This window comes from Eublepharis macularius, chromosome 1 (genome assembly GCF_028583425.1).
Source record: "Eublepharis macularius isolate TG4126 chromosome 1, MPM_Emac_v1.0, whole genome shotgun sequence".
NCBI classification, from domain to species: domain Eukaryota; kingdom Metazoa; phylum Chordata; class Lepidosauria; order Squamata; family Eublepharidae; genus Eublepharis; species Eublepharis macularius.
The window spans coordinates 151,083,030-152,236,462 of NC_072790.1; the positions used below are offsets into that span (position 1 = coordinate 151,083,030).

At 42.6% G+C, this 1,153,433-nt stretch overlaps 3 protein-coding genes across 3 annotated transcripts; all 3 read left to right on the forward strand.

Annotated features, from left to right (window-relative positions):
- Positions 1-7,576: 7,576 nt before the first annotated feature.
- On the forward strand, positions 7,577-113,883 carry MTR (5-methyltetrahydrofolate-homocysteine methyltransferase). Its single transcript, XM_054981178.1, has 33 exons — positions 7,577-7,706; positions 11,005-11,216; positions 13,647-13,736; positions 16,072-16,141; positions 17,415-17,507; positions 19,346-19,452; positions 37,255-37,314; positions 38,746-38,840; positions 45,238-45,338; positions 51,970-52,031; positions 52,920-52,987; positions 56,707-56,786; positions 59,062-59,174; positions 60,144-60,284; positions 64,237-64,422; positions 66,378-66,557; positions 68,376-68,492; positions 68,733-68,873; positions 73,667-73,756; positions 77,993-78,145; positions 79,507-79,614; positions 82,385-82,485; positions 84,359-84,426; positions 84,966-85,086; positions 87,258-87,339; positions 101,516-101,614; positions 101,761-101,836; positions 104,085-104,240; positions 104,963-105,156; positions 111,257-111,457; positions 112,022-112,214; positions 113,104-113,216; positions 113,354-113,883. Exons 1-33 carry the CDS (start codon positions 7,652-7,654, stop codon positions 113,438-113,440), a joined length of 3,813 nt encoding a protein of 1,270 aa, XP_054837153.1. The 5' UTR covers positions 7,577-7,651; the 3' UTR covers positions 113,441-113,883.
- Positions 113,884-157,270: 43,387 nt separating this feature from the next.
- RYR2 (ryanodine receptor 2) lies at positions 157,271-877,985 on the forward strand. Its single transcript, XM_054975163.1, has 105 exons — positions 157,271-157,328; positions 277,473-277,592; positions 314,589-314,693; positions 354,882-354,902; positions 373,063-373,077; positions 379,900-379,974; positions 380,940-381,018; positions 382,750-382,862; positions 394,991-395,090; positions 397,781-397,877; positions 409,144-409,218; positions 415,370-415,526; positions 424,891-425,055; positions 437,282-437,403; positions 448,450-448,633; positions 449,494-449,629; positions 464,754-464,849; positions 469,271-469,389; positions 469,573-469,706; positions 473,065-473,306; positions 473,495-473,687; positions 482,609-482,825; positions 484,722-484,826; positions 485,518-485,621; positions 486,460-486,543; positions 496,020-496,179; positions 519,126-519,273; positions 549,360-549,568; positions 553,172-553,346; positions 561,883-562,091; positions 562,672-563,018; positions 566,054-566,168; positions 579,906-580,066; positions 581,789-581,948; positions 582,296-582,382; positions 583,023-583,249; positions 584,340-585,138; positions 598,911-599,111; positions 600,585-600,690; positions 601,096-601,239; positions 604,977-605,250; positions 607,616-607,730; positions 611,085-611,217; positions 611,802-611,905; positions 613,646-613,781; positions 614,498-614,684; positions 621,164-621,269; positions 622,750-622,870; positions 626,891-627,060; positions 640,653-640,873; positions 647,476-647,566; positions 650,188-650,328; positions 652,524-652,687; positions 653,401-653,479; positions 655,408-655,497; positions 656,471-656,608; positions 657,994-658,071; positions 658,941-659,016; positions 668,931-669,057; positions 690,121-690,236; positions 691,825-691,889; positions 692,652-692,773; positions 697,382-697,431; positions 708,798-708,858; positions 710,016-710,254; positions 711,137-711,218; positions 720,037-720,167; positions 721,591-721,911; positions 722,394-722,634; positions 724,644-724,731; positions 726,306-726,398; positions 729,101-729,271; positions 730,133-730,192; positions 740,351-740,485; positions 740,803-740,813; positions 745,019-745,159; positions 745,945-746,041; positions 746,511-746,614; positions 746,847-746,898; positions 747,100-747,153; positions 772,438-772,537; positions 774,126-774,205; positions 776,055-776,131; positions 783,230-783,303; positions 804,126-804,206; positions 805,206-805,294; positions 807,755-807,883; positions 809,288-809,392; positions 815,995-816,076; positions 816,319-817,622; positions 817,946-818,013; positions 821,841-821,988; positions 823,814-823,900; positions 828,836-829,054; positions 833,577-833,707; positions 849,126-849,168; positions 852,703-852,836; positions 853,828-853,888; positions 854,939-855,085; positions 856,650-856,784; positions 863,736-863,892; positions 867,544-867,608; positions 870,649-870,749; positions 875,889-875,940; positions 876,745-877,985. The coding sequence occupies exons 1-105, from the start codon at positions 157,281-157,283 to the stop codon at positions 876,838-876,840; spliced, it is 14,904 nt and encodes a 4,967-aa protein (XP_054831138.1). The 5' UTR covers positions 157,271-157,280; the 3' UTR covers positions 876,841-877,985.
- Positions 426,839-427,598, forward strand: LOC129326871 (protein Dr1-like). Its single transcript, XM_054975175.1, has one exon. It carries the CDS (start codon positions 426,839-426,841, stop codon positions 427,367-427,369), a length of 531 nt encoding a protein of 176 aa, XP_054831150.1. The 3' UTR covers positions 427,370-427,598.
- Positions 877,986-1,153,433: the final 275,448 nt, after the last annotated feature.

The window sequence follows — 1,153,433 nt, forward strand, 5'->3', positions numbered from 1 at the left end:
TGAATGCGTGTACAATCCACAGGATACACTATTGTTCTTTATGTGTGTGTTAATGTAAAGTGAATGTGAGTTTGACTCATTCAAACAGTTCTATGCATGAACATGTAGGTTTTATGAGTGTTCACTGTAACATGTGAACAGTGTTACTTTGGGCTATAAACATTGTCAGAATGCCAGAAGCACAATATTATTTATTATTATTATTATTATTATTATTGATGATGATGATTAATTAATTAATTAATTGATTGATTAATTGATTGAATTGATAGCCTGCCCTCCCCGTGGATGGGCTCAGGGTAGATTACAACCTACAGAGAAACACACATTGATAAAACGGTACATTAAATAATGGTAAAAGCCAGATTTAACAGCATAAAAACAAACTGTGCACTATGTTCTGACTCTGCAGTATATCCCAGGTTCACTTCACCCTTCCCTGCCAACCACAAGGGAAGAGAGGGGTGGGGACGTGAGTTGGTGCGAGATTAGCCACCGTTCCTACATGGGGCAGATGACTCAATATAGCCCCCCCACTAATAGGAGACAGGCAGGAGGCCAATCAGTGGATCTGAGTACTGGCCTCAGCCAAATGCCTGGTGGAACATCTCTGTCTTACAGACCTGCCGGAAGGACACAAGGTCTTGTTGGGCCCGAGTATCCTCCGACAGAGAGTTCCACCAGGTTCGGGCCAGGACTGAAAATGCCCTGGCCCTGGTTGAGGCCAGTTGAGCCTCCCTAGGGCCAGGGACCACAAGTAGATGTTTTCCTGACGATCTAAGCGCTCTCCGGGGTACATATGGGGAGAGGTGGTCCCTCAGGTATGCCGGTCCCAGTCCGTTTAGGGTTTTATAAGTTAAGACCAAAACCTTGAACCTGATCTGGAACTCCACAGGAAGCCAGTGCAGCTGCTGCCGGCACGGGCACAGGTGGCGCCCCATCGAACGGAACTGGAAACTCAAACTACCACAACAGTGTTTTTTGTAGGGTGACTGGTGTTGAACAGTAGCAAGCAGCCAAGCCTGGGTAAGTCATGCAAATTGCGTAGTAGCAAGTTGTCTGATGGTTGCCGCTAGGCCTTGCACTGATGAATCATCCCTCAAAGGCCAAAACAGCCCTTGAAAGAGCCCTTCCCCAACCCTCTGCTTTTTCAAGACAGAAAACAAGGCTTGAATGTTGTAGTTGCCTAACAACAGCCACGGAGAGCATTTGTTTCTTAAATCTTTTTTAAAAAAAACACCACCACCAAAACTGTATTTTGTTTTATTTCAGATTTTTCAGCAAACCTGGGGCTTCTCTCAGGATTGTAGAAAGAGCTATCTTGTATGTTTGTGGCTGCAATCTGTATTTAATTATCCACAGATTTGGCCATGTTAAGAATTAGATACATTGATGAGTATTTTGCATATGCTAACCTAGTTCTGTTACAAAGACCAGCTGGGATGTACCCTATTTTGTGTGTGAAATCATTACATTAAGCCCTATAGACCTGAACTGCCTGATTGCACATAAACCTGAACACTTGGGCATGCTACTGACAAAATAATCCTGTCTACTTATTACTGAAACTTCCAGAGTGAGCTAAATGAAGCTGAAATTTACTCCAAAAAACATGCACTATCCAGTGTTTATTGTTAAAATAAAACTCCTGTAGAACATATTGCCAACTTGAACTTTTACTTACCATCCAATATCCTCAGTTACCTGTATAAAACTGAGAAAGTACCAATGGAAGATGACCTTTGACAAATAATTTCTGTGTCATGAAGACTGCAAGCCAAAGGAGACTTGCAGTGCAATCTTAAAAAGCGTTTGGACAGAAGAGTGTAAATCTGCTTCGGATGCTAGTTATAGATTTAGTGCTGTGTTATTTCTCACCATATGGTGCTTACCACCTTGCCTTGTATCACATGATTTCTTCGGACAAAACTAATTATGCTGGCAGAGCTGTGTTTTCCAATAGGAACGTTAGCAACCTGGAGAAAAAGGTCCTGTCCCTTTAATAGAGGCTTAATACATTGAAATAGGCAGGTGAAGTTTTTAATGGCATGAACGTGAATGACATCACCTGGTATATAACATTCGGCTAAGCCTCTGTTAAGGGGGCAGCACATTTTTTTCTCCAGGTTCTTCCAAATTCTTTTGCCAATTAATGTTAATGTGGGAGGAAAGGGAGGACATTTGAAGGGGAGAATCTGCAAAAAGGAGGGATCTATTTGGCCCTTCTACCAACTGCTGATTCTCCCCTGCAACCTCTCCTCCCCAGGGCTTTTTCTCATAGCTGGGCATACTTGCAGTTTCTGAAACTGGCTGGTGGGAAAGGCCAGTGGGGAGGGGAGAACGTGAGTAGGAAAGGGCCTGCCCTTCTTCGAAACTACTAACTTTGTAGTAATCAATCAAACCCCCCCCCCACCCAGTAATTTCAAAGATAAAACAATTATTCACGTTTTGGGGAGAAAAACAATTGTATTTTTTTAAGGAAATTTATCTCTAAAAAGACCCAATTATGCCACAAACTCTCCATATTTATAAAATACTGACTAGTAACATCTACATTAACAGGTAGTTAAATGAACCAGAGATTTTGCATATTTTATGCCAGGCTTACATCACCTCGTTATATTTCTAATAACTAATGTCTACTGGTAAGGAAATATTATTTTTCTTCATCTCTGCTATTTATTATGTGCAGTTAGCTACCATATGGATTACTTGATAAGCTTTAGATTGCTATTCTCTACAAGGTGTAATAGCTTTCTAGTGTCCGGTCTATGCAATTATGGCTGTGACCAGTACATTCAGAACAATCTCTTGGTAATTAAGTAGGGCTGCAGTCCTGTGCAAACTTATGTTTGACTAAGTGCTGCTGACTACAGTGGGAGTTATAAATAAACTTGGGTGTGAGATATATTGTTCAGCAGACACATCAGCAGATCATACTTATCATTCTTCCAACTATTTTCCAAAACTCACCAGCTTTGGGAGACTTCCATCACACACGGAAAAACTTTACTTTTCAACATAGCTGGGCCAGCAGATACCACTGGCAGTTTAATATATCTAGTAAACTTTCAATAAGGTTACATACCACTGAATGGACATTCTGATAGTTTCTTCTGAAATCGAAACAAACAAAACTTAACCTTTTATTGAACAAGAATCTCCAAGTATCTTCTCAGATATCCTCTTTCCATTTAGATGTATATAGTTTGAGATCTCAATGCAGTTTAAAGAATTCCTTTGCATTTAATTCTATTTCTTCCAATTTAGGTAAATATCCCTGTCATAATCCTAGGCCTGTAGGTCTCCAGGAAACCTGAGGCCTTATTTCAGTAGGCCTGGTGCCAATTCCCTTACATTTCCTAAGATCATTCCCAATTTTAGAATAGATAAGGGAAATTGGAGGGAACATGAAGGCCAATTGGCACCAAAGAGGATGGGCCAAGCAAAAAAAAGAATGTAAGGCTCCCTGGAGGGGAAAAGCTTTCATCTCTCAGGAGTGAGACAAACAGCTACTAGCAGGAGAAGTTCCATCACCCAGGGAAGGTGGGTTGAACCCAGGAAGGGGCAGATTAGTAGGGACGAGTCGGGTATCCATGTTAGGACTTTTTGTTTTCTTGCCCTTTGTTAATCTTGCCCTGCTTCTTGAAATGTATTCTGTTAAATCTCTTGCTCACAAGTGTTCTTCTCCCCGACTCCCACTTGTTTGGTGAGGGCCCATCTTGTTAAATAAAAGTTTGTATTACTCTGCCTGGGTTCTCACATCTTCACTTCAACTGGTCATCTGGCAACACCTTCCTCAATAGAGGGGCACTGCTTGGAGGAGTGAAGGAAGAGGAGGGGTACTCTGAGCCCTCCATAGTTGAATTCCCAGACCAGAATAGTGGCAGCCAGTAAGGCACTTTTTAAAAAAAAAACCTTTATTGTTGCTCTTTAAAAGTCCTTATTACAGATTACAATTTACAATAACAATATAGGAATCAAATATAACAGTATGCAAGAAGAGATTAAAACTGAATATAGAATGTATTACAATAACATCAAAAGAGTTTAGCTTACCATTCATATGTAAAATTCCAACATATTTCAGGAGGTGAGCGCCTGGGGGGGACATAGGAGGGTGGTAGAACACCATGTTTACTGAGGTAAGTCAGCAGCGGAAACCAGATTTGTGTGAATTTGCCAGTAAGGCACTTGTCTGCTTCAGGGCTGAAGGGGACAGGAGGAAACGGGCTGTATTTGTGGGGCTACAGGGCTCTTTTATTGGACAGCCCCCGCTGCCCCCATGACAATCCCAAAATACTTCTGTGACAACAAAGCTGCTCACTTGCAAATGCCTGGTAGAAACATGATAACATGGCATTATTATAATAAACATCATTACGTTTAATTTACATTACACCTGCTGGATGAAATCTACAATCTTCTGACCAAGATTGAATGGGGGTGGGAATGCTTCATGGTATCAGTATTCATGTGCTAATAATTTTCAAAGAAATGTCTGCAATTTACCATGAACAAATGATCTCATGATCTCATTGATCTCAAGCCCATTATTTATGACTACCATTTTTCCTAGATCAGTTTTGTAAAGGCAATTGTCACCAGCAATACAAGTAGACATTCTGAAATGCCTCAGTGCATATTTTAACGGTTCTCTGGGTTACATGAAGCTAAGATTAATTTCTGATATATTTCTAAATATTTGCCAACTTTCAGCTTTTCACCAGGAAATATTTATTTAGGAGATGTACAGGCTTCCTTTCCAGAGACCTGTTTGAGACAGCTCACAATGTGAAAAACAAAAGCATAAAACATGGAAAAAACAGCAACATATCATCCTAGTAGTTTGAAAAGTAGTCATATACACTAGAAATAATATTAGTAGTTATTTACTTCATTTATAACTTACTTTTCTCCACAATCCTCACAACAACCCTGTGAGGTAGGTTAGACTGTATGTGTGTAGCTGGCTAAAGTCATCCTCTGAGCTCCCATGGCGGAGTGTGGATTCAAACCACATCTGACTAGTATGTACAGTATAAAACTACTACCTAAAAAAGGATGGGATATGACTTCAATTAAAAGTCTGGGACTGCAATCATAAGGACACTTTCCTAGGAGTAAGCCTCCTTGAACAACATAGGACTTACTTCCAAGAAGACCTACGTAGCATTGCTCTCAGTGTAAATGGAAATGTTTTTACCTAGGATCTAAATGATAATAGGATAATTGCCAGACAAGCCTCCAAAGGACTCAGCAAAGAAAGAAATCAGAAGTATAACAAATAAGCTAACCAGCACCATCTTGCAAGTTCACAGAAAGAACAGAAGCCAGGAAGTTTACTTGATAAAACTACCATGGTCATAGATCCAGAGGAGTTAGCCGTGTTAGTCTGTAGTAGCGAAATCAAAAAGAGTCCAGTAGCACCTTTAAGACTAACCAATTTTATTGTAGCATAAGCTTTCCAGAATCACAGCTCTCTTCATCAGATGCATGGAGGGCCAACAGAAACTGGTCAAATATAGAGGAGGAGAGGGGAGGGGGGGAGGAGAGCGGAGATGCAAACAACTCCTTTGATATGGAGATGCAAACAGCTCCTTTTGATGTGAGGATCAGTTTGCTTCTGTAAAGGTTCAAAGGAGTTTGCCGTGTTAGTCTGTAGTAGCAAAATCAAAAAGAGTCCAGCAGCACCTCCAAGACCAACCAATACCACTGGAGCACAAGCCCTCGAGAACCACAGCCCTCCCCGCCAGATGCATCTGACAAAGAGAACTGTGGTCCCTGAAAGCCCATGCCGGGTGCCACTGGACTCCCCCCGACCCCGCCTCTGTAAAGGAAATCAGTTACCTGTGATAATGAGATAACCATTCATAGTCCCTATTCAGTCCCAGCTGGACAGAGTAAAATTTACATATGAATTCCAATTCAGCAGCTTCCCGTTGGATTTTGTTTTTGAAAGGTTTCTGTTGAACTACAGTGACCTTTAAGTCTTTGCTACTACAGACTAACACGGCAAACTCCTTTGAACCTTTACAGAAGCAAACTGATCCCCACATCAAAAGGAGCTGTTTGCATCTCCATATCAAAGGAGTTGTTTGCATCTCCCCTCTCCTCCCCCCCTCCCCTCCTCTATATTTGACCAGTTTCTGTTGGCCCTCCATGCATCTGATGAAGAGAACTGTGATTCTCGAAAGCTTATGTTACAATAAAATTGGTTAATCTTAAAGGTGCTACTGGACTCTTTTTGATTTTGATAGAACTACAACTCATTTATTGGTTTGCTACTTATTTGGTTACAGCACTCTAGAAAAGCTATTTCATTTATTGTAGAGACATCCTGTAGTGGCCTAATTTAAAATGGCAAGTTTGGGATATACCAGGCACTTTATGACAGATATTCCTACAAAGACAAAAAACAGGATTAATTAAATATATTTCTGGTAAATTGTAACAAGAGTAACGTATCAGTCATCAGGCTTGGGCCTCACCAATACTTACTTATTTAGCTAATTTCCATGCCACATCTCGAGATAATCATAGCTCATTTAACTGAACAGTCAGTCTTCTAATAGAATTAACTTTCAAGAGGCTTCCTGCAAAGGGAATGTATTGATTCCTGTTTTAACCTCAAATATCTGGTAGTAACAGTACTGCATTTTTGTACTGCATCATTGCTCACAGTGCTGAATGTCTAAGGACAAAGGTACACAGGAGCTGAAGCTCTCTCCCTGTCCCAGGAGCATGGGGTTTCTTGGCAAACCAAGGAGTGCAATTGCATCATTTCTTTCTGCACTGCTAGATAGCAGGAGACACCCAGGACTGCACAATGAGAGCCCTCACTACTATAGTGTCTTCCTGTGCTGGTATGGCATGCCAGGGTAGTAGGTGTTTATGAGCAGCAGGCTGAGTCCCCTCTACAGAGCTGTATTATTACCTAAGTATAGTAATGAGAGGTACTACGCTGGCTCTCACACAACGTACGAATCCAGTTTTCATGGAAGCAATGTAAGAACTGGCAGTGATTCAACCCTGTTGGTCCAGCATTAGGAAGTCAACAAATAAGAACTAATTTGTCTCGTTAGCCTGGTCTGCAATTCAGCTCTTGAACAGCTTCGCAGTATTTAGCGCGTGCAACCAGAGAAGGGGATAGTGGTTAGGGTAGAGCGGATATCCTTATCGGACTAGCTCCGTCGCCAACGTTGTTCATCATCCAAGCGGCTACTTGGGGCGCCTGACAGCGGGACTCCAGCATAGTGGGGGTGTAGAAGATCAAACCCACGCCGCTGCCACCAGAGCCGGCAAGGAAAGAGGCACCGTCTCTCCCCCGTGCCTCCGCTGTAGGGCTCCACGCCCCCCCACAAGCGGCGCAGCACCCCAGTCTAGCCACAGCCGGCTTCTACCTTTGCGACTCGCTCCTGTTCCGCTCTCCCTGTTGCAGCCGCGGGGCTCGAATAAACTCGGCAAGGCAGGGAGGAGGTCGCTGGGGCGGCAACGTAGGTGGAACAATCTGAATAAGGGAAATAAAGCCAACTGCATATGAGTCTGCGCGCATAAGGATGACGCACGGTCGCCCTCCCAGCTGTGCGTACGGCCATTCTAACCAGTGAATTGGATTTCTTCCCTGAAGTGTTCGAGAAACTGGAACGGGATGTCGCCGACGCTCCACAAATTGGCTGAACAGCGTGCTAGCCAACAGTCGAATGGTGCGTTGCCACGTGAGGCCGCTTGTGAGGTCACAATGGCTCGGAATGTTGGGCAGTGGGAAGGTTCTCGCTGTATTCTACGGGGTGTGCGCCACGCTTTGAGAGTTTAGCTGCAGTTTGTATCCCCCTTAGGCTTGAAACGCTCTTTTGCGGCTTCTCGCGGGGAGAGCCAGTGGGTTTCATTATTTCGGGAGGATTTTTGCTGCAGAAAATGGGCAAGGAGTTGGAGAACGTGTTGAAATCAGACGCAATGATTCAAATTTGTTGTGTCGTGTTTTTTTAAATGTAATTCGCTTTTTAAAAAATCATGTATGACTTTCTAAAGACAACCAAAACTAACGACGATTCCGCAGATTTCTTTAAGGACTGTACTTAGTCAGAAGGTTTCATTAGTTCCCTGATTTCACACTTACCAGTTTCTTCTATCCCCACACTCCACAGAACTACTCGGACATTTAAAATGATGCAATACAGGCAACTGATTAAATAAAACAAATTGGGAAGCAGCAAGGACAGGGAGAAGATGACCCCTCCGCCCTGCTGTTTTACCTTCAGCCCCCACCTCCTCTAACGCCCCTTGGCTCGTCTCTTGTCTCCCGCACTAGCGTTTTTTCGTTCTTTCGTTCCTCCCACCTTCTCGGAATTTCTCCTCGTGGTTTGTGTTTTGAGATGTCTTGATGTCATATGAGAATACCTTGCGGGATCACTTTTTAAGAATCGCGTTTTTCTGGATATTTAAACGTATAATCCGGGAAACAACAGATTGCAACCATTGATTTTTTTCATCCAAAGATTCACAAAGGAGTGCTGGGAGGATTACATAACAGATGAACATAATCAATAAGAATTTATTTTATATGAGAGAAATTCTTTGTGATTATTTCACATGTTTTGTGCAATTTGCCATTCCCTAGTTATGTTTCATGTTGCTTCTACACACATTAGATTGAGTTTATCTTTTGTCATCTCTGTCTTCTGCTCCTCCTCTCATACTCTGTTCATTTCTCCAGTTTCATACATGTTGGGTTACATTCATGTAATTGATGATGCAGTTTTTTTTTAGTTACTCTTTTAGATCCACACCTCCTCCCCAGAGAGTTGCCAGCATAACTGTACCATACTAGTAAAGCAATCCATAAACAGCCTTTAACACGTCTAGTTAATTCAGTAGGTCTGTACAAAGTTAGAGTGATTTTTAAAAGACATATGGAAGCTAAGCAGAAAATGTGCAAATAAAAATAATGTATTTGTAGAACTGACAGGTAATAAGGCAGCAGTTTTGGGACACAAAAAGATGTGGCCAGCTGCTCAGGTTGGGGAGGAGAGGGCTTGGATTCAATTTTTAACCCTCTTTGATTTTTGCAGCACTGTGCTCCATTAAAGTTGGAGGAATGCAGTCTGCAACTGAGAACAGTGCTGTGAAAACGGAAGAGAAAGTTAAGATGCAAGCCCATGAGGTACAGAGGTGCTTATGGGAGCCATGGCGCCTGCCAACTCTCTTCCTGATGCCTGCGAAGTGTTTTTGGGACATGGGAAGAGCCAGGTGCGGCTTTTTGCTTCTGAGTGGCCATTTGAGATCCAACTAGCTGTGCAGATTAAAAAAAACCCTTTGCTTTGGCAGCAGCTGTCACCACATCACAAGGATATTCACTGCATGATTGAAGATAAGCTGTGTGTAAGCAAGAAAATATTTTAAACAATATGCTCACTCAAAAAGATGTCCTGTTAAGCAAAGCTTCTGCCTGAAAGGTAGGAGTTACTATTAGAGTTATGCATAACTGCACTCCATGACATTTTGTGGTGGGCTCCACCTCCTGTGGCAGCCATTTTGTGGTTGCCCCCGCTCTCCTGTGTCAGGATGTGTGCAGGCTCAAAAAGGTTGCAGAATCCTGCTCTAGCTTGGGTTTTTTTTCAGTGCTCCAATTGAGTGGCTGTTTTGATCCTTAGTTTTGTATCTGCAGATGACGTAATTCAAAGTCATGTTCAACTGATTGCTGTGAGCACCCCTGTACTAGGGTTGCAGGTGACTGGTTTTCCCCTGGACAGTATTTTTTTCTTTGATTGTCTGAGGGAAATTAAGTCAAAATACTGGATATATAAATGTCTGGTATTTTGGTGCTCAAGCAAGCCCTTGCTGAGGACAGCAGGCCTCCCTCCTCCCATTTCCCCCTTCCAGCAGCATAGCCAGCCAATCAGCTGCTGCTAGAGAAAGCACAGGCCCTCAGGCTCAGGCTCTACCTCTCTGTGGTGAGCAGCCAATCCCCTCCCCAAACCCTGCCTTCCCCAAGCTCCCCAGAATCTTCCTCCAAATCTGCAGGAATTTCCTAACCTGGAGTTGGCAACCATACCACCAGTCTCTCAGGAGCTGAGTGAGTGCTCATCTGAGCAAGGGGGAGGAAAGCAGCAGTGGCCTTGCTATCCCTCTGCCACAGCAGCTGCTCCAGGTAGTGGTGCCATAGCTGGAAGTCGCTCCTGCCCACATCTTCCCTCAGGATCTCATTCTGGTTGCCTTGACGGGTGCCCAAGCCATGCCACTGCTCTGCTTCTTGTTGCCCTTGCTAGTCCTGCTGGGCACCCATCAAGGCAGCCAGGGAGAGGGCTTGAAGGAAAATGTGGGCTGGGGAGACTTCCAGCTGTGGTGCTGTTGCCTGAGGCAAGCAAGAGCATAGCATAGGCAAGGAGCCTGCCCGACGGAAGAGGAGTGGGCAGTCAAGAATCCAGCCAGCCCCTGTTGGCAGGAGCAGTCTGGTGCTACCGAGTCTCCAGGCAGCAGGGACAAAATGCCTTTCTGAAGATGCGTGATGGAGTCCCACCACTGCCTGGCCACCCTGCCCCTGATGCTGCACTGGCAGCTGGCCGACCTGTGTGGCCAATCAGCAGCACTGCTTGGGGGCCTGGAGTACCGTCTGTTGGAGCTCATCTGCTGCTTTTGAGGCTGCCTCCATTGTGGAACTGCCTGCTGTACTCGAGAGATAGGTGAGCTTCACAGTACCCCCCTAAACCTCCAGGAATTTACCAACCTGGAGTTGGCAGCTGTACAGGTAGCTGGGGCCTAGGTGCATGCAGTCATGAAGAGATGTAATCCAGAAAGTCAGATATTGTTTCACATACCATCTGGCAACCCTATGTGCAAGCAAGTTCTTCATGATGGTATGGGGAACTTCATATTACAGGATCTGGATCTGTTCATATATCCTTGCTTTCTGATCTCCAGCAGACAGCATTGTGAAGTAGAGTAGTTTAGTTGATATTTAAGAGACGTTGTTGATGGTTTTGAATATAGTTTTTCCTAACACAGATAACAAGATAAGTCTGAAAGATGAAATTGAATCAGTATTGCAAGAGCGCATTATGGTTTTGGATGGAGGCATGGGAACCATGATCCAGCAATATACCTTGTCAGAAGAGGCATTTCGAGGTCAAGAATTTAAGGATCATCTCAAGCCTCTAAAAGGAAACAATGACCTGCTGAGTATAACTCAATCTGATATCATCTATAAAATACACAAGGTAGAGTATGGACTGTATGCTAAGGATTTTGAAGGAAGAAATATCCTCATCCTTTTGAAGTATGTCTCAGTTTTTAAAAAGCATATTTGCTCAAAACTGCAACAATCATGTTAGTAATCCTAATAATGAAGCTTAACTCAGTGCTTAGTTTTGGTTTTCTAAAAATGAAGAGAGGAGGACAGCACCTCTATCACGTTGAACTTTGCATGAGAAAAAAGCTCCTGCCAAACATGGACATTTTCTCTCCTCTGCAGCTCTCCCACTGCTGAGGATTGGATTATCCTGGATTACATTGCAGAGCATAGATGAACACAATAAATACAGTATGCACCCTCCTTCACTGCATGCAGAGCCCTGAGTGTGTGAACCAAAGGCCATGTTTGTGGATTCCTATGTAACAAGGGCTTACGCACATAAGAGCTGATTAGACCAAGCCTTTGAGGCCCAATTGCTTATTTTATTTGCTGATTGATTAAAATATTTATACCCTGCCTTTCTCTTGTGGCTCAAAGTGGTTTATAATACCCAAAGTTAGAAACATACAAAACACAAAGCCTTATTAACATTATGGTCAAATGCTGCAGTTTACACTAAATGTTTTATCTGTGTTTGGGAAGAGTACCTGTTTAAATAGTCATAGGGATTCATTAACAAGATATATATAATTTACTACTGGAGAATGAGCATTTTAAAAAGTCAACTTTTGGTAATGTTCTTTGTCCTAAATGATAATGCAAGCTATTACTTAATTATTAGGAAAAAAACATGCCCAGAGGAATATCATCAATTATCTAACTAGGGGATTTTTCTTTGCTAGCAGTTTGATTAAAATATAACTGACTGTAATTGCTTTATTTGTTTTTCTTTGAAGAAGATTTTTACTGACCTAAACAGTCAGCGAGGTCATTTATTTTAAGATTCCACGTTTAAGAAGAATCATGCACAATTCTCTTAGGAGCTGAAGTGTGTTTGTTCCAGGGAACAGCATGAGTACCAAAGAGGAATGACTACTTTTGCCACTTTCAGTTATAATTTAATTACTTACTACATGGTAAATTTCCATCTCCTTTTGTTCAAATAATCCAAAACTTCTAAAGACCTAGAGAAAAATGCCGCTTTAATAGGGCTTAAGTTTTCCATGGCATGGAGAAAATTTACGTCCCTTTAAGCCTCTTTAAAGGAGTAGGATAGTTTTTCTCCAGGCAGTTGGCAACTCTAGTAAGGCGTAGACTAGTTGGGGACCAATACCACTTTTGGATTCTATTAAAGTTACCCCAAATGTATACTGATCTTTAGTAACACTCTCCAGACATTGAGTAGCTATGTTTTACTACAGACGAGCCTTATAACATATTTAATTTCACTGGATTTCTTTTGGTTTCTCTCCTGGGTTACCAGCATCCCACAAATGGATGTTAGGAACTTAGCAGTGTATGGACTTTGAGGAGGTAGTTTCTTCATCAGATACTGCAATTTGCATGTGGGTCTTGATTAGACTTAAAACTATAGTGAGAAGTCTGTGGTGAAAGTGGATAGGTACAGAGGACAGGTGTACTTTACAGAATACCTGACAAAAATTTCACCTGTTATCAGTAAGTTTAGAGTACCAGGAAAAACCTTCAAGGGGGTGCTTGATTGTCATCATTTGTTGTGTCCATGGACTGCAGCATTTCTTTAGTAAAAAGTTTGAGAATTATCAGCTTATTCAGGCAGATACTGTTGTATTGTCTAGAGTGGGTCCCTCAGAAGTTTTGTATCAGTTTTTAATGCATAAGGATAGTGGAACATTCTAACCTTCCCAAGAGTACTTAAGTTAAAACCAAATTAAGGTCCTTTGGGTAGGACTTTTCTTTAGAGAAGAAAAAGGATATAATTGGGATCCCAGGAGTTCTCAGAAAATTTGAAAAGCAGGCCCCAAAAGTATTTGTTTCAATTAGGGCCACCAGCCTCCAGGTAGTGGCTGGAGATCTCCTAGAATTACAACTGGTCTCCAGGCCACAGAGATCAGTTCCCCTGGAGAAAATGGCTACTTTAGGGGGTGGACTTTATGGAACTATGCCATGCCAAGGCCCTTTCCCTCCCCAAACCCCACTTCTCCAGGTTTCTCCAGGTTTCATCCCCCACATCTCCAGGAATTTCCCAACTTGGAGATGGCAACCCCAGTTCCATTAATCCATATTCCCTTTCATTGACAAAAAATTTAAGTAATGGAACTGCTGACTAATGGATGAGTTCATATTGTTCAGTTTGGCCCAGTTAAGGCAAGGATGAGTTGTGAAAGAGATGACACCACCTCTAGACACAATTAGTAACTCCATAGAAGAGGCCTGCTTGCATGAGAGGACCAATTATTTTTGGAGCACTGTACTACTTTGCCCAGTTCCCAACTTTCTGAACTCTGAGACCTCAAGTGCTTCCTCTCTTTTGTAGGAATACTTGTTATCTGGTGCTGATATTATCGAGACAAACACTTTCAGCAGCACCAGAATCGCACAAGCTGACTATGGCCTTGAGCACCTGGTAAGAGTTTTAAATTTCTTTTAATGAGTTTTTTTTTGTCCAACAGCTAAGATCTAGCGTGGTGTGGGAGTCCATTCATGATCACATTGATGTTCGTTCTCTTGCAGTCCTTTTTTATACTTGCTCCTCTCGTTTGTTTCTCCCAATCTTTGAAATTTGGATTAATCAAATACCTAGTATTTTGCCTATGTTTTTTTCTAGAGTACTATTAATGTATATGTATATGTTTAAAATTCTCAGCATATCCAGATATTTTGTGGTTTGTTTGCAGCTGACCAAGAGTTATCCTTGCCTTGCAAATAAAGAATGGTGCTGTACTGTTTGTCCTTAATTAAGGACACAGAAAAGCAAAGTAGCTGTAATCCCTCTACCCCTGCTGAGAGAAAAGGTTTGTGGACAGTGGTGATGAACTGGAATGCACTGGGAGTCATTTTTCTTGTTATAGGCAACCAAGCAATTGTATAATTACAAAACCACATTATCCCATGTTACACATTCTCATTGCAGCATGTTCTGTGGTTGAAAATTAAACACGCTTAGGTCTGTGAATAAGAACACATTGCTTTTGTGCTTTTTGGTTTTTTGTTACAGTAGATTTGTTTACTCTCCTCAATGCTACTGTGCAATATAGCATGGAGCACTTCAGATCTCACCATTTAAAATATTTTCATGTACTTTTCAGTTTTCGGCCTTGTACCTACAATTTTCAAATTGAAAGTTTATTTTTAATTGAAAACAGTTTTTTTCTTCCTTCAAGGGGACAAACCAATAGAAAACATTCACCTTATGGTAGGGTTACCAGTACCCTGCTGGGGGTGGGGGATACCCGCTCCCACCCTCTGCCCCTTGCCACTGTTTATCTGGCTGGGGGTGGGGGAGGTGAGAGAACGTGCCTCCCAGGGCATACTGTTGAGTGGTGCAGTGCCCTCCTGCGCTTCACAGCAGGCTGATTTGAGCCCAAATGGGCCAATTTGGGGCCTAAATGGACTTGCTGTGAAACACAGGAGCTCTCCAGTGCCCTCCCAGCAGCGCTTCCATGCTCCGTAGCAGGCCAAATGAGCCCATTTGGAGCCAAAATTGGCCCGCTGTGAAGTGCAGGAGCACTCCATGTCCCTGTACAATAGTGACGCAACACCCTGACAGCACTCCCATGCTCTGCAGTGGGCTGATTGCTGGGAGGGCTGTGGAGAGCAACTGTGCTTCACAGAGGGCCAATTTAGGCCCCAAATGGACCTGATTCAGTCCCAAATGGGCCAAAATCAGCCCGCTGTGAAGTGCAGGAGCTCTCCGAGGGGCAGCACAATGTCCTACATGATGATGTCACTTTCTGGAAGTGACATCATTGCACAATCTGGGAGTGGGTGCAAAGTGTACACACAAGCTTCACAAGAAACGTATTAGGTCTCCCACCTTCCACTGGAAGGGTAAGGGGATCTGGTAACCCTACCTCCTGGAAAGACTATGTCCTTTATGCTATCCTGTGATCTGGTTTTAACTGAACCAGGTGAAGATTTGTGACAAATTAGTGTGGAAATCATGGCTATTTTATCTCTTTATGATATTTGATATAATTGCCAGATTTCTTCTGTTAAGTAAGTTGATGAGAGTCTTGGTCTTTTACAGCAAGATTTACCTTAGAATGTATTCCAAACTTTCCATAAGAGAGCAGGAATAAAGTATATGCATAGTCATTCATTTCTCAACACTGAAATGATCAATACTGTTATGGTGTCTGGGCTTCAAATTGGAATGGATTACTTAGAAGATCCCTGGCTGTGATTAAAATGTACAATTGTTTGATAGCATTGGTCTTTATTGGAGAATTGGTTTCCATATTCAATATTTGCATGTTGATTTAGTAAAGCATATATCTGCACATCTTATTTTTAAGTATGAAGCGTGCACATGATGTGTTTCCAATTGCCATATTCTGTGACACCCTTTCTATTATGATGTGGTGACTATCTTTGTGAAAATGGCGGAGGATTGCATGGCCAATGTGGTGGTGCGCAGGGGCAGAACTATTCAGCACAATCTTTGTTTACAGAAGGACACATTTTCAGTCTTCCTTATAGTTTAGAAATCCATAAAAGTAAAATGGAGATTCTCCCTACAAATGCACTCTAGAACACCGCTTTACAAGGGTCCCTGCATTTTGACCATGCATTTTAAACAGCGTTTCTTTGGAATATTTGAAGGGTATTCTTGTATCTCTTTTGTTGTACCCAAGTGTTAAGGATTAATCTTTAGAACACAGTTCAAATGCCTAATAAAACTTTGAAATTATTGGGTGTTGAATTAATTTTACTTATTTGTCTCCCTGTGCCTTCCCCAGGCTTATCGATTAAATAAAATATCAGCTCAGATAGCCCGAAACGCAGCCAATGATGTTACTGCCCAGACAGGTGAGTAACCTTTTCCCTTTTTAATCAAATTGTTCTACACCTACATTTCAAGTATTTCGGGATCTTTGTTGCTTGTTATGCTGTTGCTTAAATGGTGTTGTTGTTGAAGTTGTCCTTCAATAAAATTCTGATAAAATAGGTCTATTCACTGGGGGCTGTTTTGCATTTTTTTTTTTTTTGCTGGTGCTGTTCAGTGCACTTCTCAAAGCTCTGCGGCTTCTATTTATTCAGAATTTGCCAAAGTGCAGTTAAACTGATTAGAACTGAATTTAGAATTTCTGTTCTTCCTAGAAACTTGAAAAGAGAAATTGGCTGGTTAGTTGAAAATGTGGGAAATTCAGTCCCTCCCTCCCTCCCAGTTCTTAAAAATTATTTTCCAGTTAAGGCTGTCAGGTTGCATTGTGGCAGTGACAGAAGAAGCCATAACTCTAGACTTGACAACTCTATGGCCAATTGACTCATTCCTTTCCTATCCACTTCCATTGTACCTATAGTACACACATCCTTCATGTCTTTAGGCCATGTGGTTTGAGCTGCTTTCTCCTTGGTGCCTCCTTTCAGCTCCTTGTTTCAACCACCCATTGCCTCCTCAGATCCTGCTTTTCAGGCTATTGCTTACTTTGTTCCATTTCCTTTTACTGTTCTGTCTCTTGACCAGCCTCCCTAGCATATAGCCTGAACTCTTCATCTTGAGCACTGTGAAGTTTTTTTCAGAGCCCCTTCTCATATTAGCCTGTTCCTCAGTTTCCTGTTTCACCTGCCATTTTCACCAGTCCTCTACTGACCTTTCCTTAATATCTCCTTTTCAGGCTGTTGCCTGCTTTATTCCTTTACTTCATCCTGTATGCATGTGTTCTTTCTGTCCCATAAGTACCCTATCCCATTGGAACCCTTCCTTAGCTATAGCTATCCCCAATGTGAAGTTTTAATCCCAGCCAAATTGACAGCTTTCCTTTCCCTTACAGAAAATGAATTTCAAACAAATTTATTTTCTGAACAGTTGAACATTTCAGGCCATAACGCCTGCACAGCCAATTGGTTTCAGACAGTTCATTAACATCTGTGAAATACAACACATATTTTGTATTTCCTCTCCAAAATTGTCCTACCTGAAAAGTGATTCTATATCAAAAGAGAATCTGAACAATGTCCTGTTTTTTCTCTTCATGGCTTCCCATTGCAATGAATGCTAAATGGTTTTCCTCTTTTCCCATATGATCTAAAGCCTGTCACAGAAATGTTATATCTGTATATTTCTGCTTTTCTTTTAAAGGAAATAAAAGGTATGTTGCTGGAGCAATGGGTCCTACAAACAAAACCCTTTCTGTGTCCCCTTCAGTGGAGAAACCAGATTACAGGAATGTTAGTAAGTACTCAGACTTCTATTCCAAGGATAAAGGACTGAATTATACATGGCTCTAGAATTCCAGATTAGGATTTCCCAATTTGCTTTGAGAAAAATATCCCTTTAATAGAGGCTTAACTGGATATTAATTGCTTCTTGATGTAATTTACTTCCATGCCATGAAAAGCTTTAGCTGCACACTTCCACCCTTTAAAACCTCTTTTAAAGGCACAGGACATTTTCTTCAGGGCTGGTGGCAACCTTATTTAGATATGTGATTTGTTTCTAAAAAGCAGTTACAAGGACCCCCCAATCTGGAGTGGAGCTGTGGTGCTAGAAAGTGTAGTTTAACACCCCCGCCTCCAGTCGCTTTTTGCCCTTTTAAGAGAAAAAACAGTAGACACAATATAGGAGCCCTTTTCCTTGTTGCAGCTTCAGGTAGTCTGGGCGATCATTTCCAGTGAGGGAAACAGCACTGGGAAGAGAGTGGTGATGAAAGAGTTACCTCCTAGCACTGTGGCCGCACACATAATTGTGCACATCTTCCTTTCCTGTTGCATTTTAATGCCAAATTACATGTCTGAAGTAGGAATGTGTGAATCAATTTCCAATTTGGGTAAAACACCTGAATCGGACCCAATTCGCAAAGATTCGGGATTTCCAAATCTGATCCAGGACCCTGAGCCTGATTCGGAAACCCTGAATCTAAACTTCCTGAAGCAATTCGTATTGCTTCGGGAAGCTTTGGGACATGGGGTTTTAAATGCCCCTTTCCATGCCACTGCACAGCTGCAGGGAAGGGGGCATTTAAACTGCTGATCAGCTGCTTGGTGGGGAAATCCCCTCCAAGCAGCTGATCCACGCCAACAACCGCAGAGAAAAGGCCCTTTAAACTCCATCTGGGTTGCAGGGGGATTCCCCCCCATGACCCAGATGAAGTTTAAAGGGCCATTTTTGCCGCCGCTTGCATTGCAACCGGTGGCTAAAGGGCCCTTCTGTGCTCCATCTGGGTCACAGTGGGGGGGGGGTTCCCCCATGACCCAGATGAAGTTTAAAGGGCCCACCACAAACCTCGCCAAGCAGCTGATCTGCTCCGGTGGGGTTTGAACCCTGCCCCCACTTTTTTCACCTGATGGGAAGGGAAAGAGGGGGTTCCGTCCTCTCCCTCCCATTGGGTGAAATAAGTTGCGGGGGGGGGGGTAGTTTGTCGGTATGCTCTGAATCTTTACGGAGCACACCAAAGCAGGTCATACAAGTGATTCCCAAAGCGGCTTGCCGCTTCAGAAATCCCTTATTTCCTACTCTTTTTTTCTTCTTCGGGTTTTGCAAAGCAGGAAACCCCAATATTTTTTTTTTTTGCACACCCCTAGTCTGGAGTTCCAATTACTATATTCCATCATCATGTGTAGTTTGGCCCTTAGTGCAAAAATGGTTTCTTTTGCTTTTTCTAATTCTGTCAGCTCTGTGCTAAGATTGTTTCTGCAACAAGACAGACTCCCTGACAATCCAGCAGTGTGGTGTTGGTCTGTCCAAAAACTTTTCTTTTGATGCCAGGTTCAGTTCTTGCTGCTGTCAATAAATTCATTATTTTTCTAGATTAGAAGAATTTACAACATCTGTTTTTATAATCAATCAAAATGTACATGAATGTCTAACAATCACTAATATCGCACCACATGTTGCAGTTAACTTAGTAGGACATTCTGCCACAAAGTTGCCTTCCTATGTACCCATCTGCTATGCACTGTATCAGTTGTGAGAACCAGCTTTCCAGGTGGGATTGGAATGTGTATGATGGATTTCTGTTGTCATTCATAGTGTAAAGAAAGAAACTTGTGGAATTTGTTGTTGTTTAACAGGTTTTGATGAATTGGTAGAAGCATACATGGAACAAGCTAAAGGACTTCTAGATGGTGGAGTAGATATCATGCTAGTTGAAACCATATTTGATACAGCCAATGCCAAGGTAAGTCTTCTAAGTTAAGACTTAAAAGTGTGTTGAACAAGTTGGTAATAATTTATTGCAGAAGCTCCTATGTGGACTTAATTTTTACTGATAACATTTAGGATGGAAAGATGCAAACTGGATTCATTACCTTTTGGCTGCAGTTTTTATATATGCCATTAGTTGTCCTCATGGTAAAAATGAAAAGCTTGCAGCAGCTTTCCTAAGTATACTTAATTTATTGTTGATGAAAATTTAATGTCAGGGTTTTTTTCTTGGATATGCCTCCATTAAAGGCTGCATAAGGATAGTGGCTTGGATTCACCAGAAGATGTACATGCTCAAGTCTTTGTGCAAGGGGAAGTGTTTAACAGAAACCCTGAAAACTTCACACTGGCTCTTGTGCTAAATTAAACACAGCGTATCTTGAGCCATTTTCATATTTATGTGTGGAATCGTAGATGATCTTGCTCAAGCAGAGCTATTCTAAGTCTGTTGAAGTTTCTACTCACATATCGCTGGATCCAATCCACTGTGTGGATATCTGTGGAAGGCAGTGCCAGATGGTGGTGACCACGAGAAGCAGGCAAGCCTCCACTTTGTTTTGGGCAGGAAGTTTATTTATGTAAACAAGGATCATGAAAAGCTCAGTATATTTTGCTAAAAAAAAATGTAAGAGTAAGTGGAGCATTGTTCTCAAAGTGAACTCTTTAGATCTTTTTCCAGAACAAGCTGTCTCTGAATTACTGCTTGTCCAGGAAACCCTTAGATAATATAATGTGGTCCTATTTTCTCTTGGAACAGTTTTTTTTGGTATCCTCACTACAGCCTTTTTTATTCCAGAGAGGTTTACTTTACAAAATTCTGCACATCTCTAGCTTTGCCTTCTTTTTCATGGTATGCATATCTGCTATATAGTCATGAAAATAAGCCTGCAAAAAGATAAAAATTGCATTATGAGAATATGGCTTAATATAATTCAGTATTTTAAATGTGTAAAATTCACAAAGTAATAGTCATTGAATAGCTAGCTGTTGGATAGCCCCTGCTTACAAATGTTTTAAATGGTTTTTCCAACATAACGTATACTTTTTGAGTTGCTTTTCTAGGAAACTGTTAATAAAGTATGGCAAGTAACCAAGCTGTCTAAGTTAAGTGAAATACTTTAATGATAGAACACAACAGACTGAAAAGTTTGGTTAATAGCTGAGGTCTGAATATTGAATACTGAATATTTGCAACAGAAATATATTGACATTAATGTTTGCTCATTGTCCGGCTTCTTGTGCAGCCCTACATCGGACTGCGCATGTGCAGGTCTGCTGATTGGCAAGATTCTTTAAAGCTAAAGTCCGCTAGGGGGCGCGTGTCTCCACAGTACACATATGCAGCATTTCCCACCATGCATGTCACCAGGAGGTGGTGCCCCCTTACCCTCAGTTCCTTCTTCGCTGCTGGCCAGGAAGGTTCTTGCGATGCTCTGCTTCTATCTGGAACGAGAGAAACAGAAAGAGAAAGTTAAATGAAATTATGGCTGAGAAAGCACTCTTTAAATCTTGCACTACATATGCAACAGAAATGACCCAAACAGATGGACACTCCGTTTGTTTGGAATGTCTAGGGGAGGGGCACAATGTTCAGACTTGTGAACATTGCCGTAAATGTACCCCAAAAGCTCGAGCTGAGAGAGCTACTAGGCTGAAAGTGTTCCTCTGGGAGAGGGCCATGAAAGCCTTGGACATAGCCAAGTTAGTGTTCCCCTCGGCAGGAAGCAGGGACCAACCGACCCAACCCTCAACTTCGAGAACCATATCCCCCACTCGGATCTGATGTCCATCAATTCAGCTAAATTGGCTCTGACAGCTTCAGTTCGGTCTCAGAGCTGACAAAGACATCGACTACTCAAGACCCAAAGCCTCACAGAGATTCCTCAAACCTAACTACTGCCTTTGACTTTGCTGTCAAGATCAGAACTGACTTCAGCTCCGACAGTGAAATTGAAGAAAAGATGTGCTGAGATGATCTCCACCTGACCATTGGACCTGAAGAGCCTGGATCCGACTATGGTCTCAGGTCCGACTGTCTTAGATCTGAAGGGCATGGATCTGAGATCCATGAGCCACTCAAAGGCCGCACTGGAGGGTGTAAGCCAGGAGACCTCAGACTTAGAACCCCCGAAGAAGAAGGCTAAAGACAAGACAGAGCACAAAGAGAAACAACAAGAACAGGTAGAGAGCATCCCAATGGATAGACCCCGTACTCCATCTTTCCACTCCAGGTCTCCCTCCTATCACTCCTCAGCTGAGGAAGGAGAAATTGAAGAAGGAATTTCCACAGAGTTGCTCTGGTCCAGAAGCTATAGCGACAAGCAGCCATGCTGCTCACATGCATGCCATGATTGGCAACACACTCACCAGTCAAAATATGGGCTTGAACTGGGAGAACCCTATAGGAGCCACTCTATAATATCCACTCTTAGGAGTTTTAACTAACCAAGAGGATCTGAGATACAATATGAGATCTCGCGTTCATCAGTCTTACCAACCTTCTGAACCTGCCAGGGAAAGGAGCCTTAGCCCTGCATCTGACCCCTCGCCAGATGAAGTGGTAATGGGAACGGTTCAAGTCTCCCCAACAGATGACTACTGCCTATATACAGAGCAAATGGTCAGGATGGTTTGGTCCCTTGACATTGAAATTTCTGCGGTGGACCCAAAACCAAAAGACAAGGTCCTACAATACTTGTACTCAGGGAGCACGGCTGATGTCACCTTCCTGGTTATTGAGGGCTTCATGGAACTCATCAATTCGGTTTGTGAGAAACCAGCATCAACCCATGCCACAGCCAAGAAGTCTGAAGGTATATACAAAACAAGGGAGGACGTCTGTTCATTTCTATTCTATCGCCCACCCCAGTCATCTTTGGTGACTGAAAAAATGCAGAAACAACAACGACAGCCATTCAGCATCATATGATAAAACAGCAGAAAATTGGACACCCTTGACCGAAAGATCCTACTCTTCATCAGACCTAACCATTAAGATCACAAACTGTGCTGTGATCGTGGGGGCCTACCACGTCTTCTTATGGAACTGTATGTCCACATTTGTTGAGAAGCTGCCTGAAGACCAAAAGATGCTAGCTAAGGTGATACTAGCAGAATCCCTAAAGCTGCCCAATCAGCAAATTAATGCAGAGTAGAATGCAGTAGACATGTCTGACAGGTCTCTGGTATCCTCCATAGTACTAAGAAGACACGCTTGGTTATGAACCACTGTGTTACCTCTTGAAACAAGGACCAAGCTGCAAGAGCTACCATTTGAGGGGCAACTCTATTCTCTTCCAAAATGGATGACTACTTCTCATAGAAGAAAAAAGATAGATAGTCCACTCATACGGGGTGCTTCCCCCAAAACAACAACCTACTCAACTTTACCCATACTGTTCTCAACAACTTTACAAGGGCAAGCAGTACCGTTACCAACTGTTTCCTCACTACTCTCAATACAGACAACCCCAACCTCAACAGGGGCGATAATACACAGCAGGTGTATTATCACTGATTGGAAGGAGAAAGCCTTGCTGTGAGCACATTAAGTTGGAGACTGTGACTTCGGACGTTATGTATATAAAGGAGGCTGAGAAGAAGGGAATCCGAAACGAGCAGTTTTAGCTGGCGGGCTCGTTGCCAACAACCAGGAGAACCGGGGAGGGACCCGGATGGTGTACTCCGGAATTTGCCATCTAGATTTTCTACTATGAAATTTGCAGCTATTTGGAATTCACACCTCTTTTGACTATAGTGATTTGTTTCCTTTCAAGCCATTGGCATAGGAAAGGATTTAACTGTGCAACAGAATTGGCTTCTGTCTATTACAGCACCTTGTAAATGTATAATATGTGACTGTATTTATGGAATGAGTCTTTGTAATATTGTAACATTGTATGAAATTGTGTATATCTTTGTATTTGGATCATGATAGTGTAATTAAATTTTTGATATATATAGTATATAGTTGAGGGGTTCCTGGGAGTTTTCCCTTTGTATCTTGGTGTTTTGGAATCCATCCCATTTAGTATTGTAGTTCATGTTTGGAAACAGGCTAGCCAAGTATTATACAGCCTGGGTGGAAATCACTTCTGACATATGGTATTAAAAATTGTCCAAGTTGGATATAAAGTTGAGTTTTCCAGTTACCCAGTTAAGAGTCTTCCTGATTTTTCTCAAAACATTTCCTCTAACAAATTACAAATAGAGCTGATAGAATTGCAAAGCAAAGGGGCCACACAGGCAGTTCTCATATGTGAGTTCCGGTGGGGTTTCTTCTCCAGAATGTTCCTTGTGGACAAAAAGGAACGGGGTGTCAGACCCATACATGACCTCAGGGGTCTAAAGAGGTTCATATGCACTCAAAAGTTCAAAGTGGTAACACTCAATATAGCGTTACAATTACTTCCCTCTAGTACCTGATTCACAGTCCTGGACATAAAGGACACGTATTTTCATATTGCTATCCATCCAACGCATAGAAAATGTTTGAGGTTCATTTATAATGATCAAATTTTCCAATACTAGATGTTACCTTTTTGGCTTTCCATGGTCCCTAGGATCTTTACAAAATGTATGGCTGTAGTAGTAGCTGACTTGAGAAAACAAGGGTGTTCAATTTACTCTTGTTTAGATGATTGTCTGATCTCATCCCCATCAAGTGACACTCTAAGAACAACACGTAAAGCTAGTGATTAACACCTGCAAGTGTTAGGCTTGACTGTTAACTTTAAAAAAATCTGCACTTATACCTTCTCAAAGGGCACAGTTCATAGAAGTCGTCTTAGACAGCATTGCTAATGAAGGCTTCCTACCCCGAGAAAGGGCGAACTGAATTAAAAATCTGGTAAGATAGATCAACCATTGCAGGTTCCAGTCGGCATTCACCATTCAGACCTACTGGGACTTATGGCTGCCACCACAGTAGTAACGCCTATGGCTAGATTACATATGCACAAATTGTAATTATGGTTCTTGTCCATGACTTTGAATCCCAATGGTGGGATAAGAGAGATACTATCCCTTGCTCAGTGCTGAAGTCATTGGAATTGTGGAGTAAGGACGACCATCTACTGGCAGGAATAAAATTTGGGTCACCACAGGTGGAGGTGACTATATCCACGGATGCTGGCTGTCCATTATTCCCAACAGAAAGGTCTCTGGTTTCAGCTTAAAGTTTAATCTTCAAAATCTTCTGAATCGATTATTGTATCTGCAACCAAAATCTCTTTGCTTTCTTACATGTCCACCACATATGAAAAAATAACCCTTCTTGTTAGCACATTTCCAACATACATTTGACGCCCCATTATACATTCTAGCCAATTTTTCAGGACTCATATACCAACGATACATTTTGTAAAAAAATTCTTTAATACTGGAGCTTAATGTAAATTTCAGTCCTCTTGTCCACATATTTTCCCATTGCTCCATTAATAATCATGTCCACAGTTTTTCGCCCATTTAATCATACATTCTTTTACTTGCTCTTCCTCCATCTCAAACCTCAACAAAAGTTTATACATTTTAGAAATAACATGTTCATCATTTGTACAAAGGGCTATTTCAAATCGTTTTAGATTTCTCAAAGTCTTGTCTAGTTTGAATCTCTCCAAAATTTGCATTTTTGGAAACCACTGACAGGCGTGCCCTTCTGCTGCTAAGCCCTCTCTTGATTTAATTTTAACTTGGTCCGGAGAAATTTCCAGTAAATCCTGATAAGTTAACCATTTAGGTGGACTCACCATTTCCCTTCTAAAATGAGCTTCTTGTGATGACAGCCAGAGAGGTATTTTAGAACAAAACCTAAGTTTGTATTTATTCCATACTCTCAGGATTGCACGCCTTACATAATGATGATTAAACTCTGCATTGACTTTAACTCTGTCATACCATAGATAGCCATGCCACCCAAAATTTAGATCATGCCCTTTCAGGTCCAGTAATCTTCTATTTTTTAACAGTATCCATTCCTTCATCCAAACCAAAGTTAGCCGCAAAATATAATTTCAAATCTGGGAGGTCCAAACCTCTTTCTTTTGCATCCTGTAGAACCTTAAATTTAACCCTTGGCTTTTTGCCTTGCCATATAAATCTCGATATATCCTTCTGCCATTGCTTAAATGGTGTCTCTGTTGTCAATACAGGAATTGTCTGAAATAGGAATAACATTCTAGGTAAGACATTCATTTTAATTGTAGCTATTCTTCCCAACAGCGATAATTGAATTTTATCCCATCTTAGCATATCCCTTTTAATTTCTTTCCAAGTCTTAATATAATTATTTTGGAATAACATACAGTTCATATTTGACAAAGTAATACCCAAGTATTTTACTTTTTTCTGAACTTTAATCTCTGTTTTGCTCTCAAGTTTCAGTTGATCTTGTATTTTCATATTTTTAGTTAAGACTTTGGTTTTCTGCTTATTAACCTTAAAACCAGCCACTATACCAAATTCTTTCAATTTTGTCATTAGAGTTTCAATTCCTTTCAAAGGGTCCTCCAAAATCAACACCAAATCATCTGCAAAGGCTCTCAGTTTGTAGTTCTCCTGTTTCACCTTAACACCTCAAATTTTCTCATCTTGTCTTATGTCCCTATTCAAAACTTCAAGCATCAGTATAAATAACAAAGGTGACAATGGGCAGCCTTGTCTTGTGCCTCTTTGAATTCCACATGGTTTAGTTAACTTTCCATTCACAACTATCAGTGCAGTCTGGGTTGTATAAATTGACTTAGGCCATTTAATAAAATTGTCCCCAAAGTCCATATCTTCCAATAACTTAAACAAAAATTTCCAGTTTAAGTTGTCAAAAGCCTTCTCAGCATCTAGGAAAATCAAGGCAACTTGTCTTTCATTATGTTTTTCTAAATATTCCAGAATATCCAATACTGTTCTTATGTGGTCCTTTAGATTCCTCTTAGGTAGGAATCCGCTTTGGTCTTCATGAATAATGTCCTGTAGGATACTTTTAAGCCTGCCAAGATAGATGCAAATAGCTTTATAGTCATTGTTTAATAGTGATGTTGGCCTGTAGTTTCTTGTCAATGTGTGATCTTGTCCCTCTTTTGGAATAAGTGTTATGTTGGCCTCCTTCCATGAGTCCAGCATTTCCCCTCCCTCTAAAATAGAGTTCATCGTCTTTTATAAAGGCTGAAGAAGTTCATCCTCAAAACACTTATAGTAGCTACTTGGGAGTCCATCTGGTCCAGGGGCTTTCCCCAACTTACTCTTTTTTTATGGCTTCTCCCACTTCTCTTACTGTTATAAGTCCATTCATAATTTGTCTTTGTTGTTCCGTGATCTTAGGTAACTTCTGTTTATTAATATATTCATCTATTTTTCCACTGACACATCACAACTCTTATACAGATTTGTATAGTACTGATAAAATGCCTTTTGTATATCTGCAGTGTCTGTTAATGCCTTATCTGCCTCTTGTATTTTCAATATCATTCTCTTTTCTCTCTCCTTTTTCAATTTATATATAAGCCAACCATTTGCCTGGCTTATTTGCATATTCAAATGTTCTTTGTTTAACATAATTCAATTTGATTTCCATCTCTCTTGACATTAACATCGATAGTTGTTGTTGTAAGATCTTAATATGTTGCAATATGTTAGTATTTCCAGGAGCTCTCGTTGAGTTCGTCTTTCTTGCTCTTTATCTCCTACAAAATATGTTGCTTTTTCTCTTGGTTCTTGGTTCTCAATTGGGCGTTATGTTGAATTAGGTAACCTCTAATATATGCTTTACTTGCATCCCAGACCATTCTCATATCTGTACCTTTGTTTGTTTAATTCAAAATATTCTTTTAGTTTATTTTTAAAGTCTTTGATAGTCCCTTCATTTTGTAATAGAGCTTCATTTAATCTCCACCTAAAGGTACCCCTTTTCCCCCTTTAAGTCATGGATACTGGGTTATAGTCTGAGAATGTCTTAGTTAGGACCTCTGTTTTAACCACCTTGGTGGAAATGTACCTTGATGTAAAAATTATATCTATTCTTGAGAATGATCTATGTCTTTCTGAAAAAAAGTATACTCTCTTGAATTACCATTTTTCTGTCTCCACAAGTCAATCAGATCCAAATTACCCATTAGATCAAAAAAGGCTTTAGGTAGTTTACCCTGGTTCATCTTAATATGTTTCTCAGAGCATCTGTCTTTGGATCGATCACTCCATTCCAATCCCCCATCAAACAATAGTTTTCATATGCTAGATCTGTTAAACAATCCCCAATTTTTTAAATTAAATCCCGTTTTATTCTGATTTGGAGCGTAAAGACCCACCACCAATGTTTTTGTCCCCTGTACATCAATTTCTACTGCCACATACCTTCCATGCTCATCACTCATTATCAATTTAGGCTTTAAGTGTGGCTTAATGTATAAAGCAATTCCATTCTTCTTTTTGGTATCTGCTGCTATAAATTCTTCACCCAAAATTTTATATGTCAAAAATTTCATATCTTTTCTGTGAATATGTGTGTCTTGCAAACAAATAATACCATATTTTAGTTTCTTTAAGTAATGCAAAATTTTCTTCCTTTTTTGGGCCGAATTTGACAAATTGAGCAGACAACATGGAGAACCACGAGTGGTCCCGAAGAGACACTTACTTAGAACAGATATAGACCTGTTTGGGAAAGAAGAGAACCAGAAAGCACCGAGGTTTTGCTCGAGGTGGTGGTGGCATAGATTGGAATTCCCTAGGGAACGCATTCCAACTATGTTGGAAGGAACACCTCTTCCATGCGTTTCCTCCTATTCCCCTGATTGCCAGGCCAATCAGCAAGATACAGAAAGACAAGTCAAACAATCTTAGTAACAGCCTACTGGCCCAGATAACATTCATTCTAACATGTGATGCACTTCTCTCAGAGCTCACTGTTTCACTGGATCAGAACTAGACCTTCTCATAGAGAAGGTATTCTATCACGACCTACCCAGACTGAAGCTGCCAGCTTGGTAGATAACAGGACAGGGAGACTCACATATAGAGTTACCAAGATCATCCTCAATTCTAGAAGGGAGAATACTAGGAAATCCTATGGTTTTAAGTGGGACAGATTTAGCACATGGGCTAAACAAAATGCATTAGACCCCATTGATTGTGCATTATCACAGATATTAGAATTTTTGCTAACCCTAAAGGACAAACGGCTTTCAAACTCTTCCATTAATGTCTACTTAGCTGCCATATCAGCCTTTCACCCTAGAATTGATTGGAAAACAGTCTTTTCCAATCACATCTCTAAGTATTTCTTCAGAGGTTTGCAAAATCTGTTCCCACACCTGTCAAGGAAATTATACCACAATGGTCTCTACAACTGGTACTAGCCAGACTTAAGTTACTTCCATTCGAACCTATGGCTAATTGTACCTTGAAATACTTGTCATTAAAAGTATCTTTTCGGGGGGGCGGAGCAACGCTTGGAAATGGTGGCTGCTCCTTTCTAGAGCTCTGGGCCCGGCCTGCTTCCAGCCTCAAAACAAAGCCATAAAAGCATCCTGATACGATGGGAAAGACAGGGGCAGGTAAGCCAAAGCCTCCCCACGCGCAGTCAGCCACAGTTAAAGCTTTTTTTGCCCCTGAAGAAGCCAAAAACTGCAATAAATCTTCAGCAGAAAACGGAGCTAAAATGGCTGACGGGGAAAGCAGTGTGGTGGGGTTAACAAAACAAGAGTTCTCAAAAGCTATCCAAATATTGGAAAGCAATATTATTGCCACCATTTCTGAAAAAATAGATGAAAAGATAAACAGCAGCCTAGAGCCCATTACAAAGCAACTCAAGGACATTAGTGAAACTATAGCTGCTGTTACTCAAACAGCTGAAAAAGCCCTTGAACTAGGGATTAATCTGCAAAAAGATTTAAATCAAACCCAGCAAATAGAAGAAGCACTATCAGTGAAAATAATCGACTTGGAGATGAAAATTAAAGCTAGAAATCTGAAGATGAGGGGTCTCCCTGAAAATGAGGAAGAACATACAGAGCTTCCTATTTTTATAATGTCCTGGCTTGCAGAAGTACTCCAACTGGAAGAAGGGGTTGCTCCCAACATTGAAGCTGCTTTTAGATTGGGATCTAGGGCAGCAAATAAATCACGCCTGCCAAGAGATATTTTGGTAATCTTTAGAGACCTACGATCAAAAGAAAAGATTCTAAGAGAGGCGCGCAGACGTGGACATTTGCTCTACAAGACCAAAGAAATTCAAGTGTTCCCTGATCTGCCATCAGAAATATTAAAAATGCGCAGAGATCTAAAGCCAATTACCAATGCACTTGCAAAAGCTAACTTGAAATACAGGTGGATTGGATCGACTTCCAAGCTCTCAGTGCTTCATGATGGAAATCTGATTGTTGCTAAGGATTTGGAAGAAGGACATGCTCTATTAAATACTTTGAACCTCACTGCTGAGCATAACCCACCTTTGAAAGATCTACAGGAAGAATCCAAGATACCAAGAAAGACTGAGAGTTGGAAGAGAGTCAGCTCTGCTTTGCAAGACAAACGTTGAAAACTAATCGCATGCAGTCAGCAGACCCAGGGTGCCTTTGTTACAAGACAAACTTTATGATCACAAAGAGGTTGGAGTGGAGGCTGGGATTCAGACTCTAGGCAATCTCCCCCCTATTTTCCTTTTTTGTCTCCTGGTTTAGGGCTGTAAAGCTCTTTTGTTTTCACCTTGTTGTAAGGTGGAAATCAGGGTGGCATATGTTATTTCAGTCAGCCGTTGCTGACTTTTCTTTTTTCTTTTGTCTTATCTTTTTCATTTTCAATCTAGTAAAAATTGTTGCTGTAAAGGATAGAAAAGGGGAGAGAGGGGGGGAATTAACAGAGGGAGGGAATGGAATTAGGGAGGGGGTGGAAGGAATTGGAAAATTGTCCTGGGGATTTGAGGTTTTGACTTGGTTGGGATGTATTGGTGTGTTAATGGATTTGATTTATGAAATCATAGTTCAAAACTGGCCATTGAACATACAAGTGGTGTTCTCTTTGTTTAGACTAACAAAAGCACAGGGAGATCTGATGGCAGATTTAGCTACATTTTTTGCTATGCACTATAAGATGATGGGGCCAAAATTAAGAGGGTCTAAAAGAACTTTGTTATATTTTCACCCTAGCCAAAATAATATTCATCTATCGCTAGACTTCTTACATAGATAATGGGTGACCAGAAATATAAAATTATTTCGGTGAATTGTAGGGGTCTAAACAATAAAATCAAACTTAAAAGAATATCAACTGCCCTTACAAGACAGAAACCTTCAATATTATTTCTTCAAGAAACACATCTGAAAACCTCTAACCTGCCAGTTTTTAAGACTTGCTGGTTTAACCAGCAGTTTCAATCCCCTGGGTCATCAAAATCCAGAGGGGTGGCTATACTATTCTCAAAAGAAACTAATTTTTCTTTAAAGGAATCAAAAATAGATCCACAAGGCAGATTTTTATTTTTAAAGGGCAGTTTAGATCATATGCTGCTAACATTGGCTGTAATTTATGCACCAAATCAAGACCAAATAAGCTTTATAGACAACACCCTAACACTTTTAAACTCTTTTGCAGAAGGAGAAATAGTTCTTGCTGGGGACTTCAACTTTATTATGAATTATGATTTGGACAAAACCCGAAAACACCACTGCCATCGAGTTAGGAGGACAGGTATCTCTGAACTATCAGGTATAATAAATAAGGCAGGCTTACAAGACATTTGGCGTATCCAACACCCAAGCACAAGGGATTATACTTACTACTCATCTGTTCATAACGTATATACACGAATAGATTATATTTTTTTGACACCTAAACTCTGTGATCTAGTTTGTTCAACTGATATAGGTGAGAAACTATGGTCTGATCATGCTTGGACGGAATGTGTTTTCAGTTTAGGGTGTAAAATGCAAAGGAAAACAAATTGGAAATTAAATACTTCACTTTTATTCAACAAACAAATCTATTCAAAAATATCCTCAGATATAAAGCAATATTTTGAACTAAATGCAGCTTGCGGTGTCTCCCAAGAACTGGTGTGGGACGCTATGAAAGCTGTTCTTCGGGGGCAAATTATATCAGCAGCCTCCTATCACAAAAAACAAAGAGAGAAAACTAGAAACGAGATAGTTGCCAAAATTAAAAGCTTGGAGCAGGAACATAAGAAATCTTGTAGCAAACTGATTTATAAACAGTTAACGTTAGAAAGGAAAGCCCTAGAAAGCTTAGAAACTGCTCAGATTCAGAAAAAATTACTTTATGTTAAGCAAAAATATTGGGTCAGGTCACCTAAATCCACTAAACTCCTTATTAAAAAAGTTAAAGAGAAAACCATGACATACGCCATAAAGGCTATCAAAGATAAAGCAGGACAAATGCATTCAAAATCTGAAGAAATAGTAAATATTTTTGCAGATTTTTATCAGACTTTATATACCTCAGACTCGCCAGAGCCTGCTAGGTTAATAGATTATATATCTAATAGAAACCTAGTTAGTAGCATTTCAGATGAACACAAATCAATCATGGAACAACCAATATCAGAATCAGAAGTTAAATTGGCAATTAAATCGCTCAAAAATAACAAAGCCCCTGGAAGGGACGGTTACCCTCCAGAATTCTACAAAAAATATATAGATCTGATTCTAACCCCATTGACAGATACTTGCAACTTTGTACTGAAGTCAGGCAAGATCCCCCCATCCTGGAAGGAGGCAGAAATTACTGTGATACCTAAAAAAGGCAAGGACACTACTGACCCCAAATCATATAGGCCAATTTCCCTTTTAAACCAAGACCAAAAAATTTTCACTTCTATACTAGCAAAAAGACTAACCTCCTTTATCACTAATTATATACATCTGGATCAGGCCGGCTTTATGCCCACAAGAAATCTCTTTGACAATATAAGAAAAACCATAGATTTAATTAACCATTGCACCCTAAAAAAGCTACCAGCTTTTCTACTATCGTTGGACGTGGAGAAAGCGTTTGATAGGGTGGAGGTCCCTTACTTATTAGGCTTACTTGAGCACATGGGATTTGGCAGATATTTTTTACAAGCTATCAGAGCACTTTACGACTCTCCTAAAGCCATAGTAAGAGCCAATGGTACTTATTCATCAGAATTTCAAATTAGAAGAGGTACCAGACAAGGTTGCCCCCTTTCCCCTATTTTATTTGCCTTAGCCATAGAACCCTTAGCAACATCAATAAGATTACACCCCAACATAAAAGGAATCACGATTGGAAAACAAACCTATAAGACTAGCCTCTTTGCAGACGATCTAGTGTTGTATTTAACAGACCCTAGTAGCTCATTACCAGCTGTGGAAAAATGCTTAACAGACTTCAAATTGGTCTCCGGTTTGGCCATTAATCACCTAAAGTCTGAACTATACCCCATGAATTTACAGCAAGACACTACCCAGTTCATTAAAACAAACTACAAATATAAGTGGATTAAATCCAATTGGTCCTATCTTGGTGTAAAAATACCATTAAATTTGAATGAAATATGGGACTTGAATTTCAATGAGCTCTATATTTCTTTATCTAGAACATTAAGTAGCTGGAAAAGGCTACAACTAACTTGGCTAGAAAAAATCAACTTAATAAAAACTTTAATACTCCCACAGATACTATTTTATTTTCGAGCACTACCCATCTTTATTAAACCACACACCTTAGAAAGATGGCAGAAACTGCTGAATAAATTTATTTGGGCAGGGAAAAAGCCTAGGATTAGTTTTGTTACCCTGAGAAGTCACACCAAACAGGGTGGGTTAGGAATGCCTGATATTAGACTGTATTATGAGGCTACCCAACTTACTTACCTGGTCGTTATGTTGCAGTCTGACTTTAAGGCTGACTGGAAAGCTATTGAACAGCACTACACACTACCCAAAACAATGCAGGAAACTATTTGGAACTCAGCACCTGAACGTCCCAAGGCAATTAAAAGCCACTTACTTTTAGCTCCGGCACTAGGGATTTGGGACAAAAATAGGGCTTCAGTAGCACCGTCCTTTTCTCCTTTTTCATGTTTTACAGGACAAAAGTGGTTTATACCTGCCCTCAGTAAAGACTCCTTTGCAGAATGGAAATCTAAACAGCTTACGACGTTTGTCGATATAACCTCAAGAGGGCAGCTCTTATCTAAACAACTGATTGAAGCACGGTTGCAAGCCAAGATTTCTTGGCTCCAATACCTGCAGGTTCAACACCTTGTAGCTGCTCCTGAGATACAAAGCTCCCTAAAGCGTGAGATAACTGAATTTGAAGAAATACTGAAATCAGGTGGCAGTGGAAGTAAGGGTCTTCTATCAAAGATTTACAAAATAATGTTGAAAGCCCAAAAAAGCAAGCCTTATTCATACCAACTGGCTTGGGAAACATACTGCGGTATTAAATTTTCTGAGGCACAGTGGTCAAGCATTTGGAACTCCCCGATATTCAAGACTAATTTAATTTCTGTAAAGTCACAATCTCAAAAACTTTTGACACGTTGGTATATCACTCCTCAGAAGCTTAACTATGCCAATAAAATAATATCGCCCAAATGTTGGAAAGGATGTGGTGAGGTGGGGTCCTTTATTCACTGTTGGTGGACATGTCCTTTGATAAGCAAATTTTGGTCCGATGTAACAACTGTTATCAAACAAATGTTGGGTATTATAGTTCCTTTTAAACCTGAAACAATTTTACTTAACTTATGGTCAAGCTATGATATACCCACTATTATAAGGAAAAGGGTGGCTATGCTTTTAGCTGCAGCTAAAACAGCCATCGCTTTGAGGTGGAAGGACCCTAGACCCCCTACACTACCCCTGTGGTTTAACAAAGTTTGGGACCAGTATTACATGGAGAAGGTAACATATCAAATCTGTTGTTCTGAATCGCCAATGATACAATCAGACTTTTGGGAAGACTGGCTTCCAGTACTAGATCATTTGATTACAGAAGACATTGGTCCCAGCAAAAAATATCCAATAGACCCTTTCTTATTGTAACCTTAATAGTGTGAAACTTTTGGTTCTCCAAATATGTACGTTTTATTGTAGGCTACATGTAGGCACTTCAAATCTCTCTCTCTCTCTCTCTCTCTCTCTCTCTCTCTCTCTCTCTGTTTTTGTTTTACCAATTTACCTGTACTGTTAAAACTTGTTTACTTTTGTTTACTGTTGATAAATCTGTTAAATCAAAAAATTGTTGAAAAATAAAAAATGTTGTAAATATTTTCTCCTTTCCATAGTCCTGAATTTTCACTTCCCTCTCTTCCCTGTTGCACCTTCCATGTGGAGACCCCACCTTCCCTTAGCTTTTTTGTTGTTGCTCATCTCTATCTGTCTGACTGTCTAAAATATTTGTATGTCACCATCTACCCAAAATAGGGTCCCCAAAGCGTTGAAAGCTTTAAAAAAAATTAAATTTTGCACTACATTCTGTGAAAAAAAAAAAAAAAAAAAAAAAGTATCTTTTCTGGTGGCCATTACGTCCACGAGATGAGTAAATGAGTTAGCGGCCCTCAGGTCAGACTCTCCTTTTCTTAAGATCCATCAGGGTAAAGTAGTACTAAGACCTTGTACTAAATTTAGACTGAAGATCACGAGTCAGTTTAATTTATCTCAAGATACAGAACTTCCAGTGTTTTTCCCCACACCCACTACAAACTCAGAGAGAGCCTTACACACACTCAATGTACATAGTGCAATTTTCTTTTACTTAGATCACACAACATTCTTCAAAAAGACAAGCAACTCTTTGTTTGCTATGCAGGCCCTAGAAAAGTAAAAATGGCCACAGCACAATCCATAACGAGATGGATTACACTAGCCATCAAAACATGCTGCACAACAGCACACTTATCCTATCCCTTAGAGGTGAAGGCACATTTGACAAGATCCCACGCGTTGTCTACAGCTTGGTTGAAAGGAGTGCCCATCTGTGACATCTGTAATGCAGTGGCTTGGTCCTCTTCGGATATGTTCGTGAAGCGCTACACCCTGGATGTGATGGAGAGAAAAGAATCAGCAGTAGGACAAGCTGTACTCCATTCACTCTTCCAAGAAAGAGCACACCCACCTCCAGGGTAAGAAGCTTGGATGTCTTCCGTATGGGACTGCACAAGAAGATGAATAGCAAAGAGTCCAGTAGCACCTTTAAGACTAACCAACTTTATTGTAGCATAAGCTTTCGAGAGCCACAGCTCTCTTCGTCAGATGCAAGAAGATGGACAATGAAAACAAAGTTGCACTTACCGTAACTGTTGTTCATTGATGTCTTCTGTGCAGGCACGCATACCCTCCTCCTGTCTGTTGATTACCTTGGGTCAACAACTCAGGAGAACTGAGGGTAAGGGGGTGCTGCCTCTCAGTGGCATGTGCAGCAGGAAATGCCACGTATGTGTGCTATAGAGACGTGTGTCCCCTCGTGGACTTTAGCTTTAAAGAACCTTGCCGATCAGCAAGCCTGCACGTGTGCGGTCCCATGTGTGCCTGCACAGAAGATGTCAGTGAACAACAGTTAATGATAAGTGCAACTCTGTTTTATTTGTTTTAATGGTTTTGATAGATACTGGTCTATTATGACAGTATGTAATGTATACTTTCAGTAATATATATGAATATCATGCATTATTACTCTGTAAATTTTGAATATTCTGTAAATTTTCAAGGATAGCCACATTCTCTCTGTTAAGGAGTTCTTTGCTATGTATTTACATTGAAACAGTAGAGACCCACTTATTTGTTTTAATAATCTATTTCCAATATTTATATACCACCTTTGACCAAAAATATTTTACAGCGTAGTTTGCAACAATCAAACAGCTTTAAAATTTGGTAAAATAAAATAATTTAAAACAATTCAGATCCCAGCAAGAAGCAAAGAATATTTCCTGATAATTTCTAAAGGCCCAATAGATTGTTTTTTATCTGTCTCCAAAAAGAGGTCAAGGAGGTCATTATGCAGTCCTGGAACCACAACTAAAAAGCTCAGTTCCTGGTAAAAGCCATTGTCAGTTCATGAAAAGAAGGGACCTGGGGCAGAGCTTTGTCAATGGATCTTAAAAACCTTAGGAAGCTCAAATGGCAGAAGGCACTTTCTGAGTTAGTCAGAGTTCCAGCTATGAAGGGGTTTAAAGATCAGAACCAGCACTTTGAACTGGGCATAGAAACAAACTGCTAACCAATACAGATGTTGTAGAATAGGTATAATATTTTCATCAGGAAGTGCTTAATGGCCTGTTGTATTGCTTGAAGTTTGCAAACTGCTTTCAGTAATCTAATCTGGAAGTCACCACGGCATGAATAAGAGTGGTCACTGGTCAGTGCCTTAACAGTGGATTCAGCTGGTGATCAGTCAAAGTTGAGAAACCTATTCCAGGTCAGAGAATCCAGCAGCAATGCTGAGTCTGAAAGTATTTCCAAACTACAGAGTGTGCAGTTCTTATAAGCCCTTGGAGCATTGTTAAATCAGCTGTCTCTTCTGCTGTCCGACAGGCTCATGCACGCTGACCTTTTTTTCTTTCAGTTGCAACTTGTGTTGAAGGGCAGTTTCTTTCCTGCAGCCATGGGGCGATTGAAAACACTTTATAGGACTGTGTAGGATTTCTGCACATTTATTTTTTATTGCATACCTAGAGAAACAGGAGTCTTCTCTGGGTGAAAAGTTGTGGTGCCATTATAACTTCCTCTGTAAAATTCAGTCAGATTTGTAAATAGTTAGAAAACTTCGTAACACTAAGACTTTGTGATATTAATTCTTACAGGCAGCTCTGTTTGCTCTCCAGAAATTGTTTGAGGAAGAGTATGATCCCAGGCCAGTATTTGTGAGTATAAGAATTTGAACCTTTTAGATATTAGTGTTGTTTTCTGTAGTTGGTCAGATGCATTTAGTTATACTGGACATGTCAGTACATACAGCCAAAATACATTAAACTTGCAGTTTATAACTTCTTTTCTTAGTTATAGACACAGATCTAGACCATGTCTATAAGATGCTTTTTTGAACACTTGACATTATATTATAGAATGGAAGGTATAGATATTGCCTTCTATTCCCTTGAACTGCCTATTTTGCCTGACAAATCAACTTGTATTTTGTATTGCAGAACAGCTCTGACATTCTACCTGTTTTGGCAAGGGCTTCTCTGAGTTATCTTAAGTAGTAGAAAAGAACAAGAGTCCAGTAGTACCTATAAGACTAACAAAATTTGTGGTAGGGTATGAGCTTTCATGAGCCACAGAAGTGAGCTGTGACTCACAGAAGCTCATACCCTACCACAAATTTTGTTAGTCTTATAGGTTCTACTGGACTCTTGCTCTTTTCTGCTGCTACAGATAGACTAACACAGCTACCCATCTTGATTTCTGTTAAGTACAGAGTGTAATGTAGTTTGAAGTACAATAATAGTAATAATAATAAATGATTTGGGCTCTAAACCTGCCTAATACTTCCTTTCAATCTTACAGATTGACGAAGGGTACTCTATGAATAAAGCCTCATGAAGGTTTAGTAATTCCATTCAAGCAACATAAACAAACTGGGATTAATTAATTTGATGAGAACGAACCTGTTTTATTCTCATTTTTTTTCCGCTCCCAGTCCCCCCCGCCCTTTCCTCTCCTTGCACGTAGAGCTGCATCTGAAGACTTCCTGGTTTCAGAAATCTATTATGTTGTGTTTCAGAAATCCATTGTATTGTGAGATGTATCAAATTGAGGGTTTTCCTCTTTCCATCCTGGATTACCATCCCATTGACTGCATGAGGGTATTATGAAAAGTACCAGTCTAGTTCAGTAGAAGGAGATAATCTTAATCTTGTCTGTGTGTCACATATCAGATTGTATCATGAAAGATTTTAGTCATGAAAGGGTATTATTTCACAGTTATATTACTGTTTGTTCCAGTAGCAAAATAGGTGATGGTTTCCATGGAGATCCTATATGGTTTTGCAGATTGAGAAGAGCAGCAGTCAGGCTCCAGTTGTGTGCATTATGTTCAACAGAAGGAGTGCTTGAGGGGCTGTAGAATGTCAAAATGAAAGTCTCCAGTGCTGCCAAATTATACACTTCAGTAGATGAGCTGCTTCACTTCTTGGCCAGTCTTTGTGACAGCTAAAACTTTGTTGGCTGAGGCGAAGAAACTTCAGTATTCAGATTGTCTTACTAATTTTTTATCAGTCTGCTTTAGCTTTTGGTATTGCTACCTTCTTTATATCAGTTGTTTTCCTCTTTCTCATTACCTCTATGGTCTTTAGGTATCAGGAACCATTGTCGACAAAAGTGGCCGTACCCTCTCTGGACAGACTGGGGAAGCATTTGTCATCAGTGTATCTCACACTGAGCCACTTTGGTAAGATGATATGCATTCTGGAATCCTTTTATTATAAAGCTGTCCAGTGGCGATAGGCTTTTCCTTATAACATAGATCCAGGGGCATGAAGCTTGTGGAAGTGTTTTCAGCATGCATGCTGCTTGCAGACTGACATGCACAGCCCAATAGTTTCTAGAGGGCAAAGATTACTTTCTTAGGGTGGTGCAGGCAGTCACCAGGAATGTACTTCCTGACCCTTCCGTGTGTGCATTTTGACTTACAGAATGTAGTGTATCCAGTCATTTACAACCCTTCCCAGTCAGTGCCCTGCTTTTTTGTCTGTTGTTAGTGCTGCTGAGGAATCTCCTATATATTTCTGCTGCAAGCTGACCTGGTGACAGCAGTTGAGAGATAGGAGAGTTAATCCTAGCTGGTAGTAACCTTACTACTGAATAGAGGATCCGTAGAGAGTAAAAACAGAGTATGCCTCTTGTAGCTGTCATGCAGAAACCAGAAAGCAAATGATGCTGTTACCTCTTGCTCTTCATGAGAGGTTGAATCCCCAGTGAGAGTTATACAAAAAGGCCCACGATTCACAGAGAGAATATAGCCCTCCGTAGTCATTTATTGAACTGCCTGCTTCCTTGCTGTCCTTCCACCTGGGAGCTCCAGGGAGATCAACAGATGAGGCTTGTGCCGAGAGACAGATGGTACTGAAATGAAGCAGAGAGAAAAACAGCAACTGAAAGTGGAAAGGAAACTTGGACCCACCAAAGGTGGGAGTTTATCATTCAGCCTTGGCTAGGAGCAGGCTGGGAGGTGAAAGTGGCCCTGCAGCCGGCCAAGCTGAGTGGCCCCTGTGGTGCCGGAGTCCTGCATTGCGAACAGTGGATACTGGCTCACCCATTGCTCCCTCTTGGGATCCGGCAGCACTGTGGGAAAATACAGTTGGTGAACTGACACCCCCATTGCTGAGAAAGGGAGCCAAGTGGCACTGAAGCCCTTTAGAAGCCCTGAGGCTTGACTCTCTTTGCTTCTGACCACCAGGGGCCCTGTAGGGCAGTAGCTTACTGGGAAATTTCCCTGTACGTTAAATGGTAGATGTGGGCCCTGTGAGTTGGGACATCATGGTCACTGGATTGAATGCTGCTGTGGAGCTTACTGGCAGGGTAATGTTGCTTTTCTTTCCAAGGCTGGGCAAGGGATGCCCATCTATTCCTAAGTCCGACCTTACAAATAGGCACAAAGCAGTGGCTGCTTCCAATAACTTTATTATGACTTAGGGAAGGCTAGTTACAAAGTCATTGCCATTCTTCCACTACTCAATCCTTTCCTCCCTCTTCTGTACCCAGCCACCCCAGATGTGTCTCAGAATAGCCTTTAAGGCATGTCCTAGCCAGTCTCTGCCCTGGGAACCACACTTTGTGCTGCCTTTCCAACCAAGTGGCAAATGCGAGCCAGCCTTGCCAGGATGTCAGGGTCCCTGAGAATAGCCAGTCCACAGGGTGCTCAGAGGTGATGCCCACCTCCCAGCAGCCCTCAAAGTGTGTTAAAGCAGGATGTCTTCAGGCTCTGACCCATACTCAGGTGGCCATGGCCAGGTGCTGTGACAGACCTCAGTCATAGCCTGTCTGCCCTTGGTCTTAAGCTTAGTGGTGTAGAGTGAAATTGTATTTATTAGCTTTTTAATCAGGACAGAAACATTAAGTACCTTTACAGAGTCAGTGTGATATAGTGGTTAGAGTGTCAGACTACGGTCTGTAAGATGCAGGTTCAAGTCCCTGCTCTGCCACGGAAGTTCACTTAGTGACCTTCAGCCAATCACACACTCTCAGCCCAGCCTAACCTACCTCACAGAGTTGTTGTAAAGATAAAATGGATGAGAGGAGAAACAAGTCTCCATTGGGGAAAAAGGTGGGATATAAATGTAGTAAATAAAATAAAATCTTTGCTCTGGCATCGTTTGACTAATGGGCCTCTGAACTATATTTAGATTGTTGTTCTCCTTTTTGAAATTACAGGTTTCCTGTTTATTACAGGATGTATGTGTGGTCCTGTTTTACAGCTTATTTGTGTGAAACTTATCTAAGTTTCAAATTGTTGCAGTGCTTTGATTATTATCAAGCCAAATATTGAGTTTACTACTCACCGTTCTTCCATGAACTGGAATACTGTTATCTCAACAGTATTTTATCCAAGTACAAATCAGGCCCGGGCCTGGACTGCCATAGTTATAGTGCCGTCCTAAGCAGATTTATATCCTTGGTTGGGCTTAGAAGAGTGGTAACCCTGACTAGAGTAGAAAGGTGGGGTAACTTCAGTAAATAATAAAAACTCTGCTTAATTAGCATAGCAGTGCTGCTTTCCTGCCCTGGCGATTAGGGATACTTACTAGTGAATACCCTCAAGGACTTGTTGTTAGGAACATCTTATTTTCCCCTCCTTCACCATGTCCTCGTTCCCTTCCCTGCGCCTTATAATCTCTCCCCCGCCCCGTTTCCCTGCTTCCTTCTCTCCTTTCCACTCACTTTTGTTTACCCCCTGCCTTTACCTTTCCCCCTCCCCCAGCAGCCTCTCCCCTGTGACCCAGTTGTGTGGTGCCAGCTGGGCTGACCCAGTAGCGTGATGAGGAATCTGCAAGGATTTGCAGTGGACACTTCACTTTTTCCTGTATCCCTTTCCCCATGCTGTTTCCTCTTTCCCTCCTCTTGGCAGCTTTCATATGCTCTGCTTTCCCCTCATCCAAACTCTCAAAACTATTATCTTTTATCTACCACCCATCTTCAGCTATATTTATTATTTACTTCATTTATATACTGCCTTTCTTCACAATGGGGATCGAAAGCAATTTACAGCATTCTCCTTGCTTCTATATTATCCTCAGAACAACCCTGAAAGGTAGGTTAGGCTGAAAATATGTGACTGGATCAAAGTGAGCTTCCACAGCAGAGTGATAATTCGAACCTGGGTCTCCCAGATCCTACTCTGAAATTCTAACCACTATGTCACACTGACTCTGTAAAGGTAATCAATGCTTCTGTCCTTATTGAAAAGCAGAGACCTGCTGTTTTTTAATTTTATTAATTTTATTTATTTATGTCATTTATAGGCCGCCTTTCTCACTGAGACTCAAGGCGGATTATACAGTGTGAAATTATTACAGCCAATATCAGGAACAGTTCCATAAACATTACCATTGTGAGGCTCCTCCCTCACCAGCATGCCTGCTTGACTGTCTGCCATCCTGCCAGGTCTCCAGGCAGGTGTCTTCCAGCCTCAGATAAGCAGAGAAGGGCGTAGCATCACCTTGTTCCTTCTCCTGCCCTGGGAGTGACAGGATGCTCCAGCTGCCTCTTCCTGCCATTTCTCCTTGGCCTTCACAGGAACCTGAATTTAAAGGTCTCCCCTTGCCCCACCTACCTGGCTCTGCTCCCAATCTCCACCCAGTTTTCTTGACTGGCCCTGCTTCCAGCCTATCTGATGGGGGGGGGGTAGAGTCAGCAGTCTCCTGGTCCCACCCACTCCATCCCAGCCTAGGGCAGGGCATTTGGTCTGCTCTCTGCCTGGCTCACCCCTGCTGCTTCTGGGGCCTCTCCAGTGGCTCCCTTGGCAGCTTGGGGCCTGTGCCTGCCTGGCTTGTGCTGCTGGCAATCTTCTGTGGGCCTGGATGATGTAGAGCTGTCTGGGCAACTGCAGGAGAAGGGTGAGTCTGCTGAGTGGCTGTAGCCTGAGCGTTAACTGTTGCTGGCCTAAGGGTGAGGGAGGCATGGGGGCCTGTAGAGGCTCCTGCAGCTGACGTACTGCCAGAGGCTGCACTGCAGGGCCTGAAAATGGTGTCTGCTGCTGCAGGATTGGGGGGGGGGGGGTTGGACAGGAGGGCAGCGTCACCGGGCAGCCATAGAATAAATAGATGCAAGTTCACAAAGACATAGCATTAGTAGAAATCCAGTACAACATAGTGGTGAGGTCTGTGGTTCCTAACTCATTAGCGGATCATCTAGGATCCCTTCCCTACAATTCAGCCCTCCTATCTGTGTAAAAAGCCTTTTTGAATAATTTGATTTTGCATCATTTGCGGAAATCGAAAAGGGTGGAGGCCACTACAGAGGAAGCGCATGCATGGGCTGCTGTCAATTTTGCTGATGTGCAGGGTGGTACCTGCAGGAGACCTTGTTTAAAATTGCAAAGCTGCCTTGAAGGAGCATAGGGAAGGAGGCAGTCCCATAAGTATGCTGGACCAAAGCCTTGAAGAGCTTTTTAAGTAATAACCAGTAGCTTGAACTGAGCATGGTAGCTAATGGGAAGCCAATGGAGTGACTGCAGGGTGGGAGTGATGTTCATGCTACTGCTCACTCCTGATAATAGTCGAGCCGCAGCGTTTTGCACCAACTCAAGTCTCCTAGTTAGTTTACATGGGAGACCTATGTATAGTGCATTACAATAATCAAGTCTTGATGTTACCATCACATGGATCCAGGTGGCCAAGTCACCCATGTCAAGGAAAGAAGCCATTTTCCAGGCTAGGGAGAGGTTGTGGAAAGCATTTTTTGCAGTTGCCTTAACTTGTTTTTCTAGTAATGGCGCTGGATCTAGTAAAATCTCCAGGCTCTTAACTGAGTCTGTTGAACAGCAGCAAGCAGCCTGGCCTGGATGAGTCATGCAAGTGATATCACGTTGCCCAGAGGTTGCTTCTAGGCTTGGCCCAGATGAGTCCTCCCTCAAAGGCCAAAACAGCCCTGAGGCTCTGCCCCCTCCCCCTTCGTTTACTGATAGAAACCAAGCCTGGAATACTGGCTAATCTGTTATGGTTGTCTAGCAACAACCATTGAGGGCATCTGGTTAAAGCTTTACGCACTCCTTTTATCATTTGGGTTTTAAAAATAACTGTAATTTTTTCTTTTTAAGATTTCAGATTCTTCTGCAAACCTGGGGTACTTCTCACGTGTGTAGGAAGATTTGTCCTGCCTGTTTATGGCTCCAATTTCTGGATTTAAGTATCCTTAGATCAGGGCGACTTGACTATTAGTATATAAGATTGCCTTTCCAATGGCAGACACATTCTGCTGGTGGATGTATATTACAGACAGGAGGCTGCACTGCCACTGAAAGGTAGACCAGCCAGTCAGCTATTTCATCCCTGAGAAAGTTTTTCTTAACTTTCCCAGTTTTATACAATGTTTTAATGAAATATACTAAGTGATGTTGACCTCCTATGCAGTGCAGAACTAAAATAGTATGACAAAAAGTTGTCTTTTACTCCAAGCATAGCATCTTCTACTATAGGACTGGTAAAACATGGTATGATTTTATTAGAACAGATGGAGTTTGCTACCAGTATAATATCCCCTAAGGTATCTTGTTTTCATCATTTTTACTTATGGGCATTATTTTATATTTGTTCACATAATGTTACTTCTAGGCGCTACATAAATTGTTAACTTGAAATAATTTACCTGGTCTGGTGACTGGCGTGTAATGAATGTTTTGTAAATTGACTAAATAGCTCATCAGTTCAAAACAAATGAGGAGCACACTTCTTACTTCATCCAGCTGTGAATGTAGGGAAGCCGGTTTGAATACTGAAGCCTTAAAATATACAGTACTTGGGAGTGTTTGGGTAACGATATGAAGATTGGATTGGTAGCACAGCAAAATCTTTATTAGATCCACATTTTTTCAGAACTTTTTCATAACCAGAATTTGTGTGTCCCCTTCACAGCACAATCTAGCATTAGTCAAACCTCCCATTATCCAGATGTTCTGGATGTCTCTTTAGTCATAACAGTAAATTAAGTTACATTGTATTACAGTTGCCCATCTTATAAACTGATCCTTTCTGTCTCAAAATAAGGCTTTTCTGAGGCCCTGGTGATTTTTTTTTTAATATTTGGGAAAAAATGGAAAATCAAAACAAGCCTCATACAAATAAAAATATGGCAACAGTAGTGAGAAATCTATATGTAAGCTTCCATAAAAGGTTTCCAAATATGTCAATCCACAGTTATTGTCTATATGCCCTATGATTCTATGAAGTATAGTGTCTAATTGTTGGTGCTGTAGTTTACAGGATGTGTCTCCTAAGCATATGCTTTGAGCATCTCCAGTTATTTGATTGTTTGGGGAGGAAGTTATTACTCATATCAACTGTGTATTAGAATATCATTGATCTTTTGAGGATATTTACGTACTTTTAAACTATCCGCCCATATCCTGGAACGTAAGTGATGGTCAGCAAAAACAGACTCTCCATACCTTTACTGTAATTAAAAGACTTACATTACAACATTGGAGAGACGAATGCCTACCTCCCGCAATTCAATGGACTGATGATTGTACACCTTGAAACAAAATTGTGTATGTGGTGTGGCTCAATAAGGTTTTTTTTTTTTGCGTATATTGTCATTACAGGAAGGATTATGTTTTCTTGTCTTTCTAGCATTGGATTAAATTGTGCTTTGGGAGCAGTGGAAATGAGGCCTTTCATTGAAACTATTGGGAAGTGCACAATGGCCTACATCATTTGCTATCCCAATGCAGGTATGTGCAGATATAAGTGAGTCTTTGAATATTGGTAGAAATAATACATGTTGCAAAACATACTGTGGAGCATTTTAAAAAGAATGTCAATATATATAATAGACAACAAGGCCCCTCTGCAGATACTCAAATCCATAGATCAGGGCCATGCTGAGAAGGGAGATTTTTCTTCAGACTTGGGAGGGGGGGGGGAACCCTTCCAGTTTTGTGGAAAAATCACAAACCTTAATAAGAGGGTTTTTAAAAAAAATAAAGCAGATGTCTGTGCAAACAACTGCCTCCAAGCCAATGCTGCGGGTTGGTTTGGTGTAGTGGTTAACAGCACAGGACTCTAATCTGGAGAACTGGGTTTGATTCCTCACTCCTCCACTTGAAGCCAGCTGGTTGACCTTGGGCTAGTCACAGTTCTCTGGAGCTCTCTCAGCCCTACCCACCTCATAGGGTGTTTTGTTGTGAAGATAATAATAACATACTTTGTAAACCGCTCTGAGTGGGTGTTAAGTCATCCCGGAGGGTGGTATATAAATTGAATGTTATTATTATTATTGAAGGTGAAAGCCATGAGCCTCTGCCAACCCCTCCTATATCCCATACACTTCACTGACCCATCTGTCTCCACCACTGACTTTTGGGGGGCGGGTGAGCAAGGAGGGGTAGAAGGGAGAGAAAGCAAAGGAAGGAGGAAGGTGCATGGGGTGCCTCTCCCTACAAGTTCCTTGCTGGTCCTGCTTGCATTTTATAATGTATGCATTTATTTTAATTATTAATGCTTTGCATTCTCAGCCATTATAGTTCTTGAGGCAGCCATTATCTGTGTTCAGCTTAATTTTTCTTCATTATAGCAAAAAGCCCTGCCAAATTTGAGCCATGTGTCAGGGGTTTCTTGGAAAGGTACGGGACTGCTGTATTGGCTGCTGTTGCTAGGGGTGTGTGAAGTCAGTATGTCTGCTCTGAAAATATACCTGAAAAATGCCTTATGATTATTTTTTCAGGTATATTCGTGAATCCCGATCATATCCAGGATTCTTAGATATACTGATATTCCTATCCCAATTAATGCCAGAAATATTTTGGAATAACTGAGGCTGCTGTTTTAAAGGTTGCAGCAGCTTATTTTTCTCCTTTTGCAGGTTTCCTGAGCAAAATGAGGGAGGGGGAGGGGAGGAGGCTCTCACAGGTGTGTGGTATCACACATTAGCGGGAGCTCAACTGTCTGTCCAGTCACAACAGTTCTTTCATAGCCCACAAGCTGGCCTCCTGGCTGCAGTTTCGGGGTGATATGTTTTGGACTGTGCAGTTTTGGCTGTTCTGCTGTAGCCTGTCTGTACCTTCTGTTCTGCTGCATGCTGCCATGTTCAATCTGCTGGGATTCTCTGGTTTGACGTTGATTCACTTGGGCTTTGTTGATTCTTTTTACATCGGGAGGCTTTTGGTTAGTGGTTGCTCTTGGGTGTTTGGCTAAGGCTTCTGTTCCCTGGAGGAAAGTTTTGGATTCACTCCCCTCCCTGCACACAGGAAGCAGTGGAGAGTAACTGGGGACACCTTGTTTGGGGCCCCATAGAATTGGACCCCTTGACCCAATCTATTTGAAACTTGGGGGGAGTGTCTTTAGAGGACAGCTCTTGCTTCGCTGCTGCTTTGGTGTAATTTGCATGAAAAACAGCTTCCCCAGCTCCCTGGATAGACCCCCCCCATATGGAATAAAGGGCCCAGTTAATTTTGGAAGTCTGAAAAAAGTCCAGATCTAAATACAGAACTCGTATGGGAGGACCCAAATATCAGGAATACTAATATCGATGGCCTTTCTGGTAACTGAATCAGAAAAATACCAATTTTTACAGAATACTATCTTTTATTGGGTACTTGATGGTTATCTCACCATGTGATCAAATGGACCATAGGACCATAGGAAAACTAAGTACCATTCCACTGTCCATTATGGCAGTCTGGTCACGTTCTTCATATGACAGATTTTTGCTGCATGTGATTTGAGGGTAAAGCATTATGGGCAACAGGAACTCTTGCAGGGAAGGGGACATCCTATCCCCCTCTGATTTGCTTCTCTGCTATCATTGGCATGGGTTCCAGTGCCTGCTATCTCCTCCTCCAACCTTTCCTCCAACCAGCTCCACCTGTTCTTGCTGCTTGCATCTTCTTGTCCTGAGTTTTTCTTTTTTTGGTTGCTGTAGCAAGCCAAAATGCTGCCTAAACTTTTTTTTGGGGGGGGGTAGGTGGGATACATTTTTTAAAACTAAAAGTTTGTTTGTTTCTGTTTTTGCAAATCTGATGTTTCTTTGGGTTTGCAGAACCCAGAATGTTAACTGTGGTTTGCCCTATTGCAAACCTATCTGCTTCCAAGTATTAGATCTAAATATTTAAGGGCTTGTTTTGTTTTTGTTTTATCATTTTAGTTGTTAGATGCTTTGAACAGGTCTCCACAGAGACAGCATATACATTTAATATATGAATGAATAAATTGCAAGCTGGTTACTTTGAACTTTTTATCAAGAATAACGATGAATTGTTCAGAGCTACACTCAATTTTACATCATGTTACCTTATTATCCTGGGACTTTTCTGCTAAAATGGAATCCAGGATTTACTTTGCAATTTTCTTTAGTCCTCAGATCTTTACCGCTGGATTCCACTTCACCACTACAACAAACTTGTGAGATAATTGAGGCTGAGTGTCTGGCTTTAGGTTGTCCAGTGAGATTCATGGCTGAGTGTAGACATGAACCTAGGTTTTCATGCTTTAACTAGGCACTCTGCCTATTATACCTCTTGGTCTCTAATTTGCAAGTGGTGTGAAAAGCTCTCTGTGCATTTCCTGAAATCTCTTATATGCAGGGCTCATTTTGAGGGGGGACGGGTGGTGGATCACTCTCCCACTCAGCAGTGGCCCAATCCTGACCATTTTTGGCCCCTTCTCAGCCATTTTCAGCCACTTTTTGCCATTTGGGCCCAATTTCGGCTCTGAAAGGCCAGGATTGGGTCCAAAACAGCCAGGATAGGTAATGTGGCATATACAAATCAGTTATGCTAATGACACACTTCTGGCGATGGCAAGGGGCGTGGAATATGCTAATGAGTTATGCTAATAAGTTCCTCCAGCTCTTTTTCTACGAAATGACCCCTGCTTATATGTATATGCTACCAGAGGCCACTTAAAATTTAACCATTTAAATTGTAAAGTAGAATAGTTTTTTTAAAAAAAATATATTATAAGAGAAAAATATGTACAAAATATAAAAATCTAGTATTTTGAGTCAATGAACATGATACAGTTTCTCATAAACCTGTTAGACTGATCCATTCTCCTTGTATAAGAAGTCCATTTACTAAAGAGTGCCGCCATGCATATCTTATACTAATCCATAATCATTTATGATCAGGCTTATGAAGCCCCCACTTCCTGCTGCCACTTAGCTGGTGGGGGGGAATGGGGGGAAGCATCAGCAGCATCCCAGTGCACTGACATCACTACCTATTGCCTGGAAGTGACATCAGCACATTGCCAGGGAAGCTGTGGTATTTGGGCAAAGCTGTGATTAAACTATAGAGTTTTGTCCAAATGCCAGAACGTCCTTGCCATTCCACCAAGATGCGCTGATGTCACTTCAAGGTACACAGATAGTGACATCATTGCATTCCTAATTCAATGCAATGATGTTGCTAGCAAGCCCCCTCTCAGCTTGATAAGTTCCCCCTGCCTGTTGTCTGGGGGAGGAGACCTGGCAACCCTATTATTTATGCTTTTGTTTCCCACATATTTTCTGTGCCCATTCTAGTTTGTTTGTTCGTTTATTAAATTTATAATCCCTCTCCCTGCAGGCGGGCTCAGAATGGATAACATCATGTAATAAAAACATATTAAAAATAAAATTCAGAACAAGAAAACAGCAACTCTACATGGCAGCCCATATTTCTGAACCCAACCCAGTACATCCCATATTGTGGGAGATGATAAACAGCATTAGGCAAGTTGGCGGAGAACCAGGGGAAGGGAGTTACGATCACCCCCTCAACAGGAGACCAGCAGAGGAGCTTGCCCGTGCCTCAACCTCAACCATATTCCTGGTGGAACATCTCTGTCTTACAGGCTCGGTGGAAGGATAACAAATCCCGCTGGGCCCTAGTTTCCACAGACAGAGTGTTCCACCAGGTTGGTGCTGGGACCGAAAAGGCCCTGGCCCTGGTTGAGGCCAGGCGAGCATCTTTGGGGCCATAGACCACCAGCAGTTGCAAGATTGTAACTAATTCCACATCATCATTGTCAGTACAACTTTTCAAAAACTCCTATAGAAAAACTGTAGGTTCAGATGTTCCTCAGAACTAGCAATTTCCTTAATTAATCCTGAAATTTGTTTCCAAAATGACATAATTAATGAATATTCTCAAAATAGAATAGGTGGTTATTGAGTATTCCCCAACCCCCATTTTCTCTTAGCCCAGTCCTGCCATTTTCTTAAGGAAGTGGCCAGAACCATAATAAACAAGTGGGGGACCTGCAATGACTTGTGGGGGGAGGGAAATCTCATTTCCCCCTTCCCGCTATTTCTTCTTTTCCTTTCCTGGAACCCCCATAGTTTCTTCTTTTTCCTGCTTCCTTCTCTCCTTCCCACCTGCTAGCCAATCTGCCTTCATCTTTCCATCTTCAGCATTCCTTATTTATTCCCCTGGCAGTCTCTCCCTGAGAAAGCTTAATGGTTCCAGGTGCTGGGCCAGCCCCCAGCCCACTTCTGTGGTGTCAAAACCAAAGATTCTCCTTCCCCTCACTGTTCCTTTTCCTGCTCCCAGAAACCCCCATTTCCTCACATTTTCATCCTTCCTTTTCTCTTTCCTTCCTTCCAACCCACCCATCTTATTTATTTACGTCATTTAACATCTTTCTCCACAATGGGAACCCAGAGGACCTTACAGTATTCTCCTCTCCTCCACTATCCTCACAATAACCCTGTGAAGTAGGTTGGGCTGAAAATGTACAACTGGAACATAGTCACCTAGTGAGCTTCCATGGCAGCATGGGGAATCAAACCTGGGTTTATCAGATCCTATTCTGAAACTCAAAACATCTAATCATGCTGGTTTTTGTAAGGTAGCTACTGTTGAAAAGTGTTGAGCAATCAGGCCTAGATGAGTCATGCAAGTCAGGTGGTAACAAGTGTTCTGGTAGTTGCTGGCCCCAGTGAGTCCTCCCTCAAAGGTCAATACAGCCCTGGAAAGAGACTGGTTCCCTCCTCATCTTTATTGATAGAAACAAGGCTGGAATGGCAATACTACTGTGGTTGCCTAGCAATGGCCACTTGGGCATTTGTTTCTTAAAGCTACAGGCATAACATATTATTTTGAGAGTTTTTAACCCCCAACATTTTTTTTAAGATTTCAGATTTTTCTGCAAACCTGTTTTCCCCCCTCAGGTTTCTAGAAAGATCTGTCTTGTCTGTCCATGGCCCCAGTCTCTGGACTTAAGTATGCCTAGATAGGGCCATGTTCAAAATTAGATACATTGATGATGTCTCACCTGTAAGCAAGTACTGTTTGATCAAACAAATGTTAGTAATCTTTTCTGAGATCAGCTGTAAAGGCTGTGTTGACACGATAGAGTATTTTTGACCTATTCTTGCATGGCTTTTCAGTGGAGTTAGTATGGTCAGTTGGGGTTGAATTGCTAATTCAGATGTTTGAATGTTTTAAAATTAATTGCTTCAAATCTATGCTCAGAACATATTTTCTGTCAAGATAATGATGGGTATGGGAATGAATCAGTTGACAACTCTTAAATTGGTGTCTGACATTTATATATTGTACCAACTGTCTCCTCTCACAAATGCTTTTGTTCATATTTTAGTGAGAGAACATTTATTTTCATAGGGAAGGAAAAACCCCTCTGGAATCATAAGTAATATTGAAAGCAAATATTTTAATACTAACATTGCAGTCCTATGCAGAGTTATCTTAGTCTAAGGTAATTGATTTTAGTGGGCTGAGACTGGAGCTACTTTGTATAGGATTGCACTGTAAGTGAGGCTATTGCTTCAGAAAATCTAATTAAAAAAGACTAATGAGTTTGTTATTTATTAACAAAAGTAGCACATACTCATTAATTCAGATGAAATAACCTTCAGTGCTGCTTAGTTTTCAAGCAAATCACTGTTTTAGAAACTTGCTCTAGACCTTTGGGTGCTCTTTGTTTCTAAAAAGAAAAAAACTCCCTTAAGCTTACATATGAGTGTAAGGATGCTTCAAGAAGGGGTTTTGAGTAAATTATTGTGTTGATCAGTTGAAATCATAAATCTGAACAAAGTGCTTTCATCATTTTTTTCATATGGAATCTAAATTAGGGCTTTATCTGCTACTTAGTTAGATTAATTAAAACACCTTTTTAGTTGACAAAAATGGTTTTTGTCCCTAAATGTAAGACCTTGTAAAAATTACAGGTGACAAAATGAAGTTATCTGCAACTCATGCATGCATCAACTAACAAAAAAAATCCTGCTTCTTAGAACAATTATTTTGCTCCTATGCAAGTCTATGCAGATTTCACAAAACAAAATTTTCATGATGATTGACAAGAATTTCTTTACTAAGATGACAATTCTAGTTTAAACACACTATAACATTTTGTTAGGTCTTCCTAACACCTTTGGTGGTTATGATGAAACTCCTGAAGTGACTGCCAAACACCTGAAGGTATGAGAGATTTCCTCAATATTAATTTGTTTTCCTACTGTAAGAGAAGAAACAATTTTTGTATGTAAATCAGTGAGAGTTTTTTCTCATCTGGTTTAGGAATTTAGCTTCGTATTTCATAATCTGGTTGCTACAGAATCCCAAGACTTAATTCTGGTTGCAAATGAATTTTGTATTAGATAATAAGTTGCAAAAATGTATCTGAATTTATTTTTATACTTTTTAACACCCAAGTATTCCATAGTAACATAAAACAGCATGGCATACTACAGTCATAGAGGAACCTTGGAGGTCATCCATTCCAACCTCCTGCTCAGTGTAGGAACACACAACTACAGCATCCATGACAGATGGCCATCTAGTCTCTGCTTAAAAATCTCCAGTGAAGGGAAAATCCTCAAGGCAGTCTCTGTTCCACTGTTGAATAGGTCTTACCATTAGGAAATTTCTTCTAATATTTAGCCAAAATCTACTTCCTTCTAATTTCCACCTGTTAGTCTTCTGGAACAAGTGAGTACAGTTCAGGTATTTGAAAATGGCCGTAATATCTCTGTAGTCCTCTCTTCTTCCAACTAAACGTGCCTAGCTGTTTCAGACTTTCTTCATGGGACTTAGTTTCAAGATCCCCTTACCATTGTGGTCTCCCTTCTCTGGGTATACTCTTAATTTGTCAACATCCTTCTTAAAATATAGAGCCCAGAACTGGACATGGTACTGAACATGAGGCCCAACTAGTGCAGAACAGAGTTACTTGCTGTGATCTGGACAGTGTGCTTCTGTTAATACGTGCCAAAATTTCATTAAAGTACTTTTGTTTGCATTTTATTGCCGACAAATTCATTCCCCTCCCTTGATTATATCTTAAAAGTGTTTCATCCTCTTCTACAGGAATTTGCCTTAGATGGTTTGGTGAACATAGTTGGTGGCTGCTGTGGAACGACTCCAGCACACATCCGGTAACTTCATCTCTGCGTTAGCAACAGGGCAATCTATAAAGTCCTTTCCACAGTACTGACATTTGAGATTCATTGAAAAGAGGACTAGTGCAGTATGGTTGTTATAGTGCCAGACTAGGACTGGGTCCTAGATTCAAATTCCCACTCTGCACACTGAGTGGACTTTGACAAGTCACACTTAGCCTAACCTATTTCATGGGGTAGTTGTGAGAAGGAAGTAGGGAATAGAGAACTATGAACTATGAACATCCCTTTTCAGCTTGCTGAAGGAGGGGAGGGATAAATACATACTTGATGGATAGATAGAGAAGTAGAGGGAAAGCTTCATGTTCTATCCTCACACATAATTAGCACATTGCTGTTGTGATAGCTATGTGAAATTCAACCCTGGGATATCTTTGGACAGACATTCTAGCAGCGGTGGCCACTGTGTCCCTCTGTGAATTCAAGATGCTTTGGAGGGGGACTTCCAGTTCTGCCCTCCAGGCATCCCCACCAATCCCTGATCCCAGGGTATGTATGCAACTTCCTAGAGACTCCAGTCAGTGAAAGACTGTGGATCCTCTGTGAGAGAGGGAAGGAATTAATGGGGGGAGAAAAGTGGTCAGCTCCTCAGGGCTTAGCTAGGGCTAGAGGTAGGGATAGGAACGGGTATTCCGTCCTAGGCAGGGAGTTGATTGCTTGGGAATTTGTGAGAAGATCAAGGCAGGATCTGGAGATCAGCTCATCTTATCATCTGAGTCCAAGGGTAACTGGAGTGGTAAGAGTGGGTACTTAATAGGTGAAATCTACACTTACAGTAGTTCTCTCAATGTGGTAAAAGTAGTAGTGAATGGACTAGATATGCCAAGGTCTAGTGAGCCTTTCTGAGATAAACAGCCTGTCAGTACTGTAGTCTAGTGAATGTGGGTGACACAGTACCTTTTTTTAAAGGAACTGCGAATGAACGAACTCTTATGTGCAAAGAGAGACAGCAGTATACTATCTTACTTGCAAACCAAAATAAGCCTTTTAATCCTTGTGGAAGTAGGGTGACCAGATGTCCAGTTTTCACTCAGACTGTCTGGTATTTTCTTGGACTGTCCAGGGGAAACAGAAGTTATCGGACACCTGGCAATTTAAGAACTGTTCAAAACAAGGAAGATGGGTGAAGGAGTGGGGAAATGGAGCCCCTTCTGCTGTGTGGCTTGTCTTTCCCAGTTCTTCCATTCCAGCAGTTCCTGGCCCCCTATTTCTCATGAGCTGGCCATCTTGGCGGGGCTGTGACAGTCCCTTTGCAGTGGGGTGCTATGGGGCTCTTGCTGTGCCCTAGTTCGCTCTGGTGAGCTGCTTGTTAGAGGCAGTCCAGGCCAACTCCCTGCTGCCAGGCCCCGCTCCTGTGTATGCTCAGTGGTTGAGTGGTTCAGAGTAGTGGCGCTTGACCCGAGGCCCCAGGTGGGGCACTGTCCTTTGGGTTGTGTACACTGCCTCTTTGCAGCCAGAGTCCCAAGGAAGCACCGTGCACCTCACCAAGTTTTTCATGGGGCTAGAGGCTGCTTGTTTTGCTCTGCCTGGCAGGCTGCAGTGAATTGAGGCTGGGCCTGACCCCGCCAGGCTGGGGAGGGGGACAGAAACTGGTGCAGGAAAGATGCAGGCCTCACTACCCGGGCTGCACAATGGAGGGAGCCCGGTACACCTTCACACCAGCTGTCCCTTTCCTGGGGTGGCTCCTCTGTTGGCTGGCACTTTCTCTTGCCTATGACTGCAAGAGCGAGACTGGGAAGAGGAGGCAAGAGAGCGCTCTGCTGCCATAGTGACACAGGGCAACATGAGGATGTTACTTCCAGAAGTGACATCATTGTGCTGTGTCCAGGTGAGTGCATGAGCAAGTGTTTGTGAAGACCATCTGGCAACCCTGTGTGGAAGAGACAATAAACGTATTGCCGTTTTGTTAAAAGAAAGTGTATGAGTCCACAGGGGAAAATGCAAATCACCTAAAAAACAGTTGTTGCTCTCCTCGTATCCACAGGTACATTCAAAGTAGGTACCTAACTATCTCAATAATTACATTTCGCTTTACTGGCCATTTGCAACTAAGCATTTATTAAATACTACTCTTTTCTAGTTAGTCATTGGGCACTTGGGGTTCTATTGCTGGACTGAGGGGCAAGTTTTGGAGGGGCTGTGTGGGATCTACTGTTGGTTTCCCTGAGTTCAGTTCCCTTAATTTGGCCAGCAGCAGATACTAGATACCACTGAGCTCCCGTTTCCTTAGGTTGCTTACAGAGTGATTTGCTGTGGTGGTGGTCTGTGAAGAATAAAGGGCAGGGCCAAGAAAGGATAGTAACAAGGAACTGGAACTGACTTGTGTCTTTGTCTTCATTCAACATACTGCTATGAGTTCTATCAAAAAGGAATTGTTATAAGATCTGTATCTTGTGGAATAGCTGGGATGGAGGTTCAGGGTATGGAGATCACTTTGTGCTGCTGACTAGTTTAGGAAGGGACCAACATCAGGAGAATGCAGGATCTAGGATGGGAGATGGCCACCAGGAATCCTCTGTAGCTAGTATTTCTCTCTAGGAAGAAGAGGAGGGCACTTCAGGCGAAAGACTTCTAAAAAGATTTATTTTGGTGCACCTTAAGTATTCTTTTCAGGATTCAGTGGACTTGAGCTCCAGCTGTAGAAGATGTTGATGTAGAAGATATTAATGAATGTACAAAAGAAGTCTACTAAATAAGTTAATTAAATTAATACCTTATTCAGCTGTCTCTTGCAGCGTGAAATGTTTTTCACCATGCTCCATGTAAAGTTAATTGAAAACCTCTCTTTATTTGTTCTTTAATAGCAAGAACATCACCATTTTCCTCTTGCAAGAAAGGATACAGATCATTTTAAGCCATTCTTGAGGGACAGGACCATGTGCATGAGCACTGCAACCCCCTGGGAGTAAGGAGAAAAGAGAAAATGTCCCAGGAGTTATGCAGTTAAGAAAAGAATAGCAGCTATTCTTTCGTTAATTATTATTATATACGCTGAAAGTTGTATGTATTTTTAATTTTTATTTTATAAAGGATTTTATTCTGCCCGCCCCCCTCAAGAGCCAAAGAACATGTCACATTTCTCCCAGACAGTAAGAAATAGAGCACAGGCAGGTTTTTTGTTACCATGAAGGAATATATATATTTCCAGGTTACACTGTCTAATGTGCACTAAATGTTATGATCAGATGCGGAGTAACTGCATTTTTGTGTAGTGTGTCTGCAAAATCACAAAATGTCAAATTAAAATAGAAATGTGGTTGAATCAAATGAGTGGTTTTAATAGAATATATAGCTTTGCACTGTTTCTAGCTTTCTTTCTGCCTGATTAAAGGCCAATTCATAAAATCATTCTTACGTATAAATGGAACTGTGTGCCTCACATAACTACAACAGATCACCTATTGCAGAAAGTGCATTCTTGTTTTATGAATTCATTACACCTCTGTGAATGCAAAGATTATTAAGCAAACAGGAAAAAAACCTCTTTTTGCTCTTGCTCTGAATTGCGCTCAAAAGTGAGTCTATTAAGGATTGTTTTCACAAAGGTTTGAGTGATGCCTGCGGCTACAGCACCCGAGTTCCTTGGAGGAAAGCTAGAAGAAGGCAATAAACAGATGGAAATGAACCAGGCTCCAGTATGTTGCAGTTGAGCTGAATTGTAAAGCTTTGCAACTGTTTTGATTTTTGTAATGCAGGAAGATAGCGGAAGCAGTAAAAGCATGCAAACCTCGCATTCCTGCCGCCTCTGTGGCTGAAGGCTCTATGTTGCTGTCAGGTGAGAGAGAGAGTGATGTTTCCAACTTTCTAATCTGCATTCCTTTAAACATACTTTAAAAGCATCTTTAAACATATGTTGTGCCTCCCCCCACCTTATGGAATGTCCTGCGTGATGAGGTTTGGAGGGCTCTCACTCTCCTGGCTTTCTGAAAACTGAAAAACTGAAGTATTCAGGAGGGGTTTATTACGTAGGTAAGAGGGCTGCACTGTAAAGAAAGGGTTCAAAGAGATGCATTGGTAAAGGCATAGGGAGTGTAGATTATCCTACTGTATACTATCTGTTGTCGTAAGTATGTTCCTATTGGGTAGCTTCTGTGTTATTTAATTATGTTATGTTTAATTATTAGTTGTTGTAGATTTTCCGGGGTGTATGTTTAATTGCTTAGAATTTGTTTCAACATTGTTTCAGCTCTGTATTGTATTTTTGCTTGTTTTAAAATCTCGTATAAATCAACAACAGGACCCACAGTGTTTTAAAGCTAGTGCAGTTCCCAAATACCACTCTGCTAGGTTGAATTTCAAAATATTTATAATATCTCTATCATATAATTACAATTATGTTTACAATTGCATCAGTACACAATTTCTCAGTAAAATAATACAACTTTCCGCAGACAAATACAGAGGTAGTTGGAGTCTCTAATTGGTGTCTGTTTTTCTTCTAATTCCTTGATGAGAGCTTCTACCTCTCCAGTGACAAACAGGCCACCGGTATGTGCTTGTTTTCATATGCTTCTTGAAGTTGCTTATCTTACGCAGATATCTCATGGAGCCAAATCCTTTGAATACTGTTTCTTGACAGCAATTTGCTCTCCATAGGAATAATTTTTCAAAGAATAAAGGCAACTGTCTGTTTCCTTCTGCACTGGCCCAAGGTTCTTAGGTTGAAAACATACATAATTATATGATATATTATAAATAAATTCAGCCTAGCACTGTGATATTTGGGAATTACACTGTTTTAAAATTTCGGCTAATTGCATTGCATTGTTTATGAATAGTCCACCTGTTGATCGCATTGACTTACACTTTGTAATCCACCTTGAGTCTCAGTGAGAAAGGCAGACTATAATTAACGTGAATAAATAAAAGTATTTTGAAACACTTCTTTTCAGTTCCTCCTTGAGAAACCTGTAATCTGTTAGGAGTTTGTATGAATTTTTTTTACAGCTAAAACCTATTTGTTAAGAAGGTTTACCAGAGCCTTAACTTTACATGCTTGAAGTTGTCTTATTGTTATGATGGCTCTGTCAGAGCCTCTTAATTCACGAGAAACAATTGAGGCACATTTGGGCAATACTGCAGAATAACGACTGCTGCTCCACTCAGCATTGCTATTGTTGCAGACATCCATTGCCCTGTGCTTTGGTGGGGAACGATCTTTGCCTTTTTGTGAGTGTTGCTTGACTTACTGTGGAGGGGGGACCTCTTTATAATAAAGTGTTTTGTAGTTGGCATGGCTGTCACCTGGAACTGGATGTTTGCTGGTGTGGGTGAGGAAGTCAGTGTATGACTGTCTCCGCCTGCATATCTACTTTTCCATTTTGCCCGTTGCAGTACAATCCCATATATACTCAACAATTTCCTTCCCTACTACATGATAGGCACTTCACTAGTTTGGGAGTGTGTGTCCATGTGACTGCTTAGTGTACACCTGTCATGAGTTTTCCAGTCATTCTTGTACTACAGTTGTGCAATAGTGCTACAACATTCTAGATTACATAAGTTGTTTCCTACTTACTGTGTTTTCACAAAATGTCTTCTGGTACACTACCGTGTTGTAACTGAAGTTTCCATTGTTTTTTTTATGTATGTATTAAATATTGAGAAATTACAGTTTAAAGTGGCTCAACAGTCAAATCATACAGTTTAAAAAAGAAATCAAATTTGAGCAGAGGCTAAGAATCCAAACAAACCAAAACCAAGCAATGTTTTAAAAGATTAAAAACTACCAATGAAGGCACCAAGTGAGAGAGTGAGAGGCTGAGTTTTTTAGATGCAATGCCACTACTGAAGAAGTTCTGAGCCTAGTCCCCTAAGAGCAATCCAGTTTTGTCCATGTGCTGTTACTCTAGTATATGCTTATGCTATTAATTACATGGATTTAAATACATTTTATTTGTTCATAAATCTATAGGCTTGTATCATATACGCAAAGTCTCCTAGGGCTCATTGTTTGATGCTGGAGCAAGCTGTGTGTGTGCATGTTAAGTTTTAAAGCAAATTTCATTATTTTTCTTTGTCTGTTGATGATAATCAATTGTACTTTCAAGGTCTGGAACCATTCAGAATTGGACAATACACCAACTTCGTTAACATTGGTGAACGCTGCAACGTTGCAGGATCAAGAAAATTTGCCAAACTCATCATGGCAGGCCATTACGAAGTAAGCCTTTAACTTACCAAAAGCTTTTAGCTGGGCTTTGTTACTCTATTTTACGTTTCATAATCCGTCTATTTAAGAATAATGTAGTTAGCGTGTGTGGTTCCTAGGAAACAAGTTGCAGACAGGAAGCATTGCTTGCAATTTTCCAAAGTTTTATGCTTAGCATTTTGGCACAGCAAATGAAATAACTTGTTTAATATATTTCTTCTCTTGCAGATATGAAAGCCATAGTATACAAACAATTTTTCATGTGTTACTAACAACAAACCTAAAATTAGACATAATTTAGAGTTTTCCATGGTGTGGGCTTCAGTATGCTGGAAGTACTGAGAGAGGAATGAAGTCAGGTGTGGGTTCAGCTGTCTTGAAGTGAGATAGGTGTGTAGAAGTCAAGGGGGAATGTGTGACATGGGTGTGGCTTGGCTACCATATTGATAAAGGAACCACACGGATGAAGGCAATATTATGGTTCTTTCCTAAACAAATTGCATCCAGCCAGTCAGGGTGGGAGGGGAGAGGGCAGTGCTGGTGTGGGAAAGATACATATCATTTACTCCCACCTATGTGGTTCTTTCATGTGCATGTCACTGGACATAGTAAAAAGTGAGAGAGAAAAGTGGCTTAGATACTGCTGTGGTAATGTATGAATTGGAGCCTAGAGGAGGAAGAGGAAGTTGCTTGCTGCTTAGAGAAAATGGGCTATTTCAGGATAGCTCATTGTATAGGCAAATAAACTACTTTTGATGTGTATCAATCTTAGTATCAAAAAAGAAGAGAAACATGCCCTAAGATCAAGTAAGAGAATGAACTAGATGCTTAAATGCTTGGGATTTCTTTTTCCTTTCTCTCTGATAATTTGTACTATGTTTCTGATAATTTGTACTATGCAAGGTAAATAACAGCATAAGAGAGGAGTAAAGAAGTCTCAACAAGGGCTAACTTTTAAAACATCATTTGATTTCTTTTTAGGAAGCACTGAGCATTGCTAAGGCCCAAGTTGAGATGGGGGCTCAAATTTTGGATATAAATATGGACGATGGAATGCTGGATGGACCAAGTGCTATGGCTAGATTCTGCAATTTCATTGCTTCGGAGCCTGACATTGCCAAGGTTGTATACACAATTTTTGATTATGTATTATACTGACATTCGAGAGTGTTTTGATATTGTGAAGGCCAATGGCCATATACAATAAAACGAATCTGATCTGTATACACAATTGTTGCGGTCACAACAAAATGAGTGTGATTGCTGTTAAAGTTTAGGGAATAGCTTCTGTAGTTTGCTTTTACATAAGATTCAAGTTCAAGTTTATTGTTACAATCTGCGACCAGTACATATAAAACCATTTGCAAATCAGTTTAAAAACAGTTGAGACTGGATACAGGGGGAGAACATAAGATTAAGAAGAAGCTTTTAAATCTGCACATGATACTCAGGCTGCACATTCTCACATATTTTAATAAAATAAAAAAACCCTGCCTTTCTTACTTTGTTAGTGCTTTGGAGAATGAAAAATAACAGACACAATATTTTCATGTTTCAACAGTAGAATCAAGGATAGGTCTTAATAGGTGCCTCTCAATAGCCTCTTTTCAACATAAGGGCAATGCCAGAGCGTGATCGGTTTCAGGATTTCTTTGTGTTACAGCTGCAGCATGGAAACTACTTTTCTGTGGGTTCATTTCCCAGGCCAGAGGTATGTGTGTGTGCCACTCACGTGGGTCCTTAATTGTCTGTTGCCGTCCTAGCCAGATGACTGTTGCGTGGTAAGTTCTTGTGAAGTTGGCCATGCTGTTGTTATGGTGGATATTTAGACTTTACGTCAGATGAACCTACAAAAAGGGGATCCCATGCTGTAATATATAAAGGCCATTACATTTTACAAAGGAGACTAAAATTATATGAAAACATTTTGAACTGCTGTAAGAAAGGGGTAGCCTTGCTCAAGATTGAAAGATGTTTTAAGGTCCAAAGGATATACAAGCACTTATGCAGTCAAACGGCAAATACTCCTGAAAAAAGTAAAAGAAAGCAAAAAATTATTTGTTCAAAAATAATGATGCTGTGGCCAGTACTGAGGAGATAGATTTTTAGATAGTTAGAAGTAGTTTTGTAGCACTATCATCCCATCATGCTGGACTTGTTCACTTTTGTATCCTACTATAGAGTCTGGTAAAACCAGGTTCATGTGGGTTTTTTTAGTGCTTCATGCTGTACCTTGTAGTCTCAAGAGTGTTACTGACCGTGTCTTAATAAACACACGCATGTTCTGTTGTGACGCTTATGGGCATCTGTTGGATAGGTGATTAGAAATCTTAAGACTGTCATACAGTCACCTTATCAACTGCAAGTTTAAATCTTTGGAAATGCTTTCTGAAGGGAGGATCACATTCAGTCAGGAACAGTGAAATGCTGTTTGAATGCTTTGTAAAAAAAAATCTAATATAATAAATAATAAATAAACACAAGTGCAGTGATTTGTGTGGGGAGACATTTGTGTCATCTGCAACTAAAGAGTTACAGGCCTCAGGAGGGAGGTGTCTCTACAAAATGGATACAGCCTTAATGAACGTCAGGGCTCGCGGCCGCTGCCACTGGGCGGGGCGCCGGATGGACCGGTCCTGACGTCAAAGGGGTGCCAGGGATGCTGCAGGGCCCTGCTCTGTGGAAGGAGGGGTGGTATACCTCACCCAGACTCCCTCTCAGTCCACTCGCTGGCCTGCTCAACCTGTGCCACTCATCCCCTTTGATCTCCGCCATCTCCTCCTCCTTGCCTCTGCTCCGCTCCAACTCCACTCCATCGCTCCTACTCAACCCACCACCCCAGTGCTCTTCCAAGCCATCCTTTATTGGGCTTTTTCTCCCCGCCCCACCCTCCTTCCAGCAGGGTCCTGGGCTGCCTCAAGCCATTGCAGCTGGGGTAGCTGATCTGGCTGCATTGGCCAACAACAGCTGTGCCTTGTTGTCTGGCTGCCAAACCTCTCTGGCTAAGCTGATTGCTGAAGGCAGGCCCAGCTGTGGCCCCTTGGCTGGCTGCCCAGCTCCTCCTACAGAATGCCTGTGGCAGCTCCACCTGGGGTTGCTTTGCTCCTGGCATTCCCTGAGCCAGGTTATTGCCTTCTAGCTGGTGCATATTCTTGGGCGTGGCTCTGAGCTGTTGGGGCTGCTTCTCCTCCTCGTCAGGTAAGAGCTCTGTTTGGGCAGCTGCTGGGTCCCTATTCCTACTGCCTTTGCCCCCTCCCTCTGCTCTGCCTAGCCCCCTGTCCTCCCCCTGGAGGGTGGGGCTAGCTGGCCTCCCCTTGCCCCTTCTAGCCCTCTGAGGCTTTGGAACTTTGTCCCTTCCCCCTGGTACAGGCAGGTTCTGGCCTTGTTTGCTGCCCAGGGCGACTGAACAGCTGTCTCCCGGCTGCCTTCCATTGCTTCCTCTCAGCGAATCCGGGGGCTGTGCCTCAGACCCAGGACAGAACACAACACTTCTGTCTCTTTGTTTCTCTCTACACAAACACATACCAAACATTCAGAATTCACTTAAACATACTAATATTAGAAATAGTTTCTTCAGGGCACTGTGTGGTAGCTTTCCAGCAGCCTTTAAGCCCTCTTGTACTGTCTGTGCACTGGCAACACATGCAGAATATGTGAGAAGAGAGAAATGAAATTGTCTTCCAGGGAGAAAAATGTTTTCTTATTACACTCAGTCTGAAGCATCTTTTTTCCTATACCGAGCTGGCATGGGCCACTGTAATTTGGCAGGAATCTGCTTTGCTGAACGTTGTTTCTGCAGCTGTACTTTCTGTGTCCTTCAGAAGTGTCTGTTCATGATGAATATTGTTATGGGATATAGGAAGTCTTTTTGGATGATGTCATAGTCTGCAAAGAGCATTCTAAAATAAGCTATTGAAAAAGAAATAGATCTTTACTTCTATTGACCATGTATTATTGCGTGCTGCTGATTCGATGGTGACCTGTCAGTTTAAAATGCGTAGGACTATGTGCTTGTCTAATGGCATGTCTAGGGTTGTCCCCTCTGCTCTCAAAGATTCATGCAGCCAGTGGTTTAACTAGGGGAAGGAGAGTGTGAGAGCTGCCCCAAATTCAGCCCAGAAGGGTTGCAAGCACTGCTGCCTGGGAAGAGCCCCAATGTTGCTGCAGCACAGCCTGTTTACCTGAATGCAAACAGAGATGAGCTGGAAGGGGATATAGGAGGAGGCAGCATTGTGGCACAGACATCTTGCCCAAATGTAAGTGTCGGCAGGCTGGAAGAGGGTACTGTTTTCTTAGAAGAGGACAGAACTTTTTCTAAGACCGCTCACCTGTACAGGCAAGCTGGAAATGGTATTGAGCTGCTGATACAAGAGTGGCAATGACCTATCATCAAGGGTGCACTCCATTAAACTTGGCTTGGATGTAGTTATGCTACTACATGTAGCTCCCCTTTCACTTGAGCATTGCATTAGGACAAATGCACACAGCTATTCAGAATGCAGAATCCTTCAAATTTACATCTTGGTCACCCTGGGGAGCTGGTCTCTCCTGCCAGTTGTGGTTGTTGGGTTAGAGTCTTGGTAGCTAGAGCACAGAATAGCTTAAGTGTACAGATGCAGGGGAAACTTGTCATGCTGTATTTAGCCAGTTGGGGTAAACACACCCTGCTCTGGATTGCCAGCTTCTCACCTAAAGAGAGTCCAGATGCTTATAGCTGACCAGAAAGTAGCAGTAAGTTTGACAGGTGCTTATTGTTGCAGGAGAAGATATACCCTAGTGAACATCAGTTGATTCACCTATCATATGTCAAATACGCTCTTTGAAGCATTTAGCTTGCAAATATAACTGGAATTGCATGAAGTCTCTGTAGGTTTCACAATTATTTCCTTAAAATACAAGATGTGATCATTATTTTTATGTACCATTTTATGTGCCAGCTTTTTCTCAGATAGCTTTGCAAATGACAACACTGTTTTGACATCCCTCTGTTTATGCTACAGTGAATGCTGAGGAAATAAAAATGTTGATTTGCTTTAATAACGTCTAGGCTTTCCCCCCCCCCCACTGATATCAGGTGCCGCTCTGTATCGACTCATCAAATTTCTCCGTAATAGAGGCTGGGCTGAAGTGTTGTCAAGGCAAATGCATAGTGAATAGCATCAGTCTGAAAGAAGGTGAACATGACTTTCTGGCAAAAGCAAGACAGATAAAAAAATATGGAGCAGCTGTGGTAGTTATGGCCTTTGATGAAGTGGGTCAGGTCAGTACCAGTCTCTTAATGTGCTAGGTCATTAATACATTTTTTTATTTGCTACATTTGAACTTCACTGTACCTGTGGAAGCTAATATCAGTAACCAAGTCCTGATCTCAAGTAGAAGGGTCTTCAAAGCCAAGAGAGAGGCTTTTGCCCTCTCTTGAAACTTCTGCAAAGTTAGAGCCAGTCAGAAAGGGCATTCTCGAGAGTCCTGGGATAACTACTGAGAAGGCCTTACCACATGAGAAGGCCAGTCTGTCCTCCCTATAGGTAGCATTTGAAGTATGGCCTCTGGGGATGTTTGTGTAGGTTCATATGTGTGAGTGATACCCTGGACCTAGAAGGTTTAGGCCTTTTTAAGTTGAAGCCAGCCCAGCACCTTGAATTTAGACTTTATGCTAACTAGCATTTAGATTGATTATTCCCAGTCTGACTTTGATTTCATGAAAGTGTTGAGCTATTCTGTGGCCATTATTCCTCTGGCCAGTGACAGAGGCCAGAGTATCCTGTCCCCTCTCTTCTCCAGTCTCACAGCAACTTGCAGTTTTAACAGGCTTTTTTCTGGAGGAGAGGGAGAAGCAACCTTTAATGGAAGTGATCTACTTTGTCTTTGGTCAGAGCCTGGGAACCAGCTGGACTTCCCATGCTATGATGTTATTTATTTGAAATATCTATTCTGCCTTTCTGCCCATTTAGGATCCCCAATGCAGCAAAGAGTGAGAAAACATAAAACCAATTTTGTTAAAAGTAATACATACACTTATATAACAATAAAAAATATCAACAGGAAGCAGGGTCAGTAAGGAAACACCAAATGAATCAAAAAAGCATTCACCAGCTGGTGAAAGAAGGGTAAGACAAATCACCCAGGGTAAGGAATTCACAGTTTTGATGATGAAACCAAGAAAGTCCTTTCTCAGCTTGCCGCCTGTCTCACTTCAAATAATGGGAACACTCTAAGCAAGGTCTCCAAGACTGGGTAGGTTCATACTGGAGTAGGTGGTTCTAAAGGTTTGCTGATCCAAGCATACCAGCATGTTGAATTAGGCTTGCAAGACAATTGGAAGCCAGTGTAGATGAAGTTAAGATAAGAGTGATTCGGTCCCTACAACCCATTACAGTCAACATTCTTGCAGCAAGATTCTGATCCCGTTGTAGTTTCCAGACACTTCAAAGGCAGCCCTACCTAAATGTATTGTGCTAATCTAATATAGATATTATTTCGGAGTGCACCACAATATTATGATCTTTTTAATGCAGGAAAGGCTGCAGCTAGCTCACTGGCCAAGCTGGTGAAAGCCATTCCTCATTTAGGGGGAATTACAACCCTATCTAAAATAATCAGCTTAGTATCACATGTCAGTCCCTCTGCCCACTTGTAGTGCCTCTGTCTTGTTGGGAACAAACATCAGTTTTTTAACTCTCATCCATCTCAAAACTGCCTCCAGGAACCAATTCAAGATTTCCATAGCCTCCCTGGGAACTGCTGGAAATGCAAGAGAGTGCTGAGTATCACCCACATATTGCTGACAACTCGGGCCAAACCTTTGGGGACCTTATCCCACTGATTTCAAGTATATGTTAAAAAGCTTGGGGGTTATGATGGAGCCTTGTGGGACCTCTAAGGCCAAGCAGCACCTTCTATATCCTGCCTTTCAGGTGGGCCAAAACCACTATGAAACAATACCTCCCTGTACCAACCTCAAAATGCAGTCCAGAAGGATCCCATGACTGATGATATCAAAAATCTCTATGAGGTCTGGAAGAATAATGAGGGTCATTCTTCCTCTGCCATCCACGGGTGACCAAGGGCATTTCAGTCCCATAACGAGGGCTGAAATCAGATTGGAAAGAGTTTATTTTATTTAATCTAGATTTCCAATGCTGTTAAAGAATGCCTGACTTGGCCTGTCACATGTTAAAACTATGTTTTCCTTCCCTTGCTCATTTTATGTTTTAGGCCACACGGACAGAAGAAAAAATTTTGATCTGCCACAGAGCCTACCACCTTCTGGTGAGCAAAGTGGGCTTTAATCCAAACGATATCATTTTTGATCCCAACATTCTGACCATCGGTACAGGAATGGAAGAACATAATCTGTATGCTGTTAACTTTATCAATGCAACTAAAGCCATAAAAGTGAGTCCAGGTTGTTTTTTAGCATGGGGCATTTTTGTTCTTCTGCATTTGGAAAAGAAAGAAGCAGAATGTAATGCATCAGAATATCAGCAGCGATTGAATGGAACAATATTGCTCTCTGTACTTTAGTAGGTCATTATCATTCCTTCCAATAACAAAAGTAAGATAAATGTAAATCGTATTCTAAAAATAACACAGACCATTAACAGTATGATAAGTATACTTATAGTAATTAAATGGAGCAGTAGTCACAAGTTACTGGTACTTTAGCCAAAGGCCTTTGAAAAGCCATGTGAAAACTGCCTCATTTAATTAGCATATTCCATTATTGTCAGTGTATCCTGTCTCTGACTACTATAAACAGGATTTTCTTGAGTCTCTATTGAATCTGTGTTGGGATACCCATAATTTGAGGGGGGAATGCAGTTCTTTCTGTCTTTTTGTTTGGGTGTATGATCTTGCATCTTTCTAAAGCCAAGTAGGAGGAAAAGACAGGTTAACAGTATTTCCTTATTTCATTTAACTGCACATCATCCCTATCAGACAAATTAGTATTAGGATTGGACAGATCATAAACATTCACATTGTGATTCATGTGGGTATAATATATTTATTTGTGCATACACATGCAACCTGCTGATTAATCTTCTTTGCAGGAATGTTGTAATATATGAAGTAATCTTGAGTTGCATTTTGAAGGCTTGAGCTGGATTTCCATTGTTCCAGGATAATTTTTTTCTGAAGTGACATGGAATTCACTGCCACAGGAGGTGGTGACAGCTTTAAGCATAGACAGTTTCAAGAGGGGATTGGATAAACATATGGAGCAGAGGTCCATCAGTGGCTATTAGCCACAAGGTATAGATGGAACTCTCCGTCTAGGGCAGTGATGCTCTGTATTCTTGGTGTTTGGGGGGGCAGTCAGTGGGAGGGCTTCTAGTGTCCCTTCCCCACTGGCAGACCTGATGACACCTCTTTTTTTGGCCACTGTGTGACACAGAGTGTTGGACTGGATGGGCCATTGGCCTGATCCAACATGGCTTCTCTTATGTTCTTACGTACTTGTCTTTATGCTTGTGTAGATACATCTGATGCTAGTGCAATATAAATTACATGTTCTTTGTTTAGTGAATGGAATGTACTTACATCATGTAAGAAAGAAATGGAGTAAATGTTCCAATTAATAGATAGACTTAACCAGTTCCCATTTTGAAGGATTTTCAGATACACGTGTGTGTGTGTATGAAAGAGAACATTACACAATCTGAGATTTAAAAATTCCAACAGAGATTAAATTCTCTGTGTGACAAAATGCAAAAAAACCCTGAATGATGGCCTGCGTTCCAAGGCATTTGCCACAATATAGTTCATCCTTCTATCAGTATCCTCTTCAAATTGGCAATGACATATACTATAGTTATATGTTTCTAGGGTGTCCAGACATTGCCAGAGCTTGGTTCCTGTTTGCCATTCAAGACATGCTTAATAATACTAAATAATATTAAATTATAATAATAACAACAACAGCATGCTTATATACCACCCTTCTGGTCAGATTAGTGCCATGCTCAGAGCAGTGAACAAAGTCAATATTATTATCCCCACAATACATCTTGGGCTGAGAGGAGTGTTTTAGCCAAGGCCACCTACAGAGTTTATGGTAGTAATGGGAATCAAACTAGCAGATTCACAACCCAACCACTTAACCATTATGATATAGCAGCTTGCGTAAGTCCATTAATGGCTCTTACACTTTTTATAGGGAAGAAGGCTTTATGACACTTATGAGTTTGCTAATACTTCACATGTTGTTGTTAGGAAACACTACCTGGAGCCAGAATAAGTGGAGGTCTTTCCAATCTGTCCTTTTCCTTCCGAGGAATGGATGCTATTCGAGAAGCAATGCATGGTGTTTTTCTTTACCATGCAATTAAGGTAAATGTATGCATTGCAACCAAAATATCATGTGATCAGAATATATATGTTCAGAATATATAAACATCTACCATTCTGCTCAACTAAGGGCAGTGTGTTCTGTCAGTGTAAGGTGCCTTCTGCTGAGTCAAGAAGCTTCTCCACTGGTGGGACTTGCCTTGCATCCTTGGAACGTGCCATCCTTAGGTGAGCAGAGTTGTAAGATATAACCCTGTATCTTCTTTCACCTTGTTTACTCAGTCTGGAATGGACATGGGAATAGTGAACGCAGGAAACCTGCCAGTATATGATGATATCCATAAGGAGCTTTTGCAGTTATGTGAAGATTTGATTTGGAATAGAGATCCAGATGCGACAGAGAAGCTTTTGCGTTATGCTCAGGTAACTTCTGTGTCTTGTGTTCATTATTTTCAAATTGGACATGAGCCATAACATTCAAGCGCAGATGCTGGAAAAATTAAAACATGTTTTCATGAATTGGTTTTCCACAGTAAGTTGTATAATCTGTTTTGCTAGATTCAGAACACTCACATACACATTAAATGTGTACATGTTCATGTATTGTCATGTACATATTATGCTCATGTATTGTCCAAGGTAAGCTATTTCTCCCTGGTTAGGGACAGCTTAGAGAGGTACATCCCCTGGGAAATATGGCTGTGTCTCAGCAAAGCTGGAACATAGCATAGTTGGACATCAGAACTGAAGCCTTCACTTCAGTATGCCCTGCCTTTCTAGAAAAACATTCATTTTTCTGTCACAGGATGACAATGACAATAAATGGTGATGCTTAGGCCTCTTTTATGGCCTCTGTGTCCTGAGAATAGATTAGCTTTCCCTGGACCTGGGTCTGAAAGTGAATTAAAAGGCCAACTTGATATCTCTTGGATATCCCTTTAGCATAATCAGCCTAACAGACGAGGGAGTTCCCTGGAGGGAGGGAGCGTGCTCTGGACTGTTCCCAATCAAGCCCTTGAACTTGAGTGGTGGCAGGCAGTTAAGGCCCTTGCCTGCCCCAGGATTGAAGGGATCAGGATGGAAGGAGGATGTGTGTATGGGGTTGGAGGGCTCCTTGGATAGGACCTCTGTCCACAGCAGAAGGTCTGTATAACCCCACCTCTTCCTGTGACACAGATAGAAACAGAATTCCAAAAGGTGATAAAAACTCCCTGCACTTTCAAAACTGGAGAGAAAGAGAACACTGGGCTATCTCCCTGATTGTCCAGCTCTTCACAGAAAGAGACTTTTGACATAGGGAAGCATTCAGTGCTGCAGTTTCCTGTCAGCATTCTTAAATACCAGTCTCTGGTACATACCAGATAGTGATTGTAATGTCCTTGTTGAATGAGCATTTGTCCCAAAGGCAGGAAGAATCTTTTGTTAACTTAGATAATTTTTGCTATAGATTAAGGACTCTTGAATAAGAGATTTATTTATTTATTTTATTTTATTTATACCCCGACCTCCCCACAGATGGGCTCAGGGCGGCTAACAACATTCAAAAAATACATTAAAAGTTACAAATCCATAAAATCAATAATAATTTTTTTAAAAGTCATTAAAATAGTCCAGGAGCAGGCTATTTAAACAAATATTAGGAGTCCATATATGGGCATAGCAGATAAAGTCACCACCCCTTTGACAAAACTCAGCCTGTAGGGAGAAGAACTTCTAGGCTTCTTCCAAGCTGCTTCTCTCCTTGTCGAGGCTGTGCTTGGAACACTGACAGCTGAAGGGGCAGGTGTCCTCCTCACTAGAGCCTGTGCCCCAAATCTGTTGGAAGGACAGCAGGTTCAGCGTTCGTGGGTTGCTAGAAGTTTGTGTGCGTGGTTTCTCTTTTTCTAAGGTGCCTTGGATCTATATAGGGAAAGGTGGAGTATACGTTTAAATAATGAATGCCCCCCCTTTACCCAGGAGTTGTGCATGGGCCCAGGCCCTCAAATTGTCCTCTTTTTTACTGGGCAGTAGCTACCTCTTGCTTGTACATACTTCCAGTGTTCTAGATGTTTGGAAAAGAACTATAACAATACGATTGCAAGTGCTCTGTGAATACATTGAGGCTTTTTAAAACTTGCTTTTATATCTAGGTAAGGCAACATACAGATCAATGGGAAAGGATATCTATATAATTTAAGTGGAGGGTAGGAGTTGACTGTAGTGAAAAGCACAGAGTATCCAAAGTCCTCATTAAGAGCTTTGTTAAAAAAATTTGTCTTGAAGTTAAAGAAAAAAGGCAAAACATGATGTGAGGTATAAAAGCATGAGGGGATAAGGAAAAGCAAAGCATAAATGTAGAACAAAGGGAAATTTTTTTTCCTGTGGACTGTGGAATTTATTTATATACACCTATTCTTCATTATGTATATAAATAAATTCCACAGTCCACAGGAAAAAATTCATTTCTTTGTTCTACATTTACGCTTTGCTTTTCCTATCTTCATTGTCCGGCAGAAGCGGGTTCAGGTAGCCAGCTCAAGGTTGATTCAGCCTTCCATCCTTCTGAGGTCGGTTAAATGAGTACCCAGTTTCCTGAGGGTAAAGTGGAGATGACTGGGGAAGGCAATGGCAAACCACCCCGTAACAAAAAGTCTGCCAAGAAAATGTTGTGATGTGACATCCCCCCATGGGTCAGTAATGACTCGGTGCTTGCACAGGGGCCTACCTTTATCTTTATTCTTCATTGTGTGGAAGACTTTCAGGCTGGCTGTCCTTAGAGGCAGGTCACTGTTCTCCATGTACAAACAGGTAATTGAGCCAGAGATGGATGCGCTTGAGACCCATAGTCTAGTTGAAGTAAGCATTGATTTGATTACAGGAGTCGTAGTTGCATGTTTGCCCCAATGACTAGATTGACTTTCACATAGTTTTATGACATCAGATAAATGTGAAAGAAGGCAAGCAGGGACAACAGTCAAAGCCCTTTCCCAAACTGAGCAAAACAGGATGAGCTGCTCTGTTAAGCAGATTAAAAGTTCTAGATCTGTAAGGCTTTTGATTAATTTGCAATTCATTATGTGACATAACATAAAACTATAGCCATCAGGAGCTGTAATGAAGCCAAATTAATTTGTTATATTTGTGAAATGAATTGCCACTACGCTGGTCAGGGATAAATTTAAATTAAATTCCCAGAGGGAAAAAAATCATAACACTTCAGTTCTTTCAGCATTTCTTTTTCTGGTGTTGGAGCATTTGTGTTTTGATGCCTCCCCTCATTTGGAAGCAAAAATCTTTAACTTCTTGGTTGTTGTGGGTTTTCCGGGCTGTATTGCCGTGGTCTTGGCATTGTAGTTCCTGACGTTTCGCCAGCAGCTGTGGCTGGCATCTTCAGAGGTGTAGCACCAAAAGACAGAGATCTCGTGTCACTGAGAGATCTCTGTCTTTTGGTGCTACACCTCTGAAGATGCCAGCCACAGCTGCTGACGAAACGTCAGGAACTACAATGCCAAGACCACGGCAATACAGCCCGGAAAACCCACAACAACCATCGTTCTCCGGCCGTGAAAGCCTTCGACAGTACATCTTTAACTTCTTGTTGCAGAACAGTAAGCAGTCTGTTCTGATCAGATCGGGATGAGTGCCTCCATATGTTGTGAAGGTGGTTTGGGAATGGATCAATGGAGACTATATCTGAATTGGTAGTCACTGATCAACATGGTAATGGAATGGTTGGTTTTGATCTAGACCACTCTAAAATATACCTCAGTACCAGTGTGCCACTTTACTATGCCTGCACATATGCATATTAAAAAGTCGTGGCCACCTGTAGCCAAGATTTCCAGAGTTAGAACTGGGTGTCTCTCACTGGATGTCACAACCAGGAAGATTTTTTTTAAAATTATTTCTTAATTGGCTCAGGAGTCTGAGTATAATATCCTGTATCATATCTAGTGCAGTGGAAAATAAACTGTTGGTACTTTCACTTGCAGTAGTTGATAGTACCAGTGGCTAGTTTTGCTTCACTAGTTTGAAAATTTCTGCTGCGTCCCATTTAGGGATGAGACCAGATTTTGAAAGCTATCTGTTTGAGTCCCAACATCCCTGTTTTGATTTTGCTTCTTCCTTGTGTGAAATGAAGCTAAAAGTCTTGATTTTTGTATTAGTTTCTCTCCTTGTACCAATTTCAACATTATTTTACACCAGTTACATATAATGTCAAAATGGCATGTAAGAGAAACACATGAATCACCAATGATAGCACCAAGGTTGGGGTCAATTTAAATTCATAACTGACAACATATGAATTGGGGGAAAATAGAACAAAAATATGCCATATTGGTATATCTCTAGTCAAAACTCAGATGTGGTGGGGATGTACATGCTGTTGTGGCAAGGGACCCACATAATTGGCTGCTTGTCACAACAGGGATGTCAGCTGTGAGTGGCTATTGACAGAAAGTGAGTAAGGCATCAGTTTTATAGCATGCCCTTAGCTTCAGAGCACATAAAGGGTCAATCTACGCTCAAACATAAGAGAATAGGGTGATCTCTTAGAAGTATCAAGTTAAAGAAAGTTAGCCACTCTAATGTGACCTACAAATCCAGTAGAATGTAGTGGTTCGAGTGTCAGATGAGAAACTGGGAGACTCACGTTCAAATCTCCACTCTGCTATTGGAAGCTTGCTGAGTGATTTTTGGCCAGTCACCATGTCTGAGGGCCAAGCTACAAGTGACAAATGACACTTGAACAGCAAGTGGATTGAGTGGAGTGCAAGTGAACAGGGAGAAATACACTTGCCTTTCAAGTGTCATTCGTCACTTGTAGCTTCGCCCTGAGTCTTACCCACCTCATAGGGTTGTTGTGTGTATAAAATGGAGAATGAAATTGTAAGCCGCTTTGGATTGTGAAAGAAGGTGGCTATAAAAAAATTAATTCCATCTGTGGTCATACTGTTAAAGAATACCAAGCAACCTTCTATCCCCTTACCCTTCATGTAAGTTCTCTGAACACTTAGTACAGAAAAGCATTCTGCTCTGTATCTTATCCTGCTTAAGCCACAGAACTCTCTCTTGCTATTCTTGAATATTTGAATTGGCTCTTAATAGCATTCAAAGGTTCACCGTGGCAAAGTTTGAAAGCAGCCAACTAATACACACTTTTTTTCCTGGTTAAAAATACATAGTTTGGGCAACAACAACAAAACCCTTTTTAATTTGCTGTATCTCAATTCCAGACTCATGCTCAAGGAGGAAAGAAAGTGGTTCAGACTGATGAATGGCGAAATGGCTCAGTAGAGGAAAGACTAGAATATGCACTGATCAAGGTGAATTTCTATGCATGTTTCCATATCAAAGCCAGCTGGAATCAAAATATGATACCCATTAAGTTTAATTCTGTATGCTTTCTTACCCATATTATTAGCAAACTCTTGAAATCACTAAAAATACAGCAAACTTTGGAAGTAGCTTGTTTTTAAAATTACCTCTATTCCTTGGATGAAGAATTGCTTAAAGAGAAGGTTGTTAGATTGCAGTACATTCTCACAGTTTGGGGTTCTCAAGCTATTAGTTTGTTACCTCCTTGGATTTCTTGTTGCAATACACACAGACACTTCCTACAGGTATTCAGATGATACATATGGAACCTAATTTGTGACGTGTCTCATCTCAAAGAACAAATATAGATGAATATTAAAGATCACAAACTGGTATATCCCACGATATTACACAGATCAGCTTTCAAAGTCTCAGCAACCTTTTGAACCATAGATAATAAAATGTGGAGTATCAGTTCACCCAAGGCAGACTTGCAATAACTGCTTGCAGATTCCTAGATTCCTGTCAAACTGTATATCAATGCTAAATGTGGCATCCACACGAGGTCAGGCTTTTCTTTACTGCTGGTGCAGTTGCAGATAAAGCCTAGTGGCAACAGGAGTATCACATAGCAGATATCCTTACCTCTGAGTATGGTGGGTGGCCACTGCTGGGAATTGCCTTTCCCCTTATCTCTGCCAGGGAAGGGACTAGGGATTAGAGACTGTAAAAAAAAATGAAAGCTGGGAATTCCAAGAACCTGATAAATATATTGTTACAATGATATATTGCTGTATTCTCGTGGCAGTTTTTTAAAAAATAAAAAGACCCATGTGAATAGGAGGAGATGGCTGCTGGAGGGACAGGGTCAGGGAAAAGGGCTGCTATGTAGGTGAAAAAATATGAGTTTTCCTACCCCCACAAGCAGCCATCCAGACTTTACTGCTATCTTTCCTAAAACTTTGGAGCAAAGCAGATTTGTGAAAGATTAGAGTACAGCTGTAGAAACTCCAGGAAATGCGCAAATGCACCGCAATGTTTTAGGGAAGTAGGAGGGGAAAACCCTGCTTCACAACAGCATTGAACCTGGGACAAATCACCCATGTGGAAATGGTCACAAACAACTGCTGGCTTGGGATCTGCTTGCCACCTCTTCACCCAGGCATCACAGTTGACATTGGAGTGGCTTGCTACCTCCATGGCAGGGGCCTGAGGCATCTCACCACCACCACGCTCAGCCTCGGAGTGGTTTGCTACATCTAGCGGCTTGCCTCATCCTCACCTGAGGTATAGGTTAGCTCACAGCCTCCTCGTTGCCTGGGACTCAGATGTTTTGCTGATGCTGCACCTTGGGTTCATGCGCAGACCTACAGCAACTGTTTATGGGGCAATTTAATCTATCCAATTAAATTTTTCTTGGCTTTCAGATTTTCTGCAACCCTAGAGAATCACATAAGGTTGCTGAAACATCTGTTTTGTTCCCAAGTGGCCCTGATCCACAGGTTTAAGTATCTGCAGATTGGGAGTTTGGGCTATTAGTATATAAGATATGACATTGGTCACCATAGGCTTAACAGATTGAAACTAATAGGCCAGTTTGGTGTGGTTATTAACTGGTTTCACTTTTCATTAACAGTACTGAGCGTATCTTAAATTACCAGCGTGTGAAGAGAGGTATAAATGGGTGGCCTGTTCCATTGGTCTCCCTCATGAGAGCTCCTTAACAGGCCAATAACTTTTGCAGAGTGCTAACATCTTAGCATGGGAATAAGGGACTGCAAGAGAGTTTTGCTCACTTCTCCTCTAGCACAAATGAATCAACCAGTCAGCTTTGCTGATTGTGATGCATGTGAGGGTATTTGCTCAGTGGAAGAGCCTCTGCTTTGCATGCAGAAGGTTCCAAGTTCAATCCCTGGCATCTCCAGTTAAAAGGATCAGGTAATTGATGTAAAAGACCTCTGCCTGAGACCAAGGAGAGCCACTGCCTGAGTAGATAATAGTGACCTTGGTGGACTAATGGTCCAATTCAGTATAAGGCAGCTTCATGTGTTCTTGTGTCTGATTGGAATGGCAGAAGGAGGCGGCACTGGGTGGGATGCATCTTGATAAAGGCACCTTGCACAAGTAGTTGCTGGTGGATGTCCTGGACAAATTTCCAGGGTAGTTGGGATTTGGCAGCAGTAACAGGGGAGCCAGTGTGGTGTATTCACTAGAATGTCACATTAGAATCTGAGATACCCAGGTTCAAATCCCCACTCTGTCACGGAAACTGTGTGACCTTGGGCCAGTCACACACATGCTCTCAGCCTAACCTACTTCACAGGATTGTTGTGAGGATAAAATGGAGAAGAGGAGAATGATATAAGCCATTTTGGGTCCCCATCAATGTTCCCTCTAAGCTTTGCAGTGTTGTGAGCTAAAAATCTACTTTGTGAGCCGAAACAACAACTTTTATTAGAGTGCACCTCCTTTAAAAAAAATTACAATCAAATTGTTTTGATTACAATCAAAACAATTTAACGATAAAAGCCATTAGGTGAAAAGGCCACAAAAATGGATATGTCCATGCTGATTACAAAGGGGTAGTTGTATTCATCTGTTGCTACAAAATAAAGCAGACACACAATGGCACCTTAAAGACTAGCACATTTATTTCAAGATGAGCTTTTGTGAGTCAATGCTTACTTCTTCAGCCTCCTTCTGCACCAAGGCCAAGTTAAATGATGCCTTCACCGTGGTGGTGGCTGAGACGCTACCTCCTCTCCTCCGCTCCCTGGGGCTGAGGGGATCTTAGCGATTTCAGGCTTCATGGGTCAGGCCAGACCCGATCACTCAGCTCTGCTCTGTTCCCCAGCTAGAGAGCCAGTAGTGGCTGGAGGTGTTCTCTGGCACCACCCTGGGGGCCAAACCAGCCACATCCAGGAAGGGAGGAGAGAAGTGGGATGAGGCTCCATCCCTGCTCCATCCCTATAGGACCCACCTGCAGATGATGGCTGACTGGGAGGGCGGGGCTGTCTGAGGGTTAGTATCTGTGAGCTACATCTGAGAAGCTGTGAGCGGAGGAGTCAGAATCTGTGAGCGATTGCTCACGTGCTCACATTAGCGGGAACACTGGTCCCCATTGGTGGGAAAGGTGGGGTATAAATGATGTAAATATATGAAATAAACTGTAGGGTCCTTGTGCAGGTGATCTGCAAGGATGTAGGATCTGGAGGAGACTTGAGGGAGTGTTGAAGGAAAAAAGAAAAGGGGGGAAGAAGATATATTTAGATTTATATCCCGCCTTCCCCGCGAACAGGCTCAGGGTAGCTCACATCAATAAAAGTCCGTAAATGGCTTTAAACACCAGAACCAACACTTTGAACTGAATCTGGAACTTGACTGGGAGCCAGTGCAGCTAGCACAGCACAGGATTGATATGTACTTTAAACAGAGTCCCAATAAGGAAATGCACTGCTGCATTCTGGACCAGCTGTAACTTCTGGGACAAACTCAAGGGCAACTCAGCCCTTTTGCCCCCTGCCACCACTTGCCTGGATGGTGGGGGAAAGGCAGGAAACAGGCCTCCCGGGTGCACTCCCGGGGGCTGGCAAGATAACATCACTGACATCATTGTACCGCCCCGCGAGTGCTCCTGTGCTTCGCAGTGGGCTGATTTTGGCCCCAATCAGGCCCATTTGGGGTCCAAATTGGGCCACAGCAAAGTGTGCGCATGCTCCCCAGCCTTGCGTGATGACGTCACTTCCAAGAAGTGACACACCATCACACTGGTGCGGGGTGTCCCAGAGCACCAGGAAGGCAAGCGCTGGGTCTCCCCTCCCACTGGGAGGGTAAGGGGACCTGGCAACCTTAGTGAAGAGCAAGTTACAGTAGTCTAACCTGGAGGTGACCATTGCATGGATTACGAAGCCAGGTCCTGGGATGAGAGAGAGGGCATTAATTGCCTAACCTGCTGAAGATGAAAAAATGGAAATCTGGCAACAGCTGTGACCTGGGCCTCTATTACTTTGTCCTGCTTACTCCACTCTTTGTAACTTTTTTGCATCTTGACTTTTGTTACTGTAATATAAATGTGTTTAATTGTGTATTGGTTTTGACGTGTTGGATGTTTACAATATCTATATCCTGCAGCTATTTCTGTTTTGTTAGCCACCTTGAGTTTGTGGAGATAAGGCAGGGACATAAATAAAATTGTATCTGAATTACACGCTATAGTGCATTAATATTATATTTGTGTTTTCTAGGGCATTGAGAAATATGTGATTGAGGACACAGAAGAAGCCAGAGTGAACAAAGACAAATATCCCAGACCTCTGAATATAATTGAGGGGCCTTTGATGAATGGCATGAAAATAGTTGGTGATCTTTTTGGGGCTGGCAAGATGTTTCTGCCTCAAGTAAGGAGAGCAGGGAAAGGCTTCTATTGTCCTGCCACAGGGTATCTTGGAAAAGGGACAAATAGATATAAAATACATCCAAACTAGGCTACACCAATAATGTCTTCAGTCCAGAGGCCAGATCAATTTCTATTCTCAACAGTTCAAGAAATTAGGGATATCCTAAATTATGGAATGGATGTTGCTTTCATCATTCTTCATAATGATTGGTTGTTTAGCCTTACATGTAGTGATTTATCTACCTTCCCTAAGTGAATAACAATTCTTTTTGTTTAAATTTTTGAACTAATTTTTATTTGAAAATAATAATAAATAAAATAAGCCTCATACACAATAGAAGTAAAAATATGACAACAATTGTGAGAAATCTACACATAAGCATCTATAAAAGGTTTCTAAATATCTAAAAATATCCATTTTTGGATATAAAGTTGCATCCATTGAATTATGAGAGGTGGACAGTTGTCTCTCCAATGTTGTAATGTAAGTCTTTTAGCTACAGTAGGGGCGTGTATCCATCAGTTAGGTTCCAGCCAAGTAGTTTAAAAGTACATAAACAAGACAAAAAAGGTGTAATAGATTTTACATTTTCCTGTAATAAATATATGTATTTTTGTATATTGATTTATACAAAATTTTGTTTGATATATATCAATTTTGTTTGGGTTAAGCCCCCACCCCCCACCTCCGCCTGCCACGTTGTAGTTGTGAATATGGCCATTCCACAGAACTTGGCAAGTCAGATCTAGGCCTCAGCTGAGAAAATGACAAAAACTCGTCATTGTCACCTATCAGTTGATACAAAGTAAAAATGTTATTCATTCAGTGAATTCTGACTGGGCAAGTAACTTGATGAATCCATTGCACAAAATGTCCTCTGATACTCAGGCAGATACCAACAGGCTGAGCTGCTACCTGCTGCATTAGTGTGTATTTTTTAAAAAGAAATTCTATTCGTTCATACTTTGGAAATGTGTTCATAGTTCGGCTGCTTCCTTTTGTGTGTTTAATTCTAGGTCAAACCAGTAGTATTTTGTAGGCTCTGCAACAATTTAGCAAACGTTACTGCTTCCTGACCGCTGCACTGCTCAGCTTATGTAGGCTGGCAACTATCTCGGGAACAGTTTGATCAAAAACATTGGCCATGTTCTTTAGCAAAAGCCCTCCATAATGATTGAAATAACCCAGAAAGATGAAAAAGGATGGGATGGAACAGCAGGGAGGCCACGTTAATAAGGAAGGTAGTTTAGAGCTTACTGGTAGTTCAGCACTGAGTTTTGAGTGACTCTATTGCTGAGTTGCGTTTATTACCTTTAATTAAGCAGTTCAAAAGCTGTAGTAATTTTGATCTGTCTGTTCAGGTGATTAAGTCAGCTCGAGTTATGAAGAAGGCGGTTGGTCATCTCATTCCCTACATGGAGAAGGAAAGAGAGGAAATGCGTGCGTTGACAGGTAGCACAGAAGATGATGTAAGTTGCGTACTACGGTGCTAGGTTATGACTAATTGTACAGTATGGTGCAGAATTGTTCGGACTGTCTACTGGTTATTCTGTGGACTTCTCACCAAACAACTTGAGATATGCTTAGATGGGTGGATAAAAACAGAACTTCAGTTGGGGATGTGTGTGCCTGTGATGGCTTCCTTCCACTTTTTAAAAACTTAGCTGCTTCTTTTAAGCTGAAAAACTGCCCTGTGGTGGAGGGAAGGGTATCTAACAGTCATACAGACACCATGCCAATCTGTGCTCTTTCTGCTTCATACTGGCAAGATTTGTTCCCTCCTAAGTTTGTTCCACAAGAGAAGATGGTATGTGTGGCAACAATATGTTGAGTGTTCTTTGAAGAGTAGAATTGCTCCTGCTTTTATAGGTGTCCATGAGCATTCCTTGAGTAGTACATGTCAACTTGATATATAGCTGCTGTGTATTTGAAAGAACCTGAGGATCGGTCCTGCTACAAAAGGTTTCATCCCTAACAAGTATGGAAAATGAAATAACAGCCGTTTTTGTAGTGGAAGTGGTTGTGGAGGTTGCATTGGATTTAGTAACACACTGAGAGTTTTTGTTGCTTTTGGAGTCTGGCGAGAGACCAGAGTACAGTAAGGATGGGGCAGAGGAAGCTGTTGAAAACATTTAAAAATAATCTACAGCTACTTCAGGAACATGTTTATCCAGAGAAGGGGAGGGAGAGAAAGTGAGTGTGGAATTAGGCCAATCCTGTATTACTGCTTGCTGCTACTTGGTGCATGCTACAAACTCGTATGGCAATTCTAGATGCTGCTATTGCTAGTTAAAACACACACACACACACACACACACACACACACACACACAGAGGGTGGTTCTGTTAGTCATTAAATGCTTATTAATAATGAGAGAACATTCTGCCACCCAGTCCTAAAATAAGATGCCTATCTGCTGGCATTCTCTCATGTACAGTTACCCCCAGAGCAGTAAACACAATGCCAGAACAACAGCAGATATAGAAGACTGGTTATTATGTTTTAGAATGAGTGGCTGTGTTTGCAGGCTTGTGCCAGAATCGAAACAAAAAGCTATTTGGTTCTGTTCCCAGTATTAAGAGTACTCCAATTCATTAAATGCCTGGAATCTTCTTGTTCTGATGTAGAAGTCATCTTAAAATCAAATGCATGCCCTGGTCCACAGTGCAGCTCTGTTTGGAGTTCGGCACTTTTTCTATTGCTTTAGTCCTTCCTATTTCCTAGTTTTAGGACTTCCATCAGCAGTTATATCTAGAGTCATGTCTACACCATTCCATTATACTTGTTCATTCTTTTCAGCCTGTTTATGTGAATTTGCCTCTCTGCTCCAGCCATATAAGCTTCTGTATGTTTATGAATATAATACAGTATAATGTGAGATAATGCAGTCACTTGACATGGTTTTCAATATTTATTTTCCCTAAACATCAACATTTTAGGAAGAGAGAAGAGATTAATCATTATGGTAAACACATTGGCACTAGGAATTATTTTAAAAAGACAAAGAAAGATTATCAGAAACCTAAAGGGTCTCTTAGGATTTAACTTCACACGATAACAGTACATCCGTGCGCTTAACCTGGGAAAGCTTGAAGTACTGATTTTAAGAGCTAAAGGGGAGCACAGGTGGTGAAGAGTGACGAACTCTTTCTGCCCTTCCCATGGTTTACTTCCCTACAGTCTGATACCTCCCATTCAGGCTTCAATATCAGACATGAACCAAGGCTTGGACAAAAATGTCTTAGGAGAGAGAATCTGGGGGAAGGGGTTTATTTCTTTAGTTAACTTATATACTGCCTCCTCATCATATTTAGTGCATGAAGCAGTTTACAACATACAGCTTTCTTCATCTGTATGTCCCTTTCTTCCTCAAAACTAGGCCCCATCTACCATTTTGTATGTAATTGGGACAGCCCTAAATTGAAATAAACAGATCTGCGCCTTTGCAGGTAGTTTAACCCTTACTGAGGGCATTTGCTGGAAGTAATTAACTAAGTCACATACAAGTTAGTCTCTCCCAGACTGCTGTACCTGTTGAACAAGACAGTGGAGCAAGATGGAACCCTGTACTAGTGACCTCAACAAGTTGGCATCTACTTCTGTTCTGTTAAGTAGGTCATTGGAATGGTTCCATGTAACTGAAGGAACCAGATTGCTGCTGAATAAAATAGCTCTGTGAATAATGGATTGTCTACTAATGTCACAAGTTTAGTATCTGTCTTGCTGTGCCATTCTTTAAGAAGTCAGAATTCTGCATCTAGAAAAAGTAAAGCATTGAGTTTGATCCAATGAGACTTTAAGTTAAATCCAGTGGCTTTGTTTGAGGAAGTCACTGAATCCATCTTAGTGGAAGGAAGTCACTGGAACCAACCCTTAATATTGGATCAGCTGGCATCCCTTTGGCAGAATATATAGAACACGACATGGCTTACTTGGTGAAGTCTGAATGTGTTTAAAGTGGTCTCCCTTCCTCGTACATTCTGCTATCTTGTGGCATACTGTAATTTGGTTTCATCATAAGCTGTATCAGTGGGTGGCCCTGGGGACACCTTCCACCCTTTCCTGAATTTGGTAATAATAGATGCACACGTTCAAAGAATTCTGCTATATGATTCTTGAGGATTTATTTCTGCTTTAAACAGCTGAAAATAACCGTTGTTGAAGTATACTAGCCATTAATACAATCTAAACTATTCAGATGTGAAATCATCAATCCTGAAAATGTTTAATTCTCACAGAATCCTTATAATGGCACTATTGTGTTGGCTACAGTGAAAGGTGATGTGCATGACATCGGCAAGAACATTGTGGGAGTCGTTCTGGGCTGCAATAATTTCAGGTAATGAGCCAGAACTCGTACCCTTGCTTGTTGTCTTATTTATTTTATTTAAAACATAGGTATGCTGCCTTTCTACCCAAATAGAGTCCCCAAGGCAGCAAACATTAAAAGATCTTTAAAAAATTAAAACAACATTTTAAAACAATTTAAATATAAAAGAACATTTTAAATGTAAGAACAATTCAATAAGCACACACAAGACACAACACAAAGAACAGAGAGGAAGGCCAATAACAGTTATTGGGGGTATGACAAAACAAACAGAATTAGAATTATTTCATTTCATATTAAAATAAATATTGAAATACTTGAATAAAAAAGTACTGAATGAAGCGGAAGAGAATGTCGGTAAGCCAGAACTTTGTACATTTGACTTAAGCACATTCTTTTTCTAGTTTGGAAACAGTGGGTTGGATCCTCTGATCGGTCAATGAAAGGCACTGATGGTCTCTGATCTTCTCAGCTTTCCCCTTCCTCCAGCAGCCATTTCTGATCCTGGGAAAGTTTATTCCAGGGCCACAGGATCATTTTGGAGTTATAGCCATGCAGGTCATGTGGCTGCAGTGAGGTAAGAAAAAAGGGCAAAATTGCTCCCTCCTGCTATTCCATGATCAGAGCTCCACTGATGGAAAAGGAAGAAAGGTGTGATCTTCCCCTTTTTCCCCTTCCCACTTCAGCCTCTCAGCCTTGGCCACGGGAAAAAGGTGAACGCCGTGAAGATCAGGGATCCTAACAGAGCCATGCACAGACCTTCCTCTGGATCCAGCCTCTAATAATATTTTCACTGGAACTTTTGTTGTAGTCATAAAGTATAGAAAATTTTATTTTTAACTGAAAGTGGAATTTAAAACAGCTGTTAATTTAAAACAGCTGTACAGTTTTTTTAAAATTGCATTTTGATTAATTTAGCCATTTTGACATTGGTTACTCTTTGATTCCATTCTAGTGTCCTTTTTGGTTGATCTGTTTTAACATCTTCATTCTTTATTTAAATCAAAAAGTCCAGTAGCACCTTTAAGGCTAACCAACTTTATTGTAGCATAAGCTTTCGAGAATCACAGTTCTCTTCATCAGATGCATGGAGGGCAAGAAGAAACTGGTCAGATATATAGGTGGAGAGGGGAGGGAGGAGGAGATGCAAACAGTAGCTTCTGATATGGAGATCAGTTTGCTTCTGTTAAGGAAGTCGGTTACTTCTGATAATGAGATAGAAGCAAACTGATCTCCATATCAGAAGCTACTGTTTGCATCTACTCCTCCCTACCCTCTCCTCCTCTATATCTGACCAGTTTCTTCTTGCCCTCCATGCATCTGATGAAGAGAACTGTGATTCTTGAAAGCTTATGCTACAATAAAGTTGGTTAGTCTTAAAGGTGCTACTGGACTCTTTTTGATTTCGCTACTACAGACTAACACGGCTAACTCCTCTATTCTTTATTTAGGCGCTTTTAATTCATCTAGCAAGCACCGAGATAGTCAGACCCCTGAGTTGGGATGTTGCTAAATAACTGCAACAGGTTGAGAAGGCTAATATGAAGCATCTTAAAACACCATCATCACTTTTTATGTCTCTTTCTATTTTGTAAAACATGATAAGACACAGGGGAGATCTGGTGGTAAGATGGGGCATGTCCAGAATGTAGGAAAACTATGGAGGAATGTGTCCAAAATTAAAGAAAGCATGGTTGCTTTCCCAACGAGAGAAAGGAAACATGAGGTTTATTTTTATTTTATTATTTTTGTCATGTAATTTTTTTCCTGGATGTTCCTTTGAAATTGCAAAGAGCTGGCTATGGAGCCTTTTATTAAATGTAACACGTTACTATCTTCCACCCAGCAGTTATTGATTTAAGTTACTATCTTTCCCCACCAGAGTTATTGATCTAGGAGTCATGACTCCATGTGATAAGATACTCAGAGCAGCTCTTGAAAATAAAGCAGGTATGAGGATATTTTAAAATTTTGATCCTGAATTCTCCCTTTGTAAAAGACTTGTTCTCACTCAAGAAAATGTATAATTTTATGCAGATAAAGCAGTACATCCTCTTTTATTTTTATAATTTCCAGTTGCAGTCTCTTTACAAAGAATGATTAGAGTGCCCAAGGATTTGGGGGTGGGGGGAGAGATGCAAGAAAATTGAATAACAGATGCTTCATAAACTGATCTGCATTATGGGAACTCATCTTGTATATGTTGGCCTGTTTGTTCTTTCTCATTCGTAATGCAACTTTATGCAGCAATACTGAATTGTTTACATTCTTTACCACTTTGTATAATTAAGTATTCCATTGGCACCCATTTCACGGATGAATGGAATGAAGTACAGATCAACATTCAAGTCTTTCTGGTATCAGTGGAAAATCTAGGAAGAAAGCCTTTTGTTCATTCCACAATTGGCGAACTGGCGAATTTTAGCTGTCTGAATTAGTTATTGAAATTGTGTATAAAATGGAATTTTAAAACTACTTTTATTTAATAGATTTTATAGGCCTGTCTGGTCTCATCACACCTTCTTTGGATGAAATGATATTTGTCGCTAAGGAAATGGAGAGATTAGAAATAAAGATTCCTTTGCTGATTGGAGGAGCCACCACTTCTAAGTGAGTGAGGTATTTGGTACATCCAGGGGAGTAGTAAATGTCAACCTTTTGTTTTCCGGAATGTTAGATATGCAATATGATTTTGAATGTAATGTTGTACTTAAAAGAATAATTTATTATCAAGAATGACAATGAATGGAAAATTACAAAAATCTGGTATAGGAGCTCAGACCTGAGTTTCAATGGACGTCTGTTTGTAAATGAGTTGTTGTGAGTGGGCTCTCCATAGGTTACATTTTGCTGGCTCCTCTCCTCCCTAATCAGAGTAGGTTTGTGTTGTCTGCACAACATCCCTCTGTTTTGGGAGGATTTAACACCCCCTCCCTTTCCGGGGGGGGGTCACACTTTTCAGCAAACCTGGGGGGTGGGGGTCCACAGGTCTTGAAAAGAATACTCCTTATCTGAATCTTGCTTCATTTTCTGGGTCTGTTGATCCCCATGGAGGCAAGATTCAGCATTAGAGAAAGGATATAATGAGAGCAAAACATTTTGTGCACTCCAGATTACCAGAAAGGACCTTTACAGAGCAATACACAGGCCAATTTTATTTATTTATTTATTTATTTATATTTTTGACCTGCCCTCCCCGCAGGCAGGCTCAGGGTGATGGTTTTTTCAAAAGAGGCCTCACTATGGCTTCCTTTAGCACCCCGGGAAAAAACCCGGAACTCAATGATGTATCAATAATGACCTCCAATTGAGCCCCCAACCCATTGGCACTGGCTGTCACCAGCCATGACTGGCAGGGGTCCAGGGAGCACGTAGTGGGCCTCACCAGCCACAGGATCATGTCCACCTCCTTCCAGGAGACCAGACTGAAGTGATCCAAAAATGGGCCGGAAGACGGCCAAGGGGCCTCCAGTTCCCTTACTGTATCAATCGTGGCTGGCAGATCGCAATGGAGGGACAATATTTTGTCTGCAAAAAAGCTCCCCAAAACCTCACAGCTAATAGCCGAATTTCCAATTTGACGGTCTCCCTGCGATAGGGAGACCAAGGACCAAACTACTGAAACAATTTTGCCAGGCGTGAGCTTGCAGATGGTATGGAGGTGGCAAAGTATTCCTTCTTTGTCACCTTCACCGCCACCTCATAGCTTTCATAAACACTCTATAAGATGTTCTCGCCTCTTCGCCCTGATTGTGCCGCCGCATTTGCTCTAGCCATCTCAGTTCCCGCTTCATCAGATGTAGCTCCTCTGTATACCAGGGAGCCAGTCTGACACAGGGACGGAGAGGGTGATGGGGAGCGATTTCATCTATGGCTTTCGAGAGACAATAATGCCAGTTCCCCACCAGCTCATTCAACGAACCACCAGAGGGCATGGGATCCTGCAGAGCATTCTGGAAGCTTTGGATCCATAAATCTCCACGGGCGAGCATAAATCCACTCACCGCCCATGCAGGAGGGGGCTGGCACACCCAGACGAGCTCTCAGGACATGGTGGTCCGACCATTGTACTGCTTTAATAGTGTCCAGGTCCACATGAATCCCTGCCCCAGAGATCAAATCCAGCGAGTGACCTGCTTGATGCATAGGAGCTGAAACAAATTGGGAGACTCCCACTGCTGCCAACCCCAATAAATACTAAAACCTAAGGGAAGGCATTTTCAATTTCCATCCATTATGCAACATCTGAATAGGGAGGTGTCTATGAACTCAACAAAAGATGCTCTTTCCCCCACCTTCCACCAATAGAAATGAAATGGTATGTGATTGCTGTCTTCTGCAGCCAACGTTTTCTCTCCAGAGAATAGTTTCAAGAGATCTGATGACTTTAGTTTCCTATTCAATAGTGAAATTCTGATTCTGTCTTCAGTAACCAAAGCCAGATAGCATTGTTAGCAAGTGGGATAGGAGATCTTGAGAAGATCTCTTTTTTGAAGGCTGACACATAATAATGGCAGCTAGCCTATATCAGGAATTGGTGAAGTCCTCCAGCTCTTTGAAACTCACAGGACAGTTGCAATGACATCCAAAATGTTGAATGGTCTCTTTTATCCTTCATCCATTCAGATAATAGATTGTAAATTGTAATTTCCATGGAAAGGAGAATGACTTCTTTGCCGTTTATTTTATGGCTTTCCCCATTGGGGCATACAAATGTTTATACATTAGTTAGATGCTGAGGCAAATTGTTCCATATTTTTTTATATATTTTATCTTTTCAGAACCCATACAGCAGTAAAAATTGCTCCACGATACAGCGCTCCCGTCATTCACGTCCTGGATGCGTCTAAGAGTGTGGTAGTTGTAAGTTGTGGAATATATTTTTGGGTGAATCGTGCAGATAAAAAAATTCAAGTGGGTCAGACTGTAGGGTCAGACTGTGGATCAGTATCCTGCTCCATGACTGACCAAATTCACATACTTTGCAAATTTTAGCATCATAGGATAGAGAAATGCAATCTTTGTTAGAGTACTAATGACACAACAGTTTGAAAATCCTGAGCTGTCTTATTTGGTACTTTGGCTGCTCATGAAATTGAACCCTGTTACTGGCCATTGGTCATACATATTTTAGGAGCCATCAGAATTCCACTAGGTGGATACTTCCTTTGTTTTTGGTTGTTGTGTATACTGTGGATGCTGGAGTGTCCGTTTCAGTGCCAGAAATACTGAAGAAGAGTTGTTGTTGGTTTTTACTGTTGTTAGTGATGTGTGTGTGTGTGGGTCTTCTCAGGGAAGCAGTGTCAGGAGTTCCAAAAGGGGATCTACTGGCCAGGGGAGTTCAGCTGAACTGGATGTTAAAATCCCAATCCTAGCAGAGCATCCCTGAACACTGGGGTAGAGCTGCCACCATTTCCCTCAACTAGTCTTAGCACAGAGACCGGCCTTACTTGATGTTACCTGGGAGTCAGTTGGGCTGGATCTCCCACAAAAGAGATACAAAGGTCAATCCAGCCTGAGGACTGGTTTAGATTGAAGCCAGGAATCAGATAAACACTACACAAATATAAAGAATATTTTAATTTATTAAAATTATGCATAGAATGTTATATTTAAGAAAGTATGCCAAAGGATAGGTAAAGCAATAAAGCTAACTAAAACATTGTCCTATATATACTTTTGCCAAACTAATCCATGATAGTAACTTGCAGGTATCACACAGCATTCTTAGTCAGCAATCAGGTTCAAAGTCCAAAGCGTAATCTATAAGGGCCTTGAAGAAGACCCAAAGAACAAAGAGCTAAAATCAGGTGGTAAGAGCAAAATCCATACTGACTTTTCCGTTTTTATTGCAAAATGCCTAGCAACCTGGGGGGATTGCTTTAGCCAGTCAGGGCTCAGTAGTATCATGTGAAGTTGGCATTCTGTTGTTATGTCCAGTCCCTGTTACACTGCTGGAAGCACTTGCCATATTAACATGAGAACCACAACCAGGCAAGATAAGTTTAACTGGCTAGGGTGTTTCTGCTTTGCCACCCCCTAACCTTGAAGGCTTAGTAACAGTAATTGTGTTGAAAAACTATGGAGTCATTTTCATGCTAGCAACTCTTACCCATAATGCATTTAGACTCTTGCCAGCAGGCCTTAAACTTGTTTGGCCAAGCAAGCCAATTTCTTTACAAGCATTAGCAAAAAAGATGGGGTTCCTGCCTGAGGGAACTTAAAACTAGTGTTAGCTGGATAACGTGGTAACAATAGTGTGAGAAAGGGAAGAAAGGCAGAGTCAAAGGTAACAGAAAGAATATGCACAGATGCAGTTATGCTTTCTTAAACTTCGCTTTGCCAGGGGATTGAGAATTGTCATTGTTTTGTTTCATTCAATTCATTAACTAACCATGTTTACACTGAACACAAAGGGCAGCTTTGTATATACGTTTTGTAAAAAGTAATGTTTGCATGAAATAAAATCACAATGTTCTGTCAGTTGCCTGCTGCGAGCTGCATGCTCTGCAAAATTTCTGGTTTTGTTCAGAAGTCTTTTCTGAATTAAGGGTTGACATACATCTTTCTCTTTGGCCTTAACCATCCTAGCTAGGTGATGCCTCCAAAAGAGAACACTGGAATATGCAGTAAGCTCCCTGTGTCTTCTAGTCCATTCCTGTGCGCGTATAGACTTACAGTGTATCCTGAGTCTGTACTCCTTTTTCCCAATATAGTATCATGTTATTGTTACATCAGTCCTAAAAGACAGCAATTAAACATCACTGCTCCTTGCAGCAAATTTCCAGTCAGGTGGATCTGCTCCTCCACTGAGTGCTGGGCTTGAAGGCGCTTCACATGCTTAGCTTGTGAAATACTGCCAATTGGAAATAATTTGTGGCAACCTGCATATGGCACCTTAAAGACTAGCAATATTTATTTTGATATGACCTTTTGTGAGTCAGCAGTCACAACTTCAGATGTGTATGAAAATCAAACTGAAAATCCTTTATGGGACAAGTTACAAGCCTGTCCTTTCTTACAGGCAGCCCACCAACTTAAAACAGCTTCTCACCAACAACCATGGCCAGTCCAACAGTGACACAAACCCAGGAACCAAACCCTGCAATGAACCTAGATGCCAACTTTTTCCCCTTATACCCTCAGCTGATACTATTACAGGACCTAATAACACCAGCTACACCATCCTGGGCCTTTCAGTTGCACATCATCCAATTTAATATATGCTATCATGTGCTAACAATGTCCTTGTACTTTCTGCATTGGACAAATGTGTCAGTCTCTGCATGAGAGAATCAATGAGCACAAATCAGGTGTAAGAAACCACGACATTCATAAACCAGTGGACAAACATTTTAATCTTGCTAAACAAACTGTTACAGTCCTGAAAGTCAAATGTTCTATACAAAAGCCTTCAATGTGCAAGTGTTGAGTTAGTACTCAAGAAATTAAAATACTATATCTCATCCTGAGATTTAGGTTTCCTTACTTACTTTATAGAAATTTTGATTGGCTGTTCTTAGCATGTTTTACTAGACTATAACCTGTTTTTACTTTTCACCTTGCATAGCTGTTCATACCTCTGATCTTTCTAATCTCCCATTATTTGTAGTTGCCAATTCAGACATATAGAGATGTCACACTGGTTTCTGGATGTTGTGGTTTCTTATGTCTGATTTGTGTTCATTTATTCTCTCATTACCTTTCCCCCCCCCCACACACACATGGTGAATCTGTACTTGAAAGACTCATGAGGAATTAACCCTCTGCCTTAACTCTTCCCCTCTCTGTAATGTGCTTCATAAAGAAGGATTCTCAGTTTAATTTCTATAAATGTTGTCTTTACCCCCTTGCAATTTCCACACGGGAACCATAATATTTGAACCTGAGGTTTAAGGGCAGGTGTGGTGCAGCCAGATGTAGACCAGCTAGTTGTTCTTCAGCAGATGCCTCCATTTGCTAGATAACAAGATGAGAAATAATAATCTGATCAAGTGAGAGTAAATGAAAAAAAAATTGAAAAGCACTTTCAATACTTTAAAAGTCTTATGCACTAGTAATGTTTGGTAGATTATAAAATCTCTTGGTGGCCCTTTTTATATAAACTTTGAAAGAAATATTTCCCCTGTGATGGTTCTGAGAATAAATAAAATAAAAAACAACTTTATTCAAATATAAGTTGGTGGGAACTTGCTGCGAGACTTTTTAGCTGCCAGTCCCAAATTTTATCTGAAGAAGGGAGCTTTGATTCTTAAAATGTATACCCTGAAAATCTTGTTGATCTCTGTGGTTCCACTGGACTCAAATCCCGCTGCTCTGAAATTGTGGAATTTCCTTCTCCAAGAGGTGATATTGGTGCCTTGCGTGGCAGGGGGGGGAGGGATTTTATACAGGAATGGCTTTGAATCAGCCAATGGATGTGACAGCTTTTTTATTTTATTTTTTTATTTTATTGTTATATTTATATTCCACTTTCCCTGCAGAGCAGGCTCAGAGTGGATTACAATATAAAATAGATAGCATAATAAAACCAAATTCAATTTATAAAATCCTGTGGTACTCACATTGTCCTTCCCTCACTAAAACCTCACTTAATCTCGTGGGGTGGGTGGCGAATTAACAGATGTTATACAGACGGGGGGGCAGTATCCCTCCCCATCAGGAGGATGGTCGAAGAAGGGTTTCCTCCCACCTCAACCACCATACACCTGGTGGAACATATCCATCTTACAGGCCTGGTGAAAAGATGTTAAATCTTGCTGGGCCAGTGTTTCCACAGACAGGAAGTTCCACCAGGTCAGGCCCTGACCCTGGTTGAGGCAAGACAGACCTCCCTGGGGCCAGGATCCACCAGGAGATGTTGATTTGCTGAACAAAGGGCCCTCAGGGGAACATATGGTCCCATAGGTATGCCAGTCCCAGTCCGCTGAGAGCTTTAAAGGTCAAAACCAAAACCTTGAACCTGGTCCGGAACTCCACTGAGAGCCAGCACAGCTGGCACAGTATTGGTGTTATATGTGACCGGATTGGAGTTCCAGTCATGACATGTGCCACTGCATTCTGGACCAGTTTCTAGAGCAGGCCCCAGGGCAGTCCAGCGTAGAGTGAATTGCAGTAATCTAGTCTGTTGTTTTCTCCTCTGATTTGTTGTGTTATAATTTTGGTTTACAGTATGTATTTTATGACATTGAACTGTAGGTGTTTTGGAAGCAGAGATGAAGTGGCATATGAATTAATTAAATACATTAAATAAATAGTGACATTGTACAATAGCAATTTTTAAACTAGTACAAAACCCTAATTCTTACTAAAGAGCTTAGGACTAAAAGGTACATGAAAGAAGCAGAAAAGACTATCCCCACCCTTCTTTTTGTCAGGGTCTGTTTGTATGTTGTCTGAAAGGAAGCAACCTGAGTAACGCCATGTTTAATTCTTTAGTTGTTTAGTCTTCTTTTCCCTCTAGGCCCCACCTGCGAGGAGCCGCTTCCATGGGAGAAGACTCTGTCTTATCTTTTCTTTGAGCTGAATCGACCTTGGCTAGTGTTCCCCCAGAGAACTCTCCTGCTATGTGAACTCTGGGGGGAGGATGGGCTGAGAGTGTGAAATGTAACAACTTCTGTTCTGTATCTCATTCCTAACAATGCCTTGTTCAGCTAGGATCTCAAATCCTGAAATATGGACGTCTGGGCCTGAATGCTGTCTTTCAAAATAAAACCTTTTGAAATCAAAAGACCTTGTCTTCTTGCAGAAGGGAGTAAGACAGACTATCGTGTCTGGAATGCCATAGTCTGACATTTTGTTAGGAATCCCCTTTGAAGTCTTCAACACCTCACCCAGAGAGGATGGATACCAAGGACGCCTTGATTGATCTAACCGCTCCTGGCATGGAGGATGGGGGACTTCCTGATTCGACACCGTTGGTACCGGACAATGGATTGGAGGTGGTTCCTGATCCAGGAGTTGTACCTACTGACATAACCTTTACTGTTCCTATCGGAGGAGCAGCGCCTGTTCCCGACGGGTGGACAGAACCCGTGCCTGGCAGAGGGGTGGAACAGGCTAACCCGGCCATAGCCGGCGCACAACCAAAGGTGCGCGAAGCTACCGGGGAGAACCATTTAATTTTGCTGCCGACACCACGGCAGTGGGGCTCCCGGCCTCGAGAGGTGAGGGAGAAGTGAGCAGGCACCATGTTTTCCCGGTCGATGATCGATGTGAGACACACCGTTGGGTCGACAGAGCAGGAGGGCCCCAGCGTCATATGGGATCTAAGGAGAGCAGCCTGCACTCCAGAGGAAACGTGGGCCAGCACCCAACCCTGGTATAAGTGGGACGTAGATGCGGGCCACCTGGAGGAGTGGGATCCCCAAGGTGGGGCCGAGGATATCCAAGATTGAGAGACTACCTGACATGAGCTCATGAGCTGGGATTATACGGACGTGAACTCAACCAGAGCGTGGGAGTGGGGGCACACACATCAATTGGAATATCGAGCCCAGGTAGTGGATACTGGAATTTCGGCCGTTACTGGTTTAACAAAAGGGATTCTGGCCAGCATGACTATGGAGGATGAGCAACTGTTGCAAGGCGGCGGAGTTGAAGGTCTGATACGGCCCTATGACCAGGGGGCTACAGACCATGAGTGGAGGCCGATCGGAGGTGCAGAAGGACCGATAAGGGCTTGGCCCACAGACTATGTTCCTCCGAGGTCACGGGAAACCTCGGAACCCAATGAACGAGGGGAAGATGGAATGAACCGCGAAATTCAAGAACATTACCGCCGGATGGAAGACAGAGTGAGAGCGATGGGAGAGGACCAAGCCCAAGCCATCTACTTTATTGGCGTGTTGGTGAGAGAGCAGAGGGAGGTGAGAGCGGCGGCCGGACAAACAATAGCCCCGCTAGTGCCACCCGCAGCGCAGGGTCAAGTACCGAGTAGGGGCCCAATATCGGTGGGTACCCAATCAACTCTGGGGTTGGGCATGTTACCGTCACTGATTCAACCGCCGCCACAACTGACTCAAACTATGCCGGCGGCACCTGCTCCACCACCATTGGTACCGCAAATAATACCAACCCCTCCGCAAACGCTACAGCCCCCAGCTCAACCAACACCAGTTCAAACGGCCCCGCAGCAGGTCCCACCACCACCACCTCCTCTTCAGACCATACCGCAGCCATTACCTCTTCCACAAACGTGGCCGCTGGCGCCTCCTCCCAGACAGGTGCCTCCGCCACCTCTGTCTCAGGTACCTCCTAGACAGGTGGTACCCCAACAACCAGCGCTGCCGAGGCCACTGCCTCCTATACAAGTCCCTCCGGCACCCCAACCATGTCCAGGAAGTCTCCCACCGGGGCCCCCGGGGCAAGTTCTGCGAGCCCCACCGCCTGGAAGCGCACCCAGACCCCGGCCACCAGGAATTCCCAGAGGCCCGCAAGACTAGCCCAGAGGACTGATGCAGGGGCTGGTGCTGCCCGGTCCTCTGCCGGCCCCATGGCTGATACAGCCGGACAGACGAAGGGAGCCTGAGCTACCGTGGGGATGGATTAAACTGAAAGCCACTTTTGATGGTGATACGCAAAAGTTGGGATTCTTCGTAGTACAAGCACTCCAGTTTTTCAACCGTTGGGGACACCTATTTCCAGACGAGGAAAGTAGGATTGATCACCTGGCGTTGAGACTGGAAGGCAAAGCAGCCGAATGGTATGTAACATTATATGACTCTGGCACCCCTGAATTAGACACTCTACAATGTTTTGTGTCAGCGCTACGAGCCCAATATGAGGATCCCCTTGAGGAAGATCGGTCCCGCACAGAATTACAAACTTTACGGCAAGGTATGCAACCAATCAGAGATTATGCGGCCAAATTTCGGCAACTAGCTGACAAATGTCCCCATTGCGAAGAAGGGACCAAAATTGTCATGTTTAAAGGAGGCATGAATCCCAGGCTGCTAGACCGAGCCCTAATGCAAGATGACCCACCAACGCTGTTAGGATGGATACAACTGGCCTGCAAAGTCGAAAATCGCATACAACAAGTAAGATTAGTGGAGCAACAACAAGCCTTAGGGGTGAGGAGAACACCGGTAATACCCAAAGGGGGGCGAACAGGTCCCCCAAGTCATGGAGCAAGGGATACTCGTTGGCGACAAGGACTATGCCTCCAATGCGGTAGGAGCGGACACTTTGCAGCTCAATTCTCATCACGCATATCGGCGACCACCGCCCCTACTCCTGCTCGCCCCATCCCGGCCCCAAGGGCCAGCCGGGGACGTGGAATTCCAAAACGCAGTCAGCCGGAAAAAGGCTTAGAAGCGGAAGAAGTTCTAATGGAGTTGGATGTACAACCCACAGAGAGTGAAGAAGAAGCTCCCAGCCTCCAATTGGGAAACGAGATGGATCTGTCGTAACGAGGCCCGAACAGCAGATCGAAAAAGAAATCACCCAGAAAGAGTTGAGAGAAAAGGGGTCTGTATTGTTTCTTTCTGTAAGACTACTAAATCCGAAAAGAGGAACTCATATTTGTGTAGAAGCTTTGATTGATTCTGGATGCTCCAGAGACATTATAGCCCCAGCCTTAGTAAACAGCTTGGGGTTGGAAACCAAAGAATTAGAAAATCCTATCATCTTTGAGCAAATGGATGGATCCAACATGTACCCAGTGACTTTAGAAACCGAACCAATACCCACAGGTATGGGGAAGCACTGGGAAAGCAGATGTTTCGTAGTCAGCCAAGCAGCAAAATACCCCCTTATCCTAGGTAGCCGTTGGTTATGGGATCATAACCCTTATATAGACTGGGCTAAGGGAATAGTTAATGTTCAACAAAGACTACTGTGAGCATCATTGCTGGCTGGCGGACTGGGGGAGAGACAAACCACCCCAGTTGGATGTAGCCCTTCTAACTCAAGAAGAAATTAATCACATTCCTAAAGAATATAGAAGCCTGAAACAAGCTTTCAGTGAAGAGGAAGCGGACAGTCTTCCCCCCCATCGTGCTACAGACTGTGCCATCGAAATAATACCGGGGGAAAGTCTACCCAAGAGCAAATTATATTCAATGAGCCCCTTGGAAAGGGAAGAGCTCCGAAAATTCATTGATAAGAATTTGGAAAGAGGATTCATACACCCTGCTAATAGTCCTCATGCAGCTCCTGTACTTTTCGTCAAAAAAAAGGATGGCGGCTTGAGATTGTGCACAGATTTCAGAGGGATCAATGCAGTATCAACAACCAGTGCCTACCCTATCCCATTCATCCGAGATCTACTCAATGTTGTGGCTCAAGGTAAGATCTTTTCCAAATTGGATGTAAAAGATGTCTACTTCCATGTCAGAATCAAAGAAGGAGATGAATGGAAAACCGCGTTCAATACGCCATTAGGTCAATATGAATACCTTGTTATGCCGTTTGGCTTATCTGGAGCTCCTTCCGTATATATGTCTATGATCAATGAAGTACTGCATAAATACTTATATAAGGGAGTGGTTGTTTACCTAGATGATGTGCTAATTTATTCAAAAACAAAAGAGGAACATGTAAAAGTAGTACGGGAAGTACTAACCACTTTAATGTGCCACAAACTCCCTATCAAACTCTCCAAATGTGAGTTTCATAAAACCGAATTGGATTACTTAGGCTACCGCATATCTGGACAAGGGCTAAAAATGGATCCCGCCAAAGTCAAAGCGGTACAGGACTGGCAAACCCCCTCCACTTGTAAACAATTGCAATCCTTCCTGGGGTTTGCCAACTTCTACAGAGATTTCATAGAGGGATTTGCCCAAATCGCCGTACCTCTAACCGAGCTTCTGAAAACGAAAGGAAGAGGGGAGCAGGCAAAGAAACCCACCTCCAAATTGGAGTGGAACCGAAACTGCCAACTGGCTTTCGATGAACTCAAAATCAAATTTACGTCTGAACCTGTTTTGCAACACCCCGATCGCCCTTTCATAGTACAGGTCGATGCCAGCGATACGGCCATAGGGGGAGTACTCCTGCAGAAGGGGGGAGATGGGAAAGCCAAACAGTGTGCATATCTATCTAGAAAATTTTCTGAAGCAGAACGACATTGGAACGTCTGGGAGAAGGAAGCCTTTGCCGTCAAAGTAGCTCTCACAGTATGGCGTCATTGGCTTGAAGGGGCACGGCACCCGTTTGAAGTTTGGACAGATCACAAAAACTTAGAAGCACTAAAAAGCCCTAGATGTCTTAACGCTAAACAACTCAGGTGGGCAGAATTCTTCTCTAAATTTAATTTCACTCTTAACTTTTTACCAGGAAAAACTAACTTCCTGGCCGACGCTCTTTCGCACATGACCCAACATCAGAGCAAAAGGGAGGAGACTATTGACACTGTATTCACCCCCCGGCAGCTCGGAGGTGTGGTTACCACTCTCAGCCAAGCCCAAGTAGAAGAAAAGGGGTGGAGAGCAAAAGTGAAAAGCGAGGTGGAAAAGGAAGGGGAGGGAGTGCCCAAAGCCAAAATGTCTCAAACGGTGGAGGGAGACTGGGTTAAAGACGATCGTTTGTATATACCAGCCAGCCTCAGAAAAGAAATTCTACACCACTGTCATGATGCCTGTACCGCTGGTCATTTTGGCTATCTAAAAACCCTCCACCTAATACAAAGGCAATTTTGGTGGCCTGGGATCCCAAAAGATGTATCCCAATATGTATCCTCCTGCCCAACCTGTATAAGTGCAAAACAAGAAGAGAAAAACCTCCGGGACTTTTACAGCCATTGGAAACTCCCAGTTGACCCTGGGAGGTAATATCCATGGATTTTATTACTGATTTACCTCCCTCCAGAGGCTGCTCCTGTATTCTGGTAGTTGTGGATTTATTTTCTAAGCAAGCACACTTTATTCTGTGTACGACTATACCCACGGCCAAAAAACTAGCTGAGTTATTTATGAAACATATTGTGAAGCTACACTCTTTTTCCTCTAAGGTGATATCGGATCGCGGAGGACAATTCGTTGCCAACTTTTGGCGGGAGCTTCTCCAATTAACAGGAATAGAGCAAGGAATCAGCTCTGCTTTCCATCTACAATCTGACGGACAGTCGGAAAAAACAAATCACGTCTTAGAACAGTTCCTATGTTGCTACGTTAATTTCCAGCAAGACAACTGGGCGGAGCTTCTTCATTTCGCCGAATACGCTTATAACAACGCAGTCCACAGTTCAACAGATGAAACCCCCTTTAAAATTGTGCATGGCTACAATGGGCAAGCATTCCCCTTTGAAATGCCAAGGAAAAAACAACCCGCTGGAGATCTGCACCAATGGTGGACTAACGTCACAGAACAATGGGCGGCTATCCAAACAGCTTTAACCAAAGCAGACTACAAAAAATATGCCGATCGCCACCGTGCGGCACAATGGGAATTGCAACCAGGGGACAAAGTGTATATCTCTACCAAAAACCTCAAAATGGAACAAACCAGCAAGAAGCTGGCCTTAAAATATTTAGGTCCTTTTCCTGTCAAGAAAATAATAAATCGTGTGACTGCAGAAATTATTCTTCCAAAGAATCTACATCATTTCCCCCGTACATTTCATATCAGTATGTTAAAAAAGGCTCCTGCGCCAGACAAATGTCATCCATCACCAGCAACCGCTATTCCCACCATGGTTGATGACCAAGTACATTATGAAGTTGAAGAAATACTGGACTCTAAAATAAGATGCCATAAACTTTACTATTTGATCCGTTGGAAAGACTTTGAGGAGGGGTATAGGAATGGGTGGAGTCAATTCACGTCAAAGCTCCCCGTCTGATTAAACGTTTCCATCAACTGTATCCCAACAAGCCAGGGGGAGAGGGGTCTTAAGGGGGGGCAGAATGTCAGGGTCTGTTTGTATGTTGTCTGAAAGGAAGCAACCTGAGTAACGCCATGTTTAATTCTTTAGTTGTTTAGTCTTCTTTTCCCTCTAGGCCCCACCTGCGAGGAGCCGCTTCCATGGGAGAAGACTCTGTCTTATCTTTTCTTTGAGCCGAATCGACCTTGGCTAGTGTTCCCACAGAGAACTCTCCTGCTATGTGAACTCTGGGGGGAGGATGGGCTGAGAGTGTGAAATGTAACAACTTCTGTTCTGTATCTCATTCCTAACAATGCCTTGTTCAGCTAGGATCTCAAATCCTGGAATATGGACGTCTGGGCCTGAATGCTGTCTTTCAAAATAAAACCTTTTGAAATCAAAAGACCTTGTCTTCTTGCAGAAGGGAGTAAGACAGACTATCGTGTCTGGAATGCCATAGTCTGACACTTTTATTCTTATTTCATAGAGTTACACTCACCCTGATAACTAGTTCCCCACAACTCAATCTGTGAAGTGTTTTTTTTCCAGATACCCGTGAGCTATATTAAACTGTTTATCCCCTTTTCCAGTAGTATAAAACACCACCCAAATGATTTTGGTAATGTCTAAATGTATAGCAAAATGTTTTTAATCTAAGAAAATGTAAAATATTATGGAAAATACATGATTTTTTTTTTGCAAAGGCTTCTGTATATCATCGCCCTGCATTTCAGTTTAGGAATGATGCTTTTGAACGCCTAAGGCAGTCATGGGCTTAATTAAATCTGACTAGAACAGCTTGCTTAATGAATAATAGAAATCTCAGAAGTGGCTTGCCTATGATTGTAAATATATTCAGTATGCTTTGCTAAGCTCACACTTCAAGTCTTCCATTTTCAGACTGTTCCCGCATTTTGACTGTGTTCGTCTGAGGGAATATTTTGGGTTCCAAATGAGAGGCTCAAATCTTAAACTGTGTGGTTGAGGTTTAAAATGGTTCCTGTGTTTCTGTATGCTTAAACGAATTATGTAGAATGAAATACTGGCTGTCCTTCTTACTAAATAATAGAGCTCCAGCAGCTGATATATTTGGAGCTTTCTAGCCTTTAAAATGGGAGTAAGAATCCATTTAGCCGTATTTATTTTTAATGTATTAACAATCAAGCTTCCAGAATCTGTAATTTTGAAACAAACAAATCTGTAATTTTGAAACAAACAAACAACTTATTTCACAGAGGAAAGCTTAAATAAAAATCTCCACAGTTCATCATCCCTTTAGTTCTTTATTTCATGCTTACCTTCACAACTCATTCTCATGTTTATTTTTGAAGTGGCAAGTAAGTCTGCATTGACTAAAAAGGCAAATGCAATTTTGGGCTGTATCAACAGAAGCATAGTGTCCAGATCACGCAAAGTGATGGTATCACTGTACTCGCTCTACTCTGCTCTGGTTAGACCTCACCTAGAGTATTGTATTCAGTTTTGGACACCACAGTTTCAGAAGGATATAGACAAACTGGAATGTGTCCAGAGGAGGGCAATGAAAATGATGAGGAGTCTGGAGACCAAGTCCTATGAGGAAAGGTTGAAGGAGCTCAGTATGTTTAGCCTGGAGAGGGTATGACTGAGAGGTGATATGATAACCATCTTCAAGTACTTTGAGGGCTGTCATATAGAGGATGGTGTGGAGTTGTTTTCTGCTGCCCCCGAAGGTCAGACCAGAACCAACGGGTTAAAATTAAATCAAAAGATTTTTTGGAAGAACTTCTTGACAGTTAGAGTGGTCTCTCAGTGGAACAGGCTTCCTTGGGAGGCGGTGGGCTCTCCTTCTTTGGAGGTTTTTAAGCAGAGGCTAGATGGCCATCTGACAGCAATGCTGATTCTGTGAACCTAGGCAGATCATGAGAGGGAGGGCAGGAAGGGTTCCATCTGTGCTTAGTTCTCATGGCCCCTTCTCACATGTCCAGGGTAAAGCCAATAACCACCTTGGAGTCAGGTAGCAATTTTCCCCAGGCCCGTTTGTCTAGGGATCCTGACAGTGTTTTGCCATTTTCTGGGCATGACAAAAGCCAAAGTGATAGAACCACACCCAGGGGAATATCAATAATCATGGTATCAGATCCAGTTCTGATGTTAACTTTATGATATAATCAGTCTAATAAAGTGACTTCTAATAAAGTGACTATGTGCATTCATAAATATCATAAAGTGCTAGACATTCTATAGCTGCTAGAGCACAGCTGTTGAGTGTGGCATGCTGCTTCACAGGATGTAGGAGAGATTTTTGATTCATGGTGAAATCATTAAGGTGAATGGTCTTTTGACCCCTGAGGAAGACATTTGACAAAACTTGCGTTGTAAGAGCCAGCCCCTGGTAGGGCCAGGCGGGCATAGACTTACACCGCCTCTGACATCTACCACTCCACCTGCAAGAGAAAAACAGAAACAGTTATACAACCTTGCTCTTTATATACTTGCGTTCCATTTTAACATCTCCTCCAGAGCTTCTTTCCCAGCATGCCTAAAAGGAAAAGACTGAGTTATTTTCAATCACATAGTAATGCTGGGCGTCTGTTTAAACTATTGTGGTCATTACTATACAGAATTGTTTATGAATAAGTCTTATTATATGTATTGTATTTATTGAATTTACTATTTAATTTACTATTGTATTTCTGTGTTAGGAATTTTCTTTGGAATGTCTAGCACTTTATGATATTTATGAATGCACGTAGTCACTTTATTAGACTGATTATATCATAGAGTTAACATCAGAACTGGATCTGATACTATGATTATTGATATTCCCTTGGGTGTGGTTCTCTCCTTGGCTTTTGCATTGCTATACTAGGGGTGCCTCTCTTGGTTGCAGTCATTTTCTGGGCATGAAGCAAGGGTCACTGGGGGGTATGTGGGGGGGAAGGTAGTTGTGAACTTCCTGCATTGTGTATGAGATTGGACTAGATGACCCTGGAAATCCCTTTCAACCTTATGATTCTATAATATTTTAAACAGCTTCACAGTTCTGAATGAAATAGTCCTCATATGAAAAAATGAAAAAAAAATCAGAAAAGCATCCCTTTTTTGTTAGAATAACTTTATTTTTTAATTTTGTAAGGGTTATTATACATGTAGCAGGATTTTAAGTGCTTGACAAAGAGAAATGGCAAGAAATTGGTTTGCATACATTAGCCTCAAGTTTAATAAGCAAGCATTCTGTGTTCATTTCAGTGCTCTCAGCTTTTAGATGAGAATCTAAAGGATGACTTCTTTGAAGAAATACTAGAGGAATATGAAGATATTAGACAGGACCACTATGACTCTCTCAAGGTAGATAGAGATTTTTAATGTTGAGTGTACTGATCATTTATCGGCATTTTCTTGTTTATGCTTTTTGAAAAGTCCTTGATAAATCAGCTGATCATGACTTGTTCAGACGTCATGCAAATACCAACTATAGCCTTATTTCCACACAGGAAAGGAGATACGTGTCACTACAGCAAGCAAGAAGCAAGCGCTTCTGTTATGATTGGAAAGCACAGTCTAAATTAGGTTAGTTTGTCTTTTTTAAAAAAATGACTTTTGTGCTTCATAAAATTACAGATTTGCTGTTGTTGGAAGAAACATCAATTTGAAAATGTTATGTACATTTTAATTTTACCTTTAATGTACTGTTTTAAAAGTAATGATAGAATTGTCAAACATAGTTGGTTCCAGGTTTTGGGGCTTGTGTGTGTTTTGCAAGATCTCACAAGATTTTCTACCACCTGTGGTCAGTTGCCTACACTGTCTGCACACTTTTTCCCCAATGGTATTGGGTGGTGGGTGCATCTAGGAGTGTCACTGCCATGGCCACCAAGAATGCTGATGCTTTGGGCACCACCCACATGTCCTTCTCCAGTAGCACTAGTAAGCATATGCAGCTGAGAGCACAGGTGACAAAGCACTCACAGCTAGGTAGCAGAAGGGTGTGACTGCAGGCATCAGAGGAGATACATGAGTAGGGAGTCAGCAGCAGAGGGCCCCACCAGAAGCCATAGGCCCTGGCAGCTGTCCCATCACACCATGTACTAATGCCACCCTGTTATCAAATAATCACTTCCCACATTACAAAAGAAACAAAATATCTGTTATATTTTGTTTCTTTAGCCACCCAGCTCTGGCTAAATTCTAAAAATGTGTCATTTGAGTGTTAACTTCAGTTGTGATGGGATGTTAAGAACAATGCCTTGATATACCTGTAGTTCAACTCGAGAAGACACTGAGGACACAATAGAAAAGTGGTATAGTTCAGATGTAACAACCAAGTTTGCAAGCCATGGTTTGGCAAACCATGTTTAGTCATTACTAGAGATGGGCACGAACTGAAATATGAACCAAAATTTGTGATGAACCGGGCCGGTTCGTGGTTCGTAAACCAGCGGTTCATCAGAGTCCATTTCTGATGAACTGTCATGAACTTTAGGCTGGTTCGTTTGGTTCGTTTTTCAGTTCCTCACTGCAGACAGCCTGGCGCCAATCAATCAGTTTCCTAGGCAACAGGGGATGGACTTTCTGCAGACCTTCTGCTGACCCGGAAGTGGTGATTTGCTGGCCCATGAATCAAAATGAACCAATTTGTGAACTGGGGCAGGTTTGTGAAACTTCGTGGTTCGTGAAACATGATGAACCATGAACTGCACGGTTCGGTTTTTTTCTAGTTCGTGCCCATCTCTAATTACTAAACCATGTGAGACTCATGGGGGGGTGGGTTCCCCATCCTTCTCCACTCCCATGCTCACTCACCTAGCAGCTTACAGTGCCTGTCAGCCTCTGCTCCTCCTCCTTGCCTACTCACCTGCGGCAGCTCTTTATCCTCCTTCCCCGCCCACTCACTTGCGGTGCATGTTGTCCAGCAGACCAGCAGTAATGGCAGTAGTTCTCTCTCCTCCCCCCTGCCCTCTCTCCTATAGCACCTGTTCTCCAGCAGTGGATGGTGGCGGCAGCTCTCACTTATCCTAAAGATGCTGGCTGAGATATTAAAATGTAGGGTAGCAAGATCTTAGTTTTCCACACATTTTTAATTTTGCGTTGTTTGGAGATTTTTCTGCAATCTTGACCCCATTCTCTGTATTTTTGATCCACACAGGATAGGGGAGAGTAGAAACCAAACTGGAGTGTCAAGCTGTGGTTTTCTCTGTATCTGAAGAATTTAGTTGTGACTCATGAAGGCTCATACCATATCACTAATTTTGTTAGTCTTATAGGTACTACTGGAATCTTGCTCTTTTCTACTGTTATAGACAGACTAACATGGCTACCCATCTTAAGCTGTGGCTTGACTTCCCAGTTTGAGACATTTCACAATCCTTGAAGGCTGTCTGACCACAGAGAAGGGAGCCTAAAGCACATGGACTATGAAGATAGTCTAGCAACTCTTGCAATTTTCCAAAGTACGCCTTCCTCCCATCTATATCCCATCCATAGTCTTGTCTCTGCCTCCACTGCTGTTTTTTAGTTAAGGCCGACACCCATTTGAATATACAATCTACTGTAGTGCGAATGTTCCATCCATCATGTTAAACAAATTTGAGATATTTATATGGGAGGACACTGCTAATGCAAAAATTGGAATTGCAAGGTTGAGCAATTTGGGATAGCATCTGAGGATTTGGGTGGGAGAGAAGGCTAGTTAGTAACCATGGTTTGGAACCCAAACTTCTTGTGTCTGAACGATGACAGTATGTGCAGAGTTGTGGAGATAGATGTAGCCTACGTAGTGTGTTCTGAATTGCAAAATCTACAAATTATATCTTTACAGTTAAACCACAATTCATTGGCACTAAAATTTTTGAAGATTATAACTTGCAAAAACTGGTAGAATACATTGACTGGAAGCCATTTTTTGATGTCTGGCAACTTAGAGGCAAATACCCAAACCGGGGATTTCCTAAAATCTTCAATGATAAAGCAGTGGGTGAGTAATAAAATAATGTACTCTGGAAGAGAATCTAAACAGTATATTAAATGCTCCTTAAAATGCCTTTAAATTGTGTGCATATATGCACAAATTGATACCAACAATACACATGGGAACAATGTTAATTAAAGAGTTTTATCAACTGGATTAAAGCTCAGTTAAATCATTGATGCAGTCAGAAAAAAGAGCACTATTGAAATATCAGCTGTAAATGGATAACATATCAGCAAATCAAAACAAGGAATTGATAATGGTTAATCTTCTCTGTGTCATGTGCGTACACACTCTGTTTATCTTGGGCTGAATTCATTCTTCTGAGGCATTTGGATACATTTGTGAGTGTCAGTTTTGGAAAATGTAGATGCTTTCACACACTGTTCTCCCTCAATCTTCTGTTGTAACCCAGATGCCTGAACTAAGTCTTGCTTACTGCAAAAGCTTGCAAAGTTATCACAGTCTCAGTCAAGAATGTATTGATGCTTGCCTGTGTCATCATTAATAGACGGTCAGTGGAATCCTAAGAACACTTCCTGTGAATAAGCACTGGTGAATTGATCTGAGTAGGATTGTGAGTAAACTTGCTTAGCATTGCTTTTTGTCTTAGTGAAAAGGATGTGTGAACTTAAGGGTATAGCAGCAAAACAATGTTAATTATTTTTTTAAAAAGAACGTTTGGGAAAGTTGCTTTGAATATTTTTCTGTTTCTCTTCATTTACCAGGGGAAGAGGCAAAAAAAGTATATAATGATGCTCAGATCTTGCTGAAAACATTGATTACACAAAAGAAATTTAAAGCTAAGGGTCTGGTTGGATTTTGGCCAGCTCGGAGTGTACAAGATGACATTTATTTATATACAGATGAGGAATTGCAGTCTTCAGAACCAATCGCTAAATTCTGTGGCTTAAGGCAGCAGGTAGAGTATTAACTGATTTTTCTTAAATATGTTTTATGATGACCTGTGACCTTGGAAGTTTCAGAGCTTACATACTATGGTGTGTACACTCATAATTCCTCCTACCCATCCCCCCACCTCTACTTTATGGCTTCCTTACCATTGCTGGCCTTTGCTCACATACAGTACCTCATTTTCTCATTAGTGTTTTATCTATTCTTTTAGCCAGAAATCATCATTTTGAAATGTAACATTGCACATCTTCATAAGTGAGTAAGAAAAGCCATACATCAGCTTCACTAATTTAGATTTCTGTACTCCAGAGATGGAACAATTCTGTTAGTTCCAATATATTCCTCTTCTTTTTAAAAAGATAATTTTGTCCTTGGAATGGCCCTGTGGTCTTTGAGAGTCTGATACTTCTCCCTGAAGTTCTTATTTGTTCCTTAATGGAAAGCAAGTAAAATTTATTAAGCAGTTTGAGAACGCCTACATTTGAAAAATGACTGCTTTGTAAACCAGGTGTTCATTGTCGGTCTTCTGTGCATTCCCACATGGGACTGCACTTGCACAGGCCTACCAACCAGAGGATTTGTAGCTAATTTTTACCATTAGAGGGCGCTCGACGCCTCCCAGGGCGCAGGCGCGGCTGTTTTCCCACCAAAACAGCCTCTACCTGGGAGGCACGGTGCCCTCTGCCCCAAGTTCCTCTTTTGCCACCGCTGTGAGAGTTTTGGTAGCTGGAGCTGTTTCGTGAGTTTTCCTTCGGCCTTTACCTAGGAAAAGGAAAAAAATAGAATTTCTACTGTAAAATATGGCTGATAAAGCTGTATTCAAATGTTGCTCTAAATGCAACACAAAGATGGTGAAGACGGACAGGTGTTCACTTTGTCTTCTTTGCTTGGGCGAGGGGCACAACAATCAGGCTTGCAAGAACTGTAGGGCTTTCAACCTGAAAGCGAGATCCTCCGATTTAAACGCAGCACTTTGGAAGAAAGCCATGGCCATAGAAAGTCCGAAGCCTAAAGCTGCAGGAGCTGCCCTGGACGAAAGCTCCATGGGACAGTCAGATCTGACCCCAACCCTGCTGCCCCAGTCAGAACCATCACCTGCTCAGATTCAAAGACCTTTGCGAGAACTGTCAGGTCAGTCCGACTCTGGTCGGAACCAAGATTGCCCATGCGCTTGGACCCGCAGACATCTTGGAGTCATTGCTTGAAGTCGACAGACTCAACCCATTTAGCACCTTCGACGCGCACTCCAGCACAGGCTCAAGCCTCAAAACTCGGCATCAGATCCGACCACCTCAGAACCACTGAAAAAAAGAAGGCTAAGATCTAGCACTGCTCTAGCAAAGAGTCAAGCAGAGTAGACCTGATACGGAACTGACAGTTGTCGGATCCGGAGGTAGTGCAGCCTCCGAGAACTCCCTCACCAAGGTCCAGGTCGTCCTCTATGACATCCTTAATGGAGGAAAGGGAGATCCTAAGGGACAAGTCATGCAGATGACAAAGTCACCACTCTTGCTCAGAACGGGGCTACTCAAGTGGACGCTCCTTGAGATTATACCCAGACATAGACATTGGGGAACCATTTCACGCAGAGTCATGTTCTCCTACAGATCTTTCTATGAGCCACTCTATTCCGGAGTCTGCTATGGCTTACCAGCTTTGGGATTTAGAACCTGAACATTCTGGGAATGAAACAAGCCCAGGAGGTCCGTCGGATTCATCCCCCGATGAGAATTTGGGGGATTCTGGTGAACACTCTCCTACTGAAGAATTCAGGTCCTATACTGAATTGCTTCAGAGAATGGCCAAGGCACTGGAGATTGACGTAACATCTCTAGATCCCAAACCTAAGGACAAGATCCTGTGTTACCGGTACTCGGGATCTGCAGCCAACATGACCTTCCCTGTAATTGAGGGATTCGTGGACCTCATGAACTCCTTGTGCGAGAAGCCTGCCTCAAACCCACCTTCGGCTAAGAAGGTTGAGGCACTCTACAAAACTAAGGATGATTTGTGTCCTTTCCTCTCAGTACACCCCCCTCCATTGTCATTGGTGATTGAATAGATGCAGTCTCGCCAAAGGCAAGGATCGAACTCTGTGCCTTCGGACAAGGAGGGAAGGAAGCTGGACGCTATTAGGAGGAAGATCTACAGATCTGCTGCTGTAGCCATCAAAATCTCTAACTACGCCGCAATGATGGCGGCCTACCAGATCTTCCTATGGGGGAAAGCAGCGGCCTTCCATGACAAACTCCCCAAAGACCAAAAACCACTGGCCAAGGTTATATGGTTGGAGTCCTAATGGTTAGCAAGGCACCAGATGAATGCCAGCCAGAACATGGCTGATTTGGCAACCAGGGCATTGACCTCGACGATTGTCCTTCGAAGGCACGCCTGGCTTCGGTCTATGGCTCTACTGATCAACACCAGGAATAAGATAGAGGACCTTCCCTTCGAGGGCAAATTCCTTTTTTCCAAGAAGACCAACGACTACCTTTCACAGAAAGGAAAGGATAGACTGACAACCAGGTCATACGGTGTCCTCCCACTGATGCAACAGAGCTTGGGGATACCACAGACTTACTACAAGGGCAGGCCATATCGGTATCAACCCTATTAGGCTTACACTTATCTGCAGAACTGCTCTTATCAAGCAAGCCAAGGGGTCCGTCCAAGAGGAAGCATGGATACAGGGCTTGGTTGTGCTCTCAGCCCCAACTCACCAAAGATCAACAGCAGAATGTACCAAAACAGTTCTGAGTATACCAGGACTCTGAGCCAGTCTTCGGGAACAGCTTGAGTGTTTATTATGCAGCCTGGTCCTTTATAATCACTGATGTCTGGGTTCTTATCATTATTCAGAATGGTTATAAAATTGAGTTCTCTTACTTACCGGAACTCTTGGCTGAGTTAGAGGCACTCATTAAAAAGGGGGTTGTGCAGCCGGTCTCCAATGAACAGGATCGCTTAGACTTCTATTCGAACTTCTTCCTGGTGGAGGAAAAAGATGGGGGTTTCAGACCCATTCTAGATCTAAGACAGTTAAATAAGTTCATAGAGTTACAGAAGTTTAGGATGACCACGTTAAGTATGGTAATGACCTTACTGCCCCCCCAATGTGTGGTTCACAGTAATTGACCTGAAGGATGCTTATTTCCACCCCTCCCACAGGCGGTATCTGAGGTTTATGTGCGCAGGTAACATATTTCAATACCGTATGCTCCCCTTCAGGCTTTCTACGGCCCTTAGGGTTTTCACCAAGTGTGTAGTGGTGGTGGTTGCCTACCTTAGAACACTGGCCTGTTCCATCTATCTATACCTGGATGACTGGTTGATCTCTGCCACGTCGAAGGAGGAGCTAAAGAGACAGGTGTCACTAACGCTGACTACATGTTCAGACTTGGGGTTGATGTTAACCATAAGAAATCTAGATTGGTACCAGCTAGACAAGGCCAATTTATAGGTGCAGTCGATGCCTCCCTGAATAAGGCTTTCTTGCCTGTTGATCAGGCTTTGAAAATTAAGGGTATAGTTAAAATGTTCATGAGGCAGAGGTTCCAGTCTGCTAGACAAATTTAAATGCTGTTAGGACTAGTGGCCTCTACCACAGCAGTCACACCCCTGGCTAGGCTGCGTATGAGGGAGCTCCGACTTTGGTTTATGTCTGTTTTCCACATATCAGTTTATAACCAGGAAAGGAAGTTTAGTATTCCTAGACTGGTTCTTAGGAGCCTGAGCTGGTGGCCAGTTGATGAAAATCTGATACAAGGGTTATGTTATGGTTCACCACATATAGATGTCACTGTTGCCGCAGACACATCTACTGCGGGGTGGGGCGCACACTGTGGAACACTAACAGCCCATGGTACGTGGCCTGGGGATGAACTCTCCCTACACATTAACATGCTAGAGTTGCGAGCAATACGTTTTACCTTAATGTCATTTGCAGATATGGTCAAGGGCAAAAGGGTACAGGTTCTGATGAACAACAGCACAGCTATGTTCTACGTGAACAAGCAAGGGGGAACAACATCCCGCTGCCTGTGCCTGGAGGCAGTTGCCCTATGGCAGTGGGCCATAAAACATGGTATACATGTTCAAGCAGTGCACATACTGGGTACGGAAAATGTGCTTGCAGACAGACTGAGCAGGGTCGGGTCAAACTCCTATGACTCCTAAGAAACCGCTATATCAGGCCTATATTCGCAGAATGGGGCTCACTGGACATAGACTTGTTCACTACCAGGGTGAACAGGAAAGCCCCTCTGTTCTGTTCCAGAGGGGGTTCAGATCCAGATTCCCTGGGAGACGTTTTCCAGATTACATGGTCCGGGAACCTGTTTTACGTGTTTCCACCGATCCCACTGGTTTCCAGGATGGTGAGCAAAATGCAAGCAGACGGGACGACAGCCATAATTGTGACACCCTTTTGGCCCAGGCACCCCTGGTTCCATCACTTGTATCAGATGATGAACCAAACTTTCCAGCACCTACCCAAAGAGCCAAACTTGATCCTGTGTCAGGGAGTGCACCACCATGCTCTAAACAAACTCAAACTGACAGTCTGGTTGCTGAGACAGTAGGGCAGTTATCATCCAGAGTGACAGAGGTTATCTTAAATGCCAAGAGACTTTCCATGAGGAAGTCTTATGATTACAAATGGGAGAGGTTTATGGCCTGGGTGATGCAGAGAGGGGCTGTCCCCTTTCACCTGTCCCTGGCTCTAATTTTAGAATTCCTGTTAGAATTGAAGAATGCAGGGCTTTCTGTGTAATCTATTAAGGTCTATTTGGTTGCGATCTCAGCCTTTCACACTCCAGTCGATAGGAAGACTGTTTTCACATCACACTTTAAAGCTATTCATTAAAGGCTTATTGAACCTTTTTCCTCCTACAGGGAAGATAGTTCTACAATGGTCTTTACAGCTAATGTTATCTAAACTGCTTTCATGCCCATTTGAGCCATTGGCAACTTGCCACCTCAGGGAATTCTCCATGAAGGTGGAAATGTTGGTCGCAGTAACGTCGGCTAGGAGAGTTAGTTAGACCAGCTTTTTCTTAAGATACATAATGAGAAGGTGGTCCTGAGGCCTAGGCTGGATTTTTTGCTGAAAGTGGTGTCACGTTTTCATGTGACGCAAGAGATGTCACTCCCAGTGTTTTTTCCTAACCTCGGAGATGAGGCAAAGAGAACGCTTCACAGCCTGGATGTTAGGAGGACCATACTTTTTTACCTAGACCATACTAAGGCCTTCCAAGTGGATAGGCAACTGTTTGTTTGTTATGCGGGCCCGAAGAAAGGGAAGAGAGCGTGCACTCAAACTATTGCACGGTGGGTTGTGCAGGCTATTAGGTTGTGTTACAGGTATGCCAACTTAGCTTGTCCTCTGGGGGTCCATGTACATTCCACGAGGTCGCAGGCAATGTCGACAGCATTCCTGAGAGGAGTCCCTCTGCTGGACATCTGCAGGGCAATGACTTGGTCATCGGCAAACACTTTCATGAGACACTACGCCCTGGACATCCTTGACAGATGAGAGACAACAGTGGGCACAGCCATACTGCAATCCATCTTTCGCTGAAGAGCGGACTCCACCGCCCAGGTGAGAAGCTTGGTAATCTCCCATGTGGGAATGCACAGAAGACCGACAATGAAAACAGGGTTGCACTTACCTGTAACTGTTGTTCATTGAAGTCTTCTGTGCAGGCACACATGCCCTCCCTCCTTCCCCGCTGGCCCTCTTCATGCTGAGGAGTGCGGCGGCAAGAGGAGCTGAGGACAGAGGGCACCACTTCTCCCGGGTAGAGACTGTTTTGGCAGGAAAACAGCTGCGCCTGGGAGGCGTCGAGTGCCCTCTAGTAGTAAAAATTAGCTACAAATCTTCCGGGTGGTGGGCCTGCGCAAGCGCAGTCCCTTATGTGCCTGCACAGAAGATCTCAATGAACAAGAGTTAAAGGTAAGTGCAACCCTGCTTTTTGAATTTTGAAAGTGTAGTCAAGTACGGTGGAGGAAAAGAGATTGCCATATGATTGTATCTAGGCCTGCCAAGCTCAGCTTCACCTAGCTGCAAGTTCATTTTATTTAATGCAATGCTTCATTTGCTGTTGTAGGCTGATAAAGACCCTGCCAGTACAGATCCCTATTACTGCCTATCTGACTTTATAGCTCCTCTGGAGTCTGGAGTTTGTGATTATTTGGGTCTGTTTGCTGTGGCATGCTTTGGAGTTGATGAGTTGTGCAAGGAGTATGAGAAACAGTGTGATGACTACAATATCATAATGGTGAAAGCACTGGGAGACCGCTTGGCAGAGGTAACCATGATTATTGTTATCAATTTTGGCTGGAAAAAATGGAATAAAAATATAACCATTAAATATTCCACATTTACAAATACCAAGAAATGATTGTTGCAGGGTTTGTGCACTTCCACTTTGTCAGCCTGGGGTGTTTGTGAAAAGTACAGGAAAAATTGCTCTGCTTATTTTTTAAAATACTTGTTATAACAACAATGGTGCGACCCCCTCTCACACACAAGCCTTTCTCTCTCCTTGCCACCCAAGGCAGGTAAAGGCTAGGAGTCCACCACCACACCTTCTTTCCCCCATCAGCTCCCAAGAGCCTCTTTCCCCTTCCAATGGACACTCACTCTCATTGGCCCAGCATTTCACCTGGTCTCATTGGCTGCCTCAGGAGAGGGAGAGCTGGAGCCAGTCCTGCCCACCACACTTGTTTTTCAGCAAAAATAAACAAATAGAAATGATAGAGAACCTTTGTTTCTTCAAGGCTTTTATCCATAATGCATTGAAGTAATGGGGACACTTATGTTATGTCTTAGGCAAACTCAAAACTACTGCTTGTTTCTGCTTTCTACCCAGGCATTTGCAGAGGAACTTCATGAAAGGGTTCGTAAAGAATTCTGGGCTTACAGTGAAAATGAACAGCTGGAATTTTCAGACTTGCGTAGAATCAGATATGAGGGAATCCGTCCAGCTCCTGGGTATCCTTGTCAACCTGACCACACAGAAAAACTCACTATGTGGAAACTGGCAAATATTGAGGAGGCAACAGGTATCCTAGTAGAACATGCGGTTAGGAAACTGTATTTTAAAACATTATGTTGATCAAAATGAACTCTCTAAAGTTTTCCGTTTGGCAAGTTCAGTATTTTAAAATGGGAGGAAAAAAGCAAAAGAAACTTATTTTCTTTTAGCATTTTTACTTCCTTGGTCTCAGGAACTCATGGTCCATGATGAGTTCATCATCACATTTAGTTTGGCTCTGTGAACCGTCAGTACAGAACTACCATTCATACCCAATATACACAGGAGCTTTGTAATAAAATGGAAAAATGTACTCCATAATTTATGTACCATTATTTTGCCCTTTACAAACACACAACATTTCATGAGTTAGTTATGTTCATGACTAATGACATCACATTGTCTTTACATTGCCTAGCCAAGACTTTTTAAAAAAGAAACATTCTTTTGTCCTTTTCAAAAAGTTTATATATTGATTTTTTTTATTTATTGAGACTTACACTATTTGATTAAAAATATCTGCAGTGTTTATGCATGGCTAATGCTATTTTACGTACAGCCATGTTACCATTTTTTAAATGTGAGATTTTTTTTTAATCCTGAGATCTCATCCTATCCACTGGTACTACCAAGCACTACAATATAAATGTTTTAATCAATAAATAATAAATGCAAGAGCAAGTCTTGACTAGGCAAATGTAAAGGCAATGTGACGTCATTAGTCATGAATGTAACTAACTCATGGAATGTTGAGTATATAGGGTATGAATGGTAGTTCTGTACTGAGGGTCCCACCAAGTCAGTTCATTGCTGAGGTAAGACTTGAACTAAGGACATCATAGTTCATTCTCTTAACTGTTACACTATGCCAGATCCTAAGTAATCACAGATGTTTTGTTTTCTTTTGACACCCTCAGGTATTCAGCTGACCGAATCCCTAGCAATGATGCCTGCTTCAGCAGTATCTGGTCTCTTCTTTTCTAATCCTGAATCCAAATACTTTGCTGTTGGGAAAATATTGAAAGATCAGGTAAAGAGAACATAAACCGAAGATGGCTGTTCTCACTGGAAACACTTGGTGAAACTTACTTTCCTTGATGTTTTCAGTATACTGAAAAATGGAAGCTTCGGCATTCTAAATTAGTTACCTTCTTGTTCCTTCTGCAGGTGGAAGATTATGCCTTAAGGAAAAACATTGTGGTGGCAGAGGTTGAAAAATGGCTGGGACCCATTCTTGGATATGATCCAGAATAACTGTGGTGTACGTAAGGGCAATGGGGCAAATTTAGCTCTGGAGTTCAGGAAACAGCTGCCACATGGAAACCACTATAAATGACTGCCCATCTTGGCCATATCCCACATGGCAAGCCATTAATATGCAGCATCCAGCCATGCGGGTTTAGGAGTTTCCTGCATGCCCAGCAAACTTGAAATCAAAATGTTGGCGATAGAGGAAACCTTCAAGGTTTAACTACCATGGGAAATCATTTAACATGTGCACATACATGTTACTGTGTTTCAATGAAAATAAATGTGTCACTTCTACTGCTAATTGGAGGATCCTCCTAGCTGGTTTTAGAGCTTATTTACTGAGATGATTATGCATAAAATATTACTTGTTCCTGACTTGTTAAACATTTTTAATGGAACAGTTTTGTATTTAATTATGCCCTTAGTGGAATGCTAATAAAATGCTACATGGAACCATACCCATATCTCCTTGTGGGAATATTGTAACTGGGTTGAGGGCAACAGTTCTATCTGTAACTATTAAGAATTAAGTGGAAATACGCACATCTATCCCAAGGAACTGATGTTTAATTGGATTGTGTATATGTAAAGACTTTAAAATCACTAACAATTTAAGGTGGGGCATAAATAAGTGTCTTGGTTCTAATTTTTCTCCGTTTTGAGGCACCATCTTCCTAATCAGACTTCCTGATCTCTCATCCTTGCTCAGTTCTTTGCAGCTGTTATGGGCTCAGAAAAACCATCTTCGTGGCTACTTTACTACTTGTAAAGTACTACTTGTAAAGTATTTACTACTTGTAAGATAATCTGTATGTCCTACTCACAGATTAAGGTGGGAATCAGACTGGCTGTTTTTATTGTGATACTGAGAAATGTCTTTTGAAATCTCTGCTGAGGTTTTCCCACCCAGTTGCTTTTTGAAGACCAGTGTAATGATCATCTGGATTCTCTCACTGGAGACCATGTCTGTTCTGGTATAATTAGTTTGAAGGTTTGGGTAGGTTCTCCTTAGAGCCTGCTTGCAATGAGTAAGTTTACATTTCAGCTATAATGAAAAATTTAATCTTGTGGAATATTGACTTTCTCCAGGACTTGTAGATTAATGCTACCCCCGCCCCCCAGGTTAAAATTTGGACAAAATTAAAGGTATGGTTAGTCGTTTTATAAATCGACAAATGGATAGATCTGGTGGAAAAGCTATGTCAGAGCAGATCTTTCCTTGCCTCCTCCAGCAGCCCATTATTTGCTCTGAAGATCTTTTTCTGAGGATCACAAAATACACCACAGTACTAGCTGCTGCAGCAATAAAAGGGAAAATAGTCTCCTCCCCCTCCTTCGCTGGCAGCTGACATCAACAGGGGAGGAGGAGATTGTTCTGCATTCTTCCTCTTTGCTGCAACACCCTGCACTGTGGTGCAGTTTGTCCACAAGGCTCTCTTGAATCTCAAAGAGGACATTCTGGACAAACACCAGGCTTCATCAGCAAAAGGAAGGTCGAGGAAAAAGCAGCTCCACCAATTATTTCTGCAAGCTTTTTTGTTGGATCCAACCAAAAAGTTCAGTGACAGTTCTTATAACCATTTCTTGATTTATGTATTAAATGGATATACATCTCTTTTGCTATGGGCCATATTGCCTATTAGCATGTGAATCGCTTCTGCTAGAAATTTCCATGCAACATTATCTTCTGAACAGTCATCTGAGGACCCTTTTTACTGTTACACAAGCCTTGTGAGAGCTGCCGCAGCATGCCTCCTTCTTCGCCATGCAGGTAACTTTAAAAGCCATGAACCGTGTGGGGGGAATCCATCTCTTTCTATGCCAGTGTTGCCCTAGTTTTTAGGAGAGGTGACATTGGCTATATTTTGGACTCTTCCTGGTGGCTATATTTTGGACTTTTCCTGGGCTGCTGATGCTATCTGAATAGTTTCCATGCTGCAAGATAATATCAGCACCCGACTTCCGGGAATGAAACAGCGAAGCCACAGCAGCTGAATTCTATGAGCTCCCTGCTGCGACCTTCTTGGTTCCTTGGGACTTGAGAATTCAGGCCCCCAAGTCCCCCCCCCCGGAGAGGGGAGGCAGGCTGGAACAAGGTGAAGAGCTCAAGCGGTCTGGCAAACTCCGAGAAGTCTCAGCACCGGTTCCGATAGCAAGGACCAACTGAAGGGCCTAAGGCCATAAAGCTGTGGAAAACAGAAAGTCCAGCAAGATTTAAGCATTTTTACAGCGAATATAAGCAGATTCCGAACAGGACAGATAAACCTCAAGACAGCACAAAAGATTTATGACCCCTTCTACCAAGTAAGCAGATAGTTTTTATGGCTTTATGAGGGCTTCCCAGCTTATGTGTGAAACGGCTGTTGGATTGAAGCTGGGAGGAGGAGGGGGAGACGGAGAGAGTGTAAAGAGATCCTCTCAGCAGACAGCTGGAAAGCAATAAATTTTCAAACATAATTAACAAAACAAAGCTTTTTACCACTGTGATGAGAGACTAGCCATAATTGAAATGGCTTCTTGGGAAGAAGATGTACTTACCAAATTACAAGAAGCCTTCAAGCTAATGACTGAAATATTTATTAAAGCAGATGGGATATTTGGAGCGGAAGTGGACAAAAACAAGATAAAAAATGACAACAGAGCAAATCTCTAAGGAGACAGATCCATTTGAAAGAAAAATAGAACGAAGTGAGACAAATGTACAAAATAGGGAAAATCTATTGAGTCTACAAAATGGATGGTTGTACCAGTACATCATCTTCAAGATACAAGGCAGTACGAAGAAAAGAGCAAAACCACAAAGGGGACCTGCAAAGAGAGAATCCAGCATTTTACTACTGAATGGAGGGTCTCCCAAACAGAGAATTAAACAGAGAAGTGACAACATTCTTGCTGACCCTCCTCTGAACTGGATGGAAGATAAGAAAATTCACCTTCGGCGGCGCAGTTGGAATAAAGACTGGATATACCATTTTACAGGAAGAAAGAAGAAAAAATAAGGACAAATTCCAGAATGAGTAACTAATAATCCAGACCTAACACCTTGTCCCTATGACTTTTCTTTCTTTCTTTCTTTCTTTCTTTCTTTCTTTCTTTCTTTCTTTCTTTCTTTCTTTCTTTCTTTCTTTCTTTCTTTCTTTCTTTCTTTCTTTCTTTCTTTCTTTCTTTCTTTCTTTCTTTCTTTCTTTCTTTCTTTCTTTCTTTCTTTCTTTCTTTCTTTCTTTCTTTCTTTCTTTCTTTCCCCCTGTGTGTTTGTATAACACCATATATTTTGTATGTGCTTCGAAGGAATAAGAGGGGGGGGGGGCTGAGGGAGTTAAAGAGTTTTATTTTTTGCTATTATTACTGCCCTCTTTTTCTTTCTTCATTTTACTTTGAAGGAAAGAATAGAAGGAGAAATATGGATTATGATTTAGATTCTTTCTATATGTCAAATGATATGCAATATAGATCTAATGAAAGCTCTAGAGGCTCTGTATTATGATAGGTTTTGAATGTTTACTGCCAAAAGGATGAGGGTGATGTGATGGCTGTGCCCTTAAAGCCTTCTACCTGTTCTTGATTTTAGTCTTTCCTTTTAGAATATAAATGAGTGGCTAAGTTAAGTAACTGACTGCTCTTTATAATTTTAAGACTACGAAAACCCAAGTAATAATGCAGATGGTCAAGATAAAGCAGATGAAGGACCCAGTTTTCTCTTCTTCTTTTTTTAAAAACGGGAAACCGTCTTTTAGCCTTGTAGTTTATATAGACATTCCAGCCTTATCAGTATGAAAACACAAGCAAATAGCTCTGGTTGGACTTTTCTTTTCTTGAATTAAATACTGATCTGGTCTCTCCACCTTTACCATTATGAAAATCTAAGTACACAAGTTTGGAGGGTTTGGCCAGAACAGAGGCAAGAAAGAGGAAAGCTAGCATAAAAAGGCTTCCTTCTTATATAGATGTTATACCATTCCTTGATTGTTATTTTATGTCCTATTATTCTCACTCTCTGCTCTTAGAATGATTCATCTATTATATACACAACCTATCTTTTCTTTTTTAAAATGTGAAATTGTGTTTCAGCCTTGTAGCTTATGTAGACACTCCAGCCTTATTAATATGAAAATCCAAGTAAATAGCTCTGGCTGGACTTCTCCTTTTTTGAATCAAATACTGATCTGGCCCCCCTACCTCTACCCTAATGAAAACTTAAGTACACAAGTTTGGAGAGTGTGGCCAGAACAGAGGCAAGAAGGAGGAAAACTAGCACAAAAATACTTCCTTCTTATATAGATGTATACCATTGTTTGATTGATTGATATATACTGTTCTGCTATTTTCACTTTCTGCTCTTAGAATGACTCATCTATAATATATATAAAGGAAAAGAATGTTAGAAATGATATAAGGAACAGGATAAGTGGATTAAAAAGCATAATAAATACTGTTTATAGAAACAAAAGGGAAACTTGAAGGTATATGGGGCGTTAACTATATATTTAGTGGCTTTTTATATTTGGACTGATGTATATCTGTCTTGTGGTGAACCTGCTAAAGACTGATTTCTTGTTGTAACCCCTTCCCGTTACTATAAAAACCCAATAAAAATTTATATATATATATATATATATATATATATATATATATATATATATATATATATATATATATATATATATATATATATAAACCCTTTACAGCTGGTCTGTAACATGACTGGGGAGCAGTGTTTAGAGGAAGAGCATGGGGCAGTGATTGGCAAGACAGACATAGTAGGAGAAATCCTGGAAAACTCAAGAGGGCAACCAGCACTCGACTTGAGCAGGGAAGAACAATAGAATGCTGCTTAAAGAAATGTTCTATTTGACTAACTAAGAAACCCCACAGTGCAATATGCATATATAATCAGTGAATAGAAATCTGCTTCATGTCTTCTAGAATGATCTGCTCCCAGGTGGCAAGTCAGTCTGCACTCTGGACCAGCAAGCTACCTTAGACTGCAGTTACTTCTGTAGCGCAATTTGCTTGCAGATTATTAAGCAGATACTTCTTCAGAGTATTGCAGACGCAGTTCCTCTGATATGGAAATAGTTATGTAAATAGATACCTCTTGCAAATTCCTTTATAATCAGTTGTATTTTATGTAACAGTCATTACATTCTTCAAATGTATTTTAAATGGAGATGCATTTTAAATGGGACCCAAAATTTGTCATTAATATTTGGCTCAATCATTAATATTTGGTTCAGTAAAATAAAATACACCTTTATTGTTTCTTTTATTTTAATCAATAGAAGTTTGAGCTTCAGTTTTAGAATGGGGAATATCAAAATGAAAAGCAATTAAGACTATGCATACTTTGGTTTGAAAGTGGAGAGAGGTTTACTTCTAAGCTCAGTGTTTTGTTCATCTGTTGTCCTGTAATTAACATGGAGACTCTTAATATCAGGAAGGGTCTTTGCCACTGAAGTGGTGTCTTAAGATGGTAAAATGTCATACACAAGACTTTTTAACAAAAACTTTACATTGTTATTGTTAATTCTAGGGACAAGAATGTTAAACAGAAAGGGTCCAGAAAGGATTCGTTCATAAGCATTAGGTAATCTAGATCAATGGATTTTAACTGGTATAGAGGTGACTTCCCCAAATTCCCTAACAGTTCCTCAGATTCTTGCTCCCTTATGGCCTCAAAATACAGGGAGGGGTTCTTCATGATTTCTGTAGAGTCTCGTATATGAGTTGTGCAGAGGGCATTCTCCCTATTGTTAGGAAGGCTGTGGAAATTAGACCTCCTTTATCTTCATCTGCAATTTAGAAAACTCCATTTCTAATGCTGAATTTTGTGTTAGCTGTGGAGAATGTAAATCCTAATGATATTTTGCTTTTAAGCATAGACTTGAGATAGTGACAGTTCCTTGTGTGTCAATTGTGAGTTTGTGAGAACAAATGTGTAAAAATCCTTCAGCAATTTAAAAGAAGACTGGCTGGCAGGAAGCACTGGGATAAATATTGCAGTGCTCAAGGGGATTGTTTAACAAACTGCTCTTTAGATATATGTTCGTACTAATCATACTGTAGTTATTGTTATAAATCATGCTGTCTTTTAGAAGCACTGTTTCAATATTGCTTCTGCTATGCTGTTTGGAATTCAGAAGGTCTCATTCTCAGTGTCATGGCAAACCTGTGTCTACCATGGTAGAAACCTTTTCCCTGGCATGGTAGCTTTCTGTGTGCAGTGAATATTCTATATGGGTGTTATTGAGTCATCAAAGCCTCCAGCTGCAGACTCAAGTGGTTGTACAGCCCAGCACAAATTTATCTAATGAGAACTGAGTCGAAGATGCCAAGCTTTAGAACTGTACATGAGCATACTGCAACCATTAGTCTGTTCTAAGATGTTTCATTCTTCAGTTTCATCATGAATCAGATGGGCAGCCCAGTCCTGCCATACCAGTGTGTCACTGGTGTCAGCATGACACTAATTTAACTAGTATGTATCTATGCTCTCTCAGCAGATAAATGACAAAGAAAAAAAAAGACTTCAAGGAACTGAGAGCATAACAATACTGCTGGAGTCCACAGAGCAACATGCCAATGGCATGTATAAAACAGACATAAGAGAAGGAGCCAGTTTATGCCAGGCAATACCAGACTAGCTTATACCATTCACAGAATGGAGCAAGGGAAGAAACAAAGGCAACACAGGCACTTCCAACCACATAAAAGTGGTTGAGGTGACATTGAGGTGACGAGAGAGGAGGTTATGCGACTGCTAGATAATTTAAAAACTGATAAATCACCGGGCCCAGATGGCATACATCCAAGAGTTCTGAAAGAACTCAAGTGTGAACTTGTAGATCTCCTCACAAAAATATGTAATCTGTCATTAAACTCTGCATCTGTTCCTGAGGACTGGAAGGTAGCTAATGTTGTCCCCATCTTTAAAAAAGGTTCCAGGGGAGATCCGGGAAATTACAGGCCAGTCAGCCTGACGTCAATACCGGGTAAGTTGGTGGAAACTATTATCAAAAATAAAATTAGTGGGCACATTGATGACCAAAAGCTGATGAGGAAAACTCAGCATGGGTTCTGTAAGGGAAGATCTTGTCTCACCAATCTGTTAGAGTTCTTTGAGGGAGTGAACAAACAAGTGGACAAGGGAGACCCGATAGATATTGTTTATCTTGACTTCCAGAAAGCTTTTGACAAAGTTCCTCATCAAAGGCTCCTAAGTAAGCTCAGTAGCTATGGGATAAAGGGCCAAGTCCTCTTGTGGATCGAAAACTGGCTAATTAATAGGAAACAGAGAGTGAGTATAAATGGGCACTTCTCACAGTGGAGGGTGGTGAGCAGTGGGGTGCCACAGGGGTCGGTATTGGGTCCAATGCTTTTTAACTTGTTTATTAATGATTTGGAATTGGGATTAAGCAGTGAAGTGGCTAAATTTGCAGATGACACGAAATTGTTCAGGGTGGTGAAAGCCAGAGAGGATTGTGAGGCACTCCAAAGGGATCTGTCGAGGCTAGAAGATACCGGCTGATTTGTTTTCAATCCCTTTCCTAATAACCCCTCAGCCGGTATCATAATGCCTCTGTATAAATCGATGGTGAGGCCTCATTTGGAGTACTGTGTACAGTTCTGGTCGCCACACCTTAAAAAAGATATCATAGCACTGGAAAAAGTACAGAGAAGGGCAACTAAAATGATTAAAGGGTTGGAACACTTTCCCTATGAGGAAAGATTGAGGCGCTTGGGGCTCTTTAGCCTGGAGAAAAGACAACTGAGGGGAGACATGATAGAGGTTTACAAGATAATGCACGGGTTAGAGAAGGTAGAGAAAGATGTGTTTTTCTCCCTTTCTCACAATACAAGAACTCGTGGGCACTCTATGAAATTATTGAGCAGTCGGGTTAGAACAGATAGAAGAAAATACTACTTTACACAAAGGGTGATAAACACATGGAATTCGTTGCCACAGGAGGTGGTGGCAGCTACAAGCATTGCCAGCTTCAAGAGGGGACTGGACAAATATATGGAGCAGAGGTCCATCAGTGGCTATTAGCCACAGGAGATAGATGGTATTCTCTTTGTGGGGAGGTGGTGCTCTGTTGTCTTGGTGCTGGAAGGAAGGCAGTGGGAGGGCTTCTGGTGTCCTGGCCTCACTGACAGTCCTTTAGATGGCACTGGATTTCTAGCCACTGTGTGTGACAGAATGTTGGACTGGATGGGCCACTGGCCTGATCCAACATGGCTTTGCTTATGTTCTTATGTTCTTAAAAGTCTATATCAATAGGCAAAATCAAAGATGAAATTGGTTGAATAGAGCCTGCCAATCTTCTTAATCACTGGGGCAAATAAAAACTCTGCAGGGTAAGCACATGAGGAGGACCTTGTCAACTATCAGGAAAGCCTGCTTTCACACAATTTTGAAACAAATAAGATTGATGGGTTCCAATTTCCTGTGTGCCTGACAAAGAAACGCAAAGGAAAATAGCCATTTATCCAGAACTTAAATAAAAGAGTTATCTAAAAAATGTTTGTACTTTCCTTAAAACTAGTGAAAACAATTTATGCTTTCATCTTTAATAATATTTCAAAAAAGGGGGGAAGTTGTGGTTGACAGAGGGTTGCTACAATTGTATATTCAATGACAGTATTGGGGGCTATTTCTAAATATGCAACAATAACATGGGAACTAAACAAAAGTAATAGATAATTCTTATGAAGTAGCAAATTGTGTCATATCATGCAGCAATATTTCAGATTCTCCTGTTGCTTTTCACTCTACCCTACGCTTCCTTGTTTTTATAAACATCTTTAGGCTTGTCTTCATGAATACATCTCTGGATTTTTCTTTTAGTCCACTGCAGCAGGGCTTATTATTTTAACATCAGCTTTAAATAGTGATTTTGTGCAAGGGAATTGATGTATAAGTGCCTCTTCAACAAACATCCTAATTTTTACTTCTGCAATAAAAATTATTTTTAAAAAGCAAAAGAAATGCACTCAGCAGTGTAGTGCCTCTCGACATCTCATCGACAGTTCTGTGTAGTAACAGAAAAAATAAGCACCTGTAAGCCATTCTCTCCCCCTCCCCCAAACTTAATCCCTTTATTGCAGAAAATGGCACCCTATTATGTCTACTACTGATGTTATTTTTCAGCTAATGGGTTAGTGCTATCTTTAAACCACCAAAGGAAAGATTAAGAATAATCATCTCACAAAACCAGCAGGACAGCTATTGATTTGGGTTGCATCCTGATGGATGAAGGTCTAACAGCTTCCTGATTCAACACATGGCAAGTCTTTGAACATATTGGAAACTAGGTCCTTGCTGAGCACAAAGCTATCAGCCAAAGCTTTCAAGTTTGCATTTCGTTGTGACCTTCCCCCATCGCTGTTAACTATTTACTGAATTCTGAGAAAAATCCGTTTGAACTGCAGGATGTAGAGCAAGAATCCTTGTGCAGCTTGCAGCCACTTTTTAAGGAAGGGTAGTGGATACCACCACAAATAGCTATGGGCGGGGGGAGATTAAGAATGTTGGCAGGTCCCAGACCAATTTCCTGTGATGGAGGCAGCTATTTCTGAGTGGGTGCTTACTTGCAGTCAAAAAGGGTATGCCTTCTGGAGTCTTCTGAAGCACCTTTTGCTCCAGCAAGATGGATAGCCAGAGAATTGGCTTTTTGCGTTGCTTTATTGCTTAAAGCTTTGGGGATTAGAATCACAGCAAGATACTATTTCTTATATTCTCTGTTTTGCTGCCATGATACACAATTATGATCCATCTGCAGTCATCTTTACATCATAGGCTGGAAGTACAAGTTCATTTATGGTCTTCAGTGCAGGCACACATAGGGGATTGCGCTTGTGGGCCAGCCGTTCGGAACAGGTTTGTTCAAGCTTTTAGGCTATTCGAGGGGACAACCTCCCCTGGGAACTGCTCCAAGCCGGTTTTTCCCGATGTGAAATGGTCACGTGGTGAGAGGTCGCCCCCGGCTTTCCCTCCGTTTGTTTTTTGCTGCCGTGGAGAATAGATGCTCATTCAGGCTTCTGCTTCAGTGAAGTTTTTTTCTCTTGTTATTTTTAAAAAATACAAAAAAAGAGAGTAGTAGCATAGTTAGTCTTAGTGTATATTTTATAAGTAGTTTGCTAAGGTTAGACTTAGTGTATATAGTTATAGTTAGGTTTTTGATATTGTTAGAAGCCCATGAACTACGGCAGCAATGACACGCTATGACAGATAAATCACTTTTCAAAAAGTGCGAAAAGTGCGGGACAAAAATTGCAAAGACTGACAGCCATTTCCTATGCCTGGCATGCTTGGGGGAAGGACATGTGGTGGAGCACTGTAAATGTTGCCAACTATTTACCCCTAAGCACAAGGAGATCATGCAGCAAGGCTCAAGGCTTTACTCTGGGAAAGAGCTATGTCTAGCTCCACAAGTCCAGCAGCTAAGAAATTTGCCCTGGCAGAGCAGTCTGTACACTCAGCTACTGCACCTGTAGTGAAACCGGCACCAACTTCGGATCCAACATCTGCCAAGTTGCCATCAGATCTGTTGGTTCCGAGTGATCAAAACCGACCATGCTCCCAGTCCTAAGAGACCACGGCTTCGGCTCACTCCTGGGCTAGTGTCTTGCTCGTTGAAGGAGAGCCCCCAAACCCCTCAAAGTGGAGGATCGAAGTCTCCGACCCAGGTCGGAACTGAGGGAAGTGTCACCAAGCCTTGCAAGCACAAGGATAAGAGCAAGCACAAGGCTCAACAGTAAAAAGTGTCACTCATTCTGATCCCTTCATCTGAACCAAGCAGACAAGCACCTCCGCATCCATCCTCAGTAAGGAGGTTGAGCTCTGCTTCACCTGACGGAACCAATGTAGCAGAGTGTCAGAGGCAGCAGTCGAGTTCCGAAGGAAGGGCTCAATATCGCCACCCAAGGGCTCCTTGGTACCCACCGTACTCTCCTCTGGACTATCCGCATGCTTGAGATTACTACCCAAGATACCCCTTTTCAGCTCCCAGGTCCTCCAGGTTGTTTCTGATCAAGTCACACGAGTCAGATTTAATATGGTACCCTCGAACCCGTCCATCGGCATTGAGACATGGGTCAGACTTGGAAGGAGAACTCCTCAGTTCCACACAGAGCCCTAGCTTCACATCGGATCCATCGCTGGAGGAGACGATGGGAGAAGCAGAATGGAAGTCTCCAACCATTGACTATAAGCTGTATGCTGAGCAAATGATGCAGATGGCAAAAATAATTGAATATTGACGTCTCAGCTCCCAACCCAAGACAAGGGACAACATTTTGAAGCACGTCTATGCTGACACATTAGAAGCAGTTGCTTTCCCAATGATAGAGGGCTTTGTTGAAATAATAGATGATCTACACAAGAAGCCTGCTTCTATCCCAGCTATTATGAAGAAGGTTGAAGTTCTTTACAAAGTTAAGAAAGACAAATGTCCTTACCTCTTTATTCACCCATCGGCTTCGTCCATGATAGCAGAAGAGCTGCAGGCACTACAGAGACAGGACAGCTTTTCTATGACAGCAGACAAAGAAGGAAGGAAGGAAGCTAGACACAGTAGGAAGAAAGTTCTCAGGCTCTGCTCTCAATATTAAGATGGCCAACTTCTTAGCCTTCATGAGTGGCTATCAAATATTCTTATGGCAAAAAATGGCATCACAGATAGAGGATTTGCCTGAGGAGAAAAAGCCGCTTGCAGAGCTGATTCAAGATGAGGCCACTATCCTCTCGAAGTAGCAAATCAGCACAAGCAGACATGTTTTGGATACAGCTGCCAGAAGTTTGAACACAGCAGTTGCTCTACAAAGACACACTTGGCTGCGGGCCACTGCATTACCTGTGGAGACCAAAAATAAAATATAGGACATGCCCTTTGAAAGGAATACCTTGTTTTCTGAGACAGCAGATGAATATTTGTCGAAGAAGAAGAAGGATCGACAGACAGCTAAGTCTTATGGCATTCTGCCCCAGTCCTCAGCTTCGACATCGTTCTATCAGAGTCCGGGGAGAAAGAGCTATCAGCCCAGGAGAGATTACTGCTCATATAGGTTCCACCCTATAAGAACCAATATCCCTACCAGGCTCCATATCAATGCTAGACTCAGTCTAGGAGATGCCCTATGAGAAAGTCAAACTCAAATCACCAAGCGCAATCCCAAAAGGAACCACCTCAAGGTCATAGAGAGCAATTATGACTAGACAGTCATCCAGATGCGACCACAGGATTGTTTTTCAATAGTTTTTTGATGTTTGGCAAATTATCACTGACGACGTTTCAGTTCTGTCCATCATTAAAGAAGGTTATAGGATGGAGTTCAACACATTGCCTCCTTCTTATTTATCAAGTCAGGCCCCAATGAATACACTCCCTGAGCTACAACAGGAGATTGAATCGTTATTGAATAAAGCGGGCATACAAAAAGTACCTACTACAAATAATCCCTTTGATTTTTATTCTCGCTTCTTTCTAGTAGATAAAAGACAGGGGTAAGAGGCCTGTCCTAGATCTACGGGGTCTGAATGATTATCTACAGGTATCGAAGTTCAGGATGGTGACCTTACTTTGGGTAGTTAACATGATTTCATTGAGTGCATGGTTCGCTGTGTTAGACTTTCAAGATGCATACTTCCATATTGCCATCTGCCCTGAACACTGAAAGTATCTTCGCTTTAATTTTCAGGGCAAAAATTTCCAATACACAGCATTGCCCTTCGGATTAGCAACAGCTCCAAGGGTATTTACCAAGTGTGTAGCAGTGGTGGTAGCCCATCTCAGGAAGTTAGGATGTGCCATTTATCCGTATTTAGATGACTGGCTCATCACAGCGCAATCATCAGCGGAACTGCAGTCCCATATAGCCCATATAGTCCCATATTCTTATCACATGTAAAGATTTGGGACTTGTAGTGAATGAAAAGAAATCAAACTTGACACCTAGCAGGGTAGTGAAGTTCATAGGAGCAATGTTGGATGCCATGATCAACAAGCCATTCCTCCCTGCAGACTGCAGAAATAAGCTAATGGCCTTAGTGCACTGTTTTCTAAAAAATAGATTTCAGTCAGCCCACTCCATTCAAGTACTTTTAGGTTAGATGCAAGCATCTGATGAAGAGAACTGTGGTTCTCAAAAGCTTATGCTACAATAAAGTTGGTTAGTCTTAAAGGTGTTACCAGACTCTTACTATTTTGCGACTACAGACTAACACGGCTATCTCCTGTGGATCTATAACCATGGAAAGCACCACATTCAGCTGAATGGAGAGGAAATCCATCAACCTCACAAAGAAAGTAGCTCAGATATGAACAGACATCACCTTCCTTTCTAAATACAAAAGACTGGAAATTCTCAAGTGACTGTGTGAAGAACCCACTTAAATCCACTTACTGCACAGATTACATTGAGAAACTGTGCAACATCTTATCCAGGAAACTCTTAATTCACTTCATAAGCTTTTGTGGTTTTCAAAAGCTTATGCTACAATAAAGTTGGTTCATCTTAAAGATGCTACTGGACTCTTTACTATTTTGTGACTACAGACTAACTCCTCTGGATCTATAACCATAGCAAAGAATCAGAATTCTATGGGTTAATATCAGCACACATAAATAAAGTATAATTAGCTCCATTTAACACTCCTACAGCCTGTTAAGTGCATCATGTTCAAAATTAGCATTCATGAAGCTAAAAGATGTGTTTCTGCTTCCAATACATGAATGGGAAAAGTTTTTATCTCATCTCAGTTTGGACAAGTCTGTGTCCAAATTATCAGTGTATGAAAGAGACAAGCGTGAAGGGGACTGAATTGTTGCTGTAAGGAAATCGGATAAATAAAGCCAGTGAACTACATTCTGGTTTTACATTTCCTGTTACAGTGCACTAAAAGTTCTAAAAAGTTAAATTGTATATTTTTCTAGACAAATTGTTTAGCATTACTTCCTACTGCATGCCATATTTATAAGCCAAATATAGTGCTCCAGTTACTGATTTCAAATAAGCTTTTCTCTTTGTTAGTCCAACTGAAGACATCTGTGGCAAGTTATCTGCTTGCATACACTTATCAGATTATTTTCATGACACATGAATACTGTCAAATAGAGATGGGCACGAAATGAACCACGGAACAAAATTCCGTATGGAACGGGTGGTTCATTTGCAGAGAAACACGTGATCTGCTCTGGCAGCAGGAGAAAGAGGCTGTCAGTTTCACAAACCCCACGCTGGAACCGGCGCAGGGTCTGTGAAACTGATAGCCCCTTTCTCCTGCTGCACAGGAGAAAGGGGCTGTCAGTTTCTGTTAGGAAATTTCTATGACCCCTATTCTAAAAGATCTATATATGAGCATTTATTGGAGCTGACCTTTCACACAGAAGGCAAAAGTTGTTCCTTGTAAGTGGATTCCTTCTGACACTGGTTAAGTAAGGTCAGAAAGCCCTATTGCAAGAACAGTATCTCCCTTGTTTTGACTTTGTACTCAAGCATTTAGCTTGGATAAGCAGCACCTCTCAGGAAGACACCCCAAATTCCTGTGTGGCACCAGACATGGAGCATGTTTATATTACAGAGAGAGTTTACTATCTTGTCGATCAGGCCTGTTTTGTGCCATGTCTCCTTAAGAATTTGATTCTGAAGAATTGTTTGTATCTAGTTTTGTATAACAATTTTATCTCTTCTGTAAACAATTAACTTTGGAAAGTATATAAGATTCTCTGCTATGGCTGATTTTTATGCATATGTCGGAACATGGCATAGCATCTAGGTTTGATTGTAAATAAAGCTCATTAATTCCTTATGGATCACTGTTTGGTGTCTTAGTTAATTGTGGGTGATGGCTGTTGGGAAATATAATCTGAACGCAGAGTACCTTTAAGAAATTTTTCCTTAACAGTTTCACAGACCCCGTGCTGGGTTCAGCTGGGTTCAGCCAGATGGGCTGAAAATGGCAGGGGGTCTGTGAAACTGACAGCCCCTTTCTCCTGCTGCCGGGGCTGTCAGTTTCACAGACCCCACTCTGGGTTCAGCTGATGGGCTGAAACCGGTGCAGGGTCTGTGAAACTGATAGCCCCGTTCTCCTACTTCCCAGGCAGCAGAAGAAAGGGGTTGTCTGTTTCCAATGCCCCACACTGGCTTCAGCAGTCAGTGCGGGACAGTTGAAATGCCCCGAACCACGAACCAATTCCTGAACTGGGAAAAGGTCGGAAGTTTGTGGTTCATGGAATGCTCTGAACAACTAATCACGTGGTTGTTGTGGATTTTCCGGGCTGTATAGCCGTGGTCTTGGCATTGTAGTTCCTGACGTTTCGCCAGCAGCTGTGACTGGCAACTTCAGAGATGTAGCACACTGTGACACTGAGAGATCTCTGTCTTTTGGTGCTACACCTCTGAAGATGCCAGTCACAGCTGCTGGTAAAACGTCAGGAACTACAATGCCAAGACCATGGCTATGCAGCCTGGAGAATCCACAACAACCATAGTTCTACGGCCGTGAAAGCCTTCGACAATACATCGAACTAATCACGTGGTTTGTGGGGGGTTTTGGTTCATGCCCATGTCTACTGTCAAATAAAAGATAATGCAGGATGTGTACTTCAATAGTCTGGAGCAATGACTTTAACATTTAGTGTAGGAACTCTCTCTTAGGGCTGGTTTGACACTGCCACATGGTGATTCTGTTGCCTGTGATGGGGAATTTCCAAACCAGTGCTATCTGGTTCCCAAACACAGCCCTCTACTTCCCTCCTACTCTCCTTCCTGAACTAGCAAAGCTATTCAGGAGGAGATGGCAGATAGATGCAAATGTATGCAGTTGATGCCTCCCCAAAGGAGGGTGCTATAAGTCTTCCCACCCTGCCAAACCACTCCTGCCAGTGCTATGCTATGGATCAATGACCAACAAACAGGATATATCAAGTTTCCGGCAGCCCTAATACAATTTAATAAAGAGGTGAGTACAGATCCATTTCTAAAGAATAGGATTTTTTTTTCAAAAGCTGGAAATTAAATCTTATACACATTACTATGAAGCAGTCCCTTTGTAATGCCCTGGCCAATAGCTAGTCAGAGAAACATTGGGCTGTTTTGTACATTTCATATGTTCACTGTAATCTATGTTAGACATGCAACAGAAAGACAAATGATGGTTATGAATCTATTTAGTGATCCATGGACTATATTCCTTATAATATCAACAGCATGATACATAGTACAAATGCTGCCATAATTTAATTTGGAAGTATTTTACATTTTTGAATCATCTCAACAACATCCACCGGAACATACAATTCACAATGGAGAAAGAAATCGAGGGAAAACTCCCATTTCTGGATACCTTGGTCATCCGCAAAGCAAACTTTCAGTTAGGTCACAAGGTCTACAGGAAACCAACTCACACTGATTGGTACTTACAAAAAAACTCCAATCACCACCCCCGACAGAAAAGAGGCATAATGAAAACATTAGTGGATCGTGCAAGACGGATATGTGAGCCGCACTTTCTCAAGGAGGAAATTAATCATCTAAACCACGCATTTCAGGCAAATGGCTACTCCAGAAATGAAATCAGAAGAGCAATCAAACCCAAGATGAATCAAACAACCAAGGAAAAATAGTCTCCTACAGGAAAAGTGTTTTTGCCATATATCAAAGGAATTACTGATCAGATGGGAAAGCTTATGAAAAAGCATAACCTTCAAGCAGTATTCAGACCCACCCGAAAAATACAACGGATGCTACGATCAGCAAAAGACAGTAGAGAGCCCCTCACCTCTGCAGGAGTATACCGTATACCCTGCAGCTGTGGACAAGTTTACATCAGGACCACAAAGCGTAGCATCCAGACAAGAATAAAAGAACATGAAAGACACTGCAGACTTGGACAACCTGAAAAATCAGCAGTGGCTGAACATAGCCTAACTCAAACAGGGCACAGTATCTTATTCCAGGACACCAAAATACTGAACAACACTTCCAACTACTTTATCAGACTGCACAGGGAAGCCATTGAAATTCACAAGCATAAGCAAAACTTCAACAGGAAAGAAGAAACCTTAAGAATGAACAGAGCATGGTTTCCAGTTCTGAAAAACACCAGGCTAACAAAACACTCTATACCCGACAATAGCCCTGCAGAGAAGATTAGCACATCAAGCACCAATCCATATGCAAAAGAACCTCCTCAGGATACCGTGAAGCCTCCCTCCATTAGCATTCCACACCCTGGGAAACTCTTACAGGATGAATCAGCTCAACCCCACCCCTCCTGAGTAGATATAAATGACCTGCCAACATCTTTTCCACACTGTGACACTGAGAGATCTCTGTTTTGGTGCTACACCTCTGAAGATGCCAGCCACAGCTGCTGGCGAAACGTCAGGAACTACAATGCCAAGATCACGGCAATACAGCCCGGAAAACCCACAACAACCATATTTTACATTTTAATAGAATATGTTGGCAAGTTAATACCCCTATTGCAGCATTATAGACTACTAGCAATATAGCCCATTGTGGTGAAAAAATACAACAGGCTCTAGAAAGGGGAGGACAGGCAGGCAGGCATTCACTCCTCCGTCACTGATTACAGCTGGTGAAGCACGGTGGGTGGGCATTGTCATCTGCTCCACACCTGATCTGCCTGATCGGGCATGTGAAGGGGTAGTGGGCTACCTGCTCCATGCCAGATACATGCCGAGTAAAGGGGGGGCATTGCCTCCTGTACTGCACCTATGGCTGGGTGAAGGGGGAAAGGCATTGTCGCCTGCTCCGAGCATGATCCCAACTGGGAGAAGGGGGTGAGCATTGTAACCTGCTCCGCTCCTAATACCTGCTGGGTTAAAGCAGTGGGTGGGCAAAGCCACCTGTTCTACTTTTGATCCCAGTTGGGTGAAAGGGGTGTGTGTGCATTACCAAGTGCTCCACTACTAATACCAGCTGGGTTAAGTTTGAGGGTGGCATTGTCACCTGCTCTGTTCCTAATAACAGCTAGGTTAAGGCAGGCAGTGGGCATTGCCACCTGCTCCACTCTTAATACCATCTGGGTTAAGGTGTGGGGGTGGGCTTCTCCTAATACCAGCTGGGTGAAGGTGGGCGGTGGGCATTGCCACCTGCTTCACCACTAACACCAGCTGAGTTAAGGCAGGGGAGGGCATTGCCACCTACTCCACTCCTAATACCAGCTGGGTTAAGGTGGGGGGGGAGGCATTGCCATCTGCTCCACTCCTAATACCAGCTGGGTTAAGGCAGGGTGCACACATTGCCACTTGCTCTTCTCCTAATACCAGCTGGGTTAAGATGGGGAGAGGGCATTGCCACCTGATCCACTCCTAATATCAGCTATGTTAAGTTAGGGGTGGCATTGCCACATGATCTGCTACTAATACCAGCTGGGTGAAGGCAGGGGGTGGGTATTGCCACCTGCTCCCATCCTGCTCCTGGCCTGGGCTTCCCAGCATGGCATGTTTTCTGGAGGAATATGGTGCCTTGCCTAGGCTTCCCTCCATGGCAGAGCCCTCTGATGGTGCACCAGAGTATAAAGTGATTTGTCTGAAATACGCTTACTCAATTATATAGTAAGATTCCTGTGTAGTTTGACTCAGAAGCAAGTGTGCATTGGATTGCAACCCAATCACTTGAGTTAATTTCTTACATAACCATTCTGCATAGCCTTGTGCACTGCAAAGCTTGGTTCAGACTTAACACCTTGTGCACTGCCTTGTGCACTGTAAAGCTTGGTTCAGATTTAGGAAGCTAAGTAATGGAGCTTAGAGAAGTTTCTAGTATAGTCACAAGATCGTTCTTCCTCTTCTCATGTAGTGAGTTAATTCTGTTTTTGTGGTACATTTCAGCTGCATTACAGATGAACTGGCCAATTACGGCTTGTACCTGTCTTTCAAACCAAGATTCCAAACATTTTGTTCCCAGTTTAGAATCCTTGTTTGTAAAGCAAAAAGTATATTTTTCTGATTTGGAAAAAATAACAAAATATAGTTTGTTGCAATGGTGGAAGGAAACAATTATCAGAAGAGGAAGGAGGATCACATGAGCTGTTATGAATATGTTTCTATTTTAGCTCATTTCTGCTTCTTGGAAGTTGGAACCATCTTTCTCTCCCTCCCACCCTTCTAGGGTTACTAACTCTGACTTGGAAAATCCTAGATACTTTGGGGTGGTACCTGGGAAGAGAGTGGAGCTCACCAGGTATGGGATACCATAAAGTCTACTCTCTGAAAGCTGCCATTTCCTCCAGGGGAACTGATTTCTGCAGTTTGGAGATCAGTTGTTATCCAGGGAGAACTCCAGGCCCCACTCAATTCTCTCCCCCCTCCTCCTCTTTCACTGTATGTCACATCAGGGCCAGTAAACAGGTTTCTCACCATCAGAGCAGCAGAAAAGGACTGAAATGAACCCAGTAACTGGAGTAGAATAGCTGGCCAGTATTGCCTTATCCAGTGCCTGGATCTCCAGTATTTAATCAGAATCCTACTAGCCAAAAATAAGAATGTGTCTCATTAGCATTTCCCAAACTAAAGGTGTTCTGCCATGGACAGAGTTAGGTTAACCTCATGTAAATTATTTTACATGAGGTGGGAGGAGCTTGTACACCATCCTCAGGGATCTCTTCACTCTCCAGAGCTGCCTCCCTGTTTGACTGGGGAGGGAAAGTCTCCTCTTCTTAGAAGATCTATCCCCTTTCTTTGCTCTGTTTGGGTGTTTGCACCTTCTTCCCAAACCTCCTTGCCAACTTTCCCCAGTTCTCCTGCTGGTGTTAAAACTGCTCTCTGTTAGATCTCCCTCTCCCAACTCTTCCCACTGGATCTCTCTCCTCTAGGACTGAAAACTGACCCTCCTCTTTCCAGTTCATGCTACCTAATCAGATCCCTTGGAGTAGCTTGTCACTCAAAGCTCTCTGATTCTATGAAGGATTAACCCTTACCAGTTCTGCAGCTGTTTGTTTACAACACTTCCAGGCTTTTTTAAAAACCAGTCTGTTACAGAAGCATAGATATTTTTTAAAAATATAGTGAAAATCAATTGCTCTAAAGTGCATTGCTTTTGCATGCTAGCCCTTCAGATAGCATAGCTAATAAAATTTATAGGCAATTACACAACCCCCTAAGAGAACATATCCTTTCCCTGTATTTACTGAAAGCTAGAGAGATACTGACTTTGGTCAGAAAAGACTTGTTAATTAGGGTGATTTGTTTTCCACTGAGGTGTGAACCCAATTCTACTGAGACTGATTGTCTGAAAGATCCTAATTCCATTTAAATTATACATAATCAATAGAAGGTCTCGTTTAGAAGAAAAAAACCCAATTTATTTTTGGTTGACATGGTAATAATTGAGGTTATATAATCTCTATCATCCATTAAATTGTGTTTCTTTTTTCCTGTTGAGCATATTTCTTACTGATTTTTTCTGCATCAGTGCATAAAACCAGAATTTGTTGTAACTGTTCATTGCTGATAGTATATAGGAATGTAAACAGACATCATCTTGGTTCATCCACTTGCTCGTCTTTCAGTGTGATACAGCAATCATGTTAGGGAAGGAGCTGTGGCTCAGTGCTAAAGCATCTACTTTGCATGCAGATCATCTCAGGTTCAATCCCCAGCCTCTCCAGCTAAAAGGATCAGGTGGTAGGTGATGTGAAAGACCTCTACTTGAGACCCTGGAGAGCCACTGCTAATCTGAGTAGGTAATATTAACTTCGATGGACCAATGGTTTGATTCAGTGCATGGCAGCTTCACGTGTTTATCATAATATCCTCTTCTACTGAACACACATTGGAAAATAGGTCAATGCTTATGCAAAAGCATAAATAGACACAAACCTGGCATTATTCAGGTATCAGTGGGTAAAAAGTTCCAATCTCCTATGAAACTGTTGTAGAACCTGAGAAATTCTCCATTCTTCAATAATAAAACTTCAAGTGGAGACTCCAGTGTGACGCTGCTGAACTGGCACTCATTGTTTCTCACTATTTTGCTCCCAAGGTTGAATAGGGACATGAGATTTCCAAATCTCACTGTAGGTGGGAACTGTTTTGCAAAACTCATGACTCCCCACCAATGACTTGTGGTTACTAGTATAGTATAACTAATGATTCATATTTTTCTGATTATACTTGAAACTATCCCCGTGCTTCCTGCTTTTTATATCTGCTTGACTTTTTATATTACCTGCATTTTTATCCCTTTGTGTTCTTACATTCACACTTTAATGCATGTCACTTGTAGAACACGTCAAGCATTCAAATTTCTTCATATATATTAGTTCAGCATTCTTTACAGAAGACTTGTATTCTACAGTATTACCGTCATATATTGCTGTACAATCCTGAAGCATTTATGATCAGTATGTTGGTGGGGGCTATTTTTGGAGGGTTTTTTTTACTATTGCTCAGAAACTGCTTTTAAAACGACCCTAAGTTCTACTTTTCTAATTCACTGGCTTTTGTAACTTGAATGACTTCAGTAAATCATACCCATATGTACACTTTTATAAGAATGCAATGTATGAATAAGCAACACTCATGACAGGTTCTTTGAGAAAACTTCCAAGGATCAGCCATAAGTCATTTTGAATGGGTTTATTAAATAGCCTGTTACTTGGGTTATTTCATTGTAAACATTTCCTCATATATGCATATGGATAAATCTCATACAAGTCACTCCATTTCTGCAAAAGATAATATTGTAGATCAATCTTTCACTGTCCTAGTAAATCAAAGCAAAAAGTAGCTATGCTCTTTGTATTATAAAGACTCTTTGGGTGATTAAATGAGAATCCTTTAAACACTAATCGATTTGTCCTAAAGTTGATTTGGATTAGTGCTTCATTGGCATTCATCCATTATGATGGTTATGTAACTATCAGAAATGAATGGGGAATAAAATACTGACACATACAAATGAGCCTGTCAAATTAAAAAAAAACTAAGTTGGGTCCCATGAAACTTCTCTGCTAATGGTTATATTTTCCTTTGGTGTAAGGAGTCATAAATCAGTAGAATAGCCTCTTGTGCCAGTGGGAGGTTGCTTGCACCAGAGGAAATACCACCAGTAGCAGAAAAGTTCCATAGGCTCTAATCCATTTTCTTTATTTTGCACAAAGAGCTCCCACATGCATGGCTAATACAAGTAACTGTTTGAAAGTGGTCATCAATTGGCTGAAAGCAGACAAATTGAAACTGAACCCAGACAAGATGGAAGTGATGCGTCAGACTAGCTTCAGCCCCCACCCTGGAGATGCGCAGAACTGAATAACAAAAGGGTCTCCAGAAGCTCTTGAGTTAATCTCGTCATCCACTGTGCCAATCTTTGGATCTCAGTGAGAAAGGTGGACTATAAATGAATAAACAACAACAACTTGATTATATGAGTGCTTTGTATGATCTATATATTTTAAAAAGTATGTGCATTGAAAAATTATGTGTGCATTTGTGTATATGGAAGAACTCCAGTAATTTCATTATTTTCTTTTTAAATACTTAATTATTTTGATTACATCTGCAAAAGAAAACATCTTGTTTCCTCACTTACAATCTTTATTCATCAGCATGTATTTGACAATTTGCTAGACTACAGCAGGCTATTTGAGAGAAAAATGGCAATTTAGATCCAAGTGACAATTCATTAAATTATAGAGAAGAACTAAGCTTTACAACACACCTATTCAAACAGCAATGAAAGTCAGATAGATTTCTTCTCGCTTGTGGCTCTATCAGCCAACTAGTATAATCATATATGCTTTTGTTCTTCTGAACACTTACAGACAAAGCTGTTTTTCATGGATGGTCTTGGCACACAGACAATGATTCTCTTTTGGAAATACAGGCAATTGTGGGCAATACAGAGCTGTCTGATTTTGCCAGTCCCAGCAGGGAGCAGAAATGAAACCTGGTGATTAATCACTCCCCATAAATAATAAACATTAAACAGTCTACAGTAAGGTTCCAAATGAATACTCATTAAGCTATAACCTACAGGTTTTTTCCTGTAACAACATTGAATTGTTATGAATGTCAGATAAATAGGAAAGATCAAAATTTGTAACAGATAATTTCAACCTGTATCATTATTGTGCTGTAGCTTGCTGATACAATGGTACCTAAACTTACATTATATTAAAAGGAGGTCCACATTCTGAAATCTAGTTATGACTTTCATTCTTTTCCCAGATTCTGAAATTCTTACAAGCCGTAAAATGAATCCTGAATTAATAAAATGTAGAAATTTCCCTGTTCTTCTCTGTGATACACTGGTGGAGCACAACGAGAGGTGCTGCCAAGACAAGAATGCTAAATATGTATATCCCACACATCTCAGAAGGTTTATAAGGGTAATCTCTGTTTTACAAAAAATAGTGTTAAGTTAGCAACATTTAAAAGAATACATTGAGAATGCATGGGATTAAGTTTAAAACACTATTCAAGACAACACAGAGAAAAGGTACTTTAACAATATGTGCAGTTTGTAACTGTTGTAAAGTGACTGTAATTTATGTCTCTCGTAGCAAAGCATAAGGGCCTTTTCATGGGACTCCAGCACACACTTTTTATTCCTTGAGCTATACTATTAATAGACCCAGTGGTACAATATATCATCTTCACATAATGCATGGTGGAGTTAGCTTTTAAGAATAGAGGACATATTGGTTCTGTGTCAAAAAGGGTTGTGTGCAGCTTCTACAGAACTAAGTTAAAATGGAAATGGGACACTCATGAACTGAGAGAATGGTGCATGGGAAAAAGGGTAACCTTGCTGAATTTTGGCACTTTTTTGTTTTAAGGATCTGCATGAGATTTCTCACACTTCTATGATTTAGCAGGAAAAGAACCAGACTCTGTAAAACGTAGAAAACCACTCACTGTATCTGGAATTTATATACTTCAATTTAATCTCACACCTTCTATGAAGACACTAAGTTCTCCAAAGGTATTAGGCAGTAACTCTTACAAGATACCCAAAGACTGCAAAAGCTAGAAATAGAAAGCATATTGTCACTGCAGCCATTGAGACATCTGTTCAACAGAACAGAAGCTGGCTGGCAGGAATTTCAGATGCTTCTGATGCATTGTTTTAAAATATTTCTGTTAATTTTAATGTAAAATGTCTAACACATCGTGATTAGTTTTATTAATAAGCTGGGTCGTTCTGCAGCTTATGGGCGTTTTTTCCTTCCAAGGTGGTGCATGTCACTGGATAGAGCAATTGGATTTGACTGACCATGCAAGATTGTTGTTTACAGGATCATCTGGGGAGGCATGTGAAGTTTTAGGAACTGATAGGAATCTGTAGGGACCCAAAGTGTTTTTAATGAGGGCAGGAGGCTCAAGATAGACATTCAGCAGATGACAAAATTTTCCAGTTGTGCAGAGGTATGTTTACATCTCTTTCATCGACTAAATAAATAGGATTTTTATCACAATCATATATATGGTTGAATAAAAAAAGTAATCAAAGAACCAGTAGGTGATAAAAGTAAAGGTTACATAACAGTTATGGATAATCGAGCCCTCTTTGCATGCTACGTGTAAGTTGAAAGTTAGGCTTTGTCCCCAAGAGATACACGAAAGACAACATCAGATATCTCCTTAATGCAATTGAATATTCAAGAAGAAAGGGCGAAAAAAACTGCATTTATGTTTCTAGATGCTGAAAAGCATTAGATAATGTGTCTTGGAAATTTCTTATGAAAGCATTGCAAAGAATGAACTGTGGGACTGAGTTCTTGAATTAGATACAAAGTATCTACACTAATCAGCAAGCCACAGTCCTAGTTAAAGGTTCATTTACAGAGAAAATTGAAATAACAAAAGGAAAATGACAGGGTGCCCAATATCCCCACTACTGTTCATTATTGGCTTGGAAATCCCGGCGGTGAGAATTAGGCAAGACAGCAGAATTTAAAGAGTAAAGGAGGGCAAAGAGATATATAAAATGAAAAACTATGCAGATGATGTGGTTATATCAGTGACAAATAAGGGTGTGCGATTCAGGTTTCTGATTCGGGTTAAAAACCTGAATTGGACCCGTTTTGGGTTGATTCTGGTTTTCCGAATTCAGGCCAGCATACTGGCTCTGATTCAAAAATACCAAATCAGGCATTTCCGAATTGATTTGGGTTGATTCGGGTCAATTCGGAAATAAGAGAATCGCCATTTTGCTAGCCATTTGCATTTGGAAGCCATTTGCATTTGCTCCCAGCTTTCCGGGAGCCTGGGGGGGGCATTTTCTTTCCGAATCAAACCAAACTTGGTGGGAACCTTCTCCTAACACTCCCCTAACTACCTCCCAAGGTTCAGAAAGATTGGACTTTGGGAGGCCATGTTATGCCCCCCCAAACAAGGTGCCCCATCCTCCTACACTCTCCATTATTCTCTATGGGGAAAAACAAGTCATCTTTCTAGGTGGCTTGGGGTGGCATTTTCCAAGCAAAATGCACCCAACTTTCAGGGGACCTGCTCCCACCTGTCCTCCCACCCTCCCCCAAGTTTCATGGAGATAGCACTTTGGGGGGGGCATTTTATGGCCTGCTGGCGCAGTTCATGAGTGGCTGTCACGCTGCGCGAGAAGTGACTCGTGAGCCTCTGATATTTCTGAAGCAGCGACTGGAATTCACGTCTCATGGGATCACGGGGTTTCGCAGTGGAGCCCGCCCCAAGCGTATCTCTCACCACTAGGTGAAGCTTGTAGGCCGCATAGTAAATGCGCTCTTGGCTCACTAGTTGCACCGCTGCCCTCATGTTGCTGCTACCACCCGTCACCATGCATCCCACAGATTGTTCTGCAGTTTGAACTGATTGTTCTGCAGTTTTAGTAGCATGTAGGTGGGACAAATTGAGAAACAAAAATCACCATGGAAAAGTTTCAGAGTGGCTTTCTGGTATACTTTTGGTCTAGTTAAAGGGTGGGGCCTGATAGGGCACAGGACTCAAAAGTGCCCAGAGGAGGCAGAAAACAGGAGGGGGAGGGTTGGATCTTCCCCTGTGCAGAATGAAAAGTTATGTTTTTATCTCACACTGTCTCCAAGGAGCTCAGGGCACATACCTCCACCCTAAGGATTGCGCTGCCTATTTTGCCTCCCTCATTTTATTGTCACAACCATCTTGTGAACTAGATTAGACTGACAGAGAAAGAAAGAGAGAACGACTGGCTAAAGGTTATGAAGTAAACTTCATGGCATCTCCCAGCTCTTAGACCAAAGTCCTAACTGCTACATCACAGCAGCTGTCAAATATTTAGGATGCGGACTAAGAGAGACTGGTTTGCCTAAGGCCACCTAGTGTGAATGGGGTAAAATGAGAACCGGCAACCTTGCAAAGACCATGAGATGCAAGAAGAGGCTGTGACATTTCTATATAAAACTCAAACATAACTAAGATAAGTGGTCCGCTGGTGACCACATTTAAGTCATACATAGAAATAATCACAGACTTGATTATGCATTTCATAGTGTTTTAATTCTACTCTTTACATTTTTTTATAATAATGTCTTTAATAGGGGATCTACTTTGGCCACAATCCATATGGTCCTCCCCTTTCTTATGCGTTTTAAGACCAAATAACACATTCACAGAACTCCAGCATCATGTGTAGTTTAATCCTTATCAAAGTCCAAGACTGCAGCTATTTTCATATCTTTTGAAAATAATAATCATGTTGTCCTGTGTAAGCAGACACAGATATTTTCTAATAAGTTACAGTGGATTTGTTTATATGGCAATAATATAGCACCGGTGTTTCTACACTGAAATGAATATACTGGATCCAGCGCTACTACTAGAAAAACAAGTTAAGGCAGTTGCAAAAAATGCTTTCTATAACTTCACTCTAGCCTGGAAGATGGCTTCTTACCTCAATCCTGCCACCTGGATCCATGCTATGGTAGCATCAAGACTTGACTATTTTAATGCACTATACATAGGTCTCCCATCCAAATCAACTAGGAGACTCCAATTGGTGCAGAATGCTGCAGCTTGACTGTTATCAGGAGCAAGCAAGAGCATGAGCATCACTTCCATTCTGCAGTCACTCTATTGGCTACCTATCAATTACCATGCTCTGTTCAAGGTATTGGTTATCACATACAAAACTCTTCACGGCCTTGGTCCAGCACACCTACAGGACTGACTCCCTCCCTATGTTCCTCCACAGCAGCTTCCCTTATTTGAACAGGGCCTCTAGCAGGTGCCAGCCTGCACATGGGCGAAATCAACAGCAGCCTGTACTTGGTCATTCTCTGTGGTGGCCCCTACCCTGTGGAATGTCCTGCCTGAGGAGGAGAGCCTCCACCCTCCTGGCTTTCCGTAAATGATGCCAAATCAAATTATTCAAAAAGCTTTTTTACTCAAATAGGAGGGCTGTATTGTAGGGAGGGGGGGGTCTCAGATGCTTCGCTAATGAGTTAGGGACCATATACTTCACCACTATGTTGCCTTACATACTATCTGTTGCTTTAAGTAAGTCCTCCTATGTGCTACCTGTGCTTCAAGTATGATCCTACTAGGTAGTTACGTTGTCTAACATCAGCCCTAGAATTGCTTATGCTCTGTTCCAACATTTCTTCAACTCTGTATTGGATTCCTACTAATGCTACGTCATTGTAAACTTGTATTTATTTACACTATGGCATTGTCAATGGAAATGTCCTTGATATTGACTGTACCAATCTTGCACAGTGTAATCCACCTTGAGTCTTAGTGAGAAAGGTAGACTATAAATGACATGCCTAAATAAATAAATAAATAAATACACACACAGAGTGATTAACAATGAGATGCATAAATACTGTCCTGAGCTTCTGCAGGGACTGCATCAATGCAGCTCTAATATTGAAATGTAAAAGCATTTTTTTACTGGGGAAAGATTCTGCTGCAATGAGTTCTAACCCTAACAAGTTACATGAAAACATGTACGAATTTTAAAAACAGCTTCACAATAGAGAAATAGATTCTTGATATAGTGGGTGACTCTTTGCAATACCTGTGGCCCAATAATCAGAATAATGATTATAGGGCCACAGGAAAGCTCATTCTAGCATGAGCTTTCATGAGTCAGAGCTCACATCCTCAGATGCAACAAAAGGAAAAAATACCATTTCCCCTCATTTTTATAAAGAGAATCACAAAAGAGGTGAAGGGAGGAACTGAGCTAAAAAGTGCTTTGTATCATAAATCATACATAGTTCTCTCTGCTAGAACTTGAATAGTTCATACTTGAGGGATGATGACAGAGGTCAGAGGTTCAAGCCTCTCTCTCATCCTGTGGTGAAGATAAACAAAAGTGCAATAAAGTAAGGTAAGCAACAAACTAATTAAGGAAGATGTGTTCTGAAAGTTAAAGGATTATGGTATGATACAACATGTTACCAACAGTTTCTACAAAGTAGGTGCTATTTAGTTGTTAAAGGGAGGGAGGATATCAGCTTATTTTTACTTTTTTTAATTAAAATAACTTTTATTAACAGATAATCATTCGACAACAATATGTTTGTACAAACATATTTGGAACTTTCAGTTATAATTGCTAGAACATAACAATACTCCAAAACTCCTTGGTAGGGCTTATTTTTACTTTTGAATTCAGCCTCAGCACCAGGAACATTTCTCCCCCCCCCCTCCACGACAAGGCAGTTCTGGCAATTTATGGGCTCTTAGTGCAATGGGAGCTACTTCCAGGTAAACATTTATCAGATGCCTGCTTAAAACCTAAGCACAGCATACTCCCAACAAAAGGAAAAACAGTGGAGGAATCTATTGGGGGGGGTAGGCTTGCCAGCCTCCAGGTGATAGCTGGAGATCTCCCAGAATTACAACTGATCTCCAGGCAACAGAGATCAGTTCCCCTGGAGGAAATGGCTGGTTTGAAGAGTGAACTCTATGGAATTGTGCCCCACTGAGGCCCCTCCCCTCCCCAAACCCCTCTCTCTTCAGGCTCTGCCTGAAGAGAATTTCCCAACCTGGACTTGGCAACCCTAAGGGGGGACCTGGTAGACTTGCCACCTCACGCCCTCACCTGCTGACCCTAGTCCTGCTCACCTGGCCAGTGGGGGGGGGGCACATTGGAGGGGAATACACATGTTCTGGTGCTTCCCTTCATGCTGGTTAATGATGTCATTTCCCAGCATGATGGGGAGCTGTGGGTCATGCTAAAGCACAGTTCAGCGTGGAGGTGATTTTTAATGAACTGGGTTTCAGCATGACAGCTCCTCTGTCACTCTAGAAAATGACATTATTATCCAGTACAAAGGGGGGAAACAGGCGTGTGCATGCAAGAGGTAAGTAACCCCCCCTCCCCCCTCATGCCAGTCCCCTGCTCTCCTGCTTTGGCCCCTTGGCAGCCCTGTCTGTCTAGGGCAGGGCTACCTCTCCCAGCCTATTCCCTTGGCTGGCCTCCCTTTTCTGCCCTTCCACTCTGTTTCTTTATAGATCCCTCCTTGATATAGTGGGTGACTCTGAAATATCTGTGGCCCAATAATCATAATAATAATATCAAATATCCACTCCTTTAGCCTTGCAACCAGCAGAGGCCCACTAAGAATTGTCCCATGAGATTAATGGCCAGTTTGCCCCTGGATCTAGGTGCCATTTAAAATGCTACTTTTCTCCCATTCTGTATTTGCTGTAAGAATGGGATTTTATTATTTTCAGATGGAAAGGGGAGGGGGTTTGATTTTCCAGAGTTACCCCTACCATGATTAATTTAAATTTATTTAAACAATAAACAATAAACATAAAAAAAACACAGTACTTTAAAAACCAAACTAACAATACATATAAAATCAGAATAAAAAACTATTACTTCTCTTTAAAAACAACAACAATACATATAAACATGAAACAGAAAACAGGAAAGACAACTAATAATAATAATATGTAATGAAGAAAAATAAACGAAAAACTACAAGCCAAGTGCCAACTTTCTCCTCGACAAATATACATCATTTTCAAATTCTACGTTAAGGATAAAAGCCCTCTTTTTTCTATAGTTCATATTCCTTAATCCATAAATCCACATACCACCAAATCATTAACTATTTCATACATTTTTTTATTTGTTCTTCTTCTGTCTCAAACATCAACAAAAGTTTCTACATTTTCTGTATTTGCCAAGAATATTTACACAGCTCTTCCAAGCCTCAGCAGGGCAGATGATGATGAGTGGCACAGGCGCATCACACACAGAAAGAAATGCATACACAGATGGGCTTGCATCATTTGAAATAATTGGAAGCCATTATAGATTGGAAAACTCCATTCACATACTGGCATGCTCTCATTAAGAACACATTGTGGCTATATCAGAGTGTGTTTGTGTACATTCTCTTTGCATTTTTCATATTTTATCTTCATGTAGTATTCTTTCAGAGCAATCTTAATGGCAGTCTACAACCTACTTAGAATAATAATGAAGCCCTGTGTTGATATAGTATGAACATATAGTGGTACATCTTGATATACAATGATGTAGCATTGTGTTCTGGCTGACTACAAACCAGTCCATTTCAAACATTGCTATTGATGGCCAAATACTCATGGACCCCTTTTATCATGCAGGATCAGAGTTCTATGGAGCAGCCCCAGTAGAAACTGCAGAAAGAGTTTCAAGACAATTCCTTACAAAGGACAGGTAAGTATCAGCTCGACCACTATCCATCTGGTGCCTGGCCTGGACTCAGGGTGAACACCCTCCCTTTTGATGGGGCCCTGGAGCTGGCAAGTATGGACATGCCAACAGCCCCCACCCATCCAGTGTAGAGCAGAAAGCCACCTTTGGTGAGGAGCCCCAGAGCAAGGAGCCTGGGGCAGAGGCATCAAGCCTGCATATGTCAGTCCCTGCGCAAAGGAGAGGTTGTCCCAGCAGCAATGCTGGGGCATGCAGTGTCAAGTGGTCACCTGATGCTTGGCATGTTCTGGCCTGCAGAGACAGCACAGTGGCACAGGGGAAAAGAAACAGCACAGTGGATGCAACCTAATACACTAAAGAGAATATGAGGACTTCCTATCACTGCTGGAATTACAATTTGTACATGTGCTATTGTAACTTCTCTTTACATGGGTTCTATGGGGCTCAGAAAGCAACTTTCACAACATTTTAAGAAATAACTTTTTTTCTTTTAAACTTTTTAACAATTAATAAAATACAACTTTAACAAAAAATTAACTTTTAAGTACAACCATACCAAAAAAACCCCTCCAAATCAACAATGTCCTTGAAAAGGCATCTAAGAGGTGATGATGTGTCCTCTCTCACCCATCTGAAGCAGCTGTACCCCAGGCTTCAGGCTTCTGGTTGGGAATTATAGCCCTGCAAAAATAATACAACCCCAGTAACACCAGCTACACACAATACACAAACACCACTTAAATCATATTTTACATACAATATTTGATTACCTTATTCAAGGTCATAAGAGCTTATAATTTATTAAGCTCCCCTGCAAACAGCCTCCTCCTCAGCAGCCTGCCTCTAGCTTCTGACTCCACCCCACTGGGCTAAACCAATTAACCTCACAGGGGTTACACTATAACATAAGTAACCTTCTATCCAAGTATACATAAAATGCTATTGCTAAGGTGCTGTAGTAAACTTACATATTATTGCACATTCTTAAAAAGTGAACGTGCATAATATAATAGCAATCAAGCAAATATATATCAGTATACATGAACCATTATATACAAAGGTCATAAAGTTCATAAGCACTATGTATCCAGGTGGCAAGGAAAAGTCCAAAAAGCTCTCTCAAATTGAGGCAAACACAAGTGGCTATGAAAAGTCTTATATGAAGAGCTGTATTCTTTCAGGTCTTCTGACGGGTTGTCACGATCATTAGATTAATCCCATTTCAAAATTCCATCTTTTTCAAAGAGTACACAGACACTAGAAATGAATACATTCAATAATAAATAACCCATTGCAAAAACAACCATTGTGAAAGACTTACATGAGTAAAAAACACTTACAAAATCCATTTATAACATATTTTTTCAGCAAGCTTGACAGTTTCTTCACAAAAATAACAATTATTGTGCTGTAAAGCCTCTACTAACTTGCTATAAAACCCTCAGTCACACACCTCCATTTCATGGGAACTAATACTTAAAGGGACATGCACCCATAGATTATTAACAGAGCAGCTAACCTAAAAAGCACGTAAAATCATTTGCCATGGTCCAGCCTTCTGGTGCCAAACTTTTCAACTTAAATATCCAGTAGGCTTCTTTTCTTCTAAGATCTTTTGTCACAATCTCAGGATTTCTGTATTTGGTCTTATATAGTATAGTGAACTACATATCTGTCTCTGTGTGAGCAGCATCCATATACAGCCAAGCTACAAGTGACTTTTTTCACGCGTAGAACACTTGATCATTTTCGCAAGTTTTTCTGGGAACTGAAGTTCCAGTGTCCTTCCCCTCTCTGTTAGAATCGCTGCCTGAAGAGCCAGAGAAAGCTGGCTGCAGCAGCAGCTTTTGCAAATCCAGAGCAGTTCCCCAGGAGCAAGACGCCCAGGGAGAAAGCTGCAGCTGCCCGCCCCCAAAGATCGTTGAGAGCAGGCTTGTGACTGGAGGAACGATTTGCAAAAGCTGCTGCTGCAGCCGGCTCTCTTTGGCTCTTCAGGCAGCAATTCTAACAGAGAGGGGAAGGACACTGGGACTTCAGTTCCCAGGAAAACTTGCAAAAACGATCAAGTGTTCTACGCGTGAAAAAAGTCACTTGTACCTTTACTCACAGTGTGTTACCAATTGGGCCTCTACTGTTTTATTCTTAATGTGAGATTGATGTTCCCTAAGTTGAACCTTAATAGCCCTGGTTGTACTCTAAACGTATAACAAAGCACATGTACATCTTATAAGATACACTACACCCTCAGAGTTGCAGTGTCATTTTTAGTCCGTCTTTCTCACTGAGACTCAAGATGGATTACACAGTATGAGATTAGTACTGTCAATTTCAAGGACATTTCCATAAACAATGCCATAGGGTAAATAAACACAATTTACAAAGACTCAGCATTAGTAAGCATCTATACAGAGTTGAAGAAATGTTGAAACACAACATAAGCAATTCTAGGGCTGAAATTAGACCACATGAAGCACAAGTAGCTCATAAGAGCACATATTTAAGACAACAGGTAGTATGTAAGGCAACATAGTAGTGAAGTCTATGGTCCTTAACTCATTAGTGGAGCATCTGAGAGCCTCTCCCAACAGTACAAAAGCCTTTTTGAATAATTCGGTTTTGCATTGTTTGCAGAAAGCTAGGAGGGTGGGGGCTCTCCTGACCTCAGACAGGCCATTCCACACAGAAAGCCCATGTATGGGCTGCTGTTGATTTTGCCCATGTGCAGGGTGGCACCTGTAAGAGACCCTGTTCAGATGAGCGAAGCTGCCATGGGGAACATAGAGAGGGAGGTGGTCCCATAGGTATGCTGGGCCAAGGCCGTGAAGAGCTTTGTATGTGATAACCAATACCTTGAACTGAGCAAGGTAGCTGGTAGGTAGCCAATGGAGTGATTGCAGAATTGGAGTGATGTTCATGCTCCTGCTTGCTACTGATAGCAATTGAGCTGCAACGTTTTGCACCAATTGGAGTCTCTTAGTTAATTTGGATGGGAGACCTATGTATAGTGCATTACAATGGTCAAGTCTTAATGTTACCATAGCATGGATCCAGGTGGCCATGTTGGCCATGTCGAGGTAAGAAGCCATCTTCCAGGCTAGAGTGAGGTTGTAAAAGGCATTTTTTTGCAGCTGCCTTAACTTGCTGTTCTAGTAATAGCACTGGATCCAATATAACCCCTAGGCTCTTAACCGAGTCTGCAAGGGTCAGATGAATTCCATTGAAAGTGAGGAGTACAATGTCCTTCAAGATCTCTGTCTTCCCAACAAGCGTCACTTCCATCTTGTTTGGGTTCAGTTTAAATTTGTTCGTTTTTAGCCATTTCACTACAGCTGTCAGGCAGCGATCCAAGATTTCTACTGCATCCTGAGGGGACCTGGATAGATATAGAGCTGTGAATGAGTTCTCCTAAAAGGCTTTATTTAAATAGAGGTTGAATAACAGGAGGCAAGATTGCGCCCTGTGGAACCCCGTAAGGTAGCTCCCATTCTGGAGACAGCTGATCTCCAACAGCTTCTGTCGCATGAGAAACGATTTAAACCAGTCCAAGGCACACCTTTGATGCCCACTTCTGTCTCTAGATGCCTCAACAGGATGGCATGGTCTACTATTCTACAGTACCTCCCTGAACAGGTGAACCCCAAAATATGGAAAACAGCAAGAGGGAAGAGGCATAGGAACTTGAAGAGCACCTGCCTGGTACACAGCAGACTGAGATCTGGACCTATGAAAAGGCCAACTGCTACAGTAACTGCTGCTTTGCTTGGGGGCTACCAACACTCTTGTTCTTTTAGCCTGCTTTCTGTACCACTAAAAACTGCTTAACAGATAGGCTTTGACCAGCAAGGCTATATTTACAATGGGCACACAAGAGAGTTGGCTAGATCGAGACTGTTTATTTGCTTTCAAAGCTCCATTCCTGATACTGTTAAAAATGTTTTAATTGTTTCACAGCTGTGTCTTTAATAGGGTTTGGTTGACAGGGATCTAGTCCCACATTCTTCTTACTAGCCTCCATTGCTTTCAGCATGGGACTTCTACTGGATGAGCAAGTCCTCCAATGTTTGTACTTCACCTTTTTCCTGTGATTCCTTCCATGGCTCTACACTCTTTCTTTCCATGGTATGTATGAGTTGGGTTGATATCAGGACCAAATGCCCCACTATTAGCAGGATTGTTATATACTCCATTACAATTGTTATGCTTGCAGTTTCTTGGTGTTGGGTCTTTTAAAAAGCATTTCCCCCCTTAGCTAAAAGAACCTAGGGAACTAACTATCTGTATCACTATCAACAATATGCCAGCATTCAGAGTTTAAGGAGTAAATGATAACTCTAGCAGATAGCATTACATCTTTCCACTAAAACAAAACTAAGCAAACCCAGCCTTGTGTTACCTTAAAGATTACTGGAGTTACTCTTTAATATCCTCATAATGTTTCTTTGGAGAGCAACCAGAACCAGAGAAGATTGCTTCAGATAAGAAGCGTAAAAAGAAACCATTTCTATAAACAAAAGCAACACATTCTTGATTGTGCGTCACCTCTGAATATTTCTATAGAGGTCCCCAAATTTTTCACTCCTTGGAAATGAAATGGTGTAAAATATAGAGTATGTGTATATCCTTAATGGCATTTAATAACTAAGAGTAAATATGGAGAAGACCAAAGGATAGATTGTGATGCCAATAAGATTTTACACCACAGTTATTCCTTTGATTTAACAAAGTACTTACATCTCAATGTGTTACTGAAGTCAGAATTAGCGTCCAATGGCAGTTTGTAATTAATTTCCCATGAGGAATATAATGCCTTTCTCATCCCACCCTCCCAACAAAGCGGGATCTGCTTTGAAATTTAAAGCTGTTAAATGTGTGGAACAAACATTTACATGGAACAATAAAAGTATGCAAGAGAATTAGACATACATTGTTATAGCACATTATAAGGTTGATAAACACAGAAACAAGAACAAAGCTAGATATTGTGCTTAAAGTAGCCAGTATTATTAGCTTCACTATTCACTAAACCCCTATAATCATCCCTTCTTCATCCATGGAGATCTGCTGAAAGGTGCTCCAGTTGAAGTACATACGGAGATAGAGTAAGGCCTTCAAAGTGGTAACCTCAGAATTGTGTAACGCCTTGATCTTTGAGTCCATCTGCACATCTCTTAACTCTGCAGAGTTTTGCAAAGTCTGTTAAAATCTTTTCTTTTTAAGCATAACTTTGAGAATGTTGCATAATTATGAATAATGAAAAGTTTTATGATTTAACCTTGCTCTAGCAATAATTTTGACTGTGCAATAGGGTCTTAGGGCGGGATAAAAATTTACTACTAATAATACTAATGTGACTTTGAGCACTGTATATAGTACTGGTAATTTAATTTAAATTCCTTATGTTCTAAGAGCTTCCATATCAGAAAAAAATGGATATACTGTGAGGATAGGAAAATATCCTCACAGAATATTCACTCAATATATACATATTCACTCAATATATACATACATATACAATATATACATACATATTCACTCAATATATACATATTGGAAAGCTGATGCATAAATAGTCATTTCAGAAAAAAAGAAATATACACAAATTATGTTAGTGACATAATTTTAAAACTAGAACACTTACAATGCAATTCTACACAGGTCTCCTTGGAATCCTACTGAAGTCTACTCAGTGAGGCTTACTCCCAGGAAAGTGTTCTTAGGATTGCACTGTTACTGGTACAACCAGCTGCTTCATTAATACTTGGCCAAGGCATCTGTTGTATGTAAACTGGTGTTGTTCTATTGATTAGAGATTAGGGATCTATAACTCTTGCCCCATAAAGACCTAGGTTGTATACCTTGAAATACAGAAAATCTTTATAAAACAGTATCTCATAACACCTGAATATAACTTTTCAAAGCTATTCTACAAACATTAATTATAGAAAAATTAAATAATTTTTAAAACTCTAACTTGGTAATTGCTATTACTTTTCTTCTATATTTGCAAACCGGAATTTTGCTCATATTGACCTGAGGTTAAAAATCCTTCTTTACAAGTGGGGCCATATGACCATTTGTGGAAACTGACAGATGGAAGAGGGATTGATCTGAATCCACTCCCTGTACCCATCATGAATAAATTGCTTACGCACAGCCCCTTTTACACATGTTCTTGTGCTCTCCCATTAGTACACACACATACATTGAATGTATTACACAGAAAGAAACATAGTGACTGGTAGAGGGAATGACTTTGCCCTGTCTCTCCACTCTCATACTTGCATGGATGGTGGATGAAGCATTTCCCCTTCAGTCACTTACCCATCCACTGGAATCCCCCTCCCCTTTACTCTTTCACCCATCTCTCCTCCAGTCCCTGCTATCCTACACTCTGCTTCTGTGCTCTCTTTTTAGTAATTGGGCACTGGGAGAGAACTATGAAGCTGTCGAGAATCCCAAACTGAATAGAAGTACTGGCGCTGATTGTCTTTGGAGAAGAATCATCTGACAATACACAATCCAATCCAACCTTCCATGGTACAGCAATTGCAAGTAATACCTAGATAGCATGGCAGGTTGCAAATCAGCACTCTGCTTGGTTGGAATCCCACTACTGCTATGAGCTCAGCAGGTGGCCTTGGGTAAGTCCACTTCTCTCATCTCCAGCTCTCCAGTTGTATTGTGGGGATAACAACACTGACTTTGTTCACCACTCTGAGTGGAGCACTAGTTTGTCTAAAAGAATGGTACATACGCATACTGTTATTATTATTATATCCATTGTGTGTGAACTGACAGGGGTGTGCATGCGATTTGAGTGCTTCTACTTTTCCATCAAGGACAGGTGCTTTTCATCATGGGTGGAGGCCTCCGACTCTGCCTTGCCCAACTTTCCAGTTCTCAGTCATCACCACATGCATGCATGCATTTAATGTTTTTAACAATTAGCTAGGTGATTTCCTCTGAAATCTATAAGCAGAGAAAAGAAAGGAATGCATGATTAGTCTATGATCATTACTGCTAATGTAGCCCTAGTAAATGTGAAGAGTCAAGACAAGTAATAAGAGAAGAATCACAGAGCAATGTTATGGATACCATCAGGGAATGATACAAGAATATGTAGAAGAGCCTCTAAATTAGTGCCAGCTACCCCCTGGGATGTACGGTGCTGGTGTAGAGAGGCACATCGTCTGTGGAAGCCAAGTGGTATGTCATGATTTATATGCAGAGTTGCTGTACTGTAACCACAGCTTAGAAAGCCTCAGTATCTGTGTAGTCAGAACTATGTGCTGTCCCTTTAACAATTGGTACTCATGGGAATTGTAGTCCCCCCTCCAATATAGAAGTTTATTGTAGGCTTCCTGTGAAGGTGTTAAAAGTTTATGGTCCTCTTCCTCCCTTTGTTCGGCATCTTACCCCCTCAAGCAAGGATGCAACAGCTATTATGAATTCAACGCTAGTCTACAAATAAATCTGGACCAATAAAGATGTATCTTGCTTCTGACTGAACCATGTCTCGTTCACTGTCTCTAACTGTAAGTAAGGATTCCTTTAAATCTGGGTTGAAAGAGGCTGCGCGTTAGAGCTATCTGGAAGCCAGCATCTTTCCCAGCTGTTTCCAGAATAGTAAATTCATGAAATGGCTCATCTTGCTCCTTCGAAGATCACAATAGTGAATTCATAGCTTCAAATGTTTTGCTCCTGCAAAGATTAAAAATTACATGTGTGCATGTCTGCATGAAGACGGGAAAGACAGCAAAATCTTAGCTCTCTCTCCTCCTGGCTGCATAAGGCTTCAAGGCTTCTCCTTTGTCCTGTAAATACTTCTACTGGAGCCTTTCAGTTGCTAATTCGACTGATCAGCCTGCGAGCTCACCTCCGCTAGCTGGAGAAGGAGATTCTATACAAGTTAAATAAGAAAGTTTGCATGCCTTATTGCAAAGAAAATGTTTCATGCCTTACAAGCCTGTTTTTTCTGAGTTAAATGTTTCTTAACTTAAAGTGGAGGAGAGCTCCGTAATGGATCAGCTCACTTACTCTGCTTCAAAAGTACCTCATGCCTTTGAATTGCAAAACAGCTTTAACTGCTAACGTATTGCTCTAAGCTGTGCTTCATGCCAGCCTACTCTTGTAACTCACGCTTTCTCCACAACCCCATCTGCTGAGCACACAAAGGGATTCAAACTCTGAAGAGCACACACGTTTGAAAAGCATCTCCAGAACCCAGCACTAAGCTGGGAAAAGTTGATGAGCGTAAACAGCTCCTCAACACAGAACCCTGACTTGCAAAGCTGCCAAGGGGAACCTGCAAAGGCGTGCATCATAAGAAGAGTAGGCATGGCTAAGGAGCACACCCACACCCCTAGTGGTCACTTAGAGCAACTACAACTGAATTCTTATAAAATTCACTCACTGCGCCCCCAGTGGCCAACCTCGGAAGTGCAGCCAACAATTCTGTTCTAAGCTATACAGAAGTCACGTGCTTGCACTACTGCAACAGTGCCACTGCAACAGTGCCACCCTAGTGGTCTGAAGTAGTACTGCAGCTTCAAAAATATATATATTTTTTGCCGCAATGGAAACTCCTGTGGGAAATCCGGCAGGTGAAGAGGACATCACTGATCCTACCAGCACACCCACTACTCCCTCCAATGGCAATGATGAAGCTGAGTCCAAACGTCCACCACGGAAAAGAACACTGACTCGCAAGATGCGAGATTTTTTATCCGCCAAGAAAGCAGAAAGGCTCAAGGAGTCTGAAAAACATTGGATACAGATACAAGAGTGTCTGGACAAACTGGATGTGGCTGATGTGGACGATCTGCACGATTTGGGAAGACTTCTGGCTAGCGAGTTTGTGCACTGGAAGGCTCATATGGAACACGTGCGTAGCATTTTGGATCAGCTGGACACGGATGAAGCACTGGCTGAACAGCGACACCTTCAAGAGGTGAATGATGCACAGGAAAAGCTCATTGATGACACCGTGTGCAATTTGGATAGCGCATCAAGGACGAGACTGCGAAACTTCTTGATTCTACCAGTGGTGAACCACATTCTAAAGCCGGTTCTTCAGGCAAGTCCAGCCATCCGTCCTCCACAACTTCATCGTCCAAGCACAGTAAATCAGCCTCAAAACGCAGTAGCTGTTCTCGTCATTCTAATACCTCCTTGCTTGCCTTGGAGGTGGCCAAAGCAAAGGCAGAAGCTGCTGCAGCAACCAAGAGGGCTGAATTTGCCAAGAAGGAAGAAGAACTGATGAAAGAAGCTGCCAACAGGGAAGCTCAGCTACGGAAGGAAGTTGCTGACAGGGAAGCTCAGCTACGGACACTCCAAAAGGAAGCAGAAGCAGCAGAGTTACGCGCCAAGGCGAAGGCCCTAGAGGATGGCTTCTGAGATTCGGATTCAGATCACAGCCAACCACAGCTGGAGGAGCTGGATCCAACTCTATGGGTACTGACCTATGTAGAAGAACAAAGAGCCTTCACAAAAGGCCTCGCCACACTAGTGCTTGACCCCACAGCTCCGGAGTTCAAACCAGCTGAGCCTACCCAGTCTATGCCTTCCATGCCAGCCCAGACCTTGCCTGTGCTTGTGGAGCCTCCACACACCCTGGATTCAGGCGTTCCACTCCGGCCTCCAGCCGCCATTGCTGCGCCCCCGTTGCCTCAGCCATCTGCTCCTGGCAGCCCAGCCTCACAGCCCACCGCTCCTCTTCTTATGCCTGTGTATGCACCTCAGTGGACAAAGCAGGACCTCGCTGAAAGAGGCATGCAGAAGTTTTCAGACCGCCCAGAGGACTACTTACTTTGGAAATCGAAGTTGCGTAATGCTACTAAAGACATGGGACTACATGCAAATGAAGAACTCACACTTCTAGCTGCATGGCTGGAACCTGAGTCTGCAGCCCAGGTGGACCGCATTCATGCAGCTAATGTCGCGGATCCCAAAACAGCCTTGCTGCTAGCGTGGGACCAGCTCGACGAACGTTATGGTGACTCATCAGAGCTTGAGGCCTCACTCATGAGGCGCCTGAACAAGTTTCCCAGGATACCCTACAACGAACCACGTAAACTTTGGGACTTGGCTGATCTTCTTACTGATTTGCAGGCTGCTAAGAAGAACCCAGCACTACCAGGGCTGGCTAGCCTTGATCAGTACTACACACAGAGGAGCATCACAGAGAAACTGCCACGCCCACTTCAAGATAAGTGGGGTGACACAGTGAGTTCCTACAAAAGTGCACATCATGGAGCATACCCTCCTTTCTCAAACCTCGTGAGTTTCATCGCCTCGCTGGCGGAGACACGTAATGATTCCCAATGCGGATATTACGCGCATCCCAATGAGCCTCGTGATGAGAGGACTCATTCTCGGGACATCAGGACTGCGTCTTCATGGGATACCAGGCACAAGCCTCCACAGGACTCCAGAGCCAAGACAACTGCTTCGGTGTGAAAAACAGGGGTCTCCACAACGCCTGCTGAAGCCACTGTAAGTAAACCTTCAACATCGAAGTTGCCAGCGCAGGCATCAGCACAGAAGTCGACAGCATGACCTACGTATTTCTGTCCACTCCACATGGATGGACACTCTGCAAATAGGTGCCCACTTTTCAGAAAGCTGCCACTGACAGTGAGGAAGTTCATGATTTCAGAGCTCAAGATGTGTTCCCATTGTTGCCAATCTCGAGAACATGCATCAACTGATTGCAAGACCCATATAAAATGCCACGAATGCAGCAGTGACACACATTCAACTGCCATGCACACGGATGCCACGCCAACACAGCCAGTTGTGCCTGACGACCCTGCCTCCCAAGGGGAGAAGCCTGTTTCGGCCCACTGCACTCAAGTGTGCGGAGCTGGGAGCAACAACCAGTCCTGCCATCAGATATGTCTCGCCAAAGTCTTTCCTGCTGGCCAACCCGAACAAGCCATCAAGATGCACGTCATCCTAGATAGCCACAGTACCCGGTCCCTGGTTGACCCAACATTCTTTGAGCTCTTCAACATATCAGGGAATGAACTGCCATACACCCTCAGAACGTGTGCTGGGGTCCAGCGCACGGCGGGGAGGAGAGCTGCCGGGTTCCAAATTGAAACATTTTCAAGCAGCTTTCAAGTAGGCTATGTGTTTGCCCTGTGCTAGAACTAGAGATGGCAGGGACTGAACCTGGAAACCTTTTGTGGGCTAAGTGTGTGCTCCACCACTGAATCACAACCTTTCCCCTGATAAATAAAGACAGTGGTTTGGGGGAGTATCATGGACCAAGTCAATATTGGTCATGATTTCTAAGGGATAGCCAACATCCATTTTGTTTTTAGAAGACCCAGAATAGGATCCAACAAAACAAATAATTAATCTGAGGAATCTCAGCCTATCAAACAAATATATCCCATCCACCACCTCTTTCCATCCAGCCTTACGTATTCTCTAAATGCTCTAGAGGCATTTCCTAACTGCTCTCAGAATATCCAAAGACGGTGTGTGTCATGGGATCAACTGCTCCACCCCCCCAAGCTATTTTCCTTAGAAGTGGTCTTTTTTTAAATATACAGTTGTAATGTGTACATTCACCTTAAGGCAGAGTGGCTGTCGTTCCAACTTCTGCCTTAGGTAAGCTAGTATAAAAGGTTCTACTCTTGTTTATCAGTTCCTGGGTTCTAGCTCCATGGGAGCTGACATTCATAGAAGTTAGCTCTTAGGACACAACGGTGAATCAAAGGAAACTGAAACAGAGCAAGCATGTCATATAGCAAAAGAAGCAAAGTTCTGGATTAGTTCAGTAAGGGGAAAAAATTAAATTTTCTTTGAGAAGACTGCTTTATATAAGTAGCTATCCAAAGGCAGGGTGCCTTGGAGTATTGATAATTCATTTGTTCTTAATCTAAACCAATTGCCTTAGCTAGGTTTGTAGTCTGGAAGGTCGGAAAAGGAACTCTCCAGAGTAAATCAGTGATTCACTCAACCACTTTTCCGTAAGGCATCTCTTTACACTGTTGCTGCTGCTAAATTATTCTAACAGCCAGTAACGCATAATTACTGAGATAGCTGTTAAGAAAACTGGAATATATTTTACCATTGCCACCTACATTCATTCTCTGGTGTTCTCTCCCTCTCCCTCTCACACACACTTGTGCACCAAATGAGAAACCATGAAGTAATCCCAATTTGTTTAAGATCTTGGGCGTGGGGGATGTATGGACAAAGGTATAAGACAAACTGTTTCGCTAGTGCAAATATATATAGACAATCTCGTCCTCCAACCTTTCGGGATACTCACGGATAGCATTCGTCTTGGGGGGCTACTGTTCTCTTGAGACACATTCATTCCCCTTCCCTTGCTCCAGTGGGGTTATATGAGACATCAGATCTGCATCGTAATAGCCCAAGGGACAAAAGGTCTAGAATCTCAGAAGATTCCGCCGCTCATTTGGAAGATTCTCTTCCGCTTTCCCCAGTACGAAGAAGCTGTGAGGGTGGAAAACCCCACCTGTTGATTTTCTCCTTGTTACATAAAGGTAAGGTAGAAAAACCCCGTCGAGGGAGAGGGTGGCACTCCCACCAGCCAGTTCCGGCTCCCCCTCTCCTCTCGCTGCTGCTTGGACTTCCATGCCACTAATCGTTGGCTACATCACTGTCTGCCCCTCTCTGTCTCTCTTTCGCGTCGTCTGCCTCCGCACGTCAACATGCAGTTCTTCTCTGCGCCTGGCGCGCCTGTCCTACACGCTCCCCCCGGGCAGGGTGTGGAGACACCACAGCAGCGCCTGTACACGCCGGTGGCCGGAGAGTGGCGCTGCGCCTCAGGTTTGCTTTGCAGAGGGAACCGGCTGCAGATCACCTGCAGTAGTGGGGGAGCCGCCGAGGAGCTCCTCCCCCGCTGCCCTTGTTAATCACAGCGCTCTTTTTGCGCCCCCCCCCCCTCCGCCCGCACTTGCACGGGGCTGCCAATCTGCTGCAGAGAGGGAGCGACACGGGCACCCAGAGCGGAGCTGGGGCTGCTGGCTCCGGGTCGCTCGCACTTTCTTCCTTTCCTTAGCGCTCCAGCTCAGCGTGGGTGCATCTCGCTGAGCTGCAACCGCCTCCTCCTCCTCCTCCTCCGTCCCCGCGGGGGTGCTTCCGCCTTCTGCTGCAGCAGCATCGCCGGCCAACCCGGGCATCCGAGGCAGCAGAGCCCGGGAGGCAAGAGAGAGCCATGGCTGAAGTGGGCGAAGGCGAGGACGAGATACAGTTCCTGCGAACTGTAAGCAGCTTCCTTTGCTTGCCCTCCAGCTTCTCTTACTCTCCCCCCTTCCCCCACAAAAAACTGCGGAGCGGTGTTATTGTTAGCAGCGGGGTTGAGGAGAGGACTGAGGGGCAGACGTTCTCGCGCCTTGCCTTCCGAGTGGGGCTGCGAGAGAGACTTTGCGCCTGGCGGGAGCCTGGGGGATGTCACAGATTTATGTTATCTCTGGGGGGCCAGAGGCAGCCTACAGGCGGTTGGTGAGGCAGGCGTTGCGTGACCGGCATCCCGAGTAACTGGCAAGCCCCCCCCCCGTCTCCTTCCCCGCCAAAAGGAGGGGAGGGGGCTGTGGTGGGAACCTGCTGAGGAGTTTCTCCGGCTCCCTCAGCTCACCTGGGGGGGGGGGTCAGGCGGCAGTTCCCGAGCAGGCTCTTCCCTTGGGGCTTCTCCATTACCCGAGCTTGAGTCGATGTTTTCGGGTACAGAGACGAAATTGAGTACTGTTGGACTTGTAGAAGAAGGGGTATCTTTCTGGTTAAGCGGCGCTTGGCACTTTTAGCCGCTGCCCATTTGAAACGCGCTCGCTGGGGAGCCTAGAAAAACAGTGGGTGCCCGTGGGTTGAAGTGACGGCTGTCGTAGCTGGGGAAAGATGCCCATGCCCAATGACATGTGTGGGCATAGGCGATGGCGGCGGGTAGGGAGCCTCATGTGGTGGAGGTTTATTCCCCCCCCCCCGCAGTTAACTGCAGAGACGATAAAATGAACTGCCTCCCCCCCCCCCCCCTGGTATAACGAGTCCTGTACAGTAACTATTACTAGCAGGTGACTAGGGGCAGTCTGGGCTGATATTACGTGGACTCTGAGTGAACACGATTCCCCCTGAGGGCTCACTTCTCTCCCTCCCTCTGATTTGTTCTGTGTACTGCAGATATTCCACTAAGCAACACTGCTCAGCCTAAAAGCTGCAATTGTGTCTCCTCTTCTGGCAAAAGCAACTATGAGGAGGAAAAAGTGGAGACATTCCCTGCTTGAAGCACTCTTAGTAATTTGTTGGTGTCCGCAACCCTTGTTCTTAAATTTGACATTTTAAACTGCTGAACCAGTGTTTTTTCTTAAATTTGGTCCTGTGCTAAATGTGCTTATCCTGGAATAGGTTTTTAGATAATATCTGCTTCTGTTGAGGTGTCCTGAGTGGTTTTTATGCACATAATTCTAGCAGGTTTTACAAATGATTGTAGTTGGGCAGATGAAAATGCATTTATATTGTTTTGGGAGTAATCCACTTCTGTATTGGATATTTACACACACTGGCAATTATAAGATGTAGCTTCCATTATTTCATGTATTTTTAAAGATAATGTAATCTGTAGGGAAGTGCTGGTTCTTAGCTAGTGATGGTGGAAGGGGTGACTAGCATGAAATAGGAGAACCATGCTATGCAAGTCATATTTGTTTTGTTTTCACCATTATACAGTAGCTGAAGATGCTGGTTTGGAAACTTCTGGTTTCTTTGTAAGGATTATCTTGTACAGAAAAGACCTGCATTCTAAATATATATTTACACTTCAAAAGCATCTAGTCTTTACTGGAGTTCAGTTATCATGCAGTGTTGACAATATAAACCTAGAAACTTCTAAATGTAAAAATTTTTGAGGTATTTGCTGGGACTATAGTAATCTAAAAAAACCCACAAAGGTTTATATAGGTAAGGCATTCTCCTTTTCTTCTGTTCTGATTGGCCCAAATATTCTGGAAAGCTTATGCAATTACATGCTTACTGCAGGTTTAAACATTAAATGAAGATCTTGCAGTGTTACCTGAATATTTAGCAGGGAAAAAGTAGTAACATGCATGCTAATGTTTCTGGACATATAAAGTAATGTTTCAGCTACAGCCCTGGAAGGCAGAAGTGCATTACGTAAAACCACTGTTTGTGTTATGTGTGTTGTACTAGTAGTAAAGATTTGGAAATTCTAGCCTGGGATTATTGTTCTAAAACCTTCAGAATGTTTCATTGGTAACATTAATGACCTTGAAGGGAGTAAATGTAAGCAGGGGGAAGATTGTCATGTTGGAGTCATGCAAGCCTGGGCAAAAGGCAAATCCCTAAAGGAAAGCAAAGGGATCCCAGGGATACAGCATTCTTTCCCTTCTCTAATTTTACATTTATTTGTTTATAACATCTATTGAATTTAACTATACCACAAAAAGAACATTGTGGTGGACTGTGATGCCTTAATATTATTTTTAAAAGTTATGTTGCAGCACTGTGATGGCATAAACTCATTCATTATAACATAGATCCTGTTGTGTAACAGTAATAATTTCAAGATATATTCCTTCTACTTTAAATGCATTCCTAACAATTATGGTTAAGCATCCTAGTTTTACCTGTGGATTCATTGTATGGCTTTGGACATGGCTTTTTACAATTCACTTCGTTTAATTTTTTTTTAAAAATTCCCAGGTTGCAAAGATAATCAGATCTATGTTGCAAACTTATTCTGATATGGTTAACAAATATTTCCACAGTGTTTCAATATAGCATGTGTGTTCTGAGAGACACAAGGCAAACATGGTTAATTATATAAAGATTGTTCAGAAGTACTTTGTGGTGTTACCATTATAGCAGCAGCACAGACTGTTAAATGAACAAGCAGAATTTAATTTGAAATTAAATACCTTTAACCTAGATTTTTTTTGTTTTACTAATTACACATGAGTTAAGTTGTTCATTTATGTAGGCCATTCATGTGACAGAACTGAATTGTAGATGTATCACTGGACCCATGATAACCCCAAAACCTACTGTATCCTAATAATTTGCTTTTTTGCTGAATTCCCTAAATAGAATTTTTGTAAGTACAGGTAGCATCTATTCATTCTGTGTCAAAACAAAACAAACAAAACTGATACATTCTTTAGTTACAGTAGTGTAAAAATTTGGGTCTGTGGAATGTACTTTTTAATATCCAGGCTGTATTTTCACTCATATCTACAAGATATCCCATTTAATAACACAACATCTTTATACACCATTATTATGCTACGTACATGACAATATATGGTACCTTGACTATCAACTTGGCAGGGCTTTATATACATCCTAATCCTGTACTGTGCTCTTTGGGATTCCCTCGCCCGCCCCCCCCCCACCTCTGAGCAGCCAATTCTTTTTGACTCTGTTGGTGCATCACGTTCATTTTCTCCAAAGACACGCAGGTACTGTAGCTCCAGCTGGACTCCTTGCCTGGACTCTGTTAGTGCAGTTTCATGGCTGGCTTGGTTTCATTCCCCCCCCCCCTCTGTAGCATGTTTTGTATTTCTGTTAGACATTTTTTCTTTGATTATTAAGAAAATAAATTTTACTGGTTAGATACAATGATGGGAAATTATTAACCCATGTATTCATTGGATATTGCCATCTTTGAAGCATTTGCTATGTCATGAGGAGATAAATAATATATAGGGGCACCTGGTCCATACGCATGAGGTTTATATTCTTATTATATTATTGAGCATATCTATGTATTTTGTTTATTATCCTAAACATACCCCTTTGAGTAAATTTTATTAATGTGCCTTCAAAATTCAGAGGCTTTAATTACAAATATTTTTTTTTTATTTTGACCATAACTAGTAAAGGAAATCTCATTTTAATAAAACATGATGAAATAATTGTGGCTGCTGGTTCAAGTTTGATTATTTGGAAATAAATCACTCTGGTAAAAACTCAGATATTTCTGAATGCACTAATCACTCGTTCTAAACTAATTTTTCTTAGAGTCTTATTTATTTTGACAAACATACCATATTTTGTTTTTACAATCATTATCTTTGAGGCTATATTTATAGTGCAGTCTTAAGCAGAGTTATACTCCTCTAAGCCCGTTGACTTCAGTGGGTTAGAAGGATATAACTGTTTATGATTGCACTGATAGTTTTGTGTTTTTCTTGTGTCCAAGGTGCACTTCGAATAAAATTAATTAAAGCATGGCTTTCTACAAACTAGCTACAAGTGTAATTTCCTTTTTTAAAAAAAGATTACTTATCCCATATGTTCATTTTTTCTTAAGGAGAAAATTTTGATGGTGTATTCTTTTATATGTTATGGATATCAACTTAGTTTGGAAATCTTAAAACGATCTTAGAACATTTGGAAACATTAGAACGTTATCTAAAATGTAGAGGAATTTCCACAGTGGTTATAATAGTAAATTTCCCTCCAATATGTAGTAATATGTTTTTGTTATATCTTTTTCTTCGGATAACAGGAGAAAAATGATAACGGAATAGAACTATCAATAGATATATTTTCAGACACTAAACTGCTGGATTTGTTTCTAGCGTATTTAGATAAGTAATATAACCCAATCTCTACTAATAAAATGAGCAGCCAGTTTCCTCTAACAGAATTTTCATATAATGATTATTTTGTTTACTGAATGAGTGAAGTTCGGTTAATAATACAAAGCTGCCCATGGTTACTTTGCAAGCAAAGCTGTACTCTCAGTACACATTATTCTTCAAATGGAGCCTTCTGGAAAAATTACACATATCTTTGGAAACATGTTTAAGCTGCCAGTATAGGACACCCTTTATTGAGACATTGCTGAAGAGTTTATCTGTGTGGTTTATCTCTTAACCTCTTACTGCTAAAGAATGTGAACTGTACATACTTCCTGAGATGCTTTTTTATTTTCACACTGGTTTTTACTCTGGCACTGTGAGAGCTAAATCAAATTTTTTTTGTATTTTAATCAAGTTTAAATGCTTGATTCAGCATTATCCAAAGAGCTGGGTTGTCATTCTGTTATTGATTTAGAAGCTAAACTGTGTTTGCCCATTGGTACAATGCATCCTGTTTTGCCAGCTCAGTTGGAAACAAAATGTATGTGTCATTGGTTCAGATTCTGCCATGGTCTCACAAAGTCCTAGGACTATCTATTGCAGCTAGTGGGTTTGTGCTAGAATCACAAAAGAACCTGTTTTTATTTTTTTTAAAATGGAACAAAGCAACACTCGGTAAAATTATGCAGTAGTGTACAAGGTCCTAGGCCTTACCTTTGGTGTAACTTGACAGCAGATCATTTTGGAAAGTGTGGCAAAAACATGAAACATACACAAGTTTTTGATTGTAAAAACTGAATGGAATGGAGATTGGAGATAAACATTGGTTTGTTTCCTTTCTTCAGATTTTATGTCATTTTTGCTGTGGCAGAGAGATTGTGATGTTCCTTTTTGCTTGTATAACCTTTGCCTGTGTGAGTTCTTTGGGGTGAAATTAGGAACAGAACTTGCAAGACAATGTAGGTTAATAAATTTCTTTAATTTGAAACCTTTCAACATACAGAACAATAGAACAAAATTTGTGATAGAGGTCTAACAGTGAAGAGAAACGTGCAGCAGATGATGTCTTCAAATTCAGTTACGTAACTGGCTTTGCTTCATACAACATTGTTGTGAGCAAAGTCTCAACTTTTCTTTCTTTTTCTTCTGGATGGGGAAGGAAGCCATCAAAATCTCTTTATTCACAAAGAAAACAAGATTTGTACACAGTGGGCAGAAGACAAAATGTTGGCCTGCCAGGGCAAAGTTAGCAGACATGCACATTACAAAATTTATAAAAGAGAGTAACTGAGAGCACAGAAATGGGCCTGGGAGCAATGGGAAGCTCGTGCAGGAGGAAGGCAACCATATAGGTGCTCATAGACTATCCTTGGGGGGGGGGAGAATTTTTTTTTTTTTATAAAGTCCTGGCAGCTAAAATAATACAACAAACTTGCAAAAGAAAAAGCCCAATTTCATTTAACCATCTGGAAAACAGGAAGAAGAAACTCTGGGGAGGTGTAGGGTGTCTTTTCTACTACAAATGCCTCTTTCAAGCCAACCATATAAAAACCTACTAGGAGTAGTTTTTCTACCATCTTATTGCTCTCCTTTCACACCTTCCCAGCTTTCTGCGTCAGCTATGATGTAATGGCTGCCCTGACTGGCTGCTGGGATGAGGTATGTGCTAACCTTGCTGCATTGATCTATGGGACTGATCAATGCTGCCAGGGCGAGGGATGGGGTCTAACTATGCAGGTTAAGAAACTTGTGAAGACATCCAATATTTTATAGTTTATTCTCTTTCACTTGGAAATATGATTCAAACTTCTTCCTCCCATTGAATGAATGACTACTAATATGGTCACAAAAGGTTTGCCCTTTGAAGACAAATCCTATAAGAAAGAAGAAGGGGTGGGGGGAGAGAGAGAAAAAGACAAGTCTCCTAGTCTCTCTGTTAAAGGAACAGGGCTACCCTGCCCAAAGGAATTTTTTTTTTAAATCTACAATTTAGAAAAAACACATTTGCTGTAGCCTGGGGATCCACAGGACTCTTCCACCACACAGAAATGACCATCTAAGGAATAGACACCTCCCTTGATATGCTTTGTTTTGATCTTAATTGTGTCATCTTTATTTTTTTTGTGCTTTTTGGTATATGGTTTTGTGCTTTTAGGTATATGCTTTGTGGTTTGAGTTTGTTTGGCCAGGCTTGATGGATTGCCAGATAAATTCTGTCTTTATTCCATCTGACCCAAATGTATGGACTGGAGGAGGGAGAGAAGAAACACAATAGGACAGACACCACAGGGGGAAAACAACTCATGGAAGAACCCAGTTGGAAGGACCTTCTGAAACTGGTTGCTTAGAATAGTTTAGTTGCCTTTTCTTCCTTTGGAGAGACTCGTTTCTACCAAGAGACTTCACACTACGGATCTCCCAAAGCTCAATCTCTATCTCTCTGCAAACCAAACAAGTGAAAATATATTGTCGAAGGCTTTCACGGCTGGAGAACGATGGTTGTTGTGGATTTTCCGGGCTGTATAGCCATGGTCTTGGCATTGTAGTTCCTGACGTTTTACCAGCAGCTGTGGCTGGCATCTTCAGAGGTGTAGCACCAAAAGACAGAGATCTCTCAGTGTCACAGTGTGGAAAAGATGTTGGCAGGTCATTTATATCTACTCAGGAGGGGTGGGGTTGAGCTGAGTCATCCTGTAAGAGTTCCCCAGGGTGTGGAATGCTAATGGAGGGAGGCTTCACAGTATCCTGAGGAGGTTCTTTTGCATATGGATTGGTGCTTGATGTGCTAATCTTCTCTGCAGGGCTATTGTTGGGTATAGAGTGTTTTGTTAGCCTGGTGTTTTTCAGGACTGGAAACCATGCTCTGTTCATTCTTAAAGTCTCTTCTTTCCTGTTGAAATTGTGCTTATGCTTATGAATTTCAATGGCTTCCCTGTGCAGTCTGATAAAGTAGTTGGAAGTGTTGTCAAGTATTTTAGTGTCCTGGAATAGGATACTATGTCCTGTTTGAGTTAGGCTATGTTCAGCCACTGCTGATTTTTCAGGTTGTCCAAGTCTGCAGTGTCTTTCATGTTCTTTTATTCTTGTCTGGATGCTACGCTTTGTGGTCCTGATGTAAACTTGTCCACAGCTTCAGGGTATACGGTATACTCCTGCAGAGGTGAGGGGCTCTCTACTGTCTTTTGCTGAACGTAGCATCTGTTGTATTTTGCTGGTGGGTCTGAATACTGTTTGTAAGCTGTACTTTTTCATAAGCTTTCTCATCTGATCAGTGATTCCTTTGATATATGGCAAAAACACTTTTCCTGTGGGAGACTGTTTTTCCTTAGTTGTTTGATTTATCCTTGGTTTACTCGCTCTTCTGATTTCATTTCTGGAGTAGCCATTTGCTTGAAGTGCGTGGTTTAGATGATGAATATCCTCATTGAGAAAGTGCGGTTCACATATCCGTCTGGCACGGTCTACTAATGTTTTTATTATGCCTCTTTTCTGTCGAGGGTGGTGATTGGAGTTTTTTTGTAAGTACCAATCCGTGTGAGTTGGTTTCCTGTAGACCTTGTGGCCTAACTGAAAGTTTGCTTTGCGGATGACCAAGGTATCTAGAAATGGCAGTTTACCCTCGGTTTCTTTCTCCATTGTGAATTGTATGTTCAGGTGGATATTGTTGAGATGGTTTAAAAACTTTGTTCATAGAATTCGTTATCCCATTGGAAGTAACTGGTTGTCAGACAATGGTGGAATAAAGCTGTTACATCCTCTGGAAAAATCTGATTAATAAGTGCGATTGTGTCTTTTACCGGAACCTTGGTAACAAGGGATACAACATCAAAACTGACGAGTATGTCCTGTGGATTGAGTTTCAGAGAACTGATTTTGTTGATGAAATGTTCTGAATCTTTGATGTAAGACGTGGTTTTTCCGATGTGGTCCTGTAGAAGATTGGCCAGATGTTTAGCTAGTTCATATGTTGGTGAACCAATGGCACTCACGATGGGTCGGAGTGGGACTGAATCCTTATGAATTTTAGGGAGTCCATATAGTCGTGGTGGCTGTGCTTCTGTCTTGCATAGTTTTCTGTGCGTGTCGGGATGGTATACGAACAGATGGATGGGGTGGCCATGGGAAGCCCTCTCAGCCCAGTTATAGCAAACTTCTACATGGAACACTTTGAAAAAACAGCTCTAGAATCAGCACCCCACAAACCTACAGTCTGGTTCTGGTTCGTGGATGATACCTTTATCATTTGGAGCTATGTTGAGGAAGAATTGATGGAGTGATGGAAGACACTGCAGACTTGGCCATCCTGAAAAATCAGCAGTGGCTGAACATAGCCTAACTCAAACAGGACATAGTATCCTATTCCAGGACACTAAAATACTTGACAACACTTCCAACTACTTTGTCAGACTGCACAGGGAAGCCATTGAAATTCATAAGCATAAGCACAATTTCAACAGGAAAGAAGAGACTTTAAGAATGAATAGAGCATGGTTTCCAGTCCTGAAAAACACCAGGCTAACAAAACACTCTATACCCGACAATAGCCCTGCAGAGAAGATTAGCACATCAAGCACCAATCCATATGCAAAAGAACCTCCTCAGGATACTGTGAAGCCTCCCTCCATTAGCATTCCACACCCTGGGAAACTCTTACAGGATGATTCAGCTCAACCCCACCCCTCCTGAGTAGATATAAATGACCTGCCAACATCTTTTCCACACTGTGACACTGAGAGATCTCTGTCTTTTGGTGCTACACCTGTGAAGATGCCATCCACAGCTGCTGGCGAAATGTCAGGAACTACAATGCCAAGACCACGGCTATACAGCCCGGAAAATCCACAACAACCATCAAACAAGTGAAGTTTCCTATAGCTGCATAAACAGTCCGTGATATGGAGTGGCAGGCTTGGAGGTTGCCCCTTTCTTATCCTCTTTTTTTCTACCCTACAATTCATGAAACTTGACAGAAGCAAGTTCTGGGACGAAGAATGTGTGCATCATTTCCTCAAGTTGTCCTTGTGGGGAAAAAGAGTGGTGCGGGGTTCCTCACTGTGAAGCTACAGACGCATCAAACAAGTAAAAGGTGTCAGGGATGGAACACAGAAGGCTTCAGTTGTTCTCAGAGGGAGAGAGAAGGTCATCGTTGCTATTACTTGGAAGTCAGGAGGGCCCAGGTATGAAAGTAGCTCATCTAGATTTGTAAGTTCTGGAAGCAGATCCAGTGAAAGCTCCGACATATCAGATGCACCCTGCCCACCAGCATGACCCTCCAAGGTGGCTGCTGGCTCTGTTGGGTAGGTGGACCACTATGATGTAATGGCTGCCCTGACTGGCTGCTGGGATGAGGTATGTGCAAACCTTGCTGCATTGATCTATGGGACTGATCAATGTTGCCAGGGCGAGGGATGGGGTCTTGCATGGAGTGACTTGTTGAGAGCTGCCATGTTACTGGGCATATCTGGAGGGTGTGATAGTTGGGGCCCATGCATAAAGTTGTTCATAGAAGTTCCACCTGGATTCCCATGAGGAAAATCAAAACTGCTGTGACCTTGGAAACTGTTGCCTGTCACAGGGGACTGATTAACACTCCATTTGATAATAAGTGGCTGAACAATCATATCACAAAACACCCAAACAGGAGTGATTTGGTGGGACAGTAGAAAGTTTTTCATTTTTAGCAACATTGAGGGGAAAGTAGATTGTTTGAAAGTCAAAAGCACCCTCTTAACTGCTGACATCGTTGGAAGCCAATTAATAGTAGTTAGATCTACAAACTGTGGATCTATTTGAAGGAGTTTACATGGGGAACTGATGATATTTCTATGTGAGTTCCAGTGTTCAGCATTTCATCCAATGCAAATTGTAACCTGGTTTAGCTGCAATATCTGTTTGCAACCCTGAAGTGCACACTCAGCCTGAGCAACAGCTTGACAATGACTTAAGGGTGCAACTGGATATGTTTGCAAGTTAACTAATCTAGTATCTTCTTTGAAGTGCGGCACTTTGGCATTAGAGGCTGAACAATACATCTCTACAAATATTTCCCTGTGAAAGCTTCTTTTGAGGTTCACAGACTTTCAACTTTGCCAGATACGGAGGCAAGCTGTTTATAAATGTCTACTGTTTTGGCTGTCAGTAAACTTGCTTAGCCACAAATTCCATGACATCAGAATGCTGTGTTTCATTGCTAACATGCTTTTGCATTTTCTCCAGACTGTCCTGAATGGGCTTCTGTTCAAAGAGAGAGATTTCACCAAGTGATAGGAGGCTATCTGAAGACTGGAAAGATTTTTCTGTCTCAAGCACAGCATATGTATTCCTTAAAGTGGCTGCAACAAGTTTTTTTACATCCTCCCTCAGAAATTCAAATTCATTCGTCTTTAGTTGTTTTGTTGGGCAAGGCGATCCAGAATTGGTACAGCTTTGCTTTTTGCATGCCATAATGAGGAAAGAAAATAAATAAAAGAGGAAATTCTCACTGTTAAACAGCCAGCTTTTCACACCTGGCCTAATACAGCAAAACGCTGAAACACCAAGGTTCTTCCAGCCCAGCAAGTTGTGCCTGTGTTTTCAAAATATTGTTTCACTTCAAGGCTGAATAAATGTCTCACAGCTTACTGGAAGCTGTAGGCAGCAGTCTGCGGAGGTTTAGCAAATACTGGGTGTTCTAAATATCAGGAAAAAAGAAAATTAAAATCCATGGGAGAGGCTCAGCCCAGTGCTGCTACTCCATCACCATCTTCCTTCCTGTCAGTCTCAACTTTTCTTTACATTTTTTAAAATAAATTTTATTTCACTTTATAAACTAAAAAGTATATTCATATAACCATCTACTATAATCTACTTCTACATCTAACTCTACATTTATAAAACATAAACTAGACATAAAAATTTTAACATAAAATTAAACTAAAATCATTCAAATGGTATAGTTCATGTATCTGTATAGACTTGTATGTTGGAAGCCCCATTCACTCCCCCACTGTGAGGCAGATTTTCGCTCCAAAACTGTAAAGATTGCTTGCTGTGGCTGGGCAGCCTCTGGTAGCGTGTCTCTGGGTCTTTTTGTCCCACATGTTAAGCTTGTGTATTTATGGCTTATGTTCCATCCCAAATATTTGGTAGGGGAGAAGCACGAGTTCACTTCTTTAAATGAAATGGCACTAGAAGCTGAGTAAAGTTCAAAAGGGAAACAGCAGGTTTATTAAACAGGCAGGGTTGGCATATAGGTAGGCAGGGAAAGTAAAGCTGAGGTAAACTTTGATTGTAGAACAGAATACTTCACAAGCATCTTCTTAAAGCTTAGTTTCAGTAGTTACAGGTCTTAAAAGTGAGAGATTGGTAGTTTCAGACTTAGGTTACTTTAACAAGGTTTCTTCATTGATTTCACTTTACAGCTTAGGTGTTCTGAGTTCAATACCACGCTCTTTGGTGCAGGCTTTCACACTTAAGTACTTTAACTAAAAGTTTTCCATAAACCATAAACTTTCCCTTTTTCCTCACACAGAGGTTTACTAGACTGACCCTCTTTGTTAGACTTCAAACTTCAACTCCTTCCAGCTATTCTGTCAGCACCAATTGTTACCTTCTAGCTGGCCAATCACAGAGAGATGGGAGCAGCCTCTCAATCATTCTCCCTTCAGGCAGTTTTTTAACCTTTTTCCTTCCACTATCTGGGTGCTGCACTTAGCAAAGCTTTCATTTAAAAGCCCATTCCGTCATAACTTGCATTATATATTCCTGATTTTTAACTTCTCCTTCAATATTTCTATTCTGTCTTCATCTCCAGTAATGATTTTGTTATGAAATGTATTACAAACGTATTTCTTTACCTTTTCTAATTTAAACTTAAAATTTTTACTTATTCTTGATTTTTAGCTAAGTAGTCAAAAATACTTACAATTTTCTTGAAATTCTGAGGTCGGTCTGTTATGTATATAAGATGTTAATTTTGCCATTGTTGCATATTAATATAATTTATTCTCCGATTCCTTCAAATCTGGACCTTTTTCTGCCTTCCATTTTGCTGCAAAAATCGCTCTTTTTGCCATCACCACGTACTTGAATAATTTACTATGCATTTTTGTAATATTGCTTGGTATAACATTTAACAACATATTTTTGGGATTCATCATAGATTTAAGTTTTAATCTCTTGCATTTCTTCAGGTATTTTAATCCAATACTTCTTACATGATATATAGTTGCATCTGTATTCTGACATTTCCAACATTTTACGTTATACTCTTTATTAATATTTGCAATATCATTGGGAGTAATATACCATCTAAAACATTTTATACCAATTCTCCCTTAATACTTGACATTCAGTAAATTTGATTTCTTTAGTCCATGCAATCTGATGAAGTAGTTGGAAGTGTTGTCCAGTATTTTAGTGTCCTGGAATAGGATACTGTGTCCTGTTTGAGTTACTGGACAACACTCCCAACTACTTAGTCAGATTGCACAGGGAGGCCATTGAAATCCATAAGCATAAGCACAATTTCAACAGGAAAAAAGAGACCTTAAGAATGAATAGAGCATGGTTTCCAGCCCTGAAAAACCAGGCTAACAAAATACTCTATACCCTAGTGAATATATACATACATACGTAAATTCAAAGATAGGTCTAATTGTTAGACTTATGGTATATGTATAGATAAAGAACAACATATAGAACAGAAGCCTAAGCAAATGACAATAAGTGTGTATAATAAGTATGTGTATAGAAGTATTGGAATTGATGTATAAAGGGGGGCAAATTGTCCCATATTGAAGAGAATAGAAGGAGTAAGATAAAACACAGGTTATCAAAATGAATATTATTAGTAGTTTTAATGAAGAAGATAGATTAAGAGGATTTTATTTATATGACAATTTATATGTGAAAGGAAGTGGAAATAGTGCTTAGAAGAATCTGAAAGTATATTATAATAAACAAATAAAATAAATATGAAGGAGTAGAGCGAAAGTGGATAGGGGGTTGGAAAACTGTTGGAAGTCAATAAAAAGGGGGGGGAAAGGGAGGGGGTTAGAATTAGAAAAAATTAAAGAATGTGATTATAATTGTTATTATATGTTTCTAATCCAATAAAAATTCTTAAAAAAAAATACTCTATACCCGACAATAGCCCTGCAGAGAAGATTAGCACATCAAGCACCAATCCATATGCAAAAGAACCTCCTCAGGATACCGTGAAGCCTCCCTCCATTAGCATTCCACATCTTGGGAAACTCTTACTGGATGACTCAGCCCAACCCTACCTTCCTGAGTAGATATAAATTACCTGCCAACTTCTTTTCCACACTGTGACACTGAGAGATCTGTCTTTGGTGCTATACCTCTGAAGATGCCAGTCACAGCTGCTGGTAAAACGTCAGGAACTACAATGCCAAGACCACGGCTATACAGCCCGGAAAATCCACAACAACCATCGTTCTCCGACCGTGAAAGCCTTCGACAATAAATCCTGTTTCTAACTGCTGCATCATAGTTGGCGTTAATTGGCAACATCAGTGGGGAAATTGGTGGACTCTATTTCTGCATTGGAACCATGTTTTAAGCAGTCCATCCCTTACAATATGGGTCCCATCTTGTTTATCAATAGACCTCCATGAGTTTTTTATCCATAAATAATTATGGATACCTTCTTTAGCATGTCAGCTTCTTGGATTCATAATCCAATCTGTTATCCAAACTAACATCGCTGCTTGATGATACAATTTGATGTTCGGTACAGCCAATCCTCCTCGGTTTTTATCGTTTTGCAATATTTTGAGTCTTATTCTTGGTTTCTTTCCTTTCCATATAAAGTCATTTATTACTTTCTGCCATCTATTGAAAGTCTTTTGTCCAATGTAAATTGGGATTATTTGAAATAGGAAATTCAGTTGGGGTAATATATTCATTTTAACAGCTGTGATTCTTCCTAACTAGGAAATACTTAATTTTAACCATCTCTGCAAATCTTCCATAATTCCTGTCCAAACTCTTTGATAATTATCTTTATTTAGGGATGAATGTATCATCACAAAATGAGAACCTTTATATTTTATTGGCTTTGTAGTAATGGAACAGTCGGTTAAGTTTCCTATCTTTTCACATACCTTTTTTGTTGTCAAGAGTAACATTATCTTTGTTTTCTTCTGATTTAGTTTATATCCAGGATGCTGCCCAAATCTTAATATTTGTTCCATTACATAAATCAAGGAAGTATGTGGATTTGTCACTGATATAACCACATTATCTGCATAGCTTTTCATCTTATATATCTCTTATATAAATTCCATACCTTGTACAAGGTAATAAAAGCCCAGAACTGGATGCAGTTCCCCAGTGAATACCTTTCCCCTGTGCTGCTAGATGAGTGTGTTGGAAACATTCATTTATTAACAAGAAGATACAGGGTTCAGAGCAAATAGTTTCAGGACAAGGAAACTCATTCAGTCTGTAATTCTAGCTAACAAGCAGGGATTCCACCCCATCAGACTAAACATACACAAAGAGGAGGGGTGGACAGACTTACATTATTGTATGCATAAAGTAAATACACCACATCCTCCTTTTTTATTTACAGGTACACACACAGCAGAATGCAAACATAAAGAAATAGAGCCAGAGGTTACTATAACTTTACTCACTATTGAGGTTTGCCTTTACCACTAACCCATCACATAATCTTTGAACGCCCCTCAAGGCCAACGGGGCAGTACGCATCTGTGCAGATTACAAGTGCACCAGCAGCACGCATATCCGGTGCTGGTGGTCAGCCACCTCCTGTCCATGTTCAGCTGGAGTATTAATGAGTTTTGAGGGGATACCTGGATTGTAACTACTTTCATGTTCTTGCTGGTCTGGATCTTCATCAGAGATCTGTCTTGGGATTGCCTCATCAGGTGCTGTAACAAGTTTTGCAGGTACTAGGGAATAGTCTTTTTTCAGGAGTCTCCTATTCCTGCGGTATATACTTCTGGTTGGTATTTCCACTGTATAAAAACATGGTTCAGCCATAGGAGTGGAAGAGGCACATCCTGCTTATCATAGTAGTTCTTTTTTAGGGGTGTGCACTGAGAAGATTTTCGTTATAATTTATGATCCGGACTGGGAGGATCATAACATTATAATTTATTTCTGGTTTTGGGAGTAAAATCTGTGTTTCCCCCCCTTCAGGACCATTATTTTCAATGGGAAGTATATTCAAGGGTCTTGGCACTTGTTTATAAAGATAATGGCACCGAATTTGTACAGAACACAGTTCTCCTTAGGGTTGCCAGGCCTCCTCAACCTCCTGGTGGGAGGATAGGAGCCTGGCACTTACCTTGGGGGAGAGGGGGGGGGTGCGTGCGTGCGCTCCTACAAGTGCAATGACATCACTTCGGGAGTGACGTCATCACGCGGCACCTGGGAGTGCACTCATGCTCTGCAGGGCCTTAAAACGGGCCCAATCCGCACCGAAATGGGCCGTTTTTGAAGTGCTGTGGAGCGCAGGAGCACTCCTGCAGTCCACAGCACCCGAAAACTGGCTCATTTTGCCATGGATCTGGCCTGTTACGATGTGCTGCGGAGCGCAGGAGCGCTCCTGTGCTCTGCAGAGTCCAAAAACGGGCCCATTTTGCCATGGATCAAGCCCATTTTGAGGCGCTGCGGAGCGCAGGAGTGCTCCACAGCACTTCAAAATGGGCCCAATCCGTGGCAAAACAGGCCCAAAACGAGCCCAATTTTGGCCCAAACGGGTCTGTTTTGAAGCGCTGTGGAGTCAGGAGCGCTCCTGCGCTCTGCAGCAGGCCCGATCCAGGCCAAAACAGGCCCGATACCAGCAGCTGCTGCGTATGGGAGCGCACAGTGCTGCGGGGGAGCGCGCATGAAGGTGCGCACCCCCGCTTGTTAGGTAAAGGGGTGCAGTGTGGGGAGTGGGGGTGGGGGATCCCCCGCCCCCACCAGGGGTCTGGCATCCCTAATTCTCCTTCTGATCTAAATACCTCCTAAATTTCAAGCAGATTGAACGAGGTCAATTTTACAGATCCCCCCAAACGAGATCTTTCTGCACAGCTGCATTTATTACTGCTACATAAAAAAAAAATCCAGCCCACATGAATGGGGGAAGGGTAGAACGGAAGTGGCAGCTTGGGATTGGCTGAGAGTGCTGTTTGCCTCTCTGTTGGAATAATTTGATTGGAAGGGAGATCAACTGGAAAGAGAGGGGGACACAGAGAAGGAGTATGATCAGTTGCAGACTTAACCAAGTGCAGAAAAGTAATTTACAGGCTCGAGAGCGGTTACTAACGGACCTGCAGTTTGCAGTGTATCAGCCTTCTGCAAAGAATAGCTCAGCTTCTACGAAGCTTAGCTTAGCCAGTACAAAGTATAGCTCAGCTCAATTACAACCTGTGCAAGTGAGGCTCTCAGGGTTACAAGAGAGGCCTATGCAGAAGGGGAATTTGAATTCTACTGGTGCCTTGTACTGCCAATGGTTTGGATAGATTCCAAGAAGCAATAATTTTTAACAAAAGGAAGCAGCTTTATTAACAGCAGTCTTCCACCCACCCAACAACCTTAAGTCTTCTAGGCAACGAAGTTAGTCCTTCGGCTGGTTACTTAGCAGCTGGAGTCTCTCTTCTGAAGATGCCAGCTCTCTCTCCCCCGCGCCTCTGAAGGTTTTTCCCCTTTTATGTAGCCACCCTTACCACCACCACGTGCTTGCTATTTACAGTGCTGTATGCTGTGTGGAGATTAACTCCTTGCTGCCCTGAGGCTGCTATTTACATGGAGAAGGGCTGTGTGGCTCACCACCTATCTCCTTGAGTTTACAGTGATCTTCCGGTATTTCTACTACATGCCTGAATAGGCTTTTCTACTTTACGAGGAACATATCCAACTCACAAGGAGGGGAGGAGGAGAATGGCAGCTCTGTACAGTTTAGATTGGCTGGGAGTGCACTTTGTGCCTCTCTTACAAGGGTTTGATTGGAAGGGAAGCCATTTCTAGGAAATCAGTACAGAGAAAAAAAGTGCTTATGTTTCCTGGCTGGTAAGCATTGGAGCTTGAAGAAAAAACAATGGATGTTTTTTGTGGAGGGGGTTTCTTTATTTCCTCTTGAATTTGTGTTGTTGTTCCAAATAATCAAGGTAAAGAATTGAAATAGCTATTTCCATGTAGAGCTTTGGCTCAGGTGTTTCATTTTGCACACCCCTATTCATTTGTTAACTCTAGGTATTCTTTCTGAAAAACATCAGTCTATAACCTGGTGTTGATGTTGCTGATGTGGCTGGCAGAGTACAAATAATAACAACAACAAATGTGCTTATATACCACTTTTCTAGACAGATTAGTGCCCCACTCAGAGCTGTGAATCATTCTTATTATTATCCCTACAATAGAGCCAGTTTGGTGTAGTGGTTAAGAGTGTGGGACTCTTAACTAGAGAAGCAGGTTTGATTCCCCACTCCTCCATTTGAAGCCAGCTGGGTGACCTTGGGTCAGTCACAGCTTCTAGGAGCTTCTAGGAGCAATCTCAGCCCCATCCACCTTTGTTGTGGGGATAATAATAACACTTTGTAAACCACTCTGAGTGGGTGTTAAGTTGTCCCGAAGGGCAGTATATAAATCAAATGTTGTTGTTATTGTTATTATACAGCTGAGGAGCTGGGGCTGAGATAAGGGCCGATTCCACACTACCTTAGCTCCCGCTTTTCTTGTGCAATGATTGCTCCATCTGTTATTGCGCATTCTTTGCTTGTTTGTCCACATCACCCTTTGAATAGCGCTTCTCCTGCGCAATCCGTTGATCACATCCCCTTTCAAAAAGACGGGTAAAGGGGCGGGAAAAACCCGAACGGCTCCGCGGGTTTTTTTTTTTTTAAAAAAGGACAAATTGATGCTATATCGACGAGTAAGCATCCTGGTTCAATGGTACAACGACACCATTAAGATAATATATTTTTAAAAATCACCCGAGACACTTACGATGAGCGCTCGGAACATCACAGCCTGCATGCTGGTTGAAATCATCCGGGAATGGGTGAGCAGTCACGATCACCTACAGCAGCATCCCACAGCAGAGCTTCATTTTGTGTTTGGAAAATTGAAATCTGTGCCTAACTTGTTGGCACAGTCCGTGTCGGGGCGTAACATGAGCCATGATTTCAGTATCATGTGGATGCCCCCCCCAATATATAAATTGAATTAACATATGAAATTGTTCCTCTGATATTTGAGGTCTGCCCGCTTTTTTAAAATGAGATTAATATGATGAGATGTCGCCATATCGACATGGTACTCTTATTTTTTTAAAAAAGGGGTGGGGACAAAGGTGGAGAATTACTCCTTAATTGGGAGGCGGGTCAAGAGAGGCTCGGAATTCAACGGAGGGCAGTTATTCATCAAAAGATAACCCGCGGCGAAAGTGCAATGGGCTGTGGCGATGCCATGGCGAATTAATGACGGCTTTGGAGACGATGCATGTGAACAAATGAAGGAATGGCGCTGCAGAAGTGAAAAACTGCCGCAAGAACAACAGTAGTGTGGATTCGGCCAAGGTTCTCAGCTGCTGGTGGTGGGCACCTGCTGGTGGTGGGCAAACTCCCAGCAATTTGCCAGCCATGTCAGCGATACGCCCAAAGTGGTATTACAAGAATAACAGAACTGAAAATCTCTCCCCCCTCCTAAAAGCGTGAATAAGAAAACATAAGTACAGAACAATATTTATCAGCTTTCCAGACTGGGATAACAGGGCAGTGAAGATACAGTCACCACTTTCAATCCATTGTTGAGCAATGATCATTTTCTATCAATGGACATTCAGTCTTCCAAGGTCTTCTCTGCAAAGGGAAAGGGGAACATGGGATTTCTTATCCCACATTCCTAAAAGGGTTACCCCACAGTTTGAATACCACTGTGTTAAGTAGTATAGTGTATCTACTAGTGAGACCAACAATTCAATATTTAAAGCTTGTTCTAGGCACTAGCTTAAAATGTTGATGGTACCAAATAGGTAGTGATTAAAAGGGTTGTAAGAAGATGCAAGAACCAGTTTAGGTATAGCATTCATTTGCGCATTTCTATAAAAAGCTGTTGTTTCACTGTCACTTCAGCTTCCATTTTCACCAAGGTGGTTGTTAATGTTTTAGTCAAAACTTCACAGCAACCATTGCTGAAATAACATGTGTAACATTTAAGACGCTATAAAAAGACTGCTGCTTTAAAAATGGTTTTATAATTTGTAGTGGCTCATATTTAAAGAAAAATAAAAAATGTCTTGCCAAGCCTGTAGCAACAATCCTTACTTCTGCAGATTAACATCCTGTGTTTCATAATCAATCCTGTGTGTATTTATTCTGAGGCAAGTGCTGAAGAATCCAGTATGACACCTTGACAGGTAGGTAAGTGTATGGATTGCAAGTTTGACCACATAAATAAGCTATTTAGTGGTATCATACTCTCTTTTGCAAAGTGTTGGTACTAGTATGTACTGTTGGAAAAAAGTGACAGAACAGCACAATGAGGGCCATCAACACACATCTATTTTATTTTATTTATTTCATTAAATTTCTATTCCGCCCTCCCCACAAGCAGGCTCAGGGTGGATTACATCACACAGTCACAACAATAAATACATTAATCCATAAAATTCATAACCTCTGTTTAGCTTTCTTCATTTAGGAGGAAAAGGTTTCTGACCGTTATCTGACATCTTTGTCCTCTGCTGCTGTTTTGTTGATTTTTTCCTCTTAAAGAGGTTGTTCAGTATTCCGTATTTTACAGCTATTATTTTCATATATATGCAAAATCTTGTTGAAGATTGCTGCTACTGTGAACTGGATTGTGAACATTGTTTTTCAAGGGCAGTTTCCTTGGAGAGTTTCTCTCTTCATCCCTCCATAACCTGTAAAAGTTATTGGTTAAACTCATAATTTTTCTGTTGGTCTCTCATAAATTGTTCTTGCTTACCACTCCCAGTCATATATTTATCCTTAATCAAAAACAGCTTTTATAATTTTTTGTAAGGTGTTTTCTCCTAAATTGTATTCATAGAAGTGTGTTTAGCATACCCTGTTAAGATGATATAAAAGTAATAGAGGTTTTTAGCACATTGTTTTCCGCTTCGTATAACATTATAACCCTTCTTATAACCCTAGTTGGTGATCTTTTGCCAGACATTCTGTTTCAGTTTAACCTCCTCATGGTTTCTTTAGGATAAAATGGAGGAAGGCAGAACCATGTATATCACCATGGGCTCCTTGAGGAAGAGGTGGGATAAAAAATTTGCAACGTAAATAAATATTTTCCATGTATATTTTTTACTCTGACATCTCCAAAACTATCTTCATCAAGATACAATATTTTAAAAATGCTTTTATAGCACTGAGCACCTGTTTAAACTTTCTGAGTATTTCTGGAAATACTCGAAAAAGGGGGAAAAACCCTCTTATAGCAGTATGGCTGTGTGAAGTATATAGATGTTTGGTGTTGAAAAAAAAATCCTATTTCTGAAGAAAATAGACACAATTTACGGCACGATGACTTTGGAGCAGGCTTCTAGATCCTGACTGTAGCATGCTATTGTGTGTGGCCTTACCAAGTACTTGACATTATGCTGTTTTTGTTATTCCAGGCAGGTACCATAAACAGGATTGTCTGTGAAAATTGCACATGGCTGGTAGGACAGTGTTTGACATGCTGGGAGACAAATTGTGTAAACTTGTTTCATTAGTTTATCATTTCACACCAGGTTTTTTTTTAAAATGAAGCTCATTTGGCTGAAATAATGAATGGAGACTGCTTTTACAGGGAATTTGCTCTCTTGTATTTTTCTGATTTGGTGTATTTAGTTTTTTGAGAATGTGGGTGGCTCTAAACTTGGAAGCTTTTTATCTTTCCAGTGTTTTGCTATACAACATATTTAGCTGCTGTCAGAAGGTGCTGAATAAATAATAAACACCCTCTTCTTTTAAATCTTAAGGAACATCAGTGCCAAAGTGTGATATTTCAGATAGCATTATATTTTTTATTTGCTATTGATCATTTTTACAAAATATTTGTACTGCAAAACAAATGGGGGTGGGTGAAAGAGATTATTTGCAAACAATACTATCACCCAACACTTTAGTGAATATAGAATATATCTTCTGAAGCACAATCTATAAAATCAGAAATGAAATTTATTAAGGGAAATAATACAGAATGTAGACTGGGGAGCTGGCAATTTCAAGCACTCAAAACTGTATCAAACGCTCAAATGTCAGTAACATACATGGGAGAGGACCATTCCTTCCCCCAAACCAGGCCGCCGGGGATGACTCTTCCTTCCCCACTAATGTATATAGGGGAGGACCCTTCCTTCCCCTAAAACAGGTGGGGGAGGACCATTCCTTCCCCTCAAACAGCAGCAGCAAAGACCGTAGCCCATTCACCCAGCCCGAGCTGGGACATGCTGTCATGCTGGCAAGGAGGGCTGATGAACGCCCTGCTGTGTTGCCAGTGGATCCGTCACTACCTTGGAGACCCGCCTTGGCGTGCCATTGAACCTAGGAAAACTCAATTAGTATGACATTCAAAGGGAAACAGGAGGACGTACTTTCTTCTTCTTCTTTTAATTGTTATTGTTAAATTTGAAAACAACACTCAACAAGAACAAGGAAAACTTAATCTTTAAAGATAAATGAGCAAGAGTTAACACTTGAACAGGAACTGGAGCCTGCTACTCCAGTTAAATTTTAAACAAGCGCTCAACTATCCACCACTTCACTGGGCTGGGTCTCTTTCCCAGCTGTCTGCTAGCCTCCTCCGCCCCCTGACTGTCTGCTGCCCCCTCCCTGCTTGGATCCAGGGCAGGCTGCATAAGGGTGATGGTAAGAACAAGATGGGCACTCATGCCATACTTACAAGTTTTTCTGTTACAGGCCCCCTTTGTTGTAAAGTCCCAGTAGAGAAGGCGGGGTTGCAAATGCTACGCATCAGATGTATGGGTGGCTGAACTTGTTAAAGGGCAGTAAATCAGGTGGCCACTATCTGACCTATCAACCGTGTTCGGTTTTGCGGGGGACATCATATGCAGCCACAGCTGCTGGTGAATCTGGTCCCAGGGAAGCTGCTGGTTGAGCTGTGGGGGACATCATATGCAGCCATGCAGCACTGGTGAAGTCAATGTACCTCCTATATATGATATTCAGATATTGAAATAGAGACACCGCCTGTAAAGGCTGGGCTCTACCCAAAACCCTGGCATATATCAGAAATCCAGGGAGCCGATTATGCCAATTGTGGTCTACCTTTCTTCTCCTAATTTTTTCCTTGTCCTGTTCATCTAGATCGTCCTTATCCTTCTTCTCCAGCTCCCAGAAGAGAAGGGTGAAGACATCTACATACTCCCCTTTTAATATCTTATCCCTGGTAGCCTGGGTAAGATGGTCCCCAAGAGGCAGAGTTGTGGCACCGAAAGGAAGCTCCCTATAAGGGACATGACTGTAATCTCTATAAGGCGGAAAGCCGCATATCGAATAGGCTCCATATTGCCACCCAAGTGAAGGTATGCCAGGAGCCTATCGCCAGACCCCCACATTGGTTGAGGGTTTCCCACAGCTGCCTGTGTGCACGACACATTTGATGCCTAACCTCTCCAACATGAGGTGTTAACAGAATAGGAAGGTATCGTGGAACCCAGGGACCTGGAGGCAGTGGCCTGGCCCCAGGGTCCTCATGACCAGGTGCATGCCTGCTGTGGTAAGGTGGACTTTCCTTCCAGCACACTGGGTTCAACAGCCACAGCAACTTGACTCCCTTCAGTCTGTCCATCCAATTCAGCTTCAAACACTGCATCTTCTTCAGCATAGTGCGCCTCACAACTCATGCTAGCCACTGCCTCCGATGAACCTACTGCAGACTCAAGGGCAGAAAGATGTTTCAGAATTTCTGTCCAAAAAGCTGATTTAGATGCCGCCCTAACAGGCCTTGCTTGCTTGCCCACACCAACCGCCGGAGCAGGGGCACCCCTGGCCTAATCCATATCCTCCAGTTGCTCCAATATCTCCGTGCTAAAACCAGCATCACCACCATCCTCAGAAGAGGAAAGCGCAGGAGGGGCCCGCTTAGGAGGCTGTCTTTTGGCCAGCTGTTTTCCTTTGGACGTGCCCCTGCCTTTTTTTGAAGCCATAAAACCCTGCTTCAATCTCACTACACTTTATAATTATCACAGAGATCCTAGTATTGATAAAGTCTACCAGTGACAGGCCAGAACTGCCTCTGATTGTATAAGGCTTAATGAAATGGGAAAGTACTGATTAATATCCAACCAATGCTGGGTAAGCCAGCCACAAAGGGCAGAAACTTACTAGGCCCAAGTACAGGCTCAGGTAAGTGGCCTGTTGAACACCCAAAGGGGGCCAGGCCTTCTGCCAAGCCTGCACAAAGCACAGTCTGTGGCAGCCCCACAGCATGCCAAATTTCCGAAACAAAGTATAATTTTATGAATATATCTACAAGGTATATAAAAAGGAATTGCACACATAACATACATAATTTAAGGTATCATATTTGAGTGTATTTACTTCACCACCTAACCATTTTAGGGTTGCCCATCTATCCAAATTCAAGAATATAGCCAGAATCAATTTATTAAAATTGAATGAAATCATGTCCTTTATATTCCTTGGAATCAATATTCCAAGATAATAGCATCTGGGCACCATCAAAAAGTCCCTTAGTGATTATACTCAGTGATGTATTGTCTCCCACTGGCATGAATACTGATTTTGTCCAGTTAATTGAATAACCAGATCACCAAAATTATTAATCAAATTCATTCATTTAGGAATGGAAAATCGAGGTACTGAAATAAATAATAAATTATCATCTGCATATAAAATAATTTTAAATTTTAAAGAATTATTTATAAAGCCATATATATTATTACTTTGTCTATAGCACATGCCAGAGGTTCCAAATATAAATCAGAAATGAGAGGAGAAAGAGGACAACTTTGTCTAATACTCCTTTCAAGAGGAAATGGTACAAAAAAATATTATTAGTCAGTACCATAGATTTAGGGGATGAGTACAGAATTCTGGAGATTTATCAGTGCTCATGCTCATTATCATCGCCTTTATTTCATCCATATGCAAAAGCTTAGCAAGTAGCTGTTGCTGAGCCGTATCTAAATATGGAAGATCAAAGTGAGAGAAAAATATTTCCAAGTCTTCTTTTAATGATGCCCATTACTATACAATTTAGAATAGAACTTTTGAAACTACAAATTTATTTCAGCGGAGGTAGTATGCATTACCTTCTTCTCATCCTCAATCCCAATAATATAATTCTTGTTCTTTTGCTGCCTTAAATGATGGGCCGATACTGTGCCAGCTCACTCTCATCAGTATGTCCGACGCAAGCACATCAAAGCATATTCTACTTTCATTGACAATGTATCATTCAACTCTTATTTAATCTTTTGCAACTCTTGATAGAGATCTGGATTGGAAGATGTAGGAAACTGAGTTATCAGATATTTTAACTTATTTTTCATGTTTATTTCTTCCCTTTTTCTAAACTTCTTCTTGTGAGAGGCATATGCAGTAAACCTTCCTCTGATAAAAGCTTTCCTAGTTTCTCATTCAATAGCATGAGTATTTGCAGTTCCTTGCTTAATATTAAAATACTCTGCAAGCTCAGCTATCCTCTATGTTTTAAAAATTTTGTCATTGAACAAAGGGACGTTAAGGCACCATAAGTGTGGTGGTCTAACCCAATCAGGAAACTAATGAAATAAAGACATAATCAGAACTAACAATTACATCTATATCACATGCTTTAATCTGGGGCATCAACACAACTGAAACAAGGAAATAATCTAATCGAAAACAGTTACGATGCACAGAAGAAATAAAGGTGTAGTTGCTGTCCTTTGGGTATAACAAATGCCAAGGATCACTCAAACCTAATTCAACCATATAGGCTTAAAGTGTAGATCTCACCAATGAACATTCCTTATGTGGAGATGTACTTTAAAGTTGTATTTAGTATTTCATTAAAATCTCCTATTAGTAAATCATATCTAAGATCTACCAAGTTACTGAAACGTTGATGAAACATATCTGAAGAATCTACATTTGGACCGTATACGTTAATCATAACCATAATAGAATTAAAGCTTTTCACCACGAAATAATAAAGCAACTGTTTGAGCCTGTTATTACTTCTTGAACCTGAAAAGAGACATGTTAATATGGCCACACTCTTAGATTGAATAGATGTCTCTGTAACATGAAACTCTCCCACCCAATCTCTACCCTACATATTTTTTCATTTATCGTTTTATCATATATGAGTTTCTTGTAAAATAAGCAACATCAGCATTAGGATTTTTCAATTTGGATGTAACATTTTTGCACTTAAGGGCATCTCCCATGCCCTTAACGTTCAATGATATCACGTTGAACATAAACCCATAAAATAGTATATCCAACTAATAAAGCTCTTTTTCCTTATCACTGAACAAATGCAAGACATCACATATTGAACCTTATCATAAGTAAAATACTTATCAAAAAACAGCAGAAAAGTGCACATGACAAAAATTACTAATTTAAAGAAAATAAGTATAACCGTAATTCTATAAATCAGCCAGCAACTCCCCACTACAAAAATTGCCACTCCATACCAAAAGGGAAAGGGAAAAAAAGAAAAAACCAAAATAAAATCTCTGCTGCTGGATAAGAGGCCAGAGATCTCCATGCCCTCTTTATTGTTATATATAGAGATATATTTATGGCTCATATATTTGTCAAAAGCTTAGAGATACTTATGGAAAGGGGGGGGGGGGAGACACACACACACACAGATAGCAAAAAGCCAAGTCATTATCTCTAGGTTGGCATTATGCCTGGATCTCATAGTCATAACAAGAAAAAAGAAAACATTTTAAGAACAGGAGGAGAGGTTGCTTGTTTCCAGATTCATTTTTACATGTATAACTGATTTTATATTTCTTCAGACGGTTAGCACAAGCACTTTATTTTTTTAGACCAATGAGATAAGCTTCTGTCACCTTAGGGTTGTAAAACTTAAATTGATCTTGATACTGGACACAAAAGATGGCAGGATATTTGATGTAGTGTTGCTGCTTCAGCTCTCATGCAAGAGCTTTTGCTATGTGAATTGATGACATAATATTGACATTTGAGTATAATCTGGGTAAAGCATGATCCATTCTTTAGTAGGACCCCAATACAAGTCTTGTTTCTGTCTTGCAAAATGTATAAGTTGATCTCTCAACCCTACTCACAGAAACTGAACTATTATAGGAGCTGGTTTGTTTACACTGCCTGGTGCCTGAGGAATCCTGTAGGCTTGTTCAGTCTGCAACAGATAATCAGCAGGAAGCTGCAGAACCTCACAAAGTAATGTTTCCATAAATTCAATCAGCCTCTTCTGTTCTGTCTTTTCAGCCTTTCTGATAATCCAGGAACATGAATATTTAGACGCCGGATGTAAGTCTCTAGATGAGAGATTTGGTTAGGGAGAACATTATGTGAAGCTGAGACATCCGCCTCATGAGTAGACATGGGCACAAACAGCAATGCGAATGGAAAAAAAAACCACGAACAGCCCGTTTGTCTGTTTGCGAACAAGCCGTTCGTGAGGCACCATTGTAAATGAACAAGTGGTTGTCACAAGCCTTTTTCGTTGCGTTTGTCCGCTGTTCATGAAGCCAGACAGTCAGGCACCTTCAATCAATTCTCTTGACAATGCAGGCAGGGACTGCCTGAACTCTGTCTGCACTCCTTCTGTTGTCCTGGAAACCCCAATCAAAGCGCAACTTAGCTTGATGGGCAGGTCTTCCTTCCAAGTGTGGAGCTTCAAATTGGTTACAATTGGTTACAATTGGTTACAGGGGACCAGGGGGGAGGGAGGGTGAAGAGGTGGTGTTCTGTAGCCATGAGCACTCCAATCTCATCCCTGCAAACCCTGTTAGGCAGTTCTGACTGCCAACCACAGACCTCCTGCTTTTCTCTATGAGACCTCTGGTTATCAAAAGAAGCATGCTCCAAGCTCTGGCTTTTCAGTTTCAGCAGGCAGTGGAGTGGGACAGAGCTGTTGCTAGCCTTTTGGGAGAGAGACAGGGAGAGTGTATTGGAGCTGAGATTTTTTCTGTGTGTGGTGGGTGGGATAGGGAGCTATCCCCTCTGGTTCCAGGCTCTGGGGGCAAGCTCAGTGGGCACCTCGGCTGAGGGCTCACATTATTATGGTTGAAGCAGAGTCACTTGAAATTAAATCCCACAAAGACGGAGGTCCTGCATGTGGGTCTGGGGGCCATGGGCACGGGACTCCAGCTCGCCGCTCTTGATGGAGTGCTACTTGCGTCGGTTTTGAGAGGGAGGAGCCTGCGGGTGATCCTGGTTGCCTCCCTGACTATGGAGGCATGGGTTGCAGCGGTTGCCCGGTCTTCATTTTTCTATCTAAGACTGGCCCGGCAGCTTGTCCCCTACCTATCGACACATGACTTAACTGCAAGTGATCCAAGCAACAGTCACCTCTAGATTAGTCTACTGCAACTTGCTCTATGCTGGGCTTCTCTTGGGCCTGATCTGGAGGCTACAGCTGGTCCAAAATGCAGCTGCATGAGTAATTGCAAGGGTCCCGATTAGGGAACATATAACACCTATACTACGCCTGCTGCACTGGTTACCAGTTGAGTACCAGGTCCGGTTCAAGGTTTTGGTGTTGACCTATAAAGCCCTATGCGGCCTGGGCCCAGCATATCTGTAGGACCGCCTCTCCCCATATGTTCTCCAGAGGATGCTTCATTCAACAAATAAACAACTGTTGGTGGTCCCTGGCCCAAGGGAGGCTTGCCTGGCCTCAACCAGAGCCAGGGCCCTTTTGGTCCTGGCACCAACCTGGTGGAACTCTCTGTCTGAGGAAACCAGGGCCCGGCGGGATTTATTATCTTTCTGCCAGGCCTGGAAGATGGAGATGTTCTGCCAGGCATATGGTGGAGGCTAGGTTGGGCCCCCACTGGCCACAACCAGCAGTATTTTATCATCACCATCTGAAGAGAAGCTGTATTGTATAAAGTTATTTGTATACTGTTTTATCTGTTTTTAACTGTTATTTATGTAAATTGAAATGTTGTACTCCGCCCTGAGCCCACCTGGCGGGGAGGGCGGACTAAAAGTCTAATATAATAAATAAATAAGTAAATTATTAGTGCCTGATCTGGTCAGGTATCTGGGAGTGCTGGGCTTGGGCTCTACCCCCTTGCTCTGGTTCCAGGGTTGCTGCCAGGCCCTGGGGCCAAGCTCAGTGGGCACCTCGGCTGAGGGCTCACATTATTATTAGAGCCTGATCTGGTCAGGTTTCTGGGAGTGCTGGATTAGGGCTCTAGCCCCTTCTCTGGTTCCATGGCTGCTGCCAGGCCCTGGGGCCAAGCTCAGTGAGCAGCTCAGCTGAGGGCTTACACTGATTATTAGTGCCTGATCTGGTCAGGTATCTGGGATTGGTGGGCTAGGGCTCTAGCCCCTTCCCTCTGGTTCCAGGGCTGCTGCCAGGCCCTGGGGCCAAGCTCAGTGGGCACCTCGGCTGAGGGCTCACATTATTAGTACCTGATCTGGTCAGGTTTCTGGGAGGATCTGTAAGGCAGCTATGTGGAAGTCGGTGCATACTTTCACAAAGCATTACAAGGTGGACAAGATAGCTTTGGCAGAGGCAGCGTTTGGAAGGAGGGTGCTCCAGCACGCTCTATGAATGGATCTGCCCACCCTAGGGTGTACTGCTAGATGTATATCCCGTCAGTCAAGACTGACCCACTCCCACACCACTGGAGAATGGAAGATTTGTATTCACTTACCGTGACGCTTCCTTTCTCGGTGGTGTGGGAGTGGGTCAGTCTAAGCCCACCCAGGTTGTTAATGTTTTGAGTTATTGGGTTGGCAGTTAAGTGTTGTGTTAGTGTTAAAGTTTCGTTAACAGAGTGAAGAACGGTAGGCAAGGACAGAGCAAAAGCAGCAGAGTCCAGAGGGCTTGGAAAAGAACTGGTGCGCCAGGGAAGAGCCCTCCCTCAGGAGATCGTATGATTTGACCGACCCTGCAGTAGAGGAGGAGCTACTTTCCGTCTGTCAAGACTGACCCACTCCCACACCACCGAGAAAGGAAGCTTCATGGTAAGTGAATACAAATCTTCCATTCTCCCTGACAAGTCCTGGTCCCTCTTTCAACCTCTCTCTCTCTGTCTGGATGGCACCGATATAACCCTTCCCCACAACTTGTCCTGCCCATCGCATCCTCTCCCTGACAAGTTCCCGGTCCCTCTTTCAACCTTGCCCCCTCTGGATGGAACCAATATGACCCTTCCCAACGACCTCTCCTGTCCAGCCCATCCCATCCTGTCCGCGAAGGCAGGAAGGTGGGTCAATTTAGTTGCTGCCTCCTTTGGACATGAGGGACTACCACGGCACTGCCGCCGCCTTTGGGCCTACCCAGTCCCGCTCTGCAATGCGGCTGTAACAACCCTTTCTCCTCTTCTCCCTGACAAGGTCCTGGACATTCCCTCTTTCAACCTCTCCCCCTCTGGATGGAACCAATACGACCCTTCCCAATGACCTCTCCCGTCCTTTTTGCTAAGACAGGAAAGTGAGTGATGCTGGCGACAGCTGCCACTTTGACACTGGAGGGGTGGACAAGCCTCTCCTGGAGCAGTCTGCGTCATCCAACATGGTGGATGTTGGGGTCTTCCTTCCCGGTCCTTCTGCACAATGCGTCTATGAAGCCTTGGATGCAGAGGAGTTAGCTGTGTTAGTCTGTAGTAGCAAAATCAAAAAGAGTCCAGTAGCACCTTTAAGACTAACCAACTTTATTGTAGCATAAGCTTTTGAGAATCACAGTTCTCTTCGTCAGATGCAGATGAAGCCTTGGTCCTCCTTTTTTCCTTGACAAGTTCCCGGTCCCTCTTTCAACTTCCCCGTCTCTGGAACTGCATGAACCCCTCCCAACGACCTCTCTTGTCCTGTCCGTCCCGTCCTTTCCGCAAAGGCAAGAAGGTGGGTGATGTTAGCTGTCGTCACTGAAAAAATCAGTGGGTTCATGGCTCACGAATGTGGGGGTCTTCCTTCCCAGTCCTTCTGCACAATGCGTCCATGAAGCCTTGGTCCTCCTTTTTTCCTTGACAAGTTCCTGGCCCCTCTTTCAACTTCTCCGTCTCTGGAACCGCACGGACCCCTCCCAATGACCTCTTCCGTCCTGTCTGTCCTGTCGTTTCTGCAAAGGCAGGAAGGTGGGTGATGTTTGCTGCCACCACTGAGAAAATCAGTGGGTTCATGGCTCGCGAATGTGGGGGTCTTCTTTCCCGGTCCTGCTGTGCAATGTGGCCATGAAGCCTTGGTCCTCCACTTTTTGACACGAGAGGCAGCTCAAAAGCTGTTGCAGATACGGTTGAACTGCACAGTGCCCCCTATCCATAGATACTTTCTGTCCCCTCTGAGCAGGGGGGAATCGGTCCCTGCCGTGACTCCTGTCCTTTCCGTGAAGGCAGGATGGGGGGGTGATGCTGGTGGCAGCCTACACTACTTGGTAGTGCCTGTACTGCCTGCACAGGCAAGGTATCTCTGAATGGTGTGCGTTCTGTGGAACTCCCGTCTTCTGTAGGGTGCTGATTGCAACGTCCGTGAAGGCAGGCCGGTGGGCGATGTGGGGGGCAGCTCATAGCTCCCAACGTGGGCATCTACCTGTCTGCCCACAATCCCCTTTCCTAGGGGAACCAATGCCTCCCCCACGACGGGGGGGGAAGGCATCCTCCACTGCCTTGATGGCCAGCGCATGAGCCTCCACTTCTACATGTTAGGGGCGGGCCCCACCTCCCACCCTTGGTTCTTTCCTTCCAACTTTCCAATGATGCGATAACCCAAATATTTATGCAATCAACTTGTCTCCCCAAAATCCCTGTACACGGTATCTGTCTCTCCTGTCAATCCAATACAGGTATTCAATGTATCCATGCATCTCTCTATCCTATACACCTATCACATGCAGCTATGCAGCTATCTATCCAGAAACCTATCTATCCCATGTACTAACTGTCCAGTGCTCCATGTCCAGCCAGTGTGTTTGGTTGGCAACAGCTTCTGCACCACGTGAAGTGTGAACAACAGCACTGGCCCCAGTGCCATGATGTCCCCATCTGGTGGACATATGTTGGTGTCTCTGACCCACCAGGGTGTGTGTTTGTGTGTGCATACGCATCATGTCTTGCTGGAGGGTTTTCTTTGCAGACTGTTGCTGGCTCACTTGGTTATGTGGCGGATGCCGACATTACCCACCTTTTGGCCTTGCAGCGGAAAGTAGGGAGGCCTGGCAGGTGGGCATATGGGAGGTGCCACCAGTGAGCAGCCAGACCCCCCACCCCCTAGAGGGGAGGTGGCCCACCAACGCCTCCCACAGCCTGCCAGGCCCAGCAGCTGCCGACATCACCCACCGTCATATCTTTGTGGAAAGTAGCCTCTGGGAGGCCTGGCGAGCGGGCACATGGGGGGTGCCACCGGTGAGCGGCCAGATCCCCTGCCCCCTAGAGGGGAGGCAGGTCACCAATGCCTCCCCAGCCTGCCAGGCCCGGTGGCCGCCGACATCACCCACCTTACTTCCATCTGGAAAGTAGCCTCTGGGAGGCCTGGCAGGCGGGCACATGAGGGGTGCCTCCGGCAAGTGGCCAAAGTCCCCCCTTAGAGTCCACTGCTTGTACATGGGGCAAAAGTCAATTGGTGGCTTCCATTGTGTCAAATTGAAGTTTACTGGGGGTGTTGGATTTGGGAATGTATATCTCCAAGATCCGTATTGCAATCTTGACTAAATTTGGGTGATGGCTGGAGGAGAGCCTGCTGAACACTCCCTGTGAATATGGGCTCTCTAAGTCCAACGGGGGTCGTTCTGGCCCCCACGAACAATGAACACGAAACATGTTCGTTAATGGGACATTTCATTATTGTTCGTCTGTTCATGTTCGTCGTTGGCAACAAACAATGAACAGCGTGTTCGTCCCCCCCCCCATTCGTGCCCATATCTACTCATGAGCAATGGTTCGGTCTTCCAAGGCAGCTATTTTAGTCTCCATCTGTTGAACTCGTATACCGATAGCCTCTGTTGACTCCTGAAGTTGTTGAATCGACTTATCAATTGCCTTATCATTAGCAGAAAGTTGTTTTAGTTGCTTAGATTGTTTTCCAGCTGAGCTCCCATGTTTTTCAGTGGAGAAATTATTTCTCCCTGAGCTTCCGCACCAGCTCCAGGGAAGGAAGGAGGAGCTGTTTTTTAATCTTTCACTCTATGGCTCATAGTTGAAAGTTATAAGCCCGCTTATTACAAGCTGAAAGCAAGTGAAAATATAAGAGAGTAAATAAGGAAAATTATTGCCACAGCAAAGAAGACAGGTCCAAATCAATGCATAAGACACAAAAAAGATAGGTGTGGCACAGAGTTGCTTCAGATTACTCCACCATCTTCACTGGAAACCAAATTCTGAAGCATTTTGATTTGGCAGAGGATTTTCAAGGGCTTTGATTTGACAATGGGCTGGATCCATCAAATTGATCTACTTACCACGCATCAGTTTGGTGTAGTGGTTAAGAGCACGGGACTCTAATCTGGAGAATAGGTGTGATTCCCCACTCCTCCACGAAGCCAGCTGGGTGACCTTGGGCGAGTCACAGTTCTCTGGAGCTCTCTCAGCCCCACCCACCTCATAGGGTGATTGTTGTGGGGTAATAATAACACTTTGTAAACTGCTCTGAGTGGGCATTAAGTTGTCCTGAAGGGCGGTATATAAATCGAATGTTGTTGTTATTATTATTATCTACAAATGACAACACAATTGAAGGGATGCCAATCAATGGGCCCTCTTATAATGCAGAATGTGATTAAAAATGGGTGAGCAGCACTTCTCAACTCACCTTCATCTTTATTCTTACACTTCCTTCTCCACAGTACTTTCTGGGAATTGTAGCTTTCAGCTTGATAATGTTGGGGCGGGGGGAGGGTGCTTTGATCTTTAGAGTCTAAAATCACTGTACTGAATAACTACTGGTTCTCTGCACAAACTGGTAGTGTACCTCAGAATCCTCTGTAACATTGAATGAGTAAACTGTAGTGTACTTTTAGCTTAGTAAGATTCTCTTGCCCCATCCTTCCCCAAATGACCAAAACCTCTTAACCAAATCTGTGAACAGTTTTGGACTATTGTTTGTACATTCACATACTGTTAAAACAACACTTTTGGAACCACTGGTCTTCATTTGCTTTGGTAGACCCCAGGATCATGTTTAATAGGCTGTTTTTGTGGCAATCATCTTTTAACAATTTGCCTGCAAATGGACTTTTCCTTTCTGTCTCTTTGCTATAGCTTTGTCCTCTGTATGTGGGTGGGTGTGAATATCGCATCTGATACAGGAACAGTATGGCATATGGCAGCCTTGTGAAGGAATTGTTCCTTCAATCATGTACACATAATATGTATGATGGAACTCACAGGGAGCTTTTATCTGAATTATAGATAGGGCTGGGTCTAGATCTTGCTGCAGATACAAGGTGTGTTTCTAGGAGCATTTAATGGGGCCACTTGAATTTTTATTGATGAATATTTATTTAATGCACAAGGCTCCAGTCTTCATCTGAATTCTTCAATCTGCATCTGCCAGAAAGTTCTCAGACCTGCATGATAAACCTCTTTTGTTGAGGTTTTCCTCTGTTTGTGCTACAAAACTCCCAAAGTGTACTCAGAAAAAAGCATATTAAAATGAGGGTTTCTGCCAACAGCAGAATCAGCATGTGATAATGCTGCAAACCACTGGTATGTTTACTGGAATCTCCAAATTTTAGTTCTCAGGCATTGTAGACAGGTATAGTTATAGTGTGATGAGTACTGCATGAACAGCCCACTGCTATTGTACAGTGCTCAGGAGCAAGGCAGTCTGAGAGCCTCGCTACAAGTGACATTTTACACGCGAACGTCACTTGATCATTTTCGCAAGTCTTTCTGGGAACTGAAGTCCCTCTCCCCCACCCCTTTTCCTTCTGTTCCTTCCCCCCTCTGTTAGAATGGCTGCCTGAAGAGATGGAGAAAGCCTACGGCAACAGCAGCTTTTGCAAATCGTCTTGCTGGGGGGTGGGGGATGCTCTGGAGAAAGCTGACATTTCAGTGAAGTCCTTCCCCTCTCTGTTAGAACTGTTAGAATCACTGCCTGAAAAGTCAGAGAAAGCCTGCTTTTGCAAATCATTTCTCCAGTCACAAGCCTGCCCTCAATGATCTTTGGGGGTGGGCAGCTGCAATGTTCTCAGCTTTCTAGAGCATCCCCCCCCTCCCCGAGCAAGACGATTTGCAAAGTTGCAGCTGCCCGCCCCCAAAGATCATTGAGAGCAGGCTTGTGACTGGAGGAATGATTTGCAAAAGCAGGCTTTCTCTGATTTTTCAGGCAGTGATTCTAACAGTTCTAACAGAGAGGGGAAGGACACTAGGACTTCACCGACATGTCAGCTTTCTCCAGAGCATCCCCCACCCCCCAGCAAGACGATTTGCAAAAGCTGCTGTTGCCGTAGGCTTTCTCCGTCTCTTCAGGCAGCCATTCTAACAGATAGGGGAAGGAACAGAAGGAAAAGGGGTGGGGGAGAGGGACTTCAGTTCCCAGAAAGACTTGCGAAAATGATCAAGTGCCGTTTGTGTGTAAAATGTCACTTATAGCGAGGCTCTGACTGTGCTGTTCATGTACTAAGCACCAGAGGTGGGAACGGATGGGGAAAAGACCACAAGCCGACAGTCCGTGGTCTGTGGAGAACTTCTGTGGAGAAATTCAGGGAGAAAAACTGTGTTCAGGGAGAAAAACTGCAGAAAACCCAGTGTAAAGATTGATTCTGCAGCAGATGCAGCCTTTCACTGTACAGAACTTGAAAGCATATGGGAAGCAATTTGAAGACTGAACCGTGGTATTTTGATCACTTGTGTAGAACCCAGGGGAAACATCGAAACTGTATGGGGCTAGAACCGATGAAAAAAATCCATGCAAAAAAGCCCTCAGTCCAAGCAAGTGCTGGAATTGGACATGATGAAGTTAAATTCCCATCATGCCTTATAACTGTCAGCCCAATTGTGGTGACATTCCTAGCTGACTGGATGTGTGTGTGTGTGTGTGTGTGTATGGGGAGTTGTCATTATACCAAAATCAGTGCAGCGGACTCCAATATTAATTTACAGGGCATTTTTACACCTGATAACTAGTATTGTCAGCATTCCTCCCCTTTCCATCTTCCCTCCCCTGGCAATCAGTGGCAGCAGCTTTTCCCTTAAAGCCTCCACAACCCTGACTCTATAGGCAAAGATAATAATAATAACATTCAATTTATATACTGCCCTTCAGGACAACTTAATGCCCACTCAGAGCAGTTTACAAAGTATATTATTATCCTCATGACAATCACCCTGTGAGGTGGTTTGGGCTGAGAGAGCTCCTAGAAGCTGTGACTGACACATGGTCACCCAGCTAGCTTCAAGTGGAGGAGTGGGGAATAAAACCTGGTTCTCCAGATTAGAGTCCTGTGCTCTAAACCACTATACCAAACTGAGAGTGGGATGGAGGAGGTTTGCTTTGGGTTATGTTTCTGAATGATGTAAATATTTATTTACCACATTGATACCCAGTTTTCTGTCTAATTTTATCCTCACAATAATCTTATGAAGTAGGTTAAAATCAGTGAGTCATGTGGAAATAAAGGAGGTGTGGGTTAAAAGAGGTGTGGTTAAAATCAGTGTGGAAATAAAGGAGGTGTGTGTGTGGGGGGGGGCATTCTTGATTTTTGCCTAGGGCTTCAGAATAACTAAATCACCCTGTCTGGTGGGGGATCTGTCTTCCAGGACTGATGTTGCATGAAATGTACACAACAGCGGTGGCACATCAGGGCCTGCCTCTTTCTTTGCCTCCTGCTCAGTGGACTGCCTTGCCAAACCAGCCACTTGGCCCCCTCATGGTCAACAATTTTTTATTAAGTGTCTCCAGTATTTTTGTTGAAACCATCTAGCAACTCTAACCCATCTAACCCTAGTTAAAATTATTTCTCACAGGCCACTAAGAGTTGCATTTGTACTGTATGGATTGTGCCTTCCATTCTTGTAGCCCCCATCCTTAAACAGCAGCTGATCTTGCAGCTTTGTTTGTGTCAAATTGTTATTTGTCATGAGCCTCATGACAAATAATATTTGCTTTTGCTTTTTTGTACAGCCTAATGTATCAATAATAAGAGATACTGGATATTTTTCTGTTTTCTCTTAGAGTTATTGTTCTAGGTAGCATCTCTCTAATAAATCTTCAGTAGCTGAATTCAGCTGCAATGCAGAAGTAAGCATTAGCTTGAACAAATTATACTGCTTTTCTGTTTTGCAGCAAAGGAGAATTAGTTTGTTACGGACTCTTAACATTTAGTCTTCATTACCTGTATATAGTAGGATTTAAGCCAAATTAGCCAACAGTGGGCTATGATTTTGTTGTTAAGAGTTCTCAGGTATGTGTTCTTTCTCTCCCCCCTCCCATTCCTCCCCAAAAAAGGCTTCAAAGAAAACTGGTATATGGATATTACGGTTGATATTAGAGTCATAAAAACAAGAGGCAGTGATAAAAAAATCTTCAAATAAGATCTCTGTTTCACTTTGAGAGCTAGTTATTATTGAATATTTGATTAAATAGGTGCAGATCTCTGCAGTAGAGTTCCAGCTGAATCACTGTTGGTAGTCCTGAGTAGGCTGTCTTTTTTCCCAAGGATTGCAGCAGTTGAAATTATGGTAAGATCTAGAGTGGGAGAAAGAATAAAGCATTAAATAGTGAAAAGAAGAAAAACACCATTCAGAATAGAGACTCCTCCAAAACAGCACATATGAAACCCCTGCTATTGCATTAGATGTCTTAAGTGGCCTGGCATTTGAGACCTGATGACGAGCTGGGTGTATAATAATGGCTCCAGTTGGCATATAACAAAACCTTATTTCAATCTACTCATATATGTGGCAGCAATCTCTGAGGGGCCATGCTGCTTGGAATAATGCTTATAGCCTTATTCTTCACACTCTGTTCAAGGCAGGTATGCAGGCAATTTAACTTCTGCTTTTTTGAAAAAAAAAGTATAGCGATGTATAGAGTAGATGGAACAAACAATAGGCAGAAATTGAAAGTACAGGATTTATTTATAATCTTTATCTTCTAACAACTGTATCTGACATAATTGGGGAGGAAAGCTCTAATCTGAGGACTCCAGTTATTAGAGGTTTTATTTTTTTGTTTGTTTTTAATTTGTTCAGTAGATGAAAGCTATTTTCTAAAATGTTGACCATGAGGGCTGATTAATAAATTCATTTTTCTGTTCATGAATACTTCTTATGATTACTTTACCACCATGTAGATAGTTTCAGATGGTCTTTAAGGTGCTGTTGGACTCTTTACCACCATGTGTTCATGTAGGGTTTGTCAGTTGGAGCTTGGCAACCAGTGAGGGGGGGGCAGCAGATGAAAAATAAATACAAATAAGCCTTCAGCCTAGTAACTGACATATTGCTTCTGGGATACAACCCAGAAGTGACACTGGGTAGCTCTAAGAATAGATTTTACCGTAGAGTTTCTGGCAATTCCTAGAACTACCATTCACATTTCAATTGGACCCCAGAAGTGATGTGCTGGTGACTAGGCTGAAGTTTTATTATTATTTTTTTCTAACTGCTGGTCTGAGCAGAAGTAGGCAACAGAGAAAATTACCTGGAGATTGTCCACCATAAGCAGGCAAATGCCTAAGTGTATTAAGAGTGGAGACAACAGGAGGTGCCTTTGGGTGATGGCACATCTCTCTAGGTATAAAACCACAGAGTTTTACAGTGATTCCTAGAGATGCGTAACAACACTTCTGCCCCCCACCCCCCCAAGTGAGGTAATGCCATCACTTGATGGCATTTCCCTCCTTCTTCTGGCAGCTGTTGTAGTTCTGGTGGACAAAAAGGGCAGGACATCTCCTCCCCTCAGCAGTCAAATGGCAAGCCTATTATGTGGGGAAGAAGAGTTTGTTTGAAATAAAGAATTCAATATTCAGAGAGAGAGAGGGAGCTTTTTTTTAATTTAAGAATTTTATTTAAAGAAAAGAAAATAGAATAAAGTAAGTGCATAGTATAAAAGTTATACATATTCTAAATTAAACAATAATTTGAGAGTTATACATCTTATACAAATAATAAGTATACAAATGATACATTTGTAAAAGTCTTGGGAATAAAACGAGCAGTACCTTTAAATTTCTTTAAGCTAATAAAGTAATTATTACATATTTGGCTTCCCTGAGCCTAGATACATAACATTTCTCCTTCACTCTTCTTCGCTTCCCTCCCTCTAAGCTACTGTATCAACTGTAAATTTTATGTCTTTAGTCCATAAGTTTTCCCACAAGTCCATTGGAATGGTTCCCCCAAAATTTTGCATCCATTTTATAATACAATTTTTGACGTTCCATTTCTGTATGATGTTGCAGTAATATTTTGTAAATCTTCCCCAATAGATGCGACAAGTCTCCAGATATTAATAGTTCATGTTGTGTTTTTTCTCTCAGCCTGCCACCTTTCTTTGAGAATTTGATCCTTTAATCTTGATACTATTTGGTGATAAGTCAACCGAGGAATGTTTTTGCCATAAGCCTGGATTTCTTGCCAGGTTTTTATGTTTCCTTCTTTATCTATCATTGATTCGTAGGTAGGTTGATGAATTTTGTTCCTAACTGCTGCATCATAGTAGTCGTTAATTGGTGACATCAGTGGGGAAATTGGTGGGCTCAATCTATTTCTGCATTGAAACCATATTTTAAGCAGACCGTCCCTTACAATATGAGTCCCATCTTGTTTAAGAATAGGTTTCCATGATTTTCTTTATCTATAAATAATTATGGATACCTTCCTTAGCATCCGCTGTTTCCAATTTGATGTCTGTTGCTTGGGTTCATAATCCAATCTGTTATCCAAACCAACAAAGCTGATTGATGATACAATTTAATATTCGGTACAGCCAGTCCTCCCCTATTTTTATCATTTTGTAATACTTTAAATCTTATCCTTGGTTTCTTCCCTTTCCATATAAAGTCATTTATAACTTTCTGCCATCTATTGAGAATCTTTTGTTCAATGTAAATTGGAATCATTTGAAAAAGGAAATTTAATTTAGGTAAAATATTCATTTTGATAGCCGCAATTCTTCCTAACCATGAAATGTTTAAATTTTGCCACCTCCGCAAATCTTCTGTAATTCCTGTCCAATCTTTTTGATAATTATCTTTGTAGAGATTCTTGTTTTGTGATGATACATTTATCCCTAAATATCTTGGCTTTGTAGTTATGGTACAGTCGGTTATACTTCCGATCTTTTCAGATTCCTCTTTCATTGTTGAGAGTAGCATTACCTTTGTTTTCTTCTTATTCAGTTTATATCCAGAATGCTGCCCGAATCTTGATATTTGTTCCATTATATAAATCGGGGAGGTATGTGGATTTGTCACTGATATAACCACATCATCTCCATAGCTTTTCATCTTGTACGTCTCTTTCCCCTCCTTTATTCCAGAAATTCTGCTATCTTGTCTGATTCTCACCACCAAAACTTCAAGAGCAATGGTAAACAATAGTGGTGAAATTGAACATCCTTGCCGTGTTCCTTTTGTTAATCTTCTTCATAAACGAACCATTAACTAAAATTGCAGCTTGCTGTTTGGTGTAAACACTTTGAATCCAATTCAAAAACTCAGTCCCGCAGTTCATTCTATGCAAAGTTTTCATGAGAAACTTCCAAGAGATGTTGTCAAAGGCTTTCTTAGCATCAACAAACATAGAAATTAAGGGCAGATATTATATGCATCCAAGAAACCCACATTAAAAAGTCCAAGAATATTTACTAAATTGTAAAAAATTAGGTAATGTTTACGTATATTCATTGCAATTGAAGAAAAATGGTGTGGCCATATAATTCAAATTTTGAAATCCTACAAGAATTAAAAGACAACGATGGGAGATATGTGGCCTTAAAAATAAGACTTTCTCATGGACAAATATGGACTTTGGTCTCTCTATACGCACCAAATGATGGCCAGAAGAAATTTTATGAGAGATTCTTCTAGAAATGTTTAGATTTTCAAGAAGGAGAGACTCTAATTTGTGGAGACATGAATGGTGTCTTGAACTGTAAAACTGATAGATTGACAAGGACTGGCCGAAATTTGCCTAAATGTGTATTCAATTACATGTCAATTTTGGAAGTAGAGGACACCTGGAGATCGCTACATAAAAAGGATAGAGACTAATATGTTCTTCTCAGACAGACATCAAACATACTCCAGAATAGATATGTGTTGGATATCTAAGAGTCTTTTGATGCAGGTAGAAAATGTAGAAATCCACCCAAGGATCATAGCGGATCACAATCTGATAGAGATAGTATGTCAAACAGGCAATAAGAGAGAAAGAAGATGGAGATTGGATGATACTTTACTTTTAAATGAGGATGTATTGCACAAATGCAGGCAACAATTGACTATTTTGGAACAAATACTACAAATGATGCCAACCCTACAACAATTTGGGAAGCAAGTAAAGCCTATCTAAGAGGAATATTGATGGCAATAGCATCCAAAAAGAAGAAAATTAAGTTTGAAGCAACAAATAATTAAACCCCAAAATTGAAAAAACTGGAACATGACCATAAAAAAACAACGGATAGAGGAATATGGGAAGAAATTAAGCAGCTGAAGAATAAATTGGATCTACTGGAGACAGAAGAAATTCAGAAAAAGTTGAAGTATTTAAAGCATAAACACTTTGAAGCTGCAAACAAGCCTGGAAGGTACTTAGCATACTGACTGAAGAAGGAGTCAGAAAAGAAGAATACTGGAAATCAGGGAAGGCAACCAGGTAATTGACAGAGATCAGAAAATGTGTCCGAGGGGCGACGAAGGCACGCCCTCGGACTGGTGCACCCCCCACCCCCCGGCTTCCAGACGCCCCAGCGCAGCCGGCACTCACCGGGAGCAGGAGCGGGCCGGGAGCCGGGCTGCCAAAGACCAAGGCTGGCCGGAGCTGATGGCCACCGCCGCGCTGCCACACGACGCACGGAGCCGAGAGGCCAGCGCCGCACTGCGAGGGAAGACGGCCTCGGCGCGAAGCCCCTGGGCACGGCGGTCCAGGGAGAAACGCCGCGACCGCGAAGAGCGCCCAGCCGGCGGCGCGCACAGCGGCCAGATGCCGGCGCAGGCACAGTGGCCCGGCGAGGCCCGGGAGCGCCGGAAGGCCCAGGAAAGGGGTGGGAGCAATGGGTCCCAGGGGAGCCCGCCCTGCTGCCTCTCTGAGAGGGCCCCGAGGCTGCCTGTCACACAGGAGGCAGGAGGAAGGGGGAGAGAGGGGCGGGGGCGGGAGACGGCAGGCCAATGGGGCGGGAACAGGTGGCCCCAGAGGGTGTGGCTGCACCTGGCTCAGGTGCTGGGGATAGCGCTGGGGGCAGGGACTTGGGATGCAGGATGTGGGTGGAATTAGCTGCAGGGGTATATAAGGGAACTGAGGGCCCTGGCCGAGGAGGAGAGAATTAGCCCGCCCGCCCTGATGCTGAAGGGCGGCTGGCCGGGTGGAGCCAAGTGCTGCCTGGCTTGCCGGAGCAGACAGGGGCCGCCCTTTCTGAGGGCAGCGGGAGAAGGCACCACGTGCGAGACCCGGGTGCGCCCAGGAGGCGACCGGCCCCACCCACAGGGAAGACAGGACAGACCCGTCGCGGGCACCCCATCTTGACCCGCCGCCAACTCTGCCGCAAGGGGGCGCCCTCCCACATGACAAAATGAAAGAGCAAATCAGAGCTTTTTTCTCAAATCTCTATAAAGAAGACTCAATAAATGAAGAAGAAATGGAGAAATATTTACTAATGAGCATAGAATTATCTTAAATCAAGCAATAACTATACAAGAGATAAATTCTGCAATCAAAACTGTGAAGACTGCAAAAGCTCCCGGTCTGGACGGATTCACGGCTGCTTATTACAAATCTTTTGAGGATATATTGCCTATACTGTTGCAAAAGGCCATGAACGAGATACAAACTAAGATCTTACCTTCAATGTGGCAGGAATCTAATATAACTTTGATATATAAAGAGGAGAATGATCCATTAACACCGCAGCCATACAGGCCTATATCTTTGTTGAATGTGGATTATAAGATATCTACAATAATAATGGCTCAAAGTTTGAAAAGATGCATCTCAGAGGTCATACATGAAGACCAAACAGGCTTTGTCCCAAAGAGGTATATGAAAGATAATATCAGATACCTACTTAGTGCAATTGAACATTCAAGACGAAAAGGTGAAAAAACTGCATTTAGGGAGCTTTCTTTTTTGTAGCATTCTAATATATGGCAACTTTTCCCCATTGAGTAGGAAAGTATGTCGCCTGAAGACTATTTGTATAAAAAAGTGCTAGCTAGCTGAGGGTACATAGAAGAAAATGGAACAAGGAAATAAGCAGGGTGGAGAGAAGTGTGGAGAGCATGAAGATTTAACATCTTTGTTAAGAAGTGATGAAAGAGAGAACAGAGGGGGGGAGGTAATAAACATGAGATTACAGAAAGACATGGACTAGAGGTTAGGATAAATAGAAGAAATTATGGAAACTGGAACAGGAGAAAAGAAGGAGAGAAAGAAGCTGATGGTAAGTACAACTATCAGAAGTTTTATAAAAAAGAGAAAGGATCAAATGTGAGTGTACTGAAAGAAATAACCATGTCCTTCAGGGTCTTTAATGCCAGGTTTTGTGTGTGTGTCCTGATAAGCATAAATAGCAGGGCAAAGTAGACATAGCAGCAGTATGTTACCAGAAAGATAATGAGGGGTTCTATGGATAAATAAATGGTTCATTCTGCTTAGTTTTCTGATTTGCTAATGAGGAGATGCAGTGGGTGCTCTCAGGAACTGAAATGTGTATCATTGCTGTATGATTTATAAGTGAAGAAAACAACAAAACTATGTGATTACTTTCCCCCAGACTATAGTGAGATCAGCAAAATAAAGGCAGCTGTTACAAACGAGTGCAGAATATTTGATTGTGGTTTCATAGTTGCCAAGTGCACTTAGTGCATCAGTTCATGACCTTGGGGTATTGTGCTCTAATACACTTTATATTTTGTGGGTTTTGTGGTTACAGAGTATGCTATCAATCACCTTTAGAATGTCTACACAGAAAAAGTGTACAAAATTAAACTAGTCTACAGATTTTTTTTGTAGCTTTTAGAAAAGTTCTATAGAAGTTTGATTGTAATGCAATTAAAGTTTAGTACATTAGAAACAAACAGGAAAGCTGATAGTCTGTATTTATCTACAATATCTTCAATAATTCTTCACTTAATGTCTGCCTAATTGGGCTATCTGCAAGTTGTTTTAGGAGATGTGGTATAGCAGAATAAGGTAGTATCTGGGAAGAAGTCTTGTGTAATCATGCTGCAAATCCCCTAACTCATATGGATAGAGAATTTTCAGGGTGTTATACACATCAGTCCCTGTGTTGAATCAGACATGTCAGAGCATCCCTTATGCATGTACTGTGCACACACAAGATACGGAGCTAAATTGGAACGGACTGTCTGTTGCATACATGATTCCTGTTTTTGGACATAGCAGTACCTAGAACAGTAAGATAAGGGCAGAAAAACAAAGCGCTTAACAAGTAAGTTTATTGTCCTAACAAGGTACATATTAGAAACAGGGAATCAGCAAGGAAAACACAAATAGTAAGTAAGTGTACTACAGAAACAAAAAAAAATTAATTTACTGCATCCTAGTGTGTAGTTCTGTTCTTTTAAGTTAAATTCTCTATTAGTGCTATGTTTAGGATCCAAATTATGTTCTCCATGTGTCAGGCTCCACTACTGGGTTGTCGGAGCCTGGGGAAGGCGCGCCCTCCAGACTGGCCCCTTCCTCTGCCACTGACCTAAGATGGGCCTCCAACTGGAGAAGAAGGGGGGTTTACAGCACCCTTGTACACTCTCTCCTCAGTTGTGGTGCTGGTTACTCTCACTCTTGCGCTCTCTTGCTTTGTCTCCACCAACCTTCACCACTCACTCCTTGTTGGCTTCTCCTGTGGGTTGGCTTTTATAGGGGCCGCCCTATCGGGTTTCCCACCCCTCTCCCAAGCTCTGACCCGTGTACTTCTCCCATCCCCCATGTAGGGCTGAGCTGCCCAACCATGTGCCTTGGAGCCCTCCTGTTCCCAGCTACCTTCCTCCTTCTGCCCAGTTGGACTGTTGCCAAAGGGTGGGTCTGGCCAGCGCACACCGGGCTCACCACGATTGGGCTTGTGCGTTGGGCGTAGCCTTGCTCTTCCACCCCTGTGCTGCTGAGGGTGGCGTTATGGAGCTCCTTGAGTGGGACCCATGCTTGCCCAATTGTAGTATGGATGTCCCCGCAGGCGGGATGGCCAGTGTGGTGAGGGGCCTTAGCTTGACCTGGTCCACAGGGTCATGCTGGGGCAAAGGGGCCAGGGTTGTTGCTGGAGTGGCTCTCCACAGCCTGGTGTGTCAGGCAGGCTTGCGGGTGGGGCACCGGTCATCTGGCTCCCCTGCTGTGCTGCAGGGGTGTCGTGCCCTGGTCTACCATCCCTTGTTCCTCCATTGAGCCCCACAAGTGTTCCCAGGGGCTGAGAGATTCCTGCGGGGTCGTCATATCAGGCTGCTTCCTCCTTGAGCTCCACGGGCCAGGGTTAGTCCAGAGGGAGAGGGAGATGCTTATGGGAGAGGGAGAGGGAGATGCTGTCGCAGATGCTTATGTTGCACTGGCCTCAGTGGCAGGTTCAAGAGAAGACACGACACACCAAGCTTTAGTACAAATGGTGTATTAAACAATATTTACAGGTGGATACATATACAGACTTATTATGCTGGCTGACAAAGTGCTTCGCCAGACACATCACCTGGCTGAAATCATGTGATAGCTACCTGTCATCATTCTGCAAGTCTTGATGACTTTGATCTGTCACTGCTAGCTGCCTCACTCTATGCATGTTTGTCTCAACACTCCTCTTGGCAGCTTGAGTGACATTAAGCTTATTTCTTAACTGTACAAATTGCTCAGTGTACAAACATTTAGTAAACATATCTGCAATGTTACATTCAGTAGAACATCTTTGCAGCTTAACAAATCCTCTGCTCACACTGTCCTTCACATTCTGATAACGAATCAGGATGTGTTTACTCCGTGACTTCGCTCCAAAGTCCTCGGCTAAATGTTGAGCAGCTGTGTTGTTGTCGCACAAAATGGAAATGGGGACATCACATCCAATCTTCATGTCCTGTAAAAGTTGAAAAACCCACTCCAAATGTATAACACATTCGCTTATTGCAGCATATTCGGACTCACAGGTACTGGTAGCAACAAGAGATTGCTTAACAGACTTTGGTACATCTTCCCATTTTTCATCATTTGGCTCTTTTATGTACCCTGTAACCATGGGTGTAGCCACACTTTTGGCTTCTGACAACCCATATTCATGCAACAGTTTAGCAATTTTATTTTGTTGGCTTAATTCAAAACACCCTTCAGAATTTTGTGTAATCTCTACCCCTAGGTAATTACTTACAGGCCCTAGGTGTTTAATCCTGAACAACCTCTCAGCCATTTGTTGAAACCATCGTAGTTGTGAGCCATGATCATACAAATCATACCAAACTCTTGTTTAAGTGTTCAATACTTGGAACTTGGTGCATATAAAGCTCCTCCTCAAGAGGTGCATGTAAATATGCAGTTGTGAAATCAAAATGGTCAACTTTTACCTTGAACCCCTGCCTTGCACAAAGCAACCTTTAGAGATTCAGACTTTACCGTGGGTGAAAACACTTGATCATAGTCACTGCCATAGACTTGTGAGAAACCTCTCGCAACCAGTCTAGCCTTTCTGTGCACCTCACCAGTTGGCAGAGTTTTTAGCTTGAAAAGCCATCTTCATCCGATTATGTTGGTGTTTGCAGGCACCTTTGACAGTGTAAAGACCTCGTTATGCACCAATGAATCATATTCAGTTTGCATGGCTTGCAGCCACAATTGCTTCTGTTCACCTTCGAGAGCAAGCACTTCCTGAAAATTACATGGCTCTTTAGCGAAAACATGATTAACGGTTTGCTCAAAACCATATCTTACTGGTAGAATTCCTTTTGTACTCCTACTGGATACACGTATCTCTTGACCAGAATCTTGTGCATCCCCTGACGCTTGCCTACTTGGCGTAGAAGCCTCCTGCTTCAGACCCTTGGTCTGCACTCAACACCATCTGATAAAGGCAACAGAACCTGTTGCTTGTTTTCATACCCATGCAACCTTTGCCAGTTAGCATTCTCACAGATACTGGCTGACCGACTGAAACTTAGCTTCTTGTTTTCATTTGAGAAGCGATAAGATTTCATATTGTTTGGTAACCCAAGAACATTAGTTTAGTAGTTTTGGCACCTCCCTTCCTCCTGTGTTTCAGAGGAATGTGGACCCAAGCCTGCATGCCAAAAACTCTTAGGAAGCTTAAACTTGGATCCCGTTTGTAGAGCATTCTGTACAGGATATCATCTATAGCTCTAGACCACAACCGGTTAGTAACAAAAGCATGCTGCTGACAGGGCTTCAGCCCAATAAGACATTGGCAAACCTGCATCTGCCAGCATAGCATACAACCTTGTTTGCAGAACTCCCCCTTTTCTCTCTGCTAGACCATGCTCCTGGGGAACACAGGTATTTGTCAACCTCTGGATAACACCATTACTATGCAGCCACTGGCTGAACCTGGTTGACACAAATTCCCCACCTTGGTCAGTTTGGATAGCCTTCAGGTCTACCCCCAGTTGTTTCTGTACACGTTTTACCCAATATCTGAAAGTGTCAAACACCTCAGACTTATGTTTAAGTGGATAAACCCAGGAGAAACATGAAAAATCATCAGTTATGATCAAGGCAAAATGGTTATTAGAATGACTCTTAGGGTAAGGACCTATGACATATAAATGTACCAGTGCCAAGGGCTTCTGAGACACCCGGCTACTCTCTTTGGCAACTAGAAAGGCATTAGTTTTCACTTGTTTACATACAGTTCAATCTAGAAATTTATCACAGTGGGAAACTTTCTCATTTGTCAACAGTGCTAACATTTTGCTAATTGTTTTAAAGCTAGCATGCCACAAATGATGATGCAACAAGTGTGTACAGTTCATATGACAGTTCTTATTTGTGACTGCTACAGGCTTGGCTGCAGCATTGTTCACCATATACACATTATTTTGGAGCGACCCTTGTATCAGCACTTTGCCACCTTTTGATATGAAAACACTTCCCCGACAAAAGTGACTGTAAACCCAGCCTTTGTTAAGGCACTCACGCTTAGTAAGTTGTTTTCCAACGCAGGAACACAAAGAACACCTGTGAAAACAAACTCTAGGGATGGGAAATGTAGCTTCCCTTCACGTAATACATTTGCAGCACTCCCATCTGCCAAGGATACATACTGCAAGCTGGACTGCTTCGCCTCGACCAGCAAAGCTTCCAATTTGCAAAAATGTTGAGTGGCTCCCAAGTCGGGTAGCCAATTCTGGCCCTCTCCAGCAACCTCTGTGGTGACGAGCTTCGCCTGCTTGCCTTTCCTTGGACTCTGTGGAGCTTGTCGCCTTCTCCTCAGCTCCAGACATCTGCGTCGCAGGTATGCCTCAGACCCACAGTGGTAGCACCTGGAGATAGTTGGCTGGCTTGCTTCAGGCAGTCGGCTGTTGTCCCTCGCAGAACCCCTCAGACTGGCCCCACCTCTCGGCTCAGTCTTGGCTCGGCTCCCGACAGCTGTTCTACTGGACGCTGTAACCCGACACTGCTCCTCCAATAAACGGCCACACACATAAAATAAAGTGAGCTGGGCTGTGTCCAAAGACTCAAGAGTAATAATTAAGGCATTGTAATCCTCCGATAAGGAACTGAGCAAAACATAAACTTTGTCTAGCTCTTCCAAGACTTTTCCTCTTGCTTCTAGCTGCTGAAAGCATTCAGTTAAAGCATTAATGTGTCCCTGCATAGAGTCTCCTGGCTTCATAACCAGGCGGTACAGATGCCTCGTCAGGGCTACGAGTGAGCCAGCAGAAACTCTAGCATACACAGCTTTCAGGGCATCCCACGCTTGCTTGGCTGTAGCTTTTCCCCGCACATAAAGCAATTGGTCATCTGCCAGGCTTAATACAATGTGCGCCAGGGCTTTCTCATCGGCAGCTGCCTTGGCAGCCATGGTAGTGTCCGGAGGGTCATGCACATACCTCCAAAGAGACTCCTTTTTAAGATAATGTTCCATTTTCAGGGACCATGTCGAGTAATTGCTTGCTGTGAGCTTATCAACCTTAACTGTCGTGGACTGCGCCATCTCACCCACTTCAGCAGACACTGGAAACTCAGCTACGTCATCCTTCTCGTCCTCTGTGAAGCTCTCACTGTCAGACGTGGACATCCACCTCTGGCTCCAGACTCTCTCGGTCCTTCTCTCGCTTTAGAACCTCCACAGCCTAGTGCAGCCATGCGGAACTGGGCCCATAACCCTGTCGCGGATGCTTATGTTGCACTGGCCTCAATGGCAGGTTCAAGAGAAGACACGACACACCAAGCTTTAGTATAAATGGTGTATTAAACAATATTTACAGGTGGATACATATACAGACTTATTATGCTGGCTGACAAAGTGCTTTGCCAGACAACCCGCAGAGCTGGAACCCCAAAAGTAAAGGACCCTGTTCTCTTATCTATTGATTACTAGCCTATCACAGCACAGTGCTGACTCACTGTGCCAGCCCAATGTCCTTGACATATAGAAAGAAACACATCACCTGGCTGAAATCATGTGATAGCTACCTGTCATCATTCTGCAAGTCTTGATGACTTTGATCAGTCACTGCTAGCTGCCTCACTCTATGCATGTTTTCTCAACAGGATCTGTATCACTGGACATCCTACTTGGTTAGACTGGAGCAAACCAACCCAGGGAAAAGAGATAGTTGATGGGCTAGTTGATATGGGACCAGAAGATCTGATGAGATAAATGGAAACAGAGCCTACGATAGGTAATGGGAAGGAAGTCCCTGAGCAGGGTGCAAGGGGAAGAAACTAGCTGTAGTAAGATGAACAAGTTTGCAACAGGAAATGGGAAAGCTAAGAGGAGGAACTGAAAAGAGCATGAAAATGTTCATATTGGGGAACGAAAACAGAATAGAGGAAGAGAAATCATACTCTATTTGGCTTGAAGAGGAAGGGTCTGATGTTTCAGTGTTCATGGAGACTGGATGGAATTCATCGACTAAGGATAGAGGTTTCAGGACACCTTTCTTGCACACCTGAATTTGACTGGTTGGCAGTGGGGAAGGACTGCTGTTGGTCCAATATGGGGATCTCTCCTGGCATTGAAGCAGGACTTTGGAGGCTAACCATCACTGGTGGGCTTTGAACTGGATCCTGATTGTTGCAGTTCTGGATCTGAGATCCTGTTGGTGTGTACTGAAAAGTTTGGCCTATGATAGGATAATGTATTTGTCCTGTCAAAAGAGGGGCACAAAAGAATGTATGAAAAGGGCTTCCATGGGAGGTGTTAAGATTGTCATCAGATATGCTGACATGTAGTATCAGAGAGAATCATTACATTGGAAGAGGTCTTACAGACCATGTAGTCCAACCCACTGCCCAATGCAGGAACAGCCTAAAGCATCCCCAATATCTGTTTGTTTTGTGAAGACTGCCAGTGAGGGGAACCCACCACAACCCTAGGCAGCTGATTCCTCTGCTGGATTACTCTTAAGAGGAAGAAGATTTTCCTCATATCCAGACAGTACCTTCCCTCTTGTAGTTTAAACCTATAGTCTTGAGTCCTATCCTCTGCTGCCAATAGGAACAGCTCCCTTCCGTCCTCTAAGGGACTTAAATACTTAAAAAAAGAAATCATGCATCCCCTCAACCTTCTCTTCTCCAAACTGAACATTCCCAGTCTTTCCTCTTAGGGCTTAGTCTTCAGGCCCCTGATCATCCTGGTTGCTCTCCTCTGTACCCGTTCCAGTTTGTCCACATCCTTTTTGAAGTGAGGTCTCCAGAACTGCACACAATACTCCAGGAGGGGCCTGACCAATGTGGTATATAGTGGGATAATGACATCCTATGATTTGGATGTTATGCTTTTGTTAAAACATCTCAAGATTGGGTTTGCCTTTTTCGCTGCTGCATCACACTGACAGCTCATGTTTAGTTTCTTATCCACCTGTATCCCAAAATCATGTTCATACACACTGCTACCCAGAAATGTAGCATACATGCTTTGCATTTTTGTTAACCAGATGGAGAACCTGGCACTTATCCATGTTAAATCACATCTTATTCAAATCTGCCCACTTTTCCAGTGTGTTTAGATCTTGTTGAATTCTATCCCTGTCTTCAAGATCTTGTTGCATGTTTAGATCTTGTTGAATTCTATCCCTGTTTGCTGCTCCTCCAAGTTTGGTGCCATCTGTAAATTTAATGAGGAATCCCTTTACACACAGATCCATAGCATTTATACAAATATTGAAAAGTACTGGGCTCAGAAATGAGCCCTGTGGCACTCCACTGGACAGCTCCCTCCAATCAGAATTGATACCATTGACAACTACTCTTAGGGTGTGGTAATCCAGCCAGTTCCCTATCCATTTAACCATCCTAGTCCACAGTCCACCAGTTTACCCATCAGAATATCATGAGGAACCTTGTCAAAAGCTTTACCAAAATCCAGATAAACTACATTGACAGCATTCCCGCGATCCAGTAAGCTTGTCACTCAATCACAGAAGGAGATGAGGTCTGGCAGAACCTGTTGCTGAGGACAATTGCATGTTGATAAATATCACCATGTTATCCATCAGATGCTTGCAGACTGACACCTTTAAGACATGTTATATTTTCCCCAGAACCAAGGCCAGGCTGAATGGCCTATAGTTTCCAGGATTGTCCTTTTTCCCTTTCTTTAAGGTTGGGATGGCATTTGCCCTCCTCCAGTCTTCCAGCAGTTCACATTAACCTATGTAAGATACACAGGAGAAGGCGGGGAATCAGCATGACCCAGATCTGCCAACAATGGTCTGATGGTCCTTCTTGGAAATACTGAGGATGTTTTTACTGTGAGGGAGATTCTAAGAGCTTTGGTCATTGTCCTGCAGACTTGTTGCTTATGGCCTTGTGTGTGATGAGGTCTAGAGGGTCAACTAAGAGACTTGGTTGTTTGGGCTACTTCTTTTTGAAAGTGTCTAGAGGAATTGCTGCCTCAATTGAGAGACTTTGGCTTAATATCAAAAGAGTTGGATTTCATTCACTCCTCTGACTTCTGAATGCCAGAGGAACACAAGATGCAAAAAGATGGGTCTCAGTGGTGCACCACACAACAGGAATACTTTTGGAATTACACTGAACTACAGAGATCAGCTCTCCTGGAGGAAATAGCAGCTTTGGAGGGCAGACTCCATGGCATCATAATCCCACCAAACTTTCTATCCCTGGCATCACCTCCAGTTCTCCAAGAATTCCCAAGCCAGACCTGGCAACCCTAAAAAGAAGGAGAAAGTGGTAGCAATGACTTGAGGGTTGGGAGAGAGGAAAAGATGGCAATGGGATCAAAATACAGAATTTTAATCTACTTTAATAAAATCAACAGTGCCATCCTAAAAAGAATTACAAGTCCATTTACTTCAATCATCTTTGAAGGGTGTAATTCTGTCTAAGATGGCACTGCAAGAACCTTCTTGACTTCCTCAGCCTGGGACCAATCTAATGTGTACAGTTATAAGTAATTATCAATAGCAATTCATAATAAAAGAAGACAGAAGTGTTCAGTTTTAGAGTAGCAGATGTGATATCTTGTTAGAGGTAGATGTGTTAAGAAATAGTAAAGTAATTGAAAGCCTTCCTACAAAATAATATCCTTCATGAGTAACCTGCATTAAACTCCTACCAAGTTATAAATCAAGGTGTGACCTCTAAAAGGGCTATCGTGCCTTTCTTCCAGTTATAATTACACAGGTTTTCTACATGGCTCTATATATGATCAGTATAGACTTCATCAGTTGTTTCCCATTAACTATCAGTTTCCTTCATCTACATAAATTTCTCTCTTTTTCATTGTAGAGTGTAAGAGATGAAATTTAAGAGATAATGAGGTATTCTTTTCATATGTTGCTATTATTAGCTGGCTTGCTCTTATTAGCTTTTATGATTTGCTACAGCTGTAAGTTCTTACCATTTTGTTTTTACAGAGGCACCAGTAACGATTTTAAGACTTCAGATCTATTTTTTTCTAATGAGCATTTTTGTATAGTGACTATGCTATTTATCAGAAATAGTATGGTTATTTTTCACATATCTGATTTCACATAGATGCTCAGGAAACAATGTAGTTGCAGGCATTCATATTCATATTACTTCATCAGATCCTGGAATGATAGTAATGACATAAAACCATACATCAGTCATTACTTCCTTTCAGTAAACTTCATTTAAAACCTTGTTGTCAAGGTATTTTGGGGAAGGCAATGGCAAACCACCCTGTAAAAAGTCTGCCAAGAAAACGTCATGATGTGACGTCCCCCCATGGGTCAGTAATGACTCAGTGCCTGCACTGACCTTTACCTAGTCAATGTATTTAACAGCTCAGTCTTGGGTGTGTGTGTGTGGAAAGTGCACAGGGTGTGGACTAAGGGTTATGCTGTCATATCCTGGATGTACACGGGCAAAACACCCCCTCCACCAGCATGCAGCCATGGTGTGACTCTGCCATGTCCCCCCACCCATGCTTGGGTGCGGCAGCCAGGCATGGGCATAAGTGCAGTGTAAGTCCCTGCAATGGTGCCCAGGGGGATGGACCAGGAGGCGGGATGTGAGTTAGTCAGCTCCCTGACCCGTTTCGGGCCTGGGCACACCCCTAACAGCGTCGGAAAGTTAGGCCATGAAAAACCCATGTAGCCCATAGGTGCCCATTGTACAGGAAAATTCACTCCCTTCCCTGCACCCTGCCCCATCCAGGTGGCCCAGAAGAGCACAGGATGCTGACTGCCACAGGGATCAATCTGCTTGTGCCCCCACAGCAGTCAATCCCCCCTCCATGCACCCAATCAGCTCCCCGGCCCAGGGAGGGCTGAGAGTGAACTGACAGATAAGGAGGAGCTGGTGAGCCTCCCCTTTCTCCTCACAAGCATCCTGTCTCCGCAGACGAGGCTCACCAGGGAGGGGGCATGGCCCCTCCCTGTGTGCCTGCATGGTCCATGCCTGCCAAAGATGCCCAAGGAACCCACTCTTGACTTGGCTGTTTGGGGAAGTAATTCCAGCAGCCCATGCTGGCTCTCTGTTAAAACTCCCTTGGCTGGACTCTCTCTTCAGGCAGGGGAGAGAGTGTGACTGCCAGTCGAGGTGACTTGATGCATGCTCTTGCAACTCCCTGTTGATAGTGGGCACACAGCCCCTCAACGGCCTCCCTCACTGCCTCCCTCACAGGACCAAAGCTGCAAGCTGCAAGCAGTCATGGGAGCAGATCATCCAGATGCAAATGAGTACATTCTCACTGGAGTGACATGCATTACCTGATTGTTGGCAGCACCTGTAGCAATGAAGCCACCACTGCTGCCCCCAGTCATGGACACCCATGAGTGGGAAGACTGGGAGGCTGCCTGCACATTGCCCCAGCTGCCTCCTGCGCCGATGGCCATGCTTGGGCCACAGCTGCTGTGCCCAGCCGGGAGTACATGCTGGCAGTGGCAGCATGGGGCAACTGAGTGGGCGGCCTCCCAGCCCTCCCACTCAGTTGCCCCACACTGCCACCACTGCCAGCACGTCTCCCAGCCGGGCGCAGCAATTGCGGGCCAGGTGCAGCAGGTGGCCGGAGTGGCACGTGGGGCAATTGAGTAGAAGGGCTGGGAGGCCAATGGTGTGCCGCCCTGGCTGCCTGTTGCGCCAATGGGGCGGCTGGCTTGCAGTGGCATGCCCTGCGTGATGATATCATGTGTAGTGATGTCATTGCGCAGTCTGGGTGTACACGCACGTGCATGCTTTGTACGCACACACAAGTGCTCAGGGGGAGCGGCAACAGCTCTGAAACTGCCCCTGGGTGCCAGCGATCCTCACTACGGCCTTGCCCCATAGGACTACCCTTTCACACATCCTAGGGACTAGTTTCTGGCTCTGGGCTGGGAAGGATGGGATGGCCCCAAAGATGCTCCAGGTGCCTTCGTTGCTCTGCTGCTAGAAGGAGCAGGTGTCCAGTGGCACCATGGAGGCTCCAGCCCCATCCAGCATCCCTTCCCCCTTTCCCCCCTCAATTTCATTGCAGGAAGTGGGGTGAGGCTTGTAGTGTTGCCCCTGTGAGTCTGCCAGGGGGGGCTCCACGAAGGACTTTTCTTCTCTGACAGACAGTGCTGCTGGCATCTGATAAGGTGAGGAACAAAGTTGATGCCAGGATGGGGAGAAGTGGAACGATGTCCTGGGATCTCTGGGGCTTCTCTCCTGAGAGGCCAGACCACTCTCCACTTTGCTGTTTGCAGGGCGGGGATGGACTTCAGGGGTCTGCCACAGGGGATGGGATGATGCCCCCAGGAGCAGTTTCTCTGGTTCCACAGGCTCTCATTCCACTCTGGGGGCTGTCATCCTGGGACAAATGCACAGTTCGTGTGGTCCACCTTGTATTCCCCTTCTTCTCAATGCAGTGTTGTATTTCAATGGAACCACCGCTAGTTGAAGGGCGTTTGCTGCTCCCCTCGCATCCATTGTGCCTGTGAGTCCCTCCCACAGCTTCCAATGGCTATTCATCTCCGAACCTGCCCCCCTTGCCTCTGTGGAGCTTCATCTCTGAGACTTGGGGGGCTATCCCTGGTGCCGGGGCCTGTGAGTGTGGCCCTTGCTGGGACCTGCTGACTTTCAGGTCTACTTTTTCAAGGGGGTGCATGTGTCTCAGGGCGGCAGCGGCAGGGATATTTGCAACCGAGGGTGCTTCACCTGCTGGCCTGGCCCTTGTTTGGGATGGGAGTTTGGAGGGTGGGTGGGTGCCATGTCTGCACCTTTGATGCCCCCCCCAGAGCAAGGCACCTCTTGGGGCAGGTGCCTCTGTTGGGGTGCAGCAAGCCCAATTGCGGGAATCTCCCTGCCCTGCTGTCTGCAGGGCAGGAGAGTGGTGGCAGCAGCTGCCATCAGGAACCATGGCCCAGCCCACAGACTGGCCACACCTTTCCCTGCCACTCACGATGTTGTCAACTGTAGTTGTCCTTTGATAGGCAGATCCTGCCAGTGTTGCCCAGGCAACTATGGGCCAATCTTTCCTGGTTGCACCTTGTTGGCCCTGCCCCCTGGTGAGAATCTGCTCCCTCCCACTCCCCCAGGAGCCGTTTGCTCCCCCTGCCGTTTACCAGGCAACCTCACCTGGCTGGGATCCCTGGTGTGGGTTTCATGCCCATGGGGCTGCGTGGTCCCCAGCTGGGCAGTCGGGATCACAGCCTTCCCATTGGCTGCACCATTGCTTGCCACTCGTGCATCTGTCATGGGGGTGGTGCAGCCATTGGCAGGTGCTAATGGGGTCATCAAAGGAACAGTGAGGTGGGTGCTCTTGGTAGCAGCTGTACCATACCTTTCTGATCTTGGTCGCCAGTGTAGCTTGTCTGCCAAAGTCCATATGGATCGAATGAGCAGTGCTGCTATTACACCAGTGTGCTGATGCTGGTGCAGAGCTGGCCCCTTGGATTGAGCTGTAAGAATATTAGGATTTGCCTCAAGTTTAATAATGCTAAGCGTCAGTAAAAATAACGATAGAGTAAAGGAAAATGGTCTGTGGGTCTGTCTGGCCATGTAATCCAGTATAGGAAGAAGTATGTTTAAGTTGTATATTATGAAATGGAGGCAATAACACTGTCCAATTTGATGGTTGTTGTGAGTTTTCCGGGCTGTATTGCCGTGGTCTTGGCATTGTAGTTCCTGACGTTTCGCCAGCAGCTGTGGCTGGCATCTTTAGAGGTGTAGCACCAAAAGACAGAGATCTCTCAGGTCCAATTTCTTTATAATTAAGTTGGGGGTGGGGGAAAGAAAAAGGCTAACAGAATGATATGGCACCAGTGTTGTGGTAAGAGGCATTTGCTGCACTTGCTATAACGCAATAACTGAGCTGATAGTTTGCAAGAGGATGTATGAAATACAGTGTTCTTTTGTCATGGATCCAGAGGAGTTAGCCATGTTAGTCTATAGTTTCAAAATATTTAAGAGTCCAGTAGCACGTTTAACCAACTTTATTGTAACATAAGCTTTCAAGAACCACAGCTCTCTTCATCAGATGCATGTTCTTGTGGTGAGTTGTTAGACTGTTGATTATAGAATAAAATTATCCACAATGGCAAGAATTTATTAGGATGAAGCTGATGGAATGTGAAAAAGTAAAAAGACTATGAGGGGTCTATAGAAAGGGGAAAGTAATTTTTTAAAAATGGAATGCTGAATACATTTATGGTGGGTGAAGAAAGAAGAGGATGAAGTGAAATAAACCTTTATTTCTCAAATACTATCTATGTCAAAGGACCAAAGTACATATGTGTGATATGAGTTGGGTCATGGGTGTCCAACCCAACTTGTATTCATATGTATGATTAGGGGAACTTGGCTTCAAAGTGTTCTGTTGCTCTATTTGGCTCAGGTGTGCTGGAAGGGAGAGGCTTCAGATTTCCCTCCCACACCATTTTTACGAATGGAAACAGCTGTGGGGAGGTACAGTTTGGAATCTGAGGAAAGGAGAAACAGGCTCCTTCTGTGGTCATTTCCGCCGGTGAAAATGGTGTAGGAAGGAAATACTGAAGTCCCTCAGCCTGCCTGTGGTCCCTCAGCCTGTGGTCCCAAGATAAACAGATCAACAGAACATTTTGAAGTTGAGTTCTTTCATCATATGTGTAACTACAAGTCAGATCAGGCACCTGTTATCCAATTCATGTCACTTCTATTATGTATATTGGTCCTTAATTGGTTGTAAAATTGTCTTGTATACTGTGTTCTGAGGTTAGCTTAAATTTACCTTCCTAGATAAGGCCAGATGATGTAAGGAAAGCAGGCTGATACCTGCTGATGTGCTGAACATTTTGCTCCATTTGCTCTTTAACAGTGAAAGACTCCATGTCTTCTTTCCCTTCCCTGCCCTCTCAACCTCTCCCCCTTTTCCTGCTTATTTCTCTCCTTCCCACCCATCTTTGTGCCTTCCTTCCCAGCAGCCTCTCCACCATGGCTTATTTGTGTGATGCTGGCGGAGTCAGGCACAGTTGGTGGAGAACCTGCAAGGACTTTTAGAAGGTACTTTTCCTGTATCCCCTTCCCCACACTATTTCCTCTTTCACTGTTCCTGGCAGCCTCCATTTGCTCACCTTTACCTCCATCATTCTCTTCTTCAAACCCACTAAACAAGTTACCTTTTATCTGTCCCCCATCTTCAACTATATTTCTTAAATGGAACTTCCGGTTTGGGATCATGGTGGTCTGACGCAGCTCAGGGAGCGGAGCTATCCGAGCCGCTGTTTGTGAGGGCTAGTGGGGTGCTAGATCGCCCGTGGCCCCCTGTTCTCAGGCGGAGAACAGGTGTGAACGCTCCGGATCCAGAGGGTGCGTTGATCTCGGCTGTGGGGGGAGATCTGCGCAACGATTGCCCACCCAGCCTTGAGGTCCCGCTCTATGAAGGATGGCAAAGATCTCTGCAGCGGCTTTGGAGTCATTGAATTGACATAAGATCATCGTACCCAAGCTTCAGCAATTAATTTGGACTAATTCAGAGTAATTTGAGTATTGAAACACCTATTACAACCTGCAAATAGAATTAAGGTAAGGATTGCTATCTCTCTTTTTGAGAAGAAATTTGATAAGAGGAACTGAATTAATTTGGAAGATAAAGATTGCTAAGTTTTAAAGACTTATTGGCTATGCTCCGGCAAAGTGACTGAGTTAAAAAGAATTTATTTAGAAGAATTAGAGCGGAAAAGTAATTATTGTTTACATACCTGTGGTCTAAGAGAGATAACGAACTGTGGGAAACTTGAAGAAACGCGAGAACTGCTGTGTGGCTGTGACGGAACAGGAAGTGCGTCAAAGCAATAGAGTAACGGGCTGGAAGCGGCAGTTAAAGGGAACCTGGAAAAGGAAGTGTGCCATTTTGGAAAAGGGAAAGGGCAAGACCTCAACTTAAGTGGAAGTGGGCCATCTTGGAGAAGGATAAGGGCAGAAGTTTCGAGTCAAAACCATAGAGAAAAGACGCCCGCCATTTTGGACACGGGAATTTAGTAATTGGAGAAGAATTTGTTCAAAATGAAAGACTTAATTTTGAAAATAATAAATTATTTTTGCCACGGAGTTGCGGAAGAGAGCAGACTCGTGGGAGCGAGGTAAAGCTAGCCCCACGATGTCAAAGAAGGAGTGGCAGTTGGCGTTGGAGAGCCTTGATAAGAAAGTGGCAGATGGAAATAAAGAGATTAAGGATATGATAAGGGACATGGCGAAAGACTTTAAAGAGACACTTAAATCGGAGGTGGCAGAAGTAACCAAGAGTATTGATGAGGTCAAGAAGGAATTACAAATGACGCAGTTGAAAGTTAAAGTAATGGAAGACGAAGTTGATAAATTGTCTGCTTTTAAGATAGAAACCAAGGGTTTGCAAGGAAGAATGGCCGTGATGGAATGTAAACACATGGGAAGACAACTTAGATTTTGCGGAGTCCCAGAAGTAGAGGGGAAATCAGTCCAAGAGCAGATATCAGAAATACTTGCAGAATTTTTGGACAAGGAAGTGGAAGAAGTTGCGGCTCTTCTGGATGTGGCGTACAGAATTAATTCAAAATATGCAGCTCAAAAAAATCTACCAAGAGATATGATAGTGCAATTTACAACAAAAAGAAAAAGAGAAGATATTGTGAGTAAGCAGTTTCAAAACCCTTTGGAAATTGCTGGAAAAAGAGTGCGAATAATGAAAGAGCTACCTAGGGGAGTCTTGTTGGAAAGGAAGAAATATAGAGAATTGGTTCAAATGTTGAAGGATTTGAATATTAGATATAGATGGGAGATACCAGAGGGTTTGAGTTTCGAATTTCAAACAGTCAATAAAACAATCGGGTCCAGTCATGAGATGGAGAGGTTTTTTATGGACAATGAAAAATACTTACCTAAAAGATCTAGAATTTGATTATGGAATGCAAAATCGTATCTTGGAATGTAAATGGACTGAACTCACCTTCTAAACGTAAAACTATCTTCCATTGGCTATCTAAACAGAATTGCAATATAATTTGCTTACAGGAGACCCATATTAAGAAACAAGATGTGAAATATTTAAAAAATGTCAAATTGGGAAGAGAATTTGCAGCTACATCGAAGCAAAAAAAAAGAGGAGTCGTTTTATATATTAAAGATGAATTGCAACCTAAAATGATATCTAATGATGTGGAAGGCAGATATATAGCCGTGGAAATTATTTGGAATACGGAAAAGATTTTGCTGATTGGGATTTAATGGTGCTAAGGACAATTTTTTAAGGATCTACAGAAACAACTGGATGGACTAACTTACTCACAAATAATTTTGGCAGGTGACTTCTTCTTTTTTTTTTTAACACTACACAAGACTATCACAAGAGACGGGAAAAGATGGAGAAAAGGGAAAGGGGCGGGGAGAATAGGAAAAAAAAGGGAGGATAACCTACAATCAACACTACACTTCAATGTTTTCCCTTCATACTGCCATAATAAAAAAAAAGCTCAATAAGATAATGATGGAGTGGTTAATCATACAGAATACACATTCCAAATTCTAATTAAACTTTCCTCCCCCTTCTGGGTCCCGGACGCAATTCTCTCTGAGCAGCCGCAACTGCGGTGCTCGTCTCCCCCCCCCCCCTCAGACTTCTCCCTTTCTTCCTGCTTGGTGCACTGGAATTCCGGGTTTTTCTCCTCAAAATCCCTTAGTTGATCTTCTGATAATATCTTATAGGCTTGATCTTTATGTCCAAACCATATTCCTTCCGGAAGTAACCATTTAACTTTATTCCGCCGTCCCTCAGAAGAGCTACGAACTTTTTGTACTTAAAACGTCTTTTCCGGACTAGAAATGGAACGTCCTTCAAAATCTTGACTTTATTACCCATAAAGTCCAAATCCGCATTGTATGAGTTATATAGGATAGTGTCCCGAATCTTTTAAAATGAAAAGTCGGGGGCGTGGCGTCGCAGCGGAGAGGAATGGACGCATGTTAAGAGCGCTCCGACCCTCCCGATCCCAAACCCTGTTAATAAACACTACAAGAAGAAAAAAGTAAAGGAAAATAATGCTTACAAACCCCATCAAGAAAAAGAAAAACAACACGAAAGCGGTGAAAAACTTACAAGCATTCTTCGCGACCCCGGGAGAGCCGAAGGGGAAGGAACGCGGCAAGACGGAGGAAACTAAAATGGCGGAACTCATTGTAAAAAACGGCGCGACTGAGGTAAATCAACCAGGAAAATATTTGGACCCCCAGCTGGCACAATTAAAGCAGGACATTATAGACCAAATGGCCAAACTCATTAATCCGATCACAACACAACTCACGGACATAAAACACGATTTACAAACAGTTAACCATAAAGCTGATAAAGCTATGGAAGTGAGTGTGAAAGCTCAACAGGACGTCACAGACATGCAAAGAATAATTACAGAACAACAAGACAGACTAATGAAACTCGAACTAAATGCCAGACAAAATCAGGTTAAGATAAGGGGGATAGATGAACTGCATACGTATAACACAGATCTCACAAGCTTTATTGCCAACTGGCTAGCTAAGCAATTAAAGCTTGAGGAAGGAGTCTATCCCTACATCACAAAAGCCTATCATGTGGGACCCTATCACCAAAATAAAAATAAGGACCGCCCGAGAGATATAATTATCGAGATACCAGATCAAAGAACAAGAAGAAAGATAATGGAAGAAGCCAGAACACGAGGATCATTCAAATGTGAAGGCAAATTGGTATATATTTTTGCTGATCTACCAAAGGAAGTACTTGCCAAAAGAAGAGAACTCAAGCCAATTTCTGAGACTCTGCAAAGAGCGAACAGAAGATATAAATGGCTGGATCAATGCAAACTTATGGTCTTTCATCAAGGCAAAAGGTATACAGCAACAGATATAGACACGGGACTGGAGTTACTAAACGCAGTCGGGCTGGAAACGCCGATGGAGACGAACAAGCAAAATCAAAAAAGGAAATCTTCTGAACTACTATCCCCTCAGAAAGGGAGCAAGATCCCCATCAGAGACACTTGAATTATCCTATCATTGTCTCTCAACGTATTGGTAAAATGATTGTTAGTATGATAGCCTGATTAAATAAGAAGTGGTGTAACTGTAGATAGAAGTACAAACTCAGAGGTTTTTGGGGGAGGGGGGGGCTCTTAACATAGCTCATATAGATCTGTTTAGCTCTCATAAGTGGATAAGGAGGGAGGTTGATCTCCACAACCGGTGAGTGAAGTTAACTCATCAGTTTGAGAGGGCTAATCTTGAATAAATTTTAATAGGAATATAGTACATTGATAATATAATAAACGAAGTGATACGTTTAGTTCATTACTGTACAAGGTGGTTATAGGGAGGGAGTGAGGGTGGGAGTGAGGGTGGGAGGGAAGAAAAGGGGGGGAAAGGGAAGGTGTTGGAATAGTTAATTAGTTGCATATATCAGTCATATAGATTTATATAGTTAGCAATCTTTATAACAAAAAACAATATTTGTTAAAAAAATAAATAAAAATAATAATAATTAAAAAAAAGAATATTTATATATAAATATTACAAAAATTAATAAACAAAAATAACAATAAATAAAAAAAATAATAGCAATAATTTAAAAAAAAGTAAAAAAAATTATATTCTATAGTTCATTGATACAGTTCATTAGTATAGAAGGGGAGAGAGGGGGTATAGGAAAGGGAGGAGGGTCAGGGTGGTTATAGGGAGGGGGAGGGGAAAAAAAAGACGAATACAAGCAGTTCAAAGTTTGCAACGAAGATAGGAAACCAAGAGAAGGAAAGGTCATAAAAGGGAGAAAGAACAACACTACGAGGTACTTACACAGAGAGGAATTGAAACAGTACTAAGAGCTGAAGAGATATAAGTGGTTTCATTGGACTGTACTCTAAATAATTTGAAAGGTTTATGATACAAAGAGAATAAAGAAGAATTGTATTAATAATATATATACACTGATTTGAAGAGAGTGGTTTAAACAGAATATCTTTGAAACAGCATACTAGGGAAAATATTGTGATAATAGCAACACCTTTTTAAAAAAATTTCCCCTTTTTTCCATTTTGAGACGGATTAATAAAAAAAACCGGTATTATAATATATGCCTGCTTACAATTGGGAAAATTCAACTTGCAGTAGTAGTTTATACTTCAGACTATAAAATATAAGCCAAGTCGGAAAACATAGAGTGAGTCAACAACAATATAGTAAAACAAGAGTAGAACTTGAGTAATTATTACAATCTAGGATAGAAATGTGTTCTAAAATCAAAACTTTGTCTTTCAATGTTAGAGGTTTGGGAAATCCTGTTAAAAGAAGGAGAGTGATTTCGAATTTAGCTCATACTAAAGCACAAATAATTTTCCTACAAGAGACCCACTTGCGGTATAATAATACTGATTCATTGAAAGCTAGGTGGCTACAAGCACAATACCATGCACCTGGTAATTCCAAATCAAGAGGAGTAGCCATCCTAATCGCAAAACATATACAATTTCAACAAACAAAAACTCTTAAAGACAAAAAAGGTAGATACATCTTTGTTAAAGGGAAAATAGGGGAACATAAACTTACACTAGCCTCGTTATATGCTCCCAATATACACCAATTAGACTTTATAGAGGAAGCATTGCAGAAATTAACTACATTTCAGGAAGGAGACTTAATAATCGGGTGTGACTTAAACTACATAATAAATCGTCAATTAGACAAATCGAACTTCAATAACCAAAACACAAAAAATATACACAAAACAACAAAATTAGCAGCTATTTTAAAGAAATATCATTTAATAGACACTTGGAGACACTATCATGAAGGAGAAAAAGATTTTACATACTTTTCACAAAGACATAACACATATACAAGAATAGATTACATATTAAGCTCCAATACTATTATAGACAAGGTAGAGGAAATAGAAATTGGAAATAATACAATCTCAGACCATGCATGGGTAACAATGACACTCAACCTAGATGACAAGACACAGAAAAGCAATCAATGGTGCCTACCAAAGCACTTATTATTTAATCAATACGCAACTAAGGAAATTGGGAAAATAATAGAAACAGCTATTGCAGAGAACCTATCTAATGAAATTGGGGCGCACATACTTTGGGACACAATAAAAACAGTGACCAGAGGTCACATAATAGCTCTTACAGCAAAAATTAATCGAGAAAAACTGAAACAAAAGCAAGAGTTAATAAATAATATTAAGGCTCTAGAAATCAAACACAAGTCAACAGGTAGTAAAAAAACATATAGTGAGCTCCTAACGCAAAGGAAAATCTTAGAAACCTTGGAAAGTCATACAATATATAAACAGCTGCTGGCTGCTAAGCAGACACACTGGTCCAACTCTCCCAAAACTCTTCGCATTTTAGCATACAAAGTAAAACAAAGAAGGTCACAAAATAATATTAACAGAATTTATAACAGCAAAAATGTAATACAATATAAACCAGAATCAATCCTCAAGGTCTTCAAAGACTACTACACACAACTATATTCTTCAAATAATCCTGACCCAAAGAAAATAGCCTATTTTCTAAAATCACTAAAAAGTCTCAAGAAATTAGAGGAAGTACACAGAACGCTTCTTGACAAACCCATCACCATACAAGAAACAATAAATGCAATAAAAAATGCTAAAAATAATAAAGCAACAGGACCGGATGGCTATCCGGCAGAATTTTATAAAAAATATACGAATCTATTAGCAATACACCTGACTAATTTGGCCAACTCAATTCTAGATATAGGTAAAATGCCTCCTACCTGGGAGAGAGCTGACATTATTGTGATTCACAAACAGGGAAAAGACCCTTTGAAATCAGCATCCTACCGCCCTATATCGTTGCTCAACCACGATTATAAAATTTTCACTTCCATCATAGTGAATCGTTTAAACACATTCATATCTAACTACATACATACAGATCAATCAGGATTCATACCAAAAAGAGACATTACAGATAACATTTATAAATCACTAAACCTTATAGATCATTGTACACACAACAGCATGGAAACTATTTTGTTATCATTAGATGTCGAAAAAGCTTTCGATTCGGTAGAACTATCATACCTCTTAAAAACACTGTCATACATGGAATTTGGAGAGAAATTTTTAAATATAATTAGAGCAATTTATCATCAACCAATAGCAAATATTAAAGTAAATGCTATGCACTCAGAAAACATATATATAAAAAGAGGCACAAGACAAGGATGTCCCCTATCTCCCCTATTATTTGCTCTTGCCCTTGAACCCTTCGCGGCTGCCCTCAGAGAAAATGATCAAGTAAAGGGAATAAAGGTTAATTCCGCAGAATTCAAAATTAGCTTGTTCGCAGACGACATGTTGTTATACATAACTGACCCATTAAATTCGCTGCCCTATCTCTCAACCCTACTTACAAATTTTGGAGCAATATCAGGATTAACAATTAACCAAACAAAATCTTATTACCTTGCCATTAATATCCATAGCAAAATGATCCAACAAATAAATAAATTATATAACTATCAGTGGTCTCCATCACACATAACTTATTTAGGTGTTAATATCTCCCCTAACCTAAATGAACTGGTAAAATTGAATCATCTTAAATTAACAAATCAAATTAAAACAGACATTACTAATTGGAATAAATTAAAACTCATGTGGTATGACAGATTTCATTTAATAAAGGCTTTTATACTACCAAAATTTCTCTATATGTTTAGAGCGATCCCTCTTACCATAAATAGATCGCTAATAGTACAATGGCAAATACTGATCAATAAATTCCTATGGCAAAACAAACATCCGAGAATTGCGTTTAATACTATGAGGAGGAAATCACTAAATGGAGGTTTCAACTATCCAGATTTATCACTATACCAATCAGCAGCAAGACTGGCCAACCTCTTGCAAATAACATCTAATTCAACTCTGCCGGATTGGATTAAAATTACGCAATCCTCTTTAAGGCATTATGACATCACAGACATAATTTGGAATAAACCAATTAATAGACCAAAAAATATTAAAACCGGTCTTGTGATATCGTCTATTTTAAAGTCGTGGGACCAAATTAAGAGCAAATTAGTCCCAAAACTATCCAGATTCTCATCATTTATAAATCAAGAATGGTTCTCACCGGGGTGGGACCGGTCCCTCATTCTAACACTGCGACAGGCAAAAGTAACCAGACTAATTGACATCACCACACAGTCAGGACTATTAGAGAAGGTAGATATAGAGAGAAAACTAAAAAGTAAACTACAATGGTTTAGCTATCTACAACTTTTGCACATGACAGAGAAAATAAAACTAAGAAACATCATGAAAGAACCTCTGACAGAATTTGAACAAATTTTAAATTCCTCCTCACAACAAAAAAAAGGGATGATAGCTCGTCTATACAAAGTACTATTAAACGCAACGGAGAACAAGCAATTAAGTTGCCAAAATAGCTGGAGTAAGGACTGCTCGATTGAGAAATCCTCAGAGGCTTGGAATGAGGTATGGTCATCTGGTATATTTACCTCAAAAGTCATTGTAACAAAACTTCAAACATTCAAAGTGATACATAGATGGTACCTAACCCCCCAAAAGTTAGCATTAATATCTAATAAATCGTCCCCTAAATGTTGGAAAAATTGCGGTGAAAAGGGAACCTTTGCCCACTGTTGGTGGGAATGTAAAAAAATTAGACAATTTTGGGAGGAGATATTAATGAAAATTAAAGACATTACTAATTATGAACTTCCTTTTGACCCGAAAATGATTTTTCTAGACCTATGGGGAAATTTGCACATCCCTAAAATCAGAAAGGAACTCATTGCATCACTCTTTATTGCAGCTAAGAGTACTATTGCAACAGTCTGGAAATCAAAGAGACTACCAACAATTGAGACTTGGTTCTCCAAAGTTTGGAATCACTTTATTTTAGAAAAAATAAGCAACGATATATAAAATGCAGAGCGTTTCACAGAAAATACCGGTTTTATTGATAAATGGCTCCCTTTCTTGGAATATATAGAAGAACACAATTTGCAGCCCAACTCAAAAATTTTCCAAGTTATAACAAACAATGGTTACCTCTCGTTCTACTAAACTAACTGTATATTTGAGTCATCATAAAGAGATATTATTGTTAATTCTCAAGAACACAAGGTTAATAACGTATTGTAAACTAAACTTTTGATCTGACTTGAAATGATGTTTATGATTGTAAGTTATATGTTGCAACAAAATTCAATAAAAATTTAATTAAAAAAAAATGAAAAGTCAATGATGATCTCGCGAGGCAGCTGTCGCTTTATTGCATATTTTGAAGAAGCCCGACGGACCTCCAAAATGGCTCTTTTGACCTCTTCTTTAGTTGTCCTCGCGGGTGTTGCCAGTAGTTCCGAGACCAAACCCCACAGATTTTCTCATTTTCTTCCTCTTTCACGTTTTGGAGGCGCAAAATTGTCTGCGTTTGTTCCACCTGTAGCCCGATCAGCTGGTTCTCCACCAACTTCAGCTCTTTTTTCGTAGCCTTCACAAGTGACGCACTTTCCAGAGCAGACTTCTCTGCCCCCCCGCTACTTCCTTAATGGTTTTCACTTCGCTTTCAATTAAGCCCACCCTTTGATCAGTTTCGTTCAGCTTGTCCACAAAGGGTTTTATGGCTTCCACCACTGCCCTGCGCACCAATTCTTCGAGCGACTCTCCCTTCTGCAAGGTAGCCGAGATTGACTTACCCAGAGCGGGACTTTGCTTCTTTGCAGCTATTTTGGGGGGGGGGCGCCAGCCAAATTCTGGAACTCACCGAAGGGAAAGAGCGCGTCTTCTTCAGATCCACCACTCCTTCACAAACGCTTGTAGAACAGAAGGGATTCGCTTGTTTGCAGGCTTCCGCCTGTTTCTTTTATTTGCCGTTTCTCGTTGCCCGGCGGCACTCAAGGCGCCACGCACTTCTGCCGGCCTCCATAGGGACAAATGGGCAATTCCCCCCCTCATAGATTTCGGGGGGTTCTTCCCGCAGCGTCCCGGACCCTGCCTCCCTAACTGGGAGTCCTGGGGGCTAATCCTTGCAGATCAGCCGCCTGGTCAGGGGGCTCGGGCGCTTCCTCCCGGACCCGCGGAGAGGAGCGTCCGACATGGCTGAGAAAACGAAACCGAATCTCAATTTTGGCAGGTGACTTCAATGGAGTTACAGTTTTAGATGTTGATAAAAAAACAAAGGGTGCACAAAAGAAAAGAGGACTTTTGCCAAAATCCTTCTTTGAAATTAAGGATCAGGAGAATTTGGAGGATGTTTGGAGAAGGAATAATCCTAAGGTAAAGCAGTATACGTATTTTTCACCAAGACATTTGACATTATCAAGAATCGACATGATCTGGGCCTTTAAGGACTTGGTTGTATGGACAAAAGATGTGGAGATAATGCCAAAAGTAGGCTCAGACCATAATCCAATTATATGGAAGTTTGGAAAATGCACCAAAAGATGAGGATGGAGAATAAATGAGGATTTGTTGCAGCAAAAGGGCAATTTAGAATTGTTACAAAAGGAGACCAAATTCTTTATACAGTTATTAGAGGAGTATTAATGGACTTAAATGCAATGGATAAAAAGAGAAAGGAGAGAAAAAAGAAAGAAATTGTGGAGAATATAAGAACTAAGGAGGTACAACTGAAGAAAAGACCAGGGAAAAAGAAACTATATCAAGAAATTAAAATCTTGCAAGAACAATTGAAAGCAATGGAGAATAAAGAGTTGGAATGGGAACTGAAGAAATTAAATCAAAAGTCATTCGAAGGGGCAAATAAACCTGGGAAATATTTAGCATGGCAGCTGAAGAATAAAAAAGAAAAAAAGGTGATAACTAAGATTCAAGAAAACGGAATGACATTGATGGATCAACCAGCGATTAGTAGAGCGTTTTTTAAGTTTTATGCAAAACTATATCAAAGGAAAGAAGTAAATTTGGAAGCTATTGAACAATATTTAGATAAAATTAAATTGCCATTGATATCAGAAAAATGGAAGGAGAAGCTGAATGCAGAAATTACAGAGACAGAGATAAAAGAAGCTATTCAGTCGACTAAATTAGGCAAGGCACCAGGTCCAGATGGAATTACGGCCAAATTTTATAAATTATTGGTAAATGAATTGGTACCTTTTTTGAAGGTGGTAATGAACGAAATTTTAAGAGGACAAAAGGTTTCAGAATCTTGGAATGAGGCCATTATATCATTGATACCAAAGGAAGACCAGGACTTACGTAATGTTAAAAATTATCGACCTATTTTGTTGCTGAATAATGATTATAACATTTTTGCAAAAATTTTGGCGGAGAGATTAAAGGAGGGGCTCGTGGAATTTATTGCAGAAGAGCAAGCAGGTTTCCTTCCAAATAGACAAATTAAAGACAATTTGAGAACTGTTTTAAATGCGATAGAATATTATGACGAACACTGAGAAAGAAGTTGGTTTCTTTTTTGTGGACGCAGAGAAAGCTTTTGATAACCTAAATTGGAGTTTTATGTTCGCCACAATGGAAAAACTGCAAATGGGAAAAGATTTTATTCAAGCGGTAAGAGCGATTTATAAAGACCAATGTGCAGCAATTGTAGTTAACAATGATTTAACAAAAAAATTGGAAATCAGAAAGGGTACAAGGCAAGGTTGCCCATTATCTCCATTGTTGTTTATCTTGATTTTGGAAATGCTACTGATTCAGATTCGAGAGGATGATGCTATAAGAGGCATAAAAATTAAAAGACTTTACCTACAAAGTTAAAGCTTTTGCGGATGATGTGATGGTTATTGTTGAGGATCCAATACAAAATATGCCAAAGTTGCTAGATAAAATAAAGGAATTTGGAGATTTGGCTGGATTTTATGTTAACAAGAGAAAGTCGAAGATATTATGTAAGAATATGACCAAACAAAAGCAACAAGAATTGATGGAAACTACAAATTTTGAAGTAACGCATAAAGTAAAATATTTAGGAATTGAGCTTAAAGCGAAGAATATTGACTTGTTCAAGAACAATTATGAAAAGCTATGGCAGCAGATTGATAGAGATTTGATTAAATGGAATAAATTAAATCTGTCATGGCTGGGAAGAATAGCGGCAGTCAAGATGAATGTGTTACCACGGATCATGTTTTTATTACAGACAATTCCAATTATCAGAGATAGTAAGCAATTTGAAAAGTGGCAGAGGAAGTTTTCTGACTTTGTATGGGCAGGCAAGAAACCCCGAGTAAAAATGAAAGTTTTGTGCGATGCCAAAGAGAGAGGTGGATTGCAATTGCCAAATATCAGACTATATTATGAAGCAGTTTGTTTGGTCTGGCTTAAAGATTGGATGTCACTGGAGAATTGTAAGCTACTAACTTTGGAAGGCTATAAAAATTGTTTGGATGGCATGCCTACTTGTGGCACGATAAATTGAAAGCTGATTCTATGTTTCTGCATCATTATGTTAGAAGAAGTCTCTTCACAATCTGGAAAAAATATAAATGACATTTGGGTGAAGGTATCCCTTCGTGGGTGGTACCATTTGAAACTATCGACCTGAGAACTGGATGTAGTTCGGTTCACGAAAGGAAAGCTCTAACAAGTGCTTAAAGGATTTTGCCAAATTCAAATTCTGCATCAAGGCAATTCACCAATAAAAGATAGGAAAGAAAAGGCGGGATAACAGGCAACACCTATTTTGAACTCGGGGGCTGGCCTATTTTTTGAACTAGGGACAGATAAGTATATCGTTAAACTTGTATTTGGGGGAAAAAAAAGGTCCGGAACATGTGACGGTTGAAGCAGACACGTGACCCGTTCGGAGAGATATGGCGCAATTAAGAATGGCGTGGGGACGGAAAGAAGCGCGAACAGAGCAGGATTAAAATGGGGGTCGGCTGCCATGTGTACAAACCCGTGAAAATACGAGAGGGGAAAAAGCGGGAGAGAAGCGGAAAAATAAGGTAATGTGGAAAAGGCCCTATTTACAATAGAGACCAATGCCTGCCCTATAAAAAGATTCTTATCCAGGAACAAAACATGATAAGAATTAAAACAAAAAAGGAGCTAGCTTTTTGTTATGGATGGTTTCAATATAGGCAGATAAAGGACTTATATAACTCGGATCGTTCAAAAGATGGAATTAAATGGAAAGATTCAGAACTGGAAGAAGTTATACTACAAGAAAGTAAGAAGAAAATCTCAAAAATTTATAAAATTCTTTTGAAGTGGTATACAGAGGATGAAATTGTTAAAGTCCAGATGGTGAAGTGTCAAAGAGACATAAATTGTCAAAGAGACATAACAATGGAGGCATGGGAGCATTTGTGGAAAAATACATTGAAGATTTCAACCTGTACCAGTATTAAGGAAAATGTTTTCAAGATGATATATAGGTGGTATTTGACGCCGAAAGGAATAGCTTATGGAAATGCTAAGATGTCTGACAAGGAAATATAAAAGTCATGAAGGATCATTGTATCACATGTGGTGGACTTGTGAGGTAGCTAGGCAGTACTGCGGAGATATTATAGAAACGATAAATGAGATTTTGCAGATTTCAATAATAAAGAACCCAGAACTCCTGTTACTGAACTTAAATATGGAAGATGTTCCTATGCAACACAGAACATTATTATTTTATATGACAACAGCGGCAAGAATATTATATGCGCAGAAATGGAAAGTGCAAGAAACACCATCTATTGGAGAGTGGATACAAAAGTTGCTGTACATGGCAGAAATGGACAAAATGACAAGAAGGCTGAGAGACCAGAATTCTGAAGAATTTTTCAATGACTGGGGGAGTTTGAAGGAATATTTGGAGAAAAAGTGGGACGTGAAGAGGAAATTATGGCAATTTGAAAGTTATTAACTGGGAGAATTATTAGAGATAGGGATCTTTACCGTTTAAAGTGAAGTTTTAATTATTGTTAAGTTTAAGTCTTGAATAGATCTGATTTTAATGGATATTATTAGTTTATTAAGGAAATACAGGATAATATATAGAGGGAATAGATAAGTAAGTAATAAAATTAGATATGGGTTGGAAAGCTGTTGGAAGTCTGAGGAAAGGGGGGAAGGGAAAGGGTGGGGGGAAATTGATATCTAGGTTTTTAAACAAAAATTTTTATTTGTAATTTGTACTCACCTAATAAAATTTTTTCAAAAACAACAACTATATTTCTTAATTTACTTCATTTATATACTGCCTTTCTACACAATGGGGACCCAAACCAACTCACATCATTCTCCTTGCTTCCATGTTATCCTCACAACAACCATGAGAGGTAAGTTGGGCTGAGAGTGTTTGAAAGTCACCCTTTGAGTTTCTGCAGTAGAGTGGTGATTCAAACTTTGGTCTTTCAGATGCTACTCTGAAACTATAATCACTACACAACATTGTATTGTCGAAGGCTTTCACGGCCGGAGAACGATGGTTGTTGGGGGTTTTCCGGGCTGTCTTGCTGTGGTCTTGGCATTGTAGTTCCTGACGTTTCGCCAGCAGCTGTGGCTGGCATCTTCAGAGGTGTAGCACCAAAAGACAGAGATCTCTCAGTGTCACAGTGTGGAAAAGATGTAGGTCATTTGTATCTACTCAGGAGGGGTGGGGTTGAGCTGAGTCATTCTGTAAGAGTTTCCCAGGGTGTGGAATGCTAATGGCGGGAGGCTTCACTGTATCCTGAGGCGGTTCTTTTGCATATGGATTGGTGCTTGATGTGCTAATCTTCTCTGCAGGGCTATTGTCGGGTGTGGAGTGTTTTGTTGGCCTGGTGTTTTTCAGAACTGGAGCCCATGCTCTGTTCATTCTTAAGGTTTCTTCTTTCCTGTTGAAGTTTTGCTTATGCTTGTGAATTTCAATGGCTTCCCTGTGCAGTCTGACAAAGTAGTTGGAAGTGTTGTCCAGTATTTTGGTGTCCTGGAATAAGATACTGTGCCCTGTTTGAGTTAGGCTATGTTCAGCTACTGCTGATTTTTCAGGCTGTCCAAGTCTGCAGTGTCTTTCATGTTCTTTTATTCTTGTCTGGATGCTACGCTTTGTGGTCCCGATGTAAACTTGTCCACAGCTGCAGGGTATACGGTATACTCCTGCAGAGGTGAGGGGATCTCTGCTGTCTTTTGCTGATCGTAGCATCTGTTGTATTTTTCGGGTGGGTCTGAATACTGCTTGAAGGTTATGCTTTTTCATAAGCTTTCCCATCTGATCAGTAATTCCTTTGATATATGGCAAAAACACTTTTCCTGTGGGAGACTGTTTTTCTTTGGTTGTTTGATTCATCCTGGGTTTGATTGCTCTTCGGATTTCATTTCTGGAGTAGCCATTTGCCTGAAGTGCGTGGTTTAGATGATTAATTTCCTCATTGAGAAAGCGCGGCTCACATATCCGTCTTGCACGATCCACTAATGTTTTCATTATGCCTCTTTTCTGTCGGGGGTGGTGATTGGAGTTTTTGTGTAAGTACCGATCAGTGTGAGTTGGTTTCCTGTAGACCTTGTGACCTAACTGAAAGTTTGCTTTGCGGATGACCAAGGTATCCAGGAATGAGAGTTTTCCCTCTCATTTTCCCTCCCTCATGAGGGAAAACTCTCATTCCCAATTAATCCTCCCTCAAAGGCCAAAACAGCTCTAGAAAGGGCCCTGCCTCCCCCCCCATCTTTTCCTGACAGCAACCAAGCCTGGAATATTGGCTGAACTGTTATGGTTGCCTAGCAACAGCAACTGAGGGCATCTGATTAAAACTACCCATGGTCTTTTTATCATTTTAAAACCTTCCAATATATATTTTTTTAAGATTTCATATTTTTCTGCACACTTGGGGCATTTTTCAAGTTTGTAGGAAGATCTCTCTTGTCTGTTCATGGCTCCAGTCTCTGGATTTAAATATCCTCAGATCATGGCCATTTGGCTATTAGTGTATAAGACAAGTGGGAACCCTCAGGGATTTGTGAGGTATCTCATTTTGCCCTCTCCCACCATGTTTTCTTTCCCTTCTCTGCTCCCATAGTCTTACCTCCTTCTCCTGTTTCCTTCTGTCCTTCCCACTCACCTTTGTCTGCCCCTTTGTCTTCAATTCCTCCCCAACAGTCTGTCCCCTATAGCTCAGTTGCATGGTAAGGAACCTGCAATGACTTGCAGGAAGTACTTGGTTTCCCCCTGTATCTTCTTCCTCGCACTATTTTCTCTTTCCCTCCTGGCAGTTTCCATATTCTCACCTTTCCCTACATCCTTCTCTCCTTCAGACCCACTAAACAACTTAACTTTTATCTCCCCCGCCATCTTCACCTATGTTTCTTAATTTACTTCATATATATGCTGTCTTTCACCACAATGTGGGCCCAAAATAGCTTATATCACTTCCCTTGCCTCCATAGTATCATCACAATAACCCTGAGAGGTAGGTTAGGCTGAGTGTATGTGACTGGATCAAAGTCACCCAGTGAACAGAGTGGTGATTTGACCCTGGGTCTCCCAGATTCTGCTTTGAAACTCTAACCACTGTACTACACTGGCTTGGAGGTGAGTGGGGGGAGGGTTGCTGTTGAATGGTAGCAAGCAACCAGGGCTGGGTCAGTAAGGCAAGTCATGTGGCATCAAGTCACCTAGTTGTTGTTTCTAGGCTTGTCCCCAAAGAGCCCTCCCTCAAAGGCCAAAATAGCCCTAGAGGCTCTGCCCCTCTCTGCTTTTTACTGAGAGAAACTAAGCCAGGAATAGTGGCAAAACCATTATGGTTGCCTAGCAACAGCCATTGAGGGCGTCTGGTTAAAGCTACAGGGATTCCTTTTTATTATTTTGGGGTTTTTTTAAAAAAAACCACAATATTTTTTTTTCAAGATTTCAGATTTTTCTGCAAACCTGAGACATTTTCCAGGTGTATAGGAAGTTCTGTCTTGTCCATTCATGGCTCTGATCTCCAGATTTAAGTATCCTCAGATCAGGACCACTTGTCTATTAGTATATAAGGTACTTTGAACAGTCTAACTCAAAGAAGACCTCTTTTTATTCATCTTTAGGATCATACAGCAGGCTACATTCTAAATGAACAAAGACCTTGTAACTGAAATTTTATATCTGTTTTAATATTTGAAGTATTTGAATTTTACCTACTTGAATCTACCTTGAATTGGGAACGTCTTTCCTTACAATAAATGATGGTGATTTCACAAGGAGTATTCAATGTGTCAGTGATAAATAATGTAAATAAAAAAATAAATATTCTTGAAACACCTTATTATATATGTGCTATCTTGGGTGGCAGGGAAAGTATATTGTTTCCCTCAATAAAATATTACATACTTTGGTGTATTATAAGTAAAACCTATTAAACAAAATATTGCATGTTGAGTGCAGTGTAGTTTTCCATCAATAACTATATTAGCTGAGGGAAAGATGTTTAACTTCTTGTCAGCTACTGAATAGTAACTGTACATTTATTGCACAATAAGGCAGTAGTCTGGAAAGGCCCCTGGAGGTAGCATAATATTACTACTATCTACCTCTGAAGAGCTGTTCTGGACATTTTCCAGACTGTCAAATAGCAGAGACATTATAGTTTATCTGTGTTTTCTGTGAAATGTTATCACAGTTGTTAACTGAACTTTCCATGATAGTGGAATGTTAGAAGTCAAAATGACTAATGATAAACAAACCTGAAGCAACAGAAAAAGTAACAAATAAATAGCCTGTGTTGAATACTTTAAATACATCTTTAAAATAGAGGAAAGGGGTAGCATGATTTGTAAAAGGCAAATTAAAACCTTTCAGTTTCATATTTTAAATACAAATATGTCATACTGATACATAGGTTATCCAAAATAATAAGTGATTCATAGTAAATTATTGAAGTTTGGGTTTCAGTTTTCATGAATAAGGAAAAACATCTAGGATAAGAGAAGTATGTTTTAATTTTTTTAAATTTGTCATTTCATTTTCTGGAAGGTAACTTTGAATCTACTATATAAATTCAGTGATGTTCATTATTTCTTCTATGCGCAAAAGTGAATGTAGAACTGCCCCATATGGATGCGCCTGAAGTTCTTGTGCTTGTTTGAGACTGTTAAGTGCTGGAAACATGAACAAACCACCATTTCTAGGGATGATTGTGTTAGAAGTTTCCTGTTGGTGATACTTTGAGAAATTTCCTTTGCTGAAGACATGAGAAACTCAGCAAACTCACCAGTGAAGTTTTAGTCCAATGGGAAAAAGTTGGAAGTGCAGGACTGTCCAAAGTTTCTTTGCACCAAGTACTTCAAAGGGGCAGTAGAACTAGTAAGGTAGATAGATCCAATTCCTCAGTGTCTTTTCTTTTGTTTGTTCTGCTGCTGTCTCTTTTTTAACCCAGATTTCTACTTTCAAGAACTTCCTTCCTTCTTGCTGCCTCCTTTTCCTCCTGTTTTTTCTGACCTCCATGGACAAACGGGCTGCGTGGTGACGTCACTAAGTGCTGTCATCGCGCTTGCAGGAGCGCGGGTGCACCCCCCCCCTCAGGTAAGAGCCAGGCCCCAATCTCCTGCTGGGAGATCGAGGGGGCCTGGCAACCCTAGGTATAAGAAAATATTGGAATGTTAGGAGGAAAACAGTTTAACAGCTCACCAACTATAGTGGGGGAGGAGATAGAACAGGAGAGTGTTGGTGGGAGTGGGAGTTAGAAAGTATCCTGGTTAGGCAGGGAGTCTAGTATGTTTTATAGATAGGCAGGATTCCGATACTGTTCCTTTCAAAAACAAAAGACAAAAATCTATCTATTCACTATTTAAAAATCTTGACATCTACAGATTTTGTACTATAAATATATACTTTTCCAAGACCCAACATTTTGTTATTTTGTTTCATTAACAATTGAAGAGGGTGGAGAAGAAAAAACACTCTTACCAACCAGTTAAATAAACTCATTTTGTGTCTCCCCCCCGCCCATATTTCAGTATGTGAATTATAGCCTGCCTAAATGTCATATAAAAAAAGGAAAAGCTTTTTCTGATGAATATAATATCTGACCCAGTGAGGATTAGTTTGTCCAAAGCATATATCTGCCACATATTGGGAGTCCTGGAAATTATAAAGGTAGCGTGTGGTTGGTGAAGAGGGGCACTTCTGTTCAGCCTGAGGGACTTGTAGGAGAACTTTTCCCTTAAAAGTGAACGGCTTGGGTTGGTGTAAGTCATGATAGTACTTTCCACATCTCTCTCCCTCTTCTAGTTAGAAAGATAGATAGCTCACTTAGACTTTCCCATCATGGTATGGGATTTCTTTAACAATGAAGAACTTCAATTTCTAAATTGAACTTTTCTAAAGCAACATATCTCATGTGGGTTTTATTCTGAAAGCTGTCTCCCCCTTTCCGTGTGCAAAACTAGCTCTACCCAGTCAGCAAAACAAAACATATAAGTGGCTTTTAAACTCCGGAACTCCCCAGGTAGGTTTGCCTGTCTCCTATCTTTGTCTTCTGCCAGTGGGTGAAGACTTTTTTGTTTGGTTTGGTGTTCTCTCTCTGACTCTCATTGGCCTTCCTCTCTGTTTATGTATCTCTGTATTTGTTTTTAATTGGTATAAATATATAAATCTGTATGATAAATGCTGTTTAAAAGTTTTGATGGTTTGCTACCTTGGGGACTGTAAATTGTGTGGAAAGGTGCCATACATATGTTTTAAATAAATAAATGTAAGAGCTCCTGGCTTGATTCCTGTTATGGCCTCTCCATAGAAGAAAAGGCTATGCAGAACTTTCTGCATGCCTGAGACATTGCAGTGCTGTAGCCAATCTATGTTCTACTGCATGTGTCAGTGATTTAAAATAATAGTCTGGTTTAATCCCATATTCCAGGATGACCATCCCATCCAACTGTATCTCCTCCCCTCATCTCCATTCCTTGCATTTGCTACAGCAAGATTCAAGTCCAGTAGCAGCTTAAAGGCCAACGATTTCCAGGGTATAAGCCTTCGAGAGTCAAGTTCCCTTCATCACATACTCTTTCCCTAGACTTCTTTAATGGCAACTTAAGAGACAGACAAATAAACTGAAAGTTAGTATTAGGCATTTGCTAGTTATTTACCCAATATCTTGGTGGTAGAAGCCGTTATCAAGTCATAGCTGACTTATGGTGACCCTGCTGGGGTTTTCAAGGCAAAAGACTAACAGAGGTGGTTTGCCGTTGCCTGCCTCTGCAACTCTGGTCTTCATTAGTGGTCTTCCATTCAATTACTAACCAAGGCCAACCCTACTTAGTTTCTGAGATGTGAAGAGATCAGGCTTGTCTGGGCTATCCATGTTAGGGCTATCCAATATCTTATTTTAACAATATAATTTTTCTCTCTACTTAATCAATGCTGTGTTCACTGCAAAGTAGTGAGGGGAAGAAATCAGGAAGACATTGTTTTCTTCTCTACCCCCTTCCTTTTCTTATTTGTGCTTCAGTGGTAAGGTTGTGGGTAAGATGCTGACTGTTGTATTGAGATGTGGCTATGGCCCCTCTTCACAACGAGTTTCTAACTGTTGTGAAATGGCGTGTCTCTAAGGTTCTTCTCTAAGGAGAAGAAAATGTCCCTTTAGTAGCCATTTAATAAGATATTATTTACTAGGTGATGTTATTTATTTCCGGGCCATAAAAAAAGCTTCAGCTGCCCCTTTCCATTCATTAATCTTCTATTAAATGGACAGCTCATTTTTCTCCAGGCTTGCTGGCAACCTTAGTTTATCTCACAAGTAACTTGTATAAATTGCACACTTTTTGAAAATAAGTTTAATATATACAACGCCAGTGTTCAAAGGCTTTCCTAAATCCAGGGCACGATAAATGCCGTAAAACATATTTCTTTAGTTATCTTTCAGTTTGAAATTTGCTTGCCTGGGATAACTGTAATTGGTAGGTAAGTAACAAGTGGTTCCAAGAAAAAGGTGTGTTCTTAAACACAGACAAAGGTCATAGAAAAAGGTGTGTTCTTAAACACAGACAAAGGTCATAGTCTCTGTGATATCTTTTGGAATCAGGAGAATAGGATTTTTCCAGTAGATTATCTTTCTAGGAGAATAGGTCTTTCTAGCAGGTGAAAGGAATGGGGTCTGATGGAGATAAAATAAAGATGAATTCTTTCATTTGGGGAGAGCATAATCTGAGGTACTGAGATGGAGAGAGAGGACTATAAAGTTTCCAACTTTAAAAGTTGGAAAAAAGAGGGCACTGGGTAGGCTGGCTGGAGAAAATACGGCTTCAGGTGGTGTATAAACAGGTCCCCCAATCTCCTATTTCTGAGCGCTGATAACTGCCACTCCAGACGTCTTAGGCAGAAAGAAGGCACCTGTTCTTTCAGTTTATGAAGCATTTCAGTTTCCAGGTTCTCTGAGATTGTACCCACATGCAATTTATGACTCTAGATACAGGCTTAAATAAAATATCGTTAGTTTATTGATTGCAGAGAGTGTTGCTAAGCATAAAGCACTCAAATTCAGGAAACAGATATGAAAATAAATACACCTTTCTATTTCTAGGCTAAAATATGGCTGGCTAAAAGACGTAAAGCTTGCTACCTATGCTGCTGTGATTTAGCTTCTTAGCTGCTACATTCTCACCCATTGATTTAGTAAAGGAGTCTCTTTTCATGCCATGTGACACAAGGCATGGAATCAATCTTCTCTCTCACATGATGGTAGAAAATGATAGTTAGGGATGGTTCTTTAGAGTGAGCTAGGAAGCCATCTTTTCAGGACTCAGACATCACTCCACCCAGCCCTGGTGCCAGGGTTTCTGGCGCTGGAGGCCAGCCTCACGTGCACACCCCGGACTGCGTGATGACGTCATCATGTGATGACGTCATCACGCAGTGCCACCGGCGGGCAGCTGGGGCGGACCGAAGAGGCTGCCTGTGTGCTGCACGCCACCCAGGCCGCCTGTCATTCCTGGCCCGTGTTTGCTGCACCCGCTTGGGGGTGGGCAGGCAGTGGCGGCACAAGGCTGGCCGGCGGTGGTGGGGGGCTGGGCAGCGGTGGTGCGGGACACGTGCCTCCGCCCCCGGGGCCCCCTCCAGCACCCCATCTGGCCCTGCAGCACCCAGGGCCCCCGCCTCACGGCCTCAACGGTGGCGCCAGCCCTGACTCCACCAACTATCAGACAATAAGGGCTCATTTGCTTGGCGTTGTTAGCCATGTGAAACTGGGGAGTAAAGTTAGGAACTGTGTGAGCCAGTTTTTCAAGGTCAGATCTCTTGGGAACCAGGACTGGCCTGCAGGTGTTAGAATGAACAATCAGCACATTTTTTCTAGCTAGGCCGAAACCAGGTCTGCAGATGCTTACTGCTGAACCAAAGTTCAGTCTTGATTAGAGATGGGCATAAACAGCAATACAAACAAACAAAAAGCCACAAATAGCCCAATCTGCTGTTCGCGAACAAGCTGTTTGTGAGGCCCCATTGTAAATGAACAGGTGGTTGTTGCAAGCCTCGTTTGTTGCTGTTCGTCAAGCCAGACAGTCTGGCACCTGCAATCAATTCCCTTGGCAACTTAGGCAAGGATTGTCTGAACTCTGTCCTGGAAAGCCCAATCTAAGCCCAATTTAGCTTGATAGGCAGGTCTTCCTTGCAAGTGTGGAGCTCCAAATTTGTTACAAGGGAGCAAAGATCAGGGGGGAGGGGGGATCTCAGCTCTGGCTTAGTTTGCAGGCAATGGAGAGGGAGAGACAGTTGCTGTTGGCATTTTGATAGAGAGAGTGCATTGGAGCTTGAATCTTCTTTGTGTTTGGTGGGATAGAGATCTACCCCTTCAAGTTCCAGGGCTGCTGCCAGGCTCTGGGCCAAGCTATTATTTATTATTGGTACCTTTCCTGCTGCCTGCTCAGGTAAGGTTTCTGGGAGTGGTGTAGTAGGGATCTTGACGAAACTTGGATGAAGGCTGGAGGAGAGCCTGCTGGCCCCCATGAACAGCCAACTATGAACATGTTTGTGAACAGGGCCATGTTCGTGGTTGTTCGTGAGTCCCTGTTCGTGGATGGCACCGAACAACAAACATCATGTTTGTGTTTTTTTTTCTGTTCATGCCCATCTCTATTCTTGACAAGATCTTAGGGATTTTAAGTGACATAGCTAATCAGGCATGACTAACCTAATCAGGAAAAAGAAATGAATTCATAAATCTGGTAACTTTCATTTTATTTTGCTTGTCTTTTAAGTTGCTGTTTTAGACTAGTGAAAGAGTATTTTTATTTATTATTAATTTTATTAGCTTTCCCCTCAGTAGTTAGACATTCCTTTGCTGAACTATATGTGGTTTTACAAAATTACTGTCTTTTAACAGTTACTTTATTCCGCATAATATCTAAACTGCATGCACACAGTACAGTGAGAAGGTTGGGAGATTCTTGCCTAGATTTGAATTACTGACACTGACAAGCTTCTGGCTGTTTGTCTTGAGAAGAGTTTTTAAAGGGTCGGAAGGAGATGGTTTAGTTTCCATAAGGAGTAAACTGACATATTTAGGCAAGGTTCTGGCAGTAGTAAGCAGAGAAAAGGCTCTTATTTCTCTTGGAAGAAACCAAATAAAGCTTGAGAATTAAGGTTTAGTAACTTGGGACCTGGGCCAGCTTGATAAATTTCCCATCCCCCTGTAGAAAGGAGGTGCCTGTGAAAGCTGTTTTACCACACTGACATTGTGAGGACAGCTGGGGTGAGTAACGAGTGGGTGGGAAAGACCATCTGCTGTCCATGAAGAGATCAGTGAGGAAGCTGAGAGACACAATTTTTCATTAGAACATCAGCAGTGGGTTGAATTCTGACTGCATCAGGGAGGTAACTAATCTTTTTGCTCCTGCAGGGCTGCTGTACCTGAGAGAACTACATACATCAGGGTCACAGGTCCAGCTTTCCTTGTTGCTGTGCTGAGTAAGGCTATATCAGTTATCTAACCATCTGTCCTACTTGTTGTAAAGACTTTGATCCTAACCTTCCTTTCTGCTCATGCTCAGTACTTCTCATAGAACAGAAGGATGGCGCTGTTTGTTGATGTACCCTTCCTCTTCAGTTTCCATAGTGTTCCTAGAATGATCCACTGACCTATGAGGCACAATTTTGAGGTTAATAAAAAAAATGCTGTATGAGGGGGGATAAGATAGCTCCCATGTTTGTGCCTCCTGTTGAGTTGCATAGGATCCAAATCATAGGAGTTCTTTTAGGGAAAAGGATGCAATCCTACAGAGGAGGAGCTTGATTCCCACTACATGGTAGGTATATAGGCCTCTTTTTGCCTACATGCAGTGGATGGTGGTGGTGGACTATTATTTGACTCTATGTATGTTGAATGGCTGCCTAGTTGCAAGGTTGTGATTACTTCCTTTAAATGGATTCTCATCATTTCATTAAAGGTTGGTGAATACTAGAGAGAGAGGATGCCTCTACCCAAGCACCATGAAATTCACATCCCTCAACTTAGTCTTCCATTGTCAGTTCCTGTGATATCTGAGTTAGGTGATTTCCTTATTGAGATGCTGACATCAGATCTAACTATCAGAAGTACGGAATTCTATTCAGGTTTTGTCTGCAATTCATTTCTTCTCCATGGTGTCAGAGCTTTGATTCTACATGGAATCACAACTGTTTTGTAAGCAGTGGCAATTAGTAGAACAGATGGTGGAGATTCACCAATGAAAGTATCTGTGCTTCCCATGATGGGGATATTTTCACTGTTCTCTCCACGAAGTTCTACCTGAGCATGGCATACACAAATACATGGATGGTACCATACTTAGGAACTGTAAGAGATCCATTCCCAAATAAGATCAATCATACTAGATATATAAAAGTAGAGAAAAAGCAGGGCAAATGAAGGCATGGCCAAAATGCAATTTCAAGCACAAACACAGTAGTAGTCAGTCCTAATGATTAAGTTAAGAGATCCTGATGTGTTCAAACTATGGCTAGTTGCAGCAGATCCCACATTTGTGTGTGTCAGTGAGGTCCCCAACAGAAAGAAGAGGATGATAGGGAAGAAGAGAAAAGCAAACATGGCAGGTGTAGAAAAAGGACGGGTATGGCAAGACAAAGTAGGACTTAATCCAGTTCTCTGTGAGGGAAAAACTTTTGGGGAGGAAGGAAGATAAGCTGCGTTGGAGGGAAGGAACACAAGGACTTGGAAGGTTGGAGCAGGCTGGGGATGAGAGAATGACTGTAAGGGATTACTGAAATAGTTGGGCTGGAGGAGGATGATGAAGGCTGAGCAGGAGGTGAGTCAGTGGAGGGGGGGGACATGAGAGAAATTCAAGGCATATGTTGCATGTTTCTAGTAGGTAGGTAAAGGTAGTCCCCTGTGTAAGCATCTGAGTCATTACTGACCCGTAGGGGGATGTCGCATCATGATGTTTTCTTGGCAGACTTTTTATGGGGTGGTTTGCTATTGCCTTCCCCATTCATCTACACTTTACTGGGTACTCATTTTACTGACCTCAGAAGGATGGAAGGCTGAGTAAACCTTGAGCCAGCTACCTGAACCCAGCTTCTGCCAGGATTGAATTTAGGTTGTGAGTGGAGCTTGGGCTGCAGTACTGCAGTTTACCACTCTGCGCCAGTGAGGAGTTATTCCCCCCCCACACACACACAATAAGAGAAACAGCACATGTGACTTTAAGAAAAGAATGCCCGTAGTGGCTATTGCTAGGTAACCATAATAGCCTTCAGGCCTTTAAGACAGGACTAATTGGGGCCAGGCCCAACTGCAACCATTAGGCAACTTGTTTCTATGTAACTTGCTTGACTTACCCAGGACTGTCTGCTTGCTTCTGTTCACCTGCAGCTGCCCCTTAATAGCCACCTCTTCCTCTGTCTGATGGTTAGTATTAACTGAGTATACTAACCATCTGTCTGATGGTTAGTATTAACTGAATTTTTCTTAAGTATATTGGAATGTTTGCTAATTGTCTCATAAGCACAGATCATTTGGATTTGAGTGCTCTTATTAAGCCACAAAGCAAGCCCTTGGGCAAGGGGCTATATAACCACAACCACATCATTTGTTTTATATACTGCCCTTCAGGACAATTTAACGTCCACTCAGAGTGGTTTACAGTGTGTCATTATTCTCACAGCAATCACCCTGAGAGAGCTCTGAAAGAACTGTGACTGACCCAAGATCACTCAGCTGGCTTCAAGTGGAGAGTGGGGAATCAAACCCAGCTTTCCAGATTAGAGTTCTGCTCTTAACCACTACACCAGACTGGCTCCCCATTAGAACTTAGTCTCTTCATTGTGATATAGTATTGCGTTAAAATAATTTTTTTTGAATGGGTTAACATACATTCCATAATACATAATACAACTACATTTACCCTTTAAATCAATATATATGCCCCCCTCCCTTCCCCCTCCCCCTTTCCCCTTTTTGACTCCCAACAGCACTATAACCCCTTTATTTCTTATTATTATCTCTATTCAAATATTTGTCCCTATTCTAAAAGGTAAAGCTTTTCCTTATTCTCTATACATCTTAATAATTGTCCAGAGACCACAACTGTCCTTTCACGTCCCACTTACTTTCAAGATACTCCTTAAATTTCCCCCAGTCATTTAAAAATTCACTTGGATTTTGTTCTTTCAGTTTTCTTGTCATTTTGTCCATCTCCGCCATGTTCAACAGTTTTTGGATCCAATCTTCAACTTCTGGTATTTCTTCTTGCTTCCAGTACTGTGCATATAGTAATCTTGCTGCCACCGTCATATAAAATAACACATTGACTTTTTGCATCTTCAATCCTAACAACAACATTTCAGGGCTCTTCAACAAATTACATTTCATAATTAATAACATTTCCGTATATATCTTTGACCAAAAAAGCTTGGCCTTGTCGCACGTCCACCACATATGATAAAAAGAACCCTGATGTTTTTTACATTTCCAGCATTTGTTTGACATATTACTATTTGCATTTGCTAATTTTTTCGGTGTTAAATACCACCTATACATCATCATGTATCCATTCTCTTTCAGATTATTACATGTAGATATCTTCAGTGTGTTCTTCCATAAAAATTCCCATGTCTCCATTGTGATTTCTTTATTAAAATTTATTGCCCACTTCACCATTTGAGTTTTAACCATTTCATCTTCCGTATACCATTTCAATAAAAGTTTATACACCTTAGAAATCATTCCCCCCCCCTCCATTCATTGTGATATAGTATTGTGTTGTACTTGCATCTTACTTTTGGGAATGATGATTCCTTGGCATAAATTAAGATGGATTCTCCTTATGCTCTTGGCATTATATGGCTTTAGTCTTGTAGTTGTTTAGAGGTAACAAAGGATAACAAACACAGAATCAGTTGTATTGTCGAAGGCTTTCACGGCCGGAGAATGATGGTTGTTGTGGGTTTTCCGGGCTGTATTGCCGTGGTCTTGGCCAAGACCACGGCAATACAGCCCGGAAAACCCACAACAACCAACAGAATCAGTTGTTTTTTGTCCTTTTTTTGAGCCATGACAGCCAGATCTATTTTTTAATTGATCATCATTCAGGGGTGGTCTGGAAGGAAAAAATGGCCCTGGAAAAGGGTCCTGCCTCCTAAGGATGGAGTGATGAAGAAAGCCAGTCCCGCACCACACGACTTGGACAGCTTACATGCCCCCACAGGTGGTCCCAGTGGGGATGGGGTGGCCCTCCAGACCATCAGTCTACCTGAACTTTTCCTGATACACTCCATAGCCAGTCTGCCCCTGCCTTTATTTAATACATTGCATTGACTGCTTTTTTTCACCTGTGAACTCAGTGGCATCTGTTCATGATCACAAGAACTGAATGCAAGACTAGCTGGACTACAGAGAGACGCTGAAGGCATCATGTAAAGAATCTCAACTCAAAAACCTCCAGCTGATTTTTTTTCATTTTACTGTGCACCTTTTAAAACTTAAGAGACAGTGGCAGCAGTAAATGGAGAGGGCAGGGAGTGGAGACAAGACATCTGATTGCGTCAGATAACAGTTGCAATTATGCAAACAGATACATCCAGATTTATTCCGATGCATCTACACAGCTCGCTGGTTGGCTCTTTGGTTGCAACTGGCAAGTACATGAGCCAAACTGTCAAGTGTTTGACGATAATTAATTTGGATTACAAAAAAACATATGCAAGTATGTGAGTTTGACTTGTAATACACTAGGAGTGCCTGGAGTGTCAACATAGTGTAGTGTGCTCCATTACATTGGATTGCAGGATCATGAAGTACTGAAGAAATGTTTTCCAGTGTGCATCAAAGGAGCACTCTCATTCTTGCAGTGCTGAGGTTGTTAAATGATACCTGTCTCATATATATCATTTCATTGCTGAGTGTAGTGTCTGCTTTCCATTCTTTCAGACTATAGTACTGATTTGTGTTCTTTTATTTTCTGTGAAAGAGGGTAAAGATAACTAGGTGGTAGGGAGTGGGAAATTGAAGTAGAAAGGGAGAGTTATTAGTCAAATACTGAATTGGAACTGATCCACTTTTAAAATTCTCACTAAAAATTGCATTTTTGTGCTCCTCCTCTGTTCTTTGGCATATCTGTAAACTGTGATAATGCTCTCTCATTATGTGATGGACATAAAATGGACAGAGGGAGTATGACTCTGTTGATTCTCCTGGATCTCTCAGTGGCTTTTGATCATGGTATCCTTCTGGACCTCCTTTCCAGGCTGGGATTGAGAGGAACTGTTTTGTGATGGTTCTAGTCCTGTGTGAGGTTAGGTTTCAGAAAGTGGTGCTGGAGAGCTCCTGCTCAGCCCCTTGGCCTTTAGCCTGTGAAGTCCTGCAATGTTCCAGTTTATCCTCAATTCTCTTTAACATCTATGTGAAACCACTGGTTGAGGTCATATAGAGATTTGGGCTGGGTTGTCACCAATATATGGATGACACTCAGCTCTATGTTGTGCTTTTGGCTGATCCCATGGAGGTTGTAGAAACCCTGAACTGGTGCCTGGAGGCAGTTTTGGGTTGGATACAAGCTAATAATCTTAAGATTAATTCCAACAGGACCGAAGTGCTAGTGATAAGCAGAAGATCTAACCCAGGATTTAAGTTGTCTCCTATTCTGGATGGGGTTGTACTTCACTTGAAGGAAGAGGTCTGCAGTCTGGGGGTGTTCTTGGGTCCAGGCCTACTGCAGGATAAGAAGGTGGCAGCTGTGGCCAAGATCGTCTTTTACTAATTTTTTTTAGTTACCCACCTTCAGCCTTTTCTGGCTACTGCAGTGCATGCCCTGGTTACATCTAGGTTAGATTACTTTAATGTGCTCTATGTGGGGCGGCTGTTGAGAAGTATTTGGAAACTTCAGTTGGTACAGAGTGCTGCAGTCAGCGTAGGGACCATGTAATTCAAGTCTTGGCCCATCTACACTGGCTCCCAATTTGTTTTTAAGTACCTAAAAGCCATATATGACTTGGGACTGAAAGATCACCTATTTCTAACCCTAACCCTTACCTAACTACTGCTGTCATCTTCATGGGACCTGCTTTGGGTGCCTCCATCTTCTGAGATTAGGTGGGCAACCCAGAAGAGGGCCTTCTTGGTCCTGTCACCAAAACTCTTCCCAGGGAGATTCATCTGTCCCCTTCTGTTACCTTTTTTTGCCATCAGGTGAAGACTTTTGTTTTATTTGACATTTTCTCAGTGATTCCTCCTTCATGCCCAATGTTTTAATTGTTTTAAATATTTTAATTGTTGTTTTTATATTTTTGTTTTTAAGCTCTAAATTGTTATTTTGTTGGTTTTAATGGTTTTAAAATATTATTTTATTATGTATGTTTTAATTTGTTAGCTGCCTTAGCAGCCCTTGTAAGGGCAAAAAGATGGGATATACATTTTGTAAAATAAAACAAATAAAATAAATGTGCTTGTCTATATGTTTGATCTAAAGTGTTTACATATTAACCACATTTATATTCATAAAAATAACAGCCAAATGGAAAAGGTCAATTTTTATGTATTTATCTATTGTGCTGCAACAACTGAGAGCTATGAAAAGCAAGTCAGAATAAAATGTGTGTATTGTTAGAAGCCATAAATACTATCAGAAAAATAATTAATAAAAATCATGAATATGCTACAGATAGTATCTGTACATTACAAATAATACCTTGCTAAATCACATTAGATCCATTTTAAGGCTAAACTGTCTTTCAAATGAAGTGCAAATCCACTTTAAAACCTAATTCAGACTATAGTTATGAGGGCTGCCCTTGTCAATGTTAATTGGCCAGTGATATGTTCACATACCTAGGTGTTCAAGGGAGGGGAGAGAAATGCTCAGCTGATAGCTGGGTTGTTGTTATTTTGAAACAGGACCCACAAGGATGCAGTAGTGATTATCTGTGCATCAGGGAGAGTAACATATATTGGAACTGTATGCATGTATAAAAATATTTCCAGCAGTCCAATTTGGAATGTCGGTTGATATCTTTGCCTACTTTTAAAATGCAGTGGCTAAATAAATAGCATCTATCTCATTAAATGTGGGTCTTGCCTGTTTCATCATGTTAGCTTATGTTTGGTCTACAGATACCAAGAGCTTTTCATTTATTGTTTATAATTGCATCATTTTGCGTTTTTGTTTTGGTAATTGTCAGTTGATCATGAGTCCTATTTCTCTATAAAATAAACCATTAGTTAGTAGACACAAACAAGCCAGTATTGCTCACAAAGAAAGAGAGGACACTAAAGTGTGCCTAATTCATGTTTCTTGATGGCTTGCATCAGGTAATATTATATGACTGCTTGTCTATGCATTTCAAAGTGCTTCTGTTCTCATAAAACTCTTTATTCACTGTTTCCAGGAGATAGGATCTATTGGGATGCAAACATTGCAAATGTAAGCTAATATTGTTCAGTCATTTTCAGAGGCTCAGTTCTATTTTAAAGGTACATTCTACCAAGCATTGGTATATATGGTTGTTGTGGGTTTTCCGGGCTGTATTGCCGTGGTCTTGGCATTGTAGTTCCTGATGTTTCGCCAGCAGCTGTGGCTGGCATCTTCAGAGGTGTAGCACCAAAAGACAGAGATCTCTCAGTGTCACAGTCGTTCTCCGGCCTTCGACAATACATTGGTATATAACTTCCATTGTTTTCATTCAGGATTGCACAGTGCTTCTACTTAGCTTCAATGAAATATGATGCTACATTGCAGAACTGTTTGGGTTGCTCTCACAGTTAATATAGGCAGCTGCTTACATTTTGCATCATAACCATATGACCAAAGATTACCTGCTTTAATAAAACCAGTGCATCTCCTTTTTGTGCTCAGTTAAAGGACCTTGTAGCCAAATATTTCTTAAATTAAGTTGGTCAGTAATCTTATCTTGTGGGTTTTCTTGTGTGTGCTTACAAACAATCTGGTTGTAAAAAAGACAAAACTAAATGACAAAACTGAAGCTATTGTACTTTGGTCATATCATGAGAAGACAAGACTAACTGGAAAAGTCAATAATGCTAGGAAAAGTGGAAGGCAATAGGAAAAGAGGAAGAGGAAGACCCAAAATAAGATGGCTGGGCTCAATAAAGAAAGCCACGTCCTCCAGTTTGCAAGCAATACGGTTAATTGTAGGACATTTTGAAGGCCTTTCATTCCATAGGGTTGCCATAAGATGGAAGCGACTTGACAGCACATAAAGTACACACAAAATTATATTGAATACTGTGATAGGAGATGCAGTTCATTTCAGACAGAAGGCATTGGTTATTAGATGTTAGTTATTATTATGAGAGGTGTGCACTGAGAAAATTTTCATTTCCATTTTGAATCGGGGGTTTCCAAATGAACTATTTACTGCTATTGGTGTTTACCAGGTAGGATGTTGCATGTTTGGCTCAAATTTGTTTGTTTTAAAGGTTATCTGTTTGATTTTTTGGTTTATGAGTTTTGAACTGTTCTTTGAAATGAGGCCTTTAAGGCTTTGGGAGGCAGCTTGGGGAAGGCAAGTGTGAGCTTTGCCCATGCTCATTGTTGTTTTCAGGGATGGAGGTTGGAGTAACAAGGCTCTGGGAAAGTCGTTTTAATACCTAATGGCATCAAAATTGCACAAATCACAGCCTTCTCCCTAAGCCAATGTTCCACTGAGTTTTTCTTCAAGTACACTATACGCACAGAGCAGCAGTCCATGAAGAAGGGTAGTGTTGGCTGGCACACTCTACGTTGGGAAAGTGGTAGCAAGGTGGCGGCAGTGCTCAAACAGCAGATCACTCCAAATAGCGCAACATAGCAATGTTAAAAAAATCCTTTTTGTTCACCTTTTTTCTTTTTAAAGTAATGATATTACCTTATTACCTTTGTGTTCAGTTGTTGTCTGTTGCAACACCAACAGGGAGACAATGCCATTGCCCAAGTAGCATCATGGTGGTAAAAAGATGCACATTCCCTTTTTCCTCCAGTGGAGTTAAAATGAATGTTTTCCAAGGCAATAGGGGGGAGGGGTTTGTGCTCCTCCCTTTGCAAGGACCTGATTGGTAGGGAGCCAATGCCATTGCCCAGATAGTGCTGGAAAAAAATGCACTGCACACATTCCCCCTTCCTGACAACAGTTAATTAGGTGGTATAACATAATGTAAGAGCTCTCTCCCCTTGGGATCCAATGCTAATAAAGAAAACTAGATGCCTAGTGCCTGTCTGCCTGCTGCTTCCGCTGCACGGTAAGAACAACAAAAAACCCCCACAAATTTTTCGATGTGAGGGTGTCATTATAACTTGGCTTACTGGATTTGGTTCATTGATCCAGAACCCACTTTAATGAAATGAAACCACAGTTTCTGTGTGTATTTGTGGTTTGTTAATTTTGTTTTGCATCCCCCTAGTTATTATACTTTCTTTGATTAATTAAGAGCTTTCTTTGCCTTCTTACATCTTTATCCCACCTGGTTGGTTTATTGTTATTGTGTAATTAAAAGAAACAAATAGCCATAGAATATTATGTTGGGTGGCTAAATATACTTTTGTAATGGGTTATCAATTTACTTATAATCGCTAAACAAATTATATTTTACAGCCGAGAACATCTATAACAACCATTTAATTCTACTTAGCAATTATTCTTTCCGCAAGGCCTGTAAAATGGAAATGTTTCGCCAGGCTTATGGCTGAGCCGAGGGAGGATCCCCCCCCTGCCCCACTTTGTTTTACTGCATTAGTTTCTTGGCTCAGCCTCACCCACATGTCTGCACTATCATCTTCAGCCACTACACTCAGATGTGTTTTAGTAGGAACCATAGAATGTTCAGTGTTACTCAACTGGTATTTTAGAGTTTTTATTGCATTTTATTGTATTATTTAATACTGTTTTAACCCACCCAGAGCCTGCTTGCAGGGAAGACAGGCTAAATATTGAATAAAATAAATAAATAAATAAATCTTGGAATTGAGATCATCTGTTTAGCTTGGAAGGTTAGTGAAGACCTTCCTGACATTATTGACCAAATATTTTGAAGTATTGTTGTCTTTTTACTTTTCTCATTCTTTTTATACTGGTATCTGCTATGCAATGTATTTACGAGGTAGTGGGATTAAAGTACTGCAATGGCAAGAGTACCTTCTAGAGGCAGAAAGTGTGTGGTAGGTACTGGGCTATGTATGTTGGGCCATTGACATTATGGGTAGAGTAATCAATGTGGTTGATTGAAGGAGATTGTGAATTATATTAAATGGTAAAATGCTTGATTACTCTACTCTGGTATAATGAAATTTATACATTCATTTTTGTACATGGGCTGTCTTACCAAATTACAAAATCACTTAAGTTTGGTCATAAAAATATAATTTATTAGGTCCAAAGCCCAGTTATAAAATACATACAATTAATACACTAGAAGTTGCATAAATCATATTTAAAAGAACATAAATCATATTTAGAAGAACAGGTAACACCGACTAACTTAGATCCAGAGGATTTCTATTTTTTATCCACTAACTTAATATATAGAGAATAGTAAAGGGCTCTAGCAGTTGCACAGAATCTGGCCACTTTATCCATGACCCCAGGGTTGCAGTCCAAGAAAAGAAAGGCCATATACAAATCCTCAGATCAGCCTGGCATTTTTTTTGAAGAATGGGAGTAGTGAGATTTTTTCCAAAATCACAATAGTACATGCCCAACAGTTTCAACCTCATCTTCCCAGGGGCAAGCATGTTCCCCAAACAGAACTCTAGAAAATTTCCCTTGCAAAAATGCTGAAGGTAAAACTTTGAAGCAGGCCAGTTTTTCTGCATTTTGGAGATTAATAGATTGGCCAAATTATTAGGGGGCATAAAAACTTCTTGTCCCTAGAGAAATGGCATTGTACTACTGCGTGGACTGCATCAATCACAAGTGAGGTTTTATTGGATGTTGATGGAAAAGATGGATGATCTTTAAGAGACAGATCAAGATGAGTAGCCATGTTAGTCTGTAGCAGTAGAAAAATCTTTCAGAGATAGGGATTCCATTCCCCTGGTAGGGGCGGGGGATCCCCCACTTTCACCCTATGCTCCCTGCCTCCGATTAGTTGGCTAGCGGGGGAGGAAGAGACAGGAACAGGCCTCCCAATCTTGCTCCCAGGGTGGTGCAATGCATTACTGATGTCATCGCGCTGCCCTAGGAGCACTCCTGTGCTTCGCCGCGGTCCAATTTGGGCTCTTTGAGGCCCAAATCAGCCTGCTGTGAAGCAGGTGCACCCCTTGCACCTTTGCAGTGCCGTCACCAGAAGTGATGTTGTCATGCAGGTGCAAGACCACTTGTGAACAGTGTGCACAAGTTAAAAAAAAAAGATAAGAAGGAGGTAAGAGCCAGGTCTCTCCCCCTTCCACGGGGAGAGTAAGGGGACCTGGCAATCCTATTCAGAAAGTCAGGTTATTTTAGGAGGTAGTTTTAAAGGAGTCATGAAATCTAAATTTGATAAAACAATTAAAGATTGTAAAACTAAACCTCCTCCTAAAAACTTTTTGAAATCACTGTGATCAGTTATTAGTCACATGGAGATTATTACATGCGTTTAATAGACACTACATATTCTACTCTCCTCCACACACCATTTTTGCTGCTCCATATGGAGTGTGCTGTGCATGTGGAGTAGTAGCAAACATGAGGAAATACCCCCCCACACACACACGCACTGTTTCCGCACCAAAAAATGGCTTGGGGTGGAAGGCAGGAGCCCTTCCTCCCCCTTTAGCACTGTTCTGAACCCAAATGGGGTCTCCTTTATTTTTTAAAAGCCATTCCCTGCAACTATTGTGTGGCTGTGGGGAACCTAAGATGGGTCTGGGGATCCCTTACCTATCTTGTTAAAAACCTAAATGTGTAGTTAACTTTATGCAATGAAACTATCCAACAGAAAAAAATATAGTGTTAAGCACTGACGTTTCGGGGAGAACAGTGCACTAGGGGATGGGGAATCAGTAAATGTATTTTAAGGACTTTGTGTCAGTTTCTTTGCCTGACTTAATGAGAACTTTACATGTTCCAATGTAGGTGTTTGGGGGCACTGCTATAATGTATATGATATCCAAAATCCAGTGCTTTATCTACAGCTTTGGGATGGAGTACTGTTTCTGTTTGATCCTGTTTAAACTATAGTTACATAAAGTGAAAAAAGGAGGGGGAGCTGTTTAATGTAAGAAAAATTGGAAGGCAGAATTTTCCTTAAGATAAGACTATGAGAAATAGATTTATCCATGCTGAAACAGGATTGTTGGAGGATATGTGTATTTCTAGTTCAAGATTTTAAGATACTACACAAAGTGGATTGAAATATGGATATGCAACTACTCTGCAGGCCTTGGTTTATGTGTTGTTTTTAATTAATTTTTTTACCCTTGTGGTGATTATGGAATAACAGAATCAGCAGTAATTAAACCTGACACAAATATCTGATTTTAAAAAGGAAGGGAGAAAAGAGAAACTACTTTAGCTGATTAATAAAATAAAGAGAAAGAACACTTTTTCTACACATCTGTGCTATTTTAATTGTTGGTGTGAGCCACATTGAGCATTTGCAAGAGACAGGTTGTAAATATGCTAAATAAATGTAAATAAATATCAGAGGATTCCCACACAACTGCTGCTCCCGCTGCAATTCCCCTCACAAATAGACACATCATTGGATGGGCTCATCATAGATCATTACAAACTGAACCAACAAGGCTTATTAAGCTTGTTTGCCTTGTGGTGGCCCTTCAAATAGCCCATCCCTGCGTCTAAATCTTGCCTTGGATGAAAAATGGTTGTTAATAATTCACCCTAACCACCTTTACTTGGAACAATGTACTTGATTTGTGGAGCTCGCTCCCTAGTTAGCATTCTTGGGATCTCAGCTACTATATATTTGCATTCTTCCTGTGTGTTAAAATGAGGTTTGCATAGGCAAATTCATTGTACCCTTAAATTTTAAAACTTCAGGTGCAAGTGTATAATTGTGTGATTTATCTAGTACGATTTGGCTCAGATCATCACTCCTCTATGACACTTACTGGGCTAGTAATTCTTTATCAGTCTAACCCCTATTGTACAGGCTTGTTGTGAGAGCAAAATGAAGATGGAAAGAACCATTTTTGTTGCTCTGGGGCTGGGCTAGTTTTTTGACAGAAAGGTGAGATAAAAATTCAATTTATTATATAATGACTGCCTATTTCAAAATACATGCATATTCCTATTTTTAATGTGCTTTTTAGTTACAAACCACATTGCTTGAGAAAATTCAGTTGCTTTTTTTGTTTATCAGATTCACCATCTCTGTTCAAGTATGTTATTGTAGCAGTTGCCACTGTTCTACGGTAGCCTTCCCTGGTTTTCCTGTCATTTTCGTTGTTCTTTATACAAATCTACCATCATTCTCTATTCTGTATTATTATGGAGTGTCTGGTGATTGTATCCAAAGTCTGCAGTGAGTGTTTGGCATCTAAATGTATTTGTGTTAAATGGTTGCAGTGATAATAGCTGGCTGATGATAACAGCCTGCATCTTTAAATCTCCAGGGTGCTCTGTTCAAATAAGATTCATTTCACTGCAGCAGTCCAAGGAGCAAAGATGGCAGAAAAAAGCATCTTCATGGAATCTGGGGAGTCATGCTGTGCCTATATATAATTTTGGACTCAATACCTATGCTTGTGTATTTTGTAAAGAGAGTTTTAATACATGCTGTATGTAAAGACCATTGTTAATGCCTTCCTGAGAGGGGGGTGGTCGCTCCTGCCTTGAAACAGGCAGTAGTGCAAGCACTCCTAAAGAAACCTACTCTGGACCCAAGAGAGTTAAATAGCTACTTTCCAGTCTCAAATATACCATTCTTGAGCAAGATGATTGAATGAGTGGTGGCTGGCTAGCACCAGAGATTCATGAAATGAATTGTTTGGATCCATCCAATATGGTTTCATGATTATAGAACTGAAACAGCTTTGTTTGCTTTGGAGTATGACATGTGCAAGGAGATAGAAAGTGTTTGACCCAGTTAATTTTCCTGGACTTCTTTGCAGTTTTGGTGTTATCAGTCATGGTATTCTTATGGCCTACGTTTTTGGATTGGGACTGGCAAGCACTGTTTTGCAGTGGTTCCAGTCCTACCTGGAGGGTAGATTTCAAAGTGTGGTGCTGGAGGACTGCTGCTCTGCCTTTTGGCCTGTGGGATGCCCCAGGGAGATTCATCTGACTCCCTCTATTCGGCCAGCAGGTAAAGACTTTTTTTGTTTCATTTACATACTCCCAGTAACTGTTACTGACTATCCTTCTTGGTGTTGTATGTTTGTGTGTGTGCTTAATTGAATTATTTTTGTACTTTTTAAAGTATTTTAAATTTAAATTATTTAAAAAGTTCTTTTAAAATGTTCACTAACTTGGGGGACCCTATTTGGTTAGAAAAGTGGTATACAAATGTTTTAAATAATGATTTTTTTCATTCTTTTATTTTATTTTATTTTATTGTGCAGCCCAAAGAAGGGTTTTAAAATATTTTGCAATAAAAAATACCTGACAAAATCTTTTAACTTTTTGCCGACTTTGATGTATTTTGTTTTCCATAATTTTTTCTGATTCATTTACCATGACTTGTGATGTGGCAAAATGAAGAGAACAGATAGCCAATGAAATTGCATGGAAGAATGATCAAAGAGACGGGAAGTGGTAAGGGAGAGAAGTAGCCAGGGGCAACCATTAAACCTAAATGTTAGTATCAGGAAGTTGTTGATTTTTTGCAAATTGTGTATCCCCTCTAGGCATTTAATTCCCCAGTGTGTGCAAGCCTGTTTTGGAGCATCATGTGCGGGGAGAAAGAGGCTTCTGCTTTCCTCTACATCCCATTTTCCTAACCTGAAATGGCCTGGAATAGCTGTGACTTACAGCATTGGTCACATTTTCCCAATAAGGCAAATCAGGGCCGGTTCCAAGTTTTCATTGGTCCTGAGTGAAGAGTATAACTAGGGTCCCACTTTTCATTTTTGTACAGCCCCTTTCTCCTCTAATCACACCCCCTTTCATTTGGCTCCTCCTCTTTGGCTGTATCCTCCTGCATATTCTGGTAAAAATGCTTATTCGCTGGAAAAACGAATGAGGCCTATAGCACCTATAAGACTAATAAAATTTGTGGTAGTGTGTGAGCTTTCATAAGCAGAGATGGGCACGAACAGGAAAAAACAAACAAACATGATGTTCGTTGTTTGTTGCCATCCACAAATGGATTCATGAACATAGATGACTATGACCTGTTCACGATGTTTGTAGTTGGAGGTTCGTGGGAGCCAGAACGGCTCCCTTGGGACTTAGCTGAACTTGAGCTGGGAATGGCATGATCCATGGGTCTCCCCCTTTCCTGTCATTTTCTCTTCACAGTGGCAAAAACTGGACTGTCTGCTGGAAGCTACTTTGAGGGGTTACAGAAGAAGCCAGAAGGAGTTCAGACAGAGTTCAGACAGTCCATGCCTACGTTGCCAAGAGAATTGATGGAAAGGCGCCAGACTGTCTGGCTTTACAAACGACTGACGAACACCATGAACAGGGCTTGGAATGAACATATGTTTGCCGGGAATGGGACCTCATGAACAGCTTGCTTGCTAACAGCGAATTGGGCTGTTCGTGGCTTTTTTTTGTTCGTATTGCTGTTCGTGCCCATCTCTGTTCATGAGTCACAGCTCACTTCTTCAGATACAGCTAGAATGTGAGTTGATCTGTCCTTATATCTTGGAGAGTTGAAAGATTTTAGATGCTTAATGACAATAGCGGTGAATGACAATAGCAGGCGTGATTGGATAGGATGGGGTATGCAGAGGTGTAGTGAGTGTGGAGAAATCAGCATTAGTAATGAGACAGGTAGCCTAGGTCTCGATTCAGTCTAGGTGGATGCATTGTCTTGAGTCTCATTATTAGTTCCAATTCGGCAATCTCTTTTTTAAATCTCCCTTTGACATTACTCTGCAGGATAACTGCTACTTTTAAGTCAGCAACTGAATGTTCTGGAAGGTTAAAATATTCCCCCATTGGTTTTTGAATGTTGTGGTTTCTGATAGCTGACCTATGGTGGTGCCTGCCAGCTGATAGTTTAAAAGGGCCTGCCGCTTGCAAGTCGCAGGGCCCTTTAAACTGCCCAACTTAGCTTTTGCTAAGTCCTGAATGCAAGGGTATGTTACACATTAACTTTATATCTACATTGAAAGATTGTATCTTTCAACAGAAAGGCCATTTTTAGCCTCCTCCGCCGCCCGCGTAGGACCACAGGGTGGTGGTGGAGGAGGCCGAAAACGGCCTCCCTGGCCCTCAATTGGCCGTGGTGGGGCCATTTTTGGTGTTTTCGGTGGCAGAGGAGGCTGAAGACGACCTTCCCACCCCTCAAATGGCCACCCCTCAAATGGATCCCCCCTGCCGCCTGCCAGCTGATAGTTTAAAGGGACCTGCCGCTTGCAAGGCAGGAAAGGGCCCTTTAAGCTGTCAAATGCCCTTTTCCCTGCTGCTGCTAAGCGGCCAGAAAGGGGCATTTAAACCTCATGAACCACAAACCACGAACTGGTTTGTAAACTTGTCCCAGTTCGTGCCAGTTCGTGGTTCCTGGTTTGTGAAAACCCACAAACCATGAACCTTATGGTTCTTTTTTTTTGTGGTTCGTGCCCATCTCTAGTAGCCAATAGTAAAGGCATCTAATTTGCATGTTACATTGAAGCTTCTGATGAAAGATTTCGTTGTGGGAGATTAGCGATTTTTTAAAAATGGTTTATTTTATGCTAATTTCTTTGCATGCCACCATAACTTCACTATAACTAGCAAGGCTTCAGATTAGAAAATTATATATACCACTTGGGAAACATAAACTTTTTGTGAAGCTTTTGGCTTTAGCTTTAGTTATCTGAGATACCTATGTGGTACAAATGAAAGAGGTGTGTATGTGAGGTAGGGTCTTCAGGTCCCCATACCTTCCTGGCTCGGGGGGGGGAGGTACCTAGTACTCACTGGTGCCCCCCAGTGCAATGATGTCACTTCTGTTTCGTGCCAAAATTGACTATGTGACGCATGATGACGTTACTTCAGGAAGAGATATCGTTACACCCCACCGGGAGTGTGCCTACCGTGCTCTTGCCCGATTTGTTTGCTGCTGGTGGGTGATCAACAGGCTGCTTGCAATCTCTTGCTGATCAGCAGCGATTGGTGGGCAATGCAGCAAACCACCAGGAGATTGCCTGCCACTGGCAGGCACATGGGAACCTTAGAGTGAATGATACTTGACATGGTTTCCCCAGGACAGTAGAAAGATAAGCAAACCTTTTTCAGGGGTACATACCAGTACAGAATACTGGCACCTCTTCAGGATTTGGGCTGAGAGGGGAGAACATGATGAGTAATTGCACATGCACACACACCCTTTAAAAAAAACATTTAGAGGAGTTTTTCAGAGCTGAACCAGGCAAGTAGTTTCCAATGGAAGAGAAAGGATACAGGATAATGATAGAAAGGACAGCTCAACTCATTCTGAGCTCTTTTTGTTTTGCTGAATCAGATGGCTACTTATATGACTTGTACAGAAACCTGGCCCTGATAATGGCAAAGAGACCTACCCTTCCCTCAAAGTGTGCTACCAACAAGTCTGTAACCATAGCCTTGCATACATGGTCCACACATGCCTTTAGGTGTGCAGTTAATGGTCAGATAGTAGTCCACAAGGAAAGGCAATAGGGGAGGTAGGATTTGGCCCTGGACCCTCAGATGCAGATTCCCATTCTAGGAGTTTCACCTGGGAATTGAGGGAGCAGAGTTTTGTTCACCAGGAAGAAATACTTCCAAGGGTCAGTTTATATTAATGTTTTAAAAGTGTAATTGTTGGTAAGCTGCCTTGAGAATAGTGTAAAAAATTGAAATAGTTATCAGCAGAAATAGGAGAAAGAAAATCAGGAGTAAGGAAATACTGGAAGAGATAATATAATAATATGCCTTCAACTTTATCCTACTGATTCTCCTACTTTAAGAAAGAAATAATATGGTTGGAAATGAATAATCCATTTATTGTTGATAATAATTATTCTTTTACATGCAGTTGTTTTAATAATTAAATATTGTGAAGATGTCATAATGTATTATTACATTTCTATAGCTGATAGAAGAAAAAAAGGGCACAAATGTAGCCATTGATATAGGAGGTGTTTTCTTTCCTCCCTGTGCCATATCACAGTAATTCAGTTCTGTAGGAACTGCTGTATCATCTTGAAGCTTTTACAGCTGTAACTCTGAAATACAGCTGAAATACTGAAATAAGAACTTGCCGAAAGGAATTCCAGGGCTTTTGATATTGCATGAAATGACATTTTTAAAAACAGATTTTTAACAATTTTAAAAAACAAGAGTAGGTGTCTGCTGCAGTGCAAAGCATAACACTCTGGTTTATCACATGACTTCAGAAGATTCTGTTCTTCATTGTGTTAGTATGTCTTCAGCTGTACTAAATTCTGCATTCAGAATCTGTCTCAAAAGTCAAATCTTGGTATCTTATTAAAAATTGCAATAAATAAAATGAATTTGTTGTTTATGTGGTATTCTTGTTTATATCCAGAAATTTAATTTATATTTTGTGCAAAACTGAGGCCAGAGGTCGTCCTTTAAGGTTTAAACTGTGATTTGAAAGCATTGCTTTTTTTTCAATTGGCAGTGGGGCAAAACATAAATGAGGGGTTATTTAATCCTCCTCTAGCTTTGCTTGGATGACCTTCCATGTTCACTATATAGCTTTGCCATCTTTGTTCCACATGTCGAAAAGAAATTCTTTATGCTTTTTCAGAAGAGAACAAAGGAGCAATAGTGTATTTCTGTTCTGGACTTACCAAATGTAATTAATTTAGATGAAAGGAAAGTATAAGATAAAGGATTAGATTCAGAGCAGCATTTCTACAGCACAAGGACTTCTGCCTGGAGAGTGCAGGTTTCTCTTTCCTTCTTCAGCTTCCTTAAATGCACCCCCCCCATTTTTTTCCTGGGAATTCCTCTCCCCCAGGAGCCAGCACTGGATCCACCCAAAAATGTAACCAAAGCAGTATGGTTGAAAAATAAATTATGCGTTCTAATTAAGATACAAAATATAAAATAGAAATATGATATAATGCCAATCTTTCCTCCACATAAGTAAATTAGTGGTCTCCACATTGGTTGCTGCAAGGTAATAGCATTAACTTTCATATAGAGACAACATAACTCACCGAAATGGAGGAATGGTAAGTGGGAAAGTGATAGTCTTTCAACTCTTGGTGTTATCAAGATGTCTTGCTGTTCACATGTATGCTTCTTCAGCATGGGAGCGCGTCAAACTAGAGCATTTCCCATGTATGTATGACTGGGGACGGATATGGGCCTAGAAAGAAGCCCTAATTCCACTTTGAAAACCTGGGAATGAGATCTCATTCTGTGCTATTAAAGAGAGAGTGTGTGTACAAACAAATCAAGTAGCATACTGATTGTGAAACCTTCACTCAACATTCTCATACTGAATTTTCAAAGAGATTTTCAATATTTTATTTATTTTATTTTACTTCGTTTATACCCCACCTTTCTTCCCAGAGGGGACAAAAAATTGCTTTTTTTCTCCATGCCCCCTTTCTCCATTTTATCCTCCATTTTACCCTCTACTGTGAGGTAGATTAGGCTGAGTATGTGTGACTGTCCCAGGGTCACCCATCAAGCTTCCATAGCAGAGTGGGGATTTGAACCTGGATTTCTCAGATCCTGTTCCTACCACTACACCACAGTGGCTCTCATGAAAGATATTTGCTGACTAGCCAATGGGTAGTTTAAGTTATGGGCTGAGGGTCTGCATTATAAAGCAGTTTAGCTATGAGAGAATAATTGTGTTTTCAGAAAGACTTAACATCATTCTAATAGATTGCTGAGAAATGGCACAATGATTTGTAGAAGTCATTGTAGAATCTTCTTTTCCATCTCCTAGGTTTTAAAACTATTTTAGTTCTTTTAAGATTCATTTGTATTGACTTCAATTTTTTTTAAGCTTCTCTTTTTCTTAAGCTGTACTGAATGCCAGAGGTGTTTTCCCAGCTCCTACAGATGAAAGAAAGCAGCTGCCCATTCCATTCTACAGATGCCTGAGCCACCCATGCTCCACCTGGACTTCAGAGTTCATTTTGACACTTAGAGGTTACAGCCTTCTGCTGTTGGCAGCTAGTAGAATGTGTACTGGAGGATGTGTAGGAAGAGGTTGCACTGCAGTGTCATCGAGACAGAATTAGCTGAAACGTAGTTAAACTGTAGTACTTACATTCAGATGCTAAGTGGATTCTGGTACCTTTTTCTGTTACCCCTCCCTGTTTTCAGGCCCTACTGCATCTTCATTTGGAAGAACTAATAGTGCCTGTTCAATACTTTGGGTTGTCCTGCGTAGCCATATATGACAGGCAAAGCAGTGAAAATTGTCTCAGTAACAGAGGGGCCAGTGACATTGGTGTTCTGAAACAAACAGGAGCATGTGAGTGTTTGGAAGCTTCTGGTTAAGAACTGACTATTGGATTTTGACCATGGAGTTTTTAACAAATGAAGGGTGGGAGTTGTAGGAGAGAGGACAGTTTGGTGAGAGGAGAGTGGGCTAAGGACCGGGGTTATAGAACCAGAACTGGGAGATTTTCTCAATCACGGCTGGGTGCTGTTGATAAGTGTAACATTTTACATTTTAAAAAGTGTTAAAGTTTGCCTGGAAAGCTCCTCCCCCATATGTACTGTGCCAGAATTTCTATCCCACTTCTGTATATTTACTGTTTATATTTATGTCAGGATTTTTTAAGATGAACTTCATTATTGCTCATGTTTTAAAAAAGTAAGCCATCTTGTCCCTGGAGGTTTACCTCACCTCTTAATTATTGAACTAGGCTTGGGTGAGTTTTATACCCATGCCAAAATTCTTTAACCTGTTATTTCTGCTGGAATTCTCCAGGGCAGTGGGGAAGGCAGTACAGTGATGGAATCCTGGTGCAGTGTTTGGCCTTAGGAAATCATCACACTGGGTATTTGGAGTCAAGGTCAAGGGGTCATGGTAGTAGTCTGATGATGAAAACTCATCCATTATTACATATTTATACAACTTATATTCCACCCTTCTGCTTAAAAAGCACTCATGGAGGCTAATATAAAGGATAAAATGATATAAAATAAATAAAAGCAGCAGTTTAAATAAAATTAGAAAACAGGATAACAATGTGAGTAAAGAAACAACAATAAAATAACAGCAGTTAAAAATCTTCTGATGACCAATAAAAAATAAAAATGTAACTCGTGATGAACAATCAGATTATGGGAGATTTTTCTTTTAGCTCCAGTCAAAGGCCCCCTGGGGGTAAAAAAACCCTCAACCACTCTCTGGCAATCGGGAAAGCCATTTGAGTTTCCAAGGGGAAGGTGTTTCTGATTAATAAATGGGGGAGTGACACAAGCAGTAAACTGGAATGGGATAGGAACGGTAGAGCTTTATCCTCCCCTGTGGAAATCTGTGGAATTTTTGCCACTTGAGATAATCAGGCTCTCAGACAATCCATTCATGCCAGCTGCTTGCTGCACCTGATCTATAAATAAAACTGTATTCAGATGACAGCAGTGAGTGTTCCTAAGAAAGCACATTTCCTTATTTAAACGTGCAATCAGCTCACTTAAGACTGAAATCACACTGTTACAAAATACTGATAATGAAACATTTGAAAAATCATTTATATTTAAAAATAGTTTAATATGGGTTTTTTTCCTTACAGAATAAATGTGAGTTGGTTAACACCCCTCCCCCCCCCACACCAAATTAAAATTTAAATGTAATATAAAAATCTGCTGGATCAGACTGTTAGAAGAAATTGAACTTTGGATCAATTGTACTTAATAAATGCACTGTAGTTTGTGCTAGGATGTAATTCCACAAAATGCTGATCAGTCCTAATTCTTGTATGTCCAATAACTTTAGCACAAATTTATGGTTTTAGAAGATATTCAGCAGTCTTGCAGAATTGTTCTCCATAAGAAGTCTCATTTAGGTTATAAAAATTGATTTTATACATAATAAAATCTGACCAAATACTATTCTGAATAGAATAAAATACTACAAAAGAAATATGGCACTTTTATCATATAATGTCCTAATGCTGCTGAAAATCCTTGTGATTCTGAAAAATTTAAAAATAAATGTTTTCTGAATTCTATTCTAGTGGATGAGACTACCCTCAGCATAGGTAATCAAACCTTTTGTGGAACACTGCAGAGCTGATTTGACTGCATTGTTATATAATCCTTATTTATAACTTTTTTTGCTAAACCAAATATACATTATTTATGACTGACAATGATACTGAGTTCACAGAAAAATTGTATCATCAATTTTTTAGAAGCTGCAGCTTGGAGTTCTATTCTGCCAATTCTATTTTTTGATGTGTATATTTGGTTAAGTTTTATTCTGATTGAAATGTATCTTAATCTTATGAAAGCAAAAAATTGACAGCTGGTGTGGCGTAGTGATGTTGGACTAGGACTGAGGAGACCCTGGTTCAGATCCCCCACTTGGTCTAAAACTTACTGGGTGACCTTGGTACAGGTTTTCTCTGCCTATCTTACCTCACAGAACTGTTGTAAGGATAAAATTGGAGCAAAACCTATGTACCTTTTGAACTATATTGTTTCTGTGGCTGTAGACAGGTTGGAAAAAAGCCAAGGATAGCCAACTATTGTGATAATCTTCTGAGGCCCTGTTTTGGGTTAGGTTAGATTGATGGCAACCTGGGAGAGGGCCTTCCTTGTTGTGGCACCAAAACTCTCTCGAACTCTCTCACCAGAGAGACTTGCCTGTCTCTGTGTGAAGACTTGTTTTTTCTGGTATTTCCTCTGTAATGCCTCCTTCCTACCCTATGTTTTGTTGTTTTTATGTATATGTGTTTTATTGTACAATATTTTTATTTTATTTTTATTTGTTATTTATAGTCCATGTTTCTCATTGAGTCTCAAGGTGGTTATGCAGCATGAGTCAATGTAGTCAATTTCAAAGATATTTCAATAAACAATGTAATAGGGGATATACATGCAAATTTGGAAAGATTTAAAACTAGCAAAAATCAATACAGAGTTGAAGAAATGCTAAAACAGAGCATAAGCAATTCTGAGACTGACATAGTAAACAAATAGAAACTATACAGTAGGATCAGACTTACAGCAACAGACAGTACATGTAATAAAGTCTATAGTCTCTATCCTTTTACTTTTACTCTTTGAGACCACTTCCTTACAGCACAGCTTTCCTCTCTGAGTAAAAAGCCCTCTTGAATCATTCAGTTTTGCATAATCTGCAAAAAGTCAAGAGAGTAGGAGCTTTCCTGACCTCTTCAGGCTGTTTGATGTGGGGGGCACCACAGAGAATTCATGTGTATGGGCAGCTGTTGATTTTGCCCATGTGCAACATTGCATCTGATGAATGCAGCTACCGTAGTGGAACAAATGGAGTGAAACAGTCCTGTAGATAAGATGGATCAAGGCCATGAAGAGCTTTGTATGTGATAGCCAGTACTAGGGATATGCAATTTGAGATTTTGATTCAAGATAAAGACTCAATTTGGATCCAATTTGGAATCAGGATTTCTGAATCGGCCCCAGCATTGTGGGTCCAATTCGGAAATACTGAATCAAAGCTTTCTGAAGCAATTCGGATCACTTTGGAAAGCTTTGGATCAAGTGGGAGCAGCCCGCAGCACTTTTCTGGCTGTTTGCATTTGCAAACAGAAAGAAAAGTGCTGCTTGCTTTCAAGCTTCCAGCTCTTTTTTACCAGAGTGGAGGGGGAGGAGGGGTGAGTGACTCACTACAACCTCCTCCTTCCCCCTCCCATCTGGTAAAAAGGTGCTTTTTTGTAAGGACAAGGCAGCTTTCAAACTTCTCGCCCTGCCGCTTATTTCCCCTGATGGGAGGGGGAGGAGGGTTCCTATACAAGAGAAATCTTATTAACCCACAACTTCTCAAAATAACAGAAATATGTTGCTACAGTGAGCAATGGTGTTCTATGAGGTTGACAGCTAGGTTTCCCAGGTTCTTGCTGTGAATAGGGGATGCCCCTTCTCTAATGGGCTCTTCTGCCCCCTACTCAGCTAGGTGGTGAGAAAAAAAATAAAGATGAAAATGTGTGTGTGTGTGTGTGACCAAAGTGCCCTAGTGTGCTGATGTCACTTCCCATGTGACTGGAATCGATGTCAGCACATCATTTAGGATGCTCTAGAGTTTAGGCAAAATTCTATGGTAAAACCATAGTATTTTGCCCAAATCCTAAAGCATTACTCATGACATGCTGACATCACTTACAATTGCATGAGAGGTGATAACATTACATTGCCAGTGAGGACCCCAATGTCTCCATGAGTTTCCTGCCACTTCCCATCCTTGTGCTGCCATCCCTAGTGATAACATATGTAGAATTCTATGAGCTGATCTTTAGAATTTTTCTGCAAAACACTTAGTTACTTAGTTTTTAATGATTGCTATGGCATCATTAAAAAAAAACAGGTTTTAAAAATGTTGTCCATGAAAGTTTATGATGTGTGCATGCTGTTTCACTAAAGTGTTGTGCATCATTGATCTTCACGTGCCAATCTCTGCTTAGTGTACTGATGACTTCTTGTCAGTAGAGGTAGGAATACCATAAGAGTATGTTGAAAATGGTCTCTGAAAATGGATACAATTTCAAATGAAAATTGCACCAAAGCACATCACTACTTTCTAGGAATACCGTTAACCTGTTAAATTAAATTGGGGGAGGTATATCTTTCTAAATACAACTGGTACTATCCAGCCATGTTGCGAATTGAATCCTGGCAATTCTGCAACAATTTGCACTAACAATATGGGAATATGATTTGCACAAGTGGTTTATATTTAAACCTGTAGCAGAATGAGTTCCCGAAAAACATTTTACTAACTGTTTATTAGTGCTTTTTCATAAGGACCAGTTTCATGGTCGTTTCTGTTGGATAGTAAAACTTCATCAGTCCTCCCTAAGTTGGCAGTTACTGCATACCCCTTCAGTACTTCAAGATGATTCCTGCGGTATGTAAGAAAATCTTCTTCAAAAGCATCTCCCCATAATCTACTTATGTTTACTGTGTGCAGAAAACAGGCACCAGTTCAGGAGCTGGCGCTTACAGCGTAATGGAAAAAGTGGCCTTCGGTTTGGTTCTCTTAAGCTTGAGGTGCAATAGGGGAAGGGGTTGATTTAGCTACAGAGAACATGAACATACTGATGGAGGCAATGCAATGGAGACCTTAATCTTACCTGGTGGCTGCATGGAACTGCAAGACAAGAAAAGTTTCTGATAGGTGGGAGCTACATGTCAAGCCATTGAGCTGCCATTTGGCCATCTTCCTCACTGGCTTTACCAAAATTTTCAGCAAGAAGACAGCCTACCAGGTGGCAACTAGCCCTCCAAGCTGTGAAGGAATCTGTAGATGGGCTTGTCCCTGGGAATGTACTTTTTCTCTAGAATCTAACCAAGGACATCCTGATGCCCTCACTTGTAACACCCCGCTCACCTTTGGCAGGGATATAAAGACTCAGGAATCTCCATTTCTACTCATGTCTGAAGAACGGAACCCTGACTCTCAAAAGCTTACACTCTGATAATTTGGTTTCTGAGGTGTCACTGGACTCACACCCAGGGCAAATGGCCATCCTAGTACAGATTTATCTACACTGCATTACTTTCCGTGGAATTTGTAATTGAATGTGCATCCAAGAGTACATTCCAGAGAAAAATATGTAGTGTGGGTAGGCTGATCATATTATACAACTTTTGGTGTGCATCTTATATAAATGACAGGTCTACAGTTGTAGCCCTTAGTCATACCATTATATTGAAATGTGGTATACGTTATATGTTTCACAAAATGTTTTTCATTCAAAATATTGGATATTGTGACTGCATATTTTGGATTTAGTGTCATCTGCAGGATCTAAAGTAAGCTATTGCTAACAAAATACAATTACAGTAAAGAGCTGAACAAATACAAGATACTGATTGCTAGCCAAGGACAAATTGTTCAGCTCTGTTTCAGCAGCTGTCATCAAGGTATATTTCTGCCAATAGAGACAAAGCTTGTATGTAACAGATCATTCAGTAAGAAGATAGAGTTTATTTTCTGCAGCTACAAGGATAATGGAAGAGTTAAAATAAAGGACTACGTCAGACATATTAGTAAAAAATTAATTATATAAGACAACCTAGAATTCTTGACTTCTGTACAAGTTAATATATAGAGGCCTGTGCATTGTTTTATTTTTTTTTGGTAGCCTCTGTTCTTATTTAAAGAAGAAGAGATAACTTTCTGTTCTGAAGTCTTTATGAATAAGACACTCAAGTTTTGTTTATACTGAATTTTAGGGTATTTTTAAATTAGCTGTAGAAGTACCCTAACAAATTCTATTCCTCCAAATTACCAGTCAGTGAGTGTTGTTACATTTTTTACATTGCATAATCTGCTAGGAGGAATAAAATAAATGTATATACCATGAAGCCTTATATGGAGAGGAAATTTACTAAATCAGTAGTTTAGTAGTCCTGTGACAACTGTCTAGAATGGGCTTGATGGGCACTGATATACAGTTGCTCTAATCCTGTCTGGCCCAGAAATGTCAGAAGGTTGAGCTAGGAGGAGGATGCTCTGTCCCAGCCTTTGAGTTGCAGTGTAATGCAGAATTCCATTTCCCCTCATGTTCTTTAGCATCTACAGGAAACCACTGGGAAAGTCATCTGGAAGTCTGGAGTATATTGTCCACCAAATGACAAAGATTCTATCTTTCCTTTCCATTTAAATCCAGGAAGGCAGTGAAAACCTTGTCTGGAGGTGCTAAAGAATTGGATGTGGGTGAACAAACTAAGACTCAGTCCATAAGATGCAAATGATATTGTATGTGAGGGATAAAGCCTAACTATACGTATATTTGCAAGCAGGTTTCCATGTATTGCAACAGCTACATTGTTTTGAGCCACAATAATATGTGATGACCTTTAAAGCTGTGGGTGGTGGTGCATGGCCGTTCTTAGTTGGTGGAGCGATTTGTCTGGTTAATTCTGATAACAAATGAGACTCTGGCATGCTAACTAGTTATGCGACCCCTGAGCGGTCGGCGTCCAACTTCTTAGAGGGACAAGTGGCGTTCAGCCACCCGAGATGAATGAATTGCCCCCGGAGATACGTATGGTCCCTGACCTACACACCTTTCGCCGGGCCCTTAAGACGTTATTATTCCAACCAGTGGGGCTGGCCTAAATGTGTTTTAATTGAGTTGTCCTGCTCTGAGTTAAATTATTCAATATGTTTATATTTTATATTCTTATTGTTTTATATTTGTATGTTTTATTTTTGCTGTACACCTCCCTGAGTCCTTCGGGAGATGGGTGGTATAAAAATTCAATTAAAGTTAAAGTTACTTGAAAGAGGGTACTTGAGGGATCACCTATACTTGTGTGGAGAAAAACCCTCGACCATGAATCCACCATGAATTGTAACTGCTGTCTGTCTATGGACAGAAGCTCTGCTGCGGAATGATAACTGAGAGAAAGGAGGTGGACTGCAGATAGGAACGTCAAACTCCCAGCACAGAGCACTTAGTTATGCTAATAACTAAAGATCCATCAAGTTTTACAGTGTAATCCTAAACATAGTTTCTCCAGTCTAAGCCCGTTGATTTCAATTGGCTTTGACTGGAGTAACTCTTTTTAGGATTGCACTGATAGTTATACTGATTGATTACTGCCTTATCCCCTACTAGTAAGTCTCACCTAGAGCCATAAAGCTGGTAGAAATGATAGAAGGAAAACTTTTCCTTCTGTCTTCCAGATTAATTGGTGGTAGTCATTGGTTACTCAGCACTGTAACTGGCACACTTGTGGTGGTATATATTGTGGTATATTGCCCAAAGTTCATCTTACAAAGATATATCTCAGAGAGATCATGTGTATATCTGTTTAATTGTTTTTCATTATATGATTGTCTTTTAGCCTTTTTGTAAAAAATGTTTATGCAAAGTAACAATATGTATGAAAAATAATGTGAGATTTATTTAATCAGCACACGTATTTCTCAAAACAAAACGCTGAATTATTGTTTGCCAGCTAGCAGCAGCCTAATTTCAGCTCCCTTTCTTTGCAGCATGACATAACAAAAATGCATAGGAAAATATTTCAAGTCCACTGTTGAAGAGAAATCCATAATGTGAGAGAACTGTGAACTGCACGTTATATAACAGATTTTTAAAATTCTATCAGTATATTGTTAAGATATTGTTAAGATATTGTTGCCATGGAGGATGCTGAATATATTGTTTGCGTCCTTATTTCAGTATTAAGATGTCTGCTTTTTTTTTTTTTAAACCAAATACTTCTTATCCTGAAAGGCTTTTTAAAGAAAAGTTTAACATTTAAAAAACTGCTGGGAACATGCAACCTTAGGCTGGACCCATAAGCATAATTTTGTTTTGTTGAAATAAATTGGAGAACTTCAATTAAAATCTGTTTTAGGAACAGGATAGAATAAGTATAATTTTGCCACCTATTATACTAATTATTGTGATAACAATAAGAATTCACCCTACAGAAAGAGAGAGAGATGTACAATTTACTACAAAATATGAGTGGAAGCAACAATAAATAAATTATTTAGTAAAAGCTCAGTCTGGCTTTTGAACTTCAAAGTTTTGGGTCATTGTGCGTTTGTAAATAGGCCTCTTTCTTATGTTGCACATTCCCTTCTTCCCAAGCCGTGCCCCCAACCTTTCTTCTGATTTGAACATACAGGCCAGAACATACACACACTTCCTCTCTCTCTTTAGTGCTTTATAGAAAATATTATGTAGAAAGAAAATAAGAGCACTTGCTGTCATTTGTAAAGACTGTTGGAAAACAGATTACAGAACTGTAATCCCACAGTTTCATTTGCCACTGCCTATAGATGGCTTGGCTGTGTGCAGCAGGAGACAAAAGAAATTCTGGTGAGTGGTGAGGGTAACCTACATCAGCTCTCTGGGGCTTTTAAGAGCTTGCTGGAGCTCTGCATCATTTATGGTCTGCATTGCTCTTGTTGTAATGTATCCCTAATGGAGAATGATGGAATAATATCTGACTTTAGCGTAGAATAATAGACCTTTGGTGTAAGAACTGTAGTTGGCTTCATGTCTCATACATGAATCCAGTTATAGAAGAAACAAGCAGTTATAATGGAAAGTTCCAGGTTAAGCAGAGTTTATGAACTTAATTTTTTAAAGTGTTGCTTTTTCTGAAACAATAGTGAAGAAACCGCTCCTACTTCTCTTCTCTCCTTGTTTTTTAGCCTTGTTCGTCTTTTCCTCCCAAAGAAATTACCTACATTGAACTTCTTTTTAAAGGGTTGGTAGGGAAAAGAGGTAGATATTTTAACACTGAGCCATGGGTCCACCACCACATGGGAGAGTTCTAGCTGTTTTGATTTGATGTTATCTGTCTTTCTTCAACTTTTATGTAGCTGCTTTGGGTTCCCTTTTAGACAATTGTCAGTGTGCCCAACTGTCAGCCTAGGATCTGGAAGACCTGGGCTCAAATCAAAAGTTTCTTAGCACATGTGGGTGTATAGTTTGTGGGTGAACCCTCTAAATAAATGTTTTGGTCTTTTATTTTAATGCTGTGACACCGGAGAAAGCGAGAGAGTAAGTGTCAATTTTAAGAACAGCCATTATTTCACAATGACACATGAAAGATTTATTTATTTATTTATTTATTTATTTATTTATTTATTTATTTATTAATTATATTTTTAGTCGGCCCTCCCCACTAGGTGGGCTCAGGGCGGAGTACATTTCAATTTACATAAATAACAGTTAAAGACAGATAAAACAGTATACAAATAACATTAAAACAACTTTATACAATACAGCTTCTCTTCAGATGGTGACGATAAAATACTGCTTTTCAAATCCTGGCTCATATGTAGGGTGGTGGACAGATCTTTACTGTGGTCAGTGGGGGCCCAACCTAGCCTCCACCATATGCCTGGAGGAACATCTCTGTCTTACAGGTCCGGCGGAAAGATGATAAATCCTGCCGGGCCCTGGTTTCCTCAGACAGAGAGTTCCACCAGGTCGGTGCCAGGACTGAAAAGGCTCTGGTCGAGGCCAGGCGGGCCTCACTTGGGCCAGGGACCACCAACAGTTGTTTATTTGTTGAACAAAGCATCTTCTGGGGTACATATGGAGAGAGGCAGTCCTGCAGATATGCTGGGCCCAGTCCGCATAGGGCTTTATAGGTCAACACCAAAACCTTGAATCGGACCCGGTATTCAACTGGTAACCAGTGCAGCTGGCGTAGTATAGGTGTTATATGTTCCCTAATCGGGACCCTTGCAATTACTTGCACTGCTGCATTTTGGACCAGCTGTAGCCTCCGGATCAGGCCCAGGGGAAGTCCTGCGTAGAGCGAGTTGCAGTAGTCTAATCTAGAGGTGACCATTGCTTGGATCACTGCAGTTAAGTCATGGGTTGATAGGTAGGGGACAAGCTGCCAGGCCTGTCTTAGATAGAAAAATGAAGACCGGGCAACCGTTGCTACCTGTGCCTCCATAATCAGGGAGCCTTCCAGGATCACCCCCAGGCTCCTAACTCGAAACCAGTGCAAGTAGCGCTCCATCAAGAGTGGGGAGCCGGAGTCCCATGCCCATGGCCCCCAGACCCATATGCAGGACCTCCGTCTTTGTGGAATTTGATTTCAACAGAATCTGCTTCAACCATCTAGTCACAGCTTCGAAGGCACACTCCAAGGCATCTGGGGCAGAGTTGGGCTGGCCGTCCATCATCAGATATAGTTGGGTGTCATCAGCATATTGATGACACCCAAGTCCAAAACTCTGCACCAGCTGGGCGAGGGGGTGCATATAAATATTAAACAGTAATGGGGAGAGTATTGCTCCCTGAGGGACACCACACACCAATGGGTGGCAGGATGACAATTTCTCCCCAAGTGCCACCCTCTGTCCCCGACCATGGAGAAAAGAGACAGGCCACTGTAAGGAAGTCCCTTGTATTCCCACATCGGCAAGGCGGTGGGTCAGTAGATCATAACTGACCGTATCGAATGCTGCTGACAGATCCAGTAGTATCAGCAGCGCCGATCCACCACAATCCAGCTGCCTGCGGAGATCATCCATGAGGGCAACCAGCAACGTCTCCACCTCATGTCCCGGGCGGAAGCCAGACTGGAAGAGATCTAGGGATGAGGAATCATTCAGGAAACCCTGTAGCTGCTCCACCACCGCCCGCTCAACCACCTTACCCAGAAACGGGAGGTTTGAAACTGAGCGGTAACTGACCGGGTCGGTGGGGGTCCAAAGATGGCTTCTTCAAGAGAAGCCTAACCATGGCTTCCTTCAAGGCTTCAGGAAAAGTCCTGGAGCTCAAGGACATGTTGACAATGGCCTCCAGAGTAGTTCGTGGCCCTTCTACACTGGCCTTCACCAGCCATGATGGGCACAGGTCCAAGGAGCACGTGGTAGGTCTCACTGCTTGCAGGGTCCTTTCAATCTCATCCCTGGAGAGTGGGTTGAAATGATCTAATATCATCCCAGTAGACAGCCAAGGGGCCTCTAGTTCATGTACTGTGTCAATTGTGGCCGGCAAGTCACGGTGGAGAGACAAGATTTTATCAGCAAAAAAGCTCCCAAAAGCCTCACAGCTAATAACTGAATTCAAAATTTGACGGTCTCCCCCTGATAGGGAGACCAGTGACCGAACCACATTAAACAGTTTTGCTGGGCGTGAGCTAGCTGATGCAATGGAAGCTGCGTAGAAATGTATTGTCGAAGGCTTTCACGGCCGGAGAACGATGGTTGTTGTGGGTTTTCCGGGCTGTATTGCCGTGGTCTTGGCATTGTAGTTCCTGACGTTTCGCCAGCAGCTGTGGCTGGCATCTTCAGAGGTGTAGCACCAAAAGACAGAGATCTCTCAGTGTCACAGTGTGGAAAAGGTGTTGGCAGGTCATTTATATCTACTCAGGAGGGGTGGGGTTGAGCTGAGTCATCCTGTAAGAGTTTCCCAGGGTGTGGAATGCTAATGGCGGGAGGCTTCACTGTATCCTGAGGAAGTTCTTTTGCATATGGATTGGTGCTTGATGTGCTAATCTTCTCCGCAAGGCTATTGTCGGGTGTAGAGTGTTTTGTTAGCCTGGTGTTTTTTTGAAAATATGACTATTTTTCTATTTATGTCAGCAAATACAAGTGGGTAGAACATATTTTGCACGTGCATTTCATTATTTCCCTTTGATGTTTTATGACAGTAATATCAGAAAAAAGATAGATTCCAGATTTTATAGTAGTACTTGATTAGAGTCTGAATTTGAACTTCTTGATAGTTGTGTTTTATAAAGAGGGCCAGTTAATTTTACAGTAATATGTGTTGAAAGGAACCCTGCTGTTTCAGTATCTATTGGACAGAATTTTCCATTTCTGTCTTATTTAAGATAGCTATATTTTTGTTCCAGGAAAGAAGAAAAAATCGACTGTAGCTGTAAGCTATGTCGCCTTATATTCATATAACAGAAAGTTATTTTTGCTCTATTTTAATAGCATTCCAAAGAGTACTTTGTAGCCTGTTCGTCCAGGACACTGTAACATAGTGGCTTGCGCAGTTACTTGCAGCAGTGATCTCTCCAGTTTTCAAAAGCAGCCTATATATTCATGACCAAGTAACCATGTAAATTTACCACAGTATGCTATGTCACAAGACACAAATACATAATCTGTGCAAAATTAACTACATAGAAATATCCTACCATATAAATAAATTCTGTACAACATTCTTATATAACAAAAGGTTTTTTATGCATGTTTCCCAAGTGCAAAATTATACAATTTTTGTAAAGTGCTAAAGCATTCAAAAGCGCAAAGTCAATATATCAGGCTCAAACCACATTAACAAACTGTGGTCCTGTTGCAGGCGTAAGTCATTGCATAAACAATTCTTTTTCAGTTAACAATAGATAAGCTTGTCCCTTCTAAAGGACTAGTGCAACCAGACTTAACATAAACAGAGAGATACAAAGTCAAGAATGAGCTTCCAAATGAAACATGAGCTGAAAAGCAGAGCAGCTTTGTTGTCCCAACAGGAAGCCTGCCTGCGAGCTTGTTTCAGAAGCGCTTTCTTCAAAATTAACTCCACTTAAATAAATATACAAGAAAAAAATCAATATGCTATTCAATATTACAATTTGACAAATACCATAAATACTGACAACCATTAATAATTCAGGCTATCTATAACCTATGTCAATTTCATTCTCTTCCTGCTATTCACTTCCTGCTATCCCCAATAGGGGCTTACAATTTAAAGAGACACTAACAACGACCTATAACTGCTGCAATTCTCAGAAAACCCGAGAAATCAGTATGGATGTTGAGACCATACGGGACAACAGTATTTAATTTAAAGGTCCAGTATGCCTCTTGTCTGCAAAGCTCTTTTTGGCTGTCACAGCTTTGCAACCTCTTGACTACACACAAAACTGAGACCTTAAAATTGTTCTCCTCGATGAAGTGCAAGACCGTTGGTGCTTCTGTGACCCTATTCTTTATTCTGGACTGATGTTTTATTATCCTAACCCTCACTGGTCTGCTAGTACTGCCTAGTTTTTGTCAGCTGCAGACCACTACCTACACAACATTGGGTGTGCTGCATGAAGAAAATGTTTTTAAAGAAATACTCTGCTGTGCACCCAGTGCTAGAAATCCCCATCTCTCTAATACACGGGGGCAGACCTTACATCTACCACAACGGAAATGGCCATCCGGTAAGGTTTGTTGTGTCGATGCTAATTGTATGCTAATATCCAAGCACACTAACTGGTCCCTCATTTTCTGTAAGCCTGATTCTACTCAGTAGACTGGTCCAAAATGGAGTGTAAACGATGGGAAGATGCTGATCTGAGTTATTACTTTGAGTTAACTAATAACAAAAAGGTGCTGAAATATGAAGAAGTAACTCAGCTCAGTAATAGTAGCATCCTACCATTCCAATATCTCCAAATTAGAGATTTTCTCACTTTCAGGCTTCACAGAGGTAAATTAATGGATAAAATTAGAAGATTTTATTGTTGTACTTGTTGGAAAAGAAACATAGCACATTGTCTAATTTTTATACAATTCTATTGGAATTATCTCATAGCTCAGTTCCAAACTGTATTATATAATGGAGCAAGACAGTAGGTTATTGATTGAATAATGGTTCCTCATTTTCTGTAAACCTTCTTTTCAGAGAAAACATTTGAAAAATGTTGCATCAAATGCAATCGCATTATTATTAGGGGAAAAATCATATTCTCCTGTTAGTTAAGATCTGCCTCAAAAGTAGAGTTGCTGACTTTGAGTGTGGAATTTCTTAGAAATTTGGGGATGGAATCTGAGGAGGGTGGGGTTGGGGAGAGGAGTGAACTTAGTGGGGCATAATACTAGAGAGACAGCCATTCAAAGCAGCCCTTCAAAGCAGCCAAAGTGAAGAACACTCTTGGATCATGTGGGTTCTTCTCTGATACTTAGTCAAATATTTTTGTTTGAAATCAATGCAAATCACTAGCTGGCAGAAATGATTAGTTGTGTTGCCCTGCTGTTACTGAAGATCTAATAATTGTTCAGGTTAGCTACTGTCAAGCAGGTGGGCAATGGAAGCAAGAAGTCTCTCATTCCCATTTGTATATGGAGATTACATGAGATTCTTGTTCTTGAAGAGAGCTCCTTTGCAGTATAACTTATGGCAGTGATTTTTTTAAAAAAGTAAGGGTTTTGTAGACCATAAAGAATTCTTCAACTGCAATTGAGAGGAGGAGCATATATGCACATCAGAGCCAGAAAAGAGGGAGGGATAGGAGGTGGGGCTGTATATGCAAGACAGAGGAAGTAAGTGAACAGGGGAAGAAAACAGTGGAATAGTGGAACTGGTTCTCCTGTTTCTCTCTCTCTCTGATGTGCTGTCAGGTTGCTTCTGTTATGATAATGATAATGATAATGATAAATAAATTATTCATAACAAATGTTATGAAAGCCAAAATTCAGAAAATCAGTGAAAATCCAAAATGTTGACTTTGCCAGGAAAAAGATGAAACGGTGTCCCACCTTATCTCTGAATGCAGCAAAATTGCACAGACGGACTACAAAGCTAGACATGGCAGGGTTGCAAAGCTAATTAGTTGGTAATCGTGTAAAAGGTATAACTTGCCAGTATCAAAGCATTCATGGGAACTTCAGGTGGAAAAGGTGCTAGAAAATGAACAAGTCAAGATCTTGTGGGATTTCAGGATTCAAACTGATCGGCACCTTGAACATAATACACCAAACATAACAGTTGCGGAAAATCAGAAAGTCTGGATAATTGACATTGCAATTCCTGGGAATGTCAGATTCAAAGAAAAAGAACAAGAAAAAATGATTAAATATAGAGATCTGGCAATAGAAACCACCCGACTATGGAAGAAGAATGCAACAGTAGTCCCCATTGTCATCGGGGCACTTGGAACCATCTTGAAAAACTTAGAAATTCATATGGAAAAACTGCAGCTTTCTAACACCTACAGAACTGCAAAAGACGGCGCTACTTGGAACAGCGTACATATTACGCTAATATCTGGTTGATACTTAGTATCTGGTGGAAACTTGTATCTGCTTAGCAAGGCCAATCAATAATAACATGTGACCTCTGCTTATTGTTGATTGTGTTTTGGATAATTCTAATTCTAATAACAACAACAACAACCGATTTATATACCGCCCTTCAGGACAACTTAATGCCCACTTAGAGTGGTTTACTAAGTATGTCATTATTATCCCCACAACAACAACCCCCTGTGAGGTGGGTGGGGCTGAGAGAGCTCCTAGAAGCTGTGACTGACCCAAGGTCACCCAGCTGGCTACAAGTGGAGGAGTGGGGAATCACACCTATTCTCCAGATTAGAGTCCCTTGCTCTTAACCACTACACCAGGATAGCTCTCCAGGTTTATTGCAAGCCTATGAATTAATGACCACCAAACCCATCCTGTCATGAACAGCTTTGCTGAGATTGTGCACACTGAAGGCTGTGGCTTTCTTTATTGAGTCAATCCATCTCATGTTGGGTCTTCCTCTTTTCCTACTTCCTTCAACTATGCTATGTTTTCCAGACCTCAGAATTGGTGAGGGAGGGAGCTTCTCCACCTTATTCTTTCTCTTACCCCGGTTTATAGCTGTCACCTCTCTCCCAGTCACACCCAGTTTCTTCGTCTCCTGCCTGTTGGAACTTTCTCCCTTTGATGGCCCTATCTTCCACTCACCTCCATTATGCAGCCAACCCCTACCCCCTTGTCTGCCCCTCTTCCTCTGGATGGGATGGTGGGGATCAGTTGACTGGCTGACAGCCTGCCCGTCTGGCCTACTTCAACCCTCCTCCTGCCTGCATTAATTGCTGGGCATTAGGCTCAGCATCCTGGCCCCACCTGGCACTCCCAGAACCTGTCACTGCTCCCTCATCTCCCAGTTGGTCCTCCAGCTGGAGAGTGCTTGGCCTGGCGAGGGAGGCAGCGATCATGTTGCTCATGTGTTTCATAGGGCACCAGCTTGGAGCTGCCAGCCCCCACCCACATTGGAAAGCACAGGAAGGCTGCCTCCACTGTCCCCAAACACACTGCAGACGAGCTGGTTGATTCCATTGTTGCCTTGGTCACCTTCTCCTCCCTGGGTGTGCTCCCTGTGGGGAAAAGGGGTTTACTCTGCCTCAGTCCCAAGACTTGGAGCCAGTGTGGTGTTGGGAGTATTGGCCAAGGCAGCTGTGTCTCCTAGTTTGCTCCTCCTTGAGTGGGAGGGCTCCTTCCAAGCACACCTCCCCCTTCTCACTGCTGTCGGGGCTTGAAGCCGCTGCCCTGGAGTCCAGGCATCCCAGACAAGTTCTTGTGTCTTTCTGAATGTTACATTGGACATAAATATTACCTTAGCTAGTCTTCCCTGAACACTGTCTCAGGTACCAAATTGTACCTGTAGCCCATTGACCTCATACCCCAGGGCTAAAAAGACTCTAAAGCGGAGCTCTGGTCCTGTGTGCCAAGAATCCTGTACAAATAGAGACTCTCAAGCAAAGATCCTTTAAAATGAAATGAAGATTCACTGAAATCACTTATACATCTTGAGCAAATGTCATTCACACTTCATACTCACCCAAGGTTAGGTTGGCCAGACTAATTTGTGTGTACAAGATGCTCAAGCAGGAAGTTCCATTGATGATGGTAAGTAAAACTGTGTTCTGGCCCATCTTGGCCCACTCCTCTCTGCTCTTTCTGCACCTCTTTTTTGCCTGGGATTTCCAGGTCCTGCCTACCTATTAGTGTGTGTGTGTGGGGGGGGGGGAGTCAGGGGTGAAGCAGCAGACCTCTCCTTTTTAGTGTGTATGTGTTCTCATGGCTGCTTTGGATGAAGCACTTTTGGTATAACTGGAAGTGATGGTATCACACTGGAGCAGATTCTTTAGAAATAGACCTCAAACAGGTTTTTTTGCTATGAAAATGCATCGTGTTTTTAGAAGCGACATCATTAGCTAGGGATGTTGGCACATTTGCACCCTTTTCCCTGGCCTACATGGTGGGCAGTCTCTGTGTGGCCTCCTCCCACTGATCACCATTGATTGGTGGGCAGACGTAAGAATCTCCAGAAGATTTTGCCCAACTCTGGAGGGCACCCTGGCAACTCTATTTCTGTCCCTTTCCAATCAGAATCCAAAATGCAGTCGTGTCCAGTTCTTTCTCAATACCAGATTTCCCTGTTGACATCTTTATTGCCCTTTGCCAGGCTCATTGGTTTCAACCATTGCTGCTGCTTCAGGGTTGCTTCCCCATATCTTGGTGTGCTGACTGTTGTGGATAGGGGTGAAAGAGAAGAGAAGAGAAAGCAACTTCATACCAGAGAAGTTTACTTTGGGAAATACACCTTGAACTTACCTGCTTCTTGCTCCCTACATACGTGGGAGGAAGGGTATTTGGTGTTCCTGGACAGTTTCTTTCCATTTTTTCACTGGAGGATTCATTTTCTTTCATAACATAATGATTACTTGAGATATTGATTGTTAGAAGTATTGACTATATTCCCTATTGTGACACTTGTTGCATTGTTATCCTGACTGTAAATATGAAGATTATTGAATAGCTAAAATTGCTAATATATTTTGGTTTCATACCTAGTAGTGGTGATTTAAAGTGACCTGAACTTCATTCCTGGGACTCTTTTTTCATTACAACTGTTTCTTTCCCAAGGAATACCTCTCGTTTGACCGTCTTAACAGTGGGAAGCCTGGCAACCCAAGTCCTCTGCCAGCCTGTATCATCACATAGTGCATTTTAGCACCAGGACAAAACTTTAAAATTTTTAAAAAGCTGACTTCTAATTGAATGGTGTTTGGGTTTGAGGAACAGTCAGGGTTGCCAGGTACCCTTACCCTCCTGGCGGGAGGGGGGGCAGCACTCACCGCTTCTGTTTTCTTCATGCCAGTGCATTCCTGGGCTTGCACAATGATGTCAGTTCCAGGAATCAGCCCTGTGCAAAGCATGGGAGTGCTCCCAGGGTGGTGCGATGATGTCCCTCTGCCCTGGGAGTGTGCTTGGGAGGCCTGTTCCACCATCTTTCCCCCTTCACTAGGCGAGTGAGTGGTGGTGGGTGGTGGAGGGTATGAGTGAGGGATCCCCCTACCCCATTAGGAGACCAGCAACCCTAGGAACAGTACAGAGCTGCGTCAGTATTTTAAACTCTTCTGAACTATTTAAAACATTTAAATATATATCAATACTAACGGCTTGTGGAAGTTTTTTTTTGTTTTCTAAGTAGACAAAATATCTTACTGCATTGCTGTCATTATTCCCTGTGACTTATTTAATACATCAGTGAAGGACTGCCCCCAAACTTATCCTAAAATTAATATTTGTTATTCATGTTTGATTTTATTTGTGTATTTGTAAATGCAATTCAAGCTTTTGTCTTTTTGTCTTTGTCGTTTGATAGGATGATGAAGTGGTTCTGCAGTGCACTGCTACCGTTAACAAAGAACAACAGAAACTGTGCCTTGCTGCAGAGGGGTTTGGCAACAGGCTCTGCTTCTTGGAATCCACTTCAAATTCTAAGGTACCCCAAGCTGTGTTGTTCTAATGCTGATTTAAACATTACTGACCCACCAAAGTTTCTTCTTGGTATCTCGTTACATGATTGCTTTTGAAGTATTGATCTTTGCCATGTTTTGCCCTGTGCAAAGCATGGGAGTGCTCCCAGGGTGGTGCGATGATGTCCCTCTCCCCTGGGAGTGTGCTTGGGAGGCTCGTTCCACCATCTTTCCCCATTCACTAACTTGATATATTCCACTATGTAGTTTTTTGAATAGGCGAAAAATTTGAAGGTAAAATATCAAAAAGCCAAATTTTGAATACTTCCGAATACAAAAAAGAAGAAAAATGTTTTGAGAATCTATACCATCAAAGAAGATTTATATCATATGATATGTTTTAAATTCAATAAGGCTACTTTATTTTTAAAGCAATTAAAAATTTCTTCAACTATATTTGTGGGATTAGCAAATTTTAGTAGAGACTTTGGATCAATCATGTAATCATGAATTTACACTAGTAAGAGATGCAAAATGTATTTTCTATGCATGTCTTAAATAACTAGTCCCTGCAGGGCCTCTCTGCCTACATACCAAAGAAGAGGGGAGAAGTTTAGCCTTCAGGAGATAGATAACTGGACATTCCTGTGATGCAGAGGCAGGGGTAGAGACAAAGGAAGAATTATGAGTTCTCCCCCCCCTGTCCCGTTGGAGAGGTGTGTGTGTGTGTGCGCGATGCTGTCGCGAGAGTGAGAAATGGAGAATAGCCAGTCTAAAGGTATAAAAAGATCAGATGCTTATTTTGAATGTGACTTTCGTTTCTCCAAAATGATGTCATGAGCCCTTAAAAGTAGCATGTGCTCCTTTGTTCTCTGGTACACTCTGAGCTCACTTGTAGCCTGTACCCTATTTGCAAATATATGTTGTTCTTTACATCAGCCCTTGTCTGTCTCATCTCTCTTATGCTCGGCAAATTGGAAGGAGCAAGGGGGAAGGCACTTTTGTGCAACAGATTCATGAGGATCATATGTTATATCTAGAGGCTTGTTAATCTCGTTGATGAATGTGGGTAGAAAAAGTATGAGTGGGATTAATTTGTCTTATTTCCTTTTGGGACTGCTAAATTAATCTTGCCAAGGTACTCAGAACTGACAGATTAAATGAATAAAATATTATCCAATTGATATTTTGTCCACATAATATTTCAAAGCATTTTAGTGATTAATATGGTAGCCATTGAAGCATAGTCAAGCCAGTGTTCTAAGAAGAATGGTATCTTTTTCATTTAGGCTGTAATCCTGTGTGCATTTTGACTTTGGAACTCTCACTGCATTTAGTGGGGTAAAAGCACCTTTACATTGTGCTGGACTTGAGCTCAAATATATCCCTTACTGAAGATAATAGGTAGTGTTATAATTTCATGTGGTGTAATCTCAAAAGCAGTCTTGGGTCAGGATGGTTTTTGGCCGCCTCTATGACCTTTCAGGTCACAGGCTGTCTGAAATTATGGGAGGATTCCATGTTTGATATTAAAGCTGAGATGTTAAGATCAGACTGCAAGCAATTAAAGATACTGACTCAAAATGAAGTACCTGGGCTCCCTTTGGTGCTTGGACACTCCACTATGAATAGCTCCATTATTTGGCTTCCTAAAGGCTCATCAAAGTTCAGGACATGGTTAACTTCTGAGGCTTGCTGGACAATAATTTACCTCCTAGGACAATCCAGGAATATGCCTCACAATGCAGCCTTCCATGGGAATCTAATCATGAGTGATGCCAGAGCCATCAGCCATCTCTTGGTCTTTGTTAACCAGCCTGCCACTCAGGTAACCCACTCATCCACTTCCTGAGTTCAGCACCCATGCATCTTCCTACTGAGTTCAGCAGCCAAAATTCAAATGCACCAATGGGAAACCATACTCTGCACACATGATCCAATCTTGTTGTGGATCCTAAAATCTACATGGAGCTGAGCCAATAAGAGAACTCTCCACTGAAACCTATAAAACCAATAAAAATAGCATCCCAGCAAGGGAGAAATTAGGTTCAAACTGATTCCTGAGTGCCTATATTTTATTTTGCTTTTTTGGGGTCAATTTTAAAATGTTGGTGGTAGAAGGAAATGTATGCAAAGACTCTAACATATAAGGTCTTCAGAACTTATTAGATCTGAGGTAATTCAAATTTTCTGCTTACAAATTTCTCCTGCATAGGTTTACAAAAATATATTATCTCCTGTGTGGTGCAGACTGATGTTTTATTTTCAGTGGGCCATCATTTTAAATGTATTATTCATCAATATTAATGATTCATTGTAATAATAGTGATCTTGCGGAATAAATTTATTCTGTTCAGTTGTAGCAATCTTCCTTGAAGATAAAAATGTGCCAGAATGCATAGAAATAACTTTGGCATTTTAAAAATGACTTGTTTAACAAATACATTATAACTGACCACCAAAACAAACACAGCATTCCAGCTAGTAGCCTAGATCTATCCATGCATTAAGTGCCTTTATGTTTTCTTAAGAGGGGGCTATGAATTTAAGCAGTTCCTCCTTTCTGTTGCAGCCCACTTAGCCTCCCAAAATGTTGTTCCAAGAGGTCAGTTCCAGGAACAACTTAGTAGGGGTCTGCAGTGGGAGGATAGCAAAAATCGCTTCTCCTTTGTATGAAAACTCAACTCATTTTCTTAATAGAGTTGGATCCAGATCACTTTTAAAGAAGAAGCCTAAGCTTGAACAGTCAGGAGATGAATTTCCAAAGCTAATTGGCAAATTAAAAGCCAACAAGTTGCCAAGTCTAAATGTCATGAAAAATCCTGCCCTCAAGTCATAGTTGACTTATGGCGACCCTGGTGACGTTTTCATGGCAAGAGACTAACAGAGGTGGTTTGCCATTGTCTGCCTCAGCAACCTTGGTTTTCGTTGGCGTCCCCATCCAATTACTAACCAAGGTCGACCCTGCTTAGCTTCTGAGATCTGATGAGATCAGGCGCTCCTGGGCTATTCAGGGCTGGGGGACCTGGACAGCATACATCTGAGTATTCTTAAATAACTCAAATGTGGCATAGTAGTTTTCTGAATGAAAATATACAACTTGTCACTAAAGTCAGGTTCCGTACCAGAAGATTGGAGAGTAGCATGTTGGGGAGGGTGGTGGGTGGTAAAATTGTGGCTTAATCAAGCTACAAAAATCAGTAAGGAGCAAGAATAAAAGGATGATAGACACATAGAAAGATGAGTGAAGACAAGGAAGAGATCTCAATTCTAGATTCAATGATTTCATGTTCTCATAATACTAGGAGTCTACAAATTATCCTTACTATGTACCTGTTTATCGTGGGCAATTTCCTGAAGATCTGATCTATTGCCCACTGCCACTCGGAGTGGTGGGGGAAGAAAAATAAAGAAAAAAAGTCACTGTCCTGTGAACTAGTATGTCACTTCTGGGTACAACCCAAAAGTGACAACGGGTAGCTTTAGGAATTGCTAGAAACCATAGCACTTTACCATAGAGTTCAGACAATTCCTAGAGCTACCCATTGTCATTTCTGGGTTATATCCAGAAATGATGTAGGGACGTTGGTGCCGTTGCTGTTGTCAACCCCCCTCTCCATGTCCTTGCCTCCAACCCTCTTGCTTGTTGCCAACCTTTGCAACCCCAATACTAATTCTGATGTACTGTCAGCATAGCTGTCATGAGTCAGCCCCAGCCCCAACTGGCCACCTTACCTAGTGCCTCAGAGTCCTCCTCAGAGTCCTCCTCAGAAGATGAGCAGGAAGGGCCAGCAGGATCTCCTCTGGAGTTGGAAGCCCCTGCAGAAGCTATGGGAGAGGAGGAGCAGCCAGAAACTACTGCTGCTGCTCCAGAGGGAATTCAGCAGGAACAGCCTGGAGCTTCTGCAGAGACTGTCAGGGACGAGGAACAGCCAGAAACCTCCACAGAGGCTGTAAGAGACAAAGACTCCCCCAGGGCAAGAGCGAAATCCGAGCCTCTGGGGCCAGCTGAAAGGAGGAAACTTAGAGATAAGGCAGCGTTCCTGGAAAGGCGGAGGAGTGGCCGGCTACTAGCACAACGCCGGGCTGGGCTGTTCGAGGGAGAGGCAACAGCTGCCCCTCATTAGGACAGCAATAAAGGAAGACGCTGGGAAGACCGAAGCGTGGAAGCAACTCAGCTCGCCACTCCCTGCTACCTGGACGTTCGTGTACCCTGCTCTGCTGCTTGCTTGGACTTTGACCTTGGCCTGCCTATTGACTACTCTTCTGCCTGCCCCTCTCTCTCTCTGACTGATAGCCTGATCCTGACACCTGGCCTGGACCCCGGTTTGCTGTCTGGTAATCCTGAACTCCTGCCTGCTGTGTCCAGTCCTGCAGTACCAGTGAGCCTCCTGCCTGCTGTGCCCAGCCCTGTGTGCGACAATAGCTTTCTTAATATCCTGTACACTTCAAACAGAGAAACTGAGGGAAAACAGAGAGAGAGACAGAGATTGAGATAAAGCACAGAAACAGCACCAAAATCTACAGTAACTTTGGAATGAGCTATAGAAGCTAAAATGACAAGATTAAAGCTATCATACTTTGGTCACATCATAAGACAAGATTCTCTGGAAAAGTCAATAATTCTAGGAAAAGTGGAAGGCAGCAGGAAAAGAGAAAGACCTAAAACGAGATGGCTTGACTCAATAAAATAAGCCATGTCCTCCAGTTTGCAGGATCTGAGCAAGTCTGTTAAAGATAGAACGTTTTGGAGATCTTTCATTCATAGGGTCACCATAGGTCAGAAACGACTTGACGGCACATAATACACCCCCACATGGTGATGGTTAGTCCCTCACAGGCATTAGAAAATATGATTTATAGTATCATGCTTAATATATTTTACTGCTGGTATAAATTGTGTTATCAGTTAGGTATGTCCTCGTATCTTTATTAAACCATAGATTCAGTAACAGTTTATTTAAATCTAGATGATGTGTATATGTCTAGCGGAGCCATATTAAGCCCATTGCCTACATTGGGTCAGGCTTCTAAGTTCTTACAGGCCCAGTTCTGGCCTGACATCCTGGGAGTGAAATGTGAAGCTCAGTTAATTAATTGCACCTGTGAGCTGTTGCCTAGGGAAGGCATCCTTGAGAGACAAGGGAGTCTTGGCTCCACACATACTCCTTCTCAGTTCTCAGGCTAGTAACGCTGATTGCAAGTGTGCCTCTGATTGGCTGACAATCATAGAAAAGATGGCTCCTCTCTGCTCTCATTACCACGCTACGCACTCTCACTGAGACTTCGTTGCTACCTTATTCCATCGGTATGTGAGAGACTTTGCTCCATGCCAGGCCTGAGAGGACCAGACCTGCCTGGCATGGTTTATGGACTATGTTTGTGAGTATGAGCCTCAAGCCTCTTCAGAGAAATGCAAGTTAGCCAGCTTATGTTTTTAGTCAGTTAGCTATGGTAAAGAATAGGCAGGTTATTCGTTATTTTAATGCCATTTGCTTGTGCCTTAATAGAGTGGTTCCTGCATCTGCATACACTCTTCTAAGTTAATAAACAACTATTATATATAAGTCTTGTGTCCAGGGCTGGCGCCACCATTGAGGTGGTGAGGCAGGGGCTGCGGGCACTGCAGGGCTGGAGTGGGCGCCGGAGGGGACGCCGGGGGCATAGGTGTGCGCCGCCACCAGCCAGCCCCGTGCCGTCGCCGCCACCACACGCCCCCGGGCGGGCGCAGCAGCCTCAGGCCAGGGACAGCAGGCAGCCGGGGCGGCGTGCGGCATGCGGGCAGCCTCCTCGCACTGCCCCAGCCACCCGCCAGCCAATGGCCCCAGCATCACTGCGTGATGATGTCATCACGCAGTCCATTGGCACGCGTGTGCACTGTGCACGCGTGCGAGGACAGCCTCAGGCGCCAATAACCCTGGCGCCGGGGCTGCTTGTGTCTTTGAGTATCTGACCAACTGTGTGCAGAATCCCCCAGAGAAAAGAACCCAGAGATTGGTGAATCTCATACAAACGTGGTGTTTCATCCTCCCAGGAGGCCTGCTAGGGGTCTGAGTGGCTGTGATCAGCACTTAGAACGGTGGGCAGGACGTTGTTGACCCCCCCCCCGGACAGTATGGTAAGCAAAATAAAACCAAAGTACAGTGGCACTTTAAAGACTAACAACATTTATTAAAGTATGATCCTTTGTGAGTTACAGCTTACCTCTGCAGATATATGGAGATCCTGCTTAAGTAGGAAGATGGTGGGGGTATGAGTTAAGGCAGAAGTAAATTGTCCTTTCAAGTTTTAATCTATATGGAGTAAAATGAGGTAGAACATATACTTGAATCCAATTATATATTTCATTCCCACCATAAATTTTATTATTTTTTTTAAAAAAATAATTAAAAAGCTAAAAAAGAAAAAAAAATCAAAGAAATATAAAAAGTTAAATAACAAAAAACAAAGGAAAATAAAACACAAATATAAGCAAATTGAAAGGAATAATTTCCAATTTTCTCTGTGACAGATGCATAAACATTACATATTATACACTTACTCTAAAATTACCATGAGCAAATTACCTCCGTTTCCCTCTAAATTTTTTTTGTTTGTCTCTTAATCTTCAAAAGCACAAATCATTGGTTCATTTTTTTCCATTTCATGCAAAAAGTCTATAAGGGGTTTCCAGGAAGCCATGAATTTAGATAATGTCTTTTCCCTAATCAAAGAAGTAAGTTTGGCAAGCTCTGTAAGCTTCATCATCTTCACCAACCTGTTGTAATGTTGAAGTTTTCCATTTTTGAGCATATAACAATCTTGCTGGCAGAGTGTGAGCTCTGTGTGTCTGTGACAGAATTACAGGCACAAGTAATGGATGAGAGAGTTCAGAGGTTTGAACAGATAAGCAAGGTGATCAGTTATAGTCTGGTAAAAAAGAACAGCCAATCAAGATTTCTAGAAAGTGAGTCTTGTAGAACTGTTAGAGATTGTAGTGAGTAAGGAAACCGAATTGAACTGTGACTCATGAAAGTTAATATTTTAATAAATGTTGATAGTCTTTAAGGTACTGCTGGACTTTCATTTTGTTTTGCTACAATAGACTAATACAGCTACCCCTTTGTTCACAGTATATAGCCAAGTTGGTCTTCCTGCCTCATTATTTAAAGCCATATCATGATACCTAGTATTTTATGTCATTAAAACTATACAAAATGATGATTTGATGAGCCACACCATATCTGATTAGCACATAGAATTGAGAGTAGCATCTAACTGTAACTTCTATGAGGTTAATGTTATTCTTAGCTGTTTTCCTTTGGGGAGGGGGAAGTGAAATATGATGTTACTAGCTGCACTTATATATACCAGAGGTGGGGTGGAGGTAGGACTTATGCCACATCTATGTGAGAAAGTCCCTTTTGCTGCAAGAATACCCCTGGAGTTGTCCTTCCTTGTATTAGCTATAAACAAGACCATAATTCCTTCAGACTGTTGTTCACATTTGTAATTCAAAACTATATACAAGAGGCACCTCCACCTAACAAAGAACAGAAATAACAGAACAAACTGTATATGGAGGAAAATTAATACAATTACAAATTAAATATGCAAAACTACTTAATAATAATGTATTTAAGTGCAGTGAGAAGAACAAGTCAACAACATAATCCAAACATAGTCAAAGCATACATTCACTCAAAGTAAGCCATTCCGAAGCACTGAGAGTGCAAGCATATAGTTAAAGTCCACCAAAGGACCAGGTTCTGAATAAACATCAGTCCAAAGGAGTCAATAAAGTAAATAAATGGAGTAAAGCCAATAGTAATCCTTCTGTTCTCTTAAGCGGATGTGAAGAATGTTGCAAAAAGCAGAACGTCCCGAAGACGTGCCTGGCCGCCCTATGACCAGGGCCGGCAGTATTGCCTCGTTGCTTCATCAAGAGACCTCCTCAGGGGCGGAAACACATCTCACCAATGAAATATCCTAGATAGTCTTTTCGGGAAGTTAAGCATGAAAGTTAACAAAAAGAAATGCGGCAATTTCTTTTTGTTAACTGTTATGCTTGACTTGCTGAAAAGACTGAGTAAAAAGATCAGAGATTAAAAATAATATACAAGACTTATTCACAGCAAGACCAGATCATTTATGGATTATTGTTCATTGAAGGTGTGAACTCAAGGATAGTTTTGGTGAGCCCTGTGCTTCCAAATATTGAAATAACCTGCATTTGAAATTAGACTTTATTCAACTTGGTTGTTTAAACAAGATCTTTGTTGTTTAACCATGATTCTTGCTGTATTTGATCTGACACTGGATTTTACAATGAACTTGTTTTTGTGGTTCTTGATGACAACATATTTATAGTAGCAGAAATGTTTTTAGGAGTTTCACAATTCATAAATTGCTCCAGCCACCTAAAAAGACCTCTCTGCTGAATAGGCTTGCAATCTAATTATTACAGAAACTAAATATTAAAGGAGGTGTCCATGGTAGTCTGCTACAGCGAAAATTACCCCGAGTCTTTTGACACCTTAAAAATTAATGTGTTTGTTGTGCCATAAGTTATGATGAGCCAGAGTCCACTAAGTCAGATAGAGGAAAAATTAAGCAGGGAACGCAAAGCAGAAACAAGCGATTTAATGTGGAACAAGGAAATGCAAGTAATCAACAGAATCAAGATAATTACCAGGATCAAATATTAGAACAAACTGAAGTATCACAAAGTCAAAAGAAAGGAATAAGTTTTACTAATGTTTAACATTAGTCTACAATGAAATCTAAAAAAGAAGAAACAGAAGGATGAAGAATAACACCAAAATCACTAGTGTCATGAGAAAGGATAACATTCTCACTGTATAGAGATAGGAGGAGCAGGAAAATCAGAGCCAGTGTGGATAGTTAGACCGGCCTAGGAAACTCCTGGAGATTTAGGGGGGTGGGTACTTGTGGAGGGGGGAATTTGGAAAGAGATTTCACTGAGAATCTATACCAGGGTTCCCAGACTTTTTGATCCTGTAGGTACCTTTGGAATTCTGACACAGGGTGCTGGACAAAACCACAAAATGACTGCCACAGGAGGCAGAACCAACCACAAAATGTCAGGGAGTGAGGTTCTGCGTAACTCTGATACCAGTTCTTCAAAATGAATGTCTGAGCTGAATCATTTTGGCTCATACTGTGTAATCTACCTTGAGTCTCAGTGAGAAAAACAGACTATTAATAAATAAATTAAGGCAGAAGCTCTGTTTTAGTGGATGCCTTTTAAAGTTAATATATGCAGCTTACCTTCAATAGGGCAGGCCCCTGCTCTCACCCTCCACCCCCTGCCCCTGCTTACCTGGCTGGTGGGGGACGGAGGAATGTGCCTCCTGGGGCATGCTTCCAGGCAACACAGTGTGCAGGAGCACGCCTCAGTGGCTGGATTCAGGATGATATGAGCTGGATTTGGGCCAAATTGGGCTGCTGTGGAGCGCAATAGCCGAATCAGGGTACCACATTGGGTACCCCTGATTTTACCGTAGAGTTTGTCCTCTCCACAATAACTAATCTCTCTAATCTAGGTGTTGAGGGTGCCAAGTGGGTAAGGGGCGCTGGTTCTTCTTATTTGTGTGCACATGCTCCACGGGGCTTCTAATGATTTGGAAGTAACACCATCAGAAGCCCTACAGAGTACACATGTGCACCATTCACCTTGTACTCTGGTCAGCCTCCCCATATCTTTCCCCTCTGCTGGCCAGGTGAACAATGACGGGGGGGGGGGTAAACAGCTGGTGGTGGGAAACCTAAGTACAGTAGAGGAATAGATCTTTATTTCCCCTCTGTGCTAGTTTGGAAAGCATAGAAAATGAGGGCTAGGGGCTGGAGAATCTCTTGAGCTTTAATTTTATCTTCCACCATTTCATAATACTTTAATCCGTGAAGAGCTTTTGCCCCTTTGTAGTTTAAAGAGTCTTTAAGGCATGCATGCAATTAGGAGTGGAAAACAGCTTTTCTGATTCTAATTAATTCTTCTGCCAGGGCTTTTTAAAGCTTTAAAATTGTTCAGGACTTAAAAATTTATAGCATTCTGAACAGGCCGGAGAGTGTAGAGTGGATTAGGATGTGGTTGGGGTATGTATGTCATGCTGATACCTCCACCTTTCGTGTGTCTCTCAAAAATTCTACAACCTTCTAAAGAATTTTCTCCCTTGTCCCTTCCCCTCTGGTAATTCCTTCATTTTTTTTCTTTTTCTGACACTCAACTGCCCTCAACATTCAATGGCTCCTGGAAAATGCTGAGCAGGCTTGGTTAGCACAGTCCCTCTCCCCTGGTTTTTAGAAGGGTTTTTTTTTTTGTGAGCAGAAGACAGGCAGGAGAGGGGGAAGTCAATTACTTCCAAGTATCATCCATTATACCCATAGCTCTAGCGAGTATCAATACTCTAGCGAATATTTAAAAATGCTAATGGGCATCCTGACTGGAGACAATAAAATGGCCGGCTCACAGCTTGACTGGAATCTCAAACTCAGAAGCTGACAGAGACTTGGAATGCAGGAGGCTAGATATGATCTCCCTGGCAACCCTGGGAAGGAGGAATTTGCCCCACAGAGGGTGTTAGCAGAGCGAGGAGATAAAATCCCTTTGCATGGAGGGACAGTGGTCCATTTGTTTGCAGGAAGGAGCTTTCACACCTAGGCTCCATCTTGATGACAGCTGTTGCCAACTGGAGCAGGCAAAGGGCTGGCTGCTTATAAAAGATGCCAAGATAACGGGAAGCAGATTGCTGTAACTTCCAAGCATAAACAGCCTGCTTTAGAATAAGACCAGCTATGGTATTTGCGGAATTGAGGGACAAGGGCTCCCTTGCTCAATCCATTCCTGTGCAGAGAATGTGTGTGGACTAGAGGTGGGCGCGGACCTCATAACGGACCTAATTTCCCCATGAATTTACCTTGTTCGGCGTATGCGAACACATGGGCCGTGGGTGCGTGTTTTTTTCACAAATGCGCTGAATTTTGGGGCATTCTGTCCGTTGGCCTGTTATGCCAGGATTCCCGCCATTGCCACTCAATCAGTTTCCTATGCAACAGTATGGAGTCACCTTCCCCTTTTGGAACATGCCAATCTAAGCTCAGGAAACCTTGATTGGCAGCTCTGTCAGCCAAACAGAGAGTGCCTACTAGCGTTTCCTATATAAGAGGAAGCATGCGAAGCACGGCTTCAGTTTGCAAGCAGGAGCGCAAGTTAGCAACTGCTTGCTGTGGAAGTTTTTCTTTTGCATTGCACATTTCGAGAGCGGCTTGTGCCTTAGCAAGGAGCTTTGGGGCTTTGGATGCAAGAGGGCTAACTCTTCTCTCCATTCCTGTTTAATTTTTTTTCGCCTTTCAATTCTTGCTTGCTTAGAGAGAGCACTTTTTAAAAATCCTTTTACCGTGCTATCGGGTTCCTCTGATTTCTTTCCCCTTTCGAATCCTTGAGTTCTTGGGCTTGATTTTTTTTTCAAACTCTTATTTGCTTCTGGGTTCCTGGTGGGTTCTATTGTGCTCTGACCCCACCCACTCGCAGACCCGCAGTGGCTGCAAGGCAGTTTATGGGCTCTTTGCTTGAGTTCTTTCTTTCTTTCCACTTTCTTCCCACTTTCTTTCCTGGCTTTTGAGGTGCAAGGGGGCTGCTATTGGGCTCTGTGAAACACCCACTCTCAGAGGACCTGCAGTAAGCTTTTGGGGCTGCTTGCTTGAGTTCTTTCAATGCCTTTCTTTTCCCAAACAGTGTGCCCCTCTTGGGGTGCTTTCTTTCCTGGCTTTTGAGGTCCTGGTGGGAGCTATTGGACTCTCTGTGGCCTGATGGGGAGATTTCTGTTCCCCCCCCAGGAGACTCTCCTTCCCCCCAGAATTACCTCTGTCCTGTCCTGTCAAGGGCTGTTCCTGTGTGCCCAAAGAAATACACTCCCTCCGCCACCAATTTAACCTCCTCTCCAAGATTGTCTCTGTCCTCATGCCCTTTCCAAGAGGCTTCCTCCTGCTGTCTCCCCCTCCCCAAAGGACTGTCCTTTCAAAGAATCCTCCTTTCCCTCCCCATTCCAGCCCCAGAGCAGGTTTTCTGCTGCCAGGAAGGGGATGTACTAAAACGAATGACAGGATTGCCCATTGGAAATCACGGGAGGCAGGAATGCCAATTTACTTGCATGGGCTTTATTGAAATACATTACAGCAAAAAAAAAGGGGGGGGGGAGAAAATGTGGAATGGATTTTCCAGAAAGGCCTTTAGGCCCAGATAAACTATACAGAGACTGGAAAGACAGGCTCCACAGTGCAATGAGAACCCCTAGAAATAGCAGAAGGGCTCTGGGACTGGAATGACAGGCCCCTGAGTGTAGGGACAGCCGCTGGGTGATGCTCTGTATTCTTGGTGTTTGGGGGGGCAATCAGTGGGAGGGCTTCTAGTGTCCCTTCCCCACTGGGAGGGGGACACCTGGTTTTTTTTGCCACTCCTGAGGACACCTGTTTTTTTGGCCACTGTGTGACACAGAGTATTTGACTGGATGGGTCATTGGCCTGATCAAAAATGGCTTCTTTTATGTTCAAAAACCGTCTGGGATTGGAATGGCATGCCTCTGAGTAAAAAGACGATCCCTGGGAGTAACAGAAGGCCTCTGGGAGTGGAATGACAGGCCCCTGAGTGGAGTGACGGTCCCTGGGTGATGGTCTGTATTTTGGTGTTGGGGGGGCAATCAGTGGGAGGGCTTCCAGTGTCCCTTCCCTACTGGCAGATCTCCTGATGACACCTGGGTTTTTTTGGTCACTGTGTGTCACAGAGTGTTGGACTGGATGGGTCATTGGCCTGATCCAACATGGCTTCTTTTATGTTCTTATGTTCAAAAAACCCTCTGGGACTGGAACGGCATGCTTCTGGGTGGAATGACATTACCTGGGAGTATTAGAAGGGCTCTGGGACTGGAATGACAAGCCCCTGAGTGGAATGACGGTCCCTGGGTAGAGAAGAACTGCTTTGGGACTAGAATGACAGGCCTTACTGTGGGATGACACCCCCTGTGTGTAGCAGAAACACTGTGGAACTGAAACGATAGGTTCCAGAGTGGAATGGCAGCCCCTAGGTGTAGCAGAAGCTTTCTAGGTGTTGAATGACAGGCCCCAGTATGAAATGACAGCCCCTGGGTGTAGCAAATGGGTTTTGGGACTAGAACGACAGGCATCAGAGTGGGATGACACCCCCTAGGTGTAGCAGAACTGCTCTTGAACTGAAACAACAGGTTCGAGGGTGGCATGAAAGCATCAAGATGTAGAAGAATTCTGGGAGTTGAATGAAAGGCCTTTGGATGTAGCAGAAGTGTCCTGGGACTGGAATGACAGACCCCAGAATGGAATGATAGCCCCTCAGTGTAGCAACTGTGTGTTTGCTGCTGGCTTTCCCCCTCCCTTCCTCCTATCCTAATGCACATTTGATCCAAAGTGGCAGGGAAGTTGCTGGGAGAGAATGAAGCACCAGCATTTTAACGCTTTCCTAGTTTCACAAAAAAAAATAATTATTGAGAGAACAACAGGATTAAAAGGTACATGCCCCTCCCCCTCCTCCGAATGCTGCTGCTACCAATTGCTTTTCCAGTGGGCAAGGGACAGATCAAACAGCAAATACCTGGGGGGGGGGATGGGCTCCATCATTGCAACATTGCCACACTTGTGAAATGTTTTTTTAAAAAATTGACATCAGCTCCAGCTCCCACAAAATGCGGCTCCAAACAGACAGATCTGAACTCATCAGCAGTCATCAACTCGCCTTGAGGTTGTGCAGTGCAGAATGATGCTACCCCAAGCTGTTTCAGCACCAATAGACGTGAATGCTCAGCATCATCAGCTTAAAGTGTACCATGCAGAATGGACCATGGTGCTTGTGGGCACTAAAGCACCAGGTAACATTTTCCAGGTACCCCATCAAGTGTTTTAAGAGAGGGGCCAGGTGGGACTTTTGCCCGGCAAGAATACTGACCAGCTGTGCAGATTTTTAAAATCATTCCTTTGGTAGAAGCAGCCACCACTTTAGAAGAATCTTCACTGTGTGAGCGAAGGTACACTGTGGCCATTCTTTCCTGGCTAGCTCACCTGTGTCTGCACCCACCTTGGTGTGTCAAAATTGCAAAGGTGCCTGCAGGCTCGAAAGGTTGAGGAGTCCTGAACTATTTATTTGTTAATGTTATTGGATTTATAGCCCATTCTCCCTGCAAGCAGGATCAGAGCGGATAATAACAAACTAAATACATAAAGAGATAAAATAGTGATACCATAAAGCAAGATAAAAGCATCAATACAGTTTGTTAACAGTTTGTAAACTAGAGTTTGAGATGGGATTTTTCACAGAGAGTCTAAGGAGGGTCAGTGGTGAACACAGTGAGCAAAAGTGAGCAAAGAACTCAGGCAGGGTGTGTCACGTAATGGGAAGGTCTGGAAAGCTGCAGAATTGGAAAGGAGAACAGGAAGGGGGGCTAGGGCAGGATATTTGCTTGAAAATAGAGGAGGTAGCTCATATCAACCTCATGAAAGCGTAAGTAAACAGAGGAGCTGAAACGAGGGATAAATGTACAGATGGAACTGATTTGATGATAGCTACACGTCTTCTAGAAATAATTAAAATGTAAAGTATTTAATTCCACTATCTCTATTCCCAGGGGCTGTCATTGCACTCATGGGGCTGTCATGCCAGTCTCACAGCCCTTCTCCTACCCCTAGGGTCTGTCATTCCACTCAGGGGCCCGCCATTCCAGTGCTACAGCCCTTCTGCAACACCTTGAGGCTATCCTTGGAATCAGGGGCCTATCATTCTTCTATCAGAGCCCTTCTGCTACACTTAGGGGCCCACATTCCATTCAGGGGCCTGTCATTCCTGTCCCAGAGCCCTATGGCTGCACCTAGGGGCTGTCATTCCACTTGGGCCTGTCATTCCAGTCCCAAAGCCCTATGGCTGCACCCAGGGGCTGTCACTCCACTCAGGGGCCTGTCATTCCAGTCTCAAAGCACTTCTGCTTCATCCAGGGGTTGTCATTCCACTCAGGAGCCTGCCATTCCTGTCCCAGAGCCCTTTTGCTACACCCAGGGGCCGTCACTCCACTTGGGGCCTATCAGTCCACTCCTGGAGGCTTTCTGTTACTCCCAGGGATCATCTTTTTACTCAGAGGCATGTCATTCCATTTCCAGGGTGCTTTTGGTACACCCAGGGGCTGTCACTCCACTCAGGGGCCTGTCATTTCACTCCAAGAGGCCTTCTGTTATTCTCAAGGATCATCTTTTTATTCAGAGGCATGTCATTCCAGTCCCAGAGCCCTATGGCTGCACCTAGGGGCTGTCATTCCACTTGGGCCTGTCATTCCAGTCCCAAAGCCCTATGGCTGCACCCAGGGGCTGTCACTCCACTCAGGGGCCTGTCATTCCAGTCTCAAAGCACTTCTGCTTCATCCAGGGGTTGTCATTCCACTCAGGAGCCTGCCATTCCTGTCCCAGAGCCCTTTTGCTACACCCAGGGGCCGTCACTCCACTTGGGGCCTATCAGTCCACTCCTGGAGGCTTTCTGTTACTCCCAGGGATCATCTTTTTACTCAGAGGCATGTCATTCCATTTCCAGGGTGCTTTTGGTACACCCAGGGGCTGTCACTCCACTCAGGGGCCTGTCATTTCACTCCAAGAGGCCTTCTGTTATTCTCAAGGATCATCTTTTTATTCAGAGGCATGTCATTCCAGTCCCAGAGCACTTTGGCTACACCCAGGGGCTGTCACTCCACTCAGGGGCCGGTCATTCCAGTCCCAGAGCCCTTCTGCTATTTCTAGGGGTTCTCATTGCACTGTGGAGCCTGTCTTTCCAGTCCCTGTATAATTTATCTGGGCCTAGAGACCTTTCTGGAAAATCCATTCCACATTTTCTTTGCCCCCTTTTTTTGCTGTAATGTATTTCAATAGAGCCCATGCAAGTAAATTGGCATTGTTTCCCATATTTTTACAATGGGCCTTCCAGCCTTTCCCATTATCCCGCCAGGGAAATCATTCCCCTCTAGGGGCCGACCTTCCATGCTCAGAGGAACATTCTCCCACTCCATCCCAGGTTTTCATTACAACTTTTGGGTGCTGCGAGGCAATGCCAGCCAGTTGGCTTTTGCAGCTCCTATTTTCTGTACTGGAAGTTTTCTTGGGGTGGCCACTTTGGGGGCCTGTAACTCAGACATCCGAAATGCAATCTTAATCAAACTTGGTGGGTCGATGGGGGAGAGGCTGCTGAAGATTCTTTGTGAGACTGGGATGCCTGGGTGTGCAGGGGGCAGAGCCAGGGCCCTGGAAGTGACATAACCCCGTTCATGAACCTGGTTCATGAACCGGGCTGGTCTGTTTAAAAGTTCGTGGTCCATAGTCCGTGAAAATCAACGGACCACAGACCAGTGGTCCGTGGCTGATTCCCAGTCCGTGCCCATCTCTAGTGTGGACTTTTCCTTTTAATACATTCTTTACTTTTTAAAATGCTAGTAGTAGTTCTCTGTACCTCTTAGACCTCCACTGTTCAAACAAAATGGGTGCCAGGAAAGGAGTGGTTGGTTGCTAGATTGCTAATTTCCATGAATTGTACAAGTGGAGTAAGCTGTCCCTGTGCTAACCCATCATTGAGTAGCAAGAGTCACATGCACTAGGCAGAATCTTATTTGGCAATGTGAAAGAGAAGCTAGAAGTGTTGGCTCTTTTGGTGGATAATTCCAAAATGGACCAGTTGGTGGTAGTGTATCAAAAGAGAAGCCTGAGAGAACCCCTCCAAGGGTTGGGCATACTGGGAGAGTGGCACATCATCAGGTGGAGACTTGGAATGACTGTTGGTGCCTAGACATTTCAGAGGGCCAAAATAGAGTGGGGCTTATGGGGCTATTCTGCCACATTCTGGCTTAACTAGTTAAGAACTAATGACTTTTTAAAGCAGAACATGTTTACTTTAAGGCCAGTACTGTTTTTCTGAACTTCAAGGGCTATATTTCCCAGTAGCCCTTTTATCAACTTAAATATTTCAAGTTTTTTACTATCAAAGTTTCATTTGAAGATGAAAATTAGTAATACTTTAGTAATGTGTTTCTGCTACACAAGTAACCAATGGAAATCACTTCTAAAATGATTACACTTGATGAAACTGTGCAAATGAATACTGTTAAACATCTGTACAAATCTGTGCACATATAGGGTCCAGTGCTGTTTTTAGTCACATTGAGGATAGTTGTTTCCTTTTGCAGAAAAACAATTTTCCAAGAAAAATGATTAATTACATTTTTCCCAATTTTATATTTGCCTTTTAAACAATAAATACAATAGTATTTAATAGGAGTGTGCATAATGAAATTCCTACCCTATGTATGGTGGGTAGGGAGGACTGAAGAGGGGGGGCTATGTTGGGTTTCTGAAATTATGTTTACTGTGACTTTGATTTTATTGTGCTAAAAGTGTTTTATCTTTTGTATTTTATACAACATTATAACCCACCCTGAGCCCGCTCATGGGGAGGGTAGGCTAGAAATTCAAATAACATTAACAACAACAACAACAACAACAACAACAACATACACAGAAAACATTTTGATTCCCTACCTTTACTATGTAGAATGGTAACACAAATCCAAAATGCTTGGGAATAATGAAAACTACTCCCCGAAAAAAATATTTTTTAAGTGCTGATTCTTACCAGACTTGCAGCATGAACATGTGATTTTCTTTGATTCTACTGATTTCCTGGACAATGGCATCTCTCCTTTCCAAACAGGCCCTTGCAAGGGAGGAAAACCAAAAAAGCAACAGGAGCAACCCTCAAGGGAGTACCAAAACAAGCAATATATATGAGGGCAACACAGTGAAAATAGTATAAAGTGTTATTGAAAAAGTAATAACAAATGTATAGTCAATTAAAGTGCAACATGTTACAGTACCATAGTAATACAATCAGAACAGGCAGCGGTGACCAATACAACCAACTAGGTAATGGAGTACAAGGTGAGTGCTACATATAAAGTCATAAAATTGTTTTTATGACTTTATATGTAGCACTCTTGTGCTTGGATATAGAGAACTGGTTGTAGCACATATGTAGCACTCTTGTGCTTGGACATAGAGAACCGGTTCTGAACCGGTTCTCTATATCCAAGCACTAGAACTTGTGCTTGGATTCTCAGTGGCCACACCTTTGGAGGTGCTAGCTTTTCCACCAAAGAGCTTCATGGTGGTGATTTATTATTTTCATGTGTTATTTGTGTTACGACTCCTGAGGAAGACGTTTTGAAACAAGTTCTTTGCCTGGCTCCTTGTAGAGTCGCTGGGGTCTTGTTTCCCCAGGCTTTCTTCCTGACACCTGTAAAAAAGAACCTAAGTACCTTTAATATGAAAACAATTTTGCAAGGGAGGAGCATGGAGCACTACTAGCCAATCTAGCGGTGTGCGCTTTGGGTATCCAGTTCAGGAAAAAATGCCTGAATTGGACCCAATCCGTAAAGATTCAGGGGTTCTGAATTGGGGCCAGCATGCTGGCCTCAATTTGGAAACCTCAAGTCGAAGGTTCCCAAAGCGATTTGGGTCTCTTTGGGAAGCTTTGTGGCCTTTCCTGGGCTTCAACTGGCCCTGGAATCCCCCCCCCCCCCGTGGCCAGTTTTATTTATTTATTTATTTATTTATTTATTTTCTTTGGGTTTCTATTCCATCCTCCCCACGAAGGGCTCAGGGCGGATTACAACATTTAAAAACACATTAAAATTAATTTATACAATTAAAACCATAAATAGTTTTTTTTTAAAAAAAACTTGAACATTAAAGGGCTTGAAGATTAAAAAACTTTAAGATTAAATCTAAAATAGATTTTTAGAAAACAGTTGAAGATTAAAGGGTTCCCTCCTACCAGCACTCTTACCTGTGCCTTCCTGGTTGCGATGGAGGAGGTGGCGCGGGCAGCAGAGGCACCAGCTGCAGCCTTCCATGCCGCTCAGCTGGCCACTGTGTCGGTGGGGGAGGCAGCGTGTGCGACAGAGGCACCAGCTCCAGCATTTCCTGACGCCCAGCTGGAAGGTTTTGGCCTTCCTCACTGCCCAGCTGGCTGCTGTGGTGGTGAGGAGGCAGCATGGGCTGCAGAAGCGCTTCCCTGTGTGTCCTTCCCTGCCGCCCAGCTGGCCACTGCAGCAGCAGAGGATGCGGTGCAGCCTTGGAAGCACTGGTTCCGGCCTTCCCTGCTGCCCAGCTGGCCACTGCGGCAGTGGAGGAGGTGGCATGGGCAGCGGAGGAGCTGGCTCCAGCCTTCCCCACTCCCCAGCTGGCTGCTGCAGCAATGGAGGTGGTGCGGGCCACAGAGGCGCCAGCTCCAGCCCTCCTCACCACCCAGGTAAGTGGGGTGGGGTGGGGGTAGAGAGGACGGGGGGACTAAGTGAGGAGGAGGATGGGGAATAAGTGGGGGGCTGGGAGCCAACTTCCCCCCTCACTTCAGTATGCTCCAAATCTTTACGGAGCATACTGAAGCTGCTTAGACTAGTTTTAACAAGAAAGTTTAAGAATGTTTTGAAACTTAAACTGCTTGGATCTTTGACTCTGATGGGATACAGTGATGGCAGACTCAAATTTCTGCTCTGGTTGAATATAAAATACTAAAAGAATAGTGAAGCAGAGGTGTGTGGGAGAGGCCTGTCCCATACTCTAGCTTCCGTTATGTTGCTCCAGCAGTTTTTCTCAATTCCTGGCCCTTTTCAGAAGTGTAAAATGAAGAAAGTGCTTTTGGCCCCCTACAATATACATATCTGAATGAGATATATGTAAGTATCTGTAGATGGGGCCATGTTGACTTTTAGATATATTTATGTGAGTATCTGCATTAATCCCATGGCAGTCTGGCAGTTGCAGTTTGAGATAACCTACGCAGCCTGATCCTGAAAGATTTATTTGGAAGTAATTTTCAGTTCAGTGGGATTTATTTCCTGGTAAGTATGCTTAAGACTACAGCCTTCATTTACTTCAAAACAGAACCTGTGTTCAAATTCCATATTAAACTGCTGTCTGAAGCCAAATTAATTGGAAATTAGTCCCATATTTTTGGATAAACAAGGTTAGGACTGAGATGTGCTTTGGAGATGGTAAACAAAAAATGCCAACATGTTCTAATTGCCTGAAGCCTTCCTTTGATTTCTGGTATCAGGCTCTTGATTTAACTATTGATTTTTATAACAGTTCTTCTTTGCTGTGCTATGATAAGTGGGAACCCACAAGGACTTGCAGTAGTCATCTCATTTTCCTCTCCCCCAGCATGTCCTCTTTTCTTTCCTTGACCCCAGCCTCTCCCCCTTTTCCTGCTTACTTCTCTCCTTCCCCACCCACCTTTGTCGGCCTGCCCGTCTTCACTTTTCCCCTTTCCTCCCTCCAGCAATCTCTCCCCTATGGCACGTTTGTGTGGTGCTGGCTGAACTGGGCCCTGTTACATGGTGGGGAACCTGCAAAGACTTGCGGCAGGGTACTTCACTTTTCACTGTATTCCATTCCCCACACTATTTCCTCTTTCCCTTCTCCTGGAAGCCTCCATATGCTCATCTTTTCCTACATCCTTCTCTCGTAGAATCATAGAGTTGGAAGGGGCCATACAGACCATCTAGTCCAACCCCCTGCCCAGTGCAGGATCAGCCTAAAGCATCTTTGACAAGTATTCATCCAGCCTCTTCTTGAAAACTGCCAGTGAGGGGGAGCTCACCACCTCCCTAGGCAGCTGATTCCACTTTTGAACTACTCTGGCCATGAAAAAGTTTTTCCTAATATCCAGCTGGTACCTTTGTGCATGTAATTGAAGCCCATTGCTTCGGGTCCTACCCTCCGCTGCCAACTGGAACAGCTCCTTGCCCTCCTCCAAATGACAGCCTTTCAAATATTTAAAGAGAGCAGTCATGTCCCCCCTCAACCTCCTCTTCTCCAAACTAAACATTCCCAAGGCCCTCAGCCTTTCCTTGTAGGGCTCAGTCTCCAGACCCCTGATCATTCTCGTCGCTCTCCTCTGCACCCTCTCGATTTTGTCCACATCCTTTTTGAAGTGAGGCCTCCAGAACTGCACACAATACTCCAGGTGTGGCCTGACCAAGGCAGTATAGAGAGGGGCTATGACCTCCTGCGATTTCGATGCTATGGCCCCTTTGATACAACCCAGGATTGAATTAGCCTTTTTTGCCACCGCATCACACTGACTGCTCATATTCAGTTTACAGTCCACTCTTACCCCAAGATCCCTTTCACATATACTACTGCTCAGAAGTGTATCCCCCATCCAGTATTTGTGCTTCCCATTTTTGTGGCCCAGATGTAACACTGTGTACTTGTCTTTGTTGAATTGCATCCTATTCACAGCTGCCCACTTCTCCAGAGTATTCAGGTCTTGTTGAATTTTAATTCTATCTTCTTGGGTGTTTGCTACCCCTCCCAATTTGGTATCATCAGCAAATTTAATGAGCAGCCCTTCCACTCCTTCATCCAGATCATTGATAAAAATATTGTTAAGTACTGGGCCCAAAACTGAGCCCTGCGGCACCCCACTGGACACTTCCCTCCAATCTGATGAAACGCTGTTGACCACCACTCTTTGAGTGCGGTCCTCCAACCAGTTCCCTATCCACCGAACTGCCCTATAGTCCACTCCACAGTCTTCCAGTTTGCCCATCAGAATGTCATGGGGGACCTTATCAAAAGCTTTACTGAAATCCAGATAAATCACGTCAACAGAGTTCCCCAGATCCAGTAAGCTGGTCACTCGATCAAAGAAGGAAACCAGGTTGGTCTGGCAAGATCTGTTAGGAACAAAACCATGCTGACTTCCCCAGATCACTGAGCGGTCCTTCAGATGCTTACAGATTGATCCCTTTAAAATCTGTTCTAATATCTTCCCAGCTACAGAAGTCAGACTGACCAGCCTGAAGTTTCCCGGGTCATCCTTCTTCCCTATCTTAAAGATTGGGATAACATTCGCTCTTCTCCAGTCTTGTGGCACATCCCCAGTCCTCCAGGAGGCCTTGAAGATGATGGACAGGGGTTCTGCAAGTTCTCTAGAAAGCTCTTTCAGCACTCTTGGGTGCACCCCATCTGGCCCAGGGGATTTGTATTCATCCAGTGCAGCCAGATGCCTCTCCACTACCTCTCTGTCAATGTCAATTAGCCACTCAGGTGTCCTGCCACATGTTCTACTATCTTTAGATGTGCCTGAGTTCTTCAGGGAGAAAACAGAGGCAAAAAAGTCATTAAGCCTGTCTGCTTTTTCTCTGTCCTACATCAGAGTTTCTCCATCTACTCCCAACAGCGGTCCAATTGCCTCTTTTACCTTGCGTTTGCTTCTCACGTATCTGTAGAAGTTTTTCTTACTGTAGCAAGCCCTCCTGTCCAGACTCAGTTCGTACTGAGCTTTGGCCTCTCTTATGGCTGATCTGCAGTACCTAGTAACCCTCATATACTCCTCTTTAGAGGTCTGTCCTTCTCTTCATTTCCTGAACATTTCCTTTTTCTCCCTTAGCTTATTCTGGAACTCTCTGTACATCCACATCGGTTTCTTGGAGCCCTTACCATATTTCCATCTTGCTGGGATAGCGAGGGCTTGAGCTTGCAAAAGCTCGTGTTTGAGAAGGGCCCATCCTTCACTCACTCCTTTCCCTTCCAGTACACTCCCCCACGGAATGACTCTTATCAAGCCTCTGAGGTCATCGAAGTTGGCCCTGTTTGGGATCATGGTGGTCTGACGCAGCTCTGAGAGCAGAGCTGTCCGAGCCGCTGTTTGTGAAGGCTAGCGGGGTGTTAGATGGCCCGTGGCCCCCTGTTGTCAGGCGGAGAACAGGCATGAACACTCAGGATCCAGAGGGTGTGTTGATCTCGGCTGTGGGGGGAGATCTGCGCAACGATCGCCCACCCAGTCTTGAGGTCCCGCTCGATGAAGGATGGCAAAGATCTCTGCAGTGGCTTTGGAGTCATTGAATTGAGATAAGATCACCGTACTCAAGCTTCAGTAACTAATTTGGACGAATTTGGAATATTTTGAGTACCGAAACAGCGATTACAACCCGCAAATAGAACTATCAAGGTAAAAATTGCTATCTCTCCTTCCGACAAGAAATTTGGTAAGAAGAACTGAGTTAATTTGGAAGATAAAGGTTGCTAAGTTATAAGGATAGATTGGCTATGCTCCGGTAAAGTGACTGAGTTAAAAAGAATTTATTTAGAAGAATTAGAGTGGAAAAAGTAATTATTGTTTACATACCTGCGGTCTAAGAGAGATAGTGAACAGTGGGAAACTTGAAAAAACGCGAGAACCACTGTGTGACTGCGACGGAGCAGGAAGTGCATCAAAGCAATAGAGTAACAGGCTGGAAGCGGCGGCTAAAGGAAACCCGGAAAAGGAAGAGCACCATTTTAGAAAAGGGAAAGGGCAAGACCTCAATTTAAGCGGAAGTGGGACATCTTGGAGAAGGATAAGGGCAGAAGCTTCGAGTTAAAAACATAGAGAAAAGACGCCCGCCATTTTGGATACCGGAATCGTTTAATTCGAAAAGAATTTGTTTTAAATAAAGGACTTAAATTTGAAAACAATAAATTACTTTCGCCACGGAGTTGCGGAAGAGAGCAGACTCGTGGGAGCGAGGTAAAGCCAGCCCCACGATGTCGAAGAAGGAGTGGCAGTCGGCATTGGAGAGTTTGGACAAGAAACTGGCGGATTGAAATAAAGAGATCAAGGATATGATAAGGGATATGGCGAAAGATTTTAAAGAGACACTTAAATCGGAGGTGGCTGAAGTAACCAAGAGTATTGATGAGGTCAAGAAGGAGTTACAAATGACACAGTTGAAAGTGAAGGTGATGGAGGATCTGTATCTCAGTTCTGAGATACAGATTTGAGAACTGTTTTTAATGCGAACTGTTTTTAATGCGATAGAATATTATGACAAACACTGTGAGAAAGAAGTTGGTTTCTTTTTTGTGGACGCAGAGAAAGCTTTTGATAATTTAAATTGGAATTTTATGTTCGCCACAATGGAAAAACTGCAAATGGGAAAAGAATTTATTGTTGTTGATTCAGATTCGAGATGATGATGCTATAAGAGGCATAAAAATTAAAGATTTTACCTACAAAGTTAGAGCTTTTGCGGATGATGTGATGGTTATTGTGGAGGATTCAATACAAAATATGCCAAAGTTGTTAGACAAAATAAAGGAATTCGGAGAGTTGGCTGGATTTTATCTCAACAAGAGAAAGTCTAAGATATTAAGTAAGAATATGACCAAACAAAAGCAACAAGAATTGATGGAAATTACAAATTGTGAAGTAACACATAAGGTAAAACATTTAGGAATTGAGCCTTCAGCGAAGAATATTGACTTGTTCAAGAATAATTATGAAAAGCTATGGCAGCAAATTGACGGAGATTTGATTAAATGGAATAAATTAAATCTGTCATTGCTGGGAAGAATAGCGGCAGTCAAGATGAATGTGCTACCACAGATTATGTTTTTATTACAAACAATTCCAATTATCAGAGACAGTAAGCAATTCGAAAAGTGGCAGAGGAAGATTTCCGATTTTGTATGGGCAGGCAAGAAACCACGAGTAAAAATGAAAGTTTTGTGTGATGCCAAGGAAAGAGGTGGACTGCAATTGCCAAATATCAGATTATATTATGAAGCAGTTTGTTTGGTTTGGCTTAAAGATTGGATGTCAATGGAGAACTGTAAGCTACTAACTTTGGAAGGTTATAAAAAATGGTTTGGATGGCATGCCTACTTGTGGCACGATAAATTGAAAGCTGATTCTATGTTTCTACATCACTATGTGAGAAGGAGTCTCTTCACAATCTGGAAAAAATATAAAAGTTATTTGGGCGAAGGTATCCCCTCGTGGGTGGTACCATATGAATCCATCGACCCGAGAGTTATTTATAACAGAGAGCAATGTCTGTCCTATAAAAAGATTCTCATTCAGGAACAAAATATGATAATAATTAAAACAGAAGAAGAGTTAGTTTCATGTTATGGATGGTTTCAATATAGGCAGATAAAGGACTTATATAACTCGGATCGCTCAAAAGGTGGAATTAAATGGAAAGATTCGGAATTGGAAGAAGCTATATTGCAAGAAAGTAAGAAGAAAATTTCAAAAATCTATAAAATTCTTTTGAAGTGGCACACAGAGGATGAAACTGTTAAAGTTCAGATGGTGAAGTGGGCTATAAACTGTCAAAGAGACATAACAATGGATTCATGGGAGTATTTGTGGAAAAATACAATGAAGATCTCAACTTGTACCAGTATTAAAGAAAACGTTTTTAAGATGATATATAGGTGGTATTTGACGCCAAAAAAAATAGCTTATGGAAATGCTAAAATGTCTGATAAATGTTGGAAATGTAAAAGGCATGAAGGATCATTGTATCATATGTGGTGGACTTGTGAGGTAGCTAGGCAGTACTGGGGAGATATTTTAGAAATGATAAATGATATTTTGCAGATTTCAATAATAAAGAACCCAGAACTCCTGCTACTGAACTTAAATATGGAAGATGTTCCTATGCAACACAGGACATTGCTATTTTATATGACAACAGCAGCAAGAATACTATATGCGCAGAAATGGAAAGTGCAAGAAATACCATCTATTGAAGAATGGATACAAAAGTTGCTGTACATGGCAGAAATGGACAAGATGACAAGAAGGCTGAGAGACCAGAACTCTGAAGAATTTTTTAAGGACTGGGGGAGACTGAAGGAGTATTTGGAGAAAAAATCGGATGTGAAGGGGAAATTATGGCAATTTGATAGTCACTAATTGGGGAAAATATTGGAGATAGGGATTTTTACCATTTAAAGTGAAGTTTTAATTATTGTTAAGTATAAGTTTTGAATAGATATGAATTTAGTGGATATAATTTAGTTTATCAGGGAAATATGAGATAATAATATATAAATGAAATAGATAAGTAAGAAATAGAATAAGATAAGGGTTGGAAAACTGTTGGAAGTCTGAGAAAAAGGGGGGAGGGAAAGGGTGGGGGAAAATTGATATTTAGGTTTTAAATAAAAAGGTTATTTGTAATATGTACTCACCTAATAAAAACTTTAAAAAAAAAGTTGGCCCTACGAAAATCTAACCTAGGAGTCTGGCTATGAACTTCCTTGGCCCCCCACAGCAACTGGAATTCAAGGAGGACATGGTCACTTCCCCCTAAGGTCCCCACCACCTTCATCTCATCTACCAATTCTTCCCTGTTGGTTAATATCAAGTCTAGTATGGCCGAGCCCCTTGTAGCTTCCTCCACCTTTTGAAAAAGGAAGTTATCGGCCAGGCAGGTCAGGAAATTGCGTGATTCATGACGCTTTGCTGAGCCTGTCTCCCAGCACACATCGGGGAAGTTGAAGTCACCCATAATTACAAGGTTCTGATGTCTGGATACTCTACCAATCTGTTCAAAGAGGGCAGCATCCGTTTCTTCTTGCTGGTCAGGTGGTCTGTAGCAAACTCCAACAATAATACCCTTTGTCCTTCCTCCCCTTATTTCTACCCATATACTTTCCACTGGGCTGTCCGCCCCATTCTCCATAACTTCTTGACAATCAAGCCCTCTCCTCACATACAACGCCACTCCACTTCCTCTTCCACCCTTCCGGTTTTTCTTGAACAACTCATACCCATCCACTAGCACATTCCAGTCATGGGAATCATCCCACCAAGTCTCAGTAATTCCTTCTATATCGTAGCCCTCTGTTTGCAATAGAAGCTCAAGCTCTTCTTTCTTATTGCCCATACTTTGGGCATTGGTATATAGACACTTGTAGCCTTGTACCTTTGTTTGACCTTTCCTACCCAGGTAGGCCCCCACTGTTTTCACTTCGTCATTGAAGTCGCCATGTCGATCGTCCCCTTCCCCTTGCGGCATCAGTTTAAAGCTCTCCTCATGAAGTTCTCCAGGTTCGTTCCAAACGTTTTCTTCCCTGCCCTTGAGAGGTGAAGCCCATCATGTGCTAGAAGGCCTTCTCTAAGAAAACCTATCTCATGGTCCCAGAACCCAAAGCACTCCTGCCAGCACCACCAACTCAGCCAACGATTCACCTCAAGTATGGTTCGCTCCCTGCGTGCTCCTCTTCCTATGACTGGAAGGATAGAAGAGAATACCACCTGAGCCCCCAATGTCTTCAACTGCCTTCCAAGAGCTTCATAATCCTCTTTAATTCTTGCAACAGTATTCGCAGCCGTGTCGTTCGTTCCCACATGAATCAGCACAAACGGGTACTTATCAGCAGGCTTGATGAGTTTCGGCAGCCGGTCGGTAATATCCTGAATTCTGGCCCCTGGCAAGCAACACATCTCTCGGAATAGGGCATCTAGCCCAGAGACATGGCGTTCCATACCCCTGAGCAAAGAGTCCCCGACAACTACCACTTTTTTCCACTTCCATGTGGCCCCATGTCTTCTGCACACCCTCTTCCAGGTCTTTGTGGTTCTCCTTCCACTCTCATCTCTGTCACCATCTCTAGCACTTCAAAACGATTCTTGAGCTCAAGTGGACCAGAGCCTGGAATACTGGCTAAATTGTTTTGGTTGCCTAGCAATGGCCACTGAGGGCATCTGGTTAAAGCTACAGGTGCTCCTTTTATCATTTTGGTTTTTTTTAAAAAAACATATTTTTTTAGATTTCAGCTTTTTCTGCAAACCTGGAACATTTTTCAGGTGTATAAGAAGATATGTCTTGTCTGTTCATGTCTCCCATTTCTGGATTTATTCTTTAAGGTTGTTAAAACCTTTGGGTACAGAGTAGCAGGTCCATTGTTGCTCTGATCCTTTTAGAAGGTAAGGTTTTATATGTGGGTTTGTTTTGATGTTTTTTAATGCAGAATTGTTTTCTAGGGTTGAGGTCTTTCCTTACATCTGCTACCAGTGCATGATGGGCCGTTTCTGGATTTAAGTATCCTTACTTCAGGTCCATTTGGCTATCATATATAATGATATCCCATAGTGGTATGATTTTAAATACGTCTGTCCCATCTTGTTCATATTGACTTACACTGTGTAATCCACCTTGAATCTCAAGAAGGCAAACTATAAATAACATAAATTAAAAATAAATTATTTGTATAAAATCTAAATTAATTGTTCCCCTGTGCCTTTTCAAGTGCTGAAAAACTTGCGGAGGGAAAGTGGTCATTTTGACGCTTGAAAAGGCACAGTTTGAAACAAGACCACTTGATTATACCCCACGGCAGGCCCAATCAGTATCAGGCCATCACAGCAATTTTAAATCATCTGCATGAGGCTCTTAAATGGTGTCATTGGACCTGGAGACTTGATCTCATATACTTGTGCCATTAGCACCACCTTCAAAATGGTGATATACATCTCTGTTGTTACTCCCCTTCTTCTTTTAACTTGCCTTTAAAAAAAAAAAAACTCAGCCAAGGCTCAGCTAGGATGAAAGGTGGCAGCAGCAACTTCTCTGTCCTCTACTAGCAGTTGTACTCCTCACAGACAAACAGGTAGGTGGGCAGCAATAGCCTCTTCTTACTGGATGTGGCATATATGGCAGTTGCTCCTCTTTCTATTGAAGAGGAGAGGTCCGTGGAGGCAGCAAAAGGACCAGTGTTTCATGGAGGAAAAAGAGGGAAGGGAAGACCCAAATGAATTTGAGGTGTGTGGATGGGTACTGTTGACTGGAGAGGGTTTTTTGTTGTTGTTGCATATTTGGGGAGGTTTCTGAGAGTGTTCTAAAAAAGAGGCTTTTAAAAGGTTTTTGGTAGTTGTAGGTCTCTTTATACTTTTGCCCTCTGTTACCAGAACTGCTCTTATTAATGGGGGAAATTAGCTTTAGCAGTCTGTAACTAAAATAAGCGCGGATCTTAACCTATGTCTACGGAGGTCCCGATTCCAGACACTCTAGTGAAAAAGAGGTCCTCTACAATTAACATTAATCATCCACAAATGCTCTGACCTTGTATGAATAGTCCTTTATTTTTATTCCTCGAATTTCTTCGTCTTGTCGTATTTGTATCATCAGGATCTCCAATACCAAAATGAACAACAGTGGAGACAACGGGCAACCTTGTCTTGTTCCTTTACTTATAGTCAATTTCTTAGTCGCTTCATCGTTCACCACAATTGCTGCAGTCTGGTCTCTGTAAATTTCCTTAATTGCTCTGATGAATCTTTCTCCCAATTGTAGCTTTTCCATAGTGGCAAACATAAAGTCCCAGTTTAAATTGTCAAACGCCTTTTCAGCATCAACAAAGAAGAAACCAACCTCTTTGTCACAACGCTTGTCATAATATTCAATAGCATTAATCACTGTCCTTAAATTGTCTCTGATTTGTCTGTCTGGCAAAAAGCCTGCTTGTTCCTCCTCTATAACTTCCGAGAGCCACCCCTTCAGTCTCTCCGCCAATATCTTCGCAAAGATTTTATAGTCATTGTTAAGTAGCGATATAGGTCTGTAGTTTTTCACATTAGTCAAGTCTTGGCCCTCTTTTGGGATCAATGATATATTTGCTTCACTCCAGGTATCTGGAATCCTTTGATCCCTTAGAACTCCATTAATCACCTCTTTTAGGAATGGTGCCAGTTCATTGGCCATTGTCTTATAAAATTTAGCCGTAAGTCCATCTGGCCCTGGCGCCTTTCCTAGATTTGCAGATTGTATTGCCTTACTTATTTCCTCATCCGTTACTTCACTGTTCAATTTATTTCTCCAAACTTCCGAGATTACTGGAAGCTTCGTTTTCTCCAAATATGACGCTATTGATTCTTTATTTACCTCTTTCTTATTGTACAGCTTAGCGTAAAATTTATAAAAGGCTCTACTAATGGTAGTCTGTTCCAAATACGTTTTATTGTCTTCACAAATTTTATTTATTATTTTCTTTTCCCTTCTCTTTTTCAATTGCCATGCCAGGTACTTCCCAGGTTTATTTGCGCCTTCAAACGCTTTCTGATTCAGTCTTTTAAGGTTCCACTCCAATTCTTTGTTACTCATTGCTGTTAACTGTTCTTGAAGTATTTTAATTTCCTGATATAATTTCTTTTTCCCTGGTCTCTTTTTTAACTGTATTTCTTTGGCTTTTATTTTCTCCTCGATCTCTTGTCTTTTTTCCTCTTTCTTTTTTCTTGCTCTACCATTTAAGTCCATTACTATGCCCCTTATAACCGCCTTATAAGCATCCCAAACTTTATCAGTTGGTACTTCTTTATTCACGTTGTATTGTATGAAGAACTTTGTCTCTCTTCTCAGCATCTCCATATTCTCTCCTTCCTGTAGCAAGTCCTCATTTATTCTCCATGCTTTCCTCTTTCTCCTTTTCCCTAATTTCCACATAATTGAATTGTGGTCTGAGCCTACCATCGGCATTATTTCTACCTCCTTAGTCCATAACGCTAAGTCTTTTGAGGCCCAGATCATATCAATTCTTGATAATGTAGAGTGCCTTGCAGAATAAAAAGTAAACTGTCTGCTTTTGGGATATTCTCTTCTCCATACATCTTCTAGAGTCTCCTGTTGTATCAACTCAAAAAAGAGCTTTGGTAATAGTCCTCTTTTCTTTTGTGCCGTTATTGTCTTTTTATCTAATTCCAAATTTGTCACTCCATTGAAGTCTCCAGCAAGAATTATCTGGTCATATGAAAGATCATCTAGTTGCTTCCTCAAATCCTCAAAGAAGCTTTCTTTTGCACCGTTCGGTGCATAAACTCCGACTACCAACACTCTCTTTAAATTCCAAGTACATTCCACTGCTATAAATCTGGCTTCCACATCTTTCATTACAAATTTTGGCTGTAGCTCCTCTTTTATATACAACACCACTCCTCTTTTTTTCTTATTTGAGGCCGCTACAAATTCCTTGCCCAATTTTCCCAATTTTAAATATTTTACATCCTGCTTTCGAATATGGGTCTCTTGCAAACAAACAATGTCACATTTTTGTTTTAATAGCCAGTGGAAAATGTTTTTTCTCTTATTCGGTGAATTTAGTCCATTTACATTCCAAGATAAAACTTTACACTCCATACTCATAGTCTTGTTGGTAAGTCTTTTTCATTGTCCCTTATAAATCGCTCCATCTCTCGCTCAGATCTAATGCGCTTTTTGGCCCCTCCAAATTCAAAGGACAAACCTTCTGGGAGCTCCCATCTGTACCTGATTTTCATGTCCTTCAACATCTGGATTAGCACTTTATATTTTTTCCGATCTAGTAACACTGATCTGGGTAATTCCTTCATTATGATAATTGTCTTGCCATCAATCTCCAATGGGTCTTGAAACTGTTTAGTCACAATCTTCTCTTTCATGTTTCGTGTCGTAAATTGCACAATCACATCTCTTGGTAATTTCCTCTGGGTTGCAATTCTCGAGTTTACGCGATATGCCACATCAAGGATAGCCACAACTTCCTCCTCCTCCTTCCCCAGGTATTCAGCTAACACCTCAGTCATCTGTTCTTGCGCTGTCTTTCCTTCCACCTCCGGCAAGCCGCGAAATCTCAGCTGCTTCTCCATGTGTCTACTTTCCGCAACCGCCATTCTTCCCCTCATCAGTCTCATCTCTGTTTGTTGCGTGTCTGCTAGATTCTCCATCGCTCCTTCTACTGCTTTAACTCTCTGCTGCGTTCCTTGTAATTCATTTTGTATTGTTTCCATACCTTTCTTCACTTCTGACAGCTCCGATTTTACTGTCTGTTTAACCTCTTTAATCAGCTCCAATTTCGTGTCTTTAAGTTCTTTAATCACTTCTAAAAGTTTTTTATCCAGGTTTTCTATTGCCGATTGCCACTCTTTTTTCGACATCGTGGGGCTTGCTTTAGCTCGCTCCCACGAGTCCGCTCTCTTCCTTAACTCCGTGGTGTAAAATTTAATACCTTTTTTGTTTCAAATGTCCCGGTCTTCTTGCATTAATTAATTTTTAAAGAGTCCAAAATGTCGGGCGTCTTTTCTCTATGGTCCCTCTATGATTTTGTAATCCAAAATGGCCTACTTCCTTTTCCGCTGAAGCCGCGACCCTTCCCCTTTCAAAAATGGCGATTCCCTTCTTCCTGCCCTCCAGCAAGGGCCGCTTCTCTCCAGCCACTCTATTGTTATTACGCACTTCCTGTCTCCCGACTTCCCACAGCAGATCTCGCGATGGTATCTTTTTCTCACAGCTCCATAACCGCAAGTATTCAAAACAATAGTCCAGTTTCTTTAATAACTTCTTTAAACTTAGTCTCTTTTCAAATGCAACTCTTGCCGAGTCTTCCCCTCCTTTTCATTAACCTGCTGCAGTTTAAAAATCTACTTTTATTCCTCTCTGGTTTTATCAATCTGTCCCGTATCAGAAAATAGTGATCTTTACCTTCTCATTCACTTTTCTCGGGTTGTAATCACTGTTTCGATTTTGGCTTCTCCTCTCCACTTCTTCCCCCAATCGAAGCTTGGGTATGTAGGTCTTATGCCAGCCGAATTGGCCCCAGAACTGCCGCAGAGATTGTAGCCGACCCGTCGCAGGGTGGGACCTCAAGGATCGGGAGGGGACCCGTTGCGCAGAGCCCCCCCTCGTCCGAGATCTAACTCACCCTAGGGTCTTGAGCGTTCTTTGCCTGCTCTCCGCCTGAGAGCAGTCGGCCGCGGGCTATTTTCACCCCGCCGGCCGCTTAAAACGGCAGTCCGGTTAGCTCCGCAAATGGAGCTGCTTCAGACCTCCATAAATCCCAAACCGGAAGTCGAGGGTTTTTTGTTGTTGTTGCATATTTGGGGAGGTTTCTGAGAGTGTTCTAAAAAAGAGGCTTTTAAAAGGTTTTTGGTAGTTGTAGGTCTCTTTATACTTTTGCCCTCTGTTACCAGAACTGCTCTTATTAATGGGGGAAATTAGCTTTAGCAGTCTGTAACTAAAATAAGCGCGGATCTTAACCTATGTCTACGGAGGTCCCGATTCCAGACACTCTAGTGAAAAAGAGGCAGACTACAAATAAGTTCCAAACTCGTGTATTTAGTGTGGCGTAAGCCTGAGCTTGCACATACATACAAGAAAACATACAAGGAGTAGGAAATACAGAGTAGGAAATATAGAGACTTTCGCATTAGCAGGTTCCCAACGATGGTAGAGGGAATACTCACTTATCCTGAAGCGAAGCAGAGACACAACAGCGAGGTGGCCCAATGCCAGCACTGGGACCACAGACGGACAGCAAGGGGTTCTGGATAGGATGGCCTGAGCCACGGACAGCAAGGGGGTGTGTGTGGATAGGAATGGCCTAAGCACCGAGTGGTCTGAGAGACCAGCTTAAATACCCCAAAACGTACCCTGGAGCTGGTGCTGTACTTGGTGGTTCTGACAGATTAAGACAAAGGTTCTAATGGGTTACTGAATGGCTTGGATGGGCCACTTTGGTAATCAGATTGTGATAAGTGACACCTCAGGAAGAGGGGACAAAAGAGGGAGGGGGAAATCCAAGTGGGCTGAAAGGATGTTCCAGCGGACAGGGCTTGTCCTGATGTCATCAGCTCTGGAATGCGGAGGTTTCTTTGAGATGCATTCTCTAAGTGCTTGGGATGGTCGGCACTTAGTTCCTTCTCCTGGGCGGCTCCTAAGATATGCAGAGCGGGGCGAGGTACTCTCGCTGCGGACGTGGTGTACCCGCTTTGCCGAAATGGCTTCTCAAAGCAGTCTTCTTCCCTGGGTCTTCTGGCTGCCTGGGAACATGGATGCCGGCTGGGCATAGCTGGGGCTGGTTAGCAGGCTGCCCGGTAGCAAGGGCGAGCTCGGGGACCGGCCCGCGGGAGGCTCCAGGCGGGAACTGACCAGGGAGCGCCTAGCCAGGCTCGCTGGAGGTTTCCCCGGCTGGCACCCGGCTGCTAGCAGCGGCTTGGGCCCATATGAGGCAGGCTTCCATGGAGGCAGGGGGGGGGGAACAACACTTGAAACACAGTCCAAAGCAGGGAACAGGCACGGTCCGTGGCAGATGGCACTGCAGGCACGGGGCACACTTGTAACACAGTCCAAACACACACTGGGAAGTCCAGATACAGGTCAGGGCAGGGCTGCCCAGAAAGAGAGTCCTTTGCGCAGTCACCCAAACATGGAGCCAGTGAACTACACAGTCTATTGCAGCAGCAAGGCAATTAACAAGCAGGCAGGAAACTGACACGTGTATCAGAACACACACGTGCGGGGCAATCTTCGGTGTGGTAGTAAAACAGTAATGCAAGAAACTTTAACACAGTTCATGGCAGGCTTTAAAGCAGGGGAGGGGGCCTACTTGGCAACACCTCTGAATTAAATTGTTAGCTAGGGATCCAAGGCCTCTTCTTCTTGATTAATAGGCTTGTGTAGGAATTAGCAAGTGTTCAGGTTCTCAAGTTGTGTTGATAAATAGGCTGTCTATTTGTGCTTTTAACTAGGGTATTCCTGCCCATCTCTGGCTCCCTTGGAACCAGAGCTGGCACATTTAGAAGAAGGCTTCCCGTTATAGGCTTCCCTATAGATCTTTGGGGTTCAGGGCCAGCTTGATTCCTGAAGAGGAATTCAGCTGTTTCCTAGTGTAGTGCCACAAAACTAAATAGGGCCTTGAAAAGACATTTCTGTGTCCATCTCCAGGAACAGAGCCACAAAAAAGCAAGTTTTCAGAGTAGGCAGGCAGTTAGATCTTAAGATTAATCTCCATTTGTGAATAGGTGCTTTGCTCAGTGGGCCTGCTTAATAAGGTTAGTTAATGCAGTTAATAAGGAACTGCACTATGGTGCAGTTCTTGTTGAGCCATTTCAGTTCTGGTAGGTGAGGGTGTAATGAATGTTGTACTGATGCTGTTGTTGTATGCTGTAACCCGCCCTCAGCCCACTTGTGGGGAGGGTGGGGGAGAAATCTGAGAAATAAATGTTTTGAAAATTAATTTTGGTGTGTTTTTGATTGTGTTTTTGGTGTGTTTTTGATTCTCTGGTGTGATGGTGGAGGTTGATTTAATCTAGGACTGTAGATTGTGATTAAACATTGATGTGATGTTTTTAATGAAACTTGGGAGGCTGTGGGAGGTGGATTGGGAGAGGGTCTCCTGAAGGTTTGGTGCATTTTGCTTCCAAAATGCTACCCCCAGCCTCCCAGAACTGCCCGTTTGGTTTGTGCTGAATTCAGTGGATGATTCTCTGGAATGAAGTAGATCCCCTTTTATCAGTTTGGCTGTATTAAGGGAAGCTGATCATTTGCTCACTTTTAGTTGCTCACTCGCTTCATTTTTAATCAATTTTTTCTTATTGTGATTCTCTGGTGTGAGGTTAGTCCTCTTAGGGAATAATGCAGCTGGGGGGACCTTCTTTGGGTGTGTGTGGCATGGCCCCCACCAAGTCCAAACTCCCTGAAACCGGGGCGGCCATGGGAGGAGGGTTGGGAGAGGGACCCCTGAAGGTTTGGTGCATTTTGCTTCCAAGATGCCACCTCCAGCCTCCTGGGAACCTTCCCCACAGGTTTTCTCATAGGAAAAAATGGAGATAGGCGGTGACTGGGGGGACCTTCTTTGGGGGGGCCATAAGTTGGCCCCCCAAGTCCAATTTCCCTGAAACATGGGTGGCCATGAGAGTTGGCAGGGCCGGTGCCACCATTGAAGTGGTGAGGTGGCCGTTGGGGCGCTGGAGGGGGTGCCAGGGGCAGAGGTGCACGCCACAGAGCTGGCATGCCTGGCCCACAGCTGCTTCAGCCGGCCAGCCCCGCACCGCCACCACCGCCGCTCCTGCTGCCACATGCCCCTAGCCAGGTGCAGCAACCATGGGCCATGCACGGCAGGCATCTGGGGCAGCATGCGGAGCGCGGGCAGCCTCTGCGTGACGTCCCAGCCACCCGCCGGCCAGTGGGGCCGGCTTTGCTCTGTGATGATGTCATCACGCGGTGATTCATCACACAGTCTGGGGGCGCGCATGCGCACTGTGTGCACGTGCATGTAGGGGCAGCTGCGGGTTGGTAGAGGGTCCCCTGAAGTTTTGGTGCATTTTGCTTCCAAAATGCCACCCTCAGCCCTCTGGGAACCTTCCCCACAGTTTTTCCCATAGGAAACAATGGAGATAGGCGGTGGCTGGGGGTACCTTCTTTGGGGGGGCCATCACTTGCCCCCACAAGTCCAATCTCCCTGAAACGTGGGTGGCCACAAGATGAGGGTTGGGAGAGGGTCCCCTGAAAAATTGGTTCAGTTAGGGAAGAAAATGCACCCCCCAGGCCCCCGGATAGCCAGGAGCAGTGTATCCCATCGAATCTTCCCTAATAAACCCAAATCTGCTTAAATACCCAAACCAGCTTGCTGCTTCGGGTTTCAGGTTTACCTGAATTTTTTTCCTGCTCTGGGTAAACCAGAAACAGGAAACCTGAATGTTTTGGGGTGCACACCTCTAGTGACAATATCTCTGTATTATGTGCAGTCTGTACTAATGAATCTAAATATGTATTCAATAATAGTAGAAGTGTAGATGACTGGGGAAGGCAATGGTAAACCACCCCATAATAAAAACTCTGTCAAGAAAACTTCACGATGCGACATCCCCCAGTGGGTCAGTAATGACTCAGTGCTTACACAGGGGACTACCTTTACCTAATAGAAGTGAGCACTGTTCTGTGAAAACCACTGGTTGATTTTGCAATTCTGGTGTTAAATACAGTCGTAACTTCTTCTGCTGCTGAAATTTATCCAAAAAACAGAATATTTTTGTAATCCTGAAGAATTCCAATCTGCTGTTCTCAAGTAATGAATGATACCGTGCTTCTCGTGGTGTCTTTGCTTTTTGGCCTTGATCTCTGGATTTGACCACCAAACTATACATTCCTTTTGCTGTAATAATATTGTAACTGCTTAGGATTTAATCCAATATACATTCATTGAACAAACACATTTACCAAACTAAATGATGTGAATAGATTGATTTTTAAAATATTTTTATTCTTTTCAGTTCATTCTTTGGGATTTTATCAGAGATCATTAGTAAGGAACCATGTGCCTGCTAACATCTAAATTGATGAGAAATGTTCCACTCAATGTTTTCTTTATCCTTTTCCCTCAATTAGAATGTTCCTCCGGATCTCTCCATATGCACTTTTGTACTGGAACAGTCTTTGTCAGTACGGGCTCTCCAGGAAATGCTGGCTAACACAGAGGAGAAAGCAGAAGGGGTGAGTAGAAACATCTTTACCTTTTAATTTGTTTGAAATTTAATATAGTGCTACCAACATCTAGTTTTTTATTTTGTTGTAAGTACTGTTGTATTTAATGTTCTTAATACAAATCTCAGCTCTTCAAATTCAGCTGTTCTAATTTATTTTATTTAAGTTTTTTGTTCTTATAAAATTTAAACTGACAGCCATGTGGATCTTGCATGATAGAACAAGTTTACAAACATATTTTAAAAAACTCATTTATTTACATTTATGTCACTGCGCTTGTGAAATGGCAAATAATGTATGAATAATTACTTTCCAAAATATCCTTTCCCTACTTACCTCAGAATTCTTGGTTAAAGCTATACCTTTAGCTGGAACCAGGTGCTAAAAGTGTAGTATGCTGTCCAATTTCAAGGGATTTTATATGAAAAATCATGTGCCCATAAGATCCATTTCAGAGACCCTCTGACACTTGAAATGAGGTGGGAGAGCAGAAATTGCAAGACTATTTCTTAGTAGTCCCTTTGCTTTTAAACTCCCTCCTCATAGAAACTTGGCACAAAGCCTATTGAGTTTTATGTGCCAGGAGAAAAAAAAAATCTTTTCTACAACCTTCTGTTGAGTTTTGTTATTTTTCTGCTGATTGGAATTCTTTTGTTGGTTTTTTCATTGACTGGGTGTACAGGACAAAAACACTACATGCAATGCTCCTGCTCTGTGTAATCGCCATTTCTTCTGAAAGGGTCAATGTTGATATATTCCAGCTTGGAATGCGTATATCAGTCCCCAGATTAATCTAATGTGTAATATGTGTGTACTGAGGTAGAAAATCCATGTTGTTTTACTGCTGCTTTAATGGGTCTTCATTGCTTGTTTTTCTTTTAAATATCGCTGATTTGTTGCTTTTGATATTGAAAACCAGCTCATGAGTAATTGTAGGTAGAGGCATGATAGAAATACTCTAAGTAAATAAGACAGAGCATTATGGAGGTCTTTCGTTCATAGGGTTGCCATAGATCGGAAATGACTTGACAGCACTTTACACACAAACAAGTAAATAAGAAAATAATGTTGACTTCAAGGTGTTGTATGGTGTTGTATTCTAGCGCTTGGCAGATGTTTCCTGTCTTCTTTTTGGTCTGTTTTAATTTGGGATGAGGGGGGGAAAATATCTTTTGCTACAAGAATTCCTCGATTTAAAGAAGCATGGAACACTTAGAAGTGCTTTTCTATAACCTGATCCTACAGTCTGGTTCATATTTATTACCTGAAGAGCTACCATCTGATGTCTGATTCATTCCTGTAGCTTTCCTCTTACAATGACTTTATTATATTTATTGCTAGTAGCATTATTGAGGACCCTACAATAGAAATCTAAGCACAGAGTTAGATCCTGCCATCCATCAGCACAAGGCACTGATGGTTGTGGATCTTTCCTGCTCCCATCTCCCCAGCAGTCCCTTCTGCCTCTTTAATCAGCACAGCTCCAGTGATGGAAGAAAGAGGAAAGGGTGATTTCACAACCTTCTTTTTCTTCTGTGCAGCCCACTGTCCCTGAGTAGTGTAGTAGTTATAAAATCAGACTAAGATCTGGGAGAGTCAAGTTTGAATCCATACTCTGTCATGGAAGCTGCTAGGTGATCTCTGAAGGTTGGAAGTATTTGGGGGAGGCAAAGACTGGGAAAACAAGAGCACACAATTCTCTTATGGTATCCAGAAGTGCTGTCATGGTATCACAGAACATTGTTTCCCACTCGGTATTGCTTCCACTGCTCCATTGAGTGAGGGTTGAGGCTAGTTAGTCTAACAGTCAGATGATTAGAGGGGAGTGGAGAAAAAAAGCATGGTGGAAGGGAGAGGAAGCTGAGTCAGCAGGTGGCAGGAAGGAGAAGTAGGAGAAATGGAAGTGGGAATGGAAGATGGCAGAAGGACACGAGTGGGGTAGACTGGAAACCCAAAGTGGGGAACATGACTAAGCAAGCAGGAGGAAGGAAAAACAACTGAAGGAAGGAGAGAGAGCAGGCGGAAAAAAGATTGAGTGAGAGAGGAGAAGTTAGAGGAGGGGAAAAGAACAAGCAGGTAGAGGGCAAGTTGAAATGGAGCGGGGGGATGGAAGCAGGGATTGGTAAGGGCAGTGAAATTTCCCCTCATACTTGTGTTTTATGGGGTCCTCTTCTTATAAAATCTAGTAACAGAGGACCTTGATATTAGATGGATTCTTGCACACCTTGTAAAACTGCTTCCTGTAGATATAGCAGATAAGACATTAGTATCACCATATGGCTTCATCCACAGGGGTTCTCTTCAAGGAAGAGTTCCAAACATCTGAATTGACTGAATGTGTCCAAACATTTTATAAGCTGCTTGCTGACGTAATAAGAGACTTTGATTTCCATTGTGTGACAAATGGCTAGTAATGAGGCAATTTCACTTGCATTTGAGCTTCCTAGATAGAATTATGCAGAGAAATGAGAGCAGTGATACAACTCAGTGCTTCATGCCCCTCTGTTAAATTTTGTATAAAAATAGGGAGAGCATTTATTTCATCACTCTAGCTTGTAGCATTGGGATGCGCATGCAGAGAACAACTACAAATATGGAAGTTCCAAAGCTTTCCAGCACTTTCCAACACAAGGAGTGCTCCCCTGTCCCTTGGCACAAGCCAGCCCCTTCCCAGTAAAACCAGCATGTGTCTAGGGAGGGAGCACTCCTTTCTTTAGTTCTTCTTTTGCCACCATGGAGAAAGGATCACTTGGTATACTTCATTTTCCACTGTTCTTAGTTCCTCAGCTGTCTGTCAGGTTTCATTTTTCTCTTTTCAGAGGTTAAATTCAAGATTTTTTCCTCTTCTCAGATGGATATATTTTAAAAATGCACTGAATGTGGCACCAAGATAGCTCTCCATGTCAGATCTGTCCCCCAGTTCCTCACACAGGGCAGTGTCAGTTCCAAGGAGCTAGTTAGAGTTGACATCAAAGAAGTCAGCTCTGAACCTGAGCCATCCAGGTCAGGGCTAAATATGATTGCAGTAGTAGAAATACTGAAGAACTCCAAAAAAAAACAAAAAAACAAGCATTCAGGAAAACCCTGATCGAGATGACTTCTCATCTGGTACCTCCAGATGCAGCAATCATAAAAACTGGTTTTCTTCTTTTGATGTACATGCAAGCAGTGTCATTTTTTTTTAAATTATAATTTAAAGTGATTTTAATTTTAAGTCAGAGTTTACTTCAAAGAAATCTAAGTCAAAGCATAGGTCTATACACTTTTTGTTTGCCACTGGCTCTGCCCTTCACGTCCACTAGGGTTGTCAGCCTCCAGGTGGTGATTGGAGATCTTCCAGAATTACAATTGATCTCCAGGCCACAGAGACCAGTTTCCCTGGAGAAAATGGCTGCTTTAGAGGGTAGGCTCTATGGAATTATACCTTGTCAAGGTTCTTCCCCTCCCCGAACCAACTCTACCCCAAAAATCTCCAGGAATTTCCCAACATGGAGCTGGCAACCCTAATGTCCACCAATCTGGGTACTACCAGCAGCATTGCAAGTGCTCACGAGGATAGACTGCCTCTTCCTTGAACCCCATCACCCTATTCAAGGGCTGTGGATTGCTCCCTACCCTCTGAAAGGGAGCCTGAGGCTGATCCATTGCTTTCTCCTGTCCCTTAAGCTAGGAAGCAGTGCTCATTGTGGCAACATTATTCTTTTATTTTATATATTTAAAAATTCTATACCACCTTTCCACCCAAATAGAGTCCCCAAGGCAGTAAACATCAAAACGTTAAAACATTTCAGTATTAAAATGGCATTTACAATGAGTGATTATAACGTGAAATTTGCTGCCAGAGGATGTAGTGATGGCCACAATAATAGCTTTAAAAAGTGATGAGATGGATTCATGGAGGACAAGTTTATCAGTGGCTACTAGCCATGGTAACTAAAGGGAGCCTCCATTTTCAGAGGCAGTAAACCTCGGTTTATCATTTACCAGTGCCAGGAGGCAACGTCAGGTGGAGGCTTTGACCTCTATGCCCTGTTGTTGGCACGTCTTAATTACTGATTGCCCACTGTGTGAGATGAGATGCGTCATCTGTGTATTGGTGGCAACTCAGCCCATATCTCTGGATAACTTCACTCTGCAGCTTTACGTAGATAATAATAATAATAAGATAGCACCTTGTGGGATCCCATAGCTCAGAGGCCAAGGACAGCAGCAGTCCTCTATGACCACACTCTAAAACCTGCCTTTGAAACTGTGAAACCGTGCCTCCCAGTACCAGCACCTACAGACAGTCTAAAAGGATACCATGACTGAAAAAACTACAGAAATGTCCAGGAGAATTAACAGGATCACACTTTCCCTGTCCATTTCCCAGCACAGGTCATCCACCAGGGTGACCAAGGCCATTTCAGTCCCATAACCAGACCTGAAAACAGATTGGAAGAGATCCAAACAATCTACTTCATTCAGGAATTCCTGAAGTTGTCCAACCACCACTTGTTCAGTCACCTTGCTCGAGAATGATACATTTGAGACTGGATAGTAGTTATTCAACATTCCTGGATCCAAGTAGATTTCTTAAGGAGTGGATGCACCACTATCTGTTTCAAGTAGAGGTGACCAAGTCCTCTGTCAAAGAGGCATTTACAGTCTCCTGGACCCAGTCCGCCAGCCCTTCTCCAGCAGATTTAAGTAGCCAGGGGGAAGGCAAAGGTTGTACAAGCAAGTGGTAGGGGAACACTTTTCTAGCCTTGTGTTGAATTCTACCTTAAGTTGCCCCCTTGCCTGCACCAAGCTACCAATATCAGAGCATATTAGCCAATCCTTGAACTGCTGCAGCATTGCAACAGCCTGCTGCCTGCATTTTATCCCTGTGTGGTAGCTTGATAGGGCACTCTTATGAGAAATAGTTTGTCTTCAGACTGGTGCTGTTTATACAATATACAACAACAAGAAAAATGATGTCCTTTCCCTTTGTGTAGCTGTAGTTCACCAAAGGTGTGCTGTGCTGGCATCTGATGAGAAATTGGGGTGGGTGGGCAGGAACCTACTGATCAGCATCATACTGCCTCAACATCATTTTCAGTGTGAACTGGAAGTGATGTCATTACATTGCTGTGACCCTGTAGGATTTGCCAAAAACTCTACGGTTTAACCACAGAGTTTGGGGTGAATCCTAAAGTGTCAGAATGATCTTTTGGTTTGTGTCAGAAGTGATATCACAGTGTCAGCATAATGCTGATTGCTTCCCCAGCCATTTCTTGACCCGCCACTCTGTTAAGCTGTGGCAGGGGATAGTATGTTCAGGGCTGGAAGTTTCCTGTAATAGCCAGAGACGTGGAAGCCCTACATTTGACACCTGTTGGATTGGGACGGTCTTCCCACAGAAGTCTATGTGGCTGCCCAGAGGGAAGAAGCAGGCAGTAGTTACAATGGCAGTTTCTTGCTATCAGTGGGATTGGGTCCATCCTTTGCATTGTGCTGTGCCAAGCTATTGCCTGTGGGGGTGGCAACTCTTCTGCCTCTTCCTAATTGAAGTACTTCCTAATTGAAGTACTTTCTGAGAGTGTTTACAAAGTTGCTTTTTGTCACCTACGTGCTATGTCAGTCTGAGTTCCGGCAACTAACACACAGGCACCATCTCTTGGTTGGAATGGTTACAACTTTATTGTTTACAGCTAGATGGAGCATTGGCCAGGCATATGGGCAACGGATCTTCATTGGCATCAGAAAGCCCAGTTGCTGTCCGATGCATACCACTCCAGCCCCATGCTGGTGCACCATATCAAGCATTATTCCACCGCCAGCCATGCTGGTCGGCCCTTGCTTCCCAATCCGCAGGGGTGAGCTGCCCGAATGCCACACTCACCCTTATAGGATCTGGCCCAGTGCCTCAAAACTGCCACAGGAGGAATGCCAAAGACATGACTCCCTCCAATGCTCCAAATGCTGTAGAAAAGTTGGAGCCCCCCCCCAAGGTTCCTAAATTCGATGCCCAGAGGAAGGTGAAAAACCCGCAAGAGGCCCTGGCCAATCTGGCCTCTTGTGGGAAAAATTCCTCCATGGCCCCCGCAGGCGACCTGCACAACTGGCCCTGGGGATCTCTGCTGGGACCCTCAGGGGCCCAGTTGCACCCCCCTGCATCATCTCTCATGAGTCCTTCGCTTGTCCAGGTGTCACCACCAAGCCCCACTTGGCCTTATCTCCACGGGGGACACCGTGCCTATAAGTAGATCAAACAACATTAGTGCTTTCCCCCTCCTGACATAACCCACGCATGCTCCAGAAGTCCATCGGCCAATGGCCTTTTTGTGGTCTGCTGACAGCCCTCCACCTCCACTGCCGTGGTGGCCACCCTGATCTAGAATGAGTGGGAGCAGTGCCCTGTGGACGGGAGCCCTGCCGCCCTGAGGCTGGATTTCAAGACAGCTGTGAATTGGAACTTCATGAGCAAGCTCTTGTCAGCGTGGACCAAGAACTGGCCTGCAATTGGAGGGCGCTTGCCTAGATACTCCCTGACAGCCCAGCCAGGACAGGGGGCCATGTTTTCTGAGCCCCATCACTGCTTCCCACCCCTGATGGTCCGCCTGCTGCCCCCAAGCGTGCTGTCCCCCACTGACATGGCCCAGCCTGATGAATCTCTGGCTGATGCTGCCATAAGCTCCCCCACCAGAAGGCCCATTAATATGCTAGGCTGAAGGCTGCCCTGGCAAGTGCAATCTTGAAGGGAAAGTGACATACTCTGGGGGGGGGCACCCTGGAATACTTTGCAGGATGTTCGCTGTAATCAGCTGCTGGGAGACCCTGCAGGGCAGTTCCCTGTGGGCCCAGCCTGCTATGGCGCACCGGGCCAGGAAATAGTTGGCAGGGCATCACTTATGTTTGACATCATTTCAGCCTCAGGCAAGGAATAATCCCCCTCATTTCAAAGGGACGAGTCATATGTTGGCAGGGTCTTCCCTTCCTGCTGTCATGTAAAAGAAGGAAATGGCCGCCACCTGTGTCCTTATTGTCTTGGGTGTGTACCTACTCTTGTCCAGCCTGACCAAGTATTCCAGACACTTCCTCTGGTACCTCTCCATCCACTTGGCCATGTCTTTAGGCAAGGAAAGACATGAACGCCGAAACCGCTGCAGCATACCCCCTCCTGGAGGATGTTGCCAGTGAATTCGAACTCCTCGGATGATCCGACGTTCCCAAGCTCCCACAACTTTTCCAGGAAGGGGAGGTCTGGGTACAGCTCAGGGTTTGGTGCAAGATCCCTGAATCTGTCCTCCTGAAAGGCCGCACCCATCTCTTTGGGCTCACACCCACAAGAAAACCCATTGTAGCCTGTCAAGGAGGTATGCCAAATCGGCAGGATTGCCTTCAACCGTTCAGAGATCCAACTGCAGTGATATGCTGCCACCACCCCGGCTCTTGCCCTAGCTAGACACAAACAGAATGGCTTCCCGGGAGCCGCCACCCCGCAACCAAAGTTCAGGCCCCCAGCAATGATTGGACCTCCTGCAGTGTCTTCTTTCTTGCCCCCAGTGTGCTGTCTTGCACAGTGCTCCAAGCTTGTCTGGTGGTAGGCGTCCTGCATCCCGTACGGAGTCTATCAGTATGTCCAGATATTCCATATGGTTCTGGTTTTTTGTGCATTAGCGGGATGCCCAGCTCTGGAATAGCTGCATCAGCCCACCTTATCCTTCACGGCCCATTCCAGAAAAGTGCTGAATTTTTCAAGGCCAAGCATGCCACCTTGCAGCTCATGGTCATCGCCTAGTCCACATACCATTTTCCTTTGGACATGATCCTAGTAGGCACAGGCCTACAGGTGGACTGGCATGAGGTGGAAGGCTTCGCCATTAGTGCAGCCCAAACAAGGGCCCATCGCCCGTCCTGCCTCATGGCCCTTCGTATGGTATTCTGACCCTTCCTGAATCATACTGGCATCTGCCCGGTTCTAGTCACACTGCAGCAAGGCCACAGTGCCACTGGGGACAATGGTGTCTGGACCAGAGACCACCAGTCCCCTTGAATCCCGCCTTCACTTCTTATTCCTGCCGAAGAATCCACTGGAATGGTGCTGACTATATTGCTGGCCGGAAGGAGGGCTGGCCGCTTCTCCTTTTCCGTCTAGGCCACGCCTCCATTTCATCCTGCCCTTGGTGCCAACTCCGCCTGCTGGTGAGTCTGCAAGCTTATTTTAACACGGTTAGATCTGAAATGTGATTATAAATGAAAGAATGGAATGCATGCTGCCCTTGTAACAAAAAATAAATTCCCAAGTCAAAATAATTAAAAATAGATTTGTATCTTTCCATTGCAATATAAAATTTCTCATCAGTCTTAGCTTTGCCTCTGATTAAATCTGTAATAGCTCATAGGATATGACTAGCTCCTATCCTACAGTCATTCCATTGGCTACCCATCAGTTACCTTGCTCAGTTCAAGGTATTAGTTATTACATACAAAATTATTCACAGCTTTGGTCCAGCATACGTATAGGACCACCTTCCTCCCTATGTTCCTCCATGGCAGGTTCACTCATCTAAACAGGGTCTCCTGCAGGTGCCAGGCTGCACACGGGTGAGGTCAGTAGCAGCCCATACACGGGCTTTCTCTGTGGTGGCCCCTATCCTGTGGAATGACCTGCCCGAAGAAGTCAGAAGAGTCCCCATTCTCCTGGCTTTTCGTAAATGATGCAAAACTGAACTATTATTAAAGGTGTATTGTCGAAGGCTTTCACGGTCGGAGAACGATGGTTGTTGTGGGTTTTCCGGGCTGTATTGCCGTGGTCTTGGCATTGTAGTTCCTGACGTTTCGCCAGCAGCTGTGGCTGGCATCTTCAGAGGTGTAGCACCAAAAGACAGAGATCTCTTAGTGTCACAGTGTGGAAAAGATGTAGGTCATTTGTATCTACTCAGGAGGGGTGGGGTTGAGCTGAGTCATCCTGTAAGAGTTTCCCAGGGTGTGGAATGCTAATGGCGGGAGGCTTCACTGTATCCTGAGGAGGTTCTTTTGCATATGGATTGGTACTTGATGTGCTAATCTTCTCTGCAGGGCTATTGTCGGGGATAGAATGTTTTGTTAGCCTGGTGTTTTTCAGAACTGGAAACCATGCTCTGTTCATTCTTAAGGTTTCTTCTTTCCTGTTGAAGTTTTGTTATGCTTGTGAATTTCAATGGCTTCCCTGTGCAGTCTGACAAAGTAGTTGGAAGTGTTGTCCAGTATTTTGGTGTCTTGGAATAAGATACTGTGCCCTGTTTGAGTTAGGCTATGTTCAGCCACTGCTGATTTTTCAGGTTGTCCAAGTCTGCAGTGTCTTTCATGTTCTTTTATTCTTGTCTGGATGCTACGCTTTGTGGTCCCGATGGAAACTTGTCCACAGCTGCAGGGTATACGGTATACTCCTGCAGAGGTGAGGGGGTCTTTACTGTCTTTTGCTGATCGTAGCATCTGTTGTATTTTTCGGGTGGGTCTGAATACTGCTTGAAGGTTATGCTTTTTCATAAGCTTTCCCATCTTATCAGTAATTCCTTTGATATATGGCAAAAACACTTTTCCTGTAGGAGACTGTTTTTCCTTGGTTGTTTGATTCATCCTGGGTTTGATTGCTCTTCGGATTTCATTTCTGGAGTAGCCATTTGCCTGAAGTGCGTGGTTTAGATGATTAATTTCCTCATTGAGAAAGTGCGGCTCACATATCCGTCTTGCACGATCCACTAATGTTTTCATTATGTCTCTTTTCTGTCGGGGGTGGTGATTGGAGTTTTTGTGTAAGTACCGATCAGTGTGAGTTGGTTCCCTGTAGACCTTGTGACCTAACTGAAAGTTTGCTTTGCGGATGACCAGGGTATCCAGGAATGGGAGTTTTCCCTCGATTTCTTTCTCCATTGTGAATTGTATGTTCAGGTCAGGAACTACAATGCCAAGACCACGGCAATACAGCCCGGAAAACCCACAACAACCATCTATTATTAAAGGCTTTTTATTCAAATGGGAGGACTGTATTGTAGGGATGGAGTCTCAGATGCTTTGCTAATGAGTTAGGGACCATAGACTTCATCACTATATTGTCTTATATATTATTTGTTGCTTTAAATATGTACTCCTATGTACCACCAGTGCTTCATGTTGTCTAACTGATTGTCTAATTGATGTTGTCTAGAATTGATTATGTTCTGTTTCAGTATTTTTTCTACTCTGTATTGGATTCTTGCTAATACTGTCTTTTAAACTTGTATCTATATGGCATTGTTTATGGAAATGTACTTGATACTGATTTTACTAATCTCATACTGTGTAATCCATCTTGAGTCTCAGTGAGAAAGGTGGACTATAAATGACATAACTAATAAAAGTAGACAAGCGGCAATATATGTCTGGGCTTGATATATGCATATATGAAATATTTATTGTAGAAAAATAATTTTCTATGTAAGAGAGACTGTTCTGTTATCATTTTTATACTATCAAGCTTCTTATGGCAGTGTGAGGAATGGATAGGCTCCTAGTTTAGTTCTTCGATGTCCAATCAATAGTTTAGGAGGCCAAGTAGATTTCCTCAGTCTTCCAGCTAGGCTTGTATGTCAATGAAAGGGTCTCTCTGGGGAATTGGGGCGAGGGAGGACTTGACGGAACCCTTGTTTGGCTGTTTTTCTTTTAAAACCACATACTCTATTTTGGGTTAAGTTTTATTTTAGTCCAATAATCTGATAAAAGAGAGGGATGCTGCTGTGGTTCATGTTTGAGTATTTTGGCTATTTTAGTGTTAATTACCATGCCAGTACACTCAAGCTTTAGAAGAAATTACTGAGTTGAGATTCCATAGAGATTTTCAGTACTGCCTGTGAATTAAATCTACTTAAAATGTCAGTATATATTTCTTTTTTCATCGATCAGTAGCACAAAGACCACTGATAATATGAACTCATTAAATCCCATAATAACCTATGAGAAGATTGCCAGGGAAACCCAGTAGCTGCTGGAAGTGTGTTGGTGATTGCGTAGGTTGTATTCTTCTCTTTAAATCAACCTAGTATTAGTAGAGAAGTGATGATTAATGGGCTATCAAGCAGCAAAGCTTTTAAAAAAGATTGAGTTTCTAGTCCAAAATCCTGTACAGCTTCTCTGTTTGCTGCAATATGCGTGGCATGTGCATGCAACTGTGAAATACTGCTGATAGTTTGCTTGTATCTTGGTTATCTTCTTCTTTTTCTTCTGCCTGGAAGCACATCCTCTTTATAAACCAGGAGAATTTGTGTGTGTGGTGGTGGTGGGGTAATCACCTCCCAAACGGTACAGATTTCTACCTTTGAGCTGATTATTGAAAATGTAATCCTGTGGCAGATTGTATTAATAGACTGGGTAAGGAAGACCAGTGAGGGAGAAAGAAATGATCGATCATTTGTCAGACTCTGTGGCCCTGGGTCCAGGGTGCCCTTTCTGTCTAGGCGGGTCACCAGGTAGGCCTCAGAAAAGGAGAGGAGGAGGTTTACAGCATCCTATAGGTCTCTCTCCCTTCAGAGCAGCCTGGTGCCTTCTCTCTCTCACCCTCCAGAGCTGTCTCTTGCTTCCACCCTCACCTCCTGGGCTTAGCCCTCTTTAAGGGGCCAGGCTCAGTACCTCCCCCACCCACCCAGGCTTCATTCCCTTCTCAGGGCTTTCCTTCTCTCACCCCAGTGGGCCTATCTCTGGGCCCTGGGTGCCCCCCCCGCTCTACCACTCTTCAGGTGTTCAGGGTTTAGCAGCAGGGCTGGCTGGCCCTTTCCAGGTGGCATGGCATGGGCACTGTACCTGTATGTTTGAGGGCTGCCCCACCCTTGTGTCCCACTGGGTTGGTGCTGCTCAGGGCCCCTCTGTGGCCTGCTGGGTCCTGCTGACCCCATAGGACAGGCTCGCTTGGTGCCACCGCTGCACCCACCACAGCAGTGAAGCAGTGGCGTATGGAGCCCTCACTGTTGTCCCGCCCTGTTGGATGCTGCAGCAGTGATGGCTCTCTTGCTTCTGCATCTGTCACCTCAGTGTTGGCAAGCTTAGCTGCCCAGACTTGGCCTGGCTGGAGCAGTGCTGTCCTGGGAGCTGGTAAATCCAGGGACATGGGGCTCTCTGATGCTGAACATCATTGTTTTGAACTCATCTTACTCAGACTTGAATGACTGGTCAGTGTACCACTGTGTTTGCTTTGATTAGTAAAGGAAGCCTCATGTGTTTGACATCCTTTAAGCAAGAATGTTCACCCCTCATGGAGTGCAATAGGTCCAGGTGAAGTGGTTCCAAGAGATCTGTGAAGTGCATCCTGAGGAGTACAGAGTCTAGTGTAACTATAGGCTACGGTGGTTGCAAAGACACGTCCTCCAGCTGGGTGTTTCCCCCAGACATCAGTGGTGTCCACATTTAGCTGAATGAGAATGGGCTTTCCACGACTGAAGGTTTTTGTGCGAATGGCTTTTGTAAGGGAAAGGCAGACTTCTTGGCTATAGTGGCAGGAGAGGATTCCTTCACTGTACAGGTTCCTGAAATTGTGCGGCCTAGCTGTTTATGTGCTGGACAATTGTATAGACTATCAGTAACTTTTTGTCTACTGAAGGGAGAGGAGAAGCAGCTTTCATGGCGAGTTCGGTGATGACCAGATGTCGCTGTTACCGGTGGTACAGTGGGCATAGTTGAAAGAATGCGAGCAGCAGGACCTGTGATGTTCAGGCTATGGGTACTGGGATGCTGCTACCCTTGTGTAGCTGGGGCTGTCTAAAACAGGGCAGGCAGTGGCTTACTGCAATAGAGCATGGTCTTGGGAACAAAGACAATGCTGTGTATCTTATCTGCTAGATGGGTGGCAACCTGAGAAAAACTTCTCAGTGGTAGCAGCAAAACTTTGCATTTTCCTCCCCAGGGAGATTTTTCATCCCCTTAGATCATTGCCTTCTGCCAGAGGGTAAAGACTTTTCAGTTTCGCTTGGCATTTCTCTAGTGATCCTCCATCCTGTTTATATTTTAGATGCATTTTTAAAACATATGTATTGTTTTTAAAGTTAACATTTAATGTCTGTCTAACTATTCACTGCCTTGAGGACTCTTAATTGGATAGAAAGACAGATTAAAATGTTTTAAATTTTATTTATTTGTTTGTTTATTTATATTCCACCTTTCTCACTGACACTCAAATAAAAGTTTTTTTAAAAATTGCATGGAGAAGGCAGCAGGGATCTTTGAATGAAGATAAAATGCAGAACAGCACCTCTATCCCAGTCTCCTCCTGTTGTTTCGGTACAATGAGCATAAATAGTGTGCCCTTACTGGAACACTGGAAATAAAGAAATCCAAGGCACTACTGCCCACTACCGGCATTCCTTTTTTTCTTTTATTTATGCATGGAAGCTGGTGTGCTGGTGAGGGAGGAGAGAAGTATTATTGACCTGAAAGAGTGGCAGCCTTCTAGTGACAGCTGGTTGAAGGCAAAAGTGGTTTAGTCTTCAAACTGCTCTTGCCAAACATCTCTGTAGAGACAGCAGTCATGGAGTGTTCTCAGGAAACAAGCCAGGAATAAGACAGGAAATCATGTTTGTAATATGTGAGTTTAACTGTGCTTAGTAAATCAGCATTATATACTGATTTCAGTTATTTATTTATTTATTTTATTTACCTTATGTATAGTCAGGCTTTCTCACTGAGACTCAAGGTGGATTACATGGTATGAGACAGTCCAGTCAATTTCAAAGACATTTCAATAAATAATTTACTAGGAAATATAAATGAAAATTTGTAGAGATTTAAACTAGCAGGAATTTAATACAGAGGTGAAGGAATGCTAAAACAGAGCATAAGCAATTCTAAGGGTGACATATTAAACAACATAGAAACTATTCAGTAAGATTATACTGACAACAACAGTCAGTACATAGTAGTAAAGTCTATAGTCCCTATCCCTTTACTGATGGGTCTCTGTGAGACAACTATAGCACAGCTCTCCTATCTGAGTAAAAAGCCCTCTTGAATAATTCAGTTTTACATAGTTTGTGGAAAGCCAGGAGCATGAGTTTTCCTGATCTCCTCAGGCATATTGTTCCATAAGGTAGGGGCACCACTGAGAATGTATGTGTATGGGCAGCTGTTGATTTTGCCGATGTGCAAGGTGGCACCTACAAAACGCCCTGTTTAGATGAGCAAAGCTGCTGTGTTCATATGGAGAAAGGCAGCCCCATAGATATGCCAGACCAAGGCCACAAAGAGCTTTGTTTGTGATAGTCAATACCTTGAATTGAGCTCAGTAACTGATAGGTAGCCAGTGGAATGAATGCAGTATGGAAGTAATATTCATGCTTTTCCTAACTCCCAATAATAGCTGAACTGCAGTGCCCTGCACCAACTGAAGTCTCTGAATTAACTTAGAGGGGAGACCTATGTAGAGGGCATTACAGTAGTCTTGATGTTACTGTGGCATGGATCCAGGTGACCGGATTGGCTGTGTCAAGGTAGGGGGTCATCTTCCAGGTTGGACTGAGTTGGTAGAAAGTGTTTTTCATAGACTCTAACTAATTATAGTTAGTTAGAGTCTATAATTAGTGCAGTGGCCTGTGCATGGACAGTCAATTAACTACTTTTAGCTTAAATAAAAGATGGTTTTACATACAATCTGAACTCAAGAAGTGGCTCAGATCATCTCTGCTTCAGATACTGGTTTGATAGGCCCTAATTAACCATAGTTAGTGACATGACCTTCATTAAGCTATTCACACCAAAAGAAAGAACAAAACCATGCAAAAGGGAGCAAATATAGCACATTTTGGTTTTCTTGGTGTTTTTGCGAGTGACACGTGTATGTTTAGTGTCTCATGCATCTTTTAATTGGACAATTTCAAAGGAGATTCTTCCAAAGTAATCTATCTGTAATTATGTTATAGTACTGCTTGCTTTCATTGTGGTTGCTTTGTGGGTAGCACTTCGGATTTGTTTTTTTTTTAGTAATAGTAGTAGGAAGACAGAGCAACAGCATCTGCTCAGGGTACAAGTTCTATATAACATATTTCTGAAAAATAATAGTAAGTTATATGATTTTTTCTTTTAATTATGAATTACAAAAACACAGAGGCTTAGTGAGCGCGGTAGGCCAGACAAAACAACACCATTGCATGTTGTCAGTGGTATCCACCAACACATGTATTTATTATAAATGATGTGGTGTCCACCATCACATCATTTACTATTTTTTTTATTTATGTGGTTTTTACACCATTTCACTATAGTCCTCCTTGAACCAGCTTACAAATGAAATACCAGTTTTATAACACATCATTAAAATCACCTCAGAACATAAAATATCATTAAAATATCCATAAAATGGGCCTCAGACCAAAAGCTGGCCATAAAACAGCTAAAAGGATAAAAACCCTATTTAGAAGCCTATTCCAATTTGGCATATTACACTCTGTTCTGCTATTGGTAGGAGAGTAGAAAATCAAAAACCTGAGGTTATAGCAGCCAAAAGATCTTTTTTCATACAACAGTTTTGGACAGGAGAGTCTGTCTGAGCAGTGAGTTCTTGATATTTCTGCAGCAAGAACCATTAGGGTTGCCAGTCCCCTGGTGGAGGCAGGGGATCCCCAGCTCCTACCCTCTGCCTCTGCTACCGCTCACCTGGCTGATGGAGGGAAAAGGCAGGGGAACAGGCCTTCTGGTGCGACGCAACAATGTCACTCCCAGGAATGGCGTTATCGTGCAGGCCCTGGGAGCACTCCCATGCTTCTCACTGGGCTTGTATCATTGTTGGGATGCATGCAAAGATCTACTCAATGTATGTTCTTGCTCAGCTATTCATGTGAAATAATGTTCTCCCTTTGAGGCAGAGGACATCTTTAGATGGGGTGGTTCCCACCCTCTGTTCAGGGAGGCAGGAACTAAAAACTGAACCTGTCTTCCAGTGGGTGTCACCCAGTCATTCAGGTTTGAGATGCCTTCCAACCCTACTCATGAGGAGTCCAGAGTCTCCACCTCACGTTCTTCTTGCCACATGGAAGCCAAGAAAACTGTAAAAAAAACACCAAAAAGCGGTGCCAATCGGGCAGGAGCGGTGCAACAGCCACCAAGGGCTCCTCCTGCACTAAAGACTCTTAAGATCTGTTCAGCAGCCACTCATAGCCTAGCCAGTGCACCCCTGGCCTCTACTCGCGCTTCAGCCACTGAAGCCTAGCTAGCGCCCCTCCAGGATCCAGCCAGAAAATGGGAAAGTGAGGCCAGATCCACTGCCTGCTCCAAGAGGCCCAGAACCTCCAAGGATAAGGATGGCCACTCAGAGGCACGACATGCATCTCCTGACTAAGGAACTGTGAGTAATGCATCTAACCTGGCTTCCCTGGCCTTTCCCAATGATATCATAGAAGTCCTCTGGCAGGTGGTAAGGTAGCTTGCTTCCAGAATAAGGTGAGCAAGGACGAAGGGTCAGTAACACAGTTTTCTCCTGAGTCTTCCCCCATCAGCAGGGAACAGAGGGAGGCCACTGCCATGGGAGAATCTATTTATTATGAGGATAGCCATTCTGCTTGGGGCTCCCCCCTCTTATGATGATGGTGACTCTGTAGGCAAGGAAGACAAGGATTTCCTCTCTGATGAAGAGCAGGAGGAAACAGGGACCAATGATCAATCTATGAGATTTTTCAAGATGGAGGATTACCATTACTTACTGTGTAACACCATGGCTGCCCTTGACCTACAGGAGGCCTTGGCCAAGGATGAGCCCACTGCTTCCCCCTCTAAGCCCAGGTCCAGGTCCAAAAGGAATAAGGAATTTTCCTCCAGATCTCATACCTCAGAAAAAGTTTTCCCATTCCCTGAATTTTTTGAGAAGCAGCTAAAGGCAGAATGGGCCAAGTCCATGTCTAACAAATCTCCTCCAGGGCTGGTCAGAAAGTTGTATTCCTTACCCTCTTTCACAAACCAGTTTTTACAGATATCACTTATCGATGCCCCAGTGACAGCCGATGGGGAAGGTTCGATTCATGACAGCCTGGACAGGAAGGCAGACTTGGCCCTGAAAAAGGAACATGAAGCAACAGCTATGGATATATGGGCGTCTGTCATTGTATCCACTGTTGCCAGAGCATCCATTGTGTGGTCAAGGAAGATGTTGCAATTCATTCTTCCCAACAACCGATGCTTCACAGAAGGGGCCAATAGGGTTCTCAAGGCCACTTCTTTCATCACTGATGCAACTCTGAACACCATATCTCCATTCTCCAGAGCTATAGCCTCGGCAGTAGCCACCCGACGATTTCTCTGGCTGAGGACATGGCAGGCTGACTGTCACTCCAAGGCCATCGTCCTTGCTTATCGCTTCCATGGCATTAAGCTGTTTGGAGAGTCATTGGACCAGATCCTGATAGAGACAAAGTACAAAAAGAAGGCACTTCCCAAGACATTGTATTGAAATGACAGGAGGTCCATGTCAAGTCATTCCTTTCATTCCCAGAGAGTACTACTCAGATTCTCCAGAAGCAACAGGGGATCCACGTGGTCTTCCTTTCATCAGTCTTCAATAAGAGGAGATTTTGTCTCCAACCGTTTCAGCTGGCAATTCCAGCAGAGGAATAACAGAGCGTCCTGAGATGCCAAATCCATCGAGGAATGATTGCCAGCAAATTCCGGTAGGAAGCTGTCTTCTCCTATTCAAAGACATGTGGCTCAAGACTCTAACAGACAATTGGTCCTCAGAAATTGTCTCCACAGGCTATTTACTGGAGTTCTTAAACAGCCCACCAGATCATTTTATCCTCTCTCCCCTTCTCCCGGGATTAGAAAAACATCTGAGATCACAAGACACTATTCGACACCTTCTCGAAATAAGGGCCATAGAATCTGTCCCAAGGGCAGAGCAGGGGACCGGAGTGTATTACATCTTCTTCACCATCCCCAAGCAAAACAGAGACTGGAGGGCGATTCTGGATCTGAAGTACCTCAACAGGTTCATGAGACTGAGGCACTTCAGGATGGAGTCTCTTAGATCCATAATGGAAGCACTGCTGCCAGGAGAGTACCTCATGTCCCTGGACCTTCAGGAGGCCTATCTTCGCGTACCCATTTCGTCGTTTCGCAAGAAGTTTCTGCAGTTCTGTATGCAAGGGGATCATCTTCTGTTCCAGGCCCTCCCCTTCGGTTTGTCCACGGCCTCAAGGGTGTTCTCAAAGATTTTGATCCACCTGATTGCCATGCTATGAGAACTAGGCATCCACATACACCCTTATGGGGACGATCTCCTTATCTGTTCCAGCTCTCGGCCACAAGCTCAAAGGGCTCTGCAAACAACCATCAATTATCTGCAGCGGTTCAGCTTTTAGCTCAATCTTCAAAAAAGCTCCTTCAGTCCCTCTCAGAGAGTCGAGCATTTTGAGGTAATCATAGACACTAAATGTCAATGTGTATTCATGACCAAGGCCAAGGCGTCAAAGATCAAAGAAAGGGCCTTGGCCGTAATCAAGTCCAGATTTGAGGAAGCACTTGATGCAACTGGAATATTCACAGCAGGTGATCAATACTCTGCTAGTGTCTCAACGACAGTCCACTACCAGGAGCTATAACACCACACGGAAGACCTTTGTTTGTTCGGTGGTGCCGAAGAAAAGGCGTAAACATGGCTAAACAGAAACTGGAATCTGTGCTCCTCTTTCTCCAGGATGGCCAGTGGGCTTCGAGTGCCCACCCTGGGACACCAAACAGCTGCCCTGGCAACGGTACTACCAAGGTTTCAGCATCTCCGAACACCCTCATGTGTCCAGGTTTCTTAAGGGAGCAGCACTCATGGAGCCCCCGCAGACTCACAGGATTCCAACGTGGAAACTATATACCACCCTATCCACCCTTACTGGCCCTCCTTTCGAGCCCATTAACAAGATTTCACTCAAGTGGCTGCAGATGAAGACCCTATTCCTTACTGCAGTCACATCAGCAAGAAGAATATTAGAATTAGGAGTTCTGTCAGTTAGCCCCAACCTCTGTACCTTCCACATGGATAAGGTGGTCTCAAGGCTGGATCCTACATTTGTACCCAAGGTAAACACCACCTTTCATCGGCACCAGGAAATATTCTTACCCACCTTCTGTCCCAACCCCTCCCACCCCAGGGAAAAGACATGGCACACCCTGAATGTTAGATGCACCTTAAACGTATTTATATCCAGAAATGAGAAAATCAGAAGGATACCCTACATGTTTATATCTCTGACATCAAACAACAACGGAAAGCAGTTATCCAGAACATCCATCAGTCGGACTCTCAGAGGATGCATTGCAGAAGCATACAGGTCACAGGGACTTAAGGTCCCCGTTGGGATCATGGCGCTCTCAGTTTGCAGTGCTGCAACTAATGCAGCATTTTCCAAGGATGCCATGGTTGAGGAGGTCTGCAGAGCAGCTACTTGGTCTACCATCTCCACCTTCATTAAACGTTATAGACTAAATAGCTACGACTCTGCAGATGCAGCATTTGGAAGACGAGTCCTCTAAAACGTACTACAGCCATAGGACAACGACACACCCACATTATAGGACACTGCTATGTGAGGTCCCATCTCAAGATGCCCTCTCCCTCAGAGGGAGAATGGACCATTGGTTACTCACTGTGTACGGTCCTTCTCCTCTGAGGACAGGAGGACATCTTTGCCCCTTCCTGCTTCGTCATCCTAAAACCTTTTCATATGCTTACTTACTGCACTTCTTAAACAACCTCACTGTTTTTCCTATTATTCTGAGTTTGAGCTATACTTACTAACCTGTTGTTAACTTTCTTCCATTTTTCGGAGTTTCTAAATAGTTGTTATAGTATAGCTTTCTACAGCTCTTGGAGTTTCCAAACTGAGCAACTGGGTGACACCCACTGGAAGACAGAAAGTTCAGTTTTTAGTTCCTGCCTCCCTGAGCAGAGGGTGAGAATCACCCCATCTCAAGATGTCCTCCTGTCCTCAGAGGAGAAGGACCCTTCATGGTCAGTAACAAATGTCCGTTTGTCTTCAGCTTGTACAACTGACCCTTCAATATCTCTGACTATAAGTCTAATTATTTTCTGGACACTATTAAGAAGATATTTTAAGTCTCTGTGCACAATGATTATCAGTCCATTATACCCAGTTTGGTGTAGTGGTTAAGAGCACGGGGCTCTAATCTGGTGAACCGGGTTTGATTCCCCACTCCTCCACTTGAAGCCAGCTGGGTGACCTTGGATCAGTCACAGCTTCTAGGAGCTCTCTCAGCCCCACCCACCTCACAGGGTGATTACTGTTGTGGGGATAATAATGACATACTTTGTAAACCGCTCTGCGTGGGTGTTAAGTTGTCCTGAAGGGCGGTATATAAATCGAATGTTGTTGTTGTTATTATCTAGTTATATTTATCAATGCTTTCAAATCTTGAAAAACTGCTACTGTTTTTTCCTAGAATGCTCAACGCATGGTTAAGTTACTGCATGGTAATTCTTTTTTTTTTTAAGATTTTTTATTCTTTTTATTAACTACATTAACTAACGATACAGAGGGAAAGAAAGGGGACAGGGGAAGGAAAGAAAAAAAAACAGCAACATATAACAATACTACACTACACAGAATGCTTTCCCTTCATACTACCATTATTAAAAAAAAAATTACAGCTTTGTATGATATTGATGGAGTGGTTGACCTTGCTAAATACAAATTACAATTCAAATTAAGTTTTCCTCCCCCTCCTGGGCCCCGGACGCAATTCTCTCTGAGCAACTGCAGCCGCAGTGCTCGTTTCCTCCCCCCCCCTTCAGACTTCGCCTTTTCTTCTTGCTTGGTGTCTTGCTGAAATTCCGGATTTTTGTCCTCAAAATCCCTTAGTTGATCTTCTGATGTTATCTTGTAAGCTTGATCTTTGAAACTGAACCAAATACCCTCCGGAAATAGCCATTTGTACTTTATTCCACGTTCCCTCAGAAGAGCTGCGAGCTTTTTATACTTAAATCTTCTTTTCCGAGCTAAAAATGGGACGCCTTTCAGTATCTTGACTTTATTGCCCAAAAAGTCCAGATCCGCATTGTATGAGTTGTATAGGATAGTGTCTCGGATCCTTTTAGATGAAAGATCGATGATGATCTCACGAGGTAGCTGACGCTTCGTTGCATATTTTGAAGAAGCCCAACGGACTTCCAAAATGGCGCTTTTTACCTCTTCTTTAGTTGCCTTCGCGGGTGTTGCCAATAGTTCCGAGACCAGACCCCATAAATCCTCATTTTCCTCCTTTTTCACGTTCTGGAGGCGCAAAATTGTCTGTGTTCGTTCCACTTGTAGCCCGATCAGCTGGTTCTCCACCAGCTTTAACTCTTTATTCATTGCCCTCACGAGTGACACATTTTCCCGAGCAGACTTCTCTGCCCCCCCGCTACTTCCTTAATGGTTTTCACTTCACTCTCAATTAAGCCCACCCTTTGATCTGTTTCATTCAGCTTGTCAACAAAAGGTTTTATGGCTTTGATAACCGACCTCTTCACCAATTCCTCGAGCGACTCTCCTTTCCCCTGTAGGGCAGCCGAAATTGACTTGCCCAAAGCGGGACTCTGTTTTTTCGCTGCCATTTTAGGGGGGGGGACCGCCAACCGAATTCTGAAACTCAGCGAGGGGGAAGAACGAGCCTTCTTAGCTTCAGATCCCACCACTCCTTTGCGTGCGCTTGTAATAACAGAAGGGATTCGCTTACTTACAGGCTTCCGCCTAGTTCTGTTCTTTGCCGTTTTCCATGGCCCGGCAGCACTCGAGGCGCCGCGCACGTCTGCCAGCCTCCATAGGAACAAACGGGCAATTTACCCCCCACATTGGTTTTCAGGGGGCTCTTTCCGCAGCGTTCCGGACCCTGCCTCCCTCACTGGGAGTCCTGGGGGCTAATCTTCGCAGATCAGCCGCCCAGTCAGGGTGCTCGGGCGCTTCCTCCCGGACCTGCGGAGAGGAGCGTCCGACATGGCCGAGAAAACGAAACCGAATCACTGCATGGTAATTCTTTTTTTTTTTTTTTGAAAAAATTTGTATTGGGTTAGGATCAAATGTTTACACATTACAGTCAATTTTCCCATTTCCCAATTTCTAACCCCCTCCCTTTCCCCCCCTTTTTGTTGACTTCCAACAGTTTTCCAACCCTTTGTCCCTTTTCTCTTACTCTTTATCTATTCCTCTATCTAACAAATGTATATTCTCCCTTTATTCTAAGCAATACTTCTTTAACTATTTTTAATACTCTGTACCCTATCTATGAGTCCCTTTTCCCATAATGGATAAACAATTTATCCCATTTTTCATTATTCCATTTTCAAATATTTCTATATATCATAAACTATGTAAACCATACATTCATATAAATCAGCCAGTTTAACTTATACTCTATATGTTATTCATTCTATCTTCTTCTTTCTATTTTAGTTATATTTGTTTACATTAGTATTTCTATTCCCCTTCAATCATAAATCTATATATGATATCAATCAATTTGACTCATATACACCTTCAGATAAACATATTCAGTTTGGTACATTATACAGAATCAGAAAGAAAATATTATTAGTTGCTCAATCCTTATAGTTAACCCTTATGATTAATTGTTTTCTATCAATATTCTATTTTTTATTCTTTATATATCAATCTAATATCATAACTGCTTAGAAATTCTCTTTTACCTCTTCTCCTCCCCGGTAAAGTCACCCCCCTCTACATTTTATTGTACTTCAGTAGTTCTCAAACTGCCACAGTTCTCCTCCCACCTCCCATTTCTTCTCCAAATATTGTTTCAGCTTCTCCCAGTCTGTGTTAAACTGTCCTGAGTCCAGGTTTCTCAATTTTCTTGTCATTTTGTCCATTTCTGCCATATACAGCAATTTGTGGATCCAATCTTCAATGGTTGGCACTTCTTGTACTTTCCATTTTTGCGCATACAAAAGTCTAGCTGCTGCCGTCATGTAAAATATCAACGTCCTATGATGGGCTGGAATTCCCTCCATTCCCAAGTTTAGTAGCAGGAGTTCTGGGTTCTTATTTACTTGAAATTGTAAAATTTCACTCATTTCTCTTATTATTTCTCCCCAGTACTGCCTAGCTACCTCACACGACCACCACATATGATAGAGGGAGCCCTCGTGCTTCCTGCATTTCCAGCATTTATTAGAAGTGTTCAAATTCCCTAGCGCAATCTTCTTTGGTGTCATGTACCAACGATAAATCATTTTGTAAATGTTCTCTTTAATGCTAGTGCATGTCGTTGTCTTCATTGTAGTCTTCCACAAGTATTCCCATGCCTCCATTGTTATTTCTTTGTTGAAGTTTATAGCCCATTTCACCATTTGTGTTTTAACTATCTCATCCTCAGTATACCATTTCAACAGTACTTGGTATACCTTGGATATTCTTTTCTTGTCCTCTTTAAAAAGGGTCTGCTCTAGTTCCGAATTCTCTGTTCGTATACCTCCCTTTACAGAGTCCGAGTTATATAAATCTCTAATCTGTCTATACTGGAACCAATCGTAATAAGGTAGTAGTTCCTCCTGAGTCCTTATTCTGAGTTTAGATGCTTCAATTCTTGTTATTTCTTTATAAGTTAAACATTGTTGCTCATTATCAACAGCTCTCGGATCTATCACCTCATATGGAACTACCCACAAAGGGGTTCCTTCTTGTAGATAGATTCTGTACTTCTTCCAGATTGTATATAAACTTCTCCGTATATAATGATGCAGGAACATCGAGTTCACCTTTACTTTATCATGCCATAGGTATGCATGCCATCCGAATACTTTTTTGTATCCCTCTAGGGCTAATAATTTCTTGTTCTTTAACGTCATCCACTCTTTCAACCACACTAGGCAGATTGCGTCATGGTAAAGTCTTAGATTGGGCAGTTGCATTCCGCCTCTTTCTTTTGCGTCTTGTAAAACTTTCATTTTCACTCGAGGCTTCTTGCCTGCCCATACAAAGTCTGATATTTTCCTCTGCCATTTTTCGAATTGCTTAGAGTCTCTGATGATTGGTATTGTCTGTAGCAAAAACATTACTCTTGGTAACACATTCATCTTAACTGCTGCAATCCTTCCCAACCATGACAAATTCAGCCTGTTCCATTTAATCAAATCTCTCTCTATCTGAGTCCATAGTTTTTCATAGTTGTTTTTAAATAAGTCTATATTCTTTGCAGTCAGTTCGATTCCCAAATATTTCACCTTACTTGTTACTTCATAGTCCGTTATTTCCGTTAACAATTGTTGTTTCTGCTTAGTCATATTTTTGCATAATATCTTTGACTTCTTTTTATTAATATAAAAACCTGCCAAGTCTCCAAACTCCTTAATCTTATCTATCACTTTTGGCATGTTCTCCAATGGGTCCTCTACAATTAACATTATATCATCCGCAAATGCTCTGACCTTGTATGAATAGTCCTTTATTTTTATTCCTCGAATTTCTTCGTCTTGTCGTATTTGTATCATCAGGATCTCCAATACCAAAATGAACAACAGTGGAGACAACGGGCAACCTTGTCTTGTTCCTTTACTTATAGTCAATTTCTTAGTCGCTTCATCGTTCACCACAATTGCTGCGGTCGGTCTCTGTAAATTTCCTTAATTGCTCTGATGAATCTTTCTCCCAGTTGTAGCTTTTCCATAGTGGCAAACATAAAATCCCAGTTTAAATTGTCAAACGCCTTTTCAGCATCAACAAAGAAGAAACCAACCTCTTTGTCACAACGCTTGTCATAATATTCAATAGCATTAATCACTGTCCTTAAATTGTCTCTGATTTGTCTATCTGGCAAAAAGCCTGCTTGTTCCTCCTCGATAACTTCCGAAAGCCACCCCTTCAGTCTCTCCGCCAGTATCTTCGCAAAGATTTTATAGTCGTTGTTAAGTAACGATATAGGTCTATAGTTTTTCACATTAGTCAAGTCTTGGCCCTCTTCAGGGATCAATGATATATTCGCTTCGCTCCAGGTGTCTGGAATCCTTTGATCCCTTAAAACTCCATTGATCACCTCTTTTAGGAATGGTGCCAGTTCACTGGCCATTGTCTTATAAAATTTAGCCGTAAGTCCATCTGGCCCTGGAGCCTTTCCTAGATTTGCAGATTGTATTGCCTTACTTATTTCCTCATCCGTTACTTCACTGTTCAATTTATTTCTCCAAACTTCCGAGATTACTGGAAGTTTCGTTTTCTCCAAATATGTCGCTATTGATTCTTTATTTACCTCTTTCTTATTGTACAGCTTAGCGTAGAATTTATAAAAGGCTCTACTAATGGTAGTCTGTTCCAAATACGTTTTATTGTCTTCACAAATTTTATTTATTATTTTCTTTTCCCTTCTCTTCTTCAATTGCCATGCCAGGTACTTCCCAGGTTTATTTGCACCTTCAAACACTTTCTGATTCAGTCTTTTAAGATTCCACTCCAATTCTTTGTTACTCATTGCTGTTAACTGTTCTTGAAGTATTTTAATTTCCTGATATAATTTCTTTTTCCCTGGTCTCTTTTTTAACTGTATTTCTTTGGCTTTTATTTTCTCCTCGATCTCTTGTCTTTTTTCCTCTTTCTTTTTTCTTGCTCTACCATTTAAGTCCATTAGTATGCCCCTTATAACCGCCTTATAAGCATCCCAAACTTTATCAGTTGGTACTTCTTTATTCACGTTATATTGTATGAAGAACTTTGTCTCTCTTCTCAGCATCTCCATATTCTCTCCTTCCTGTAGCAAGTCCTCATTTATTCTCCATGCTTTCCTTTTTCTCCTTTTCCTTAATTTCCACATAATTGGATTGTGATCTGAGCCTACCATCGGCATTATTTCTACCTCCTTAGTCCATAACGCTAAGTCTTTTGAGGCCCAGATCATATCAATTCTTGATAATGTAGAGTGCCTTGCAGAATAAAAAGTAAACTATCTACTTTTGGGATATTCTCTTCTCCATACATCTTCTAAAGTCTCCTGTTGTATCAACTCAAAAAAGAGCTTTGGTAATAGTCCTCTTTTCTTTTGTGCCGTTATTGTCTTTTTATCTAATTCCAAGTTTGTCACTCCATTGAAGTCTCCAGCAAGAATTATCTGGTCATATGAAAGATCGTCTAGTTGCTTCCTCAAATCCTCAAAGAAGCTTTCTTTTGCACCATTAGGTGCATAAACTCCGACTACCAACACTCTCTTTAAGTTCCAAATACATTCCACTGCTATAAATCTGGCTTCCACATCTTTCATTACAAATTTTGGCTGTAGCTCCTCTTTTATATACAACACCACTCCTCTTTTTTTCTTATTTGAGGCCGCTACAAATTCCTTGCCCAGTTTTCCCAATTTTAAATATTTTACATCCTGCTTTCGAATATGGGTCTCTTGCAAACAAACAATGTCACATTTTTGTTTTAATAGCCAGTGGAAAATGTTTTTTTCTCTTATTCGTTGAATTTAGTCCATTTACATTCCAAGATAAAACTTTACACTCCATACTCATGAGCTTGTTGGTAAGTCCTTTTCATTGTCCCTTATAAATCGCTCCATCTCTCGCTCAGATCTAATGCGCTTTTTTGCCCCTCCAAATTCAAAGGACAGACCTTCTGGGAGCTCCCATCTGTACCTGATTTTCATGTCCTTCAACATCTGGATTAGCACTTTATATTTTTTCTGATCTAGTAACACTGATCTGGGTAATTCCTTCATTATGATAATTGTCTTGCCATCAATCTCCAATGGGTCTTGAAACTGTTTAGTCACAATCTTCTCTTTTATGTTTCGTGTCGTAAACTGCACAATCACATCTCTTGGTAATTTCCTCTGGGTTGCAATTCTCGAGTTTACGCGATATGCCACATCAAGGATAGCCACAACTTCCTCCTCCTCCTTCCCCAGGTATTCAGCTAACACCTCAGTCATCTGTTCTTGCGCTGTCTTTCCTTCCACTTCCGGCAAGCCGCGTAATCTCAGCTGCTTCTCCATGTGTCTGCTTTCTGCAACCGCCATTCTTCCCCTCATCAGTCTCATCTCTGTTTGTTGCGTGTCTGCTAGATTCTCCATCGCTCCTTCTACTGCTTTAACTCTCTGCTGCGTTCCTTGTAATTCATTTTGTATTGTTTCCATACCTTTCTTCACTTCTGACAGCTCCGATTTTACTGTCTGTTTAACCTCTTTAATCAGCTCCAATTTCGTGTCCTTAAGTTCTTTAATCACTTCTAAAAGTTTTTTGTCCAGGTTCTCTATTGCCGATTGCCACTCTTTTTTCGACATCGTGGGGCTTGCTTTAGCTCGCTCCCACGAGTCTGCTCTCTTCCTTAACTCCGTGGCGTAAGATTTAATGTCTTTTTGTTTCAAATGTCCCGGTTTTCTTGCATAAATTAATTTTTAAAGAGTCCAAAATGTCGGGCGTCTTTTCTCTATGGTTTCTCTATGATTTTGTAATCCAAAATGGCCTACTTCCTTTTCCGCTGAAGCCGCGACCCTTCCCCTTTCAAAAATGGCGATTCCCTTCTTCCTGCCCTCCAGCAAGGGCCGCTTCTTTCCAGCAACTCTATTGTTATTACGCACTTCCTGTCTCCCAACTTCCCACAGTAGGTCTCGCGATGGTATCTTTTTCTCACAGCTCCATAACCGCAAGTATTCAAAACAATAGTCCAATTTCTTTAATAACTTCTTTAGACTTAGTCTTTTTTCAAATGCAACTCTTGCCGAGTCTTCCCCTCCTTTTCATTAGCCTGTTGCAGTTTAAAAATCTACTTTTATTCCTCTCTGCTTTTAACAATCTGTCCCGTATCAGAAGATAGTGATCTTTACCTTCTCATCACTTTTCTCGGGTTGTAATCGCTGTTTCAATTTTTAACTTCTCCTCTCCACTTCTTCCCCCAATCGAAGCTTGGGTATGTAGGTCTTATGCCAGCCGAATTGGCCCCAGAACTGCCGCAGAGATTGTAGCCGACCCGTCGCAGGGTGGGACCTCAAGGATCGGGAGGGGACCCGTTGCGCAGAGCCCCCCCTCGTCCAAGATCTAACTCACCCTAGGGTCTTGAGCGTTCTTTGCCTGCTCTCCGCCTGAGAGCAGTCGGCCGCGGGCTATTTTCACCCCGCCGGCCGCTTAAAACGGCAGTCCGGTCAGCTCCGCTAATGGAGCTGCTTCAGACCTCCATAAATCCCAAACCGGAAGTCTGCATGGTAATTCTGAAGGGCAGTAATTTTTCTAAGAACAACACTTATGCAGTGCATTGATAAGACTAGCCATATGCACTGCATTGATGCAGTGCATTGATAAGACTAGCCATGTAATACAGAGCAATGATTCAAGTTCTCCAGACCTCTTCTTCATGCTGGATGCTCAGTCACCAACAAAAACAAAACAGAGGATGGGGGTATATGTGTGTTTCCAGACATTAGGGAGGAACCCCAAATCTGCAGTTTATAGTTCCAAAAGGTGATACAGAGTTTATTGCTGATTGATTTGTATTAGGCTGTGTTAAATGCAAAACAGGTTCCAAGTTGCTCCAGTGACTACAAGACAAACGAAGAAAATTGGCATTCTCCTTTAGAATATGTAAAACCCCGCAGTTAATCAGATACCAGCACTGGAACACACAAGTTCCTTGAAAAGCAGAAAAATGTGGTAGCAACTAGCTGTCATAAAAAATAATTCACATGGAGATACTATTGTTTTCTACTGTACAATAAATATCTTGGTTCCGGGGAGTAATAGCAAATAAGGGCACAATCTAGCAAAGATCAAGCTACTTGTTCCACTTATTTCACTGAGAAGGGTTTGGGTACATGCTTATTGGCCATACTAGAAGTAAACTCTTTTCAATCCAAATACTTTTGCTTAATGGAATTGTGTAATGATATTCTTTGAATTTCTGATGTGTTCCTATTCAGACCTCATTATTATATATTTAGATTAATTTACTATTTGGATATGCACATGACTTTTTAAACATGGACATATGTTTTGTTTCACAGTGTTCTATCCAGTTCCTGTTGAATTTTGGTTATAGGCAAAATTTCATAGGGCCACACATCAGTTAAAAGTGTCCTTGCTAAATTACATTATGAGCCAATTAACTCAGCTAATCTTTTGGTCATGGCTGCTTAATCACTTATTTTGGTGTCATCTTTGAATAAGCTGTTCTTTTTATGCAATGTTCAGTGAACAGTTATAGTATGATACTTTAGACATAGTTTTTAGTGACAGTGACAACTGCTGTCTTCTATACAGACTAGCCAAAAACACAACATGCAGCTGTGTGATTCTAATTTCTGTATGGATTATGCATACTTTAATATGTAGGGAAGGAATTGACACAAATTTGTATATTAGGCATGGCTAGTGGATAGGCAGGAGAAGTCTCCTGTTACAATGAGAGACCTCCCGCCTCTTACTGTTCTCCCTGGTACTTCCCACGCTCACAGGAGAAAATTGGGGTGCATTGGGGGTACATGCCAGCTTTGCACCAGTGCATGACATCACTTCCTGCAAAAACCTGATATCATTATCTGGGAGTTGATGCTTTAGGATTTACCCAAAACTCTGTGATTTTCCCAGCGCAATACTGGTAAATCTACCCCTCTTGTCACTCCTGGGGAATTGGCAGCTGCAGCTGGCAATCCTACTAGTAACGTTTATAAAACTGGAGCTTCATATGCTACATTCTACTTCCTTTTAGCCTTGTGGGTGTGTTTAGTGCAGCTTGGGTGCATGGAGGAACATCTGTTATTGAAATGAGAGTGTTTGCTCTGCAGTTCGTTCTCTCTTTTTTGCCCACTGGGTACCAGTGGTTTTCAACTTGTGTTCAGGGGGACTTTGCTTCTTTCATATCAGTTTCCCTTAAAGTAACACAGTCATTTCCCCCATACAATCCTTGCCGGGCAATAAAATCTGTTTGTTCCCTTCCTGATGATCTTTCTCTATCTCATTAGCAGCATCAGGAGAAAACTGGAGATGGGTAGGACTTGTGTGCTTCACAGGCTCTGCTGCTGCTCAGCAGCACTGAATTGCCCCCACCAAAAATTTTCTTCATGTGATTTCCAATCAGGAATGGACTGGGATGGCTCTAATGCACTCATGTCCCAGAGCCCTGTTGGTCTTCTATATGCAGGATGTACTTTTGCCTTGGACAATCTGTATAATGTACTTTTAAAAGGCTAAATAAGAAAACTTTCATTTGGAAGTTGATCTAAGCCAATCGAACTTGCATACATGGAGGAATGCTCTGTTCTTGAGTCTTGTTGGCTCCACATTTCTTTTCACCCCATGTTAATCTGTTCATCATGGCACTGAGGGAGGTTTTCTTTCAGGAAAACTCCTGCAGTTGGACAGTGCAAGATATTTGGCTTCCCAACTGGCTTTAGTGTGGGCTTCCTCAGTACTTGGAGTTTTGGTTAGTTCGTATATAGTTTAGTGATACCTTTATGGTAACACAGCAGAGTTATTGATGCAGAAGCGTTTAAAACCCAAATGTGCATTAATTAGTCTACAGACAAAATCATAGAAAGATACAACTTACAGTTTTATTGAAGTAGATTCCTTCTATAGCAATATCTTGGAGAAGAGGGAAAGATCCTAAAGAGTTACAATCCCTAAATCTAAACTATGGTCTGAAACTAGGCAGCGAGGCTGAGAGGTGCGAGTTTGTGAACAAGGCTTTTATGGCGGAGCGTAGAGGGTTATATCCTTCTCCTTCAAGAACCATGAGGCAAGAGAGGCGTAGAGGAGCATAGAGACAAGAAGGGGCATAGAGACAAGAAGGACGAGTGAGGAGGCATTCCTGCTTTAGACAAAAGAGTATTAGCTTGCTAGAGTTACATATACATACAAAGAGACATGCAGCGCCCCCCCCCCATATCCAAGGCATGCTGAGTCACCTATTCCAACACTCAACAACATGCAGTTTCCAAGGTTCATGGGGTCCCTCTTCAAGGCTTTTCCTCCCTGACCTTAATATGTCTACTCACCGGGCAGTATCTGAAAGGCTCTCAGGGTTCTTGGCTTCTACTTGTTATCTCAGGCAGGGTGAAAGAATCTCATAAAATCTCTCCCAGGGCAGGATCTGGACCACATGACTGATGTGTTCTCCCCTAGCAACCATCATTTCAGATCTCGTTGCAACCTGACAACAAGATGGAAACTCTTTCCCTAGCTTGCGACTCATGTTAAGTGGCTGCTGTTTATAAAGATCAAAAGGTGCATGAGCTTTCTCTTTAAAGAGATCATAGTCATGCAGTTCTTACTTTTCTGTCTCCCCCAGAAAAATAATCTGCCATACAATTGAGATCTTAAATCACATCCCTTGCCTCTTAGATAAAGGCTTTTTAGTGGCAGAAGATTGCTGAGAACTGTGCTGAAAAGGCAGTGGTTGGAGAGGTGTTTAAGAAGCTGGGCTGGCAGCTCCATTCAAGCCTCTAAAGCAATACACCACCCCACCTTTTTGGCACAGCTCTCCTCACCACCTTTTAGGCAGGGCTTTTAGGAGTAAGTGTAGGAAGGGAATAGAGAGAAATTCTAAGTGCCAGAAAGAACTGTTAAGGCACAGTGGTGTCCTCGTGTTTAGGTTTTGTTGTCAATAAAATCCAAGAATCAACAATATCTTTTATCAGCAAACCTGCTATATGCAAATTCCAACTAGGGCCAAATCCACACTTCTCATGTTTTCTGCTTTTTTACCGCCCATTATTCGCTTCTCAGAGGGCTGTTCACATACTCTTACCTCAATCCCGCCATTCTCTTGTGTCTTTCGCGTTGCGCCTCAGATGAATTTGTCATGCGTTCAAACGCTTCTCTTGCACGGTTCTCACCATGGATGTGGACAAATAGAAGCGTTTCACAAGGAGACCACCCCCTTCAAACCACCCCACTTCTGTGTTTGCAGCCTTTCTGGAACACCATCCCTCTTTGCTGTGCAATTACCAAGCTTTTCCACTCTCTCTGCAGCATGCCTGCCTGCCCCCCCCCTTTTTAAAGGGGACTTTCCCAGCATTGTTGCACAATCCCGGCCATAAATCTTAATCGGGGTGCTCCAAAATCCCCGCGGAGACATCAAGGGGTGGCGTCATTTCCATTTCCGTGCCATTTTTAGGATGCCAAACAGTTGGAAATTTCAGTGGCTGTTAAAATTATTTTTTTTAAATTGTTGAAATTACTGTTATAGTGGAAATCCGTCATTCTAACATTACATTCAAGCGTCAAATAATTAGTCTGCCCATTTGGAGAGTTTGGATCACCCCCCACCTTAAATATCAGTTCAAATTAGCCCGCCAGAATAATGGTCCAATGGATTTCAAAGAAGAAGGCATAGAATAACATTAACCAATCACAGACATCATAGGGGTGTAGCCTCACCATAGCAATTTAGCAAAAAAACACTATAGCGGAAATCTGATGAAAAAATGAAAAAAAAAATGAACGTGATGTCGTCATTGGCGACGTCGGATCTAAACCCGCCCCCCGTATTGTGCGATTCTACCAGGGATGTGGACGAAGTATAGCGCGAGGCAGCGGCAGTAAGAGAAGGGATGTGAACACAGACTAGGACATTGCGGGATAGAATCCAGCGCGATTAATGCACATGAAAAGCGGAAGGTAGGGAAGTGTGGATTCGGCCTAGCATTAAAATGCAAGGTTTTTTTTTTTTTAATTTTTATTGGATTAGAAATCATTGAATTGTACATTACAGTCAATTTCCTTTAATTTCCCCAGTTCTAACTCCCTCCCTTTCCCCCCCTTTTGTTGACTTCCAACAGTTTTCCAACCCCTTGTCCCTTATCCCTTACTCATTTCAAATTTATTATATCGTCAAACATTAACTTTCACTTTCTTCTAAGCTTATCTATATAACACAGTGTATCCTCTGTCTTCTTACTTACTTTAACAACTAAATAATGCATAACTAAATAATACATTCTTGGCATATATTCTTTTAATAATAGTCATTTAACTAATTTTGGTACTCTATTCTCTATCTTATAATCTCATCTTCAATATGGGACAAACAATTTATCCCTCATTTAGCATAATTTTAGGTACTTCTATAAACAATACATTCAATATAAGTCAACCAATTTAACTTATATTCTATATATTGCTTTTTCTGCACATCTTGTCTTCGTACTATTTTAATTATATAATTCCTCCATTATGCAGCTATCCACCAAAAGTGGTCAACCAATTTGACCCATATATACCTCAGTCAGTCAATTTAACATGTAGTCTATACTATACATATAGTCTATTACTATGTATTTTCCCCCCTTGCTTAGGTTTCTTCATTGCAATTATAAAATATCTCCATTATACAATTATTGCCAAAAATGAAAATAATTAGTTTCTACTCTTATAATTAATTAATTTCTATCATTATAATTCTTATAATAACACCTATGATACTTAATACTATATATAATAGTCAAATAAAATAGTTGCTTAGAAATTCTCATTTAACTCTCCACCCCCCGATAAAGTCACCTCCCTCTACTTTTATTGTATTTCAGTAATTTTCAAACTGCCACAGTTCTCCTCCCACCTCCCATTTTTTCACCAAATATTGTTTCAGCTTCTCCCAATCCGTGTTAAACTGTCCTGGATCAAGGTCTCTCAGTTTCCTTGTCATTTTGTCCATTTCCGCCATGTACAGCAATTTGTAAATCTAGTCCTCAATAGTTGGCACTTCTTGCCCTTTCCATTTTTGCACATACAAAAGTCTAGCCGCTGCTGTCATATAAAATAACAATGTCCTATATTGTGCTGGAATGCTCTCCATTCCCAAGTTCAGCAGCAGGAGTTCTGGGTTCTTATTTATTTGAAATTGTAAAATCTCGCTTATCTCTTTTATTATTTCCCCCCAGTACTTCCTAGCTACCTCACAAGTCCACCACATGTGATACAAAGATCCTTCATGTTTCTTGCATTTCCAGCATTTATTAGACATATTCAAATTCCCTAGCGCAGTTTTCTTTGGTGTCAAGTACCAACGGTAAATCATTTTATGAACATTCTCTTTAATATTGGTACATGTCGTAATTTTCAGCGTGTTTTTCCACAAGTATTCCCATGCCTCCATTGTTATTTCTTTGTTAAAATTAATAGTCCACTTCACCATTTGCACTTTAACTGTCTCGTCTTCAGTATACCATTTCAGCAGCACTTTATATACCTTAGAAATTTCCTTTTTGTCCTCTTGTAGGAGTGCCTGTTCTAGTTCCGAATTCTCCATTCTTATCCCTCCCTTCACACAGTCCGAGTTATAAAGATCTCTGATCTGTCTATACTGAAACCAATTGTAGCTTGGAGATAACTCATCTTGCGTCTTTATTTTAGGTTTAGAAAATTCCATTCGGGTTATCTCCTTGTATGTTAAACACTGTTGTTCATTATCGACAGTTCTCGGATCTATTACTTCATATGGAACCACCCATGAGGGGATTCCATCTTGTAGGTAATTTCTGTACTTCTTCCGTATTGTGAATAGGCTTCTCCGAATATAATGATGTAAAAACATAGAGTCCGCTTTTACTTTCTCATACCATAAGTATGCATGCCATCCGAAAATTTTTTTATATCCTTCTAAGGCCAGTAATTTCCGGTTTTTCAGCATCATCCAATCTTTCAACCACACTAAACAATTTGCATCATAATAAAGTCTTAGGTTGGGCAGTTGCATTCCGCCTCTTTCTTTTGCATCTTGTAACACTTTCATTTTCACTCGAGGCTTTTTGCCTGCCCAAACAAAGTCTGATATTTTCTTCTGCCATTTTTCAAACTGCTTAGAATCTCAAATAATTGGTATTGTCTGTAACAGAAACATCACTCTTGGCAACACATTCACCTTAATTACTGCAATTCTTCCCAACCATGACAAGTTCAATCTGTTCCATTTAATCAAGTCTTGCTCTATCTGAGTCCACAATTTCTCATAGTTGTTTTTAAATAAATCTATATTCTTTGCAGTCAATTCAATTCCCAGATATTTCACCTTGCTTGTTACTTCACAGTCTGTTATTTCCGTTAATAGTTGTTGTTTTTGTTTAGTCATGTTCTTACATAGTATCTTTGACTTCTTTTTGTTTACATAAAATCCTGCCAAATCTCCAAATTCCTTTATTTTCTCTATTACCTTTGGCATATTTTCCATTGGATCTTCCACAATTAACATTATATCGTCCGCAAAAGCTCTGACCTTATAGGAAAAGTCCTTTATTTTTATTCCACGGATTGCATTATCTTCTCGTATCTGTATCATCAATATTTCCAAAACCAAAATAAACAACAATGGCGACAACGGGCAACCTTGTCTTGTACCTTTGCCTATAGTCAATTTCTTGGTTACCTCATCATTCACCACAATTGCTGCACTCTGGTCTCTGTAAATTTCCTTTACTGCTCTTATGAATCTTTCTCCCATTTGAAGCTTTTCCATGGTGGCAAACATAAAATCCCAGTTCAAATTGTCAAACGCTTTTTCAGCATCCACAAAGAAGAAACCGACCTCCTTGTCACAACGTTTGTCATAGTATTCAATAGCATTTATAACTGTCCTTAAATTGTCTTTAATTTATCTGTTTGGTAAAAAACCAGCTTGCTCCTCCTCAGTAACTTCAGAAAGCCATCCCTTCACTCTTTCCGCCAGTATTTTCGCAAAAATTTTGTAATCATTATTAAGTAACGATATAGGTCTGTAATTTTTCACATTGGTCAAATCTTGCCCTTCTTTGGGGATCAATGATATATTAGCTTCATTCCAAGTATCTGGGATCCGCTGATCCTTTAAAACACCATTAATCACTTCTTTTAGGAATGGTGCCAGTTCATTAGCCATTACCTTATAAAATTTGGCTGTAAGTCCATCCGGTCCTGGCGCCTTTCCCAAATTTGTTGACTGTATTGCCTTTCTTATTTCTTCCTCCATTACTTCATTATTCAGTTTGTCTCTCCAAGCTTCCGAAATTACTGGGAGCTTCATTTTCCCCAAATATGTCGCTATTGAGTCTTTGTTCACCTCTTTTTTATTATACAATTTGGCATAAAATTTATAAAAGGCTCTGCTGATAGCTGTCTGCTCCAGGTACACTTTATTGTCCTCACAGATTTTATTTATTATCTTCTTCTCCTTTCTCTTCTTCAATTGCCATGCCAAATATTTCCCAGGTTTATTCGCGCCTTCAAACGCCTTTTGATTCATTCTCTTAAGGTTCCATTCCAATTCTTTGTTATTCATTGCTGTCAACTGTTCTTGAAGAATTTTAATATCCTGGTAAATTTTCTTTTTCCCTGGTCTTTTCTTTAACTGTATTTCTTTGGCTTTTATTTTCTCCATGATCTCCTGTCTCTTCTCCTCTTTTTTTTCCTGGCTTTTCCATTTAAGTCCATTAATATGCCTCTAATTACTGCCTTGTAGGTATCCCATACCTTATTGGTTGGTACTTCTCTGTTCATGTTATATTGTATGAAAAACTTTGTTTCTCTTTTCAGCATCTCCATATTTTCTCCCTCTTGCAGCAAATCCTCATTTAATCTCCATCCTCTCCTTTTACTCCTTTTCCCCAGCTTCCACATAATTGGATTATGATCTGAGCCTACCATAGGCATTATTTCCACATCCTTAGTCCAAAGCGCTAAGTCTTTTGAGGCCCAGATCATATCAATTCTTGATAACGTAGAATGTCTCGCAGAGAAAAACGTGTATTGTCTGCCTTTGGGATTTTGTCTTCTCCATACATCTTCTAAAGTTTCCTGTTGCGTCAATACGAAAAACGTCTTTGGTAATAGTCCTCTTTTCTTTTGTGCAGTTGCTGACTTTTTATCTAATTCCAAGTTTGTCACTCCATTGAAGTCTCCTGCAAGAATTATCTGGTCATAGGAAAGTTCATCTAATTACTTCCTCAAGTCCTCAAAGAAGCTTTCTTTTGCTCCATTAGGTGCATAAATTCCAATCACCAATACTCTCTTTAAATTCCATATACATTCCACTGCTATAAATCTTGCTTCCGCATCTCTCATCACTAACTTTGGCTGTAGCTCCTCTTTTATATACAATACCACTCCCCCTTTTTTTTTATTGGAGGCCGCTACAAAGTCACTACCCAATTTATTCAATTTTAAATACTTTACATCCTGCTTTCTGATATGAGTCTCTTGCAGACACACAATATCACATTTTTGTTTTAATAGCCAGTGGAAAATACTTTTTCTCTTATTCGGTGAATTAAGTCCATTTACATTCCAAGATAAAACTTTGCACTCCATATTCATAATCTTGTTGCTGGTAAGTCCTTTTCATTGTCCCTTATAAACTGTTCCATCTCTGATTCAGATCTAATGCGCTTTTTCACTCCTCCAAATTCAAAGGACACTCCTTCTGGTAATTCCCATCTGTACCTTATTTTCATGTCCTTCAGAATCTGAACTAGAGCTTTATATTTTTTCCGATCTAACAACACCGATCTGGGTAGTTCCTTCATGATAATAATCGTCTTGCCATCAATCTCCAATGGATCTTGAAATTGTTTAGTCACGATCTTCTCTTTTATGTTTCTGGTTGTGAATTGCACAATCACATCTCTTGGTAGTTTCCTCTGGGTCGCAAATCTTGAATTTACACGGTATACCACATCTAGGATAGCCATCACTTCCTCCTCCTCCTTCCCCAGGTATTCAGCTAACACCTCAGCAATCTGTTCTTGAGCTGTCTTTCCTTCCACTTCCGGCAAACCGCGAAACCTCAGCTGCTTCTCCATATGTTTACTCTCCGCAACCGGCATTCTCCCCCTCATCGCCTTCATCTCTGTTCGTTGCGTGTCTGCTAAATTCTCCACCGCACTTTCCACTACCTTGACTCTTTGCTGTGTTCCCTGCAAATCGTTTTGCATTGTTTCCATACCTTTCTTCACTTCTGCCAGCTCATTTTTTACTGTCTCTTTAACCTCTTTAACCTCTTTCACCAACTCCGGTTTCATGTCCTTGAGCTCCTTAATCACTTCTAAAAGTTTTTTATCCAAATTCTCTATCGCCGATTGCCACTCTTTTTTCGACATCGTGGGGCTTGCTTTGGCTCGCTCCCACGAGTCCGCTCTCTTCCTTAGCTCCGTGGCGTTTGATTTAATATCCTTTTAGTTTAAATGTCCCGGTCTTTCCAAAAAAAACTTTTAAATAGTCCAAAATGTCGGGCGTCTTTTCTCTATGGTTCCTCTATGATTTTTGTAATCCAATATGGCTTACTTCCTCTTTCGCTGAAGCCGCGGCTCTTCCCCTTTCAAAGATGGCGATTCCCTTCTTCCTGCCCTCCGGCAAGGGCCGCTTCTCTCCAGCAACTCTATCGTTGTTATGTACTTCCTGTTTCCCAACTTCCCACAGCAGCTCTCGCGATGGTAAAACTTTCTCACAGCCTGATATCTCCTTCTAGCCACAGGTATTTAAAACAATAGTCCCATTTCTTTAAAAGCTTCGTTTAACTTAGTCCTTTTTCTAATATAATTCTTGCCGGGTCCTCCCCTCCTTATACTGAGTCTGTTGCAGTTTAAAAGTCTACTTTAATTCTTCTTTACTTTAAGTAATCTGTCCTGTTTCAAGAGATAGTGATCTTTACCTTCTCATTCACTTTCCGTGGGTTGTAATCGCTGTTTCAATCTTAGATTCCCATCCGCTCTTCTTTCCCCTGTTGAAGCTTGGGCATGGGGGTCTTATGCCAACCGCATTGGCACCAGGACTGCTGCAGAGATTATAGCCGACCTGTCTTAGGGTGGGACCTCAAGGGTCGGGAGAGGATCCGTTGCGTAGGACCCCCCCTCGCCCGAGATCAACGCGTCCTGAGGTACTTGAGCATTCTATGCCTGTTCTCCACCTGAGAACAGTTGGCCGCGGGCTTTGTTTTGCCCCGCAAAATGCAAGGTTTTTTAAAGTAACTGATGTTAGTCATACAAATTCATAATTGATTCAGATAAGAAGTACAGGGGTCAACCGTTGAAATTAACTCAGTCGTACTTGTTCTGCATGAGTTTATAATTTCTCCATGCCAGTGTCTCAAGATTCCAATATTATAGCCTTCTGCCAACTCAACTTCTGTTTGGCTCCAAAGGTGGCAACAAGGAAGGTGCCCTTAGATGCCGTTCTGTGTTGCATGCTTGTGGTATGTACCGGTGGCACAGTCTCAGACCACTTCTACCAGTCTTACAGGGAGGGAGAGACAATTTCTCATTCTTCATTGTTGTGTCCTGGAAATAGGAACCCTTAGTCATAAGGAAGGAGCACTGGTGGCTGTGGTGTTCTCTAGCTGGAGAGGATGTCTGAAAGAAGCATCTTTTCACAGCAGTTCTCAGTTCTTGTTCCACATACTCAAGCTATGTGCTTTCAGTGGTTATAAAACAGAGCAATTTTCATTATTCCTTAGACCAGTAAGGGGTGCATCTCCACAGATTATATATAAACACAATAATTTCCTATACTGTTTCATGTGTACATATACTTGTGTATTACTTATAGCTGTATTTTGAAGTTTTGATTAGAGTGATTAGAGGTGAACAATGTGTACAAAGGTCTTTAAAGATATTGTCTGAAATTGAACAGAACTTCAGAAAATGTAAACTTGTTTTCAGTAAACAGTTCTACAAGAGGATGGAAGTTTATTAATGCTATAATGACCAAAGTCTGAGCATTGTGAATTCAGCCTTTACAGAAACAGTTATGACCACTCAGTTCCATTAAATAACATTTAGAACAGTTGGTAGCCTTCCAGAAGTCATATGGAGTTGCAGAGGGAGGACAGAGCTGAGAAAGTTACACTTCTCCAAAGGATCCAAGTCCATGAATTTCAGCACTTATTGTAACTCGTACAATGGTTTTAGCTTTAACATGAACCATGTGTCAACCATAGATTAGAGCTGCAGGCTTGCTCCAGAGTATGTGCTCATCTAAAAAAAAAAAATGAAGAATCATGACTTTTTCCATTCATTGTGCACAGTTCCTCCACATGAGAGAGAGTGCATCTGAGACACAGCAGGGGGCAATGGATACTAAGTCTAAGTCTCAGAACATGCTGTTTCTTCCATGCTTTCCAGAAGCGCTGCTTCTGTTGTATTTTGCATGAAACACAACTATTTTGGGGAAACCAGTTAAGAAGGTACACCAATATAATATTAATCCTTATTAGGTATTTATGTTAAGTTGTGAATGCAAAATTATAGAAAGTTATATTCAGTAACAGAGTATTCACTGCTTGCTTTTTCTTTCTACAGCTAGTTGATGTGGAAAAATGGGTATGTGCTTCTGATTCTTGATCCAAAATATTCTGTTTATCACCATGTCGAAATGATCTGTGTTTTTTTAATTCTGTATGTATCACAGAACTAAGTTGCTGAGCTCAAAACAAATTTTGCAAAATACTCTTACAATGCTGTTAGATTACTGAAATTCCTGAAATAGACTACGATCCTTTAAAAATAATAGTGGAGATATATGGTTCCTGGAATTATAATTAGTTATTGTATAATACAAATCTCTGTCTCTATAAAAGAAATTTTGATTTGCAGTTTTGAGCCTTGCAATTCCATCCCATAAATACATATCCTGAAAGTCTGTAGTTCTTTCTTTGTCTGTACACATTTTAATTGAAAAATGCATGTTAATATCATAATCCTTTGTTTATAATGAATGTATTGCTTTATTCACAAAAAACAGTATATTTTAAACCTTTCAATGAAGTGAGCACTGCCAAAGAATGCACAGAAAGAAATTACTGCATCAGTCTTGCCACATTCTCCCGTGGTCCTGAGAGTGGGGCAGTCAGTCCTGACTCATGGGTAGCTCCTCCTCCTTCCAAGCAGGGTCGGACAAACTTGCGATCCTAGGGGGAGGGGCTCCCGTCGGCTCTCCAGTTTTTTCCGGCCCTGCTTCTGCGGGGAAACAAACTTTGTTGCTCTCTGGAGCAAACAATCCTGGGGAAGAAAAGAAGACAAGAAAAGGCTTTTGCAGGCGCTTGCTCGCAGGGGAAAAGGAAGGACTTGTTCCTCCACCCCCCCCCCATACCCACCACTCCCGAATCAGGTGGGGGCACGATTTGTTTGCGAGCAGCAGAGCTGACGTTTTTTCCCAGGAGTGGGAACCCGGCTTCTGCAGGGGCTGAGGCTGAGTCAGGGAGACAGCCGGGCGGCCGCAGAACACGAAGCCAGACGGTTTTTTTTGTTTTTTTTTTGGCGCGAAGCCTCGCGAACGGCGCAGCCGCGGCTGAAAAAAGCCGCGGCAGAAAAGCCGCGGCTACAGCAGCAGGAGAAAAAGAGCGGCAAAGCCCCATTTAGCGCCGGAACGCCAGATCAAGGTAAGAGGCGTTTTGAAGGGGGGGTGCTTGCCGCCCACCGGTTGGGGCTCCGGAGGGGCTTTTAGCAGGCCCTAATGGGGGCTGCTCAGCTCAGTGTGTTCCCGCAATTGGTATTCTCCCTCTTTCTATGCAGGGAAATTTTTTGGCGGGAATGGCAGCGGAACCGAAAGCGACTGAGGGGAGGACGGTGGAATTAACCCTCAGTGGTATGGAGTCATCCAGCCCCCCTTTATCACCCCACTTATCCCAGAGGGGGACTCTAAATACAGAACCTGACCTTTCTGGCCAAGAAGCTAAGGCCAATATATTGGCATGGATTAGGTCAGAAATAAAGAAAAGTGTGGAAGGGGCTGTGAAAGACCTTAGGAATCAGGCTGTAAACCCCTGTTCAGAGGGAGCAGGACAATCTCTCCCAGGTCGGAAGAGACATGCCAAGCCATCCGTGGCCACTAAATCAAAGAGAAAGAAGGTGGAGAGTTGGCTAGAGGGAGACTCCAGTGTGTCAGAGGATTCCCCTTCAGGTTCAGATTTACATGAGCAATCCTCACAGAGTGAGGAGGGAGAGCTTTCAGATGAGGAGGAGGAAGATGTAGGCCAACTGCAAACCAGGCTTTTTCCTCAAGAGGTATACAACAAACTACTGGCTAAGGTCCTTAGGACACTCGAGATTTCCCAGACTCCTTCAGGGTCCCAAGATTCTGAGCAATTATATCCACAGGGCTTAGAAAGGGCACTTCCAAAAATGGGGCCCAAGCAGTCAGGGGTGCCACTTCCCGCTGCCTTTCACAGCGTTCTCAAGGCTGAATGGGACAATCCTGCGAAACCCAAAACTTATCATTCTGCTTTCAATAAGTTTTACTCTTTGACCCCTGATTCGGCAAAGCAGGTTAGGCTGCCTACTGTAGATGATCCTGTCTCGATTCTTGCTACGTCATCGATTCTGCCAATGGATGCAGAAGGTGTGCCAAAGGACCCGTCAGATAAAAAGATAGAGCAAGCTCTGCGCAGAAACTATGAAGCTTCATCGGCAGCACTGAGAGCCTCAGCTACAGCGTCACTTTTTGCCAGGGCAGCATACACATGGGCTTCAGACCTGGCTGCTGCAGGGAGCGAGGTTCCCAAAGATGTTAAAAACGAAGCAAAGAAGATTGCTCTTACCTCGGCCTTTGCGGCGGATGCTACATTGGATGCTTTCCAAATGTCTTCCAGGGCCATGGGTTTTAACGTCACCGCCCGGCGTAACACATGGCTCCGGAATTGGGATGTCGACCCACAAGCGCGCAGTAGAGTAGCAGCCATTCCCTTCTCGGGGAGTAAGCTCTTTGGAGAGGCCTTGGATAGGTACCTGGTGGAAGATACTGAGAAGAAGAAGGTTCTGCCGTCCCGGAAGAAAGATGCGAAATACAAAGGTCGACGGCCCTTTCGAGATAACAAAAGGTTCTCGAGATCGGGACCAGACAGACCCTTTCGAAACCGTTGGCAATCAAGACAAGGGAGCGACCGGCGGTCATTCAACTTCAGAAAATCACCCACACAGGCAAAAGGACAAAAGAAAGGAGGTCAAGCATGACTATTGGCCGATGGTCATGCAAATCGGGGGAAGACTGCAGCATTTCTCCGATCAATGGAAGCAAACGATCTCGGACAAATGGGTGTTAGAAATAGTATCCAAAGGCTATTCTTTGGAGTTCGACAAGATTCCGCGACACCGTTTCATTCAGTTACCACGGGACACTCTCATACAGAAACATCTCAAGGTGAGAGAGGCCATCCGACATCTGTTGGAGATACAGGCCATAGAACCGGTGCCGGTGAGACAACGGAGGCAGGGAGTGTATTCCGTGTTTTTCATCGTTCCGAAGAAGAATGGGGATGTCAGGGCTATTCTGGACTTGAAATGGCTAAATCGTCAGGTGAAATCACGCAAGTTCAAAATGGAAACGATGAAGTCAACCATACAGACCATTCAGAAGGGAGACTTTCTCGCTTCCATAGATCTGTCGGAGGCCTATTTACATATCCCTATAAGGAGGTCACACAGGAAGTACCTTCGCTTCGCTTACGATGGGAAACACTATCAATACAGGGCCCTGCCATTCGGCCTGAAATCTTCTCCGAGAGTGTTTACCAAGGTTCTAGTGACTCTAATAGCTTTCCTCAGAACTCAGGGGATAGCTCTGTGCCCATACCTCGACGACATCCTGATAAAATCCTCATCCATGCGGTCGTCCCAGTCAGCAGTGAAGGTTACGATGGACTGTCTGGAAAGACACGGATTTGTCGTCAACAGACAGAAAAGCACCCTGACGCCTACCCAGGTGATTACACACTTGGGAGTTATTGTGGACATGATCAAAGACAGGGCTTTCGTGTCGTTGGAGAGACGACAGAAAATCATAGAGATGGTTCGGGAAGTCCAGAGGAACAGACGAGTGGAGGTGATGCTGTTGGCCAAGCTTCTGGGGATGATGGTGTCATGCCAAGAGACACTTCAGTGGTCCCGCTTTCACACACGGCCTTTGCAAAGCTTCCTTCGCCCGTACCAATGGATAATAATGACCAGGGGGGAGAAGGTAGTAGAGGTTCCGGAGGCTCTGGCAGTAAGCTTGGAGTGGTGGACAAATCCGATCAGGTTCATAGAGGGCGTACCACTCAGAGAACCAAAGAGGATCGTGCTAACCACGGACGCAAGTCTGACAGGTTGGGGTGCACACATGCAGGACAGAATGATTCAAGGTCTGTGGAACAAGTCGGAAAGACGCTTCAGCATAAACCTCCTCGAACTAAGGGCCATAAAGAACAGTCTACAAGAGCTACAGAGCTATTTAACAGGCCATCATGTTCTTGTACAAACAGACAACATGACGGCAAAGGCCTACGTGAACAGACAGGGAGGCACCAGGTTCAAAGCTCTGATTGCGGAGGCAGAGGAGATCTTCACCTGGGCAGAGTCAAACTTAAGGTCCCTAAAGGCTGTTCACGTGGCGGGCCAACAAAACCATCTAGCAGACTGGCTAAGCAGGAACATGGTGGACCAGACAGAATGGAGGCTGGACCCTCTGGTTTTCGCCCAAATATGTCAGAGGTTCGGGAAGCCGGAAGTGGATCTATTTGCACGGGCTCGGAACACTCAACTTCCGAGATTCTTTTCAAGACAGAAGGAACAACACGCAGAAGGAATAGACGCCTTGAATGTGGACTGGCCCAAAGGTCTCCTGTATGCGTTTCCACCGTTGAGGATCATTCACAGGGTAATTCAAAAGGTTGTGGAACAGCGGGCAGCGGTAATTCTAATTGCACCATTCTGGCCCAGGAGACCATGGTTCCAGGAACTCAAGAGACTGTCGCAGTCGGAACCGTGGAGGCTTCCATGCAAGAAGGATCTGCTGACCCAGGACGGAGTATGTCATCCAAACCCGGAGACGTTAAATCTGGCAGCCTGGAGGTTGAGCGCAGTCAATTAATGGGCCTAGGATACGACGAGAGTGTCATATCTACAATGTTGGCATCGAGGAAAAGTTCGACGAATAGGATCTATAATAATACGTGGCAAGTGTTCCATTCGTGGTGCATGGAGAGGGGTCTGGTTCCAACGAAGGCTTCTGTCAAGAAGATTTTGCTGTTCTTACAGGAAGGACTGGAGAAGGGGCTCAGCACGAGCACGTTGAAGAGACAGGTGGCGGCATTGTCGGCAGTGCTGGGTTCGAAAAGAGGAATATCACTCACAAAACATCCGCATATTAAAAGATTTTTGAGAGGCGCCATGCTGTTGAATCCACCACAAGTCCATAGATTTCCGACATGGAACCTTAATTTGGTACTGACAGCTCTTACGAAGGAACCGTTTGAGCCTATGGCTACCTGTTCCCTTAAGTTGTTGACTTTAAAAACAGTATTCCTAGTAGGGATAACGTCGGCCAGGAGGGTGTCAGAGCTTAGGGCGCTATCAGTAAATAGTGAGTTGTGTATCTTCCATAATGACAAGGTAGTGCTCAGAATGGACCCTGCTTTCATTCCCAAAGTGAATTCTCTTTTCCATAGAGAAGAGGACATAGTTTTGCCTTCTTTCTGTGCTAATCCAAAACATGAGAGGGAAAAAGAGTGGCACAGGTTAGATGTTAGGAGAGCACTGAGTTTTTACATAGATAGGACCAGGCATATCCGGAAGGTAGAGAGTCTATTTATATCTTTTAGAAGCTGCTCTATGGGAGACAGGGTATCAACTTCCACATTGAGTAGATGGATTAAGGAATGCATAGTCTTAGCTTATAGGAATAGGAAGGTGGAGTTGCCCACAGGGATCACAGCTCACTCTTTGAGGGGGGCGGCTACCTCTGCAGCTTATAGGTCTTTTCCCTCCTTGGAGAGGATTTGCAGAGCGGCAACGTGGAAATCGGTGCATACATTTACTAGACATTACAGAATAGATCAGTTGGCCTCGGCGGAGGCTGCCTTTGGGAGACGGGTATTACAACATGTTCTGTAATACATAGGTTAACTCCCACCCAGAACTTCACTGCTAGATGTATATCCCATGAGTCAGGACTGACTGCCCCACTCTCAGGACCACGGGAGAATGGAAGGTTCTTTTTCACTTACCGTGAATCTTCCTTTCTCTGTGGTCCGAGAGTGGGGCAGTCCAAATCCCACCCTGAGACATTGTATAGCAACTAGATGGGTTTTTACTAACTATATGATAGGAAAAGGGATTTAGAACTTGTTTGAGTTCGTTTGTTCCTGTTTATGTTTTGTCATATTGAGTGTCTGTTAGTTGTGAGTTGAGTTATTGACAGGTACGGAAATTGGAGGGTGTTCCGGGCTTGAAAACGAACTGGAGAGCCGACGGGAGCCCCTCCCCCTAGGATCGCAAGTTTGTCCGACCCTGCTTGGAAGGAGGAGGAGCTACCCATGAGTCAGGACTGACTGCCCCACTCTCGGACCACAGAGAAAGGAAGATTCACGGTAAGTGAAAAAGAACCTTCCATTTCTGTTTGTTGATCTATTCCTGAATTTAATGTGTACTAAAATACGAGTTGCTGTAAACTGTTTGGAATCTCAGATTTGTAAAGAGATATCTTCCATTTGTGTGTGTGTGTGTGTGTGTGTGTGCATGTAATATTGTCATGCCAAGCTCTGTGTTGAAATATGTGCATGCAAATATTGTATTCTTTGTGTGTAGAACCTTTTGAGCATGTAGAATTCTTGTCTTGTATGTTCAGATATTGGCACTCAGCCTATTTGCCTTTTTTTTGATACTGGATGAATCTTCTTGATTAAACTCCACATGTCTGCATGACAATATGATTCTACCTTTTTTTTTTTTGCTTTCTGTATGGATTGTTGTCTTTTTGTCCTTGTCTCAAATTATTTCATTTGCCTACTCTACAATAATTTACAATCTGCTATGCCTTAATGATAATGGAAGAGCTATACAAAATTTTTCTAAAGTATTCCAGTGCCTTTATTATGGATATTCAATTATACCCACCTTATGATGAAAATGGCTCCAAAATATTTTCATGTTCTCTCTGAAACTAGGATATCTGGAAATTAAATTCTTTTGAGATATATTAGAGGTCAGACTCCACATTAGTTCAACATGAAATGTTTACTTCCTAAAGGATATATAGATGCAGAGGAGTTAGCCGTGTTAGTCTGTAGTGGCAAAATCAAAAAGAGTCCAGTAGCACCTTTAAGACTAACCAATTTTATTGTAGCATAAGCTTTCAAGAATCAAGTTCTCTTCGTCAGATGCCTGATACAGAGACTGGTCAAATACAGAAGAGGAGGAGAGAGAAGAGGCAATTAGGGGGAGGAAGGGGGAGGGTGCAATCAAAACATTCCTTTGCTAGTATATGTAAACATCTCCTTTTAGTGTGTGTATCAGTTGGCTTCAAAGGAGTTTGCCCTGTTAGTTTGTAGCAGCCAAACAGCTAGACCATCCAATTCCAATGCAGTATGAGCCTTCGATAACCACAGCTCTCCCTGCCAGATGCATCTGACAAAGAGATCTGAGGTTCCCGAAAGCCCACGCCAGCTGTTTGGCTGCTACAAACTAACAGGGCAAACTCCTTTGAAGCCAACTGATACACACACTAAAAGGAGATGTTTACATATACTAGCAAAGGAATGTTTTGATTGCACCCTCCCCCTTCCTCCCCCTAATTGCCTCTTCTCTCTCCTCCTCATCTGTATTTGACCAGTCTCTGTATCAGGCATCTGACGAAGAGAACTTGATTCTCGAAAGCTTATGCTACAATAAAATTGGTTAGTCTTAAAGGTGCTACTGGACTCTTTTTGATAAAGGATATATATTATGCCTTAATTTCTCTTGCATTGTAAGATCACCTCAAATAGTGCTAACCAATTTTATTTTATTGTAGCATAAGCTTTCGAGAATCAAGTTCTCTTCATCAGATGCCTGATCCGAACTGGTCAAATACAGAAGAGGAGGGGAGGGGAAAGAACAGGACATATATCACAAGAAGACAGAATGCAATTAGTGTGAAGGCAATCAAAACATTCCTTTGCTTGTAAATGTAAACATCTCCTTTTGGTGTGGAGTCAGTTTGCCGCAGTGAAGGTATACAATTCCTATGTAGTATAAGCCCTCGATAACCACAGCTCTCCCTGCCAGCTGCATCTGACAAAGAGAACTGTGGTCCCCGAAAGCCCACAGTTCTCTTTGTCAGATGCAGCTGGCAGGGAGAGCTGTGGTTATCGAGTTTACATTTACAAGCAAAGGAATGTTTTGATTGCCTTCACACTAATTGCATTCTGTCTTCTTGTGATATATGTCCTGTTCTTTCCCCTCCCCTCCTCTTCTGTATTTGACCAGTTCGGATCAGGCATCTGATGAAGAGAACTTGATTCTCAAAAGCTTATGCTACAATAAAATAAAATTGGTTAGTCTTAAAGGTGCTACTGGACTCTTTTTGATTTTGCTACTACAGACTAACACGGCTAACTCCTCTGGATCAAATAGTGCTAACATCTCTTTGTAAAAGGGTTGTATTTTTATTTCTAGCAGTGAGGCTGATAAATTTTGAATGGTATGAAATGGAGGCTTGTAATAAAACCCCTAAAAAATACTTTCTCCCTTTTGACTCAGGTCAAGATCTGTTTGAATCTAGGTCTAACTTGAAATGGAGTTTGCTAGCCAACTCTCCATATCAAGCAATCTCCTATCCCATTACAAGCCCCCAGATTCTGTGTTTAACATGATGTTCAGCAGGAAATGATATCCCCTGGAATTCTTAGAACATCATTTCTAGGGGGCAGACAGTGTGGGCTTTGTATGCATAGAGAGGTCCTGCTCCCACAATTACCCATTTTCCTTTCTCAGAGGTATGTGGTTGTTGCAAAGGGAGATAGGTCTAACTGACAAGTAGGGTCTCCAGATCCCCTGAAGCTGAAACTGGGGGATGGGGGGGCACATTGGGGGTACTTACATTATGCACGCTGTGCACACGCGCTCCAGAGCACTTCCTTGTCATGCAGAGAATGATGTCATTTCTGGTGCGAGAAGGGAGTGCTCTGGAGCTCCTGGGGCCATTCCCTGCACTTTCCATTCCCACTGGCCTGGTGAGAGGTGGTAGGGGGCAGAGGCTGGAACTCCCACTCCCACTGAGGAACTGGTAACCCGACTGGCAGGGGTGGGGGTAACCTATTGAGTTGTCCTTTCAAATGTTCATAAGAACTCTCATTTTTGTATTGTCGAAGGCTTTCACGGCCGGAGAACGATGGTTGTTGGGGGTTTTCCGGGCTGTCTTGCCGTGGTCTTGGCATTGTAGTTTCTGACGTTTCGCCAGCAGCTGTGGCTGGCATCTTCAGAGGTGTAGCACCAAAAGACAGAGATCTCTCAGTGTCACGACACTGTCGTGACACTGAGAGATCTCTGTCTTTTGGTGCTACACCTCTGAAGATGCCAGCCACAGCTGCTGGCGAAACGTCAGAAACTACAATGCCAAGACCACGGCAAGACAGCCCGGAAAACCCCCAACAACCATCACTCTCATTTTTAATTCTTCAGTAAGAAAGCTTAAAAAATTCTTACAGTTTTTGAGGTGAGATAGTATGTGAGGTCTTTATACATGTTTTAACATTTTTGCATTACTTTATTTTGTGTATATTCTATCAATTAGTCTAGTAAATGATAAATAAACACAACCCTATGAATTCCTTTGAAAATCTGTTTCCATTTGCTACAAAGCAGCAAAAGGTCAATGACTGTAAGAAATATATGGTGACAAATGGTGGAGGGACTCTATAGTAGGAATCAAAGGCAGTCAGTCATATTAGCTCTACTGGGTCAGTGCTTTTTTAATCTTGAAATTAACAACAACAACAACAGCAACTATGCTTGTATACTGCTCTTCTGAATAGATTAGTGCCCCACACAGAACAGTGAACAAAGTCATTGTTGTTATCCCTACAATACAGCTGGGGAGTTGGGGTTGACCAAGAAATGCTGTAACCATTGAGTTTCTGCTGTCATAGAGATGTTAAAAGCCTGTCAGTTAAAAAAAAAGAAAAAAAAGAGGAGGGAGTTTTATACTTTTAAAAGCTGATTTAGAATTGAGATAAAAAATACCACTAATCTCATGGATTATTATGAATTGTAACTTTCCCTATTGATTTTAATAGGATTAATAGGATCTAATCATGACTAAATTGAACAGGAATAGGGACTAGCCTTTTTTTAAAAATACTTTTTTTTGCAGTGTTAATGGGTTTATGTAAAAGTAGAAATTATTGGGGGGGGATCTACTTTTTTTTCTTTTTAGCTTAAATATATTCAGTGTTTCTGATTTTGTTTAAAGCTTACTACTGTGATACTTAAGTCTGTTCTCCTAGCATGATATAAATAAAATGAAATATAAATAAGCAGAGACAAAGAAAAAGAAAATCAGCATTTGCAGGCCCAGCATGATAGGGGAGGAGAGGTGAGGGCAAGGCAACAGATGACACCAGACAACCTTGATGGAGTTAAGAAAGGCTACAACTTTACAGATTTACAGCTCATGGAGCATTGGCGTTGAATGCAGTGTGGAGTTTCAAGCATTGGCTGACCCGCCTGCCAGTCGATGACCCCTACACTCCCTCAGACCACCTGCTGAAGGGGAGAACCATGGGATAAAAACAAAAAAGAAAGGAGAAACCTCTTGAATATAAAGGAGAAAAAATGTGCAGAGCACTAGAGGTTATGAATATTTATAAAACAATTGATAATTGCTACACATGTGCATAAAAGCAAGGTGTTGTACAAAGACAATGATTGTAATGCACAAAAACAATGAGAAATGTACAAGGATATTGAACAGTAATGCACAGAAAACTCAAAAATGACATAGAAAACTCAGCAATGACTTAAACAGTGATGTACTGAAAACACTGCAGTAAATGCACAAAAACTCAACAGTCACAGGACGGAATGCTGGCTAATATCCTGTTTTGAAATCTTCTTCAGACTGTGAGCTTTTGCTTTATAGCCCCATGCCATGATCGTCATTCCAGCAAAGACTATCACAGTATGTGCCTCCAAGGGAAACATCCATGGAGGAGTTTAAGGTCAGCTATGATGGAATGCTTCAAGTCCAAGCCCTGCTACTTATCCAAGTCGTTCTCCCCCAGCTGGATGACCAGGGTATTGGGAGGGCCCTGACAGCAGTATGATGAAGGACTATTGGCACCAGCGATTCCCACAGCATTCTCCTGACGCCAATCCATGAGATGTTGACAGCACCATCCAGGCCAAGCTGCTGCCCCATCGAGACGCTGATGCGTAGAGACCAGCCCAGTATGCAATGCTATAACCAGATACAGACTGATTTGCACAGGCATGCAGAGACTGCCAAGAAAGGACATGTTAGAGGGTGGCCCCCAAACCTGAATGCTCCAGACATCCACTGCCCAATGGCCTGAATGCAGGATGACAGAAGTGGCCTACCACCTGGCTGGCAGTCACCCCTTTGCAATTTTTGCTCCACAATGCCATGCAAGTCCCTGGCAGACTTAAGGTTGCCAGAGATCGTGGGAACCCAGGGGCCAGTGAAGGGAATGTGGAAGCCCTTGGAAACCCCTCCCAGAGGTGACTGGTGGCTGATTTGTTAGGCTAGTGCAACAAGATGGGACAAAAGGCCTCAAGGTTGATATGGGAGCATGCCAGCTCCAGAACTAGGGAATCCTGGCTACTTTTCCATGTTTGTGGGCTGGAAGGAGGGGCTACTGGACCCTCCCTCCTTATGGGACCTGCCAGTGGAGGGATGGCCAACTTGAAAGGGGTGTTATGTGCCATGTGGGCACGAAGGCCTGGGATGGGAACCAAAGCAGCTATCGCGAATGTGGTCAAATTGCTATTGCGGATGCTGATATTTGCTTTGATTGTACTCCCAGCAAGGCCCTTTACCCGTTCACACCTCCCCAACCATTTCCCACCTCTGGGGGTCTTGGTCCTGCTCTTGGTGGGTGGTCCCACCAACCACAACCACATTTTGTGGCCGATGAGGTCCCACCTGGCCCTAGGGTTATGAAGCTTCCTCTTTTGAAAGGCCTCATTATACTCTAAAGCTACACCATCCCCTGCGAGGGCCCGAGCCCACAAAATGTTGCCCAGGCGATTGGTCAGATGCCAGTCCCTCTCAGATTGGTTAGATGCCCCTTCTCTGTCCCTCTTGGACAAAGGGGCACTCCTCCCATCCTCCACTTTGAGTTTTATCAATGTGAAAATGTCCACATAGTATCCATCAAGAATCCACTCCCACACCTTGCAAGCTAGGTGAATGCCAGAAGAGTCCTTATCTTCTATAAAGGATGGGATGTTATCCCAGCCACCCTCCGCTTGGCTGGCAGGCCAGACCTCTTGGGGAGTGCTCCCTTCCTGCCTGCCCTGGGCTGTCCTACGTAACACCTAGGCTGGTAGGCCAGGGACGTGAGCCACTACCCCTCCAATACTCCCCATCACTATACCCAGTTCCTTCTTCTGAGGAGGACTCATCTGCAGTCCCCCTGCTATCTGAGTCATCATCCCTTCATTAAACTTTCCTGGTCTTTCTGTGGGTTCGGTGGATCCTCTTCCTGGCAGGCCTCTTCCTCAGGTCCGGACTACTCAAGCTCCTGGAACTGCCAGAGGGTGATGGTGCCCCCCATTGGCTACATGTTGGATCCTTAGTCCTAGCTGCTTTCCTAGCCACCTGACGGGGACCTTCAACACGCTCTGGAACAGTGGTCACTGATCTAGGCCTGGAGGCCACCAGCTGCTCAGTTTTCAGAGAGGAGCTCCAGGCATGAGAAAGGCCCTGCAGAGTGCACCTGCCCGCAGCTTGACCCTCCCACCTTGGAAATATCTGGGAGATGGCGAAGGTGAGCCAGGCCTGCTGCATGTTGTGAGCCCTGGGAGCGAGTCTTTCTTGCCCACCAGCCCCAGTGGGAGGGGGGAGCTGGTGCTGCATGGGCAAGATGCCCTTGCCTGACTACCTACTGTGCTGGTGGCATGGCCATGGATCCGCCTTTTGTCCTTGTGGAACCCTTGGGAGGTTGGCTGTACCCAGCTTCTGCTGTGGCTACCCTCCGTGTATCTGCTTTCTTAGGATTCATGGCAACATTTCCCCCGATGGCTGAGCCCACTGCACCTTGCCAAACTGGCTGGATAAAGCCTCTCTTTCTCCTGCACCCTTGGTCCCACTATCGCCTGGCTGTGGGAAGCAGGTTGTCCCTATTTGCTTCTGGGCACAATTCAAGATGCTGGTGTTGACCTTTAAAGCCATAACAGCTCCAGGCTGTTCAGGGCCAATATACCTTGAAGACTATATACTCCTGTATGAACCTACATAACTGCTACAGTCAAGTCTTGAGGGCTCTCTTTTGGGTGATCCCGCTTTCTGAGATGATGCAGATGGCATCAAAATTATGGAACTTCCTCCCTTTGTTTTCCATCAGTGATTTCAACTAGAGACGGGCCCAAACTGAAAAAAACAAACAAACCATGAAGTTCTTGGTTTGTCGCGTTTCATGAACCATGAACCATGAGCTTTCATGAACCTGCCCCAGTTCATGAACTGGTTTGTTTGGTTCTTGAAAATGTCACTTCCAGGTCAGCAGAAGGTCACTTCAGGGACAGCAGAAGGTCGGGATCAGCAGAAGGTCTGCAGAAAGCCTAACCCCTGTTGCCTAGGCAACTGATCGATCAGCTCCAGGCTGTCTGCAGTGATGAACCAAAAGTAACCGGCCTAAAGTTTGTGGCGGTTTGTCAGAAATGTGCTCTGACGAACTGCCAGGTTGAGAATCACGAACCGGCCCAGTTCATGCTGAACATTGGTTTGTATTTCAGTTCGTGCCCATCTCTAGTTTTAACTCTTCTCTTCTTCATCGGGCGTTCCCTCAATGGCCCCTCCTGCTTAGGATAATTCTCTTAATTTGTCTTTAATTCCCATTTTTGTTTGTTCTCTAATGACTTTGCATTTTGATGTTTCTCCTGATTCTTTTGTTCATTTAAAATTTCTTGTCTTGTTTTTTCCCTATTTCTCTTAATGAACTATTATGGGATATAACACCCAAATGTTTTAAATATCTTTCAAATTATCATATTTCTACCTCTTGAGTATCATTTCTTTTGAAATAAAAATAAACTGTTATTTCAGGTTTCTTACTGATTCTCTGTTCCATAGCAATAAATTATTAAGTCTCCATTCTCATGTCTGATCCATAATTTCACTGAATCACTAACATTACTGGAGACTGATTGGAGAGGTTCATTGGGACAATTATAATATCTTCACATTTTTCTGTGAGATCAGAATTTACAAAAGTATTATTTATTTAAGAGCATGAGTTATGATGGTGAGGGAAAGTATGCTGAACTTTTATGGAAATCTGTATCTGTATACATCTATCATACTATCCTCTCTTAATCATTTTCTAAAATTTTAGCTACTCTGCTATTTACTTGGGAAGAATCTATTGCTGAGTTCATCTTTATTCTACTCATGTCAAATCTCCTATCCAATCTGCTACCTCTTATATTAAAAATCAAGTTTTGCATAAATGCTGTCATCACACTGATTAACTGTTAAATGTGTATGTGATATATTTGAACATTGAACACGGATTTCAGATTTTTTTCAGGCTTATACTTAAAATGGGTTTCTTGAAGACAGAGAATGTCTAGATTATTCTGCTAAAATGTTTTGCAAAGTCTGCAGCTTTTAAAAGTACCATAAACAGCATGATCATAATTAGAGTTGCACCTTTCTCAGCCCTTCAGAGACTGGGCTTAAAAGGCTGTAATTCTCTTTAATATTGTACTGTAAATCAATTAACATTAACTGATAGTCTTTTCAAAGAAGGCATCTTTTATTAAAATATCACGTACAATATCAGAATAAGGAGTTGAAAGAGAAAATTATCTGTTCATTATTCTACTGTTGCACTTGCCCCAGTTTATATTTCATTGTCATTGATTCTCTCCTATCTACAATCATCTCTCTACCAATATCCAATTCATCAGTCTCTGATCCATTTTCATTTAATACTCCTGCTATTACTTCATTATCTATTTAATTGGACTTGGAATCTCCTATCCAACTCCTTAAGTTCTTTTCTTAAGTGTATTGTTTACATAGTAGAGAAAATACATCTATTTTTAATTCTAGACCAGCCCATAATAATGCTGAGATCTTTTTTCTCACTCCCACTTCTGGAAATTTCACAAGAATGTCTCTTGGATATTGTAATGATTGTTAAAGTATCCTGACATGTATCCCTATGGAGAGACGGTGATAAAGTTTCTTACTGTCTGGTATCTCTAAAGCACCTTCTGAGATACTTTTGCACACTACAGTTTGCAGCACACACAACCCTAAAAATGCCACTCCTTCCCATGGAAACCCCTGAAATATGGATTAGTCAGGAGCAATGCCAGTCATTTTTGCCACTTTATTTGCTTTCAGTTTTGTTTTGTGGAACTTCGGGGGAGATGTAGCAACTAGAGACTCTTTGTAAGTTTGTTGTCGGTCTTCTGTGCAATCCCACGTTGAGGGGACTGCACACACGCAGTCCTGCTGGCAGGAAAAGAGCTCTAAAAGTCCACAAGAGGGCGCTCTGTCCCTACTGCACCCATGCAGGGGTTTCCTGCCAAACGCAGGTTGGGGGTGTAGTGCCCCTATTCCCCCCAGTTCTTTTTTCGCCGCCGTTAAGAGAAGTTCTCCTTAGCTCTACTCCTCACTTACCACGATTTCTTCTGTGTAATCTCGTCATGACTAAAACAAATCTTTAAGGAAATATTTACAATGTGAAATAAAAATGCTTCACACCCTGGAACATGATCATTGTCTGCTACATCTGGGTGAAACCCAGGAGGCAGACTTTGCAAGAGGTTCACATCTAAGCCAAAAGTAAAGGAGCTTCTTGGCTCAAGTGGCGTTATGGGAGAAGGCTGTCCCAGGCTCATATATACCGGCAGCAAAGATATCCGCTGCACTGAAGCCGCCAGCCCACTTGAACCATGAACTCTGGTTCTGAGGGCCAGATCCAGCAGCAAAGTTATCTGCTGCGATGGATCTGCTAGCCCAATCTGAACTGTCCACTCTGGTTCCATAGGCCAGATCTGGAAGCAAGTTATTTGCCTTGATGGAGCCACCAGCCTATCCTGGACTGTCAATTCCGGTTCCGAGGACCAGATCTACCAGCAAATTTGAAATGTCACTCCAGTTTCGAGGGCTGCATCCAACAGTGAAGCTATCTGCTACACTGGAACAATCAGCCCACTTCAAATCATCAGACCAGATTCCAAGGGCCACATTTCAAATCTGAACAGGAGGCACTGACCGCCAGTTCTGACTAATCCCTGTTGGATGTTCATCAGATGACGAGCAATTCCCCACCTGTCCTCTCTCTGGAGTGTCACTTACCAGATCCGACTCATCTGGAATGCTGCACCCACTTAAAAGTGTGACTTAACCCTTTGCTGTATAGGTAGAGGACACTAGTTGGCCTAGATTTCCCCCCCACTGCACATTCCATTTCAGAATTGATGAGGGGGAATGTGTGCCACTTGATGCGCCTGTCTACACTGTGGAACCGACTGGTTCCTACAGTTTTCTCAAGGGCCTCAACTTTTAGAGACCTCATTATCATGTGTACCTCGGTCTACAGCCCCAACCCTGATGGCTGTGTAAATAACTGGCAGGCCTTGTAACCTCAAATAGCATGATTGCCCCATCATCTTTACCTCCCTTGCACATCCTTCCTGCTTGCTGAGTTGGAGGTTAATGTCTACAGGAGCAGAGCTGCATTTACAAAAGGCCAAGAATCAAATATCCTACAGACAGAATAAGAATATTAAAAACTCATTGTTTGAACAGAGTTTAAACTGTAATTAAACCACTTCTAATTGTTGTTGGGTGGTTAGTTCTAGTCTAATCTCAGACTTTATATGAACTTTAAGTAAAACAAGATGTATTTTGAAACCACAAACAAATTACACCCATATATTTAAGCTATTGTTTTATTTTGATATAAACTGTAACTGAGGTATTTGCCAGTTTGGTGTAGTGGTTAAGAGTGTGGGACTCTAATCTGGAGAACCGGGTTTGATTCCTCACTCCTCCACTTGAAGCCAGTGGGTGACCTTGGGTCAGTCACAGCTTCTAGGAGCTCTCTCAGCCCCACCCACCTCCCAGGGTGTTTTGTTGTGGGGATAGTAATGACATACTTTGTAAACCGCTCTGAGTGGGCATTAAGTTGTCCTGAAGGACGGTATATAAATCGATGATGATGATGATTAAGCATTTACTATTTCACATTTTTAACCACTAATGCAAATTAATACAGAACACAATGCATGTTAAGGGTGGTGGGGAGGGAATCAGCCTTTCAGCAATTTGATTTATTCTTGGGAAATATTAACCTCACACCCATCTCTTTCTGCTCATGAAATGAATAGAGGTTTTCAGTTCTATTAAATATGTTTTAACTCTAACAAGGGTAGAGATGAGGTTTGAATGGACTATAAGGGGGAAAACATTGGAGAATTAGAAGATGGCGGGGGGATAAATGAAGGCATACCAGGTTGGTTGAACAGGTTTAGCAGCCTCTTAAGATAGGCAAGTGTTTGACACTGCCTTGTTGTAGTTTGCAAGCTGCAACCACTGACAGATTGCTTATTTTAAAAAACCACTCTTCTTAAAGGGGTGGCAAACAGTACTCTGCTCTGTCTTCTTGTGCCTCTAGTGGCTAGGGTTGCCATTCCTCTGCTGGGGGTGGGGGATACCCCCTCCTACTCTCCGTCCCCTCCACCCCCTCCCCCGCTTACCTGGCTAGTGGGGGAGATATGGGCCTCCCAGAGCATGTTTGTGGGTGGCACAGCACGCTCCTGTGGGCGTGATCTGGGCCTGGAATGGAAGTTTTACCACGCTCTGCAGCAGCCCGATTGAGGTACTGCGGAGCATGGGAGAGCTCCTACGCTCCGTAGCAGCCTGTTCCGGGCTGATTCAGGCCATAATCAACCTGGATCAGACCACTGCAGCACAGGAGCGCTCCCTCAGTGGCCCAGCTTGATTTGGGCCTGATTCGGCCCGAATCGGCCCCTGTGGCATGTGGAATGTTCTCAGGATGGCTGCAGCCAGCGCATTGATGTCACTTCTTAGAAGTGATGTCATCATGTGGGCCCGTGGTGTGTGAGCGCTTTGTGCGTGCATGACAGACTTCAGACCAGGTAGGTGCTGGGGGCCCCACCTCCCGCCGGGAGGACAGGGGGACTTGGCAAACCTACTAGTGGCTGCAGTGTAGATCTACATTAAAAGTAAAATGCATTTGCTGAATGTAGGATGATTCCTGCTTTGCAGGCCCTCAAGCCGGCTTGAGCCCCAGCCCCCCCTCCTCAGCAACCCTGAATATGTAGTATGGTGTGAGGGTAGTTACTGTCCAGATAATTATGAAGAAAAGTTATTTAGGTTGCTAATGTATACCAGTATAATGGTATACTTATGATAAAGAATGCTTTAAAGTTTTATTTTTAGAAACAAAAAGTAAACAGCATTTTGAAGGCACAGGTGGGGAATAACATTTAATGTTTTCTCTTTTTCTTCTACTTTATGGTATTCCAGAAGTTTATGATGAAGGTAAGCTTTATTACTATTATTTAACTAATTTAGATCTTCTCAACTAAAAGGGATTTAGGACAGCATACAGTGCTTAAAATATAATATAAAATAACAGAAACACCAATGAAATGTTAAGCAAATACAGAATACTGAAGAAAAGCAGTATTGGAAAAGTAGCCTTTCTATAGCATGCAAGAGATTTAGGAACTTTCACAAGTTGTACTAAACAGAGAGAAATAATTAAAATAAAGGGTTTTGCATTGTTTCCTGAAGGAAAGAAGCCTAAGACTGTGACATATCCCTCTAACCAACACCAGCAATCAGAAACATATTTGGCATGAATTGCTCGCTTCCTATGAAATTTGGCTAAAATACATGTTTTTTTCAAGCCATCAAAATGGAATATGGAGCCAACTTGAATTTGGTATTCCTTGGCAGTGGTGGCTATTTTCCAAAGTTGCTGCTTAATGCAGGGCAACTTTTGAGTAATCTGTTAGGGATGTTAGCAAAAGTAGCCATGAGAAACAGTGAGCAATCCTAGTATAACATCAGCCTGCAATAAAGTTGTAGAATGTCCCCACACATTCATTGCCTTGCAGATGGCATCTATGACTTACTACTGCAAGTCATGTGCTGTCAGTATAGTGTTTGATAGATCTACCTGGTGAAAATAGTACTTCCCTCTCTTCATTCGACACACATTCACAGTTATGATCATACCTCAGTATTCATTTTATGTATTATTTTATTTCAATTATTCATAGCCTGCCTCATTAGTAAAGCTTTCCTGATAGCATACTGTTGAAGGCTGACTAAACCAAATACCAACTTCAAAGCCCACTCAGTTGTTTAATGTGGATCTTTAGAAAGAATGAAATGTTGACTGTGGCATCTGATTAAACCATGCTGATCAAAATTCTTCACAAACCATTAGTGGTAGCAACTTCTCATATTTCTAGCAGTATCATCTTGTCTGCTTCTTCGTGCTTGCCTGGAGCAACATTATTTGTACTAATAATAATTAGAACCAGATGTCTGTACATGGTGACCAGGACTTTGTTGCTGCTGTGTTTCAATAGCAGCCAGCATGATGTAGTGGTTAGACTAAGATTTGGGAGACCCATGTTTGAATCCCCAATCTGTCATGGAAGCTTGCTGAGTGATCTTAAGCCAGTCACATACTTTCAGCCTAACTTACCTCACAGGGTAGTTATTGAAGATAAAATGGAGAAGAGGAGAACAGTGTAAGCATCTTTGTGTCCCATTGGGGAGAAAGGTGGGTAATAAATGAAGTAAATCATAAATACATATCCATGTTCTTTTTTTAGCAAGTTTGGCCTTCTGGCTAGCATGAATTCTGTAAGGCATTTGAGATGATACAGTCTTTTGTTTACTTTAAATCATGGCCTTACAAGAATTTTGCAAGAACTTGGTATCCCTCAGGACTGTCATTTTCTCATGATATTTAAGGTTGAACATCAATATTTGTAACAGTATACATATTTCACTTTCCTTGTTCACATTTTTATTTGCATACTGATGGTGTTTTTGCTTGTATAATGGTTGACTCCTCCTAAAGTAGTTTCAGAGGGTACATTCCTAGCTTGTGGCTGTTGCCTGTTGGTGTCCAAATTCTGCAAGTGTGGGGACTTATCACTAGAGATGGGCACGAACCGAACATGATGTTTGTTGTTCGTTGCCATCCATGAACAGGGACTCACAAACAACCACAAACATGGCCCTGTTCACGAACATGTTCGTGGTTGGCTGTTCGTGGGGGCCAGCAGGCTCTCCTCCAGCCATCATCCAAGTCAAGATCCCTACTGCACCACTCCCAGAAACCTTACCTGAGCAGGCAGCAGGAAAGGTACCAGTAATAAATAATAGCTTGGCCCAGAGCCTGGCAGCAGCCCTGGAACCTGAAGGGGTAGATCCCTATCCCACCACACACAAAGAAAATTCAAGCTCCAATGCACTCTATCAAAATGCGAACAGCAACTGTCTCTTCACTGTCTGCAAAGTCAGAGCAGGGAGCCCTCCTCCCCCCTGGTCTTTGCTCCCTTGTTGTAACAAATTTGGAGCTCCACACTTGAAAGGAAGACCTACCTATGAAACTAAATTGGGCTTAGATTGAGGTTTCCAGGGCAACAGCAGGAGTTCAGACAGAGTTCAAACAATCCCTGACTAAGTTGCCAAGGGAATTGATTGCAGGTGCCAGACTGTCTGGCTTGATGAACAGCAACGAACAGCAATGAACGAGGCTTGCAATGACCACCTGTTCGTTTAGAATGGGGCCTCATGAACAGCTTGTTCGCAAACAGCAGATTGGGCTCTTTGTGGCTTTTTTTTGTTCATATTGCTGTTCGTGCCCATCTCTACTTATCACCAGCCAGAAGAATCTGGCTCAGTGTCTCACAATCCTACTTAGATTCCTAAGTTGATTCCATGGCTATTCATAGTGCCTCACACAGTCTTGCCCTCTGGTCAGGTTCCGGTCTCAGGTCTCTTCAGGGGATGACTTTGTCCCAGTCCTGAAGTCACCAGTTGGCAGCCTTCAACCCACTGGATCTGGCATCCATCTCTTGCTGCAGCTGTCACAGACACCTCTTCTAATCTCCCTCCTGAGACTTGGGATTGTTGAGGTGGAGTGCCTGTTCCTGGCTATGCTGTTCCCTCTCCATTGCTGATTAGGCATTTTATCCCCTCCATAATGTCTTGACAATGAAAGGTCATTTCCAGTTCTTTTGAACATCTGGGTGGGCTGGCTGAGATACACCAGAGCTAAATGATCCCTAACAGTGCATCCCCCCAAACTGGCCTCCACCATCACTCCTCAACATTACAAAGCCATCTCAAACTGCAGAAACTGGTAGAGTACACCTCTTTTCTATTGTCTTCCCTGTGTGTGTTAATCTCTTTGCCAGGCAGATTAACTTCCCACTTGTTCTATACCACTCCATACACTTTACTAAGCTGCCCTCAGCCCTCAATCCTCTCATCAGCTCTCTCTTTCTGTCAACTTTGCCCCACACCATCTTTATCCCTTGCAATTCCCTTACCCTACTTTCATTCCTGAACATTTCTTCTGCCCAAGAGTCTGCCTGGTGCTGTGCATCCTGCCCTATCCCCCCCGACTCAGTACTTCTCCCCCACTTCTACCCCCACACTAAAATTGTTTTTGTAAATGCTTGAAAACCCCCATCAGATAATAGAAATGCTGTCTCAGCTAGCCATGATGATAAATATTTTTTTTACACTCCAAGCTGCAAGAGTAGGATTGATACAGTAATTTATTATAGATTTATCAAACTCTTGCTAGATCCGTTCTTTTTAAAATTCATACATGTCAGTCTATTTGTTGCTGGGAAAAGAGACCATATCTTGGAAATGTTAATCACTAGGCCAAGTTATGCATCTTTAACATTCTCCTAGCTACATATTTATTTTTGTTGTTTCAAAGTAGATCGATAGTTCTGGAATCAGGAGCATTTATCATCATGTTGGCATAAGTACATAGTAGTGATCGTGATAATTAAATTCAGATTCTTAAACTAAGACTGTGAAATACTCCATCTCTCTATTAATGAAATGTATGCAGGCATCTAATTTGGATTATTCAGAGTCTGCTTCCATAGGTTATATTCCGAAAGCAAGTGCTTCTTATGCATTTCCCCCATAGTCTTAAACATAAAGTTTGTAGAGACAGACAGCACACGTACACATAGCCTTTATGTTGTCCATAGTTCCAGTTGTTATAAAATACTTTGTTGGCAAACAGAACTGTTACGGTATTCATTCACTGTTTTAGACACTCAGTTTTATACTAAGAGATCATATACACGCAGGCAGCCCTTTCATTAGCAATAACAACCCATTTCATCCTTACATGACAGCTTGCAAGGAGCATAAGCTAAGTTGTGTGGTATTACTTTGAAGTTTGGCTTCTGTTTTAAATTTAATTTTATCAAAGAAGGCTTCACAAAAATGCTTTGAGTTTTTTTGTGTTTAAGAGTGTGCAAAAGAAATGTTCCAGAAGAGATCCATGGCATGCATTGACAAGATTCAAAAATTATTTTTCTAAGTTAGGTTAAGAAAGCACTCAGCATATGTCAGGACTCTTTACAGACAATTTTTGTATAAAAACATTGCCTTAATTGCTTACAAAATATTGCCCAAGTGAGATTCTGTAAGTCAATAAAGAACAACCTTGGATTTCCTAAATGTAGCTACACAATTGCTAGGTCCAGACAGCAATATTAGATCATTATTTTTTCCCAGCAGAGACTCAAAGGGAAAATAAGCCTATGAAAAGAGTGCCATTAATTTCTCTTAGCAGGGTGATGTGCTATCAAGGTACTGTACACTCATACATATTGTAATGGGCAATAACCTACCTTGTGGGTCACAGGACAGAACATTTCTTTTCAAGTACATTTAGTACTGTTTTAGAGAGACTTCATTTCAAGTTGTGAATTACAGTTTATCAAAGGGTGGAATAGTTATATTATCATTCTGGAAGCATAGTTGCTGAGAGAGATGGCTTTTAACTTTCAGGCTATTTCAGCTCTTTTTATTTTATTCTAAAATAGCTGGATAAGTATTTAAATAAGTAGATCTAATACTGACACGTGATCAACTGTAAAGTAGTTCATAGAGTCATAGAATCATAAATTCATCGAATCCAGGGTTATCTAGTCCAACCCTCTGCACAATGCAGGAAATTCACAACTACCTCCCCTTCCCCACTCACCCACCCCCACCCATCCAGTGACCCTTGGTCCATGCCCAGAAGATGGCAAAACACTCAGGATCCCTAGCCAAACTTGGCTGGGGAAAATTGCCTTCTGACCCCAAAGTGGCTATTAGCATTCCCCTGGGTGTGTAAGAAGGGGCCGCAAGAACTAATCACGGATGTAACCCTTCCTGCCCTCCCTTCTCTTTTTTTTTTTTGAAAAATTTTTATTGGGTTAGAATCCATTATTTTTACATTTACATTCAATTTTCCCCAATTTTTTCATCTCTAACCCCCTCCCTTTCCCCCCCTTTTTTTGACTTCCAACAGCTTTCCAACCCTTTGTCCCCTTTCCCTTGCTTTTATTAGCTTCCTCTATCTAAAACAAATATATATTCTCCATTATTCTAAGCAGTACATCTTTAACTATTTAACATTATATGCCCAAACTGTAAGTCTTTGTTTCCATCTTAGATAAACAATTTATCCCATTTTTCAATTTCAAATATTTCTATATATCATAAACCATATAGATCATACATTCGGTTGTATCAAACAATTTGACTTATTCTCTATATATTACTCATTCTATCTTTTTATAATAATTCTATATATCTCTCATCACGTAGTCAATCAATTTGACCCATCTATATCTTCAGACATTCAGTTTGGTACAAAACTTACCAGAAAGAAAGAAAATATTGTTAGTTAATCAATCCTTATATTTAGTCCTTATAATTAATTATTTTCTCTATGTTCTATTTGTTAAACTATATATATCTATATATATATCAATCTATTAATCTGACTGCTTATTAATTCGCATTTATCTCTTCTCCCCCCGGTAAAGTCTCCCCCCTCTACTTCAATGCTTCAGTAGTTCTCAAACTGCCACAGTTTTCCTCCCACCTCCCATTTCTTCTCCAGGTATTGTTTCAGCTTCTCCCAGTCTGTGTTGAACTGCCCTGAGTCCAGATCTCTCAGTTTTCTTGTCATCTTATCCATTTCAGCCATATACAGCAATTTGTAAATCCAATCTTCAATAGTTGGCACTTCTTGTACTTTCCATTTTTGCGCATACAAAAGTCTAGCTGCTGCTGTCATATAAAATATCAACGTCCTATGTTGGGCTGGAATTCCCTCCATTCCCAAGTTCAGTAGCAGGAGTTCTGGGTTCTTATTAATTTGAAATTGTAAAATTTCACTCATTTCTCTTATTATTTCCCCCCAGTACTGCCTGGCTACCTCACACGACCACCACATATGATAGAGGGAGCCCTCATGCTTCTTACATTTCCAGCATTTATTAGAAGTGTTCAAATTCCCTAGCGCAATCTTCTTTGGTGTCATGTACCAACAATAGATCATTTTGTAAATGTTCTCTTTAATATTAGTACATGTCGTTGTCTTCATTCCTGCCCTCCCTTCTCATGATCTGCCTAAGTTCACAGAATCAGCATGGCTGATCACCCTTGCTGATTCAGAATGCTTGCAAGCTGTTACTCGCTGCAGGAGGGTGGGTTGGAATTTGGAGATACCAATGCTAAATCAAGAAAAAACAATATTGGACATTTTATGAATCTAACTAGTTTCACAAGTCAATGTTTTATAGTGTTCTTGTAGCTCCACTTTTAAGTACCTTTCACAAAAAGGGTTCTAAACAAATTAAGTTGGATCCTGTGAACTTTATGGAATGGGTTAATGAACCAGAGCACTCACCTTTCTGCCTTCTCCCTGTGACCATGAAAAATTGGACCATCAAGAGCAAAGCAGAATGTAGTATAGGGGGCTGTTGCTCTAGTGGAAATAATCAGAAATAATTGCCCTCTGTGTTGTGCAAACTCTTCTGTTAGCGGAGGAAGAGTTTGGGAAGTGAGGGAATTGTGACTGCTTCTGATTCTCCCATCTTGTTGAAGTTTCCACAATCCACTTTGGATTTTGGGGGTTCCCATGATCCTCAGGAGCAGCATTTTGAGAGGCATTAGAGGCTGCTGGGGATGGCAGAAAGATCTGTTCTATGAACTCATACCATTGGCTCCAACACAGTATTTTTTTATGGAAAGGGCTCATTTTATGCCTTCATCTTAACCTCCTCTTAATTCATACAGACTGCTCAAGGTGGTGGTCATCGAACACTCCTCTATGGACATGCAATATTGCTGCGCCATTCTTACAGTGGCATGGTATGTATGAATTTATGATATAGCATGGATATATTTTCCTTCAGTATGTCAAAGTTATAAGGCTGGAAACTATGGATAATATGTAGTTATCACAGAAAATGGCCTTTTTGTAATAATGGCTATGGATTCTTCTGGCACTATATTCCTTTGAAGTACATTTTTTTTGTTTATTTCTATGCAAGACAAATCTTGATGACTCACAGCTAGGGATAATAACACTTGCACATTATTTTGTGAAATATTTACTTTGAAAGAGTTTCTGCCACCTATCTTGCTGATACCTTCATGGGATAATACGCTGGGGGAGAGGTATCTTTCATTGCTAGGCAACTTCAATAATATGACTCAGTCAAAATCTTTATTCATTAATAGTAGGGGAAAATGTCCAGAGCCCTGTGTACACTGTGTACACACGAAGCGTGGGGTAAAATCTTGTGCAGAAGAACTTCTTTTGGGTTTAGTTTTCCTTTTCTGGTTCGGCATTCTAGTACAAGATGTAATGGACAGTTTCCATAAGCCAGAAGAAACTTTTCATATGTGATAGGGCACCTTTGAATGCAATTCATTGCCTCTAGGTTACAGTCAATTCTAGTGATTTGAGAAGGATTGAGGGGGATCTCAATTTTTTAAATATTTGTATTAACTATTTATTTTTCTCTATTCCCACTTTGACCTGGGTTCACATTTTCCAGCTCTCAAGGCAACTCAAGCTTCCATTATCATATTGCCAGCCTACATTCCATTTTGTAACGTGGAAGGATGACAAAAACAGAGATCTTAGTAAAGAATGCAATGCTACCTATGTACTATTTTGAATTTCAAGAATTTTACATTTTGATACAGTGAAACACAATATTAATTTTACCCAAATTATTATACAGATTACTAATAACAAAATGATTGTATGTACAGATTGAAAAACTAGGCAGCAAAACACAATGATGCATTTTTCTTTTCTTTTTTAGTATCTGTGTTGCCTCTCCACATCACGAACTTCAATGGACAAACTAGCATTTGATGTAGGCTTGCAGGAAGATACCACTGGTGAATATACATTTTTGATAAAAACTAAGAATTATTATTGATTGGCATTAAGTTTTAGACTGGGCTTAAAATTTCAATAGAACCTAAACATTGTTAAATTATTAATAAAATGTGAGGACTTGTGGGGGACATCTAATTTTCCCCTCTCCCACCTTGTTCTCTCACTCTTCTCCCATAGCCTCTCCCCTTTTCTTGTTTCCTTCTCTCCTTCCCAATCATCTTTGTCTGTCCCTGGTCTCACCTTTACCCCTCCCTTCCCACAGCCTCTTCCCTATGGCACAGTTACATGGTGCTAGCTGACTCTGGCCTGGTTGCACGGTGAGGAACCTGCAAGAACTTGCAGGGGATACGATACTTTCTCATGTAACCCACTTTCTCATGCAACCCACACTATTTCCTGTTTCCCTTCTGCTGGTAGTCTCCATATGCTCACCTTTCCCTATGTGCTCCTCTCCTTCAAACCCACTAAATAACTTACCTTTTATCTTCTCCCCCATTCTCAGCTATATTTCTTAATTTAATTCATTTATATACTGCCTTTCTCCAAAATGGGGACTCAGTCCAGCTCACATCATTCTCCTTGCTTCCATATTATCCTCACAACAACCCTGAGAGGTAGGTCAGGCAGTGTTTGGCTCAAAGTCACTCAGTGAGCTTCCACTGTAGAGTGGTCTCCCAGATCCTACTCTGAAATTAACCATTACAATAGACTGGCTTGGGGGGAGGGGGCTGCTATTGAACAATTGTGAGCAGCCAGGCTTGGGTGAGTCATGCAGGTCATGTGGTATCAAGTGGCTGGTTGGTTGCTTCTGAGCCTGGTCCCAAAGACACCTCTCTGAAAGGCCAAAACAGCCTTGGAAAGTGCCCTGCCCCCTCTCTTTGCCTTTCCCTGACAGAAACTAAGCCTGGAATGCTGGCTAAACCAAGGCTAGCCCTGCTTAGCTTCTGATATCTGACAAGATCAGGCTTGCTCGGGCTATCCAGGTAAGGATCCAGTCCAACATCATCATGCAGAGGCAGGCAATGGGAAACCACTTCTGTTAGTATTTTGCCTTGAAAATCCCAGCAGGAGTCACCATAAGTTGGCTGCAACTTGACAGCACTTTACCAAATCAAAACTAAGATCAGCTTTTGATGAAATACTAAGGATGTGCGTTTGCATATACTCAGGCTGAAATTATGTCCCAAATTAGCTGTTTCAAGAATAACGCAAAACACTTCTGAAATTCTAGCTGTAACAAAAATGTGTCTCTCAGAATTTTGGGATGTTACAGGGTTTCACAAAGGCACAGTTGCTATGCGGGAGTGGGGAGAGAAGAAGCCAGCCCAGGAAACAGCTGTTATTTGGCAATTCTCCTCCCCTGGGGAAGAGAGCTGATAGTCAGGTAGACCTTGCCTCCATCCTGGTTCTCCCCTCCACCAGCATCAGATGCAACAGAACCTTACCCCTTCAGCCAGAAAATGGCTCGTAGACTGGCAGACTCCTGGACTCCATGAGGCTTGGTTGTCACTTTGGTGTCTTCTTCCTCTACCATGGGGATTTTTTATTTTACCAGGTTCTTTGAATTCCCAACTTTAATTTTTTTTTAAAAAGTAAGTCTCTAACTTCCTTAGTTGTGGAGATATGCTTTTTCATTTAAATCTCAGCAAATGAAGGGTTAATGAAAAAATTAAAATAATATATCTTAGAGTGGTTTCTGTTCTCACTTTCCATCAATCTATGCTATGCAGGCGAGGCTTGTTGGTGGACTATACACCCGGCTTCCAAACAGCGTTCAGAAGGAGAAAAAGTGCGTGTTGGGGATGATCTCATCTTAGTCAGTATCTCTTCAGAAAGGTACTTGGTAAGTAAGGACAAATGTCTCTAGAGTGCTATAATTTAACAGAACTTTAATAAAACTATTAATAAAACTGTTTCTCTAAAGTGAAGTTTGCAGCTTATTTTTCTTACATATTCTGGACTATATTCTAAATATGCCACAATTTGTATAATATGTTAATAGTTATCCATTCATTCTATACTATTAAAATTGGCAGTTTATGACTGTTTAGTAAGGTTATGGAAATACTTGCAGTGTTTTATATAATAATTCCATTGATTCATGCATTAATAGACAGTTTATATAACTTTCACTATTTCTGTACAGTTCTTGTGAGAAGGTTAGCAAAGTGTGTGCCTTTATATAAAATACTAAACTGTTCACCTACTTAAGCTTGTAAAAACATTACATAAACTTAAAAGTACATCATGAATGTTGTAGTGTTAACACATGTTTGAGGGACAGAATTTAGGCTTTATCACATATTCAAGGGGACAATGGCCATATATGATGGTTGTTGTGGGTTTTCCGGGCTGTATTGCCGTGGTCTTGGCATTGTAGTTCCTAACGTTTCGCCAGCAGCTGTGGCTGGCATCTTCAGAAGTGTAGCACCAAAAGACAGAGATCTCTGTCTTTTGGTGCTACACCTCTGAAGATGCCAGCCACAGCTGCTGGCGAAACGTCAGGAACTACAATGCCAAGACCACGGCAATACAGCCCGGAAAACCCACAACAACCATCGTTCTCCAGCCGTGAAAGCCTTCGACAATACAATGGTCATATAAGTTGGATACTAACATAACACTGGATCAAAATAATCCAACATATCAAAATGATGACTGTTTAGCAATGATCATAACATATCAAAATGATGACTGTTTAGCAAAACATTTGATACAATCCATATTGATACTGACATTACTTGAGTAGCTTTGGCAATGATGGTGGATGCTTATACTTTGAGCTCAGTTCCAAAACTTTGTACTTTTATAATGGAAGTTTGCCAGAAAGTTCTTTTTAAAGCAGTAGTAAAATGTTAAGAGACTTAAACAAGGATCAGTATTTAGGAATGGCAATTCAGAAAAGCATCAGCAGAACTTTGCTTGATTTTGTATAGATAGCTATCTGCTTGGTAGTGTGAAAAGTTTTTGTTAAAATGCAGTTTAGAGTTATAGGTCTTTCTTATGGGGCACAATTTGGTAGGGAAAACATTCATGAGCCCTATTGAAGTTGCCTGATTTTCTCTGAAGCTTCAACTTCGCTGATTTTGTTCCCTGCTCTCCATAATTCTCAGCTACATGAAGTACCCATTTCTAGAAGAAGAGGAATCTTGGATTTGGCAACATAGAATTTAACAACTGATAACCTAAAATTATGGGAGATTCTAGACAAAATCAGAAAAGGAGAGAGACATTATAGTTGGTAAACTATGTGCAGTTTTCAAATGGAAAGAGAGAAAAGAACATACGCATGGCAATAATCAGAAATTACAGTATGAAAGTAAGGAAATATGTTGTTAGAACTTAGTACTATCCTGTATCTTCATGAAGTTCAACTTTACACATAAACAGTGAGATTTTAGTGGTTGTGAACAGTCCTTTGACATGCACACCCCATCTTAGTCTTGGTGAATTTTCCCCCATTACTCTTCACAGCCTAGATATACTAGATATACTGAGTTTTTGCTGGCTTTTTAACATATTAACTCAGCCAAACTGAGCTCGTGCAACAAACATAATGGTCGTCACAGTGCTGTAGACAGTCATGTTTAGTTGTATGATGATGTCGCTGAAAACAAACAAAGCCCTCCCATTGCTCTTATCCTGAATGTATTGGAAAGGAGAGGACCCACCATAGTAGCAATTTAATTTCATGCCAGCGTTGCACAGTAACATTGGCTACTTCCACACTGACCATTATGTTATGTTTTTTCTCTGTTGTTGCTACCCCAATTTTAATTTAAGCTCTCTTACAAGCATGCTTCTAGGCTGGTTGCTTTCCTCTGCTTTTCTTTGTTGTTTCTGTTGATGAGCTGAGCTTTCATTTGCACATTGGATCAGGTGAAAGATCAAATTTTAGTTCCAACAGCACTTTTGTTGCTGCAACGGCAGTGTTGCACATACACTATATGAACATAGCAGGATAATACAAGGTGGCATTCCTAGGGTAACAGAGCGTTCCACTTTTTCTAGACCTGGGGTTGCATTTTTAAATAGGCCAGCCTCATCCATCAAGAAAACAAGCAAACATGTGCAAGCTTACTGACACCCCTGTTAAAGTAGAAGGGATAAGGAGAGCAAGGGGAGACGGCTCCATGCTCCCCTCCCTCCCTCCCACACACCCACACCCACACCCACCCACACCCACACACCCCACCTCCCACACACCCCTCTTCTATCTCACCTTCCAAGCTCCTAAACCCTGAGTATGGGAAAGTCCTCTGTCCCAGCCTCAGCCAGGATCATGTCTTACTCCCCACATCTGCTCCAGAGAATCAGGAGCTCTGCTTTGTGTGAGTGAAAGAGACAGACAAGCATGTAGCAGAGTTCTCCTTGCCACTCCTGCTTGGTAACTCACTAATCCCTTTTTTTCTGATCAGCTGGATACTTTCTGCTATCAGTGTGAACATTAAAGAGAAAAAAGGAACTGTAGTAGTTAACTGTAGTAGAAATTGTAAAACAAGAAATGGAACGTTTAAACATTGCAGTCCTGGGTGTGAGTGAACTAATGTGGACCGACTCAGGACATTTCCAGTCAGAAAATCACACAGTGTTTTACGACGGAAGTGAACTCAAAAGAAATGGTGTTGCTCTAATAGTGAGGCGAGACATAGCACAAGCAGCCAAGAGCTATAGCGCAAGGTCTGACCGAGTAATATCAATCAGACTTCAGGGAAAGCCTGTTAACATAACCATCATTCAAGTTTATGCTCCAACTACGGCTGCTGAAGAGGAAGAAATAGAAGTGTCCAAGAAGAAATTGACCACACACCTAAACAAGATATGCTGATAATCATAGGCGACTGGAATGCAAAAGTAGGTGGTGAAGCAGAATCAAACATAGTTGGAAAATTTGGACTAGGATCATGAAATGAAGCAGGAGAGCGGCTCATAGAATTTTGTGAAGCCAACAACCTGTTCATTGCTAATACATGCTTCAGGCAACCAAAAAGACGATTGTATATGTGGAAATCACCAGGTGACCAATACAGGAACCAAATAGATTACATAATTGGAAGCAGTAGATGGAGAAGCTCTATTCTGTCAACTAAAACAAGACCAGGAGCTGATTGCGATACAGATCATGAGTTGTTAATATCAAAAATTAGAATAAAGATGAAGAGAAACACTAAAAGAATCATAGTGCCAAAATACAATCTAAATAATATTCCTGAAGAATTTAAAGACCAGGTTAGGAACAGATTTGCAATACTAAGTTTGATTGATTGTGAGCCAGAAGAATTATGGGCTGAAACTAGAGATATTATCAAGGAGGAATGTACAAAGACTATCCCTGTAGCCAAAAGAAAGGAGAAGCCTAAATGGATGTCTGAGGAAACTCTTAAAATTGCTAAAGATAGAAGAGAAGCGAAAACAAAAGGCAACAGAAATAGGGTCAAAACTCTAAATGCAGCTTTTCAGCTACTTGCATGCAGTGACAAAGAAATCTATTATAATAACCAGTGCAAAGAAATAGAAGAGAACAACAAAAAAGGAAGAACAAGAGATTTGTTCCAAAAGATCCGAGAAATCAAAGGGAAATTCAAGCCATGACTTGGGATGCTAAAAGATCAACATGGAAATACAGTATCTGATCAGGACAAAATAAAGGAAAGATGGAAACAATACACTGAAGAACTATACAAAAGAGATGGAAGGATGACAGATACTTTTGACGAAGAATCTTTTGATGAAGAACCAGAAATCCTAGAAAGTGAGGTAAAAGCTGCACTCAAAGCAATTGAGAGAAACAAAGCACCTGGAGTAGATGGAATACCAATAGAGCTATTTCAAGCCACAGAAATGGAGTCCATCAGAATCTTAACAAAAATCTGTCAACAAATATGGAAAACAAAACAATGGCCCACCGACTGGAAACGCTCAGTCTACATTCCAGTCCCCAAAAAAGAGGACGCCAAGGAGTGCAGTAACTATCGTACAATTGCGTTAATTTCTCATGCAAGCAAAGTGATGCTCTAAATTATACAGCAAAGACTCTTGCCATATATAGAACGAGAAATGCCAGATATTCAAATTAGATTCAGGAAAGGAAGAGGCACCAGAGATCACATTGCAAATTTATGATGGCTAATGGAACATACCAGGGAATTTCAGAAGAAAATCAGCCGGTGTTTTATAGATTACAGCAAAGCTTTTGACTGTGTAGATCATGAAAAGCTATGGAGAGTCTTAAAAGAAATGGGGGTGCCACAACATCTGATTGTTTTGATGCACAACCTGTACTCTGGACAAGAGGCTACTGTCAGGACAGAATATGGGGAAACAGAATAGTTTCCAATTGGCAAGGGTGTCGGACAAGGATGCATATTATCTCCCTACCTGTTCAACTTCTATGCAGAGTATATCATAAGGAAAGTTGGATTAGATCTAGAAGAAGGTGGAGTGAAAATTGGTGGGAGGAACATTAACAATTTGAGATATGCAGATGACACCACATTACTAGCAGAAAATAGTGAAGACTTGAAACGACTACTGATGAAGGTTAAAGGGGAAAGCACCAAAGCAAGATTACATCTGAACATCAAGAAGACAAAAGTAATGACTACTGAGGAACTACACAACTTTAAAGTTGACAATGAGGAAATTGAAGTTGTTCAAGATTTTCTATTCCTTGTCTCAATCATCAACCAACAGGGAGATTGCAACAAGGAAATCAGAAGGCGATTAAGACTTGGAAGAGGAGCAGTGAGGGAGTTAGATAAGATCCTTAAAGATGTCTCTCTGGGAACCAAGATCAAGATAATCCAAACTATGGTAATTCTCCATTGCCATGTATGGGTGTGAAAGTTGGACGGTAAAGAAAGCTGACAGGAAAAAAATTGATTCATTTGAAATGTGGTGCTGGAGAAGAGTTTTGCAGATACCATGGACAGTCAAAAAGACAAATAAGTGGGTACTAGATCAAATCAAGCCTGATTTCTCCCTAGAAGCTAAAATGACAAGACTAAAGCTATCGTACTTTGGTCACATCATGAGAAGACAAGATTCTCTGGAAAAGTCAATAATGCTAGGAGAAGTGGAAGGCAGCAGGAAAAGAGGAAGACCTAAAACGAGATGGCTTGACTCAATAAAAGAAGCCACGTCCTCCAGTTTGCAGGATCTGAGTAGGTCTGTTAGAGAGAGAACATTTTGGAGGTCTTTCATTCATAGGGTTGCCATAGGTTGGAAACGACTTGACAGCACATAACACACACACAGTAGTTAAGCAAACCATTCTACTGTAAGACAAGACCTCACCTCCCCCAAAACTCATTTTATGGTTGTCTGTTACAGTGTTATATTGATATGTCTCAAAGTTGTTGTTGTTTTTACATGGTGGGTGCTGCCATGGAAAATGGCAGCAGTTCAGGGGGGGGAGGAGGGAGCTAGGAAGCAAGGTATGGAAGTGATTGGATGTGAATAGGCCTTCAAAAGTGAAGCAAATGGTACACAGACTCCACAAAAATGGTTCAAATGCATTGCTCAAAGAAATATTGGCACAAAGATAATCTGGAGAAAAAAACATGGGGGAAAGTTGGGGGAAATTGGCAGAGCAACAACTGGTAAATGATACTATGTTTAAGGTTGAGGAAAAACTGATGTAGTGTGGAAATGACCCTTGTCACATACCTCTGTCAGGAGAGTCAAATATGATTGGAAGTGAAAGTAATGCCTTATGGGGATGGATGCTTTCCATGGCTGAATCCATACATCTCGGCATAACGCTAAACTGTCGGAATGATAGCATCTTCCCCGTGCGGTTTCTGATGTCATCATGCCATAAGAGTAGAATCGTGGTGCAATGATGTCAGAAATTGTGCCAGGTAGATTGTTCCGACAGTTTAGTGCTATGCCGGGATGTGTGGATTCAGCCCATATTTGCATATGCACCTGAATGCAAACATCATAGATGCACCCTGCATTATTTTAATGGGATGTCTATTCAGATGTGCATCTACATTCTGTCTCAACTGTCAACTAGATATAATTGAATTGGGGAAAGCATGGTACATCAACAGCAGGAATATTCTGTTTTGTATCCTGTCCCCTGTAAACAGGTTTGCATCTTTTCCCAATGAGGTGCAAAAATTCACTTAAAAGGGAGGGCACACTTTGTGAGGGGTGAAAGGGTTTGTTGAATGTGCTTGTCACTTGATTCAACAATAATACATTGTACAGACAGGTAATTTGTTTCTTTGAAGTTACATATATCTTTAAAGAGCTAAAATAATATCTTTTCTTGGAGTTCTTGTATTTGTTTATTTGATGGTTTGCTTTCCCTGTGGATGTGGAAGGCATTTTTTCCAGATATTTTGTCCTGGACCACTAGCTTTTCTTTGTAACAGTTGTAGTTTTTAAGTCAGTATGTGAAAGCCAATATGTGTATTGTAGAGAACATGCATTAGCCATTGCACACTAGTATAATAGTTCTGAATGCTGAAACCACAACAGCATACAACCTATACACAGACACCTCCCCGTCTCAATAATTTCTGCATGGGGCACCAGCATTCACATGAACAGGGAAGAGTAGCTGAAATTCAGCATCCTCAACTAAATTATAGTTGCCATACAAAGTAGAGGCTTTGAGAATCAATCCTAAATTTGTGCCAACAGCAAACAGTCTGTGTTGCCCTTGTTTGTACATGCAAACAAACTTTCCAAAAGCATTAGTTACTTTTAAGTTTAGTGTAGTGGTTAAGAGCGCAGGACTCTAATCTGGAGAGCCAGGTTTGATTCCCCACTCCTCCACTGGGAGCCAGCTGGGTGACCTTGGGCTAGTCACAGTTCTCTGGAGCTCTCTCAGCCCCACCTACCTCACAGGGAGTTATGTTGTGGGAGACAGGAGGATTTGGAGGAGGAGAGACAGGAGGAGAGACAGCCAGGATTCTACCAAGGCAAAGCTTCCCACCAGCAATATAACACGCAAGGAGAGAAATGCCATCAAGTCCCTCAATGCAGATCCAGACATCATTGTTCTACCAGCTGATAAAGGCAATGCTACAGTGATCATGAAAACAGAGGAATACAAAAAGAAGATTAAGGAACTCCTGGACCCCTCCACCTACAAAAAACTAAAACAAGATCCCACTTGCAAAATCACCAGGCTAACAAATGCGCTGATCAAGAATTCCTCACTACATCCTGACACGCACAGAAAACTATGCAAGACAGAAGCACAGCCACCCAGACTATATGGACTCCCTAAAATACATAAGGATTCAGTCCCACTCCGACCCATTGTGAGTGCCATTGGTTCACCGACATATGAATTAGCTAGACATCTGGCCGATCTCCTGCAGGACCACATCGGGAAAACCTCATCTTACATCAAAGGTTCAGCAGATTTCATCAACAAAATCAGTTCTCTGAAACTCAATCCACAAGACATACTTGTCAGTTTTGATGTTGTATCCCTGTTTACCAAGGTTCCAGTAAAAGACACTATTGCACTTATTAATCAGATTTTCCCAGAGGATGTAACAGCCTTATTCCATCATTGTCTGACAACCAGTTACTTCCAATGGGATAACGAATTCTATGAACAGATGGATGGGGTGGCCATGGGGAGCCCTCTCAGCCCAGTTATAGCAAACTTCTACATGGAACATTTTGAAAAAAACAGCTCTAGAATCAGCACCCCACAAACCTAGTGTATGGTTCCGGTTTGTGGATGATACATTTATCATTTGGAGCCATGGGGAAGAATTGATGGGGTTTTTTGAATCATCTCAACAACATCCACCTGAACATACAATTCACAATGGAGAAAGAAATCGAGGGAAAAGTCCCATTTCTGGATACCTTGGTCATCCGCAAAACAAACTTTCAGTTAGGTCACAAGGTCTACAGGAAACCAACTCACACTGATCAGTACTTACACAAAAACTCCAATCACCACCCCCGACAGAAAAGAGGCATAATGAAAACATTAGTGGATCGTGCAAGACGGATATGTGAGCCTCACTTTCTCAATGAGGAAATTAATCATCTAAACCACGCACTTCAGGCAAATGGCTACTCCAGAAATGAAATCCGAAGAGCAATCAAACCCAGGATGAATCAGACAACCAAGGAAAAACAGTCTCCTACAGGAAAAGTGTTTTTACCATATATCAAAGGAATTACTGATCAGATGGGAAAGCTTATGAAAAAGCATAACCTTCAAGCAGTATTCAGACCCACCCGAAAAATACAACAGATGCTACGATCAGCAAAAGACAGTAGAGACCCCCTCACCTCTGCAGGAGTATACCGTATACCCTGCAGCTGTGGACAAGTTTCCATCGGGACCACAAAGCGTAGCATCCAGACAAGAATAAAAGAACATGAAAGACACTGCAGACTTGGACAACCTGAAAAATCAGCAGTGTCTGAACATAGCCTAACTCAAACAGGACACAGTATCCTATTCCAGGACACTAAAATACTTGTCAACACTTCCAACTACTTTGTCAGACTGCACAGGGAAGCCATTGAAATTCATAAACATAAGCACAATTTCAACAGGAAAGAAGAGACTTTAAGAATGAATAGAGCATGGTTTCCAGTCCTGAAAAACACCAGGCTAACAAAACACCCTGTACCCGACAACAGCCCTGCAGAGAAGATTAGCACATCAAGCACCAATCCATATGCAAAAGAACCTCCTCAGGATACCGTGAAGCCTCCCTCCATTAGCATTCCACACCCTGGGAAACTCTTACAGGATGACTCAGCTCAACTCCTGAGGAGATATAAATGACCTGCCAACATCTTTTCCACACTGTGACACTGAGAGATCTGTCTTTCTGTGCTACACCTCTGAAGATGCCAGCCACAGCTGCTGGCGAAACGTCAGGAACTACAATGCCAAGACCACGGCAATACAGCCCGGAAAACCCACAACAACCATCAATAATGACATACTTTGTAAACCGTTCTGAGTGGGCATTAAGTTGTCCTGAAGGGCGGTATATAAATTGAATGTTGTTGTTATAAGAAGGTTGTTTGTGGCTACAAAAACATGAGGATTGATAAATTATTTTCCTTCACATACTGCATTCAGCATTCATTTTCTGGTAGCATTTGTCCAACAGCACTGAATAGTATAAAATGCTAGCTGTTGAATATGTTGTGTTTCTGTGGCAGCATAAGAACACTAGAGGCATGGCTTGAGGGTACTCAAGAAAATCTTCTTCTGATGTCTGAGCACTTCAGCAAGTACACACATACCAAAGAGACACAACTGATGCTTGCTAGTATTTGCTTTTCCTGAGGCCAATTTTTGTTGAACAAGGTTGTATGTTACTAGAATAGTACTACATTGGAAAATATTAACAGACAACAGGGAAGTCATGAATACAGTGAACTTAAAAAAATAGTTTAAATATTTTAATGGAATATATAGGGTGACTGGGTGATTTTCTGTTCACTGACTTCATAGATTATAGCTCTAATTTTGCACCTTCAATGTGCATGCAGGAATTTTTTCTGTTCTCATACACAGCTCCATTTGTGCATGGGTACCCTATTCTCTTATAATGTAAGGAATATTTGCTGTATGTGTTATGTTTTCTGCATTGGAAACTTGTTGGTGATAAAATGTGATCTTTGCTATCAGTTTCAGGTTGTTAATAACTAGATAGTATGCCTGTAGAGAAGATCAACAATAAGAATGGTAGAATCAAACAGAAAATAAAGCCAGTAGTCCAAATTAAGCAACATAAATATTATAACCAGAATAACTTGCTATAACGTTCAAAGTATTGTAACATTATTCTAAAAAGGAATAAACTCAGACTGGCAAATTTTGAATCAAGTGCTAGATACATGCACCTGAGTGAATGGTTTTTTGTTCTTCCCCTACTACCCCAAACTGGGATTTGTGGTCAGAATTATGTTATTAGGAAGAAAACAAGTTTCAGCTTACTCAAACACCTGCATTCAGGTGTCACAGTAAATTAGAATTTAATTCAATGCTTCAGATACCTGGAAAACTTCAATTATGCTCTCTATGTGATGGGAGTAGCTCAATTGTGCTTGACGTATTGTCGAAGGCTTTCACGGCCAGAGAACGATGGATGTTGTGGGTTTTCCAGGCTGTATTGCCGTGGTCTTGGCATTGTAGTTCCTGACGTTTTGCCAGCAGCTGTGGCTGGCATCTTCAGAGGTGTAGCACCAAAAGACAGAGATCTCTCAGTGTCACAGTGTGGAAAAGATGTTGGCAGGTCATTTATATCTACTCAGGAGGGGTGGGGTTGAGCTGAGTCATCCTGTAAGAGTTTCCCAGGGTGTGGAATGCTAATGGCAGGAGGCTTCACTGTATCCTGAGGAGGTTCTTTTGCGTATGGATTGGTGCTTGATGTGCTAATCTTCTCTGCAGGGCTATTGTCGGGTATAGAGTGTTTTGTTAGCCTGGTGTACCTATTGGTACCTACACAAGAACTCCAATCACCACCCCCGACAGAAAAGAGGCATAATGAAAACATTAGTGGATCGTGCAAGACGGATATGTGAGCCGCACTTTCTCAATGAGGAAATTAATCATCTAAACCACGCACTTCAGGCAAATGGCTACTCCAGAAATGAAATCCGAAGAGCAATCAAACCCAGGATGAATCAAACAACCAAGGAAAAAGCCTCCTACAGGAAAAGTGTTTTTGCCATATATCAAAGGAATTACTGATCAGATGGGAAAGCTTATGAAAAAGCATAACCTTCAAGCAGTATTCAGACCCACCTGAAAAATACAACAGATGCTACGATCAGCAAAAGACAGTAGAGACCCCCTCACCTCTTCAGGAGTATACCGTATACCCTGCAGCTGTGGACAAGTTTCCATCGGGACCACAAAGCGTAGCATCCAGACAAGAATAAAAGAACATGAAAGACACTGCAGACTTGGACAACCTGAAAAATCAGCAGTGGCTGAACATAGCCTAACTCAAACAGGGCACAGTATCTTATTCCAGGACACCAAAATACTGGACAACACTTCCAACTACTTTGTCAGACTGCACAGGGAAGCCATTGAAATTCACAAGCATAAGCAAAACTTCAACAGGAAAGAAGAAACCTTAAGAATGAACAGAGCATGGTTTCCAGTTCTGAAAATCACCAGGCTAACAAAACACTCTATACTTGACAATAGCCCTGCAGAGAAGATTAGCACATCAAGCACCAATCCATATGCAAAAGAACCTCCTCAGGATACAGTGAAGCCTCCCGCCATTAGCATTCCACACCCTGGGAAACTCTTACAGGATGACTCAGCTCAACCCCACCCCTCCTGAGTAGATATAAATGACCTGCCAACATCTTTTCCACACTGTGACACTGAGAGATCTCTGTCTTTTGGTGCTACATCTCTGAAGATGCCAGCCACAGCTGCTGGCGAAACATCAGGAACTACAATGCCAAGACCACGGCAATACAGCCCGGAAAACCCACAACAACCATCAAATGTGCTTGTTTCTTCTTTCTCCCATTTCACAGCAGACTATAATTATTCCATTCTTGTTCAGTATGTTTGCAAGGTCTGTTACAAAATATATAGCCAGACAGAATTATCTTATTTTAAATTAACTTTCATGGAATAATCCTGAGTATGTCTACTTAGAAGTAAGCTCTATGGTATTCAATGGGGCTTACTTCCAGGAAAGTATCCTTTACTGCTGATTCTTGTATCATGTGAACTTTTTTGGTTAATAGCTGAATATAATTTAATATATAACTATCATTAGGTGCATTAAAACTTTAAAACTGTGGACATGACTTCAACAACAGACTACTCATTGTAAAAATATCTGTACTCTATAATTCTTGCAAAGGTAGCTAAACATGTGTGTTAAATGTAAATACATCTATTTTTATATGTGTACTATATTCTAATATTTTTGACAATAGAATTGAGATAGAACTGACTTTTCTTTTTCTCTCCAATTGTAACAGCATTTATCTTATGGCAATGACAGCTTGCGTGTTGATGCAGCCTTCCAACAAACACTTTGGAGTGTCGCGCCAATCAGCTCAGGAAGTGAAGTAGCTCAAGGTAACTCTGATAAAATAATAATGATCTCCATGCTGCTGATATTTGTTATGAAGCGCTATTACAACATGTCTTCCCTGAAGGAACTGATAAAATGTTGGTCTTACTCTTTCCATTTTATCATTACCTGTTCCAAAGATAATATACCTTCTACTCTGACAATGCTGTCAGGTTAGCCTTTTGCTGTAATAATATATCCCTCCCCCACAAATTTATAATTGCCCATTTCTTCATTATAAAAAAATGATGTTAGGGAGAAACCTGGACTCAACAATTCTTTTAATTTCTTCATACAGTTAAACAAGTGTTTACACAATCAAAATCACACTTCCATCTACGTTGCTGAAACCAGAGGAACAGATAGTTTTTTACTAATGCAATTTTCAATAGCTTTCAAATTCCTAGGGTTAATTTCATGTTGTACACAATAAAACAAGGAGAAAGGATGCAAAAGGGGAGAGGCAGGAAGCTATTTTGATGTCATGTTTGATTTTTCTGCAGTCCTCTTAGCCATCTATTTCCTTCCAGCTCATTCAGCATTTTGTTCCGTATCTGTTCCTTTACATGTCACAAAAATCTATCCTGTAGGAGTTTACATTGAGTTGATATGAGTCTAATTTCTCTAGAGAAACCATGGGTTCCTGATTCCCCATTGAGCAGATACTGTGATTATGTTTTATAAATGCTGCAATTAAATCCATTAACTCAGTTAAAAAACCTTTTCTCTGATCTGGCAGTCTCTTTTATTGAAAGCAAACAAGTCCCTTTAAATTGATTTTTTCGAAGTCTGACCCATTTTTTGGTTTTGTCATAAAAACTGCATCTAATTCTTTTGTTTGTTTGTTTTTAGAGTTTTCAGCTTTTTTGTAGTTAATAAAGCCACGTACACATTAACAAAGACACGTTTCTATTATATTTGCTTAATGGGAATCTTTTATTGCACCTTCTGGAAACCTTAGTGTTTGTTTTTTCAGGATGTTAACCATTTCTTTTAAAATGCTATTAGGCACTTCAGAGTATTTGCCCCAACAATTTGCAATACTACTTTTCTCCTCTGTATTATACAAAAGGTACTTTGATAGCTTATTTATTGTTTACGAATAGTACCTTTCTCTTGTGAAGGCAATGGTGTGATAGTGTCAGAAAATATTCATTATTCATCATTAACTGTAAGGCAGTCTATGAAGAACTTCATGTGGTTCAGAAAGAAAGACTGATTTACAGATAAATAATTGGCTTTCTATGTGATATTGGACAAATTGCTGCATTTCCTGAGTTACATTTTTATATATAATTGAAATGGGGATAATTTTAATCTCAGTATGTGTGAGTAAGGTGAAAAAAAGATAATGTAGAGATGTTCTATAGAAATTTCAAAGCGTATTTATGGTTCCCAGGCTTACATAGTTTGAGACAGTGCATGCAAAAGCCCCATATATGCACAATGTACCCATTGTTGTCTCTGCAGATGGAGCTTTGTAAGCGATGGGATATCCATAGTTTGCAGTAGAGAAAGCTCTTTTGCGTGCATGAGGCCATCTTGTCAGATTGCAGAACATGTTTTCTGTCCGAGGGGTGGCTCGCGGCAGCCCTCGGACTGGCCCGTCCCCGCTGCTGCCAGCTGCGCCACCCCGACAGAAGGCACTCACCTGGCAGAGGCTCCCGGCACCGGAGGGTGGGAGGTGATGGATGACCATGGGGAGCGGGCTGTACTGGACCCGGACACACCACCGGAACTCGCTGCCGCCGCCGAGGCCCAAGTGCAGGCCGCAGGACCCCTCCACCCTGCCACACCGGAGCCATCCTGGTGATGCGGCGCCGGCTGCAACAGCAGCAGAGGGGCAGGGGCTGAGAAGGAGGCTGGTGGGGGCTGGGGGCCGCGCTGGTGCACAGAAGAATGCTGACGCAGGCGCAGACCGGCACCAAGCCGCCTGCAGGCTCGGCAGCCCGGCCGGGTGGAGGGAACAAGAGGGTCCGCCCCCAGGAGTGGGTAGGCCTGCCGCAACTCGGTGCGGGCGGGGATGGGCCAGCCTGCCTGCTCCTCGAAATGGGGGAGGGGCCTAGAGGGAAGAATGGGGAGGGGCACCAGCAAGACAGCCAGACCAGCCAACCACCTGGGGGAGGGTGGGGCAAACGGGTGTGGCCGCATCTGGCCCAGGTGATGGGGATAGTGCTTGGGGCGAACACATGGAAAGGGGGGGCGGGGCTGGCACTAAGGAGGGAGGGTACATAAGGAGGGCTCCTTACCCAGGCAGAGGAGGAAGAAAGAAGGTGGAGGCTGCCCCTGACTCTAAGGGGCAAACCACCTGGTGGTGCATGGGCAGAGAGAGCCAAACCAGCTCAGCCAGGAGCCCGCCATTCTGAGACCTTCGGGGGAGCCCCACAGGGACAGGCGGCCGTCAACAGAGGCGCAGGACCGACCCGCTCGGAAACTCGCTCCCTGAGGTGGACCCACCACAACCTCCAGGGGGCACCAGGGTGTGTGACATTTTCTTTTTCAGCACACTGTTCTCATTTTTAGCATAGGTCTTTTGAAATATAAATTCTCAGCTCTTCTAAAAGAGAAAAATTTCTGTGTCGTACCGAGGCATTATCACAATGGTAAAGAAGACAGCTCAGAGTTGATCATTTAAGACTGACTATGGGTTAACCCTGAACTATGTTGTGGTTTTCCCTCTTTTGCTGAATTGTAGGTTATCTGATAGGAGGTGATGTGCTGAGGTTATTACATGGCCACATGGATGAATGCCTGACTGTCCCTTCAGGAGAACATGGAGAAGAGCAGAGAAGGTACATTTTAAAGCCCTGCAGAGATGAGAAAAGTGATATTGCTATTTTAAATTAGTTTTTTTCCCTTGGGAAACTTCAGTATATAAAGTACTAACTTATATATAAATAAGTATATATATAAGTATATAAAGTACCACTGAAGACCTTCCACCACCCATGCAGGACAATGCTGTATTTTAATATTTTATGCCCACCAATTTTAATTGTTTGATACGATGTTTTAATGTTTTTATAATGTTTTATTGTTTTAAGCTGTTGTTAAACCGCCCTGAGCCCGTCTGATGGGGAGGGCATAGAAATGTGATTAAATAAATAAATAAATAAATAAATAAATAAATAAATAAATAAATAAATAAATAAATAATCTACTGCTACTTTAAAATCTTGTCACTAGGCTGTGTATAAGGCTAGTTTGGCATTTTTCACCCCTAAAAAATACTGTTCTGTCCCCCCACTACTACTGGTTAGTTCCTAAACAGCACAATGACTTCACAATGAATAAGTTCATGGAAAATATTGTACAGTTTTGTGGTATATAATTTTCTTTTATTGTTGATTTCTTTAATATTAAATACATTTGTCACTTAATAACAAGGGATCATGGCTCTATGAAAATGCATGTTAATATGTGTTTCAGTTGCTTTCCTTCCTTATAAACAAAGAGGAGTTTTGTGGTGTGTTAAATACTCAGATTTATTGGAGCACAGCTAATTGCTGAATAAATATTCACTGAATAAAAATTTAACAATATATTTTATCAACTAGGGCTTAAACATGGCTGTTGTGAATGATTTCTGTGCTTATCTTGTATTTTTAATTTTTTAATAGAAATGTTATCAACTATAGCTCTTGCATTTCATGACCTTTTCACATATGTTTATATACTTACTGTATTTGTTTTTGTATATATACTATATTGGTACTTATTTATTTACTTTATTTGTAGTCCACCTTTCTCACTGAGTATGTGTGCGTTATGCACTATCGAGTCACTTCCGAGAAGACAACCCTATGAATTAATGACCTCTAAAACATTGTACCATTAACAGCCTACAAACGGGAGGCTGTGGCTTCCTTTATTGAGTCAAGACACCTCATTTTGGGTCTTCTTTTCCAGCTGCCTTCCACATTTTCTACCAATTACTGTCTTTTCCAGTGATGTGACCGAAGTATGATAGCTTCAGTTTCATTATTTTAGCTTCTAGGGAGAATTCAGGCTTGATTTGATCTAGAAACAACTTCGTTGTCTTTTTGATCATCCATGGTATCCTCTGGCTCCCACATTTCAAATGAACCAACTTTCTTCCTGTCAGCTTTCTCCATTGTCCAACTTTCACATCCATACATAGAAATAGGGAATACCGTAGTATGAATTATTTTGATCTTGGTCTCCAGAAAGATCCTTCTCCTTAAGGATCTTACCTAGTTCCTTCATGGCCACCCTTCTAAGTCTCAATCGCCTTCTAATTTCTTGGTTGAAATTGCCCTTTTGGTTGATGATTGAGCCAAGGAATAGAAATTGTTTAAGAAATTCAGTTTCTTTATTACCAACCTTAAAATTGTGTGACTCCTCTGTAGTCGGTTACTGAGACTTGGAGTGAATTACAAACTGTAATTTGGTAACAATCCACACAAAGAACAAGATTTGGGTCCAGTACCCAAAAGACCAACTAGATTTCCAGGGTATGAGCTTTTGAGAGTCAAAGCTCCCTTTGTCAGTCCATACAAAGAAACATCTAATAAGCATAGTGTAGATTGATATGGTAAATACGAGGAGATGTCTAATGAGCAATGTACTAGGACTAGGATTACTGAAATCTAAATGACCATAGGATATTAAGCGTGATACAGAGTGTGGATATAATGAAGAAAATTGGTATTACATAGAAAACAGTGAAATATGTGCAGCAGATTGATAATGCATCCTATTCAAGTGGTATAATCTGTAGTGCCTTTCTATTATATTATAGCTTATTACCTTTATAGTACAGTTCTCCAGAACAATTCAATTTTAGGTAGTTTTCAGAAAGCCAGTAGAGTAGGGGCCTTTCTCGCCTCCTCGGTTAAGTCATTCTCAAGGTGGGGGCCCACAGAGAAAGCACATGCACGGATGGTTTGTTGAGCTTCCCTGTTTGCAGGACGGTTCCTGCAGAAGGCTCTGAACATATGAGTGGAGCTTTCAAGGTGGAATATAGGAAAAGAGATAGTCCTACAGATTTGAGGGTCCAAGGCAATGTAGGGCTTTATATCTAGTAGTCAGTATCTTAAATTGAATCCGGTAGCTGATGTACAACCAATGGAGTGACTATAGAAAGAATGTGATATGAATGCCACATCTAGCTCCTGATAATGACCTAGCTGCAGCATTCTGTGCCAACTGGAGTATCTGGATTATTTTCAAGGGCATGTAGCGTGCATTATGCCAGTCTGATCTCGATGTTACCATGGAATGGATTCAGGTGGCTAGATCAGCTGAGTCAAGGTAGATTGGCAAAGTGGGCAGAAAGCATTTTTTGCAGTTGCATTAACTTGTTTCACCAATAGTAATGCTTGTTTCAGTATAACCCTTAGGCTCTTAACTGAGTCTGCAAGTATCAACTAAATCCCATCAAAAGTGTGTAGCACCATGTCATTCAATATCTCTGCCTTCCCAACCAATATTACTTCCATCTTAACAGGATTCAGTTTCAATTAGTTTTCTCTTAGCCAGTTAACCGCAACAGGCAGGCAGTGGTTCAAATTCATTACCATAGAAAGATATAGAGTTGGGTGTCATAAGTATACATGAGCACAAACGGAAAAAAACCCCGAACAAGCTGTTCGTTTTTCGTTGCCATCCACGAACAACAAACAGTAACGAACATGACCCTGTTCACAAACATGTTCGTTGTTCGTGGCCCCTAAAAGATCCCTTTAAACTATCAGGTGGCAGGGGGAATTCCCCCCTGCAGCCTGCCAGCTGATAGTTTAAAGGGCCCTTTCCTGCCAAGTGCAAGGGGAAGGGCCTTTTAAACACCCCACAAACTGACCTTCCCAATGTCCAATACCCACTAAAATTGCAGGGGACATAGTCCTCACTGTCCTCCAAAGACCCCCCAAGTTTCAGAAAGATTGCACCCTGGGAAAGGCATGATCCATGGGTCATTCCCTTTGTTGTCATTTTCTCTTCACAGTGGCAAAAGCAGAACTCTCTGCTGGAAGTACTTCTAAGGGTTAAAGCCAGAAAGAGTTCAGACAGAGTTCAGTCCCTGCCATTGCCAGGGGACTTGATTGAAAGGCTCCAGACTGTCTGGCTTTATGAATGGCTGACTAAGGCAATGAACGAGGCTGGCAACGACCACTTGTTCATTTAGAATGGAGCCTCACGAACGGCTTGTTCGCGAACAGACGAATGGGCTGTTTGTGGGTTTTTTCCGTTCATAATGCTGTTTGTGTCCATGTCTAGTCATAAGCATATTGATGACACCCAATTCCAAAGCAACAAATGATTTCTCCTAAAGGCTTTACGTAGGCTTCTTTTTTGTTATGCTGCCACATACCAGTGTGGCTTCCCCTCTCAAATCTGCCTCTGGAATTCGTTGCTTAATTTCTCCCACAACCTCAGAAGAGCTTAGCATAGGAGATTTTTAAAAAACTTCTAGGGCTCAGTCTTAGAAGGAAAGAATTCCCCTGGAATGGCTTTCTTTCTCCACTTAATAAGAGCACTCTCCTACCTATCTATGCACTTACAGTGCAGTCATAAGATCCCAAAATCAATGGGCTTAGACTGGAGTAACTCTTTTTAGGATTGCACTGTTAATAATTAAGGGTCAGGATCCCTTTGAGTAGAGTCTTACATAGCGTCATGTACATACTACCCAGGAACATGTCTTTTTATGAAGCTCTTCTTTAGTCATCATAGATGCTTACTTGTATAGTATAATAAAATAGAGATTGATGTTTAGAGAATGGTTTCCTTGGTGAGTCACAAATAATAAACAGAAGAATCCAAAAACTCCCAATAGGTGGGGAAAGGAGGCAAGACCAGTATGAAAAGGACACAGAGTGGGTATTTCCATGACTTTTTAATTTTTTTGGTAATACTACAGCTAGGCTTGCTTCCACCCCCCATCCCCCATTAATCCATAGTCTTTCAGAAAATCTAACTTTATTTTGGTCGGGAAGACCAAAAGGTCAGCCTAAAACCTATTTTTTTCAACCACCTGGCTTCAATTGTTTTGAAGCCCAGGTCAGCCTTCTAGATTTACTTTTTTAAAAATTATGTTCCAATTATTGTATTTTTTAAGCACTCACCTGGCTGCTTATTGTTTTGGAAGCCTAACAAAAGCCAGTTTGGTGTAGTGGTTAAGAGCGTGGGACTCTGATCTGGAGAACTGGGTTTGATTCCCCACTCTTCCACTTGAAGCCAGTGGGTGACCTTGGGGCAGTCACAGCTTCTAGGAGCTCTCTCAGCCCCACTCACCTCACAGGGTGTTTTGTTGTGGGGATAATAATGACATACTTTGTAAACCACTCTGAGTGGGCATTAAGTTGTCCTGAAGGGTGGAATATAAATCAAATGTTGTTGTTGTTGTTATTAATATTAATATTTTTGGAGAACACTGACTGAATCCCCAGCTAAAATTTGTTGTGTTTTTTAAAAAATACCTTAATCCTCCTCTCCAGCTATTATTAAAATCTGATAAGAAATATTCTCCCAAAGAATTAAATTTTTCAAAACCAAATACTCCTGAACTCCACTAAACCACCCCAAAAACACAATACAAAGAGACTTTAAAGCAACAATAGAATAACAACTGTGAAACCAGAACAATGCCAAATGATACAACTTTAAAAACAGCAACAACCTGGAGAATCATCTCCACAAAATGTGAACCCTTTAATAATTAAAGTTCGAAACAGTTACAATTTTAAAAATCTAAACCAAACAAAAGATCCCCAACAAAACAGCACAATCTTTAAAAAACCAAAACAAAGAAAACTATTTTTTTAAAAGAACCAGAAAAGAAAACACACACTAAAGAAAAACTTGAAATAATTTTAAAATATTTTAAAACAAAGTACAAGCAACTTCTGGCACAAAACAAGAAGAGGATCTTTCCAGGTAAACAGATGGCAGCAGAATTAATCTATGGCACAGACAGACCAGAGCAACCAGAGGCACAGCAGCAGCATCCCCAAAAAATCTCACCCTGAAATGGAGAGAAGCTGCAGCCAGGTGTGCTTTTTATCTTCTTTGCCCATGGTCAGAAAGCTATGGCTCTGAGTTAATTACTATGATTGGCAGACAGAGCTCCTCCAACATATGAAGCTATTTGCCTGGGACAGAAGCCTTCCTCACTCCCATTTTCTGGGAAACCTGTTAAACAAAGAAGAACAGGTCTTGGCTCCTTAAAATGCTGCCCCTCGATATTTCTGAATATTTCAAAATATTTGGGACTTGGATACCCCTATTGCAAAAAGTCCCAAATATCATCTGGATATCCAAATATACCCATAAAACATTTCTTGGGTATATATACAAGCATACAACTCTGTGCACCATACCCCAGTAAATCAGAGAAAAAGCTGTGAAGCAATCCAGCCATTTATTGAACAGCATCAGAAATTTAGTTCTGAAAGCATAAAACATCAAATTTCAGCTCTCTTGTTTTAGCAAAATTTCTGTGACTTTGGAAGCTGCACACAGATTGTGCATGCTCATGAGAGGCACAACTCTGGTGGTCAAACAACTATCTGTTAAGCAGCTTGAAGTAGTTCAGGAGCCAGGCTAGAACAATAAGAGTTGACAACCTCACAGCAGGGTAGATAGATACATACTGCAGGTGTTGGTTGTGTTGTAGCTCACCAGATTGTCGGAGCTGGACTGTTTCTAGGAATCATACTGACTTCTGTCCTTGTTGGAGGTCTACCAGAAAAGAGCTAAAAGAGAGTCAGGGAAAATAATGAGTTCAGCAGTCATAAAATATGACTCAGGCACTCTATACACGATGGTGTGCTACAGATTTGAAAGAGTGGTAACTGCTCTTCAAGTTTCTGTACCTCCCTTGTATTGTTCACCTTCGTCTAGAAACAATTGTAGATTGACTGTAGATTGACTTCAGAGGTTTAAAAATGATACTCAATGTTGCATAAGGCTACACTAGATATAACTAGGGTTCCCAGTTGCTCACCAGTGGTGGGTAATCTCCCAGGGCATTTGCAACTGACAGGCAACCCGGCCAAGGATGCACTGGGCTCACTCCCGGCAGGGCACAATGATGTCACTGTCTGGCGATGCCGTCCTCCTGTCCATTCCTCCCACCAGCCCGGCAGCAACAGGCACCATCCTCAAGCCCTCCAGCATCGCCTCTGGCAGTACCTCAGCTACAGGTACCTCTACAAAGTCCCAGGCCACCTTTACCATTGGGACAGCAGCAGTCAACACTCAGGCACAACCCTAAGGAACAGCCTGCACCCACCCAACAGGCTCACCCTTCTTCTGCAGTTCCACCTCAGCCAGGCCCACAGGCAGCACAAGCCTGGCAGGTACAGGCCTCAAATTGCCAAGGGAGCCACTAGAGAGGCCCCTGAAGTAACAGGGGCAATCCAGGCAGAGAACAGAGGAAATACCCTGCCTGGGCTGGGATGGAGTGCGTGGGGCCAGGAGCCTGCGGAGTATAACCAGCCCTCCTATCAGATAGATTGGGAGAAGGGCTGCTCAAGGTGACAATTTGGAGAAGGGTGCTGGGTGACAATTTGGAGAAGGTCCAGGGGGGTGGGACAAGGGGAAGCCTTTAAATTCAGGTTCCTGTGAAGGCCAAGGAGGAGTTGCAGGGAGAAGCAGCTGGAGTGTGTTGTCACTTCCAGGGCAGGAGAAGGAACAGGATGGTGCAACCCCCTTCCCTGCCCATCTGTGGCTGGAAGATGCCTGCCTGGCAGGATGGTAGGCCATCAGGTGGGGGCACCAGTGAGGGAGGTCACTTCCCAAAATGATGTCATCGCATCAGCACTGAGAGTGTGTGCGTGCAAGGAACAGCCACCTGGTAAGTGCTAGGTCTCTCCCTCCTTCTTAGAAGGGTATAGGGACTTGTAAGCCTAGGGTTATAAGTAAAATTTGTATTTTAATACTGGGTGTTAATTAATAATCTTTATAATTTTTTTATGATGTTTCATTTTGTAAGGTGCTCTAGGCAGTTCTCCTGGAGAAGCAGCATAGACATTTTATAAATAAATAAATAATTGTGGAGTAGACCATAAACACTGAAAGAAAGGGAGCCAGTGATGATATATCCAGAGGAGTTAGCCGTGTTAGTCTGTAGTAGCAAAATCAAAAAGAGTCCAGTAGCACCTTTAAGACTAACCAATTTTATTTATAGGTTTATTTATAGGTTAAGAAGATTCATAATGGATATTACAAAAGCTTTAGGAAATTGTGTTTTCTGATTCTCCAGGCACTCTACTGGAACGGACTTCATTGAAGTTAGTTGCTTACTTAAGTCAGAGCTTGGATAATTGATCTATTTGACACTTGTTTTTATTGAAGCCTTGAGAATGGAAGAAACATTTTAAAATCTTACCATTTTCTTGTTGCACATAGTACTTGGGGCTTGCCTCAGGAATTAATACTGCAGAGAGAGAGAGAGAGAGAGAGAGAGAGAGAGAGTTATCTAACAGCTGCTCTGAGTTTTTTTTATTGGTCCTGGAGGGAGAATAATGATTATGTGTCACTGTGTTTTGAGCTGAAACAGAGTTGCCAACGGGAAGAAAATATTTCTTACAGGAACTAGAGATAATATATATTTTTGCCTTGGGTCACCCCTCTCTGAAAAGTTGCTCAAGATTACTATGAAACTCACTTAATTGGACTCATTTGTTAACATTACATTGCTTTAAGCATATTTGGCTTTCATTTCTGGAGCATGGAAGTTAAGTGGCAAGAATGTTGGACTAGATGGACTGGATGTTCAAATCCCAGTTCAAATGAGCCATTACCTGTTCCTCCTCAGCAAAATTGGAAAAAAATTGTATTCTTCCATGTTGCTGAAGATAAATACACATTCTTTGTACATTGTGGATTTTTAAAAAAACATGGAGGGAAAGCATCAGCACTCTTAATATCCAGGAAAGTGAAAATGGACTAATCATTCATGAATTTATTTAACTGTATTGAGCTGCCAAGAAAATACCAGGATGGTAAGAAGATTTGTCTAATTTAAAACTCAAATGCATACATTGTTCAGATATAGACTGCTATTTCATACATACTGATTCATCTTTTGGTTCATTGTCAGTCTTCTGTGCTGTCCTATGTGGGATTGTGCATGTACAGCCCTGCTGATCAGTAGGATCTGTAGCTTTAAATCTGTGAAGAAGAGTGTCTTCCCATCCCAGAGCACACTGTTTCCTTCCCCAATAACCTGTGCACTGGGGGAGGAGATGCCCCTACCCTCAGTTTCTCTTTTGCTGCTGGTTGAACAGGAATGTCGTAGAGAGCCTGTTAATTTCAGGCCTTTCATGGGTTGTTGCTGTGGCAGATCTGTGGAAAGAAAGGAGAAAAAGTTTGTGAGCTCCCTGGCAGATAAATCATTATTCAAGAAATACACACAATGCAGCACTAAAATGACGATGACAGATGGGCATTCCCTCTATCTTCTGTGTCATGGAGAAGGGCATAATGTTGGGGTATGTAAGCACTTTCAGGTCTTCATGCCCAAGGCCTGTGCAGAAAGAGCCACAAGGCTGAAAGCTGTTCTTTGGGAAAGAGTCCTCTCCAGGTCCAGCAGTGAAATCTTCTGCTTTAGTGGAATTTAAGGATTGTTTGGACCTGACACAGTCAGCTGCTATCAACCCGAATGCCACGTGGACTTCAGATCTGACACTGCTGAGTTGGATCTGCCTAAGATCTGGATCCAAGAACCCATTGGAACCAACATTGAGGGCTCCTTCTTTGACCCCAAAGCCATCTGGGTATCATTTGGATCCACACCCAGAAAGGTTAAGACCTCCAGAGAAGAGAGAGCTTGGAGCCCCACATGAAGAAGTGAAGATGAAGTCAAGGCACTCTGGAAAGTATATGTCTGCTCATCACTCGAGAAACATTGAATTAGAGCCAGTATCAGAAAACATCAAGTTTATCGAAGTCCCCACACTCCACCAGCTCAATCTAGGTCATCTTGCTGTATTCCTTGGATGAGGAGGGCGACTTGACTGTCTCTTAATCGGCACCGACTCATAGATGTGTATATCACCAGGAATGTTGTGCTCATAGGTGGCCTATAATAGTACTCACACAGCATGCGTCTGCCAGATAACACTGTTTGGAGTGACACTTCGGTCACCTAGAAGTGCTTGACAGCATGTCTTCTGAGCACCCCAAGCTGTGTCAAAGCATGTGCCATATCAAAGGTATGGCAGACATCAGCACAAATACCACCCATATATTAGAAGTGACTCTTCTCTTCCACGGCAATAGAAAAAAATGCAATAAATTGTGTTCTGGAAAAAACTGAGAGTGTCATTTGGAAAGAACAGGAGAACTATTGATTGTTTCCAATGTCATCTGCAGCTGCTGTTATAACTGAGTGTACATTTGATGGTAATTGACTGGTATGGAACTATCCAGGCCACTATTTTCTGCACTGGAAATCAGCAGTTGTTGTTCCGTGATGTCTGTTTCAGTTTGTATGGTTGATAGTGTCAGTCTCTGTACAGTGTTCTGTGTTATTGTTAAAGGAATATGAGAGCAGTACTGATTCTCTGGAGAAGGGTTTTACGTTCAGTTAACGTTCAGTAATGAATATCTTACTGTAATTAATCAGAATAGATTCTGTTCCATGAGGAACGATTTGAAGCAGTCCCAGGCATTCGTTGTTTAGATTTAACAATTGGCAGGCAATTTTAACTTCCTAATTTACATTACATAAAGATTTTTTTTTAAATGTCAAGTTGAAATAAGCAAGTATAAACTTGATTAATTGTTTCACTCCCTCATATCTGCCCCAGTAGTGTCAGTTAATGCGTGCAGTGCAATAGCAAGGAATATTCACAGGCACAAGAAACATAAGACCAAGTGAAATGAATGTTTTTAGGGCTGTAGCTAATATGTGGGTTTTATGCAATATTAGTGAGAAAATTAGCAAACTCTGGACTCTAGTGGTTGCTTGCATTCAGACAAATCAAAGGGATTAACAGTACAATCAAGAACAACTGAATCTTGTCTTTGAGGTCATAGAAAAAATGAATTCATTGTATTGAAGCTGTCTTTTTATCTGATCTGTGTAGACCTCTCAAGAGTTGTGAATTTGTTTTCTTGTTAGGGCAGAGTGTTGCTAATGATCTGTGATTGTAGCTTATTTTTGTATGTCCTTCTGCAAAACTATGGCAACATACGGTTCAGCTGACAATTGTTGCTGCCTTGCAATGGCCAAACTCTGCTAATATAGCATAGCCCAACTGGTTTTTATTTACAAAGGGTTGGTGAATTTGATGAGGCACATGGCATAGTAGTTCTTGACAGTACAAGGGCATACCTCATACACGCATTCCACCTCCGCTCCCACAACCCCTTTTGTGCTTTGACAGAATGTTCTTAGTCAGCTTTTGGTTAATTTCCCATTCTTAACTGTTTTGTACTATTTCTCTGATCCGTAGGATCTTTTGGGGGCAATCGTCACAGGGTTCCTTTCCTTGAAAGCAGAGAGTGGTGGAGATTATGAATAAAAACATGTCTAATATAAAGTTGCTCAGCTGCCAGATTTCATTCTCATGCATTGTTGCACTATAAATGTAAATATTTTATAGAAAAAGGAAATAATTAAATTGTTATGAATTGTAAATTGCGGCGCACACAGAAATGTATAAAGGACAAGTGTTGGTTTGATCATGTCAGTCATACATCCCAAGTAGTAATAATAACTTGCTAGTTGATTAAATTATATAACATCTTGGAAGTCAAATACTTCAGCAGGAGAACAAGGAGAACATATGGGAAAAGAAGCTATGTAAAACATAAATTGAACAATAGTTTTTTAAGAAAAAAGTGGTTTAAGTATGCTGCCCATACTGTAGATAATGCATAATATTCCTTTTGTCCCACTGTTACCTTTGGTCAAATGGTTTTGCAAGTTTTTCAAATAAATGAAAAGTAGTTTGTTCAGAGGTAAAAGTGGGTTGGGTGCAGGACTGGGAGCAATGAATCTCTCTTTGAAACTGATGTCAGTTTTCTGAAACAGCTATAATTCATCTCCAACCTAAAAAAACCCTCATGAATGAACGTGTTTTTCAGAACTGTCCATTATGAAGGTGGTGCTGTGTCGATTCATGCACGTTCTCTTTGGAGACTGGAGACTCTGAGGGTTGCGTAAGTAAAAAGCTGGAAGCATTAATACATATCTATTGTAGCAACCAATGTACTGTTTACCACCCCTCTCCCGTGAGCTTCTTGTTGACAAAATGATGTAGTTATGCTAAAAGGTTATGCTCAGAGTCTGGAAATGTCCCTGTTTACCTGTGATCACAATGCACAATGAAAGTTTCACTTAGATTTTATTACAAAAAAGTATGACATGTTTGTGATGTAATTATTGGTGTCAAATAGATGGTAGTTTTCAGGGTGTTCAAAATACTTCACCAGAGTAAATCCCATGGTATGGGCAGTGTCAGATCAGTAATTGATAGCAGCTTCAACAAAAGTTGCAGTATAATGATTCTGCTCTTTTTGTTCATGTCTTCTAGTAAATGTGATGATAAAATAAACTGATAAGGCAGTGGATAATTACTGTTCCTCTTTTATTTCCTGAGAATTAAATCTGAACTTGAGACTTCTAGAAGGAATATGATGAATCAGAAATAGTTCCTTTCTGCTTCCCTGGTCTCTCTCTTTAAAAAAAAACATTATCTTCATCTTCATGATTGCGTAGGAGCAATTAGGCTGAGGTTTGAGAAATGACAGGCTTCTGTTCAGACTGTCAAATATCCTTAATTTGACAAGCACCATCTTAGACTACAGCTTTATGCATTTGATGGTACATGACTGAGGAACGCTTGTTTGAAGACCTGCATTTCAATTTAACAATGATGTTGGGTCAACTTATTTGACAGGGAATGTGAATACTTAATACCTCTGAGCACCATTCAGTTTGACTATGATTACTGTATTTATTAGGAAAGCAGCACTGGAACTCTTGTATAATCTTTCAAAGGCTCATGGCACATTTCATCCTCATACATAAACGTCATTGACAACTGTTAATCAAATAAATGCATAAGTATCAATCAGCAAGAGAAGTGAACACTGAAGGACAAATTGATGCCTTATGTGTGGAAAGAGTATTTATTGAGTCTCCTTGACTTAAACAGAATTCAGAGTTCTACAGCCCCCTATTGGTGGCTTTAGAGAAGTGTGTTTAATAAGAAGTATCCAAAACCAAGAACAGAATCCATTAGAAACATTTTATTGGCCCAAACTAATTAGCATAAAATTCTGTGCAAGCATATAAGCTCACAAATGGAACTGTCATTTGTCTCTTACATTCTGAAGAAATGGAGGTTACTGTTCGTACAAAGTAGATTTTAGACAAACATATTTCTGTGAATGTAAAAAAAATCATAATAAAAACTATAATATGAACTTACGGCTTGAAGAGAACATTATCATGGAAGTTTTACTGCTAAACAGAGAAAAAGTTTCCTTTGACCCAGAAAGATATGAATCAATGTTAGCTGGGCCTTAAGAATTTTTTCTTTGAAATTGTTGCTGATCATACGAACTCACCCAGCTGCTTTCCTATAACTAATATAGCTATATAAGATCAGGAATGCAACCTGTGACCTGCCACAGAGAATACATTCCACCAGCTATGTATGGCAGAGAACCATAGGATTATTAAATTTCCTGGGTTTACTGCCTCCTTGGATATTTCAGAATTGGGGAGCGGGGGTTGGGCTTGGTAGGTTGAAAGTTATAAATTCTTAGTTTAAACCATGTTTCTTAGTCTCCAGGAGCCAAGAGATAAAGTTGGCAGGAGCTTGTTGAAGAACAGGCCATTGTTGTTTTATAAAGAGAATAGTGGAACAGAAGTGAGACTGATTCAGAACTGGGAAAAGGAACAAGAGTGATCTGGACAGCTGTGGTAGGAACGAACCGGATATGGTCAGAGAAGAATAAATTGCAAGAATAGGTATCCTCATTCATCTTGTCTTTGCTGTTTCTATTGGTCGCAGATGGCACAGCCCCAAAGTAGGGGAGAAACCTTCTCACTAAGTACCCAAGTCCTCACCTTGCACAGCTGTCCCCTTGCTCTCAATAGCCAGACACCCAACAGCGTGGCTTCCATTGTGTTACTTCACAAGGTGGTCCTGTCATGATGAGCTCATTTGTTAGCAAACCTTGATGGGACCTCTGGAGGAGTCTCTTTATGTTATCACAGCTCTGTTCTTCCCACAGTCCCCCTTGTTTGTGAAAACAATTGGTACTGTGGAAGATATTCTTTTATGGTAGCTCCCTCTTTCACTCCCTCTTTTCACTCTATGGTAGCTCCCTCTTTCACTCTACCCTCTTCCTGGTCTGGGAGTTCCATTTTACACATTCCAGGAAGCAGGTAGCCTTGGCCAATCTGGGTCATATTCTGTAATGTCACTTCTCGTGTCACTGAAACTGGCTTTGGTTGGAGTGGCTCCTGCCACAATTTAAGATTAGGCAGCAGGTCTAAATTAAAATTTCTTAAGCAATGAACTAAAAATACACTTGGACCTGTAAAAAGCTGTCTTTTAGGGGAAACTTTAATTTAAAAAAACATTTTATTAAGAAATATTAATATTACAGGGAATGATTAATGCCTACAATGCTACATTCTCTGTCTTAGAGCAGTCCCACCACATGACAGTTCTGCTTATTGGGAAATATGAAGGTTCTCCCACTAACATGCAGAGAAAACTGGCGTGAAAGGAATCCTACATATAGCGAAGGAGGAACTACGGACTGCCTTTCTCCATCTATTGCTTATCTCTTATCCACAGCAGTTGGTTTTCTGTGGGTGCTAGAATGTGCTGGTTTAGAAAAAAATAGTTGCTGAGGAGAGGGATAAGAGGAGACAAGCCATGGATAGATAAAGGTAACCAGCAGCTCTTCTTCCGCTGCATGTGGGATGTGTTTCCTTGCCAGCTTTCTCTGCCTGTTGGTAGAGAAGTCTTCAGAATTCTCAATGTTAAATTCTCACATGGTGGAGCTGTAAATGTAATGTATGGCAGCATCATTATTTGTGCAGCTCAGTCTTAGACTGAGCCAAGAGGAAAGGCGGGGTATAAGTATTTTAATAAATAAAATTATGCATCCTTACTGAAAAATAAGTCCCACTGAGTTCATGCATGTGTGTGTTACGTGCTATCAAATTACTTCCAACTTAAGATGACCCTCTGAATTAATGACTTCCAAAACATCCTATCTTTAACAGCGTTACTCAGATCTTGCAAACTGGAGGCTGTGGCTTCCTTTATTGAGACAAGCCAACTCATTTTGGGTCTTCTTTTTCTACTGCAAGTTCATTGGTGGTGACTCCCAATGGTGTATAACAGGGACCTCATTGTGGCACCTATGGGCAACATAATGACCATGGACATCTTTCCTTGCACCTGCCTAGTGTTTTTAGAAAATGAGTAGGGCCAGGTGGGGCTTTTGCCCAGAAGGGCTTCTGATTGGCTGTACATATTTTTAAACATTGCTACAGCAACAGTTACCATCAAAGCACAATGATTACTGCATTACTCTGTGTGTATAAGAAAATATTTTAAATAATACATTCATTTTAAAAGCATCCTTTAAACAGAGCTTCTGCCTGAAATGCTGAGGCATTTTATTAGAGTCATGCATAACCTCACTCCTTGACATTTTGTAGCTTCACCTCCTGTGGCAGACATTTTTGTGGTTGGCTCCATTTTCCATGGCAGCCATTTTTGCGGTTGTGCCCACCTCCCTGTGTATAGGATTGCAGCCTTACTCTTCTCTGACCTGTGCCTATTGTTCTGCTACATAAACTGTCCTGAACAATCTACACACCAACATGAAAGAATAACCTTATACCTATACTTTGCTTACCCTGCAACAAACCAACAAAATCTAAACGAAGATGGGCAAAGATAGGAAAGTCATCAAACCATACTAACCTGCTGTGGGTCTGTAATGTCTGAATTTACATTTTTGTGAAGTTCACAAAACAGTTTCTAATGTAAATTCCTTAAGAAAGCCTCTAGTTTCCTTAGCTATGGAGAAAGTACGATCTAGTAGACAGTGATACTGGATAGCAGCTGATTCATTTGCAAACCTTCTGCTCTGTGTGAGTTGGGGCAGGTAAGATTGGGTCAGTTTGGACTTTGGGGGTTAGAACTGAATCCAGGTTAAGGAGTCTGGTTAAATCTGCTGAGAGGAAAGTTAAAGCTTGAACTGAGATTTTTTCCTGAATCTGAGATGTAAATGTCAGTTCCATAACTGCTTCAATTAATAACTAGAACAAGAATAATCACAACAGCTTTTATATAGTTCATGAAAATATACAGTAAAATTGGCTAGAACTGGAGAGAAGGAAAACATTCCACTATTAGTTGGCACCATCACGTTATCAGTTTCTTCAGCTAACGCTGCAGGAAGGGGCTAGTGAGGCTGAGTTGAATATTGTCTTTTTTTGCTTTCATTTTATGGGCTACAAAACGAAAGAGGCTTCTTAAAGAGAGAGTAACTGTTCTCAAACGCCCTACCACAAGCTCTCTCCAAGATCAATATACTTTCAATAAGTTAGTAAATACCACATTTCAATATAGTTTACAGTAATAGTTACAAGTTACAACTATTACTGTAAACTATATTGAAATGTGATATTTATTAACTTGTTTGCCTTGCACAATAAGAGCACAGAGCACTTTACATTAAATAGTTTATAAAGTAAACACCTAGAACAAGTTTATGAAAGTATATTGATCTTGGAGAGAGCTTGTGGTAGTTCATTTTATAGGCAGCAGAATCTTGCCTTGACAGTGCATCAGTAGCAGCTACCTTGCAACTAATAATGGTAAAGGGGAGAAGTCAGATTTACTTTCTTCCATTTTGCCCCTTAGCTTTTTTGTTGCAATGGTTCTCACATGAAACATACATCTTTGCTAGTGGTTTTCCTTCTCCTTCTGTTGCTCATTTACAGCCTTGACTCTCCTTCCATTTTGTATCTTTTGATACCTTTATAATCACTATCAGGTACATTTCTGGTGTGTGCAAGCACAGAAGAAGGTTTACATGAATTCCATCACAGTAGAGAGCCTCTCCTAGCCTATCCTCTGGATCCCACTGCCTACCAATTCACATACCTTCTGTACATTCCTTGGGGCCGGCCCTAGGCATGTGGAAGTAAAGACAGCTGTTTCAGAATTCCCATATTCTAAGTGCTAAAGACTGCAGCCTTCTCATTCTTAACGCTTGCTGTATTAAGGCCAAATCTTGTGGTCTGCAACGTGACAACAGGAGAGACAGATAGTACCCATAACCTCACTAAAAACTGCTAAAGAAAAAAAAAACTTATGGTGCCATAATCATGCTAGCCAATAGGGGTACGTTTTCAGTCTCTTCAGTTTCCAGCCAACTTATATAGCACATGTTATATAAATGCATATTGTAATGATCTTTATTCTTTGAAGATGTTGATTAATAGATGCATGACAATGAAATTACGTATTTAGGAATAAACTCTGTAGCATTGGAACAAGGGTATGGAACCAGTCATTGTCCTGGATACAGTGGCCATTTCCACACACCCTTAAAGGGATGGCCCACTCACAGAATGCTGGCGACATCTCCATTTGCAAAACATTTGTAGGCTGTTTGGCTTCCATATTTTTGGTGCCTTTTTTGTGACCACGGAAAGTGCGTTCCCAGAAAAGGCACCGAAAAAATGGAAGCCAAACAGTCCACAACTGTTTTGCAAATGGAGACGTCTGGATTCCTGGGGAAAAGCAGCCAGTGTTTGGTGAGTGGGCTGTCCCTTTAAGGGCATGTAGAAATGGCCAGTGTCTGCCTGCCTCACGTGTATATAAATGAAACAGTACCCACCAAGGCATCTATACAAACTTTATGTCCCTCTTGCACAAGAGAAATTCCCTTTTGGAAGATGTAGTCATTTTTTTGCAGAGCTCCTTGCGTGTTCTATTGGCACATGGTGCTCTTGTGATGTGATATGAAATATGAAATAATGTAGCAAACATATCAGTGTTGAAAAAATAATGTGCATCTCTGAATCTGCTTCGTCCATTGAAATTAATGTGTAGTTTTTGTTCCATATATGAGTCTTTTGATTGCAAGTAGTCATTGGAATGGGGTGCAAGAAGTCATTGTAGAAATAAAACTTAATTGACATCTTGCTATTGTGAAACTTGCTGTTTAAGTTTTGAAGTAGTTTTTACCCACATTTCTTATTATTTGACATTCTAATAAGGCATTTTCATTGTTAAAGAATGCAACTTTGAACTTTTATTAGGTGGAGTGGAAGTCACATTCGATGGGGGCAGCCTTTCAGATTAAGACATATAACTACAGGGAAATATTTAAGCCTCATGGATGACAAGAGCCTTCTTTTAACAGACAAAGAGAAAGCTGATGTGAAATCTACAGCTTTTTGCTTTCGGTCTTCCAAGGTAGGAAATATTAATTTGAATGATGGTTTTTGATCAAGTGCTAAAATAAATAATGCAGAAATAGCCCTCCTCAACCTTGTCTTGCTTTGATTTTCAATTTAGGGGCAGAGGCTGTAGCCTCCTTGTGATCGTATGCAAGGTAGAGGCTGCTGGCAGAACCATCAATAGCTTGTGTTGGAGATCCATGGATGAGGGCTGATTCATACATTGCAGTCTACACAGGTTGTGTGCCTCAAGTCAGTTTTGAGTTGTGGGTTCCAAGCAGTTTCCCTACAAACTGTGCCTGATTCAGATAAGGACTGTGGCATTCAGGAGAAAGGGCTTTAGGCTTCCTCTCCAGCGCTGTTTTAAAGCATGAGGCTCTCCCTACATGCTGTGGTTCCATTCTGAATTGGGCACCAAATGTGTGGGAACTGAGGAGAACCTCAACTCTTGTCTGACTGAAAGAGTGGTAAAACTAGACTATTTGTGTAAACCATAATACATGAATTTATCCTACGCCTGCAACTCAGGGGTGTTAAATATAGTGGTGTGTGTTGCATCTGGCCTGCCATGGCAGTCATGAAGCCCACCAGGCACCCCTGTATTAGAGTTCTATGCTCCTACTACACTTGATGAGGGTGTCTAACAGATCCTAGACAGGTGCAGTTCCTGATTGTCTGGAGGACAACCTCACCCAACATGGTGAAGATTATCTGGGATATACAGGGCCAAAGTGTGCTGATGAAAGAGAGAAGAAAAGTGGTTTAGTCCTCTTTCTCTCCTCACTGCAACCTCCTAACTTGTGTGGCTATCAGCCATGTGGTTATAGACTCAGAATTGGAAAGGATTGCTAGGGAGGGAGGAGCACAAGCAAAATGTATGATCCTTGTATTCGTGGATTGCAAGTGTCAACTTCTTGTTTCTTCTTTCTTCATTTTAAATAGGAACCTATCCACAAGGCTTATTATCAATTCTGAGCTTCATTTTTTAAACAGTTACTATAATAGAGCTCAGAAATACGTGATATGACAGCTACTTCTAAGAACATGTGCAGTGTGCATTAGTCACTGATTAATTACAGCCAGCTCTCAAGGATTATGGCTAAAGCCTTCTAGATCCTCAGAGGGCATAGCAACTGGAAAATCTCCTGATCAAATCTTACTTCAGCCTTGCAGTGTCCTGGTGATCCTGAGCCCTAGTACCTCTTTAAAACAACTAAAAAAAAATCTGACTTGAATCTCTTCAACACAGTGTTGAAAGAACTTAATTATTTGGTAGTGCTGCACATTTAAGAAGATGCCTGTCCCGGTCAGGGCTGGGGGCCGGCTCAGGCGCCAGGCTGAGCGAGGGGGAGAGGGCGAGAGAGAGGATCCAAAGCAAGCTGAGGTCGTGAGCCAGGAAGTCCATCCATTAGGGGAGCAAGCAGCGGAGAGTCAAAGAGCCAGGCTGAGGTCTGCAAACTGGGTCGTCAGTCCAATGTGCGGAGGAGCTAGGGGTGGTCGAGGGCAAAGCCAAGGTCAGGATACCGGAGATCAGTCTGAATGAGGGCAGGGTACAAGGCTGAGGCATAGCTTCCAGGAGCCGAGCTGCTGGGCGCTAGGAGTGTTGAATGACGTTGCTCCCACGCTGAGCTCTGCCCAGCGTCTCCCTTATAAGCTCAGCGTGGCTTAAGAGAACAAGGCCCAAGTGTTTCTCCTTCACTCGATTGCCCCGCCTCATCCTCGGCGTCCAGCTCCGGCCGTTGCTGGGCTTGCAGGCGTGTACTCCTCCGTCGTGCCCAAACTGCTTCTCTCGCCTGCGCCTTCCGCCTCGCCGCCGGCTCACAAGGCTTGGTACTTCGAGGCACCAGCTGCTCCTCTTGCATGCACACCTTCTCACCTGTTGCCGCGGGACCGGGTTGCGCTGAGGGGCTGGGTTGCACTGAGGGGTCGGGTTGCTCTGAGGGGTCGGGCTGCACTGGAGGGCCAGGTTGCTGGTCGCCAGCCGGCTCTTCAGACACTGTGGGTGGGTTTCCCATGGGCTCTTCCAGCTCCTCCTCAGAGGAGGAAGAGTCATCCGAGGGTACTGAGTCCAGCTGACGCGGGTCTCCGACAATGCCCTTCTCTTAATATTGTCTGAAGGAAGAAGGCTGTTGAGCTCATTAAATGCTAATTAAGTTATTAATACTAATTAATATTTATAACTAAGTCATCAGTGCTAGTCATTATGAATACTAATTAAATTAGTGTCCGGCGACGCCGGCCTTTCGTCCACCCTCACCACCAGCCCTGCAGCAGCAGGCACCCCCTTTAGGTCCTGCAGCACAGCCTCTGGCAGTACCTCAGTTGCAGGAGCCCCTACAGGCCTCCAGGCCTCTCCCACCCTTAGGCCAGTTGCAGCCGACGCCCAGGCACAACTCTGGGAAACAGCCTGCAGCCACTCAGCAGACTCACCTGTCTCCTGCAGTTGCCCAGATGGCTACATTTCATCCAAGCTCACAGGAGGTTGCCATCAGCACAAAGCAGGCAGGCGCAGGCTCCAAGATGCCAAGGGAGCCACTGGGGAAGGTTCAGAAGCAGCAGGGGCGAGCCAGGCAGAGAGCAGACCAAATGCCACACCCTAGGTGGGGATGGAGGGGGTGGAGCCAGGAGACTACAGAGTCTACCCAGCCCTCCTATCAGATAGGCTGGGAGCAGGGCCAGTCAGGGAGACGGGGTGATGATTGGGGCCAGAGCCAGGGAGGTGGGGCCAGGGGAGGCCTTTAAATTCAGGTTCCTGTGAAGGCCGAGGAGGATTTTGCAGGGAGAGACAGCTGGAGCGTGCTGCTACTCCCAGGGCAGGAGAAGGAACAAGGTGGTGCAACCCCCTTCCCTGCCCATCTGAGGCTGGAGGACACCTGCCTGGAGAGTTGGTAGGATGGCAGGCTATCAGGAGAGGGTGCCAGTGAGGGAGGATCCTCACACAGTGGTGGAGAATGCAGGCACTGATCCTGTTATGAGGCATCCACTCCACGGCAGGCCTGTGCCGGTGCCTACTCGTGCCTTGACAACCCTGACTCACGAGGAGGCTGCAACTCACGAGGAGACTGCAACTCACGAGGAGACCGCGACTCACGAGGGGACCGCGACTCACGAGGAGACAGCAACTCACGAGGAGACCATGACTCGCGAGGAGACTGCGACTGGCGGTCTTTCGGCGGCAACATTTACACAGTTTGGCCAGTGGCTGGTGGAGCACCAGAACCAGTTCCTCCGGGATGTTACCCAGCAGATTATGGGGACCCAAGCTGCCCTGGTCCAGGACCTTTGGCAAGTCTTCAAGTCTGGAACAGTTGGGCTCACCACAATAGGGGCTGCAATTAGGGCAGCTGGAACCCCCTGGTTCTCCTTGAGAAAGCTAGGACCTGATGATGACATTGATGCCTACCTGGAAATATTCGAGAGAACAGCGGACGCAGCCCAATGGCCCAAAGAGCAGTGGGCCTTTATCATAGGACCCTATTTGACAGGGCATGCTCAGGCAGCCCTCAAGGCACTCCCAAAAGCAGAGGGGGGCAATTATGAAACCTTGAAAGCTGCCATTTTGGACCGGTACGAGGTCTCACCGGAAACATACAGGCAGAAATTCAGGTCCATGACTTACCAAAAGGGGGACCGGCCACGGGCCTTAGTCACTGCCTTGCGAGATGCTGCGACTCGGTGGCTACAGCCAGCTATGGAAAGTGAGAAAACAATTGTGGACCAGGTTGTGTTGGAGCAACTGATGGTGATCATTCCACCCCAGGCCCAGCATTGGCTGGCTTGTAACAAGCCAGGGGGCCTGCCAGAGGCCACGAAGCTGCTAGAAAACTTCCTAGCAGCTGAGGTCAGGGATGGCCCCTGGGAGGGAGGACGGCCCGAGAGGAGGGAAGAGCCAAACCTCCGGAAGAGAAAGGCTAGAAGGCCCACAAATGGCTGGGCAAGTAAGCAGCCTCAAGGGCCCCTACCTAGGCCAGCCCCAAAGAGGACACCCCAGCAGATAAGAACGTGCTCACAACTGCCCAGGCCTCTACGTTCTGGCCTGGGGGAGTTGGGGCCCAGTTCACAAAGCTCCCTTTTCACCTGCAACCCGGAGGGCCACATGCAGCCTGAACACATGCTGACTGGAGGGGGTACCAGAGAGGGGGCCAAAATACACCTTACCACAAGCCCTCCACGTCCTCTTCCCTTGTTAGCAATGGTGACAGTTGCGGGGCGCAAGCTGAAGGCTATGGTAGACAGTGGGAGCTCTGTATCAATGATTCGCACCCGACTGCTGCCACCTCGGTTGCCTATAATCCGGACTGTGGTGATCACCTGCCTTCACCGGCACACCGAAGAGTACCCGGTGGTCCGGGTGCCAATGAAATGCCAGGGCACAACCCGAGAGGTAGAGTTGGCCCGGGTGGCAGAGCTCCCCTACCCAGTCCTCCTCGGGCGGGAGGCCCCGGGATTTCTCCAGATCCTGCACTCATTGACGGCTTCGCAGGAGGCAATGGCTGGTGAGGAGGTGGCAGGGCATCCTGGCCCATCAACGGAGCCCCAGTTGGACCAGCCCCCTCAATGTCCCCCGACATGGGACACTGACCCTGGATTCCTGGCAGCTCAAGGGAATGATGAAACCCTGGAGGCTCTGCGCCTTGCAGTGGCAGTGAGGGAAGGCGAGATCCAGGATGAGCGCCGGGCACGCCGGCTCCCCCGAATTGTGCAGCAGAGAGGTGTGTGGTATAGGATAGCTCAGGGACGGGGGAAGGAAGTACAGCAGTTGCTAGTTCCCCAGCAGTTCCGGAAGGAAGTTCTAGCCTTTGCTCATGACCATGCCTGGGCAGGCCACCAAGGTGTCAAGAACACTCTGGCACGTCTATTGGACCATTTCTTTTGGCCCTCGATGGCAGGAGATGTGAAAGAATTCTGCAAGACATGTGCAGTGTGCCAGCGGACCTCGACTCGACCTCCTCCCCGAGCACCCTTGGCTCCCTTACCAATCATTCAAACACCCTTTGAGAGGGTGGCCATGGACTTTGTGGGGCCCTTGCCACGGACACCAAGGGGTTGCCGCTACCTCCTGGTTCTCATGGACTACTCCACTCGATACCCGGAAGCCATTCCCCTCCGCAACATGAAAACTGCAGGGGTAGCTCGGGCACTACTCCGGTTCTTCGCTCATGTGGGGCTACCCAGGGAGATTTTGACAGACCGGGGCACCCCATTCACATCTGCCCTGATGAAGCAACTGTGCCAGACTCTGGGCATCCAACAGATCCACACGTCTGCCTACCATCCACAAACAGATGGGCTAGTTGAACGTTTCAACCAGACCTTGAAGTCCATGCTGCGTAAACTAGCACATGACAGGCCAAGCCAGTGGGACTTGTATGTGGATCCCTTGCTGTTTGCTGTGCGGGAGACCCCACAGGCCTCAACGGGGTTCGCTCCCTTTGAACTGCTGTACGGCCGGAAGCCCCGAGGGATCCTGGACCTAGTGGAGTCCCGATGGGTCGACCCCGTTCCAGTGGAGGGTATAGATCCGCCTGAGTATGTAAGACGACTACGGGACCAGTTGGACCGGGCTCAGGAAGCAGCTCGGCATAACCTCCAGGCGGCCCAACAGGCGCAGAAGGAGCAGTATGACCGGGGAACCCGGCTACGGACTCTGACTGTTGGCAGCAAAGTTCTGGTAAGCCGACGGGTTTTACCGCAAGGCCACAGTGACCCCTGGCAGGGACCGTTTCTAATTACCCGGGTTGTGAGCCCCTTGTCATATGAGGTACAGTGTGGACCCCATCGCCAGCATAAAAAGAGGCTGCACATCAATGACCTTAGGGAATGGAGGGAGCGGGAGCCTGCCACATGCCAGTTGGCTGATGATCCTCATGCCCTCCCTGAAGGAGATCTCCCATGGGGAAGTCATGAATCCACTGACACTATGCCCCAACTGGACAAGGACCTGACGTCGGCCCAGCAGCAGCAAGTTCTTCAGCTGGTGGAGCAGGTGCCTGGCATCTTCTCCTGCAAGCCAGGACGAACGTCCTGGGTGACACATGCAGTTACCACTCCCCCAGGGCAAGCAGCCCGAGCTGTCTGGCGCCCTATCCCCCGGAAGCAATGGGAAACGGTAGCCCGGGAAGTTGACGATATGTTGCGCATGGACATAATAGAACCCTCCAACAGCGCCTGGCGCAGCCCAATAGTTTTAGTGCCTAAACCGGATGGAAGCACCAGGTTCTGTGTGGACTACAGAGAGGTGAACAAGGTGGCACAATTTGACGCCTATCCTATGCCTAGGGCTGATCTCTTGATTGACCAGTTGGGCACAGCCCAATACCTGTCTGCCCTGGATCTTACTAAGGGCTACTGGCAGATCCCCATGAAGGCATCCGATAAGGAGAAGACAGCCTTTGCCACTCCACAAGGCCTGTTCCAATTTAAAGTGATGCCATTTGGGCTCCATGGGGCTGCCGCTACGTTTCAGAGGTTGGTTGATCGGGCATTAGCTCAATGTCAGGGCTTTGCCCTGGCATATATTGATGACATAATAATTTTCAGCCCGGACTGGCCATCACACCTACAGCATCTACAGGCTGTTCTCCAGGCACTGCAGGTAGCGGGCCTGAAAGTCAACCCCAAGAAAAGCCGAGTGGGGTTTCGGGAGCTCAAGTACCTGGGGTTCCTCGTTGGCCGGGGACAGCTAAAGCCACTGCCAGAAAAAGTGGCTACATTGGAACAAACTCCTCCTCCCACGACCAAGAAGCAGATGAGACGCTTTCTGGGCCTGGTGGGATATTACAGTAAATTTATCCCCCAGTTTGCGAGCCAGGCGAGTCCTTTATCCGACTGCCTTCGAAAGGGTCAGCCCAACACCATCCAGTGGGACCCCATCCGGCAGAGGGCCTTTGACACCCTGAAAACCGCCCTGTCCCAGGCCCCCGTCCTTCGGAATCCAGACTTTGAGAGACCATTCACAGTCCACACTGATGCCTCGGGAACAGGGCTGGGAGCTGTCCTGTCTCAGGAGGTCGACGGACAGGAACACCCCATCCTGTTTATTAGCCGGAAACTGCAACAGGCAGAGCAGAAGTATGCAACAATAGAAAAGGAGGCCTTGGCGGTGAAATGGGCTGTTGGGGCCTTACAATACTACCTCTCTAACAACCCCTTTATCTTAGTGACCGATCATGCTCCATTGCAATGGATGGCTCGCATGAAAAACCATAACAACAGGGTCCTGAGATGGTATCTCTCACTACTACCATTCAGCTATTCAATCCAGCATCGCCCTGGCCGGCTACATGCCAATGCTGACTTCATGTCCCGGATGTTTGAAGACCTACCTGGACCAGGTCCAGCAACCCCACCGGAGGGGGTGTGTCCGGCGACGCCGGCCTTTTGTCCACCCTCACCACCAGCCCTGCAGCAGCAGGCACCCCCTTTAGGTCCTGCAGCACAGCCTCTGGCAGTACCTCAGTTGCAGGAGCCCCTACAGGCCTCCAGGCCTCTCCCACCCTTAGGCCAGTTGCAGCCGACGCCCAGGCACAACTCTGGGAAACAGCCTGCAGCCACTCAGCAGACTCACCTGTCTCCTGCAGTTGCCCAGATGGCTACATTTCATCCAAGCTCACAGGAGGTTGCCATCAGCACAAGGCAGGCAGGCGCAGGCTCCAAGATGCCAAGGGAGCCACTGGGGAAGGTTCAGAAGCAGCAGGGGCGAGCCAGGCAGAGAGCAGACCAAATGCCACACCCTAGGTGGGGATGGAGGGGGTGGAGCCAGGAGACTACAGAGTCTACCCAGCCCTCCTATCAGATAGGCTGGGAGCAGGGCCAGTCAGGGAGACGGGGTGATGATTGGGGCCAGAGCCAGGGAGGTGGGGCCAGGGGAGGCCTTTAAATTCAGGTTCCTGTGAAGGCCGAGGAGGATTTTGCAGGGAGAGACAGCTGGAGCGTGCTGCTACTCCCAGGGCAGGAGAAGGAACAAGGTGGTGCAACCCCCTTCCCTGCCCATCTGAGGCTGGAGGACACCTGCCTGGAGAGTTGGTAGGATGGCAGGCCATCAGGAGAGGGTGCCAGTGAGGGAGGATCCTCACAATTAGTATTCATAAAATGATTACTTTTTACAGTTTGATAATTTATAGTATGCATTGCCTTATCAATTTACACTTATATACGCTCTGGTGTAGTGGTTAAGAGTCTCTAATCTGGAGAGCCGGGTTTGATTCCCCACTCCTCCACTTGAAGCCATCTGGGTGACCTTGGGCTAGTCACAGCTCTCTGGAGCTCTCTCAGCCCCACCCACCTCACAGGGTGTTTGTTGTGGGGATAATAATAATATACTTTGTAAACCACTCTGAATGGGCATTAAGTTGTCCTGAAGGGCGGTATATAAATCAAATATTATTATCAATCCATTTTTGCTGATCTTTGCTTTGCTCTTTTAATGCCACACCTTGACTCTTTGTTCCATCTGACCTCTTGCCTTTTCCCTGCTTGTTTGCTTTTACCTTTAGCTAGTTATATCACTTATTGCTTTCCTTTCTTTACAACAAACAGGAAGATAATTTTGCATGTGGAAAAGATAATAGAAGGATTTGAACAACTGCAGAAGTGAGAGCGATCAACTTGATAGAAAAAATAATGTGTTTCCAGTAGAGCTGATTGGTCATCAGTTATACTGAGAGTTGATGAAAAGTCTTGTAAACTTGATGGAAACATCATTTATGAATGACCTTTAACTTTCTTATCCATATCCTCAGTATTTGTTGCTTACTGCATTTGCTATATGATGTTAACAATAGCTATGAAACATGCAAGTGGTCCTATGATCAGATTCTTTCAGTTGCCTGTTGGATAATTTTAAGGTCCATTTGGACACAAATCCACCTGGTTTACTGTTTTGATTCTTACATTTAGCTATCTCAGACTCTATATATTTGATTTTTGAAGTAAGCAGTCTGATATAACTGTAACCATCCAACATATTTCCATAAAAATGCTAAGTTTATAGACTTCTTTCATTTTTAGCTTTCTTATTATCTATGACACAATCAATGTGTAAAACAATCATCTCCTTAAGTCAAATACCTATTTTTATTGATGGAACCTGCTGGGAGTAAATGGGTCACTCTGGATGTCATTGTTTTTCTTGCAAAGGGCTGTCTTCTTTCAGACTTCTCACGTATACATACATATTCCTTGAAAAGCTGAAATATGGCATTCTTAATTGACTATATTCTGGAGAACAGTAAGCATATTTAATTGAACCAAATGAGCCCTTAACTGCATATTTTAAATGGTTATTGATTATAACGGTATTTAAGTATTTGTAATATAGGATTATTCGCTCTTGATAAATGTCTTACATGCATGAAATACTTTATGTATTTCCTTTTTAGGAAAAGTTGGATGTGGGGATAAGAAAAGAAGTAGATGGAATGGGAACACCTGAGATAAAATATGGGGATTCAGTCTGCTTCATACAGCATTCTGACACGGGTTTGTGGCTTACGTACCAATCAGTGGATGCAAAGTCTGCGAGAATGGGATCTGTGCAACGCAAGGTAAGATATTATATACAAAGATATTATATTAAACCTATGGAGGCATGATGAAAACTGAAAAAACATCATCAGCACTTGCATCTTGGAACTTCATGTTTATTTATTTACATTATTAATTGTCTGCCTTTCTCACTTAGACTCAAGGCAGATTGTACAACATAAGTTAATGCAGTCAATAGGATGGAGCATCTAATAAGTAATGTAATAGGACTAAGACTGCAGAAATCTGAAACTTAGCATAAGTTAAATATAATATGTTAAACAATGCAGAAAGTGGTATTGCATAAGTAAAAATACAGTGCAGTGATAACAATAGATTATATATACTGTACGTGGTAGTTTAGGCCACTGTACCATTCCCTTTATTAAAGCATCTTTTGAATGTCTTATAATATAGCCCCATTCTATTTATAAAATGTCATCCTGAACAATTCTATTTTGCATAATTTGTGGAATGCCAGAAGTGTGGGAGCATTTCTGACTTTGACAGGCAGATCATTTCACAGGGTGATGGTGGTGGGGTAACTTCAGAGGATGCATTTTATGATCTTGCCCATTTACAGGTGGCATCTGCAGAGGGCCCTGCTCAAATGAGAGAAACTGTTACGGCAGGCATAGGGGAGAGGTGGTCCTGCAGATATGAAGGTCCAAAGCAATATAGGGCTTTTCATGTGATAGCCATTAGGGGTGTGCAAAACAAAACAAACAAGCCAGAAATACAACTGGAAATCATTGTTTCATTTCATTAAAGCATCTTTTGGAATGGTGAACGAAATCCAGGAAACCAAATTATAATGACATTTTCCCACCAAAAGGTTTGGTTCCTTCTTTACAGCAACAGACAGACACTGGGCTTTCACAGCAGCATCTTGTTTTCCTTAACAGCATTCATCAATCAGATCCCAAGGGGAGAGAGCCCTTACATTATTAATTAATTCTGTTGGCAGGAAGGGGGAAGGTGTGCTAGGTGCATGAGTGCATCATGTTTTTCTGATGCTACCTTAGCAATGGCATTGTCTCCCTGCCAATCAGGTCATTGTAAAGGGAGACCCTTCCTCACACCTATAGGCTTTGGAAATATTTAGAAGGGGAATGTGCAGACTTCAGTCATAGGTCACAGTTCTAAGGACACTTCCCTGGGAATAAGCACTACTGAATAACATGGGACTTGCGTATGAGAAGACCTGTTTGGGGTTACATCTTGATTTGTTTAGTGGTGCTGCCCGGCACTGGTCTGTCTCCTCCTCCCCCATGAAGGCACTTAGATAGTCAGTCATTGTGAGGGAAAATGCTGCTGGGGCAGTGCAAGTGGTCTGTTCAATCAGTCAAACTTGATAAAAGCGAGCCTGGAGGGCTTTTCCGTGGCGAGCTCCCTCCTCGTTCCCGGTGGCCGGTTGCGTGGTGCGAGGGAGGAGGGAGCGAGGGGAGGGCGCTGCTCTCGGGCTCCGCCTGTGGTGAGTTCTCAGCGCCTGCTGCCCACCGAACCCGCCAGGCCGCTGCGCTGCTAATGGGATGTCTCCGGGGGTTCCCACCCGCGCTTGAAGGATGTGGCGGTGGCGCCACCGGTGGTTGTTGTTGTAACTCCAGCTGTGGAGGAACTCGGGAGCGCTCCTCTCGGCCCGGGCCCGGGCCCTCAGCGCTGAGGAGGCAACCCCGGACCCCAGTCAGCCTGCCCGGCCTCCTTTTCCGCCTCCGCGCTTCCCGCTCCCTTCCAGGGCCTTGGCAGCCGGTGCTTGGCTGAGGGCGGCTCTGATGACGGCTCAACAAGCCCGAGCGGTCTAGAATGGCTTCTTTGAACGGGAACGACGACGATCTGACCATCCCCCGTGCGGCGATCAATAAGATGATCAAAGAGACGCTGCCTAACGTGTGGGTGGCCAACGACGCCCGGGAACTGGTGGTGAATTGCTGCACTGAGTTCATCCATGTCATCTCCTCCGAGGCCAATGAGATCTGCAACAAGTCCGAGAAGGAAACCATCTCCCCCGAGCACGTCATCCAAGCCCTAGAAAGTTTGGGTTTCGGCTCCTATGTTAGTGAGGTGAAAGAAGTCTTACAAGAATGCAAAACAGTAGCACTGAAAAGAAGAAAGGCTAATTCTCGTTTGGAAAATCTTGGCATTCCTGAAGAAGAACTCTTAAGGCAGCAGCAAGAGTTATTTGCAAAAGCTAGACAGGAGCAAGCAGAACTGGCGCAGCAGGAGTGGCTACAAATGCAGCAAGCAGCTCAACAAGCACAGCTTGCTACTGCCTCAGCCAGTGCATCCAACCAGGCAGGATCTTCTCAAAATGAAGATGATGAAGATGACATATGAGGTTTTCAAGGCTGAGTTTTGATCCCTGCAAAGAAATAGTTGTCCTACACAACAAAACCAGTGAAACGAATGCTTACCCGTAACTTTGTCTGCATCTTGGACCGGCCATTGGTATTTTAGGGATGTCTGCTGTTTTGTGCTGTACATGTAAAAACTGTCTCTTTGAACTCTTGAAGACTTAAGGTTCAGTATCATATCAACTTTGGATTTTTAATGGTGTTTATGGAAATGTTAGATAGCTGTGTGTCACTTATTTACAATAAAAAGTTTATAAAATATAATGGAATTTATACAGATGCTCTAAATCCACATTTACACGTCTCTTCCCTTTTAACTATAGAATCTTATGTAGATCCAGAGGAGTTAGCTGTGTTAGTCTGTAGTAGCAAAATCAAAAGGAGTCCAGTAGCACCTTTAAGACTAACCAATTTTATTGTAGCATAAGCTTTCGAGAATCAAGTTCTCTTCGTCAGATGCATGATCCAAACTGGTCAAATACAGAAGAGGAGGGGAGATAGGGGAGAGAAGGAGACATATATCAGAAGGGGACAGGATGCAATTAGCGGGGAGGCAACCAAAACATTCCTTTGCTAGTAAATGTAAACATCTCCTTTTGGTATGGAGTCAGTTTGCCGTGTTAGTTTGCAGCAGTAAAAGCGTCCAATTCCTATGTAGTATAAGCCTTCGATAACCACAGCTCTCCCTGCCAGATGCATCTGACAAAGAGAACTGTGGTCCCCGAAAGCCCACACCAGGCGTCACTGGGCTCCCCCAGACCACGCCTCTGTAAAGGAAATCTGTTACTTGTGATAATGTGATAAGCATTCATAGTCTCTATTCAGTCCCAACTTGACAGAGTCAAATTTGCATATGAATTCCAATTCAGCAGCCTCCCGTTGGATTTTGTTTTTGAAAGGTTTCTGTTGAACCACAGCGACCTTTAAGTCTTTGGTGGAATGTCCTGGTAGATTGAAGTGTTCTCCCACTGGCATCTGGGTCTGTTGCAGGGCCTGGTACCTGTGCTGGTGACTCTGCTGGCTGATTCATGATTGTAAGTGAGAAGTCGTTTAAGGTTGGGGGGCTGTCTGTAGGCAAGGAAAGGTCTTCCACCCAGGGCTTCTGAGAGAGAGGTATCATTTTCCAGGATGGGTTGTAGCTCACTGATGATACGTTGGATGGGTTTGAGCTGGGAACAGCCCCCCAACCTTAAACGACTTCTCACTTACAATCATGAATCGGCCAGCAGAGTCACCAGCACAGGTTCCAGGCCCTGCAACAGACCCAGATGCCAGCTCTGCCCCTATATCTACCCAGGGAATACAATTACAGGACCCAATGGCATCAACTACACTGTCTCTGTCTCTTACAGCTGCTCATCCTCCAATCTGATATATGCCCTCATGTGCCAACAATGTCCTTCTGCTCTTTACATTGGACAAACCATCCAACCTCTACGCAAAAGAATAAATGGACACAAATCTGACATTAGAAATGGAAACGTCCAAAAACCAGTGGGAGAACACTTCAATCTACCAGGACATTCCACCAAAGACTTAAAGGTCGCTGTGGTTCAACAGAAACCTTTCAAAAACAAAATCCAACGGGAGGCTGCTGAATTGGAATTCATATGCAAATTTGACTCTGTCAAGCTGGGACTGAATAGAGACTATGAATGCTTATCACATTATCACAGGAAACAGATTTCCTTTACAGAGGCGTGGTCTGGGGGAGCCCAGTGACGCCTGGTGAGGGCTTTCGGGGACCACAGTTCTCTTTGTCAGATGCATCTGGCAGGGAGAGCTGTGGTTATCGAAGGCTTATACTACATAGGAATTGGACGCTTTTACTGCTGCAAACTAACACGGCAAACTGACTCCACGCCAAAAGGAGATGTTTACATTTACTAGCAAAGGATGTTTTGGTTGCATCCTCCCTCTCACCCCCTAATTGCATCTTCTCTCTCCTCCCCTCCTCCCCCCTCCTCTTCTATATTTGACCAGTTTCTGTACCATGCATCTGACGAAGAGAACTTGATTCTCGAAAGCTTATGCTACAATAAAATTGGTTAGTCTTAAAGGTGCTACTGGACTCTTTTTGATTAATCTTACGTAGAAAACTTTTAATTTGTTTTTTGGAACAGAATAGACGTCTAATCTGCTTTAGGGGAGAAAAAGCAAAGGGTTCAGTGTCATTTCATCTGAATTCTTTGTCCTTTTAAATTAGGGGAGATGGCAATAAATACTATGTGCTCAAATAACACACTTGTTAAAAATCTGAGAAATGATACATTTTTGCCAAACTAGGAACATGTATGTTTAATAGAAGTTGTACAGATTCAATCTTTTTTTGTATAGGGGTGAGAAGAACCCTAGATTTTATTATGGTATCAATTCAGTGTCTTGAGCAAAACAAATTATTTCATTTCAAATATTGCCCACTTTGGAGAACTAAAAGAATTCCTGTTTCACAGTAGCTTAGCTATAGAAGGTATTACATGCATAGTCCAAGCATGTTCATACTGTTCAAATATAAAGGTAGAACTTAGTGGGAAAGAGTTGTTTTAATTCTGTTTTGGTTAGGAATGCTTGAATAGTCAGTCCTCCAGAAGGAACCATTGAAACTAATGAGAATGCTCACAGTGGGAGGAATTTTTATTTAACCCAGATTCCTTATTAATTGTCAGCACGTTGTTAACAGTTTTCAAACTAGTGTACCAATAGATAAGCTGGTCGTGTGAAACTGACTGCTTCTTCATTCAAGTAGGATTGTAGTTTATAAATGATTCAATTTCAGGTGACTGAGCTCCTAGCCTAACCAACAAGACTTAAATGAGGCAAAAATTTGGGCGGGGAGGTGATGGCAGCAGCCATTTTTTATAGCACTGCTTCAATGTTTGTGTTGAAATAAAGAACAGTAGAGTCCATTATAGAATTTGAAAATATGCTTGAAGAAATGTCACATGTTTTTCTGGTACTCTGGCGGGTTAATCTCAAATATCTTGCATATTAATGCAGGCAACTACATCAAACAGCATTATGGGACACTGTAGATTTTATACCACCTCGATGGCAGTTGAAAATTGTACAAGAACTGAGATCAAAATGGAGGAAGTCTTGTTTGTGAAACAGATACCAATCTGGGAGTCAAATTAAGGTTTTCTTGAATTGCAGTTATCTTAAGAGGGCTCGTATGAAATAACTAAGAGAGAAATTAGTATGAACGTTAAGCTGAAATACCTTTTTGGGTCCAGCAGGAAATTATTGGACTAGATCTGGTTATGGATCAAGTCTTTGCAATGGTTGAAGTACCAAAGGTAGAAACACTAGGTTAGTAAACAATGTTAATGTGCAGTGTTGGCTTTTCTAATTTGTACTGTAATAATCTTTTCCCTTCCTATTTTAAATGAGTCTTTTTTTCCTTTTAAGCAAGCAAGAAAGATATATTTTCACACTTTTTCTGATGCAGAATTCAGGTTAATATTTTTACTGCATCTGGTATGTATCATATAATATGTTGGATCCCTATGACCTTTCCTTTGGACATCCTTGTGCTTTTTCATATGCTGTATTCCTCAAGCAATAAAATTCAAATGTGTTTTTATATTTTTTTTTTTAAAAAAACTTGATAAAAGCCTCAGAAGACTTCAGTTATAGGCTGCAATTCTAAAGATATTTCCCTGGAAATAAGCACTATTGAATAACATGGGACTTACATATGAGTAGATCTGTTTAGGATTGCTCTCCCCATCCTGCGAGCCATTTATCTGCCATGTCAAAAACAATCCTGCCTGCCCACAGCAAAAGAAAAATTTATGGAAAAAACACAGGTCCGTTTAGGCAGACGGGAGAGGGGTTCAGACAATCATGCTGTCTGCCTATACTTGGGCAATGGAGATTGGTGACAATTAATGTGAGAACACCCCCTCGTCATGGGAACAAGCCAGCAAAGCACAAGTAAAGCATCAACAGGCCACAGTGGGATGTAAAGGTAATAATTTATTGACAGTATAGAAAAAGAAAGAAGTGAACATAAAGCAGGATTGTGTTTGATGCCACTGCCACCCGGCTATCCTTTGCCAGCCAGTTTCCCACCATAGTGTACCCCCCCCAACACTTGCCTTCTTCAGGTCCATTGTTGTATGTATGTGTGTGTGTGCATGCATGTGTGTAGTATAACTGAGGAAAAACTTGGCGAAGCAATGGTTTAGAGGGAGTACTGTGTTCTATGCAATTTTGATGCCATTAAGTGCAAAAACAGCTTCCCTAAAGAGCCTGGAAGCCTTCATTGCAAAGAATGATGCCAAAACACATGATCACAAACCCCCCCCCCCCATGGATTAGATCTGAACCAGCAATGACCCATCCAGCAAAAAAAACTGTATATAGTTCCTTCATAACCCCTAGATCTGAAACTGAAATGGAATATTTTTCAGTGTACTCCCCTAATAACCACCCACTGCCTTTAATTGAATACAATAACTAATGGGCAGCCAAAGACGTAAAAAGCAGAATAAGCTCTCCCTTGCTTCTGAGAAGAGCTGAGCTGTGACATTTTGTACCAGCTGGAGTCTCTGAGTTGACTTTGAGGGGAGACCTCTGTAGAGAGCATTACAGTAGTCTAGTATTAATGTTATTGTGGGATGGATCCAGGTGGCCAGATCTGCTGAATCAAATTAGGTGGCCATGTTCTGGGTTAAAGTTGAAAGAAAGAGCTTTTCACAGCAGCTTTTCCAGCAGTAATACTGGGTCTAGTATAACCCCTAAGTTCTTAACTGAGTCAGTGAGCGGAACCACAATGTCCCTCATTCTCTCAGGTTTCTCAGCTAACATTTCCTCTGTCTTGTCAGTTTTCAGTTTCAGTTTCCACTCAGCCATTTAATTGCAGCAGTCAGTCAAGATTTTTATCATATCACCAGGAGATTTGGATAGAGAGATATAGACCTGGGCAACTATGACAACCAGGACCACTGCCAGGCTTTTTTGTGCCCTAGGCAAGGCTAACTACTTGCACCCCACCCCCTGCTAACCAATTTTCAAAAACAGATGAATTGTAGGAAAAATGTAAAGCACAAAACTTGAAATTGCTATTTTTTTAAAAAAAATGCGAGAATAAGTAATACAACAATCTTTGATTTTCTTTCTCAAATACAAATCAGTTTTAGCACACAAATCACAAAATATCCTTAAACATAAAAGGCAAACCATGTTGCCAATGACTCACTTCTTATCCCCATGCAGGCTCAGTATGTGGGGATAAGAAGCGAGTTGGAGGGAAAACTGTCTCTCTGCCGTCTCCCCATGGCCTCCAGAGGCCCAGAAAGGCCCAGCACGCCTGTGGGAAGGCCCAGCACCACAACACCAGGCATTCCCACTGCCTCAGCGCTTCTGGGGGTCCAGGAAGGACCAGTGCAGCAGCAGGAAGACATGATGCTGCCGCCCTGGGCCTTCCCACCACTTCGGGACCTGGTGCAGCCCAGCCCAGTGGTCCACTGTGGCATGGGTCTGCCTGACCTGTTGTGGTGCAGGGCTGCCCAGACCAGCAACCCCCTGTAGTGTGTAGCGGCCCAGCCTGGCAGCTTGCTGCAGTACTGGGCGGCCCGGCCCGGCCTGCTGTGGGTGCAGGGTGGCCCGGCTCACTGTGACGAGGGCTGCCTGGCCCAGTGGCCCACTGTGGTGTAGGGCTGCCCAGCCTGTTGGAGCATGGGGCTGCCCAGCTTGGCCACCTGTGGTGGTGTAGGGGGGCTCAGCCTGGCAGCCCGCTGTGGCGTGGGGTGGCTCAGTCCAGCGCCTGGTGCTAGAGCCCATTGTATTAAGTTGCAATGGGCTCTGGTGCTAGTTTTGAATAATTCTGTGAATTGTGATGTTAAAATTTAAGAGTCTTGAATGTTTCCATTTTAAGAATATCAAAATCTCATTTTGCATGCCTTTTCCTTTACAAATTTTATGACCAATTTCTTCAGATCAAGTGCTGATACTTGGGCATGTTCAATTGATACAGTTGCCAAACCAACTAGTCTCTTTTACAGCATTGTTGAATGTATATATGTTTTTATAAGTTTGAGAAACTGCATTCACTGCTTGCCACTGCCGCTGGAAGTGTTAGAAGGATCCTTAGAGCAACAGAAACGTTAGGCACACTATCCAGGAGGGTTTTTTTGCAGTATGAGGAAAAGTACTCCATGTGGTGGCATAGACTTTGGAAGACCGAACTATTGCTGTAAGTTCACAGCACAGATTTCCAGCTTCAATATCTTTGTTTCCATTGTTCATCAGTGATTTTTCCAAATTCTTGCAGGACTTAAGTATATCTTCAGTAAATTTTTTGTTGATACTGTATATATCTTAAAGGAAGCCAAATAGGGAATTATATTGTTGTAGCCTTTGGAATCTCTCTTCAACAGATTGTATGGCCATGTCTAAGACAGTATAATAGAAACCTACTTTGAATTTCTGCTTTGGATCTTGTTTTGCCTCTTCTTGAGCCTCATACTCAAACTGCTGTTTCTTTCTCCTTTTCCTAATTTGTTCTGTCTCTAAGTTTGGTTGTATTCCAAGTTTCTTTGCAATCTCAGTAGGATCTATCAAAACTTTTTGAAAACCCTCATCACACCTGATTGTTTGTTGAGAGGACTATTCCCCCTACCCTGTTGGGGGATGCTCAATAGGTTTTCTCCCCGTTTGTCAACTTATAACCCCAGGAGGCAGACCACAGTAGCTGGTGCCAATGGGACTTTTGTAAGTGAGAGGGGGTGCAAAGAAAACTTTGATAAGATGTTATAATTAATTATATTCTAGAGCACTGTTGTAGTATTTATTTTAAAATAAAATTATAAATTGTCAGTTGCTTTTTAAAAAGAAACTAATCGGTATAAAAGTGTGCCCTTCAGGTCAATTCTGCACCCCTCTGAGGTCTACGCCCTAGGCAGCCGCCTAACTGGCCTAATGGAAGCCCCAGCTCTGGTGATAACACACTGTCTCCAGACTTTAATACTATGGTCTTAATTTCATATTCTACAAATTTTGTTTTTATATACTTTTATTTTTCTTAATTGAAGCTTTTGGGACTGCTTAGTCTTCAAATTGTCAATTAGAACAATGCCTGGACTCAGGGTGCCACCTGGCATTCACTTGGCATATTAGGAGGGGATTACCTCTGTAGAGAGCCCTGCTGTAGCATAGTGGTTAAGTGACTGGGCTCCGAGCCAGCACTCTGCTGGTTTGACTCTCACTACTGCCATGAACTCTGCAGGTGGCCTTGGGTAAGCAACTCCTCTCAGCCGCAGCTCCCCAGCTGTATTGTAGGGATAATAATAACACTGACTTGGTTAACTGTTCTGAGTATGGCCCTAATTTGTCCAGAAGAGTAGTATATAAGCATACGGTTATTATCATTATCATTTTCCTCCTCCTTCTCCTCCTCATTATTATTATAAGCTTGAAGGAACCACAGTAGGCTTGATGAAAACAACTAAGAAACTGTTTTTCTTTTCAGTGATATGTGTGGCTTGGTTTTTTCTTTGTTTTCCTTTTCTCCTTTCACATTACAGTAACAAAGTTATTGGAAAGCTGAGGACCGAGAAAGCATAACAGTTACAAAGCAGGTTTCTTGGTTGACTGAATCAAACTTATAACCTGGCACAGAAGGGCTTTTAACTGGTTTTGACAGAAACAGCACCCAAACTCTAATCCTATCTTCAAAATACCTAAAGCCCCTAATAGACTCCCTGCCTAGCCAGCAGACCTCCTTAATCCTTCTCCCACCAAAGTCCAACAACCCCCAACTCTGTTAGCTGGCCAGCCGTTAAACTGCCAATCTCTCTCTCTCTCTCTCTCTCTCTCTCTCTCTCTCTCTCTCTCTCCAACTTTCCAATCCACTTTTTGAAATTGATTGGCTGAAGCTCCTGGAGGGCAGAACTTGAAACTGTCCATCACATTGACATCAACACATCAATATGATGGTGTCCAGTTCCAAAACTATGAATGATTTCTCCTAAAGAGCTTTGCATAGAGATTTTAATAACATGGAGGTTAAGACTGGACTTTGTGTAATCCCACAGGACTGATCTCACACTGATGATAACTGCTTTCCAATAGCACCCCTTTGAGTCTGATCTGTAAGTCTCAATCTGTAATGTTCACCTTGTGCCATGTCCTGATGTCATTAAAATGTGCATTTCTCTATCACTGCTGCAGTAAAATGCATTTCATATTGACATCAGAACACAGAGAGAGGTGAACTGTCTGATACAGAGAGGAAAGGTAGAGCTTGACATTGGACCACCATTTCTGGCAGGGATTTTGCGTATTTGCAGTATGTGGTTTCTTCTAGTAAAGAAAAATATGGGTAGATCAAGTAGTATGTTTGCTAGATTTACTGATTCCAAAGTGGCTCATATTCATTAAGAGCATCCTGGATGTAGCTAGGGTGGGACCACTGTGTGTTGTACGTGGAACACTGTTTCACTCATGTTAAAAGAAAAATAAGAGCAACTTAATGTGCAAAAGGCCTAGTGTAAAAAGCATCTCATATACAACATTTAGTATTTTTTATATATTTCAGTCTGTTCATCGCTAGGAAATACGTATGTAGTTTCCAGTGTTAGAGGCAGTTGGCAGTTAAAAGAATTAGCTGTGAGATGGAAAGAGGACGATTAGAGAATCATGGCTTGTCTTGGCAAATGTTGGCCTCAGTGTTTCCTCTGCTTCTTTGTCAAGAAACCAAGCTGTTATCCAGCAGAGGTGCTCAACTAATGGAAAAATCTCACCAACTATTCAACTAGCTTACCTTTGGCTGCCAGCCACACAAGGGCACAGAAGCTTCTCTTGGGAAGGATTTGGCCTCTCTCAGAATTGCAAGCAGCCATTGAGCTCCTTCCCCACACTGGAGACTAGTGAAGGAAGTTGTGAGGGTTGTGTGTTAACTCTTTCCTCTCCAAAAAAAAAGAGGAAGAAAACGTCCTGCTGCCAATTTCAGTGCACCCCCTCATAAACAGAACCTAATATACCCCACCCATGCAGAGAACTATCTCTGCTTCCAATCATACATGACATAGCAAATACTGCATCCCCGCCCCGCCCCCCTTCCCGGCTTTTCATTCATATGCCCTGGTAGAGTTTTGATTGTCTGAAAACCTATCTACCAGCCACATCCCTAGAGTTTTCACACACATGGTCCAAACCCTCAACCAAGCCTTTTGAACAACCTGCAGACCTCACACCAATTGAGGTAAATGAACTTTACTAAATAGAGCAAGCAAATAATTATTAGGAAAGCGCTATGAACATGACTGACATGAATAGGTTGGTTTTAAATAGAGGGAAGAGGACACGAGCCTTTAAGCAGTCCTGTTTTTTTTACTTCCATCCAGCTCATGCAGTCTATCGTTTCTGTGGAGCACAGGCAATCAGTATGGCCAGTGCTTCATTGATTGCCTTTTCCCCTTTGGAATGCATGAGAGATTTGGTGGGTATGGAGAGAGAGAAGTCTGTTGCCAGGCAGACTTGTAGTTGAGGGCAGAGTGAGGCTTTGGGCTTGCGAGAACCAGCTAAGGCAAGAGCAACTCTGTAGGTATAGTGAGTGTGGGGTATCAGCAGGAAACAAATCAAGATAAATTTAGGATACTGCATTTGTGACTAATTGTGACTAATTGCATTTAAGACTAATTGTGGTTAATAAATCAGTTTCAGACCCTGGTTTGAAGCACCCTAACTAACAACAGCTAGTTGGTGGTACAGGTTCACATAATAAATTAACTGTAGTTATTTAATTAAATCATGGTTTATGTTACATCTAAACCAACGCAGTATATGTGAACTTGCAGCTTTTTGAACACTTAGGAAAAATGCTGTATAAATACTAAATATTTACATCGTTTTCTTCTTTGTAATTAGTATTACTTGGATTTCATTGCAGGCAATCATGCATCATGAAGGCCATATGGATGATGGTCTAACATTGTCCAGATCTCAGCATGAAGAGTCACGTACAGCACGAGTAATCCGTAGTACCGTCTTCCTTTTCAACAGGTTCATAAGGTAAATTGGGTCATAGAATCATAGAATCATAGAGTTGGAAGGGGCCATACAGACCATCTAGTCCAACCCCCTGCCCAGTGCAGGATCAGCCCAGTGTAGGGTCCTGGTTGAAAATGGATTATGATTAGCATTAACCTCGGTAGTGATGTAGTATGAACTGCAATTAGTGCTGGAAAGGGAAGTAATGCAATTTGTGCACAAAGGAAGGGAAGTTGCCTGAAGGACGTAACAAGGAAATGTAGCATCTATACTGGGCTTAAGTGAGGTCTTGTACTGAGTCACTTTTGCATCATTTATCCCAAAGTCATTCATAGCTCTTCCATTTTAATCAAAACTCCTGTTTATGTTACAGGTGTATACACTCTGAATTCTAAAGAAAGCAATAAACTTTAATATAGATGCGTACACTAAGGGCCAAATTAGACGTGAAGGCATCTTCGTGGCTGGTGTCATTTTAAAGTCACTAAAAAGGCTGTGTGGTCTCACTCGTTGTCTACAGCATGACATTTTTGTTTTGCTCTGCACCTGTTCAAGGTCCGAAACAGCCACAGGGGTGGGAGGTATGGCCATTTCAGCACTTGATAAGATGCAAGGGGGAAACAAGATCTATGCTGGTGACCTGATGAGAATCAGGTCCTTGCAACATTTAAAAATGATTTTAAACCAGCAGTGGTGTCCTTGTGGTGGCCAGGAGGATGCTGACACATTTCCCTAAGGAAAAAAAGGCAGCACTCATGATAGAGGTGCCTACGAAGGGGAGGAGAATCTTAGTAAATTCCAACACATTCGCATTCCAAATAACAGGAATTTGTTCAAGTTATTTTACTTACCGTGATCCATGTTTTAGATTGTTTTTTAACACAGTTCATTTTATCATCCAAGCTATCCAAGTGCCTGTTTGGCGACCACAAACCCTTGAGGCTTTTTGTCCTCCCATCTGGCAACAGTTGGCTGAGGTGAACTGGCTATTATGTCCACCAGGGTATTTCGGGGTAGTGTGATGTCCTACACTCCACTCCTGAGCCAGGCCAGCCCAGTGGCAGAAGGGCTGCCCTCTGGCTCTTGCATGACAAGGGGAAGATGGCGCTCGACTGACTTTTGTGTGGTTTGTCCAGCCATCATGAGGTGAGAGGCAGGCAGCACCTACCTGGTCCTTGCTTGACTCATCTGGTGTGGAGTATGCAGCTCTCATCTAGCTGGCAAGAATATTGCCTCTCTCTCTGTCCCTTCTTGTGCTGGGCAGGGCCAGGGTGGCCCAGGGGCTGGGCTGGCAGATTGCCTCTTATTCTCTCCCTCCTTTGGGGAGACAGGATGGGGCCCTTTTCAAGGGTCTTTCCCCCCTCCCAGTCAGCCCCTAGCATCAGGAGGAGAGAGGCATGTCTAGCACTCTTTGTTGCCTCCCAGACCTGTGTCAATGGACGCTTGGATCTAAGGGCAGAAAAAATAATATTAACACTGTTTACTTTATTCAGTATTTATTGGTTGCTGTGGTAATTGGGGCAATGTGGAACTTTAAAGAAGGCAATAAGGAAACAGTTGAATCCAAGATGTGAATCTGATCTGTCAGCTTTTCTTCTCCTATGATTGTGTTACCTCATCTGTCACAGCAGTAGACATGGGCACGAATCGGAATATGAAGCAAATTTTGTCATGAAACGGTCCGTTTCATGTGTCGCAAAACCGTGTTTTGTGGGGCCACGGTTATCACGAAATTTACGACTTTTTGGCCTGCTTTGTGAACAATTTGCAATTGCAGACAGGCTGGCACCGATCCATTGATTCCCTGGGCAACAATGAGCCCAGACCTTTTGTTTCCATTGGAAACCCCAATCATAGCCCATTTACCTTTGATTGGCGGCTCTCCTAGCCATCTGGAGAGCTTCCATTCTGCCTTATACAGCCAGGAGCTGGGGGGGTCAATCCCCTAGGCAACCAAAGAGGCGAGCCTTCTATAGCCATGGGCACACCAATCTCACCCCTCCAAACCCTGTTAGGCAGGTATATCAGCCAACCACAGATGACCTGTTCTGCTCTATGTCAGCGTTTTTTATAAAAGGCACCTCTCTCTGCCTCATGTTTCAGTCCCAGTGGACAGAGGGAGAAGGAGGAGGACCTGTTGCTGGGATTGGAGTAGGAGAGTGGAAGGATTTGGGAGCGTGCTTTTGGTTGCTGCTGCTTTAAAGAGACTGAAAGAAGCCTCTTATTTCCAGCTCTTGACCTTGCTGTGGGAAGGTCTTTGGGTGAGGGTGCCTTTTTTCCTTCACCCCAACCCACCCCACCCCATGTCATCCCAACCTATTATCAGGCCTTAGCCTGGCTCTGGGGCCTAGGCTTCCCCTTTTTTTATTTGCTTGTCTTTGTTTCTTCTCAATTCTTTCTCTGCTCTTTTAAGGGCTCACAATCTTGCTGTTTCCTTTGGTTTTGGTTTAGGGCCTCTCCCTCCAAGCCCAGTCTCAGGGCCACTGCCTGGCTCTGGGGCCCAGCTTTGTGTGGGTTCAAGAGGGCCTCACTTTCTTCTGTTTCCTTTCTCTCTTGTGCACTTGATTCTGGTGCAGCTCACTCTTGTTTTGTGCACCCACTGCGTGCATCTTATTTTTATTTTGAGTACCTCTCCTGCCTGGGCAGGTGTCTCTGTTGTGTTTAGGGGCTCCCCCCCACCCCAGTCTCAGGGCCACTGTCTGGCTCTGGGGTCCAGCTTGGTGTGGGTTCCTCGCCTGAGGTCGTGACTAGAGATGGGCACGATCGGCATTACGATTTGAACCCCCCCCCCCAATAATGGCGTTCGTGCCATCGGGACCCGGCTGATCGGTGCCGTCCACGGCAACCGATCCAGCGGTCGGGGGTTTGCTTATTCGGGGCTTGATCAGATCGATCGGTTTCTGTTCGGGATTGCAGACACTCTGGTGCCAGGAATCAATTCCCCTGGCAACGGAGTCAGGGGAATGCCTGAACTGTGTTTGCCCTCCTTCTGTCGCCCTGGAAACGCGAATGGAAGCCGAGCTTTCCTTGATCAGCAGGGCTTCCTTCCAACCACGGAGCAGCCAGCAACGCATCACCATTTGGGAGAAGAGAGGGGAGGGAGGGGGAAGGGGGTGTTTTGTTGCCATGGGCACTCCAAATGTTTTTTGCTTTTTAAAAAAACGGGGCTTTGTAGGAGGAATGGCTGTTTTTCTGTCTGTCACTCTCTGTTTTTAACCTGCTTTTAAAACACTGTATTTTGTGGGGAAACCTCATTCACAGCTCTGTGTGTGTGTTTAAAAGGGAGTGGGTAAAAGCTGGATCCAGATGCTTTTAAACGGATCCTCATGAATTCATATGATTATTATATTGAAACAAAACAAAAAGACTGTCATATTATAGATCATGTCCTAGTCTACAGACAGCAACAAAACAATCATGCATCCACTAATCCGTGGCGCTGCCACAGCACAAAAACATGCTAAAAAAGCACGGATCCGTATGGATCCTCTTGATTTTTAAGTGGGGCCACCCAAAATCCACCACACAATCACAGACCATGTCTGTTGCCACAAATGGGACCAAAAAATTCAGCCATCCACTACTTCATGGAACTGCCACGGCACAAAAATACGGTTCAAAAGCACGGATCCGCATGGATCCTCTAGGTTTTTACATGGGACCACCCAAAATCCACCATACAATCCCAGATCATGTCCATTGCCACAAAAGGGGCAAAAAAATCAGTTATCCACCACTTCGTGGCACTCCCACGGTGCAAAAACATGGTCTAAAAGCATGGATCCTCATGGATCCTCATGATTTTTATGTAGGGCCACCCAAAATCAACCATACAATACCAGATCATGTCCATATCCACAAATGGGACCCAAAAAATCAGTCATTCACTGCTTTGTGGCAGCGCCACGGCGCAAAAACATGGTTCAAAAGCACGGATCCTCATGGATCCTCTTGATTTTTACATGGGGCCACCCCAAATCCACCATACAAAACCAGATCATGTCCATATCCACAAATGGGACCAAAAAAATCATTCATCCACTGCTTTGTGGCAGCGCCACGGCGCAAAAACATGGTTCAAAAGCATGGATCCTCATGGATCCTCTTCATTTTTACATGGGGCCACCCAAAATCCAGTATACTGTCCCAGATCATGTCCAATGCCACAAACAGGATCAAAAGATGTAAAATATGACAGCCTTTTTGTTTTGTTTCAGTGTAAAAATCATATGAATTCACGAGGATCCGTGTCTCAGATTCATGTTTTTTCACCGTGGCAGCACCAAATGTTTTTGGATCTGCGTTTTTTATATCTCAGTCTGTGGACCTGGCTGTGATATGTGATTTGATGTTTCATTTGTGTTTTTCCTATTTAAAAAACCATAGGATCAGTGAGGATCCGTGTGGATCCTGGTTTTACTTTCTTCCCATTTAAAATATGTTTTTGGAAGACTGGCTGCTTGCTTTTAAAATCGGATGGGGAGGAGTGGAGGATTCTATCCCTGCTTTTTTTTAAAAAGCTGGCTGAAACATGTTGTCGGGGTGTCTCTCTCTCTCTCTATTTGGAGAGTCAGGGACGGATTAAAGACTTTCCCCCCCTCTGCTCTAAGTGCGTGTGTGTGTGTGTGAAAACTTCCCCTCCCTGAGGGGAGGCGGCTTGTCGCCAGGTTAAAAACTCCCCCCCCCCACTATGCTCTAAATGTATGTGTGTGGGGGGTGCCCCTCCGCTTTGGCCTCCCCGATCCCCGATCGGAAATGGGACTTGATCGGTGTGGATTGGTGATCTGGGGTCGTCGCCAGCGCGGATCCACGATCAGCTTGATCGGTATTTTTTTTTGGATTGTGGTCACCTCTAGTTCTGACTCCTTTTCTGTTTGCTTTCTCTCTCTTGCTTGCTGTGCACCAGTTTGGCTCAGCTGACCCTTGTTTTGTGCACCCACTGTGCATCTCATTTTTATTTTGAGCACCTCTCCGGCCTGGGCAGGTGTTTCTGTGGTGTTTAGGGGCTCTCTCCACAAAGCCAATCCCAGGGCCACTGCCTGTCTCTTAGGCACAGCCTTGTGTGGCTTCGTTGCCTGAGGGCGGAAACTCCTCAAATTTGTCTTGTTTTTTTGCTTCCAACTTATTTTTGTGTGCAGCACTGAGGCGTGGAATGAAGGACAAGGGTGGTCGTGGGGGGAGGAAGTGCACAGCTTGTCTTGGTTGCCCATTGGAGCCCAGCAATACTGGGAGGGAGGTCTCAGGGGCACCAGAGACTCCAACTGCGGTAGATCTCCCTGCGGGGGCAGTGGAAGAAGCAGAACAGGTCTCACCGCTGGCGGGAGTGGAACTGGATCTCCTCAAAATTTTTGAGGAAGTTGACAAGGGGGAATCTCAGGAGGAGTGGCAGGGATTTGGGGAGACATCCAGCTCCTCCAAATCCCAAACTCTTGGGATTATCCCTGCCAGCAGTGCACCCCTCACTCCGTCTTCCCAGCTTTGTGCCACACTGCGGCCGGTAATCCTTCATCTTCCTCCTGACTCGCCTACTCTCGGTCACCGTTTCGGTCAGGCACTGTGGCATCACTTCCAGCCCCTTCTCAATGACCCCTGTGTGGTACGGTGCCATTTCTCTGATGCCCTGGTGCGTAGGGGCTGTGACCCCAAGCACCTGTTGTCAACCGCCCTCTGCTTGCATCTGCAGAGGCACCACTCGAGCTTGCTGCCTTCGGAGCAACACGAGTAATCTGGCGGGTGGAAGAGATGGGCTCCTGATCAGAAAGAAGGGAGAGGGTCACGGGAGTCCACCCCAAGCAAGAAGCCTTGCTCTGAGAGTGATGCGGGTGGGAGTGGAACGTCCAGGCAGGCTACCTTGCAGGAGGTTGCCCCCTCGGGGTTGGTGATAATGCCTATCAAAAGAGTCAGGGGGAGGGCTCAGGAGGTGGACACTTGTATGCTGGTAGAGACGATTGCCCTGGAAGGACTCCCTTTGTCTATCAGGGACGGTGTGGGCTTTTGGAGCCTGCTGCATCATTTTGCCCACTGGTTCGTAATGCCGTCGTGGCGGACCATTGGCCAGTGAGTCATTCCCACCCTCTTCCACAGTGTGCGGTTTATGGTTGTTCAGGAGCTGTTGTGTGCCAAAGATCGGACCGTGCACTTCACGGCAGATATGTGGAGCGGCTGCCATCATGGCTACCTTGCCCTCACTGCCCATTGGTGGCAGCTGAAGGACCTCTGCTGCCCCCAGGGTACAGAGTGGTTATTCTCCAGGCATGGGGGATGGATGATGATCACATGGGGAGAACATCACTGCCATGATCGTTACTGGGCTGAGGGAGTGGGTGCCCAGGGGTGATTTTGTCTGTGGAATCATGGTAACTGATGCGGGAAGCAACATGCTGGCAGCCGAGAGAGATGCATCCCTCGATGACCTTGTCTGCCTGGTACATAAGCTGCACCTGATCATGGTGGATGCTCTTGGGCTAGGTAGCAAGGTCAAGGCCACCTGGGACCAGGGAATGTTGTCCATTCATGACTTGTTGGACAACTGCCAGTATCGGGCTTTGAACTTCTCTGCACTGTGAAGTCTTCGCATGAGCTACTCCAAAGGCAGGGGGAGGGGGTGATCCTGAGCACTACCTGTACTAGGACATACCCACTTGCTGGAACGACACGTATGACATGGTTAGTCATCTGGTGGAGCAAAAAAACCCAGTCTAGGACATCATGTCATCCGTGGCTATTATGCGGGAGGGAGAGGAGGTCAGCATCAGCTATGCAGACTGGTTGGCCCTCTCCCAGATGGTCCATGTCCTTAAGCCCTTTAAGGAGTCCACTGAGCTCCTGTGCTTGTACCAGTCCAGCCTGGGACAGGTCATTCCCCTAATCTATGGGCTGGACTGGGTGCTGGTCGACGAGATGGAGAATGAGGAAGATCTTGCCCCCAGGGTCAGGGACTTGATCAGGAAGTTGCAGGCAGGCATAGCCGCCTGCTTGCATCTTCTCTGCCAGGAGCAGCCGTACAGACTGGCCTGCATATGTGACCCCCGGATAAAGTGCAGCATTGCCATGTAGGACAACCAGCTGCAGGACTGGAAGAAGGTCCTATGCAGAGTGGTGTTCAAGTATCAGGCATAGAAAGCGAGACGGAGAGTGTGGTGTGGGGTGGAGGAGGAGTGGGAGGCTGTAAACAAGCCGGCCGTCCCCAGCCATGAGAACCCTCCCACCAGCGACCTCTGGTCATATGCGGTGGGCTGTGCGATTGATGCCAGCAGGGTTGGTGTGTCTGTCAGGGCAGAGGACTCGGTGGACGCCATGGTGCAAGAGTACCTTGCCGAGCCCACAGAGCCCCCCCACACCAACCCCCTGGAATATCTGGCACAAAAATCTTCCATCTGGCCAGACCTCTCCATCGTGGCCACTAACATCCTCTCCTGCCCTCCCACCAGTGTCCAGAGCAAGTGGGTATTCTCCCATCTGGGCGAACTTCTCCGTCCCTGCCACACACATCTGCACCTGTATCTGGTGGATATGTTGTCTTTTATTAAGGTCAACCTCCCCCTGCTTGGTTACCCCTCCCTGGAACTGACTTTTCTGGGCCCTGAGCCATCCTGGATTGATGTGTGTCTGCCCGCTTACTGCCAGGCTCCAGGGAAAAGCTTCCTCCTGTGCTCCTGTTGCGAGGGATCAATTGCTCACTCTTCTTTTTGTTTTATTTTCTCCTTCACTCTTGTTTTTTGCCATTTTCCCACATGGGAAGGTGTCTGAGTTCTACTGCTGATTTGTTAGGGGGCTCTGGGTCAAAGCTGAGTGGGCACCTCCGCCGGGGTGTGTGTGTCACAGGACAGCTGCTTTGTTTGTGTTCTTCCTTACTCTTGCTTTTAGCTCCTGTCTCTGTGTGTTGTTTGGGCACCAGTCTCAGGGCCACCGCCTGGCTCTGGGGCCAACCTGAGTGTGGGCACCTCCCCTGGAGGACAACCATTTTGTTTGTGTTCCTCCTTACTCTTTCTTTGAGCACCTGTCTTGAATGACAAGGTGTCTGTGTGCTCTTGGGCACCAGTCTTGGAGCCACTGCCTGGCTCTGGGGACAAGCTGAATGTGGGCACCTCCCCTGGAGGCTCACACGGAACAACCTTTTGTTTGTGTTCCTCCTTACTCTTTTTTTGAGCACCTGTCTTGAACGGCAAGGTGTCTGTGTGCTCTTTGGGCTCCAGGCTCAGGGCTACCGCCTGGCTCTGGAGTCAAGCTGAGTGTTGGCGCACCCCCCCCCCCGGAGTCTCACATGGAACACCCTTTTGTTTGTGTTCCTCCTTACTCTTTCTTTGAGCACCTGTCTCGAATGGCAGGGTGTCTGTGCACTCTTGGGTGCCAGTCTTGGGGCCAACGCCTGTCTCTGGTGCTAAGCTTATAGGAATCCCAAGGGCTCACAGGACTGATATTCTTTCTTGGAGAACCTGTCCTTAATTCTAAGGGGTCTGTGGATTATGTCCCTCCTGTGCCAAAAGTAAAGTGGTCAACCGTCAGGCTCTGTCTGGGCCACTCACACATCCTTGAGGGGGAAGGCCATGTCAGTCAGTCTGTAGTACTGTTAAATATCTCCTCACGTGGGGACCTGTTTCAGTTGTGCGCTGCGGTAGGTACTGCCACAAACCAAAGAGCCGGAGGCATCCATCAGTGCTGTAATCTCCAACTGGTGGATTTTACTGGTGGGAGGCGGAGTCTTGTTTTGAACATTTGTCCCTCTTGAGAAGATGTGGAGGGCATCCGTTGGTATCACCATGTCCGGAGGGTGGTTCTGTGGGCACTGGCAGCCATGCAACTTCTCAGCACAGGGGATAGGCATAGTTCAGCTGTGCTGCCCTGCTGTCTCCATGCAGACAAGAGGCCTTATTTTGAGAACCTGTGCCACTTGGAAAGGTGTGACTGGCGGGCATGATTCCATTACATTAGTCTGCTGTCCCAAGGTGAGGGAGGTGCCCCCCCCCCGGAATTTAGAATATCCTCTCCCCAAGGGTGAGGCATCCGTCTGTATGTCCCACCCTCCCATGCATGTCCCAGGGTGAGGAAGATGCCCCCCAGGCATGTAGAGTTTCCTCTCCCCAAGGGGGAGGCATCCACCTGTCCATTCCACCCCTCCCATGCACGTCCTGTGGTTAGGGAGATGGCCCCCTCAGCATGTAGAGTTTCCTCCCCAAAGGAGGAGGCATCCATCTGTCTTTCCCACCCTTCCATGCACATCCCAGGGTGAGGGAGACGACCCCCCCCGGGCATGTAGAGTTTCCTCCCCCAAAGGGGCAGGCATCTGTCCATCCATCTGTGCTGTCCTGCCACGTCTGGCAGGTGGGTTCTCATCAGCCACCACCAGTCCTCAGAACAAGGGCCGGGGATTTTTTCTGTCCTCAATTCTTGTCCCCCGATAAATGTGGGACAGTATCGATAGGTGCCACCATGTCCGTAAGGTGGGTTCTGTGGACAGGCTGCGGGAAAGAGTCCGTTTGTCCATTCCATCAGAGTACCATCCCCCCAAACCAGAGTACCATCCCCCCAACCTCTGTCCATTCAGTGCTGCCATGTCTGGCTGGTAGGTTTTGTTGGTGGCCATCCCCAAGAGTGGGACTTAAAAAACCGACATGCTAGATGTGATGTGCACCCCTTAGGGCCCAAAGGGGTGCTGTGGGCCACCCCCTAGCCCATGGGTGGGGGAGAAGGCTCCCCATAGAGTAACCTCCCCCAAGAGAGGAAGACACCCGTCCATCTGTCCATTTCCTGCTGCCACCTAGGACGAATACAGATCAACACAGCTAACTCCTTTGGATCTCCCCCCAAAGAGGGGGAGGCATCCATCACTGCCACCATATCCAGCAGGCATATGGTGGGTGCACCTTAGGGCACAAGGGGGTGTGGGCCACTCCCACCCCCTATCCCATTTCCTACGGGGAGGCAGAAGGGAGGCGGTTGGCTCCAGTGACCACCTCCTGGGCGTGCAGGGAGGGGTGGCCACCGAGAGAATCCACACGCCATATTTGGAGGCCTCCCCTTAGGGCACAAGGGGGTGCGGACCACCTGCACCCCTGAGCCCATTGCCCATGGGGGGCAAAAGGGAGGCTGATCACCTCCTGCATCCACAAGGAGGGGTGGCCACCAAGAGAACCCAAATGCCATCTCTGGTGGGCACCCCTTAGGGCACATCTTGGGATGAATTGTGGGGGTTTGGAGAAATATCCAGCTCGTCCTCCACATCTCAAAATTTTGGGACTGTCCCTGCTTGCCATCCACCTCTCACTCTGTCTTCCCAGCCCAGCTCCACACCACGGCCGGTCCTTCATCCTCCTCTGATCCAGCAACTCCTGGTCCCCGTTTTCTGGTAGCACTTCCCTTCCCACCCTTCCCATTGACCTTCCCAATCAACGTATTGCAAATTGGGAGGGTGGGTGGAGGAGAGCCTACTGAAGTCTCCCTGTGAGTTTGGCATCTCTGAGTTTGAAGGGGGCAATTGAAATGCCCAGGGTTCTGACTAATCATAAAACAAATGAATCATTTTGGCAAACGTCAATTTTGTGAAGTTTCGTGATTTGCGATTCGTGGATCATGATGAAACACGAAACTCTCATTTCGGGCTTTTCCCCTTTAGTGCCCATGTCTACAGAGCAGTCATCAGGGTAAATAGGGCTTTGATGGGTGTTGCTTAGTCTATAATTTCATTGAAGAGAAAACTCTATGGAGAACTAGTGGGAATGTTGGGTTGGGAAGGGTGGCAGGGTTTTTGGAAAGGTGAGTCGAACTTTCAAGAAAGTAGCTATGAATAATTTTCATACTTAGACTGAATTTGGAAGTTTTCCAGAACTATCACTAATACAGACTGTCTATTAGAAATGATATGTATCACCTTTATTAATTAAGATGAATAGCCCAATTTTTTTAGAGCTACTGCAATATTGACATCACAAACTACACTATTTATATAGATATATAAATATAGATGTATAGGTATATGTAAAGATAGATATGCACGCACGCACGCACGCGCACACACACACACACACACACATACACACACTTACAGAGCTGTTGTTTAAATCCTTTTAGGGGCCTTGATGCTCTCAGCAGGAAAGCAAAGTCTTCCATTGTTGACTTACCCATTGAGTCAGTCAGCCTTAGCCTCCAAGATTTGATTGGTTACTTCCATCCACCTGATGAACATTTAGAACATGAAGACAAGCAGAACCGACTAAGAGCACTGAAGAACCGGCAGAATCTCTTCCAGGAAGAGGTAGTCATTTTGTTATTTCTTTCAGTATTTTACCTTTGGGCTGGATTTAAAAAAAAATCTGTAGTTTAATATTATGATTTAAGATAGATTCTGTGGCAATTTTTGTTCCAATGAAAGTGGAAATCTTTATCTTATGGAAATTACATGACTTTGCCATACTTGCTATTAGAGTTTTAGATTTCTGCTTGTAGGTGAGCAAATTTAAGCTGTTCCTGGTCACCCCACCTTTCTCTCCAAAAGGGATCCAAAGCAGCTTACATGATTCTCCTCTCCTCTATTTTATCCTCACAATAACCCTGTGAGGCAGGTTTGGCTGAGAGTCTGTGACTGGCACAAAGTCACCCTGCAAGATCCCATGGCAGAGTACAGATCTGAACCTGGGTCTTCCTGATCCTAGTCCAACATTTTGTATATTTTCACTTTCACTGTGTAATCTGCCTCGGATCTCAGTGACAAAGGAAATAATAATAATAATAATAATAATAATAATACCCATATACCTAGATATCTTATGAGATCTTAACCTTCTTTTAGACCAAATTTTGGGGGGAAAGTCTCTGTTTTGGGCAAGTAATCTAAGTTCAGTTCCAGGCAATCCATTTTTGTTTTATTAACTCTATAGCTAACAACTTTACCATATACATGCCCTATCCTACACAGAAGAGTACCCATCTGCACACTCGCCCCACTTTTTTTATCCCCTTCCACTATAGGAGTGCTATTTGCACCTATAAAGTTCAGTCCATATACTAGGAACTAAATGCATTTGAAGTTGTTTTTTCTGATATGAGTAGAGGGTTCTTTTACTAGAACAAATGGCAGTTACTGTTATGTATGATAAGTGCTTTTCTTTTCTGTAGGGCATGATCAACTTAGTGCTGGAATGTATTGATCGCTTACATGTATACAGTAGTGCAGCTCACTTTGCTGATGTTGCTGGGAAGGAAGCAGGAGAAACTTGGAAGTCGATTCTAAACTCATTATATGAATTATTAGGTAAGAAATACATTGAGTAACTTGGATTGATTATGCATATTAAAAATCAGGAAACTGAAATTGTACAGAGTTTCTGTTATATATAAAGTTATTTTGCCAAGGATAACAAAATAATTAGAAGGAAAAGTGCAAAAATATACTTGGATTAAAATACAAGGATTTTCATTCTATATTTTTTGCATATCCATTAAAATCAATATAATATAGGTTTTTGATTGGTATGAAGTAAACTATCAATATAATGGTAGTACTTTGTTATTGCTACTGTTTTGTTTGCAGTTCCTGTTAATGCAGATCAGCTGTAAAATCATGCATGAGATTTCAGTTTGTTCAGAATTACTATACCATACTAATTCTTCAATGTGTGATGTTGGAGTATGTATTTTTTTTCTTTGCTGGAGCTAAAAGCTGCTGAGTAGGCAGTGGTATGTATTTTTGATCATATTAACACCCACCCTCCAGTTAACAATTGACATACCAGCAGTTCTGAGCATAAAACTTTGTTGTTATGTGTAGTTAAATCTTAGGTAAAGGTAAAGGTAGTCGTGATGGTTGTTGTGGGTTTTCCGGGCTGTATTGCCGTGGTCTTGGCATTGTAGTTCCTGATGTTTCGCCAGCAGCTGTGGCTGGCATCTTCAGAGGTGTAGCACCAAAAGACAGAGATCTCTCAGTGTAAAGGTCCACTGTGCAAGCACCGATTCATTACTAACCCATGGGGGATGTTGCATCATGACGTTTTCTTGGCAGACTTTTTGTTACGGGGTGGTTTGCCATTGCCTTCCACAGTCATCTACACTTTCCTTCCCAGGAACCTAGGTACTCATTTTGCCAACCTCGGAATGATGAAAGGCTGAATCAACCTTGAGCCGGTTACCTGAACCTGGCTTCCGCTAGGATCGATCTCAGGTCGTGAGCAGAGCTTGGGCTGCAGTACTGCAGCTTACCAGTGTACTGTTGAGGAATGCAAGTCCTCTCTCTGAGATTTTTTAACAGAAAAACTGCAGAAAATGTTCTTTGGGCAGCCTTCAGAGACTGCTATAGGGATGGGATTTCTTGCATCACTGAACCAGGCTGACTTTTCTATAGCCTAAAGTCAGCAGAGGCAAACTTCACTTGCTCTCTGCCTGTGAATTAGAATCACTGACTACAGGCACTTAGTGAGCCCTGCTTCAATGTCCTCTGCATCAGATAGAAAAAGTAAACCTTATAATTTTGTAATTTTTATGTTGTAGAATGAACCCATCCTTCCCTCTCCTATCCATCCCCCCCATCCCCCTTCTAGGCCCTGTGCACCTAAACTTTAATGGTCCTTATCCCAGGGCGGGAACTTTGCCCTATAATTAACATTGCTTTCCTCCTCTACATCACTTCTGCCAATGTAGTTGTTTGAGTACGCTGATACTGATGGATCTCTAATAAAGAAACTTTAACTGGACTCTTGAGGTGTCTGCAGTGAAGTAACTGGGGATCTAACTGGCAGAGCCTGACAGGATTCTAGGAAGGGCCTAAATACCAGAATGCAGGTCATAGAAACATAGAGCTGGAAGGGTACAAAGGGTCATCTAGTCCAGCCCTCTGAACAATGCAGGAAATTCACAACTATTTCTCCACACCCTACTCTTCCAGTGACTGCTGCTCTATGCCCAAAAGAAGGCAAAAACCCTTCCTGGTCCCTGGTCAATCATGCCTAGAGGAAAATTACTTCCTGACCCTAAAGTGATGATCAGCATTGCCCTGGACATATAAGAAAGGCCCGTGAGAGCATTTGAATATTTTTTGGGGGGCGGATTCCAGAACTATTTGAGTTCCATTATTCCCTATGGGGGACCTTTGCAGGAGTGGCTGTTTTTCAGGAGACCTAGTGGACAGCTTCCTGTTCACTAAAGACCCTCTAAGTTTCAAGTAAATTGGACTAAGGGGTCCAATTCTATGGGCCCCTGAACATGGTGACTCTAGCCATCCCACTTGCCTCCATTATTTCCTATGTAGGGAAATCCAAAGAAGTCAATAACCAAATAACACAAGAACGACCACTGGCCAAAAGCAAACAGAACCAATAAGCCAAATAGAACCACCTTTAAACCAGAGAATTTGAGCAGAGTCAAGTACCAATGTGGCAAACCCAACACAACCAATGTCAAACCAGAGATTCCCAAAAGAACCCAAGGTCAATGTGGCAAGCCTAACAGAACCAACAGAATCACTGGCACTGCTGTTCCTTCCCACCCCTGTAAAGAAGAAACACAACAGCTTCATCAACACGAGCTTCATTTTAGGTGTTTTTATGGGATTTGCTTGTGCTTGTTTTAATCAGCGATACTTTCCTAACATTCCCCATCTTCCTAACTTTCCTATTATAGTACAATAATATTTGTGGGGGGGTCTTTATGAGAGCAGCAAGGGCAACATTTTTGGCACTGTATTTATTTTCTGCACAGAAATACTCCTCCTAACATTTGATCCCATTGCTTGGGACATCTGTCTCCCTCCCCCATCCTCCCATTGCATGGAAAACTTGTTGAATTAAACAAGTCTGGGAGCCTTAAAATGTCAGCTCCAAATATTTTTTGATATTCCTGAATATTTCCAGAAGTTTATGGGAATCAATACCCTTTATTTCCAAGAATCCTGAATATCACCCAGATACCTGACTGTACCTGAATTTCAGATATATATTTGGCCTGGAAATATTCACATGCACATTACTAAATTTTGCATATTTGTTTTTATATCGTCCAAAAGCAATTGCACTTTTTGGCAACAAAACAACAACAACAAAAGAAAGCTGAACATAACTTTTTTGGCACACAAGCAGTTAATTTTTATAAGTTTTTTATTTTTAATTTCACAATATTCACAAAATCCATTACTTGTCTCCTGGCGTTATAGCTCAGGTTGGCATCTCAAGGACACTTTCCCATGCCAGCCCAGAAAGTGAAAGCAACCACCTGCGACATAAGCAACTCACAGCTACACAGACAGTTACACAGGTAGATCTCTACACATTTTCGGAGGCTCAGACTACAATACAGAGAATTTAAGCATACATGGCAGATAAGCAGGGTGCATCTGACAAGTCCAAAACTGAAAAATACCATTTTTAGGTGCATGTCCCAAATGGAGTTCCAGATCCGGTTCAAGGTGTTAACCTTGGTGTTTAAAGCCCTTCACGGACTGGGACCTGCATACCTGCGGGACTGCCTCTATGTCCCCTGCAGGGTGTTGCGCTCTGCAGACAAGCAACTCCCAGCCTGAAGGACATCTGTCTGGCCTCAACCAGGGCCAGGGCTTTTTCTGCCCTGGCCCCGGCCTGGTGGAACGCTCTCCCGCTGGAGATCCGGGCCCTGCGGGCCCTGTTACAGTTTCACAGGGCCTATAAAATGGAGCTGTTCCACCAGGCCTTTAGCTGAGTGCCAGCGGGTGTCCTCCTTCTTCCATCTAAGACCACCACTTCTTCTGGGGCTGCCCTCGGCCATCTGCTATGCCCATATACGGACTCCCAATATTTGTTTAAATAGCCTGCTCCTGGACTATTTTAATGACTTTTAAAAAATTATTACTGATTTTATGTTTTTGTGACGTTTAATGTATTTTTAAAATTTTGTTAGCTGCCCTGAGCCCATCTGTGGGGAGGGCAGGGTATAAATCGAATAAAATAAATAAATAAAATTAACTTATTTGTGTACTGAAAAAATATTTTATTTATTTTTATTTTACACTGGGTTTGAATACATTAGAGGAATCTGTAACAAAATATCAAAATCAACTCATTGTGTCAAATTGTTTCAAGGCTTTCTTTTTTGTTTTTAAGTTGCTCATGTGTACAATTACACTGTTCTTCAATATAAAAATATTTTTAATGCATAAGGTTAGTTTTGGAGAGGTTTTGTTGTTGCCCTTTTATTTCTGAGATGCAACTCTAAACGAACTCAGTATTCTGATTTTAACTTCCCCTGTAGAAATTGAAAATATGGGAAGACATCACTAGTTCCAGGGTAAAAAGAAGGTGGGGAAGAAAGAAAGCTCCTTTCCCTGTTGCCTCAGCAGCACAGTGAAGAAAGTTTGTTGGTGGGAAGGGGTCAGAAAGCAGTTATTTGGGTTGGATTAAAGTCCAGTCCACAGAACAACTGAGAAAATAGTGACTGCTTTAGAATATAAACATTCATTATGATCATGCTATGTTCATGTTCTGAACCAAGTATTAAGTTTTAAATATCACTAATTCACACTGATGAAACGTGGCATCTGTTTTGTTCCAAGTACACATGCTTGGAAGTCACAATACCTTTGTTTTCCCAGTATATGAACAAGTTGTAAAATATACGTATATGCAGTTGTCCCACACGATTTACATTGTTAGTGTCCGGGGTCTGAGCCCCAGCCCCCAGACTTGACAAGAGGGAACAGCAGGGGACAAAAGGGTGGCAGCAACCCCACCCCCCAAGCCGGCAACCAGGGCCAGAACCTACTTACTCCAGGGGGAAAGGGTAAAAGGCCAGAACCTCAGAGGGGTGGAGGGGGCAAGGAGAGACCAGCCAGTCCCACCTTCCAGGGGGAAGAAAGGGGGCTAAGCAGGCCAGAGGGAAAGGGCCACAGCAGGGGGAATGTGGGAGCAGCAGCAGCCCAAGCAGAGCCCTTACCTGGCAGGGAGAGGAAGCAGTCTCTACAGCCCAGAGCCACACCATGGCTAGAAGACAGCAGCCTGGCTCAGGAGTTGCTAGAAGCCAAGCCTCTCCAGGGGGGGCTGCCACAGGCATTCTGGGGGAGGAGATGGGTAGCCCTGGGGGAGGAGATGGGTAACCTCATGAGCAAGGCCAGGCAAGCCCAATAGCACGGAGGCTGGCTGGGGCAGCTCCTCCTGAGCAAGGCCAGGCAAGCTCAATAGCACAGAGGCTGGCTGGGGCAGCTCCTCGTGAGCAAGGCCAAGGAGCCCTCAGCTGGGGATGGCTCGCACTCAACCCCACCCTACTAGCAAGGCAAAGGAGCCCAGGAGGGATTAGTGGTTGGAGGGAAACACCTGGAGGAACACACAGCTGGGCCTGGTCAGGAGAAGGAACAAGCCTGGAAGGAGGGCGGGGCGGAGAGAGGAAACCCTATAAAGGGTGGCTGGGAAGAGCTCTGGGGTGGTGGGTTTGAGTGGGAGTGATGGAGCGGAGTTGGAGTGGAGAGAAGCCAAGGAAAAGGCAAGAAGGAGAGTGGAGGCTTGAAGGAGAGGCCTGGGAGGAAGAGATGGTGGAAGATGTAGGGGGTAAGCAGGCCAGGTTGAGCAGGCCAGTGAGTGGATTGAGAGGGAGTCAGGGTGAGGTATACTGCTCCTCCTTCCACAGAGCAGGGTCCTGCAGAATCCCTGGCCCCCCTGTGATGTCAGGAGCTGACCGCCCAGTGCCATGCCCAGCGGCAGCCGCGGCAAGCCCTGACAGTATTTTTCCCATGTAGAAAATTCATTATATTTTAATAGCTCCTCAGGTGACCTATTAAGCACACAGAGTTCTCAGTATGAATATCTTTGATTTTCAGTTACATTAAAAGTGGAGATTATTAAATGAAAGTTATTTGAATGTCTGAACATTATGCTTTTTTTAATACCCCCTTAGAGTCAGTAATGGGTATAGAGGATTTAGAATAAACTTTTTAGGGTACTAAGTAGATCATTGTGAAGGTTGTACATTCTGTTTACTTCATGATCTTCAATATAATTTTAAATTAATCTGCATTTGTATTCTGTGTGATGGAGTATGTATTATAACTGTCGACAATATATCAGGGTTGCAAAGTGTGCGATCTGTTTAGCCAAACGCTAGAGGGCAACCAGCAGTTTAATAAAGCATTCAGCTGGTTAAATAATACATGCCTGGCATTAAGTTGGGTGAATTACATATTGTTGAAGGCTGTATATGAAGTGCTCAGTATGAAAGACTGTACAGGATAGTGTAGATTTTTATGCTTATGTTGTTTTTGAAATAGGTTCTAGAACACAAATCATTTCAGCTGTTCTGAATATATAGTTTACAGTGAAATCCTAAGCAGAATTACTTCAGTCTAAGCCTATTGAAATCAATGGGTTGGACTGGAGTTACTCTGCTTAAGATTTTACTGTTAGTTTACCATAAAGCTGCAGATAGCTTCAACTTTTAACTCTTTTTTCTCATGTGTTTACGTCAAAGAGAACTGATTTACAAGGTGAGAATTTGCCTATCTCAAGTTTAAGGGAATCATGGCATTATGAGAAGAGATGGGCATGAACCGGAAAAAAACGAACCATGTTGTTCATGGTTTGTCACATTTCACGAACCACGAACTTTCATGGACCTGCCCCAGTTCATGAACCAGTTCATTTGGTTCATGAAAATGTCACATCCAGTTCAGCAAATTGTCACTTCCGGGTCAGCAGAAGGTCATTTCTGGGCCAGCAGAAAGCCACTTCTGGGTCAGCAGAAGGTCTGTAGGAAGTCCATCCCCTGTTGCCTAGGAAACTGATTGAATGGCGCCAGGCTGTCTGCAGTGACGAACCAAAAATGAACCAAACGAACCAGCCTAAAGTTCGTGGCAGTTCGTCAGAAATGGGCTCTGATGAACCGCCGGGTCACGAATAGAGATGGGCACGAACCACATTATGAACGTCAAAAACCCATGAAAACGGCGATCGTGCTATCATGACCCGGCGGATTGTGATCGTCCACGGCCAACGATCCAGCGGTCGGGAGAGGCCTGGATTGTGGCTTTCGGGCTTGGTTTGGGAATCCAGACACTCAGGCACCAGCAATCTATTCCCCTGGCAACGGAGCCAGGGGAATGCCTGAGCTCTGCCCTCCTGTTGCCCTGGAAACCCCAATGGAAGCCCACCAGGCTCGGCTGCTGCCAGCCTCAACCACATTCCTGCCCTCAGTGGGAATACCAAGGCGCTCCACTTTGGCCTGGCGGGTGGGCACATGGGGGGTGCCGCCTCTGAGTGGCGAGACCCCCCGCCTCCTCCCCGTGCCCGCCAGGCCTGGCGGCCGCCGGCATAACCCACCATTCCTGTATCGCTGGGAAGGGAACAGCGGGGTGCCCCGCCGCTTTCGCCTTTATGATCCACGGTTCGGTTCAGGAACGGGAGATGTTTGTTGCTGTTCGGGAATTCGGGATTATGGTCTGCACCGAACCACGATCCTCTGGATCGTTAATTTTTTTTGGTTCGTGCCCATGTCTAGTCATGAACCATGAACCAGCCTGGTTCACGATGAACTTTGGTTCATATTTCGGTTCGTGCCCATCTCTAATTATGAGCCACATTTTATAGTTAGTTATGCATATCTCAGCATTTCGCAGGGATTGAAATCAAAACATCTCTCTTGACATCTATGATAAAAAAATAGAGAGGTTTAGAGTGGTTACTAGTATTGACTGTATATGATATTTAATATACTTTTACGATATACTTATGATATTTAATATACTTTTATTAATGAATATTTACTTAACTGTGGCTGTTAAAATATAGTCTTTATAAAAAGAAGTCCTTAAATGTTTCTGAAAGATCAACAACACTGTGTATGTGTGTATATATACAGACTAACATGGCTAACTCCTCTGGATCTATAATATGTGGGCGTGTGTAAGCCATGTTGCTGCTGTACCTTGTCTGTCACTGCACCAGCAATGAGAAAACTGCAAAATCCTATTTCCATGTGGAAACCACAGTCATGTCAAAAACTCTTTTTTTTTTCAGATTTCTATTTGTTCAGATTTCTGCAATCCCAGTCCTATTGCACTGCCCATTAGATGTCTCATGCTTAGATTGGAACTAGTGCAATGCTCCATTGAACTAAGAGCCTGGTTGGCCTCTTTTAAATTAAGACTGAAGGTTCTTTTTTCTATTCAAATGTCTGGGAGTCTCCATCATCTATTGAAGGAGGAAAATTATAGAAATACTTTGTTAAGATTGATAGATGAGAACCTGGATTTGCTTGGTCTCCCTCTCTTGACACTTAAGATAACCCAACTCATAAATTTGCTTTTGCTCTTGCAAGACTAAATGCTTTCTCATAAGCGGAACTAACAATGTGATTTACTCAAGTTTCTTATTCAGATAGACTTTGTGCTTGTGCATTTGGTGTGATAGAGACCTTAAGTCCACTTGTTATCATTTTGTCCTCACCGAACTGCTCTTAGGTCCTATTGGATATTTCCTTTTTTTAAAAAAAAACAATTTTTATTGGGTGAGTTAGTACATAAATCATTTCATACATAATCTATTATTCCCCATATCCTAATTTCCCCCACCCACTCCTCCCCCTTTTTTAATTAGACTTCCAACAGTTTTCCAACCCATTATCCAATTATATCTACTATATACTATTATATTACTTAAAATAAAATATTATTTCTTAAAAACATTCTCTTAACTACACAAATATCTATTTACCCTTCATAAAGATCACTTTACCCCCCCTTTAAAAATTATCCAATATACACAATTTCCCTTTAACGTCCCACTTCTTTTCCAAATACAATTTAAGTTTCCCCCAGTTAGTAAAGAATTCTTCAGATTCTTGTTCTCTCATTTTCTTTGTCAATTTGTCCATCTCTGCCATGTACAGCAATTTTTGAATCCAATCTTCTATTGTCAGTATCTCTTGAGTCTTCCATAGTTGTGCATATAACATTCTTGCCGCCGTTGTCATGTAAAACATTAACGTTCTATCTTGAACTGCAAACTCCTCTAAACTTATGCTTAGCAACAGCAACTCTGGGTTTTTATTCACTTTTTTCTGCAATATTTCTGACATAACCTCAACAATATTCCCCCAGAATTGTTTAGCTAATTCACAAGTCCACCACATATGATAAAACGAACCTTCCTGCTTTTTACATTTCCAACATTTGTCTGACATTTGACTATTCCCAAAGGCGAATTTCTTAGGCGTTAAATACCATCTATATATCATTTTATATACATTCTCCTTTATATTAGTACATGTTGATATTTTTAATGTGTTTTTCCACAGATACTCCCATGCATCCATTGTAATGTCTCTATTACAATTTATAGCCCACTTTACCATTTGCACTTTAACTATTTCATCCTTGGTAAACCATTTTAACAAAATCTTATAGATTTTAAATATAATTTTCCCCCTCTTGTAGTAAACATTCTTCTAGTTCCGAGTTTTTTATTCTAAATCCTGATTTTCTACAGTCAGAATCATACAAATCTTTAATTTGTCTGTACTGAAACCACCCATAGTGAAATGGTAGTTCCTCATTTGCTTTAATTTTTACTACTTTTGGTTCCGTTCTCAGAATTTCTTTGTATGTCAGCCATTCTTCGCCATTATACTCCGTTTTCGGGTTGACAACTTCAGCCGGCACAATCCACATTGGGGTTTCTTCATCTAAATATCTCTTATATTTTTGCCAAACAGTAAATAGATTCCGTCTCACATAATGATGTAAAAACATAGCATCTGCCTTGACTTTGTCATACCATAAGTACGCATGCCATCCAAATATTTTTTTATAACCTTCCAAAGCTAGTAACTTATGATTCTTTAATGTCACCCATTCTTTCAGCCAAACTAAACAAATTGCTTCATGGTATAGTCTCAAATTTGGCAATTTTAGTCCTCCTCTTTCTTTGGCATCATACAAGACTTTCATTTTCACTGTTGGTTTCTTGCCTGCCCACACGGAGTTTAATATCTGCCTCTGCCATTTTTCAAATTGCTTTTTATCTTTTACTATTGGTATTGTTTGCAGTAAAAACATCATCCTTGGCAGCACATTCATTTTGATCACCGCGATTCGACCTAACCATGGCAAGTTTAATTTGTTCCATTTAATCATATCTCGATCTATCTGTTGCCATAGCTTGTCATAGTTATTCTTAAAAAAAATCAATATTCTTCGTAGTGAGCTCAATTCCCAAATATTTTACTTTATGTACTACCTCACAGTTTGTAATCTCCATTAATTCTTGTTGTTTTTGTTTGGTCCTATTTTTGCATAGTAACTTGGATTTATTTCTATTAATGTAGAACCCGGCAAGATCTCCAAATTCTTTTATCTTGTTTAGTAACTTTGGCATATTTTGGATTGGATCCTCAATTATAACCATCACGTCATCAGCAAATGCTCTTACTTTATATAAGAAGCCTTTAATTTTCATGCCTCTTATATTATCATCGTCCCGTATCTGTCTTAATAAAATTTCTAATACCATTACAAACAACAATGGCGATAGTGGGCATCCTTGTCTTGTACCTTTTCTTATCTCCAATTTTTTTGTTAACTCGTTGTTTACTACAATTGCTGCACATTGATCTTTATATATTGCTTTCACTGCATGAATAAATTCCTTGCCTATCTGCATTTTTTCCATGATTGCAAACATAAAATCCCAGTTCAAATTATCAAATGCCTTCTCTGCATCCACAAAAAAGAAACCAGCCTCCTTCTCCGGATGTTTTTCATAATACTCTACTGCGTTGATTACCTCTCTCAAATTGTCTTTAATTTGTCTGTCCGGCAAGAAGCCTGCTTGTTCATCTGCAACAAATTCTGTCAACCAATCTTTTAATCTCTCTGCTAAAATCCTGGCAAAAGTTTTATAATCATTATTTATCAAAGATAGTGGTTGATAGTTTTTCACATTTGGTAAGTCTTGCTCCTCCTTTGGTATCAGTGTGATATTCGCTTCCTTCCACGTTTCTGGCAATTCTTTTCCTTCCAGTATCCCATTCATTACCTTTTGCAAAAATGGTATGTCTTTAACCATCGTCTTATAAAATTTCGCTGATATTCCGTCAGGTCCTGGTGCTTTTCCCAATTCGTTGCTTGTATTGCTTCGGTAACTTCCACTTCTGGAATTTTAGTATTTAATCTTTCTTTCAATTTGTTAGGTATAACCGGTAAATTTATCTTTTGAAGGTATTGGTCAATCTGGTTGCTATCAACAGGTTTCTTCTAATATAAATTAGCATAGAATTTATAAAATGCTCTGCTTATTGCTGGTTGATTGACTAATTCTTTATCGTCATCCACAATTCTGCTTATTGCTTTTCTCTCTCTCTCTCTTTTTTCAATTGCCACGCTAAATATTTTCCTGGTTTGTTGGCTCCTTCAAAAGTCTTTTGTTTTAATCTTTTCAATTCCCATTCCAGCTCTTTATTTTCCATTGCTTTTATTTGTTCTTGTAAAATTTTTATCTCCTGCTGTAATTTCTTTTTCCCTGGTCTTTTCTTTAATTGTTGTTCTTTTTATCTTTCCTTGTATCTCCTTTAATTTCAATTCCGTATTTTTCTTGTCTCTAGAATTTAAATCAATCAATACACCCCGGATCACTGCTTTATATGCATCCCATACCTTCTGGATTGGCATGCCTTGATCCACATTGTACTGAATGAAGTATTTAGTTTCTTTTTGCAGAACATCCAGATTAGTTCGATTTTGAAGAAGGTCTTCATTCAATCTCCATCTTAGTTTCTTGGGTCTCATTCCAAACCTCCATAAAATAGGGTTATGGTCTGAGCTTATTCTTGGCATTATTTCCATGTCCCTTGTCCATATAGCTAATTCTTTAGATGCCCAGATCATATCTATTCTTGATAAAGATTGGTGAGTTGCTGAATAGTAGGTGTATTGCTTTCCTTTCAGATTATGCTTCCTCCAAATATCCTCCAAATTTTCTTGTTTTTCTAATTGAAAAAAGGATTTAGGCAATCTTCCTGTTTTACTTTTAGTAGCCTTCGTTTTTTTATCCCATTGTAAGTCCACAATACCATTAAAATCTCTGGCCAATATCACCTGATCATACGTCATTTGCTCTAAATGTGTCACTATTTCGTTGAAAAATTGTTCTTTTGATCCATTCGGTGCATAAATCTCCATAATTAAGGTTTTTTTGGAATTCCAAATAAATTCTATAGCCAGATATCTACCATCCGAGTCACTAATAACCACTTTTGGCTGTAATTCTTCTCTTATATAAATTACAATTCCCCTCTTCTTTTGCTTTGCTAAAGCCACAAATTCCTTCCCCAATTTCTTGTTTTTTAAATATTTTGAGTCCTGATTTTTTATATGGATCTCTTGTAGACAAATTATGTTACAATGTTGTTTAGCCAGCCAATGAAATAAAGCTTTCTGTTTTGAAGGTGAATTAAGTCCATTTACATTCCATGATATTAGTTTACATTCCATATTCATGATCTAGCTGGTTTTGGTAAGTCCTTTTCGTTTTCTGCCATAAAAACCCCCATATCGTGCCGTGATTTGATAACTCTTCTCAAAGTTTGAAATTCAAAGCTCAGACCTTCTGGTATTTCCCATCTATACCTTATGTTCAGGGTTTTTAATATCTGAGTTAACTCCCTATATTTCTTCCTCTCCAGCAAAATCCTCTTCTGTAACTTTCATAATTCTCACTCGCTTCCCCTCCATCGCTAATGGACTTTGAAACTGCTTGCTGATAATTTCTTCTTTCATTGTCTTTTATTTAACTGAACGATAATATCTCTTGGTAGATCCTTTTGTAGTGCATAACTTGAATTAATTCTGTAGGCTATATCTAGATTAGCTGCAATTACTTCTGGCTGTCTATTTAAAAATTCTGCTAATATATCAGTAATTTGCTCCTGGGTTGATTTTGTCTTTGTTTCGGGAACGCCCCTAAATCTCAGTTGTTTTTCCATACTTTTGCATTCCACAACAGCCATCCTGTCATTTAACACTGAGGTCTCCACTTTTAAACTTGTAGTTAAGCTTTCTGTTTTTTTCTCTACCTCCTGAACTTTCTGTTGGGTAACTTGGAGCTCTTTTTTAATCTCATCAATATTTTTTGCCAACTCTGCCACTTCAGATTTGATGGCTTCTTTGATGTCACTCAACAAAGTTTGTTGTGCTTCTTGTAAAGTCTGTTGTGACTTTTGTATAGACTCATTAAGCTCCTTGTTACCCTCTGTTACTTTTTTATCCAAATTTTCAATAGCCGTCTGCCAGTTTTTCGCCATCGTTGGGCTTGATTTACTACCTGCCCACGAGTCCACTCTCTTTCTGATCTCCGTTTTTCTTCCCTTTATTAATTTTATACTTGTATACTTTCAATACAGTTCCAAGATTTTTTCACTGTGCTAATCAAAATGTCGGGCGTTTTTTCTCAATGGTACACTCTATGGTGAAGCTTTAACCTTTCCCTTCAAAATGGTGTCCTTCCGCTTCCTCTTCTGATTTGCTGTTCCTCTAATATTTTACTCGCTGGTTCTCTGATGCACTTCCTGTCTCCCCCCCCGTCTCGCTGCTCTCACAAACAAAGAAGTTGTCCCCTTGCGATGTTTCTGCTGTTCCCACACTCCTTCCCTCTGTGTCGCTATCTCCCCAGACCACAGGTATGTAAACAAAAATCTTTTTCAGTTCATTTACGTATTAATGATCTTTAAAGTCTCAAAAAATTTCTTCCTGGATGGCTTTTAAAGAACTTCCACTTAGTCTAGCCCTTTATTTCCACGTTCAAACTTTAGTCCTTAAGCCAAATTCGTGTCCATAGGGGGAGATAGTAATCTTTACCTCTTAGTTTCTTCTTCGGGTTGTATTCACTGTTTCATTTTGCCAATCTTGCTCCAGTTTGTTCCTGAGGCTTGGGTACGACGATCTTATGCCAATTCGTTGACTGCAAAGCTGCTGCAGAGATAGAAGCCGCCCTTCTTCGAGGGGACCTCAAGGCAGGGGGAGAGTCCTTGATTCAGAACCCCCCCTCTGCCGAGATCACTCACTCTTGGGGCCAGAAAGCGTTCCTGCCCACTATCTGCCTGAAAGCAGGGGGCTGCAAGTGATCAAAGCACCTCGCCAGCCAAGAAACAGCAACTTGGATGGTCCAGCTCCCTGGACCACGTCAGACCGCCATAAGACCAAACCGGAAGTCCTGGATATTTCCTATTTTATTAAAATACCATCTCCGATTTGAGCTATGGGCGATTTCCTATTTACTGGCATACATTGTTCTGGAAATGATGGGCTCGGTGGTGAAATTTTTAGCAATTATAATTTTACTGAAACACTAAAATCAGTCTCAGACTAGTTTTTAGGTGAGATTCTGTGTTGTCATTTGCACTTAAATCTGTAAAGTTTTGATTCTCCTTTACATTTAAATGCTGTATTTTATTTATATGGGTTTAATTTTTGCCTATTTTGTAAAGTACTATTTCTTATCATTCACTTTTCATTTTATAGACCTTGTATTTTTAATGTATTGCTATCTGGTGATTGTATATTTGTATTTGATTTTAATCATGTTTAACTATGCTTAAGGCCTACGGTCACATAAACAAAATAAATTGATGATGTTGGTGTCTCATACTGATGATTACATTGACTTATGTTGTGTGATCCATCTTGAGTCTTAGTGAGAAATTTTAAAAGGACCTAAAGCCACTTACAGCAGTAAAGAATACAGTATAAGTGAAACGACAAACAAAACAAATTATATCTCGGGTTATTTCTGAATTCATGGTCTGGCTCATCTGAAGGCAGTTTTGAAGAGCCAAAGGACCAATAAGTCTTTGCCTTTTGCCTTTGAGGCTTGCTCTTCTAGCCACACCCAAGCTTTATACCTACTGCAGGAAGGGAAAAGATGTTACAACTGGCAAAGATGAACCCCGATTCAACAAAACTTAGTAAAGGTTTAAGACCCATGAAATCAATGGAGCAAAGCAATAGCAAGTAACAGGCCCCATTGATTTCTATAGAATTTAAGCACATCCAACTTCAGTTGGAATGAGATCTTGGAATGATTGACCTCTAGTGGAAAAAAGCAGCAAATGAGGGACAACCAAGAAATCTCTCTACGTGCCATTTTTGAACTTAGTGCACTGATGTTCTGGTCAAGAAACCATTCTTTGTGTATAGTGGATGGTGAAATATAAGGGTGGGGAAAAACGTTGTATCGTCATCTGTTCTGTTACATGCAACACTTTGCCATCTTATGTCAACACAGTCTGGTAGTAGCAAAACCTAACATTAAGGTACTCTTTTGTAATATGACTGAGCTAATGGATTATGTTCAGTGCAGCCAAAGGACTTACAGCATATGTGGGTATGGGGAGATGAAGATAGATAAGTAAGAATTAATCAAATTTTGTTCTTTTTCTAGCGGCTTTGATTAGGGGGAATCGTAAAAACTGTGCCCAGTTTTCTGGATCTCTAGATTGGCTAATCAGCAGACTGGAGAGATTGGAAGCATCTTCTGGTATGTCAAGAATGTCTTCCTTAAAAATGTATTCTGAAAACTTGATAGAGGAATAATTTAGTCACAGGGGCTTGCCAGTTATTAGCTGGAAATGGAAAGATTGGTTTTTGTCCATAATGCATTTGTTTAAGAAATGCCTGTACTTGTCTTGGCTTTACTGAGATTTTGTTGGCAACACTATATCTAATATGAAAGGGTCATTAAAATTCTTCAGTTTTTGTTAATCATTATTCATTCTTGTTTTTTATGCTGTAAACCATGTTTGTGTTTGTTGAATTGACTTCAGTTTTTGACAAAAACAGTTGTACACAGATAATTTTCTGTGGGTTTTTTTTTATATATCACAATTAAAAGTTCCTCAGAAATAGGAAGGGGAGAAATGGTAATTAACTATGGCTCAGTTTGGATGTCATGGAAAATTGTGGTTTAATTAACTATGGTAGTTTGGTTGTCCAAATATGGGCCACTTTATTGTTGATTATGGTGAATCAAATCAGTATCTGAAATCATGGACTGGATCCAGTGCAAAATTTTCACATGTGCTAGAGCTCTTGTGCAAGAGAAATACAAGAAAAAGATGACAGTAGCTGCTTGTGCTAAGTCAGATGCATTATATTCTCACATACATTTCCCCTTGTGCAAGATTTTGTGCAACCAGTTTCTAGCCATATAATAAGTAGGGAGAAAAGTGCTATGTGTTGAATTAGATTTTGTGCAAGTGGTACACTGTTTATGTTTCCTCTTGGGCATTGCTGTATCCAAAGCCATGCTTTGAAGTTGGTTTATTAAACACCATTAGTCTTAAAGTGTTTGTATAATTAATGGAAGTGGCTTGATCCTGGATTGTTCCCAGGTGCCACCCTGACTACAGTGCAAGCTGGAATCGATTTCATAAACTAACATAGTTTAAATCAGCCATAGTTGTACTTTGTATGAAACCTAGTAATTTAATAGGCCATATATTTCTGATATGATGTTGATAGTTGTTTGAACTTTAGATTTGTGGATTGTCATCTTTTTCTATGAAATAACTGAGTTTGGTGGTTTGGGTTTTTAAAAAAATACATGCAGTATAATATTTTAACAGAAAATCTGTGAAAAAATAAAAAATGCTGCTTTAAATACCATCACATGTTTGGCATTTTACTCTCTTTATGCGGTATGTATTATGCTGCATCCCTGACTTCCTTAGTGTTCCTGAAAGATTTTCACTGTGACAAAGGCTTTCTTGCCTTAGTTCTCTCAATTCAACATGCAATACAGGAATGCTTTGTTATATTTGATAGAATGACAGAATGGTCAGCTCATGGGAGCGGCTGTGAGGTAAAAGCTACAAAAGATTAAATAAACATTTTACTTAGAAATAGAGTTTATTTGTAAGTATATTCATGTAATTTTTCAGAGTAATTCGTAAGTGTATTGTTTTCAGAGTAGTCCATAAGCATAATGGTTTCAAGATAGGTACAGTTCTTCAAAAGTTTCTAAAATGACTCAGTCACAAAGACTTATCCACAAAGAAAAGAGTAAACAGACTTCCCTTATATTATAGTACTTCACTCCTTCTCCCTCTTTCCCCAGAACAGCCCTGATTAACCCTTTAACAATGCACTGAACTCTTTCCCTCACAACAACTCCAACTATATTGCAGTTCACTCCACCTCCCTAAGGTACAGCTACTATACAATCACAATACACATCACTCACCCATCCTGCCCTCCTGCTTCATTATTCAGAGGCCAGCACAATAAACATACATTCAAAAACCATTTTAATTGGCAGAAATAAAATATGCAAACTGTTTACATGGCAAAACATTACAACATGACACATGGATTTAATCCATTTGAGTATCCAAAATGCTTTTAAGAGTGCTTAAGGACAGTTAACTCTGTGTTGGACTGTGGCCTTAATGCAGAGGAACTTTTAGTTGTTTGTGAATTTTTCACTCCTTCTGTTTCTTCATTTGACAGAGGCAGTTGGGAGAGTATATCAAATAGCAATCGGCTGTCAATACCAAATTAATACTGTCCAAAGAATAACTCTGTTCCTGGTTTTCAGATTAGTTGATGTAAATCAGAAATAAAGAATTCCTTTATATGTCAAAGTTTGTAACATAGAATACATATTTGAAGAAACAGATGTTGTTACCCAAATGGGAGGTCGCCTTAATTAGCCTTTCATACACATGCTGGTAGACAGATACTAACTGGAGAGGTTCCACAGTGCATGCAAATGGACATTTTCAGGCCTAGTTGCATCAGCTCATGATCCAGGAGCCAATCAGGGCTTAAAGACTTAATTGGTAGTGCTAACATGAGAAAATATGGGAGTGCTGATTGATGCGAATTAAAGCTGTGACCCACCAGTCTTCCAAGTTCTCTTGAGAATGGCTGAGGCTTGCAGGTGTGGCTAATTAGCAAGCCAAAACACGGTTTTTTTCCAAAGTAGGCTGTGGCCTGGGCCCTAGAAGTGTGTTCTTGGGCGGGGGGGGGCGGGGGGCGGGGGTGCTGCTTTCCCCTGTTGTTGAGATTTGCTCTTACTTTACAGAAATTTGATTGGTGTTTCTGGCAATTCTGTTGGCCACAGAAGTTGGCACAGAAGTTGGTTTGGCATTCAGTTGTTGTTGGTGCTTGTTCTTTGGGGGGTGTTTGTTGGGGTACTTGCTCTATGTGTTTCTGCAGTGGGACAGCTTAGTTTTTCCCCCCACAATAGGAACAAATGGAGTGGCTGGGGGCTTACTGGACTATTACCACAAGTGGTTTAAAGTTCACAAAGAAAGCACCCATAACAAGGGGAAACAGCACCCCTGCCCCAGAAGAACAAGTGAATTTAATAAAATTACAGGAACTATAAAACACCAAACAACAAATTACCCACAACAGGATAACCAACCCCCAAAAGAACAAGCAGCAAAATGAACAGTAAATATAACTTCAAAAGCCAGAAATCAAAGGATCCCCATACACAAAAGCCCAACTGAACCATCCAGACAGAGCAAAAAAGCAGTTTTAAAAATGCGATGTTAAAAATCTTTTCTTTTCCCTCCTCCGCCAAAGAGAAAAAAAACCCAATGAGTCTCTGACAGGGCTAAACAGAATCAGGTTCTGTGGTGGCAGGGTCAAGGGTCATTTGACTCGTGGCTCCCAACTGGTCGCTTTCCATGCCCCTTTGTCTTTTATTGCCAAGGGGCACATTTCGTTGCTGAGCTGCACTTGGCCAGTACGTGTGCTCCCTACATCCTTGATCGATTTCATGAGCTTTTGAGTTGCTAGTCGCACACTTCACCTCCTCTCCAGTAGTTGTGGAGGCAAGGTGAGTTGTGGGGAGATAGTTGATGTGTCATGGGCTGAGAAAGATGAGCCATTGCTGACCGGCAGTGGGTTGCTTGTAGCCAAAGGCAGAAAGAGCCCGGCTGTGGTTTTTTCGTCCTCTTCCCCTGAGCTTTGCCCAAATCAGGCAAAATTTTACCAAATTTTACCATATATCAGGTAAAATTCGGTAATTTTTACCAAATACTGAACCCAAATTGCACATAGAGCCTGATCCAAAGTGATGAAACACTACTGCACAGTTTTAGAGCCTGATGCAAAGTGACTCTTGTGTCTTGTCTGTTTTAGACTATTTTTCATTCCATGTTAATGTTTGTTATAGCAGAAAAGTTGACAGCTCTTAACAGTGTTCCTTTTGTTTGATACTGTAAAATTAGGAAGTCTCCTGAACCCAGGGGAACATATGTCTTAATGCAGCATTGCAAGAAACTGATTTAGGTCTAATGATGCTTAATGGCAGGACTACTGCTTTAATTAGTTGGTAATTGGGAGGTCACAAATGATTTAGTGCTTCCTATTTCTTATGCATCTGAATTTTATGCCATTAGTTTGCTTTTATTATAGGAACATTTTTCACATTGTCCTTAACTGTGATTAGCAGTAACTATATAAAAACAATTCTCTGCATGTTTTTCCCTTGGTAATTACCTTTACAGGGAAATTTGTTGTGAGCATGTAATCATTCCCTAGAGCAGAACTAAGGATTTCATCACATTCTACATCAGTGCAACCTCAAATTTGTGAAGCTGAGAGACCACTTTTTTTTGTGAGCTGTAAACCATTTGTAGTAATAGTCCAGTTACCTTGAATTCCTTTTTTATTATTCTGACAATTTAAACATTTTAAAATTGTATGGCATATAACTCCAAATAATGAAAATTATAAGTGTATTAATTATTTGCAAAAGGTTGAACATATAAAAATAACAATATGGTTAAACACACAATTCTCCCAAAAGGAAAGAACTACAAAACTGAGTAGCACCCCTCCCTTTTCATTGTATCAACTCCATTATAATAGTAAGAAGAGAGTTACTGTGAATGCCTGTGAACTTTGCATAAATAATAAATTGTAGTTTTTTTGTGTTTTCAGGAATTCTTGAAGTTTTACACTGTGTTTTGGTGGAAAGCCCAGAAGCACTAAATATTATTAAGGAAGGACATATTAAATCAATTATAAGTCTTTTGGACAAACATGGAAGAAACCATAAGGTATGCAGATCACATATGGAATTAGACAATAGGGTCTGTGTATAAGTAGCATATCCTTTAGTTATCTCACTGAAATTGTATAAATTACTAAGGGACAGACTGTGTTGTCTCCTTCTTAATGTTTTTAAGCTGTATTATAGGTCATGAGAACTTTCATAAGTGTAATGATTATTTTTTTTCTAGGTTTTAGATGTTTTGTGTTCCCTCTGTGTATGCCATGGAGTAGCAGTACGGTCTAATCAACATTTGATCTGTGACAATCTTCTACCAGGAAGAGATCTTCTTTTACAAACACGCCTTGTCAACCATGTGAGCAGGTAAAAAAAAATGAAATACACACATACATTTTTGAACTGAACCACAGAGTGTGGTTCAAAAAATCCAAACAATGGGGCCGGGAAGAGAGAGAGAGAGAGAGAGAGAGAGAGAGAGAGAGAGAGAATTTTGCTTGGGGAAACCTAGCTTTTCAAGAGTAATATGTAAAAAACACACAGAAAAATCCAACAATCATAGAAGCAATGGGAGCCTCTAGATGATACATCTTCCACAAGTTCATGCAAGTAAAGAGAATTCCATGTATTTACTTTCTGAAGATGTACACTTGCTCTTGCAGTCACACTCGTATCAAACCCGTGCATGAACTTCCATGGGCTTGATTACCAGTCTTCCTCCTCTTCCTTGTTTTAAAGATAGCATTCCAAAACCCCCTTATTGTTGTGCAAATCAATTAATTCACATTATTTTTGCTCTTGCTTTCATCTTTTCTCTGTGTTTGGGCTTTTGTTTCAAAAAATAATCAAAAACATTTTCAGAAGACCGGGATTTCTGCTTAAAGATGACATGCGGGGAGTTGGAAGGAGAGGATTCTATAAAAAAGAAGGGAGGAAGCCCCCAAAGCAAGGTGGTTGTAAAAAAAATGCCTTGATTGGTTCTGCAGTTCCCTCCTCCCTCCATCCCTTTGGCATGTAAATCCTTTCTCATCTCCTTTGCAAAGATCGATCTTTCTCACTCTCAAAAAAAGGCATCAGCAATATTTTGGAAGGATGCTTTTTTCCCCTCCTTTTGCTGTGAGTGTGGGGCAAGCAGCCCCCTCTCAATGTCCCCTTTTTCCTTCCTACCACACCTTTGGCTCCCTACAAGCTGTCAACCATCTCAGGCTGATTCTTTTGTGATCTGTACAGCAATTTTTTTAAAGGACATTCTGTACCAATGAATCTCTTGTCTGAATGGCCACAGAGAAACATACGTCCAGGAAATCAAGACTATGGATGAAACACATGCAGTGCTGCAGAACAAACAGACAACTGGACATGCAGTTAAACTCAGGCACCACTTCCATGAACTTGTGGAGGATGTATCATCTAAAGATGCCCTAAGTCTACCTCTTTAAGAAAAAAATGTTCTCCTGAGATGTGAGACTACATTGTGAGAGCTGAGCAGCTAGTTTGGTGATTGCTAGGCAACATACAACCAACATTGCAGCCTCAATGTGTGTCAGCATGGAGGATGTGGGAGGAAGATAAACTAAAAAGGTAAAAGGTAGCAAGAAGAGAAGGTAAAGCTGGAGTGAGGAAGGAGCAACAAGGAAAAGCAACAAGTAAAAAAGGAAAGCTGAAAGTATGTAAGGGAGGGAGGGAGAGGGTGCCAGAGGGAGAAACAGAAAAAGCTAGGGGGTGTAACATCCCTGTTCTTGCTTATTAAAAACTTTGCTTTATTTTAAACCTGTAAATAAATGGTGTTTCCTGAGCAGGACACTATTAGCACTAGCAGTGGTTTGGGTCTGAAGGGAAAGTGGAAATGCAGGACTTCTATGAAGAGCTAGTCAGTTACTCATAAATTACACTTTCATTTGTTGACGAATGAAGCAGTCAATCCCTTGCAACAGTTATCATAACAGAAGAGAATTGCCTACCTTTTAGACAGACAGGAGGGGATTGTCAATTCATTGGAGGCTCTGCAAATACAATGAGGTGTTTTTTTAAAGGTAATTGAAGGTATTGTATTATTCCTATCCAGTGTGGTTCATGCTAATTATTTTTAGAATGTGTGGCAGCCACTTCAGCCACTCTCAGTACAAATGTTCCCCAAGAGGATCTATGTCATTTATGTGGCCACCTGGCTCTCTCCATTTATAAGGCACTGCAAGACTAATGGTGCCTTTGCAGATCCTTGCTTTTTCAGGAGAGTCATCCAAGCAATACTGAGCATTGCATCCCTCTATGAGATATAAATTGCACTTTCAGGTATCCCTTCTCTTACTATTCTCCTGCCTTGCTGACTGAGAATAGAAAGTTGGACTTACCGCAAAACTTGTTTCTGGCAGCAAACAGGAGAGTAGGCAGACCCATTTTCTGTGCTTGCTTTGTAGTTGATGGGCATATTGTGTTTTTACATTTGTGTAGCTTTTACAGCAAAGGAATTACTTAGGGACCTCACCATTTTTCTATTGTTTGAATATTTTTCTCTTGACCATCCAATTTGGGCATTGCTCATACCTGGTTTATCAGTTACAAAAAAGAATGTGATAGTTTGATGCTCAGTTAAACTGTTTGTTGACTGGTTCACGGGCCAATCAACAAATTGCTTCACTGAATTCTTTTCTAATAGTACAGTACAGTGCAGTTGGCTTTTCCTGCAGCCATTTTCCCTGCTGTGGCACCAGAAGGGTTTTGGAGGTATGTTTTTTTCGAAATCTGTAATTGCTATTGCACTACTGAGATCTAAAATTCTAATAATTTATTGCCATGATCAAGTTCCAGCTTTTGTTTTTAAAAAGTCTCTTGCTCCTTCTTTCGTAGCGATATAAGGGGAAAGGTGTAGGCAGTGCATTTCTCCTTAAAACTCCACAATGGAAGAAGCTAGATACTGTTTTAAAAAACTGAAAGCTGGGACTTCAGTGATCCTGGCAATTCTTTGTTGGAATGTTAAATCACAACAGCTATTTCTTCATTTTAAAAAAACTTACAAAAGCACAGCAAAGGAAATGGTGCCTCATTATATGGATGCAGCTGTAGATAGTTAATTTGTCATAAATAAAAGCCATGTGTTTTTTGTTTTTTTTTTTAAACCTTACCCATTGGAGTTCATTTAAGCAGTCCTTACTTAATGGCTGCCCAACACTTTGCACATGTTGAGTTTTGAATAAACCTGGCACAAACCCGTTCAGCAGGTATTTGAGTCATTCACTGCTGGTGGATCATATTGAGTGATCAGTTGACATCTGATCATCTCATTGGAATATGGTAAATTTGGCTGTCAGACATGTTTGATATGAAATTTGTGGCATCCCTATTTAGTTTACAAAGCTTTGGGTTTCTTACATTTTTTGTGCTGAAGTCAAGTCCTAGAACTGAGGGTGTTCTATCTTCCAGAAGATTTATCAGGGACCTTTTTCCCAGTCTTGCCTTCACCTGGAGGAGGAGTTAATCTGCCCGCTCTCTTGTTTGCTGGCCAAAAAGGAACTTTCTGATTACATTGATAAAGATGTATTCTTTTTAGTTACCCTGCTTTTGGTTGATTTTTAAAAAATGAAATTCAGTAAATTCAAAAGATTTTCTGATGATACTGAGAAATGGGAGACTATGTACAACTGCTATAAAATGAAAGTTTTAAAAGCTACTAGTGTAAACGTTGGTTTTCTAATATGTTTGACATGTATTTTCTGCTTTTATTCAGCATGAGACCCAATATTTTTCTTGGAATCAGTGAAGGCTCTGCTCAGTACAGGAAATGGTATTATGAACTAATCGTAGACCACGTGGAACCATTTACAACAGCAGAAGCTACTCACCTCCGTGTGGGCTGGGCTTCAACAGAGGGTTATTCACCATACCCTGTGGGAGGAGAAGAATGGGGAGGTAATGGTGTTGGTGACGACCTATACTCTTACAGTTTTGATGGACTTCATCTATGGTCAGGTAAGACAGTCCAAATATCTAAATTGAAGTTGTTTTTAAAATGGAAACACTTTATAGAGGACTTTCTATTTAAAAGAAAAGTGACATATTTGAATAGAGTATTGACTTCCCTGGTTTATTTTTGTCATCATATGTATTGATTCTTGTATAGCTTTTTAACACTCAGTTTTTGTTCTGATTATATTTAGGTTGCGTATCAAGGTGTGTCAATTCTCCTTACCACCATCTGCTAAAGACTGATGATGTTATCAGCTGTTGCCTTGACCTGAGTGCTCCAAGCATTTCATTTCGGATAAATGGGCAGCCAGTTCAGGGGATGTTTGAGAATTTCAACATAGATGGCCTTTTCTTTCCAGTTGTCAGCTTCTCTGCAGGGATAAAGTTAGTGCCTGCTGAAGTTTTCTCTGATCATATTAATTTCAGTGAATATGTTAAATAATTTGCTTTGCTGTTTTCCAGTCAATTTAATTTTGGCATCTTACTTCTATGCATAGGGCTTACTCAAAGAATGCAGAATGAGAGTTGGAAGGGCATCCTGCAGGTGTCACGCACCTGGCAATTTTCTGCTTAATTATTTTATATGCACATGTATGTAATAGTTACATCTACTCCATCTAGGTTCTGGAACTGAATCATAAATATGTTGCTTATATTACTATTTTTAAAATTTCCAAATACATAGTCCCATCAAAAGATGCCTGTCTGAAAGATGACAACAAAAGAGGTTTTATTTGTCATAGTGTCATAGGGCAGCAACAGACCCTCCTTTTCTTGGCACCCTGCATTGTCAAGACAAGCATCCACCAGGCCAATAGGGCCATGTATGCACCCTGTAAAGATCAGTCAGCTGATCACTGGTGGCTGACCATTTAAGAGTAAAAAACAAGAACAAAAGACCAACTAAATTGACACAAAACATTGTGCAAGCTTTTGAGCTTGCCCAAACTCCTCATCAGAATGAATGTTTCAAAATTTATGTTAGAAAGCAGATTCTTTAGGCCATGATGTTTGGGTCTGATTTTTCATGATCACTTAAGGGATGCAAGCCGGCAATTATTACTAGTGTGGTTTCACCTTACAGCACATTCTGTGGAAAGCTAAATTTAGTCCCTTTCATCAGATTGAGGAATATGCCTCTATTTTGCTCATCAGTCTCAAAACAACTGTAGCCATACACATCATAGAAAGTCTGTCACCTGGCCAGTGTAGATACCTCAGTTGAAGCAGAGCTCAAGACAGAGGTATTAGTGGTACATCTGGTTGTCTTTGCTTGGACAAGTTTCAGTTTGTTTGAATGTCAGGTGTGGACCAGATTCTCCAAATCTGTGGGAAGTGACTGATTAGTTTTTGGAGAAATATTAATGTATCACCGAGGGAGGAGAAATTATCACGCTTCTTCAAGGTAGGAATGATTAACCTCTCCCCAATCCAGAAAAAGCTAAGTTGGCCTGATCTTGAAAATGATTAGATTAACTGCTCTTGCAGTTTGATTGTCACGGGGAAGAAAGATGGTTGTTTGGAAGCTTTGCTACCTGGCCCAATTTCAAAGTTTTCTAAAAAACTTGTATAAATATATGAAGGTTTCAAGTTGAGTCAGGCCATTCATCTGTGTCCGGAGCAGCCCGCATCTGCCCCAGACGAGGCCCCAGCATCTGCCTGCCAGCACAGGAGGAACATGGACCGGACCACAGCCGACCTGGCCTCATGACCTCTGTCCCACTTACTGGCTGATAGGATGCCAGGGAGCTGCATGGCAGAATGGCAACAAGCTGCACATCAGCTGAGGCCCACAGCAGTGCAGCAGCAGCCAACACCAGCGCTGCGGGTCCAGCAGAGGCCTGGAAGGCCCATGGCAGCTGCAGCCATCCTGAGAGGGCTGAGCTTGACAACACCTGGTTGGGCACTGGCAGGATGGAGGGCAGGGTAAACAGCTGGGGAGGTGGGACCAGGAGCTCCCAGGAGCCAGCCAGCCATTGGGCACTGGCCCAAGAGGAAAGAGATGCTCCCAGCTGATTGGCAGGGATGGAATCAATCCCAAGGGGGAGGTGCAGGTGGAGGAAAGAAAAGGGACCAGGGTGGCACGGAGGCAGATACGGCAGGGGAGGGCTGGTAGGATACTATAAATGGAAGGGCTCCCAGTGAGGCCAGGGAATAGAGTGCTGGCATGAAGCTACGGGTGAGCGGAGGAGTTTCAAGGCACAACAGGCAGGAGGAGGAACCAGGTGACACAACCCCCTCCCCTGACCATTTCTGAGGCTTAGAGAGACCTTTCCACCAACACACCCAGGAAGACAGTGGAAGGTGGGGCCAGTGGGCTGGGCAGCATGGTGGCTCACAATCAATTTAGCCAAGTACTTACTCTGCCTAAGAGCATGTGGAAATATGGGAAGTCATGAACAGTTTTTTCTTGCCTAAACTCCTTGCGTTTATCCCAAATCCATCGTGTGGTCTAATCAAAAGTCCTATAAAACTGCTGCCACTTTGAATGTTAAAGGGTGTCAGTCCTTGGCAAGTAAATCACCAAGTTCTCCACAGCAATCACACAGGTGCTTTGGCTGAAGTAACTTTTATTAGAGATCTATCAGGTTCAAGCTGCTCAGATAGTAGAATTGGCAGAAGTGACGTGTTAAGGGAAAGCATGGTTAGATATAGAGTAATGTCCCATCCGTAGGTTAGAAGCCCGTTGAAATTCTGGCACGAACACCAGAGACAAAAAATATATCATAGTTTAGACTACATCTACAAAGCAAGCATGAAATCAACCCAGTTCCCAGGAGAAGCATCGTTAGTGTTAGGAGCAGCCGGTCTCAAGGCCGCTCGCTTTAAAAGCGAAAGTATTCTGATTTGCCGGGAGAGTGTTCAACTTCAAAGCAGAGATAACACACTGAGCTTCCAAACAACACGCATTGAAAGGTACTCCAAACTCTCCATAGTGTCAACTCTCCATAGGCAACACACAACACACCCATGGCATGTATTGCAGATAGACATACATGACATACTGCCTCTTCCAAAATTGACCCCTCCCCCTTACATTGACCCCAGCTTGTGAGGGTAAGCCTTATGGAATGTGCAAGTCAGTTTTAGGGCGTTTACATCAGAGGCTTTTACCCACTCGCTCTGCCCCTCATCAAAATACATCCAATGTATTAAGTAAAACAATACTCCTCGTTTTAGCTTTGCATCCAGGATTTCTTTGACTTCATAGTGCTGTTGCCCATCCACGAGAAGAGGGGGGAGGGAATCCCGCGGTGTGGATGCCATTTGTCAGGAGGGGGAGCTTTCTTCAGGAGGCTGAAATGGAAAACCGGGTGGATATTTTTTAAGTTCTTGTGTAGTTTTACCTCCACGGTTACTTCATTTATGATTCTTGTGACCTGAAAGGGGCCTAAGAATTTCCAGCCTAGCTTCTTGCTTGGTTGCTCTCCCCGTAAATGCTTAGTAGAGATGTATACAATCTCCCACTTGTAACTCCCAGGGAGTTGATCTCTTTTTATCAGCATATTTTTGTAATCCTTTTTGGCTTTTTCAAGAGTCTTTTTAATTATGTCCCATTGTTTTGTCAGTTTAATCCACCACTCCCCCAAGTCACCTAGTTGCTTAGTTTCTGGGGTCTGGGTGAATGGCATTGCTGTGCCTTCATATCCTTGAGCCACCATGAAAGGGGAGGTGCCGGTGGATGCATGGATGCCGAACAATATTCAGCGAAAACTAAAAAGTCAGTCCAGTTATCCTGTTGGTAATTGATATAACATCTTAAGAACTGTTCCAGTACTTGATTAACCCTTTTGGTTTGACCATCTGTCTCGGGATGATAGGCGGAGCTGAGCCCCTGCTCAATCCCTGCTACTCTCAATAGCTTCCACCAGAAGTTGGCAATGAATTGTACTCTGCGATCTGAAATTATCTTATCAGGAAACTAATGCAACCTTACCATGTGCTGCATGAATAGATTGGCTAGTCTCTTTGCAGTGGGGATTTTAGAGCAGGGGATGAAATGAGCTTGTTTAGAAAATAAGTCCACCACTTCCAAAATCACAACTTTCCCTTTGAGGGGGGAAGGTCGCTGATAAAATCCATGGAAAACACTGCCCAGGGTCGAGAGGGGGTCTCTAAGGGCCATAGAAGTCCCGGCGGCTTGCCCTCTCTGGTCTTCCCCATTAAGCATACTTGGCATGCAGAAACATATTGAGAAATATCTTTTCTCATGCAGGGCCACCAAAATTGTCTCTGTACTATGTGCAGTGTTTCTAAATATCCAAAATTCCCGACCAGTTTGGAATCGTGACATTGCTTTAACACTTCCCCCCTTAAGTTTGCTGGAATGTACAATTTCCCTTGCTTGTACCAGCCTCCCAATTTGCCTGTTTGCAGTACATCTTTGTGCAAAGTGTCCCCCTCCTTCTCGGTCTCCTTAGAGACTCTCTCCTCCCTGCCTGTGGGAAGAATATTATGTTTCACTTGCTTGGGTTGGCGAAAACATACTGTTTATTAGTTCCTCTCTTTGGCTTTTGTGTTGGGACATGTGTGATAAAGCACCTGCCAGGAAGTTCGATTTGCTGGGGACGTACTTCAGTGTGAAACTGAATTTGGAGAAGAACTCCGCCCACCTTAGCTGCCTGGCACCCAGTTTGTGCGGTGTTTTTAACGCTCCTATGTTTTTATGATCCGTCCATACTTCAAAAAGTACCTTGGCCCCCTCTAGCCAAAGCCTCCAGGTAGACAGCACCAATGTAACTGCACTGGCTTCTTTATCCCAGATCACCCAGTGACGTTCAGTTTCAGAAATTTTTTTGGACACACATGCACAAGGGTGCAGTTTCCCCTCATCATCGGCTTGTAACAGGACCCCTCCCATGGCAACATCGCTAGCATCCACCTGTACAATAAACTTTTGGTTCTCATTTGGGTGCTGTAGCGCTGGCTCTGAGGTGAACAGTTTTTTTAATTGCTCAAATGCCTCTTGACATTCTTGAGTCCAAGCTAGTTTTGCACTTGGCTTGGCCCCTTTCCTTTGGTTTTTAATAAGTCAGTGAGGGATAATGCTATCTGAGCAAAGTTCTTTATGAAGGGTCTGTAAAAATTGGCGAAGCCCAGGAACGATTGTAACTGCCTCCAGGTCTTGGGGGGTTCCCACCCCACTACTGCTTGGATTTTTTCAGGGTCCATTTTTAATCCCTGCCCCGAAACTCTATAGCCCAGAAAAACCAGTTCCTTTTTGTGAAATTCACACTTGAACAGTTTTACAGGTAGGTAATTGTCATGCAGAGTTTTCAGCACTTGCTGGACCAATTGGACATGTGACTCATAATCTTCTGAATAAATTAAAGTATCATCTAAATAAATAACCACACCTTTGTACAGGTACTTATGTAAGATTTCGTTGATTAAATTCATGAACACCCCAGGGGCCCCTTGTAATCCTAACGGCATCACTGTATATTCAAACTGTCCCAAAAGGGTGTTAAATGCTGTCTTCCGGTCATTCCCCTCCCTTATTCATACCCTGAAGTAAGCATCTTTTAAGTCCAACTTTGAAAAAAATTTCCCCGAGACACCATGCTCAAGAAGTCTTGGATGAGAGGGAGGGGGTAGGCATTGGACATGCACGGGTCTGTGGCCTTGCTGCATCCTCTTTAACTTGTTCTGGCCCACTCCTCCTCTAGCAGATCTTCGAACTGGGCTCTCAGTGCTCTCATAAACGCATCAAGGTTCATCAATTTGGGGGCCTGGGCCTCGTATAGAGTAATGTACCATTTGGCCATGACGACGCCTGTTGGGATCCCACGTGACTTACCTGGCTATGTTCAGTTGGAAAGGTATGGCTCCACTCTTGTAAAAATTCCATGGCTTGCACGATGAAGAAGCCCAGTTCCTCTGGGTCCCCATCATACCGTGCTTCCAGTTTATGCCACTCCTGGAACGGTGGCATGGGAGGGGCAGCTGGCACTCTTAGGGGGTTTGAAATGGCTGCATCAGGTTCCACAGAGACTGAAGGGGGGGGTCTTGTACGGTCTCCATGGTTGAACAGGGCCTGCAGGTTGCACAGGCTGGTCTGGCATCCCTCTGTCATCATCGGGAGCTGGCCCCATGGAGCCACCCGTCTGGGATAAATGGTGCAGCATCTCTCCCAGGTCTCTTGTCACTTGAGTCATTTGTCTTTTGAGATTGTCCAGCTCACCCTGCACTCCATGTCACTGGTCCCGCTTTTCTCGCTCCTCGTCGGTGGCGTCAAAGTCTGCTGTAATAGCCCCCCCCCATGGCTTGCTTATCTTCCCTCTTAACCTGGGTACTCATCCAACCCCGGGTAAGTCCAGTTAGGGCTAATAAGTCATATCTTGTAGCCATCATGTCTGCCTGGAGGCTCGATAGTGGGCTGATTCCCTTGTCTTCGGCCCCGGGATATTTCTTTCTCCAGGGGATTATCTCCCCAGGAACAAGCTTTTCCGACAGATGTCCTTCCATTGTTCTCTCATCTGTCGGGCCAGTTCTTTCCCTTCATCTCCCAGCAATTGTAATTCCGGGGGGGGGGGTTGACGTTCCACCCCTGGTTGTTTCCCTCGCCTCGCCGGCTTTCTGGTTCTGTCTCCTGGTAGTTGTCTCCCTCCAGGATGGTGCCAAACCACACAGCTGGGAGGCATGACTGCTCCTCCAGTTCCCAGGTGCTTCGCCCAAGCTGTTGGTCCTGTCAATGCATCTTCTCCTTGTAGGTCATCAACCTCCTGGGTACACAGTCTTGGGGAGTGGGGAGTAGCCAGTTCCCATGGGTTATCCCGGATTTTGGGATTGCTCCCAGCGGTAGTCTGGTAGTACTGAGTTGGGGAGGGGGCCTCGTTCCAATCTCCTCCCCCGTGTCTGACTCTAATTCCAAATTGATTAATAGTCCTTCTTTAGGTGCAACATTGGTTGCACTGAGCACACGCTCCTCCACGGGGTCTTTGGGTTGCATTTGTGGTTCCTCTGGTTTCTCTGCCTTTCCCTGGTCTGTCTCCTGTGGCATGATGCCTGTAGTCCACTTTCAGGGTTCAGGTCCAGAAGTAGGAGAATACTTCTTCCAAAATGTCAGTCCTTGGCAAGTAAATCCCCAAGTTCTCCACAGCAATCACACAGGTGCTTTGGCTGAAGTAGCTTTTATTAGAGATCTATCAGGTTCAAGGTGCTCAGACAGTAGAACTGGCAGAAGTGATGTGTTAAGGAAAAGCATGGTTAGATATAAAGTCCCACCCCCCAGGTTAGAAGCCCGTTGAAATTCTGTCACGAACGCCAGAGACAAAAAAAAATCACAGTTTAGACTACATCTACAGAGTAAGCATGAAATCAACCCTGTTCCCAGGAGGACCATCGTTTGTGTTAGGTGCAGCCGGTCTCAAGGCTGCTCGCTTTAAAAGTGAAAGTATTCTGATTTGCCAGGAGAGTGTTCAACTTCAAAGTAGAGATAACACACTGAACTTTTAAACAACACGCATTGAAAGGTACTCAGAACTCTCCATAGTGTCAGAGGATTAATAGGCAACACATACTCATGGCATGTATTGCAGACAGGCATACATGACAAAGGGCTCCAAAGGCCAACTCATTCTTTGTCTTATAAAAAGAGTGAAAGAGTCCCAGTGTTACCTAGGTTTACTTTGTTAGTAATAGAAGTAATCCCAGGTCCAGAATAAAAATAAAAATTTGATTCATTATAAAGTAAATCAGAATTTACATAGCACTGAAATTTAAAAAGAGAAAAATTTGTAAAAATAGCGTTCTTTTGAATGGAGTTAAACACAGGTTTCCTGCATTGCCTGCTGCCAGAGAGGTTTCAAAATTCATTTGAATTACAGATAAGTACAGTCCATTTCAAAACAGAATCAGCCATATGTACTCTCAGAAGAAGAGTCTAAAAGAAAGCAGAATTTTACCCCAAGTATATTAAACAATCAACACAATAACAATAGCAACAACAATATCATCATTATTATTAACAACAACAATAACAACAACATTCAATTTATATATCGCCCTTCAGGACAACTTAACGCCTCCTCAGAGTGGTTTACAAAGTGTGCTATTATTATTCTCACAACAATCACTCTGTGAAGTGGGTGGGGCTGAAAAAGCTCTGGAAGAGCTGTGACTAACCCAAGGTCACCCAGCTGGCTTCAAGCAAAGGAGCAGGGAATCAAACCCGTTTCTACACATTAGAGTCCTGCCACTCTTATCCACTACACCAGTTTGGCTTCAGCTCCCACATGAAGTATCTCTCTCTTTTGGGCTCTTTGCTTTGGGAAGGGGTCCCCAAAAGAGATAGAGGATTAAAGGATGGCCAGCAAGCCAAGTGTATAAAAAAAGTTTCTGAAATCTCATACATGTACATGCACTAAACTTTTGTGGACTTTATTTTGACTAAAAGAAGAGAAGAACCATCTATCTACTGCTTCCTGTCATTGGTGGTCTATTAGGAAGGGGGACATTCTCTTAAACCATTTGCAAAGCTAGTCAATTTAGTCATTAATTGTATTTGGCATAATTTGGAAGGGTGTGAAGCTATAAGTTTGTGAATTTCTGCTATGCGTGACAGACATGGCAGTGATTTCACATTCACATATTAACAAACTGAAAGAAGAGCAGATTTGGCCTTTAAAAATATAAGCTGACCAATTATTAAAATCCAGCCAGTAAAAGGCTGTTTATGTCACACATTGACTTCAAAGATTTCAGTGCTTAAATAGGTAAAATTAAAACCAAATATTCGTATGTCTCTAAAAACGCAAATTACAGACTCACATAGCCTCAGTTTGCCTCAGGGCTGTGCAAAGAAGGAAGAGTGTATTTAACACTTCAGTCACTCAGATTGGCTGTTCAAAGCCAGGCTCCCTGCTTTGTTGTTACCATTTTAAAGGGGAAAATGGATAGTTTTAAAGGGTATGCCTTTCCTCCCTTAAATACAAATTACAAAGCAGGGAGTCCAGTTTTGAATAATGAAAGCAAGTAGCATTTAACAACTGCTCTCTTAAAGATTTGATTTAAGTGTTTTAGTAGACCAGTTTTGCTTTTTTGGTATGTTGAAATATTGCAAGTCATTTAGGATTACTAGCTCAAAACTAATAACCTACACTAAACAGAGAAGTAGCTAGAATTAATTCACCACAGGTGAATAAGCAAGAAAGCAGCAAAAGATAATTACATAAAGGCAATCATCCTGAGATAAAGCTAATTTACTCTCAAATAAATGCAGCGTATCCACATACCTTGTGTTACTTTAAATTTACGTAAGAGTGTATCTACAAGGGTGAATTGTTTAAATTGTTGTCTTATAGGGTACGTTTCTTGCTTGGAGGCCGCCATGGGGAATTTAAATTCCTTCCCCCTCCAGGGTATGCTCCTTGTTTTGAAGCAATTCTTCCAAAGGAGAAGTTGAAAGTGGAACACAGCAGAGAATACAAACAAGATCGCAGCTGCACAAGAGACCTGCTGGGTCCAAACATCTCTTTGTCACAAGCAGCTTTCACACCAGTACCCGTAGATACAAGTCAGGTAAATAAAATGTACATTAATTAGCAAAGTAAACTTGAGTATTGTGAGGGGAATCTCGCCAATGTCCCAATAGAGGGAGACCTCAACCAGAACTCTGGACCTCAATCACACCATGGAAGAAATATTGGCAAAATAAGAGAAAAAGTGGGTGAAAAAGTGGGTGAGAGGGTAAATGGAATGAGAAAGCTGAGGCTCACTACCATATTGCCCTTTTGAAGAACCAAACTTACAATAAATTAATAAAACTATATGCTTATAAAAAAAAACCCTCACAGGTGTGCCAAACAGCTCTTTGCACAGAAGTATCTGATTCTCAAGTTGGCAAGTTCCCAAGTTCCTCCGTATAATGATTGTATAAATTTGAGTACTTTCTGGGAAGAGTGCTGTGAATAATCATAGCATGGAAAGTGGTCCACCCCGTACTTACACAGTCCTTGCACAGCTCGCTTAGCCCTGACTCATTGAGGGGAAGGTAGCATCTGCGTGGCCCTCGTGGGATTTGCCTGGCAGGGGGGAGGTGGTGCTCATCCAGCTGTCAGGCATGCTGCTCCTCCCTCTCTCCTTTCCTCCTTTTGGTAGGTGGGACCAGGTTGAGCCAGGGACTGAAAAGCAAATTGCATCTTCCTCTCTCCTTCCTTGGTGGGTGGGGCCGAAGTAGACTGGGAATGGAGCCCCTTTTCAGGGCTGTTTTTCCCTCCCAAGCTGCCCCTGTAGAGCTCATAATCCTTTCTGAAGCCTTCTATTGAAAGTATTTTAATTAGGCTAGGTATTCCTGGTACTGATTATCAGTAGTGGACTCAGTGGGGGCAACCATCTGTTCTTCCTAAGCTTTTTGTCTTTTCCCTCCCTAAATTTGCAGTTCTACTCAGATCTCTGCTTCGTAATCTGATTTCAAGTGAATACACTTAAATTTGTGTAATATGCATTATTTTGACAACAATAATTATAACAGCATGCTTATATACTGCCTTTCTGGACAGATTAATGCCCATTCAGAGTGGTGAAGAAAGTCAGTGTTATTATCCCCACAATACAGCTGGGGAGCTGGGGCTGAGAGAAGTGGCCCACCCAAGGCCATCCACAGAGCTCAGCAGCAATGGGATGCGAACCAGAAGAGTGCTGATTCACAACCCAACCACTTAACCATTATATTACAGAAAATATTCGAAAACTGAGTACAAAACAATATTCAATTTTGGAGTATTTTAAGGGACTTGAAATATTTTGAGATTTCCCGTGTTTTTAATGCAATTTATAAAATGGGTTTTCCCATGTTGTTCCATCATCTAAAAGTATAAAACCATCTAAATGTTAAAGCAAAATTCATCTGTTGTAGTGAGCAAAATTCAGCTGTAATACTAGGACATTTAGGGCTGAGTCACATTATACAAAGTTCTGATGTCCACCACGAGGACTTTGGATGACGTTTGTGCTGGGAGTTCTGTGCTTTGCAAGTCTGCAGGAGCCTGATTCTGATCAAGAACATACTATGCTGAAGAAGAATCTTCATTCTCCCTCTCACATTTTGTTTTCATAACCTGAAACGGCTTTGGGAAGCTGCTGTTTATTCAGTTAGAAAAATTACATGCAATGATGGCTATTCATAAATTTCCTAGCAGAACAAATAGTGGATCTCAGAAGACATTTCAGTTCAGGAAAACAGAACTAGAGAGTTCTGAAGTCCCATTTTCATGCATGGTGCATGATCAGAATTGGATCCTCACGCGCCTGGGCAACATGGAACTCCCAGCAGTGCCCTTGTGTGAATTGAACCTCAGTTAAGGAAGAATATACAATGTTTTCACAACAGTTTTGGGCAATCAGTTTATTTCATTCCATCCAACAATTATGTTTAATTTTTCCTTGATATCCTTCATCTCATTCTTTTATTTTTAGATTGTGTTGCCTCCGCATCTGGAAAGAATTAGAGAAAAACTAGCTGAGAATATCCATGAACTTTGGGTGATGAATAAAATTGAACTTGGCTGGCAGTATGGTCCGGTATGTACTGTCTGAATTTTGTAATTCTAATACTTCCTTAATTTTGAAAAAGCAGCCCCCATGTCATTAATACAGAATAAGGATCCAAGATCTTTTTCATAATAATATATGTCTATGTATGATGGAAGTGAAAATAGCAGAGCAGAAATTGTGCATCATCTTCTCAGTGTTAGATCATAGATTCAGTTAGAGCATTGTCCTAGATTCAGTCCATGGCATCTTCCATTAAAGGATCCAGTTTTTGAGAAGAGAACTGCATATATATTAAAAAATTATTGAGCAGCCATCATATGCCCACTACATATCCATTTTAGTTCCATAACACATTACGATGAAACAACATGTCCCAGAATTAAACATGAATGGTAATATTTTAGCCTTATATAGTACAGTAATTAACATTTAAGGATAAATGCTCTAAGTTTTCTGTTTTGTTATAACTGAATATTAAATGTTCTTTTAATTTTTCAGAATATAATTTTTTTCTTACTGAGTATAAAAATATTTATAATTGTCACTTAACAGTTGTTTTAAATTTTACTTGAAGACACTATTATCCTTCCTTGAACAGGGAATTACCAACTATATAAATATGGCTTTATTTTTAATCTAGGATTAACACCTTTACAGTAGGTCTGATAATTTTAGGCTACAGTTCTGATTCTGAAGCTCAATCTTTTCCATCTTGCAGGTTAGAGATGACAACAAGCGACAGCATCCATGTTTGGTAGAATTTGCAAAGCTACCAGAACAAGAACGAAATTATAATCTCCAAATGTCATTAGAAACACTGAAGTAAATTTAATCTATTTTCAGAATGTTTTTGTTCTTGCTTTCTGCTTCATATATATTTCATTGATCAATGTTTCATTTGATGCAGCTGATGAAGTGGGCTCCGGCCCATGAATGTTTACAGTTTTATTGCTTGAATAAATCTATTACTCTTTAAGTACACAATGTTACTTTTTATTTTTGAAGTAAGTTTGTAAGTTGATTTGTGTGTATGAACTCTTAAATAGTCTATTAAGTTTACGTTATATAGGAATAGTAAAGTTCCATTGGTGTGATACTGTAATAATCAGTGTTATCAAACAGTTCCTCCACTGCTGGTTACTTTAGTAATAAATTCAGATGCTGCTATGTTTATTGCCCTTTCCCAGCAGAAACTGCTGATATACCTGTATCTATTGCATTTGGGAAATATTGCTGCAGTTAAGCACACTTTCACAATTTCTTAATATGAATTGCTGGGAACCTTTAAATGAGACATGAAATTGGGGGTTTCCTCAACTTTTAATTGATTTGGGCAAATCAATTTGGTATTTGCATTCGCTTCTCTGTTTAAAACCAATTTCTTAAGGCAAATCTTACTTATTTCCCCTGCATTGCAAAAAGTAATATGAATATGTATATGTAATTGTTGTTTTATGATGGTATGAGTTGGAAATGTATTTTCAGATTTTTACAGTTTCAGAATTGTGGACTTCACAATGAGTGATGTATTTTAGAGACACAATTACACTTTCTAGTTGTCTCCCAATCAGTTCTAGGAAGTTATGAGATTTGCAGATCCTCTCTCCATGTCAATTATATATCTGCCTCTCTAAAATCTATTACTAATTTTCTTCTCTAGAACCTTATTGGCATTGGGTTGTCATGTTGGAGTTGCAGATGAGCATGCTGAAGAAAAAGTAAAGAAGCTAAAACTTCCAAAGAAGTAAGTTTAAAAATCAGAAAATAAGGGTTCAGACATGGGTCCACTGGGTAATATTACTGTCCCTCTACCTCCTGAGGTTGTTGCGAGATCAAAGTATGATAAAGCTTGTGTAGAAGTATTAAAAGTTATATACAAATGTGTTAATAAAATCGTAAGTCTGAAATGTAGAAAATATGTCTCAACATTATCAGTGTGTCAAAATACAATATATAAATAATAAATATTTGCTTGCTTTTATCTTGAGCAATTAACCAAGCTTTTATACAGAGCACTATGAGATGTGAGGGAGGAAGGTCCTGGAAGCAAAAATCATGTTTAAATATAATTAGGGTTGATAGTCACCTGGTAGTGGGGAAAATGGCCATCAGGCCAATGGCATCATGTCAGTTACAGGGAACACCCAAAAGTGATGTCACACCTCACTAGGAATTGCTGAAAAGTAAATGGTAAAACCATAGAGTATTCAGTGATTCCTAGAGAAGATTAATGTAACTTCTTTGAAAAACCCAGAAGTGACAACAGTCCTCTCTAGGAATTACCAGCAACTCTATAGTTTTACAATAGAGTTTCTGACAATTTATTGAGAGGTGTGACATCGCTTCTGTGTTTTTCCCTGGAATTGATATGATGCTGTTGCTGATGGCTGCCCCCCGTATCCTTGCCCTCCCTCTATCTCCCACTATAATGCATGCAAATTTAATGCATGAAAGAAGTGCACGTGGCCCACATAGCTATGAAAATAATGCTAACTAAGAGAGACATAAGACTTGGCCTAGTGAAGTGACAATCTTGGAGAGATCAGCAAGAAGGGTAGGCATCCCCTAGTGAGCTTTCTTAATGAGATGGCCTCTATACCTTAACAACTGGTGTAGTGGTTATAGTGTCATACTAGGATCTTGGAGAACCAGGTTTGAATCTCCACTCTGCCATGTAAACTTGCTGGGTGACCTTTAACCAGTCATACACACTCAGCCTAACCTCACAGAGTTATTGTGGGGATAAAATGAAGGGAGAGGGGAATTGTATAAGACATGATGGGTACCAATTGGAGTGAATGCTGGGATAGAAATAAAGTAAATAAATTAAATAAAAACTGGAACTGAATACTTTTTTGTTATTTTTCTGTTAATCACATTCACAACAAAGTACATACTTAAACAGCTTTGTTCAATCATCTGCACTTTTCCATTTATTTTGAAATAGTTGAATAACAAAAGTGTTATGCTGGACAAAACAAAAGTTTATGTTGGACTTCTACTGAATTGAAATACAAACTACTCACATTTGCCAGCATATCATTCATAACATAATTACCTTCCAACTCAGCTCTGAATTTTGTCATTTTACATTAAGGTGTGTGTAGATGGGACAACCCACAGAGGAATCTTACATAATGGGCGGTCACTTGGGTTCTGACCATGCACTCTTCCCTGTCAGGCACCCTGCCTCACTGAGTTTGAGGGAGGGGTAAACAAGACGTGCTACACACCACTCACCTGGATGGGACAGATGTGGTAGTGACAGGGTGCTTGCCATTGGGATGATGCAGTGAGACTGAAGGTGCATGCTTCAACTCGGCAGGAGAGTTGACCCATGCCAAGGTCTGCCCTGGTCAAGCAAGGGCAGAGCAGGTGGGAACATAGCCGCCACAGGCAGCTAGGGAGAACTGGTGTGTGGGGGGTGCTACCCATGGTGAGACTGTAGGTCCTGGGGTGGGGGGATCACAAGGCTAGCCTAGCCATAAAGCAAGGAGAAAGAAGGAGTAGGAACAAGCGTGAAAGAGAGAGAGAAGGAGAGAAGAGAAAGAAGGAGCAAGTGGAGTCACTTGTCAATAAAGCAAATAAAGCAATCTTAAAATATATTAAAAAATTAGTTCACTTTTGCTCCATTTTATCTTAACTACGTCTATGGGAAATTAGTGATTACAGGTTTCACATACATATAAATATCTTTTGGTCCTTAACCAATACATCCATGCTTGAATTATATCTCCATTCTCTCGTACATACTTGACATTCTCGAACGCCCTGAGCCTATTGATATGGGTTAAACAGCTCTTCTGATTTACGCAAGGCCATACAACTGTGTTATTCCTCTGTTTTGTGCCCCTCTCCAAGGTTCTGTTTTAGACCTCTAGATCCCTTCGTGGCATGTCTACCTGTGGGACTAGGATAGCCCTGTTTCTATGTGCCAAGACATCTTCTGTGATTTTCTTGTCAAACCCAGCAACAGATCTAGCTGAATCTGTAACTAGAGATGGGCACGAACAGCAATACGAACTAAAAAAAGCCAGGAACAGCCCAATCAGCTGTTCGCGAACAAGCTGTTCGTAAGGCCCCATTCTAAACGAAGAGGTGGTTGTTGCAAACCTCATTCATTGCTGTTCATTGCTGTTCATCAAGTCAGACAATCTGGCACCTGCAATCAATTCCCTTGGCAAATGGAAGCAGGGACTGCCTGAACTCTGTCTGAACTCCTGCTGTTGCCCTGGAAACCCCAATCTAAGCCCAATTTAGCTTGATAGGCAGGTCTTCCTTTCGAGTCTGGGGCTCCAAATTTGTTACAAGGAAGCAAAGAGCAGGGGGGATGGGGGGCTCCAAGCTCTGGTTTTGCAGACAGTGAGGGAGAGACAGTTGCTGTTGGCATTTTGAGAGAGGCAGGGAAAGTGCATTGGAGGTTGAATTTTCTTTGTGTGTGGTGGGATAGGGATCTACCCCTTCAGGTTCCAGGGCTGCTGCCAGGCTCTGGGGCCAAGCTATTATTTATCATTGGTACATTTCCTGCTGCCTGTTCAGGTAGGGTTTCTGGGAGTGGTGTGGTAGGAATCTTGATGGCTGGAGGAGGGCCTGGTGGCCCCCACGAACAACGAACAATGAACACCATGTTCTTTTTTTTTCTGTTCGTGCCCATGTCTATCTGTAACATGAAGAACTTCACAATAATTTAGTTACTTGCAATGTAAGGATTCTCAGCCTGATACTTTTCAACTACAAGGGATACTTAAAAGCTGTTGGAGATATTTATGGGAGGGACAAAGTTTGCTCCGCTGTAATATATAAGTTGTATTCTGAGATGTCCTTTTCAAAGAAAGCAAACTGCTGATTAGGTATTTACGTCTTGCAACACTTTCGTTTTACTGTTGTCGTTATGTTTCACATCATTGTTAGCTGTTCTTCACGCTTTAATCCAGTCCTTCAAAGCTGTGCATACAATTTAGACCATATTATATTAGCAATTTTGGACTCATATTGGTGTGATTTTCTTTCCTAATTTCTCACTATAGAGGCTTTTCTCCCATATATTTCCTTTCATATTGTAAAACCAGCTGAGGAACAACCTGATCCAGATATATATGTTGCTGTGTAGTCCCATAAAAGTACCTTGTGTCAAGATTGTTTGTAGTTGTGTCCTGAGTAGAGATGGGCACAAAACAGAACATGACCCAAAAAGAACCACGAACTGGCCCGATTCGTGGTTCATGAACCAGCGGTTCGTGGAAGCTTGTTTCCACGAACTTCCGAACTGGTCTGCTGGTTCATTTGGTTCATTTTAAAAAGCAGTGCCCCTTTCCGTGCCACTGCAAAGCAGCAGGGAAAGGGGCATTTAAACCCGCAGATCAGCTGCTTGTTGGGGAGATCTCGACAAATGGCCATTTAAACTGTGAGTGGGGCTTGGCTGGCCAGCCAGGAGTTTCCGGCCGCTCCAAGCAGTGGGGAAATGGCCATTTAAACTGCAGGTGGGGCTTGGCTGGCTGGCCGGGAACTCCTGGCTGGCCAGCCAAGCCCCACTGTTTAAATGATCAGCTGCTTGTCAGGGATCTCCCTGACAAGCAGCTGATCTGCAGGTTTAAATGCCCCTTTCCGTTCATTTTTTTCACAGTTTGTGCCCACCTCTAATCCGAGTGATTCCAGTAGGAGAAGCCATGCTGGTGTGTTGTTTGCAACCCTATTGTAGAAGTGACCACAACATATTTATCATGTATACTTGTGCAATATATTATCATGCAGTCTGTAGTGGTTGAATATGAGTCATCTCCTGTACCAGACACCTGTAGTTTCCTAGTCTGTGTTGCGCTGCCACATTGTTACTTTTTATGGCAGCTGTTATTGGAGCAGCAATTACTCTTCTCCCTACTATGTGAATATAATGTCCTGGACTGGTGTGGCACTGCTACTGTTGTCACTGCAATTAGTCTTAAACATTTATTTGCCATGGCAGATTCTCATAGGATTGGGCCAAAAAATACAGGCCTGCTATAACTCCTTTGTGATGCATTTGGCAGCTAAAATTGCTTGCATGTGCTGTGTATGTATGGTTGGTTCAGTTCAATCTGAGGATGCTACTCCTAGTTGATGTATAGATGATTTGCATTTGGTGGGGCCTAATAAAATAGACAAGGAGCTTAGAAGTATATGGCCTACTATGTCTATCCTCAGCTCTGGCCCCTCATGGCTCATAGTGTCATACTGGATTGGATTGGATTGGTCAGGAAAGTCCAGGAGGTCATAAACACCTCTCTGTGGAAAAATGTAGTTCCAGCCATTTCGAAATAATAGTAATAACTGTGCTTATGTACCACTATTCTAGACAGATTAGTATTCCACTCAGAGTGGTGAACAAGGTTGGCGTTATTATTATCCCCACAATATAGCTGTGAAGCTGGAGAGCTGGGGCTGAGAGGAGTGGCTTACCTAAGGCCACCCGCTGAGCTCATGTCAGTAGGTGGGATTTGAACCAGCAGAGTGCTGATTTGCAACCCGAACACTTAACCACTGTGCTGCAAAAGCTCTATACAGCAGTAGAAGAAGCTGGTGGTTGTTATACTCCTGAAAAAGAGACCCAAGTGACTTAAATAACTACTAGGTTGTGCAATGAGATGCTGCCAATATGCAGGTGACACTCAGTTCAGTTTCTCCTGTGGATCTGCCTGCAGAAGGCAATGAGATGGATGACCACCAATAAGATTGGAGTGCTGTTGGTCAGTCACAAAGCTTCTCAAAGATTGAGAATTCAGCCTGTCTTTGAAGGGATTGCACTCCCCCACAGGAATAGGTTTGTAGCTTGGGAGTGTTGCTGGATCCTGGTGTAGCGTTGGAGGGCATGCCTCCTCTGTGGCATGTCGGCATCTTTTGTCAACTGCAGCGGATGTGCAAACTATGACTGTTCCTTGAAAACTGTGATCTGACCCCTGTGATCCATTCTCTGATTACATCTACTGTAATGTTCTCTACTTGCAGCTGTCCTTGCAAACTCTTAGGAAATGTCAGTTGGGCCAAATGTGGAGACCAAACTATTGTTGGTGGCTGGATACAGGATTATATCACCCTTTGCTGAAAGTTCTGCACTGGCTGGCCATCTATTTCTGGGCACAATTCAAAGTGCTGCTTTTTACATTTAAGGCCTTAAGTGCTGTGGGGCCAGGGTTGCTGAAAGATTGCCTCCTCCCATACTGTCCTACCCATCAGTTAAGGTCTGCCTCCCAAGCCCTGCTGTCATGCTCCCACCTGCAGAGGCAAGATTAGTGAAGACTAGAGACAGGACTTTGTCAGTGATGACAACTCTAACCTGGTACATACCTTACTGTCATTTAGACAATAGGCCAAAACAGGCAACTCAGTATTTGTTTTATGTCCTTGCCCTGTTTTTAATATTGGTAATTAATGTTGTTCATTTTATAATTTTATGGTATTATTTTTACTTGTGTTGTGAGCTACCTCTAGAGAGGTGACATACAAATTTTTCATGCCACTGTTCCAGAGGGCTAGCCATACTGCCACAATGTTCTATCATAGGAACGAAATGACAATATATTTTTGAAAATAAGAGTCTGAGGAAGGATCTTTAATTGCAAGTGCATTAATTGTTCTCCCTTCCTAGCGACGACACGATATGTGTGAGCTACTTTAGAAAACAATATAATGGGTTTTTTTTCAGGACTAAAATCCCAGATTGCTAAATATAAATGTGGGACATGTCACTGTAGTCAATGCATTAAAATAAATCTTTGTACTAATAATGAAAACAGGCTGAATGTTTACTGATGGTGAACATGAATTCTTATATTTAAAAAAGATTTTGTATTTTTTGAGATACTAGATTTTTAAAAGTATAATGACAGGCTGATCCATTTCTGTCATGCTACATCTTATTTTATGATTCACCATCGCCACATTGTGCTAAATTGTCATCAGTGCAATGTGTTTATTCAAACAAGCAAAAAATGCAGAATGATTTTTTGCTGACTCAAATGTCCTCGCAATTAATCATATAAATAGACATGTTAGAGTGAGAAGGAAAGTTTTTACACTTTTAAGTTTCACACTTTAAATAATGTGTACACACATTTATCCTTCAAAATGTAATAAAATAAAATTGTAAAAATGGAATCCATGGAATCACTATTAAATTTAAGTTACTTGGTGCTTTTCCTCCAGGCCTCACCTCCCAAAATCCTAATGATTAATTTATGGGCATTTCTCCAGAAATAATACATTGGCATAAATATTCCTTTCTTACTTCTATAAAAATGCATTATATACTGGAGAGGGGGTATAGTAAAGAAACTGGAAAATAACTTTGTCTAGAATAGTTCTGTTATGCTGATTTAGGGTATGAACTGAAGATTGTCAAGAGAATACTATTTGCAATAGCCTTTTTGATATCTGAGTCTCACAGACATAAGATTAATACATGAAACAATCCTTGTACAGCAATAGGTTTGTTATCCAGCACTTGATTATGTGGAATACTCAGTTAACTGGCATGCTTCACCCAATGTTGAACTCACAATCAGACAGAGACCTGTTAGCACATGCTGCATTGTGCCTGGGATGCTGCACAGGGTTATGTCACCCATGTGAGGCCTCAAAAAGGAGCCTCCTGTGCCCGCATCTTCTACATCCAGGGCTTGGTTGCAAATGGGACTACCATTTGCCTGTTGCGAGAGGGAGATCTCCTACCCCCTGCAGGCCCTTCCTGTTACCTTCTGGTTGGGCAGTGGGAGAAAAATAGGGGAATTGTCAGCATTTCAGTGTGCTAATGTCACTTAGATTGCAATTGTAAGTAATGACACATCACTAGAGATGCTCTAGCATTTGGCTAAAACTCTGTGGTTAAATTCTCCCCTCTCTGTTGATTGGACAGTTGCCTATCTTTGGTAGCATGCTGCTTGCAGCCTCACATATCTTCTCCCTGTAGGGTTCCATTCCGCTGCTGGGGATGGGGGACACCCGCTCCCACCTTCCACTCCCTGCCCCTACTTACCTGGCCAGTGGGGGATGCATGGGCATCCCATGTATCCCTCATATGGTTAAGAGTGCAGGACTCTAATCTGGAGAACCAGGTTTGATGTCTCACTCCTCCACTTGAAGCCAGCAGGGTAACCTTGGGTCAGTCACAGCTTCTAGCTCTCTCAGCCCCACCCACCTCACAGGGTGTTTTGTTATGGAGATAATAATGACATACCTCGTAAACTGCTCTGAGTGGGTGTTAAGTCATCCTGAAGGGTGGTATATAAATCAAATATTATTATTATGGTGCGCTCTCGGAGGGCGCAGTGTGCTCCCATGGGCCCAATTTGTGCCCAAAATGGGCCTCTGCAGTGCATGGGAGCATTCCCATGTTCTGCAGCAGCCAGATCCAGGCCAATTCAGGCCCGATCTGGACAGATTCAGGCCCAAAACGGGCTGATTTGGGCCTGAATCAGTCTGGACTGGGCTGGATCGGGCCACTGCAAAGCATGGGAGCACTCCGACGCTCTGCAGCAGCCCATTCCAGGCTGATTTGGACCCGATCCAGGCAGATTCAGGCCCAAAACTGGTTGATTTGGATGCAAACCAGGCCGGATTGGGTTGATTCGGGCCCTATTTGCCCCCCCTCTGGTGGATGATGTCACTTCTCTGAAGTAATGTCATCAGGTGGGCTCAGGAGTGCACATGCATGCGAAGCAGGTAGGTGCCAGGGCCCTCATCTGCCGGGAGGACAGGGGACCTGGCAACCCTATTTCCCTGGCTACAGTGGCCAACAGCTGTGGCTAGGCCCACTGACTCGCATGACTTCCCATTGCAGTTGTCATGTCATCCCCTGGCCCTTCTCCTCAACATTTGCTTTCAGTTGCTCACCGGGGAGCTAGCCTGCTGCTCTCCTTGTCTTGGCATGTTATGGGGTGGATGGTATAGCATTCACCTGTGATCTAGGGGAGGTATGTTACTGGAATCTCCATAGATCAGAGTAAAAAAAAATTAATTGGCATATTCCAATAATTAGTAATCCCCATACAGTTTAACAAAGTTTTAATTGTGTTTTGTGTAGAATCCCACAATTGTACTGTAGGAAATTATGTAAATATTCTATCATATTTTATCATATGCCTGAACATAACTCACATGACAAGATAATGTTAATGGGAAAGAATTTCCATTACATTTCCTCACTTCTCAGAGCAAAATTATTTCTTAAATGAAGTCAGTAATAAAATGAGTGTTGAGCTGATAGTGAATAGAATGGTATTCACAGTCATTACCCCTACCCTCAAACAATGGTTATACAATGCTCCCTCTTAACTAACTTACAGTGCTGTCCTAAGATGGTCTATTCAGAATCCTACTCAGGTCTATTCAGTGTAGCTTACTCTCAAGAAAGCATTATTAGGATTACACCATTACTTAAAATTTTATTCACAATTTTTTCTCTCCAAAGCAGTTTAAAAAAATTAAAAATACAATTTAAATTTAATACAATTTAATCCAACCCCCCTCCAATAATCACTGTAGCATGGGTCAGTTCTAGATCCAGTGAGCCAGCCAGTTTATCCAGTGCCCTCGTGTATAGCAAGCGTTCCCAATCTTGTTGAGCCTGTGGCCTTTGGGGGGTTTTGAGAACAGGTAGTGGGCTCCACCACAAAATGGTTCCCATGGGATCTGAGCTAGTCACAAAATAGCTGCTGTGAGGGTGGGGTAATCACAAAATGTTGGATGTAGGAAGCTATGCATTCCCTTATGGTGGAGGCACAGGCTTCTGAATGGGTGCTTCCTGCTGATGCAAATGTGATATTGCCTAGATTCTTCTGAAGCACCTCCAGCTCAAATACGTTAGAGAAAAGGCTGGACTTGCTCTTGGTGGCTATGCTTTGGAGAAGAAGTAAACAGGCACCAGGAAATCCATTGGCAGGCATCTTGGAGCCTGTAGATGCTATGCTGAGCAATGAGCATCTCTGTTTAATAGATATACTTTTGAAGAAATGTGAATCATGTTAACTGATGTTTAATCATACTACTGTCATACAGTGTTGCTAATTAGATGTGCAAGAAAACTACTGAGAATGCACTGGATATGTCATTCTGGTTCAGTGAACAGCATTATGTTACAATAAATAGATTATTGATACAAACTATGATAATGTTTTTTATGAACAGTTTAAAAATACAGACAAAATATATATAAAAAGTAAACTCAACAGTTTTTTTCCCATTTGTCAGTTACCTATTGTCTAGTGGATATAAACCTGCACCCATGGATTTGAGTTGTATAAAGCTGACACCCTCTCAGGAAGCCATGGTTGATAAACTGGCAGAAAATGCTCACAATGTATGGGCAAGGGATCGTATCAGACAGGGTTGGACATATGGAATCCAGCAGGTAAGTACTGACATGGATTCAGGAAATTCATTCACATTTGCAAGTATTGTAAACTCAGTTTTGTATTTTTAAGTGTGCTAAATCTGATAAATATTACTTTTTGGTCTGGAGCTTGGACCATTTTCTCTCTTGACTGTATACTTAATATATCTCTACTGTTAAACTTAAATGATGTGCCTTGAACATCTGTATTAACAGTAGTCCTGTTAAAGTCAAGGACACTATATTGTAATTAGTTTGTGGATCATGCCATCGTTTGGGTAAGTGTGGTGGGTTCCTTGGGAGCAAGTAAGGATAGGTGCTTAGAAAGATACTTAAAGAAGTTCAAAGTTGTTGTGTGTTTATGTGCTGAATAGGATATATTGACTGTCCTGGAACTCCTGTTATGTAGGTGCTGATTTGGGAATGGGGATTAGATATTATACCTTCAGATTTAAGTTGCAGAAAACAGGAATGTAGAGCTTATATTTTTGGTGGATATTTACTTGGAATAAAAACACAGGGAGCAATAGTGTGAAATATTGTCATTCCCCCAAGTTAGCTTACTTTTGATAGGAGAAACTACTCTTAAAATTGAATATTATTTAAACCTGAACGACATTTAAGGCAGACCTGTGTCTTCAAATGCAGTTCTGTCCCATTCAAACCTAAAACTAGAGCCAGTATAGAAGCATGACTTAAAACTCCAAAGGGGTGCTAGGCAGAAAGTATTAATCCCTTCTCCTCACTGCTCAAATCTCCACAGTTTTCCCCAGAAAGCTTTTTTCTACCAGCTGGTTTTCATTACTGGAATTGAGTTGTGCTAGCAGAAAAACTCTCTGGAGAAAAAGATGATGGACAAGTGGTGACTTAGTACTTACTGACTTTCTACACCTTTGGTAATTTAAATCACACTCTTATGTCAGTTGTGATTGAGGCAGACCCATGTTTGAAGACACAGGGCTGTCATGTGTTGTACATGGAACAGTCTAAAAAGAATGATACACTTTTATATGCGTGTTTTATGATAGATTATTATGAACACAAATTTAATCCCCTTTAGAAAGAAAAAACAAAACCCAAACTCACCTTCCAAGTCACAAAATATGTTACAAGTATTAGGAAAGTTTATATTACTAATATATAATACAACAACAGCAACAACAATAAGATTTTCACTGCTGCTAAAAGGTACAGTAGCATTTCACAGTGAGCAATTTTAGTTTTGATAAATGTGACCTTTGCAATAGTATCCTCTCTATGTTACTGACTCATTTTCAAACTACAAACAAGCTTTTTACATTAACATCCATTAATCACTATATTTTTTCCCTTTGGTTAGGCTTCTAAGTCAGTGAAATCTAAGCAGAGTTACTCTATTCTAAGCCCATGAGATTAGACTGGAGTAACTCTTTTTAGGATTTCACTGTAAAACTCACAAAATATGATTTTTTTTTGGTACTAACACTATATTTTCCATTAACAATTTGTCTAAATACTGTAATTTGTCACTAATTGTGTTTTTATCTTGTGTTTATATTTTTATGAACAGTATATTTTTATGATGATTCACTACCTTGTATCATGTTCGTTATAGCATATTTATGTTGATTATGTGTATTTCTAGGACATTTCATCATGCTCCTTTGTCATAGCGGGGTTATGGTAGGGCTTCTGGAGCCATTGGAAATCTGTCTGCATTATGATGCTAATTCAATTCCAATTTAATTGTTACACATCTTTTATGCAGGGCAACAATTAATGTTCCCTCTCAGAACTACTTTTGTTTCATGTAAATAGTTGCTTGTGTCTAGAGCTACAACATGATCAGACTGTATATTCACAATTAAGGAGGCTTTAAAAAAATTCCTAATATACTTGCCATTCAATCAGGTAGATATTTTAACACAGAGAGTAGTACATTTTAAACCAACATTAATGTAGTTGTATAGACTCACTAGCATGAATATAATTGCTCCCAGACTGGCGAACACCCCCCAAAATTGGTTCAATATTTTGTGTTTTTACTGAAGTATTGGCCTACACCATTTACAATTGTTTCCAACAAAACCATGTAGGGGGCAGCCTCATTACTTAATTTGTATTCATCTCAGTGAAAATATTTGTAATTTATTAATGGATAGGGATACATTGCAGTGCACAAGAACAACTGATCATTTATTAGAATACCAAAGCTTACAGTTTTCAACCTTTTATTTGAAGTTTAGTACCCAATTCTCAAATATTGCATGTATTTTTTAATGAAGTTGGATACATACCCATTCCCCTGTCAACTTTCTATTTTGCACCAATTCTCAACTTCATTGCTATTTAGTATTCTGGCTATGGATGCAAGGATTCCTCAAGCTTTGTTCCAGTTATGATTTCTCACTTCTTTAATCCATGAGTTTTGCTTTGATGATATTTTGTTGAACTTCTGTAACTTCAAGGAGGAGAACCCAAAAATTAAAAAAAGAATTATCCATTTTTAGGGTTTCCATGGACAAAGAGGAAGTCCATGGTCATCTACTTCTATACGTCCAAGAATCAAGGGTTCTGCAAAAAGTCAACTCATGAGTTGCAACATAAAAATAACCACAAAATAACAGATCCTTCAAAACTACCTGTATGCAAAATATTAAGATCTTAAAATAATGTATTGCAGTATGCAAAGACAATAGTTTTGAAGGAGTTTCAGTGTGTTATCCTATTTGTTATCTTTTTCTGCTTTACAACAAACTGGTATGCTTTTCCTGGGATCTCTGAATCTGAGGGTTACAGATATGTGCACTTATGGGACTAACTTCCATCTAACTTTGATGGAAGTTTTGAAAATGAACAGACTGAGATATTAAGCATATCTTTAACACAAGCATAAAATAATTCTATTTATTTATTTATTTACATTATTAATTGTCCACCTTCCTCACTGAGACTCAAGGTAGATTACACAGTATAAGTCAATATGATCAATGACTGGGGCATTTAATAAGCAATACAATAGGGTAAGAATTGTAGGAATTTGAACAACAGCAATCCAATATAGAACTGAAAAACAATGTTGAAACAAAACATAGGCAGATTCAGATATATTAAATGATGCAGAGAACTACCCAAGGAGAGTATACTTATGGCAATGACAGGACACAGTAATACAGTCTACAGACACTATTTATAATTTCTACTGTTATCTTCATTCAATTGCAAACAGATGCAACAAAAGCTATAACACTAAGGACAGGGAGTGGGCAGAAATTTGAATGACTTTCATCCCTTGTGTAGGAGGACATTGGGAATATTTCCTAAGCGTAAATTTTAATTTTTATGGTTTGGAATCTCTTCCAGTAATGCTGGCTATTTAGAGCTGAGAGAACAGCATGGTACGTGTAGATAGAGGTGCTCTTCAAAATTTTCTGGGATTCATCTTGCTCTTTAAAGCAGCTGTAAAATGAGTTCTGGTGAGCCTTGTCATACATTCAAATCTGACTGAACAAACGCAAAATAGTTGTACAGAAGCTGTTAATTGTAACAAATTATTGATTGATATCCTGTCCTAATTTTTCATTTTGTATTTCATTTTTTATTGAAAATTCTAAAATCCGAGAGGTATTTTGTACTTTGGGCAAATTCTGATCAGCTAGGTTTAGAATTGGAACAGTTAGGAGGTTTAGAATTGAGTCAGCAATTACAAGCATCCTTGAAGAAAAAACCCTTATTTTTTAGAGTTTAAATTGATGTAATTTAAAACAAGTTTCTAGGTTTGCATAAAATATATTTTCACAGTGTATCTATTTTTTTGCCCATGCTCTGGACATGAATCATAGCTCACAGAGCTGAGCAAATATTTAAGGGGCCTGAGCACTGTAGGCAACTCTAGGAAAGTTCTGGAATCCTGAGCAGTTTGTGATTTGATAAGAATCGGAGTGTCTCAGGAAAGACAATTCCTAATCTTAAATAGGGTCATGCTCTCAGGGCTGAAATGAGTAGACATGTCTATTATTTCACTTTTTACATAATTTTTCTATATTAATATAAACATTTTGTATCCATTATATTTTAATCGTATCAGTTTGATGAGGTAGACTAGACTAACTTTCATCTATTATAAATCATATTTTTAGAATCCATGTGCTGTATGTTAAATTCTGTCTTCTTTTAGAACTCATATTCCACATGTTATATTTTAGTGAGCCAAGCTCCTTTTTGTGAAGCATTCAATAGGTTTTTCACTTTATTTTAAAACCTTGTATACACACAAACATGCTAATGTCCAGCTGCTTTTTGCATATATATCCACATCCATTATATTGCAATTGCATGCATACAGTTCCCTAGTGAACCCCTTTCTAATAACTTCCTCCTCTTTTGCAATATTAACCATAAATTAGCTTACAGAATCTGTTTCTCATTAAGCTGCAAGTGTAATGAAAATTGCTACAAGACCTCACAACAGCTGCAAAATATGTAGTGTAAAATAATATTTAGACACCAAGAAGAAAAAAAATAAAATCAAAAGCTGCTTCTCACTTAAGTTCATACATAAACATTATATTGCTAGCCATTAAACAACAACTAATAATGCTTTTGTTTAGCTTCCTCATTGGATTATGTTACTGGTTACATTTGTCATCCTTGGATTATTGCTGTGAGATGTTACAGTACTACAAGGTAGTGTTGGGGGGGTTGAGATCCTTTAGTGGGAGAGCAAAATAAGGTGTGTACTAAACATCCAATGAAGTAATGTGTATTAAAGACACCTAGGGCAGAAGCTGGTGTTCCAAGAAACATGGAACTGTGACAGATCCATGTTTTCCCCTTTTCCCTCCCTTACAATGTCTAATTCAACCCAACACATGATGTTATGTGATGTCTTCACACATTATCTTTGCTCCACTCTTGCCATTGACAATCAATAGTGTCATCATGTGTAGGCAAGGCAGTTAACTAAGATATCGCAAGAAAGAAAGGGAAAGCTGCATATAATGGCAGAAGCTCTGTGTCTCTTGTAAAGATCTATCCTTAATCAGTCATGGAAATAAACATGATCTCAATAAATCATGTACTAGATGCTTTGAAGTGTCTCTTCCACATTTCTTTTTTTGTGTCTCAAAAATCATGACAAATTAAAGGGATACTGTCAAGTAGTTTATGCCCTAATTATGACTAATTTTTAGTATTAGAATCTACTCCATCAGAATGTTCTTATTTTCTCTGCTGGAATCCACCACTGCTTCCCAAGAAAACTTTTAAGAGCAATAGCCACTGTTTTGCATGACTGTACACGGTATTTTTATTCTGCTGCTGCAGAGCCAGCCAGCCAGCCAGCAGAAGGACCACACGTTATTTAGTATGCCCTCTTCACAGAACTGTGCTGACATCATTGATGACAGGGATCACAAACAAGTAAGTACTGTAAGTAAGGCACAGATTCCTAAAGTGCATTGGTTTGCAATGATAAAGGTAAAATAAATCCTGTGCTTAATACAAATACTTGACAGTGTCCCTTTAAGGAAGGATTATGTCTTCTTTCAGGCTTTTACCCATTTGAATTGAGAAGGCTTGTAAGATTGTAAAACTGTAAGCAAAAGCCAAAACATTCATAGTGAACAACAATACAACATACTCTAGGCTATGGTATCAATACAGCTTTTGTCATATCTAGTGTTTATTACATCTCTAAGTCTTTTATCAACTTTTCCAGTAGTTTCAAAATCTGTCTCCTTAATTATGAAAACAAACATTACAAAAACATACAATTGTGACTAAAGCTGAGTTCATTCTTAACTCTAAACCCATAATTAGGGATTGGTACTGGACTCCACTTATTCTGTCCCTTCCTCTTCCTCCTCCTCCTCCTCCTTTACTAGCAAATGTAATTTCTACAGTTTCCTGGACTGGAATTTTATTTCCATGTCTCTGGATCTCAATGTGACTATTAAGGAAAAATATCTACCATTTATTTTTCTCATATTAAAAATAATACTGTATTACATGAATGCATAAAAGACTCTTCATTTATATTTTATGTTGTTGTGAAGTATTGAAATAAATGTCCTAAAAGTTAACTTCAAAGAGAAGATCAAGAATGTCTGTTCAATATTTGCTGTAGAGTTTACATCCACATTACATATTGTTCTAGAGATCTGTGATTGGATGTCCTAATTTTTTAAAGCTTCAAAGCAACCTCATAATACCTCCAAACTGAGGTGGGACAGCGGTAAAAGAGGCATGATGCCCTTTCAGTCTGAGTTGTTTCTCTCAACTAAATTGCTCTCTTGAAACTATCTATTGGATGAATGGGAGAGGAAAGAGAGGTCTTCTGCACTATGCCTAATAACAGGGGATTGAGTGGTGATTTAATTTGGGAAAATAATGCAGAGGGAAACAGTTAACCATGCTCCCCAGGTCCACAATCCCAATACAGTTTGGGCCCCTATATTCTCGCCCTGGCTGCTTTGAAGATCTAAAAAATTATAGATCTCCCACAGAATTAGTTTGGTGCTGAATTTGATAGGTAAAGCAACACATGAATTCAGGAGTGAAAGTGTCTAGTACAGACTTTTATACTAGTCTGTAACCCTTACTCTAAAATATAAGTTGGGCACTGTAGTCCTATTTGTGAAAAGTGTCTTGCCTCTGATACTGGGTTGCTCTGACAGTGGTTTTCCCTAGCAAGTTCAGCCATATAGACTATATTTCCACTCCTTTGTCATATGAGACCAATAAAAGATACAGATTCCCTTGTGACAATTCAGTAGCAGGAGATCTGCATTGTGCAAAATATGGGTTTGTTGCCACTGGTGCAGGTCTTTGCATTAGCACAAGGCCGTTCGTTGTGGTCTTATGTTTGTTCTTAGTCTCTGAAATCTGTGCCTATCCACTGACTCAGCAGCATGAACTACAAGCTGGATTTCAAAATATTGTTTGGGTGGTGAGAGCTATTTTCCCTCAGGAAGTCAATTGGAACTCAAAGACCTCTATTTATTTAAGGTATTTTTGTTCCCCACATTATCCTGACATGGACATGACCCAAGGCAAGTAACAATAAAAATACAATGCAAAAATAATAATCTTTTGAAATCATTAAAATACATCATTAAAATAGCTAATGAAAAGAGATAACCCAGTACCCACATGTATATAGAGGTGCTCTTCAAAATTTTCTGGGATTCATCTTGCTCTTTAAAGCAGCTGTAAAATGAGTTCTGGTGAGCCCTGTCATACATTCCAATCGGACTGAACAAACGTGAAATAGTTGTACAGAAGCTGTTAATTGTTAACAAATTATTGATTGATATCCTGTCCTAGTTTTTCATTTTATATTTCATTTTTTATTGAAAATTCTAAAATCATGAGAGGTATTTTGTACTTTGGGCAAATTCTGATCAGCTAGGTTTAGAATTGGAGCAGTTAGGAAGTTTAGAATTGAGTCAGCAATTACAAGCATCCTTGAAGAAAAAACCCTTATTTTTTAGAGTTTAAATTAATGTAATTTAAAACAGGTTTCTGTTAATTGCTAACAGAGCAGCAATTGAAAAGTACTGACCCATAGCTGATCATATGCTTTACAATGGTGCGACTGCTAGGAGATCCTGTTGTGAGTAGTTCAGTTGCCATGTGGATATTGGGAGAGATGTAGGCTGCAGGTTATGGTGGACTTTAAGGGCAAGCACCAACACCTTGAACTGCATATGGAAACAGATAGGCAGCCAATGAAAAGACCTTGGGACCAGCTTAATATGATTCTAATGGGCAGCTGTGAAGTCAGGGTTTTAAATGCCATTTAATCAAGGCAGTGTGCTGTGTAGTCCCATCAGAGCGATCCCTACCCTAACCTCCCCTTGACTGAACTCAAATCCTTCTAAATGTAGTTATTTTATATGAGACATCAGGGAAACAGGATAAAAATAATTTATTTCCTACTAGGAATAGGAGAAATAAGGATATTCAATAAAGAGGCTCAAAACTATTTACAAATAACACACCAACTTTTGCTGTGCTCACAGCACAGTAAACAGCCAAGCTTTTTATTCTTAAGGTGAACATTGATTTTCCTTCAACCTTAAGATTCTTATAGAGCTCCTTCAAGATACCTCAAATCTTTAGTCCATTTCCCTCAGAAACTGGGTTCTGCTCTCTCAAGTATTCTCTATTTTCAGCCTGCTTTCCCACAAAAGTCAGATTCAGAGACCTAAAAGGGCTCCTTAGAAAGAATGATCAACCTACCCCTCCGTAAGCATAAAACCTATCTCCAAACATTCACCAATTAAGCCTATTAAGACAAATTCTGAGACATCCCAAGTCTCCTAAAAAGGATTTTCAGCGTAATCCTCTGAAGTCACAACCTCATCTGAACCAAACTGACAGTGTGACAGATTTTTCTTTTTTCATTCCCCCTTCCATCTGGCTTCTTCAGCCATCCATTGGACCTAATTGGTTGTTATCTGCTCTGTCCACATGCCACACATGCATACATTTGTCACAGAAGCCACTGTCAACAAATGAGTCATCACATTTCTCACCAGCAGTAGTTTCCAAGTCCTGTTCAGGGGCAGCCCCATACGTTACAGTACAGGATAATGGATTAGGATTAGAGATGGGCATGATCCGCATTATGATCGAAGAAAACCCACGATAATGGTGATCCCGATTGGGACCCGGCGGATTGTGCTCGGCCACAGCCAACGATCCAGCGATCGGGGGGGGGGGCTTGATCGGGGCTTGATCGGGGCGATCGTGCTCGGATCGGGAAGCCAGACACTCAGGCGCCAGCAATCTATTCCCCTGGCAACAGAGCCAGGGGAATGCCTGAGCTGTGTTTGCCCTCCTTCTGTCGCCCTGGAAACACGAATGGAAGCCCAGCTTTCCTTGATCAGCAGGGCTTCCTTCCAACCACGAAGCAGCAAAGCAGTCACCAGTTGGGAGAAGACAGCCAGGGGAGGGAGGGGGAAGGGAGTGTTCTGAAGCCATGGGCACTCCAGTCTCATCCGTGCAAACCCTGATAGGCAGCTCTGACGGCCAAACACAGGCCAGACCCCCCCCCCCTGAGGGGAGGCAGCTCGTCACCGTCTCCCCGTGCCCACCGGGCCCGGCGGCCGCCGCCACCACTCACCTTCCCACATAGCTGGGAATAGCAGCGGCACCCCGCTTTGGCCTCCATGATTCACGATCCATGGATCAGGATCAGGAGATGATTGGTGTGGATCGTTTATTGGGGATCGTCGCCGGCACCAATCCACGCTCAGCTGGATCATTAATTTATTTTGGATCGTGTCCATCTCTAATTAGGATAACTAAAAATTAAGATAACTTCCAAAATAAAAGCATTTTCTACCGTATTTGTCAGTATTTTCTACAGAAGGCCTAGATCTAATAGAACTCCCAAGTTTTTAACTAAATCTTTCAATTAAAACTGCTCTTCATTAATACTGGAGAAAATTATTCTATTCAATTATTTTAAATTATATTCAAAATTATTCTATTCAATACAGACTGCTTACTACTGAAACATTGCTTATATCTCATTTGGATTCAACTTATTCTTCCTCAGCTCCTTAACCTCTGCCTTCAGCCACTGGCTCAGCTTGTGGCTATTTAATTAAGATAATATACAAATGACTGTGCAATCCTAAGCAAAGTTACTCCAGTATAAACCTATTGAAATCAGTGGCTTAGGCAGGAGTAACTCTGCTTAGGATTGCACTGTATCATCTGCTTATTGATAATACCCCATTCTAAAACTGCATGATCTTGTTCATGAGTCTCTCAGATATTAAACAAGAAGAAAAGAACCAAACCATATGTAAGTCCCCGCTCCCTGCTCCCCTCTGCAGATCCCATGGATCTGATTTGTCATTCCTCTCTATTGTCTTTCGAGGACTTCTCCTACTATGCCCTTCTAAGCATGGTCTATTAAAATCTCTGAACCATTTGAATGCTGCTCCACCCAAATTTACACCTCCCTCAGATGCTTCATTAGTCCATGGTGTCAAAAAGCAGCCAAAAGATAGAATAGAAGTAGCAAGAATGCATTCTCCTTAACCATTTGGATGCAGTGACTGAAATCATATTTGTCCCAAAGCCCAGCCTAAAGGCTCACTGAAAAGAGTTCAGGGCATTATAATTAAAACCTTTAGGAGCAATTACACAGCTAACATACTACAGCAAGCCCTTCAGAAATTCATTAGTAGAAATATGTACATTAATTTATTGTTAATTGGTTGAAAAACAAACAAGAAGCGAACTGTATTATTAAGCAGTTATTTATATTACTAAAAATTAAATGTGGAAATCCTAGTTTTCTTATCTACTCACATTTCAAGTACAGTTGTTGAAAACAACGAACAGTCTCAAAACAGTAAGTTGATTTGTTGGTACTTGAGGTACCATATGTCGAACTTGTAATTTTCAAAATTAAATCTGCATTTCTTCATAATTGAGAGTATGTGGCATCTCTTTATAAGCATGTTCAAGAGATATATTTGTAAACTGAAGAAATAAAATTACATAGGTTACACCTGATTTTTAGCACTCCTGTAGCCATATCTTCCTGCAATACTACTGTAACAGTCCTGCTGTGCTGATTCAATGCAAAGGCTTATGATGGTGTGATGATATAGCAATAAATATTGTTTGAAGTGATTGTTTTGGTGCAAAAAGTCAGCCAGCCAAAATAGAGATGGCAAAGATTATAGGTCTCTGTTCAGGGGTAAAAAGTAAATTGCAGTCATGCATGACCCTACTTGGAATAACAGCCAGGTAGGAGGGAAGTGGGGATTTAACCCTTCAAACCCTAGGTGGTTTTGCAAATCAAAACAAGTTCCACATGTTTTTATTAGCACTTTAAAGGGGAAAAAAGATGAGGATCAACCCCCTTAAAGTGTTAATTACACTATAAGGCTGGATTCAATTAGAGAAACTCTTTGTGGGAACTGAAGTGTAAAACCCCTCTCAACTAGGGTTGCCATTCTCCCGCCCAGGGCGGAGAATCCCCCGATCCCACCCTTTCCTCCTGTGCCCACTTACTTGGCTGGTGGGGGGCGCTCCCTGGGGTGCCCCCTCCCTGGGTGGGGGGTGCGCTCCCGCACCACAAGAGCGGGCAGCGGCAGCGGTGAGAGCGAGTGGCAGCAGTGAGAGTGGGCGGTGGTGACAAGAGCAGGGCATTCTCACTGACACCACCCGCTCTTGCTGCCGCCCGCTCTCGCCACCGTGGCCCCTGTGCGCCAAACGAGAGCAAGCCATGGTGGTGGCAAAGACAAGGACCCCCTTTGACCTAGGGCACCCTCTGACCCCGCATGATGATGTCACTCCCCACGTGATGACATCATCACGTGACCCAGAAGTGCACACATGCAAAGAAGAAAGCCACGGTAAGTACCGGCTCCCATACCCCTGCTGGGAGAGTCCAGGGGATTGGGGGATCCCCCGTCGAGGAACTCCAGGTCCCTGACAATCCTACTCTCAACATGATTCTGATCCCAACCATGCATGCTTTCTGTTTGCTTTGTATGGGTAAACTGCGATCTGCAGTCTTCCTCGTTTTAACCTAATTGAGAAATCCTCCTTTGAACTCTTCCCCCTTCATTTGATGGAAATTTTCTCATTTACCAAAAGGAAAACATTGGCACAACCCAATCATTTTAATAAGTTCTTCCTATGATTATGTTCCTTAATTTTTTGAATCTCCTACCAAACCTGCCACCCTCAATTGCTATTGTTGTATGGTATAATATGGTCCTGTGATTTTATATCAAAGTAAAATATTTAGTTTTAGGAAATAATTGTAATAGTTGTGCAAAATTTTTGTACTTGCAAGTGATATTAAAAAGGAAGAGATGAATGTCAGAGAATAAACAGGATTGGTGGCTTCAAATATTGATCAATTAATTCTCAGTTTTGTCTATGACATAATGTGACCAATCTGACTCATCAAAACATTTAGATATTGTCAAACACTTGGATAATTTGGTCAGATAATTTGCATCATTCATATTTTACATACGTATATATGATTTAAAATGAAACACTTGTTAAACCACCTTTACATCCTGATATCTTTTTTCACTATGCCCATCTATCTAAACTAGCTGCTTTGTACCTTCGCATCCTGGTGCCCTCCCTTGTAATACTCCACCTACCTTCAGCTGGGATATAAAGACTCAGGCATATCTATTCCTGCTTGTATCTGAAGAAGGGAGCTCAGATTCTCAAACCCTAAAAATCTTGTTGGTCTCTAAGGTGCCACCAGACTCAAATCCTGTTGTTAAGGTACTTTGTACATTGAGAAGTGTATAGAATAAAAGGTTTGAATTTTTTTTTACTGGTATCTTACTACTGACTAATCAAAGTTACGTATATTGTCTCCCACATCTGAGAATACTGGAAAGCATGGAATGGTGTGCAAGCACTGAATGTATTTCCTCTTGAGGCAAGACAATGGGTGATTCTTTCTTCTGCACCCCCACTTTGTTCCTTCAAAGCTGAACACTCGTTGCACTGCTCATCCATAAAATCTGTTGAGTGTATCGGATGTAGATAGCATATGCATCCCTATTTATTATTAGTGTGCTTACATAACAGAGCATAAATAGAATTGGTTGGGTGCTCTTGAGACTAAAACAAAGTAGCTGGGAAGCTGGGAGGGGATGAAGCAAGAGCTTCCCTGCCACTTTGTTTCCAAAGGACTGTGCAAAACACTTGGTTTCCCCCCTCTTTTTCAAAGCCTGAAACATGCCTGGGAGGGAGGGAAAAGGAGCCATTTCATCCTTTCCTGGCTTTTAAAGCCAGGAGGAATGCGCAGTAACATTACTATGTTACAATGTTACAACATTCCAACCCTTTCTTGCCGTTGGAAAAAAAAGAGAGTGCGTGCATGCCCCAAAGGAGGAAGGGAAAGACCAGCCACTTAACCCTTTCCTGCCTTTTAAAGCCAGCAGGGAATAAGCAAACTCCTGCAAACATGGGAAGCAAACAATAAGTTCCAGTGCAAAAAGGACCTCAGCTGATGGGAGGGGGATGCCCCTCCTGTCAGCAGAAAAAAGCAGCAAGCCCTTTGAAAGCAGCAATACTTTTCTTGCAGGCAAGAAAAGTGTTGTTGCTTTCAAACACCTCCTATCAGCTGAAGGCTGCCGAGTGAACACCTCTACTGCAGAAAGCCCATCTCTGGTTGCCTAGGAAATTGATTGATGGTGCTAGGCTGTCTGCAGTGATGAAAGGAAAAACGAACCATGAACTGGCCTGGTTCCTGACGAACTTTGATTTGGTTCATGTCTGCTCTGGCCTAAGGTCTATCTGTGTATCTGCAATGTACAAATCAGTCTGAGACCCTTGTCCCCAACCCCTTTTTTAAGTCCAAGTTTACACTTGCATTTTGTGGCATACTCATACTATAATTTGGATCAAGATTATCATGCTTTGTAATAAAAACCTGCACATGTCAAATGCTTCTCCAGTATAATTAAAATAAACAAAAAACCAATGCCTTAATTTTTGTCTTCTACCCAAATGGAAAGGTATGCTGCTTAGTAATATTGGATCATAGTAGGTCCCTGGTAAAAAGGTATAAAAGTTAGTGGCTCACAAAACAATGATCTGACAGTGAGCATAAGGGTCATATTTATGAGAAATCTGTGACTCCCTTACACACCGCCACCCACCATAAACCTCTCTTTCCAGGTTTGGGGCTTCATAGACAGTTAAAGGCCATCACAATATGCCACTGTTCAATCTCTGTTTACCAGGCAGAGAGCCCTGGCCCAAATACACAGAGTCCTCTTTCTCTTCTTCTAGAGGCTTCGCCAGATAGGCAGCCAGCTCCCAATATCTACTTCACCCAGCTACTGCCTAGGACTATTGGGGAGAGGGAACTCAGTGTTCCTTCAGATAGCCAGTTTGGTATAGTGGTTAAGAGCAGCAGGACTCTAATCTGGAGAACCAGGTTTAATTCCCCACTCCTCCATTTGAAGACAGCTTGATGACCAAGGGTCATTCACAGCTCTTCCAGAGCTCTCTCAGCCCCACCCACCTCAAAGGGTGATTGTTGCAGGGATGATAACATATTTTGTAAACCGCTCTGAATGGGTGTTAAGTTGTTCTGAAGGGCAGTATATAAATCGAATGTTGTTATTATTATCTATTCCCTGCTGCAATCATTTAATTAAACTTGACCCATTTGTCGTGACCAGAGTGTTTGAGGTTTGTGTGTGTGTGTGGCCTTATTTCCACTCAGTCAACAACTTCAAGTTAGCCAGGGTTAAACCAGAAGCAAAAAATAACTTTTATTTATAAGATAGAACATTGGAGGGAATGTTTTCAAAACATGTATGTATTGTGATTAAACAGAGAATGTTTCAGTATATCAGAACAGGTATTAATAGCCAGCTATATCTCTGCTGCCTCCCATAGCAGCTTCCAAAACCTTCTCCCTCAGTTACTCCCTTCCAAGGGACTCCAGTAGTTACTGGCCTAGCATTTTGCCTGTTCTCACTAGCTGTTTCTGAAGAGAAGCGGAGATGGAATCAGTCTGTCCATCACAGGTCTTTTGAGAACAGAGAGAGCATATTGTTAATCTTGAATTTCATTTTTTTTATATAGCATTCTAAAATAATGTTTTTATATGGAGAATTTTCCTTAATAGCCTATCTACACATCAGCATTAACTTAATGCAGATAATTTGCACACAAGAAACAGTTGCTTCATACATTTCTTAGTTTCCCTATATTGCTGAAAATCACGCTGTATTTGATAGATTACAGCAAAGCTTTTGACTGTGTGGATCATGGAAAGCTACGAAATGAAAAGAAGAAATGGGGGTGCCACAACATTTGATTTTTTTTGATGCACAACCTGTACTCTGGACAAGAGGGACAGAGTATGGGGAAACAGAATCATTTCCAATTGACAAGGGTGTCAGATACGGATGAATATTATCTCCCTTTCTGTTCAACTATGCAGAGTATATCATAAGGAAAGCTGAATTAGATCTAGAAGAAGGTGGAGTGAAAATTGGTGGAAGGAACATTTAACAATTTGAGATATGCAGATGACACCACGTTATTGGCAGAAAATAGTGAAGACTTGAAACAGCTACTGAGGAAGGTTAAAGGAGAAAGCGCCAAAGCAGGATTACAGCTGAATATCAAGAAGGCAAAAGTAATTACGCAATTTTAAAGTTGACAATGAGAAAATCAAAATTGTTCAAGACTTTCCATTCCTTGGTTCAATCATCAACCAAAAGGGAGACTGCAATGAAAAAGTCAGAAGAAGATTAAGCCTTGGAAGAGCAGCTGTGAGGGAGTTAGAAAAGATCCTTAAAGATAAAGATGTCTCTGGGAACCAAGATCAAGATAGTCCAAACTATGGTATTCCCCATTACTATGTATGGATGTGAAAGTTGGACGGTGAAGAAAGCTGACAGGAAGAAAATTGATTCATTTGAAATGTTGTACTGGAGGAGAGTTTTGCGGATACCATGGACAGCCAAAAAGACAAATAAGGGGGTACTAGATCAAATCAAGCCTGAATTCTCCCTAGAAGCTAAAATGACAAAACTAAGGCTATCATACTTTGGTCACTTCATGAGAAGTCAAGATTCTCTGGAAAAGTCAATAATGCTAGGAAAAGTGGAAGGCAGTAGAAAAAGAGGAAGACCTAAAACGAGATGGATTAACTCAATAAAAGAAGCCACGTCCTCCAGTTTGCAGGATCTGAGCAAGCTTGTTAATAATGGAATATTTTGGAGGTCTTTTCTTCATAGGTTCGCCATAGGTCGGAGGTGACTTGACGGCATGTAACACACACACAATCAAGTGTTGCTACAAATATCAGAGTTCAAATTACATGTGTTCTGTGTATAAAGGACTTGTCATTGGTTCCTCTTTAAAAGGCAAGCTCCAAAGGGGAAGCTGTGCTAATCTTTTGCAGCCAAAATAGCAAAGGATCTTGTAGCAAAATAAAAACTAACATATTTATTTTTGAGCTAGAGCCCATTTTGTTAGACATATGAAGTGTTCCATTGGTTTAGACAGAGAGAGAGCAAGACCCCTAAAGCTAGAAACAACAGAAGGGTTGTGTAGGGCAGGGGGAAGTCGTTATAAAAAGAAGGCTCATTTTCCGAGGACACAAGTATTTTATATTACAATGGAGAATGCAGATGAAAGCAAGGTCCACTCAGAAGAGTAAGCATTCGATCTTTAGTGACTGTGAACTACTTGAAATTGCTGATGAAAGTAGGAAGAATCTGAATAATGTACATAAAGTAGCAAGGAGAGACAGTTGATCCTTCATTTTACATGTGTGAACGTATGAAAGGAAATGAAGATCTTGAAGGGAAAAGATGTATTTTATATACATGCATAACTTTTATGCTTGCTAAGATACTCCTGTGTTTTGTATGTAGATATCTGAGCATGAATACAAAATTTATTTACTTATTTAATGTAATTTTATATCTCAGCAAGTTTCAACTAGACAAACATGCAGTTAAGCTGTTCCATAAATAGCATTAAAGGAAGAATTTTTTAAGCCTGAGGGGGGAAAAACAAACTATTTAAATTTGGCATTGAAAATGCATCAGGCTGACCATAATATAGTGTTCCGCAGCTGAGGTTCCACAATAGAGAAGGGCTGTCCTCCCTGGCATCCCACCTCAGTTCTGAGGACAGGAACAGGATCCTCTGATGCTGATCTCAATTGTTAAACTGCTCATATGGGAACAGCCAGTCCAGTATGTATGCAGGCCTCAGATTGTTTACAGATTTTACAGTGCAGTCCTGGGGCCAGCCATGCCACCGGCACCCACTCACCTGCATACCTACAGCACTGCTTGTCCACTCCATAAGGACCTTTGTGGAAGAGCCATGCCAGCAGCCAAGCCAAACAAGGTGCAGTGAAGCCACAGCAAGAAACATGCATCCTGCCATTCCCCTGGCAAACCCCTCAGCATCCCCAAATGGCTGCAACACCCCCATGACAGGCCTGCGAGTGGCAAGCAAAGGGGCAACTAAAGCATGCGCTTCAGTCTCTGCTGCCTATCGATACCTTCATCCCCCCGCCAGAGAGCAGGCAGCCAGAGACTACATGCCCCTGTGGTCACGGAACCTTCATCGAGGCGTATAGCTGGGGGGAAGCCATCCAGGAAGGAGCCTCAGTGCCATGGGGGCAGTCCCTGCTGGGACTGACTGGGCTATCAATCCCCGCACCCCACGGGTGGCCCCCCCAGTGGCCCCCACTCGCTGATGCCACCCCCTGTGGAGAGCAGGCACATGGGGCAGAAAGACTCTTCTCAAGCACACATGCAGTAGCCCCAAAGTGGCACCTGTCCTGGGATCTGCCCCATGCACGGGTGGGGGGAGTTGCCCAAACAAGTAGCAGGCACGGCAGCCTCTGAATGGTGAGGGCCAGGCCGTGATGGGAAGCTTTTCTGGACACCCAAGTTGCACCCTTATGCAGGCTGGGGTCACAGAGTAACCCTTATCACTGATCAGGCAGGTCATGGGCCCATGTCCCCCTGGCATTGCTAAGGGCACTGAGCCACCTCATGAGGCCTGGGTTCCCAGACCCTCCTTGCATGGGTTCGGGCATTTTCCTCAGTCATGTTACCTGTGGCCTTATGACACCCTCCTGTGCCGACATTGGATGCCCTGCCAAACAGGGCCAGCCTACCTCACCCTGTTGCACATAAATGGGTGCAAAGGAGGTGGTCCAATCCCTGCCTCCAATCATGCCCTGCCAGGAAGGAGCTCACAGGGATCTCACTCTGGCAGTTGTCAAGGCTGCACGATGTTCTCCCACAGCTGCTGGCCAGCTTCCCCTTGCTGGGGTAAAAGGGCCACTCACCATGACCAAAAGAATCCTCTGGAGAGAGTGGGCAGGGGAGCGGTGCAACTGGAAGTGGGAGGCTCATTGAGCCTGAGCAGCCTTCAAGGGCCTAGTCTGTTTGGGACTGTTAACCCAGCGAGTACTGCAAGAGAGCTGGCATGTGCTCGCACCACCACAAGTGTGTTCCAATCTCCCTCGACTGGTATTCCACATGGAACAACCAAAGCCCTCAAAAAACAATGCTCCCAAACTATACATTAAGTTGTTTCAGAAAGATATCATGGTCGCTGATATCAGAAACCACCAGGAGATTCAAAAGAGTCATGCTCCTCTGTTTTCTACCAATGATCATCCATCAAGATGACTAAGACAGTTTATGCTCCCAAACCAGGTCTGAAGTTGGATTAGTCTCATCTTTCAATGTTTGGAGTTGCACTTCCTCCATTTGGTTGAGCACCTTTCCAAAAAGAAGATATTTTCAACCTTGCTACGGTAGCTTGGATTTTGTGTGTGTCCATGGCAAGTTTTTTAGAAATGGGACACATGACAACCATATTCAAGACAACACCATCCATCTGTAATGAAGCATTTGCCACCATCTGGACTAAGTGAGTTAATCTGCTACAGTCATTTGTTAGAAGTAGGGGCGTGCAATTTGGGTTTCCAATGTACCTAAATTGGACTTGATTCGCAATGATTCGGGACTTCCAAATCGGGCCCAGCAATCAAAGCTTCCCAAAGCGATTCTTATCACTTTGGGAAGCTTCAGGTCAAGGAGTTTAAATACCCCTTTGCAGCAGCATGGAAAGGGGCATTTAAACCTCGAGATCTGCTGCTTGGCTGCAGAGATCCCCGCCAAGCAGCTGATCCAGCCAGCAGGGGTTTAAATGCCCCTTTCCATGCTGCTGCGAAGCAACACGGAAAGGGGCATTTAAACCCATGGATCAGCTGTTTGGTGGGGAGATCCCCACTAAACAGCTGATCCTAGCCTTCCCCACCACCCTGCTGGCTGCTGCAGCGGTGGAGGAGGCGGTATGGGTGGTGGAGGAGCCAGCTCCGGCCTTTCCCACTGCCTAGCTGTCCACTGCGGCAGCAGAAGAGACAGCGCAGGTGGCAGAGGAGCTGGCTCCGGCCTTCCCCACTGCCCAGCTGGTCGTCTTCCTGGTTCCCGGCTAGGTAAGTGGGGTGGGGTGGGGGTGGGGGGCTGAGGGACTAATTGGGGGGCTGGGGTGGGGTAAACCTGAAGCAGGAAAACCGAATTTCCCCCTATGCATACCCCAGCCAGGATGAAGAAGGATTGAGCACAGACATGACAGTCCATATCAATATAAACTATATATTCATCATCTCTGGCCGCAGTAACTTTCAGTCACTAAGTCAATACAGTTGTATTATTATAACATCCTGAAATTCAAGTGCAGAAATAATGGTGTCTAGGTCAGATTGGATGCAATTGATTTTGTCTTCCAAATGCTTGCCAGTATGTCATGATGAGCAACCAAACATTCTAGTATATGTCATATATCGATTTATTCCAGATATTTATATCCTGCCTGCCAGCCAGCTTGGTTCACTAAAAAACAAAAAGCAGCATAAACTATTGAAAACAGTGGTTGTTGTGGATTTTCCAGGCTGTATAGCCGTGGTCTTGGCATTGTAGTTCCTGACATTTCGCCAGCAGCTGTGGCTGGCATCTTCAGAGGTGTAGCACCGAAAGACAGATCTCTCAGTGTCACAGTGTGGAAAAGATGTTGGCAGGTCATTTATATCTCCTCAGGAGTTGAGCTGAGTCATCCTGTAAGAGTTTCCCAGGGTGTGGAATGCTAATGGAGGGAGGCTTCACTGTATCCTGAGGAGGTTCTTTTGCATATGGATTGGTGCTTGATGTGCTAATCTTCTCTGCAGGGCTGTTGTCGGATACAGGGTGTTTTGTTAGCCTGGTGTTTTTCAGGACTGGAAACCATGCTCTATTCATTCTTAAAGTCTCTTCTTTCCTGTTGAAATTGTGCTTATGTTTATGAATTTCAATGGCTTCCCTGTGCAGTCTGACAAAGTAGTTGGAAGTGTTGACAAGTATTTTAGTGTCCTGGAATAGGATACTGTGTCCTGTTTGAGTTAGGCTATGTTCAGCCACTGCTGATTTTTCAGGATGGCCAAGTCTGCAGTGTCTTTCATGTTCTTTTATTCTTGTCTGGATGCTACGCTTTGTGGTCATCCACAAAATCAGTTCTCTGAAACTCAATCCACAGGACATACTCGTCAGTTTTGGTGTTGTATCCCTATTTACCAAGGTTACGATAAAAGACACAATCACACTTATTAATCAGATTTTTCCAGAGGATGTAACAGCCTTATTCCACCATTGTCTGACAACCAGTTACTTCCAATGGGATAACGAATTCTATGAACAGATGGATGGGGTGGCCATGGGAAGCCCTCTCAGCCCAGTTATAGCAAACTTCTACATGGAACATTTTGAAAAAACAGCTCTAGAATCAGCACTCCACAAACCTACAATCTGGTTCCGGTTCATGGATGATACCTTTATCATTTGGAGCCATGGTGAGGAAGAATTGATGGAATTTTTAAACCACCTCAACAATATCCACCTGAACATACAATTCACCATGGAGAAAGAAACCAAGGGTAAACGTCCATTTCTAGATACCTTGGTCATCCGCAAAGCAAACTTTCAGTTAGGTCACAAGGTCTACAGGAAACCAACTCACACGGATCGGTACTTACACAAAAACTCCAATCACTACACTCGACAGAAAAGAGGCATAATAAAAACATTAGTAGACCGTGCAAGACGGATATGTGAACCGCACTTTCTCAACGAGGAAATTAATCATCTAAACCACGCACTTCAAGCAAATGGCTACTCCAGAAATGAAATCAGAAGAGCGAGTAAACCAAGGATAAATCAAACAATTAAGGAAAAACAGTCTCCCACAGGAAAAGTGTTTTTGCCATATATCAAAGGAATTACTGATCAGATGGGAAAGCTTATGAAAAAGTACAGCTTACAAACAGTATTCAGACCCACCAGAAAAATACAACAGATGCTACGTTCAGCAAAAGACAGTACAGACCCCCTCACCTCTGCAGGAGTATACTGTATACCCTGCAGCTGTGGACAAGTTTACATCGGGACCACAAAGCGTAGCATCCAGACAAGAATAAAAGAACATGAAAGACACTGCAGGCTTGGCCATCCTGAAAAATCAGCAGTGGCTGAACATAGCCTAACTCAAACAGGACACAGTATCCTATTCCAGGACACTAAAATACTTGACAACACTTCCAACTACTTTGTCAGACTGCACAGGAAAGCCATTGAAATTCATAAACATAAGCACAATTTCAACAGGAAAGAAGAGACTTTAAGAATGAATAGAGCATGGTTTCCAGTCCTGAAAAACACCAGGCTAACAAAACACCCTGTACCCGACAACAGCCCTGCAGAGAAGATTAGCACATCAAGCACCAATCCATATGCAAAAGAACCTCCTCAGGATACAGTGAAGCCTCCCTCCATTAGCATTCCACACCCTGGGAAACTCTTACAGGATCACTCAGCTCAACCCCACCCCTCCTGAGTAGATATGTGTTTGTATTTGTTATCCGCCCAGAGCCTGCGAAAGCGGGGAGGGCGGAATATAAATATAATAAATTAAATTAAAATTAAATATAAATGACCTGCCAACATCTTTTCCACACTGTGACACTGAGAGATCTCTGTCTTTCGGTGCTACACCTCTGAAGATGTCAGCCACAGCTGCTGGCGAAATGTCAAGAACTACAGTGCCAAGACCACGGCTATACAGCCCGGAAAATCCACAACAACCATCGTTCTCCGGCCATGAAAGCCTTCGACAATATATTGAAAACAGTAATCAAGATCAAGTTCCATAGAAAACTAACAGCAGACAGCATAGTCAATAAAAGTAACTAGATATGTAAAAGTGGCAGTTTAAAATCAAGCATCACAAGGTGTGTAACAGAACAATAACCATATATCTAAAAGCTTAGGAGATTTGATACATTTTACCTGATTCTTGAAGGATAACAAATCAAACGGAAGGATATTTCAAAGCTGAGGGGACACAGTTAAAAAGCCTCTGCTCCTAGTCATGATGCATATCATTTCTGAAAGTGACTGAGTTGGCCTTCAAAGGAAGATCTCAGCAGATGGGCAGGAATGTATGGAAAAATACAGATTTTTAGAAATCCTGATCCAAGGTCACTTAGGGTCTTAAAAGTAAAAAAACAACAACTGCACAGCTCTTTCAGTTTGGCATGAAAACTGGCAGGAACGCAATGAAGTTTTTCTAAGGCAACATTGGATCTCTGTAGCTGGAATCTGTCAACAATCTGGTCATGGTATTCTCTACCAATTGCAGTTTTGAACCATATTCAAAGACATCACTATGTAGCATGTTTTGCTGTAAGATAATCAAGGACTTGATGAAGCAGCCTCCTCAATACTCAGAAAAGCTCCACTATAAGGTGATTCAAAGATACAGTAATGGCAAAGACCAGTGCCTTTACCTCCTCCACCAAATAGGCACTTCAGTTGTTTTCTTTCACTTGCATTCAATCTATTCTATTCATCACCTTCAACTAATTAAATATTTTGTAGAAGCTGTTATGGGTAGTCATAATATAACATTTATTCTATACTCATTGTTACAAAAGCAGTAAACTTTAATATTGGTATTTATTGTAGTAATAAATTACTCTTTGTTTAATATTAGGTGAGTTTGTTCATATTCAATAGTTATAACCAATATTAAAAGAATCTGTTTGCTCATATAGATTGATTAGCATTTATTTTCTGTTATTTTCTTTATCCTTGTCATAAGGTTTACTTTTAGTCAAATTTCTAAAAATTTCATTTAAGGCTTTCAGATCTTAATTCTTCTGTATAATTTAGTATTTTTAAAGACTTGTTAGTTTCCGAAACTGTCAGTTTCTTTTAGGAATATGCTTTAGACCTATCAAGATTATTTTAAGAATGTATGAATTCAGTGCTAATTTTTTTTCTGGTATTGCAAGAATTCTGATATTGCAAGAAAATCCTCTTATGAACTGCTAAATTAGTTCTTTATATTTGGATTGATTCACATTTCTTACTATTCTGCAGGATGTGAAGAACCGTCGAAACCCCCGACTTGTCCCCTATGCACTTCTAGATGATCGCACTAAGAAATCAAACAAAGACAGTCTCCGAGAGGCTGTCCGTACACTCATTGGCTATGGGTATAACCTTGAGGCTCCTGATCAAGATCATGGTATTCAACTTTTGCTCTTTTTGTTTCAATAAGTAACTGAAAACACTAGAACAAGTGTCTTGTATTATACATATGGAATATGAATGAACTGTTTATGAAATTATTAAAAAATTCTGGTGCAGTCTGGAAGAAACTTGTCATGTTAAAACTGATACAATACTGTGGGTAATAATGTGAAAATCACATTAGAGAATCTGTATGTTCCGATTCTCTAATGATTCTGTTTTACTATCACACTAGATATTACTGAAATATACATCCAAAGACGTTCAAAAATTGTCCTGGTGCAGTGCTTGCTGAATGTTGACATCCTTATGAAACACCTGGATGCACTTTTCCAAGAATCTGAATTATTGGAAGAAATTGCAGAAATGTTGCATACCTAATAAAATGTGTGTACTTTTTCACATTTATGTATATTAAGAGCATGACCTATTTGATTTAAGTACTTTTAAGTCATACTGATTTCAGTAGAAGAACATGGAACACATGCTTAACTTTACTACTGACATCAACAGGATTTAGAAATGCTTAACTTGGATAGCATAATGTCATTAACAGGCATACGCAAAGTGCTTCACATTCACTACCTCAGTAGCCTTTCCAATAATCTGGTAAAGTAAGTTAATAGTCTTGTTTCCATATTAAAGATGATAAACTGAGGATGAACTTTGTTTGCCTGAAACCACTCAGTGAGTTTGTAGCTGATTATGTTCTTAGCTCCTATTTATTCACTAAATATATTTGTTACGTTTTTGTCTCATTCTTCATTCAAGAATCGCAGTGAGGCCAGGCTGAGAGCTGGCTGCTACACAAGAACAATACTTACATTATTTGATGCTATGTATTTATGGTTGTTGTGGGTTTTCCGGGCTGTATTGCCGTGGTCTTGGCATTGTAGTTCCTGACGTTTCGCCAGCAGCTGTGGCTGGCATCTTCAGAGGTGTAGCACCAAAAGACAGAGATCTCTCAGTGTCACAGTGTGGAAAAGATGTAGGTCATTTGTATCTACTCAGGACGGGTGGGGTTGAGCTGAGTCATCCTGTAAGAGTTTCCCAGGGTGTGGAATGCTAATGGCGGGAGGCTTCACTGTATCCTGAGGAGGTTCTTTTGCATATGGATTGGTACTTGATGTGCTAATCTTCTCTGCAGGGCTATTGTCAAGGATAGAATGTTTTGTTAGCCTGGTGTTTTTCAGAACTGGCAACCATGCTCGGTTCATTCTGAACCTGCAGAGAAGATTAGCACATCAAGTACCAATCCATATGCAAAAGAACCTCCTCAGGATACAGTGAAGCCTCCCGCCATTAGCATTCCACACCCTGGGAAACTCTTACAGGATGACTCAGCTCAACCCCACCCCTCCTGAGTAGATACAAATGACCTACATCTTTTCCACACTGTGACACTGAGAGATCTCTGTCTTTTGGTGCTACACCTCTGAAGATGCCAGCCACAGCTGCTGGCGAAACGTCAGGAACTACAATGCCAAGACCACGGCAATACAGCCCGGAAAACCCACAACAACCATCGTTCTCCGGCCGTGAAAGCCTTCGACAATACATGCTATGTATTTACATTAACTAAATTATATGTCATTTTGCTTTTATGTAACTTGTTGGTTCTGCAGTTTGGCATAGTGGTTAAGAGCGGCGAGACTCTAATCTGGAGAACCAGGTTTGATTCCCCACTGCTCTGCTTGAACCCAGTTGGGTGACTTTGGGTCAGTCACAGCTCTCCAGAGATCTCTCAGCCCCATCCACCTCACAGGGTGATTGTTGTGGGTATAATAATAACATACTTTGAAAAACGCTCTGAGTGTTAAGTTGTCCAGAAGGGCGGTATATAAATCGAATGTTGTTGTTATTATTATTATTGCAATGGAAATTGCAACTGTTGACTTTCCCCCTGCAGTTGCACTTGAACATGCCGATCAGGCTGCGTTAACTTGTTCACATAAATTCCAGTTACACACAATACATACATGTGTTGTGTGTTGTCTGTTGTTTTGGCAAAAATTATTATTTCTCATCATTTTCTTAACGCTCAGAAAATTGCTTGCCATTCATTGTATATATGTAGGAAAATTAAATGATCTCAAAATATTTTGGTTAAGTATCGTAACTGGCAATCAAGGATATCATCTAGTAAATTTAAGCACTTATGGATTTTGCAGAAGCACACACGTACTGACCCTGTTTGAGGCCTTTATTATCTTGTTGAAGTCAACTTTTGTGATGCCAAGATTTTCTGAGTCATTACATTGCAGCTGAGTCTTGTTACCCAGGAAACAGATGTTACATGTGTAGGCAACTCATGGGTGCTTTGGTTTGGGTGTATTTGTTATATACACAGATGAGTGAGGCTTCAAAGTAGGGCAGTGAGAGGGAAAGAGAGAAAGAAAGTGAGGGGCCGATGCTATGTGAAGAGGAGTGACAGAGAGAGATCCCAAGGAAAGAGAATTAAATCATATACTGCCTTATCCTGTAGCATGATTTTTGTTCAAATGTGGTGGAGGGCAAGGTTGTGGTGGGGTGGAACCTAGTTGGCCAGTCTAAAAGCTCCTTTTAAACTCCTAAGTTTGTGCAGTTGCCTGCTCATATAATTCTAGTAGAGGAACAGAAATTATCTTATTGAGAATTACCTGAGGGGAGGGGGTGAGCTATGCTAATTGTGACAAGAGATGATCCTCTAATTGTTAATTAACTCAGGAAATCTACTTGATTGTCCTGTCTGTGGCTTAGGTATTCTTTTGAATATTTGATTATATATGCAGGAATGTCTGTTAATGTCTCACAAGCACTGGTCATCCTGTTAGTATAGATTTAGGGTGATCTTATCCTACTATATAAAAGGCAAGCTGTATTGGAGACAACTCACTTTTTATTCCTGCGCAGACACACTCGCAGGGCCCTCTGTAGGGATAAAAAGTGAGTCATCGGCAACATGGCTTGTCTCGGAGGCCCCGAGGAGGCTGCTGTGGCCCAGCGTTGTGGCACATCCCTCTGGAGGTCCTGAGGAGACCGCCACGATGGTGGCAAGGCCCAGTGCAGCAGCGCAGCCCTCCCAAGACCCTGCAGCACCCACAGAGGCGGCCCTCTTAGTCAGTTTTCTAGAGCCTGTTGTATTTTTCCTCACAATGGGCTCTGTCGCTAGTGGAATCATAAGACTTTAGGCAAAGAGGTTACACAGTTTCATGGTCACCTTATCATGTGGTCCCGTAATAAGATGGGCCTTGAGTCTGCTTGCAGGGAGGGTGGGCTAAAAATCTAATCAATCCATCCATTTATTTTATTTTATTTTCTCCATGGGTTAATCAAAGCTTTTAGCCTGTCTTAGATGGAATATTCCTGCTTAGAAGGAGATTTGGATGGAGGGTAAATTAAAAATCTGCCCAAGACACAGGATTGTAGGTCCTGGTGTAACAGTCTGGATTTTAGCACCAGTGTGTATTGTTCTCCATTCATTTGAATGTACTGGGCTTCTGATTTTTTAAATTATTTTATAGAAGTTACTAAATTATATATGGTGTGTCATGTGCTATTTTTTTCTTTCATTTATTAGCATTCATTAGCTTTTTCCCAATCAGTAAAGGTTTAAACAGTCAAGGTTTATGTTGTTCAATTCAGTCTAGTGTTAATTGAAATCTAAATATACTCGTTAAAATTGTGTGTGTGTTATGTGCTGTCAAGCCGCCTCCGACCTATGGCAACCCTATGAATGAAAGACCTCCAAAAGGTCTTTTAGTACCTTTAGGCTTTAGGTCTTCCTCTTTTCTTACTGCCTTCCATTTTTCCTAGCATTATTGACTTTTCTAGAGAATCTTGTCTTCTCATTATGAAACCAAAGTAGGATAGCCTCCATTTTTTCATTTTAGCTTCTAGGGAGAATTCAGGCTTTATTTGATCTAGTACCCACTTTTTTGTCTTTTTGGCCATCCATGATATCTGCAGAACTCTCCTCCAGCACCACATTTCAAACAGATCAATTTTTTTCCTGTCAGCTGTCTTCATTGTCCAACTTTCACATCCATACATAGTAATGGGGAATATTATAGTTTGGATTATCTTAATGTTGCAGGTACTAATTTCTTCCTTATATTTATATATAAAAAGATAAAAATAGCCACTTTAAGAGTAACAAGAGGAAAAACATCAGCTAATAAAAATTTAGTACATTCCTCATCTGATCCAGAAAAAAACGCAAAGGATCTATCAGTAATGTGGTGTCATTTGCATATCTCAAATAGTTAATGTTCCTTCCACCAATTTTCACTCCACCATCTTCTAGATCTAATATAGTTTTCCTTAGGCTCTGCATAGAGGTTGAACAGGTAGGGAGATAACAAGTAGCTCTTGACTGCTTGTACTGTGCCTTGCCTCACTTTTAGAGCAACACCGTTTCTTTTGAGTTCGTCATTTCCGCAGTAAAACACTTTGCAGTTTTCTGACTGAAAATGTCCTGAATTGGTTCATATTAGTTCACACACCCAGGATTGCAATGTTTAAATGTTCCATTTCTTGTTTCATCATTTCTAGCTTACATGGCTTCATACTTCTCACCTTCCATGTTCCTATTATGTGTGTAGCACAGTTTTGGACATTACTTTTGCATCTGTTCACATCCACAACTGAATTTACTTTTGGCATTAATCCATTCCTGTCACTAAGTATAGTGCTATTCGTTCTTGTCCTCTACTCTTCCCCATTAGTCAATTGTGCCATCTCACTGGGGGTGGGGGGTAGGGGGGGTCCTATCTTCCAGCAATATATCTTCTTTCATTTTGAATTGTCTCATAGAGTTTTCAAGGTAAAAGTGGTTCGCCGTTGCCTTTTTCTGTGCAGTGCTAACTTAGGTTAGCTGAGCAGTCACTGCCATTGTCCATGAGAGATCCTCCTCCAGTGCTACCTTCCACTACTGCTGCTGCCCAGTAGCTAGCCTTTAAGAATTACTCCACTCCCATCACCACTGGAACTGTCAGTTTTCTTCTGCTGATGTGATCGTTGATTCCTGAAGGGGGTAGTCTGGTGTCTCAGCTTTGACCATTCTGCCTTGAATGACTCTTCCAGGAGTTTAGACTCTTGACAAAGCCTGCGCTCCTGGTGGTATTGCTCTCAATTTCCCTGACACACTCAAACCCCGCCCCCACATTAAGGTGTGTATCCAAGAGAGGGTATGTATGGTGCCCGGTTTTAAACATTAAGTACTTGCTCTACTGCTTCTGGTGCTACTCATGCTGATCCTGCGACAGTCAAAAAACTGAGGATGGTCTCTAGATTGCTAGCTATCTATTTCCATTTCCACAAGGAGTTCTGGTTCTGGTCAGTGTTCAGTAAGACATGCTGGAGGTAGCTCTGACTATTAAGGTTTTTAAAACCCTTATCAAGAAGTCTTTATCTTCTTGCAAGTTAGACTATCATAATATTTTACTTGTACTGCTAGCCTACAATGTTCTAGTATTTTGCTGAGGCTAGGGAAGATAAGAGATTTTACGTAAATTCTTATTCCTTTGCATGTCCTTTTAGACACCAGTCTCGTGCCGCCCTGCTCTACATGTTTCTGCTACAATTACTTTAACTCTAGCATAAGGAGGGGAGTTTAGCCAGCTAAGACTGATAAAACCTTTCTGGAATAAATCAACTTAATTACCTAACTGCCTTCCTTGCTCTAAGAAACTGCTGGTAGTGAGAAAACTCTTTATCCTGGCAGCAAGGAAAACCTCAACTTACAGTGTCTTAATAATATCATGGGAGTGTTATAACTGTCTTTGTAATGTCTGGATTGAAGAAATGTAAGAAAAGGAACAGGGAGGACACTGACTTTAACTCGCCACAGTCACCCTCCTCCAAATTGTTAAAACAACTGCACATAGATGACCTTCTTAATAGTGAGCTCATGAGTAAATTTACGCTCCCCACCTTCAATAGATATAGCCCTCTTGCTCAAGAAGAGCACTTGCTTCCTGCTCCAGCTTTTGCCCAACTATCCTGTGCCTCTTTGGACCTGGAGGAGGAGGAGGTTGATATTAGGGAGGACATAGCTGATCAGTCCTCAGGTCTCCCAACAAATGCTCCTAAGCCTCCAATAGCCTCTCCTTCTAAAAGGGGGTTATCTAGAGCGGAGCTTATTAAACTGGTGGGTAATCTATGTTTGCTCACAGCTGAAACAGTGGTGGACATTTTCCAGCAACTAAAGAAGATCTTGAATAAACTAGATGAGCTGTCTGCACTGTTAACAAGCATACCCAAGGTCACAAACTCAGTCAAGATCAAAAAGAGTCCAGTAGCACCTTTAAGACTAACCAATTTTATTGTATCAGGCATCTGACAAAGAGAACTTGATTCTCGAAAGCTTATGCTACAATAAAATTGGTTAGTCTTAAAGGTGCTACTGGACTCTTTTTGATTTTGCTACCACAGACTAACACGGCTAACTCCTCTGCATCTAAACTCAGTCAAAGACTCTATTCCAGTGGATGTGGTGTTGGCAGCTAGTTCTATCCTTCCCCCCAACCCTTGTCACTAAAGAGGAGGTTACATCCCCTGGCAGAAGAGATGCCTATTTCCTAATAAAATCAAAGAGGAGAATGCTTTTTTACTTACTAGAAATCAAGTAGCCCTTGTGATTGCTAAGATCCCAATTAGTTTTGGAAGATGGTCAAATAGAAAAGAAATTATTTGCTCCCTAAGTCTACTATTGAGGTTGTCTACTTGTGAAATAGATCTGAAGCGAGTAGTAAGACAACCTGATATTAAAGATGGTAGGAGGCTAACGCTTTCTGTCTTTCATTCCACCATCCCTAACCTGTTGTTTAAACTGAGGGCTCACCTTGCCTTCTTTCCGATTCGGCCGTTCTGTGAGGAGGGCAGAAGACCTCTGCTGGCTTTTCAAAGGGTTCCCTCATCCTCCTTTAATAACGTTCCAAAGTCATCTGACCCATCATCAGCAGGCTTTCTCCTGGAGGCGGATGTATCCAAACAATCAGGCTTACTTGATAATTCTCAAAGGAGCAGTACCCTAATTCAGGACTCCAAACAGTTAGCGGTGGACCTAATTAGTTCTGTAAAACCTTTAATTCCTTCAAATCCCCCAGTTCTAATTGGCAGCCATCCATGTGCAAGGGCAGTTTCTTCCTTGTATCCAGGCATATGCCAGGTCCCTCTGCAAACGAATTGGAAAATTAGTTCCCCTGCTTCTGAGAACTTGGATTTTCTGCCATCTTTGTCTAAGTCCGGGATTTCAAAAAATCATATGACTAATTTTTATCTTAGGCAGGAAGGCAGTAACTCCTCCAGCACAGGATCTCTGCTGTCTCTGGAGCCTATTAAGAACACTCTTGTTATCCCTGTTCCAACACACCTAAATCTGGAGCTCTGTCAACCAGATGATTTTCTTGGTTTTCCTCAATCTTCCTGCAGAGAGGCCTCAGCTTGACTAGGCTTGAGAATCTGCCCCCCCGAACTCTCCCTTCATCTGAAAGTTCTCTCCTGGAATGTCACTGGATGGTTCCGATGCCTTTTCTACCATACCAAAATCCCTCCCTTTCATTGGAATTATAATATCATTGCTGTACAAGAAACATGGACAGCTGCAGATCTGGCTATGGATGGATACCATGCCTTTAAGGTGGCTGCTACACTAGCTAAAGGCCCAGGGAGATCAAAGGGCGGTCTGGGCTTATTCATTTCAACACAATTTAACATCAGATGTCTGGAAAAATTTCCCCTTTCCCAATGGGCTATGACAGTCCTTCTGTCATGGGAGGGCAGCAGTATGATTATTATAAATGCCTATTTGCCCCCACAAAACAATAAAACAGATGTCGAAGAAACTTGGGTGTCCTTTGAACAATACGTCTCACTTCTAATCTTGGATCACCCTGAAGAGATGGTTTCTTTGGTGGGGGATTTGAATGCCCACCTAGGTCCTGACAACCTATATTTAGAGACCAAATGTAAGATCCTCCTGGATAAATCGGAGGGGGTTTCCGGAAAACTCCCATTCCCACGGCTGTCTAAAGATCAAGATTCAAATTTTGCTGCCCTTTGCTTAGCAAAAGCTTCATTTAGGCTTGGCTTTTATGTGTTAAATGGCTCTTCACTTGGGGACCATCCTGGTGAATACACCTTTATGACAGGATCAAGATCCAGCACTATAGATTATATGCTGGCTTGCCCCTCTCTCATTGATAGGGTCCTGAACTTAAGAATACTATCTTACTTAGATGGGGATCATTTCCCTATCTCTCTTCAGGTTGTGATGCCCAATGTGAAGGACCACCACCTGATGAGCCCTCTAGCTGAATTCTCCTTTCTTGACCAACACGGCCATTGTCTTAAATGGTCTTCCCAACTTAACTCTGGGCTGAAGGATCAACTAACGTCTGATGCTCTTCACCAATCTTGCACTATCTTCCTAAAACCTTCCTGCTCCCCCCAAGACCCCCTACTAAGGTATGATAATTTGATCCAGAAGTTGGGCTCTATTCTTCTTGGTTCTCCTAGTAAGCAAAGGTCCAATTAATTTAAGTCATCTAAACCTTGGTTTGATAAAGCCTGTGTTGATGCAAAATCTGTCTTTTCCTTGGCATGTCATTGCTACAACCAATTTGGGGCTGAAAAGAGGAAGGGCACTCATTCATTGCTCCTCACCCAAAAGAAGCTGTATAAAATACAGATCCTCCAAACCAAAAAAGAATATTCAAAGCATCAATGGAAGCAGCTAAAGATAAAAACTTATCAACCTTTTGGTGAATTATCTCTAGCAAGTCATCAAATGACACATCTCCTTTGCATCTCTCCATCTCTCCGGACTCATGGGTTGCATACTTCCAGAGTCTTTATGATGATTACCATCAGACCCTTACCTTACCAGACCTAGATATTCTTCCAAGTTGGCTCCCAGTTTCCATACAAGAAGTCAAATCCCACATCAATCGTCTCAGAAGAAATAACGCCCCCGGTTTAGACAGTATTCCTCTGGAGCTCTTGAAGGAGAATGTGGACTGGTGGGCTTCTTGCATCTCTTTTCATGTATATTGATGCTTCTGGTCACATCCCCAAAAGCTGGGAAGTTGCGATGGTGGTCCCATTTTACAAGAAAGGTAGGAAAGATGATCCTTCCAACTATAGGCCCATCAGTTTATTAAGTGTTATCAGCAAACTTTACATCAGGCATCTTCTTGATAATTTTTTATCTTGGCTTGATCAAGAGGACATCATAGCAGTAGAGCAAGCTGGCTTTAGGGAGGGCAGGCCCACTTCGGATCACTGCTTAGTTCTCCATCTTCTCATCGAAAAGTATTCTACCAAAGGGACATCCTCTCTGTATGCGGCCTTTGTGGACCTAAAGGCTACATTTGACTCTATTTCTAGAGCCAAACTTTGGGATAAATTGGAGGCATCTTCCATTGACAAAAGGCTCTCTTTTTTAATTCACTCTCTCTATACCCATACTTCTCTTAAATGTTAAACGCAGCAAAATGGCCCATCTCACAGACCCCATTAATACTTTGAAGGCAGTCAGACAGGGCTGCCTTCTTGCACCTCTGCTGTTTGTATTTTACATAAATGACATGGTAAGCCTTTTCAATGTCACTGACCATCACTCCTCAAAATTGGTTCATTGACATATCTCTATCTTACTATATGCAGACGATGCCGTCATTCTCTCCAGGACCCCAGTTGGGCTAAGAAGAGCTCTTCATAGTCTTGCTCTGTATTGCGACTCTCTACAGCTTGTGATTAATTATCACAAAACTAAGGTTTTGGTAAGCGCCCCAAAGAATCAGGTCGATTAATGGCCAAAGGTTAGAACAAGTTAATTCTTTTAAATATCTAGGGGTGGTTGTGGAAGCCTCCAGGTCCAGAACATCCCACTGTGACTATGTTGCGGATAAGGGAGAAAGGTCAGCTCGCAACAAGTTTCTCCACACCAAGGGTGGCCATCTCTCACCAGCTGCCCTTAAGCTTTTTCAAGCAAAGACACTCTCTCAACTACTATATGGGACCTTCCTAGGTCCTCCTGTTTCCTGTTTTACCTAATCAAATGGGTTCAATCAAAATTGTTGAGAACAGTCTTGCAAGTTCCCAGATGTATATCAAATTCTATGATTTCCCTGGAGACTGGGGTGCTAAAGGTTGCTGCCAGAATATCTCTTTCCTCGCTCTTCCTCTGGCTTAAAATAAATCTACATCCTTGCAACCTCTTTCCACTCATCCTGCTAGATGACTTTCGATCCAGCTGGCTTAAGGCTACCTAAGTGAGAATCGCGCAACTCGGATTCTCCTCTTCAGCTCTCCTTCAGATGGGTGGAGACTCAGCCAGACAAGCTTTGAGGCAGAGAGTCGAAGACACTGAACGGTAATCTGTTATCTCAAGATCTCCCACCTATATAGTAGCACCTCATAGATGCTACCTCTGTATCCTGGCTACTTATTTATACATGGTGGAAAATAACGATGAAAGAAGAGCTTTCACTCTGGCAAGATTTTCCGCTCTGCTGTCTACAATCATTGAGGGTAGATATTGCAAGATCCCTTCGGCAGAGAGACTATGTCCATGCAATAGTGGTGAGACAGACGACGGCCCATATGTTTTTTCGCTGCCCTTTCTACAATGTGATCTGCACTGCGCATATCCTTCCACTACTTGAACGTTCTACATACACTTCTGATTTGGTCAACATAAATAGGCTTCTGTCTGACGAAAGTATAGAGATCACTCGGCAAGTAGCCAAGTTTTGCTCCCAAGCAATCAAACTTTGTTCTTTTCACATCTTGCCAGGTAATGTTGATGAAGAATTGATTATAATATCTAACACATCAACTTAGCCATACTTTGCCTGGGTTTGTGCAAACCCTTATCTACACTTGTAGTAAGTCCTGATTTAAATGCTAGATGTTAGTTGGCATACATTGGCCCTTTAGTTAGTACTGCACTAGTATGTTTTTAGTTTTGATTGGTCCTGGTGGACTTCTTTTAATTTTGCAAGTTAATGTTTGTTATAAAGTTATGTATCCATGTCTAGATTTGTTACACTCTTGTTATATTTTATATATGTTATATTCTGGTCGCTTTTTATCTCATTCCATTCTGGTCTCTGACTGTAATAAAGAAAGATAGAGATTTCCATTTCCACAATATTTCAGCTGTCATATCCAATTTCAACTCAAAGCCCTAACCTGCGAACAGACTCAAAAGGTTGCTGTCAGAGATCAGCTATCTCCAGAATGGGAACTATCTTGTGGGGTTCCACAGGGCGCAATCTTATCTCCCATGTTATTCAACTTCTACGTAAAGCCTTAAGGAGAACTCATTTGCAGCTATGGAGTTGGATGTCATCAATATGCAGATGACACCCAACTCTATATCTCGCTATCCAGGTCCCCACAGGATTCAGTGGAAATCTTAGATAGCTGCCTGACAGCTGTGGGGAAATGGTTGAAAAACAACCAACTGAAATTGAACCCAGACAAAACTGAATTGATGCCTGTTGGGAAAGCAGAGATCTTGAAGGTCATTGTACTCCCCACTTTCAATGGAGTTTGTCTGGCCCTTGCAGACTCAGTTAAAAGCCTAGCGGTTATACTTGATCCAGCGTTATTACTAGAAAAACAAGTTAAGGCAGCAGCAAAAAATGCTTTCTACAACCTCACTCTAGCCTGGAAGATGGTTTCTTATCTTGACATGGCTGACCTGGCCACTTGGATCCATGCTATGGTAACATTAAGGTTTGACTATTGTAATGCTCTATACATTGGCCTCCCATCTAAGTTAACTAGGAGGCTCCAATTAGTGCAAAATGCTGCAGCTCAATTGTTATCAGGAGCGAGCAGGAGCATGAACATCATTCCCATCCTACAGTCGCTCCACTGGCTACCCATCGTTTATCGTGTTCAGTTCAAAGTATTAGTTATTACATACAAAGTTCTTCACGGGTTTGGTCCGGCATACCTACGGGACCGCCTCCCTCCCTATGTTCCTCCAGGGCAGCTTTGCTCATCTGAACAGGGTCTCCTGCAGGTACCAGGCTGCACGCAGGTGAAGTCAGCAGCAGCCTGTACATGGGCTTTCTCTGTGGTGGCCCCTATCCTGTGGAATGACCTGCCTGAGGAAGTCAGAAGAGCCTCCACTCTTCTGGCTTTCCATAAACGACGCAAAACCGCACTATTCAAAAAGGCTTTTTATTCAAATGGGAGGGCTGTATTGTAGGGATGGGGCCTCAGATGCTTCACTAACAATTTGGGGATCATAGACTTCATCACCATTTTTGCCTCATATATTATCTGCTGCTTTAAATATGTATTCCTATGTACAACCATCACTCCATGCTGTCTAGTCCTAGAATTGATTATGTTTTGCTTCAGTATCTCTACTATGTCTTGGATCCTTGCTAATGCTATGTCTTTAAACTTGTATATGTTTACCTTATGGTATTGTATTGAAATGTACTTACTTGATACTGATTGTATTAACCTCATACTGTGTAATCCGCCTTGAGTCTCAGTGAGAAAGGTGGACCATAAATGATGTAAGTAAATAAATAAAAAATAGAATATAGTTCTGGGGATTATCCTTATTCTGTTTTTCAAAGTGTCACAAAAAGGATCTAGAGCCATCTAGTGGCTTATACAGAACTAACGTGGATTGATTCATTGAATAAACTCACTGATTAATCTTTAGATGTGATAGATAAGATGTGATAGAACTACAACAAAATAACATGACGGATTTCTCATTGGAACAATTATTTGTTAACCAATATATTATGCACCTTCTTTATGAGAAGGTGCATAATATATTAATTTCATTATTAATAAAATAATGAAATGAATGTGTTCCTGAACTGATGATGGTGATGATGATGATGATGATAATAACGATGAAGATGAAGAATAAGAATAAACCTTTTAAAATGATCCCATCACTTCACTTCCATCACTAACTGGAGTAAACCTTATGTAGTATTTTCCTCAAATTATGGGTGGGTGTCTGATATTGTGAGAGGGAGTGTGGTCCAAGACTATCTAGTAAGTTCCTGGCCAAAGTGAAATCTGAACAAAAGGCATTCTGGTGCAGAGCTCACATTCAGCCATTATAGTATGCCAGCCATTTATATTGCTATATCCACATAATATTTTATGAAATCTTATTAGATACTGCAACTAATCTTTAGTTAATTTTTAGTTAGTAATTTGTTTGCAGTAACTATTTTTAATAGTTACTATTGCAAAACCTTAAAAAATAGCAGACTAGTAAAAGTAGAGCATTTCACAGATAACTAGTAAAAGTAGAGCATTTCACAGATAAAGGAAAATGCGTTCATGACCATGGCTAAGTGAAGACTTGCATGGAGCTGCTGCTTGGGCAACAGTGATTTATCTAAAAGCAGAATCAAAAAGTCAAACTAAATGTGCAGATTCCCTGGCTTGAACCCAAACTCTTTAAAAACCTTCATGTTTAGTTTGACCCAAAGTTAGTGATCCTTACAGCTCTGTAGCAGAAAGGTTTTGATAAGGAGCTAACACAAATCATTAACCATTGGTGTTTGATTTCCTTTTTATCAATTGTTAGAATCTTTAGATGTTCTTTTTAAGAGATGTCATATTCTGAATAATGTAGCCAGATTTAAAAAAAACTGGAGAGGATAAAGAAATATAACATGTCTAGTTTAATACAACCAGTGCAATTATTTACAAAACTAAAAGATTTTTACTGTTCAGTCAGATCTAGTGCTCACGGAATAGGTTTTCCCCCCCTATCTTCCCCTTTTTGCTACTCCTGTGTATCCCTCAAATCCACTCCTAAGGGGACTCTACGGTACTATGGTGTTCTGTACTGGTGGAATAAATGGAAATCATTCCGCCTTTTTGTTTGAAAAAGAAATTTGGATTTGTATATATGCAAAGATGCTATTTTCAAGTGTGGTTGTACTAGAAATGGTTCAAAAATGACTGAAGGGTTTGGAAAGGAATCCTGTAATATGGTTATTGAATGTAACAATATATTTACATAGAGAGAGAGAGAGAGACTCGTTTGCTAAAGTTATATCTTGCCACATTTCTCAGGAAACCTTCGGTATCTTTACAGCGAAAAATAACTAAACCAATCTAAAATGCAACACCCAATTTTATTTTTTAAAAAAATTACTAATTGAAATCTATCTCCAGTCCTATTAAAAACGGTCATAGGAGAGCAAAGAGCATATGAAACTACCCTTGATTGTAGTAGAAATATATATTATAATTGTTCTGCTAACAGATGATAGATGAGCAGACTACTGGAAATCCTCAGCTAAACAAGCATGGTTAAGTGAAGCTCTGGTTATTTTTATGAACAAAATGATGTACCAAAAATCAAAGGGATAAAATAAATTTATTGAAGGGCTGATCCAGGTATTGGGGACCCTTAGCAAAATGCCTTTGGGTGGGCTTCTCATTAACTGGACACCCTGCCAACCCCTGGGCCCAACTGCAGGTGGCTGCCATTGTTGCTCAGTTGGAAGGACAACCTCTCCCTTTATAGGTTTAGTCATCTCCTTTGATCTATTCAACAGTTCTTGTTGGGAGACATCAGCCTTTCAGTAGAAACTTTGATCCCCTGCCTCCCTCTTTTGGGATCCTTTTGTGCCATTTCTACTGTTTTCAAAGGAGACAACAAATACCCAGTGATGGCAAGGTGTGACTGAGTAGCTAGCAGTGAGGACACTTACACCCCTTCAAGTGATAGCCAAGCTGGTTGCTGCTACTGTTTCTCTCAGCTGCTCTGAGTAGCAGTTGGAGAGGAGAAGCTCTGTCACTGCTCAGGAGGGCAAGTGGCCAATGGCTGGGGGGGGGTCCTCTTTGTTGAGAGGAGAGTCTGTATGCTTGGTATGCAGAAGGTCCCATGTTCAGTCCCTAAGCTGTGACTTCTCTTTCTCTTCCTGGGTAGCAAACAGGAAGGTATAACTACACCATCTCTCAGGAAGGTGTGTGGCATATAACATCAATGAGTACTAACCAAACCTACATGTGATTACACTCTCCTCTTACATTAGTAGTGGTTAAGTATGGCGCTGGGAGTGGGTGGGTGTCAAATCATTGTTACTGTCTAGAGTTGGGTGATGTTGGTTGAGGAGATCAAGCAGGGTAATGATTTATTGCTTTTTGACAAACACATTGTTATATAAACACATACATTGTATTGTGTACAGCAAGAAAATATATCTTTTGAAAAAATTTAATTGTGTTCTTGTTATAAAAGGATAAGTGTGCTCTTAGAATAACACAGGTTTTTCTGGGAGAATGGGGCAATCAGATCCCAAGTTACATATCAGGAAGGGAAGGATATGTTTATAGTGATTATAGCTGGGAAAGGTGACCTGTCAAAGTGTTAGAATGGAGAATGACTTCCAAAAGAGTCAAATAACTAAACCTAACCACAGCATACGCTTAAGAGATGTATTATGTCAATTATATTGCCAACAGTTAGACACTGTGCTTAAACATTTAGTAAAAAGACACTGTAGTGTCCAATAAACCATAAACAATTTTGGGGGGTTGAATAAGTTACAATGTAAGATCCATAGTAGCAGCAGGTATATGACTTAAGGCCTTATCCAAATATGCAGCATATTATGCAGCTGCATATTATGCAGTTCCCAGAGGTCTCCGAGTATCGCCGTGGCCATACATTTTATTTTAGTCTAGTTTATTTCCCTCCTTCCCTCTCCTCCCTTTCTTCCTTTATTTTCATGTCTTTCCCTCCTTTCTTTCCATGTCTTTCCTCCCTTTTCCGTTTTTCCTTCCTTCCTTCTTTCTTTCCATGTCTTTCATATTTTCAATAAAAATGTTGGGGTTGCCAGGTCTGTCTCAGAAAATATCTGGGAACTTTGGGAGTGAGCAAGGATGTGACGTCACTTTTGTGATGTCACTTTCAAGTCAAAGGTCAGGTGATGACTCTTCCCAAGCTCCATCACTTCCAGCATACTGCACCAAAACCCCACCCCTTTCTGTGATGTTACTTTCAGGACACTCCTCCAAACCCACCTCCTCATCTGAAGTCACTTCAATGTATCATGTCTTGTGGCTCTCAAACATCTGACATTTATTCTGTGTGGCTCTTACATTAAGCAAGTTTGGCCACGCCTGCTCCAGATCATTATGCCATTCATCTCTAAGATTCTGAGTATCATATTTATTAACTGAACTCAAATATTTATATACAAATATTGTAGATTTCACTTTCTGTACTGATTCAATAAGAATCCCCAAAAGTGGATTCGGTTTCGCTTTCTCAGCCATGCCGGACGCTCCTCTCGGCAGGTCCAGGAGGAAACGACCGGGCACCCTGACCGGGCGGCTGATCTGCAAGGATTAGCCCCCAGGACTCCCAGTTAGGGAGGCAGGGTCCGGGACGCTGCGGGAAGAACCTCCCGGAATCAATGCGGGGGGGGGGGGAATTGCCTGTTTGTCCCTATGGAGGCCGGCAGACGTGCGCGGCGCCTTGAGTGCCGCCGGGCAACGAGAAACGGCAAATAAAAGAAACGGGCGGAAGCCTGTAAACAAGCGAATCCCTTCTGTTCTACAAGCGTTTGTGAAGGAGAGGTTGATCTGAAGAAGACTCGCTCTTCCCCTTCGGTGAGTTCCAGGATCTGGCTGGCGCCTCCCCCCCCCAAATGGCAGCAAAGAAGCAAAGTCCCGCTCTCGGTAAGTCAATCTCGGCTACCTTACAGAAGGGAGAGTCGCTCGAAGAGTTGGTGCGCAGGGCGGTGGTGGAAGCCATAAAACCCTTTGTTGACAAGCTGAACGAAACTGATCAAAGGGTGGGCTCAATTGAAAGCGAAGTGAAAACCATTAAGGAAGTAGCGGGGGGGCAGAGAAGTCTGCTCTGGAAAGTGCGTCACTTGTGAAGGCTACGAAAAAAGAGCTGAAGTTGGTGGAGAACCAGCTGATCGGGCTACAGGTGGAACGAATGCAGACAACTTTGCGTCTCCAAAATGTGAAAGAGGAGGAAAATGAGGATCTGTGGGATTTGGTCTCGGAACTACTGGCGACACCCGCGAGGACAACTAAAGAAGAGGTTAAAAGCGCCATTTTGGAGGTCCGTCAGGCTTCTTCAAAATATGCAACAAAGCGACAGTTGCCTCGCGAGATCATTATTGACTTTTCATTTAAAAAGATTCGGGACACTATCCTATATAACTCATACAATGCGGATTTGGACTTTATGGGTCTTAAAGTCAAGATTTTAAAGGACGTTCCATTTCTAGTCCGGAAAAGACGTTTTAAGTACAAAAAGTTCGCAGCTCTTCTGAGGGACCATGGAATAAAGTATAAATGGTTACTTCCGGAAGGAATATGGTTTAGACATAAAGATCAAGCCTATAAGATACTATCAGAAGATCAACTAAAGGATTTTGAGGATAAAAACCCGGAATTCCAGTGTACCAAGAACGAAGAAAAGGAGAAGCCTGAGGGGGGGGGGAGGAGGAGAGCACCGCAGTTGCGGTTGCACAGAGAGAATTGCGTCCGGGACCCAGAAGGGGGAGGAAAGTTTAATTAGAATTTGAAATGTGTAATCTGTATGATTAACCACCCCATCATCATTTTATTGAGCTATTTTTTTCTATTATGGCAGTATGAAGGGAAAACACTGAAGTGTAGTGTTGAATGTAGTTTATCCTTCCCTTTATGTCCCCTTTTCCCCGCCCCTTCCCTTTCTCTTCATCCTTTTCCTTTCCTTGTGATAGTCTTGTGTAGTGTTATTGTAGTGTTGTGTAGTATACTGAAAAATAAAAAATTTATAAAAAAAAAAAAGAATCCCCAAAAGTGGGAGGATTCTGAAACACTCGCTATCAGACCATATTTGGATACCGACAAAAGTTGGCAAATCATATTTAGACTTCAGTTGGAAAAATGACAAAAACTCATCATAAAAACCTATCAATTGATCTAAAGTAAAATATTTCCCTTTTCTGTCCAAGCCTTCCATAAGAAAAATTTCTTCCCAATTTTTAAATCTGGTTTTGACCATAATGTTAGTTTAGCATGTGAGAACAGGTCAAATTGATACTGTTGTGATATTATATGCCATACTTCTCTAGCTGCAGAAACTGTTGAAGGAACAAAATCCATTTTAACATAAATAGACCCTAAAGCATTCCACTTAAAAAGTGGTTCCAAAAAAGAGGCCCTCAAAAGAGCCCAAGATGGATACTCCAAGTGAGGGGAGGGATCCCAATAATTTGGACGCGCTAACAAATATGCCTGATGATAAGTACTCAGGTACAGAAAACGATATCCTCTTTCATTAATTGAAAATTGCATCCTCTTTAAAGAAATGTTGGGTGGTGTTAAACTTCACATACATTTCTGAAACAAAATATTATTTTCGTGAATATATCTTCAAGGTATATAAAAAGTGATTGCATGCATAACATATGTAATTCAAAGTAGCATATTCATTTTGAGTGTATTTATTTTAACCCATAATCACCAGGATCAATTTATTAAAATTAAATAAAATCATATCTTTAATATTTCTTGGAAACAATATTCTAAGATAATTAAAAACATCTGGGCACCATAAAAATATACCTCAGTAGTTACACTCTGTGATACATTGTCTCCCAATGGCACCAATTCTGATTTTGTCCAATTAATTGAATAATCAGATTACTAAAATTATTAATCAAATTCATTAATTCAGGAATGGAAGACTGAGGTTCTGAAATAAATAATAAAAGATCATCTATATACAATAATTTTAAATTCAATAAATTATGTATAAAGCCATATATATTTTTACTTTGTTTAATAGCACATGCCAGAGGTTTCAAACATAGATCAAAAATGAGAGGAGAAAGAGGACAACTTTTCCTAGTACCTCTTTCAAGAGGAAATGGTACAGAAAAAATACCATTGGGCAGTACCCTAGATTTAGGGGATGAGTACAGAATTCTAATCAATTTCAAAAATTCATAAAGGAAGCCAAATTTAATCAATGTAGATAAAATAAATTTCCAATATATTTTGTCAAATGTTTTTTCAGTGTCCAGGGAAAGAATAGTAACTTAATCAGATCTCTTTCTATTTATGCAATTAGATCAGTGACCAATCTAAGATTACTAGATCCTTGCCTACTTTTCATAAATCATACCTGGTCTACATGCACCAAGGTTCTAATAACCTTTTGAAGTCTATTAGCAAGAATGGCAGTTTGCCCCCTCAATCAGAATGAAAGGCAGACACAGTATTTGGGTTCTAAAATGGGCTGCTTTATTAAAATTACAACAATTAAACATAAACTATGGCAAGGGCCTAACTAGCAGTACAGGTCAGGCCCTGGGGTCACTCCTGGACCCCTCCTTGACCTGTCTGGGTGAGACACCCACTGCCCCGGGTGCGAGTCATCCATGGTATAGCTGGGACCTGGCCTGGCCAGGTGAAGTGGTTCACCCTTTAAAGCTCCCCCACCCGGCCATACAGCAGCGGGGGGGGGGTTGAGATTGGCTTGTCCAGGGGTTCCCCACCAGGGCATCTGTCCTCAAAACTGGGCCGTGCAGCAGCCAGCCGTACAGACAGTCCCCAATTCCCCACCAATGGAGAGGTGCCAAGGGTGCTCACCGGCCCGTTCAAATTTTCCCCTAACTTAAATCCTGCCACCGCAGAAGCCAAGCCTCTGCTTAGGCCTCAGTGCCCCACAAATGGCTTAAAGCCAACTTAAGCCATTGCCGCAGGTTGTTCAAAAATATACTATTGCCTCTTTTAGAAAGGTGCACACCATCCCCTCGGTAGAGATCTGCAAACTCAGCCCGAATTTGCAGATGGGGCAAATAAATCCCCAACCCCCCCTGTCATAGCCTTGAATAAGGCTCTGTTGGCTTTTTGCCTAGCCCATTCTAAAGCATTGTGGTCCAGTGCATTCTGTCACACCCAACGCAGAAGCATTGCAGACCAAAAAATCAGGACGCTGGGCCAACACTTGCTATTCTCCAGCAAGTCATCCCACTCCTGCCAAGACAGGGCCATGCCCTTCATCAATCCCAGGCCGTTATCTCCCAAATGAACAACCAGGATGTGTGAACCAAGGTCATTACCACGTGGTAAATGACCAATGTGAGGCTGAGATCCGCACCTCCCATCAAACATCAGGCCACTACTTGCCCAGGCGGTGCAAGTCTGCGTGAGCCTGTAAGGAAAGGGCCGTGCCCTATAAGCCAAGGTCAACACCATGCGGCGAATGACCAGGACACGAGGCGGAGGACTGCACCTCCCCTCAAATCATCAGGCCACTGCTTGCCTGGGCACTGCAAGCTTGTGTGAGCCTGTAAGGAAAGGGCTATGCCCTGCGAGACAAGGTCAACACCACGCAGCGAATTACCAGGACGTGAGGCGGAGGACCGCACCTCCCCTCAAACTATCAGGCCACTGCTTGCCTGGGCGCTGCAAGCCTGTGTAAGCCTCTAAGGAAAGAGCCATGCCCTGTGAGCCAAGATCATTACCACACAATGAATGACCAACATGAGGCAGAGGACCTTACCTAAATGACCAGGAGGCGATGCAGAGAACTACATCTCCCCTCCAGCTACCAGGCCACTCAGGCACTGAGATGAGGGTGTGCCATGCATGTCAGAACAATGGTCACATCCTATCGCTGGACCTCCATGTACCGGCCAAGGGGATCCCTGGGCATAGCTCCCAACCGCCCTGGGGCCCAATAGCCTCCTAAGCCCCACTGCCTTTTGCTCCTTTGTAAATGTGTCACCTGTAAGATTTGTGTCATGAGCCATAAAGGCTCCTCATGACCCATCCTTAAGGGATTAGGCCATAACAAGGCAGAACAGCTGAAAGAAGTGTCGTCACATCAGAGCTGGGAGGCACGCTAAACCAAAGTTGCCATGCCTTCCGTCCACCTAAACAGGTGTACAGCAGTGGCTGTTTCCACATGTTGTTAAAGCAACGGGCTACTTACTGAACCCTGGCATTGTTTTTTTTTTACAGATACCAGATGCCTCCAATTTCAAAGCAGAAGCAGGCAGTTTGTCTTTCATCTGATCAGCGTCCTTGACCTGGCACAGGAAAGAGCAGGAAATCTCGGTCTCAGAAAAGACGCTGATCAGAAGAAAGACAAACTGCCTGCTTCCACTTTGAAATCGGAGGCATCTGGAATCTGTGAAAAAAAATGCCAGCATTCAGTAAGTAGCCCATCTCTTTAACAGCATGTGGAAACGGCCACCATTGAAAGCCCATAGAGTGCTGGGTAAAAAGGCAAACTAGATTGCCCTGTACACCTCTGCTTTCCAAGCTGGGCGGGGGGAGGAATCCTGAGGAATCTGGGCCAGGGATCCACTGGCCTCAAGGGCAAGCTAACTAGGACCACCATTAAAAGACCTTCAAGCAGGAATTGGAGAAGGCCTAAAGCACAACAGCTAGCAACAGGCCTACCTCCATAAAGTGACTCTGTTAAAGTTGAGAAATCCCCATACTTGGAGGTTCTCCCGAATGCCTGCTGTAATTCTAAGACTGAGATATGGAAACTGTGGGATAATCATGGCCTTGTTAAAGCTGTGGGTGAGTGTTACATGCCCCCTCAAGAAAAGAGCTGAAGCAGCCAAAAGCCACGCCTGATACAGAGCACCTGGTTGGCAGAGCCCTGCCTGTGTAGGGATGGCCCTTGAATGACAACCCAAAACCAAAGAGTCCACAGGCAGGACCCAGAGGAGGCAAAATGCCAACTTAGTGTCACCTTTCTGTGCCAACTGCACACCGCAGTCAAAGCGTGTGTGCACACAGACATCATTTACTGGGCTTCTCTGGGTGGGAAGGGTGATGAATAGAATGAACTGCAGCAGGCTGTCTGGTACCTGACCGAAAAGTGGGGGAGACCAGCCACAGAGGAGGAAGAGTCCCGTCCCTAGGAACATTCTTCCCCTAAACAAGGCATTGGCACGTTTGGGAGATGCTCCGTGCTGCTGAGGTACCTTCAGTTGTATAGGGCTGGGTCCCCATACCAGACTACTGCTGGGCTTCCCACAGACACACTAGCATCTGGCACCCACACTTAGCCACCTAGGGCAGGATATGGTGGAGTGAAGCCATCCCTAAAAGACCTGGATAGGCATGACATAGCCAGTCAGTGCTTCAATGAAGGGTGTGTGCTGATAGGAACTTGAGTGGACAGCACCTGAGCCACCCCACAATATAAGCCCATTCACATTATCAGTGGGCACTAACCCTGGGATGTGCTAGCCAGGCAATGTTGGGTGGAAAAAGCCACGGGGTGAGGAGGCAGGGACTGGCCCACAAGGCTCTCAATGGCCAAGCATACCCCAGCCATGGCCAAATGGACCTACCATCACTGACCACTGGATATCTCCATAGATACCACCTCACAGCCATGCACTCTATAATCTGGAATCTGCTTCCCTCACCACCAGCATGGCAGATGCTCCCACTTACCTCCTTATCAGGTGGTTGCACTGCCACTGGTACTGTCCCAGACTCCAACCACCGGCCTCCTTCAGCCATATCTATGTTGTTTCCCACCGTTCACCGGACTTATCGCTGCCAGGGGTGCTGAACAATCCTCCCAGGTCAGATGGACCCAATTTTGTCAATCGGTTCCACTGCCATGCAACAGGACTGGATTAAGGCAGACGAGCTCAGATCAGCTACCGTACGTCAGTTGCACTAAACTAGCTTCGTCTTCTGGGTCCGGGCCTTTCCTGACATCTAGATGTGCCACTAGGTCCCTGATGACACTTGTACTCAGATAAAGAAACTTGCCTCAGGGGTCTCCTGGTTGTGCGACACATACATGCTCCTCCTTTCTTTGGGGAAGGTTTGGATAGCTTTCTTTGGTGGCAGTCCACCATGCTCTTACAGCAACCTACAAAGCCTGACTCCTAGTAACTATGATGATTGTCCTCCAACATCATTTTTTTTCTGTTTCCTATAAATGAAATGTTATTCATCAAATCCCACACACTGCCAAACAAACGGTTAACTTCTTCTCACCCTTCAATGACTCTTTTTCTTTGCACAAAAACCCAGTACTTGCTAAAACAGATGCAATAACACAATATGCCATTGGTGGCATGAGTAAGAAAGCAATAATGTGTGCTACCAGCCCTGGTGTGAAGCAATCTGCCCCTCACATGGCTGCAATCCACCCCTGTTGCTGTAAGTACTCTCTCGAAATAAAGGAAAAGAATGGGGTGGGGGAGGCCTAGATAGGCTGGAGGCCTGCGGGGGGCTGGGCCTAACCCTACCTCAGCCCTCCTGACTTTTTTTTTTTTGAAACAGAATTTATTGGATGGGTTTACATACATTCCAAAAAACACTTAAGAACAAGTATTCCCCCTTTCTTGACATATGTTATCCTACCCCCACTTCCCCTTTTCTAAGTTGACTCTGGACAGCACTCTGATCCTTTTTCTTCTTATCCGTATATCTAAGTTATAATTGTCCCTACTATTCAAGACAAAGTAATAGCTTCTATATCAAATCTACCTCTTAATAACTATCGAGAGACCACAATTGACCTTTCACATCCCATTTCTTCTCTAAGTAATTTTTAAATTTCTCCCAATCCACCACAAATTCCCTTGGATTTCGTTCTCTCAACTTTCTTGTTAATTTGTCCATTTCCGCCATGTGCAACAATTTTTGAATCCAATCTTGAGTTTCCGGTAGCTATTCTTGCTTCCAATACTGTGCATACAATAATCTTGCAGCTACTGTCATATAATAAACTAATACCCTATCTCTAACATCGACATTTTCCATATTTAATCCCAATAATAACTCTGGACTCTTTGCTACATTGCTTTTCAAAATTGATGACATTTCAGCAAAAATCTTAGACCAAAACATCTTAGCTTTTTCACAAGTCCACCACATGTGATACATTGAACGTTCATGTTTTTTACATTTCCAGCATTTATTTGACATTTGACTGTTGGCATTCACTAAATTTTTTGGTGTTAAATACCATCTGTACATCATCTTGTATCCATTTTCTTTTAAGCTGGTAGATGCTGATATTTTCAATGTGTTTCTCCAAAGATATTCCCAACTGTCCATTTTAATTTCTTTATTAAAGTTCACTGCCCATTTTACCATTTGGACTTTAACTGTTTCATCTTCTGTATGCCATTTCAATAAAAGTTTATATATCTTAGAAATAATTTTTAGTCCATCTCCCAACAAAAGTTCCTCTAATTCTCCGTTTTTCTGTATAAATCCTCTTTTCCTTTTGTCAGATTCAAATAAATCTTTAATTTGTCTAAATTGTAACCATCCATATTGAAATGGCAACTCCATATTGTCTTTCATCATGAACTCATTTCTTTCCCACTTCTACAGTTCCTTATAGGTTATCCATTCTTCTCCTTTATATTCCAAACTTGGATTCACAACTTCAGCTGGTACTATCCACAAGGGTCTTCCATCACCCATAAACATCTTATATTTTTGCCAAACCATAAAGAGATTCTTTCTGACATAATGATGCTGGAACATAGAGTCCATTTTTTGTTTATCGTACCATAAATATGCATGCCATCCAAACAGCTTGTTATGTCCCTCTAGAGCCAACAGTTTTTGATTAGACAATTTAACCCACTCTCTTAACTAAGTCAAACATAGTGCCTCATGGTATAGTCTCAAATTAGGTAATTGCAAGCCCCCCCTTTCTTTACCTCAGCCCTCCTGACTGATAGACACTGATAGCCCAGTATTTCCTTCATCCCTTTGGTCTCTTCATCATCCTCAAAGGATGAGTCTGCAGGTAGCTGCACAAGCCCCACCAAAATGACTGATACTGCTAGTAAGCAGGAGGCAAATCAGGCCACACAAATGTCACACTCAAAATGGCCACTCTTGGAGCTGTGCATATTGTAGGATGCCTTCACAACATGGCTGCTCTGCCAGGAAGCTAAAAAGGTCACTGGGTGCCACTCTCAAAATGGCTGCACCCAACTGAATTAACTGCCAAGCCGTCCTGCAAAATGACCCCTGCCGCTTTTTTAAAAAAAATTTATTGGTGAGTTTATATTTCATATTTAATACATACATTCCCATCATATCTAATTTACTCTAACCCCCACCCTTTCCCCCCCTCCTTATCGACTTCCAACAGCTTTCCAACCCTTAACCCTTCTTATTACTTAACTTGACTTCACTTATATTCTTCTATAACACATATATCGTAATATTTCTTACTCTAAGCATATTCAAATTGTTTTATATATATAATATATTAAAATCACTAATCCACCAATGTATCCATTTTACTCTTCCTTGATTAAACTCTGTATTCTAAGTAAGATTTACTTAAACATAATACTAGCTTAGATTGTAATAATTAAATTCCCCCTTAATGGTAAAGTCGCTTATCTCTTCTGTTTACAACATCATATTTTAATAGTTCTCAAACTGCCACAGTTCTCCCTTCACATCCCATTTTTTTTCTAAATGTTGTTTCAATTTCCCCCAATCAGCAATAAATTGTCCTGGATCAAGATCTTTAAGTTTTCTTGTCATTTTGTCCATCTCCGCCATGTACAGCAATTTATAAATCCAATCTTCTATAGTTGGTATTTCTTGTATTTTCCATTTCTGCATGTACAAAAGTCTTGCCGCTGTGGTCATATAAAATAACAATGTGGTCTTGCCGCTGTGGTCATATAAAATAACAATGCACTGGAACACCTTCCATTCCCAAGTTCAGTAGCAACAATTCTGGGTTCTTATTTATTTGGATTTGTAAAATTTCATTAATTGCTTCAATTATATCTCCCCAGTATTGCTTAGCTACCTCACAAGTCCACCACATATGATATAGTGACCCTTCGTGCTTTTTACATTTCCAACATTTGTCTGACATGTTAGTGTTTCCTAGCGCAATCTTCTTTGGTGTTAGGTACCATTTATAGATCATTTTGTATACATTCTCTTTAATGTTCGTACAAGTTGAAATCTTCAATGTGTTTTTCCACAGGTGCTCCCACACCTCCATTGTTATTTCTTTATTGAAATTTACTGCCCTCTTCACCATCTGGACTTTTACTATTTCATCCTCCGTATGCCATTTTAGAAGTACTTTATAAATCTTTGAAATTTCTTTTTTGCCTTCTTGTAATATCACTTCTTCTAATTCTGAGTTTTCCATTCTTATTCCTCCTTTTAAACAGTCCGAATTGAAAAGATCTCTGATCTGTCTATATTGAAACCATCCATAACAAGGAGACAGCTCTTCTTCTGTCTTTATTCTTATTGTTGAATATTGTATTTGTGTTATCTCCTTGTAGGTCAAACGTTGCTGTTCATTGTCGACAGTTCTCGGATCTATTACTTCATAAGGAACCACTCATGAAGGAATTCCATCTTCCAAATAAACCTTATACTTCTTCCAGATTATGAAGAGGCTTCTTCGAATATAGTGGTGCAAAAACATAGAGTCTGCTTTAACTTTATTGTACCACAGATAGGCATGCCATCCAAACAACTTTTTGTGTCCCCTCAAAGCCAGCAATTTACGGTTTTTTAATGTTATCCAATCTTTTAACCATGCCAGACAAATTGCTTCATAGTATAGTCTTATATTGGGCAGTTGCAAACCACCTCTTTCCTTCGCATCCTGTAATACTTTCATTTTCACACGTGGTTTTTTGCCTGCCCACACAAAGTCTGAAATCCCTTTATCCTTTTCGCCAAAACTTTTGCAAATATTTTATAGTCATTGTTCAGCAACGAAATTGGCCGATAATTTTTAACATTGGTCAGATCCTGTCCATCTTTCGGAATCAGTGATATGTTAGCTTCGTTCCATGAATCGGGAATCATATGGCCTTGCATAACTTCATTCATTACCTCTCTCAAAAAAGGTGCCAATTCGCTAGCCATCATGTCAGTCCATCCAGTCCCGGTGCTTTCCCTAATTTCGTGGATTGGATGGCCTCTTTTATTTCTTCCTCTGTCACTTCCCTATTTAATTTTTCTTTCCATTCCTCTGTCATCGTTGGAAGTTTCATTCTTTCCAAATACTCCGCTATTGAATCTCTATTCACTTCTTTTTTCTGGTACAGTTTTGCATAAAATTTATAGAAAGCTCTACTAATAGCTGATTGGTCCATTAATGTTCTGTCTTCCTCTCGTATTTTAATTATGGTTTTCTTCTCTTTTTTCTTTTTTAATTGCCAAGCTAGATATTTGCCAGGTTTATTTGCACCTTCAAATGTTTTTTGATTCATTTTTTTCAAGTTCCACTCCAACTCTTTGTTATTCATTGCCATCAATTGCTCCTGCAATATTTTTATGTCCTGATATATACGTTTCTTCCCTGGTCTTTTCTTAAGTTGTATCTCTGGCTTTAATTTTTTTGGTTATTTCCTTTCTTTTTTCTTCTTTTCTCCTTCTGTCCCTTGCATTCAAGTCCATCAATATTCCCCTTATTACAGTTTTGTAAGTGTCCCATACCTTATAAGTTGACACATCCTTATTTAAATTGTATTGTATAAAGAACTTGGTCTCCTTTCGTAGCAACGCCATGTTATCTTCTATCTGCAGCAAGTCTTCATTTATTCTCCATCCTCTTCTTTTAGTATTTTTTCCAAATCTCCACATGATAGGATTGTGATCTGAGCCTACCTTGGGCATTATCTCCACATCTCTAGTCCACAACATTAGTTCTTTGGAAGCCCAGATCATATCAATTCTTGATAGAGTAGCATGCCTCGCAGAATAAAAGGTATATTGTCTGTTTTTTGGATTTTGTCTCCTCCATACATCTTCCAGAGTTTCCTGTTCCTTAATCGCAAAAAACGACACTGGCAAAAGTCCTTTTTTTGTGTGCAATTTTAAATTTCTTCTTCCAAGTTTGTAACTCCATTGAAGTCGCCTGCCAGAATTATTTGATCATAGGTCAGCTCATCGAGTTGTTTTTGTAAATCCTTGAAAAAGTTTTCTTTCGTGCCAATGGGTGCATAAATTCCAAAAACCAAGGTCTTCTTCGAGTTCCAAATTATTTCCACTGCTAAATATCTAGCTTCTGCATCACTTAAAATTAATTTTGGCTGCAGTTCCTCCTTTATATACAACGCAACTCCTCTTCTTCTTTTTGGAGGCTGCAGCAAATTCATTTCCAAGCTTTACAAATTTCAAATACTTTAAATCCTGCTTTCTGATATGTGTCTCTTGGAGACATACTATGTTACATTTTTGTTTTAAAAGCCAGTGGAAAATAGCCTTACGCTTACAAGGTGAATTTAGTCCATTTACATTCCAAGATATTATTTTACACTCCATGATCACATTCTTGTACTTTTTGGTAAGTCCTTTTCATTGTCCCTAATAAAGTTTTCCATCTCGTGACCCGACCTGATATTTCTCCTTACTCCACCAAATTCAAATGCCAGTCCTTCTGGTATTTCCCATCTGTACCTAATTTTCAAATCCTTTAACATCTGGACCAGCTCTCTGTATTTTTTCTGCTCCAACAACACCGCTCTGGGCAGTTCTTTCATGACTCTCACCACCTTCCCGTCGACTTCTAATGGTTCCTGAAACTGTTTGCTTACGATTGACTCTCTTGTGTTTCTGGTCATAAATTGCACGATCATATCCCTTGGTAACTTCTTCTGAGCTGCAAATTTTGAGTTAATTCTGTATGCCACGTCCAGAAGAGCTGCAACCTCCTCTTCTTCTTTCCCCAGGTAGCCCACCAAAATTTCTATAATCTGCTCTTGGGCTGTTTTTTCCACAATCTCCGGAATCCCGCGAAATCTGAGTTGCTTTTCCATTTGTTTACATTCAGCTACAGCCATTCTTCCTTTCATTCCTCGCATCTTGAAGGCCTTAGGCCAAGCTATTGCTGTTGGAAATACTCCCTCCCAAGTAAGTGTAAACGGCAGGGGAGGGAAAAGCATAGGGGGGGAGGGGAGAGCTACCAGCATCCATCCTGCTAGGCCAGTAGCAATAATGTATGAATCAATGCTGCTACTGGAAGTACTCTCTCCCAACAAAGAAAAGGGTGGGGAGCCTAGGTAGGCCAGAGGCCTGCAGGGGCTGTGTTTAACCCTGCTTCAATCCCTCCTGACTGATAGACAACAGGTCCCAAATGTAAATAAGAAAAAAGTCTCTGCCAAACCAGTGAGCCTGGCGCTGGGCCCTGGCTCTCCTCTTGAAGTTTGAAGGTAGCAAGCAGGGCAATATCACAGCTTCTCCAAGGCAGAGCTTGAGATGAGCTCTGCTCAGGCCGAGCACAAGGTGCAGCTGAAGGCAACGGGGGTGGAGAAGCCAGCTAAGGCTACAGACTCTGCCCCCAATGCTAAGCCCTGGAAGCCAGGGTGCACCTTCTGCTTTCCTCCTTCCGAGGAGGCAAAGAGCAGCCACCTGCCTGAGTGGCTGTTGCCACTGGCAGGGATGGCTGAATGCTATTTTAGTGTCCACAAAGAAGTAGGTCAAAAATTCACATGATGTGTGGTCTTTGTTTGGTTTTGGAATGACAGTTAATACGAGCATACTGCAGCGATGCTAGCAGTACAGCAGATTCAAAAATCTCATTGTATAATTGATATAATTTTGGAATTTTAAAAATATGGAAAGATTTTATACCATTCAGTTGGGAACCTGTCCAGTCCCGGAGATTTACCGGTGCTCATATTCATTATCATAGCCTTAATTTCATCCATAGGCAAATGCTCAGCAAGTAGCTGTTGCTGAGCCATATCTGAATATGTAAGATCAAGGTGAGAGAAAAATGTTTCCAAGTCTTCCTCTGATGGTTCATTCTCCTTAAAATACAATTTTGAGTAAAACTTTTGAAACCGCAAGTTTGTTTCAGTTGAGGTAGTATGCATTACGTTCTCGTCAATCATAAGAATATAATTCTTGTTCTGTTGCGGCCAATAATCTACCAGTTTGCTTTCCTCTTTCCCACTATGACTCACTCTGCTTTCATTGACAATATATTATTGAACTCCTATTTAACTTTTTGCAACTCAAATTCTTAGTCATATTAATTTTGTGTTAGAGAATTCATTTATTTTTGAGGATGTTCAAACTACTTAAATATGTATTATTATATTTCAAACTTTGCAGCCACAAGACCAGATATGTTCTGTGGTATGATGGAAAAGTTCCGGATCTTTCGCACAGAGAAGACATATGCAGTAAAAACTGGGAAGTGGTACTTAGAGTTTGAAGCAGTGACTGCTGGAGACATGAGAGTAGGCTGGGCCAGGCCAGGTTGCCAACCAGATCAAGAACTTGGGTCAGATGAACAAGCATTTGTTTTTGATGGATTCAAGGTACCTTTTTAGCAAACAAGTGCCCTTTAATGTTGACAGGCATTATCATCTTAATTCATAGCCAATATGAAAATATGGTGAAGCTTATGAGAGACTTCAATTGTATTAATATAATTATTGTTGTCTGACAAGATTTCATGCTAACTTATTTTTTTCAGGAAATAAGGATTGGATCCTACCAATATTTCTGCTGGTACAGGAAGGAAGAAGGGCAATGTCACCTGATTTTCCTCTTCACTGTAGTCCTGTTGTACCTTTTTGTCCTCATCGATCTGATAACCCCCAGAATAGCCTTTCAGGGTCAAAAGGGGCTTCTGCAATGTTCCAGCAGAAAAGTTGGTAGGAACCAAACCAATGTGCATTTGGCAGTACAAAGTGACTGGTGCTGTAATTTATGATTTATAAGAAGCTTGGATTTTGTTTAATGTATCCTCTTTTCCCATGATGATCTTATTACTTAGTTTTCTTTAGTGTGTCTCTTTTTATGTTATAGATGCATGCTTTGGCTCTAGTTACTTAAGATAAGGTAGTCTCTGACCAAGGTGACTCTCATTGTCCAGTGACCTTTTTCACTGTCACGCACACACATGACTCCTTCATATTTCTATTAGCACTAATTTGGATAAAGGGAGCACAAAAGAAATGTGCTCTGCAGCTTTCCCAGGCACTTCTTCCAAGGGAAAAGGAAAGTTAGCCAGTGACTCCATTAGTATCCACTGGAGTAAAAGCCAGTAGTAATATCTGTATCTGCCACTGCACAGCACCAAATTAGGGTTGGTGGCAATAGGTACCCTGTCCCATGTAAATTACTGGTCAGTGCCAACATCTGACACCAGCCCTGTTAATTGGACTTCTGTGTACAACTGAGCAAATTTTCATCCTACTTTTTGGCAATATTTGGATATCTTTTTATATGCCCTTGGTTTAGAATTAATTAAATTTCCTTCTTTTCTTTCACAGATGTTAGGTGTTTGTTTGTTTGTTTTTTTAAAGGAAAATAATCTCACTGCAAGTAAGATTTTGCAGTGGTTGTTGTGGGTTTTCCGGGCTGTATTGCCATGGTCTTGGCATTGTAGTTCCTGATGTTTCGCCAGCAGCTGTGGCTGGCATCTTCAGAGGTGTAGCACCAAAAGACAGAGATCTCTCAGTGTCACAGTGTGGAAAAGATGTTGGCAGGTCATTTATATCTACTCAGGAGGGGTAGGGTTGAGCTGAGTCATCCTGTAAGAGTTTCCCAGGGTATGGAATGCTAATGGCGGGAGGCTTCACTGTATCCTGAGGAGGTTCTTTTGCATATGGATTGGTGCTTGATGTGTTAATCTTCTCTGCCGGGCTATTGATGGGTATAGAGTGTTTTGTTAGCCTGGTGTCTTTCAGAACTGGAAACCATGCTCTGTTCATTCTTAAGGTTTCTTCTTTCCTGTTGAAGTTTTGCTTATGCTTGTGAATTTCAATAGCTTCCCTGTGCAGTCTGACAAAGTAGTTGGAAGTGTTGTCCAGTATTTTGGTGTCCTGAAATAAGATACTGTGCCCTGTTTGAGTTAGGCTATGTTCAGCCACTGCTGATTTTTCAGGTTGTCCAAGTCTGCAGTGTCTTTCATGTTCTTTTATTCTTGTCTGGATGCTATGCTTTGTGGTCCCAATGTAAACTTGTCCACAGCTGCAGGGTATACGGTATACTCCTGCAGAGGTGAGGGGGTCTCTACTGTCTTTTGCTGATCGTAGCATCCGTTGTATTTTTCGGGTGGGTCTGAATACTGCTTGAAGGTTATGCTTTTTCATAAGCTTTCCCACAAACCTAGTGCATGGTTCCAGTTTGTGGATGATACATTTATCATTTGGAGCCATGGGGAGGAAGAATTGATGGGGTTTTTGAATCATCTCAACAACATCCACCTGAACATACAATTCACAATGGAGAAAGAAATCGAGGGAAAACTCCCATTTCTGAATACCTTGGTCATCCGCAAAGCAAACTTTCAGTTAGGTCACAAGGTCTACAGGAAACCAACTCACACTGATCGGTACTTACACAAAAACTCCAATCACCACCCCCAACAGAAAAGAGGCATAATGAAAACATTAGTGGATCATGCAAGACGGATATGTGAGCCGCACCTTCTCAATGAGGAAATTAACCATCTAAACCACGCACTTCAGGCAAATGGCTACTCCAGAAATGAAATCCGAAGAGCAATCAAACCCAGGATGAATCAAACAACCAAGGAAAAACAGTCTCCTACAGGAAAAGTGTTTTTGCCATATATCAAAGGAATTACTGATCAGATGGGAAAGCTTATGAAAAAGCATAACCTTCAAACAGTATTCAGACCCACCCGAAAAATACAACAGATGCTACGATCAGCAAAAGACAGTAGAGACCCCCTCACCTCTGCAGGAGTTTATATCGGGACCACAAAGCGTAGCATCCAGACAAGAATAAAATAAAATGAAAGACACTGCAGACTTGGAAACCTTAAGAATGAACAGAGCATGGTTTCCAGTTCTGAAAAACACCAGGCTAACAAAACACTCTATACCCGTCAATAGCCCGGCAGAGAAGATTAGCACATCAAGCACCAATCCATATGCAAAAGAACCTCCTCAGGATACAGTGAAGCCTCCCGCCATTAGCATTCCACACCCTGGGAAACTCTTACAGGATGACTCAGCTCAACCCTACCCCTCCTGAGTAGATATAAATGACCTGCCAACATCTTTTCCACACTGTGACACTGAGAGATCTCTGTCTTTTGGTGCTACACCTCTGAAGATGCCAGCCACAGCTGCTGGCGAAACGTCAGGAACTACAATGCCAAGACCACGGCAATACAGCCCGGAAAACCCACAACAACCATCGTTCTCGGGCTGTGAAAGCCTTCAACAAGATTTTGCAGGATGCACAGTTTCATAGGAGATAAACTATATGTACCTCATATTGCATAGCTGTGATTTATATTCAGTTTTCTTTGTTCCTTTGCACAGGTGGGAAATTTGTAGTTTTCAAGATTTTGGGGCAGAGATAGTTATGAAATCTTAGATGTTTTCTATCAACAGAGATCTTCATTCTAATAAAGCCATTTGGGCTCTTCTTTATTTTTAATAGGTATTTAATTAACAATTGTTTCCATTAGTTACTCCGTACATGTGGTTGTCCCATGAAAGATTTGACATAACCATAACATTCCTGCAATTTAATAAAACACTCTGTGGGAAATTCTTTTGCATATATGTTTTAGTTTTGAGTGGCATGGTACAGCACAATTACAAAAAAAATCCAATTTACAAGAAAGTGAATATTTAATTTACAATGTTATTCTGATGTTAACACATGTTCTTGGTTTCTGCTACTATTGTCTGTTCTGAAATAGTAATTTGTCCTTTAGGCCATTCAGAACATAGTTTTATACAGCTGTTTGGTGAATTAGTGCAAAAATAATTGTAGGATTTTCATTCAACAGCTAGTTAAAAGACTCAAGCCATTATTTCAGAATTTTATAATATGGAGTATTACTGTGATAATTTAGGAGGTGCTTATTAGTCATATCCTGGAGGCAGAGGAATTCTTAGTTGCCTTTTCTTGTATATGATTTTTCTTTTCAGGCCCAACGTTGGCACCAGGGAAATGAGCATTTTGGTCGTTCTTGGCTGGCTGGGGATATCGTTGGGTGTATGGTTGACATGAATGAGCATACTATGATGTTCACTTTGAATGGTGAAATCCTTCTTGATGACTCTGGTTCAGAGCTTGCATTCAAGGACTTTGAGGTTGGTGATGGTAAGTTCTTGAATAATTTTGTGGTGCTGACTTGAGTATTCCTTTCTTTTTGTTGTAAGAAGTTTACCCATTGTTTTGATTGATATTGAATGAGTTGCTGTGCTACATTTTTAAATTCAGAGAACGTAAATGTGTTTATTAGTATAAAATACATTGAAATCCCTTAAAAACAAATTAGCTTTCTGTATGGTTGCCCAGAATTGCTTAGGCTAAATTGTGATAGAAAGATTCAGTTAAATAGCATTTACTATATATGTACAGTTACCGTCTCAAGCATTTGTAATATTTACTGGAGCAATGTTCCACCAAGCTGTTGGCAAAACTGCTGTGATATCTTGAAATGTTTGTGAACATTTTAATTGCTAATGAAGAAAGCTGAGTTGTAAAGCGGACACTCTCAACCTCCACCCTTTCCAGGTACCAGCCCCTAAATCTTCCCTACCTGGAGCTGGCAACTCTAAAGCACACAAGCTGGTCGAGGTCAGGGTGCACCATGTAGCCAACTGCCTGCCCGCACTCAGCTGCCTGCCCACTGCTGCTGCCTTCTTCAGCTCCCAGCGTCGGGACAGAGAGTCTGCTTGGTGGGCTCAGTGGAGAGGTCACGTAGGCACCCACCCACTGCTGCTGCCGCCTTCAGTTTCCGGTGCCAAGAGGTGCTGGAATGGCGTTCCACCATGTCCCGGCAGAAAAAAAGCCCTGGTTCTCACTATAGCAGGAAAGCAATAATTTTTCACTGCCATCTGTGGTAGATGTAGTTAGTCTTTGGCTCTTCTATAATTCATGTCTGAAGAAGGAAATGTTGTTCCTCTTTTAGGGTATTAGTTTCCTTACTACAGGTTTGTCCAAAAGTTCATTCACTGAAGGAATGACAATGTTGTACTATAATTTAAGTATTTATTATGGATTGTCTTTATTATTATAATAGAATTTTTGAACCTCTCTGTCATTAATATAATTCTAAAGGAACATATACATATTTAGGGATTATCACAAAATCCTATTAATTTAATTTAATTTAATTTAATTTAATTTAATTTATATTCCGCCCTCCCCGCTTTCGCAGGCTCAGGGCGGATAACAAATACAAACATCACCCAACCATTAAAAACATTTAAAAGCATTAAATAATACATTAAAAACATTTAAAAGCATTAAATATTACAGTTCATACTGCATAGTAGTTCATACATGCCTCTGTGTTTGCATGGAATGGATTTCACAACTGAATCTTTGTCCACCCACATCGAACTATTCTTTGCATCAAAACATGATCCGTGGAGGATCTGATAGCAAATCAAGAAGGTTTGCATTTTTTGAAACTTAATAAAAAAATTTCCTAGTGCATATGTAGACATAAATGCTGGCAAAAAAATTAAATTATTATTATTATTTACAATTTTCAGAACAAAAGGGCCACTTTTGAAACTTTTTAAATTTTCATAACGCAAAAATTCATTTCTGTACTTCTCTATCATAGAAAGAAAAATAAAATAGAAACCCATTCAGATCACCCCATTAGTGCCTAAGAACATTTGTTTTAATTTTGTTTTCTGCTGTCACAAGGTTAATTGGAGACCCTATCTGGACGGACAGCATATAAATATTTTAAATAAATCAAAATAAATTTTGAAGGGATTCCTCATACCTTGTTGCATTTTCATGTTGTGACATTTATGTATATCTATTAGTTGGGGTTGCAGAAATGTGCACCCTGGAACTTAAAATTCTCTAATTCTTGGGTTCTGCGCCTCAAAGTTCTATGAATTTGACAGAAGATAGAGGAGCAAAACCACTGGCTTAAATATGGAATGAATCCTAAATGGGGGAAAGGTGGAGGAATCTGGTCATCTTTGTTCATTTTATAACTCTTTTTCAGTTATACAGTACCCAGATTTCATCTTTGGTTGTATTTCCAGTGTAGTCGGCTTTCGTTGTGTGTATTTGAACGAAGATTTCATGTTGTCCAAGTGTCTATAACCTGTCTTGTATTTGCAGCCATCACTAAACAATCAGGTTCTTTAGGTGTATGTGAAGGAATCTGGCCCAACCCATGCTTGTAAATGAAAGAGTGAATTTTATTTCCTGACTTGGAAACTATGCAGAAAAAGAGCTTCAACCTGAGACCCCAGTTGCTATACTAGTAACTCCCTCATACTAATCTGATAAAAACTTAGGCATAACAGCCAATTTGGACCTCATCCTTGGCCCAACATAGCTTATATAAGGAATTACTCTCCCCCCCACCCCAGTCAGAAGAAGTAGATGAACACAAGGCTTGAACTAAGGGCTGCTTTATTAAACACAACATCAACCATGAACTGCAGCAAAGGCCAACTAGCGGTACAGGTCAAGCCACGGGGTCACCTTGGACCTCCACCTTGAACTGTCTGAGCGAGCCGCACTGCCCCGAATGTGAGCCATTCTTGGAATAGCTTCGACCCAGCCAGCCAGACAAATACCCCTCTTCAAGCTCCTAAAGCTTCAGCTGTACAGCATGAGGGAAGGACTTGCAGCTGGGGTTCCCTGGAGACAGTGTGCTCAGGTTGTGGTACCATCTGCTTCTGTCAGACTCCATTTCCCCACCAATGGAAAATTGCCAAGAGGATACTCGCCAGCCCTCTCCCTATCCCCAAACTCTCTCCTGCCAGTGACCAACCTATCTAGCACCACCCAGGCCAATTACCTCAAACCTCTGCTGACAGTACAAGGTAGGCGAAAAATCTCCCCTTCTCCTTAGCCAATGTGGAGAAAAGGGGGGGGGAATCCTACCTGGCTCTGTAACAGCAGCTGGCTAATCCTGCACTGCAACAGGGTGAGTGGGTGGGCCGATCACATGGAGCAACTGCAGGCTAGGGAGGGTGGTGCTGCCTTTTACGGCATCTGTCACTACCACCCCGGCTCAGTCCCCAGATGCCTGGGACAGTGTTCTGCCTCCTCCTCCTTCTGAGGAGGCAAATCCTGGCCCCCAGGTCAAGCTGTGGCATAGCTGCCAGGAGGGGGCCGCATTGCCCCCCTAAGTTGGAAGGAGACAGACACAAGGTTGTTTTATTAAGAGCTGCTTTATTAAACACAACATCAACCATTAACTGCGGCAAAGGCCAACTAGCAGTACAGGTCACCCTGGACCTCCACCTTTACCAGTCTGGGTAAGCCCCACTGCCCCTGGTGTGAGCCGTTCTTGGAATGGCTTCAACCCAGCCTGGCCAGGCCAGGCAAATGGTTCCCTCCTTTCAGGCTTCTAAAGCCTCAGCTGTACAGCATGAGGGAAAGACTTGCACCTGGGGTTCTCTGGGAGCAGTCTGCTCAGGTGGTGGTAACTGTGAAGTATACCATCGCCTCCTGTCAGACTCCATTTCCCCGCCAATGGGGAATTGCCAAGGGGGTGCTTGTCAGTCTACTCCCTATTCCCAAACTCTCTCCTGCCAGTGTAATGGGACATGCCTCTGCTTAGGTCGTTACATTAACCTGAACACATGCTGCAGGTCATCTAGGAAGATGCCATTGCCAGTAACTGACAGGTGAAACCCGTCTCCTCTACAGAGGTTAGCAAATTTGACCTGAATCCTGGGGTGCAGTAAGCAGATTCCTAAACTCTCACCCAAAGCCTTCTGTAGGGCCCTATTGGCCCTGCACTTAGCACTTTCCATACCCCTTGGGTACAGTGCTACACACCACAATCGGCACAAGAGTATAGTGGACTAGAAAATATGCACTTCTGGCCACTGGCTTTTAATCAGTTGCAAATCTGAAATTGCCTACAGCGACAGGGCCTTGCCCTTGATTAACCCCAGGCCATTACCACTCAAGTGTATGACCAATATATGAGGGGGAGGATCTTTCCTCCCCCCAAACAGAAGTGGCACATCGGCTCTACTACTCGACCATGGCCCATTCGCCCAGCCTGAACTGGGACCCAACTGGGGGTCCTTCTGGCTTGGTGAGCCCCCCAGAACACCATACTGTGTCCACAAATCAGGATCCATTGTCTTCCTTGGTGACCACCGCACCTAAGAAAAATTCAGTTAGTGTGATGTCTCAAAGGAAGGCAGGGGATGGATATAAGAATGAAAAGCAGCCAACTGTCACCTGCCCACATGCTGAATGGTTTTACTGGTGTACCTCATGGCCTCTGCCATGGGGGCAGCCCCAATCTGGTAGGAATGTGTGCTGAAGTTGACACCAGATAGTCCCAATTTGGAGAGTGGCCTATCCATCATGGCCCAGAACTGGTACTGTCTTAGGGGTGAGTGGTCACTATGCCAAAATAACACCCCTTGGCTGTCACCCCTAACTTTAACATTCTTCCAGAGGGCCCTGACCAGACACAACTCCTTCTCCATACAGTGGCCCAATGTTAAAACTGTCCCCTTCTATTTCTGGTCCATCTTGGATTGTCTGATCCTAATGGACACCTTATTCCTTAGGAAATTGATGTCCTGAGCCAGCAAGGCATGGTCCAATCTGTCAGTCTGGGACTGGGCCACCAGCTTGCTCACCTGCAGGGCCACAAAGAATGCTGTCAACATGGCCTCATGAAAGAGCTTGCTTTCAAAGCCTGAACTACAAACCTCTCCCTAGATCACTCCCAGACCTCTAAGGATGTCTGGGGAGATGGGCTGTCTGCTATCAATAGGAGTGCCCGCCTTTCAAGTCCAGCCCTCAAGCATCTTGCATACCCAGAAGTCCGCAGTGGCTTCAGGTAAGCCACAGGCCTTGATGGAAAATGCTAATGCTGCCAACTGACCCCTGATAGACTCTACTGCCAAACCGCGTGTGCTCACTGAGCCATACAAAACTGCAGATGTGCTCTGGAGGGGATGAGCCACAACTACTGGAGCCCCACCTCCCTCCTAAACCCCGTAAACTGGCCTACCACATGCTCATGCACCCTTTGAGTGCTGGGTGCAATGGCAAGCTGGATTGCTCTGTCCCCTTCCACTAAATATCCTAAATATCTTTAGGATATTCAGCCACAGGCATTTCAATGGGAACACCATGACAATCTTCATCACTCTAGCTGATTTAGAAGACAGGGAGTTAACCACATTTACTACCACCATGTCATCACACCAGACATGCACTACGTGAGTGTCAGACTCCTCACCCCAAATCCAAACTGCTACCAGTATGGGGAAGAATTCCAGGAAAGTGAGATCCCTTACTAACCCTTCAGCCACCCAATCCAAGGACTACTGGCCAGCATACCAGTGTCCCCAGAAATAAATGCCAAATCCCTTGGAGCTTGAGGTGTCCAAAGCTACCTGAAGCTCAGCTGCAACCAATAGGTTCTCACGCCAAAATGTAGGTTCTCACGCCCTGTTGAAAGACCCCAAGAACTCGTGCAAAACTTCAAGGTCTTCCCACATCCCTCTGTTGATGTGAAGCTGGTGGTGAGAGGACCAAAGTAAGGCCACAGCATCACACAACAATTGCAAGAAATGTCTGCCTGGGGCAACTGCCTTGCATGCAAAGTTCAAACGGCCTACCAACTGCTGCAGTTCCAAAAAAGACATTTTCTATTTGTCTCTGAGGGAAGCCAGCCACACCCTGAGCTCGCTGACATTTATCAGCATGGAGGCAGAGGGCCTGGTGCACTGTGTCAAGTTTGATGCCAGAAATGTTAGGACATGGAGGGGGCCTCCATTTTCTTGTGGGCCAAAGGGACCCCCAGTTGCCCAGTGAGAACAACAAAAGCTGCCATTAGCCTGGCACAGTGGCCAGTGCCTGCCAGGTCCACAAACAAGAAATCATCTAGATAGCGCACTGTGCCCCTGCAGTTAAGCCACTGGTGCAACTCCCACTCCAAAAAAGAACTGAAGTGCTCAAATGCCATGCAAGAAATGGAACATCCCGTGGGGAGGGCCCTATCCATGTAAAAATTGCCTTCAAAGGCAAATCCTAGGAACACAAAGTCTTCTGGGTGTACAGAGAGAAGCCAAAATGCAGACTTAATGATGCATTTCATCATTTCCACCTCCATTCTGTACCTGCATACCACCTTGACCACCTGATTGAAGGATGTGTAGCGCACTGAGCAAAGGTGCTCAGGTATGAGTCATTCACCTAGCCCCCTTTAGGGAATGACAAGTGGTGAATTAACTGGTATTCTCCTGATGTCTTCTTAGGGACTACTCTGAGGGGGGATACCCTCAGGCAGGGATGAGGGAGAGGGGAATATCCCCAGTACCCTGCCCTCAGCACTCTCCTGGAGTTTTTCCCTCACCACCCCCTCCATGCCAACGACTGAACACAAGTTGTCAAATATGACGGTGGTCCTAGGGTCTTGAAAAGGTATACAAGAACCAACTTAAAACCATTAAACAGGAACAAGGCATCTTGCCGATTTGTATACGCTCTCAACAGGTGCTCAGATATCTTCACCTGGGTCCCTTTATCAGCTCCCTTCTGGCCTCCTCAGCCTCCTGACCATCTACCGTACCCTCCCTGCTTGGATCTGGGACAGGCTGCATAGGGTGGGGGTCCAAAAATGAGGGGCATTCATGCCTGTACTTGTAGGTATTGCAGGCCCCTTTGGACATGAAGTCCCAACAGAGCAGCTGGGGTTGAACCTGCTACCCCTCTGGAGGACTGAGGGCTGCCCGCATCCTGAACTCCTCATCGTACTGCAACCATGCAGCACCGATGAAATCAGTGTAGCCCCTGTAAATGATTTTGAGGTATTGAAATAAAGAGACCATCCATGAAAGCTAGGCTCTGCTCAACACCTCGGCATATATCAAGAGTCCTGGGAACCAATTGGCCCAGGTGCGGTCCCCCGCCTGCGCCTAATTTTCCCCTTAATTCTTTCATCCAGGTTGTCTTTATCCTTCTTCTCCAGCTCCCTGAAGAGAAGGGTAAAGACATCCACATACTCCCCTTTGACTATCTTGTCCCTTGTAGTCTGGGTAAGATGATCCCCAAGGGGATCCCAGAAGGAGAGTGCCTTATGTGACAACTGGCTGTAGACTGGTAGCCCACAAGGCGGATAGCTGTAGGGCAAGCATGGGCCGTATTGCCATCCTATGATAGGGTAAGCATAGGCCTGACTCCTCCCCAAGGGGCAAAGTGAGCCTGACTTGCCTGCCAATTGCCTGGACCAGATTAACTGCCCAGCAGTAGCCATGAGGAAATGCTCTGAGCATAAGAAGAAGTTGTGGGGCCTAGGGACCCGAAGGCAGCGGCTTTACCCCAGGGTCCCCATGGCCAGGGGCATGCCTGCTGCGACCAAGGGGTGTTACAGCACCTTTGCACCCTCTCTCTCCTCCAAGTAGCCTGTTGCCCTTCTCTCCTCCTTGGAGGCTTTCCTTCCCCAGCAATCCTGGATGGCCTGCATTTTATAGAGCCTTCCTGGGAGGATTCTTGCCCCTCCCCAAGGCTCTGTCCTATCCTGGGCTTGGCCCCTTTCCCCGGGGCCAACTGACAAGACTGAAGGCCCATCCAAGGGCTTCCAGGGGCCCTTCCTGTCACTGCTCCCTCCCTGGCCATGTAGGGCATCCCCGTAAGGTAAGACTGGCTGCATGGCCTGCATGGCTGGGCTACCATTCTTGCATGCTTTCTGGCAGCCATGCTTCGGCTGACTGTGGCTGTGCCACTCTTGGGGTCGCCCTGCAGGTCTGGCCACATTCACTTCTGCTGGGAGGGCAGGCTGCTTGTCCCACCCATGGTGGCAAATCACTCTGGGTGTCTGTGATGTAGTTGCTGCTCTCAGAGCCTCACCCATCAACCAGCTCCCCTGCCGCTGGCTCTAGCCATGGCCCTGGCCTAGTGATGGCATAGCTGCAGCCCTTGAAGCCCTGGCCATTGGCTACTCCCCTGCTGCCTTTTACCTAGCCCTGTTTTGTCCCATGATTATTGAAGACTAAGGATGCTCAAACACCTGCTGGTTCAGTTCACATCCTGATTGCCAGTGGCAATCAGGCAGCAGATTAATCGACAGCTGTTTGCCTGTTCACAATTTGTGTTTATTTGTAGGAATAGACTACTTGCAACAATCACAACCCAACTGCCAGTTAATGAATGATTAGCCAGGAGTCAGCTAATATAATGTAAAAATAGTTGAGTGTATCCGTGTACTACTGAGTAACTGTAGATGGTCTATATATTCTAGGAAATGAGTGGGTCAGTGCAGATACCTGGTTGTAGTGTATATTTTCAGATAGGTGACCCTAGCTGTATCTTTTTGTAAAGAAATAAATGCTGAATTGTTGCAGCTGTGCATCTTCCATTTAATCTGTACCCTATCTCCATCTAAGTCAGAATGTAGCCAGTGTTCCAGTAATTCTTAACCAACAACTGTCTTAATCATTTTGTTTTGCTTTGTTGAGAAGTGAATATCCAGAAATGGCATACATAAGCTTCTTGTACACAATAGTGCATTTTTATTATTTCAGATATTTTCTAATCCATATGTAATTAGGGTAACATGTACATTGTCCATCTTTAATTGCATGGGTTATTAATGGGAAAAAATAAGAAAATAAAATGCATGTGTTAATATTTATGATTAATATATTGCATCTATTTTTTTTCCCTGCAGGCTTAATTCCTGCATGCAGCCTGGGCTTGTCACAAGTGGGCAGAATGAATTTTGGCAAAGATGTCAGCACTCTGAAATATTTCACTATTTGTGGATTACAAGAAGGCTATGAACCCTTTGCAGTCAATACTAACAGGGACATCACCATATGGCTGAGCAAGAGACTACCTCAGTTTCTTCCAGTACCAGCAAACCATGAACATATCGAGGTTTGATGTATTTTCATTTACTTGTTTGAGACTAAATAGAAAGGTGACTTATCTGTTCAAATCAATGATTGCCATCTGGTTTAGTACAAAAGCCATCTCTGTGACTTCAATCCTTATTTAGAATTTAACATGCATGCAACAGCAAATCTGCTTGTGCTGTCCTTCCAGCTGGGGAGCAAGGGCTAAGTGTATGCTCCATCACTACTACATAAACTAACAATTGTGTTATAAAGTGACTTTTCATCCACTTGTGGTCATTTAGATATTGACTGGATAATATGACATATTATTTCATTTCCTCTCTCTTGCTTTAATTGGGATCTAACTCACCCTACTGCCATTTTAATAGAACACTCAAACTAAAAATAATGGGTGGTTGGGTTGGGTGGTTGAATTATGAACAGTCAACATATATCGTAAAAATATATACAGAGTATGAAGCAACTCAGGTCAGCAGAAAAATAATTATATTTGGTATTACTTTTTGTTCATAACTCCAGAAAGTTTTCAGTTAAAGGAAAAATAGTTTTAAAAGTGTTAAAAACCCAAGAACTTACATTCATGTTTTTGTATTTAATAGGTTACCCGAATAGATGGCACAGCAGACAGCTCTCCATGCTTGAAGGTCACACAGAAGTCATTTGGGTCTCAAAACAGTAAAACAGACATCATGTTCTATCGTCTCAGCATGCCTATTGAATGTGCAGAGATATTCTGTAAAACATCTGGAGGAGGGTTGCCAAACTCTAGCCTTTTTAGCCCAAAGAATGACTTGGATGAGTATGATGCTGATTCTGACTTTGAAGTCTTAATGAAAACTGCTCATGGTCATCTGGTACCTGATCGTGCAGAAAAAGAAGCTATAAAATCAGAGTTCAATAACCACAAGGACTATACACAGGAAAAACCTTCCCGTCTCAAGCAAAGGTACACTGTTCTGATCTTTTGATTTATTTTTAACCATGATGTATATTCTTCCTCTCATCCCTTCCAGTCCGGTTTCCGCCCAGGATATGGGGTCGAGACACTGCTGGTTGCTCTCACAGACTATCTCCTCAGACATCTGGATCGGGGTGGATTGGCACTGCTGATTATACTGGATCTGTCAGCAGCATTTGATACGGTTGAGTAAGATCTTTTGACCCAACGCCTTGACGATGTGGGGATACAGGGGACAGCGTTGCAGTGGCTGGTCTCCTTTCTCCATGATTGGGGACAGAGGGTGGTGCTTGGGGAGAGAATATCATCCCATAGGCCACTGGTATGTGGTGTGCCGCAGGGAGCGATACTCTCCCCACTATTATTTAATATCTATATGCACCCCCTCGCCCAGCTGGTGTGGAGTTTCAGGCTTGGGTGTCACCAATATGCGGATGACATCCAGCTTTATCTGTTGTTGGACGGCTGGCCTGGATCGACACCGGATGTCCTGGAGCGTGCTTTTGAGGCTGAGGCTGGTTGATTGAGAAAAAGTCGGCTGAAATTGAACCCTACAAAGACGGAGATCATGTACTTGAGTCGTGGAGGGATGGTTTCAGGACCCCGGCTTCCTACACTCGATGGGGCAGTGCTTACACTGGCCCTGAGAGTTAGGAGCCTGGGGGTGATTCTAGATCCCTCCTTGAAAATGGAGGATCAGTTCACTGCGGTTGCCAGGCCTTCCTTTTACTATCTTTGGCAAGCCAGGCAACTTGCCCCCTTTCTATCATCCTGCGACTTGACTGCAGTGGTCCAAGCAATGGTCACCTCTAGGCTGGACTACTGTAACGCACTCTACGCTGGGCTTCCCATAAACCTGATCCAGCAATTACAGCTGGTACAGAATGCAGCAGCATGGGTTGGAGCACCGGTGTGGGAGCATATTACGCCGGTTCTGCGCCAGCTGCATTGGCTACTGGTGGAGTACTGAATCAGGTTCAAGGTTTTGGTGCTAACCTGTAAAGCCCTATGCGGACTGGAACCGATGTATCTACGGGACTGTCTCTCCCCATATGAGCCCCAGAGGATCCTTTGATCGGGTGGGAAATATCTATTAAAGGTCCCTGGCCCTAGGGAGGCCCGCCTGGCATTGACAGGGCCAGGGCCTTTTCGGTCCTGGCCCCAGCCTGGTGGAACGCTCTGTCTCATGAGACCAGGGCCCGGCAAGACTTGTTAACATTTCGCCGGGCATGTAAGACAGAGTTGTTCCGCCAGGCATATAGTTGATGCCGGGCGGTGCCCCCCCCCAGGCGGGGGGGAGGGGGTTAAACCAGATGCCATCCTATGTAAATGCTGTTGTCCATCCTTTATACTTCATATACTTGTTCTGGGAAGAACTTCTGTATGGAACACCAAATTTAAATTATGTGCTGCATCTTTTTTCGGTTTTATATGTGTATATATATATGTATATTTGCATAGTTGTAATTTTAATGATGATGTGTAGAAATTTTAAAATATTTTAGTGATACTTAATATGTTTGACTTGTGTTGTTAACCACCCTGAGCCCGGTGATGTGGGGAGGGCGGAGTATAAATCTAATAAATTAAATTAAATATGTTTATGGTTAGGTTGGTCATATAAATCAGTAATTAAGGAAGGGACTTCAGATCTGAGGCTTCTTTCTGTTACCAGACTTTTGCTACAGTTTCTTTACTTTTCCATTCATAGAACAGAAATAAATGAAACATTTCACAAGGCTATTGAAAGATAAAATGCAAAGAAAGTTAAAAGTTGCAAAATGGTACAATAACAGAAAATATCTTAAATTCATAAAATGTGCAATATAACAAATGTCTAGAAAACCAAACCTGATCTGTAAGTTCAACAACTTTGTAAATCATTGTGTCTGCAGCAGGGACTCAGCCAAGGTTGAGGCGGGAGGATGAGTAAGGGAACGAAAAGGTGCAACATATAGGTTTGAATGAAAGCAAAGCCACAACTTTATTCTTCAGCTGCTTCTGACAGCCTACTTGTCATTAACTGGTTCAAGGACCATACACCATGTGAGCCAAGTCCTGTCCCCTGGCCAAACTGCTTGGGATCTCAGGAGGTGACACTGGATGGGTTTAGAGGATGCCATGTCTTCATACTCTCTCTGCTGCCATTAGCAACTTGGAGTGTGCAGCTGAGGCTATCAGAATTAATGTCCCATTGTCTTTGGTCCTTTTATAGTGACCTCCCCTTTATAAGTGACAGAGCTCTAGTTGAGCTCTGTGTTATCTAATGTCAAGGCCCGTTCAGACTGCTCCCAGCATGAGGTTGCAACCAGCATGCTGAAGCTCAGAGCTCTGAAGAAATGCAGTTTTGAATAGGGCAGCCTTGTATATGGAGTTGCGCACTTGTCTTAGAATGCCATAATCTACAAAGCAGGACAAATGTTATGGCATGCCTGGGAGGCAGTACCTTCCTCCCGCTCTCTAATGCCTGCCAGTCTTGGAAAGAGGTGCAAAGGTCAGAGAACACATTTACCTTACTGAAGAATGAAATGGCTGCTAGACATATGTGCCAGACCTTGCTCTTGTGGGGAGACAAAACTAATGAAGAGTTTTCTATGATAGACTAACTTCACTTGATGCTTTTCATCTTCCTGGAAAACCCTGAAAACCTTGAGCACTGAAATGTGGGAACAATATTCCCTCCATTATGTTTAATTCCTGAGGTCCTAGAACTTTTCCAGGATGGTCTTCCTGAAACTGAGACCAATCATTGGCTATACCATTGTCCAGCTCCAGAATATACATTGATGTAAAAGAGATGTTAGCAGTCAAGGAGACCAGTACTAGGTGTCTCTCCAAACACACCATCTGGAAGTTAAAAACATTCATTACCAATAGTACCACTTCTTGGTTGTCACAACTGAAATATATCTTTCTGTTCTGGAACTTCTGTTGCCAAAAGGAAGAGTTCCAGAAAGTTAAGCCCACTTATGATTCCCTCCTTTGATTATTTATCCTTTTATCCCAACTTCTGTATATTACAGGTTTATGCTGAGAAGGACAAAGCCTGACTACAGCACAAGCCATTCTGCAAGGCTCAGTGAAGATGTCCTAGCAGATGAAAGAGATGACTATGATTACTTAATGCAAACATCTACAGTATGGCAACTCAATATTTTCACTCTTTTCTTTATTCGAGAACTGCTAAATTTTCTTGACATGCAACCACAAAAAAAATTTGAAATGATAAAAGACACTTGTGGAACAATTTTTTAAAGATACATGAACTACAAGCTCTCTGAACTGCAATAATCAAAATACTTTTTTTAAAAATAGCCTTATTTATGATTGCTAGTTTATTTCTATATTGTGTTAAAAAGTAAGATTGGACAATAATTCATAGTATTCCATTTTTTTCTGAAATTTAGATTTTTATACATACACTATTTTTATTGAAGTGCAGTTCAGTCCTCGGCCCCAGATGTTGGCACCTTGCTGATACTGGCATGGTACAAGCATATTTAGTTAGGATTTTATGTTCTCCTAGCAGGGAAAACAAACGTAATAAAAGACCTACCTCCTAGGAGCTTGGAGCATAGCAGCTGCATTTGAGTCCGCAGTAACATTGTCCACACAGATGAAAAATGGAGCAATATGTCAATGATGCCCCCATGTTAGCCATGTATGACCTTGCCAGCAGCTTCATTCACACAACACAAAAAGGGAAAGGTCAAAATACATACATCACCCTCTGCAGTAGGGAGGTCTGTGGCATGCTCCGTAGGGAGTTCTGTGATTACCAGCTTCTTGGCAGATCTGCATATGAGGTTTCAAATATCTTCCTGCAAATGCATTTCCTTTTACAGGTGGACAGGCAGAAAAGAAAGCATAACCACTCCGATCATATCAGCCAGATACTACCACAGCTCACTTAGTCATTAGGCTATTACTTACCCATCTCTTGTAGGGAATAGTATAGGAACTATGTCTACACTCTCTGCTTTTGGTGCACCATTGAGCTCTGATCATGCAAAGAAAAAGGGGTGACCAGAAATAGCAATGGTTGGAGTAGCAGGTAGTCACCAGAAACGTTGGTGTCCTTTGTTTCCCCTACTTCTATGTGAGGTTATGTAAGCATGAAATCCCACTTACGTCATAGTTCTAGTCCACTAGAATATCAGAAAAAGGGCCTCCCTGTCTGTGCATACTTAGCCTTTACTCTTGGAGTCACTGCTGGCAATTCTTGAGGGAGGAAGGGTTGTTGAGCCAATAGTAGAGCCAATAGTAGATACTGCTGAGGCAGGGTGGGGGCAATGAGGAGAGACATTCAGAGATGTTAAAGTTTGAGGTGGGTATTTCCCTCATCTTCAGATAGTGTACCTGGGGTCAGTTCTATCCTATCCACTCTATTTATCAAAGTCTGAAGCCCTCCTCCAGTCTAAGGACCCTTCCTGCAAGTTTAGTGGTTCTTCCTTCAACAGAAGAGTCATTTAAGTTGATGGAAGGTTCCTTCGGAAGTTTGGATCCATGCGTTAGTAAAGGTACTGAGCAGAAAGTTTTAGCAATATTACCATGTATTTGTAAAGATACACATGTACTAGTATCTGTTTGAATGAAGCCCACTTTCTAATCTAGCCCAGTTTTATGCTGGGAAATCTAAGCGTATTAAATAAAACTTGCTTCCGTTCCTTCCATTGCTTCTCTTAGACTGAAGGAGCTGACTCAGGTTTTACAGCTGGCTTGAGGGTATGACACATATACAGAGACAAATAACTGCATGCTCATTTTTGACAAAGCAATAAAGCTTCTTGGCAAGATTGATAAAGAGTACTGTGACCTGGATAGAGTGAAAAAGATATAGTTCCTTGTGTAACATATATTACTCCAAATTGGGGGTGGGGTGGGCGCGCAGGGGCTAAAAGAGGTAGAGTGAGAGTAAGGAGAAGAAACTTATAATCACCTAGCCCTCCTCCAGTAAAGTGCCTCAAGTCTAATGGGGGGTCCGAGCCAACCCCAGGCCCAGGGTTACCTCACAGAGGGTCAGGGCCCTCTGTTTCCCGAGCCAAAGAGGATTTACCTGTGGTCCCCCTGCTGTCCTTGTCCTGAATCCTTGTCCCGATGCTTGGTTCTCTGCTCCCTCCTGTGCACTCGGTGGCTCTTCTTCTTGGCAGGCTGCCTCCTCTGCTCTGGTCTACTGAAGCTGGTAGAACCCCTGCTGAGTGACTGTGCTGGCCGCCATCTCTTGGCAGGCCTCCTGCCCCTGTCAGCCTTACCAACTGCTAGTGGGGGATCAACAAGCTGTGGAAGAGCAGGAGCTGGACTGGATCCAGAGGCCCAAAGCTGCTCTTCTGTTTCAGAGAGGAGCTCCAAAGCCAGGTAAATGCCGCGGGGAGTGCACTTTCCCTCTGGCCTCCTGGGTCTTTGTGCACTCTGGCTGGCCCTGAAGTCCTCCTCTGCTTGCTCTGAGCTGGGAGACCCAGAGGAGCATCTGTCTACCTGTCTCAATCTGTGGTGCATGGAGGAAGGATTGCAGGCAGTAGGGTCTGAGCCCAATAATAATATTTGATTTATATACCACCCTTCAGGATGACTTAACGCCCACTCAGAGCGGTTTACAAAGTATGTTATTATTATCTCCACAACAAACACCCTGTGAGGTAGGTGGGTCTAAGAGAGTTCCAGAGAGCTGTGACTAACCCAAGGTCACCCAGCTGGCTTCAAGTGGAGGAGTGGGGAATCAAACCTGGTTCTCCAGATTAGAGTCCCGTGCTCTTAACCACTACACCAAACTGTATGGATTGTTTGATTCGAGATCGCTCTGATGCTAGAAGTTGTTCTGAGCACTCTGTATGACCATAAACTGTTTGCCAATTTGTCCAAATGTGAGTTTCACCAGAAGGAATTGGATTTTCTGGGCTATCAGGTCTCCCGAAGAGGGTTGGGGATAGACCCTGCCAAAGTCCAAGATGTGTTGGGGTGGGAAACCCCCCAAACCAGATGGCAACTGCATTCATTCTTGGGCTTTGCAAATTTTTACTGACCGTCCATTAAGAATTTTGCCCAGACTGCACTGCCATTAACTGATTTGCTGAAAAACAAGGGGAAGGGCTCAGATGGAACAAAGGCAAGTGCCAAACTGACCTGGTCTGATGAATGCCAACAGGCTTTTGATAAATTAAGGGTTCTATTAACCTCAAAACCCATGTTGTGTCACCCAGACGAAAACAAAAAGTTCATTGTGCAAGTGGATGCCAGCGATACAGCCATGGGAGGGGTGATTTTGCAGGAGGGGTATGATGGAAAGTTACAACCCTGTGCTTACGTCTCTCACAAGTTTTCTAAGACTGAACAAAACTGGTCCGTGTGGGACAAAAGCAGCAGCAGCTGTTAAACTAGCCCTCTCAACTTGGAGACATTGGCTAGAGGGAGCAAAGGTACCTTGTGAAGTGTGGACTGACCACAGAAACCTAGAGGCTGTCCAATTTCCTCACAGATTGGGCGTGAAACAGCTCCAGTGCGCAGAGTTCTTTTCAAAGTTTCAATTCATCCGCAAGCACCTCCTCGGGTCCTCCAATTTCTTAGCAGACGCCTTGTCCTGCCTTCCACAACATGAAAGCCAGAGGGAGGAGATTATTGACACTATGTTCACACCTACCCAGCTGGGAGGGGCAGTGATGACACGATGGCAAGGTGGAACTGGAAAAGGAGGGGGAGGAGAGACTGCAAGATCCTCTGGTGAAGGGGGAGGATGGATGCTGGTATAGAATCGGCAAGCGATGACAAACTGGCCGGGCACTTCAGGTTTGTGAAAACTCTGCATCTAGCTCAGAGACAATTTTGGTGGCCAGATATGAGAAAAGACATCTCCCAATACGTGACCTCTTGTCAGATAAACATATCTGGGGAAGATATGGGGGGGGGGAACCCCTACGACTGTTGCAACCTTTAGAGACCCCGTCTACATCCTGGGCTTCGATTTCTATGGACTTCATCACAGATCTTCCCCTTAGCAAAGGGAAAACTGTAATTCTGGTGATTGTTGATTTGTTTTCCTACTTTGTGCCATGTTCTAAGTTACCTACAGCAAAAAAGCTGGCTACCATTTTCATGCAGAATGTAATGTGTTTACATTCTTTCCCCAAGAAGGTGATATCAGATCATGGGAGCCAGTTTGTTGCCAAATTTTGGCAGGAGCTCATGAAAGTAACAGGAATTGAACAAGGACTCAATTCAGCCCATCACCCCAAGACTGATGGACAAACAGAATGTGCTTATCAGATTTTGGAGCAATTTCTAAGATGTTACATCAATCACAAACAAGATAATTCCTGCCATATGCTGAGTATTGTTATAATAACAGCATCCATAGTTCCATTGGAGCATCTCCATTCCAAATGAGACAAGGATTTGAAGGCAAACCAATGCCCCTATTGGGTGATAATGCCAGGTAGAAGGTGGGGACTTAACAGAATGGTGGAAGAAAATAACAACTCAATGGGACTTAGTGAAACAGACTCTGTAGAAGGCTCAGCTGGATTATAAGAATCAAGCAGACAAAAAATGCTCACCTCCCTGGGACCTGAAACCTAGAGATGAGGTCTATGTTTCGTCTAAGAACTTCAGAGGGGAGCAACCAAGTAAAAAACTGGGCTGGAAATATTTAGGTTTGATTAATGATGCCACGGTTGAACTTGTCCTGCCTAAGAACCTGAAAGATGTACATCCTGTTTTCCATTTTACTCTACTCAAAAAAGACCCTGGGCCAGACAAGTGACATCCAGAGCCAGTGGCCTCGCCTCTTATCATGGTTGGGGGTCAGCTGCACCATGAAGTTGAACAAATACTGGACTTTAAATGGAAAAGGGACGTGTTGTTTTATTTGATTCAATGGAAGCATTTTGCAAAAAGCCAGGCAGAATGGGTTAAATCCACTGATGTTAATACAGACAGATTGGTTAAATCCTTTCACAGAAAATACCTGGACAAACCAGGGGGGATTTAAGTTTAGGCGGGCAGGATGTCAGGATGTCTCCTGTCATACTTTGCAGGCCTGGTTGGTTCTGTGTACTCTGTAGGGATTGTTTAATTCTAGGTAGCTCTGATGCTAGAAGTTGTTCTCTGCTTGGAATGTAACAGCCTGCAGTTTATCTTTCGTCTGGGAGGCTGGGAAGCTCTCACATCCTCTCTGCTGTGTTTTGCTGTTCATCTATTAAACTTAGCTAACTGTTTCCTGAAGGGGGGGTGGGAACTTTGGGGCTGGGCTTATAATCTTATATACGTTATGTGCTTGTAGAAAAGCGCCATTCCTGGCAAATAACGTAACAGTGAATGAACTAGTAGCTTATCAGATAAAATACTTTAACTCATGCAGTTCCTGGACTCATGCAGTGAAGTTTCTTAAAGTTACTTGGCAGTACCTTACACCAGGCAACAACTTGAGTGCCCCTCCTGCCAGCCACCAGCCCTAGTGGCCTTACTGGGAGTTCTGGCTACCAGAGGTATCCTGGAAGGTGCAGCCTTTAATCCCCTTTTGAGTGGTATAGGGCTGTTCTGTTTTTTTAAAAAATTAAATCAGCTAAAGGGCTTTATTTTTTAATTAGGACAAAGGAGGGGTAGCTGCACCTGACCATATTAGTGGCAAGTAAATCGCGATCCTAATGTTGGCTCTGGCCCCCTCCCCTTCATGAGACAGCCCCCCGCTGAGGACTTCCTAATTCCCAGAGACATGGAAACTCTAAGCACTGCAGCCATCATGCTGCTAGCGCTGGCCCCCAGAAACTTCCAAGCTCCTGCCCCTCAGGCCCCTGTGTCCTTTCCAGCAGTGGAGGCTCATCGCTCAGCTGCGCTGCCTTGGCCCTGGTCATGCCGCTGTGCTGCCTCAATCCTGGCCACACCATCTTGTTCCTGGCCACACTGCTGCACCACCTCTTTTCCAGTTGCACCACTTCACTGTTGGCCATGCTGTTCCTGTTGTTGCTTTGCTGCTGCCAAATGGCCTTTGCTGCCACTGCCAAGCTGCTGTCACTGCCGCGCTGCCTTTAGTTGCTTGGAGGTTTCTGCCTGCCATGAACCAAGTGATGAGGTACACAGCAGGCTCCAACTTTTATGCCCTAGCTGCGCACCTGAGAGGAAACTGTGCCTCTCAGGTCCACTGCCTATCCCTGTCCCTAACACACAAAACCAACTATCCGGAGTAAACCATATATAAACCAAATACCAAGCATTTAATAATACATATAAAGTGCAGAAGTGCTTCGGTGCTAACAATCAATGACATCAATCAATACAATTGTAAACATATCCAACTGGTGGAAAAGTACAAGGGCAGTTTCATATACTCTCCAGAATGTACACAGGCATTCAGTAATACATAAAGGAAAATATAAGTATCAATCTCTGCAGCTTATGCTTGCAGGAATCTGTGTTAAAGTCCACCTTAAATAAACATGCCAGAGTATATTATCTTGTAGTCTCTAGAATGCACACAAGCATTCAGCAAGGCTTTATCAGATGACAGTCTTTGCAGCATACACCTACATAAATCAATGTGTAACTTTGTAATAAGCCACGTCAAGCCACGCCTACGGGTTTTGCCAGCATATAACCTTCTCCCTGTTTCGTCCGCTCACTTCTTCATAGGCATATTAATCTGTGAAATGACATGTCCAATTACTTTATCTTCCAAACTCCCCCCAGTATAACTCTCCAGCCGTCATACTCACTCATCACATTTATCTTCAAGCACTCCACCATGTTGGTTAGCTCAGGATGGTCTGACACCGTGAACGGTCTTCCCTTCTCCTCCGCTTTTGAGCTTACTCATTTAAAGAGACAGGAACACAAAAGCGTTTCACAGAAAGCAGCTAAACTCCAAGGAATTATTTAAACCATGAGGCATCAGACTGTTGAGTCAGAATATCCATTTTGATTCTAATTGTAAAGATTTACGTTGGGTTAACAGACTGTGCATAGGGTCTATTGTTTGCAGTACTGAGACCTTGAAATCCCCCTTTGAATCATGATAATGAACAAAATGTTCTACTATAGGTGCCTCCATTATTCTATGCCGAATTCAGGACAGATGTTCCTGAATCCTTAGTTTAAGTAGGCGGATTGTACTGCCCACATAAATTAAAGGGCACTTACATTGGATCACATAAACAACATGCGATGTCTTGCAAGTGGAAAATGTCGTAGAGTACACAGGTCTATTTGTAACCCGATTGATGATATCTGTGATTTTAACAGTCAAAGGGCAAATATTGAAATTACCACATGCGAAGTGTCCTCTTGGCAGCCTCCCCCCTGTCAGGGTCTGTTATCCTGGGAGAATGCAGCCTAAGTGACGCCATTTAAATTTCTGTAGTTGTTTAGTCTTTCTCTCCCTCCAGGTTCCCCTGAGTGCCAGGACCGCATTTTCCATGGGAGAGGATGCTGTGTCTTACCTATGTTCTTCTTAGTCGACCTTGAGTGTTCAGCGTTCCCACAGAGAAAGTTCCTGCTATGTGAACTATGGGGGGAGGCTGGGAACTGAGGGTTTGATGTGTAACAACTTTCGTTCTGTACCTCATTCCTAACAAAGCTTTGCTCAGCCAGGATCTGCTTGGTCCTGGAATATGGACACCTGGGCCTGAATGCTGTCTTTCTAATAAAACCTTTTGAAATCAAAAGACTTTGTCTTCTTGCAGAAGGGAGGAAGGCAGACTCTAGCCAACTGGAATGCCATAGCCTGACATTTTGTTAGGAATCCTTTTGTTTTTCCCCGACGCCTCACCCAGGGAGGATGGATACCAAGGACGACTTGATTGATCTGTCTAACCCCGGCCTGGAGGATGGGGGACTCCCAGACCAGACTCAGACGGTACCCGACAGTGACCCTGAGGCTGTGCCTGATCCTAATAATAATGCCATTCCGGATGGAGGAATGGAACCTGTTCCTGATAACGATCAAGCTTCTGAGAGCGGGACGGAGCCCGTGCCAGACAGCGGGACAGAGCAGGCCTACCCGACCGAAGGGGGTGCTCAGCCGAAACTGCGCGGAGTTCCTGGAGGGGATCATCTGATTTTGCTACTGATGCCGCGGCAGTGGGGATTCCGTCCTCGAGAGGCTAGTGAGAGACATGCAGGCACCATGTTTTCCTGGTCGATGATAGATGTGAGATGAACCGTCGGATCGATGGAGCCAGAGGGCCCGAGCATCGTGTGGGATTTGACCAGGTCCGCCCACACGCCAGAAGGAGCGTGGGCCAGTACCCAACCTTGGTATAGGTGGGACACAGAGTCTGGTCGCCTGGAAGAGTGGGACCCTCAGAGGGGGACCGAAGATACCCAGGACTGGGAAACCACACGGCACGAGCTCATGAGCTGGGACTACACGGATGTGAATTCAGCCAGAGCCTGGGATCAAGGCCGCGCGCGGCAACTGGAGAGTCGGGCCCAGGCTGTGGACTCCAGAATTTTGGCTGTCACCGGCCTGACGAAAGGAATACTAGCCAGCATGACCGGGGAGGAGCAGTCCTTGCCAGGGGGAGGAGAGGAAGGTCCGATACAACCATGGCCCAGGGACCATGTCCCTTGGAGATCGTAGGAAAGTCTGATACTACCATGGCCCAGGGACCATGTCCCTCGGGAGCCGTTGGAGATCAGCGACAGTGGGGAGGATGGAGCGTTGGATGGAGTTCCAGACTACTACCGCTGGATGGAGGATAGAATGGGAGCAATGGAGGAAGACCTAGCTCAGGCCATTTATCTCATCGGCGAGTTGGTTAGGGAGCAGCGAGAGGCGCGAGCAGCGGCAGCAGTGGGACAAGTAACAACCCCATCCGCTCCAACACCATCGTCGGTGCAGGGCCAAGTTCCGCCAGGGACCCAACCAACCACCAGTTCGAGCGCCCCACACTGACCACCGCCGCCACTGCCAGCTCAACCAGGCTGTCTTCCCCGGCCCCAGACAACACCAGCGGCACCAGCGCCACAACCGCTACTACCTATACCTACCTATACCTGATTCTATACCTACACCTCCGCAACAGCTCCAGCATCAGCCTCCACCTCAGCCGACGCCAAGCCAAGTGGTGCAGCCACCACCACCTCCACCTCAGCAGGTGCCACCACCTCCACCTCCTCAACAAGTTCCACCAGTTCCACCACTACCGCCTCCGCAACAAGTGCCCCCTCGACAGGTGGCACCCCAACAGCCGCCACCACCGAGGCAACCACCTCCTGTGCAACCCGTGCTGGTACTGCCTGGACCCCAACTGCCCCCACAGCTGATCCCGGGTTTGCTTCCACTGGGTCCGCCGGGCCAAGGTCCAAGAGCTCCACCACCTGGAGGCGCACCCAGACCCCGGCCGCAGGGGATTGTAGGACATGTACCCCTACCACAAGGGCAAAAGCCCCGACCGCAAGGTCTGATGCAGGGCCCGGCACCAGCAGGGCCGCCTCCGGCTCCGTGGCCGATGCAGCCAGGTAGGCAAGGGGCGCTGGAATCCTGGGCAGCCGTTGGTTATGGGATCATAACCCTTACATAGACTGGGTTAAAGGAATTGTCATGTTTAATAAAAAATATTGTGAACAACATTGTTGGCAAGTGAAATGGGGAAAAGTAAAGCCGCCCCATGTGGAGGAGGCTCTCCTAAATCAAGAAGACATCAACCGCATTCCAAAGGAATATAGAAACCTAAAACAAGCCTTCAGTGAAGAGGAAGCCGACACCCTTCCCCCGCATCGGACCACAGACTGCGCTATCGAGTTGATTCCGGGAGAAAGTCTGCCAAAAGGCAAACTATATTCCATGAGTCCGTTGGAAAGAGAGGAGCTACGAAAATTTATAGACAAAAATTTGGAAAGAGGCTTCATCCGCCCTGCAAACAGCCCTCATGCGACGCCAGTGCTTTTCGTCAAAAAGAAGGATGGAGGCCTAAGACTGTGCACAGATTTCAGAGGGATCAACGCTGTATCAGCAACTAATGCCTATCCCATCCCGCTGATCTGAGATCTGCTCAATGTCGTGGTTCAAGGTAAGATCTTTTCAAAATTGGACCTGAAAGATGCTTACTTCCATGTTAGAATCAGAGAAGGAGATGAGTGGAAAACCACGTTCAATATGCCATTAGGGCAGTATGAATACCTTGTTATGCCTTTCGGCTTATCTGGAGCCCCATCGGTATACACATCCATGATCAATGAAGTATTACACAAATATTTATATAAGAGAGTGGTTGTTTACCTGGACGATGTGTTAATTTATTCAAAAACAAAGGAAGAGCATGTGAAATTGGTGCGGGAGGTGTTGACCACCTTAATGTGCCACAAACTCCCTATCAAACTCTCTAAATGTGAGTTCCATAAAAAGGAACTGGATTACTTGGGCTACCGTATATCAGGACAAGGGCTGAAAATGGATCCTGCCAAGATCCAAGCAGTACAGGATTGGCAAATTCCCTCAACTCGTAAACAATTGCAATCCTTCCTGGGGTTTGCCAACTTCTATAGAGACTTCATAGAAGGATTCGCTCAAATTGCACTTCCGTTAACTGATCTCTTAAAAACCAAAGGAAAGGGGGATCAAGCAAAAAACCCTTCCTCCAAATTGGAGTAGAGCTCAAACTGCCAACTGGCTTATGACAAGCTTAAAAATAAATTTACGTCCGAGCCTGTCCTGCAACACCCCGATGAAAACCGCCCCTTCATAGTGCAATTTGACGCCAGCAATACTGCGGTTGAGGGGGGGGGGGGTCCTGCAAAAGGGGGAGGATGGAAAAGCCAGACTGTGTGCATATCTATCCCGAAAGTTTTTGGAGTCGGAACGGCATTGGAACATATGAGAAAAGGAAGCATTTGCCGTTAAATTAGCTCTAACAGTATGGCGCCACTGGCTGGAGGGGGCACGGCATCCATTTGAAGTTTGGACTGATCATAAAAACTTGGAAGCTCTTAAAAGCCCCAGACGACTTAACGCCAAACAGCTTCGTTGGGCAGAATTCTTTTCCAAATTTAATTTCACACTCAATTTTCTGCCGGGGAAAACCAACTTCTTAGCAGACGCTCTATCACGCATGCCCCAACATCAGAGCAAGAGGAAGGAGACCATCGGCACTGTCTTCTCTCCCCGTCAACTAGGAGGTGTGGTCACCACTCGCAGCCAAACGGCGAAAGCCCAGAGGAAAAGGGGTGGAGAGCAAAAGTAAAAAGCGAGATGGAAAAAGAAGGGGAGGGAGCACCCAAAGCAAAAATGTCTCAAACGGAGGAGGGAGATTGGGTTAAAAATGACCAGCTATATATACCTGCCAGCTTCAGGAAAGAAGTTCTGCACCGTTGTCATGATGCCCGCACTGCTGGCCATTTCGGCTATTTAAAAACCCTTTATTTAATACAAAGGCAATTTTGGTGGCCAGGCATCCGGAAAGATGTGTCGCAATATATCTCCTCCTGCCCAACTTGTATAAGTGCAAAATCAAGAAAAGGAAAACCACCGGGACTTTTACAACCCTTGGAAACCCCCAGTAGACCTTGGGAAGTGATATCCATGGATTTTATTACTGATTTGCCTCCCTCCATGGGCTGTTCCTGTATTTTAATGGTTGTGGACTTATTTTCTAAACAAGCCCATTTTATCCCCTGCACAACGAGCCCAACAGCCAAAAAACTAGCTGAAATATTCATGAAACACATTGTGAAGCTACACTCTTTTCCCTCTAAGGTAATTTTGGATCGAGGCGGGCAATTCGTTGCCAACTTCTGGCGGGAGCTTCTTCAACTGACTGGGATAGAACAAGGAATTAGTTCCGCTTTCCATCCACAGAGTGACGTGCAATCGGAAAAAACAAACCAAATCTTAGAACAGTTCCTGCGCTGTTATATTAATTTCCAGCAAGACAATTGGACAGACCTTATTCATTTCGCAGAGTACGCATACAACAATGCCGTCCACAGTTCAACAGGAGAAACGCCCTTCAAAATAGTACGTGGATATGATGGTAAAGCATTCCCCTTCGAAATGCAGCTAGGAAGCACACCCACTGGAGACCTACAGCAATGGTGGACCGCTATTTCTAAACAATGGACAGCAATCCAAATGGCTTTGGACAAAGCCAAAGCTGACGACAAAAAATATGCTGATCGCCACCGTGCGGCACAATGGGAATTACACCCTGGAGACAAAGTCTACATCTCTACAAAAAACCTCAACTCAGAACAAGTTAGTAAAAAGCTAGCTTTAAAATATTTAGTACCTTTCCCTATAAAAAGAGTGATTAATAAAGTGACCGCGGAAATCGACCTCCCAAAGAATCTACGCCATGTACACCCAACATTCCACATCAGCTTATTGAAACGGGCTCCTGCCCCAGATAAATGGCATTCTACAACAGCAACTCCCATTCCCACCATGATCAATGATCAAATACATTATGAGATTGAAGAAGTCTTAGACTCTAAACTTCGATACCATAAGCTATACTACTTGGTTCGCTGGAAAGACTTTGAGGAGGGGTATAGGGAATGGGTAGAATCAATTCATGTCAGAGCCCCCCAGCTCCTAAAACAATCACCAGTATCCTGAAAAACCAGGGGGGCAGAGTGGAGGGGGGTCTTAAGGAGGGCAGAATGTCAGGGTCTGTTATCCTGGGAGAATGCAGCCTAAGTGACGCCATTTAAATTTCTGTAGTTGTTTAGTCTTTCTCTCCCTCCAGGTTCCCCTGAGTGCCAGGACCGCATTTTCCATGGGAGAGGATGCTGTGTCTTACCTATGTTCTTCTTAGTCGACCTTGAGTGTTCAGCGTTCCCACAGAGAAAGTTCCTGCTATGTGAACTATGGGGGGAGGCTGGGAACTGAGGGTTTGATGTGTAACAACTTTCGTTCTGTACCTCATTCCTAACAAAGCTTTGCTCAGCCAGGATCTGCTTGGTCCTGGAATATGGACACCTGGGCCTGAATGCTGTCTTTCTAATAAAACCTTTTGAAATCAAAAGACTTCGTCTTCTTGCAGAAGGGAGGAAGGCAGACTCTAGCCAACTGGAATGCCATAGCCTGACACCCTCAGCTATCTGCTTAGGCATGGCAGAATGCACCAATTTATCCTTAAGATTTTGTTTCCTCCTATATCCAATTGCTGGTACCTGCTCACACCCCTCAATTTCAGACACGAGGTGCCAATGTTTTCTGACAATATTGCTAATCCCTGGGGCTAATGTTGTAAAATCTAATGCCCACATGAGCCCCTCCTTCTCAGATTTATTTTTTGGTGTCAAGAGATCTCTTCGGGGGGTGATAACAGCCCTTTGATTTGCTTCCCTTATAACTGCAGATGGATAGCCCCTAGATCTGAAAGTGCTATCCAGTGCTTTCTTACTCCATTCATAGTCTTCTATCCTTGTTGAGTTGCGTTTATCCCTGTCCCTATGCAACACCACTGGCCAGCCTTGAGTGGCTAGCTAAGAATTTGAACAGGGCAGTACATTCTGCCCTACAGGGGTTGCTGGAAGCCAGGAAGATGGAGGTCACTAGTGCAGCAATCCCTCATCCTGTAGGCTGCAACTGAGTCACCCCCGGTAAGTTTGGAGACTGGTGTTTACGGAAACCATTGAAATAATTTTGGATGAATCCTAATTATACATCAGAGATTTTTGAGCAAGAGGATTGGGTTGGGAAATTCCTGAAAGTTTTAGCAGTGGATCCTGGAGAGGGCAAGATTTGGGGAGGAGAGGAGCCTCAGCAGGGTGTAATACCATAGTGTTCACATTCCAAAATAGCCATTGTTTCCAGGGCAACTGATCTTGTTGCTGGAGATCAGCTGTAATTCCAAGAAATGCCTAGCTATCACCTAGAGGTTGGTAATGCTAGTTCTGGATGAAATGAAAAAATAATGTTGTGGATTATTCTTAATCTCTTGACAGTACTATTATTCTGTACGTATCTTTCCGGGCCAAGAACCTGCTAATGTCTGGGTAGGCTGGATTACATCTGACTTCCATCAATATGACACAAGCTTTGATTTGGACCGAGTCCGCACTGTTACAGTGACCTTAGGAGATGAAAAAGGGAAAGTTCATGAGAGGTTGGTTTTATTTGTCTTTAACATATGGAACATAAAAAATCTAGTTTTTGAAATGTTTTATCTTGTTATAAAAGACAGCTGTAATGTTTAATAATATTTATACTTTCTTGTGTCCAAAGTTAAGATTACATGCCAAATACTGAATTTGTTTAAAAAGTGCTATTTTTTCTTTCATTTATTAGCATTCATTAGCTTCCCCCCCCCCTTCAGTAAAGGTATAAACAGTGAAGGTTTATGTTGTTCAATTCAGTCTAATGTTAATTGAAACCTAAATATACTTGTTAAATTGTGTGTGTGTTATCTGCTGTCAAGTTGCCTCCAACCTGTGGCAACCCTATGAATGAAAGACCTCTAAAACGTCCTATCATTAACAGACTTGCTCAGAACCTGCAAACTGGAGGATGTGGCTTCTTTTATTGATCCATCTCATTTTAGGTCTTCTTCTTTTCCTACTGCCTTCTGCTTTTCCTAACGTTGACTTTTTTAGATAATCTTGTCTTCTCATGATGTGACCTCAGTTTTGTCATTTTAACTTCTATGGAGAATTCAGGCTTGATTTGATCTAGTATCCACTTATTTGTCTTTTTGGCCATCCATGATATCCGTAAAACTCTCCTCCAGCACCACATTTCAAATGAATCAATTTTCTTCCTGTCAGCTTTCATCACCATCCACGTTTCACATCCATACATAGTAACAGGGAATACTATAGTTTGGACTATCTTGATCTTGGTTCCCAGAGGGACATCTTTATCTTTAAGAACATTTTCTAGCTCCCTCACAGCTGTTCTTCCAAGTCTCAACCTTCTTCTGATTTCTTCATTGCAGTCTCCCTTTCGGTTGATGACTGAGCCAAGGAGTAGTAAATCTTCAACTATTTCAATTTCCTCAGTGTCAACTTTAACACTATGTAATTCCTCGGTTTTTAAGTCAAATTTAATTTCCTGAAATAGAATTCAGAACCTCTTCTCAGAATGGCACCTGTGTTAATCTACTGCAGCCAAAACAATGCAGTGTTGTGGCAAGTTAAAGATTAACAACTATATTGTGGCATGCAGCCTTCTAATTGTTATTTTCATGTTTTTGTGTGTATTTTATATGCTTTAATTTTTTAGCTGCCTTAGTGGCCATAAAGAGGGCAGAAATGCAGGGTATACATTTTGTAAAATAAACAAGCAAATAAATAGAGCCTCATAAAGGGGACTCTGGCTCACACAGGCTCATATTTATTAGCCTTTATGGTATCATTAGACTCTTATTTCATAAATATATCCCCTTTCCCTATCTCACTGGAACATCTTATGTGGTTGTTCATTCAAGTTGGTCCCACGACACTAGGCATAATTGTTCTGAGCATCAAAAGGAACTGCAGATGGTGGTAGAGGACACTGGGAAAATTAGTATTCTGCTGGTGTGGTTTTGCCATTGAATATTAAATTCAACTGAAGTGAAACAAACAATTAAGCTGTATTTGTTGTAGTTGGATACATATGAACTGCATTTGAGCTGTATTTATGGTGATAGCATTAAAGCATGGATAGGAGTTGCTGTGCATGCAGAGAAATCTAAACATGTCGCTGCTCTGTTCTCTTCTATGAACCTGGAAGTGTTCTGTGCATTAATATGAATTTTCCATTCCATATGCAAAGTTTTCTTTGAAATGGGAGAGAATGAAGTAGCCTGCCATGGTATCTCACATGCCTTTGCTCTTTTGCAATACAGTATCAAACGAAGCAACTGCTATATGGTGTGTGCAGGAGAGAGCATGAGTCCAGGGCAAGGACGCAATAACAATGGATTAGAGATCGGTTGTTTGGTTGATGCTGCAACTGGTCTCCTGTCCTTCACAGCTAATGGCAAAGAGTTAAGCACATATTATCAGGTAATTATTTTTAGCATATTATTTCTTCACAAACAAATGTTTAGAGTGGTTTTGTTTTAGCTCATCTGATAGTTCATAGATTTGGGTCCAGTAGCACCTTAATGACCAAATAGATTTCCAAGTTAGGAACTTTCGAGAGTCAAGGTTCCCTCCATCAAAAGCTCATCCCCTGGAAATATAGTTGGTCTTTAAATTGCTACTGGACCCAAATCTTGCCCTTCTGCTGCAGACCAACATAGCTACACACCTGAAACTATCTTCATAAAAACACATATATTGTTAACCATTTTTGCAGTCTGTACCTAACATCTTGAATAGTAACACATTTCTGTTTTTTTATGATATAGGTTGAACCAAGCACTAAATTATTTCCTGCAGTATTTGCACAAGCTACAAGCCCCAACGTTTTCCAGTTTGAACTGGGAAGAATAAAGGTATTTAGTATTTATTTCTATGATAAGCTCTTATTTTCAGAATGTTTCTAGCACTGCAGTAATTCTTCAAATGTTGCCATGCACAACCTTTTAAAACATTGTCAAGCACTGCGAAACAGTATTGTCTGCTACTTCATGAAAGGTTGAGACTGGTGGAGCTATATAGAAAAGATGAGCATTCTCTCAAGTCCCTTTCCAACCATTGGATACCTTGGTGGTTGAAATCTTGGCTTTTTTGGCAAAGGAACAGCAGACAAGGATCTGTACATGTTCTCATGGAATTTGTGTGTATTATCCTTCATACTTGCTACCATCTGAACAAGTCTGAAAACTGTGGGTACTATAAGCCTCTTTTGTAACTTTTTTACCATTATGAAGGAGGGGGGCTTTACAAACTTCCCATGGTTCACTAAATCTTGTGCTAATTTTTGCCAGCACAGCTTGTGCCATTGCCAGAGATAAATGGTGGGAAGTTGAGATGCAGTTTAGAAAAGAGAGTTACACTGCACATGTTAATCTGATATGTAAACGTTTCTGGATCATGATAATTCACTATAAATATTTGTATCATTTTTGTTTTATGTTTTATCATCGATTGGATTCTTAAATTTGACAGTCACATCTGACTTGCTCTCTCCAGAATGTAATGCCATTGTCAGCAGGATTGTTCAAGAGTGAGCACAAAAACCCATTCCCCCAGTGTCCTCCCCGTCTCCATGTTCAGTTTCTGACACATGTACTTTGGAGCAGAGTGCCAAATCACTTTCTGAAGGTGGATATATCCCGGATCAGTGAGCGTCAAGGCTGGTCAGTACAATGTCTGGAGCCTTTGCAGTTCATGTCCCTCCACATCCCAGAGGAAAACAGGTATTGATTGTTTGCATTTACATTTAGAGGAGAACTAGGAGGGTGGCATCAGTGACATAATTTATGACCAACCATATTCCTGAGGAAAGATTTTTTTCCTGTATTAAATATGTTTTGCGATATTTTTTTTAAGTGGAGGCCTAGTGAGTTTGTTCAGGACAAGAGACAGATATATGTATTATCCAGGCTACAATCCAATGACTGTGAAGGAAAAATCCATGTCTATTTATTTACATCTATATGCTCGCCCCTCTTCTGTCATGGAAGTCAAATGGGTTCCATGAGGTTTTCAAATCAAGCACTAACAAAACCCAGAACTTCTTAACTTTGCTCCAACACATGCCTTTCAACCATACCTTGGAATTTACTGGAACATTGTACATTTTCCTCCTATAGCACCACAGAAAGCAATTTTTGAAACTTGTGAGTTTCCGTAAAAGCTTTCTGTATGTTAAGGGTAACTACTGTTGGAAGCGGGGGACATCAGAAGAGCTTGACACAATGTATGGGTACTGATAAATATGCCTTATTTTATGTTATGGCCCATAACTTGGTAACCTGATACCACTATACCAACAATCACATATCATTTTATTATTAGTTAGAATGTTAGCATGTTTTCATCAGCAATTTTGATATTTCTGTGATTTAGTTTGTATATCACATAAAACAATAGTATGATAGTCTTGAGTCCAAGCTATTCCACTAACAGTGGTTAGTTAGGATGTCTCAAACCAGGATATGAAGGCAGGATCTGAACTTGGTTTATTAACTTCAGTTGGTCTTGTGTGATGTCTGAATGCAGATGTCCTGGCTTAATACTTAGTTGTTCACTGCTGATGCCGCCTAGCTAAAGGGAGGAAGCAATACAATCAGAATTTGTTGAGGCAAACTAGCATTTGAGTGACCATCTGTGAGATGAATCCTTGTTTCATAGTTAAAAATAAATCATGGTTTTGTATGATGTCTGAACTGAGTTGAGCTGTGAGTCAATTAGTTCAAAATAATTAAACAATAATAACTGTAATAATAATCATCATGTTCCTATACATAATAGTTTTTTTAAACTAATCTGTTTTCCTTTCTACAGATCAATAGATATTTTAGAGTTGACGGAACAAGAAGAATTATTGAAATTTCACTACCACACTCTCCGATTGTACTCAGCTGTTTGTGCTCTTGGGAACAATCGAGTTGCACATGCAATGTGCAGTCATGTTGATGAGTCTCAACTTCTGTATGCAATTGAGAACAAATATATGCCCGGCTTGTTGCGTGCAGGCTATTATGACCTTCTCATTGACATTCACCTTAACACCTATGCCACTGCAAGGTTGATGATGAACAATGAATTTATTGTTCCAATGACAGATGAGACAAAAAGCATTACTTTGTTTCCAGATGAAAATAAAAAGCATGGGCTCCCTGGAATTGGACTCAGCACTTCCCTGCGACCCAGGATGCAATTTTCCTCTCCCAGTTTTGTAAGGATTAACAATGAATGCTACCAATACAGTCCTGAATTTCCTCTGGAAATTTTAAAGGCTAAAACCATAGAGATGCTGACGGAGGCCGTTCATGAAGGCAGCCTCCATGCCAGAGATCCTGTTGGTGGAACTACAGAATTTTTATTTGTCCCTTTGATCAAGCTTTTTTACACTCTGCTTATCATGGGAGTATTCCATAATGGAGATCTGAAACATATCTTACAACTGATTGAACCTAGTGTTTTTAAGGAAGACACAGGCCAGGAGGATGAGATACAAATACTGGAGAAGGGACTTATTACAGAGGGGCTACATTTGGAAGAAGGAGAGGAAGAAATCAGAGAGAAGGTCCCAAAAGAAGGGCTTCTTCAAATGAAGCTTCCTGAGCCTGTGAAATTGCAGGTAATAAACTATAGATAAGATAATGAATTTTGAACCTAATTTTCTTTATTTAGTTACTCCATATAAAATTCATATTTTAAACAGTATATAAATCTCAATGGGCTTATGCAGGTCACCTTAACTGTTGTTGGGCATTATGTTTGGACCACTGTTAATCATAGTTAACCCCAGCCTTGGATTGCTTCTTATCCAGAATTTGAAGTAGTCCTGTTTAGTTTAGGAATGAAAGTGTGGGAGCTGCATTCAGAAAACAAGGTAGGGAAACCTACTATTCATGTAGAACTATTTAAGTCTTTTTCTATTCTTTTTTGTCCATATGTCCCTGGAGAATAAGTGGGATACAAATCAGTAATGTCCATATAAAACTTGAGGAAAAGACAAGTGGTAGATAAGGTGGAATTCACCAGGCACCTTTTTAGGTACCACCCCCAAAGGCGAAACCCTCAATGAAGGGACCGGAGAGCCATCAAAAGGCCCCCAAACCCTACCCTCAGCGCATTCCTTCAGGATTTTAGTTCGGACCACGTGGTTACATCTCTGCAATTACTGTTCCACACTGTTGTGCTATAATTAATGTTAAACTCAATGGGGCATTGCTTTTCATGAATTCTGTTCCTAGTGTTGCCAGTAGGGTTTCCAGCTCCCCCCTCCTACTTTCAAAATGGGAGATGGGTGATGGTATTGCAGGTGCCTGATCTAGCTTACTCATGCATACTTCTGGAGGCCCTGATGGCATCTCTTCTGGTTAAAAAACGGAAGCGATGGGGTCTCAACAGGAGCAAAATGGCCCCAAACATAGTATTTTCACTATGTTTGGGGCTGATTAGGCCCCAGTGAGACCCCATCACTTCCAGTTTTCAACTAGAAGTGTGTCACTGGGGCATCTGGTTTGCCATGTGCACCAGTGGCTCCTGGCTTGCCTCCCCCTCCTTTCCCCCCTGCCAGCCAAAGAGAGGGGCTGGGGATGAGGCAAAAAGTGGGGGCAAGGCTGCAAAAGGGTATGAAAGTGGGAATGGGTATTGCAGAAGAGAAGGAACATGTTGCTGAGGAAACTGGACCTACACTCTGTTGCCCCAATCCAGTTGCATGTATTTGTTTAGTTTTGATAGAATGTGGGATAGGAGGTGTGCATTAAGATGCATCATCATAGTTATGAATAAACAGAAAATGTTTATTTTTTTCTACAACATTAAATTACGGAAATACTTGGGCAGCAAAGAAGATGAAACTTTTTTAAAGGAGCAAAGAGAACATTTATGGCTATTTGGGGAAGAAAATTCGCAGTACAGAGAGCAGCAGGACAAATAGAGAAAATTGATGTATTGTCAAAGGCTTTCACGGCTGGAGAACGATGGTTGTTGTGGGTTTTCCGGGCTGTATTGCCGTGGTCTTGGCATTGTAGTTCCTATACTACAATGCCAAGACCACGGCAATACAGCCTGGAAAACCCACAACAACCAGAAGAGAAAATTGTTGTCTAAAATGGAGGCTAAATTAAATGTGAAAAGCAAAGTTTATTTGTGATATGCACAAAAAGTGGGGGGGGGGGGGTTGCTGTGCCTTGTGCTCCATTCCTCCTTCCTGCTCTTTCCACTTCTTCTCCACAGTGTACCTTTGAGACCTCCTAGTTTCAGAAATCTTCAATCAAACTCTGGTTTGCTGTAATGTCTGAATACAAGTGCTTAGACAAAAATGGAATTTCTTTCTTTGCCACAAATTGGGAGTCTAAACCAGTTTTAAGACATGGTTTAAAATCCTAGTTTATGAAGAGGGAGCAGATTTGGTTTAACGCTTCTGAAAACAAGGAACTCTTCAGGTGTGTTCTGTCCTTGAGGGGTGGAGGAACAGAACATGGTTAATTCTTGATATTTGAGTGCAGCAACAGAGAACAAAGAAAATGATGTATAATCTCAGATTAAAGACACTAAATAGAGATAGACCAGAATCTGAAGAAATTTGAACAAGAGAACAAGTACAAATTAAATGCCAAAGTATAAAAAAAATGGACGTATGAAAAGGAAAACATGATTATGCCAGTGAGCAACAAAGACCATATAAACTGTAAAGAGTCCAGTAGCACCTTTAAGATTAACCAACTTTACTGTAGCATAAGCTTTCGAGAACCACAGTTCTCTTCATCAGATGTGTGGAGGGTATGAAGAAGCTCACCAGATATATATAGTTGGGGAGGGGAGGGGGGAGTAGATGCAAATCAGTTGCAAAAGTCATGGAAATGGTGGAGTGCACAATCCAGGCTGAGTGTGACCGCTCCCCTTCATACCTGATTCTGAATAGAATACCTGAAAGTCAGTTACTTATGATAATGAGATAACCATTCATATTCTCTATTCAATCTAAGTCTAACTGAGTCAAATTTACATATGAATTCCAATTCAGCAGCTTCCCTTTGGATTTTGTTTTTGAAAGGTTTCTGTTGTTTTTGAAAGGTTTCTAAATGCCATATAAACTGTGTAATTCATTACAGAAATTAAATATGTAAAATGAGTGAAGAGAATGCTGGCTGTTGGAATAACTCAGTATTCAAAATGTGATGTAATGGAACCCTGAGACCAGGCCCTAGAAATTACACCAGAGATTGTGAGTTTTTGTTAAGTTAAAAAGGCAAATAAGTACCTAATATTACTAATTGCATTAATCGGGGGTCAGTTCCTAGAAAAAGAATGTCAGGAACTCATTAGCATATCTCATTAGCATATGCCACACACCCTGACATCACCGGAAGTGTGCCAGAAGGCACCATCCACTCCTCCAGCCCTTTCCCCAAAAATCTCCAGGTATTTCCTTAAAGCAGAATGAACTCAAAGCAGCTTACCCTCCTCTGGAGAGCCAGCCCTGCTTGCACACATGCACTCTCTCTCTCTCTCCCCCACAAGTCACCTTTCGCCGTGCCCTTAAGACGTTATTGTTCCAACAAGCGGGGCTGGCCTAAATGTGTTTTAAGTGAATTGTCCTGTTTTTAGTTAAATTATTTAATATGTTTATATTTTATATTCTTATTGTTTTATATTTGTATGTTTTACTTTTGCTGTACACCACCCTGACTCCTTCGGGAGATGGGCGGTATAAAAATTCAATTAAAGTAAAGTAAAGTAAAGAATGAATTCAACGCAGCTTAAGTTCCTTTAGAGCCCAGCCCCACTCAGCTTGCACTCATTCACTCATTTTCTCTCCCTCACAGTGCTCAGCCTCTCTCTCATGAGTCACAAATGAAAATAAAGCAAGCAGAGCAGAAGGAATTCAAAGCAGTTTACGTTCCTTTGGAGCCCAGCCCCACTCAGCTTGCACTCATTCACTCATTTTCTCTCCCTCTCTCTCACAAGTCACAAATGAAAATAAAGCAAGCAGAGCAGAAGGAATTCAAAGCAGTTTACGTTCCTTTGGAGCCCAGCCCCACTCAGCTTGCACTCATTCACTCATTTTCTCTCCCTCTCTCTCTCACAAGTCACAAATAAAAATCAAGCAAGCAGAGCAGAAGGAATTCAAAGCAGCTTACATTCCTTTGGAGCCCAGCCCCACTCACTCACTCACTCACTCATTTTCTCTCCCTCTATCTCTCCCACGAGTCACAAATGAAAATAAAGCAGCAGAGCCTGTTGCTAAAGACGAGGACAGCCAGAAGGAAAAGGAATCACATGGGCAGGGCCAAAGCCCATGTGACCTCTTTTCAGAGCTACCGGAACAGCGTTCCAGCGCGTTCCACCTCCAAAGGAGCCCTGGCATTAATAATATTGAAAGGCAATTCTAATGAACAGTTGTGGCACTGTGTCTTAGTTGAGCCTGCACTGGTGCCATCAGCCTTTGCTGATGTTAACTCTGCCGGGCACGTTGGAGTCTCTCTAGCCTCAGAAAGAGAGCAGGGCTGGTTTAGAGTCATCTGGTTCATCCTGTTGCTCTCTTCTGCAAGCTCCTAGACCAGATGCTCCCCTCTCCTCATCGGCTTGTTGTGGACTCTCACTTTTTATCTTCTTACCAATTCCACTCCCTACCCCCTGGTTCTGCCTCCAGCATATGTACTGCCATGTGAGCTACCCTAGCCAGCTGCATTTTCCTGTGCTTCCTTGTTGCTCCCAGCTGTGACTCATCTGGCCAGTGCTCAGCCTCCCATAGCCCCACTGCCAGCTTGCTCCACCTTTGCCTTCTTCTGACCCACCCCTGGGCCGGGTGGCAACCCTGCCCTGTATCCTGTACTGCTGCAGGACTGCTGGTCATGGCAACAAGTATCTTGCAGCTGGTCCCTGCCCCTTTTACTACCATGATGTTGCCTGCCACTGTGATGGTGGCCCTGCGGCTCTGGCTTGCTGGTCACTCTTCCTTGGCCTGCCCCAGGGCCTGGAGGTCTCCTGGCCTTGTTCCCTCCACCACCACAGGGGAGTCTGCTATGGCAGCAGTGAGCCCCTGGCCTTGGCTCCCAGCATTCTCCTTCACTTCCTTGTCCTCAGCCTCCTCTGACCGCACGGCATGGGACTCCCCCAACATTGCAGTCAGGTCGATGGTTGCTGTGGCCTCTGCCAGGCTTCCTGCCCCACCAAGTGAGTGCCTGTGGTGGTGTGTTGGGCTGGAGAAGCTGCTGTTCAGGGGTCTGGGGGGCAACCCTGGGTGAGTCCCAGAGGCCGACTTCAGCGCCAGATGTCCGGGGTCTGAGCCCCAGCCCCCAGACTTGACAAGAGGGAACAGCAGGGGACAAAAGGGTGGCAGCAACTCCACCCCCCAAGCCGGCAACCAGGGCCAGAACCTACCTACTCCAGGGGGAGGGGGCAAAAGGCCAGGACCTCAGAGGGGTGGAGGGGGCAAGGAGAGACCAGCCAGCCCCACCTTCCAGGGGGAAGAGAGGGGGCTAAGCAGGCCGGAGGGAAAGGGCCACAGCAGGGGGAAGGTGGGTCCAGCAGCAGCAGCCCAAGCAGAGCCCTTACCTGGCAGGGAGAGGCTGCCGACGCCGCTGCTGCAGCCCAGAGCCACACCATGGCTAGAAGACAGCAGCCTGGCTCAGGAGTTGCTAGAAGCCAAGCCTCTCCAGAGGGGGCTGCCACAGGCATTCTGGGGGAGGAGATGGGTAGCCCCGCCCAGCATTGCTGAGCAGGCAGCACAGAAGCTGGCTAAGGCAGCTCCTCGTGAGCAGGGCCAGGCAAGCTCAGTAGCTCAGAGGCTGGCTGGGGCAGCTCCTCGTGAGCAAGGCCAGGCAAGCTCAATAGCACAGAGGCTGGCTGGGGCAGCTCCTCATGAGCAAGGCCAAGGAGCCCTCAGCTGGGGATGGCTCGCACTCAACCCCACCCTGCCAGCAAGGCAAAAGAGCCCAGGAGGGATTAGTGGTTGGAGGGAAACACCTGGAGGAATGCACAGCTGGGCCCAGTCAGGGGAGGGAACAAGCCTGGAAGGAGGGCGGGGTGGAGAAAGGAAACCCTATAAAGGGTGGCTGGGAAGAGCTCTGCGGTGGTGGGTTTGAGTAGGAGTGATGGAGCAGAGTTGGAGTGGAGAGAAGCCAAGGAAAAGGCAAGAAGGAGAGTGGAGGCTTGAAGGAGAGTCTTGGGAGGAAGAGATGGTGGAAGATGCAGGGGGTAAGCAGGCCAGGTTGAGCAGGCCAGCGAGTGGATTGAGAGGGAGTCAGGGTGAGGTATACTGCCCCTCCTTCCACAGAGCAGGGTCCTGCAGAATCCCTGGCCCCCCTGGGACGTCAGGGGCAGACTGCCCAGTGCCACGCCCAGTGGCAGCTGCAGCAAGCCCTGACACCAGACACCCTCCTTGGAAAGCTACGGGTTGATGAGATGGCATCCTTAAAGATCCAGGACAGGTTGTCCACATTAGTGTGCACACATCCGGGTTGGTGTTGAACATAAAAGCTAAAAGGGAGAAGGGAGAGATATTACCTTAATACCTGGATGTTATGGTCTTTCACCTGGTTTATCCACAGCAACAGGTTATAGTCATGGTCATGGTTGGTAATGAGGATAAAAGGGTTATTAGCTAAGTAGTACTGTAGTGCCCCTACTGCCCACTTAAGGGCCCACTCTTCATTGGCGTATCATGGCATATTTGGTCTTTGGGGGCTGGAGCATGCAGCTAGGGAACAGAATGGGCCACTCCTGTCCATCTACTTCCTGGGACAGCACTGTGCTGAGGCCTGAGTTGAGGGTGTCTGTGTGGACTATAAATGGGCAGTTGAATCAAGGTTCACCAGAACAGAGTGCTGCAACAGCATGGACTAGAGGGCCTGGAATGCCTGCAAGCGGGCGGGCATCTACTGGATGGCTGTTGGTTGGTTTTTGTGTACACAGTTTGACTGACAACTGGCTGAGGAACTGCTGTATTTGTTTTTTGGTTCATGATTGGGTGCTCTTTTCCAGGGAGGTGACCTTTTGGGGCAGGGGCCATAGCTGTCCATTAGGGCATATCTGGTGGATGCCTGGAGGGTTTCTTGTACTGCGAATAGTAGTGCCAGGTCTGTTGCCCACAGTCCCTCCATCTTCACTTGATTTGCAATCATCTTCTGCATGTGTGTGTGGGTGTGGTTTTTCACACAGGCCGTCCAGCTCCTGGGAAGACAGCACGCTTATCTTGGATGGCTTGCCACAGAGGCCTTGAGACGGTTCCTGCCTACTCTCCCACTGACTATGCCCAGCTGGTTGGGCACTGAGGGTGGGGGGGGGGCTCACAGGGAGGGACTGGAACTTTGTAGCAAGCATTCCATGCGTCATTCTCAGCAAGAGTTCTGTGTACAGCCAGATGCTTTATTTTGCTTCTGTGTAATCTGTGGACATATATACACTTTAGTTATGGTTTCCCAATAAAAAAAACCTTGATTCAGGAGAGCTTGGATTTCTTGCTGCAAGGGGGGAATTGGCTTCAATGTATCCTGTTTTCCATAGACCTGTCAAGTAGTGAGACCAAGAAGAGTTCCCATTGGCTGGGCTTCTCATGGGCAAGCTTCTGTAGCATGGCCTTTAAGGTCTGATTGAACCTGTCTACCAGCTCGGCTGTCTGAGGATGGTGGTGAATATCTGGCATATGCCCACTGCCCGGCAGAGGTGTTTCATGAGGGAGGCCATGAATGAGGTCCCACTGTAAATGAGGATTTCATGTGGTAGCCCCAACTGGTCAAAGAAGCACATGAGCAAGTGGCTAATACCTCTCACCTGCATGGTTCATAGTGGGATGGCCTCAGGATATCTGATGATGTAGTCCATCAGCACGAATATGTACCAGAAGACACATGGTATCTAGGAGAGGTCCCACAAAATCCATGATGGTCCTTTTGAAAGGGTGTCTATGATGGGTAGCAGTACCAGCCCATGGGGGAATCTCGCCATGTGCTGGCACATCCTGCATGTTTGGCAGAACTCTTTCACGTTCCTTGGCACTGAAGGCCAGAAGAAGTAGGCTAGGACCCTGGCAACAGTGTTCTTCACCTGTTGGTGCCCTACTAAGGGGTGGAAGTGGGTGCCAGCCAACACCTCCTCCCAGTACTGTGAAGGTACCAGCAGCTGTCTCACCTCGGTCTCCAACTTGCCTATACCATGCCTCACCCTCCATCACGTTACAGGGAAATTGCTGGGCCCATTGCTTGTCCAGAATGGCCCCTTCACTTACCTCCACATTCTTATGTAAGACCTTGAGGGATGGGTCCACTTCCTGAGCTGCCAGGAAGTCAGGGTTGACTGGCCATGAGCCCTTGGGGTCAGGTGGAGCAGCTGTCAGGTGGAGCAGCCACTGGGCCTTCCTTGGCTGCTTCAGTGGGGCCAGTCATGGGGAGCGCCACTTGAAGAGCAGTGGTGGAGTGCAGGGCCATCTGGAACTGGGGCCTGTCTTGGACCAGGAGCACTAGGTAAGGCACAGCTGGTATGTAGACCAACTCAGTCTCCTTCACCTGTCCCTGATAGACCACACACACCCTTACCATGGAGTAGTCTTCAGAATGTTGATTAAAGCAGGCCACTGACATGGTCCATAGGACTGATAGCCTTACTGGGAACAGGTGGGTAGCTCTCACTGTCCAGCAAGGCTGTCAAATGTCATTTATAGATGGTCACCACAATCACCAAGGTTGGTGATTGGGTCATGGGGCCGCATGTTACCTGAACTGGTCTCCTTGCGAGTAAGAGAATTGTGCGGGGAATTAGCAAACAAGGAAGACAGTTTCTCTGAGGAGGTCTGCTACAGTTCTGATTTTCTTGGAGATCTCTGACCATGTGGGCCCAGGATGATTTTAGTCTGGGAATTTAATTCTGCATATAGGGTTTGTTTAAAGGGGTCATGATCGAAGTTGTAGACTCCTCCATACATCCTTACTTTCTCAGCTATGACTGCAAGGAGTTTTTTCCGGGCAACATAAACTTCTGGGTTTTCTCCTGGGGCTTGGTGTTCCATTACAAATAACATCTCCGCTGTCTGTCGTGGCCAGATCAGATGGACTATTTCTCTCAGCCATTGCTCAGGTTCACGGGTGGCAATGGCAGCTTCTATGGTGGATACATCTGTCCCCGCTGCACATAAGCAAGCAAGCCTAGTTAAATCAGCCCCAGTGGCTGTAGGGTGGGCACTAGCCAGCTAATCCCTGTGTTCTTATTAAGGGGGCCAAGTTGATTGGCAATGCTCTGAGCTTCTGTAGAGATCTAGGGAAACTTTTCTGTGATTTCTTGGAGCTCCCTTTTACCATTTGTGGCTCACTTTTCTATGGTTTTCTCCTTATGGGGTTAAGAGGAGCAGTTGGCTCCTTCTCAGGCTGAATATTATATGGGGCTGAAGGCAGGGCATCCCTTGGCAAGGGCTGGAAGGATTCAGGGCTTGGGAGATCTGCGAGAGTTTCAGGGTGTACAGAGGCTATTGGGGCAGTCTGGAGACCTAGCTGTTTTTTTAAGGGAATGGATCTCCTGCTGGCTCGCCTTGTGGCTTACTTCAGCATGCTTTTCTCTAGCCTGGCTAGCTAGGAATTGGGAAGCCTGCCTGGTTTGCACAAGCTGTTCTTCTAATGTGTTCCAATTCTAGGGTTCGGGCTTGGGACTCCATTAACTGGGATTCATTTCTCTGGGCAGCTGAAGCAAAGGCATTTTTATGAACCAGGAGGTCAAGTCTTTCGGCTCTTTTCTAATTCCTGGCCTTGAATTTTAACTATTTCTTGGGCTTCTTGAGCCATGCTTGTGCAGTCATTGAGGGCAATCCATAAACCCCAGGCTGCACAAGCATCTTTCTTTGAGCTTCTAAGCTTTTTTCCCTCACATTTTTTCTTAAAAGCTTCTCTCAGTATCACAATAGGATTCAGGCCTTTAAAGGATCCCACCTCCCAGGAATTTGGACCCCGTTTTACAATCCAGTGCTCAGTCTTGTCCAAACTCAGGCTCTGCTTGAACATTTTGCTTCTTTTTAACTGGCAGCTTTCCACAATGAAAAATCTAGGTGGCAGAGGGTCCACACTCCTTTAGCCTAAGGAGCCCCTTACACTACATGAACGCTCAGCTCTAAAGCCCTTAGCAATCCATGCACTGCTGCTGGTTTCTTCCCGGGAGTGAATCTAGAGAAATGGGCCAGTGTCCAGGGACAGGGAGGCTTACCCTAGCCTAAAAACCTTGCTCCTACTATCCAATAGGGTCGACAAGGGGGAAAACGAACTTGGAGGAGCATACAGCTGCGGCTCGGCTGGGGTTGGCGGAGTGCAGGGGAAAGAAAGCTTTTAGGAAACAAACTGGACAACTGGTTAAGTATATTAAAACTGGCTAATTTTCGGAAGGGAGGGGTACCAATTCCTCAACTGGGATAATTGCTAACCCTATTTAAACAAACTGTAGCTTGGTAGCTGATTTCTCAAGTTAAGATGCTCGGTGGCTGGGATTTAAAGTCACGTGGCTCAGTTTTAAATTCTTTCTGCCGTTTTTAGAGAAACCTGTCCTGATCTCTGTGCAACTGGGAGGAATCTATCCTGATCCCTAACAGCTAGCTATTCTACAAAGGAGGGGGCTGGAGAAAGCGTGTCCTAACTTTTCCCACCCGACAAATAGACCAAAAGAGCGAGTGGGAACAATTCCCAGGAAGTAAAAGGCAGAAAAATCGGGTAAAGATTCCCTTCCCAAATCAGGAGCAACTAAAGATTTCACACACACGAGGTTCACAATCACTCATCAAACTCGAATGTTTTTGCGGGGTGGGAAGATTCCCTACATCTGTAGACCTATACCTTGAGATTGCGTGGTCCCAATTTATAGAAGTACAGAATGATGCCCACATGGCTCCACCAATAAACTGTTACCTGAATTGGTCTCCTTGTGACTTAGAGAATTGTGGGGGGAATTAGCAAGCAAGGAAGACAGCTATGCAAGAGGCCGGTAACTACGGGATCTTTTCCACCAATTTTTACGGAGTCCCTTTCCAAAATAGCAAATGAGGCTGGTGCTTAAATTTCAAAGGGCAATATTTTATTGAAAGAGGAAAATATGTGCACATACACACAGGGTAAATAGTAAAAATGGTTACACATGCACAGAGTCCTAGGAAGCTAGGCAGAAGTTGGGATAGAGTGAGGAAGGGCAAAGTATATCTACCTATCCTGAAGAGTAGTCCAGCCCACAGGGAAGAGGGCAGCTTCAAACACCAGCATTCTCGGCCAGGAGACCAAGAGGCTTGAAACAACCTCAATGGAACAGCACTTTGGATCCAATAAGTGCATGGAGAGAGAGAGGCTTAGGGAAGAGACCCTAAGGGAGCAACCTGGAAGCATGCACAATTTGAATAGGGCCAGGGCACTATTATAGAGTAAAACGTGCCCTGAGGTGGGAGAGACTCCAACGGTCAGTTCCTGGGATTAACAAAAGGTTTGATTACCTTGATTGGTAGCTGCAGGGGTATGTGACAGAGAATGCAAAATTTGTTCTAGCGCTGCCCAAAAGGGTAGTTTGTTAATGAAGTCCACCGGAGCTAAGTTGATGAATTTAGTTGGGGAATGTACCTTCCCAGGAACGAACTGTAAATACTTATGAATGTTATTTAATTAGCTGCTCAATCAAGGACAGAAGATCTCATGATGGGAGGAGGGAAAGGAATGTGTTAAGTGGAGATGACTCTGCGAGATCTTTGTTGCACTAGATTCCTGAGGGGCTGGGGAGACTGCAAAACTAATCCCCATGAATCTGTATGCATTTACATGTGGAATTCCATTCATGCCTTGATTTCCTGGGTGGGACTCAGCAACTGTTAGCTGGAGGTGCTCTGGGTACAATACAAGCTGCCATTTTAAATCATGAGGCCTTGTGATTTTATATCACAGATAGCTAAGTTAAAATGGCTATTGAAGATGGCAGCCAGGCCGACTGCTTACACGTAGGCAGGAAAGGCTAGTTCCCACTCAGCACCCCACTCCATCAGAGGGCAGTAATGCTGAGTTGCTCACAGGTTTCTGAGTTGCCCACAGGTGAAGCAAAGCCCCAGCCCTTGATCCCCTCTGGGGATGGGCACCCCCTTGCTGGCCCCTGGGATTGTCCGAGGCTTGGGGGAGGCACAGATGCAGGATCACCCCATCTTTGGCTACCCAGCTGCAGGTCCTGTGGAGTTGACCTACCTCTAGGGCTCAGCCAGGCCCTCCCAGATCTGGGGGCCTCCTCTCCACTTTCCATATTGTCTCCCCTTCCAGACATGAGGGTTCTCTTGCTGGCTTCCAGGTTTTGGCAACCAGGAAGTTCTCCAGTGGGGTGATGTCCCCCTTAAGTTCAGCAGGCTTGCAGGTAATCCAGTAGTGAGCACAAGGGGAAAGGGCCTGCAACAATTGTTCCAGGAACACCTGGTCCATGATCCGCTTTTCCCCCTCCATGATGGGCTTGAGCCAATGGTAGGCTTCGTCCTGTAGTGATGTGACCAGAATTCGCAGACATTCCCCCTTATTGTATATCAGAACCCAGAGCTCTCCGTCTCTGATGTTATCTCACATTGCTCCAGGATGACTTCCTTCAAGTTCATATAGTCAGCCCCATTTTTCTTGGGTAAGGCCCACAGTGCCACCTTGGCTTCCCCCTTGAGGAAGGGGCTGATGATGAAGGTCCACTAGTCCTGGGTCCAGCAAGCCACCTCTGCAGTCTGCTTGAAGGCCTCTAAGCAGGCATCAGCATCATCTTCAGTGCCTAACTTCATGAGCTGGAACTCTGTGGTCTATGCTGACCCTGGGGTGCTGCCCACTGGGAACCTCTCATCCCGTGTTACCGAAGCACCTCTGTCGCCCTCAAGAGCTCTGCAAAAGTCTCTCATCATGGTCACCTGGGGCTCCAGCAGCTGCTGTGTAACATCTCTCACCGGCTGCTCCTAGTGTTTGACCAGCCAATGGCCAAACTGGGTCATATCCATGACTGGAACACCTCTAGGTGTGACATCCTCCACCGGGGTCACACATGAGAGCTGGCTACGGAGCAGAGAGTCATTTTGCCTTGTTGTACACAAACTGGTGCCTTGAATATCCCTCTGTCCAATCACAATAACACACACACACACAGAGTCCTGTAGAGGAAGCAATCTAGAATTGTTTATTAAACAATGGAGGAACAATGGTTACACAGGGAGTAAAAGGTTTCCTCGTGCCCAAAGCTCGTCAGAGCTACAATAGCAGTACAAAGCAATTAATACCTTTTGGTTAATTATAGTATTTGTTATCTTATTGGCTCAAAGAATACAGTCACCCCCCACCCCCATTGGAGGAAGAGGGTAACCACCTGTCATGATACAAATGTCTAGGGGTATTCTGATTGGAAGAAACAACTTAGGTCAACAACATTCCAAGAAATGTTGAAATTGCAAGATTGCAATTTCTTATCTGTCCTTGGAGCTATCTCTGGAAGGAACATCTTCCTTCCTTTCTCACACATCTCTCTTATGAGCTTCAGGCCCACTCCTTTGGTCAATGTAACATTTAACAAAGGCGCCCCAGTGTCGTTTCTTGCAACCTTGGGGGTTCCACCATCAGCAGACATGCCACCATGTGGGCTGCCCTAGGCAGCAACACCTGCCTGTGCTTCCTTCCCACTCCCAGCTGTGGATCGTCTGATCGGTGTTCAGCCTCCCATGGCCCAACTGCCTTCACTATAGGCTTGCCCCACCTTCACTTTCCCATGGCCCACTCTCAGGTCATGTGGCCACCCTGCCCTGTCTCCTATTCTGCCAAAAGACCACTGGTTGTGACGGCATGTACTTTGCATCCAGTCTCTGCCACTTCCACTGCCATGATGTTTCCTGCTGTGGCAGCCCTGTGTCTCTAGCTTGCTGGCCACTCATTCTTGGAGATTACCTAGCCTTCTTACTTCCACTGCTGCAAGGATGTCTGCTGTGGTAGTGGCAAGCCTGCAGCCTCTGCTCCCAGGCTGCCCCTTTGCCTCCTCATCATTAGCCTGTCCTGGCCCTGCAGAATGGGACTACCCCAGCATCGCTGCTAGGTTGATGGTGACTGCGAGCGGCCCACTGCTGTGACATGACTTGGCAGCAGTCTCTGCAAGGCTCCCACCCCTGGCCGACGAGTGCCTGTGTTGGTGTGTAGAGCTGGAGTAGGGTCTCTTTGGGTATCCGGGGGGTGACCCCAGGTGGGTCCTGGAGGCCAGCCTCAGCACCAGATAACAGTGGGATTTGCTTGGTAAGAGAGTGTTCCTAATTGTATTTTTTTTGCAGGGGGTGGTGGTGGTGGTAGTGGATGCCATTAAACTTTTGAAGACTTTTTGTTCTTCTGTTTTTACAGATGTGTCATTTACCCCAATACCTTTGTGACTGACAAATAGGCCTTTTTTCTTCTGTTTTTACAGATGTGTCATTTACTCCAGTACCTTTGTGACTGTCAGATACGCCATCGAATAGAAGCCATTGTAGCATTTTCAGATGACTTTGTAGCTAAACTTCAAGAGAATCAGCGTTTTCGATACAATGAAGTTATGCAGGCATTGAACATGTCTGCAGCATTAACAGCAAAGAAAACAAAAGAGTTTCGGTCTCCACCACAGGAACAGGTATAATTCAAAAAAGATAAATATCAATCTTTGATTGTCTGTCCCACTATTTTAAAAGGCAAAATATCTGTGGCAGATGCATTGGAGTCAAGGAAGTGGCACCGGAGAAGAAGAGTTTAACCCTTCTTCAGTTTTTCCAGTCCATATTTCCCTCCAAGGTGCTGTTTACACTACACTGGGAAATATAAAGAGAGCTTATGTCTCACTTGCTACTCTCGAATTTTAAAAATAAAAACTCAGAACTACATTTTACTGACCACTCTTATAAAACTATTTTCTAGTAGCTGGTGCTAAATTAGGTTGTGAACAAATTGGGGATAGAGACAGATGCTAATTATATTGGTGTTAGTGATATTTGACCATGGTAGAAAGCAAGGTGGGAATATGCAGCGCTTTTTTTCTGGGAAAAGAGGTGGTGGAACTTTCAAGAGGGACATGAGGGAGAAACACACAGGCCCCCTTACAAAATGGCCATTTCCTCCAGGGGAAATGATCTCTGTCTGGAGATCAGGGGGGCGGGGCCACCGGACACGAGAGGCGCCGGAACTCTGTTCCACTGCATTCCTGCTGAAAAAAAGCCCTGGGAATATTATAAGTAAATACAGTGCTAATGCACATATCCTTACTGGTGTGAAGGACAGGAAAGCATATTCAGCCATTTTGTGGTAATTGTTTGTTTCTGTGCTCACTATAAGATGCTTATGTTGACTGTTTTAAGTTCTTCACATCTTGGTGTATATATGGTTTTGAGAATGCTTTTCCTTTTATGAATTTCCATGTATGTTAAGGTCTGATGGGCAGACCAGTTAAGAATAGGAATGCATATAAAATAAATTTGAAATTCTCTTTTATAAGCATGACCCTCATTTTAACTGTAAGTACTAGAGAACTATTCCCCAGTACTTTGCAATTATTCATCTGGCTGGTAATATAGGTGGTAGTTTTGAGAGAATCTATGCAAAGTTCTTCAGTTGTTTGAAATATCCTATATAAATTATCCTCCTTTTTGTTTATTATTGATGCAATTTGAATTAGGGATGGAGCAGAAATACATTCAGTAAAATATGTGAGCCTAACATCAACAGATAGCAATTCTCTAGCGAGCCTTTCCCTCTAAAAGATAGCTGTGTACATGCTGTGATATATAAAATAGTATCCAAATACTGTCTCATGTCCAAAATACACCCATGGGAGAGTACTTAATTTATAGTGTACGAGGACTTGTAGATTATGTTGAATCAGTTGTGTGAAGAGGCTGTAATGGGTGTAAAAGGACAGTTTTGCAGAGCATCAAAACTGAACCAAGTCAGATCTACATACGTAAATCAACCAGCAAAGGAAACATTTCTAACAAGGACATTTGGAATATTAATATGAGTCCAGAAACCTTATGATGAAAGGATTTTCTTCGGCTTTATGCTTCACCTCATAAACATTCCTTATAATATACTTGTCATTATTGTTTCATTTAAGATTAATATGCTGCTGAATTTTAAGGATGACAAAAACGACTGTCCATGTCCTGAAGAAATTAGGGATCAGCTCTTGGATTTTCATGAAGACCTGATGGCTCACTGTGGTAAACTTTCTCTTTGTATATTCTTGTTTCTAATATACTCTAACAAATAAATATACTTGATAAAATAATCACAACTGTTCAGTTAGATATGGTGTACTACACAGTTGTATGATTGTTATGCAAAGGAACTGTTGGTTTGTTCCAGATAATACATTAATATGTACTTAAACCATTTTTAAAAGAGGAAGAATTGTGAGTGCATTGGCAGAAAGTCGATAATGTATTAAATAAATCATACAAATATAAACTCACTGTTTTCTCTTGTAATACTAATTATGCTACACTTAAAATGAAGTCATGGCTTCATTTATAGTAAGAAAATCTGTTCGTACTATTAGAATGATAAGAATATCCTGTCAGCCTCTTTATTTGTACTCATCTATATATTTGAATTTTTGTCTCTAGGAATTCAACTCGATGAAGATGGAGCTTTGGATGGAAACAGTGACTTAACTATTAAAGGTCGCCTCCTATATCTTGTGGAAAGGGTCACACATCTAAAAAAGAAACAAGCAGAAAAGCCAGTTGATGACAATGCTAAGAAACCATGTAAGTAGTATACAATGAATGTCAGTACTAAAAAAGATCATAAGGATATTACTCCTTTTGTCTCAATCCGAGCATAGTTTTGCTAATTTTAATTACAGCATCAAAATATCTGGATTTTCAGATATTGTGATGGTGTGATGAAATAAACCAACTGTGGTACAGTCCACCACTGCCACCACAATATCTTACAGATCTTCTTCCATTTATGTATTCAGTACTGTTAAATATTGTCAAGAATTTTATGCATATTCTTTTAAATAAATTTGCTTTCCACAAATAAAAATAATTTTATGAAAGCTGCCAATAACAATGGTTCATCTACGGTCTTCCTGTGCAGTCCCACATGGGACTGCGCACGCGCAGGCCTGCCGATACCGGAGATTTTTATAGCTCAAAGCCACTAGGGGGCGCTCACGCCTCCAGGCGTGCATGCGTGGCCGTTTTCCCGCCGAAACGGCTCCTAAGAGGCGGAGCACCCCTCACATACCCTCAGTTTCTCTTTCGCCACCGATCGTTGAGGTTTACAGCTCTCTTCGTTCACGATGTTGGAGACGGCCTTGTTCAAGCGGTGTGAGACCTGCAATCGCAAGATGACAAGGTCGGATGGTCACTGTTTGTTTATACTGCCTTGGGGAAATGCACAACACTCAAGCCTGCAAGCATTGCCGCGCGTTTACCTCCAAGGCCAGGGCGGAGCGGGCGGATCGTTTGCATGCCTCCCTCTGGCAGCGTGCGATGTCTGTCGAAGATCCTTCGCCGAAGTCTTCTTCTGCTCCGTCTGCACCATCTCGACCTCCTCCGGAGGCGTCGGGTTCCAAGACTCCTTGTTCCCAGCCGTCTCTGAGCCGTTCCGAGTCGAGATCCGGGAGGGTCGCCCCGGTTCGGAGTTCGTCGGAGCCGACCACTTCGGTTCCGAGAACTTCTAGAAGTCGACCTCCTTCGACCTCTTCGACTGCCCAGGCTTCACCTGTCCAGGGAGCCCGTAGAAGTTCCACTTCTTTGGTTCCGAGGTCGACCCCTCCGGCTCCTCCAGCCCCTTCGGATTCGACGACTTCGGATCCAACTGTGAAGTCGAAGACGGGTACCGTTCCTGAAAGGAAAAAGAAAAAGCATAAGCACTCCAGCAAGCACGATAAGGCAGTTTTAGAGAACCTAATTACTGCTTCCCCGTCGGTTCCGATCGACTCCACTACTGCCCAGGAGGAACAGCGTACGGAATCAGCTAGCCGTCCATTATCTAAGACTCCCCCAGTCCGGGGGACTCAAGAGGATGATGTCATTCTACTCGAGAAACCTCCTACGCCATCGGGTCAGCCTCGATCGGCTTCCTACGAATCGGGCTCGGTTCGTTCGATTAGGAGTCTGCGGAGTCGGTCTACACGTCGATCTGACCGTCGGAGCTCGCCTCGGTCCAACTGGAGCCGATCCAGGGAGAGTCGGCATCGAGATGAGCCAGTTCCTCGCTATTTTAGCAGAGAAAGCTTGTACTATTCGGATCGATGTTATAGAGGTGCTTCGTTGTCCCCCTCGTTTCGAGTCGGTTCTGATGCTGGATATGATCCGTCCCATCACCCCTCAGAGGTGGTATCTCCTCGGATCCGTGCCTGAGCTGGACCTTTTTGCGACAGTGGAAAATCGCAAGTTCCTAGCTTATTGTTCCAGAGGAGGAGTAGGCCCAGAATCACGTGGGGACGCGTTTCAACTAAACTGGTCGGGTCCTCTGTGTTATGCCTTTCCTCCGTTCCCGCTTCTGGCACGGGTCCTCAGCAAGATCTAGAGGGACAGGGCGTCTGTCATTTTGGTGACCCCATATTGGCCGAGACAACCCTGGTTCCATTCTCTCCTGAGTCTTCAGACTCAGTCAATCTGTCTCCCGGTGGTTCCCGACCTCCTGACCTGCGGGGGGGTTCTTCACCACGACATCGGCAGACTCAAACTGACAGCTTGGTTGATCAGACCGGGTGTGCCTTCTCCGAGGCTGTGACTAATGTTCTGCTGAATGCTAGACGTTTGTCTACTAGGCAGTCCTATGCCCTTAAATGGGATAAGTTTTCTGTGTGGTGTAGGCACAGGGAGTTGGACCCTTTTTAATCCACCCTTTCTGATATTTTGGAATTTTTGTGGGAGGTGAAACAGAAGGGTTTAGCCAATTCTTCAGTTAAGGTTTATCTGGCAGCCATCTCTGCCTTTCACCCTCCGGTTGACAGGAAATCTGTTTTTTCCCACTATTCTGCTAAATTGTTTTTGCGAGGGTTGAATAATTTGTTTCCCCCTATTCGGGCCCTGGTACATCAGTGGTCGTTGCCCTTGATTCTGACTCGTTTGATGTCCAAACTGTTTGAACCTTTAGCTTCCTGTCCGCTCCGTTTTTTGTCAATGAAAGTGGCCTTTCTGATTGCGGCTACTTCGGCCAGGAGGGTTGGGGAGTTGGCAGTGTTATCTTGCGAGCCCCCTTATTTGAAGTTTCATCCTGAGAAGGTTGTTCTTCATACGAAGATCGAGTTCTTACCTAAAGTGGTGTCACGTTTTCATTTGTCTCAGGAGCTGGTTCTGCCAGTTTTCTTCCCAGCTCTGACTTCAGAGGCAGAGAAGGCCCTTCATTCTCTGGATGTCCGCAGGGCCATTCTGTTTTATTTAGATAGGGTGAAGCCGTTTCGGCTTGATTCTAATTTATTCGTCTGCTTTGCGGGGCAGCATAAGGGTAGACGGGCCTCGTCTCAGACTATTTCTAGATGGGTGGTCCAGACTATACTGACGTGTTATACTGTTGCTAATTTACCTTGTCCTTTGGAAGTGCATGCCCATTCCACCAGGTCCCAGGCGTCGTCAGCGGCTCTCCTCAGGGGTGTTCCACTCCATGACATCTGCAGAGCGGCGACATGGGCCTTGGCAGATACTTTTGTGAAGCACTATGCGCTGGACATCCTAGATAGAAAGGAGACAGCAGTGGGCACGGCAGTTCTGCACTCCATCTTTGAGTGATGCCTTGGCATCACCTCCACCCAGGTATTTGGCTTTGAAATCTTCCCATGTGGGACTGCGCAGGAAGACCGTAGATGAAAAACAGGTTTTACTTACCATAACTGTTGTTCATCTAGGTCTTCCATGCAGGCACACATGCCCTCCCTCCTTCCCCGCTAACTCTCTTGGTACTTACCTTGCAGGGGGCGGTGAAAGAGGAACTGAGGGTATGTGAGGGGCGCTCCGCCTCTTAGGAGCCGTTTCGGCGGGAAAACGGCCGCGCATGCGCGCCTGGAGGCGGGAGCGCCCCCTAGTGGCTTTGAGCTATAAAAATCTCCGGTATCGGCAGGCCTGCGCGTGCGCAGTCCCATGTGTGCCTGCACGGAAGACCTAGATGAACAACAGTTATGGTAAGTAAAACCTGTTTTTTCTAACCTTACTTAAAAGAATGAACTTACGGTGAATCTGTGTGGTTTTTAGGGGAAATATTTCTAAATATAAACATTCATGAGGATTTAACAATTTATTTAGGACTGTTTTCACAGGTGAATATGATGCTGATATACTGACACAGTCACACATAGCATCTGTTTCCATGAGTTTTGTTTTTTCCAGCTTGTCAATGACTTATTTAGTGGCATGCCCTAGTAATAAAATTCAATAAATGAATTCTTCTAAATTCTAATTCTGACCGGTATAGCATACTGCATTTAATTAACTGTTTAAAATTTGAAACAATCTTGGTGTTGGTCTGTCTTGACATTTCTTTCATTTAGCAACTCTCCAGCAACTCATTTCAGAGACAATGGTACGCTGGGCCCAAGAATCAGTAATAGAGGATCCAGAATTGGTGAGGGGCATGTTTGTTTTGCTGCACCGCCAGTATGATGGAGTTGGTGGCCTGGTTCGAGCTCTGCCAAAAACATATACTATAAATGGCATATCTGTGGAAGATACAATCAACTTACTGGCATCGCTTGGCCAGATCCGTTCTCTCCTCAGTGTCAGAATGGGCAAGGAAGAAGAGAAACTTATGATTCGTGGATTAGGGTAAATCTTCAGCACTTTTAAAAATTTATTGTTAAATATATGTTAAATATATTCTTTCTTGCTATGGAAACATTGATGGACAAGTCTTTAGGAGTGCGTTTTTGTTGACTTCAGATGTAATGAGCACTGCAGACATGGAAGTTGTAGAACTGGGGAGTTTGTTCTGTGGCCATATCCTGGATTCCGGTTTAGTTTGAAGCTATTCACCCCTATATGCGGTAGAGCTGAGGAACAAACATGAATGTCAATGTAATTAGAGAATATAGCAGTGATGGTACCACAGGGCAGAGATAGACAAGATCTAGTTATGGATGGATATGCATATTTGGCCATTTGTTTAATGTTTTGCTCTGTCTAACCACGGCTGTTGTGAAGGGTTCTGAAATAAGAGAAAGAGATTTCTAAGCAGGGTGTGGGATCTTAAACTCTCATTTTATAAAATAGTTTACCTGTTTGTAATCAGTACACAGCAATTTCCTATAATCTGCTGTGGAACCTTGGATTCAAGGGGTTGGACCTTCATTACATGTGCAGAAGGATGTGGCAATTTCTGCTGATTCCCCCTTCTTGCTGCACACTCCTTGCATTGTTCCTGAAAGTTTCTTGATCCTTAGGTGCAGCTTTGGGAGGGATGGCGCGCAAAAGGCTGCAGTATAAAGGAGGAGATGGTGGCAAAGGGCTGTTCTGCAAGCAGAGCAATCTATCAAACCTTGCTATGTATAAACAATTGTGGAGTTCAACTATATGCAGAGTCCATGGAATGGAGTCAGTGTTCAAAATAATGCTCTTGAGCTTTGTTTTCTTATAGTCAGTTTTGCCTGTGTATATATTTGAATTCCAATCACCACTGATATGTTGTTCTAATTCTTTCAATACTAAAATTATATGCTTGAAGGTGCACAGAAAATACTGCCTACTGGCTAATCAGATCATGAGTTTTGGCATACATTATTTTCAAGTGAAAGTATTTTAAGAGGCATCTAAACATACCTTCACTTGTGAATAATGGTTGCAGTCCTGCATGCACCAGCTTGATTGTGTGGAGGATTATCACAATTGTATTAAAGGAGAGGCTGCATTTCTCAGCCAATATTTCCCAAGGTGTTTTGCAATATAAAATAGTAATAGTTATAGTTTAATATAGCATAAAACAGCACTAAAAAGATATAGCAGCTTAAAAATTAAAATCCTTCAAAAGCCAGCACACTATAAAACCAACAAGTAAGCAAGTATAAAACAGCACACAATTATGGCCAAAGTACGTTTGGGTTTTTAAACAGTTGCTTCCATATTCCCAGGTCCAATTCCTTGAACCCAACCCGGGTTCCCTGCAGCCATGCAGCAGCTGCACAGAATGGCTTTTTAAAAATAGAGCCTGAACAGGCTTGGAATTAGACATGGGCACGAATCGAAATATGAATCAAATTTCGTGATGAATCGGGCTGATTTGTGTATCATGAAAACTGGTCTCATGGGGCTGCGTTTTTCATGAAATCCACAACTTTGGGAGATGATACGTTCGATTCGTGAATGCTTTGTGATGCCAGACAGGCTGGCACCAATCCATTGATTCCCTAGGCAACATAGGCCCAGAATGTCTGTAGACCTCCGCTTCACCCCCTGAGTCTGGCCCAGTCCAAATTGGTTCTTGCTCTGGTCATGCAGTCCCTTCTAAGTCCCTCGATTCTACTGAGTCCCCTGAGCGATAGCACTCATTGTTAGCACTGGCAGCAGAAAGGATTGGTCCAGGCAATCACTTCCTCATTTGGTCCATGTGCCGGCGTAACTCCCGGCCATCAGGAGTTTCTTTCCTGTATGATACTGGCCCCACCGAGCTATTGATGCATTGGAGGTTGACAGTGCTGTTGGACTGACTCCACTTCGACTTGACGGAGGAGCTGCTTGTACAAGATGGAGAAGCAAGGGGGGCACCTCACTTATTCTCACCATTGGATCTAGTGTACATCCGCAACTATGGGACTGGTCCAGCTGAGGTCACACGGGCAACGGGGCCAGAGAAGACTGCACCAAGTATATAGCAAGAAACAAAAAAAAGTGGTGTACTAGAAAAAGTAATTTTATTCCAAAGCAACATCCATCTTAAAAAAAAATCCATCTTTTTTAAAAAAAAAACAGGTGCCCCTCTTGTTCAACAATTTTTAAAACATAACCATGGCTCAATAGACTTCTTGTTCTGAGTTGTTTTTAAATCTGAAAGCCATAGGGGCAAAGTGTTATTGAAAAAAGAAGCTGAGCTGATTGTCAAAATGAAAACATTAGTGCCCCATGGGTTAAATGAGAGTCTAGCTGTAAGGTAAGTGAAATGTTGGATGTTGGTGTTCATTTTTTTCCTTTTGCTGAACAGGGACATCATGAACAATAAAGTTTTTTACCAACATCCTAATCTTATGAGGGCATTGGGGATGCACGAGACTGTTATGGAAGTTATGGTGAATGTACTTGGAGGTGGCGAGTCAAAGGTAATATACTAGCAAAAGTTTATTAAATGCATATTATTATGATGCTCAGTACCCACTGAGGACCAAAGTACAGATGATCCAGTATAATTGGATTTTGTAAGGGGGTTGGACCGCTTATAAGATTGAGTCCTGATGCATGGGACTTCTCACAAACTTTGAATTATATTCTTCCAACCAATGTACTGAATCTGAACCACTTTCTCTGTAAAAACGAACAAACAAAAATTATGAGGTGGAGTTCTGGATAGTGGATCTTGTTTCTAATTTACTCAGCCATGTGAATGAGTCCATAGCAGAAGAAGCTTGCATTCAGTTTCATGTTTTTAGTATTTCATTTTCAGTATACTGGATGAACACTTTTTCTGTACAATCCTGTGCAGAATTACCCCAGTCTAAGCCCATTCTCTTCAATGGGCTTAGACTGGAGTAACTCTTTGTAGGATTACACTGTTAGTATATTAGTTTGCATGGGACTACCAACAATAGGAATTGGAAAGCAAGTTTGCTCAGCCACAAAAAACCGAAAGGGTGGGGGGAGAATAAAAGGGCCACTTAGATCACATTGTTCAACAGCAATAGCAGTTTCAGATTCCATTGTTTAAGGATGTTTGCAGCCTTTTATTTCCCCTCTTTTAGCTTTGAGGTGGCATGGAGGGTCCTGGATGTGGAGAGCAAGAGAAAGGGAAATGAGGGAGGTACTCCCCCCTTTCCTTTTCCACGCTGAGGGTTCCATTTGAAATCTGAGAATTTTGAATAATTGTCTTTGGAACAAATCCTCTGAAAGACAGAGGGATCAAATTGTTAACAGGATAGGACATTAAGAATTTGATAATCTCTAATCCAAGCACAAATTTGATTCAGTTAAGGAACCAAACACTGGGATTTCCATCAGGGCAACTAGAATTCATCCAAATATTTGTCAGTGGGGTTGGGGATTAATTTATTTGCAAAACAAGATCTCTAGGCATTACCTTCTATGCAAACTACCTAGGCTTCCACTATTTCTGCTACTTGCTTGTTGCTGTTGGGCCTAACCACATTCCTTTTAATTAGTTTTGTTAGATTAGGAACATATTAGTAAGATCCAATATATCACTCCTCTTTGCAAAGGGGTATCTTGTGTGCAGACACCTAAGCAAGGGAATAGAAAATAATGGGGAAGGAGTGGGAGCCTCCAACATATTCAAGATGTTTTTGAAGAACATGTCCCTCGGGGGGAAAAAATGGCAGCCATTGAGTTGGTACCTTTGCACTACTCTTCTGGTAACAACAGAGAGAAGTACACAGGCGCAAGCTGTGATTTATTTAGAGCTGGGAGTTATGATGAAAAAGGGGCGAGAATTGGACTTTCAATTTCCCCTGTACGATCTTTTAAACTGCTAGAGAAAATGATCTGTCACAGATAAGAGCTGGTCCTGAGGAACTGACTTCATAGAACATATATCTTCAAGTCTTTATTCTTTGAGTTCAGTTTCCATTCCCCTTCATTTTGTTTATTTATTGTAATAATAACATAATAATTTTCTATTTATATATCGCCCTTCAGGATGACTTAACACCCACTCAGAACGGTTTACAAAGTATGTTATCATTATCCTCATAATAACAAACACCCTGTGAGGTGGGTGGGGCTGAGCGAGCTCCTAGAAGCTGTGACTGACAAAAAGTCACCCAGCTGGATACAAGTGGAGGAGTGGGGAATCAAACCCGGTTCTCCAGATTACAGTCCCATGCTCTTAACCACTACACCAAACTGGCTCTCTGTTGTGTTTTTACTGTACTTTGGCTGCTAAAAAGCTGTTTCAGTGATGCAAATATGCAATTATAGTATCTTTAAAAATGTTCAGGAGAGTCCAGGAACAATGGAGAGAGTGCCTGGCCAAATCTCGCCCCCAGTACCTCATTGTTGCAAGCAGGCAGTTAGAGAGAGAGGTCTCTCAAGTGGAGATGGGCACAAAACGAACTACGGAACAAAATTCCGTACGGCCAGTTCGTAGTCAAAGAACCACGCGTTCCATGGGACCGTGTTTTTCCGAACCAAACTAACTTTTCTTACTGGTTCGGACACTTTTAGTACCAAATACTCCCTCACCCAGGCAACGGTGGCAGTCTTTAGTTTGCCCCCAATCTGAGGCCTCCAGGCTTGATTGGCAGCTGTCCCTGCCAACTAGAGAGCTCCCACTCTGGCCTATCCAGCCAGGAAAGGGGGGGGGGAGGTTAGAATCTCCAAGGCAACTGAGGAGATGGGCCTTTAGCAGCCGTGGTAACACCAATCTCTTCCTTCCAAAACCATGCTAGGCAGGTTTTTCTGCCAGTCAGAGTCCTCCTGTGTTGTTCAATCTCTTGGTTTTTTCCATAAATAGGGGAAGCTGTGTGATTCCTGGTTTCAGTTTCTCTAGAGTGGGAGAGGGAGGAGAGCTTTGTGGCTGGCTGTGGTGTTGGGATTGGGATTGGAACTTGGATCTTTGGCCTGCACTTCTGGCTGCTGGAAAAGGGGCTGAAAAGCCTCTTTTCTTTTCTCCTTCTTTCTTGTTTTTCTTACTGACTGGGGACTGGGGAGGTGTTTGGGAAAAGGGTGCTTTTTTCTCTGAGCATGAAGGGGACCATCTTGCCCCCCCCCCCTGAACCTCAAATCAGTTCTGAAATTGGGGGAGTTTGTTAACTTCGTGTTCCATGTTCCGTGGAAATTAACGAACCATGAACCGAGCAGTTCGAGGATTTTTGTTCCGTGCCCATCTCTACTCTCAAGTATAGCTGGAACAAGACACAATGAAAGAGTGCCTGGCTGCTGTTTTCTCCCTCTTTTAGATATTCATTAGACGATAATGATTTTAGGATCCTTTAATGGACTAGCCGGGAGGATTTAGTTCTGGGGCATGTGTAGCAAAAGGTATGAATCTTGAGAAACCAGTTCCCTCTACACCCTAACAGGCTGGCTGATGTATCTCTGCTAGATTCAGCTGCTTCCAAGCTTAAGTACAGAAGCTGCATTGGTGGGTGTCCCTAGAGCCAGCTCCATGCCTGTGTCTTGCGAGACCTTTTACAGACTATCTGCTGGAGCCAAGATTTTCTGTCTTCATTTTAAGTTACTTTTCACCCCGAAAACCCTTCTTTTCCTGTGCTGTGGTGCTAGTATGAATTGGTTGAGTATATGGCTGTAATTTGCTTTAAAAATGTTGCACATACTATTCTGAACAGACTATATTCTCCCAGTATCTCGTTAAGTTTAGCCATTAGGAATATTTACAGAAGGATCAATTAGTAGATCCACAGCTTCTTTAAAATATGGAGCAAAAACACACGAACCACTAATGTAATAGTTTTTTGCACACTAACATAATATTGTTTGTCTAGGAAATCACCTTCCCGAAGATGGTGGCAAATTGCTGTCGTTTTCTATGTTATTTTTGCCGCATCAGCAGACAGAATCAAAAGGCTATGTTTGATCATCTTAGCTATCTTTTGGAAAACAGCAGTGTTGGGCTTGGTAAGTATTTATTAAAAGTGTCCTAAAGCTAGAATCCATGATACAATAGATATCTTTTTGCTAGTTCAGTGGGGCTGCTTTATGGTCAATAGGTTGTAGATTGCATCCTATGTTATTCTTGGGATTCTTGTTTCAAAGCCATCATATTAGTTTATGGTACTCCTTGAAAGGAGAAATAGAAGTTAATGAGTATTTTTTCTCAACCTCACTTCATTCATTACCATAGTTATTGCATATTGCAATCTGCTTATTAGGGACTTCTGTATTGAGTATTAGTTCCTCAAATATATCCACTCAAAGTTATACAGAATGAGTGAATAAAATGAAGCTTTATTGGAAAATTGTTACTAAATTGCATAATAGAACTCTATCAAGATACTTTTGATTATAAAAAAATCATGGCTGTGTAGATATAAAATGAGGAATTCCAACTGTAGCATGAATCATATATTTCTTGTGGACAGTTATTTTGCTGAGATATTGCTTATCTGTTTGTTTTGCTGAGGTATTGCTTATCTATAAAATCATCCTGACTTTATACATTTTCTATATACTTTAATTTTTTAAAAATGTTCTTTTTACAGCATCCCCTTCTATGCGTGGATCAACACCTTTAGATGTTGCAGCAGCATCTGTAATGGATAATAATGAACTTGCTCTAGCTTTAAGGGAACCTGATCTAGAGAAGGTAATTATCTGGATGTAATTATCTGGATTTGGATGTTTATACACAAGTATCATGTATATGTTTGTAAATATATGCACACGCAAACTCACAGTGCCAGTAGTTTACATTATTTTTAACATGTAGTTACCACATGCATCTAATGTTACAAGATTGTTGTAGCCTGTAATAAGGGAGCCACATAGTGGCCAACTAGCAATTCAGTGGCCGATTGGCACCATTAGTAGCTTCACTCAGAAGCCTTTAACAGCAGTTGGCGCTATGCTTGGGCTATACCTCTGCTTGCAGGATGTGGTCCCCGCCCACAGCTCTCTTTTGTGACCGTGATAAGCTTGACCTATATCTCAAAATCTGTTTCCATCTATGGAGTGTGTTCTTCAATCAGGGCAACTACACTGCATGACACTATTTTAAATGTGTACAGGTATGTATATTTTTCAAACTGAATTTTAATTGTAGCTTGGTCCCCCACATGATTAGAAAAGCAGATCTCTGAATAATCAGCATGATTTTTTAAATTTAGATTCCAACTTTCTCATTGAGACTCAAGGTGAATTACGCAGTTAAATAACAATGCAATAAAAACAGTATAATGCGTGAGATATTGCTGATAAAGGATAAAAACTGGATTACAGAACTAGAGAATACAAAAAATGGCAGTATAATATATATATATCTAACAAAGCAATAAAACAGGATTACAAATCTGGAGAACAGTGCAATAAAATAAATAATTTAATAAAGCTGTATTTTGACCCAGATATTATCAAAAATTGCTTTAAGAGGGCAACAGTTTGCTAAATATGCAAAAAATCCTCACTCAGTTGCTACTTTAATTTTTTTAAGCTTTGTCTTGAGCTTTCTCGCACCATTTCTGCAATTCTGTAAAATGAAACTGAATAACAAAATTAGAAAATAATGTAATAAAACTGTATAATACATGCACTAAACAGTCAATGAAAATTGTCTAAACTTTCCACAAACAATTCTCTTCCTTTATAAAAACAAACCCCCCTGAACAACACATTTTACACATTCAGCAAAATGATATAAGTATGGGAGTTTTCCTGACCTCATCAGGCAGGCCATTCCACCATGTGAGCATAGGGTTGCTAGGTACCCTGGTGAAATCAGGGGATCCTCTGTCCTCCCACTACCACTTAGCTGACCAGTAGAGGGAAAAGGCCTGGGGAATGAGCCTTGGAGGCAAAAAACCCTCCTGGACCAGTGCTAAGCGGGCACTCTCCCATTGGGCGTGATTATGTCACTTCTGGAAGTGACGTCATCATGCTTTGCCAGGAGTGCACGAACAAGAAGATCCAAAATGTAAGTGGCAGGTCCCCCACTTGAACCAAACGAGAAAACTGGTGGGTAGCCAATGGAGTGATTGCAGAATACATATAATATGCATATTGAGGCATTATAGTGCTTCTGAGTTTTCCCAGTAGTGACATCATGCTTTCACTGACAGCTCTCCCCATGTCCTGCTCCCCCCAGTCTACCACTGATTGCAAAGCCAAGCCAGGCCTGGCAACCCTATTCATATCAGGCATCTAAATATGAACAAGGGTAAAGATAATAATTGAGTATGTTTCCTTACATTTGTCTAGACAAAGAAACTTTACTACAAGATAAAGGCTAGCAAGCACCAAGCTAATGAGAAGAAGTTGAAGAGAACTTCCTATTAGAAAAGTGGTTTGACCTTTTTTTGCAGTAAACACCCTCTTCTTTAATTTGCCCTAGGTAGTCCGCTACTTGGCTGGATGTGGTTTGCAAAGCTGCCCTTTGCTGATTTTTAAGGGCTACCCAGATATTGGATGGAATCCAGTAGAAGGAGAACGATACTTGGATTTTCTTCGTTTTGCTGTGTTTTGCAATGGTACTGGAGCTTATTAACTGCATTTTTTAAATTGTGCCTAAAACAATTAGTACCTTATTTCAGTGCATTGAGGATCAGAACTTGAAATGATGCACTTTTTCATTTGAGTTTTCGGTTTTCTGAAATTTTGCTGTGGTGTATGTTGTCTATTTTGTGGCTGTGTTCCTGTCATGCCTTTCTTCATTATGTACTCTTTTTTCTTCTTTGCTTTGTTTTGTTGATTTTTATGTATGTATATGTACAAATCACTACATATCCAACCAAGCTTTGACAATTGTTGCCATTGTTGAAGAATAAAAGTTGCTTCTTTGGAGTGGATCCAAACAATAGACTCAAAACTGCTAATGAATGGAATCACTAAGAACATGATAAAACTGTTACTGTTTGTGTAGTGCTGTACTGTAGCATGGTTTGTATTTCAAATATATTTGATTTAGGTTATTAAAGTAGGTGCTGCTATAGGAGGATTGTCTGAATTACATCTGTAGGCATAAGGTGATTTTCTCAGAGCTGGGGCTGTCTCCCATTCAACTTTCCTAACAGCTGAGTTGTAAAATGATTGGAAACGCAGCTCCAGCTGTCATGACAGCAAGCATCATAGTGCTTATGCCAGTTTGCTGAGCACTGTTGGTCCCCTTTCAATGTACATATTTTTTCCTTTAATATTTCGTAAACATTAGTTTTATTAAATAATTGGTTATTCTGTGTGGTTGTAGGAGAGAGTGTTGAAGAGAATGCTAATGTGGTAGTCAGGCTACTTATTCGACGTCCTGAGTGTTTTGGTCCAGCACTGAGAGGAGAAGGTGGGAATGGCCTGCTTGCTGCCATGGAAGAAGCCATACACATATCAGAAGATCCTACAAGAGATGGACCTTCACCAAGTAATGGATCCAGTAAAACATTGTAGGTAGAATGGAAGTAATTATCTTCTCCAGGCCTGTTTTATGAAGTTTCTGATGGTATTGACTGCTTTTAACATTTAGCCCATGGATACTCTTTTGTAATTAGAATAACTTCAAAGCAAGTAAAAGCTTATCCTCACAGGTTCAAAGCCAAATGTAATTCTATGAATATTTATTTAAATTATTTTTAGGCTCTTTTCTCAGTCAAAGGCTACCAAGGCTTGGAAGAAATCATGAAAAACAATTGTGTAACAATTTAAAAAATAGAATCGTTGGAATAAAATTAGCAAAACTGTTGCAGAAATTAACTGGGATATAAAAAGCAAAGCAATTAATAATTTTGTTTAAAAATAAAATAATAAGAAAATTAAAAATAGTAAGAATAACTGCACTTTAAACTATTACAATGTAAAAGATATCTTAATTAAGTAGCCCCAATCAGTGTTAGAAAACAATAAGAATTTCAAAAGATGTTAAATTTAGAAAGAGATTTAATAGGGGACCAAGCACACTTAACAACTTGCAACTTAATGTCTGAGCAATTTTTTTAAAAAATGGTCTTAAGCTAGTGTTGTAAACTTAGCAAACTGTTCCAGTGCGATAGCTGTGAAGTGAAAAGGCCATATCCCTATGGCCACCCATCTCATAGGACAATGGTGGCACACAAATGAGAGCCTCAGAACATGTGTTTAATTTGTTTATTTAAAAGTTTTTTTCTGTCTAATTAGGGAACTGAAGGTGGCTAACAGTTAATTAAAAAATAAACATATATAAAAGACAAAAATGTAAACAAGAAGGATCAGCAAGGGGATGCAGAAAGAAAAAATCTTTTCACCTGCAGGTAGAAGAACATGGTATCAGTACATGAGCAGGTTGATATAGAAGCAAACAATTGAATTCAGAACATCAAAATCTGAAACATTTGAGTTATTCTGAATAAGTGAGATGTGACTTACGAAAGCTGATACCCTACCACAAACTTTGTTTTTCATATGGGTACTACTGGACTCTTGCTCTTTTCTACTGAAATATTTGGGTTTTTAGAGCATCGTTATTACAACAAAACCTTTTCTTGATGGAAATCAGAATATTGGGTCCATTAAAAAATAGTTATTCCGTGTTACCACAAAAGGGTAGAGTAGAAACAAGATATAAATGAAGCATATGCTCCTGAGGGGGGGGGGTATCAGGTAAGGTTGCCGACCTCTAGGTAGTGGCCTGAGATATCCCAGAATTATAACTGATCACCAGATCACAGTTCTACTGGAGAAAATGGCTGCTTTGGAGGGTACTCAAATACAAGTAGGGAAACCTCCGAGAACCCGACAAAGCACACTACCCGGTGTGTCAATAAATTATATCATTATATATGTACCAATACATGCAATAAATATAATATAATAGTCCTCCTCCTACAAAAGGCAGTCCATAGCTCGGTAGTAGTTGCACTCAATTTGAAAGCCAGTTCTGAGCTTTCTTTTTTGCTCCTCAATATATGTAAATTCCTTCGGCTGAACCTCGCCCACCAAACGGCCAATAATGGCCGGGAAGTTGGCAACGAGCCTGCCAGCTTCAAATGTGCTCGTTTCGGCAATTCTTCCTCACGGCCAATTATTTATTCAGCCACAGTAATACCTGCAATAAACAAACATACAAAGAGCCACTACACATTGCAACAAAATATTTCCAAAATTCCGCCATGCAGAATATCTACTCGCAATCAGAAGTCCATATCAAAAATAGCTCTTGACCATTGCAATTGCTACTGCTGTTTAGCATGGGTAACACCTGTTGGGGTCATATGACTAAATACCATTTTGGCAATATCAATTTGCCCGAGATACTTGAGTCGAGGTAATTGAACCTTAAAGGTACATTACAGAAACACCGCCCAATTGATATCACTGTTGAGACCCTTTGGAGCCAGACTGTCCATCCTGTATATCCACCTGGCCTCAGCCCTCAACAAATCTGCTCGATCACAATGAGATTTTAAGACCTCCAAAACAGAATAACTTAATTCTTGTTCACTAGTATGGGATTCGTGAAAATGTTCGGCCAAGGGAGCTGTCATCGTCTTAGTCCGAATTTTAGAAAGATGTTCCTGTATGCGTTTCCGAATAGGTCGAGAAGTGCACCCTACATAATATAAGGCACATGTGCATCTAACAATATATACCACGTTGGCAGATGCACATGTGGAATAATTGCGTGGGTAGAGTGGTCGTTTTGTTATCGGGTGTGTGAAAGATGTTATGGACACAGATAAATCGCAAATATTGCAATGCCCGCACGCAAAATGTCCTTTTGGCAGGGTTTCTTTCATTTTATTACCCCTATAGTCCGAATGAACCAAAAGGTCTCTAAAGTTACTCGTCCGCGTATAACCTATTCTTAAAGGTGCATCACAACCTGGCACATCTCTCAAAAGATGCCAGGGCTTTCTGATGATATTCACTATTTTTCCTGAGTGCTGTGAGTGATCCAGCACCCACGTAATACCCGATCCATGGGTCTCCCTATTAGTTGTCAATTTCAATAGCATCTCCCGCGGGACCCCATCCGCTCTTCTTCTCACATTTGCAACCACCCGGCTGGGATAACCCCGAGTAAGAAACGCAGCGCTGAGCCTGTCCGCCTCCCACTTAAAGTCACCCGCCTGCGAAGAATTGCGCTTAAGGCGTAGTAGTTGGCCATATGGGATAGCTCGCTTCAACTGCATTCTGTGATGAGAGCTGTAATTCAAATATGCTGTCCGGTCTGTTGGTTTCCAGTATGGCATAACATTTAACCGGTTCCCTGCTGTCTTATATACAATAACATCTAGAAATGCCACACTGTTCGCATTGCCCTGCGCTGTAAATTTAATGTTGGGATCCTGGTCATTTAGCCAATCAACAAGTGCATCCGCTGCCGCCGATCCCTTCATCACCGATCCCTTCCTAACATCAGTGATAGCTTTATAGAGTCCTTTGAGAAGGTAGTGGTTAGAGATGTGACTAAATTGGAGCAGACGGAATGCAGAACATGGCAAAATCTATCAGGTCAAGAACGTACAGCATTACAGCACTTATGTAATGACGGGTCTATTGTTATAAAGCCAGCGGATAAAGGTGGATGTATTGTCGTTTTAAACACCTCAGATTATGTTCAGGAGGTAAACAGACAGCTAGCAGACATAACATCATATAAACCTATAGACCACGATCCATTGAAGGATATCAGCCGGGTCATTAAGATTGTGCTGGATGAAGCATTAGGGCAGGATGAGATCTCACAACATCTATATCAGATCTTAATTAAAAGTGACCCGCGGACACCGGTGTTTTACTGTTTGCCAAAAATACATAAAGGCATACGTCCCCCTCCGGGGAGGCCAATAATATCTGGCACGAATTCGATTTTGGAACCACTGGCTATATGCCTGGACCATGTCCTGCAACCTTTTGTCACCAAATTGACTACTTACATTAAGGACACCACTACCTTCATTAGATTTATTGAGAGCCTTTATGTTCCAGCTGATGCCTACCTGTTGACACTTGATGTGCACTCACTATATACATCAATTCCACACCATGAGGCTAGAAGGGTAGCCGAAAACATCTTGAGATCTAGAACGACGGACTCCCCACCTACCCCTTTTTTACTCAACCTGCTTGATATTATACTTGAAAGAAATTATTTCCGGTTCAATGAACAGTTTTACTACCAAGTAAAGGGGGTCGCGATGGGGTGCCCCGCAGCCCCGTCAATAGCCAACTTGTTTATGGGTGATTTTGAAGATAGATTCTTATTAAATCAGGAAACTAATCCCTTCTTCGATCAAATAGTTACATTGAAAAGATTTATTGATGATCTATTTCTTGTGATGAAGGGATCGGCGGCAGCAGATGCACTTGTTGATTGGCTAAATGACCAGGATCCCAACATTAAATTTACAGCGCAGGGCAATGCGAACAGTGTGGCATTTCTAGATGTTATTGTATATAAGACAGCAGGGAACCGGTTAAATGTTATGCCATACCGGAAACCAACAGACCGGACAGCATATTTGAATTACAGCTCTCATCACAGAACGCAGTTGAAGCGAGCTATCCCATATGGCCAACTACTACGCCTTAAGCGCAATTCTTCGCAGGCGGGTGACTTTAAGTGGGAGGCGGACAGGCTCAGCGCTGCGTTTCTTACTCGGGGTTATCCCAGCCGGGTGGTTGCAAATGCGAGAAGAAGAGCGGATGGGGTCCCGCGGGAGATGCTATTGAAATTGACAACTAATAGAGAGACCCATGGATCAGGTATTACGTGGGCGCTGGATCACTCACAGCACTCAGGAAAAATAGTGAATATCATCAGAAAGCACTGGCATCTTTTGAGAGATGTGCCAGGTTGTGATGCACCTTTAAGAATAGGTTATACGCGGACGAGTAACTTTAGAGACCTTTTGGTTCATTCGGACTATAGGGGTAATAAAATGAAAGAAACCCTGCCAAAAGGACATTTTGCGTGCGGGCATTGCAATATTTGCGATTTATCTGTGTCCATAACATCTTTCACACACCCGATAACAAAACGACCACTCTACCCACGCAATTATTCCACATGTGCATCTGCCAACGTGGTATATATTGTTAGATGCACATGTGCCTTATATTATGTAGGGTGCACTTCTCGACCTATTCAGAAACGCATACAGGAACATCTTTCTAAAATTCGGACTAAGACGATGACAGCTCCCTTGGCCGAACATTTTCACGAATCCCATACTAGTGAACGAGAATTAAGTTATTCTGTTTTGGAGGTCTTAAAATCTCATTGTGATCGAGCAGATTTGTTGAGGGCTGAGGCCAGGTGGATATACAGGATGGACAGTCTGGCTCCAAAGGGTCTCAACAGTGATATCAATTGGGCGGTGTTTCTGTAATGTACCTTTAAGGTTCAATTACCTCGACTCAAGTATCTCGGGCAAATTGATATTGCCAAAATGGTATTTAGTCATATGACCCCAACAGGTGTTACCCATGCTAAACAGCAGTAGCAATTGCAATGGTCAAGAGCTATTTTTGATATGGACTTCTGATTGCGAGTAGATATTCTGCATGGCGGAATTTTGGAAATATTTTGTTGCAATGTGTAGTGGCTCTTTGTATGTTTGTTTATTGCAGGTATTACTGTGGCTGAATAAATAATTGGCCGTGAGGAAGAATTGCCGAAACGAGCACATTTGAAGCTGGCAGGCTCGTTGCCAACTTCCCGGCCATTATTGGCCGTTTGGTGGGCGAGGTTCAGCCAAAGGAATTTACATATATTGAGGAGCAAAAAAGAAAGCTCAGAACTGGCTTTCAAATTGAGTGCAACTACTACCGAGCTATGGACTGCCTTTTGTAGGAGGAGGACTATTATATTATATTTATTGCATGTATTGGTATATAAGTTATTTATTGCATGTATTGGTACATATATAATGATATAATTTATTGACACACCGGGTAGTGTGCTTTGTCGGGTTCTGGGAGGTTTCCCTACTTGTATTTGAGTGCTTTGAACCCCTCCGCTTTCTTGTTGGGTCTAGTGCTTTGGAGGGTAGACTCCATGGCATTATACCCCATTCAAGTCCTTCCTCTCCCCAAATCCTGCCCTCCCTAGGCTGTACTCCCAAATCTCCAGGAATTGCCCAACCTGAAGGTGGTAACCCTAGTCTCAGGTGAAATCTGGATGCAGCTTTTCTGGCAGGCACATCACAGAATGGGTAAGCTGTGATTGTAGATAGAAGGCCTTTTCCTTTGAATCTTCATCTTGTATTCTAAATCAGTAGATTAATTCACTCTCATACAATGACATCAGAATATAGTGTTTTTTAAGCAAATGCTGTGTGCTATAGTTGACTGGAAGGGGAGCAGGACTTCATTTTTAATGCTTTTGAAATTCCATATGGTGTTATAATTATGCATTAGAGAGAGGGAAGTTCTCATTTTCAAAGCTGTCATGATAGTTTGCTTACTATTTCTGCCTTCTACATTTTTAAAATTGTGAACAATAGGGCACAATCCATCCCACACGTGAAGGCATTGGTAATTATTACACTATAACTCATGCCCATGTGACAATGGATTATGCCATAAATGTAAAAAAATAAATTTTATATGATGTAGCCACAGTTCCCTATGTTGAAATGTTAAAAGCCCCAGGATAAATTTACTAAAGAATGGAAGCACATAAAGAGCTACTTTTTATTAAGTCAGACAACTGTATCAGTACTATAAATAGCCTTCAGTAGTATGCTTGATGTTTTTATCAGACCTGTTTATCTGAGAGCTTAAATGTACTATGCCAGAGATTGAACCTTGGTTTAACGAAATTCAAGTTAACATGTGTAATTCTTCTCTGATTTTTTTTTTTGCAGGGGGGCTAGTGGAGGGTTGTAATTGTCAAAATATCTTATACTCTTTGTGTGTTTTGTTTCTGTTGGAAAAATATTAGAAGTGAAGTGGAAGAAGAGGATGACACAATTCATATGGGGAATGCCATCATGACTTTTTATGCTGCTTTGATTGATCTCTTAGGACGCTGTGCTCCAGAAATGCATGTAGGTTTATTACTTTTGCTCTATGAACAAATAGTTTCTATCACAGCCCAGGCATTCTCTAATAGTGTTAAAGTTTTTGTCCAGGGGTATTTCATGAAAATAAGCTACTTGTTATCATTGGCAAAATCAAGCATGAGTTTAGACTTTCTAGTTTGAAAATTAGCTGTAACTAATTATGTTCAAACAACTGTCAATCTGGTTAATGTGCAAGCACAAAACTGCTTTGCAGAATATTATGCTCAAGATGAACTACGTCAAGAAACACTGTGGTTAGAAGCCAGGATCACATTTAATGCAGGGAGTTTGAAAAAGGCATGTCCTCTGGGTTCTCAACAAACCCAGTTGTAATGCCTATTTAACATACAGGCAAATAAGGCTCCACTGACTTACTGGGGGGCAGGATTGTGGCCCAGAAATGGTGAGGTGATGGTGGGTCCCTGGTAGGGAGCCATCTTGTTGCTTCAGCAGGGGAACCTAGGGCCCGGTTCTTCTGCTTATGTCAGCAATCTGCAGTAGTTCAGGGGTGGGGCATGCAGGCTTTATTCCTGCTCTTTGCCTCGCCAGCCAGTTTGTGGTAGCCCCTGGGTGAGTGATGTGGGGAGGGATGAGGAAAGAGGCCTCTCCAGGTTCCCTCTGCCCCCTTTTTGGCTCATGCACAGATGGTGGTGGCTTGCTTGGCCACCCTTCCTCCCACTCTGATTTTGTTATGCACTTGATATGCTGTTTGGCATGCTGGCAAGGTGTTTTTGGGGCACTGGGCCAAATCCATTGTCTCACCCCAAGTTTATATGTCCCCTTAATGGATCCAGGGGGAAGCCATGCAGGGACATTCCCAGCTCAGGGGCCATCATCTGGCTTCACCCTGGATGGTAAGGATTCACTCAATAGTGCCCAGGGGGGATCACATCTCCTGCTGTCCTGTGATTTGTGCCCTGCAGGCGGGCTGGGGTGGATGATGTCATCAGATGGAAGTTAGGTCATTCAATGCCTGGATCCATGCCTATGTTGTGTGAATGCTCCAATGCTGTAATTAATGAAGTTGTGGCCAGTTTTACTTTAGGTATATTTCAGTGTCTCCTTCTTCTTTGGCACTTCCCACATTACATCATTGCCCTCTGGGCCATAAATGAAACTGTTAGCACCACTGACTCTTCAGTTCTAGGGTGAACTTGAGCTTGCAACAAACAATACATAGTGGCAGAATTGCAACATTATCATTAATTTTCATAAATGTCAAGCTATCTGAATAAAGGATAAGCCAGTGAACACCAAAAAATCAATTCTTTATGAAGTTTGTTGATGTGCCTTGTACTAGCCCCCATTATTTTACCTTTAATTGTGAAATTATTATCAGAAGTATATTATTTATAATGTTGATAAATGAAATGCATTATAAGCAACTGTCAATATGTGTACTTGGAAAAAAACTGTATACTGGTACCAGTCTTATGAACAAATACTTACATTATTCCTTTGTTAGCTTATCCACGCTGGCAAAGGTGAAGCTATTAGAATCAGATCTATTCTGCGGTCTTTGATTCCGTTGGAAGATTTGGTGGGTGTAATTAGTATTCCTTTCCACATGCCAACATTAGCAAAAGGTAAGAAAATTTAAACATAGTTTTTATTCTTCCTGTGTTCTGACAAAAAAGCTGACTGAATTCAGTGTTTCACCATGATGACACGCGAAAAATTAAATATGTATCATATGAGTTAGAAAAAATTAAATCATTTTGAGATGGGAGTTAGCAAAACATTTTTAAAAATCACATTCCTTTTAATTGGTTCAGGATGGTAACTGAAACTGCTGATTGTGGTAAAGCAGAAGAATATAATTATGACAAGCATTGCCCCTCCAGTCGGAATGAAGAGGCAGAGACAAGTGTTGGGATTAAAGGGCCGCTTTATTAATTTATAACAACTTATTTGTCAACATGGCAAGGGCCTAACTAGCAGTACAGGTCAGGCCCTGGGATCACTCCTGGACCTCCGCCCTGATCTGTATGGGCGAACCCCAACAGCCCCGGGTGCGAGCTATCCATGGTATGGCTGGGGCTCGGCCAGCCTGGCTAAGTGGTTCACCCCCTTAAAGCTCCCCCACCCAGCTGTACAGCTGCAGGGAGGGACCGGCTTGTCCAGGGGTTCCCCACCAGGGCATCTGACCTCATGACTGAGCCATACAACAGCCAGCTGCTCCTGACAGACCCCGCTCCCCACCAATGGGGATATGCCAAGAGTAGTCATCGGCCCACTCAATTTCCCCAACTCCTAATCTGCCACCGCTAAGGCCACTGCTTAAGCCATAGCACCCCACAGGTGGCATAAAGCCACGCAAGCCCTTGCTGCATCTCCTCCAAATGTTGTTACATCTGTCCCCTCAGTAGAAGTCAGCAAATGTGGCCCAGCTTTGAAGACGGTGGGGGAGGGCAATCCCCCATTTTCCAAAACTATAAGCAGAGTCTAGGGCCTCCACCCAGCCCATCAACCCATTTCTGATCTCCTCACACAACATGTGGGAGCCTAGGAAAAACACAAACTGGGGCCCAAGCTTCTTGCACACACCCGGCGGGAAAGCCTTGGGCCTAACAACTATAGACATCCTGCCCAACAGGCAGGTAAACATGCGCACCCAGGCATGCAGGCCATGGGCCCAAAACAAAACGACTCCAAGCCTCTTGCACACACCTGGCAGGGAGGAGCACCCACAGCCCAGGCCGTGGGCCCAAAACAAAACAATCTCCAAGCTTCTTGCACACACCCAGCGGGGAAGCCTTGAAGTGTATGCACCCTTGTCCTGCAACCACAGCAAGAATCCGGGCACCAAACCTGCAACAGAACAAAACAGTCCGCCAGTCCGGCTCTCCAGCTGCCCCTAGGAAAAACACAACAATTAACATCCAAACCAGGCAACTGAACCGAAACCACACCAGCCCCCTCATTGCGCCGAAGGCCCATTACCCGCCGGTCGCTGAGAAAACCCACACCATCAGGCCCACGCCCCTTGCCCAGTCTGCTTGCACGCCATAAAGGCATGAGGACCCGCACAAACAGGACAAGCGTGGCACGAATGCTCCGCTCAGTCTCCTCAGGGCTGTATGCTGACCAAACCAAGACCACTCGCCCTCCAAAGGCCTCTTGTGTTGGGAGAGAAGGAAACACGTCCTCTCTCTGCCCGAGCACAAGATGCACTGAATGCTGAAGGGTGGAGCGGCCGAAAGAGCCCGACTAAGCTCCGCGCGCAGCCCCAGTTTCAAGGCCAGTGTTGCTACTGCCTCTTCCTCCATCCAGAGGATCAAAACACGGGCCGCAGCGGCTGTTTGCCACCGGACGGGAGTGCCGTATTTTAGAATATAATAAACTGATAAAAACAAAATAAAAACCCCTTACACAATGCGTTATCTTCAGTTACCATAAGTTTGTAGATATACGATAACAACCGCAATATACAAGGTGAAAATGAGTGTCTGGATTTACCCTCTAGACTTTTCACAGCCAACTGGAAGGAAATGACATTCCAAAGCATGAGGATTTACCGTCTTTATCAGATCTATTGTTCCTATAATAGTTTGTACTGGATACCAGGAAGGAGTGGGAAGAGGCTGGTTAGATTGCTACATACTCATCAATCCGAGCCCAGTTATCTATGTGCAGACTCAGGTTTTAGGTGGCTTTTGTGCTGTCAATTTTAGCCAGTTGCTTCCAGTACCCATTGTTCCACTAGGAGGCCTTGTATATATAGGAACTCCATGCCCTTATATGTATGATAAGATTGCCAGGGGCCCCAGGGGCCAAACCAGCAGTGCAGAGAGTGGAGTGGGGAGGCAACGGGGTACATTTCTCCCATGTGTGCAAAACTTGCATTCCCACACCATGTCAGAAAGTGACATCATTTTCCAGCACAACAGAGGAGTTGTGGGGCGCGCTGAAGCCGAACTCAGTAGAAATCGCCTCCAAACAGGTGATTTCTACTGAGCTTGGCTTCAGCATGCCCAGTGTGATGAGGGAACATGACTTCTTCCCTCCTGTGCCTTTCCCCCCCCACCAGCCAGGTGAGTGGACTGAGGGGTGGCAGGTGGGAGTGGGAATGGCAACCCTAATGCATGAGCTGAATGAGCTGAATGATACTTGATGAATTTGCTGTCAAAACTTTAAAAAACTTGAGTCTTTTTTTCAGATTATACATATTTTTTCTTTTTTTTGTATATTGATCATATGGGTTTATACTTTGTATTAGGTCTCTATTTTATTATTATACAATTTATAATTATGTTAATCACTTTCAGATTTTCACATTAGTTCCTCTTAGATATTTTAAGTATATCTAAAAGTATTGGATGGTCGTCTTCATTTTTAATTATATATCATTAACATCTAATTAGAAATCCATTTTTTAAAATTTAATATTTTAAGTTTTTAAATTTCCCCCTATGTAGGTGACTTTGTAGGTAGGGGTGTGCACTGGAAAAAGATTTGGGTTTCCCGCTTCGGGTTTACCCGAAGAGGGAAAACAATCTGGAATACCCCTAAACCCAAAGTGGCAAGCTGCTTTAGGATTTGGGCATTTCAGTTGCTTCAGAATGCTCCATAAAAATTCGGAGCAAACAGAAGATCAAAGCAGGACTTCCCACTGGCTTTTTCACCCGATGGGAGGGGGGGAATAGGGAGTTCCTCCCTCCCATTGGATGAAAAAGCAAGCCTGGAAACTTTCAAAGCTCAAAGCAGCGCTTTTCAGTGCTGTGCTAAATTTTGAAAAACTCCACGCCGACTTTCTCAACTAATGGGAGGGTGGAAGAGGGAGCTCCCTCTTCCCTCTACCATTGAATGAAAAAGCCAGCTTTGAAACTTTCAAAGCTCAGAGCAGTGCTGTAATAGGAGGGAGGAAGAGGGAGCTCCCTCTTCCTCCCTCCCATTGGGTGAGAAAGCTGGCATGGAGTTTTTCAAAGCTCAGAGCAGCACTGAAAAGTGCTGCTTTGAGCTTTGAAAGTTTCCAGGCTGGCTTTTTCATCCAATGGGAGGGGTAAGGGATCTCCGTCTTCCTTCCTCCCATTGGATGAGAAAATTGGTGTCGAGATTTTCAAAGCTCACAGCAACGCTGAAGTGCTGCTCTGAGCTTTGAAAGTTTCCAGGCTGCATTTTTCATCCAATAGTAGGGATAAGAGGAAAATCCCTCTTTCCTTGCTCCTGTTGGATGAAAAAGCTGTCGGGAAGCTTTGAAAGCCCGAAGCTTTCCAAAGCGCTCCAAAATGCTTCAGAAAGCTTTGCTTCAGGATTCCTGAATCAAGCCCAGCAATGCTGGGGCCAATTCAAGAACCCTGTAGCTTTACAAATTGGGCCCGATTTGCATAAAAAAACCTGAATCGGAGACCCAAAGGGTAGGTACAAGAGTACTGATGTTTACATAGAGTTGCCACACTTGCTAGTGTTTTCTATGTCTTTTCAATGGCAAGGAGATATCTCTTGGTCTGCCAATTTGTCAGTCTTACAACACTCAGTTATATTTATTCAGACTGTAAAATGCTTTTCTAAATCAAAATACTGTAAAGGATGCTAATATGCTAAATCCTCATGGCAAGAATGAGCATTATGATATAAGTTATCTGTATCTGATTTATTTCTTTCAGATGGCACTGTGGTGGAACCTAATATGTCAGAGGGGTTTTGCCCAGACCACAAGGCAGCCATGGTATTGTTCCTTGATAGGGTTTATGGAATTGAAGATCAGGATTTTCTTCTACACCTTCTAGAAGTTGGATTTCTGCCAGATCTTCGTGCAGCTGCTTCATTAGATACGGTAATGTTATTTGTAATTGTAACTTTTGTTCATCTACGGTCTTCCTGTGCAGTCCCACATGGGACTGCGCATGCGCAGGCCTGTCAACTCTGGAGATTTTTAAGCTCAAAGAACACTGGGGGCGCCCGCGCCTCTCAGCGCGCATGCACGGCTGTCTTTCCCACCAAAAACGGTCTCTAAGAGGCGGAGCGCCCCCCGACATACCCTCAGTTCCTCTTTTGCTGCCGACTAGAGAGGTTCTTGCTCACTCTACTTCTTCAGAAAGAGATCTTCGTAATCTGTAAGAATGTCAGAGAAAGCGTTATTCAAAAGGTGTATTTCGTGCAATAGAAAGATGACAAAATCCGACGGCCATTCCAACTGCCTGTACTGTTTAGGGGAAACCCATAACACTCAGGCCTGTAAGCACTGCCGCACCTTCACTCCGAAGGCCAGAGCAGAGTGGGCGGGTAGACTTCAAGCCTCTTTGTGGCAGTGCGCCATGGCGGCGACTGACCCTCCTTCGAAGGAAAAATCCTCTGTACAAGGATTGGCTACCTTACCAACACCTGGGCCCTCTGGAGCTAAATCACCGTGCTCCCGCCCGTCACCCACCCAGACCGACCCTCGACCATTGAGCCTGATAGCGCCGGCTCAGAGCGCTTCGGAACCAGCCGCGCCTACCTCATCGGTTCCAGTCTCGGAGTTGAGACCAGCTTCGGAACCACCTTTGTCAATGTCAGGTGATCGGTCTGAGAAGGATGGTTCCGTGACTCCTAGACTATCGGAGCCGAGAACGCCCCAGAGTGGAACCAAGTCGGGTCGTCGTGGTTCTTCAGCTCGGAAGATCTCAGTTCCGAAGGGAGCTTCGGAACCATCAGGTTCGACCCTGGAGAAGAAAAAGAAGAAGAGGCGTCAGTCCTCCAAGTCAGATAAGCAGGTCTTGGAGAGTGTCATTGCCCCGCAACTAGTGGCGGAACAGCAAGTCGCACCCGGATCCGACCCACCGGAGAAGAGATGTCGTGGTTCCGGCGATAGAATCTCCCCCCGGGAAACTCCAAGGTCTGAGAGGTCTCGAGAGCCAGATGTCATTTTGATCGGAAAACCCTCAACACCATCGGGGATAGCTCGATCACCTTCTCATGAATCATGGTCTTCACGCTCCTCCCATGCTGAGAGGGGTCGCCTGAGACTGCGGGAAAGCTCGCGTCATACAGAGAGGTACAGCCCTTACTCCAGGCATCATCATTCCCCAATGAGCTCTCCTTCACACCGCTACTACAGGGAAGGTTCATACGTTTCGGAGTGCAGAACCAAGGGGTGTTCCAAATTGCCTTCGGTTCATGCCAACTCCTCTGTGGGATCCAGACAGACCCCGAGGTTCTCAGATACAGAATTTGAAGGCTATAATCATTATGAATGGTCGTATGACTCCCCTCCCTCGGATTCACCTGACGGGGTGATCGGACTGTCGGAGGAGGCTTCCCCGATGGACGGTTTCCGTGCTTACAATGAGCTCCTCCAACGCATGGCAAAGGCGCTTGAGATTGAGGTAGCTTCCACAGAACCACGCTCGACAGATAAAATATTGAAGCACATATATTCGGGTTCGACTCCAACTGAAACCCTTCCGGTGACTGAAGGCTTTGTGTAACTTTTTTCGGGCTTGAACCTAAAACCTGCATCAACCCCTGCCACCAATAAAAAGGTGGAAAATTTGTATAGGGTAAAGGATGACCAGTGCCCATTCGTGTCTCTACATCCGCCTCCGTCTTCACTGGTGACAGAAGACATGCAGGCAAAACCAAAGAAAGGATCCCTGTCAGATCCTTCAGGTAAAGAGAGCAGAAAAATTGATTCCTTGGGCAGGAAAGTCTATACTTCTGCAGCATTTGGTATCAAAATTGCCAACTATGCGGCGATGATGTCCGCTTACCAATTGTTGCTTTGGACTAAAGTAGCAACGTTTGTACCTCAGTTACCACATGACGAAAGGATTTTTCTCAGGGTCATACAAGAGGAAGCGACCCGCTTGTCCCGTCATCAAATCAACGTGAGCAGGAATATGGCAGATACTTCAGCCAAACCTCTTCTCTCAGCGCTGATCTTACATAGATTCGCGTGGCTAAGGACCACTGCCCTGCCAGCAGAAACCAGAAGCAAGGTCGAGGACCTTCCATTTGAGGGACAGACTCTGTTTTCGGATAGAACAGATGACTACCTGTCTAAGAAGTGCAAGGACAGACTCATGGCACGTTCCTATGGTGTCTTGCATCAGCACCAGGCTCCTAATCGACCTCAATATAGATCTTATGCTAGAGGTCGACAGCACCGTTTTCATCCCTACTATGGGTATGGCTATCAACCACAATGGCAGTATCAAAGCCCGCAGTCGACCTTCTCGAGGAGGAGACAGGGCAATAAGAATAGGCAGGGAAATAACCAACATCCACAGCCTAAAGATCTGGTGCACTCTGACAATTACAGGGGCCTGACCCCTTGTTTGGGGACAAGCTGTCCTCCTTTTTCTCTCAGTGGTGCCTTATTACTTCAGATGTTTGGGTTTTACAGTTAGTAAAAGTTGGATATAAAGTTGAGTTTTTTTCAGTGGCCTGGTCTCCAGCTCCCTGTTTTTTCTTCTCAGGGTACTCAACCTGGGGTAGTGTCTAAGCTCTTGGCTTTACTGCAGAAAGGGGCTATTGAGGAATTGGTAGATACCTCCCCTCCCCTTGGGTTCTATTCGAACCTTTTTGTAGTAGAGAAGAAGGATGGGGGACTCCGCCCTATCTTGGATCTACGTGAACTGAACAAGTCTATAAGGGTCCAAAAATTTAAGATGACCACTTTACAGATGGTTCTAGCCTTGATACCCCCCCCACACTGCTGGTTTGGGGGTTTGGACCTCAAAGATGAGTACTTTCACATCTCCATTTTTCCTGACCATAAGAAATTTCTCCGTTTCACTTATGGTACTTGTATTTTTCAGTACCGTGTACTCCCCTTTGGGTTATCCACTGCCCCAGGGTATTTACTAAATGCATGGCAGTTGTTACTGCCTTTCTTAGAATGCAAGGTTGTTGTATTTTTCCCTACCTCGACGACTGGTTGATTGTTGGACAATCAGAGTGGGATGTGAAAAATCAGATTTCTATCATGTTATCCACTTGTTTAAATTTGGGGTTGTTTGTCAATCAAAAGAAATCGAAACTGCACCCCTCGAGAGTCACCCAATTCATAGGGGCTGTCATTGATGGAGTACAGGATGCTGGTTTTTTACCTGTTGACGGGCACAAAAGATTAAAGCGCTGATCAGGAAGTTTAGGAGGTGCAGGTTTCAGCCAGCTAGACTTATCCAGGTGCTACTAGGGTGTATGGCTGCCACTATGGCCGTGGTCTCCCTGGCAAGACTTCGGATGCGGCCATTTCAGTTTTGGTTTTTCACAGCCTTTTCCCCAGAGACAGACTCTCAAAACAGGAGACTTAGTATCCCCCGGAGCATCCTTCGGTCTTTGGATTGGTGGTTGAAGGACTCCAATCTTTTCAGAGGGGTCAGTTTTGGTTATAGACAGCCTGAGGTTTCTGTCACAACAGATGCGTCTACACTGGGGTGGGGTGCTCATTGTGAGGGATCTTACGCCCATTGTATGTGGGATGAAGTGGAAAGTGAAGAACATATCAGTCTTCTTGAGTTGAGAGCTGTTTACTATGCTCTAGTCTCTTTTTCTGATATTGTTCAGAACAGGACAGTCCAAATTCTGACTGATAACACTACCACAATGTTATACTTAAATAAACAAGGGGGTACTATGTCTAGGGTTTTATGTGAGGAGTCTATAAAGATTTGGGACTGGGCTATTGATCACTCAGTATGGCTTTTAGCAGTCCATATCCCGGGTGTTGATAATGTTATGGCTGACCATCTTAGTAGACTTCAAGGGGACAACCATGAGTGGTCCCTTCACGATGTATATCTACGTCCTGTCTTTTCAGAATGGGGTTTTCCAGACTTAGACCTTTTTGTGTCAGAGGAAAACCACAAGACTCCCCATTACTGTTCCAGAGGAGGAGTCGGCCTCGAGTCTCTTGGGGACGCATTTCAGTTAAAGTGGTCCAATCGTCTCCATTACCTTTTCCCTCTGGTTTCCTCTGTTAGCCAGGGTGCTCTGCAAGATTCAGATGGACAGGATGTCAGCCATTCTGATAGCCCCGTATTGGCTGTGACAGCCGTGGTTCCATCCGCTCCTGAGGCTCCACAGCCGGTTGCACCACTTCCCAATACGACCAGACCTATTGTCTTACCAGAGGGTGCTTCATCACAGAGTACATTCACGCAAACTGACGGTTTGGCTAATACTTCAGGATGGGGTTTCTCCAAAGGAGTAATGCATGTGCTCCAAAATGCCCGTCGTTTGTCTACCCGACAATCTTATTCTTTGAAATGGAACAGGTTTACTGATTGGTGTAGGGGACAGGAATTGGACCCTTTGGCCTCGTCCCTCTCCAAGATTCTGGATTTTTTATGGGGGCTTAAACAGAAAGGGTTTATCCAACTTGTCTGTCAAAAGTTTATTTGGCCACTATTTCTGCATTTCGTCCCCCAGTAGACCGTAGGATGGTGTTTTCTCACTACACGTCAAAGTTGTTTTTGAAGGGACTGAATAACCTATTCCCTCCAATCAGGGTGTTAGTTCCTCAATGGTCTTTACCTTTGGTTTTAACTAGGCTCATCTCCAAGCCCTTTGAACCTTTGGCCACCTGCCCGCTAAACTTACTTACCTTTAACGTGGCTTTCCTGGTGGCTGTCACTTCAGCCAGAAGGGTGGGTGAGTTGGCAGCTTTATCCTGTGAGGCCCCTTATCTGAATATCCATCCTGAAAAGGTAGTAATTAGGACTAAGGTGGAATTTCTGCCTAAGGTTGTGTCTAAGTTCCATATGTCTCAAGAGATCTCCTTACCTGTATTTTTTAAGGATCATTCCTCCGAGGCAGAGAGAACCCTTCATACCCTAGATGTCCGCAGGGCTCTCCTTTTTTACTTAGACTGGGTGAAGCTTTTTCGAGCGGACTCCCACCTTTTTGTTTGTTTTGCGGGGCCAAAGAAGGCAAAGAAAACTAACCCTCAGACTTTGGCTCGCTGGGTAGTTCAGGCAATTTTATTATGTTATAAATGTGCTAACTTACCTTGTCCTTCGGAGGTTCATGCTCATTCCACTAGGTCTCAAGCATCTTCAGCAGCACTCTTGAGAGGTGTCCCACTTCAAGACATCTACAAGGCTGCGACTTGGGCTTCGGCGGGCACGTCTGTCAGGCATTACGCTCTGGATGTCCTGGACAGGAAGGAAACGATAGTGGGTACAGCAGTCCTACAATCAACCTTCCTGTGATGATTCAACGTTGCCTGCCACCCAGGTATTTTAGCTTTGTAATCTCCCATGTGGGACTGCACAGGAAGACCATAGATGAAAAACAGTGTTTCTTACCTGTAACTGTTGTTCATCTAGGTCTTCTGTGCAGGCACACATACCCTCCCTCCTTCCCCGCTAATTCTCTTGGTACTTACCTTGTAGTGCAGTGGCGAAAGAGGACTGAGGGTACGTCAGGGGCGCCCTGCCTCTTAGAGACCGTTTTCGGCGGGAAAGACGGCTGTGCATGCGCGCTGAGAGGTGCAGGCGCCCCTAGTGTTCTTTGAGTTTAAAAATCTCCGGAGTTGGCAGGCCTGCGCGTGCGCAGTCCCATGTGTGCCTGCATGGAAGACCTAGATGAACAACAGTTACAGGTAAGAAACACTGTTTTTCTTTAATTAGCTCCCACTCTATGAGTAGATACTGATTCCATTAATCAAATTTAAAGATATGAAACTTGAGTTCAAATTCCAAGGACTTAATAGGTAATATCAGAAAACAGTCTGGATCTCTGTATTGTCGAAGGCTTTCACGGCCGGAGAACGATGGTTGTTGTGGGTTTTCCGGGCTGTATTGCCGTCAGGAACTACAATGCCAAGACCACGGCAATACAGCCTGGAAAACCCACAACAACCATCAGTCTGGATCTCTGGTACGCACTGATAATTAGAACTAAAAAGAAAATACCACATAGGTTTACTAGGATGAAAAATGAAACTCTACAGCTTGATCTTTATAATGAGCTGAATCCTATGACTACCTTTCACCAAATGAAAAGCCCTTTTCCACTGAGGGGAGGATTCCTTAGTCAGAGGAAAGCTACTCATTCAGAGCTTATATTTGGGGATTTAGACAACCACATTGAATATTATTTCTATAATTGTAACACAAGCATAATTAAAATTAAATTTAAATAAAAAATTGTACATGTTCACATAAATGCTTGTTAGATTACTATTTTCTTATTTCATAAAATACCAGACAAATATTTGTACCAATTTATATTCCTGATTATCAGAAAACAATTGGATTGTGCAACTTGAATGTGGAAGTATTTGGGCCATTGAGTATTGCCATATTCTGGGCATTCCAAAATATTTCCAAATCAAGCTTTGTAATTCTGGATATTTGGAATCCCATTGGCATCTATAGAAAGGAGGGTTGGTTCATATTCCCCACATGAACTGACACCAGTGTTAGCGAGAGCCAGGAGCTGAACATCCCCAATTGGTGTTGCTATGGTTTTGTGAAAGAAGGGGAAAAGGAAAACCTGTGACTGATGTATATTATATTTTTGTTCTCCTTGCTGAAACTGTTCTCCTGTTTCCCTTTTCAAGCATCTTATCCTACATTTCATTCCCATATGAACTCCTTAATGTATACATTTATTTAATAATTTGGAACATGATTTAGGATCAGTAGATGCATTGCTGGGCTTTCCAGAGGTTTCCTATTAGAGAAGGGAATGATATATTTCCATTCATCTTCCTATCCTCTTTGTGTCCACAAGCTCAGGCCAGCCATGGAAATTCAGCCTGACAAGATTTTCTAGACCTTTCTTTTTTTGAATAGAATTATTTAAAATATCAGTGAAAAGAAAAAAAGATAGAAAAGAAAAAAAGAAAAAGGAAAGAAAAAGATATAAAAATAGGGATAAAAAGAAAAGAACAATTGAGATCAGGAATAAATACCAATTTTGTCGAAGGCTTTCACAGTCGGAGAACGATGGTTGTTGTGGATTTTCCGGGCTGTATTGCCGTGGTCTTGGCATTGTAGTTCCTGACGTTTCGCCAGCAGCTATGACTGGCATCTTCAGAGGTATAGCACCGAAAGAAAGGGATCTCTCAGTGTCAAACTGTGGAGGAGATGTTTGCAGGTGATTTATACCTACTCAGAAAGGTGGGTTGGGTTGTGTCATCCTGTAAGGGTTTCCCAGGGTGTGGAATGCTATTGTGGGTTGTAGAGTCTTTTGTTAGCCTGGTGTTTTTCAGAACTGGAAACCATGCTCTATTCATTCTTAAAGTCTCTTCTTTCCTGTTGAAGTTTTGCTTATGCTTGTGAATTTCAATTGCTTCCCTGTGCAATCTGACAAAGTAGTTGGACGTGTTGTCCAGTATTTTGGTGTCCTGGAATAAGATACTGTGTCCTGTTTGAGTTAGGCTATGTTTAGCCACTGCTGATTTTTCTGGTTGTCCAAGCCTGCAGTGTCTTTCATGTTCTTTTATTCTTGTCTGGATGCTGCGCTGTGTGGTCCCAATGTAAACTTGTCCACAACTGCAGGGTATGCGGTATACTCCTGCAGAGGTGAGAAGGTCTCTACTGTCCTTTGCTGATTGTAGCATCTGTTGTATTTTTCTGGTGGGTCGGAATACAGTTTGTAGGTTGTACTTTTTCATAAGCTTTTCCATCTGATCCATGATACCTTTGATATATGGCTAAAACACTTTTCCTGTAGGAGACTGTTTTCTCTTAGTTGTTTGATTTATGCTGGGTTTAATTCCTCTTCTGATTTCATTTTTGGAGTAGCCATTTGCTTGAAGTGCATGGTTTAGATGATTAATTTCCACATTGAGAAAGTGCGGCTCACATATCCGTCTTGCACAGTCTACTAATGTTTTCATTATGCCTCTTTTCTGTCGAGGGTGCTGATTGGAGTTTTTGTGTAAGTACCGATCCGTGTCCAGTTCTGAAAAACACCAGGCTAACAAAAGACTCTACAACCCACAATAGCCTTGCAGAGAAGATTAGCATATCAAGCACCAATCCATATGCAAAAGAATCTCCTCAGGATACAGTGAAGCATTAGCACTCCATTAGCATTCCACACCCTGGGAAACCCTTACAGGATGACACAAAGCAACCCACCTTTCTGAGTAGGTATAAATCACCTGCAAACATCTCCTCCACAGTTTGACACTGAGAGATCCCTTTCTTTCAGTGCTACACCTCTGAAGATGCCAGTCACAGCTGCTGGCGAAAAGTCAGGAACTACAATGACAAGACCACGGTAATACAGCCCGGAAAATCCACAACAACCATCAATACCAATTTTCTCTGTGAAAATTGTATATTATAGTATAACTTGACTCTTAATTAACCCTTAGTGACTCCCTCTTCTTTCCCTCTAAAACGTATTTCCTCAAATCTTAGTCTTCAAATGCGGAAATCATCAGTTTATTTCTCCCTGACAAGTCAGTAGGGGCTTCCAGGTAATAATATATTTGTCCAATGAATTTTTCCTAATCAGGCTGCCGGGGCTGCGCCCGCGCCCGGGTCGACGGCCTCCTCCATTCGCGGCCGTTTGCCGCTCGGCGCCGGGTCCCCGGCCGTGGCGGGTTGGCGGCCGCGGCTGTCAGCTATGCTGGGGGGGGGTGGAGAGTCCCTCTCGGCCGGACGGCGGTTCCGCGGCCCTGCCGGCATCCCTCCCGGCGCTTCTCCCGGCCGACTCCAGGGGCCGCAGGTGGGTGTCGCCGTGGGCGGGGGCGCCGGAGGGGGTGGGGGCCGCAGTGTCCGAGGGTGCGGCACCGCTGCCCCTCGGACAACTATAACCACTGAAATTCAACAGAATAGTCTTAAAGTGTTAACTCTGGAAAGTAAAGCAAATGTTGGCAAGCTAAGAATGAACAATACAACAGGATTCTTTGGCACTTCTGGAATTAAAGGCAATGGAATTTTGCCTAAAGTTTAGAGGTATACCAGAAAACTCTGTGGAAAATATTAGAGGCAAGATTGTTGAAGCTTTAGCAGAATTTTTACAAGTGGAGGAAGATATGAATACAGAAATTGACAACTATTGGAGTTTCAGGGCCATGAGTTAAGGTTTGGATGGCATGCCTATTTGTGGTATGACAAAGTTAAAGCTAATGTGGATTTTAAGAAACATTGCATTGGGCATGCCATCCTAAGAGTATGGAATAAATATAAATTCAGGTTGTGACCAAAAACTCTGCTTTGGATTTCACCTCAAGAAGCCTTTTATAGAAGAGAAATGACATTTAAACAGAAGTGGTTACAATATAGAGACATACTTAATTTTGTACAAGGTGAACGTAAGATGGTAGTGAGAGAAGACATTAATACACAAGCGTATACTTGCCAATGGGTTTTTTATGCACAATTAAGAGAAAGATTTAAAATGGACAAAAAGATGTATGAATTTGATCAGTCCATAACAGAATTTGAAACGGAGCTACATAAGAATGATGAACATGTTAAAATTTATAAACTTGTTGAGATTTGAAACAGAAGAGGAACAAGCAAAAGGATGTATAATAAAATGGGCGAAGATCTTTGAATATAATACACAAATTGAATGATGGGAGAATATGTGGTTGAAAGGTCTTAAATTTATATTAAGTTCGGGTTTGAAAGAGGACTTTTATAAAACGATGTATAGATGGTATCTGTTATCAGAAAAATTATCAAATATATACAAGAATATTTCAAATAGATGTTGGAAATGTGAACAGCAAGAGGGTTCATTTTATCATCTAGGGTGGACCTGTAATATAGTCAAAAATTTCTGGAAACAAATACATGCAAACAAATAAAGATTAATATACAAATGATACTGGGGCTTTCTTATTGGGTTTAATGGACAAACTCATGGTACACTTTTTCTGCATACAACAACAGTAGCGAGAATGCTTTATGCTCAAAAACGGAAATCTGCAACTTTACTTATAATAGAAAAATGGCTGGAAAAGATGATGGCCTATGCTGAGATGGTTAAACTTAAGTCTCTGATTAGGAAAAATTCATTGGACAAATATATTATTACCTGGAAGCCCCTACTGACTTGTCAGGGAGAAATAAACTGATGATTTCCGCATTTGAAGACTAAGATTTGAGGAAATACGTTTTAGAGGGAAAGAAGAGGGAGTCACTAAGGGTTAATTAAGAGTCAAGTTATACTATACTATACAATTTTCACAGAGAAAATTGGTATTGCAATCTGTGCAATTTAGTCAAGCATTCTGTTCAGTTTCAAGTCTCTTGGCTCCCTCTACTGGATATAATGTATAACAGAGTCTCACTTCCAAAAGTAAGTTCAAGTTGAATGGTAAATTACCAGCTGTAATTAATCAACTGCTTGCTGTAGGGTTTGCCAGCAGTTCCCCCCAAGGCTTGCTATAAACAGGCGGCTAGACTTAAGGCAGCCCTTTACAAGAAGGCTTGCGGGGGCTCCTGAACAGCTTCCAAAGCACAAAGAAATAGAGAAGCTTTACCCACTTCTTCCTCTTCTTCCTCTACCTACTTTCTCTTCAGCACTACCAATTTCCCCTTCAGATACGGCCCCCACTTTGGAGCCAAGATAGCTTTGGTTCCACCTGCAACTTTGGAACAACTTCCGAAAAAAACAAAAGGAAACTAAAGCATACAAATAAAATTCCCTGGTCATAGATCGACTCATAAGAGACGTGGGTCTGAGAGGGCATCTGGCTTGGCTTTTTCAACTCATCCGAATATGTCATCTCCTGCAGAACGTTGAGCAGAATTGGAGCTCTCTTCAGAGGATGATATAGTTTCTGTCCTTCCTGACTCCCTGCCACCATCTTGGGCTCATAGGGAACAAAACAAAACTACTGACAGAATTTTTTACAGATACTTCCTTGTATGGTTGGGGACCCCACTGCCAGGGACTACATGCCAGTAGTTTGTGGTCTTATGCAGAAAGAAAGCTTCACATAAATCTTGTAGAACTAAGGGCAGTCAAGTTTGCACTGATTTATTTTGCAGTTCTCCTGGAAGGAAAGATGGTGCTGCTGTCAACAGACAATATTACAATGAAATTTTATATCAACAAACAAGGGGGCACTTTATCCTTGTCTCTCAGCAATGAAGCAGTTCGAATATGTTGATCAGCGATAGATCACAACAACATCTCCCTGATCACCATTCACATTGCAGGCAAAATCCAAGCAAATCCAGCAGAACACATATCTTCAACTACAAATGGGCACTACAAATGGGCACTAGGGGACTCACTGGATGCCCTCATGACTGGAAAATAGGAAGTATCCAGTTATGAGGGCATCCAGTGAGTAGAGGACTTGTTTGCTTCCCATCATAATTCCAAATGGAGGTTTTTCTGTTCCCTGGCATCAATGGACCCCTGTTCCTGGGGACACCTTCCAAATAACCTGGCAGGGGACCCTATTTTATGCTTCCCCCCTATTTCCTTGTTGACCAAGGTAATTATCAAGCTAAAAATGGACTACTCTTCTTGTATTCTAGTTGCTCCTTTTTGTCCAAGGAGGATATGATTCCCCAATCCAAGGGAGTTCACATCCTTCTTCCAGAATCAGAGAGTCTCATTCACATTGGTTCTCTTCTGCACCATAGCATAGCCTCCCAACACCTAACTGCTTGGCTAATAACTCCTTAGAGAATATGGTGCACTGTGCTATACCCAATGCTGCTCTTGTTCTAACAGACTTTTGAAAGCCCACATTGCAGTCATTGCCTGACAGTTGTGACTATTCCTGTACCCTTATCACATCTGTCCAGCTCTTTGGGTCTGACCCGCGGGCACTGGGAAGAGATCAGGGGGCTGATGGAAACTTTTCAAAAGCAGTTTGCTTTATTTTTAATGGCGAATAACTGCTTCTATTGACTTCAATAGAATTTTCCATGTTCAAAAAATCAGACTTGGATTGTGACTCTTCAAATTCACAATTAAAACTGCAATTCCAGATCAGCATTTTGTTATTAGTGCACATCCCTAGAAAACAATTGCCATGAATCAGGCACGTGATCCCTGAACTCTATATTAGCAGATACTTCTGTCTTCAGGAAATGCTTACCCTGTGCAATCCCATCATAATATAAACAGTATTGATAAAATATTGGGTTGGATCCTATGAATCCTTTCCCATAACTGAGGAGTCTTGCTCTAGCAAGCATCCTCACTAAGTGAAATTTGTATTACTATATGATATCATATTTTGTTTTATAGAACACTTTGATATTTTATTTATATCCTGTCTTTCAGCCTAGAGGCTTTTGAGATGGCTTTGAAGAAAAGTTCACAATTAAAACATATCAATAAAATAGTTGTTAAAGACATCAGTTCATCGGATATTACCAGCAATTAAAACTGTCAAGAACAGTATTCTACACTGAGTGATTTTTAAAATATCAAATACCTGGGTGAACAAAGAAGTCTTAGTCTGACCACCCACCTCAGCTATGAAGGTGGGGCATCCACCACAAACTCCTGTAAAAGATTTAGATTTTCTAGCTAGTTCATATGGGACACAGTAATGCTTTGTACTTGTTGTACCTTTTATGTATGAATATTCTTTGTAGCATAGTGTCAGTTTTTAAGACAGTTCACATTCAAAGTTATATCATTGGAGGATATAAGATGGTTTGGGTAATGCCACCCCCACTGCTTTAAAGCCATGGAATATGGGAACAAGTTTCCATGCTAAGGAAAGAGGGTGAAGAATGTGGGTGAACTGCACAGGGAAACCCTGAAAACACTAAGCTGTTCCAGCAACTGGCTGAGGAAAAGGGGAATACGAAGTTACTAACACCAGGGCTGAAAACATACAGCCAGGGAAACTAATGGTAACTTGCTTAGGAGTAAAGGTCTCCTCCTGAGGAGAAAAAAATGGAAAAAGAAATGATCTGGAATTATAGGAGTATATATTCGTAAGATTATTGTTATTACCTCAATTTGTGTAATTTATTATTGATTATAAACATTTATATGCCACCCTTCCACCCAAAATAGGGTCCCCAAGGCAGCGAACAATAAATATAAAACATATAAAACATTAACATAACATTTAAATGTATCTATAAATAGAATAAGGACATAAGGACATATAAGCAGACACACATACACACACCTGAGACGATGCAGACAGTGAGATGGTTGAGGAAGGAGGATCTCCTGATGTGCTCTTAAAGCAAAACTGGAAATAAAGAGGAGAAAGAAGTATAAGAGCTTGTTTAACTCCCTTTCTCTTCTCCTTCTGAGGCTTTGGACAATGAGTGGGCCTCAAAAAGTATCCCGCCGGGAGGCACCACCATACTATGCTGGCAGTGAATGATGGCTTTTATTTTAATTGAAAAAGGATGTGGTTAATGTTCATGTATCATCTTTGAGAACAACTGTTAAGAAATATAACAATGATACTATGTAACAATTTTTATGCATTAAAACTCTCCTGTTTGAATAGCTTTACCATTTGTCTTGTAGGTTGCTCTGAGTGCTACAGATATGGCCTTGGCCCTCAATCGGTACCTCTGTACTGCTGTTTTGCCTTTGCTGACTAGATGTGCTCCTCTTTTTGCTGGCACCGAACACCATGCTTCCCTTATCGATTCCTTGCTGCATACTGTATACCGACTCTCCAAGGGCTGCTCTCTTACCAAAGCTCAGCGGGACTCTATTGAAGAGTGCCTACTCTCCATTTGTGGGTAAGAATGTAACCCTGGCTTTGATAGCAAGATGAGTTGCTGGAGCAAAAATGTCCATATATATAAATAACAAAAATGATAATAATAAATAAATGATACCTTTCACTTCCCTGCTATAATGGGTAATTATGATAGAAAATTAGATCAATTTGCCAATAATAAAAAAGCAAAATAGAATTTGGTATATAGATAAAGTCTGATAAACCAGAATAGGCCTTTTTGAACTCAGTAGGACTTATTTATGAGTAAACAAGAATAGAGTTGGGCTGAATGAATACATTTTCAAGTTTTCCTTTAAATTATATCCTGACAGACAGCCTCAAAATCAACATTGAAGCCAGGTTACAGGATAAAGGAGGTTGCATTCTGACAAATTAAGTACAAAGTCCAATTTTTTATAATCCTGGCTTATATGTTTAATAATAAGCAGTATTTACTTTTTTACAGTTGCTGTTGATCTTATTTATTTATTTATATCATATTTGTATTCCCCCCCCCCCCGCCCCGCAAGCGGGCTCAGGGCGGATAACAACCTTAAAATCATTTAAAAATATTCCTTGTTAAAACATTAAAACATCATATAAAAATAACAGCACTCTTTTGCCTGGCGGCAACAATGCAACTAATAACCAATGATACAGCAATACAACTGGACATAGTAGCACAGCAACAGCAGCTGAAAAACAAACAGTGGTGGGCAGCTTTCACAGGGAGGGGGGTAGATGTTGCATTCTCCAGCCAGTGGAGGCCCAACCTCAGCCATGAGCCTGGCGGAACAACTCTTGTCTTACAGGCCTGGCGGAAAGATAGTTAATCCTGCCGGGCCCTGGTCTCAGTAGACAGAGCATTCCACCAGGTAGGAGCCAGGACTGAGAAAGCCCTGGCTCTAGTCGAGGCGAGGCGGGCCTCCTTAGGGCCAAGGACCGATAACAGTGGTTTTCTTCTGATTGGAGGGTCCTCCGTGGAATATATGGGGAGAGACGGTCCCTCGGGTATGCTGGCCCCAGTCCGCACAAGGACTTATAGGTCAATACCAGGACCTTGAACCTGATCCGGTACTCCACTGGCAACCAATGCAGCTCGCACAGTATTAGTGTAATATGCGCCCTGCCGAGGAGTTCCAGGCCCCTAGGCCCCAGCCCAGCTGAGGGGAAGGAACACAGGCTGCCTGGAAGATCCTTTTGCAAACAGCGCACAAGTTAAGCCACCACCAGCTCCCCTATCTATCCCTAGGCTAAGGAGTCAGAGAGCAAAGCTCCAGAGCCTGTTAGGGAATTAACCAAAGCAAAGTCTACCTTGCAAGGATAATGTTGCAGGTAGAAATCACAGCAAAAGAGTATTTGTATGGTAGGTGGTTCACAAGCACACACAGGGTGATGTATTGTCGAAGGCTTTCACGGCCGGAGAACGATGGTTGTTGTGAGTTTTCCGGGCTGTATTGCCGTGGTCTTGGCATTGTAGTTCCTGACGTTTCACCAGCAGCTGTGGCTGGCATCTTCAGAGGTGTAGCACCAAAAGACAGAGATCTCTCAGTGTCACAGTGTGGAAAAGATGTGGGTCATTTGTATCTACTCAGGAAGGGTGGGGTTGAGCTGAGTCATCCTGTGAGAGTTTCCCAGGGTGTGGAATGCTAATGGAGGGAGGCTTCACTGTATCCTGAGGAGATTCTTTTGCATATGGATTGGTACTTGATGTGCTAATCTTCTCTGCAGGGCTATTGTCGGGGATAGAATGTTTTGTTAGCCTGGTGTTTTTCAGAACTGGAAACCATGCTCTGTTCATTCTTAAGGTTTCTTCTTTCCTGTTGAAGTTTTGCTTATGCTTGTGAATTTCAATGGCTTCCCTGTGCAGTCTGACAAAGTAGTTGGAAGTGTTGTCCAGTATTTTGGTGTCCTGGAATAAGATACTGTGGCCTGTTTGAGTTAGGCTATATTCAGCCACTGCTGATTTTTCAGGTTGTCCAAGTCTGCAGTGTCTTTCATGTTCTTTTATTCTTGTCTGGATGCTACGCTTTGTGGTCCCGATGTAAACTTGTCCACAGCTGCAGGGTATACGGTATACTCCTGCAGAGGTGAGGGGGTCTCTACTGTCTTTTGCTGATCGTAGCATCTGTTGTATTTTTCGGGTGGGTCAGAATACTGCTTGAAGGTTATGCTTTTTCATAAGCTTTCCCATCTGATCAGTAATTCCTTTGATATATGGCAAAAACACTTTTCCTGTAGGAGACTGTTTTTCCTTGGTTGTTTGATTCATCCTGGGTTTGATTGCTCTTCGGATTTAATTTCTGGAGTAGCCATTTGCCTGAAGTACGTGGTTTAGATGGTTAATTTCCTCATTGAGAAAGTGCGGCTCACATATCCGTCTTGCACGATCCACTAATGTTTTCATTATGCCTCTTTTCTGTCGGGGGTGGTGATTCCAGGACACCAAAATACTGGACAACACTTCCAACTACTTTGTCAGACTGCACAGGGAAGCCATTGAAATTCACAAGCATAAGCAAAACTTCAACAGGAAAGAAGAAACCTTAAGAATGAACAGAGCATGGTTTCCAGTTCTGAAAAACACCAGGCTAACAAAACATTCTATCCCCGACAATAGCCCTGCAGAGAAGATTAGCACATCAAGTACCAATCCATATGCAAAAGAACCTCCTCAGGATACAGTGAAGCCTCCCGCCATTAGCATTCCACACCCTGGGAAACTCTCACAGGATGACTCAGTTCAACCCCACCCCTCCTGAGTAGATACAAATGACCCACATCTTTTCCACACTGTGACACTGAGAGATCTCTGTCTTTTGGTGCTACACCTCTGAAGATGCCAGCCACAGCTGCTGGCGAAACGTCAGGAACTACAATGCCAAGACCACGGCAATACAGCCCGGAAAACCCACAACAACCAACACACAGGGTGATTTCAGCAAAGATTTTATAACTTTGAGGCTTCAGGGTCTCAATAACCCACACAAGGTAAAAATACAAAGATTTATTGATCAGAGTGCAAGGTTATCACAAGTACAAGACAACATGTGAGAAAAAAAAGAAATTGATAGCTGTTAGCTCTACATACCACAGTAATTCCTTAGGAGTCAAAGCAAGTTGGTTTCACAAACGTAGCAAGAAAAGTCCCTGGACAAGGGTCCACAAAAGCAAGTAGCGATCTGAAAGATGGGAGCTTCAGTCCCTCTCACAAAACGAAGCCAGAAGCAGAACAAAAGGGGCAAGAGCAGTTGTCTGTTGCTGACACCCACCACAAGCTCAGACTCTATGTTTTTTAGCAGCCAATTTATGCTGGTTAGAAGCTGGAACCAGAGTGGCGCAGACCTGAACTGCCAATCCGGTCACAGCTTAACAATATCACCTGAGCATAGATGTCCTGTGCAAAAGGAAAGTGCGTCAAGTCTGCAGCTCTTAGCACACGACCCAAATCCACAGGTGCGAATCTGATTACCAATTAACTCAGACACACACTAAAAAAGTTCAGCTTGGCTCCAGTGAGAACAGCTTATCTTGACTCAAGGACAGAAGCTGAGAAACGCAAGCAGCTTGCTGCAAGTAAAAAGCAAAAAGGCCTCTCGGGAAAATTTCTCTCAGCAGTGAAGCCTCTGAACTAACCCTCAGGAAAGGCTTCTCACACAATTATGAACATAGCATTTTTTCTTCACATGCCCTATTTGGTGCTTTCATAATGATGCGCACCACTGCGTTTTGCACCAGCTGCAGTCTCCAGGTCAGGCTCAAGGGTAGGCCCGTGTAGAGCGAGTTACAGTAGTCTAACCTAGAGATGACCGTTGCCTGGATCACTGTAGTTAAGTCACAGGTAGACAGGTAGGGGACAAGTTGCGTGGTCTGTCGCAGATGGAAAAAAGAAGACCTGACAACCGCTGTGACCTGTGCCTCCGTGTTCAGGGAGGCATCCAGGATCACCCCCAGACCCCTGACCCTCAGAACTGGCACAAGCTGTGCCCCATCGAGGGCTGGGACCCGGAATCCTGAACCCAGTCCCCCATGGCTCAAGTACAGGACCTCTGTCTTTGTTAGGTTCAGTTTCAGTCGACTCAGTCATGGCTGCAAACGCATGTTCCAGGACATCTGGGGCTGAGTCAGGCCGGCTGTCCATCATCAGGTACAGCTTGGTGTCATCTGCATATTGATGACACCCAAGCCAGAAACTTCACACCAACTGGGCAAGGGGGCGCATGTAGATGTTAAACAATAAAGGGGAGAGTATTGCCCCCTGCAGGACCCCGCACACCAATGGGTGATGGGGTGACAATATCTCCCCAAGCGCCACCCTCTCTCCCTGACCATGGAGAAAAGAGACAAGTCACTGTAAGGCAGTCTCTGATATCCCCACATCGGCGAGGCGGTGGGTCAGAAGATCGTAATCGACTGTGTCAAACACTGCTGACAAATCCAATAATATCAGCAGCGTTGAAATACCTCGATCCAGATGTCTGCGAAGGTCATCCATGAGGGCAACCAACAGTGTCTCTGTCCCATGTCCTGGCCGGAACCCGAACTGAAAGGGATCTAGGGTCGAGACATCCTTCAGGAAACCCTGTATCAGTTCCACCACCGCCTGCTCAATCACCTTTCCCAGAAACGGGAGGTTCGAAACTGGGAGACAATTGACCAAGTCAGTAGGGTCCAGTGATGGTTTATCCAAGAGAGGTCTCACCACGGCTTCCTTTAATGGCTCGGGAAAAACCCTGGTGCCCAAGGACATGTTAACAGTGGCCTCCAATGAGGACCGTAGACCATTGGCACTGGCCTTTACCAGCCATGATGGGCATGGGTCCAAGGGGCACGTGGTGGGCCTAACTAATCACAGGTCCTGTCAATCTTCTCCCCAGAAAGTGGACTAAACTGATCAAATATTGACCCTAAAAATGGCCAAGGGGTCTCTAGTTCCTTTACTGTATCAACTGTGGCTGGCAACTCATGGCAGAGAGACAAAATTTTATCACTGGTCTCCCTCCCTGGGAGGGAGACCAGTGAACGAACCACATTGAACAATTTTGCTCGACGCTAGCTAGCTGATGCGATGGAGGCTGTATAGAACGCTTTCTTCACAGCCTTCACCGCCATCTCATAGGCTTTCATAAACGTCCTATAAGATGATCTTGCCTCTTCGTCGCGAGATCGCCACCACACTCTCTCAAGTCATCTTAGCTCCCGCTTCTTCTCTCGAAGCTCCTCTGTATACCAGGGAGCCTGTCTTACACGGGGCAAAGAGGGTGACGGGGAGTGATTTTGTCGATGGCTTCGAAGAGCCGGCATTGCCAGTCCTCCACCAGCTCATCTAACGAACCACCATGGAGCATAGGATCCCGCAGAGCATTCCAGAATCCAGTTGGATCTATGAGTCTCCGCAGGTGAGCATAAATCAGCTCACCACCCTTGCGAGGGGTAGTGGTATCCCCAGTCGAGCCCTCAAAACTGAGTGGTCTGACCATGGCACTGGTTCTATTGCCTCTAGATCCACATTGAGCCCCATCCCGAAGATCAAGTCTAGCGTGTGGCCCGCTTTGTGTGTGGGGGTCGATACAAATTGGGAGAGTCCTAGTGCTGCCATGGAAGTTACCAGGTCTGCAGCCTGCACAGGGGAGGCATCTTCGGCATGGACATTGAAGCCCCCAACACCATCACTCTGGAGTACTCCCAAGGCCCACCCTGCCACCACCTCTAGCAGGCACAACAGGGTATCTGCTGGTGCACTAGGTGGTTGGTACACCAAGCAGATGGCCAAACTCTCCTCAGCACCCCACACCACGCCTACACATTCAATGCCAGAGATCTCAGGGGTGGGGAGCAGTTTGAAGGAGAAAGACTCTAGAGTGAGGATTGCCACCCCTCCCCCCCGGCCTCCTTTTCGGGACTGATGAAGGAACAAATACCTTGCGGGGGTCAATTCCCCCAGGGCGACCATTTTGTCTTCCCTCACCCCGGTCTCAGTCACATATACCAGGTCCATATTACTCATTGCAAAGAAGTCTTGCAATGTTGCAGTCTTCTTATTTATGGACCTAGCATTGCGCAACATCAGTGTCGAAGGGAGGTTCCTTCTCCTATCTCCATCCCCAGTATATTGCGGGATGAGTCACAGGTTAGAAGGGCACCAAGCTCAAACCATATCTCCATGCCCTTCTCAGCCGAGACCAGCTCCCACCGCCATACCTCCCACGTCCCCAGAGGACTGGGATCCCTGACTCCATACTGCCCCCCCTCCCTATGTCCACCATCATCCAGTTTACTTCTCATTTCCCCCAGCAATGGTGGGCAAGCTCAATGTCAGTCCAAACAGCAGTGACATATAATACTGATGTTAATATAACACTGATATTACTCCCATACAGTATAACAAAACCCAGCCATATACATATCTCAACCTTATAAACATTCCTGTCAAATACAATTTACTCTAGAGTCAATGTATTTGAACACAATCTTCAGTAGTACAACCCTAACAATTTAGTTTGACTCCTGTCCTCCAGTCAACTTTTGTTTGACTAGAATAATGGCCATCGGTGGTGGCTCATATACCTGTTTCTAATTTTGCAGGTACATATATATTCAAACTTTTCTTTCTACTTACAGTCAACTCAGGCCTTCAATGATGCAACATTTGATGAGAAGATTAGTGTTTGATATTCCACTATTAAATGAACATGCAAAGATGCCTCTCAAGGTAAATTTAGTCTTCCTCTTCAGAATATGCTATTTATCTCACTTGTCCTCATTTTCTAGAAGAGAAGGGTAGCTCTAATATTATTGTACCCTTTAGTAATGTTCCATCACAGTTAATGATAGCTAATATAATCTTTGAACCATGGTATCTATATTAGTTCAAATCATTTAATTGGCTTTGAACCAGACTAGACATTTCTGTGGATGCTAGTATTTCTGCGCATGGAGTGTGATTTTCCTGCTTCACCTCTCCCGTGGCAGTCTGAAATGCTGCCCCATATCCTGTTCCTGGTGATTCCCTGTCTCACTGCAGCAGGATTGAGGAAAGGAGGCTTTCAAGCTGCCACAGCAGGCAAGTGGCAGGAAAAATACACTCTGTGTGTAGAAATCCTTGTACCCACAGAAATATTAGACTTGATCCAACCCACTGGACTAAAAGGTATCATCTACAAAGCTTTTAAAGGCATTGGACCCACATACCTGTACTTAAAGGCATTGGACCCACATACGGTCGCCTCTCTTGCTATGTTTTGCTGCAATAGCTCCACTCATCTGATCAAAGCTTTTTGAAGGTGCCACCCAGCAGACAGGTAAAATTACCCATTCACATACATTCTCTGTGATGGATCCTACATTGTGGAATGGTCTACCAGAGGCCCCCACTGTGCTGTTATTTTACAAAATATGCAGAACGAGATTGTTCAGGAGGTCGTTCTTGTAGAATGAGCAGAACAGCAGTGTAATTTTTCAGCTCAGGAGGTGACTTTTATTAAGGACTAGTAACAAAACCCTGGCTTTAGAATGGGGAGGGCGGGCAAGTTGGCATTACCTCATGCTCCGCTCCTAATCCTGGTGGGTGAAGGGGGGGGGCGGGTTGTCTCCTGCTCCATGCCTGATTCCAGCAGGGTGAAGGGAGGGTGAGCATTGTCACCTATTCCACGCTTGATCCCAGCTGGGTGAAGGTGGGGGATGGGCACTGCTGCCTGCTTTGCTCCTTATCTTGGCTGGGTGAAGAAGGGTTGGACATTGCATCCTGCTCTGTGCCTGATCCTGGCCAGGTGAAGATGGGGGGGCAGGCATTGCCACCTGCTCTGCTCCTGATCCCAGCTGGGTGAATGGGGGGGATTGCCTCCTGCTCTGCGCCTGATTCCTTCCTGGTGAGGGGAGGCAGGCATTGCTACCTGCTTCACATATTATCTCAGCTGGGTGAATTTGGGGGGTGGACATCACCACCTATTCTGCTCCTGATCCCGACCAGGTGAAGGGGGGCAGGCATTGCCACCTTCTCCGCACCTGATCCCAGCTGGGTGAAGGCGGGGACAGGCATTACCACCTGCTCCATGACTGATTCTGGGTGTGTGAAGGGAGGATGGGCATTGCCACCTGCTCCGAGCCTGATCCTGACCAGGTGAAGGGGGGCAGGCATTGCCACCTGCTCCACTCTTGATCCCAGCTAGGTGAATGGGGGGGGGCAGGGATTGTCTCCTGCTCTGCACCTGATTCCATCCGGGTGAAGGAGGGTGGGCATTGCTGCCTGCTCCACATCTTATCCCAGCCAGGTGAAGGCAGAGGGTGGATATTGCCACCTGCTCTGCTCCTGATCCCAGCTGGGTGAAGGGAGGCTGGCATTGCCACCTGCTCTGCACCTAATCCAAGCTGGGTGAAGGCGGGGGCCAGGAAATGCCACCTGCTCTACTCCTGATCCCAACTGGGTGAAAGAGGGGTGGGCATTGCCACCTACTCCACACCTGATCCCAGTTGGGTGAAGGTGGGGTGGGCATTGCCACCTGCTTTGCTCCTCATTGCAGCGGGGTGAAGGGGTGGGTGGACATTGCCCCCTGCTCCATGCCTGATCCCAGCTGGGTGAAGAGGGTGGGCATGGCCCCCTGCTCCATGCCTGATCATAGCTGGATAAAGGGGTGGGTGGGCATTTCCTCCTGCTCTGCGCCTGATCCCAGCAGCATGCTCTCTGGAGGTCCGGGCTACCTCGCCTGGGCTTCTCTCCACAGCAGCGGCCTCTGGTGATGCACAGGGTAGGAAGTGAGTTGTCTGGAACATGCTTAGCCTTTCATACAGTAGGATAAAGTTTTTCCTAAACTGATTATCTAGCAAAGTCAGTCTGGCTTCAACTTTTTCTGTGACCAGCCTCCCTGAAGCAACACCTGATCACCAGGCAGTGGATGCTAAATTTTGAATGACAGCTGAATAGCTTTTTGCAATTTTTTTGCAAATATACGTGTCAGGCAGCCAGATGACTTACTTTGTTCATTCTTTTCTGTGCACCACCCATAACACTTGTATTGTGCTACACTCAATTTGTTTATCTTTAAAGTGCCACAACGTTTTTATTGTGTTCGATGCAACAGAAGAACAAGGTCTTTTTAAAAATGATCACACCATGTAGTTCTGAAAAGTGTCACTGGGTACTTTAAAATGAACTATCATGATTTTAATATAACATTTCACTGTGTGTCCCCCGCCCCCGCCCCCCGCCCTAAATCTGAATATTACAATTGGCAGTCAGTGCCTTCGGGCAAGTTTAAAGTTTCTGATTTAAAAAATACTTGATGGATTTTATTAATAAAGGAGAAATATATTTTCATACATTCACATTTTATTTAGTTGCTGACAAATCATTATGAAAGATGCTGGAAGTATTACTGCTTACCAGGAGGATGGGGCAACTTTGGTGCTGCTTCAGAAGAGGAACTTCATTTGTCCAGAAAGTTGTTCTGGGGTATTTTTGATGCCCTGTCGCAAAAGGTAACTTTTAAGCTTATAATATAAATAATGATTCTGACCCAAATAAGTACACCAAAGAAGACTAAAGTATGCGATGGATTTTTTTCATTACCTTTCTGCAAAATGCTGAATTGTGAACTTTTAAAATACTGAGAAGGGAAGGCAGCATGGTATAGCCCAATTTTGTCACTTCTTGGAAGCTAAGTGTTGTCGGTACTTGGATGCTACAAGGAAGACTACAGAGGAAGGCAATGGCAAACTACCTCTGCTTCTCACTTGCCTTAAAAGCCTCATGCTGGGGTTGCCATAAGTTCATTGTGACTTGATGATACATATATGTATGTTTGAAATATTCATAGAATCATAGAATCATAGAGTTGGAAGGGGCCATACAGACCATCTAGTCCAACCCCCTTCCCAGTGCAGGATCAGCCTAAAACATCTCTGACAAATATTCATCCAGCCTCTTCTTGAAAACTGCCAGTGAGGGGGAGCTCACCACCTCCCTAGGCAGCAGATTCCACTTTTGAACTACTCTGACCGTGAAAACGTTTTTCCTAATATCCAGATGGTACCTTTGTGCATGTAATTTAAGCCCATTGCTTCGGGCTTATCTTCTTTTACCTTATCTTCCTTATCTTTTACCTTATCTTCTTTTACCAATTGTATTGAATGATAATATAATCAGAATATAAGTTAAACATTCTAATACAGCAGTTTTTTGTTCTTCAAGAAATATGTTGTAGGTTGATCATAGTAGTTTTAGTTTCTTTTATATTGGATGTTTATTGTTTTTCCCCCCTGATACTTTTGCATGATTCAATATTGAATGAGTGGCTATAGCTCTCCTGAAGAAGATGAGGACAGGCCAATAGGTCTGTATTGTTATTGTTCATTTATATTCCACTGCATTTCATATTTAATTGTTGGATCAGAGGATTAATTTACCAGAGGTAATAAGGGTATTGTCCAGAGGGCTCATTTCGAGGGGGAATGCACAGGAACACAGTTCCGGCAGTTCCCCAAAGAGGTCACATGTCAGGTGGCCCTGCCCACCTGACTCTCGGCCATTTTGGGTTCATTTCATCCTGGATGGGGGCCAAAACAGCCCAGATCAGGCCTCTGACGGGTGGTGGATCACTATCCCACTCAGCAGTGGCCCGATCCTGACCATTTTGGATGTTTATTGTTCCCCCCCCCGATACTTTTGCATGATTCAATATTGAATGAGTGGCTATAGCTCTCCTGAAGAAGATGAGGCCCGATCCTGACCTTTTCGGCCATTTTCAGTCCCTTTTTGCCATTTTGGGCCCAATTTTGGCCCTGAATGGCCAGGATTGGGTCCAAAACAGCCAGGATATGTGATGTCAGGGGGTGTGGCATATGCAAATCAGTTATGACAATGACACATTTCCGGTGATGGCAAGGGATGGGGCATATGCTAATGAGTTATGCTAATGAGTTCCTCCAGCTCTTTTTTCTACGAAATGACCCCTGGTATTGTCATAATGTTTATATTTATTATGTGTGAACAAGGACTTGTAATCCTTCCATTTTAGAGCAGCTCACAAAATGTATGCAGATAAATAATTCAAATATGTTTCTTAGAAAATAAATTTTGCACTACAATTTCTAACACTGAATGCTATGATGCTGTGAAAGATATTAAGGGACCCGTATGCTTACTAGAAGAAGAGCTACATCATGTTAGACAAAAGCTCAAGAGATGGTAGCCAAACTTATGAAGGGTGCTTCCTGTAGATATTGCAGCCTGAATATGGTGTACTGGCAACTAATATAGATGGCTTTAAAAGAGGATTGAACAGATTCATGGAGGATAGATCCATCCGTTGCTACTAGAAAAGGTGACGAAAGGGAACCTCCACCTCAAGAAGCTGTGGCAATATCATCCTAAGCAGTGTTAGACTCCACTTAGTCCATAGAAGTTAGTAGGCTTAAAAGGGTGTAAATCTATTTAGGATAGCACTGTAAATCTCTGACAACCAGTGCTAGGAGGCACCATCAGGGGAAAAGCTTTCACCTCTGTGTCCTGTTTGTTATCTCTCCGGGGCATTTGGTTGACAACTGTGTGAGACTGGATGCTGGAATACATTATTCTATATTTTGGATCAGCAGGGCATTTAAATTTGTAATTGTTTACAGCAAAATGTTAGCTGCTTCAGTTCACTGCTGTATCTCTTGTATTCTTTCCACAGAAATATGAACAAGAATTATTCAAACTAGCTTTGCCCTGCTTGAGTGCAGTGGCAGGGGCTTTACCTCCTGATTACATGGAATCAAATTATGTTGGTGTAATGGAAAAACAGGCTTCTATGGATTCAGATGGGAACTTTAACCCACAACCTGTTGATACCTCTAAGTAAGAATTTATTCTACTGCAGATTATTTTGATTACATATATTATGTTAAGTTTAATATATTACAAAATGCATGCAGTCTTCCCTGTTTTTTCACTTTTGGAATATCTAGCCTTCATCCTACAAAGCGACTGAATATGCTAAATGATAAATGGAATTATCACAAAGCAGTTTACCCTTACTCTGACCAGGATAAACCAGGCAAGCTAGATCTGAGAAGCTAAGCAGGGTCGGCATTGGTTAATAATTGGATGGAAGCTCCAGCAAAGGCTAGAGTTGCAGAGGCAGGCAATGGCAAACTACCTCTGTTAGCCTCTTGCTTTGAAAATCCCAGCAGGGGTCGCTGTAAGACAGCTATGACTTGATGGCATATTCCACCAGCTGTTTATCCTTAACTGTATGTCTTTGAAAATCTGTAGATGAGCATAAGTTATTCAGACATCCAATTGATTAGTCATGTGGAATGGTTCTTTTGCTTTATCTTCAATTTTAAAAGGCATTACTGATTTTCCTATAATACCAATCAACTGTGAAATTAAGTATTTTCAGTATGCATATCTTTATTCCAAAAAAAGTTATAGGAGTGTAAAATACGAATAGTACTCTTGCCTTGGTATCAGTACTGGGGTTTTGACAAGTAAATCTAAGTTCAAATACTGTGGTATAATGAGCTGATTATTATTAATTGATACGTATTTTCCTTTTCCTTGCCCAGCATTACAATTCCTGAAAAGTTAGACTACTTTATTAACAAATACGCAGAACACTCTCATGATAAATGGTGTATGGAAAAGGTAAAATTATTTATATATTTTTGTCTAAGCATATTTACAATACCAGGAATCCATCTGTCCAGCATTACAAACATGTTGTTCATGTTAGTATTCATTACAGAATCTTTTTAAAGCTGTGTTTTCAGAATCATTTCTTGTCTTTAATCAAAAGAAATTCTTTAAATGGGCTCATATTGTCTGAATTTCAGCAATTTTTTTTAACATTTGTGGTGAGCAACTTACTTAATATATTTATTGTAAAAAAGAACTTTGTATCTATTGTTACCAAAGATCTGTATGGTTGTCTTCTACAGTATCATGTTGAGATAGATGAATCTGGAAGAGTAGAGTAGGCAACACTTGCCCACTCCAGTAATTTTCACTGGTGGGCACTGCCTTGCCAATAGCGTAGATGGTGTTCCATGAAAGAAACCCACAGCAAACAGCCACTAGCAGAAGACATTGTGCTTCACAATAAACCAAAAACCCAGAACCTGGAAACATAATTTCACATGGGGTGGAAAACTTCTCACATTAAGAGTTGCTAATGCTGTATGTATATGGGATATGGTTGTTTCCCAAGAACATAACTCTGTAGTGAGGTAAATAGTGAGTCCAGGAGAGAGTCTGCAAGTTTATCAGGAGACACTATATCTCTCCAGAACACTTTAAAATGTTTCCCTGGATTAGTGTGTGAAGAAGCCCCCCCCCCCCCCCCCGCTCCTCAGCACTTACTGGGAGCAGCCAGGAAGCAGGGATTGCTGGGCCCAGGCTGCCATTGTGTCAGCTGGGTGGGAGCAGGCTACACAAGGGGCCCACACAGACCTTGGGTGTATCTTCCCCGAGGCAGGAGGAGGTGTCCATGGAGGAGTGAGACGATGGGATCTCATTGCCACCGCCGAGAGTAGACGAGCAACAGGTGGTAGCTGGGAAGGCTTGGGGCATGCCTTTGCCCCAGGGAGAGGAGGTGCGCCTGGCAGGGGCAGAGCACTGGTGAGGCCTGGGGCCCATGGCACTGGAGGAGTTGCAATCAAGCCCCAGGAGAGTGAGGCATCCACCCAGTTGGCTTGTGGCTCTGTCCTTCAGGGGAAGATGACCACTGGGGAAGGAGGACAAGGATAGTCCAGGAGGAGCCTCCACCTAGCAGAGTCTTTAAAAAGCCAGGCAGGAGGATGCTGAGGAGAAAGAGTGAGGCAGGTCCACACTGCAGGTGAGAGAGTCGGGTCCCTTGAAGGAAGAGGGGGAGACAGGTGATGCTGTGATGCTTCCCATCATTTCTGAGGCTCAACCCTGGCCCAAGGCCAGAGAAGGCAGCACAAGGACAAGGCAGTTGCCCTGGCCTCTGACCTTGACAAGGAGGGGGCTGACATAGTGACTTCCAGAAAAGAATATGTGGAATATATTCTTACTCCAAAATACTGTTTTCAGCAGGCATAATGAAGCACCCAAATGACAAAATCAATAGATTGCTGGGGTTGTTTTATACCCTAGGAGCATTTTTGTTTACAAAAAGAAAACCATAAGTGGAAAGTGGCTGTGCTTTGGGGACATTATTTACTAATATGCAGGTGATAATGTCCTAAAAGAAAAAAAATCTAGAGCTACTTCTTTATATTTTCTGTGAAAAAGTGCAAGTAAGGTGGATATTCACCCCAAGCAACATTAGTACAGTTTTAAATTACAATCTTTAAAACTAATATAGATTGTTACATGAACACTGAATAAAAGATTTGGGTTGTTGCAGCTATAAAAAGTATATTTCACAATAATTAAGAGCGAGGGAGATGACATTACATATATTTTCTTGGAGGGGTAGGTGTCATTTGAGAAGCATCCAGTTAAAGAAAAAGAATTATTGATAGTATACCGAAAAAGCAGCCAAACTTTAAGTTGCATCAACATTTCTAATCAATTTGTCTTTCGTTGACCCTTTTTAAATTTTTTGTCAGTTTGCAAATGGGTGGATGTATGGTGAAACGTACTCAGAATCTTCCAAAGTACAGCCATTAATGAAACAATATAAACTCTTATCAGAAAAGGTAAGACGTTCATGTAACAGTTTGTTTATGCTAATTTATTCCTGAATGTGAAAGGACCTGTTTTATTGCTTCTTTTTCAATTAACCGAGATATTTCTTAGTACTTAGAACAAAATCATGCTGTTTTTTCTAAATTGAATGACTATTATCTGAGGATGGTAGTACAATGCATAGTAATTTTTACCTCAGAACCCTCTGTTCTGCATTCTATTTCCTTATGATGGTATGTTCATTAAATGCTTACATGATTTGAATCTTTCAATAATCAGTTACCAATAGTCCCAAGGTATGACCTTAGAATGCATGATCCAGTAACATTGCTGCACGCAAGTAGCTCTGGTCAGGGCTTGGATAGGAAACTTCCTTGAAATCATCTTGAGTTCCATGATGAAAAAAAAATGGCAAGATTTGAATTCAATAAATAGATTTTGCTTTTCTCTTGTTCTTGGGCTGTGTTCACATATTGAGTTTAAATTATTGGCATGTCCCCTGTCTCATATTGTGAAATGATTTGTTGAAAAATACAGTTATATGAAGAATATGATAACTGGATAATCACTCTTAAGAATAGTGAGGCTATCAATTTAGATCTGCATTTGCCATGTAGGTAATGTCTGATCCATCCTCACACCCCAGTTCTAATGTATTTATTTAATTTCAAATAGATGTGTAAATTAAAAGAAAGGTTACTGAATACAGAAAGGCTCTGGTTGTTAATTCCAGAGCCTTTTTGTATTCAGTGACCTTTGTCTTAACTTACACGTGTTGGGTGATCTGTTGGGTATTAATTAGCTTGAGATGCTATGTAAGATCCAGTGAAGTCTCTGGGATCTTTGAAGGTGTGAATCTGATCTCTACACTGAGTGGGAAAACTACTGAGATTGGTATGTAAGTATAAAAGAATGAGTAATAGTATATCTCCTCCTCAAAGCTACTTGATGGCCAGCAAGATATCATATATGTTCTTTCCATAGGAAAAAGAAATTTATAGATGGCCAATCAAAGAGTCTCTGAAAACCATGCTTGCTTGGGGATGGAGGGTTGAAAGAACAAGAGAAGGAGACACCATGGCTCTTTATAACAGACCACGCCGTATATCGCAGACAAGTCAGGTACATATCAAACTCTTGTTCTTATGCTGCCAGTTGAGTGATTTCATCTCATGGAGCTTGTGATTATTGGGCAAAGTATTTGACAGCTTGCATTGCACATGAAAACCCATCTTCTTTGAGTTTGCTGTTCTTCCTCAGACTTAATACACAGGAGTTTTGTACTTCCATTCATTTCCCTGTTTACCCCTTTTTCTCCTTCACTCCATATCGATAGAGTAAATAGATAGTTATGTCTGCCATGTATCTAATGGTGGTGGGCTCCAGTCCACAAAATCTAATGATTTATTAAGAATATGTTGGTCTTTAAGGTGTCATCCTGTTTACTTTTACTGTAAGAAATTGGCAGTGCCATCCAAAGCAGAATCCTACTGTTCTCAGTCCATTGAAGTTAGTGGCCTTAGAAGTGTAAATCTGCTTGTGAATGCACTGCAACATGGCTGCCTCTCTGGAATTACTTCCCTCATATTGTCACATATTAGTAAATATGTCTATGGTAAATGTACTGGCTAAGTGCTGTAATAAAGTAATCTGAATCTGAATCTATTAGTAAATATGCCTGTATAAGAAATTTTGGTTGCTTCAGATTAGAATGTCTAAAATTTACTTTGTAGTGACACTACTTTATAGATGTGCTTGCTGTTTATTTAGCAACCAAAGGAAATGGCAGTACTTCTAATTAAATTTTAAAGATATGCAAATTGCTGTACATTATATAAACTGCCTGTAGACTAATTTAATTTTGTATTGGGTTGCAAAAAAGAAAACAAAAGTACTGGCATTGTTTGTTCTCTTTTCTAGTAAAGATATACACTTCCCCCCACCCCCACCCCCAAGCATAGAATCCAGAATTTTTGGTTTGCTTTCAGATTGTCAATTTAGGCACTTTGGCTCCAGTCCTTATGTGTACTCAGCCCCAATGAAATAAATGATGGTATGTGAATGAAAACATAGCATGTGAAATGGCAAGGTTGGTGTATGATACTTGTCTTTTGCCTGCACCTGTTGCAATTTTGAACAGAGTGTAGTATTACGGACTAGAATGTTAGCTTTCATTTGCAACCTAAATATCTTTGATTTTACTCAGAATATTTGCACATGCCAATTATTAATTAAAATAAATGGGTAATTATTTGGCACTACTGAATTCATTGTTTGCAGGTAGTGACTGTTTTATACTGTTTTTTTTTACTACACTGTGGCCAGCTCTCATTCTTCTGCAGTATTTTGTAGTTTAATAGAGAAATATGTAAACATGTTTAATGGTGAATTGTTCCTTCTTCCCGCAGGGATTTAATAAACCTTTTCTCTTTTAAAAGCTGTTGTTGATTTTTTTATTTAATGTTTGTGATTGTTCTCTCTTCTTTTACACGTCTGTTAATATTCAGGTTTCTGTAGATACTGTCCATGGTTATGCTCCCCGTGCAATTGATATGAGTAATGTTACCCTCTCCAGAGAGTTGCATGTAAGTTATATCATAACCAATGTGAAGTATATAGAACATTAAGACAACTTTTGTTGCTTTGCCAATTTCTGTATAATGCAAGATTCATGCTTGTTTCTGGAAGCTATTCACCCAGATACCTGATTTTAAGACACATATTTCAAGTTTATGCTTCAGGTGTTTTGCCTGTAATATTCAACAATAATGTCACAGAGAATTTTTTTAACATCAAAGCAAGTAATTGGGATCCTGCTCCAGGCTGCAAGGGAACTCTTCTCTTACCCATGTATCTTTCTGATTTCCAGCTATGGCAAAGCTATGTATGCTACGGAGCTGGGTGCGCCATAGTCAGGGATGTAGCACATACAGTCCTCAGGGATTTATTTCAAGAATCCTTTTTGTTTATGGAAATTCCACTGGTCTCTCAGTATGTTCTGTAATTTCCCCACACAGAGTATATTTGTTTGGATTCTGCTATTTGTGAATGGAAGGTCATAATGTTGGAGATTATTTCTTGAAGCTTGATTGTTTAGATTTGTAAATTAGTATATCAATAGAATAGAGTATATTCAGATTTTGTCTTCAATAAGACAACTTAAGCAAAAGCATGTTAATTCAAAAATGCAAAGGTAGCTTCATACAACATTAGTCTTAATGAAGCAATTACTTTTGGTTTGATTTAAATTTCAAACAGTAAAGGAGGGAGGCAGTTATTACACATTTTCCCATCTTCCACCGCAGATGGCTACATTGTTCCCTGTACTTTCCTGAAGGTTCCCTGACCCCTAGGGACAGCATTTTGGACATGCAGTAGGAGGCTGTAAGTGGGAAAGTTATCCTCTAACTATACCCAAAGTATTTTGGATCCAATCCATTTTTCTTTTCTTTAGGCTATGGCTGAGATGATGGCTGAAAACTATCACAACATATGGGCAAAGAAAAAGAAAATGGAGCTTGAAGCAAAAGGTAAATCATCTTTGATTACATATTTATAAAACCATTAATGATTAGCGTAGATTACCTAAGAACAGTAGTCATTGCTCAACAAAATTAATGTCTGAAAAGAGCAGAAAATGCAGTTTCTATCAGAAAGTTCGTCAGTACTTGACAGAGAAGCCCACATTATATAAATGTGAGAAATTTGAATTACCTAATAGCTAAGTGACAACCTAATAACTATAGCTTGTCATATCGAGGAATTAATTCCTATCAGTTTGTCTGAAAAGAAGATAATAGAAAAAGCAAAATGGGAGTTAAAATCTCTGAAGATGCAGTTAAGCATTGCCTGTTTTAGCAATGAGGGGGTAGTGATGAGCTGTAATGTGTATTTATATATATATAATTAAGCCTCATTTTTTATTTCTGATTCTTTTTGGAAAAACTTTTTGTGAAGAAATCTTTCTTCTCTATGTGATTAGAGAAAATGTGAATTCTAGACATGTGCAAAAGTTATTGTGGCTCACTTTCTAATTTGAGCCCAGATTTATATTAGCCCAAGCTTAAGGAAGAAAACCATCCTTGTGCCACCCACTCAGAGAAAGTGAATTTGGTGCCAAAGTTTTTTGAGGGGGATACAACAAAGATCTGGATGAAAGAATTAGTGAACTCAAGCAATCAAAATGGTACCAAGCATTCAAATACCCAATACTAGCAAGCCCAGTACAAGGAGCCAGATATTCCAAGCACCCACATATTGTGTAACATACTGCATTCAAGAGGAGAGGCAGGAGGCCACGGAGGTAGAGTGAAACAGTAAAGAAGGGACTAGGCTACTTCTCTGTGCAGGTCCAGGCAAAGGTACAGTTTTCCAGGCAGGGATATGAACATCCAGGCAAGAAGTAGTTCAAAGTAACCCAAAAGGTTGACATTTTCTGTGTCCACATTCAGTCTGAATCTCACAACACAAGGGGTAATCCTGGGCAGGCACTAACTTGATTTGAAAATAGAGTCTGACTCCACTTACAAGGCATGAAGCGTAAGTAAAAACCAAAAGATTAATAAATGGCAAGGCCTAGAAGGAGCAGAGGGGGCAAGGCAAACAGTCACATATGCCATCTGACTGGCTAAAGAATGTGAAGAGTTGTTCAGAGTTCTGCTAATACTGCCAAATAAAAAAAAGAGGTGACATCTGTGTGTGTGTGTAGGCAGGAGGGGGAGTGTTGCCCAAATAGGAGGTCTCCTTAATTAGTTGGGGGAATTAGCATTAAAGGAGACAGCGAGAGGGTGTAATTAGGAATCTCCACCAATGTTTATGGGGATTATTTCTTAGAGACTTACATGAATCAGGCGGATGTTCAACAGGAAAGGTTTTTTATTAAGGAAAAATAAAAAGCAAATGTACAGCAAGTCACACGCAGCACGCATTCAATTAGGAAAATCAGGGAGGAAAGTGGGAGAAAGGAGTTAGGGAGGGCAATAGGAGGTGTCCACGGAGGCAGCTGCGAAAATACCAGCATTTTACAGCAAGAACAAAAGTCTTGAGCCTGAGGCTGGATCTATGGATCCAGAACACAGACACAGAGCACATGGCTGAGAAAGTCCAGTTATAGGGCAAAACACACCCTGGGGCATTTCTTGCTTCCCAAAACAATAGCTTAATGGTTTGTCTGGAGGTAGAACAATAAGTGGGGAGAGGTTTGAAGTGGCCATCTGGGATGGGCTATAGGTGAGAATATTGTTTAATGACCAGGTAGATACCGGATGGTAGGGCTATCAGGTGTGCTGAAGAGCTTTGATTAGGGTAAATGGATGAGGAGAAATAAAGGAAGGCATTGATGAGATTAGGTAGAAAATTTTCTCAGGAAGCCTCATTATCTCTGCATCTCTCCGGGCACGGAGGATAGTCACCCGCCTCTGACTCATGTCTTGGTAACTTTCCAGTCCTCCTGCCCATCTGGCATCTACTCTGGGCCAAGCAGTGCCTTGGACTTCTGGCATATGAGGAAGCGTTTATGATATTCCATTCATAAACTGCCCTTTCAGCATGGGGAAGGGGTCTGACTGCTAACAGAAGGTCTTTTGAATTAACTGATGACATGTTGCTTTGGTATGAAATTTCATATAAATCAAATCAGATCATAAATGTTCACAAGTTGAAACTTAATCCCAACAAGATGTAGGTACTATTGGTAGGAAGAAGGTCTGACCCAGAAAATGAGTTCTCTTCTGTTCTAGATGGGATTGCACTCCCTCTAAAGGAGCAGGTTCATAGCTTGTGGATGCTCCTGGACCCAGGCCTCTTGTTGAATAAACAGGTGGCAGTTGCCAGGGGTGCCCTTCACCAGCTTTGAACTGGTGAGCCAACTGCAGCCCTTCATGGGCAGGAAAGCTCTTGCTACTGTACTGCATGCCCTGGTAACATGAAAACTGTCCAGAAGATTCAGTTGATACAAAATGCCGAGGCCGGAATGCTGACTGGAGTGGGTCATAGGGACCATATCTTTCTATTCCTATTCCATATGATCTGGCTCCCAGTTTGCATCTGGACCAGTTCAAGGTATTGACATTGACCATTAAAGCCCTTTATGGCTTGGGACCAGCATACCTTAAGGGCTGCCTTCTTCTATATGAACCTGCCTTTCACTACAGTGACCTTTGGAGGCCCTGCTTCAGATGCCCCCTTGATCTGAGGGTAGATGGGTGGCAAGTCAAAAAAGGGCCTTCTCAATCATGGCACCAAAACTTTGGAGCTCCTTCCCCAGGGAGAGTCATCTTTCCCCCTCTGCTGCCAATGTGTAAAGACTTTTGCTTCCCCAGTCGGAATGAAGAGGCAAAGACGTGTTGGGATTAAAGGGCTGCTTTATTAATTTATAACAACATATTTGTCAACACGGCAAGAGCCTAACTAGCAGTACAGGTCAGGCCCTGGGGTCATTCCTGGACCTTTGCCCTGACCTGTATGGGTGACCCCCAACAGCCCTGGGTGCGAGCCATCCATCGCCCGCCTGGCCTTGCTAAGCGGTTCACCCCCTTAAAGCTCCCCCACCTAGCTGTACAGCTGCAAGGGGGACCAGCTTGTCCAGGGGTTCCCCACTAGGGCATCTGACCTCATGACTGGGCCGTACCGCAGCCAGCCATTTCTGACAGACCCCACTCCCCACCAATGGGGATAAGCCAAGGGTGGTCACCGTCCTGCTCAATTTCCCAACTCCTAATCTGCCACCGCTAAGGCCAAACCTCTGCTTAGGCCATAGCACCCCACAGATGGCATAAAGCCACTCACGCCCTTGCCGCATCTACTCCAAACTGTGGTTACTTCCGTCCCCTCAGTAGAGGTCAGCAAATGTGGCCCAGCTTTGCAGATGGTGGGGGAGATCAATCCTTATTTCCCAATACTATAAGTGGAGTCTAGAGCCTCCACCCGGCTCATCAACCATTCCAATCACCCTGCACAACATATGGGAACCTAGGAAAAACGCCAATTGGGGCCCAAGCTTTGTGCACACACCTGGCAGGGAAGCCTTGGAGCATACACACCCTTGTCCTGCAACCACAGCAAGAGGCACAGGCACTGAACCTGCAACAAAACAAAGCATTCCGCCATCCAAGCCTCAATAGGCAGTTTGGCTCTCCAGCTGCCCCTAGGGAAAAAACACAACTATTAATCGCAGAAAACCAGGCAACTGAACTGAAACTGAACTCTTGCCCCCTCATTGTGCTGAAGGCCCATTACCCGGCGATTCCTGCGGAACATTTCGTCATATTGCAGCCAAGCTGCGCTGGCGAAGTCCATATCCCCCCTGTATATTATGTCCATATACTGAAACGGGTGCCTTAAGGATATTTTCCCTGGTTGCTGGGGTCAAGTGGTACCCAAGAGGCATTGCTGTATCCCCAAAGGGGAATGCCCTATATGGAACTGAACCAAAGCTAGCCCAAGGGTACCCATAAAAGGAACCCCATGGAGCCACCGAGCCCATCCCCACCGGAGACTGGGGTGCAATAGGCAGCCATCCTGCCGCCCCCAGGAACTGGCCTGTGAGGGATGGCTGACCCCACTGCATCCATACACTACCTGCAGCCACAGATTGTGATGTGCCTGGTTGCTCATATAAAGCCATAGGCTTGCCTGTGAGATGGAATACTATGCGGCTTCCATAGCATAAGCTAGCTCACGCCTGGCTAAATTGTTTAATGTGGTGTGTTCATTGGTCTCCCAATCAGGCAGAGACCACCAAAATTTGAATTTGGAGATAAGCTGTGAGGCCTTTGCGAGCTTTTTTGCTGTTAAGATCTTGTCTCTCTGCCACGACTTACCGGCCACAGTTGATACAGTATGTGAACTAGAGGCCCCTTGGCCGTCTTCGGGGTGGATATTTGATCATTTCAGCCCCCTTTTTGGGGAGAAGGTGGACAGGATTCTGCAGGTGGTGCAGCCTACCACATGCCCCCTGGACCCGTGTCCGTCGTGGCTGGTAAAAGCCAGTGTCGATTGACTATGGGATTCCTTGGAGGCGATTGTAAACTTGTACTTAAGCTCTGGAGTTTTTCCTAGGACGTTAAAAGAGGCTGTGGTATGGCCTCTTCTGAAGAAACTATCATTATATCCCACCAATTTGCTCAGCTACCGCCTGGTCTCGAGCCTCCTGTTTCTGGGTAAGGTAGTTGAACGAGCGGCGGAGAAACAACTGCAGAATTTCCTGAAGGAGACCTCAGCCCTAGATCCCGTCCAGTCCGGTTTCCGCCCAGGACATGGGGTGGAGACATTACTGGTCGGCCTCACAGATGATCTCCACAGGCATCTGGATCAGGGAGGATTGGCGCTGCTGATTTTATTAGATCTTTCAGCAGCGTTCGATACGGTCGACTATGATCTTTTGACCCACAGCCTTGCCGATGTGGGGATTCAGGGGACAGCGCTGCAGTGGCTAGTCTCCTTTCTCCATGATCGGGGACAGAGGGTGGCGCTAGGGGAGAGGTTATCGTCTCGTAGGCCACTAGTATGTGGTGTGCCACAGGGAGCGATATTCTCCCCATTACTATTTAATATCTATATGCACCCCCTCGCCCAGTTGGTGCGAAGTTTTGAGCTTTGGTGTCACCAATATGCGGATGACACGCAGCTTTATCTGTTGATGGATGGCCGGCCTGGATTGGCCCCGGATGTCCTGGAGCGTGCTTTTGAAGCCGTGGCTGGATGGTTGAGACCAAGTCGGCTGAAACTGAACCCTATGAAGACGGAGATCATGTACCTGAGTCGTGGAAGTATGGATTCGGGACCCTGGCTCCCTATACTCGATGGGGCAGTGCTTACACTGGCCCCGAGAGTTAGAAGCCTGGGGGTGATTCTTGATTCCTCCCTGACAATGGAGGATCAGGTTACTGCGGTTGCTAGGTCTTCTTTTTACTATCTTCGACAAGCCAGGCAACTTGCCCCCTATCTATCATCCCGCAACTTGACTACAGTGGTCCAAGCAATGGTCACCTCTAGATTGGACTACTGTAATGCACTCTACACTGGGCTTCCCCTGAACCTGATCCGGCAGTTATAGCTGGTACAGAATGCAGCAGCGCAGGTTATTTCCGGAACATTGATATGGGGGCACATAACACCAGTATTGCGCCAGCTGCATTGGTTACCGGTGGGGTACCGAATCAGGTTCAAGGTTTTGGTATTAACCTATAAAGCCCTATGTGGACTGGGTCCATCGTATCTGCAGGGCTGCCTCTCCCCATACGAGCCCCAGAGGACCCTTTGCTCGAGCAATAAACATCTATTAAAGATCCCTGGCTCTAGGGAGGCCTGCCTGGTGTTGACCACGGCCAGGGATTTTTCGGCCCTGGCCCCAGCCTGGTGGAATGCTCTGTCTTATGAGACCATGGCCTGGCAGGATCTGTTAGCATTTTGCCGGGCCTGCAAGATGGAGCTGTTCCACCAGGCATATGGTTGATGCTAGGCGGTGCCCCCCCCCAGTGGGGGGTTAAACTATATGCCCTCCCGTTCAATGTCACCTCCCCTCTCTCATATATTTTGCTGAAAAATGCTCTATAGATGGTGAAAGGTGAGCATCTAAATTATGTGCTGCTATGTTTTTTGTTTTTATACTTATATAGATGTAGTATTTTTAAATGAATAATATGTACTATTTTATGTTTTTAATGGTAATGATGATTAATTGTGTAGTGTGTTTTTAAGCTTTGTTGTGATCTGCCCTGAGCCCACTGGTGTGGGGAGGGAGGACTATAAATTGAATTAAATTGCTAGGGGGTGTGGGGGTAGTGGCCTGACCCCAAAGCCCCCATGCCCCCCAGACCCCTGCTGAGGTCAGGAAAACTTACTGTCCAATTCTGGAGGCTGAACTGTCAGCACTACCTGTTCAGGCTCCCCAGATCCACCATCATGTCCCTCTGCCAGGCCTGCATAGTCCAACAAAGCCTCTGGAGCTTGACCAGCAGATGCTCTGGCAGCCAATGCCCTCTGAGGTCTGACAAACCCACGAGAGCAGAAATATGGGACAAAATCTCATTAATACAGGATGCCTTCAATGCCACCCTAACAGGCTTCTTACCCTTGGCCCCTGGGTCAGCATTAAGAACCCCACGGGCTTGCTCCAATGCTGCTAGGTGGTCTAGCAGGTCCTGGTGAGTCGGTAATGCTTCATCCTCATCGGAGGATGTTAAGGCAACAACAAGCTGCCTGGGGGCTGGTCGCTTTGCGGGCTGTTTGCCCTTTGAATGACCTGTGCCATTTTTGGGAGGCATGTTAAATTCTCGGGCTGAGATAATGAACAGAACACCAATACTCAGGCTAAGCTAACACGCAGTTTCCAACCAAATGACTGCCTGCGCTCAACAAAAGCTGACACCACAAGCCTTTACAAAATGGCTGACAGGTCTGGCAAGCCTGCTCCAGTACTCCTGGAGAACCAGTGAACTGGCCACAGGCCCAGCCAGCACCCCCCCCCCCCCACTCTGTATATATTTGTTAAAAATATTATTGTAATTCTGAATTATTAAGGCTATAGTCTCATGAAATAGACTAAATGGCTGCCAGGAAAGCTCCCAAAATGCCACCCAGAGAGAGGGAAGCCAGTATCTATGGATCTGGCCCCAAATAGGGAGCTGGTGCTGAGGGGTGACTTACCCAAAGCAATCCACAAAGCCAAGGCAGCTCACTAAGCTAATGGCAATAGCGGGAGTCGAACTAGCCAGTGCTGATAAACAGAAAAAACCCACTCAACCACTGTACTCAACCACTGCTCACAAAATGGCCACCAAGGCCCAAACCAAATGGCCATTAGGCCCCCACTGGTGCCTAATCCTAGGCCAAGGAGACGTATAATATTGCCTCAGGGCGAATACTAGGCCAAAACCATGAGGTAAGTAGGGAAGGGAAACCCAGGGCCCCCAAAGATAGGGCCAGTAATATGGGGAAGATGTCCACTGCTGGCAAAGTGCCCTGGGGGAGGGCCTGCCCAGCTGCACGAGAGCTGCAGTACAGGCCCCAACTTGGGCCGAGCAGCACCCAGACACAACCCAGAACGCCCGCCGACCTCCTCCCACAAAGCAAACCCGCCTCGGAGCATGGGTGGGCACAGGTGGCAAACAGAGCCTGCACCATGCTCCCATATAGAGGCATGGGCGAGGGCCGCAGGAAAGTAAACCAGCACAGAAGCGGCGGATGCTGCCACCGTGTGGGAGTGCTTCACTGGACACTCCCGACCCGACAGCAAGGTAAAAGCCACTGCCATGCTGGAGCAGCGAAAACCAGAGTCCCCACCTGGAAACTCTGCCCTGACACCTGCTCCACCCAGGTCTCTCCCTCCTCGTGCCAGAGAGGAATGGGAAACATGTCCTCTCCTTTCTCATCACGAGGCCCAGGAGAAAAAGCCACGAATGCTCCACCCAATCTCCCCAGCAGCAGAGGCCGGCCGAGCTGAAACCACTCAGCTGAATGCCTCCAAAGGCCCCTCATGCAGGAAGAGAAGGAAACGTGTCCTCTCTCGGCCCGAGCACGAGGCACACTGAGACGCCGAAGGGCAGAGCAGCTGAGAAACCCGACAAAGCTCCTCCCTTCACATGCAGCCCCATGCACAGGGCAAGTGCGGCTGCTGCCTCCTCCTCCTTCCGGAGGGGTAAAAGCATGGGTCCCAACCACAGTGGCTGTTTGCCGCCAGCCGGGAGTGCCATATTGTTTTGTCTAGCATACCCCCAGTAACCATTATTGGCTTTCTTCCCTGTTCTTTGTGTTGTGTGTTCATGTGTGCACTTAGTGAATTGTTTTAATACTATTTTAAATGTTATTTAAATTTTAATTGTTTTAAACTGTTGTTTTACTTTTTTTAGTGTTTTACCGTTTGTGACCTTGGGGATACTATTTTGGGTAGAAAGAAAGCATACAGATGTTTTAAATAAATTAAATAACACTTACAATGGACAATGCTATCATTGAGAAGATTATTTTCTTCACCAGTTCTAATTCTTTTCTTGCTAGAGGCACAATGATCAATAATTGAGAGGCCTTGTTTAATAATCTGTGAAAATTAGTGGGTTTGGCTTGTCTCTTGAATAGTAGTTTCCCTCAGTAAGTGTAATTAGATTATGTGCAGTTTTCCTTGTTCTCCTGATTTTTCTCTTTGTTGTGATAATGGACTATAGCTTGTTTACTGGGCTATGTCAAGACAGAGAGAAGAGAAACTTATTCTATGTTAAGATTGATGTGTGTGTGTTGTGTGCTGTCAAGTCGCCTCCAACCTATGGTGACCCTATGAAGGAAAGATCTCCAAAACATCCTATCATTAACAGACTTGCTCAGATCCTGCAAACTGGATGGTGGGGCTTTTTTTATTGAGTCAAGCCACCTCATTTTAGGTCTTCCTTTTCCTACTGCCTTCCACTTTTTGTACCATTATTGACTTTTCCAGAGACTCTTATCTTCTCATGATGTGACCAAAGTACTATAGCCTCAGTTTTGTCATTTTAGCTTCTAGGAAGGATTCAGTCTTGATTTGATCTAGTACCCACTTATTTGTCTTGTCAAGATGGATAGTGGAAGACAAGCTAAAATGGAGACACAATGTCTTTTCTACTATACTATGCACTTGACAACTATAATCTCATTTCTTGTCACCTTCAACCTATAATTCAATCTTTAAATAAAAATTTATCATGTGCTGGTTTGTTTTACACACATCACTATAATTTTGGGATCCCCCATCATTCACTCAAGGATTAATGTGTTGTCAGGTTACGTTTGGTTCCTGTTCTCTTTGGACACTAATCATTTTTCAGAGGAGCACTTTGAGAGGCATCAGGTGCTGCCACCAGATGCCTTCCCTTTGCATACCCATAGGTGCACAGTGGCAGCACTTTTTTGGATCTATACAACAGAAATTGTAGAAATTTTATTCATTAAAAAAGTGTGGATCCCAATGATCCATCCTGCTATCAGTGGAGCCTTCTTCCTGTGCTTTGGTGGAAGAGGTATGATTTGCTGGTGAAAAGCATCTTGCTCCAGAAGAAAGCTTCATGTTAGTGGAATGGAATCTTTGTATCCGGTCCCATATCTTTTCAAACATATGTGAACCATACATTTGAAGCCAAAAAAATGAATGGTTTGTGGGATTATCTACAGATCTCTCTCTTCCCTTAATTATCTCATGATGTTGCACAGATTTAAAATTGCTTAATCTTCCATTTTCTTTATTCTTGGACACAAGTTATTCTAAAATCCTGTCCTTTGTTGAAGTTGCTTTTGAATATACATGAATTTATTAATATAAATATAAATACATTTATTTCATATATGCCAACTGGGTAGACAGTAATAATGTGGATTCTTTAGAATTAGAAATCCTGTGCTTTACAGTGAAGTTATGTGCAAAATATCTTGTTTGTGTCCTTCAGTTTTACTACATTGTCATTTTCTTAATTTACAATAGTGGGAGGAGGAAACCATCCCTTACTTGTTCCATATGATACATTGACAGCTAAAGAAAAGGCCAAGGACAGAGAGAAAGCACAAGATATTCTTAAATTTCTACAGATCAATGGATATGTTGTCTCTAGGTAAGTTATAACTCAATATTGCTGAATTTATAGAGCTGACTTAAACTTTCAGAACATTGTGTTTAATATAAAATAAATCACAGAGCTTTTGTTTTTAAACTGTTAGTGGAACTTTGCTGAAACTGAATATGCAAGAACCATGTAGTAAATCTGAAAATAACTTTTGTGTTATTTAAAAAATATTTTATTGTTTCATTTTATATACACAATACGAACACATTCTACTACAATATTACGTATCACATGAGTCGAGTGGCCCAGTGTTACATATCTCAGTGAGTCAAGTGAATTATAAATAGTTATCTATAAATGGAAAGGTTTAACATTAGATAATTCTGTGAGACCAACTGACAATAAATAATAGTAGGACACAATAAGAAAATGGTTATATAATTCCCGCTCTTTTTACCTCAGCCATTGTTATGTATGGTAGCAATTTTATCCCTTACCTCAACAATACCTTTTCATCTATACTTCATGATCCCCAAATGTAGTTTTCAGGTTTTCATTTTCTTATTTCACTGATCCATCTCCATCCAGAACTAAAAAGTAAACAGTACTTTTTGCTAATACCTTTGAAGCATGTTTTTCAGGGGTGGGGGTGGGGGTAGAAAGTAACATAGTTATACAAATCTATAGCAAGGTGTAACTTTGCACTCCAGAAATTATAAAAAGGTTGACATTCATCTAAAAAATTAGATTTCTTTAACCTTCCATCTCTAAATTCTGTTAATTTAAGTAATTTCATCATCTGCCATATTGTTGTGATCCAGACTTTAATGTTTAATTCTTTGGAAGATTTCCAGCTGTTTGCAATGATGATCTTAGCAACAAGAAACATATACCATAAGGCAGAGCTGTGTTTAATGGGAATATTATTGCTTAATATTCCTAATAGATAGATCTTGGGATCTTCAAATAAATAGAAACCAACCATTTGATTTATTTCACACAGCACTCTTTTCCAAAATATTTTTACGTTTGTGAAGCTTCACCACATATATTTGACATCAGCTGCAAAGGAACCATATTTTCAACAGATTCAGTTTAACCTGAGGGGCCAGATGCCATATGATCTTATAATAATTTTCCTTCAAATGAATGCTAATAGATGCTGTTGCCTGAGAGGTAAAGACAAATTACCACTGCTCATCAGAAATATTATCTATTATTCCTTGGCATTTTCTGTTAAACCAGGAGTAGTTCAAGGTAGAATCCTAATTTAATAATAATAACTGTGCTTATATACCACTCTTATAGACAATTTAGTGCCTCAGAGTGATGAACAAAGTCATTATTATTATTATCCCCACAATAGAGCTGAGGAGCTGAGGTGGAGAGGAATGATTTAACCAAGGCCACCCACTGAGCTAATGACAATAGTGGGATTTAAACCAGCAGAGTGCTGATTCACATCCCAACCATTTATCCACTGTGCTACAAGAGCTTTCTTTAATTTAAGATCTTATAAATTGCTGAGCTAATAACCTTCAACTCATTATATTCATGAAAAGTTTTTCAAACCGTGTTAATTCTGCTTGGAACTTACTTGAAGGTTTCTTCTTATATACAAAATTTTGTAACTGAAGACATTGAAACCATTAAGAACGGAGACTTTTAGTTCTAAATCGGAGATGATGAGACTAGTCCTATCCTTAATGTCAATTTACAATTTAAATCCAACCTTTCCATGGCACCGTTATCCTAATATCTGTGTTATATATATAAGTTTTTATCTGTGTTATATATAAAAGTTTTTAATGGAGAAATTCAGGAATAGTCTCACCCTAAGTTTACTCCAGATCTTACTATGTTAGATTACTACAAGTAGTAGGGGCATGCGTTTTGAAAACTTTTATTATGTTTTCATATTTGGGGCTGTTGGGTGAAATGTTTATTGTGATTGGGTAGTTTTCCAGGGGGTATTGCTGAGTTGGATTTGAAATGTATTAAGTTTTTCTTTGTTCTCATTATTTTTGTGGCCATTCTTTTCAATGGGGAAGGGGGAGATTAATTCGAGGCAGCTATTTTTGCACTCAATGGCACCAAAATCACTCAGAATACAGTCTTCCCTCTGAACCATCAACTCACCAAGTTTACAGCATGCACAAGCAAGGAGGTTGGTGTTAGTGGACCCCGAAGTAGCTGAGTGTTGGTGGCACAGGCTTGTCATTTCACTGACTCCTATGGAAGGAAACTGCAAGCAAACTGGTAGCAGTAGACTGGCTAAAAAAGCAGGAAAACAGCACTTATGGTTTGTGCTACCAAGTGAGATTTGGAAAAGAAATTCTGCTTTATGTTTAGTAGCAGTTAAATTATTGATTAATAGTGTCCTGTTGTCAAGGTCCCTTTAAGAGGCAGAAAATAAGTTCCCAGGTGTGGTTCTTGCAAGAGATGAGGCGCAACTTCCAGTTATACTCAATGTTCTGCATCAAATGAGGAGCATCTGTCCTCTCATTCTTACCATTCGTCACTTAATCACAAATTTTCCAGCATATCCGGATCTTCCCATCCAAAACAAACACCTCCCCAAACAGACCTCCATGTCTTTTCCAACCCTTTTTTCATGTACATGAACTTCACATTAACCTTTAGTTGCATGGCAGAGCATGATAATGATTAGGGGCACACACTGAGAAAATTTCCATTGGAGTTCTGGGGAGTTCCAGAATAATTCTGTTCCATTATTGTTTGTTTGGGGTAGTCTGGTGCCAGCTTGGAACTGCTCCATTTGGGGTTTTTTTTTTCATTTTCATGAGTTTCGGTCCATTGTGTGCAGGTTGACCTCACATGCACAAATGCACACTGTTCTTTTCAAGGGGCAGTAGGGAGATGAGACTCTGGGGCAGCTGTTTTCATGCTTAACCAAAAACAGCATCAACCATTAGTCACTCTCCTAGTCTAAACCATTGACCCACTGAATTTCCCCCCAAGCACAATAACACATACAAAATAATGGACCTGTAGAAGAGGAGTGTTGGCAGGTGAGGCATCAGCAGCAAGAACAGCAGCAGCAACTAGGAAAGTGTTCCAACCAGTGCAGTGCATCAACATTGAAAAACAATCCTGTTTCATGTTCACTTTTTTCTTTTTCTGTATTGCTAGTAGCTTATTACCTTTGCATTTTGCTGTTTCCTGTTGCTGCTGTTGTGCTGTAGTTTTTTTCCCACAATGAGGGGCAAATCCAAATCTTTCCTTTGGATGCTCCATGTTCTGCTGAAAAATGGGGCATTCTCACTGCCAATCTTCTCCATTACTGAAGTGCGGGCAGGTAGGAAGAATGATCAGCTGAATTCTCCCCCCTACCTCCACTTGTTTTCCCTATAAGTTTTCCTTTTTGCTGTGGGGGTAGGCAAGTTTTTTTTGAAGGGATGGAGTAAGTATGTTTCTGGCATTTGACTCAGGAAAAGAGAGAGCCCTGAAAGACTGCAGAAGCAATCCTCCTAACACATCTACTCAGATGTAAGTCCCATATTATTCAGTAGTGCTTACGCCTAGAGAAATGTCTTTCAAATTGCAGCCTATAATTAAAGTCTCCCTTCTAAACATTTCCAGAGCTGATAGAGGGGAAGGAAGGTGTTTCCCCTTGCAAAGATGCAGTCGGCAGGGAGGGAGAGAATACTATTTCCCTGGTAGCAACAAGGTGGGGTGGGAGAGATCACTCCTGCGCATTGATTTCATTCCCTCTTCCTGCCAACAGAGTTAATTAATGGACTTCCGGTTTGGGATTCATGGAGGTCTAACGCAGCTCCATTTGCGGAGCTGACCGGACTGCCGTTTTAACCGGCCGGAGGGGTGAAAATAACCCGCGGCCGACTGCTCTCAGGCGGGGAGCAGGCAAAGAACGCTCAAGACCCTAGGGTGAGCCAGATCTCGGACGAGGGGGGGCTCTACTCAAGGAGTCTCCCCCCTGATCCTTGAGGTCCCACCTTGCGACGGGTCGGCTATAATCTCTGCGGCAGTTTTGGGGCCAATTCGGCTGGCATAAGACCTACATACCCAAGCTTCGATCGGGGAGGGGAAGTCGAGAGGAGAATTTAAGATCGAAACAGCGATTACAACCCGAGAAAGCTGAAGAGAAGGTAAAGATCGCTATCTCTTGAAACGGGACAGATTGATAAAAACAGAGAAGAAAGAAAGTAGATTTTTAAACTGCAGCAGACTAGTGAAAAGGAGGTGAAGACTCGGCAGGAGTTGTATTTTAAAAGAGACTAAATTTAAAGAAGTTATTGCAAAAATTGGACTATTGTTTTGAATACCTGTGGTTTCGGAGCTGTGGGAAAAAGACACCATCGCGAGACCTGCTGTGGGAAGACGGGAGACAGGAAGTGCGTAACAACAATAGAGTGGCTGGAGGGAAGCGGTCCTTGTCGACGGACAGGAAGCAGGGAATCGCCATTTTTGAAAGGGGAAGGGTCGCGGCTTCAGCGGAAGAGGAAGTAGGCCATCTTGGATTACAATAACATAGAGAAACCATAGAGAAAAGACGCCCGACATTTTGGATATAAAAAAATTAATTTTGGCAAAGATTGGGACATTTGGAAAAAAGGAAAACGTTTAAATATACGCCACGGAGCTAAGGAAGAGAGCAGATTCGTGGGAGCGAGCTAAAGCAAGCCCCACGATGTCGAAAAAAGAGTGGCAATCGGCGATAGAAAATTTGGACAAAAAACTTATAGACATGATGAAAGAACTTAAGGACACGAAATTGGAGCTTATTAAAGAGGTCAAAGAAGTTACACAGACAGTAAAGTCGGAGCTGTCAGAAGTGAAAAAAGGCGTGGAAACGATTAGTAGTGAATTACAAGGAACGCAGCAGAGAGTTAAAACAGTAGAAGACGCGATGGAGAATTTAATAGACACGCAACAAACAGAGATGAGACTGGTGAAGGGGAGGATGTCAGTTGCAGAAACTAAACACATGGAGAAGCAGCTTCGTTTTCGTGGTCTGCCGGAAGTGGAAGGGAAGTCAGCGCAAGAACAGATGACTGAGGTGTTGGCTGATTACCTGGGGAAGGAGGAGGAGGAAATTGTGGCTATCCTAGATGTGGCGTACCGTGTGAACTCGAGAATTGCAACCCAGAGGAAACTACCAAGGGATGTGATTGTGCAGTTTACAACTAGAAACATGAAAGAGAGGATTGTGACAAAACAATTTCAAGATCCATTGGAGATTGATGGCAAGACGATTATCATAATGAAGGAACTGCCCAGATCAGTGTTACTGGACAGGAAAAAATATAGAGTGCTAATTCAGACTTTGAAGGACATGAATATCAGGTACAGATGGGAGTTACCGGAAGGAGTGTCCTTTGAGTTTGGAGGGGCAAAAAAACGCATCAGATCTGAGCGGGAGATGGAGAGATTTATCAAGGACAATGAAAAAGACTTACCAACAAAACCATGAATATGGAGTGTAAAGTATTATCTTGGAATGTAAATGGACTAAACTCACCGAATAAGAGGAAAAATATTTTTCATTGGCTACTAAAACAAAAATGTGATATTGTTTGTTTGCAGGAGACCCATATTAGAAAACAGGATGTAAAATATTTAAAATCTGGAAAATTGGGCAAAGAATTTGCAGCGGCCTCTAATAAGAAAAAAAGAGGAGTGGTGTTGTACATAAAAGAGGAGCTGCAGCCAAAATTTGTTATGAGAGATGTGGAAGCTAGATTTGTAGCAGTGGAATGTAATTGGAATTTAAAGAGAGTGTTGGTAGTCGGACTTTATGCACCTAACGGTGCAAAGGAAAGCTTCTTTGAGGATTTAAGGAAGCATTTAGACGATCTTGTATATGACCAGATAATTCTTGCTGGAGATTTCAATGGAGTGACAGATTTGGAACTAGACAAAAAGACTACAACAGCACAAAAGAAAAGAGGACTATTGCCAAAGCTTTTTTTTGAGTTGATTCAACAAGAGACTCTCGAAGACGTATGGAGGAGAGAATATCCTAAAACCAAACAGTTTACTTTTTATTCTGCAAGGCATCTTACATTATCAAGAATTGATATGATCTGGGCCTCAAAGGACTTAGCGTTATGGACTAAGGAGGTAGAAATAATGCCGATGGTAGGCTCAGATCACAATCCAATTATGTGGAAATTTGGAAAAAGGAGGAAAAGGAAAGCCTGGAGAATAAATGAGGACTTGTTACAGAAAGTGAGAATATGGAAATATTGAGAAGAGAGACAAAGTTTTTTATACAATACAACGTGAATAAAGAAGTACCAACCAATAAAGTTTGGGATGCTTACAAGGCGGTTGTAAGGGGCATACTAATGGACTTAAATGGCAGAGCAAGGAAAAAGAAAGAGGAGAAAAGACAAGAGATTGAGGAGAAAATAAAGGCCAAAGAAGCACAGTTAAAAAAGAGACCAGGGAAAAAGAAAATATATCAGGAAATCAAAATTCTTCAAGAACAGTTAACAGCAATGAGTAATAAAGAATTGGAGTGGAACCTTAAAAGACTGAATCAAAAAGCTTTTGAGGGTGCTAATAAACCTGGGAAATATTTGGCATGGCAATTGAAGAAGAAAAGGGAAAAGAAAATAATAAACAAAATCTGTGAAGAAAATAAAACGTATCTGGAACAGACTACCATTAGTAGAGCCTTTTATAAATTTTACGCTAAGCTGTATAATAAAAAAGAAGTAACCAAAGAATCAATAGCATCATATTTGGAGAAAACTAAACTTCCAGCGATCTCGGAAGCTTGGAGAAATAAGTTGAATAGTGAAGTAAGCGATGAGGAAATAAGTAAGGCAATACAATCCGCAAATCTAGGAAAGGCGCCAGGGCCAGATGGACTTACGGCTAAATTTTATAAGACAATGGCCAATGAACTGGCACCATTCCTAAAAGAGGTGATGAATGGAGTTTTTAGGGATCAAAGAATTCCAGACACTTGGAGCGAAGCGAATATATCATTGATCCCTAAAGAGGGCCAAGATTTGACTAACGTGAAAAATTACAGACCTATATCACTACTTAACAATGATTATAAAATTTTTGCGAAGATATTGGCGGAGAGACTGAAGGGGTGGCTCTCGGAAGTCATAGAGGAAGAACAAGCAGGTTTTTTGCCAGACAGACAAATAAGAGACAATTTAAGGACAGTGATCAATGCTATTGAATACTATGATAAGCGTTGTGATAAAGAGGTTGGTTTCTTCTTTGTAGACGCTGAAAAAGCGTTTGACAATTTAAACTGGGACTTTTTGTTTGCCACTATGGAAAAGCTACAACTGGGAGAAAGATTCATCAGAGCAATTAAAGAAATCTATAGAGACCAGACTGCAGCAATTGTAGTGAATGATGAATTGACCAAGAAATTGATGATTAGTAAAGGAACAAGACAAGGTTGCCCGTTATCTCCATTGTTGTTCATTTTAGTATTGGAGATTCTGATGATACAAATACGACAAGATGAGGAAATACGAGGAATGAAAATAAAGGACTATTCATACAAGGTTAGAGCATTTGCTGATGACATAATGTTAATTGTAGAAGATCCATTGTAGAACATGCCAAAAGTGATAGATAAGATCAAGGAGTTTGGTGACTTGGCAGGTTTCTTCATTAACAAAAAGAAGTCAAAGATATTATGCAAAAACATGACTAAGCAGAAACAACAATTGTTAATGGAAACAACGGACTGTGAAGTAACTAGTAAGGTGAAATATTTGGGAGTTGAGCTGACTGCAAAAAATATAGATTTGTTCAAGAATAATTATGAAAAATTATGGATTCAGATAGAGAGAGACTTGATCAAATGGAACAGACTGAATCTGTCATGGTTGGGCAGGATTGCAGCAGTTAAGATGAATGTGTTACCAAGAGTAATGTTTTTGCTACAGACAATACCAATCATCAGAGACTCTAAACAATTTGAAAAATGGCAGAGGAAAATATCAGATTTTGTTTGGGCAGGCAAGAAGCCTCGAGTGAAAGTAAAAGTTTTACAAGATGCAAAGGAAAGAGGCGGAATGCAACTGCCCAACTTGAGACTTTATCACGATGCAATCTGCCTAGTTTGGTTAAAAGAGTGGATGACGTTAAAGAATAAGAAACTATTAGCCGTAGAGGGATATAAAAATTTTTTTGGATGGCATGCATACCTATGGCACGACAAAGTAAAGGTCAACTCGATGTTCCTACATCATTTCGTAAGGAGAAGTTTATATACAATCTGGAAGAAGTATAGAATTTACTTACAAGAAGGAACCCCCTTGTGGGTGGTTCCATACGAGGTGATAGATCCGAGAGCTGTTGATAATGAACAACAATGTCTAACGTACAAAGAAATAACTAAAACTGAAGCATCTAAACTTAGAATAAAGACGCAAGAGGAACTATCACCTAACTACGATTGGTTCCAGTACAGACAGATTAGAGATTTATACAATTCGGACTCTGCAAAAGGGGGCATACGAACAGAGAACTCGGAACTAGAGCAGACCCTTCTTAAAGAAGACAAGAAAAGAATATCCAAGGTATACCAAGTATTGTTGAAATGGTATACTGAGGATGAGATAGTTAAAACACAGATGGTGAAATGGGCTATAAATTTCAATAAAGAAATAACAATGGAGGCATGGGAATACTTGTGGAAAACTACAATGAAGACAACGACATGTATCAATATTAAAGAGAACATTTTCAAAATGATCTATCGTTGGTACATGACACCAAAGAAGATTGCGCTAGGGAACTTGAATACTTCTAATAAATGCTGGAAATGTAAGAAACATGAGGGCTCCCTCTACCATATGTGGTGGTCGTGTGCGGTAGCTAGGCAGTTCTGGGGGGAAATAATAAGAGAAATGAGTGAAATTTTACAGTTTCAAATAAATAAGAACCCAGAACTCCTGCTGCTAAACTTGGGAATGGAGGGAATTCCAGCCCATCATAGGACGTTGATTTTTTATATGACTGCAGCAGCTAGACTTTTGTATGCGCAGAAATGGAAAGTACAAGAAGTGCCAACTATTGAAGATTGGATCTACAAATTGCTGTATATGGCTGAAATGGACAAGATGACAAGAAAACTGAGAGATCTGGACTCAGGGCAGTTTAACACAGACTGGGAGAAGCTGAAACAATATCTGGAGAAGAAATGGGAGGTGGGAGGAAAACTGTGGCAGTTTGAGAACTACTGAAGTATAATAAAAGTATAAAAGAGAGGGGTGACTTTACCGGGGGAGGAAGAGAAATGTGAATTTATAAGCAGTTAGATTAATTGATTGAGATATATATAGATTTGTATAGGTTAACTGATAGAGAATAATTAATGATAAGGTTTAAACATGAGGATTGACTAATTAACAATATTTTCTTTCTTTGACAAGATTTATATGCACCAAACTGAATGTACAGAAGAGTTAAATTGATTGAGTATCTGAGGAGTTATATAGAATTACCATAAAAAGATGAAATGAGTAATACATAGAGAACAAATCAAATTGTTTGATTTAAATGTGGGAAACTTTTATGGTTTATGATATATAGGTTTATATAAAAATATTCAAAACTGGAAAATGGGATAAATTGTTTATCTAAAGACGTATAGTTTGGGTGTATAATAAGTAAAGGAGTTAAAGATGTACTGCTTAATATAATGGAGAATGTATACCTGTTTTAGATAGAGGAATTTAATAGAAGTAAGGGAAAAGGGACAGAGGGTGGGAAAGCTGTTGGAAGTCAACAAAAGGGGGGGAAAGGGAGGGGGTTAGAAACGAAAAATTAGGGGAAAATTGATTGTAATGTAAAAATAATAATGTTCTAACCCAATAAAAAACTTTTCAAAAAAAAAAGAGTTAATTAATAACATAAGGTTAATTAATAACGTAAGGTCTCTCTCCCTTTGGGAATCTGTTTGATGAATGCTGTTCAGGAAAAACAAGAAGCTGCCCTGTGAAGTGAGCCCAGTGCCTGCCTGCTGCTGGAAGGTACGAAACAAAACAAAATGCACACATTTTTTGATGGGAGGAACTCATTACAATTTAGTTTCCCAGATTTGGTTCAGCATTTGGGAAACTGTTCCAATGAACTGAACCAGTAATTTCTGTGTGGATTTTTGACTCATTTTTTTCCTGTTATACATACTCCTAAAGATGATCTTTTTTGGAAGGTTGCAAACAGTGAGGAATGCTTGAATTGACAGGGGGCTATACCATGATGATGTTTTCCTATTTTGTTTGTGAATGTTATGAGGCCATTGGAATGTAATGGAGAAGGGTGATAATTTTGTTGGGGTGTTGCACCAATATAGATAAAAGCACTTGACAATAATTAATACTGAGCAATACTAGGCCAAGCACTTGTATTCTAGATGAACTTTCAGACTTTGCATGAACCATCTGTGTGTTTTTTCTGTGGGTTAGGTAATTCTAACAGGTGTGCTTTAATCTTTTGACAGTTAATTAAAATAGTGGACTCTATCGAGATTAATGTTCCTCTATCAGAGATTCAACCAATAGTGATATCTCAACTTAACTTTCTCTGACACTTCTCAGAGATTTATAGTTTTGTTTTGCAAGTTTGAGTATAACCTTATTTTTTACTAATTGTAGGGTTATACAATAGAAACTATGAATATTCAATGAAGCATCAGACCAATTATTGTTTGTTTGTGCTGTCATGTGAATAGACCTTAGATATTTGGGATTTGGTTTCGTTTTCCCAGCCATGTCGGACGCTCCTCTCCGCAGGTCCGGGAGGAAACGTCCGAGCAGCCTGACCGGGTGGTTGACCCGCAAGGGTTAACTCCCAGGACTCCCAGTGAGGGAGACGGGGTGCGGAGCGCGGCGAGAAGAACCCCCTGAAAGCAATGCAGGGGGTAAATTGCCCGTTTGCTCCAACGGAGGCCGGCAGACTTGCGCAGCACATCGCGTGCAGCCGGGTCATGGAGAATGGCAATAAGCAGATTTAAGGTGAAAACCTGTAAGTAAGCAAATCCCTTCTGATTTCTAAGCGTATGCGAAGGATTGGTGGGAGTTGAAGCTAAGAAGGTGAGGATTTCTTCCCCTTCATGGAGTTTCGGAACTTAGCTGGCTCCCCCCCCCCTAAGATGGCGACAAAAAAGCAGAGCACAGCAATGAATAAATCGGTGATGGCGATGTTACAGGGGAAGGGGGAAACTTTGGAAGAGATGGTCAGACGAGCGGTCTTTGAAGCTATGCAGCCCTTTATAGCGAAGTTAAATGAAATGGGGCAAAAGGTTGATTCAGTGGAAAGCGAAGTGAAAACCATTAAAGAAACAGCGTCTGGAGCAGAGCAGTCTGCACACGAAAACGTAGTACTCATGAAAGCAACAAGTAAAGAAGTGAAGCTCTTGGAGAATCAAATAATAGGATTGCAAGTGGACCGTGCCCAAACGGTACTGCGTCTTCAGAATGTAAAAGAGGAGCAAAGTGAAAATTTAAAAGATTTGGTGTCGGGACTTTTGGCGTCATTCGCAAAGGCAACTAAAGAAGAGTTAAAAAGCGATACTTTGGAAGTCCGTCGGACATCCTCAAAGTATGCAATGAAGCGTCAGCTGCCTCGCGAGATTATTATTGACTTTTCATCTAAGAAGACTCGGGACACCATCTTATATAATTCGTACAATGTGGACTTGGACTATTTGGGCAACAAGGTTAAAATATTGAAGGATGTTCCATTTCTGGCTCGTAAAAGAAGATTTAAGTATAAAGGACTTGCGGCTTTCTTGAGGAAATGTGATGTAAAATACAAATGGTTGTTTCCAGAAGGCGTCTGGTTTAGATACAAGGATCAAACCTACAAGATTACATCGGAAGCGCAGCTGACAGACTTTTTGTTTAACCATCAGGAGTTCCAGCAAGAAGAAAGTCCAAAGTCTGAAGCGGAAAGTGTGTGGGGGGGAGAGAGCGGGCGCAGCTGTTTCAGCTGCGCAGAGAGAACTGAGACCGAGATGCAGGGGGGGCGGGACCTGATCCTGAATATAGTCTGTATTGTATAAGATCTACCAATCTGATAGCATTTTAGAAAGTTAACTTTTAAGAAAAATTGCAGCATGAAGGGAATACAAGACATGTAGAGTAGCGTTAGTTATTTGTATGTTGCTCTTCCCCTTTCCACAGTCCCCCCTTCCTTCCCCCCCTTATACTTTTGTAGTCTTTTGTAGTTTTTATGTTAGATATTAAAAATATATTTTTTTAAAAAAATAGACCTTAGATATTTGCATATGATGACTTATAAAATTGCAAATTCAGATAGAATGTCAGAGCTCTGATGGAAGAAATCTCTTGAGAGAATTTAGGTGAGAACTTATTTTTACCTATGCATTTCATAGAAACTTTATTAAGAAATGTTAGCAAACTTATTTATTATCGCCTTTCTGTTTTCTGTTTTTATAGGATTTATATTCATAACCATTTATACTTTGATTACTTGCTTCATTAAAAACTGGGGTGCATTTTCAGTAAAGTGAAATAAACTCTAGACAGGTGTCTGTGTGTTTGATAAAGAGTTGCAAAGCAATATTGAACCCTATATAAATAAATGTACTGATAAACAGGTGGTTCAAAGAACTTATCTGTTTGACAGGTCTGAAAACTAATTGCTGAAAGCTTTTCAAGAGAAAAGATACATCTTTCTTTTGGCTAGTAGAAGCTTAGTTTCAGACATGGGCAAAAGCTCGTTACAAGGGTACAGGTTTGCCATTTTATTCAGAGAAACAGCCCAACAAGACTATGATTATGAAGTCTTTTTAGGCATTAGTAGATCAACCATGAGGTTACACAGACCCCAGCCAGCATTACTTTTCCTTGCAGTGACTGTGCTCCATGACCGTCCAAGTGCACTGAAGGAGGAGGAGACCAGGTACTTAACTTACTACCCCCTCCCACTGTCTTCTTTCCTGGAGACTTACAGCACTCAATGATGTTTTCATGGCAGTTTCCCATTTCATTTGCTTAAATGATCCTTTGCACTAAACCTAGACATGTCACCCACTCAAACACGCAGGATTGTGGTGGTGTACAGAGAAAGAGATAGACCTGGCACTGGAGACAAGCAATTTTGCCAGCTGCTGCTTGTGGTTCAATGAGAGACCTTTGAACCTGTGCAGTTATTGTTGGGGGTGGGGTGGACAGAATGATTCTGCTAATGAATATTGTGGATGGGAAACCAAGGTCTTCATGGTCTCCCTTGGTTAACTGTGAGTGGAAAAAAGAGAAGGGAGGAGCCAACAAATGCATAAGCAAGAGAGCACTTGGGTCAGCATTACGGTATCTGCTGCTCTTCAGTCTTACCATTTGAACTGTCAGAGAGTGAAAGCCCATGAAATCCTAGAAAGAAAAATGTGTAAAGTCTTACTGAACTTTCAAGTGAATCGCAGCTCCCACAAATACTTTAACAACAGTAGCTTTATTTCTCACAGTGAAGTGGGTAACCAGCAGAACAGGGGGCATGTACATCCAATGCTCCCTTGCCTGTGATTGCCTATGGGTTCTCTAATTTTTTTGTAATTATTTATTTCAGCCAAATTTCCCTGTAATTTGCATGCCATGATTTTTAGTGTTTAACTATCATCATTCTTTTTTTTTAAGTGTGCACCAACCAGTTCTAAAATATTTTGAGTCTGCAACAACCAGCAAGAGATTATGACTTTTGTTTTACTACTTGTTTACCCTGACCTGTATAGCCCAAGCAAGCCTAATCTCATCATGTTTTGGAAGCTAAGCAGGGTTGACCTTGGTTAGTAATTGGATAGGAGACACCCAACAAAGACTAGAGTTGCAGAGGCAGGCAATGGCAAACCACCTCTGATAGTTTCCTGCCATGAAAACCCTCCACTGAGGGTTGCTATAAGTCAGCTATGACTTGAGGGTACTCTCCACCACGACCCTTATTTGTTTGTTTATAGTCTGCTTTCTCGCCTAGACTCAAGGCTAATTACACTGTGCAAATGTGTAATATAATCAATATCTAGGACATTCACTTAGCAAAACACAATATGATAATCAGGACATTCAGTGAACTGATACAGTAGGGTATGGTGACAGAAAACTTGAAAACAAGCATAAAGCTGAACACAGAGATTACACCTTTCTGAAATGAAGTGTAACTAACTGACACGATATCTTTAGCAATGTGGAAACTACCCAGTAGGAGCATATCTACACTAGCAGGCACTACCCAAACAGCATATCCAAAACATCACACACACACACACACACACACACCTACCTTGTTTGTTGCAGACAGAGAAATGTTTGCATGAGTTAGAGTGCTGCAATTCAAAGTACTGTAGTGTACTTTGATAGCTTTGGGGGAGGTTGATGGATTGTTCTCCATCTTTTTCTTTCCTTGATCAATCAAGATGGGGGACTGGCAGGTCTGATCTCCCTTTCCAATTAAAAATGTTAACCAAAGTTTGAAAGAAAGAGAAGGAGTTGAACTAAGCTCAGAGGCTCTCCTGCTTCCTGCTCATTCACTGATCTTACAAGACTGGTCATCCACATGGAAAACTGATCTGGGAAAACCATGCAGTGCCTATCTGAGCAATTGCAGAAGGAAGATTTCAACTCAGAATTAACATGGTCAGTCAAACAATAAGAGAGTGCCCCCCCCACCAAAGACTGCAGTCTTTTAGGTGAATGTACAGCTCCTGTCTATATTCCTCCACCTTACATTTGTAGAACTTGCCTCCAAATGAGCAAGGCTACTGAATGGACCACTTAGTCCACACTGCCCTGGCTCTCACTGAGGCTCTCTCAATTTTAAAAACCATATTTCCAAACATCATCTCCATTTGCATAACATATTCTTTGCTGTTTTTTAGAGGGGGAGGACAGACCCTCCCTCCCCCAACTTCCTGCTGATGTCTCATGGCACACAGAGACTCCACTGGTGCCTCTTTTCACTCTTCATGTTAAAAAAGTGCACAGTAATGGACAACCAACCACCATGGTTGATAGGTGGGTTTGCTGGCTCAGCACAAAGGGAGCTTTTTGCCATCCCAAACAGTTCCCTGAGCTCAGCTTCCTAAGAGGCGAGGGCCTTTCTGTCACTGGCCCTTCTGTCACTGTATCAGGGGTGCATTTAGCAGAGAAGTAGAAAATAATGTTCTTTTTCTTACAGGAAGGCACTGGTACTGCCACTTCCCAGCTGATGCTGAAGATGAATGAAAGAGACAATGTTTCTCTTTTCCTTTATTTAGTTCTATCTTTACAGCATTGTAGGTGTGAGAAGGTGGTGGTCAAACTTTTCTCTCTTGAACTTAAGATATTAAACATGACTTAAAGCTGGAGACTTGGCTTTGTCTGTGACAAGTGATCTCATAGGCAAAGTAAATGAGTTGCAGACCTTTGTCTGAAGCTCACCATTCACATCCATCCAGCCTCTTATGGGTGGATTGAAATTGTCATAGGTGATTTTTTTTTCTTGGGCTCCAGTCCATTCAGAGAAGTACTCCTGCTGTTATGGTTGACAGGCTGCCTGTCAGCTTGTTGTCCTGCAAATACAGGATGGATGGAATCAATTTATCCACAAGTTTTTTTTCCTGTACCCTCTTGGGCCAAATTCATACCTGCCTTTTCCTGGTTTTCCTCCCCAATCATGCTGAAAAGCCACATGCGGCAAGAAGGAAGTCAGAAGGAAGTTAGGGAGTGGATGCAAGTCATCTTGCCCATGTCCAATAATGACCACCTGTTCCACCATGGGGTATTCCTCTGATTCCTTTGTAAGAGAATGTGCAAAGATTTGGGGAGAGGGTCCCACACCCTGTATTAACTCGTCTTTCCTTCTACAATGCAGTGCAGTTCATTTGCACCTAGAGTTGTGAGAGATAATTGGCTGAAACCACCAGCACAAGAGCGATGAGTCATCGTTGGGAAAATTGGCAGGCACTATGTATGAGTAGAAAGAGGAGGAGAGAGAAGTCCTTTATTTCTAAACTATTTTTTATGAAAAGTTGTTGGGAGGTCGATGAAATCTGACCTTGGAGAACAGCCACAGAGCTGCATCACAGCAGCAATCATCTCTGGACAACACCTCATCCGTTGGAGTGATTCCAATTAAGTGTACTCGAAGGATGCGTTATATTGATTGCCTCATGGAGGCACAAACCCCTGACTTTCTTCTAAGCCCTGGATGTTTTCTTTCTTTTAAAAAAGGGACCACTGCGTTCTCCTCCTGCTCTCTCTATATCTCATGGAAATGCAGTACTGCCTGCCTTGAACTGTGTGTGTGTGTGTGCTGTTGCTTTAGGAAATACATGTCTAGGCCGAGAATTTTGCTAGTGCTTTGTGCATTCAACTGTGTGCAGTCTCCTTTTCTGCTACCCCTCAGTGCCAGATTACAAGTTTGAAAGCAAGAGCAACCATTAAAAACAACCATGTAGTTGGAGTTTGGAACAGATAAACAAGATGCCTGCTTGCCGTCCATGTTACCACCCTAGAGCTGTGGTGATTATCTGGCACAGCTCTGTGCTCATTGATCCAATTGGAAAAGAGAAATGTGGCTGGTGGCCCAGGAAATCAGAACAGAAAAATAAGGTGTGCCTTGTCTACCATACCCACCTAAGCCTGTGGTGATTGGCTGGCACAGCTCCTATGTTGATTTCTCAGATTGGAAGGAATAAAATGAACGTTAGGAATGCAGAGAATCTGCTGCTCCGTTTATTAGAAAGTTATTGATATGAAATGCTCCGTTTATTAGAAAGTTAATTGATATGAAATTAACAATTAAAAAAAGTAAATCACTAGCCCCTCCCATTTCAGAGATAGGCTTTTCCCCTTATGTCTCTCCAAGGGAAGGAGCTAGAGACTTACTTTTTTAAAAAAATGAAAGTTGAGGATTCAGAGTACCTGCTGCACTGATTATTACATAGCAATATAAAACTGATGATTTAAAAGGTCAAAACAAAACCAGGAAGGGGGAAGGGAAGGCAGGGGGAGGAGTGGTTCAAATATGATGACTGTCCAGTCATCGATTGTGGGTTGAAGGTGGGTGGGAATGGATGGGACAAATAAAATCAAAGGAAACTCTATGCACGAGAAAAAACAACAACTCAAAATTGGCTTCCAGAAAAAGATAGGGGAAAAGTGGTCTCAAAAGAATCAGAAAAAAAACAGGAGGAAATAAAAAAACTCAACGCATGTCATGACCCAGCCCTGGACTGAGCTCTTGCTACCCGCCAGTGAGTCCTCATTGGAGGAGGAGGAGGACTGCGTTGGGCAGGCAAATCCTGACCCAGACGAAGAGGTACCTGAGGAGCTGGCCCTGCAGCAGCCAGAGGGTACAGCCCATGCCTCCCAGGGAAAACACTGGGGCCGAGGAAGTGAGCAACACAGAAACAACCCCAGCCGCCACTCGGGGGAAGTTGTCAGAGCCAGCCGCCTGGAGGAAGGGTCGGGCATGAGAGGCAGTTTGGCAACGGCGCCACAGCGCCCGACTCCAAGCGCAGAGGTGGCTGGAGCTGATCCAGGATGACGAGGCAGGGCAGTCAATGGACGAGGAAACACCTGGCCCGTCTGCCTCTTAAACAAGGTGGAGTATAAGAACGGACGCTGAACTCAGAGCAGCATGGAAACAACTTCAGTCGTCAACCACTCTGGAACCGGACCCTCGCACCTGGAGATCTTCCCACCTGCTTTGAACCTTCTTCCCCCCTTGCACTGATTCCCGGACTTCGACCTCAGCTTGCTTTTGGACTCTAGACCTGCCTGACCCTTGTTTGGACTGCCTTGACTGGATTTGACCTGGACTGTCGACTTTGGACTTTGCTTAAACGGACTTTGCCTTTAAGCTGACCTTGCCTGGGTGAGCAACCTAGCCTGGCCTCACCTGCGCCATGGGTGCCGTGCAGGAGCGTGACAATGCAAAAAATAAAAACAAAAAAGGCGGTGAGACCTACCATGTGCCTCCTGGACCTGTGTCCATTGTGGCTGGTGAAAGCCAGTGCTGATGGACTGCGGTATTCTTTGGAGGCCATTGTCAACTTGTCCTTGAGCTCTGGGTTTTTTCCCGGGGTGTTAAAGGAGGCTGTGGTGAGGCCTCTCCTGAATAAACCACCGTTGGACCCCATTGACCCAATCAGTTATTTCCCAGTGTCAAATCTCCTACTTTTGGGTAAGATGATTGAGCAGGCAGTGCAGGAACAGTTGCAGGGATTCCCGAAGGATATCTCGGCCCTAGATCTATTCCACCCAGGATGTGGGATAGAGACGCTGCTAGTTGCCCTCACAGATGATCTTCGCAGGCACCTGGATCGAGGTGGATTGGCACTGCTGATATTATTGTACCTTTCAGCAGCATTTGATATGGTCGATTATGATCTTATGACCCACCGCCTCACTGATGTGGGGGTATGAGGGACGGCCTTACAGTGGCTTGTCTCTTTTCTCCACAATCGGGGACAGAGGGTGGCTCTGGGGGAGAAGTTGTCATCCCGTCACGCATTGGTGTGCGGTGTCCCACAGGGGGCAATACTCTCCCCATTGCTGTTTAATATCTATATACACCCCCTTGCCCAGACGGTGTGAAGCTTCAGACTTGGGTGTCACCAATATGCAGATGACACCCAGTTGTATCTGTTGATGGATGGCCAGCCTGGCTGGGCCCCAGATGTCCTGGAGCATGCTTTTGAAGCCATGACTGGATGGCTGAAGCAGAGGAGGCTGAAATGAAACCCTATGAAGACAGAGGTCCTGCACTTGAGTCACGGGTGTGTAGGTTTGGGACTCCGGCTCCCGGCCCTCGATGGGGCGTTACTTATGCCAGTTCCAAAGGTCAGGAGTCTGGGGGTGATCCTGAAAATGGAGGCTCAGGTTGCAGCGGTTGCCAGGTACTCCTTTTTTTACCTTCAACAGACCAGGCACCTTGTCCATTACCTTTCGACCCACAATTTACTGTAACACGCTCTACACAGGGCTTCCCTGGGTCTGATCCGGAGATTGCAGCTGGTTCAAAATGCAGCAGCATGTGTCATCACCGGAGTGTCAAGTGGTACACACAAAACACCGGTATTGCGCCAGCTGCATTGGCTGTCAGTGGATTACCGATTCAGGTTCAAGGTTTTGGTATCAACCTACAAAGCCCAATGCGGACTGGTTCTAGCATATCTGTGGAACCGCCTCTCCCCATATGTGACCCAGAGGATGCTCCGATCAGGAGATAAACAACTATTGGTGGTCCCTGGCCTCAACCAGAGCCAGGGCTTTCTTGGTCCTGGCTCCCACCTGGTGGCACTCTGTCTAGTGAGACCGGGCCAGCAGGATTTACTATCCTTCTGCCAGGCCTATAAGACAAAGATGTTCCACCAGGCAAATGACTGAGGCTAGGCCTCCACTGACCTAGATAGAAGAGCAGCAGAGAAGACCGGATCCCTCCCTATTAGAGATGTCCACCGTCCAGTTTTAAAGTAGCAGATTGACTCCTTCAAATTAGCTGAATGCTACTGTATATTTTAACTACATATTGTATTTTTGTGCTTTGTTGATTTTAACTGTTTTTAAGATGTAAATTATTATAAATATTTTTATTCGATGGGCCTGCTTGCTCGGGAAGGGCAGAATAAAAAATTAAAAATGATAGATAGATAGATAGATAGATAGATAGATAGATAGATAGATAGATAGATAGATAGATAGATAGATAGATAGATAGATAGATAGATAGATAGATAGATAGATAGAATTCATGCAGAACTTGAGGTTAAATCAAAGCAGTAGGGGGCCAGAAATGACAGGAAAAGCCCATACAGAAAACCCCTCAGCCTCAGTCTGGATAGAAATATGGCTCCGTTGACTTTATTTTTCCAACTGTAGCACCCAAAATAAAGATCAAACTTCCATTTCCTCAACTTTTCACAAATACAGCACTGGACCCTAGTTTGAAGCTCCTTGTGAAAAACTTTATTTATTTTACATTATCTATAGTCTTCCTTTCTTACTGAGACTCTAAGTGGATTACACAGTGTGAATCAGTACAGTAAGTATCAATGACATTTCAATAAACATAAAATGAGTATGTACATGCAAATTTGCAAAGATTTAAAAACCAGCAGAAATCCAATACAAAGCTGAAGAAATGCTGAAACAGAGCGTAAGCAAATATATGAAGGACATATTAAACAACATAGGAATGACCCAATAGGATCATATTTATAGTAATAGCAGTGGAGTCTATGGTCCCTCATTATTTACAGTAATAGTAGTAAAGATTGTGGCCTTTGAGATCATTTCATTACAGTACTGGCCTCCTATCTGAGTAAAAAGCCCTTTTGAATAATTCAGTTTTGCACTGTTTGTGGAAGGCCAGGAGAGTGGGAGCTTTATTCATGCACTCAGGGCTTTGAGTTTTGTGTGTGTATGGTAATACTTATCAGTACTGAGTACCAGTACCTTGCGGTGTGTGTGGGGGGGTGTTCTCCCAAGCCCTGAATTCGTGGAGATTGGTACAGCCTTATATATGAGTAAGAGCCCTGTGGCACAGAGTGGTAAGCTGCAGTACTGCAGCCCAAGCTCTGCTCACAACCTGAGTTCGATCCTGGCAGAAGCTAGGTTCAGGTAGCTGGCTCGAGGTTGACTCAGCTTTCCATCCTTCCAAGGTCGGTAAAATGAGTACCCAGTTTCCTGGGGGTAAAGTGCAGATGACTGGGGAAGGCAATGGCAAACCACCCCATAAAAAGTCTGCCAAGAAAACGTCATGATGTGGCGTCCCCCCATGGGTCAGTCCTTGCACAGGGGACTACTTTTACCTTTTATATATGAGTACAAGCACTTTAAAAAAAAACACTGTAAGTGCTGATTAACAATTCCCAATTTGTCTCTGTAGTACTTCTCATGAATTTTTCTCATTAATATGAGAAACAATGTGATACAATACTGAGAAGATAAAATTATTTAAAAAGTAAAATTAATCAACATACGGAAGGACTGTGTTGATTTCTTACTGTGTTTGTGGTGTGAATAACAAAGAACATGTACAAGAATGAACAGATAATATAAAAACTAACTTTTTGACAATTTTGAGAGTTTATACAAAATAGGCTTTATTGGTTGGTTCTCAATTAATATTTTTTTATTCCAGAGGTCTAAAAGATCTAGAATTAGACACTCCTTCCATCGAGAAACGATTTGCTTACAGTTTTCTTCAGCAGCTGATAAGATATGTAGATGAAGCCCACCAATATATTCTGGAATTTGGTAAGCTGTTTTAAATAATCTTTTTTAAAATTATAAAGTGAGTTCTTAGAATGAACTGTGGGATTAACAGAAGTAAATGACTTAAAAGAGCTTTACTATGACATGGTCTGTTTTTTGTGAATAAACTGATTAAACTCTTATTTTAATGTTACTAGTAGGTTATTTTAATGTTAATAGCAGGGTATAGATAAAGTTAATATTTTCTGTTTTACTGCTCAGACATGTATTTAATAACTTATTAGATAAACAGAGACTGCACCTTATGAAGAAATTCTGTAAGCTATATTGGAAACTAAGAAAAAACAAAATCATTATATATAAATTGCTATTTCTTATAGAGTATGTGGGAAAATAAATGACAGAATTTCAAGCATTTTCAAGAAAAGCAGGAATATAAACCTTGGTAACATTATAATTCTTTCAAGGATGGAAATTTAAAGAATATGAAAACCCAAAATTTAAAATTCTAATTTAATTTTAATTAATTGCCTCCATTCCTTAAACAATTTTGGAAATTGTCATCCTTCTATAGGCTTTTATCTCATTATGGTATTTACACACTCCAGTGACTTTTTAAAAAGTAAAAAGTATTTGGGATTTTTCAAATGAATTGACATAGAAATTTTCAATTTCAGTAAATAATATTTTTAGATTTTCTAAAAATTGGAGAAATGTCCCAATATGTATAGAAATTGTTGATTTATAATGGCATAAGTGAGAGTGATTCTGGAAAAAAAATAATGTATATTGGGGGAGGTGTGGGAATGGGGCAATAATCCCTTGGAGCATGCTCCTGTGGGCTCTGGAATGTTTCCTGTCATGCTGGAAATGACATCATTCCCAGCGTGACATAGAAGTGCAGGGTTGCTCCCTGCTAATTGGATCATTCCAGGAATGATATCATTTCAGGCATGATGCAGAAATGCTCTGAAGAGTGCACACATGATGTAAGTCTCCAAATCAAGTTCTCACCTCACCTCCTGGTCCCCCACTTTCATGTATGGGGGACCTGGCAACCCCAGCAGCAGCCCTTGTCAGTCTCACAAAGATATTGGTGGGGCAGGGGGAGATCTTGTTGACAAAAAAAACTGGTTATCATATGGGCTGCAAAGGGGGAAAGGAATCAGAAAAAATCACTCATTGTCTTCTGCTAACAAAGCTACCAGATCTGCTTGTGAAACAGGGAGGGAAATTCCCCCTCCTGACTGCAGCCCTTTCTTGTACGGTTTTTATATACAGCCGGCCCTAATTCCCATGTGTGTTGCTGGAGGAAAGATCGGCTAGGAGTTCCTTCTACTTAAAGTTCGTAGATTCCAGCCGGGTTATTTTATAGGACAAGTCTTATGTATATAAAACGTGTGTATCATGAACTACTTTAATCCATACCAAACCTGACCTACTTTACTTAAATTAATCCTACAAAATTCATGTTCTACTGTTTTGCTGATAAGAAGAATTCATATGACAGCACACTATAAATATACTAACGTGGAATAGAAGAAATGTATGAAAGATGCAGTTTAAGAGGACTATAGTGAAAAGATACAAATTAAATTGGACCTTAAGCTCTTTTTCCTTTCTCACACAGATGGTGGCAGCAGAGGCAAAGGAGAACAGTTTCCTTATGAGCAAGAGATCAAGTTCTTTGCTAAAGTAAAGTATATTGTTCTGTTCTTCTGCAACTATAAAATGTATTGATGTAGTTTAACATTTGTAACAATCTGGTATCTTCACCACAGCAAAGAGATCGGGAGTCAATGCTGTAGTAAAGTTACAGACAATGGCATGGCAACCTATAGTCCTGTGTCCTGTTAGATATACAGTGACTCAGGGTCCCATCTATTGATTATCTCATTCATGATACTTAGAGCTGAAACTAAGAGTGGGGACCTTATGTTCATGGTCTGCTTTTACCATCAGACAGATATGGCCATTGGGGGAAAGGCCCATGAACATCCCGGAGGCTGTCATGAAGAGGTTATACAGGAGAAGAGCCACATACTGCTCTAGTTATGGAGATGATCGCATAGGTTCCCTGGAGAGATGGCATAGTTTCCAAATAATAAATAAATAAATTTTGAATACTTGTTATCTGATCCTTTCAACTGGAGATTCTGGGGATTGAACCAGGGACTCTCTGCATACAAAGCAAATAATCTACCGTTGAGCTACAGACCTATCCATTGCTACTCATGGTCCTGAGCCACATGCCGGTATTTTATGGCTTCCATGCAGCAGGAGGACAGAATTATCCCCTGAATGTTTAAAAAGTTTAAGAGAAAAACATGGAGAGAAATTGAATTCATGTTAACAAATCCAAAGCGCTATGAAACTGTCATGAACTGAGAAACTAGAATGATGGGACACCACACCCTGTTAAGATATTTGTTTTTCTTTCGTGTGTGTTTTTCCCAGGTTGTACTCCCTTTAATTGATCAGTATTTCAAAAATCATCGTCTGTATTTCCTGTCTGCAGCAAGCCGGCCTCTCAGCAGTGGGGGGCATGCCTCTAACAAGGAGAAAGAAATGGTAACAAGGTAAAATACAATTTAAAATAACTGATTAAGAAAGGTAGGCAGATTTATGGACATACATAATAGAGGCAGAGAGAAAATTCACACTAATATAGTTGAGTCACATGATAAGCAGTTCTCAAGCATTATTATCTAAAAAATTTCTTGGATCTTTTTTTTCCACCCCAGAATTGTTTTCCCATGCTATTGCTACCTTTTTTATATTCCAATTTTATCATCACTGTGTAGCTTATAGTTAGATTTCTGGGCTGCACACTTCTTTGGCTGGTACAATTTCTGTTTTTTATTTTTACTTTTTTAGGCAACACTAGCATATTTTAGCAAGGGATTTTTTTCTTGGGAAGTGCAAGGACTGAAACTCCAAAATAAAGTCCTTTCTTTTGACATATCTCTTTTTAAAATCTATTAATTTTTTAAAGGCTGGAATCAAAATTTCCTTTTGAAATATCCAGGTATCTTTTAAGGTATCTTTTAATTTCTCTTCTCATATTTCAGTTTTGCAGAGATGTTGATTTTATCAAACTGTTAAATATAACTGGACTCTTATAACACAATCCTGAGAGCCCTCTGATTGCAGCACAGCTGCACCAGTGAAGCTTTGCCACAGCATAAGAACCATCTGTCACCATTCTGTGGCCATTCTGCAGCCGAGAAAGAACAAAAAATGTTCCTCTATAAAGTCCAGACTCCATAGCAAGCTTGCCAAAGACCCTAAGAACCCAGGCAGCACCCACTAGTCAGGAAGCAGTGCCCTGCTGACATCCCTGTGTCATGCAGGGGCACAGACAACCACTGCTACCCATGCAGCCATGGCACCATGAGTGCCAGAAAACAGGGCAGAAAAACCTACAGATGCCACAATCTCTGTGGACACCGGTGGGTTGAGCTGCAGGATCTCTGGAATTAAAGTGCTAAAGGGAGTCCCAAAAATGTGAGTTTGAGTCCCAGCATGCATCTGAGTTTCTTTTTGCAAAGTAGGGGGACCACAGGCATCAGGGTAGCAACAGGGCAACATGCAACAGCACCTCCAACAGTAACTATTCCACACACCCCATAGCTCACTAGGGAAGGGTGCCCATGTGGTAAATGGGGGGTGCGGATTCGATCCACAGGTTGTGGAATGGTGGCCCAAAGGTAAAGTTTACTTGTTGGCTGGCAATTGGCAGCAAAATACAGGGCAGAGACTAGGCTCAAACCCATGTGCCCAGGACCAGCTCCCTAACAACTGTGCCAACTTGATGTACATAAATGGGAAGCAGAACAGGGCATTAAGCATTCCCTGGCAGTCCTGATGACACCACCAACCATATGGAACTGGGCAGGGAACACTACAAAGACAGACATGGACCAGTGGAACAGCATAGGGATAGCATGGCCCCCCCCGCCCCCCCCATTCAGTTTCCGTGTAGGAAGTGTCTTAAGATGGTTGAGCTGTGCACAGCTGACACTTTGCCCTCACAAACAACCTAGTGATGGATGGGATGGCCCTGCTGATGTGTACGCTACATGGCCATCATTTTTGATGACATGTCCGTTTGCATCCCTCCTTCCTGCACCCAGAGGACCCATCAGTGCCATCAGCTTCCGTGCTCCCCAGAACTTTTGTACCCTGATCTTCCCCACCCCCAGTCAATCTGCATGGTATATCAGCTGCCAGTAGTGACCTGGGGAAGTGTGAGACCCAGAAACCTACATGCCCCCCCTTGCAAAAGCCTATATGTTGCCACTTATACCATCCCTTAGCACACCTCCCATGTGAGCTGCACACAGTGGCCAGCCGAGGGTAGGTAGCCTCATCTTCCCAACTCCAGTTGCACAGAGACATAGCTGTAGAGCATTCCAGTCTTTATTGAACAGCAGAAGGGAACTCAAGATGAGTTCCTATGAATGGATTTGCCAACCTGTCCAGTATGGCTTGTGTGCCGTTTCAAGCTACTCCAAAAGGCCATGGGAAGATACAGTGAGCCATCTGTATCTTAACATGCTTGTGACTGGGATAGCTGTGCCAGACTGATGGCTGTCAAACCAAGAAGTTTGTTTCCTAAGATTCCTCCCTGTTGACTCATTGAGTACACAAATGCCAAACACGTTCATTGGGCAGCAATGAGTATTGTCCCTGACCTACAGCTCGGTAGCTGTTACTGGTAGAGTCTAGTCTGTGCAGCCCTGGGAAAGACTACAGTCTCACATCCATTATGGAGAGGGTCTCCACATTCTTGGGCCCCCTGAGGAGCATGGCATAGCCATCCAAAAAACACCCTTCACCTGTATGAAGTTACACTGCTACTGTACCTGTTCCATCTTCTGGGGCTTTTCCATGGAGCTCTCTGATTCTGCAAGGCAAATAGATGCCATGGGTTTTTGGGCAGCAGTTCCATGAAGCAGGGAGGGAAGCAGCAGGGGTGTGTGATTGGCTCTGGCTGTAGCTGACAACCTGAGCTACATCAAAACTTGGGGTGTGTTGGGAGGAGTACTTAGTTTTTCTCTTTGCGTCAGTGTTTATGGGCCATACCATGGTTTTAGATTGTGTAACTTTATGTTGACTGTGGGGGGTGTTCCTGGGCTAGAGAGACTTAGGGAGCTTACATAAACCAGCTCCATCCACAGCACACCCACTGTCCCCTCTGTTTCTATACTTGCATGGTGGTTTCTAGCACATTTCCAGCTCCCAGCTGTGTTGCTGGTGTAGCTCTGCTATACAAGCATACTTCTGAGCTAGGCTGATGTGGTTCAGTATTGGGGTTCAGAAATCAATATAATATATAAACATATAAGTTACAGCTTCATTGGATTGTTGAGCCTGTAAAGTAGTGAATCTTAGGGGGGAGGAACTGTTAAAATGTATAACTATATAGCATTGCTATCCACAAAGCTGTTTTTCTTGGCCATTTTGCATGTTATGCAGAGCAGAGGAAATCCAAATTTGCCACTGAACCTCCTCTCCCAGTCCCCACCCCCCATCCCAGTGCCTTCTCCTTCCTGCTTACCTTGCAAGAGAATTGTGATTAGAGATGGGCATGAACAGCAATATGAACTAAAAAACCCCACGAACAGCCCAATTTGCTGTTCGCGAACAAGGTGTTCGTGAGGCCCCATTCGAAATGAACAGGTGGTCGTTGCAAGCCTTGTCTGTTGCTGTTCATCAAGCCAGACAGTCTGGCACAATCAATTCCCTTGGCAACTTAGGCAGGGATTCTCTGAACTCTGTCTGAGCTCCTGCTGTTGCCCTGAGAACCCCAATCTAAGCCCAATTTAGCTTGATAGGCAGGTCTTCCTTCCAAGTGTGGACTGGAGCTTCAAATTTGTTACAAGTGGAAAAGACCAGGGGGGAGGGGGGCTCCCAGCTCTGGCTTTCAGGGAGAGACAGCTGCTGTTAGACAGGGTGTGTGTGGAGCTTGAATTTTCTTTGTGTGTAGTGGGATAGGGATCTACCCCTTCAGGTTCCAGGGCTGCTGCCAGGTTCTGGGGCCAAACTATTATTTATTATTGGTACATTTCCTGCTGCCTGCTCAGGTAGGGTTTCTGGGAGTGGTGCGGTAGGGATCTTGATGGCTGTAGGAGAGCCTGCTGGCCTCCACAAATAACGAACAATGAACAGGATCGTGAACAGGATCATGTTCGTCAATGTTCGTTGTTCATGGATGGCAATGAACAACGAACACCATGTTCGGGTTTTTTTCTGTTCGTGCCCGTGTCTAATTGTGATTCACTTTTTGGTTGAAACCCACAGTTTGAGAATCACTCAATAGAATGCCCTCTGGAGTTAGTTCACTACAGACAGCCTAGCTTTATACTGAATCAGCTGCTTTATACAAAGCAGATACTCTTCCATTGAGCCACAACTACTCTCCTCCTCTGAAGAAGAGTGATTTAGTTTCTGGCTAGATATGGAAACAAATAATGTTGCATTACCTTCTCCCAACTGAATTTTCCATCTCTTCCTCAATGCAGCACCTTTTATGATTTAAAAAAATACAATACTTTCGATGTTTACATTTACTTTTGTTTTTCACTTATTTTAAATGCATTTTGGAGCACTTTGTAACCATAATCCAAGCACTTTTGTTGCCATAACCCAGCACACAGTTAAGTACCCCTAAGCAATTTCAATAAATTTAGCACATTAAACTCTTGAATTGTGGCCATTGTTCAATACATTATAAATTACATTTTTTCAAAGGAGTTCATTGAACGCATTTAAGGGCACATAAAATTAATATGTACTATCACCATCAAATATCTGTGACTCAATAAGAACCTATTCTCTTTTTTGTTTCTAACATTGTAGCGATCTTCTAAACTAGCCTGCTGATTGCATTAACTTCCTGTTATTTCAGTAGGCATTCATACAAGGTGCTCTAGAGTTATTAGCCTTGTTGTCAATGTTTTCTTTTCTTTTTCTTTAATTATAATATGTGCTTATTTAACCATGTTTGTTAAGGAGATGCTCTTGAAATCTTGTTTTAATAATCTCAGTCCTACATATTGCTCAGATGGTTGATTCTTTCTGCAAAACATCATGTTGCTTTTTCTTGCTCATATATCAGCTATTTTTTCTTCTTCCTTTGTTTCTTTCCCCTCTTTTCTCTTTTATTTCCCCTTTGTCTTCAGCCTGTTCTGCAAACTTGGAGTTCTTGTCAGGCATAGGATCTCACTGTTTGGTAAGGAGACCCTTGACAAATACTTGTGTGAGCATTCCTTGATTTTCTTTCCCATTCTTTGCAATTTGTTAAGTGCTGCTTTGTTGCATGCTGCATGACTGCATGGTCAAGGGCATGATCTTTTTGGGCCACTAATAATCCTTTAGTTTAGTCAAACACATGGTAGCCTAAAAGTCCTACAACAATTGTACTGGCTATTTAATTGAAACGTAAAGTAATAATAATAGTGGTAGTCTTGCTAAAGAAATATATGTGCAATAGCCGTAAGGCATTAAATGAGAAATACTGTAATCTTATCAAATGTCATATTTTGAATACACATAATCTTCTCCTTTGTTGATTGTGGAATTCTCTTTCTATAGCAAGCATTTATGGATCACAGCCATTTACCCCAATCCAGTCATATTATTCTGCATGTGATGGGAATGATGCATTTGTTCTGTTTGTTTACAAAATGCTCTTCTTCCACACATGGAAAACTTCTTCACATGTACATCCCATGTACATGGCTGGAGGGGGTCTGAAAAGCTATTCTCACAATACACAAGGTGTTGTGTATGCCATATAAATTATTCCAGACTGATATACAGACGGGGAAGACAGGGAACATTAGTATTCAGGAGCATTTAGACAGTTGAAGGATAATTTCATTATATCCTTGCTATTTCAAAAACATTTCGTTGATACATTTTATTGAGAAGTATTATGAATTTATTCAGTGTCATATTTTAAATTCTCATGGTCCATGATAAACGTGGCAGATATAATGTACAATTCCTGAAAATTATAGTTGAATAGAGGTTTTCATTCAAAATGGAGGAGGTTGTTACAGTTGGTTTGGCTTAACAGTAATGAATTGAAGAAAATATTAATACCTGAATTTTAGCTGTCGGTTAAATATTGTCTTGAATTAGTTAGGGATGCTGACACTGGCCGTCTAGAACAGTTAAGGAATAACTTGTTTTTCTAAATGGATTTACAGATCAGAGGGAGACGAGGTTTAACTCTTCCCATTCCATCCAATTTTGCCAATTGCTCTGTCCATGCCCAACTGTTGTTGTTGTTGAATGGGGAAAATAACAGACCAAGTTGCCTGTCTTTCCCCCTTACAGTTTTAGGCAAACTCCCAGAATTTTTCCCTGTTGCCCTCCAATTGCTGGCAATTGGTGGGAGGTGGAAACCCCCCGGTGATAGCACACCACTGACTGGCAACCTGGGCAAGTGTGCAATGGGTGCACTCCCAGCAGTATGTGACAATGTCATTTCCTTAAGTGACATCATTGTGCTACTGGTGGGCATGCTTCTGCATGTTGCAAGGGCTAACTGTTGCTCCAAACAGGCTGAACTGTCCTCATGCAAAGTTCAGGAGCACACCTGCTCGCAGCATGATGACTTCACTTCCCAGAAATGATGTCATCAAGTTGCTGCCAGGAGCACGTGTGCATGAAGACCAGAAGGCAAGTGCAGGGTTTCCTTCTCCAGGAGGGTATAGGGATCTGGGAACCCTAGGGAGGAGAAAGAAACTGGCTTTGATTGGCAAAACTATAGGCAGAATTTAAATCCCTTCCTCACTGTCCTAAGTCCGCCATCCAAATCAGGCCTCTCTTGGTTGCGGTTTTCATTTTTTAAAAAACCCTGTGAAGATCCAATCTTCTAGCATCTTGTCTGTTTGGATCTTAGGTAAATAATTTCTGATATTTTTGGCATGCAACTGAAATCTTGATATTCTTCTGGTGGAACTGCCTTCATAATAACCAGATCCAAAATAGGGTTTTGTGTTAGTGTGTAAGTGTGTGTGACACACATTTGCATTTATATTGTCAGGTTCTGACAGTTAGATCCCCGCAGTACTCCACTGCGCACACTCCATGGTATGAGTTAAAGTTACTGTATTAGAGATCCATCAGTATCAGCATACACAGACAAGGGTATTGGCAGAAGTGACGTGTAGAAGTTTGGAGGGGTTAGTTATAGGGAAAGTTCACGCCTTTAGGATATGGATGGTTAGGATTCTGGTGTGAAGGAGCCAGGAAGGGGGGGAGGGGAGTTGAGACAGGAGGAGAGAAGAACTGAAGGACAGATGAAGTCATTTTCAGTTCCCAGGCTCAAGCCGGTGCTCAAGGACACATTCTTGAGCGGCTGCGAAAATGAAAGTAGACACCACAGTAGGCACCTGCCAGATAAGCAACTCCCAGCCAAATAGGCCACTGCTATGCAACTTCACATACTCTCAGAGGATCAGTACAGAGTAAAGAACACAGAAAATACTCATGGCAGATATGTAGACAGACATATACGCACAAGAAAATAGAAGCTCCTCTTTCTCAAATTGCACAGTTACTTTCATCCCATAGCCCATGTACTTGAAGAGCTGCTTTTACGGTAGTTTAGAGTCTGTGCAATTCCATGAAACCTTAAAAATCAGACTTTCAGGACTTTCGTACAGCTCAGTCTGATATAGTCAGCGTTGAGGACTTGGAGGAAAACTAGAAAAGTAATTTTAGTTGTTGTGCAGTTTGTTTCAGTTAGACTGTTCTGTTTTTAATTCCAATGAAACTCCAATTCATAACATGTAAGCTGCAAGTTGTGACTTTTTCTTTCAAGCTTCTTTCCATACAAACTGAGAGAGCTAACAAGATTTTCAGCTCTCCGTTAAATGCAATTATTTACTTCTTATTTGAATACTTGCCTTCAAAATCATCTGAACTGCATTTTAATTGCAAACTTTGTTTTTACAAGAGTTTAATTGGACACAGTCTATAACACGGAGATAAGCCGCCATTTTATTTCTGCAACCTCACTGACTATTAAAGGAATATAAAAATATTTTACAAATACTGTTCAAAATACACCCAGGAAGACTGTCGAAACTGGATATTTATCTTTCCTTGTTTTAATTCTACATCTCCTTTTTTCTTTCAAGACAGAATTAGACAGTATAACTGACTTTATTTTGCCTTGCTCCTTGGATTAATTTTTAATTTTCTATTCTTGCTTCTCGATTACAAAACATTACATTTTATATCACTGATTCTGCTGTGAAGGATTCAAAGCTATAATATTGACATTTTATATATCATTGGGCTTTCTTGGAACTTTTTTTTTTTTTGCAATAAAACAGCCGAATAATTAAAACAAAGAAGCTACTACTATCTGTTGACTGGACTATCCTATGTAAAATTCATCAAGAGAACTTTGCTACCACCTGCTGATTAAAGAACGAGCTAATATTTAATATACAGGAAAATCCTTTTCGTCATCTATTGGCTGGAGACTGGACCTATTTCAACATCGAGATAAAAAATTTGTACTGTTATATGAGATTTAAATTTGTATTTCCTAAATAGTTAATATTGATAACTAAATCAAATATTAGTGCTTATTAATTGTTATTGTTAATATAAAATTTAAAAAACTGCATTATTTTGGCTCTGTTGGGGAACATATTGTGCCTGTCTTTGTTTCACTACATAGGATAAAAGCAGCATGGCATGTGGGGAAAATTATGAAAAATTTGTTATAAAATATTAGTCTCTATGTGGTACTAACTATATGGGGATATTGTTTAAGATTAAGATTAGGATTAAGATTGTATCCCTCTGTGGCTATATTTATTTATTTATATCATTTATAGTCTGCCTTTCTCACTGAGACTCAAGGGGGATTCACAGTATGAGGTTAATACAATCAGTATCAAGTACATTTCAATACAGTACCATAAGGTAAACTAATACAAGTTTAAAAGACACAGCATTAGCAAGGATCCAAGACAGAGTAGAAAAAATACTGGAGCAAAACACAATTAATTCTAGGACTAACAGACAACATGGAGTGCTGGTTGTACATAGGAGTACATATTTAAAGCAGCAGATAATATATAAGGCAAAAATAGTGATGAAATCTATGATCCCCAACTCATTAGTGAAGCATCTGAGACCCCATCCCTACAATACAACAACCCCTTATTGTTTACGGAAAGCCAAGAGAGTGAGGGCTCTTCTGACTTGCTCAGGCAGGTCATTCCACAGGATAGGGGCCACCACAGAGAAAGCCCTTTTATGGACTGCTGCTGACTTCACCTGTGTGCAGCCTGGCACCTGCAGGAGACCCTGTTCAGATGAGCAAAGCTGCTGTGGAGGAACATGGGGGGGGGAGGCAGTCCCATAGGTATGCTGGACCAAAGCCATGAAAAACATTGTACGCAATAACTAATACCTTGAACTGAGCACGGTAAATGATGGGTAGCCAGTGGTGCAACTGTAGGATGAGAGTGATGTTCATGCTCCTGCTCGTTCCTGGTAACAATCGAGTTGCAGCATTTTGCACTAATTGGAGCCTCCTAGTTAACTTAGATGGGAGGCCAATATATAGAGCATTACAATAATCAAGCCTTGTTGTTACCATGGCATGGATCCAAGTGACCAGGTCAGCAGTGTCAAGATAAGAAACCATCTTCCAGGCTAGAGTGAGGTTGTAGAAAGCATTTTTTGCTGCTGCCTTAACTTGTTTTTCTAGTAATAATGCTGAGTCTGCAAGGGTCAGATGAACTCCATCAAAAGTGGGGAGTACAATGTCCTTCAAGATTTCTGCCTTCCCAACAAGCATCACTTCAGTCTTGTCTGAGTTCAATTTCAATTTGTTGTTTTTCAACCATTTCACCGTGACTGTCAGGCAGCGATCTAAGATTTCCACTGCATCCTGTGGAGACCTGGATAATGAGATATAGAGTTGGGTGTCATCTGTATATTGATGACATCCAACTCCACAGCTGCGAATGAGTTCTCCTAAAGGCTTTATGTAGAGGTTGAATAACATAGGAGATAAGATTGCGCCCTGCAGAACCCTACAAGATAGTTCCCATTCTGGAGCTAGCTGATGTCCAATAGCAACCCTTTGAGTCCGCTCCAAGAGAAACTCTTTAAACCAGTTCAGGGTACGCTGAAGAAAATGGCAACAGGTACCAGAAAAGCAAAGGCAGAGCTAAGTTCAGAGTATTATATAGACAGAATAACTGAGAAGATAATGTCATCTCTTTCACGACAAATCAAAACCCTTTCTACAGAATTGAAGCAAGAAAATAATGTTTTAACTCAATTTCAGGAAACTAATAAGAAGACCCAGTAAGTTGCTGAGGAAATAAGAAAACAAGAAACTCTTAACCCAACTATAGCAAACAGACTAGACTACACAAGAAACCTTCACTGGAATAAGGGAAAGTATACAAAAGCTAAGAACCTAGTTATCCTCTGGATTACAAGAAATAATTTTAAAAATCCAAGAAAATAATCAAGATATCCAAGAAATTAAGACACAGCAAAAAAAGAAAAACAACTCTGAGGGACACAAAAAGAAACTGAATTAGTACAAGAACTACAAGCAAACTCCTTGACAGGAGCAGACCAAAAAATAGAAATCTTAGAAACAAAACTCCAGAGCTACAATCTAAGGTTCCATGGAAATCCAGAAACTTTGGGTGATTTGGTTATAGAGAATGGATTTCAAAAGTTAATACAAGATTATTTGAAAATGCAAGGTGATTTTCCTGAAACTGAATTTTTTAGAATCAGTTCAAAGTACACAAGACAGAACAAGGTACCTTGAGATATATTAGTAACTATTACCCATAAAAAATCGAAGGATAAAATCTTATTACAAGATAGATAAAAACTTCTAAAAATTGAAGAAAAAAGAAATGCAAATATTTGAAGATTCACCACCAAATATAATAAAGAAATGAAAAAAAAATGGAAATTTGAAAATTTGAAGTGCTGCAGCAGAAGCAAATGAGATACCATTAGACAATTCCCTTCGCCCTAGAAATATTCCTGACAAAGGGCAGAAAAATAATAACAAGAAGTGAACAAGTATGATGATGATGATGATGAAGACGATGACGATAACAACAGCAACATTCGATTTATATACTGCCCTTTAGGACAACTTAACACCCACTCAAAGTGCTTTACAAAGCTCGCTTTTATTATCCCCATAACAATCACCCTGTGAGGCCGGTGGGTCTCGGAAAGCTCCTAAAAGCTGTGACTGACCCAAGGAGAGAGGAATCAAACCTGGTTCTCTAGATTGGAGTCCTGCTACTCCTAACCACTGCACCAAACTGGTTCTTTTACAAGAGCTGTAAGTGAAGGACAGTGACCAAAGCTCAAGTTCAGAAAACCCAGGCCTTTCAACCAGAGAAGAGAAAGGAACGATCAACAAAAGAAAGGAGGGGGGGGGAAGGGGGGAAATGAATGAACTTAAAATAATTTCAGTGAATTTGAATGGTTCAAACTCACCTGCTAAATTATCAAGAATCTTTAATGAATTGAAGAAATTAAATGCAGATATATTAAGCATTCAAGAGACTAATATTAAAAAGATCAAGTATATTTATTACATTGTAAAAGACTGGACAAAGTTTATACAGCTTTATCACAAATGGAAAAAAGGTATAGCAATATATATTAATAACCAATGTTTGAAAGTCTTTGAAGAATTTAAATATCATAATGGAAGATATTTGATTTTAAAGATTAAATTACAAGAAGGACAAGTATGGATATTGACATCTATATATGCACCAAATAATATTAACAATGATTTTTTTTTTTAAACTTCTATCAAGTATTATTAGACTTTCAACAAGGCAAAATTTCAATTTTCGGAGCTATGAATGGGGTGCTAGATTCCAAAACAGACAGATTAAAAAATCTTGGAGGGAAACTCCCAAAATGTGTATCTAATCATATGCGTATCTTAGAACGCAAAGATGTTTGGAGAGTACTGCACTCAAATGAAAGCAAATATCTGTACTTCTCAGAGAGACACTAGTCATATTCCAGAATAGACATGTGTTGGGTATCAAAAACCCTAATCACAAAAGTTAAAAAAGCAGAGATAGAGTTAATTTGGAGGAATGGAAATAAGAAAGAAAAAAGATGATAGATCACAAGATTCTAAACAAGTGGCAGAAAGTAATAAATGACTTCATACGGAAAGGGAAGAAACCAAGGATAAGATTTGAAGTATTACAGGATGACAAAAACTGAGGACTGGCAATACCGAACATTAAATTGTATCACCAAGTGGCGGTGCTAGTTTGGATAACAGACTGGATTATAAACCCAAACTGTAGACATATCATATTAGAGACAGTGGACTGACAAACATGTCTGACAGACATGAGTGTTGACATTGTCCCTTGGCTAGGAAGGGACATGGGCTGTGACCTGCCTGAAAGGGAAAAAGACACGTGTGGCAAGGGACCCGGCCCAGTCCGAGCCCTAGCCCAGTCTGCCACATTCTGGGAGCATATCTATGGTTGGGAGAAGTGGCAGTGGCAGCTCCATTGTCACAGGTGCGGCCCACATCCAGATGATACATGCCCCTCTGGCAAGAAAGTACTCGGCATCAGGATGGCATGATCCTGTGAGGGAGACAGTCAAGGGGCTGAGCACCTGCCGTCAACAGGGAGTTATGAACGCACAGTCACCTGAACCTGCTGCCGCAGTCCCTTCTCTGACGGGGGGAGGGCTAGGTCAGGGAACCTGCACAGAGCCCCCAAATGGGTAGCTGGAGGCCCCCCTGAATGGCTGTGTCAAGAGTGGTTCCCTGGACAACTGCCTCCATGGCAGGCAGGCGCTGTCACCACCATGCCACTGGCAGGCCTCACCTGCACAAATAATTATCTCTTCTTAAAGTTATATTTATAGACTCAGTCATACCGCCTAATTTTTCACAAAGTTCTTCTCTAGGAGACTAAACTTCTTTTTTATCCACACAGACAGATTCATTTAGGCCTTTCCACAGAGCTTGGCTTACCTAGATAAAATAATCTCTCCCTCAGATATACATAGACTGACCCAGGTGCACACACAGTTCACCTTATTTAAACAAAATTAGGTTCCCATGCTTCCACATAGTTTGCCTGGTTTAGCCAGAACCCTTTCTCTGAAGTATAAAAAGCCAGGTTTACTTTCACACAGACACAGACTTTCTCAGATTCCATGAAGTTAACTAAACTAAACTAGACTTAACTAAAATAAACATTTTCTCTCAGAAACACACAGACTCTCTTAGGCTCCACATAGTTTGCCTGTTTTGCCCTAGGGTACAGCTACAGTGCAATCGGATCACACTCCATTCACTAGTCCAGCCCTTCTTCTTTTATCAGAGACCTACAATTAAACAAACAGCAACCATTAGCAAGCAGGAAAAAAATCCAAACCATTTAGGTGCAAACATTATAGGACATTTTACTTAAACTGGTCCCCACAGGAGGGAAGTCCTTGACATGCAAACTTATTAAATTGGCTGCTGCCAGGGTCCCTGCTACAGTCCTTTAGTTAACATTTACTTGATTCCAGTAGTCACCTCTATTGTTGTTGATGGCCTGCAGATGAAAGTGCATTTCATATGTAATTCAGCCACTGTGGAATGTGTTAACTGTTAGCCTGAATGGGAAGCAGATTTCCCCCAATGCAATTTCACTTTAAGTTGCTGATCAATAGATCATTATGATTCTTTTACCATCCTCTTTGGAGGGAACATGACACACCATTTTAACCCCACCCTGGATCATAAAGTGGAAAAGAGCAAAAGTCCAGTAGCACCTATAAGACTAACAAATTTATGTGGTGTGGTATGAGCTTTCATGAGCCGCACCTCACTTCTTCAGATATCTGAAGTGAGCTGTGGCTCATGAAAGCTCATACCCTACCACTAATTTTTTTAGTCTTACTGGAGCATAAAGGATATTGTCCAATGTGATATCAATTGATGCCGTTCTACATCTCCAACGACAGATCTTTCCCATCTCTCCTCTGAGGGGGGCAGCCTGTAATCCCATTAATTGAACTATACAGTTCATTCAGAAAAGAGTATTATTTTGATTGCTTCTTACTAAGGAGGGAAAATGCAAAGGCTTACTTTTAAGTCCAGAGCATCTAACTATGCGTATTGTAGTCTTTAAAGATTTTTTTTGTTTGGCTGCCTTATTCATACATCTCTCTGTCCTTTCTGCAGAAAGCCCCTCCGGTGTTGAGGGTGCAGGCTGCTAGTGGTAGAACTCCAACATTATGTTTCATTTCGGAATTAGGCCTTGGCTGTTTACAAAATACATGGCAATTTGAGCAGCCCACATGAGGCTGCAAAGTTGTTTTTTCCCCTGACCTGTTGATTGTTGGCTGTTGACCATTTTATCCTACTAACTGAGAAAGTCTTTTCCTTTGGTTTTCTTAGTCTTCAGTTGATCCATCTCTTACTAATATTGAACTTTTTTTGCTTCCCGACTGTAGTTTCTGTGTTTTTACATAACTGTATGTGAACATGACACTTTAGCAGAATTTGGTCTTTGATTTAAATTTCACACTTCAGGGGATGCCTAGATATTTTTCTTTCTTTCCTAAACAGAGCCCATGTTTATCATTCTTAGGTTGTCAGCACTGTATTTTCTCCATGCCATTCTTTTTAATCACCCCCCTCTTCAAATGGGGCTGTTTCATTATATTTTAATTAACTATTGTAAAGTTGTTGTTTTTAGCATTTAGCACTTTACTAGTTTACTAGAATATTTCTAGATACATAAACTACATCAATGCCTTCTCATTTTAGGAGGGAGGATTATAAGTGGATTGTTTATTAAACATTCAAGAAAGCATCAACCAACAATTCTGAGTAACCAGTATAACATTTTGATATATAAAAGTGCATTCCACATGAAAAGTGATTTCTATCATTAGAGTGATTTCACTGAAAGAAGGTGCCAAATGCCTGGACCACCTCCAGCCACCCCTCCTTTTCTGAGTCATGATTTTAGCAAAGGGAATTTTCCACAAGGCTGTGCACAAGGGCTGTGCGCCAAGAAAAAAAAATTGTTAAAAGTTTAGATCCAGATTTAAGGGAAGGGAAATGTTTACTGTGATCCCTTATTTCCAGGTTGGACATTGCTGGTGCATAATTCAAATCCATATATTTTGGGGGGGGATTCTGGAAGTTTGAGGCCATTGCTGTCAATGGGGAATCTCTTGGAGGGCCTGGACCAGCAGTTTATAAAGGCCCCATCTGCACAGACCATAGTCTTCTCTCTGATCTAAAGACTCAAGTTCAGGTGAATTGAACCAAGGAGTTTTACTTTACAGGTAGCTGAAATAGGGGCCTGGGTGCTCTCTCCTAATTCCTATTTGGGAGGTGCTGCATTCATTTAGCTGCATTCATTTAATTTTCCTATTCTTACAGTAACAGAATAAAAAAAAATCTTTTCAACTGAAAACTCTGAATTCACCACCCTTCCTTGTTGTGGTCTTTTCTTTGTTTCCTTTCACAGAGTAAGGAAGGCTTGTTTACTAGACCCCTCCCCACCAATCGTGTCCTGCCTTGTCCCGCAGGTCTGCCATCATTCCCTATGGGGGACTTTTTCAAAATTGCAGGTGCTAGTGCTCCTTTGTCCACTAAAGAACCCCTAAGTTTCAAGTGAATTGGTCCAAGGAGTCCAATTCAACAGACCCCTGAACAAGGTGCCCCCCAACCAACATACTTGGAAAAAAAGAGCTCTGCACCCATAAAGGAAGAGGGAATGAGGACTGCAGATCTCTACAGCTTGTCACCAAAGGTGATTGACTGAGAGTGCTTTGTGCTCCTCCCTTGCAAGGATCTGATTGGAAGGGAGAAATGCTGTTGCTTGGAATCCAAAACAAATGCCTGCAGTAGCAGCACCTGAAGATGAAAAACAATGTGGATTGTTCAGGGAGGGTGGTTTCGGAGTCCTAGATTTGTATTACCTTTCCAGGAAATCCCTGTTACAACCCAACCAGCAATTTTCACGTATATCTTTGACACAGCAGTTTTGTAATGCACAACCCTGCTGGTCATACTCCCTTGAAGCAGCCCAACAAGAGATCTCCAAAGGGTGTGAGGCCAGAGTAAGTGCTGAAGGCCCCCATGGACAAGTGTCCACTTAAAGTGCAATCATCCTGTTCAGATAACTTTCATTATGCAGTTGTACATAGTAGCAACTTACAACTTCTACAATGAATTCAGCAATGTTGTATGAAGAGTGGGGAAGGATGGCTGGAGTTTATTTTAAGTAGAACTTCAAGATTGCTGCTGTTTGAAGGGACACAGGTTTCACTGCAGCCCTAAAATCGTATTAAATGTTCTTTAAATATGCTTTGTCTGCTTCAGCTGTTTGTGGTGTGATACATCATTAGTTCTTGATGTCTGCTAAAAAGGTTAATACTGTAAAATGTTCCACGTGAATATTAAACAGATTCTTCTTCTAAGTGTGCATTTTTCCATTTGTAAATTCTACAGTGCTTTTTAAAAAAAGGAATACCATAATTTTAAAAATCTCATTTTTTTTTCCTTCATAGGAAATGATGCAACTTCAATAGTAAACTGTCTTCATATCCTGGGCCAGACCTTGGATGCAAGGTAAAATACTGAATGTAGTTCATTAATTTATTGTCTCAATGCCAAAACAAGTTAATAGTGGCCAAAACTGATCTGCTATAGATACTTGGTAATTTATGCATACTAGAGAATTATTGCTGTATCTGAATTATCAATAATAGATAGGTTTGGACTAACGATATTTATTGTGTTATGTACTTGTACTATGGCTATGCTCTGCTAAGTTTTTCTTTCCACAGTATTCTGTTAAATTACTATGATTTTATGTGAACTCTGTGTGGATACATGAATTGTGCTTGTGTGTATGTTCCCATTTGAGTGTTGTAATCTGTCCTTTCCTAGAGCTTTCACAGTGATAATATGTATCCAGTATGTCCTTCCCCACCATGCATTAAGCATGATAGGTAATAAAAATACACGTTCAATTTCATCCTTTGACATGCAGAACTCAAATGAGAACAACATTGTGGGGGCAGGGGGATTTCTAGTGGGAGAAATTTGGAGTCACCACAGTGATAGGTTTGATCAAGAGAACGCTAGCCATGCTGAAGCTCCATTAAAACCCTGAAACCTGACCATATTTCAGTTCCATCACTTACGCGCAATATTGGTATGCTTGCCTGGAGATTTCTAAACATTCCATTTGCTGATAAAGTAAACACCAAAATTCCTACATAGTTTTCTCAGGAAGGACTAAAGCATGCTTGCATGATCACTCAAAGGTATGATGCATAACTGGAAACCATACTGTACCTATTCTCTGAATCTCTGGAATTCCTATTCTTTGCCTTGACAGTGTTATAAATCTAGAAATGATTTTAAAAGTATATAAATATTTTTTCGTGCTAAGGCTATGATTAATGCACTAAAATGGCGGGGGGGGGGATTCAACCATCCACCAAAGAGCCTTCCTCTAGTCTAAGAAGCCCTTTTTCAACTTAAGTGGCTCTTCCTCAAATGGAAGATCCACTTAAGTTGGAGAAAAGTTCCTTGGGCTAGAGGAAAACACTTTGCTCAGTGGAGTGGTAGGATAGGTTTAGGAATCACCCCTGTGAGTTCTTCTAATGTCATGCATGTTAGTTTCTGGGCTGCTTGCATTTTTAGATTTTTCAGGGACTAGTTACTGCATTATTTAAATTCATAACAGAATACAATAATATGTTACATGCAATATATAGAACAGTGATGAAGACAGGTCTGGAGTGTGTTAAGATGGCTCTGAGGACATTTTTGGATAATGCTGCAGAAGATCTTGAGAAGACCATGGAAAATCTTAAGCAAGGGCAATTTACACACACCAGGAGTCAGCCAAAAGGAGTGACACAAATAATTAATTACACCACCGTGGCTCTTCTGCCAGTGCTATCTTCATTATTTGAACACATTGGACAGCATCAATTTGGAGAAGACCTGATATGTAGGTATTGTTTAGATGTTATTTTCTACTTAATATCTTTATTATTTAATGATTAATTTAATTACTATAGTTTCCTAATATTCTGTACAATAATACAGCTAACTGTTCAGGGCCATTGTGTAGCATTTTGACTATTTTAAGACTAAGGAGTCCAACTTGAATTCCAGAGGGTTGGATCCAAAGGTACCTTTGCAGAAGTAGAGGGCTTTTCTGCTCATGAAAGATAAAGGGCACAGTTTTCATGGATTGTCCTTTTGAGAAACTGCCTCCATCTACCATGCTGTGCCTAATCTTAAGGAGATGCTTTTCAGGTAGTGAAGGGGGATGTAGAAAACAGGGGAGGACAGAAGATCCAGTCTGCACATGGAGTTCTGGTTTGTGATTCTTAGGATTGGATTAGATCTTTTCTGTGACAGTAAGACTTATTTAATAATTTAGCAGAATAGAAATTTAGGATTCAGCCTCATAAACCAAGGCTGAAAAGTTCTAAAATGGTATATACACTTTAACTTTTGCTGTGAGAAGGTAATACTCACCTATTACATGAAACCTATGAAGCTTTATTATCTAGAAGGGTACCATCTAGTGAAAACTAACAAAGCACAATTTTGCTCCACTGTATGTTCTAGCAATAACTATGTATCCTACTTTAATAAGGGCCAGTGTAATAATTTAGGTTTGACTTAAAGTGAGTTAGGAATATAATTTTATGATAGGATTAGTCTGCATTTTTACACATATTAATTATGCCATGTATAACACTTTAATAATTTAAGTAGATTGTTAAATTATAATGAGATTATATTCCTTTTAAATTTGCAGAGCACTGAAATACAGTACAATAAAATTCACTTCCCCCCCCCCTTCTCTTTCTGTTTTTAGTGGAAGATGTTCAGGTCTCTTGTTACAGAATATTGGCCAGTTTATATGCTCTGGGAACAAGCAAGAGTATGTATGTGGAGCGGTAAGAGAGAATAACGTTTAAGATGGCTTCTTAAATCACCTAAACCAGTTCGGGGGCTTCTACCACTCACTTTAATGCAGACTTTTAAAATGTATCCTGCCAAACATAGTTCCATGGAGCCCTCAGAACAGCTAACAACATTATATAAAAACAGTAGTAAAAACAATCTATCAGTATCCATCTAAATTGAAAACAATGCATTACATAAATCATAATCAAAGAGAAAAGCTGAAAAACCCATATGGTTGATTCACAGTGCAATCCTAAACAGAGTTACTCTGGTCTAAGTCCATTTATTTTCAATGGACTTAGACTGGAGTAATTCTTACTTAAGATTGTACTATCAGTGGCATAAAAACCCTCTCTTGCTCATCTTACCTCATCCCACAAATATCTGCCGGAATTTAGTTCTATATAATTTTCTAAAGGCAAAGCCCAAGTTAGCTTCTTGGCCCTCTTCAGAGAGAGAGCTCCAGGGAGAAGATGCCACTAGACATAGGCACGAATTGAAATACGAAACATATTTCGTCACAAAACAGGCCGTTTCGTGTGTTGTGAAACCACATTTTGTAGGGCCACGGTTATCACGAAATTCATGACTTTTTATCCTGTTTTGTTTGCTTTGAGAACGATTCATAATTTCAGACAGGCTGGCGCCAATCCATTGATTCCCTAGGCAACAGTGGGCCCAGACCTTTTGTTGCCATTGGAAACTCCAATCATAGCCCACTTTACCCTTGATTGGCAGCTCTCCTAGGCATCTGAAGAGCTTCCATTCTGCCCTATACAGCCAGGAGCAGGGGGTTAATCCCCTAGGCAACCAAACGTGGTCTGTGTGTCTTCTCAATTATTTCTCTGCTCTTTTGAGGGCTCACGCTCTTGCGGTTTTCTTGTTTCTTTTGGTTTTGGTTTAGGGCCTCCCCCCCACAAGCCCAGTCTCAGGGCCACTGGCTCTGGGCCCCAGCTTTGTCTCTCTGGGCCCAGCCTCACTCTCTTCTGTTTTCTTTCTATCTCTTGTTGTGCACCTGCCTGGCGCAGCTCACTCTTCTTGTTTTGCACACCCACTGTGTGCATTTCATTTTTATTTTGAGCACTTCTCCCACCTGGCCAGGTGTCTCTGTGGAATTTAAGGGCTCTCCCCTCAAGCACAGTCTCAGAGCCACTGCCTGGCTCTGGGGCACAGCTTTGTGTGGGTTCCTCTCCTGAAGTCCCAACTCTCTTCTGTTTGTTTGCTTTCTTTCTCTTGCTTGCTGTGCACCTGTTTGGCTCAGCTGACTCTTGTTTTGTGCACCCACTGTGTGCATCTCATTTTTATTTTGAGCACCTCTTCCGCCTGGGCAGGTGTCTCTGTGGTCTTTAGGGGCTCTTCCCCCAAACCCAGTCCCAGGGCCACTGCCTGTCTCTGGGGCAAAGCTTTGTGTGGCTTCATTACCTGTGGCCAGAAACTCCTCAAAGTTACCTTGTTTCTTTTGCTTCCAACTTATTTTTGTGGAATGAAGGGCAAGGGTGGTCATGGGGGGAGGAAGTGCACAGCTTGTCCTGGTTGCCCATTGGTGCCTAGCAATACTGGGGGGGGGGGAGGCTTCGGAGGCACCAGAGACTCCAACTGCTGTAGATCTCCCTGCAGGGACTATGGAGGAGGCAGAACAGGTCTCACTACTGGTGGGAGTGAAACTGGATATCCTCAAAATTTTTGAGGAAGATGACGAGGGGGAATCTCAGAAGGAATGGCAGTGTTTTGGAGAGACTTCCAGCTCCTCCAAATCCCAAACTCTTGGGAATGTCCCTGCCTGCAGTCCACCTCTCACTCCATCTTCCCAACCCCGTGCCACACCATGGCTGGTAATCCTTCGTCCTCCACCTGACTCGCCAACTTCTGGTCGCCATTTCAGTCAGGTACTGAGGCAGCACTTCCAGCCCCTTCTCAATGTCCCGTGTGGTACCATTCCTGCGATGCCCTGGTGCGTAGGGGCTGTGACCCCAAGCACCTGTCATCAACTGCTCTCCGTTTGCATCTACAGAGGCACCACTCGAGCCTGCTACCTCTGGAGCAATGCATGTCATCTGGCAGGCAGAAGAGTAGGGTTCCTGATCAGAAAGAAGGGGGAGGGTTATGGGAGTCCTCCCTGAGCAAGAAGCCTTGCCCCGAGATTGCTGCAGGTGGGAATGGAATGTCTCAGCAGGCTACCTTGCAGGAGGTTGTCCCCTCGGGTCAGGGGTGGTGCTTATCAAAAGAGTCAGGGGGAGGGCTCAGGAGGCGGGCACTCGTGTGCTGGCAGAGACGATTGCCCTGAAAGGACTCCCTTTGTGTATTGTGGATGTTGTGGGATTTTGGAGGCTGCTGCATCATTTCGCCCCCTGGATCATAATGCTGTCACGGTGGACCATTGGCCAGCGATTCATTCCTGCCCTCTACAGGAGTGTGGGAGAGATGGTTGCTCAGGAGCTGTCATGTGCCAAAGGTTGGACCGTGAACTTCATGGCAGATATGTGGAGTGGCTGCCATCATGACTACCTTGCCCTCACTGCCCATTGGTGGCAACTGGAGGACCTCCGCTGCCCCAGGGAAACACCAGGGCCCTGGGGTGAGGTGCTGCCCTTCCAACCAGGGTACACAGTGGTTATGCTCCAGGAATGGGGGATGGATGATGATCACACGGGGAAGAACATTGCCACCATGATCAAGGCTGGGCTGAGGGAGTGGGTGGCTGGGGTGATTTTGTCCATGGCATCATGGTCACCGATACGGGAAGCAACATGCTGGCAGCCCTGAGAGAGGCATCCCCCGATGGCCTTGTCTGCCTGGCGCATAAGCTGCACCTGATCATGGCAGATGCTCTTCGGCTAGGTAACAAGGTCAAGGTCACCCGGGACCAGGCAATATTGTCCATGCATGACTTGTTGGAAAACTGCCAGTGTCTGGCTTTGCATTTCTCCCTCAGTGTGAAGTCTTTGCATGAGCTGTTCCAGAGGCAGGGGGAGGGGAGCAATCCCAAGCACTACCTCTACCAGGACATGCCCACCCATTGGAACTCCACCTATGACATGGTTAGTCATCTTGTGTAGCAAAAAAACCCGGTTCTGGACATCATATGTGGCTATTATGCAGGAGGGAGAGGAGGTCAGCATCAGCTATGCAGACTGGTTGGCCCTCTCCCAGATGGTCCGTATCCTTAAGCCCTTTAAGGATGCCACTGAGCTCCTATGCTCATACCAGTCCAGCCTGGGACAGGTCATCCCTCTGATCTACGGGCTGGACTGGGTGCTGGCCGACGAGATGGAGAATGAGGAAGATCTTGCCCCCAGGGTCAAGGACTTGGTCAGGAGGTTGCAGGCAGGCATAACTGCCTGTTTGCATCCTCTCTGCCAGGAGCAGCTGTACAGACTGGCCTGCATATGTGACCCCTGGATAAAGGGCAGCATCGCCATGTGGGACGGCCAGCTGCAGGACTGGAAGAAGGTCCTTCACAGAGCAGTGTGCAGGTATCAGTCTCAAAAAGTGGTATGGAGGGTTGAGGGTACAGCAGGGGGAGTAGGAGAAGTAGGAGTAGGAGGAGTGGGAGGCTGTAAATGAGCCAGCTATCCCTAGACATGAAAGCCCTCCCAACAGCGACCTCTGGTCATATGTGGTGGGCTGTGCGGTTGATGCCAGCAGGGTTGGTGCATCTGTCAGGACGGAGGACTCGGTGGGGGCCATGGTGCGAGAGTATCTTGCTGAGCCCACCGAGCCTCCCCCCCCCACGCCAACCCCCTGGAGTACTGGGCATGAAAATCTGCCATCTGGCCGGATCTCTCCATCATGGCCACTAACATCCTCTCCTGCTTTCCCGCCAGTGTCCAGAGCGAGCGGGTATTCTCCCACCTGGGAGACCTTCTCCATCCCCACCACGCATGACTGCACCTGGATCTGGTGGATATGTTGTCCTTTATTAAGGTCAACCTCCCCCTGCTTGGGTACCCCTATTTGGACCTGGACTTATCTGAGCCCTGAGCCACCCTGGAATGATGTGTGTCCACCCGCCTACCGCCAGGCTCCTGGCAAAAGCTTTCTCCTGTGCTCCTGTTGCGAGGGCTCAGTTGCTCTCTCTTCTTTTTGTTTTATTTACCCCTTCACTCTTGTTTTCTGCCATTTTACCACATGGGAAGGTATCTGAGTGCTACTGCTGATTTGTTGGGGGGCTCTGGGTCAAAGCTGAGTAGGCATCTCTGCCGGGGGGATCACAGGATAACTATTTTGTTTGTGTTCCTCCTTACTCTTACTTTGAGCACCTGTCTCTGTACATTGTTTGGGCAACAGTTTCTGGGCCACCACCTGGCTCTGGGGCCCAGCTTAGTGGGATCCTCCCCCGAGGGCTCACAGGACTGATATTCTGTCTTGGAGCACCTGTGCTGAATTGTAAGGGGTCTGTGGGTTATGTCCCTCCTGCACCATAAGTAATATGGTCCACTGTCAGGCTCTGTCTGGGCCACTCACATATCCTTGTTGGGGAAGGCCTTGTTAGTTGATCTGTAGCACTGGCAAATATCTCCTCACGGGGGGGGGGTGCTGTTTCAATTGTGTGTTGCAGTAGGTACTGCCACAAACCAAAGAGCGGGAGGCAACTGTCAATACTGCCAAGCCTGACTGGTGGGTTTTACTGATGGGAGGTGGAGTCTTATTTTGAACACTGGTCCCTCTTGAGAGGGTGTGGAGGGCATCCGTTGGTACCGCCATGTCCGGAAGGTGAGTTCTGTGGGCACTGGCAGCCATGACTCCTCAGCACAGGGGATGGGCATAGCTCATCTGTGCTGCCCTGCTGTCTCCATACAGGGGACTGTCTCTTCCCCTCCCCGACACAGGGCAGGGGTTCTGCGGGTGCTGCCACGTCTGGCAGGTGGGTTCTGTAGGTCACTGTTGGTCCCTGGCAGGGGGAAATGGCATAGTTCACCTGTGCTGCCCTGTTGTCTCCATGCAGAGGCCTTATTTTGTGAACCTGTACCACCTGGAAAGGTGTTGAGGACTTCCGTCATTTCCACAACTGGTGGGCAAGATTCTGTTGTGTTACTCTGCTGTCCTGGGGTGAGGGAGACAGCCACCCTGGGCATATAGATTTTCCTCCCCCCAAGGAGGAGGTGTCCATCCATCCTTCCCTCCCATTCATGTCCCAGGATGAGGGAGATGGGCCCCCCCGGACATGTTGAATTTCCTTACCCCAAGAGGAGGCGTCCAACCATCCATCTGTTCTATCTACGGCAAGGTGCCTGTGTGGTGGTTTTGGCCTTTTCTGGTCTCGGGTCCACCGCCTGGCTCTGGGGCAAAGCTAAGAGGGTTCCGCACCCGAGGGCTCACAGTGCCCATGTCTGTGATGGAGGCCATGTCCTCTCTGTGGGGGGGGGGGAGTCATGATGTTTCAATGGTATGCTGTGGTAGGTACTGCTGTAGCCCAAAGAGGGGTAGGTATCTGTCCAGCCCATGAATCAAGGGGATGACCTGTCTCAGTGTGGACTGGTAGGAGAGGGAAATCAGTGGTATCCTTATCCTTCCCTGAAGGGGGAGGCATCCATCTGTCCATCCTTCCCTCCCATGCACATCCTGGGGTGAGGGAAACGGCAGGGGTCCCATCAGTGCTGCTGTGTCCTGCAGGTGGATTTGTCAGCAGCCGTCCCCAAGGATAGGAATCAGAATAACCTTCCTCAAGAGGGGGAGGCATCCTTCCTTTTGTCATTGAGTAACCTCCCCTGAGAGGGGGAAACATCTGTCCATCCATCCTTTCCAGTAGAGTACCATCCCCTCAACTGCTGTCCATTCAGTGCTGCCATGTCCAGCAGGTGAGTTTTGTCGGCGGCTGTTCCTTAAGTTTCATGCCCTGGGGTGGGGGAGGTGCGCCCCGGGGAGTTAAGAATAATATCCCCTGAGTGGGGAGATATCCGTCTGTCTGTCCGATCCATGCATGAGAAGGTTTCTGTATGGTGTTTGCGAGCTCTGTCTCCTCCCTCCCCAGTCACAGGACCACTGCCTGACTATGGGGCACAGCTTGGTGGGTTCCTCTGCTGAGGCCTCACACTTGCTTTTGTTTTCTTTTATTTACATATGATCACCTGTGCTGCCTGGCAAAGTGCCTGTGTGGTGATTTAGGGCTCTCCCCCAAACATGGGAGGCATCCGTCCATCCATTTGCCCATCTGTCCTTTCCAGTAGAGTACCATCCCCCCAACCTTCATCCACTCAGTGATGCCATGTCCAGCAGGTGGGTTTTGTTGGTTGCTGTTCCATAACTTTCATGCCCTGGGGTGGGGGAGGCACCCCCCTGAGGAGTTAAGAATAACCTCCCCCAAATGGGGGAGGCACCGTCCATCCGTCCAATCCGTGCATGCCCTGGGGTGCATGCCCCGGGGTGCATGCCCTGGGGTACAAAACCCACATGCCAACTGTCAAGGTCACCCCTGAGAGCCCACGGGGGTGCTGCAGACCACCCCTGAACGTGTGTCAGGGAGGGACAGTCCAGAGCGTCGACCACCTCCAGGGCCTGTGAGGAGGGGGCAGCCACCGACAAAACCCACATGCTGGATGTTGTGGGTGCCCCTTAGGGCCTAAAGGGGTGCTGCAGGCCACCCACAAGCCCATGGCGGGGGGACAGAAGTGAGGCGGTCTGGAGCATCAACTGCCTCCTGGGCCCATGAGGAGGGGGCAGCCACTGACAAAACTCACATGCCGGCTGTTGTAGGTGCCCTTTAGGGCCCAAGACGGTACCGTGGGTCACCCCAAAGCCCATGGCAGGGGGGACAGAAGGGAAATGGCCTGGAGTGTCAACCACCTCCTGGGCCCACAAGGAGGGGAAGGCCACTGACAAAACCCACATGCGGGCTGTTGTGGGTGCCTCTTAGGGCCCAAAGGGGTGCTGCGGGCCACCCCCAAGCCTCTGGCAGGAGGGACAGAAAGGAGGCAGTCTGGAGCATCAATTGCTTCCCAGTCCTGCAAGGAGGGGGCAGCCACTGATAAAACTCACATGCCGGCTGTCATGGTCACCCCTTAGGGCCCAAGGGGGTGCTGCGGTCCACCCCCAAGCCCGTGGCAGAAGGGGACAGAAGGGAGGCCGTCCGGAGCATTGACCACCTCCTGGGTCTGTGAGGAGGGGTTGCCACCAAAAAAGCCACCCTTAGGGCACATCTCAGGATGAATGGCAAGGTTTTAGAGAAACATCCAGCTCCTCTAGTCCACATCCCAAACTCTTGGGACTGTTCCTGCCTGCAGTTGAGTCCACCCATCACTCCGTATTCCTGGCCCAGCTCCACACCATGGCTGGTAATCCTTTCTCCTCCTGATTCTGACTCGGCAACTCTCAGTCCCTGCTTCAGTCAAGCACCTGGTCAACATATTGCAATCTTGGCCAAACTGGAGGTTGGGTGGAGGAGAACCTGCTGAAGTCTCCCTGCAAGTTTGGCATCTCTCTGGGTGAAGGGAACCATTGAAATGCCCCTGGTTTTGATGAATCATAAAACTAACGAATCGTTTCGTGAAACGGGTAAATTTTGTGAAGATTCATGATTCATGAAATATGATGAAACACAAACCTCTCGTTTTGTTTTTTTCCGTTTCGTGCCCATGTGTAGATGCCACTACAGAAAAAAGATTATCCTCCTTCCTGTCATTAGTCCATGACAAAACTCTGAAGCAAGGCCTCTTGAAATCACTTTAGTCTATGGAGATTCATATAGAACAGGGGTGGGCAATTGTTTTGGCTCGGGGGCCACTTTGTGGGAGCAGAGGTTAGCGGAGGGCCGCACCTTTTAAAATGATTGCATTCATTAGTTAACTTTGCATTTCAGAAAAGGTATAAATTGTATCATAAAAATCAATAAATATAAATTAAATAAAATAGTGGTAGTTTTATTCAATTTATTTATTGTGCTAATTTCATATCGCGCACGGGAAGGAAATCTCGGTTCAAGGCGGATTTTTCTGACTGTCTTGGCGGGCCACAAAAAACTCTGTAGCGGGCCGCATGTGGCCCGCGGGCCGCAATTTGCCCACCCCTGATATAGAACAAAGTATGTTCGATATAAGTAAAGTATAGGCCATTTTCAAAGATAATTCAGCACTTTGAATTCTGCTCAAAAACAAATGAGGAACAAATAGAGGTTTCTTAATGTGGTCGTTCTTTGCTCTTGTTTAATCACTCGTGTTGATAAGCATTTTGAACATTGAAATTTCAAATAGCCTTCATAGGCAGCCTCATGTAAAGTGCATGAGAATATTTTAGCCCAGAAGTTAAGTTCTCAGTCATCATTCTCTAGGAGCAATCATATCTGATTATCACCTTCAGCTGAATAAAGACACTCCTAATTCTGGCTGCTACATGAGGATTCCAGCTGGTGTCATGATTTATTTTCAAGTGGCTAAAGTAATGGAAGAACAGAAAGAAGTGAAGAATTCTTAGACGAGAATCTGGTTTTACTTTACAAAATGTGGAAATAAAAATTGGCATATATGAGTGCAGCAACAGAAATGCTTAAAGTACACAAACTGAATTTTTGGAATCTGTCTGTGGCTATTTGATATTGAAAGAAAATAATGAAATATTATTTTCTTTATTTTAATAATCCTGTTCATATGGTACACTTATTATGTGGAGATCTAACATTCATGCAGTAGTCCAAGAGTATTCTATGCCCATCTTTAGTCAGTGAGTTTTTCTCTTACTGTGTTAGTAGTTGTAATAATCTAATAAAAAGGTGAAAATTACAATCAAAATGAAAATATGGATGATACTAAGATAGCTTTAAGTGCATTCAGTCAAGAGATGGTATATAAATAACCATGGGAATTTTTAAATTTTCAGGCAGCGCTCATCATTAGGTGAATGTTTAGCTGCTTTTGCTGGTGCCTTTCCTGTGGCATTTTTGGAAACTCATCTGAACAAACACAATATATTTTCTATTTACAACACCAAGTCTGCAAAAGACAGAGCAGGTACACTGAATTCCGCCATACATAAATATCTTTAAAATTGCATTTTGTATATTTTCCAGAATGTATAGATTTGCTTTATAATGGCTAGTATTTACTGTTAGTTTAGTTCAAAGAACAAAACAATGTTCTGGAGTCAGATCTTAAGTAAACAAAATTGGATTGAAGAAAGATCAGGGATTTTCTATTAAAATTAAAAGGTTTACTTCTAGGTGATATGCTTAAGAATCACGCACAATTGATATTTATAGATAACTATCACAAAATGTAATAAATAATCTCTGTTTCTTCATTTTTCATTTTCAGCTTTGGATCTCATGGGTGGGTAACTTCATAGTTGTGAAATTTCACCACAAATGCCTATCAGAGGCTTTATTATTCCTCAATCACTTGAGACTTAGAATATCTCATTTCATCTTAGTTCTTACATTTTCACATAGTTTTCTTTAAAAGGGACATAAGATGTCCTAATATTATGGAGAAGATAATGCCGCACTAGTCAAGTTTCATGAACTTCTGCACTTGTTGAAAAGAGTTGCCTTCACTTTCAAGAATTTTTTTAGGGGACATATTGAAAATACAAAAATTATGTAAAAGGATAAGTGAACTTTTAAAAATAAATGTTTTATATGCATTGTCATGCAGCAGCGAGCTTAAAATGTGTGTTTTGTTTCTGTTTTTAAATCCAGGCATTTATGCTCCATCTATGCATAAGAATGAGCTTTAAAGATACTATTTTAAAGTCTAGCAGGATATGCATTGTGTGGCATAACAAGAGAATTAACAAAAAGAATCTTCTAGTTCTACAGTTGTTTTAAAGCTACACAATGCCATTTGTGTACAGTGAAATTATAAGGGGTAGTTTAATATGTATTGGTATGTAGATCTACTTGCAGGAATGAGGTTGAGAAACAAAAAAGCATTTATTTATTTATTATTATTATTTATTATTATTATTTATTATTATTATATATTTATTTATTTAATCGCATATCTAGACCACCCTCCCCGTCAGACGGGCTCAGGGCAGTTTAACAACAGCTTAAAACAGTAAAAACATGTTTTAAAAACATGTTTTAAAAAGCATCAAAGCCAATTGAGCCACAGAGCCAATTGAACAACAGCTGTGAACATGCAAAAATGCTGGTGAAAGACTGGGAAGGTGTGGGTTTATATACGTGTGTGTGTGTATGAGCACACACCTTTTTGCATCCTTTGAAATGGCAGTTTTCTTACAGAAAGTCATGAATATAAATAATCAAATATCACACAAATTTGGTACAGCACTAGTGATATGTGGAAATGGTTATTGAATGTGAGAACGAATCAGAATAAATGCAAGAGTTTGTTCATTATTTCTATTAAGTTGTTGTAACTCTGACTTGAGGGCTCTCTCCACCACCAATAATAATGTTATTCTTTCTAGGTCTCAGCTTACCAAACAGTGTAGAAGAGCTTTGCCCAAACATTCCTTCTCTGGAGAAGCTAATGGAAGAAATTGTGGAATTAGCTGAATCAGGCATCCGCTATACCCAAATGCCTCATGTAATGGAAGTAGTATTACCCATGCTGTGTAGCTACATGTCACATTGGTGGGAACATGGGCCAGAAAACAACCTTGACAAGAGTGAAATGTGCTGCACAGCTTTGACTTCAGAGCATATGAATACCCTTCTGGGAAATATATTGAAAATCATACATAATAACCTTGGCATTGATGAAGGAGCCTGGATGAAGAGGTTAGCAGGTAAAATATAAAGAACTTAGTATACTTCATTTGATTTTTTTCCACCTTTGCTTTGGTTTCTATGATTTGTTTTAAGTGCTCAATATTATATTGTGTCTTAAACTGAAAGAAAAGCACATTTATATAGAAACTGAGAAACATGAATAGTGATTATTTTAGTAACAACATTCTAGATAATTTAAGCATTGGCATAGGGAGGGCCCAAAAAACATTCTGATAATCTAGATTTTCTTTTTTAGTGGAAGGAGCAGGGGGGAAATGGCAAGAAGTGCCAAAATCCAGGATGCTAGGGAGGATAAATTAAGTACAATAGGTTTGCATATACACCAAAGAACCTGCCAGAGCAGAACCTGCTAGTAGTAGAAAAGTTTGTGAAGAAGAGCAGCAGCATAAACAGTATTAGCATTCTTGTGGGAAAATAATGTCTTTGATTATAGCTTCACAAATGAGTAATGTATAATATTAATCGGTTCCATACATAGTCTTTTCTCAGCCTATCATCAGCAAAGTGAAGCCCCAGTTGCTGAAAACCCATTTTCTGCCATTGATGGAGAAATTGAAGAAAAAAGCAGCAATGGTTATATCTGATGAAGAACACTTAAGAGCAGAAGGCAGAGGAGACATGTCTGAGGCAGAGCTCTTAATCCTAGATGAGTTCACTACTCTAGCAAGGGACCTTTATGCTTTCTACCCTTTGTTGATACGATTTGTGGATTACAACAGGTATGTAGAGTGCTGGATGAGAAAAAGCTCCAGGCATGTTGAATCATGTTTAGGGACTCCTCATGCCTGTAAAGTGTAATCCGTTCTCTTCAAGAATTATTGTACCAAATACAGACTCTCACCCTATATCTGAAATGAATAACACAAGGAGTAATTTCTCTTCCTTATTTTTAACCAAAATAGGATATTTGGGATTTCTTAGAGACCTTGTGGCTGCTGCTTTACTATCATGGGAAGGGATCAGCAACCATGTTTTGGACATGGGAGTTTTAAAGGAACCCAGAGCAAGACATAATGATTCTACATGAAGATAGTAGAAATTCAATTTTGGCAGGTGTTTAACAGCATTTTGTACCTCCAGTGGGGGTACAAAAGAAGGAAAACCATGCTTCTGTGTTTGAGTTTCGAGGAAGAAAATTGTACTGTACAAATACTTGTGTGGAATCCCCAACTAGAATTTTTAAATGAAAAAAAGTTTTAGGAGGAGGTTATTTTTTACTAGAATGGCAATATGGATACTTCTTTCTATTCTAGCCATTTTTTAAAATCCAAAATACTTCTAAGGTGCTCTTCCTTTTGTGGGGGTCCCAGCAGATGCGTGGGAGAGTGACTGTATCTGGAACTTGTGGGAGGTAGTTCTCTCTCTCTATGAAATCAGCTGATATGGAAAAGGCTAAGGACCTCCACCATGCACTGCTGCTCCTGTCAAAATTGAGCCTTCCTGAAATTGTTGCTGATTTTTAAATAAGGTCATTGGGATCTCCATACAGGAATTTGGATCTTTAGACATTATGTAGTGATGCAGCTATTTGTATGATACATGTTTTTCTGACTTTCAGATTACATCTTTGGCTGTAGGCATATTCCTACATAATCATGCATGCATAAAAAGAACATGATCAGTTGTCCAAATATTTCCTCTTCCTTTGTTAGAAAACAATTAATTTACCTAGGAAATACTGTATTAAGATTTTGAAGAAGCTAGCCAAAGACCTACTGTAGTCTTGAATAAGAGGAATTAGCTGTACTAGTCTGTAGTAACAAAATAGTAAAGAATCAGATGCATTTGACGAAGAGAGCTGTGACTCTCAAAAGCTTATGCTACAATAACGTTGATTAGCCTTAAAGGTGCTACTGGACTCATTATTTTGTAGTCCTGAATGTTAATATATATACATTTTCTTTGCCATAAAATGTTATAAAACTAGGTACACTAGGATCACACAGTGGGGTCTGGAATAGACAGAAAAGGAGACCCAGAAAAATATGAAATGTTAAAAAAAGGGAGTGAGAAAAAAAAACCCAGATAATAAAAGGCATGTCTGCTAATTTTAGAAAAGTGTCCCACCAAGATCTATCTCACAAGACTACATTTTCAGATTTCAGTAGCCATCTGGGGGATGAGGTTCCTAGGCAACCTGCATCCAAGTTTGCTGTGGAGTCCAAGGCCGTTTCCACATGCTGTTAAAGAGACGGTCTACTTACTGAAGGCTGGCGTTTTTTTTCACAGATTCCAAATGCCTCCGATTTCAAAGTTTGTCTTGCGTCTAATCAGCGTCTTTTCTGAGACTGGGATGTCCCGCTCTTTCCTGTGCTGGGTCAAGGATGCTGATCAGACGCAAGACAAACGGCCTGCTTCCGTTTTGAAATCGGAGGCATCTAGAATCTGTGAAAAAAAACGCCAGCCTTCAGTAAGTAGACCGTCTCTTTAATAGCATGTGGAAACGGCTAAGTGTCCAAATACTGTCACTGTGGGACAAGGTGGAGAGACAGATTTTAAAAATTAAAAGATAAGAGGGAAGGTAAAGCTGGAGATGAAAGCAGCAGAAAATGTAAAAATGAAAAGCTGAAGGGGGGAAGGGAAGCAGAAAAAGGTGGGGGAGAAGGGGAGCAAAGAGAAAAAAGCAAGAGGGGAAGGAGGAGGAGGGGAAATGAGATTTCCCTCCCTGATACTCCTTGTTGATCTCCCACTTGTGAAGTTAATAAACATCTCTTTTATTTAATTTCAGAGCAAAGTGGCTAAAAGAACCCAATCATGAGGCCGAAGATTTGTTTCGTATGGTCGCTGAAGTATTCATTTACTGGTCAAAATCTCATGTAGGTTCATGATTTTTCTTTATAACATAGCTAGCAAAAACATGCCATTGTGATGGCTAAATTGATGTGGGAAAGGGTTATTTGTATAGCAGCCACGGGTGGGGGTGGGGGTGGGGGTGGGGGTGAGGCAGGAACACATGTATCAGTGAGATTTGAGCCCAAATCTGCACTAAAATACTCAGTGCAGAAGGAAATATTAAAAGTCAACTGACCAGTCAATCTCGGTGTAAAAAACAAGTTAAGTCCACTCAAGGGGAAGCAAAAACCTGAGAGAGAGTGCAGAAGAAAACTATAGATTCTTGACAGTCCATGGATCCAGATTGCTAATAATTCAAAGAGGAAGAGGCAAAATCCATGTATTGTCACAGTAAATGGAAATTTAGCAGTCCGCAAAACAAACGTAGGCCTTGGCATGCAAAAGCGTTAATTGGAAACAGGTTCTGTCTCCAGTTGTAGAGCAGACAGCAGATCTCAAAAACAAAACATTTTATTGCTCCCTCAGTCGGAATGAAAGGCAGACACAGTATTTGGGTTCTAAAATGGGCCGCTTTATTAAAATTACAACAATTAAATATAAACTACGGCAAGGGCCTAACTAGCGGTACAGGTCAGGCCCTGGGGTCACTGCTGGACCCCGCCCTGACCTGTCTGGGTGAGCACCCGCTGCCCCGGGTGCGAGCCATCCACCAAATGGCTGGGACCTGGCCTGGCCAGGCGGAGTGGTTCACCCCTATAAAGCTCCCTCACCCGGCCGTATGGCAGCGGGGGGAGACTGGCTTGTCCAGGGGTTCCCCACCCAGGGCATCTGACCTCGCAGCTGGGCCATACGGCAGCCAGCCGCTCCTGAAAGACCCCAATTCCCCACCAATGGGGAGGTGCCAAGGGTGCTCACCGGCCCACTACAATCCTGGCTTCCACAGTGAAGTGGATCTTTGATAGGCAATTCAAATAGTACTAATTAGGCCCACTAGAACAGCTGAGTTCAAGACTGGAAATGGAAAAGAGCATGATCATGGATCTTGTGGTTAGCTCACAGAGATAGTAAAGCAACAGGTTGTGCTGGTAGCTACAGCCACACTGCTTAATGTTTGGGATCTTTAATTCATAGTCTGATGGCCAGGCATTGGGTGAGATAAGTCTTCTCCTCAGGAAAGACTATTGTACTCTCATTAGCATGATGAAATTAGGTGTTGTTCTGCTTAATCTGCTGAATTGGACTGTAATGACCTGAAACCAATGTGCTGGCATGGATGCAAAACAGATAAGAAAGAAGCTGGTTCTGTTCTAAGGCGCTGGAGAGGGGATATTAACAAAATGAAGGCTTCACTGGGATAGGAACTAAACAGCGCCCCTTCCATAGAGGCTGGGCAGCCTAGTTTAAGAGGTAGTGGGAATGTGTTTTTTGATGGGTGGGTAGCAATGTTGGTCTGCAGTAGAAGATCAAGATTCAAGTCTACATATGCAGATGCATTCAAAAATATGAATATTTATAAATCTAGGATTTTTTGTTGTGTCAATAATGAATCATGTATTTAACCTACTTTAGTTTACCTATAAAATGTTTCTAATTTCAGAATTTTAAAAGGGAAGAGCAGAACTTTGTTGTGCAGAATGAAATCAACAACATGTCTTTCCTTATTACTGACACCAAGTCCAAGATGTCCAAGGTACTACTATTTACAGTTATATATTGTTACCTTTGTAACCTTAGCTAAAAATTATGTACGCAGCCAAATAAATCTTGGGATCAATAACTTTTGCAATTCGGATGTGGAAGAGAAACTGTGGCAGTTCGAGAATTACTGAGACTCTATAAAAGAAGAGAGAAGCGGCTTTACCGGGAAAGGGGGATTTAATTATTAAATTCTAAGCTATTATTAGGGTTAGGATGAAAATTTTGTTTTATTATTCACAGTATTAAATAATAGATGTATTATTATGAATATATATTATGAATATATATGAGCATGCTAGCCAGGTATTTTTAATGTAGTTAAGTTTTTAGTATAACAGATATTTCATATAATTAAAACCGATTGAGAATAAGAAATGTTTAAAGAAATATACAGAATATAAGTTAAATTGATTAACTTATATGGGGGAGAATAAAGAGATTAAGTAAGGGAATAGAAAATGGATAAAATGTTATACTGATAATATAAAGATTAGTAATATATGCTAGCAATGTGTTATTTAGAATATAGGATTTAGTAAAGGAGGGGTTAAAGGTAACTCTGTGTTATAAAAAAATAACAAGCTTAGAAGAGAGTCTAAATGTATGTTTAATAGATTATATGAGGTAATAAGTAAGTAAGTAATAAGATAGACAAAGGGTTGGAAAACTGTTGGAAGTCAAACAGAAGGGGGGAGGAAAGGGAGGGGGTTAGAAGTAGATATTTACAAAGGAGGAATGTTTGAATTGAATGATTATATATTCTAATCCAATAAAAATTTTATTAAAAAAAATAACTTTTGCAATTCCACCTCTTTCTTCACTGTTTTCTCAGGGTTGTCGATCATTTCTGTGTGTTTTTTTTTTTACTTGCACAAACTCCTGGTCAGAAGTGACCTATGTTATTAAGTGGGATGCCTAACAACTCAGGCAGTCAAAAGACAGTGGACACAGAATTCTCTTGCCTTTCTGCTGCAGAGTTGCCAGATGCCTCTACTTTAATTCTAGAGGATGGGAGGGGTACCAGGTGGGAGGGGGAGTGATGGTTCTTTCTCTATGCATTTAGGAATCGGCCCCTCTGAGACACCATCACTTCTGCTTTGAACAAGAAGTTATATCATTTCAAGCCCTATGGAGTGCATACAGGCCACTTTGCCATGTGATTTACATGCTTCCCCAAACCTTTCCCCCCTACCATGTGAGTGGTGGCACAGGGAGAGCAGCTGGATACAGAGGAACCCTTGCCCCCAGAGGGCAGCTGGTAACCCTATTCTGCTGCAAGTATTTTATAAATGTTGTTGAAATAAAGTTCACTAGTAAAAGACAGCATTAATACTACTTCCTATCTTATGAAGCATTCTATTTGGAAAGCTAGATTGCCATTTGTACAGATGTCCAGTCAAGTGCAACGATGTCAAAAATATACAAAACAGTGTTTATTAGAAAATCAAATGCCTCTTTATGAACGTTTCAAAAGATTTATATTAAATTCAGCTTGCCCTCCATGGTCCATGTGAAGTTATGTATTGAAGAGCTGGTTAGCATGGAATTCGAATCCTGAAGTAGCTGTTAGGTGTTTTGTATCTTTTGTGTTTTGTACCTATTCGTTTCTGCACAGAACAGTAGGGTTTAACTGTTCACAGGTATTTTGTTTGCAGCCTCATTCGATCTGAAGGTATTTGTTGACCATAGATTTTACTGCCAAGAAGCCATAGTATCCCTTCCCTGACATGAATTGATGCAAGGTTCATTGTAGCACCTCATAGCTTTGATTAACTTGAAAGCCATATGTAAAGGAGTCATCAGTTGCTTTACTTCTACACCTGAATTTGAGATTTTTGCTCTGTCTCTTAGATGACTTGTTAAGTATGCCAGATGTAGTCATGTAAGAGCAGATGACTTGTTTCTCATCAGACAAGTAGTCTACCTTTAATTTCTACCTTTATTTTTGAAATGATGACAGAAACAAACACTTTAAAATATGAATCTGTCCTTTTAATTGGATACACCTGGGCCGTTTCCAGATGGCTTACCTGCCTCTGGAACGTCGCGCCATGAAGGCCGTAAAAAGAACATAAAGCAAATTTGTGAAAGATTATTGTAATAGTAAACACAAGAGATGGGAATACAATCTTTAAAATCTTTTGCAAAAAAATTGCAAGGAGGGAAAGATACAGGGTGGGAACCTGCAGCTCCTGTCACACATGACTTTTGTCCACACAGGTCCCATGACTCCAAACAGATCCTTTTTTACTTTTTCTTTTCTTTTTTTTTGGTCAAAGGGAGCTCCTTCTTCCTTTTTCACCAGCAGGAAAGCTGGATGGTTTCAATCCATAAGGTGAACTAAAAGAAATATACTCTTAAGGGAAAGAATTAAATATTGTTTGAGCAAAACAGTGATGCTGTGAGGGCAACGGCAAATTAAAATAACACAAAAGTACAGTTGCTTACATTTAGATGGATCAAGGGGAAGTGATATACTTGTGATAAAAGTGAAAAGCATGCTTATAGAGTGTCTCTATTGTCATCTACCTCATAATTATTGATGAAAAACATTTAATGTGCAAAATGTTCCAGACTTTTAAAATGTTGTGTGTATTACCCCCATTATTTTACTCAACACTTCTGTAAAATAAGTGACTGTTTTTTTTCAGTTTTATAGATATTTAAACAAAGATTGTATCTTACATATTGCAGGCAGCTGTTTCTGATCAGGAAAGGAAAAAACTGAAGCGGAAAGGTGACCGCTATTCAGCACAGACCTCTCTTATTGTGGCAGCATTGAAAAGACTGTTACCTGTTGGGCTAAATATTTGTGCACCTGGTGACCAAGAATTAATTTCATTGGCAAAAAACAGATTAAGTATGGTAGGTTAAGTACACAGATCTTTCCATATCTAGGTGGACAAAGAACTGAGGTTCCACTACTCCCTCTTATGGGTCTTGTAGCCCCTTTAATTTCCCTGTCTATGGGCTTAAAGCAGAAGTGATAAGCAATGTTTGTTATATGGATCTCTTGTGCATTTTTTAAAAATTCAAAACAGCCATGGGGGGTGGGGCTTGCGGGAAGATTATCTTGTCTGAATCCCAGGCAGCAGGTAGGCAGCTGGCTGGCAACAGATGTTTTAAGCTTGCATAAAGTTGCTATCTCAGATGCCTGAGGAGATTAGCTCAGTTTGCTTTATTACAGAGGCAGCCCTGTCTATGTGCATGCAAATGAGACCACAGAAGGGGCCCAAACTCAAATTAAATAGGTGTTCAGCATTTGAGGATATCAGCAAAAGCCGGCAAACCCCCCCAAATTGGCTGGAGTGCCTTCAGGAATGTTGAACTAAATACTACAATTTATGCATGAACAAGGATAATTCTCAGTGAATATCAGTGCAGTCCTAACCAGAGTAGGTACACCCTTCTGTGTCTATTGAAGTCAGTGGGCTTAGAAGGGTGTAACTCTGGTTAGGATTGCACTGTAAGTAGACCAGCAGGAAACAAAAAGTCTGTTTCTTGATAGCAAAACAGATTTATATTAATAATAGAATAATGTTAAAGTATGAAGTATATAATGTAGCATCTACTGTCTTGCTGCTATAGTTTAGAAGTTCCTGATTCTTTTTCAGTTGCTAGTAGATATGGAACAGATCTATTGAAGTACATTATTCTTTTCTGAGCTGCACATGCATGCAATGCAGCTGCATACAATGTATCTGATATTACGAATATTTTTGACAGAAAGACACAGAGGATGAAGTTCGAGACATTATTCGCAATAACCTTCATTTACAGGGCAAGGTAATTTTAATACATTATATGTTCGCTTTAGATTTTCTTTTTAATAACTACAGGCTGCTGGTGTTCAGGATACCCACTCTGCCTTTTTTGCATGTTGTAATTCCTCTTACCCTTTGCCTCATAGGAAATAACAACCTTATGTTTATTATTGCTGGTGAGAGTTTGTGTGTCATTTTGAGAATGTTCATTTAGTGGTCTGCCATTACTGAATCACATTATGCTATTGGTTTGTTAGTAATTCATGGAACCTTTTATGCTATGTTTAACTTATCACAAGACCCTGTGCTTATATTTTGATCATAAATTTGCTTGGATCTGATAGTTCTGTTCTGCTCATGGAAGGGTCTTCTGCTAGAGGAAGAGAGGGAGGGCAATTTGCCACACCAGACGGAAGAAAGAGACAGACAATAGTGTTGGGAACTAAATGGGCCATTTTTATTTTTTGGCAACAGCATATAAACAAACATATATACATGGCAAGGGCCTAACTAGTGGTACATGTCAGGCCCTGGGGTCACCTCTGGACCTCCGCCCTGACCTGTCTGGGCAAGCCCCACTGCCCCAGGCATCAGCCATCCATAAGTATAGCTGGGACCCGGCCGGCCAGGCAAATGGTCCCCCCCTCCAAGTCAATAGCACCTTGCCGTACAGTAGGAGGGCCTTACTTTTATAGGAGGAGCCACACAGCAGTCTGCCCTCTCATCTGGCAGACATCAAGCAGGACCAGTGATCCTGACAGACCCCAATTCCCCCCCAAATGGGGATTACCAAGGGTGATCACCAGCCTACTCATTTCACCCATCCTAATCCTGCCACTGCTAGGGCCAAGCCTCTGCTTAGACCTTTGTGCCCCACAGCTGGCCTATTGCCTACTGAAGCCCTTGCCGTAGGTTGTCCAGAAAAATGCTGTTGCCCTTCACTGAAAGATGGACCCCATCCCCTCTGTAGAGGTCTGCAAAATTGGCCTGAATCTGTGGATTGGGCAGATAAATTCCTAAACCACCCTCCAAAGACTTATATAGGGCATTATTGGCCTTCTGCCTTGCCCTTTCAATAGCTCTAGGGTCCCAAACTTCCTGCCACACATAATGCAGAAGCATTGTAGACCACATAATCAAAACCCCAGGCCACCACTTGCATATCAATTGCAAGTCAGCCTAAGCCTGTATAGACAGGGCCTTGCCCTGGACCAAACCTAGGTCGTTTTCACCCAAGTGGATAACCAAAATGTGAGGCGGAAGACCTATCCTCCCCTCAAACAACAATGGCGGTAAACCCAACTATCTCAAACCTCACCAGCCTTGCCATTCCACAGTAGCCTACTTGCTAAGTCCAAGCTGGGACCCAATCCATGACCTCTCGGCTTGATGGGCCACCCAGAACACCGTCCTGTGTCTACGGATGAGGATCCAGAGCCTCCCGCAGTGAGACATAGCACCTAAAGAAAAAACAAATTAGTAACTCATTCTCAAATGCATTGGATGAACATAAGCCCAATAAGCAGCCAAGAGCCATCTGCCCACTTTCTTGATATCAGGCTCAGAAAAACCCATGGCAGCTGCTCCAATCTGATGAAACGCCGTTGACCACCACTCTTTGGGTGCGGTCCTCTAACCAGTTCCCTATCCACCGAACTGTCCTATAGTCCAGTCCACAGTCTTCCAGTTTGCCCATCAGAGTGTCATGGGGGACCTTATCAAAAGCTTTACTGAAATCCAGATAAATCACGTCAACAGAGTTCCCCCGATCCAGTATGCTGGCCACTCAATCAAAGAAGGAAACCAGGTTGGTCTGGCAAGATCTGTTAGGAACAAAACCATGCTGACTTCCCCCGATCACTGAGCGGTCCTTCAGATGCTTACAGAACGTATGGATAGAACAGATGGTGAATAAGTCTAAATTCACCATGAGCCTTCTTAGGCACTATTCCCAAGGGGGAGACTCACAGACCAGAAACAGGTGGGGCTACAAAAGGGCCCAACACCCTGCCCTTAGCACATTCCTTAGCAATCTTTTGTCTCACAACAACTTCCACGCTGACCACAAAAACACAGGTTGGCCTCCATGAAAGGAGTCCTGGGACCGAGGAATGGAATTCTGAACTCCTCAGTAAATCCCTGTAATAAGTACTTTGCATCCTCTCATTTGGGGTATTCTTTCAATAACAGTTTAAGTTCCCTCGGTTTTATGGGGCTGGGACCCTTTTCCAGTTTGTTGGGAACCACCTCCCCCCCACCTACTCGCTTTCCAGGTTGGTGTTACCTCTTACATGCTGGGAAACTATGGGGGCCTCTACATAATGGGCACTCATGTCCAAATCTGCATAACTTTCTGGAGCACACCCCTTGGGATGCAAACTCCCAGAATAACAGCTGGGGTTGAACCGGCTGCCCCGCAGCAGTGTGGGATACTGACTGCTGAGTTACATTGGTTTGAGACACCCTTTGAATCAAATGGCCACTGTTGGAGTGGTTACCAGCATTAGGTTTAGATGGGGACATCACTTGCAGCAAGAGCTGCTGGTGAATCTGGTTCCATGGCAAATTGGGATTGAGGGCAGCCCTCATACGGAACTCCTCATCATATTGGAGCCATGCCACTTCTACACAGACAACCCCAAAAAAACAACGCACGGTAAAGATTGCTATCGGACTTTTTAAATGAAAATGGAGGAAAAAGACCAAAAATTAAAGTACTATAAAGGCTTAATTAAAGAGAGAAAACAATAAGGAACAATTATTGAGTAAGAAATCTTCAATTTGGCAAGTTTTTAAGGACAAAAAGAGTGATAAATAGTATTGTTTATGCATACTTGCGGTTTGAAGAGAGATAACCGGCGCGAGAGAGGAGGAGGGAGCTGGGAAATAGCATAAGAAACATCGTGAGACGAGATGAGACTGAAAGAGGTGGAGACAACTTGTGCCTAGAGGGAACAGGAACAAACAGGAAGCAGGAAGAACAGCAAGAAGAAAGAAGACGCGGAAGCAAAACAAAGAAATATCGCGAGAAAACTGGGATTAAAGGAACAGGAAGCACTCCATTTTAATTGAGGGAAGAAGCGATTCCAGATACCATAGAGAAATTGTGCCCGACATTTTGGGACTAAATTGAAATTTTTTCTTTAAGCGGGGCCAGTAAAAGCGAATTATATTAAGAGGAAAAAAAGAAAAGAAGGCAAAATGGATCTAAGAAAGAGAGCAGGCACGTGGGGTGGCACCAAGCCGAGTCCAAGTATGACGAAAAAAATAGATAAAGAATGGCAAGCCACAGTAGACGCAGTGATACACTGGAAAAAAAAGTTACAGAAGGTTATAAAGAATTGAATCAATCGATACAAAAGATGCATGAAACCTTGGTAAAGGATTTAAAAGATATAATCAAAACGGAAGTAGCGGAACTGGCCAAGAATATGGATGGAACTAAAAATGAACTACAAGCAACAAATAATAAGGTGCAAGAAGTGGAACAGAAAACCAATGATCTAGCTACAAATGTAAAGGCGGAAAATCAAGTGCTACAGGAAAGGATGGCAGTGATGGAATGCAAGACCACGGAAAGACAACTAAGATTTAGGGGCATGCCAGAATCGATTATGCAAAGTGTGCAAGAACAGAAGACAGATATTTTAGCTGAATTTTTGAATAAGCAACCAGAAGAAATCACAGCAAATTTGGATCTAGTGTATAGGGTCAACTCCGCCTATGCACAACAAAAGAATCTACCAAGAGACATTATTGTGCAGTTAATAACGAAAAGAATGAAAGAAGAAATTATCAAAAGGCATTTTGAAAATCCCCTATCACTGGAGGGGAACAGGGTCAAGATAATGAGATACCCAGAAGAATTCTCCAAGAGAGGAAAAAATACAGAGAATTGACTCAAAAGTTGAGAGAGAAGGATATCAGATATAGATGGAACTACCAGAAGGGCTGAGTTTTCAATTTAAGGGTTTGAGAGTTACAATCAAATCAAGACATGAAATGGAGTTGTTTCTTTTTGAAAATGCTAATGACTTTCCTAGATCAGTAAGAAAATAATATGATGGAGTACAAATTAATATCATGGAATGTAAATGGACTAAACTCACCACAAAAAAGAAGGACTATTTTTCATTGGTTAAAGAAACAACATTGTAATATAATTTGTCTACAAGAAACACATATTAAGGACCAAGATGTTAAGTTCTTAAAAAACAGACAATTAGGAAGAGAATTTACAGCTTCGGCAAAACAAAAGAAAAAAGGAGTAGTGATGTATATTAAGGAGGATCTGGACTCTAAATTAATTCTTCGGGACCAAAATGGAAGATATCTTGCTGTAGAAATCAATGTAAGTGGCAAGAAAACCTTAATAATAGGTATATATGCACCCAATGGAGCAAAAGATCAATTTTATAGGGAAATAATAGACAATTTAGATCAAGATCCATACGATCAGATTGTAATGGTGGGAGATTTTAATGGGGTTGTGGATTTGCAAATGGATAGGAAAATAAAGGGAGGCAAACAGAAATCAGGAAAACTACCAAAATCTTTTTTTGAACTAATAGAACAAGAAAAATTGGAGGATATTTGGAGGAAAGAAAATCCCAAAGGTAAAGATTATACATACTACTCTGCGAGACATCAATCATTCTCAAGAATCGATATGATTTGTACAACAAAAGAATTAGCTGTACAGACAAAAAAAATAGAAATAATGCCAAGAGTGAGTTCAGACCACAATCCATTGTTGTGGAAAGCTATAATGGGACAAAAGAAATTACGATGGAGAATAAACAAAGATTTATTGCAGAACCAAGAAAATATGGAATATATGCAGAAAGAAACAAAATATTTTTTCCAAACCAACAAAAACAATGAAGTTTCAAGCCAGATGATATGGGACACATATAAAGCAGTGATAAGAGGAATGCTAATTACATTAAACAATAGAGATAAAAAAAGAAAGCAGGAAAAATGTCAAGAGATACAAGAGAAATTACGTCATATTGGAGCCATACCACTTCTGAGAAGTCCCTATATCCCTTATAAATGATGTCCGCATACTGAAATAGTGCCACTGTTCTCCATGGCTGGGCCCTAGCAATTACCCCAGCATATATAAAGAACCCAGGTAACCAATTGGCCCAGGTACAATCAATTTTCCTGCGCTTCAAGCGTTCTTTGTCCCTGTCATCTAAGTCATCCTTATCCTTCTTCTCCAGTTCCCTGAAGAGAAGGGTAAAGATATCGACATATCACGAAGGATCTTGTCCCACATAGCTTGGGTGAGATGATCACCCAAAGGCAGGGCAGTATTCCCAAAGGGTAAGACCTTAAATGGAACTGACCTATAAAAGGACAGGACATATTGAGAAGCAGACCAACCAACCGAAGGAGGTGAATACCAAGGTCCCATTGGAACTTGGGCAGGCATAGCAGACCCTCCCCGTCCTGAAACAGTAGAGAGTGAGGCCTGGGAAGGCGGCACATTGACAGCACTGCCATATGTGCTTCCCATAGCTGGCTGCCCCCAACTTGACCACATTGACGATTGAGTGGTGCCCTGCGATGTGCTAGCCTGTGCCTCCTGCCAGTGTGGTACACCAGAGGGCCTGGGGGGAGAAGACTGACCCCATGGCCATGCACACCCCTGTTGAGGCCAGCAAGACTTACCTTCAACCTCCCCTTTCCAAGGTAGAGATATGAGATAAGATATCATACTGAAAGGTTGCAGCGGAAGTAGACTTAGCTACCCTGTGCTTGTGTACCCTACTAGACCCTGAGGCCGCCAGCCCTTTTGCTTGTTCCAAGGCAGCAATCCTTTCCAGTATCTCGCACCTGCTGGATTCCTCATCATCATCCAATGAGAACAAGACAGGTGCAGCTTGCTTTGGGGCAGGCTGTTCAATTGGCTGCTTCCTTTTGGATTTACCACCACCTTTCTTAGGCGGCATGGCTCACTAGTGAAATGAATAACAATAATCTTCAATTAACTGCTACTCCTAATATGGCCCCTCACTTGCTGCTACCACTAAAATGGCCGTTCCCCCAATTCTGTCTCTAAAATGACCGCTAACTAGCTGCTGTAAAATGGCTTTCACAGGCCCAATCAAATAGGGCCAACAGGCCTTTACCAAATGGTTGAATCCAAAATGGCTGAATCTTCAAGTGACCTCAGCTACCCAAATATAAGATGGCTACCACTTAACTGCCTGGGCTGCCACTTAACTGTCAGGCCTTGTAGATGAGTGAGCCTCCTACGCAGAACTTTTCCCACCACAAAACTAATGGATTATTACCACTCTGCAGCCCTTAATTAGCACTTAAAACAGGGCAAATGCCCTGTTATGCCCCAAAGAAAATACCCACTGATGCCCCCCAAGAGGACCACAACCCTGCCCGAGGGGGACGGGACACACTGCCACACTGAGAAATGGCAAGCAACCACTCTGTACTTCCAGGCTAGTCATTAAAGCTCTCAGTTGTTGCATGCTGCCCCCCAGCCAACCTAAACGAGCTACTCCAATTAAACCCTTCTGAGTGGGCTAGGCCACTTGCTGCAGGCCACCAAAAATCGGGCCACTCTTGCAAGCCCTAACCTGCTTATTATAGCACTGCCCACTCGCAGTGGTGCCTTGCCGCTTAAAGCAGCAAAGCCTGCAACTGCCGAACGTCATCGCTTCGAAGCCGTCCGATCCTCTTCACCCTTTAAACGCTCCAACACCTCGCACTCTGCTTTGCCTGGCAGTCTGCTGCTCTCAGCCGCACCAGGCCACTGGGACAGAACCGGGCTGCTCTCAGCAACAGCGCTCAGCGGGCCTTGCTCGGAGAGGAAAAAAACTGCGCTCCTCCGCCGAGCAAACACCAACTGCCAAGGAGCAGGGGCAGAGCCGCCTTCTGTATGCTCATGCTCTGCCCCCTTCCTTGATCCCTGTATGCTGGGAGAGCATCTGTCGCTCTTCCTCCAGCAGGGCGGCAAAGGAAAGCCCCTGGCCTCAAGCAGGTAAGCTGCTGGCCGGGAGGGCCACATTAGATTAGATTACTGCCATGTGTTCTATGTGGGGCTGCCTTTGAATGTTTTACAGAAACTTCAATTGGTGCAGAACTCTGCAGCCAGGATGTAACTGGAGTGGGTTGCTGGAGACATATCACTCCTGTCTTGGCTAATCTACACTGGCTCCCAATCTGCTTCTGGGGACAATTCAGGATGCTGACTTCAAAAGCCCTATATGGTTTGGGACCAATATAACTGACTGCCTACTCCCCGAAGCAACCTGACTACCACAGTCATCTTCAGAGGCCCTGTGTTGGGTACCTCCACCTTCTGAAATGAGGCATGTGGCAACCCGGGAGACAGCCTTCTCTAGGGTTCCCAGGTCCCCTTCCCCTCCTGGTGGGAGGAGGTACCCATCACTTACCTTCTGCCTACTCCTGGCATGCTTCATGAGTTGGGATCAATGAGTTGGGATCCTGAGCTGGTGTGATGACAACACTTCTGGTAAGTTACATCATCGTAGAAGGTGGGAGAATGTGTGCTTTGCAGCCCATTTGTGGTCCAAATCAGCCCATTGCAAAACGTAGGAGTGCTCTCAGGGTGGCATGCTAACATCAATGACATTGTTGTGTTGGCCCCAGGAGTGTGCCTGGAAGGCCCGGTCCCTGCTTTTCATCCCACCAGCTGGGTAAGTGGTGGCTGGGGGGGGGGTGAAAGGTAGGAGTGGGGGATCCCCTGCCTCCACTGGGGGAATGGGATCCCTAGTCTTCTCAGTAGTGGCACCAAAACTCTGGAACTCACTCCACAAGGAGATTCACCTATCCTCTTCTGTTGCTGTCTTCTCCCAGTGGATTTTTTTTGTTTCCCTTGACATTCCCTCATTGATCCCAACTCCCTCCCCAATATTTTTAACTTTTAAAAAATCTTTTGTATTTATTTTGAATTGTTTTAATTATGCATTTAAGTGTAAGTTTTAATGGCTTTTAAGCTATTTTAATTTATATGTTTAAATTTGTTAGCCACCTTGGTAGCCCTGTGAGGGCAGAGAGATGGGGTAAAATCATGTTAATAAATAAATAAAAATACTTTCACTGACTCCTACCTCACTAAATTCTTTCTCCAAGCATATCACCCCAGGTCCTAAAATGTCCATCTCTGTTACGTACATCCTTGATACAAAATGATGGGTCCACAAGTGCAAATAACTCTTGTGTCTGTGTTTAAAAATTAGTTGGCATTCATTAATTATAATTACTTTCTGGAGTGCTCTCACACATAATATATTTGTAATTGCTTGTACAAAATACAGGAAAGCCTAGGAGTAGGGATGTGTGAATTTTCATCCTTTCTTTCTACCGTTTTCCGCTTTTGTACTCCATAGTTTCAGATCTTCACAGAATGTCTTGGATGTCTTTGCCTTTAGCAGTTGTGGGTATAAACTGGATGCACGTTAGCATACACATCCACAAGCCAATGCTGTCCATTTCATTCAGTGCAATGTGTATTCAAATGTGCCATCCTGATTCTTTGAATTCTCACTATGTTACACAATAGTTTTGCATTCCCAGCTGCTGAAATTTTTCTTCCAACAGATGATACATCTGATGAATTCAAATGAGAGGTGAATTTGAGATAATGGAAGCCCAGTTACAGTATCAGTATCGGAAATACTATCTGCTGGATTATTGTGGCATCCCTAACCTAGAAGAATAGGGGTTTCTTTTGATATGTGCAGTTATCTCACTCTTGTAACTGTTTTCCTTCGTAGAATTATTTTGCATAAATTCAGAACAGTCCAAGTTGAACTAAGTGGAATAAGACATAAGGATCCATTTATACTGTCTTTCTTCAGAATGCCAATCCAGTAATTCCAATTAACAGCTACAAATCCATGTCTGCCTCATATCAGACAAAGTACATAAATTATCTACTAGCATTTAAGTCAACAAGCTATTGTTCTAGGAGTAACAATGGAGCCCACTAACACTGCCCAAGTATTACTTTCTTGTAATATTTGAAATTTAACAATCATCTCCATGCAAGTGTTCCTGCTAAGAATCCCACACAAGTGGAATGCTTGAAAAAAACAAACAGGCACTTCTCTCTCTTGTCAGTTCCTCCCCTCACTTCCTGAGTAACAAAAGCTTTGGAAGGGAAAACAGTAAAGTAGCAAGGGCTCATTTAATACTAGTAGAGTCCTTGCGGGGTCTGCTTTCTTGAAATTACAAGTTTCAGTTATCGTTTCCTACTGGGGTGATGGGATTTGTTGTTTTCATTGCTACTCGATTCAGTTTGGAAAATAAAGAAAACTGTTAACCTCATTATTCTGGCAGGATATCATGGAGGGAAGGGGACCTGTAATTGCAAGAGAAGGAGACTCTGTCAGGAACATTTTCTATGTTTAATAAGTGTCTTCACTGCTGGTTATTATCTCCTCCTTCATAATAAGCATAAGGATTTTTTGTTGGTGGTGTTTTGGAAGCAGGTCAAACTAGCATGATAGACTAGTGGAAGTTTTGGCTCAGTTGAGCCCCAGTGGGCTTGGGGCAGCCACTGCTGCACTTGTTTTCTCCTTGCATAGGAATCAAGGTCTGGCTCAGAGCAGTCGCCTTTGTGTTTTATCACGCCCTGCACTAATGGAAGAATAGCATTGCATACAATAAAGTTTTCTTAGAGTAATGCTCATCCACCCATGGAAATATGTACTTCCACTACGGGAAGAACATTTATGTCAATAAAGCTCATCTTTGGATCCAACTCTGTATTGTTTTGCTTGCTAACCAGTTTGCATTTTAGCGCATTTAAAAGAGCAAATTATTAGCTCAGACTGATGCAGATATTTCCTCATATTGTTGCTTTATCATGAGCTACGTTAAAATTCTGGGGATTTCAAGAAAAAGAAACTGAAAAGGAATCAGATACTCTTTTTGTCTAAAACGAGTAGGCAGAGTTATTTCTGTGAGCTATATCTTGCTGTGTAATGTCTTATTCAAAGTCTAGTCAGCTTCGTGAGAAAGATTGGATGAGAGGTTTATGAGACAGAGCCAGGGAGGACTACATTGACCTTACATTGCCTAATTCTGTGTAGAAATATGGTTGACAATGCTTCTAGCAGTTTGATTCTTAAATTCTAATACTTCATCTTTGGTGTGTGTGGGGTAAAATCTCTTGTTTCTGCAGCTTGAAGATCCTGCCATTAGGTGGCAAATGGCTCTTTACAAAGATTTACCAAACAGGACGGAAGTTACCTCAGATCCAGAGAAAACAGTGGAACGGGTTCTGGATATAGCCAATGTACTTTTTCATCTAGATCAGGTGTGGTATATTTAAATAGTTTAAATATTTTAATGTATTGTCAATCCACCACTAATCCAAAGACTTAATGTTTTTCATTGTACTGGAAGTTTTAAAATGACTTAAAATGGTTTTTCTGTTGGTTTACTGAAGATGTGGAACTTTTCATAATGCCATAAGAAACAGATATGAAAATCTCCCCCTCCAATTGAAGCTTCCTCCATTCCTCTCCTAACAAAAGAACGAGTGGGGGAGATTTAAATTGTTAATGTTTGTGCTGCTATTTAACTTACATCAAGTGTGCGGCCTCATATCAGAACTGAACAGTCAGTGGGAAGAAACGGAAAAGGTCTGAGTTTGTTCCTACAGAGAGCTATAAAGATTCTCCAGATTAGAGTCCTGCCACTCTTAACCACTACACCACTATACCAAACTGGCCCTCTTATAGTTTTGAGATAATTATAATATGTTACATAATCATGCTAGAAATGGTTGCCTTCATCAATTTATTGCAGATTCTTTTTAAAAAACAACCAGTTTTCAAAAGATATTTTCTACATTCAGTGTTTGCCCAAGAGTATAAAGAAATACCAAACAAAATTTTAAACAGCAATACCATTTGAAATTGGCACTAGGTGGTGATGAAGCAAGACTTGTGGACAGAAGAGGTGAAGCAATGAGTTCCACAGTATAGTACATACCACAATGCAGAATGCAAGGGGAAATTTCACTGGCTTCTAATAGGTGCATATTTTGGCACTATGACTATCTGGAAATGCAGTAGAAAAGAACAAGAGTCCACTAGCGCCTATAAGACTAACAAAATTGTGTGGTAGGTTTTGAGTCACTGCTCACTTCTTCAGATACAGCTAGAATGTGAGTCCATCTCTCCTTATATCTTGGAGAGTGAAGTGATTTCAGATGCTGAATTACAATAGCCAGTGAATGACAATAGTAGGTGTGATTGGATTTGATGAAATATGCAGAGGGGTAGTAGGTGTGGAGAAATCAGCATTGGTAATGAGACAGGAAGCCTAAGTTTTAATTCAGTCCAGGTGGATGTATTGTCTTGAGCTTTGTTGTCAGTTGCAATTAAGCACTCTCTTTTGTAAATGATTACAGAAATCCAGGATTCATATCAGTAGCACAACAGGGAGAGAGTACAATTGACTGAACAGTTTACTTGTTATGTGTTTCTGTTGCTCCTTGGGGTCTGCTGTTCATATTTTAATTTGCTTTGAATATTCTCTAGAAAAGTTACTGCTAAATGCATTAAATCTTGAGAATTTTAGCATTTCTGACATAACTCCCTGATTTCTTCAGATTGAAATTTAAAACTTTTATGCTATTACAAATGTAGATCCTTGTCAGTTTTGCAGAAACACAATAATAGTGAATACAGTGTAGAGTGTAAGAGAAAGGCCCAGAATCTTTGACTTTCTTCCTGTAATAAGATTGTTTCATAGAAGCTAAATAGGAGCTTCAAGATCTTAACTGAAGAGAAGTGGTATAGAAATCGAATGAATGAATGAATGAAGTTGAAGTCTGATATGGCCTAGGGATGTGCATTCAGATATTTTTGGTCCCTATATAAACCAAAACCTTATCAGTATTTTTTTGATATATTCAGGTGTCCTGAGTGATATCTGTTTTGGAATACTGATAACCAGGTCCTGAAAAATTCTGGAAATGTTTGGAAATATTCAGGGTCAGTATTTTAAGACTCCCAGGACTGCTTTTCTTCAGTTTTATAGGTTCGGTGGGGCTTGCAACAGCGTCTGTTTCTTAAGTGGTTTGTCTTGGATTCTCTGTTTTGACATTGGTTGTGTTGGACTGATCTGTGGCTCAGCTGGGATTCTCTGGTTGACATTGGTTCTGTTGTGCTTATTGATCCAGTTTGTATTTGGAGGCTTTTGGCTAGTAGTTGTTCTTGTGTGTTTGGCTATTGGTTTCTTTGTCCTAGAGAAATCATTATTTTTTTCTTTCCCATAGGAAACAATGGAGACCAGTAAGGGGGCACCTTGTTCAGGGGCCTGCTGAATTAGACCTCTTGATCCAATTTGTTTGAAACTTGGGATTCTTTAGTGGACAAACAGGATTAGATTCTCTGCAATTATGTTGTGATTTGCTTGAAGAAGAGCCGCTCCAGCTCCCCTAGAAAGAGTCCCTGATAGGGAATAATGGACCTCAAAATTTCAGAATTCTGGAAAAAAGCACACACAAATCCGAATTCTGAAACTGTATAATCCAGAATACTGGTATAATCCAGAATAAATGGTATAATGCAGATAATCCAGAATATCGGTATGGAAACCTTTATAGAACTCTGAATCTGAAAAATTCCAGATTTTTTTTTTTAAGTATATTTGTAATATCACCTGTGGGTATAAGTGTTGGTACAGGCATGCCAATGTGGATAATCTCTTTAATTTTTTTAGCCAGTGAGGCTATATTCAAAAGGAATATGATTTTTTTTTCTTGAAGTCACACATGTTTCTTAAACATATTTGGAAAAATACCCATTACATGTTTCAAATCTTGTTCTGGCCTAGCACAAAGGAGACCTGTGTTTTCACACTTCCTTCTCACTGTCTCTTTGCATGATCAATTAAGGACTTTGCCAGTTCTGCAGTATATAATACTGCTTTTGAGGGGGAATGCAATCATATTTTTAGGTTTGGGATGTAACAATGAACTATGGTCTATGTTTAAGTGGAAGTGATTAATTGATTGTAATTGTGTAAAGGGAAGGGAAGAGTTACGATTAGAAATACACATTATAACACTCACTGATATTTTGTGGTTGGCTCTGCCGCCTTTGGCAACCATTTTGTGGCTAAGTCCACCACTTCGTGTCAGAAATCTAAAGGTGCCTGCAAGCTCAAAATGGTTAGAGATCCCTGCTTTAAGGTGCCACAAGGCTCCTATTTATTTTTGTGAGTGAGTGATTCATTTAATACATTTAACAAGGTCATCAAGTATTGTACTTTGCATATATCTCTGGTCCCAGTTTACCTATATATGTAAACCACAGTATGTCATTTTGGTCTTTCATTTATAATTTCATTTATTACTTCCAGAAATTCTCTAATCGAGGCCGGCATTTTTTCAAAATGGGAAGTATAGAGAATGTTCTCATATTGCTAATTGTTTTAGGATCGTATTGAGTTTGTATATGAATAGTTTTAACTACCTAGTTCTATGTTCTCGTCCCTAACCCTATATTTCAGTTAATGTCCTTTATAAAGATACCCTTTCCACAGTATGTTTCACTTTCATTTATATTGTTTGAGAAGTTCTAGCACTTTGTCAGTTTTACACTGAGAATTATTTTGTTGTACACATATCTATCTCTTATACTGAGAATGCTCTTTGATTTTTTGTCTAATTAAGTGTCTCTATTCACAACTCTGTGTATTAATAACTTTCTAATATTTGCTTATGTGAATTCAGTACTCTGTCACATTTTTTCTAAAAATATGCTCACGGCATGTATTTTGCACACATTTGATTTCTTATGAAGAGCAGATGAAGAGTAGTACTGTATACCCATCCACATTGCTGAGCACACTCTGGGCTGCCACTGAATAAGCTAAAAGCCAGCAACTCCTATTTATCTTTGCAGAAAGTCTCTCACTTCTGTTTACTGGGATACCATGTAGTTTCCACGCACACAGTAGAATCACAGGCTTCTGCATGAGGTAGCAAAGAAAAGTAGTAATGGGTAATCTTACAAAGTGAGGACCAAGACGAATAGTTGCTTAATATTTTCTTTTGCACCCATATTGTTAGGCACTTCACAGAACAAAGAAATAACACTTTCCTTGCACCAGGAACTTACAATCTAAGGAAAGAAGGCAGGACAAATTAAACAGAGGACAGATAATGCACAAGGGCCGGGCAAACTGACAGCAGGAAGTACAGATGACAAAGCTGGGGGGCGGGGGAAGGAATAATAGCTTTACAGGGCCAAGAAGACAGTAGCTATTCACAGTGGAGCTGCTGATCTCAGTCTGGATGATGGTGCCAGTTAACTCCCCACCAGTTTTGAAACAAATTACACACACATGCACACACATACATGTGCATGCGCTCCCATAAACAAACACACCCAGAAACTGCTTTTAAAGAAATTTAACAGAGTAAAGAGATTTGGTAATGAATTTCCTAATAAACTATTTTCATTCAATTCTGTCATCCTAGTCCTGCTGCATTGTTTATTGTATGTTTTATGGTGTTGGATTGAAGAATTTTAAATATTTTATAATCCACCATGAGTTTTAGTGAGAAAGGTGGGGTATAAATGAAGACAATACAATAAAATATTGACTATATAATATTTGTCTGGCTGCTGGAAGATTATGTATATTTTTTACAGTCTTAAAACTGGTAATTCAGGATGTCACAAATTGATTATAGATATATTTCTTGAGCTAATACTGTTTATGTTCAGGACATCTTAGGCTAATGTGTAGGCAATTGACAGGTACTTTCAGTTTTAAATATTATGTTCCTTTCAGTCTTTTTTAAAAAAACTGAACATCAGTCTGGAAGAGGTGGCTCATTTCCATTTACTCTACAGGTTGAGCATCCTCAGAGGTCAAAGAAAGCAGTATGGCATAAACTTCTGTCCAAACAGAGAAAACGAGCAGTAGTAGCTTGCTTCAGAATGGCACCGCTGTATAATCTTCCACGGTATGTGTGATCCCATGGAAAAAGACGTATAGAGGACAAGATTGCTCTGTCTAGGTTCCATTGAGAAAAAGTTGAGCACTCTGAGACTGCAATCTGATGCACACCTTTTAAGTACATCCCATTGAACTCACTGGGACTTACTACTGGGTAAACATGCATAGGATCAGACTGCACATTCTATTGAAATCCGTATGACTTAAAGTGTTCTGAACTGCTACCTCAAAATACAGAGTTAGAGTTAACACACAAGGGAGAGAGATTTGTTGAAGCTAAAATGTGTAGGCATAAAACTATAAACTGTTAATGAGTTAGTTTGGAGATGAGGAAAAGTTCATAAATTCTTGAGAAGAGTCACAGGAAAAAATGTCATTGGTTTCAACTTTGGCACATTTAATATGTGACCATTCAAAATTAACATCAATCTGATTTTGTACCATTTAAATGCCATAATGAAAGGAAATGGAATACTGAGCAAATGTGAAACATCATTGCTTTAAGTCTATGCATGTACTTGAGATGATAAAAACTGAAAGCTCTACAAAATAGAAGGGGCACATTCTTGATAGCCGAAGAAATAAAGAGCTAATCGATGGTCTTGATCTAATACATCTTCCTACAAATGGCAATATAAGCAAGCATTGAAGTCCATAATGCCCTGTCCAGGTGAAATATATTGACTGACAGTTCTGAATATGAAATTAAGGCATTAAAGTTTATATGCACTGGGAATTTGTCTTTATGCACTTCAAAATAAAATTAGAAAGAGAAATGTTTTCTTTTTTTAGGCATCGAGCTGTCAACCTGTTTCTTCAAGGATATGAAAAGTCCTGGGTTGAAACAGAAGACCACTACTTTGAAGATACGTTGATAGAAGATTTAGCAGTAGGTTTGGAGTTCCTGGAATTGGGAACTGTGGTCATATGTAATTGCAGCTTACAGTCAGAATTTGCTGGAGCTGCCTCAGAAGTTCAACCATTTTAACTTTGAACATGGCAAGTTATTCAAGGGGTGTGTGAAAGAATTACCAGAATTATCAGCCCTGCCTCTTCCTAGTAAAGAGGCAACCATGTCCAAAGAAACTCAATGTCTTACAGCCAGTAGTAGGGCACAGAATATCTTTAAATATGTTTATGTATATCTGTCTTCAGTCCTATAATAACATTGTTGTAATGCTAGTGAGAAAATGTGTTTTATAGCTGTTGGCTCATTCACTCCTCCTGAGCAATAATGTCATGGTGATAGCGCATTTGGACTGCAGTTGTAATTCTAAACCCTTTTAATTGTGTTTATTATTTGTCGAATAACATTTTATATTGTGATACTGCCCTTTTTAATTTTTTTTCTTTTATAGAAGCCTGGAGAAGAACCAACAGATGAAGATGAATGTATTAAAAGAGTTGATCCATTGCATCAGCTTATTTTACTGTTCAGTCGAACCGCATTAACTGAAAAATGGTGAGGAGGCGGGGGAAGTTTTTGAATATGAGTTGCTTCATATTCTCCAAATCCTCATTTAAAAACATCATGCTCTCTCAGGGGCTTATGCTGTTTGGTTACTGGTAATAGAGGCTCAGTCCCAGTTGACCAAGGAACGGACACTCACTGGGTGTCTCCCCTGCTTTATTTTTTTAATTTGACAAATAATTTCATCCATAATCATAGTAACCCTTTCTTTTCTACATCACAGTAAATTGGAGGAAGATTACCTTTATATGGCATATGCTGATATTATGGCAAAGGTAATTTTTGTTCTCATTACTTGTTTACTAAATTAAAAATAAGATGAAAAGTGTCTAAGTTTGAAAGAAAATACCCACATACATTATGTTAAGTGCATCTTTTATTTTAAGAAGTGAGAGTATCGGGAATGTAAACCTCTAAAATGAATACATTTGGCTTTAAAGGCTATTTTTGAATGTGATTTTTTTTCATGGTTTCAGAGCTGTCATGATGAGGAAGATGATGATGGTGAAGAGGAGGTGAAGAGTTTTGAAGTAAGATTGTTAGTCTGCCCTTTCTCTATTTTATATTAGACATTATTTGATAGCTTCTAACTAACTAGTGTTTGTTGTGTCATGGTTTTCTCCACTTGATGGGTATACTCCCAGGAAAACTAAACAGAACTTTCATATTCAACTAGATCAAACTTGTTTAAAACCCCAATCATATAATTATATTAAAAGCCAGGAATAATTATTTTGTATTGCTTTGAAATATGCCTTAGTGAGGACTTTGATGACTGAATTTCCATGGAAATATTTTTCTATGTTTATGGTTACAGAGGCTTTGAAGGCTCTCTATGAAAAAGTGGTCAATCAACAAACAAACCACTTTTTTCCTGCCTTTTCTTGCAAAAACTAAGATACAAATATTAGATGGTGCTCTCTGTTGATCTTAAAGATTATCATGTATATTAGGAGGAAGGTATGCTATCAGGTATATTGGACCCAGTTTGTTAAGAGTGTCATAGGTCAAGCGGAGTACAATGAATGTTGTATGGAGTTGTCTCTAGAGATGGCAAGAGATACAGATCTGTGACATGGATACTATACATTTCTAGTGACCTTTGTTTGTAACTGCCCATGTTTCAAGGCAGGCTACCATTATATGTAGTAATTGAAACTTCTAAGTATTACCTGAGGTAACACAGTGGTGCATCCCTGTGGCTATGAAATTGTGAATGCAGATAGCTAGTTCTGCATCTGGAAAGCAGCTTTGTACAAGTCTTTTGTACTCTGTTACACAAGTGGCTGATCAGAAGTAAGCCACACCTGCATATATGAACATTGCTGTTCCTCTTTAAAATGCATGTGTCTGGGGTACCAATGTCATCCAGGTGCAGCATGGCTAGATAATCGATAAGAAGTGGGACTGTGAGGTTGGGGTTGGAAGTGTTGTCTTCATAACTGATTTGATTTGGGTTGGAGGTGTTGTCTTCGTAACTGATTTGCTTCCCAAATTTCTGCATGATATTGGCTAAAAATCCCTATAAATGTATGTTCAATATGATCAGAGCAGGACAAACTCCTATAGTATCACTCTAATAAATTTGAAGAATTTGAAAATCCACATTACATTAAGGCTTCATTGCAGGAATAAATGGAACCACTTAGCAATTTATTTTAACGCTTCCATGAAGATATATAAAAGATCTTAAGTCTTTGACCATTAGAAACTTACGTCCGGCAAAGTAGCAATCAAAATAGTAGGGATCTTCTCCATACAGTTCTGAAATGTAGGTGTCTCCAGAAAGCTCACGAGATGTATAAACGCTAATGTTATGGCACTGTGGTGTTTCATACAGAAAGGTGGGTATCTGTCAGAGCATTGGTCCTTCCGACATGCTTTATGGTTGAAAGACATTATTTTAATAGAAAATGCACAACTGTTTGATAATTGCATCTACAATATGCAATGATTGGATAAACAGAACAGTGAGATACAATTCTAAAACTGCGGTTGACTAAACACAAAGAACTAAATTGACTAAATACAAAGAATAACTATATGACTTAAATTAAGGATAAGTAGGTTTCTCCAGCTCCATCTCAGTTAGGATTCATTCTGTCTTTAAAGCAACAGTTTTACTTCAAAAAAATTCTGTCAATTTTTGCAGAACTTGAGGAGCTGAACCCAAGATTTAAAAAGAGAATGCTTCTTCCAATTTCTACAGTGTTCATTGAAATCAAAGACCAAGGGGGAAAATATAATTCCTATGGGCCTATGTTTCATCAACACTGAGAACGGAGTTTCTGGCAAAAATATATCCCTGCAACATAAAAGTAACACTGTAACAGAATCTCTTTGTATATAAGCTGTAGACAGTGGCCCCTGGGCAAAAAGAAATATATTAGAACCTTCTTGTTTAATTTAACTTAAAGCAGAGTATTTCTTCACACCATTAAATCTCAGTCCCAATCCTTTTCAGGCAAATAGACTGGGGGAGCTGCTGGTTTGTTAGACACACTGGAGATCACCTGAATTCTTGGCTGTTTTACCTCAGGGCATGGCTGCAGCTGGGAACATTGAATGGGCAGGTGTCCAGGCTTTTTGCAGTGGTAACACAACACTTCAGCTGGTCTGCTGGCCTGCCCCTCCCCAACTCTCTGCTCCTTCCCCAACGCTTCTGGCGAAGCTGAGAAGTGTTTTGTTGGGGCAGAGGTTGCCTTTTGCTGGAACTCTCCCTCTCTTGGTTTCCTAGGAAGTGGCCTGGGGGATTCTTTGGCTGCTTGCCACTAGAAGCCTGAACACTTTGCTGGAACAGGTTGACCTGCTGTTGCAATCTTATCCAACAACTGGGCATGGTCTGCTACCTTCTCTGTCAGCTGAGCTTTGGCCAGCATGGTATGCTTTGCCAGCGCAGCTTGGTAGATTTGTTCTTTAAGCAATAGTTCATGTAATTCTGAAAAGTGTGAGCATTTGTTGATTTCAGCCGCTTTGTTGCCATTCTCTGTAGCTTACTGGCAAAGGAGGCATATGTTTCCTTGGGCTTAGGTGTAGCTGTTCGAAATCTTCTTTTGAGTTGCTCTGTACCCAAGCCAAATTGCTCTAAAGCCAGATTCTTGAAATAATTTTAGTCCCTGGCCAATCTCGAGGTCAGTTACACCAACAACTCTGCCATCTTTCCATGAAGACAACACCTAAGCATCCGCAAAAACTCTGTATCAGGCAGGTGGAAATTGCGGGCAGTAGCTTCAAAGAGATTAAAGTAAGAACTGAAACCTTCCCCATTTTTATACTCAGGAAATTTCAACCTCGACCACCGGTCACCTGGTCCAGAGTTAAATGGGTCTGCAACAAAGCCATCTACTGAGTATTCTGCCCCAAATCCTGTATCATTATGGTGTGAAATTGGTGAACAGGATCTTGCCTAGCCGCCAGAGCTCCTGGCTGGCCTCCCGAGCCAGCATCTGTGGCTCTTCCAGCCTGAGCTGCCACATTAGGCCTTGAGAATGGTGCAGTTCTGCTAATCAACCGACTGGCCCCTTGAGCTGGTAGCTGCAGAAGTGGGGACTGCCCCACATGATCTTCATCCTGCACTTGATCCTGCCATAATGGATCATGACCTGAATGCAGAACTCCTCTGCATCGGGTAGAAACTGTCTCATTGTAACACTCCGAGCCCACTTGGTGGCTCTCAAAACATTGTCAGAGAAGGAAAGAGAGCTGTAGAGCCTCTCAGTGTGCACTGAGGCTCCTCCACAGGCTCCCAGTTCTTCCATCATATCAACTCCGAGCGCGAGGCCATCAACAGGTGCCAACAATTCTTCTTGAACCTCATTCATCTTTCCTAGCCCAAAATAACAAACCCTTGCCAAATTGCCTGAAAAAACTTACCACAGAATACTGCCAATATTACACAGACCTCCTCAGAATTCCCAAGCCACTACCATGTCAAGATCCAGGGTCTCCTACTCCCATTCTTGGGTGCTGAGCACAACCACTCCAAGTCCCCTAGGAGCTTCCTGAGGGCTCTGGCCCTGTTTATTTGAGGCTTTTTAGCCTCTAGGTTCTCTCTGAGGGAGTGCACACATTCCGCAAATAAATCTGGACATAGTCAAGTAAAATATATTTATAGTTTATTAAAGATAGATTATAAGGAGTGTACACTGAGCAGGAACCACTCTTCAAACAGGCACTGGGGAAGTACAAAACAAATAAGGCTTAGCTGTTTCTAAATACAAACTAACTAGCTAAATCAAGATGGATAGTCGTGTTAGTCTGTCTGTAGCAGTGGAAAAGAGCAAGAGTCCAGTAGCACCTATAAGACTAACAAAATTAGTGGTAGGGTATGAGATTTCATGAGCCACAGCTCACTTCTTCAGATACTAAGCTAGCTAAAATACTTTAAACTATCTTGAAATCTCTGACTTAGCTTCATGGCTGGCAGTTCTTACCAAGGCTTTAGAGTAGGAGTCCATTCCATGCCATGTGACTCTAGGCATCTTGGTAGTGTAGCATGGAAGCAAGAGCCTCTCATATATGCTGTAGACAGATACTAACTAGAGAGGTTCCACAGTAGAATCAAACAGGCATTTTCAGGTCATGAGCCAATCAGGCTTAGATACTTAATTAACAACAACAACAAAACAACAATAACATTTGATTTATATACCGCCCTTCAGGATGATTTAACACCCACTCAGAGTGGTTTACAAAATATGTCATTATTATCCCCACAACAATAATCACCCTGTGAGGTGGGTGGGGCTGAGCGAGCTCCTAGAAGCTGTGACTGACCCAAGGTCACCCAGCTGGCTTCAAGTGGAGGAGTGGGGAATCAAACCCGGTTCTCCAGATTAGAGTTCCACACTCTTAACCACTACACCAAACTGGCAGTGCTAGCATGAGAAATATGGGAGTACTGATTCAAACTGATTGCAGCTGCGCTCCACCAAGGTTCCCAAGGCCAGTTCTCAAGACATCAGCAGAGGCTTGCAGGTGTGCCTGATTAGCAAGCCAAGAGACTGTTCTCAAAACAGGCCTGGTTTAGGCCCTGCACAGACTTAGAGCCTGAACCAAAGTGATGAACTTACACTCTTGAGAGCCTGATGGGAGCTTTTTCCTTATACTTGTTATTGTTCTTCTAGTGGCTATGTCACACAGCTCACTAACATTCCCCACAGCCGATGTTCTCTGGAATCTCCAGCAGTTCATAGGTACCTCATGAAAACAGTTAAGAAGGATTTGACCAGAAAGGTTCTTACTCCATCTCTAAGAGCAGGAAAATTCATTTGGGACCATCCTTTCAGTAAAAATAAGGAGCACTAGCTCCTGAGCTAAACTTGTAGAATGTTCCAAAACTAGATTTGAGCAGACTCAGATCTCTTATGCATTACTGCTCAGGTAACATTTCAAACCCCACCAGTGTCAGGTAAGCAACCGGTTTATTTTCTTATTTGTTTTGGTGTTGGTGTTTAAAGTTACAATAAAGACTATGTGGAAACAAAGGACATTTTTTTTCAGGAAATACAATTTAGAATATGTATTTGGTTATTCAGTTGTCATCAGAGTATTTTGGACATTTTTCTTATTGCTATTTCACTTCTTATCCTCGCCTTTCCTTAAGGTCACAGGATCCCAACGCAGCAAGGTAAAATAACGTGTGTGTGTATCTATGTGGGTCTAATATTGTTACACTTAGATTTGTTAGACCCAACATCTTGTAGAGGTTTATTGAAGACTGTTTTAACAAATTTCAGTCTTTTCATTTCCAAGAGCAAAGCATACACTTTTGTGAACAAATTCTGTTCTCCCCCTGATTTTAGTCATTGCTAATTAAACTTACAAATTGTATTATATATGCCATAAAAACATCCTAAGGTTAATGAGCTAACATTTAGTTTCAGTCATTTTCAATACTATCTGTGGATTAAATAAAGAATTCTACATAAAATGCAGTTTATGATGGTGAAAATTGACTAATAAATTATTTCCATTTCAAGTAAATTGTAACCTATATAGTTGCCTACTAAGATTAGTATAGAGTTTAGTGGTATCATATAAGTCAGATGATATGCTCTGGTTTGGTTTACAACACCCAAACATTATTATTTATACTGTGACAGCAGGTGGGATACATAGCATGATCTTGAATATAACTTACTATGGTTTCATAACCCCAACTGTCCCTTTTACCAGAAATAGCCCCAGTTACTTGATTTCTATTGTTGGTAAAATGTTATCCCTAATTTGTTGCTACTTCAGTATTTGGTGATGTCTCTTTAGAGTTTTGTTGGTATGTACACATGCAAACTAAAGATGCATGCATCTGAACACTTTAATGTTTGAGGAGTGCTTCATTGTCACCCCAGTCAGAATAAAGAGGCAGACACAAGGCTTGGGTAATAAAGGGCCATTTTTTTATTTTTGCAACATGAACTGCAACAACTAAAAACCCTGGCAAGGGCCCTAACCAGTGGTACAGGTCAAGCCCTGGGGTCACTCCCCAGAACCCACCTTGACCTGTCTGGGCGAGACCTGCTGCCCCGGATGTGAGCCATCCAAATGCATGGCTGGGATCCAGCCAGCCTGGCGGATGGTTTCCCCCTTAAAGCTCCAAGCACCCCTGCCGTGGAGCACGAGGGAAGGACTTGTCCAGGGGATCCCACCAGGCAGTCTGCCCTGTTAACTGGCCGCTGTAAAGCATGCCAGCCAATCCTGACAGGCCCCTAATATCTCCACCAATGGGGATGCGCCAAGGGTATTCACCATCCCGCTAACATCCCCCCAACTAAATCCTGCCAGTGATGGCCTGTAAAGCACCACCATAGCCAAATAGCCACAGCTCCAGCAAGCACTACAAGGTAAGCAAAAAACTTCCTTCCCCAAGGCCAATCAGGGAAAAAAGAAAAAATTCCTACCTGGCCCCAAAAAGGCAACCAGTCAGAACCTGCACTGCCACTGGGCGGGCGAGTGGGCCGAGCACGAGGCAGCAAGTGCCGATACAGGGGCTGGGCAGCCTCTTAAGGCACCTAGCCCCACCCCCACCACGTGACCCTACGAGGCTGGGGGAATGCTGCTGTTCATCCTCCATGGCGGCAAATGCGGTCCCCAGCCTCAAGCCTTTGGTTGCCAGCCGGGTGGGGACTGAATTCTTTCCCAAGTTTTTTTTCTAACAATCTTATTTGGATTCTTCTTCTACTCTAGTATTATATTAATTTTGTACTCATTTTTATGTCTATTTTTTTAGCCATTTGGTTTAAGATGTCTTTTTTTAATCAAATGAAATAAATATATTTCTGTAGATGGAGAAAAAAGTCCCTCCTACTTCATTAAGTTATGAATAGGCAGGCATTGTGCTCCATTTTTAAAATTTCTCTTCCTGTGACAAACTAGAAAAAGGAATGATAATCTCTCCTTAAAAGGATGCTTCTTGTTTTCTAGTCTAGGTGCTGGTGGATATTATGCAAATTCTCTTCTCACCTAGAATACCTTTGTTTCTTTTCTTTTTTAAAGAAATCAACCAATTTGTAAGAATCAAATATCTTAAATTGACCAGCATGGCCTGATTAAATTGATCAACATGACTTAAGTTGGTTTTAATCAGCAGTCACAGAAACAGTTATACAAGTTTTGCTCTTCCTTATCTTTGCACAGGCATGCCTGCATCTTCCCTTCCCTTTTAATTGGAAGGGGTCACCTCCTCTAAGCTCCCTTGATGTGGTGGCTTGTTGGGTAAGATGCGTATGTCAGCCTCCACTGTTGTGTGACACTGAAGGGACAAAGGAAGGCAATGTCTTTACCAGAAGATATTGGAAGGCAATGGCAGAGCTATCAAGGCCACAGCTGCAGCACTGTGCAGGTGCTCAACTTCTGCATAGCGAATGGAACCCATAATAAGCATGGAGTACCACTATCCAATCAGAAGAACCCATGTTCCTGTACAGTGCTGTCATACTGGCATTTTATCCTAATGCAAATTCTGTGAGAGAAAGGATTATTGGGCATGTAACTTAAACAATAAACAGAGATTGACTAATAATTATAGCTAAATTTACGTAAAAAATATAAGAGTCATTGTTCTTATCCCTGTGTTTTTCCAAGTGACCACATGTCTACACAGATTCTAAAATAAGCAGTTGCAGCTAGCAGGCAGTACTTCCTCCCCCCTCCCCTCAGCTGAAGATTTGTCAACTCTTCTATAAGCCCAGATCTTTCAAATTCATCTTCCCCACATAACATGGTAAAATGGTTCACTCCTAAGCCTTGCTTCCACTTTGCTACACTCTTTTTCATTGGAGGGATATTCCTCTAGTACTAGGCACTTCTGCTCACACAAGACAACTGAGTTGAATTCAGAAATCCAATAGTGGAAAGTACTGACAGTTCCCGTTCTTCTCCCCTTTTCTCTCCCACAGTAGTCCCATCTGATCCTAAGAAATTTGATTTTCAAGATTGTAGGATCTGTGGATTAATAGCCACATGAATCAAACTGGTCTTTCCTGTCTCTTCCGTCACTGGAGCATATACATGTGGGGTCATGTGCAGTCATTTTTACCTTCAGGACAAGAGTTTTAAATGAAATCAAACATATAATTGGAATGTCAGTATCTTAAAAAAAACAAATTGTATCACTAGGATTAATGCAAAATGCTCCTTCTAAACTCATACATCATATGATCACTGATAAGTTAACATTAGTATAGCTACAAACTGATGTGTTACCAAAAACTTTTCAATAAAAAACAATGTTTAAAAAGGTCTGGACTGGCAAATTGTAAAACTGGCTAACAGAACATGTACTTTTAAAGGATAGAACAACATCATTGCTTGGAATCCTTTTATACAGTTCTGGAGATCCAGAACTGTATTTTGTTTGCTATTGTTTTTCTCTTCTTTACAACTTGTAATATCAGATGTTTAACCTTCTATTTCACTGTAATTAAAAAAAAGAAATAAAATGGAAGAGGGAACAGGAAGCAGTTTTCTCCCAGCCTGCCAACTCATGTTGTTAAACTGTTGTTAAACCGCCCTGAGCCTGTCTAACGGGGAGGGCAGTCTAGAAATGTGATAAAATAAAAATAAATAAATAAATACTTCACAAAGGTCCTGTCAACTGGCAGGGTTGGAAGTAGGGTGGGGCCTGGAGATCACCTTGGAATTAAAACTGATCTCTAGACTATATAGATTAGTTCCCCTGGGAAAAGTTGACTGCTGTGGAGGATAGACTCCATTTATTCCTCATGTTTTGCAAATTTTTACAGATCTTGCAAATGGAATTTTTTTAGATAATAATTCAGGAAGCAATCCTAAGCAGGTAAATTCAGAAGTAAGTCCTATTTTATTCAATGGGGCTTACTCCCAGTAAAGTATTCTTAGGATTGCATATATCAGTTCCTCGAGCTGCTACATATACCCAGAGGAGTTAGCCATGTTAGTCTGTAGTAGCAAAAATCAAAAAGAGTCCAGTAGCACCTTTAAGACTAACCAATTTTATTGTAGCATAAGCTTTCGAGAATCACAGCTCTCTTTGTCAGATGCATGGAGGGCCAACAGAAACTGGTCAAATATAGAGGAGGAGGGGGGAGGGGGGAGGAGAGGGGAGATGCAAACAACTCCTTTGACATGGAGATGCAAACAGCTCCTTTTGATGTGGGGATCAGTTTGCTTGTGTAAAGGTTCAAAGGAGTTTGCCATGTTAGTCTGTAGTAGCAAAATCAAAAAGAGTCCAGCAGCACCTCCAAGACCAACCAATTCCACTGCAGCACAAGCCCTCGAGAACCACAGCCCTCTTCGCCAGATGCATCTGACAAAGAGAATTGTGGTCCCTGAAAGCCCACGCCAGGTGCCACTGGACTCTCCCCGACCCCGCCTATGTAAAGGAAATCAGTTACCTGTGATAATGAGATAACCATTCATAGTCCCTATTCAGTCCCAGCTTGACAGAGTCAAATTTACATATGAATTCCAATTCAGCAACTTCCTGTTGGATTCCTGTTTGTTTCAAAAACAAAATCCAACGGGAAGCTGCTGAATGTGCAGAATGTGCAGAATTTGATATTCTGAGCATCTCCTAACAAAGATATTTTCCGCACAGTCACTTTACAGCGTTTCAGAATCTATTCTTCTTCCCATGTTCTCCAGAGTTCCACACGTGCAAGGGAGTCATGGGAAGCAGAAATCTTTTTTGTCCATCTTTTCCCTGTTTTTTACCCATGCACATTGCATGATTTTTTTAAGCTGCTCCCAGTGACTGCTGGAGCATGTTCTGTCCGTATAGAATCAAAAACTCCTGTTCTGCTTCTTGTGCCCCCCTCTTCCTTTCCCCCAGGAGCTGATTGGTCTGTCCGCTGGTAACCACTCCCACCTTCCTCAGCTCTCTGAACTCCTTTTCTTCCATTTTTATCAGTAAAATTGAGGTAAGGGTCATAAGGCTGCTTCTCCATTCACTTCCTTCCTGCCAGGCATGCACACTCTTTCATTTTTTTTCAAAGGCAGGAATGAGTCACAACTTTGCTGCTTATTCCCTGCTGGCTTTAAAAGCCAGGAAAGGGTTAAATGGCTACTTTTTCCTTCCTCCTTCCAAAAGGTTTAAGTCTCCTAATGTCAAAGAGGAAAAAAACCCAAGCATTTTGCATAGCCATTTGCGAACCAAAGCAGCAGGGAAGCTTCTGGGAGAGAATGAAACAGCAGCATTTTAACCCTTTCCTGGCTTGGCTTTAAAAAAAAACTAAAGTGGAACAAGCACGAAAAGTACATGTTTCCCCCCAGAATTCCACCACCAATTGCCTCTCCCATGAGCTCCAATGTTGCAGTTATGACGCATGAGAAATGTTTATTTTAAATATCAGCTCCAGCCTCCACAAAATGTGGCTCCAGACAGACACATCTCAACTCGTCAGCAGACACCAAATTGCCTCGAGGTTGTGCAGTGCAGAATGATGGGATCCCTAGCCGTTTTCAGCACCGATCGGTGTGAATGCTCCGCATTGCCGGCTTAAAGTGTGCTGTGTGGAATGAGCCGAAGTTCACTATGCCTTGTTAGCCAATAATACCTTCTAGTAATGTGATCACTGGATTTAATATAATATTATAAACAATGTATTGTCGAAGGCTTTCACGGCCGGAGAACGATGGTTGTTGTGGGTTTTCCGGGCTGTATTGCCGTGGTCTTGGCATTGTAGTTCCTGACGTTTCGCCAGCAGCTGTGGCTGGCATCTGGAAGATGCCAGCCACAGCTGCTGGCAAAACGTCAGGAACTACAATGCCAAGACCATGGCAATACAGCCCGGAAAACCCACAACAACCATCAATATTATAAACAGTCTGTAGATCAGAAAGCCCAATTTTAGATACTGTATTTCTGTTTTGGTACATCCAAAGGGGCAGACTCTTATCTGCCATCAACATATAAAACCCTTCAAGTGGTGGAAATGTCTGCCCATTTTCAGGGGAAAGCCAGAGCAAGGTGAAAGGCAACTGAGCCAGCAGAAAGTGGGTAAAGGAACAGCAGCAGCAATAGAAAAAAATATCTCTTTGCCAATAGCTCCATATTAAAACTGGTCATAAATCCAGAGGAGTTAGCCATGTTAGTCTGTAGTAGCAAAATAGAAAAGAGTCCAGTAGCACCTTTAAGACTAACCAACTTTACTGTAGCATAAGCCATGTTAGTCTGTAGTAGCAAAATAGAAAAGAGTCCAGTAGCACCTTTAAGACTAACCAACTTTACTGTAGCATAAGCTTTCGAGAATCACAGTTTTCTTCATCAGATGCATGGAGAGTTAGAAGAAACTGGTCAGATATATAGGTGGTGAGGGGAGGGAGGAATCGATGCAATGAGTAGCTTCTGATAATGGGATCAGTTTGCTTCTGATAATGAAATCAGTTACTTCTGATAATGAAATAACCATTTATAGTCCCTATTCAATCCAAGCCTGTCTGAGTCAAATTTACATATGAATTCCAATTCAGAAGCTTCCTGTTGGATTCTGTTTTTGAAAGCAAAATAAAAAAGAGTCCAGTAGCACCTTTAAGACTAACCAATTTTATTGTAGCATAAGCTTTCGAGAATCAAGTTCTCTTCATCAGATGCATGATACAGTCTCTGTATCATGCATCTGACGAAGAGAACTTGATTCTCGAAAGCTTATGCTACAATAAAATTGGTTAGTCTTAAAGGTGCTACTGGACTCTTTTTGATTTTGCTACCACAGACTAACACGGCTAACTCCTCTGCATCTATGTTTTTGAAAGGTTTCTGTTGAACTACAGTGACCTTTAAGTCCTTGATGGAATGTCCTGATAGACTGAAGTGTTCTCCCACTGGTTTCTGGATGTTGCCATTTTTAATGTCAGATTTGTGTCCATTTATTCTTTTGCACAGAGGTTGACTGGTTTGTCCAATGTACAGAACAGATGGACATTGTTGGCACATGAGGGCATATATCACGTTCAAGGATGAGCAGCTGTAAGAGTAAGAGATAGTGTAGTTGATGCCATTTGGTCCTGTAATTGTATTTCCTGGGTAGATATGAGGGCAGAGCTGGCATCTGGGTCTGTTGCAAGGTCTGGTACCTGTGTTGGTGACTCTGCTAGCTGATTCATGGTTGTAAGTGAGAAGTCGTTTGGGGGGCTGTCTGTAGACAAGGAGAGGTCTTCCACCCAGGGCTTGTGAGAGTGAGGCATCATTTTCCAGGATGGGTTGTAGGTCACTGATCATACGTTGGATGGATTTGAGCTGGGGACTGTAGGTGACAACCAGTGGTGTTCTGTTATTAGTTCCTTTAAGTTTGTCCTGGAGCAGGCTGTTTCTGGGTACTAGTCTGGCCCTGTTGATTTGTTTCCTCACTTCATTAGGTGGGTACCAAAAATGCTTGTTGTAAATCTCTTAAGTGGGAGTCCCGATCAAGAGCATTGGAGCAGATATGATTGTAACGTAAGGCTTGGCTGTAGACAATCGACCTAATGGTATGTTTAGGGTGGTAGCTGGAGGCATGTAGATATGAGTATTGGTCGGTGGGTTTCCGGTATCAAGTGGTATTTATCTGTCCATTATGTAGTTGTACAGTGGTATCCAGGAAGTGTACCTGTTGTGTAGAGTGGTCCAGGCTCAGGTTGATAGGGTGAAAGTTGTTAAAGTCCTGATGAAATCTCTCAAGGGCTTCCTTCCCATGGGTCCAAATGATGACTATCTGACCAGTTTCTTCTTACCCTCCATGCATCTGATGAAGAGAACTGTGATTCTCGAAAGCTTATGCTACAGTAAAGTTGGTTAGTCTTAAAGGTGCTACTGGACTCTTTTCTATATGAAAACTGGGAACAGGAAGTGTCATGGCCCAGTCTGAGAGTGAGGTCTCCTCTGGAGGAGAGGTGCCTCGTGTAGCCAGCCAGGACTCCTCAGGAGAAGAGGAGCCCTGTGTAGCCAGCCCTAGCCCTGATTCAGCAGAAGCCAGCAATCAGGAGCAACAGCTGCTGGCTGATCAGAGCTTACAGCCAGCAGCTGAGACACCAGCACCCTCTAGCTCCAACACCACAGGGGAAGCTCAGCCAGGGACTTCTACAGGTGCAGCGCAGCCAAGAGCCTCCACCCCCCCCCCCAGGTTCACCCACGCCCAAGGAACGCCGCAGGCAGAGCCAGAGACTGGAACTGCAGGAGAGACAGCGCAGTGCTTGCCTCTTGAGCCAACGCCAGCTGCTGGAGAGTGACGATGAGTAGCATCAGGATGGAGCCCCAGCAGCTGGCTGAAACCACGCCTGGCTATAAGAGCCAGTCTGGAGGAACTGCCGGGCGTGAAAGCAACGTGTCTACTGCCTGCAACCACTCCGTGTTCCTTGCCCGTGCCTGCTTTTGGACCTGGCACTGCCGGTAAATTACCTTGGATTGTACCTGACCTTGATCTTGGACTCTGGACTCACTCCTGGCGTTATCTCGTGCTCTGACCACCGGTCTGACCTGGCTTTTGCTCTTGGAACTCCCCTCAGACTCTGGCATTAAGGTTTGGACTTGAGCCACCCTGCTTGGGCTGGCCCAGCTCGTGACAGATTGCTTCCACCCAAACTTCCCGGCATGGATGCAGCAACGCCCACCCCGGGAAGCCTGGCAATGCTGCAGGACCAGGTACTGCAACTAACCCAAGCACTGGTGACTCTGCAGCAGCAGATTGCTACTCTTCTTGTTGCCCCTGCTGCACCTCTGCCTGCAAAATGCCCAGTGAAGCCTCCTGACAGTTTTGAGGGCAATGTGGAAGAATTCCCAGCATTTCTTGCCCAGTGCCAGCTATACATTGAGCTCCGGGCCAGAGACTTCCCCATGGATAAAATCAAAATTTGCTTCATCCTCAGCCTGTTAAAGGGGCAGGCAGCAAGATGGGCCACACCCTTGTTACTGGCCAAATCCTCTCTGCTGGGGGACTTTCCAAACTTCGTGGCTCACATTACCGCTGCCTTTGCAAACCCTCTGAAAGCCATCAAAGCAAACCAGAAAATCCGCGCCCTCACCCAGGGGAACGGGACTGTGGCTCAATACACCACAGAATTCCAGCTACTGGCTCAGGACCTGGAGTGGAACGAGGCAGCCCTAGTGGACCAGTACCTGGAAGGGCTGTCTGATGAAGTTCTCGATGAAGTGGCCCGATCAGAACGGCTGGTGGAACTGCAGGCGCTCATTCTCCTATGCCTACGAATCGAGGGGCGACTGGAGAGCAGGAAAACAGCCCGTGCATTGAGCCATCGGCCTCCGCCCAGAGCCTCACCTGAAGACAGGGATCCGCCTGCGCAGTTAGGTGGGCCTCATACCCACTTGCCTCCAGAGGAAAAGGAGCGACGCCAAGCCCACCACCTCTGTTGGTACTGCGGTGAGGCAGGCCACTATGCCGACAGCTGCCCTGCAAAGAAGAAAATCTCAGCTACAGGGCGGGAGCAGCCTCCTGTAAAACAACTGGTTGGGGTGGCCAATGCCTCCGACGACCATCCTGAACCTTTCCTGGTGCAAGTGAAGCTTTGCTTACCTGATGGCCGGTGGCTGTTTGTGTATGCCATGATAGATTCGGGAGCCTCCCGCTGTTTCATGGACGCTCACTTCGCAGCCCAGCACAAAATTCCTCTTTTGTCCAAGGAGGCACCCACCATAGTTGAAGCCATTGATGGGCGCCTGCTGTGCTCTGGTCCAGTCGTCAAAGAGACCCAGCCACTCGTGCTACGAATCCAGCAGCATCAGGAGAAGCTCTGCTTTGATGTTGCAAGTACACTTCAGTTCCCCCTCACCTTGGGACTTTCCTGGCTCAGCCTCCACGACCCCGTCGTCAGGTGGACCTCCAATTTTGGGACCCATGTCTGCACGTGACCCAGCCTATGGTCCTGGCCACTGTCACAGCTGCACCAACCTCTTCCACTCTCCCCAAACTGTATATGGACTTCCAGGATGTGTTTGAGGAGAAGGGAGCGGACCAACTCCCCCCCCCCCCACCGGCCATATGACTGTGCCATTGACCTGCTTCCAGGCTCACCCCTGCCGGTAGGATGCCTGTATTCACTGTCAGAGCCCGAGCTGGCTGCACTCAGGGATTTTCTTGCCAAAAACCTGCAGCGGGGGTTCATCCGCCCGTCCACCTCGCCCACCTCTGCTCCCGTATTATTCGTCAAAAAGAAAAATGGGGAACTCCGGTTATGCAATGATTACCGGGCCCCGAATAAAATCACTGTCCGAGACAGGTACCCACTTCCCCTGATCGCTGACCTACTAGAGCAATTGAGGGGAGCCCAGATCTATACCAAACTTGACCTTCGGGGGGCATATAACCTGGTGCGCATCTGGAAAGGAGATGAGTGGAAGACAGCTTTCAGTACTCGATATGGACAGTATGAGTACCTTGTGATGCCGTTTGGGCTGACCAATGCACCAGCTGTGTTCCAGAGGTTCATGAACGACATCTTTTGCGACCTCCTGGATCAATTTGTCATCATTTATTTGGATGACATCTTGATTTATTCCCGGTACCTCACAGACCACCCACAGCATGTACGAACCGTGCTCCAGCGACTACGGCAACATGGTCTGTTTGCCAAGTTGGAAAAGTGTGCCTTCCACCTCCAGGCGGTGGAATTCCTTGGCCATGTAATCTCACCCCGAGGGATTCAGATGGACCCCAGGAAGGTTGAGGCCATACAGACTTGGCAAGCCCTCCATTCCCGAAAGGATGTGCAGCGTTTTCTGGGCTTCGCCAACTATTATTGCCAGTTTATCCCAGGCTTTGCTGAGACCACTGTACCACTGACACAGCTACTGCGGCCCAGGGTGCCATTCCAATGGACTCCTGGAGCAGATCAAGCATTCAAAGCCCTGAAGGGCTGCTTCACTGCTGGACCAGTCTTGCGACACCCAGACCCCAAGCTGCCATTCACTGTGGAGGCAGACGCTTCTAGCACCGCGATTGGGGCCGTACTTTCCCAGCGAGAGACATCCTCAAGCCCTCTGCAACCCTGCGCCTATTACTCCCGCCAGCTCACCCCAGCGGAGAAAAACAACACCATCTGGGAGCAGGAATTACTCGCCATCAAGGTGGCCTTTGAGGTTTGGCGGCACCACCTCGAGGGGGCTCGACTCCCGGTCCAGGTACTCACTGACCACCGAAATCTGGAACACCTCCAGACAGCTCGTCGCCTGAACCAGAGACAGATCCGGTTGTCCTTATTCTTTTCCCAGTTCAACATTAAAATCACCTATGTGCCCAGCTCCCAGAATAAACGAGCCGATGCCCTCTCGAGAAAGCCAGAGTATGCTTCACCGTCCGGAGAGGAACGTCCCCTGACCACCATATTACCTCCAGAAACTCTTGCAGCTGTCCAAACTACCCCGGGACTCTCTGCCAGAATTCGCATGCAACAATTGCAGAACTCGTTTGCCCAGAAGCAGCTCCAGGACCTCCACACATCCTCACACCCAAATGCAGCTGGATTTGAGGAAGAACATGGCCTGCTCACCCACCAGGGCCGGGTTTATATTCCCCCAGGCCCGTTGCGCACCGAGGTACTACAACTGGCACACAATGCCAGGCCTGCTGGACATTTTGGCTGTCACAAAACCACCCACCTACTGACCCGGGAGTTTTGGTGGCCCCGGGTTCAATCTGACGTGGCCCGGTATGTGAGCACCTGTGATACCTGCAGACGGGCCAAGGACCACCCTGAGAAACCCTCCAGACTCTTATTACCCCTGCCTACACCCCCGGGGCCCTGGAAGTCTCTTATATAAAAATTTTTATTGGATTAGATTATATAATCATAAAATACAAACATTCCCCCTTTATTAATATCTGTTTCTAACCCCCTCCCTTTCCTCCCCCTTTTTATTTGACTTCCAACAGTTTTCCAACCCTTTATCTATCTTATTACTTACTTACATAATACCTCATGTAATCTATTAAACATACACTTAAACTCTCTTCTAAGCTTGTTATTCTTTTTTTTTGAAACACAGAACTACCATTAACCCCTCCTTTACTAAATCTTATATTCTAAATAACACATTGCTAGCATTTTGATAACCTTTATATTATTAGTATAACATTTTATCCATTTTCTATTCCCTTACTTAATCTCTTTACTCTTCCTCATATCAGTTAATCAATTTAACTTATAGTCTATATATTTCTTTAAACATTTCTTATTCTTATTCTCGATCTATTTTAGTTATATAAAATACCTGTTATACTAAGAACTTAACTACAATAAAAAAATACCCAGCTAGCATGCTCATATATATTCATAATATCTATTCATAATAATACGTCTGCTATTTAATACTGTGTGTAATAAAACAGAATTTTCATCTTAACCCTGATAATAGCTTAGAATTTAATATTTAAACCCCCCCTTCCCGGTAAAGCCACTTCTCTCTTCTTTTATAAAGTCTCAGTAATTTTCAAACTGCCACAGTTTCCCTTCCACATCCCATTTTTTCACCAAATATTGCTTCAGTTTCTCCCAATCCATATTAAACTGTCCTGGATCGAGGTCTCTGAGCTTCCTTGTCATTTTGTCCATCTCAGACATGTACAGCAAATTATAAATCCAATCTTCAATAGTTGGTACTTCTTGCAATTTCCATTTCTGCGCATATAAAAGTCTAGCCGCTGTTGTCATGTAAAATAACAATGTTCTATGTTGTGCTGGAATATCTTCCATTCCCAAGTTCAGTAGCAGCAATTCTGGGTTTCTATTAACTTGAAATTGTAAAATCTCATTAATCACTTCTTTTATTCCTCCCCAGTATTGCTTAGCTACCTCGCAAGTCCACCACATATGATACAAAGATTCTTCATGTTTTTTACACTTCCAGCATTTATTTGACATGTTAGTATTCCCTAACGCAATTTTCTTTGGTGTCAAATACCAGCGGTATATCATTTTATAAACTTTCTCTTTGATATTTGTGCAAGTCGTTATCTTCAAAGTCGTTTTCCACAGGTATTCCCACGCCTCCATTGTTATCTCTTTATGAAAGTTTATCGCCCACTTCACCATTTGAACTTTAACTGTCTCATCTTCTGTATACCATTTTAAAAGTACTTTGTACATCCTTGAAATTTCCTTTTTGCCCTCCTGAAGTATCACCTCTTCTAATTCTGAATTCTCCATTCTCAGTCCTTCTTTCACACAGTCCGAATTATAGAGATCTCTTATCTGTCTATATTGAAACCATCCATAACTTGAGGACAGTTCCTCTTGCGTCTTTATTCTTAATTTAGAGAATTCCAATAATGTTATCTCCTTATATGTTAAACACTGTTGTTCATTTCCAACAGTTCTTGGGTCTATTACTTCGAACGGAACCACCCACAAGGGGATTCCGTCCTTCATATAGTTTTTGTATTTCTTCCAAACAGCAAAAAGGCTTCTCCGAATATAGTGGTGCAAAAACATAGAGTCAGCTTTAACTTTATCATACCACAGGTATACATGCCATCCGAATGTTTTTTTATATCCCTCCAAAGCCAGTAGCTTGCAGTCCTTCAACGTCATCCACTCTTTTATCCCAGACAGGCAAATTGCTTCATGATATAATCTTAGATTGGGCAGCTGCATTCCACCTCTTTCTTTAGCATCCTGTAATACTTTCATTTTCACCCTAGATTTCTTGCCTGCCCACACAAAGTCCGATAATTTCCTTTGCCATTTTTCAAATTGTTTAGTGTCACGCATGATTGGAATTGTTTGTAGCAGGAACATCACTCTCGGCAATACATTCATCTTTACTGCTGCAATTCTTCCCAACCATGACAAATTCAGCCTATTCCATTTAGTCAGATCTTGCTCTATTTGAGTCCACAATTTCTCATAATTATTCTTAAATAGGTCTATATTCTTCGCAGTCAGTTCAATTCCCAAATATTTTACCTTATTTGTTACTTCACAGTCTGTTATCTCCTCTAGTTCCTGTTGTTTCTGTTTAGTCATATTCTTGCATAGTATCTTGGACTTCTTTTTGTTTACATAAAATCCAGCCAAATCTCCAAATTCCTTAATTTTCTCCATCACCTTTGGCATATTCTCAATTGGATCGTCCACAATTAGCATTATATCGTCCGCAAACGTTCTGACCTTATAGGAATGCTCTCTTATTAAATAAGAGGGCCCTGGAAGCCTCCATGGACTTTATCACTGACCTGCCCTGCTCCAAAGGTCACACGTGTATCCTGGTGGTGGTGGACCTGTTCACTAAGATGGCTCATTTTGTTCCCTGTCCCGGACTTCCCACAGCCCCAGCTACCGCACAGGTCTACTTACAACACATTTTCAGGCTCCATGGGATACCAGACCATCTGATCACAGACCGGGGAGTCCAATTCACCTCCCGGTTCTGGCACGCCCTGCATACCTTCCTCGGCACCCAGGTCCACTTGTCCTCTGCACACCACCCCCAATCCGATGGGCAAACCGAACGCATTAATGCAACCCTGGAACAGTACCTGAGGTGCTATACGAACTACCAGCAAGATAACTGGGTGGCCCTACTCCCCCTGGCCAAATTCGCCTACAACAATGCGGTGCACACATCCACCCAACAAACACCCTTCATGGCAAACTATGGATATCACCCTCGGTTCTTCCCCAGCACTACCTCCTCCACTGGTGTTCCTGCTGCCGATGACTACCTCCAAGAACTCCAGTCTCTACACCAACTCTTGAATGAGCAGTTGCAAGAGGCCAAAGAGGCATCCAAGAAGGCTGCAGACCGGAAACGCCAACCCGGTAAACCCTTGAAGGTGGGAGATCAGGTCTGGCTCTCAACCCGCCACATATGGACACAGAGACCATCCCGAAAACTGGATGCCCGATTTATCGGCCCGTTCACCATCACGGACCAGGTCAACCCTGTGGCTTTTCGACTGCACTTGCCTCCTACGCTCCCGATCCACCCGGTCTTCCATCTATCTCTCTTCATTCCCGCCTCGTCCCCGGACCCACAGAGACCCAAGCCGCTTCCTCCCCCACCAGTGCTTGTTGATGGGCAAGAGGAATATGAAGTCGCCCGGGTCCTGGACTCCCGCCAACGCCGGGGACAGCTACAATATCTGGTCGACTGGAAGGGTTATGACCCAGAAAACCGATCCTGGGAGCCTGCCAGTAACCTCCATGCTCCGGACATCATCCGCCAGTTCCACAGGGCCTGCCCCCAGAAACCCGGTCCGTGGAATGGAGGGGGGCCTGAGGGGGGGATGGTGTCATGGCCCAGTCTGAGAGTGAGGTCTCCTCTGGAGGAGAGGTGCCTCGTGTAGCCAGCCAGGACTCCTCAGGAGAAGAGGAGCCCTGTGTAGCCAGCCCTAGCCCTGATTCAGCAGAAGCCAGCAATCAGGAGCAACTGCTGCTGGCTGATCAGAGCTTGCAGCCAGCAGCTGAGATACCAGCACTCTCTAGCTCCAACACCACAGGGGAAGCTCAGCCAGGGACTTCTACAGGTGCAGTGCAGCCAAGAGCCTCCACCCCCCCAGGTTCACCCACGCCCAAGGAACACCGCAGGCAGCGCCAGAGACTGGAACTGCAGGAGAGACGGCGCAGTGCTCGCCTCTTGAGCCAACACCAGCTGCTGGAGAGTGACGATGAGTAGCGTCAGGATGGAGCCCCAGCAGCTGGCTGAAAACCACGCCTGGCTATAAGAGCCAGTCTGGAGGAACTGCCGGGCGTGGAAGCAACATGTCTACTGCCTGCAACCACTCCGTGTTCCTTGCCCGTGCCCGTGTCTGCTTTTGGACCTGGCACTACCGGTAAATTACCTTGGATTGTACCTGACCTTGCTCTTGGACTCTGGACTCACTCCTGGCGTTATCTCGTGCTCTGACCACCGGTCTGACCTGGCTTTTGCTCTTGGAACTCCCCTCAGACTCTGGCATTAAGGTTTGGACTTGAGCCACCTTGCTTGGGCTGGCCCAGCCCGTGACAGGAAGTGTAGTTTAAACAATATGGTTACTGTATTATCTTCCAGGGAAGAGAGCTCATTGTCTGAAAGGAGCTTATTGCCTTTTTACAGAGGCTTGTACAAATAGATGAAGGCTTAATTACATGGGGTCCTTTATTATATTAATGTACATATTTGTCCTATATTGTACTATCCAAGAACTGTTTTTCCCCAATGCTTAGTAAGAATAACTTTATTTGGAACAATTCCTCAATACACAAGTATATTAATAAGTTTGCGGTTATGAAGTCGTTTGATTTTTTAATTTATTTGATTATATTTTTTTATTTTTTTAATGATTTTTTGGTTTCGATTATTTTGAGTATTCAGAATGTAGTTGGATGAGGTTTTTCTACAGTAATATTTTTTAACATCTTGGCTAATGTACAGCAAAAGAAAGACTGAATTGAAAGATTTTAGTGTGATTCTACACTTAGAAGGTATAATTTTGTAGTCTTGTATAAACCACCTTGGAAACCTAGAAAGCAAGATATAAATATTCTAAAATAATTTCTGAATTTATTAATTCATCCCTTTTCTCAGTTGTGACTTATGTCCTCAAGAATATATTTTGTATACTGAAATCCTGTATTATTCTATGGTTGCTGATATGATTTTGCCCTTTACTGAAACTGACAGATTCTTTTTTCTTTGTATCCTGGCTATGGACTTCTCCCACTTCCTCTTCCTTCTTTCTGTACTATCATTTGCAAGTGGTTGGAATAAGAACTTCCATTTTCTTCTACTCAGTTTTGGTCACTTGATCATTGGTCTAGTATCTGTCTCTCTCAGCCACTTCAACTAGTGGTCTTCAACAACCACTGAGCCAAGCTTTCTTCTGGCTCTCTCCAGTATCCTATACTTAATTTGTTTTGGCCATCTTTCAGTGTTGCAGTGTTTATGATCTCTCGGGTATTTGCTGGTGCCAAAGTTTATACTAAAGATTGGTCCCCACAATATCCCTAAACATGCACTGCAGTTGCGTATTGTTGTGCATTATACAAATACAGTTCTTTCAAACTAGGGTTGTCAACCTCCAGGTGGTGGCTGGAGATCTGCCAGAATAACAACTGGACTCCAGTTCCCCTGGAAGAAATAGCAGCTTTAGAGGGAAGACTCTATGAAATTATATCCCCTCTGGGTTCCCTCCCATTCCCAGATTTTGCTTTCCTCACGCTCTGCCTCCTAATCTTCAGAAATTTCAAATCCAGAGCTGGCAGTATACTAGATGAGAGGGAAAATAAAATTTATTATTTTTTATTTTGAATTAAAGCTTTTTAGGAAGCAGATAACATATAAGAAAGATAAGGAGAAAGCAGAAAAAGATTGAGGGGGAAGTCTTCTTTGAAAATATTGTGTTCTGTTTTCTATTTAAAGCCTTTTAATAAAAAGATTATTTTAAAAAGTATTCTATTTCTGACAGTACCACGTGTTTTCAAAACATGTAGATTGACTCCCAGAGACAAGCATACACTGTTCGTGGAAAGGGGATTATTTATTTATTTATTTATATCATATTTGTATTCCGCCCTCCCCGCAAGAGGGCTCAGGGCAGATAAAAACCTTAAAATCATTTTAAAACGTTCCATGTTAGAACATTAAAACATCCTATAAATATAGCAGCACTCTTTTGCCTGGCAGCAACAATACAACTAATAACCAACAATACAGCAATACAACTGGATATAGTAGCACAGCAACAGCAGCTGGAAAACAAACCATAGTGGGCAACTTTCACAGTGAGGGGGTTAGATGTTGCATCCTCCGGCCAGTGGAGGCCCAACCTCAGCCATGAACCTGGAGGAACAACTCTGTCTTACAGGCCCGGTGGAAAGATAGTAAATCCTGCCGGACCCTGGTCTCAGTAGACAGAGCATTCCACCAGGTAGGAGCCAGGACAGAGAAATCCCTGGCTCTAGTCGAGGCGAGGCAGGCCTCCTTGGGGCCAGGGACCAATAACAGTTGTTTTTCTCCCAATCGGAGGGTCCTCCAGGGAATATATGGGGAGAGATGGTCCCTCAAGTACACTGGCCCCAGTCCACACAAGGCCTTATAGGTCAATACCAGAACCTTGAACCTGATCCAGTACTCCACTGACAACCAATGCAGCTTGTGCAGTATTGGTGTAATATGCACCCTATTTGGTGCTTTCATAATGATGTGCACCACTGCATTTTGCACCACCTGCAATCTCTGGGTCAGGCTCAAGGGTAGGCCTGCGTAGAGCGAGTTACAGTAGTCTAACCTAGAGATGACTGTTGCCTGGATCACTGTAGTTAAGTCACAGGTAGACAAGTAGGGGACAAGTTGCCTAGTCTGCCGCAGGTGGAAAAAAGACCTGACAACCGCTGCGACCTGTGCCTCCATTTTCAGGGAGGCATCCAGGATCACCCCCAGACTCCTGACCCTCAGAATTGGCACAAGCTGTGTGTGCCCCATCGAGGGCCGGGACCCAGAGTCCCGAACCTAGTCCCCTGTGGCTCAAGTACAGGACTTCCATCTTTGTTGGGTTCAGTTTGAGTCGACTGTTTCAACCAATCAGTCACGGCTGCAAATGCAGCACCAACTGGGCAAGGGGGCGCATGTAGATGTTAAACAATAAAGGGGAGAGTATTGCCCTCTGTGGGACCCCACACACCAATGGGTGATGGGGTGACAATTTCTTCCCAAGTGCCACCCTCTGTCCCTGACCGTGGAGAAAAGAGACAAGCCACTGTAAGGCATTCCCTCATATCCCCACGTCGGCGAAGCAGTGGGTCAGAAGATTGTAATTGACTGTGTCAAATGCTGCTGACAAATCCAATAGTATCAGCAGCGCCGAACCGTCTGCGAAGGTCGTCCGTGATAAAACATGCTGCCAATAATTTTCTAAACGGTTGCTTCAGTTCTCAGATTCCTATCATCTTTTTTCTTGCATCATCATATGCAGTCCTGATGAACTGCCCATATCTTTGGTGTCAAGCTACTTCAAATGAAAGGGGAGAGGCTTTATATTCTTGGGGGAGGGGGATATTTTCAGAGAGAAAGAAAAAGATTGTTGGGTCTAAAAAATGCAATATAGAAAAATAAAAATCTTCCATTTTCCAAAACCTTAAAAGCAGAAAAAATATTCTATTGCAGCTTCATTGAAATGGTGTTGTAATGATGTTTTGGTTTTGTGTGGTTCTGCTCATTGGAAGAGGTTTAAACAAGAAGTCAAACTTTTGCTAACTACTCTGGAAGCAATGTGATTAAAATGCTGGTGTTACTTCTGCGTGCTTTATTATTTTCTATTTAAGAACTTTTAGCCACAGGAAATGTGCATGGTAGTGTCAGTGAAATTTCTGTTATTTCCATACTATGATTTTCTAAGAAAACACTTTAAGAAACAATTTTCTGGCTTCAACAAGAATTTTCTGGAAACAATACAAGTTTAATACTTTTAAAGATTTCCCCTTAATTGGTCTGAAGCTGTTTCCATTTTAACAAAATTTTAGGGTTTTTTAAAAAAAATAATACCAACAGCCCTTCCTTTTTTAAACCTCTTCCATCTTCCAGTGTCCACTTCCTGTACTTAGAGGGAATGTTTGCATCAGCAAAACTGTCTACTTGGCTACTTTTGCTGCCAATGCTTTTAGGTCATACATTATTTTTCTGCTGTGAATTTGGATGTGATACTACTTGTTGATGTCATATTCCATTTACTTGGACCTTTGGATGGACTATCTATTATAGGGCTCTATGCAACTTTCACTACTTCACTCTAATTTCAGATTTTCTGCTAGTCTGTCATTAATTACATGAAGACTAAGAGAATCAGCTGTGCCTTGATGCTTTTACTTTATATTCCTTTTCTAGGTTTTAAGTAGTAGCTTTCAAAGTTCAACCATTGTTAAAGTCAGTTTATTTGTTGCAAGTTAAAACTGTAAAATATGAAGGCGAAACATGACATATTTTCTGTCATCTTATTTATAATTGGCTGTTCACTAAAATTTGCATCTTATTAAATACATTCCTGAATATATAGTTTCTTCTTCTGTTGTGAAATGACAGCTTCCAAGAACCATGAACTGAGCAGTATTAAGCTATAAATGTTTGGCTTTCAAACTATAAAATATTTTAATGAAAACTGTTGCACAAAAATAGGACAGAGGATAAATTTAATGAATTCAGGTGTGCACACCAGGGACTATTAAACTTAAAGAAAATCTTTACTGAAAAAACTTGCACTAATCATCTGTTAGAATAAATAGAATATATAAAAAGTATGGGCTTTGAGCAAAGAAGTAGTAAAGTATTGTATGTATTGTATTAGATCCAAAGTTGCAATAGAGCCCATACTTATGGGGAACAACAAAGCTGATGTTATCCTATGTCAACTTAAATGTGTGGGATTTGTGTTCAGGAAAAAGAAATGGAAAAGCAAAAGCTCCTGTATCAGCAAGCAAGACTACATGATCGAGGAGCTGCTGAGATGGTCCTTCAGACTATTAGTGCCAGCAAAGGTAAAAGCTTTTCAATTCTCTTAATATCTTCTCTGTCACAAAGCTGTTGGCAGGGGTCATTTCGTAGAAAAAGAGCTGCAGGAACTCATTAGCATAACTCATTAGCATAACTCATTAGCATATGCCATGCCCCTTTGCCACCATCGGAAGTGTGTCATTGGCATAACTGATTTGCACATGCCACACCCCCTGACATCACCGGAAGTGTGTCAGAAGGCAACACCTACCCCTCAGGCTCCAGCCCAAAAATCTCCAGGTATTTCCCAATTCAGAGCTGGCAAGCCTACCTGGAGTAAAATTGCTTCAAAAGCATAAAGAAAATAGTCAAGATGTTAAATGGTTTTATTATAAAATCAACAACTCTACAATGAACAATTAACTAATACAAATAACCATAACTGATATATTTAACTAACACAGAACCAATCTGCTTTCAAAAGCTGTGGGAACCATAACAATGTCAACTTCAGTCAACAAAAGAATGAAAACAACACGCACACACAGCCTCACCCACCCCATGAAAAGAAAGCAGAATGAACTCAAAGCAGCACACATACACACACAGCCCCACCCACCCCATTCCCCAAATGAAAATAAAACAGAATGAACTCAAAGCAGAACACATATACACAGAAACCCCTGAATAAAATGGAAAGCAGAATGAACTCAAAGCAGCTAAAGCCTCCTCTGCAAAGATGACCCCCAGCAGCTTTGCTTACTCTCTCTCTCTCATGAATGAAAAAAGCAGAATGAACTCAAAGCAGCTAAAGCCTCCTCTGCAAAGCCTCCTCTCTCTCTCTCTCTCTCTCTCTCTCTCTCTCTCTCTCACACACACACACACACACACACACACACGCACGCACACATGAAAAAAGCAGAATGAACTCACTCAAAGCAGCGAAAGCTTCCTCTGCAAAGCCTCCTCTCTCTCTCTCTCTCTCTCTCTCTCTCTCTCACGAATGAAAAAAGCAGAATGAACTCACTCAAAGCAGCTAAAGCCTCCTCTGCAAAGGCAACCCCAGCAGCTCTGCTTACACTCACTGTCTCTCTTTTTCTCTCTCATGAAAAAAGCAGAATGAACTCAAAGTGGCTTACCCTCCTCTGCAGAGCCCTGCCGAGCCCCAGCTGGCTCTCTCACTCTCTCTCTCACAGAGGAATGGGGAAAAAGCAGAATGAACTCAAAGCAGCTAAGCGTCCTCTGCAGGGCCGAAGGAGGAAGGAATCACATGGGCAGGTTCAAGACCTTCTGGAACAATGTTCCGGCGAGTTCCCCCTCAAAATGAGCCCTGGCTATTGGATTGAACAAAGCACATGGAAGATACTTTAGCTGTCTTTGCTTTCTTTCTATAACCCCTTGCCCTGAAAAACCATTCCTGTAGGTCAGGGGATTTATGATGTATTATAAGAGGTTAGCAGTGAAATCCTAAGAAGACTTACTCCCCTTAGGCTAGAGTAAATCTGTTTAGGATTTCACTGTGTTGGAAAGGGGAATTAGCAGAAATCCACATACATAGTCTTGAGTGAGCCATGCTATTCTTTGACTAAAAGGGCAGAATAGAAACACTGTGTATAAATGTTTATTTTTCAGGAGAGATGGGGCCAATGGTTGCTGCAACCTTAAAACTTGGGATTGCCATCTTGAATGGTGGAAATTCTACTGTTCAGCAGGTAGTTGTCTTGTATCTGAATATTACATTGTTTCCTTTGAAACCCAAGTATTTCTATATCTTTTTAAAGTAATTGCTCATTTGTTTTGGGTTTATGTTTGTAAGGAAGTAAATAGCGCTTGAATCTCTTAAGTGGTAGATACATTCTAAAATTAGCTAGTAAATATTCACAGTGTCTATATATAGAGAGACAGTGAATAACACAATCCTTGGGGACTTGAGACCAGTTGAACACGTACAGCTCAGCTTGAGGACCTCATGTTCACCATGCTAACTATGGTGCTGTCTCAAAACGTTTTAATTCTTACATTCAGCTTGGTCTTCTGTATTGAAGCTTGGTGTACTCTGACCATTGGTGAAGTTTATACTAAAAGGGAAAAATCTGCAGAGTATGGAGAAATTAAGAAGTTACATTTCTACAGGGTGATGGTTCTGGATGGATTCACACAAGGTCCCTTGAGAAATTTGCGGGGGAAATAGTTGGCATTCTTGCCAAAGCCCTGGTTGATCTATGGAATTCAGAGATTACCTGGGCAATTAACACAGTTGACCTGCACATATTCTACTGTCCCAAAGAGTCCATCTACCTGGTTTATTGAGGGTTTAGCACTGTGAAACAGCCTAGCAGAAGACTAGAACATAAATACAGGGTAACAGCCTTGGTCACCCTAAGTGATTATTTTTTCTAGGAGAATAACAGGGGGAAGGTGTTTCTATTGATTGTCCTGGACCTCTCAGATGCCTTTGATACCATCATCCGTAGCATCCTTCTGGAGTGGCTGGCTGAACTGGGACTGGGGGTGCCACTCTTACTTGATAGGCCAATTCCAGATAATGCTGGAGAACTGCTGTTTGGCCCTGTGATTTTTATGCTAGGGGTACATCTTTTTCCTCATTCTGTTTAACACTTACATGAGACATCTGGGAGATAATATCAAGGGATATGGAGTATCTATCTATCTATCTATCTATCTATCTATCTATCTATCTATCTATCTATCTATCTATCTATCTATCTATCTATCTATCTATCTATCTATCTATCTATCTATCTATCTATCTATCTATCTATCTATCTATCTATCTATCTATCTATCTATCTATCTATCTATCATCTAATATAGTATATATCCATCTATATATACATTTTTCTTAACACCTGAGTCAGGTGAGTCAGAGAAAATTCTGAAACTCTCTTCACAGCTCTTAGGATGGGACCAAGCCTGCTAAGTTTTCAGGGCCATATAAAATCATTTTTGTTTATCCAGGCTTTTTGAGTACTTTGTTTTATCCTCCTAGCACTTTAACTTCATTTCTACATGTCATGTCCTTTTACTTATGTTGATGGCTTGGATTCAGCATAGCATTTCTGAGGGCAGAAAGATTTCTGCCTGTGAACCATGATTTTCTCTTGTTCCCCTTCCTGCTACAGTCTAGAATTTCCCCTAAAATGCTGTTCCTGTGTATGGGGGACCTCTAGAAACAGCACATGGAGGGGCATTTCAGGCCGCAATGGGATGAGGGGAAGTAAGAAAGTTGCACAAGTCCACAGGTAGAAATTCTTCTGCCTGTGAAAATGATGCATTGGAACCAAGCCATTTTATTTTTTGTTATATACTGTTTATTAGGCTTTTAAACCAATTTATTCTGCTGCTGTTGCCTTTATGTCACCTTAAATGATACTGCTATTGTAATAACTAAATATTTCTTTTTAGAATTGGGGATTTAAAATGTTGATATTTGTAATTACTTTGAATTGCTTTAGCAAATTATTGTCTGCCTTGGGGTCTGTCTGGCTAAAGATGCAAGATAGACATGAAATAAATAAATAAATAAATTGTCTTTTGTAGAAAATGCTTGATTACCTCAAAGACAAAAAGGACGTAGGCTTCTTCCAGAGTCTGGCTGGCCTTATGCAGTCATGTAGGTAAGCTGTTATTCTGCTGAATGTGTTTCAGAATTCCATTCAAAAAAGCACTACGCTACTTTGGATTCGATATATAGCAATTGTTATATGGGTCTACAAATTTCTTCTAGACTGTATTTAGATATTGAAACAAATATGTTTATCCATGGCAGACACAAACACAGCTTGTTGCTGTGCTGCCTTCCTTGCCTTAAGTTCTACAGCTAGCTGCTAGGCACAAAGATCCTCTTCCTTCAATGTGAGATGCATATGGCAAAGGAGGAGTTATCACACCTTTCCACTTGGCTTTGCCTGCTGAAGAAGCAGCAGCTTTAGGGAACTTTTATAAGTTTTTCCCCCTCTTGGGAGCCATAAGTCTTGTATTTTTAAAAAATCTAAGAGAAAGAGGAACTTTCTTCCTCCATTTCTTTCTCCAGTTATTCTTTCCACCTTTTTCTGTCTGTAAATTGTCTCCAGTATATATGATTCTTCCATCTTCTATGGCACATCAGCACCCATGGCACAGAAGACAATTGTTATGATCTTCACTTTCTTTAGGGTGGATTTTGCTTTAATCTTTCCCTTCACACCCTCTGGGTAGTTAGCTGCCACCAGGAATATTAAATTCCAATATATTTTATTTAAGTTTTCCCTTTGGTAATGTGTTTATGTGTCAGGCTCCTTCGTGGTTCCATGTGGCCCTGAGGATAGGAATGGGAGATAACAATGACTGCTACTCTGGGATATAACAAAACAAAATAAAAGTTTATTTTTTAAGAAGCGTATTGGTTACATAAACATAGTTCTTAGTTCTTCTAGTTGCTTCACCCAAACTCATTCACACAGATCTCTTGTAAGGCTTCACACACAGTTAGCCTCTTTCTCTAGGCTCTATATTTCTCTCACAGAGAACTCCGCAGACAGCACACAGCTAGCCTGTTTTCTTTTCACTCTCAGTTCTCTCTCTCTCAGGTACACACACAGTTTGCCTGCTTCAAATAGAATGAATATATAGTCTCACAGACACACTCAGTTCAGGCTTCCTCTTAGGTTGCCTTTCCCTCACAAATACATGAATACACTCAGGCTGCACACAGCTTGCCTCTCTTGCCCTAACTGAATCTTTTTCTCTCCCTCAGTAACTGAAAACTGCCTTCACTCCGCCCACTCCGTCATCAACCAATCATATCACTCACTCATCTCTCTCTTTCACCCCCACTCTTCACCTATCTCACCAAACATTTAAAGACACATGCACCCATTTCTTGAAATCATTACAACACTTTTTAAAGGTTGCTGCCAGTGTGGGGGCAAACTTTTCTCCATGGGCAGGCACAATTTGTCTACCTAAATTTACAAAACAGACATGGAATCACTCTTCCAAGCTTTGTGCAGTTCTCTAGGAGAGAGTGTTAGTGGTATCTGAGGGGATGGCAGAAACTCCACATCCTTGCAAGCCCAAACAGCAACTTTTGGGCTGGCGGCTCTGGCTCCTACTTCTCATGTTCTGACTTCTCATGTTCAACAGCAACCCATGTAGACAATGCTTCTCACACTGCTGCAAAAGGGAAGGCTTGCTATCCTACACCTTCCATGAAGAAGAGAACCAAGTATCAATATAAGGGGTCTCCCCATTCTGCATCTGCTCAAGCAGTGGTCAATCTCTCTTCTATTCCAGTTACTTTTTTGTTAGTCTGTCAGCCAGTCCTTGAGATTTTACCCACAGTCTTGCCTGAGCGCAAAACTCTGACACCTAAAGGGCAGCTCTCTCCAGTTAGCTTTTTTGGGAAGAACAGGTTGAAGGTTTTTCTAAAACATTTCCTTCATGACCTTCAGCTCCTATACTTCCTTCATCACTGGACTGATTGCGCCCCTGTTCTCAGTACTGATAGTCATCCCAAGCACAGTCTTCTCAGTCTGAACTTTGGCATCGAGATTATGTCTGCCAACTTCATGACTGACATCACCAATAGATGCCTATTATGATATCATTATAAGAAAACTGATTATGTAAATTATGAATTTATGATGGATAAGCAAGAAAAAATAAAAACATGGCAAGAAATTCAAGCTCAAGGGAAAAGCAGCTCATGGTTATCTGTTATCTAGTGGTGTCGAAATTTAAAGAACAACTATCCAAAGAAGGTGGCCAATTAAGAGACAAAACAGCATTTGAACAACTAATCAACGGAGATCCAAAATACCTAATAGGAAAAGTATATAAAACCCTATTGCAATATGCCATGGAATTGGAACAAGTCAAAAACTGTATGAAAAAAGGGATGCAAAACTTTGAAGAAAACATTTCTATGAGTCAATGGAAAAATTTATGGACTAAAAAAAATAAATTCATAGACTGTCAAATGTTAAGAGAGAACGGGTACAAAATGTTCTTTAGATGGTATATTGCCCCTAAGGACATTGCAAAAACTAACAGTGGAATGTGTTGGAAATGTCATGGATGTAACATTCTATCATATGTGGTGAACATGCAAGAAGACAAAAAGATACTGGAAAAAAATCGTGTGTGTGTGGTGCCCTCAAGTCACAGCTGACTTATGGCAACCCCTAGCAGGGATTTTCATGGCAAGAGACTATCAGAGATGGTTTGCCATTGCCTGACTCTGCAACACTGGTCTTATTTGGAGGTCTCCCATCCAATTACTAACCAAGGACAACCCTGCTTAGCTTCTGAGATCTGATTAAGATCAGGCTCACCTGGGCTATCCAGGTCAGGGCAAAAATACATGCTGAGATGCAAAAGATATTAAAGTTCCACATTGTGCTGAATCCTAAAAATATGTTATTAAATATTCTTCCAAGTAATGTAATAAAAGAGCAGTGAACTTTTCAAATATATGGTGACAGCGGCAAGAGTAGTATATACAACAAAATGGAAGACAGAATTCTGCCCAGATATGATTGAATGGATGAACAAATTGTATGAATATGCGTCAATGGCTAAACTAACTTCTGGAAACTAAGAAAAACTAATAATTATTATATAATGCTGAACATAAAATGTTGAATTCAAAATATTGAATATAAAGTAATAAGTATGGGGATGGAGCGGAGAAGTATTACGTAGTTTAAGTACTCCGTTACATATTCTGTTTTGGTTCCTCTATGCATTGTCTACTGTTTATTGTTATTTTCTTCTTTAAATAAAATATATAGAAACTAAAAAAAAAAGATTATAAACAAGACTAGCATCACTGTAATGCGCTCTACGCTGGGCTTTCCATGGGCCTGATCCAGTGGTTACAGCTGGTACAGAATGCAGCAGCGCGGGTCATTGCTGGAGCACTGGTGTGGGAGCATATTACACCAGTGCTACGCCAGCTGCATTGGCTGCCAGTGGAGTACCGAATCAGGTTCAAGGTTTTGGTGTTAACCTACAAAGCCCTATGCAGACTGGGACCGATGTATCTGCGGGACCGTCTCTCACTTTATGAGCCCCGGAGGACTCTCCAATCTGGTGGAAAGCATCTTTTAAGTGTCCCTGGCCCTAGGGAGCCCGCCTGGCGTCGACCAGGGCCAGGGCCTTTTTGGTCCTGGCCCCGGCCTGGTGGAATGCTCTGTCTTGCGAGACTAGGGCCTGGCACGATTTGCTTGCATTTCGCCGGGCCTGTAAGACAGAAATATTCCGCCAGGCATATGGCTGACGCTGGGCGGTGCCCCCCCAAGAAGGGGGGGTTAAACCATCGCCCCTATGTGAACACAGATGCTGTTGCCACACTCATTACTACTGCATGTATTTGCTCTGGTAGAACTGCTGTGCGAAACACCAAATTTATGTTATGCGCTGCTTTTTAATTATTTATATGCAAATAGATGATATCATATATGATATGACATAGTGCTTTTAAACGTTTTTAATGGTATGTGATATTTATATTTTGTTATCCGCCCTGAGCCTGCGAAAGTGGGGAGGGCGGAATAAAAATATAATAAATTAAATTAAATTAAATCATTTTCAACCCATATCTACAATATATTTGCCTTACAACTAGGATAATGCAAGACATCATTATGCTTGAGATTGCTATCTAACTTTGGGCAGATCATGCCCCAGATATCAGATACATCATCAGTGCCTTTGATTCCAAGAGTTTTTCCTGGAGCAACTGTATCCTGGCACCCAGAAGCTCTTACTCTTTTAATGAAATCTGTGCCTCAGCCTTGGCTCTGTTAGCAGTTCAAGGGAAATTGGCTTTATTAGCCCATTCTAGATCAGAGAAATAACATATCCTACTATATAAAAGGCAAGTCGTATTGGTGATGACTCACTTTTTATCCTCATGCAGGTTCATTGACAACTACTCTGGCTTCGAGGCCACTGCAAAGCACCTGCTTGCTGCTGTGAGGGGGCCTGCCAAATCGATGGCCTAAGCAGTCCCCCCTGTGCCTCCCCTCAGCGCCCTCCCACTCTGGCCTTTAGGCCACTGCAAAGTGCCCGCTTGCTACCTTGAGGAGACCCGCCAAATAAGTTTTCTAGAACCTGTTGTATTTTTTCACACAACAGGCATTGTTTCTAGTATGTATATATATATATATGTACATGTATGAGGTAAAATCAGAACAGGCACAGATTTCAGTTCTTATGCTCTTCACAGATACTTAAAAATGCTTATGTTTGAGGCTTTGGTTCCTTTCTTTCCCCCCAAGCACTCTAGTATACTTTCTTTTCATATTCTTTTTCTCTTCTGGAGTTAGGAACGCTTGTGCCCACTTTCTAATACCCCAATACCCTTCTCTTCAAACGTCAGTGCTTTCCTTCAGTTGTTAACTGAATCTGAAGGTCTCAACAGGCAGTTTCCAACCACACCCACCAGGGATCTCTTCACTCTCCAGAGCTACCTCCCTGTTTGATTGAGTAGGGAAAATTTCCTTTCCTTAGAAGATCTATCCCCTTTCGTTGGCCTGTTTGGGAGTCTGCACCTACTTCCCAAACTTCCTTGCCCATTTTCCCTCGTTCTGGCGGTATTAAAACTTAGAACTCTGTCTCCCAACTCTTGATACTTGATTCCTCTCTGCTATGGCTGAAAAGAAACCCTCCTCCTTCCAGCTCATGCTACCCAGTCAGATCCCTTGGAGTAGCCTGTCACTCAAAGCTCTCTGATTCTGTGAGGGATTAACCTTTAGCAGTCCTTTAGCTGTGTGGGTACAGTCCTTCCAGGTTTTGAGTCTGCAAGCGAAACAGTAGTCTCCTCAATAACTTGACTCTGTTTTGGGATGTGTGAAACATGATATGAAGGCTCCTGTGATACTATCAGTACTACTTGCTCTGTTAATATTGGACAGGTGTGGCTGGCTGAAACCAGCCTTGAACCTTACCTCTATCAAAGCAAGTCAAGAGCATTTACAGGATATCAAGAAGACTGCAATTTTTCTCTTGGCTTGTGCTCATCAAATTCCATTGAAGTGGAGGCATAGCAAGAAAAAGACACACACATCCATTCCAGTATAAATAAGAACAAATCTTTTTGCTTCACTCTCAAGAGCCTGCATATATATCAATGCAGGGCTTTTTTTGAGCCGGAATGCCCCAGAACGGTGTTCTGGCAGCTCTTTAAAATACCCATGTGACTGGTGTCATGTGGGTAATTTTAAAATGGCCAATTTTGGCCATTTTAGGCCTGAATTGGGCACAAAACAGTCTGGATCAGACCACTGCCAGGTACAGGAGGGTTCCCCTGCCTGGCACTGGCCCAATTCTGGCCATTTTGGCCCTGGTCCGGCCCATTTTGGGTCCTAAATAGGCCCAAAATGGCCAAAATGGTGCTGAAACTGCCGAGATGGGGCCAAAATGGCCCAGATTGGGGCTGAAGTGGCCAGGATTGGGCCGGTGTTAGGTGGGGGAGGGTTTCCCCACCTGGCAGCCACCTGATCCAGGCTTTTTTGGCCCCAATCCAGGCCGTTTCGTCCATTTGGGGCCCATTTAGGGCACAAAATAGCACAGATCAGGGCTGCAATAGCCAGGATTGGGGCCAAAGTGGCCAGGATTGGGCAGGTTCCAGGCAGGGGAGGCAGCAGCCCAATCTTGGTCATTTTGGGCCCCCAATTTGGCCCCCAAAATGGCCAGTATTGGGTACAAAACAGCCAGGATCTGGCCTCTGCCAGATGGGAGGAACACTCCCCTGCGCAGCAGCTGCCCAATCTTGGCCATTTTGAGCTCCTTTCGATCATTCTGGGCCCAATTTAGGCCCAAAATGGCCAGGATCAGGCTTGACATGGCCAGGATTGAGCCTCTTCCAGGTGGGGGAGCAATCCCCCACCTGGCAGCTGCCTGATCCTAGCCATTTGGGCCCCTTTGGGCCATTTTGGGCTTAATTCAGGCACAAAATGGCCAGAATCAGGCCAAAAATGGCCAGGATCAGGCTGCTGCCTGGCGAGTGAGTGCTCTCCCATGTGGCAGCAGCCTGTTCCAGGCTAATCCAGGCTATTTCTTGCCCAATTTGGGCCCAGAATTGCCCAGATTGGGTCTTAAATGGCTGCTGCCCTGCAGAGGAGTGCTCTCCCATGTGGCAATAGCCTATTCCAGGCTGATCTGGGCCATTTGGGGCCTGTTTTGGTCCAATTTGGGCCAGAAATGGCCTAGATCCAGCCACTGCCAGGCAGGGGAGTGATCCTCCGTGGCATAGTGGCCCATTCTGGGCCGAATCGGACCCCCCTCCATGGAGCACAGGAGTGCTCCTGGGGCGGCCACACCTGTGTGATGACATCACTTCCCCGAAGTGACATCATGATGTGATCCCATAAGCGTGTGCATGCTGCATGCACATGTATTAAGAGGCGCACCACTTCTTACCAAGAGTTGCCCTGGGTGAGAGTTCCCCCACCTCTTTCCCCAGAAAAAAAATCCCTGTATCAATATAACTAAGACAAGAATTTGTCTAATTCAAATTCTGTTGGGCTATTGATTCATGATATATTCCTGTGGTTTCCACCTTTCTATTATTTACAGTTTTTAGCAGAAACATATCTGCCTAATAGCACATCATGCATCTGATACTGCAAGCTCTGGAACATGAAAGTTTCTGCTGAAATAAAAGTAAGTCTTTAAGGTGTCACTGGACTCCTGTTTTAGTAAATAGTGTGTTGTCTTTTATATTTTAGTGTTCTTGATCTAAATGCTTTTGAGCGCCAGAACAAAGCGGAGGGCCTTGGCATGGTGACAGAAGAAGGATCAGGTATTATCATCTTAATAAAAAATATCACCTATAACTTTTTTCCTTTAATCTACCAAATGGAAATGATATGTACAAATGTGTTAAATGAATGGTTATTGTAAATGTATAGTATTTCCTCTAATTATTTTAAGATAATATATTCTGTAGTGGTTTTATAATTTAATTGATTTTTGACCTATAAGGGCTTGGGTGAGGAAATTTGCAAGCTGAATTTTTTTGTCATGCAAAAGGAGTTAGAAAACTTCCCAACCTGAGCATAAAACAAATAGTTCCCAACTGATAAAGTCAATTGCTTATAAATATTATATTTCATGGAAAAATGGCTTTTTAAGGAAACCTAGTTCTCACTCTTCAACAGGAGGAGCTTCATTATGCCTTGTGTGATGTGAGGGGGAAGAGGAAACAATAATGGGAGTGATGGTACTAAGCGAGGAAAGCCTTGACCATTTATTTACTATTGTAATTTAGACTTCCATAGTTCATATTTTTGATAGTACATGTATCAGCATTTAGTTTCCTTCAGCCATTATGCCTGCCCTCAATAATTCAAGTGTTTTCATCAAGTTGACAGGTAAGAATATTAACTTGACTGAAAACTTTTTAAAACACCTCAGAGATCTTTCTCAAAACTTCCTTTCTCTTCTCAAATATGCCCAATTTTTAATATGATACTTAAAAAATGTTCATCTGAGTAGTCCTATTAAAGTTGATGCAAATGTATAAATTATGCTCTTCGAGCTGTGCACAGATTTGCTCAATTACTGGAAATTATTCTTCAGATTCCCTATATACTGGAGAAATAATTTCTGTGTATACATGTATTTTTAATCATTCATCATAACACGTTGCCTCTTGGATTTTTGTTTCATCAAGTATGCTTTCTTTTAATCTTCCCTCATATGTTACTTGAAATAGAAAACGAGGCATGCACATGTAAATAACATGACTTTTCTGATGTCAGGATATTGGTATACTTTCTTATTTAAGGATTTTTTTGTTGTTTTCTGGATGATCGGATGTTTGGTTTCATATAGAGTTAAAACTGCTAGAAACAATGCTGCATATGTTCTTAATCTGCTGAAAACAAAATCTCATGTTTTTCTTTTTCCCCATTTTCTTTTCTTTGAAATAAATGTCCTGTCTTTCCCTTCCTCAGTCCTCAGTCCTGAACGTGGTAATTATTGCATATAAATTGCCTTTCCTTTTCCTGTTGTTAGCTTTGTGTCAGCACTGTACAGCTCCTGAACACTGTCTGTAGTTTGTTTTTTGTTCACATAATTTAAGGGTGGGCTTTTAAAAATTATTATTATGGTTGTATTTTTCAAACTTTCTGTTTGTATGCCAACTATCCCCATATCTTTGTTTTTTCCTCCCTTCCTCAGGATTTGCACAGTAACTGGCACACTAGATGTAAGAGCAGCAAGCTTTTTAATTTTTCTTTTCTTTTTCTGCTTCCTTTGGTGATTTTACTTTTTTTTAAGTGGGCCAAGTATTTGTGATGGTTGGATGTTAAAAATGTGTGCATATGATATTAAAACCCACCATGTGCTGTAGTCCTCCTGTAGCATTTTTGTTGTGTATTTAATGTGGCTTTATGGCTGCATAGGAAATCAGTGGAGGCTCCAGAGTTGGAGGGTGGGAGCTGAGGGTAGAAAAGGAAAGAGTATGCTGACAAGAGCTACCTTTGTACAGTGAAAGGAAACAGAATTTAGTGCACAACTAAGTTGATAAGGATGCCTCTACAAAGAAGTTGATTCTAATGTGCTTCACTGAGTCATAACTAGAGACGGGCACAAATAGAAAAAAAAAAGTGAACATGATGTTTGGTTGTTCGTTACCATCCACAAACAGGGACTCACAAACAACCACGAACATGGCCCTGTTCACGAACATGTTCATGGTTGGCTGTTTGTGGGGGCCAGCAGGCTCTCCTCCAGCCATTATCCAAGTCAAGGTCCCTACTTCACCACTCCCAGAACCCTACCTGAGCAGGCAGCAGGAAAGGTACCAATAATAAATAATAGCTTGGCACAGAGTCTGGCAGCAGCCCTGGAACTTGAAGGGATAGATCCCTATCCCACCACACACAAAGAAAATTCAAGCTCCAATGCAGACACACTATCAAAATGCCAACAGCAACTGTTTCTCCACTGTCTGCAAAGTCAGAGCTGGGAGCCCCCCCTCCCCCCTGCTCTTTGCTCCCTTGTTGTAACAAATTTGGAGCTCCTCACTTGAAAGGAAGACATGCCTATCAAGCAAAATTGGGGTTAGATTGAGGTTTCCAGGGCAACAGCAGGAGTTCAGACAGAGTTCAGACAATCCCTGCCTAAGTTGCCAAGGGAATTGATTGCAGGTGCCAGACTGTCTTGCTTGACGAACAGCAACGAACGAGGCTTGCAATGACCACCTGTTCATTTAGAATGGGGCCTCATGAACAGCTTGTTCATGAACAGCAGATTGGGCTGTTCATGGCTTTTTTTTGGTTTGTATTGTTGTTCGTGCCCATCTCTAGTCATAATCTTCAAATACAACAAACACCAAATGCAATATTTGGGCATGGACCAGCCAAAGCTCACTGATTTCAATACAAGAATTAAGCATTTGTTTAAACCTCTCCCATTAAAAATAATCGGAATATATCAAAATGCTTTGCTTTCCTTGGATTGTTAAATTTGATCATATAAAATCCCTGAAAGATATTAATAATGGTAAGATATGTAGAATCTTGTTTACTAAGCAGCATCAGTATCCAAATAAAATAACCACTAGCATAAGAAAGAACTTTTAATAAAAGATTTCTTGGGAGTACAGGTCACATGGTGTTTTTACAAGTGAGATTCCTCTTTCATTTGTGTAGAAGACAATGGAATCAATCATCAGAGTCATCCTTTTTGATGAAATGAATGGTGAAACCATTCATAGCATAATAATGTATTTTCTTTACTAGTGACGTCTTTGTTCTGCAGAGGACAAAGTACATGCAAGCATAGAAGCAATTCTGCTGTCACTTAGTACAGGCATGTAATTTGTTTAATGTAACCAATAATTTATGAGCCCCAATGATATTGGTAGCATCTAGTATGAGGGGAAATGTTAATATCTAATGGGAATTTGAACAGTCAATATAACAGCTAAAATTACACATATAATAGCTAATTTCGTTTTTTAACTGAAGTTCTGGAAAAGAATACATTATGCCATTTTTTCAAAAGAACAGGTAGTGTTCTCTTTAAGCAATAGAATTAGTTTATATATTGTTTGTTTAAATAAGATCTTATTTTAGGTACTTTTCTTTACTATATGAAGTTCACGTTGACCTAACTCTAGATCTTATAACTTGGTGGTATCATACAGAACTTCCTCTTTCCACTAGATGGCAAAGGAAAATAGAACAGTAAATCAATATGTCTGAATGATTTATTGCTTCTTTTGTCTTTCCTCTGCCTCCAAATCTCTTGCCTTGGCCCCTTCAAACTATTAACAAATTCATGCTTCTCATTCTTAATACTGGACCCCCCACTGGTAGAACAATGGTGGTTCTTTACCAGATATGTATCTAATTTGTCTTTGTGATGTAATCAGTGTTGTATTTTCTTTCTGCATTTTGTTTCAATTGCTATGGTTATTAATGGAAAAAAGGTTCAACACCTATGACATACGTTAATGCATATTATTTCATCAGTTACATTTTTATTTAATTATTATAGTATATATTATCTTCACATTATTCATGTTAAGCTTGAAAGTGCATGTTCTCTCTTCTTTCAGTGTTTCACTATTGTTGACCGGTAGTGGAATATATTATATAGCTTTTTATGCTCTGTACAGTCTCACATATGGATCCAACACAAGTGCAGAAGCAAATCTGAAGAACTCTAGCCTTAAAGTTCTACTCAAATTCCCTTCCCTAAGAGAGGGCTTTTCCTCTTTACACACAGTTTTCCTTGGAGAGAAATAACTGCACTTAGTACTTCTAATTGCACTTCTCTAAGTTTGTTCTCTAAGAATAACCTCAACTTACTTTCAGTCAGTGTAGTTTATTTAATTATATTTATTTATTTAAAAATTTATATCATGCCTCTCCAAAGCTCAAACTGACTCACAATCAATCAGAGGCTTAAAACACAATATCAATAAAACAAAATCAAAATATCAAACAAGCAGCAGCACCATTAGATTACAGATATTTACAAGTATCTCAGTAAATAACAATGATCAGTCATCATTATCTTTGCCGTTTCTTTCCAAGTGCACACCTATACAGGGTAGCCTTCAGGTTCTACAGAAGACAACAAAGAAGGGTGTTCCAAAGGAAGGCTAGTCTAAAGGGAGAAAGCTATAATAGTAAAAGTCTGAGATCTCACTGAAGACGACTGGACCTGATTAAATGAAGAAATCATCAAAAGCAATGTTTGACTGAGTTGGGAACTATGTTTATAGAGGGAGAGATAGTCCCTCAAGTATGTGGGTCACAGGCTGTGAAGGTCAAGAACTAGAACTGAGCCCAGAAAAACACTGCAAGTCAATGTGATTTTTTTCCAAGATAGCCTGATATGCATAAATCAGTTTACATCCATCAAAAGAGAAGCAGTTCTATTGTGCGTTATTTGAAATTTCCAGGATACATTCAAGGATAGCTCTGTGCAAACCATGGTAAAATAATCTTATTTAAAGACTGGTTTAACTCTTGAGAAAGGAGGGCAATATGCCATTAGTTATGGTAAAAGACACTACAAGGAACAATTCTTATAAGAGCAAGATGGTATTCAGAAACCACCTCTAATCTTTTCAGTCTATCTGACAGAAACAACTTCATCCCAAATTGACATGTCAATCCAGTCTAGAATATCTGCCTTTCCCAGTAGCATAAATTCCATTCTTGTCTGGAAACAGTTTTAGCTCATTCCTATTGTTCACCTGACTTATGGTATCAAAGCACTAGTTTGGGATAGAAATTGCTGCGTGGACTCTCGGATGATATTCATAGGCCTCATAGATGTTGATTAACATAATGAAAAGTGCAAAGCCTTAATGAATACCATACTTCACTCTTTGCATTCTTTCTGATGGGAAAAAGACAAAACCACCAGAGAATAGTTCCAGAAATTTTTAGTTCTAGCACCAAACATTATCATATGATTGTGCCAAAGGCCAATCCAACAAGGTCATTAACAGTGCAATCCTATATGGAGAGGCCGGAAGTGCCTAGGAAGCCAACGAGCCCCCGTGATGGCATATCTGCATGCTATGCCATTGTAAACCTGATATAGGCAGTTCTGTTCAGCACTGCTGCCCTTGGGTTCCCTGCCTACACCTAGCCACTGTGGCCAGGCTCAAGTGGATCTGTGGGGTATATCCTTGCACTGGGAGTTTGGGTAGTGGGTGGGATATGAATTAGCCATTTGGGGCTTGGGAATGCCCCCTGCAGTGGTGGAAAGTTACACCATGAAAAATGATGGCGGAGCCCATTGGCGCCCATTGTGCAGGAAAAATAGCTCCCCCCATGCCTGGCCCCACTCAAATGACCCAGAGGGGCATAGGATGCTGACTAGAGCCATGACTAATCTACTCCCACCCCTGTGGGGGCTGAGACCCCTTCCTGGCACCCAGTCACTGCTCCCCTACACACTATATAAACTTCAGCCAGGACACCCATTAACTCAGGTAAATGTGGGTGCAGCACAAAGTTCTGCCTGATTGCCAGGGACTAGTGCGAGGCGGGAAAGAGTGCATGTGGTAGCGGGGCAAGAACGCATAGGGGGCAAGCTGCAAAATTTGGGGAGTACTTACACTTACACAGGGGAGAAGTGCTAAGTCCAGAATGTCTGACTAACAACTGCTGTTCAAGTACTCTTACAGGTTATCTCCAGAGGCTTGGCTTGGGAGGTGAGCATACAATGATAGGTAAGAAGGAGTTGTGGAGCTGGCTGCCCCGGCTTGCTCTTTTATACCCTCTCCCCATTTCTCTTGCATGCAGGCCAGTGCCTCCCTTCAAATGAAGGACTCTGTAGTTGAGGCTGGCTTGCGGCTGGGTGGGAAAAGCTCCTGCCCTCGAGGCACCATGTCCCATGCCTGCCAAAGAGGCAGTCGCCCAGGGAACTACACTCAACAGAACTACCTTGGGTAGGGAGGTGGGGATGATAGCAGCCCATGTTGGGGCTGTGTGCAGATTCCCTCAGCTGCACCCCCCCCCCTTACAGAGGAGAGAGTATGGCGGTGGGTTTTGGTGACTGGATGCTTGCTCTCATAACCTCCTGCAAGGGCTGCTATGCAACAACTCAACTGGTTCCCTCACTGGATCAGAGCTCCAAGCAGCTATGGCGGTAGTGAAACAACCAGAAACAGCCAAGGAGTTCTTACTTGTTGGAGAGGCATTCATCATCTGGTTGCTGACAGCACCTGTGATGATGGAGCTACCACTGCTGCCCCTAGCCATGAACACTCTTCCAGGATGTGACAGACTTGGCTGTGGCTTGTGTGAGGCCAGGCCCTTCACCACACATGTCTCTGTTTCCCTTTCAGGCAGATCACGACCCTTCACGGAGGCCAAGGAACATGGCTGTTCCAGCCTCCACTAGTCCTTTATAGCCCAGCCTCAGGAGCGGTTCCCCCAGCAGCCAACTACTCAACCTCTCTCCTCAGAAAGCAGCACAAGGAATGGCTCTCCTGGCTTCGACTGCTGCTAAACAGGCACAGCTCTCTTCCCAGACAGGGGAAGTTGGTAACATGCACCCAGACATCCTCTTCAGTTTTGGCAGTTCAATAAAGTCTGTATCAAACAACAGCTTATTCTCTGTCTGTTTGCTTGCCTGTAGATGAGAATAGCTCCCCCTGCCCACTTCCCTGTAGGGCCGTCCTTTCATATATCCAAGGGAATAGTCTCTGGCTCTTGGATAGTAAGGATGAGGTGGCCCCTAAGAGGCTCCAAGTGCCTCTGAGCCTCGTGTGGCTCTGTTGCCAAAAACAGCAGGGGTCCAGTGGCATCTTTGAGGCTCCTGCCCCGCTTAGCTTCCTTTCCCCCTTCTTCCCCTCAAATTCATTGCAGGCAGCAGGATGGGACTTGGAGTGTTGCCTCTGTGTGTCTGGTGGTGGTGGTGGGGGCACAACAAAGGACTCTCATTCTCCGACAGTGCTGATGGTGTCTGATAATCCAGGCAGAAGACCACTGCATGCAGGGGGTGAGTTTGATGCTGGGAAGCTTCTCCCTTGCAAGACCAGACCACTCTCCCTTTTGCTATTTGTGGAAGCAGGAATGGACTTTGGGAATCTTACGCTGGGGATGGGATGATGGCCCCCAGAGCAGTTTCTCTGGTCCCTGGGGCCATCATTCCACTCTGGGGGCTGTCAGTGAGGAGCACAACTCTTGAGGTCTACCCCACATCTTCCTTGCATTTTTGATGCAGTGATGTATTTCAATGGAGCCATTGCAAGTCAATTGGCATTCATGCCTCCCATTATATCTAATAGGCCCTCAAGCCTCTCTTTGTTTCCAGTGGGCATTTCCAACATTTGTTTCAGACCCCCGCCCCCCGCTTGTCTCTAAGGAGCTGCTTCTCTGAAACTTGGATGTGTGTGTGTGATCCTGAGTGCCAGGGGCTTCCAGATGTGATCCTCAGTGAGTCCCATTGCCTTTCTGGTCTTACATTTCTGGGAGGGGGTCATGTTTCTCAGAGTGGTGGCAAACAGGGGGGGAAGTTTGCGAGTGAGTGGTGCTTCAGCTGACAACCTAGCCCTTGTCAGAGATAAGGAATTGGCGAGCAGTATACCCCCCCCATGGGCAACAGCTGCTCTAAAGGCAGGCGCCTCAGTTGGGGTGTGGCGAGCCTGATTGTGCGGGTCTTTCTGCCCTGTGCACTTGCTTTCTGCAGTGTGGGAGAGTAGCATTGGCAGCTGGTGATGGGAAACATAGCCTGGCCCATAGAGTGGCTATGCCTTTCTCTGCCACTCATAGTGCTTTCAACTGCAGCTGCCCCGAAATTGGTGGATTTTGTCAGTGTTGCCAGAGGTGTTGTGAGGATAATAACAATATACTTTGTAAAACGCTCTGGGTGGGTACTAAGTTCTCCTGAAGGGTGGTGTAAATCTATTATTATTATTATTATTATTATTATTATTATTATTATTATTATTATTATTATTAACAACTAGCGAGCATTATCTCCCGGCAGAAATTGCTATGCTGGCATTACGTGCTTGAGAAAGTTTTTTGGGAGGCAATGAGCAGTGCCAGTGTTCCACTGGCACCCGCAGGACTGCAGGAAGGCGAAGCTTAGAATCGCACTGTAAGAGGAGTTACCTCTCTCCAAGTGTAAATGTAGATTGTTCATCAGAACTATTTATGCAATTTCTGAATCCTACCCTGGGCAAAAGATAGACTCAGAAAGACTGTGGAAAGAAGCATCATCTGCATGTGCCTGAAGTTTTCTTCTACAATATATTCATTCACTTTGCACAGAAAAAGGGAAGCTTGGAACTTTTGCTAATTTTTTTCCAGTCACTCCATCACTGCCTTTTTCAGTACCTTTAGAAAGTTACTTTGCATTGAAGATTTGTCAATAATCCTGGCCAAAGGGACTCTCAAACTTCTTTGACAAAATTTTACCAAACAAGAAGAGAAAGAATCAGGATCACGTGTGACGGCCTTCACATTCTCAAGGACCTTTTCCATGTCAGTCAGAGAACAATCTTAAATGAGACAAACAATCTTGAGAAGCAGCTACATCTGACACTTCTTTTTTTTCTTTCAATATTTTCAAAATAAAAGGGGTACAGAAAGAAGAGGGGGAGATACAGGGTCAAAGGAGGGGTAGGATTTTACACTCCAAGAGTTATTAAAATACAGAGTACTCAAAACATATCTTATTCAGAGTTAGTCAGTATTAAAATAAAGAATACATATACTATCCCAGCTACTGTATATTTTCACCTTTACCTTCCCAAACTAAATACATCATGCAATCTACCTCATCATTAATATTTGCCTATTTCCATCTTATCATAGTTTTATATTCAATATTTAACAATATATCAATCTATAATCCTCATTCCATTATTGCTGCACTATTTCATCTTTACTCTTTATATAACTGATTAATATAGCAATCCTCTCTACTTGTCTCTAACTTTATCAATGTTTCCAAATCTACAAACTATTTTAGCAATTAAATACTTGTTTATATATTCATACCTTTCCCCCTTGTTAGGCTATAAACTCTTATAAGCTATATGCAATAAGTCAGTATGTGATCTTATTCTACTTTATAAAACTGCAACATCTTATTTATTTTATTCTTTATAAGCAAAATAATTTCCCCATTTCTCGTCAAATACACTTATTGGTCTTCTATTTATATAACTCATCAGTTTTGCCATCACTGCATATTCTGCCACCTTGTCTTTCCAAATTTCCTTGGTCGGGCATTCATCTTCTTTCCATTTCCTCGCAAATGTCACTCTTGCCGCCGTCAACAAATATCTGAATAATTCATGTAATGTTTTATCTATATTTTCTAGTATTATTCCCAGCAGCATTGTCTGGGGTTTTAAGGCAAAATCTAGTTTTAAGATTTTTTGCATCTCAGCATGAATGTCTTTCCATTTTTTTTTTACTTTTTTTGCATGTCCACCACATATAATAAAAACAACCATCTGCTTCTTTACATTTCCAACATGACCCTATATATTTCTTGTCCATTTTCTCAATATCCTTTGGTGTAATATACCATCTGAAAGACATCTTGTACCAGTTTTCCTTTAGTGTTTGACTTGCCGTAAACTTTGTACCTTTTGTCCAAAGATTCTCCCACTGTTGAAATGTTATTTCATCTCCAAAATTTTGCATCCATTTTACCATGCAGATTTTAATTTGTTCTGTTTCTGTATCATATTGAAGTAAAAGTTTGTAAATGTGCTCCTTGCTCTGTGTAATTATTTTCTCAAACTCTGTAAGGTCTCTTAATCGTCCTCTGTAAACTTTAAGAACTTCTTTTAATCTGGAGACAGCCTGAAAGTATATCAGCCATTGTATTTTTATTCCTTCATCTTGGATTTCTTGCCATGATTTTATCTTCCCTTGAGAGTTTATCATATCTCTGTATGTTATTAAGTCGTTGTCTTTTCTCTGCTTTTTATCGCAGAAAGCTTCAATTGGTGATAATATTGGTGATATCAATGGACTCATTCTCTCTCTAACTGATTCTCAAATTTGTATGAGGCTGCCCCTTATAACATGATTCTTTTGTTGTCTCCTTGTTCTTCTTGTCACCCAAAGGTAATTATGCAGCCCATCTGCTAAATGCACCACCTCTAATTTTATTAATCTGTCCTTAGGGTTTCGTATCCAATCAATAAGCCAAACCAAGCCAGCTGCTTGATAATATATCTTGATATTTGGGACCGCCAGCCCTCCTCTACTTCTTTCATCTTGTAGTACCTTGAATCTTACTCTTGGTTTTTTGCCATCCCAAACAAATTGATTTATTTGTGTCTGCCAGTCTTTCAATGTCTTATCTTTTATGCTGATAGGTAACATTTGGAACAAAAAATTAATTTTCGGTAAGATATTCATTTTGATTGCAGATATTCTTCCTAACCAGGACAGTTTTAACTTAGACCATCTTTCTAAGTCTTTTTGAATTCTCCTCCACAATGCCTCATAGTTATCTTTAAATAGTATTTCCTTTTGTCCTGTTATATTTATGCCCAGATATTTCACTGCACTTGTTGCTATCTCACATCCTGATGCTTCTCGAACTCTTTCTTCTTCTTGCCTTGTTAAAAACTTGGTAATTATTTTAGTTTTTTTCCTATTGATTTTAAATCCTGAATATTTTCCAAAATTTATGAGCTGATCCATGATGTCTTGTATTGTCTCCTGTGGGTTCAGAATTGTCATAAGCATATCATCTGCATAGTTTATTGCAAGTTGAAGAAATGCAGAGGAAATTAAGCTTTATCAAGCAGAAACACTTTGAGCATGCAAACAAACCAGGCCGATTCCTAGCTTATTGTTTAAGAAATGAAACTGAGAGAAGAAAGATCACAGCAGTCGAAAAACATGATGGAATTACATATATAGAAAAATAAATTCATCAACAATTTAAAGCCTCCCCCCCCCAATTATACGAAAAAGAAATTTCTACGGAACAAGGAATGGAAAACTACATCAAAGATACATTAATCCCAAAGTTTAAATCAGAAGATAAGGAGATGTTGAATCATATTATTACAGTGCAAGAGATTACACAAGCTAATAAAAAAATTAAAAAAGGTAAAGCACCAGGCCCAGATGGATTAACGGCCATGTATTATAAATACTTGGAAGAAGAATTGACACTGCCACTCCAGAAAGTAATGACTAAAATAAGTGAAGATAAGATTCTACCTGAAACGTAGCAGGAGGCACATATATCATTGATTCATAAAGAGGGAAATGATCCAATGTTACCTCAGTCGTACAGATCTATTTCGTTGCTGAGTGTGGATTATAAATTATTCACCTCTATCCTGGCAGAAAGACTTAAAAGATGCATAGCGAACATAATACATCCTGATCAGACAGGCTTTGTCCCAAAGAGATACATGAAAGAGAATGTTCGATTTGTGATTGACACAATGGAGTTAGTGGGGGGGAAAGGACATAAGTCAGCATTTGTTATTTTGGATGCTGAAAAAGCATTTGATAATCTTTCTTGGACTTTTCTATATAAAGTAATACAAAATTTAAATTGTGGCCTAAAGTTTAAAAATTGGATAAAAGGAATTTATGCAAAACAAAAGGCAAAGATTTTAATTAATGGAGTATTAACAGAAGAACTACAAATAGAAAAGGGCACTAGACAAGGATGTCCACTATCACCACAGTTATTTATTTTAGCAATAGAGATTTTTGCTTCAAAGTTAAGACAAGACTCCAAAATAAAAGGTTTGGTAGTAGATGGTGAAGAATTTAAATTGAAATACATCTGACACTTCTAATAAAAAATCAAGATATAATCTATTGTTCTGGTGAGAATGGAAGAAAAGGAGTATCAGGAAACAAATAACCTCCTTTGCTACCACTAGATATGCTCTATGGCACATTGTCTCTATTTGTCTTTCAACCTTCTTCAGATCTTCCTAATAAACTAGGAGATATACAAAACTATTGGAGAAAACTTTGGAGAGGAATCTATGACCCCTGCTGTCTTTTAGATTGTCATCAGGAACTCTGCAGAGTCATAGTTGAGACCTCCCAAATTCTCCATGAATCCATGAGATTCCAGGGGTGGGCCATTCTAGCTGGTCCTGCAAAGTAGGAGAAGCTAACAAATGAGCCTGAAACAGATAATGAATGGTTTGTGATTGTGGTCTCAACATCATTCCCTGAACCAGATCACTAGAATACTGATACCCACCTTATCATGACTACTATGGCTACGATAACAGAACTGTAACATAACATTTCCACAGTATCTGGCCCTTTGTGCTAGTTATCTGAAGTAGAGATGGGCACGAACCAGGAAAAACCCGAACCATGTGGTTTGTGGTTCGTCAAATTTCACGAACTATGAACCACGAACTTTCACGAACCTGCCCCTGGCTCGTTTGGTTCATGAAAACGTCACATCCAGGTTAGAAAATCATTAGTTCCGGGTCAGCAGAAGGTAACTTCCGGGTCAGAAGAAGGTCTGCAGGAAGTCCATCCCCTGTTGCCTAGGAAACATTGATTGGCACCAGGCTGTCTGCAGTGACAAACCAAAAAAATAAACCAAATGAACCAGCCTAAAGTTCATGTTGGTTTGTCGGAAATGGGATCTGACAAACCATGGTTTATGAACCACTAACCAGCCTGGTTCGTGCTTAATTTTGGTTCATATTTCGGTTCATGCTCATCTCTAATCTGGAGTCCTTTGTTTATCTACTTAGGGCCAAACTACATGTTAGGGTGTTTAATTATTGAACAAAGTTTCCTGGATCCAGATTGTTAGACTTGCCATCCCCCTGCCTGAGGTGGAGAACCCCCACCCACCTGGTGGCCCCTGGTCCAACTCACTGGCTGGTGGCGGGGAAAAGAACTAGGGGGAAAGAAGTGTTTGCATGTGCTCCTGTGCTCTTCTGTCATGTCAGTGACAGAAGAGCTGTGGTGTATGCTGTAGACCTGTTCAGTAAAAATCACCTCTAAAGGGGTGGGTTTTACGGAGCTTGACTTCTGTGTACTCCGAAGCACCTCTGTTGCTCTCATTTTCCAATATGATGAGGGAGCTGCTGGCCACACTGAAGCTGAGTTCAGTAAAAACCACCCATTTGGAGGCTATTTTTACTCAACTGGGCTTCAGCATCCCCCACGGCTCTCCATTGCACTCATTTTTCAATGCAACAGGGGAGCTGTGGGGCACACTGCAGACCAGCTCAGTAAAACATGCCCCTTTGGCGGTGTGCCCCACGGCTCCGCCATTGCACCAGAATAGGCTGTCATTTTCTGACATGATGGGGGACCATGGGAGCATGTGCATGCTCTGTGCATGTGCAAAAGATAGGTACACCACTGCTACCTCCCCCCCCTTCTCCTGCACCACCACTTCGGCCCCTGGGGCTCCTGGCCCCTACAACTTGGGTTCTCTGCAGCCACAAAGTCCAAAAGAAAGCCCAAACTGACTCAGAATGCCACTGAGGAGTGAGGAAGGGCTACAATCATCCACCCAAACCATTTCCCCATGTGGAAACAGTACTGGGGGTAGTTATTTCTCTATTTTTGTTGCACCATGTAGAGTACTCTGTGCATGTGGAACAACAAAAATGGGGAAATAACTCCTCCCAACAGCTGTTTTGGTTTGGCAAAACAGCTTGAGGGGGAAGACAGGAGCCCTTCCTCCTCCTGCAGCAGCATTCGGAGCCCTTTAGGAAACCCAAGGTAGCTTCAGGGAACCAGGGCCAAACCTTTTAAAAAACAAAAAAAATGTAGTTTAGCCCTTACTCTGTGCTGGTCTCAATATTGGGCACTGGCTGCATCCAGTATTTCCACTATGAAACCAATTTTACTACCATCCAATTTACCACCAATGCCACATGCTTCCACTTTCTGTGGAACAAGTATAGAATCTCACATGCATTCATTAAATACAAATGCAGCTGTGGTGCATCACCCACAAGATTTTTGTTATATAAGTTCACTCCCTGGGCCATAGCACTGTGTGGATGTGTCGAGCAGAAATGGTACAGTGGCTCAGCTGGTCCTTGAACACATGCTACCTTCATAGAATTTTCTTGCTGTGGGGTACTCTTTGCTTAGACCTGTTTATGGTGCTATACAAAAAAGCAGATCCTTTATTGCTGTAGTGGTGGGGGAAATAGGAGAGGATCCCTCAATGTTTTTCACCCAAACAAAATTGTGCTTCACTCAGACCTTACTATCTTGCTCAAATTAATTTCTGCTTTTCAATTCCTTCAGGCTATCATCTTACCTATCTTTTCCCCCATGCTTCATACTATGAAAGTGCAAAATGAATTCATGTATTAGATGTCATCCTTTTGCAATATTAATAGAATCAATGAATCCCCAAAATACTATAACCTTTTCCTCTTTTGCAGTGGCCTAAATGAGAGGTCTCAAGTCTTGTCCCTAAAATTGTATGGGTGTACCATCCAGTGTTTCCTTGTGTTCCTAGCTGGCAAAGTAGCTTGTCTCAAGCACATCTGGCAAGAGCTATTGAATCACCCCCTACTTTTTACAATGTGTTCCTCCACAATGCTTATGTAGACATGCAACATGAGTAGCCACTTCACCTTTCATTTCCCACTATGCTCTTGACATCGGGGTATGACAGGATGCATTTGGCCAAGAAGTACTTCATACAATTTTCTCTTTAGAAAATGTCACCAAGGTAGGTTAGATTGCTCCTCTCCCAGATTAGGAGACTGTAGAGACCATGAAGAAGAAAATCAGGTTACTTACATGTGATTGATATTTTTAGAAGGGTCATCTCTACAGTCACACAACCCACTGTCCTTCCCCACCACTGGCATCTCAGTTACCACATTTTAGAAAAGAGTCTGAAGAACTGAGTGGGAAGGCACTTACCATCCCTTCAAATAGAGTTGCCAATTTCCAGGTGGGACCTAGAGATGTCCTAGAATTACAACTGATCTCTTTTTTTTAATAAAGTTTTTATTGGATGGGTTAACACATATTCATTATACATCCTTTCAAATATTCCCCATTATCTTAATACACGCATCCCACCCCTCCCCCTTTTCTATATTGACTCCCAACAGCACTATAACCCCATTATTTCTTATCGTTAACTCTAGATCTCGTCTGTCCCTATTATTAAAGGCAAAGTTCTTACTACTTCATTTTTAATTCTTAATAATTATCGAGATACCATAATTGTCCTTTTACATCCCATTTCTTTTTAAAATAATTTTTAAATTTCTCCCAGTCCATAATAAATTCCTTTGGATCTTGTTCTCTTAATTTCCTTGTTAATTTGTCCATTTCCGCCATGTAAAACAGTTTTTGAATTCAATCTTCCACTTCTGGAGAATTACAACTGATCTCCAGACTACCGAGATCAGTTTCCCTGGAGAAAATGGTGCTTTGCAAGGTAGACTCCATGATATTATACCTTGTTGACATCCATTTCCTCTCCAAACCTCTCCTTCCTCAAGCCCCACCCCCAAAGTTTCATCAGTTTCCCAACCTAGAGTTGGCAACTTGACCTTAAAAGCATGTACAAAGAGGTAAAAGTCTCCCTTGGGATAAGAGAGTTTAGGGCTACTTTCTTGGCTAGAGCCATAGATCTTTCCAGAGTAGCTTCTGTGCTAATGCAGAATCAATATACGTAACTGCAGATGGCTACTTGAAGAAAGTCAGTTACCTTTTAAAAAGCTTTATTTTGGTCATTTTACTAATGCTGAGAATTCTCTTGGTATGACATCTTTATTATGTCAAATCCATCATTAGACAGTGAAGAGAAAGTTGAAAGTTAGTTGCCAGCAGCTGTGACTGGCATCTTCAGAGGAGGGGGTCTCTACTGTCTTTTGCTGATCGTAGCATCTGTTGTATTTTTCTGGTGGGTCTGAATACTGTTTGTAGGTTGTGCTTTTTCATAAGTTTTCCCATCTGATCAGTGATTCCTTTGATATATGGCAAAAACACATTTCCTGTGGGAGACTGCTTTTCCTTAGTTGTTTGATTTATCCTTGGTTTAATCGTTCTTCTGATTTCATTTCTGGAGTAGCCATTTGCTTGAAGCACGTGGTTTAGATGATTAATTTCCTTGTTGAGAAAGTGCAGTTCACATAAAATAATAATAATAATAATAATAATAATAATAATAATAATAATAAAATCCTGCAGATAAGATTAGCATATCAACCACCAATCCATATGCAAAAGAACCTTCTCGGGATACTGTGAAGCTTCCCCTCATTAGCATTCCACACTCTGGGAAACTCTAACAGGATGACTCAGCCCAAACCCACCTTCCTGAGTAGATATAAATTGTCTGCTAACATCTTCTCCACACATTGACACTGAGAGATCTCTGTCTTTCAGTGCTACACCTCTGAAGATGCCAGTCATAGCTGCTGGCAAAATGTCAGGAACTACAATGCCAAGACCACAGCCATACAGCCCGGGAAATCTACAACAACTAACGTTCTCCAGCCGTGAAAGCCTTCGACAATATAAAGTTGAAAGTGTTGTTGAATACCTTGAAACTGCATTTAATACATAGCAGAAATTATCGCAAACATACTGTTATAGTTGCTCTGGCACACACAAACACAGACCATTCCTACATCCCCTTGTATCGTGAAAAGTTGATGCTGGAAGTTGCAGAACTTCCATGGATGAATAAGCCACATTGGTTGGGGGATTGCAATAATGCAGAATCAGATAAAATCACCCCTCCTCCTTTTTCCATCAGTACATCCTTGAATAGAAGAGGATTTCCACTCCTCATTTCAGCACTGCAGTCTGCCTGGATTTATTCATAATTTTAGTAACCTCCAACACCAGCTATTTGAGTATAATAAAGGACTGCTGGAGAAAGGGAGAGCAGGGAATATCCATATCCACTGGAGTAGCGTGTTGATGGTTGTATTTAAGTAAGTCCTACTGAGTTTTATGGAACTTGTTTCCTAGTTAGTATGCCTAGCAACATAAGAAGGCAGGTAGGGATTGCTGATTCAAACAACTCCATTACCCTCCAATTTTAAATGCTTCCTATTTCTTTCAAACATTGCTCAGTTCCAGAGCACAACACATCCTTGTTGGATAGATCCCTTGTAAAAAAATGTTTCCCACAAATTCTCCTCTCCCTGGAGGCTTATGATAGTTTTAGTGGATGTAGTGACTATGAAATGACCTGCACTTTCCAAGTAGGTAACCATGTTGGCTTGCAGTTGAACAGCAGGATTTGAGTCCAGTGGCACCTTAGAGACCAACAAGATTTTCACGGTATAAGCTTTCAAGAGTCAGTGTTCTTTTATTTGAAGATTTGCTTATACCTTGAAAATCTTGTTGGTCTCTAAGGTGTCACTGGACTCAAATCCTGCTGTGCTTTCCAAGAAAAGCTCAGGTTACTGTTAACTGTATCTAGTAATCTAGATTGCAGTTCTGTAATCTAGTACTTGGTGGTGGAATAGAAAAATAAAGATGCATTCAATAGCCCATTTTTAATGGCTGTATATGGTAAATGTAGGACATACTTTATGTTTCTATAATTCAGTGCTATTTATTTTCGTCTGTAATGATCTAGTAACCAGTAACAAAAGCTTGCACCTTTTTCTGGAAAATATGGGCATCATTTTTGGGCGTCTCTTGTGGTCTCTAGTGATTCATTCATGGATAAAATGGTTGGTAGTGCAATAAACCAAGTACATATTTATCAGGTATGATTGTAGAATCCTACTCAGTCCTCTCCCACCAGATTTGATCTATGGTACATCTGATAAGAAGGGTTCACACCTTTTGATGCCAAAAATATATTTTTTAAAAATTCAGTACACAGAGAAAGATTTAAAGAATTTTTTGGTATTGTTATTGTTCTAATAAGAGATAGGCACAAACTGGGAAAAAAACTAACTGTTTGGTTTGTAGTTCATTGCATTTCATGAACCGTGAACTTTCATGAACCTGCCCCGGTTCGCAAACTAGTTCGTTTAGTTCGTGGAAACATCACATCTGTTACCTAGGAAACTGATTGATTGGTGCCATGCTGTCTGCAGTGATGAACCCAAAAATGAACTGAACGAACCAGCCTCAAGTTCATGGCTGTTTGTCAGAAATGGGCTCTGACGAACTGCCGGTTCGTGAACCTCGAACCAGCCCAGTTCGTGCCTAATTTTGGTTTGTGCCCATCTCTAGTTCTAATATTGCAACACTTAGGGGCACTATTCCCAGGAAGTTGAAATCCCCACCCCCACTGCCCTTTATCTGTGTTCTTCCTGGAGAAAATTTGGAAGGATATTCTCTCTTTAATCCTTGGGTTCCCTGTCTTAAGGTACTGCAAAATTTGACAGAAAATCATTAGAGTAAAACCCTTAGATTAAAGAAGGGACAAATCCTAATCCAGATAGGTCCGTAGAACAATGTTTATCCCCAATATTTGCTACAGAAGCTGTGCTGTCTATACACATATAACAAGGGTTAATCACAGTTAAAATGTTGGAATGGAAAGAAGGAAACTTGCTCTACTGGATTTTTCCTTTTGCTTTTTAAATGGCAGCTTCACCACACAACTAAATTTTCTTCTCAATTTATAGTACTGAACATGTTTGCCACTGTTAGTAGTATGAGACCAAGAATAGAGATCATAATTAATGGACACTTAAGCACTTTCAAGAGAATACATACACTACTTTTATATCTGCCAGACATCACTTATTTTTTCTCAGGTTCCCCATGATGCAAACATATAATCATCTGTATGTGTAACAATATCCTTGATATTCAACGTGAACAGTGGAAATATTTTAGCCAAAGAGTAATATATAAGGAATTCTGTACTTCTAAATCTTTGGAAATTCTTCATACTGAACTGTTTCTTACAGTGAATAACAACACACACACACACACACACACACACACTAATTTTTTAAAAAGTTTTCTAGCTTGGATGACCTGTTTTGTTTATTTAAGCAACACTTGTTGTCTTCTACTGTATTCTGTTTCTCCCATACCACCTTCTCTCTTGATAGTGTCCATCTTATGTGATTTTTAAAATTACATTCTGTATAATGGGAGGGAAAGCAGCATGGTATAGCCCAATCTCATCAGATTTTGGAAACTAAGCAGGGTTGGTACTTGAATGGAAGACTCCCAAGGAAGACTTTGCAGAGGAAGGCAATAGCAAACTACTTCTGCTTCTCACTTACGTTGAAAGCCCCTTGCTGGGGCAACTATGTCAGGGGTGACTTGAGGGCACTTTACACACACATTCTATGTAATAAATAGTAAAGTGTGCTGCTGAATCACAACTGATTCATTGTGACCCCGTGAAGTTCCACCTCATGGGGTTTTTAAGGCAAGAGATAAGCAAAGGTGGTTTGCCATTGCCTTCCTCTCCATAGCAGCCCCAGTCTTCTTTGATAGTCTCCAATCCAAGTGTCAACCCTGCTTAGTTTCCAAGCTCTGATGAGATCAAGTTAGACTGGGCTATTAGAGCTGCTGTAGAGATCATTGGAATTCTTTATTTAAAAATACCTCAATTCTGTATTTCTTGTTCATAGTTTGATAATGTTGAAAGTTTGCAATCTTTTAAAAAGACACAGGTTTGTTATTTTCCCCTTGACTGATATTTTTGGAAGATAACCAGGGGGTGTGGTTTAGTGGTAGAGCATCTGCTTGGCATGCAGAAGTTCCCAGATTCAATCCGCAGTTGGAGGGACCAGGGATCAGGTGATATGAAAGATTTCTGCCTGAACCCTGGAAAGCCACTGTCAGTCAGAGTATACAATATTGATCTTGATGGACAATATAAGGCAGCTTCATGTGTTCATGTTACTCCTGAACAAATGTATTGCAGATGGTCCTTAATAGCCCTTGCTTGTTTCTGATGATAAAATCAAAAGCTTAATACGCTGATGGTAAAGATGGTCTTTTACTTTTAAATCCTCTCCCTGTTGTTAATAAAGAGTTAACACAGCAAGATCTCCAGCAACTAATCCAACAAGTTATTTTCTGCCTTCAACAGTTACAACTAAATTTATTACACTCAGTATTCCACTACACAATTACTTTTGTATTCCGGATTCTGTATGCAGCAGGGAACAGGGAAGAATTCTGAAAGAGCCTTCTTTGGGGCAGTGGCTGGTAATCTTCTCTCAATAGCTTATTTTGACCACACTTGAGTAACTGAAGCAGGTTAGATGTCAACCATTGTATATTCATGAACACAAAGTTCAAATAGAGAGCATTTCTAAAATGTTGCCAAGCCCATGCTGCCACATGTTCTGAAAAGGTGTATTAATACATTTAATCATTTTTCTTATGATTAATTAACTAATTGATTGATTGATTAATTTTATTTTTAACCCGCCCTCCCCACAAGCGGGCTCAGGGTGAGGTACAACATTGATTAAAATACAGCTTTAAATCAATTATAAAAACAGATAAAAACAGATAAAATACTGTGCCCGTTTTGGGGCAACCAGAGGGAGTGGACTCTCCATACCCCTTGTAGAGGGAGACCTCTACAATAAAGGCAGTAGTCTGAAAGTGAATATGTTATGTATCAATTCTGAAACAATATGATATGATAAACTTAGCATAAATTAGCTGTATATGTGAGGGAACAGAGTTTTGTAATACTGAACTAGCATCTGATTTTCCACAGGAGAAAAGGTGATGCAGGATGATGAATTTACTTGTGATCTCTTCCGGTTCCTTCAGTTGCTCTGTGAAGGACACAACTCAGGTTTGTTAATAGAAGGGCAGTGATCAAGTGCTGAAGAAACCATCTTTTTAAAAACTCAGTGCAGAAGTTTAATAACTTTTATTTATTCCAAATGAATATATAAACAGAAGATTTTTGTAAATTAAAAATACTGATGATCTTATTTTTAACATTGAAAAAATCATTGTGCCATTTACAGGGCATGAATTAACATGCAAAGGAAATTAAATAGTGAAACAAACCATTCTTCTATGAGGGTTCTTTTATTCCCTCAGTTTAAAATACTTTGGATTGTTTCTCCTTCTCATGTCCAAAGTAGACAGTACCACTAGTCATGAAATTAACTCTCCTTCTAATGCAAATGAAGGTAGAGCAGAAAGTGGGTTTAATGCTTTTCCAAGAGTGTTTTCCACTTTTCCCTCTTATTGCAATTCAGTGACTCAGTGCAGCAAAAAAGTGTAGTATACTCAAGAACCAGAAAGTGCTTTTATAACTGTACGTTATACATATAACTCAATTCTAAGAGCCAGTTTGGTGTAGTGGTTAAGAGCGCAGGACTCTAATCTGGATAACTGGGTTTGATTCCCCATTCCTCTGCTTGAAGCCAGCTGGGTGACCGTGGGTGAGTCACAGCCTCTAGGAGCTCTCTCTCAGCCCCACTCACCTCACAGGGTGTTTTGTTGAGGAGATAATAATAACATACTTTGTAAACCACTCTGGGTGAACATTAAGTTGTCCTGAAGGGACAATCAAATGTTGTTGTTGTTATTGTTAAGCACATTTGTGCCTTTCTCTAAACCCCTTGACCTAAGCAGCCTTAGAAAAGTGTAGCTCAGTTTAGGATGGCGCTTGTAGTCTTCAATATGCTAAAAAAACTGAGCATTATTAAGAAGTTTGACAAAGGACGTACAGATATTAACAGAAAGTGTACATATTTTGTAATGTTGCAATAGACAGGTAATTTCCAAGAAATTTAAGACTGAGATAAATGTTAATTCATTCTAATTTTCTTTTTCTAAGATTTTCAGAATTACTTGAGGACTCAGACTGGTAACAATACAACTGTCAATATTATCATATCTACTGTGGATTATTTATTGAGAGTTCAGGTAAAATATTGCGTATGTGAACTGTAATTAATGAGTTGTTTGGAAAAGAATTGCACCATATGGTTGGCCTTATAACATTAGAGTTTTACTATGTCATAAAATTAATGTATGGGTTTTAACTGGTTAGTTATGAAGTATAGTAACATTATTTTACCTCCACTATATTATTTATATATGGAGCTGGCTGGTTTCCTCTCCTCAAAAGCATCACAATAAAGTGTAGTCTTATGTAAGAAAGAGCCACCTATTATCTGTGATAAGCAAACTTATGATTCCCATTACTATCTGATAGCTCCATTATTTCTCATAATAAAAAGTCTACTGGGGAGAAACTGCCCCCCCCAAATTAAATTGTTGGAAAGCAAACAGATCTCCTATCCACACATACCAGCATAGTGCTAAACTGTCGGAATGCCATCGTCTTCCTAGCATGATTTCTGACATCATCATGCCATGATGCCGCTCTTGTGGCACGATGATGTCAGAAATTGCGCCATGAAGATGCTGGCATTCCAACAGTTTAGCGCTATGCAGGTACGTGTGGATTCAGCCATTGTGTAGGATAACTGTTTGGGATCCATAGAGATATTCAATTATACTTTAAAATGTGTACTAATGAAACAATCTGTTCAGAATCCAAAGTTCCCCGACTTAAAAATTTCTGTCCCTTTATTATCCACCTCATCAATTTATCTCATAGCAGTTCAGCACCAGCTTTCTACCATTATGATCCTTCCCTGTTTCCAGATTCCTATATTCTCTTGAAATCAGTAGTCCTCCCTACTGTTGGCCAGAAACTCATATTTAGTGATACACTGCCTCTGAACATGAAGGTTCCATTTAAGCTATCATAGCTTTTAAAGTCAAATAACTCATCTCAAGGCAGCATTTTTAATGATAGGATGATCAGAATTTATATAGCATTTCAAAGATGGCAGCTCCATAGATTTATACAAGGGCATTACAATACTGCTGACTTTATATTCAATCCCTTTCTTAACAATCTCTAGCATGGAATTTGCCTTTTTCACACTGCTGCACACTGAGCCAATGTTTTCCTTGGGGCATGACCTCAAGATCTCTTTCCTGATTAGGAACCCAACAATTCAGAGTCCCATTAGTGCAAGGATCCCCAAGACAGCACCTGTGGGCACCATAGTGCCCACTGATACCTTTCCAGGCACCTACAGTTTTTAAAAGTGGGTTGGGCTTTTGCCCAGCAGGGCTTCTGACAAGCTGTGTGTATGCAAGTAAATATTTTAAAACAATATGTTCATTTTAAAAGGCATCTGCCTATAATGTTAAACAGTTGCTATTAGAGTTATGTATAACCTCACTTCCTGACATTTGGTGGTTGGCTCTGCCTCCTGCAGCAGCCATTTTGTGGTTATACCAACGATACTGTGTCAGAATTTGAAAGGTCCCTGCAGGCTAGGAAAGAGTATATGAAGTTAGGATAGTTTTTCTCTATAATAAATGGTTTGAAGGAATGATTATTTGGAGACAGAGATATCAGAAAGAGAATAACTGCTCAACCTAACTACTGAAAAAGGAAAATAAAATAAATAGGCAGAACTAGGTCTATTATTTAGCAGTACATGTTTCCAAAATTTAGTAATTCACACATGAAATACCTCTGATAACCCTATAAAGCCAATTTGGTGTAGTGGTTAAGAGCAACAGGACTCTAATCTGGAGAACCGGGTTTGATTCCCCACTCCTCTGCTTGAAGCCAGCTGGTTGACTTTGGGTCAGTTACTGCTCTTCCAGAGCTCTCTCTGCCCCACCCTCTTCACAGGGTGATTGTCTTGAGGATAATAACAAACTTTGTGGACATTAAGTTTTCCTGAAGGGTGGTTTAGAATTTTAATGTTATGATGTTATTAAAGTTCTTACCAACCAATGCTGCCCCACATATTTTAATGATGCCAGCAAAGGTAAAACTGTTTCCTCCCTTGACATTAGGGTTGCATATATTACTGACTATGCAGAAGTATGGATCAGAGTTGTTAGCAAGAACTGTTCATTATAGGTTGCTTTATAGAGGCAATAGACTCAACTTCTATGAGAATTACAAAAAAATACCAAACAGTAAGTACAAGAAATGTCTTTATATAAAGCGCCTCTGCTATGGTTAGGGATGGAACAAGGTCACACCATTACCATTTTGTGCATGTTTATTTGAATAGTACTTGGTACTATGTATCTGATTCATTGCTGATAAGACTTAGAATAATTTCATGAAAAACTACAAGTGAATATTTTCATTGTGTACCCAAGTTTTTAAATAGTGATTTTAATGAGAGTGTTTAAAATTCAAAAATCTGCATTCAGAGTTTGCCCTCATAGTTCTAGGGAATTGATAAACATTTTGCTATCTTTATATACTTTGCCAAATGTGAATTTATGATGATGAATTGTGGATGCTTGTACTTTCTATATTTTTTCTCCTCTTTTCAGGAATCAATTAGTGATTTCTATTGGTATTATTCTGGAAAGGATGTTATTGATGAACAAGGACAACGTAATTTCTCTAAAGCAATTCAAGTTGCAAAGCAGGTCTTCAATACTCTCACAGAATACATTCAGGTAACATCAAAGAACTACCTTACGTTTGGATATTTTTTAAAAACAAAAGCGTATTTGAATATAGGAATAGGGTTGTAGATGGAATTAATTTTCCATGTAGAAAGCAGACATTGCTGAGACATCAAATTCTGAAAAGAATCTCAGATGGCCTTGATTGCTTAAAGAAGCCTGCAAACACTGGCCTTACAACAGATGATTTCTGGACAGAATATGCTTTCATTGCATATAGTCATTGCATATATTGCTTTAACATTGGTGAAAGGACTATTTATTGAAGATACCTGACTTAAGGGACTAATTCAAAGTTTTTAAACAGGCAGTTTTTTATATTTATACTAGGGATGTGCGCTTTGGGTATCCGATTCGGGTAAAATACCCAAATCGGGCCCGATTCAGAAAGCTTCAGTATTTCTAAATCAGGGCCAGCATGCCCCGAATATTTTCCAGGTGCACACCCCTAGTTTATACAAGGATTAGGAAGTTTCATTTTATTAAACTTTTTATCAATATGCAGTTTAGGCAAATGTGCATATCAAAACCATCATATATTTCACTAGTGTGGAACAGGTTCTGTTAAAAAGAATGCAATACACATTAAAGGTGTTTGAAAATTACTTTACCCTCTAAAGAACTATGAGTTGTATCCAGTGCTTTCTTTTCCTAAAAAAGCAGTGCAAGTACTCATGACATTCACTGGGGCCTGAGCCCAACAGCCAAAAGTGGTGCTGGAACTGCAGAAAGGCTGGTACTTTAGAAAGTGGTATTAGTACTGTGTACCAGTGCATACCACCGCACCCCCTAAAAGTCCTGGTTGTATCCCAAAAAAACTGTCCATCAGGGGATGTTCAGGAGTAGTACAAAATGTTGCACAGTGCGCTGCTGCTGAAGTAGAAAATGTGCAGAACTTGTGGAGTTCTCTCCTGCAACTTGCTTGTGAAATACCTACTACTGATGTGCATTCTGATTCCCTTTGCAATTAACCTTATAAAAAGGTTCTGGCATATTTAAAACTCATTTTCTTAATGCTGAACTAAGTGCAGAAGCTTCTTTATGCAAATAGTGCTCCCCTTCTGCAATGTCTTTATCATTTGTTTAAATATATATAGTTTTGTGTACTTACATGGATATGTGTGTGTGTGAAACAATGTGTGTGAAACAATGCTCTTTATTTGAAATGAAATAGGGAAGGTTGTTTTCATGGGAGACCCATGGGGCTCAGGGTGAGCATGTGAATAATAAATAATTGCTTTTGTACAATAGAAGTGCTTTCATATTAATTTCATTAGTAGTTCCTATTACTGGCATATGATGGCTATCAACTGACAGGTGAACTAGATACAGTTTGTCTCCCTATTCTTAACATGGTAACACTGTTTTTCTTTTGGATTGATGGAATTTCTGCAGGGGCCTTGTACTGGTAACCAACAGAGTCTGGCACATAGCAGGCTGTGGGATGCAGTGGTTGGTTTCCTTCATGTGTTTGCTCACATGCAGATGAAGTTGTCTCAGGTACAGAATTATGTTTTTGGTTTTTTAAAGATAGATTACTAAAGATAGATTATTAAAGAAGATATAACCATTATATGTTGGAACAAATTTCTTTGTATAATACAGTTTATATTTATTTATTTATGTCATTTATAGTCTTCCTTTCTCACTGAGACTCAAGGCAGATTACATAGTATGAAATTAGTACAATCAGTATCAAGTACATTTCAATACAGTATCAAGGACATTTCCATAAACAATGCCATAGGGTAAATAGATACAAGTTTAAAAGACATAGTATTAGCAAGAATCCAATACAGAGTAGAAAAAATACTGAAACAGAACATAATAAATTCAAGGACTGACATTAGACAACATGGAACACAGGTGGTACATAGGAGTACATATTTAAAGCAACAGATAATATGTAAGGCAATTTAGTGGAGCCTCCTAGTTAACTTAGATGGGAGACCTATGTATAGAGCATTACAAAAGTCAAGCTTGATGTTACCATAGCATAGATCTAAGTGGCCAGGTCAGCCGTGTCAAGATAAGAAGCCATCTTCTAGGCTAGAGTGAGGTTGTAGAAAGCATTTTTTGCCGCTGCCTTAACTTGTTTTTCTAGTAATAACCCTAGATTCAGTATAACCCCTAGTCTGCAAGGGTCAGACAAACTCCATCAAAAGTGGGGAGTACAATGACCTTCAAGATCTCTGGCTTCCCAACAAGCATCACTTCAGTCTTGTCTGGGTTCAATTTCAATGTTTTGTTTTTCAATCATTTCACCACGGCTGTCAGGCAGTTATCTAAGATTTCTACTGCATCCTGTGCGGACCTGGATAGTGAGATACAGAGTTGGGTGTCATCTGCATATTGATGACATCCAACTCCATAGCTGCGAATGAGTAATCCTAAAGGCTTTACGTAGAGGTTGAATAACATGGGAGATAAGATTGCACCCTGCGGAACTCCGCAAGATAGTTCCCATTCTGTAGATAGCTGATCTCCAATGGCAATCCTTTGAGTCCACTCCAAGAGAAATGATTTAAACCAGTCCAGGGCACATCCTTTGATACCCACTTCTATTTCTAAATGCCTCGACAGGATGGCATGGTCTACTGTATCGAAGACTGCAGATAGATCCAATAGAAGCAATAAGGAGGCATGGCCTTTGTCTATATTCAGACGAAGATCATCCATTAATGCTACTAGTACTGTCTATGTCCCATGCCCTCATCTGAATCCTGACTGGAAAGGGTCCAGAGCGCTAGAGTTATCAAAGAAGATTTGGAGTTGGTCAGCTACTGCTCTCTCAGTCACTTTGCCCAGATAGGGCAGATTAGAGACTGGTCACATCATTTTTGTTTAGAGATGGTTTTTTAAGTAGCGGATGGATAACCGCCTGTGAGCTGCCGGGGAAAGCTGCCCTGAGTTAGCGATTGATTTACATTATACCTCAGTGGTTCACTTATGTGGTCCTTACTTGATGTTAACAGCCAGGATGGGCAAGGATCATGTGCACAAGTAGTGGCTTTCATAGACATCCAGATCCTGTTAAGATCTGTCATTGTGATTGCTTCAAAACAGTCCAAATGTAAGCTAGATGGTGTATTAAGCATTTCTTCTATCATGTTTGCATTGCAGCTAGCATCTAGGTCAGAGTGTATTCATGCTATTTTATCAGAAAAAAACTTAGCAAAGGCCTTGCAGCTAATTGGCTGTTCTTGGGACTGTAAAGGTTCAGATTTAGGAGTTAGGAGGTGTCTGGATAGCTTAAACAATTGTGATGGTTGTAAGCTAGCCGACGCAATATTTGCTGAGAAATAACGTTTCTTTCCCGCTTTCATTTCCGCTTCATAGGTTCTCTAGTGGGTTCTGTAGCACATTCTATGTGCTTCCAATGCGAGTCTTTTGCCAGTGCCTTTCTGGACATCTTCCAGCCCTCTTTAAGTCAGCCAGCTCTGTGGTAAACCATGGGGCTGGCATCCATCCCAAGGGCTGGAGCGGTCGATAAGGAGCAATGGTGTCAATAGCTTCAAAGAGCTTTGCATTCCACGCTCCTACAGCAGTTACCATGGGGCATGTGTCTGGAATTCTAAAATCCCCAAAGGCATTTTTGAATCTAGAAGGGTCCATGAGCCTTTGTGGGCAAATCATTGTAACTGGACCCCCTATTTTGTGGCGAGTTGGAGCTGTATTCACTGTTGCTTTTAGCAAATGCCCATTAGTAGCCAAGTCCTCTCATTACTATTGTGGAACCTAAGGGAGTGGCACTGTAGAATGAGGGAGGGCAGTGCAATTGATTTTATCTCTAAATTTGATATAATCCTTAGACAGGAAACCTGGTGTATAGAGGAGCTTTCACTGAATGGCTATAAATCATTTGTCTTATCAGCAGAGGTATCTCCGCATGGTAGAACCAAAGGTGGGCTCTGCATTTTAATCTCCACCTCACTGAAAATAATGATAGTGGAGCTGTTCCAGTATGATCATTTTGCTATGGCTCTGCTACTTCAGCTTCAAGACATACTGGCTAATTGTAAATCTGTATTTTTAATTGTGTAATTTGAAACGTTTATGGTTTTAACTGGTATTAATTATTTAATGTGTTTTAATTGTACGTGGTTGTAATCCTCCCTGAGCTTGCTGGTGTGGGGAGGGCAGAATATAAATCAAATAAATAAATAAATTATGTCTACTCTCCCTCTGCTAGAACTAACATGCAAACCTCGGTAATTTTGCTCGAGCTTGAATCCTGTTTACAGGACACAATATCGATTTCCCCTTCAGTTTATGATTTCAATGCCTAGATTGGATCTGATTATCATAGTTCGTTTGTCAAGAATAGTTATTGCCCACTCAGGGTCAATAGCACAGCTTTACTACTAAATAGGCTCTCAAAAGATACAAAAGTCAACTTTGCGGGCCATTTGTTAAGTCAAATAATAAGTAGAATCAATCTTTATGTATTGAATGGGTCCCTCCCAAATGACCACCTTGCCGAATTTACATACTGGTTGGGTGATAGGATGAGCATTATCGACTATATTATGGTTTCTGAAGATATGGTCCAATATACACAGTTTTTTTGAGGTGGCTTCCTATTGTGACAGTGACCATTTACCCCTTGTTCTAAAGATAGACATGCAAAAGGCAGATAAACCTCTTAACTCCTACTCAGGTTCTGTACAAGGTGACAAATACTGCCGACCCAGATGAAAAATCTCATTGGGCAGGACTCTGACCAAAACTCTGCAATCAGAGGCTGTAAATGACATCTCCCATAAACTAGCAGCAGCAGACAATATAGAATCCTACCTTGGGGAATATGAGCTAATTCAGGGAGAACTTCAAAAGGTTTTGAAATCTTCTAAATCTGGACCCCAGAGACTTGGCTTAGATATCCATAGATTTTGGTTTGATAAGGAGTGCAGTAATGTAAAGAAATCTCTGAATGTGAATTATGCCAAATACAGGCTCAACCCAGAGGCTTGTTGGCTTTGAAATACCAAAAAGCCCAGTATAAGGCCCTCATTAGAAGGAAGAAACAGGAATCTATCCAGTTAGCCTGGGATTAACTTAGAAAGGCAGTAAGGGAGAAGAACTCAACCTTGTTTTGTAGATTGGTTTCAAATCTCCCAGGTAGTCCTTCAACTATTAGAAATAACTCCATCTTACCTAGTACCTAGGGAGAACTATTATACGAGCCTGTATGGGGATATAACTATGATTCTGTTTCTGTTGATGTTAACAGTTTACCAAACTAACCCCCCCCCCACCCACATGGATACTAAGGAGGTGAAGTGGCTCATAGATACTTTGAAGTCTGGGAAAGCCCCAGGTATAGATCTAATATAGAGAGTTGGGATACTCGGACCCGCCAGGATCTTGTATCATTTAGACGGGCCTGTAAGACAGAAATGTTCCACCAGGCATATGGTGGAGGCTAATTTTTAGCCCATCATTGCCGAGCCTTCCACCAGTCTCCCTCTACAAGGGGTATGGAGAGTCCACTCCCGCTGGTTGCCCCAAAAGGGGCACAGTATTTGATCCATTTTTAATTGATTTTAAGTTATATTTTAACCAATGTTGTACCTTGCCCTGAGCCCGCTTGCGGGGAGGGTGGGTTAAAAACAAAATAAATAAATAATAAATAAATAAATAAATAAATAATCCCCCCAGAGCTTATAAAGCATAATGCAGAGCGGTGGGCACCTGTTTTGGTTTCATTATTTATACAAAAAGACCAAACTGGAAAAATCTCTAAGGACTAGGGAGTCTGTTATAATTTCCCTTTACAAAAAAAATAACAAAAATGACCCCAATAATTATAGACCAATCAGTTTGTTTAGCATAGTAAGCAAACTCTATACAAGACACTTATAGAAATTAAGGGATTGGCCGGAAAACGAATCCTACTTAGCAGAAGAACAGGCCAGCTTTAGGGAGGGTTGTTCCACTCTACATCAATGTATGTTATTAGATCATTTGATCGCAAAATATTTCTTCAATTCAAGTGTGTCACTTTTAGCTGCCTTTCTGGATCTGAAATCAGCCTTTGACTAAGTCTCCAGAGTTATTTTATGGGTAAGCTGAGAGCCACAAGTATAGATAGACATTTACTATTCTTAATACAGGCTCTATACATCTATATGGGTCAGGTGTACCTCCCAAGGTCATCTCACAGACCCTATCAGAACTGACGGGGGGGGGGGTCAAACAAGGTTATCTTCTTGTGTTCCTTCTTTTTAACTTTTATATTAATGATTTGATAACACACGTAAATAAGCCTGTATTCCATCCCCCAAGGCTAGGTAATAAACATATAGGGGTACTTTTATATACAGATGATGCTGTTTTACTCTCAAGGACTCCAATTGGACTTAGAATAGCTATGAGTTATTTTGCGCAGTACTGCCAAGAAAACAATCTAGAAGTTAATTACTCTAAAACAAAAGTGATGGCCTTTGCAAAAAACAAATCCCCAGAAACGTATTGGTCTTTAAACTCTATCCCTATAGAACAAGCTTCATATTTTAAGTATTTGGGTGTCTTTTTCCAGGTGAATGGCTCAAGAACTGTTAATATAAACTCTGCTGTGTCAGATGCCAAAAGGAGTTTATTTATTTATTTATTTACTTAGATTTATAGTCCGCCCTCCCCAACCAAGTGGGCTCAGGGCAGATTACAACAATTTAAAACACAGTACACAATACATCAGCAATAGCCATTTAAAATATAAATAATACAAATCATTCATTTAAAACATTGGCACCATATTTTATTTTTATTTATTCAATTTATATATAAATACAATCCAAAAATTCTATTGGCATAAAGAGGGGCCTGATAGCAGCGCTCAGATTATTCAAGGCCAAATCTCTTACTCAGCTTATATATGGAGCCCTTATAAATATTACCTCAAATCTAAGGAAACTGGAAACGGCTCAATCTAAATTTTTGAGAACTATCCTACAAGTGCCCCATGGCATCCCAAATACACTCATCTGAATTGAAAAAGGTACAATCTCGGTAGAGGCAAGGCTGTGGATCGCAGTGATTTTGTATTGGCTAAAACTAGTATTCCTACCCAAAGGGCTGATAAGTTTAATAATTCAGGATTCCCCCTTTGTTCCCCCTGGCTTAGGTCATTGGATAAGGAATATAGTCTTTCAAAACAATATCTGTGCTCTATGGGCTATGAGAAAGCTAAGGACATAGTAAAACAGAGGATACTAGATATTGTGAGGCAACATGATTTAAACAGTATAGTGAAATGGTGGGTCCTTTTAGATCCCATTAATAGGTTAACTCCTATGCCTTATTTATTCAATTTATCAAGCCAAGAGCTTAGGAGAATGTTTACACTAATGCGATGGGATGTACTTCCCTCAGTCATCCTTGAAGGGAAGTTTTAAAAAAAACCCTTATGAGGAAAGGATTTGCCCTTGCTGTGAGGAAGGGATAGAATTTGTAGAACATGCTATATTTGATTGCAAGGTGTATAATAATCTTCGTGAATCCTTCCCTTTCTCTATAACTTTATCCCTTACCCATTAGCAAAGATTGTGCCTTCTGAGAAGTTTTCTCTCAGATAGGCATCCTGAGGTCACTCAACAGGTAGCCAAGTTCGTTGGCTCGCTTTAAGGATTAGGAAAACTTTAACTGCTCAGGTAGATTAATGTTTAAAAATTTACTGTACTATCAAGTATTTTAAATTTTAATTTACTGTATTTTGAATTATTTTCCTGATGTTTCTATTTATTTTCATGGTACCTTCTTATTGATGTTTTTTTAAGTGTTGGTCGTTGACCGTGAATAAAATTCATTCATTCATTCATTCATTCATTCATTCATTCATTCATTCATTCATTCATTCATTCATTCATTCATTCATTCATTCATTCACTAAGCACTGAATTTTCCTTGCTTCTCCCCGCTCCCAATCCTTTGTCCTGAAAAGCAGCATGTGATGCGAGGAAGAAAGGCAGCAGCTGGAATAGGAGTATTGTCACAAATTGGCGACTACCTGATCCATAGAATCCAAGTGTAATTTCCCAGATAAGCTTGTAGAAGCTAGATTGGAAGAAAATTGTCATAATTCTTTTATTTCACATTGACAGGACTCCAGTCAAATTGAGTTACTAAAAGAGTTGATGGATCTTCAGAAGGACATGGTGGTCATGTTGCTATCTATGTTAGAAGGTAATTTTTACTTTTTATTGACTCATATTACAAAATTGGTATAATAGCACTGAAAAATATCAGTTAGTATCATATAGCCTCATGTTTTTGTTTTTGTCACTTAAAGTTTACCCGATCTGTGAAATCCTATGCTAGTCTTCTGTAGAGTACGGCATAGTTGGCAAGGCTTACCACCTCTGGTGGTTACTTAATCATATATGTATTTGTTTTAGTAAAAATCTATGCCCTTTTCCATTATTTAGGTAATGTCGTAAATGGAACAATCGGCAAACAGATGGTTGACATGTTAGTGGAATCTTCCAACAATGTCGAAATGATTCTAAAATTCTTTGATATGTTCCTAAAACTGAAAGATTTAACTTTCTCTGATGCATTCAAAGAATATGATCCTGATGGCAAGGGCATCATTTCAAAAAGAGATTTCCATAAAGCAATGGAAAGCCATAAGCACTATACTCAATCTGAAACAGAGTTTCTGCTCTCCTGTGCTGAAACTGATGAGAATGAGACATTAGACTATGAGGAATTTGTGAAACGGTTTCACGAGCCTGCCAAAGACATTGGCTTCAATGTTGCTGTTCTCTTGACCAACTTGTCGGAGCACATGCCTCATGATACCCGATTACAGACTTTTCTTGAACTGGCAGACAGTGTTCTGAACTACTTTCAGCCCTTCTTAGGACGCATAGAAATAATGGGAAGTGCAAAGCGCATTGAAAGAGTTTATTTCGAGATAAGCGAATCAAGCCGGACACAGTGGGAGAAACCTCAAGTTAAAGAGTCAAAGAGGCAGTTTATTTTTGATGTGGTAAATGAAGGAGGCGAGAAGGAAAAAATGGAACTTTTTGTTAATTTCTGTGAGGATACCATTTTTGAAATGCAACTGGCTGCTCAGATTTCTGAATCAGATTTGAATGAGAGGTCTGCAAATAAAGAAGAAAATGAGAATGAGAAGCGCGAAGAACAGGACCCTAGAATGGGCTTCTTCTCTCTTTTGACTGTCAGATCAGCATTAGTAGCTCTCAGGTATAACACAATGATGCTTATGAAAATGCTAAGCATGAAAAGTATAAAGAAGCAGATGAAGAAGATGAAGAAAATGACCATGAAAGATATGATAATGGCTTTTTTCTCCTTCTACTGGAGCATTTTAATGGGCTTAATGCATTTTATATCAAGTGTCTTCCGAGGCTTTTTTCAAATCATGTACAGTTTGCTGCTTGGAGGAAGCCTAGTAGAAGGGGCTAAAAAAATTAAGGTGGCTGAACTTTTAGCTAATATGCCAGACCCAACTCAGGATGAGGTGCGTGGTGAAGGGGAAGAAGTGGAGAGGAAGCCAGCAGAAGCTGCCTTGCCTGCAGAAGATCTAGCGGATCTTAAAGCTTTGTCAGAAGATGGTGACCTACTCTCGGACATATTTGGCTTAGATTTAAAACGAGAAGGAGGACAATACAAACTAATTCCACATAATCCAAATGCTGGCCTGAGTGATTTGCTGAGTAGCCCTTCTTTACCTCCTTTGCCTGAAGTACAAGAAAAAATACAGGTACATGCTATACCTTTTATATGCACACTTTTAAAATCTAATACATTCACAAACATGAAGGTCTTAATGAATGTTTTAAGTAAATACAGCATGCATATTAATTACTTTGTCCAATGACATTTTGCTCAAGGTGATGGTATTCGACCTTTGCCATCTTTATTTAGGTAGCCGGTTTGGTTTTAAGTTCTAAATAATAATTTTTTGACTGAGGCCTCATTTTTTACTCATTTTAAGTAATGTTTCAGAGCCAAAGCCGCCGCCTCCCCCCCATTTTTTTCAAGATGGTGCTTGGAGTCATTTGTTGGTATTCTTATTAATTCAAGGAGCAGAAGGTGAAAGAAGATGAGAAGGGTGAGAAAGAAGAAACTAAACCTGAACCTGAAAAGGCTGAGTAGGTATCCCTGTGTGTGTCAGCTTTGTGAATACTCCAGCTGTTGCACTCTAAATTTGAAATGCATCCACTGAACTGTTGGGGGGGGGTCACATTAAATAAAGAATATTATTTGAACTTACAGCCTTGTCTTGAGGTTAGCTGCAGCAGCTAAAATGGTACATAGTTATTAGTGTAGTGGTTAAGAGCAGCAGAACTCTAATCTGGAGAACCGGGTTTGATTCCCCACTCCTCCACCTGAAGTCAGCTGGGTGACCTTGGGTCAGTCACAGCTCTCTTAGAGCTCTCTCAGCCCCACCCATCTCACAGGGTGATTGCTGTGGAGATAATAATAACATACTTTGTAAACTGCTCTGAGCATCCATTAAGTTGTCCTGAAGGGCAGTATATAAATTGAATGTTCCTGTTGTTATTGTTAATATTATTATTTGACAGCCATTGTTGTATGGCTGCTGTGATTTCCTTTTCTTTTTTAACCCACTTAGTGATTTCTTTTCTTCCCATTGTGTTAATCCCATTATAATATCACTATGTCAGAATAGTTTGTGCATGCCTTTATTCATTATACACTTCCTAACTGTCCTTTCCAGATGTGATCTCTTTAGATACTTAACAGCACAATCCTGAGGGCAGGGGCTGAATACACCTTCAAAGCCGACTAGGAGTTATGCTTGTGTATCCCAGACTTATGTCATCGTAACCCCCCCCCCCATGACAGAGCAGCAGCCTGGTGCTTCTCTGCCTAGAACGCCCCCCAGCCCCCAGCCACAGCAGCTGGGCACAGGCATAACTGGGAAGTAAGTCCCTGCGCCGGTGGGCCAGGGTGCAGGCCCTGGCAGGGCATGAATTAATCGGTTCCCTAAGCCATTTTGAGCATGGGAATTCCTCCAGCAGCAGTGGAAAGTTATGCCATGAAAAAAGACAGTGTAGCCCATAGGTGCCTATTGTGAAGGAGAAGTCCCCACCCAAGCAGCCTGGTGGAGCATAGGATGCCAACTCCTGCAGGGACATATCTGCTTGCTCCCCCATGGCTGCTGAGACCCTTCCCCGTGCCCAATCAGCTCCTCAGGCACCACACATAACCTCAAGCCAAGGCACCCATGACACCAGGTAAGTAGGGAGGTGGCCAGATCCTCTGCTTGAGAGCCCCTTGCCATGGGGACTTAGAGCTCAAGGCAGGAAAAAGTGCTTGCAGTGGTGGGGCCAAAGTGCACAGAGGGAACAGTGACATTTAGGGAACGCTTTGCACTCATGTGGAAGGAGAGCCTTGTCCAGAATGACTGACTAACAATTACCACCCAAGTTTCCTTCCAGGTCACCCGTCTCCTGAGTCCTGGCTCGGGGAAGGGCGAGAGCTCACCAACAGGTAAGTAGGAGCTGGGGAGGCAGCTGCCCCAACTTGCTCATTCACACCTGCCTCCACTCTCCCCTCACCCGCGCCCCCCAAATGTTGGCATCTGTGGCTGAGGCTTGCCAGGGGTGTGTGACCCCTGCCCATGAGCCAGCACTGCTCATACCTGCCACACAGGCAGTTGCCCAGGGAACCATGCCCAACATAGCTGTCTTGGGGGAAGGGCCCCAAGCAGCCCATGCCAGGGCCCCAACTGTCTCCCTCACAGGATCAGAACTTCAAGCAGCCATGGGAGCAGAACAGAGAGATGCAGATGAGGAGCACTTTCCCACCAGGGTGGGGACATCCATTATCTGGTTGCCAGAAGCACCTGTGATGATAGAGTGACCACTGCTGCCCCCGGCTGTGGACATCTCCCAGGACATGGCAGACCTGGTCATGACCTGCACAAGCCCTGGCCATCACTGCACGTGTGTCTGGTTCCTTTTCAGGCAGATCATGACCCAGGAGCATGGCTGTTCTAGCCCCAGTGATCCTTCCTGGCTACCATCCAAGCTCTGCCCACGGAGCCATTCCTGGGGCAGGCTGTGACTTAACCTAGCTGCTGAAAAGGCAGCATGAGGAGTGGATAATATAGGTCCAACTGCTGCACCAACAGGCACAGCTCTCATCTCAGCTGAGGGAATTTGGCAACATGCGTCCTGACATCCTCATCACTGTTGGCAGTTCAATAAAGTCTGCGCTGAACAACTAGTCCCTCCCTCCTTTGCTTGCCCATGGCTGACAGCAGCTCCCCCCATCCACCCCCCACTCCCTCCTGCTGTAGCCCCACAGCACACTCCTGTGGATGTCCCCAGCTCTGGGCCACCAGAGAAGTGGCAGTCCTGAAGATCCACCAGGTGCCTCTGCCCTGTTGGGTGGCTTGGCCTGCATATGGAGTGGGTTGATCCTGAGGGGGCTGCTGCCACGTTACCCCCATCTTGCCTGCCCCCCTTCACATGGAAGTGAGGCAAACGGTGTGGGATGCAGCGTCTTGCCCATCTGCAGGGGGCATCACCCCCCTCAGCGCTGCTGGGGTCTGAAATGCCGAACACGGGGCCATGGTGGTCAGGGGGCCATAGATGATCCACGGGAGGGGACAGGCCAGTTCACATGCCACGCACACATGTCCACAGAGGGGGAACTCCCTGCCCCAGAGATTCTTCTTTTCACCAGTGAAAGTGGGTATCTGAACAGGTGGCTGCCCATCATTCCCCCATTCTAACTAGGACCATTAACCCAAGGAGTACCAAATAAATGAAAGAGGTAGAGTGGGACCGTGGGCTCCCCAGTTCTGTACTTCCATGTGGAATATCAATTTTGGGAGCTTGAAGCATGTATGTCGTGGTGCAAGCACACACCAGCTCTCTTGTGGTACTCACAGAGTTAACAGTCTCAATCAGACCAGCCCAGGTAGCCCATAAGCCGGCCATGCTGGATAAGCCATTCAGTCGCTATCTTCCCGCACACCATCTCTGGAGGGTCTTTTGGGTCATGGTGAGCGACCCTTCCATCCCAGCATGGGTACAATGGCCAGCAGCTCTGGGGGGATCCAGGGTGTCTGTGGCAGCCGCCAGAGTAAGGTTTCTGTGAGCAGTTCCCTGGCAAGGCATGCCCAAGAGTGGTTCTCACCAGAATGTGCTCTTCATCTGCATAGAGAGATCTTTTGCAGTGGCAGGATGGGTGGGGGCAGAGAGCTGGCCACTGCCTTGCACCCATGTATGCACAGCTATGTGGCCAGGAGGCCATTCCACTGGTGAACATGTTGCCCCCCAGCAAGGTGTTGCCCCCTCCTTGGCCACCAGGGGGGGTCGCACCTACCAGCTGCTCCCACAGCGGGCTCCAGATGGTCCCTCTCCTATGGCAGGGCAGTTGCCATACACCCATCTTGCCGCTGGCTGCACTTCCATGGGGGGGGGCATGTGCTCTGCCTGACTCTCAACCGGGCAGCTCCCCCAGCCCATGCACCTCCATGCAGGTGCCATGACCAGGGGGCATGTGGTCCCCCGCTGCCTGCTCTCTGGCAGGGAGGAAAGAAGTGTTGATGGGCAGTGGGGCTCCTGGCCCATGCATTGGCTACACCTTTGCTTGCCACTCATGCACCTGTCATGGGGGTGGCGCAGCCATTGTGCAATGCTGTGGGGTTGTCAGGGAACGGCTGGCGTGTGCTCCCTTGCCATGCCTTGCTGTGCTCTCCCAGCATAACTCTCCCATGAAAGTCCTCAGGGAATGTACAAGCAGCACTGCAGGTACACGGGTGCACAGGCACCAGCAGCATGGCAGGCCTCAGGATTGTGCTCTAAGTACTTCAAAGAGCAGGCAGACTTTCTCTGAAATGCCTATGAAGCATGTGAGTCACTTGGCTTGCTTCTGTTTCTGTTGAAATAATATGCAGAGATGGACTCACAATAACCTTTGGGATAATTTGTGTTTTCAGAGGAGAAGATGGAGAAAAAGAAGCGAAAGACAAAGAAGACAAAGGAAAACAGAAGCAGAGACATCACCATAAACATAGGCATGGTGAACCAGAAACCCAAGAGTCAGCTTTCTGGAAGAAAATTATTGCATATCAACAGAAACTTCTTGTAAGAGGTCTCTTCAGGATTTAAACTCCCTCCCTTCTATTCCCAGTCTAGGTTGCCCTTGCCTATGCTCCTATCTCCCCAACAGGACAAAATATTCAGGCACCATTGAGTACCTAGATATTTTCCCCATGGAGCAAATAGTGTTCCCCAGAGAGCTAACTGAGATTACAACTTCAGAGTGGGTGGAAGACTTAAATGTCCCTTCCCTACACACTGTGACTCTGATCCAAGCTGCCTTCTCCCACTACAGCTGCTGTTTGTAGTGCATTTTTTAAAACACAGAGAATTGTTCATGGTTCTCTGATTTCCATATTAAGTTCTTTTTTGTAATGAAGCATTATTTTTCATTAATGAACAACTGAATGAAGTAGCCTAATCTAAAGGTAAGTCTATAATGTGAAGTTAACATGATTTGAGGGGCAAAATATACAATACCTGCAAATGCATATCATAGTAACATTACTTTGCTGAAAAACCAGCTTTGGGGAAATGAAAGCTAGGAGGAGCAGGGAACAAAGTAGGGAAGAGGTCAATTAATGACATGCTGTTTCGTACTCCAAAACAGCCACTAAAGTGGCTTTCCTCCCAATATGTGATTTTGACTGTGTTCATAGCAAACAAACGCATCACATGTCAGTGTGATTTGGAAGTCACCAGGGCTCCATGAGGGCCCTTTGACAACCCCTTTCTACCAGGACTTATGGCTCCAGCCTCAGTTTCTAACTGAAGGGATGGAAGATTTCATGAGTACATGCTCTGCTTCATTTGGGCACCTCTGCTAACCAGAAATGGAAGAGACTGTTGTAATGTTCCATTTCCAGCTAAGGGGGAACACGTAATGGAATGTGTTGCAATATTTATTCTTTTGGAACCCACCATTTCATGCCAGTCTTGAAGAGAGGGCAAAACAGCCTTCCAAGGACAGGCAGCAGAGTACAGTTCTCTCATCTTTCTTCAATCCCTTGTCTGTGCTAATAGAGCTTGAAAGAGGGCAAGTGATGAGATGACCTTGGCATCTTCCCTATTGCTCTAGAGGCCCTTCATAAACATGATTTGATAAAGATGAGGGAGTCACTATTGGTATCTGAAGAAGTGAGCTCTGACTCTCGAAAGCTGACACTCTGGAAATCTTATTAGTCTCTAGGGTGCCACTGGACTGAAATTCTACTGTCCTACTTCAGTCCAACACAGCTACCCACCTAAACTATTTGTATTCTTTGAGGAAGGGAAAATATGTGCATGTATGTGTACGTATGCCATTTTACCTCATAGATCCAGAGGAGTTAGCCGTGTTAGTCTGTAGTAGCAAAATCAAAAAGAGTCCAGTAGCACCTTTAAGACTAACCAATTTTATTGTAGCATAAGCTTTCGAGAAACACGTTCTCTTCGCCTCCATGCATCTGATGAAGAGAATGTGATTCTCGAAAGCTTATGCTACAATAAAATTGGTTAGTCTTAAAGGTGCTACTGGACTCTTTGATTTTACCTCAGGTACTTTGAAATCCAAAGCCAGCATCTTTCCATTCTTTTTCTGTACTCCCAATTACACCCTCCCAAATGCTTTTCTTAAAAAAAAAGTCACTGTTATGACATGCATTTGTTTGTATTTTGGCCCTACAATTTTTTTTAGGTGCCTATACGGTTTACTTTCTTCAGTTTGTATCATTAGAGGTACCATATAAACATAGTGTGGAGGGAAAAAGTTATTATTTTTCTGAAACACTAGAAACGTTAAAAATGATTTATATTCTGTAATTGAGTTGGATTTAATTATTCAGATTGATTAATGATGTTTTCCATTTATTATTATGCCTTTGTGTTTTAGAATTATTTTGCTCGGAATTTTTACAATATGAGGATGTTGGCTTTGTTTGTTGCATTTGCCATCAACTTCATTCTACTCTTCTATAAGGTAATCTTTACAGATGTTTATCTATAAATGGATGTATGAAAATTATATGGCTTTTTATCTAGAGTTTATTTTGAGCCTTACATGTGTGTTATAGGTAAGTAGTATCAATTCCTGTGGTTTACAGCATGTGTATGTGACTTCAATCTGATTGACTTTGATTCTTCTCTTAGAAGTTACTTTTCCATTTGAGTGAAAGAATGTATTCAGTGTAAGAATGACTCTTGAAGACCCATGCTTTCAATTGCTTGGTTTAGTCCTCTTTACCTCTGTTTGTGGCCAAAGTTACATTATAAATTCCAGTAGGGAATGTGTGACTTAAATCTAATTTCTGCTATATTTGATTAGGGATATTTGTCAGGGATGCTTTAGGCTCATCCTGCATTGGGCAGGAGGTCTGTATGGCTCTTTCCAACTCTGTGATTCTGTGACTTTTGGGCAGCCGTCTTGCTACATAGATTTTGACAAATGAGAGTGAATTTAGTCTACACCTAACTGAACATTGTGAAGTACAGGACTATCTCCTTATCAGCCAATCTCCTTTTCACCCTGTTAGTGCAGTGGAGAAGCCAGAATCAGAGCCCACAGAACCCTTAGATGGAGAAGTGAGAGGGAGCTGATGGAAGAAAAGGAATATTTAACTGTCATTCTCCTCAGCTAGACATTCTTACAGGCAGCTTAGAAGTAGCTGTATCTTGTAATCTGTTTTCAAGAAGAAGCAGACTAGATTTAATAGGGTGGCCTGAAGGGTTTGTAAACTCTCAATTTATCATCCCCAAATAGTGGGAAGCTAAGAGATTGATTGATGTCTGTATGGTAAAATCTCTAGAAATCTTAATCTAGGTTGTAAAACTTGAGAGAAAAGGTAGACTGGCAGTTTTTGTCTGGCCTTGGCCCCATTGCAACTGGGCCTGGCCCCTGTACAACTGGAATCAGCTTGGTGTTACCAATTGCAACCATATAACTGGAATTGGTCTGGTACTGACAGCCACTGCAAAACTTGATCAGAAATTTCCCAGGGAGAGGCTGCCAGGGAGAGGGAAGAAAGGAAAAATGAAGACTGGGGAGGGGGCTGGCTAGTGGGTGGGAAGAAGAGTAGGAATCAGGAAAAGGGGAGAGGCTATGAGGGCTTCCAGGAAAGAGAAAGAAGAAATAGCGAGAGAAGGAGATACAGGGGAAAATGAGATGCCCCCTGCATATCATTTCAGGTCCCCTACTTGTATAATAATAAAAACTATACTCTCATTTAGTTTATTTAGTTTCTTTTTTATTGATGCCGAGGAAAAATAACAATGAGAAGTTCCATGCTGGATCAGACCAAAGGTCAACCATATTGTTTCCTCAGTTCATAGGCATGCCATGATAACCCATGCCATTTTGTTTGCATCCAATATCCAGTATAGGTACACTTCTTCAAATCATGGAGAAACCACTGGACTTATCATGGCAAATATGCATTGACAGACCTTTTTAAAACTACCTAAAGTAGTGACCATAAACACATGTTGGGCAATAAATTCCATACATTACTTATGCACTGGGTAAAAAGCTACTACTTTTTTCTGTCCTGAATCTACCCTCTGTTTGACTTCATTGGGTATGTCTGAGATCTAGTACTTTAGAGAATGTAAAAGCGTCCCCTCTTTACTCCCTCCAAATCATTTCACAGGGTTGGATCCTACCATTTCATTCTATTGGCACTTGAACCTTCCCTGATGCAAAAGTATCTTGCATCAAGTGGAAGACATCTTATTCTGAAAGAACATGCAGGATCCTATGGAATGAAATGATAGTCAAGACAGAGCATCTTATGTCAGCAGAAGGTGACATGCACTGGAGTAATGCATGTGTGTTGATGGGACAATATAGTCAGATCTAATGCATAATATGTTATATCTAAATCAGCTTTATAGCTCACCTGTTAGTAATCTTTTTACCCTAATTAATTAGTCCTTCTAGATAAAGAGCTCCAACTCCTTTTACTGTTTCCTCTTCAGCTCTTATGATACTGTTTTTGAGATGTGATAACTATATGCAAAATTCAAAATTACAGCATAGATTTATATAGTGGCACAGTAACTCTTTACTCTTTTATTCCCACTCTCTTTCAACAACAACAAAGTTTATTAGCCAGAGGGCATCACATTCTTGAAATCAATTCAAAATTACATGATTGCACATCAGCGAGACACACACCATTTTAAAATAAATATTTAAAAGGTACATATTTCAACAAATTACCACCTTTAGAAATTTACTTAATAAACCAATCTTTAAATAAAATAAAATAAAAGAGATCAGTCCTACAAGCATAATTATTTGGCAACAATATAAACTTAAAATATCCAGGCAATCATTAAAATTGTAGCTTACTATAATTTACATAATATAAATACCTAAAATTCAAATTACCTTATATTATCAAATTATAACAATACTTATCTAGGATTCTGCACACTAAGCCAGGATTTCCTCCTATTAATGACCATCCAGCCATAATTTGCCACTTGGAACATCATTTCCCTATTCCTGTCTGCTAACATAATTGTAATATAATTTTTTCTCTCTTTCCCTGGAAGACTATCAATTATAGGTTTAATATATATTTCCCTAATATGATCATATATTTTACACACAAAGAAAACATGTAATAGGGACTCGACGCTCCGATCTCCACATGGGCACAAACATTTTTCATAAGGTGTCTTCTTATATTTGCCTTCCATGACAGCAGAGGGTAAGACATCATATCTTAATAGGGTAAAAGCTCTTCTATAATCAGGATTCTCCAAGCTATTTATATAGGGCATTGGTGGAACCCTATTCATAATACTTCTTTCCAATAAATAGTTCTCAACTCTGGTCAGGTCATGTTGCCTTTCCACATCTAGGATTCTCTGTTTAATCAGGATCCTAGCCTGTGCCATATTCATAGACAATAGATATTGTTGGGAGAAACCATAATGACCTAATTTGCTCCTCATCAAACTCAACCTGGGAGGAACAAAGTTTTCCCTCAAAACTAAATGTGCCAGGCCATTTACGGTAGAAGCCAATTTTAGCCAGTATAATATAACTGCTATCCATAATCGAGCTTCCACCGTTACCATGCCAACTTCCAGTCTTACAGCTGCATTTGACACATTCTTAGGTGTTTGAAGTACTGCTCTTAGGAATTTGGATTGTGTTCTTTCCATCAATATCCTCTTCGCTGTAATACTTAGCGGAGCTCCATATAACATCTGCGTGAGAGACTTGCACGAAAATAATCTAACGGCCGCTTCCACATTGTGACCCCCTCTGGACCAATAACATTTTTGTATTGCCCCAGCACTCTTTTGTGCATTAGAGGAAACATATTTTATATGTGTATTTTTCCTCCCATTCTCCTGTATAATCATGCCTATATATTTATAACAGTGCACCTGTTCTATGCAGGTCTCATTTAGATACCATGAATATCTCCTAGGTCTCTCTGCAAAGGCCATTATTTTGGTTTTATCATAATTAATCTTCAGCTGGTTTTGTTGGCAATAGTAAGTGTATGCAGTGCTCTCTTTAGTCCAACTGGTGTCCTCCAGAGGAGCACTGCATCATCTGCATAAAGTAATATGGAAATATGCTTATTTGCCAATTTAGGAGAGTGATAATCTGGGCTATTTAAGCATTGCACCAAGTCATTTATATAAAAATTAAATAACAATGGTGCTAGAATGCAGCCTCGTTTTACTCCTTTCTTTGTTTTTATTGGTGCTGTAAGATGGCCTTGTAGGTTACATCTGATTCGTATTGTGGTGTTTTTATATAAGGCTTGAATCAGAAATAACAGGCGTCTATCAATGGAAGAAGCCTTCAGTTTTTCCCGAAGTATATTTCTAGAAATGGAGTCAGATGCTGACCTGAAATCAATGAAGGCTGCATATAAGGATACTGATGTTCTTGTAGAATATTTTGCAATTAGGTGATCCAGGATTATACATTGGTCTAGAGTTGAACGACCCTCTCTAAAACCCACTTGCTCATTGGCCAGACACTGCTCCTGTTTGATCCGGTCTCTTAATTTCCACTGTAAGTGCCTTGCATATAATTTGCTCAAAGTGCTGAGTAAGCTTATCAGTCTATAATTTGATGGCATATCTTTATTACCTCTCTTGTAAATGGGGAAGATAACTGACACCCCCTAGTCTTGGTATTCTGCCCATTTTATCAATTGCTGTAAACAAGGATGTTAATACTGGGACCCATTCACAGTTCTTTTTTATTAATTCTGGAGGAATTAGGTCAATACCTGCTGCCTTTCCTGGCTTCAGAGTTTGAATAAGATTCCTCACTTCTGTAGCTCCAACTGGTGGCCAGTTTATTAAGTTTTCCATATTACCAGGGTCAAGTTATTCTGGTTCATTGCTGACATACATTTCCTTAAAATATTTCTCCCAATCTTCAGGTAATATAGGACTACCTGTATACTTGGAAGGCCCATTAGAGCAATCAGATACAAGTCGCCAAAATAAAGAGGTATTCTTAAGCTTAACTGCCTGTCTTAGCTGTATCCAGCCTCTTTCTTAATCATTCCTAAAGTTAAAGTTGCTTTAGTAAAAAGTGCAAACCAAGTTGATATATTCAGTAAATATCAAATATAACCCAAGACCTCTTTTGGATAGTTGCAACCACTTCAGGCTCATCCAACTTTTATATGTGAAACTGGAATTCTCTGTGTCAGTGTGTACTACTTCACACTTACTTACATTAACTCTCATCTGCCATTTTGTGGCACAATCACCTAGAGATGTCTTCCAGATTTCTTTTTTGTTTAGGATTTCACAGTCAATAATAATGTATCTTTACCAGATGACATTTTCTGCTCATTGCTTTGCTGTTTGCAAAATGTAAGAATTTATGTAAAACAATTGTTCTTCTTACTTCAAATTACCTCAACAGGTTTCTACATCTGCTGTGGCTGAAGAAAAGGAGGTTGTTGTTGTGAATACTGTTGAAAAGTTCAAGTTAAGCAGCCTAGAAAGTACTTCTCATAGAATCATCACTGTACATTATGTCCTCGAAGAAAGCAGTGGCTACATGGAACCTACACTTCGTATTTTAGCCATTCTTCACACAGTCATCTCTTTCTTCTGCATCATTGGGTATTACTGTTTGAAAGTAAGAGGACAAATTCCAATGAAGTAGTAGCAAATGCTATCTTGTATCTGTAATGATTTGGTTTAGTTGGCACACAGCTGTCTATGGAAAAGTTTTATAAAACAGAAATGCAATTTACACATTTGATATTTCTCTTCAGGAATTCCTTTTATGTTCCATACTTCAGTTGAAAACCTATTTATTAGAACATGTCACATTCCATTGCTTTCCATGGCTTCCTTTAGCTATGAGTGAAGACATGCTTGTTAAAAGCAACAGCTTCTAATTTCCACATATACTCTGTGAAAATATTTATTTTTAAAAGTACATTCTAGCTTTGTTACTGCTAATATATCATAGTCAAAAAGTGAAATGAATTTACCCAACTAGTTGAATTAGAAATAAAGCTACTTTTCTCTAGGGATAAATGTAAATGATCTGCAGAAAATGGAAATAATAATAGTAATAATCTGGGAGAATTGGTTTCCTTGGTAAAGTTTAATAAAAAGCAGGCAGAAAAGCAGCAGTAAATAAGTTAGCTGTCATATGTATCTTCATTGGAACGGAAATGTGTTCAAATAGAATTCAGAGATGTGACAGCTAGATCCAAAAATAAAGTTACATTAGAATTTCACCTAGCTCATTAGAAGGAATTTGTAAGAAGGATCCTGTAATCCAGGTTCTCAGGTGTGTGCCAAATAAGTTTGAAACCATGTTTTAAAAGGGGTAACAGCATTGCAGATGTATTAAGACAAAAAAACTTCTAGTTTTATGTAATCTAAAATCTGCCATTGAATACTAAATATTGTCTAATTGAATTTCTGCAGTAAATGCATGGAACTTTCTGAGAATAATGGGTGGGGGGACAGGGACAAGCATAGACCTCTTCAAAATCTTTATCCCTGGTCTTTATCCCTTCTTCTTTTTCACAGTTTTACTTAGCAGAAATTTAAGTGCTAAAACTCAAAATAAGACGGAATTTTACGGTGGAGTCTTGTAGCATGGATGTCTCCAAATACATGTAGCCCAGGTTTACTGGAATCTGTGGTAACTAGACATGGGCACGAATAGCATTACAAACGGAAAAAACCCACTGTCCGGTGCTGGGGCCAGACTTAGGGAACGCCCCAGGGACACCCACCCCAGAAACTAGGCTTGCAGCCTCCCAGTCCAGCCCTACCACCCATAACACTCACCCAGCCAGGAGAGGACAGACATCAGAGACACCAACAAGGGTCAAGGATGCCAAAGAAGCCCCAGGTGCAGAAAGTTCAGGTGAAGCCCCAGGTGCAAAAAGCTCAGGCAAAGCCTCAACAACAGGAGACAAGCTAAGTGATGCCTCCTGGGTCCTAATGAGTGCCAGTTACCAAGTCAGGGCTCCAGGGCAGCCTTTTCCCTTAGCCCAGGGGAAGAACAACAGCCCAGCCAGGGGGAGAAGAGACGGAGGGCAGAGGCAGCCAGCCAGCACCAACTCAAGCAGCAGGCCAAAGGCAGTAAAGGAGGCACTAGGCAACACTACCACCCAGAGGCTGGCAGGAGAGGTGCAGCAACAGAGCAAACCAACAGGCAGGCTAGAAGGGGCGGGGAGTAGCCTGGAAGAGCCAGCAGCAGAGCAGCCACAGGTGTGGCTGCCTAAGGCAACCCAGGCAGCAGCTAGGTTGTTAGGGGTGGGGCTAGGAGGTGGAGGCTGGGATTGGTGAAGGGATAAAAGGGGAGTCTCCCCCTACAAGCATTGTGTATTGTAAAGAGTCAGAGGAGAAGTGTGGAGAGATGAGGAAGAGACAGGAGTACCTTCAGAAGGCAGGGACTGCAGTTAAAGGGCAGTGGCTGACCCCAAACCCAGGGGTGCTACCAACCCAGAGGGGAAAGCATCACACCCATGAACAGGCTGCTCGGCTGCTCATGAACGGGCTGTTTGTGATGTGCCATTCCAGCTGAACAGGCGGTCGGTGCAAGCCTTGTTCGTTGCGCTCGGCCGCTGTTTGGGAAGCTAGACTCTCAGGTGCCTCAATCAATTGCCTTGGCAATGGAGGGGAGAGTGCCTGAACTCTGTCTGCACTCCCTCTGTGGACCTGGACACCCCAATCAAAGCCCACCTTAGCCTCATGGGCAGGTCTTCCTTCCAAGCGTGGAGCTGCAAATCGGTTACAATTGGTAACATTGGAGCAGACACCAAGGGGGAGGGAGGGAGGAGGGGGTTGTTCTGTGGCCATGGGAACTCCAATCTCATCCCTGCAAACCCTGTTAGGTAGTTCTGACTGCCAACCACAGGCCTCCTGCGTTTCTCAATCAGTCCTCAGCTTATAAAAGGGCACTGCGCTCCCAGTTCTGTTTTCACTTTCAGCAAGCATTGGAGTGGGACAGAGCTCTTAATAGCCTTTTGGGGGAGAGAGAGGGAGAGTGCATTGGAGATGGGCTTTTTTCTGTATGTGGTGGGTGGGATAGGGAGCTATCCCCTCTGGTTCCAGGGCTGCTGCCAGGCCCTGGGGCCAAGCTCAGTGGGCACCTTGGCTGAGGGCTCACCCTGATTATTAGTGCCAGATCTGGTCAGGTCTCTGGGAGTGTTGGGCTAGGACTCTAGCCCCTCCCTCTGGTTCCAGAGCTGCTGCCAGGCCCTGGGGCCAAGCTCAGTGGGCACCTCGGCTGAGGGCTCACAGTGTTCTCTCCTTTTCTGTCCTCCTTAATTCTAGTTTGGTGGCACAATGAGTTTTCCTGTTGTGTTGGCTGCCAAGGGTGGTCATGGGGTGAAGTGCGAAGGCAGTCCTCCTGGTTTACTTGTGGAAAGCAGTACTGGGTGTGGCTCGGGGGCAGCAGAGAGTCCTCCTGCTCCCCCAAATTCACCTGTGGGGGCTGTGGAGGAGGCCAAAGAGGTCTTTCCACTGGGGGGGGATCTCTCTCAACATTTTGAGGAGAGGGTGGGTGACGGATCCCTGGAGGAATGGTTTGTGTTTTATGAAAGATCCCTCCAGTCCCCATCCCAAACTCTCGGTGGTGTCCCTGCCTGCAGTCCACCCCTCACCCCGTCGTCCGTGGCCAGCTCCACAGTGCAGCCTGTAACAGTTCATCCTCCTTCCCCTGGGACAGTTAGCGGCCCAAATTTTAACGTCTCCGTATGGAGGCACTTTCACGCCCTTCCTAATGACCCCTGTGTGGTGCGTTGCCGTGCCTGTGATGTCCTGGTGCGCAGGGGCAAAAACCTGAAGCTCCTGTCTTCGACAGTCCTGACTTGGCACCTGAAGACGCACCACCCGAGCCTGTCTCTGTCCTTGCCCTGTGAAACATCCGTGGAGGGAGAAAAGGGGCAACCAGCTCTTCTGAGCGGGGATCAGTGGGAGGGTCACCTTGCCCTGAGGGTGACACTGGTGGGAGCGGAGCACCCCGGCAGGCTGTGCTCCGTGTAGGGGCACCGTGCAGCTTAACTATACACCCCCTGAGGGGAGGCAGCACACCAACGCCTCCCCGTGCCCGCCAGGCCCAGTGGCCGCCATCTTCACCCACATTGCTGCACAAGCGGATGCTTTGTCTGCCTCCCACCCGCAGGCCTGGCAGGCGGGCACATGGGTGGTGCCACTGGTGATTGGCCAGACCCCCTGTCCCCAAGAGGGGAGGCAGCATGCCTTCAGGACTACCGCATGGGGCACAAATGAACTGGGGAGGGTGGCTCCATTTGTGTTGATTGGGAGTTTCTTGGTGAGTGTCAAATTTGGGAATGTATAACTCCGAGATCCATACTGCAATCTTGACCAAACTTGGGTGGTGGCTGGAGAAGAGCCTGCTGCACATTCCTTGTGGATATGGGCTCTCTAAGTGCTAAGGGTGCCGCCCTGGTGCCGATGAATACCGAACACATTTGGTAACGGGACATGTTCGGTTCTGGTTGGCTGTTTGTGTTCGTCGTCAGGAACGAACACCAAACAGCTTGTTCAGATTCCCCCCCACCCCATTCATGCCCATGTCTAGTGGTAACCAAGATTTTAAAAGTACACTACCATGCCTTTGAGCTGTTGAAAAGATATGGCTTGATTGCACAATATGACCAAATTATTCTTAAATTTACACAATAAGAAGATGCAGTTGGAGCTGGAGTGGGGCTAAAGACAGGGATGACTGATGAGATCAGTATTAAATCACAAATGATAAAATCTGAGAAATGCAAGCTTCTGTCCACTAACAAATTTTCATCTTGTTTAATTTTTGTCATTGGGTAGCCTTCGGCAAGTACTAATGTACTTCAAAGATTAGTTATGAGGGCAAATAACATAAAGTCTGCAATTTGTTTGCTGTATGAACGATAAATAGCAATAGCATCAATAATCTTCCCACTTTCTTATGCCTTGGAATCACTCATTTGCTTTTGTTTGTTTTGTTTTGAAAAAAGGCACTGTTGTGTATTATGTATTTATTCTCTTAAGAGCTCATGTATAGTCATTCAGTCTTTACACACACTTTCCCCCAACAACTAGCTGTTCTTTTAAAAAAAAGTGGTTCCAAATGCTGTGGGGGATTTGAAGTAATTTTTAGGATGTTTGTTTCTCACGTGCAGGTTCCACTTGTTATATTTAAGAGAGAAAAGGAAGTTGCAAGAAAACTAGAATTTGATGGTTTGTACATTACAGAACAGCCTTCAGAAGATGACATTAAAGGGCAGTGGGACAGACTTGTTATCAACACACAGTGAGTATCTTTATTTTCTTGTATTGTTTCTGGAAGTACGACAGCTTGTCTGTCTCATTTCAAGTCAGACAATTGGTACCTATAGCTAAGCACTGCCTGTGGAACTGGCATACCATCTATAGGGTCTCATGCACTAGACCTTCTCAGTTCTTACTACAAGAAGTCCTTTAATTAAGACCTTCTGCACTGAAAGCATGTTCTCTATGAATGAGTTGCAGCTCCTTTCCAATGTGATTCTATAATGTAATCTCTCTCAGTTTGGACGCAAATTAATGATAATTAGATACTAATATAACAGAAAATTATGAGAGTATATCAAAACTTATCTAATACACACTTTACATGGGGTTGATAGATCAAAGTATGTTTTTGTTATTTAAAAAATCCATGTATTTTAGAAATACATCTAGAAATTTTGCATAATTTATGATGATGTATGATTATATCGCTATGTTTTGGACCAACTCATTCATACATGGGAATATTTTTTATTACTTGGAAACTTGAAATTTTGACATGCTTAGTCAAAGGCACCCTGATTTCTAGAGACATGAGAAGATGGAGGGGCCTTGCCCAGTCATGATGTTCTTGGGCATCGAGGTAGATATGGTTCAGCAGTCCCTGAGGCTTCCCCTGGAAAAAGTTAATGACCTCAGGGTTAGGTTGCAGGAATTTAGGGCTAAGAGGAAGGTTTCCCTCTTAGAGATTCAACAGCTGGCAGTCCACCTGAATTTCACATGCAAAGCAGTTGCAACAGGGAGGGCCTTTTTGCATCGCTTTTGTGATACCATGGCGCTTCTTCGTGCACCCCATCACGGCTTGTGAGTTAGTAAGGGTCTGCAAGAGGATTTGGCAGTGTGGTCCAAATTCCTCAGTGAGTTTAACAGGGTTACATTCTGGTGAGATGAGCTGCTGCTTGAGGCTGAGCTGCAGGTCACATCAGATGCATCCGGCTCCACGGGCTTTGGAGTTTATTTCCGGAGGCATTGGTGCACAGATCAGTGGCCGCTAGAGTGGTGGGCCTTGGGCACTGTCAAGGATCTCACTTTTCTGGAGTTTTTCCCCATCTTGGTGGCTATCTGCCTGAGGGGCGGGGAGTTGGCCAACCACACAGTCCACTTTTGGTGTGACAATCAGGCTGTGGTACATGTGGTCAACTCTCTAACTTCCAGATCTCCTAGAGTGATGAGACTGGTTAGGGTATTTACATTGCTGTGCCTCCGGTGGAACATTTTATTTAAAGCCAAACACATTCCTGGGATTAACAATGGTGTGGCAGATGTGTTGTCTCACCAACAGATGGACCATTTTTGGCAGCTTGCCCCGGAGGCCGACTTGCAACCTGTGCAGATGCCCCAGGAGTTGTGGCAGCTTGGGAGGCTGAAGCATTCCATGCTATTTGGTTAGCCGTTGCACCCAGCACCAGGAGGGCATACCGACCAGTGGTAGGACAATTGGCAGAGTTCAGGAGAGAGGCTGGTTTTAGAGAGGTTTGGCCCATTCCACCCGAGCACATTATGCAATTTTGCATGTAGCAAAAGGACTGTAGATTAGCAGTGAAATCCATAAGGGGTCAATTGGCTGCTCTGGCTTTTGTGAGTAGGGCTCATGGGTTGCTTGAGGCCATGGGCGACTTCTGGGTGAGGAAGATGCTGGAAGGTTGGTCACATGAGGGTTCAGTTTGTGCTGACCCTAGGGAACCTATTTCCTCGCCGGTGCTTAAAGGACTTGGCGCTGCCTGGGGTGACATTTGTAGCTCTAGATATGAGACTAGGCTATTTCATGCTGCTGCATTGATGGCATTTTTCGGGGCGTTGCACGTTAGTGAGCTAGTGGCTATGTCAAGCAAGGATACGTCAGGACAGGCCTTTTTTTTATATAAATTTTTATTGGATGGGTCATTATACAAATATAAAAACATACACAGTTAACTTTCCATCATATTGTAATACCCCCCTTCCCCCCCCCCTTTTCCGTTGACTTCCGACAGTTTTCCATTCCCTTTATTACCTCTTAAATAAAAACTTAACCAAGCTAAACCATATATAGAATACTAATACCTATCTAATGATAAATACCATTATCTAACATTCCATATCTTTTAGTACTATCTACCAATAATATCCAATAACCTACAATATAATATGTCCCCTATATTAATAGCTATATACTACATTCTAAGAATGGGTCATAGTAATATATTTTATACCATTGCATATCTTTAGATAGCACTATTACATATATCTATCATATCTATAATGTTCAAAATTATTAATATCCTTTATATTGTTATCCAATTCATAACGTTATAACCTAGTAAATTATAACATATTATACCTACATATATCAATAAAATGGTATATTATCACAGACTAGATTTTTTACCTCTAATATAATATAATGATTACTACCTCTATAATAATTCAAAGTAACAGAACACTATCCTCCCCTCAGAAAGTATCCAAAGACCACACCTTCCCTTTAATGTCCCACTTTTTTTCTATATAATTCTTAAATTTCTCCCAACTTGTTACATACTCTTCCGTATCTTCCTCTCGAAGTTTCCTCATTAGTTTATCCATTTCAGCCAAGCTCAATGTTTTTAAAATCCAATCTTCCACCGATGGTATCTCTTTTGCCTTCCACAGCTGTGCATAAATTATCCTAGCCGCCGTAGTCATATAAAATACCATTATCCTGTCCGTTTTGTCAAAGTCTTCTAGGTTCATACATAACAGTAAAAATTCTGGGTTTCTAAAAACTTTTTTCTTCAATATATCTGACATAGCGTCTACTATTTCCCCCCAGAAATGCTTAGCTTTTTTACACGTCCACCACATATGATAAAAAGAGCCCTCATGCTTTCCACATTTCCAACATTTATCTGACATCTGACTATTTCCATTGGTTAGCTTTTTTGGCGTGAGATACCATCTATAAATCATTTTATACACATTTTCTCTTATCGTGGTACATGTCTTTATAGTATTTTTCCACAATTTCTCCCAAGCTTCCATCAATATATCTTTATTACAATTTATTGCCCACTTTACCATTTGAACTTTAACTGTCTCATCTTCTGTAAACCATTTCAACAAAATCTTATACACTTTAGATATCAATTCCCCCCCTTGCAGTAGACATTGTTCCAATTCTGAATTTTCCACTCTAAACCCTACTTTCCTCCGATCAGTGTCATACAAATCCTTTATCTGCATATATTGAAACCACCCATATCGAAATGGCAATTCATCATTATTTTTAATATTGTATAAATTCTGATCCACTCTAAGAATGTTCTGATATGTCATCCACTTCGTTCCTTCATAGTCAGTTTTTGGATTCACAACCTCTGCAGGTCCAATCCACATTGGTGTTCTTTCATTCAAATATCGCTTGTATTTAGTCCATACTGCAAATAGACTCCGCCTCACAAAGTGATGCAAAAACATCACATCAGCCTTATTCTTTCCATACCATAAATATGCATGCCATCCAAAGGTTTTATTGGACCCTTCCAATATCAATAATTTATGATTTTCTAACAACATCCAATCCCTCACCCAAACTAACCATGTGGCTTCATGATATAGTTTCAAATTTGGTAGTTGGAGTCCTCCTCTTTCCTTTGCATCATATAACACCTTCATCTTCACTCTAGGCTTTTTTCCTGCCCACACAAAGGTTAAAATTTTTCTTTGCCATTTTTCAAATTGCATATTATCTATCACCATTGGAATTGTCTGCATTAAAAACATTATTCTTGGTAACACATTCATCTTAATTGCAGCAATATGACCCAACCACGATAGATTTAACTTATTCCACACTGTCATGTCTGTCTATTTGGTGCCAAAGCTTATCATAATTGTTTTTAAATAGATCAATATTTTTTGCAGTCAACTCAATACCTAAATATCTTATTTTATGAACCACTTCACAATACGTTATCTTCATTAACTCTTGTTGTTCTTGCTTAGACATATTCTAACAAAGCAGTTTAGATTTCTTTCTATTTATATAAAATCCTGCCAGATCTCCAAACTCTTTTATCTTCTCCATTAACCTTGGCATATTTTGTAGAGGGTCCTCCACTATCACCATCACATCGTCTGCAAAGGCCCTCACCTTGTATGTATATCCTTTAATCTTCAAACCTTTAATTTCATCGTCTTCTTGTATTTGTCTAAGTAAAATTTCCAACACCATCACGAATAACAGTGGAGAGAGTGGACATCCTTGTCTTGTTCCCTTTCTTATGTCCAGCTTTTTTGTTATTTCTCGGTTGACAACTATGGCTGCAGATTGATTCTTATATATCGCCTTAACTGCTTGAATAAACATCTTACCCATCTGTACTTTTTCCATCATTGCAAACATAAAATCCCAGTTCAAATTGTCAAACGCTTTTTCAGCATCCACAAAGAAGAAACCAACTTGTTTTCCTGGATTTTTATCATAATATTCTATCGCATTTAATACCGTCCTCAGGTTATCTTTTATCTGCCTATCTGGTATAAAGCCTGCCTGCTCCTCCCCTACAAACTCCACCAGCCAGGCCTTCAGCCTTTCAGCCAATATTTTCGCAAAAATCTTGTAGTCATTGTTTGTTAAAGATATTGGTCTATAATTTTTAACATTGGTTAAATCTTGTGTTTCTTTTGGTATTAATGTAATATTAGCTTCATTCCACGTTTCTGGCAGATCATCACCTTTTAAGACTGCATTCATCACTTTTTGCAGCAACTCTTTCAAATCTTCTGCCATTACTTTATAAAATTTAGCTGGAAGGCCATCTGGTACTGGCACCTTTCCCATCTTTGTAGCTTGTATCGCTTCCACAGTTTCTAACGTTGTTATTTCAGCATTTAATTTATCTCTCAATTTCTTGGGCACCGCTGGTAAAATCAACTTTTGAAAATAATCCTCTATTGAATTCTTATCAATTAGTTTCTTCTGATACAACTTTGCATAATATTTTTTAAAAGCCATCTCTATTGAATTTTGATTAAACCGTTCTTTCCCGTCTTCCACAATCTTACTAATTAATTGTTTCTCTCTTTTCTTCTTTAACTGCCACGCTAAACATTTCCCTGGTTTGTTAGCTCCTTCAAATGATTTTTGTCTCAGCCTTTTCAACTCCCATTCCACTTCCTTATTTTCCATTGCTCTTATTTGTTCCTGCAATTTTTTAATTTCCTGTTGTATTTTCTTTTTACCCAGTCTTTTCTTTAATTGCTGCTCTTTAAATTTGATTTTTTCTTGAATTTCTTTCAACCTCGACTCTTTGTTTTTCTTATCTTTGGCATTTAAGTCCATAAGAACTCCCCGAATCACAGCTTTATACGCATCCCATACTTTATAAATTACCACTCCTTGATCCACATTGTACTGTATAAAGCTTTTAGTCTTTCTTAAGAACATCCACATTAACATGACTACTTAACAAATTTCCAGAACACAGGATTATGGTCTGAACTAATTTTTGGCAAGATATCCGTTTCTTTTGTACATACAGCAAGCTCTTTTTTTTTAATAAAATTTTTATTGGAATTAGAATCATATAATTACATATTACAATCAATTCCCATTTCCCAATTTCTAACCCCCTCCCTTTCCCCCCTTTTCTTTTGACTTCCAACAGTTTTCCAACCCTTTGTCCCTTTTCTCTTACTCATTTTAAATTCATCTATCTAACAAACCTGTATTTTCCCTTTAATCTAAGCAATAATTCTTTAACTATTTTTAATACTCTATACCTTATCTAATCTTTAAGTCCCTTCTTCCACATTAGACAAACAATTTGTCCTTTTTTAACATAATTTCGTAGTTTCCTGGTTTCAAATATTTCTATAAGCCTTATACCATATAACCCATACATTTATATAAGTCAACCAATTTGACTTATATTCCATATATTACTTTATATAACTATCGTCAAAAGTTATCAATCAATTTAATCCATATATTTCTTCAGGTAGACTTATTCAATTTAACATGTTACACGTTTATACCAGAAACCATATTAATTAGTCGGTCCTTATAGCTAATTATTTTCTATCCAAATTCTATATGTTTTTCTATATATAACAATCTAACAAAATAGCTGCTTAGACATTTTCATTTCTCTCTCTACCCTCCGGTAAAGTCACCCCCCTCTACATTTCGTCATATTTCAATAATTCTCGAACTGCCACAGTTCTCTTCCCACCTCCCATTTCTTCAGCACATATTGCTTCAGCTTCCCCCAATCTGTGTTGAACTGTCCTGGGTCCAGATTTCTCAATTTTCTTGTCATTTTGTCCATTTCGGCCATATACAGCAATTTGTAAGTCCAATCCTCAATAGTTGGCACTTCTTGTACTTTCCATTTTTGCGCATACAAAAGTCTGGCCGCTGCTGTCATGTAAAATAACAATGTTCTATGTTGGGCTGGAATGTTCTCCATTCCCAAGTTCAGTAGCAGGAGTTCTGGGTTCTTATTAATTTGAAATTGTAGAATCTCACTTATTACTTTTATTATTTCTCCCCAGTACTGCCTGGCTACCTCACACGTCCACCACATATGATACAGAGAGCCCTCATGTTTTTTACATTTCCAGCATTTATTAGAAGTGTTCAAATTCCCTAGCGCAATCTTCTTTGGTGTCATGTACCAACGATAGATCATTTTGTAAATGTTCTCTTTGATATTAGTACACGTTGTAATCTTCATTGTGTTTTTCCACAAGTATTCCCATGCCTCCATTGTTACCTCTTTATTAAAATGTATTCTATTCGGGTTATCTCCCTATATGTTAAACACTGTTGCTCAGTATAGACAGCTCTCGGATCTATTACTTCATACGGAACTACCCACATGGGGGTTCCTTCTTGTAGGAAGTCTCTATACTTCTTCCAGGTTGCATATAGGTTTTTCCATATATAATGGTGTAGGAACATAGAGTTCACTTTTACTTTGTCATACCATAGGTATGCATGCCATCCAAATATTTTTTTGTATCCCTCTAGGGCCAATAATTTCTTATTCTTCAACGTCATCCAATCTTTCAGCCACACTAGGCAAATTGCGTCATAGTAAAGTCTTAAATTGGGTAGTTGCATTCCGCCTCTTTGCTTTGCATCTTGTAAAACTTTCATTTTCACTCGAGGCTTCTTGCCTGCCCAAACAAAATCTGATATTTTCCTCTGCCATTTTTCAAACTGCTTAGAGTCTCGGATAATTGGTATTGTCTGTAACAAAAACATTACTCTTGGTAACACATTCATTTTAACTGCTGCAATCCTTCCCACCCATGACAAATTCAATCTATTCCATTTGATCAAATCTTGCTCAATCTGAGTCCATAATTTTTCATAATTGTTTTTGAATAGATCTATATTCTTTGCAGTCAGTTCAATTCCCAGATATTTCACCTTAGTTGTTACTTCACAATCCGTTATTTCCATTAACAGTTGTTGTTTTTGCTTAGTCATATTTTTACATAATATCTTTGACTTCTTTTTATTGATATAAAACCCTGCCAGATCTCCAAACTCTTTAATCTTCTCTATCACTTTTGGCATATTCTCCATTGGATCTTCCACAATTAACATTATGTCGTCCGCAAATGCTCTAATTTTATAAGAAAAGTCCTTTATTTTTATTCCGCGGATTTCTTCATCTTGGCGTATTTGTATCATCAAAATCTCCAATACCAAAATGAATAGCAGCGGAGACAACGGGCAACCTTGTCTTGTTCCTTTACTTATAGTCAATTTCTTGGTGATCTCGTCATTGACCACAATTGCTGCATTCTGGTCTCTATAAATTTCTTTAACTGCTCTTATGAATTTTTCTCCCATTTGTAGCTTTTCCATAGTGGCAAACATAAAGTCCCAGTTCAAGTTGTCAAACGCTTTCTCTGCATCAACAAAGAAGAAACCAACCTCTTTGTCACAACGCTTATCATAATACTCAATAGCATTAATCACTGTCCTTAAATTGTCTCTGATTTGCCTACCAGGTAAAAAACCTGCTTGTTCCTCCTCAATAATTTCCGAAAGCCACCCCTTCACTCTCTCTGCCAGTATCTTCGCAAAGATTTTGTAGTCATTATTAAGTAAGGATATAGGCCTGTAATTTTTCACATTAGTCGGATCTTGGCCCTCTTTAGGGATCAATGAAATGTTGGCTTCCTTCCAGGTATCTGGAATCTGTTGATCCTTTAATACTCCATTGATCACTTCTTTTAGGAATGGTACCAGTTCATTGGCCATTGTCTTATAAAATTTAGCTGTAAGTCCATCTGGCCCTGGTGCCTTTCCCAAATTTATTGATTGTATTGCCATTTTTATTTCCTCCTCCGTTACTTCATTGTTCAGTCTGTCTCTCCACGCTTCCGAAATTACTGGGAGCTTCATTTTCTCCAAGTATGTCGCTATTGATTCTTTATTGACCTCTTTCTTATTATACAATTTAGCATAAAATTTATAGAAGGCTCTGCTAATGGATGTCTGTTCCAAATACGTTTTATCATCTTCACATATTTTGTTTATTATTTTCTTTTCCTTTCTCTTTTTCAATTGCCATGCCAAATATTTCCCGGGTTTGTTTGCACCTTCAAACCCTTTTTGCTTTAGTCTTTTAAGATTCCACTCCAGTTCTTTATTGTTCATTGCTGTTAGCTGTTCTTGTAGTATTTTAATGTCCTGATAAATTTTCTTTTTCCCCGGTCTCTTCTTTAACTGTATTTCTTTGGCTTTTATTTTTTCCATAATCTCCTGTCTCTTCTCCTCTTTCTTTTTTCTGGCTCTTCCATTTAAATCCATTAGTATGCCCCTAATTACCGCCTTGTAAGTATCCCAAACCTTGTTGGTTGGTACTTCTTTATTCATGTTGTATTGTATGAAGAACTTTGTTTCTCTTCTAAGCATCTCCATATTCTCTCCCTCTTGAAGTAAGTCCTCATTTATTCTCCATCCTTTCCTTTTGCTCCTTCTCCCCAATTTCCACATAATTGGATTATGATCCAAGCCTACCATCGGCATTATTTCCACTTCCTTAGTCCATAACGCTAAGTCTTTTGAGGCCCAGATCATATCAATTCTCGATAATGTAAAGTGTCTTGCGGAGTAAAACGTAAATTGTCTACTTTTCGGATTTTGTCTTCTCCATACATCTTCTAAAGTTTCCTGTTGTATCAGTTCAAAAAACAACTTTGGTAGCAATCCTCTTTTCTTTTGTGCAGTTGATGATTTTTTGTCTAACTCCAGATTCGTCACTCCATTGAAGTCTCCAGCAAGTATTATCTGATCATATGAAAGTTCATCTAGTTGCTTCCTTAAGTCCTCAAAGAAGCTTTCTTTTGCTCCATTAGGTGCATAAATTCCAACTACCAGCACTTTCTTTAAATTCCATACGCATTCCACTGCTATAAATCTGGCTTCCACATCTTTCATTACAAACTTTGGCTGCAGTTCCTCTTTAATGTAAAGCACTACTCCTCTTTTTTTCCTTATTAGAGGCCGCTGCAAAATCATTGCCCAATTTTTTTAATTTTAAATACTTTACATCTTGTTTTCGAATATGGGTCTCTTGCAAACAAACAATATCACATTTTTGTTTTAATAGCCAGTGAAAAATGCTTTTTCTCTTGTTCGGTGAATTAAGTCCATTTACATTCCAAGATATAACTTTACACTCCATAATCATAATCTTGTTGCTGGTAAGTCCTTTTCATTGTCTCTTATAAATCGCTCCATCTCTCGTTCCGATCTGATGCGTCTTTTGGCCCCTCCAAATTCAAAGGACACTCCCTCTGGTAGTTCCCATCTGTACCTGATTTTCATGTCCTTCAAAATCTGAATCAGCGCCTTATATTTTTTCCGGTCCAATAACACCGATCTGGGTATTTCCTTCATAATGATAATCGTCTTGCCGTCAATCTCCAATGGATCTTGAAACTGTTTAGTCACAATCTTCTCTTTCATATTTCGGGTCGTAAATTGCACAATCACATCTCTTGGTAGTTTCCTCTGGGTCGCAATTCTTGAATTTACACGATATACCACGTCCAGGATAGCCACAACTTCCTCCTCCTCCTTCCCCAGGTATTCAGCTAACACCTCCGTCATCTGTTCTTGCGCTGTTTTTCCTTCCACTTCTGGCAAACCGCGAAATCTTAGCTGCTTCTCCATGTGTTTGCTTTCCGCAACCGCCATTCTCCCCTTCATCAGCCTCATCTCTGTTTGTTGCATGTCAGTTAAATTCTCCACCGCGCCTTCTACTGCTTTAACTCTCTGCTGTGTTCCTTGCAGTTCATTTTGCATTATTTCCATACCTTTCTTTACTTCTGACAGCTCACTTTTCACTGTCTGTTTAACCTCTTTGATCAGCTCCGGTTTAATGTCCTTAAGTTCTTTGATCACTTCTAAGAGTTTTTTATCTAGATTCTCTATTGCTGATTGCCACTCTTTTTTCGACATCGTGGGGCTTGCCTTGGCTCGCTCCCACGAGTCCGCCCTCTTCCTTAACTCCGTGGCGTGAAATTAAGCGTCTTTTTATTTTTTAATTTAAATGTCCCAGTCTTTTTGCAAAGAAAAAACTTTTAAGGAATCCAAAATGTCGGGCGTCTTTTCTCTATGGTTCTTCTATGGTTTTTGTAATTCAAAATGGCTTACTTCCTCTTCCGCTGAAGCCGCGGCTTTTCCCCTTTCAAAGATGGCGATTCCCTTCTTCCTGCCCTCCAGCGGGGGCCGCTTCTCTCCAGCAACTCTATTGTTATTACGTACTTCCTGTTTCCTGACTTCCCGCCGTAGCTCTCGCGATGGCAGAATTTTCTCACAGCTCCATAACCGCAAGTATTCAAAACAATAGTCCTAATTCTTTAATAACTTCTTTAAACTTAGTCTTTTTCCTATTTCGACTCTTGCCGAGTCTTCTCCCCGTTATAATTAGCCTGTTGCAGTTTTAAAATCAACTTTTAATCTTCTTTACTTTTAACAATCTGTCCCGTATCAGGAGATAGTGATCTTTACCTTCCCATTCACTTTCCGTGGGTTGTAATCACTGTTTCAATCTTCGTTTCTCCTCCACTCCTCTTTCCCCTGTTGAAGCTTGGGTACGTAGGTCTTATGCCAACCGCATTGGCCCCAAAACTGCCGCAGAGATCTTTGCCGACCTGTCACAGGGTGGGACCTCAAGGGTCGTGAGGGGGCCCGTCGCGTAGAGCCCCCCTCACCCGAGATCAACGCGCCCTGAGGTCTTGAGCGTTCTTTGCCTGCTCTCCGCCTGAGAGCAGTCGGCCGCGGGCTATTTTGCCCCCGCCGGCCGGTTAAAACGGCAGTCCGGTCAGCTCCGCAGTTGGAGCTGCGTCAGACCTCCATAAATCCCAAACCGGAAGTCATACAGCAAGCTATTTTGATACCCAAATCATGTCAATTCTTGAAAAAGATTGATGTCTTGCTGAAAAAAAAGTATATTGCTTAGCACCCGAATTCTGTTTCCTCCATACCTCCTCTAAACCTTCCTGTCTTTGAAATTCAAAAAAGGATTTGGGGAGCTTACCTCCTTTGTTTCTTATCAAATTCGTTGTTTTATCAACTTGTGGACCTACCACTCCATTAAAATCCCCTGTCACAATCACTTGATCATATGTCATCTGTCCAAGTCGATCCTTAATTTCATCAAAAAATTGTTCTTTCGCCCCATTTGGTGCATATATTCCCACAATCAGGGCTTTTTTTGGCATTACAATCAAATTCCACAGCCAAATATCTCCCCTCCTTATCATTAAAAATCAATTTCGGTTGCAATTCTTCTTTAATATATAACACAATCCCTCTTTTCTTTTGCTTAGTTGTTGCCACAAATTGCTTCCCTAATTTTTTATTTTGTAAATATTTTACAGCCTGTTCTCTTATATGGGTTTCTTGTAGACAAATCACATTACATTTTTGTTCGGCCAACCAATGAAATATTGCTTTTCTCTTTGAAGGTGAATTAAGTCCATTTACATTCCATGATATTAATTTGTGTTCCATAATTACAGTCTAGTTGATTTTGGTAAGTCCTTTTCAAAGTCTGTCAAAAACACATCCATTGCATGTCTTGATTTGATGACTCGCCTCACAGATTGAAACTCAAAACTTAACCCTTCTGGAATTTTCCATCTGTATCTTACATTCATTGTTTTTAATTTTTGAGTCAGGTCTCTGTATTTTTTTCGGTCTTGCAAGACCGATCTCGGTAACTCCTTCATAATTCGAACACGCTTCCCTTCAAGTACCAATGGGGATTCATAATGCTTTCTGATAATCTCCTCCCTCATTCTCTTGGTGGTTAACTGGACAATAACATCTCTTGGCAAGTTTTTTTGCTCTGCATACATGGAATTAACTCGGTAGGCAATGTCTAGGTTGGCAGCCACTTCTTCCTGCTCTTTACTTAAAAATTCCGCAATTATTTCAGTGACTTGTTTCAATGCAGATCCCGCCATTACCTCTGGAATACCTCGAAAACGAAGCTGTTTTTCCGTAGCTCTCCATTCCATTACAACAACTCTATCACTCACTCCCGCTGCCTCTGCTCTTATAATTTCCGTTTTCTCCTCCACCTCTTGCACTTTTTGTTTTGTAGTTTGGAGCTCTGTTCTTATTTCATCAGTACTCTTTGCCAATTCTGCAACCTCTGATTTTATTGCCTCTTTAATCTCTTTAACTAAATTCAATTGCGAGTCTTTCACTTGCTTCTGTAATTCCTGAACCATTTCTTGTGTTTTTTGTGTAGTCTCATTTGTATCCTTATTGCCTTCTGTTATTTTTTTGTCTAAACTTTCAATCGCTGCCTGCCACTCTTTGTCCTTTTCCCCTGCCATTGGACTTTCCTTGGGACCCCACGAATCGGCTCTCTTTCTCAGCTCCGTCTTTTCTATTTTATTTTACTTAATTAGTTAAGTCCAATAATATAAATGGGAAAGAGGAAAAATAATTTAATCTTTTGCAAACCTTCAAAATATTGGGCCTTTTTTCTCAATGGTACTCTCTATGGTTGCCCTCAATTTTTCCCTTGTCCAAAATGGCGTACTCCGCTTCTTCTTTAAAATATCAGGTACACTTTCTCTCTACTGAAGCCTTCTGAAGCCTTCTGCCCTTTCCACACTCAAAATGGCTAACTTCCACTTCCTTTTCTGGTCTCTTGTTCTGCTTTGTTTTTCTTCCTCGGTTCCTGCCGTCTTCCTGCCCTTCTAGCCACCAGTCACTTGTATTACAGGCAATTACAGGCAGTTCACTTCTCACGATGTTTTAGCCTCTTCCCAGACTCTCCCTCTTGCGTTGTTATCTCCCAAACCACATGTATGCAAAACAAAAGTTCTTTTTGTTCTTTTAAAGCTCTTTAAGTCATTAAAATCACTTTCTTCACTCCCCGCCACTTTTTAATGCCTTTTGCTTTAGGAATTTATCTCTTTACTTTAAAACGTTTCAGTCTTTGAACAGAGATTAAGTCCGTTAGAGGAGATAGTGCTCTTTACTCTCTTTCACTCTCATAAGGTTGTACTCACTGCCTCTTTGGCTCCCTTCTGGTTAAAATCTGTTTCTGAAGCTTGGGTATGAAGATCCTATGCCAATTAAATGACTCCAAAGGTTGCTGCAGAGATATTAGCCGCCCCTCTGGGAGGGGATCTTCAAAGCAGATGGAGAATCCTTGATTCAGAACCCCCCCTCTGCCGAGATCACACCCTCTTAGGGCTATCGAGCGTCCTTGCCCAATTTCTACCTGAAATTGGGGGGCTATGGGTGATCAAAGCACCCCACTAGCCCCAAACCAGCATCCTGGACGGCTCAGCTCCCTGAGACACTTCAGATCTCCATGATCCCCAGCCGGAAGTCCGTCAGGACAGGTCTTAATGGCTCATGACCTGAAGTTGGAGGGAGACCATGTCTCCCTTAGTATATGTAGGTTCAAGACAGACCAGAAACAAGAAGGGGTGGCCATTAGACTGGGGCCATGTGTTGAGCCGGAGTTATGCCCTGTAAGGGCTCTCTGGAAGTATTTAAAAATAAGGGGGGAGGAGCAGGGACTTTTATTCCAGCAAGAGGATGGTATGCCTCTTACCCGTTATCAGTTTTGGGCAGTGAACAAAAGGGCACTAGTTCAGTTGGGATTGGAGGGTGTCATATTTGGCGCCCATTTTTTTAGGATCAGGGCTGCATCAACAGCAGGTGCTATGGGGTGTTCAGGGCAAGAGGTTCAGTATGTGGGTAGGTGGAGGTCCTCGGCCTACCGATCCTATGTTCGTCCCGTTTCAATTTTAAGCAGTTACTAGGTGTTTATCTGCCATACCGTAGGATCAGGGCCAAGGTGACGGGGTTCACCTGTCAGTAAAGGGCAATAAAATATTTTTGGATGACCTGCGGCTAAGGCTTAGGAGCTTGGAAGGGGCAGTGAGGTAGGAGCAGAGATGGTGAAATGTGACATACAGTCTGCATTTCTCCTCCTTCTGCTGCACCCTGATGATTTTGAACTGCTTGGCTTTTCTTTTGGGGGGGGGGGTAGTACATGGACCGAGCTCTCCCAATGGGCTTTTCTGTTTCTTGTGCGGCCTTTGAGCACTTCAGCTCCCTTTTAGAATGGGAGGTACAGCGTTGGTCGTGTTGTCACGACATGCCACACTATTTAGATGACTTCCTTTTTGTGTGGCCAGCTGGGTCTGGACAGTGCGTCAGGCTTCTGTTCACTTTTGTGGTGCTGGCCGAGGAGCCTGGGTTCCCATTGGCTCCATTTTCCATTGTTGAGGAGTGAAGATGGGAATTCAGAATGAATCAATTGCTGCTTAAAAATGCAAAGAACTCCCCTGGTGGCAGGCAGAGGGAATGGCCACCGTGGAGCCAGTGCCACAGAATCTTCCTGGGCAACCAAGCCTTGTGAGAGTCCATGAACCCATCCACCATTTTCTGGCTATTGGGATAGGTCTTACTGCCTCTGATGCCATTGGTCGGGACTGTAACTGCAAAGAAGGCTTGTAATGTGTCTCAGATATTTCAGTGCGGCAGACGACTGCCACGTCAGTCTTTGTTCCCGCCTTTCCTTTTAAACTTTCAAGGGACATGAGAAATAGATTTGGCCTCCAAAGGCCAGGCCTACCCTTATAGGAAGTAATGGCTGTTTATTGGTGTTTCTGGGTCCCTTGAAACTTAAAAGGCTATTATTGTCTATGGCAGTACACCTGGCCTCATGAACTCTGATCATCCTATTGGATTACCTATTGAATGTGACACAGTCCAGTGAGGAAACGTGTGGCCGTATCCTGACTACTGGCTGAAGACTATCCTGTTGGAACTGATCCGTATGCACAGATTTGTAAAACAGTAAAAAGCTGGTTTATTCTTATGAGCAATTATACCTTACATTAAAACTGCATTTCTCATATATCCTTAGGTCATTTCCTAACAACTATTGGGACAAATTTGTGAAAAGAAAGGTAATGCATTTCTTATTATTGAATTGTTTTCTTTTCATTTTTCATAGACTAAATTCTTGAAGAATGCCTTGGTATCTTAACAAGTTGATGTGAACAGTAGGGGTATGCACTGAAAACAATTCTGTCTCAATTTCGGATCCAGGGTTCCCAAAGGAACTATATACTGTTATTGATTTTTCCAGATGGGGTATCACTGGCTTAAATCTAATTTGTTTGGGTGGTTTTGGTCTTGAGTTTCAACCCTGTTCTTTTCAATGAGGCCTCCTAGGCTCTTTGGGGAAACAGTTTTTGCACTTAAGGGCACCAAAATCATACAGAACACAGTACTCCCTCTAAACTATCAATCCACCAAGTTTTTCTCAGCTGAGCTACAAACATACATGCAACAATGGACCTGAAGAAGGAGAATGTTGGCTGGTACATACTATGTTTGGAATCTGGCTGGTAAAGGGGTAAGAGGGCAGCAGTGGCATTAAAAACAATCCTTCTTTATGTTCACCTATTTCTTTTTCTATAATGTCATGGCTTGTGCCATGTTTCCTCGTGCACTGCAGTTTTGCTCTTACAATGAGGAGTGTCCTCGCATTAATAATCACCAGTCTCCATCTCCCAAGTGCAGGCAGGCAGCATGATTGTCCAAATCCCCCACCTAAACAGATCTGTGTTTTTTCCAAAAATTTTCCTTTCACTGTCGACAGACAAGATTGTTTTTGAAAAGGCAGAGTAGGTGAATGGCTCACAGGATTGGGGGGAAGCAATCTTAAACAGCTCTACTCAGATGTAAGCCCCATTTTATTCAATAGTACTTACTCCCATGGAAGTGTCTTTAGGATTGCATCCTATGATTGAAGTCTCTTAGAGCTTTTATCAAGTGTGACTGGTTAACTTGCACCCCCCCCCCATGACACTTTTCCTCTAAGTGGCCAACCGTCCAAGTGCCCTGATGGGGGTGGGAGAGACAGGCCTGTGCCTGAATAGCAATGAAAAACAAACCAAGATGCACACACCCCTAAACAAGTCTACTCAGATGTAAGTCCCATGTTGTTCAATAGTGCTTACAGCCATGAACGTGACTTTTGAATTGCAGCCTATAATTGAAGTCTGCACATTCCCCCTTCCAAATGTTTCCAAAATCAATAGGCAGGGAGGAGTCTCCCTTTGTGAGGACCAAATTGGCAGGCAGACAATGCCATTTCCTGGGTAGCAACGGGGGGAAAAAAGATCCACTCAAGCACATTGCACACATTTCCTTTTCCTGTCAGTAGAGTTAATTAATAACATAAAGGCTATCCCCCCTTGGGATCCAATTGGTCAATGCCATGTGGGCCTAGTGCTTGTCTGCTGCTTCAGCTGTTGCTGCAAGGTAAGAACCAAATTGAAACATACAAACTTTTTGGTGGGAGGGTGTCATTACAATTTGCTTTCCCAGATTTGGTTCACTGTTCTGAAAGCTGCTTTAACGAAATGAAACCATGATTTCTGAGTGTATTTCTGGTTTGTTTGTTTAGTTTTGCATACCCCTAGTGGCCAGATTCCTGACACACATTAGTAACGTAGGCAGCCATAAGCACAGTGAAAGGCATGTTCAGTGATGTAAAAAGTGTTTTCAATCAACTGTTTGGAAGATGAGGACTCTTAGACTGGGCCTCAGCGCTTTCATCAACCTTGTTTGCATTCAATAAATAATTATCCTAGATTACCTACTGAGTGGACACAGTCCAATTAGGAAATTGTGGCCATATCCTTACTACTGTCTGAAGTGTCCTCTCATAGCAGCAGATTTTTAATACTCTAGTTGGTGCATATGGCATTGGTTCCCTCTCATTGAAATATATCCTACTACTCTGTTCAGCAAAAGTTGAAGCTTTCCTCCAGCTTAAATGGCTCTTCCTATAGCAGGGAAACAGCTTCATTTGGAGGAAGATTTCTTAAGTAGGAGGAATGATTTGCAGAGTGCCATTGTTTATATTAATCCATTGTGTTTCTTCTTGTTTGTATGTGCTGTATTTATTTTAATATTTTCTTCAGAAAGTTATTTAAAGAGAGACAATTGATGCAACATTCTGTTTAAAAAGTCTGATTTAAATCTAGAAGAATTAAAAGATATATACAAATAGCCTAAGCATGTTTGTAAGTTATTATTTCAGAAAAAATTATTTTTACATCTTTTTATAAGCAGCCCAACACGACCCATAGTGTGCTGAGAGTATAAAATGTGAAGGTTGCTGCTGTGCTGAGAGTATAATCATGCTCTTACTCTTGTCCCTGTGCCAGAGTTTAGGAGACCTTAAGCCTAATCCTGCATGCTCTGTTACCACATAGCCAGATCATAGGATCAATGATAAATCAGCATATATATTACATATATGTTTCAGATGTGTTTGTGTGTGTGTGAGTGTGCTATGTTTACTTATGTTACAGTTAGGAGGGGAAGAAGGTGACTTTCCTCACTGGGAACTCATTTAAACCAAGATTTCCCTGTAAAGTACCCTGATAACCAGCTCCCACCACTGAAGTACTTCCTGAGAACATGTAGACTGACCTGCTGAGAAGGAGCCCTTTTCAGAAATCCTAGCACAGTAACAAAGTAACAGAGTGGAAACCCTGGAAAATAGCTTGTAGAAAACTATGTCGCACCCAAGTGAAATGGCACACAGGGAAGAGATGCACAGAAACACCCCAGAGAAATGTATTGTACTAAGGTAGCCAAAAAATGTCTTTATAGAAAGAAGGTATAATATAGAAAAAAGGAAGGAGGTGGTGAATGGGTTCAAAAGGGGTAGGAAAGGGGACAAAATACAAAACATAGGGAAGAGCACTCTATCACACATCATACAGTCTCTCAAATAAAAGCCATAAACTCAGCTAAGTACACTTTACATAGGCTGCATCAGGCTCTTCAAAGTACGTACAGAGTTCCTTGAAGAACAAAATCCCAATCAGAGAATTATTACAGGATGGCCTGTCATATTAATGGCTCTGCTCTTCCATGACAAAAATGGAATCTAGTCCAAGCTAGTTGTATTTTGTCAAAAAAGGATTAAGTTGGCCAGGTAGCCCCAGTATGGAATGGAAAATAAAGCATTATTCCTATGTAAGCCCCAGGGTTCCAAAAACCCAGATGCTGTAGGTGGTGCTCTTCTGCCATATTGAATCTAGGGGTTCTATCACAACTAAACATTATGGTTGGGCTAATGGAGTAACTTGGCTCCAATGGTTTAGAAAGCTACTTGAGTAAAGTTTTAGGGATTATAGTCTGTACTGCTGGGTATAATTCATATAAGTAGGATCCTACTATATAATTTTTGCATCGTTTAACGCATCATGTTAATGCTTATGTTTTGCTTTCATACTCTTTCTAAATGTCTGGCTTGTTCTAGGATTCTACAATATAAATCTTATTGTATTGTTCATTGGATGCCCCATTGTATTGATTGCATTGACTTACTCTGTGTAATCAGTCTAGAGTCCTAGTGAAAAAGGTGGACAATAAATAAATAAGCTGGAAGGAATGACACTTCATTTATCTTTTAGGTTATGGATAAATATGGAGAGTTCTATGGCAGGGACAGAATCAGTGAATTACTGGGAATGGACAAAGCTGCTTTGGATTTCAGTGATGCTCGTGAAAAAAAGAAACCCAAAAAAGATAGTTCTTTATCAGCTGTGTAAGTTTTTTTAAAAAATGGCTTAAAAATCAAAGTATTTGTATTTATTTTTGAATACATGGTTTTCTCATACACTGAAATAATGACTACTATTTTTTTACTTCAGTACCTCAGTCTACTTTACCATAAGCTTTTGTAGGACTAACACAAATTCACCAGCTGGGATTCTCAGTTCAACAGCTGTCTAGATCTGTTGGCCAGGGTTCAGAGTTGTTATGGTCTAGCAAGTTACAGTCTTTCTTGCCAGGCATCCTGTTCATCATCTCCAAAGTTTGAAGGTCTTTATATAGTGCTGAATTCTTGAGACAGAGAATTCTAATGGTGTCTCCCTGCCTGATCTGGCACAGCTCTTCTCATCATTGATGTTGGAGACTCCCAGGTTATTAGACGTTGGTGACTTTAATATAAAAATTGCTTTCTGCTGTGACTGAAGACTTTGTAGCCACCAAAACAACCATAGGCCTGCCTCAGAAAATATCTAGTCCCACTGTACAGCTGGCCATTACCTGAATTTGCTTTTTTTAATGCAGGATGTGAGATATCTGATTTTGATGTGGAGGAGACTTAGCATATTCCATTATCATGCACTGTTCAGTATTACCTAGTAGAGTTTAACTAAAGATGATTCAAGATCTTTACCATGGTGGGTTAAGAGTGCATTTAAAAGCCTACTCTGTTGTGGTGATGCCACCATCCAGAGGCATCCGATAGCACTGTTTAGAATTGTAAGAGGACTTTTACATGCTGTCTCCAGAAGCAAATAGTGGGTGGCTGAGCAGCTTATTGTGACAATTTTTTAGGCATTTTGCAAATAAAATCACTTGCATTATCTACAACTTGAAGTTCATATTGCCGCATTGTATTTGAATTGTAATGTATGTAAGAACTAAAGTAAAACAAGTCACCAATGGCTTGTTACCTGGGCAGATAGAAGGCATCATTTACGTATTAGAAGCAACATCAATTCCTACTGCATTTGTTTTTTTTCCAGGCTTAATTCTATTGATGTAAAGTATCAGATGTGGAAATTAGGAGTTGTTTTCACTGATAATGTAAGTCTATACCATGGAATTAATTTGGAACACAGAAGGGGAGAAATGGTTTAGTATAATCATTTTCATATCAAACTAAAAACATATCTTTTTTAGACTTTAGGCCCCTTAAGAGGATACGCTACTATACATTTTACCACACATCTATATCTGGCATTTAGGAAAATTCTCCTTATTTACTCATTATATCATGCATTGGCCTAATAATTTTTGGAAGGCATGATTTTTCCTGAATGCATCTCCGAAGATGTTGAGACTATTTTACTGCTATCTTTCATGTTAAAATATCTTGGCTATTTTGCTGTTACTTAAGTTTGTGCATGTCTATAGCAATTAGGGATGAGCAGATCCATCTCTGTCCCAGTTAGGATTTGTTCTATCTTTAATCCAAGGGATTCACTTTGATAATCTTCTTTCAAGTTTCCCAGACCATCATGGAGTAAAATCTAAGAATTAAGTGCATTGTCCCAGTTTCTGTGGAGTCCTCAAAAAAGGGATAAATTTTAAGTCCTGCTAATGCACCCTTTGGCAACCCCAAGAATCAAGGGTCTTGAGGAAAGTGTGTCTTTTGTGTTGCAACATGAAAAGAAAAGTAAAATAACGGATACTAATGATTTTTAGCACACAAAAGGCTAATTTTGAATGAGTTTCCCTTTTGTTTGTTGTACAGAAGAATGCAGTTGTTCACTTCTGCAATACAGAAACAAGTATTGAACTTCTTTAAAGTTAGCTCTTTGTGTATTTAAAAACTACAAAAAATAAAATACATTTTCTAGTACAAAAAGCTGTTTTAGAGCACTCCCCAAGCATACAGACGTTGGTTGCTGTTACTGCTATAGATGATCAAAGTCATTATCAGGCTGTTCAAATAGTCATCGACTGGTTTGGGATTTAAAGGATACCCTTTGAAAGTACCCTTGGTATGTCTTAGTTAGGAGCAGTACTTGATGGATTGAGTTCACCATTTGGCTGTGTAATTTGAGCCCAATGAATAACTATTACCATATTAGATTTTTCTAATCTTGTTTTATTCTTTTCCCCTTTAAAAAGTCTTTTCTTTATCTGGCTTGGTACATGACCATGTCAATCCTTGGTCACTACAACAACTTTTTCTTTGCTGCTCATCTCCTTGACATAGCAATGGGATTCAAAACACTGCGGACTATTCTGTCATCAGTAACCCACAATGGGAAACAGGTAATGCTTCAGCGTATGTATTTTAGAACTTCTGAGAAAAAACGGTAGTTTATGTATCACACTGGCAGTTTCCCTCGCTAGTATGCTGTGCTCCCGGTTCAAATACATACAGAAAAGGTGTTTGCACAGTAGGAACTAAGAATGTCTTTTAGTCTCTAATATTCTAATTACTGTTAATTTGAAATAGAAAGTAGAAAGTAATGCCTTAGAGACTAAGTTTAATGTTGCAGATGTTTCTGTGGGTTTAAGCCTACTCCATCAGATGTCCGAAATGAATTCTCAGTCAGGAAAATGTTTATAGAGAGAGAGAAAGAGGAAAGAAAAAAACTATGAACAGCAGGCAGTATCCAGACTAAAGTTTTCATGGGCACAAGGACTTCTGCCCATGGATCACAATTCATCTTCTTGTGACAGCCTGAAATGCCCCCCAAAATTCTGTGGCTAAAAGAGAAGAACCCCCAGGAACTGGGAGCATTTGTGAGAGGAGGCACAGGAACTTATGCTACACGGGCAGAAGTTGTTGCATTTGTAAAACCATCAGTCTGGATTCAAGCTATTGGGTTAAAAGCTCCAGGATTTCTATCCACAACTGAAAAGAATAAAGGTGTGTACAAGGATCCTTCATAATAACAGCTGTAAGTGGTGATAAAAAAGACTCCTGAGTCATATTAAGTAATCTAATGACTATAGAGACTATGAACAGTCTGACTGAGTCTCTAGCTACTACTATCAAACCTAATTATGGGGGTGCTTTCAGCTCAGGAAAAAGGCGAGGGAGGGAGGGAGGGAGCAGGAGCTTCCTCCTCCACTCGTGCAGCTTGTCATCAGCAAAATCAGCTTCTGTGGCTTTTAAAGAGGCATTCTTGGAGCTCATGTGTGACTCTGATCGAAGTGGTAAACCTGGATACAACTCATAAACAAATGTATTGTGTAGTTTAGTCCTTAGTCACCATCCTAAGCCCTTTTGAGATGGGGGTTAGGATGGCACTGGAAACTACATAGAATTGCACTAAGACTTCTGTACTGTGGAACTGGTATACACACTGCTCAAGAATCTTTAGCTGTTTAATTATGGAGATTGTTTTATAGATATCTGTGGATGAAGAACGTTTATCATAATTATGCATTTAACACCTTTAATTAATTATTTTATTTTATTTTTATTTATGCCATTTATAGTTTGCCTTTCTCACTGAGACTCAAAGTGAATTACCCAGTGTTAAAATCATATTAATATTTCCAGAACAAATTACGGCGTTTTTCTTCTTTCTTTTTTTTTTAATTGAGAATGAGAATATATAGGATCTATGTCTTATCAGTAAACTCTTCTGGAAATTTTAGACATTAAAATGTATTGCTACAATCCGGAAAAAAAATCCTGTGTATAGAAGAAAACTGAATGAACAGTTGGATCATCACTTGTTTTCTTGACAACATTTCCAATGCTAGAGATGAGCCACTATGTTTGCATTTAATTTAAAATGCTTTATTAGAAAAGTTTATTTTCCGTTCCCAGCTTACTGTTGTATTACTAATTCATGTATCCTATTACTTCTTTTTTTAGCTTGTGCTAACAGTGGGATTATTGGCAGTTGTAGTTTATCTATATACTGTAGTTGCATTCAATTTTTTTCGCAAGTTCTACAATAAGAGTGAAGATGGAGATATGCCAGATATGAAATGTGATGATATGCTAACGGTAATTTTTTTTCATCTTTCCCAGTTTCAGTCATATATGTCCCATTCATATAATCAGTATGTTTATTAAAAATAAAATGGTTTCAGACAACTTGAAGTTCTAGTATTATAAACTGATGAAAAAAAAGGATATATTGAAGGCTTGCAGGAATCCAGTGTGTTCATGTTTGTGACTTCTGTGCAGGCACACATCGGTACGTTACACATGCAGGTCAGCCATGGAGAAGATTTCCTGAATAATGGCCCCTCTACTTCCTTGGCTCTGAGGGGAGACACCTGGAGGTGTAACTTAACAGAGGCCTGGGATCTAAGGCTAGAGGTTTCCCCCCAAGACCTTTGGAAATGTGCCTGCCTGACTCAAGGAATCCCTCCACCTCCTAGGCTGTCCTTGGTTCCAAGGTGTGATCCCTGGAGGCAAAGGTTAATAGAGCTCACATAGAGATATGTTATCCTTGGAACTACCCATTGGGGCTCCTCAGCTGCTTCTGTTTTAACACAGATGATAAATCTGCACCTCTGAGCCCAATGCTTTTTGAAAGCAGTTTTTTCCTGTTTGTTCCATGTATGTCCACACTCCATTTTTCCTACCAGGGAATGGTGCTGGCTCTCCTAAGGGTTCTCAATCTCATTGCTGTAAGATTCTGTAGTCATTTAGGAATGTGCAGAGGGACTTTTTTAGTCAACAAAGCGTAACTTTATTCAGCAGAAACAGAGAAAAGAACACAACGCCTAACACTATAGTTCCCAGCCCTGCCCCATCAAGCCCTGCCCCCCATCAAGCTATCCCCCGTTCCTAGCCCCTGGCTCCTGCCATCTCTTACCTGGCTGGCAATGGGGAAAAGGTACATGGAATGGGAACGGGAGCTCTGGAGCAGCTCCTGTGAGCTCCAGAGCCCTCATTGTCATGCCAGGAATGACATTGTTCTTGGTGCAACAATGAAGGGAAGGCCCCCACAGGGGGTATTTTTGCTTAAAATTGGCCAATTACCCCTTTGTGGATGACATTATTCCCAGCACAACAATGAAGGCTCTGGTGTGTGCATGTGCTTCGTGTCCACACAAGGTAAGTTTCCCCCATGTGCCCTCCCAGCCTCTGGTTGGGGACCCGGGGTCCTGGAAACCCTACCAAGCACAGGCTTCTGTAATAATCCTTCAGCCAGTTTACACAGACATTAGTAAATCCTGGACTGGAACTTCCTCAGATTCTAGTGATCTGAGACAAACGTAAAACATGAAACAGACTCAACAGCATTACAATTGTCACAGCTAGGAGATACTGCAATTGTATTTATCCTGTCTCTGGGGTTATTCCTGTATGACACCATTTCTAACGAGAACTGGTTGAGTATAGCGGGTAGAGCAATGGGCTAGGATTTGGGAAATCGAAATGCAAATGCCTTTGTACCTGAAAAGCTTGCCTCTGATCTTGGGCACATTGCAATTCCCTGCTTTGCAGATATGTTGTATGGATGAATGGAAAGGTATAAAATTTTATAGCCAGTTTGAGTTTCCATGGGGCTTAAAGGTGGTGTTTATATAAACGCCACACCGATCTTTTGAAAAGACATATTTTGTTTAGGGTTCCCCATACACAAATTTTCATTAAATCGTCTGTTGTCAGGGCCCCTATTGCAATCCTTTAGCAAATTTATACTTCATTCCATAGTCGTCATTATTGTTGTGAATGGCCTGCAGATTGAATAGCAATTTATCTCTAATTCAGTGAATATAGAGTGTGAATGCTATATGCTGTTGCCCTATGTGGGAAGCAGAATTCTCCTGCTGCAATTAGACCTTTAAGCTGCTAATTAACAGGCCATTATGATCCTTTTACCGTCCCCTTTGAAGGAAGCATGACACATTGTAACCCTACCTTGGAGGATAAAAGGGCCAAAGTGAGACTATTGAACATCTCCATTTGGTGTAGTGGTTAAGAGCGCAGGACTCTAATCTGGAGAACCGGGTTTAATTCCCCACTCCTCCACTTGAAGCCAGCTGGGTGACCTTGGGTCAGTCACAGCTTCTAGGAGCTCTCTCAGCCCCACCCACCTCACAGGATGTTTTGTTGTAGGGATAATGACATACTATGTAAACCGCTCTGAATGGGCATTAAGTTGTCCTGAAGGGCAGTATATAAATTGAATGTTATTATTATTATTTATATTATCCACTTAACATTTATTTGATGTGAGCTTTTGTGGTTTCAGCTTACATGTTCGGATATCAGTGTGTTTCACAGCCTATAACTGACGTGTATATGACCAGTCTGTTCCTTTAATCTGGAAGTGGATTGCCCTAATCCATGCTAGGATTTAGTCTTTTTTAAAAAAAGATAGTGGCTGTTATTGTGACTTCATACAGAGACTGAATTCTTCAGTCCAGATAGACAACACTCTATGGGCTTGCTTTTGAATCCTTTAAATTCATTTGTCTATGCTCAGTGATGATTTACTCTACAAGAGAGGTTAAAACTCCTGCCTTGTCCACCACTCACAGTTTTCTACAATTCTTTTTAACATTTGTGTTACTTTGTGGGCTCAAAAGACTCAAGGTCTTCCCCACCTCTCCCCTCAGGGGAGGTTGCCTGTCCTCCCATTAATTGAACTATTCAATTCAGTATTCTCCCTGATAGTGAAAAAAGGGTGTTATTTTTGAGTGCTCCTTATTTGTTAAGTAGTATGGATGAAAAAGCCTATTTTAGGTCCAGGTCATCTAATTTTGTGTATTGTAGTCTTTACAGTTATGTTTGGCTGTCTTATTTACTCCTATCTCTACCCTTCCTGCAGAGAGTCTCTCTGCTGTCGGGAGTGCAGATTGCTAGTGGCAAACTCCAACACCTTGCTTGTTTATAAAATGCCTGACAACTAGGGTATCCCACTTGAGACTGCAACACAAGTTTTGCTCTGTTGATGGCTGGTTATTGACCTTTTCCAGGATAGTCCCCCTTTTTTGTCCTACTAATTGATAAAGAGTTTCCTTTGCCTTTTCAGTCTTAGTCAATCCACATTTTACCAAGATTGTTCAGTGTTTTCACTTTCATAATTGCAGTTCTCTGTTCTTATATACCTATATGTGTCAGCTTGGCAGAATTTGGTCTTCAATTTAAGTTTCACACTTCAAGGAATACTCAAATTTGTTTTCTTCTTTCGTAGAAAGTATATATGTGCCATTTTTGAGCTTTCAGTGCTCTCTTCTTCCAAGGGAACTCTTGTGATGCTGTGTCTCTGAAAGTTAGTGCCATCTCAGAGGCTGCTCCTGCAGTGTGGGGACCCTACTCTGAGGGCGTGTCTCCAGGTGGCTCCTGGTCTTCTGCAAAATGACTTTGTCATACTACCACTAAAATACTAGATTTACCTTACCTTTCTTTGTCTTTGTTTTACTGCAAAGTGTCATCGCAATGCATTGCATTGCAATTATCTTTTCCTCAACTAACTGGTGTCAGCTCCTAGATGCTGTGGTGTTCCCTCGTCCTTAAACAGCAGAAATGGCACCAGAGATGTTTTTAAAATTCAAAAATAACTAACTAGTTTATTTACTTTAAAGGGGAAAGATCAGGTGAAATCAGGGGTTGAAAATTTCTGAGACAATTCAGCATACATATATATATCTGAGGTAAAATCAGTACATGCACCAACTTTAGTTCTTAGGTTCTTCACAGATACTTAAATGCTTATGTTTTAAAGTTTTTGTTCCCTTGGTTTTTCCCAAACACTCTAGTATACTTTCTTTTAGTATTCTCTTTTGAATTTCTTAATGCTAACACCCACTTTCTAGTACCCCAGTCCTCTTCTCTGAAAACATCAGTGCTTTCTTTCAGTTGTTAACTGAATCTGAAGGTCTCCACAGGCAGTTTCCAACCACATCCAGCCATGGATGTCTTCACTCTCCAGAGCTACCTCCCTGTTTGACTGTGAAAGAAAAATCTTTTCTCCTTAGAAGATCTATCCCTTTTCTTTGGCCAGATTGGGAGTCTGTGCCTATGTCCCAAACTTCCTTGCCAACATCAGTGTTAAAACTTCTCTCTGTTAGGAGTCTGTCTCCTCCAAGTCTTCACTCTTAATTCCTCTCAGCTAAGACTGAAAACAAACTCTCCTAATCAGATGCCATGGAGCAGCCTGTCTCTCAAAGCTCTCTTTTCTGTGAAGGATGAACCCTTAACATCCCTGCAGTTGTGTGTACAGCACTTCCAGGCTCTTAAAAACATGCAATCCATCACAGAAGAATGGGTATTTGGCCTTGTAGCACACTGTGGTGGTCCATGGTCTGCACTTATGTTTGCTCGTTTGCTGCCAGGGACCCTCATCTTTACTAATCCACTGGCAAGAAGATCTTTTATCTTCTGACTGTTTTTCTGTGCAGATTGTTCTGCTAGCAGTGCAGGGTTCATTGACAGTGCACGCCGTCTGACTTTCTGTCCTTTCTTTGGCCCCATCATGCCTGCTTCGTTATTCTGATGTGGATCTGCTATGTTTTCACTCTGGCTGACAGCTTTGGCAGTTTTGGTCAGTTCCTGTCCCTGCACTGTAGCATTAGTCTCAGTTTGAGATTTTTTTTTTTTTAGTGGCAACTGCTGCTCCTTGACTACCATAAGTAAGAACATCTACTGAGGCTATAGCAGGACTTGGACCCTTCTTCTTATGCTATCGATTCTGTTTGTGACTCAAACACTCTCAACTTTCCTTTATTAGATTTATGAAGACATTCAAAGTAGGGGGTGTAACCCTTTTAAAATTTTTGCACCTCCCTGGTGCTTAATTTTTGGTGTATAGCACTTCCACCTGAAGAATGAGGACACTGTGAGTTTCTAACCTTCCCCCCTGCCCCATTAATCGACTTTCACAATGTATTGTCGAAGGCTTTCACGGCCGGAGAACGATGGTTGTTGGGGGTTTTCCGGGCTGTCTTGCCGTGGTCTTGGCATTGTAGTTCCTGACGTTTCGCCAGCAGCTGTGGCTGGCATCTTCAGAGGTGTAGCACCAAAAGACAGAGATCTCTCAGTGTCTGAGAGACACTGAGAGATCTCTGTCTTTTGGTGCTACACCTCTGAAGATGCCAGCCACAGCTGCTGGCGAAACGTCAGGAACTACAATGCCAAGACCACGGCAAGACAGCCCGGAAAACCCCCAACAACCATCGACTTTCACAATGTTAATGTGTCCGATGCACTGGCCAGGATTCCCTACCAGGGGTTGGCTTTCAGCACCCAGGTCTCACAACACTATCAGTTGTATTAGGCATCCAAGCTCCAAGAGAGACCTGACAGTATCCTCACACAACCCTTCCTTGGTAGATTGATAGAGGCTATCACATTCTCCCTTGAGTGCACGACTGTTCAATGCCCTTTACCTTGCATGGCTCTCTCCCCCAGAGCAGTTTTTTCCTTACTGCATTCCTGCTTGTACTTTGGCAGGGACATTTTTAGAGAACTCCTTGCTTCTTTAGAAGCACCGGTGGGTGAATGTCAGTAAGAGGCTAAGCATCTGTTGGGAACATGGTCCTCCATAGTCTCTTACTTTGAGAGCTTCACACCCACTTCCTTCAGTAATTGAGCTTGCTACTCTCCCGATGTCGGACTGCACAGAAGCCATGGAGATGAAAATAGAGTTGCACTTACCTGTAACTGTTGTTCATCGAGTGGTCTTCTGTGCAGGCACACGTTACTCCCTCCTACCTCTAGGCGAACTCTCTGGAATCTTCGTTTCTGGGGTGTCTCTGGTGATGTCATGGAGAGAACTAAGGGAATAGTACCCCTCCTCCTGGTCATGTGATGATTTTGGCAGGAAAGCACCATGGGGATGAGGGGTGCTCCTGGTCTTCTAGAAAACTCTGGAAATCTTCTCCGTGGCTGGTCTGCATGTGTGCAGTCTCAATGTGCACAGAAGCCCACTCAATGAACAACAGTTACAGATGAGTACGATCCTGTTTTTGGTAGATAACAGTATTAAAGAATCCTGGAATCAAAAAAGAGATATTGCACCAGCTTTGCCATATTTGGTTAGCTTTAATATGAGATATAGGAAAACTGCGGTAATGATTTTATGTGGGCAGGAAAGGAAGTCAAGAAAAAATGCCCCCACATTCCTTCATTATTTATTTATTTATTTATTTAATCACATTTCTAGACCGCCCTCCCCGTCAGACGGGGAGCAGAAGAAGAGTGGCAGAGCCAATTTTTCATCCATGTATGAGAGCAAAGGGTAGTCTGGTTGTCCCTTTTGACTCTAGCCCCCTGTTCCACATGATATTTTGTTCATGAGGCTCTCGTGACCTCTAAAAGATATGTGAGCACCTTCTTTTTACCATTTGCAGTATCTAAGTGTTTTTTCAATTGCTGAAAATTTTCAATATCTGGAGCATCAGAATGACAACCCTTTCAAACTGATGATCTGTCATCTGTGCATATCCCTTTCTGGGTGAGGACCTGCATGCACAAGTAGCTGCTGGACATGCAGTTTCCATTTCTGTTTCACCTCTTTCCCAATTATGTCCTTTGTTAACTGTAGTTAGAGATTTTTTTAAGAGCTAAAGAAATGTTTTATCAGTTTAAGGCAATGATTCATCCGTGGAACAAGAGTATAAAGAATGCTCATCATGTACCCTTGGGCAGAAAGGTTATTGTGCCTTCTTGGCCACCATTCAGTGATGAGTTCAAGAGATGAGGCAACATTCTGACATAGGTTATTGTGCCTTCTTGGCCACCATTCAGTGATGAGTTCAAGAGATGAGGCAACATTCTGACATAGGTTATTGTGCCTTCTTGGCCACCATTCAGTGATGAGTTCAAGAGATGAGGCAACATTCTGACATCAGGAGAGAAGGACTCTTCCTTCATTCCTGACTTGGAGCTTTTAAGTCCTACAGTACAATAAATACGAAATGCCTGTAACAGTGGCAGCCAATTCTGTAGAATGTAAATTCTTTAATGGTATTATCTCTTCTCACATGCTTATAGTGTTACATGTTTCACATGTACGTGGGAGTGCGTGCTGGTGGAGGAATTGGTGATGAAATTGAAGATCCAGCAGGAGATGAATATGAAATTTATCGTATCATCTTTGATATTACTTTTTTCTTCTTTGTAATTGTTATTCTGCTAGCTATCATACAAGGTATGTATTCATAGTTTTTGGCTGTCTTGTGTTTTTTATTTATAATAATAATCCAAGTCACCCTATTTCTGTTGAGTAGTGAGTGACAGAATGATACTGTATTTTGGGGAGGTTGTTTATACATTTACTTAAAAATTTATACCCAGCTTTCTACAATACAAGGTTCCTTAAAAGAACAGTAAAAATAGCAGTAAACTATAAAAACAGCTGTTAAAATAATTGCCAATATTATGATACCAAGAGTACCCTACTACATGCCTCAGGGGAATTAGGAATTCAGGACCTGAAGGCCATGCTCCATTCCCCATCCCAGCAATTTGTGTTCCTAAATCTAATGATACCTGGAAAACACTCTGAATTAGATCATTCCAATTATCCAACTATAGTGGATTTTTTAAATTTACATTTGACTTTATTGTTTCAGCACAATTGTAGCAATAAAAAAAAACCCAAAGGAAGGAAAATACAATAATATTAATACCAAATAACAATATCAATACAAACTATCACAAAAATTGATCAATAAAATAATAATACAAATTAACATAACACTGTCAATGAATCTAAATCCATAGAATCCATACAATTATATGATATAATATATCCTACCAGGGGTCATTTAGTAGAAAAAGAGCTGCAGGGACTCATTAGCATAGCTCATTAGCATAACGCATTAGCATATGCCATGCCCCTTGCCATCACCGGACATGTGTCATTAGCGTAATTGATTTGATTAGGCCTGGAATGGCTGGGATCCGGCTGCTGCCAGACAGGGGAGTGTTCTCCCACCTGGCAGTGGCCTGATCAGGGCCATTTTGGCCCCAATCCAGGCCAAATCGGGCCCCAAATGGCTCAAAATGGCTATTTTAGGCACATTTTGGCCTGGATCAGGCCCCAAAAAGCCCAGATCAGATTGGTGCCAGGCAGGGGAGCCCCCCCCCCCGGCCAGGCATCAATGAGTCTAAATCCATAGAATCCATACAATTATATGATATAATATATCCTACCAGGGGTCATTTAGTAGAAAAAGAGCTGCAGGAACTCATTAGCACATCAAAACATAGCATGAGTGAGATCTTCAATGGATTTGTGGTCACAGGAGTATACTAGATCATCAAATGGGATTTTATTGTAGCAGCCCTTCCCTGCTGCCAATTGTAATATATCCATTTGAACCCTAGTAAATGCCTTTCTATATTCTATGACTATTAGGTCATCAAGGTAAATTGGGCGAGCTATAAGAAAAGATACAAGATGTTTATATTGAGTGGCTAAACTAATGTTACTAAGTAACCCATGATTTACTTGTAAACTTATGTCCAATAATCTTTGTTTAATTAAACGTCTAGCAACAATGTGTTCAAACCCTCATGAATATTCTTCGGATGATTCTAATATAGTCAGTAAAGACAGTACATGTAATCTCCACGATATATCTTTCATCTCTTTATATGCCATTGTTACTAGAAGTGATGCCTGGGAGAAAAAGATCTTCAATGAGAAATATATAACAAGTTTATGAACTATTATCGATATTGGTGGCAAAGCCAACTCTGATCTCACCACAACTGATGATGTGGAAGTAGGAACTCCCAACATCATGCATGCACAGTTATTTTGTATAAGTAATTGGTATAGATTTTGTATAACTGAGTATAGATTTCCAAATCCCCAAATTGGAGCACTGTACAATATTTGAGGGAGCAATTTAGATTTAAAGATTTCTAGAATGGGGAGGGGGGTTTCTAATGAACAACCTCTTCTTGTATAAAATCTGTATAAACCACATAGTAACTTTATGTCTAGTTGTCCAGGATTCTGGCTAATGAAAGATAATCCCTAAATATTTAAAGGAAGTCACCTGTTCTAATAGACCATAGTGGATAATCTTTGGGGTGGGAGATTATTAGGTGAATGTCATCCTCCTCTCCAAAATGTCCCTCTTCCTACAATAGCTATGATGCATAATGTGGTATAGGAACAGGTAAGTATACCATACTGTTTGGTTCGCCCAGACTTTACCAAAAATAGCATTGCTAAGACTTATGGAGGTGATGGAAAGTACTGTCGAGTCACAGCTAACTTATGGTGACCCTGTAGTATTTTCAAGGCAATAGATTAACATAGGTGGTTTGTCATAGCCTTTTGGTGGTCTCCTGTCTAAGTACTAACCAGAACCAATCCTGACTTGGTTTCTAAAATCTGACAAGATAGGATTAACCTAGGCCATACAAGTCAGGGGGCAAGGCTTTCTATATCCTTCAGATTCATATGTGTGCACAGGCTTTACCTTACGCAAAATCTCATTAGATCTTGCAGACTTTGTACAATTATCTTATTCCCACAATCACAGCAATGTAGACTATGCATCATAGTGCCTCCACTATAGTCTTCAGTGCTAGTTTTGTTGTGGAAAACCTATTTTCTCTTTTCAGGCTGCCATCACAGCAGAAAAAGGGATCTCTTTTATTTTCTTTAACATTTTTCATAAACTGACAATAATACAATGGCTGACAAGAAACCAACCTACACATTAAAAGGTCTTATTAACTCATCCTTGGGACACTTAGGAAGGATCACATCTATGTTTTACTGAAACTGCATGTTGAGAAAATTATGAAACTGCAATCGGTTGGAAGGAAACATACTTTAAAGTAATTTAAACATACCTAGATCTCTGTTCTTGACCTGGATGGCTCAGGTTAGCCTGAGTTTGTTAGATCTTAGAAACTAATCAGGGTTAGCCCTGCTTAGTACTTGGATGGGAGACTACCAATGAAGTCCATTGTTGCTACATAGATGCAGGCAATGGCAAACCTCCTCTGTTTGTCTCTTGAATTGAAAACTCTTCACGTAGGTGAATTAGTCATGTTTTCCAGCCAAATATCTCATGCTAACTGAATTGGACCAATTGAGCATGAATCTTTTCAGCATTCAACTAACTGGGACTCACCCTCTTGGGATGCTTTATGGAAGCGTTGCTTCATGAATTCAGTCAGTTCAGAGTGGATTTCTCTAAAAGCAGAGTGTTTCTATGATCATGACTCTGATATGATTTGTTTCTTTTTCATTTCTAAAACATGATCCATTACTGTTGTTGAGCTCTATTAATGAGATCACATTACTAATATTTAAGCATAATAAGAACAGGAATTGTGAAAAGTATGTACTTCTGTACAGCTTCCAGCAAAACATATTTTAGCATTAAGATCTGCCTTCCATGTGCAGGTGTCTTATGGTAAAAAAGAGTGTTTAAAGTCAAAGCACTATGATCCCTCTCCTCCTGTTTTATATGTTTGCTTTGGGGAGCTTCTGCATGCACGCTGGTGTAAAACTGGTCTTTCTGAATAGTTTTGGACCCAGAGTCCCCAGATATATGCACACAAATGTTTAAATATGTGCATATAATATCCATGGTTTCATGTGTTTACTCCAGAGAATGCCATTGTAGTATAATTTTGTTTGTTGCAGAACACGTAATTGAAACTTAAGTAAATAACAAACTTGTTTCATATTACACAGCTGGTGTTTTTGTACCTTGAACTACAAGAGGCTTCTAGTCTAACATTGCACTTATAGAGTTCTACATTGGCAGGGCTCTGTCATAATTTTGTGCACAGATGTTGAAGTATTACTTTGTTTTAAAACCAGGTTTAATTATTGATGCATTTGGAGAGTTAAGAGATCAGCAAGAACAAGTAAAAGAAGACATGGAGGTAAAACTATTTGCATCTCATTTAAACCCCTACCATATTTTTATGAAAAATACTGAATATCCCATATAATGGAAAATAAATGGTAGAGAATAAATAGCCATTCCTTTATCACATAAAATGCTGGTTTCTGTTTGAAGTTTGAAGGATACCTGTTGCCTTCTATACACAAAGATCACCTTGCTCTGACCTATCTACATGGCTTAACCTGTGTATATTTTTATGAGACTCCCTGTCTAGTACCCTATCTGGATTTCTCAGATTATCTAAGGGCAACCTCTTGAAATTGCTCTCTATGAACTGCCTTGAACCATGAGGCAGGGTAAAAATGTTTTAATAAATAAAAATAAATATAAAATTTGGAGGAAGAATAGAGGTGATCCGAGAGGATGTGGAATATCTCCTTCCAGAGGTCTACCACAGTCTGGACAGTGTAAGACCTTTTCATTTAAGCACGCTTTTAATACTGAATTCATATAATTTACATGAATTTTAACACATTTTTTGTTATTACCTGCAGAGGAATAGGAAGATTAGAAATCTAAACAAATCCATTGACAAATTCAAAATGGACAGGAATAATTAGAACGTGATTTTTACATGTCATACTATGCCATAGTGCATATATACTAATTAATATAATCTTACATCAAATAAACAATAGCCAGCCATCTATTTATGGCTCTTGGAACATTCTAGTGCACACTTCCAGTGAATATGCAGCTTCAGACTGCATGTAGAGAATGGCATATTTGAATGCTCCCTCACATCAATGTCCCTGGCCAATATAAAGCTACCATGTTAGAGGGATGGTTATGACTCACACTTTTCCTTGGCAAACTAGTTTTCTAAATGGAAGAGATTTTGTGATGTGAAGGAAAATGGTAGCTGCCACTCTTGGGTAGAGAAAGGGGATGAACTGGGGGAAAAATGAACCATGAACTTTCATGAACCAGCCCCCAGTTTGTGAACTGGTTTGTTTGGTTCATGAAAATGTCACATCCAGGTCAGAAAATCATCACTTCCAGGTCACCAGAAGGTCACTTCCGGGCCAGCAGAAGGTCACTTCCAGGTCTGCAGGAAGTCCATCCCCTCTTGCCTAGGAAACTGATTGATCGGCACCAGGCTGTCTGCAGTGATGAATAGGGTGCGCACCCCCAAAATATTTAGGTTTTGGGTAAACCCAAAGCAGTAAAAACATTTGGAAACACCCAAAACCTGAAGTGGCAAGTTTCTTTGGATTTGGGTATTTCAATCGCTTCGGAATGCTCCGTAAAGATTTGGAGCATTCTGAAGTGATTCAGGGGGCTGGGTTTTCCCCCAGCACCCACACCCACACCCACCCCTCAACCTCCCACTTACCCCCCTCCACTCCAACCCACTTACCTGACCCTTTAAAGGTCCCTTTAAATTATCAGTTGGCAGGCGGCAGGGGGGAATCCCCCCTGCCGGCTGCCAGCTGATAGTTTAAATGGACCTGCCACTTGCAAGCGGCAGGGCCCTTTAAACACCCCAAACCTCACAACCCCCAGCCTCAGCCCCCCACTCCCCAGCCCCAACCCTTCATCCTCCAGCCGTTTGAAACTGGGAAGACTTTGAAGGAAAGGAGGATCTTGGCATGGCTTGCAAGCGACACCGGGAAGCTCCTTCCCTTCAAAGTCCCCCTCCCTCCTCCAGCCGGTTGGAACGGGGGAGACTTTGAAGGGAAGGAGGATCTCAGCATAGCTTGCTGCGCCAAGAGCCTCCTTCCCTTCAAAGTCCCCCTCCCTCCTCCAGACGGTTGGAATGGAGGAGACTTTGAAGGGAAGGAGGATCTCGGCGGCGGCAAGCTATGCTGAGATCCTCCTTCCCTTCAAAGTCTCCCCCGTTCCAAGATCCTCCTTCCCTTTAAAGTACTCAGCTGCTTGTCAGAAACCACGACAAAAAGCTGATCCATGGTTTAAATGTCCCTCTCCCTCTTGCTGCATGGAGAGGGACATTTCAACCCCTTGCCCTGAAGCTTCCCGAAGCTATACAAACAGCTTCAGGAACCTTTGATTTGGGGTTTCCAAAACGGCCTGGGTATGCTGGGGCCGTTTAGGAAATCCCATATCTTTACAAATTGTGTCTGATTCGGGTATTTTTCCCGAATCAGAAACCTGAAGTGCACATCCCTAGTGACGAACCAAAAAAATGAACCAAACAAACCAGCCTAAAGTTCGTGGCAGTTCGTCAGAAATGGGATCTGACGAACCGCTGGTTCACGAACCACGAACTGGCTTGGTTCATCATGAATTTTGGTTCGTATTTTGGTTCGTGCCCATCTCTACTCTTGGGTAGGGCCTCTTTTGTGTGGGGTGGGAAAGCTTGATCAAGAGCAGTTCAGGTACCTCTATACAGCCATGGAAGTTACTCACAGTGTTGACCTCTCCCCAGATGGTGTTGTGTGATTTCATTTCCTCAGAGAATGCCTATTCTTGTCTGACTGATATGTTTGTCATCTGCCTTGTTTCATACTCTAAAGTGATCGCATACTCTGTTTACAAATATCATTGTTGATGAAAGGTGATGCAGCTTCAGGGAGGAACATATGAAACTGCCTGACACAGAGGCATACCATTGGTCCATCTTGACCAGTATCGCCAGCTATGACTAATAGTTGCTTTCTAAGGACTCAGGCAAAAGTCTTTTCAGGCAGCTGAGATACTTTTTAACTAGTGTCATTAAGGACTGAACATAGGTCCTTAAGTTCTGAGCTTTGGCCCCTGCATATGTAAGATTTCTGGGGAAATCAATTAGGAAAATTTGGGTTTCAGTACTATCCTTGCTCTTCCTTTATTCACATTTATTTACCAGCACCAAAACACATGAGCTAACGGAAACTAGAAGGCATGACTATTACTTTTATTCAAGTACTTAGTTGAGCTGATACAGTTGCTGAAAAGAAGGCCTTTTCCTAATGAAAACTTAAACTTGATCTAAATAATTTTAAATGTGTTTTCCTTAAAGAAAGCATGCATTGTCACAGAACATATTAATATGTACATGTCTGTATTCTTTTTAGACCAAATGCTTTATCTGTGGGATAGGTAATGATTACTTTGATACAGTGCCCCATGGCTTTGAAACACATACTCTACAGGAGCACAACTTGGCTAACTATCTGTAAGTACTTTATTTTTATTTTTTTAATAAACTTTTATTGGGTAGGTTAAACCAATACTACATGTATACCCTATGTTCATTTTCTCTCTAAAAAACAATTATCACATACATTTTTCATTTAACAATTACAATGTATATTTCCCCACCCCCCCTTCCCCCTCCCAACAGACCCCCCACGGCACTTAAACCCTTTAACTTTTATAAGATTCCCTCAATTCCGTTAATCACCCTTATCTTCCAAGGTAAAGTTATTTTGCATATCAACTTAACCCAGTTTCTCACACCTCAATAATTATCCATAGACCACAATTGGTCCTTAACATCCCAATTTTTTTCTAAATACACTTTAAATTTCTCCCAGTCACTCATAAATTCATTTGAACTTTGTTCTTTCATTTTTCTAGTTAATTTATCCATTTCCAACATATACAGCAGTTTTTGTATCCATTCTTCCACTTCTGGTACCTTTTCTTGTTTCCAATATTGTGCATATAGTAATCCTGCTGCTATAGTCATATACCACATTAATGTTCTGTCTCTTAGATCTATTTTTTCCATATTAAGTCCTAACATGTAAGTACTTTATTTTTAATTTTTTTTTATTTAACAAAATTTATATCCCACCTTTTTGCCCTCATAAGAGCCACCAATGTGGCTAACAAAATAAAGAATACATGCTGAAATCACATTATAAAATCAGTTAAATCAACAAAACATATCATTAAAACAGTTAAAACCAGAGCTTTCAAAAACATAATTAGGGGAATCTATGAAGTTAATATTTTGAAGCAGAGCCCTTCATAATAAATCAAAATCAAAAAGAGTCCAGTAGCACCTTTAAGACTAACCAATTTTATTGTAGCATAAGCTTTCGAGAACCACAGTTCTCTTCGTCAGATGCATGGAGGGCAGAAAGAAACTGGTCAAATATAGAGGAGGAGAGGGGAGGGGAGGGGAGGAGGAGAGGATGGATGTAAACAACTCCTTTGATATGGAGATGCAAACAGCTCCTTTTGATGTGGGGATCAGTTTGCTTGTGTAAAGGTTCAAAGGAGTTTGCCGTGTTAGTCTGTAGTAGCAAAATCAAAAAGAGTCCAGCAGCAGCACCAAGACCATACAATTCCACTGCAGCACAAGCCCTCGAGAACCACAGCCCTCCCCGCCAGATGCATCTGACAAAGAGAACTGTGGTCCTCGAAAGCCCACGTCAGGTGCCACTGGACTCTCCCTGACCCCGCCTATGTAAATGAAATCGGTTACCTGTGATAATGAGATAACCATTCATTGTATTCCCTGGGTAGATATAGGGGCAGAGCTGGCATCTGGGTCTGTTGCCAGCTCTGCCCCTATATCTACCCAGGGAATACAATTACAGGACCCAATGGCATCAACTACACTGTCTCTGGCTCTTACAGCTGCTCATCCTCCAATCTGATATATGCCCTCATGTGCCAACAATGTCCTTCTGCTCTGTATATTGGACAAACCAGCAAAAGAATAAATGGACACAAATCTGACATTAGAAATGGCAACGTCCAGAAACCAGTGGGAGAACACTTCAACCTACCAGGACATTCCATCAAAGACTTAAAGGTCACTGTAGTTCAACAGAAACCTTTCAAAAACAAAATCCAACGGGAAGCTGCTGAATTGGAATTCATATGTAAATTTGACTCTGTCAAGCTGGGACTGAATAGGGACTATGAATGGTTATCTCATTATCACAGGTAACTGATTTCATTTACATAGGCGGGGTCAGGGAGAGTCCAGTGGCACCTGATGTGGGCTTTCGAGGACCACAGTTCTCTTTGTCAGATGCATCTGGCGGGGAGGGCTGTGGTTCTCGAGGGCTTGTGCTGCAGTGGAATTGTATGGTCTTGGTGCTGCTGCTGGACTCTTTTTGATTTTGCTACTACAGACTAACTCGGCAAACTCCTTTGAACCTTTTCACAAGCAAACTGATCCCCACATCAAAAGGAGCTGTTTGCATCTCCATATCAAAGGAGTTGTTTTATATCCGTCCTCTCCTCCTCTCCCCTCTCCTCCTCTATATTTGACCAGTTTTTTTCTGCCCTCCATGCATCTGACGAAGAGAACTGTGGTTCTCGAAAGCTTATGCTACAATAAAATTGGTTAGTCTTAAAGGTGCTACTGGACACTTTTTGATTTTGCTACTACAGACTAACACGGCTAACTCCTCTGGATCTATGATAATAAATCAAGTTATTGTCAATGATCATATGTAATTATTTAGACTCATAAGCAAGGCCATACTATAGTTCACATGAAGAAAACAGAGAAAAGCCTCCAGATGGTTTGTTTTCAGGCAACAGCATGTATAGCAAATGATAATCCTCCTTTCCATGATTAGCATTCCAGTATCCAAAATGATGATCTGAATTTGGGAACTGAAAGAAAATTATTCTTTGGAAAGAGCTTTAATCTGGAGTGCTGGGATGCACAGTTTATCCGTACACAACTCACATTTGAATTACTCTAATGTGCATAGGTGATATGCTTAGATTTCACATGATTAATTGAAATTTAGACGTGCCTCACTTTCTCTGTATTGCACTCTCCGTCTTGTATATAGGCAGGGCAATCCTGTAGCCCAGTCTAAGAGAGCTGTTTCTATTTCTGGAATTTACACTAAGGTAATTTAGTTTGGTTTTCTGCGGCCTTAATATAGTCTCTAAAACAGCAGCAGTATGGGGCTTTCTAGACTTCATCAGGGAGACCATTCCACCAGGTAGAAGCCACCACTGAGAATGCTGTTCTGAACATCAATTTTATCTTGTGCACAGGATGGTATACTCTAGAGTAAATATGCAAAACCCCGGGGGGGGGGAGGATTAGAGAAATTGTGTGTGTGTGTGTTTTTTCCCCCTAGGACTTTTTAAATATTTGTGCTGGAAAAACTGGGAAATTTGGGGGAGTACTGACAGACTTCCTATGAAATGCATTGTCTTTTAAAATGAGTGATATGCTGCTTAAGGCAAGGGTTTTCACACTAAAAATGAGTGAAATGCTTCTTAACACGAGGGGTTTTTTTTCTTCACTCAAAATGTATAGGGCAGAAAAGTGAGGGAAGTTTTCAGTTTTCCTTTGGAAAAACTGGGAAATTTGGGGGATTACTGAAAAAAATCCTGTCAATAGTCTCTTTCTTTCTGTCTTTCTTTTTCTTTCTATCTTTGCTTTTGGAATGAGTAAGATGAAATACAAGCATCTATTCAAAATGTGTGGTCTGAAAAATGTTGTGTTAGTCTAGATCATTAGATAATGATTGTTCTTGTGTATATACAACATTTTCAAGAACTTTTTTTCTAAATGTAAATAATGTTGGAAACAATTAATAGATTACAATGTCTTCAGTGACAATCCGTTATTAAAAATTTCAGTGTTTTCAATGTTATAAAATTTAACAGTATCCAAAGATGCTGGTAGTCCTATCTATTGTGACTGTATGAGAGTGTTCTATCCAAATAATATACTTTTCTTTTGTTTCCTACACTATTTGTTTCCTACCTTCAACTTTTATTTTTGCCCATTACTTAGTTGGCAAAAATTAAGATCCATGTGGTATAGTAGCATAGGGTGCAGCACTATGCAATTTTTTTTTCAAGTACTGGGTATACTTGCAATTTTTGTTACAAAAAAACAATAATTAATACTTTTAAGTTCTATAAATATGCCAAATAGTACAATTTTATATGCTAACTAAATTATAAGTAATCAGCAAAAGTAGTTTAGGCTTGATGGAAAGTAAGAATTGCATATACAAGGTGTCCACATCAAACTGTTACAACTTTGATTCTGAATTAGGGATCCCAGGTGCCCACTGGTGGCGGGCAATCTTCTGGTGGCTTACCTGATTGCCTGCTGGTCGCTGTTGACTAGCGGGAGGTTTCTGGCTGCCTGGAGATCACCTTCCACCAGCAGGTACGCTGGGAACACACGCTGCGTGCACGCTCCCAGCAGACATGACAACATCATTCCCAGAAGTGTTGTCATGGCGTTGGCCATAGGAGTACTCCTCTACTTCATTTGGAGCTGATTTGCAAAGAATCGGCCCCTCATGGAGTGTGGGAACGCTCCTGCAGCTGGCATGATCATGTTGGTGTTGGGAGAACGTGCCTGCTTTGCGTGAGCGCAGAGAGAAAAAAGACAGGTAAGTGCCAGGTTCCCCCCACCTCCCTCCAGGAGGGTAAGGAAACCTAGCAACCCTAATCACAATAAATATTGAATGAAAATAAATATAGAAATGAAGTTTGCTTTATTGAAGAGAATATATCCAGGAGTTTATTTAAAATTTCAATTTTACATCCAAAGTTCAATTTTACATCCAAATTCTACTTCTACATGAGCCCTCTATGTCACTCAGAAGATACAATGTCAGTACTATAACTCCAGGTTAACTTAATGTCACATTTCATCTCTCACACAACATGAGACTTTTCAAATCCCCAGAACCTCTTTTTTCATTTTTGACTCTAATAAAATTTCTGAGTTACTTGTATTACATTATGTGACCCCTATTCGGAAGCTGTACTTATTCAAAGTTGTAATGGTTTCATGTGGACATCCTGTATTTCAATTTTCCCCAGTTTTCCACCCCAACCCCTCCTCAAAAACTCTGAGAAAAGATACCTCACCCCCAGTGGCTTCAAAATTTCCAGAAATTTTACATTTCTGCCTTCAAGTGGCCTTCGTTGGCTGAGTAGAGCTGTTACAAGAGATTAATGAGATAAGTATGCCCCAGGTCTTGGAAGACTTTAAAGGTGGGCATACCTGGGCTGGGCTGGTTTAGGGAGCTAAATCCTGCCATGCCCCCAGGTCTGCTCCTTTTCGTGCTGACACAATGGCTTTCACCAGCATTGTTCTGCACCATTGCCATGCTGGTAAAGTTCTTCATCAGCAATTTATACACTTTCCCACCACCTCACCTTAGGATTATGCTGAAAAAATTGTCATAATTTACCATTTTTACTTGTGAAAGTGTCTTCCCTTTCTAATACATGGATCTCTTTTAGTCAATTTTTATGTAAAATAAAAATACCATCTCTATTAATATATTATCTGTTCTGTATTTATCATGAAATCTATGCTATATGTTTTATTATTGAATTCTTCTTTATCTAGATTTTTCCTGATGTATCTCATTAACAAAGATGAAACAGAGCACACTGGGCAGGTAAGTAAATATCATATTGGATAACACATGCAGGATGCTCCTGACAATAATGGAAAGTGGATTTAAGTGGACAATAATGGAAAAATCATTTGTGTTACTTTAGATCTCAACTTGAAGCTTCATTTAATAGAATCTGAGAACCTAGTCCAATTTCTATATCTACTATCTGTGTTATGGTGCCCTAACTTTTTATAAGCAGGCACCTGTGAAAACATGAAAGAGTTGCCATCTTTTTCCTCTTTGCTGACCTGATCACTTTGATCCAGCCAGGGAGACCCATATAAATGTGCATAGACAGATAAGATGGAAATCTGGATTTGTATTCTGATCCTCATCATCTCAGTTGTGTTGAAATGACTAGAAGGGTATGAGGATGTGCATTCTCACCCTGGGCAATCAGTTGTAGGCAACAAATTGTAACCAACTAAAGCCAGATCTCAGCTAAACTTCACATAAGTAGATCTTTTATGAAATTGCAAAAGTGTAGGCAGTTAAGAAATATTAACAGTCCTGTATACATGACAAAGCTTAATTATTTTTTTTAAAAAATAGCTTACCTTGTCACAAAGCTTGGGTTTTTAGTGGTGTTTATGCAATGACTCTTGCTAAATAGCACAACTCTGTATATTCTATTGAAACAAATGTAAATGAAAAGTAGGGCTGCACCAATTGTTCTAGCACAAACATCTTTAGAGCAAAAGGAAGGCTTTGGAAGTTATTGATAATGCTTGAATGTTCCAGACTAGCAAAGTCTTAGATACTGTAGCTGATCACCTAATAGACATTCTCTTCTGTTTTCTGTAGGAATCCTATGTCTGGAAAATGTATCAGGAACGATGCTGGGAATTTTTCCCTGCCGGTGATTGCTTTCGAAAGCAGTACGAAGACCAGCTTAACTAAAGAGTGGACAACTGTCTCTCAAGAAACCATCCACACCTCTCCTAAAGCCTTTGGGAATGTCTACCTAATTCCCTGGATCTATTAAGCAGTGTGCCATTTGGAGCACTGAAGCTTTTTTTGATGACTCAGCTGTCCTTTTTTCTTCTGTGTTTGCTTCAAGAACAATGAAACTTAAAAACTCTGAAAAGGGAGTAGAAAAAAATCCCACACAACAAAACTGCATACATAACATGAACACAGATCCGTGCACGCACACACACACAGAAAAGACTTGAGACAGCTTTTTTTTCTGAGACTGCCTGATGACTCCCTTAACTAGGAGAAGATGTGAGGTAATGTGATAGCCACATTCATTCAGTCTATTTGTTTCTTCATCCTGGAAGGAACTCTGTAGTTCACAGAGTACTGTAAAGGATTATTGTGGACACAAGTTGTGGGGAAATAGTGCCTTACTATATGTAGGATGAGCTATGCAGAAGATGAGTGCATGATGACATCTTATATTTTCGTTAATTGTCCTCTTACCTCCCAGTTAATATTTATTTTGTCTTCTGGAGGGGCTGGGAAAGGATTTGGCTGTGCACACCTTTTTAATAAGATTATGGCGTGTCTCAGGATAAAAAGTAGGGTTTTTGTCATTAAAGTAAATTCACAGGTTTCTTCCTATATCTCTTACACTTATTTTGGTAATGCTCTGATGCAACACTGCAACTTTATGAAATCTTTGTATGAAAACAAAAAGACTGCAGAAAAAAATGTTAAAAGAATACTTTCATTGCATGTTTATTATGCAAGTTTAAACAAAAAGCAACCTTCTGAAGCAAGTTGATCCAACATGAGAACTCATTCACGATAATATTCATAGTAATAAAGTGTTGTGGGCTTTATTGTACATTTGGAACTGGTGTCATCAATCAACCAACTATGTATATATTACAAACTTGCCAGTAGTTTGGGTTTATATTTTCTTTTCCTATTGTTTTCCCCCTTTCTGTTAATTTTGCCATTTGTGATCATTAGTGGGTTAAAAGATTTTCTTAGGCCAATTTTTAAAATCAAAGGTGAAGCAATATCCATTCAGGGATCTTATCAGTTGCATCATGAAACACCAATGATGTGTACATCACTTCATTTTGAGTCCTTTTTGATTGTAATGCCAGTCTTTACAAATAAAAGGAGAGATTTGGAATGGAAGCAAGGTGGTTTTTCTATCATTTGGATTCTTTGTTATGGAGGTCACCAGTTAATTTCAAAATTAACAGAGCCACATTTTAGTCATTTGATTTATCTGAAATTCTATTGCAATATTTGTCTCTCTACTTTAGACCCATGCTGCTGCCTTCATTTAAGAACAGATCACTTTGCTTACTATCATTTCACTGTAACAAAAGGCTCATTCTAATGCATTTTTTAAACTGTGGACTATATAATCCTCAACCTAAGAATAGTTCAAATAACCAGTTCATGCTTGTTTTGCTAACATATAAATACTTACCTCAATTACATAATCCTGAATTTCCTTTGTTTTGCCTCAGTTTCTGTAAATGCCTAGAGAGTCATGTTCTCTATCCCACCCCAGCACTGGGCTGCAAATCAGCATTCTGCTGGTCTGAATCCCACTACTGCCATGAGATCAGCAGGTGGCCTTGGGTAAGCTACTCCTTTCAGCCCCAGCTCCCCAGCTATATTGTGGGGATAAGAATAACACTGACTTTGTTCACCATTACAAATGACCATTAATCTGTTTAGAAAAGTAGTATACAAGCTCGCTGCTGCTGCTGCTGTTGTTATTATAGCAGCAGCAGTAGGTTTAATTGTTTATGACCAAAGGCCGTCACAATACAAAATTAAAAAACAGTAAAAATAGAAATCTATCTTACAAGCATAAAATACAGTTATTAAAATAATAAAAATGAAATACAATTAAGATGGGACCTTAATAAATACCAGATAGTTATGAGAAAAGTTAGGTTTCTGAGGAAACAATCTTGGCCCTAATCTTTTTTGCAGCTATTATTATATATTAATAGCCAAGTGGGCCTGATCCATGGATACTTAAATCCAGAGATTGGAACAATGAATGATCTTCCTACACACCTGAAACATGCCCTAGGTTTGCAGAAGTCTGAAATCTAAAAAATTTAAAGGATAAAAGGAGTGTTTGTAGCTTTAACCAGACGGCCTCTGTGTCTGTTGCTAGGCAACCATAAGAGTTTAGCAAGTATTTCAGGTTTGGTAAAAAGCAGGGAGAGAGGGCAGAGCCCTTTCCAGGGCTGTTTTACCTTTGAGGGAGGACTCATTGGGCCAGGACCAGAAGCAGCCACCAATGATTTGATACAATATGACTTGCATGACTCACCCAAGCTTAGCTGTTTGCCACTGTTCAACAGGAGACCCACCACAAAAGCCAGTGTAGTGTATTGGTTGGAGTTCAGAGTAGGATCTGTTAGACCAAGGCTTGAATCACCCACTCTTCTGTGAAAGCTCACTGGGTGACTTTGAGCCAGTCACACACTTGCAGCGTAATCTACCTTTTGGGGTATTTATGAGGATAATATGGAAGCGAATGATGTTGTTAACAGTAAGACCTACCCTCACACCATAGTTGTGTGCATGCCTTCGGATCCAGCATCCATCGTCAAACTCCTGTCTGAGGTTCTTCTGTCTTGAACCACTGGTAGCTCAATGCTCTCTCACGGACACGCTATTCTGGATGGTAACTATCACCCAACCCCACAATTCTTTCCAATTTTCCTCCCTGTTTTTCTGGTTAGCTCTGGATATGTGTTGTGTGTTTTGCGTGCAATTGATTTTTATTATTTTTATAAATAAAACCTTTTGATTGAACATATGGTTCTTTATTGAAAGAGTTCTCTAGAGGGACAAACCTCACATACATAGGTGGAGATCTTGCAGGTACCCCCTCTCACTGCCTCTCCTTGCAATCTAATTCCCCCAGCTCACAAGGAGACCCCCATTTAGGATAACAATGTAGGCTGTTTTGGGTCTCTATTGTGGAGAAAGGCAGTATATATGAAGTAAATTAAGAAATATAGGTGAAGATGGGGGCAGATAAAAGGTAAGGTATTTAGTGGGTTTGAAGGAAAGAAGGGCTTAAGAAAAGGTGAGCATATGGAGTCTGCCAGGTGGAGGGAAAGATGAAATAGTGTGGGGAAGGGGATCCAGGAAAAAGTGAAGTACCCCTGCAAGATTCTCTACCATGCAATTGGGCCCAACTCAGGCAGCACTGCTCAACTGGTCATAGGCGTGGGGAGGTGAAGACGGGGGCAGAGAAAGATGGGGAAAAGGGAAGGAATCAGGAAAGGGGGAGATGCTACGGGATTGGACAAGGAAAGGAAAAAAGACATGGTTGGGGAGAAGAAAATGAGATGCCCCCTGCAAATTCTTGCTGGCCCCTCACTTCTTGTTGTTATTATAATAACACAGGGAATCATAAAACAAAAATAACCTGGTTATAATTTCAGTCATTTTCTCTTGGCTGACTGAACAAATTAATTCCTATTGTGGAAAGACTTTACACTGAATCACAAGCATTGTTGAGATATGAAAGCCTGAAGCAACACCTTGCCTTCCAGCACTAATAAGAATCCTTTTACTGGATTGGATTTCCTGTTGCACAGCACTGCGTGCTGAAGCAGAAACACTAGGTCATCACAAGTAGTCATTGTGTTTTGACTGTACTCCATCTTCATCATTGGTCTTCCTGTGCAGCCCCACATGGGACTGCACATGCGCAGGCCTGCCAATTTGGAGATTTCCTTAGCTGAAAATCCACTAGGGGGCGCCCTCACCTCCCACTGCACATGCACAGCCTTCTTCCCGCCGAAACCAGCCCCTAGGGAGGTGGGGCGCCCCCTGCTATCTTCAGTTCCTCTTTTTCTACCGATGAGAGAGGTTCTAGCTGGTCGATGGAAGAGAAGGAGCGTTCCTTGTCTGCAAATCTTTTTCAGTGAGAAAAGAAATGTTGGAGAAAGTCCTTTTTAAGTGCTGCACGAAGTGCAATGTGAAGATGACTAAAACTGAGGGGCATTCTCTTTGTTTAATGTGTTTGGGGGAGTTGCATAATATGCAGTTATGCAAACACTGCTTGAGTTTCACCTCCAAAGCCGGAGTGGAGAGGTCGGGCTGCTTGAAGGTGTCTCTATGGCAGAGAGCTCTGGAGGCAGCGGAGCAGCTGGCAAAGACAAAAAAATTGGCCCAGACAAGCAGCACCAAGTTGTTGGAACTGAAAGATCCATTGACTCCGAGACCCCCCCCCCCCCGGTCGACTCCGAGACCCAGCACATCAGGCTTGAAGACACCTCAGAGCTGAGCACCATCGTTCTTGCATGAGGTTGCTAGTCCATTGGATCCACATCGATCGGGCTCGAAGACCCCTTGGAGCTGAGAACCATCAATGTCACTCTAAGTAACCAGACTCCTGGAACCATTTTAAGTTCATCAGATGACTCCAGAACCAAGATCTCCTGCACTATCAGATCCAACAACTTGGATCCAGCAGTCAAAGTCGAGAGAGACTAAGACAACATCAGCCTCAGCACCTGGGCAAATAGAACTGAGTACTGGGGCTGTCTCAGAATCCGAGCCACCAAGGAAAAGGACAAAAAAGACTAAGCATTTGTCCACACAGGAACCTACAAGAGTGTTCCCTAGAGGAGAATGGGTAGAGCAAGAGGTTCTGGTGATTGACCCACCACCTACCCCTTCAGGCCGATCACAGTCTCCTTCAATATGCTCCAGGTCATGGTCCAGACACTCGTCAGTGGAGGAAGGTGAACTTTCCTGCAGAAGGAAACATTCCCATAGCTCTCCTAGAGTGGATTGATACTACTCTCGGGATGAAGAAGAGTGGTATCACAGAGAACTGTCTCGCTATGACATCAATACAGGGAAGACTTTTTTCACAGACTGACTAGGGTTTCATCGCCAGTATCCCTGGGGAGACAACACTCGTTCTCAAACTTAAGAATGGCCTTCCAACTGTCAGAGCCTGATGTAGAGCTGGATCCCTATCAGGAAAGGAATAGCCCTAGTCCACCTTCTGAGCTGTCCCCTGATGAGACAGTGGGAGAAACGGGGGAAGTTTCTCCCATGGTTGATTTTCGATCTTACATGGAGCAGTTATTGAGAATGGCCAGGGCATTAGGGATTGATATCTCGTTGGCTGAGCCCAAGCCAAAAGATAAAATATTGCAGCACTTGTATTTTTTTTTATTTTTTTTTCATAACTACAAAACACTACACAGCACTACACAAGACTATCACAAGGAAAGGGGAGAGGGAAGGGACAAAGGGGGGTGGAAAAAGAGAAAAAAGATAAAGGGGGGGGAATGAACTACAAACACTAAACACTACACTTCAATGTTTCCCTTCATACTGTCATAATACAAAAATAGCTCCATAGGATAATGATGGAGTGGTTAATCATACAGAGAATAAACATTTCAAATTCTGATTAAACTTTCCTCCCCCTTCTAGGTCCCGCAGTTCTCTCTGTGCAACCGCTGTTGCGGTGCTCTCCTTCTCCTCCCCCCCCCTCCGGCTCCTCCTTTTCTTCGTTCTCGGTGCAGCAGAGTTCTGGGTTTTTATTCTCAAAATCCTTTAGTTGATCTTCTGATAATATCTTATAGGCCTGATCTTTATATCTGAACCATATTCCTTCCGGGAATAACCATTTGTACTTTATTCCATGGTCCCTCAGAAGAGCTGCAAACTTTTTATATTTAAAACGCCGTTTCCGGACTAGAAATGGAACGTCCTTCAAAATCTTGACTTTCAAACCCATAAAGTCCAAATCCGCATTGTATGAGTTATATAGGATGGTGTCCCGAATCTTTTTAGATGAAAAGTCAATAATGATCTCACGAGGCAACTGTCGCTTTGTTGCATATTTTGAAGAAGCCTGACGGACCTCCAAAATGGCGCTTTTAACCTCTTCTTTAGTCGTCCTCGCGGGTATCGCCAATAGTTCCGAGACCACCTCCCACAGATCCTCTTTTTCCTCCTCTTTCACGTTTTGGAGACGCAAAATTGTCTGCGTTCGTTCCATCTGTAGCCCGATCAGCTGGTTCTCAACCAGCTTCAGCTCCTTTTTTGTAGCCTTCACAAGTGACGCACTTTCCAGAGCAGACTTTTCTGCCCCCCCCCCCGCTGCTGCCTTAATGGTTTTCACTTCGCTTTCAATTAAGCCCACCCTTTGATCAGTTTCGTTCAGCTTGTCAACAAAGGGTTTTATGGCTTCCACCACCGCCCTGCGCACCAACTCTTCGAGCGACTCCCCCTTCAAGGTAGCCGAGATTGACTTACCGAGAGCGGGACTTTGCTTCTTTGCTGCCATTTGGGGGGGGGGGGGCGCCAACAAAATTCTGGAACTCAACGAAGGGGAAGAACGAGTCTTCTTCAGATCAACCTCTCCTTCACAAACGCTTGTAGAACAGAAGGGATTCGCTTGTTTACGGGCTTCCGCCTGTTTCTTTTATTTGCCGTTTCTCGTTGCCTGGCGGCACTCGAGGCGCCGCGCACGTCTGCCGGCCTCCATAGGGACAAACGGGCAATTCCCCCTCCGCATTGATTTCGGGGAGTTCTTCCCGCCGCGTCCCGGACCCTGGCTCCCTCCCTGGGAGTCCTGGGGGCTAATCCTTGCGGATCAGCCGCCCGGTCAGGGTGCCCGGTCGTTTCCTCCCAGACCAGCCGAGAGGAGCGTCCGGCATGGCTGAGAAAACGAAACCGACCCGCAGCACTTGTATTTGGGTTCCACCTCCAATGTGGCCTTCCCGGTTATGGAAGGGTTCGTGGACAATATGAACACTCTGAACCTAAAGCCTGCTTCCACATCTGCTACCATCAAGAAGGGGGAGAGCCTTTACAAGATAAAGGATGATGCATGCCCGCACTTGTCAGTCCACCCAACTTCCTCCTCACTGGTCACGGAGGAAATGCAATCGCGGCAAAGGCAGGGTGCATACTTGACCTCATCTGACAAGGAGGGGAGGAAATTGGACGCATTGGGGAGGAAGATCTACTCCTCTGCTGTGCTGAATATAAAGATAACAAACTATGCTGTAATGATGGGGGCTTACCAACTTTTCTTGTGGAGCAAACCTGCAGCCTTCCACATGAAGTTGCCAGAGGATCAGAGACCTCTAATAAAGGTTATCCAAGAGGAGGCTATTAGATTGGCAAGACATCAAATCAATGCCAGCTGAAACTTTGCAGATACCTCAGCAAGGACCATGGCCTCAGTGGTTGCCCTGAGAAGACATGCATTGTCAAGGGCCACCGCGCTTCCTACAGAGACAAGATAGAAAATTTACCCTTGGAAGGGAAGACTGTTTTCTGAAAAAACAGATGAGTATCTGTCCCAAAAGAGAAAAGACAGGCTGACAGTACATTCCTATGGGGTTCTACCACCAACCCAGCAGGTGCAGGGAAGGACTCAATTCAAACAGTCACAGTACAAGGGAAGATATTACTGTTTTCAGCTCTATCAAGGGTACCAGTATCCTCGACAGCATTCTTATCAGAGTACCCAGGGCAACTTTCCAAGGTGGAAGCAGGCACACAGACTGTGGCCGGGGTCACAATCCCACCATTCTAAAGATCAGCCACAGAATCAAAAGCAGTTCTAACTAGTACAGGGGCTAGAACCCATTTTGTTCGCAATGTTAGCTTGGCAAGCTAACAGCAATGTTTATAAAGTTGAGTTTGAACGTTCCCCTTCTCTGGGTTTTCCTATTTTTTCCGCTTCTTAGGATTGCCCTGAACTAGGAATTGAGCTCAAAGAGCTGGTAGATAAGGATGCAGTACAACAGGTGCCTGAAAGGAAAGCAGGACTAGGCTTCTATTCTAGATTTTTTATGGTAGACAAAAAAGACAGGGGACACAGACCTATTTTGGACCTGCGTGAACTTTGTAAGTTCATTATTGCACATAAATTCCATATGACTACCTTACATATGGTCATGACATTGATTACACCGGATTGTTGGTTTGCTGTTTTGGACCTTGAAGATGCATATTTTCACATCTCCCTCAATCCTATGCATAGAAAATTCCTAAGGTTTTGACAAGAAGGTGTATCAATATCGTGTCCTGCCTTTTGGACTCTCCACAGCACCCCACGTCTTCAATAAATGCCTGGCGATTTTCATCACATACCTGAGGACACAGAAATGTTGCATTTACCCATACCTTGATGACTGGTGGATCACTGGCCAGTCAGAGGAGGTTGTTCACAGATAGGTTCAGGTGACCCTGAATACGTGTCTCCAATTAGGTTTGTTTGTGAATCAGAAAAATCCAAATTAACACTGGCAAGGGAAGTACAATTTATAGGGGCAGTCTTTGATGGCATATTAAATAAGATCTTCTTACCTGCAGAAAGGGTGCAGAAAATAAGAGGGTTGATTAGAACTTTTCAAAGATGTTGTTTTCAGATGCAAGAAAAATCCAAACTTTATTGGGGTTCATGGCTTCAACCACAGTGATGGTCCCTTTCGCTAGGTTAAAAATGAGAGAGTTACAGCTGTGGTTCATATCCATGTTCTACAGTGAAAAAGACTCGCATGACAAGAAATTCAATGTACCTAGAGAGATTGTAAGGTCATTACACTGGTGGCTATCAGATGCACAGCTATTGAAGAGGATTCATTTTGAACACATGGTAATGGAGGTGCCCATCAGTACAGATGCCTCCAACTTAGGGTGGGAGGCACACTGCGGAGACTTGTTCACACATGGAACATGAGATGAAACTGAGAGGGAATCCTACATTAACATAAAGGTAAAGGTAGTCCACTTTGCAAGCACTGAGTCATTACTGACCCATGAGGGGATGTCACATCATGACGTTTTCTTGGCAGACTTTTTACAGGATGGTTTACCATTGTCTTCCCCAGTCATCTACACTTTACCCCCAGGAAATTGAGTACTCATTTTACTGACCTTGGAAGGCTGGAAGGCTGAGTCAACCTTGAGCCGGCTATCTGAACCTGGCTTCTGCCAGGATCAAACTCAGGTTGTGAGCAAAGCTTGGGCTGCTGTACTGCAGCTTACCACTCTGCGCCACGGGGCTCCTTACATTAACTTACTCAAGTTAAAAGCCATCCATTATGCCTTGATTTTATTTGCAGATGCGGTAAGAGGGAAGTCCGTCCTTATTCTGACAAAAAACTCAATCACAATGTTTTTTATGTCAACAAACAGGGAGGCACTGTTTCCAAGACCCTGTGCAGTGAAGCCATGGCAATTTGGAACTGCACGATAGAGGACACAGTAGGGTTGCAGGCGGTGCACATCCCAGGGGTAGACAATACAATAGCGGACCATCTCAGCAGGTTGGGAGGCAAAGCACACAAATAGTCTATAAAGGATTGTTACTTAGAACTTATCTTTCACAGGTGGGGATTCCCCGATATAGACCTATTTACATCAAGACAAAACCGGAAGGCCAGTTTGTTTTGCTCAAGAGGAGGCCAAGGTCTGGGTTCTCTAGGAGATGCTTTCCAGATTCACTGGTCAGGTCAATTCCACTACCTGTTCCCGTCAATTCCATTACTAGCCAAAGTAGTTAGCAAACTACAGACAGACGGTACACAGGCAATTGTGATAGCACTCTACTGGCCTAGACAACCCTGGTTCCACGGGTTGATGTGGCTATAGAATCAACTACTCCACTTGCCCAAGGAACCAGATCTCCTATTCTGGAGAGGAACACTACATCACGACATACCGAGACTCAAACTGACAGCCTGGCTAATAGGACCGGCAAAACCCTCACTGAGGGAGTAGCTCAGGTTATCCTAAATGCCAGAAGGTTGTCTACAAGGCAATCCTATCAGCTCAAAAGGGAAAAATTCAAGTCATGGGTAGAAAGTAAGGGCTTAAGTGCCACTGACTGTACCTTAGCCACTGTACTAGAATTTTTACTGGATGTTAAACAGAACGGTCTGTCCAACTCATCGATTAAGGTGTACCTGGCCGCAATCTCGGCATTCCATGCACCGGTTGATAATGTTTTTTCCCATTATACATCCTAAATGTTTTTGAAGAGTTTAACGTTTCCACCGACCAGGAGAGTAGTGCCTCAATGGTGACTACAACTAGTTGCAGGCGAGTGCTAAATGGTGGGAGGAGAGCGGGGAGGGGGCACGGCGACAAGAAACACACAGACACAGTGCTGGAGGTAAAGAGGGCACAACTTTATTGAGATTACAGCTCGGGAGCAAAGGCACGCATAGGGCACGGATCCGAGCATCGGCTGACCCGTCTGCCAAGCCGATGAGCCACACGCCCCCTCAGACCCCTGCTGACGGGGGGAACCATGGGAAGACAGTCAGTGGGATGTCAGGTGGGTGTACACCCCTGTGTGGATCATCCCCTGTCACCTGGGAGTGAGACGGACTGACAGCCCCCGTCTGGGCATGCACCGGCCATTCCTCACTCCCCAGACCTCTTATGGGGATCCCCATAATAGGGAAACTGAGCCTGAGGGCCCTGTTTCCCCCCAAACGGATCGGTGCCCAATGCCCCAATCCGCCACAAGAGCCACAAAATGGCTCACCGCCAATGCTCCAAGAGCTGCAAAACCAAAACAAGCGGGCCCCTCAGTGTTCTACAGCCATACGTCCCGACCCCAGCTGGAAGGGAAGAACCAGGCAAGAACCATCACCATACCATGATAGCTGACCAGGGAAGAATCACCCCATGGGACTCCCCTGGTCGCCCCTCAGCCTCTGCCCCCTGCATCCTATTCAATCGGGGCAGGGCACCGTGAAACTCTCTAGCCCATTATTCAAGGAGGCTCATCCTGAGCCAGTGCCCCCTGAGGAGCCCCCTGGTGGTGCTGAAGAACTGCAGGATGCCCACGTTCCAGGAAGAACTGCAGGATGCCACTGCCAGGATCCACCGTGCTGGCGCACCCCCTTCAGGACCTGGCCACCTTGTCACCACAGGACCTGGCCGTCGCCGTCCTCTCTGGCAAGTCCATACCAGAACCAAGTCAGAACCTGCAGCTAAAAAGAGAGCATCAGCGGGGAGCTTAGGATCTAACAATGTAGCTCAGCACGTCTGGCTGTGTGAAACACCCCCATCCACAGCAGGGAATCCCTGGAGCATCCTGCTGGTGACCACCTTCCCCCAGGAAATGGGAGGGGGGAGAAGGCAGACCACACCAATGGCAAGGACATGCATTCCAGGGGGGGGCACCTGGATGGCACGGTGACCCCTGCTCTATGCCCAGAGGAAGGCGAAAAACCTCCAGAACCCCAGAGTCAATCAGGCCCGGAGGAAAATTCCTTCCTGACCCTGAATTGGCGATCGGCATTACCCTGGGCACGTGAGAAAGGACCACAGAGCTAGACCCGGTATACCCCTCTAGATGTTGGGGGCAAGGCCCCATGCCCCCGAGGATGAGCAGCATACAGCCAAGGCTATGGACATTGGGTGACTCAGGCAAAACACTAAAGCCCCATCTGAGAGGGCTGCTGAGATGGAGAAAGCACACAGTCCCAGAACTCCCTTGAACCCACAAGTGGTTACAAATTTCCACAGTTCGCTGGCAACAGGTCCAGCCCATAATTCCATCCAGGATGTGCCCGAAGAACCAGTCCCCTAGGGTTCCGCAGTGCAGATTCCACGTCCTGCAACATACTGGGCTGAAGAAAACTTGTTAGTTGACCACGCAAGGTGAACTTGTGCACACCATTTGGTAAAGGTAGTCCCCCGTGCACACTGAGTCATCACTGACCCATGGGGGATGTTGCATCACGACATTCTCTTGGCAGACCTTTCACTATGGGTTGGTTTGCCATTGCCTTCCTCAGTCATCTACACTTTACCCCCGAGAAACTGGGCACTCAATTTACCAACTTCGAAAAGATGGAAGGCTGAGTTACTATGGTTACCTGAACCCAGCTTCCGCCAGGATCGAAATCAGGTCATGAGCAGAGGTCAGGCTGCAGTACTGCAACTTACCGTTGAACCATGTCAAATTGTTCCAGCCTTCCCACCCAAGAGCATTTCGCTGCAGCGATATCCCATTTCTAAAACAAATAGTTTAATACATGCTGCAGCTGAATCTATACCTATCCATCTCTATAATTATCTACCTACCTACCTATACAAATGTATTAGACTGATCCTCAAGGGAAACTCCGAGGTGAGGGGAGAGAAGGCTGGGGATTATTTACTTATGCTCAGAGCAAGATGAGGGGAGCGCCTAATGTTGAATCTCCAAAAAGGGTGTGGGATGTGCTATCCCAATATTTTCTACAGAGGCCAGGAATGCTGCCTCTGATTGCGAGGACGAATCTCCCTTCCAGTCCTGGTCACGAGGATTTCCACCCCACAACAGCAGCAAATGCTGTGCTATTCCTGCACAGGGGCTTACTGTGGCGTTCCCCTCCAGTTTGGGGAACTCGCAATGTGCCATTACTGGCCACCTCCACGCACCCAGGAATCCAGCAATGCATGCCGAGGGTGACTGAGTTAATCAACGTACATTAACTACACAGCACTAGATGTGCTCTACCTATTCCGGGTATTATACTGTGAAGTAGAAAAGTGAGGGACTCTGTCACTGTGAAACCTGCAGAGAAGAGATGGGCATGTATGCTGGAGAAACTATAAACATTCCTCTGTGTGGGAATGTGGCAGTGGGTGCAACAGAAAGAGATAGGCCCACCTAGCCAATGCCACCAGGCATGGGATCATGCCTAGCTCAAGACACTAAAATGGTTGCTCTGCAATGAGTCCCGTACCCAACAGTAGAAGATAATCATTGCGAACACAGCCGCCCGCATTCTTCCTGGCCAGTCGTTAGTGTAGCCAGGGAACCAAACAGTAGCTCAGATACCCGTACTGAACCTCTTAGGCAGCTATCCGGCTTGGAATCTCCTTTCTAGCAAGCTGCCAAATCTGGTAAGAAACCATGCCAGACAAATAAGTGAACACGCCAGAGATGCTAATCTGAAGCTGCAAATCAAAAACTGAAGCCCAGCAGCACCATGGACCACAACAAAATCATTCCGGCATAAGTCTGAGTTTTGTTTTATTTGTTTGTTTAACTCAGAACTCCCTTCACTAAGCTGCCCTCACCAATTCACCTGCTGGAAGTTAAAGGTTTTAAGTGCCACTGGTCATCCATTTCATTTTTTCTGTACACCATGCCTGCATTTTATCTCTGCAGTTTAACAACAGTCTACAAACAAACAAAACATCCTTGACATGCAAAATGCTTTAACCAAATATATTGTACGTATTTAAAACTCCTGGTCAGCATGATTGCAGATTGATTTTTTTTAAAATGCTGTTCTGCCTGCCTTCCCAGTTGGTGAGCCTGAGAATTAAACCCCCTCTGAATGCTGGTTACACATTTAACTCACATTATAGCTGAATCTGAAGAAGTGAGCTGTGGCTCACAAGAGCTCATACCCTGCCACAAATTTTGTTAGTCTCATAGGTGCTACTGGACACTTGCTCCTTCTACTGCTACAGAGACTACCACAGCCACCCATCCTGACAAAGCAGTCTGAGTGCATCTAACCCCTGCCCTGTCCTGTGGGAACCACGGTTTACCTGCCTCATTAGTCTGGGATGCAAAGCTCTCTTCCAGCCTGTGCATGAGTGCCAGATCTCTCTAATGTGACTAGTGCCATAAATACTGCCACAATGTATCTGACATATATGAGATACTGAGCTCTATGAAAGTTGAGGCTGAGCAAGGTACCGTGCCCTACAACCAAGAAGCAGTGATCTTCCTGCCCTGCCCTCTGGAGATCAGTTGTAATACCAGGAGATCTACAGCTACTACCTTAGTACTGGCTTCTCGGCAATGAGTGGCTCCTAAATGTTTGAATTGCCTTTCCCTTTTGTTACTGCCCCCTACCAACAAGGGGCTGGGAAGAATAAGATAGAGGAGGAGAGGCAAGCCTGGGCAGCCCCAATAGGCACAGTATTTACCTAAACACCAGATTCCAGAGAAGCATGCCACTCCTCCCACTTGGCTGCACCCAAGCTCCCTCTTCTCCCCCACTCACCCCCTTCAGGTTGCCCCTGAAACAAAAGCTTTCCCAAGCAGTAGGGAGGTCCATCCAGGGAGAAGCAACACACACACATACCCTTTATTACATCTTCACATTAGAATAGCCCATCTTTCTTGGGGGGAGAAGTGATTTCGGCTGCCTGGCTTCTGCTCCCATCTCTGGGAGATCTCCCAACTGCTATGGTGCCTGGGTGGGCAAGGGGGAGGCAGTGCCAAATCTCTTTTTAACTACTTCGGCTCCTCTCTCCTGATCTGAACTCCTTGTTGAACAGCCTGTTGAGGCACAGCTGCTAGTCTCCCAAGAGGAGGGGGGCTGGCGCTGCTCGTGGGCTGCCTAGCCTGCCCTCCCCTGCTGATGTCAGCCCTGGTGGATGAAGGTGAAGCCAGGGAGGCCGTGGTTCTGGGTTTCAAGCCCAGAGGCAGAGAATCCTGTGCGCGCACATGCGCGCGCACCCCACTCCAGCCTGTGCTCCGCGGGAGCCCATAACCCCCATGCAGCCTCTGCTCTCCCGCTATCCCCAGGGCCCATGGGGGGGGGAAGACACCTGGCCCACTTGCTCCCGAACTTCCTTGCTGCAGCCTCACACAGCCCTCACGCTGCTGCCTCCGCCGTCACAACCACAGGCAGTCTTACGCCGCTGCAGCCTCCCGTGGCCCGGTCTCCGCTGCCTGGATGCAGCCCACGCTACAGACGCCACCACCAGCAGTGAGGTCTCTCACAGCTTGGTTGCTGCTGCTGACGGCGAGGTCTTGCGCAGCTCGCTCACTTGCTCCCTTGTTGCCGCCGCTGGTGGTGAGGCCTCGTGCCGCTAGCTTCCTAGCCGCCGCCATCACTGCCGGCGAGGCCTCATGTGGCTCACTTGATCACCGCCATCGTCAGCAAGGCCCCGCACAGCTCGGTCGCTCACAGCCGTTGAGGCCCTGTGCGGCTTGCTTGCTTGCTCGATCACCCGCTCACCGCAGTCAAGGCCCCGCGCGGCTCACTTGCTTGCTCGCTGCTGTCGAGGCCAAAGCCTAGCACAGCCTACAATACTGTGACTTCTGCTTGGCCCCTGCGAGGAGGACACAGGCACATCCGGCCTCCATGCCACCACGGGCCAAGTGCTGAGGGGCAGGGATCAGCTATCCAACAAGGGGCCCACACTGGATGTGCCTTGGCGGAGTCACCTGGCCCCTGGACACTCCCCGCCCCTCCACAACATGGTGGCCACCATGCCGCTTCCCGCTCACCTCCCCCTGCATCGCCTGCAACTCAGGCCCCCAGGTGAGTCTGGGAGCCGTTATTTATGACAAAGTTGATAGCAAAGCCTTTTGAGCCTTTAGCAACATGCCATCTGAGACTGCTGTCAATGAAGATGGCACTACTAGTGGCAATCATGTCAACAAGGAGGGTTAACGAGCTTGCTGCATTGAGTGTGGATCCACTTTTCCTAAAAATTCATCCAGAAAAGGTAGTGTTGAGAACAAGGACTTTTTTACCAAAGGTTGTTTCAAAGTTTCATGTATCCCAGGAAATTGTGTTATCTGTTTTCTTTTGCAAACATGTGAACAAGGCTGAAAAGGCCTTATGCATGCTTGATGTTAGGAGAGCAATTCTGTTCTATTTGGACCACACCAAGAGCTTTAGGATAGATTTGCAACTCTTTGTTTGTTTTTCGGGTCCTAACAAAGGGACGAAGGCTAGTGCTCAGACCATAGCAAGACAGGTGGTGCAGGCGATCAAACTGTGCTATGAGAATGCTAGCTTGCCTTGTCCCATAGACGTACATGCGCATTCCACAAGGTCACAGGCATTGTCAGCAGTACTACTCAGAAGAGTCCCAATCCAGGACATCTGCAGGGCCACAACATGGTTGTCAGCTGACACATTTGTCCAGCACTACGCTTTAGACGTCCTTGACAAGAAAGTGGCAGCAGTGGGGATGGCGGTCCTTCAGTCGATCTTCCTGTAATATAAGGCAAGTCCCACCACACAGGTAAATAGCTTGTCAATCTCCCATGTGGGATTGCACAGGAAGACCGACGATGAAAAGCAGTGTTACACTTACCTGTAACTGTTACTCATCAAGGTCTTCTGTGCAGGCACACATACCCTCCATCCTTGCCTGCGAATGCTCTTTTGTTACTTACCTGGAGAGTACGGTGGCAAAACAGGACTGAAGGTAGCAGGGGCGCCCCGCCTCCCTAAGGGCTGGTTTCAGCAGGAAGAAGGCCACACATGTGCGGTGGGAGGTAAGGGTGCCACCTAGTGGATTTTCAGCTAAGAAAACCTCTGAATTGGCAGGCCTGCACGTGCACAGCCCTATGTGTGCCTGCACGGAAGACTTCGATGAACAACAATTACAGGTAAGTGCAACACTATTTTCTTATTTCCTTTTGCATAAGACATAGTGCAAGGTATGTTTCAGCCTTTTGCCTTTTGAGTAAAGAAATACCTGATTGGAAATGGAGAGGAAAAACACTTACTCAATCTTATAGTAAGTGGATTACTAACCAACGTCAACCCTGCATAGCTTCTGAGATCTGATACGATTGGGCTTGCCTGGACTATCCAGGTCAGGGTGGTTAATGTTGAAGTCTTTCTATACTCTAATGAGTACAGAGAGTCCATCTTCCCATTAACAAATAAGAAATTATACTACATGTGAGGACAATTGCACTAGTTAAAAACTTCACTGCAAACATTGTTGGGGGAGCGATTCTCCATGGCAAGGATCACAGCATCCTCAAAGTGATAACTTTTATCTGAAAAATAGTACAATTTTTAATTGGTAGACATGCACAAGAAAAATAACAAACATATGAAGTATGAGTGGATTTTTGTGGATTTTTTTTTATTGGTGTGAGTACTCTTTTCCTATTCATATTATTTCTTTCTCTCAAAACCATTCAGAGAATGAGCCTCTATGTATGGAATCTTTTGAGCAGAATGATTTTATTCAGAACATTCCTTTATGAAGAGCAACACTGATGTACTTACATCTCTGCAGATGCTCTGTACACTTCTCTGGCATACAGTTACCAGTCTCATGGGTGTCTCTCTGTGTGTGGAATTCTTCCAAAATTACCACTTATCTCTGGACTATGGAAATCAGTTCCCCTCTAGGAAATCACAGGTTCAGTGGGCAAACTCTTTGGCATCACATCCTCATTGAGCTCCCTCCCCTCCCCACACTTTGCCTCCCCAGGCACTGCCCCCAAACCTCTAGGAATATCCCAAACTGGAGTTTGCAAAATATTATGACTCCACAATCTAACCTATCTTGGACCCAAAATTGCTGGGAGGAAGGCATAGGTGTAATTTAAATATTATTAATAAGTAAATGTCTTGTGCCTGGTTAAGTGGACTTCAAGCATTTCTTGATAAAGTGGGTTATTTCAATCTTTTCCAATGTGATTATGGGAATGAAATTAACACCACACTGTTGGATGACCTGGAAGATGGACAAAGGGAGTGCAATTCTGTTGATTCTCCTGGACCTCTCAGCAGCTTTTCATAGTATTGATCATGGTCCTCTGGACTACCTTTCCATGATTGGTCTGGGAGGCACCATTTTGCAGTAGTCCCAGTTTCAGAATGTGGTGCTGTGGGATTGCTGCTCAGCATCTTGGCCTTTGGCCTGTGAGGATCTGCAAGACTCCATCTTGTCCCCTATGCTTTTCAACATCTACATGAAATTTCTGGATGAGGTCATCCACAGATTTAGACTGGGTTGTCACCAATATGCAGATGACACTCAGCTTTATCTTGCACTTCTGGCTGATGCAGAAGCTGTAGAACCCTGAACCAGTGCCTGGAAGCAGTTTTGGAATGGATATGGGCTAATACGCTGAAGATTAAGTGCAACAAGATGGAAGTGCTATTGATGAGTGGAAGGTCTGATCTGGAACGTATGATGTCACCCATTCTGGATGTGGTTGCACTCTCCTTGAAGGAATAGGTTCATAGTTTGGGGGTGCCGTTGGATCCAGGGCTACTGCTAGATAAGCAGGGGCAGCTGTGGCAAACAGTGCCTTTTACTAGCTTTGACTGATGAAACCACTGTGGCCTTTTCTGGGCAGAAAAGATCTGACCACTGTGATGCATGCCACGGTTACATCAAGATTAAATTACTGCAATGCACTCTTCATGGTGTTTCCCTTTAAAAATGTTTGGAAAATTCAACTGCTGCAGAATGCTGCAGCCAAGATGTTGACTGGAATGGGTCATAGGGACCAGATCACTCCAGACTTGACTTGTCTGGGCCCAGTTAAAGGTGGTGGTGTTGACCTTTAAAGCCTTTTTTTAAAGTTTAAACAGAGAATTAGGCCGTCCCTGTAATAAACTATGATGCAAAAAGGAGGGAGGTGAATCCCACAGGGAACAAAAGAATCAATTTCATACCATTTATAATACAATGAGTCAATTTATAAGTGCAATTGAAAGTGCAAAGTGCTGACAATTCATAAATATTACCACAGTATAACAAATTCATAAATATCCATTCACAAATGTCCATACAAGTCCATGCAAGGCAACATTTCATATATGGGCATATGAGCATTCTCCAAATAGTCCATAGCATAGTGTTCTGTTACTTTGAATTAATATAGAGGTAGTAATCATATTATAGTAGAGGTAAAAAATCTAGTTTGTGATAATATACCATTTTATTGATATATGTAGGTACAATATGTTATAATTTACTAGGTTATAATGTCATGAATTGGATAACAATATAAAGGATATTAATAATTTTGAACATTATAGATATGATAGATATATGTAATAGTGCTATCTAAAGATATGCAATGGTATAAAATATATTACTATGACCCATTCTTAGAATGTAGTATATAGCTATTAATATAGGGGACATATTATATTGTAGGTTATTGGATATTATTGATAGATAGTACTAAAAGATATGGAATGTTAGATAATGGTATTTATCATTAGATAGGTATTATTATATTATATATATATATTATCTTGGTTAAGGTTTTATTTAAGAGGTAATAAAGGGAATGGAAAACTGTCGGAAGTCAACAGAGAAGGGGGGGGTATTACAATATGATGGAAAGTTAACTGTGTATGTTCTTATATTTGTATAATGACCCATCCAATAAAATTTTAAAAAAAGAAAAAAAAGAAGCAAAGGTAGTTTGCCATTGCCTTGCTCTACAGAGACTTCCTTGCTGGGTCCCATCCAAGTACTGACCCTGCTTGGATTCCAAGATCTGATGAGATTCGTCTATACTGTACCATACCACATCGTTCATGTGCATTTTAACTTGGTTTTAATTGTTGTAAGGATGTGTTCATTTTTGGTTTCAGTGGTTTTTAAGATGTGTTTTATTATGCATGCTTTTTATCTGTTAGTCGCCTTAGTTGCCCTAGTATAAATTTTGTAAATAAATAGATACTGGGATTCAGTTTTTCCCCCTGACAATTTCATTTATTATTTTAGACATTTATATATCACACCTCTATAATAATGGACACAAGACCATTAACAATCAATAAAATAACACCAAATAATACAATCCCCAACACCCCAGCATAAAATCAACTTTTAAAAACCATAAAACCACTAAGCCAATGTTAACTTCTCTTTTCATGGGTTCTATGGGGCTTAGAAAGCAACTTTCAAAAAATTTTAAGAAATAACTTTTTTTTCCCTTTTAAACTTTTTAACAATTAATAAAATACAACTTTAACAAAAATTAACTCTTAAGTGCAACCATAAAAAAACCTCCAAATCAACAATGTCCTTGAAAAGGCAAACAGTTCAACATCCAAGAAGTGATGAGTCCTCTCTCATCCATTTGAAGCAGCTGTACCCCAGGCTTCTGTCTTCTTGTTGGGAATTATAGCCCTGCAAAAAAATAATACAACCCCAGTAACACCAACTACACACAATACACAAACACCACTTTAAATCATATTTTACATGCAACGTTTGATTACCTTATTCAAGGTGATAAGAGCTTATAATTTATTAAGCTCCCCAGCAAACAGCCTCCTCCTCAGCAGCCTGCCTCTAGCTTCTGACTCCACCCCACCTCTAGCTTCTGACTCCACCCCACTGGGCTAAACCAATTACCCTCACAGGGGTTACACCAGCACTTAAAGTAGAAGCACTTTTAAAACCAGAAGCTAAATAAGGGGATCAGTAAAAAATAATTGAAAGCCTGTTGAAATTTGTTTGGCGATGACACCTACCAGAGGGAAAGGAGGAGGGAACTCCAATTTGTATAAGCTAGTGACCCCTTTCTCAGCATGTTCTTCTCTTCTGCACTTCTTTATTTCTTCCTTTTGAAACAAAACATGAAATAGAATGAAACTGTTAATTACGTTCTTAGAATGCTATGAAACAAATAGCATTCTGGTGGTAATAATCTGCAAAGAAAGTGGACAATCACGTTGCATTGCAACCCCAGCCGGAAGGAAGAGACAGACACAGACTTGGAATAAAGGGCCGTTTATTAAAATGACCATAAAGGTAATGCACGGCAAGAGCTAACTAAGCGGTACAGGTCAAGCCCTGGGGTCAGCACACTGACCACCGCCTTGCCTGTCTGGGCGAGCCCCAATGCCCCGGGTGTAGGCCATCTCAGAAATGGCTGCAACCCGGCCAGCTAGGCCCTCGGATCCCCACTCAAGCACCTGTTGCGCCCCAGCCGCCCAAGCATGAGGTTAGGCCTTGTTCCCGGGGATCCACTCAGGCGTCTGCCCTCCCTGACGGTAGCCGCCCAAGCATACCGCCCTAATGACAGACCCTGTTCCCCAACCTTGGGGAATGCCACAGGGGCTCACCGGCCCGCACCCTATTCCCAAAATCTCCTGCCACCGCAAGGATCAAGCCTCTGCTTAGACCCTCGCGCCCCACAGGTGGCCTAGAGCCACCCAAAGCCCTTGCCGTAGGTCATCTAGGAATATATCATTGCCCTCAGGTGACAGATGGACACCATCTCCTCTGTAGAGGTGGACAAATTCGGCCCTAATCTTGGGGTGTGGCAAATAAATATCCAAGCCTTGCCCCAAAGACCTCTTAATGGCGTGGTTAGCCTTATGTCAGGCCCTCTCTATTGCCCTGGTGTCAAAGGCCTCCCACCAAACCCGTCGCTGTAGCAGCTCTGACCATACTATAAGCACACTCAGCCATCGGCTGCTTATGTATTCAAGGTCCTCAGCTACCTGCATCGACAGGGCCTTGCCCTGTACCAGCCCAAGGTCATTACCCCCCAGGTGAATGACCACAATGTGTGGGGGAGGACCTTTCCGTCCCCTAAACAGGAGAGGCAGCAGGCCGGGCCATCTGAGACCACGCCTGCCCTGCCAATCCACCGTGGCCACAGCGCACAGGCCCAGCTGGGATCCAAACTGTGTTCTCTTGGCTTGATTGGCCGCCCAGAACACCATGCTGTGTCCACAAATCAGGATTCTCTTCCTCTCCTGGCCCGACACGGCACCTGAGGAAAGAACAATTAGTTTGCCATTTAGAACTGATGTAGGGGCCGGACATAGGACCAAAATGCCCTTGACTGCCACCTGCCCACTCTCTGAATTGCCTGCTGAGGGTATCCTATAGCATCTGCTGTGGAGGCTGCACCAATCCGGAAGGAGTGCGTTCTGAATTTGACCCCCGACAAGCCAATTTTCTTAAGTGCCCTCTCTGTCACTGCCCAAAACTGATATTTAGTCAGTGAGGCCTGATCTTCGTGGCAGAACAAGCTCCTTTGGGCATCCCCACAGAGCGTGACATATTCCTTGAGGGCCTTCACAGGGCACAGCTCCTGCTTAGAGCAGGGGCCCAAAAGCAAGGTGGTCCCCTGCTGCCGCTGGTCTGTCTTGGACCTTCTAATCCCAATGGAGACTTTGTCCCCCACAAATTTAATGTCCTGGGCCTTCAAGGCCCGTCCAGACGCATCTGTATGCGATGAGGCCACCAGCTCACTTACTCAGAGGTCCCCAAAAAATGCCGTTAAGGCAGCAGTGTAAAAAAGCTTCAGTTCAAACACGGATGAGCAGACTTCCGCCCACGCGGTCACCAGCCCCTTCAGCACTGACGGGGAGATGGGCTGCCTCGGGTCCCTTGGCTTTTTAATGCCCCCTAAAAAAGACTCCAAAGCCTGTAGACCAGGAGGCATCAGGGGTGACTTGAAGTTCGGCTTCTAGCAAAAGCTCCTCCCTCCAAAAAGTCACCCCATTAAAGGTGTCAAGGAATTACTTCCCCACCAATAGGTCATCCATCCCGCCTGCCCTTATTAACTAATGGGGCAACCGTAAGGCCCTCATAGCATCGCACAGCCACCTGAGTAAAGCCCTCCCAGGCACAACTGCCTTACAGGCAAAGTTTAAATGGCCAACTAATTGCTGCAACTCAAGGAGAGATATCTTGGCTCCACTCAAGCAGCCCTCCAATCGAGCCCAAGATCTACCACCGACTCTAAGGGCAACCTTAAGGTCTGTTGAACTGTGTCTAGTTCTATTCCCAAGAACGTTATGACAACAGATGGTGTCTTGGTTTTCTCATGAGTTAAAGGAACCCCCAGTTCCTCAGAAAACTCCATGAACTCTGCCAAAAGCCTGGCACACTGCCCCAAGCCAGCTGGCCCAGACATCATAAAGTCGTCTAAACAATGGATGAATAGTCAGCATCCCTGCGCCTTGGGGAGACCTGAAGAAACCGTTCAAGTACCCTCAGCTTTACTGGGCTGGGCCCCTTTGCCAGGCCCTTGTTGGCCACCACTGCCCCCAAAGCTTTTCCCACCCTGTCTTCCTTTGGGGCAGGCAGATTATGGGTGGGTTCCCATGCATGCAGGGCAGTCATGCATATACTTGCCCACTTTCTTGTTGCAAAGCTCCTCGGACGTGAAGTCCCAACAAAGCAGCTGTAATTAAACCTGCTGCCCCGCAGAAGTGCGGGAACCTGAACCCTGAGAGGGTAGAATAATCATATGATCACTCTCGCTCCTATTCCTGAGGTTGGACTTGGCAAGGGCCATGACCTGCACCCACAGCTGTATCAACCAAGCCGTCCCCTCAAAGTCCGTGTACCCCCTGTATATAATATTCATGTATTGGGAAAGGGGGGAGAGCCCTACCTGGCTGTGCCCTAGCCAATACCCCTGCATAAACTAGGAACCCAGACAACCAATGAGTCCAGTTCCTGACAATCTGCCTGCAGCAGATCTTCTCCTTATCCCTATCGTACAGATCATCTATATCCTTCTTCTCCCGTTCCCTGAAGAGAAGGGTAAAGTCATCCATGTACTAACCCTTTGTATATTTTCCCCGCCCCCGCAGGCAATGCCATATCTCCTGCGGGAAGAGTCCTATAAGGAACCATGCCATATCCCTGGGGTCCATAAGGGGTCAGGCCCATCTGCTTGCCATAACCAAAAAGCCACCCAGTCACAGACAGAGGGAAGACCTATCCATCCCAACTGGTAGCACAGCCCAATACAGGCAGTACTTGCACCTGCTGGAGGTGCAAGGAGCGTCTGGCATAACTAGGCCAAATAGTTGGGCCTGCAGAAGGCCAACCAAGCATGGGATGTGTCTCCAAAACAGAAAATGCAGGAGCGCCGGTAGCAGCTACCTGTCCCAAAGAGACCCAGGGCCAAGTGGCACTCCGCTTGGGCAAAGGATCCTTACCGTCAGGCATGGGTTGTTCCACTGCTATGGCAACTTGCCCACTGTCAGCTGACCATTCCTGGTCAATGTCAGCCACACTCTCAGTTAATGTTGGATGGTCCTGGCTGCTGCCTCCATCACTTGCCACCACTCCTGATACTCCATCCAGGGCAGAAAGACAAGAGGCAAGATCCTTATTAAAATCAGTCCTGGTCATTCTTTTAGCACCCGTGTGTGGCTGAACAGGTGCAACAGCTGATGCTGTACCACTCCCAGCCCTCTCAAGAGCAACAATGCGCTCCACAAGTTTCTGCCTGCTTGGGCCATCATCTTCGTCTGAGGGAGACAGAGCCCGAGTAGGGTTCCGCTGCACTGGCCTTTTTACAGGCCACTTCCCCATTGATGGGACACCCCCATTTCTGGGCAGCATAAACATTCCCAAATGATGACACAGCAGCCGTTAATAATGTGTTGGACTGGCTCGCAGCTTTACCCCTTAACCAACTGTTAACGCTAGCCCTGACAGGTAGCACTAAGCCCCTGCAAAAGTAACAATTGCAAGGAGCAGTACCAAGCTGCCACATAAGATGGCACCGAGCATGGCCCTGAGAAAATCTGCCTGCCAACAGAATGGCTGTCAGGCAGAGACAGGCCACCAGTAATTCTCCACCAAAAGATGGCGCTGAGCACAGCCCTGAGCAAATCTGACTGCTACCAGAATGGCTGTCAGGCAGACAGGCCACCAGACCCTCTTTTATGGCCCACAAGAATATAGGCTTAGGTGCCGCTTTACCAGTAAGCCAAAGTGAAGAGCACAGGCTCTGTTTTTAAGTTACTTTATATTGCTTCTTGCCAGGGGTGGGGGGAGGCTAAATGGAAACAAACAGGCTTATGGCAGGAAGAGTGGTTTATGTGTAAGTGGGGGTGGGGAGAGGGCTCTCACCACCCAGTCTCTCCAAGACGACTATTAAGGGGAGTGACCACACCCAAGTTGGGCCAAAGTCCCTCTGATACAGCCTAGCTGCCCGCCACCCCAGTGCCCAACCAGCCTGCTCAATTAAACCGCTCAATTACTCTAGCCCCAAAAGGCCCTGAAGCCCTGGCCTGTATTGTGCACTGCAGCTGCAGGTGCCAGCTGCCTCCAACAGCCTCCAAGAGCTGACTGCTATCGCCGCTTTCCAACTGCCTCCACTGCCGCCATCAATGCTTGTTCAGCACACATTCCTCCCTTCAGCTTCACCACTCAAAGGAAGGCAGAGCAAAGAGCTCTTGCTTCACCGAGCGCTCGAAGAGACTGCAGCTGGAGAGAGCGGAGCCGCCTGGATCAGGCTCTTGGCTCCGCCCCCCAGCTAAGCCCAGGATGCCTGGGAAGGGAGCCTGTCTCCTTTCCTCCAGGGCGGGGCCGCAAAGGACGGCTCCCAGCTTGAGCAGCATTCTGCCGCGCTGGGAGAGCCGCATTGTCAATGGGGAAGAAAAAATAATAGCCTTTAGACACAAGGAGTAGGCATTGGGGAAAAGAGCTTTGTCTAGATCCAGCAAGAGAGTTCTGTACACATACCAGATATACATTGGGGATCACTGATTATCTGTAAGTACAGCTGGTACAGAGACCTTGTACATAGTAATATTTTTATAGAATGGGAAAGGTTCTTAGGAAAATTATGAAATTATGTTCTTTTGAGACTTAGTGTTTCCATGGAGGGCTTATGTCCAGTGTGCCCTATCTAGGACAAGGAGTGGATTCCAGCTAAATATTCCTATGGATCTAAAGAATGTTTAGCAGGGTATGCCAACTGATTAAATACTGTTTACCCCCTGGATCCCAGTCTCCTTTCAGGTCACAGCATCTACAATGTCCATTTGATCTCAATAAGCATAATTAAGTGTTAATAGAGGTAGGATGTCAAAAAACCCACCAATCCATTATGTACATTCTGAAGCCTTGCACGGGTGACTTATTTATGTTACTTAGTAGCAGCATCACCTTAGTATCATTACATAACTAGCTGTACAAAGAAATTTAGTATTAATTTTAGTTTTGCTGTGTGCTGGAGAAGACGGATCCTGATCTATGGCCTTTTTTAACAGAGTGTCAGTACAAGCCCCAAGAATGTGAGTCTAACCACTACACTTGAAGTAGGGAAGTAAGTAATATTTTCCCTGTAATATAGTAATTTTCTAGATTAGTCATGGGAAATCTCACATTTGCTCGTCTTGTAATTATTTTGTTTTTCATCAAGGTTTCTTGAAAAAAATTGGAAAAGCTCAGGTGTTTTCCTGGGAAACCTCAGAAAGCTCATGCTTCAGAGACTTTACCGTCAAACACTCCCTAAAACTTGTTTTCCTCTTTCCTAAACACATCCTGATAGGGGAGGAGTACTACAGCAGAGACAGCAGAAGTTTTGCCTTTAGTGGGTTGAGCCAGTTGGACTGGAAGGTATTGGGAAGTCACAGTCTTTAGAAAAAGAGGAGGCCAGGGGCAGAGAGTCTAGCAGCCAGGAGTGCTGGCGTCAAGGTAAGCCATTGTTAATTTCAGGAGACTTTTAGCACTGCTGACACGTTATCTGAACTAGAAGAGTTAATTTCTGTCTTCAGATACCATATTTCAGCACCATGAATAATTAAACCACAGGCACAGATGTTCTCATTCTTGTTCTTACTTGTCTTGTGATTTCTCTGCTTTTGTAGTGAGTCCTTCTATGTATCGTGATTTTTTTAAAATTTATTTTATGGTGCTAGAAAGTTGTTTTCTTTTACTGAAGGTCATCTTAATTGTAAGCCACCTCAGAAACAGCTAGGCAGAAATATTCTTCAAAATGACTGTTCACATTCCTTTAAAAATCCATCATTATAGCTTTTTAATACGCCAGAAGTCTCTCTTTGCTTGTAGAAGTTACTCATTCAGACAGTCTCCGCATGCACATGTTGCTGGAATGCTTCCTTCCATTATGCTTTTATCCCATTTTCTCTGCAAGGGCATAGTTGTCACTGTTGCTGCTGCTGCTCATTCATTGTTCTCATCTTTGCAATAGCCTCACTTTTCTTCCTTGCTTTTGGATGATAGGGCTGCCTGTCCATTAGTGAGACAAACTTTGAAATTCCATCCTTAGAGAGATTTGTCCATCTCCCCTTTATCGTAGTCTTCTGCCAGTGGAAGTATCAAGATATATGCACAGCTATACACACTCAGTTGCTTTCTTCACACTTTGGTATGCAGGGAAGGGAACCAATAAATGGAATCTGCTAGAACTCCACCCTGTGGTGTGGAACATCTAAAAAAACCTGAAAGTGCTGAAGTTACAAAAGGGTACACAGAGCACTATTGTGTAGTATACAAAGAAACCATACTCTCATACAGTTAAAAACCCTCAAAGATAAATTAATGGGAAGGCAAAGAGAATTCCTCTTTTAAAAGAGGAAAAGAGAATAAAAGGAACCAACTGCTATATCTAAAAAAGAAAATTTCAGATAAAGGCATTCTACTCCCCGTAACAAGTTACAAATCTACAGCATTTTGTAACAACTGTAGCATCTGGATAGTCTTTCATGTAGAGCACATGGCAGTAATCTAATCTATAGACGTTACCAAGGGATGGTCCACAGTGGCAAGGATCGCAGCTGTTGCTGCCTGTTTATCCAAAAGGAGGCCTGAGTCCAGCAGCAGCCCCAAGCTACAAAATTGTTTGTTCATTTAAGATTAAGTATGAATAAAAGGCCTTTTAAAGATAGCAGAGCAATGATATGAAATGCATAGTAAGATGATCAGAGTAGTTATATCTCCTGTGTGTCTGTGTTATGTGCCATCAAGTCACTTCTGACTTATTGTGACCCGATGAAATAAGGACCTCCAAAACATCCTGTCATTAGCACCTTTACTCAAATCTTGCAGAACAGAGGCTGTGGCTTCCTTTATTGAATCAAGCCATCTCTTTATAGAGCTTCCTTTTTTCCTACTGCCTTCCACTTTTCTTAGCATTATTGTCTTTTCCAGGGAATCTTGTCTTCTCGTGAAGTGACCAAAGAACGATAGCCTCAGTTTAATCACTTTAGCTTCTAAGGAGAACCCAGGCTTGATTTGATCTAGAGCCCACTTATTTGTCTTTTTGGCCATCCATGGTATCCGTTGAACTCTCCTCCAGCACCACATTTCAAATGAATCAACTTTCTTCCTGCGTCTGATGATGAGAGCTGTAGTTCTCGAAAGCTTATGCTACTGTTGCACTCAAAAGTGTGTTTTCTCATTAGTCCAAATAAAATAGCACACAGGATCCAGGGAGAGAAGGTTGTTTAAATGATTTAATTAAATAGGAGGAACCTTAGCCATACAGAGGACCCAAGCCCCCCTTTGACCCAAGGCTCATCAAAATTACAAAGCTTGTGCAGGACATTTTATACCCCTTGGTTCATTAAAATATTAGGCTTTTAATTGGCTTAAGTCTTCTAAGGATCTCCATTGGCGATGACCAGTTGGCAGTTGCCACCTCCGGCTACCCAATTCTTCTTGATTGGAAGACTGATTTGGGCCATTAACGTAATTATAATATTTCCCACCTTTCTTTACTTGTCAAGATGACCCAGTGTCTTATTTCTTCTCCAAGAATGTCTTTTCCGCTCCACACTTCTCTTCCTATAGGCTAGAAGTGGGTTCCTCTCCTCACCTCTTTTGCTGACTTAGCACTTATAACATATTTTCCAAGGCTACTTGTATCATGTAGGTTAAAACTGCTTTCCGCAGGCTGTGTGGAGCAAAATACCTTCCCTCTTTCTTAAGTATGTGAAAGGTCACTTACTCTCACTATCTGGGCTCTTTATTCAGTGTCCTGGATTGCTCTGCATCTCTAAGCCAATTCTATGAGCTTCTTCTCTTTCTCCCTGTTTGCCACGTAGAGACAGGTGTTTTCAACTTTCTTTGCACCTGCTCCTTCCTTTTTCTTTGAGTTAGTATCCTGGCTACATCTGTTGTGTAAAATACATCTATTAGTAAAAGAATATTTCCATTTGATTTTAAGCATATCATTATGTGTCTATGTTTGTAGTGCAAATGCATTCTTCTAGTAGCAAGCCTCCCATAGTAAACATGTCTCTTCTCTTGCAACTTTTTGCAGGCACATCTTTAAGACTCCTAGTTTCAAGTCTCAGTGTTCTAAGAAATGTTGTGCATCTGTTAGTGCTTCTACCCTGCTTTAGCAGCATATCACTCATAAAATTGCATAGTGTTAATAGAAGCACGTAAAATATCCTGTTCCATTACGTTCATCCACATCACTACAATAAAGTTGGTTAGTCTTTTTTAAAAAATCTGATTGCTATATATTTTCCATCTGTGCTGCACAAATTGAATACATAACTTTTCCTGCTTACTGTTTAATAATATAAATTAAAGATCAAAAGGAAAGGGCTCCTTATTTCATTATTATTACGATATCTCAGCTTATTTCTTAGTATAGCTATAAAGATCATTTCTACTTATCTTTAACTTTATACCAATATTTCCATATCATACAGTCTATTTCACCAGTTACATATTCAAACATTTTCAACAATGCGTGGTTATATGACCTCTTATAAACTATGTGCAATATATCGATATGTAATCCTATTAAGATTTACAAGACTAAAACATCTTATACATTTTATCCTTTATAAGCAAAATAACTTCCCCATTTCTCTTCAAATTCTCTGATTGGCCTTCTGTTTAAATAACTCGTCAGCTTTGCCATCACTGCATATTCTGCCATCTTATCTTTCCAGATTTCCCTGATAGGGCATTCTCCTTCTTTCCATTTACAATTTGCATTTGCAAATGTCACTCTTGCCGCTGTCTGCAAGTATCTAAATAGTTCATGTGATATTCTATCAACATTTTCTGGTATTATTCCCAGCAGCATAGTCTGTGACTTCATAGCAAAGTCGAATTTTAGAATCCTTTGCATCTCATCATGTATGTCTTTCCATTTTTTAAAACTTTTTTGGGAAGTCCACCACATGTGATAAAAGGAACCATCTGCTTTTTTACATTTCCAACATGACCCTACATATTTCCTATCCATTTTCTCAGTATCTTTTGGTGTGATGTACCATCTGAAAAACATACCAATTTTCCCTTAGTGTTTGGCTTGCTGTAAATAAAGTTATTTAGTCTTAAAGGTGCTACTGGACTCTTTACTAATTTTCTTCCTATCAGTTTTCTTCACTGCCCAATTTCCATATCCATACATAATAATGGGGAATAATACCATGGTTTGGATTATCTTGATTCCCAGTTCCTTCATCACTTGGTTCCTAGTTCCTTCATCATTGCCTTTCCAAGTCTCAGTCTTCTTCTGATTTCTTGGTTGCAGTCTCCTATTTGGTTAATGATTGAGCCAAGGAATAGAAAATCTTTAACCATTTCAATTTCTTCATTGTCATCTTGAAAATTGTGTAATTCCTTGGTAGTCGTTACTTTTGTCTTCTTTATGTTCAGCTGTAATCCCTTTTAGGCACTTTCACCTTTAACATTTATCAGTAATCATTTCAAGTCTTCACTATTTTCTGCTACTTAGATTCATCTAAATCTAACCCTGCTTTCCTTATATGTTCCACATCTAGGTTGAACAATTAGGAAAATAATATACATCCTTATCTGACAACTTCGCCAACTGGAAACCATTCTGTTTCCCCATATTCTGTCCTAACAGTAGCTTCTTGTCCAGAGTATAAGTGGCACATCAATACAATCAGATGTTGTGGCACACCCATTGCTTTTAACAGCATCCATGACTTTTCATGATCCAAGAGGAACTCTAGGGTTGCCAGCCTCCAGGTGGTGGCTGGACATCTCCTGGAATTACAATTGATCTCCAGGTGATAGAGATCAGTTTCCCTGGAGAAAATGGCTGCTTTGGAGGGTGGGCTCTATGGCATTCTAAGGCCCCTCACCTCCACCCCACTCTATCCAGGCTCCACTCCCCCTCCAAATCTCCAGGAATTTCCCAACCTGGACCTGGAACTCATGTAAATCCACTGCATTTCATAACTGCACATTGGATATCAATGACTCTGATAAAGCTATGCATAGAATTGCCTGTACATAGTTTGGTCTCTCTCTCTCTCTCTCTCTCTCTCTCTCTCTCTCTCTCTCTTTCATGCCTTTCCCCAGGTTATGGTGAAGGGCACATGATACGGTTGCTTAGCAGGCCCAGGCCTGGTCAGCATCTAGGTAGGAGACCTCTTAGGAATCCTATCTATGGACCATGACAAATTTGCTATCAAAGCTGTTTTGAGATGAAAATGTGATCTTGATAAGAGTCTATTTATTTCAGAGAAAATGACTAACACATAGCTGCCAATTGATGTGCCGTTTGCTGTTTCTTAAACAGAACACTGAAGTATTATGTGTTGTGTAGGAAATGTGTTGTGTTTGAAGCATCCATTATTATCCTGGGAACATAGGCAGTTTCACTTTTCTGCCAGTACCAGAGAGGAAATATAAATGCATCTCCCCATCAAATAATGGATGAGATTTTCTATTGTTCCTCATGGGACTATTACTTCAGCTAGACTGTTCTTGGGGAGAGAGTCCTTTTTGTTGACAATATTAATCCAATCTAGCCAGGCATGAAATCTACTCATTCAAATTTGATTCAGAAAATCCCAACTGAATTGGAGCATGACTATAGCACTTCATACATATTCAGATTATTGTGATGTTGTATCCTCCATTTTGGAGCTTATTTTCAATAATTTTTCCCAGTGCAGTACCACTAAACAACAAGCAAAGGATAGGAAAGTATGAACAATATTCATACCCCAACTGGAATATTTCCACTTGTTTGAAGAGGAAGGAAACCAGAGAGAGGGAATTAGAGAATACAAAAGAGCCTGGTTTCTAAGGAGGGCTTTATAAGAGAATTAGGAGTGTGCATTTATTTCTTTATGTAAAATATTTATAGCTTGCCTTATCCTTTTAAATTCAAGGCAGTTAAAAAAGCAACAAGAGGAAAGGACACCAAAAACAATGTGAGTTCACTAACAAATTAAAAACAATGCACAGGTTAAACATGTAAGAAATAAGAAGTGCGAAAGTCAGAAGAAACCAAATACCATGCTAAATATTGACCTAAATAACAAGATATTTTCTACCTCACAGAGTAAAGCACAAAAATAAAAAGTGAAATCATGTTATATACTGAGGATGGAAAGAAGTTAAAGGTCATTTAGTGTAAAATATGGCACAAATACCCTTACTCTCTCTGCTTCAATTTTTCATTGCATGGGATACTCAAGGGTGGTTCTCTGCCATGGGGCACCACAATGAGAAGAGACCTGGCATGCTGCTAAGATTTTGTTTGTTGCTGGCAATCAAGAGGGAGCTTAACTACCTGTTTGTGTGACATTATTCTTTCATTGAATGTTTTTCCCATTAACAATTATTGTCAGAACATGAAAAACTCCTACAGAAATCTCTGTATGATGAAAGTGCCAAATTACACAACCAAAATCATGACATGAACAGCATGTACATCTGAATGCACTTTTAAGTAGTTAAGGGTCCATCAAGGTGATGTCCCCAATGGAATGCTAGAATTTAAAAAGTATTATGTTTTGCCTTGCATGGACAGAGCTACAGATTCACCTTTGTAGCTTCTGTGCAGGCACACATTGGGACTATGCATGCACAAGCCAGCCACAGAGAAGATTTCCAGAGCTTTCTAGAAAACTGGGAGCACCCCTCCTCCCTTTGGCACTTTCCTGCCAAAAAATCACCTGACTAGGAGGAGAGGCACTATTTCCTGAGAGGTGATATGATAACCATCTTCAAGTACCTGGAAGGCTGCCTGCCATATAGAGCATGGCGTGGAGTTGTTTTCCACTGCCCCAGAAGGTTGGACCAGAACCAATGGCTTGAAATTGAATCAAGAGTTTTCAGCTAAACATTAGGAAGAACTTCCTGACAGAGCGGTCCATCCGTGAAATAGGCATCCTCAGGAGGTGATGGGCTCTCCTTCTTTGGAGGTTTTTAAGAAGAGGCTAGATGACCATCTGACAGCAATGATGATTCTGTGAACCAAGGCAGATCATGAGAGGGAGGGCAGGAAGGGTTACATCAGAGCTTAGTTCTCATGGCCTTTCTTACACGCCCCGAGTAATGCTGATCACCACCTTGGGGTCAGGTAGCAATTTTCCACAGGCCAGTTTGGCTAGGGATCTTGGAGGTGTTTTGGCATCTTCTGGGCATGGAGCAGGGGTCACTGAGGCAGTTGGGGGGGTAGTTGTGATTTTCCTGCATTGTGCAGGGGGTTGGGCTAGATGACCCTAGAGGCCCCTTCCAACCCTATGATTCTATGATTTCTCAGTTCTCTTTTTACTGCTGCAGGGAGAGGAACTCCATTCCCTCAGCTCATTGTTTAAAAGTTTTTAACCCTCAATAGACATTCTAGTGAAGAATTACAACTACATTTAAAGAAGAAAAGTTTCTGTCATTCCCTTTGTTGTTATGGGTCAAGAGAGATTTATTCAAGATGCTGGAAAATGCCATTCTGATTAAAGGCACCTGCTCCCTCTCTGGCATCCTTGATTACCGAGGGCTAAGTCCAGAGGTTTGGTCTGTGAGAGCCTCCTCAAAATGGCACCTTCTCCAAGGCAGTGGCTTCATGCCAGCCTGTATAAAAGCACCTGCTCCAGGTTTCAAGAAGAGAGGCTTGGAAATGTGGCCTGATAGATAGGGTTGCCAGGTCCTTATACCCTCCCAACCAGAGGGGGGGGGGACTGGCGCTTACTTTGTGCTGGTGGTATGCTTTTTCTTCACATGCACAATTAGCCCAAAACAAAGAGCAGGTGCACTCCTGTGGCTGGCATGATGACATCACTTCCAGAAGTGACATCATCATGCCCCCTGAGAGAGTGCATGCTGCATGTGTTCCTGGGGGCCCTGCCAGTGGTGGGCAACCTTAGGGGCTTGCCACCTCCCTCCAATCACTGCCAGATCGGCAAGCAAGGGGGCAAACCCCTGAGAGTTTGCCCACCTCTGGTGGGTACCTGGAAACCCTACTGACAGAGCCAACAGATCCAAGACTCTTTCCCAGGGGCTTTGCCTGCATGCCTGCCTGGGTAAAGGAACCTCCCCTCCTTGGCTGTGTCAGCTCAGAGGGGAGACACTTGGAGGTGTAACATAACACATTTCTTGGTCAGGAGGCTGCAAGTCTTTTTTCCCTAAAGACTTTGGCTGCCTGTCAGCTTGAATAACAACCTTCTGTGTTCCAAGGCTGGGAGACATTTTTTCTAAAGTCTTTGGCTACCTGCTAACCTGAATAGGCTCCTGAATAGGCTCCTCCACTCCCTTGGCTGTGTGGGCTCTGAGGGGAGTCACCTGGGATCCGAGGCTGAGGGTCTTTTCCCAAGGCCTTTGGAAATGTTCCTGTCTGACTCAAGAAATCCGTCCTCCTCCCAGGCTGTCCTTGGGTCCTAGGTGCAGTCCCTGGAGACAGGAGTAAATAAAGCTGACAACCCTGGAACCATCAATGGGATGATTGGGGCTCCTCAGCTGCTTCTGTTTTAACAGAGATGATAAATCTGAACCTTAGGGTTGCCAGGTACCTCTCCCGTCCTGCTGGGAGGGAAGGGAAGCTGGCACTTACCTTGTGTCGGGCACGTGGCCCTTCTTTGTGCATGTGCCCCTGGGCTGATGTGGAGACATCACTTTCAGAAAGTGACTTCACCATGCCTGCTGCGCAATTGCTCCCGCGCTTTGCACAAGATTGATTTAGCCCATTTGAGGCCCACATTAGCTCCAAACAAAGCGTGGGAATGCTCTTGAAGCTGGTGTGACGTCACTTCTGGAAGAGATGTTGTCCCACCCCCAGGGAGCGTACACACGGCACATGTTCCCTGGATGCGTGCCGGTGGAGGGTAACCTCTGGGGGGCTCGCTACCTCCTGCTGATCACTGAGCAATTGCTGGGAGAGAGGGCAAATCCCCAGGAGTTTTTCCACCACCAGCAGGTAGCTGGGAACACTACCGCACCTCTAAGCCCACTGCTTTTTGAAGGCAGTTTTTTTTTCTGTTTGTTTCATATATATCCATGCTCCATTTTTCCTAACAGGGAATGGTGCTGGTTCCTCCTATGGTTCTCAATTTCATTGCTGTAAGATTCAGCCATCATTTAGGAATGTGCAGAGAGTATCTCTTAGTCAACATAGAGTAACTTTATTCAGTAGAAACACCAAAAAGAACACAAGGTCTAGCTCAGGCCTTCCCTAACAAACCTTCAGCCAGTTTACACAGACATGAGTAAAACCTGGACTGGCATTGCTCCAGATTCTAGTATCCTAGGACTAACGTAAAACATGAATCAGACTCCACAGCATTAAAATTGACATTGCTAGAGAGCGTTTTTATTGCAATTGTATTCATCCTGTCTCTGATGCCTGGAGGTTGGGGGTGTGATCTTCCCACTTACTCCTCACATGACAGGTCCTTCCTCTCCCTCCCATCCTTTCCGGCAAGGCAGGAAGGTGTGTTGGCTGCCTCCTCCACACTGTTCCTCGGTGGGACCCTCGGGTGAGGACCCACGGATGCTGGGGGATATTCCCCCTCCCCCTCCTCATGATGACAGGTCCTCTCCCACACTTTCCGGGAATACCAGCGCGCTCCTTTTTGGCCTCGCGGGTGGGCACATGGGGGGTGCCGCCGGCAAGCAGCCAGACCCCCCACCCCCTGAGGGGAGGCGTCTCGTCGCCGTCTCCCCGTGCCCGACAGGACCAGCGGCCGCCCCCAGTACACACCTTTCCTACATTGCCGGGGAATACCAGCGCGCTCCAGTTTGGCCTGGCGGGCGGGCACATGGGGGGTGCCGCTGGCGAGCAGCCAGACTCCCCACCCCCGGAAGGGAGGCGGCTCATCGCCACCTCCCCATGCCCTCCAGGCCCGGCGGCCGCCCCCAGTACACACCTTTCCTACATTGCTGGGGAATACCAGTGCGCTCCAGTTTGTCCTGGTGGGCGGGCACATGGGGGGTGCTGCTGGCAAGCGGCCAGACCCCTCACCCCTGAGGGGAGGTGGCTCATCACCATCTCTCTGTGCCTGCCAGGCCCGGCGGCCGCCATCATCACCCACCTTTCCTTTATCGCCAGGGAATACCAGCGTGCTCCTTTTTGGCCTGGCGGGTGGGCACATGGGGGGTGCTGCCAGTGAACGGCCAGACCCCCCACCCCCTGAGGGGAGGGGGCTCGTCGCCCCCTCTCAGTGCTTGCCAGGCCCGGCGGCCGCCCCCAGTACACACCTTTCCTTTATCACTGGGAATACCAGCGCGCACTCTTTTGCCCTGGCAGGCGGGCACATGGGGGATGCCGCCAGCGAGTGGCCAGACTCCCCACCCTCTGAGGGGAGGTGGCTCATCGCCACCTCCCCGTGCCTGCCAGGCCCGGCAGCCTCCCCCAGTACACTCCTTTCCTACATTGCCGGGGAATACCAGCGTGCTCCAGTTTGGCCTGGCGGGCAGGCACATGGGGGTGCCACCAGCAAGCAGCCAGACCCCCTGCCCCATAAAGGGGAGGCGGCTCATCGCCGTCTCTGTGTGCTCACCAGGCCTGGCGGCTGCTGCCAACACCCACCTTCCTGTATTGCTGGAAACACCGGCGTGCCCTGCTTTGGCCTCCACAAACCATGAACCACGAACCGGGTTGGCAATGGGAGATGCTCGTTGCTTTGGCCTCCACAAACCATGAACCACGAACCGGGTTGGCAATGGGAGATGCTCGTTGTGTTTCAGGAATTCGGGATCGTGGTCTGCACTGAACCACGATCCGCTGGTTAGTTAATTTTTTTTGGTTCATGCCCATGTCTACCTTTGATCTGCCACAGTCTCTCAGCCTGGCTTACTTTGCAGAGTTGTTGTGTGGATGGAATGCAAAGGTATAAAACGTTACGGCCACTTTGATTCCTGAAAGATAGCATTTAGATAAATGCCATACCCATCTTTTTACAGGATGTTTTTTTCTTTCTACTTAAAATGGGCAAGAAGTCCTTGACTCACAAACTTCCATTAAATTGGCTGTTGTCAGGGCCCCTATTACAATCCTTTAGCAAATTTATACTTCATTTCAGTAGTCATTATTATTGTTGTTGATGGCTTGCAGATTAAATAGCGCTTCATCTTTAATTCAGTCACTGTAGACTGTGAATGCTGTAAGCTGTTAGCCTACGTGGAAAGCAGAATCCCCCTACTGCAATTTAAGCTGCTAATCAGTAGGTCATTTTGCCATCCCCTTTGAAGGGAACATGAAACATGTTTTAACCTCATCCTGGAACATAAAGGGTATTGGACAAAGTGTTTTAAGTTGAGGTCATTGAACATCTCCAATACCAGATTGCAAATTTGTAGAATATAAAAGCCCATTGACTCTCTAAAGACTAACACTTATTTGATATGAGCTTTTGTGAATTCAGCTTATTCCTTCAGCTATCTCTGTGTTTCACAGCCTATAACTGTAGTGTATGTGATGAGTGTATTACTTTAATCTGGAGCTGGACTGCTCTAGTTCATGCTAGGCCTTTTTTAAAAAAGGATAGTGGCTGTTACTGTAACTTCACACAAATTCTTCGGTCCTGAGAGACAAGACTCTATTGGGAGGAAGAGGCTAGCTGTTGAATCCTTTAAATTCATTTATCTATTCTTATTGATGATTTACTCTACAAGAGAAAGTAAAAATTCAGTGGTCTGCTGCCTTGTCCACTACTTATAGTTTCCCTACAATTCTTTTTAATTCTGTTGCTTTGTGAGCTCAAAAGACCCAAGGTCTTCCCCACCTGTCATCACATTAATTGAACAATTCAGTTCAGTATTCTCAGTGCGATTGAAAAAAGGGTGTTATTTTTTAGTGCTCTTTATTTGTTAAGTAGGAAGGATGGAAAAGCCTGTTTTAGGTCCAGGTCATTTAATTTTGTATACTTTAGTCTTTACAATTTTGCTTGGCTGTCTTATTTACACATATCTCTACCCTTCCTGCAGAGAGTCTCTCTCCTGTTGAGTGCAGACTGCTAGCGGCAGAATTCCAACACTTTGGATGTTTATAAAATACATGTATCCCATTTGAAGCTTCAATATAGTTTTTTTCCTCTGGTCTATTGATAGTTGGTTACAGACCCTTTCCAGTGCAACACCCTTTTTTAGCCTACTAGTTGAAAAAGAGTTTAATTTAAGCCTTTTCAGTCTTAGTCAATCCACATTTTACTAAGATTGTTTGGTGTCTTCACTTTCACAATTACAGTTCTAAGTTCTTCCATACCTGTATGTGTCAGCTTGGCAGAATGTGGTTTTCAGTTTAAGTTTCACACATCATGGGATACCCAAATTTCTATTCTTTCCTAGACAGAGCTTATGTACACCATTCTCATGCCTTCAGTGCTTTGTTCTTCCCAGTACAGTCTTGTGATGCTGTGACTCTGAGATTTGGTGTAAGCTCGAGGGCTGCCCTGTGGTGTGAGGGCCCTACTATAAGAGTGTGCCTCCAGGGGGCTCCTGGTCTTCTGCAAAATGACTTTGTCATACTACTACTACTTTCACCAAGACTACTAGACATACCTTAACTTTTTTTGTCTTTTGTTTTACTGCAAACGCTCCATGTCATTGCAAGGCATTGGAATAATGTTTCTTCAACTAACTGGCCCCAACTCCTACATACTCTGTTTGGAAGCATGAGCTATTTGGCCTTGCAACACAATGTGATGGTTCATGGCCTGCCCTTCTGTTTGCTCCTTTGCCTCATAATTGGAGAACGTCCTTGCTAATTCACTGGCTAGGTAATCTGTTTTTATATTTTGTCCCTTGGCTGTTTTTTGCTGCTAGCAGCACAAGATTAATTGATCTTGCATACTGTTTGTCCTTTCTTTGGCCCCATCAAGCGTACGTCACTGTTTTAATTATTCTGGTGTGGATCTGTGATGTTTTCACTTCCACTGATAGCTTTGGCAGTTTTGGACAGCTCCTTTTCCTGCACTATAGCAGTAGTCTCATGGTTTTTTTTCTTAGTGGCAACTGCTGCTCCTTCACTACCATATTTTACACCTCTAAATGGGTAAGGAGCTCTACTGAGGCTATAGCAGGATTTTGACCCTTCTTCTTATGCTATTAATTATGTTTGGGACTCAAACTTTCCTGTTCTTTATTAGAATCATAGAATCATATATTCATAGGGTTGGAAGGGTCCTCTAGTCCAACCCCTTGCATAATGCAGGAAATTCACAACTATTTCCACTCCCCACACACCCCAGTGACCCCTGCTTCATGCCCACAAGATGGAAAAACACCATCAGGATCCCTAGCCAAACTGGCCTGAGGAAAATTGCTACCTGACCTCAAGGTGGTGATCAGCCTTACCCTGGGCATGTAAGAAGGGGCCATGAGAACTAGCACACACTGATGTAACCCTTCCAGCCCTCCCTCTCATGATCTGCCTCGGTTCACAGAATAAGCATTGCTGTTAGATGGCCATCAAGCCTCTGCTTAAAAACCTCCAAGAAGGATCGCCAAAGACATTCAAAGTAGAGATTATAATCTTTTGTTAATTTTTTGCACATCTCTAGTGCTTCATTTTTAGTATAGAGCACTTCCACCTGTAGAATGAGGACCCTGTGGGTTTCTAACCTATGCCCACCCCCCATTGATCGACTTTCACAATGTTAATGTGTGAGGAATCCTGGCCAGGATTCCCTACCAGGGGCTGGCTTTCAGCACCCAGGTCTCACAGCACTATCAGTTGTATTAGTCATCCAAGCTCCAAGAGAGACCTGACAGTATCCTCACACAACCCTTCCTTGGTAGATTGGTAGAGGCTATCACAATCTCCCTTGAGTGCACAACTGTTCAATGCCCTTTACCTTGCATGGCTCTCTCCCCCAGAGCAGTTTTTTCCTTACTGCATTCCTGCTTGTACTTTGGCAGGGACACTTTTAGAGAGCTCCCAGCTTCTTTAGAAGCACTTGTGGGTGAATGTCAATGACAGGCTAAGCATCTGTTGGGAAGGTGGTACTCCATAGTCTCTTAATTTGAGAGCTTCACACCTACCTCTTTCAGTAAGTGAGCTTGCTACTTTCCCAATGTGGGACTGCACAGAAGCCACAGAGATGAAAATAGGGTAGCACTTACCTGTAACTGTTGTTCGTCAAGTGCTCTTATGTGCAAGCACACATCCCTCTCTCCACTGTGAACTTTCTGGAACCTTAGTTTCTGGAAGGTCTCCAGTGGTGGCATGTAGAGAACTGAGAAAATAGCCCCTCCTCCTGGCTATGTGTTGTTTTTGGTGGGAAAGTACCAAAGAGATTTCCAGAGTTTTTTAGTGTTCTTAAAAGCTCTGGAAATCTTTGTGGCTGGCCTGTGTGTATGATGTCCAAACGTATGTCTGCACAGAAAGTCACTCAATGAACAACAGTTACAGGTAAGCGCAACTCTCTTTTCTCCCTAATTTTGAGAACATTACATTTCTCTTAAGTAGCAAGGACAGATTTCATCTATTGATCCTGTCATCACATTGTATTCCTAGAGAAAATATATAATACTCTGCAACTTCCTCTGTATTCCTTTAAGACCCCCAGTAATCATTAAGACAACTGAATTCTATTGAGACAAGCACCGAGCAGATGGAAAACATGCTCTTAATGGATTCCTTTGAATTTCCATTTCCCTGTCTGATCCTTGACATCTAAATACCCTGCAAAATGTAGGCTAATGAGAGATTTCTCAGTTTTCTGTGCTTGCTTAGATTCTGTAGGTATGGGGTTGTAAACCATAAAATCATTATTTAATGAGTTATGTCTGCCTTCAACAAAGACTTTTAAAAGCTTGGGCAGTGATGAGCCCACAGAGACATATATCAGTGATGACCCAGAACCCCCCCTAAAATTTGTAAGATTACATAGCTGATTATCACAATATCAGTCTGTCTCCAGAAAGTACTCTAATATTCATTTCCTCCAACATTATAGATTTCAGCTGCATCCCCCATCAGATTTTGCACCAACCCTCTTACTGCTATTCTAGAGAGGAAACCATATCTGTCTTTTAATCTCCCTGAAATTCAACCTTCTCTCAAGAGTCAAGACATACTCCATCACCAAAATAGTGAAGCCTCCTCACTCTGCTGAAAACTTGCTTAGCGATGCTGATAAAGGAATTTGCATTATAGATGTTGGGCACCTTTGTTTTTATACAGCAGGGCAATATTAGCATTGTACATATCCAGTAGAACTACGCCACTGTAAAAGTAGGTCATAAAGATTTAACAACAGTCTGGCTGCTCTACACTTTAGCAACTGGAATGCCTGGAGCCAGACAATGTAGTCCTCAATACAGTGCAGTTCCATGCTATTAAAGAATGTGGAGAATCACTCAGAGGAGATGTCCCTTCCCAGCCTTGAAGAACATTATTTGTACTGCAAAGAATCTGCTAAAATAGTTCTGGGACCCAGAAGAAGTGACTAGGAATATGTCTGGAATGAGAATCTGCTGCTGAAGTGCGGTACTATCATTCCCTGATGCAGTTTTTGATCGACTCAGGGCCAAGCTACAAGTGACGAATGACACTTGAATGGCAAGTGTATCCCTCCCTGTTCACTTGCCCTCCACTTGCGCTCCACTTGATCCACTTGCCGTTCAAGTGTCATTCGTCACTTGTAGCTTGGCCCTCACTTTGGTTAATGTAAAGCAGAACTGGAAAAAGACCTGTCTTAAAACAGAGAAACTGAAACTTCCAGCTGAAGCATAATACATCCATTAGTAGGCAAAAGATTGCCACTATCTTCTCTAAGGTTCACTATCTGAAAATAAGTTGTCAGTTCTACCACTACTGACAGCTTTAAAAATATTATTGCAGATCAAAGGATAAATTAATCTTCTAAAGGTGAAGAGCTATTACCCTGTATCCTAGCAAGAGTGCAAATCTCTTGCAAGATGAAAATGTGGTCACAAGGTTAAAGAGGCTCATGGATTATTCCACCACAATTTTTGCAGAAAGAATACTCAAAATCAAAGGCAGCCTCAGAGTGAAGCATTGTGCAATAGTTACTTTGCCCAGCATATTCCAGAAAGCAAAATATTTTCCTGCTTAAGTACCCATCTCCATTAGTTCAAGAGCTTGGAAAAGGAAATGGACTAACAATACAAGTGGTATTTGGGAAAAAAATTAAAATAGAGATAAGAAGATGGGTATTAAGAAACAGTAAATTCGGTAAAATGAGTACCCAGTTTCCTGGGGGTAAAGTGTAGATAACTGGGAAAGGCAATGACAAACCACCCTGTAACAAAAGTCTGCCAAGAAAACGTCCTGATGCAATGTCCCCCATCAGTCAGTAATGACTCGGTGCTTGCACAGGAGACTACCTTAAATTACAAGTATAGGGAGCAGCCATAGAAAGTTAAAAGAGATAGTGGCAAGAAAACTGGAGGCCATATCAGAAGGTTTGATTGGGAAGAGTATATGGAACAAAAGGGCTTGTTCCATATACCAGAATCCAGAAGGAAAAGCAAGAATGAAAAAGGTCATGAAGCACCATGTAACTAAGACACTGAGGTTTGTAACTAATGTGAATAAGATAGGGAAGGGAAAAATAGGTGATTATTTGGAAAAAGAAAAGATGAGTTGCAGAACTAATGGCCAGACCACACAATATGCCCAACATGTGTCAGGTCATGAATATGCTACTGAACTCGCGGTCAGATGTATGGTGGGGGAACTCACCTTAAAAAGTACTCATTCACTTAGTGCTGCAAGGGGTGGGGGAGAAGGAAGCTCCATTTTCTCTCCCACTCTGCTGTCACCAGTGGAAAGGGCATTGTGGGAGGGTTTTCTGCTCTGGCTCCATGTGCCCTAGGAAGGAAAACACTGAGAATGTGGAATACCAATAAGAAGACTATTAGCATAATCAAGACAAGACATTTCTCAATGTTACTTTAGAAAAGAACTGAGTGAATACATCATTCTTCTTTCTCATTCGGATGCAAATTTATGCTTTTCCAGCCCTTATCTGGCCACCAATGATCTGATGGTTCTCTCCCTAATCTCTCCACACTTTGCCTGGTGCAAGAAATGCTCAGTGTTTAGGGTCTAGGTGCCAACATCCCTGAGATACAGAGGTTTTTTCAAAGCACCTTGGTGTTACACTACCACCCAGGGAAAGCAGGGAGAAGGAGGGGGGTACATGTATGTGGCCTTCTCGTGTACCTCCCTATCTCTGATTTGAGATCCTGAGTCTGAGTATATACATAGGCATGTACATGAGGTAAAATTTTGGGGAAATATAAGAGTGTGTCTGTGTGTGAGAGAGAGAGCTTCTAATTTAATTAAATTAATCTTTATTGAGTACAGCAATAGACAACAAGGGAAGATGGGAAGGCAGATTTCAAAAACACAATGCAATGAAATCAGAGTTACTCAAATCTGGGAATGCAATTAGAAGAGCAATTAAACAGTTCCTAGTGGAAATGGTCACATTAGCTAGATGAGTCTACCCATGATGACTAATCCAAGTGAATGTTTGTATCACGTCCCCAAAGGGAGGGAAAGAAGAGAAAGCTTAGGAGAGACAAACTGTTGCAACAAAAGCGTCTGAAATACTGGGCAGAATTGTGAAGAGGGGGGAGTGAGAATGAAAGGAAAAAGGGCAAAAGGATGCAGAATGAAGTATTTGGGGCTTCTGAAGAAACATTATGAGTAGCTAACTAGGCTAGGAGAGAAAAGGGAGGATGGAAGGAACTTTGCTGAATCTTCACCTCCATCCATAGCAACAGCTCTTTGTACTGATTAAACTTTGATTCAGGGCCTCTGAGTGCTAGCAAAAATTAAAAGCAAAAGATGAAGAGAATACTTTGTAAACAATATTCAAATTGTTCATAGAATTTCCATAATATGAGAGCATATGAAACTGCATTCTGTTTACCTCTTTATTTGCCAGTAGGTGGCAATATCACTCTAGTAGTAAACTCCTTGAGCAAGTAAAGGAAATACTCTATCCTATGAGGATACCCCAGAACATTCTCTAGACTTCCATCTCAGACTTTTTGCCCTTGATTTCACTTTGCAAATCCACTGAAACTTCCCCCACCTCACTGGTTTTTATTAATTGAAGTTTATTACTTACGATTGATTGGCATGCTAACGTTATTTTAAAGATATGAATTAATAAACATTCCAGCTTTGTAGAAAGAAAACAGGATAGCCAAAACACATTTATTCAATACATCCACCACCCATATTTTTCAAATTCAGCTACTAATCCTCCACAAAGGATGCATTCAATGTGCCAGGATTTAAAGAGCTACTTAAGGTCAATTCTACAGCTATTAGTGGAAGCCCAGTGGCAATTTTCCCACTGTAGGTAATTTAAACCTACATTTGAATGACGCTGTGCAGTCACAAAGAGGGGGTAAAGTGTCAAAGATTTGTGTGTGAAAAGCCGGTCATGTTAATGATATGATCATGACCCTGGAGGAGTAAGTACCATGTACTCTGGTGTCCAAGAAGATTGTGTTGGTTGAGTGAATAACTGCAGAAGCAGCCACAAGCTGCAACATAGAATTAAATGTTGCTTATTTACCAAAGCACAACCAAGCCATGGCCCTGAGCATGCACAAGGGTGCTCAACACAAGGTTCAAATGAAACAGCAACACCAAGGCAATCTGGCTACATGGCTCCAATTGCACATAAGCCAGTAGTCCAATCAAGGAAAGTTCCCCTGGCCATTGCAAGGCACTGTTAAAGCATTCCTTGAACAGTGAAATACCAAACACTATCTTTTCCCACCATCCCTGTTTCCTTTCCACTTATTTGGCAGTTGCTGTGGTGACAGGGAGGTCTCTTTGAAGGCCTTTCAATGCTGTAAGAATTTTCATTGCCCCAGAGTACCTAAATCCTTCATATAGACTTCAAATGCCCTGCAAACTATGCTTTTCAGGGTCCCTGGCACCTGAGAAGCTACCATAGTAATGTTCAAGGTTTCAGGGAGCCTTTCAGAGATACCTCTGCCACAGCTACAACCATGAGACCAGGTAAGTAGCAAAGTAGGACTGTGGCAGGGAGGAAGAGCGGGAGGGAGTTCTTCTCCAGATAGCTGGCAAAGTAAACAGAGGAAGGAATCTTGGGGACTTTGTTTTTGCTTCTAGTTTAAGGTAAGCATTATGAGAGGCCAACGTTCTAAAAGAAAAAATACTAAAAGAATACTTGTAAACATCCTCCCTCCCCGCACACAATTTAACAGAGACTGAGAGCCAAGCTACAAGTGACACCTGACACAGGTTGGACACTTGTCAGCTTCCCTCAAGTTTTGAAGGGAAATCTAGGCGTCCAGGTCTTGCAGCTTGGCTCTCCATTTAATTGAAGTTTACAGAGCAACAGTCTATGGGAGGGAGAACATGCGGTCAGGAGGGGAGTGCAGGTGTCAGGCTCTTGCTGGGCGCCCCCCTTCCCCTCCGCTGGGTTTCTGTAAACTTCAATTAAATGGCGAGCCAAGCTGTAAGATCAGGATGCCTACATTTCCCATCAAAACTTGAGGGAAGCTGATAAGTGTCCAACCTGTGTCAGGCGTCACTTGTAGTTTAGCTTTGAGCTGGAACGAACATTCACACCTCAAACAACAATGCCTCTAAGACCAAAATCCTAAAATTCCTTTTCTGGGAGTGAGCTGCATTGAATTAAATGGCACTGGACCTGCTTAGAATTGTTTCCTATTAATGTTATGCAGAGTAAGCCACCCCAAACAGAAAACTGTAGCAAACATGGAAACCCAAAGTTTGGGGAAAATTATAAATAATATGTAATTTTTTGTATAATTTTTGGTAATATTTATACATTTAAAATGTAACGTGTTCAAGTACAAGATAACGTTATAAATACAATACAGTAAATGGTAAATTCTAACAATAAATAATTAATATCCCAATACAAAAATATCTCTCTGTCCAAGAATCTTCTATAATTCAGGCAACAGCTAGTAAGTCCAAATAAAATAGTCCATTAACATGCGTAGAATAAAGTTTGTTTCTGTTCTCTTCTAGGTGTGTGGATACGAGGTGCTTCCAGAAAAATATATACAAATCCTAGAGGTAAGTATAGGACTGTTTAGAACCGTTGTCCGGAATTAATACTCATTCTTTTGTTTACCTTTACATAGGTGGACCCAGAAATATCAGGAATGAATCCTGTTAAAAACCTGACAAGAGGTCAGCTGATTTAGACTTGTTTTATAAAATATAATTTCATCAGGGGTCCTCTGTCTGTTCCACCGAGGATCACCAGACACACTTGCAAGCTCCTGTGTGTCTGTCTCGGCACACCGGGAAACCAAACCATGAGGACCCCCCAGCCGGGTGCCCTGATGTGGTTGCTGTAGCCACAGGGGCATGTGGTCCCTGGCTGCCTGCTCTCTGGTGGGAGGGGAATGGAGGTGTCGAGGGGCAGCGGGGAACACAGCCTGCACATTGGCTGCTCCTTTGCTTGCCGGTCACTCGTCTGTCAGGGGGCAGTGCAGCCACTGAGGGATGCTGGCAGGGAACAGCAGGCTGTGTGCTTCCTGCTGCAGCCTTGGTGCATCTTGCCAGGCTCAGCTGGCGAAACTCTCCTGCAAAATTCCTTAAGGAGCAGATGAGGGCTGCTGCAGATACGTGTGTGCTGGTGGCACAGTGGGCCTCAGGATTGTGCTGTTTGTGTTCTTCCTAGTGACAGAAACACATTTGATCTACTGCTGTTTTTTTAAAATGCTAATGGGATACTTTCTCTCTCTCTTTCTCTCTTGGTTCTTTGGGTGCAACCTGAGACTAGTACCATTTTAAATCTGCACACCTGCTCAGCATTTGACAGCAGATGCTTTCAGGAAGAAGTCTCAAGATCATGGCCTGAAAAAACTCCTCCCCCCTGCACTCTGTGTCTGTTTTTTTAAAAAAACATCCAGCTTCTTAGATCTTCTTAGATCCCACCCTTTAGCAGTTTGAATGAACTCAGAAGCTTGCATTCTGTTTTGTATAAATTTGATTGGTCCTAATAAAAGATACCATGTGGCTTTTGCTTTTGGAGACAAGAAATATTAACAATATTTTCTTCCCAAAGTGAGTGCTCACAATAAATTACAATAGAAGTTGGAAGAAGACAAGACCTAAAGTCAGGATACAACAAGAAAACTTTGTATTAAGATTATTATTTTTCTTTAATGTTTAAAGTGTTTCTCATAAATATCTCAATCATCATATGATGTCTCTTTAACAGAAGATTAATTACATCACTGTACCTCCATGCCATGAAAAGTTTTAACTACCGGTCTCCACACATTAATCCCCTATTAAAGGGCTGACACTTTTTCTCCAGGCTGTTTGTAGCCCTACCTTGTGAGGCTGGAGCCAGGCATTATTCCTGGACCCAGTAATGCCTGAAAGGTCCCTCTCTCCTTTGTCACCAATAAAGGAGATGAGAAAGCAGCAAGGCATTATGCCTGGGTGGAATAATTAAAGTTATATTCTAATTTATCGCTGTTTTAGTTTTTAATCGCTGCAAGCCATTTTGGATGCCAATGCTTTTGATTGAAAATCAAGGTAAAAATGCAATAAACATATAAAATAAACCTGCTTGTTGAGTTCAGTCCACCAAGAGTAATGAAGGATGTTTTATTTCTGTAAGTCTTCATATCTGTGTCTGTTAACAGTTCATTAACATTTAGTAAGAATTTCCTCCCCTTCTCACCGCTGTGCATATGAAGCATTGAACATAGAAGATTACCAGTTAAATAAGGTTAAAATTAGCAAATTGACATGCTAATATATAATAAAATAGTTCACGTATTCTAAAACTATTGAAAACTCCAAGTAAAGGATTATAGATAATAGTAGCATATAATTATATCAATTTTCCTCTTACATTTTACTAGGGATATTCCAACCTAATACATTTGCCAGCAAAGTTTAGGCAGTAGCTAATTTGTTTGCTATATGCATATTTAAAATAATAAAGCATTGATAGGGAAGAGCAGAGAATAACAAAATAAACATTATAAAAAAGTGAAGTGTGTGTTCTCAGCTTCCCTTTTGAAACTGATGTAGTAGCCTAATGTTTGGAAGCTTATCTAAAAATATCTAATAATCCCTGCCATAAATCCCATATACAGATGTTCTCGGTAGGTAAATAATAGTACAGGCAGTATCTGCTTGCATGCCCCTCCATTAAAATACCCAAGAGTGAATTTATATCCTGCTACAGAAGTTATAAGAACTCATAGGACTACTAAAATAACAGCGGTTTGCATTGTTGCTGTCTTAAGTGCATTACTGCAAATTTGAATGGTTTACATTGTTGCTATTTTACTAATGGCTGACTAGCAGCTAGGATCCACATGCCATCGGATATCATTCTGTTGTAATCATTCACCACCTGTCGTGGGTTAAACTAGCCCATGACACCACCTATCTTGACAGAAAAATCATTCATCTCCTATCTTAACAGCAAAATTCAGAAGGTAAAAGATAACAATAGTACATATTCAATGGCACACAGTTGCAACCCAGGACTGATGAGCAGAGGAGGGGTGAGGGCACAGCAACAGAACACAGAGACAGCTGGAGTAAAAGAGACCACAGCTTTATTGGATTATAGCTTGTGGAGCATTGGCGATGCATAGGGGTTGGTTCCAAGTATTGGCTGACCCACCTGCCAGCTGATGAACCACCATGCCCCCCTCAGACCGCCTCCTGAGGGAAGCAACCATGGAGTGGCAAGTAATGGGATGCCATGTGGGTGTACACCCGTGTGGATCCACTGCCACTTGGGATTGAGTCTGCCCCTGCTGCTCCTGAGCTGGGCATGCACCTGCCATGACTCACTCCCAAGATTCCTTAAGGGAATCCCTTTACTAGAGAGATGGGGCCCGCAGGCCCCATCTCCCCCCATAAAGATCCAAGCCCAATGCCCAAACCACCACTCTAAAGTTGTGGCAAAGAAAAGACATTACACATAGTGATCCCCTGAAAAAAACCCGCATGTAGACACCCCGGATGAAACAGGCCAAGCAGCACAGCTGTCAAATATGGAGGACAGGGTGAGTTTGCTGGCTGTGAGAACAGTGAAGAGGGGCAGGACCTGCTGCCATTAGGAGCCCTGCCACTGGGCCTGAGTGGAGACAGTGGCTCACGGGTCTGGCACCCAGTTCCATCCCTCCGAGCAGCTCCACCCCCTGAGAAGGGGATGCTGGGAAAGCCCAAAAATGGTGGATGCCATGCTGCATGCCCCACCACCGCCCCACAGGCCACAAACAGGCCACCCTGCTAAGTTTGGGGGCCCTCATATCTAGCTGCAGACTCAAACCTATTTGATTAGTTCATTTACTCTCTTAAGCTTTTGTGGGGACTCCTATTTATAGCCATGGACCTTCTCTTGGCATCCCATTACAGATGAGTAGGGACAATTACTTCTTTCCCAATGCCATTGCATAATGACTGCCATTTGATAGGCTTACTTTAAAGATATAGCTATGTTATGTGACTCATTAGACTTATTATGTATGCAACGGCTATCTTTCTAGTGGTTTGACTTTTGCATTACTATTCAAGTATATTCTGATTTCATAACCTATCCCTAATAATCATTGTAGGCTGCTCATGTTCATAGTTATTTATTAGAACAACTGTCCTCTGATGGATAGTTATATCACTCTCCATATGAAGTCCTTCACAAGAGATTCTACCTTGCATCCAGAACCGCACCTTACAGTCTTTTATCTTTCATTAACTCCCTTCCTGAGTGGGGAAAGTGCCCAGTGATTCTGGCTTCCAGACCTTGGGTTCCCAATTATCAGGCAATCAGAGTATTTTGTATCAAATCCCCTGCAATCTTCTCCTAAGATTAATACTTCATATAGGTGACATGTCATGGGACCATTTCCTAGACTGGAGTGACCTCTTAGTTGCCTCTTTTTCTTTCCCAATCTTTTAGACTTGCTGGAGGTATCAAAGGAGTAGCAAAAGCAGCTATGTGAAGACGTTAATGAAAGGAGACAGGGTTCTTTTCTCTATCAGATTTGTGGGTCTCTCTGCAGACATTCTGCAAGAAAACCTGCTGTGGCTGTCACTGATTCTGTTCCTTGTGATGATTTTTCCCTTGATATGATTACGCCTGTTGTTCTGAGCTTCCTCATCTTCAGCTGCCAGAAAAGTAACATTTCCACAGGGCTTCCATCCTTGGCTGTCACGTTCATGTCTTCTGCATATCTGTGGTAATGGTGCAGTGTGTGTACAAACACAACAATTCCATTTGAAATCAGTGGAGTTACCATGGTGACAAGATCATAAATGCAGAAAGAGTGAACAAGTATGTACTGAAAGCTGGTGTTGCACTGAGAAAGAGTTTCAAAAGGAAGAAAAATTAATTTAAGGGCCAGTATTTTTATTTATTTCTTTATTTTTAATATCTAACATAAAAAACTACAAAAGACTACAAAGATATAAGGGAAAAAGGGGGGAACTGGGGAAAAGGGAAGAGCAACATATAAACAAAAAACGCACACTACTCTACATGTCTTGTATTCCCTTCATGCTGCAATTTTTCTTTAAAGTTAACTTTCTAATATGCTATCAGATTGGTAGATCTTATACAATACAGACTATATTCAGGATCAGGTCTTCTTCCCCCCCCCCCTGCGTCTCGGTCTCAGTTCTCTCTGCGCAGCTACAACAGCTGCACTCGTTCTCTCCTCCCCCCCACTTTCCCCTTCAGACTTTGAACTTTCTTCTTGCTGAAACTCCTGATGGTTGAACAAAAAGTCTGTACTTCCGATGTAATCTTGTAGGTTTGATCCTTATATCTGAACCAGACGCCTTCCAGAAACAACCATTTGTATTTTACATCACATTTCCTCAGGAAAGCCGCAAGTCTTTTATACTTAAATCTTCTTTTACGAGCCAAAAATGGAACATCCTTCAATATCTTAACCTTATTGCCCAGATAGTCCAAGTCCACATTATACGAATTATATAAGATGGTGTCCCGAGTCTTCTTAGATGAAAAGTCAATAATAATCTCGTGAGGCAGCTGACGCTTCATTACATACTTTGAAGATGTCCGACGGACTTCCAAGATATCGCTTTTTAACTCTTCTTTAGTTGCCTTTGCGAATGACGCCAAAAGTCCTGACACCAAATCTTTTAAATTTTCACTTTGCTCCTCTTTTACATTCTGAAGACGCAGTACCATTTGGGCACGGTCCATTTGCAATCCTATTATTTGATTCTCCAAAAGCTTCACTTCTTTACTTGTTGCTTTCATGAGTACTACGTTTTCGCGTGCAGACTGCTCTGCTCCAGACGCTGTTTCTTTAATGGTTTTCACTTCGCTTTCCACTGAATCAACCTTTTGCCCCATTTCATTTAACTTCGCTACAAAGGGCTGCATAGCTTCAAAGACCGCTCGTCTGACCATCTCTTCCAAAGTTTCCCCCTTCCCCTGTAACATCGCCATCTATTTAAGGGCCAGTATTAATTTCCAGTATCTTTACTTGTAAAATGCAGATAAAAGATCAATTTCATTTCAATTACCTTTAGGTCACTCAACTGTCTGCACACTTATATGATATCGAAAGCTCACCCTAGATAATTAAATATTTTAACCAGAGATACCAGAGAGTAAGCCTGAGACAATTTTCACAGCAGGTACCCTAAATGGAAGTGCTGAAACAGCCGTCCAAACAACCCATCCCCATGCCATCCTCATGTCCCATTTTTAAGTTTAACCTGTCAAAGTACCTCATAAATCAGCTACTACAGCCTCAAAAACCAGACCATATTATTTCCAAATCTCTAGTCACCAGTAGGTTCTTTGCATAATCATAGAACCCACAGCATTTAAACAAATAAACACAAAATTTACCAAGAGAAATACAGAAGCAAACAATTTCCTGCTGTTTCAATTTACTGAATAAATAAGCACATGAATCAACCCAGACTGTTTGCAAACTTTAATCAGAGAAGAGATTGGGTGCAGAACGCCTTTACTTCTGTTGTATGGAACGGGAAGTAAGAGATAGCAACTGGTTCAATACAGAGAAAAAATAAAATCACCATGCAATCACAAACAGATGCCACATCTCCAAATATTTATGATGTTTGGCCTTAGAACATCCCTCAAAAGTAGGACATCATTTTGTTACTTCTGTTTACAAATGGAGAACAGTGAGGCTGAAAGAAATTTTTTCTAAGACCAGCAAAAGAAGCCTCAGCAAGAGACTGAGGTAGGAAGAAGGAGGGAGAATACTGAGGAGGCAGAAAGGATCACAATACTTCAGACTACAGGTAGAGGATCATGTTTGGAATGCTTCTCTTCCAAGCTAAGAAACACAATATGGTAATCATAGTGAAGCTTTCTCCCTGTTTTGCTAGTTTTCTGTTTTCATAGAGTTTTTACTTACTAACTTAAAGCTGGCTTAAAATAACTCTCCTCTCATCCATTTATCCTCACAACAATCCTGTGAGGTAGGTTAGGTTGAGTATGTGTCTGGTGCAAGGTCACCCATGGGACAGTAGAGATTCTAATCTGGGTCTTCCAGATTCTAGTTCCATACTCCAACCACTACACCATGCTGGTACTCTTTTAATACAAAAATAATATTAAAACCTTGGATCCATCACCTGCAGTCCAAAGTGATACAGTCCATTATACCACCCCGTTCTGTGGAATGTATAACCCAAGCCTGAGGTCCAAACTGGATGAGATGCCATCTGTGAGGGTCCAATTCTGGTAAGGACCACTGTGGCACAGTGCCTCACCCCATACCATTCTCTGACCCAAGCCAGTGCCATCGAGCATGTCAGTGCATGAAGCCCCCCAGAATCTATTTCAGGTGAGAAAATGACACATGGGATCAGAGAAGCTTTCCTCTCCATTCCGTGCTGGGATGTCATCTCATCTATTTTGGCCCTGAGTCTCAGGTTATCAGGATAGTTGTGTCTTTAATAACAGAGCAGAGAAAGAATTTGGTCAGGTGCAGTTCATTATATTGCTGTGGTGGCATGAGATACTACAATCATGAAAGATACAGAAGGCCGTGTTCTATTCCAGGCATGGCAACTCTCCAAACAACATTCCAATATCACTTGGCATTCCCCTCAAATTCATTTAAATTCATTGAAGATTTCCCTGACTTCACAGCCAGTACTTTCAAATCCATTTAACAGCAAGCCTAAATGAAGTACTTGGTGAAGATGAATATTAATATCAACATGGCCATGTGTTCAGCTTCATTTGTAAAAAGAAAATAATAAAGATCTCTTCCCACCACACAAACTGGATGCTTCCTTCTTTGCCTCCTTTCAGTATTGGGTCACGGAATAAACACTTTGGGAGAGGAATATGTGTGACATGGCTTTCTGCTAAAGGGTGGGATCTGAGAAGGGCAGAAAATAAAGCACATATACAATACACTTCCACCTCAAGCACTCAAACACGAATGGAGGCCATATGTGCTAATGATTGCCTTTGAGGTAGTAGTAAATGGTTAAATCCAGGATTCGGGTCTTAAGGTGATAAGGAATGCCTTCTTCTAATCACTGAAAACAAAGAAATTCAGCCACCATTCTGGGTGAGCATGAAAAACTTCCATTGCAAAGTTCAACTAAAAATGTCTCATTTTAGAAACAGAATTGGTCAGGGGACAATGGGAGGAGAAACTAAGGTTGCCAACTGCCTGGAAACAATATGCCCCCCTCTCTCTTTAATAAATGTTTAATAGGATGTTGTTTAACAGGTAATGTTATTTATTGCCATGCCATGAAAAACTTTCACTCCCATTTCCACACATTAACTTTCTGTTAAAGGGACAGGACATTTTTCTCCAGAGCTGTTGGCAACCCTACTTGTGGAACTGGAAACTAAAATGGTTAGAGAAAGACCATGCAAAATATAAGGAAGATGGAAGGAGTTGCATAAGTTTGCTATCAGGCCTGGAGAAAAAGGTCCTGAACCATTAACAGAGGTTAAATGGGCAGCAGAAGCTTTTCTAGGCATTGAGGTAAATAACAGTGCCTGGTAAATAACATCCCGTTAAGCTTCTGTTAAAGGGACAGGAACTTTTTCTCCAGGCATTTGGCAAACCAAGATTTGTATAGAAAAAAGAGCAGGGCTGGGGGCTGGGGACAAGGTGTTTTCCACATGATCACTTTACAGCGTTTCAGAATCTATTCTGCTTCCCATGTTCTCCAGAGTTCTGCATGTGCAAAGGAGTCATGGGAAGCAGAAACAGTTTTTTTTGTCTGCTTTTTCCTCATATTTTTTCCCCCTGTGCATATTCTGCGTTGTTTTTTTTTGAAGCCGCTGCCCAGTCACTGCTGGGACGTGTTATGTCCATGCAGAATTTTTAAAAACCCACTCTGCTTCTCGTGCTCCCCTCTTTCTTTCCCCCAGGAGTTGATTGGTCTGTCCACCAGTAACCACTCCCACCTTCCTCAGCTCTGAACTCCTAGGTATCTGTTGATTACTCGGTGCTCAGACCTGTTTGGGGTGTGTGAGGAGAGATGGCAACGGATACCCATAGATACTAGCCCTGGAAGAAGAAGATCCGAAATGGGAATTGGAAATGAAAGCTGAAGCCCGTCGGCTAGTTATGTCTTTCTGATTCCATCTATAGACATATGGACTTCCTCTGTTTGCACTCTCCACCTCCAGTTGAGCCTATCATTGCATATGTTTGAATTTTTGTAATTATCGTTGGCGACAGACCTCCTTATTGTATTTATGGAATTTTTGTAAATTGTTTACACACTACTGCACTTTTGCACTTTTGTATAAATTATTATATATATATATATTTCATTGTTGATGTTGTTCTCCAGTTTGTGTTTTACGTTTGTCTGTTTCCAGGGGCTTCCCTTTTGGTTTTTATTTTTATCAGTAAGGGTTATAAGGCTGCTTCTCCGTTGGCTTCCTTCCTCCCGGATATGCACGCTCTCTCTTTATTATTTTTTTCAAAGCCAGGCACTGTTGCTGCTTATTCCCTGATGGCTTCAAAAGCCAGGGAAGTGTTAAATGCAAAACAAAGCAGCAGGGAAACTGCTGGGAGGGAATGAAGCAGCAGCGTTTTAACCCTTTCTTGGCTTGGCTTAAAAAAATGAAAGTGAAACAAGCACGAAAAGTATATGTTTTCCCCTAGAACTCTACCACCAATTGTAGAGTTCTGGAGGGAATGGATTCCAACATTACAATGTTACCATACATGCAAAAAATCAGCTCCACTCCCCCACAAAATGTGGCTCCAACTTATCTCAACACATCTCAAGTCATCAGCAGACACCAAATTGCCTTGAGGTCGTGCAGTGCAGAATGAGTGGACCCCAAGCCATTTCAGCACTCATTGGCGTAAATACTCAGCATCCCTGGCTTAAAGTGAGCCATGTGGAATGGGCCAGAGAGAAAGATGAGGCCAAAGTAGAGTATTTAATGTTATGACTTGAGTACTTACGTTATTAAATGGGATATTTTTTTCTCCACTCTGTTTTTAATGTGGATATTTTTAAAAACTGTCTGGTTTTAGCTTAGCTTTGTAAGGAAATAGGGGCATGTATAGCTTTTCCTTTGCTCTGTATAACTAACCTAAATAGCTGTAAAGTCTTGTGCTGTTTATCACTTGCTTAATCTTTTAGCTTTTAAGACCTCATTTAGAATTCAAGAAATACAATTTCATCATCTGTCAGCAACTTCTCTCTTGACTCCATAATTATTTTAAAATCTCCATTTACGGTATTTTTTAATGCTCAATCTGAGCTTTAAATATCTTATTGGGCTAAAAGTAAGGATGGTTTTGTATGTGAGAATGTTGTGGCACTTTAAAAAAATGAATCTGGATATTATAATTCATATAATAAAAACTGTACAGCTAGGTATTTAGTGGATCTCCCTGATTAAAGACTCTTAGAGAAGATTAATGATTACAGCAAATTTTATGAACTTATGGGACCTATACTAATTATTCCTTGCTATCAAGTGGCTGATTCCACCTGTTTCAGTCTCACTGTCATTACAATTCACTGTATTTCTGATATTGTTAATTAAATGCATAATTGGGTATATGATGAAGTATGTGAAGAGGTCACTACCAGATGACATATTACGCACCACTAAAAGAACTGGAGCTTTGATTGTAATAGATACATTTTCCTGAACACTTCTGGGGAATTATATCATGCTATTACCCAAATATGTCTTAATTACACTACTGTCTGAGTATGAATGGTTCAGAAATTGACTTGAACTGAACTTTGGCTTTTGATATGAATATCAGAATTGTAACCTCTGGATAAGTGAAGGTTATTAGAAAAAAAATCATGTTAATATTTATAAAAGTTCTAGGAAGTAAATCACAATTGGAATAATTTTCAAGGAAGAAAGTTTAAGATGGTTCCAATGACTTCTCTCATTATTGTGTTAAGACTAAGTCTTCTTACCATCTCTTAAGTAGGGCTGACTTTGGATCAGTGTTGTGTGATGCCCAACAGTGACCTACAACTATGCCAATTACCAGCAACCGCAAGCATCAGATTTCAAGATGGTTCATATATCTAGTGGCAGCAAATTTCATTGCAAATGTTCTCAGGCTTGCCTGTGGAGAAGGTAGCATGTGAACAAGAAATACACACACGCTCTAGTCCTTTGTGATTATTGTTAATTCTGACAGCCTTTATGAAGACAATGCAGTGTCAGAGATTGCAGCAATAGTATGCAGATGAGTACTTGTATACTTCTAATTAGTTTGCTGCAGATGGATACAATGCTGAGTCTGAGGATATTCATGTATGTAGAAAGTTGGCAGAAGCGCCACGTGTGAATGCATCAACACTTTGAATTTGGTTCATTAATGGCTGGGTACCATTTCCTTAATTTTCAGGGAACTTCTCTCCCTTGCTGTGATGGACTGCACTTTTTAAAAGCTTAGAAGCGCTGTACAAACAGCTGAAGGACTATAAAGGGTTAATTACTCACAGAAACAGGGAGTCTTGAGCGACAGGTAATTCCAAAGAATCTGACTGGGTAGCATGAGCTGAACACAGAAAGACTTCTGAAGTGGATGCTGGGGAGAAGGGAGTCTGATTTCAGCCCTCAGAGGAGTTGAGTACTGACGTTTCAAGATTTAACTCTGACTGAGAGCAGTTTAGCACAGACAGGAGAACAGGGGGAAAGTTGGCAAGGAAGTTTGGAAAGTAGGTGTAGACTCCCATTTGGGCCAAAGAAAGGGGATAGACCTTCTAGTGAGAGGAGAATTTCCCTACCCAGTCAAACAGAGAATTAGCTCTGAAGAGTGAAAAGATCCCTGGTCCGGTGTGGTTAGAAGCTGCCTTTGAGGACCTTAAGAGTCAATTAAAAAATCAATACAAGTACTGGTGTTTCAAGAGAAGGGGCTTGGGTACTGGAAAGAGAGTACCAGCCTTCTGGAAACCAAAAAGTGTAAGAGAATATTTTACCTCAGAGTTATCTATATTGAATTATCTCAGAAATTTTCAACCCCTGATTTCACCTGACCTTTCCCCTCTACGTTAAATAAATTTTTTTGTTATTTTTAAATTTAAAAATGCCTTTAGTGCCATTTAAGTTGTTTAAGTAAAAAAGGGGGTATCATATCTGCCTTCAGAATTTGACACATTAAAGGGAGCAAGAGAGGCAGAGAAATGTTCTATAGCAAATGTGAACAAACCAGGCTGAAAGGGGAAAGGCAGTAGAAGTTCAAGCAGACTTACCTGTAATTAAACAACATACAATACTCAACAGAGACTGAACTGAAGAACAATGATGAGTCTTAAATCCTACAGTTCCAATGTAGTAGCCCCATTAGCTCTAGGCAGCCCTCACTGGCAGGAAAATAGAGGGTAACATGCAGAGTGATACCAAACACAAGAATGTGATAATTGATCTTTTCCTACTGGAGGGTAATTATTTGTATTTCTATTTCTGAATAATTTTATTCCATCAAAGCCTCACCCTTTCTCTGTTTCCTATTTCGTTGTGAAATGGTTTGTGGCTGAACGCATTCTTTGTAACTGACAAACATTTAATGTCAATTCAAAACTGAAATTATGCACCTTTGCCATTAGATTTCATAAATGAGGTGGGTATTTTATGCCAATTTCATTTGTGTACATGTATCTGCCAATGTATGACTTTCATCTATATGTACTTATTCACTTCGGAGTGGAAGGCAAAATCCAGATTAGAAGGTGAGGTTTTTCGGGCTTCTAATGTACTCTGAATTATTGTTCAGGCATACTGGGTATACATTTACTTGTTGAGAGGAAAGAATTGAACTATCCCATAAAAGGCTCTTGGTAATGTCTTATTGCCTACCTTCTGGTTCTGAAGGAAAATAAGATCATGAAAGATTATCAAAAGGAAGTATCAGTGTGTCCTTGTCAAAGTATCTTTCCTTGGAGCTAACTCTTCAATATTATCACCGGGCTACCTATTTACACTTCAATCTTCTCAGGGGAATCTCAGTCACCCAGTGACACTGAAGCAGCACAGTCTCATTAGGATTGTGGGGTTTGTTGTTTTCTAGGCTACATTGCAAGTTTCTCTTGTGACATACATCAGAGAACATTTTAGTTGCTTCACAGGCAGTGCTGCAGTAATGTTTGTACATCTGGAATCAAGTCCCCTATTTTTTGCTTTCCAAAGAAAGATAATGTCTTATATTATGGTTCTGTTTGATTTCTGCCCTTTTCTCAATAGAAGGACTAGTCCTGTGACAACAGATCTAGGTGAAGCAGTTTAAATTTCAGATAACTTTTTAAAAGTAGCCATGAGAAGGGGGGCTAGAACTCTTTAAAAAATACATACCAATTGCACAGTTGCCTCATCACCCTGCTGACTAGCTTGGCTTGGTGATCAGCTTGATGGGTTTATCTTCACCCTAGTACTGACATCCTCTATGCTTGTGCTTGATATGGGGAGGGCTGGCTGTGATGGATGGGCAGAGGTCCTGCCCCTCCCTGTCACTCACCAATCTCCTTTATTCCTATGGGATGTGTGTGCAGAGCAACTAACAACCAAAGCTGAAGAGGGGAGCGGTTAGAATGAGATATAAAACTGTTACACTGACAGCTCAACTCAGATAGGCTTTGAATCTTCAGAAAGAGAGACGGGAGGTTCCTTGCTACACAGTCCACCTTGTGTATAAGCATGCTAAACTGGTGAAGATTTGATGCTAGGTTTTCAGCTTACTGAAAAGTTATGTTGAATCTTTTCTCAAGTCTTTGTATAAGTCTCTGCTTCATTTGAATGGGTTTGTCTTGGCCTAGTACTGACAGTCTGTATGGCTTGCGATGATTATGGGGAATGATGGCCCATACCAGATATACAATTTCCCACCTTCTTTCATTGTTGTGAATTGTAAAATTTGGGTTTACCCAAAGAGGGAAAAAGCTTCAGAAAAAACCCTGAAATCCGAAGCGGCATGTTGCTTCGGATTTGGGTTTTTAAGTCGCTTCAGTATGCTCCATAAAGATTCAGAGCATACTGAAGTGATGGGGAGGGAGGAGGCCACCCCCACACAAACTTCCACCTCCACCCTTTAACCCCATCCCCCCACCCCACCCCACTTATCTGGTCAGGCTCCAGCCACCAATACCGCGCTGGCAAGTAGAGAAGGCCTTCCCTGGCCTCCGCCATAGCCGGTGTGGCTGGCCGGCAGACAGGGCCTTCTCTGCTGCTGCCATGGCCGTTGCGGCTGGCTGGCAGAGAGGGCCTTCCCTGCCGCCGCTGTGGCCAGTGTGGTGGGCCAGCAGAGAGGGCCTTCCCTGCCACCGGTGCCGCGCTGGCGCAGCTGGCCATCAGAGTGGTTAGCCTCCACTGGAGGCCAGCAGGGAGATGGGAGGGCCTCCTCCTCCAGCTGGCGCCAGGTAGGTGGGGGTGGGGAGGAAAGGGTGGGAATGGAAAAGTTTAAAGGCCCTGCCATTTGCGACAGGGCCCTTTAAACTTAACCCCCGCCTCCCGAAGCTTCCCGAAGCATTACGAAATAACAAAGCTTTCCGAATCGGATTTTACCTGAATTGGATACCCGAAGCGCACACTCCTAGTTCTTACGCATTCAAAAACTGGCATTCAGATCATCCTTGTTGAATTGGTATCAGAGAGATTTTATGAAGTGTAAATTAACTCGGAGAGAAGACTTTCTTTTTTCTTTTTATATAGGATAACATGAGCTAGAGGCTCAACGTAGAACAATTAAGGAATATTTTAACCATAAAAGGGAGCATTTTTCTAGCAATTTGTTGACAGGAATGGAAACCAGTTCTGAAGAAAGCAACAAATTAAAAAAAAATGACAGAACAGATGAAATATAAAATCTTGCATAATAGTTTATTCTTTCAGGTATACAGAATCATTCCACTGGATTAATTTCAACAGCCGACACTTGCAAGCAGAGTTGCATTGTTCTGTCCTGGATTTATTCAAGAGAGAAGATATGTAGCAGCCAGTTCATTAACCTCACAGAGCACTGTATCCACATCTTGGGGAAATGCTGCATGAGTGACTCATCTGCTGGCAAGCTGGAAATCATGTGACTCTGCTGTGCTGATTCCATTTCAGTGCTCATTTTAGCAGCAATGCCCTTAGAATTAAGTCAAGCCTCTTGCTAGTCAAGATGATTACATGCTACCCTCTCCCATCCAATCAATATGCTTCATTGTAATCCTTGAAGGTTTTTTGGAAAAAGAATGTGATGGCATGAAGTGCTGGAGCACGTTCCAGGTGCTTGCTTCTGAAAGCTGCACATGTGTTATCGGAAAACACCTGTTAGAATGGAAATCATTCGCATAAAGTAGCAATCAATCTCTATAAATTCCCATCAGACTTTATAATTATCTCAGCTATTTAATTATTGATTGTAAAGCTTCAAAACTGTGGTTTGACACCTTAGTCATTAAGGTATGGATTGGGAACACAGCAACTGGCAAGGAAAGGATGTAATTTTGAAATGCTTATTGAGGTCCCTATTTTTCAAAGTAGATAAGCAGCTTTCCTTGCTCAAATGGAGCAGAAAAAAAGGTTTTTATGCCTTTCTCTGTTGAACTCTGTATTTTGCAACAGCAGGCACAAGGGTTTGGTATCCAGGTGGGAGGAGACAAGCTGTTAGAAGAGAACATCCACTGGGCAGGCAGTTTTGTGGGTGTTTGAAAACCACGAGCTTACACTCTATAGCTGTAAATGTTTGGCACTCAACACCCTTCATTGGTGGATCTCAAAGCAACTGCTTAGGTGAAATTATATGATTGAGAGAGAATTTTCTGCCAGTATTCCACAGATCTGAGCCCAAGAATTCCTCCCTGTTCTTGCTTTCATATGGATTATCCAAGGTTGAGGCAGCCTGACCTGTGCCTTATTTCATCAACTGCTACAACATCTCTGAATATTCCTTTATGGACAGGATAGCCTCTATGTACATGCATATGAATAGGCGAAGGGCCATGCCTCTGAGAAACAGCATGTGCTTTGCATGCAAAAGATCACCAGTGTAATCCATGGCATTTCCAGGGAGAATCTGATGTAGCAGAGCTACTGTATAAATAAATACTGAGCTAGATTGACCTCTGATCTGACTTCATATAAGGCAGCTCTATTGGCCTCTGGATCAGGGTGTGCATCGCCAAATATAATAGCAGTGATAAGTCTTGGATGAAGTGTGCTCTGTCAGCTTTGCTCTGCATATTCTAGAAAGCTAATAGTCATTTTTAAGAAAGATAGTGGAGAGACCACCAGGTTCAGACTGATAAATGACCTTCTGTACTTGCAATGTGATGGGTGATTTCTCCTAAAAGAGTAATGTCAGCTGTAACAAACATCTGACTGAAAAATCAACAGAAAAGTTTGTCATAACTAACATGAAGTCTCAGGTGGGCAGCCATGTTGGTTTGTAGTAGAAGAGCAAGATTTGGGTCCAGTAGCACCTTAAAGACCAACTAGATTTCCAGGATATGAGCTTTTGAGAGTCAGAGCTTCTATTTGCTTCAGGGAGGTAGCCGAGTTGGTTTGTAGCAGAACACCAGGATTTGAGTCAGGAAGTCAACAAGATTTTCAGGGTATAAGCTTCGAGGGTCAGAACTCCATTCTTCAAATACAGAGAGGAGCGGAAAAACTCTGAGCCTTTATATCTTAGTCAGAAGGTGGGTGGGGTGAAGCAAAGAAGGGAGTTAGGGTATAAAGGTACAACGCGGCTGGCTCTTGAAAGCTTAGACCCTGAAAATCTTGTTGGTTTCTGAGGTACTACTGGACTCAAATCCTGATGTTCCATTGTTTTCAATTATTTATTTACTTCATTATACCTTCTTTCTATCCAATGGAGACCTAAAGAGGCTTACATCATTCTCCACTCCTCTATTTTATCTTCACAACAACCAAGTGAGGTGGGTTAGGCTGAGAGTGTATGACTGGCCCAGGTCACCCAGCAAGCTTCCATGGCAGATTGAGTATTTGAACCTGGGTTTCCCAGCTCCTAGTCTGATAATAACCTGACCACTACATCACACTGGCTGTGAATGTGTCTTAGCGATAATTAACTTTATTTGAATTGAGGTCTCGCTGGAAAGGGCAGTCATTGTTTGTGGAAAATTCAGACATGTGAAATGAAGGAAATATTTGTTCCATCAACAATTTCTTGTCTTTAAAGGTATTTTGTGTGTGGATAGGAAAAGACATGAGAGAAGATGTAGAAAGTTTAGTATCTTGTCAGGTCAGGGGTTCCAGCCTTCAATTCATGTGATAATGAAAAATACACAATTCAAAGGGCTGAAGACTTGGAGATAGTGCCTGGAGGAATGAAAAGATCAAAGAGCAGCTCTGTAAGCATCAGATCCTTTCAGAGAAACATGCAATGAGCTTTTAGCCTTCAAAAAGGATACTCAGGCTCTTTAAAATAACATTCTTGTTGTTCTTCCCATGGCTTGGTGGAATTGTAGCTTTTCCTTTACATTTTCCCCCATAGCAGACACATGTCAAAGTTTTACAGATTTCTTAATAGGATGAATTAACTCACTAGGTATAATCCCTTTCTCTTTTCTACGACAGTACAAAATTAGCAGCATCATTAATAAGATAAATTAGAAATAGAAGTTCATATAGAATTTCATTTTTAAGAGATATCAAAGAAGTCCAACAGCTACATACATAGATAACCATTAGGACAATGACCCCTTTCCAGATTTCTCTGCTTGCCCATCCCCAATATGTAAGCTCTTGCAAGTGCCACCCTAACATAAACACAATATCCTCCTTCCCCTACCTTTCCTTTCTCAATCCATTTCCTCTTAATCTATAACTAGATTAAGGTAGTGAAGTCACAGTGTGAAGAAGTTATGGGGCATGGTGACTGTTGTAAATGCTCTGATATGCCACACTCCTGGGGTTAGATGATCTGAGGTTGTTGTCTAATGTTTATTGCCATTAAAGTCTTAATTGCCAAGCTTTCTTAACAAACTTAGGAACATTATAATGCTTGCTCTCTATACAAAGTAAGCATTATAGACCAAATGATGCATGCATGGAAAGGAAAATGTACTTTACGTGGTTCTGCTTGTGGAAGCAATAGCACAAGGGGTACAGCAAAACATATAGTACAATCCTAAACAGAATTATAGCTTTCTAAGTCAATTGAAGGCAATGTGCATAGAAGGGTGTAACTCTGCTTAGAATTGCACAGTCCTTTATCATCATCATCATCTTCATCATCATCATCATCATCATCATCATCATCATCATCATGATTGTCGTCGTCATCATGAGCATCATCACCAATAATATATATAGTTCTCAACCTGGCCAAATCTGTGGATACCAGAGATTGGAGCTGTGAATGGACAAGACATATCTTTCTATGCACTCGAAAAACTCTGCAGGTTTGAAGAAAAACTTGAAATGGAAAAAATAAAAATAAAAAACCCAAATGATAAAAGGAGTGCCTGTAGTTTTAAGAACCAGATGATATCAGTGGCCATTGATAGGCAATCACAACATTTTAACCAGCATTCCAGGTTTGATCTCTGTCAAGAAAGGGCAAGGGGAGTGGCAGGGCTCTTTCCAGGGTTACTTTGGCCTTTGAGGGACAACCCACTGGGGTAGGATTGTCAGGTACCATTACCGTCCCAATGGGAGGGGGGACCAAGCACTCACCTTTTCTGATGTGTTCGTGCATGCACGAAGAACACGTCAGCTCCTGGGTTCGTGTGATGATTTCATTTTCAAGAAGTGACATCATTGTGCAGGGGCCAGGAGCATTCTTGCTTTTCACAGTGGGATGATTTGAACCCCAAATGAGTCATCGCACTGCCCCAAGAGCATGTCCAGGAGGCCTATTTCCCTGCCTTTCCTCCCCACCAGCCAGATGAGTGGTGGCAGGGGGCACAGAGTGGGAGCGGGGGATCCTCCACCCCCATTGGTGTACCTGGAATCCCTATATTGGGGCTTGACCAAGCAGCAACCACCAGGTAACTTGTTACCACACTTCTTTCATGCCACACCCCGGTCTGGCTGATTGCGGCTGTTTGAAGCCAATGTGGTACAGTGATCAGAGTTTCAGACTAGGACCTTGAATCTCCACTCTGCTGTGGAAACCCACAGTGTGATCTTCGGCCAGCTACACATAACATACCTCAGAAGCAGGGGCAGATTGGCCATTAAGAGCACTGGGATACCTCCCAGTAGGCTGATGGCCTCCACTCACTGGGTGAGCCCTGTGACAGAGGGGCTGAGCATGGTGCAGGGGAAGGGAGCATCCAGCCCACCTGAGGAGAAGTGGAAGAGGTGATGTCTGTTCTGCCCAAGGCAAAGCGGGGGAGGCAGCAGTGACCAGCTCAGTCTACCAGTGATGGGGGAGGTAGCAAAGCCTGGCTCAGCCTATCCAAGGCAAAGCAGGGGAGGCAGCACCTGGCTCATCTGCAGTAAGTCAAGGGAGGCAGCGGCACCCAGCTTAGCCAATCCAAAGCAAGGTGAGGAGGTGGCAGTGCCTGGCTCAGCCCACATAAGATGGGCCCATAAGATGGGCTCAGCTCTCATAAGCACCACCAGCTCAGCTCAGCTCAGCTCAGCCCAGCTCAGCCCAGCCCAGCCCAGCCCAGCCCAGCCCAGCCCAGCCCAGCCCAGCCAAACAGAGGGTGGTAGTGCTCGACTTGACCTGCCCAAATCCATTGGCCCAGCCAGCCGGAGGCATGGGAAGTGGTGGCTTGCCAACTGGTTAGGCTGGCTGCCTCTTCTTTCCTCCTTTCTTCCCTCCCTGCTCCCTTTTGGAAGGGTGAGGCAGAGGTAGGAGGACTGCCTCTTGCTCTCTCCCTCTTTCCTTTGGGGAATGTGGACAGGGTGGGCTGGGCCTTTTCCAGAGCTTTTCATTCCCAGTCTGTCCATGCCACAGGGTTGTTCTGGTAATATAATGGAGCAAAGGAAGGTGATGTAAGTTACTTTGGGTCCTCATTATGGAGACAAGTGGAGCATAAATGATGTAAATAAATATAGCTGAAGATGGAGGAGGGTAGAAGATAAACGATGGTGGGTGGGTGGGTGAGTGGGAAAGAGAAAGAAAAGAAAGAAAAGAAAGAAAGAAGCAGGGAAAGATGAGGATATGATGTTTGCCAGAAGAAGGGAAAGAGTACAAGTCCTTCCGGATTCCCTGCGTGTATTTTCCAGTTTTATAATTAGGGGGCTTTTTTGTTTGCATTATTCAAATATATGTATATGTTTCAGTGTTTTTATTGCATTCTTTTCTGTATGCATTGTATAGTTATTATTGAATTGTCTTCTGATTCTGTAATCTGCTTTGAGGCAATGGAATAAGTAAATAAATAAAAATATCCAAAAATATTCCCCAAACATACTCAAATATTGAAATAAAATGCATGATTTTCTGATACATTAAGAAGTAGCTTTTAGTATTAATCTGTCTTTTGCATCTTGCCTGCTCACCAAATTCAGTGTTGATCTGATTTATGCTTATTGTCCCATAGTTTTTTAAATGTTGAAAATAGAATCTTTTTATCAAAACAAAGTCCATTAATTTTTAAATGTGTTTTTCTGTAAAGGTAACCCATTTACAAATGTAATCCATTTAAAACACGTAATATAAAATGTAAAACATTTTTATTTTTTTTAAAAACACTAGTGTTTCACTGTAGTAAAACTGTAAACCCCCCACCCCACCCCCAACACTTCACAGTAAAAGCAAAATGCTCTTCACTCCAGTTGCCTGCGGTCCAGGGATTGTGCTGTGAGGGTTCCATGCTGCGGCATTCAAAGATGGCCCAGTTTCTGGATCTGTTACATGAGCCATTTGGTGTGCCTGCTCACAGTGGTTTCTGGTACTAAGTGGAGCCATAGCCTGGCTGTGGAGCACGAGAGTGGGCATCCCAGCCAAGCCTTGGCTCGCTGAGCGCACAGCAGGCCGGGGCTTGGATGAGGTGGCTCTCGTGAGCGGGCATCCCAGCCAAGCCCCAGCTCGCTGAGCGCTCAGTGATTTGGGTTCCTCTGATACCACTTTATTTGCAACTTATTTACTGTATTTGATTATGAACTGAGCTCAGAATCAAGAAATGCTCACTCATCAGTAGTTCTGAATCTGTAATAGATCTAATGATGGTTCTTGGGACCGGTTTTAATCTCACCTTTCATTATTTCTATAAAATATTTTCTAGAATGTTTTCTAAATGCTTAATGCCTTAATATTATGCATATTGCTTTCTGTGTACTTTGTGGCTGGGATCATTTGCATGAATGATCTGCTTTTCATGCATTTTTATTCCTTATGACAACTTATTCCTTATGACATGCTTATGACAACAGTACTCTGGATTTTGTTAGGCTGATCTGTGGTGGCCTGATATCATGTGTGAATGTTATTGCTCAGTGGTCCAGGACTTGAAAATACATGCAAAAGTACATGAGAGGACCACTTTCGGTGGTCTGTATTCTTTACCACTGGCTCTGGTCCTTGACCCCACCAGCATCACATAGGGAGGGGCCAGAGTTTTGTTTTTCAAAAGCTGGCCGCTGTAGATACTGAAGCCTCATGTCTTCCCATCTTGGACTTAAAATGGTCACATGTACACCTTTGTGCTAATTTTCTGGTCTGTTAGCATAACTCTGATCCAAGAGTGGGTACATTCTTGTTTGTTTACTTGTAAGTTATTAGGCCATGGCATCTATTAATTATCTACTGAAAAGAAATGATAGCTTGCTGAAAAGAACTTTGTGGGGGGTTTTAGTTCATGAACATTATTTTGCTCACATTTTCATTGAACTTTACATTTGGAAAATCCATTATTTTAACTTGGGCTAGCAAGAATATGGTTTGCTATTTGCTCAGCCCTAATAAAAGTCCATTAATATTGTTGAAACATAATCAGCATATTGAACTTCCAATTCTGAAGTCAAATAGCATTGTTAATAGTATTCCATTTATGATTAATCACACCATTCTTTGTTAGAGAAAGCTGTTGGATTGAATAGGGTTATAGAGGACCATGAATCATATAATTATGTAAAGTCATTGCAAGTTTCTTCTAGTGTGATGAATAAATTCATATTTAAACGATATTACATTTGAGGGGAAAGTCCAAAATATCTTTCTTTAACAAAATGTTTCAGCATAAGAGTGCTTTATCTGTTTTGTAAAATGTAATTAACAAATCAGATACGTCAAAAGAATAACAGGTTCAAGTTTTTGTACTTGTATTTCAATTTTTGTCCAAAACACCTTTCTGTCTCTTGGGACAGTTCGTGAGGAATCTATCCTTATGTTTTTGAAAAGTTTGTTTGAAGAATGTGCATGCTAATTTTAATCACAGTTTTATATTTTAGTTTATACAGAAACTCTGGATTACAAATTAAACATTAAACAGAGAAACAACAAACAAAAACTCTGAACAGCTGGGCCAAACTTAGGGAACAGAGGAAGACTTGTGCTGCTCTGACCTCGGCCGATTCCACACTACCTTAGCTCCCGCTTTTCTTGTGCACTGATTGCTCCATCTGCTATTGCGCGTTCTTTGCTCGTTTGTCCACATCACCTTTAGAATAGCGCTTATCCTGCGCAATCCGTTGATCACATCCCCTTTCAAAAATACGGGTAAAGGGGCGGGGAAAAACCGAAAGGCCCGGGTTATTTTTTTTTTTTAAGGGAAATTTGACGCTATATCGACGTGTAATTATCTTGAATCAACGAATCCGCGTTCCCTTCCTTCCCTGTCATTGGTCAATTTTCGGACCAGCCTCTTAAATGGTTATTGGATCCCCGTGGAGGCGCCAAAATTTGAACAGCTTTAAAATTGGACTGATGGTCATTTCTGTCTCTGTGGGAGTTAGAGGTGACTTGGAGAGGGTAGGATGGCACCCCGGGAAACGATCATTTTTCTGATGGCTCATGTCCTTCTGATTATGCTCCGCTGCTCGACATTCATGTGCCTTTCCTATAAAAGGTACATCTGCAGGAGGAGACATGCGGCTGCCAGATTGCTTTTTTTCAGAAACCGGCGCTCCGCTTACCGCCGCTATCTTCGTGCACCACCTAGAAACAGGTTTTGGCGATGGTATGCCTTGGCAGAACTTGAAGAGCCAAGGGAGCACTGGGTTTACCCACGAAGCCTCCACTGGTGGGATGCCATCGTTTTGGGCTACTGGGATGATCATTGTTGGATGGAGCGTTTCCGAATGTCCAAGCAAACATTTCTTGAGTTGGTGGAGGCTCTTCGGCCACGTCTCAAGCGTCAAACCACCACCATGCGTGTGCCATTATCCGTGGAGAGGAGAGTCGCCGTAACGGTGTGGTACCTCGCCAACGGGTCAAGCTATCAGGTGGCGAGCGACTTGTTTGGCATTGGACAGTCCACGGTCGCATCCTCTGTAATAGAGTTCTGCTTTGCTGTGGAACTAGAACTTCTCTCGAAAACAATATGCATTGGTCCCAACGTTGGAAAGGTGGGTTGCGCTGTGGAAAATAATTTTTTTTTTTGGAATGTGATGTCGTCATTCCGACTTATCATTGTGCCAAAATCACCTCAGGTGCTTTTATTTGCCCATCCAATAAATGTCTAGGTTCTGACTGGACAACTAGGAATCTCACACTTGCGTATTGATGTGCCTTGCGCTGACAGATGCCCGTGAGCGCGGATATAATCTTGAATAACAATCACCTAAACTTCTGTGAGTGCTGTTTGAGTAACCCTAAAACATGTCTGATTAATTTCTTTTCTTTTTCGAAACAGATTATGGATGGCTTCGATCGCCTTGGATTTCCGCACTGCATAGGCGCTATAGATGGCACCCACATTCCCATTTGCGCTCCGGGGGGAAGGCCAGATCAATATGGGAATCGGAAGAACTATTCATCCATTCTTCTTCAAGGAACTTTTGACTCATCAGGACGCTTCATCGACGTGGAGGTAGGGTGGAGTGGGAAAAATCATGATGCCTTTGTCTTTACCCACTCCGCCCTATATATTGCCATGGATGCCGGCTCCCTGGTTCCTGGGAACCCTTGCCTGGATTTGGATGGTGTGGTGGTTCCACCGATCATCATTGCGGACAGCAGAAGCGGGACATCACCGAGACTTTGATAGGAGACTTTGCAGGGCTCGCAACAAGGTGGAATGTTGTTTTGGTCGTTATAAGGGGAGATGGCATTGTTTGTCCAGGTGTCTGCAGGTCCGAGAACAAAATGTGGTCTCTGTTGTCACTGCTTGTGCTGTCCTACATAACTTGTGTGAGGAAAGGGGTCATCCGGTGTTGGGTGCCCTGGAATCACCAGAACCCATTCGCATACAGGCGGATGAGGATGATGACATGGCCACAAATGGTGAGAATCTCGTGGCAGGAAAGGTAGTGCGGGAGGCCTTGGCAAGGTTCATGGCCGCCGCAGGTTCAAGAGAGTAGAGCTTACCATGCCACCAATGGATGTTTCAGAAATCCGATTGTGGTGGTGCTTTAGACGATTTTTTATTATTATCCTGTCACGATCCCTTGCTGTGTTGGCTCAAAAATAAACCAAAAATATGTTTTTGGATCTCATTATTGAACTGTTTTCTTTCTCCTGATCTAAAATAAAAAAATACACATCATCACAAGACCAGTGAACAATCAATAAATAAAAAATATCAGAAAACCATTATATTCCTCTTGCAAACAATTTAGTGCTCCACACATTTTCCTTTCCATTTTTTTAAAAAATATTGCAATCTTGCCCAGTCGATGTTGTTGTTCGTGGAGGTGCATCCTGGAGATCGCAGACACTCAAAATCACACTTACCGGCACACAGATGGCCCTGTCTCTGAACAACCAATTCCGCTCCGGAATGTGCAGAGTGGACTCATACAAAGCTAATCTGTTCACCCCGCGTTGGTTGAGGTCCTTCCTAGTGATGGTCTACAGGGTATTGTGTGGTCATTTCTCAGGGAACCTTACAAGGGTTATCACCCAACCCTCACATCACTCATAAATATGTTAAAAAAAAGATTCTTATCACTTGACACTTTCATTCCCATTGACCACTTAATGGTTTCGTGGGTGCAGCCGGGAAGCAAAGAGCGCGGGGCGGACACGGGTCCATTTAAAAAAAAAAAACGCCTCTAAGCCTCTAATCTGTTCACCCCGCGTTGGTTGAGGTCCTTCCTAGTGATGGTCTACAGGGTATTGTGTGGTCATTTCTCAGGGAACCTTACAAGGGTTATCACCCAACCCTCACATCACTCATAAATATGTTAAAAAAAAGATTCTTATCACTTGACACTTTCATTCCCATTGACCACTTAATGGTTTCGTGGGTGCAGCCGGGAAGCAAAGAGCGCAGGGCGGACACGGGTCCATTTAAAAAAAAAAAAATGCCTCTAAGCCTCCGTCGTGAAGAATCTCCCGCGCAAATAACGGGCCCATGTAGCCGCCGAACATGCGCGTTGAAGATTTATTACTGTGTCGACATACCGTCTCACTGAAATCATGGCTTCAGGCGGGAAAGGTGTCTTTTGGAAGGATGACGAGGTCCGTGCCCTGCTTAACCTGGTGCTCCGCTCGGGAAAGGCAGGAATCCTCATGAAGAGCACCCACCTTCCCAACAGGCAGCACTTCAGTCGGATAGCCACTCGTATGCGTGAGGCCGGCTTTGACAGGAACACTGAACAGTGCCGGTCCAAGTTTAAGCGCGTCAAGGGGGCTTTCTACGATGCCTTGGAGTCCTGGCAAGGGATTCCAAGACAGAGTGGGAAGCCCCCTTTTTTTGCCGAAATGATGAGGCTCTGGGAGGCAGCAGGGAAACCCAGCTGGAGGAACCGATATCATGGTGGTGAGTTGAGGTCTCGATGAGAAAATTATGCCTATGACAATTATGCTTGTGTTTTGATTTTGAATTTTTTCCAAGGACATTGAGCTGAGGAATTGGTGAGCGGTGGTCCAAAAACCTCAGATCTTGGACATTGTTCACTGCTGTGGCTGACCACCCTAGAAGCAGGTTTATGCTTGTGCTTTTTTAACAATACCGAACCCTGTTTGAATGGCCAAACCGCCCCATGATAGCTCCCCATGGACAGGATGTTCAAGCTAAAATTGTTTTTCAAAACTTCCATACTGTAGGACAATGGAATTCACATTTGCAAACCACTCCGCATAACCTCATGCATGCGTGGATTGGGGAAAAGCATTTGCTGGGGTGTCAGTAAAGTTTTGACAGTATGATTACAAGGTTTTCATAGAGGCTATTTTATAAAAAAAGATGTTTTCCTGATTTCCACAGCTGCTCTTAGGAGGAGAGATGAGCAGACGAGTCAACCTGAGGAGCCAGAGGGGGAAGCCTCCGATGAGATGGAGCACGCCAGTGCGGCAGGCTCCTCTCCTGTGAGCAACGTGGTGCACCAGGAGTTGGCACATGCAGGTGGGTGTCATGAGGAGTATCATTGCATTATGCAGCATGTAAATAGCCGTTCCCCTCCACCCACTTTGGGTGATGCCATCCAAGTGTCAAGCACATTGTGCGCCAAAGGCTGCCCTGGCATAATGTCAGGTGGCAGATTCTTTCAGTTCTGCATTCTCCACAGACCAACATCACCTGCAACGTGACCATTTTCCAATTTTAAGAAAAGTCTAGAGCAGACATGAGTTATGGAAAAGGTGACATCTTAGTGGTCTGAGGGCCAAGCTACACATGACGAATGACACTTGAATGGCAAGTGTATTTCTCCCTGTTCACTAGCCCTCCACTCAAACCACTTGCCGTTCAAGTGCCATTCGTCATGTGTAGCTTGGCCCTGTGAAGCAACCTCATCCAAAGCATCACAGCACCGCGGTCCAAACAATGAGTGCTTACCGTCTACCATTCATAGATTCAAAAGACTGTTTCTTACAGTAAACATTGGTGTGACCACATTTTCCTGCACCGTCAAGACCGAGAATTTTCATTGTGGCCCAAGTTTTCTCAAATCGTACTTCTCATAGTTAGATGCATGGTGGGCCAAAAAGATAAGGGCATGATATTGTACTTTGGAGAGGTGTAAATCTACTCTGCCATCACCTCTCCAGCTCAATATCAGAGTATTTTCTCTTTTTACCACCATGCAACAAACTAAGAGAATTGTGATTCTCGAATGTGCACGCCACAATTTTATTACTTTGAACCCAAGGGTGCTTCTAGAATAATCGTTTATTGCTCCCAGGGTTAAACACTGCAAAATCGTGTGGATTGCACCGATTTGTGAATCAGTCAACTTTTCTCATTGCTGTGATAATGGAGATTGACTGTTTGTCCATCCAAATGCAACTGTAAACACACTTTGAATGACAGCATTGGATCTCTTCACAGGAATCCAAACGTTGACATTTGAATTCACAGGGTTTTTTCCCCTGGGCGCCCTTTCTGGCACACGCACACTGATGAGATCTTGCTCTATGTAGATCACCTTCAAATTAATCCCTCTTGTTTAAATTTTTTTCTCCCACCACAAGGGAGCCTCTCCAGACCTATATGGTCACCTATCCATACATGGATTATCTCAAAATCTTAAACTAGTTTCAGACCCTCTGCGTTAGAAACATGCATAGCAACACTGGAGTGCGTGTCTCAAACTGTGTTCTCATATCTTAACTCACTTGAACTTTAATACAGAATTTTCTTTTAAATTTGGAAAACAATGTTTCATTTCTGATTGGGCATTTAGATGATGGTTAGATAACACCCTTAAAAATGATATGTTTTTCTATTGTGACAGAGGAGGTTGGGGATCGTCCGGGTACATCGGATTCAACTCAAGCGGCTCCATCCACCAGTACAGCGCCCGAGGCCGTCCCCCGCCGCCAAGGAAGAACTCTTGATGACCTATTTGCCTTGGTGGAGAGCATGGATGGGCGCACCTCTGCATCACGTGGGTTCATCTCTATAAATGTACTTTGGAGAGCAGCCACAGGAAACAATGCAACCGCCTAAAAAATTCTTGTTCTGTTTAGTCAACAGCATCCAGAGACGTATGGCCACATACGAGGGTCGTATGATGAGCTTTGGCCGGAGGCTGGACAACATCGAAAGGAGGCAACGGGAGATGGAAGAATCCAGCTTGTCAGCCAGGGAAGCTCATGGCCAACAAAATCAGTAATTGTTGCCCTGGCATGAGGCATCAATCTTTCCCACCCCTTGAGTTTCTCTTTAGTTTCAATAAATCAAGAACTGTTAACGTTACCATTCGTCTCCTTGTTTATTGATGTCTTGGCAGTCAGGAGTAAAACAAGTAGTGAAATTGAAAAACACTCCAATGTAATACAAACAACAGTGTAACAGTGAAAATAGGGAAAGGGGACCATTAATTCAAACAGGGAAACATCATAGTCCAGTAATGCTAAAGAGTCAGCCTTTCACGAGCCCTTCCAACGCACGCACGTTTTGCTGTGGCAGACCTAGGTGGGATGTTTTGTGAGTTGCTGTCACCCTTTTCACAAGCATTTGCTGACCTTCCCCGGTGCTGACTCACCAACATTTCTCCAAGTGTTTGGAGAGTGGTTACTGCACATTCCATTACATGCAGATTCTGCATCCACACATCCCTAAAATCATTTCTTTCCTTCCTGGTCTCTTCTAGGAACTCGACTTGCAACCTCCTTTCTTCTTCATGCCATTTGTTGCTATCCTTGCGGTCTATGCGCCATTCATTGATCTGTGCCTTGTGCTCTTCCCCTGACTGACTCATCATCTTGTCCGCCACAGAAAACAGGCCAGCATTTCTTCTTCTTCTGGATCTAATGGCTGATAGGCGTGTGCCAGGTGATAGCTCCGCCACCGATTTCAAAGGTGGTTCTGTGAATTGATAAAAATCCAAAAAAACATCAAAAAACAAACATAATCCAGAGCATAACATTAACTTGTCTGCACAGTTATTGTCCCTTGAATGATCAATCAACAGAATCTCGTGTGCGGTCCCATGCTGAAAATTTTTTTTTGTCTACTGCTGAGAATCAACATTCCTTGCCATGTTTAACAGACATGGTTTTTACATCTATGCCCTGGGGGGAGAAAAAACCTGGACAGTTGACGTTATTTGCCTGCTGTCACCCAAGGATTCAATCAATGTGAAGCTGATGTGAGGGTGCTGTTCATTTGGTCCAAAGTTCCGGGCAAGAAACTATGGTGACTTCCCTTTTGACTCAAGCCAAAATTGGTACCAAGGGGACCCCCCACCCCCCAAAACACACAATGACGTTAACATGACACTGCTGTCAGGGTTACATATCATGCCACCAAGTTCAATTTTGCTTTATCTGCAGAAATAAATTTGAAAATTTGGTGAACAAACTCTTACTGATGGTCAACCATAGAGATGCTATGCGATTGCTAGTCCTTTATTTCATTACCGAAAAAACATACCTTTGCTGCTGCCAAGACCAGATGTGCTGGAGCTGTTGTTGCTAATTGTTTCCTCTTGACCGTCAGGACACGGATCATCAGACTCTAGAAATAAAGGAGAGGTTTTCACAGATTTAATTGTGAGTTAAGTGGGTGGATTTGATGTCCTGGCATAAAACGAATTCCTGGCAGGATACATAAGGTCACACAAACACAGGAAGCAAGTGGCTTAGGGTGAAGCTACAAGCGACACCTGACACAGGGCGGACACTTGTCCGCTTCCCTCAATTTCTGATGGGAACTGTAGTCATCCTGGTCTTACAGCTGCATTGGAGAGCCAAGCACTAAAACAAGGATGCCTACTTCTCTCATCAAAAGTTTAGCAAAGCTAACAAGTTTACAACCTGTCAGGCATCACTTGTAGCTTGGGTCTCAGGCTCTGCAATTTTCACAAATGAAACAAAGCACAGTTTCCCACACATTGAAAACATAATGTGTTTTCCATAACACGCGGTCCAAACATGGATCCAATTGTGTTGAAGAGGTGTCCCATATCCTCACGATTCTAGACTCCAGCTGTCTTTTCATCACGATAGATCAAAGAACACCTGCAACTAAATATTACTAATCAAGGTTAATGGGATAATCACTGCAATATATGGATGTTTTCCTATGAAACTCATCAAACTCACCTTTGTCATCAAGGCCATCCACAGTGGCATCAGTGTCAATCTCTGCCTCAACCTCAGGTACATACTCTCTCACACCTGTGTCAATTGAAAGAATGTCATGATATTACTTCATGCGTGTCCATAATGAGCACTTATCAAACCTCCACAGTCAAAGCGGTTTTCACTCACCCACTTGGCATGGAGTGGAGCTTCTAATCTGTCCACGATCTATGGTGAAGAGGTCGTGCAAAAAAAGCTCCTCCGAGCCATCAGACACTGGACACGGGTCTCTAAATTGCCGCCCCAGGGACACAACGCCAAGACTTCTTGACACTCGTTTTGGTTTCACGCTTGCATCCCCCCGGAGAATGCTGTCAAGCTCCCTGAAATACGGGCAGGTGATGGGAGCATTTCCAGAGGTTGAATTGTGCGCCACTACCTTCTTGTAATCCAGTCTCATCGTTTTTGTTTTTGACCTGCACTCCATAGCTGTCCTTTTATGTCCTCGAAGGACCATCTGGGCTGCAATGCGCTCGAAATAATCGATATTTCTATAGGAACTCTTCAGTGCTTCCTGTATTTTTTCCTCCCCCCAGAAGGAGAGGAGATCCAATATTTCCCTCTCCCTCCAAGCAATTCCACGGGAGGCGGCATGCCTATGTTCGCTCATCTTGACAATTTTGAAAATACCTGACTTGAACTCCTGAGATCTCGTTCTAAGTGCTAGAACAGATTTATAGCTGAGTCTCCGTGCTCCGCTGCAGAATGTCTGTCAATAAAATGCTACCACATGCATTGGATCATGGGAAAGGATGGGAAAGTTTCCGCGGGAAATAACGGTCAAGAAATGGCATGCCGCATGCGCAAGTTTGGACAGCAAGGATTGAATTAACGCCAATCTGAGACGGCGGTTCAATGGAACAACGACGACATTAGTGTTAATATTAAAGGCATTCCAAGTGCACGTCAACGATGAACACCAGTGAATTCACAGCCTCCTTCCTGGATGAAATCAACATGGGATGGGTGATCGGTCACGATGACCGGCAACATCATCCCAAGGCAGAGCTTGATTTTCTCTTTTGAAACTTGACCGCGGTGCCAAGTTCAGTGGCACAGACCATTTCAAACGTATCAAAAGCCATGAATGAGGTGTCACGAGGATGTCTAATAAACAGAGCTCATTGTTCCTCTGATATCGGAGTTCTGTCCGTTAAATTGATATGAGAACAATATGATGAGATGTCGACATATCGACACGGTAGTTTTTTATTTTTAAAAAATGGGGTTGGAAAAAAGGCAGGGCAGGGAATTTGGGGGCGGATCAAGAGAGGGTGGGAAATCGAATGGGGCCGTTTATTCATAACAAGATAAACCGGAATGAAAGTGCAATGGGCTGTTGCGACGCGATGCCGATTTAATGACGTCATGGGAGATGAGTGTGTGAACCGATTAAAGTATGGCGCTGGGGAAGCGAAAAACTGCTGCAAGAACAACGGTAATGTGGAATCGGCCCTGGACTGCTTTATGATGCACACCTGAATCATCATCATCATTTTTATTACAGTACCAAGACCAATATACAAAAATCATGTTACCAAACCACTTATCAATAAAAAGAAAAACCATCAGTTTTTAAAAACTTTTAGCGATGCACATCTGAATTTTCATCACTGAGGATTTCTCTAAATGTGCAGGCCCACAGCACAACTCAGGTTCCTGCAGCCATACAGCAGTTAAAAGGTAAATGGCTGTTAAAAAATAAAAGCAAGCCCAAATGGCCTCAGAACACATTTGCAGGGGAAGGAGGGGCTCTTCCTCCCCCCAAACCATTTCTCCATGTCACAATAGCATGGGAGAACTCCCTCCCCTCTGCTTTTACTTCTCCATGTGCACAGAATACTCCACATGGAGCAGAAAAAACAGTGAAAACCTCCCCCTCTGCTATTTTGACCCAGGGAAATGGCTTGAGAGGGGAGGGAGGAGCTTCTTCTCCCCCATAGAGGCATTTGGGGGCCATTTAAGCTCTCCTTTATTTTTGACAACTATCCCCCAAAGCTGCTGTCTAGCTGCAGGGAACTCGAGCTGGGTTTGGGGAATCCAGACCCAACTCTTAAAAAACCTGCACATCTAGCTTGGCCCTGAGAAACTGAAACAAGGCCTCAAGCCCTCTCACTGATGAAATGAGCTTGACTCTTGAAAGCTTATACTCTGGAAATGCTTTTTTGGCTTTGGAGGTGCTACTGAGCTCAAACATTACTCATCTTCTGCAGATCAGCAGAAATACCCACCTGTCCTGAAGCCCTCTCACTGTGGCTTAACGGCAATGAATAGCTGAAATCAATGAGAAACTTGGCTGAACTCACATTTTCAATATGTTCTGGTTGTCTGTAATTTGTTCTCACCCTGATTATATACATTCAGAATATAATTGTATCTCTCAAGTTCAAAAACTGGTCCAATCTACCCATCCATAATTGATGTGGGCAGGGTGGTCAGGTACTTTGTAGCCAAACTATTCCGTTTTCAGAAAAAACTATGTAAGAAATAATGAGCCTATTCAGTTAGAAGGACAAATGCTTTTTATTTGTAGATGAGGACTACATCAAAACCTTTGCCCCCAGCTTAAAAAAATTCTCTTAGCTGAGAACAATTAGAAAGGAAAACCAGATGCTTTTTAAGCTGCACTCACACTCAGGCTCTAGTCATGAAGATATAGCCAGAAGGCTTTCTGTGTGGGAGGGAACAGACCCTTTGGAGGACTAAAATGCCAGAAAGATGTCTTCTTAGAACCTCTAGAAAGAGCCTTTGTGACCTGCACCTTTGACTTGCACAGGGGATGGGCAAAAGGAGAAAATAAAACCTCCCGGCATGGGGAGGAGGGTCTCTTTGGTTGACTTGAGCTGAGAGCTGGCCCCTTCCTGGCAGCAGCCATTGGCCATTTGGAGCTTGGAGGCCTGAGCCATGGAAAGTAGGATAACATCTCAATAAGCTGGAAGTTTCTAAGCAGAAGATCATCTAAGCTAGGCATGTATACAGGGAGGGATAGAGGAATTGCATTTTTACCCATTTCTTTGTGAGTTCCCTTGCTTGTATTGGGTACTGTGCTTAAAGGGTGAGTGTGAACTTTTTAAAAATTTCTTTAATAGAGACTTAAAATTCTTAAATGCTGATAGATCCAGAGGATGCATCTGACAAAGAGAACTGTGATTCTCGAAAGCTTGTGCTACAGTAAAGTTGGTTAGTCTTAAAGGTGCTACTGGACTCTTTCTTAAATGCTGATAGCTATTTTCTGTACCATATAGACTCCCACTGCTCAATCATGCTATCTAAAAGAAATGCCATGGGAAGGTAGTGGTCTGTTGGCAATTGGCTGATCCAACAGTGGTACACAAGGGTCCCTGTGGTAACCAGGTACTGGGTAGCAGGAGGCTGGGCACAAGGCAAGGCTCCAAGTTGCAAGCTTTCCCAGGGAAGCAGGGAGCCTTGGCTGTCTCATGGGCAATTCCTACAAAGGCCAAGTGGTGGCAGTGGGCACTAGAAAGAAGGGAAAAAGCACCTCTAGGGGCACCATGTGGGTGGCACATGCCAGGTGGAGACTTGGACTGCCACTGGTTAGCCCCAGAGTGCAAGAAGAGGCAATGTTCACAGGTCAGTGGGTCTGTTCCACCACATTCGTCATCAATGTTTAATAAAGGTTCACTGTCAACAGAAGATAGTGAGAAAGTATTTCAAACTACAGGTAAAGAAGTGCTAGATTATATTAGGTAAATCTAAACATAGCCCCTAATTTTCATTAACATAGCGAGTAGAAACTGAACATTTCCCAACAAACTAAGCACCCAATTTGTGTTCCGAGGCCTATGAATAGTATCCAAATAATTAAAATTGAAAAGAAGTTCAGCAGGATGCTCTGACCTTGCTTTACAAACAACTAGGATCAAGTGAATTGCTGTTAAATTTTTTTTAAAATTAAAATCATTTTGTGGACTCCTGAGCATCAACCTGAATTTCCAGTGAAAACTGGGGCATGGCTTCTCAATCAGCTTATCCAGAATTAAAGATTTCAGCTAAGTTCAACCCCTGGCTTCAAAACTCTTTCCACCCTATGACATCATCACTAGAACATGCTCTCTTGTGCTGGCAAAAGTGCTGCTGATGGTCTCAAATGTATAGGCATCAGATTAATTTCTCATAAAATTAAATCCCTTTTCCATAAGTAATGAATGCTTTACACTGCTCTAATATTAATTGAGCTTAATTACTTTTTCTACACATGTTCTTATTAGAGTGATTTTATAGATCAGTACTTACATAAAAAGAAATGATTATCTTAAATAGCTGACAAGTTTTAGTAAGCCACCATTTCAAATTATTTGTGTTCCTTTCAGAGATAGAGTTATATTCCTGGCTTTGCAGCAAGGGTAAAAATTATCACACTCATTGCCAAGAAGTTAACTAGTATGGATTTGGGCCAAAGCAAAGTCAAAATAATAACAACAATAACAACAACATTTGATTTATATACTGCCCTTCGGGACAACTTAACACCCACTCAGAGTGGTTTATGAAGTGTGTTATTATTATCCCCACAACAATCACCCTGTGAGTTGAGTGGGGCCAAGAGAGCTCTGAGAGAGTTGCGACTGTCTCAAGATTACCCAGCTGGCTTCAAGCAGAGGAGTGGGGAATCAAACCCGGCTCTCCAGGGCCTTTTCCACATGCTGTTAAAGAGACAACCCACTCGCTGAACTCTGCTGTGTTTTTTTCCCCACTCACTCCATATGTCTCCAATTTCAAAGTGGAAGCAGGCAGTTCGGCTTCCGGTTTTTTTGGCATCTTTTAGCCAGCACAGGAAAGTGCGGGAAATTCTGTTTTCCAAAAAGACGCTGAAAAAACAGAAGCCAAACTGCCTGCTTCCACTTTGTTTCACTCACTCACGTATGGAGTGAGTGAAACAAAATGCCAGAGTTCAGTGAGCGGGCTATCTCTTTGACAGCATGTGGAAATGGCCCAGATTAGAATCCTGCCACTCTTAACCACAACACCAAACTGTCTTCATCTTTTTAATTCTACATGCTTAAAATTTATAATGAATCTCATCCATGCTTCAAGATATCTAGATGTCACATGTTTTGGAAATATTCCTTTCTATGACTCTTGAAAGCTTATACCTTGAAAATCTTGTTCGTCTCTAAGGTACTACTGGACTCAAAATCTTTCTGTTCTACTGCAGACGAACATGACTACCCTTTAAAGCAGCATCATAAATGGTGATCTTCATAGAGTCCATTCTCTGTTCCTAGGAGTAGTGATAGGATACAGCTGTAATAAATAATTTCAGGTAGGTAGCCATGTTGGTCTGCAGTCAAAGAGCAAGATCCAGGTCCAATTGCAACTTAAAGACCAGCTAGCTTTCCAAGATAGGAGCTTTCAAGAGACATAATTGATTCTATCCTGCAAAACTTTCAGTTTAGAGAGAAAATGCCTTAAACTTCAATTTTTAAAATTTCTTTTAAAAAATATAATCTGTTAAAGCAAACATTCCTCTGATCCAAGTCACCTATTTCATTTATTTCAACATTAATGAAACAATCGCATCTCTTCTGTTGCTAAGCAGTTCTTATTAATGCCTTCCTGTGTGGTAAGTCTGCAAACAGTGAGTCATTACAAACTACAACCCTGCCTGAAATAACCTAATTTAAGATAACAAAGGATAAATGCAAAGGTCAAAGTTAAAGACAAAGATCTATTAGTTAAATACATGACATTAGAGCTGCCTTCTAAAATATAGCACAGAGATTAAAAGAAAATGAAGATGATGTGAACAGAATAATGTTATTCAGATTTTCAGCACTGTGAGGAAATATCTGTACGGAGTATAAATACAACTGAATGTTAATTGCCAGGCAATTATTCTTGACGTCTGTTGTCAGCACAGCTTTTATGAAGCTTTTGATAAGCAATTTATTTTCTATACAGGTCATAACAGTAGCATCCTCTTAACCAGACTGCCTCTAATAATCCAAAGTTAGCACATCACAGAGTTGGACAAGGCCATCTGACCTTTCTTTGTGCCATTGAATTTACATTTGTGAAATTCACTTCAATAGCTATTTTTAAAATGGGGGGGGGGAATAGGATGATGCATTAGGAAAGTTCCTGGAAGTTAATTAAAAATGGTTCATTGACTTTAGCAAGTTTAGTTTATCATCCTTAAGCTTCATTTACATGAACACCATTTCCAGTATTTAGAACTCTTTTTACAATAGTTTTAGGGTCAGTCTATACTTGACACTGGGGATCCATGTTCAGATCTCCAGGGATCAGAAACAGACCTCTCCTTGAGCTGTTGTGAAGAGAAAAAACATCAGGTACCTTTACTGTGCCTGTCTTTTTTAACTCCTGGTGAATAAAACTGTAGTTGTTAGAAATACCATTGTGAATATTGTTGTGCCTGAGTGAAAATAGTTTCATCCTACCAGTAGTATTGCAACATAACAGAAATTTATTGCCAATTTTATATTATCTCTGCTTTTCATTCTTCTTTTGATTTATGACAACTGAGCATTTTCTTGAAAACTTAAGAACAAAAATGACTTTGCAGTATGTTTTTGCAATATGTTTTCCTAAAAAGCAAAGATTAATTCTCAAAAAGCTATTTTAGAGTACTGCAGCATAAGTACTAAATACCATGTACGAATTGTTTTGGCCTCTTCCCCTTTTCTGCTTCCTTCCTCCTTCCCACCCACTAGCCAACCGACCTTCATCTGCTCCTACCCCCATCTTCATCTTTGTATCCTTCCCTCCTCCCAAAGGCTCTGTCTTGGAAAACCATGTGTGACAGACATGACCAGCTCCACCTCTTCTGAAAGACAGCCAATGGGAATGGGTAGAATACTGGACCAATGAGAATTAGTGTCTGTTGGAGAGAAATAAGGCTTTGGGGAGCTGCTGAGGAAGAAGGGTATTGACTCTGCTGAGGAAAGGCAGCAGAGATATTGCTGGGTAATTCCGAACCATTTATTTTACATGGAAACAGTGTCTGTTTAACTCTAATTTGTTTATTAGTTTAAAATCCTGTATCTTCTATGACCCATCTTGTAAATAAAATTTATTTTTGTTTTGTTTAACCTTGGGTAGCTTGACATCATTAGCTGAGGAGAAATATGACACACACAAGCCTCAAATGCTCACGACCAATAGCCAAGTTTAAATGATGGCTGTGTATGTACAGGGAAAGTAACCTCTAAGTTCCCTTTTCTCCAATAGCTCTGGGTTATAGCTGGTGAGAGGAGATACATACAGGGAACTGGCTGCCTGTCCAGTGGATGCTCTGGAAGAGGAGAGAGGGGACCCCATGAAGATTTGGGTCAGAGCTCTATAGCTCTATACCTGCTATAGTGGAGGCTAGACAAATGGTGTGTGGTAATCCAGCCTTTACCTGCCTGAGAGGTCCCAAACCTGTGAAGGCAGGTTTATGGGGGGAGGCAGTGTGTGAAAGGCTGAGAAGGTCCACTGCAATACCATGGCTCATTAGTGTGGTACCGGTTGCTGAACCAGGCACAGTGCCAGTCTCCAGACTGGGCCCAGTTGTGTGTTAGGGAACCCATAAGAACTTGAGGAATGTCTCACTTTCCCTGTATCCCCCTTTTAACCTTTGCCTATCATCCTCCATATCCTCACACTTTTCCATGTTGCCTTCTCTCCTTCTCTCCCATCAACGAACATACCTTTTATTTGCTTCTCATCTAAGCTATAATTATTATTTACTTACTTCATTTATACCTTGCTTTTCTCCTCCATGGGGACCTAAAGCAGTTTATATCATTCTCTTTTCATCCTTTTATCCTCACAACAAGATCCCGTGAAATAGTTTTGCCTGAGATTGTATGACTGACCCAAGGCAGAGTGGTGATTCAAACCTTGGTCCCCCAAGATTCTAGTCTGAAGCTCTAACCACTATATCACACTGGATTTCACGGGGTGGCTGCTTTTGAATGGTAGCAAGCAGCCAGCCCTGAGTGCATCATCTATATCCTGTGGTATTTCCTGGTAGTTGCTGTCAGGTCTGGCCTCAATGAGCAAAACAGCTCTTGAAAGAGCCCTGCTCCTCCCCCAATCTTTTACTGACAGAATTCAAGGCTTGAGCATTGATAGTACTGTTGTGGTTGCTTAGAAAAACTACAGAGTGTTTCACTAGACTCTGTATACTATTTCTAACTGTAAAGACTGCAAATAATAGTATTCTGTTATCAATTTCTCTATATAAAACATCTTATTGTTACTTCTATACCTTACCCTTTGTATTTACTGTTTATGTGATAATGTTTGAAGTTGTTTACTGTTATGTTGATTTATAAATTTTTTTTTTAAAAAAGAAAAACTACAGAGAACATTCATTTCCTAAAGCTACAAGCACTACCTTTATTTATTTGTTTGTTTATTTTTAAGTTTTCAGATTTTTCTGCAAACCTGTGGGGTTTTTCAAGTTTGTAGAAAGATCTTCTTGTATCTTTATGGCTCTGTTCTATGGATTTAAGTATCCTCATATTGGGCCATATTGAGTATTAGATATATTGATAATGGGGATTACTCTTTCCAACATTCATTACTTGCCTTCATAAATGCAGAATTTCATCTGCCATTTTCTTGTGAATTTACCTAGCTTTATCAGACCTTTCTAAGCCTTTCTACTATACACCCACTCCTCTTCTTCAGAAACAAATAAAAAGTGCTTGGGAATTGGAATTGAGCACACAAACGTGACACAGTCATTTTCACTTCTCATTAATTCCCAGTTGCTGGTACAAAATCCCACATGGTGCCTGTGGCTAGAATATTTTGCAGTGTTCCTGCATGATGCTAATAGTGAAGTAAAATTGTTGCTTGCCACACGGCAAAATTTAGTGCACTTTCTGTTCTAGAATATATATATATTTTTAAATCACACTTTTAATATGTCAGACCATGCTTTATTGAACATTTTTCTGAGTGTGGACAAATTGGTTCTAGGCTTTCATTTGCTTTTTATTTCATAATTTTATAATGTAGTGTTCTTTTTCAAGTTAATAAGGAACACGGTTTGATCCTCTTTTTATCCGGTCCATTGATGGTAGTGCACAACATTCAAAGTGGCAGGAGGATGGTTTCACTTACACACAATGGCTTGGATCCACCTTAAAAGATCTACTGATGCAAAGAGTTAGTGAAGCTTGACTCCCCCTTAGGGTTGCCTGGAGATCCCCCAGCATTACAACTGAACTCCACACTACAGAGATCAGTTCCCCTGGAGAAAATGGTTTATTTGGAGGGTGGACTTTATGGCATTATATCCCAATGAGGTCCCTCTCCTCCCCAAACCCCATTATCTCCAGGGCCCACCTCCAAATCTATAGGAATTTCCTAACCTGGAGTTGGCTACACTCCCCCCTCCCTCATCTTCTTCATCTCCAAATCCCCACCTGTGGTACAGGGGATTCCTCAGGAAGGGAAATTGGAAGACTGCCATGGAGGGGAGAATTGGTGTAAATCACTCAACTCCCATTTGTGGAAATTCTCCATGGGATCTAACCCATCATATCATTTTTATTATCTTCTGTGCCTCTTATTTTTGGAGCTCTTCAGATGGCAATCCTATTTGGTTCTCATCCCACAATAAAGGGCAATTTATTACAGGACAACACAACAGTCTTTCAGGCTGGGAAGATCTTTTAGAGAGCTTTCTTTGTCAGCTAAATCATGTCTTTCATTTGCAGGTACTGTAAATTGTGCATTCAGCTAGCTTTCCTACTCATTCTTGGGAAAACAAAGCTCTTTACTGGGATCTGGCAAACCATATCTAACTCACAAACTCACTCATCTTCATCTCAGATGTTTTCAATAAGCCTAGTTTTTCCCAGGAGAAAAAAATATAAAACACTCCTGTACCACATTCCCAAATATCTGTGAACAGCACTCTTGGAAATGAATCTACTGTTCATTGAATATCGCCCTCTGTTATAACACAATCCAGTCATATCTACAGCAAACTCTAGGAGAAAATCCAATCCTGATTATGGTAATTCTGCATTCAAATGGTTAATACAATATGTTTACATATAGATTGCCTCTGTCCTTACCTTCAGCCTAGTAAACAGGAAATGTATATGGCAATTTTGAAAGGAAGATGGATGTGTTTTTTTGTAGATTGAAGCAGCAGTGATGGAGAATGCCTCAAGATATGGCTGTCTGTTTAAAAATTACTTCTGACATAAAAGCCATTAATGTGCCATTGCTCCTAACTTATTCAAGCCCATAATCATCTATTTCACTGCACGCACTTCAATTGAGCATACAAAGGCTATTATTCTTCCACACAGAAACAACATCTTGTTTACATGGTTCAGATGCTGGAGTTAAATATAATTTCTTCAGACTCTTTACAGAGAGAGACAGAGATATTAGTCTATTGGAAATGGGAAGTAAAAACTGGCATTATATTGTAAGGAGTTGTTCTCATGCCATATCATAATGTGAGGTGTTGACCTTGCTTCAGGGAACAGAATGAGTGCCACTACTCAATTAATTAGATCAGTTAGCTACTTCTGTTTGTTTTAAAAAGCTGGCAGAGCTTGTCAAATTTTGTTGGTAGAGCACTGGGCAGTGGACACCAGTAGTTACAGTGCCAAAATTCCTAAGTGTGTTTCAGTATATAAATTTGTCCAACTTGTAATACTTGGCTATATTACATCGCCCTCTTTCCCCACCCAGCTCTGAGATTTTCTCCTGCTCAGAATATTAAATGAGATTCAGTACATATAGGATCAGCCTTCTGCAGAATAGGAACAGGTAAAAAAGTTGTTTAATGTCACCATCTTGTTCTCAATGGAATAGTCATTGATTGCCATGATCATTTGTTAGCTATCTTCTCAATTTAGGTCTATTGTTTCTTGCTAATGTTGATGTTTTTTTGGTCCCCTACTGATATCTGAGATAATCTCTGGTTCCCAGATATGAGTGTATTTTGTAGGGGCATATTAAATTTGTAAACAGCTCCATGCTATGGCTAATACTTTCCCCATATGTCTTCATGTACCTTTACAGTCCACTGGTTGCCGTTGTCTAGTCATTCTCCCCTACTTAAGGTTGCTTGCTTGGCATCAACTAGTATCCATTTGTGGCTCTCACCTTATGCAATGGGCATTAAGTACTTGCTTTTCTAGGGACACACTACTTCATCAAGGGCAGATCTGTTTCCATGGGCTCTGAACACCCACCTCTGCCGGGCCTGCCTGCAGAGAGACTTTGTTTCTTCAAGGGTCAAGTTGTTGCTACCTGCTGTGTCTTATGAACTAGTTTGTTGATGATAAGTAGTAATTGTGACAATTGTGGCATAATCCTGAGGCCTGACATGCAGCTGATGCCTGTGTGCCTGAGTACCTGTAGCACTACTCATCAGCTCACTAAGGATCTTTATGAGAAAGCTATATCATTGGCCAAGTCCAGCAAGGCATGGTGAAGCCACAGCAGGAGGTGCATGCCTTGCTGTTCCCCTACAACTCATCCAACAGCCTCCAATGGCCATGCTGCCCCCATGACAGGCATGTGGGTAGCAAGCAAAGGCACAGCCAATGCACAGGCTGTGATCTCCACTGCCCATTGACACCTCCATTCCCCCCCACCAGAGGGCAGGCAGCCAGGGACCACATGTCTCTGCAGTCACAACACCTGCATTGGGGCATCTGGCCAGGAAGAAGCCATCTGAGGGGAGCCCCATTGCCATGGGGGTGGCCCCCATCACTGATTGGGCAAGTCACAGGCTTACAGCCCCCCAGCTCTGCTGGGAGCACTGAGCTGCCCCATGCAGCCTGGATAGCTGGACCCTTGCCACGAAGGAAGGGGCCTGCCCCAGCCATGGTGCCTGTAGCTTTGCAACACCCTCCCAAGCTGGCACAGCACAGTCCACTGGACAGGGCTGGTCTTCCTCACTCAGCTGCACACGTGTCGGTACAAGGGGTGTGGTCCACTCCCCAGCCCCAACCTCCAGGCTGCCTCAAAGGAAGTCCATATGTAGATGAGGGGGGTATCCTGGCGATGACTGCTCTCAATCATTCACTGCTGGGGATATGGCCACAGGGCTCCCACTCTGGCAGATGCCACAACCACCCCATGTCCTGCAACAACTGCTGGCCAGCTTCCCCATGCTGGGACAAGAGAGCTGCTTGCCATGGTCAAAAGAACTCTCTGAAGATGGTGGGCAGGGAGACTGGGACTGGGATGGTTATCCAACTCGGGCAGCCTTTGGGCTACCTGGGCTGGTTCAATTGGGACTGTTAATGCAACAACTACTGCAAGAGAGTTGGTGCATGCTTGTACCACCACACATACGTTCCAATCTCTCCAGACTGGTATTCCATGTGGAAGCATCGATCCAGAGTGGGGGGCGGACATCCCTCTTTCCATCTTTTCCTTTTCTTTGGTACTTTCTGGGTTAATGGTCCCAGTCAGGATGGGGGAATGGCTGTCAGCTACCTATCCAGCCCCCCACTTTCACTGGTGAAGAAAAGAACCTCATGGGGGTGGGGAGGTTCCCCCCTGTGGATATGTGCACATGGCACATGGACTGCCTGCCCCCATCCCACAGACCATTCTGCCCACCCTGGCTGCCATGACCATCTGTCTGGCGTCTCAGTCCCCAGCAGCGCTGAGCCAATAGCCCTCCCCTCTGCACACAGGTGATGTTAGCAGTCAGACCCCTCCTTACGCTAAAAGGGAAGTTTGTGGATGGAATATCATAAACACCTCTTCCTCCTATATCATAAGTCTAAGGCACTGCCTGGCCCAGAGTGGATGCCAGCTGGCAGGAGACTGGAAAATTTCCAGAGTGTAAGTTAGAGCAGTTTACTGACTGATGCCCTTCCACGCCCCAGGGAGAAATACATAACTTACAACAATGAGGCTCCCAGAAAACTCCTGACTTATCTTGTCAATGCTTGATCTCACTTCCACACACTCACTCTAATCAAGCTGTTCAGCAAACCTGGTAGCTTTTCCCATCCAGTGTTTAAAGGGTCATCAAACACTATAATCTACCTCAGATAGGACCCATCAAACCTCTCCCAAGTTATCATCCAACCTCCAGACTACCTATTAAGTTATTGTTTGGGGCAAAGACATCAGCTTGCCCTATAACTGCCCTTTAAAAGACATCATTTTGCTCTATAACTGGACCCCCTGGCCACCAGTGAATGTGTGTGTTTCTTGGGACCCTCCATACACTCCCAAATCCATTTGGGCCTCTTCGTCATGAAGCACTGGTCATTTTTCTGCTGTCTTAGTGAACCTCTATTTTCATGACTGGTAATTATTACCGTCCCTAACCTGCTTTCCCCCCCTTTCCTCCCTGATTGCCATAGTTAGCCTTGTATATATGCTGTTTGTGATATTTGTACGTTTTGCCCTTTTTATTTCTTCTTTAATAAAACACCTTTCCAGTTGAACATCTGCTTATTGAGAGTTCTCTAAGGGAATAATCTCTATAAACATAAGTGGAGAATCCCAGTTACCCCCTCTTGCTTGCCTCCTTAAAGCTAATTCCCCCAACTAATTAAGAAGACCGCCTATTTGGGTAACAGTGAGACCCTATGTCCCACCCTGTTTGTCTTGCTGCCATGTGACGGGGGACATGTGGGATGGAGGCAGCATGGGGTGCAATACGCCTGAGCAGGGCCTGGCATGGGGTGGGAGGTGAGTTTTCCCCTACAATGGGCGCCTATGGACTACACTGTCACTTTTTGTGGCATAACTTTCCTTCACTGCAGAGGGTGTTCCCATGCCTGAAACAGCTTGGTGAGTGGACTAACTCATGTCCTACCCCTAGCCTGCCCCCTGGTCCATTGGCACAGGGACTTACACCTCAGTCACTCCTGCGCCTAGCCATCATGTTTGGGCACCTGTTTAAATTTTAAAAACAAATTGGGAAAACCAATGTGTCATCCTGACAGCTTTTTGTTTGTGACAAGATGATTTACTGCCAGCTGCCAAAGTTAGCATGCACACAAAAACTTTTTTAAAAAAAAGGATTATGGCTGAGAGTAATAGGAGAAGAAAGGGGAGGAAGTGAACTGGCAAAAGAACTATATTCAAAAAGCAAGCTAAGAACGTAAGAGAGGAAATGGCTGTTTAGATAGGAGATTTGTTTGGTTTTCATATTAATTCCTATAATTACAAAACACCCAATTTTTGTAATTATTGTATGTAATAATGAAAAAAATGCTTACGTCTAGAAATTAGTATAACTGATACTCATGTTTGTTTTATTCATATTCTAACTTCAGTACTGTATGTGTTGCTGAATTTTCATCTGTTCAATGAGATGGGAATGCCAATTACCATAATATTCTAGCACTATTCACAAATTACAGTGAACGTGTGTACAGTTAATGTACAGTGTACACTTGATTGTTCTTTGTATATGTGTTGAGTAATTCTTAACAGGCAATGAATGTACAGCTCAATGTGTGATACAAATGCCACATTTATTTAGGTACTGGTCCCCAGTTTCATTCATAAAGTGATTGTGTGTTAGCTTTTTCCTTCAAACAGATCTACATATGTACAGGCAAGAGGTGCGTACTTTCACTGTAACATGAACAAGACTTAAGCATTCTCTGTTTTAGGTGACATTCAGTTGTACAAAAGGAGCTTAAATTAAAACTTTCCACGTTTTCCATTCATCTTTTCTCAGTGTTTGCAAAGTAAATAGTAATGAGATGTGTTGAAATAATATAGCCAAAAATGTTTACATTCATTTTCAAATTAATAGCTAGAAAGCATCATACTTCATCTTTTTAACCAGACCGAGAATAGCTTTCAGAAGAAATTTTGTAAGACAAACAATGAATGATGGAAATATGAACATGAATATATATACCTATACCTCCAAATCAGCGGCACAGCCATGGGCACCTGCATGGCTCCACAGTATACCGACATTTTCATGGCAGACCTAGAACAGCATTTTCTGAACTCCTACTCATTGGCCCCTCTCCTTTACTTGGGAATCATTGATGACATTTTTATTGTCTGGAGATGAGTCTGGACCCATGGCAAAGAAGCCCTTGAAAGATTTCACCAGAATTTCCACAACTTTCCGCGTAAGGGGAATGGAGCCCATTTGATGTAGTGGTTAAGGCATGGGACTCTAATCTGGAGAACCAGGTTTGATTCCTCACTCCTCCACTTGAAGCCAGCTGGGTGACCTTGGGTCAGTCACAGCTTCTAGGAGCTCTCTCAGCCCCACCCACCTCACAGGGTGTTTGTTGTTGTGGGGATAATAGTTTTTTTTGTTGGGGGGATAATAATGACATACTTTGTAAAACTCTCTGAGCGGGTGTTAAGTCATCCTGAAGGGTGGTATATAAATCAAATGTTATCACACACACATCAAGACCTTTACATGAAGTACACAGGTGAATTTTTGAAATTGAAGTATTAAGGAAAATATATATCACAAGCTCTGGGACTAGAACTTAACTGTCAATTGCAGAAGACTAACAAAGTTTTTCAAAAAAATAAAAGTTAGACCAAAGGAGCTGCTGAAGCTTTGTGAATCTTTTTTTTTTAATTAAAATTTTTAACATATAAGAACAACAATAGTAACTGTACAAACACAACATAGTTCCATACACAACTATGCTCAACTAGGAGATTAACATCAACAGGTATTACACAAGTAAAATGAGAACATGTATTATTAACAAAGTCCCATTACATTGAAAAGCGAGTAACAACCTATCAGGATAAAATACAAACAGGTAAATTCAATGCATCACATAACAAACCTATAATTCAAATTTCTGGGTTTATAATTGCATAATGGGGTAACTTAGAAACCAACCAGTCATTCTGAGATAGAAAGTCCAAGAAAGGATACCATTTTGCATAGAAATTTGTGGATCTGGAGGGGTTCTGTAGCAATTGAATTCTGTCAGCTATTTTTTCCATCATAAGTTGGTCCCAAACCATCTTATATCATGTGTCAAGATTGGGTGGGAAGTGTGATTTCCACCTAGCTGCTATCGCATTTTTGGCAGCAACCAAAAAAGTTCTGATTAAATCCTTCTTCTGTTGGGGAACTGCATGATCTTTCCAAAGATCTAAAAAAACAATTTCTGGGCGGAAGGGTATCACATGAGTTGTGATATGGGAGATTTTGTGAAAGATCGCCTGCCAGAAGCTTGCTTTGGATTTACACTCCCACCAACAATGTATGAACGTAATTTGCCCTCCGCATTTCTTCCAGCAGAGGGGAGATCTGTTTGGATATATTTTGGTCAGTTTCTGGGGAGTGAGGTACCATCTACGGAGAAGCTTGTAGGTCTGAAGTTTCACATTGATTACAGAGGACTTAATCAATTTAGAGGCCCAACTCTGGTCCCAGTCCTCCTGTGAAATATCTATTCCACAGACAAGTTGCCACTTGTTGAATAGGGTCTCATTTCGAGGCTTCTTGGTATTTATCAGTATGTGGTAGATTTTTGATAGCAGACCCTTATGAATAAATGTGTGGGAGTGTAAAAGAGATTCAAATTCAGTCATCGGTTTGGCCATTATGTTTTTTATCTCCAATTCACTCAGGAGATAGCTTAGTTGGAAATAGAAGAACCATGGGACTTCTCTACCCGTTCTGTTGTTCAGGTCTGCCCTGTCTATTATACCACTCCTAGATGCTATATCCAACAGTCTTATGCCTCTTAATTCATCCCAAGAATGTAGCGCTGTTATATTATGTTGATTGGGCATGCCTTTATGTGCTGTAATCACTGAGAACCTAGATATTGTTGGAAGGAGAGTATGCCTATGTCTGTCCCAGAGTTTTAAAAGTGCCTTGAGAAAAATATTATGACATACAGAGGGGGAGCGCACAGTCTGTTTGGACCAAAATGTTTCCTGGAGCGTTTTTGGGTGGGGAAAGACCTGCAAGATATCAATCCAATCAGAGTGCCTGTTATGATGTAGGATTTGAAGTATATCAGACAATCTGGCTGCATCATAATAGAGCCCTATGTCCGGGTATTTAAAGCCTCCTTCTGCCTTACGAGCACGCAGGGCTGTAAAGGCTATCCTGGCATGCTTATATTGCCATAAGAAGTGGTCCTATGTTGTTTGCCACTGACTCAGAGTTTTGTTGGGGATATCTATAGGAATAGTTCGAAACAGGAATATTAACTTTGGGAGGACAAATGACTTTATTAAATGGTATCTCTCATACCACGACAAGTTTTGTTTGTTCCATCTAAGCAAAAGGTGTTTAATTTCTCTCATTTTATGTATGTGATTTACTTGTAGTAGATGATTTGGATTAGACGGGATATTTATATCCAAATAGTGAAGATGTGATTTAGGCCATTGATAGCCAAATTGCTGTTTTATAATGCCTGTTGTTGCCTCAGATAGATTTATAGACAGAATGGTGGATTTGCTCTGATTTATATTTAGACCAGATATTTGCCCAAATTTAGATATCTCTTCATGGAGATACTTAAGAGAGTCAACTGGACGTGTGATAAACAAAAGAATGTCATCAGCGAATAAACATAGTTTAAAGGTGGTTTTATTAATTTCTATACCTTGGATTTTATTATTTTTCCTTATCGCCTCCGCTAGAGGCTCTACAGCCAATGCGAAAAGAATAGGTGATAAGGGGCATCCCTGATGCGTACCTCGATGGAGAGAGAAAAAGTCAGATGATGTATCATTAAGTTTAATTTTCGCACGTGGGCACCCATATATTGCTTAAATTATTTGTAAGAAATTAGAACCGAAATTCATTTGGGAAAGAAGTGCTTGCAGGTATGAGATCTCTAGGGTATCAAAAGCTTTCTCTATATCTAACGAGAGAAACATGGTTTGAACATTATAATGCTTACTGAATGCCAAAATATTTAACGCTTTATAAATATTATCTGATATGTCTCTATTGGGGATAAAGCCAATCTGATCCTTGTTTATATAATTTCCAATAAATGAGTTAAAGCGATGTGCCAATATTGAGGTGAAGATCTTATAATCAATGTTCAATACAGAGATTGGCCTATAGGAACCTGGATTTGAGAGGTCTTTCCCTTCTTTGGGGATCATTGTTATCGTAGCCTCCAACCACGTTCTAGGGAGGGTACCCAACTTGCAGATGTTATTGCATGCCAGTAGTAAGGGTGGGGCTAATAGTAAAGCAAATTCAGCCGAATAGCCATTAGGCCCTGAAGCCTTATTACTCTTTAATCTTTTAATCGAGTCTAGCAGCTCTGTGGTATTGATTGGATTGTCCATTATCTGACTATGCGCCTCTGCTAGTTTTTTAATATTCTTATGATGTATCAGATAGTTTTTGATCATCCTGTTATCAGGTTTGGTTGATGTGTACAAATTAGAATAAAAGTTTTGGAACACTTTCAAAATATCAGGGGACCTAGTGAATACTTGTCCTTTAGCATCTTTTATGAGCTTAATGTGTCTGTTAAGTCTTTTTTCCTTAATTTTCCAGGAAATACATCGTAGTGTCCTAGGAGAATGGCTCCAGTAATTTTGTTTCAGATACAAGAGGTTTTTTTGAATTTGGTGGGTCTCAAGAGATTCCAAAGCTTTACGTTCATTTAATAGTTGTTTATAAATTTTTTTGCTACCCCGTTCTTTATGCAAAAGTTCCAGATGACGGATTTTATCTACTATGACCTGTTTCTGAAGCTTTTTCTTTCTGTTAAGGGAAGCAGATAGAGCTATCAACTGCCCCCTTAGTACCGCTTTAAGAGCATCCCATATTATTTGGGGGGACGTCATGCCTGTCTGATTGTCTTTAAGGTATTGGGCGATATACTGTTCAATTTTTAAAACATTGTCCTCATTAAGAATTAAGTTTTTGTTAAATGTCCAGTGTCTCTCTTTTACACATGTCCTTTCTAGAGATAATTTACAGTTCACCCATGCATGGTCAGAGTATTCTATGTTCCCTATACTTGAGAGCTGCATTCTGTCAGTCAAGTCAGATGACACCAGAATATAGTCAATTCTGGTGTAGATGTCATGTCGGGGAGAATAATATGTGTAGTCCCTGGTTAGTTTGTTCAATTCCCTCCATATATCCACCAAGTGAAATTGAGTAAATAATGTGAGCAGTTTTGTATCAGGGTTAAGAGTTTTGGATTTCCCAAGCTTTTTAGATGCTTTACTATGATTAAATGATGATTTGTCCAGATTATAGTTTGCTACATAATTAAAGTCTCCTCCCACAACCACTGGGCCCTCCTGAAAGCCCTCCAACTTCTGCAAAACTTCTTCAGTGAAGTCTAATTGTTGTGTGTTAGGTGCATAGACTGTAGCCAGTGTGATCAAGTGCCCATTCAATTGGCCTTTTATAAACAAAAACTGGCCCCTGGGGTCCTTTAGAGTAGCCTTGTGTACAAACTGAACCTTTTTGGCTAACAGGATTGCCACCCCTCGGGACTTGGAGGAGCCTTTTGCATGGAATTGCATTTGGATCCATGGGGCCTTAAGTTCTTCATCATAATTTGCCTGTAGGTGCGTTTCTTGGATCAGAGCTTAGCTAGACTGGATAGGACCCTCTTCCTTTTCACTAAATTGTTTAAACCCCTCACGTTCTGAGAAACAATGTGAAGACCTGGTTGTGAAGGCATCATAGCAAAGAAAAGCCCAGAATATCAGAGATGACTTTAGAGTTAAAGCTAAATATGTTTGATTAGGGATCACTTACATTTGGACCTTTAGGGAGCGTACAGTAATTTCTGGTTCAATACTCCTTGGCAGGATTGACTAGGGTAACAAAGATGCCCTAAATAACAAGTAGAATTTTAACGTACAAGTGCAATAGGTTTCGGATAAGTAAATCACTATCTATTATTAGCTAATTAATCATTTAGCAATTCATTACTTATTCAAATTAATTATACAATGAATTTATGATAGAACATAAAAACAGAATCACATAACCTAAATTCATTAGAGATTACTGCAATGAAAAATCAATTTGTTGTGAGAAGAACTTCCAATATTCAATCAAATCCCCACTGCCCCCCTGAGCTATAAAGGCAATTAAACAGACTGTCTGCGAGCAAGACTTTTATTTGTGTTGCTCTGTTAGGATTTTGTTCCCCCCCCTTTCTAGAAATGTGCTAAACGACAATTTATTCTAAGTATATAACAAGTTAATCAGTTGATTAATAATTGATTAAGCTTCAAGCAAGGGCAGAGGAATTCAATGAATTTACCTCAGGTACTAAATTACTAATATGTCACACAACTACCTAACTTAAACTATGTACAACAAGCACTCAGCACTTTACTATTTATCCCTTTTCAGATCCAAAAAATGTGTATAAATACACCTATGAAATATAACTTTTAGTAATAATTTACTCCAATAGATTGACAACAATTGTGCTATACAGTCCTCAGCAGCCCCGTGAAGAATTCCTGCGTCGAGGCTGCTGCAATAAAACAATAAAGAGGATTGTCTTGAGAAGGGGCTAACAAGGAAACAAACCTTCCAATCCCACCCCAACCATCCCACCCTGCAAATAAACACAGTGAGATAAGGACGTTCTACAACATTCTGACCATAGATTGTACACATCAGAAAGTCAGGTATCTTGAACAGGTATTTTACTATTTTTCTGAGGAGACATTGGTAGGCTTCGCTTTCGGTTCTGTGAGCTGGCTTCCGTTTCCATGGTGACCTCTATACCCAGTTCATGAAGGAAACAAAGCCCTTCATCTGGAGTGGAGATTAACTGTTGCTTGCCATTAGCCTTGACTCGCAGCGCAGAATATCTGGACCAGCTGTACTCTATCTGGGCATTTCTAAGCTCTTCAGTAATGTGCTTAAGGTGTCGCCTCCGCTCCAAGATTTCCGCCGACAGATCCGTGAAGACACTAACCCGCGCTCCGTTGCAAGATAGATATTTTCGCGCCCTGGCCACCTCGAGCGTCTTCTTTCTCGCCCTCCAGTCCGCAAAAACAGCCACAATATCTCGCGGTCCTTTTCTTTTATCAGGGTTTCTAGGACCCACTCTATATGCTTTGGCGATAAGAATCGAAGGGGTCTCTTTCAGTTGTAACTCTGCTGCCAGCCAGCCTGCCAAAAAGTTAGAAAGGTCCTTATCTGCAGACATATTCTCCTCTATCCCTCTGAATTTCAAATTAGAGCCCCTCATATGGATCTCTATGTCTAAAATTTTATTTTGCATCCGATCACTCTCTGATTGCAGGGAACGAACGTCTTCCCTCAGAGCGGCATTTTGATTGAGAGCTTGATCCGACTTTGAAACAACAGAGTCCATAATTATCTTAAGGTCATTTAGTTGTTGTGACAGTGGCTCCATCAAATGCGAAATTTTGTTAGAGAAGCTTACTTCTAGCTCCTGTAACAGGGTTTTAAGCGCTAGGTCATAAGCGATCGTTTGTGAGTTTCGCGCCTCAACAGTAGCCTCAGCGGCTTTCGCTCCCTCTGCCTCCCCTTCTGCACCTTCAGGCTGCGATGGCGGAAAATAAATCTGTAAGCTTCTCACGGCTTTATTATTTTGTTTCTTGGGGGGCAGGTCGTGCTTACCCTTCATGCTAGGATGTGTAGAACGTATAACTGAACGATTATCGGGGTTTCGGGGTGGGATTGGAACGGAGCTCCAGCTTCAAGCGTCCATTCCTCTCGGTGCCGACGCCACGTCCCCCAAGCTTTGAGAATCTTGATGAAACAAAAACCTGAATTAAAATTAAAATAACAATGTCTACCATTAAAGGCTGCATATCTCTTTAATTATAGGTCTAGAGTGTTGGTTGGTTAGGCAGCACATGTTTTGTTATAAAATTGCTTTCTACTGTGTACATAAACAAGCCACAGTTCATGAAAGTGCAAATTTAATCTAAGACAGTGAGGATCAAACTATACATTCATGTTTTTAAAGAGTTGACCTGGACCCAGCTTGCATTCTCTGCAGCCACACAGCAACTGTGGGGAACCCAACTTTTTAAAAACACAAACTTGTAGTTTGTCCCTGATACTCAGTGGTTTGTAAGCCACATGACATGATCCCCTGAGGCTCTTCCCCGGTGTGACACCTTTTCCATGTCCCAGAGCTTTTGATTGGTAAGTGGTTCCCCCCTTAAAACATCCACTGCTGAAGGAGCTGGAAGATGGGCAAGCTGTGAGATTAATTCTAGGGTTAGAAATAAAGGGCCTGTCCTCAGCTTCTGTGCTCTCAACTCAACAACTGCCAGGAGGACAGCAAGCTGACTTCAAAGATGAGAGAGAGTAAAACCACCATGGCAGTCATCCAAGGAAAGAACAAGCTGACCATTGTGTGATGCATGTGGTGGTGGTTTTACCCCCTTTCTCCACAGCTAGCTGGTTGTCCTCTGGGCACCTGGGCAGTTTTACTGTCTCACCCTGAACTACTGTGCCTCATGCTGAAAGAGAGAGAGAGAGAGAGGAGCACTTCCCCTCACTCCAAATACAGAGGGGTTGGCTAAAGTTCAACTGTTCCTTGCCTTCGTTTGAAAAATAAGGGTGGGCCAGCTGCTAAAGGCTCAGCTGGTTCAGTAGGATACAACTCACCCGGCTTTGAAGCATATGGGGCTCGGTATTTGCAGAAGAGGTTGGGGGAAAGGTGGCAGGGGCCCAGTTTGGGTTGCTTCACCACTGTCACCATCATCTTCATAATCTCACCTAATAAACAAGTTATCCCCCCATAATATGCTTTTATTTTGTAGCTATTGTTTCCTAATCAGATTGCTAATTGGAACTTCTTATTTTATAAGTCTATTTTATAGTCTAGTCAACGTCTAGACTTAATGTTCTGTTATTCTGCTCTTCCTGCAAGGAACTGAGGGCAGCAGACATGGTTTCTCTTGACCTCAGAACAGTAGTGATATGGGGGAATTTAGGATGAGACAGAGATGCAAATCTGCATCTTAATTTTTGGTAGAGTTTACATAGAGGATTTTGGAGAGTATTCAGATTTGATCTAAAAATGGCAACTCACTTTCTAGTGTCTGTAGTGGAGTCCTATAAAAGTTGTTTGCTAATTGCTGCTGCCAGGCATTCCGTATATCCTTTCCAATAATGTGATATAGTGCAGTGTTTCCCAACCTGTGTACAGGGACCCCAAAGTGGGTTGTGAAGCCTCTGGAAGTGAATCAGAGGCCAGCCCTCCATAAAGGCAATTCTTGCCATTATTCGGCTCTCCCAGCCGCGGCTCGCCGCGTAAGCTGGGAGCCGGCAATTGGAGCCCTTGGAAGGAGAAGGAGGCAGACTCCCTCCCTCTCCATCCGGGTTCTGGGAAGGGGCGGAGCTTGGCGCTTTTGTGCGCGTTCTGCCCCTTCCCGGCGTCAGATTTTTCAAGCGCTCGGGGCAGGGCTTGGGCATTTATCTGCCACACCCCAGGATTAGGGCCGAATTTGCCAACCTCTACAGAGGAGATGGTGTCCATATGTCACCTGAGGGCAATGAGTTATTTTTAGATGACCTGCGGCAAGGGCTTCGGGTGGCGCTAGGCCACCTGTGGGGCGCGAGGGTCTAAGCAGAGGCTTGACCCTTGCGTTGGCAGGAGTTTTTGGGAATAGGGTGCGGGCTGGTGAGCCCCTGTGGCATTCCCCAAGGTTGGGGAACAGGGTCTGCTGTTAGGGCGGTATGCATGGGCGGCTACCGTCAGGGAGGGCAGACGCCTGAGGGGATCCCCGGGAACAAGACCTCACCTCATGCTTGGCGGCTGGGGCGCAACAGGTGCTTGAGTGGGATCCCAGGGCCTAGCTGGCCGGGTTGCAGCCATTCAGGAGATGGCCTACACCCGGGGCATTGGGGGCTCGCCCAGACAGGCAAGGCGGTGGTCAGGTGCTGACCCCAGGGCTTGACCTGTACCGCTCAGTTAGCCCTTGCCGAATGTTATTGTTATGGTCATTTAATAAACGGCCCTTTTATCCAAGCCTGTGTCTGTCTCTTACTTCCGACTGGGGGTACAATTCGGCTCTCCCAGCCGCGGCTCGCCGCGTAAGCTGGGAGCCGGCAATTGGAGCCCTTGGAAGGAGAAGGAGGCAGACTCCCTCCCTCTCCATCCGGGTTCTGGGAAGGGGCGGAGCTTGGCGCTTTTGTGCGCGTTCTGCCCCTTCCCGGCGTCAGATTTTTCAAGCGCTCGGCCCACCCACCTCACCCTGTTTTTAGTGCAGGAATAGCCGGCTGCTATTTATGGGCCAGGTAGGAATTTTTTCCCTCCTTCCCTGATTGGCGTTGTGGAAGGGGGTTTTTTCGCCTACCTTGCACTAATGGCGGTGGTATGAGTATTGTTGGGTTTAGCCGTCGGTGATAGTGGCAGGAGTTTTTGGGAATAGGGTGCGGGCTGGTGAGCCCCTGTGGCATTCCCCAAGGTTGGGGAACAGGGTCTGCTGTTAGGGCGGTATGCATGGGCGGCTACCGTCAGGGAGGGCAGACGCCTGAGGGGATCCCCGGGAACAAGACCTCACCTCATGCTTGGCGGCTGGGGCGCAACAGGTGCTTGAGTGGGATCCCAGGGCCTAGCTGGCCGGGTTGCAGCCATTCAGGAGATGGCCTACACCCGGGGCATTGGGGGCTCGCCCAGACAGGCAAGGCGGTGGTCAGGTGCTGACCCCAGGGCTTGACCTGTACCGCTCAGTTAGCCCTTGCCGAATGTTATTGTTATGGTCATTTAATAAACGGCCCTTTTATCCAAGCCTGTGTCTGTCTCTTACTTCCGACTGGGGGTACAATGCATCATTCTTTCTCCTCCTTTTCCTCCTTGCCAGCTTCTCACATTCTCACCTCCCTCTTCCTCCTTGCAACAATAACGAGGAGGAAAACATCTGGCAACTAGTGGGCTGGAGCTGTTCAACATGTGATGAAAAAACCGGAAGAGGAGCAAAAGAGGCATGTGTGTGTGTGTGGGGGGGAATACATATTAGAGCTGCTCCTTCAGCAGCCCAACATCACTGTCCTTTACATGCTGTAGAAGATGTACTACTCTGATCCCCTGCTGCCAATCTGTTTGCTGCAATCTGTCATCTTTGCACACTGCTTCAATCCAGCACTCCCCAAGTATGCCTCCTCAAATCTGATCCTAGTTTGGATGGTGATCGAGGAAGAGGAGGGCGAGGTGGAGGACAAGACGACAGAGATTCCCTATTCTCAGGTTCTCAACATCAGGGGCAGCCTTGTGAACTCTCCACTGGAAGAAGACTTTTTGTTATAACTCCTTCTCCCTCACATGTGACATGTTTTATGGACAGACTTAGTTGCTGTAATAGAGACCTATTAATTTCCATACTCAGAGCTTGGCTTCTGCATGCATCATGATTCCTTTGTTGTGCTGGAAAATGATATTTTCTGGTGAGATGGGGGAATGCATGCATTATGAGCACACTTGGGTGTTGGGTACCATGTTGTCCCCCACCTCCAGTCTCTGAGGCCCATGGCAATGCTAGTACTTCACTTGCTTGGGGTTCATAGTGAGGACAGCTGCATTCTTTGTGTGATGTTTGTTTCTCAAAGACTTCTGGTTGGACTCTATAGAAAATGGAATGTTGGAATAGATTAGTGCCAAGGTCATAGTTCGTCCAGGGCCAACCCTGGAAGTGTCATTGTTTGAAGTAAATGTGGATGTGTGGGGCACCATACCCATAAGGCTAGGAACCACTTCTATAGCCCCTAACCAAATAGTGCTAATCATGCAGGAAGCAGTGGATACATCTAAAGAAGAACTGTTCCTCTGGATCTCCTCCTGCTGTTCCCCCACACCCAGGAGTGGAACCTCAGATTGCAAACTCTAGGTTGAGAAGTTCCTGGAGATTTAGGGGTAGAGCCTGGGAAATATGGAATGGTGGGGTGGGGAGTTTGCCAGGGATGTGATGCCTCTGAAGCTGAAGTCCACCCTCTGATGCTGTCATTTTCTCTGGGTGAAAGTGATCGCTGTAGTCTGGAGATCAATTATAATTCCAGGAGAACTACAGACTCTGCCTGGAGGTTTGCAATACTAGTGGAACCTCTTTCAACTTTTGGATAGTGTTGTTTAATTTATGGCATCTGTATTATGCACCAATCACTTGGAAGCTGTTCTTTTGATATTATTTACTAAACATCCAGTACAATAGTTTCAAGCTCTGTGGCATTTTAAAATGGCTTGGAAAGGCAATCTGGATTCATTCCTGCTGTGAGGAATAAGCACCTATTTAAATACAAAGCAAACTCGCTGCTATACTGTACTGAGAAACCTGAAATTGTTCTTGAGCTTGTCCATATGAGGAGAAACAATTGTTATGCACACAGGAATCATGTTCTCTGAATGATAAAAAAAGATTTTACATGTACATTTATCTTTAGTCCAGCAAGGCATAATAACATGTGCTGTAAAAATGAATCTGTAAATCATGGTTGGAGAAGCAGAGGCATTTTCTCACTTGAGAGTTTTGTGAATTTGAACATTTTCTTAAGTTTTTTATATGAAGCTTGGGAAACAGATGTAACAATAATACAAGCATAGTGTAATTTCCCCCCTTTCTTACTGAAAAAGCAGAAATTGAGCAACTGAGTTCTACAGCTGCCTTATCCAATGTCGCAAACCTCCTGTTTCACCTCCCTTCCCAAATAAATAGATAACAAATGATTGTTTGAACTTCTATACTTTCTTCATGTCTTCCATATTACTTCTATCCTTTCTACATATCTCAACATTAACCTTTGTACTTGCACAAAAAAACCCAAGAAAACCTGAAACAACTCCACCTCACTATTAGAAAACAATAGCCAAGGAAATGGCTGGTTAGTTCAAATTGTGAAATTTACCCCAATTCCAACTCCTGTTCCAGTCTCGTTTCATTGTTGTCTTTTTCTTAAGCTTCTTTGGCGTCACTAATTCTTCCCTTGAGCTCCTGCGCCACTTTCTGTGTTCTATTTTCTTTATTCTTTATTCAGCACCTTGCCTGTGGCTCCTTGCCAGGTAGCTTGACTATCTCTTGAGACATCTTTTCCAGCCCCAAGTCTGCCCAACAAAGCTAGTCCAGTCCCTATGGCTTGTGTGACGTTTTAATCCCAGCCAAATTTTTCTTTCCCTCATACAATTTAGACTGACAGCATTCTTGACAGTTTTGTTGATTGAGCACTTGGACCATGTCACTAGTTCAGTCAACCTTAACAAGGGCTTCACAGCCGCAATATACTATTGATGCCATCGCCAAAGGCTGAATGTATTCTGCATTCACATGAATGAGCAGTCTTATACTATAACAGACCACTTGCCTAAAAAGGTCAGTTCTGACAACTCCAAAGGCTCTGCAGGGTCTCAGGTTGAGATCTTGCATACTTGGTACCTGTTCCTTCAACTGGAGATGCCAGGGATTGAACCTGGAACTCCTGCATATAAAGCAGACATTCTACCACTCTAAGCCTTTCTCCTAAAACTCATTTTTTTCACCAAGGAAGTCAAAATACTGCAATCTCACAATAAATTATGCAAACTCAATAAATGTCCATATATTTATTCTGATTACAAGATTCTAGTTTTCTGGAGAATTTGAAATTGTAAGACAGAAAGGAATAGATATCTTGGAAATTCAGTTATTTTACTAGGTTATCTTATTATTTCAAGGAGCCAGAGGGCAATCTTAAGGCTGGCAGACTGTAACTATCTCACCTTCCTCCTACCCATGGGAGTTAGGAAGGAGATGGTGTAAGAGCAGAAGGCACTTGACATTTAAAGTCCATGTGGCATGTTGAATAGGGAGTTTGACTTGGACTGTGAAGACTTGGATTCAGATTTTCACTCATCTGTGAAGCTTGGCAGATACATTTGGAACAGTCACTATCCTTAGCCTAGAATTGCCAACTATAGCTAGAGGAATTCCTGGAGAACTGGGGGCGGGGGTAGAACTTGGGGAAGGTGGAGTTTGGGGAAGAGAGGAGGCTCAGTAGAGATGTGATGTCATACAGTCTGCCCGCCAAAACTACCATTTACTTCAGGAAAACTGATCTCTCTTGCCTGGAGGTCAGGTGTAATTCTGGGAGAACTCCAAGCTCCTCCTGGATATTGGTAACTTAGGTTGTTGTGATGATAAAAGTTAGCCTTATGTACACCACCTTGAATTCCATGGATGAAAAGTGGGATACAAGTTTGTGTATAAGTGTCAGTAAGACTGTACCTGGCTTCACTTTAGTCTGTGGAGACTGTAAGACTTGAAGATTTACATCCTTAACTTCTTAAAGTGAGAGAGAGTTGTGTACTGAGAGCCAGTGGGGTGTAGTGGTTAGACTAGGATCTGGGAGACCAAGGTTAGAATTCCCACTCTGCCATGGGAGCTTGCTAGTTGACCTTGGACAGTGCCTATGTCAAGGCTAACCTGTGTTAATCTGGGAGGGCAGACCCTGGAGCAAGCCTCTCCATTATAAAAGTAGCTTAAAGTATTCCAGGTCTGGACAAGTAAACTCACAGCAGCTACCATAAAACAAAGAGAGCTTTTATCAAAACGAAATTTTAGTTAAAAAATTCCAACAAGAGGAAAAATTCCTCTAAGAGGAGGTTCCAATGTGCTAAAACAACTGAACTAACTCCCTAAGTGAACTTACATAATATGGCTTCTGCAGCACAAATATTACCTCTTGATATTGCAGCCACCCAGCAACAAAAAAAGGGGAAAAGGCAGATGGAAACCAAAGGAAAAGAAGTAGCCTTGGCTGGCAAATATACAATATTTATAGAAATGTTGGTCGTAAATCTTCCATCAATCATCATTCAGTGTCCCAAAGCCAGCTCCCCATCTCATCCTTCACCAGCTGCAACAAATGCTCAATTTAGAAACCTGACAGAACAACCTTAATGATAACAGCTTCTGCTTGAAGGTATAACTAGCACCTGTTGTTAAACATGCAGAGAAACCCCCCACCCCCAAACTTCCTTCATAAAGGTTATCTTCTTGATAACTTATCATGGGGGGAAAGGGGGGCATTTGATCAGGATCTCATCTTCATGGAGAGCCTCAAATGTAGATTTTTGAAGTTATCTCCAAATGAGGTTATGCACACAGTCACAAAGATACACTTCACTGACAGGACTGAAAGAAGGCAGTCATCATTGACTCCATTATATTGGGTCTTAGAAGGCATTTTGAATAACTGAATGTAATTTGTAACCTGTTTGAGTTTCTCTGGCAATTTAATTACTTGAGTAGTGAAGAAGATCTACATAACTCAGCAAAACAATTCCAAAGTAATATCTACAGATCTGTGTGACAACATCATTTCACTCAAGTGAATACATTCCTTGAACTTTAAGCCAAAGATATTGTTTCAAGAAATGCTCACATTTGGACTTGCTGGTATGTTTCCTAATGTCACAGTTGCATTGACAATTTTTCTCAGTGTACCTCACCAGTAGCTTCAGGTGAATGGTGTTTCAATGCGCAGAAGCAGGTCAATAATTACTACTGTTCAACTATGGGACAAGATTTTTTGCATGGCCTTGCTATGCTTAACATAAACTGTGACGTTAAAAGAAAACTTTTGTTTCCAGAATATTGGTGAATTCGCACAGAAAAGGCAAGAAAAACATTTGTTAAATAAAAAAGGAACATTTATTACAAATTATTGCGATTTCATTTGTGGGTATGTGTTTTAAAAGTGTTAATTTATTAACTGTAAATTTGTTTTTTAAGCAGCAAGGTTAGAAGGGGGTTCAGGGATGGGGATCACAAAACTGGGCCCATTTTCCACCAGAATAATCTGTGTGCTCTGTGCCAAACACTTAGAGAAATACTTTATTTCTTTCATTTTAATATTCTCTAATCCACATGACTACTACTAAGCAGAATTTATGTTTGAGTTCATGTGAGCAACCCTTAAGAAACTTCATTTCCTGGATGCTAAAACTGAGTGTCAGGGACAGGACTGGCTTCAGCGCTGCCTCTTCTGAGAAACCAACCAATCAAAGGGGGCGGAGTGCTGAGCTAGGGACAGTTGGAGTTGGAGGGAGTGAGAGGTTAAGAGAGAAGGCAGCAGGGATAATATACTGGCTGATTACAAACGTGTTCTGTTACACTGAAACATTTCCTGTTTAACCCCAGTGTATTTATGAGTAGAAATGGGCACAAACCAGAAAAAAACCAAACTGTGTGGTTTGTCACATTTCATGAACCACGAACTTTCACGAACCTGCCCTGGTTCATGCACCGTTTCATTTGGTTTGTGAAAACGTCACATCCAAGTCAGCAAATCGTCACTTCTCGGCCAGCAGAAGACCACTTCCGGGTCAGCAAAAGGTCTCCAGGAAGTCCATCCCCTGTTGCCTAGGAAACTGATCAGCACCAGGCTGTCTGGTGTGACGAACCAAAAAATGAATCAAACAAACCAGCCTAAAGTTCGTGGTGGTTCGTCAGAAATGGGCTCTGATGAACCGCTGGTTCACGAACCACGAACCGGCCTGGTTCATCACGGCCTTTGGTTCGTATTTCAGTTCGTGCCCATTTCTATTTATGAGTTTAACACCGGCCATTTCCACACTACTCACCTTCAATCGGAAAGCTGCAGAATGTTGCGAACAAAACCTGGAAGATAGCATTTTCTCATGCGAGTTTTGTGCGATGTCGCACAAAACTCGCACAAGAAAACACTATCTTCCGTGGTTTTTTCGCAATGTTCTGTGGTGTTCCGATTGAAGGTGAGTAGTGTGGAAACGGCCACCATCCGTTCCTATGTTCCATCTCGTAAATAAAGTTTCTTTTTGTTTTGTTTAACCCTGGCTGACTTGAAGTCATTGGCTGAGGGAAAATAACGGACACAGAGACCACAAATGTTCTGGTCATGTTGAATGGGCCTCATGAAGTAAATGGTGGCAGTGTTTATAAGGAATCATAGAATCATAGTCATAGGTTTGGAAGGGACATATAAGGTCATCTAGTCCAACCCCTGCACAATGCAGGAAATTCACAACTACCCCCTCCAACTGCCCCAGTGACCCCAGAAGGCTCCATGGCCTCTAAGTTCTCTTTCCCCAATAGCCCTGGGCAGTAGCTAGGTGAGGGGAGGTAAATACAGAGACTGAGCTGCCTGTCTGGTAGAGGAGAGAGGGAACACTGTGGGATTTGGGTCAGGGCTCTCTACCTGCTAAATTGGAGGCTAGACAGGTGGTGTGTGATGACCAACCTTTACCTGCCTGGAAGTGTCCTGAGAAATTTAACTAAGGCCCTGATATATGTCAAATGTGGAGCCATAAATTCAAAGTAAGCAGGTCAAGTACAACATTAAGGTAGCTGCCAATCTTCCCATATAAGGAGATAATTGTGTTGTAAAAGTTCTAATGGTTCCTTGTTCCTGCTATTTGTTGCAAAAAGATATAAAAAGTTATAATGTGATTTGCTCTATGCTTCTGTGGTAGGAAAGTTCCAGAGCCTGTGAACGTTAAATAAAACTTTTTGGTTTCAAGAAACAGAGTAGTGGTTTCTAGTTTCAGTCTACCAGGGACAGCCTTGCTTGCCTTAAATAACAGGTTCTCAGAACAGAAACCCCAAACCTGTGAAGGTAGGTTTAGGAAGGGTGGCAGGGAGTGTGAAAGGCGGAGTCTGCCATACTGAGGTCTGCAAGTTATGGCTTGAAATGGTTCTCAGGTGCAAGCTACTTTGGCCTTGTTGCAAGTGGCTAGTTGGCAAGGAGGCTTATTTGCAGTCTTTGTATATAATTGGCTATGATCCAGATCTATAAAACTGTGACCCAACACCTGCACCTACATCTCTGCTTGAGCCTCAGAGGCACATAGTTCAAAATTCAAGGTCTCTAATCCTTACTGATCTTTGGATCTGTATACTTCTGGATTGAATGTGATATTGCTGAATGAATATTTGATTACAGAACAGACATTTTAGGTTAGCCTCCCACTGACTATTCTCTTATGAAACTACCACTAGAAAAGGAACATATGCTTAACGCTAATTACCTTTGGGCTGCACTGTTCCACTTTATTGTCAGTAATATCTCTTTCTAGGCAGATGGATTTGCTTCCAGAAGCCCCTCTGCAAAGAAAAAAAGAATCAATGGGACCTTGAAGGCCACAGTGATTTTAACAGTATTTAATTCTTCCAGTAGTAAAATATGCAATTTCATGTACAATTTGATCAGTTTTAGGGAATTTAAGGCCAAGACAATAACGAGGAAAGCTCCAATTAAAACCATTAATCTTCCTAATACTTCATTTAAAAAACTGGAATTAAATACTCTGTGCCAAAATACAAATTTTTAAAAGAATGTTCCTAGCTTTTTAAAAATCTGAATTATTTCAATTGTTATAAATTATAGTTAGATGATTGGTGCAGATTAGATTCCCTATTTATGTTATTTGCATTGTACATTAGATAACTTTTCTGGCTATTTAGTGGGGGTATGAAGCCCCCTGGATCAGATGACCTGTCCCATCCATGTTAAACTATCTTCTTCCAGCTTCACTAATAACAACTTGACACCAGGGAAATAACTGAGATTCTTCTAGGAAGTCTAACAAGAATGCTTTGCCCCATAAGCTGCAGCTATGAGCCAGCTTTCTCATAACAAACAGGCTTGTTCTGTTTTTCATCCACTTCCTGCCTTTTAGTCTAAAGCATGTCTTTACTCCAGAGGAAGTCTGTCCTCCTCAGTAGGCTAGTGCTGGCAGCCACACCTACCTTCAGGAGCCTACGGTGCTTTCCCCTCTGCTCTGCAGCTGAGCCATAGCCTCTCTTAGGGCTGCTCCTGGGCTCCTTCCTTCTCATCAGTTTTGGATTTCATATGGTGTGACAAGCAGTGAATTTGCTGATTACCATTTTAAGTTTGGGCAAGATAATACTGTCAGTAAATGCAGAGATTTTTATGTTGTTTCATGCAATGTTGTCAAATCATTTGCTCATCTTCATGGCTTCTGTGCAGTACCACATTGGTGAGACAGCACATACACAGGCCAGCCATGAAGAAGATTTCCAGAGCTTTCTAGAAGCACCCCTCCTTCCTTTGGTGCTTTCCTGCCAATATTATCACAGAGCAAAAGAAAAAATTAACACATTACGGTAGCTAGATCTCAACAAAAACAAAACCCCCCATAACGATATAATCATCAACAGTGTAACTACAATACACAAACTATGATACAAAAACACTCTTAAAACAAATGGATAATTAAATCCAACCCACAGCTTCCAAAGGTAAGAGTATTTATATCATCATTCTCATAATATGCTGTAAAGTGACATGTGCAATGAACCAGAATAATGATAAATACTAACCACAGTCATAAGCATTCAAAAGTTACAGTTAAAATTAATTCATGTGATGTACACTCAAAAAATCAACCTTTCTTGTGTAGGTCCAAGATCAACAAGTTGAAGTAACCAGTAATCAAAAGTCTATTATATATAGGTAAGTCATTGCCCATTAAGTGTTCTAGAGCAGGAAAAAAAACCCTTTTTTCAATTTTTATTTTTGCAGAAAACCTTCCAGTATTGCAGATGGTATTTCCATGGTTTGCTCAATGAGGGGACTGGCTTATTTGAAACCTTGTTTCAACTTTCGTCCTCAGGAATGTAACCGCACCAGTACCTCTTCAAAAGGCATATGGTTCCATTCTAAAGTTCAATATTCTCTGCAGAGTGCATATCTCAAGGACCACCCATGTTATGGGGGATTCTTGTTTTTGTTGAGAACATTATCACTTGATCAGGAGGAGGAGCACTATTCCCTCAGTTCTCTTTTTGGCACTGCAGAGAGAGGATCTCTATTGCTGTTCTTTGTTTTTTCCTCACTTCATCCTTGAGGCTGAGGAGAATTATTTCTTTAAAAAGTTTTAAACCATCAATAGTCATTCTAGTGAAGAATAAAACTACATCTAAAGAAAGTTTCTGTCTTTCCTGTTATCATAGCTCAAGAGAAGCCTTTTCAAGATGCTGGAAAATGCCAGCCTGGTTAAAGGCACTTTCTCCCTCCCTGGAACCCTTGATTACCAAGGTCAAAGTCCAGAAATATGGTCCATCAGAGCCTCCTCACTGTGGCTCTTTCTTCAAGACTGTATGTGAGTGCCAGCCTGATTAAAGGCACCTGCCACCACAGTTCCAAGGAGAGAAACTTGGAAATGTGGCCTGACAGAGCTCTTCGTTACAAGGCCCTTTCCCTGAGGCTTTGTCTGCCTGAATAAAGGCCCCTCCCGTCCTTGACTGTCATCTCTGAGGGGAGACACCTGGAGAGGTAAGTTAACAGACCTTTCAGTTCTGAGACTGAGGTTTCTTCCTAAAGTCTTTGGCTGCCTGCCAGCTTGAACAACACTCCATTTCCATTCTGAAGCTGGAAGGTTTTTTTCTAATGGCTTTGGCTGGCGGCCAGCCTGAATAATGGCCTCTCCACTCCCTTGGCTGTTTCAGCTCTGAGAAGAGACTCCTGTAGGTGTAACTTGACAGAGACCTGTAATCTGAGACTGAGAGGCTTTTCCCCAAGGCCTTTGGAAATGTGCCTGCCTGACTAAAGGAATCCCTCCTCCTCTCAAGCTGTCCTCAATTCCAAGGAGAGGTCCCTGGAGGGAGGGTTAATAGAGCTAACACAGTGAAATAGCTTGGAACCATCAATGTTATGATTGGGACTCCTCAGCTGCTTCTGTTTTAACGGAGATAATAAACCTTTACCTCTAATCCAGTACTTTTTGAAGGTAGTTTTGTTGTGTTGGTTCCATGTATGCCCACACTCCATTTTTTCTTACCAGGGAATGGTTCTCAATCTCATTGCTGTAAGATTCAGCCATAATATAGGAATGTGCAGAGAAAGTTAACAGAGTGACTTCATTCTGTAGAAACAATGAACAGAATGCAAGGCCTAGCTCAGGCCTTCCCTAGAAGTCCTTCAGCCAGTTTACACAGGCATGAGTAAAACCAGGACTAGAACTGCTCCAGATTCTAGTATCCTGGGACTAACAAAAACATGAAACAGACTCCACAGATTCTCTCACTGCTAGAAGAGAATTCTTATTGCAATTGTGTTCATCCTGCCTCTGGGGTCTTTCTTGTATGACAGCATTTTTAACAAGATCCAGTTCTGTATAGTGATTAGAGCATTGGGATAGGATCTGAAAAATCCAGATTCAAACGTCTTTGTGCCTGAAAGGTGTGCCTCTGACCTTCGGCTTGTTACAGTCCCTCAGCCTGACCTGCTTTGCAGGGTTGTTGTGTGGATGTAATGGAAAGGTGTAAAATGTTATAGCCACTTTGAGTTCCCATTGGGGCTTAAAAGTGAGGATTAGATCAAATCCACACCCATATTTTTAAGGGATGTCTTATGTTTCTACTCAGAAAGGGTACCCCAGGACAAGAAGTCCTTGACACACAAACTTTCATTAAATTGGCTGTTGTCAGGGCCCCTATTGCAATCCTTTAGCAAATTTATACTTCATTCCAGTGGCCATTGTTATTGTTGTTGATGACCTGCAGATTAAATAGCGCTTCATCTCTAATTCAGTAACTGTAGAGTGTGAATGCTGTAAACTGTTGGCCTATGTGGGAAGCAGAATTCTCCTGCTGCAATTTTTCCTTTAAGCTGTTGATCAACAGGTCATTATGATCCTTTTACTATCCCCTTTGAGGAGGCATGACACACATTTTAACCCTGCCCTGGGGCATGAGGGGTATTGGCCAAAGTGCTAACAATTGAGACTGTTGAACATCTCCAATAGCAGGTTGCATCTTTGTATAATAAGATAAAAGCCTAGTGACTCTCTAAGTTCTAACATTTATTTGATATGAGCGTTTATTAGTTCAGCTTATGCCTTCAGATATCTGTGTCTTTTATAGCCTGTAACTGTAGTGAATGTAGATCCAGAGGAGTTAGCTGTGTTAAGTCTGTAGTTACAAAATAGTAAAGAATCTGTTAGCACCTTTAAGACTAACCAACTTTATTGTAGATGCATTGTAGATTGCATCTGATGAAGAGAGCTGTGGCTCTCGAAAGCTTTTGCTACAATAATCTTGGTTAGTCTTAAAGGTGCTACTGGACTCTTTACTGTAGTGTGCGTGACAACTCTTTCCCTTTAATCTGGAACTGGACTACCCTAGTCCATGCTAGGACTGTGTGTGTGTGTGTTTTTTAAAATAGTGGTGGTTACTTTGACTTCACACAGAGACTGAATTCTTCAGTCCAGGTAGACAACACTCAATGGGGAGGAACAGGTTCGGTGCTGAATCCTTTCAACTAATTTGTCTATCCTCAGTGATGTTTTACTCTACAAGTGAAACTAAAAATTCAGTGGTCTTCTGCCATGTCCACCACTCACAGGTTTCCTACAATTCTTTTTCTGTGTTGCTTTGTGGGCTCAAAAGATCCAAGGTCTTCCCCACTCTCCCATTCATTGAACTATTCAGTTCAGCAGTCTCCTTGAGGCAGGAAAAAGGTGTTATTTTTGAGAGCTCCTTGTTAAGGATGACGGAAAGGCCTGTTTTAGGTTCAGATCATCTAATTTTGTGTATTGTAGTCTTTACAGTTGTGCTTGGCTAACTTATTCATACATCCCTCTACCCTTCCTGCAGAGAGTCTCTCCGCTGTTGAGGTACAGACTGCTAGTGGCAGAATTCCAACACCTTGGATGTTTATAAAATGCACAGCAACTAGGGTATCCCACTTGAGGCTGCAATATAGTTTTTTCCTTTAGTCTGTTGATATTTGGTTTACAGATTATTTCCAGGGCAACCCCCTTTTTATCTTACTAGTTGAAAAAGAGATTCCTTTGCCTTTTCATTCTTAGTGGATCTACATTTTACTAAGATTGTTCACTCTTTTCACTTTCACACTGCAGTTCTCTGTTCTTATATACCTGTAGGTGTCACCTTGGCATAATTCGGTCTTCAGTTTTAGTTTTACACTTCATGGGATACCCAAATTTGTTTTCTTCTTTGCTAGACAGAGCATAGGTGCTTCTTTCTCATGCTTTCAGTGCTCTGTTCTTCCCAGAGAACTCTTGTGATGCTGTGACTTATTGCCATCTCAGGTGTTAGCGGTCAGATCTGCCCTCACGATATTAAGAAGGCTTATGAATATGGCAATATCATAATCCACTCTCTTTTTTAAACACAGCAACACTGCCTAGCAGGGCAGAAAATGGAAGCTCTGATAGCCTTACCTGAACCGACATCACGGGTCATCAATCATCATTGATAACTTTAGTTTCACTGAGAAAGACTTTATCAAACCTTCCCAGTTTCATTGTCTCACCCCAGGGACAGCCTTCCAGGTTATTGCCTCACTCCAGAGACAGCTTCCCAACTCTTTGTGTCACCCCCAGAGACAGCCATTATGTTATTGTTTTGGGGCAGAAAATGCAATCCCACCCCAGAGTATGTTTCACGGTATAACTGGACTACCCACTGCCTCATTCAGTGGGTTCAGATCCACAAGTGCATACCCTCAGGTGGCATTTCTGAGCCCCTCTCTCCCTTCTTGCTGTGCAGCACTGGACGTTGAAGCTAGTTGTCTTCTGGACTGGTAACTATAACCCCAAACCCTGAAACTCTATCCATACTGTATTGTCGAAGGCTTTCACGGCCGGAGAACGATGGTTGTTGTGGGTTTTCCGGGCTGTATTGCCGTGGTCTTGGCATTGTAGTTCCTGACGTTTCGCCAGCAGCTGTGGCTGGCATCTTCAGAGGTGTAGCACCCATACTCCTCCCAGCTTTTCCTAGGAAACTCTGTATGAGTGTGATGTATGTTCTTGTATGATTACTTTTGATATCCCTTCAGTAAAAATAATTCTTTAAACACCCGCTTGGTCATTTCAAGAGTCCTCTGAGGGAAGGAACCTGGTATACGTTGGTGGAAGATCTTGCCTGTTACCCTCTCTTGCTGCCTCTCCATGCATGCTAATTCCCCCAACTTGCAAAGATATCTCCCCCATTTAGATAACACAGGGGCTGTCCATGTGGTGTGGGGATCCTGCTATGAGGATCTCTCTCCAGGTGGCTCCTGGTCTTCTACAAAATGATGGTTATACTGCCACTACTTTCACTTAGAATACTAGATTTACCTTACTTTTCTTTGCCTTTGTTTTACTGCAAATTCTCCATTGCTACCAGGCACCCCTATCATTGGAGAATACCCTTTCTAATCCACTGGCAAGGTAATCTCTTTTCATGTTTTATCTTCTGGCTGTTTTTGCTTGGCAGGTTGTTCGCTAGCAACACAAGGTTTATTGATGTTACATATTGTCTGTCCTTTCCTTGGCCCCATTACTCCTGCTTCATTATTCTGGTTTGGATCTGCTATGTTTTCAGTCCCACTGATGACTTCCTACACTATAGCAGTAGTCTTAGTTTTTTTTCTAAGTGGCAGCTGCTGCTACTTGATTACCATATCTTACACCTCTAAGTGGGTAAGAGTCTCTATTGAGGCTATAGCAGGACTTGGACTCTTCTTTTTGTGCTGTTGATTATGTTTGGGACTCAAACACTCTAAACTTTCCTCTTCCTTATTGGATTTCCAAAGATGTTTAAAGTAGAGCTATAACCACTTGTTAATTTTTTGCACCTCTTTGGTGCGTCATTTTTAGTGAACAGCATTTCTACTTGTGGAATGATGAGATTGTGGGTCCCCTCCATTGTTTCACAATGTTAATGTGTTCAATGCCCTGGCCAGGATTTCCTGCCAGAGGTTGGCTTTTAGCTCTCATATCTCACAACACTATTGGTTGTATTAGTCATTCAGAATCCACAATACACTTGGCAGTGTCCTCACACAACTCTTTCTTTGTGGTTTGGTAGAGTCATGACTGTTCAATGTCAATTACCTTGCATTGTTATCCCCACTAGAGCGCTGTTTTTTCCTTGCTGCATTCCTGCTCATACTTGGCAGAGACATTTTTAGAGTGCTCTCTGCTTTTTTAAAAACATCTCTGATTGAATGTCAGTTAGAGGCTAAGCATCTTTTGGGAAGGTGGTCGTCCATAGTCTCTTACTTTGAGAGCTTCATACCTACCTCCTTCAGTAAGCGAGCTTGCTACTCTCCCATTATGGGACAGCACAGAAGCCATGAAGATGAAAACAAGGTTGTACTTACCTGTAACTGTTGTTAATTGTCTTCTGTGCAGGCACATATTCCTCCCTCCTGCCTCACCGTGAACTCTCTGGAACTTTAGTCTCTGAGTGATCTCAAGCGGTGGCAAGGAGAGAACTGAGGGAATAATGCCCCTCTTCCTGGTCATGTGATGTTTTTGGCAAGAAAGGACCAAAAGGAGGAGGAATGCTCCTAGTTTTCTAGAAAGCTTTGGAAATCTTCTGCATAGCTGGCCTGTGTTTGCACAGTCTTCAATGTGTGCCTGCACAGAAGACTACTTGATGAACAACTGTTACAGATAAGTGCAACCATTAGTTGTTGTAGATTTTCCGGGCTGTATGGCCGTGGTCTTGGCATTGTAGTTCCTGACATTTCGCCAGCAGCTGTGACTGGCATCTTCAGAGGTGTAGCACCAAAAAACAGAGATCTCCCAGTGTCATAGTTTGGACAATAATTTTTATTGGATGGGTCAATACAATCAGATTAAAATACATGTACTATTCATGTAATTTCCCACAACTATATTTCCCCACTCCTCCCCTCCCCCTTTTCCATGTTGACTTCCAACAGCACTCCAACCCCCATTATTGTTATCACATTATTTCTATACTATAATTGTTCTTGTCTCGTTATTGGTAAAGATCTTAGCTATATCTTATCTTACTTAATATCTTTAAAACCCTTCAAAAGACCATAATTGTCCCTTAACATCCCATCTCTTTTCCATACTTTTTTTAGTTTTTTCCAATCTTCCAAAAACCTTTTCGGATCTTGATCTTCCAAATTTCTTGTTAACTTGTCCATTTCAGCCATGTACAACAATTTCCTTGTCCATTCTTCAATTTCAGGTATTTCTTCTTTCTTCCAGTATTGAGCATGTAACATTCTTGCTGCTATCATATAATATAACAATGTTTTATCATTTCTATTAACATCTTCTAAATGCAAAGATAATAACAACATTTCTGGATTTTTAAAAACATTATACTGGAGTATCAAAGACATCTCAACACAAATTTTAGTCCAAAAGTCTCTAGCCTTTTGGCAAGTCCACCACATATGAAATAGAGAGCCCTCATGCTCCTTACATTTCCAACACTTATTGGATAGCTGTTTATTGGCTATGGCTAATTTTTTTGGTGTTAAATACCATTTATGTAGCATTTTATAGCCATTCTCTCTTATACTGGTACATGTTGATATTTTTAATGCATTTTTCCACAGTTGTTCCCACACTTCCATTGTTATTTCATTATTACAATTTATTGCCCACTTTACCATCTGTACCTTGACTGTTTCATCTTCTGTAAACCACTTCAATAACAATTTATACATTTTTGAAATTGCTTTAGTATTAGCTCCTAACCAACCCAACTTCAGGGAGAAGTTGGGCTTTAACGCTACGCATCCCTGAGAGAGTGTGATCTCGGTGAGGGGGGGTTCTGAATCAAGGATTCTCCCCACCACCTTGAGGTCCCCTCGGAGAAGGGCAAGCTACTATCTCTGCAGTACCTCAGGAGTCATTTAATTGGCTTAAGATCATCAGAAACCAAGCTTCAGTAACAGCTTTAACCAACTATAAGTGAAGGAAACAGCACAGACAACCCGCAGAATCGTCGCAAGGTAAAGATCATTATCGAACTTTGTAAATTAAAACGGCAGTGAAAAGACCAAAATAAAAATTTCAAAAGGGCAGAATTTAACAGAGTAAACGACAAGGAACAATTGTTGAGTAAAATTTTTGGGTGCTGGTGAAGTTTTAAGGACTAAAAAAGCAAAAAGAAATATTGTTTATACATACTTGCGGTTAGAAGAGAGATAGCCAGTGTGAGAGAGGAGGTGTGGACTAGGGGGAACATCGCAAGACGGGAAGTAAACAGGCGAGGAGACAACTTGGTGCCTAGAGAGGACAGCAGAGGGCAGGAAGTAAGAAGACCGACTGGAAGAAGCAAGACCCAGAAGCAAAACAAAGGAAACACTGGAGAGGCTACAAGGATTACGGGAACAGGAAGCACGCCATTTTAAGTGAGGTATGAAGCAAAGCCAGTAACCATAGAGAAGTGCTAGAGAAACCATAGAGAAAAAACACCTGGCATTTTTGAATTAAGAGAAACTATTTTTAATTGCCAAATAAGAGACATTTAAAAATATTGAAAGAATAAAAGAATAAAAGAAGTCAAAATGGATTTAAGGAAAAGAGCAGATACGTGGGGAGGCACGAAGCCGAGTCCCATGATGGCTGGAAAAAAAGCAGATAAAGAATGGCAAGCCTCAGTAGATGCAGCGATTGAAGGATTAGGGAAAAAAGTTACGGAGAACCACAAAGAGCTGCTGCAAAAAATGCAGGAAATGCTTGCAAAAGATCTAAAAGATATGAAAGATACTATTAAGGTGGAAGTAGCGAGACTGGCAATAAAAAAGGAATTGCAAGCAACTAACAACAAAGTTGAAGAGGTAGAGCAAAAGACTAAGGATATAGTGGTAAATATGAAGCAGGAAAACCAAGTGATGCAAGAAAGAATGGCGATGATGGAATGTAAGGTGAGGGAGAGGCAACTTAGATTTCGGGGCGTGCAGGAATCAGATACACAAACTGTACAGGAACAAATGACAGAAATTCTGGTAGAATTCCTAGACAAAGAAACAGAGGAAATAGCAGCAAATATGGATCTGGTATACAGAATTAATTCAGCTTATGCACAACAAAAGAAGATACCAAGAGATATTATTGTGCAATTAGTAACAAGAAGAATGAAAGAGGAAATTATTAAAAGGCATTTTGAAAATCCTTTAACAGTGGAGGGAAACAGAATCAAGATAATGAAAGAGATGCCAAAAAGGATTCTCCAAGAAAGGATAAAATAGAGAGAGTTGACCCAGAAACTAAGAGAAAAGGACATCAGATACAGATGGGAGATACCAGAAGGACTAAGTTTTTACTCTAAAGCTTTAAGAGTTATTATCAAGACAAGAGAGCAGATGGAAAAGTTTTTTGAGGAAAATGCAGAGGATTTCCCCAGACCATTAAGAATGTAACATAATGGAATACAAATTACTATTGTGGAATGTAAATGGACTAAACTCATCCCCAAAGAGAAAAACAATATTTCATTGGCTAAAAAAACAAAATTGCAATATAATTTGTTTACAAGAGACACATATCAAGGATCAAGACATTAAATATTTAAAAAACAAACAATTAGGAAAAGAATATATAACATCGTCCAAGCAAAAGAAAAAAGGAGTAGTGATCTATATTAAAGAGGCTATAGACTCTAAATTAATTTTTCAAGATCAGAACGGAAGGTATGTGGCTGTGGAAATTAATGTAAATGCTAAAAAAATATTGGTAATAGGTCTTTATGCACCCAATGGTGCAAAAGACCAGTTTTTCAGAGAAATAATGGACAAATTGGATCAAGATTCATATGACCAGATGATAATGGCTGGAGACTTCAATGGTGTTGTGGACTTACAAATAGACAGGAATATAAAGGGAGGTAACAAGAAATCTGGAAAGTTACCAAAAATATTTTTTGAATTAGTCCAGCAAGAACAACTTGAGGATGTGTGGAGAAAAGAAAATCCTAAAGGCAAAGATTTTACATACTACTCTGTGAGGCATTCATCATTTTCAAGAATAGACATGATTTGGAAATCAAAAGAACTAGCTCTATGGACAAAAAAGTGGAAATTTTGCCAAGGATGAGTTCAGACCACAATCCAATGCTATGGAAAGCGATAATGGGTCAGAGAAAAGAAAGATGGAGAATAAACGAAGATCTATTACAAGATCAAGAAAATTTGAAATATTTGAAAGAGGAGACAAAGCAATTTTTTCGAATAAATAATAACAATGAAGTTTCAATCCAGATGGTATGGGATACATACAAGGCAGTAATAAGAGGAAATTTAATTTCACTAAATAACAAGGACAAGAAAAGAAAGCAAGAGAAATGTCATGAAATACAGGAGAAATTGTATAAAAAAGAACAGGAACTAAAGAAAAAACCTGGGAAAAAAATCAATAAGACAAGAGATCAAAATACTGCAGGAACAAATAAGAGCCATCAGTAACAAGGAACTAGAATGGAAATTAAAGGTATTAAAACAGAAGTCATTTGAAGGAGCAAACAAACCAGGAAGGTACCTAGCCTGGCAACTGAAGAAGAAAAAGGAGAAGAAAATTATTAACAAGATAATAGAAGAAGGAAAAGAATTGAGAGATCAACAAACAGTCAAACGTGCCTTTTACAAATATTATGCAAAACTATTTCAAAAGAAGGCAGTAGACTTGCAAGAAATAGACCAATATATGCAAAAAACAGATTTACCAAAGATATCAGAAAATATGAAGATCTCTCAGTATCATAGTGTGGAGAAGATGTTAGCAGGTAAGTTATATCTGCTCAGGAAGGTGGGTTTGGGCTGAGTCACCCTGTAAGAGTTTCCCAGGGTGTGGAATGCTAATGGGGGGAAGCTTCACTCTATCCTGAGGAAGTTCTTTTGCATATGGATTGGTGCTTGATATGCTAATCTTATCTATTGTAAAATGTAGAGTATTTTGTTAGTCTGGTGTTTTTCAGGACTGGAAACCGTGCACTATTCATTCTTAAACTCTTTTTACCTGTTGAAATTGTGCTTATGCTTATGAATTTCAATGGCTTCCCTGTGCAATCTGACAAAGTAGTTGGCTGTGTTGTCCAGTATTTTAGTGTCCTGGAATAAGATACTGTGTCCTGTTTGAGTTAGGCTATGTTCAGCCACTGCTGATTTTTCAAGTTGGCCAAGTCTGCAGTGGCTTTCATGTTCTTTTATTCTTGTCTGGATGCTACGCAGCGTGGTCCCAATGTTAACTTGTCCACAGCTACAGGGTATGCGGTATACTCCTGCAAAGGTGAGGGGGTCTCTACTGTCTTTTGTTGATCATAGCATCTGTTGTATTTTGCTGGTGGGTCTGAATACTGTTCGTAGGTTGTGCTTTTTCATAAGTTTCCCCATCTGATCAGTGATTCCTTTTATATATGGCAAAAACACTTTTCCTGTGGGAGACTGTTTTTCCTTAGTTGTTTGATTTATCCTTGGTTTAATCGTTCTTCTGATTTCATTTCTGGAGTAGCCATTTGCTTGAAGTGCGTGGTTTAGATGATTACGTTCCTCATTGAGAAAGTACTGTTCACATATCTGTCTTGCATGGTCTCCTAATGTTTTTATTATGCTTCTTTTCTGTCACAGGTGGAGATTGGAGTTTTTGTGTAAGTACTGATCCGTGTGAGTTGGTTTCCTGTAGACCTTGTGACCTAACTGAAACTTTGCAGGACACTAAAATACTGGACAACACAGCCAACTACTTTGTCAGATTGCACAGGGAAGCCATTGAAATTCATAAGCATAAGCACAATTTCAACAGGAAAGAAGAGACCTTAAGAATGAATAGGGCATGGTTCCCAGTCCTGAAAAACACCAGACTAACAAAATACTCTACATCTTACAATAGCCCTGCAGATAAGATTAGCATATCAACCATCAATCCATATGCAAAAGAACTTCCTCAGGATAGAGTGACGCTTCTCCCCGTTAGCATTCCACATCCTGGGAAACTCAGCCCAAACCCCCCTTCCTGAGTAGATATAAATGACCTGCTAACATCTTCTCCACACATTGACACTGAGAGATCTTTGTCTTTTGGTGCTACACCTCTGAAGATGCCAGTCACAGCTGCTGGCGAAATAGTCAGGAACTACAATGCCAAGACCATGGCCATACAGCCCAGAAAATCTACAACAACAAATGTTCTCCAGCCGTGAAAGACTTTGACAATATAAGTGCAACCGTTTTGCTTATATTTGGCCTGTATCCAGTTGCACAATTCCAAAGACTTAAGGACACGTTTTCTAAAGAAGGGCAATTCCAACTGATTCCCCCTTCCACTGAAGCAGACTGAGTACCCCCCAAAATTGGCTGCTAGGGTCAGTGTACCTTCCAAAGCATTCCATTCCTTTGACATGGGGAACTCAATGGACGTTGCTGTCTTCCCTTAAGAGAACTTTCCTTAAATCTTGCGTATGTGGTTGGATACAGGCCACTTAATGGACTATTTTATGATTTTGCTTCTTTGACATATGATTGTGAGTGACATAACCCTAATTAATGCAGCTTGTAAGCTATTTTCAGGTACTTCTATGTCACAAGATTCAGTTCTTGTCTATGAAATAAATTCTTTTTTCAGTTTAAGATTCCGTAACAGTCCCCTTAAAGTTTTAAAAAGCAAGTCACTTTAATTAGAAAAATGGTAAGCCCTCATATCTTATTCTACTAGAGCATTTTAAGTGCTCATATTATTTCTGCTAGAGAGAACACTCAAAAACAGAATTGTTTAAGATAAAAAGTCAAGGGCTGATAAAGGATGAGAAGAGATTTTGTGCTTCTGATAGAACGACTTCTAAAGATGAAAGAAACAGAGAGAACTGTTGTCCCAATGGCCCTCTAATGTGTCAGATTAAGGAGAGCAGCTGTAGTTTGAAAAATCTATTTCTCTGAGAGATGCTGAGGTAAGTGGGATCAAAATCTCTACTGATAAGAATGCTATTACCATGGCACAATCCACTAAAACATATACATGTGTACATACACATATTGCTGCTGTTTTACATTGGATTTCTCAGTAAACATTCTGAATGTAGCTATTAGGCCTGATCCAGAACATATTCTCTGTTCCTACTTCTCAGACATAAGCAGGGAGCTATTATACTTGATCTTATGCCACACCACAAGCTTTTAACTTATAAATGGCTACTATGGAGGGATTTGCTATAATTCAGAGCAATATTAAGTATCTCTGCCCTTTCTTGTTAGGAGACAATTCAGTTTTGTTAATTAAATGACCATGAGAGTTTGGACAAGGTGACCTATCCCTGATGAGAGGAAGGAGCAGATGTGTGTGAAGAAATTATGATTAGTTTGGAAGAGACAAAGAAAGAGGCAGACAGAGACTGATGTGAGCTGTACTCTACTTGAATATGCATAAATAATGCACTATGACAAAAATACCATAATAAGTGCTTTCTTCTCCTCTGAAGAGAACCAAACCCAGGAAATGCTGTGTATTTGTCCTCCAAAGAAAGTCATGTCCTCAGAACTTGAAAGATAAAACATACTTTTAAAGTAGAAATGAGTCATCTTAGGGTGTGGTAACAGCTGAAATTGTTGGAGACATGTATTACCTAGTATAGCAAAACTGCACAAAAATGTGGGATCATACACAGCTAACATACATGAAGCAAATATATTAGAAAAAGATAAAACTTGCTTTTAGTGATGTAGGTTCACATTCATGTTAGTCTATGTGTAGCAGTAGAAAAGAGCAAGAGTCCAGCAGCACCTATAAGACTAACAAAATTTGTGGTATGAGCTTTCATGAGTCACAGCTCACTTCTTCAGATACAGCTAGAATGTGAGTCCATCTGTACTTATATCTTAGAGAATGAAGTGATTTCAGATGCCAAATGACAATAACCAGTGAATGACAATAGCAGGCGTGATTGGATAGGTTGGAGTATGCAGAGGAGTAGTGGGTGTGGAGAAATCAGCATTGATAATGAGACAGGAAGCCTAAGTCCCTATGCAATCCAGGTAGATGCACTGTCTTGAACTTCATTATCAGTTGCAATTCAGCAGTCTCTTTTTCTAATCTCCCTTTGAAATTCCTCTGCAGAATAAATGCTACTTATAGGTCAGTAACAGAATGTCCTGGAAGGTTAAAATGTCTCCTCCACTGGTTTTTGAATGTTGTGGTTTCTGATGTCAGATTATGTCCATTAATTCTTTGTCAAAGGGACTGGTCAGTATGTCCAATGTAGAGGGTGGAAGGGCAGTGCTGACACATGATAGCATAAATCACATTTGAGGATGAGTTGGCATATGAACCTGAGATGGTATGGCTAATATTGTTGGGTCCACTGATGGTGTTGCTAGGATCTGTATGAGGGCAAAGTTGGCATCTTGGTTTGTTGCAGGCCTTGGTATCAGAGTCCATGTTACTATTAAGTACTTTATCATTGTGTATGAGTAATTGTTTTAGGTTAGCAGGCTGTCTGTAAGGAAGAAAAAGTTGCTCCCCCCAGTGCCAGTGTGAGGGAAGTGTCACAATCCAACATGGATGTAGGTCATTAAACCAGCTTCAGTTGTGAGCTGTAGGTGACCACCAGTGGTATTCTGTTGTAATTTTCTTTGAGCTTGTCTTCTAGTAAGCTGTCCCTGGGTGTCATTCTAGCCTTGCCAACCACAACCACAACCACAACAACAACCACATTCAATTTATATACCGCCCTTCAGGACAACTTAATGCCCATTCAGAGCGGTTTACAAAGTATGTTATTATTATCCCCTCAACAGTCACCCTGTGAGGTGAGTGGGGCTGGTGTCAAATCGTGGTGGTGTCCAAAGTACCCTAAACATATTTTTTTGCTAATAAGTCACAGCTTAAGCTCTATAGAAGCAAAAGGTATAAGGCTTAAAGCCATGTACCATTGCTTTAAACTAACAAGCAAGGCTAATTCCGGTACAGGTAATCAACACCGAAGTGGGGCAGTCTCACCCGGGAATAATAACACATTAACTAATATACTTAATAAAATGGCTTATAATCAAATGTGAAATACTTACACAACAATCAAAATACAGTCAAATTCATTACAAGCAGATTCAATACATTTATAATAATGATTCATGTGAATAATCTCTTATAACCAGTTCTATATCAACACCGAAGTGGGGCAGTCCCACCCGGGAATAATAACACATGACGAAATCTGTGTGCGTGATAGCCGGCCCCAGTTTGGGCTCCATGTTCACTAACAAAATACTCTACATTGTACAATAGCCCTGCAGATAAGATTAGCATATCTATATATAATCAGTGGACTTCCTCAGGGGCTTAAAAGTGGTCCTCCATACTAGATGTTATTCATTCCTGTGATCCAGAGAGTGATGCTGACATGAAAAGCCTAGTGTTTGGGCCCCATGTTCAGATCTTCACTGGTCCGCTGAGTCAACTGCAACAAGAAAAGTAAGAAGATACTTGTTAATGAGAGAAATTGATCATACTTACCTCTGAACTGGACTTTGTCCTGGAGTTTTCTCCCTGTGGGGAGCTGTCTTCTATTGAACTGGTTATAAGAGATTATTCACATGAATCGTTATTATAAATGTATTGGATCTGCTTGTAATGAATTTGACTGTATTTTGATTGTTGTGTGAGCATTTGACTTATGTACCATTGATTTGGCTGAACTGGACAATCTAGCTCACTAGACGATCTAGCTTACTAGAACTCCCAAGTTAGACAGAGAGAGGCTTCTTCTCACGTACACAGTCTGGTTCCAATGCAAAGAGAAGATACAGCCCCAACTCCCATCATGACCAAGCATACCATGTGACATCTAAATGAAATGACTCAGAGGTTCGAACAGAAAGTGCAATTGGATAAAAGCAATAGCAGACAAATGGACAAATCACATATTATTATTTGCCATTAAAAGAGTAAACATAGAGTTGGATCTAGTGATCTATTTGTGCAAGGAAAGCAGAGAAAAATTGTAACTGCCAGATAGGGTTTCCTGGCCATGCCTGGCAACTGATGGGAGGTTTGGGAGAGGGGACTGGGAGGGGGATACTGACATTGCCTGAATGTCGCTTCTGGGGAAAACCACAAGTGCTATCGTGTAGGACTAGGAATCCTAGAGCAATGTAATGCCACTTCCTGGGTTTTCCTGGAAATGGAAAACAATTTCTCCTGCCTCAGTGGAGGATCTATGTCAGGATCTTCTACTGATGGATTACTGAATCCAACTCTATAGTAAATAAATGTCACTATAACCATGGTAAATAAATGCCACTAAGTTTTATATAAAAATCAGACAATCTCTCCTTCATGTGCACATCATAAAAGCAAGTATAAAAATACATTAAACTGCTATAAAACAGATGTCAGAACTGCTGTAAGAAAAAACAATGAAATTGGGGCGAAATTAAAGAATCTTAATGCAATCATGTTTGAATGTGAGCTTTTACCAAAATGCAGGAGTGCTTGAATATACCACTGAAGAAAAAAATCTTGATATAATCATAAACCAGGATTAGTTATGTTCATCTCATGTTCTGCTTGCTAGTTCCAAACAGGGAGCTGTTCATTCAGTTAGTTGTTTGGTGAAATCTGAATTAATTTGCATTTCTGTGGTTGTTGTGGGTTTTCCGGGATGTATTGCCGTGGTCTTGGCATGCCAAGACCATGGCAATACATCCCGGAAAACCCACAACAACCATCGTTCTCCGGCCGTGAAAGCCTTCGACAATACATCAATTTACATTTCTGTTTGCGTGAACACAGGAAGCTGCCATCAGCTGATCAAGGTCAGTATTTACTCAGTTTGCCAGTGCTTCTCTAGGGTCACAGGTAGAGGTCTTTCACATCACCCACTACCCGGTCTTTTTTAATGAAGATGCCTGGGACTGGACTTGGGACCTTCTGCATGCAAAATACACTATAGAGCCATGATCCCTATGACTTAAGACCTTCTTACACCACACCCTCACCTGCCTCCATTTTTTTTAAAAAAGTACACACAGTACAATTTTAGACAAAGAGTTTTGAGTTGCTACTTACAGTTTAATGTCTCTGTGTGCTTTATTATTTATTTATTTATTTATTTATTTACATTTTTAGACCGCCCTCCCCGTCAGACAGGCTCAGGGCAGTTTGACAACAAATTAAAAACAGTAAAACATTATAAAAACATTAAAACATCGTATAAAAAACCATTAAAATTGGCAGGTGTAGAATATTAAATATTAAAATGCAGCATTGTCCTGCATGGGTGGTGGAAGGTCTTCAGTGGTATGGCCAGCGAGAGGACAGCCTAGCCCCCACCAAATGCCCGGTGGAACATCTCCATCTTGCAGGCCCGGTGGAAAGATAACAAATCCTGCCGGGCCTTAGTTTCCACAGACAGAGAGTTCCACCAGGTCGGAGCCAGAACTGAGAAGGCCCTGGCTCTGGTAGAGGCCAGGCGGACCTCCCTGGGGCCAGGGACCATCAGCAAGTTCTTAGTGGCTGATCGAACCGACCTCCGGGGAACATATGGGGAGAGGAGGTCCCGAAGGTATGCTGGGCCCAGTCCACATAGGGCTTTATAGGTCAACACCAAAACCTTGAACCGGACCCGGTACTCAACCGGTAACTAGTGCAGCTGATGGAGGATAGGTGTTACATGAGCCATAACTGGTGCTCCGGCAACCACCCGTGCAGCTGCATTTTGAACCAGCTTCAGTTTCCGGATCAAGCCCAAGGGAAGCCCTGCGTAGAGTGAGTTGCAGTAGTCTAATCTGGAGGTGACCGTTGCCTGGAGCACTGTTGTGAGGTCATGGGTTGATAGGTAGGGGACAAGTTGTCGAGCCTGTCTTAGATAGAAGAAAGAGGATCTAACAACCACTGCAACCTGTGCCTCCATAGACAAGGAAGCATCCAGGACCACCCCCAGGCTCCTCACTCTCGACACCGGCATAAGTAGTGCTCCGTCGAGAGCAGGGAGCCGGAGTCCCACACCCATGGACCCTAGACCCACATGCAGGACCTCCGTCTTCAAGGGATTCAATCTCAGCCGACTCTGCTTCAACCATCCAGTCACAGCTCCGAAGGCACGTTCCAGGACATCTGGGGCAGAGCCAGGCCGTCCGTCCATCATCAGATACAATTGGGTGTCATCTGCGTATTGATGGCACCCAAGTCCGAAACTCCGTACCAGCTGGGCGAGGGGGCGCATATATACATTAAATAGCAGAGGGGAAAGTATTGCCCCTTGAGGGACACCGCACACCAACGGGTGGCGGGATGACAACTTCTCCCCTAGTGCCACCCTCTGTCCCCGACTGTGGAGAAAAGAGACAAACCACTGCAGAGCTGTCCCTCGAATCCCCACATCGGCAAGGCGGTGGACCAACAGGTCATGATCGACTGTGTCGAATGCTGCTGATAGATCTAATAATATCAGCAGTGCCGACCCGCCTTGGTCCAGCTGTCTATGGAGATTGTCCATCAGGGCGACCAGCAATGTCTCCGTCCCATGTCCCGGACGGAAGCCCGACTGGAAAGGATCTAGGGATGAGGAATCATTCAGGAAGACCTGCAGCTGCTCTACCACCGCCCGCTCAATCACCTTACCCATCTTTCAGGGTTTTTTTCATAAATCCAGCTAATCTTGCAATTAGTTCTTTAATAGATACCACTGATTTTATAGGCACAAAAATCAGACAACGTAACCTAGTTTATATTGTACATTGACTATGCAGGCACAGTGAGGGGATTCCATATTTTATAGAAGTCATTAATTTAATGACCAGATCATGACCAAGGAGGATACTACCTCTTTTTCATTAAATTTGATAGCTTAGTTTTTGGATTGAGCAAATGCAGCTACAAGCGACAATGTCTAGGTGACTACCATGCAGGTGCAAAATTGCTTGACCTTTATTTATTTTACCTCACCTTTCCGCTCTCACAGGCCTACCAAGGCAGCAAACAAATTTAAAACATAAAAATTAAAAGCTCATCTTAGAAGCCATTAAAACCAACACATGAATGCATCATTAAAGCAATTTAAAACCAGAATTTAAAATCAATACAAAAGATAAATACAACAGTTAAAAACATGGTGTGTGTGTGAGAGAGAGAGGGGAGGTGGGATCACTGAGGGAATTCCAAGTGAAACAAAAAAGCCTTCACCTGCTAGCAGAAGATGGCATCAGAAGGGGACAGGAAAATCTCCCTGAGAAGAGATTTACAGCTTTTTGGTGTCATGACCAAGAAGGCTGTCTCCTGGGTTGCCACTCAGCTAATGTTGGAAGGTGGGGCACCCAAAACAAGGTCTCTGAAGAGGTATGAAGTAATCAGATAGGTTCATAAGGGTAGATGGTCTTTCATGTATACAGCTGGCTAACCAATCAAAGCCAGTAAAATGCAACCCTGACCACTGTTTCAACTTGCTTATCCAGCAGTAGGCCTGGGTCCAAAGAACACCCCCAAAATACAGACCTCGTCCAGAATGGGTGGTAATTTAAATCCTTTCACTCATCAATAGTACTTCTGTATTGTTGGGATTCAGTTTGGTACCGTAGTACCACGCTCAGGACAAACTTCCCCAAGAAACATCAAGGCACTCCAGTCAGGAGCTCACCTCACATGTAATCAAAGTATGCTTGCCTAGCAAGCATGTTTACAATGAAATCCTAAGCATGACAAATCAAAATTGCTTTTTTAAAAAATCTATGAATTTGTGCATTGGTGATGTAGAAAAGAGAAGAAGAAACAAATGAACTGAAGGAACAAAAAGTGATGGCCAGCTATACATACTCAAATTCCAGAATGTATTTTAGAAATTCTTCTAATTAAACCAGAGTTCAACAGAAGTGAAATATAGGGCAGAGTAAAACCATGGAACGATAAAGGAATGGAATGGAGGGAAATAATCTCATCCCTATGCGTTGGGCAGTTTTTAGGACTTTCTAGTTCTTTGAAATTCTTTGAAACAGACTATAGTATGCAAAATTGAGCACATCTATAAAAATTTAATTAGCATGCCTGGTTTATTTAGTCTCAGAATTGTTAAGCATAACTTGGACACCTAAGATACAAGATATGATGTACAGCCTTGTCTTTTTATATTTTTGAATCTGAGTCTTTTGAAGTCTGTATCTTACTTGGAGTTGCCAAAGAGCAAGGACTGCCAGACAAGATGTTGGCTTTCCCAGGTATAATATTATGGATTGTTTTTAAATTGTAGTTTTACAAAGAACAGCTGCAACCTCAAGCTACATATGTTTCCCAGAAATGTGGCAACGCTAGCTGGACTTGGGAGGCCTAGTGTGAGACAGATGTTCAAAGCCCTACTGAAAACTTGCTGGATTAAGCAGCAATGTTAATGGAAGGTTTATGGCTGTAACATATTGCTACATTATGCATTCATTTAGGGGTTGGGCCTAGGTGATATATATCTGGGGGACAAGGAATCTTTTTCTTGTGGCCTGTGGTGGCTATTAATAGCCCTTAGAAAAGTAAATATTTCAAATATCCAAAGGATAGCCACTCTGACCTGTTTTCTTGAAATTGTGTGCTCCATAGGGTTCCCTGGATGCTGCCAGCATCCCTGGGAGAAATTGAAGGGCAGAGCCTGATGTGCTAGCAACATGCCAGTGTCACTCATGGTAAAAACTGGAAGCAATGCCATTAGATGCTCTAGATTTTTCAAAACTCTATGGTTTTACCATAGATTTTTTTTGTAAATTCTAGTGTGTCCATAATATTACTTCCATTTTTACTGTGACATCAGCATGTGCTCCACCCCCACCCCCCATTCATCCTTCTGGCACCTCAGGCATTGGCAGACAAAACAAAACCGCAGCATGATGTGACTTAAAATTCAAACAATTTTAATCTCAAGGACAGATGCATCCCCAAATGCTTCCCAGCTCAAGCTGCACTCAGGATGTAAGCTGATAACCAGATACCACAGGAAAGATTGTAACCATACCAAAGAAAGAGAGAAAGAAAGAAAAGAAAAGAAAAGACAAGGAAAAAGCTTGGTATAAGAAGTACATGGAAATCGGATGTGAAACTAAATTTTTCATAATTAGCTATTGTAGTAAACTGGCTGATGATCCCATTGGATATGTATTACTAGTGTTACATTTTTGCAATGATTTTTTCGTTATGGGAAATAAAACCATGAATACATTCTATTACATTTGTGGCCATGAAGCCTCATTACCAACAGTTCATGCATAAGCCTAAGAGGAGGAAGGGGAATAGAAAGCCAGAGGCATTTGGTGCAGGAGGATGTTTGATCCTTTGCATGTTCTCTTCAGTGTATGTCCCATGGAGTTCAATTATGTTTACTTCTGTTTAACTGAGGTCAGCAATGTGTAGTGGTTAGAGTGTTGGACTAGATCTAGGAAACTCAGGTTCAGATTCACCCTTCTGTCATGGAAGCTTGCTAGCTGACCTTGGGCCAGTCAGTGTGTCTCATCCTAACCTACCTCACAGTGCTTTTGTGAGGTTGAAATGTAAGCCTCTTTGAGGGCCAATTGAAGAAAAAAGTGGGGTAGAAGTATTTACAGAAATAACGGAAAACTGTTTCACATGGATTCTCTTTACATGGAAGTGGACTCCTGCAACCAGAAGCAAGGTGATTCTGAACAGCTGTTTAATCTCCTTCACATTGATACTTGTGAGTCCCTAAGGGGTCTCCTGCCCGGGAGATGGCAACCACCTTGCTTCTGGTTGCAGGAGTCCACCTAGAAAAGAAATCAAATGAGGACACTGCTATAAGAATTTTGTTGGACTGCAAGTCCCTATTGAATAATCGAGAAAGAGAAAATTGTGCAATTGAGCTTCAAAGACTCTTTGATGTGTCTTTAATATTATGTGGATTCTCAGATATGAATACATTGTAAGTAACTGCTTAGATTCTCGGATGTGAACATATTGTAATTGTGATTTGTGACTGTATGAGTTCATTCTTTGTACTGTGCACTTTAGACTCTAGGATTGTGAAGTTATTGACATTAAATAGTGATATCAAACAGTTGTAATAATTAGGCACGGTGCACTTTAAAGACATTACTGTTTCCGTGTTTTTTTCCTGTTCCTTGTTAGCATCCCCGTGGGGCCCCTTTGTTTAGTTAAAGACAGATGGGAAGCAAAAGCAAAAGGTGATGGAAATAGAGTCAGAATTCTAAATGCAGCTTTTCAGCGATATACACGCACAAACAAGAAATCTGTTATAATAACCTATGCAAAGAAATAGAAGAGAAGAACAAAAAAGGAAGAACAAGAGATCTGTTTCACAAGATCTGGGAAATCAAAGGGAAATTCAAGCCATGGCTTGGGATGCTGAAAGATCAACATGGAAATACAGCATCTGATCAGGACAAAATAAAGGAAAGATGGAAACAATACACTGAAGAACTATACAGAAGAGATGGAAGGATGACAGTCTTTTTTGAAGAAGAGTCCTTTGATGAAGAACCAGAAATCTTAGAAACTGAAGTAAAAGCTGCACTCAAAGCAACTGGGAGAAACAAAGCACCTGGAGTAGATGGAATACCAATAGAGCTATTTCAAGCTACAAAAATGGAGTCCATCAAAATCTTAACAAGAATCTGTCAACAAATATGGAAAACAAAACAATGGCCCACAGACTGGAAAAGCTCAGTCTATGTTCCAATTTCAAAAAAAGGGGATGCCAAAGAGTGCAGTAACTATCGGACTATCGCGTTACTTTTCCATGCAAGCAAAGTGATGCTCAAAATTCTACAGCGAAGACTCTTACCATATATGGAACAAAAATACCAGATGTTCAAGCTGGATTCAGGAAAGGAAGAGGCACTAGAGATCACTTCACAAATTTACGGTGACTAGTGGAATGCACCAGGGAATTCCAGAAGAAAATCAGCATATGTTTTATAGATTACAGCAGAACTTTTGATTCTGTGGGTCATGAAAAGCTATGGATAGTGTTAAAAGAAATGGGGGTTCCACAACAGCTGATTGTTTTGATGTGCAAACAGTACTCTGGACAGGAGGCTCTTCTTAGGACAGAATATGGAGAAACAGAATGGTTTTACAATTGGCAAGGCTGTCAGACAAGGATGTATATTATCTCCCTACCTGTTCAACCTGTATGCAGGGTATATCATACAGAAAGCTGGATTAAATCTAGAAGAAGAAGTAAAATTGGTGGAAGGAACATTAACAGTTTAAGATATGTAGATGACACCGCATTACTGGCACATAATAGTGAAGACTTGAAACAAGTACTGAGGAAGGTTAAAGGAGAAAGCACCAAAGCAAGATTACATCTGAACATCAAGAAGACAAAAGTAATGACTACTGAGGTGTTACACAATTTCAAAGCTGACGATGAGGAAATTGAAATTGTCCAAGATTTTCTATTCCTTGGTTCAATCATCAACCAACAGGGAGACTGCAACAAGGAAATCAGGAAGAGATTGAGACTTGGAAGAGGTTATTGTACAACCCTATCTCCCTGAAAAGCCACATAGATTTGAATCTTGAAATGCAATGTCCTACATGAAAATAAGCAGTTACAACAATACCCTCCTGAATCCTGAGTACAAAAGTATAATAATTTTTTTTCTCAGTGCACACTAATGGCAGGTATTGTCTAAATTGTTCCTCAGTATCATAAAAGGTAACATTGCTTTCACTTTGGATTAGCTTTATTTTCACTCGCTGGTGTCATAATGTAGTGTTGGCTCCACGATGGCATCACTGTTAGTATGGAAAAGGCCTGATTTTTTTTCAGTCCTGTGTATTTGTGTCATCCTTCTCTCCCTCCTCTTCTGGCAGATTCCCACTCTGGGCCCAAGTGCTGTTCCCAGCATTAGGTTTGAGTTCCTATTGTGCCCAGGTAGCAGAAGAGGAGGGAGCAGTTGTGCCTAGCATTGCTCTCATTCTGCTTTGTTTAGCCCCACCCCTTTTGGCCAGGTGTACAGGAAGGGGGGAAGGGCTGGTGTAACCCCCTGCGAGGTTAATTGGTTTAGCCCAGTGGGGTGGAGTCAGAAGCTAGACAGTTTGCTTCCACCAGCCTTGCGTGTAGCTTTAGGAGCAGGAAAGAAAGCTACTGCAGAAGAATGTTTTGTAATACTAGAAACTGCATATGGCAGTATTGTCCCTGTATCTGAACTGAAAGCAACGTTTTATGAAACTTACCAGCACACCAAAGAAGCCCATTCAGAGTATTTAAATCGTTTACATGCTCTGGCTATGCAAATTTTAGAAGAAAGGGGAATAACAGAGAAGGAGTTTAACTTGTATGTACAACAGCAGTTCTTCAGAGGGTGCTGGCATGAAGCACTATTAACTGCTCTTAAAATAAAAGGAATAGGAGCTGGTAATAAGCCAAAGGGTGCCCAGTATGGAGAGCTCCTTTATGCTGTGAGATCTTTGCAGAGTGAAATTTTTGATAAACAGGAAAAAAAACTTAAACAGGAGATACATGAAAGGGAAAGATTTTTAAGTAAATGCAAAGGGCCTATTGAAAAAATGCCAGAGAAAGCTCCAAAGAGCTATGATGACAGAGAAATAAATTGGAAAGCCAAATACTTTGAATCTGAAAGAGAGATGGCTAAGCTTAAGTTAACTGTTCAGCAAGCACAGGAACTTAAGTCTTCAAGCCCACCTTTTCCCCAAAGGTATAGGGAAGAACAGTCATTAGCACCTAGGAGGAATAACCAAGCATTATGGTGATTTAATTGTGGATTGAAAGGACATTTTAAACGTGATTGTGTCAATCAGCCTAATCTAACATTAGTACATAAAATTTTGATGAGAACCGTAGAGACCCAAGAGCAAACTGGTTCACAGGAAACAACTGAGAGTAAACCAGTTAGTCAGTGGGCATCCAGAAAGGAGATTTCGGCTCTGGGTGAGAAAGAAATATTGCAAGATTTGGTAGGACCTGCATGTAATGATTATGTGTATTTGGATGGGGTAAAATGCACATGTTTAATAGACACTGGTTCACAAGTGACTTGTGTATGTGAAACCTTTTATAAAACTCAAATATCTCATTGAAAGTTGCAACCTGTTGAGAATATACTAGAACTAGAAGGAGCTGGAGGACAGACTGTGCCTTATTTGGGATATGTAGTCTTGGAATTGCAGATCCCGCATGATGTGAAAGGGACGGAGGATAAATTGGAGATTTTAGCACTTGTGTGTCCTGATCAGCGCATGAATCAAGAAGTCTCAGCTATTGTTGGACCAAACGTATTTAAGTGCATCATGGATGCCAATACTAATCAAGATGGATCTAGTTCTTTGAATAGGATGGGCTGGCCACGTCACTGGAAGGAAGCTTGCAGATATCACCTGGAGAGTCAGAGGAAAAAAATGGAAGCTGAAGATGGGAGTGAAATACGAATGCAGCGGGGAAGACCTGTCAGTGTTCCAGTTGGAGGATCTTGCACAGTAACAGGTATTTTATTGTAGCATAAGCTTGTTGTCAAGAGGCTTTTGAGACACTGAAGCTGAAGCTGACCACAGCACCAGTACTGGGTTTTGCTGACTGGAAACTACCATATATATTGCACACTGATGCCAGTACTGCTGGCTTAGGAGCACCCTTGTACCAGATTCAGAATGTCAGTCTCCGTGTCATTGCTTATGCAAGCAGAAGCTTGAGTCGCAGTGAATGTAATTATCCAGTGCACAAATTGGAATTCCTGGCATTGAAATGGGCAGTCTGTGATAAATTTCATGATTTCCTCTACGGAACAGAATTTAAAGTGATGACAGATAACAATCCACTAACGTATGTATTAACTTCAGCTAAACTAGATGCTGCAGGGCAGACGTGGGTGTCAGCATTATCCTTGTACAATTTTGAAATTGTTTATAGATCTGGAAAAGCTAATGTGGATGCTGATTTCCTCTCTAGAAGGCAGGATTATGCCCCTACAGAAGATGAAGAAGGGGCCAGGCAAATGGAAAGAATTGCTAAAATGCTTTCAAAAAGTCAACAGGACCCAAAATCTTGGAATTCATGGAATGTTGATACTTGCAAGGCAGTCATTCAAGTGCATACAGCAATTCCAGAGTCTTCTGGGGACAGTAGCCTTATTGAATTGTTACTTTCCTCAGATAATAGTGTTCCAACAGAATTTGAAAATCAAGGGTGTCAAATTGAATTTTTTCAAGATACTTGTCCTCCTGATTGGAAAAAGCTGCAGAGAAAAGATAAGTATATAGCCAGAATAATAAAGTATTTGGAACAAAACCATAGACCCACCTCAGATGAAGAAAAGAAGGAAGAATACGAAACTAGACTGTATCTGAGAGAGTGGCCTAGACTTTTCTTGCAGGGTAAAGTTCTTTATAGGAAGGTACAGCGAAAGGGAGTTGATATGGAGCAACTAGTGATACCGTATACCCATCGAAAAAAGGCCCTAGAAGGCATTCATGATGAAATGGGTCACTTTGATGAAATGGGTCACTTTGGAGTAGAAGTAGATTTGGCCTGAGATAGATTCTTCTGGCCCAGGATGACACAGGTAATAGAACAGAAATGCCGCAACTGTGAACGCTGCATAAAGAGAAAGGCTAGAGTGGAAAGGGCTGCTGAATTAATCAATATAAAACCTTATGCTCCTTTAGAATTAATCTGTATAGACTTTTTGACTCTTGAACCAGATACAACAGGCCTTAAAAATATTCTAGTAGTTACTGATCACTTCACCAAATATGCACAAGCATATCCCAGTAGAGATCAGACCGCAAGAACTGTTGCTACAACACTTTGGGAAAATTTTATAAGTCATTATGGATTTCCCAGGAGATTCCACAGTGACCAAGGCCCAAGTTTTGAATCAGAACTTGTTGTGGAGCTAAGTAAAATTGTTGGGACAAAGTCACATACTACGCCATATCACCCTAGAGGAAACCCAGTTGAAAGGTTCAATCGTACCCTTTTGGATATGTTGGGGACCTTAGAATCCAGTAAGAAAAGTAACTGGAGAAAGTATATAAAACCTTTGGTTCATGCTTATAACTGTACTAAGAATGATACTACAGGAGAATCCCCCTACTTCCTAATGTTTGGAAGGCAACCATTACTACCTATTGATCTATGTTTTGGAATAAACCCCAAGGGACAAACAGAGGTAACACATCAGGAATATGTCAAAGACTTAAAACGTAGACTACATTATGCATATGATTTGGCTACCCATGAGTCAGAAAAGCATCAGCAAGCCAACAAAAGGAGACAGGATGCTAAAGTGGCGAGGTCTACCATTGAACCAGGAGAGTGTTAGTGCGTAACTTAAGTCCCTGTGGAACACAAAAATTGGCTGATAGATGGGAACCTGATATACACATAGCTGTAAATCAAATGGATGACAATCTTCCTGTTTACCAGGTCCAAGCTGAAGATGGTAAGGGTCCCATTCGAACTCTACACCGAGATATGCTGAGGCTGTGTGGATTTATTTCCCCTTCTGAAGAAGTGTCTGATGTGCAGATTCAAGAAGATCCTATCAGCAGCAAGACTAGGCAAAAAACTGCTGATGTGGGAGTCCCAACAGAGGGTGAGGAAGAATACTCAGGAGCACCTATCCCTCTTTCAGATCTCAACCCTTTAGCAGGGGAGTTCACTCCAAGTTCATTGCAGAAGGAAGTTACTCTACTTCCAAGTGAGACAGTGATAGAAGGAACAACAGAAATTGTGCCCCAGGAGTCTCTTACAGCAAGCGCAGCCCGCACTGAAGAACCGTTTGCAGACCCGGAGCAATTCATTGCATTACCTCCTAGGCCTCAAAGAGTTAGAACCAAACCTGCTAAGTTAGATGACTATGTCCTGAATTTTTCAGCAGTCTCAAGAAATCTAAATCTTAAACCAGTAATGATCTACTGCACTCTAATATTCTGTTAACTTTATACGCTTTAATTTTGAAGAAAAAGAAAAGAAATGCTGCCGAGACGACAGCAAGTTAGCAGGGGAGAATGTAACCCCTGTGAGGGTAATTGGTTTAGCCCAGTGGGGTGGAGTCAGAAGCTAGAGGCAGGCTGCTGAGGAGGAGGCTGTTTGCTGGAGAGCTTAATAAATTATAAGCTCTTATCACCTTGAATAAGGTAACCAAATGCTGTATATAAAATATGATTTGAAGTGGTGTTTGTGTGTTGTGTTTGGTTGGTGTTACTGGGATTGTGTTGTTTTTGCAGGGCTATAATTCCCAACAAGAAGACGGAAGCCTGGGGTACAGCTGCTTCAAATGGATGAGAGAGGACTCATCACTTCTTGGATGTTGAACTGTTTGCCTTTTCAAGGACATTGTTGATTTGGAGGGTTTTTTTTATGGTTGCACTTAAGAGTTAATTTTTGTTAAAGTTGTATTTTATTAATTGTTAAAAAGTTTAGAAGAAAAAAAAGTTACTTCTTAAAATTTTGTGAAAGTTGCTTTCTAAGCCCCATAGAACCCATGAAAAGAGAAGTTGCACTGGCAAACCTGAAAGGTAGCAGATCCAGTTTATTTAGCACTGGACATCTAAAAGGAGGAGGTTGCTGACAGGCTGGACATTTTGAACTCTTTGCTGGTGGACCCTATAGTTCCACCCCATATTTTAATTCTGATATTGCTTGTCAGCTTTGCTGTGCCTGCAGGAGAGGGGGATACATTGGTTAACATGTCACACTGAACAATAACAAACCAGTATAAAGTAAGTAAAGCTTATTTGGAGGATCTTTTGGTAAGTATTTTAGCCCCCTGAAAGCTACTTCTGCCTGAAAAAAATATTTGCTCCCAAACATTATGTTCAGCCACACTAATAGTGCCCAACCTATTGTGGAAAGGACAAAGGATGTCAGTTCTTCCTCAGAATTGTTTCAAAGTAGCTCATTACAGAGATCAGGAAGTGAAAGCCAGAGGGACTAGTTTAGACATTGTGGGTGAATACATTGATAAAAATGAAAATTAAGAAGTTAAGACTATATTCCCTCTAGAATGAAAGAGATTTCTTCAGTTCATAAATGTCTGAATATGGAAGTTAATGAGCTATCTATATCCAGAACCATGCTGAAAAAACAAAATCCCTAAACATTTAAGCACAGATCTAAGAAACTACTCTAAAATCAGAAAAGCCTCACATAATAGGAGCTTATGAAAGTAGTCAGTCGTCATGGGAGAGAAAATCCCTCATTATTAGGTTTGCCAACCTCCATGTGGGGCCTGGAGTTCTGTCAGAATTACAGCTGATCTCCCGACTCTTCCTGGACTGCACAGCAGCAGGGAGAGGGGCACTTCACCCCCAACTCAGCCGCTTGTCAAGGGTTTCCCTGACAAGTAGCTGAGTGCAGCCTGCTGCGGTTTAAATTTCCCTCTCCCTGCTGCTGCGCAGTGCAGGAAGAGGGACATCTTATGTATTGTCGAAGGCTTTCACAGCCGGAGAACGATGGTTGTTGTGGATTTTCCGGGCTGTTTATCCGTGGTCTTGGCATTGTAGTTCCTGACGTTTCGCCAGCAGCTGTGGCTGGCATCTTCAGAGGTGTAGCACCAAAAGACAGAGATCTCTCAGTGTCACAGTGTGGAAAAGATGTTGGCAGGTCATTTGTATCTACTCAGGAGGGGTGGGGTTGAGCTGAGTCATCCTGTAAGAGTTTCCCAGGGTGTGGAATGCTAATGGCGGGAGGCTTCACTGTATCCTGAGGAGGTTCTTTTGCATATGGATTGGTGCTTGATGTGCTAATCTTCTCTGCAGGGCTATTGTCGAGTATAGAGTGTTTTGTTAGCAAAGGAATGTTTTGGTTGCATCCTCCCTCTCCCCCCATAATTGCATCTTCTCTCTCCTCCCCTCCTCCCTCCTCCTCTTCTATATTTGACCAGTTTCTGTACCATGCATCTGACGAAGAGAACTTGATTCTCGAAAGCTTATGCTACAATAAAATTGGTTAGTCTTAAAGGTGCTACTGGACTCTTTTTGATGGGCTGACTGCGTTTCTATCAGACAGAGCTCTGACATGATTCTAACTGTAGTAGATTCTGCTCAAGTTACCACATGCTGACTGTGGTTGTTTGGTTGTGTGCTTTGGCCCTGAGGTTAATCTGTGGTAAGAGACAGAAAGTGGAACAGCAGGAAGGTGTTCAGAAAAGAAAATTGGGATAGAGAAATTGCATTCAGTTTCTAGACTCTGAAGAGATTGCCCTGAGCAGATCTCATATGCTCTTTTTCATTTTACTGCTGGTCTTGTACGTGCTGTGCCAAAGCATTTTATTATGTACTCAATTTCTGTTATCCAAGGTAAAATATGTATATTATAAATTAAAGATTGGGTTCCTTTTGATGAACATTTGTTATATTATAGTACTGGGATCACAAATGAAGCTATCTCCAATTTCACCTTTGTTTCTTGTTCTTCTTTTACATTTCAAATTATTTCATTTCCGGATCCAACCCCCTCCCCTTTTAAAGAAGCTGATCTTCAATCACGTATTCATGAAACAATCATGTATTCACGAAACATTTCAGAGCAGAAAGTATTATAATTAAAAGGCTCAAAACAGTAGACTGATATTCTCTCCCAGCCCAGACACAAAAAGACTGGAGAAAGAACTCTATTTAAAAATGAACAGGATAAAATAACAGCTCATCTCTACAGAACAACTAAGCAATATTTTCAGATTGTTAGGAGCCATGTTTTGATGCTGTATCTGATGCATTCTGCATGTAGTATATATGAATTTTGCATATATATACATATAGATCAGCTGTTGATTTAGCCCAACTGCAGGGTGAAATCTGCATAAGGCTCTGTTTAGATGAGCAAAGCTACCATGGTGGAATAGATGGTTTTGCAGATATGAATGGCCTAGGTCATGAAGATTTTTGAATTTAATGCTCATGACCTTGAATTGAACCCAGTAACTGGTGGGTAGTCAATGGAGTGACTAGCTCCTGAAAGTAAATGAGCTGCAGCATTTTGCACCAGTTGGAATCTCCAAGTTGACTTTAAGGGAAGACCTATGTAAAATGAATTGCCCCACTAGTCGGAATGAAGAGGCAGACACCAAGTTGGATCTAAGGGCCACTTTATTAACTATATACAAAGACAACAACAGCGGCAAGGGCCTAAAGCGGTACAAGTCAAGACACGGGGTCCCCCTGGACCACTGCCTTGACCTGTCTGGGCGAGCCCCGAAGCCCCGGGTGCGACCCATCTAGTAGATGGTGCGGACCCGGCCGGCCAGGCAACGTGGTCACCCCCCTTTTAAGCTCCTAACACCTCAGCCGTATAGCAGTGAGGGAAGGACTCGCAAGCAGGGGTTCCCCAAGGCAGCCTGCCCTGCCTGGCAGCCGTCAAAGCAGTACCAGGCCCTCAGGCAGGCCCCTCTTCCCCACTAACGGGGGAAGCGCCAAGGGTGCTCACTGGCCTGCACCCTATCCGACCCCAAACCTGCCATGGGACCACTATACGGCACCACCAAAGCCAATTACCTCAACCCTTCCACGGTGCAAGGTAGGCAAAAAAAACCCCATTCCATGAGCCAATTAGAAAGGGGGGAAAAATTCCTACCTGGCCCTGATCACAGCAGCCGGCTAATCCTGCACTGCGACAGGGTGAGGAGGGTGGGCCGAGCGACGAAGGCAACTGTGGCTGGGCCAGGGCAGAGCAGCCTCAACGGCTCCAGCTCTGTCCCGCCCAGCCTGCCCTAACATGGAAGGAGGGCGGAGCTGGTGCAGCCTCCCTCCTTCCAGTGAGGCAATTTTCGGCACCTGGCCAGAGCTGCTTTGCAGCCAGCCAGGTAGGTGCTGCATTTCAGTAGTCTATTTTTGATGTTAAAGTGGCATGAATCCAGATCAGTGGTGCTGAGGTAGTGGGCCATCTACCAAGCTGTCTTAAGTTGGGAGAAGGCCTTTTTTGCTGTTGCATTTACTTGCTTCATTAGCAGCAGTGCTGGATCCAATAGATGGCAGTGCGGACAGGGGCAGCATTGCTAGCTCCTGCCGTTTTAAATTTATTTCAACCTTTCCCTGCCTTTTTTGGTGGTGTAAATTTATGAGGGACGTTTTTAACTCTCTTCATCTTTCTCCACTGAACACTGGGAGCAACAGGAACTGTTATAAAACAACAACAGCAAGAGCAAGAGATAAAAACAGATAAGACGCTGAGAATTCTGAGGGTGGTGAGAAGACACTGGGGTGAGCAGTGTGAATTTACGTGGCAGTGTACATTTATGAGGGATGTTTTTAACCCTTTTCTTCTCTCTCCACTGAGCAATGGGAACTGATATAAAACTGCAACAGCAACTGCAAGAGATAAAAACAGATAAGCCAACCTGTGAGACAGTGGGAATGGCGAAGGTGGTGAGAGGATGCTGGCATGAGCAGTGTTGAAAGCACAGGGAGCAGCTGTGCAGCCTGTGCAGCCTAGTACCGAGCCGTGTTACACCATTATCCCTCACGGTATGATGATTTTGGGGCTGACTGTAGCATCAGAGCAGCAGGGCAGAGCGAGTGGAGATCTAACTGTCACCAGCTACCTGACTGCTTGGACCCTGGGAGGCTGTGGACCCCCTAGGCAGAGTCAGAGGTACAGAGGTGGTGTGCAAGAGGTGAGGAGATGTGAAGGAAACTGGCTGCATACTCCACAGTTGATCATTTTACTAACAGTTAACTGCCTGAACACTGGAGCTAACTACCTGATGCTGGGCTTGTGGTGGCTGGGCGGTAGATGCACTGTCTTCTGGTGCCTAATGCCTTTCTTTTTGAAATTAGATCATCTACATGGACTCACGGTACCCAAATAGCCATAGGGATGATGAGGGACTGTTGGAGGCTTGGAGGAAATGAGCTTGCAGGCTTGCCAGCTGTCTCTGGAAATTGGGCTGCCTTGGCCTGTTTGCTGGATCAGAACAAAACTGTTGATCACCTATGTGGATCTGGTTGGGTTGTGGCATAACCATCAGCTGCAGCCAAAAATCTCTAGGTTGCCATTGGAGATTTGCTATCAGGGTATGAATGAATTCGTTGAGATGGTATCCTCTGTCCCTGAATAAATGTTTATTATATTATTATTAATTGTAGATATGAACTGATTGTATAATGTGCCAATACTAATTAGAGAGATGAGTTGACTACATGCTGTGTTATGAAATAATTAATTGGGGCTGTATTGGAAATTATGCCTGGTAGCTGAGGATGAAGGGGGAGTTATTGAGGATAATTAGGACAAAAGGTGGGTTCAGATTGTATATATTAGACTGTTATACTGCCATTTATTAGTTGATGGGGGGAGAATGGGGAGGTCCATGAGTGTGATGGTGGAGACCAGGGTGGGGCTGGGGAATCCCAGTGCTCCGGAGTCGAGGAAGGTATGGTGGTGGGGTGTGGGTTTGGAAAGGAAGGCCACAGAGACATGGTAGGGCTCGGTGTCTTTTCAACCTGCTCCCCATCCCGAGGCATGCTGGTTGTGGAGCTAGGAGGATGAAATGCCTCCCTCCGGCACTGCTGTTGTGTAATGCCAGGTCCATAAATAATAAGACCAAAACACTGCAAGATTATATTGCAGAAAAAATATGGTATGCATGACCGAGACCTGGATGAGGGATGGTGAAACAGTCGCCTTGAAAGAACTCCACCCCCCACCCGGGGTTCTCAGTCATTCACTAGTCCTGGACAGATAGTCAGGGGAGGTGGTGATACTCATTTGAGAGTTTTTCTCCTTCAAGCCACTCCCTGTACCAAAGATTACTGGCATTGATTGTGTTGGCCTGACATGGGATACTGAGGATGCATGATATCGCTTCTTTTATTGAGTCAAGCCATCTCATTTCAGGTTTTCCTGTTTTCCTACTACCTTCTGCTTCTCCTAGCATTATTGACTTTCCCAAAGAATCTTCTCATGATTTGACCAAAGTATGACAGCCTCAGCTTTGTCATTTTAGCTTCTAAGAAGAATTCAGACTTGAAAAAATAAATTACAGGCTGGATTTTCAAAAATACCTAGAATTAGCTCAATTCTGCCCCCATTGAACTTGTCCTTTGGTCATAAAAGAAAAACATTTAGTTTTTCCTGAGCAGTTAACATAATTGATTAATTGGAAAGGGTGTAAACTGATCTTTCCAACAGGTTTTTAATATGGCACTTAATAAGCATCAGTCAGTGATGGTTAAGGGATGTAATAGTTCTTTAGCACAATTAGAGCCAATCTTATTACTATTTCACTTTAAATTAAACAAACAAGCAAACAAAAAATAGATCATACAAGAAATGAAATTCTTTCCTTGTACATTTCCATGTGACTTTCATAATGATTGGTGCTCCTTTAGCTTTTCCTGCTTGGACTGTACCATAACCATTTAATGATTGCAAATCTATTAAATTGCAAAACAAATGTAAGCACCATCCTTGCCAAGGAGTAAATTGAGTGTAGATGAGCTTTGTAAACTCATTTAACAGGTGGTCTTGCAGCTGCCTTCCAAACGTAAGTAATTATGCACTTAGCACAATTTAAATTAACAAACACAATCATGATGGATAGCTGTGTTAGTCTATCTGCAGCAGTAGAAAACAGCAAGAGTCCAGTAGCACCTATAAGACTAACAACATTTATGGGATCTGAAGAAGTGAGCTGTGACTCACGAAAGCTCATACCCTACCACATATTTTGTTAAACACAATCATAGCATTATTTAGAGTTCCTGCTTCAAACCTATATGTGGAGCAAAACACACACTTCAAGCACAGATTTGTGACAAAGTAATGTCACAGAAAATGTCTATTTTTTAAAAAAATTGCACTTTACTGGAAGATCAGACCAAAATGGAGCTCAAAGCTGAGTAAATCTCTGTTCTGAGGAGGTTTAAATAATACATACTTATCTCGGACAAGTGGGTGATTGAAAGACAATAATCATAGCACTGTATTTAAGAATAGGGAAGAGAGTTATTGAAAACCTGAGGATTTCATTTTCAGCACCGTCTTTGACTTTCTCATGCTTACTATTTCTTTACAAGTTACAGAGGTCTAGTGAAATATTTCTGCTGTAGGATCCTACAAGGGTAAAATTCTAAAAGAAAAATACAAGAGGAACCTGGCTGGATCAGACCAAAGTTCTTGTTTTCCACATTGGTCCTAAATATTCCCAGGAAGCTAACAATCAGGGCAAGAAGTCAATCAGCTAACCTAATGGTGCCCCCCCTCCCACAACTGGTATTCTGTACATGGTTTCCAGTATTTTTGGAGAGACAGAAAGAGTTATCTGTCTGCATGCTCCACACCATGCATTATTTCAGCAGCCCATGCTCTGATGTTGTTTGAGGAGGCTTTGTTGTACAGATATAAGATGGCTGAGGGAGCTTGAGCAAAGGCATGTTGGTCGAACTTTTTCCATTGTTTCTGCATGTGATCCTGTCACAAACCCTTTGCTGACTCAAGCTTGGGCTGACCTCCCCCTACTCTGAAGTAACATTTTCTTCCCAAAGCATATGAAGCTGTTTACTGGACTGTGAAGGCTTTAGTAGTGTGGTTGAGTTTGTAGTTTCAACTTTATTGTCCCACCTTTAAAAAAAAAATAGGTTGTAATGTTTCCCAGCCGAGTCTAAGTAGAAGGAAGATCAGGGGTTTGCATTTCCCTAAAAAAGAAACTGGCACATGAGGCTTATGTTGCTTTAAAAGGAAACAGAAGGTTTATTTACAGGTAGATTGGATAAGTAGGAATGTAGGCAGGTACTTAAAAACTGAAGTAACTGAGGTTTTTGCACAAATTACTTCACTGGTGTGAGGCACAAACCACTTGGTATGGTTTATTAAGTTGCTAGTTTGGATAAGAGAGGTTGGTATTATCAGCTTCCGGCGCTTTCTTAGGAGAGGGAAGGGGGGAGAAGGAGTGAGTGGCTTACTACAACCTTCTCCTTACCCCTCCCATCTTGTAAAAAAAGGTGGGAAGCTTGAATTAGCTTCAGAACTTTGCTGGTTGTTTGCAATGCATTGTAATTCAAGCAGGCAGCCTGCAAAGTTTGCAGAGATTCCCGCCTAATTTACAGAATGGGAGGGGTGAGGAGGGGGGAGTGAGTACAAGGGGGAGGAGGGAGGGGGATCAGGGAAGGGAGGGGGGAGTTAGGCCTGTCCAATCCCACTGCTGCATCCTCCTTCCAGCCAATGCATTCTCAGGAAGGAGATGCAACAGGGAATTTAAATAGGAGGCTTGCCTTTTGGCCAGCCCACAATTTTCCTTGGCCTACATAGAGACTTGAGAGTACTTCCACTGGGACTCTCTTCTCCATTGTTGGCTGGCCTGCTGGTGCTGGAGGACTTCACTTAGGAAAAGAGGACTTCACCTAGAGGATTCCTGCCTGCCTGACCATCGCTGGACTGCAGGACTGGTGAGAGACAGTGACTCACAGAGTTTTCTCGGGGGGGGGGATTTTTTTGGTGTCTGGGGGGGTGGGGGGAAGGGGAGGGATTGTTTTTATAAAGTTAATTTAAATTAATCTTTATTTGGAGGAGGGATTCTTGCATCTTTGTGTGTGGGGGGAAGGGCCTTTTTAAAAAGGTTTATAGTTTAGTTGGGGCTTTTATTTTCCAGTTGCTGTTGGGGGGTTAAAGTTTTAAAGAGTTAGGGGCTTGACTGGGGGGGGAACTGTTCCTGTTTAGTGTGTTTTAAAAGTTTGCTGTTGGGAGTTTAAGGTTTTATTTCTGCTTTTGGTGAGGGGGGGGGATTGTTCCTGTGTAGTGTGTTTTAAAAGTTTGGTGTTGGGGGAGTTTGAGGAGTTTTTTTACTGTTTTTGGTGGTGGTGGTGGAACTGTTCCTGCTTTGATTTGGTTTTAAAGTTCACTGTTGGTGGCTTGAGTTGTGTTCCAGCTGTTGTGGGGAGAGGGAACTGTTCCTGCTTTGATTTTGTTTTAAAGTTCACTGTTGCGGGTTTGAGTTTTTTCCAGCTGTTGGTGGGAGGGAGGAACAGGTATTGTTTTAAGTGTGTGTGTGTTTGGGAGTTGTAGGTAGGGTTCAGGTGGGGGTATGCTTGTGGGTTCTGATTTTATTTACTGTGTGTTTAAGTGGTTGGCCCTGAGTTTTTAATTTCAATTTAATTTGGGTATTGCTTCTTTGCTCTCTCTCTCTCTCTCTGTAAGAATGTGTGTGTGTAGGGGAGTTGGGGTTCAGAGGGGGCTTGCTTGGGCATTCTGGTGGTTTTTACAGTTGTTAGTTGTTGTATTGCAGATTTACAGTTGTTGTTAGAGTTTGTGTTATTTACAATTGGTGTTTTACAGTTAAGGTTTGTTGTTTGCTACTGTTGTTGTTCTGTTGGTTTACAGTTATAGAAGTGTTTGGTAAGTTTACTTTGGTTTCCTCAGAGAAATTAGTTTTGATTTAAATAGTGGACTTGTGAGTTAGGTAGGCTAGTGGTAGGCTTCTGTCATTTAATAATATTACCCTCTAAAATAAATTGTTAGGGAACGGAGGCTCACTTTCCCCATTAAATAGGCTTCTGTAGGAAAAGAATCAGTAAGTGTTAGGTTGGGTTCTGTTCAAATATAAATAGGCCCAACAGTAGTCCCTTAAGTAGGGTTTCCCTGCCCATCTCTGGCCCCCTTGGAGCCAGGCTGGGCACATTTTTTGTAACTGTAAATTAAAAACTGTAAATTAAAAAATAATTTTTGTATTGGGGTTTAGGGCCAGCTTGATTCCTGAAGAGGAATGCAGCTGTTGTTGTGTAGGTTTAGGTTCCCAAAACTAAATAGGGCCATTTAAAAAGATATTTGACTGACCATCTCCAGTAGTAACAGAGCCACAAGAAACCTAGATTTAGAAATAAGTAGATAGGTTTTGAAACTAAATTGTAAATTTGGGGTTCTTTTATAGAAACTTAAAAACAGGTAGTTAGTGTAGGTTCAATGAGGGGAAAGAATGGCTGATAGGAAAGCTGGAGGAACAGACTGTGGTGGAAGAGCCCACATCTCTGCTTCCACATCCTCATCCATCTCCAACTCTCCAGCTGAGAGTGAGACATGGTGTGTCTGCCCTGAGCACCTGACAGGAGGTGTCTCCTGGGGGCCCCGTAAACGCCTCCCCTGTGTGGCATGGGGCCTCCATTACCTCCAATATCTGGAGTCACTTCCAGAGAAAGGAGGACCCCCAGTTTGCCCAGTGCCAGCATTGTAGGCAACAGATCAGTCGCAGGAGGGATGTGAAACATCTCTCCACGTCTGGAATGTGGAACCAACTGAAGAGGCAACACCAGCCGGTGCTTCTTTGGTGGGGAAAGTTCAAGTGGCACCACACGGATGCCAGCTAGCCAGAAGGAGGCAGGCCCCTCTGGTGCTCTCTGTCCACAGGTTCCTGTAGGGCAGGGACACCAAGCCTCTCTGACAGAGATGCTTGGTACGTAGGGCACTAGTGTACCCAGAGGGGGAAATCTAGAAGGCAAGCTGGCATGTCATGTGCCACATTGTCAACATGATAGTGGTAGATGGTGAGCCATATGCCTTAGTTGACCACTTCGGCTTCCAGGGGTTGCTCCATGATGCCTATCCCTGGTACATGATCCCTGCTCACATGACATTGAGCAGGACCGCGGTGTCCGCATTTTTCAAAGCTGCTAGGGACCATGTGTAGGTAACCAAGAGAATTTGTGAAAACTAACTACCACCACCAATAAAGGTATAAGACAATAATTATACAACTCGTTTACAGCAATATCATTAAGTGTAATTAATCAGATTATGGCTCTCAATAAATCTGATTATGTAAAGGAGGCAAGGAGGCAACTGTCTGATGGTGATAGTTACACGCCTATACCTGAGGATCCTACCAAACACATTGCCAACCTGATGAGGATTACAATGGATGAAGGTCTGTCGCTGGGCTATATTACTGAGCAAACACATAGAGCCCTTATTAACTCCCGACCTAGGACACCCGCGTTTTATTTACTTCCTAAAATTCATAAGTAGGGATTCTCCCCCCCCCCCAGGACAGCCAATAGTCTCGGGCTTCAATTCCTCTGTCTAAATATATAGACATGTTCTTACAGCCATTTGTAAAGAAAATGCCAACATTCTTACAGGATTCTAGGGATATAATCAGTAAGCTTGAGGGTGTGTTTCTTCCTGATAGAGCTGCACTAATTACAATGGATGTAGCCTCGCTATATACAAGCATACCACATGATGAGGCTAGGCTGGTTGTGGAAGACATATTACATTTACGCCCTGAACTCTCGCCACCCATTTTTGGTCTCTCTGCTAGAACTAGTCTTGGAGAAAAACTATTTTAAGTTTGATAATTCCTTTTTCCTACAGACCAAGGGGGTGGCGATGGGCTGTACCGCCGCTCCTAATGTGGCTAATTTGTTTATGCATGCCTTGGAACAATTTTTTTTTGTAACCCTACCAATAATCCCCATTTTGGATAGTATCATCTTATTCTGCCACTATATTGATGATTTACTCATCATTTATGCAAACACGGAGCCACTTACCTGTGGGACACTATAGTTGTGGCAACTGCAAAGCTTGTCCTTTGCCACCTCCTTGTGGCCTGCATCCTCTTCGAGTCCAGGACCTGGGGAATCATGCTCTTCCCTATAGTAAACTTAGAAGTAGAAAGAAATCCAGCAAGAGGAGGGTGGAACTCAGTGGCAAAGGGAATGCACCCTGCAATTTGGCCTCCCCCTCAACAGGAAAAAAAAACAATCCAAAACTGTCACAGACCCTGTGGGCACATATTTATTCTGATAATTGATAATAGGCCCCAGAAATGTTGATTGCCACTGGAGGGAGAGACAGGTTAGATAAGGACTGGTTAGGTCAGGGACTCACACTAACACAGCAAGAAACTCAGAGTAGCATCCAAATTTAGCTATGCTGCTGAGGAGAATGTTGTTTAATGTTGTTTAACATTGCTGTTAAAGTTAAAATATTCATTCATATTGATGAGGTGGGAGGAGTGGGGTTAGTAGGAATGGTGCTACCAGAACTGCTATTTTATGGGGAAATTAGCTGCAGTCTGGGTTTAATTATTGCAGATCTTGACCAGCTATACCAGAGTCCCTCTTCCAGATTACTCGTGCAATAAAGAGGCGAGACTAATAAAGATAAAACGTGTTTTTACTAATAGTGTTGCACATGCCTATAATAGCACACACAAACAAGGTACATACAAGATACTAGGAAATAAAGAGTAGGAAAAATAGAGCTGTTTGCATTAGCAGGAGGATCCACTTGAGATCGACGGAACTGGGTATACTCACCGGGTCACAGCATGGAAGAAAGATGTAGCGGTGAAGCGTGGCAGTATCTAATGCCTGCACTAGACACGCAGAGAGATGGCAGAGGTTCAGGATAGGAAAGGCATGCGCCCCTCATGGCAGGGGAAGCCTGCTTAAGTACCCCAAAATGTACCCTGGGGCTAGTGCTTTCCATGTGGTTCTCAAAAGGGGAACAAAGGCTTAATGGGTCTTACAACTATCCTTGATGGGCCACTTTAGTATCTGATTGTATGATTGTGACACCTCGGGAAGAGGGGACAAAGGAGGGGAGGGTAGTGCCTGGTGGGTTGATTGGATCTGCCAGGAAGCTGGCGTTGTCTTGATGGCATCAGCTCTGGAATGCAGTGGCTGCATTGAGATGCGTCCATTAAGTGTCCTGGACAGCCAGCATGTAGCTTCCATTCTGGGGTGGCTTCCAAGATATGCATAGCAGGGCGAGGCTGGCCGCTGCGGACATGACCGGCTCGCTTTCATGAAATGGCAGCCTTGAAGTAAACTGTTCAGGCTGGCTCTTCACTGCTTGGGAACATGGCTTCTTCCTTGGCATGGCTTGGACTTGCTAGCAGGCTGCCCAGTGGTGAGGGCAGACTCAGTGACCATCCTGCAAGGGCCTCTCCACGGGAACTGACCAGGGGGTGCCTGGCCAGGCTCATAGAGACTCCCTCCAGCTGGCACTGTGCTGCTGGCAGCATGGCTCTGGGCCCAGGTGAGATAGGTACCCAAGGAGGCAGGAAATAGGCATGGATGGCACAGTCCATTGCAGCAGTGAGAACAGGAAATAGGCATGGGCAATGCTGCCCCCAAACAGAGTCTTTGATGGATCTTTAAAACAGCGACACAGGAAACTGACATAGTCCATGGCAGGCCCCACAACAGGAGGAGGGGGGTCCCTGGCAACAATGGTGTGGGTGGGTGCCAGCTGATGATGAAGGCTACATCCCCACACTACCTCACAGGTGGTTTCCAGTTCAGCCTGAAGCTGGCATGGGGTGGGGGAGGGGGGAACCTCTGCAACCCTGCTCCGCAAATGCCATTGTGTTGTGCCTGTGGCTAGGTACTGTTGTGCTCTGTGGTGTTTCCCCACTGGCTGAACTGAGAGCCCAGCTGCAGGAAATGGCGATGGTTCTGCTGGACTAAGTTGCAAGAGTTTCCCCCAGTTCAGTTTGGTTTGGGCGGAATGGATGTGTGACACTATGGTTTGGTTCCCTTGAAGTCATGATGGTTATGTTGGGGGAGGGGGGTTATAAATGTTGTACTGCTGTAGTTGTATGCTGTCTCCCGTCCTCAGCCCAGGAACTACAAGAAATAAATTGTTTTTGCAAACAATTGTGTGTGTGTTTGATTCTCTGGTGTGAGGATAGTTGTGATACTACTGTCTAGGAGAATGCTGTGATATGTTGTGATGTGCCTTCGTGCTGTGTAACTTAAAGCCAAGAAATAAAATGTTTTTGCAAGTAATTTAATGGGTGTGTTTGTGATTCTCTGGTGTGAGGATAGTTGTGGTACTGTCTAGGAGACTGTTGTGATGTGACACAAGTGTCATGTGCCTTTAATGCTGTGACTGAAAGCTAAAAAATTTTTTTTGAACTTAATTCAATGTGTGTGTGTTATTCTCTAGTGTGAAGGTAAGTTCCCATCATAGGGAACAATGGGGAGTGGCTGGCCAGCCTGCTCTGGGGGTGGTGGGGAACTTGGGGGTGCATGTCTGTGGTTCAGGTGTGCTTTCCCAGGGACGAGCTTGCACTCAGGAGTGTGCGCTCCACTGTGGCACCCCTGGCCTTTGCATAATTGCCCTGGGAAAGACAGTTTAAAAGTTCTCGTCATAGACAACAATGGAGAGTGGCTGGCCAGCCTGTTGTGGGGGTGGTGGGGAACTTGGGGGTTCATGTCTTTGGGTCTCTGGCATGCTGGGGGGTAGATTGAAAGGGGGATTATGCCTGTGGCCATGGATGCCACATTCCATGTGTTCCTGCTGTGGGAGTCTGTATTTTCCTACGACAGGTACCATCAGAGAGTGGCTGGCCAGTTACTGCAGGGGTGGTTAGTTTGTTTTGGGTGGGGGAGGTGTGTAGTAGCCAGACTGTGGCTGCGGACATTGGCAGCCACTATCCATGTGTTTCTGCTGTGTGGGAGTCTTCCCCACAGTAGAAATAAAATGGTGTGGTGGGAGAACCACCTTTTGGGGGCCATAACATGACCCCCAAATACTATCTCCCTGAAACTTGGTGAGAGCATGGTAGGACAGGTAGGAGCAGGTCCCCTGAAAATTGGGTGCATTTTGCTTGCAAAATGCCACCCCAAGCCACCTAGAAAGTCCCTTTGTTTTTCCCCATAGGGAATAGTGAGAGTGGAGGAGGATAGGGGCACCTTATTTAGGAGGCCATAAAATGCCCCCCCCCCTGAAGTCCAATCATTCTGAAACTTGGGGGGTCATTAGAGGAGAGTTAGGAGAAGGTCCCCACCAAGTATTGTTTGCTTTGTAAAGAAAATGGTCCCCCAGGCTCCCGGAAAGCTGGGAGCATGTTCCCCATTGAAAATAACAGCCAGGCAATTATTTTCCTATTTTCCTCCCTTTCAGAATTTTACTCTGACTGAAACCAAAATCTATTCCCATTTTCCAACCTTGGATCCATCATTTTATTTGTTTGGTGCTCCTCCCCCTCTTCCCAGGCAATTTGTGGGATCAAATTGCAAAAGAAATTGGGAGTGGTGGCTAAATAAGTTATCCACTGTTTGTACTGTCTGAAGAAACATCAAGTTCAACCTTCCAGATGTTGCATAAATGATGATGATAAATAATAATGTAACAAGATAGATGTAATTCAGATGTTGCATAAATGCCACTAGCAATGATAAATAATGCAACAACATGGGCTGAATTCAGTTTAATACTTTATGCGGTAGGAGCCCCAGTCTGAAGTACCAAGAAGGTTCTTTTTTCTTCTTGACACTTTACACAAAGGTAGGAGAACAAATACATACAACATAAAAATTTAAGTACAGAATAATGTATATTATTACAAAATTAGAAAAATCCAATGCATTCAATTACTTTTACAAGAAAAAATTAAATAATAATACTTATATAATTATAGGAGGTAAGGCGGCATGATATAGCCTGATCTCGTCAGTTCTTGGAAGCAAACCACCTCTGCTTCTCACTTGCCTTGAGACCCCCCTGCTGGGGTTACCATAAGTCGATTGCTACACACACACTTTAAGTCACTCAAACATGAATAAAAGGAAATGAAAGCAGAGGTGTTTCAGAAAGAATATATACAAATGGTTGTTGGGGGTTTTCCGGGCTGTATTGCCGTGGTCTTGGCATTGTAGTTCCTGACGTTTCGCCAGCAGCTGTGGCTGGCATCTTCAGAGGTGTAGCACCAAAAGACAGAGATCTCTCAGTGTCACAGTGTGGAAAAGATGTAGGTCATTTGTATCTACTCAGGAGGGGTGGGGTTGAGCTGAGTCATTCTGTAAGAGTTTCCCAGGGTGTGGAATGCTAATGGCGGGAGGCTTCACTGAATCCTGAGGAGGTTCTTTTGCATATGGATTGGTGCTTGATGTGCTAATCTTCTCTGCAGGGCTATTGTCGGGTGTGGAGTGTTTTGTTGGCCTGGTGTTTTTCAGAACTGGAGCCCATGCTCTGTTCATTCTTAAGGTTTCTTCTTTCCTGTTGAAATTTTGCTTATGCTTGTGAATTTCAATGGCTTCCCTGTGCAGTCTGACAAAGTAGTTGGAAGTGTTGTCCAGTATTTTGGTGTCCTGGAATAAGATACTGTGCCCTGTTTGAGTTAGGCTATGTTCAGCCACTGCTGATTTTTCAGGCTGTCCAAGTCTGCAGTGTCTTTCATGTTCTTTTATTCTTGTCTGGATGCTACGCTTTGTGGTCCCGATGTAAACTTGTCCACAGCTGCAGGGTATACGGTATACTCCTGCAGAGGTGAGGGGGTCTCTGCTGTCTTTTGCTGATCGTAGCATCTGTTGTATTTTTCGGGTGGGTCTGAATACTGCTTGAAGGTTATGCTTTTCCATAAGCTTTCCCATCTGATCAGTAATTCCTTTGATATATGGCAAAAACACTTTTCCTGTAGGTGACTGTTTTTCCTTGGTGGACAAGTTTACATCGGGACCACAAAGCGTAGCATCCAGACAAGAATAAAAGAACATGAAAGACACTGCAGACTTGGACAGCCTGAAAAATCAGCAGTGGCTGAACATAGCCTAACTCAAACAGGGCACAGTATCTTATTCCAGGACACCAAAATACTGGACAACACTTCCAACTACTTTGTCAGACTGCACAGAGAAGCCATTGAAATTCACAAGCATAAGCAAAATTTCAACAGGAATGAAGAAACCTTAAGAATGAACAGAGCATGGGCTCCAGTTCTGAAAAACACCAGGCCAACAAAACACTCCACACCCAACAATAGCCCTGCAGAGAAGATTAGCACATCAAGCACCAATCCATATGCAAAAGAACCTCCTCAGGATTCAGTGAAGCCTCCCGCCATTAGCATTCCACACCCTGGGAAACTCTTACAGAATGACTCAGCTCAACCCCACCCCTCCTGAGTAGATACAAATGACCTACATCTTTTCCACACTGTGACACTGAGAGATCTCTGTCTTTTGGTGCTACACCTCTGAAGATGCCAGCCACAGCTGCTGGCGAAACGTCAGGAACTACAATGCCAAGACCACGGCAATACAGCCCGGAAAACCCCCAACAACCATCGTTCTCCGGCCGTGAAAGCCTTCGACAATACATCAATATATACAAAGTTTGTTGCTCAGTTCAGACTTCATCTGAACTATTGTTTAATTATTAGTTGATCACCTGAATGTGGGACACTCTGCTAGCGATGGTTTCTACCTTAAAGTGGTGAGAGGGTTTGAGTGTGTCAGTGAAGCTGAGAGCAATACTGTTAGGAGCACAGGCTTGATCAAGAATCTAAACTCCTGGAAGAGTCATAAAGGTGGAATGGTCAAAGCTGAGACTCCAGAGTAAGATGTATCCATCCCCTTCAGGAATCAATGGTCACATCAGCAGAAGAGAATTGTATTACGTATTTGGACTGTTGGAGCCACTGTAGTTTGGGGGGCAGAGTCACTAGTTCTCAGAGCTGAGAGAGCCTGTAAAGAGTCAGTTACAGCCAGTTAGAGATGGCTTCAGTCATTGTTCCCTGTTACTAGTTATTGATCAATAAGTGTTGATTGTTTGAAACACTGCAATTGCCTTCCAGTCTCAATACATATTACTGGTGATGAGGATGGGCTTCTGAGGCCTGGCAACTTCAGAGTGACTGGCTGAAGGGAAGAGAAAACCATGGCCACTCAGGACCACATAGAGGAAATCGATCCTGCTTGCCCAGGGAAGTGAGAAAATTATTCTGCACGACTAGAATTTTACCTGCTGGCTAATGGAATTACAGAGCCCGCTAAGAAGAGAGTGGTGTTCCTGAGGGTATATAGGCCTAGCTCGCCCTGGCACAGGCTCTCCTGGTGCCTGCACAGTTGGCAACTGTTTCTTATGAGGACATTGTGGCTTCATTTTGCTCCCAAACCATCTGAAAGAGTAAGGTGGCATGCATTCTACATACGGAGCCAGGGGTCCCATTGAAGGCATAGCCTCATACACCATGGTGCTGAGACAGCTGGCACAAATTCAACTTTACCAAGCTGGAGCACATGCTCCATGACAGGTTGGTGTGTGGTCTGAAAGACGACACTATGCAGCGGTGGTTGTTTGTGAAGAAGGACCTCACTTTCAGAATTGCATTACAGGAAACACTGCCATCTGAAGCTGCTGATGCAAGCACACGAGAGGTGTGGAGGGGCAGTAGCCCTCAGCGCCTCAACAATCAGAGAGTGTGAGTTCCAACTAGATATGGGTGCGAACCAAAAAAATTTAATGAACCAGAAGTTCACGGTTCGGTGCCGACGACGATCCCGAGATCGTGAACCGCAACAAACATTTTCTGTTGCCCAACCGGTTTGCAGTTTGTGGTTCGTGGGGTGTGGAACGGCCCCCGAGGCACTTACACAGCCCATATTCCCGGGGAGTCTTTTGCATGCTCTCCTACAGCCATCACCCAAGTTTGGACAAGATTGCAAAGGGGATCTTGGAGTTATACCCTCTCCAATCCAAGGCCCCAGGAAACTCCCACTCGATACAATTAGAGCCACCAGTTGACGTTGGCCCAGTGTACCAAAGGTGGGTGTTGACAGCGGCTGCTGGGCCTGGCGGCCATGGGGAACCAACAACAAGCCACCTCCTCTCAAGGGGCAGGGGGTCTGGCAGCTTGCCGGCGGTACCCCCCATGTGCCCGCCCACCAGGCCAAAAAGGAGCGCACTGGTATTCCCTGTGATGGCAGGAATGTGGGTAATGACGGCGGCCGCCAGGCCTGGTGGGCATGGGGAGGTGGCGGTGGGCATGGGGAGGTTGCCTCCCCTCAGGGGGCGGGGGGTCTGGCCACTCACCAGCGGCAACCCCCATGTGCCCACCTGCCAGGCCAAAAAGGAGTGCGCTGGTATTTCCGGTGCAGGCTGGAAGGTATGAACTTGGGGCGGCTGGCGGGCCTGGCAGGCATGGGGAGGGGGGTCTGGCTGCTCTCTGGTAGCACCCCCATGTGCCCATCTGCCAGGCCAAAAAGGAGCACGCTGGTATTCCCAACGATATAGGAAAGTGGGTATTGGCGGCGGCGGCGGCCAGGCCTAGCAGGCACGGGGAGGCGGCGATGAGCCGACTGCCCTCGGGGCGGGGGGTCTAGCTGCTCACCGGTGGCACCCCCCATGTGCCCGCTCACCAGGCCAAAAAGGAGCATGCTGGTATTCCCGGCGCTGGCTGGAAGGTGTGTACTGGGGGCGGTTGCCAGGCTTGGCGGGTACAGGGAGACGGCGTTGAGCCGCCTCCCCTCAGGGGGAGGGGGGTCTGGCCATTCGCCAGCAGCACCCCCCATGTGCCCGCTCGCCAGGGCAAAAAGGAGCATGCTGGTATTCCCAGCGATGTAGGAAGGTGGCGGCCAGGCCTAGCGGGCACGGGGAGGTGGCGACAAGCCGCCTCCCCTCAGGGGGCAGGGGGTCTGGCCGCCCGCTGGTGGCACCCCCCATGTGCCCACCTGCCAGGCCAAGGAGGAGCGCGCTGGTATTCCTGGCGTGGGTGGGAGAGGAACTGTCATCATGAGGAGGGGAAGGGGGGATATCCCTCAGCATCTGTGGGTCCTCACTCGAGGGTCCCACTGAGGAACAGTGTGGCAGCGGCAGCCAACAGTACACACCTTCCTGCCTTGCCAGAAAAGAGGGGAGGGAGAGGACATGTCATCATGTGGAGGGGGAGGGGGAATATCCCTCAGCATCCACGGGTCCTCACCCAAGGGTCTCACTGAGGAACAGTGCGGCAGCGGCAGCCAACAGTACACACCTTCCTTCCTTGCCGGAAAGGATGGAAGGGAGAGGACCTGTCATGTGGGGGGTAAGTGGAAAGATTCCCCCCCCCCAACCTCCAGGCCAAAGAAGAGCGCGCTGGTATTCCTGGTGCGGAGGGGCCAGGAATCTTAATCTGTCTCTACATACAGTTCTCCAACCATATACCATTCTCTAACTGTAACATTCATTCTCTAATGTTTGTGCATACATACTAGTGTCTTTTGCATTATACTGTTACATTCTGCATTTTTTGTCTCTTTCTCTGTTTTTGATTTTCGATCCTTTTCTCCATGGATGTGGCATGTTCTGTTCGATTTTATATCTCCTTGATGCATTCACATTCCATTTCTACTTCTAGAACGGTTGATATCTGTGTGCCCCTTTCTATCTGTTTCTCTTGTTTCTCCCTCTCACTGTCTATTTGCAACTTTCTATCTCTCTCTGTCTCTCCCTTCCTTCCTTGCCTAGTGATTCCACCACTATTTATCTGAATCTATATCTTTCTACGTATATATCTGTCCTTTATTATTTCTTTCCATCTCTAGCTGTCTTTTTTTCTCTTTCAATAACTATGTTGTTTTCTATTTTCCTTTATCATCATCCATATGTAGGCTTGTGTGTCCATCTTTTTCCAATGGTTTTGTTGTTGTTTTTCAATACATCTTTCTATCTGTCTCTCTGTCTTGTTCTGTCTGACATGAGGAGGGGGACGGGGAAGATTCCCCCAGCAGCTATGGGTCCTCAACCGAGGATCCGACTGAGGAGTAATACGGTGGCAGCTGACAGCACCCACCTTCCTGCCTTGATGGAAAGGACGGGAGTTGCAGTACACATTCCCACACAGCTGAAAGAGGTCCTGTCAGTCCCATTGACAGGGGTGCTGCCACGCTGTCAACCAACTGTATCCATACATAATACAATCGGCTGCGCGAGTGCAACCGAGCTGTGTAACCAAGGAGGAAGCAGTAACCAGATAGTCCCTTGTGAAGCAGGGGCTGACCCGATCCGCCATCCTGCCTTTGTGGAAAGTAGGGGATGGGCAGGACCGGAGGCATTGTTTGGATGGGTCAGAGTGGGTCCTGAGAGGGGGAGACGGAAACAGGACAGCAGCAGCAGCAGCTGACATCGGCCATCTTCCTGCCTTTGCGGGAAGGACATCAGTCGAGCGACCCATTCTCCCCTGCTCAGAGGGCTCTGCATTTGCAATGGATGGGGGCACTGTGCAGCTGAACTATATGTGAAACAGTTCCTGAACTGCTGTGCAATTGCCCAAAGGAGGCTGCCATCAGCAGCATCACCCACCTTCCTGCCTTGCCGGAAAGGATGGGAGGAAGAGGACCTGTCATGTGGGGGGTAAGTGGGAAGATCCCCCCACAACCGCCAGGCCAAAGAGGAACACGCTGGTATTCCCGGTGTGGGAGGGAGAGGACGTGTCGTTCGGACCAGGGGCTTGATCCCCCAGCCACTGCGGGTCCTCACCCAAGGGTCCCACTGAGGAATAGTGCGGCAGCAGCTGCCTCCTGAGCCATCAGCCTCGAGGTTGTAAGCGGCACTGTCCCAGACCCCGAGGGGACAACCTCCACCAGTGCGGCCTGCCGGAGCGCTCTGCTCTCACCAGCATCACCCTCAGGGCAAAGTTATCCTCTCACTGACCCCCGCTCAGAAGAGCTGGTGGCCCCCTTTCTCCCCCCAATGGATGTTTCACTAGGTGAGGAGGGAGGCAGGCTTGGGTGGTGCCTCTTCAGATGCAAAGTCAGAGCCATTGAAGACAGGTGCTTTGGGTTTTTGCCCCTCCACACCAGGACATCACAGGCACGGCACCACACCACACGGGGGTCAGCAGGAAGGGCCCGAAAGTGCCTCCATATGGAGGCATTGTAAAGTCGACCGCTAACTGTCCCAGGGGAAGGTGAACGAACTGTTACAGGCTGCACTGCAGGGCTGGACACAGATGATGGGGTGAGGGGTGGACTGCAGGAGGGGACACCACCGAGAGTTTGGGATGGGGACAGGATGGATCTTTCATAACACACATACCATTCCTCCAGGGATCCATTGCCCACCCACCCCTCCTCAAAATGTTGAGAGAGATTCTCTCCCCACTGCGCAAAGACCTCTTCGGCCTTAACAGCCCACATAGGTGAATTGGGGGGAGCAGGAGGACTCCCTGCGGCCCCCGAGCCACACCCAATATTGCTTTCTACAACTGAACCAGGAGGACTGCCATCGCACTTCACCCCAAAACCACCCTTGGCAGCCAACACAAGAGGAAGACTCATTGTGCCACCAAACTAGAATTAAGGAGGACAGAAAATGAGATGACTCTGTGGGCCCTCCACTGTGGTGCCCACTGAGCTTGGCCCCAGGACCTGGCAGCAGCCCTGGAGTCAGAGGGAGGGAGGGACTAGAGCTTTAGCCCACCACTCCCACAGACCTGAACAGATCAGGCACTAATAACACTGTGTAAGCCCTCAGCTGAGGTGCCCACTGAGCTTGGCCCCAGGGCCTGGTAGCAGTGCTGGCACCAGAGGGAGGGAGGGACTAGAGCCCTAGCCCACCACTCCCACAGACCTGACCCGATCAGGCACTGATTAATAATCATGTGAGCCCTCAGCCAAGGTGCCCACTGAGCTTGGCCCTAGGGCCTAGTAGCAGCCCTGGCACTAGAGGGAGGGAGGAACTAGAGCCCTAGCCCACCACTCCCACAGATCAGAACAGAACAGGCACTAATAAAACTGTGTGAACCCTCAGTTGAGGTGCCCACTGAGCTTGGCCCCAGGGCCTGGGAGCAGCACTGGAACCAGAGGCTGGGGCTACAGCCATAGCCCAGCACACCAAGATGCCAGGGCAGAACAGACACAGAGACTAAGAATAATAATAGTAATAATAAGAATCATAATTAAAATGATTAGGATTGTGATAATAATAAGAATCATTTGGTCAGCCCTCAGACGAGGTGCCCACCGAGCTTGGCCCCAGGGCCTGGCAGCAGCCCTGGCACCAGAGGGAGGGAGGGACTAGAGCCCTAGCCCACCACTCCCAGAGACCTGAACAGATCAGGCACTAATGTGAGCCCTCAGCTGAGGTGCCCACCGAGCTTGGCCCCAGGGCCTGACAGCAGCCCTGGCACCAGAGGGAAGGAGGAACTAGAGCCCTAGCCCACCACTCCTACAGACCGGACCTGATCAGGCACTGATCAATAATCAATGTGAGCCCTCAGCCGAGGTGCCCACTGAGCTTGGCCCCAGAGCCAGCCAGCAGCCCTGGAACCAGAGGAGATAGATCCCTATCCCCCAAATCCAAGCTGAATTAGTCTCTCTCCCCAAAGGCTAGCAAGTGGCAAGCAAGAGCTCTGTCCCACTCCACTCCTCACAGAAAGTGAAACCCAGCCTGTGAGCCCACGGCTATTTATAAGCACAGGTTCCATTGAGCAATGCAGGAGGTCTGTGTTTGGCCATCAGAACTGCCTATCAGGGTTTGCAGGGATAAGATTGGAGTGCCCGTGGCTACAGGACACCCCTTCCCCCTCCCACCCTCCCCTGGGTTTCTTCTCCCAACTTGTAACTGCTTTGCAGCTCCGTGGTTGGAAGGAAGACCTGATGATCAAGGTTATCTGGGCTTCCATTCGAGTTTCCAGGGCAACAGAAGGAGCGCAGACAGAGTTCAGGCATTCCCCTGGCTCCATTGCCAGGGGAATTGATTGCTGGCACCTGAGTGTCTGGCTTCCCAAACTGCAGCCAAATGCACTGAACCAGGCTTTTACTGACCGCTGGTTCATTGGCCGTGGCCAATAACAAACCGCCAGATCGCGATCGTGTGATTGCTTTTTTTTGTGGGTTTTTGAAGTTCATAATTCAGTTCGTGCCCATCTCTAGTTCTGACCCTTGAGGTGGGGACATTTTGAGGGTTCATCAGGAGGAACCAAACATCCAATTGGGTGCCAGATGGAAGCAAGGAGGTGAACAGACACTCATGAAGATGTGCCCGAGTTGTGGGGGACAACACGATAGGCAGTCATGCCGTTTTAGGGGGGCACAATGCCATTCCTGCAAACATTAGGGACACGTAGCATGGGTGTGCAGAGTGAGAGGGTGTCAGAATCTGCCACAACCCATGAGCAGAAGAAAGCAACAGGGTCATTGAACTTTGTATAGCATGAACATACCTGACACCAGGGCAGAGTCCGTCATCTTACAGGTGCAGCCTTCAGCATATTACAAGCTGACGGTGACTGTACAGATCCCAAATGTCCCATGCGTGATGGAAGTTGATTCTGGGTTGGATTTCCGGTTTGGGATCATGGTGGTCTGATGCAGCTCAGAGAGCGGAGCTGTCCAAGCCGCTGTTTGTGAGGGCTAGTGGGGTGCTAGATCGCCCGTGGCCCCCTCTTCTCAGGCGGAGAACAGGCATGAATGCTCAGGATCCAGAGGGCGCGTTGATCTCGGCTGTGGGGGGAGATCTGCGCAACGATCGCCCACCCAGCATTGAGGTCCCGCTCGATGAAGGATGGCAAAGATCTCTCCAGTGGCTTTGGAGTAATTGATTTGACATAAGATCACCGTACCCAAGCTTCAGCAACTAATTTGGACTAATTTGGAATATTTTGAGCATTGAAACAGCTATTACAACCCGCAAATAGAATTGTTAAGGTAAAGATTGCTCTCTCTCTTTCCGAAAATAAATTTGATAAGAGGAACTGAATTAATTTGGAAGATAAAGATTGCTAAGTTTTAAAGACTTATTGGCTATGCTCCGGTAAAGTGACTGAGTTAAAAAGAATTTATTTAGAAGAATTAGAGCGGAAAAGTAATTATTGTTTACATACCTGCGGTCTAAGAGAGATAGTGAACTGTGGGAAACTTGAAGAAACGCTAGAACTGCTGTGTGGCTGGATTCGGTTTCGTTTTCTAGGCCATGTTGGACGCTCCTCTCTGCAGGTCCGGGAGGAAGCGCCCGAGCAGCCTGACCGCGCGGCTGACCTGCAAAGGTTAGCCCCCAAGACTCCCAGTGAGGGTGTCGGGGTCCGGAGCGCGACGGGAAGAACCCCCGAAGTTGATGCGGGGGGTAAATTGCCCGTTTGCTCCTATGGAGGCTGGCAGACTTGCGCAGCACTTCACGTGCTGCCAGGCCATGGAGAATGGCAAAAAGCAGATTTAAGGTGAAAACCTGTAAGTAGTGAATCCCTTCTGTTACTACAAGCATATGCGAAGGATTGGTGGGATTTGAAACTAAGAAGGCTCGGATTTCTTCCCCCTCACTGAGTACCGAAACTTGGTTGGCGGATTCCCCCCCCCCTAAGATGGCGACGAAAAAGCAGAGCCCCGCTATGGGCAAATCTATCTTGGCTGCTTTGCAGGGGAAAGGAGAGTCTCTGGAGGAGCTAGTAAAGCGGTCGGTCATCGAAGCCATGAAGCCCTTCGTTGACAAGTTAAACGAAACTGATCAAAGGGTTGGCTTAATTGAGAGTGAAGTGAAAACCATTAAGGAAGCAGTGGGGGGCGGCGGAAAAGTCTGCTCGGGAAAACGCAGCACTCATGAGGGCAACAAACAAAGACCTAAAGCTGTTGGAGAACCAACTGATCGGGTTGCAAGTGGATCGTGCTCAGACAATATTGTGTCTCCAGAATGTGAAGGAGGAGGAAAATGGGAATTTAAAGGATCTGGTGTCGGAACTTTTGGCGATACCCACAAAGGCAACTAAAGAAGAGTTAAAAAGCGCCATTTTGGAAGTCCATCGGGCTTCTTCAAAATATGCAACGAAGTGTCAGCTGCCTCACGAGATTATTATTGACTTTTCATCTAAGAAGATCCGGGACACCATCCTCTATAATTCATATAATGCAGACTTGGACTTTCTGGGCAATAAGGTCAAGATATTGAAGGACGTTCCATTTTTAGCTTGGAAAAGAAGATTTAAATATAAAAGGTTTGCAGCTCTTCTGAGGAAACATGAAATAAAGTACAAATGGTTACTTCTGGAAGGTATTTGGTTCAGCTATAAAAATCAAGCTCACAAGCTAACATCAGAAGATCAGCTAAGGGACTTTGTGTGTAAACACCAAGATTTTCAACAAGAAGAAGAGGATTTTAAGCCTGAAGGGGGAGGGGAGGAGGGAACAAGCACAGTGACTGTAGCTGTTCAGAGAGAATTGCGACCGAGACCCAGAGGGGGGAAGAAGACCTAATCCTGATTGTAGTTTGTATTTTATAAGATCTACCAATCTAACAGCATTTTACAAAGTTTTAATGTTAAATAATTGAAGTATGAAGGGAATGCATTACTTGTAGATATAGTGTTTGTGTTGTTATGTGTTGTTTCTTCCCCTTCTCCCTGTGCCCACTTTTTCCTTTTTGTAGTACTAGTAATTAAAAATAATAATAATAAAAAAGAACTGCTGTGTGGCTGTGACGGAGCAGGAAGTACGTCAAAGTAATAGAGTAACGGGCTGGAAGCGGTGGTTAAAGGAAACCCGGAAAAGGAAGTGTGCCATTTTGGAAAAGGGAAAGGGCAAGACCTCAGCTTAAGCGGAAGTGGGCCATTTTGGAGAAGGATAAGGGCAGAAGCTTTGAGTCAAAACCATAGACAAAAGACACCTGCCATTTTGGACACCGGAATTTTTTAATTGGAGAAGAATTTGTTTTCAATAACGGACTTACTTAACTTTGAAAACAATAAATTATTTTCACCACGGAGTTGTGGAAGAGAGCAGACTCGTGGGAGCGAGGTAAAGCTAGCCCCCACGAAGTCAAAGAAGGAGTGGCAGCCGGCGTCGGAGAGCCTGGACAAGAAAGTGGCGGATGGAAATAAAGAGATTAAGGATATGATAATGGATATGGTAAAAGACTTTAAAGAGACACTTAAATCGGAGGTGGCAGAAGTAACCAAGAGTATTGATGAGGTCAAGAAGGAGTTACAAACGACGCAGTTGAAAGTGAAAGTAATAGAAGATGAAGTTGATAAATTGTCTGCTTCTTTTAAGATAGAAACCAAGGGTTTGCAAGGAAGAATGGCCATGATGGAATGTAAACACATGGAAAGACAACTTAGATTTCGCGGAGTCCCAGAAGTAGAGGGAAAATCAGCTCAAGAGCAGAAATACTTGCAGAATTTTTGGACAAGGAAGTGGAAGGAATTGCGGTTCTTCTGGATGTGGCATACAGAATTAATTCAAAATATGCAGCTCAAAAAAATCTACCAAGAGATATGATAGTGCAATTTACAACAAAAAGAACAAGAGACGACATTGTGAGTAAGCAGTTTCAAAACCCTTTGGAAATCGCTGGAAAAAGAGTGCGAATAATGAAAGAGCTACCTAGGGGAGTTTTGTTGGAAAGGAAGAAATATAGGGAATTGGTTCAAATGTTGAAGGATTTGAATATTAGATACAGATGGGAGATACCAGAGGGTTTGAGTTTCGAATTTCAAACAGTCAATAAAACGATCAGGTCCAGTCACGAGATGGAGAGGTTTTTTATGGACAATGAAAAAGATTTACCTAAAAGATCCAGAATTTGATTATGGAATGCAGAATTATATCTTGGAATGTAAATGGACTGAACTCACCTTCTAAACGTAAAACTATCTTCCATTGGCTATCCAAACAGCATTGTAATATAATTTGCTTACAGGAGACCCATATTAAGAAACAAGATGTGAAATATTTAAAAAATGCTAAATTGGGAAGGGAATTTACAGCTTCATCGAAGCAAAAAAAAGAGGAGTCGTTTTATATATTAAAGATGATATTTAAGGATGTGGAAGGCAGATATATAGCCGTGGAAATTATTTGGAATACGGAAAAGATTTTGCTGATTGGGATTTATGCACCAAATGGTGCTAAGGATAATTTTTAAAGGATCTACAGAAACAACTGGATGGACTAACTCACAAATAATTTTGGCAGGTGACTTCAACGGAGTTACGGCTTTAGACGTTGATAAAAAAACAAAGGGTGCACAAAAGAAAAGAGGACTATTGCCAAAATCCTTCTTTGAAATTAAAGATCAGGAGAATTTGGAGGATATTTGGAGAAGGAATAATCCTAAAGTAAAGCAGTATACGTATTTTTCGCCAAGACAGTCGACATTATCAAGAATTGATATGATCTGGGCCTCTAAGGACTTGGTTGTATGGACAAAAGATGTGGAGATAATGCCAAAAGTAGGCTCAGATCATAATCCAATTAGGTGGAAATTTGGAAAATGCACCAAAAGATGAGGATGGAGAATAAATGAGGATTTGCTGCAGCAAAAGGGTAATTTAGAACTGTTACAAAAGGAGACCAAATTCTTTATACAGTATAATTTGAATAACACCGTTCCAACCCATAAAGTTTGGGATACTTACAAAGCAGTTATCAGAGGAATATTGATGGATTTAAATGCAAGGGATAAAAAGAGAAAAGAGGAAAAAAAGAAAGAAATTGTGGAGAATATAAGAATTAAGGAGGTACAATTGAAGAAAAGACCAGGGAAAAAGAAATTATATCAAGAAATTAAAACCTTGCAAGAACAATTGAAAGCAATGGAGAATAAAGAGTTGGAATGGGAATTGAAGAAATTAAATCAAAAGTCATTCGAAGGAGCAAATAAACCTGGGAAATATTTAGCGTGGCAGCTGGAAAAAAAAAGAAAAAAAGGTGATAACCAAGATTCAAGAACATGGAATGACATTGATGGATCAATCAGTGATTAGTAGAGTATTTTTTAAATTTTATGCAAAACTGTATCAAAGGAAAGAAGTAAACTTGGATGCTATTGAACAATATTTAGATAAAATTAAATTACCATTGATATCAGAAAAATGGAAGGAAAAGCTGAATGCAGAAATTACAGAGACAGAGATAAAAGAAGCTATTCAGTCGACTAAATTAGGCAAGGCACCAGGTCCAGATGGAATTACGGCTAAATTCTATAAATCATTGGCAAATGAATTGGTACCCTTTTTGAAGGCGGTAATGAATGAAATTTTAAGAGGACAAAAGGTTCCAGAATCTTGGAATGAGGCCATTATATCATTGATACCAAAGGAAGACTTATGCAATGTTAAAAATTATTGACCTATTTCATTGCTGAATAATGATTATAAAATTTTTGCAAAAATTTTGGCGGAGAGATTAAAGGAAGGGCTTGTGGAATTTATTGCAAAAGAACAAGCAGGTTTCCTTCCAAACAGGCAAATCAAAGACAATTTGAGAACTGTTTTAAATGCAATAGAATATTATGACAAACACTGTGAAAAGGAAGTTGGTTTCTTTTTTGTGGACGCAAAGAAAGCTTTTGATAATCTAAATTGGAGTTTTATGTTCGCCACAATGGAAAAACTGCAAATGGGAAAAGATTTTATTCAAGCGGTAAGAGCGATTTACAAAGACCAATGTGCAGCAATTGTAGTCAACAATGATTTAACTGAAAAGCTGGAAATCAGAAAGGGTACAAGGCAGGGTTGCCCATTATCTCCATTGTTGTTTATCTTGATTTTGGAAATGCTATTGATCCAGATTCAAGAGGATGATGCTATAAGAGGCATAAAGATTAAAGACTTTACCTACAAAGTTAGAGCTTTTGCGGATGATGTGATGGTTATTGTGGAGGATCCAATACAAAATATGCCAAAGCTACTAGACAAAATAAAGGAATTCGGTGATCTGGCTGGATTTTATGTCAACAAGAGAAAGTCAAAGATATTATGTAAGACTATGACCAAACAAAAGCAACAAGAATTGATAGAAATTACAAACTGTGAAGTAACCCATAAAGTAAAATATTTAGGAATTGAGCTTACAGTGAAGAATATTGACTTGTTCAAGAATAATTATGAAAAGCTATGGCAGCAGAGTGATAGAGACTTGATTAAATGGAATAAATTCAATCTGTCATGGCTGGGAAGAATACCGGCAGTCAAGATGAATGTGTTACCACGGATTATGTTTTTATTACAAACAATTCCAATTATCAGAGACAGTAAGCAATTTGAAAAGTGGCAGAGGAAGATTTCCGATTTTGTATGGGCAGGCAAGAAACCTCGAGTAAAAATGAAAGTTTTGTGTGATGCCAAAGAGAGAGGTGGACTGCAATTGCCGAATATCAGATTATACTATGAAGCAGTTTGTTTGGTTTGGCTTAAAGATTGGATGTCACTGAAGAATTGTAAGCTACTAACTTTGGAAGGCTATAAAAATTGTTTGGATGGCACGCCTACTTGTGGCACGATAAATTGAAAACTGATTCTATGTTTCTGCATCATTATGTTAGAAGAAGTCTCTTCACAATCTGGAAAAAATGGATGGTTTCAATATGGGCAGATAAAGGACTTATATAACTCGGATCGTTCAAAAGATGGAATTAAATGGAAAGATTCAGAACTGGAAGAAGCTATACTACAAGAAAGTAAGAAGAAAATTTCAAAAATTTATAAAATTCTTTTGAAGTGGTATACAGAGGATGAAACTGTTAAAGTCCAGACGGTGAAGTGGGCTATAAATTGTCAAAGAGACATAACAATGGAGGCATGGGAGTATTTGTGGAAAAATACATTGAAGATTTCAACCTGTACCAGTATTAAGGAAAATGTTTTTAAGATGTTATATAGGTGGTATTTGATGCCAAAAAAAATAGCTTATGGAAATGCTGGGGGATTCCTCATGATCAATTTTGATCGGACTTTCTGAGCAGTCATGCCGTGGTGGAGTCCTACTAATCCACTTCTCCCCGATTCCACATTAGGCTTTCGTTTCGCATATTTCATCGGCTCAAAGTCCATCATGCGGAATTTTTGACAGGATAAAAATCGATTCCTCATCACTTTTTCCGGGGGAAGTGTCAAATGATGCACATCTTCATTTTTTTAAATCCCCCCCCCAAAAAACATTGCTACACATAAACGTTGCATCAAATAAACATATTGGATAGGCCAGAGCACTTCCCACCGATATTGTGGAAGAGTATTGGCTATTGACATTCGGAGGGAAAATTGTTACCAATGACCCCGCGTCTATCTTTCCCGCTTTCTTCGTGAGCAGTGTGGTTTAGTGATAGGTGTTGTATTGAGGACGGTCTCTTTTTCCCTCCATGAAATGCCTAGACCACTAGTTGAACGTTGAAGTCCCTCCATCACACTTTCACTCTACCTCAGAAGCTGTCAGCAAGCAACAAGTAACAAATTTGGCGCATTGTAAAATGCACCGGTTATTGGTCAGCTGTTGTCATGTGACACAGGATATGTTTCTGAATAGACATGTAGAAATGTTGCAACGGTTTTTTACATTTTTTTTTTAAAAAAGAGGAAAAGGGAAAGGGTAGTGGGTGTGGTTTAGAAAACATGATTGGCCAATCAAATTCGAAGGGCGAGAGAAAAGTGCAAGGGTGGGGAGAACATCGGATAAAGAATTCCGCATGATTAAAATCCCTAATCTGCTGCGAATGGACAAATAAGTCGGGGGAAAGCAGGATGGAAAAAAATGGACAAAACGTGCAGTGGCTTCGAATCTGCTGCCAGGATTGCCTTCCCACGTGTGGAAACACAAGAAAAAATTGAGGTCATTTAGAAGCTGAAGCAGGGAAAACCACTCGTGTGGAATCACCCGCTAAGATGTCTGATAAGGAAATGTAAAAGTCATGAAGGATCGTTGTATCACATGTGGTGGACTTGTGAGGTTGCTAGGCAGTACTGGGGAGATACTTTAGAAACGATAAATGAGATTTTGCAGATTTCAATAATAAAGAACCCAGAACTCATGCTACTGAACTTAAATATGGAAGATGTTCCTACGTAACACAGAACACTGTTATTTTATATGACAACAGCGGCAAGGATACTATATGCACAGAAATGGAAAGTGCAAGAAACACCATCTATTGGAGAGTGGATACAAAAGTTGCTGTACATGGCGGAAATGGACAAAATGACAAGAAGGCTGAGAGACCAGAATGCTGAAGAATTTTTTAAGGATTGGGGGAGATTGAAGGAGTATTTGGATAAAAAGTGGGACGTGAAGGGGAAATTATGGCAATTTGAAAGTTATTAATTGGGGGAATTATTAGAGATAGGGAGCTTTACCATTTAAAGTGAAGTTTTAACTATTGCTAAGTTTAAGTTTTGAACAGATTTGATTTTAATGGATATTATTTAGTTTATTAAGAAAATATGGGATAATAATATATAAAGGGAATAGATTAGTAAGTAATAGAATAAGATATGGGTTGGAAAGCTGTTGGAAGTCCGAGGAAAAGGGGGGAGGGAAAGGGTGGGGGGAAATTGATATTTAGGTTTTTAAATAAAAACTCTATTTATAATTTGTACTCACCTAATAAAAAACTTTTCAAAAAAAAAGAAGAAGTTGAGTCTGGGTTGGCCTTTTCCATCATTTTGTGGGAGACCTATAAGGCCATGTGTCCTGGGGGTGGTCCTGAGCTGGAACGTTTCGATACCCAGCTTACCGATTTCCAAGGTTCCAGTTCAGAAATTGGCACATTCTCAGTAAAGTATCGAGAATTTGATGAGTTTTTACACCTAATGGTAGCTCATGGGCATTGCGCCAGCCTATTGGGATTGGACTAGTTTGAGAAGTTAGGTATCTACATTGCAGGAATACAACAAGTGCAAATGTCAATTTTAGACCAGATCCGCGAAGAGTTAAAATCTGTTTTTGAGGGAGGCCTTGGGACCCTGTATACTGGCCCTGAACCCCACGGTGGCGCCTATCAGATTGAAACCCTGGCATGTCCCTTTTGCTCTGAATCCTAAAATCAATGCTGAACTGGATCATTTGATTAACAAAGAAATTCTAGAGCCAGTTCCCCACGCTCGATGGGAGACCCCTATTGTGACCCCGATTAAGGCAAATGGAGATGTGCGCAGATTATAAATGCACCATTAACAAGGCCCTGCAACAACATGCATTTCCAGTCCCTGTAGCCAGCCACCTCTTAGCGTCACTGGCTGGGGGAAAGTTTTTGCAAAGCTGAACCTGGCCCAAACATATCAACAGTTGCCAGTGGATGATGAAACGGCTGACACCCAGACCATAATGGCACACTAGGGGGTATTTAACGTGAAACACCTCCAGTTTGGAGTGAGCGTAGCCTCTGGCATTTTCCAGAGTCTCATGGAAGATACTTTAAAGAATCTTGCAGGGGTCATTCCTTATTTTGACAATGGAATGGAGTGGGACAGAGCTCTTGCCTGCCACTTGCTAGCCTTTGGGGAGAGAGCCAAGCTGCAAGACTAGGATGCCTTTTGTCACTTGTCACTAATTCAGCTTGGATTTGGGGGATAGGGCTATCTCCTCTGGTTCCAGGGCTGCTGGCTGGCTCTGGGGCCAAGCTCAGTGGGCACCTCGGCTGAGGGCTCACATTGATTATTGATCAGGGCCTGATCAGGTCTGGTCTGTGGGAGTGCTCTACTTCCCTCTGGTGCCAGGGCTGCTGTCAGGCCCTGGGGCCAAGCTCGGTGGGTACCTCGGCTGAGGGCTCACATTATTATTAATCATTGCCTGATCTGTTCAGGTCTGTGGGAGTGGTGGGCTAGGGCTTTAGTCCCTCCCTCCCTTTAAAATCTGCTCTAATATCCTCCCAGCAACAGAAGTCAGACTAACCGGCCTATAGTTTTCTGGGTCATCCTTCTTCCCTTTCTTAAAGATTGAGATAACATTCATTCTTCTCCAATCTTGTGGCACATCCCTAGTCCTCCAGGAGGCCTTCAAGATGATGGACAGAGGCTCTACAAGTTCTCTAGAAAGTTCTTTGAGCACTCTTGGGTGCACACCGACCAGCCCAGGGAAGTTGTATTTGTCCAGTGCAGCCAGGTGCCTCTCCACAACCTCTCTGCCAATGTCAACTAGCCCCCCAGGTGTCCTGTCATGTCTTCTGCCATCTGTAGATGGGCTTGAGATTTTCAGGGGAAACCAGAAGCAAAAAAATCATCAAGCCTGTCTTCTTTTTCTCTATCCTCCATCAGAGTTTCTCCTTCTACTCCTAACAGCGGTCCAATTGCCTCTGTTACCTTGCGTTTGCTTCTCACATACCTGTAGAAGTTTCTCTTATTGTAGTGAACCCCCCTGGCCAGACCCAGTTCATACTGAGCTTTGGCTTCTCTGATGGCTGATCTGTAGTACCTAGTAACCCTCATATATTCCTCTTTAGAGGTCTGCCCTTCACTCCATTTCCTGAACATTTCCTTTTTGTCCCTTAGCTTATTCTGGAGCTCTCTTTTCATCCACATCGGTTTCTTGGAACCCTTACCATGTTTCCGTCTTGCTGGAATAGTGAGGGCTTGAGCTTGCAAAAGCTCATGTTTGAGAAGAGCCCACCCTTCACTTGCTCCTTTCCCTTCCAGCACACTCCCCCACAAAATGACTCTCATCAAGCCTCTGAGTTCATTGAAGTCAGCCCTACGAAAATCTAACCTATGAATCTGGCTATGAACTTCCTTCACCCCCCCCCCCAGTAGCTAGAATTCAAGGAGAACATGGTAATTTCCCCCTAAGGTCCCCACCACCTTCACCTCATCTACCAATTCTTCCCTGTTGGTTAATATTAAGTCTAGTATGGCCAAGCCCCTTGTAGCTTCCTCCACCATTTGAAAAGCACCATTTCTTTTGAGTTCATTTCTGCAGTAAAACATTGTGTGGTTTTCTGACTGAAAATGTCTTGAGTCGGTCCATATTAGTTCACTCACAGACAGGACTGCAATGTTTAAATGTTCAATTTCTAGCTTATCTGGCTTCATACTTCTCACTTTCCATGTTCCTATTATGTGTGTTGCACAGCTTTGGACATTCCTTTTGCATCTATTCATGTCTGCAACTGGATATCTTTCGACTTTAATCCAGCCCCATCATTAAGAATAGTGGTATTCATACTTCTTTTTGGCTCTTCCCCAGTAGCCAATTGAGTGCTATCCAACCTGGGGGTCCTGTCTTCCAGCACTATATCTTTTTTCATTTTGGATTGTCTCGTCATAGGGTTTTCAAGGTAAGAGATTAGCAGAAGTGGTTTACTATTGCTTTCTTCTGCTTTGCAGTACTAACCAGAGCTAGTTGAAGTGACACTGCCGTTGTATGTGAAAGATCCTCTGCCAGTGTCACCTTCTACTACTGTTGCTACCCAGTAGCTTACCTTCAAGAATTCCTTTCCTCCCATCACCACTGGAACATTCAATTTTCTTCTGCTGATTTAACCATTGATTCCTGAAGGGGGTGGATGCAACTTAGTATGGTGTCTCAGCTTTGAGCATTCCTCTTTGAGTGACTCTTCCAGGAGTTTAGACTTTTGACCAAGCTTGTGATCCTGACTCAAACAGCCTTGTCATGTCTGTACCCCTACATCCATGCAATTGTTCTATATGTTGAACCATTGCTAACGCTGTACCTTGATTTCATTTTGCAAATAGTCTAACCATCACTTTCATTTTTCCAGCATCCTGAGAACACAGCTGTGTTATCTCTTTTCTTTGAAGCTCACAGAAGTGACCCTGCACTGTCTGAAATGTTGCCATTTCTCTTATGCCTCTTTTTCCTGTCTAGGCTGATGTATAAACTCCAGAAGAAATTCCCAGACCCTTTCCCATGCAAACTTGAGGTCTAAGTGGGAGGGGGGGATTGAGTATTTAGAACTGTACTTTCTGTAAGTTTCTATTCCTATCAAGGAAGCATGTACTGCTTAGGTGCTTTTTGTCTCTTTCTATGGACATATATATATGGAAATGATTGGATTTCTGAATAAAACCATTTAACCAAGAGTTTGGATTTCTTGTTGCAATGGTACAGAGACCTGTCTACCATATCCTGTCATCCATAGCCTGACACCCCTCACTGCATTAAGGTGTGTATCCAAGAGGGAACTTGAATAAGAAAGCAGACACTAAATCACCTCGAGGTCAAGCAGTACAGAATGCTAGGTGCCGAAGCTGATTCAGTGCTGATTGTATGAATACTCAATATTGTGGGCTTAAAGTGTGCTATGTGGAATTGGCCATATTCTTCTGTTTTTATACTTTAGCTTAACATTATGATGACTGGAAAAGTGTGATTACAGTTATCCAGGGTGGCACATAGAGTTGAAATACAAACATGCACATTGTTGTATGTGTTGACAGGAAATCCAACTTCAATATTACCAATATCTATATTTGTGTTAAATTTGAAATCCATTGCTTGGATACAAATGATCATTATTTTGGATTATGTTGTTTGCTATTTTGCAGTTCTTCTGCTTTTGTCATTGTGTAGTTATTGATCCATTAAGCTTCTCTTATGAGACAAAGAAGGAGAAGGGATTATAGAGGTGATGAATGCTAAATTCAAGCAAAGGTCACAAGCATTGTAAACATGCTTTTGCTCATTCAGTAAACTAGATGGGAACTCAATTTCAGGTTATGAATAAATAGCAGCCAATCATTTCAGCTCTCATTTATGTTCTTCAACACAATAGAAGCATCTGGGATATTAATCACCTTGAGTAATTTATATTTCTCTCCTGCCCCCGTCTAACATACGTTACAGTCACAAAGGACATATACATTTATTTGGAAATTTAAAAGTTTGTTCTTCGAATCCCTCCTGCATAACAGCAAAACTGTCCATGTTTGTGTCAGGTGATTACTGAAACAACAAAGATTTTAGAAAAGGTTTCTGTATCTCTTGTATGTGTAGTGACTCCTTTTGGTTGCAGTCATGATGAAACCCCAGTAAGCTATATTGTGCTTCTTGTGGAATTCTTCTGCCCATGAATCGAAAACATTCCCCAATACTTTCTTGTTATCGCAGGATATATTTTTCCCCACACTCCTGAAATTTGTCTTCATTTGCGTTATATTAATGGCTACAACTTCATTAAATACTTGTCTTAACCTCAGTTAGCAACCTCCTCTACCTCACTCTAGATAGCTTGTCTTCCCAGGTGATAGCTTGGAGTTGTTGACCTCAACCCCAGGTACTGCACCAATGACACCACTGTTCCATGTCATTCACTACTGACATGCTTTAAGGGCATGTGGAAGAAGCTCTGTCAGCATTGTCAGCTTCACATTGGTAAGAATTGAAGGGGGGAGGAGGGTGTCAGTGAATCTTTTAGAGACCAAGGATTGCCTTCCTTCTCAGGATTCACTTGAGTCCTCTCCACACTCTGATACCTCAAGGAGTTTACTAGTTGTTCCCTCTGTCTCTGTAATCCATACTGAACTTGCTTGTTGTGACATGTTGTAATTACATAAACCCAAAGGTCTATCTTAACAGCAGCACATAGTGAGTGCAAAAAGGGCCGATCCATGACCTGAAGTTAAAATATCCTATTCGCCCCATTTAGTGCACTATTTATCCTGTGTCACATTTGGATGAGTGAGTGAGTGAGTTGTCACTGCAACTAAGATATATGCCTGAGGGTGGTGTAGCAATAAGTATCGATATGTCTGCCCTGATTGACCAGGCTGCTCCTCATTGCCATTTCATCCTCCTTTAATGAATGGGTGCAAATCCCATCCCCTGACATGAAGAGAACTGGAAAACTGCATTAGTTCACTTTAAGGCAAGAAACGCTGGCTTGATACATTTAAAGATGTTGTGCATTTTCAAAACAGTTCCTACATTGCAGTTATTCTCACAAAATAAATCACACAAAAGATTTCTCCAGGAGGGAACACATATTTTTTAAAAAGGCCACAATAGTTGATTCAAGTAGATTTTTGAAGATTCATACACAGATTATTTGTTTCCAAGTGATTTCTACAAATAGGATCAACTTATAAGGTACCCACAGACTATCTATTCGTCATTATCCATATATATCATTCCAGAATCATTTCTATAGAAGCCCTTTACATATTCTTCAAAAATCAGGTGACATTATAACTCAAAAAAATGCTCTTGATTTAGAAGACAGGAGAGAAGATATTTCCTAATGTGTGTTTATCTTGCCAATACAGACCTGTCTGCTAACTCAGTACAAATGTATAGCCAAAGCTTCTCCCTTTCTCATAGATTTAAATCCCTTCAAGAAAATTCATTGTTATTTAGGTCATGCTTTGGCAAGAAAATACTCATTAGGGTTTTCTGTTATTCTTTCATATTCTGGAAAGGGAATTGAAATGTTTTGTTTTCTTACTTTTCCTAAGGGAATATTGGTGAGCTACACCTTTATATCTGTAACAGCAGACCTGTAGCTACAACCCTAATGTAAGTTTTTACATAAATTGATTAGATTATCATAAATTTCTCTAAAACGTCTGAAAACTCTCAGCTTTAAATTTCTAGTTGGGTAGCCATGTTTGTTTGTCTGTAGCAGTGGAAAAGAGGAAGAGTTCAGTAGCACCTATAAGACTAATAAAATTAGTAATAGGATACGAGCTTTTTTCTAACATAGAAAACTACAAAAAACTACAAAAATAGAAAGGAAAAAAGGGGACTGGGGAAAAGGGAAGAGCAACATATAAACAGAAAACACACACTACAACTACATGTCTTGTATTCCCTTCATACTGCAATTTTTCTTTAAAGTTAACTTTCTAATATGCTATCAGCTTGGTAGATCTTATAAAATACAGACTACATTCAGGATCAGTTCTTCTCCCCCCCCCCCGCTGCATCTCGGTCCCAGTTCTCTCTGCGTAGCTACAATAGCTGCGCTCGTTCCCTCCTCCCCCCCACTCTCCCCTTCAGACTTTGGACTTTCTTCTTGCTGAAACTCCTGATGGTTAAACAAAAAGTCCCTCAGCTGTACTTCCGATGTTATCTTGTAGGTTTGATCCTTGTATCTGAACCAATGCCTTCCGGAAACAACGATTTATATTTTACTTCACATTTCCTCAGGAAAGCCGCAAGTCTTTTATATTTAAATCTTTGACTTCCTGTTTGGGATCCATGGAGGTCTAACGCAGCTCTAACTGTGGAGCTGACCGGGCTGCCGTTTAAGTGGCCGGTGGGGCAAAACAAAGCCCGCAGCCAACTGTTCTCAGGCGGAGAACAGGCATAGAATGCTCAAGTACCTCAGGGCACATTGATCTCAGGCGAGGGGGGGTCCTACGCAACGGATCCTCTCCCGACCCTTGAGGTTCCACCCTAAGACAGGTCGGCTATAATCTCTGCGGCAGTCCTGGTGCCAATGCGGTTGGCATAAGACCCCCATGCCCAAGCTTCAACAGGGGAAAGAAGAGCAGATGGGAATCTAAGATTGAAACAGCGATTACAACCCACGGAAAGTGAATGAGAAGGTAAAGATCACTATCTCTTGAAATGGGACAGATTACTTAAAGTAAAGAAGAATTAAAGTAGACTTTTAAACTGCAACAGACTCAGTATAAGGAGAGGAGGACCCGGCAAGAATTATATTAGAAAAAGGACTAAGTTAAACGAAGCTTTTAAAGAAATTGGACTATTGTTTTGAATACCTGTGGCTAGAAGGAGATATCAGGCTGTGAGAAAGTTTTACCATCGCGAGAGCTGCTGTGGGAAGTCGGGAAACAGGAAGTACGTAACAACGATAGAGTTGCTGGAGAGAAGCGGCCCTTTCCGGAGGGCAGGAAGAAGGGAATCGCCATCTTTGAAAGGGGAAGAGCCGCGGCTTCAGCGAAAGAGGAAGTAAGCCATATTGGATTACAAAAATCATAGAGGAACCATAGAGAAAAGACGCCCGACATTTTGGACTATTAAAAAGTTTTTTTTTGGAAAGACCGGGACATTTAAACTAAAAGGATATTAGATCAAACGCCACGGAGCTAAGGAAGAGAGCGGACTCGTGGGAGCGAGCCAAAGCAAGCCCCACGATGTCGAAAAAAGAGTGGCAATCGGCGATAGAGAATTTGGATAAAAAACTTTTAGAAGTGATTAAGGAGCTCAAGGACATGAAACCGGAGTTGGTGAAAGAGGTTAAAGAGGTTAAAGAGACAGTAAAAAATGAGCTGGCAGAAGTGAAGAAAGGTATGGAAACAATGCAAAACGATTTGCAGGGAACACAGCAAAGAGTCAAGGTAGTGGAAAGTGCGGTGGAGAATTTAGCAGACACGCAACGAACAGAGATGAAGGCGATGAGGGGGAGAATGGCGGTTGCGGAGAGTAAACATATGGAGAAGCAGCTGAGGTTTCGCGGTTTGCCGGAAGTGGAAGGAAAGACAGCTCAAGAACAGATTGCTGAGGTGTTAGCTGAATACCTGGGGAAGGAGGAGGAGGAAGTGATGGCTATCCTAGATGTGGTATACCGTGTAAATTCAAGATTTGCGACCCAGAGGAAACTACCAAGAGATGTGATTGTGCAATTCACAACCAGAAACATAAAAGAGAAGATCGTGACTAAACAATTTCAAGATCCATTGGAGATTGATGGCAAGATGATTATTATCATGAAGGAACTACCCAGAGCGGTGTTGTTAGATCGGAAAAAATATAAAGCTCTAGTTCAGATTCTGAAGGACATGAAAATAAGGTACAGATGGGAATTACCAGAAGGAGTGTCCTTTGATGGTTGTTGTGGGTTTTCCGGGCTGTATTGCCGTGGTCTTGGCATTGTAGTTCCTGACGTTTCACCAGCAGCTGTGGCTGGCATCTTCAGAGGTGTAGCACCAAAAGACAGAGATCTCTCAGTGTCATAGTGTGGAAAAGATGTAGGTCATTTGTATCTACTCAGGAGGGGTGGGGTTGAGCTGAGTCATCCTGTAAGAGTTTCCCAGGGTGTGGAATGCTAATGGCGGGAGGCTTCACTGTATCCTGAGGAGGTTCTTTTGCATATGGATTAGTACTTGATGTGCTAATCTTCTCTGCAGGGCTATTGTCCGCACAACAACCATCGTTCTCCGGCCGTGAAAGCCTTCGACAATACAGTGTCCTTTGAATTTGGAGGAGTGAAAAAGCGCATTAGATCTGAATCAGAGATGGAACAGTTTATAAGGGACAATGAAAAGGACTTACCAGCAACAAGATTATGAATATGGAGTGCAAAGTTTTATCTTGGATTGTAAATGGACTTAATTCACCGAATAAGAGAAAAAGTATTTTCCACTGGCTATTAAAACAAAAATACGATATTGTGTGTCTGCAAGAGACTCATATCAGAAAGCAGGATGTAAAGTATTTAAAATTGAATAAATTGGGTAGTGATTTTGTAGCGGCCTCCAATAAAAAAAAAAGGGGAGTGGTATTGTATATAAAAGAGGAGCTACAGCCAAAGTTAGTGATGAGAGATGCGGAAGTCAGATTTATAGCAGTGGAATGTATATGGAATTTAAAGAGAGTATTGGTGATTGGAATTTATGCACCTAATGGAGCAAAAGAAAGCTTCTTTGAGGACTTGAGGAAGCAATTAGATGAACTTTCCTATGACCAGATAATTCTTGCAGGAGACTTCAATGGAGTGACAAACTTGGAATTAGATAAAAAGTCAGCAACTGCACAAAAGAAAAGAGGACTATTACCAAAGACGTTTTTCGTATTGACGCAACAGGAAACTTTAGAAGATGTATGGAGAAGACAAAATCCTAAAGGCAGACAATACACGTTTTTCTCTGCGAGACATTCTACGTTATCAAGAATTGATATGATCTGGGCCTCAAAAGACTTAGCGCTTTGGACTAAGGATGTGGAAATAATGCCTATGGTAGGCTCAGATCATAATCCAATTATGTGGAAGCTGGGGAAAAGGAGTAAAAGGAGAGGATGGAGATTAAATGAGGATTTGCTGCAAGAGGGAGAAAATATGGAGATGTTGAGAAGAGAAACAAAGTTTTTCATACAATATAACATGAACAGAGAAGTACCAACCAATAAGGTATGGGATACCTACAAGGCAGTAATTAGAGGCATATTAATGGACTTAAATGGAAGAGCCAGGGAAAAAAAAGAGGAGAAGAGACAGGAGATCATGGAGAAAATAAAAGCCAAAGAAATACAGTTAAAGAAAAGACCAGGGAAAAAGAAAATTTACCAGGATATTAAAATTCTTCAAGAACAGTTGACAGCAATGAATAACAAAGAATTGGAATGGAACCTCAAGAGAATGAATCAAAAGGCGTTTGAAGGCGCGAATAAACCTGGGAAATGTTTGGCCTGGCAATTGAAGAAGAGAAAGGAGAAGAAGATAATAAATAAAATCTGTGAGGACAATAAAGTGTACCTGGAGCAGACAGCTATCAGCAGAGCCTTTTATAAATTTTATGCCAAATTGTATAATAAAAAAGAGGTGAACAAAGACTCAATAGCGACATATTTGGGGAAAAAGCTCCCAGTAATTTCGGAAGCTTGGAGAGACAAACTGAATAATGAAGTAACGGAGGAAGAAATAAGAAAGGCAATACAGTCAACAAATTTGGGAAAGGCGCCAGGACCGGATGGACTTACAGCCAAATTTTATAAGGTAATGGCTAATGAACTGGCACCATTCCTAAAAGAAGTGATCAATGGTGTTTTAAAGGATCAGCGGATCCCAGATACTTGGAATGAAGCTAATATATCATTGATCCCCAAAGAAGGGCAAGATTTGACCAATGTGAAAAATTACAGACCTATATCGTTACTTAATAATGATTACAAAATTTTTGCGAAAATACTGGCGGAAAGAGTGAAGGGATGGCTTTCTGAAGTTATTGAGGAGGAGCAAGCTGGTTTTTTACCAAACAGACAAATTAAAGACAATTTAAGGACAGTTATAAATGCTATTGAATACTATGACAAACGTTGTGACAAGGAGGTCGGTTTCTTCTTTGTGGATGCTGAAAAAGCGTTTGACAATTTGAACTGGGATTTTATGTTTGCCACCATGGAAAAGCTTCAAATGGGAGAAAGATTCATAAGAGCAGTAAAGGAAATTTACAGAGACCAGAGTGCAGCAATTGTGGTGAATGATGAGGTAACCAAGAAATTGACTATAGGCAAAGGTACAAGACAAGGTTGCCCGTTGTCGCCATTGTTGTTTATTTTGGTTTTGGAAATATTGATGATACAGATACGAGAAGATAATGCAATCCGTGGAATAAAAATAAAGGACTTTTCCTATAAGGTCAGAGCTTTTGCGGACGATATAAAGTTAATTGTGGAAGATCCAATGGGAAATATGCCAAAGGTAATAGAGAAAATAAAGGAATTTGGAGATTTGGCAGGATTTTATGTAAACAAAAAGAAGTCAAAGATAATATGTAAGAACATGACTAAACAAAAACAACAACTATTAACGGAAATAACAGACTGTGAAGTAACAAGCAAGGTGAAATATCTGTGAATTGAATTGACTGCAAAGAATATAGATTTATTTAAAAACAACTATGAGAAATTGTGGACTCAGATAGAGCAAGACTTGATTAAATGGAACAGATTGAACTTGTCATGGTTGGGAAGAATTGCAGTAATTAAGATGAATGTGTTGCCAAGAGTGATGTTTCTGTTACAGACAATACCAATTATTCGAGATTCTAAGCAGTTTGAAAAATGGCAGAAGAAAATATCAGACTTTGTTTGGGCAGGCAAAAAGCCTCGAGTGAAAATGAAAGTGTTACAAGATGCAAAAGAAAGAGGCGGAATGCAACTGCCCAACCTAAGACTTTATTATGATGCAATTTGTTTAGTGTGGTTGAAAGATTGGATGATGTTGAAAAACCGGAAATTACTGGCCTTAGAAGGATATAAAAATTTTTTCGGATGGCATGCGTACTTATGGTATGAGAAAGTAAAAGCGGACTCTATGTTTTTACATCATTATATTCGGAGAAGCCTATTCACAATACGGAAGAAGTACAGAAATTACCTACACGATGGAATCCCCTCATGGGTGGTTCCATATGAAGTAATAGATCCGAGAACTGTCGATAATGAACAACAGTGTTTAACATACAAGGAGATAACCCGAACGGAATTTTCTAAACCTAAAATAAAGACGCAAGATGAGTTATCTCCAAGCTACAATTGGTTTCAGTATAGACAGATCAGAGATCTTTATAACTCGGACTGTGTGAAGGGAGGGATAAGAATGGAGAATTCGGAACTAGAACAGGCACTCCTACAAGAGGACAAAAAGGAAATTTCTAAGGTATATAAAGTGCTGCTGAAATGGTATACTGAAGATGAGACAGTTAAAGTGCAAATGGTGAAGTGGGCTATTAATTTTAACAAAGAAATAACAATGGAGGGGTGGGAATACTTGTGGAAAAACGCGCTGAAAATTACAACATGTACCAATATTAAAGAGAATGTTCATAAAATGATTTACCGTTGGTACTTGACACCAAAGAAAATTGCGCTAGGGAATTTGAATATGTCTAATAAATGCTGGAAATGCAAGAAACATGAAGGATCTTTGTATCACATGTGGTGGACTTGTGAGGTAGCTAGGAAGTACTGGGGGGAAATAATAAAAGAGATAAGCGAGATTTTACAATTTCAAATAAATAAGAACCCAGAACTCCTGCTGCTGAACTTGGGAATGGAGAGCATTCCAGCACAATATAGGACATTGTTATTTTATATGACAGCAGCGGCTAGACTTTTGTATGCGCAAAAATGGAAAGTGCAAGAAGTGCCAACTATTGAGGACTGGATTTACAAATTGCTGTACATGGCGGAAATGGACAAAATGACAAGGAAACTGAGAGACCTTGATCCAGGACAGTTTAACACGGATTGGGAGAAGCTGAAACAATATTTGGTGAAAAAATGGGAGGTGGGAGAAGAACTGTGGCAGTTTGAAAATTACTGAAATACAATAAAAGTAGAGGGAGGTGACTTTACCGGGGGGTGGAGAGTTAAATGAGAATTTCTATTTTATTTGACTATTATATATAGTATTAAGTATCATAGGTGTTATTATAAGAATTATAATGATAGAAATTAATTAATTATAAGAATAGAAACTAATTAATTTCATTTTTGGCAATAATTGTATAATGGAGATATTTTATAATTGCAATGAAGAAACCTAAGCAAGGGGGGAAAATACATAGTAATAGACTATATGTATAGTATAGACTACATGTTAAATTGACTGACTGAGGTATATATGGGTCAAATTGGTTGACTACTTTTGGTGGATAGCTGCATAATGGAGGAATTATATAATTAAAATAGTACGAAGACAAGATGTGCAGAAAAAGTAATATATAGAATATAAGTTAAATTGGTTGACTTATATTGACGCGATGTGCTGCGCAAGTCTGCCGGCCTCCGTTGGAGCAAACGGGCAATTTACCCCCTGCATTGCTTTCAGCGGGTTCTTCCCGCCGCGCTCCGGACCCTGGCCCCCTCACTGGGAGTCCTGGGGGTTAACCCTCGCAGGCCAACCGCCCGGTCAGGCTGCTCGGACATTTCCTCCCGGACCTGTGGAGAGGAGCGTCCGACATGGCCAGGAAAACGAAACCGAATCCAGGATACGAGCTTTCGTGAGCCACAGCTCACTTCTTCAGAAGCTGGGGCTCACAAAGGTATCTGAAGAAGTGAGCTGTGGCTCATGAAAGCTCATACCCTACCACTAATTTTGTTAGTCTTATAGGCGCTACTGGATTCTTGCTCTTTTCTACTACTTTAAATTTCTGAGCATCAGTGTAACAAAGAAATTGAAATGGAAGTACATAGTCATAAGCCCTTCAGACCCCATAACAATCTAATTTGTCCACCTCTGTGTTCTCATTCTCTCATCCCCCCCACCTCACTTCTCTCCCTGTATCCCTGAATAGGAGTTCCAGAATTTTCCTCTGCCTTGTTCCCTCTGTGTGTGTGTGTGTGCAGTGTAGACACGCTTTTGTGTCCTAGAGCCCACTTTTTTAGACAACATGAGTGGATCCTTACTTTGCATTTATTTTGCTTGGAAGAGTTAGGAAAATGGATGAAATGCCCAGAAGTGCAGACTGAAATTTATTTATGTAAAATTCTTATCTAATTAAGAACAAGTTTGCAGCTGTCCATTGGCCAGAAGCCAATATACAGCTGATGGAGTGTCAAGTGGGAACCAGGTTCTGAAACTACCCAATCAACAAAATAGCTATCCAGTGAGGTTGCAAAAGGGAGCTTGTTTCTCTTCTCTTCCCTTCCTTCCAAGCTAAGTGGTTTGAGCATCCCGTGGAAGCTGGCTGGGGACAGAAAGAAGGCTTTGAATATCTACATTACAAAAGGAAGAGGATAAAGAGCTCATTTCTCCTCCAAGCTGGGCAGGGACAGATGCAATGTTTTTGAACTCCCCATTGCAAAAGAGAGAAGATAAAGAACTAGCTTCTTTTTTTCTGCAGCCCAAGCCAACAGTTTGGAATGAAAAAAGGCAAGGAAAATCAACTGGACTTTTGATGACTCTGTTAAGTCATAAAAACTGGCTTCTTTTTTTCCTGCTGCCCAAGCCAATAGTTTGGAACAAAAAAAAGGCAAGGAAAATCAGCTGGGCTTCTGATGACCCCCCCCCCATTTGCTGCATCTCAGCATGTCTGATGAGCAGCACCATTTGCAGGATGGGAGATCAGTAGAACCTGACTTCCAGCTGTGTTGGAATAGAGATGTGTGGTCATGGTGGTGCTATTTTTCCTTTTACATTAGAAACAGAGTATGTATTTGAGGACTCTCTTCGTCTGATCTCATACAATTATAGGGTTGGAAGGTACCTCTAGGGTCATCTAGTCCTACCCCCTGCACAATGCATGAAATTCACAACTACTCCCCCCCCCACAACTGCCCCAGTCACCCCTGCTCCGTGTCCAGAAGATGGCATGATGTGGAAGCTTCTGACTCTTCCTCCTTTATATGTTCCCTTTCTTCTCTTCTCCAGGTCCTGCAAGAGGCAAGATGCTTGTTACAAAGCAAGTACGCCAAGTGGCACACACATACTCTCACTCACCCACAGCTGGATTAGCTGGTAGGGAGTTGCACAAGGAAACAAATTAGTTGCAAATACACCCAGAAATCACTGCTTTATTTTATAAAAGTAGCTTCCGGAACAGTGAACCAAATGAAGGAAACCAAATTATAACAACACCCTCTCATCAAAAAGTTTGTGTGTTTGGTTTCAGTTTTTACCTCACAGCAGCAGCAACAGCAGCGTCTTGTTTTCCTTAATGATATTCACCAATTGGATCTCAAGGGGAGAGAGCCCTTACATTTTTAATTAACTCTATTGATAGGAGGGAGTGCATCTAATGTGCATCTAATGTGCATTAGTGCATCTCCCCCCCCCTGCACACACACATCACTACCAGGGCAATGGCATCGTCTCCTTGTCAACTGGTCCTCACAAGTGGAGACCCCCCTCCCATTTATCAGCTTCAGAAACGTTTGGAAGGAGGAATGTGCAGATTTCAATCATAGGCTGCAATTCAAAAGACACTTCCCTGGGAGTAAGCACTACTGAATAGCATGGGACTTACATATGAGTAGACCTGTTGAAGTAATCTTGGTTTGTTTTCCAGTGCTCCCCTGGTACTAGTTTGTCTCCCCCACTCCTATCAGGGCACTTGGACGTTGATTGTGAGGAAAAATGCCAGTGGGTGTATGTGCAAGTGGTCTGTTCAATCGATCAGACTTGATAGAATCTCTCAAAGACTTCAGTCATAGGCTGTAATGCTAAAGAGACATCTCTGGGTATAAGCACTATTGAATAACATGGAACTGAGGACCAATTTAGAAGTGATTGCTTCCTTGTGTTTAAAGCCATCTATTGAGGCCATTTTAATTGATTTGTAGTTTTTTTAACACAGAGCTTTGAGGTGTCCCTCCAGAAAAAGCATGCAGTGGGACAGCCCCAGTCACACAGGCTTGCTCTTGGAAATGTGGCCTCACTACCTTGCCCCAGCATGGCAGGTCAAGGGGACGAGAGGGATTGCCCCTCAGCCCATCAGGCATTGCCACCACAGCTTTCTTCCTACTTTCACATCCTTTCTCAGGAAGAAAAAGAGAGCCCAGCCAGTGAGCTCTGCCATTGTCTCCCCACTGTTAACTACACCCACAAAATGCATTCAAAGCAAAAGAGATGGCTGGGCTATTTGCTGAGCCTGGTGGTGTTGAGCTGTTTAGGATTGCTTCCCCCAATCACCCATCTGCCAAAACATTATTTTAAAACAAATTATCCATATCAAGCATTTGTCAAGCCCTCTGCAAGCCATTCACCTATTCTACTATTTCAAAAACAATCCTGCCTGCCCACAGCAAAAGGAAAACTTGAGGGAAAATATAGGTTTGTTTAGGTGGTGGGAGAGGGATTCAGACAATCATGCTGCCTGCCTGGCTGCCTGCCTGCACCTGGGCAATGGAAGTTGGTGGTGATTAACTTGGGAACACCTTGTTTGCAGAACACTGAGTGTCAAAAGGAAGGATTTGCACCTCATTGTGGGAACAAAATTGCAAAGCACGAGGAAACATGGCAGCAACAGTCAACAGCAGGATGCAAAGGTACTATGGGGGAAAAAGTGAACATAAAGCAGGGTTTTTTTTAATGTTGCCATTGCTGCCCTGCTACCTTTTGCAAGCCAGTCTCCCACCATATTGTGCACCTGCTGACACTTGCCTTTTTCAGGGTTCGTTGTTGTTGTTGTGTGTAGTGTACCTGAGGAAAATCTTGGTGGATTGATAGTTGAGAGGGAGGACTGTGTTCTGTGTGATTTTGATGCTGTTAAGTGCAAAAACTGCCCACCCAAACATGGAAGTCCTCATTGCCAAGAACTCATTGACTGAGGAATGGAACTCGGTTGAGAACAAAGCTGGGCAGAAACTTGAAATGATTATTATCTCTGAGAAAGTGGTCATGAAACAGGCGAGTAGCTAGCATCCTGTCAGGAAGAATAGGATTACCCCCTGTGCACTGGGTTTAGAGGGACGATTCTCCCATCAAAGTCCAGTTTCATAATGTTATTTCTCCAGGAATAATTCCTAGATCCAGGAATTAATGTTATTAAGCCAGAGTTTTATAGACAGAAATATAAAATAATTTTAGAAGGAAAAAAGAAGAGAGTATGGGACTTTCCAGGAAGATATATTGTTATTTAGCCAGCTTATCTCCAAGGCTGTTGCTTCACATTACATTTCATCTTCCCAAGCCAAACTGTTAGACTTGCCAGCTGCCAAGACGTTAAAAAAAATAGCCTTCCATAAACATAGCAAAAAGTCACCCTATGTCCGTTTTAAACTTTCTTTTCCCAATAAATAAACCAAGCTCCTGCATGAATATTCATTTCCTTTAATTCTTATTTTTCAACATCAAAAGCACTTTCAAGTTAGACAAGAGTTAAGCAAGAGAAATTTTCTCACCCAAACTGGTTCCAAACTGTAGTTAGAAGATCAAAGAGAGAGATTAGTGGATAGGATTGAGAGGGGTCATCCTTCACTCCAGTGCAGCTTCAGTGATGCACCGTTCCTGATCCTTGGCACTTTGACATCAGACACTGCCCCGACATAGTCTTGGCAGTAAATCTTTCCGTCAAACTCACCAAATGAGGCACAAGTGGGTGTCTTCTGATCATTCTCTTGTCAAGAGTGATGAACAGCTGGAGAAAGACTCTCCAGCCACAAAAAAAACAGTTGTGTATCTCTCCCACAGACATGGGAGTGTCAGGACGCCATTGCCTCCTGAAGGAACAGACCTTGGGTCAGAATTATAGTGGTTAAAGGTAGACATAGCCACAAACAGAAAAAAAACCCGGAACACCCTGTTTGTCGTTCGGTGCCATCCACGAACAATGAACATGGACGAACATGGACTGTTCCCGGACATATTCATTGTTCATGGAGGCCAGAACCACCCCACCCCCAAACCACCCTACTTGGTCCCCCTCCCCTCAAACCCACTTACCCGGCCCTTTAAAGATCCCTTTAAACTATCAGCTGGCGGGAGGCAGGGGGGAATCCCCCCTGCTGCCTGCCAGCTGATAGTTTAAAGGGCCCTTTCCTGCCACGTGCAAGGAGCAGGGCCCTTTAAACATCCCACAAACTGACCTTCCCAATGTCCAATACCCACCAAATTTGCAGGGGACATAGTCCTCACTGTCCTCTGAAGACCCCCCAAGTTTCAGAGAGATTGCACCCTGGGAAAGGCATGATCCACGGGTCTCTGCATTGGCTGGCAAAAACGGGACTCTCTGCTGGAAGTACTTTGAAGGGTTAAAGCCAGAAGGAAAGCCAGAAGGAGTTCAGACAGAGTTCAGTCCCTCCCTCCCTCAGGTTGCCAAGGGGATTGATTGCAGCAGGTGCCAGACTGTCTGGCTTGCTGAATGGCTGCCGAAGGCAATGAACAAGGCTTTTAACAAACACCTGTTCATTTAAGATGGGGCCTCACAAACAGCTTGCTCGCGAACAGCAGATTGGGCTGTTCGTGGGTTTTTTCTGTTCGTAATGCTGTTCATGCCCATGTCTAGTTAAAGGTGGTCGTCATGTGTAAAGTGGAACAGAATGATGTATTAGTGGTGACTGAATTTGGGAGACAGAGTAGAGCCAATTCCAGTCATAAGGAGGAATTTGGGACAGAGATAGCATCACATCATGAAGGAGGAATATTTCCACTACACACCACCACCACTTTGCCCAACAACAACGAATTGCAGCAAAACACAGCCTTGTAACATGGATATCTATTTTATAATATTGTATATATATTTATTGTACTGTTTATTCATGTATTCAATTGTATATTTATTATAATCGTGTCTTGATTTTGACCGTCAATGAGTGTTTGTAAATGTAGATCAATTTCAATTGCCTTTAGTATTGTAGTAATTATTTCTGGCACAAATTGATGGCAAATGCCAGTGGCTGATGTCTAAATCTTTACAGTTATTTAATCACTATTATTCATGCACTAAGCACTTTAACACCACATTATATATAATAATTATATAAATATTTCATTATTCAGGTGATTTACTTTGTGAATTATGAGGATGTTTGTCTGCTAACTTCTTGTCATTACCCGTAATAAGCCCTTATTGTTGTTAGAGTTCCTGATAAAAGTCAGGCAACTACATTTTGTGCTAACTGAAGCTTCCAAACCATCTTCAAAGGCAGTACCATCACAAAATTATATTACATTATACTTGTCTAGAAGTTGCAATTGCATGTATCCATGTGGATAAATAATATAAGTACAAACATAGGAACAGATTATGAACCAGATGTAAATGAAAGAAAACACCTCTAGAAATTGCACGAATCCATCAGCAAGCCCAGCAGCACACCCAGGGGTTTCACATGATTGACCAGTAATAAATCATTGCTTTTTCGGAGTCCCTGGTCCTACATTATTTCATGTTTCTTGAACTACTTTTTCTCTGAGAAGAATTGCACTTCTTTCCATTCATCACCACAGTGAAGGGAAAAGGGCTCCATTTACAAAGAGATGTTTTGTTTGAAGCTTTAGTGAATATGCTGATATGAATGAAGCAGCCATTGTGAAGACACAGAAACTCCCAAGTGGGCACCAAAACTGTGAAAGAGCTCTGTTTATGAGCAGAGGTACAATTAAAGTTTTCTGCAAGACTGGTTCTCTGGCCAAGTGGCCCAACAGTAGGGATGCCAGGCCTCCTACTATAGTAATAGAACATCCAGATGCCTGTTGGTGGCTCAGGCACCATTGTCACTTCCAGTTTAAGGGATGCTCTAGCACTCAGCAAAGACTCTATGTTAAAACCATACATTTTTTTTTGAAATACCAGAGCATCCCCAGCATTGCACTGACATCACTTCCAAGCCCACAGGGAGTGATGCTGGTGCATCACTGGTGACATCATGATATTGAAGGTGAGGACCTCCCAGGAATGTCAGTTTACTGGTTGCTGGGGGGGGGGGAGGAGAGCTGATAACCCTACCCAAGAGACTTAGGGTGGCACAACATGGAGGCTGCTGAGGCACTACAGGGGCTCAGCTTGCTTCCATCCATCAGCATTAGGAAACAGGAATGATCTTAGTGATTCAGGGCACTAGTCCAGGATGGAGTCCCAGAATCACTCCCTTCAACACTGTTGGAGTTACCCTCTGTGGGACCAAGCAAGGGGCAGCCTTAGTGAGATGTGCAAGAACTGCTGCTGGAAGCAAAGTGAGCCTTGGCTGGTTTAGGAGTGAGAGGCTGCTGTCACAAGCTAGCTCCCAAAGCCCCAGATGGGGTAGATGCAAACAGGTGGTGCAAGTAGGTGGCAGGAGACTTCTCCTTTTCTTTCCCCTCTCCATTGGGGGTGGGGCTATTGGTGATTGGAGACCCCCCCAATATGGGGCCTAGGGAGTTGCCCCTGTTGCCCCTTGGCTAAGACTGTCTATGTTAGAAATGCCACAAGTTTCATGTTGAAACCAACTTACCATGTTTGAATGAGACCATCAGATATAAGTTGATCATCCAGAATGATTGATTGGCAGTGAATGGCTTGCACACCTGCACAACAGATGAGCATCAGGTTTTTTTTAAACAGTGCATGTGCAACATGCTGCTGAACCAAACAGAGCTGCAGTCATTAACTAAGGACTACTTGCATTAACACCAGAGGGTAAGTTGTCTTTGAACACAGCATTTATTTATGACTGATTTATATAATTAGGGACTAATTTAAGTGTCTGTTGTTGCAGCCACACTGCAAGCCACCATTTTCCCTGCATTTTGTACCTAGAATGTCACCAGAAGGCTTAAAAAATGGTAAATACTCTTCCAATATTGCGATCTAATATTCTAATGATGTATTGGCATGACTGCTGAAGTCCTGCTTTCATTTTTTTAAAAAAAGTCTCTAGCTCCTTCCATTATGGAGTTGTATAATGAAATGAGCTAGAGCAAAAAAACCGGGGCGAGAAAACACTTCTCAAACAGTCATTCAACATTTAACAATATTTTGCATATTTAAATATTTATATTTTTATATTTTGATTGTGCAAAGTGCTGAAGTGTTAAGTGCAAGTACAATAAATATAAATATAAATACAATAAATAAGTACATAAAATTAATTGAGATCACAAGTCCATGTTGTAAGAACTCCATCTGGTGAAAAACAGAGTATTGGTCACTTTCAATGGGTTTCCTTTTATCCACAGGTTGAAGACCATCACAGAGGAAAACTGAAGCTGAACATTTAAATATCATGCAGCCGACGGGTTTTAGCTCGCATATTTCCAATTGCCGTTTCGTAGGGTTCTTCATAGGCTAATTCTTCAAAGATGGTCGCCCACACTCAGTTTCTCCCTTCACACAGTTGGCAAACGACGGAGTTCTACCATATCACAACCTGCAGTCTGAATTAGGCTGTTGAATAGCCATGAATTGGTTGACAAAAAGTCAAGAAGATGATTGAATAATGAGATCCTTATTCACCAGTGGTGATCAGGATGTGAACAAAACCTGTTTGAGCAACCATAACTTGCATCTTCTGTGGCACACACTGCCACCAGCTGGGCCCAAGAAAGGATTAGCATACCTTGGTTGGGGTGGAAAAAAATCCTTGAAATGACCTTGGTTTTCTATAGCAAAAAAAATTATTTTTCTAGTTTCAAATTTATTTTTCTAGTTTCAAAATAATGGCAGCTACTGCTTGAACCTTGTCATCATAAAGTTTTGTGGTCCCATAAAGGTAGTAGATGGGTTGGGCTGTATTAACAGAACCCCTAAAAGTCTGGCCTTGATGCCTCCTCTGTTAATATCCATGAAAAAATGCACCTGTAGTTTGTAAAAGTTTTGGTATACCAAAAAGGATTAGTTCACTTGAGTCTCAAATGCTGTGTGTGTGTATGTGTGTGTGTGCATGTGCATGTGCATGTGCGCGCGCACTTATGTATGTATCTTTTACAATTTCATTTCAATTTGAACCTCACAGACACAGCAGCACTAAGCACTGGGCTTGCATGGCAGCATCTTGTTTTCCTTAACAACACCAATCAGATCCCAAGGGGAAAGAGCCCTTATGTTATTAATTAATTCTGCTGGCAGGAAGGGAGAATGAGTGCAATGTGCATGAATGTATCTTCCTCCCCCCTTTTCACTACCTGGGAAATAGCATTGTCTTTCTGCCAATTGAATCTTTGTAAGGGGATACCTATCAGCTTTGGAAATGTTTGGAAGGAGGAATTTGAAGATTTGAATCATAGGCTGCAATTTGAAAGGCATTTCTCTGGGAGTAAGCTCTATTGAATAACATGCAATTTGAGTAGATCTTTTGGGGTGCATCTTGGTTTGTTTTGCAGCTCTACCCAGGCACTGGTCTTTCTCCCTCACCCCCATCAGCACTTTGACAGTTCCTCACTATGAGGGAAAGTGCTGGGAGGGGAAGAGGATGGTCTGTTCAATCAATCAAACTTGATATAAGCCCTGGAAGACTTCAATCATAGTCTAAAAGCACAAGGAAACATGTCACCAAAAGTGGTAATTTATTGATATTATAGAAAAAGAAAAAAATGAACATAAGGTGGGATTGTTTTTAATGCCACTGCCTCCATCCAGCTTTACCATAGTTAGCCAGTTTGCCCCCCCCCAGTCGAAATAAAAGACAGACACAAAGGGATGTAGCAAACTAGCGGTACAGGTCAAACCCTGGGGTCACCCACAACCTCCGCCTTGACCTGTCTGGGAGAGCCCCCACTGTGCCAGAGGTGAGACATACAAAAGCATGGCTGTATCTGGTGGCCAGGCAAATGGTTCCCCCTCCCAGCCTGCAGCACCTCGCCGTACAGCAGGAGGTCCTTACTTGTACAGGGGAGCCATGCGGCAGTCTGCCCTCACAGCTGGCTACTGTACAGCCCACCAGCCTCTCTTGACAGACCACAATTCTCCACCAATGGGAATGTGCTAAGAGGGTCACCGGCCCGCTAATTTTCACATACTAACCTGCCACCTCAAGGGCCAAGCCTCTGCTTAGGCCCTTGCACCCCATAGGCAGCTTAGGGCCAACCTGAGCCCTTGCTGTAAATCATCCAGGAATATGCTGTGGCCAGCCACCAATAGGTGGATGTGGACCCCATCACTTCAGTAGAGGGTGGCAACTTCAGCCTATAAGCTGGAGTGTGACAAATAATGCTCCAGCCCTCCCCCAAAGCCAAGGTCATTACTATCCAGGTGAATGCCAGACAAAAGGGGCAGACGACGCACCTCCTCTCAACCACCAGGCCACCACTTCCCTATGAACTGTAAGTCTGAATGAGCCTGCAACAGAAGGTCAACATCACCCTGGTGAATGACCAGAACGAGGTGGAGGACTTCACCTCCATTTAAACCATCAGGCCACAACTTGCCTGGGCACTGCAAGCCCGTGTGAGTCTGTAAGGAAAGGACTATTCTCTGTGAGCCACAGTAAACACCACGCAGCGAATGACCAGGATGTAAGGCGGAGGACCAAACTTCCTCTCAACCATCAGGCCACCACTTGCCAGGGTGCTGCAAGCTTGTGTGAGCCTGAAAGGAAAGAGGTCATGCCCCATGAGCCAAGGTCAACACCACACAGCGAATGACTAGGACGTGAGGGAAAGGACTGCACCTCCCCTCAACCATCAGGCCACTACTTGCCTGGGAGCTGCAAGCCTGTGTGAGCCTGCAAGGAAAGGGCCGTGCCCTGCAAGCCAAGGTCATACCCCCAGGTGAATGACCAGAATGTGAGGCGGAGGACTGCACCTCCCCTCAAACCATCAGGTCACTAATTGCCTGGGCTCTGTAAGTCCATGTAAGCTTGTACTAAAAAGGGAGGGGCATGCCTATGGGCCAGCATGAGGCAGAGGACCCCCCCCCTCCCTAGAGCCATCTGGCCACTACCTGTCCCAGCCCAGCAAGTCTGGGGCCTGCCTTAACTGCAAGGTCACCCAGGTGAACTTCCCCCACTGCTGCTTCAACTGCAGCACAGGAGCAGAAATGGCCTGATCAGTTTCATAATTCCGTTAGGGGAAGAAATGTCTAGGAAAAAAGAGACTTGAGGACACGGACTACCACCTAAGTTGTCACTCAATAGTGTACAAAGCGGAAGACCAGCTACCTTACCACAAAAAACTACCATTAAGATTGAGAAACCCAGAAGCATCAGCAGTAACCTGGAACTCCGCCTCTAAGAGCAGGTCCTCCTTCCAAAAGGGTAACCCCATTAAGCGAGTTGGAAACTTAACTCACCCCACACTGGTAAATATTCCCTCATACCCTTGCAAAACCTAAGCCTGTGATGAAACAGCCATGGCTTCACTTGGGGGTTAGGGACAGGTCTCCACTTCAGTCTGCTGTTATTGGGACCATCACCCAGCTTCCCACAGGGCCTGCCTCCATGCCCCTGACACTTGAAGGCCATGAAGGTAGGGAGGGCACCTCATATTGGGCATTTGAGGCCAAATACACAATTTCCTAGCACCACCCCTTGGGAGGTGAATTCCCAACAAGCATCCAGGGCTGAACGACTGCCCCACTGGGCATGGATACTAAAATTAACAACAGCCCTATGTACAAGGTGACTGCTGTCAGAGCAATCCCCCGTGTTGGCATTGCAGGAGACGTAACCTGTAGCCCAAGTTGCTAGGTCAGCATCACACCCTGAATTCCTCATCACACTGCAACCATGCAGCACCAGCTAAGTAAATGTGCCCTTTATATTATCCATGTACTGAAAAAAGGCATTGAGCCCATTAAGGCCTAACCTTCGCCTCCTTGCCATGGCACAGCGACTAAAGCTAAAGTTATGTGCGGACTGGTAACCTACCCACCATATTGCACAGTTGTAGATATGGCTGGGGCCATGAAGGCCACCATCGTAACTAGCGCAGGCCCTGAGATGAACTATCCTGGGTTCTGCCTGAGTGTAAAGCTCAAAGGCATAGCAGAGGCTGACCCCAAGGCCCCCATGCCAAGCATATGCCTGCTGTGGTTTAGTGTGCTTACCATCTCCAACGTCTGGACCCACAACCACCTCTAAAGAGCAGGAATCCACAGGCAAGCATGGTTGGTGTGAAACCACAATTGTGTCCACACCATCTGCCACCGGGGTTATTCCCCCACCACCTCCACCGCTGAATCTCATCCAGCATACACACATCTCCTTCTGCTGGCTCCCCAGCAAGCATCTGGGTCCATTGCTGAACCTTCATGTCTCCTACTGCTCATCTGCATCCAAAAGTCCCTTGTCAATCAGGCCCACTGTCGCCTCAACATGACCAGATTACAGCAGCCTAGGCCAGATCAACTACTGGCTGTCAATTGTACTAATCTGGTAGAAAGATCAGATCACAATTCAGACCTGTGCCCTGCATAACAGTTTTGCAGGTTTCAGCAGATGCAATAACACAGCATGCCATTAGGTGGTGTGAGTGATATGAGTGACAAAACCTAAAAACAGCTCTTTAGGCCTATAAAAGCTACAAAATTGAGCAGGGGAAGGGGTGTGTGTGTTAACTAGCCACTACCCTGTGACTGTAGATCCTTGCTAAACCAGTAGGAATAATGCATGAAGAAATCTACTCTTCAGATGACTGCAAGCTTCCCCCTCCCTCCCTCAGCCAGGCCTTCGCTGTAAGTACTCCCTCCAAATAAAGTGAATGGGGTGGGGGAGGCCTAGACAGACTGATGGCCTGCAGGGGCTCGGCCTAACCCTGCTTCAGCCCTCCTGACTGATAGACACTGATAGCCCAGTATTTCCATTATCCCTTTGGCTTCTTCATCATCCTCAAAGGATAAGTCTGCTCGTAGGGCCGCATGATGGAAATGTACAGTAATGTAATGTACTGTAAAATGACTGCTTTTAGAGCTTCAAAGTCCAGTAGAAACACAGCACCCCCCAAATGGCAGCCCAAACACTGTGTAGGCTGCAGAGGTCTCTATAAAACGACCGGCAGTGCCAGGAGGCTAAGCTGGCCAGATGGTGACACTCTCAAAATGCCCCCCCCCAGTACAGGATAAGTTGCAAAAGCCCCACCAAAATGAGTGCTACTGCCAGTAAGCGGGAGGCAAATTAGGCCACACAAATGCCACACTCAAAATGGCCACCCTTGGAGCTGTGCATATTGTAGATGCCTTCACAACATGGCTGCACTGTCAGGAGGCTAAGAAGGCCACTGCTTTCCACTCTCAAAATGGCTGCAGCCAACTGAATAAACTGCCAAGCCCCCCCCCCCCTCCCGCAAAACGGCCCCTGCTGCCTGAAGGCCTTAGGCTGAGCTATTGCTGCTGGAAATGCTCCCTCCCAAGTAAGTGTAAATGGTGGTGTAGGATGCACTCGAATCTGCCCCCAAAGTGTAGTAAGCAGGAACCCTCAGGACAGATAGAAGGAGTTTATATGAATGTAATTGTGTATATGATTTTGTTTTACTATAAAGAAGCCTGGCTCTCCCACTGCTACTCAAAGAAGTAAACACCCCTTACCCACATTTTCCCTTAGCTGTGTAAACTGGTAAAATGCTGACTTTACAATTGGAACTGCATTCCTGAAGCTGCAAAAACAAACTTGTGATTTGTACTCTGTGTACCGCATAGAGATACAAAACTACTTGCCCATCCTGCCTGGTCTCTGCTAAGTCTCAAGAGATTAGATATGTTCAAACCTCAGAATTAGGGTATTGGTTTTAGTTTGAATTGCTGCTTATGTCTCCATATGGGACAGGGTAACAATGGACTCCTATTGTCTTAATGGATGGGAACAGACAAACTGCCGGCCTTTGGAATGGCACGCATCCACAGTATAGTTACTTTATTGATACTACAGGTGCAAGAAAAGGACTGTTTGTTCTTTGAAATGATAAACAACTTTTGCAAGTGTTAATTGAATAAGGGGACAACCCCTAATTATGCCAAACCAATAGAATAACTCTAGGTCATATGTACACGTAACTAACTTGACCAATAACTTATTGAATGCATAATTTCTGCTAAAGAAACAAAGGTGATAAAAGTTGATGTAATGGCCCTCAGACCTCTGAAGAGCCACTGGTTTCTAGGGTGATTTTAAACTCTGAGCTATTGCTCTTTCTTGTTTATATAAACAAAATATATCCCTCCTTCACAGAACTTCTTTCTGTGTGTTTCCTTTTATTTGGACCAGAAACACACTGGTTCACCGGGGAGGGAAAAGCCTAGACAGAGAGGAGAGGGCATACCAGCATCCACCCTGCTAGGCCAGTAGCAATTATGTATGAATTAATACACTCCTCAGATGGCTGTAATTCACCCCTGTGGCCTACAGCAAAGCCTATTGCTGCTGCTGGAAGTATTCCCTCCCAAGAAAGTAAAAAAAAATAGTGCGGGGTAGGGTTGCCAGGCCCCCTCAATCTCCCAGCGGGAGATTGGGGCCTGGCTTTTACCTGGGGGGGGTGCACACGCACTCATCCAAGCGTGATGACGTCACTTTGAAGTGACGTCATCACGCAGCCCCCTGGCTTGCGCTGTTGGGGGCTGCTGCAGAGCGCAGGAACACTCCTGTGCTTCACAGCAGCCCCAAACAGGCCCAATCTGCGCCAAAACGGGTGCGGATTGGGCCTGTTTTGGTGCGGATTGGGCCCGTTGTGGGCCCCTGCGGAGCACAGGAACGCTCCCGTGCTCCGCAGTGGTCCTGATCCAGGCCAAAGGCATCCTGGCAGCGGCTGTGCGCGGCTGGCCAGGTAAGTAGGGGCGGGGTGGGAGGGTGGGGTCGGGGGATCCCCCACCCCCACCAGGGGTCCGGCAGCCCTAGTGCGGGGGAGGAGCCTAGGTAGGCCAGAGGCCTGCAGGAGCTGGTTCTAAACCTGCTTTAGCCCTCCTGACTGATAGACAACAGGCCCCAAATGTAAATAAGGGGGAAAGGGGGGGGGAGTCTCTGCCAAACCAATGAGCCTGGCGCTGGGCCCTGGCTCTCCTCCTGGAGTTTGAAGGTAGCAAGCCGGGGAATATCACAGCTTCTCCAAGACAGCTACTGGCACCTAACTCTGAGGGCCCTCAGTAAAATCAGCCTCAGAGAAGCTCGGCTGAGAGAGCTTGAGATATGCTCTGCTCAGGCCAAGCAACAAAGACATCTGTGTGCTGGAGAAGGGTAGAGCAGGCTAATATGCCTTTGGCTCTGCTCTCCCAGCAAAACATAAACAAGCTTAGGCTGCACACAGCTTTCCTCTCTTGCCCTGACTAAATATTTCTCTCAGAACTGCTTTAAAATACTCAGGCTGCACACAGCTTGCCTCTCGTGCACTAACTGAATCTTTTTTCTCCACTCTCAGTCTAAAACTGCATTCACTCCACCCACACAGTCATCAACCAATCATATCACTCATTTATCATTCTTTTTCACCCAAATGACTCAAAAATTGCAGCAGAGATGCTACTGCCTGTCCACTAAAGAATTCTCAAGTGAATTGAACCAGGAGGTCCAATTCGATGATTTCTTGAACAAGATGCCCACAGCCGTTATATTTGCAAAAACAAAAAGGGGCCCACCCCATGAAGAAGGTTGGGAAAGAGTAAAAGAGACCTATAACTGCAGCTCTGCCAGGTCCTGCAACTGGTTTGTGCCATCCAGGAGCTGCCTTCCCCTTGCCATGGCTTGGGAAATTAGAAAAAAGAATTCAAAGAAATACCAGACAGCTGCTGCGTTCCTGATGGTAAGCACATCAATATGAAAATCAATACAAATTTTTCAAGGAGGGTTTTTTGTAATTCCCAAGCACTCTGGATTTGTGTTAGCTTTCCAGAAAATCAGAGTAATGACAAGAAACATTATTTTTTCTGGCTCAGGAATTTCAACTTGCTATGAAGATAGAAAAGCCAGCAAACTATAAGAAGAGAGACTGTTCAATATGGATATATAATCTGATCTCATCTTGCTGTTTTGAATGGGGACGATATAATTATTTTATAAATAATTATTTTTAAACTTGAGTATCATTATTCCTTGTTATATGTCATTGCTAGATAACTGTGATATCACCAAGCCCTAATGTTTGGGATGCTGGGCACCTGGAAACTCTAAATGTGGAAGCTAGATCTACCCTTGATCTTCACACCTTCATTCTATAGTCCAAAATAACTATATGTGAAAGGATTTCTATGAATGGGTGAGAACCCTGTGAAAGAGAGTACCTGATCATACATACAAAGCTGCACATAGTTTGTACATACATAGGGTCAGTTCAGACAATTAAACTGAATGACATAAGTATAAACCAGGGGCATTGAGTGCAGTGCTGGGCTTTTTGTTACACACACAAACACGCACACACACACACATGCATGCCCACCAGCAAAGTAAGTGCCAGGTCCCCAACCCCCACCCCACTTACCTGGCTGGGTGGCTCTAGGGCCCCCCGGCAAGGTAAGTGGGTGTGGGGGTTGGCAGATGGGGGTGGGGAATCCCCTGCCCCCAGCAGGGGACTGGCAACCCTAGGTGGTTTATATCTGATATGATGTTAAAATAATTTTTCTTCTAATTTAGGTACACTTTGCTCCTCATTTTAGACCATTCACAATTTTGATTTTTTTTTGACAATTAATTGAAGGCTCTCCTTTTCTCCAACTTTAATCCCTCACAGCAGCCATTTCTTGCTTTGTGCACTCCCTAGCCAGAAAGATTTCTACACAGTTACAGACTTATCCATGGTGTATTGTGTTCTTCACAACATAAACATTTATCAAAGGAGAATTTCAACTGACATATCCTCAGCACAATCATCATTTAATCTATTCTGAGTCCTCTTCAAATCTATGAAAATTCTTTACCTATGATTAAATTATACTAACAAAATATGAGAGATTAAACCACTCATTTGAAAAGGAAAAACAACATCATAATGCCAGAGGAATCTGATTTAGGCCTCAGATTTTATGAAACACAGTATTTTTGTTTCCAATTAGCCAAAACCAGTCAGAGGATCTTGAAGGAAAATGTTTTATAATAAAGTTTTCTATTAAAATTGTAATACTTTATAAGCTGTCTCACAGGCCTTTTTTAAAAAAGAAATTTTATTGAAAAGAAAAGATATGAGAACAGAAAGTTCATTTAAAAGATTATACAAATGCTACATTTGAAGTTGAATTGAGACTTATACAAACTCATATAAACTGTACATTTGAAATTGGTTTAAGACTTATACAAGCACTGCATTTAAAATTACATTGAACTAATGGAAAAATATATTCAAAATTTGCCATGACTAAACATAATGGTATATTGGCTCTTCTTCCCCCTCCTTGGTTACTTATACAAACTATAATACCAACCTTTTAATTAATCATTTCCCTATGTTTGATCTTCTTATCTTTATATTAAGTTACCTTAATTAATGTTAATTTCTGCCTTAAGTAATCAAAGAAATCCTTCCATTTTCCCTCAAATTCAGCTATTGGTCTATTACGTAGATAAGTAGTTAATTTGGCCATTAATGCATATTCATACATCTTATTTTTCCACTCTGACACATCAGGATATATATCTGTTTTCCATTTTACTGCATATATTACTCTTGCTCCATAGATCTTCCCAAAGGTTCATCGAAATAGTTTCTCTGAAATTTTCCATCCATTTTAGTCCCAAAGGCCATGTGATAATATGTGAAATGGAATAATTAAACGAATAAAAATATGAGGTAAAGACCAAAAATTTCTATTTCAATTTTAAACCCAGGGTTTTTTTAAAAACTATGTATTGTTACCTTTCCCCCCCAGGTGGGCCATTGTCAGTTCGGATCTAATCTGTTTGGTTCTTTCTGTCATCATAAGTTTCAGCCCCATTCTTTACAATGAGAGCTCTTTGAGGCAGCTGTTTTTGCAATTAACAGCACCAAAATTGCACAAAACACTCAATCTAAACCATTGAACTACTGAGTTTCAGTACACAGGGATTTGGTGTTTACAGACCCTGAAGAATGTTTGGGGAAGGTATTGAGATGAGTGTTGGTTGACTGTGTACACACACACTGGTTTTGGGGGGGGGTGTTGGGGAAACCGCATCAACCATTAGTCTCCCTCTTAGTCCTGCCTAGTAGAGCCAAAAAGAAAAAAACAAACAAACAGGGTGCACACATGTTCTCTTCCCTCAAACAGAGTTAAACTTTTCCAAACCTGACAGGCAGGGAGGTGTCTCCCCTTGTGAGGACCAACCACGGGTGCAAAGATGTCACTTTCTCAAGAGACATCATTATGCCCATCTGCAGGCATGTTCCCGCTCTTCACAGGGGCCAAAATTGTCCCTGAAAAGGGTGGGAACAGGCTGGCTGCCAGGTGTGGCATCAATTCTGGAAGTGACATCATCTGGAAGTGACATCACTTCTAGCATGCTGGGAGTGCATGCACACACAAAGCATGCATGTGATGTAACCAGGAAGGTAAGTACCAGGTCTCACCTCTCCCTAGGTGGATAAGGGGATCTGGAAAACTTAAGTGTGGCCTAGTGTAGCTGCTAGCTTACTTGGATGAAGATGTCCAGGGAACAGAATGAACAGGAGGAGGTGAACGCAGTGGGGCCCTGGGAGAAAGGCTAGGGAGCAACGCTCCAGAGCCTATTAGGGAATTTAGCCAAAGCAAAGTCTACATTACAAGGGTAAGCTTGCAGGCAGAGTTCACAGCCAAAGAATAATGGTTTGGTAGGTGGATCTCAAGCACACATAGGGTGAGTTCAACAAAGGTTTTATAGCAGTGAGGCTTCAGAGTCTTAATAACCCACACAAGGTATAAATAGAAAGATGTATTAATTCAAGGTACAAAGTTATCACACAAGACCCAAAGTGAGCACAAATGAACAAAAACATCTACAGCAGTACACTCTATATATCACATTGAATTCTTAGGAGGCAAAGCAAGTTGGTTTGCCCCCCTAGTCGGAATGAGAGTCAGACACAAAGGTTTGGGTAAAATGGGCCGCTTTATTAAATGAAACAGCAAAGCAACAATTACGGCAAGGAGCCTAACTAGCGGTACAGGTCAGGCCCTGGGGTCATTCACTGGGACCCCGCCCTGACCTGTCTGGGCGAGCACCCGCTGCCACCGGGTGCGATCCATCCATGAATGGCTGCAACCCGTCCTGGCCAGGCGGAGTGTATCACCCCTGGAGAGCTCCCCCACCCGGCTGCACGGCAGCGGGGGGAGACTGGCTTGTCCAGGGGTTCCCCACCCAAGGGCGTCTGACCTCGCAGCTGGGCCGAACGGCAGCCTGCTGCTCCTGAAAGACCCCTGTTCCCCACCAATGGGGAGGTGCCAAGGGTGCTCACCGGCCCGCCACATATAAAACCCTAACTAAATCCTGCACCCATGGCAGTAAACAAGGTCCACCCCTACATTACCACACTACACCTCTTACCCAGTGCGAGGTAGGCGAAAAAACTCACAACCCAAGGCCAATCAGGGCAGGGAGACAAAAAATTCCTACCTGGCCCTGTAAAATAGCGACCGGCTAATCCCGCACTGAAGTAGGGTGAGGAGGGTGGGCCGAGCACGAGGCGAGACTGCACTGTAGGAGGGCGGAACGGCAGCCTGTTGCCTAGAAGCTCCGCCCCCCTCAGCTAAACCCAGTAAGCAGGGCTGATCCACTCTGGCTTCATCCAGCCAGGGAGGCAAATGACTGCCCCCAGCCCAAGGGGCTTAAGCCCCTGGCTGGGATGGCAGTATTGCCCCCCTAGTCGGAATGAGAGTCAGACACAAAGGTTTGGGTAAAATGGGCTGCTTTATTAAATGAAACAGCAAAGCAACAATTACGGCAAGGAGCCTAACTAGCGGTACAGGTCAGGCCCTGGGGTCATTCACTGGGACCCCGCCCTGACCTTTCTGGGCGAGCACCCGCTGCCACCGGGTGCGATCCATCCATGAATGGCTGCAACCCGTCCTGGCCAGGCGGAGTGTATCGCCCCTGGAGAGCTCCCCCACCCGGCCGCACGGCAGCGGGGGGAGACTGGCTTGTCCAGGGGTTCCCCACCCAAGGGCGTCTGACCTTGCAGCTGGGCCGAACGGCAGCCTGCTGCTCCTGAAAGACCCCTGTTCCCCACCAATGGGGAGGTGCCAAGGGTGCTCACCGGCCCGCCACATATAAAACCCTAATTAAATCCTGCCACCACAGAGGCCAAGCCTCTGCTTAGGCCTCAGCGCCCCACAAATGGCTTAAAGCCAACCTGAGCCCTTGCCGTAGATCATCCAAGAAAATGCTGTTGCCTCTGTAAGAGAGGTGCACGCCATCCCCTCTGTCGAGGGCAACAGACGCGGCCCGAATCTGCGGATGGGGCAAATAAATCCCCAACCCCCCCGTCATAATTTTAAACAGGGCTCCGTTGGCCATTCGCCTAGCCCTTTCAATCGCTCTGTGGTCCAATGCCTCCCGCCACACCCGGCGTGGAAGCATGGCTGACCAGAATATCAGAACGCCGGGCCATCTCTTCCTGATCTCCAGGAAGTCGTCCCGCGCCTGCCAAGAGAGGGCTACCCCTTTCATGAGCCCCAGATCGTTGCCCCCTAAGTGAACTACCAGAATATGAGGAGGAGGGGCGGACCTCCCCTCAAACAAGAGTGGCAGCAGCCCCGCCCAATGTAGGCCTCTCCTGCCCTGCCACTTGATGGTAGCCCACCGGCTGAGGCCAAGCTGGGACCCGATCCAGGACCTTCTCTCTTGGTGCACCGCCCAGAAGATCATACTGTGGCCACAGATGAGGATCCGTACCCTCTCATGACGTACCACAGCACCTGCAAAAAAGCAAATCAACATGATTTACCACGTCCAAGCGGCCTGACGTATGACGCATAAGCTCCTGAACGCCAACGGCCTACCTTCTGGATGTCAGGCTCCGAGAAACCCATGGCAGCGGCAGTGGATGCCGCCCCAATGCGGAAAGAGTGGGTCCCAAATTTGACCCCTTCCAGACCTAACTTGTGAAGGGCCCTACCCGTGACTGCCCAAAATTGGTACCTAGTCAATGGGGCGCCATCACTGTGGCGGAAAAGAACCCCGGATTGGTCACCCTGAACCTCCAAATAGCACCGCAAGGCTGCTACGGGACACAATTCAGAGATAGAACACCGGCCAAGGGCCAGGTCGACCCCTTTTTGCTGCTGGTCCGTCTTGGACCGTCTGATCCTAATGATCAGCTGGTCCTTCACAAATTTAACATCTGCTGCCATAAGGGCACGGCCAGAGTTGTCCCTAAGGGACTGCTGGACCAGCTCACTTACTCGAAGAGCGCCAAAGAACGCAAGTAATGAGGCAGCGTGAAACAGCGGCTCCTCAAAAGGAGAGCTGCAGACCTGCAGCCATACAGCCTGCAATCCTTGCAGGATGCCAGGCGAGATGGGCTGTCTATCATCCCTGGGAGCAGCAGACTCCCGTGACCACCCTTCCAGCATCTTCCGAATGCGGAAGTCGCCCGTGGTATCCGAAAACCCTCGGGCCTTCGCAGCAAACGCTAGGGCCGCAATCTGGCTGCGAACATATTTAACACTGTGCCCCTTACCTCTTTGAGCCACGCAAAATTGCGCCAAATGCTCGACTGAAAGGGGCCAAACCTGGCGGAAGCCGGCAGCCTGCCTGAAGGTATCAAAATTCCTTACCGCCCTGTCGTATGCCCTACCAGTGCTGGGGGCAATGGCTAACTGGATGGCCCTGGAGGCTTCCACCTGCCAATCGTCCACAGCTCCTGCGGCACCAGAGCTGGCACCAAATCGGCCTCGGGGGCAAGCTGTCGAAACTGGTCCATCTGCAGACGAGACAATGCGTCTGCCACCTCATTGTTTACCCCAGGTATGTGCCTGGCTGAAAACAATATATTAAGGTGCAAGCACCTCCAGGTAAAGGCGCGGACCAAAGTCATGACCCGGGGCGATTTAGATGAACGGGAGTTCACCACTTGAACCACTGCCATATTATCGCACCAGAAGTGCACGGAGTGGCTGGCGAGCTCCTCCCCCAAAGATAAACCGCCACCAAGATTGGGAAGAACTCCAGGTAGGTTAGATCCCTACACCGCCCATCAGCAACCCAATCCTCGGGCCAAGTGGCGGCACACCAGTGCCGCCTAAAATAAATCCCAAGACCTACGGACCCAGAAGCATCCGAAGACACTTGTAGCTCCCCTTCTAAAAGGAGCTCCTGTCTCCAAAAGGACACCCCATTAAAACCCTGCAAAAATTGAAGCCAGACCCCTAGGTCCTCACGCATGCCCTCTGACAGGCGCATCTTATGGTGAGGGAGGTGGAGGGTCCCCATGGTGTCACAGAGACGCCGCAAAAAGGCTCTACCTGGGGCCACCGCCTTACAGGCAAAGTTAAGGTGGCCCACTACCTGCTGGAGCTCTAGCAAGGAAACCTTGCGCTTCCCCAGCATGGCATGCAATCGCGCCTTCAGCTCTACTAGCTTCTCAACTGGAAGCCTAGAAGTCTGTTCCACCGTGTCTAACTCAATGCCCAAGAAGGTCAGGACAGTCGATGGGCCTTCTGTTTTCTCGTGTGCCAGAGGAACGCCTAGCTCCTCCGTTAGGCTGATGAAGTCAGCCAAAAGGCGCGCACACTGATCCGTCCCCGGGGGCCCAACCAGGATAAAGTCATCCAAATAGTGGGCAGAGTCACGGCAGCGCTGCCTATGACGTAATGCCCACTCTAGAAAGGTGCTAAAGCGCTCAAATACTGCGCAGGAGATAGAGCACCCCATGGGAAGGGCCCTGTCCATATAGTATTGATCCTCAAAGGCAAACCCGAGGAGCTCAAAGTCCTCTGGATGCACGGGGAGAAGACGGAATGCAGACTTGATGTCGCCTTTCGCCATCTCAGCTCCGCGGTCACAACGCCTGACCACCTTAACGGCTTGGTCAAATGACGTGTAACGCACTGAGCACAAGTGCTCAGGTATCGCGTCGTTGACAGACCCGCCCCTGGGGTAAGACAAATGATGAATTAGCCGGAATTCACCAGGAGCCTTTTTAGGGACTACCCCCAGGGGGGAAACCCTCAATTTGGGCACGGGAGGGGCAGGAAAAGGGCCTAAAACCCGTCCCTCCCTACATTCCCTTGCAATTTTGTCCCTAACTACGTCCTCCATGCCTGCCACGGAACTTAGGTTGGCAGCCATAAAGGAAGATCGCGGTCCCTGAAACGGAATGCGGAAACCCAACAAAAAACCATCTAACAGAAACTGGGCATCAGCCTGTCTGGGGTAATCCGCCAACATGGCTTCAAGTACCCTCACCTTTATGGGGCTGGGGCCCTTTTCCAGGGCCCTGTTGCCCCCCAAATCCGCCTCCTTTCTTATTGAAGGGTTTCTGTTTCTTACAAGCTGTAAGGGCGTGAGGCCCCCGGCAGACGGGGCACTCATGGCCATAGCAGCAGTTCTTCCTGCTGCAGGACCCCCGCGAAGTAAACTCAATACAGAGCAGTCGGGGCTGAACTGACTGCCCCGCGAATGCGTGGGGGCCAGAACTAGCAGCAACGGGACCCGGCAGTCCAGACCCTGATCGCTGCACCACGTGGCCACTATCCGACCGTTCCCCCGAACCAAATTTAGTTGGGGTCATGACCTGGATCCAGAGGTGAAGGTGCACCTGGTCCCATGGCAATGATGGGTTAAGGGCCACCTTCATTCTAAATTCTTCGTCGTACTGCAGCCATGCTGCACCGCCGAAGTCCATATATGCCCTGTCCATATACTGAAAGAGCGGGGCGGCTCTCCCAGGCTGGACCCTAGCAATCACACCCGCATAGATTAGAAAACCTGGTAGCCAGTTGGCCCAGGTCCTATCGATCTTACGGCGCTTAAGACGCTCCTTGTCTCTGTCTTCCAGGTCTTCTTTATCCTTCCTCTCCAGGTCCCTGAAGAGGAGGGTAAAGACGTCTACATATTCCCCCCGCAATATCCTCTCCCGCATCGCGGGAGTAAGGTGATCGCCTAAAGGCATAGCCGTATCCCCCATAGGTAAGGCCCGGTAGGGCACTGCCCCATAATTGCTCCAAGGCAATCCTAAATTACCACCACATGGGGGGACCGGACCCATGCCCCCTGCCGCCTGAACAGGTGAGCTAAGCCAGCCAGACGTCCCAGTCATCTGACTAGTTCCCGGCGACTGGAAACATTGCGCCCAATCATATGGCCTATGAGCGTCATGTGTGCAACTGTGTTGTGCTGTGTAAGCATTACGTTGAGGTGCCTGGGACCCCAGTGTGTAAACGCCCTGTTGTGTTGTGTAAGCATTATGCTGAGGCGCCTGAGACCCCTGTGTCCAAGGCCAGGAAGGAGCCTGGTGAGGCCAGACGCACTTACCCTCCACTTCAGGCGGCTGCACAACCAGAGCCAACTGTCCCGCCTCTGCTGGCCAAATGCCCTCGATCTCTGCCGCTGCTGTCCCTACTACATCCTCATCCGCAACCGGCCCGTTGGCTGCAGTCTCCGGCGCCGCCGCAGCACCATCAGAAGTTCCCTCCAGGGCAGATAAACGAGAGAGAATATCAGTCATGGACGACGGTCGCGAAGCCGCCCGTACAGGCCTCTTACTTGCACACCCTACACCCCCCGATGAGGGAAGTCTAGCGTGCTCCAGGGCAGCAATTCTAGCCAAAACGTCACGCTGCAGCGGTACCTCCCCCTCCTCATCCGATGACAATGCCACTGCTGGCCGTTTGGGAGGGCGCGGCGCGGGCTGTTTTCCCTTGCTGGTACCCGACCCCTTCTTTGGGCCCATCCTACCAGGAGCACACAGTGATAAGACTTCCAAGGAGGCAGTGGAGAGAGCCTAGCTGCCGCCGCCTGCTCTTCCTACAAAATGGCCAATACCCCTTAGGCTACCTAAAATGGCCGCTGCAACAAACACGCAGCGGGGCCGCATCAAAATGGCCGCCCGTTATGAACCCACAGGCACCAACCCTTCCTATGCGCCCTGCAAGCGCTAAGTGGACGGCGCGCCGAAGTCACGGGCGCAAACGGCAAAGCCGAGCGGGGAACAGCCAGCCAGGAAACGGCCGCAAAGCCCGCCCCCCCCAGGAGCGGCGATGAAGGCCGCTCTGGAGGGCCGTAAGCGGGCGGGAAACGGCCCGAAAATGGGCGGGAACCGCCGCAAAATCGGCCTGGAAGGGCTGAGGAAACGGCCGCAAGGCTTACCCACCCGGGAGCCGCAATGAAGGCCGCTTTTGGGGCCGTAAACGGTAGGAAACGGCCTGTAAAGGGGGCGGGGGACCGGCGGAAAAAAGCGGCCTGTGATGGCCAAGGAAACGGCCGCAAGGCTCAACCGCCCCGGAGCGGCGATGAAGCCGCCCTAGGGGCCGAAATGGGCAGGAAACGGCCAGTAAAGGGTAGGAAACTGGCCGCAAAATCGGCCTGCGACGGCCGAGGAAACGGCCGCAAGGCTCACCCGCCCCGGAGCGGCGATGAAGGCCGCTCTGTGGGCCGTAAACGGGCAGGAACGACCCAAAAACGGCCGGGAAACTGGCCACAAGATCGGCCCGGAATGGCCAAGGAAACGGCCGCAAGGGTCACCCACCCAGGAGCGCCCAGGGGGGGTAAGGGCTAGGCCCTTCACAAACCAAACCCAGGCTGTAGCTGGCGTCCCTGGGGCCTCGTGCCGGCAGAGCAGAACAAGGTCTTCCTCAAGCCGAGCACGAGGCGAGACTGCGCTGTAGGAGGGCGGAACGGCAGCCTGTTGCCTAGAAGCTCCGCCCCCCTCAGCTAAGCCCAGTAAGCAGGGCTGATCCACTCTGGCTTCATCCAGCCAGGGAGGCAAATGACTGCCCCCAGCCCAAGGGGCTTAAGCCCCTGGCTGGGATGGCAGTATTCTCAAGCATAGCAAGCAAAAATCCCTGGTGAAGGGTCCACAAAACAGCCAAACCAAAAGATGGAGCTTCAGTCCTTCTCATCAGATAGAGCCAGAAGCAAAGCAAAAGGGCATGGGCAGAGGTCTGAGATAGATGCCCACCACAAGCTTCTCCATGTTGGTTAACAGCCGGTTTATATTGGTTCAAGCAGGAACCATAGTGAGGCAGGCCTGACCACACCCGTTCCTAGCTTGACTACATCACCTGACAAATGCAAAAAGGGACGTGTCTGCAGCTCTTGGCACACGACCCCAATCTACAGGTGTGAAGTTAATTACCAATTAGCCAGCAAGAACAGCTTATCTTGACACAAGGACAGAGCAAATATAACTTACTGCCTCTCCAAAAAGGGGGGAGGGAATTTCTCCAGCCAAGGAAGCCTCCAAACCAACTCTCAAAAGGGCTTCGCATACTCTTAAACATAACGTTTTTTCTTTACACTCCTTATTTAGGGCTGTCAAGAACCATATGAAGGTACAGTTGTCTTCTGCTCATGGAAGAGTTGTGCACTACACATCTGACATTTGGACCTATCCTCAGTTGCAGCACACGTACCTCTCAGGACAGAACTGTGCACAGGTGGCAACCCAAGGATGTTCTGGGGTATATGGAGCAATCAGTGCTATTTAGGGGAGAAAATCACCAGGCTGGTTATTGCTAGGATTTGGTCCATGCTGTGATACTGAGTGTGGTACTTATTTTGGTCCTGACAGTGATATGGTGCTGAGCTATGTATTTTAATGTATCTTAATAATTCAATTTAATTTTAATTTTATTGTTATTATCTGTTCTTATGTTGGTTTTAACTTATTATATTGGTAGATGTTGTAAGTTGCCTTGAGATCCTAGAATGAACAGTGACTAAAAATATCTCATCTCATCTTATTATATAATTGAGGGCCAAGCTACACATGACGAATGCCACTTGAACAGCAAGTGTATTTCTCCCTGTTCACTTGCCCTCCACTCAATCCACTTGCCGTTCAAGTGTCATTCGTCATGTGTAGCTTGGCCCTGAGTAAGCATATTTCAGACAACTCACTTTATACCCTGGTGCACCACCAGAGGGCGATGCCATGGAGGGAAGCCTAGGCAAAGCACCATGTCCCTCCAGAAAACATGCCTGGTGGGAATCCCAGGCCGGGAGAAGGTGGCAATGCTCACCTCCCACCTTTACCCAGGTGGTATTAGAAGTGAGGCAGGTGGCAATGCCCATCACCCTACTTAACCTAGCAGATATTAGGAGCAGAGCAAGTGGCAATGTGTACACCCTGCCTTAACCCAGCTGGTATTAGGAGTGGAGCAGATGGCAATGCCTGCCCCTGCCTTAACCCAGCTGGTGTTAGTGGTGGGGCAGGTGGCAATGCCCACCTCCCACCTTCACCCAGCTGGTATTAGGAGCAGAGTAGGTGGCAAGGCCCTCCCCGTGTCTTAACCCAGCTGGTATTAGGAGTGGAACAGATGGTAATGCCCACCCCCCCACACCTTAACCCAGATGGTATTAAGAGCGGAGCAGGTGGCAATGCCCACTGCCTGCCTTAACCCAGTGATAGGATCATCACTAAGCAGTAACCAAACCTGGAAAATTTTTGTTTAACAGAGCTTTTCCTATATATCTTTGTCACACAACAGCCATTCAAATAATTGAATAATGAATATTGAACCATGTAACAGGAGGTGTATTTTTCTGATTGTTGTATATAATACACTATGTTGTTAATTGGTTCTTATTGTTTTTTTAAAAAATACTGAAAACATTGAATAAAAAATATAATTTTAAAAAAATCACTGATGATATGTTGGATAGGTTTGAGCTGGGAGCTATAGGTGACAACCAACGGTGTTCTGTTATTAGTTCCTTTTGGTTTGTCCTGGAGCAGGCTGTTTCTGGGCACTAGTCTGGCCCTCTCATTTTGGAGAAAAGTAAACCAGATTTGTCTATTTATTATTTATTTATTCAGAAAATTTGTATTCCGCCTCTCCAGGAATCTGCCCAAGGTGGCTTACAAAATAAAAATAATAAAACAAAACATTTAAAGATATTAAATGCAGCACTGGGGGGGGGGGAAGCCCAGCATAAAAACAGACAATAAAACAGACCACAGAGAGCTTAAAATAAATTTCCAGACTAATACTTGTCCAGGGTCAGAGAGCACTCTCCCCCTCTTCCCCATAGTATTCCTCTTACAGTGCTGGTAAGAGCTGTTTGCAATGGTTGGGCTTGTTCCTGTGGTAATGATACTGCCCGGCTAATCAGTGCACTGGCAGATGAGAAAGAAAATATCTTTTGTCCCTGTTTCCTCCAGTATCTGGGACACAGTTTCCAAGTTTCTGAAATGCAGTGTATGTCTACATTTTCCTAGGGTCACTGCAGCATCCTGCTTGAGAAACACTGTCAAAGTGGTAAAGAAGGAGAGAAGAGAATGAAAGAGAGAGTATGCCTTCCACCTACCCACCTGCTGTTAGTACAGTTTATGGATTGAACAAAGCTTTCTCAATTTGTTTTCTCATTCATTTGGTAATGGGTGCCCATTCCTTACTTCCGTTGGTATTCATGGAAATAAGTGATTTGCAAATTATAAGTAACTGTAAATCCCTGAATGACTTTTTTGGGCAATTGTGAAGTTTCTACCAGATGGAAGATTGCTGTTGGTCAGGGGCCTATTGGGGGTCTGGCACTTGGGAAACATGGTTTTGCACAGTGGTTCACAATTCTTGCATCTGCACCAATTTGAACTCTATATTAGTGATAGGGTCAGACGGTGCTGAGGTTCTATTCCCCCCCTAGTTTTGTGAGATATTTTTCAGTTTATTCAGTTTGAGGATGTGGACAAGTTTCTAGGAAGCCTGAAACTACCACCTACTCAAGTGACCCTTGTCCCCCTAGTTGCTTCAGGGGACTTTAGACTGAGAGACATTAACTTCCCCCTTGAGAGAGGGATGGTCAACCCAGTCTTGGAACAGCTGGTGGTAACCGCTCCTAAAGAAATCTACTTTGGACCCAGGAGATTTGGATAACTATCACCTCATTTCAAATGTAACATTCCTGAGCAAGGTAATTGACCAAGTGGTGGATGGACAACTTCAAGAGTTCTTGGATGAAGAAGATTTTTGATCCTTTCCAATCTGCTTTCAAGCCTGGTCATGGGACTCAAACAACTTTGTTTGCCCTGGTGGATGATCTGCATGGGGAGATGGACAGAGGAAGTGCAACCCGGTTGACTCTCCTAGACCTCAGTAGCTTTTGATGGAATTGATCATGAGTTCCTTGTGAATTGCCTTTGAGGGTTGGGACTTGGAGGCATTCTTTTGCAGTGCTTTTGGTCCTGCTTATTGAGTAAGTTTCAGAAAGTGGTTCTGGGGGACTGCTGCTTGGTCCCTTGATCTCCAGCCTATGAGCACATGCAAGGTTCCTCTTTGTCCACCATGCTGTTTAACTCCTGAGATTTGGGTTGGGTTTTCATCTGTATGTTGATGACACTCAGTTCAGTCTCATGATTCCACCAAATCCTGTGGGGGCTGTGGAAACTTCAAATTGTTGCCTAGAGGCAGTTTTGGAATGAATGATGGCTAATAAACTGAACCTTAATCTAGACAAGATTGAGGTGGTACTAGTGGGTGGAAAAACTGACCTGAGTATTGAGATGTCTCCTGTTCTGAATGGGGTAACATTCCTCCTGAAGGATAGAGTTTCCAGGCACCCATCAGTTGTGGGCAACCTCCCGGTGGTTTGTCCCTTTGCCAGCCAATCACTGAAAATTGGTGGGAGGTGAAAAACCACATGTAGATTGCCTGCCACTGGCAGGCAACCTGGGCAAACATGTGGCACTCCCAGCTGGGTCTGATGATGTCATTTCTGGACGTGATGTCATCATGGGAATGCGCCTGCATTTTTTGTGTGGGGGCAAATAGGCCAATTCTGAAAGAATGTCAATCACCACCGGTAATTATCAGGCACCTCCCCTCCTACCAGTTGTCAGGAAGACCTGGTAACCCTATTAAAGGAGCAGGTTAGGGGTGCTGCTGGGCCTGAGCCTTCTGCAGGATAAGCAGGTGGTAGCAGTGGTGTACTAGCTGTGGCCTTTCATAGGTATAAAAGATCTTGCCACTGTTGTACATGCCCTGGTAACATTTAGATTATATTACTACAATGTGCTCTACGTGAGGCTCCCTTCTGCTGTAAATGAAATGCTGTGGCAAGAATATTGACTCAAGTTGATTTTGTGAACCATTTCACTGCAGTTTTATTCCATTTACACTGGCTTCCAATATGCTTCTGGATTGAATTCAAGGTACTAGCATTGATCTTTAAATCCCTATATAGCTTGGGACCAGCATATCTTAAAGATTGTCCTCCCACCCAGGTGGAATAAAGAGGCAGACACCAAGTTTTGGAAACTAAAGGGCAAATTTTATTTTGGCAACAGCATTACTTGCAAACATAAATGCAAACAAGACAAGGGCCTAACTAGCGGTACAGGTCAGGCCCTGGGGTCACCCCTGGATCTTTGCCCTGACCTATCTGGGTGAGCCCACTGCACCGGGCATGAGAAATCCATATGCATAGCTGGGACCTGGCCAGCCAGGCAAAACTGGTTCCCCCCTACAAGCTCCTGCAACCCCCAGCCATCAAACATGAGGGAAGGACTTGTACAGGGGGTGCCACCAGGCAGTCTTCCCTCACAGATGGCAGCTGTCAAACATGCCAGCCAATCCTGACAGACTCCAATTCCCCCAACAATGGGGATGTGCCAAAGGATGCTCACTGGCCTGCTTCCTTCACCCAAACATTATCCTGCCATTGCTAAGGCCAAACCTCTGCTTAGGTATTTGTGCCCCACAGACGGCTTAAAGCCAACCTATGCCCTTGCTGTAAATCCTCTAGGAAATGCTGTTGCCTCTCACCAATAGGTGAACCCCATCCTCTCTGTAGAGGTCAGCAAATTTGGCCCTCATTTGCAGATAGACAAGGATATGCCTAGTCTTCCCACCCATATCCAGCTATAGGACTCCATTGGCCAATGCCTAGCCCTTCCAAGTTCCCTTTATGTCCCAAGCTTCTTGCACACACCCAGCGGAGAAGCATTGCAGACCAAAAGACAACAACACTAGGATACCAAGCTTCTTGCATACACCCAGCGGGGAAGTCTTGGGCCCAAGCATCAGCACATCTGGATTCCAAGCTTCTTGCACACATCCGGCGGGGGAGCATTGGGCTAAAGATAAGCACACCATGATCCCAAACTTCTTGTCACACCCAGCAGGGTGTCAGGTCCAGAATGCTTTCTTGTATGCCTTTGCTTAACCGACTCCATTTTTAATCCTTTCAGTGTTTAAGTGCTCTCTTCACAGGTGCCAAGGTTCCCAGGCAGCTATCTCACAGAAAAGGATTGTTTTGGCTACCGCCGTTCCACCAAGAATCGGCCTTGGGAAACTTTCACTCTCCTGACTTCAAAGGGGTTGTTTTGAGAACTATGGGGGGAGGTTGGGCCTGCTGTGATCTGTTACTTTGTACCTCATGCTTTGCCTGTCATTGGTAACAATGCATATGTACCATCCTGAATATTGCATTCAGGCTAGTGGACTATAATGAACTATTTCTTCAGTAAAAGCCTTTTGGAAACAATGGACTGTTGTCTGATTGCAGGAGGTAGTCTGGAGTGAAGACATTATCTAGCCACAGTTCTGACATTTTGTTACCAATCACCTTTTCCAATGCCTAAGCCGGATCAGACGGACTCCAAAGCTGTCCCAGTCAGGGATCCTTTGTTTGACCCGTATGCCTCTCCCGGCTCTCAAGGTTTGGAATTCCAAGAACCTGTACCGCGAGGAGACAGCTCCTCGGTTACAACGATTTATACCCTCGCTCCCAGCATTGCTGACACTCGGCCTAGAGCCACAGCCGCACCACTTTTCTCCTTGCCCACCCCAACGCAGTGGGGCGCGAGACCAAGAGAAACGAGGGACCGGAGGGCCAGCGCGATGTTCACGCAACTGCAGCTGGATAGTTGGCGCAGTTTGGAATCCATACCCAAGCAAACCAGTGGCCGACCGTGGCTGTTCTGGAACAGGACGACCGAACAAACGGAATGGGAAATGTCCCGCCGTGGTGCCCTGAGTTGGGATTATGCGGAAGTCACCCCGTGGTCGGGGCAGCAAGATGTAAGTGAGCACCAATGGGTGCAGCTCCAGAGCAGAACGATTGCCATTGACTCAGGAATATCAGCAATCACTGGTCTGACGAAAGGAGTTTTAGCTGCGAGATCTCAAGAGGAGCAAGGAGTAGAGACACCCTTGCCGTGGCAACAGACGCTAACCACGGGGCTGCAGACCGAAACTATGCAGACCTCACAGACTGCCGAAGCTGTGGGATACACGGAACAGGAGGAAGAAACCACGGATAGAATGCAACTGTTGGAGAACAGACTCGTAAATATGGAAGAAGTTTGGCAAATGCCGTCCACCTGTTTTCAGTGCTAGTGATGGGGGATAGAGGTCGCGATCCGCCAGCTGGTCTACCAGACATCAGCCAAAGTTTGTCCAACCTGCAAACTCTTTTACCCCGGCCGGGGGGTCCTATCCAACCATGGCCACAACAGCCACCAGAAATGGGAGACGAGGATTCTGTCACCGGGGAAGGACCCGGCCCAGAAGACCCATGTCCAGATGAACCCCGTCCTGAGCAACCAGTTACACTAGATGACGACGGGGCCGACGAGGGAGGTGGAGAACCATGTCCGGAAGACCCTCGTCCCGAACGCCCCATTACTCCCGCTGGAGCAGGAGGAGGAGGAGAACCAGGAGGAGGAGAACGACCGCTGGAGCTGGCTTCCCCGCTAGTCCCTCCACCCACGACACAAGCGAACCAGCCTCCAACCCTACCGGGAGGAACCACACCGCAAGTAGTCCCAGGAGCAGGCAGGCCTCTCCCAACGCCGGGGCCGCGAGGGGATACGGTTCCTCTCCAACCCATCTCTCCTCACCCATCTCCGTTACGGCCGGCTCCCACTCCTTGTCAACCAGTGCCTAGAGGCTCACCGCGGGAGCGGCCGGCACCTTTCCGGCCAGTACCAGTGCAGCCGGCACCGAGAGGACCGATTCCGGGAGCGCTTCCACCGCACCAACCTCAACCCTACCCTCAGCAACCTCCGCCACAGCTACCACCAATGCCACGACAGCCTCCTTTACAACTCGCCCCGCTCGATGTCTACCCAATGCCAGCACCAGCTCCCAGACAAGATCTTCCCATGGGATGGGTCAAGCTGGACGCTACATTTGATGGAGACCCTTCCAAACTGGGATTCTTCCTGGTGCAAGTAGTACAATTTTTCAATCGATGGGGGCACCTTTTCGGGAGTGAGGCCAGTCAAATCGAGCATCTGGGATCACGTCTCCAAGGTAAAGCAGCCGACTGGTATGTGGGAATCTATAACGTGGGGGCCCCTGAGTTAGACACACTCCAAGGGCTAGTGGATGCAATTCGAGCCCAATATGAAGACCCCCTAGAAGAAACTAGAGCTCGAACGGAATTGCAGGCTATTAGGCAAGGCAGCATGTCGGCTAGAGACTATGCCACAAAATTCTGACAACTCGCTGCCAAGTGCCCAAGGTGCGAAGAGTCCACTAAGATCATTTTATTCAAACAGGGCTTAAACCCTAAATTGTTGGACAGAGCCCTCATGCAGGATAACCCTCCTACACTGTTAGGGTGGATACAATTAACCTGCGAAGTAGAAAACCGCCTGCTAGAAGTTCGTCTAGTGGAACAACACCAACAACCTCCGGGCCAAAGACGCTCTTCCACTCCTGTCCGAGGGGGCCGGGGGGCTGGATATGCTACTCGTGGAGCAAGAGATGCTAGATAGCAACAAGGGCTGTGTTTGCAGTGTGGCCAAGGTGGTCATTTTGCGGCACAATGCCCATATCGGCCTGTGCAAAGACCTCTGCTCCAACTAAGACGCCCAGCCCCCGCAGCCTACCCGACGCCACCGCACCCTACTCCAGCTCCAAGAACCGCAAGAGGTAGGGGAGCGCCGAGGAGGAACCCCCCCGAAAGAGGACTAGAATTGGAAGAAGTTATGGAATACGATCCAACTGCCCTAACGGGGGGGGGGGGGAATCCAGAGAGCCCCGCCTCGGGAAACGAAATGGATCTGTCGTAAAAGGACCCAAACGGCAGATCAAACCTCAGTCAGTTCCGGTTCCGAACCGACCCCATGGGTCCATACTCTTCATACCAGTAACTTTGGTGAATCCTGACAAGAAAATGCACATCCGCATACAAGCCCTAATTGACTCGGGCTGCTCCAGAGACATTATCGCACCAGCTCTAGTAAACGGACTAGTACTTCCTGTGAAAGATTTGGAAATACCGGTAATTTTCGAGCAATTGGATGGCACTAACATGAATCCAGTTACTACCGAAACCACGCCGGTCATAACAGGCATGGGGCAACATTGGGAAGTAAGATCATTCGTCATTAGTGCCACGGCGAAATACCCCTTGATCCTGGGAAGCCGGTGGTTATGCGATCATAACCCGTATATCAACTGGGCAGAGGGAAGCATCACGTTCACCCATGAATCGTGCAAAAATCATCGTTGGAATCAAAACTGGGGTAATAACCCTACTGTAACTGAGCCTGCTCTCCTCACCCAGGAAGAAATCAACCAAATACCCAAGCAATACAGAGCGTACACCCAAGCCTTCACAGAGGAAGAAGCTAATACTTTACCTCCTCACAGGAGGACGGACTGTGCCGTGGAAATTCTACCGGGCGCCTCACTGCCCAAGGGCCGTCTATATCCCATGAGTCCTAACGAAAGAGAAGAGCTACGCAAGTTCATAGACCTGAATCTTCAAAGAGGATTCATTCGCCCGGCTAACAGCCCCCACGCAGCTCCAGTGCTTTTCGTCAAAAAGAAGGACGGGGGCCTAAGACTGTGCACGGACTTTCGGGGACTCAATGCGGTCTCCTCCAGCAACGCCTACCCCATCCCGCTCATCAGAGATCTACTCAACGTCGTGGCTCAAGGTAAGGTCTTTACGAAATTAGATTTAAAAGACGCTTACTTCCATGTCCGTATCCGAGAGGGGGATGAATGGAAAACTGCTTTTAACACGCCCCTCGGCCAATATGAATATTTGGTTATGCCATTTGGCCTGGCCGGAGCCCCCTCGGTTTTCATGTCCATGATCAATGAAGTGCTGCATGAATTCCTATACAAAGGCGTTGTAGTGTACCTAGATGACGTGTTAATCTATTTGGAGACTGAGGAGGAACACGTGGACCTGGTAAAAAGGGTCTTAACCACTCTCATGAAGAACAAACTGCCCATTAAGCTCTCTAAGTGTGAGTTCCACAAAACAGAACTCACTTACTTAGGCTACTGCATTTCTCAAGAGGGCTTGAAAATGGATCCAGGCAAAATACAAGCAGTATTAAATTGGCAAACCCCCGCGACCCGCAAAGAATTACAATCCTTCTTGGGCTTTGCCAACTTTTATAGAGAGTTCATTGCGAATTTCGCTCAAATCACACTCCCCCTAACCGAACTGTTAAAAACCAAAGACAAGGGGGACCAAGCCAAAAAACCAAGTGCAAAATTGTCTTGGACACCAGAATGCCAAACAGCGTTCAATCACCTTAAAACGCAGTTTGTTTCAGAGCCCGTTCTACAACATCCCGATGAAAACCGCCCCTTCATAGTGCAGCAATTGGGGGCATGCTGCTACAGCAGGGGGCGGATGAGAAACTCAAACCCTGCGCCTTCCTTTCCAGAAAGTTTTCAGAGGCGGAAAGGAATTGGAATGTTTGGGAAAAGGAGGCCTTTGTTGTAAAAGCGGCTCTCACTACCTGGAGACATTGGTTAGAAGGAGCCCGTCATCCGTTCGAGGTCTGGACGGACCATAAAAATTTAGAGGCCCTACGCAGCCCTCGCAGGTTAAACGCCAAGCAACTGAGATGGGCGGAATACTTCTCCAAGTTCAATTTCACCTTAAACTTTCTCCCAGGCAAAACCAACTTCTTGGCCGACGCTCTATCACGCATGCCCCAGCACAAAAGCAAAAGGGAGGAGACAATTGACACAGTCTTTTCGCCTACGCAATTAGGGGGCATGGTGACCACACGCAGTCGCACAACCCTATCCCCTCAACCCGATCAGGGGTGGAGACAAAAACTGAAAGCTGAAGTGGAAAAGAAGGGGGGGGGATGTGCCCAAAGACAAACTGCAATGTTCCGATCAAGGGGAATGGCTTTGGGGAGATCGCTTCTATGTACCCAAGAGTTTAAGGAAAGAGGTTTTACAACGCTGTCATGATGCTCCCACGGCGGGGCACTATGGGTACTTAAAGACGCTTCACTTAGTGCAACACCAATTTTGGTGGCCGGGCATGCGCAAAGACATCTCCCAATATGTAGCGTCTTGCCCCATTTGTCTCAGCGCCAAATCCCGAAAGGGCAAACCTCCAGGACTATTACAGCCTTTAGAAATGCCAAATAGACCATGGGAAATAATCTCTATGGACTTTATCACTGACTTACCCCCCTCAAAGGGGCACAACTGTATTTTAGTCGTGGTTGATTTGTTCTCCAAGCAAGCTCATTTTATACCTTGCACCACAATTCCCTCTGCTAGAAAACTAGCCGACATTTTCATAAAAAATATTGTAAAAATACATTCTTTTCCATCAAAGGTGATCTCGGATCGCGGCAGACAATTCGTTGCCAACTTCTGGCGGGAGCTTTTACAACTGCTGGGCATTGAACAAGGTTTAAGTTCAAGCCATCACCCGGAAACAGACGGACAGTCGGAAAAAACTAATCAGATATTAGAACAATTCCTACGCTGCTACATTAATTTCCAACAGGATAATTGATTTGACTTGCTCCCCTTGGCAGAGTTCTCGTATAATAACAGCGTACATGCTTCCACGGGAGAAACTCCCTTCAAAGTAGTCTATGGCTTTCACTTCAAGCCATTCCCGTTTGAAGCGCTCCCCCCTCCTACTACAGTTTCCAAAGACGTCACCGAATGGTGGGGGGAAGCAGCCCAGCAATGGACTCAAATTAGAAAACACCTCATCAAAGCCAAACAGGATTACAAAAAGTACGCCGACCGCCACCGTGCGGCAGAATGGGAATTACAACCTGGTGATCTTGTTTATCTTTCTACAAAGAATCTGAAAGTAACCCAAACCAGCCGCAAGCTAGCGTTAAAGTACCTAGGACCTTTTCCTGTTCGCAAAGTAATCAACAAAGTGACTGTTGCCTTGGATTTACCAAAGAATTTGCACCACGTACACGATACCTTCCATGTTAGTTTATTGAAAAAAGCCCCCTCTGCAGACCAGTGGCACACCCGTGCCCCTCCAATCCCTACTTTAATTGATGATCAAACCCACTATGAAGTTCAACAAATATTGGACTCTAAAATAAAAAGAAATCAGTTATTTTACCTCATCAGACGGAAGGACTTTGACTCTGGGTTCGATGAGTGGGTGAATTCTGTACATGTTCATGTTCCTAGATTAGTTAAAGCATTCCACTCTCGTTACCCACATAAACCTGGGGGGGAGCATCTTAGAGGGGGCAGAATGTCAGGTCCAGAATGCTTTCTTGTATGCCTTTGCTTAACCGACTCCATTTTTAATCCTTTCAGTGTTTAAGTGCTCTCTTCACAGGTGCCAAGGTTCCCAGGCAGCTATCTCACAGAAAAGGATTGTTTTGGCTACCGACGTTCCACCAAGAATTGGCCTTGGGAAACTTTCATTCTCCTGACTTCAAAAGGGTTGTTTTGAGAACTATGGGGGGAGGTTGGGCCTGCTGTGATCTGTTACTTTGTACCTCATGCTTTGCCTGTCATTGGTAACAATGCATATGTACCATCCTGAATATTGCATTCAGGCTAGTGGACTATAATGAACTATTTCTTCAGTAAAAGCCTTTTGGAAACAATGGACTGTTGTCTGATTGCAGGAGGTAGTCTGGAGTGAAGACATTATCTAGCCACAGTTCTGACACAGGGAAGCATTGTGGACCCATGGAAAACACTCCAGTCACTGCTTGCCTCAGCACTGCAAGTCTGTGTGAGCCTGAAACAAAGGTGTCAGGCCCAGCAAACCAAGTCAGTCAAGGCTTTCTTCATAGCCAAAACACACATGTGAGGGGATCGATATATGGCTGGCCTCAATCAATACACAACTAGAGAGAGGCTGCCACGAGTAATAACCTGCCAAATTGTAGGGTCTTGCCCTCCCGTGGTTTTCAATCACAAGTTGATTGTGCCTGTGATTAAAAACCATGGGAGGGTGACACTTAACCAACACGCACCTGGAAAAACTGATCCAGGGAATTCAGAGGCAACTGCCATAGAGTCTGCCCCCCAGTTAAGAGAAGGGGCGGAAACTGTTACCTACCTCCAACATGGAGAGGGTAACCTTGACCAAGTGGTCAACTGTGGCCACAGGAACATGATACCATAACAGCCCCATAACTCTGGGCAACTTAATGAAAGAAGAAGAAAGACTGCAGGTGTGCCACTGGAAGTGAACAGAGTGGCCAGCTGGCACCCTTCAGTTGCACTTCAGAATCTTATTCCTAGTGGACTGTGTTAGATGGTGCCCAAAAGGAGCACTGCATCTCCAAAAGGCAATCACCTAAAGGGGGACCGACAAGTAGGAGGTTAACCCCAAAAATGAGGCAGTCCAAGAGGCATCTGGGAAGGCCTGCCAAGGAACCCTTGAGCCCATCAAAGACTGTCCTTGCTTCCCTGCCAGGGAATGGTGGTCATGGCTGACTGTGTGTGCAGCATGGCAACCACCCCTCCATATTGCCCTACCAATGCTGGCTGGGCCCAGATATTGAGATGTATTGGCTTGGGTATCTGGTAAGTGCAGAGCCAGGAGGCACTGAAGCAATGGCCTGACCCCAGAGCCCCAATGGCCAAGCATATGCCTACTGAGGTGTGATGGGCTTACTCTCACCTTCAATTGGGTCCACGGTGACCATTATGGGACAAGGGTCCGTCGACCAGCTTGACTCCACTGCTGCCACGTCCATGTCTCCTGCTGTGCCTTCTACTGCCTTGGTCCCAATTCCATTGTGGTCACCTGCGCCAGAGGGGTCCTCCAAAGCAGAGAGATGGGTCAGAATTCATGCTGAAAAGCTGCGGTGGAGGTCAGCTTGGCTGGCCACTGCATCTTAGCTCTACCCTGCCCTGGCACATGAGCCTCCATGGATTATTCAAGTGTAGCTGTGTGATCAAGAATCTCCTGTATACCTGCAACCTCTTCCTCATCCAGGGGCACAAAAATTGTGCCATTCCTTTCCCAGGAGAGAGTTGTCTCTCTCTTTTGTTGTTTTTCACCAGTGGTTGAAACTTTATCATTTTGTTTTGTTTGGTGTACCTTTATTAAACCTCCTTCCTGTTTGTTTTATTTCTGTGTGTATATATCAAGGCATTGTTTTAAAAGTTTTTCTTTTTTTTTTTTATAAATTTTTTTATTTTTCATAACTACAAAACACTACACCAGACTATCACAAGGAAAGGGAAGAGGGAAGGGACAAAGGGGAGTGGAAAAAGAAAAAGGGGGGGGAATGAACTACAAACACTAAACACTACACTTCAATGTTTCCCTTCATACTGTCATAATACAAAAATAGCTCCATAGAATAATGATGGAGTGGTTAATCATACAGAGAATAAACATTTCAAATTCTGATTAAACTTTCCTCCCCCTTCTGGGTCCCGGACGCAATTCTCTCTGTGCAACTGCTGTTGCAATGCTCTCCTCTTCCCCCCCCCCCTCCGGCTCCTCCTTTTCTTCGTTCTTGGTGCAGCAGAATTCTGGGTTTTTATTCTCAAAATCCTTTAGTTGATCTTCTGATAATATCTTATAGGCCTGATCTTTATATCTGAACCATATTCCTTCCGGGAATAACCATTTGTACTTTATTCCATGGTCCCTCAGAAGAGCTGCAAACTTTTTATATTTAAAACGCCGTTTCCGGACTAGAAATGGAACGTCCTTCAAAATCTTGACTTTCAAACCCATAAAGTCCAAATCCGCATTGTATGAGTTATATAGGATGGTGTCCCGAATCTTTTTAGTTGAAAAGTCAATAATGATCTCACGAGGCAACTGTCGCTTTGTTGCATATTTTGAAGAAGCCCGACGGACCTCCAAAATGTCGCTTTTAACCTCTTCTTTAGTCGTCCTCGCGGGTGTCGCCAGTAGTTCCGAGACCAAATCCCACAGATCCTCATTTTCCTCCTCTTTCACGTTTTGGAGACGCAAAATTGTCTGCGTTCGTTCCACTTGTAGCCCGATCAGTTGGTTCTCCACCAACTTCAACTCCTTTTTTGTAGCCTTCACAAGTGACGCACTTTCCAGAGCAGACTTTTCTGCCCCCCCCCGCTGCTACCTTAATGGTTTTCACCTCGCTTTCAATTAAGCCCACCCTTTGATCAGTTTCGTTCAGCTTGTCAACAAAGGGTTTTATAGCTTCCACCACCGCCCTGCGCACCAATTCTTTGAGCGACTCCCCTTTCTGCAAGGTGGCCGAGATTGACTTACCGAGAGCGGGACTTTGCTTCTTTGCTGCCATTTTGGGGGGGGGGGGGCGCCAACAAAATTCTGGAACTCCACGAAGGGGAAGAGCGAGTCTTCTTCAGATCAACCTCTCCTTCACAAACGCTTGTAGAACAGAAGGGATTCGCTTGTTTACAGGCTTCCGCCTGTTTCTTTTACTTGCCGTTTCTCGTTGCCCGGCGGCACTCGAGGCGCCGCGCACATCTGCCGGCCTCCATAGGGACAAACGGGCAATTCCCTCCCCGCATTGATTTTGGGGAGTTCTTCCCGCCGCGTCCCGGACCCTGGCTCCCTCCCTGGGAGTCCTGGGGGCTAATCCTTGCAGATCAGCCGCCCGGTCAGGGTGCCCGGTCGTTTCCTCCCGGACCAGCCGAGAGGAGCGTCCGGCATGGCTGAGAAAACGAAACCGACTCTTTTAAAAGTTTTTCCATAGTTTCAACTGTTTGCTGCCTTGAAGACACGAGTTGGGTGGAAAGACAGCACAAGAATGTTTTTAACTAAATAAATATTGTTGCAACTATGATTGCTCCTGATGGCTGCAAACAAAATGGATGCTTTTTAATGGCAATGTTTATATGTAACTTATTTTTTAACCCAGAAAGCAAGTTTTATCTTCAATGGAAGTGGGGTCTTGCTATGTGTGCTGGGCTAACTCACTGTACATGTGGTTAGGGCTTTTAAAATTTTAATTCTATAATTTTTCATTTCCCCATCACAACATTGTTACTGAGCCTTGCCTTCTTTCATCTACCCAAGAAGAGACTTTGGTGGAATCTTTGTCCTCATAAGAAAATCCACTTCCCGTCCATGGATTGATTTATGGCATTGCTGGAATGCTTAAAGGCTTACACCCACATTGGTTCACTAGAAGGAAGGGTGTCAGTTCCATGGAACAGACTCAAGTGATCAGCCAATTTGTAGGCCTTAAATATTCCGCCAATGCTATGTGATGAAACTACGGGAAAGAAACTTCCATGTGGGCAATGAGGGTAATGGAGGGCAAGGAAAGTGAAAACCAACTGAGTGGACAAGCTAAGACACAAGCTAGTATGCAAGGACCTTTGTCATGATGAGTACACAATACAATTATACAGAAGATGAATAGCTACAGTGCCACAGTATCTCACACATTTACCACGGACTTTTTTTTTGCTTATTTGCTAATTTATCACTTCTGTAGTCCCTGTGTTCCCAATTCTTCTTAGTATTTCTTTGGGAGTTTTCCCATGAACTACTGCTAACCACAGAGAATACAATTCCCCAGGGGAGGGGGCAATAATAATTACATTGATCATACATACAACTCAGTAATGGCCACAAATGGATTCTTGAGTACTGGAAGTTGCTGCCCCTCTAAAAGTGCCTATATTGCTATTAATCCTTTGATAAAGCTGATCTCAGTTGAAAAGAAAATACAGTGGAGGAAAGACTTAAGCTGAATGCAGCAGCGAATAATGTGATAGCTTAAGAAGCAGTGCCTACAGGGCACTGTGAGCTACACTCAATTAGGGTCCAAAAATATGATGATTAGAATGTCTCCAAGAACTGAATTCTGTCCCAGTGTCTGCTTTGTTTTGTAACTAGTTCACATGACTGCAACATACATTAATTAACATTTATGTGTGTGTAAATTAACAGAAGAGAAGACAGCTGGGCTGGGCAATGCTTCCTGCCATAAGTCATTATTTCTATTTCAGTTTAGTGCAATGAATTTTTATCCTAGGTTGACACTGACTAAATTGGATGCCAAGTTTCAGTGTCAGTGGCTCACCTCATAGAGGCCCTGGTCCACTGGATACCGGGGGCCTGGTTTGTGAGCTGTAGGACAGGAGATGGCGGCTGCTTTGCTCTGGCCCAGGCCCTACATGATCTGGGACCAACTGGCTGGATGTGAGGGTTGGGCCTTGCCAGCAAACCTGGGCCGTCATCACACGGGCTTTTATTTAGCGCTAAAATGGCGCTATTTCCCGGCAAACACCCACCTTATTCCAACACTGTAGCGATTTTCTCTCTTCTGCTTTGTGCTTGATAGTTGCACTATTTTGTGCCTCAGTGTGAATGCCTCACATCGATGTATTTCGCCTCGCAACGCCCTATGCCCTCCCTTCAATCCCAGAATCCATTTCTTCCCACGACTCCCCTTTTTTAAATTTTATTATGTCCTTATAACGCCATAACGAGATAACACAATGCAAACTTTCTGCTGAAGTAAAAATGACTCAATCACCATGGCAGAGTCTTCAGCGATGGGGATCACGTCAGACAGGGAGTTTTCGGTGGGCAAAGGGCTATTTATATAATTTCAAAGTTGGAAAAACAAAAGGGTCAGCCAATGTTCTGGCCACTCCATGCGCGGGAAAAAAGGGCAACCTATCAGCATCATAATGTTTTGCTCTAACGGAATGTTTATATGCTGTTATTCCGTTATAGCGGAATTAAACGCTAGAATAATTAAAAAAAAGGGGGGGGAGCTGCTTCTGTGCGGTTAGAGAGAACAGAACAGAGCGCTTCAGTGTGACAGCTGGTGGTGCGAAGAGCCATTAGGTGACCCAAAGAAACATTACTGTGCCGATAACAGGTAGGACGCTATATGCTGTAAATTTAACGGACGGCCCTGTTCTCAGCAGTTTTCACCCAGTTTCACCACATAAGGGGAGGCTGCCATGTGCAGTTATTCTTGGCTGGCATCCTCTTTTCTGGTGGGTTGGTCTGGCTTGATGGGGGAGATACTTTTGCAGGTTCATGCTGTTACAAATTGTTCCTTCGTTCTGTTTGTACTTTGTCACAACTTGGGGTGGCAATTTTGGCACTGGGCACAGATCCTGTTGGGAAAAAACAGCCCGACCCCCACCTTCACCCAGCTGGGATCAGGAGCACAGCAAGTGGCAATGTCTGCCCCACCCTTCACCCAGCTGGGATTAGGCGAGGAGAAGGTGGCAATGCCCCCCCCCCATCACTCAGCTGGGATCAGGTGCAGAGGAGGTGGTCATGTCCATCCCCCTTGCCTTCATCTGGCCGGGATCAGTGATAGAGGAGGACGGAATGCCCTCTTGTCCACCCTCCCCTTTCTAGAGACCTTTGTATTTTTTCCCACAACAGGCTTTGTTACTAGTTATCAATATTTGATAATGCATAAAATTTTCCATTATGCCCCCAAATTGTGATGACATAGCTTTGGTGGTTCTGCAAGAATGTGGGCAGGTTTGCAATTTTATATGCTATTGACTGCAGCTCTGCCAGCCTGCCTTTAATGGGCCCCAAACTCTGTCACTAGGCCCATCATTAATGGAAAAAGTAGCCTATCACACAAGTTAACACAATAAAACACAATAGAAAAAGCGATTTAAAAAAAGAAAGCATAAGAAAAAGAAAGCAAAAGAAAAAAGGGTGGGTAGTTCTTTAGGAGAAAGCATCTGTGTTAGTACTTATTGACTTGGGTATTACCAGTGACAGACAACTTCGAGGTGTAAAGTAGAGTTTGGCTGCCGAACATGGAAATGAGCATAGAGATTGAAATTCTAAACTAACACCCATTGTTTGGTTTCCAGTTTGATTGGGGCAGTAACCTTTACCTGATCTACCTGCTGGGTGGGGCTGGCTTGGCTCTCAGCAACCAAACAAAAGTGGCACAATATGGTCGGTAGAGCTGGCCATGATTGGTGGTATATGCTGTGAACATTGTAGTGCAAGGGCACTGCCATGTACTAATGATATTCAGTAGATCCAACCATTGTCCAAGGAGATTTCCTCCAAATTAAATGGCTCTTCTTCCAATGGAAAAAGCACTTAAGTTGGAGGAAGTCTCCTTAAGTTGGAGGATATCTTTAAATTTTGCTTAATGGAATGGTGGACTAAAGGTAGGGTACTTATGCGTGAATCTACCCAGGATAGTTTACAACAGTGCTGTTGTGAATGTACTGTTGTAGTGAATTGTGCAAATGCGCAGGTTTCCTGCTGCCTTTCCAGTGTTTGTGCCCTTGAGTTACTTCTGACATGGTGATTGTATGAATCAATGGCCTCCAAAACGTCCTATCATTTGCTAGCATTACTCTCTTCCCCAGCAAGTCCTGCCTTCTCATTATGTGAACAAAGTATGTTACAGACTCAGTTTAGACATTTTCACTTCTGGGGTCCATCATATCTGTAAAATTTTCCTCTGACACCACATTTCAAATGAATCAACTTTCTGCCAGCTTTCTTCACTGTCCAGCTTTCACATCCAAGCATAGTAATGGAGAATAACATAATATGAATTATCTTGATCTTGGTCCCCAGTAACGTGGTGTTATCCTGGGATGAGATTGAGATTTGGAAGGGAAACTATGAAGAAACTGTTGTCAGAGATCAAGATCAAGGTAATTCATACTATGGTATTCCCCATTACTATATAATTACAAACAAGGCCCATTGATATCTTGCTTGTAAGTAAACCTGCAGGGTTGGGGAGACAACTGGTTTCTGCAATCTTGGGCACATGCTTCTTAAACCCTTTTGATATATACAGAACCAACCAACACAAGATTGCAGTCTCTTTAAAATCTCCCAACTGATCTTTCGTCTATTCATTGCCAAACAAACTTGGCCAAATGCTCAGAGTGTATTGTGAAGTATTTTATTCGTTCTGTTAGAATATATAACAGGTTTTAATTCAACCCCAGCAAACTATGTGATAACCATCAACTGTAGGAGCTTCAGAATGGTGCCTGTTGCTTAGGTCTACTGTAGGGTACACATCAGCGCATTTCAATGGGCCTAAAATATTGCCAGGCAGATTGCTGTTTCCTATAATATGTTATTACAGTGCTAATCCAAGTTTGTTATCAAGTATTATTTGAAAGGAGGTTCTTCTAATAAAGTCTTTTTCATTAGCTATTGAAGATTGGTTTGCTTAGAAAAAAATAATCAAGGCTGTTCAGTTACCACAGAATTCTTTTGCACAGATCTCTTGATAGTTGTTTTTCTTTGCTATCTCACTCACATTTTGAAAAGCTCTATATGTCACTTCCTAGTGCTTTCGACTATTTGTGTGTACCAAGTACAGCAGGAACTCCTTCACTGGAGCAGTTTAGCTATATTGTATAAAGGGGCACACATGTACAGAATAGAGTTACCCGTCCCCAGGGGGATGTGGGTCATGGGGGGTCATGATGGGGGAGCATTCACCTTTCAGACGCTCATGGTGTGCGCACCTTCTGGAATGCTTCCACATTGCATCAAGAATTATGTCATTCTGGTGCAACACAGAAGCAATGTTACACCAGGACAGGGTTATGCCACATGCCAATTTGGTAAAAATTGCCCCCCCCCCAATCTAGTGATGTAGAAGCACTCTGAAGTGTGCGGGAGCATGCTCCATGGGGTTCTTGCCCTGTTCCTTCACCTCCCCCCCCACTGGCCAGCTGAGAGGTGGGGGGGATAGGCTGGGAGTAGGGGATCCCCTGCCCCCACTAGAAGAATAGGAACCCTAGTGTAGAATAAGCCCATGCCTGGGGGATATTCTTATAATTTGTGCAAGGCCACTGCTTGTGTGTGTGTGTGAGTAAATGATAATTTAAGGAACATTAGCTATATTTCTTTAAATAGAAAGTTTCTATCCCTCCTGACTTCAAAATAATCTTAACAGGGGTTTAAGATAGGTGGAAGAGCATTCACCCACTACAGATCAACAAATGCAATCCAAACCATAACATTTTCCAGGAGAGAGTACACAATAGGAAGATGATTTAAAAAGCAAACATCTCCAGCTTAAACAGAGTTATTTTTATGGAAATTCATTGCCCAATATATACTTTCTAAATAGAACCAATAATTTTTAAGTTTTGCACTTTCCTGTGGTGTGTAACTTTGCTCCTGAGACCGATCCTGTATTTAAAATTAGAGCATCTTCTAGAGCTGTCTCCATTTAAGGAGTGGTATTTAAAGCTGATGTTGGAAGCCACATGCTCATGCACTATTTTACATACCTTATATGCAGAGCTATTTTTCTGGGAAAAGAGGTGGTGGAACTCAGTGGGTTGCCCTTGGAGAAAATGGTCACATGGCTGGTGACCCTGCCCCCTGATCTCCAGACAGAGGGCAGGAAGGCAATCTAAACTCCCCTTTGTCTGGAGATCAGGGGGTGGGGCCACCAGTCATGTGACCATTTTCAAGAGGTTCTGGAACTCTGTTCCACCGCGTTCCCGCCAAAAAAAAGCCCTGCTGATATGTATGTACATGTGTGTGTAGCTCTGTCTTTTTGTTTATCCATATTATTACTTCCACCTGTACTGAGTATCAGCATCTTTTGTGGCAAGAGGGGGCTGTCCCAAATCCTGAGAGGGGAAATTGGTACAACCTTATATATGTGTACCACATCTATGTTAACACAATAAAGCATGAGTTTCATCATTCTGTAACATGGAAACAAACCAGAATGTAAAGGGAGGAATATGCAGATAAGTATTGTCTTGATCTCATTAGTCAGTACTGGATTGTGGAAAAAAATAGGTAGCAATCTGCAAGGTTTGGGGGTGATAAAAAGATCTTAAACTCAAATTAGGTGTTACGGGGACTGAATGAAATTTCCGTTTAAAGGACTCCAAGGACCCAATTCTTCTTAGGACTGCAAAGTGAGAAGAGGAAGGGCTCCTGTCTCCCCATTCCATTTATTGATGACCACGTTGTCTTTTGAAGAAACTCCACACGGACATCAATGACTCTAACAATAGAACAGATGAACAGAATCACAAAGTACATCTCTGGAGGACTTGAACAATTATCTATGTGGTAGAACTTTACCGGTTGGACTCTTGACTATTTATATATAATTGTACATTTTGGATATTTATTGGATATTTATTAGATATTTATTGGATATTGCACTTGGACACTTTAGCATTTTGCACTTTGTATGAAAAATGGAAAAATTAAAAATTTATAAACTAAAAATTAAAAAATTTAAAAACATTTTTGTAAACCTTTGAGGTTTCTCTTTTGATATTGGATTGCTTCCAGCTTGGAGGAGCCCTTTTGTTTTTCTTGTCTGCTACAAATCTACATGCTCATGGAACTGGGCACCGAAGTGTACAGAATCTGGCTCTCATGTTGCAGTTGCCATGGCTGCATCTATCTCTCACAGCAAAGACATAGTGCTGGTAGGGAGACTAAGATAAGACCGGGGTCATTAACAAGCAAGATACCCTTATCTTTCTGTTTAATTTAATTCTTTCTATAGGGTTATAAGATACCTCTCTTGGGTAACTTATAATTAAGCAAGTCTATTAAAAGCAAAATGTGTTCTTTTGTTTCCCACTATAACAGCAAACCTCCTTGAGGAAGTCGCCAATCTCTGCTGCTGCTTGGTGGGTTAGTGGGGGAAAATCATCCAAAAGTCATTGTCAATACAATGCTCTAGGATCCACTGGAGCATTTATGGTAAAACCATTGAGTTTCCAGTAAATCCTAGAGTGTTGTGTTGATGGTGAGATGGCAAGCCCATGTCCTAAGCCCCCAGGTTCCTGCCAGGTGCTAGCTGCTGGTTGGCAACTCTAATAGACAATCCACCCCTCCTTCACAGCTTCTAATGACTGAGGGCTTCCCATCAGCTACCAGTCTCAATTCAAGGTTTTGACTATCACAGGCAAAGTCCTTCATGGCCTTGGCCCCTCATATCTACACAACTGCCTCTCTCTCAAACCCCCACAAGGGCAGCTTTGTTCATTTGAACAGACCTTCCAGAAGGTGCCACCCTACAAATGGGCAAAATCAACAACTACCTCTACATGTGCATTCTCTGTGGTGGCCCGCACCTTATGGAATGACCTATCTGAAGCTACCAGGAAACATCACACTCTCCTGGTTTTCTGCAAACTATGCAAAACTGAATTATTCAGGAGGTCTTTTTAACACAGACACTAAGTCTGTGCTGTAGGGAAACAGTCCAGAAAAATAGGTTGGGTAAAGGGACAGGGACTGTAGACTATACTACTGCATACTGCCTTTTGCTGCAAGTATACTCCTACTAGATAGTTTCATGTCAATGGGTAGCCAATGGAGTGACTGCAGAATGGAAGTTACCTGCATGCTCTGCCTAGCTGTGGCAGACATATGTAGAGTACATTATAATAGTCTAGTTTTGATGTTACCTCGGTGTGGATCCAGGTCATCAGATCAGCCATGTCACAATTAGGGGGGCATCATCCAGGTTCAACTGAGTTGGAAGAAAGCATTATTTACTTAACTTGCTTCTCTAGCAGCAGTGCTGGAACCCGTATAACCCCTAGATTCTTAACCAAGTCTGCAAGGGTCAACTGAACTCCATCAAAAGTTGAGGTCACAAAATGATTAAAAATCTCTGCCTCCCCAGCCAGCACCACTTCTGTCTTATCTGGGTTCAGTTTCAATTTGTTCACTTTCAGCCATTTGACCATGGCTGTCAGATAGCAACCCAAGTTTTCTACTGCATCCTGAGGTGATTTTGATAGAGAGATATAAAGTTGGGTGTCATCTGCATATTGATGGCATCCAATTCCATAGCTACGAATCTGTTGTCTTAAAGGTTTCATATAGACGTTCAATAACATGGAGGATAAAAATGAGACCTGTGGAACCCCAAAGACAATTCTCACTTTGGAGATAGCTGGCATCCAACAGCAACCCTTTGAGTCTGTTGCATGAGAAACGACATAAACCAGTGCAAGGCACATCCTTTAATACCCACTTCTGCCTCCAAACATCTCAACAAGATGTCAAGGTCAAAGAGAATAGATTAAGGAGGAGCAGTAACAAAGCATAGCCTTTGTTTATATTTAGAAGGAAATCATCCACTAAAGCTAGTAGAGCCATATCCATACCATAACCTGGCCTGGAACCAGACTGAAAAGGGTCTAGAGCTCAAGAGTTATCCAAGAAGACCTGGAGTTGGTCAGCTACTGCTCTCTCAATCGCTTTGTCCAGAAAGGGCAGACCAGAAACTGGGCAATAATTGGCCGCATCTTTTTGTCTAGGGATGGTTTTCAAACCAGTGGGTGAATAACCACCTTTTTGAGTGGCTGAGGGAAGATGCCTTGAGTTACTGACTGATTTATGAGACACATCAACACCTCATTTATGTGGCCCTTGCATGATTTTAGCAGCCAAGATGGGCAAGGATTCAGTGCACAACTAGTGGCCTTTGCAGATGGCTGGATCTTATTTATATGCATCACTGTAACTGAGTCACAGTAATCCATAAATGGACTAGACACTGTTTTAAGCATTTCTTCTGCCTAGTATCCAGAGTGTAGTCAAACTATTTGATCAGCATCAAATCTTTGCAAAGGTGTCACAGCTAATTGGCTGCTCTTGTGCCAGTAAAGATGCCATTTTTAAAAAAATTAAATTTATTGTCTGCCCTCCCCACAAACGGGCTCAGGGCAGATTACAGCATACAAATAAATACAAATAGATTACAATAAAAGCTATTAAATCACAGATTCATACTCAGATTTAGTGGGATAAAACAGACTCTACACTCTCACTTCTAATACTCTAGGATGGGATTCCATTTATCCTTCCCTGCAACCCAAAAAGTAGAGGAGGGGTGGAGACATGAGATTGCTGTTTTAAATCACAACTCATACATGGGGGCAATTGATTGTATGGCCCCCTGTTGATAGGAGACTGGGAGGGAGGCTAAATGGCCTCAACCATATGCCTGGCAGAACATCTCTGTCTTGCAGGCCTGCCGAAAGGACACAAGGTCTTGGCAGGCCCAAGTACCCTCTCTCTGAGGGTTCCACCAGGTTGGGGCCAGGACTGAAAATGCCCTGGTTGAGGCCAGTTGAGCCTCCCTGGGGCCCGGGACCACCAGTAGATGTTTTTCTGCTGATCTAAGCACCCTCCGGGGTACATATGGAGAGAGGTTGTCCCTCGGGTATGTTGTTCCCAGTTTGTTTAGGAGCTGAGATACCTTAAACAACAGGGATGATTGTGACCTAGCTGGTAAAATGCTTGCAGAGAAATAACATTTATTTGCTGCTCTCATTGCTGCTTCATATGTCTTCCAATGGGCTCTGTAGCATGCTCTATCAGTTTCAGTGTAAGTTTTCCATCAGTGTCTTTCTAGACATCTTCTGGTCGAGGTCACTCAGCTCTGTGATAAACCACAGGGCTGGCTTCTACCCCAGGTACAGGAGAAGCAGGCAAAGAACTATCTTGTCAGCAGCTTTGAGGAGAGTATGTGTTTTGAATTCAACCCCCACCCCCAACTGAGCATTTTGGAATCTAGAAAGATCCATGAGCCTCCATGGGCAGGCCATTTTCACCCTTGCCTTCAGTAGGTAATGGTCAGCCCACAGTTCAAGCCAAATCTCCAATCCTGAAAGAAGACCTCCACTCAAAGGCTCAGTGCAAAAGATGAAGCCCCTTCATGATCAGAGAGAAACCCAGATTAGCCAAAGAAGCTATATAATCCTCAGCCAGCTCTGGAGAGGAGCATTTAGCATGAATGTTGAAATCACCCTGAACAATCAGTAGGGATGTCTCTAGCACCACATTTGAGAACACCTCTGTCAACTCAGAAAGGGGAATTAGGCAGCCTGTAAACAAGCAAAATAGCTAATCTATCTTTAGTACCCAATGAAAGGAGCATACAGTCAATGCCAGGTATAGTTTGTACTGGGAATCTGCAGAAGCTGAAGGAATCGTAGTGGATAATATCAATCTCATCTTCCCTGGCCACTTGTGTGGGATTGGTGAAGGATCACATAACCGAGTAAAGTCAGTTGGGACAGAAGTACCACATCATTTTCCTCCAGGCATGTCTAGTTATTCAAGCCAGGTCAATTCTCTTCATGTTGTCAGCATAAAATGAAGGAAGGAAAAATATTAAGCCACTTCAGTTCCCTGTTGGGAATAAAAGCAGGGCATAAATATCTAGATAAATAAACAGCAAATATTTTACATGTCTATTTTTCTGCACCTGTAGCACACAGTATTCATATGGTAAGAAATAAATGAAAATACCCACTTCTGTAGAAGACTCCCCCCTCCCCCTGGTAATTGATTTTCTTTCTATGATATACTGATTTCTTTCCTTCTGCTTTGAATCTTTCTGTTTTGAATCCTTTCATTCAGTGCAAATTCTGGAAATACAAATCTGGAAGATGAATGAAACCTTGAATAATAACTCATTAGTAAAAAGTCTGAGTAACTCAGAATCTTAAAATCTAGAAAGATATGTGGCTGAGAAGAATTTTGTAAGCTTACCTTATTTTAAACAATTCCCAGGGAGACTGTGGTGGGTTCAGCTGTACGCTTATTTGGCCTTATTAAAAGTGCTTCATCTCTCTCAAGTTGATTAAGATTGTTACCTTTGCACTTCATTAGTTATGAGATTCACAATGGGGGGGTATATTTTCAATTGCTTGAACATAACATGCTAATTGAGGTTACAAAGAGTTCATTGCCGCATCAGTTTAGCTGGCTGCTAAATTGTCTTTCCCTTCCCATGTCATAAATGCTAGAACTGACTGATGGCAGAAACGACAAACGAGTCTGTCTGTACATCTTGAGTAATATCTCTATCCTGTTTACTGTGTGATCATTGGAAATTTGAATGCTTCCAGATTCAGCACTTAATCCTGTAACAAATGTCAATGGCAACTGTGACCACTTGAAGATTTTACTTCATTTACCTCAAGTACACTTAAAAATACTTCGGAATTTGTTGTATTTCATGTTAATTTGAAAGCACTGAATTATTAGGCATAGGTATTCATTTGGTATACATTATTATTTTACAGATTTGAAATTCTAAAGCCAACTAACCAAGAAAAATAAAAGAAAAAAATCCTTATTCTAACTATAACCACTATCCCTATGTTTTCTACATCCTGCCTAGGAAAATCCTGTTTGCTTATGTTAGTAGCTGGACTTGTATGTTTCCTTAATAACTAGACTTGTATATTTCTTTCATTATTAATTACAATAATTATGAAAATTGTGTGTTTTGTAATTATCATAATTAATATGAAAGTGAAATGAATCCCCTATCAAAACAGCTTATAATGAAAAAAAGTTTTCTTTTGTTCTGGTTTCTTCCATCATTGCAGTCACTGCCTTCACTGGTTTCATTTCTAAAAGGCAACGAGCATTTTCCTAATAAAGACATAGAGAAATCCCCAGGTTCCTTAGAAGGGGGGGGGGTGAGACTTTGGACTTTTTTGAGTGATTGCAAGCTGTGGCCATGAGGACTATGTACATGTCTAAGGTATTTCAGTCCTGAAGGATTGCCTTCTTCTCTCCTCCTGAAGGATTTACCTTCTTCTCTCCTCCCAATCTCTACCCTGCTGTGCCAAATTTTCTCTTGAAAATTCCTTGCTCTTCTACAGCTATACAAACCTTATCCCCCATCCAAGTAAATCTACCTCCTGGTTGTCCTCCTGCTGCCTTCCTGCCTGCCCAGATGCCTTACTCGCCTTGTACCACCAAATGTCCTTGCCTTGTCAGTCTGCCTCTTCCTCATGCTATTGTTCTTCAAGCTCAGTGGCTGCAGTGCTGTCTGTTTTACTTTTTGACATTTTCCTATCAATTCTCCCATAGATTTTAATGTTAAATGTGGGTGTCTTTCCTTGCCTCAAAAGTGGAGGGAGGCGGCTTTATTCTATCTGTCTGAAATTTGATGATGATGATGATAGATGATGATGATAACAACAACAACATTCGATTTATATACTGCCCTTCAGGACAACACCCACTCAGAGCAGTTTACAAAGTATGTGTTATTATCCCCACAACAAAACACCCTGTGAGGTGAGTGGGGCTGAGAGAGCTCCTAGAAGCTGTGACTGACCCAAGGTCACCCAGCTGGCTTCAAGCGGAGGAGTGAGGTGATATGAGTTTCCTTGGAGAAAATATCCCCCTCCCGAGTTTTGTTCAATTTGGATGGAAAACTGAGAAAAGCGGGGGCAGGTCTACCATTGAAACCAATGGAAAATAATTATGAAAAATTATGAAAATAAAACAATAATAGTAAATCAAACAATATTGAAATGAAATTATATGAAAAAACCAATAATGAAGCAATCCCTTTTGGAATTAATAACAAAAACAAAAGAAATTAAATGAATGCCCATGCTCAAGTCTATTAGTAACTATCAGTGTAACCTCAAACAGAATTACATTTTTCTAAACCCCTATACTTCAATGGATTTAGAAGGATGTAACTCTGTTTAATATTGCACTGTTAATCTCTGATACTTTAGTATCTCATCCATACACTTTCCTTGGCTGTTTCATGAAAAAATGAAGAAAGCAAAAGCTGTATACAAATTTCTCTCTTCAACTGAACTAAAAAACTGTCTCTTTCTAAACGGCCTTAGAGTATTTGAACTTCCCATCAACCATGCTTGTTGCTCACCAGCTCAACCTATCACATGCAAGCCAAGTAATAACAATTCTCTCAAAGTTCCATGTCTTCTTTTGCTAAAACGAAAACAATTCCAGAACTCCTTTCCTTTTTAATTTTTAAAAATTTATTTAGGCAACTTATCAAATATCAAAGCAACTTATAAAATAAATGCAAAAATTAGAACTTATGTTTATTTTGTTTCTTTAATATGATGCCCCAGCATCTTGGGCTGGTGCTGGTTTCGGTCACTCCGGTTACTCGGGGCCATGTGCTAAAAGCCAAAGAGCCAAAGAGCTCTTCAGCCTCTCCCAGCCAAATACCTGCCACAAAGTATAGAAGCTCAGCTCAGTCCATTCCCTGCTTGCAAAAAGACTTTCCCAACCTTCCTCCCCTGCTATACCCCTGTTCCCTAATCCTCCAACTATGTTTTTTCTTTATAGAGTAGGGTTGCCATCAGGAGGCAGGAATTGGTGGGCTAGCATCATGCTAGCATGCTGATGTAACTTCTGGTTAAAACCAGAATCATAGGATGCCCTAAGGTTTACAAAAACTCTATGGTAAAACCTCTATGGTTTTTCCCAGTAGTGACATCAGTGTGCTGGCAGGATACAGGCACACACCCCAATCCTTCCACCCCCGCCTTTGCATCCAGCTGGTGCTTCAGGTGCCAGTGGGTAAGACAATGAGTTGTTGGGAGGTCTTCTGCTATAACTGGAGACCTGGCAATCCTATGTCAGTGTGCTATTTGAATCCAAACTTGGTTTTTGTTGCAAAACCTACCTTAATGGCTATCACAGGGCCACTTTATTGAAACAAGCATTAACTACTACGGAAATGAATTCTAAATTAGGTGTAGCTTCTGGAAGAGTTGCTTTTGAGGGCAGCTGTGGATGAGACCTTGCTTTGAGGAGACACAACACTTGATTCTCATCCTACCAAAGTGCTATGTAGGCTTCCTGCCTATTCCTTATTTCTATGAACCTTTCCTTATTTTTTACAGAAATGCTCATGAAAAAGAAGAGATGTGGCATAAATGCAGAAAGCAACTTTATTTAATACATTATAAGGGCAATCTATTCAAATGAAGCAGTGATAATGTCCTAACACATGTAATACATCATTTTCTTAGAGTCTTATTTTGAAACCTCTTCTGAGAACAACCCTGATGCTATTAGTTGTCAGTATTGTAAATATAACCCCCAGATCTCCTAGGAAATGGAAATACAGTTGTAAAATCCTGTTGTGCTCTGAATCAGGACGACTAGAACTGCACATATAACTTGAGCTGCTGGATGTGTTGAATGTCCTCCCAGCTGGAAGCCTTTTGCATTTTTGGTTGAACGATTCATGTACTAAAATGACACTTCACTCCAAGTATTGGTTTGAAAGTTTACAATGTTGCAAGGTGAATGTTAAATGAGTACTCAAAAGGTTACAGACTGTGTTTTCTGTCTAGCTTCCACTATGCAAAGGTAACAGCATATACATTCATATGTTGATAGAGATAGCAAGAGTAAAGATTCCTTCCCCTTGTCCCATTGGCAAGATTTACATAACCCTGTATCTCCATTTCAACCCTCCTAAGAAAATTTTAGTTTTGCTCAAGGACAAGGAAATGGATTATATGATGTGATGTTCTCTATACCAATATGATTTACAGCATTCTATGGATCACTTTTTTCACCTATGACTGTTTCTATGAAATAAAGGAAAAAGAAGTTTTAAAGTGTGTTTGGTATTAAGATTATGTATCTACTACAATAATCTTCTCCTAATGATGTAAACTCTTTTTTCCTCTTTAATTTTACATTCAACAAAATGTCCTTTGTGCTGCCTTTGCTTTTTATGGGATATAATTGCACAATTATGAGGAAGCAATAGTAGTATTCTAATGAAGTGTGTGGATGGGATTGCTAATAGTTTATTCAAATGCAGGCTGCTGCATTTATTCATTCCTTTATTGTGATTGTGTCTAGATGATCCACTGTGGAGATAAATCTGATTTTATATCTGTGAGTGCTCTTGTTAGAATTATTTTAAAAAAGACTGAGATTACAATAATTTCAACTTTTTCAGGGAAACTAGACTTTTATTATTGAATTAGGTTTGATTAGTAACAGTAAAAAAGCATGAACTTTTTTCTACAAATAGAACAGAAAGCATCTCATTGCAAGAACCATATTCAAAACTTACAGCACATTTTTATTTACAGTTCTTGTCATTTTATGACCAGTGCTGGTCTTCACAGACGTAAGAAAAAATAATAATTTGAGCAAAGCAGTGTTGGCTAGGGGTGTATATCACAAAATTTCTGAGCTGAAGATATACATGGAAATTGCTGTTCTAGGTCATTACATTATTTTTGGGACTGAAATTGGCCTGCTGCAAAGCACGGGAGCACTCCAGAACCCATCGTGTCACCCCAGCAGCCTTCCTGCATTCTGCAGCAGGTGGCTTTCAACCCCAAATGGGCCTGATTTGGCCCATTGCAGAGTGCAGGAGCGCTGCCGGGAGGGCCTTGGAGCGCTCCATTGCTTCACAATGGGCCAATTTAGGCCCCAAACAGGCCTGATTTGGCCCGCTGTGGAGCACGGGAGCACTCCCAGAGGCAGCACGGGCCCTGTATGATAACATCACTCCTGGAAGTGATGCCATCATGTGGGCCCAGGAGCGCGCACATTGCGCATGCACAAAGACTGAGTGTCAGGCCTCCAGCCAAGAGGGTGAGGCGACCTGACAACCCTAGAAGTAGATATGGGGGTTTCAGAGAAGAGAACGAGGTAGTAGTGATGGAAGTCTTTGCGAGTGCCCCACTTGTAATACTGTATTTTCTGTTATCTTCTCCACTTGTTTTCAGTAGCCTCAAGGAAAAGTTATATCATATTATCACTATGGGAGCTGTTTCTTACTGCCTTCTTCACATACTGCTCTTGTTACATTTTGATGCAGAAATATCCAAGGACAAAATAAGCAGAAAGAATGTCCTTTTCCCCACCTACCTGGTTACTAAAGGTTACTGGATCAGTATGGGTAGAAAAGGCTACTGTAACATATATATAGGTTGCTTGAGGTGGTGAGGTAAAGAGATCCTAGCTTGGCCTCATGAGTGACTGCAGCTATGGAACATGGTATGTTTGCCAGATAAGTTAGTCACAAGGTTCATGGAATCCTTAGTGAAAAGGTGGGTGTCAAACTCACCCCAACCAGCATTTCTAGAAGGTGAACATTTAAACTCTTTTAAAAATAGAAACCAATTCCCACATTATAAGCAGAGTGACTCAGGATTTCAAGACTAACCACATTATCACAAACATGCATTAATAACCATTATGCAATGGCTGAGGTTATCAGTAAGCTTTTCCAAGGGTGGATTGGGAAATTAATAGTAATAAGAAGCTCTAACAAGTCTACACCGACAGTGGCACCATCAGAACCAAAACACAGACTCAGCAGTTGGCCGCCCTCAAATATTTCAATTATACAGTTGGATTGGGGGGTGGGGGGAGAGGTTGGTTCTCAAAAGGCCTCTGAATCCAGAGTCTAAAAATTACCTAATCACCACTGGTGATAAACCATGTCTCACTGTATGTAGAGTTAACTAAAGGTGCTCAAAGACTTGCCAACTTGGCCTATTTCCTGCCTGCTGGTGATGAATAGGGAGCCAATTACTCCAATGACAAATCTACTACCTGCGAGGACTCCAACCTTGTTTGTTGAGCCTACCCCTTCTGCACAGAGAAGCTCCTGCTGGCAGCACAACCCACTCCCCTCCCCCACTTCAGAGACCCACTATCACTGCTTGAGAGCTGTATCTTGCACCTCCCCCTCTCTTTCATTCTTTAGCAGCAATGCAGAAGCAAGCAACCAAGAAGAGCAGAAGAGAGCAACCAATATGATGAAAGGGTTGGAGCATCTTTCCTAAGAGACTGGGACTTCTCAGTTTTAAAAAAAGACAAGGGACGTGAAAGAGGTTTATAAAATTATTCCTGGGGTGGAAAAAGTGGATGGAGATAACTTTTTCTCACTCTTCCATGACCCTAAAACTTGAGGACACCCAGTGAAGTTGATGAACAATAGATGAAGGGCAGGGAAGGAACTATTCCCACATTTCTTTATTCAACAAGTAATTAAATTGTGTGATTCACAGCAAGTGGACATAACGATGGCCATGAGAGAGGTGGCTTTAAAAGGGGATTAGCCATATTCATGGAGGAGAGGTCCATCAATAGCTTCCAGCCATGACAATTAACAGGAGCCTCCACATCTGCAGGCAGTGATCCTTTGAACACCAATACTAGGGGACAATGTTAGGGGAAGGCCTTAGCCGCTATGCTCTGTTTGTTGGCCCTCTAGAGCAACTGGTTTGCTCTGTGTGAAACAGAATGGTGGACTAGATAAACTACTGGTCTGATTCAGCAGAGCTTTTCTTAAGTTCTTATGACCAAAGCTGACAGCAGCAAGGAATGGAGGTCCAGGATTCACCTACAGGCAGTTGTGGCATTCGAGCACATTGTGTTTGCCTGCCAAACCTGCTTACCCCAAGTTTAATGGCATCACTACAGTTAACTAGTTGTACAGGCTCTTTTACTAAACTTTTGCATCCTTGGCATCATTTAAGGTGGCTGAACTACTGTACCAGAATGTAGATGTGTGCAATTTTGGTGAAGGGAACAGAAACCCTAGAGTATTTGAGAACCAGGAAATGAAGTTGCTTTTAAAAGACAGATGACAACTTTAGTATGATTTTCAAAACAAAACGAAACAGTTATCCTACAGAAAATCAAGGGAAGTAATCGAAACCAAGTGATCAGCATTACCATGCTATAACTGCAAGGGATGGCTTTTTATAAAATGAGATTTCATTCTCCTCTCATGTTGCTTGAATGCATCAGCTTGATTTAGTATCAGCATATAGACAAACAAAGACATTTATTGATTGAAAAATGCCAAGAGACATGACACTGCAACAAAGGAGAATCATCAAGGCCCCTTGTGGATCATGTGTCAGATATTGAAGCCTCTGTCAACTGTTCAATTGCATCCAAATAAGAATACCACAGTTTGGCATGCCAAGTGGACTCTGCAAGTGTGGAAGGTGAAAATAATGGATGTTCCAAACTGTAGTCAGGGACAGACACAGTACTTTCGTTAAGGGGGCTGGTTGATTTCAAAGGCCACAGTGGGAAAGATAATCAGCCCTGAAAATAGGCTAATTGCCTAATTAGACCATATTTATGTATATGTATATGTATATGTATATGTATATGTATATGTATATGTATATGTATATGTATATGTATATGTATATGTATATGTATATGTATATGTATATGTATGGGTAAAACTATGTTAATACTTATATTTGTTTTGGTGTTTTTGCAGGGCTTTTTGTCTAACACACTAACAGGCAAGAAGAATGCAAACTGAATTTTCCTCTGGAAGTATACTGAAGCTCTTTTACTTTCTGTTGAATGTTTAGCAGAGTAAATAAAATGCAACATAATAATGCAGCTCAGACATGTGTGTTTAACTTCTAAGAAAAAGGAAGATTACTTCAAAAATTAAGGAAATGATTACATGGAAAGAAAACAACAGTCTAACTTTTCTTTCTAGTTCTGATATACTCCATCTTGTTTCTTTGTTCTTTTCTCTCTCTGACTCCTTGTGTATATGCAGAATAGCATGAACTATCTCCAATATCTTGATTTGCCAATAGTCCGTCTTAAGATCATCTCATTAAGAAAAACGTCTCCCTTTTTGGCAGGAAGAGTCTACTCTACACCTAATTGACTCTCCGCTAAACTTGCTATCGTTAGCTTACAAAATTTCAGCTTATCCCTTTCAGAAAGGATGACACTTGCAAACCCCAAACTTTCCCTGTTGATTCCTCATACTTCTAAATCTACAGATCTTATCAAGACACTTGGATGGATCCTACCCCTACCTTACCATTCCACTGAGCAAAGACTATTTATATATTTAATTAAAATATTTACACCCCACCTTGTTTTGGGCCCAAGTTTGAAGCCTTCTTCCAGTCTAAGAAGACTTCCTCTAAGTGGCTCTTGATGGCCATTTTAGGAATTAGTAGAGATAACTTAGTGCGGCTGTGCAGAGAGGGACCTATTTTGCAAGGTTGGTAAAATCTCCTTTGTTCAATCTCCTTGAAATTTTGGGGAGGGGGCTTCAGATTAGAGGAAGAGCTGTCCACATCTGTACAAATTTGGTGGAGTTATCTTTATAAACTGCTGCATGAGACCCTTGTATACATTCCTGATTGAAAATAACAGTCCCAGATCTTTGGAACCCTTCCCCTCCAAAAAAACCCCCATAAGGATTTGATTCTGAACCTGTGGTTTCCTACCTGAAAATAAGCAATCACAGTAACCCCCACACCCACCCAAAGCTTGAATCTGAAGTTGTAAAGAATTTTTTTTCAGTGTACCTCCCGCCCCCAATGTCTATGTTGGTGTAATGCTGAGATATGCAGGTGTAACTCAAGGACACACTGGTAGAAGTAATGTCCACTGATTTGGAGATGCTATTTTGAGTAGAAAAGCAGCATAAAGATGTTTTAAATAAATCAATATTTCCTATGGGGGAATATTTCTGAGGGGCTGGAGGGAATGTTTTAAATGCAATTTACACCAAAAGACCCACCAAGTTTCATGTAGGCTGGATCAAGGGGTCCAATTCTATGGGCCCCTGAACAAGATGCCCCCAAATACTCTTAATTGTTTCCTAAGGGGGGGAGATTCAATGTTTTCTCCAGGCCAAAGTATTGGGAATATATATTTAGTTTGATTTAGTTTAATAACTTAGCAGAGTAACATAGCAGAGTAACATAGCAAAGTTATTTAGTCAGAAGCATTTAAACTCTTAAAAAGGTACTAATTAATTAATCTTCAGACAAAATCATAGAAAGACAGAACTTACAGTTTTATTGTAGCAGATTTCTTCCATAGCAATATCTTCTGGTAATAAGAAGGGAAATATTCTAACCTTAAAGAGTTACATTCCCTATTCTAATACCACGGACTGAAAATATAGGCAGTGAGTCTGCAGGTGTGTCTGTGGATAAAGGGGGCTCCATGGAGGATTTACATCCTTCTTCTTGGAAAGACCATGTGGAGAGAGTGATTTCCCAAGAGGCACAGAGGCAAGAGAGGAGGAGTCAGTAGGCGTTCCCACCTTAGACAAGAGAGTGGCAGATTGCTAGACTTATAAATTACATTCAAAGACACATGCATGGCCTCCAGTGTCCAAAGGCAGGCTGAGTCACCTATTCCAACACAAAGAAGCCTTAGCCAAACACACAACAAGGCCAATAGAACAAACATCAAACCAGAGAATCCCTGCAGAACCATCCTGACAGAAGGCAGCAATTGAAGCACAGACAGACCCGAGTAGAGCAACGAAAAGCATGCACTCCAAAGCATATTACCCTGTAGCCACAGCTAGGGGGACACCTTGTAGGTTATCAGAGAATTGCTGTGATTGGACAGACAGTTGAATGCTCCCTAACATGTGATGCCATTCACCTGTAAGAGCCTCCCCCTCCCTTGCAATAGGGCATTTTGATTTTGCACACAATGAAAACACTTTGCAAAGATATCCAAAGAAGAAAACAAACATTGATATAGCATATTTGTAATGGTGAGGCACCTCTGCAGGGGATCATCACCTGTCCCCTGTCCATATTGGCCCACCACCTGGGCCTTCCCAGGCCTCAGACAGGATGGGCAATGTGCATACATGTGTGTGTGTGGGGGGGGGGTGTTCCATAACTCCTATCCCCTTTGTTTTTTTCCTTCCCAGGAGCCCAGGCCCCTCAGCACTCCAGCTTGGCATGCATCACTCTTCCCTGGCCTGGTTGTTGGAACCCTTCTTTTATAACCTCTCCCTTTCCAATTAGCCCCAGCCCCAGCCCCACCTTCCTGCCCTGCCATATATGCTACCATCAGGGCCAGAGGTTGGAGTATTGCCTTGCCCAGGGAATGGCCCCACACTCACAGGCCTCTCTCCAGGCTTGTGCTGGGCCATCCCTAGATTTGGGCTAGCCTGCTTACCTGCACTTTCCCCTGTCCTGCCTGGGGCTTCCCCATGTGCTCCAGCTGCTACGAGGCAGCACCACAATTTGGTGTCTGCTGCTAGGCTGGCAATGGCTGTGCAGAGAGCGGCTTGGAGAGGCACTGGCTCTTGTAGTTACTCTATCTTAGGACTCAAACAGCAAAGGGGGCGGCAACTTCTCCAACTGGGTTTACGAGGGCAATGTACCCCACACTAGTAAGCCTTTTGATTAATGCAAATGTTTCTCTATGCTCTGATCTTGCAACACAGCAGGCCCTATCAAAGTTTGGCTAGCAGTAGTAATGACCAGGGTGAGGTGGCTGTGCACCGAACAATAGTTTCGATTTCTGTGTGTCCCAGTTGCTGGGGGTCTACCAGCATGGCAGCATGCTGGCAGAGAGGTAGTATGCTGAACAAACAGAAAGGCAACCATGAACAGTCGATAGCAAAAACAAAGAGGGGAACAAAACCCCAACAGGGCAACAAATCTGAATAGAATAATAAATAATCACAATAAATATCATAGAACTACTTATAAAATATTTTTTATATTTTTGAATTATAAATTTTAAATTTTATAAATATAGTAAAGTGCTAAGTACTCAAGGTGACAAGTAAGTATATAACCATGAATAAGTAATATTCCAGAATAAATACATCATTCATCAATAAATACTATTCATCATATTAACAACATCAAATTGATGGCCGAACATGACCATTTAAAGGTACCTTTCCACTGAATTAACAATAGTCCATTAGTTCATATTCCATGATAGGGCTAACTAATCCAATGAGGTAAGATAAATCTTCGCAAGACTATACATGTGAAAATTGCATCCACAGAAGATATTGCACATAAATATAATAATGTTCTTGTTTTAATCCTACGCACAACAGAGAAACGCCAAGCACTGCCCCCCGGGGCCCCATCCAATGAATCTCATGCCGGCAAAGCCCATCGCTTTGCACACCACCCCAAGGGCCCACAAAGTTATTCATAGATTTTCATACCATTACCATCATCAAATACATGGCTGTTCTTGCTTCTATGAGGTGCATTGTCCTTGCATCCCCAGCTGGGGGAGAGAAGGCTCCTGTCCTTTGGTGCCAGTCCTAAGATGAAGTACACTTAAGTGTTCCAAGCAGAGCAGCATTAGACAAATGCTAAAACATTTGTTATATCTCTTGTCTGTCAGTGCTAAGTGTTCCATTTTTGTGCAAACTGCCGTTTCTGAGCACTAGGTGTTCTCTGTGAGCACAACATGAGACCTGAGAGACATAGCTGCATGCCCCGCCATCTGAGGTGTAGGTGTCCTGGCTGGGGTTCACATCGTTTTTGCATGATTAGCTGGGATCCTATGCTATGCTGGGGCTTGTGGGACATATAGAAAGCTGAGGGAAGGAACCTGCATTTTCACTCACTATATGTTCTATGGAATTTTAACATTTTTATCAGAACTGGAAGCAGACTAAACCCTGTTCTGCCCATGACACATCCTAATGTGCCCCATTCTGTGTTTGTGCTGGAGTTGCTCTGATCCCAAGTTGTCAGGGTGGTGTCAAGGTTGGGCACTGCACTATCTCTAGATATTAGACTTTTGCATTTTTATTAATTAAAATAATTATGGAAATGGGGTGTTTTGTAATTAATATGAAGATTGAACAAATTCCCTGAGGGGTGACATGATAGAGGTTTACAAGATTATGCATGGGATAGAAAAGGTAGCGAATGAAGTATTTTTCTCCCTTTCTCACAATACAAGAACTTGTAAGCACTCAATGAAATTGCTGAGCAGTTGGGTTAGAACAGATAAAAGGAAATACTTCTTCACCCAAAGAGTGATTAACGCATGGAATTCACTGCCTCAGGAGGTGGTGGCAGCTTCAAGCATAGAGAGCTTCAAGAGGGGATTGGATAAACATATGGAGCAGAGGTCCATCAGTGCCTATTAGCCACAAGGTATAGATGGAACTCTCTGTCTAGGGCAGTGATGCACTGTATTCTTGGTGTTTGGAGGGGGGGGCAATCAGTGGGAGGGCTTCTAGTATCCCTTCCCCACTGGCAGACCTCCTGAGGACACCTGGTTTTTGGCCACTGTGTGACACAGTGTTGGAGTGGATGGGCCATTGGCCTGATCCAACATGGCTTCTCTTATGTTCTCATGTTCCCCATCTAAACAGCCTATTACAGGGCCAGGGCCTTTTCGGTCCTGGCCCCGACCTGGTGGTCGCCGGGCCTGTAAGTCAGAGCTATTCCGCCAGGCATATGGCTGACGCCGGGCAGTGCCCGCCCCCCCCCATGAAGGGGGGGTTAAACCATCGCCCCAATGCAAACACAGAGGCATGTATGAACCACTATGCAGCATGAATTGTAATATTTAATGTTTTAAAATGTTTTTAAATGTATTATTTAATGTTTTTAAATGTTTTTAATCATGTTTGTATTTGTTATCCGCCCTGAGCCTGCGAAAGCGGGGAGGGCGAAATATAAATATAATAAATTAAATTAAATTAAATTACAAAAATCTCCATGTTTTCTTCAGTTTTGTCCTGGTTTATTTCATTATTGCTGTCTCTGCCTTTATCAGTTTAACTTTTGCAGGCAGTCTGCATTTTCTTAATAAAGGCATACAGAGAGCCCCGTATTTATTTTATCTGTCTGAAATTTGGCAATGATGGCGTCCTTGGAGAATACTACTCCCCCACATGTGTCCAATTTGGATGGAAAACTGGGGGAGAAGAGGGATGGGGTCTTCCATTGAAACCAACAGGAAACAATAACAGAATTATGAAAATGAAAAAATTATAGCAAAACCAATCAAACAAAACCATATGAAACAACACTTTCAGAATTAATAATAGTTGCCATCTCAGTCCTTTTGGGATAGGATTTAGGATTGTACTGTGAGTAGTACTTTTGGAGCACTGTATTCTTGTGCTGCTTTAGAATAATTAGATAGCTTTTAATTATATTGAACTAAAGTGGTAGTTTTTTACTAATGTCATTCTAATAGCATGTGCTTTTCATTTATGGATATGTTACAATATATAGGGAAAGTGCATTCCAGAGTTTTGTAAAGAATACAAGATTTATTTTATGAAAGACTATAACTGTTAGTTTTATGCATAAGGCACTGTAGCAGTGATAATTCATTCAGTGGTATGTGACAGGTTAATTAAAAACTTAGCAGGTCAAAGAATGCTACATTCACTCTGATAACATTATGGGTTTGTTGAGTTACTTTAATTCTCTCAGACATTTCAAAAAATGGATCTAGAATCAAGTTGGTAGAATTGCGACTAGGGGTGTGCAGTTCGGGAATCCGAATCCCGAAAAAATCCCGAATTGCCATGCCCCGAATCGATTCGGGGCGATTCAGGGCACCATTTTGCTAGGCGCTTGCTTTGGCAAGTGTCTAGCAAAAGCCTGCAGGAAGCTAAGCTACCTGCAGGCTCTTAGAAGAGGGGAGGGGGGGAAAGGAGTGAGTCACTCACTCCTTCTGTCACCCCCACCCCTCTTGCAAAGGAGGGAAGGGAATCTTTGCTTTGCCTTGCAAATGCAAGGTGCATTGCACTTTGCATTTGCATAGCAATGCCAGCATTCTGAGATTCCCACCAAAATTAACAGGTAGGGGAGGGAGAGCAGGAGGAGGGTGACTGTTGGAGGATGGGTGGGGGTAAGGCAAGGAATGGGGGACTTTAGGAGTCACCAATCGCACTGCTGCATCCTTCTGCCAGCCAACAGATTCAAATCTTTGGCTGAGGCTGCAGCAGGGGAAGGGGATTTAAATTTGGGGCAAGAGTGGTCTGGAACAGTTCTGTTGCTGCGTGCTGACTGAGAGAGGAGAGAGGCTGCACCTGGAGGACATCTGCCTGGAGGATCAACTGTGCTGGTCTGGACATCCTGAGAGGAGACCTGGTAGGCCTTTTAAAATAAAATTTATAATTTTTTTGATGCTGGCTGGGCAATGTGCTGCTGTGGCCTGCCTCTGCAAAAAGATGCTTCTTAGTCTGTCTTGGCATGGCCTGGGGGGACATTTTCAGGTTGGGCAGAAGAGGAGAATGTTTGGGGGTAGGGGGGTTCAGCATTGGTTGTTGTGCTTTATTTCTTTAATGTTTCCTTTGTTATGCTTGAGTGTGGGGTGGTCTTGATCTACTGTTTCCCAGGCCTAAAAAATGAGTGTGCCAGTTTTGGGCCTACACAGGCTAGAAGCTCTGCTGCTCTGGCTTTGGTGCCTGTTTGCCGGCTGGCCTGGCACTCACAAGCAGGCTTCCCAAACTGGATTGGTGTGTCTTGCTTTGCTGTTTCTGGTCCCCTTCCTCCAATGCTTCCCACCAGGCTCTCAGCCTCTGGCCCACACATAGGCCTGCTGCTCTGGCTTTGGTGCCTGTTTGCTGGCTGGCCTGGCACTCACAAGCAGGTTTCCCAAACAGGATTGGTGTGTCTTGCTTTGCTGTTTCTGGTCCCCTTCCTCCAATGCTTCCCACCAGGCTCTCAAACAAGTGTGCCAGCCTCCGGCCCACACATAGGCCTGCTGCTCTGGCTTTGGTGCCTGTTTGCTGGCTGGCCTAGCACTCACAAGCAGGCTTCCCAAACTGGATCGGTGTGTCTTGCTTTGCTGTTTCTGGTCCCCTTCCTCCAATGCTTCCCACCAGGCTCTCAAACAAGTGTGTCAGCCTCTGGCCTACACACAGGCCTGCTGCTCTGGCTTTGGTGCCTCTCTCTGCTAGCTGGCCTGGCACTCACAGTTATGCTCCACAAATTGGAATGGTGTGGGGTTGCTTAGCTGTGTCTGGTCCCCTTCTTCCAAGGCTTCCCACCAGGCTCTCAAACAAGTGTGCCAGCCTCTGGCCTACACACAGGCCTGCTACTCTGGCTTTGGTGCCTCTCTCTGCTAGCTGGCCTGGAACTCACAGTTATGCTCCACAAATTGGGTTGGTGTGGGGTTGCTTAGCTGTGTCTGGTCCCCTTCTTACAAGGCTTCCCACCAGGCTCTCAAACAAGTGTGTCGGCCTCTGGCCTACATACATGCCTGCTGCTCTGGCTTTGGTGCCTCTCTCTGCTAGCTGGCCTGGCTCTCATAGTTATGCTCCACAAATTGGAATGGTGTGGGGTTGCTTAGCTGTGTCTGGTCCCCTTCTTACAAGGCTTCCCACTAGGCTCTCAAACAAGTGTGCCAGCCTCTGGCCTCCACACAGGCCTGATGCTCTGGCTTTGGTGCCTCTCTCTGCTAGCTGGCCTGGCACTCACAGTTATGCTTCACAAACAGGTTGCTGACCGTTCATGGACCTCTTCTGGACTGGACTGCACTTGGAGGACATCTGCCTGGAGACCTCTGCGTGTGGAGGATCAACTTTGCTTCTGGGCATCTGGAGAGGAGGACTGGTAGGGTTGTTAAAAAATTGTTTTTTGAACTTATTGCTGCTGCTGTGGCAATCTGCTAGCATATGCTTTAGTTTGGTCTTTATGGCTTGGGCTAGGGGGAACATTTTATAGTTGGGCAAGAGGACATTGTTTGGGGGTTGGGGGGTTCAGTATTGATTGCTGTGCTTGCTTTCTTTGATGTTTCCTTTGTTATGCTTGAGTGTGGGGTGGGCTTGATCTACTGTTTCCCAGGCCTAAAAAATGAGTGTGCCAGCTTCGGGCCTGCACACAGGCCCGCTCTGCAGGGTGGATGTGTTGTGTTTTACCACTGGTTGGCCCTAGCCTTTGGGGGGGGGTGCCTTGACTTGACTTGTAGATTGGGGCCTTGACTTTTGGGGGTTGCGTGTGCGGCGTGTGTTATTGACTCTGTTAACGTTCCAACTTTCTTGACAGCATCGCGGAGGAGAGGAGGACCAGCTGCAAGACCGCCTGAACATCGCTGGACTGCAGGACTGGTGGTGGTGTGTAAGTCCAGGTTTATATTTGGGTGGGCTTAGGGGTGGGTTCTTGCTAGCTTGGGAGGGGGGAGGCTCATCTTCAGACCACCACATCCACACCCCACACCGACACACCACAGATACATTGTTCCCGGTAAATAGTGTCTTAGGTAGGTAGGCCAGTTGGTAGGTATTCAGTGGCTAATTGCCCTCAACTTAATCGTTAGGGAAACCAAGCCTAGTTTTTAAAAAAAAACTAAATAGGGACTCAGCAGGAAAAGCAGTAGTGAGTGAGCGTTAGGTTTGAATTCTATATATATATATAAATTTGGAATAGCTGTCAATAGGCTTCCCATTAGTGCCCCATAACTAGGGTTCCACTTCCCATCTCTGGCACCCATGGTGGTGCCAGGCCGGCCCGGGCATACTAGTGTGTGAGTGTCTAAGGCTGTCTGTCACCTACTGGGGTTTAGGGCCAGCTCAATTCCGGAGGAATTCCGGAGGAATTCAGTCTCTGCCTCTTCCTCCTGCATCCTCTCCTCCTGCACAGCCACGAGAGGCCTGCTGCTGGCCTCAAAGGAAACTGGGGTGGACCGCCCCGGGGGGGGGTCTCATGGGCAGTTCCTCCAACATGCCCCACGTCCATCCCAGGAGACACCACATGCTGCCCCTCCTCCAGCAGCTGGCTTGCAACCACTGGAAGAGGAGGAGCCTCAGCAGCAGGCCCCTGCCCAGTGCCAGCCCCTGCCTCACACACCCGGGTTGGGGGTGGCCCTCCAGCAGCTGCCTCAGGAAAGAGAGTCTTGCGAACCCTCTTCCTGTCACCAGAAGCCAGGCTGGTGAACGGCAGCAGCACAGGGGAGGGCCTCCTCCGCTCAGATGGGGGGGCTGCCGCAGCAGTCCCCCTCTCCCTCCCCTCCTCCCGTCTAGATTTCTCCCTAGCCTTTCCCCCAGGGCCCCTCTCTTCTTTCCTCTCTGACATGCTTTCCCCTCCTGAAATCTACCCTAACTAATCAGAAAACCTTGGGAAAACAAAGGTCAACTTTGTTTTCGAGACCTAACTTACCTGCTCTAAATCTGTGCTTCTAGTGGCTCTGTGACTTGGAGATGAACAATCAAGTGCCCTTTTAAGCGACCCTATTTATGTCGGGGAACCTGAACCTGCTGCTGAGGCTCCTCCTCCTCCAGTGGTTGCAAGCCAGCTGCTGGAGGAGGGGCAGCATGTGGTGTCTCCTGGGATGGACGTGGGGCATGTGACTTTTCCATCCCTCACGATCACCCCAGGAACCCGGAGGATGTTGGAGGAACTGCCCGTGAGACCCCCCCCCCCGGGGCGGTCCACCCCAGTTTCCTCTGAGGCCAGCAGCAGGCCTCTCGTGGCTGTGCAGGAGGAGAGGATGCAGGAGGAAGAGGCAGAGACTGTGGTGGAAGAGCCCAAATCTGCCCCTTCAGCCTCGTCCATCCCCACCTGCCTGGCCGAGAGTGGAACACGATGTGTCCGGCCAGAGCACCTCACAGGAGGTGCCTTGGGGTGGGCCCAAAAGCACTTCTCCTGTGAAGCGTGGGCTGCCCTTTACCTCCGAATTCTAGGAGCACTTCCAGACAATGGAGGATTCCCGAACAGCCCAGTGCCTGCATTGTGGGCAGCGCGTCAGCTGTGGCAGAGATGCGCAGCATTTCACCACGTCTGGGATGAGGAACCACATGAAGAGGCACCACCAGGCAGTGCTTCTTCGGGAGGAGAGTTCAAGTGGCGCCACACGGCCACCAGCTAGTCAGAAGGAGGCAGGCTCCTCTGGTGCTCTCCCCCCAAGGGTTCCTGTAGGGAAGGGACGCCAAGCCTCTCTCCCGGAGATGCTTAGTATGCAGGGCCCTAGTGTGCCCAGAGAGGGGATCTGGAGGGCGAGCCGGCACCTCACGCGCCACATTGTCAATATGGTAGCGGTGGATGGGAGACTGTTCTCCATAGTGGAAGACTTCGGCTTCTCAGGGCTGCTCCACGATTTCTTTCCCTGGTACGCCGTCCCTGCTCGCACGACGTTGAGCAGATCGGTGGTGCCCTCGTTTTACAGGGCTGCCAGGGAAAATGTGAAGGCACAGCTGTCCCGGGTTGCTGGGAGAACTGTGCACTTCACATCCGACATCTGGACCTGCCCAAGTGTGCAGCTAGCGTACCTCTCGCTTACTGCTCACCGGTGGGAACCTGAGGCGGTTCTGGGTGGGGGCCGGGGGGAGGTGCCTAGCACAGCTAGCCAGGGAAGGATGGGAGACCGCCGGGCCGGCTACTGCAAGGCCTTGCTTCAAGCCAAGGTGCTTGATGTGTCCCACACGGCAGAGAACATCACTGCCACCTTGAGGAGACAGTTGGAAGAGTGGGTAGGCCAGGGACCCGCCACCGTGGGATGCATGGTGATGGACGGTGGCAAGAACATGAGAGCAGCGGCGCTTCTAGTGAGTCAAGAGTGCATCTACTGTGTGGCTCACAAACTTCACCTAGTGGTGAGAGATGCACTGGGGTTGGGCTCCTCAAAGGAACCCCTTGATACCTGGACTCGTGAACTCCAGTTACTGATCCAGAAATGTCGGAGGCTCACGAGTCACTTCTCGCGCAGCTTGAAAGCCACGCATGAACTGCGCCAGACACAGGTCAGGACAGGTGTGCTGGAGCACACTCTGATCACTGACGTGAGCACTCGCTGGAACTCCACCTGCACCATGCTTGAGCACTTGGTGGAGCAGCAGGCCGCACTCCACGCATGGCTCTCCGAGAGCCGCGGTGCGAGTCAGGTGGGTGAGTTCAGCCGGGAGGATTGGCTCACCGTCACCCAGACAGTGGAGGTCCTGAAGCCCTTCAAGGACTTCACTGTGGCGGTCTCGTCAGACACAGCGACCCTCGGTCTGGTCATTCCCCTGGTGCACACGCTCCAGAGGAATCTGGCCACCCTTGCAGACCAGGTCGTGCTCCGTGCTGACCTTGTTCCGGCGGTGCGGGCACTGGTGAGAAGGCTGCAGCATGGCATAGCTACCAGACTAACTCCTCTCACGCAGATCGAGTCATACATGTTGGCGACCATGTGTGACCCGTGCATAAAGGGCACTTTCGCCGAGCGGGACAGGAACCTCACCCAAGCCAGAGATGGGCTCTGCTCTTGGGTGAGGCGCAGGCAGGCCAAGAGGGGATGCCTGTCGACAGGGGGGACGCAAGAGGGGCCCTGCCGTGCGGGTCCCTCTGATGCCCCCTCTGCGCAGGCCCCCCCCCCCGAGGCCACCACCGGAGTGCCGATGGAGATGGAGATGTTCCGGTGGGCCCTCGTCCCCTCTGGGGTCGTGAGGACCGTGAGAGAGGATCCGGCGGAGGCGATGGTCAGGGACTACCTCGTGGAGCCCTGCGAGTCGCTCTCCACCGATCCGCTCAGCTACTGGGCCAGGAAGGAGTCGGTCTGGCCGGACCTCTCCCTCGAGGCGCAGAGGCTGCTCTCATGCCCTCCGATGAGCGTGGAGAGCGAGCACATCTTTTCACATGCGGGCGACATTGTCGGCCCACATCGCACTCGCCTTCTCCCATGGAGAGTCGAGCAGTTGACCTTCCTGAAGGTCAACTCTCGCCTCTTCGATTTCTCAGGACTGGACTACCAGAGTGACTGAGGTGAGCCCAACTTGTGGCCTGCATCCTCTGCAAATCCAATCCTTTGGAATCGCGCTCTCCCCTGCATAAAACCCTGTATATACAGTTAAAACCGGCCAGTAGAGGGAGGGTGGTTAGGAACCAGTGGCAAAGGGAAAACACCCAGCAATTTGAAAGCCCCCCCCAGGGTATTCAAAACATCTCCCAGCACTGAGACAGACCCCATGGGACCAAATTTATTCTGAAAAATAATGCCCCAGAAACATGGATTGCCACTGGAGGGAGAAATAGGTTAGATAGGGATTGCTTAGGTGGGGATTAGGGAATGGGAAAATGTCAGATGATCCTTCTGTTTGGAATGTTTAAAATGTTTTTCAGTGTTGAATTTTTTAAAAAAAAAACAAACCAAAAATGTTGAAATGTTTAAGAGTTCAAATTTTCTTTAAAAAAAAAAACCCAAAAAATGTTGAAATGTTTGTTAAGAGAGTTCAATTATTCTTAAAAAAAAAAGAAAAACCCCAAAAAAGTTGAAATGTTTGTTAAGAGTTCAAATGTTCTTAAAAAAAAAAACCCCAAAAGTTGAAATGTTGCTGTTTGGTTTGCTGGGGGGGGGGGGAAGCGGGAACAGTTGGGGATGGGCACCAGCCAATGATGATGTCTCGCAGATGTTTCCAGTTACATGCTGAGGCTGGTGTGGGGGTGGGGGGAAACCTCTGCAACACCGCTCCACAAATACCAGTGGTCTGTGCCTTGGCAGTGCCAGCTCCAGCGTTGTGTGGCTGAACTGAAAGCATAGCCCAAGGAAATGACACTGGTTCTGCTGGACCTTGTTGCAGTGGTTTCCCCCCAATTAAGTTTGGTGATGGAGGGGTGGTTGACAGATGGGCTCACGCGCCTAGAAATAAAGAAATTGTGAAAGAGAAAAATTCTTTTTGCGTGGTATTTTGTTGTTATGGAGGAGGTGTCGAGGGGATGAGCAAATTAGTATTTTATTTCATGATAGTTGTGTTATTTTCTGACTAAGAGTCTAAGACAATGCTGTCCTGCCTGTGGGTGTGCCCTGCTGCTGTGTTGCCTACATCTGTCCAAGACAGAAAGTGTTTTTGACTCATTTTGCCCTCCCGCTGTGCAACCCACATCTTGTAATGCTGTTTTCAAGTTTTGCTGATTGTCTAATATTAATTTAGTTGAGTTATGTTTGTGTAGTGTGACTCACCGCAAGCATGCTGTTTTCATGCCCTTTTGTGCCCTGCTGCTGTGTAAATTTAAGCAGTTCATGAAATGAAGTGTTTTTGAAAGGTCTTGTTATGGTTTTGTTGAATCTCTGATTTGAAGTTGGTTGTGTTAATTTTGTCTAGGGGACTGCTGTTTTCATGCCCTGTTGTGCACTCCTACTGTATAACCCAATTCAGTTAAAAAAATTTAGAGTTTGTTTTTAAAAAAATGTTAAGATTCTCTGATGTGTAGTGAATTGTGTAGTCCTGTAGTGTGGGGGACAATTAGTGTGATTTGATGTGATTTTTTGACCTATTGTACTTTGAAAGTGAGAAAATAAAGTTTTTTTAAACTTGAATCATTGTATGTGTTCCCTTCTTTGATGTGAGGTAGGTTCCCAGCATTGGGAACAATGGGGCAGGCTGGCCAGCCTTCTCTGTAGGTGGTGGGGGTGTCAGGGGGTGGTTGTCTGTGTGTCAGGTCAGGTGCTCTTTCCCAGGGACAAGTTGGCACTCAGGAGTGTTCCCATTGTGGCACCCCTGGGCTGTGCAGATTTGCCCTGGGAAAGAGAGTTTAAAAGTTCCCAAAGGGGAAGGGTTGGCCAGCCTGTTCCTGGGGTTATGGTGGGTGTAGGGCTGCTGGGGGTGGATTTGGGTCTGAGAGGGGCTAATGTGGGGATTTGGGTCTGTGTGTGGCAGCTGGGGGGGAATTGGGTTTGTGTAGGGCTGTAGGGGGTGGACTTTGGGGGCTGAGAGCACCTACTTGGGGAGGCCCCCCCAAGTGGGAGCTGGCTGAGCCTTGGTGGGGGTGGGAGTAGAGGTGGGAGAAGGGCCCCTGAGGGTTGGGGGGCATTTTGCATGCAAAATGCCACCCCTGGCAAGACAAGCCTCCCCCAGCTGTCAGTGGTAGAGATTAGAGCACCTACTTGGGGAGGCCATGAAATGCCCCCCCCAAGTGGGAGCAGGCTGAGCCTTGGTGGGGGGTGGGAGGAAAGGTGGGAGAAGGGCCCCTGAGGGTTGGGGGGCATTTTGCATGCAAAATGCCACCCCTGGCAAAGGAAGCCTGCCTCTTCATTTTTTCCCCATAGGAAAAAATGAATGAAGATCAGCAGCAGCAACCTAAAGCTATGCCCTTTTTTAGGCGAGGATAGGGGGACCTGGTTGGGGGGGGGCATAACATGGCCCCCCAAAGTCCAATCAGTCTGAACCTTGGGGAGTTGTTAGAGGGGAGTTAGCGGAAGGCCCCCACCAATTTTGGATTGATTTGGTGGGAAAATGCCTCCTCCAGGCTTCAGAGAAGCCTGGGGGAGGCTTTTTTCCATTGAAAAAGCTTTCCTGAATCGCCCTGAATCACCATTCCTGAATCGGCTCGGTGATTCAGGGGACAGCGATTCCCGAATCGGCTTCTTGATTCGGGTATTCCCGAATCGGGAAAGCCAAACCACTGTGCCTTTGCACACCCCTAATTGCGACATTTAATCCTAAACAGGGTTACTCCATCTAAGCCAATTGAAAGCAATGCGGTTAGACTGGAGTAACTCTGTTTAGGATTTCACTGTAAGGCACATGGCACATTCTCAAGGCTAGTATAATGTGTAAAACCATAACTATTCAAGGACAGTTTTTGTTAAATATATAAGTTGTCTCTGTTAACCAATTCAAAGGAAGAGTTTGAACCTTTGTCATATGAACTTATTTTCTCATGAGAGTATATTATCTGGAAGATGGGAAGCTAAATGCAATGAGTGAAATTGCAGTGAGAGATCATGTACATAATTAAAATGCTTACACAAAAATGCTGAGATTTAGCATTTGGGATGCCTGGAAAGTTCCATTGAATGTCTTTCCAGAGGGTTTGATGGCTTCCATCTACAAAGATTTTTTCATGTAAATGAAGGTGAAAATTGCAAATTGCTATGAAATTTGTGAAATCCTTTATCCCTGAAAAGCATTACAACACTTTTATAGCATTTAGGGTTACTAAGTGGCTGTAACAATTTAGAAACATTTGTCTTCAATTGCTGTTTATGTACCAAATGCTGAATATCATCTCTTTGAATAACTTCATGCCTGAAACCCTAAGCCCCTTGTAGAATGGAACATGTAAGCGCTGAACAAATAAAACAGATCCACTTTGCTTTTGAAGTTCAACCTTAACAATAATGCTAATCAATTGCTGCTGATTACAAATATTTGTGAAAGAATAAAAGGAAAACTGTGCTTGAGGACAACAGAACAAGAGAACAAAGTGAGTTTCATTGCAATTTTCAAACATATGCACACACATTTCTACTTAGATAATTTGGTTAGGAAATAAAACCACAAACAAATGTAAACACTCTGGTTGAGAGAGAATGCTATAATATTGGGAAATACTGTTTTCCACTATGGGAAAGGCACTTCATTGGCAGAAGGTATGGGGTGATGGAAAAGATTATTTCTGTTCATTTTCATTCCCATTGCAGACTCCCACATTATTTTCAGAATTGTTTCAGGGGTTGGGGCTAAATTCCAGAGGCAGTGGTTTGGGAGCAAAGTTGGCTATAGCAGAACAGGGAGTTGGGGAAGTTTTGTTCTGTGCAGGGATGTGCAGACATAAATATCAATATTCCCTACATTCTGCTCCTCCCATTAGATGTCTCTGTAGTGACATGCAAACCAAAGAGTGAGGTCCTCCAGGCTTTTTTCACAGATTCACTAGCATCTGTGGCCTTCCCTGCAGTTGATCTTTTGGACATTGCTCATGGAATCTGAGAAATAACAACAACAACATTCGATTTATATACTGCCCTTCAGGACAGCTTAATGCCACACTCAGAGCGGTTTACAAAGTATGTTATTATCCTCACAATTACCCTGTGAGGTGGGTGGGGCTGATAGAGCTTCAAGAAGCTGTGATTGACCCAAGCTGTGACCCATACTGGTTTGGTGTTTGGAACTATCCCCCCCCCCGAGATTCTGAAATTAACTGGGTCCATTGTTCCCAATGGTGAAATTTTTCTATGGGGGCTGGAGTGGCTGTTTTTGAAGTTGATAGCACCAAAATTGTACCAGCGAGGGCTGCCTGTCCATTAAAGATGCACCAAGTTTCAAGTAGATTGAGTTAAGCTCTGCAGGTCTCTGAACAAGGTACCCACAGCTACTCTCCATTATTTCCTATGGGGAGGAATCTGACACTTTCTCCAGGGCAAAGGAGCCTTAGCTAAACATCCAAGATCAACAATTAACCAAAAAGAACCAAAAACGGCCAACACAACTAGTGCCAAACCAGAGAATCCCAGCACAGCCAACCTGGCAGCAGGCAGCAGAAGGCACACACTCTTAAAATAATCTCTCCATGAATCTGCAGTGGGTTGCTGAAATTTGGGGTTTTATTTGTTTGTTTGTTTTGCTTTTTATAGCTTTTTTGGGCAAAAGAAGGGAGGTGACTCTCACAAGTGAATGGCATTGCATGCTAGGGAGCTCAACTGTCTATCCAATCATGACGATTCTCTCATAGACGGCATGAGAGAATCATGATTGGACAGACAACTGAACTTCCCTAGCATGCAATGCCATTTGCTTGTGAAAGTCAATGGGTTTTAGAAAAGTATAGCTCTACTTATGATGGCACTATTGGAGTCTGTTATTACACACTATGTCCACCATATTACCTGAGACTGCTCTTCTCTGCAGCAGGAAAATATGAACAGAGTACCTTTTGGTATGGATTCAGGACATACCTACATCTGCTATTTGGTTTGAAAGGTGTGGGCTTCTGGATCAGGGAGGAAAATTTCTAATTCTTCATTTTTTACAGTTGATGTTTGGAGAAACAAAATATGCTATCTGTATTTCGATATAAAGCATCTCCTTTGAAAACTGGCTGCTGCTGTGTTTGTGAATCATTGGCATGGTTGAATACATGGTATGGTTGTATTCAAGCATGCCATGCCTGGAAGATGGAGTTCTGCTCCATCTGTTCTGTTCCTGTCCTGACCCCCAGAAATATCATTCTCAGGATCACATAATCTGCATGGAGGAATAGCTGAGCAACTATGCGAATAACCATGCCCAACTAACTAAAGTAAATATATGGAGTTCTCAAATTCAATTCAAAAGAACTTTTAAATATCATTCAAGAGTGCAAATTACAGCAACAGTGTGTTCCATACATGCATGTTTATTTCATTCAGATATTCAAATATTCAATAATTCCTTATATCCAACCATATTATTGTACATGCCACTAGGAAAATTCAAAAGATGTAACTGCTATCATTCAAGAATGCAAAGTACAGCAACAGTGTGCTCCATACATGCATATATAAATTTCATTCAGATATTCAAATATTCAATAATATTATTGCACATGCCACTATTATTGCACATGCCACTAGTCAAAAAGATTTTCACGTGCAAAGTGCAAAGCTATAATTCATTAAGTGGCGTTAATGAATTATAGCTTTGCACTTTGCACGTGAAAAACTTTTTGACTGGAGGTTTTAACTAATGAGAATTAACAGCAATCAAACTGGTAATTGAGTAACTGCTTTGAGAAAGGGGAATCTGGAACGGGCACCTCTTGCTGGCGATCCCATCAGCAGTTACATCTCTTGAATTTTCCTAGTGGCATGCGCAATAACATTATTGAATATTTGAATATCTGAATGAAATTTATATATGCATGTATGGAGCACACTGTTGCTGTACTTTGCATTCTTGAATGATAGCAGTTACATCTTTTGAATTTTCCTAGTGGCATGTGCAATAATATGGTTGGATATAAGGAATTATTGAATATTTGAATATCTGAATGAAATTAACATATGCATGTATGGAACACACTGTTGCTGTAATTTGCACTCTTGAATGATATTTAAAAGTTCTTTTGAATTGAATTTGAGAACTCCATATATTTACTTTAGTTAGTTGGGCACGGTTATTCGCATAGTTGCTGGGCTGATCCCGTGCCTCTCTCTGTTTGTGTTTGCTGGAGGAATAGCTGGGCAAGGGAGGGGGGACTGAAATGAGAAAGGACAAGGTGCCATTGTCTGTCCTTCCTTTTTCTCAACTGCATTTCTGCTGAGGAAAGGAATAGATTTCATCTCTTAGTCCAGCCAAACAATCCACACAACTATTACTCTACATGGATCCCATGACCCCAAGAGTGATATTTTCAGGGATTAAAAGAAGCTGCAGGAACATGAGGTCCCCCCTACAAATCAATGGCGCACCACCACTCCACCAATACCTACTTTAATTGATGACCAGATCCACTATGAAGTGCACGAAGTTCTAGACTCTATAATTCAGCACAATAAGTTGTTTTACCTCATTAGGTGGAAGGACTTCTGGGCATGATGAGTGGGTGGAATCTGTTCATATTCGAGCCCCTAAATTGTTGAAAGCATTTTATACTCAATATCCTCTTAAACCTGGCGGAGGAACATTTTAGACGGGGCCGAATGTCAGGTTCTGATTGTGTTTAAGCCAAAGAGACTCCATTTTAATCCTGTCAGTATATTAAGTGTTTCTTTTGCAGGTGGCAAGCCTTCCGCTGAAAGCTTACAGAGAGAAAAGGAATGTTATGTCTACATATATCTGCCTTTCCGACACCCTTGAGAAACTTTCACTTTCTTACCCTCGGGCCAATTGTTTTGAGAACTGAGGGGGAGGATGGGGCCTGCAGGGAACTGCTGTTCTGTACCTCAGCTTTTGCCTGGCATTTGTAACAATTTCCAAGTTCAGCTAAGATCCGTGTATCTTGGAATGTGTACTTCTAATGTTTGTTTATCTTCAGTAAAGCCTTTTGAAATCGATGGACTTCTGTCTCATTGCAAGGGGTAGGCTGAATTGCAACTTTTAGCAAGCCACAGTCTGACATTAACTATGTATGCCTTCTGTACAAGTATAGTTGAATACAATCCATTGTTATGTTAACAGTTGCTTTCATTGATTCTTAAAATATTTTCCCTTTCCTGGTCAATTGCAGGTACCATTACAGTGCTCACTGCTAATTCATTTACAGTTTCATTTCTTTACATGTACGCTAAACAGATTTGGAGGAGCAGTGTATTCTTATTCCTTGCAAACACATTGGATAAAGGATTTGGAGCTACCACTCTAGAGTGATTGATACAAGTGTTCTACTCATTTATTGCCGATCCATTTGAAATAAGAAATTATAATGAAAAGGAATCAGGATTCTTTTCCCTGTCATTGATTTGACTAAAAAGTTTTAAAAAAACCCAAAACATTGTGAAGATGAGATTTTGTCTTGCCATACAGCAAAACTAATCTACCTGATCAAATAGCCTTTTATGCTCGCTTTAGAATGATAACCATAGAGTAATCAATTTTTTTATTTCATTCTTCATAGAATTTCATTGCCTGTCATTGTGACTTTTGAAATTAATTCCCCTGATCTTGACTGAGAATCTTTAATCCTCATAATTGATGCCTTTTCCTTACTTCCTTTCTTATCAAACCTTGTAAAATAGGTTTGTTTGGCAGTGATTCTTGTCAATATTAAAGATAAATTTTAATTACCTAATATAAAATATTGGCCCTGACCAGGCAAGCCTGATCTCATCAGATCTTGGAAGCTAAGCAACGTCAACCTTGGCTAGTAATTGGATGGAAGACCTCCAAAGAAGACCAGGGTTGCAGAGGCAGGCAATGGCAAACCTCCTCTGTTAGTCTTTTGCCTCAAAAATCCTGCTAGGGGTTGCCATAAGTCTGCTATGAGTTGATGGCATTTTCTGCTACCAATACAAAATATTGGAAGAAATGCAGAATTTCTGACCAAAGAAGAATGCTGAGGCTTAAGAGTCTCTTTGCTTTGTGAAGATGGAGAATGGGAGATAAAGGCAATGAACAAATCCCTGGAAATTGCCTTCCAGAATTAATGTGATAGCAGCATGCTGATATTTCTATGACTAAGAAAAGTTTGCATAGAGACAGACATAGTCCTATATGTTTCTCTGCTGTCCTGTGCCATCCACATGATCTCTCAGCATATCAGTGCCTTATCATACTTTATACTTGAACTTAATGGTTTTATGGGGTTCCTGTTTAGATGGCATTACTTGAAATGGGAAACTATAGCCTGATTTGAGTGCTGCTATACTAAGCCAATCCAAAGTCTGGCCCCGATGGAACCACTGGACTTGATGTCCCTTTCTGAGATCTCAGTTTAGGTGAGCTCAGCACTGGGGAGCTAGTTCTCTTGGGGAATCCTCTTTCCCCAAGCATAGTGAAAATGAAGGGAACAAAGATTATAGCTGGAGATTTGGGCATTTGAGGGTTTTTTGAGGGGTGGTAGTGGAAACAGTGACTAAAAAAATATATCATGAGTGCATGGGCTTAGTTCTTCATTCACTGCAGTTAAGCAGAAGGCTGTTGGGACAGCTTGTTGTTGGAGCTGAAGAGCGCATAGATTCACAAGTGCTTTCTTGATCCCGGTGCATGTATATCCTCTTAAACATGGCTCAAAATGGCACTAGTATCTCTACAGCTTTTCCAATTAGGCTCCTTATATACCTGCATCTTTTGTTTCTGATATCGTACTACTGGGAAAAAGTTGATGCAGTGTTTCTTCTCTTTAGAAAAAAACTTCTAAATTTACTAACAATGTGTCCAATTGCTCTAAAAGTGCCACTTCATACAGTAAACTCATTGTTAAAATTAAGACCTTGTGTGACTCTTCAGGGTAATTCCATAACGAAATGTATTCCATATGAATAATTTGTATAGCATTCTGTAGAAACTGAGCTCGGAGTGTAACTTATGAGGACCAGTAAGGGGAACTCAAAGTGAGCAGAGTTATGAGTACAGTTTATAGATTTAATTAATCCCCTCTCCCCTACCTCCCCAAAAAATTGAGCACAGTTGATATGGGTAGAGGCTATCCTTCAGGTAATTTGGACTAATGATAAGGGCTTTAAAGTAAAACACCTTGGTGTTTATTGGTGCTATTGGTGGTCCCTGGCCCCAGGGAGACCTGCCTGGCCACAACCAGAGCCAGGGCCTTTTTGGTCCTGGTGGAACTCTCTGTCCACTGAAACCAGAGCCCAGCAGGATTTGTTGTCCTTCCACCAAGCCTATAAGACAGAGATGTTCCATCAGACATATGGCTGAGGCTGGGCTAGGCCTCCACAGGCCATCTAGGGGGAGGGAGTGGATGAATGATTTAATCCCTCCCCATTAGATGTTTTACCACCACCCCGTTTTTAACAGTTTAATTGCATCCAGAAATTACACCGGTATTCTCTACAGGTTTTTATTCAAGTGAAGCTAAGCAAATAGCTATATCGTGGTTGCTGCCATCTTGATATTTATTATATTATGTTAATTAACTTCTAACCTCATCTTTTGGTCTCTAGTAAAGTTAGTTGACACCTTTGTGTGAAATCAGTACTTAACAGACTACCATGGGAAAGGATGGGGATGAGCACCCCATGGGCATGGCCCTGTCCATGTACCATTGATCCCTGAACTTGAAGCCCAGGAGGCAAAAGTCCTGAGGGTGAACTGGAAGTAGCCTGAAAGCGGATTGGACATCACACTTGGCCAAGAGGGCCCCCCGCCCACAGGACTGGACAAGGCGGACCGCCTGGTCAAAGGAGGCGTATCTCACTGAGCACAGCTCCTGGGGGATGCAATCATTGACTGAAGAACCACGCGGGTATGACAAGTGATGTATGAGTCTGAACTCCCCAGGCGCCTTCTTGGGGACGACCCCCAGAGAAGAAACCCTGAGATTAGGTAACGGAGGGGAAGAGAAGGGGCCGAACACCCGGCCAGCCCCCACCTCCTTGGTAATTTTGGCAGCGACCACCTCGGGCAACTCCCTTGCAGACTTAAGGTTGCCCGAGGAAGTGGCCACACGGGGGCCCGTGAAAGGAATTCGGAAGCCTTTGGAGAAGCCTTCCATCAGGAAGGCGGCCGCCAGCCTGTTAGGGTATTGTGCCAGGAGGGGGCGGAGGGCCTGCAGGCGGATAGGTGTGCGAGCCAACCCTAACTCAGCGCCGCCAGGGCTACTTGCTGCTGCTGCTGGACTGGTGACCGGCGGTGGAACTCGACCTCCCGTCCCTATGGGCACCGCCATTGGAGGACCAGCCCCCCCGAAAGGGAGCCGTGGTCTGGGAACCTCGCGGGCATGCCTGGCGGGAGTGTGGGGCCCCACAAGACTCGCAACTGTGCTCATAGCGGCACTTGGACCGCTGGCACTTGCCCTGGTTGAATTCCCAGCAAAGACCGCGAGGCCTGTCCCGCCGGCTGAACCAGCGTCCCCCCCGGGCAGGCTCGGCCCGCCCTTTCATTTGGGGGCCCACCAGCCAGAGCCAGAGCTTCTGGCTGATGAGGTCCCACCTGGCCCTGGGGTTCTGGGAAGCCCTCTTCCGGAAGGCCTCATCGTAATCCATAGCTGCCGCGTTCCCGGCCAGGGCCCGGGCCCGTAGGACGTTGCTCAAATGGTTGGACAGATGCCACCCCCGTTGCGGATACGCTATCTGCACCACCCCCATGTAGACAGTGAACCCTTCCATCCAGTTACTAAAGGTTCGTTCAGCTGTCTCCTTTTTTGGCATCTTTTTATCCCGTTTGTTGGACGGGGGGCACCTCCCGTCCTCTGCCTCCGGCCTGAGGAGGGAGAAAACGTCTACATAGAACCCGTTTAGGATTCTCTCCCGGGCCTTGCGAGATAGGTGAATCCCCGGGGGATCCTCTTCGTCCGTGAAGGACCTAGAGGACGGGGCAGGTGTTTCGTTGTCCTCTGCTCCCCAAACCTCCCGGGAGTCCCCAGCACCAGCTGCCCCCCTGCGCCGCGAAGCCCAGCCTGGGAGCCCGGGGATGGCGGCCCCTGCATCCCAGTAGCCCGCCCCGCCGCACTCATCTTCTGATGAGGACTCACCTGTGGATCCTTCGCTGTCTGAATCCTCCTGGCGCCGGCGGCTTTGGCTCGTCTTTCTGGGGGCCTTCCTTCTTTTAGTGGAGGGGTGCCGCCTGCGGCTGGAGCTCCTGGAACTGGAGCTTGATGACCTCTCCCCTCGGCGCCCTCTGGCGGGGCTGCTTCTCCTCCTCTTGCTGCGCCCGCTTGAGGGGACCTCGAGAGGCCCTGGGGGAGGTGCGGCTCCCCCAGGCCTGGAGTTCCCCAGGCTCTCCACCCTGGCTGAGAGCAATTCTAATGTGCGGCTGATACTCTGGAGGGAGGAGGCTGTGCTCAGCTGCCCTCCCTCCTTGTTCTGTGCCTTTCCTTTTGGGGGGAAGCCTAGGGCGGGCCTCCCTCGCCTGCCCCCTACCTCCCCTGGATACCGTGGTGTGGGGGAGCTCCGTGGCGGGGGAGGAACCCTTTAGGGGTCCCTGCTGCTGGCCCCCCCCGCTGTCGGGCTTCCTCCCCCGGCCCCCGGCCTTCTTCTTGGGTTTCCCACTCTCAGAGCCCTTCTTGCTCTTGCCACAGGCGGCCCCCTTGTTGCTGGCCCTGGGGGGCAGTGGTGAGGACTTTCCCCCCCGGGACTTCTTCCCCGGCCCTCCAGCCTGTCTGGGTGGAGCCATGCCCCGGCCTGCGGTGCCTTCCGTTGGGGGAGGTTCCCCTGCTCCTTTGCCCTGGCTAACAGAGGGGCAGGGAGCAACAGGAGGCTGTCGAACGGCTGTGCGAGTCACAGCCCACGGCCTTCCCGTCCTCGTCAGCTGTCTTCACCGCGGTTGGGCCTGGGCTCAGCTCTGCCCCGAGCCCCAACCACGGCGCTCCCACCTGCCCTGTGCTAACAGGAGGGGCAGGGAGCCCGGCCCGCGAGGTTGCCGGCCAGATGGTGAAGAGGAGAGCCAAGGGGCCCGAGAGCCAGGCGGCAGTTGAGCCGGGCGTCGAAAGGGGAGGCTCAGCTAAACCTCCCCAGCCTCAGCCTCCGTGCTGCCGGTCCGACGCCGCTCGCTTCCTCTCTCTGCCTTCTTGCTGCCGCTCGTCGCTCCCTCTCTCCTCGCTGCTCCTCTCTCTGTCGCCGCCCGAGCCGAGTGATACGAGGCCGGGCCGGGCCCTAAATAAATACCCAGCCAGCAGACCAGAGGAAAGACTGCCTCCCTGAGGTCCGTCAGCTGGCCCGGCCCCGCCCCGGCCGGCTGATTGGCCAGCCGGAATTCAAATTTGATTGGGTGCTGGCTGCCCGGCTGAGACCGAGTCAGCCAGCATGCCAGCCGCCACGCCTGCCCTGCCCCCGTGCCTCCCGGCAGCAAACCGGGCACCCGGTAAGTCGGGCGCCCGCGCTTTTTTAATGGTTCCTGATTGTGCTCATGGGATATGTGTTTTAGTGCTGTTTAGTCAGTTCTAGCAAACAAAATGACGCCAGTTTTGTCAGAAGGATATGTTGAAAGAAAGGGAGAACATTCAGTTTATATTCAGTTCAAGGTAAAGGCATTTTTATCCTGTGATAACAGAAGCGTTAAATACTGTGCTGTTTTCATGAAGAAAGCCAATTGAAAATTTAAAAAAAACTTTAAAACTTCCGTTTCCCAAAGCCATCAAATAACTTAAACACAAGAAATAAGTTTAGACTGAGAACACCACTCTGAGCACAGTCTCAAACACATATTAATTATAGTATTTTAATAGTCATGTTCTGCTGTTTAAAGCAGTAAACACTTGGTGTGAACGGCAGACAATGTTAGACAGTATTAGGGTTTGGGTCAAAGGTGTTCTTTCATGTGGAGAAAGCATCTTTTATTTTCAGATAATTGTTTGATACCTTGCACTAGACTACTGCACAAGAAAAGAGAAACAAAATCCAAAGGTGGTGTTCTTGTATTAAAACTTCTGCAACTTTTGTGCAAACACAAGCATGAGAACCACTGTAATCCCTAGATGATCTATTAACCTCTTAGCTGGAGACTTCCACAGTGCTTCCAAATAAAATTACAATTTCAGAAATCATCAATCACTGAAACTATAGAATACCAAAAAACAAGAAAAATCTAAATACTATATATATCAACAAAAATAAAAAACAGCAATTGAAGAATATTAGAAATACACAAGGATTTCTAGGTATTTCCTAAACTGGAGTTTGCAACCCTTGTTGAATAGCTGTGGAGAGACCATTCCACAGACTGGTTTTACTCCACAAAATACATTTTCTTGGTCTTCACCCAAAACAAGGCCTCCATAGAAGATCTTAATTCTTCAGCAGATTTGTGCTGGAGCAAGCACTAGCTGAGGCATTTGCAAAGCAATGCTAGTAGCTATTTTCTTTCTGCTTATAGTTATTTAGACATTATTGCAATATATCACCTGTATAACATTTATTAACATACTGAGTCTATGATTAAATAAAGATCTTGATCCTGTTTCTATATTACATGGCCTCATGTAATCAATTTCTATGCCAAATAATGGGTTGGCACATAACTGATGCACTACATCTAACAATAATGAGTCTTGCCAGTGCAGTAGAGATCACCTAATAAATAAGTAGAAATGTTTGCAGGTGATTAAACAAGCCCCTTACATGAATATTTTCTATGGCAAAATACATATTTAACCATCCAGAAGAAAAAAAATATCTTGTCTAAGTTGTGGAGTGGTGTACTTCGTGTCATATATGAAGCTAAAATGTCAGAATAATAGTAATACTCCACATAGGACATTGCCTCCTTCTCATTCTTTCCCGTAAGTTTGGAAAGCTGGACTATCCCTGCCATGAATCTCATTGTGTGTCCTTGTCATTATTTGCTACTATAATGTACGTTAAAGAATAGATAAGACAGGAAGAAAGCAATATAGAAATGCTGTTTATTACTGCTATTATTACAAAAAATGGGATTCCCCAAATGATGACTTTTCTTCCTAGTGAAATATGAGTTCTGCAGAAGTTTGCGGAACATACCATCTCTCAAGGATGATGCACAGAAATGCATTGTGTTAAAACAGGGGATGTGCAACATATCTAGATGTTTGCTGTCAGATAAACAATTTGGCCAATTTGGAAAATCCCTGGGATGCTGAACTGCAAAAGGTCCAGTTTCATAGGGCTTCCAAAGCAAGAGGCACTCAGAGGTAGTTGGTATCCATGTGGAAACCCCGGTCTTCCCAGCAGTCTCCCATTCAGATACTGACTAGGGACATGCCTGCTTAGCTTCTGAGGGTCAAACCACACGAGACAAAATACACTCGAATTACACTCAAATACACTTGAATTACAAAATACACTTGAATTACCTGTGTAATTCGAGTGTATATTGTCTCATGTGGTGAGACCCTGAGATCTGGCAAGATCAGGCTACCTGGACTAGAGATGGGCATGAACAGCAATACGGGGAAAAAAAGCCATGAACAGCCCAATCTGCTGTTCATGAACAAGCTGTTAATGAGGCCCCATTCTAAACGAACAGGTGGTCATTGCAAGCCTCGTTCGTTGCTGTTTGTTGCTGTTCGTCAAGCCAGATAGTCTGGCACCTGCAATCAATTCCCTTGGCAACTTAGGCAGGGATTGTCTGAACTTTGTCTGAACTCCTGCTGTTGCCCTGGGAGGGATCTACCCCTTCAAGTTCCAGGGCTGCTGCCAGGCTCTGGGGCCAAGCTATTATTTATTATTGATACCTTTCCTGCTGCCTGGTCAAGTCAGGTTTCTAGTAGTGGTGCAGTAGGGATCTTTACTTGGATGATGGCTGGAGGAGAGCCTGCTGGCTCCCACAAACAGCCAGCCACGAACATGTTCATGAACAGGGCTATGTTTGCGGTTGTTCATGAGTCCCTGTTCATGGATGGCAACAAACAATGAAAATCATGTTCGGGGTTTTTTCTATTCGTGCCCATCTCTAACCTGGACCATCCAGGTACATGCAAATGTATACATGCACTCAAATATACACATATTTAAAGACTTTTTAGACTCATTCAGCTACAAGAATTTTCAGAAGTTCTTTCAAATAACCTTGTTTACATTCTAAAATTAAGTATTTGTTGCATGAACTAATTAAACATACAGCTTTCATTACAGTATGGATTTCCATTAAAATCAAACAACCTTGTATGAGAAAAGATATTGCTAATGAGACTTGTTCATAAATTGTTAATAGCTTTAAGCAAAGAAGAAATGAGGTATTTGTATCAGAGCTATACACAAATAAAATGTATTCATTCTTCAAAGCAGAATTTTTCTTTTCCTACTGCCTAGTCTTTTCAAATTACATTTGCTGCATGGTGCAGGTAGTCATTTCAATTGTGGCAGGTAAAGAGATCCAAGGATCTCAACAGAACACAACTCTACTAAGAGTTGTGAAGTATTTTTATAATCAGGTATGATGAACTGAGTAGAAAAACATCAATTGTGAAGTGCATGTGTGTGTATTCTTTGGCACTTGTCCTTTTAAAATACACAGGGAAGATGGTAATTGGGAAGGGAATACACTCTGCCAAGCATTTAAAAATATGTTTTTTTATTGTACTGATGTATGCATTATATTGCCTCCACATACGATCTATACTTCATGTACATATACATATAGAATAAATTTGACTATCCATACATCTGATACAAACTTGTTTTCCCCCTTTTCTCCCCACCCCCCCAAGAGGAACGACCATAAGAATAATATGCTTTATATCTTTAACCATGAGCACACTCTCTGGAGTTTCGTTAATATAATTTGGTTGGTCTCTCCTCCTCTTCTCCATCTTATATATCTAGACCATTTCTTCCTTATCATTAACGTCTTATTTTCCCATGTCTTATCCTGTTTTAGTATCAATAAAATATCTGATTGGATCCATTCATATAAATACCAATTCCATCTTTCCAAAGTCCATTTAGAGGCATCTTTCCATCCATACGCTATTACAGCATGGGCAGCTAAAGTCATGGCTTTTAACAAGTGCTGTCTGTTTTCCTGTACTTTATTATTCCCCCAGATGCCCATAAATAGGATCTCCCCATTTAAATCTATCTCCACATCGCAAAGCTCTTTCACCTTTCCCAATATCATTTGCCAGAAGACTGTTACTCCCTCCATAAATGAGCATAATAGCCTTTTATTCTATTACAATGCCAACAATCCGATTTCATTCCCTTGATCATATAGGATAATTGAGAGGGAGTCCTATACTATTTCAATATTACTTTCGTCTCCAGTTCTTTAATTTTTTCCATTTTTATTACCTTATATCTTTCATTAATTTATCTACTGATCTGTTAATTTTAGCTCTTTCTCCCATTTAGATTTTATCAACCTGATCATATATTCTCTATCCTTATCCATTAAATTATATAATTTCCTTGCTATACCCTTCTTATTGACATCCTTTATACTATATAATTTTTCAAATGGGTTGTCTTCCATATTTACTATTTTGCTATATCTCCTGTGTTTCATAAAATTATATAGACCCATAATATTTAACCAAGGTTGGTTTCCCACTCTCTCCAATACTTCTTGCATTGGAGTCAAATTTCCTTGAGAATCATAAAAACCTTTCATTCTGTATAAACCCTTCTGCTTTAATTCCTCCCAAAAATATGTTCCAAAAAATTTAAATGCTTCATTAAAGGATTTAATAGGATTCCATTTTGAAGGTACTGGCAATCAGGTAGCTTTTTTCTTATTCCAAATTTTTAATGCTGTCTGTTGTGGGCCTAATGAATTCTCTATTTCTTTTTTCACCTTTGGTGTAAATATTCCAAACTTACCTACTCCTTTATTTACATTATCTTCCCATCTCACCCATTTATCCAAACTTTTACCATCAATTTCCAATATCATCCTTAATTGGAAAGCTTCATAATATCTTTCCAATTGTGGAATGCCCCACCCTAGATCTTCCTTTGGTGAGTAAATCGCTTTTCTTGGTAGTCTGGCTTCCTTACCACCAAATACCCACTTTTTAATTGTTTGGTCCCACATAATTTATTGTTTCCTAGATATCTCTTCCGGGAGTACCTGAAATAAATACATCTGGGGCATTATAAACATTTTAACTGCCTTTATCTTCCTCAATATACTTACATGTTTTTTATCCCATTGTTTTAATCTTTTTACTATTTTTTCCATGTTAATTTGAAATTTACCCCTACCATATTTTTAATATTTTTTGTAATTATCACTCCCAAATATTTCAACATTTTTGCTCCTAATTTCATACCTGTTAATTTAACTATTTCCTTTTGTTCCTTTTGGTTGATCCTGCTAAGCATTAATTCAGACTTTTTAATATTTACTCCTAATCCTGAATATGATTTAAAGTCTTCTAAAATTATCATAAACTCTCTCAATGCTTCCAAAGGGTTTTGTAATACTAATATACATCATCAGCAAATAAATTTAGTTGAATTTCTTCCTTTTCTACTTTATAGCCTTTGATTCTAACACCCTTCCTAATTCTGTCTGCCAAAGGTTCCATAGCTAATACAAACAACATTGGAGATTGTGGGCATCCCTGTTTTACTCTGCTTTGAATTAATATTTCCCTGGTATGTCCGTCGTTAATTTTAATCAGGGCTTTCCCTTCTTTGTAAATTTCTTTTAATGCGATCATAAAAGGTCCTTCAAACCCAATTTTGTTTAATACCTGAAAAAGATATCCATGATTTAATGAATCAAATGCCTTATAAACATCTAATTTCAGTAGTGCAATCTTTCTCTTATTATTTGCATGGTGTAAGGCATTGATCACATTTTTTATGGGGTGTCCAATATATCTTCCTTTTACAAATCCATATTGGTCCTCTCCCACTAACCTTGGGAGGTATTTTTCTGATCTATTAGCTAATACCTTTGCAAAAAATTTATAATCTTGGTTTATCAAGCTTATGGGTCTATAAGAGGCTGGATCCGCTGGGTCCCTTTGTTGTTTCAGATAATTTGTAATAATTTCAATATTTCTCCAAGAGTCAGGGGCTTTCCCACCCTTTAAAATTTTGTTGAATAATCTCTGCAACTCCGGGACTATTATATTACTCACCATTTTATAAAATTCTCCTGTGAATCCGTCTAAGCCAGGTGATTTCCCGTTTCTTAGGTTCTTAATAACGTTCCTAATTTCTTGTTGTGTAATATCCTGATTTAGTACTTTCATGTCCTCTTCCTTAATTTTCTTGTCTATCTCCTCCTCAAATTGATTGCTTTCTTCAACTTTAAATAACCTCTGGTAAAATTTTGCAAAAATGTATCTTATATGGTTGTCTTTAAATATCCTATTTCCCCTTGCATCTTTCATAAACCCTATCCTTTGCTTTTCCCTTCTTTTCTTCAAATAATTAGCCGTTCTCTTCATGGTGTTTATATTAATGCTTTGGTACTAATTTTTCACTACGATCTCCTTTTTCCACATTGAGAGGGTATCTAATTCCTGCAATTCAACTTTTATTTTATTTATTTGGTCCTGAATCTGCTTATCATACTTTGTTTGTAATTGTCTCTTATCATACTTTGTTTGTAATTGTTTGTAATTGTCAATTCTGATATTTCCTTTAACTTTTGTTCTCTTTTCATACCCATATTTTTTCTAAAATGAATTTGTTTAGTAATACAGATCCCTCTAATCACTACTTTTGCTGCTTCCCAAATTATATCTTCCTCTGTGGATTGTCTATTTTCCTTGAAATAAAGTTCCACCCCTTTAAGAAAATCTTCCCTATCTTTCTGTTGTAAAAATATTTTGGGGTTGAATCTCCACCTTCTAATTTGGAGCTCCTCATCCAATTTATTTTAAGTGGTGCATTATCAGATATCCATATTGGCCCTGTTTCAACTTTAGTTACTTCCATATTATTAGTTTCTTTTACTAACATATGGTCAATACAGGAGAATTTTTGATGTCTTTTTGAAGAGAAGGTAGGTTGTTTCTCTTCTTGCATTAAGTCATATATTTCTTTAATTCTCCATCTTTGTAACTTTAACTTCTTATTTGACAAAATATCATTATTAAAGTCCCCTGCTATTATTAATTCCCCTTCACAGAATAACTGCAATCTTTGCATGATTTTATTCAAATATGTGGTCTGATCTTTGTTTGGCGCATAAATATTTGCCAAAGTATATCTTTTACCATTCATACTAAATTTCAGGAAAATAAATCTTCCCTCTCTATCTTTACATTGTTCCAAAATATTTACATTCAATCTGGAATGCAAGAGAATGTCTACTCCTCTTGCTTTTTTTGTTCCCCTTGATTCTATTTGTAAACTCCAAATGGGGGAGTTTAACAATGGTCTCAGATCCTTCCTGCTTTTATGGGTTTCTTGAATACATAACAAATTGATTCCTAAATATTTTAACATTTTATTTATTCTATAATTCTTAACATCTGAGGCCAACCCATTTACGTTTAAGGAGAGTAGTCTATTTACTCTCCCCATTCCTTAATTTGAGACTGGGCAGGTAATAAGAGACTGGGCAGGTATTTCGTATAACCTCCCCTTTTCGTTCTTGAAATTTTGTTCTTGAAAACATTTAAAAATATGTATGTTTGTACATACATTTGTATGTTTTTATGGTTTCTAATTTATAATAATCGTTTTACATATTTTAACTATATGTTTCTGTAATCTGCTCTGAGCCTGCTGGAAATGTGGAGAGGGTGGAACATAAATTGAAAATAAATAAATAAATAAATAAATATTAAATGGATCCTGCCAATCATTTATCCTGATGAAAGGCAGGGGTGGTTTTCACTGATTCCTTCTCCTGCAGTACACCTTACTCCCCCAATGCTGTTCCTGGAAGTTGCATGTCCTCTCCCCCAGATCAGCAATTGCGGAAGCATTTCAGGATGCAGCAGGATGCAGCAGGTAAGTCAGTCCCATTTTGGTGATAAAAATCTCTTCCATCAGAGAAAATTACTGCTGGATACAACTTAATGTATCCAAGCACCATGCACTGTGTTTGCAATTATCTATATAATTAATTGTGTGTATATAATTAATTGTGTGTAGTAGTAGTAGTAGTAGTAGTAACAACAACATTTAATTTATGTACCACCCTTCAGGACAACTTACTTAACACCCACTCAGAGCAGTTTACAAAGTATGTTATTATTATCCACAAAAAACAGGAAAGGCTTCCTCTAACAAGCAACAAATCAAAGGAGAGCCAGAGGCTCGAGGACGCGCACCAAAAAAGCAATAGACACCAATTTCATGAACCGTGCGAATTATATTATTAGTGAAGAAGCAAGTGCTATGTATGTTATGAACATAAATGATCAAATAAGTTCGCACAAGTAAGTTCAAAGAAGACGGTTCCAACATGAGATAACGCTACTCGATGATTGCACAGCGTCAAAATGTTGATGAAAAATATTAACAGCATCATCAGCGGTTTCCAAAATCGACAAGTCAATAGATTAAACTCCAAAGTCAACAATATAGACAACGAGCCGTGCCAGCCTCGATTCTTCACTCGTTTCAGAGAGTTGCTATTTCTTCAGGCCAGTTATGTCTAGAAATAAACTGCAATGCAATAAGCTACAAACCCCCACTACAATACATAAATATTTTACATAAATATTTTTCAAGATAACCAACTCACAATAAATATCCATCAAATTCAAACGTCCAATTTCTGTCCATAGAAAAGCATTATCCCGTGCCTTGGAAGGGAGGAGTAACTTCCCCCTCCCAATGATGTATAATGACCAATAAACTTCGTTGGTCAATTAAAGGCACCACTCATTTCAAGGAAGTCCTTTGTAGTAACATTGTTTAGGGACTATACAAAATCATAATTATAAACGCTTATTGGGTACTTACACTGATACAATACAATTCAATTTACAGTACATAGACAAATACTTAGGGGGGATAGATATACAGATAAATAGATAAATAGCAATTATATAAATAGTAATAAATAGCGATTATATAAATAGTTACAAACTTTGAAATAGTTCAAACTTTAAAATAGTTCATGCCATTTAAATACATTTAATTTAATTTAGAATCTATAAATAATTTATTTAAAAAATTATTTAAAACCACATAAAAGCATTGTCCTCCCTGTAAGGGATGTTGTACTGGGCTCAAAGTGTGTTTTACCCTAGGATATAAATATAACCAATCCTACAGGGGCCTTTAGTCTAATTTCATAAAAAAGAGGAATAATCCAATTCATTATTAAGACCATGAGGACACATGGTTTGGAGGCGGAAAATCCATCGTGCCTCTGCCTATAGCAAAAAACGGTTTGCGTAGCCCGGCTTGTCTATTGTTTCCAAGACCGAAAAATTTAATTCTTTCTCATTTTTATGATAGACCCCGAAATGCTGTGTGAGAGGAGCCTCTTGATTGCCTGTTCTAATTTTCAAAAGGTGCTACTGAATTCTGAGTTGAAGTGGCCGCAACGTGCAGCCTACATATAGCAAATTGCATTTACACTGTACAAGATACACCACATTGGCAGTGGAGCAAGTCGAAAAATCTTTTGAGAACAGGGGAATGCCTCGGGCAGGGTGGATGATGGTTTTGAGATCTACGCTCAGTGGGCATACGCTGCAGTGGCCACACGGGAAATGACCCCGTGGAACATTGCTAGTGAAGCCCCGATCTTTTAGATCTGAATGTACTAGGACATCTTTCAAACTCTTTGTTTTTCTGAACCCAACTTGTGGGGGAACTGCACATCCTGGGATGTCTAATAGAATGTGCCAATTTCTCCTGATGATCTCTGAAATTTTCCCAGAAAGGGGGGAGAAGTCTAAAGCCCACGAAATCCCACCATCTGCCTGCGTTTTACGTTCCTTATATGTTAATAGATCTCTGCGGGGAATCAATTCAGCTCTATGCTGGGCTTGTTTAATTATCTGCTCGGGGTAACCCCGTGATTTAAAAGCCCAGCTCATAGTTTTGGCTTCAGTGAGGTAATCCGTATATTTTATAGCATTCCTTCTGATTCTTAGAAATTGCCCATAGGGTATATTTCGCTTTAAAGCTGAGCGGTGATGAGAAGAATAATCTAAATAAGCCGCTCTGTCAGTTTCCTTTCGATACGGCCGCACACCGAGTGACGTGGGGTTTTTTTAATAGATAACAACGTCAAGGAATGTGACACGTTGTGAACTCCCCTGATGAGTGAACTTAATATTGGGGTCTAGAGTGTTAATCCAATGCATGAAATTCCCCACTTCCTCGGCACTTCTCATGATCACTAGAATGTCATCAATGTACCACCTTATGCAAATTAGTTGGTCACAGAAAGGGTTGGATATCTTATCAAAAATATATCGATCCTCTAGATGGGCCATGTACAAAATCGCTATGCTAGGTGCAGCGGAGCAGCCCATGGCCACTCCTTTAACCTGGTAATAGAATTGAGACTCAAATCGGAAATAATTACGTTCCATGATCAAATCCAAGAGATCAAGCAGGAAGTGGGTAGGTGGAAGTTTGGAGGGTCGCCTATCTAGAACATCTCCAATGATTTGCCTAGCTTCAGAATGTGGTATCGAGGTATATAGAGACTGCACATCCATCGTGAGTAGGAAGGCATGAGGTACATATAAAGACTCGACAAAGTTAATAATAGCCATTGTGTCTTTAATATATGACTTTGTCTCGACCACAAATGGTTGTAAAATGCCATCCAAGTAAACAGCCAAGGGCTCTAAAATCGAGTTCGAAGCTGATATTATTGGATGTCCAGGGGGTGGGTGGACATTTTTGTGAATTTTGGGGAGACAGTAGAAAACGGGGACTCGTGGGTCACGATTTAACAAGTCCCGATGTAGGTTCTGACTGATATAGCTATTCCCTAGAGCCTCATCCACAACAATTTTGATGATCCTGCCAATCTCGGCTGTAGGATCATGGTCTATCGGGCGATAGTAATTTCTATCAGCTAATTAACATAATGCCTCATTTCTATAGACCTCCCTATAAAACAAAACTATACCACCTCCTTTATCGGCTGGTTTTAAAATTTAAAATCAAATTCAAACGTCCAAATAAATTATTTATAGATTCAAAATTAAATTAGATGTATTTAAATGGCATGAACTATTTTAAAGTTTGAACTATTTCAAAGTTTGTAACTATTTATATAATCGCCATTTATTACTATTTATATAATTGCTATTTATCTATTTATCTGTATATCTATCCCCCCCTAAGTATTTGTCTATGTACTGTAAATCGAATTGTATTGTATCAGTGTAAGTACCCAATAAGTGTTTATAATTATGATTTTGTATAGTCCCTAAACAATGTTACTACAAAGGGCTTTCTTGAAATGAGTGGTGCCTTTAATTGACCAACGAAGTTTATTGGTCATTATATATAATTGGGAGGGGGAAGTTACTCCTCCCTTCCAAGGCACGGGATAATGCTTTTCTATGGACAGAAATTGGACGTTTGAATTTGATGGATATTTATTGTGAGTTGGTTATCTTGAAAAATATTTATGTAAAATATTTATGTATTGTAGTGGGGGTTTGTAGCTTATTGTGTTGCAGTTTATTTCTAGACATAACTGGCCTGAAGAAATAGCAACTCTCTGAAACGAGTGAAGAATCGAGGCTGGCACGGCTCGTTGTCTATATTGTTGACTTTGGAGTTTAATCTATTGACTTGTCGATTCTGGAAACTGCTGACGACGCTGTTAATATTTTTCGTCAACATTTTGACGCTTTGCAATCATCGAGCAGCGTTATCTCATGTTGGAACCGTCTTCTTTGAACTTACTTGTGCGAACTTATTTGATAATTTATGTTCATAACATACATAGCACTTGCTTCTTCACTAATAATATAATTCGCACGGTTCATAAAATTGGTGTCTATTGCTTTTTTGGTGCACTTCCTCGAGCCTCTGGCTCTCCTTTGTTTTGTTGTTATTATTATCCCCCAAACAATCACTCTCTGAGTTGGTTAGGGCTGAGAGAGCTCTTGAAGAGCTGTGACTGACCCAAGGACACCCAGCTGGCTTTAGGAAGAGGAGTGGGGAATCAAACCTGGTTCTCCAGATTAGAGTCCCACCATTCTTAACCACTACACCAAAGTGGCTGTAGTTGTATGCTCTCCAACATTTCACATATGAAAATAGTACCATGTTTGCATGCTTGTAACGCTTCAACTCTCGACAAAGCATTACTACCCAAACTTCTTTCTTACACATTGCTGAAGGTTTTTCTCTGTCTGATGCTTGCAGTATTTGTTTGCTCTGCAGTAATCTGTCCAGCTCTGATTTAAAAGCAAAATGGTTATTTAACGTATATTAGAGAAACATAATTGTCTTGTAATATGTGATACTACTTCAAGAGGGCAAAATGAGCTGCAGTGTGTGCAAAGGTAGGCTAGGCACTAGATATCTCATGCATGTGTGTGTGCTTTTCCATGCATTAGATTAGAGACAAGATGTATCCATTATGCCCTTAAGGGATTTAATTTATAGAGACTCTAGGGAAGTACCTGAAACCTGAAAAATGGCCACGTTAGCCATTCACAGTAAGGTTTTTGAAAGTCATCTGCAATTTCCTGAAGGCAAAACAAGAACATTGATTTGCCAAGGAAAGGTAGCATAAAATTGGACTGTCCTTTGTAAATGGGGACAGGTAGAGTATATACAAGTATTAATATTAACATTTGTACTACAAAAACGTAGAAGTTGGAATAAATAGAAGAGTAGTTCCTACCTAATATCTAAGGTTCTTTAAAAAAGAAAATGGAAAATGCCTTCCTATCAAAACTCAGGAGAGTCCCTTTTTCTGAGCTTGGCATTTTACTTCCTCAATCAAATCAAAACATGCTTGGTAGAAAGAAGGGCTATTTATCCACTCCA

Excerpts from the sequence above, each read along its gene's own strand:
- LOC129326871 (XM_054975175.1), top strand. The coding sequence starts at position 426,839 with ATGGCTTCTTTGAACGGGAACGACGACGATCTGACCATCCCCCGTGCG.
- RYR2 (XM_054975163.1), top strand. The coding sequence starts at position 157,281 with ATGGCTGAAGTGGGCGAAGGCGAGGACGAGATACAGTTCCTGCGAACT. Across the intron at positions 585,139-598,910 it reads CTGAGCCTGTGAAATTGCAG|ATGTGTCATTTACTCCAGTA; the intron begins GTAATAAACTAT and ends CTGTTTTTACAG. Across the intron at positions 867,609-870,648 it reads AAGTAAAAGAAGACATGGAG|ACCAAATGCTTTATCTGTGG; the intron begins GTAAAACTATTT and ends TATTCTTTTTAG.
- MTR (XM_054981178.1), top strand. The coding sequence starts at position 7,652 with ATGTCGCCGACGCTCCACAAATTGGCTGAACAGCGTGCTAGCCAACAG. Across the intron at positions 16,142-17,414 it reads TGATGTTACTGCCCAGACAG|GAAATAAAAGGTATGTTGCT; the intron begins GTGAGTAACCTT and ends TTTCTTTTAAAG. Across the intron at positions 19,453-37,254 it reads TTGATACAGCCAATGCCAAG|GCAGCTCTGTTTGCTCTCCA; the intron begins GTAAGTCTTCTA and ends TAATTCTTACAG.